Source organism: Ischnura elegans, chromosome 5 (genome assembly GCF_921293095.1).
Source record: "Ischnura elegans chromosome 5, ioIscEleg1.1, whole genome shotgun sequence".
Lineage (NCBI taxonomy): Eukaryota > Metazoa > Arthropoda > Insecta > Odonata > Coenagrionidae > Ischnura > Ischnura elegans.
Window position 1 is genome coordinate 87,851,641 of NC_060250.1, and position 1,153,433 is coordinate 89,005,073.

General features: G+C 39.8%; 2 protein-coding genes and 3 long non-coding RNA genes across 7 annotated transcripts in view; 2 read left to right on the plus strand and 3 right to left on the minus strand.

Moving 5' to 3' along the window:
* Positions 1-18,707, plus strand: part of LOC124159216 (anaphase-promoting complex subunit 2) — an 18,807-nt gene extending 100 nt beyond the window's left edge. The window contains exons 1-14 of the mRNA XM_046534865.1: positions 1-170; positions 297-729; positions 814-919; positions 1,297-1,435; positions 1,521-1,701; positions 2,264-2,489; positions 3,819-4,033; positions 4,286-4,460; positions 4,547-4,658; positions 9,390-9,518; positions 9,870-9,999; positions 12,003-12,088; positions 16,386-16,553; positions 18,355-18,707. The exon at positions 1-170 is cut by the window's left edge and continues 100 nt beyond it. Coding sequence (XP_046390821.1) covers positions 99-170; positions 297-729; positions 814-919; positions 1,297-1,435; positions 1,521-1,701; positions 2,264-2,489; positions 3,819-4,033; positions 4,286-4,460; positions 4,547-4,658; positions 9,390-9,518; positions 9,870-9,999; positions 12,003-12,088; positions 16,386-16,553; positions 18,355-18,561 — 2,379 coding nt within the window. The 5' untranslated portion in view covers positions 1-98 and the 3' untranslated portion in view covers positions 18,562-18,707. The remainder of the gene's footprint in view (positions 171-296; positions 730-813; positions 920-1,296; positions 1,436-1,520; positions 1,702-2,263; positions 2,490-3,818; positions 4,034-4,285; positions 4,461-4,546; positions 4,659-9,389; positions 9,519-9,869; positions 10,000-12,002; positions 12,089-16,385; positions 16,554-18,354) is intronic.
* Positions 18,708-24,637: 5,930 nt separating this feature from the next.
* On the minus strand, positions 24,638-26,911 carry LOC124159217. Its single transcript, XR_006864926.1, has 4 exons — positions 26,534-26,911; positions 25,822-26,057; positions 24,904-25,065; positions 24,638-24,774 (listed from the first exon to the last, which is right to left on the minus strand). It is a non-coding gene; the product is annotated as an uncharacterized LOC124159217 (long non-coding RNA).
* A 6,025-nt stretch (positions 26,912-32,936) lies between these two features.
* LOC124159218 (proline-rich protein 36-like) lies at positions 32,937-897,790 on the minus strand. 2 transcript variants are annotated; one of them, XM_046534867.1, is made up of 6 exons: positions 895,802-897,790; positions 729,909-730,300; positions 728,388-728,503; positions 190,125-190,578; positions 184,886-185,948; positions 32,937-33,404 (listed from the first exon to the last, which is right to left on the minus strand). In XM_046534867.1, exons 2-6 carry the CDS (start codon positions 730,208-730,210, stop codon positions 33,018-33,020), a joined length of 2,322 nt encoding a protein of 773 aa, XP_046390823.1. In that variant the 5' UTR covers positions 730,211-730,300; positions 895,802-897,790; the 3' UTR covers positions 32,937-33,017. The 2 variants fall into 2 exon arrangements, with proteins under 2 accessions (XP_046390823.1, XP_046390824.1); XM_046534868.1 differs by lacking the exons at positions 728,388-728,503; positions 729,909-730,300; positions 895,802-897,790 and adding an exon at positions 336,722-336,862.
* On the minus strand, positions 682,152-683,433 carry LOC124159220. Its single transcript, XR_006864929.1, has 3 exons — positions 683,051-683,433; positions 682,691-682,904; positions 682,152-682,280 (listed from the first exon to the last, which is right to left on the minus strand). It is a non-coding gene; the product is annotated as an uncharacterized LOC124159220 (long non-coding RNA).
* On the plus strand, positions 857,434-860,704 carry LOC124159219. Of its 2 annotated transcripts, none has more exons than XR_006864928.1 (3): positions 857,434-857,682; positions 858,519-859,491; positions 860,572-860,704. It is a non-coding gene; the product is annotated as an uncharacterized LOC124159219 (long non-coding RNA). The 2 variants fall into 2 exon arrangements; XR_006864927.1 differs by lacking the exon at positions 860,572-860,704 and adding an exon at positions 859,990-860,443.
* Positions 897,791-1,153,433: the final 255,643 nt, after the last annotated feature.

Below are 1,153,433 nucleotides of genomic sequence, written 5' to 3' on the forward strand. Positions count from 1 at the left end.
TGCTGGCTTCACTTCTGTGATTGAAAACATGAGGGCAAGAATCGGCGGCTGTTAGCCTGTTGTTACTAATCGTCTATGTTTGAGGGAAACCGGGAAAAATGGCTGTGGAATGTTTGAGACTTGATATGTGGACTCAATTACGCCACGTTTACCCTATTATATCTGGAGAGGTAAAATACATTCGTAAAAATTTGTTACTCATAATTGTATACTGATATATTTTTTTCGTCAATCATCAATACGGTATTTTCTTCTATTCACCTGACAGAATTATGATTTTGATCTTTTTCTTTTAGATAAGTAACGCCACAAACGAACATACTATCAATGATATACTTCAGAATCTAAGCAAATTGGATATTAGTGTCGAAGACCTAGTTCTCGAGAGAATCAACTGTTACTTACAACAGAAGATCATCCCAAATTTCTGGAGTTACTTTCAGGCAACCGAATCTGATCTCGAAGGGTTCGAAAAGTTTAGGGATGCCGTGGAAAATCTCTACAACTCGTTGGAATTGTTTATGCCACAACTATCCAGATTAGAAATACTCAGGTCTCTTAAAGGTAAAGGTGATGCCGAGGTTGAAGAATACTCCATCATTAGTGTTTTTAGGGACATGGTAAAAGCTGCCTTACATTCAGATCTTTCTCTGTATACCAAAAGAGTGATGGAAAGTTTTTATCGTACTTCATTCAAAGTGTTCTGCAATGCAGATAAATCGCCTCAAGGTAAGAGTAGCGTTACATCAGTGAAACACTCAACGGTCTCAGTTTAGATTTTATCTAAGGAGACATTTCCCTTGTTTTGTGTAGATGGAGACGAATCCGCTGAAGACTTCCTACATTGCGGCGGCTGTAATCATGAGATAGAACAATGTCAATGTCAAGCAATTTTACAAGTTTTTCATCAAGTCAATAGGTAATATCATTTTTAAGTTAATGGCACGGTGTATGTTCATTTGATTACACTCTAGACTGTGGTGGATTTAGTCTTTACAATTGCCTCTTATTTGTTGTTGTCGACAACCTTGATGGTCTATGCACATACCAGGGAATCGAATTATGATTTCAGTAACTGATAATGATGAAAATTATTGTTCTTATTTAAACTATGCTGCTTGAAATTCGTTGCCTGCAATACTTGCATTCCCTTTCAAAGCTATATTAAACCTTTATACTCTGTTTTAATGTATGTTTTTGTGATTGATCTTGCTGTCAGTTACAGAAGTTAAAAACTATTATGCTTGTACAAACATATTCCTTCAGTTAATTTTTCTTTTATAATTTCACCTGCAGGAAATTGGTAGAACTGGAATTATTGGAATGCTTAGCTGGTGAGGTATTGACATCTTTGATTCATGTCAGAATTGCAAATCATGTGCAGGAATCCTGCAAAGGAAGTTTTGACTTGTCACACATTAACTCCTTACAGAATGTAAGATTTTTTTGTTTCTGCTATTATATCACAGAGTTTGGCCATTCTCATATCTAATTCAATGCCTTTTTCACAATGCATGCAGTGGTTGAAGACGGTGGTGATGGGGTGGCTGTCACAAATTTACTGTGAAGTCCCAGATCAAAATGTCAGTGCAAATATTAACCGACAAAAGACAATTGAAAAATTCAATCACAAACTGACCCATTATCTGTATGAAACATACACCAGGACTAGAATAGATCAACTATTCAACATAATAATTGGTAAGTCATATTTTAAACACCTCTTATCTGTAGAAATCCACTGCTGTGAATGTGTTTCTAACCCTATGACCTCATCTGCTACCTTCACTAAGAGTCTATGGTCTTTAGCCCTCGTAGTTCTATCCTTCTTCCTGGGGTACTGGCGAGAAATGTGGAGGGTATTTTCATAAAATGTAGCAACTAGGAAAAAATGCAATACAAAGCTATTTTATCACATATCCATTAGCGTTTTTTTATTATTGAGGTTAAACTGGTTAATATTGACAAAATATTTTTATGCTTATCAAAATAAAATATATCAATGTAATCGCAGTGATATCAAATTACATAATGTACCACGTAATAGCTGATATATCGGCCCGCTGGGTTTTTTGCCTGAGCTGCAAAAGCCGATATATTGGCTCGCAGCACAAAAAGGGTTGATGAGCGTAATTTCTCTAATTTTTTTCGTACAAGAAATTTTTACATAGAAAATGAATTACTCCTTGGACTTTCTTGAAATATCAATGAGTAATTTAATATAATGTTATCTCTCTGTCATTTATGCTTATTGTGTTGCCAGAATATCCTGATTCCCAGCCAGCCATTGAGGATTTGAGAATATGCCTTCAAAAAACAGATTTACGTCCTTATTTAACCCAAAAGCTGCAACAGGCTTTGGAAACGAGGTTATTGCATCCTGGTGTGAACACCCCAGATGTGCTCCAGGCCTATGTTGCTGCCATCAGGGCCCTTCGACAACTCGACCCTACTGGTGTACTTTTGGAAACTGTAACTGAACCTGTCAGGTACATATGTATTATCGAAGAGTAGTATTGTGTCATAATTTAATCCATTGTAAGTCTTGATGTCGAACTGAGGTGAGAAGCTTGAAAAGCCATTAATGTAACTGCAATCATCCCTTAATGCCCTACTTCAATGGATAAAAGAGGTTTATAAGAAAAATGGTGCTTAAAAACACTACAAGATTATAAGAGTTAACATCCATTCCAGTCGGTGGTACACTTCTCATGAGTGGCATTGCAAAATTTAAATGGGTGCATTTACGATGTTACTGTATTGGAAAACTGATTATTGAGTTTACGTATTGTCAATCTGCAGTACTATCAACAGTGGAATGAATGAATGTAATGTTCTCCGTATCTGGATTACAATTTTATCCTCCAGTTTATATCTAATTACTGCAATTATTTCATTGCAAAATACCTTGTTAAAAAAATATGAACATAAAAACTAAGAGAGAAAAGCTTTAGAGGAAACCTTTGTTCTCATTTCCTTGAAGTTAATGACATGACATGATGTAATAGCATTCAATTTATAGTATTTATCATGGTGTTTTTAGTATTTACTGTGATTATGAAAAGATTTTACATTAACGAAGGCAAAAACTGCATAAAGTCTTATTTCTTCAATGCTTAAAACCTATACGAAGTAATACGTAACATGACTTCAATTGTACCTAGCATAAATCAAATTGAATATAAACATTTTTAGAATGAGTAATTTCTCCTCAATTCAACAAATGATAGAATTTTAAGCCCTTTTCGCACGTAGCATGTGATTGCCTTGGTTAGAACTGCATTGATTTCTCATTTTGGCATGCAATTGTGCGAATGCATAAACAAAATGAGAACGGGCTATTTTCCGATCCCATTTCCATGCATTCTCATATGCCCTGTGTAGAGCTTAGGCCATGTTTAAGATATAAATATCAAAGGAATTGATAAAATTCCATTTTCTATTATTGGTTACTGTTAAAATTTATAAATTTGTTGAGTCTTTTTAGGAATACAAGTTTTGTTTGAATTACCACAAAGGAAACTCGACTTGAACCGAGAATCCTTTTAACCAAGGATAAGAGTGAAAATTACAATAATTATTCTTTTAATGATTGGGAGTTTATATTTTTATTTTATGAATTAGGGAGAAAAATTATACATGAAAGAGAGTGTTTTTTAACATTTACAAATATGTATGATCCTTAAATGTATGGGAAGATTTTTATAGGGAAGTCACTCAAAGAGAATCAATCTAATCTATTTATTTGTGATAATAGTTTTTTTTTCCTTTCATTTGCTGAGCATTAAATAAATAAGTTACCTTCTCTTCACTTTAAGGCTCTACTTGCGTGGGAGAGAGGATACAGTTCGTTGCGTTGTGAGTAGTCTGACAGAGGAAGGGCCTTGTGACTTAACGGAAGAGTTGGCCCGTGCTGGCGGGGATGAAGGCAGATTGCGACTCTTGAGTTTTGAAAATGAAGTAGGCCCTTCAGATGATGAAACTGATGCCAACTGGGAAACCTGGGAACCTGATCCAGTGGAAGCAGATCCCAGTAAGGCTTGATAGTTAATTCTGATGCTAGCATACCGTGCAATATCAGATATGGTCTGCTGAAATTTATCTATCAGATATGAAACTGATTTGTTGATGCAAGGGCCGCTCTGAAATTCATTTTTCAAGTGTGTTGTGTTTTTGTTACTCTCCAGATCATTTTTTGGTATTAAAATATTTTTCATGGGCTGCTTTGTAGGATAGTTTCAGTAAGTAAATTTCATCTTGTTAATATTCTCTTTTCTCTCATTAGCTAGTACGTCAAAGAATCAAAGAAGATCCGATATCATTTTAATGCTTGTTAATGTGTACGGAAGCAAAGATGTTTTCGTGAATGAGTATAGAACCCTTCTTGCAGACAGATTGCTCTCTCAGTTAAGTTATCACACAGAGAAAGAAATCCGTTATCTTGAGCTGTTAAAGCTAAGGTAAGTTGATACTTAATACATGGTAGTCATAGGCACGCAATTTCATTTTCAAGAATGTTTTCTATTTGCGATTTAATTTTTTTAAGGTTTGGAGAGTCACATCTACATTACTGTGAGGTTATGTTGAAAGATGTTTATGACTCCAAGAGGATCAATGCACACGTGCATTCTGATGAAAATTTCAGATCAGACAATCAGGTAAATAATTATTTTTTTCGTTATATTTTATCAGTATTTGGATATGGATACTCTTCTAAAAGAATTAAACAGAAGTATGGGCCCCAAAGTCCAGTTTCCCTGACTTTGGATAAAGCGAAGGTTTAGCCAGGAAATTTGAATTAGTTTGTGCTTTTTCTCGTTTGAAATTGTCTCATGATGATATTGTCAGATAGCTAAATATTGGAAAACTGATTATTGAGTTTATGTATTGTCAATCTGCAGTACTATCAACACTGGAATGAATGAATGTAATGTTCTCCGTATCTGGATTAAACTTTTATCCTTCAGTTTACATCTAACTACTACAATTCTTTCATTGCAAAATACCTTGTCAAAAAAATATGAACATAAAAACTAAGAGAGAAAAGCCTGGCCAATTTTGCAAAGTTTTCCTGGTACTCACTTAATTTGCACATAAGTTCATTTGAGATTATGCAAAAAATGATTCCGTGCATGGCCTTATGTACAAGGTATATTCAAAGAGCTCTTAACCTCATGAAGAATGTTTAAGGTGAAGGATTCTATGCTTTCCCAACAAATGATGCTAGAGACGAGGAAGCTTCTAATTGTATGGGGAGATAAACTCTGGGTCTAAAAATTAACTGAGCTTAATGCTAAATTAAGAGTATTAGAGGCAGCCGTGAAATATATTTTTTCATAGTTCCAAGTTCCAAATATCACTAAGAGAAGTCAGTCATAGTGAACAGGGCCGGTTTAAGTGGCAGGCAAAGTACGCGGCCGCGTAGGGCGCCAAGCAAAAGGGGGCACCTAAGCACTCAGCCCAATGTTCAGTACTAATCCTACTACCTCTGAGGTTATTGTTTAGGGGGGGCAGCCAGAATGTTGTTTGCATACATAAGAAAAATGTCTAGAACCGGCCCTGATACCAAATAATCATTATGCTAATTCTTTTCATGACATTAAAATATTTTTTGGCATAGCTACACTAATCACGTTTTACATTGTCTTAATGAGGCAGTGACACCATAGGTGTACTTAAAATTCAAGTTTCTTCTCACAAAAAACAGTGAAGTTTTCCTCTAAAGAAACTGAACAATTGTTCATTATTGCAAGGATTTATTACATATATATTATAGTGGCTAAGGTCGATTGGCTTGGAGCCTTTGAGAATCCCTGTGGCCCCCTCTACTCCCAACTTGGACTCCTCTCCTCATATTACAATATGGCATACTCCCTTTTATTCTGTCAATAAATTCCATTCTCTTCCCCCCTACCAAGTATTCCTTCCTCTAGCACAGATTTTAGCATCCTTTCCCCACTCCCTGCTCAATCCAAACCGACTGATTTTTCCATACCTCGCCTAAAATCTTTCTCTCATGACCACCATGTTTAGCACTTCCTCAATCTTCTTCTTATCCATCTTCTACCTTCTCCACACTTAAATTTCGAATGCTTCTTGTCTCTTTTCGTCCTCCTTCCTCAATGCCAATGTCTGTGCACCATGAAGCTCTAATCTTCAAATTAGGCTCTTCACTCGTCTTTTCTTCGAATTCTTGTCTAATGATCAGCTCATCAGCTCTTTCCTATTCATTAATGCTTCCTTTGCATACGTAATTCTTTTCTTTATGTATTTACTGTTGTGCTCATTTTTCTAATCTCTCGAATGTGCTGCCTAAATAGTTGAACTGACTCAGTTGCTCAAGCTACTTTTATCTTGACTCACATTCCTAGCTTGTGATGTTTTCCTAAACCACATAACCTTGGTCTTCTTATGATTAATACTCATGAGTCATGACATATTCATCATACTGTCTTTCTAGCACATTGAACAGTGCCTGCAACCCTTTTGCTGACTGGCTAATCATCTGCAAACCTCACTGATTTTAAAATCAATCCTCCAGCTTTGACTCCTGCCTGTAACTCATTTCACACATCCTGCACCATTTATTTTTGCATACCCATTAAATATCAGAGGCAATAATGGACACCCCTATTTCAAACTTGGACTAATGCTTGCCTACTCCAACTCTCCATTTCTTACCCTCACTTGAGAAGTCTCGGGCCTAGACATGTCACTAATGTCATGACACATGTCTATTCCTCCAATCTACATGTATTTTCTTGTGAATACCCATTAACTTCACCCAGTTTACTATAGCTAATGCTTTCCCTAAATCTGCTAAGCAAGCATACATATCCTGGTTATGTTCCTGGTTCCTCTCCGCTAGGGTCCTCATTACTGCTGTAGTAGGTTGACTTTTCTCTCCTGAAGACAAACTTATACTCGCCCAAGTAATCTTTTGCCCTCCCCTCGATTTGCCTATTTAAAATCCTTAGTTCCTCTTTTGCTGCGTGAGATATTAGTCTAGCAGTCCTCAACTCACTGTATTCCACGGCTTCCTTCTTTTTTGGTTGCGGAATTTGAACAGTTTTCTGGAAATCCTCCAGCCATGACCCTTCCTCGAATATTCTTTCTGATAGATCAAAAAACCTTGTCCTCCCAACCTTCCCTAAATTCTTTAGAAGCTCACATTGGATATTGTACTCCCTTATGTTCAGTCTTTCTAGTCAGTTACCGCTGTTGTATGGATCCTCCTTTTATTCCTTCCATCTACTCTTACTCTCATCTCGATATTTAAGCATCCTCCAATTCTTAGCCAACTGATAATGACTTGACCTTGGCGTACAATTGCCTCATTCTCACCCTTTCTTTTGAAACTTTTCCATTTATTCAACCTGCCTTTTCTACCAACCCTCTGTTGCCTTCTTGGTTTCCCACCATAATCCTTTAGTTTATTTCCCTATACATCCTTGTCCCTTGCTCTTTGTTCATAGCCTATCATTACATTCTTTCCTCCATTTTCATTACTACATATTTCCTCTGTGATCCACAATTTCTTTACCATTTTACGCTCTGCTCAACTAATCAATTTCTCTGCTGCACTTACTATTCCCGTTTTTATATTATCCCACCCTTCCTCTGCTATCTGCATATCACCTATCTCCCAGACACTTTGCTCCACTAGTTCCTGGCATTCCCTTCTCCGAGTCTGCTTCCGGACTTCCACATTCCATTTTTTCACCATTCTAATTTTCCTCAGTTTTTTAAATTCCAGTTTGAATTTTGTTAGGATTAGTTTGCAGTCTGAATCCCCATCCACTGCTGGGAAGCTGCATGAGTTTTTTTTACACCATTTCTAAATCTCTGCATTACCTTAGCGTAATCAGATTCGTATTTCCCCACATCCTATGCTGCATGCTATAAAACTAAAAACTAAATTTAATTGGGTTTCAACAGTGTGCCATGAAAGTAACTAAATTGGCTATTATCCTTGATGTTAAATCCTAGATCCTAAATTGGTTACTATCCTATCTTAGATGTCATTGTCTATCTTATGCTAAGACTATCTCAGTGTGAAGCTGAAAACTTTTCAAGTTACCATGATAAGTCCTTGTAATGGATAGATTTGTCATATAGCATGCATTTAGTTATAATTAGCTCTGTAAATATGCATGTAGGGAAAAAAATCCTTTTCAAGAGCTCTCTAATTATTCTGTGTGCAGTAGCTTAAGTATTTTCGATTGACTTCACATGCCATATCCTCTTAACAAAGACCAAAAATCCTGAGGATTCAAAAATCTAGAAATCATTAAGCCTCAAGCTTTCATGGTTTGTGGTTCTATGCTGCGTGTCGTAATATGACTACATTAAACATTTTTTGTATTAGGTGCGCAACTAAGTTCCCGCTGTTTGTTAACAGATGGTTCTAGCAGTGATTACAGGTCGATTTTGAGGTATCGGAAATGGCACGAATCAAGCTTAGACATTTGGTAAACAAACCGCTCGACAACAAGGGCGAATTTTTTCAGCATCATATCCTTATTGCTGCGTGAAAATGTCTGCGTTTGTGCCAGGTAACCATCATTTGCGGGGAGTGTTTATTTTCTTCTTTCATTCGAAGAAAACAGAGGCTGAAGTGCATTGAGAGCGCCAAAAAGTTTACGGAGATGCTGCTCTATGTGAAACAACGTGCCGTGATTGCTTCCATCGCTTCAAAGACGGTCAATCCAATGCTGACGTGAAGGAAGGCCAAAAACGTTTGAAGACTCTGAATTGGAGGCATTGCCTTATGCATTAGGAGTTACCCACCAATCCATTTCCAAGTGATTAGAATTGTTGGGATTTATGCAAAAGCTAGGAACTTGGATTCCTTATGATTCTAAGTGAGTCTACAGCATGACAATGCTGGACCCTGCGTTGCAAAACCCGTTAAAACCTGCCTGTAAACACTTAAATGGGAAGTCCTGACCCCCCCCCCCCCCCTGCTGTATTCCCCAGATATTACGCCATCGGATTATTACGGGTTCCTTTATATGGCACATGGTAGGGCTGATCTGCATATGTGCTCATATAAAAACACCAAAAAATGGCATGATTCGTGGGTAGCCTCAAAAATTGAACACTTTTACCGTTACTGTATAGGCCTCTGCCACATTAATGGGGAAAAGTTGTAACCAGTGATGGACAATACTTTGAATGATTCATTTATAACCTTTTTTCACAATAAAGTTGTATTTTCGTTCGAAAAACAGCAGGAACTTAGTTGCGCACCTAGTAGATTCTTATTTTTTACCTACTTACTTTTTTAATGCCAAAATATTTGATTTTCCCTTAGGAGTTTATACTAAGGAAGTATTTCGTTGGTTTCATTAATCATTCTAATTTTTATTCCATGTTTATATTTCTAGCAATTCCCTTGCCGTGCAATGATACTTTCAGCCCAGTTTTGGCCAGCCTTTAAAGAGGAAAATCTTGTACTGCCACCAGTGGTGACTGAACATTTGGATGCATACACAAAAGCATTTGAAACTTTAAAGGTAATTTTTGGATGTAAATAAAATTGGCTTTAAGTATAAGGTTAATTATTCTAAAGTATTAGGGTGTACTTGGAATAAATCTTCCAAAATGTCTCAGTTTTTCTGTAACATTGGCGTGATGTTGACCTGAATCATGAGGATGATGCGTAATAAGTTAATGAGTTTTGGGTTTATTCACTCAATCTTAGATTCAACTTTTCTGTGTCATATTTGATTTTCGGAGCTTTGATTCAATACTTTTTCCCATCATTCTTAATCTATATTGTGCGTAATATGCCTTGGTTTTATTAAATGAATTATTGTGTACCTTTGATGCACATGTATCTTAATGGTATTTGCTTTTTCTATTAGGGTAACAGGACGCTGTGCTGGAAACCGCATCTTGGTGCGGTGGCAATTGATATTGAACTTAAAGACCGTACCTTGCATTTAGCGGTAACTCCCATTCATGCAACAATAATTTGGCATTTTCAGTCAAAGAGTGAGTAACTTTTACTGCATTTCTACCCTAGTGGAGTGTTTGTGTAGCCTAACTAAATAAGCAATAGTAGATGTAGGACACCTTCTTTCAGTGTAATCTTAATAGCTTTTTAGTAATTAAACATCATTTTAGTACTTCCTGCATTTATGAATGTGATATTGCTTTTGTTAGCATTGGATTTTGAAAGAAATACGTTATTTCTCCTGCGGCTGAGCTTATAGCCACTGAGTGTGTCCAATGGGTTGTGAATGGTGGCTCGATATCTTGTCATAGAGGTTAGCTGCGAGATAATCAAGTTCACTCATCGAATAAGCTGTTGTGGACAAAAAGTGAAGGCGTTGTGAGGGGGTATTGGTCCTTTGGTAAGGTTGGATATTGGTAAGACCTCGAATAAAATGTTTGGAACGGATAAAGAAGGATGTGAAGGAAAATAAATACATAGATGTGAAAAGATTAGCTGTTGGGAGAATTGAGTTGGGAGCTGTGTCAAATCAATCTAAGGATATATGACCTGTGATGATGATGGTGTTTCTTTGTTTCCTTTGTATAAAGTAATTGGCTGTATGAAGGGGGAGGTTATGACAGAAATGACCTCCCTTCATTTTCTCTTTCATGTCTGTGAAACATCCCATTTTCATTTAAGTGATAAGTAGGATTGGCTCATAAATGCCCATTTTATGTAATGATATATGTACATACACCGTTTTTTCTGGTATATATTTGCATGGACACATAAGATGCTCTGTAATTTTTCATGTTAGATTTTATGTAGAATACATGAATTAGACAGGGAAGGATGAAAGAACTTATTTTCAAGATATCATGGAAATTTGATTGGGTGTAGACTTAGTTTATCGAAAGTGTATATGCAAAGAGAAGATTCTGAGCCCAGCTGCAGCCATAGAGCAACAGAGTTCCATGAACTGCCATGTTGGGTGGCATAGATTTACCACTTAAACAAGCTTTCATATGATTTATTTGTAGTTTTTTGAAGGAATTACTATCACAAAAATAGAAGAACTCTTCTGGTCTGTGCAGGCTCTAACTGGAGCGATTATCGATAGTTGTAATCAAGACAACCATATTTTCGGCTAAGCAGCTTGTATTGGTATAGGATAAATTTATACCCTCGCCCAATGAAACGGGAGCTGATTTTAGGGTTCATTTGTGAGGTTCATGTGTGTAAAGAAAGTGTGACTTATGGGTTGGGAAATATTGTATCTAATTTTAACTCACTACTAGCATTATCTTCACCTCATTTGTGTCACCTAAATGTGGTGTTGAAGAGTTGAAATTAGTTATAAGAAAAATATTAAAGTGGAAATATGCCAGTCAAGATTTATTATTATTGAAAATAGCCTCATTTAACATCTTAGCTTCTGAGGTTGAATTCTTTGATAAGAAAAATTTCAATCAATTTTAGCTTTACCAGATTTTTTTTAATGTAAAAATTATAGATCGTTGACTTTTTTTTACATCATGACAACAATCTTAAGATGTAATTATTACTTTATGCAAAAATTATTCGTTCAACTAGTGATAATTATTGTTTCAGATCCATGCTTTGAGTTTATTTAAAAAAAACTTATTTTTAGGTCTCACATTCACGCAAAGGTGTGCTATAATATGAATGAACCACTATTTGAAATAATCGTTCCCTTTTCATTGCTCAATGAAAAATATGGAAAATTCTTAATAATGAGATGACTTTTTAATGATCAAAATGCATCTTGAATGTGATTTATAGAGGGTTATGTGTTCATGGGTACTAAATTGTTTCAGTTTTCATAATTTGTAATTTAGGTGTCCTTAATATCTTGGTTATGAGTAGTCTAACAGTCTACTATTTGTATTAAAGAGTTGGTTGATTAAATTACTTGAATTTACTGATGAAAGTTTAATATTTGTTTAATTCACTTATCTATTATTATATAATTGGAACCAGTAAAATTACTTTTCAAAAAGTGTGACCATAAAATTAAAAAAAAATTATTTTTTTCTAGGCCAGTGGACTATAGAAGAGTTGAACCAGGTTATGCGTGTCCCATCTACAATGCTGCGCAGAAAAATAGCATTTTGGCAATCCCAAGTGAGTCTGCCCGTAATATATGAACCTAAATGGAAAAGTAAATAATTGTCCACAAATATTTATGTATGTGTTGATGGAGACTTTCGCGGGGTGGTGCAGCATGCGTAGCAAGGTTTCCGGGTTGACCTCGATGAGATGAATCGACGCGGAGGTCAACCCGGAAACCTTGCTACGCATATTTATGTATGTATTCAATTTCATTGTATTTAAAGGAGAGCCTTAAAATTCACGCGTATTTGCTAGCAATTTACTATCGTGAGGAACTCGGAAGAGTTGTGAATAGATTTGAGGGAAAGCAGTGTTAAAATCATGGCCTCAGAGTTGCAAGCACAAATATCACAAAAGAGGATCCTCAATTTGGCCTCTTAATATATTGTCAACCACTGCGCATTTAAATGGGTTTACGCTGACGGACAAAGTGATCAGAGTTTCATGGGGAAATAAGGTATAATAAGGGGTTTTAACATAAATTTATATGCGTGATGATGTGATCTATCAAACTAATAGAAATTCAATGCTTTTCCTTACAATTACAAATATACTACTGCAAAATATTAAAAAAAAGTGGATCTCATTGCACTCATTGCTGCACTGTGGGCATTTTTGAAAACCGATTAAAATGCAACCAAAATGGCAACAGAAATCAGTCTTCTATGTGGTGGAAATGGGCCTCCTCTATGCAGTCTCCTTGGGTGCAAAAATAGCAAATTTCATGCTCTGGTGGGGAAAAACAAATTTAGGTATTTATCAATTAAAAATGGTTAGGAATCATTTCAGAGATATGAAGTGATTTATATAACTTATTCTACATAACTTTCAGTGCTAGCTAACAAAATACTTGGAGATATACCCAAAATATTGGCCTGGTGAGTTGATAGCCACTCAGCCTGTGGTGATATGTGGGTTGCTTATGGCAAATTCTCTCAGCACTGCATATTCGAAGTGTCATGTCTGGTTAGCCTATGGTAAATTTCCTTAGAATTGCAAATTGAAAAAGTGACATGTGAATGTGGTAATAAAAGTGAAGAAAAGGTGTAAAAAAGGAAATGATCATCTTATCAGACAATTTTTCTAAAAGAGCTCAAATTTCATAACAGCAGTGAAAGGAAGAAATTATTTATTTAACAGCAGTGGAGACTATTGCAATCATATATGCTTACATGTTTCAGCATCGTAGTCTACAGGGATACTTTTTCTGGTCAACACTACCCCTTGAACTATAGACAATTGGTGACCCTATTTTATCAAAAGGTGTTTTGAAGGGTAAATATCTGCCTACTGTGACTTTTCTTTCACAGGCACCTTCCCACTGTGCCGGCAATGCCATTCCATAATCCCCAAGCTATGGAATATTATTTATAATTTGGAATTTTTAAGGATATTATTTAATAGTATTATTCTTCTAATGAATTAATTGTGAACTAGTGTTATGGTCAATTGTTTTTTAAGTAACTTTATGATTTGTTTAAAATATCACCGTATTTCGTTAAATTTTCACCTAATGCTAGGATGAAAGTAGTTACCACCGGTTCCCGCTCCTGATATTTAATCCAGGAGTTAAACTAAAGTCTATATTAATAATTATCAGATGGAAAAGAAAACTCCTGCATCAACTTGCATCTCACCAATTTTTTCCTGGTAAAGCAAAATCATGTCGGGCGGTTGTCATGCCCCATGACCCGCAATACACGGGATAGGCACTGTGGAACTTAGTGTGACATGCATAGCTTTCCGTTTCAGGCAATGGATTTTCTCTCAATCTTGAGTGCATTGAACTGAATTACTTATTATTTGCGGTTCCTTTATGGTATTTACCCTCTTGTGACAGTTTTACCTTTGGGCCTTTGTGTGGATGGCAATAAACCGAATGGTTCGTGCACTCTCTTTGTCCTCGGAGGCTACCCCTTTATGCACACAGATTTGTTATTTTACTATGAATGCATGCAAATTTTTCTATTCTAGAAATCGGATTTTCCAAAAAATGCCGTCTGTGGGATTGGCTTACTCATTTCTAGCTGAGTGCTCAACATTAGACTTCCTTCAATACCTTGTTGAAGTTTATTCAAAGTGTAGTTGCCTGGTTATGGATGCATTGAAAGTGACTCACTATCAGCTGAATTTATGGCAAATTCTAACTGTTCCTTCAGTAAAAAAATAAGATATATATATAAAGTATTTTATTCCCAGAACTATTCTAATGAAGGCCATTGGAAGTTGAAAATGATAATGGTCTAAACTTGATATTAATTGTAAATGTCTAAATACAGTTGAAGTGGTAATAGCATTTTTACTTCAGGGAAATAACTTTGTCAACTCATTGGGTTTTCTTAATTATCAGTTTAGATTTTATTATTGCATGAGTTGGTAAACTATTAGTAATCGGCAATCCTAGTAGAGTGCCATATGCAATCCTCTCCCAGGAATTTCGGAGGCCCTAATTACTAACTTCTCAGTAATTTCGAGGGCTATATTGACTGAACTTTGATTAAATGATACGGTTTTCTCAGGTTATTGTCTGAAAATAGCTAAACTTTATGTACACCTTTATCCATGGTATCATATGCCACCAACTACTCACAAAGTTTTAATACTTGGAACGGGTACTGTGAAGCATGCAGTTCTTCTATTGGACGGCTTTCTGAAGGCATGGAAGCCCGACACTAGTATAGAAGAAGATTTTGTGTATAAAACTCCAGGAAAGTTTCTAAGATTGCCACAAACTATGACCTTTTCCATAGCCCGTTGCTTTCATGAGATCCTTTTATTTCTTGTTGTGTGAGGGTTCACCGTAAAGTAAAAAAATTACCTGAGGTGAAAAAATTCTGGTGAATAGCAAAAATATTTTAGACATGAGAAGTCTTTATACTCTATTTCAGAATAGGATTTAAAGTGGTATGCCTTTGTTTTTGAGCAATTAGCAATAAAAATATTTGTTAATGGTATTATTCTTTATTATTATGCTTCATTGGCCAAAATTTCAGGTTTAAAAGACTCAGTAGTAACTTTCAATCATCACTTACCTTATGAAAAGCTATTAGATAGCCTAATGTAGTTTACAATAGAAGAAATTCTATTTTTTCCTTAATGCTACCGTATAAAATTTTTGGCATACCCCTGGCAACTATGGTGCCTGCATAACATTTTCCTATTTTTAATTTTAATAGCCTCCCTTAGCTATATTGTGGACTACATCATTCTAAATAAGTTTAATTGTATCCTTAAAATACACAATTCACAAAAAGTTTCATTAATTTATTAATAATTAAGACTGCAGCGTTTTTTGACCACCTTTTTTTTATTTCAGCCTACTGTGAGACATAATGGCTGTTGATGCCATGTAAAGGTGCCCCTTTCACCCAATCATTATGCTTTTTTTTGTCTAAATTGAGCTAATTCATCATGTAGAAAATGCGAAAGAATTTACTTACATTTTCTATGAAGAATGTATAAATTTCGTATGAATGCTCTGAATGTACTCGCCAGAATTGAAATAATTGAAATTTCAATTCTGGCGTGTACGTTGAGTATTAAATTCAACAACTCAATTGGCACTTTATTAAGATTCATGACCTTGGAAAGGCTGTATGGACCACATTGAGTCAGTAATATCAATGATAATATGTTTTTATGATTTACGTTCTTAAATAGATTGATCTATGACCATGAAGCAAACAAAACTACACAAAAGACTACGGCATGGGGACATAAATATATCAATTGGAAAGGAGTATGAGGATAAGAAGAGATGCCTCAAACTTGAAGTACCAACATTACACAATATCAGCAGTGCATAATGAGCCTTTGAAAATATAATGGGGACATTGGAACCCTTAGTTTATTGGTGATGTTGAAGGAAGGAAGTGAATCCTATTTTGAGGGTATTGCTGTAAGGAGAGACTTATTAAAAGGATTTTACGATGTTTGAGGTGGTTCCTCCAAGGTTCTGAGAAGGCTGTGTATGAGTATTATGGCACACTTAAGTTACGTAATAAAGAATTAAGTATAATTTTGGAATAACCTGAGCATAGGCATTACCAAATCAAAAACTGAGTACTCTGCTTTTGAACATTCTTTGAGCAGCTTTGCAAGTTCTTAAATTATGCTGAAAACTTCTGATGACCCCCAGGATACCCTCCTCTTTAGATTAAAGAAGAATTTCACTTGTGTAGAATCATATTTAAGAAAACATAGATTATTTGTTATGTTAACCGTTATTCCCACATCTATGGTATTTCATCAAAACAGTTATGCTTTGAAAATATTTTTCTTATAATGCTATTGACTTATGCTCCTGTAGGGGGTGCTGAAAGAGGTGTCAACTGACACATTTGTTGTTGTGGAAGAGTGTCCTAATCGATCGAAGGCATCAACATCAGCAGTCATATCATCAGAAATGATGTGTGAAGATGAAGAAGCTGAGAGTGCCATGGCATCTGCTCATGACCAGAGGGAAGAAGAGCTTCAGGTCAGTATCCTATTCAGAATGTTCTGTAGTTAAATTAACAGTCATTTTCTTCATTTTTTGACTCATTAGTAGAATGGGATGACTTTTCTTTGCCTGTTAATAATGAATTGCCCTTTTCACATCATACAACACCATCAAGTGATCTCGAAGTTGAAGGTGTTTTGTCCTTTAATGAATAGATTGCTGTGTAAATATGTAATATTTCTGTCTCTCATGAAGTATCGTTTTCAATAATATGTAGACACCCACAAGTCCCACTTAACTGGTGGGACCAGGTCAGTGAAAACTTGGAAGGTTAGCTCATGAAGCAACCTTCATCCTTTGCCTTCACAGCACCAAGAGCCGACTAGGATGAATGTGGATGAAACGGGACTACCGAAGCTGGAGTCAAACTCCAGGAGCAAAATCCCTAGCAGAATTAAGATTAGGGGATGGAATGCACTGAGAAAACTCACGTCCACTGACATGCTGGGCTGTCAGAGTGTTTTCTTTCAGGCGCTGTGGAATTGTTTTTTCCTCTCTGTAGATTCACATTTAAATGTACATAGGTATATTCATATATAGGCTGTCTTTCCAAAGATTGACCAAAAAGTCATTGTTAGCTTCACTTTCATGTCACAGGATGATGGTTGATTGCTAATTCCTCACCTGAGATAAAGTGCATGTGCTTTATTATTCCAGCATGTAATTTTTTCTAAAGAGCATTCATTGACTGCTGCATGTTACATACCTTGGATGTATAATATGTAGACTTAACTTAATAACATATATGAGCTAGAATTTGAAGTAAAGTTATATCTTATTTGTTTTATATCCCCTTATTATATGAAAGCAATTTCCCTTAAGAGCTCAATAGCATTATAATCTTCCATTTAACCATTAGCACATGCATGAATAATACGGATGATGTGTTTTTTCACTAGCTATTACTTTAGCATTCTTTATGGAGGTTGCTGTACCAACCACAAGTTTTCTGTAAAAATACTGTGCTTTTAGGAACTCAGGAATGCTGTGATTTCGATGATTATCACAATTTTCTTAACATTCTTAACAAAGAGGCGAAGGCAACAACAGACAGTTGCCTGGCGATGTCACTCTCCAATTAATCAAATTAAGGTGCTTCAGCGCAGCAAAAAATGTCACTCCTTAGGGCAATTTTTAATATACTTTTACAGGGCAGGAAAAAAGAACTAAGGCTATTTCTATTTTAGAATTAACTCTGAAATGCAGAAATGAAAAAAATTTAGTCCCCAACCCTATTTCATGAATGCATGACACAGAAATTGGACTGAAAGCTGATTATTAGAATCCATTGAGCTGTCAATAATAGCAGGTTAATGGAAAACATAAGGAATGCGCTGTCACCAATAGATGTATCAAACTCAAAGGAAGGCTATGACAAAAAAATAATTGCCTTGAAAAATATTTCTGCCAAGTTCACAGCTTAAATTCATTTGATGGATAACATTCATATCTTTTAGTTGATAGAAACAGAAAGTAAATTCAAACCAAGGTTTTATTGAAGCCCCATTCTGCCCAAAAAAAAGAGAAAAAGCTGCTGAGAAAAGTGTTTCATTAATCCTCAAAGTCAAGGGCAGATGATGCATATTTTTTGATGTCTTGAGGATTTTCTCTGATTTGAATTCAGAAGGGTTCTTTGATTAAATATTGTAACTGCTGGATATTTCAGTTCCATTGATTCTATATGTGAAACATAAATTTACCAATGGACAATTCTATGTTTGAATTATATGTTTTTCATTGAAGCTAATTATTGCTTATTTTCTGTTGTATATTTCAGGTATTCTGGTCTTATATTGTTGGTATGTTAACCAATTTGGGCTCCCTACCATTAGAAAGGATACATCAGATGCTCAAGATGTTTGCCTCTCAAGGACCTACTTCTGTTGAGTGTAGCCTTCAAGAACTTAGACATTTTCTTGACCGAAAGGTCCGTGAACATAAACTTTTATTTAGTAATGGCTTATACAGGCTTCCAAAACCTTGATGTCAGAACTATTTGGATGAACACTAATTTTGTAAATAAGCACATTTTTACTGAATCAAACACAATTTCAACTGTCATATGCAATTAGCGTGATTTTGTTGTTATTCCAACATTTTAAAATAAATTTGTCTATTTTTGTACATTCATGAATGGTGAATTTTTAAACTCAATTGGGTTGTGGTCGTGAAGATGAGGCAAAAATATAATGCATACTGTGTTAATATGCAGTCCAAAAACTATTACCTACCTTATAGCACCTTTACTACCTTATAGTACCTGTGTTTAACTAAAAGTTTTAATCAGTAGATAAAGGTTAAGAAAAGTCAGTATTTATGTCAAAATTAGTTCCTCATGGGGCCTAATTTTACCCGTGATTACCTTGCCTATGATTTTACCCTTAAATTTACCTTGTGATTTTAAGTTTGTTAAGGTGCTATCTCTGTCAATCCTTTTAGCAATGGTACTGCAATGATCAGCAGGATGACAGAAGGTACAATTCATTTTTACCTCATGATTAATGGAACCCCCAATGTGAACTTCTTCAATCTCTGTGGTTGAAGAGGTGAAAAACTTGGTAGCCAAAACTTATCCATTAAGATATGTTATTGGGAAATTAGTTTTAAATATTTTGAAATGTATTTCCTTGCTGCATTAGTTTTTTTATCTGGTCACAAGTAATAATCAAGTTGTACTCTTACAGAATATGTATTTTTAGAAATTATGATTGAAAGGGTTACATGATGAGCATCTGACAACTTTACCCAGAGTGCAAGCATGAGATATTTTCATAATATTTACAGTGTCTTAAGAATTATAAGGTCCCTTGTTTACATCATTCAGATGAGGTCTTATTGTAATACTAAATTATCTGCTTTATTTTACTGGTTTGTATTTAGTGGGGTCTTTCCATACTATAGGGTTTAGGGCTCCTGGCAGACCTAAAAACTTGGGCTAAATTCTTTTTGTGCACTACCACATATATCTTCAATAATTAATTGTAAATTTATAGGCCTATTGTTGGAATACATTTGATGGGTTAGCCATTTCAAAGATCCAATGGATAATGACCTCTTGCCAAACAACTGAAATAAGGTCTACCATAAGACATCCTTGTTCTCTAACATTTCCATCAATACTTAAAATATGTACCCATCTTTTAAAATCTTTCCTTTTTTTATGGGTTACTGGCAGCCCAACCGGCATTGCTCAGAAAGGATAGTACCCCAAGAAGTGGGAAAGTTGAAACTTTGAATTCATGGTCATGGCTGGATTTTTAGGCAAAGGAATGATGCAGGAATGATGATGGTTTGCATATGTAACAGTAAACAATGGAGAAAACGATTTCCAAGTACTGTGGGTGGGATCTGCTTATACCCCACTCCACAATATTGATTGCTATGTGTCTCTGTACAAGTATATACCAAAAACATTGTGTGAATGCATGCTCCAGAAAAAAAGTTAACACCAAGAAGATTAATACCTAAGTGTAGAATGATTTGAGTTATGTTTTCCCTTTGAGCACATCAAAAGGTGTGCCTATGCAGCATACGTCTTTCCACAGAAGTTGTATGATGTGACGTGACAATTGGTAATAAAAAAACGACGTGAAGGATGCATCAGATGCAACTAAAGCAGCTCTACAGGGTTTGAGAGCATGAGATGCTCCAATGTTCTAACTTTGGTAAAATCTTTGCAGCTGCATGGAAAGGCCTAGCGGACAGACCAGCAGACGTCCTCGTTTTTTATACATATTATTACCGATTAAGGCAGGTTTCCATGTAGTACTTAAGAATTCTGGGAGCCTCCCCTTCTATCAAGTACTTCCTTCTTCTATTCACAATAAGGCCAACTCTCTTTCATTCTATCTAAAAGTCCTATTCTGTTCCTTCCTCTCCCTCATTTACCTAATGTTCTACCCTCTAACACTTTTCAACATTCCCTCCCCACTAAGGAAATGCTCCATATATACCTTCTGTCTCCTCCGTATATCATCTAAAAGCTGCCTCTCCTCACCCACCATGTCCAGTACTTCGTCGTTCCTCCTCCTCTTCGTCCACTTCACCTTCTCCATTCTTTGCCCCACCCACATCTTGAATGCATTCAGTCTTCCTTTTTTGTATACATATTTAGATAATAAGTGAAGGCATTAAAACTATAAAAATGAGGTGTATAAATATTAGTGGACAGCACAAATAGGTGATAGCAAGTGAGAGATAATCCGTTTGTAAAAATCTCTTTGAAAAATATTTATTTGGTTTCTGTACATTTTTTGAACCCATGCCATTCTAGTGGGCTAGTTGTTCTGAGGTGGGAAAGGGTAGTATAGAGAGAGTAGATGTTTGGAGAGGGATTGGGGGGTACTGCTAGGGAAATGTTGTGCAGCTAATCCAACAAATGGTTAATTAAACTACTGATGATGAAAGCAAGGAATATCATGCCAACCATACTATGAATTTGAGTTGTTTTCATCTATCTACATCTACATAATACCCCAAAAGCCACCTAAAAGGCATGTGGCAGGGTCGTGCAACTTATGGCATGGTAAGGGTTACAGAATAAATTCTTCAAGCATACAATTTCCATTGCTTTTGCATGCAATTCTTATTCTAGCCTCTTCAAAATACAATGGTCCATGTATAGAAGCAGCAATCCTACCTGCTGAAAATACACTATTTCGGCAGTGATAATTTTTCCAACATCTACGTGACAGAATGCCTATCGGTAGGTGAAAAACACTCCTGGGGAAATAACATTTGGTACTGTTCTTTGACCTTGATTATATGAAAAAACGCATGTATTCAGCAAGATTGGACCCTGAATATGTAATAATTATGAATTATAGCTTCTGTTTCCTCAACTTAGCTTTTCATCTGGTCCAGTATTTTTTACTTGATCACCTAGGTATGATTGAATTGAATATATTGGATACCAAACACAATTTGGAAATGCACGTTCATCATTGGAGAAAATAGATGCTGTCCTCCAAATGTCTATGGGATTTTATGTGCACAATCTTGATATCAGAAGCTCTTGGGCTGAGAAAGCCACACACATTTCCGGAACTAAGCGCACTGATATTTTTACAAGAAATAAAATAATTTTCACCAACACATATGATATTTGTAAAATACTAAACATCCATGAAGGCATTAGGTGGTTTCTTTAAGATGCTTTGTATTACACTTTTCATGAATAAATTCCAGAAAATGGAATTTTAATGATGCCAAAACAATGTGGACTCTAAATTAATATGTGAAGGTTATACTTCGTGCAAAAACGTTATCTTACCCCAGGCACTCTCCCTAACACTATTTGAGCTTTCATCGTGACATCAAGACTTATCAAGAGCAAAATAAAAGTCCGATGCAATTCGCAAGGGTGAAGCATTATTGGCAGATGAGATATGACCTTGGGTAAGATGACTTTCGACACGGGAAAGTTTAATGTTCTGAGGGTAGTTGAAAATTTTTTAATGGATATTGACAAGAAGACATAAAAAATAATAACATTTTAATGCATATTTCCTTAAATGTGATACAAATATAATATAACGCCTATCACATGGGAAAATTTAGCTCATGAGAATGTTTTCATTGGAAACCATTGTCCTTCAGTAAAAAATTCAAATGCAATTTTTCTTTGTCAAAGTTCGAGCAGCCGTTGTACTATAATGAGTGGTAACTGTAACCAGTTGCATGTAGACATTGGAGGAAGGATGAGTTGAGTCCCATGATCCGGCCTCGAAGATGTCGTCTTTAGGGGGTATTTGGGGATCTAGGGACAAAAATAGGTGAAATTTGAGGCTTGTACCTCCACGGCGAGCAAAACTTATGAGGAGGCATCCCCCTAAATAAACAATCGGCTGGCGTTGTGCTCAGCGAAAAGAAGTTAAGCGGAGGGGGTGCATTATTATGATGCCTGATGCCTTTGCATCGTACAAAGCCCTGAGGAAGTTTACGAAGAAAAAGATTCGTGAAGCAAAAAATAAATACTATCACGCGCTTTTCTCAGAATGCCAGAGTGCAAAAAATACATGGAAGCATTTGCGAAATCTCGGAATCGCTACAAAACATAAAGACGATAAGTTAAACATACATCCAGACATCATAAACAATTACTTCTCTCTCAGAAAGAAGGCAATTCTTCCCCAAACCTCCATCAGCAATGAGGCTGTTGATCTTGATAACCAGTTCTTCTTTTCACACGTGAAACTTACAGAGGTCACTAAAGCATGTAAAAACATCACCACAAACGCTAGAGGCTATGATGAAATTCCTATAGATTTTATTAAAAAGGTATTACCTATGTTACTACCTGTTCTCTTAAATATCTTTGACTCCTCTCTACAACTAGGTATATACCCAGATGTATGGAAAAGAACCTTTTTACGGCCAATTCCTAAATGTCCCAAACCTTCCAATCCGAGTGACTATAGACCAATAGGATTACTATGTGCCACAGCTAAAATACTTGAGAGAATCGTATTTGATCAAATAAGTGCGTATATCACCGACCGTAACATACTCGACCCAAGACAATCTGGTTTCAGGAAGGGACACAGCACACAAACTATACTTCTGCGCCTAACCGAAGACATATTAAAAGCAATGGATAATAGACAGTTAACTGTGCTTGTTTTGTTCGATTTTTCACAAGCATTCGATTCCGTTAACCACACTCTCCTATTGCAGAAGTTAAAAGCATACAATTTCTCAAATAGTGTTGTTAAATGGTTCCGATCATATCTTTCCGAACGAATGCAGGCTGTAATAGGGAAGGACGGAGTAACATCTACTTGGCAAAATGTGGACACAGGAATGGTTCAAGGTTCTGTTCTTAGCCCATTACTATTCTCCATTTTTATCAACGACCTACCGAAATGCTTAATTCACTCACAATATTTTCTCTATGCCGATGACTTTCAAATATACCTTCATGCAACTCCTGAAAACCTCATACAAGCTATAGATAAGCTGAATACTGATATTGAACATATTAGCACGTGGGCTGAGACTAATGGTCTGAAACTAAATGAAAATAAATCAAAAGCCATTATATTTAGCAGTAGAAACCTTTCCCTCAAGATAAATCTTAACCACATCCCAGAAATCATGGTTAAACATCGACCTCTCCCCTATGAAGAGCAAGTAAAAAATCTGGGGGTAATTATGGACCGCAATTTAAATTGGAATGCGCATTGCATAAATGTTAAGAGTAGAAGCCATAAAACGCTTTATTAATTATACAAGACAAAGCGCCTGTTGCCCACAAACATACGAAAATCCATCGTAAATGCTCTCATTTTTCCCCATTTTGATTACTGTTGTGGTGTGCTAAGTAATATTAATGAAGAAACAAATAACAAATTGCAGGTACCCACGTAAGACACTGCCTCCAAAAGGCGCCTTAAAGGTGCCTTTTTTAAGGCAAGGCACTGCCTTCAAAAGGCACACACAAGGCGCCTATAAGGTGCCTATCATCTTCTAGCTTAAATGCGCCTTTTAGGCGCCTTGGAAAGGCACCTCAAAAAGGCTACTTGAAGGCACATATAAAATTTTACGTTTACTATGCCTATAAAGGTTGTACAATGGAATTGCATTTATGAACCAATTTCCAGTACAAATATCGGCTACCCCAGTAACAATTTTTTCAATTTATATAAATACAGGGTTCTCAAGCATAACTTAAAAAAATAATATTACCTGCTTTCACATTTAGGATATTAATGCATTAATGCAAAATATAAAAAATGACAAACTCAATTATCAGGACATATCAGCTACACTAGTTGCAATTCCAAAGTGTGAGTATTTTTTCAAGGACTCATTCCCAATAAAAATTAAATAAGAAAATGTTTTCTTTCATTCAAAAATCTATTTTCCGCAAAGGACATGCCTGAAAAATTAATTAATCGGGTAATTTCACTGATGCTAGCTCTCAATCTTGCTCCCTGGTGGAGCACTTACCCCTTCATTGACCCCTTGACTCTGAAACAATTATGCAATATATCACCATTATATCTACTATAATATGGTTCTATATGCAGTCACAGACATAAGCAAATTAAAAAATTATCCAAATAACAAATTGCATTTATTCAAGACAAGATTTCTTTGGACATTGATTTCTCAGCCATTTCCCAATTGCATTTACATACAGCTTCTTTATCGATTGTAGCAAAGTGAAAATCTTGAAAATATCTGCACCATGCACCTAGGGGATAAAGAATGAAATTTCTAAATAACAACTTTGAATGTTTATTTCAAAAATTATCATGAAACTTCAATAGTGAATATGAAAATTAAAAAACTAGCCCAAGTAGTATTAAATAGAAAGACTTACCTTAAATGAAATTTAAAGTTTCTGTAGATTTCAAGCCTTTTTATTTGCCCTTTTGTTGACTGAATGTTTATTAACAGAAAGTCTTACAGTGAACACTTTCCTCGCTAGGGGCGAACACATTTCACTGCAGTTGTCACCTCCAACTCTGCTGAAATGATCCACCTGCATTGAAAATACATACCAGCATTTGACATTAATAAATAGGAATAGAGGGCACAGTTAAACACCATTAAAACTGTTTTTATTGCTTATCCATCCTTTTTGACATGTTATTTAGTAATCTGGATTTTTAAGGTTAGGCAAAAACGTGCCATTATAATTGCCTTAAACAACCTTAAAATGAGTGAATTTGAGCCATGGGACTGTTGATAACCAGTCAAATATTTGGTTGAATTAAGTTTAAAGATTGACTGATTAAAAATACCTCATTCATTGATGATGTACTCCAATATTGAACTGAAAAATTCGCATACATAACATGCAAATACGTCAATGAATCTCTATTTTAGTTAAACCCTCTTCCTAGCTGTTTTAACAGACTATATTGCTATTTTCATTATCTATTTGACACCCTGTGAAGATTATTTAGCCAATAACTTAAAAATCATAATAGTGGAACAAGTTTGTCTGTGGGATGGGGGTTACAATGGTTTTCTAGTTCAGAAATCATGCTTGGATCTTTAGGCATAGGAAAAATAGCCATGTGGCAAAACATGCATAGGCCATTTAAGTCGAATTGTCCCTTGGTACACATGGAATGCAAAAGCAATGCTCAAAGGTCGTTTTACAGAAAGAATGGGCAAGGCTACGCCTATGAAGTGGGCTGATTTCTGAAAGCCAGTACAGTAAAAGAAAGACAGTACTTGCAACATAGCATTAGGTGGCTGACATAAGTTCCCTATTAAAGTATTAACTGACCGGTATCTTCATCACTTTCCTCGTTATCTCTTCCAGGGATAGCATGGTCCTTTTTCACCTCCTCGGGTTCTTCATGCTCCTGCAGGACCTCGAGAAATTTTCTTTTCCTAATTAGGGGGCGATCTGGAGAGGCTGCGATGTCATAATGCTGGCATTATAGTATATGAGTTCCCTTTATTCTCAAAGGGCCACGCATCATTTTCCAAGTTTATGTAGTTTTCTGCATCCTCTTCCAACTGAAAGGCATTTGTGAAAAATGAACACAAGCACAAATGGATACCTAAATGATAATGATCGGAGAGAGTTAAATTGATGGCTCTGTTTTGAACACCTTATTAATTACCATGATTATTCGACATATTCCCAATGGTTATTCATTTTCAATAAAAACCCTTCACACACGAGCTAATTGAGAATGAGACTAATGCTTTAATGTCATAAAGAACTACTATCAAAGTGGACTCTACAGCGAGAACCCTGATATTTCCACTTAGTCGGTCTGACTGGATTGTATTTTTAGTAGGCCAGCGAAAGCAAAGATCATGCCAAATTGTAATTACACTGATAATATAATTATGAATAACCTTATATAATTATAAGAATGTAATTAGAGGCTCTTTGGCCATACATAGTATATACTACACAATCGTATTAGAACACAAGAGTACATTCAAAGTTCGGTGATTTACAAAAAAATATTCCATTTACTTACATGTATACATGATCAGCACCGCAGAGATGGGTTGATGCTGACAGAAGCATCTCCTTATATGTCTTCGTCCCACTAAGAGCCACTGTTTCAGGGAATTCTGTTCACAGAAACCTGTTCCGACGTAGATTTTATTACTTGTGCAGGAAACAATATTCTTCATATCCCTTTTCGCCAGATTTCACTTCGAAATACGGATTATTTTCCTCTTCTACAGCGTACTTCAACGTAAATTTGCTAGCATAACAAGTTTTTATAGCACAGCTAAACTCGCTAAGTCACTAAATAGAGCAGCTTCGGAAGTTACGGAAGTAAACACAAGTAAACAAAAGAGTAGCAATGGCCGTTTGGGTACTCAAGATGGCCGCCGGTCGTTTTGGCGCTGGTTTCTAAGTACGATTTTAAATCCGAAATATTAAAATAAGTTCGTAGTGGGCAAATATTTGTAACTTGAGTTTTTTATATGCCAAATATATATTTTCCGTAGATATGAAAAGTTGTGCAAATACTTTCTTGTCCTGGTTTGCACAAATTTTTGCCTAAAATAATTTGTTGGATTTACTGTGGTGGATCACATATGAAGAGAATTACGTCAAACGCGATTATATTGATGGATGCTGATTAAGTGTATATTATTAACACCTTATAACCAAGCTTCCAGTTTTATTGTGATAATGGAAGTAACTGTTTTAGTACAGATTTTAAACGGACCCTTACACATAAACTTTTGTATATAGTATTCACTTGTGTAAATTGTATACCGTGTACACAATGTATATGTTGCTATACAGGCTCTAAAAATTTATATAAAATGTTTACATTGTATATATAATGCACAATTTTTATACAGGCAATACAACTGCACACAAATTTGCGCAAAATGTGTACGTTGTACGCATTCTGTATGGAAATTGTGTACTTTCTGTAGAATTTACATATTTTATACGTTCTATACAACTATATACATGTGTATATAAAACGTGTACATTTTTATACCCTGTATAGAAACTATGTACAAATTTTTCATTGGGGTGCCTGCTAAAGGCAACTGAAAGGCGCCTTTAAAGCGCCTTGAAAAAGGCATAAGGCACTAGCGCCTCCTATAGGCACCTAAAAGGCATCCTAAAGGCGCCTTTTGGAGGCAGTGTCTTACGTGGGTAACGATGAATGCTTCACTGAGATTCATATATGATCTAAAGCGTTGGGATCATATTACAGATGCTTACAGAAAACTAAAATGGCTTCAAGTCAAGGAAAGACGCCTCTATTTGTCTATGGTTTCTGCCTTTAAAACTTTTAAATCCAGCTGTCCTCAGTACCTATTCAACTCTTTCACTTTTAAAAAGAACATAATAAGTCGCTTAACGCGCTCCCAGCATATTGATCTACAGATTCCCCAGCACAAAACCGAAATATATCATAAATCTTACGTAGCTACAGTATCAAGGCATTGGAATGCACTCCCGGAAGATATTAAATCAAGTCAATCTTTAACTAGTTTCAAAATTAAATTATTCAAACACTTAATTCTAAAAACTGAAGAATCTTCCTAAGCACATTGTATCCTAAATTTAGTTTTAATTTAGCTCATTGTTATTAATAATATGTACGATATGTCAATTCCTCCTGTGTATGAGTGTAAATTTATATATTTCCTGTAATTAGTAATCAGACTTAGGATGTCCCAATTGTATGCTACTATGTACCACGGTACAGTCACTTGTTCTTTTATACTTTGTGAACTTACTCTATGTTTTTCAAAAAATTCATTTTGCCCCAGATCAACACTGTTTCATGTTTCATGCCTTGTTATGTATCGAGTGGAAATTATTGTTGCTATGGGGAAGATACTATTTTTTTCTATTCTATGTAATATTTCTGCTGTACCTAAGTCTTTGTTATTTTATTTATTTATTACTGTCTTCTTATCATATAAAAAAAAGCTAATTTTTTATTTCTGTAAAGTCTTTAGGACCTTGAAGGTCTACGATAATAAACGTTTATTATTATTATTATTATTATTAGTAGCCAGCCGTTGAGGGGAGGGATAATACGCCAGCCGTTTAAGTCGGCAGTCAACGAGCCCGTGAGCTGCAGAAGGCCACGCAAAAACATAGACAAATTTTGATGTCACCATTTACGAGCATACCTCCTGACATAACATACGACTTTAATGGCCATCTTCAAGAATGTCATTTTAGAGATATATGATTTCCCGGAGTGTGAGAGGATAGGCGGATGGGGTGTATTACGATTACATTACCAAACACACTATCGTTCTCATTCGGCTTCTTTTCAACAGCAGAAAACGCTTTACAAGCCCTGGTTTTGGTTCTTAAATGAGGAGTTTTGCCTGCCTTAGCCCTGTAATTTATTGCCAGAATTTTGCATGTTCAGCTGAGCTTCATGTTATAGTATGGCTGATCCTCCAAAGGGTGCGATCAGTAAAAAAGGCTCAGGACTAATTATGCATATTTTGACTTGCACCGTCTTTTACCTGTTCGTCAGCTGTTTCGTTTCCAGTGATGCCTGGCTGTCTAGGTACCCAGAAAAGTCCTACTCTGCATCGGCTGCTGTAGTGAAGAGCCTTCCGACGTTATGATAACTTTGTGCCAGATTTGTACCCCTGAAGGCAGTTTGACTACTTGTGCATATATGGATTGGCTTGTAATACGACCTATTTCTTGTGTCTTAAATAAGCAGACCTAAATGGCAAGTACTTCTGCCTGAAAGACTGGAAAATCTTCCAAGTGATATTGTTATTTTACTTGGTATGTAACTCGTACTGAATATTTCGTACTGTGACTATACACAATGAATATTTCATAAGTTTCTAACTTGTTCAATGTCAATACCATTTACCCCTCTTTCACAAATTACATCTTTATATCATACATATGCGCTTGGAGGTTTTGAATGATTTTATTTCGTCTTTTCATCGTAGATGATCCACATCAGCTGTTTTGGAACTGTCTGCATAATCAGCCAGCAGGGCATGCAGTCAAAATCAGCTGTGCTGGCATGACTTTTTGCCAAAATTTCCAGAATAGTCTCTTTTAGTATCGTGCTGGGCAATTGTATCTAAGGCGAGAGCTTGGACACAAGGACTTTATTTTTCCTGTAAGATCACCAAGAATAATGGTTCGGTTAGCCAGGACATCTGATGAAGTCCCCCAACAATGCAATCTACAGCCTACAGTGCAGAGCTCGGGAATAAAATGTGCTTCCTAGTTGCTTTCAACCTCAATTTTGAAAAGTCATTTGGCAAAACTATATTGAGAATTATTTCCTTTTTTGGTATGTGTGAACTTTTGAACATTATTTGTGTGTGAAGTGTAAAGTTAATATCATAACTCCCTGGTTTTGATGAAAGGCCTTCTGATAAGATAAAATGTTAATAGAATAACCAAATATTTAGCAGATAAAAAGTGCTGGCTTGAATGAAGAAATCGGTTGTTGCCCAAAGGCTCAAAGCAAAAATAAAATAAAAAAGAAAGAGGCCATTGAGTTCATAGACAAGACAATATGGAAATGCAACTCATGGCACAGTACATGAACCGCAGTAGGTAAAATCAAGAGGACTATATGGAGGAGGTCCAGTTCGTCCCGTTAAATATTACTTTTTGTTGCCACTTTGGACGCACTGTAATCGGATTTTAAAAATATCCTTAGCGTGGCTATGAGGCGTGAGCGATTCATTTATTTTAAATTTATATGTACTACATAATGTTAATGACCGTGAGGAATGGCAATAATAAGTTTTAAATTTGATATATCACATCATCATGAATATAAATTTCGGTTTACGGCCCAAATTATACCCTATTTATCCAATATTATAGCTTCGCGCCTACTGATTAGGCAACCGATTGAGGAAATGTAATTTCAAATTCATGTTAACAGAGAACAGTAGTCTTTATTTCGCTTAAAACCTTTAAGCCGTGCTGATGTCCCAGGCGTCCAAAGTCCCCAGCAGTCCAGGGAGCAGGCTAATGCCGACGCCGCGCCGCGCCGGTTCTCTTTCCACCCTTCCTTTTCAAGTGCACACAGTGGCGCCGACTCCATGGGGCCTGAGGGGGCCCGAGCTCCCCCAAAAATTCGTTATGTGTGTGAGGAAAAAATGTGTCAGGCTTTTCGATTTTCCCCGGAGTGTCCAGATATCGAGATTCAAGTTATCAGGGTTATAATATAATGTTGATCATGTGACTCTTCTAAAATGCTTAAAAAACTTAAAACTCACTACTTATAAAATTTCCCTGGGCAAGATCCCCGGTTTGGGCCCCCCCAAATATTTTTTGTAAGTCGGCACCCCTGTGCAGAAATCACCGTGGTTATCAGTTACCAACTCCAAATACCATATCAGTCTCTTAATGGCGTAGTTTCCAGATAATTGATCGAAATTATACATACTCAGCTCGACACATGAGGCGTGTGACGCTAGTGGTCCAGGTCAAGCAACTCATGACTCTTCATGCAACGTTTTTACGGTGAAACGTATGTTTTAGAACGTTGTTTCTTACTAATGGCGACTTTCAACTCCTCATGTATCTGAATTTATAATTAAAATATAATTTAAGTCTGTATTTAGAATGCCCTCTCAAGTTCTAGATATTTCTTCTAAACATGCATTAAATTTTATAAGTGCTAGACATGATATTTTCCCAATTTGAGAAAAGTAAATAATGGGGGGGGGGGGGGGGGGTGTAATGTGAGTAAAAAACAGAGGTCTTCTTGAAAACTGTATTTAAAATACAAATTACATAATTTGAAAAACCAACAAAGTTTTATCACTCTTCAGAATACCTCAATGCTCTTAAAATAGGTTTGTAAAGATTCATTGCAGATGATGCTATGATACATAAGATAATTTTACAAAATAATGTCTCTGAAGGTTGGTACAAATATTGGCTCCAGTAAAAAGCTCCACAGTTCTGCCCAATTATATCATTTTGAGCAAGCACGTGTATGTCTATAGGAGGTATAATTGAGCCATACCTATAGTGAGAAAAGGCACTGTGAGCGTGGTGATTGATTAAAAGGCACTATCTTGAGGCACGGATAATTCACAGCAAAGTTCACATCACCATTAAGTACTAATTATCTCCAGCCGCATCAGTTTATTTCATTGTCAATATGGACCAACCATCCGTCATTAAATTTGTATCAAAAATGTTTTCTCTAGCATTGGGCGCATCGTCACACGTTTTAAATCTTAATCTAAGACAGCTATCACAAAATAAAATTCGACATCGCCTCCATCTTGCCCCGGTATGTGCATTGATAATCGGAAGCGCCTTTGAAAAATTTATACATAAAAATGTGACATCAAATAACAAAAATGAATTTGTTCGATTGTTTGACAAAAATTCATCAATTTCAGAAAATAGACCACCACAATTAACTACGCTTATTAACAATAAAAATATAATACACTAAATAATAAAATAAAAAATATTTACGCACCTTTAACACACAATAAAAGAGCATAATTCACTTACAGTGCAAATGTGTCGATTCTTATCACCCAAAAATATCTCTTGTACTTTCCATTGCACTGCGTTCGATTGCAGGAGCTAAGACAACTAGCCATACATACTGAAAATCAAATTATGTACACATTTTACAAAACATTCCCACCTCTCCAACGATTGCTTTTTTTTACAAACAATAACCCATTAACAATGCTATAGGCACATAGAGCATCGTATTTCCAACTTTGATACATGTATGATACACCAAAAAATAATTAACAAATTCTTCAAGTGAACGGAAAGCACAATGTTCATAAGTTATCCTGAGAATTATTCACCGAGTTGATTGTTTTTGTTTCATTTTTCACCGATTGAAACATGGCGAAATAGGAATCTTTACGTAAATACACTCAACCTTAGAATGCAGGCGGCGAGTTTTCATATTGAAACCGAGAATCGAGATGCAAGCTGCCAGCCACATTCTCTTGTTATGACGGAGAAAGAATGACTTCCAAAAATGCACTACCATCATAACGAACGGAGATATTACTCATTAAAGATACCTCTTGCCACTGAAAAGTACACGGGCCATCTCATGTCAGCACTGAAATGTCCATACCACTACGAACTAGGACCTTCACATCCTTTCGCTAAAAAAACACATATTTGCCAGCATCAATCAGTGCACTTGGATATCGTCCAAAACAATGTTAAGTACACAATGTTCTTCACGCTTGGGCTTCTAGGAGTACGGTTGTATAAGAGTGCATATTATTACCTCCCCATATTTCGACTACTGACGTAATTATAACGCCAGTTGAAGTCTCTTGCGTGCTCTGATTTCAACTAACCTCAATTGAGTCAGCATAAGAGGAGTAGACCCAAAACAATTGAGAGATATCACCTGTTCGGAACACGAAAGAACAAAAGTCTATCAGTAGATCCCTCGCAACGGTCTTTCGCCTTCGGCAAGTGAGACAACACGACACCATTCGGATCGGTAGACGTGTGGAACCTCACTGAACCTCCCCGGCGGGTGGCGACCTTCCTCCGGCCGCGGAGGTGGTGGGTGAGGCGGCGGCGGGTGCCGGGGATGCTGCAGGCGAGGGTGCAGAGGGTGCGGGGGCTGCCGCCGGGGGCGTGGGTGCTGGGGAGGGCGTGGTGGCGGGCGTGGGGGGCTTGGGCGCGGCGGCGGGCAGGGCCGGCTGTGCCAGGGACGGCTGCGGCGCGGGAGTGCCGTGGCAGTGGACGCAGTGCAGGCAGACGGCGCAGTGGCCGAGGCGGCGGGCCAGTGCGGCCCTCAGCTTGAGCGCGGGACCCAACTTCATGGCCAGGGAGCTGGTGAGATGCTCCTCCGTGAGCAGCGGCAGGGCGGACCCGTCTATCCTCTGATCTCGGAAAACCTGTGAAAAGAAGGGGTGATTAGTTATTGGCAGAAAATTGCAGTAAAATACCGAGTTTTTGGTCACTTGATACAGTTCTTTCTCGTTTATAACAACTGAAGTCATTCTATCGCCAGAATGTATTTTAAAGTTGCCTATACAAATAATTTGCAAATTAACCTACATATGTATATCGAGGGAGAATATGAGCATCCAATTTTTCAAGGAAAACAATAAAAAATGATGAGATATAATTTCATAATAATTGAACTTAGAATAAATCATCTTTCCTTATTCGTATTATTTATAATTTGACCTCGCGCTAAATTATTTACGACAGATATCACAAGCATTCCTGGACTTCATGGCCCCTAAATATCTTCAATGAACCAACCACTTATGTATCCTTCGGGTTAGAAAGAATGAGGGTGGATTGCACATGAAAATTTCACATTAGGTACGAGACAGCGTAATTTGAGGAATTCTAATGTTAGCAGGTGAGAGAATTAATACTGAGACTTGGAATGGGAATTGAAAGAGATGATTGTGGAAGATTGTCCAGTGGCGAAAAGTAAGCCGTAAATTCCTCCTGGGCGCAGTTCCTTTCCACGAGATCACGAGACGTATTCAGGCAACGACGCATTTCCAAGCAACTGGCTCTGCCTCGTAATAATAAGAATACAAAAAAATACGCTTTTAAGTTTAACTCCATCGATTACCCGATCTCAAATAAAAGAAACATGGAAGTAAACGGATCCTTTGGAAAGGGCATATGGTAGCATTTTGGGAAAATTGCCCCACTAGTGTGGACCAAAGAAGGGAGGAGTGGGCGATTTGCTGAACGGCAGATATTGCATGCGGAGTACCACGGGCAAAAATGGAAACGATAACTCCTTTTGCCACATCCAAGTATTGCGCATGCCTTTAAAATTAATCTACTAGAGGATATAAATCAATTTTCTATTTTCTAGAAAATATTATGAGAGACTACCTACCATCTGTGTAAACTATTTCATGGGCTCTTATGGTCTCATGAAATTGGAAGATTCCTTGTATTGGAAGATTGGATCGTTTAAAAATTGGAAGATTCCATTTTAGTCACCAATGTACGATTGAATAGTTCCACCTCAAACTAAGTTCATAATTTAAGTTTTTAAGTAAATTTGACCTAAGAAATTTTCACCTGCTCCTGGATTGAAAATGACATCCCTTACTCATATTTTTTAAGCGTCTTCCAAACAGTGCCTTAATCAATTTGAATCGAAATTATATCAACTCAAAGCTTGATCATGATAAGCCAGAGACGAGCTCACCCACCACTATGCCACAGTTTCACACATTCTGGGAATGGGGTCCAGCTCCTTTCAATAGGTCGCCTCGCTCCGCGACGATTTTCAATTCAGGGGTTTCTCAAGTTTTCACTCATGTTTTGAACCAGAGATCTTCGTGAGAGTACCAAAGAGTTTCAAGTAGTTATCGGCCTTCCAGCGAGGGGTTTCAGCGTAATCTGAGCCGTTCGTAAGCGGTCCGTATAGCCTAGAATTCATCAAGTTCATCAATTCACAGGCATGCTAACTGAGTGAGATTGAATGAACGGAAAAATAGATTTCATTGAGCATTTCTCAATGTAAGGGCCAGACAGAGGATACGTAAATTAGAAATGTTTCTATTAGATTTTTAATACTACGGCCCAACCACATAGAAAAAATATATTTTTACACTGCTGCTAAATATAGAATGGTCCGCGAGGAGACAGACTTTGAGCGAATCATACAGTGAAAATGAAAAACTAAACTAATTACAACTCTCTCATTAACGAATACATTCACTTTTCCCCTTTACTGGGGCCCGTCTCACATTTCTCTCTTCTTTTTTTAAATTACTAATGCTACAATAGCAATATAAATAGCTGATAATTTAGCAAGATGATGATGATTCAGCTAAGCTCGGGTCTCTATATTTAAAAAAAGAAGTGTTGTAGGTAATGGATATCACCCAAGGAGCCTCAAAATGGAATACCACATAATTAAACATGAGTCAGTGAATTTAATTTATTTCCAAAAGCTTATTAGACTCAATCGGTTATAACGAAGCCTGGTCATCATGAGTCGTCCACGAACAAAAATTACCATGACGAGGATAAAATCCGTTCGGATTGACGTTCAAAACGGGTGATCAGAAATCAATACAGGCAAAACATCATTTTACCCTCTACTGGCAGGGAGGGAATCCAACGAGCACATCACAGACGTAACGGAAAATTCACTCTGCGCTCCCGTTTTGTCCGACGACGAATTCCTTCCGATGAGTTCTGTGTCTCCAATGGAGGGGAAAGTGGTGGCTAAAAAAGTAGCGGAGTGAATGAAAACGGGAAGAGGTGAAGAGGGAAAGAAAAGATAGAAAATGTGCCAACAGTCGAAGATGAGGAGAGCGATGAGGATAAGGGAGAAGGCGACTGAAAAATGCGGGAAATCCTTTCCGCCATCTTATCCATTCTCTTGGGCTCGCCAAATGAATTTCGAAACAGAAAGAGTATGGACTACAACGATGAAACCAAACATCAACGTTACAGAAACTTAGCGAAAAGTTAAAAAGTTAATTTCTCATTTAAAATATTAAACATAGATTGAAAACAGATTTATAGATCCTCAATGTTACAGCTAATTTCCAGAAATAGAGCCCATTCAGTTAATAATTTCACTTAAAAAATATAAATTCGCCTTTCTGTCCTTTCAGCAGCCAGTAACAAGTTTTGTTAATGGAAATAAAAGATAGTCTCACTTTTCTACAATTATTTATTGCGTACGACTCGTTTCGGCTCACAAAGCCATCCTAGATCATGGCTCTGCGAGCCGAAACGCGTAGCACGAATTAAATAACTGTAGAGAAGTGCAGCTACCTTTTATGTCAATATGTCGAACTTCCTCTGTATCGCGCCCCAATCGGTTGAAGCTATGTTAATCTTATCTACATGAAGTGAAAAAGAGTTGTGTCCAACACAATTTTAAAATTTCCAATAATCACAATAGCCGTTCCGTCTGCGGCCCGTTTTCATCGGCACACGCTGGAACCCGGGGCGAAAAACGAAGACATGAGGACGGAGATAGAATCAGGGAGCTCGGAACAAAAAAAAAAAACACGAGCGAAACTCTGAAACATCTCGTCTCATCTCTTTTTCTCAATCCTAGCGATCGGCAGCGGAGGAGGGGGGGTAGTGAGTGGGTGGTTGGGAGGGCGGATGCTTTAAATAAAAAATAAAAAGAAGACAGTCGACCAATCGCGGGTGAACGAGTCGATGGGATAGGAATGCAGTCTGGGGCCACCTAGGACATCTGTCGAAGGGGTTGCAAATACGTGAGAAACTCCGTATTGAATGCCAAGCTGGGGAGCAAGGTCTCACAGGGGGGAAGGAAATGGGAGGGGGGGGGGGGTAAGAACACGCAAGCGGAGCAAGTCGGTGCTCGGGAGTTAAATAAACGGAGCAGCAGAGGGGAGCGCCTCACAACTCTCTCGAGGGCATGATTCTGACATCTATCGGGTCACTCTAGTTCTTCTTGACTTTGCAGCGGCATGTACCATTCTGAGACTTATATTTAAGACGATGCATCACATCCTCGCAGCTGATCGTATTTTGTCTATTTTTTCTCCGAATTGCTCGTTTCAAATTTACATCGCCAAACTGAAATTTTCGGGATATTGTGAAATTATTTTTTCAACATTTGCATGCATAGAATTAGCAATTACGCGTTCAACTGTGCTCGGCGAGATATTGTGGAACAGCATGCTCAATTAAATGATAACACTTATTGTACCGTCCAATGATTTATTAATAATAACAACGCGTTCAGATGCTCAGCGTCATCATCAGGTCAAACAAAAATAACAAGTCTTGCTGTTATTGCGTTATTGTTATTAATAAACCATTGGTCAGTACAATAAAATTTATCATTTTATTTATCAATTATGAGATTTGAACATTTGTGAAAATACTGAGCCGAAATTTTAAAATTTGAGGTACCGACAAATTTTGACAATGTCCTAAATTATTTACCCTAAAGTAATCGCGATCATCGCGGTGATTATTAGTTGCTAGACACACCGTATAGTTACCTTCTCCATTGTGAACCGTCTTAGATCACACTATTCATAACCCTTACTCGAACCTCGATAATTTATTGTTGGGAAGCAGGACAAGAAGCCGAAAAAAAATTAGTGAGACCTCGGCATACTGAAAAAATGATACCTTTACATCCACGAGAAATGAATTGAGTAGCTTCGGCAGTTAAATGCGACACACAATGAAGGTATAAGCAAAACAGCCATCAAGTTATGCACATACGTTGATATAAAGAACACGGCGTGGGTGAGGGAAGAATGATAAAGTAAGGGAAGGAAAGGAATAAGGAGCGACCCGAAGACGAAGCGTCGGAGCGGAAGACGCTGTGGATGAACCTGAGGGAAGGAAGGAGAAGTGGGATGAGGTGGGGCGAGGAAGTGAGGCTGGATATTCAGTGTGTGCGATTGCGTGCCCTGGAGAAGAGGTGGTGGGGGGAGGACGAGAAATAGTTGAGGTCGGTCTGGGTTATAAATACTCGGCCATTGCGAGAGTTGTGAATCGGTGGGGAGGGAGAGGAAAAGGCGGATAAGACGTGGGAATAGATACTGGGACCGTGATTGAGTGAGTGGGGGTAGGTTCTGAGGCAGTAATCGTTGTGAAAAAGGACATTCTTATCCCACACCCAGTCTCCGAAGACCAGTGGCGGATCCAGCATAGGGGCTAAGTAATAAAGGAGTGGAGAGACCTATCTGAAGATATTTTTAAGACCTTCCCCGCAAATACTAATTTTTTTAAGAATAAGTGTTCATCGATTCTTGGTAGTCGACATTGTGGTTTATCATGGAGAGCTTGGGATTGGGTTATTTGGGTCAATCTTCATTAGTTAGTTGTATGATATTAGAATAAATTTATTTTTTATATTACACGTGAAGCTATATTCTATTTCTATACTTTGTTATCAGATAGGTAGACTTGTCATTTATTTGGTTAAATTTAATGCTACAACCAGGCCATAGCCTACTTTTAGTGATATGCAATGAATAAATAAATAATTAGGGGGTAATATCTCAGCAGTAGTGGGGGTTCGAAAAAAATTACCATTCGAAAAAAATTGGATACATTAGGAGGTGCGAGAGCTATAGTCCTCCCTAGCCTCTCTCTGGATCTGCCATCGGATTGTAACATAAAAAAAACTTGCAAAATCGGCCCTAAGTTTAGAGCTAATTTGTATTTAAATCCTTAAAGTAGGTAAATACATAGAAAAATATAACAAAATACAAAGTGGCAACCACCAAAAATATCGATTTTATCTAGTGTGACTTCCGATCCAATGGGGAGGCTATAGCCCCCTTTAATAGATAGAAAGGTCCCCCCATAGATCCGCCACTGCCTAACACTCTTTAAGAAGCAAAGAGAGCTACCGAATGGAGGGGATACGTCTTCGTTTAAAAATCGGGCGAGTCGATTCTTTTGCCGACCAGAAATAAAGGCATGAGTGAAGATGCGATGGCTTAAAAAGGCAGGAGAGGTAGGAGAGGATATGAAGCTGAGCTCGATTCAATCCCACAAAGCCATTCAGTCATTCAATTACCTACTATTCTTTCGTTCACCGGAAATAAAAAAATATGAAATCCTCGTAAAACGGAGTCTCCGCCTTCACCAGATAGAAATCGTGATCTCTCAGATTATTAAAATGATAATGTGTTCTATTTCACACTATCTATTTACAACCATCATGATTCAGACAATTTGATTCATCTTAAGGTGCGAGGAGAATACGACGAGTTGGACTCGCTGACAAGCTGAACCAAAGTTGACACAAAGCGTTCATATTTTGGCCAAAGTTCAATCTAAAAAGAGTTGAAAAATGTGCAAAGTAATTTTTATAATGAGTGATGATCGATTTCAACTTAATAGCGTATTTCGAGGAGGAAAATTGTTCGAATTTCCGTATTGTTTACTCTCGATTTTTGTGCCCATGATTTCACCCTTAAAGTGAAAAATTTTGCTGTATTATAATAATAAGTTATTTATGGTGAACTGAAACCAGCGAGATGGTATGCTCACGCAATAGAGGGAAAAATATAATTAGAATGACTCCAGAAAATGATTGTACTAGATTAAAAAAACGGGGATTTTTGTGATATCGCAGATGTCGCATCGAGTAAAGAATGAGGTGCAAATGGATGGTAATGTTTGTATTGCTTCCTGAACGGTTTAATACATAAGCAGCTGTCGAGAACGGTTTCCGCACCTACGACCCAGACTCTATGTAAATACTTATCTCACAGCGGAGAACTGCAAGTTAAGGTATTCCTTTTGTCTTCGAGCTGTACAAATAGAAGGAACTCACAAAAATACGAAGACAGGTAAAAAGAGAGGCGCGGGTGAAGAAGAAATAAGACGAAGTGGCGGGAGATAATCGAAACAGGAGATAAGTCGGGTCAGGTGATGTCGGGGAGGCGGATGAAAAAGTTCTTACCGATCGACGGCAGCGGAGCGAGAGGAAAAAAAAGACATCGGCCGAGAGATAAGACAAGGTACGTATAAAACGGCGAACTGGAGGGAAAACATAGAGTAAGGCGGATGAGGAAAAAAGGAATATTGCGGTTCGGAGAGATGACTGAGAAAATAGCGACAGGGCCTGGGAGGCGAGGGGAGGATGGGAAATTTTTGTGGGGAGAAAAACGGCACAGAGGCAATGATGGAAAAGAGGAGTCTCAAAAGGTTCAATCGAGGTGTTCAAAGCTGGTGAACAAAGAAAATAAATTAAATTCTTCAAAGGATTAAAATAAGATAAAAAAGATGTTGTAATGGAAAGTAATTTTATGACGACCTGGGTTCAGATATGATACAGGGTCTTCGTGCCACCAAAAGTTGTCTTGCATAAAAAATTAGGCCACTGAGAGTTGTCATCCAAATCGAAATGGGGTCCATTGCATGGGACTTAAAGAATATTCACGAATGAACGAGATGGGTGCCTGTTAATTAGTTTGGAAGGATACCAATGACATCTAGGGAATCGAAAAAAATCCTCGGGTTGAATCAGTAACTGAGTGAGAGAACTTAACGACATGTGGACTATGTCATTAAGGTGGTCATGGCATGGATGCCCTCTAGTCATGGCACCAAGACAGGGTAAAAAAATTCTCCCTCAAACAAATCCATAGGCCGAAATGTACCATTGACCAAGAAGACGGATCCCGTCGGCATTCCAAAACTTCATCCTTAAGCGGACTCGAAACCATAACAGACCGAAAAAGGTGAATGGAATCGGAAGATGCTTCATGGACGAATGAGAGGGAAGCGACAGCGCTTGGCACACAAAGCGGAGGAAGGAAATTGTGATGAGTGGGAGAGTGGAGGAGACGAAGCAAGGGAGAAAGAGGGAGAGAGAAGAGCCGAGTGACCGGTGATTGAGATCGTGCTCCTGTTATTACTCTCAGCATCCCTTCGGGACCTGCTCAATCGCCTCCCGGCTACCCATCCGGCGTGGCCACTCCAACGGGAGGAGAGGAGGGCGGGGTTGAGAACCAGGGAGGGAAGCGGTCAAGCGGTTAAGAGGTTGCACCAATCCCCGTCGACCCGTCTGATTTCCAGAAGTAAATATCACTAGTTCAAAACTTCAGGAATCATCCTGAAAGTTTCACTTAATATTGTGTTGACCTTTGTAAAAATTTACTTTTGAGTAAAATATGAATGGATATAAGCGTATCAGGCTTAACTATTTGGAATTTACTTATACCCTTGACGAAATTAAAAATCAAAAGTAATATTCCACTGAGATTTACCGGCCAGATTCCTTGGATCGACCAAGAATTTGCTTTGAGAAACAAGGAAATGTTGATATCCACGGCTACCTTGAGGAATATACGAACGCAGGACACGAGTTATCTCACTAAGTTTCCGTAGAGTCAATGAAAAAAAAATAAAATGCGTTGGTGCATACATATATACATGTAGTGTTGCTTAGAAAATGCGTACAAATGTAATGGAGCAAACTCTGATATCGATGTTCGAGCGTTACGCTTTCCGCCAATGTACTGTGCCTCCTTAATGCTCCGGCCATAGAAAGGTTGGGAAGAAGACCTGGGAGGGGGATGGATATTTTCATTTTATTTGCCTCACCCCAGGGGGGGGAAGGAGTGGTGAGTGGGGCAGGGCATCCGGGCGGTAGGCAACAAAGGTAAGGGGGGAGGAGGAATGCGAGTAGATGAGTGTCGGCCAATGGGATGACTCTGTCTCCTCCCCCGCCGCCCTCCGACCCCTTCGTCTCCCGGAGACCGACCGCTCCTTCCTCCGCGGGGAAGAAATTGAATGCGAATAACAAAAAAGGACCAGCGGGGCCCGTCGGAATGGCCTCCGATGCAGTCTGCACCTTAATTACAAGCGGCCGTTTATCCTCCTTCCTCCCTCCACCAAATCCTTCGCCGGAAGACCCACCCCTCGGAACCCCCCGAGACACACTTACCCCTCCCGCGAAAAAAAACCTTTGCGATCTCTTTCCGACAGGATGTGTGCATATTAGGGGGATAAACTTGATGGCTGTCGCCTCAGAGTGAGAATGGGAATCACCGATTTTTGAATTCTTCGCATGCGACCACAAAGCACATTAACCCTTTCTAACTCGGACCTGTTTCTGGGAAAAATAAAATTTCAAGACATTTAAAAAATGTGAACATTTGCTACTCAATCACAGATTTCGCCATTAATCTTTACAGCATAAAAGAACACGCAATTTTAATCTATCCTTAAGAGAACTTAAAATGTGTACATTTTTGATGTTACTTAGAACCTACTTGAGTTATAGTGGGTTAACTGCCCCCACCCTGTACGTTTTGCTGCTTTGTTTGCTGACAAGGAGACATCGCCAAAGTGATGTTCGGGATCTGCATGCGGATGTTATTTTCTGAAACTATATTGGTAAGGTAGAAAAAGTGTCACGGCTTTCGTCCACATAGGCCCGGGTTCGAGAGATATTCGCATATAAAGATTTCGCGCAGCATGACATCCCCTGAGTAATGTGGCCAACTAAGTTATCCCATTTTCTACTTAAGGTTTCTAGAAGAGCTCTCGTTTCTCCCACTCTTCTCAGCACTTCCTCACTACTAACTCGGTCCATCCATTTATCTTCACCTCTGTGGTTATCAATGGTATTTATTCACAACTACTCTCGCTGTATATCATTAACTCAGATATTCAACCCGAGGGTTGGTTTGGGATCTTTGCCAAAACCTTCCAACAACATGCTAGAAAATATTTTGTTGCGAGATCCGGTTGATCGGATTGTTGTAAACTATTTTATAAGATTTCTGTTTACATGATGTTGCGAATAATTTTTGATCAATTTTTCTCACTTGCTGATTAATCTGTACCTACCATCATTATTTTTCTTACAGAGCCAATATTTCTTTTGTACTGCCTTAGGGCTATGATTCCTTTTGACACTGACAAAATGAAATATCTAAAAAAAACCTCAAACTTTATGTGATACCGAAGACTGCTGATTGGCTGATTCATGGTGTAAAGTTTATTTTAATGGAAATTTATCTTTCCATTTTATTTCTCGCTGCGCGTTAGTAGAAGTATAATGGTATGGCTTGGAACGTTAGTAAAGGCTTTAATCACTTTTTAAATTTCCATTAAATTACATTTTGTTTTTAGCATCAGGGATTGGCCATATCGTCACTTTTGTCCTCCTTCAAAGGATAACTACTTTCAATGCCCAGGTTTGTAAGAAATGAAATCAATACAAGCTTTTTTTTTACCTATTCCGGCATGTCATTTATCCATAATTTTATCATCAGTTACATTAAAATCTATCCAGCTGACCTTTCCTCCATCTACTGCCCTTGCTCATCACTATTCCTCCTACCACAGTCTTCGGCATTCCACATTTCTTACACACGCCCCACCAAGTTCCTCCCACTAATTCCGAACTGGGCCTCGTTTTTCTCGTTCCCCATTCCTCGCTGTTCATCATTCAATCTACCAATCGTTTATAGCAACTTTTCATCCGCCATCACGCCCGCACCGCAAACACTCCCACCCTATCTCAACCTCTTTCCAACTCGATCAGATAAAAACCACTCCAGAGCAACTTCATCTTAAAATCTTCTTACTCCATATTTGCCACATTCACACCGTTATTCAGTTCGCTATCATCAGTTCTCAGAGATTAATATAGATTCAGTTTTTGAATTAGTCCCAACCTTTCTCACATTGATTTGTTGAGACAAGACAAGTTTAAGTAGCTAACGGTTTAATGAAGGAGAGACTTTTAATTTTACTTTCATCAAATCACGGCCTGCGAATGGCGAGAATCCGTACTAATCTCCTTAATATCAATCCAGTCTCGCTCTCTACGCATTAAATCAAGGGGAAATATACGCGAACGTGTTCCCGTATCAGCACGGAGCTCGAGTCTACTCGAGGCAACAGATATATTGATGTCACTTAAGTTTCTTCACGGTAACTTTTCGAGGAAAAGGTACTATGGACAAGCACGCATGCCCGCCTTGCCCTAGCTCGGGGATATCATCCCCGCACCTCTCGAATGAAAGACCTCCGCCATTCGTCCATTAACATAAATATCAAAGGGCGCGCGAGCAGGTGGAAAGGACTCAACATTTCCGAGACTTGGGATGTTCACGAGGGCCAATGAATGCGAAACCGCGGGAAATCCTCGCGAGATCCGAGACTGGAAATGCAAATTAAGAGACCGCTTAATTTATAAGATTGCCCGAAAATGATTACTGGACCACCTTGACATCTTTAAGGAAAAGGAAATGGGATAAAAAAGTTTAAAAAATATATAACAGAAAACTCTCCGGATTCAGAGACCTGCTCGAGACCGCGTCTTCCGAGCGTTTACACCTGTAAACAACCTCGAAAAAGCGAGCGTACATCTCACCGAGATAAGTTATTCGGCGGTCGCCGTTCGGAGTGCTCTTTGCACTGGACTTGAGCGAGGGTGAGGCGAATCGCGGAGGAAAGGCGGCAGGCGCTGGTCCTGGCAGGCCGCCAACGCTCCGTTTTTATGCGCGTGCATGCATTTTATTTTTTTCTTTAGCTCGAATTGATTTGAGGTACGCTGCTCCGCATTCGGGAGGTGCTGTAAGGAGGACGTGAGGGGCGCTTGCTTGGGCCGAGTGACCCATAAGGGAGGGCCGCCTCTTCGGCTTATCCAATTCCATCGCACTTCACCAAATTTGGCGAATAAGGAAGCCTACGAAACAATGGGCGGGGAAGAGAGAAAAATACTCCGGTCGTCTTTATCACGCGTATTTATTGCTCCGCTGCGGGAACAATGGTGGGAGTTTATTCCCTTGCACGTGCGGCATTCGGAATCCTTTCCAGAACAATTATTGAGAGCGGTGTCGACCGCGGAGAAAGAGCTTGGCGCGCAGAGAATAAGAAAATGAATCGCGCCGCGGCGAGTATGGTAAACATTCGAACAAACAAACGGTCCACTGCGGTGTCAGTGCGTCCCACTCCCCGCTTGGTATGCATCAGGTGATGCAACAGATTTTAGGAGAACACCCGAGCAGAAGATAGAGAAGAGATTTCGTTTAATTATAGCTCGGTGGCATTGTATTTGGAGGAGGCGACCGGCGGCTAGGGTCATTTGCGCCACGAGGAAAGGGTAGGAAGGGAAGGGTGGAGAGAAACTCGGCGTCGGCATAAGCCTACAACTAACGAAAGGCGCCAAGGGGACCACGGCTTAACGTGTCATCCGACGGGCCGAGTGCTGCATTTGAAACGTCCTATAAAACGCTGCAAACAAAATCTGGAAACCTCTGAAAAATCTCCACCACCGCCAGTATTACAGCTTGGTAATATGTGATACTTTTCATTAGGGCTACAATCTTTTCGCGGTGAAAGTCCTTCGAGTTCGAATGAGCACTAGAGTTGCAATGGAGGGGATAATTCCCAATTGCTTTCACCATGCAAGTAATATAATTTTGAATTACTAAAAAAATAGTGAAGACAACCTATCATTCAAGAATTGCATCGATTATTTTTCTCGATAATTGATCGTTTGATCTAGATTAGTGATGGAATAAAATCTTGATAAGAGGCTACGATTTAGATAGATCGTCGAAGTTACTTGAACTAATGCTCGAGATAATTTGCGCAGAATTTTTACCCCAATTTAATTTTTGCAGTAGAGAAAGCTTTACGAGAACCACATTAGACGTGGATGAGATTTAGGATTTGAAAATGAAATATATTTACGAAAGGACAATCAATTCATTTCATGAATTTCTCGAATTTATATTAAAAATACGAGGAATTATCAAGAGCTGTGAATATCTCTTCTCAAGCAAGGTAAAAGCATGTTTTTTTTTGCAGCAAGACAAAATCCAGACAAGAAATATTCCCCATTATGTTCAAGTTACATCGAAAATGCAGTTCCCAGGCACTTTCTGTATGCATGTCGTTAGAGACAGGAGGAAATATATTGACCTGTTCCGCCCAAGTGTGGCAATTGCCAAAAAACCTGTTCAGTATCGACGGAATGGCAAAGCATGGAGGCGGGGAGGGAGAAGACTGCTGCCATTGCGGTCCACTTCACGATCGTCAGAGGGAATTAACACTTGTTTTTTACTGCGAAACCAGGAACATACCATAGAGGGCATGTGTTTGAAACGGAATTGGATACGCGCTTATCCGAGGAAAAATAATACATAAATTAAGGCTACCCTTACACCTCTCCCCGGATTCCTCATACCGCTCGAGGTGAAAGAGCAAGGAAGAAAACAAAAAAATCACGCACAATGTCTCCGGGTTTTCGGGCCAAGAGACCAAATCTAGATGCTTGAGGAGCGTGTTCGAAGTGGGGGAAGGCGTGCTTTGGCGCCGGTCGCCAAGGACGTGATGCAGTGTCGAGGCCAAAGTCACCGTGAGGAACGGACAGGAGGGCCAACGAACATGAACGACGTGAGGGCATGAATTAAGGACAGCGGCGGACCTCCGAAACGGTAGGGCAAACTATGTGCACACAAAAGCGACTCTCTTGGACGGAGGGCAGCACGGAATATTTTGATCTCCGACTGTTGATTACGTTGCTGTTGTTCATCACTAACAGCGGTCCCACGTATACCAATGTTTTTGATGATTTCCCGCAGAATTACGAGTGAAACCCAAATTTTAAGTGCCAAAATGGTGTAAAATGATATTCCAGGCATGTCAGTTTTCAAAACTTTTCCCGTTGCCTAGGGGGATGGGGGTGGGGTCGTCCTCCAGACCCCTCCATCCCTCCCCCCAAAGAATATTCCTAGTTACTCCACTGGGTAGGAGACACTTAGTTATAAATAATTGTATAAATAGAAAATTTGATTTAAATACTCCATAAAATTTGTAGACATATTTCCTGCTTAAGAGTTACATAGTCCCTGGCGTCCGCCATTACCGATTATTTTCGGCGTACCATCGACTGGTTCGTCGCGCACCCCTAAGGGGGTACGTAGACCACCGGTTGGGAAGTGCGGCTTCATAAGTTTCCAGTTTACACGATGGTGTAAATAATTTTTGATAAAGTTTTCTCACTTGTAGATAGATCTGTACCTACCCCCGTTATTTCTCTTATAAAGCCAACCATTCTTTTGCACCCTCTTAGGATTATGCGTCCTCTGGACCCTGACTAATTAACCTATTAAAAAAAACGTAAAATTCATGTGAACTTGAAGATTGTTGATTGGCTGATTCATGGCATGAAGCTTATTTCGAGTGAAAATTCTCTTTTTTGAGCTCGTGCTGTTGACGTTAGTTAATCCTTTAATCACTTTTTTTATCTCATCGTAAAGGCTTTGGTGGCAGGAATTATAGCTCCACCGATGCGCTTATGAACTGAAGTATGAGCCCTATGCCAGGTAGCTCCGAGTGATCAGTCTTGAAGCTTTTTCTTATAAATAAGAATTTTTTTCGGGAAAGAAAAGACCAGTTCGCGTATTTTACAAGTTTTGGATACCAGTAGGTTCGTTTTTTGTACAGAATTTACTACCTTAATCTTTTGCTCTATTTGCAAATGATGCCTAAAATAGATGTAATCCGAATAAACTCACCAACGTCGTAAAATAAATAGCTTTTTCAAGTTAATACCCTACTGAGTCCTATTAAAGAACATTTTTACCAATTATTTCCCCACGACACCTACTTCGTCTCCGGATTCAACTCCCAGTACGACGCTGAAATGCATTCTAGGGAATTTTCTCGTGCGCTGGTTGAGTTAATAGACCTAGCTCCGAGAAGTCAGAAGGGATACGTGCAACACGAACGAAGCAGGAAGATCAAAAATTAATTACGCTGGTGGCATACACAGCGTTGGCGAACCATGCAATATAAGTGCGAACAGAAGGGAAATTGGTTTAAGCCACTTTCCTGAGGACAGGCGGTTGTTGCAGCGGGGATAATTCAAGGGAGGAACGGGCGAGGAAAGTCAGCGAGGTCAGGAGCTGGTGTGGGACACGGAGCAAGAGGTCTGCGGGAGATGTTGTCTAGGCGTAGAAACCATCATCTTACTTCAGCTTATTTCTAAGTTGACTCAACCCACTTCTCACTCTTCATCCACGTTGAGTTTATTGTATGAAAGACGCTCGTAATTTGCGTCACATTGAAGGTGTAAATAATTACAGACAGAAACTAAATGGAAACGTAGAGTGAAAAAGAAAGAGAGACCGATAGAAGAGATTTTCCATCCTTAAATCCAAAATTTTCCAATTCTATGTGTCACACAAGAGACTTGATATTTTATGATGAATATGGCAACATGTGGTACATTTGTTATATTGAATTTTGCAAGCAGATAAAATTTTCAAGGCATCCCATTCTTACCTACTAATTTTGCAAGGATATTCGTAATATTGAACTATTTACTTTTTGATAATTTTAAATGAATATATTTATATTTACAATTTTTCAATCCAATTACATGTTCGTGATTTTATGGAATGGTTCAGTTGTCCAATAACCATTAATTATACCTAATTTTAATGTGATAAAAGGTAAATTAGCTAAGGATAATTATGGGTTGTTCAGACAATTATTTAGCATACAAAATTGATGCTTCTCGTTATAAATACTATTCGCCTTGGGATAATTTCCAAAAATAATTTTAATCCACCGAAATGAATATGAAATTATTTTGCGCTAAAATTTTTGAATTACTGTAATCAAGCAAAAGAAAATAATATGTATGGGTATTTTTCAAATGTGAGAAAGCTATTTAACACAATTTGAAAAGATTAATTACTATCGATCAACTAAAAATAAAAAAATGTAGAATTCATAAATGTCGGATCTCCAACTTAATACCTTTTAAAATAATTTAACTGAGGTCTAATTTAAATTTTAAATTTCCTACATGGCAAAGGGCTGACTGCTTTATCCCTAATGTTGGACGCCTTTGAGACTACTCCTATTTCCATCCCGAGCAAAAATTAAACGCCACCAACCTTTTCCCGCGAAGGCTTTAGGAACGTTAGCTCCCTTCTCCGCCATTTCAAAAGCAACGTACGTCTGGACACCGCGTGCACGCGCAGTCTCACCCGTGCACCGAACGTCAGAGAGGTGAAGTTCCCACTCCCCTCGCATATTATAACCTCTACCCTCTCCGCACCCCACCACTCCCGCTCCCCCTGCCATATTGCGTGCATCCTGGGGATGAGAAAAACTCGCCTCACCAACCGCGTGATAAGCCATCCTTCGGCAGACGCGCCTCTCCGGTGGTGCAATCCCCGCGACATGCCGCGGCGGAATGCAATTTCCAACCACCCATCCCGACCCGACAGTCAACGGCAGCATCGTCGTCACCCTGAGCCTCAGATTAGCATCGGAGATACAGACGCGCTCCATTCCTCGCCTCGCACACGTCAAACGAAAAGGGTCGCGGCGGAATACATGGCAAGGTTTCCCTCGGAGCGGAGCCTGCAAACTGAGGTGGCATGGAAATTTTATCGAGGTTCCTCTCGAGAGGCACAGGTAGCGCATTGCAACGACTCGAAAAGTGAGCACGGCGAAGCAAATGTTTCGATAAGTTGTTCGATACGTTCGGGATGGCAATGGCGAAGATTCTACCCACGAGTATTACAAAAGAAGATCCTCATGTCGACATCGAGATGTGTTTTCACTCACCCCACATTTAAATTTGTTTACAAAAATCGCCACTCGCGTCGCTGACGGACAAAGTTATCCGAGTTTCACGGGGAATTAAGATCTAATTAAGGGTATTGACCGAGATTAATATGAATTGTAATGTGATATATCAAATTCGTAACTTTTGATGCTATTTTTTTTGCAATTAGAAACATTGTAATGCAAAATATTGGAACGAAAGTGAGACAATTGTTGGATTCCTTTCATCACCGCGCCGTGGACATTTTTGAAAACAGATTAAAATGTGACCGAAGTCACCTCGATTCTATCACGCTATTCTTTGCCCAAAAATACAACTAAAGAGGATCCTCAAGTCGGCTTTCAGCTGTGTTGTCACCTACCGCGCATTTAAATGATTTTACTTAAGTCGCCACTCGCGCCGGTGACGGGCAACGTTATCCGACTTTGACGGGAAATGAGGTATAATTAGGAATGTTAACCGAAATTTTCATACATGATGATTTGGTTTATCAAATGTATAACTCTTCAGTACTGTTCATCGCAATTGCTAAAACTATACTGGAAAAAAGTGAATCGCAAATCATTCATCGCCGCGCCGCGGACATTTTTGAAAACCGATTAAAATGCGACCAAAGTGGCCGCAGAAATCAACCTTCCATGGGAAGGAATGGGGCCTTATCTACGTAGTCCCTTGGGCCGATCCTTTCGGGGGTAGCTAAATTAAATTAATTAAAAATCTGTGCCGAAAATTGTGCCGTTTCAATGCCTTATCAAATTGGAGGGACGAGTAATACGTCGTTTGATGACCTGCGGATTTAATGATGACGCCCCAACCGTTAAGTCAGGGTTAATAAACAGTTATTATCCCAGGTACCTCACGGAGACCTTTGTAAAAACAAATCACACCATCCGTTTTGGACTTATTACATCTGAAGTTAAAATTTCAATGTGAATACGCGATGGTTTCCATGAAAATTAGGCATAGATAGTATTAACTTTGAAATTTAATCTGAGATCCGAGAGGCAGAGATGAAAATATAACTTATAAGGTCAGAATATTGTTACATCATGGTAAGTGACGGTGTCGTATTTTTTTCTGTGGAATCGAAGGTTTTCCGAAATTAAATTATTTACAGATAATGATCACATGAATGTGGAGGTCCGTAGGAAGTGATCCTTTCGAGCGTTGAAGTCACTCGCGATGAAATTTGTCAAATTCAAGGGAGTCGTTATTTTTCCACGTTTTGATAATTTTAAATTAAAGAGAAAAAAATATTTCATCACATGAGAATATCGCTTATTTTTACTGCAATGTACCACATCAAAAATTACTAAAACGGAACAATTCACTCGGAAAATCACATTTTTAAGCAAATAGATTGATACCCTTCCGAGCGTTGAAATCACCTAAGGGAAAACGCAAGCATTACTGCATCACGTTTTAATTCTGAATTCAAAGGAGGTTATTTGTTTAGTGAACATAGTGCAATGGCATAATACTTTCCAAGGCCGCAGAAAAGGATTTAAGAGGTCGAAATCTAGTTTTCGAATCGGGAACGTCTGCTTGACTTACCGAGGAATTAGTAACGAGATATTTCCCTTCTGCCAAAGGGATTATAAACCTGAGCTTTTATGACATTATCCTTCACGCGAAGCAGGTCGGAAGAAGAAGATCCCCATTGAATACCGGTCTCTTTACGGGGTGTTGAATGTCGCAGACTCCTCGCAGGATTGTAAGATTAATCTGGACATTGGCCCCAAGTTACTGGGGAATATGCGGAAAGCGCGGAGCTTAAAATGAAAATGGAGACATATGCGAGACGAAGCACTGATTAAATAAGTATTTCGTAAGACCGCGCACCCTACCAAGTCACTTCGTGCTGATGTAGACTTCTCGACTGTGAAAACTGTGGGACATTCAAGCAGCTATGGAGAATGATGAGCCGGGAGCTTCTTGCCGGTCTTCACTCATGCCGAGAGCCATAAATGATTTTATGATCACCGAAGGCATCTCCACGGTTGTAAAAATACGTCCCCGGGGATGGTGGCAGCTTCCAGGAAATCTTGCACACGGCATCATTAACACGCTCGAAAAGAGGTGAATAATTAGGGGAGTACGAGAAGGGACGGATGCTGGGTACGAATTTAATGGTCGCCTTCGGGTGCCACTCCACGATTAGTGCACTAACTCCTCTACATCCATCCCACGAAAATTTTGAATGCCTCGCCCATACCTGAAGCTGACTAATGCTGTTAAGTTGACTTCACCTTTGACTTGAAAATCACATATATTCAAATCTGCCCTTGTTAGTAGCTAAAAGTGGCGGAAAAAGATAGTATTAAAGGATAGGTATAAACTTAAGTCTACTGATAAGGTTAATTAGAAATTCTTAGGGAAGGGCAGGGGCTATCTGAAATGATAATTTTAGTACATAATCCTCAAAGCTTCCCCTTTTCATCAATTAGTATCACAATCTCAGTTCTCAAAATAACGGTCACGCTATTGCATCAACAAAAAACTATCAACCTCACAATGCTTAAAAGGGGTTTATATTCCAATTGAATGAAGAGAAGTATGATAATACGGACATTATATTGATCATTAACACTATCTTCAACGTTATATTGATCGTAGATAGCAATGCATACCATATTCCCTTTATTTTTGAGACAAAAACAAGGATTTCTCTCCAATAAACATTGGTCGTTTCTCTGAACCAATTCTACATGTTTATCAATGCTTCAGCAGGTTCATCATCCGCCATGACCATCAATAACCATTTGCCAGACAAAGATCTACGACCACCCCGCAGGGTCGGCGTCCACGATCTACCTATCACGCTGACCCACACGGCGGGGTTCACATCTTAAGAATCCCTAATTAATGACCGAGGCAGCGCCATCGTCGATGGCAACCGTTTCCTTCCCGACCCGGCCACAGCCCCTATGTTCGTTCCCGCACAACTCGAGAACTCCGACGTCTCCGCCCATTTAACGCAGAAACCCGCGCCCTGTATCTTTCTCCTCAAGTCCTTCGGGCCGTACAACAAACTTTGGCGCCCTTCTTTTGAAGGGACACAAGAATACGGCTGGAGTATGAGGGCGGAAAGGAGAGAGGTCAAAGGGGCCGAGCCACGGGGCTTAAAAATAAAAAAAATAAACGCCGGGGAAATAACGCGGGATGAATAGAGAGGGAAGGCGGAGAGTTGGAAAGTGGGCACCCAGCGAACGAGCAGAGGGAAGCAATCGCCAAAAAATGTAATTTCGGGTTCCGAGCACGGCATCAGTTCGCTGCCCGAGGCGAAGGAGGCGAACTCGAGAGGTCGTGAAGAGATGGGAGGAGGGGGGGAGGAGCAAATTGTAGAGAATTCGGAGGACTGGCCGGATTTTCAGGTAGGCGACAGACAATCGAGGCCACTTGAACTGGAAAATACATCTCTGTGTAAATGCCTGGTTACAAGATACATTAACACGTACGAGTTAATGTCTAAATGCACGAACGCGTGAATGAACACGAAAATGCACCGTGTAACCACCCAACTTGTGCGAAAGCATGAACAGAAAATAGAACCTGTTCTACGTCGTTTAATTCATACTTTTGAAAATGTTCCGTTCCCGTCTACCAAAATCGTTCACACATTCACACATAAACTCGTACGTGTTAATGTACCGTGTAACCGAGCCTTAAGTAACTAAATTCTTGGTACTTATAGATAGATATGATTACTCTATTGGGAAAACATGAGGATGAAGGGGGTACCGTCGAAAACTTATTCCCTATAATATGCACCAGTCTATTAATATTTATATACACATATATATGTGTATACAATTGCAGTACAAAGAGTACCTCACTAAATGATCAATGATATGTCCAGAAGTCAGTGAAACAAGGATCAGGATGACACTAAAAATGTTATGATTTGTAGCTGGGCGCTCAGATGGTAATGCTACTCAGCGGTACTGATAAAATATGGAAGATTTTCTATTAAATTTTCACTTTTTCATTTTATATGCAGCTAGTCGCATTCTCTACATGTAGCGGCTACGGCAAACTAATCATATAAAATTAGGAATATGAGCTAATCTTCTATTAGTGTTAGCATGCACCATTGCGTCTCGCCTTCCACAACTGAACCAACACTTAGATTCGTTCACCGATTAGGTCCGAAAACTAGAATAAATGAGTGGGAGGACGGACGACGAGCAGAGGCAGGCTGGTGCCGCGGGGAGTTGAGCCGAGTACCGATTTGGAGCGGGTGAATATAAAAAAGGAGAGGGAGGAGGTGAACGGATGGGAGGGTCAGAGAGAGAGGGGCAGGAAGAGGAGGAGGCGGCGACGCCGGTCAGAAGAAGCGGTGGAAGAAATAATAACAGAAAAAGGAGGAACAACTCTGGATGGCCGTAAGGGCAGGAGCTCGTCTTGGGTCGTTATTACGGGTGGGAGAGGATTGGGGGGATGGGGAGACGGTGGTCCGGGGAAGGGGGGGGAGGGAAAGAAAGGGGTAGCTGAAGTTGAGGGCAAGGAAGGGTCGACGGGTGGATGTAAAAGAGAATGAGACAGAGGAGGAATAGAAGCAAGGGAGGAGTTCATGGAATGAGATCTAGAGCTTTCCTAGCGTATGCTATCAGTGAAGTTTGTTCCTAGGATTCCTCACCGGTTCAATTACAGCCATCAATATTAAAAGCGACACAAGACCACTTGGCAGGGATTTGGGATGAATATTGCTTCGTGTACCTGTAGAGCATTTTCTTCGGCTGCCAGAGCATTTTCTTCGATTAATTTCACCGTGAACGGACACTACAGGTAGCGATATACATACGCGGAGGTAATAAACGAACTGATGGCCTTGGTAGCATGAAGATGCCTAGATTTTCTCAAAATTTTACGGTATTGACTCTTGCTGCCTCATATTTAACGGCTTCAATTGGTTCATTCCTGCAGACGTTTCGATGGTCGAGTCGTCTATCGTCTTCATGGCCAAATACCTTAATTATAGTTGCCTTAAATCAAGGCTCATGAAGAAGGAGTGGGTGGGTGGAGGAGGTTGATATTACCAAAGTTGGGGATTTCAATTTAGGCCTCAGATTTTGGCTGTTGCGCAGTCATCTTAAGAGCTCTTTCTTCTAGTAACTCTTTAGATCAGAACTACACACATGCGACCATATACGGGTGCACAGATTCGTGCGAGATGGTGCTAGGTCATTCAATATAGACCATTCTAGACCATTCGTGCTAGGTCGATGTAAGGCGGTATTTTTCGGCTATTGGAGTCGAAAGGAGGACGTGGGGGAAGATATCTGGGCTGCTCAGCTTGTGGGTTGAAAGGGATCCCCTGGATCCCTTGATTGATGCCTGGGTCATGGAGGGGCGCCCGGCCCCCGGGAGTCGGGGGCAGAGAAAGGGCGGACTAGCACCTTGCCCCCCGGCGCGATCCAAGATTTAGGTGCCCTTCCAATTACGGCAATTAAAATAGAGAGGGCCGCCCAGGACCTTCTCGGAATCCCGTCACGAAACATGAAAATGCGATCGGTCGAAAATGCTTAACATTCGGAGACATGGAAATATGTATTTTTCGAACCACTCCTCTTACCCCGTCCGTCATGATGACGATTCATTAAGCGGCGAGGAACACCACGGAAATGTTAATGCCCGTCCCGGGTTGCCCCGGAACATTCCCGTCCTTTTTACGTCAGTAAATTATAGTAATGCGTGAATGCTACTAGCGCCCATCCTGATTGCGTGCACGTGATCTAGGGCAGAAATTTCCAACCTTTTTTACGTCACGACAGTGGGCTTAGATAAAAGTCACGACACGCCTCACAAGCGTAATCCATTTCACAGCTAAATATGAAGGGATCAATATCGTATTCATTTGCTTAATATCCTCGATTTCATACTGTTAATAAAAATATACATATACCTGTTGATTTTTTTGTTATGATGCTTAAAGTAATGTGAAAATGCATTCAGTAAAGAAAAATAGATTGAGCTGTATAAACGAAATGAACGAAAGGAAAACATCAAATCTATGTACCCTCATGGAAACGTTAGGGAGAGATTTGAAATACATTTGATGACTCTAATGATTTTTATAAAAATCACAAACATTTTAAGAGTGTTAAATCAACAAAAATATCATGCAAAAATACTAAGGCTATTACTAAATAAAAGAAATATATTTGACCTTAGGAAGAGCCCCGTAACCTAGAAAGTAGTAAACATCACAGCCCATAAATCCTGCGGCACCATCCCGCGGCTAAAGTACAACTATTGAGGAGTACTTCTGAAAAGAATGGTATTAAGACTGGTTATTCAATGGCTAGTGGTGACTTAAGATTATGCCTTGGGTTGGTCAGAATCGACATGGATTGGTCGAACTCCTTTTCATATTCCGGCGCTGTTTGGAAGCTTGAGTGCTCCCAACTCACAATATGCCAAACTATTCTGTCTCTAAACGTTCTTTTCTATTCAGACTTCCTTCTTCCATTAACTAATATTCAAAATGTGTTCCGAATTTCGATCCTTTTTTAAATCTCTCATCTGTCTTGCACTATCTCCATCGTAATTTTCCCCCCACTCCACGCACTACCCGATGAACTCTACCATTCTTTTATATATATTATTTGCTAATTACATAAATACATATTTATTTGCTAATTGTGTTGAATATTATTTTGTTCATTGTTGTTTACGTTTTGCTTACTATTAGTTAATCGTTTTCTTTGTTATTGCGAGTCCTCTGTAAATGGCCTCGTGATGTTTTTGGATTGCATCAAATAAATAATAATATTTGTGATCAAGCAGATTGAAAATCACCAGTATTTAGGCTTTCGCAGATACTGAGAATTCTCTTCATTAATTGGCCCTGCTATGCATTTCGCGATAGAAGGAATGTGTTCCAGTCAGATACGCTGTAAGATTTTTGCATCACATTTTCCGCAGACACTGATTGCCGTAGTTCTGATTTATTCTTATTGGGCATGAAATACGGCTCTCTTTCGAAACAAATTATACGACATTGAATTTTTAATCGCTTCCATTTGCATGCGATCCAGCTACCGCGTTTGAATTACGACTTCACCTACCACACTGATTACTGCAAAATTACCCGACTCGAGATAACTCTTGATTTCACTGCACCTTGAACAGTAGTTGGAAAAAGAAGAGCCTCGACAAAACCTGTGGTTCAGGAGACGTATAAAGACAGGCGCGATTTTTTGGAAGCAGAGAGAGGTGCTGCCAAGGACAAAAGATTGACATGAAGTAATGGCGATAAAAGTTTGGCTTTACAGCTACCCGCGATCGCCGCCATAAAATCCGGGAACAGCCGACTTGGAAAATGGACGCATTATCGTGTCTTGCCTTGATTGATGATGACTCACAGAGTAAGGTGAATGACATCACCAAAAATAGATACAAATTGAGAAACAAAATCATTCTTTGGCTTATACGATAGACACGTGCTGTCCTAACGAAACACCCTCAGAGTCGGTGTTACAGTCAGTGACGCGTCAAAGTGCAGTTCTAACCAATTTTGACGGCGAAAGAAAATTGTTCACTGTAGATTTGAAAAGAGGGAAATATCACTAAGCGTCGAGCTGCCTCCATAGTGCAGGAGAGAGCCTATTCTTTTTTCTCCACTCTGATAACGACCGCGGCTCACACCGCCATTAAAATGACATAAAGCCACCTTTTGCTGGAGGGAATCTGACCGCCTTGGTAAATGCTCGACACAACGGTTGCATCTCAGCATCCGTTTCTTTTTTCGTCTCTCTTTCGAGGAAGAGATCTGTCTCGAAATCATGGCCCTTCACCGGATTCTCTCTCTCATAATTTTTTTAACAATCTTCGATCAACCCGCCTTTCTGGCCTCTCAAACCATTCGGAGACTGGATGAATTCCTCATGCATGAGAGTTTTCGAGCACTAAAATAGTGGCCTCTTCTTCACGCGACACAAGTTTAACGATGATCATTTCGAGCTCATCACGACAGATGGAAAGAAGATGCTTGCAAAGAAGGTCGTTAAAGAAGAAATTGAAATCACCCACAGATTTAGGTGGCCTGATGGACTTTCTTTGACCAAAAGACAAACTAAAACACCAGTGATTATAAATTACTTCAATGCTCTTTCATTACTTCAAATTTTTTTTGTAAACTTACTTTTACTTTTTTAAAGTACTTTTATAAAACTTTACTTTTGTAAACTTCAAGAACTTACATTTCAATTCAATATTTGTATCCAAAAGACGCAAAAGGAAACTGGATTGCAAATTAACTTTACTGGATAAAATCTTATATTCTCTCCAAACTTTCCATCCCATTTTTAGCGACGAAGATGCTTCCTAAATCATTGAGGTTATATATTAAAGAATGTAAAACGCTATTGTGTATCGATTTCTGGGAGTCTAATCAGTCGTACTTGGTAAACAGAAAAAATATGCGGATTGGAATTCACTCTTCATTGATAACGCAGCAAAATATTATCAACAAATAAAGCACTAATCGTACGAAATAACGGTAAAAACGTGGCTGGTAACGAGGACGAATTCAGAAAAAATATCAATTAAAAACGCTTAAAAGCAATGGAATGAACTTTTGCCAATGTGATTACAAGATGACGTCAGTACTAAGAATCGTCAAAATGATATAGAAATCCGAAGATACCGAAGATTAGAAGAAGCGTGATGGAGTGGAATTTTTCCATATCGAAATAAACACTTTAATGTGTTTATTTCAATTTAGCGTTACCCAGATGTTAAGCGAATTAGGCTGGAAGCCGCTGGAGACTTGGAGGCTGCGCGCTAGGCTTAGATTGCTTGAACAATTGAGAATGGATATCTTTAAGAGCGACACGGAGAACATAATATTAGAGCCTCACATATTCCAGGTCCCACAGATGCGATAAATTAAGAGAGATATTTTGTCGAACGGATAGATATGGGAATTCTTTTTTCTTTCGAACTATAAAGGACTTTAATAAATGCTAGTCATAGTTTCGTTAGAGTACTTCCTTTTTATTTGTTAACGGCTGGTGTCCTAACACCCCCTGCCACACGCCTTTTAGGCGGATTTCGGGGTGTAAAAGGCGTGCGGCAGGGCGTGTTAGGTTAGGTCACCAGCCGTTTACTAAGATAATAAGCAGTTAAAATGCAGGAAAGGATATAGTAACATCGAAACCTAGGTCGGAATAAATTTTATCCTTGAGGAAAATTTCAATTGCTTATTTCAATATGCCAAAATGGTAGTTTTAATACGACTGATTGTATTTATACCAGGAAACAATCGCGAGTTTCTATGCAGGGCAAGCGAAAGCCATTTAGGGAGGGAGAGAATGATTGGGATAAAAGAGTTACGTAGAAACATGTACTGAAGCCCGACAGGTCACTTCAAAATAGGCAAAACACTCGGTCATCTGAATCCCTCGATCATGGTAGCGCTCGTATCCCATCGACGACGACAGATGGAGACACCAACTCATTCCGTGGACCGGGGAAGGAAGGGGGACACTCTCCTGCTTTGTCGAACTCTTCACTCCGGCTGCTGCTACGTGCTCGAACCACACATAGCGACGAGAGGAGGAGGAGGGGACGCACTCGGAGAGAGGGGGGGGGGGTGCGGGCGGGGGCGAAGGGAGGGGCCGGGAAACGGCGCGCGGGGGTCAAGGGAATACAAGGGACGCGATCCCGGAGGGGATGCTGAGGCTGCTGGGAAGGAAGGGTTGCTCACGGATGGCAGGAGGAGGAGGAGGAGTTGGTAGTTGGTGAGTTCAGACGGACGATGGTCATAGTAGGAAAAAAGTGGCCGGTTCTCGGACTGGGCGAGTTGTTTGGTCGAAGGTAGGAGGAGGTTGAACTGGGAGGAGACGGGCGGGGGGGGGGGGAGAAGGGCTAGAGGGCAGAGCAGAGAGGTTGCATGCCTGGGCGTGGCAGGCCACGAGAGAGAGAGAGACGGTCGGAGGGGAGGGTCGAAGAAGGCGAGGGAGAGGTAGGGAGGAGTAAGGTGGGGGGTGGTGGAACTTGTAAGAGGTTAAGGTTGCCGAGAGAAGCCCGGAGGAATGGGCTCGATAGGGAGGGGGGAGGAGAGGAGTAGAGTGGTGGGGGAGGGGTCGGGAAAAGAACATACGGAAGGTATGTGTGGGCACTTTGCGGAGGAGGAGGAGGAGGAATGAGAAGCAGGTGGCTCGCGGGAAGTGCACAATATAATGAACGCCCTCCCCCCCTCCGGACGGCTCCATCTGTGATTCGCCCTGATGGTTATTCGAATAATGAGGTCTCGATTATGAATTGCGCGACGCCAGGGCCGTTTCGGGCTCGAAATATTATTATGGCTCCCCGAACGCGCGGCCAATGCTTAAAAGAGGGTTACACGAGTGTGTGCGTAAAACTATTCCGGGAGAATCTCAGGCATTTGATGGGTAGGACAGAGTTGTGATTAATCACGCTTTTCTTCCTTTAGAGCTCATTGACGCTATGATAGTGCCTATAGATCTTAAGAATATTTTAAACAATTCCTCCAATCAGGACAAACCTAGACTTTACTAAATATATATCGGGTGCGAGTGACAGATAATGCAACTAACAAAAAAGTAGATCAACCTTTCCAAATTCATTTCATTACATAATCCATAAATTTTGAACTTCTAAAATGATACCTGTCGTTTCAGATCTCAGGTAAACCTCTGACCAAATGCCAAAGTTACATACATACATGAAGTTGAAAATAAGATGTTGCTTTTCAAAGATTTTAAAATACGGTGACGATATTAACGAATGCTTTAATGGGAAACCACTTTGCGAAATGGGAAAGGAAATAATGAATGCGATTCTAAGAAAGACGCATGCACTGGGAAAATAAAAAATGGTGACCCGATCACATCTATTCATAAAACTACTGCTTATACAAGAAAATAACCCGATTCGTATTCTGCGAGATTTTATTGTAAATTGCAATGATTAACTGCTATACGGAGAGCGAAGTTGCTGATGAAAGGACTTGCTCTGGAATAATTTGACTCAGACGCTAAACGGCACGCATATAGAGTTGAAATAGATGAGGTGCTAACAAGAGGGAATGGTTATCAAGCCAAGAACATTCCCGGCCTGAAACGTGCATTTTAAAATACAAAATCGAATATTAACATCAAATAATCATTATCCACGTCCATGCTGTAATTATAGCCCGATAAGGAAAGTAGCCAAAGCTGTGTACCGATTAACTTAGTCGTTGAGAAATAACACTCCTGAACTAGAATAGAAAATAGAAGGCCTCGAGGTCCATTAAAATATAATAAATGAGCTGACCAAGAATTACACCAAGCTGGAAAATTAAGAACTCAAGACAGCTGTTCTAGTGGATTTCAATGTTGATTTAATTATTACATAAGACAGACATACATACAGACAAGGTTAATATTGCACAAAATTATCAACCGATTTGATTACCACTAAGCATAATGGGACTGAATCGTAAAACAATACGGAGATATTCACCAATTACCAAGAATCATAAGTGGCGGATCTATGGAGGGGGGCTTTTGCCCCCATAAAGTCGAAACATCCACTAGGTAAATTAGAATTTTTGGAAGTTATCTCTTTGTAGGAACGTATTTAAATATATATTCTGGTAAAGTCAACCACTCTAACGAATTAAAATACAAATTAGTTTTAAACTTAGAGTCTATATGACAGGCTCTGGTACTAATAAAACGACCTACTACAAGTGCTTAGTGGAGTCTTTTTTATCAAAGAATAAGCCTAATACCACCGTTTTTTAGTCTTGAAAATTCAAAATTTCCAAAATCTCCAAAACCTTTTGACTGGTGAGGAATTTCCAAGACCTCCGGTTAACCCCTCACCCCCTCCCTAACTTGGCCAAAACCTAGATCCGCCAATGAGAATCAGCTTGAGGGGTGGTTCTGAAATGAAACTTTTGGAGGTAGTCGAAAATTTCTCTTTGAAAAATAGAGCACGAATCGCTAAAACATATATATTCGATTCAGTCTTATCTCTCCTAGAAGTAGACATTCCAAACCAATTTCGAGATACTTCTGCGTGGGTGAAAGAAAATTGTCGGATATCGTACTGGGATTCGATGGGAGATAGATAGGAAATAGTTGGTACATTGTTAGTAGCCGAAGGAAAATGATGTAACCTTATCTCCAATCAACTCCTGCTCGATACTGATGGTAGGCGAATGAGAGTGTATAACAGCAACTGAGCGTGTGTGCAGGGGAACGAGTTGAACTCTGGAAAATTGGTGAGTTCAACGCACAAATCTCCATCAGGATCCAAGGGGCGCGACTCCACAAAATCCCCAACCTCCCTATTTTTACGGAATGCCCGGACCGGGTTGCTAGCGGCCGTAAAAATCTGTAATTTATAACTCAATCTGAATGTACGGCCGCGGACCGGTGAAAGGGGTTTTATCGTTATAATGTGACCCCGATCCCTCCACCTCAACTTTCGACCCTCCGAGCGGGTTCATTGTGGCATAAACTGAAGAGTAAAACGCTGTAGACAACAGCTTAACAAGGTGGAAGTTGACTAAATATCACCCAAACCTATACGAGAAATATTCCACCAGTCGCAATATCGACTGAGAATGGCAAAATAGATTAAAGTTAAGTTTCGATAGTTCACAAAACAGTCGACAGACAATTCTACCTTTCTTGCTGCTGGCTAATTACAAAAGAAATTCGTCCTTTCCAACACTAGTGACTATTCCTAGTTAAACTACGACGCTTTAAGCTGGTGTGGACTTGTAGACGCTCCTCATTGTTTTCAACTCCATAATTACGCTACGTTATTAATATATAGTATTCTACCGACTAAGGTAGGTTTCCATGGAGTACTAAAGAAGTGATCTGGGAGCCTCCTTTTCCTTCCAGCACTACCTTCTTCAATTCACTGTAAGGCCTCCTCCCTTTCAATCTATCTAAAAATCCTATTCTTTTCCTACCCTTCCCTCGTTTCCCCAAAACTCTACCCTCTAACACTATTTTCAACATCCCCTCCCCGCTAAGTACTCCTCCCATCCACACCTTCTGTCTCCTCCGTATCTCATCTAAAAGCTGCTCTCCTCGCCACCCATATCCAGTAATTCGTCGCTCCTTTTCCTCTCCGTCCATTTCATCATCTCCATTCTTCTCCATACCTACATCTCGAATGCCTCCAATCTTCTCTCGTCTTCTTTCCTCAGTGCCCACGTTTCCGCACCGTAGAGAGCTACACTCCAGATCAATTGCACTACGTTAAGATAAAAAGTAAACTTTATTGCGTTACAAAATGTTATGATAAGATTACTTTTTCAATCTATCATGTCGCAAACCATTGATTTCATACGCCAAGTTACGTTGTGCTGAGCGGGGCTTAAGAGACCCTACGCCAACCCGGAGAAGGAAATTCGAAGTTGAAATGGCGACAGCCCGGGGTGATTGCTTCATGCAAAACTACCTTCACTGGTAAAACACCTACCGTAATAACAATAATGGTATGGAATAAAGACTCGTGCTTTTAGAAATGGGATCGCTAACACCCGGCGCAAACCACCCGACACTGCCCGACAACACGAAGACCGCCCAGCCGATAAGCCGCGGGGTAAATTTTCCCCCGCCTTGGGGTGACAAACACGGCTTTGCGGACGGGGTTTCGCGATGAAAATCCGAGATAGTCGTGGAGGAGACGAGATGAGTGGGTACGAGAATGAGGAGCGAAAGACGGCGGGATAGGAGAGGGGGACTAGATCCCGCTCCACCGATAGCGTCGCTTAGAGCGGGAGGAGTGGTCCGGCGATTCAAAAGCCGATCGATCATTTTCCCCCCACGAGATGACGATGGTACGCCACGGAGGAATCCGACAAAACAGGGTCCCCCCCGAAAAGAGAAAATGGTTGTTATTAGAGTGCTCAGTGCGGTTGAAAATCTCCCCGATTGGGAAATGCGCTCGGCGGAGGCAAAAGGCGGAATAAATGTGGAAACGGTACGTAGGAAAGGGTAGAAAATAGATTGTGTCGGGTACCTAGAGGTAAGCGCCGCCGCACCACACATTTAGCACCAATACAAACGCATTTTGAGGTATTTTATTAATAAAAACATTAATTTCGAAACTATAAAAAAGAGTATTAATCTTTCAAGACTTACTTCAACAGATTTTTTTTAAAAAGGCAGTCCAATGTAATAATATAACTTCATACCCTTGGAAGAGAGAAGTTAATGACATCGTGAATACATTTAGAATACCCTCGCTCATAGATCTATTATCTTATTATAGACCACATAAAATTATGTTGAAACTAATTGGTGTAACATTAACGAATGATGAAGATAAAATGGATCAACCGTGTAAGTAATATTGAGGGTAAGTAATAAGCGCTAGGAAGAGTAGGAGTAAAGAGAATTCTTTTGAAAATCCTTAGGAGAAGACGGGACTACTTAGTTGGGCAAGTTTTGAGGCATAATGGCTGGATGAAAACAAATGTAGAAGGACAGGGGGGCGGGAAGAAGGGCCAGGGAAGGCTCCGAATGAATTTCATAGGACAGGTTATTAAGGATGAACAAGAAAAAAAAAACGTCACGATAAAAAAGCTAGCAGATAAAAGAGAAGAGTGGAGACTGCGTCTAATCAATCTTACGACTAGTCTTGTTGACTAATGTTGAATCAAAAACCTTGTAAATTTAACATAAAACAAGGTCAAAAATGAAATATGCATTTATGTGAAATTTACAAGGTTTTTAAATTGCAACATGAAGCAATTTCACCAAGTCACGCCTCAAACTATCAATTTTCGTCGACTAATGATGATGATTACTTGTTTGAGATGAATTAGAACAAGTAATATCACTGACAGTGGCTGACCGATTTCATTACGAAGTAGTAACAGAATATAAGCTCAATGCGGGGATGAGAAAATAAGGCCGAATATGTGAGTGGACGACGGTAGGACCGTTGTCTGAGGATTATGCCACGTCTGAGGCGGTTCGGTCCAGAAACGATGGAGCCCGTTTGGGTTTTTAGGGAGAAAAGAGAGGGTGAGAGGTTAGCCCTGGAGTTAGAGGCTAAGATTTCGGCCGGGGATGAAAGTTGGGGGTGCGACAGAAGGCAGACGATGACAATCCACCCACACCCCTGACTCTTACCCTCCCTTTGTTACTCCATCTCCAACCCCTTGCCTGACGTCTCTCCTCACCCTTCCAGTCCACGGAATAACGTCTTGTAGCTATGGTGGGCAGGGGGACGAAACTCGAGCGGTTTTTGCCGAAAACTGTTTTGGGGAAAGCTGACCCCTACCCGCTGACATCTCTCCTTATACAGAAGAGGACCGGGGGAAACCGGAAGAACTGGGAGACGCGGAGGGTTGGGGTGGGGGGAGGATTTTGGCAAGGACGCGAGAGGGGTTGGGGAAGACAAAGATGCAAGATGCCTGCTACGCGCACCTGATGGGACGGAGAGAAATAAAGGGGTTTTGGCGGGGGAGGGCTGAGGAAAATAGCCGTCAACCTTAGAGGAAAAAAAAGAGATAAAGAAGGGAAGATTAAGGGGGAAAATGTATATTAACCGACCTAAAACAATGTCCGTGCTCTCGGAACGAGGTAAATGCGCATGGAATCAACGTGCCGACTTAAGAGCGGGCTACTGAGGAATGAGCATTCCAGTCGGGGAATTTCGTAATCGGCGTTAAACCATTTTCTGTTGACAATGCATGAGCACAACTTGAAGGAGCGATCGAATGGCGGAGCCAGGTCATCGTAATATTGAATCGCGGAATAAGAGATTGCATGTGAGGTCTCTGTGACGCGGCGAATAGTAATGATGACAATGGTAATAATCAACCTCGGGAATATGTAACAATTACTTTATATAATGAATAGGGACACAATGAAGAGAAGTGGGGAACTAATAACTTGGGAGGAGGAATGTGGAAGGATTGGTACGCAATATCAATATCTAAACTTAATCAGCGTACACGCTAAATTATCCGTGTGATGATTTTTTTTTACTTTATAGCCTATTTTATACTGTTTTTGGTAAAAGGGTTGGTTTTTAAATATTTATATTAAATTTTTACTTTTTATTGATGAATCATAAAATCGATTAAACCAGAGCTGCTAAAGACAAATCTGCCGAAACATTCATAACCAACGCCATCCAAAGAGAAAATTTAAAACTATTTTCCACATGTCATTTTAATTAATGAATTAGAGCAAAATGAAAAAATTCAATTGTATGAATATTGATTACTGTATTATCATCACAAGCAAGCCAGTTTGCAAAATGTCAACCCATTCCGGCAATGGTAAGCGGGTTAAAAATTAATTTCAGGATTGAATCGATGAAACAACCAAACATATGAATTAATTTAAGAAAAAGTGTGTTAAAAAACAAGGAGTCCATCATGACCTAGTGAAAGATTTCTTTCCATTCAAGCTAATTTCCGCGGATAACATCTACGAACATCATTCGCAAACATTCAGAGTAATTTCGCGGGAACTTCTGAGGGTGTAGCATTTTTTTTTAGTTCCTCACCTCACATTACCTCCAAACCTTTTCTAGACCCTTCCTGCCGAACGGGAAACCAATTCAATTACAACTCTCATCGGTTTCCTTTTCAATTCCCATTCCCAAAGTTTGAGACCCGTTCCAGTACACTTTTTTTTTACGTTCCGCCCAAAGACTTCGCGAGATGAGACAACCGTCGGAGAAAGCTATCCAGGTGACGGAGCGGAATCGGGCAAGAGTGCCCGGAGGAATTAATTCGGCAGCCTCCCGACAGCGTCCCGTGTTGATACGGGCCGAGTGCAAAGCAGTGTCGCTATTCGGGCAAGCGACCTTGAGACGCTAATTTGAGGCATCCCAAGTTTGCCCACCCGTACCCCAGTCTGCCCGGATTCGGATTCCTAATTAGTAAGCGGTCCGCGGCAGCGGCGTTCCCCGCCTCCAAGTTTGTTCCATCCTTCAGCAGTCGGGAGAGAGACAGAGGGGGAGGAGACCTCCGCGACGACAAATCGGCACAGCCAACCCTCCGGATTCGTCACATTACAACAGGGGACGTCATCACAGGCATTCCAATCATAATGAATTGTATATCTAAGTATTAAAACAATCCACATCGAATTATGGTATTTGTTTTCAATATTTTCCAGAAAATACTAAATCCATTCAGTCGTATCCACATGCCGACGTCCTCGTAATATTTGAAGTAACGTGACTGCGTAGGAAAGAAATAGAGGAATTTTCACTGGCTGATTTTGAGCAATAAACTGTAGGCAGATATATATCATGAATATCCCATCACAGAGCGGGTAAATCGTCTCATTTAACGTTTTTCAAAAAGACCAATTCAGAAAAAGGCATTCTTGTCACACTAGCGGGAATTTTCTAAGTAGCATCACTACAAGGGGTGCAAAGAATGACATTTTCGAGACACATTCACCTCAATAAAAACGTATGTATGCAATCTAAGCTGTGACCTCATTCAACTAGCACTCCCATCATCGACAAAAAAATAATTGATACTTTTTTGCCGCACGGATGTCACGAAATCGCTATTTCGGGACACGGTTTGCCAACTCTTTAATTAGACTTATTTAATTACCTTTATAGGATCTCTACATGGTTCGTACACTCTGAAATGCCAATTTTTATCACAAAAATGCACCATTTTGGTCACTGGGACGAAAAATCGGTACTATTTATATAGTAAGCTTCTCTCTCAGAGTAATTATGTGATCAATGAGTTTTTTTTCATAATTGAACTCACGAAAGAGAATGTATAACAGACAACGTGGATGGCGATGCATTTATGTAATTCCAGCACAAATGAGACCTCAGCATGAGACCTCAATTATCTCTCGGGTTACAAGGTACGTATATATATATTAGTGTCTGAGGAGAAGTTAACCTTGCATCAACAACAATGAATTCCACGCGTACGATCAAAGAATTAAATGAATGTATTTTTAATAACAGTGAACATTTTTCCACAAGCCGTTTCCCTGGATTTACGATTAGAGGTACATATTTGCTTCAAATCCTCAAATCAATGAATTCCCGAAAGAATGCACCAAGTTTTGGCCGGAAAGCTTCCTACACCAACGACGGAACGCTATTTTAGTAAAACGAAGTAATTATTATTAGAGGAGCTTGCCGAGTAAAAAACGAATTTACTAAAATCATCCAGCCATGGCATGGCAGCCATCACTCCATCAATGTATCAGATCGTGAATAAAATATATTTTATGGATTCATAACTTTTTTTTTAGAAGCATCTCCGCCCGTAGATTAAACCAAGCCACTGAAAACGATTCAATTCAGAAAAGAGCGTGCTAACACCATTTGCCTGCGGAAAGTTTTCCTCGTCTCTCGAGAAATACAAGAATATTCATTAAATTTTACTCCGCCAAGTGAGCTGAATACCAGTTCCCGTTTGCCACACGCTCGATATCTCTAGATCGTCCGCCCGACGCTTAATATATATCGAAGGTTATTTCTCATTAAATACCTAATTTTCCATTGCAATTACCGCTGCTGCGCAGCAGGTTAAGGGAGAAATCTCAAGGAAAACGGCAACAATAACAGGTAAACGACGGAGCACTCTGAGAAAATGTGTTTCACAACGATGAAGACGGCGTTGAGCAATCGCCAGCGAGAGAGACGGTGACCAGAGAGGATTGGAACGTCCCGCGCGAACGCAAGTAGGGGTCATGGGATGAAACCTCGGACGAGACCTTGTGCAATAAGTAGGTGAGCAGCCACATGGCAATGGCGATACTAAAAATAATAACGATAACAAAGATAATAAACGATGACGAAAGCGACAGATCAAGGGGGAGCACTGGGGGAAATCACTCCCCTCGTAATTTCTGGAAAATTTGTAAAGAAACGGTATTTTTTAAGGAGGCTCTTCAATGTAAGCTGTTATTTCACCAATTAGTCACAAACTATTAAATAATACTCGATAAATATCAAAAAGCCATTTGCCTGGGTATGTCGGACCTCAGACGTATTGTCGCTACGAGGTGTTGCATAGCACCAAGGGGCTAAGGAAAATAATGAACCACCCCCACAACAATGACCCCACTCCAAGATAACGATTATGCTCTATGAGGTATTAAAACTACCAAATTAAGGCGTCCAGAATATCAGGCATGGTATCACAATTTGTACGATAGCATCAGGGTGGAGCCTTAGTACATATAGAAACAAGACCAAGCTGTGGACCGAAGATAAGCGAAAACAGAAGCTTAAAATAAAGGACACAATGACCTATGAATAACGCCAATATTGAAATGAAAACTAGAAAAACGTATTGAGAGAAATCTTTTTGGGGCCGCATCGAGAGTGTGTGACGACCCGAAACCCGAAATGTCGGTTGTCCTTTAATTTCTTAACCCCAAGAGCCCGAGAAGATGTCACTCAGATTATTCACGGCGAATGGGTAAAATAATGCATCGGAAAATTATTAATTACAACTAAATCGATTCAAATCTTGACAACTGGTGACTTTGAGAATCTTCAAATTAATGAAAATGAAATTCATACAGGAAATAACACTCACCGGTACAACTCTAACAAAGCTATTGAAAGGAATCGGCCGATCAGTGGTTAGTGGAAGGTCGGGGGTGGTAGTTGGTCACATGGTTTCGGGAATGAATCTCGGCCATTTGCTCTCTTTCCTGTCCTAAATTTTAGGGTGAAGCATGGGGACAGTTCAGGTGGTCAAAATCCTCACATAAAATGCAACGTGCATCTAAGTCAACAATATTACTAGCAGCCATCTTAAGGACTCGTGACAGTGGTAGTAAAAGCATAAGTATTGACGCATGGAGAAGGACGAACAAATTGAATGCATAATGAGAAGGAGTCATAAGCGAGAGGCAGGGGAACAGGACAAGGATACGACGGAGAGATGCTAAGAGTAGAAATTCATACGAATGATTGTATAACTATATCTTTAGTGGCTACGGTAATGACTGAGTATACATATAAGTTCTGTACGTTTAATGGCAATCAATAATGAAGATAATTGTTAAATAAAATGTTTTAAGTTCGAGAACCAATTTGCTGGAATCGGGAATTTACCCGCCAACTCTTGACTGTCACGCTATTACGCAAGCTATAGGTTTCAAAACCATCTCCACATAAATTTACTGATTGCGCCGTGACACGCCTTTTCCAGCAAGAAGAAGGTTATCTGATCACATTCCTCGTCAAACATTTCGCACCTTTGCAATTGGATTCACTATTGAACGCGAAAGCCAACGGAGTAGCAAATATTTCGTCCAAGGATCAATATGTGGAAGTGTGGGTTAACGTAAGGCAATTTAATTAGAACGATTGCTTTCATTAGTCAAATTTGCACGTCAGATAAGCTCTTATCTATGTGAAAATTCATAAATTCATACAAAAAAACAACTCCAACGTAGATAATAAGTAATAAAATCTGTCTACTATTCATCACAATCTTTGAAAGCCTACCTTCACACTGGAGGGTGCTTGTTTTAACTCACATATTGTCACCAACTTCCAAGCAGAGGAAATTATTAACCTCTGAAGAAGGACCTTGGATCACACTTACCTGGAAAGAGAAAGAAAGAGCATAAATTACTTAATGTCATTACAAATAACGAGTGATAAACGTGATTTATACCATAGGTCACTGTATTCAATCGATATGGATATTTTTTGGTCTGTTAAAAATATGTTATTTTAGAAACGTAGAAGGAAAATTAAATAAAAAATATGCCAATCTTTTTTAAAAAGATTTTGCAGCATTTGTGGTTGCACCGAAGTTTAAAATAAATAGATATACTGTGGTATAGATAAAATTGAAATAAGAACCGCCAAATTAAAAAGTGGGGATCTGCCCGAAGAAATCAAATGAATCTAAAAAAACAATGACGTGTAAACGTAAAGAGATACTTATTTTAGTGGAAAATACGAGACAAATATTTGATATCACATGTGAAGGAAATATCGGTTCATGTTGGATTTTCTTGTGGTATTAACAGGCTACATTAACTTCATCGGGCCGCATACAGTTTCATGGCAGTAAATAAAATTGCGAAAACATGTGATCGTACGTATATATCTAAAATTGCAGTAATAATCAAACAAAGCAGTCAGATTTTCACCTGGGGATGTAAATCTTAATTACTTCTTCCCACCAAAGTTACAAGCCGCTGCGTTAGTACTCATTCAAGGAAATAATCTTAGGTTAGCCAGAGTCGTACTCACATCTTTAGGGAGTCATCAACAAATGCCCGAAGTGTGCGAAAATTCCACACATGAAAACTTGAGAGCCTTGGTCGGGATACAGACTATTGCAATAGCACAATATGTACCAAGGAATGGTAGTAATGGCGAAGAAGAATCAACAGTTAACAAGGTCTTATACTTGCAAGCGTTTGTCCTTGTTAAACCGTTAAGATAGGCAAGGACATAATTTGCAGTATTCTGGCCTGAAATCATGGCGTGAAAGAGAAACAATTTCCACTTTTGGAAACGAACTGGCAAACTACCCATGGATTAAAAAAACGGAGGTACTTATCCGTTACTTACATAGGGAAACGTAAGAAGAGAAAAATAGTTACTAAGATGAGTATCAAGCAATCATTCTAAGAGAAAAATTGCACCCTAAGTGACCGCTGAAAGAACTTGCGTTAGCAGAATCTTAGCTTATCTTTCGCACGTTTAAAGACGGGTTCAAGATTCTCTACGCTGCTGTGGGAGAGCTTTCCGCGTTCCTGAAATATTTTGAGAATCTCCCCTTGCGCCTGGCCGCGACGATGACTCCCCACCATATATTCTTTTTCGTCAAACACGGGATTCCCGTCACATAAACAAAAGAAAAGGAGAGACGAAAAAAGAGAAAAGACGTGTTGCTTCTGGCGTCTCGAAGAGGGAGCGTGAAATACCGTCGGATTGCTATCTCGTGAGCGGCAAATTTGTTGGAAGTGACCCCTTAAACGGCCGACGAAACGGTTTCGATGTCGCTAATTCAATCGTAAACAACCACATCCCAACTTTCATATCCGCGGACTATCGTCGCTCTTTTGTTTGTCGACGAAAAATCCTTCCCCCCATTCCCCTACACCTTTTTCTCCTCCTCCTCCAGATGGAGAATATTTCCTCCAGAACGTCCCTTCCCCTCTACGGCACTCTGAGGAAACTACAAGACGGTAGCGAAGCAGAACTCATGAAGAAGGAAGGAGACAAGGATCTCGTGATGTGTTCTCGGCCAAAGAGTCCCCACAGCCGCCGCTGAGAAGCGGGCGGTACAATGGTGGCCATCGGTGGGATATCTTGTGATGGAGCGACGCAAACGGGTCCTTTCCACTAGTGAGGGACGGGATCGCTTTTGAAATGAATTCGCAAAGCGGTTTGTGAGGAGAGAGAGAGAGAGAGAGAGAGAGAGAGCGGGGTCCAAATCTGGGGAATTTTCAGAGGGGGTGGTGGCTCTCCACTCGCGCGTCTGGTTTTTGCAGACGTTGGGGAGACGTTGAGCACATTATGGTCGGATGTCGTGAAGTTTTGAGTACTGAGTGGACATTCGAGATTTAGATAGCCGTGAGATGGGTATCTAACCCTCTTGCGAGCAAGGTAGACGCGACTTATTCCGAGTATGCTCATAAATCATCGGTTTCACTCGAATGAAAAGGTGAGCCACGTAAAAGAGGAGCTTACATGTGCTTTCGGTGGTACGAATGGCCCACTTTCAAATCATCCACGCAGGTCTCGGAAAAAACCTCTTTACCTACTGAGTTAAATTATATAAATGCAGTGGCGCAACTATGGGGGCGTGGGATGAGGGGGATGGATCCCCCCTAAAAGAGTCAGAGAAATACAGAAATTATTAAAAATATTGTCTAGTTTTGACATATAATAACTGCATCTGCTTAAGGCTAAAGATCATTCAATAATATCACGGCAAAATGATGTAGGTAAAATATATTTCCAGGCATCTCATTTTTCAGGGTCGTCCCCACACGCCCTCCCGTCCCTCCAAAGCACAATCCTAGTCTCGCCACTGCATAAATGCAATAAAAGTTGATATGAACGAACGAATTATGCCGTGAAAGCTTCGATGATACAAACTCATCATAGAAATCCGCGAAGTAATTAATCTCTAAACTAGAAAACATATGTTTTATAAAAATAGATTGTGGCGATTAATTTCACATGCTTTCATTTTTCCCCTCCGTCATATTTCACACGTAATAGCTGCGTCTTACAACGCAGCTAAAGCCACAGGGCTCTTCTCTGTCCTATGACACAACACAGTTCCCTTTCTACTTCTATTTTTCGGTACACCTCGTTTATCTATCAATTTAATCTCCAGAACCCGCCGCCATATCGGAAATTATATTCGGAATGGTTCTATTATTTTCTAATCAGCTTTCTAAATGATCCACGTTTCTGATCCGTAAAATTGCTCTGCCGAAAATAATGTTTCACGTACTTTCTCCTTTCATTCATGTCTCATACTCTGTGAGCAGAGTGGTAGACTTTTTGTTCTGAATTTAAACGGCACCACAGGAACCAACTGAGGACCCACCAGTTTTGTAGCACCCAACCATCTACCACTCCCCAACTCCAAACCTTCATCCACATTTGCATATCCCGTCGAGATTTTCGTCGAGTGGATTCTTCTTCCGCGCCCCTCAAATGCCATCCTTCTCTTCCATCATCGCCGTACCTCTCCCTCGCAGCTATAAGCACCTGCGACACTCGTGGAGCAGTAGTATTAAAGAGAACGGGGACCCATCCCTGCAGTCATTAATGTCGGCCTGCAGAGGGGAGAGGGTGCGCATTAAGAGGAAACATGGGGTGATGTTGGGTTGACGGCACTAGAGTCAAGGGGTACAATATGCATCCCTTGAGGGAGTGGCTGCAGATCTACAGACTCGTAGGTAATCAAGGACATACAGGATTAATGGTGAATGGATAGGACATGTTTTCATTTAGTTTTATCACGATTCGGGGAGCAATTGAGAAATTGCTTTTACCTTTTCCAGTTTAATTTCATAAAGAAATATTCTAAATATTCACCTCAATGACTACCTTCGTTAGGCCCTATTCCTATTTAAGGTGGATTTAATCTTGCTTGTACAGTAGTAGCAATAATGATTAGAGTATTTCATGAAAATTATGCAGAATATGCACCTTGAAAAAAATTCGATTAACATAAAAAAGGAATATATTTAGCATCATCTCACAAAAAGCAGCTACTTAACTAATTATTAGGGATAATATCCGAACTAAATTTCTTCTGCTTAAATGCCATTCTCACAATGAATCGAATATACTACGCATTGAATTAAAGCGGTTTCCTGTGTTATCTTTCCTTCATAAAGTTAAATATTGACGTAAGGATGACCAAGCTGATAAACATAATCTCACTAAGCTTTCTATTTGCAAAGAAAACACGTGTGTACTTCATCCGTTGAGTAACTTTAAAGCTGACTGATTTATAACCATTAATGAAGGCTAGAAAAGTAGATAAAACAAGTAATTGTACAGCAAAATGCTTTTAAATTCATTTCAACTCCTTGGCATGATCGCTGAATAAATATCCAAACGTGAGTATAAGGAGCATCAAACACACGAAGGTGAAATCTTTTACAATATCATTTCGTAACCCACAAAAGAATTAAAGAAGTTCAGTGTTTTTATCTAGAAGACATTCAACACACGGCAAAATTATCATAAATATAAAGAATTCTACTCTAATTCAAATTATTACCAACAATTCAAAACCAGAGTGAGAAAATTTTCATGATTTTCGGTTAATTATAGGAGCAAAATATCGAAATCAAAAGGCCAAAATAGAAAAGGCCAAGGCCAAGATTCAAACCTAGGACTTGAAAAAGTTGAAGGCATGCGACGCGAAGACGGGAAAAAAAGACATCAATCTTGATTAACATCCATTTAATATTTATCCACGTTTTTAAAAAGGCATTAAGACAGACAAAGCGGACGGAAGAACTGAAAATAAGGCATCCACCAATTCAGGTAAGACCAGATCCAAAGCTGTGGGAGTGAATATATCCGCATTCCTTTCTATAAAAAGAAGAAGAGTTGTAAGTATTTATACCTAATTGAAGATAGGCACTGCATAACCTACTCCGCTACACCGGGCCCAAGAATAAGAGCCACAAACGGAGTCTGAGGGGTAAACGAAAGTGAGGAACGAAGGAGCGGGATCAGAGGTGAATTCACCGGCATATATTTTTATAACACACAAAAACTTACATGAAAGGATGAGAGCGACGAGGATAAAAAAATATTTAAAAGGACAAGCATGCGTCTTGTTAAGGGAGAGGTATTTTTATGATATTTAGAAGGGGGGCGTTGGAGAGATTTTTAAGAGTCGTAAGGTAAGCGAGGACATGGGTAGCAAGAGAAATGGGAGTGCTGGGTCCCGGAGGAGAGCAGGGCGGAAGGAGAATTATAATGGCGGTGAGTATGATGGATGGGGAACGTACGACAGGGGTCGCGAGCGGTCGGGTGGAGGTCGGACCTGTAGCGGATAGGTGCCGGGGAACGGGATATTATTTCGGTCTGAGGGTCCCGAGCCTTGGTTAGAGGGTCAGTGATACTGCTTCATGCATAGATTTTCCGACCCTAATCCAACAGGCGGGAATGGGGGTCCTTGCGATGGTAGTAACGTAAGCTGGTCCGAGGGCCTAGGTCCTAATCCAACCCAACGAGGATGTTTTTTTTAGTGGAAACCCGATTGGTACTTGCGGGTGTCATTCTAGTCTAAGAGGTTTGTAAGGTGAATGATGCTAAGGGCTCAAGACTTGACTATATGAGGAGCATCAAACAGCTAAGTCTCTGTGAATAAGCACGGGGAAGTTGTAGCATAGGGTCCAAAAATTATATAATAAATTTATCCTCACAAACCCATCTACGGATTCACCGCAAATTTTCTCACCTCAGATTAATTCTAAGCCAGCAAACGAAGCTACTGCGGTATAAACTAGGGAAAATATTTGTGAGGGTTGAACAAATAGTTTTCTTTCTACTTCCGCAGGTTATATATTTTTCTGTCTCCATTATTTTATAGCTAAATTTATATTAGATTTGTTTTAACCTTTCATAATGTCAAAAAGTACTTGATTTACACCATTATGCATAAAAAATCGAGGAGGCAGAAGAGAGACGACTTTTAAAGTATTCCGATAAAGTTTATTTTCCATATTAATATATATCAAAGTAAATTAGCAATAATTAAGTGATTCAGAGACACTCTGGCGACAAAGAAGTGTATGTTAATGTATTTTATTTAGCTCGTTTTATCTGCGGAAAAAATCGTTGATTAAAAACTACACAGTGCTTACGATACTTTTATTTTTCTAATATATCTATTTCGTTAAGATATTATAATGATAAAAAATCACTCTGATTATACACTTATATCTCCACACATCAGGTAGTATGAGGCTGAAGATGAGTTTCATCAGTAGGTGAGGGTATCGTCGGAATTTCCACGCGATGAAGATGACGGAATTCAGACGTTTGGAAGCCATTGGCCGTTACTTTTCTCGGGGAAAAAAATTATGAATTGAAATGAGACGAAAGGAGAGAAGTCACGCAGTCGCAGTGGAAGGGAGAAGGGAGGCCGAGGAATAAAAAACACACACGCGAAGCAAACAGGTGATAAAATCTTGGATATTAAAGAAAGCTAGACGAAAAAATGAGACATAAATAAAAGATGAGGACCAAGTGAATTATGACGTAAGTTGAGGAAAGGAATGCCGTCATAAAGAAAGGGGCCGAGCGAAAATGACTGGGAGAATGAATAGCAGCGACGAAATGACTTTTTAGTCCCCAACGAACCTCTGAGATGAATAAAATGCGGTTGTCTGGCTGTGACAGAGGGCGCGTTTAAGAGCCTATCTGGCTCTCTTGGTCCAATTTGAAAAAAATCGGAATTTAAATACCAGGTGCTCCAGAGAGTTTATTAAAAAATAATGCCACCACAAAGAGTTGGGTACGGATAAAATACTAATCTTTTCTTCCAAGGTTAATATAAAGAAAATCCTCGTTCAAGAAGGCCCTATGTTGAAATTTGCATTTTCCATTGCAGATTTTATTCCACGAAAAATTGTCAAAGAGCACTCACTAACTTGGACTCGTGACGCTTTCATTGAATGACAAACCAGACTTCGTGAGTGACACAATAACTTTGATAAACATATTTCCCCTTAATTATTCTCTCAATTATTATAGAAATTCGTGTGATACCAATATGAAGTTGACGTAAATTTATGAAGCTCGTTCACAAGAAACAGCTACGAGTATTTATTACGAGTCATGTCAGAATTTACTTACGAAAATTAACTTGAATATCCTACATTCATCTACAATTTATACCTAAACATAAGTCTGCAAAATGCATTAATCTCAGGAAGGGTCCGTGAGTAAAGTCATAAAGTTGCACATATTATGTGCATAACTTTAAATAATACAACGAGAGAAATACATTTCCAAACTGTTAAGTATAGCCATTCGTTTTTCCCCCGAGAAATGAAAGTCTTCAATAATGCTGGCTCGAACTTAGGCATTCGAATTTTTCACAACGCGCACCAATAATTTTTTTGTGTTTCCTCGCACCTAAAATTTCTGTTAGATGTTGACAGATGGCGACCAAAAACATTCCTGTAGAAGTGGTTTGCGGAGTACCAAGCGTGTAGATGAAGCGTGAAAGCACCACTAAAGCCACATAGTTCCCGTCGAGTATTCCCAGCTTAGCTACGACGCAGGGAGAGAGGCGAGAGTATGTTCGAGGAAATACGAGCGGTGGGCGACTTGGGACGCCCAGGCGGAGGGGGAGGGCGGGAGCGGTCCACCGCATCCTCAGATCACGTCGTGTCGCAGTCGCCCGCCCCCGAGGTGTGGGTGGTTCGGGTGGGGGATTGAATGGGGAGGGGGGGTTGGAGGGGTGGGGGATTTGGCGCGGGTAGAGTCACGTGACCTCAGAGGATATCCCCATCCGTCTCCCTCGACTTCACCCATTGGACGTCCATCGGACTCATAATGCCTCTCGGTCACGCCCTCATGTCGGGTGGTAGTTGGAGCCGAAGCTCTCGCGATCTTTCTTTTGGACCTACAATTGAGCGGAGCCAAGGCAACGGCTGCATGTACATTGATACAGCCCCGCATACAATAACCAATCTAAGAGAATAGAGAAAGATATAAGCTTTCATACTATTTAGAGATATTTTTAATATTTAGGGTAATAAGTAAGTGAAGCCTTAGCCTACTTGAGAGGCACCATCCCGATATCGGTGATGTTGAGTCTTAAGGTTGCCATTCTAAGTGAGAGTCAAATTTTGTAGCCAGCAGTTACCAGTGGGAATAAGGACTGGCAAAAGTTGCGATTTGTCAACTGCCATGGATCATATTTTCAATTAGACCACCATGCACCAAAGACGTCCTACATTGTGGGTAGAAATATTCGGATAACTAACTGGAATGTGCCCTTAAACTGCTAGTAGTGAATATTTTAATGAACGATCGTAACTGATCACAGAACAAAACGAAACTCGAGGGGATAACTGCATTTTTCCTTACTTAACGGAATTCTTTTGTTTACACTCGGGCAAGTTTAAAAGCATAATGAGGAATGAAGTATGAAGAAAGAAGATGGAATGAGGAACTGAAATTTTTTTGATTAAGCTTACTGTGGAGACGAAAGGCGACGCACGCATGTCCATTCACCTAGGCACTGGGAATCTTTTTTCCGCCTTCAACCTGACCACCTCCTCTAGATACAAAACCTTCCCTATCGCACTAAAGCCTCGATTTGAGCTGAACTAAACTTGAATCACAAAGACGTTGGTGAACATCTCGTGCTGAGGGCGACACGGGCGAGAACAAAGAACCATCTCCCCGCGACACAAAGGGATTTCGGCCGTGGACAGGCGTGGAACGGGCTGAGAAGTGTGCTCCAGATAGAAGCGTGAAAATTAGGAATGAGGAACATTCGAAGGAGGTGGTGTTGGGCTGCAAGTCCAGGGGGATTGCTCATTCCTCCCCTTGTAGTATCCATCCCGACCGCGGAGGGATAAAGGGTGGTGAGGTGGGGGTTCTCCGGAAGGGTTTTTCGGGGTGCCAATCGAATCGGGATCATTGCTATCGGTCCCGAAGACACGGGTGTCGTACCGCATTATCGCTTCGTTCCGTTGACGCCGTCGGAAAGGGTCGCACGCCGCAAAGCCTTTCATTCGAGGATTCCGCCCCCAACTCCGTGCCATCCTTTCTCATTTCCTCGGAAGGAATTCTCTCGAAAGGTGCCTCGTTTTTGTATTTTTTTTTCATTCGGCCGTCCCGTACTGATCACGAAAACTTCTCCAACCGGGAAGGAGAGAGTCCTCTTGCGAGAGGCGACACTATCGGAATGGATTCCTGGATCACTCCCTTTCCCGGAACTCCAATAATTCCCTTTTTCTATTCCTACTTCGAACAGGGACACGGCGCGTGTCTATCGCGGTAGAGAGGGTATAAGCCGCAGGTGGGAGAAAGGGAATTGGTCCACCTTATACAAGAAATTGGTGAGGAGGAGGGAAAGAATTGAACCTATATCGAGAGCAAAAATTTAGAGTTACATTAAGGTAGATTCATTGAAAATTACTGGCAAAATGAGCAATATTTAAGTAGAACGGTGGCAACTTTGAGGAGTAAAAATTTCACTCAAGACAAATGTAGATCTAACTTCAATAAAAGAATTGAATCCCAGTATCAGAGATTGAAATAGAATTCATCGTAACCTTCCGAAAGTTAAATTCTTATTTTGGAAAAAATCCAATTTTTTTTCTAATTATACGTAAAAATTTCACAAGATCAATCTTGAAACCACTCAATCATCATGTTACCTATTCATGTAACTTTTTAGAGTTTTCGCGTTGATTTTTTCATAAACTTGCAATTTTTATACCACAGAAGCGGAGCTCCTTCATTTAATCTTTGTGTAATTCTCCGGAGTCACTTTTTTGTTTCGCTTCTGGGTGGGACTGCCCTCAAATGAAAAAAGGAATGTTAGCCATTGCCACGGTCTAGTGGAGCGACGGATGCAATAACCATCAATTTTCTTATAAGTAATAACGTATTTCCGTAATATAAATGGTAATGAGTGCTTCACTACAAGAACTTCATCACTGCCTAATATTTGGACAAACCACTACTTAGGTAGGATAACAATTCAATAAATGAATGTAGCGTGGAATGTTTAATTTAAAGTCTCTTACAGATTTTTGCGGAAAAGGTGATCGTATATCCAATCCAACATATAGGACTTTCATATTCCCTTATTGAAAGGCATTAACCTCCACGATGATGCCAATAATTCTTAAATGCACACGTTAAAATGTTAAAATTCACATTTCGGGGAGTCGTGTGGAAATATCGGCTAGGGTATTCATAACGATTTCGAAAATCTAGAAAATCCACGACTTCGTCGCTTGATTTAACATTTCATTAAATACGCTAAAAATTGGACTCTAGAGCGCGTTCCATTTCTCTCCGTGAGTAAAATGCGTGAGTAATGGTTAATTGCTACCATGCTCCGAGACAGCGGCGCGACTCACTTAACGGAAGCACTTTCTTCGGAACTAAATTAAGAAAGTAAGATTTACCAAGCTCTTTCCCCAGCGTCGTGTCGATTAGGGACTACAATACCCAAGAATCCTTGGTCGCCGCTAAGGCAACGTTCCCTATGAGAAAATTCCTGCAAAAATGAATCGGCCGACAAACTCCCCGAGCGTTACAAATTACGAAGGGAGGTGAAGGGATGGCTGGGGTAAGAATCGTTTCCCTTAATTAAGCCATTAAAATTCTTTTTATGCCCCATCTCCATTTACCGCAGCATCAAGCGGATTCCACGTTTGTTTATTTTAACCCCTTGTACAATTAATACGTAACCATGCTTGGTTTCCCACTTGCGAGGGGACTGGAACGAATACAGCAATGACTTCCTCGATTCAAACTCAAGAGTTTCTTCCACCACGCAACAGTCTTTAATTTCGGTTAAAACTAAGAGGAAATATAGGAAAATGCTATTTTTAAAGTCTGCAAATACGTCAAAGTTGAAATTAAAATCCCCGAAATAAACAGAACTCCAACCCCTTGACCGCCCTGTGATAGAGGATACCGCTGAGCCAGAAGGCAGATCCAGCAGATGCCAGTGTTTGCAGTTTATGTTGACTCACGAAGGAGGAGAGGCATTATTTTTTCAGAATAAAACTTTTTTTAAGGCTATAATTTATAATAACTTTTAAATCTTCATAATACTATAGGCACTGGTTGAAAATCATGTAGTTTTCATTAATTTGTAGGATTTTGCGGATGCACGCGAGAATATATTTTCCTTTATTATATGAATATATTCCGTGCTTAAAGTAAGTACATAAAATACTATATTTTTCTGTATTGAAATGAAAGATAGTTGCACTTTTCCACAATAGTCGCACAATTTCCACAAATGTTGTTGCGGAAAAGAGGAACTACATTCATTTCAATACGTCGAACTTCCACCATATCACACACGAATCGATTGAATATTTTGCTGGTCCTCTGTTCGCTTCGAATAGGTCATCTGAACCAGATAACTTGATAACCTGACGAAGCTTGAAGCGGGCCATGCGAACACATCCCTAAAGGAGAAAAACGCAAGGGTATTTAGTATCAGTAAGCTCCATCTCTCGGCTTCTGCGCAGCCACTTTGAGCTCCCACTATAAAAACCCTGAGGTTTCATCCATCTGGGCCTTTGCGCTGTTGCCAACAAACCTCTTAGCCTCTTCACCTCCGTATTTGTTCCCTTCTCGTTCGAAATTTTATTTAACGTCCCCGGGCCGATTCGAATCGTAAAAAAATCACTCCCCTATCTCACTCCACACTTTGCTCTCATTTTCTCTCTCCATCTATTCCTCTTCGAGAGCATCGAGACTCAAACCGCTCGAGCATAACTTTTAGGAAAAAAAAATCGAGGGAAAAGTGGGAGGGTCTGTGTCGGCCACCTTGTGGTACTCCCGAGACGCTTCCATTGGTTTACGCTCTCCATCCTTCCGTCACACTCCTCCTCCTTCAAAAAACCCTTTCCCGTCTCTATCCATCACCTGAAGGCTCCTGGGATTGTTTTTGCGCCGGAAAAAAATACCCTTCGCCTCTTAACCTGAACATGACTGTGTTGGTACGCATGGATGACCTCCTTGATTGCGTATTACGCGATGCTAAAAATTTCTTCAAATATTCTTTTTTTTTAATACTCCCTCCGACCTATCTGCTTGCTCTCTTATGTGGGATTTTCACCGTGAGTGTGTGTGTGTGCGTTTATTGCAGCACTATGACCGGATGGATGTTTAAAACCACCTCTTCCTTAACCGGGAGAAAACGCACGGTCGACAAAAACAGTCATTCCACGGCCTCCATATCTAGACCTCACCCTCGGCAAGGCTATTTGCTTGCAAATTTAATTTCCCTCACGGCCGCCATTAGGTGCAGGTCGTTCGGAGCTTCCCCTCCTGCAGAATTCTCTTCCCAAAGGAATTCATTAATAATCGAATCTTCGAGGAGATAATGGTAGCTCAAGGTCAGCTTTCGTATTGGTTTATTTTTGACTTGGGTAGAACGCAGATTGGAAGCAATTCCCCTGCAATTGTGCCTGCCCATGAGAATTAAAGAAGAGGTGATTGAGGCGACTTACAAGCTTTTGCTGCTCTACACTCGAACGGAAAAGATTATTTTTTCCCACCTATGTGGAGCTACCGCTCATAAAGAAAGAATTCAACGCATTAAGACGTGAAAAACCCAGTTTTTTACAATTACGTCTCTCTTTAAATCTTTATAGAGATTTTATACCTACCCGTTCGGTATGCACTTATTAATAAACCGAGAAATATATGGAATAAAAGGCTTGATTCAGGGCTATAGCTTACTAAGCAATTACTGCTCAAAGATAATACACATAGTAAAAAAATGATACGATTTGAAATACGGATTCAATAAATTATATATCACATTTATATTTTACCTTATAAATGCCTTAAATATTGCATAAAGCATTATTTAGGTCCCGCTTTCTTAAATTGAGTGCGCATGATTTGTCTATTACATTGGCAAAAACTTTGCATATAAAATCCAAAACCTGAAAGTAATAATTACTTTTTGTACGGTATATGTCATTTGGACCGATGTAATTTATCTAGACGAGTTCATTCCTACATAAGATCTGAATTTAAGAATCACATACACCATGCTGAACTATTTAATTTTTCAGGAGTGAAAAACATATGTTACAATATATTTCATATAACTCACACATGGTATCTATCACCCTGGAGTTTAGAAAGGCGAAAAGAGGACTAATGAGTTGGATGAAATGTAGGCTTGAGTACCAGAAGAAATAACTAGTTCAGCCAGCATATCACGGGGCATATCTCAAGCAGATCATGAAAAACAGATGTTCATCTTGTCCCGAGCAACTCGGAATACGCACGAGCTCACACAAAGTTTTTAACAATCTCCCCCCATCTGCACCCATCGTAACCCATCACGGGGAGGTTGGAAGAAAAAGAAACAAAAACTCCGAGACCCATCATACCCCCACATGATTTGACCCTTGCCCACCCACCTGCGGCAGCAACTTCACCTCTTCGCCCCCGGGTTTCCTCCCCCAATTTTCCCTCCAACCCCCCTCAATCCCTTGACCGCCCTAACCTCTTCAGTCACTCAGGAATTTCAAGGTGTGACGGCAAAACGTGATCTTCCCCCGACCGACTCGAAGCGCGGTTTCTGTTCGTGTGGACCCCAGGGGCTAGGGGTTGAGGGTTGGGAAGGGGAGGGGGTGAAAGGAGGAAGGGGAGAGGTTGAAATATAATGGAGAAGCTATCTCGAAGATATTCGGGTGGTCATGCGTACGCCATATTCATGCGCCATCTAGAGCTCTATAAACTAAGTGTCACCGCTAGCTTTCACTCTCTCTTCTTGTCAGTAAGCCATCATCCTATCCACTTCAGTCCCGTGACAAATCTACCGTTATTTTTTGTTTGAATTTCATGGTTTCTGGTTAAATATACATTAACAAACAACATCAGCGATTTCTGTTAATCATGCGTCCGTATGATGCTTTCACCGGTCGGGAAACACTGCACCAGTTGCAATAATGACGATTTACTTAGCGAAGTAGGAAAAATTTCGAACGTTTCTGAATTGTATTCAATATGGAAGATATGTCACCCAGAGCTCTACATACCAAGCAATGTTTCAATAGATATACACGCCGAGCTACTGAACGACCGTCAGGGTAAGCCATAGGCCATGCTCTACAACAGCTTAGTAGTATTTCAGGGCGGGATACACTTTTTCCTAAAGAAGATGGCTGAAAAAGCAATAGACATTTCGGGCCTGCAACTATCTATCTCACCTGTTCGGCAACTATCCAAATTCGTAAGTAAAGTCGTAAACCCGATAACAATTCATTAAAATACTTGGACGGATGAAAAACAATTCTTAAAAATTTCGACGTCTTCAGAGGAGCAGTGAGCAGGAGATTCTTAGATCATTTCCATGACGACAATATCTGAAGGTCGTCCAACACGGGGCACGTCATTGTGCAATCTGACGTATATACAATGGCGCAGTTAAAATTGCGTCGTGTAAAGCGGTGAATTGCTATAACGAATGCGAGATGGCAAAATAGCCCCTGCTCTAATTCCGAGCTCGCATTCTCGCTGTTTCAAAAATGTTTTCAGTGCTAACCTGCGCAATGACATGCACCGTGTAAAATGGCCTTAAGACAGCTGCCGAAACTTCCCTCAGCAACTATTCCTACTTTCCTGTAGTAGAAACGAAAAAGATTCAGGACAATTCGATGGTTAAAAAACAATTGCAGCAACTTTCTGTGGCAGTGACAGGCATGAGGAGGACCTCAGAGTGGCTCCTCCTTCCTAGGGAGAGGAGAGATGAGACCTCACCTACCAAACTCCCCCGCCCACCGCAGTCCACTTATGTGTCCCTATTTCTGTGTGTGTGTTTATTATTATTATTATTATTATTATTTATTCCTGGGGTAGAAGGCTTGATAGTTTTATGCTCTCATCGTCTCCTCATTTATTTTCATCATCATCATCATCATTTTTTCTCCATGATCATCATTTGATATTTTCATATTTTCCTTCCCCGTGGCTGCGTGGTCCTCTCCTGACTCCCATTGGGCAGGCACCGGGGGGAGCGATCCCAAGGGGCTGGTTACCGCAAGCTCTCGCCCCCCCAAGCGCCTTTGATAGCCCAACAGGAGAAAAGATTAGGTGTTAGCTGGAAAATTAGAAAGAGATGGAAACTATTCTCTCCTCACTTGGAATGAAGAGAACCTCGTTCAAACCCCAGAAGGAATCAAAATGTTTTTGGTTGCCGTTTATTTTACTGAAGTTTTTCTCTCTTTCAATTCTTTTCTTTATTTTTGAATTTAGTTTTTCTAAAATGTTTAGATCAGTAATACTTCCCTTAAAGAAGAGAGTAATTTCACTGTAAATGACGAACTTCGTTGTGGTGATGACGAAATTAGCTAGCCTGATGGCGTTATTTGTACTTCCAGTTTTTGTGGGTTTCAATCCTGCATATATTTCTTGCCTAAGAACTTTAGGTCTTCCTGTGAGTTTTTTTATTATTTTCGTTATGATCTTCCAGATTTCTATTGTTTTACTGCAGTCGAAAATGAGGTGATATGTCGTCCCTTCTTCTCCCTCACACCATGGACAGTCTGATGACTCCCTCATACCGGCTTTTTCCAGGAAGATTGTGTTGGCCACCGCTCCGTGTGCTATCCTCCAAGCGACATCACTTTCGTGTCCATATGACGGCCATTTTCGAAACTCCCTCCATAGAATTTCATCTTCAGTGTGATTTCCTTTGTGGGGCCACTCACGGGAGCGGCTTCCGTACATAACTTCTCTGTAGACATCACTTTTCTTGACTGGGAGGTCGAGTAATTTCTTCTGATAGGTGCTGTATATAAATAGACTTCTTGTCGGAGTTGATTGCGTGTTGCATCTGCGTTGCGTGCTTTGCTCAGAGAGTATGGGTGCATTTTTCCAAAAGGTTAGGAGATTTTCGTAGTACCGGTCTGTTTTTTTGCTAACGTCATAGGATCGAGTTAGTAGGGCTTTAATTACATTCGTCTCTTTCAAGACTTTCTTTATCCTTAAGGACGCACATGCATGCCAGGGAGAGGTGTCATCTCCGTATATTAATCGCTGCACCTTTTGGAAAAAGAAACCTTGCAGTCTGGTGTTGACGTCGACCAGACCTAATCCTCCTTCCCTAACTGGGGCGGTCACTGTTCTATTGTTCACCCAGTGCTTTCTTCCTGACCAAACGAAGTTCGTTAGTGATGACTGGATAATTTTTAATGTTTTGTCCGACGGGCAAAAGGAATGGAGAGTATGCCATATTCTCGGGGCTATAAAACCATTGCATACCAATGCCCTTCCCCTGAGTGACAGTGCAGCAGATCTGGGCGTCCACAGGTTGACTCCTTTCGTAATGGCTTCTGAAATGGATTTTTCATTGACCTCGTTCCCTTTGTCGACATCATTGAAGATCTCAATACCCAACACTTTAATGGACTCATTGCTCCATGAGAAACCTAGAGGGGAGACAGACCTTCCCCGCCAGGATCCCACCCAGAGTCCTTTCGATTTTTCTTCATTCAGGACGGCTCCTGAGAAACTAGCATATCTGTTGAAGGCGGGTAGTATTTTTTTGAGGTCTTCATCATCCTCCATAAATACCACCAGATCATCGGCATACGCACTGATGGTTAGCGATAGCGATGGTGGTAACTCTGGGTCCAGTGCTGGCATTCTCACTCCGTGGAGTGTTTTCTTCAGCGAAGTTAACAGGGGCTCCAAAGCAATGGAGTACAAGGGACCTGAAAGAGGGCAGCCTTGTCTGATCCCCTTAAGGAATGGGATCTTTTTCGTCAGTGAATTGTTAACATTAATCACGCATTTGGCTCCACTGTAGAGAGATTTGATATATTTGATGAATTTCTCTCCAAATCCCATACTTCTCATCGTTCTAAAGAGAAAGGAGTGGGATATTCGGTCGAAAGCTTTGCTTTGGTCGAGGGTTATTATAGCTAGGGGTTCATTTTCTTCGTTCCAATGTTTGACACTATCTCTCACAGTAGCTATTCCATCGAAAATTGATCTACCAGGTACGCAATAACTTTGTTCCGAAGATATCACTTTATCCATTACTGCTGAAACCCGCGTGGAGAGAGCCTTTGCTATTATTTTATAGTCTGTGTTGAGAAGTGAAATAGGCCTCCAGTTACATAGATCTAGAAGATCGCCTCCTTTATGCAGCAAGGTGATGACCGCTAAGGTGGTGGATGGAGGAAATACACCTTCTTCGAGGGCGTTAACCACCATATCGTGAAAGGGGTCCTTCAGCTCGTGCCAGAATGTTATATAGAATTCTGGTGTTAGGCCGTCAAAACCCGGAGCCTTGTTTTTATTTAGGCTTCTCATGGCGACAGCAAGTTCTTCAATTGATATTTGGTCTTCCAGGGCCAGATTTTCTATATCAGGCAAACGGTTTTCAACTAAATCTTCGTTAAAAGTATCCTGAGTATTCGTGGGCACCTCCGAGTGTATGCCGCAGAACACTTCGTGTGCATATGTGAGGAGTTCTTTTGCGTTATTAGTGATCTTTCCATTAATACGCAGGGAGGTTAAACGCTTGGGTAAACATTTTGTAGCCCATCTGGCCAGCTTTCCTTTTATAGGGGAGTCCATTTGAACTATTTGCTGCCACCCGATAGAACTAATAATTTTTTCAGCTTCGATGTCCATTTGTTCTTTTGAGTAGAAGAGATTAAGGTATTTTTTTAATTTTCTCTTCTTATAGTCCATCGTATGTTCTCTTATCAGATCCTTTATTCTCGACCATATCGAAGATGGTTTCAAAGTTTCACCCAGTTGAGAGGCGTAAATTTTCAGAACTGATTTCATGCTCTCTACGTATTCAGAGTCCAGGAGAAAGCTATTATCAAATCTCCAATACGGTCTCTTAGAGATAGGTTTTGAATGTCGACACTGGAGTGTAACGGCTTTATGGTCAGAAAAACTCTCAATTAGTTTTATATTTTTCACCCAGTGTAGCTGATTGGCTTTAACATAAATTCTGTCTAGCCTAGAACTGGAGTTGGGACCATAAAAGGTATGTCCTTTGTCGGTTAGATGCATTGTCGGCCAAATATCTACAAGGTCGTGCTTCTGGATGATGGCACGCAAAGTTTTTTCCATTTTAGGTCTTCTTTCCTGATGGTTAGTTCTGTCCTCCTTTGAGAGTACAACATTGAAGTCGCCAGCTAAAAATATTTTGTCTAGAGCTCTTAAAGGGGAGTCTGGTATAATATCTAAATAATCGTCCAGAGCGTTCAATGAATTCTCCATTTCTTCGTTTGAATGTGCGCCGTAAAACACTATCACCGTGATGACGCACAGTGGGGGAAAAACTTTTCTTAATTCGATCGCTTGCACGTAGCCTTCATAGATCACAGTATTTACGGGTTGAAAAAGATTGAGAAGGCTTTTTCTAACACCGATAGCTGTCCCGGAATATTGGGACGTAGGTCCGTTAAAGAAAAAAAGAAAATCTAGATTTTCTACGTGAAAAGGAGGTTTTTCGGTGTTTACTTCTTGGAGTAGAATGATGTCTGTGTTATTTCGATCGAGAAAAGTGATTAAGTGGGCCCACTTGATGCTGCTTCTTATAGATTTTACGTTCAGTGTGGTGATATGAAGACTTTCCATCATTTAGAAATTGGATAAGTTAGACCAAAATCTGTCTCTTCAATTGTTCTCAAGATTGTGGCTAACTACGCGCTGAAAGTTTTTTCCTTATATTGGCGTGCAATCTCGCAAGACGCACACTCAGTGCTCTAGACACTTGAGATTTTTCCGCTACCGTTAAAAGGTGAAGGATCTCTGGTGTTGATTGTGAAAATTCTTCACTGCATTTTAAGGGATCCCTCCTCCTTTTTGTTTGGTCTAGGAAATTGAGAAACTGGGAGCAGGAGATGGAGATTGAATCTCCTGCTTCGTCAAATATACTTTTTATGACGTTGACGTCCTCTGGGGCAATCGATATCTCTTGCTTATCCTGATCGTCTGAGTTGTTGCCTTGATTACCCAGCCGCGAAGAGTCGATTGAGACTTTGGATTCTTTTCCCAGTTTCCTTTTCTTCTTGGAATTCTTAGCGCTTCCAGTTTCAGATGAGGAGGAGTAAGGAGAGGATGGTCGTGAAGGTGGTAGACTGAGATTGGCGGCATTATCAATGAGTGAAGATGTTGAGGGAGTCGGAAAGGAGAGTAGCATGGAATCGGCGTCTACGAGAGGGAAGTCAGAAGGGGCAAAAGGCTCAGAGGTTATGTTCCGAGGCGCTGGTTCTTGGGTGGAGGTGAACTCAGTATCTGAGAATAACAGCGGGGTGGAGGAAATGGAGGGTGTTTCTGGTTCTTGAATGATATTCATCGCCATCGATGGAGTGAGGTGTGGGGAAGGGTCAGTGGAGGGTGAGGGCGACACGTGAGTGACATCGCTCACAGGTGAAGGTGCCAAGGCAGAGGTTTGGGGGGATGGGCGAGCGAATGCGTCTTCCAGCCGTTGCCTCTCCGCTTGCGTTGACTCTATGGAAGTGGGCCTCGGTTGTTTCTGCTGGGGCTGAGGTTGAGAGGATTCCTCCGTTCGACTGCGCTCCTGTTGCTGAGAGGAAGGCCTCTCAAGAAACGTGGGGCACGCAGCCGCATGGTGGCCTGTTCCCTTGCAATGATAGCAGGCGTCGTCGTCAAAATTTAGAAAGACTCGTAAATACTTTCCGTCAAGCGTGACGAGATAAGAGTCAGGGAGCCATGTGTTTGGTTTTCTGACTACATAAATTTGTCGTCTGAAGCTTTTGACGTGTTTGTATCCTTCCCTTTCAGCTCTAATGTGAAGAGGGGTCACGCGACTAACTGGTTTTGCGGCATGTGCTATTAACGATATTAGGTCGGCATCTTTCACCTCTGGTGGCACATTACTGAATACAAGCCTTACGGATGGGGCTACCACTCGTGTTGCTTGGATAAATTGTTCGTTTACTGTTAATCCTCCATGCTCTAAAAGTTTGTCAACTAGATCTTCCGTTCGTAAATATACGCATATTCTGTCATGGGAAAGTTTGGTGGCGTGAGTAATTGAGTGTCCACCACCGAGAAGATCGCCTACTGCATAAACATACTCGGAAAGTGGCGTGTTAGGAACTGCGGGGAGAATGATAGCAGTTTTATTGCTCGGCAGCATGGGGTCGGCAAAGAACCTGGGCGGATTTTGAGGGCTGTTCACGGCTTGAGTAACGTGACTCATGGCGTGGGAGTGGTTGACGGAGGTTGTGGTCGGAGCTGCGACCTTGGACGCATACGTGACGGGCTGGGAAAGTAATTCATCCCTAGCTGAAGTTGACTGGCGAGGTTTTTCTTCTTGTACTAGGTGGCGATTAATGTTGGTTAGTGGTTCGTTTATTACCTGAAGTTTCCCTCTTGAACGCCGTAGAATTGTGGTGGATGCGGAGTTGACATCTCGGGAGTGATGAGACCCCCCTCCGGATTCAGCGGTGACAGAGGAGGGGTGCTGGCTGGTCCAATTGGCGACAGGAGATTCGGTTATGGGAGAGGTAGGTGTGATAATTGAATCTAAGTCAGTCGTGGTGGATGTGGTGATGACCCCAGGGTCTTCCGGGGTCGTGACCCGCTCTTGGAGGGCGTCCATGCCGCCCAGGCCGTAGGGACCGGCCGGGGCGAGCAGCAGTGCACCGACGACAAGAAGTGGAAATCACACAAGTATTGGCCCCTGTTGTAAATCGGTGGATATGATGATAGGATCCAAGTTACGGCGCTATGTAGACCAGCAGTAGTTGATCTAGTAGGCTGCAAATCAGTGTTTAGGCGTGAAACGCCGGTAAACAGCGAAGGATATCACACAGTGAAAAAGAAACGGTCGGCAGCGCTGCGAAGGCACGTCCGTTCGCCACGAAATCCTGTGTGTGTGTGTGTGTGTGTGTGTGGGTTCCAGCGGGTGCCCCCGGGTGGTTGGGCCGGTGGGCGGGGGTCAGGGGTCGCGATGCCAGATGAAAGGGGCCGCTGAGGAAGTCTCGAGTGGAACCGGGCGAGGTATGTAGAATGAAAAAAAGCGAGGTGGGCAGAGGAGTGGGGTGGGGGAGAAACGAATGGCACCCGGGCCGTCTTTACGTGCGCGGGACACTCTCGGCCATGAGGAATATTTTACCCTCGTCGCACGAATAAGCGTTGAGAACGGTCGCCGTAAAATAAAAGATGAACGAAAATGGCATTTATTCACGCTTTTTTTATCGACCGACCGCGCGATTGCGCGCGGAGAAGCATAATTTTCGATGAGAAAGTGTGAGCGATAAGGTTTATAAATTTTAAAAATTCCCTCAGTCCTAGCCTCCATTCACTACTACAGTTTTGGAGTGAATTTGGAGAGTTATACGGCCGCTGTTATAGATATTGTTCCAAAAGGAATGATGGAACTGTAGGGATTACTGCTAATTACTATCTATGACAGGAAGACTTATGTGATATATATAACTGTTCCCACAATTTTACTTTCCTTGAATAAATGAATATCTTTAATATTAAGACAGAAAATTAAGCAATAAAGATTGATATATCTATATCCCAAACGCTGGTCAAAGTTCGCCTTTCTATTCATTCGACCCACATTCCTGATATTTTGATATAATACTTCAAGAATAGGCCGAGATAAGTTACAAAAGAAAAATTGAAACTTTTTAAAAAATCATCCCATTCATTAAAATACTACCGAAATTTCTTAAAATCTGCCAAGCCGCCGCACAATAGGGTGGTTTCCTATTATTTTTTTATTGCTTAAATCGAAAGATTATTACTCCTGGAGTACGTATTTCACGCATTTAGATTTTTAAATGACGATATTTTTCGCGATTAAATGAAAAGTGAATATTTTCAAGCGCGCGAAAACGAGACGCGTAAGTATGAATGCCGGGAAATCTCTCCGTGTGGCGTATTTCTGGTTCCCGCTGCCGCCATGTGAGGTGACCTTGAGGCGAGTTGAGCGCTGATACGACGCAGGCTGCTAGCGGGTAGCTGAGTACCCTGCTGGCTGGTAGGGCTTGGCTTAAATAAGGATTATTAATACCTTATCAAATGAAGAAAACTTTCCGACCTTAGCCAGTTTTAATAAGTGACTACTAAGACATGTTTCCCTGAGCTCTGAGCCTCATGCATGCATTTGTAACCTCAGACGATGTATAACTCCTATCTTCTCGTATAGAAACTAGGTCCCTGTGACGTCACGTGGAGTGGCATCGCATGAGCGCCAATCTGACCCTTTTCAAATGAGGATAAAAATGGACCATTGCCATTCGTCTAAACCGGTATTTCTAAAACGGAATAATTTGTATATTATGAATACAGTAATGGTGGGTAACGAATCGCAATCAATGCCTTTCGTTTTATTTGATGAAGGAAACTACCCTATTGAGCTCATAAATTATTCCACCACCGCCATTGAAAAAATTAACGAGAAGCGCAATTTCTACTTTAGAAATCATTTTCTCCGAAACAATGATCGGTTCCTTGCTACTCAAATGCCCATCACTTGAAATTAGTTTCCTTCCCATCAAGCTCATAATCTCACCATAATTCTTGGCACTCCCACACCCTTAGGTAACCCTTCAGGCTCCGCATTAGTAGCAATGGTATCTTTCAGAGATGCGTGCATTTTTTACTCCACGCAAGTTCCTTTTTAATCTATAGGACCGGAGTTTTTTTTTCGGAACGAGTGAGATGGGGATTCTGCTGTTCTGGAGGGCAGTGAGGTCAACGTGTAGCACAAATGATTCGGAATCGGATCCAGCCTCGGGCGTGGGCGTCATGCTGATGATTTTGTGATTCACGATGAAGGGTAATTACGGTGCAAAATGACCTCAACCTTTGCAGGAGGGCCTGCGATTAGAGCGCCGCTGATCTCGAGGCATACATTCTTGATGAGGAATGGTAAAAAAAACCAATACAACCTAACGAATTCGTAAAGTTGTACGCATAAAAAATTTCCAACTCATTATATTTTGAATTTGTTATCAGAGAATCAACGCTAAATTTTCGCTCCCCATACAAATATCGTCGCCTACGAGAATGAAATCATTGATATAGAGCAAAAGTAGGTAAAAAAGAGTCCCTAATTGAAAAGAAGCAATAAAATTCATACTCCTTATCAGTTTCTTGTGTTCCATGATCATGATAATTGAAAAAGGGTGCAGTATAGTGCAAGTGTGGTGCAAGGGTATAATAACAATAATATTCTCTAAAAGCGGATTTCGACCAATTAATTGATGTTATGCGCACGGTGGAAATACCGAGAGCTATCGTCACGACTTTAGGTTCCGATTATTACTATGGGGACTTTGACATTCAAAATTGTTTATTTACAATGTTATTCAGAGAATACCCAGTGAGAAATGGGTGGTGGAATCCACGTGGAACCCACGTGGAGATGTAACGTGGATACCACGTGTTTTTGGTCGTGGAATCAACGTGGAATCCACGTGGAAATTTGGTGGAAAAATTAAAACAGCAGTAGGTGCTGTCCTAAAACCATTAAAACCTCAACCACTCTATATCTAAACCTTCTATATATGTGTCTACGATTTTTCATGTGCTCTCATGGCTGCCTTTCCACGAATTATATAATAATAGAATGTGCGAAACATTTTCACATAACTAGCGTGGTTTCAGGATGATAAATGATGCAATGTCACCAGAGAGTTAAGTTCCACAAATTACAAATTCTGTTTAACATTTTATGCTAATCACCACAAATCCACTTGAAATCAACGTGGATTCCACGTGGGTCCAACCACTCAATATCCACCACCACCAAATATCCACCACTCAACGTGGATTCCACGTGGGTTCCACGTGGATTCCACCACCCATTTCTCACTGGGTACCAAGGGATATGCCGTAACCTGGAATATTTATGGGTTGCTCTCAATAAATTAATTTTTAATTCATTTACTGAGAGCAACAATTAAATAGAGATACGAATTGGAAATATTACTTAAATCATAACAATCTAGTTGGACGGAAGCTAGGCAACTGCCTTAATTTTCGTCTCGGTAGTCTACAACCTGTTCCCAAGAGTTTTTATCTTCCCACACATTTTTGGAGACTATACACCGGTTGAAGAATGCTCTCAAACTACCGATATCTTCTTGAAGACGCCGACTCCTGGAAATTCTGGAAAAAAAAGTTCCCAAACAAAACGGAAGGCATTTCCCATCACTCTGATCAACCAATGAACGGAATTCGTTGGGAAAACAGCGTGTGACGCAAGGTTTCCCCTCCCGAAATGGACGATGATGGAAGCTAAAAGGGATGGGAATGTGACGGCGTCTTTCTCTCCCGGTGTTACGACGGGCTATATACTCGAGAACAGGTCTTAGGGGATACAAACAGGGGCTCAGAATTCGAAACAGTTTGGTCTACGGTTTGTTGGAATATACGGCGGTCGCCGCGTGAAGGCGTTGAAAGTGGCTAACCCATCGAAGCATTCTGTTACTGAGGGTCTAGTGTATGGCGAGAGAGGTTGAATGGGGTGGTTTCCTATTATTTTTTTATTGCCTAAATCGAAAGATTACTACTCCTGGAGTACGTATTTCACGCTTTTAGATTTTTTAGTGACGATATCTATTTTTCGCGATTAAACGAAAAGTGAAAAATTTCAAGCGCGCGAAAACGCGACGGCTAAAGGAATGATGGGAAAAAGTCCGTGTGATGCATTTCTGGTTCCCCCTCCCGCCTTGTGAGGTGACCTTGGGGCGAGGCTTGAGCGTTGATACGACGCAGGCTGCTAGCAGGTAGCTGAGTACCCTGCTAGCTGGTAGCGCTTGGCTTAAATAAGGATTATTGATACCTTATCAAACGAAGAAAACTTTCCGACCTTAGCCAGTTTTAATAGGTGATTATTAAGGCATGTTTCCCTGAGCTCTGTGCCTCATGCATGAATTGGTAATCTCAGACGATGTAAAACTGCTATATACTCGTATAGAAGTTAGGTCCCTGTGACGTCACGTGGAGTGGAATCGCATGGGCGCCAATCTGGCCTTTTTCAAATGAGGATAAAATTGGCCATTGCCACTCGTCTAAACCGGTATTTCTAAAACCAAATAATTTGTATATTATGAATACACTAATGGTGGGTAAGGAATCGCAATCAATATATTTCGTTTTCTTTGATGAAGGAAACTACCCTATTCTGGGAGATAACCCGCCGTTACATCACCTAGGAGTTGCATGTGATAAAATAGCGATATCTCGAAGATTTTAGAATGAAGCAAAATAAGGGGAACAGTCGTTATGTGAAAGGTCTGTAACCAGGCGATAACGGCCTTGGTAGAGATATTAAGGGAAAATGGGGTAACAATTGAGAATCCACACGCACTGCAATTAATGAAAACCTAGAATTGGAAATAGATTATTCAGTATCAATTAAAAGTATAGTAAGAAAGGCAGAAATTGGCCAACTGAAGGGTAATACTACAACGAGCTCAAAATGTTTTTGATTACTCGATACAACTCATTAGAAATTTCAGGGGGTGTGTTATGCCCACCAATATGGAATATGAAGAACCCTAGAATTCTCTGAAATGAGAAAATATACATATAATATAGTGATTGAAAACCCTAAGGTAAGGAGGTAAGCAATGACATTGTCCAATGGCAATTAAGAAATGAGCGCCAGCAAGCGGAAAGTAGGAAAAAGAATGGCGGCGGGTTTTTACGTTCGAGCAGTAGTGAAGTCATTTGGTAGGAAAAAAATATTTTATGATCGGTGTAATTAATGTTCCGTAACAGCTGCAGTCTCAATTAGCGGAGCAAAAGCAAATCTATACGACTCATGTTACATTGCCCCATACCACCGAGAACGGATGAAATAACGTCGAGAAAAGTGGCGCGGATTGGTACGAAAAATTACCTCAAACCTTTTATTCACTCAGATAATGTATATAAAAGGAAGAAACCAAAATCCAGACATGGACGCCCAATGAAAGAGAAGAAGTAATACTCTAAATATACCAAAAACTATGTTTACGAAGCCAAAAGGCGAGACTTAGGGGTAAAAATGAAAAGGGGCATAGTGAATTTGCAACTTGTAATATATACTTACCATAACTGCGATGGGATTAAATGAAATTTTTATTTCGGAATAACTGATTTGAAGATAAAACAAAGTTTAAACCAGGAAGATCAATTTTGATGGCTCTTCTAGCAAACGCTTTGATCTGAAGTAGGTAACATTCTGTGTCGAAAATAGAGAGAAAAGTGCGAAGAATTATAGCGGTTATAAATCGGATTCAGAAAACAGGAGAAACTACGATAGAAATGTTTTTCTAGTCTCTCATATAAATGACCATTGAAGGCCTCGGAGCCACAGATATAGTTCGCCTCACAATTGTTGCAATTTGAGAACTAAAATTCTGGATTGAATGATGAAGGTATGATAAAATTCCTAAAGGTGTGGAGTGAGATGAAAGTTCTTAAATAAAGAAACCGTGAAGTTGACCTATGATGAGCTTTTTATTCATCTTAGTAACAGTTTGCATTGAAACATCGACAAATAATTGACTCCTACTCATATATTCGGCATAAGCATGTACTAACTTAGATGGCCAAGCAAATATCAACAGATAGATTACGGAGGATGCAATGTGATGATGCAATGCTGAGGATGCAATTATCCATCATAGGTAAAGTTTAAGTCGCGTGTGTACGGAAAAAATAGATAGATTATAGATGGAACATATGTAAGCAAGTAAAATTTATCACTTCATGTAGGTTATAACTCCAAATCAAAAGTTTGCATTTAATGTGCCACTTCAGTAGAAGGAATCAGCGCCCCAAGTTTCCCACGTCAATGCAAAAACAAGACATGATGAGGTGCGATTCAGCAGAGAGGGAGTAAAAAACTGTAATGATATGCCAGGCGAGAGATTGTAAAGCTTTTAATGAAGAGTAAACAAGCTAATAGCCGCTAATATGAGAGTCAATTTCCATTCTCGAGAAGTTGAATGAAGTTTGACGGAGCGTAGAATTTCCTACGAGTAATTTTAGCTTATGAGTGCACCGTTGAATATAACGACAACGAAAGCTCTCCTGTTGAGAAAGCTTCCATTTTACAGACAAGAGAGACGTTAATAAAGCTAGACAAATCATGAACTCAATAATTACGATAATAACATTGACTCTTAACGCATGACACTGCTTTCCTCACAATTAAAATGTTATGCTCATACTACTACTAAGAACTCAACTTGCATTATCCACAATGGTAATGTCGTCAAGAATACACTTCAGTTAACCTAGAACAAAAAGTGGGATTTTAAGTACTAAGTATGTCTGAATTATACGATCATCATTTTAGTCAACAATTCTAGGATTGGTTTGACGCAGCTCTCCATTCATCTCTTACATACGCTAGACGTTTAATAGCGACGTATTTCTTCTCTTTAACGTCCTTTATAACCTGTCCAATGAAACTTATTCGGGGCCGTCCCTTGCCTCTACTCCCTCCTAACTGCCTTTCTACGATTAATTTCATGACGCCATCGTGTCTCATAATTTGGCTAACTAAGTTGTCCTGCCTTCTCCTCATTTTTTCATAAGAGTTCTCTTTCATCCCTTTCTTCTTAATACTTCCCGTTATTTTCTCGGTCGATCCATTGTATCTCATATATTATAAATTCCAACATTGAATTACTTCAATTATGGCAGTGAGAAGCTTACGTTATTTTTTTGCATTCCGCATTTGTAGTAAAATATGAAAACTAAACCATAAATGTAATTAATTATTAATTATAATTAATAATTATAATTACGCTTTGGACCAATGATTATTTACGATCTAACAGCGCACTGCACTTTGAAAGCCGATGTGGCATAAAAGATGAAAACGTTAGATGAAATTATAATGATTTGAAAATCCAGAAAAAATGGACCTATACACTTTAACTCACTATGGAAAAAATGAAAAATGAAAGCCATTTTTTAAAACTTGCCTCCTAAGTCCTTATTCTCCTCTAACGAAAAAATCGATAGCCCTTTGAGATTCGTCCAATTCCATTCCCATATAATCAAGATCAGTAATTGGACTTTCCTGGCATCGGATTAAGGAAGCTAACGCAGGTGATATTTATAGGAGATGAAAGAAAATGACCATGAGCTCATTCACAATATTCCCGGATAAAGGAAAGACTTGAATGAAATCGCTATAATAATAAGCCACACCAAAACCAACTTTCATTTCCAACTTAGCCAAAAGACAAAATGAATGAGTATATAGATGACCAAGCCAGAGATCGCAGAGGTCTTTCGTGCAAGCTGTATCTGGCAAGAGAAATATTAAGTATTAGAGTTGAAGGAAATAAAGGAGGAGTTAGAGCAGAGCGAGTCGGGAAAACAAACATCGCTGAAAAGATATTGATATAAAGAGTTGAAATTTTCCAGGATTATAAAATTCATTCTTCTCCTTCAAAATACAATATGATTCCGAGTTACAAAATGGTTTCAAGGTATAAAATGAAATCATTTTTTACCTTGAAGATGATGTAGTGACATCGAAAGCAAGGTCGGAATAAATTTTATAATCGTGGAAAATTGCGTGTTTACTTCAATATGGACAAATTTCACTCCATCACGCTCCGATCTCCGGATTTTATTCGATGAAAAGAAGCAAGAGAAATGATAAAACATAAAATATACGAATGGAAACGTCCACCAAAGAAGCTAACTAGATATAAAAGTATTACGCTTGCCTTCACAAAAGCAGGCCTTACATGATGGAACGTAAAACGAATGTTCTTAGATGTAAAATATCTTTTGATTAAATACCCGAATGACTCCTTCACGGTCATAAAGTTAAAATAAGAAAAAATATTTAACCCAGAAAGAAAAACAAAATGCTGGAATTGACGAGGGCGAACCTCGAATGTTTTAAGAGAGAGAACGATTGAATATAGTGAAATTCGTATCACTAATAAAATAAAGCCATTCAATAGTAAACAAGTAAGTACAAATAAATGATGAGGACGACAGCAGGGGAATGATACAATAAATGGTGGCATTCCTACTATATTAAACCATGGTCAAAGGAGCTATGTTCGCTAAATCAGAAACTGTTCGGTATCGGCGAACCTACATCGGAATATTACTCCGATACGTACCACTAGAGATAAAAATGAACAATCAGGTAAGGATCAGGTAATAATCAGAGCCTTCTGGTAAGAAGAGAGGAAAAACAAAATAGAGAACTGTTGAGGACGTAGCTGCGACGCAGAGGAACGGGCACACAAAAAGGGGAAAAAATGAGATCTTATTATAGGAGCGTGGAGAGCCCTGCGTAACCGCAAACCATTAAATCACAGGTTTAGCCGCGTGCGGAGGAAGTCCTTCCCGGGGACATGCATTCAGCGGAGGGGAGAGGTAAGTGGGCCGTAAAGGTTGGCTTTGGAGGAGAACGGCGGGCGATAGAAGGTAACCCGGGGAGGGAGGGTGGGAGGGGGAAGGAGAATTTTGAAATATACTGGAGCGAGACTCAGGTGGCATGCTGGAAAAAAGGCAGTCAACACCTCGCCGTTGGGCTGCGACATAAGAGGATAAACACGGACCGTGGAAGGGCAGTTTTTCGGGTGTCCCCAAAGCGAAGTTTCAGCGGCCGATGATTTTCCGGTGATTTGCACATTTGGGACACCATACCTGCGGAACACTGACGTATTCCAACATTTCGCGTACGATACTGATCACGCTGAGGCAATCGCGAGTTCAAAAAATCATCTGAGGAAGCAGTTTCTCCAATTGAGCACTCAATATTGACTGTAACAATTCGTCGTGTACTGAAGCAAGACGCCCTTCGGCTTCTGTACTCAGGAAATCAGCCAATCACTTTAATTAGAGAGGTGGGAACGGTTATCAAAAAAACGAGAGAAGAACATGGAATTCATAGACATGACGATTTTCGCCCCGACGCACAATGCAATGAAAAAGGATGGAAAAAGAATCATTAGTCCACACATTCCATGTCAAGCAAAAAAATGATTATAAGCGTTATCCACCTTAAATATTACTTAGACTTTTCGTATTTTAATCACATTCAACCTTAATAAAATTTTTAAGTTTATCACTGACCCGTGATGCCAAAACTCCTCATTCAATATGTTAATTCACCTACTTGAATTTACCAATATGAAGGCCGGCTATCAATTAAAAAGTTCCATTACCTCAACTGAGATTTAGAAAAATATAAGTAAACTTGCAGCCTTTTTCGTGGCAATAGATAGGAGGGAAACGAAAATTATTCATGTTAATATGATAAAAATGGAATTATATTCGTGAGCAAAGAATTATCGTCGGCAAGGTAAAGGAAAGGAAGAACATGGGAGACACATGCCACGTCGATTATCCTTGGCAGAAAATCTTAAATCATGGTAATAATAAAAGACGAAGATTTTTTTTGTTAACATAACATGAACCCATAACACGTCAGTCAAATAAATATATCTTTACGAGAGGTTCGGCAGTCGGCAGCTTGAAAACTATTAATGTAACATTAGATGTACTGAATTGTGCACATTTTTGAAGGCAATCCAATTCTCTGTTTTTTGATTGCGAAGGACATTATCTATAAAGGAAACTCTTTCTTTAAAAACATATGCGAAGCACATATGTTTGAGTCATACAATCACGGCGGTATCCCATGAAACAACGCAAGAATGAGCGGGTGAGCGGTAGATGAGGGTAAAACTGAGTCGAATAGACGATAGCTGGAACATATTTCTCCGGACGGGTTAAATGACGGAGGGGGGGGGCTACCTACTGGTGCGAGAGAGGGGGAGTAAAGGAGGAAGATAGGAGAGGAACGGGCAGGGGGAGAGGATAATCACCGCCACCTACTCCAGTATGCGGTCCCCTATCAGCCGAAGGGTTTGTGGATTTGTGTGGGAGGAGGGAGCGATACAGAAAAAGAGAGGGGAAAAACTCTCGGAGGCCTACCGTCAAAACTACACACCACTCCTCCGACCCACCCACTCACCCGAAGACCGACCGCCGATCCGAAACCATTTGGAAATATCTGACATTATAGAAATCGGGAGGTGCCCCTCATACCACCCTGCACTCCTTTCCACCGTTTTTATACCGACCTCCGCCCACCCCAGCACGCAGAGGAGCACGTGTTAGGAGTGAGGTGAACGCAATCGAGTACACGCAGCAACCGATCGATATCAAATACTTGTGTATTCCTCTTCGCTCTGACCGTTTTGACATTCTTCAGACCGTTGGCTGCTTTGCAAAAGTAAATAGAGATAGAATTTTTAGAAGGACGATTCACTCCCACTCGAACGGACCATATTTTGCCTTGTTTCGCGACGTATTATTAAACTTATGCTATCACGTTGAAATATTCAAGGTGCACGGAGAGAAGGTTTAATATTTGCATGTACCTAAGATACAAAAAAATTATATTTAAAAGAGTACTTAGGTAAAATTTTCAATTGAAAATAAGTAACTGACTACATTTAACTATTGCTCGGCCGCAGAATATTCATTAATTGATAATAAGTACCTACCCATAATTATGGAATTATAATTTGAACCTTTTGCCTAGAGAAATGCAGGGTCAATATTTGTCTGTATCTCAATGCAAAAAAATTATATTTGAGAAAGCACCGTAAATTTTCAAGTGACAATGAGAAATTTATTATACTAAACTATTCCACAGAGATTTAACGCTCATTGATTGATAATGAGTACCTACACATCAACTGAATCGTCTAGTACCATCTAGGTTTTCTATGAAATAAACCCTTGAAATTTTCCGCGATTACATTTTTTATATTTATTTTATTATCATCAATGTAACAGCATCAAAACCTGTCGGAATTTTATAATTTTTCATTTCATTTTTTCATAACATAATTTCTTAATTTCACAACTTTATAAAAAAATTATAATCGTGGAAAATTGCTAGCGTTTATTTCAATATTGAAAAATCCCGCTCCATCATGCTTGTATCTTCGGATTTCATTCTATGAGCTGTTCACTACATTTGGCATACTCCGAGCATGTGCCCTCAGAGTACCCGTGGTGGGGGAAGGAGGCATAAATGGAGGAATGGGGAAGAGGTTGTATATAGGGGTGGCATTGGATGAAGCGCATAAGTATATATCGTTGGGGAGAGAAGAGCGTTCGGAGCCGTTCCACGGATTCCTGTGCTCATCCCTGCGGCCGCGAAATCAACGGCTTCGCCGATTTGCCCCGGAAGCACGCACGGACGCCAAACAGCCGATGCGCTCGGAAATCGCCTCGCCCTGAGCACACTGTTGGTTTTTACAGCTTCCCCCTTCCCATCATGCCCCTCTCTCGTTTCCGATCGATTGCGAAGAGGGAAATGTGATACGGGACAATTCCAACTCCTCATATTTTCGAAAAAAAAATTAAAGAAGAGCACAACTTTTATCCTCTATCATCTAGGTTTGCCATTACCTAGACGCGCTCTATGGCTAGACGAAGTCGGTACAGAAAAATTAAACTCAATACACCATTCAAACTTCATCATAATTTACCCTTTACTGGTGTTTTTTTTTACAAAGAGAAAAGTTTTTTACGCTATATACTTCATGACCAACAGGTCAATGTTCCCAGTGACAAGTCATTTTATCTAATTCACCAATACCGCGATTAATGACAAAGTCCATTGCTTATGGTACGATAGAGGCCGGTATGATCAATACATTGCCCTTATTTCGATACTTGCGATCTGTAAGTACGAATTAATTTGAATAATTATAAATCTACGAAGACTATGAAATAAAATCAATCATTAGAGTCGGCTTCAAGAAAGGAGAATTCACGACTGAAGTCGGAAAGGTGATAGACGTTAAAAATTTATGGCAGGAAAGTTTGATTCGAATTTTATTTTCGAAACTGAGGAATTAACTTACTTATTAACTGGCATTATGGTGGAATAATTGAGACAAAAAGACCAAGTCAGCCGAATACCTTGACAGGAGATGGACTTCACAAATATATGGCAGGAAAGTTTGGTTAAAATTTTACTTACGATATTGGGGAATTAATTTCATTATAAAATTTTATTACCATGGAATAATTCGTGACAAAAAGACCAAGTCAGCCGAATGGTTTGACAGCGCATGCATCGAAGAGGTCATGCCGGTATGAGAGAGAAAGAAGCGCGGGTGGAGGGGACGGGCTTACGGGGATCGTCGTTGGGTGGGCTTCGGTGTGGCTTTCTTTCGCTTCGGCTCTTTTACCTCTTTCACCTTGCACCGGGGGCGATCATTGTTGAGCGCTATGCTACCCTGATGGAATCAGTTTTGCGCCGTTGTCGTGAGGGAGGAGGAACAGAGGAGAGTAAGAGGTTTATGCCCCTTTCTGTGCGCGTGTTGAGCAGCCGCTGGTAATGATTCCAACAGCTTGCCTCGATGCCGTTTTCTCTGTCAGAGAAGTCGATATGAAATATATTATACTGTTGGTCCACATCTGAGCACGATTCCATGAGCTGCCACAAGAGGGTGCAGGAAATGGTTTCTCGACAACAATTGCAATGCATTCCTCTTCCAATGGAATTCTTAAGAAAAAAACTAAAATTTCCCGGTTGTGACTTAATCATACTTTTATTTCTCTAACACTGAAATAATTACAGAGAAAATGACAATGAAATGATGACAGAGTAATCAGAGTACCCCAAGCACTAATGTTTTGTTCAGATCTCTAACCTTACAAAATGGGAAGACGTAAAATAGAAAATGAACTCGCTATTACACATTTGCAAATGGCTAGTAGAAGTGGTATAATGGTATCACAGTTTACACTGATTTATACAGTACTTTTTGATGATACTTTGTATAAATGAGCTTTATCACTGCTGAATAGCAAAATCAATTAGTTAAGATTCGCATCTGCTTACACCTTCCGCAAATTGAAACTTCCATACCTATACTACCAACTGTAAGTATTTTTGGACTCCAATGCTAAGGTTTTAGCTGAAGGACATCGCATTAATGTGAAAAAGTGAGTAAAAAGTAATTAATTTACATTTGAGAGATGCATTGAACGCGAAAAAATAGACTTTGACAACAATGTTCGAATCTCTGTCAACTGACTTACGCCAGATTGTTTGCTTTACATAATACTGTCACTCAGAAACAACGAGGAAGAAATTTGAAGATGCACCCCATTCTGAGCGAAGGGGAGCGTACTTAAAAATCAGCCTTGAGGAATGGTTTCTGACTACTTGATAATGAAGTTGGGCTTCCCTGTGCAATTCTTTCCTGTCTGTTATTATCTCCCTTCAACAAAAAACCTTATTATTGCAACGGCTGAAATGAACTCCCTCATCGTTCGCGTCTGAGAAGTAGTACCATGTAAGGAATAATATTTCTATGCTTAATATCATCCGCTTTTGATTCACGTGTTGCAACAGCATCCCTTTCCCAACTGCTACCCGGAAAATGTACCACCTTAAGAGACGAAAAACGGATGGATGAGTTTAGTGGAAAGGCTCAGGGAATGGGGAATACTACCTTTTTCTTCAGCTATCAACCGAAGCGGTTCCAAGAATTGCGGCGGTGATAGTGACCAAGTTGGGGTATACCTTGCGTTTTCTCGGGAAGAAGGCAGAAAAATGACAATTTAATTCAGCTGGATAGTGGAATTTTTAGTGAGGATTGGAAGCACCTCCAAGTCATTTCCGAGCCTTAGAATGATGAAAGAGAGATAATATCTTTCCCAAGAACGAGAAGGCTTTGATTTGCTGTCCTGTCATTATCAATACTTGGAAGATGATATTTTTTTTCAAGAGCGCTTTTCGCCGGCAATCTTCCGTCACATCAGAGGATATCCATTGACCTATCTCCCCGAATCCACAAAAAAAGTTATTTGAGCATGGATTTCTAGAATAATGCGTGATTCATTATCACAGGAAAAAAATCACTAATATTAGTAAACTACTTCAGCGGAAAATGTGCTGCAAAAAATGCCGACTAGGTTTACGAACGAAGATTTTGAATCTTAGCCATTGCAATTTTGAAAAATAAATTTGCATAGAATCTTCAATTGATGAGCAATAATATTTTATCTTCGTCTTAGCAAGCAAAAATAGCAAAAAAAAACGACTATCAGATAACGACAGAAATCCCAAAGACTGAACAAAACACAGGACTCCAAATGTGACCATATGTCTATTGAGCTTGTTCCTTTCACAAAAACTGGAATATTTATCGTGGAGGAATATTCAGCGGAAGCTTTTACGGCTGACCGAAGCGGACTGAAAATCAAATTCAGCATCAAACATTCACGGTAGTCGTTTGAAATCTTTTACTGCGCACGCCGTAAACGCCTGGCTACCTATTGGTTCCGGACGTTCATGTTACGCAGCGAATTTTTGCGCTCAACCGGTTCCGCTGCGAAAAGTAGTCAGGATTGTCCAAACCTCTTTTCCCGCTCGCCTTTTGGCACATAGCCGCCGGCAATCTCGCATCTTTTTTTTTATCCACCTCTGCCGCACCTTCCCTTCACCACATAACCCTACAATTTTTTTTTGCTTTCGTATCCAAAACAAAAAAGAGAGGGCGCTAGCTCAAACGTACAAGCGCACGATCTGACGAGACGGCGCGTAGAAGTGGCGGCCATCTTTTACGAACGGTGGCGCCCGGCGACAGGCGAGGGTCAGACAAAAGATTAACGCGGAACGAAAATCGGGAAAAAAGGAGACAGCCGAGAAAGGGAGGAGTGAGATGAGATCGACGCGAGTTTTTTTCCCCTTTCCGATGATCTTTTCTTCGTTTAAAATCTTCCATCTCTGCGGGGCAGTAACAATGGGCGATGGCTCCGGTCTCTTCCGCCATTTTCTAATACGCAGATCGGGCACGTACGGAACTGGGGAGGGAGGAGTATAGCGATCTGGATTCTGATCGGAATAAAAGCTTCGTGCCCTCCAAACCCTTTACCCGCACATCTACCAACCATTATTTTAAAATGTTTGTTTTTTTTCTTCACGAAACATAACGGAAAGGACAGCCAACGTGTTTCTAGTCACCACGAAGAATTGACACAAAAAAGGAATATTAGATTTGATGTGCTCCTCTTCTATTTACTACCTCGACTACTCCACCGACCACCAATCGCAACGTGCCTTTTATTCTTTAAAATTGGAAAAGACTGCTTGAAATTATGATTCCGATATGATAAAATCGCAAACCTGGTTCTAGATTATGTGAAGAAAGGAGTTTCTATCATCTTTGATAGACTACTGCTCTCGGGAAGAAATGCGAGCTCAATACCGCCTGAAGCAGTTATCATTAGTGACCATTGCCTTGGCAACGCAAAATAATCCGGCCGACTGATAAGGTGGTGCAAGGTTACGCCGATTTTATGGCACCTTACCATAGGACAAGGCTCGAACAAAAATCCATTTTTTTGGACTTTCTCCTCTGCTTGAAAGGAATAACCGGTTAATAAAATTAGTAGCTAAAATAGGGAAATGTACAAACTATATAATTTTATATGGTAACGACTGTATTACACCGAGTAAAATGCTCAACCATTTAATTTACTTATAACATAGTATTATAACATTTTATGTGTGTGATACTAAAAAGTAGCAAATGTGAAAGATTAAGTGTATCATACAACAATTATTCCCTAAAATCAAGGCAAGCAAACCTGGCAAAAATTGAATTTATTAATGACTGCGAGGATATATTTTTAATACGAATACTCCAAACAAGGATTCAGTAAAAATAATATAAATCTAAAAAGTAGTTTTCATGATCACACATTGCATTACATTGAGTATAACTAGATAAGTATGGAATTTTTACACAGGAAAAAAGATGAAACTTCAATATGATGATCTGAAACAATTATCCGAGAAAAAGAATTCTATTTAGAAAACAAATTTTATAGTCGTAACTTGATCCACCGAATAAACTTACTTACTACTCAATTCATCAGCTGGAAACGAGGGGAGTGTTAATTGGAAGATTTTAAGTGATATTACACACGAAAAAGAACATCATAGCATGTAAGTGTAAGGGACGAAGTCGGAAGAATATCGCGGCTAACGGAGTTTGAATAAACTAGAGGAGGACGAGGAGGAACGTTTGGAAAGAATGAGATGGAGGGATTAAGAGGAGGGGGGAGGGGGAAAGCGAGTCATCTGCTGTGGAGCGCTCGGACCCGATTAGCCACGGGCCGTCACGAGTAGGAGGCGGCTCGGGGAAGCATGCCTCCCTGCCGACCCCGGACTCCGCCAAAGAGTTTATCGGGCGATTGGGAAGTGGGTGGGTGGGGGTCGCGCTAGCGGCGGGGCACGAGCGGCCGCGGAGATGGCATCGTCACCCGCGGGGAAGGGAACTGCTCCTCGCCCCGCCCACCTTCGCGAAATATTACGGCGCCCAATGACGAAAAACAGAATAATAAAGAGCGCCGATGCCAGGACAGACGGACAGGGCGCGTCTGTCGTCCGAGTGGCTTCCCTTTTCGCTTCACGGTCACTCCCTCTATACTGAGAGGATAGTTCCCCAATCTTCATTAGTCGTACAAGGAAACTCCCATAAGTGTCAACACCAGATCTCATTCAAATTGAGCAGGGTGATGGAAATGGATACCTAAGAGGTGTAGTTTTTGCTTCAGCCGCACGCGCTCAATACTTTTCGAGCACCAGGAAAATGCCAAAATTTGTACAAATCACAGCGCAGCAAAAGATCCTTACACTCCGTTGCTAGAACGAAGAGCACTGACAGTGCAGTTCCGTGTTGTGGGTTGCATACATCTAGGAGTTTTCCTGGTGCTTTCCGTAGCTAATATCTTGAGGAGCATTCAGCATTTGCGGCTGAAACAAAAACTACACCTTATTGATATTCATTTAATTCCACCTAGAAAAAATTCAAGATGATCAGGTGGTGACCCTTGAGGGACCTATCTTGTTAGCAATACAAATACAGCGCTCGACTTAGAAGCGCAGTGGGCTAGGTTTATAGGCATAGGCATTGAAACAAGGAGACTCCGAAAAATGTCGATAGCATCGCTGAAAGTAGAAAAAGTTTGTAAAATAAAGCCTTATAAAAAATTTCCATCGATAGTTTTAAGTGAGCTCAAATAAGCTCAAAACTAAAGATAAAACACCATTTAAATTTGCCAAAAACAAACTAAAAAAAATCAGTCCGCAATGCAAGCAGAAAATTAACTAAAAATTAAAATTAGTCTTCTCTGTTACGGTAAGGCGGAGGGTTGGGTATGGGACTAGTTGCTTCCTATGTTTAATCATGGCCACATACGCGGAAGTCCACAATTATTCTTTGATATTCTTACTATAAGATATCATTACTCTTAGGAAGTCGTCAACTGATCAGAAATTTAGGAAAAATCCACCGAAATGAGTGTTACGAGCCTTAAAATAGTGAACGCACAAGATGTGTCGATGACCTTTACATTATTTATGGGACTTATGTTCCATTTCCAGTGAATGATAGCTGGATATAAAGGGCTAGAGATTAATTTTTTGTTAGATCTAAAAACAATTATAATATTTACGATAATTAATTGTGATACCTCCTCGTACTTAGTTGAAAACTCCTAAATTATAGTAAACCTTGACGTCGTGAGCAATATTTTACCGTCGCAGCAAATACCTAAGTTCGCTATCAAAGGGATAGAGCCAATCGCACTATACACAACCCACTACAACTGCCCCTTGGAAGTGGAGGTGCACGAAGTACATCAAAAGGCCAATTGGGGCGCTCGGGTAGAGATTTGGAGCTCATCAAAACAGATTGAAAGATACATCGATGGAACTCTCAAAAACATTGAAATAATCACCGTCAGGACATCCGGAAAAGTTCCCTGATACGACCAAGACATTTGCGCATCTTGAATTTGCGACAAATGTAATCGCGGAACACGAATTCGCGCCCTTCAAAAATAATTTTTCCCCCTGAATGAAAAGAAATCGAGACTGCCGATCTGAGATAACCTACCGACCCATGGATATAAAAATAAGTAAAAAAATTATGAATAATAATAATAATGGACATAAACGAGACGAAACCTTTTGAAGATGGAGTTCGAGAGGCGAAGAGGGGAAAAAAAAATCTGCACGCGAGAATAAATTACCTCGGCCCCACCACCTGCCTATGGGCTTAATAACCTATCAGCGTCGACCCGTTAAGAAAGTATCAGTCATTCGATTCAAATGAGATGCGGGCGGGGAGATAAGACGCAGCCGAGTGAAGAGGTCTTAAAGAAAAAGTGTGCGGCGAGGGTGGAGGGGGCGGAGGGAATGGGTGGGGGTAGTTGTAGGGCGAGGGGAGAGGATGAATAAAGAACCACTTGAAAATGCTTCATCGTGACTGCGTGAGTCAAAACAAACATTAAATATCATACCAACGCTATGTACGATTAAAAAAATCTTTGGGAAATAATATTTACAGAGATTTTATCAGATAGAAAAATATTAGCGATATAAAATAACCACATAAATCGAGGTATATAATGTAGAAAATACTCTGCAGCCATTTTAAGTCAAAATAACGAATTCGAGCACCAACTGATGGTGCCAACTTAGTTTGAACCCAAAAAGAACAAAACCATGAGAATTTACTACATTTATATTTAACGCCCCCAGAACGCCCAGGGCGTTAAATATAAATGGTAGTCCTGGGGGACCCTGAGGGGTAACCTCCTAGAAATAGCGAGGATCCGAAAAAAATTAACGAGTGTAAATTGGATACCCCTGAGAGGCTATTGACCCTTTAGCCCCTCTCTGGATCCGCCACTGATACCCTAGTAGAATTTCCTTTTAGTGAAAATTTGGGAAGAAATCACTTACTCACAGCTTAGACCCGAACTTAGGTATAAATAAGTTAGGATATCCCGGGATAGGCTCATCCCGGTCCAAGCCATTAAAAAAAATACAATAGTCAGAGAGTTCTCTTCCCGGAGCCACTACGGTCATCGAGGGTTATTAAATAGGAATTCTCAAATGATTCAATTGGATTCTAACCGGAAAACCCTGGATTGCAAGCCAACTGCTCTACCAATAATGTTATCGATCGTAAGATATGAGCAAAGTAGTAGCATTTTACTCCTATATTCATCCTTCCTTTCAACATTACACTGACTTGATTTCCATTTGAATAACGTGAGAACAGTTGGACCTTTTTATATAGGTGTATTGGCAAAAAAGAGTCACTTATGCTATTTTCGAGAAAGTAAATAATCATAATATTGTATTTGAAATATTTTAACAGATATGGAATTTTTAATTTCAGTCGGAATCTTATTCCATATATTAAAAGCTGATACAAGAAATTATATACTATATACAGTAATGCCTTGATCAGGGAAATACATTAAATTAAGGTGAGACCTAGTGAAAACTGTAGAGACAGAGGGACAACTTGAAACCAATACAGAAACCTGTATTGGTTCCATATTTGGCTCTGTGCCACTACAATTTTCAATCGGTCTGATCCTTATCTACTGTATTTCCCAGGGAATAGCATTACTGTATATAGTAAATACATACGGTAACCTCTACTACCCAATACAGATATCTGGTTATTGATACTTAGTTGTCTCTCTGCCTCTAGAATTTTCTCTAGGTCTGATCCTAATCTGCTCTATTTTCCTGAGAATCGCATTACTGTACATAGTAAATACATCCAGTAATCTCTGATTACCAATACATATATCTGTATTAGTAAGATATTGGTTAGATTCAAATATCTGTATTGGTGAGCAGAGGACTTCTTTTGACCGGGAAGTCAACGGAAGGAAAGATTCCTGGTGGAACCAATTCGCACGGTGGTCAGTCCGGAGTATTGACGACGACGTCGGGGTTTTGACCCCGAGGGAAAGGAGCCCGATAACTCCGCTCGGTGTCGGAATCTAGAGCGGTTTCGTGATTTAGAGAGGGGACACACACTGCGCATCGCCACCGCCAACAGAAAGAGAGACGGGGAGGCGATGCTCCGTCGAGATAAGGGATTGGAAGGGGGCTTCGCCGAGACCTCGAGCCCACGGCGAAGGGAGAGAAAAAATAACATCCCCGCCACGAAGTCATCTCCCTGCTCTCCTCAATCTCTTCTCCGCCCCTATACAGCTTCCTTCCGGGCCTGACGCACTGAAGAGGCAAAAACCAAATGCAGCAACGCATAAGAGAGTACCGACCGTAGACAGAAGGAAAAATTACTTCAGTTATCAATAACATTAGCATAGGTACTACTGACTGACAGTCACACACGACGGAGTAGAATGCACAGATAAAAAGTATTTCATTTAAAAAATATAAATACTTCAGTTACTAATAACATTAATGTTAATACCTCCCATTGACTTCAAACATTCCTCTTCAAAAGATGCTTACTCTATATGAGTTCTAAGGTATGTAACTTCATACCAGAGAATATTAAGCCAACGGCAATATTAAAAAGTAAATCCTGAAAGCCGCTATGCACGGTGAATGATCCTGCGAATGATCATGCTGAATGATCATGTGATCACTCATAGGATCACGTGAGCAAAAGAGATCATGTTGTAATTTTCACCGAATGATCATGCGCATGACGGTTCATTCGCGAATTTTTTTCGTTATAAAAAGAGAATGATTTCATTCGCATGATAATTCGCCGTGTATAGAGGCCGTTAGAAATTAGAGCGGAATAGCTACTTTCTCAGATGAGTCTAGATTATTTAAAAATATTATGATGTGATGTTGCCGTCTTTATTGTACTCTAATTTGGTTCATTTTAAAACATCGAAAAATTAGATTTGTCATAAATTATTCTATTGCTCTGATGAAAGCAGCAGTAAATATTCTGGTGGTAGTCTTAACACCAACAGCGTACCAACTATCGATAAGAATGTTCAAAGATGAGAAAGCCATCTTTGGAACTTTTCTCTGCAAAGGTATATTAGTCAGCTGTTTCGCCGAAATAAAATTTCGCGTAACTACTGAACTCAATTCATCTGATATTTATAATTTAAGGCAAGCCAACGAGTGTCGCTCAGACCTGAAAAAGCGTGGTATGCTCGCATCAGCTTTCAGCATCCGAAAAATTATCCTTTATATATCAGTTTACACACTATTCAGCTCAAGTTTCATTCAATTTTTTTTATTTTGCCAATGTTACCAAATGTTCTTTCTTTGATTTCTCTCGCATATAACTCTTACTACCTCCTGATTACGCCATTCATCAATTTTACATCTTTATAATAGCCTACATCAAATTACTTCCATCATCCGCGAAAAAAACGAACGAGAGAGGAAGTCAATCATGCGTCCTTCCACTTCTCACTTGAATGGATTTCCGGCTTGGATATTTGGATGAAAAAAAACAATGTCCCTCAAAACTTAAGGTAACCATCTCCGTTGAAAGCCGATACGCTGATGAGATGGAGATTGACGAGGAATACATTCACGATCCGGATCTGATATGTGGAGGAATAACAGGAGAAATTAGGATTTTTTCCCCTCTCCGAGATGACGGAGTCGTTTCCAAGCGCACGAATCATGCCGGGCGCTTTTAAGGTCTACATTCCTTAATCAATGAGTCCGCTACCGCCCAATGGTGAATCGACTGGATTGATTGAAAGAGGGGATTTTTTTATTTTTTTAAACGATGATTTGTTTCACTCTAACTTGAAGGGGCACTGGCTGGAATATTCCTCCCTTGTCGGAACAAGACGAAGAAAACATCAAGTTCGCGTTTGAAATGCAAAAACTTTCCTGGATTAGTGCACTTTAAATCACAATCTATCTTTTCAGATATTTTACATCAAAATAGAGAATTGGAAAATCAATATTTGTTTGCATGGAAAAAATCTGAGAAAAGTCAAGTAATTACGTTTTCAGTAGTTGAAGACTAATTGTAAGTAAACATTATGCAGTAAATTTGATATAAGTCAGCAATGTCCACTTCGATGTGAGAGTTACATAGATAGATGAGGGAATATGCTAAAGTTCTGAATATTTTCACGGGGAGGAACTTCTTAGCTCATAGAAAAAAACTACGCCTTTTAAACGACAACCCTCAAATGCGTAATCATGGCCTTTGATATTTGAAGAAGATAAAACGTACACCTTAAAAATTTGAGTCGAATTTACACTAATTCGTAAAGAAGTAGAACCATACATATCTGAAATGCAACTGAAAAAACAAAAAAGGTGATTCATTATGGAAATCGATGAAAAATATTAGTACATGAAAATTTCGCAATTTTATATTTGAATTTATTCATTGATTGTGATGATATTCATCATTTAGTCCGATCGGAAGCAATTTGGCTTCCACAGACCGATAATTTTCACGCCAACGAAAACCATCGGCATTTAATGCCATCGTAAATAGGCACGGCGGGCATTCTAACGACCGTACCTCATCCAACCATACGCGCGCAGTGAAATTGTAATAATACTAATTGCGTAATAGTTGGCCTTTAAATGCTGCCGATGAGCGGTTATTAGGATCTCGTCGGCTTTCGCTCTGATCGTAACGTTTGACGTTTCGTTTTCCCCCGCAACTGCCGCGCGGGTGACCTCACCTGGTGAAGAGGTGATTAAAGTTTGATGCCTGAGAGGATGTGGATGAGGGGTTAGGCTATCAAAGAAACACAAGGTGAGAAAGGCTGTATTGAAGAAGGTAGTCTTCGATCACGTAAAAAGCCATAGTCCAGGCATTGAAGCTGATAATCTGCCGAAACCTCCGAGTTGTTTGAAAATTAATAAATTTACAGAAATTTTTGAACATAGCTAAATAATGTGTCAACAAATATTAGTGACCCCACCTCAATTGGGCTGGAAACCACCCCAAGGGAGCAAATGTTTTTCCCCAAGTAACCCCGAAAATCGATAGAGCACCAAATGTTAAGCGAAAAATAAAACAATATATTTTTGATAAATTAATGTTTTTTACGTTATTTACGATGAAAATAAATAAATAAATAAATAAATAAATAAATAAAACTTAGAATTTTATGGAAAAAACACGAATTCGAACGGTTTTTTTTATGAACTCGGCGATTTCCGACTGACTACTTGTTATTGTGAGAAAAACTCGCACATAGGAAGATAAGATTGATGAGATTATTTTGAATTTGAGAGCACTAATTTTCTGGGCGCCTGGGGAAGAGTGTTTGACGAAACCTCTCCATAAAACGGAAATTATTAAGAATTGTTAAGAAATTCGATGCAGATCTCACTGCAGCCAGTATCCTTTATCCATCTCCGACTCCTAAGTCTAGAATCCACGAATGCCTCCAAAAATTTGCTCTCATAAAGATAGAATATAAAAATTTATGTAATATTCCGATAAAATAAATTTACCGTGAAGCATAGCAAATAATGTATTGCCACGGTCGCTACGTGCCGATCCGATTATGCGAGTAAAAAAAACCGTCGTTAAGTATTTTTTAAGATTTGGTATCTTTTCCTGTGGGTCACAAACCATGCATTGTAGTTTTATATCCATGGGCGGGAAAACATTTTTGACAGAGAGTGACTTGGCGTAATACCGTACGCTCTCTTTTATTCCTCATTAGAATGAGGAAAAAGTTCGCGCATTGCACCGTGAAGCATCAAATTTTTCATGATCGTCCACTCTCCTCCGCATTAGGTATGCTTAAGGGGAGAAACCCATTTAATTGAAAATTTCAAACTGCTACGGTATGGAAGCGGTTACGGTTACTTAATTTATTTGTATTTGAATGAAATCTCACCATCCAGATGATTGATCACACTTGCAATGCAAAAAGGATCGCCCTTGAAAATGTTCAGCTCTGTGACCCAGACAGGTAGGAGCACATTCCACCGTTAGCTCCCATTATGTATTTCCACCGATCCATCTTACAAAACGGGCTGACCATATTCATTTCAATGCTTCAGAGGTTATATCGACTTGTAGTCTTTCCAAGCTGCCAGAAAACATGCGCCTAAATTTAAAAAATCATTTATGGACGATGAGCGTCCGCAGAATTAAACGAAGAATACGCATATTATGCTGAGAATTAAATAAAATCTCGAACCCAGGTTTCAACGTATTACCGCCATTTTCAAGCTATCTAGCACCCGCATTGGCGTACCACACACCAAGTTACCCCTATCAAGAGAACGGAGAACACATAAGGAGAGGGATCTTGAGGGGTGGGGAGAATTTAAGCATTGGAAAGATATCAAAAGATACGTGTAGGAACTTAATAGCATAGAACTAAATAGCATATAATCATGCAACAACAAGCGTGTTCTTTGTTATCGTGGCAGTTCCACAAAGTTAAACCCGCTTAAATTAATTCCATGTGATTTCAGTATTTATGAAAGAATCGGAAATATTACACCCAAAATATCAAATACAAAAGTTAAGAATCTGACAGAAGTTATCTATTTCAAAATGAAAACATATCACTAAGGATAAGAAAGTTAAACATTGTTTAACCTCAGTCTATACATTTCAATTGCAATTGTGATTGAGATAATATGCAGACATTTGAAAGTAAACAAGTGAAAGCTAAGATATAACTGTTAATACAACAAAAATGGTTGCATTGACAATATGAAACAATTTCTTGTAGCCCAACCTAGGCATCAATTTTATACACCTCAATATTGAAAATTTAGCATAAATTTAAACACGCACAAATTTGCATGAAACCTTCCTATTCTATTAACAATATCCGCTTCCAGCAGTGAGATATTAAAAGTTCCGCACCTTTAAATTTTAACCAAAATAAAATTAAATGAAGCTATTACTAAAGCAAGAAGTTTCATGTTTTCGAACGAAAACATTTACATTTTACGATGCTCAAAATGAGCATTAATTTGATCCACATTAGTACTGAATATGTGAGCTGGAATTCGAAAACTAAATGTAAAGAAATCGCTAACAACTTTCCTATTCTATCAATTAAATCCGCTCCCTGCTCTTAGACAGTAAGAATATATATTGTAATATTTAAGACAACAAAATCAAATGCAAATATTAATAAAGAAAGACTTAAGTATTTTTAATGAAAAAATTTCACGAAGTTCAAACTGAGCATCAATTTTATCCAAATCAATGCGGAATATATGAGCTGGAATTCGAAAACTTAACGAAATCGTAAAAAAAAACTTTTCCATTCTTTGACAGCAGGAAAGCATGGGTTCGATCGGGCGGATGCATCGATGACCGCGGCGGGAGAAGAAGAAGGAGAAGACGCGACGAGTGAGATAAGGGGGAATAAGGAGATGGTGTTTTTGCACGGACGGCAGGAGGTGCAGTCGGGCGACGCTGGACGAAGATCAAGAGCCTTTATAAGAGCTAACGCATCGTGCGGGATCGCCATTATGGTAATTGAGAGGGAGAGAAGGGGGGGGAAGGGGTTAGAAAGAGGCCACTGAATATTTGATGCCACTCTTTACGACCGCACGCGGATTAAACTCCTTCGTTAATTTGGAAAGTATCTTTCCGTGTTCGAGACCCGACTAATTTACCCTCCCCTTAGGAGGGCACGTATAACCCACCGACGCGCTAAGTACCCACGCTTCCTTGTAAGGACCATCCGCATTTTCTATCCCGATCGAGAAAAATCAAAGAATATTTTCCAGCGGCGACCCCGGCAGAAACAGCATTGATGATGAAAACGCACCTATTCCACTTCACTTTAAGGTTGGACTTGTTGAGCCGGAGAGTGTAACTAGATCCGAGCAGAACGCACACACACTCTCCTAACTGCTACTTCTCCGCTGAAATGGCAGTTCCGAACCTTTCCAAAGATATCCCGAAGGAGCGGATTTAAGAACCTACTCCACTTGTAGAAAGTCCCAGAAATGCTTACGACTCGAAGTCGAATATACTTATAAAAACATCGATTTTCAACCCGGTTTTATGAAGTCGGCGCTTTAAAATTCCGATTGCCTCTTTCAAAGGTACGAAATCACTATAGGTCATTGAAGATTATAATAAGATTCTTTATCCATGTTATCGTTTAAGTTAAGTAAACGGGTGGAATATTGTATCGACTCGGATGTCATAATGTGGAGGAGGAGGAAACAATGATGGATGGAATATTGGTGATTGCAAATTGAGTTAATTTAGCATATTATCAAAAACAGACACTTTGTTACTTCCGCAATATATATTTTACAAATTTCTATTTTTTGACCGGTTTCGGCTGTTACACGGACCGTATGGCACCGGCAGTTCCGCGGATTCTTTGACTGCGATGGGGAGGGAGGGGGGGGAAGTTTGGAAGGTGAGCGGATGATACGCAGGGGAAACCCGAATAAAAAGGACAGCGAGGGACAAAAGCCAAATGGAGAAGAGGAGACGGGGGGAGGGGTAATGAAGAAGTAATGATCCGAAAAGTTAATTACCGACCATGAAAGAATGGAGATGGGAGTGGGAGATAGGCATTCCACGTTTCCAGTCTTTTGTCCTCGCCTTGATGAAACAAAAGCTGCAATGCAAATTTCGTGCCAATCCTGCGATACGGTAGGCTTTCGCCGTAACGAAATCGAGGATGGAATACCCGCTAGCAAAATATTTTCAAAGAAAGCCCAAAGGGACAATACACTTTCAAACTGGTAAGAAATAAACCAAAAAAATGGAATATATTTTTCGAAACCTATCAAAAATTAGAAATTTTAAAAATATATTGTGGAAGTAATAAAGTGCCTGTTATTGATAATATGGAGCCCTTCCACCACGCATAAGCTTCAAGTTTCGATTTAATTTTGCATTTCAGTTAGAACATACATTATATAAATCAATTTATATTGACTCAATTAAATGCGGAGATAGTATATTAAAAGTATTACATATTAATAACAACTTTTTTTGTGCACCTCTATATTAACGTATGCTATTTTTACTCATAGATTATACTCACTCTACAGGGCAGGATATCATTAATCTCTAGTCAAGGATCAATGTATGCACTTACCTGAAAATGGAAAGAAATAATATGAATTAATCTTTTCAATCACCAATAGCAAGTAAAAAATGTGGTATAAAATAAATGTCACAGTATTCAATGGATGTCGAAGAGAGAATTCGTCAAAATATACAGCATTAATTCTTATGTTAACATATTATATAGGCATATTAAATAAGGGATTGGCTTATTTTAATTTTTTACGCTTTCTTCGAGGGATTCACGGTTTCCTACATGGTGGACATTAATAGATTTTCACGACTCGACGCAAAGTCCTCATCTGGTGACATAGCGTGCCTAAATCTGAAGATGGAATAGCCAGGCTTATCCCAGGTCGCGTGTAAAATTTTGCGAGCAAAATTAGCAAAATACATACTTATTTCTGTATCAACTCCACATTATTGCACTTAAACTATATGATCCGACAAAAAATTAATTTCTGCGCAAAATGTGACTTTCGGAATTAGAAGTAGGGCATCAAATATTAATTAAGTTTGCTAACCCTTAAGAGCTCCCATTCTCGCATCACGGCGAGGCATTCCCAAACTAGCAGTTGCTACTCGAGGGAAACGCACCGCGGATTTTAACGGCTCACGACTCCACCAATGGACACGACTCTCCGCGGGGGCACGCAAGAACAGGGAGAGGGGCGAGGTGGGGTAGCAAAGCGGAGGTGTGGGTCAAGTTAACTTTAAACGAGTCGAACCGCCGAGAAAGACCCTCGGGATCTCCATCCCCCACCCCCAACCCTTTAGTGCACCTTTACCTCTCGCTCAAAACTGCAATTTAACACCCCCACCCCCGCCATCACATGCGCAACGAGAGATCCCTTTGGCGGGGGATGGAACAGACACGCGGGCAAAGAGGGTTTGTCCGGCCGGGGAGGAATCAGGGAGGTAAGAGGGTAGGAAGAGCGTTCACCTTGCGAGCCTCGAAGACGGAGCATCTAGTTTGTGTTAGTGGTGGTGGTAGCGTGACTACATAAGAGTGCCGACGGAGAAGTAGCGGGTTCGAAGCTTGCCTCCGGGACATTAGAGAGGAATTGGATGGGTTGAGGAAACGATGGGGAATGGAGTGAAGGTCGGTTCGAACCGAGCACAAATAACTGGCTCAACGCATCTTACTAGCAGGGGCTTCGGGGAGAAATCGTCCATGAATTAACTTTAACAAACAAGAAAAAAATCATCTCCATTTTCTTTGACACAGCGATTTTTTTCAGCTATTATGACCACCTGAAGGACACGCCACGCCGGTTATGATTCAAGCACTTAAATAACACAACGCATCGTAGACCTCGCGCAGAAATTGCCCACGAAATATGAAGTCAAAATTCTCGTTTCTTTAGTTAGCCAATCACAACCATCCGTGACGAATATACCCTGAAAGATAGGCGAACACTGATAACAATTAGAAATTAGCTAACAAGGGCGGAGACAATGAACTTTCATTATTCTCGACAATTAATTTTTCTCTGGTCATTTAAGTAGTTAAAAAGACAAACAAAAATGATTTCCATTCATTTAAGTTTCGGTTAGACTCCTGCCCTCTATATTTACGAACACATTTATCACGAACAGAAATGACGCATTATTTAACTTTGGATTCACACTTGTGCCAAGAGCAAAATTCAAAATAAGAACAATGAGATTATCCCCATCTTAACCACTTCTCAAGATTAACCCCCATACGTTGTGGGGACGGTACAATAAGAGGAGGAAGGAGGCTGGAGAAGAGATGTTTCTTTGGCGTAGAGGGAGGAGGGACCGCAGCTAAAAATCTTTATCAACCAATCGCCAATCGAGGAGGAGGGAGGAAATGGCGGGGGAGGAATGAGACGGAGCAAAAAGAATTTAAGTAAAGAGAGCGATGGTTTTCGAGAGCGCGGTTGACCCAAGGCGGTTGGGAGCGAACGGCCGAGCTCCGCGTATATCTCTCCTCTATCACACACTCGTCCGGGCAATTTCACGACGAGCCATTTATCTTTTAAAGGGGCCGAGGAGGAGGTGGAAAAAAAGTATTGAAAGCCGGCCAGGAGAGAGAGGACGATAAGGGGAGAATGGGAGCATAGAGAGAGAACGCTTCGATGTTGCGCGCGGAAGAAAAACGTAAGGTTTGTGTTGAGAAAGAGAGAGGGATAAAAAATATTTTATTTCGTAATCCAAACACAGAATATTGAACAAAAATTTATCACATACTCAGAGGTTACTCAGCCTCGTATGAGCGTTCTATAAGTTTACAAGTGAATAATCGTCCAATATACCAGTATTTAACGGATCATTTCCGTGGTAATACAATCAAAACAAAAAAGTTAAGTGATACAAGCAAATTAACATGGCAATTTATAATCTATTACCGAAATTTTTTTTAAAAACAATAAACCGTTTTTAAAGTACATAAAATTACAGTCATTTCATATAAATATACATAAACTAATACTGGTACATAGTTTTGTGCAAATATACCAAACTTAGCATAGCGGAGAAACGTAATCATGCAGGCAAATCACACGCGGAGGTACTTGCGTTCCGTGATTTTTCGCCCTTCTCGACATGTTTTAAATTGACAACGAAAGGGTTAGGTATGCAACACTCGGAAAATCTCGCATACTATTGCCTTTAACATCTATCTTTCAGCTACATTGGTATTTAGGTTGGCGCATGATTTCAGGCGAATTTATCTCACATGAATCTCGGAAATGATAGTTTGTGCTGCTGTGCTTCAAATGTAATTTTGAATAGATTCATATAATGAATTAACTTTTAGATAACTATATGAATGGCATTAACGTCTATAAAATAATCATGTTCCATGAATGGAGGGGGAAATGGCAAGACCATTATTCCATCTCATATTCCAGGAAGCACCAGACAATAGCGATTCCTTTTTTCAAGGTTAGAGAATTATATGTGTTCTCATGCTTTTCTGAAAACAAAAAGACCTGGAACACACGACTGCCCGTTAAATTACTTTAGAAAGCGCCCGCTTTTTGCATCAAGCATGTCTTTTACTTATCATCTTGAACATATGGGTAAACTAATCTTATTTTTGTTTCAAACATGCTCAGCGTGTGTTGAACTCAAGTAAATAATCGACTTAGAACCGATGCCTTCCGTAAAAAAAATCCACTTAGATCCTTGCATCGAGAGCAAAAAGAGAGAGAGGACTACGGCTGATTAGCACGCGTTGGAGCCCAATGGTGAATCTCCTTACCAAGACGGAGCAAAAAAGGAGACGGGAGGAGTATCGGAATGGCACCACTGGCAAATTGACGATGGCCATCGCATGATTGGAAAATGAACGGGAGTTGCAGCGCGAAAATCCCCTCAAAGCCCCGAGGTTTGCTGGAGGCATTCCGCGTGTTCGTCTGTCGAGCGGACAATCGATTTAAAAAAAGGGACTTCGACCCAGCGCAATCGGATGGCGTTGAAACGCGCTCTCGACAAGGGCTCTAGGGGTAAACAAAGGAAAAGCGCCAATGATCTCAACCATGCGTCAATAATGTTGAATGTAAAGAAGCTATCATCGGATGCTGAGCGGTCCGCGTGAAAAGCTTCCTCTCCACAACCCCATTTGTCATCGCAGACCCTTGAATCAGATCTCACGAGCTCTATGGAGTGGAACCGGAGAGTGCTCCGAATGTAATGGACTCCAATAAAACAAATGGCTCTCTTTGAGGTTAAAATCACTAGCAATGTAATTCAAGCCTCATCCTGTTTTATTCGACAGCCTGATATTTTTGAAACACCACCCGCAAACTTCAAAACACCTGTTAGAAATAATCATCATAAAGCCATCTTAAAGAATTAATGCAAACACTGATATCGCGTAAAAAAAATTAGTTAGTAAAATGAAACTTCATGTGAAGCTGGGGTAAATAAACATTATCAAATGGTCTCAATATTTTGCGAAAACCAAAAAATGAGAATAGTATTATTAATCAATGCTCTTCAGAAATTTAAAAAAATTACCTTCACTTTAATGTTTGCCCTTCATAAGGTAGAAAGTTCATCGGTTACCAGAAAGGAATACAGACGATTAATTTCATTGCATGGCCAATGAGAAAATTAGTAATAACTTATAATCTGTTAAAAATAATTGATTAGCCCTTTTAAAACTTTTTCCAAAGTAGCAAGAGGGCATTACGACCAGAGGAAGGGTCATTAGAAAGCAGGCAATGATGGGAGAAAAGTATTTCTCGAAGACTGTTATGTATAACACGTTTTATGCGTCACGTCCAGTGTTACCCATTGCATAACCATAACCAGTGGTATAAGAATAAATTGAACACCTAACATAATACGACTCATGAAAAACCGAAATGGAAAATATAGGACGGGAAATAACGAGCAAGTTGAAATTTGGTTGTTAATATATGTCAAGCAGTGGCGTAACTAGGAATATGCTTTTGGCGGATAGGAGGGCCTGGGGGGATGCGAACCCCAGGCAAAGGGAGGTCCGGAAAAAGTTCTGAAAATGACATGCCTGGAAATAAAATTTACATTATCTTGGCACTTAAAATTTAATTTTAAACAGATGCAGTCATTATATGTCAAAGATAGACAATAGTTTTAAATATTTGTTTTATTTCTCTGAGGGTTTGGGGGGATCCATCTCCTCCTCCCCCCAAAATTACGCCACTGATGTCGAGTATATTTTGTAGTACAAACTAAAACCAGAAGAAAAGACAGGAGAGACGGTTGAAAAACGCAGCGATACGATGAACGTAGATAAATGGCGAACTCAACACTCGACGAGAAAGCTTTCGCTTAGAGCAGAGGTAAAACGCCGAGGCTGAGCGGGAGGAATGCTGCGGACGTGAGAATGCAAGCGGAGACAAATGAATTGGAATATGAACAAATGCGGTCGAGATACGCTCAGGTGAGAGAGGTTCCCTTGGAAGCCTGCGGGAAATAAGATTCCTAAGTGTCAGTAAAGAGTGCGATTCACGGACAATATGAACATGAGTACAGGAAAAGTGGAACAGGGCTTTGGAAAGGAATTATGGGAATAGTTGCGAGCCCTAAAGGAGCCGATGTTGTTGAAAAAGATAAAATGAAATAAGTATATTTATTTATCTTTACTTCGCCACGAAAACGCTGCATTTTAAACTTTAAAAGCTGGGGTATCGAACAAAAAACAACGAATGACCATCACAAACACCCATGCTCTATAGGGTCAGGGACTACCCTGGCGGGACTCGAACCCGAGACCATCAGGCTGGCAGGCAAGGATTTTAAACCACCGCCACCAATGCCAGCAATACAAACGATGGAAAAACAATATCCTATTCGAAATTTGGTCGATAATGATTGCTGGAGAGTATTTTCTCGCAAAGACCGAACAACAAAAAATCCACTATTCCCTTTCTTATCATTTTCTTCCGTGAGCCTCCTCGTTTCTTGCCCAGTTCGTTCCAGATCCAATCGGCTCACTAATTCGTCATTATTGCGTTTATTTCATTCCGGCAGTTTAGATTATTAGGTGTCTGGAAAGGGTGCTTGGCACGGGTGGGTATGCACGCATACAATTGCAGGCAATGCAGGACAGGGGTTTGAGAAGGGTTTATCGACATCGTGATACGCCCGAGGGGAGTCAAGGCTGTTGCACAAAATCGATGCGAAAAAGGCGAGAGAGCTCGTCGGAACGCAACGTGCCCAGCTGCCGCGGATTCCACCATACATCAATCGAGACATTTTTATCGCGAGCTTCACTAACTTTAACCACCCTCGAACGTGATGGGTTTATTGGGGCGAGGAGGTGGGTACTGAATGTACGACGCCCAACCCACCCAATTAAAACCTCAACTGAACTTAACCAATGCTAAAAATTAACGGAGAACGATGAAAAATTCTCGGATCCACCCACAAAAGCTGATGACAGATAGCAATACCTGACGCATTTCCTGGGAGAGTTCGATGGTAATAATATCAAGGTATTCATCGGATCATCATTCCTGAACAAATCTAAGATAAGATACGATTTTAACATTTCATGCAAAATGCAGGAATTACGAAGAACAAGCACACACCTGCCCGTAAACGTTAGTGAAAAGAATAAGTGCGGATACACCTTTGATCTGCGCACGGATTCGTGAAATTTAAAACTTTTCTTATCCTGCAACACTCTCGGGCGTTGATTTATTTCTGAAAACAAAAGTAAATTTTATGCATATATTTGCGCCCTCAGCCATGCAATATAAATCAGAATCAACTGAAATCGGTAATAGATGCAAAAATATGAGCAAGTATGAATACATAATACATTGAGTACTTCCGAAAAACAACCAGACAATGAGAGGTCTCTGGGAACTTCAGAGGCGCATTAAAACAAGAGACTGCTACGCAAAAAACTGAGTAATTAATGAATACCTCCAGAAAATATAAAAAGGATTAATATGGAATCAAATATAGGTATCAACGAAAGATTTCCATGAAACCCCTGTTAATTTGTTATGATCCAAGGTAGGGTAGTTTCCTTCATCAAAGAAAACGAAAGGCATTGATTGCGATTCGTTACCCACCATTAGTGTATTCATAATATAAAAATTATTTGGTTTTAGAAATACCGGTTTAGACGAATGGCAAGGGTCAAATTTTATCCTCATTTGAAAAAGGCCAGATTGGCGCCCATGCGATTCCACTCCGCATGACGTCACAGGGACCTAGTTTCTACACGAGAGGATAGGAGTTTTACATCGTCTGAGGTTACCAATGCATGCATGAGGCTCAGAGCTATGGGAAACATGTCTTAATAATCACCTATTAAAACTGACCAAGGTCGGAAAGTTTTCTTCGCTTGATAAGGCATTAATAATCCTTATTTAAGCCAAGCGCTACCAGCTAGCATGGTACTCAGCTACCTACTAGCATCCTGAGTCGTATCAGCGCTCAAAGCCTCGCCCCAAGGTCACCTCACTTGCGGCAGCGCGAAGCAGTTGACGTCACGCGGAGTTTTTCCCGGCATTCATACTCACCCGTCGCATTTTCGCGCGCTTGAAAATTTGCACTCTTCATTTAATCACGAAAAATAGATATCGTCATAAAAAAATCTAAAAGCGTGAAATACGTACTCCAGGAGTAATAATCTTTCGTTTTGGGCAATAAAAAAATAATAGGAAACCAACCTATTATTTTGGATTTTTTGGTAGTGACAACTCGCTCGTAGTGATAAAGGCAAATACATCATATTGAAGGAGTGAACGTCTGACAAAAATGAAATATATTCATAAGTCAATTGGTAATCCTAACCCGAATCGCTCGCTCATGAGGTCAAGGTTATGAGATGAACTTTCTCCGGGCTTAGGAAAGGTTAACTTATGAGATTCGCTCAGTGTTGTGAACAGAATTGACATCCTCGTGAAAAAATATTTTATAGCTCAGCGAAAATTAATACACCAAAAAATAGAAGTACTACAAGTTTTTAAAATAAAATTTCACAAATACTATTCGAACGATTGCCTACATCCCACAGATAAAACAAAAATAATTTTACCTATGGATGATTTTCCAAAATCGGCCAGGTTAACAATTTTCTTATTTCACTTAAAAACGTAAAGTCATGTTGTTTATCCATACTCCCGGTGGGATGAGATTTTATGATAACTGGTTATCGGCTATGGTTACAGCACCTGGGAATTTTTTAGCCATGGTGTCATAAAACGAGTCCATTGAATGATGATCGAGGCAATCATGTTGAAGTCTGAAATGCTGTGAACGGAGTACAGTTAGGCTGGAGGACGGAGGGGGGATGCGGTGGAATTAATGGCTGAACAAGACGCACTCCCGAACCAAGCCGGCATCTGGCAGCCGGGGACAACACAGGGACGATCGCAGATAGCCACGACCTCACGCGTGCGCACTATCAAAACCCTTAATTGCAGCCTCATCTCGGATTCCGTGCGCAGGCTTGAGCATAACGAAGCACCACAAGAAAGGTCGGGTCATTAGATGACGCCTCGGGATGACGGAAGCGGCGATAGTTTCAAGAGCGAACGCAAGGGCAATGGAGAAAGCCAAGGTCGCTTTCTTCACAAGAACATTGCGCACCTTAGATAGAGGACATAATACCAACGGGAACACATTTCTGCATCTAGCTGCTGATTGATGGATTTTTTTCTTTCCGTTGGCCGAAATCCGACAATCACTCAAATATTTCCTACACTAGATATTAGCGGTTAATATCGAGCATATAGCGCCTAGGTCATGCGTAATGAAAACATTACACTCTGTCACCGCTTCGGAACTCGATACTTTCATCATCATGGCGTGGGAATTGTTACTACGGTATTACATCAGTGATCATCAATTACATAAAGCCATCTAATGCACTTGAGGAAGAACGATGCACTTTGGGAATTATCACAGTGCTCAATGCCATGATAGACACTTCCATTGGATTGAATGTGTTACTACTATCAAGAGCTTGAGAAGAAGTATAGTCATTAAGCGTTAGTAAGTAAAAATCTAATTGGCTTCAAGTGGTCACAGAAAATTTTAACAGCTCCTTTTACATTAACTTTTGACTTAGCTCTAAGCGCTGGAGGAGTGTAAATAACCATACAAGATATGTTGTTGAAAGCCGCAAGTTACGAGTCTACTGGAACAAGCGTGACGATGAGGTGATGACGGTTGAGAGATAGCACACAATCCTATGGCTTCCGGTTTATCAATTTGTGGACGGTATTTCCATCTGATTTACCGATGGTCAAATATAATTAATAGCAGCCCTTATAAGAATGGCTTATGAGAGATACATTTTGAAAAAACATCCTCCATTTTGGCTGGAAGGACAGACGACACATGTATCTTAAAAGGAAACGGGAGCCATTCTTGTTTTACTCTCGAAAGGACGTCGTGAGTGCCTCTTTCATGACTCGCTCGTGGAATTTACTCACCTATCTCCGTGAGCGTCCTCAAGTTTTGTTCTTGCTTTTAAGTGAAACCGGCCCAAGAAAGGTAAGCACGGGCAGAGTGCGACGGAGGAGATGCGGAGTGATACGGGAATCAGGAAGGAGGTTTGGCGGTTGTCTATTCCTGCCGTGGAAGGAGCAGAGGGCGAAGGTTAAGAGCAATCGTCGGTGTAATTGGCAGTCGGAGCGGGGAAGAAGCCGATAAAAGAGGAATCAGGGTTGGGGAGGAGAGGATGCTGTTTGAACCAAGAGGATGGGAACCCCTCCTTTCTCTCAACAGCTGCAGGGTTGTCCAAACAAGAACTGGAGACACATCTTGGGATATATAAGCATTACTGGGATAGTTACAAAAGTTATAATAAGGTTCCATAACTGAAACGCATTAATAAAAATTCAATTATAACCACACCTAGAAAAAGGACACCCAATTTAATCTCAACAGCTGCAGGATTGTCCAAAACAAGAACTGGAGAGAGAGAGAGATATAATGGGATATACAGGGTAGAGAATAATTGTGTCTCGAAATTTTTAACCCTGGATAGCTGTTGCCAGTAGGAACCAAATTTATGAATGATGTTTAGGTCGAAAACGCATCATTTTTGAACTACATAAACTTTGAACCAAGCGCTCCGATTGGCCACGATTTTGCCCTGTTGCCAGATGCCTTGGATACATCGCGATCTCCGGCGGGACAAGCATTCGAAATCGTGAGTTGCCCAGGGCACCCGGCAAGAGAAGAAAATAGGGTGTGAAATAATACAGAAATTCCCGATTAAAGTCGATTGAATTTTATCAGCCTTTACTCGACAATGTTTTCGATTGTAAATTTCATTACCAACCGACTCACTACATAAGCTGAAAATATTACACCCGACGGCCATTTAAAAGATTATAGTTTTTCGATGCAACACTTTGGATTTTTGAACCAAATCGAAAACATCGAATGGAAGCAGCGAGGAATTTTTCCAATTAGCTCGGAATACTTTCTCTGCATCAGTGTCGAGATTCCTCTCGTCTAATGAGGAACGGAACACGACCGAGCGAGGATATAAACAGCGGCGTGACTGTGATTGGGAAGTTAAATATCCCAAAATGGGAGCCACAATTCCACTCATCGTCGAACAGACGGGGATGCTCGACGAGGAAAGAGAAGCCGATTTGGGCGGTACGCATTCAACTAACTTCCACGTCTAATGGAGCGGTGGGGAGATGGATTTTATTGGTGTCGTTTAAAACGAAATGGTATCGGCATCCGTTGGCATGGGAACGTTCGACTTAATAGAAGGCGGCGAGTGGAATGGGAAGGTATGTATAGTGTGAAAAGTGGAGGAAGAGAGGTGAAAAATTAAAATCGGACGTCGGGCGTAGTGGGAAATCCGTTTCCAAATCAGATGGATTCCATATAGAGGACGACTTTACGGTTCCCGTCAGTACTTGTTCAAAGCAAGCACTTCAGAGAGGAAACAAGTTGTACCGAGCTCAGGATAGGTAAAATCAGCTCAATAAAAATAGCTGAGTGAGTCACAATTTAAATCCTCTTGGGACAGATGCGATGGGAATAAGACTTTAGGGCAGCAAAATAGCGATATGACTTCAACCTTGAAACCTGGTTTCCATAATGAAATACTTCTACTAAGATCGAAAATGATAGGAACACAAGAGAAGAATAAAATAGAAACCGACACAAATATTTTCTCGAGTATTCTTTCGCTGGTATGAGTACAAAGACTTCATTTATTACCTTCTTATAACTTTAATCCATATCAGCCTTTTTTAACAACCACCATGCATGGACTAAATTGAATGTAACTGAGAAATTAGCTCCAAAATAATGAGTTACGTCAATCTTTTCAATAGCCTTGTAAATAATAATAGTTGAATATTTGAATACCAGCCTTCAGGAGAATACTCCGACTTTACCTAAACAAGAAATTGGCCAAAAAAATAATGAGGAAAGTCAATTCCATCCTTCTTGAATTCTCCCACGAAGTTGATGATAACGTAATGAGGAAGAAATATTGTTAGCAAATGATAGTTTTCCATTAGTATTACCGATAGGCGTATCATTTAGTTTTTCATATTCCATGGACTTTTTGAACACCACGTAATCGCAGGTTACCGTTGAATGCGAGTAAAATAAGGCTCTAAAAATAAGGGACGGTTACAATTTTATCATTTTCTAGCCTTCTCGAGTTCTCGCGGTATATACCACATCTTTTTTCACCTTAAACCGTAAATAACTGATCCTTTTTTTGACTTCGACGCAGACCTGATTGGATCCAAGATTGAGGAAGGATGTTATTTTTATCCCTTCTTATTCTCCGCTATTTCTGTTCATCCTCGGTCGAGGAAATAACTTGGGGAGGGAGGAAAAGGAGGAGCCTTCACATTATGGATGGGTCTTCACACTAATATTAGGATCTCATTGCAGTTTGATCTCGGTAATCCAACACATATGCAGCCATGACATAGCCGGATTATCGAAAAAACCGTACAGGAAACATACACAATGCACAAAAAACTTTACGTAAAACACCACTGTGAATCTGCAAAGAGCAGTTATTAGTGTAATAGGGACATACTATGAATCAACAATACATCTTTAGCTCTCCAGGGTCAATTTCTACTTATTTCAGTGCACACACAACCTTAAATTACCGAGATTTCTTTACCACCACCCCACCGGATTACCGAATTTTAATATGGAACCGCCTCCAAGAATAAGTAGGAATGTCAATTTTATCCATCCTCCCCAACCTCCTCCGTTTCTCCCGGGAAGTGGACGAGAGGACAAGCGGGAGGAGACGGTCGGGTAATAGGACGTGGAATGCGGTGTGGGGGTCAAGGAATTGCTCCGGGGCGATAGGGATGGGGGGAAGGGAGGCCGAGGAGGCTCGTTAGACGCCCCCCCCCTTCCCCGTGGGGCCTGTAATGGGGTGACCCGACACTCCCCGTGTTTCGAGTGCTGCCCCTTATCCCCATTCTCACCCGCCTCGAGCACCGACCGATTCGGAAGAAGGGGGCGAGAGGTCATCCCCGGCCACCTGAGGTGAAGACGTCGATTAACCCGGCTTTTCATTACCGCCCCGTGGGGTGGAGTGCCCCGGGGTGGCGGCAGCTACGTCCGTGGTTTGAGTGGCGGTGGTGGGTCACTGGAGCCCAAAAGTCGTTAGCGGACGAGAGCGGTCGTGAATTGGAAATGGCGAGTCCGTCTGAGGGGAGAGCGGCGAAGACAGACCAGTCCGTCTCACAACCCAATTATCGATAAAAATCTTTCAACAGCTTCGACTCAGCTAATCGCTCGCGTTGAAGCACCACCAGGACTTGAGATTTAGTCTAACTACGACTCATCGCTCCATCTCGACCGCCATTTTTTCGTGTCGAATGTAAGACTTAAGCTATCACGTAGAAATACTCAAGGCATGCATAATAGACCCTTGTCAACATTTATCTTTATCACAAATTTTAAAATTTTGCCTTAGTGTTTTGTTAGTCGAAATTTTTTAATACAATTGAGATCAAGACATTTTTCCAATTTCCTACTTTTGTATACTCTGAACATTTCCAAATGATAATTTACGTTTTAAAAGATAAATTCACTGCCGCTAAAAACAATGGCACGATGTAACACACCGATGCCTGCGGAATTCATCTTCGCAATGATGCTGAGGCCTTCTAGGCATAACTCATTTGTCAATAAATTTGCAAAAGAAAAATGAGGTATTACTTTCACGGCCACATAATGATTTAACTCTTTTCTTTATAACTCACTTATTAATAGGCAAGGCAAATCACAGTCGTTCTCCTTCAATGGCTTGCTTTTAAACTGCCAAAAAAATTCTATGAAGGGGGAAGGCACAAAAATAAATATGTCCAACCCCCTTCCCCACAAGTACTCTAGGCCACCATTTCACTTCAGCCACATTGCAGATGAGATAGTCCTGAAGAGCATCCCTTCGTCGCGGTCCAGACCCCTGCGGCGGAAATGCTTCACTTTTGACCTCGCTCATCCGATGGCCGGAGACGGGTAGAGAAATATGCACTTCTCCTCCGGATGGTAGGGAAGGCTCATCCTCTCCCGACGCTCCATCCCGAAAACAGGCGAAAAACTTAACGGAGCCTCTCAAGATTCTCCCGCCAAGACATAAATACCAGGACGAGCTACAAATACCTTGCCAAAACTAACGTTGTGCTCCCGATGACCGTACGCACAGGAGGCTGCAAGAACGTAAATGCATTCATACTAGGTCAAATCGACTACGATGACGATCCTCAAATTTCGTCCGGCATATATATACCGGTAAAGGGATGGCTGCCGGTGAGTTTCAATACCACTTCTCTAGCGGATATGATTGCACGTAAGTCAGATCGCGTGATAATCTGCTGTAATATAACCAATTGAAACATACTAAATTAGTGGCAATTACGCTTTTTACTACCATACATGTTTTCAATTACACCTCCACCTATTGAAAACTCCCGTTAAACATTGTATTCCAACTAAACACCATTGGTCCGCGAACTCAGAGAGTTGGTGTATTGAAATTTATCAGGCCATGTAAATCGCCATTCAACTACCAGACAAAAGATAATTATTTTTGAGTAACTAGAGGGAACTCTTAAAAAAAGTACAGAAAAGACGTCGCGTCGTTGACAATGGAATCTGGCAACCTCAATGCCTTCCAGAATTTTGGTACTCTGGTCTACGATCACAAAGGGTATATTGAAACATCGACCATCATAAAAACCGACAATCGATAAGAAAAAAGGACATTCCGCGCTTCATCCATCTCCTACCAACCCTAGAAGTCACCACGACCGCATCACACACGTGAAGAAGATTGAGTGTGAGCGAACGAACGAGAGAGATCAGAGGATATGAAACAGACGCGAGATCCAGGAAAGGAGGAGGAGGAGGATGAGAGTGTTCGAAAGAGGAGTCAAGCCTCTTCTTAAGTGGGGATCATTCGATCATGGGGCGCCTTTAACCTTTAAACCTTCAGCCGCACGGAGAGCTCTCCAACAGCCAGTCGATATCAAAAAGGAAACTTGTTTCTCCCCCACCCTCCACAGGAGGAGAGTGAGTGGATGATTAAAAAAAAGAAGAGGAGAGAGAAAAAACAGAAGACTACTACGATGCGTCATAACAGTAATGCCCTCCCGGTCGTACGGCGTCGATACTTTTCGTTCAGGGGTAAATCAATTATAACTAATGAGCCATTTCCTCGGAAAGGAAACCATTTCCCAAGCGGAGAGAGGTCGGCGTGTGGGGGGGTGTCGAGTTTATTTCCCCGTCATCTTCCCCATTCGTTGAATTTTTTCAATTTTTTTTGCCGCCGCAGCAGCGAAAACGTCATTACGCCGCGGGAGCACATATTTCTCTCTTGGTCTGGGCCGAATCACCACGAGCTCCGAATGGATAGATATACCCACTTTTCCCCCCCTCTCTCTTGGTTCATCGGCTCGCTCGACAGATTTGAAAGTAAAATGGAATTTCATTTCGTGAGATTCATTTTTCTTTCCTCCGCTTTTTTTTCCGCATCCCATATCCCCCCGGAGCGCATGGACTGGAACGGATCGTTGTTTATCAAACTCGTAGGAATGGGACATTCATTTGGCGGGAGCCATATATGCATGATGACGTTCATAAGCTTTAACGACTGATACGGCCCCCACGCTATTGATTAATAGATTTTGGAAATGTCTACCTTTTAATTTTTTAGAGCGAGTTCCAACATTCATATCCTTTTTTCAACTACCCATTTTCCATTATTTCTTTGAAACATTTCACTCCAGGAAAAGGTGAAAGAATTTTTTATCTCTGCATTTGACGATCAAGGTATTCACCTCAAGCGTTACAAATACAATTTACATATTTTTGCTCAAGATAATTTCCAGTAAAATAATAGAAGCTCCTTTAGCTCTCCTAAAACCACATTGTTTTTTCACAAGCTTTGAAGAAATGACGCGTATTCACTTTCCCTCTCGGAAAACATGTTGAAAACTTCAAAATAATTCTATAATGCGTTTGTAAATAGCATATAATAGGTGGATTTCATTCTCTCTCCCTAAAATGATCTCATAGTATTAAAATCTCCTCCTGGTTCAATAGGCACTCTGGATTCATTACGAGAAACGAAAGATCTCGAGAATTAACCCAGAATTTTTTGATTCACCGCGCAAAGACCGACGAACGTATAGCATAAAGTATTCGTGACACCAAAATTTCGCGTTCGATTACGATGATGTGCCCAGAAGTCTCTCTAAGAATAACAACGAGTTTACAAATTTGAGGAAAATTTCACGTGAAAATGAAAACACATATTTTTAAATATTAAGTACACCAAAATTTTCCGTATTATTTGTCCCGGGCATTTAGACGTGATCGATAACAATGGTAACCTTTTAAGCAAGACAAGGATATATCGATACTTCCACTGCACAAACGCTTAATTCGCCCGCCGAATCAAATCCGCTCATCTAGTAGCCCTAGTAGTACTAAATGAGCGGATTTGATTCGGTGGGCGATTGTTCACCGTTTATGTAGTGGAGGTATCGATATAGCAGGCACTATCCAGGCGACACGACTGAACTCGTTGAAAACGCGAAAATTCCTGGAAACCATCTCTTGCCTCGACTGAAAACACAGATTTTAACGTACTTAAACACCTAAATTGCCCGTAGTATTTTCCCCAGGACAAGATAGACAAAAATGGTCCTTTTTAACAAAGAAAAGGAAGGTGCATGGCAGACTCTACCGAGGCGGTAAGGGGGATTGCTGAACTCGCTGAAAACGCGCCAAGTTCCTGGAAACCATTTCTTGCCTTACACACGCTTTCTAAGCGATTCATGATTCGTTGAAGCCGGGACCCCACAAGTCGAGAGAGAGGGATAGAGGTGACCGCTCCGCGCAATATCACTCCACCGAGGGTCATCCCTGCGCGACGGAAGAAAAATGTGTGCAGTGCGGAGCGGGGGAAGAAAAGGTGGGAAAAGAAGATAGCGGTAGAGACGAGGAGTAACTCAGGAGGTGGAGGATACTCCGGACGAGAGGAAGTGCAAAAAAAATGGCCGGATACGCTGGCCATAAAAATCTTTCTTATTCCATCCTTCCCGGGGCTGGGAGGCGGCGATAGCGGCTGTGTGCCCCGGAGGTGAGAGCTCACCTCGAGGAACGCAAGGGGTTAAAGTGGGATGGGGAAGGCGGCGGATAAAAGGGCTACCACGAGGGGGTGGAGGGGAGGCCGGGAGGAGAGTGGGGGTGGCAAGATAGCAGGGTTAAGCGGAAGGGTTGAAGGGATACGACGATAACGGGCGCCTGCAGTGCGCCATCGGGACGAGAGATACCTTCTAAACTTCTCGGATACAGTTTTTTTTCTCTTGAGCGCCCGTCCTGAAAATGCGGCAGCCGTTGGCAGGTGAACACTGTGTGCGCGGGCGAAGTGGCATCCGTTAACCGCCTCTCGGCTGCAGCTCATGATACGCGAGTGATTACCTTCATCACGGCCTCACGGGGGATAAGTGTTAAAAACCCATGGTTATTCGTGGGCGGAGGCTTGGCGAAGTTGCTTGCTCCCCATATTAGTAAAATATTAACCGCAAGTAACTAACCATTTATTTATGCCTCAGAATGATCAACCAGTGCCGTACATAACAGCGTAATGGATACATATTTAATTAATGCATTCTTGGCATCTACGAAGCTAGCAAGAGATTTAGTATCCTCGAAATTTAAAGCTAACAAAAATGAAAAAATGCGATACTAATAAAAAATCACAAATCATCAAATATAACTATCGGTAATATGCTTTAGTATTTACGAAAATGACTCTTTTAGGCCCACTGTACAAGGCCTATGAATATTTTCTTCATGAAAAATCATAGCCCAATCACACTTCCATTTGGGCTGGTTAATTTTTCCCAATGCATAGAGCACATCGCACATCCGGTAGGCAACACTGGGCCCTGAATTTGATATCGAATTTTGCAAGAGGGCATTTCTCTTGAGCCGAAGAAGAAACTGCCAGATATTTCTTGCATTCAAACACTTTCCGAGCCAGCCATCATTAGTGTCACATCACTGGAGAGGGCGAGGAAAAAAATTCAATCTTAAATGCCAGGCCGATGAGGGAGACGGCATGCCTTTAATCGGACGATAGCGCTGATATAATGAAAAAAAAAAACGATATACAATGCCGCAGATAGATGAAGGACTCGTTCCAAAAAACGGGACATTTCCGAAAGTCGAAATGACTGAGCGACTTCCACCTCCTCTCCTGTCTCGCGACTCGCCCAAATCGTGCAATCGCCTCGGGCCACCTCTTCCAGCGGGAGAGCCGCTCACGCTGATAGCAGTTTTTTTTTTGTTTTAGCCACCTCGGCCTCCTACTCAGTAGCCGACGGCGGCTCCGAGAATGACCGCACCTACTCACCCGCCGCAACGCGCTGTTCTTTCTCTTTTTTTCGGCGCGGTTCGCGAGAAATCGCGAATCCGTCGGGCGGACAAGAAACGGACTGACAGCCTCAACTCACCTACTCGCGGCGCGACTCTGCTCGCAGACACCACCCCTGGGGGCTTTAGCATTCGCTCGCACCGCGAATTCCCACTCGCCCCTCTGCGTGGAGATTATACTCTACACTCCACTGCAGCTGTAACCCTTACTCAACACGCAGAATGCGGAAACACATCGTACCAACTTCACTTGCTAACGGGATTTTTTTTCACCTTCAAAAAATCGAAAATTATGATATTGACGAAATGAGCGAATCTGCCGCTTGAAAACTATTTTATTTCTACTACAAAGTGAAACCACGGCCTTTTAAGAGGCCAACCATCATGGCGGGAAAATACAGTGACAAAATCGCCGTGGCCAGAGGATTTGCCACCAGAAAAGCATAGCATATTATCCTTTATCTTCCATTCATTCGTTTCAGGTTTTCAGATGCTGACCGGGATTCAACATGACTATGGAAATTATTCTCATTAATTTATTCACTGCGTTAGTTTTAGTTTTAGATATAAAATGAATAGAGATTTTTTTATTAAAACCAATAATTTTTCCCTATTACATTCGCATGCATTTGTGACAATTTTTCGTACCCATCTCTAATTTTGTACTTCAGCTGGGTTTTTGGATGCTGAAATTGTTAAAAAAATATTTCGCAGCCACAGGAACTAAATATAAAATTGTTTACTTTTTTAGAATATTACATCTTGTTATTCATAACAGAAAGTGAGAATGAAATGTTCGTTTGAAATCTATCATATTCATTCCCTGAAACGGTTTGAAATCTATCATCTTCATTCTCTGCGAATTCCGAACGAATTTAACAACAATCTCTAAAATGCAAAACTCAAAGACTGTGGGTTCACTTTTTCAGATTTCTCGTTTTTCTTCACACGTTTGACTCTTAAGATAAAGCTCTGGAAAAGTAATACAGCTACATGGGATTTCAATTTCCATATAATTGTTTGAGTATGTATTAGGCATATGGGTCCCGTAACATGCAGGGAATTATTCGTTTTCTGAGTCATTACCACAATATTTATACATGATAGGGACCACATTCCAAATTTGCTCCGCCACCACACTAGTCTCTCTCATCGCACTGGGGTGTATCCAATTACCTAGTTTATCTGCCCGATATCGATCGATTATCTGCAGCGAACGCACTCGAGTTATCGCAAGATCGCGCGACCGCAGCCATCGCTTTGCTGTTCTTCCGTAAGGCGAGGATGTAAATATAGCGGAGAAACTCGGGGTCGATGATGCGGCAAGAAAATATGAAGGGCCGGCGGGAAGAAGTATGAGGCGCGAGGTGAAATCGCTCATGCTACGAGGAGACGCTAACCAGGGAAAAACACGTCTTTGGGCCCCACAAGGCGTTATTTATTTACCTCCCCGAAGAGTTCCCCACAAACTTTGGCTGGGTCGCCATTTCCAGCCTCGAATGGTGCAAGTATTTTACATGCCTTTCGGAAACCATTTATAAAACCAGCGATGGAGGTCGTTGGAGTCACCTTGCCCCGGGGAATACATTAATCTCGTTCACATTCACTGGCGATCCCCATGGTCACCTCTACCGAAATCGGCGATTCCACAACGCGAGAGTGACGACATTGCCCGACGTAATTCAGCTCACAAAATGTAACGTCATCAAGAGACTGCTTCAAGAAGCTGTATCTTTAAATTAAGTGCAAACATAAGCAATACTCTATCAGTGATGCATGTAGACAATGGTAGCAACTTATTATTCCGACTCAAAGTTTGGTCAAAAATCTACATATAATTTTACGAGTTATTATTCTACTGAAAATTAGTAACCATAATTTTCTGACGAGTCAACAAATAATACAAGCAATGATCCATAAATAATTAAAATGGTACTATGTAGCTTTAAGGTACATAGTAACAGTTTAATTATTTACTCATATTGTCAGAAGGTAGTATCACTACACGAGCTATATGTATTTTTAAGCAAAATCATAATGAATTATTATTTAAAGGTGACCTCAAACAGGTTCTCCTTCAAGGTTACCAAAAATTACACTACATTTCCTACTGGATTATAATTTTTTGCATGGAGTAATGAACGTATTATAATTTTCTAAATAGCTTTCACTAAACTGACCTAAAGAGGTGATAAAATACTGCAAATAAAAATAATCACCTATTTCTCCTAAAATTATCAGATGCAGAGGAGACTTAGTGAGTGTTTTTCGTACTATAAAATAAAAAAAAATACCACTTTCGCACAGATATCTAAGGAAACCTTGTTTACTGTTGATTGACAGATAATATTTGGAAATGCATTTGTCTCTTTTCTGGATTTTATCGTAATATAAACATTATTTTTAATTACTTTTAAGCAATAAAACTTGAAACTGTTTCGTGTGTCTATCGATTCACCATGTTAAGTATAAGCCAGCATGCAAAGACAAGACGCATCAAGGATTCTACAGTATCACAAAACTTGCGGTTACGACGAGAGAGGTATTTCCAGCAAAAGTTTCAGAGTTCTACCGACTAGAGATGAGCTGTAAGCGTTATATGTTACAGTCGGTACCTCAGGAAATCCTCGCCACTCGGAGCCTTTTTTGTACTCACTGCTGACTACTCGGTGGTGTAAAGAGGCGCGGGAAGTGCGAGCGCTTTGAGCCAGCTGTTCAACAACGCGTCCGGGCAAAGCGGACTTTATTGGACTATCCCTCTCACCCGAGGTAAGGGTGACCTTTAACCCTGGATTGCCTCGAGGAAGGAGAGAGAAAAGGAAAGCAATACGTAGTCCGAGAGAAAAATAATAAAATGCTGTCAAAGGTTAGTAGACCTACCTATGAGTGTTATTGGTGGTACTAGGAGGATAACCATGGATTTATACCGGTAAGTTCCCACTCCTCTCAATTTTACTGTTCAATCTTAATTTCGCCCGAGAAATCCTCTTCAGCTCAGTTATCTGAGCAAGCTCACGTTGCTCTCATAGCATTATGAAGATGCACTCTAATCCCAATTTTATCTCTCTTTATGTATAAAAGAGGATGTCTGTTTGTCTGTCTGCTATGCATTTCCATACGGCTGCACGGATTGCAACCAAAGTATGTACTTTGGTGTATCTCATGCTCCCAAAGCGCGTAGTGATACTTCTGGTTGTGTCCGATTCATCCTTTGCGTCGTTAACTCATTACTGTTCGTTACGTCACGTCACACTTCTGTGGTTGGACACCCTGCCGGGTAGGCACACATATTGACAAAACCAAAGGAGTCTACTCATAACTATTGATCCTCTCGGTGAAAAGCTTTTTGCTGGGATATGCGTTCTCACGACGCTTTTGGTCTACGCATGTACACTTGTACAGACACACGAAAAGCGGAGCGAAATATAAGTTGATCCTGTGCGCGTTTACGGAAATATTTTTTTCCATTGTTCGCTGTTACAAATGTATACTATCGTCACACCTGATCTGTTCCTTTACCTTAAAATCCTGGCATGTGACCATGAATTCCAAGTTTCAAGTTTCCCACTTCTCTGGATACTATCCTTGCCGAGCAACGCCGGGTGGCCTGCTAGTTAAAAAAAATGAATAAGACTGAGTGTAGTGTTGGAAGGTTCTTTGAAGTAGGCCTCGTTAAATCAGAGAGGGGAACTATGAAAAACAGAATTTCATCATTCGTTTTGGATGGTCTTCATATGCGCTGCTACTTCATTTTTTTCGGCCGAAGTGTCCGTTACTGGGGCGAAAAAAAAACAGCGTTCATAGCAGCGAACGTTGGTCTCGCGAAGAGCCGTAATGTAGTTCTGAATGCCGAATCATACGACCGAAAGATTGCGCACTCTTCATCGCGTTCACGTGTGAGGCAATGCATGTTCGGCATCGAGTTAAGGCTCGTTTTTCAGAGACGATCAAATGTCGAAAACGTCGAGACGAATAAAAAATAGCATACGCGAAGAAGCCCTCTCTTTCACTTCCATGGATGGGGCAGACTCGAGGAGACGAATTTTCCAATTTCCTCGAGTTTTCTCCGATAGACCTTTCGAATTTTTTTTTACTCCTTTTACTGAGCACGTGAGCGAAGTGGGAGATGTGGCTAATTAAGGACGTTATCTAACTTATTACGGCATATCAGCTGAGAAAAGGGGCTTTCAGAAAATTAATGCTAGATATAATTTTGATGCGAGAAATTCGACGTCTAAGTCTGAGATTTTAATATACTGTAGCCAGAACTTAACGAGTTGACCATAAAAAAATCGCCCTAGATAATTGCCGCAAAGCCGCCTCCACAATATGTGAGGAAAAGAAGATATAGCTGAATATGATTGAATGATATCCTCTTTTAACTAATATAAACATTCTAAACTTAAGAAATGCATTCATAGGATTAAATTGGGAAAAAAAGGATTAAACAGAGGACGACAGTCACACAATGGAAACTAAAAAGAGATAGATAACAGGCAACCCTTTTTTATTTTTAGACCCGAAATTCATTAGCTTGGAAGAGCTTGGGGTTTTATGGCATGATTTACCGCTATAGGCCTTTGTCTCTTGTCACGGTTCAAAGTATGGGAAAGGGTATAATTAGATATTTACCAAAAAAACTTAAGTATCGAAACCATACTCGGAACGGCTGCCCATTTGCATGGGTCAAAAACCCAACTGCTCCTTAATCCGTCCATGTATTGATTATGTGTCGCTTGCACGGCCAGTGAGCACGATACGCCTGCAGAATCCACGTGCATAATCCCGCCCACACGTTCGCCGATGACGCAAGTTCCTCCCGAATAAAGGGGTGAAGGCTCACGACTCAAAGATGGTTAACGGCCTACTGTCCAACCTCCGTGGATTCCAATTTAGAAATTTGAATATTATACACGTCCAGCCTTAAATTTGGAAGTAGCGGACAGATATAATTTCTTCCCTTGGGAAACCTGAATTTCGATGAGATCGCAATAAAGACCGCAATAAAATCAATAACTACTTTGATGAATACCATCTTTGAAGGATTATATCTTTTCATATTCAAAAAAATTGATGAATTAACTAATACAACCAACATGTAGACAAATTCACCTTCAAATAAATGGTGAATTGTTAGAAAAAAATCGAAACATCAAAATATTTATCGTAGTATGATATAGTACACCCTGTTCACATGCTTAAAAAATTGTAATTGCGTAAAAATATCGAGCTAATAACTTTTGACAACTTCAAGACGAAAGAACGGACCCATGACCTTTCTAGAGTGGTGACTGTTCTCCCTCATGAATCGCTGACATAGTCTCATAGCGAGAAGTGAGACAAATTATGATTAAGAATGGAGTACAACTCACGAACCTCTGATCATGAAGTAGAAAGGTTTATTTACACTTCGTGCACCACAGTGTCTAGAACACGTAATACAGCATGACAAGTCACCTATTCGAAGTCTCGGCATCACTGCACCCTCAATCTCATTCATTCGAACATATCTTATGGGTTTTTCCATGATCTACAAAATATGTCACGACTATGACTACCAACTCATATTACTCTGGTCATGTGTGGACCCGGGCGATAAAGACAAATATGCCCGAGTGTCAGATATATCAGTCTATCCTCCACTGTCAGCTTGGACATAAATTACATCATTGTTTTTAGTGAGTTTTATACCTCTTCCTTCGTTGAAAACTGCAGGAGGTGCATATTTTCATGTAAACTTCAGCTTACCCCTTTGACGCGCAACGTTTTTTCAGCAACAGAGACTTTCAATTTATTTATTACCTCAAATATTGAGTAAGATTATTTTAAATATACGCTGAAATAGGGGAAAAAGTTTGCTGATAAATAATAGGACCAAGAAAAAATAGAACTATCAAATCACGACTAGATTAGATGATTGAGATAGATAGTGTTATAGTATTCAACAGCTACATGAATACGAATGAACCTACGCGCTCCTCACCACTTCGCTACCTACCTTAGGTTTGTTACCCACTAGGGCATCCCGCTTCCCGTTAACTTTTTAAGGTACTTAATGCACGACCCATTAACGAAATTAGGAACCTCCAACCCAATTCTTAAGGCCATTTCCAGTCTCACGCATTGTCTTAACGACGATAGACCTTTTTTCCTCCAGAGACTGGAATCTCGAATGCCACTTTGCGTCAGATGGTCACAATGGCCCTCCACGGAGAGGTTGAGGAGCACCCATGCGTTACCACCACCACTCTTTGGCGCCCACCGCACGCTTTTAAATTCGCCTCCGCGAGATGTGTAATTGATGGCACCCACACTAGCGGCGGCGGCTCTGGAAGGAGATGGCCTGCAGAAGAAGAAGGGCGACCGAGTCTTGAGTGATCGGGAGAAAGCGGAGAGGAGAGAAGGGGCATGAGACGGGGGGAAGAGGTCACGGAACACGTGGTCACCCAAGGGGCAAAGCGTGACTGCGGATGATCGCCCGACCCAGCATCTCATGCCTCCCGACCATCTCCGGCTGTCCGTGCTACCTCCCACCTCCTCGCAGTCGCAGGGCGGAATTTCCTGGATTCCACGAGTTCTTTTTTTTCACCGGGGTCAAAAATAAAAGATTCTCTCCCATTCCATTCCGCGATATCTCGGGAAATAATTATCGAGGCGCCGTGCCGCGCGTTGAGTAAATATGCTCAGCCCGGGAGCGAAATTTTATCGCCGCGATGTATAGGTAAATATATTTTCTCATACGGAAGCCGAAGATGAATGGTTTTGACGGTAAAGGCTTGGAATGCTTCAAGAACCTTTCCCAAGTAGCTCATAAAAAATTGATTATAATGGCGTCAATACCGAATCGATGTCCCAATAAAAATTATGAATCTTTTCGCGACCAAAGAGTAACTATAATTGGCCCCCAAATACAAATAAATGTATCGGATTGGGGAAAGAAAAAAATATTTTTTGTTAACCAAATAGTTTCCTCCAATTTCATGGCACTTATAATTTATTAATATCAGAACATTCACCTTATTATTACATGTTGCTAGAATGTTACGTTAGAACCGTACTCATTTAAAAATATGGTTCCTCCCTCGAGGAAAATGTACTTTTAAAAATGCCTAAAAAACCACAAATTAATTAAATTGGACCAAAAGATGAATGATGAAATAATAATGAACCTCCTTATGAAAAAAAAATTCATTAACTATCCTGACCTTTATTAGGCATTTTTCTTTTCGCTCCACCAAATATTTTTCCCGGCTCTCATCATATTTATCATGTATTGCTATCCGAATTTTCATTCAAGAAATACACTTTATTTGCTTGACTAGCGAATGAATCATGTTTAATCCGCAAGAATAGAAGACAATGCTACGATCTTCCCCGTGCACGAAGGAACATCGCGACTTCCTAAAACTCGTCCAAAGGATGAATTCTCCTAATTTAAACAAAACGTTTCCTCGATTATCTTTACCTTGATCAAGAATTTTTATCGGAATTTTTCCTTTCTCTCCATCAAATATTTTCCTCTGGTCATCAATCACGCATTGCTATCAGAATTTTCATTGGAGGAATACACGTTTCTCGCTTGAATAGTAAACGAATCATGCTCAATCACCAAGAATCGAAGATTGCGCCAAGATTTTTCCATGCACGAAGAAATAGCGGGACTTCCCAAAAGATGAATGCTCCTTATTTAAACAAATACCTACTCCTAATTCAAATAAAAATTTTCCTCGACTATCTTGACTATTATCAGGCATTATTATTGGAATTTTCCCAATCCCTCCACAAAATACTTTCCTCAGCTCTCTTGACATTTATCACTTATTGCTATCAGAACTTTCATTGGAGGAATACACTTTACCCACTTGAATAGTGAATGAATCATGCTCGATCCGCAAGAATCGAAGATTGCGCCACGATCTTTTCCGTGCACGAAGAAGAAACATCGCGACTTCCCCAGAATTTAGAGGCGAGCGACCATCACGTTCGAACCAATCACCTCCTTCATCCGTCCCGAACGAAGCCGGCGGGGCGATTAAGGTGGCGGGCCGCTTTGGAAGGGGTTGTTCACGAGGGTGGGGGCAACTCGCTCGAAGGAGGAAGTGGAGGCCGTAAATATGCGAAGACACGCGCTGGCACACGCGCAGATTTCGTCTCCTTTGGAGAAAAAAATATCCCCTGGAGCGTCTCCTCGAAGACCATCATCGACGCTGAGCCGGCCACCCGCCTTCGTTCACCGTTAAGCGAGTTAATATTCACGATGCAATAAAAAAAATTGGGGACGCAACGGGGATTCTCTCGTCCAGCGTGGGAGGAAGGGGTAAGAGACTGAAGTCTGCTCATCCTTCTCCCCTCCCCCGCATCTCATTACCCAGATCTCATGACTACCACCAGTCAAAACGCTTACACTGCAACACATTCAAATCTCAAGCATCGCATGGGGAGAAAATCAGAGCTTGTTATCGTTGGGATCCGTTCATTGTAATTGCTGGTCACAATGCATATTACGTATCGTAATATTTCCCACACTACGTGGTCATCCCGTGCGGAAACGAGAGGTTTGAGGATGTATATCGGAGGAAAGAACGATATCGCGTCGAGCATGGATGACTGTGAGGATTTTCACGATTGTTTGAAATATTTCCTCACTTAGGAAGAATCCTTAAAATATACATGTCAAACTTACTTCGACGCATAAACTGCTTGTGATATCGAAAACTATAGTTTTGTGAAAGTGGAACCTCACAAAAAGGGTTGATCCGAAAGGTTAAGGGAGGCGACTGCTTTAACGCCATTTTATGAATCGGTTGGCTAGAAAAGACTAGGTAAGACAAAGTGCAGTCTTGCAGCAAAAAATGAATGGACATTTAGGGCTAACAGGGCAACTTATATAAGTATTTCATAATTTGAATAGGCCCTAAATTGACCCGACTTCCTTTTATTAGCCATGTAACTTCGCCATTGGAATCGGCATATATTCTAATTATTACTGAATTAATTGAGCTTTTTTCATGAAAGTTCCTGCTTTTTTGGCACGTATCACAGAATAAGGAAGCGGAGGTTAGCAGAGGGCCGCACCTCCTGAAACGGTTGCATTCAGAACTAAATTTGCATTTCAGAACAGCTAATACCGGTATCAGAAAAATAAATAAGTACGAGCGGAAGATAATCTCAAAGATATTATTAATTTGAATCCTTATATTCATTAAAATCTATTTAAGTAGCTCTACATTGATGGATGCTTTTTGTACTCACAGATTTGACCAACTCCCCATAAGGGCATACTTCAACCGAAAGTGTGAACTCATGGATTGCACTTACCTGAAAATAGAAAGACAGTGCAATAATTAGTCAATTGCATTGAAATTAACAAATGAAAAATAATAAACATAATTTAAAGTCACTATAAACGAAATACATGTGACTAGGGAAAGTCAGGATATTAAAAAAATACTTTTGGTAAAAGATAAAAATAAAGATTAGAAAATTAAATAGATGGTTATTTGAACACTTTCTGGAAATTAATACTTTCAAGAAAGTTAAAAATATATTTAATAAGGCAGAGTAAAAATTTATTTATGAAGATCAACGGAAACAGCACGAAAGAAATTCAGGATAAATATGTGGAAGACATGCATCGTTGTATAACAGTAAAATAATGCGTAGCACTGCGACCCGAAATTTAACTAATGTGAAGGATAAAATGAAGTATATATAAAGTTGTGCCAATACAAAAATCGATCATACTTGAAGCCCTTGGTGAACCAAGTAAAGCAACTGACCTGCAACTCTGAACGTGTGAAATTCATGTGACTTAGAGTGAGGAGAGCTCTACCTTCACCTATCCGAACCAATCTTCGGGTCGAATCACCGAATGAGTCACATTAATGTATCAAGATAAAAAATGCGATATGCTGTCAACCGATTATAACGCTCAAATAAAATATTTCGGAGGATCAACACGATACGATATCTAAGGCATATCGTCTTTGACGCATCGCCATATCGTGATCCCCACCCCTACCCTTCTCCGCCCCGAACCTCCTTCCATCTCTTCACCGTTGCCTGCAGGCAGAGCGGCGCGCAAAAGGTCTTCTTCCTCGACGGAGAGAGAGAGAGAGAGGCAGAATAGGGCAGGCAGCCTGTAAAGCCTTCCTCCTCCAGCGGCGAGACACGACGCACGTGCGGCCAACTATAAACGAGAGATGTATTCACGAGCGCGTGCTGCGGACACGGGGGGATGGGGTGGGGTAATTGATGCCTCCGAGGGAGAGGGTGTGTTTTTCTAAGCTCGCCAAAATGATCGCCATCATCTTCCCGTCCAAGGGTCGACGGGCAAGGGGTCAGCGGAGACACGGAAAAGAAAGAGACGGAATTGGAAGGATTTCGTGAGCCGGTTCGATCTTCGTCACGAAAAGGTGCGACGTTTAGGCCTCGGCACAGCGACTACAGGGGGGGCATTAAGTGTCACGTAGTCCATGTCTAAAGTGACGACAGAAATCACAGTTCCCCCGAAGAACATACCCTTTTATTATTTGTTAAATGATCATATTTACTTAGCAGCCAAACAAAAATCCTCAAAAGTCGAAGAGGTTAATGGAAAAAAACTAGCGTCTTTGGTCCCCACTCTGAACTTGCAAAATGAGGTCCTTTTTAAGTCTATAATGAGCTATATCCTCATCTATACATACTATTCAAATTAACCTTCAGATCGAATCGGTGATAGTGATTAAATTTAAGTAATGTAACCGCCTATCGCAGCTTAAAATAAGGTTTTGTGCCAGAATCAATGATGGAAACAATATGGCTTACTATGCATGACATCATAGGCGGATCAAGGGGGGGGGGGGGAGGGCACGGGGACACGTGCCCCCCCTAGACCCTTAAAAATATGCTAGATTTTTAATACGGTCCCATTATCATTTCGTTCGTTTTGTATAACGAGGTATCCTTGTGCCCCCCCCTGAACAAAATCATGGATACGGCCTTGCTTGTGCCCCTTCCAGAAAGAAATCCTGGATTCTCCCCTGCATGACACACTCAACCTGTTGGAAACAGGGCATAGGCACTTATTACAGATTCTCTTCCAATCCTAGTTGGTACCTGAAGATATATCCAGGAGGAATATGTGACATGGCAAAGGGACATAAGACTCTCTATAAAATGATGTCGCTCTTATCGCTTAGCTATTTTTCTCATGGAATTTCAATCACTCAAGGCGCGATTCATTTGCCTGGTCGGTAAGATGCCGAGCAACGAGACCTCGCGATTGTGGGTTCCGATATGGCTCAAGGCATGTGTTTACCTTAGGATCGCGCAGAATCATAAATATATAATTTCAGCAATTTTAGAATAAAAAAATTCGGTAACAGTCACAAGGAATTGATGTAAAACATACGCAAGGACGATAAGCAAGGTGCTGAAATGAACGAATGCTTCAAAAATAAATACATATTTATGGAAACAAAAAATAATATAAAACGTAGAAAATAACATTTTTAAGAAAGCTAACCAAACTTGAGAAAAAAGGACCGATCAAACTAGTAAAAATCTATACTAAATGTTTCACTGCTTTAATGAGTTACTAGCTTTCCACGGGACAGAAAATTCTTTTAAGAATTAAAGCGGAAACAGTTCGACGAAGAGGCATCACTTAGATCAAGGTGCGGCTCCGTGGAAGATATACCCTTAAGGCGTCAGAATATTTAATGCCACGAATCAATTCGTGGAAGAAGGGAAGTGGGCCCATTCAATTATTAATCCCTGAAGTAGCCGCAGACGCCAGCGCTAGAAGGAAAGCCGAGGGCAAGATATGCTCGGAATCTTTGGCGGAGCCCCTATCGCACGGAGAAAAAGCGGGCAGTCTCGCCAAGTTGAAAAGCAGTTCCAGGATATTTTTAATGATCTCGGTTTACTTTTAATGCTCATTGATTTAATAATAAGCCTGTGCTATATTTGCCTTCATTGCGTTGTGTTTCTTTCCTTCCTATTCCATCATACCATACTCTTTCCTATGCATAATAAATTAATACCATCAAATACGCAATTTTCTCTTTATACTCTCGTTCTATGGGGAATATTATCATTCAACTGATATCTTGGGTACGTTTCGACAATGGACGTCACAATACATTAACGAGCAAGAATGCAAACACGATCTTCGTCTTCAGGCTCTCTATAGTAGGTTGAAAGGAAAATGGATTACGGCAGTGCGATTACTAAGAAACTCGGGCGGTCCTAATGGTAATTTCCGTTTTCTAAGGAAACATAAGTACCCCAGACAGAAATTTGTTGTACCGCATTGGCGGCGTAGAGATCGACATGTTATAACTTCGCGAAACTATGCCGGGGAGTTTCGGGATAAAGTACGGCCCAGCATCGAAATTCCAGCGTCTGCATTCTCGCTCACGAGTCAAGACGTGACTGATTTCGATAACAAGCGCGGTTATGGAGCCGTCTTACAAGAAGATTATGTCAGATCTGACACCATCTAGAGCCAGCATCACGGCCTTCCTAAACGGGAAGACCACGAGAGAGAGAGAGAGACCACGGACCGCATAAAAGCGAGGTCTCGCACAAGTATTTCACCTCGATCCACCCCGCGAGATGGATCGGGGGCCGCTGCGCGCTTAATCTTCCTCCGGGGCGCATCGGACGTCATTTACCGCAGCGAGTCGACGCTCATTAGGCCGTAATGACCGTCGGACGTTACGGCGAGCGGTCACCCGCGAAGGCGAAGACTTTTTAAAAGCGGAAAAATTCACGCTTTTCTCCCGATTTCTTCCGCACTCGGCTCCATTCCGCATTCTCGCGTCGTGGGCAAACACCGATTCCACCAGCCCCCTCCCCTTCACCCGGGCCCGGCGTCCGAAAATCCCCACGAAATGCCTCTCGGAATGGGAGGGAAGGGGGCGTCGATCGCGGCCGATTCGCCACGCGCCCCAACGAGGCGATAACTCATGGGCCTCGTTCTCCTTCCGAGGTGGGCCATAAAGGCGCGCGCGCGGAATGGGAGGAAGGCGGGGTACACGACACGGTAAGGAGGAAGTTATTAGGGTGGGCGGTGCTGGGCGACAAGTAGCGAGAACAACACAGGATTCTTTCGTGTACAGTTACACCTCTCTTTTACCCGTAGGTAGCATTTATTAGCCCTGGAGTGTATTCCCGTAAGTTGGAGGTTCTCGAAGAACACTTGGTATAGGTTTGGGGAATGGATCATTGTCCTCAAGTCCTTGGTATGTCCTTGCACTAAGTTTTTGATGTTAATACCGTACTCTCCATCGATATAATAATCTTACATTGGTAAGCACTATTGACTTAAACGGGATGAGGATGACTTGGCGTTTGCAGCTTGTTCGAAATAATCTCATTATATTAATATTTCCAAGAGTGATAAAAAAAAGTCGAATTTCTCTGGAACAAGTACGATGATCTGAACGGATGCCATAAAGAGTAATATACTCTAAATAACACAAACATAATTCTAAAATTTTGTCTAAACGATATTACAGATTATTGCAAGAAGGTTTTCTTTACAGCTACAGGTGTTTTAAGCGACAGGGAATGTCTTTAGTTTGGCCATTAAAAGGTAAATTCACACTCATTACAAAAGCAGGGAAAAAATTTCACAATGGAGCCTCCTAATAATTCAATCACAAATTCAACAACAGACATATTCCTATTTTGTAGAATTAATGGTTTCTACCAATCAAACACTTAACGAAACATCATGAAAAACCATTTTAATAGCATTTTGTAATTGTTTCAAGTGTATTACGTCATTATCAAGTGTACATTCGAAAATAACACTTGGAAACTAATTTGTACGCCCGTAAGATTTCATTTTCGATTAGTCAAATACACAACGAAGATTTAATCAAGAACGAACTGTGAATGACGGTTTTATTCAATGATTATATAGATCCACTCGCACACGTTTTCGATGAAATATTTCCTTCCGAAACCTAAACAAACATCTTTCACCTCGACGGCCCCTCGCCCCATCTCCTCCTCCACTTGACATTCCGAGTCTAAAACGCCAGTCGGGACATCGAAATGCAAACAGGGTCCTCAAAGAGAGAGATAGCCTCCAATCCTACTTCTTCGGTAGCGGCTCTCATTGACGTCCCGCCAGCCACCTGTTGGGCGCTCAGACGGCTCACGGAACGCTGAGGAAGAAGGCGGATGGGAGAGGGAACTAAGGAAAGGTGAAGAATACCATTGGATGAGAAGGCGAGGTGGAGCTATGACGAGATCAAAATTAAAAAATGCGCATAAAAACGTATTTTAATCTTTTTGATATCTTTGAACCTATAATTAACTTCCCTACGAAATAGGTATATCATACAATTATGACCGAAGGCTGAACCAGGTTTTCAACTAGGAGAGGAGTTTTCCCAGTCCTCATCGATTTTTGGGGATGAGCGGAAAAAGGCGATATAACGAACTTAGTAGCCATCAGCTTTCCCCGATACAGACTGAATTTCTCGAATAAATATTTTGTGCAAACTATTTCATTCATATTATTATTATTAACATAGTAGTTGCGAGCGAGAATATTGCCCGGTGGTGGCGGAAAATTTGTCATAAAAAATAAACGTACTGTTTAACATAATATTTTTAAATAAAATTTTTAAACATAATATTTACTCATTGAATTAAAAAAGATATGAACTTTCTCGACATATGTTTCAGCCCCTATTGTCTCTAATGGCGAGAGATCTACATCTTTATACCGGCCCGCAAGCCACCTAAACGGCGTGTGGCAGATGGTGTTAGGACACCAGCCATTGGTGGTGTGAGTAGACATTAGTGTTATCGATATTTCATGAAGGAGAGAAATCAAAAGGTACAAGAGGTAAAGAAGGATATATTTATAAACACAGAAGGCATTACTTTTTCCGCTTTTCAAACGATCACCTAACCAGTTACGAAACTGCCATCATGGTCGTTTAAGATATGGATCTCTGTGCTAACTTTTGAGGTAATATTGTCATTTACACTTAATTGTAGGCAGCGCACAGCATCAATACCATATAAATGCGAGATAAAACTGAAGGATCAATGGAAAGAAAAGTAAAAAAAAGGGAGGCAAGTTATTACTTATACGGAATATAAGCAATGAAGGATGAAAATGAAAAGAAATACGCACATTTGAAAAGGCAAGCTGATAAGAGAGACGACAGGAAAGCTGCGTCTAACCATAGAGTAAGTAAGTAAGAATATACTTACTCTATGGTCTAACCAATATTAGGTTACTTGACTGATGATGACGATGTAATAGGGGGCACTAAACAGTTCTGACCGATGGCTGAAGCAGTTTATCGAGAAGGTGACGATTTGAAATTCACCACCTCAGAAGACCCCTGGGCTCCGGTTCCACACCCCGCATTTGCGCACCTCCAGCAATCGTGAACTGTTTAATCTCGCGAAAAACCCGAAAGAAAAAAAAAGAAAGGGACCTTCGAAGCGGGCGGTCGGGAAGAAAAAGGTATCTGGAGAGAAGTTGAAAAAGACGAGGAAGAGCATGATGATGAGAAACGGGAGTACTGGGAAGGGAAGATGAGGTAAGGCGGCAACAGGTGCTGGATGACCCTCGGGGAGAAAGATCTCGGTAAGGGAGGTATTGATGAAGAAGAAGAAGGGAGAGGTATAAGAAGCGCTTGGGACGAGAAAGAGGAAGGCACACGTATACCCTTTTATGATGACTCGGCAATTAAAAAGGGCCGCGACACAAAAGATTCCCTTCCCCAAGATAGATACGAACACAATTTCCTCCCCGATTCCCTTCTTCTCATTTTCCCTAATTAGTTTCTCAATCTATAGTTATGGGTAAATATTTCCAAATTGCTTAATATTATGAAATTGTTTCTCCAGCCCTCTGCAATTGGCCTCGTGCTGTTTTTGGATTAACTAAATAAATAAATAAATTCTCCCAAAAAAGACATTCAACGGTGAACATTAGACAATCTATATTTTTTCATGCAGATGATTCAAGGATGCATGTAAAATATTTTCACTAGCCAACTTTCAATATATTTTCATCCGCTCGAGTCGTAACAAGATAAGTTAGCAAGAAAAATACGCAAATTATGGAAGCATTTCCTTTATGGACCGTTCCTATTGACATTTTATCGCCCACAGTCCTTCTCATTAAACATACATCATAAATTAAAATTTTCAGGTCCTAGGATAGACCTTAGTCAAAATTGGCCTCATTCTCAATTAAAAGAAACATTTCAGAGAAATTACTGAGTTGCAATTTTCATTTTTGAACTTCAGGAAAATGCTGATACGGATAACCTGAAAATTTCAAGATGATAACTTATATTTTGGACGAGCAACAGGTGCCGGATGACCCTTGGGGAGGAAGATCTCCGTAAGGGAAGCATGGAAGAAGAAAAAGAAGGAAAGGAGAGAGGGATATAAGAAGCGCTTGGGACGAGAATGAGGAAGGCACACGTATAACCACTTATGATGACTCGGCAATTAAAAAAGACCGGGACACAAAAGACTCCGTTCGCCACGAAAGAAAAGAACCCAGTCACCTCCTCTTCTCATTTTCCCGAAGGGAAGGCAGCAGCGGGAGAAGACGTGAGGTTGTGCTCCCTTGCGGTATAAAGAGAGAGGTGGTGGTGGCTACCCTCCCCCGGAATCGAGTCCATCCCTTTCGAGGAAAAAAAGAGAAAGAAAGCGAATCCGGCGAGAAAGATAAGAGATGAAAGGAGTGGGAGGCGTGTAAGGCGTTTGATTGATGGGCTAGCAGCTCCCTCACGCCGAGAGTTGTGGGCGGGGAGAGGGAAGGAGGTCCGGCCGCGAGAGGTAAGGGAGGTGGGATAGGTTTGTGAAGAAGTCTCGAGGTGATGGCATGAGAGGGTGAGGTTGGAGATATTCTCTCTGAAGACTGCGGGGGTCCTGAGGGAAGGGAGTGACCAAATTAGATCTAAGGTTTCCGCGTCGTTTCTCCATATGAGGCTCGGCTTTCGGGCGTTCTTCCGCGTTGAGTTGTCTATAGGTGACGTCAGTTTCTCCAGCCATCCTGCTGGCGTCTTCAAGTCAGGGTTCAAGCAAGAATCTTCTATGGACAATGAACCTAAACCATGGACAACTCAACACGGAGGAACGCCCGAAAGCCGCGACTCATTCGGAGGGACTGAATACAGGGAGCCCAAACTGGGGATACGGCAAACGGGGATGTGAGGGGGGTTTTCGGGTTACAACCCCTCCTTGAGACTTTAAAAGAGGCGCCAAAAACGAGAAGGATTGCCTCAGAAAATAACTTCTAATAAATAATTGTACAAAACTACTGTTTTTTATTTCTAAAAATCACGTTTTAAACACCTATTTGCCCTGTGGGATGTTTTCCATGCACCCGGGAAGGTTCCCGAAATCTCCGGTGAACCCCACCCCCCCAGTTCAAAATCCTGTCTACGCCATTGGGATAAGGATCATTCCCCGGAAACAGGCTCGTAGCCAGGGATAATTTCGGTTAACTGCAAAAACATACCAAAAATAAGGTAAATCGCATGTGTAGAAAATAAGAAAAAATAAACATTTCTACTAAGTGCGAGAGAATATCACCACCATCACTTACTTCTCGAACTGTCTAAAATAATAAGATGCATCTTTTAATCCAGATATGCCAACCTCTGCTTTAACTGAATCTTAGCCAAATTCAGTTTAAATATCTTCTTATCGATCATTCATGAGACAGAAAGCGACCATTGCGAGACGACAAGCATGCCAAGTTCAACCGGACAGAAAAAGTCAACCCCGGTAGCAATTACTCTTCACTTGTAATGGATTATTCTTAGGTGAAAAGCTAGTGGCGCGAATGGAGGATCGTGCAAGTCGGGGGGTGGGGAGGCTGGCTGAGATGCGGAGTACGAGAGCAGGTAGGTGGGGAAATTAAAAGGAAGGCAAAAGAATGGGGTGGTGGAGGTTTTGTCGGAGGAATGGAAGAGGGTGGGGAGTGTAGTAATGAGTTTTCCCGGGAGTGGTTTGGTGGAGAAGAGGAGGTGAATATAAGGACGGGTGGACATGGGGAAAGGCTAGGGGAGGGGGGCGGCACCCCCTTTGGATTTTTTGGGCAGGGAGAAAGGGCTTGTCGGTGGGAAGGGGTCACGGAGGTCAGCGGGGGATGGTGGGGGCTCTCGAAGGAAGTAGTGATGATGAGTTTCGCTCTTTTGTCCGACTCGTTCCTTCGGGTATGATTCACTTAAAGAAGCGAGTCCAGTGAGTCGTTCCTTCCACTTATTTTCCAGATGTTATTCCTTCAATGCCGCTGTGATACTAAATTTTAGCTTTCGCTATGAATTATCCTAAACAGTCTAAGAATATGGGATCTTTTTTAAATTAATTTTAGAAAATACCACAACCATCAGTACTTAATGAGATTTTTTTAACGCATAAAGAGACTTGCTATTTTAGATTTTACTCTAGCTTCTCAGGTTTTGATCACGATTGTATGCCAGAAAAAAGACATGAAGAAAGAAAGAAGCAAGAAGACGCAGAAAGAATCTATGATCAATTATGCGTGCATATGACAGCGTAGGTAATTTTCTAATGATAAAATATTGTAGTGAAAATTGAATATATATGTTAATATAGAAAAAATAATCAATCGCCTAGCGTGCGCATTGAAGCTTGATTGTGTACCGAGTTAGTGTTATTGCCATTTTTGCAGGGAAATTAATCTCATGCAGTTAACTAATGGTAAATTAATTCATTTTTATAAATTGTTTTCCTAGGTGCAAGGCCAGGGTGATTCAAGAAAGTAAATCCTTCAAACACTGTTTCAAAGCCAACATTTAGGTGCACCATTTCCAAATGAATATACCGAAATGTATTCCTTTCTTTAAATCAATCCATCACATCTGACATTTTTTCCTGCGTATGTCTAGTCCGAAAGAAAATTAAAATGATACTATTCCTGAACACGGAATCATTATTATTTGTCCTCACGAGTAGGAGTACCGCGGCCCACGAGGTCCTCTCTACATGGAAAAATTTTTATCATCGGAAAAAAATACTCAAAATCACGCGCATACTTCCACTGCCACCCGCCGCTACAATCGACACTATATTTCTGCCGAATTCTAAAAGGGGCGCGCAGAAGTCCGCGTTGTTTTCCAACCGATCGCTATATTGCAAAGCCTTATTCGAAGCTTACTTTTTCTACTAATACTTACTTGATGAGATGATATAAGATAATTTACGTTTCGATTCTTTTTTATTTGGATCACGAGTGTTTGTAATCGGAGATCAAGGCATCCTAGACGATAGAGCACTTCGCAGGTATGGGCTAATCGAAAATTCCCGAGTTCAAGTCCCGGTTTGAGCCTTCAGACACTCTCAAATAAAATCCTCGAAGTGCTTTGTGACCCAGGCAAAGGAACAGAACCCCTGAACGCGTGATAATCACACGCCTGTGACTTAAGTCTTGGGCTAGGCTCTACCCTCACCTGTCCGAACCAACCTTCGGGTTGATTCACGGAGTGAGTGATTGTGAAAGAGTAGTCGTCCCTAAAACTCCTGTTTGATAATTAACGCGACCCTCGGGCTTGTAAGTTAGGAGACCCGGATTCGTTCTAATAAGAACGAATCCGACCGGAACGAACCATCCGGAGAGGTGCAGCGGGGAGAGAAGAAAGATCCACGTGAACGTCGCTTCGTCATCGCGGCGGCGGCCCCACTCAATCGCTCCGGGTCACCTCCCCCATCCCTTGATCTCCTTCCATTCGGGAGGGCACCTGAAGAGGCCCCTCTCTCCCCTTGGGTGGTCCCCGTGTGGCGCGGCTCCCATCGCCCGGCGGCACGAAAATGACCGCTGCCCAGATTATGCCCCCGCTGCGAGGCAGATTTGTCATGGGAGGAGTAGGGCCCGCAGAGAGAGAGAGAGAGACCATTGAGGTGGAAATCTCAAAAGGAAGCGAGAGAGAACTCGTGAGAGAGAACCCTCGACGGATATATTTTCCGGTCCGACAAAGAAAAGTGATAAAAATAAAACGAAAAAAATACTCTTTCACCAAAAACACTATACAATCCTATGAAATGTAAAAAAATAAGCTTTTCGTCATTCTGAGAATAAAGCATTGGCGCTGATTAGGTTCATTAGAGATGAGTGTAGAAAAGCCTGTTAGGTGAATAAGGATTTGATTTGCACGCAATATTAATGTCCGATTCGTTCAATTGTATTAGGCTTAACTATGTGGAAATTAATACTTAAAATGAAAAGGAGACTTTGTTCATTTCCACAGATTTATTTCGTCCGTACGGACGAAGTCCCCTTTTCATTTTCGTGCATTAATGTCCGAGCCTATGCAGCATCCATTTTTTTCTCCGAGTTTAGCTTAGCTTAGTTTTAACTTTTTAGAGCATTTTAAACTGTTTTTGGCGGCGTATTTAAAAAAAATCACTCTTGATTTCATTTTTAATATCTACTTTTTAGTGGTGAAACAATGTAATCGATTAAACCACAGTTGTTAAGGTATTTTCTGCCAAAAATATTTAACTAACGCCATGTATTGAAGAAATTTAAAAATACTTTTCCGCATGGAGATGAAGTTGATTAATTATAGCGCAATGGAACAAAATTACAAATATCTGATTATTGAGAATTGTATCGTCATCAGAAGCAAGCAAGTGCGCAAAAATTTAAGACAAAGAAGGTGACGGAAAGCGTGTAAAAAAGACACCCGCAACAACGGGAGAAAGGTGAGGGCATGGGAAGGAATACATGCCCAAAAAAAAGAATGCATTAGATTCTCCCAACCTTGGAAAGACTTATGCGGGGGCATAAAAATAAATCCCCGTTTCTCTTTTATTACCGCCCACCCCTCCAAAATCCCTCCCGCAACTTCCGCGCAGTAATGGTCCAGGCCATGTTCTCGGATCATCGCCCGTGTTCCTCTCGCCCGAGACGTTTTGTCATGACGGGAGAAGAGTTGTGGGCTAGAACTGTGCGCTCCCGACAAGGACTACCAAGCCCACCCCGCGCCGCAGAGCCCACTCAAATTGATACCGTGAGTAAGGGACGGAGCAGGAAAAAAAATTCTGGAATATTTGGGAGCGGGGTACATTTTGAAGAATGGGTTTATTTTGAGGTTGTCTCTCTCAACCATTTAGGGGGGTTTTTAACCCCCTAATCCGCTCTTTTTTTATTTTTCTTATTATCTGCCACACCACCGTAAACAGCGCTATTTAGCCTTTACAACGGGGTTTTTATAACGTTTAACAATTAAACGTACACGAACATCCGCGTACTGGATAGGGGCAACCTGCCCAGGCGGTACTCGAACCCGCGACATTCGATTAAGCCGGCGAGGAATGGATCAGAGACGTGGACCATCGAAAAAGCTAGCGATATAAGGCTTCAAGCGTTATAGAGGTGGCACTACTTTATTCCCGTAATCAAAACTCACGGCGGCCTGCCCCTCGAGTGCCAACTGTCATAGCGCTGCACTCGACCTCGACAAAATTACGATAACAGTTTCTATACCACTACAGTTCATCCAAACAACGGGATAAAATTAATCTTCAACGGTTTCACACAGTTGATTTTTGTGGAAAGTTTTAAAAAACACACTTATAATGAAGACTATTCGTGAAATTCTCCAAGTAAAGAAAAACCGCAACCCTGATCCCCTACGTAGGCCAAAGATGCACTTGTTCATACTTGCTAGAAGCTTAAACATTGATGTTTTACTTTTTTAGTTCCTTATTTCCAATGATATCTAATTCCTCTCGGGACTTTTCCCTCTTTCTCATAGTCTTAATCCTGTTTTTATAAATAAGGTACTAAAATGGAAGCCGAGAAAAAATGGAAAATTGCAAAACCGTATTTAAAAACATATTCATTCATGTTTTTAAATCAATGATGGAGAATAATAAGATTGTGGATGATTTTCTGAGGGTTTAATCAATTAGAAGATTACTTATCCACTTATTTAAGCAAACATTTCGCTCCTTTATTTGATCATCCCAATTCACACGTAAAAAACAATGGTCAAGAACGGCAGACTAGTTAAGTAGCAAATAATTATTTACTATTTAACTATTCATCCATCCACACACGGAATCCACTGGAATGATCATGCTGACCATCGAATTTCTCCGGTCGGCGCATATTTCTATCTGGGGTCTCGTTTCGCTCGTAGAGGCTATCGGCCGAGGACCGGGCCGCTCTGTTAATTGGGAGAATTCCCCCATACCCGGCGCGCGGTCCAGCACAGGCCGGAGGCGGCGATAGCAGTCTACACAAGCGAGGCCGCGGCAAACAGAAAAGGGCCCCCGCACATTGATCTTAATTGCGTCCCATTCATTCAGCCGTCATTTGCCCTCGCGGGAAAATTCCGCGGCGACATTAGACCGCATATTTCACGCACTTATCTGATAAGACCGATCCAAAAGCGACCGCGGGTAGAGTTGGAAAATGCTTTTCTCAGTGAATACGTGGGTACCAATGGCCAAGGAAGTGTCGGCGCTAGAGCAGCTTTTTGCAGTCGTAAAGGCTGTCTCTTACTTACGACGCGTCTTTTATTCGACTACACCACACCTCCGAGTATTTTCTTGAGACATCAATCGGGGAAAATCTGCAGAACAATTATGATAAATATTGTGTAAAAAGTCACCCAAAATCGTAACCATCAGTCTGTGAAAAATATATCTGTTTATTATTCGAGATGACAAATTAAAAAACGGATTACTTCAAGGGTGCAAGGGTGCACTGCAAGATGGTTTAACCCAGGAAATTACGTCGTTGAGAATGGATAGAAGTGCCTGGAAACTTTAAAGACTTCTTGGAAATGATAAGAATAGTGGAAAGCAGTAGTATGACTGCAGAGATGACAAAGGAGACTAGGTATCTTCGATAAAAATATATTTCCATAAGTAGAAAACTGAACGACCGAATCTCTCTAAGCAAGAGCACTAAATATGAAGAGGCGAGAAGAAACACCTATGGTCAACGTATCACAAATAAATACTTTTTTATAAAAAATTTCGTTTGATTTGACATAATACCTACGATTACTATACCCAAAGCTCGTGCTTTAAAGATAAAGAAAACACATCTACGAACAGACACGTAAATCGATGCTTTGAAAATCATTACCATAAATTTACATCGGAATTAAAAATCTTAATCTAATATGAGATGCTATTACGCGTACATGTGGAGAAAATAACGGAAATACTGATGCAATATTTTGAAAAAGTTAATAATAATTCATGGCTTATATACGGAATAGTTTCTGATACGCATATTAGAATAGGTACCTACGTGAGGTGGCCAATATTGACTCAGACAAAATAAAATGTTAACTCTCACGGCTTTCAATGGCACTGATTTCGAGCTTCCTGGAAATGTGGGCAAACCACTACCGAATATGAAATGTAATTATAGGCGAGTACAACGGGACGATGAAAGTCTTGTTGAATGCTCTTAGTGCATTCTTTCTGTGAGGATAAGATCACTATGCATCTCCGAGGACTACTGCAGTGATAACGAAATTAAAGCCAGGGAGGAAAGCTCTAGCTTAGGCACGGGAACCAAGTGGTACGACGTACGTGGATCGTTAGTGGAGGGGCATAAAGAATCGTCTTCGAAATTATGGCCGAAAAAGATGAAATTAAAAGTCACTCAAAGAAAAAGGAGGAGGAAAAGGTTAAGTTATAGGCCGCAAATGACACGATGGCGCCATTTTGGGTGATAGAGAAATATGCGAGGGGAATGAGTCTTGAGAAAAAAAAAGAGCGAGAGAGATATTAACATCGAGTGAGCAAAAAATAAAAAAAAAAGATTAACAATAACGCGTCCATGTCTCCGGTTCGCCTCGTGAAAGATGTGTGGGCGCCGGGATATGGATGGGTAAAGGGAATGGAGGAAGTGAATTAAAGAGGGAGAAGAAAGAAAAACACGGGCGCGAAATAGCACGAAACGCGAAGTTGAATAAAAAGAGTCTGCAGGGGAAGGAATGCGTCCGGCGGACGTTAATGCCATCGCAATCACATGTCCGAGGTCGTTATCCGGGGGCCCTTCGAACCTTTTTAAGCTCGCGCCTGTAATTTGGGGGCCACGGCGGTCCTTCCTTCTTTTTTGGGCGACTCATCATCTCTCCCTCCGAACAACCCTTTCCTCCTCCTCTTCTTCTTTCGACTTTAAGGACCCGCAATCAAGGAGCAAAACCCCCTCCTACTCCCCCTACCTCCCATCCCAATCTACTCAAATCCCTTTCAGCTCGCTTTATCTGGTTCCACTCTCTTCCGCTTGCTTCCACGTGCAAGATGTAGATTCCACGCCTTGACGCGCATACTGATGCATTGATAAGTTAGCTAATTTTTGACGAACGGCCGGATATTGATGTGAAATTTACATTTCTTTACAAAATGCTCTCGGGGATCGAAAAAAAGAAACCGTAATCACTTAAGGTTAAATTCACGCTGCGCCACCTAATGGAGGAAACGTTTAAAATCAAAATTTTCAAAAATATGCTTATAAGCAATTATTTCACCCCATTGATATCGTTTATAACATCCCAAACGCCTTCCCCTTCCTGTCCCCCTTTTTCGCCCAGTAAAGGGTACAGTTTCGCCCAGTAAAGAGCTTTGGGGAATGCATATCTTGCAAATGCTTGTAGGCAGTTCATTTCCCACATTATCAATCAGTTGCAGTCCCTAGGACTAAATTAAAATACAAAAAAATATGTTTGATATAAAGAAACCAGTTAGGTTGATTCTGGAATTCCCTGGACAGCTGAAACAATTCACTTGGCACGGATATTACATTAGCGTTATATATTGATTCTATGGAATTATAGTTTTAATGGAAACAGCATGAATGATTTCACTAATATAATGTAAGAATTGCTACACTTACGACGGACGTATGCGTATATGTGCTCATAAAAAGTCAAGAAAGATAAATTTGACAAACCAGCTCTGAATCGCAATCAATACCTCCTACAAAAATTAACATCAGGTGATATCAATGCAGGGTATAAATAGGACATACCTTCAATTTATTTTACCCTGCTTCATTTGCAGTCTTCGATACCTATTCACAAGGATTTTAACTCAGCAACCGGGAACATCACCTACTCCTCAATTAGAAAAATAACTATACCTGTATAGATGCACTGAATAGTTGAGGCCTTTACCTTTTAGAATTCCTTTTAAAATTAGAAAAATAAAAAAAGTACTTCCCACTAATTAACTTAAATCTTTGACTAGTTTCGATACGAACTATTATTTTCAAAATTAGGAAGCATTTTTTAATACTTTTCTAACTCACCCCAGTATACCTCAAACCAGAATATCCCTTAGCAGGACGAATATATGCCTATGAATAAAACCTTTAAGTGGATAAAAAATAATGCATCCTCGAGGAATAAAGATACTCTGAATATAATTTTTTTCAAGGCACCCACATAGGTTCTCCATCATCTCTACCCACACCATAGGGTTCCTTCCGAGTCATTCCCCCTCCCACCTCTTTGAGGACCGCTTCCGTCCAGCCACCAACTGGTAGGCCCTCTCTCTCCATCCTTCGGGACGATTACCTGTCAAATAATTATTATTGGGGCTCCTCCCGGGAGGAAAACTGCGAATAAATCACGAGGGGTTCGCCCATCTGCGTGCGACACGCGAGCGCTCGCCGCCGCTTCGGCCGGTTCAAAACGGCCGAAGACGGTAAGGCGGCCCCCGCGCATTCTTCCGCGAAAGCCATCGGCCTCTCATCAATATTTATGATTTAATTCGCCCTCCCGAGGAAGACGAAGACGCCGCACTGCTCCTCCCGCTCATCTGCGCCTACGAGGCGGCTGTTTTAGTAATCCCTCCGAAGCGTTCGAGGGTGGCTTCTAATTCAAGAGCATATTTGTCTGTGTCCCGCGGAAAGGAGACTGAGAGAATCGATGAAGCATTTGAACATGTTGAGCTGATAAATTATTATTATTATTATAGTATTCTACCGATTAAGGTAGGTTTCCATGGAGTGTTCAAGAAGTGATCTGGAAGCCTCCCTTTCCTTCCAGCACTGCCTTCTTTAATTCACTGTAAGGCCTAATCCCTTTCAATCTATATAAAAACACTATTCTTTTCCTTCCCCTCCCTCGTTTCCCTAAATTTCTACCCTCTAACACCATTTTCAACATCCCCTTAAATTAAAATCTGTAATCATAGAGAAAATGGGAGGAAATAATGAGCAATTACTGAAAATGAAAAAAAAATCTGTAAACCACAGCTAACTCCAAATAAAATCTGAAAATGCATCCTCTGACGATTTATACGAGAGAAATTTGAAATATACCTCAAATGTGCTCATATTAAATTAGGCTCAGCAACCTCCTACGCTATTTGAGCCACCTACTTAACCATTCAGAAAAAGGAGGATGATATACACACCACCATAGCACATTGGGTAACTGTAATTTTTGAAGGTTATTAACGTTAATTCAGCATCGCACTGCAGGCGAACTTTAACGGAAAACAAGAAGGAAGGGCCGGAAAATTTTCCCCGTTCTAAATTACACTTCATTAGAATCTGGGGTCAATGAATAAGGAATACTTATAACAGATAATTTCAGGTACAATGATACTGTGATTTTTCTAATATATCACAAAAATGCCAAGTAAAGGAGGACTTTAATAGAGGATTATAATAAAAATCAGAGAAAGAAACACATTCGCAAAAGTACGATAGGTTCAATCAACTTTCACTGCTACAATATGAATCACCACAGAAATTATGTATCGCAAACATTCTCACTCAGGTTAAACTGGGGAGTTTTTCTTAGATGTGTTATGTATATTGAATGAAATGAAATACAACAACCTCTCTCGAAAATATAGTAGCCATTGGGATAGTTATATGAGAAATAGTAAGATACCGTAGCCGAATCAGTCCTAATTTTACAGAAATTTACCTTTTGAACCTTACAACCATTTCTTAACAGCTCGAACAAAACCTTGATCGTTGACCATCTCTCCCATTTATCCCGGTGACTATAGCTAGAGAAATCATATGCTAAGAAAATAGAAGATCTTAATTGGGATCTTCGGGCATTGCTCGCGAATTTCAAACGCCCATTCCCGCAGACCCTTTTGAGGAATGCATTGCGGAATTCGGCCGAAATAGAGGGAGAGTTGGCATCCCAGCCCAGAGGCAAATTTGCGAACCATCGGACCTCATCGCAGAATTCTAACCTCCGCTCCGCTTTTCCAAGCTCTCTCCTTCCTTCACTTTCTTCCAACACTGACCTTTCACCCTGCCCCATTTTCTCCGCACCTTCCTCCGGCTGCTTACTCATCCTCTCTGGCTGGGGAGGGTCATGACCCCTACCACACTTTTATTAAAGGAGCCGTGCTGGAGAGTAGGGCGAGGAGCGCATAGATATGGAGAGAGATATAGCGGGTGCGTGGACGGGAAAAAAAATGATTGCCGGTCAACTGCTTTGCTTATGGGCGGTGTGGCGAGACCACTTTCACGGATCCACCTCTCGCGTCACGAATGAGGACTTAGAATTCCCGAAGACACCGCAATAGTTGATCCCGAATCCTCCACTTAAACTAGCGCATTGTCATTGAAAATCCATGCCCTGAGGTTAATCGAATAATAAAAAAATCCGTAATAAAAGAGTAATAGCATAATAATAAAAAAGAGCGCAAAAAGGAGATTCAAACATAAGCTGAGGCTTCCTTTGGATTCCCACTTTCAGTAAAATTATGGGAGATGGGAAAATTTAGCCAATAAAATACCTACCCAAATAATCCAGATACTTTTCTTTCTTCACGAGAATTCAAGGAGTATCCAGTATAAATAAACAGCACAAAAAACGCCTCCGTCGTAATGAGTCTAATGCATCCCAGATCTTGTATATAACCACGCCAATCCTGAACGCATAGGTAGAAACCGAATTTGGTCCTGTTCCTATTTATTTAGTAGTCATTTACATGGCCATCGCTATTCCGCCGTCAATATGTAAAAATATGGAACTAAAATCGTCCGTCGTGGACATTTGTTTCCTTGGAAAGTGATATAATTAACTTTAAGATCACTTAAATTATCCATAATACTCACTGCACGGTTATTTTTCCCGCGCGACCCACTAAACAAATTTTGTACAAAAAATCGCGAATATGCACTAGAAGGTCGGGCACATCCGGTAGGACGTCGCCACAGGAGGCGAAGGCATTTTGTGGGCGCTATGGGCTCCAAAAAACCGTGAGTCACTAATGTAGGCTTTGGAAGAAAATGAACTAGGTAATCGGGAAAAAACAGACTGAATTAGCTAATGCCCGAATTATACTCTCTAATTAAATTTTTTCCTTGTGATGGTTGAGGTATACAGGTATCAATAGAGTACAGTGCACAGCTAGTATAAACCACTGGATAAAACGAGAACTCAGTAATATGACACGAAAAGAAGCTCTTAAATAATATGATGTTTACAATACAGTTAACAAAATGTCTCATTGGCGCTGCATTTTTCAGTTAACAACTACAGATTGTGAGCCGGGTACAAATGCGGAATAACCACATCGGCAAGTGCAAATAATGAATCTCTTGCGTGGTGCTGCGCGGGAGACCGAAGAGTACTCGGCCCTGCTGTTGCAGTAAACGGCTTCTCTGGAACCCTAGGGAGAATTGAATGGGTCAGCCCGTATTTATTCGAGGACTCTACTTTAGAAAAGTAAAGGACGAAAAATATAGAAAGATAATCGTAATATGCCACACTGTATTGCATAACAAATGTCTTTACCAAGGGGGGAAATAAGACACTTTACCAGGAGTCAAGCCACGTGAGAAGAAGAGGTCAAAAATTTCCCCTTCCAAGAGATATTCAGGAGTAAACAAGGAGTAATTACACCCGCGGAAGGTGATGGAAGAGCAATTACTGAGCCTCCGTGGATGGAAGTGAGTGTACGGGGGCGCGAATGCTCGAAATGAGCGGCAGAGGTGAAGGATAGCCGGCGGATGAAAATGGAGGAAGGGGCAGGGGGTGGGGGGCGGAGAGTGGTCTTGTAAGGCGGTTCAGGGAGAGAAGAGAGAGAGAGAGAGAGAAGGAGAGATAGGAGAAGAATGCTACGGGAAGGCTACAGAGGAGGAATGGGTATTATGCGAGAGGAAGAGGGGGGGAGATCGAGTTATGAAACACACTCACGAGGTGTCGTGAACTTTCGCACAACCGGTCATCAGCGGCCGTAACTCCGGATTAAGTCCAATAATTGCGAGATTTCGCTTACGAGATAGACAAAACTATATAGGCGCGGGGGATGGGTACCGTGGGAAGGGGTGTAGCGGGTGGGCGGGGTAAAATGATGAAGTCCGAAGTGTAGCGTGAGTATATATAGATTTATATATATGTATAAAAACTGGGTGCGGGTCGAAATTATTTCCCTTTTATACTCGGGAAAAAAGAAAAGTAAGAAAAAAAATATATCATGAGTATCTGGAGCGGGACTGGTTTCCTTGCCTCGAAAGAGGTGAGCTTGTGCTCAGTGAGCCGAAGACGGGGAAAGTGTGCGAGGCTCATATCTCTTTGGATGCTTCGGTACGTCATGCTCATTGCATCAATGAAGAGCGCTACCCCTGCCTTTCATTAGTTAGGCGATTAAAGTCAACCCGATCACAGGTGATTTACGCGCACTGGCTTCGGCCGAGTAAAAGTCGATTCTAATGTACTGGATGGCTGATCATGGAAGCTTATTTCCATCGCAAAGCAAGACTTTCGAAGGGGACGTTGTCGAATTCTTTCCGATCAAATAGGAAAAGGAATTTTAATCCTGAGCGAGGACGCCTCGCGGATGACTGGAAGAAATTGGAGCGCAAGAGATCGGAACTTTTTAAATTTTAGCTTCAGTTGCGAACTTCTTTCATTTACGAGAGTTGAGGAACTTATTTTAATTCTGTTTGAATCATCTTGAACAGCTCTTTTGCTTATTCGTGAACGGAAGCTTAAAATCCTTAAGGTTGAGAACCAAAATAACCCGAGAAAATTTTTTAGAAAGACATATTCATCAGGGGATCATTATTTCAATTCTTAGAAGGAGAATAAGCTTATAAAAAAAAGAACTTTTGATTAAAGCAATGAACAATACACAATGAAATCTCCATTGAGAGTCAAAATATTAGGGTCCAATCTGTTCGTTTTTTATTTCTAGAGAAGACCCTCCGATTAAAAGGCATTACTCCCTTTAAGCTATAACGAAGTCTTTAAAATAGAAAATAATTAAATTAATCTTCGCATGATTATTATCTTTGGAATTTTAAACTTGGTACTATCAGTCACGAAGAAAACATAAATTTTAGCCATTGAAGACAATGCACCGATTACGATAGGTTTACATGGAGTATTTCAATATCACTCCGACCTTCACTCTCTCCCAGATTGAAATTCTCTCCTTGAAATTCTCTCTTTAATTGACAACAAGGCCCCCTCACTTTCATTCTACAGTAAACATATACGTTGGCAGAAATAAAGATGTGAACAATTTTTAACAGATTCCACAATTGGCAAAATGTGCGCATAGAGATCCACTCCACCAGTTTCCAACTGCACAGAAAGGCTCTCAGAACTGTAAGAATTTATCGCGGAAGGTTACTCGGGATTTCCACCGGGTCAGGTTCACCATCACGGCCGACGTTCCGATGCACGAGTGCATGCATCGTCATCAGGGCATTAATTTTGTAAGAACATACTGTAACGCCTAATTTTGAGTTGTTTGTTTTGGATTGGATGTGACGATTGATGGGAGGAGGACAATGAAGCGGACAATAATGAGCAGCAGAGGTGGAGTGGGGCGATTGTTTTTGACGGCGCGGGATGGAGTGTAGGGGGAGTTCGATGGTAATAGCTGTGGCGTACGGTTGTCTCTTTGCTCCTGAGTTTATTTATAAAGAGTAATAACCAATATTTGTAAGTTCATTGAAGAGAAAATAAAAAAAACGCTACAATACCTTATACTATACTATCCATGCTACATACTTTACTACCTTATACTATAGAGCTTACCAGAGCTAATAGCTTACTTAGAGACCTTATTTACAATGTCATTGGATGAAAATAATCATGTCAACACGTCAAAATTCCCTTATGAATTTCCATTCGGTTTGGGATTTGATAGAAAGAGTTCTGAGTCAGGAATGTGGCCTCTGACTCTTGATAGAAGGATTCATGGAGGGGTGAAATCGAAAAGCAAATTACAAGGGGCTTACACAACCTCTCGGACGCAATCCCTGGGTCCCCTCCGCTGGAATCTCCCTCGGCCATTCCCAGCACGTTCCCTGGCCCTTTCCGCCCCCATAAATCCATCCATCCCAACCGCCCCACGGTCCCGAACATCCCACCCATCGAATTAATACGCCTCCGTCCGTGCTCGGGGGGAGAGGCCGACGGGCTACCTGGGAGGCCGTCAGCCAGTCCCGCCACCGCCGCCGCTACTGGCCGGTTGCATTGTTGATTAAAACAGAGGCCGTTCCGAGGAAAAGCGCTGAATTCCACCCTTTCTCGACACGATGAAATTCGGATGCCAGCAGCGGAATTTTACGTGGTAGCAAAGATAACTTTGGCATTAAATGATTATCTAAATTCAATATTTTTGTCTAAATTAAAGTTTCAATTAATTAACATAAAAAAACCCTAGGTTGGGCAGAATCACAGAACACACTAAAAAAAGATAAAAACACTCACAGTAAGTACCTACTGAATTTTCGGTGGCGTATTACCACCTTCCTCAGAGTTAGGTAAGAGACTCAGGAGTTATAATAAATTTGTATACATCCGGATTTCTCCAGCCTCCCATCATCAGGAATGCCTTGCTATAACAAGTGAAATTCAGATATGTGAAAATTAGTCTAATATAAATAGGCATTAGAGATGAAGAGCATATATTTCATTTGTATCAATTTAATTGTGCCGATGTTTTACTAAGTGATGCAGAAAATTTTCTACTATAACTGCGGTATTATTAAGAGTGAATGATTCGAGATCAATGTAGAATTAGGGCATAATTTTTCATTGGAAATTATTATGATGTTAGTGGCCTCCCTAAAATCTGTGACTATTAATAAATACCCTAACCACTACTCAAGCTAACGAGAGGTCCAAAACTTAATGCGTAACGCCTCACATATATATTTATGATGACGAGGTAACATGTGAAAGTATTTAGAATTACATCCTGCTGTGCTGCATACATCTACATACTACCCCTCAAGCAGCTTAAAAATGCGAATGTCAGGTAGAGTTAGGATATCAGTTTAATATAGAAAGCAAATGCTCAAACAAAATCACGGCTAGCATTTATTAAAGTCCTTCATGGTTTGGGGGAAATATGAATCCTCCTTCACTTACTCTAGAAAGGTAATATTGGTCCCTTAAACTTGTTGTGTCATTTGTCCCCTTAGTGCGCATCAAAACGCACAATCAAAACCGCTGAAGAGATGGTATATATACCCACCGGCATTTACAAATATATATCTCCGTCATATTTGTGGGCGAGCGAGCGAGGGAAAAAGAATCACCATACCTATCCGATCGGCAAAATATCTCTTTATCAAAAGGGCAAAAATATTCCGCGGACCCTGAACAATATACGCAAACCGAAGGATGACTCAACGCAATCCTCCACAGCGCACCCAGCGACTTCTCCTGGCATTCAGGCGGCAGGACGAGCACTCGCGTCTTCCGTACGTGCGCGAATCTAAGTACACCTTGGCGAGCGCACTCAGGAAAACCCCTTCGACTCGCACCCTCGCACATCCATGGCACGCCCCGGAATCCACGGACGTTTGGGCGGAGACGGACCTTCCTCTCCGACCCCTACACTGGATGGGGGCAGGGGAGAAGAAAGTAGAAGGGGTACCACCCCCCTCTATCGAACACACCCACTAAATCACGCGGGGGCAAACAAACACGGGACTCACGTAGTACGGAGAGGAGAGCCGTGCTGAGGAATCCCCTCGGAAGAGAAGCAGCCTTCTTCTTCTTCCCCCCCTCTCCCCCACAGGTAGCACCTAGGCTACCGGACGGCAGCTCCGGAGAGAGACGCACGAGGAGGTGGAGTCGAAGGTGGCGGGAGTTGAGACGGCGGAATGGGCGGGGAGAGAGAGAGGAAAAGGCGCGGATGCTCAGAGAAGACGTGAGAGGCGGCTTTCCGAAGAGCCGCGGGATGATGAAGAGGGCGGGGGGGGTGGAGGGGTAGAGGGTGGGGGAGAGATGGAGAAAGGGCGTGGGGGGAGGGAATTAGATGGGGAAGAGCGTGGAGAAAGAGGGTGAGGGTGGCGGCGGAAAAGGGTTTGTGAACGGGTTACGGAGGGGGGAAATTAAAAAAAACCCCGGAGATGGAATAATAGGCTGGCGACCAGACAGGAGCAACGGTAGTAGCAGATCTGCCCTTCACACAGGTCGAGCCCGGTTTCGAATTTGTATTTATTTATTCCCATTCCACCGAAAAACAGTTAACATTGGCCTTTTACATCGGGGTTTTCAACAAGATAACATTCAAACTTGCACGAAAAACGTTGAGACAACCTATCCAGGCTGGACTCAAACCCGCGACCACTTGTTTGTCAGGCGAGGACTTCACCACGTCGCCGCCGAGGCCGTCGGAATCCACAGTCAATCTTACGAGCGAAGTACGAAACATTTTCTCGAGCAAGCTTATTATTATTTAGTTTTCTACACATTAAGGTAGGTTTCTATAGCGTCTTGAAGAAGTATTCTGGCCTTCTCTTCCCCCGATAATGGACTTCCCTCCGCAATTCACAATAAGGCATACTAAATTTCATTCCATCAAAAAATTCTATTATTTTCCTTCCTCTCCATCGTTTACCCAACATTCTACCCTATAACACTGTTCCAGCTAACTTAGCGATAGAAATCATTTTATTATGAAGGATAGTTTTTATATTTTCCCAAATTAAACCGTTAAGTCAATTACAACTTAGTGACATAACCGCAATTAATGAGTTTCATCAATGTACTGTTGTAACACTGATGCATTATGTTATTTGAAGAGAATGTCAACTAGAATAAGCAAGAATTAATACCTCATCAATCCATGAGGAAGAAAACATTTTTAAAGTAATTTGACCCTCACTTTGGGAACAAGAACAAATAGCTTTAAGACAGTTTTACCGTAAACACTTAAAATAAAATGAGGAAAATCAATTTAATTTAATTATAAAGGTCATTCTTTCCTGTTTTACTTTCCAGTTACCGTTCTAGTAAAATAGAAAGGTGAAGTTTTCACTTTTTCCGTTGCTCTACCTGGCATCCGAAATACCTTCGCCGAAGAATCGAGGCGCCGATTCGGGCGGGTCTGACTTGAATCAAATGTGAAATGAAGAGAGAGGAGGAGGAGGCTGGGCTTGGTCCAGCACGATGGGACGGCAGAGGTCAGAAGGGCGAAGCTGCGGAGGGGAGGGAGACGGCTCCACCCCGCACTCCGTCCAGTCAAGTTTCCGGAAGACCTGCCGGCGCTCAAGAGGGGAAATGAGAGCCCCACGCCGGCCAAGGTCCGTCATTATCGAAGGCCACGGCAGGGGGGTTAGGAAAAAAATGAACTCTCCGGGAGAGAGAGAGAGAGTGTGTGAGTGAGATTGGAGGGATGTTGGGCGAGGGTGGAATGCCTGGGGGTAGCCGTAAGAAGAGGAGAGGGTGGTCGGATTGGCGTTAAGGATTTGCGAGGAGTGAGGGGAACAAAAAGGTCGTATCTAGCTTTCGTACTGAAACATGTGACTTCGTCTTTTGAATGCTCAAATATAATTTCCATTTCGTGCCGTAATGCGTCCGGCATTTCGTAAATCAGTTCCAGCCAAAATAAGTCGATCTTGATTTTAATGGATTATCTCATGCCAAGATTAATAGAACGAATGAAAGGGAACAGACCTTATAGTGAATTGTTGAGAGGAGAAAATTTAGGGGAGAAATACACCGGAATGAATCATAACAATCATCAATGTAAAGTTAACTTAACCAGTAGAAGACCGTTATAATAAAGCACTTTGTATTATTTTCATAAAAAACTAAAAAATTATGACAAAACACATCACTCCTTAGATAACATGGCACTGATGCAATGAATTATCAAGACATGGAAATACCAAAGGAGACTACAATAAAATAAGAATCTCAAGCAATGCGGCAGTCTCATATGTAAGCTTTGTTGAGGCTGCACGATATGATATACCACACGCAAATAAAGCTTGATATAACATTTAGCTACACAACTAATGTCTTTTTCAAGAGCCGGAAAATTTTGTCCATTACATCCAAAACATCGGCTAGCGCGCTACCCACGGGAGTCGTAAAACAGCTTATTGAGGAAGGCATGAAACGAAAAGCGAAAAGGAGCTGATATTGGAGAGGAAGGATTTCTTAATTCTTTCCCCGCGCACTCATTAAGGGTGCTTCCGCCGTGATCGAATCTCGTCCTTTCGTGCTTTCAACTGTTCCGGCTCTCGTTTTCCTGTTCTTCCGTAGTTCACCGGCAGCGCTGTCCCTGATGCATAAAATCACCGTTGACACAAATCTCAAAATATTATAGGGTGTTTCTTTAACGTAAGGTAAATCATGTAATATTAATAGCGTTATCGAGGCTTGTCGTAGTATAATTCCATCGTTTAGTGGTAAGGGGGCGGTTCTATAAGAGTTTTATTAAAATTCTTATGTTACGATTGTTTATTATTGTCCATCATGTGATACATGAAACGAACGCGATGAAACTTTTGATAGTTTGTAACCTTGAAAATAAAGTAGTAGTGTTGAAGCCAATCGGGCATTGATAGAAAAATGTTTAAAAATTACAAGTATAAAACGCTTGTATTTTTCGGTGACTGGTAGTATCATAGAATGGACGAGATTTTGACTCTTGAAAATGACGTGAAGGAATCTAAACGCGTCGTGTAATTGAGTGAATAGCTTTAAGATGGAAAATCCCTTACATTTGTGATGTAAAATTACTGGAACATTATTCCCAGCATGATAGCAACTTGGGAGAAGTGATCACATTCGAAGGGCTACGGAGAATGGAAAAGAGTAGGCGCACGGATGAAAGGCGAAGGGAGGAGGAAAGAATGGATGGGGATGGAGAAAGATCGGCGGCTGTCAGATGCCCGTATATAATTTTATGGGACTCGAAGGTTAAGAGGCTGGAGGGCGGAGGAGGGTGGAGTGAGTTGGGGGGTGGGGGGCTTGTAGTACTCCGCCCGTGTCCGAATCGGGAGGCCTGCCGGTCCGGTAGGAGTCGGGCGTTTATGGTCACACGTTACGGTTCACGATAAATGCGATCGAGCTTTCCAAAGCACTCGCTCCGTGACCTTTAGATCAAAATCATCTCGCATCCAAAAATATACCGTGAACTCACCGATAATTAGCATATTTCGGCAGCCGAGAGTTGGATCAAAAATAAACTTTCTAAAAAAATACGAATCCGCTCGTGTACCTTTCAATGGGAAATGATCTGATTAGATAAAGAACTTTTTTTCCTTCAATCATTTGGGAACGTGTAGATGGGCGTCCACTTGGCAATTCACTATCTAAGAAAAGGATTTTTTACTATAGAATAATTCGGACGGGTGAAACTTTGAGACTGCATTCATGGTTTTATATGTAATGATTAATTATTTAGCTCTAAATGAGAACATATCTCGAAGATGAACTCCATTAACACATATTTACAAAAGCTTCAATATTTGTCGGGTGGAATTTTCTACAGAATAGCCTTTGCACTTATTAACAGAACATTTGCATTTCGTAATCGTTGAAGGACTTGACAATGATGCATAACAGTCTAAATATTCGTTAATAAAACTACTGCTCATGTGGATAATTGCCTCATTTATCTCACACATAATACAACAGATCCATCAAGTAGACCGTATGATATTGTTTTATGATTTGAAGCGCGAGTTAGAGGAATGAAGCCATGTTTTAAGTGATGAAAATATAAAGACATCCGTGATTACTTCTTCAACTTCTCCAGCCATTGCAAACGAGGGGGGAGCGAACGAGAGGGAAACGATTTTCACGGGCGCCCCCCCTCCTCTGGACAAATCTAAAAGCGGAGGAGTGTTACAAGTCAAAGGAAGAGAATCCAGCATCTTTATGACTACTAGAGATACGATTTCTCGCGTGAAGCAGATGGGGAAGGCGAAGGGAGTTTCTTCGCTGAATGGTATTCAGAAAAGTTAAGGCGGACGGAGTTTACAGAATGGTATCTCGGATTGCGGGCTCCGGTCGGCTCCGGCGTATGCCCGAACGTGGTATGGGAAGACGGGGCACGAAATTAATGGCTTCGCGTCGGGAAGGGAAGAATGGGTGGGGGGAGGGGGGGGTTGGTAGCTGAAAGACGAGAGGACGGAAAATGAGAATTTAATCGACGGAAAAAAGTATAAGGAGCGGTAGGGGAGGAGACGATACATGGGGATTCGGAAGTTATGATCGGCGAGGGACCGGCCACCTTCCCAACTCCCATAATTTTTTTTGCCCCGCATGATTAAGTCGGGGTCGCAAAGACGTGTAGTAGCACTGGGTGCCACCCACTTCTTATACACTCCCGAACCCGTCCCCTGTACTTGACGCCTCCAACCGCTCCACCGCTTTTATTTTTTTTTCTTTCAAACCCCATGGATGATTTTTCTTTCCTCCCCCTTAATATCACGTAAACGTTCGACTTTTTGTCACAACTCGCTGACTCGAGCAGGATATATTACAGGAATCTCAAAGGAGAAAAAGAAATAAAAAAGGTCACCCCGAAAACTTTTCTAACCCACGACGAAGATAGCGAACGCCTTAACTCAAGATCACCATAGTGTGTCGTGGCTGTTCAGGGACCGTTGAATTAGTCTCGTACTCGCGGCGATAAAAAAGGATAATGTCGTGAAAGGTAAAATCAAACTGTAAAACAGCGAAGGGGAGTAGCCGGTGCCTTTGAGATAGTATCGACTCGACGCTGTTACGAATTTCACAACGCAGAATTTCTCAATATACAATCAAGCCTACTTAAGAAGATGAAGGTTATGTTCGGAACAAAACGAAATTCACGAAACGCATTTGAGGTTATCGCCAACCTGTCGGGATGAAATTAACCTTGTATATTCAAAGTGTCGATCCACAAAAAACCTACCATTCCGCATTGAAAACGACGTTCTTAATTGAAAATAATCTAAATATTGCAATGGACATTCAGAAGCTCTATCTTCACAATAAGTGAATGGGCAAAAAATTCAGAAACATACGACTTGATATGAATAACCCCAATTCCCGAAGTCATTAGCGTCATGCAGAAAGAATGCCTCACAAAAGCATTCTCAGGCTAAGTTGAAGAAATCAAAGAATTAGAAACTGATCCGAAGGCCAGAAAATGGAAGCAAAAATTAATTTAAAGCACGCGATATAAATAAAGCAAAAGGGTACTTAAAAATGGCTTCGGGAAAAGCTAAGTGAAAGGCGATAGCCCTTGAAAATCTTATTATTAACGCCATAAGATGGAAAAATCCTCGCAGCACGATGTGGCCTAGGGGGAAAAAACTTATGCATTTTCTTCACCCGCATGTGGCTTAGTTCGGGCTGAGTTCTACTCTCCCCAATTCAAGCCAAACTCAGGGTCATCATTAGACTAAAAGAGTGCTTCGAAGTGTCCTTAAACCAACATTGGTTTTCACATCGCGGAAGTAAATTGGATTCCACGGGGAAATGAGAAAGGCCATAATCTATGATGACTGCCAAGGCTTAAAATAGGGGATTGGAATAAGTAATTTTATATGACTGAAGGTACTTGAAAGTTCCAGAGTACGTACGTCCTCTTGTACCCACATGTGATACCTACTCGATCAGACAGGTAAAAACAGGAGTAAACGTTTATTCTTCAATACATTCGTGTTATATTCGGTAAGGTAATCAAGTCTTAACGAGTACATTCAATTATCCACATCAAGTCGGAAGGTATTTTTCTTCCCTTCTGTGTACTGAAGTATTTGAGCATCTTTCTTAGTATTCGATTACTACCTAGATGCTCGAATACCTTTACTCGAGTAAATTTGGCACTCAACTATTTGGAGCTATTCGGAATGTCAACTGCATTAATGAGGTCATTTTAATAGTCTTTTCAGCTGTTACTTCCTCAGCCTCATGTCCATCCACCTAGAGGTCTCCACCACCTTGGTTCCGCACCGATGGCATTGCGTCTGGCCCGAATGGTTTTCACACAAGCACCCGCAACTTGTGTGAGCGTGGATACATGGCCGCCTGTTCTTTCGACTCCTCCAAACGCGGTATCTCGAGGCTGCGACAGCCACCAGACGGGACTATCCGACCGTAAGCTCACCTCTTCAATGACCACCGCTGCCCGTAGGCGTAACCTTCACGAGCAATCTTTTTTCTTCAGTTCACAGAGGTTTATCGTTCAATTAAATGGACAATCTACATACATTTGCACCTTAGAGTTTATAAAATAAAGTTTATATCATTGATGATTAAAAAATTCAAGTTTGAAGATTTTTTTAGATTCAGCATAGAGTTACACACCAAATTTGCAGTATTGAGTCATAAAGATTAAGTCTTATGCGGGCTTTTGAATTTTTACCATAAATTTTACTTTTATTGTAACGTCCTTTAACAAATACTGATGGATCCGCCAGCCAGGCCATAAATGCCAATTAGAAAATGCTATCAAAAATATCCCTTATGCTAGAAGTCTAAACAACTAAAAATAATACTTTAGGTAGTAAATCCAATGAGTAAAAAGAGAGTAAATCCATCGAAAACGTCCAAAAATGTTCGATGATAATTAAATATATAGGGTTACCATGAATTGTCTTACTAGTATACAAATTTAGAAGCCAAATGACGGAGATTCGTGACCATTTTCCTTGGGCCGCTGTAACTAAGGAAGGTACACGCTACCCAAGTTAACTTTGATTCCCTTAATATGCGTGTTGGTCCGTATTGTTTTTCATTTTCCCTTTAATAGAAAGTTTTTGAATTTCTTGAAATTACACAGATGGTTTCAAACTAATATTTCTTCTCTTGTTCTCCGATTCATTTTCAAATGACTTATAAGTAGTAACCATAACTGTTTACCGAATGGAAAAAAAGTTGGACATTTTACCATCATAAATGTCACATCCATTTACTTTTATGAGAAAAAGCACTTCAATTAATCGAGATTGATCCGATTATCGCCAGATTCATTTACAGAGGACAGATAGAAACATACCATCGCCAACAGCATAAGTAAAATCAATTGCATTTTTTTAATCTACGGATTTAATTTGATTTTCACCAGCTTGTAAGATCACTTGACTGCTTTAATTGTTGACTCGATTGGCAAGGCTACAAATGCACAGAAGTGGACAGAAATCAGGTCATTTTCTACTTTGAGAGGAATGTACAGGAAATGTCAACAATGATTTTCAGGCCACAAGATATTTTAAAGGCTAACAAAGACTACTTACCGTAATTGCACCTTTGCGAAGGAAAGTTCTCAAAACAAAAAAATCTCTTCCGACTACATTTCATGATGACGGAATACGAAAAATTTATGAGTAGAGAGTTTCCTTTAAAATAACAATCTGAACACTGCGCCAACAACTCTGCCGGGGAATGAATCATTAAACCCTCTAATCATTCTCAAATGGGAAAGCGAGCAGAAAAAACTGGATCTAATTGAATAAATACCGGGTACACTCTCACAACTGAAATCAATACGCGTCACCAAAACGAAATAATCAGCAGTGAAAGTGAGGTTGCAAAAACGTAAGAGCGATCCAACGTAATTAATACTCAACGATTACAAACTCAATTAATTTTGTGAATTGGAGAAAGCTACGATGAAAGACGATGAGGAACGGCCACTAAACTGATTTGCGTGCGCGGCATTTGTCAGCGTCGTAAATGTATCGGCCTTGCCATAAAGTAAGGAGTCGCGGGTTTCACCCCTACGAAGACGGGGAACAAGTCTCATATAGCATATCGTAAGCATAGGAGATATGGGATGAAAAGAGCGATATCTAAATGTTTAAATATATTTTCTTAGAAAATATTAATTAGTTCCAATTGATTTAATATGAAATACACATGATAATGAAATGTTTATACGCGTCGATCCTACTACGAGCAAGACTTGTGAGCAGGTGTTTTTATTAACAATCTGTGTTGCCCTGAGTGATTGAGGGAGACTCCCTCAAATATTTCTCTCAGTTACCGAAAAAATATCCGCTTACGGTATCTAATTGCCAAAATAAATAGATAAAATAGCTCTCTGCGCGCGTAATATTACCTATTTCCTCACTATAGTAGAAAAAGTATTTCCTTATAACAATTATTTAGATTTAGATACTAATATGAAGCAATTATGAAGCAATATGAAAAATACTAGGTTATGAATTGTGAAGGAAAAAGGCGAAAAGACGACCAATAACCTGGACTATCATCTTAACCTTTTCAGGGTTTATGTTGTGTGCTTTTACTAATAAAAACTGTTTCTTAAATACAAAATGCATTTCAGAGAAAGTCTGAAGAGAACTATACATATTAGACATGCTTGAAAGGGTCTATTCTATAATACCCGTAAATTTCGAGACTAAAATGCAAGTTTAAAACACGTAATATGTCAGGAAAAAGATCGGCCTATCGGGTAATTAGTACATCCTCTTAAAGACAGGTGCTTAGGGGACATCTCATTGCAAGAACGTTCAATCGACGTGGAGGACTTTATGGCAAAAGGAGACGATAGATGCCACCGAGGGCAATGCCCAGCTTGCCTCTCCTTCTGCCAACCTCGCAGATTCCCGCTTAAAAGTGAGTCCCATCGTTTGCATTCGACCTAAATTACGAATGACAGGTATGCATGCGCCCCGAGTTTGATATGATGCCGAAAATTTGAGCTGAAACAACGCCCTGAGGACGGTGTTTTGCTGAGAGTGGATTCTGGGCCTTTCATAGGAGCATCAAGGGCATGGAGACAATTAATTTTGATTTTGTGAAGTGGAGCAAAGAAAATCAACCTGATTCTGAACCGATACCGTAGAACAGCTTTTGACCACCTTTAACTGCAGTAGGATGAAGAGCACATGCGATCACTGCCGCAGATCCGTAAGTTTTACATATAGCAGCAACTAATGGGCTACCTATCATAAACAGTTTTTGAGGTGAAGTCACTGTTAAGTCATAATGAAAGAATGATATGGAGTAGTATCACCATATCCTTGTTACGAAATAAATTGAAGATGCATTTAATGAATATCTGTCGCAAATAATTCATTTGCAAGGAATAAACAACATATTCGATAGGGAAATAAAATTCACTTTGTACCTTCCAAATTGAATATTTATTAACACTGGCTATGGTTTCGATACTGCTTTATGTATGTTTTTGCAATATTTTCCACGGATGAAAGTACAATGCGCTTATAACAATACTGTTGACGCGAGCAATGGTTTTTATCTCCGCACAGGCGGTAATAAATCATATATTAATTATAAGTTATATGATACTCTGTATGATTAAAAGTTCTCAAAATGCAAGTGAACGCCTATTTGCCATTAAAAATTACGGCAATGAAAACACATGCATAAACCTACTAGGCAGAATATATAATTCATAAACTATTTTTGGAAGTTAACGGTTGGTGAATTAACTTTGTGGAAGCTATACGTGATAAAATAAAATAAAATCACATTATACTTCCCACACAATTTTAATATTTTGCGACCGGTTTCTACGAGTTCAACGTCATTTTCAAGCTAGACTGCCATGTATAACTATGGCAGTCTAGCTTGAAGATGACATAGAACACGTCAAAATCGGTCGCAATATATTAAAATTGTGTGGAAAGTAAAATGCGATTTTATTTTTTTAACTACTTTTGGGCCTCAATAAAAGAAAACCTTAGGAAACTGGAACTGTCAAGCGTTATCTCTTCGAAACCGGGCTCATCAGCAGCTAGGAATTGAAGGCCCGTGGTATTGAAGTGTAATTGCTTTAATGACAGGGATGGCGGGACGCGAAAAATGGTCTAATCCCTTGGGCTCTGCTATCCGACCTCGGTAACCCCGGTCTTCGTCCGCGCGACGTCGCGGCTTGCAGTATGCCTCGCGACGGAGGTGCGTATGGAGCGGCCACTTATTTCCAATGGGCGAGCTCCGACTATAAATCACGGAGGGCGCCACTTTCGGGGATGAAGGGCGTTGGGAGGGAGAGGGAAATATCCTTGCGTGCTCCTCGCGTGCGTGGAGGCAGGAGAAGATGATGTGATCGCCTCGAGGGACGAAATGCTTCATTCCTCTCCGTGCCACGACCATTCTTTTTTTCCGGCATCGTCTCGAGTAAAACATAGTTCCTCAGCCATTCCTCCGTGGCCTATCATGTGCTGTCATTTTCCGAGAAGCCTACCATCACTATCGTTGATTATATCAAGAGCGAGGCACCCATAATGCAAGAGCCTGGCCTCCGCACACCTATTAATGAATTTTTGTTTAATGTTCCCATCCTTAGACCTACCACCTCACTTTCCAATATCCGTCACTCCTTACCTGTCAGTAAGGATTCCTAAGTAGGACGAATTAAAACGGTAACAATCAAAGTATTATGAAACAAATAAATGGGAAGAAATTGAAAATTCAGAAGGATTGAAATATATTTATGATAAATATTTATTTCCATGAAATCCTGCAGTAATTAACAATTACAGTTGTATTGCATTTTTCAAAACTAAAAAAAGTAATAAGAACCATTCATTCTTTGTCCATCGCAAAGACACACGGCGCTCATCAATTAAAAATAGGTTAAGCATGAGTAAATAAAATAATAGGCGTCAAATGCTAATAAGAATATAAAACTAACATTTTTGGACATTTTAAAAAACTTATCAAGTCCGATGGATACAAAACGATCGCAATCATTCACGAGAAGTGAAAAGCTAACAAATGGTAGCGGTATAAAATAACCTCACTTGACGGTCAAAAGCTTAACGTGACCAGAAGAAACATCCGGGAGGAAACTTCAACAGGTGGCTGCCATCTTTGGTAAGAGCAGTTTTCGTCACTACTGGTTAAATGAATGAATGACACAATAGCCCTAATGACTACAAACGCAGCCATCGGAATCCAGAAAAGTAAACCGGGATGCGAGAAGCATCCCAGAAAAAAAGGGATAAGAAGTACTTAAATCGCTTCCAATATCGAAAAACAATCCTCTCGTTGGCGCACATTAGCATCAACGTCATCATCATCATCACGGACCAATCTTCATGATCGCCCATTCAAAAACGGCTAAATTTTACATCGAAAGGAACCCGAAATCGCTCGTCTACCCTCCCCCCTCCACAATGAATTCCATCTTAATGCTTTCGGAAGCCCCTGATTATCGTTTGAAATCTCCACCCCCCCTGAGGCCCCGCGCCAAAGCACAGAAACACAACTGGCCGCCCCACCCAACCCACATCAGCGTCCCACGCAACCCGTTCTTTGGGCTGCGTTTAAAAAAAAAGACATGAAGGAGAGGAGCTGCGGCCAGCGGATAAGACATCCAGTCTCCATCTTCGGGTCGGAACGGGGGGAGAGGAGGAAGAGAGAGAAGAAAGGGAGTAAAAAAGGGGAGGCAGAAAGGGGAGGTGGTGAATAAGGAATGGCTGGGCATGGGAGGCCATCTGTACTGTGGTAGGTGGGCGGGGCGGGGTGAGGGGGGGGATGGAAAGGGAATCAGAGGGGGTAGGGGGAGGGCAAAAGGATTGAACGGGGGCGGTGGAGGAAGGGGGTGGGAGGGAGCGTCTGGACCAGAGGGGATGGGAGCACGAAGAATACGTATTGCCTTTCACTTACTACTATTCTTACCATGGTAACTTTCCACCAGCACAGGACATGGTAAGTCTTGAAATGCTTTTCTTCATCATCACTAGCCAAAAATCCTAAGATTGAAATAAGATTTGATGTTTCCTTTTTCTTTTTCCTGGCGATTAATGTGGGTAAACCTTTCTCGGGAATTTCCACCGGGTTAAATGCTTCATTTTAGCCGACGTTTCGAACTCTGACTCGGGGCTCATCCTCAGGCTTACCGAGTGACGTTTTATTTTACGTCGACTAAAATGGAGTAGTTATACCGGTGGGATTCCCGAGAAACGTCTACCCAAAATCCTCAGATTTGTTTGGCGCAGCTCTCAACTCAATTCTCCTATCAGCTAAACCTTTCGCACCTAACATCTCTATACTTCTTCAAATTTTTTAATACAATTAAAAACTTATATGTGTATTAAAATCTACTCCCGCGTGTCTTTTTTTAATTTTTAGAAGCTAAAATATCCTCGGAATGTTAATTTATTACCATTTTTTCGAATCATTTCCAAGGAATATATGAATGCTGACAACCACTACGTCACAAAACGACCAAATTAGGATAGATGAGGGCAGCTTGTTGGAACGCGGGCTTGTTATTTGAGAAAATCCTTCTTGTGGTTCAGCGCTACATATAAGAAGTTGGAATAAAGGCTCACGGGGGAGGATGAGGAGGGGGTGTACGTAGTTGAGAGTTGTGTGGAGGGCAGGGTCGCTGCTGGGTGGTTATGCCGCGTCTGCGCTCTCAACCAGTTCGACCTGAAAGTATACACGGGGGCAGAGGGACAAGGTGATGGACGGCGGCGGGGGGGGGGGGGGAGGGTTTGGGGTGGAGGGGGCAAGAGAGGGGAGCAGGAGGTGATTGGGAAAGGTGGGCGGAGATCGGGAGCAAGTGCATGGAAATGGCATTCGCTGTCGATACGTCCGATCATTCCGATCTTGACTCAGCCAACGACTCATCAACACTGCCGTAGAGGACTGCTTTTGAGGAGTGAGCGGTGACTCTTTATGGTCGGACAGCGATGCGTCCAGAACCCGTTTTGAAATGGTCAATGTTCCAGCAAACAGATCGAGTCAAGTGGGACTGCTATATTTCATTCGCCATATTTTTATGTGCTGACCTATTCAAAATTTTATTTAGGATTACGGTAAGCTGAGACTCCAACATAAACTGTGTAGCATTTGAAATTTTACTCGCAAAACGACTAGCTGGACTTGCGAGAAAAGATCATGGATATTTATTACTGATGGGCATTCATTTGAATTCAAATATATAGATGTTTGTTTCGTATGGGCGAAAATAGAGATATTATAGGGAGAACATTTAAACGGAAATGATTTTGAAAGCACCGAAAAGAAAAAAAAAACAAATAACGCTTTATTTCACTTAAAATTCACGCACTTTTCAAGTGAAATTCTACCACCTTCTATTACGAGTATATTCTTTGGTTAGGAAGATGGTTCAAGTATAGAAAATCAGGTCGAAAAAATTGGAGGATCTTTTCTTATTGATCCGTGCAACGAAAGATATTCGCAAATGAAACATCTTTTATTCTAAGAATGCACAGAAGACTCCAACGAGTTTCCTCTGAAATTTCATGAAACGGATATTAACGAAAGCTAATGTAGACAATTAACGTGCCCAAAATTTAAAATTTGAGTGTGTTAAAAAAAAAAACTCAATACCACCTTCCGCAGAAGGTTTATGGTGCTGACTCATTTTTTTAGAGCGAGTGATCAGGCTCCTGTGTCTGGAGCTGACTAATAGACTTCCCAGTAAACCGGGCCGGCATCACACGATAGAATAGATGAAGCAATGGAACCTTTTTGATTGATTTTAATAAGTAGCGTGAGGAGATTCGAATGACCGAGTTGACCGAAGAAAAGGAGCACCCCACTTCTTTTGAAGTTGATTTTAAGTGAGGTAGAAAAAAAGAAGGGAATAGTAAGAGTGAGGATAGATTCACAAAGTAATTAAGTGAATATGGGAGGGAAATGAGGAGGTTTTGAAGATAATTGTGGACGTCTTGCGTAGAGAACATGCGAAAGCACAATCAGCTGGTAGATGCCATACACCTCTCGACTGGCCTATTAACTCAGCTACGTTTGGCGAAAAAACTTTTTAAAATATTTATTAATTTTGAAGAGATCAACCTAAGAATGATAACTATTCTCTTATTTTTTATTCCATTCTAGTATCAGATCAGTCAGAGAATCTTCGGGAGTGAAGTGATGGCTTTTTTGCGACAAGTTGAGAAAGACGTCAAACTTTCAAGGCTTAAGTTTTCTTAAAACTTCCATATAAAGTATTTATACGAAATTATTTGATTAGAGAGATTTAATTCTTTATTTAAATCTATAACAGCATTAATACATTCATGATCAATGAGTCAGTATTTAACGACAGTTCCAACCACTGGAAAATATGGCTTCTGTCCAAGACACGTGGACTTTTTCTTATATGGATATTTATTTAAGCTACTTTACACGTGCAAAAAAGGATTACGTAAAACCTCATTGGACGATCTCTGGTCATACATCAAAGGCTAATTAACAATCAATAAAACGTTATCCTCCCCTCATAAAATCGACCATCGTAGAACTTGATACTTCATTCAAACCATAGTTCCATCGGGTAGTGCACACAATTATAATTATATATAGGCATGTTCTCGATAAAATACTAATGAAGAGAGATTAAGGGTTTGTTTTAAATAAAAGCGTACGAATCTGGTAGAAGTCATACATCAACACTACTGCCCCTCTTTCTCAGCTACGTCACACGATGACAGAATGTGCAAACGGTAAGAGGAATACCGAAGCAAACTATCAGTACCAAGTAACATGGTAAGTGCAAAATACAATCCATGGCTGAGCTGCAGTGGCAAGCATTAACCTTGACTAACGTCGCTTCTGGTGAAAATTCGTTCCAATCTCAATTCCAGGTTTATAAAAAAATCTACATCTCTGTATTATTCTAGGGTTTTTCTTCCGTGTCATTTGTTTGTGGACAACCTTCGACCTGAGAATGCTGGCCGAACAGCCAGCGAAACGTGTCCGCGAGCAACCGACGCGGAAGAAAACCCGAGAATAATGCAGATATCTAACCAATCACCTCGAAAACCTTAGTTCTAATAATTATTACATGATAAACTCAAAGATGAGGGAGGAGATCCAGGGCTAATCAAATACATCATACGAGATTGCACCCGAAAATCAAAACTCCAGTATCTCATTTTAAAAATGGCAAGTCGATTATTAACGACTCGATTAAATCTCTGAAGACTACTTTCCTCGAGCAGCAACCTCGAGAGGCGGCAGGCTGACTGAAGCGCTACCATAACAGGTGGTGGACGAGGGGCAGCTGTGTAAGAGGCCTAGGAGGAAGAAAAGCAAGAAAGGGTGCAAGCAAGAGAGTTCGAGGAGAACATCGATCTTGCTCCTTCCTAGCCCGAGACTGCAGGGACGTCTCCCACCCACATCACCGGCAACTCCGTGGTCTCCTCCACTCAAGGGAGCATGTGCGCTTGTGTGTGTGAGCGAGCTTTAAAGGCTGCGGTGATTGGTCGGGCCGCTCCTCTTCCCCTTATATACATAACAGCCCCGCCCACACCGTCCTCTCAGGAAGTCGCATAACTTGAGAGGGGGGTTGGCGGTGTCGCGCGCGGGGGGAAGGTTGAGGGAGTTCGGGCCGATCTCTATCTTTGAATTCGATATCCGCTCCCCGCAAATCATTAGAGCGGGGCGTCATTGGCGGTGGGGTGGGAGAGACCATTCCAACCCTTTTTGCCCTGCACACTCCGAGGGCAATATATCTAGGGGGGGGGGCTCGCAATGCATTTACGTCCTTCGGCTATATCCGGTTCGAGCAAATCCAGACCATTTGGAACGCACCGTGGGATGCACTGACACCATGCACAGTCACACACACACGCAGCAAACCATCGCCTTTCCTCGGGCACTTTGTGAATGCAGTTTGTACGTGCGTTTGTATGTACAAAGCGGGCCGATTGGAGACCCAAGTGGGAAGAACCAGATACTGTTCACTTTTTGCGAAAATGAGATTCCTATTCTTGACGACCCTGGGAAAGGAGATCCTCGCGAGTGGACCTGGTTGCATCGTTAATTAATCTTTAATGTATCTCTATGAGCTCAATCCTAAAAAATAATATAAGTAAAATCAAACCTAATATTTTGAACAGTGTCATAAAACATCGGAAAAATGTGTAATAATTGCTAATATCCTGAACGAAGGACTAATTTAAGAATACCGGGACTAGCCACGGTGATATCTCTAGGGAGTCACCCGCAATGCATAATGGTCATATCCTATCCTGGTCAAGGCGAATGACTTTTTCTCTCTGGATTTTTCGCACAATGTATAAATGGCTACTGATATCATTTCCATATTTCCACAATACTTTTCCTCCCCCTGCGAGCAGAAATTGTTGCATTCAACCGTGGATTTTATTTTTGAGGATATTAACAAATTCAAGTCGAAAATGATAATGTCCACTGATAGTAGAAAGAGTTTCGTTAAAACGAGGAAATATAATTTTCACCGTCAGTGATTACCATGCAATTCTCGTTTTCAAGTGTTCAATTTAAGTATCTATACACACCCGCATACGTATTGACTGAAGAATTTTCATGATTTTTACAAATTATTTCATCAAGTATGGGAACCTAATAATAAGTACTCCTCAAAAAACCTATTTATACTCCGCAAACTTTCATAGATGGTAAAGTCCTGGTGAAATGTTAACCCTTTGTTAATGGCAAGCTTAATGCCTAATCAAAGAAGTTTCCAGCGAGTGTGGATATCCAAAAATCCAAGGGCTTATCACGGGATACACCCGAAAAAACTGTGCACGAGATGCAATTTGAATAAATGCTCATTTACACGAGTGTCCATTTAAAATTATGAGGTATGCAAATCAAGAATTAGTCCACCATTCCAAGATATCTTTTTGAGGATGGTTCGTGGTTATTGAATAAAATACATTAAAAAAGATAAATTAGTTTAAAATAGAAGCACGGGTACTCACCGCTGCGTACTCTGCACATATGTCTATCGACGACACGAACGCGCAGACGTCCTCCACACTCCACCTGGCCACCAACTCCCGCGGGTCGGAGCCCTCTTGCGACCCGGAGCACGGCTTGCTGGCGTCCGTGCACAGCGACATGCACGGTGATGCCCCCGAGAGGGCCGCGGGGGCGCGATGGTGCGTCTGGGGCGGCGGGGGCGGAGGGGGCGGGGGCAGGTGGGTCGACACAGCCACCGGCGGCGGGGGCGTGGGCAAGGTCCTTGCTGGGCCCCTGGGCCTCGGTGACACGCTCGAAGCACCCTTCCGCGCGTCCTTCCTCGTCAGGGTCTCCTCCAGGGTAACATCCCCTTTGAGGAGCGGCGCGTGGGGCAGGAGGGGAGACCCCAGAAGGAACTTGCCAATGGGCTCCGACGTCCTCGCCTTCTTACTCGCGGAGGCGGCCGCGGCGGCGGCTAACATAGAAGCCATCGCCAGGGAGCAGGAGGCGGAGTTGTTGGAGGCTGCCGACGACGTGGAGGCTGTGGAGGAGGAGGCCGTGGAGGAGGACGAGGAGGAGGACAGGTCGAGGGGACTGCTGGAGGAGGCGGCGGCCGCTGCAGCCGCCACGGCCGAGCTGGTGGAAGCCGTCGGGTCGGCGGGCGAGGGCGCTGGTCTCTTGAAGGCCCCAGCGGCTCCCTTGAGGTACGTCTCCAGCTGGGATGCGCTCTGGGCGCTCGCAGATCGGACCATGCTGATGAGGGCCTGCGTGGAGGACATGTCGATGAGCGGGTGCTGGAAGGCCGCGGCGTTGGCCGGGAACGTGGCGGAGGCGGAGTAAAGGTTGTACTGCGGGACGCCCCTGTCCTGGGCGGAGGAATCCTTGGAGGCAGAAGCGGTGGCGGAGGAGGAGGAAGCATGGTGGGTGCTCGGGGGCGGCGTTGGGGGTGTCGCTGATGCACCCCTTGCCGCAGTGGTTGGGATGGGGGCGAGTCCGGGGAAGGCTCCCCCGGAGGAAGGCTTGAAGGGCGTGTACCTCGTGTCGAGGCCGGAAAGGAAACCGTTGCGGGGAGCGCTGAAGTAGCTGAAACGGAAATGAATGTCATCAAGTCTGTTGCCCATCAAAACATCGTTTAAGAGTATTTACATAAGGAGGAAAGAAAAAGGCATTAAGATTCCGAAAAACGAAAGCTAATTAACAAGGCTTGCCAGGTATTTCGTTCATCAGAATATCGTTTTATCGTAAAAATTTCTTCATTATAGAGCTTGAGTCCACTCGCACTATAATGTAAAGTCAAAATATGACTTTACATTATAGTGCGAGTGGACTTAAGTTACATTATAAGACCGGGGAAAAATGTTTTCCCAAGTGATTAGAACCGGCGATCTCCGCTTCGGCAGGGAACACTTTTGCTCGACCGCCACAGAGGCCAGAAATCATCATTATAATTTTTTTACGTCACTATAACGAAAATTGGGTATTTCTATACTTCAGAGAAAAACGTTATAATGACACAAGGAATATTTCTAATACCATTCATCACTATTAGAATAATAATAAAAAAGCATTTACATATGAAGGCAAGATATAGTCGTTAAGATTCCAATAAATGAAAGCGAATTAACAAGAAACAAACAAAGAGTTCATTAATTACATAATTCAGTAGATTGGCTACCATTAAAGAATAAATCACATTGAGAAAAAACAGAAACATTTAGCATCCAGAATTAATTACTGTTGAGAATCGGTACACCATCACCACTTGAAAAACCGGCACAAAAAATTCAAGGTAATCAAACTAGAGAAAGGTGGTCTCTCAGCTGTATTGAGTGGCTCAAAGAAAAACAATTATACAAGGAGGATATGAATGAATTTCAAACACCTCCTTGCTTTGAAGAGTACCAAAATGTGGTGTTCGAAGGACGAATTAAAAAAATATGCTCCTCCTCGAAAAGACAGATTTCTGTTGACGGTTTTCAGAAGTGATACAGAATATTTCTCTTTCTGTACATCCATACTAACAGCTAGCTTTCATAAATTTTTCCTCCAAAAACAATACCCAAATATGTTATTCTTTTGGATAGGGGAAGGAAGGGCTACAAGTCCGCCAAACGCCCATCAAGGTTTATTAAAAAAAGACGTAGTTTTTCTACTAACTACTAAACTACACTTCTACTACCACCGCAAAAACCTGAGCATGAGCATTTTCTTTGACTTTAATTAAGCGGATAAACAACCTTTAATATGTACACCATTTTCTCCCACTTGCACAGTTGCTGGAATCTGCTTGTCATATTTTGAATACAGCGCACGGAATAATTGAGAAAATCTACCATAAACAAGCAAGTATCTTTCAAGAGCTCGTGACGCTGCTTTCCTTGAATCGTGAATTCCAGTAAGGGTGGCAATGAAATCAGGACGGGAGGAGATTACGAGAGGGAAGGTCTTTCGGTGGCATAAACCTCGTGGAATCTGTGACTCCGATCCAACATTTCATTTACGCGAGAGAGGGAAATAATTAATTATCAGATTCAGAAGGGCGGCCGACTCGAAGGGGGGGATGGGGAATGAGATATTGCCGACACAATCCGTGACACCGAAATAAAAGCAAATGATGTCGGGTGGACACCGAGAGATCATGAGCTACGCCTGTGCCTTGACTCGACGGGAGAATTTCCACAGTTTCCCCTCCCCTCTCACACCAAACAAAACAGCTTATTTCTCTCGGACTTTTTACCGGAGAAAAAGACTTTTCATGAACTCGTGACTCCGATCCCATTCCGAGCAAAAGTTGTGGGATTTTTCGTGACTCGCGGTGTCAGCCTCGACCGTGAGGTCACCGAAAACATGGCAGCTCCAGTCTCTTTGGGAGGAAAAACCTCACGGTTGGAAGCCGGCCCTGCCTCGTTGAATATTTTGTCTTTTGTAATTTCGCAATTTTTGTCCGCGACCAAATGCATCGACGGCAAGAGTGAGTTGCGAATTCCGTGACCCTCCCTCTGTGCGCGGTTCGCGGGAACTTTGCGGGGTGTCCCGGAGGGGGGGAGATATAAATTACAGCTTCCGATAATTACGAAAGAATTCTGTGCAGCAAATCCGCCTTTAGGGAACGCGAGTCGCATAATTACCTCATTTATTCCAGTTCATTAAGGCAATGTAATCAGATAAGCTCAAGTCGCGGGGAATACTTTGATTAATTCACTCCTTTCACAAATTTTTGAGTGCAATTGCAAGGTTAGGAATTCACTTAAAGTATTTAGGCATAACCTTGGACTGAAAATTACACAAATGGTAACGATTAATCATTAATTATTTACCAATCGCAACAAAAAGTCGAAGCGCACGATACTCAAAGTGCATGCTTAAAATAAACAATGGTCAGCCCAATGAAAAAAAAACAGAAATTGGTCACTAAAGGTACGTGACTGATGTAATCTAGCTTCCATAATTTACGAACTGATACCATGGCATTGACGTAGAGAAACCCAATAACTCGTAGGAAAAAGCATTTACCTAATATTCTACCCTTGTTTGTAGATGGCATTGAGGAAAACGGTACGACATTCTTAATTATCGTCACCAGATATCGAGGAGGCAAATAAATTACTAGCATTACATTTTCATCGCATCGAAAGTTTCAATACGGATTTTGAAATTTATGCCCAGTGTTCAATGACAAGAATAATTAAGAGGCAGTATGTTAGTTAAAACCATTTCGAGTTCAAAAGCACTCAAGCTCATAAAGTTGGATGTCGTCCAGAAAATAATATCGTAAAATCAAAACTGGCAGCTTCCACTATGAAGTTCAGAGTTAAATGGTTTGGTTGACACACACGACCATTCTTCTGGGCATTTATTCTAAACCGGTTGTCACTGCCACCAGCGACAAAGGAAAATATCATCGAACACACACGCGCAAGCACTCTTTTGTATATTCAAACAGTTTATATGCTCAGAATTATAGTCGGAGCTGGAGCATGAAAACATAAAAATAATAAGATTAAAAATAATATGAATAAATAATGGTTTAAATTATGGAGAAAGGCTAGAGTGAGAATCAACCTCTCATATGATTATCCAATCCATAAATCCCTTTCCGAATGACTCTGCGTTCATGATCGCAATTAAGTTACAATGGCGATAACAGCATCTACAATTAGAAACTATAATACATTACATAATACCCCAAAAACCAATAAAAAGAGTAATGGATTAAGTTTTATTGTTAATTCCATTGTTTTCAACCATGCTGCCTCATCCATGATTCGATAAGTGCCCCATATAAATTTGAAAAACTTTAATAACTTTAAAATAAATAGCCTCCCATGCGATCAATTACCGACGGCGGATCAGGATTATATGACCAGGTCAATGATGAATTAAAAATTATTTTAACTCACATTAGTTCATTACTATGTATAAAAATTTAATCTGAAAAAAAAATGCTAGGGAACGGCATGTACAGTATTGCGATTGTATTTCAGAGGGTGATCCATACAACAGGCAATAGCCTTTGGGGTCACTTTAAAAGTTCCAAAAATGGTTTTGTATTCATGATATTTAAATGTTTAAAGTATTTAAGGAGCAATAAATATATTACTATTATTTATAAAGAAATCCCCTATTTTAGACAGCGGTATTAATGGAACATTTTTCGTATGATTTAACACTTTCAAAGAATGAATACCTTTCCTCAGGTTTCCGCACGGGTAAGAAAATGTTATAGCGCCGACGTTTCGGGTTCCGTCTCGTCATCTATTCTCTGGGCTACTAAAATGGGAATCCCTTGAGAACGCTGTTAGATTTTCTTTACCGCGTGGAAACTCGAGAAGATTTTATTGGAGAATTTTTCGATTAACAATTAAAAACCCACCCATTCCCTCATGAGATACTAATTAATTTTGCCTCTGCTGGTGGTGGACTTATTCGTTGGAGTTGGATTTGGCATATTTCATTGATATATTAAATTACCTTTCTACTATTCCTCTGGCCAGTCCATTCAATTTTTCATGCAGTTTTTTAAAGTGTTACGAGTAAAGCAGTGATGAAAACTGTTAAGGTTTATTTAAGTTTAATATTTTTAACTGTTGATGTTTATTACTCGTTCATTTCTAAAAAAATCTAAATAAAACTAATTTATACTAAATGAATGCCTAATTTAATTATAAAATGATGATTTGCGTCTCGATCAACCATAAAACCGCGCCCATTCCCTCATGAGATACTAATTAGCTTCGCGACTGCTGGTGGTGGACTTACTCGTTGGGGTTGCTGTTGTTGTACTTTGCCGCGAGGCTCCTCATGAAGTCGCTGTAGTTCCTCGTCATCATTTGCTCCATCTGCTTGAGGGCTGGGGTGTGCTGGAGCGGGGGCGGATGGGGCGATGGGAGGGACGGCGGGGGCGGAGGGGCCGTCCCCGAGGGACTGCCCCTCTCGCCCGGGGGCGTGCCCGGGTACGTGGAGGCGGCCGACGAGGACGAGGGGGTGGCGGCGCCCCCGCCCGGAGACACGCTGCCCCGCGACGAACCGCCCCCGGAAGAAGGGCTCAGCCGCTCCGCCTTGACGGAGCCCGAGGGGGCCAGGTCCCCTCTGCCGGCGGCCGCGGTCCCCGCGCCGCCCCTGCGCCGCCTCGGCTTGGCGGTGGTCGCGGCCGCCGACGGCGCCTGCTGGATTTCGGTGGCGCCCGCCGAGTCCGTCTCTGACTGACCCTCGCCTGTATCACCAATGGAAAAGAAGAAAACTGTTAGAAGGATATGAAGCAAATGGATTTAAACACTTTATTTTATTAATTAAACATCTGGATACAACTGACAGGTTCCTACATTTGGATCATTTCATTGATAAATTAAACCACCTTTCTACTCTTTCTGTAGCAGGTAAAAATGAGCCATTCTTTATTATTAAGCTGGATGAAAAATTGAATTGCTTAATATTACGAGTATGAACGTCGTATTGAAAAGCGATGATGCTGCAAAAAAGGTGGAAAGGTTGATTTAATTTTAATATAATTAAATTATGGTTTGTTATTTTTCAATGAAACTATATGAAACTGAATTGTGATAAAATAATATTAATCTAAATCATAAAATGATGGAAAATTTCTCTGGTTACCAGCTTGGTTAAAGACCGGTAATATCTGTAGTTTCGAATCAACAGTGGGGCGCTGTTATCAGGAAGCACCAAAAGAAATTACTACCGTCTACCGTGGTTACCGTCACTAAAGAAGAAAATTCAAACCATGTTGACGATGACCTAGTCGGAAACGAAAGTTGAAAAAAATTGAACGGCTAATTGAGCCTGAAACCTGATATTGGTTGTTTCACGCTATTCACCGAGAAAGCACCAAGTGAAATGAAATTAGAGCAATTACACTTACTTATATTCAAATAAAATTTCACTTAATAGATCAGGAACATTTAGCACAGCCGAACCGTGCCCTGCATAGGGTATTACGGGTTTTTAGTCGACCTAGATGAATGCTGGGCCAATACCATTCCAATAGCAGTGTCATTCTAGCGAAACCAGAAGAATCGATATCCTCTAATGGGTATTCCCTTAAGTTTAGAATGACCGCTGTCATATACGACCGCTGTTATACAGCATGAATATGCAATTACGGACATTAATGTAATGATAAGCAAGAATGCGAAAAGTTATCCGCATTCGAATGATTCCATATCCTTCATAATGAGGATAAGAGAAGATTTGGCACTTCTCCAACTTAAAGAGATTAAATAGGGAATGATTGCTTCATAAAGGACGATGTAGAACCAAAGCATTACTAGGCTTATTTTAATACTCTCGATAATCAAGTATTCTTTTAGAAATTAAAAGTGAGAGACTTTGAAAAAATCTTTCACTGCTTGAAGGAACTTAACGTATCGAAAATGGACACAAATACCGACACCATTATAAGACTGTCACTCTGACTCTACGTACGATAGTATTGGTGCTACTATTAGAGGAGTAATGGGTATAATTATTTTCTCTGCCATGGATAAGTTATAGTTAACATTCTATTAAAAACATGGCAAATGGCCGTTTAGTCGACCACGAAGCGTTTCTTAATTTGGTCAGTTTTTGCCCATTTCAGCGAACGGTGAACAAGATCCTGCAGTATCGTGCCCGCTGCCACCAATATGATTATAGATCTTGAAATTCAGAGAAAACGCATGGACCATGGTAAAAGGGTGTCTGGGACATAGGTAGCTCCCACGAAGTTGATGCAAAGCATTCAACAAATGATAAATTTACGCCCAAACAGGTCTCGCAAGCCTTAGAATAAGACAAATGGACCACGACAGGGGCGCAAATTAAACTTAATCAATGTAGATGCTGCCGACATGCTCGCATAATAAAGAAACCGTCACGACCGTATAAATATCTGGCACTAATGGCGGACTTCCAGTGCAGTGGAGAATATATGTATTCTCACACCCCGCCTCTTGGGAGGCGACATGATATGCAAAACGAGTCAGCAGTAACTCACTCCCCTCCGCACTCGCGTGCTCAACTCCAAATAAGGGATTTAAACGAAACCTAGAAATATATCAGCGACTTCTCCGGACAACCCATGGTGCCGTTTCGTTCACATCCTAACATGCACGCCCCACCCTCATCTCGATAGCCAGCTATAGGAAAAACTATATTTTCTCGCTCGACTTTTCCCAGCAAAGACTGCAATAATTCTCGCCACGTGATCTTATGGGAGACGTATTTAACTCCTCTGACGGAGACGTATTTATTTGCGCGAAAGCAGTATATTTGTCCGGCACACATAAAACTCCGTTTGGACGGCTGCACATAACTCTGACCTATTCATCAGCGCCTCCACTAATGCTGAGACACCGAAAAAAGATACCAAGTTGTTGCTACCGGTAATTATGATTAGCTCGCATTTAAAATGGTTAATTTTTGGCATTTGACAGCTGCAACAGGCAAATATTCACGTGTATGTATGCCAATTTTCGCAGAAATTGGTATCTATACTCGTACCCGATTCAGAGGCACAAATGACTATTCTATGAACTTGATGGAGGAATACAGAAAAATCATGACATCTGGGAATGGTAGAAATAACAATTAAACAAAAGTATAGAGATCAGATCATAGAGCCAAATGACTATTCTACCCAATTAGAAGTGATAGGCGGAAATAATTAGGGAATCCAAGAAATGGAGCAACGAGTCAAAAAAGTATCTACCCACTCAAGAACCACAAAACATCCACTATTGAATCCAATATCAGTAACTGTCTTCCTTCACCGATACAGGTTGTTTCTGAAAAACAACAAAAAATTTCTACTAAAATAGAGAAATAATCATTATTACTAATAATTAAACCAAGCCTCATCACCACAATCATCTAAACGCGTATCTGTGGTTTGATGAGGCTATGTAACGCTGCCAAGGGAAATTGACGCTGTCAAAGCAAATACGCAGAAACCTGCAAAAGGAAATCGTTAACCCCGTTGGCAAACATGCGTAAACGCTTGTAAATAGAGGAACTAAACTAACAACCAACGCTGGGCATTGTCAGAGTAGTATGACCGTAGTTGTAAATAAACTTTAAGGTCAAAACTAGAAGATTTTAATTCTAGCTAATAATGCTTATACACAATATGAAATTTCTACAAACCATCCCATAGTTTCAAATTGAAATTTTCAGGGGAACAACGAAAGTGTAAAGGGCTCACTGTTCGCGCAAAGGTGGAGGGATACAAATGAAGAAAATGGCGTGATTAATATAATATCTACAAATGACTTCGTAATCGACTACAAACCTTGCAATGGCTTCAATAGCACTACAAAAGTATAAAGGGTATACTATTCGTGCAAAGGTCGGGGAATAAAAATGAACACACTAGCATGATGAATATTATATCTACCAATGAATTCCTAATCGAAAACAATAACAAACATTCTTAGCTCCGAAGGAGTAGGGTCGACCGAAGAGAAATCCTTCCCTAGCCACAAGGAGGTTTTCTCGTTATCAAAAGGACATCACGGTCGATTTATTAATTAACCTAAACCCAAGAGGTCGATTACTCACTCAAGGGGAGGGGTGTGGGAGTCCGTGCGAATCGCATGCACACTCTTGACGCACTTATCGCTCGCAGGACTTCGCTTCCCTCACCTCTCCCATGATCCACCCTCGGACGTGGCACCGCCCCGCCCCGCCGCCCCCGTCAAACTCGCCCTGCTTAACCCGCCACCACGGCCACTCCCTCGGCCCCTGAACTCTCCCCACACCCCCGTATCTTGCATCCCTTCCTATTCGCGGCCTCCTCCTTCCCACGGCCGGCGGGAAGGGAACGCAGATGGATTGAGGTGGAAGGGATGCTGAATCGCGACTCAGGGAACTCACACGTACAGTCCTGTTTCGCGCACAGCTCAAAGAAGGCAACTGTAACACATGAATCTCTCTTTGAGCTGTGCGAGCGCATCGATATCCGATCGAAAATAACTCGATGCAGCTTATCAGCTAATTGAAATGCTTACATACTGAAAATTTCCAAATATCCCCTTAGAGCGTTAATGAAACTTTACTCAGCCAGCACGAAGATTTGAAATGATATTTCATCTAGTGACATAAATAATGGTATGCCTTTTCTTTGATCTGTGTAAGCGCATAAAAATCGAATCGATTCCAGTATAAAATAACTCTAAGAGCTTATCAGCGAATTGGAATGCTTGGATACTGAAAGTTTCCAATTATTCCAATAGAGAATTATTCAAATTATACTCGGCTAGCATGATAATTAAATGATATTTCATTCAAAGACTTTAAAAACAGGAGGGTAAATAGAAAGATAGCGACACACTTAATAGGTAATATCATAGAGTAAGTATATACTTACTTTATGGTAATATCCAGCGACCACAGAGTAAATTTATGCTTATCGTACATAGTCTTATTCCCGGCAATAATATTCAATTGTAAGCCATCATCGAGGTTTTTATCAATTAATTATGTAATCAAATTCCGTTTAATTTTTCAAGTTTTGCCGATAGCTGAACATTTTCGCCATAAGTTTCACTATCTTAACGCTTTATACAAATGAATGCCAACCTACAAGCCAGCTTCCAAGTTTCATTTCTATTATAGATTTTATTAATAATTTCAGGAGATTTTAATAACGTGTGTTTTAATAAATATAAAAGACGGTGAAAAAAACAAAATAATAATAAATATATATCTAGGAGAGGACACTAGACACTTATTGGTAAAACTGGGCATAAGACTGAAGATGAACTTGAAATTCAGATAAAAATGAACTCTCCAATTCAGATGAGAATCATTTAATTGCAATAAGGGATAACTGTAGTACGTAGGTAACTTTCTAAAGTTATCTCCTTAGTGTAAACGTCAGTTGGGCTTGATGGTTGAGGCAGGGATGTGGTGAGAAATAACCGCAAGATCATTACACCCTCATTATATACACAATTTCCTCCCACACGGCAGAGGCTTATGTTTCATTTAATTATTTCGTTTTTCAAACTGTCTCGTCTAGATTTTCTCCTCCCGAACAACTACCCTTACGCCCCTAGAAATAAATGTGACGCTCTACGATACAGCCGCCCACGGACTCCTGCTAATGCCTGATCGATTCTATGATTCTATGCATCGCAAACTCAAGCGTACATATCGTGGTGGTGAAGCAGATAAACCAATACTCAAGGACACATTACGATGTACTTGTTAGCATAAATACAAAGCGCTTAGAAATCTCCTACAATTAAAATGTCAATGAATCTTTATAGAAGCAGACCACACAGCACATATGTACATTCTATTTGCAAAATATGACGATGCATTGCTTGAGACGCATTAGAAGACCTTATGTGACCCTTCATCAGACTGCAATCATAAATATATGAGATTTTAAAAGTGAGAAGCGACCATCCCGTCATAGGTTCTCCAAATTTGTCTTTTCAAGAGAAACAACCGTCCATATGCATTGCAGCACATTTCATCCTCAATATTGATTCGTACCCCGGCTGTACATATCATATCTATGATGAAGATCGTAGCATCGACATTACATTATTTTGCAAAAAAATAGGTTATTAAAACTTACACAAAAGAAAACAAAAAGAGCCTAAAAACTTTGGATACCTCGATGAAATTATAATAAAATTCTCAGCTGTTTTAATATTTATATCAAGTGACATTATTTCCACACAGATATATTGTAATGATATGAATTGCTTATGTCCTTCTAGGTGCTAACAATCTGATGAATCTTCCTTTGGAATTTTCGCGGAGTCTTACGTAACTAAGCCATGCTCTGGTTCTATCCGAGGTTAACAACTACAATTTAAATTTCACTAAGGCTCTAACAGAAGCAAACTTAGTTAATGAAGATACCAAGAATTATTTTTTAAGTGTTCTTCCAATTAAGGTAGGTTTCCTTGGATTTTTTAAGAAGTTCACTCCCTTCTTGGACTTCCCTCTTAAATTCACATTTAGATCTATCCCTTTTCATTAAAACTAAAAATCATTTTCTCTTCCTTCCTCTCCCTCGTTTACCCAGCATTATACCCTCCAACACTGTTTTCGTCATCCCCGCCCCGCTCAGCACTCGTTCCATCCATACCTTTTTCTCCTCCGTATCTCATCAAAAATCTGCTTCTCCTCGCCCACCATGTTCAACACTTCGTCGTCCCTCCTTCTCTCCGTCAACTTCACCTCCTCAATTCCTCTCCACACCCACATATCGAACGCCTCCAGTTTTCTCTTGTCCCCCTTCCTAAGTGTCCACGTTCCACATTCTCCGTAAGAATGGATTCGATGAAAACGCTATCTTGATAGTTATTCATCCATTTTTTTCCAATTCTGACTCCTCGACCCCTACCACGATCCGACAACCCCTTGGATGCTCTTCCACTCTCCGATGAGCTTATAAATTACACGCACAACTGTGTCGGGACGCGTAGGAGGTTGTGAAATGCTGCTTTGGCTTAGATTACCTCACGCTCTATTTGAATCGCATCACTCGAAGTGCGGCTCTTATCTCATCGCCAACCACACCTTCCGCGAATACCTTGCCCTCCCGACTGCCCCCTGCGCCTCCGACCTCCTCTGCCCCCCCCCCCCACCTGCCCCTCGTTTCATACAGACTTCCCGTCATCCTTTGCACTTCCCGCATAAATCTCGGAGCTGAGCACCCCCTTTTTTCCCTTCCATCTTGTCCCTCCACGATGCGAGAGGTCGAGGAAATTATTTCTCCCTCCCAGATTGAAGCGTGAACGCAATCTCGAGCGGGATATAACGCAACTTGCTTCCTGTAAGTGTGTGAAGGCACGCCTCTATGCGCCGATCTTCATATATATATTTTTTCTCCGCGCAACGAGTGCTCTATGAATCCTCCTCCCAGCGGTGGTTATCACTACCACGATCCCACCTCGGCATGACCGGAGGGATCAAGATCCAATCTCCGACTCCATTATCCCGGGTCGTTCGCTCGCGGAATTGTTTCTGACGCGAAGGCCTATTTGCAGTAGTGTTCTTGTTATTTTTCCCGCGCATCCCCGAGCAACAACGGAGGTCAAACCTCCCGATAAATCTCATTTTGACACGAATCGCATAACGGCCAGGAAAAATTGACAGTGCCCTCGTGGGAGGTATTCCGGTTCGCGAGCATTAGACTCGAGCAGCGAACGAGGTGCCTGTTTATGAATACCTTCAAGAAGGAAGTAAGTGGAATAACACTACGGTAAGACCACAATGAGAGTACCTTGAACCTAAAACAAAGGACAAATGGTCACCGAGGAAACGGTATCAAATATAATAAGTAGGAATTATTCCCACAGGTAGAACGAAATAGAGAGAAAAGTCAAACTGGAAACCTGAGATGATTGCGTAATAATTTATATATTCTCAAATGATAGCATCATACAATAATAGCGTCATGTGACGACTCAAGAATGCCAACGAATCATTTCCACGCGAATTTTAGAACTAAAAGCTGTCGCCTTCCTCAGTATTTCATTGTATGCTTGCCGAAATAGCCATAAATCTGGCTGTGTTAATTGATTTAGTTTATTGGCTAAATTTCCAAGCTGCTAGGGAAATCACTAGGCAACTCTACATTGTCCTTCCGAGGGTCTTCATGAATTCTGCATTACCTTTCCGGTAAGGTGAGCCTCAACTCTTCGAAGGTGTGTCCAAACTAGTTACGCTACATGGTATCCACACTCAGATATATCTTGGAGTAATATTGTAGCAAGAAGAAAAAAACTTAAAGAGGCAAGATATTCGGCACTTTTTTTTGAGTTACCGGTCAACCAGGCCAGAGACCATTACGAAACGTGCCAACGCCTCCGCCTACACGTCTATCACTCAGAGCCGTGACCTCAAGACACATCGGATCACTTATGGGCAAAAAAAATTACACGGGGCCAGTGGAAGTTTTTATCGTGGGGGTGTGACGCCCATTCTCACCCGCTACAATAATAAATTCACTCCCCGTATCCATGGATCGAGGACAGCGGCTTCCGATGGCTGAAAAAGCAAAGGGAACGGAGCGCGATTTTTCACTGTTCACCTGGGCATTTCGCGCGCTCACGCAAGGCGGGTACGTGGAACAACACCCTGGCTGCAAAGTTATTGCTCACGAGTCTCTGTATCGATAAAAAACTCTCGCCCTTATTAGTAGTCCTCAGCTAACGATTTATAAATATACTATAAGACCCATTTCTGACCACTGACTGACTGATTCATACAAATTTTAGGGGTGAACGAGACGAGATACGACAAAAGCCATGAAATCAACCCCTTTCAAAATCGTATGAAACCCTGGGAAAATTGTCGAAACACATAATTTTCCGTCTATTACAGTGTTGCCAATTGACTCTTTGCCACCACTTTTTGAGGAATTTTGGGGTGAAAATTTGATTTTTCAAGCATGTAATATTTATAGACCACATGATACGTCGAGAGACCAATCAAACTTATGTATGCACGATTCTCCTACAAGAAATGTTAAATATTCTCCAGGATATGGCAAAAAATTAAAGAGTAGGATGATAGATAGGTCTCTATTCTTTATTATTGACTTTGGATTTTATTTCACACACCAAGTAGTATAAATAATTGGCGAAAGAAAAAATAGGAAAGACCAGAATCCAACACTTCCTCAAACTGCAGCTAATAAGGTAATAGCATTAAAAACGCCTCAATCGTCGTACACAACGAGGAGTTTTTTTTCAGCGCCTCGCGCATTTGAAACGCTCTATGGCAATTCTTTCTAGCGACAACACTTGTTAAGTGTTTAACCTTTCCGCGCAAGGACACTCATCCCGATTCTTATGCAGATGTTTGGCCTTTAGGAGACAAATGGATACCGCCCTGACACACCTCCCATCCGCTCTCTTTATCTTTTTTCCCTAATGTGAAACGAACAGTGAGGCAATGAGTTGGCATTAGAGAGTGAAACAATGAGATGTGGAACGTCTACAATGGTAGGATACACCCAGGAAAGGAAACGCGTCGCGGAGTTACATGACACTGTTAGATAAAGTCGTAAAAAAACCAACAGCAATAACCGAGTGCAACGCATAGCTTTGTTCTAAAGTATGAATAGCTTTAAGATGATGTGCAAGCAGAACTTGAATATTAACCGATATTTCACTAAGAAATGCCCTCCTTTACCAATATTACGATTTAAGTAACGTATGAATTAAAATAACTACTAGCTTTGAGATAAAATTAACAGATTTAAGAATGCTTGACTTCAAAACCCAATTAATGGACTGTTATACGTACAAGATATAGAAGAAGAATCAAATGTAAACCACAAATAATTTCAACTTGGTAAAAATTTAGTCATAAAAACGAAGTTTCAATAAACAGTGATAAAATATATAGTATTTGTCTGAGAAGAAAAAGATAACTGAAAGATGATCATTGGAATGCTCGTGTATCGAAAATGATCACGAATATAGCGTGAAATAAAATAGCACTTGGAGAAATTTGGCGCGATATAAAAATTTACAAAATAAATGCCAAAAATACTAATCCCACAGGCCTTTAAAACTTAAAACACAGTTTTTCCCAAAAAACATACCTGTCAATTTATGTCCCGCGTCACCCGGAGGGAGGGGGAGTAATACAAATTCAATGCCCTTGACTCATAGACAGAATTGAGAAGAGCCGGGACCCGATGCACATTCGTACTTATCGTCACAGGAAGAGATGGAATTGAAACATTAAAAAAACACGCAGGGATGTGGAAAAGGCCACCGCGTATGCTAGGCGTGGTCGCGCCAGTAAAAACGTATGTAGATAACCTCGAAAGAGGATGATAGGTCAAAGTTAAAAGAGGCAGAGAGTCGTTGAGAGTGCGAACACAGGCTTGAGATGTGTGGCTTGAGGGAGCGTGGAAGGGGGAAGGAACTCGGACGAACGCGGGTGGGGTAGTGGAACTGGTCGGAGCAGACGATGAGTCGGGAGAGGGCGAGGGGTCGATGAGGAGGATGAGGACGACTCCGAAGTGGAGATACATATACTGGAGCGGACGGCGATGATGGGGGTACAGGGAGGAAATTGGCGCCGTCTGGAGAATGCTCGAATCAAGGGGACTATATGGAGAAGGCCCAAGTTCGCCCCGCTGAAGCAAGATTTACACGGCCAAGTCTCCCACTTTTTAATCTGTTTTCAAAAATGTCCGCAACGCAGCGATGAGCACCGAGCAGTCCATTTATTACCGATGGTTCCAACAAAATATATTACTTGAAATTGCGAGGAATATAATTGAGATCGATGGAATATATTTTCACGAATATAATTTTCGGCCATCATACCTATATATTACGTCGCGGAATTCGGATTTCTCTGCTGCCAGAGACGCGAGTGGTGACTTTTATAAACCCATTGAACTACGCGGTGGGTGACAGCAGACCCACTGGAGACTGGTGAAGTCTCTACTGTAATGCTATTGGCTCGAGAAGTGGGCAGTAAGGCTGAGTTGTATAAAAAGAAAGAAAATGAAACGCATTATACGCGCGGAATGCATCCGCTTGCATGCCACGAATTTAGACACGGGATTTCCGACGCCACCACATCAGTGATCCCGTTACCTCAGCACGCAAATCTTAGTAAAGAGGTACCTACCCTCCACAATTTTATTAAACGGAAAAACAGTGCATGTTGAACACATACGTCCCGTGAGAATGAACTAGACTAAGAGGAACAATCGGCATCTGCGAATGCAATCAAGGTTGAAATGGTAAAATCTGAGATCACGTCTTAGGTCGGATGCTTCTGATTGGCTGATCATAGCGATGGCGTTTGTTTCAAGGTCGCGGATTCGAGTCCCGTTTGGATAGGATTCCCCGAACCAGGGCATGGATATGTGTGATCACTTGTTGATAATTGTTGAAACCCCCGATGCAAAGTCCTCATCGTTCCGTTTTCGATGGTAATAGAGATAAATAAAAATACATTAATAAACAAAGGGCATTACGATTACTACGCCGTCACCGCCTATGTGGGACTAAAAGCTTCCATAATACGTGCTTATGCTTCTTAAGAAGACAGTAATTAACTTCAAAGCGGTTACTGTAATTAATTCTTCTTGATTATATTATCTATTTCCAATATACTTACTAAAAAACGTTCACTTGAATTAATGGCGTGACTGTAAACGCACGGAGGTAGATAGTTGGGAATCAAGCGCTCATGTGCAGGGCTCTCAAAGAACTTGTGTTTATATTGGTAAGTTAGGTGCTGGGGCAAACGATGGAAGGAAAATGAAGAGAAATAAAACGTTTTATTTGCACGGAAAGCAAGCCTTCGTATGCACCGCAGTGAGAAGTCATCTTTTGCCCTTTCGTCGACCGTCGCTGGAACCGAGTTCCCCGGGAAGCTAGCTTTCGGAATGCATAGAGTCTACATAACCTTAACCTTTCATGAAAAAAAAAACTTAATGATCATTTAAGAATGCGCGCGAAGAGATCTTCTCCGCTGTGCAATGAAAAAAATCCAATTATGATGGCGGCAATCTTCATGCAACAATCATGTACTACCCTTTAGAAATGATGATCTAAGGATACTTAAGTCCTGCTCGAAATGCAAACACATCACACGGTTTAAATGATTTAATCGGGAAGCTTTTTATTCCAATAATTTTATTCTCAAGGAAAAATAATAAAAGACAGGATTCTCCGGGCCTAATAAAGTATCTTACCTCGCGAATTATTAGTTATGATAATACAGTCGCTATAGTATAAAATTGCTCAAGAAGGTACACTAGGGTATATTCGTAACGAGTGACAGAACCATAAGAAGCACCAATGATATTATTGTCAGGTAACGCCACATTATGCGCTTATGGATTGCATTTATTAGTATCGGCGTCACATAATTATAATCCATTCAAGGCCTTATTCTATCAGAAGCCTACGGCCAATGAAATATCCGGGGATTTATATACGAGAATAATTTATTGATCCATATTGCCCAACGAAATGTAAAATATTAATAGTCAGAGAAGTCAACCAACAGCACCGATATATGCAAGTGCGAAGGCCAACCCGAACAACTTTTAACGAAGAATCAAATTCATAAATATAGATCTGGAGACAAAAAGAAAGTCGATGCTTTGAACCGCATAAAACACTGGGCAATATTAGTGCTCACTCAGCCAACATTACTCTCAAGAAGCAAAAGAATAAAATTGGCTCTAAAATATATCTCAACGGAAAAGATACGAACATGGGATGCTCTCTGAAATCCTCGCCGATGACCTTTCGGAGCATCGGAACTTTTTCTTCCTCGTTAACTCCAACCAATCGACCGTCCAGCCCATATCGCCTGAAACTCGACTTTCTCACATCCACATGCGCTCGTTCCTTCGGTTCGGAAGACGATGACATTTCAATGCGTCATTTTTTTCCAACCCCTCACCATCGGCAAACCGATCGAATTCACATCTTGAGATAACTCTTGGTCGACCTGAGGGTTAGGAAAGGGGTAGAAACGGCTGGAGTTGGGGTTACCTTTGAGTGTATTACATTACCTTCCCTCTAACAACATCTCCCAGAGGTACGCACGAGAAACGAAGCCGAGTCCTGCAGAGTCGGGAGATGAGAAGGAATCGAAAGTGGGAAGGGGTGGGATGGGTATGCGAGGGGGTTGAATGAGGGGGTAGGGGTTAACAGGTGTAAAAAGGAGAGGAGAGCGAGAAGGGGAGGGGTTAAAGGCATTTCTGCCGCTGCTTCCCGTGGTCTTCGCGGGGCTGGAGAGGGATCGAGAGCGATGTTACGTCCTGAGAACGCGAACATACCCCACGGTCCGGAGCAACGAGGAATTCATTTATGTGCGCGAGTGTGCGTGTCTTCCAATCCAGGATTCGCTCTTTTCCCACTCGGCCTATCTTTCTTCGCTGCGTCTCCCACAACTACCTCCACCTTAACTCCCAATCGCGGCTCTGCTCAACTTCTTCCTCATTTTCATAACATTTTAAAAATTTTTATTCATTCTTGTACCACCGAAAAATGATAGCCTGATGAAAAGAATCGCAGAAGAGAAGAAGGGCAAGGGACGGCCGCGAATGAGTTACATAAGACAGGTTATAAAGGATGAAAAAGAGAGGAAATCTATGTTAAAAGGCAAGCGGATTGGAGAGAGGAATGGACAGCTTCGTCAAACCAATCTAAGGATTGTTCTAAGGGCCACCGAAAACAGCTCCATTGGCCTTTTACATCGGCGATATTAAACTTAAAAATTAAACGTACACGAACATCCATGGATAGGGGAAACCTACCCAGACTCGAACCCGCGACCTCTTGTGTGGCGGGTAAGGACTTTACCCCATCGCCTCCGAGGCCAGCGATGTTTCTCCTTATTTTACACCAGAAAATATTTTAAACAATATAATATATTATAAAACAAGGAAATAGGCGTTCGTGGAGACTTTTAACGGTCTCCTTTTCGGCCTGCCGCGTCATTCAAGATGAAATTTCCAAATAACAAAGACAACACTTGAGAGGTAATGAAAGTCACTAAAATTCTCAAAATTCTTATGTAATTAAAATGCTAAACCGTCGTGCCATGATGGTGAAATTTTAATTTTCAAAATTTACCATACACTTAACATCGTCCAATTCAAGCGACCATTTTTTATACCTTTTCAAACTTACCCATTTATCTTTTATCAGCGTGTAGGATATCATTTATAATTTCTTATCTTCAGCACTAAGTTTGCCTCACGGCTTCCCACTTTCCCCAACGTTACTTCCATTCTTATTCCTATCCCTCGACCGTTTTCTGGTTCTTTCTTAGTCAGCCACAAAATCGAGTTCCGCCGTATCATATATTCCCCTCGGCTCACTCCACGAAGAATACATTATTATTTTTGTTAGAGCATTTCCCAAGATTTCTTATTACATTTTTACAGTTTATCCATCATCTGGAATTAAGTTTTATCTCTTCATTACACCAACACGCTCTTTTATTTGGTACATTGGTATTTCCCGAGTTAGACCGATTCAAGAAGGACAGGCCATTTCCAGAGGGAAATGGGGAAGGACAGCAATAGAGAAGTAAAAAATAAAGGTACATAGAAATGGAGGCCGTACACCGATGAAAAGATTGGGATACTGTGTTCGTCTGCATTCAGATACGCAATATACATTTGAATTTATTGTACTGCAAAGCATCTACTTTATCCATTCCCCTTCAACCTAGTTTTCCTTCCCTACTTCCTCATACGTGCTCTATACCGTAATTCACGCCCGTGTTTTTCCTATCCAACGCATCTCCACGCTCAGAGGACCCAAGATCATTACGAGCGCTTTCCTTACACTTCACAATTCTCTTTATTCTTCATCCTTTCTTCACTCCATCTCGTTTCTACCTTTCCTCCGTATCCCTTGCTATCTCTCCGACCCCTTCCCTTTCTTCCGTATCCACTGCTCGGATCGACGCACCGGTATTCCTCCGGAAGATTTTCCACTGCGGCCGAGGAAAGAGAAATAAAAAATAAGCAAGCGGTCGTTTTCTATCTCTTTGCGCCGACAATCCGAGCCACCATTTCCTCCGCGGCACCCCCTGCGTCTCGCCGCCGATACAACCCTCTTCCTCCCCAGCTCTATCCAATTTTCCCACATTCGATGCCTAAGCGCACACGGGCGGGAAGATTCCAGGAATGCGCTCGAGATACGAGCCGGGGTCGGTCGAGCAGGAGGAGAGGAGGGAGGGGAGAGATGTACGGAGGGATTCCAACGTATAAAGGGGGTTGTCCTGACGCGAGGACGGATGGTTGGGTGTGTGCGCATAAACGCTAGGATAAACGCTTCCATTATCCGGGAGAAGGTGAGAACATTGCGGTGTCCCTTTCTCAATCAACGCTCTGCTAATGGGAGAAAGAGTATTTCACTGCACAGAATCTAATGATGGCATGTAATGATGTAAAAAATCCAAGTCAACAGTCCTCTAACAAGTTCCAATTACAACCGAATGTAATAACGGTTGAAACAGACTCATTCTAAAAAAAGCATAAAAAATAATACACAGCTTTGTTAATATACTGTTAGTCAAATAAGACGTACAGCCTTAATACTCATCGTGCTACACACATCTACATTGATAAAGAAAATCAGAAATCAAATATAAGAATGATAAATGTAGCAATTATTGAAAGTTATTAGCTAAATAAATGGATATTTACACTTTGACCCTATTATTTAATAAAGTAAAATATAAAATTATAAATATGAAATAAGTCAAACAAAATTTTTTAAATGTAGAGAAAAATGCAACAGCGCCGAACCAGTTACTTATTTGTAGGGCGAAAAATAAACAAGGTAACAATGAGTACGTACGTTACTATTTTATGCTTCTATTGTTCATTGAGCATGGTATTACGAAATGAAATTCTGTATGAACTTGGGTTCACATAAATGAAAACAACTAATGGACTGTGTTTATGGTAAATAAAACATTCAAAAGATGGGAAAGGAATATTACCAGGACTAGTTATTCATAGGGGTGTAGAAGCCGTTTAATTTTTATAAGTTAGTATTTTCATCTCCTTGTCATCAAGGGGTTTACACTGGAGTTAGTCCCTACACCATTAAGTGGGGACTATAGGATCTAGCAGGTTGTAAATCTGCACATAAACCCTTTTGTTAGTCGATAGGCGTGCCTTGCAAATCCTATTTAAGATACTAACTTTAAAAAATACGATGGCACTGACACCCTTATGAAATGAAAGTCTATATATGGACTGAGAAGCCAATGTCATAAACGGTAGCGCCTTCATGCGGCATTTCGCAAATAATCCCGGCGAGAGAAGAAAGTCGGGCTGGTTGCGTGATGAGCGCACGCAGGCGCAAGAAGATGAATACACCAGAAAGAATGCCGACGAATGAAAGTATTTAGGGTGTCGAGGGAGAGGCAGACCCCCAGGGGGACATTAGAGCGATTTTTTTCCAATTTGGGAATGTGTGGAATTTATTCTCTCACTCAACTCACCATAACGTAAGTGTAAGATTAGACGCATGTGGGGATAAACGGTATCGATGTATAGCCAGGTACTCATATTCAGGGCGAGAAATACAATGAAAATATCAGAACCTACGTCACCATTTGATGTGTATATCATTTATTGAGCATGATATCATAAAATAAAATTCTATGTGAACTTGGATCCAAGGAAAGAAATGATAGATTAAAAAAACGTATGGGCTTTGTTTGAGATAAAACATTCAATATATGGGCGCGGAATAATATGGAGAGAAGCCAATATCATACACGGTAGCGCCAACATGAGGCATTTCGCAAATCATGCCTGAGAGAGAGGAATGTTGGGCTGGCTTCGTGATGAGTGCGCGCAGGCGCAAGAAGATGAATGCACCAGGAAGAATGCCGAAGAATGAGAGCATTTGGGGCGATGGGAGTCTGGAGAGGGACTGACCGCCACCAGGGCGACATTGGCGTGGATTTTTTTTGCAATTCGGGAATGTATGGCATTCATTCTCTCTCACTCTAAGGGGGGGGGGGAGCGGCGACATATCACTGCGAAGGAATGCACTCGTCATTTCACCCTGGGCCGCATACCACGAGACATGAACCGAGCATTTTGGATGTTCACAGAATGCAAGGGAGCAGAGAAAAGAGCTCTGTGAGAGCATTAAAGTAAATATAAACAAGAGCTTTATTCGGCTTCTGCGTATGTATCCAAGGTAGCAAAATCCGACAACACGTGATGGGTAGGTTTAGCCAAATAGGCTATAGCGTTTCTCTTCATATCGTTAATTTAGCTCATAGGTTTTATTCCTTAATTTTTTACTTTCAAAAAGAAGGGAAGGTATCAATGTTTTAATTGCATCTATTCATACGTACGTCATTGCTCATTTCACACGTCTCACCTCCAATTACCTACACTATACGCTAATATCTCCCCGCAGTCACCTATTTTCGTAACCATGATGCTAAAATTCCAAATAGAGCTAAAGTTTCAATTTTTCTCTTTACCTATTATTAGTTTCATCGAGTCAAGCACGTCTATAATAAATTGATTCCAATCGAATTTTTTGCTAAGGGTCCTAAAGTGCTCCGGAATATCCCCTAATTTGACTACTGTATCCTTCTCAATACTAAACTAATTGTAATAGACAATGTATTTTTATACCCTCATTATGATCAAATCTTTTCATAGCGAACCAAAAATGATGGAGAGATATCGTATTCGTAGATAGCAACGCAGGATATTTTTTTAAAGCGAACCTACCATATGGTCAGATTCAGGAAAATTCACGACTTTTTAATCAAACCTGGGTGCAAAGACCTGATTGCAGGATCAACGGTTATGCGGTCCCTTTAAAAGTAAATCCGAGCTCGAGAAAATTATAATATATTACGTGCATCACCTTCAGCTGATTGGCACACCAGCTACCGAGATAAATGGCGAAGTAACTCGATCCTAACAGAAGACGGGTCAATCCACAAGTAATAACGTCGAGGAAGCAAAGCAGGGAGGAACGCAACCATTCCATTTAATTACAAGTATCCACTGGCATGAAGACCGATCGCTGCGCTGATCGATGTGGCCTCTTAAACCGGGTGGAAGCCATTAAAGGGGACGATCTTAAAACATTAAACTGGAGATAGCCGCTCGGTAGAGAGAAGAGATAACAAATAAGGAGAGCACGAAGGGATGAGAGAGTATACCGGCTTGATGGGGTTGCAAAATATTATTGGATTACCGCCTCGACCGTCCTCGTTCGAATTAAAGTGGCGTGAAAAAATTCACAGGAATCTAGGGTACTTTGATAACATCTCAAATTTCCTGCCGTGACTTGAAGTATTACTCTATAATCAATCTATCTTATACTCAGTTAGAATGCTCTAATATCAATTTCATGCCTCTGTACGTGGCCCTTAGTCCAAGTTAAACTCCCTAAATCCATGAGAACGGGGAAACTTATCTTGTAACGCAACTAAACTCGATTGAACTCGCTGTGAGATCCATCTTTCCAAATACCGCAAGTACCATTTGCTATAGATTCGTCCTGTCAGGGATGTATAATAAAAAGGAACTTAAGCTAAAATTCCCGCGACTGATACTAACAGGGTGTAGGTTAAATTATGATACATAAAAATGTGAGAAAATCTAATGTATATTATTTCATGATCTTATTCTTTCCCAGACTACTGCGCTGTTGAAATGTACTTGGGATTTCTACTAGGTAAGAACTTTCAACGTCTGCGACGATAAAATTCAATTCCTGCCCTAGGGTAGACCCGAGAACTTTAAAACGCTTTATTGAGACGACATGGAGAACATGGTGACAGGAGGGGATCACTAAAACCGTTCCCGGAAATGATGGCAAAAGAATCGGAGGCAAGAACAGGTGGACGAGCACTTATAAATACCGATAGTTTCTACCTAACTTCCAATCCTAAATTGATGAGTTACTTTTATAGTGACCATTCAATCATTTTACACACAAAAAATATTAGACGTAACCCAGAAAGAGAGTGAATGCTTTTTTATATAATTTCCAAGACATTTCAACCATCCTAGTCTATCCCAAATTGATTCTATACGACAGGATGGGGAGGTGGAAAAGGGTGGCCGTGAAGAATGTGGAAGCAGGCTCGGTGGTCGGAATGCGTGTACACGCAATGGGATTTAAAGCGAGAGGCGAGGTCGGTTGCCATGCGATGGCTGCCGATCGTTCTGCTCCAACTGACACGCCGAAGAGGGGAGGGGGGCAGTGGCTAGGGAGAATGGCCTGAAGGCCGAAGTAGAGGTCATGGGACGAATAAAGAGGCTGGGAAACACCCTTCCGAGGACCAAAAATGCACTCTTTATGGCTAAGTCCGTAGTGAGACGCCAAAACATTCTGGGCACGAGACGGTATGCGAGTCTATTCACTGTCGGAAAAAATACTATCGATAGTGATAATAGAAAGTGCTTTCAAGATCATGCATGTACTCAGGGTTATAATCTAATGTTTTATCCCTCTATTTTAACGTTCTTATATTAATAATACATATGCGACGAGAAAAAAGCGCGAAAACTGAAATTAGCGTTTAGAACATGACCAAGGTTTTGTTATTAAAAGTTAAGGACCGAGATAAAAACTCGCCAATGAATATTACTTGCAAACTCATTTACAAGTAGATGCATATCATTTGCTGTACTAAACTTAGAAAATGACTGATAGTAAAGTTTATACAACCCTAAAAATGTTTAAAGAAAAAGACTCAAAATAGTGATGAAATTGGAAGTTGATAAAAAATAAAACTGGAAGAAAAATGACTGACAGTATAGACTAATAGATAACCGAGTTCTTAGGAAGAAAACTGTAATTCTAAAAATAACATAAATACTACGCTAAAACTGTCGGGAAATGCACATTAAATATATAATTATTTATTAGATTCTCATTAAAAATATACGGTAAATTTAGACTATTTTGCATAACTCCCGGTAAATTTGGTCCAGTTTGGTTATTGGTTTGGTCCATTTAAGAAATAGAAATATTTTAGAGTGATTTTTTTATTGAATAGTTCGATATGAATTTCTACTCCTCGGCGCACCGTGAAGAATACAATGCGGAGAAAGTAAGGCCGGCTTATGCAACGCAATTGAGGAAAAAATGAGTCGGATGGAACAAACACAAACAAATAAAACCTTTTACCACCTCAGCTTCCCGGCACCCAACAGGAAGTGGTGACGACAACTACATCTCTTTTTTCTCCACGGAATTACCAAGTCCGTAGAGAGAGAGAGAGAGAGTAGAGGAAGGAGCGGCCACTTGGAGGAAAACGGGGGAAAAATACCTCGTGGGCGTCCACTATGGAAAGGCGCACCCTACACAGTCACCGTGGAGACATAAAAATACGCGCGGGGCCACCAAAACGGATTGGAACGACGGTGAATGCCTTTCCCTCAATCAGTAGTGATTCCCCCGCGGCTGCTTTACCGCCCGACCTCGCCTTCTCCACACGGCCGGGCGGGGTGCCCGAAACGCTTCGAACTGAATACGGGCGTGGAGTGAGGGAATGGGCGGTAGAAAGAGAGAGAGGAGTCTTAATTTACGTCAGGGCCTATCTTCACGAGTGTCTTCATTCCAAAGCGGATACGTTTTTACGGTGGTCCGCCATTATATATTTACCTTTATTTTTCCTTTCGGTTTTAAAAGGACTTCCTCTCACCACCGGTGCGCAACAGCTATGTCGACCCTCGGAGTCCCACTTTTATTCTTCATTCTCTTTTTCTCTGAGAGCGAAGAGAATCTACTGGAGAAAGGGCGGTAGCTATTTTGAATTTATAGAGCCGTTCTCCACCCTGCAACGTTGCCGCATGGAGTGTATCAAAACCTCTGAGGTATATTGGTTTATAAATCGCGTACACAAACGTTTCTGCAAGAAATTCTCAGAAAAGCAGCAATGCATCTTAAGTGTGTGAAGGTGGGTGTAAAAGGCGGGTCTATGAGCTTTGTTTTCCAAATATTACGGGGAAAATATAAAATAGAATGAACCATACCTTTTCTCGCCGAATTGCCATTATATATACCCGTTCATGGAGTCGTTCTCCACCTAAACCGTTACCGTAAGGAATGTTCTCAAAACCCTCGAGATATATCTGTTTATAAGTCGCATCCATGCAAAAAATTCTCAGAAAGGGGTCAATGCATTCTGTAGTGCGTAAAGGTGGATATAAAAGGCGGGTCTATGAGGACGCCTAAGAGTTTTCGAAATTTTACGGGGAAAACGCAGTAAATAATGAACTAAACCTTTTCTCGCGGAATAAACTTTGATTCAATAATTAGAGAACAACGGTTTTCGTCGATATAAGATCGCATTCGTTCCCGGCGAATACCATTGATAAAATATTCTAGGGTTTAGCACCGGGAAATCAATTGGTGAATCGGCTGGCCACCAATGGGTCTCAACCGTCCTTTGGCTAGGTAGTTTAGCATTAAAAACCCGACGTGGACCAAACACGGCAGTCAGCCCTGACAAGGATGATGGAATTTCTCATCTTAAACGTTGGCCATAAATAGCCTTAACCGTTGCAAACCCAGGAAAGTTTTAACAATGGTTTAGAACGATCGAGGTCCTACGTCTTCAACCACAGGGTTTTCGGTGATCTGCCATTTTTAACCTCTGTATCCCGCATCATTTTGAAGGCATAAGAATTTTTATTAATTTCCTTAAATTTACTTTATTTCTTTAGAGGGTAATGTGTTATATCAAAGCATGCATGCTAAAATAAAATATAACAGAAGAAAGTGATATTAGGCTTTTAATCCTTGGAGAATGATACGCTACTTATTTTTTTCCTTATCTTGACCTCGTTTAATTCATGTTAAAATAGTCCTTGAAGTGTAGGTCAATGTATGTTATGCAAAAAAGTTTTAGCCAACGTTTCTCAACGATTTATATATCAATAAATATGTGCAAAGTTAAGCCCTGATGATAGTTTAAAATAACCAGAAACGTTCGAAAAAATATTTTGCATAACATACATTGACCTACACTCCAAGAACTATTTTAACATGATACGTTACCACCTTCTACGCTCCTGACTCTTGGTATCCCAAAAGTATTTGGAGGTGTTTAATTGCTGCCCAACGCTTGCATGCCAGCGACCTTGAGAAGGATGCAGTGCTCCGGTCATGACTCTCGCCGGCCTCACGACTTGGCCCGAGAGTAGGTCAGCGCCAGAGAGATGAATGGCACTCCTGTTGCATGGGCGAGCAATTGCGGCGATCAAGCCGTCAGGTGTTATTCTTCGCGGCCATAGACACGAGAAAAAAAAAATGAACGCTGACGTGGCGAGGCGTGTAGTGGGAACAAACATCTGTGCGGGGCCGCAACAAATTTAATATTTCTTCTCCGCAATCGATTGCGAGGTTTCGCAAGAGGAATTCCAAATAGGTGCGCAGTGGCGAGAATATACCATTTACTTTCATTAATGAGGTCCATCATCATCGAGTGAGTGGGAATTCTTCTCGAATCAAAATGCATATCAATACGCGATTTCTTATTCAAAACACCGAGAATAACGATACATATTCACATTTCAAAAAAATACTATAAGGGTATAAAGTTCAAAATACAAACTTGTTCTAAATAGTAAACTTGCTCATCAGAAATGGGAAAGTCTAATTAAGAAATCTTCACAAACACAGAATAAGAATCCAAATCGACCATGCTAGTTTAAAAACTGCCGCTACCAAATATCTACCCCATTTGTCATTTATAAGAGATATCCTCACAAATGGTCCAAACGAGAATTGCAACGCATTAATAAGATCTAAGAATTCGTTGGTTAAATCAATAAAGGTTTGACGGCTGGTTGACAAAGTGCCTAATAAGCAAAGAAGAGCTATCTGGAGGGAAACTACCTCACTGATAACAGTAGCATATGATAGTTACTACATGGGACATAACTGACGCGTCTATGATGTGCTATTTTCTCACCTGAGAACGAAACCTAAGAGAACGACTCAAAGCTGCCGGTCGCTGGAAACGATTTAAATAATCATTCCTGCTGACGAGAATAAGATAGCTACTCTGGTCTGCCTACGCAGTGACGGAAAGGGGACGATGGCAATAGATAAATTCAAAATTCAGTGAGCCAAGGTTCTTTGATCACAATCAACACCTTCACAAAGCTTTAGCGGCTGCAGGAGATATATCGTGGGGCGGTTTCAAATTGGTTCGAAATTTGGTAAGGCTTCATAAATACATGCCACACGACAAAAGAGAACGTAACGTCCTTGGGAGTTCGAAAATGTTTTAAGATATGCAGACGCAATACGCATTATTCACATATTTCATTATTGCGATTGTTATCTAATGAAGAAAACGTTAGCTATGGATGGAAGAGGATGGAAACAATTTTTAAATGGATGATGATATTCATATATCACGATGCCATGAAGAGAAAAATATTTCAAAGCAGTTCTCTTTGTGTGACTGGCATAATACTGCGATTCAGTTCACCCTATGAAATGTATTTTTTTTCGCTATTACATTCATAGATCTTTGTTTAAATCTGCAGAAATCTTTTCGCTTGAATCGCCAAATACTCTCATTTGCCCATGAGTTATGGCCTGCGTATACATGAGTGCTATTTTCCTTTAGGTCTTGGATTTTAAAATTTCCACAGAATTTGACGTGTCCCAACACTAAAATGGTGCATTATTGGGAAACAAAAATTTATATTGATAATTTCCTTTTGATTAAAAAAAAAACAGAAAAAAGAAACAATAATATGCTGGTACGTTTTTTGATCCAAATAAGAAACACTTTATTCCACTAATACTAAATAAGTTCGAGTTAATATACAAATATCGCGTCGGCACTTCAAATAATGGCAGCCGAATGATTATTCATCAACGACTCTCCAAACATTCAAATTTGAGCTACACTAGCTTCCACATCAGACGTATCGTTTTTCCCATCACTCTACGCATCACACCCGCCTTTTTCAAGACTGCTGAAATCGAAAAGCTGACACGTCCATATCTGGTGCGCGAACCTGAAGAGGAAGTTAAAAAGAATACTTCGGGTGGGCGAGAAAAATACAGACATCCTCTCGTAAAAGTCGTCGCCGCGACCTGTCGCACGCCCGATGTACCACTTGTCAGCTTCAGATGCTAAACGAGTGGAAGCGAGGGAAAATAGCAGGCGCTCTCTCTACGGAGATCAAAAATTCTCATCCAGACACTTTTACGAAGCGATCCTGCTCCTCCGCGGGGGAAATATTTTTAAAAAATTATTTTTATTATTCAGGAACGTGGCAAAGTCGATAGACGACGCCGCTATTGAGGTCGCGTCAACCGAAAAACGGAGTCACGCCTCGAGCGATTCATTTCGGGTTGCGCGTGTGCCAGCCAGCGTGCTCGAGTTTCACGCCCCGTGTCACGTCCTCGTGAAGGAAACGAGCGAGCGACGGGACGCGGGGAAAAACGTTTTCGTCTCGAATGCCTCCTCCGACGTGGTTTGGGGTGGATTGAAAGTAGACGCAGCGACGAACTCTGGGAGCTGGGTGACGTTGCGCTCGATATCATTGTTTGAGTTGCGATGCTCGCCTCGGGACAGTTGAATCCATTTTTTGTGTTTACCGGAGGATTCTCATAATCAAGGCTTCAATTCGTGAGGTACGTACTACCCTTTTAAAATTTTGATGAAAGAGTTAATACCTTCATGTATTTTATGATATTTCTTGGAGTTTAGGTCAATGTAAAACAAGTTATAGCCAACGTTTCGATTTATTTAAAATCATCCTCAGGGCTCTTAACTTTGTACATATTTATTGATGTTGAAAAAATATCAATAAATATGTACAAAGTTAAGAGCCCTGAGGATGATTTTAAATAAATCGAAACGTTGGCTATAACTTGTTTTACATTGACCTAAACTCCAAGAAATATCATAAAATGTATTAAACAAGGTTAAGAATAGATGAGGAAAAATAATAATAATACTAATTACCTTCATGTACACACACCAAAAAATTGATAGGTAAGATAGAGGCAAAGAAAGGTCGGTCCATCGATCGAGCGATCCAAAGATCGAGGCATAGGCCAGAAAAAAGAGTAAAACATTTTTGTCGTGAAAAAGTGTCAAAAGTTGTGATCTCGCAAAGAAAATTTTAGTGTTTATATAGCAGCAGTGACATTGAAATGTTGAATTGGAGTAATTTATAGATAGAAGACGCCAGCTTTAAGGGGAAAGCCTGAGAAAATTCATTAATTCCAATCCAGGAGAAGGCTATTTTGAGAATGATTAACATGTGAGTTCGACCATAAAATATTCTATCGATAAAAATTTCCGAGAATACATAAAAATTTCGAGAACTTTGGTACCTAACCTTCCAAGGTCGCCTATCGTACCATAAAAATGTCATAGTAATTTTATTAAAATTATAATAATAAAAAAATAATTTCATACCAGACACATAACTTATTCACTACTTTCACAGTGAAAAGAGATTCCAGATTTCAGGTAAAAAGCAGGTAGTGTGTCCGATTTACTCCCGGTAAAACAGGATAAATAAGATAAAAATCGCTCCTGTCAGAATAAACAATTTATCTCAATTTAAATGGACACGTGTACTTCTCGACATAGTTACGAGTGAATATGACAGATGGAAAGATTAACCTCAGCCACCAGAGCTTTACTGCATCATTCAAGCAACACCGCATCACTGTTTTGAAGAGAAAGATGGCACACGGCCCTAAAACTCTAAATAGGCACCGCTTGGCTGCGTCGAGGGTAGAGATACACAAAGAGGCACACACGACATAGACAGGCCTCGCGCATTAATATCACCCGTCCTCCGACGCGCTCGAGCCGCACATTCGTTGACTCGGGATGGGCAAGTTTCGCCAGAGGGAGGGAATAATCTCAGGAGAGAGAGAGAGAGGATTGGGTACAAAATGAGAGGACAGGTGTGCAAGGCGGTGGCGACGGCGGAGATGAGAGCGAGACAAAACACGGCTGCAGGTGTCGAGAGAGTGGCGACCTCTGAACGACCCGTGCCTCGCGCGTGGATATGATCTCCTTTGGAAATTAAAAACCATCCTCTTCGCTCAAGTGCCGCCATCAGAGCTGGAAGGCACCCACCATCACCTGGAATAAGACCCACCCTCGAGGCCTACCTCCCAACCTCTCTCGATGGCACTATACCCTCCATATCAAGGGCCGCGGTATCCTATTTTGACTCCCGATCTCACCCTAAGTTCGGACTAAGTAGGAGCGCACTGAATGCACCTAATCGAGTAGTACCCGCACGGTATACATGCCGCCAAGTAGCATAGGCGTAGCGAACGAGGGTGAGGAGCCCCAAGATTTCAAACCTCATGTACTACCCCAAACGTTGAGAAGATTATCTATGATAAAATATGACAACAAATGGTAATTTATACACTTGTGTAACTTAACTATCGACCAAGGTTTTGATAACTCTTCACGGATGACTCACCTTGAAAATGACAAAGTGTCGAAACCATGTTCGGTAAAGGAGTTATAAAATAAAATGTGGAAATTGCCATTTTTGTTCATATTTTATCATGGATATAACGCCATCGCGTGAAGCCTGAAACGATTACATCCGCTGAAAATATTGCTCGAGGTGTAATTCTTCTGGTTAAATAACCTCTTGTAAATACTGATTTGTGAATGAAAAACTTTGCTGTTTCTACAATTTGGAACTTTATTTTCCTGACTAGTTTCGATACACTGTATCATATTCATAGGACTAGCCCTTGTAAATACTTTCCCCTTCAAACACTCCCTAAAAAATTAATCTGGCTGTGGCCTTGGCAGATAAGTACTATAAAATCTAGATAAGTATTACTCCATGTATTGGAGTACCGAGAAGAGTTCATGGGTAAATACTTATCCTAAATAGACAGTTACTACGAATACTACCTGAGGAGAATACTAGAATGCCCCTATGAAAAACTCGGTGCAGCACGGGTATAGCAAAGGTGTCTGGTTGAACACCGAAAACAGCACAATGTGGACTTTACTTTACATCGGGAGTTTAAAAAATCAACAACAGACGATCAAACACACCCATGTCCATGTCAGGGGAAACCTATCCCGGCGGGACTCGAACCCGCGACCTTCGATATGGTAGGCCAGGACTTATCCCCGCCGCCACCGAGGCCGACATCCAAAATAAAAGCTTCCTCTAAATTCAGAAACGCGCTTGACGTCGAATTGGAGATGAGAGTATCGCTTCAGAAGTCTAAACTGCTAGAAGGTGGGCAAGATGAATAAATTTTTATCCAAATAAGCATCTAAATGTCATTTCATATTCAATATATTACCTGCGCTCATATTATATCACCCTTTCATTTCCAGCAGTACATTGGTGCACTCCCAATATTCATCAAGGCAACCCGCGAGACTGTACCTTAAAAAAATAAGAGTAGCATGACCAAACGGTCCGATTTAGGCTATCTTCCGAATCATCCCACACTCTGCTCTTTCAAGAACATTTTTTTCGAATTTATTCCGAAAGGCCTGAACAAAAGTGCTCTCCACTCCGGAGAGGACATACACACGAGGCGAGAGATACAGATATGCATTTTAAAGACCACGCGGGGCATTCCATTTTCCGAGCCGAGAGCAAGACATCTCAATAAGCGCTTATCGGCTGAGGAGGGCTGGGGAGTTGTGTTCGAAGAGCGGAGGATATCGGGGGAGGCTATGGGATAGGCGACTTCGCGTCTCCACCTCGGGAGCGAGCCAAGACGAACGGGTAGGAATGAGAAGGAAGAGGAGGGGATATGTATAAAGGTGGACGCTGAGGGATGGGCGATAGAGATGAGACACTCCGGATAGATCCGTTTCTTCGGATCGAATCCGTTGTTTGACAAAATTGTTTTAGTAATTATTAAGCAAACACGGCACAAGGAGCGCAGTAAACACACTCATATATAAAATTTATAAACGTTACGTTTAGGATTATAGTCATAAAAATTTTTGAAAAATTAAGAATGAATAATCAATTAACAAAAGTGGAAAAAGGAATGTAGCGAAAAAAATCATCAATACAATTTTGAACTTAAAATAATAAAAGTTATAAATATAGAAATTTCTCGGTAAACTGCTAAAGAGGCAGATGATGCGCGTAAATTCACTATAATTAATCAAGCGTTGCTGAAGAGGACGGAATTTCGTTTCGCAGCGGTGCTGATAATGTGATATCTGATAGTGGATAAAAATCCTTGAATTGTAATCATTATTTCAGGTGAACGTGACCAAAATGAACGATTCATAATAATAAAATGCATAGTAATTTCCCAGTTAACTGATTAAGAGGTTGTCGAGTGTAATTTTATTATAACGAATAAAGCGTTGTTAATGAGGGCGAAATTTTTCATCGCAGTGGTGCTTATAAGGTGACATTGAGAAGAGGAAAAAAATCCCTAAATTGAAATCATTCTTTTAGGTGAACGTGACCAAAATGAACGAATCGATCTAAGGAACGAAACTTCCCATCGCTGATGGGTGGGGACGTCCGTGTGGCGTCGTGTTATGTCGGGTGTATGGAGGCGCGTGGGGTGGCCAGTTGCCTCCGCGAGAGTCGGGAGGGGCGAACGAAGATAAGGAAGCCGCACCTCTATCCTCTCTCGCCCTCTTAAAAGTGCTCACTCCCTCCTCGCTTTTATAGCGCATATAGCATCGCGTCCCTCTCCCGACGATCCTCGGTCGTGTCCAACACGCTTGACGTTCGACCCCGCGTGCGACCATCGGATCTGCTGCGCGTGTCATCCACAGAATGGGTCGGAAGATAGGGCTCGCTGCGTAGAATCGTACATCTCTGTCACATCTGATCTTGTGTCTCGGTAACAGGCACGAAAAAGTTGCAAACGAGTAAATAAAAAAGAGGTAATTAGCGATGTATGAGTGGAGAACACGTATTAGTAACCATGGGGTTAGAATAGAACACAGTAGTGATTTTTCATACAATTTTACTGTTGACCGACACGGTTTCCATACTCAGTGTAACTACAAAGGTACAAGTTGCCTGTGATAAATCTCTATTAATACCGATTTGTACAGGGGGAGACAGCACGGGGGTGGAAAAGAGTCTGAACGGGGAGGCAATGGGGTAGACCACGATACTGGAAAAAAAACTGAAATTTGAAGATACTTATATTTTATTTGTGGCTTTGACTTATGGTCTAAGGTCATGGAACACTTAATTATTGGAGGAGGGGATTTTTTAGCCCCAATCTCACCCAATAAAGTCGCATTATTATAGTTATAATTATTTAGCCGGAACATCACAATGAACAACAACTTCATGGCTGTTGCCTTATAGAAGACTAAAAATGCACCCGAATGCTTGTGGCAACGCTAAAGCATGGCTGAGAAATCGACTGACATTTTGCCAATGCAACGGCTCGATGGGAGCGAAAACTCATCCAGACTGCATTAGAGAACCCTTCCACACACCTTTCTAGCGTTGCTTCCATTCCTTGATACGCACTCTCTCCCTAGTTACCTAACAATCCCCAAGAAATGAGTATGACGGAACTCTGTTAGCTTTTCACGTTATGTTTCATGCGCAGCAAAGATGGGCACGATATTCATCCCTCAACCTGACAGCCCGAGGGATAGCGTAGCTGTTGAGGCGATAACTGCGCCACTGCGGGGCCTGCGGTGAATCGCCGAAACGAAATTCGAAGAAAAACCTCCCTCACACCACTGCGAACCCTCATCCTTCATCCATCGAGCAAACGGCCAGGACGCCTTCCCATAATCCACTTCCACGCCCTATACTACATCCTCGGCGCGTGCCATTCATTCATCAAAGTTCTCGAGTGGTGGAGCGAGGATGGCTGCAGAAGAGAGCAGAGAAAGACTCGGTTGTGTACGGCTTCCGCAACCTTCCCCTTTGACGCACGTCGGCGACGCGTTTTAGCACTCAAAGTTTTTACATTCGGTCGCGACGCGTCCGTATCCGATCAAATGTAAAAACTTGAGTGACAAAAAATGTTGACAATATGAAAAACTACATCACTTGGTGACATAGAGTAGAGTCGATTATCCGAAAAAATTCCTGTACAGGTGTGCTCGGATAATAGATTTTTCGGATTATCGAACGTCACTAGTAACAACGTCAAGTTCTTTGTTGAGGGTAGGGAAATGGGTGAGACACAACACAAACCCGTTTTTGGTCTAGAAACTCACAAAAACCGTTTAATAACACACGATAGTACAAAATATTATGTGTAGGTAACACATAAAGTAAGGATTGCACATACAGTAGATACCATTTGGCTTAGTGACTAGCTTTCGTTCGGCTTTCGGTTAACCAACATTTCGGATGACCGACTTTCGGATAATCGACGCTCTACTGTATACCTATTTTAAGGGGTTAAAAAAATACAAGCTGGAGCAGGGGCTTCATAAAGAAAAATACCGGAGGAAATTATTAAATACGTAGAGAAAATGACAAAATTTCCAAGGAACTTTCACTAACTTAAAAAAATTACATAAAAAGGGAGTTTTCGTCGATAGGATAACTCATCATCATCATCACTAGTCAGCAACCCTAAGATTGGTTTGACGCAGCTCTCGACTCAATTCTCCAATCACCTAATCTTTTCGCACCTAGTTATTTCTACTCTTTCACATATTTTCACATATATTTTGTTCGAGGTCTTACTTTTCCGTTCTTGCCATCTACTTTCCCCCCGACCATTGTCTTCATCAGGCCATCGAGTCTCAAGATATGTCCTATAAGGTTGGTCCGTCATTTTATCAAGGTGGTATACCTATCATAGTTAATAAATAAAGGACGTTTCCATAAACGAAAACTGAAAAGTAACAGAATTAGTCGCAAGATATCATTATCTATACTCCAGTCCTTGCGCTAAATGAAAAATCACAGATATACACATTTGCAATTATGAGAAAATCTGGACCATGAGTCACGCTTGCGTGTTGACTTTGTCGTATGTACGTAAGAACCGGTCGAATATTAATTTAATATCTTTGAAAGCGTCAAATTTTATTTAATAAGCGTTACATAAATATACTCCCCATATCTGGTCAAAATTATGACATAGCTTCCTCAGTTGGATACAAATCTCAACCTTTAACATTCCCAGGGAAAATTAAATAATATCTACTTCCTATATATCTCAATCACTTGTACTTTTTGACATCCTGCAAATGTATCTTTTTATTTCCTGGGATGTATTTTTAAAATAATAGATCATAATTTACCTTTACCTTCGATGCTAACAACAGATGTCTAATCCACGCCGACAAGGAAGGAGAGAATACCATGCCCTCGTTGCACATCCTGTGCTCATCTCTTCATTCACGCCTGACCTTTTAAGGTATCTCGTCATAAAACGTCCAGACCTAAATGCTTTAGACCGAAATTGCTGAATCCAATTTCGCAATCTTTATTTGCGTCATATTTTTCCTGTGCACTATGGTATACCTGAGAATTAACCTCTCGAGTAAGCTCATATTCTTTGCCTACTCACGAGGACTCAGGGAGTTCATGGATGGAAGAAAGGTTACTGGAGGTAAAAGGTTGCCTCAGTGTTACTTGCGTAAAGACTCCATAGAAGTCACATCGCTAATAATGCTGCATTTTCAAGAATAGAACCAATAACAGACGAATCGAAGTCACAAGTCTATTTCAAGTGGCATCAATATCATAATATCATTCTTTTAAAAAAATTTCCAATCCATTATATCGTTAAGTAAAAAAAAAATAATGCAACATGCATTACGCGATAGAATACAGAAAAAAGACCAATATAACGGTTTCTTCTACTCGAACGCAACACCGCTTCTATTTCATTACATGGATCGATATATATAATGACTAAGTAACATGCTAGGTTTTTCTCCAACACTTAACTACCGTCTATGCATACCCCACATGCATAGTGAAATAAATCATGCCCTCTCGTGAAGGAGATCCCTCAAACCCATTTATGCTTTCAAAAAAAGAGCCAAAAATACGATGGTACAAGTCCATTTTCGTACAAAGGGGGTGATGCTTCTTATAAAATGGTATTATCTTGAGCCGAACACCAACAAAAAAGGAGCAAATGCAAATCAGTCATCTATACATTTTCCAATGAATTAACAACGAAAAAGCAATTTTTTTGACAGAAAAATATCAAATCATCCGTTAAAATAAAATGATACACATCAAGGTAAAGAGTTGTTAGCGCTCTAGTGAAAAAAGCAGGAGAAGGCTGAAGAACAGTCAGTGGAAAGGATGGGAGGATTATTATGGGTAGAGATTAACATATTAAGCAAACAGGGAAAACTATTGGCATTAAAACGCGCATCTAGTTTGTCTCATGCGCCATTATCTAGTTTGGCTTCATGCTGTCATGAGGATCAAATCTTCCATGCTCTCATAATAATTAGGCCTTCCTTACTCAATGCTGATTTAAAAATCAACCAAAATAGAGGTTTTTTTTAAGGATTAAGGACAGAGATTTCTGAGAAAATTTAACATTGGAAATAATAAACTAGAGATTTCTAGATTTAGATTTAGGAATGGTGATTTCAAAGAAAAAGCCACTCATCTACCAACATGAGTAGTTGTGCTGCGCGAATGAACAAAAGAATGCGAAACATCCCAACGAATTAACATCGGCACAACCAAGTCGTCAGCCCGAAAAATATCAAAACAAGAGTTGAAACAAAACGATAGACATCAAAGCAAGGGTGAACTAGCGCTCCCGGGGGGGGGAATAAAAATGTGACGGGGAGGACAGGGAGTGGAGAGGCTGAGAGGAGGAGGAAGAAAGATGAGGGAGGGGTTGAGGAGGGCCGGGCGTCGGCAAGGCAAGCTACCTCCTTTTCCCCATCGCAGCATCCACTCACTGGCCGAGGCCCCCCTTTGTATCTCCACCCCGGATCACCTGCCATCCATCGGCACCATCATTCAAACACCTCCAAGAGAGAGAAGTGGAGGGGGAGAGAGAGAGAGAGAGAGAGAAGCATTGGCGAGTCGGAGTGAAACCCTCCCTCTCGCCTTTCAAACCTCGCTGAGGTTACCTCACACCCGCCCACCTCCACGAGTTTTTTTTTTCTTTCTCTCCTCTCCTAACCCTTCGCCTTCATCTGTATCACGTTTCCTCATTCATAATACCATCGTATTCCGCAATTGATGGCTCCTCTTCCCCGCCGGCTGATTGTTATCCTTTGGCAGCTCTCAAGAGTTGCCTTTAGAAACATTCCCTCTTTCTCCTCTCTCTCTTTTCACCCCTTCTTTAACAACCCGCGGCGACCCTACCGACTTTCTCCCCCTCACGGAGGAGTTAGCGCCTTGCCCGCTCCAAAGCATTCCGCTGACCTTCAACCTCCCATTTTTACACACCTCACTCCCCCTTGACTTGCATGTAATGTGCGTGCAAATGTTTCGCTTGGGCGGCGGCGACGGGCACTTCGGCCGGCCACGTCTGCTCCAAACCCCTTCTCTCCGCGCCCCACGACTCATATCATTGATTTTCAGATTCAGTCTCCTTCAGCATCTCGGGGTTCCACTTTCGTAATCTCTGGGAGTCGTTTACCGATCCCCGAATCATGACTTTAGGGTGGAAGGATGTGAAAAACCACCTCACCAGCTGAAATTCTTCTTCTCTGGAGAGATTTGCGTAAGTTTGAGAAGCTTAGCACAGGAATTGAGCGGCGCTCCATCAGTTTCATATGGTAAGGTTAAAAAAAAATTTAGTACCATCCTATAGAAAAATTACCCGACATTAGCAAAAATGCTAACTTAGACTAATTTAAACTACTAAGTTTTAAAAATTTAGTGAATAAAAAGGCTGACTATTTGTTTAATACTACCAGAGAATTTTCAAGCAACATGCATACGTACTATGATTTTGAAGTACATACATACAAATATTAACTTGCAATCATGAATTAGGCGTTAAAGGATCGCACCATTATTACAGTTTCGTTTCCAGCACATGTGTGAGGAATGAGCGATGAATACTTGATATTGAGGGTATAGGGATCATTAATCCAGAATCAGGAATTTAAATAATTCCCTGTGCGTTTGATGAGGTACGGTCTTTGGGTGGAGTGAATTTCATAGCTATGATTAATAATTTTATATGAATGAGTGAGAATTAAGATGCGACTAGATCACATAGAACGAATAGCTTTTATTCTAGGCATACATTCATAGAACGCCCTAATAATGAAATTAAATCCTCCCACAGTTGTTCCACACTACTGTTTAATATTATGTTTGAGTGACTACCATTTCAATGTTGATCCGTTGTAATAATAAATTCATAGAGATTTGATGTAATAATAGTACTGTGGAATGATAAGAGTGAGAATTTCATTTCACTAGGAATCATTAATCCCAGATCTGGCATTTAGATTCATCCTCTTGGATTTGTTAGATGCGTACCGACGTCAGGAAATGACAGAGTAGGCGGCGGACGCAAAATATGAGCCTCCGTGAATCCGACTCAGCATTAATCTCACCCCTTTCGAACGCGACTCCTCGCATGAGAGAGATCTCATTTTTGGATCACCATGATTCTATGACAGCGAGCGCATCGCGGCCGCCGCAGAGAGATCGCCCCAGCTGACGCCGCCGCCGCTGCCGTCTCGCTGGTCTCCGAGCCGCAAAAGGTTGGGGTCATAATGGCGGATGATGGGATGCAATCGAGGCGGCGAGGTGGATTCTGGATCGAACGAGTAGCAAACGGAATGAAAAGTTAGGAGGGAGTGGTTTGAAATTCATTGTGAGGAAATCTCTTTGTGTTTAATGGTGAGTTTATATCAATAATTCGGATTCAATTCCACCCGAAGAGAACAAAAAGAAGCCTCGGAGGCGATTATAAAATTTTGACTAAAAAGCCAAGAAATATAGAAGCTCACCTCATCATCATCTGATTTATGAATGTCTATCTTCGATTGCATAGTTAATTTTAGGATGACTTAAAATTTTCGGATTTGGAGCATTTGGCGCACTAAGCGAAACTCTATTACTTCTTGTACAATATGTTAATGTAATTGAATTTAATCAATATATGAGCCAATGAATTGAGGCATATACCAAAGAATTTTCAATCCATTTGAGTAGTGTTGGCTAAAACGGTTTATTGTAGTGGGAAAGAATAAGAATACTCCTATTTTAGAAAATAATTTAAAAACTCGGTGAGGCGGTGGATTTTTAAGCAAAATAAACTGTTAATTTGAAGAAAAATCGTCGTTTTCATTGATACACCAATATAGGATACAATTTTTTTTTAATATGGCAGACATATACAGTCACAAATATTTACAGGTCCTGCATTAAAACAAGTAAAAAACATACAAATGCCTCCGATATCATACCGGTGAGCAATTTATCCGTTGAGTCTGACTGGAACGCAGAACAGTTGGCGAGAGAGAAGGGAATTTGAATCCGCCGCGCCATGAGCCGCGAGTGTAAAAGCCGCGAAATGCAGGGACATTTAGTAGGAAGGTAGCGACCTTGGAAACTGAGCCTCGATTCCAACCTTTTCAACTCCGAAGCTGACCCGCAGGCGCCGAGAGATCTTCTTATTACAAGTTCATCCCCCTCCGCTCCGACGACATGAAGCTCTTATAATTGAAGATGATGCGTTTCGAGGTTGTCAGTCGTCCTCCACTGAAACAGACGCCAGTCCCTTCTCAGCATGAACATAACCGGGTAAAATAAGTCGTCGTTTCGAGCTCGCCGTTGGTTTTTGTGTCGGGTGACGAGTCGTTAAAGACCGCGTAGCTTGTGAAGTGAAAATTATGACGGGAATCATCATTCTTTCTCGCCGGCAGTCTTTCCCACATCCATATAGTACCATGTTCTCGCACGCCATTTAGTTGCGAATCTTTATTATATAATGCGGAAAGATTGCACTCGAACAACGTGCGAAAGGATATCCACACACTGCTTTGAGAATAAAGAAAAAAAACGAGGAGCGAAACACGTTGCAAATAATGGATGGGGAACCTACAAGGGCAAGCAGATGTTTATAAAATGCTGTGGATTTGAATTAAGCCACGGATTGATTTATATGATACCCTACCCCAATATCAATATAGTAGAATTAATAAATAGATGATGATCATACGATAATGACTTGCTTTGGCTCGCCCCATAAAAGGCCTGCAGCCTTTTCTGATTACTCTGGTAGTTCTAACAATTTTTGTTAAACCCTATGATGGAACACATTATTATACCTCCGTTTTCGAAAATATAATTCACGAAATAGTGAAATTGTACGGTTTGGTCGAAATTGAAAGTACTCCGATCGGTCTGAAAATTGGTCCTTCGGCGTATCACGTGGATTAGATTCGAAAAATGACATTTTTTTAAAGAAGATTTTTTGACATCCCTCAAAAGCTCCCAAAAAGAAGAGGCATAGAGACAGTTGGCAACACTATAATACATAACAATTTAGCGTTTCAACAATTTTTCCTAGGGTTTCAGACGAATTTGGAGAGAGTCGATTCTATCTACGATTTTTTCGTATCTCGTCTCGTTCACCCCAAACATTTGTATGAATCAGTCAGTCAGTGGAAGTGGGTTTTATAGAATATAGATGAAGCAAATGCACAACGTATATTCAAGTGCAGATGTAAGCGCGGATCTCGTGTCGAACTTGATATAATAGATTAGATGCCGAAATTATTCGGGATATTATAATGGCATTCCGAAAAGTTGGATACCAATTAAAGTTTTCATCCACAATGAAGTAGTCATATAATTTTGTTAAAAATTTTATAAGACGGCAAAAATTTACCAAGCGGCTATGAAATTCACACAAATGACCGCGAGGATCAAATTTCCATTAAATTAATACAGGTAAAAAATAAAAAAACACAGCAAATTCACTTGAGAATTAAAATTCTCGGTAAGTGTTGATGTCTGGTTTATTTCACCGAAAGCTACGGAAAGCTACGCAATTCGCCCGCGTTTCGAGGGCGAATGTTTCACTGATAAGAAAAATTGGAACCGCGGACCTTGGCTTGGCTTTCCGGACTAATTCCCAGGCGTCAAATCTTTCTGAGAATTTAAATTTCCCAGGCGCATTTTATTGGTCCGTTTTCTTCTTCTTCGTCTATATTAGTTTGATAGAAATTTGATCCTCGCGGTGATTCATCCAAAATTCGTAGCCGCTTGAAAATTTTTTGTAGTCTTCCATTTTTTCCTTCAAGAAATGAATTGGAATGCATAATGAGACCTATGATCACTTACCACACCACGCTATAGCTAATAACGAGGTCCCGAGTTTATGTGGAACCTTTTATTTCCCCACTCCTTAAGACTACCTCACGCTCCCAACACCAAGATCACCCCTCAAAAACACCCCCTACCTCCTCCCACCCCCAAACACCCTCTCTACTCATCCATTACTCCGGTATCCATTACCTCTCCCCCCTTCCCCGCATACCACTCGACTGCCCTGCCTCGTCTCACCTGAGAGATGGCCGGAGAAAGGGGTTGGGGGAGTAAAGCGGAGTAGAGGAGGTGGGGGGAGGAGAGTTAAAACCTAAGCGACCCGCCAGTCATGGCGGCCTCCGATCTCATTCACTGATATGACCCCGCAAGATGACCTTTTCTACGCCCGGTTGCTCTTGGGGCATTCCCCGGCCTCTCTCTCCTCCTAGCTCAACCACTCCCCTCCTCAATCCTCCTCCCCTCGTCCGCAGCTCCCTCACCCTCTGCAGCACAATCGCCACCTACAGTCATTTCTCACCTCCCAGCAATGAACCCTCCCCCCGGTGACGTCCGCGTCATAGGCATTCCACCAAATGAATGGTGGATCCAATGTTATGTCCTGTGGAAATGAATTCCCGATCGTGAGTATAGGACAGTGGCGGGAGAGATGGGAATTTCATCCCACTTATCCGAGGATAAAAAGTTTTCCGCGGAGGCAATGATTTATCTCTTTGGAATCAAACGTCATCTAAAGATGCCTCGCCAAACTTCCAGAGAGAGGTATTCTATAAGAATAAAAAATCAAAATAAATTCTAAAAATTCAAAAACTCAAAGACCCAAAACATCTAAATTGCTCTATTCGTCTATTTTATATGTTCTAATCTCCCCTTAAGAATCTAAAAAAATTATTTATGCCTCTTAATCCCCCCCAAGAAAAAATAACGTGTTGCAACATAAACAGGGAAAGTGGAAGATTTATATTTTACATTTTTACACCAACGAACTTTACTAATAAAACTGTAAACCTTTTTAAATTGATTACATGGACCTCTAATCAGATGGCTCCTTAGGAAAGGATGCTTATGATAGCGTGATGATGAGAAAGTTAATATACTTTTTTCCATTTTTTTTATTTTTCAAGTATCGACGTACCTCCATAAAATTATTCCTCTTGAATATTCCAAAGTACACATCGATATTTTAAATAATTTCCTATTTTAATTACGATAGAATTCAAACAAATATTTTAAAACAAACAGATATTACTTCCTTCCAGGTAAAATTATTATCTCTAAAAATTAGTTAACATTACAGATTTCAGCTGTAATGAAATACTTCTTGAATTATTTTTGCAGAGGTTTTAGTATCATCAGTATTAATCATCTCCTATTTCCATTGAGAGTTAATATTATCAATCGGCAGAAACATAAACAAAAATTCATTCATAATAATGTGCTTACAAATGACATCAAAGCTATGAGCTGTTTCCGTTTGTTTCCTAGATTAGCTTTCATCAGCAATTCCAAATATCTCGCTTCTATGCTTACTCACCCATTCCCCCTAGTTCTCCTAATCCGGCTTCCTGAGTTGCTCTCCCGCGTCCCTTACAACTCTGACAACGCTGAACACAATCGAGGCTTCGACTAAGTCCCAAACAAAGCTATAATATATCGAAGACTAGAGACAGGGCTGAGCGAATCGCTTCTCAAACAAGAGGATCATTCCCATCAAGTCGAAACAACAATCGAAGAGGCGGAGAAGCCCTGAATGATGATATCAGACGAGAAGTTTCTTAAGAAAGGATTGTAAAGAAAAAGGTCTGATTAGCCTCACGAAGTATGGCGATAAGAGGCAATTTTTGTTGCTTTCGCCTTCAAAGAGAGGCAAAAGCTTGGTCAATTTTTTTCAATCGAAGTTTATGTCATTTATGCCATTTAACACCATCACAACAGAAAAAACGTGGCCAAAATAACGAAAATTATTAACATGAATGCTATGAAGAACTTCCTTCACAGCCTCTCAAAACAACTGGCTAAGGGAAAATACAGCATGTTAAGCATGATTGTTATTAACCGTGATATAATATAACAAAAAATGAAGAGGAAAATGTTTACTGCGACTATCAAGATCAGAAAATTAGTAAAGGACTAGCGAAAATAACCATCAACACTCATGTCAACAGCGCTAATCTGAACCTTTGAAGAATCACAGGACTGTCTTAAGTCATTGTAATAGACAAGTATCACTTGAGATCAATTTTTTCTACACGAAGAATAAGGGTACCTCTTATTATTATGAGCTGGCGACTACTTACGATGACTAAGGAACTTTGCATACGAAATACTATACGGAATTCAGACATCATATATTTAACTTTTAGATAATATTTACAAAACTTATTCCTTGCGAGCTCAACGACAATTTTCCATCTAGCACTTTTTCTACACAATCTCTAAATCTTGAAAATGCGAATGTTTGACTTGTAATAAGATAACTACAATAAACAAGAATGAATTAAAAAAGGTGATAAATAAAAGCCACTGGAAATCTGGAAAAGTTTGCGGGGGATATGATCTGCGCAGTTGGGTAAATCAGTGCTCTCCTTGAGCTGCGCCGCTTGTCATGCGGTAGAGGGAGCTACGTAACTAAGCATGAAATTATGAATTGAGTCATCGGATTTCAAAGAACACACCCAGACCGAAGATGCGAGCGTGCAACCTTTGGGTTATGAGACGGTAAACAAATCACTCGACGAAGTGGAACGGAGCCCTTCTACGCCATTCTGCGCGACCCACGATTTCCTATTGGAACTTGATGACCGAGTATTAGGAGGGCGAAATGATACACTTCGATAGCTTATCCACGCATTTGCCTTCCTGGAAACCCAAGTCATTCCGCTCCCTTCGACTCCGTTAATTTCCCTCCCATCTCCTTAGCATATTTTTACAATCAGAAGGGTCTTTTATCTTCACCGCTCCTCTCAGCGATTACCTACCCACCTAACAGGCTGAATTCATCGTCTCAACTTCGGCAGTAACCCTTACATTTCTTTCCAGAGAAGAATATATAATATATCTCTTGGTTTTTCGGAAAATTTATCCCGTATCAGTAATTCTTCTGCTTATAACCACGATAAAGAGGGGTAGAAAGCTATACCAGCTCCCAAAACCAATTTTTATACAAATTTAAACATTTTTTCTTGTGAAATTTTAAGTCAAGAGTGATAACGTGCGGTTATTCATAAGTCATGATTGGTATTTGACCACTAGAGGAAAAAAATATGACAGAAACGCTATGGGTTAGGGTTAACTTATTTACTTTCAATGCATAATAATGAGAATCTATACAAATTAATTACTCTTTATTCATACTTCTAACAAAAATACCTCTAGGGAGGAAATCGCTAACTTCGGTCAATACAAAATTGCACAGGGAATCAAATCTTGGGTAGTTTAGTAGGTTCATGATAATAAACCCGAACAAGGTGACCCCGAGTAAAACAAACGCGATGCTCTACTGAACTTTTCTGTCTTCAACAGTTACACTGGTATAAAAATTAATATTAAGATATAAAACATAGCTGGGTCTCCATTGAATTCCATTGACATTTTCGCAATTATAACTAGCAAATATATTTGAGCACAATGTAAAGCAGATATAGGGGTAGTTTTGATGATGAAAATGACAAGACAGATAGGAATATAGAATAAAAATTATCTGTTCTCTTATATATTCCGTGACAATCATATAGCAGGAGGGAAGAACGTGAAATAAACCCGCATTGTAATGATGTAGGAGATCGAGTTAGGAAGGTAAGGGAACTTCAAGAAGACCCGACAAGCAAGACAGCGGAGCATGATGAGCTAACCGGCCGAGTAACTATTTAGCCAGCTATCTTCCCGACAACCAAACGCTCATTAATTCGGAGCGCAATAAAACGCTCTTAACCTCTGACCCCTCTCCTTCCCTGATTGCCTCCGATGCTCCCTCGTCTCTGCGTCTGAAGCCGCAGCCGTGCCTTAGGTAACACTGCCACGGCTCGGGGAACGGAAGTGGATTCCACATTATGGAAGGATTAGAATGCGAACGATTGATAGTTCTTGCAGATCGCCAGCATGAAGATAGAAATTAACGACTAACGAGAATGTGCACGACCTGCGAGAATACATTTGCGATGTCCGTAAGGGAAAACGAAGAGGAGAGAGGGAAAGAAAATAGCCTCCTTACTATGGATGAAAAACACTTGCACAAGCCAATACAAATGATTTCTTCAGTAAATGTGCATCTCACGTCCTCCAAAATTTAAATCTTATTAAGGCCATCAAAGTAAATATAAATCACCTTCAGCGCAATGAAACAAATCGGCGAGAAAAGATACAACGGATGTGAGAAATGATTTCTCCAGCTCGTAATGTACCCATAAGCGATCATAATTCTTTTCGCAGGGCAGGAAATCAGTCAAATCATCGAGTTTCCTCGCCTTAAAACAGCTTAGAGCAATTTAAAGGCTCGAACACAATCGATGTGTGCCGTATGCTCGGAGCCATGAACGTGAAAAGCGAAGGGTTAAATTCGAATATTATAGTATAATTCCTGTTTCCACCGAGCAAGCTCTGATGACGATGTGTTGTATCAGTAAGCATGTGAAAAATTTGTGTGACAAATCAAAAAGTAAATCTCTCTCCATTGGAAATCGAACAAATCGAAAATATATAACTTACATTATGGTTTCAAAGTTTCTTCATTTGTATAAATATCCAAACATATGACAGGTGTCCCGTGCTCAAGGGTATTCATCATACCCGTTCGATCAGCATTTCCTCAAGATTCACTAACAGTTTGATATTTACGCCACTACTTTGAAATCGTCAGTGTGTATTGATTCAACGTTGTCTTTCAACAAATATTTGAACATTTACCCCCGGCATTACCTCGGGCGTAAAATGTTAAAATTTGAAACACAGATAAATATGTTGACATGGTTACTCTGCAAACCGTGATATTACCCAGATGATAGCGTAATATTTAAACGCACGCTAATATTCTGAAATATTCTGGGAATATTGCGCGTACATATTCCTTCTTCTAAAATTTGAACATTTCACCTCAGAATTGCCTCGGGAGTAAAACCTAAAAATTTGTGACTCTCGTAAATGTTGACATTTTAAACTCTATTCACCTTGATATTACCAAGATGATAGCTTATTTTTTAAATGAAGAATACGCCCATAAAAGAAGAAAAAATACGTCCATTCGAACGGGAGAGAAGCGTTCTCTTCAGGTGCGTTCCGATGCTGGACGTGATGCGACCTAAAAGAGATGTAGGAGGGCTAGATAGAGATGGAAGGGTTTTAGGGGAAGGGTAGGGCCACGGTCTGGAGGGGAAGGGGTTTCAGGGAGCCAGATTCCTGGCATCCCGAAAGACCCAATGAGAGAAGAGGGGGATCTTCAAGCGGGAATGCCATTACGAGTTTTACGGCGGCAGCATTCTTATTAGATCCACAGGTCGCTGCTACCATCGGTTGCGCAATGGTTACCTTTTCCCTATAAAAATCTTTATCGTTTCTCTCATTTTACTGCTTTCCCGGAGGAAATTACTCGCCGGAGGGATCCTCCTTTCAGGGATACCGTTTCTCATAACGATGAAAAGTATCTGTGAAATTAGAGGTCGATACGCCGTTAACTCTAATCTAGATGCCCAAACTTTGGAAACGTACACCAAACCATAACTTTGCATTTACTCACATATATAGTGTTACATTCCAATCGCACTGAATTCATCGAACATGTACATAGGCCTTCAATTTATGACATTAGCTTCGAACTAGTAAGATGAATACCATCTGCTTAGTATTGTGATAGTGCAATACCGATATTTTGATCCTAAACTACTGGAATACGCAGCAATAAATAAATAACCTTCCAAATGATGATAATAAAATCACATAAAGATGTAACTTTAATTTTAAATTGAATTTGATCAGTGCACGTAAATTAACAAGCTACATGAAAGTTTCTAGAAAAGAAGGCCATACGAGGAAGTGACAGGTGACATGATATAACTGGAAATAAAGAGTTCAGAAACATCCACTCAACTTGACGATTTATACTTGTCACGTAAGGTTTTTAACAGCTTTACTTCACTTTCCTCCGATTAGGCCATTTCCATATTTCATATGCCTCTCAAAACAAGCCTTTTCTGCCTCTTGAGCTAACAACGATTATCATATTTCCATTGAACCGGAAAAAATTACATTTCAAGAAAATCAACTGATTAAGAAAAAATGAATCATTGTTTTGTGTAAATTTCAAACTTAAAACTTGACACTGAATAATGTTTCGCAAATAACGTAACTTCATTCGATCAAAATGAATATAATCCGAAATTTCAATCGTGACGGAGTGGAATTTTTCCTCATTAAAACAAATACTCCTAATTTTCCTCGATTATAAAATTTATAATAACCTAGGTTTCAATTTATTGAATATGATGTAGTAACAAAACTTAGGTCGCGAAACAATTTATAGCTGTGTAAAATTGCTAGTATTTATTTCAATAAAACCAAAATGAGAATCGATTATTACACCGTCAGAATTTTCCATACCAATTTGAGAGGCTTATCGAACCAAAACAAATTTCTTCTCCCTACCGAGTTGGAGTGGAAGTTACTCCATCCTAAAAAGTACCTCAAGCCTCAGGACCCGACACCCCTCCGAGAGGCTTAGCGACTCCCGCCGAACCGCAACCGCAGTCTCCCACGAAGGCGGCGGCAACCGCCAAAATAAGATCGCGCCGTACAGATCTTTAGGAGAAAGAGCCGGAGGAAGGAAAAAAAAATAACCCGAGGTCCGGAAACGTGAGATGCGAGGAGACAATTCTAATCCCTGTCACGAACGCATTCCTTGTGCACTCCAGACCCCGACATGCTTCCTTTTGTGTGTGCCAGGGCAACTCATCCTCCGGCGGAGTGGGCCGCCGAGGGCAAAGGGCAAAGAATGGGGAAAGGGAGGCACGCTGAGGGTTAAGGAAGGCGAGAGAGAGAGACGAAGAAAGACGAAGAATACCCCGTGAAGCTGAAGCTCGGCCGAAAAGAGAATTTTTCGGAATCCTTAGAAATCCACCGGCTTAAAGAGGAGGTAAACAGGACTTTTGCCTAGTTACGATACGTGTAAAGCTACAGAATCGGAACCCTATTGGGAAGAATATTAGGAGAACGAAATAGTACTGTTGGGGTAATAATAAAACGGGAATTTAATACAAAGAAAAGTACTAACCTATTTCCAAACTTATTTATCTCAACCGACCCAGGTTTTGGCACAATATGCCACTTTCAAGGTCCCACCTTGCCATAATAATTCAAAGGTACCATAATGCCACCTCGAAAATGCCATTATGTGGCAAAGTCTGGGTCGATTGCAAAGTTTGGTTCGATTGAAATAAATAGAAGTGGAAATAAACCAGTACTTTTCATTATGTTAAATATCAAAGATTTCCGCCACATTACGACTGATACTGTATCTTTGATATAACAGGGAGCATGGGCCACTACGAATGCACGAACAACCTATGCATAGATAGCTGACTTTTCCAACCAGGTGATATCCCATAGCATGGAACGAATTAGTGGAGATAAAAATTATGACGTATTTCTCTGCATTGAAGTGTTTGAACGACCTAAATAAAATGTATGTTTTCTACGTATAGTACTGCAGGTAAAACTGATAAATATTTAGGATAAATCCAGAATTTCTGGTTTGCAGGTGCTGGAAACATATAGAAAGCCACATAAATGAGGAAAAATATAAATAGCGGTCGCAGTGGCATGCAGGAAAATATGTCATGAGTGTTGAGGAAAAGCGTAATTCTTCCTTATTATTAAATTTAGTGACTGGGATCCAGGAAAAATTAAAATTGACATTAACATCGTATTACTAAGCATGAGGTTTGATGACATTTACTTTTTAAATTGAAAACTACATCCTCCATGGTTACGGCATTTATCTGGGACAAAACGAGTAGACACAGCACCAAGAAAAGCATGGCAAAGATTTTAGAAGCCCGTGACAATTAACAGAAACGATTGGGAAGGTGCCATGGCTTTCACACCGTATCATGCATTGAGGGGGAACGCTTCCACACCAGGTAGAAGATATTTGACTACCAAACACACCAAAAATGTTTGCCCCGGTACCATGTTCAAGTATTCCATATGATACGAACAACACCTACTCAGATCACGAGGAAATAATTTTGTATGACATTAATACCGCAAAACCTAACATAAATTTTGATAGAATTTACTTTTTAAATTGAAAACTATAGTACCATACACTCTTCCCATTAAATCGAAGAGAATTTTCAATTTCTTCCGAAATAACTTCTGCTGAAGCCGAGAATTGAGCCTGGTGTACACGCATGGGAAGCCGACTCTCCTTCAACCCCCGACCTAATTTGACCCCAAAACGAAAAATAAAAAGCAATGTGAGGGAAGTAGGAGGTAAATCATGAGGAGGAAGGACCCGTTAAATTTCTTTAAGCTTCCCTCCCGTCTCCCCCCAGTCAACCAAGGTGCCCTTTCTTGGGTTCAGCACGGAGGGGGCGGAGGGGCGAAAGGTCGCACAGTGCGTGGGCGGGGAGGCCACGACCCACCCGGGCCATCTACCTCAAACTCCCCGCGCCAAACCCTCTCTTTCGGGTGAAAAAAAGTGCAGGGAAGACCTCGAAGTGTTGACTCACCTGACCACCGGTAAAAGGTGCGTAGAGAATGCCGCATTACATCTAACCCCTCTCCGTCGTATTTTTCAAAGCTGGTTTGTTTCCTTATCCACAATTTCAAAAAATATACTAATTCAGCCAAGGGAAGCGGTAGGAGATATGACAATTGACAATTACATCACGATTTTTAAACGACGAAATATATGTAGTGGGTCAAGTCGCTAAATATTTAGTCCGAAAATAATTTTTAAAAACCAATTGATAAACAAAAAGGAAGAATAAAAGAGCATGTTGTCCACTACAGTGTCAATAGTTGATGCCCAGTATTAATCGCTCTAACACGACATGAATAAAAGAACTGAAATCCACTCTGATTCAGAAATTAACAATAGTAACATCTTATCTCGCTAGCCTGAATTGAAGTGAGCATTTAGGGCCCAAACTCGGACAAAACATGTCCAAAGCTTTCATTGAACATTTAAAAATATAATGGCAATTATTTTGTTTGTAAGTTTTTGCCTGAAATATCCGTAACTGCTAACGCATAATTTTATAATATTTTTTCATTATATCAAAAATGTCCTCATTCTTATTCTGGTCTCTCTCCAAACATAGTTGTTTTCCTCATATTTTCTGAAGTATGGGCATAATAAAGTGCGATATAAAAGTAAAAATAAAGATAAAAATTAATTACATACGCAGAATTTCATCGGCTACGAACCAAAATGGACTAAAACTGTTCTAAGGAATCTTTGGAAACACTCGCTACCTACTTAACAATAAATGAAATACGGTAAGCTTTCCATTTCTGGCATTATTACGGTGGTAAACCTCATACTAGATTTTAAAATTTTGTAATACCCCAATGCACAAGGTTGCCACCTGGGTGCTCGGCCGTTCCCATGTTCATCTCTCCCCGGATGCACATCCTACCTCATCTCCCCACTAAAAGGTCCCCTCGCAGGGGTCACGAAGACTGAGTCTGGGAAAGCGGGGGTCAAAAGGTTTTTTCGGTCGGGACGGTGGGATTTTTGTGGCGGAGACAGCGGCGGAGAGTCATCGCGTCGGGAGGTCAAAGAAGGTCGAGGCAGAGTCCAAATTGGTGACCAAGGAAGAAGGACTCCGACTCTTCAAGGATATTTTTGGAAGGAGTTCTTCTCGGGTTCTCCACCGGTTTGGATTGTCCATGGCCGACGTTTTAATTCTCCACTTGGGCATCGTCCTCATGGCTGACATCCACCATAATTCAGGACTAACAATTTTATCACGCTAGACTGAATTGAAGTCAGAATTTTGTGTTCAAATTCGAAAGCAACCTGTACAAAGCTTCAATGAGCATATGAAAATCATTATCGGTAGTTATAGGTAACAACTTTTCGCTTGAAATATTATATATGCTAATTCAAAATAACATAAAATTTTCTCCAGTAAGTCGATAATTACGTACTATTGCCAGTATTTTTAAAACTATTTGTTTTTCATTATATTAAAAATGTTCTCATTCTCATCCTAGTTTTCCCCAACTATGTCGAGCTGAGGAGGCTAAGGATCTACATCTATATCTACGACCCACCTGTAGGGTGTTTGGCAGGGGGTGAAAAATCACCAACATGCAGCATGAGTAGGAGCTGAGGAGAAATGCCCACGAAGTATTCGCTGGGAAACTCTGATTTGTCGCAACACCCAATCGTTTCCGAATCAAAGGTTTCGTAACTTTCTCTCGATAATTTGAGCGATCGGAATGAATATACCGGAGGAAGATAAATGAATGCAGTCGAGGTGCTCTTCGGATCTTTGAGGATTCCCTGCCCGACGGCGGCGATGGCTCCGGCGGGGCAATAGTACTGAGAACCTTCGCCCCCGCCGCCTCCACTTATGCTCAGCCAACTTGACCTTTTTCATTCTTACCTGCGACCTCTCCTCATAGCCCCTCCCACTTCCCTCCCGCCACCAGCTTTAGCTGCACAAACACTCTTAAATGCCCTTTTGAGACCGTCTGGCTGCCAGTGAGGTTCATTCCTTTCTTCGCCCGCACGACTCTTCTTCCTGCCCACTCGAACAAAAAATTCTCTCGGCGCCAGCAAGGATAACCACAAACGGAAACCTCTCTCCACACCTTCCACCAAGCTTTCAGCTCTCTCAAATACTGCCCGATTCTACGAAATATTGGTGTTTCCCAAAGGAGACGTTTCATCACTATCATCAGCGAGGCAGCATAGTTATTGCGTTCCCATGAGAGGGGCCAAGGAAACTTGATGAACATAAGTGACGCCTGTGAGGTTTTATTTAACGCGGATCCTGAAGACAATACCGATGGTTTAACATATGTTTTTCCCGTTGAAATTAAGAATGGTTTCTCATTTGAAGTACGCGAGTTATATTAAGAACTTGTTCTTGTTGTTCTATACCTTAATTGATATTAGGCTGTGTTTCGGGGAGGGGGAGTTAGTGAATCAAAGAATTACAGAATATTTTTTATTATTATCGATATTCTGTTCCTAACTCTTCGTAACGTAATATTTCTATGACCGCGCGGTGTACATGTGGCGGTCCTCTTGCATGCTGCATGTTGGTGATTGTCACCCCCTGCCGAACACCCTAGAGGTGACTAGCAGGGTTTATGTAGGTATAGAACTCTGTTTGGAAGAAAAATCGCATGTATCCCTTGCCATCTCACCCCCTCAAATAGTTAATTGCCGACTCAAACACTAATAATGTGCTCTCAGTAAATAAAATCCTTTCATTCTTTGAACGGAAAAACCGCAGAGCCTCGCGATAATTTCTCGTGCCTCAAGGAGAGAGCGCAGATCACCGCACCGAACGGCGCCACACTCCAATACCTTTTCTGTCGCTTAATTGGCACCGCATATCCGGATTCCCCAAGTGTTTTTCACTCGCCCCTACCGTCCATTTCTTTCCCCACTCCACACTCGATTGTTCTCAGCATTCGCTCCATTTTCGTGTCTCGCATCAGCTTTTTGATACCTCTTACGTGCCAGCAAAACACTTACGTTCTAATTCTTCTCACGATCCACCTGCATGAGGGCAATTAGAGGTTGCTTGGACGTTGACGATCGCCATCGTCCGGTTCCTACTCTAGTATTTACGTTAACAGAGTTAGATGCACATGTGAAGACGTAGGAATTTCGTTCCGGAAAAAAATTTGAGCAGAGAAATGAAGTTCTTAAATTTATACTTAGGGCATTGAGCCAAAAAAGAGGGTCAAAACTCTTGAATTAAAGCACGGTACAAATTATTCATTTTTTTGCGCACATTTTTAGCAAGTAAGAAAGAGAGACAGTAGCTGTGGAGCGTAACTTCATTTTCGTTCAATTAAAAATTATTTTTCGTCTACAATCACAGCTTTAATTTTGTAGCAACTAAGAAGGTAGTGTAATGACGAGTCTACGATTTATTTTTATCATCACTGCTATATCATAACGCACGTTAAATCAACATTTTGTGGCCTCTGTATTGTAAAATCAAAACTTCTAATTTTTCCTATGCTTACACAGATGTTGCCATACAAGTGCATGCATAATGCATCTTCTTACACTCATTATCAGTATATATGAACTAATATAGTATTTGTAGATAAATTATTTGATCGTTATTTGCGGAAATCTTATGGAAGAGGAGAATGATATTGATTTTGTTACACGGTGGTAGAAAAAACATTTTCTACTCCCGCAATTCCCTGATGGCGATGGGCGACGCGCTTGCAGGCACCGAAAGACAAGATACCGCCCAGGGGTTTCGGGCAAAAAGGTTCCTCAATCCAGAATGATGGACCAGAGTGGGGATGGCGGATGCTCGGATGCGGTCGCATTCCATCGTCACTCTTTGGGTCCAATCTTACGGATGACTTCTTCCCCGCTTGATTTCCGTCGCGTCTGATGCCCTCGCTTTCGCATCGCACAAAAAAGGTAAAGATTGCCGCGCATAGAGACATTAAACTCATACCGTTGACGATGGAAGTTTTTGTTATTCGTCACACGGTGATGCTTTTGAAGGAACATTTTCAAAAATATCTTTAGCTGTTAGCAATGGTAACTGTATCAGATCAGCGTTTTTTTCAGTGCTAGGACTAGGCTGTGCGAGGAGAAATACCTACGACTAAAATTTACGAAACTCTTACGGGATGAACCAAATAACGGTATGCATCAAGGAACCGGCTTTGCGAATTGCACCTCGTTTTTCATTGAAGTTTTTTAATTCGCTTAAAAATGCGGGCTTTCACAACAATCATTGCACTGATTGTGAGTGACATCTGAGGTGGGTAAAACCATTCACTTCCTAATAATTCTGAAAATAAAAGATTAAACTTTGGGACACTCGGAGGATCTAGTTTATACACTTGATTGAAATATGTTTCCTCAGTATTCTCCGACAAGAAGACTATAAAAAGAATCACAAAGATTTCCGGAATAAAATAAGGAGATATATTTCATAATAAAACCAATAAAAAAGCTTAAAAACCAATCTTGAGATAACTTGAGCAAATTAAAAGTATTTCTAGAGAAATCTATATATATAAAAGAAAGTCGAAAATCGTGTTAGTTAGAACACTTATAACTCGAGAACGGCTGCACCGATTTCAATGAGATTTGGTTCATTGGATTCGTCTCAGGCGGGGTTAACATATAGGCTATTAAAAAAAGGATAATTTCACAAAAAAAATTCATCTCTTTCCTATCGACATGCTTTTAGGAGTTATAGTGACACAACAATTGATAAGTCGGTCAAAACTACAAATTAAATAATTTGTTTTGTTTTTACCACTTTAATAACTGAATTTAGTAACAATATAACATTTTAATTACTAAATATATTCAAAATATTAATTAAATTGAAATTACATTTAAAAAATTTAATTCGAGCTGATTGTAAGCCCAGCCGTGGCCCAGCTCGAGTTGACACTTCACTACCGTGTTTGTAAACAAATCTCCAAGCAATTGTTGACAAACGATAATGTCCGTGTTCCTGTCGAGGAATCGAGTAGTTTTAACTCATTTCCTTGGAATGATTTCAAATTAGTTTCAGTGAGCTCATCAACAAAGAGTTCCAGAATATGATTGATCTCCAAAAGAATCAAAGATGGTTGATTTAGCGAGCAAGAACGAAGATGCGGATGACTAAAACGAGGTAAATTCAAATAGTTCGTACTCTGCATGAATTCGAATCTTTTAAATGTGTAACAAACGTAGAAGAAATCACCAACTATCTATCTGAATATTTTAAGTCCTTGGACATACCTGGCTTACCAAGGCACGATTTACAGAAAAATGTAGTTTCTGTGTTCATGATCTTTCGAAGCCTAAACCAACCATAACTATCCAACGGAACGTGTTTGGTGATTAAAATAATTGGTAATGAATGTGATTCACGCAACTTCACTCAAAGGAAAATTCAAAGGTGAGGAAGTCCTTATTCCGTAGATTCCATTATCTCAACTCATATGCCCTTTTGAGCTTAAACTTATTCAATTTCCAATTCGTGTTGCATTCGTGATAACGATTAAAAAAATCGCATGGTCAGTCTTTCAGTTTTTGTGTTGTTTGTGCTCATGTGCTAATGAAAACCCATGATTTTCTCATGGTCAATTTAACGTGCTATGTTCACGAGTCGATAAACCATCCTCTGTATTTCTTCCTTCGCTTCAAGTGCGTAGCTAGGATAGGGGGTTTTGGGCGCAGCTAATACCACGGGTCTGTAGGGTATAGAAAACTCGCTAAGGTAAGCGGGAAGTGTGGGGGCACTTCCCTCAGACATTTTACAAAATAGATAAACAGTTCAAAATAGTGGGTTTTGCGGCTGTGTGAATAGTTAAATATGTTTTGTTTGTTAGTCATCCGTCCCCCTAATATTAATAACAAAATCTTTCATAAAAAAATTCTCTAAGCTCTTGGGGGGGGGGGGGGGGTTATTCCCCAAAACCTCCCCTCGCTGCGTCACTGCTTTGCTTCGCTATATTTATTTAGCTTCATCTGCTTCATCTTGCGCCTGATAACAAAACGAAAACTGTTGTATATCAGAAGGTGCTTGACACAAGACATTAAACCCGAATGTGTAGGGCTCACCGTGGTGCATTTACGCATGCAGTACGTTTACGCAGTGCATTTTTACCAAACAGAGATACTAAAACTGGCGCGCCTTAAGTCATTTAATTTAAATGCTGCCTCATATGGGCTTTTCTTGCACGATTTTGAGCATCAGTCAAGCGTCGGTCTGGGGTTGTGTCAACCTCCCCCCTGAATGGGCCAAGTGTATGCAACGGACTTGGACCTAAAAACATTTTTTTACAGCTAATAACGCAAATAGCCAACCACTGAATTCGTATAATTTTTATTTCATGAACTGCTTTATTAAACCACAATGCCCAAAATTTCTTAAGCTAAAACGTAAGAAAATTTGTTGAAAAAAATCCGCGTAAACGTGCTCCGATCCACCCTATGTAGATTCAATAAAGAAAATGTCTTTCTGACAAGCAATTTTGGTACTCATTTACGTAGTTTTATTGAATTTGTATCCTTATTTCATTATAATAAATTAAAAATGACTAAAAACGATACAACCGCTCTTGATTTATAAATGGTGTAAGTAAACTGTAAGTTCATTAATTGCTAGGCGATACGAAGTTCGCCGGGTCAGCTAGTCAGACATATTTCAGATAGTCAGAGATATTTTTTTAGATTACGCGTTATGGGTAAATGCACAAAATTTTACACTGCGATAGTCACGCGATCACATTTAGTCATGTCAATTATGAGATTTATAAGCTCGTGAAATTTAAGTGGCTTTAATTTTTCTCAGATTAATATGCAAAGTTCAATAGCACATACTCTAATGTAACAACTTTAAACATTTAGTCTCCGTCGGCACCTTTGACCTCGGTTTGGCCATTAGAAGTACCAACTATTTAGTAGATTTTCGTTAGTTATTTTAAGATAACAAGTTATTGCTCTTTTTGCTAGTTCCCTTTAGCTGTCACGATGAAATATCTCTGATTTCACTAGAAATACTTTTAATTTGCCCAAGTTTTCTCAAGATTGGTTAAGCTTTTTTATTAGTTTTATTATAAAATATATAACTTACGCGTTATGGAACTGAAAGGCAGAAAAACTTGCACAAGGTAGTCCCACAAAAGGTAGCCCTACGAGCAAAAGCCAGAGCTAACTACGTCCATTGACCCTTTCCACGAGATAAATCGAAACTGTTGTCCTGTCTCCATGACATCCGCTTGTCTCTTGGTCTCCGAGGGAGCCCTGCCGAGTACTCAGCAGGGGCCAGGTACGCACAGGTCATTAGTGTCAAACATTTCCGTCAACTTCCTCTTCCCAGACACATTTTTAGCTTGCTATTCTGCATGCTACCCTCTCTTAAACCTCTTGCTCACACAATACCCCTTCACTCCAAGCTACCGTTTTCTGTGTCCCTTGTTCTTCCATACTCTCTTTCTAGCCTTGCGACGCTTCACTGCTTGTTACACTATCATTTACGTATTTTTTCAGGGCATTTCCATTGAAACAGTTGGGAAATTCATGGACGCTTCATTTCATGAACACTGAAACGGAATCCGCAGAAAGTATATTTTCACCTCCCTGCTCAAGTCTCCTCACATAAAACGTTTCCCTTAAAAAGTGGAAGCAAGAAAAAATAATTGCCTTGCTAAAATTGCATGCCTATTCCTTGCCTTAGTACAATAAATGCGACGAGGCGTAGGAAAACCTTAGCAAGAAACTGACATATACAAAAATAGCAACAATAATCTATGTGGCTATTCGTTGCTCAGATGTAAATACGAAATATATGGCAGTTTTTACTAACAAATTAAATTAAAATAAATAGTAATTATAGGAATTTTGCATAATGAAAATACAAATACCCTGAAGATGACTCTAATTGATGAAAACTAGGTCCTTCCATTAGATCTTAACTTCGGAGTTGACGAAGTTTATTCAGTTAATCACTGAAAAACACTTCCTCCTTTACGATACTCGAATATGGAATTCGTTTTTGATATCACTCAATATATACCCATCTAAGTAGAAGTTAGGTACCAGAAGCCTTCCCTGCCACTTCATGTCTGAACAGGAGATATATTTTTGAAAGAAGACATGAGTTTAAAACTAAAATGTCCCTGAAATTCTCACTGACTGGCCTTCGAATTTGCAGCGGGGGTCCTCAGCTTCCTCTCGACTACCCTGTGGCGAAAATATACCGTTAATGACACCAAAGATAAGGAAAGTCAAAGAGGGGCCAATTAGGCGAAAAAAGAAGAGAAAGAGAGAAAGCTAGGAAGTCAAGAAGGGCATTCAGAAGGGGTGGAAAACAGCGGGACACATTCCCCGGAGGGTTAAGCCGGGTTGCGGGTGGGGTCTCACACGGTATACCTGCAGGATTTCCATGCACACCCTTCTCCCAATCACACTCGCCTTTTCTTCGCGGAGAAAGAAACCCAAGGGAAGAGAATGCCCCGAGGGGAAAACCCCTCATCCCCTTCGAACAGCCAAAGCCTCTCGTTGTGAGATCCTAATTCCCTCGTGGAAGATACCTTCCCTAAAAATTCCAGCAAATCCGAGAAAAACCTTTCTTGCCGTGTTTTAAGAGCCTGGCAGTTGACCTGGGGCAGAGCGGGAGTGGTAAAATGGTGGTCATATGAAGAAGAATTTAACCTCCTCAAAAGGCAATGAACGTGAAGGAAGGTAGGAGTAGAGGGAGAAAAGTGACAAACCGCAAGGGCAACTCCGCGAAAAAAAGGGAGGTAGGGGGTGAAAGGAGAGGGGAGGGGGAAGGGAGGGAGGGTAAAGGGGGATGGGGACAGGAGAAGGAGGATTCATCCGCCCACGTGAGAAAGAAAAAGGGGGTCCCATCAGTGCGCAGAGTACTTGGGTGGGAGGAGGGGGAGGGCGACACGTTACATGTCGAAAATTCTCTCTCAAGGTTTTTCTCTTCCCGCCACTTTTACGCACCCTCTCTTCAGCTCTACCCTTTTCTTAGACAATGTGAAACGCAGGGCCGGTTTAAGCTGTGAGAAAAGTACGCCAATGCGTAGGGTGCCAGGCAAAAGGGGGTGCCTAAGCGCTCAGTCCAACATTTAGTACTAATCAAACAGGGAGATTAAAGGTCAAGGGCTGATTTACTCCACAAAATTATTGTGGAAGTAAGGTTATCTCGTAGTTCACCCTGATATTTAAGTCTGGACCCTATTACCCTAAGTATTAGCATTTATTTTAAAATGCACCAAGAGAAAATCCCTACTGTCTTTCGGGTATTTTTTTTTTGATTGGGGGTTTGGAATATTGTTCGCTTATAGTAGAAAAATGCCTGAAACCGGCCGAGGTGAAACGCTACACATTCCCACTACCAGTCACAACGCCATCAGCTTTAACTGTGTGGGAAATTGAATGTTCTAAAGCAAGAGGAACATAATACAAAACTTGGATTTCAGTCAAATTTACTGTGGATGCCGCCTTTTCACAATTTGCAGGGTTCGATGTAGGAGGAGTAAGGCCCTAGCCTGCCAAACCAATGTTAATTCTCTTGATTATCGTGTTTCTTAGTCCTTGATTACGCAAGTGTAACTAATACAATTATTCCTCGATCCGTGATGTTCACCACAAATCAACATTGTCGAATGCTTGGACAAAAATTGTTTAGTTGTATCCAAATCGGGCCACCCCGGAGTTGGTTTTCAGTGCTAATCTAGGAATGCATTCCAATAAATCTAAATAAACACCATGATTTCAGGACTATCCCATAAAATTTAGCAGTAAGCAGCATAGCTTCAAAATTGGCTATGTATGACTAAAAATTTGATCTATGATACAAGCCACAAAAATACCATTTAGAAAACTGGTCTCCCACAGTTTTTCAATAACTTAAAGAAAAAATGATACAATATTTTGCAACAATATGTATACTTAGAAGAAACGAGATAAACTATCTTTTAGTACACAGCAAGAAAGACTAATTTTATGTCCTTGTAACGAATCCTGGACTTAAATTGCAGACACTATCCACGTAAGGGTGCATCTCTTATCATCACATTTGTAGTACTTGAACTCTGAAGGTTCGCCACTCGGTAAAACCTAATTCTTCTCTCGCTATCCTGGGCAAACCGAAGAGAGGAGGGATACAATAATTATCATTTAAAAATATAGTCTACCATAGTTTTTCAATAAACCAAAGAAAAATGATACAATAATTAAGAATAAACAAAGTACTTGGAAGATAAGAGTACTTTCTTACAGTAAATTGTATGAAAGACAAATTTTCATGCCTAGTCACGAATCCTAGACTTGGATTGCAGCTACTATTGCAGAACAGACAGATTCCGAATGTCATTTTTTCCACGATCAATAAGAGATTATAACGGCAGCAATAGAACGCGTAAATAGATTGCATGACTTGTAGTGTAGCCTACTAACCTATGTAAAACTTACTGCATGTTTCTGAATTTCTATTCTATATTCTATTTCTAACAGCATATAGTAGTATAGCTTGTTATTATACGGGACGTTTCTTGGACGGTGTGGTGTGCATGTGGGAGTCCAAATGCATGCTGCATGCTCCTCTCACTGGGCCACTGCCTCAATAGCGAGCACTCTTTCGGAGGAAAACTTGAAAGCAAACCGAAGAGAGGAGTGGAGAAATTCTCCCGCCCCCTCTCTCTCCGCCGGGGGTCCCTCTAATCGGCCCCGCCGCCCCCGTCCTTGGCCCCCTCGGCTCCCCTTTGCCCCCGCCTCGCCGAAAAGAGGAACTTTTACTGCCTTTCGACTGGCCGCCCGCGAAGTTCGCCTCTTCTCCATTTGCCGCCTTTTTCCCTGCGCTGCACACCCACCTATTCACCGTTTCTCGGGGTCGTGAAAAAATTACCACGCAAGGTGCTAGCGACTTGTTTCCTCATTCGCAGTCTCAACACTGAAAACGAAAACAATTCAGCCTGGTAAAAAAATGTTCACAAACTTTAAAAGATTCCCGCTTACGGTTCGACTAGACTGCAGTCAAATTTCACGGTGGCACTAAAGCACAATGGAAAATAAGGAAGTCTGCACAGACTTTCTTACGACAACCAGGTCGCGAATTCTAGAATCTGTGGAATTCTACTATTTTAAATCATTTTCACTATCGCTGAATTTCACGAAGATAAGCCTGAAAACATCATTCAATAGCTATTAGTGCACGTTAACAATGTCAGGAGAAAGGTAACTTCTGAAGTTGTCACCCAAAATTTATATTTATAATATTTTAAATAAATATAACAATTTAACGGGTATTTTTTTCCAAAAATAACAATATCAATGTACCCAAGGCAATCAAAAAGCAACTAGTTCACACTAAGGCTTAAAAGTACCTATTACACCTAAATTCTGTATCGTCTGTATCCTGTTGGTCGTTCATGTACAAAAAAGTAATTTTTACACAGCCTAAACTGCTGAATAAACAAATCATAAAATAATGATGACGATAAAGAAGGAATGAATTTCTTAATTTTCAGAGGTAAGGAATTTAAGAAAAGTGCCAGAAGATAATTTATCAAGCGATCTAGACCTTCTTATGTGTTGAAAAATAAACTCGAGAGGAAACTTCATTCTGCCGCGGTATCAGCCTCGAACAACCACCGCTAAATTACGGGAGATGAAATGAGTTACACTCTTAAATGGCCAACTGATGAGAGTAATCTGAACCTCTCCGAATGATAGAGATCCCCAAAATGATAAGAACTTCGGAATACATGTGGTAATCGTTGGCGATATGGGTTGATATTACACCAGACACCTGGTCTCATGCGCTATCCAGGATTTCCCCTCCCACGCACTTCTCACCAAGTTGCCACATTCTCACTCTCTCTTTGGAAAGTCACCGCAACTGCCCTTCTTCCCTATCCACACAATGTCGACTTCATCACTCCATCTTCCCCTCCCTCCTTATCGTCTGGACAGATCTCTTCCTCATCTATAAGCTCACTCCGTCTTTGCCATCTTATCGCCCTTCTTCTTAGATCAACCCTTGCCCACAGTAAAAGAAAAATTATTATTGCTCTTTTAATATGAACTCGCTCAGTGGTTCGACCCGTAGGTTAGTTTGGTTAGGTGAGGGTAGAGCTCACCCCAGACTAGACCATAGGCGTGTGAACTTCACCCATCAGGATAGGGGGCCAGTTCCTTTCCATGGGCCACCTTGCACTTCAAGAATTTTGATTTGGTGCGTCCGAAGGCTTCATCCGGGATTTGAAAACGAGATTCCTCGACCAGCAGCCAATTGCTCCAATAACTAGAGCTACCATGCTCCAGATTACTGTAGTTTTCTGCCGAATAAGGTAGGTTTCCATAGAGTATTTAAGAAGTACTATGCTAGTATCACCTCCGTTTATCGACGTCCCTCTTAAATTCATAATATGGCTTTCCCTTTAGTTCTATTCAAAATGCTGGTCTCCTCTCCCTCGTTTACTGTCGTTCTTCCCCATAACAAAGTTTTCAACAACCCCTCCCCGCCTAGCACTCGCTCCTTCCATACCTTCTGTACCCGCTGTATCTCATCTAGAAACTGCTTCTCCTCCCCCACCATGTCAAGCACTTCTTCGTTTCTCCTCCTCTCCGTCCACCTCACCTCCATTCTTCTCCACATCCACATATCGAACACCTCGAGTCTTTTCTCGCCCCCTTTCCGTGATGCTTTACAAAATCGAATAACCTTGGTCTTCAGAATACTAAATAAAATTGTTCATTTATGTTCTGAAGAATATAAAATGGAGGAAACAGAAGGTATGGACGAAATTGATGATTTATTAAAAAAACACACACAGAATTACAGATGATCCAGGATTTCTTGTACTAAATGAAATGTATCAGGAAAGCATAAGAGCAAGTGTTAATCTGCTGCAGCGTTTAGTTTGGCAACTGTGGTTCGGGTCTGCAATGTCAGTGGGGATAAGGATCGGAGGGAGATGATTATCCCTCCTTTGCCTCAGTTGAGTGACGTTGATCGCTTTGCTAGGGCCACGAGGGCCAGCGGTCCTTAGAGTCTCGGCCATCCTAGCAAGATACAGTCGGGCGGTGGATGAGAAGGCAAAGGTGGAGTCTTTTTTCCTAGAGACGGGCGCGGAGGGAAGAAGACCACGAATCCCTTTTTCGACCTCTTAACCCTTATTTAGTCCTTGCCTCCGGCGGGGACATGAAGCGAGAGACGAGACTTCGGGGAAAAAATTACCGACGGAGCATTTGAAGGGCGGCTTGGGAGAAGGAAATGCCTCCTTTGCCGTTAGGATGAGGAGCGTCCGAGGCGCGGAGGTGGAAGAAGAGAGAGAGGGCGACTCAAAGGTTTGTTGGGGCAAGTTAAGTCGAGGGGATATAGAAGAAACCTATAAATAGAGGTCGATGGTGAATGTGGAAAACGAACGGATGGGGTTGTTTTTCAAGTGCGAAAGAGGTTTTGCTGCTCGCTCGTGGTCATCAGGGATGCAGGGACTTAAAAACGCCTCGTGGGAGGGAAGGAATGAGCATGGAAATGAACCTAAGCAAAGGAAACCAAGGCAATAAGATTTTGAAAGTGGGCGGTGACTTCAAACATTCAACGGCCATACCGCCAGTTTGCAATGAACTCTTGAAATGTGAATTGGCTGATGGACTGAGATTAAGCTAAAAGAATCGGGCACGATAGTAAATTGGAATGGAGTTCTATCCGGCTGATTCAGTAATTCAATAGGATAAGTAGAATATATATTATATCTGTAGACTTCAGGATAAAAGTAAATAAAAAAGATTGGTACATTATCCGCTGTTTACACAAAAATCGTATTTGGCTATACTTAAAATATTAGTATGTGAAGCAAATATTTAATTTCGTTCGGGTTTATATTAAAATTTATAATGTAGATTATTAATTTGGACACATTTTACATTAATATATCCTTATATCATTACAGTCTAATTTCCGGGGTCTCGCAAATATTTTAACCAGCCGGAAAAGCAAGACTTTTTGGTTAAGCAGATGAAATTAGTCTTATTTTGATAGTTTTGAAGAGTTTGATTGCTACAAACATATTTAATTCGCCACCCGATCATGACTAATATGAAGCCCGGAGGAATACAAAAGAAAGCGTATTTACTACGTACTAGCGGAAATACAAATTCTATCTCAGCTTAAACCTTTTCAGAATGTGCAATCAACTAGATTGATAAACGGATATTAATGGGATTCTTCCCTCTCTATTGTTTTGTGACAATTTAGAATGATTCACGCAAACAATGATTCAACCATTCCGTATGGTTGGAATATTTTATGTATATTCTGCATTCCAATGCCATCGTTCAGCCAAAATCACGGGAGGAATTTTGATTCTACTCCTCCCTGAACGAAAGAGCCTTACGGTTCTCTGGCTCAACTGTGCTGCCATGGCCAGCTGATTGTGACCCTTCTCCACCCGAAGCCTCACAATACTTAGGTGGTATTTTCGGAAATGCAATACATCCCAACTTAAATCTCTAAATAATGTGAAATCAGCTAAATTGATTTCTGATAAAAATAGCCTTCTTCCTTCTTTCCCTAGCACTATTCGGCCTTTACATCGTTTTTTTATAATATTTAACAATCGAACGTGCTAAAAACCATATGCTGGATAAAGGCAGCTTACCCAGCCGGGAATCGAACCCGCGACCTTTGGTTTGGCTGGAGAGGACTTTACCCTGCCACCACCGAATTTTTGCATACAAATCCCATCGTTCGACCAAAATCTCTTTCCACTGATTTGTTAATGTTAAGAACGATTCTCGCATAAAGTGATAAAATCATTCCGGATGGTTGGAATATTTTGTTTGTCCTGCATTAAAATTCCGCCGTAAAACCAAAATCACAGGAGGAATATTGATTTTATTTCTTCCTGGACAGAAAAGCATTGCGGTTCCTGGCCTCAACTGTGCTGCCATGGCGAGCCGATTGTGAGACTTCTCCACCCGAATCTTCACAGCATGGAGTCGCTCGCAGCACGCGAGAGAAAGAAGGAGTTACGGAGGGGAAGAAGAGATATATGGAAAGAGCTGATCACCTCTGACCCCGAGACGTTTGACCCTCCTCAAAGTCCTCTCCGCCCACGGACCGTGGCGAGTATGATAGTCTCGTTTACAGCTTTATTTTTTTATTATAGTCCTTCTCTTCGTGCTCTTATACGCCCCACCCTCTCTGCACATGCCGAACTCTTCATTGCTCGCCCGGCCAAATCCACAGCTTTCCAATCCTCCTACTCTTCCCCCTCGTCCCATAGCGGTGAATGACATTTCTCGAAGTTTATTGCCCAATGGCCATTTCGATAAATCGAGTGGCACACTGAGCCGACGGGATAAGCCGAGCTTCATCCGCGGCTGAAGGTACAGAAAATGTCATTCCCGTCCAAATATGAAATTCTTGGAAAGTGAGATACCGCCGTGACCTTTGCTGCCTATAAACCAATACGACATATTCGTCGTAAAACATATGCTATGGTTATAAAGGGTAGTCGACGCAAAAAATTAGAATTGCAATGATACATGAAGTATTCAAGTGTGTAAAGACTCTTCGTTAAGAAGTAAATTTTGAAATATTCATCCCGAAAAAATAAGTATATCTGTAAAAATTGTGACAGTTTCATTCGTATGATGGTGTTTATCGTAAATATATAAATATATAGGGCGAGATTACGGCTTGTTATGAACACCACGAATCGCTGATGACAAGATCCATTTTTTATGAGAAATGCATAGTTAAAATAGTAGCTGTATTTTCTTTCCTTAAAGTATTTCACCCTATGCATTGCAAAAAATATCGATCAACAGCCTATTCCAAAGGTAACTGCAAGAATAAATACCAGTACGAAGTTGTAAAATTCAACTTCTGCCCATTCAAAGTTCTGCTATTCTATGACCCTGAAGGAGCCATGGTGCGTGGGTGCTTGTCAACGGGCCAAAGATAAAAAAACCTTTCCAGTAAACAAAATTAAGCACGCTTTTTTTACACTGAGCTACCGACGGAATGCCGGGCAACGGCTGCCACTTCTATGCTTCGCTATTTCAATTTGTAGAAACGCTTCGCTTACTGCAGGGAGCGGCACCGGAGGAAAATTAAGACATCGGCCGTTTTGAAAACAGCCCCTCCGGGAAGGGTTGCACCGGTCAACCACGGCCGTAAACTCGGTGACATGACCAAAGCGAAACGCGCCCCCCACACCCATCTGTAGCCACAGCGACGAAACGAATCGCCGGCAAGGTGCGGCGGTCGACGCTATCGGTTTATCCACGCATTGTGGCGAGGGCAAACACCCAGGAGGTAATGAAGCAATCCTATAGAGAATAGACACCCTGTCGGTCGGGGGTCGAGAGAGATGGTCGCTTGTCTTGAAACATCCGAAAAAGCGCTTTCGAAAAAACACTGGGGGATGGGATGGTAAAAAAAAGGCCTGAGCCGTCAATGGTTCGGGTGACCCGTCACCTACTAGGTCGTAAAAAAAGAGATGCTCCATTCACTTGACGATTACAGCTTCGCACAATACACAACACCCTTTAGGACCTACCCTCTAGGTCTTTCTTGGGGTTGTGAATAAGAGAAAACGTTGGTTGAAATCTTACTGCTATAGGCACGTAACGCGTCATTAATGAAAAAACCAGATCTATGGACTAAATAATTAGTTTTAAAATAGTATATTTGAAGTAAATATCGCTTGGAAGGGGATATTCACCGTTTTCCCGCGTATAGATTCCCGCGTTTCGAAAAGAATGCAATTTTTTTTACCCTTCAACCTCAACAAAGTATCTGTGGGAAAATTTTGAGAAATAGAGGCAGTACGTTAATTAATGCTAATATACAGCTAAGAATTAATGGAAACCTCATCAAAACTGCAATATTTATTTTCGATATTTCACAAAATTTGATTGCAATGCAACAAGATGGCGACAGAAGTATTTATACGGAGTCTACAACCATAAATAACATTCGTCAAAGTAAAAAACTTACAAGAGGGACTTACGCGACAATATTTGTTCTATGATACATTTAATGGAATGGCAGTATGACACTAATCTAAGAAATAATGTGTGAACAATCCTCCATCTCCGTGGTATGAGGTGCTAACTAATCGAGCCTCGACGTTGAGCTGCACTTAACATTCATAAATTATGTTCCCGAGAACATTATGAACTGAACTCGGAGGAGAGAAAAAAGAAAACACGGCCGTTATCAACGTCTTCTCCTCCACCTCGAAGCAAGCGACAACCTCGTCGCACCCACGCGGGAACGTGACAACCCGGCCTATCCCCGGACCTGAGGGCTGAGGACACTTCACGCCCCATCCTCCGGTCACCACCGTGCCGTGAGCAAGGGTGGGACGGGCGACCAAACAGCACTCTCGCCGACCTCGAGGAGGGCCCTCACGGCGACCCGACCCTCTCTCCCACCGGGTCCTATAAAAACCCCGAGCACTCCCCCGGGCGCCTCCTCTCTTGACTTCCTCGCAACAACAACAGCCGCCGCCGCTTTTACGGCTTAATTGAGAGGGAAGACTGGTGACTCCCTGCGCCTACCATCCCGCCGGCATTGAGTGGAGGCAGGGGCAAGACTGTGGAGTGGGAGGATGCTGCTTTCCTCCTTGTGCCGTCTCCGTTCGGACCTCTCGAGACGAGGACAGCGGAGAGGTGTGCCCCAACCGACGACCAGTCGACGACGCGACGCGTCCGTTTCACGAATGTTCGTGGAAGTAAATTTTAATCCTTTGGTGCATTTTGGTGATGGTGCATCTCCCGCCAAACACTTCTGTAGGTAGGTAAACTCTTCTCGGGATTCCCACTTTGCCACTCGGGATTTATTCAAAATAAAATGATATTCATTAGTCCTGAGGATGATCCACGAGCTTGAAACGTTGGCTAATATGGATAATTTAAACCGGTGGGAACCCCGAGAAGAGTTCACCCAAAATATTCGCCGGGAAAGCATCAAATCTTGTTTCACTTCTGTAGGTAGCTTGCAGGGTAAAATGTAGATGTATGTTTGATATAAGAAAAAGTAAGTACTAACTTGTCTATTTCCACACATACTTATTCATTCCAACCAAACCACATTTCGTCACATGCCACTTTCAAATTCGGGGTTCAGTTTAATTTTTGTTGAGAATAGTTGAGCGAAGTCACGAGACGTGGAAAAAAATCCAGAATAAAAAACTGCATATTCATTCCATAACACTGGAAAAAACTAAAATTTGAAGATATTAAAATTTTCCTTATGGCCCTGACTTATGCTCAAGGGGCATGGTACTCTTCATTAATGGAAGGAGGGAATTTCTAGCAGACTTTCTTAGCATTAACAAGACAATACAGTATTACCCTGCCATGATAGGTATCGGAAGGGAATCTCTATAAACCGCAGACTGAAAGCTAGACTAAACCTAATATGTAAATTCAAGAGCAGTTCATTTTCCGACGAAGTTAACCATATATTTCGAACGCCAACATACTACGGTCGCTTAGATCGTAAAAATAAAATAAGAGTAATAGCCTTTAGAACGGATAGATTCAGACTTCCGTTTTTTCGCGATAGATAAGAGACTCAATCAGCAGCGTTAGGATTTACTAATAATTTATTTGACTAGTAGTGTAGCCAACTAACTTATTTACTATTTAATGCGTGTTTCTAAATTACCTTATTAATTCTAACAGTATATTTCGCATGTTATAGCTTCATCGGCATATGCAGTTCTACATCCATGATAAGTTGGCAAGTTTTGCCCCTGAATGACTGTGAAAATATAATTTGTTAGCAGGCGTAACATTTTTAAGACCGAGTGGTGTATATGTGGGAATCGTCCTGTATGCTGGTGATTGATCACCCCCTGCCAAACACTCTAGAGGTGGCTGGAAGGGTATTGTGTAGATGTTGATGTAGATGCATGACGTGTGGGCGTAGTGCTTGAGAGAGGCGGAGGGAAGGGTCGGTGGATGGAACAGGGGAAGCGAGGGGAGGAGGATGCCTTCGTGGAAGGGAAGAGCGAGGAGCAATTAATTTGACACTATTAGTCCCGGAGCTCAACAAGAAGGAGCGAGCAGCGGGCGACGCCGAGAGAGATGCTGGCGCGCAGATTTGGGAGACGATGGGCTCGCGAAATGCTCACGCGTCCACGGGATTGGCTGGCTGTGTGGTCGTCACGCAAAATGGGCGGAAGGGAAGGTCTTAATTGGTTAAGAAGGGACTAGGAGGGAAGGGGCGTTCTGTATGCTTATATTCGTTTGTTTTCAACGCCGGTGGGGCGAGCGCTTCGTCCCGTTAAGACTACCATGGTTAAAAGTAATTGCCGCACCTTATTCCCGAGTCGTGATTGCAGATAGAGCATGCTACACCTGTTATTCCGAGGATACAGCTCACGGGAACACGCACCGGAACACGAGCGGAATTAACTCGTGCGTTTTGCTTTCATTAACAGGCGTCCAACTACCGAGGCCTAAAATAACTGAATCCAGTTAAATCAACTTGTTATAATATTTAGAAAGTTCTCCGCAATATCACTTCTCAAACTGGACAGTCAAGTGTATAATTTCAATGGTGGGGTACATAACGATAAGGCATTTCATAATTTTATTGTTACAATAGCAAGGTTATTTTTAACAAGGAGAAACCCTAACATCCACGTAAGCGATTTGCAGCATAACGCCTAAGAGTTATGACTACTGACCATGAGTTATGACCATGACCATGAGTTATGACCATTGACCATGATGGTTTTGACACACGACGGCTCCCCTCCAGGTCACATAAATTACAGCAAATGTCCAAAAAGCAATACAAACTTTATATCCATACGTGCAAGCAATAGCAATGCATATTTATTTTATTCTTCAATGATGAACAAACTCAAACGCGACCATACCGAATAGAGCAACCGACATATTCGAGGCTCGAAATAGTGGATTTTAGATAAAAAGGTGAGAATTTGAAGCCACCCTCGCCAACGCCGACAATTAATGGAGGGGCAGAAATAAATAACTTTCTAATCATGTCTTCTTTTACGAAAATCCGAGATAGTACGGGGATATTCAAAAGAAAAACCCAATTTGTATAAATCACAAAACGAATTCCTCGAAGCAAAATTAAGTATTTATTTCAATAAATATTCGAAATTAATGCTTATCGATTTATTTGGTACCCTTTATTCCTCTAACGTAAAGCAAACCTTACATTGCGCTATGGTCATGCGTCCTCAGGACCTGGTCGAAGGTTTTCTGGACGAGTAGCCAGGGGCCGAGAACAACGTCGGTCGTGAGGTCGGCTCCCTCCTGAGCCAGAACATGCAGGAATGCGTATATTTATGCATGCATCTGGAACCAACCTATTCCATTACTTTCATCCTCCCGAGTTTGGAATGAAGCGAGGCGGACGCAGACAGAAGGAAATAAGGTTGGCTCGAGGGACACCCGACCCCACCACTCCCGCCCTCCCAACGCCTACCAATATCTTTACGCCGCGACCTTTCTCCTCCTTATCTCGCTCCCTAGTTGTCCCTCTCCGAAGCTGGTCACGCCGTTTCCCCGTGTATCCCTTAATCGAATTCCAAAGGAGGGCGTGGGTGGAAGGAGTCTATGGCCCAAGGAGCCAAGGACTGTCATGGGACAGAGCAGGAGCGCACGACGGAAGGGAGGTTTGCAAACGGTTGAAGAACGAGGCACTACCGACGTCTAGATTCTGAGGAATAGAGAGATATATGCGTTCGCAGAATGGGGTGAGGTCATAGGGTTCAAAGGAGGAAGTGTTAGACAACCGATAACGGTGGTCGTGTCCAACGGAGCAGTTTTAAATATAGCAGTGCATTAAATATAGCGATAATTTGTCATTTTATATCTGTCCGTAAGGGCTAATTACGATTAAAAGCATGTTTCTATAGATACACAATAGTCTTCCTCCACTTAGAAGAAAAGATGATGGAATATCCCGTAAAAAGCTATTTACAATTAAAATCATTTGCCTAATTATACACGATAGTAATCGTCCACTTTGATAAAAACATAATAGAATGCTAAGCACCAGTGGCTGTCTGGAGTGGAGTAGTAGAAGCAGTCTTATTATTCTTGCGGGGCTTCACTCATGTTTCATTTCCTGCCATATTTTGGGGAAACAAATTGTACAGTCCGAGGGTGTAACTTAGTGATAAGAAAATTTAAAAAAAGCAAAATACAAGTGTACATTTTCTGTTTAATTGATAACTATTGGTGGGTAACGATGGTAATATAACCCCCTTCTCTGAGGTCATGAAGATACAGCTGCCAACGATTGTCTATTTTTCGTTAGTAATCTTCCTGAAATCTCCCTGATTTCTCATTGCATGAACCTCACTGCTCCGGATTTTATTCCGAAACAGCTCGTTTTCCTTCAATGAAACAGAGGGGTACAAGCGAGTATTCTCGACAATGCAGATTAGAGAATGTTCAACCAAATTCCCTCTTTGGTTTCTAAAAAAATGTACCTTATAAAGAGAATGTCTTTAATTATAGTCTTGAAAGCTTAAGAAAAAGTAAAGTGACATGTTTATAAAGAGCTATTACATATATGCCCGTAATCAAGAATTGAAAAAATCTTCCTAAAGCAGGGTAAAATGATTTCAATTGGCATTTCCACCTTTTTAGATTGTGCTAAAGAAGAAAAATTTCCCGACTTGCACAGTTAGAGTGATATCGATTAAATTGTTAATATAACTGCAAAATCTCTGGAATTGGTACACACGAATCTACCGATCAGCCGAAAGTATGGTAAAACGGTTAATCAAGAGCCATTCCACGTATGCCCGTCATCATGAATCGAAAAAAGTAATGTAACCATGAAATGTAATAATTTATCAATTACAATTTTATTGCAAACAAGCAAGAGGTAGTGGGGACAATAGGTACGTAGGTTGAGCGGATGTACCGGGTCACCGATACATTCCTCCGACCCCCCACTTGGGAGACCCGCAGCGTGGGCGTCGCGGGTCGGGGCAAAAGAGCACTCCTCTAGCATCCCTCCTATCTCACGCAAGATCGTTTGCATCCAAATCTTCGAGAGATGAGGCAGAGTTTGGGAGTGCGGTGGGCGGCGAAGGAAAATTAGACGCGAGCTTTCATTCATTTCTTTTTCTTCATCGTCAACGTTCCTCAGCCTTGCTTGTTTTTTACTTCGAGTAATGATCGGACGCTCCTTTTACTCGAACGCAAAATGCGACGTTTCACTCAAACATGTCCAAAAGGATACGAAATCGTCGGTAAATCAAGTGCTCGAGGCGGCCAAAAGCAGTCGCTATTCCAACTTCGGTGACCGAAAATATAAATGAACCTCTCAATGAAAGAAGTTTATAATGAGGGTAAAAATAATGCCACGTTATACTCATTGCTGCGGTTCCCTCAAAGAATTTATATTCCGTGTGGGACGAAGCGGATGGAGATTTTTAGAATTAAATATCACGAGGGTAATGTAATGTTTTTTCGAGAAAACGTCAAATGTCGCGAACAATTTGCAGAACATCTTCTTACAGCATTTAAAGCAGGATAAAAATCATTTCAATTCTCAATTTCAAAAATTATTACTCTTTTGATATTTTAACCGAGCAGATGGGGAAAATATTCCCTGCTTAGCAAAATAAGAGTGGTATCGACTAAAAAGTAAATATATTTGCAAATTCTCTGGAATTTGTGCACACGAATCTATCTAGCAGCCGTAAGTATTGTAAAAAAAGTTTCATGTTTATAATCTTCACTGAGAGAGGGCCGCGATATGACTCTTCCTACCCCCTTCCCATCTTTTCCCGAGGTGCAAGAATATCAGGGAACTGAAGCTCTGTAAAAGAAGGGGTAGAGGGCTACAATATACCAATCTTAGGACTGTGGTGCTATGAATGAATGAATATCTCTTTTGATCACATTAGCATCCTTCGTACTCAGATTCTCTGCAGAAATGAGCACCAACATCTTGTCAATGCACCATTCACAACCGTGCGATACGAGTTTAGTTAAAACGGAATATATATCCAACACGTTGGGAGATTTTTTGCCGAATTCTAACTTAAAAGGCCGAACGTCATAGCACTGACGGCACCAGCACGGTAAAACCAGCTCGGACAGCTGTAGTATATTTATTTTAGGATCATAGTGCTACACATGAATGAATATCTCTTTTGATCACAAAAGCCTCCTTCTTACTCAGATTCTCTGCAGAAATAAGCACCAAAATCTTGTCAGGAGTACCGTTCAAAACGGTGCGATACAGGCTCAGTTAAAACGGATTTTTCATCCAACACGCTCGGAGATTTTTCTGCTGAATTTCAACATAAAAGGCCTACATTTAAACACGAGAGACAACCTTATATCACGGCTACCGAATGCAGACTTGCGGAACGCTGCCATTCATCATACACGGGGTTTCCGGCTCAATCCCTTATTGCATTGTGTACATCATTGGAGCGTGATTGGGAATTTATGCATCCGATGACGGTAGAGCACATGCCTCACGCACGACCCTCAGCTGATACTCTGGGGGACTTGGCATTGAATTCGCTCGCTTTGGATTGCGGCCAGGAGGGGAAGGGGGGGCCTATTAGGAACGTGAGCAAACTGTGAGCGATCCATCACCGGAGGGACGCAAAAGGAGAAGAAGATAACATTAAAGAGGCAAAGGGGTAAAGGAGACACGACCGAGAGACTCGGGTGGGGGCATAAATTTGCGGAGGAAAAAAATAAGATTGAAATACGATAAATCATCGCATAGACAGGAATAGCACGAGGCATTCGCAACGCGGGAACTATTCAAGGCGAATAGTTCCACACAGCCAGTAGGAGACAAAACAGAGGCTAGCAGAGAGATGCAAAAAAATGGAAAAAAATGTCAAATTCACTATTCCATGAAGACTTACGTTAATAAATAGTACTGATAAACATAACTTTTTACGAAATAAATGGGACAGGCCGACTTGTCTTCCTTCTTAAAATATAGTCAATGGTGGCTTGGTGTAAAATTGATGAGAGAAATGAAACCAAGGTATTAATTCATACCAATAGCCAATTCATACAAACATAGACATTGAATGGAAAACGACTAAATATATGTAATATTGCAGAGACAGAGATAAGAAAATTCTAAGATGAGAAAGAGTTCAAAGAAGTACTATTGTCTGCTTTTTTGGAAGTATATTCCAAACTTCAAGATTCCACAAACATCTATGCCTTAAAATGAGGAAGAATCATAAAAAATAATGCGATAGTAGTATTTATACTTATGGTACATTGAAGGAGGAATTACGATGGAATTTTGACGAACATAAAACATTACTTCCTTTCAAAGCTATGAAAGGTACACGTTACGCAATTAAAATCATATCCACTGCAGACAGAGGGTAGATGTCTTCATCATCTAGGTGACTAAACGCATTATGGAATCGATTTTTGAACTCAGATGTTTGGGATAGGGATGAAAGGCGAGATCCATAACTTTGTACGTGATCTCCTTGTAATATGTGACTTTCTTTCCAAAAGATTTTGGTCACGCATCTATTTATTCAAAGAAATAATCGCGAACTAGCCTGAGGCGTAATTTTATGGCATCATCTTCCAGTGCACGTTATATGCTTTTTAACGATTAGCTAATAATATCAAAAGAATCACCTTTGTCATCACCACTTAGCAAGAAATGTCCACCGTACGTACATCAACGAAGAGAATTTGAACAAAACATTTAATGCACAATATTAGGAAATCATCCGTAAGTGAACGCAATACGCTTCATCAGTACTTAGCTGGTAATATCAGAAGGATCATCATCATCATCAGCAATAAGGAGGAAATATCCACCGTTCGCACATCGACGAAGGGGATTGAAACAAAATATTTAACGCATCATGGTAGATTTTAAAGGCACCGATACCATATACATTCATTGATTTTCGCGCAAAAAGATTTGCAAGGAATTTTAAAAAAGATCGAATGCAGTGGCATCAAGTAACGAAGAGTACGTACGAATTTCTCAAGAATTACGCTCTCTTTCGAATGCGAAAGGTAAAAGTTCAACCGTGCGACATCCACAATCGCGGAGAAATCTGGAAAGGAACCAGAATGCGCGATGACGGTTCGGGATGGTTCGTGGCTGAGGACGGAAGGTCGAATCAAATCCGGGTTCGTGGTCCCCAAAGGGTCGTCACAATCGGGTGGGGTGGAAGGGGAGGAGGGTGCTCTTCGCCTTGGTGTCGTTCCAAATCCCCTAAGTATGTAGAGGTAGTCCCTTTTATTAACTCCCGTGAAAGGGAGGAGGAGTAAGTCGGTGTCGTCCGTGGGTGAGACTCGAGACGAAGAAGATGGGCGTGTCACACCACTGCAGAAGGTGGTGGTCCGCTATGGAGGGGTTGGAAAGGGTCGCCGGATTTTGAGGAGGGGAGAAAACAGGCGTTGGCCTTTAAGATAACGAGATAGGTACACACATAGATGAGTAGATAGAATACTTAGTTTTTATCGGTAGAATGGACACTTGAGACAACTCTTCTATTCAATCCCAAATGAAAGATTAGAAATAGTAATATCTATTGCGGAAACTACGATTGATTCTTACGAAGAAGCCAACGTTTCAGTGCATGAGTCGGTAATTAGCCAATATCGACGAACTAAACCGTTGGAGAGCCAAAGATGATTAAAAGCTCTTGAATCGCTAAACAGCAAAAGCCTTTGAGACTTCGGAAACCTTCGTTATAACATTTTATGTGATATTTTCAACCCCTTATTTATTTTATTAAAATAATCACTGCCCGAAATCAAATTGGTGATAAACTAGAGTGGATACAAATGTATCTTTAGGCAAGGGAAATAAAAGAAAAAGAAACTTGAACAGAAGATTCACACTCTGAACTATCGAATACATGCCAAGTGATGTATGTGGAAACAATTTTTCCTTTTGGCACCACACCAACCCATTCCCCAATTGATGTTGTGGGGCACAAATGCCATTAAGAACGGTTTTACAAAATTAGAGAAGACAAACCTTTGTACTCGCGAGATGGCGTGGAGATGTAGGGGAGGGGGCGGGCGACACCTGCGGTGGCGGAAGTCGTGACCTTATGGGGGGCGCGGCCACACCCCGTGTCCCTCGAATGTATTATGGGACGCAGCCAGGCACGCACACAGACGCACGCACTTAGAGGACACGAGGAGACCCGCACACGCACAATCACGGACGGAGGATTGAAAATGGGAGACAGAGAGCTGGCGGAGGTCACGGTGGAGTGTGGGAGATGGGTTGGCTGTAATCCGGCATACTTTATCCGATTTCCGAAAAGAGGGGACGAAATTCGGATTTATTTAAGTACCTGAAGACCAAAATGTTAACAATTACCAGAAAATAAAATAACACAAGAAATAAAGGAAACAAGACAAACTCAGACCAACAGAATTGCAAGCTCACAATTGACGGTAACCATTCTCTATATAAAGTTATTACGCCGAGGAAGAAAAGTATAGTATCATGAAAAGGAATAGATTCTTGATTTAAGAAGTAGGGATACCAGGCAGTGACTTAATGAATAAGTTCAAATGTAAGGGGTAAATTGCCATGCGTTGCTACAATTCAGACAAATTATTTTATTAAAAATATATTTTAACTTTTGAAATACTAGCTGCCGCGCTCCTCTACGATTCGCATAAAACGTTGAAGATAAAAACCGGATTTCGAGATTTTTTATTCCAAAATTATGGAGCCCCCATGCCAATACGCCGAGTGAAAAGACAATAAAACCTAACATTTTTAACTGACCCATCCTCCGCATTGGATGTGGGGGAGAGAAGTATTATTCCTCTTGACTGAATGTCACAGGCTCGTTTCCTATCAGAGTAGGTAATTTACAATTCTCCTGGCACGATTCTGTGTGTAAACATATTACGAACCTAGTATTTGATTGCGGCTATTTGGTATTAAGGTATCATTATTATATAGTACGTCGTCCCTCGTTCACATTAAAAGATTCATCAAAAATCACTATTTGAAGCGGAAAAAAAGACGGACTTATTTTCTATATATTTTAACAATATTCTTATGATGGGATGACAACTCTGCTGACGAACTAACTAAAATATTATGTGAAAATTTACATTGTGTGCCTTATTTCAGCATGAATTTTCATCAAGTGAAAGCCGAATCTATCGATTTCAACAAAATAATACTAACATAATTGCCAGCATTGTCGGCAGGGGTAGAGTCTTCGCCTGCCATGCAAGAGGTCACGGGTTCGAATCCGCCTGGGTAGATTTACCCTACCCATTTCTTGTACGTAATTGTTGTTTGTAAATTTGTTGAATACCGCGATATAAAATGGCCAATATGAGCTGTATTCGATGGTTTCGGAATAAAATAAGAAAATAATTAAAAATAAAATAACTACAAATTACATATGATATATTATACGATATTCACTGAGAAGAAACAGTGAAATACGCGGAAGATCACACATGCACCGTATAACAATATGTAGAGGATTGAAAGCGGGAGGAACAGATAGGGGAACGGGAGACGGTACAAGAGGAGGTCACGAAGACGACGAAGGGAGAAGACGAGACGGTGGGGTTGTGGGGAAGGGAGGGGGGGGGATGGCAGCTTGGTATGCGACGCGGAGGATGAGTGGGAGATGGAGAGGAAGAAGAGGTTTCCAAGTGTGACACATGAGCCATTTCGGAGACAAAAATCTCATTGGAAAACAAAGGGCGATTAAAAGCTGAAAGGAGTCGCGGGAGGAGCGGGGAGGTTGAGCGTTGGTTTTAAGGGTCAGAAAGGGCTAAGTCGTTTCGGGATTCGATGTATCGTCGTCAGGAAAGAAACGAAAATCGATGAATTGCTCATTGTGAGGGGGAGAGCGTGGCCTATGCTAAGTTTTATGTCGCCCATGGCTTGAGAATGGTGCGTTACTGCCCCCTCACGTTCGGCGAGCGTTGAAGTCTCTTAAGGGTGATTTCTATGCTTGCCGTACAATGCCATAAAAAGAGTAAAATCCAAAGATTCAAACGTGAACCAGTGGAACTTTTTTCCATATAGAAACAAATACTTGCAATTTTCAACTATTATTAAATGTATTGCGACCTTGGTTTCAATGTTACTACATTACCTTCACCATGAAGATGATATAGTACAATCAAACCTAGGTCGTAATACATTTGATAATCGTGGAAAATTGCAAACATTTATTTAGATGCCATAAAAAGAGAGACAAATCGCTTAGCGTATGCGCAGTTCAATCACGGAACAATGAAAAAATTCAAAATCTTACTGAAAAGTCAGAGAAAAACTGCATATCCTTAACTTATGTATTAGCTAGTTTTCCATCACAAAGAAGATGCCAGTTAGCTAAAATTGTCGAAAATGACTAAATTTTGATAACGGCTTATTTTAGTCTAGAAGCTTTGTGCAAAGGGAGTAAATTTTCATTGTAAATATATTTTCACATGTTAGAGCAGTCGCCGTTTGTTCTATTGCACCGCGTTCGAATTCTCATAAATGATAATAATTCCCCCATAGAATTTCCACAGTAAAAGTACAGCAGCGGTTCACTCCGTATAGCTAATATCTACGTGCAACAGCTAGAGATATACGTTTGAATGTTGTGCTAATATTTCTGTAGTCCAAATGGAATAAAATTACGTCGAAGAGAAAGCACAATTAGCGCCGATGACACATTGACACACGGGGTAATCTTCGCAGAAAAATCCAAATTGAAATATAGACCTTTATGGATCATCAATAAGAATCAGCGCTTAGTACAGAGCTACCAATCACAGAATAGGTAAATCCATTATCAAATATCGCATACGTAACAGCTATAAATCTTAAAAGTGGAGTTATAAACTGATACCCGTGAACAGTTGAGTACAAAATCACCACAGGTGAAAAAGCACATTTAGAGATCATATAAACTTCAGAGGGCGCGGCGTGATCATATTTCCTTCATAACTACCTCCGGTTATCTAAAATTGATCTCAAATGCGAGCTACAAAAATCTTGCTCAATCAATCGCTTTGTTTCTGATTTGACCCAACCCCATATTTTAAACTGTAAAATTGTCTCACTCTCTGTGGTCTGAAGGCTAGGCGTGTAGGTGATGAGTGAAGTTTTTTTTTACCAACAGCTAATTCTCTCAAATAACGTATTTCGATATCCATCATTCACATAAAATGCCAATAGTCACTAAGGCGGAAAGTTCACGTTTGCTAACCCAAAAGGAGGCAAACCCACAAGAAAGGGTTTATCTCCACCAAGAGCACGGCTAATGTGGTTTGCCAGCAAGTTACAATAATTTGTGTGTCGTTTCTATGAACTGAAACTGAATACATTTTATAGTCGTCAATAATACCTACATAATTTTGCCGTACAATTACTATCTGAAAAAGTTCAAAGGTAAAAAAAAGTGTGGGCCTTACTTTCACGTTTCTTGGTTCAATGTAAAAGGAGAATTGAAACCTGATACTTCTAGTAAAAAGTAGTCATTAGATTACTCAAGATCAATTAATATTCTAAATTTAGATATAAATACAAATAACTTTTATTTACCAGTTCTCCATCAACAGGCTGAGCCATGCACAATAACTTGGTTAAGACGTTGAAACTCACCTGAAAAAAGAAACAAGAACATTTGAGAAACTCATGGAAAATATCATACAACCAATAAAAATAAAATATCGAATCAAGATATAAATTCTATAAATACCGCTAGAAACTTTCTTTGTGTGAAAAATGATACACCCAGGTCTGCAATTTTTATTCGAAAAAATTTTAAAAATTGGGAATTTTTAACACTGAAAGTGCTCTACAGGTAAACACAGATAATTTTCATTTAAAGCACGCAAGCATAGGAATTAATATTTACTATGGTATTTACTACGGTATTTCAGGGCGTAAATTCATCATATATTCACTTCCCGTTCCTTACAATGTGAATCTATAAAATTTATCTCATGCATGAACACATTCATTAATTAGCTCATAGTCCAAATGAGACCGCTAGCTGTTTCACTGCAAATGTAGAATTAACATGGACATTTGTAATAGCGTTGCTTGCAAAGAAGTAATACCCCAGTTATGAAGAACATAGAAACTTTGAAGCTTGACGTTATTGAAGGATTATGAAGGGACATTAAGCGCAAAAATGAAACGGCAAAATAATCTACCTTTAACTAACAGATCGGAGAGCTTTACGATAAAATGTTATTTAGTACCACTTCCACATTGCCTCCTACTGACAAAATGCCACTCCCACATGACCTTTTTAATGAGACCTAAAACAACTTAAATAATTGCTACTTCACTTCTAACTCTACGACCACTATATCTGCATCAGCTTCCCTCATAATAATCCCACGAGCATGTCAAAATTGACAACATACATGCGAAAGTACGTACGAAAAGAATAATATGTAATTTATGCAATTAATCACCAAGCGGTACAACACCACTTTCGATCTAACAGCCTTACCCTACTGACAAGGTAAAAATAACAGCTACCATCATATCAACACACAACTTCTATCATTACTCCCAGTTCTAACATCCACAAACAAGCATCGCATTCCCTCGTAGCTAACCATCATACATAACTCGATTGCACTGAAAGATTTGCACAAAAATGCTAAACATCATCTTTTCGCAAAAACACTTGAAACGTTACATTCGTGTCTCCCTGAAATGATAATGACAACCCCCATCATATCATAACACTCCCAAATACTCCCACTTCTAACCTTAAACATACCACCATATCTGGATTGTACTAACGAATTTTTACAAAAAATATTTGAAGTCATCTTTTAGTGAAAGAAAAATTTGCACGATACTTTTCTATCACCGTTGAATGAAAATTACAGCTCCCATTATATCATAACACACCCCAATACTACTGCTTGCAACCTTCACAAGCAACATCGGCTTCCCTTCTAGTTAACCCTGTTGACAAGGTAACTCCCATCACATCAAAACAGGACTTAAAATAAGCTCTATGACGTCAGGTAAAGTCATTCATTATTTCATCGCAATAGAACGATAACATAACAGGTAAATAGAACGATATAGAAATACGACGTTGAAATGCTGGGATTTTTAAATTTTAAATACTCCTAGTTTTAACCTCTAAAAAGAAGTATTGTATTCCCTCACAGTTAACCACCATACATATCTCGATTGTACTAATAAATTTCCACTAAAAATTAACATATTTTTTACAAAGAAAACGTTGAACGATAATTTTCTATCCTCCAGAAATGAAAATGACAACCCCCATCATATCATAACACACCTCAATACTCCCACTTCCAACCTTCACATACCAACATCGGCTTCCCTCCTAGTTAACCCCCTTGCCATATCGCTGCCACCTCCCACCGACCTCTCCCACAGAGCGACGGCAACAATCGCCTATAAATACGGCGCGAAGGGGACAAACCGCCCCCGCGAACCATAACGCTGTCCACCACAGCGCCTCGCCCTCCTCTGCCCACCACCGCGCGAGCCTCCCACTCCATCTCCCTGCCTTCGATTGTTTAGCCCTCCACCCACGCACCTCCCCCGCCACCACCCCAGAGATGCTTTGCCTCCCCGGACTGGAAATATTTATCGCCGCAGTCGCCGGTCGGATGGGATTTCATTCAATGCCGACCGAGCGAGGTCGGGATACCCGCCGCGAGAGGAGTCCCCGGCCGCGGCTTCCTCGCTGAGTCACAGCCCGCTCGCTTCCGACTATCGGTTGGCCCGCTTAGGGCACCACTGTCAAGTCACAGGATCTATGAGATATCTTTCATATTTGGTATCTAATTTCCCCATTAGCATGCTTTCCAACATATCGAAAATTGAGGTAAACATATGACATCAACAAAGAATCTGTATATGAGGGGATGAGGAACCAAGGGGTACAAGTGATACACAGTAAGGTAAACTTAATTGTTAGAAGAAACACACAAAAACTTGGTTGCCAAAGGGTGCGAGTGAGTCTCTGCTCTGTGCTGACATCGAGTGGAAAATCAAATGCACCACTAAATATCTAACTGATGTCGTTTGTTATCTATGCATAATAGATGCACCTAACTCTGGATAGAAAAAAGAAATCACTTGTACCCCTTGACTTCCGACCCACTCATACATAAAAGAGGATGTCTGTTTGTCTGTCCGCCATGCGTTTCCATACGGATATACGAGTTTCGACAAAAGTTATTACATGGGTGTATCTCATGCTCCCAAACCCCGTAGTGCTACTTTCGGTTGTGTCCGATGCGTCCTTTACGTCGTTTTCTCATTACAGTTTGTTACGTCACGTCATACATCTTCTGCGGTTGGACATCCTACCGTGTAGGCACACCTCTTGACGCCCTCATAAAGAAAACATAAAAATCCTGATATGTGACCCTACATTCCTAGTTTCAAGTCTCCCACTTCTTTGGGCACTATCCTTGCCAAGAAACGCCGGGTGGACTGCTAGCATTGTATAAAATACACTGAATTTTACAAAAGATAGAGATTGGAAAAAAGATACTTTTTTCTCATGAACAGAAGAAGATTAATTGGAGCGGGTGGATTATGTACCCAAGACCTCCAGTTTCAATCAATGATTTAAAAGCTACATTAAGTAAATAATCACATGTAATAAAAGTTGGAATTGGCATGATGTGCCGAAACCTGGGTCAGTTTGACTGAATAAATAATAAGGGAAATAAACACGTACTTTTCATTCTACCAAAGAAAATTGATGTAAGGGGATGAAATCCGAACACCGAAACTGTTTTTTTGATCAACAAAGATCGATTAAGATTTCACTAATCTCAATGTATAAACTATAGAAATTTTTTCTCATGACCAGAGGGAGGTAAAGCCGAGAGAGTAGGTGATGTATCTAAGAACTTCTATTTCAGTCAATTATTTAAAAGCTATGAGATGGAAGTAATGACGTGTAATAATTGAATTAGAGTTCTCTAAGACAAAAGATGAGGCCGTGTTAAAATTCGTCCATTTTCTACTATTTAACACTGTTTTTCCCTGAAATTGCCTTGGCAATATGAAAGTACTGAACCAATTAAGCCATGCAAGAAACAATAAAAATATTCAGCTTCACAGGCATATTACGATTTCTGTCTTGATGTAAAATTCTTTTAGAAATGATATAAATGAGTATCATAACATTTAACTCAAGCCAAGAGATGACAAAATGCTGACAAAATTGAAGGAACCATACCTTCCACACGTCTAAATGCGAGCGGAAAACATTTAAAATCCAACTATACTCACAGGGATTATTTTGCACCGCTAATCCATGTTTTCTCTTCATTAGTCTTTTGAGTCGTTAAATTAACTAATTTTAAACATATTATATTGGCTAGGTATAAAATTTGCGGAATTTTGAATGCTTCGAAAAAATTACAAGGATATTTTATTATATATTCGCCAGGATTAGCCTTTAAGACTGAAGGACATAGTAAAAAATATTAAGTGGGCGGATTAAATACACTACTATAGAAATAATTCATTGCATTCAAGAAAAAAACATATCCAATAATAGAATCCAATGTATGAGAAATAGAATGTTTAGTAAAGCATGGATGGACGCCGCTGTCGTGTTAGCATTATCAGCTAGATGTTATTTTCCAAGAGCATGAATTATAATTTCACGCCTTTCTTGCTATTGCGTCAGAAATCCAAAATGAATGACGGGGGTCTATTCGAATGGAAAATTTTATTATATGGAAAAGCGCAGCCTTAGATCACAATCACCTCCGGTATCTGAAATTACTCCCATCGTCGGTATAGGGCACCCAGAACTCGGTGAGAGGCAAAACGTCTTGAATTTTTAATAATAATTAGAAGTATTTTAATGAAGAGATTACGATCCTCACCCTTCGTTTTATGATGAAATCGTAAGAGAGAATGCGCATATACTTGCTTCGCGTTTTGGAACAATCCCCATTTCAGCCAATAGCACAAATTAATTCACCTGATTTGAATTTTGAAGCCTTAGAGAGGGAAAAATTTTTTACCTAAAATAAAAAAAAATATAAAACGCCCATTTCGAATCGTAAAAAAGCCATGAAAACATAATTTTATTGGACATGACGTGGATATCCATTTCTTAAGCACGCTCATTAATTACTCGAGGGGAGGGGATATCACTCTCCATCTCCGCTAAAAAATATAATGTAAGAATATCTATGTCGATTATAAGGCTGACACTTGTTCATGAATTAAAAAAAATGTTTTTGTTTTCCCCTCAATAGATAATGAAATATACACGATAAGAAAAAATATGCCTACACGGAGAAATATTTTTATGCCGTAGCATTATAAATGGCTAAGTATTACTATATTGTAAGGAGAGAACAGCAAATTTAGACTAAAAACTGAATTTTGGCTGGGGGAGAAGGATAATTGGCCTTCAAGTTGTAATAAAACCAGAAGATTTTGAAAATGTTGGAATTAATGTGCAGCTCCAGAGAGATATAATGAGTGCAAATAATGATCCTGATAAAGAAAATTGGGAGATTTTACTAAAAGAGAGAAGATTGCAAAGTCTCAGCAACCAACTGAATAACCCAAAACACTGAAGACTGATTCGAAGATATATTCTTTCTAGCCTCCTATATGATCCCATGGAAATAGAGAGACTGGCTAATTTATATGCATGATATTGAAAAGAGGATGTGATAAGACCATAATTTCTAATAAATATAGAGATAAGAGGTAAAAGAATACGAACAATTAGTCCATTCTCGTCGCCAGTTTTCATTCGAGAACAATCATTGACTCTTCACCTACTTAAAAAAAAACGCTTTCATAGCTCTAGGTGGATATTTTCTCTTGATTCTCTACATTTTCGGTTCCTTTTCTCACAATATATTTTAAGAAGATGCAATTTTTACGTATGCAAGACCATGAGAAGAGCACAATACTTCACGACAGCAAAGTTTAGCAATGAAACAACAACAAACATGACTTTGAAATCAGAGGACAGAGTTCAAGAATTGATTAAATTTACATGGACTCTTAAAGAATAATCATAATCATGAGTCATCAATCCTAAGATTGGTTTAACGCAGCTCACCATTCCTCTCTTTATCCACTAGCGTTCTTTATAGCGACGTATTTATGCTCTTTTACGTCCTTTATAACCTATCCTATGTAACTCATTTGTGGCAGTCCCTTGCCTTTCTTTCTTTCCACCTGTCCTTGTTTTTTTCACCATACTTGAATGAAATAAAGTATGCACTAATCAAGTAGGTGGTTTGTGGCGATACTTCGTGAAATTTTCTATTTGTAATGGATAATTTAAACTTTGTTTTTTCACAGAATGTTTTATTAAATTACGACCGTGGTTCGACGGCTATCGTCATCTTCCGGTAGATTTGATAAAATATTCTGTAGAAAAACAAAGTCATTCATAAAAACAAGCACTGATCGATAAATTGAATAACAGAGGATGAAGGTCGTGCGTCTATTAATTTTCAACGAAGCATTCTGGGGACTCTACATCCTATCTCGACTCTCAACCCTGTCCTTCGCCGGTCGCGAGCGTATTTTTATTTTTCGGCTCCGCGTGGGAGTGAACCCGCGAGACATGTCCCCGTGCCAATGGTTTCCTTCGCCGTCACCGGTGTCACCCCGCGTGGGACAGCGTCTGCGACAGAGAGAGAGAGAGACATCCAACGTGGGCGAGTGAGCTCCGAGGGCCTCTCCCTGCCAAGGGATGCGGGAAGGGTGGACGGGGTAACGTGACACGTCGCGGAGGAGGCGGTGCCCGGATTGAAGGAGGAAATAGACCAGCCGGGAAGATTGGGTTAAGGGGAGTTTCACAAAGATAGGTACTATTGGCTCAGCATGTATTGTTAATAACTTTTTATACTTGCAAATGCAAACCATCTGCATGATTTTTTTGCCATGCTATGAATCAGTGGAGTAACTATGGGGGGTATAAGGGCATAGATCCCCTTCCCAAGGCCTCACAGAAATTTAAAAATTATTTTAAAATATTATCCAGTTTTGTCATGCAATAACTGCATCTGCTTTAAGTTTACTCTTAAGTGCCAAAATAATGTAAAGTGTAGTTCCAGGCATGTCATTTTTCAAAAATTTTCCCGGACCCCGTTGCCTCTGGGAGAGGGGTCGCCATCCCCCGGCCATTCCATCCCCCCCACAGCCTATGCCTAGTTACGCTACTGCTATGAATCACTTACAACCCAAACTTTTCGTTTTTCTATTTTTTAACTAGTAGTTTTTATTTTGTCTAATAGTTTTATTCGCATTGTGGCATGCTCTTGTCCATAGCACTCTCCTACTTTCAGGTATGACGGTGTGTATTCGTCTAGGGTGCGGCAAGCGAGCACGTTTCTGATTAAGACCAGGATGAGTGTTGCATGCCTCGTGCCACACACCCCATTGGTGCTTTGCATGGTACCTGTTTGACGTGGATGAGGATACTTAAAGAGTTCAACTTTCGGTCCATAAGATCGCCTTAATTTTCTACGTCAACAGTCGACTAGCGTTAACAAACACATTGGACTTTCACGTTAGCGTGAGTGTTAACAATCATCAATCTCCATATTACTAATGCTACGACCTATTTCTGAGACAAAATGTAGTGAACATAATGCTGGAGTATGAAAGCCACGCAAAATCTTCCAAAACTGTTAATGTATCAACAAATGCCGTAATACAACCAAAATATTAAGAAAAATAATAAATATATATCATTTTCTGTACACCGAGCACGAAAATTTGACTAATACCAATGGTAAGTGGTAAATATAGTTCAGATATAAAAAAATCAATAAATTTAATGACCTCTGAATATTTTCTTCAAATTCCACCTTTGCCAATAAAGCAATCTATAGCCCAGCGGTGGATATAAGGACAACATGCGCTGATGCGGACAAAAATAATGAATGGAGATCACCTCAAGAGGAGTAAACCACGTCTGCGTCACACTTTCTACCATTTGTTTCCGTTTGGAGGGCTCCGCGCCCTTATCCCATCCACCATTGTGTGTTTGAACCCCCTTGACGTGTGGGCAAGAGAATATACGGGACGCGAGAGATTGAAGGGAGGAAATTCAAATGGAAAGAACGATATGGATATGTAAAGAGCAGGGCGAGGTCACCCACCCACCACATAGGGGCCGACACCGAAACATTATAAATACGAGTCCCACCTCGATCCGCATTGTCTTTCGCCGCTGCCGCGCCCGCGAGAGGATTCGCGCTCGCGCTCCCAAAGAGTCTGTCTGTGTGCTCAAAGTCACAGCGTCTTGGCGTGTGAGCCACGCTTGCCGTGAATGGTGCTGTTGTGTTTTATGATGGGCAGAGTGGTGCCCGGAAGCATCGCGTTACTGCCGCCACCGCGGTGCGGCGGCTTACAAAGGCCCCAACGGTTGTCGAGGCTAGAAAAAACTTTCGAAGGAAAACGGTTATATTGTCCTGGAAATAAGAGTTTCAGCTTCCAACTTTTCACTCGCCAAATTAAATCAATGGTATCTCCTTACTGCCCGAAGTTAATTCCAAATGAATGTCTAGACTTTTGACGTTTTATCCATTGATATCAAAAATGTTTTGAGATTATAACGTAACCGTTAGGACTAAGAAATAGGTTGATTGAATGATAATGTATCTTACTAACTTATTTATTACTTAATGCATGTTTCTGAATTTTCATAGCATATCTAACAGCCTCTTTAGCATGTTCTAGGTTCATATGCAGATTTCCTTCATAAGAAGAATGTAATAAATACGTGTTCAACTCTTTCTCAAGGAACCGTTCCATGAACTCACCTTCCAACGCAAGTCGCCACCTGCGGAAATCACGGCAAGTTTAAAACCCGATACCATGGTATTGGCGTTACCCTTAATCGCATTCAACGAGATTACTGAGTTTTTACATTAAATTTTCTCTCGAAATTATATTTCACCGTTCCAAATTTCGATGTTAATTAATTCATCATAATGCAGGCTCAAATTATTCGGATATATGATGCGTTCAACCAGTGAAGCGTTAACATAGAGTTTTATGTGTCATGAAATTGGATTTTACACTCTAATTGATAATTATGCACGCTGAAAAAATAACGGGAAGTATGAATGCTTAAATTTACGATCGTATTACTATTCTGATTTTTAAAAAGAAAAATAAGAAAGTAATGAATATCTTTTCGACAAAAGCGTGGCCAGGCAACGAAATGTAACGAATCTTTTTATTCAGTAGAATAAGTTGCAATTCTCATATATCCCGAAAAAGTGGTGCTAAATCACGTCTTTGATCACGTCCACCCATAACGGTGGCCACATACTTGTGCATGGAGAGGTGATCAGTGAAATTTATGGAAATGCTTGCAAATAAGAAGAGAGCAGACGCGAGAACCTGGAGGCGAAAGAAAAATGCCAGAAAAGATATTGTGTATACTGTGACAAAAGATATTCCTTCGGCCCCGATCAAGTAGTAAAATTAACATGCGGGAAAAAGCCAATGAATATTTGGAATATCAATGGAGTTCATAATGTTATTATTGATAGAATGACTGGACTTCGTTGCGCCAAAAATTTTAAAGCAAGGATATGTTTCATACGCAAGTCTTATGCACTAATAAAATTTATTTAAGGAAATCTCGCAGAAAATAAGTACATTTTATTTCTCATGTTTACATTATTAAAATTACTGCTAAAGAATATTTATAACTTTATTTTTTATTTTTTCCCAAACCTCTGAATACAGCTCTCATAGGCTCTCATTTTAAATCGGGGTATTCAACAAATTCAACAACGAAACGTACACGAACAACCATGCCCTGGATAAGGGAAACTTACCCAAGCGGGACTCGAATCACAAGATATTAGTTTTCGAGGACCTTCAGTGGCATCCTGTGATCCAACCAACTCTTTAAATTTCAACACGAGTGCAATTGAAATTTTCTTCCCGACAATACTGAAAAAAAGACTAATTGATCACCGCTAATTGTGCAGTATATATATATCGCATGACTCCAATTGATATAGAGCAATTGAAATATAACCAAGGTCAAATCTATTTCAAATATTCCTCAACTTATGCGTACTAAAATAAAATAAAACCAGTTCTTCTACGACAGCGCTAGGGGAACAATAATTCTTTGCAATAAAATAAACGACGCTGCCAATCGGCAGCGTTTTGCAAAATGCTTCTCTTTCAGTCATTAAATCCCACTTGTTGAAAAACCTAATGAAGAAATGGAATGCACATTATTCTCCGCTAACGACCGAAGCGAGAGCGTGCCAATTATGACGTCACCGCCACACTTGCGATTTTTTTCTCCGTGCCGTTTCGATAGAATTAATTCCTCTGCACACACAAACAGAATGAATCGGCTCTTTTTAAAAGGGTTTTCGTACGCGATTGGAATATGCAAGTACCGTTCCGCGCGACGGAATCCCATCTCTTGAAATGAACGAACATCTGGCAAACTCATGAGCTCGAAAATTCTCTGCCCTTCACAGCGTCCACATGACGGGTGCAAAGTAATCATTCAACATTTGCACAAACAGAGAAGGGGAAAAAAGAACGAGGAAAGAGCACAAATAAGAGTGATGAGGTGCTCACGCGGAGATCCATCTGCTTCGCACTCTACTCCGATGAATGCCATGTAAAGCGACCGGGAGTGATATTCTGCTTGCTATTCCAACTCACGTAACCGATGCTTGTGGCACTTGGGCCACCGAAAATAAAATCTACTGTGGCAAAAGATGTTCCTTCGGGCCCCAATCAAGTAGCAAAATTAACACGCGGGGAAAAGCCTATGATACATATCGTCGTAGCAAAATGAAGCTCATAAAACCAGGCTTTTCAGCCTTCAGTTAATATAAAAAAGGGGAAATCAAATCCTGCCTCTGCTTCTATCTTCAATTTAATGCATGATTAGTATGAAAGGACCATGGCTGAAATTTAAAAATTAATTTCAGCCATGGTCCATCTTTTGAAAACTATTACTATTTTTACAAACCAATGCGATGGATTTATAACCCATTTTTGTAAGTTCATCTTTTAAAAATGAAACTTGTACTAAAGAGATACTATTTTTAGTAGGATACTAATGGCATAAGGAAGTGAGAGTTAAATACAGGCAAAATGTGACTTAATAGAAGCGCAAGGATCCACTTTTCGAATACTTAGTGGCACTTCACCAAATATATTTTAATTACATAGTTTCAGGATATATTAAAAACGTCGCTATGGTTATTAAAATAAAATAATAATGCAATGTATTAGAAATATCATACTATCATAGTTTAGTTTCGCAGACCCATAACTGAAACTTTTTCAGTAGACAAAGAACAGTTGAACACTGAATCGAGAGAAAAGCACAGTTTGCGTTTGGCCAATGCTACTAGAAAAGTCTGAATTTAATTAACTACAATAAAAACGTAGAATCAGTGTTCAGCATAATTCACTGCGCGTTCATAACTCACGCAAAAAGAGCTTTTGGAACATCAAAACGTATACTTCTGATTATTTCATCGTCATGACCATCACAGTCAACGGCAATGGATCAAGCGCGACCTCAGAAAATTACCGCCAAAGAAAGAAAAATGATCCATACGATCGGGGCTTTTTTTGCAGGAGACAGCTGATGAAGTTCTCCGAAATCCCATGCTAAGAGCTCATGAATACCCTACCGCAGCGAGGGCAATGCCCGACATTTCTCTCACAATGAGGAATCGGCTTCATTAAGACCCATCGGCAAAGGCAACTCACGGTGGTGTAAGATTAGAGAAAAGAGACATCAGAGAACGTGGGGTGAATTGAGTCACGAAACATAAACCTATTCCTATGATTGCTACCACCGCACGGATTGGACGGCATTTGGCGAAAGTGGAGAAGGACGTAGACCGCATCGCCAATCGGCCGCCTCCAATCTGCCAATCGGTGGGACACAGCGACTAATTGTACATCCGAGCGAGTCTTTTAAGAGTCGGAAGGAATTATTTTTTCTCCGCGCCGGCAATTACGCGCAGACGACGACGTCCTTATAAACGGCGCGGCCAGGAGACCGACCGGGGCGCCACACACAACGCGGGCAGACACGCTAACGCACGAGCGTGCATGCCCCCGGCGAGTCTCCCCCAAATTGTTATGCGGAGCGTGAGGTCGGACGAAAAACAACGCTTCGCCTGTTCGCGAGTCCGAGGAAATTAGCGGCGACGGGAGAAACGGTTGAAGGGGGAGGGGGTGGATGGGAGGGAGGTTGAAAGGAAGCGCAGCGCAGATGGCGGAGGGATGCGGTGAGGAAACTGGGAAGGGATGGACACGGGGAGAGATAGAGTGGACGAAGACAGTCGCGGAAGGAAGACGTAAAAGAGCGAGCGAAAGGGATGTGTGGGTGGAGCATGGACGTGCAAAGATAGGGGGTGAGTGCACGCTGGGAACAAAAGCAAAATTTAGATATTCCCAACTTTTGTGCAATATGCACCAAAATGAAATCCATAAAAAGGATGAAGTAATTAAAGAAGCCAGTCAAGTCGTATTTTCTAATCTCACATAGTTTTCAAATAATCATATATCTCTGAAATAATCTAAATATGGTAAAAATAAAAATGAAAAATCTGAAACTGATATAATAAATGATAATGATACATATTTAGCCCTCTCCTATTCCATGTAAATGCATCAATATGAAATTAAGAAAAAGCCATATTTAAGTTAAGTATACTGAAAGGAATCTGAGTAGGCACATGTTTTTTCGTCAAAAGAATATAGTAAAAATATTCTTCGTTGACCTTATGTTATCTGTTTTCTGCAATGACTACTACTGCAAAATGCTGGAGCGATACACTCGGCCGCGATTTTTTTTCCTACTCTTTAGGCTTATTCCCAGCTTAATCAGATGGCTTAGGAATCCATGGTACTATTACCTAAAGACTCTAATTGACTCATCTTTTTTCTTTGCTCATTGAATTCCAATTAGCGCTTCGAAATACTTAACAAGTCTTGTTTTCTTATCTCACACATTTTAAAATAAACATACTGCGCTGATTTTATCTTACCTCACAAGGGAAAGAGCCCTTATTTTCTGCTCCCATTTCAAAATATTTTCTTCTTTCCACAAGCCATTTCCTCTTGCCTACCTCTAATATTAAAATGATAATACTTTGCCGTCTCATATTCCACGTAGTGCTTTCACGACCTGGCTGTATAGATTCCAATGCCCATTGACATGCATTCCTCGCCTAAATTGTAAAACTAAACACGCCTCATACAGTTATGACACGCGATACCGCTGAGATGTAGCAACACGCCGCGGCTAAAGTGATTTTATCTAAACCAACAGGCGCAATGACCATTTTTATCCAAATCACAATATATTTTCATTCCTGGATACCCCCAAACCATCATTTGGTAGCAAACTCTCATTTCTCCTGTAATCTTAACATGATCTAATTCAACAGTCTAATATCTCAAATCATGCTTCATCCGCATCAAAATTGAGATAGGCTCACCTTTTGTGCCGTGTAATGAAGCATGGCTAATATCGGAATGGCAAGTGATACGATTACTAAGCAACACTAATCTGAGGTGTTACAATACGTCTACTCTCAATTTATATTCCACAACTCCAGTCGCCGTTGTCGCTAGAAGCATAAGACCCGGAGAGGATGATGAGTAAGTGACTTTCTCTTGAACTACCTCTCTCTAATCTTATCTAAATTGGTTTGTCTATTCTCTTTCTCTATCAGAATCTATTTTCCCTTGAGAAATCACTTTTTCACGTATTACTATTCGCGTTTAATGCAAAAATGATAAAATTGCACCGCCCTCGATTTCTACGGATAATTCCGCCACCTGACTGTGGAGATAGACACACAATCCACGCCATTTTCGCGTAACTAATGTCTAATATTGTTATGACATGCGATGCGGCTGCGATGCATCTCCATGCCAGGGCGATTTCTTGACCCACCTCCGTCAAATCTTGTCTAATTTCGCTTCCATATTCTCTTTCTTCGCCAGAGTTTATTTTCCCTTAAGAAAGCGCCATTTTTCAGTTAATAATTCCCTTTTAATGCTGAAATGATACCATTTCACCTACTCCTATTCCAGTCAATGCTTACGCCACCTGACTGAGGAGATTAGACATACAATCCACGCCATTGTCGCGTAACTACGCATGCCTAATGTCGTTATGACACACGTGATGCGGCCGCGATGCAACTCCATGCCGGGGCGATATACACGTCTACACTCAATTTGCATCCCACGGTCGTGGCGTTGTCGCACGAGGCATGAGCGGTGAAGGGAGAGAGAGGGCACTATGGAAGGGCAAGACGTGGGGTCGCGTCGCTTCAAAACCGCGCCCTCCTGCGACCCCGCGACCTGGGAACACCTGCGCCACGGCCGCGCGCCTCAATGGGGAGGAGGGATGGGGGTCTTTCGAGAAATGTCGCGCCCGGGCACGAGCGTGTCGCCAAATGAGGAGAAAAGTGTATTGGGCGTCGGAGTTGCTAGCGGAGGAGACGGAGAGGTGCGGGCGAGAGTCGGAACAATGGAAACGAGGTGGAGGAAGAGACTGCCGGGAGATGAAGAGAGACGGGGTGAAATTGAGAATGGAAACATATGGTGAGATGGAGGAGTAAGGTTATGACGAACGTTCAAACACTAACCCCAGAAGGGCTGATGATTATATTGAACCGACCAAACTTAATCAGCCTGCTAATTAATAATTGAAAACGAATATAACAGCTAATTCAACTTTGTAGCCGTCTTTAAGAGTAAATATTACATTAGTAATGCACATTCGAAGCGTAAAAGATGCAAAAACCACCAACCATGCCATGAAATATGCTCCAGAAAATATTGCATGAGAAAACTTCAAGTAACCGAAGAAAAAGAAGAAAAAATATAAAGGAAATACTTTTATACTTTACCAGGACAGCATTTGGACATTTTGAGCCCAAATTGATGGTGAAAACTTAATACATTAAAAATGGCTAAATTTAAATAGAGGTATTTTTAAGATACAATGATACGAGAGTCCTCATATTTCTTTTCACTAATTCATTGCAATCCATACAAAGAATTATAAATTGGATGTAACGGTATGTAGGCATCCCGGAGCCGCGGTTATAAGAATTTCCTATTGAAGACAGGCAAACACTTAACATGGCACTGTATGCATCCCTTCAAAAAGACTACGCTGATAGACTACCCAAGCGAGGAGAGGTTTTATTTGACGGAATCGGCCTATGAAATAGAGATGTTGGAATGCAGTCTATGGCGAGGTTCGAGACTGTTTGAGCCGTTGAAGACGGGACCGAAACTGCTCTCTGGTTATCACCTTGATGGCGCAATCAGAAAATGGGCGTCACCGATGGGCTCGTGAATGATGAAAGCCGGAGTGAGCGCAAGGTTGCGGGGCGATATTTGAGACGGTCCGGGGCGAGAGAAACGGATGGCGGGCAGCGGTGAGAAGGCGAAAACGAGGTGAGGCGAGGTCAAGAGGGGAGAGGAGTGAAGCAGCCGGCCGATCTCGCTGGCCAGTTGTAAAAACGCTGCCACCACACGGGTGAAACACAATAGTGCGTGACCCCTTGACTTCGAACCCTTGAAGAGATTGAAGGTACGGAGCAAAAGAGATAACACGCACGTGAGAACATTTCCCTCGAGAGAAACTGAGGCTGGAATCCGGTCTCTAATTAGATAAGGGGAACCAGTCACTATACCTGGGTACCTATAAGGAATTAGAAAACTCAAAGGGAGATGCATGTCTGGGAATATGTTTTGAATCCCACACTAACGACAACACAGGCATGAAAGAAATCTAAGATCTTTCCTTTGAGTCATTGAAATCACCAGGGGCTTGGGTTGATGTATATTTTGTTGGGAAGCATTCACAAAAATATTAACATAAGTAGAATTGAAAGAATTTTTAAAAAATTAATGGCAAGAAAGAAATATAGTATCTTTCCTTTTAGTCATTGAAATCACCAGGGGCTTGGGTTGATGAAATGTTGTTGGGAAATATTCACAAAAAGTATTAAGATGAGTAAAATTGAAAGAAGACTTTAAAAATTAATCTTAATGTTATTCCGACCCATAATAAAATGACAACAATAGCCTCGCCAAACGACTCTTAGGGCCCCCGCGCACTGGCAACTTTTTCAGAGCAACTATTTAGTCGCTAAAAACTCACGTGGCCTATTCCTGCCGGCAACAGTTTAATCACCCTCGGAATAGGTCCGGACGCAAGTATTTAGTTGCGGCAACAAAAAACTCGCCCGTACGCGAGGCCACAGTCAATACCGTGTGTTTCATTTAAACTTCCCAAAAGCAACGAATTAGTTACTTTGTAAAAGTTTCCAGTGCGCGGGGACCCTTAGACATGAAAAAAACGAACTCGGGAAATTTTTTCTCGCTCATGGGCGCAGATTGCTGAGAGATTATTATAGGGGATTGAACGTTCCCAGACAGATAGCCCTTATTATATGTATTAGAAGGTGTTCATGCCAATCACCAAAATGCTTCATCAGTACACAGTTATTTCGGCTGAAGAAAAAGAAACTAACTAAAACTAAGAAATTAAAGCTAAAAGACCAATGAAATGCACTTCTCCTGATTCATATAGCTGGTTACAAACCAAATGTATTGTTTCACAGAGGACGCGAGTCAAAAGAAAGAAATAAATATGCCCGAGGAAAATATCTAAACCGCCGGTGCGAAGCCTTGGTAGGGTCTGGTGAAAATGTGTGGTCCGGAAGATGACATGCTAAGACAGGCCTTCAGGTAGGGAGTGACACGTTTCTGAGGCGTAGCCGTAACTTCAAAACGTAGAAACATCTTCGAGCATCGGCTCCGCCCACGAGTGGGTGGCAGAAAGAATATATATTGATACTCCCCGTCGCACAACAGTAGGTTACTCCTATGTTGATTCACTGATCTTACATCGGAACGAAGTCACATGAACGAGAAATAAACTGGCAAAAACCAGAATCTCCAGCAATTATCTGATCTTCATCATCAACCACAGTTATTCATTCTAACCATTGCAATAGTCCAGCGCATTGGTCCAAATTTTTCGATATATTCTTCTACAATCCTCGGGCCCAGCTAGGTTTATTGAAATTATTTAATGGGCTTACATGGCGCAAGGATTTATTTTTTATTTTTAAACATTCTTTAAATTCTCCTTCCTGTAATTTTTGTATGGATACATCCCAGAAAAAGCTAAATCAGCCAAAGCCACAGGTGAACTCAGGAACTTAAAAGGGAAGATAGAGGTACGAGTTATTTTATATTCATTTGCCGTCAGTGCGGGATTAAAAACATGTTTCATGACATACATTTCCCTCCTAGTTTTCCAATTGAGCGTGATTATGAATGGGCAACCCTTTTTGGAATCGATGGATTTTTTATATTACGACGATTTTTCATACATACAACCCTTTCGGTTTCTTTAAATCCTTCTCCACTTGAAAAGTAACACGACAATTCATGGAAACTCCTAACTTTCAGCATATATTCGCCCTTTGGAAAATCACTTCACTCAGAATTTCTGCCGCCACCCTAAATGTTCAAACTTTTTTTTTCACCAATAAGTGATCTAGGATTACAATAGAGGATAAAATCGGAACTAATGTTGCAGTATCCTCATTCTCTACATCAACCGTGGAAACGTTGTCCGCACGCGGTACAGGCGGCTATCGTTAACAATTAAAAAACGACAAATAAACCCTGTTCAACAGTCCTATTGTCTTTCCATAAAATTAAAGCAGGTAAAAATATTTCTGGGGTGGAACAATGAAAATTACAAACCTTCAGATGCTTTCACTGGCTGAGGGCCAAATGAATTCCAAGATTTAACGATCGACTTGACACCAAACCTGGCCAGCTCGCCAGATTAAAAAGCATTCGGCCTTGGTGGCATTGGAAACAACGTGATTTACTGGATCGCATACCCTATTTGACAACGGCATCTATCAAATCAGATAGAGGGAAACCTTGAATAAATAGCAATTCATATTCAGGCGATTGATATGGCAATTATAATCCTAGAACATAGATTCATTTAGCTACACTGCATGCACTACGTTTAATGAAGTCGGGAAAATGATCCAGCTAAATAGCAAATCATATTCAGGTGATTGATATGGCAATTAAAACCCTAGAACATAGATTCATTTATTCACATTGCATTCGCTTCGTTTAATGAAATTGGGAAAATGGTCCGGCTTCCCAATGCTCTAGATTATTTTTAGAGCCTTTTTTTAAAGGGTATGAACCACAGAATCTAAACTGAAACGCGAAGGAAATTAGGGGAGTGAATATTATGCGAAAGTTAACGGCGGATATTATAATTTAAGGGAGGATTAAAGTTGGCACCAATGCCCAAAGAACAATCCATAGGCACAATTTTACATAGAAAATGTTCGACGGGAGGAAAATAGCATTAAGTAGAGAGTATTTGGCTCACGTTAAGAGTTTTGAGCCTTTTGAACTTAAGCACTATGTTAGGAAATACTTCGGAGGGATCATTGGTCCTACTTGTGATGAATACACTCGCTACCGTAGTAATAGCGCTCGTAATTGACGGAAAATGATTTTTCAATATATAAGAGGCTGTGTTTTGACGAGGAGAGCAAGCTTAAGACCGTGGGAAGCTGCTAAATATGGATGGATTGATGAATGAAAATTGAACTTTGTTTTTCCACATATATATTTATTTAATCACGACCGCGGTTTCGATGCACTGCGTCATCCTCAGGCATGGATGGATTGGTAGGAAAAAGATGATACCAATAATAACCATGTCAAATTGTGCGAACGTAACACGCTCGCATCCTATTACTCAAATATTGAGCGAGCTTCTTGGCCACTTTTTACCGTTCGCCGAATGGGATTATAACCGTCCCAAAACATAGCCCGTCGAGAAGGGAGAGAAATCTTATGAGCAACAGGCGAGGAAGTCTCAAATTCTCCATCCAGCATGATTGATGAAATTACGGAGGAGGGCGGAAAAGAATCCGACTGCAGAGAGGATGCGTTCTCACTGAAGTAAAGAGGTATCGAATAACTTTTAATGAGACGAAAGGAGAAAGAGAGCCTTGAGCGGTTCACGTGATGCCTTAATTTACTCCCATCAAAGTGAGCAATGCGAATGGTTTGACGAGACGAGGAGAAGGGACGAAAGGGTCGAGCGAAGTTACCGTTCGCGACTGGTCAGAGCAGCTTCGCTTAATTTCACCCATAAAATTAGATTTTTTCCGGACGTGGTCGCCCGCTTGGCCTGATTTCCCATGATTTATGAGTCAATTTATGCGGCGTATAATGATCACGGAAAAAAATGCCTTTTTTGGGAAGATTTGTCATGCTTAAAGAGCCAAGGAGTTTAGTTCAATGTTGTTTCTGCGGAAACTTTTTTCAGTGATTTATGGCCCTGAATGTGAAATTAATGCTATAATACCTAAAATTAACCCAAAAACCCGGTTTTCATCAGTACAGAATGATATATACTTTTGACAGCTGTGTGAGAGAGTGAATGCATCTGGATTGTAAATATAAACTAGCATAAGGATCCTCAGGAGTAATAATTCTTCCGAAAATATTAGATGAATTTTGCTCACAACACGGAAAAAAATGTCGCGAAAGTCTTTTTATTTTTAATTTTATTTTTTTATCGATTTTTAATTTTAAACTTGCCACAAGTTGTGTAGACAGGGAAATCTAATGAGTTAGTCATTATGATTCCCTGTCTACCAAGCGCAGGTACGAAAAGTTGCATGGTCACGAACGTTCACAGCAAAAAAACTCGAATCATTCCAGGAATATAAAAAAGCTGTAAAGAAAAACGAATGACAACTGAATTTGAGAACTTACTTCGCTCCATGTTCGAAAAACTAAGCTGGAAACCACTTTTTTCTGTATGTCCGAAAAATCCATTAATGAATCATGATGAGCCATGAATAAATTCGAGACGAAATATGAAATTTGATGACAAAAGCCGAGGAGAAAACACTCAAGCGTGAATTAAGTGCCTCCAACCGAGGACGTGTGACATGGCAAATACACCAATCTGACCCCCTTACTCCCACCATGCAAATTTAAGGACCTTTTTCGACGAATGGTTTGAATTTCACCCGCACGTTCCTTCCCGTAAGCGGGATGAGAAGTGGAGGGCGATGTAAAAATATATTTTTCGGCCAGTTGATATTCCGTGCTGAGAAGGGAAAAAATAGAGTAGAAAGGGAACTTGAGTGCAAACCCTTCCGAAGTGGGCACGCCCTAAGGCTCTAACTCATCCGTGATGTAGACGTTAATAGGGGATGGGGATGTTTCAACTCTCCGCTGGTCTTCTATGTGGAATGGGAAGAGAACCACCATAAAGCCATCGGTCGAAGGAGTTGCATCATAAAAACACACCTTCCTCGCCAAATCCTTCCCGGGCGTTGCTGGCGAGGGGGGTTCAAAATGGCAATGCTACGACCCAAAGCGTTTCCTGACTTCCGTATCACCGTCACCGTCCTATCACCGTCTAGCGTCCATCGTATATGATGAAGAGGAATGGCATTTCATTTGTGGGATAAGGCCGAGAAGAATAGAAAACTTGCGATCATTAAATATGTTGTTAGAAACTGCTCCGGTTTTCGGGCTCAGACCCATAGGCGGATTAAGGGGCGGGCAGGGGAGCAAGTGCCTCACCCCAGATGCTAAAAAAGTAGACAAATTTTTTAAAATGGTCAACATTATATTCGATTTGTCTGGTGTATTACAAAGCCTCAATCAATTAATTTCACATTAACAACTTTGATATTAAAATAAATAGAATATTTCGTACATTGATTATTTTATCTTGTTTTTAATCTCAAGTGCGAGAAGATATTTTTGCCTGGGGGGCCGTTGTGCCCCCCAGAAAAATCCTAGATCTGCCCTTTGACGCATGAACTCAATAATTTCCTGTACTTCAGCTCTTAGCTTGACACTAAATTAGATACTTTTGAATATTAGAACTTTTACGAAAAGATAAATAACCTATTTTTATAACACACGATATCAGCTTTTTACATCGAAAATAAGTCCACTACGATACTCTCTTGAAAAAAGAAGCCAGACCTTCGGGTAGGGTACATCAGCGTAAAATTCTTAATGGATGACTTACGAAATGTAAAAAATGATTCAATTATCGAGAAAAAAGAAATATCATGTGGATAAATGAGCCAATGAATTGATGTCAGAAGGACACCTCAAAATATACAGCATTAAAGATGCATTACTCAACTGGAAAATAATAAAAGAATGGCTGTATGATGGTGATTAAAATCACCCAATTTTTCAATTTTCGCAACTTGATTGTACATCGTGACTCAGAGGTGTTTCTCAGCCGAAGCACATTAAAAATAGTACAGTTAGGGACACATGAGTCATTCAAGCATAAAATAGGACAACCAGAGCGTAAAGGAAATTAAACATAATAATGAATCATAATTTAAAGCACGGTTCCATCCATTCTATATACTACCTACTGCATAAGTAAATGAGGACAATGGGACTGCCTTCATACTCTAATCTAGCTACATATTAGTATGATGTTTGTGGAAGGGCACTGACAGCTGAGATCATTAAAGTCAACAGAAGAAAGGGCTGAGAGAAACTTGGTGATACATTAGTCTGCTCATAACAATAGTTCCGATTGAGACCACCGTTTTATGTTCCATTCGAGGGATTGCTTCGCTTGAAGCAACCTCCACTCACCAACTAGAGATCGGACTTCTGCATATAAAACCTCCGCCACTGATGGACTTGAACCCAGGCCCACGGGGTGGAAAGCCAGTGAAATAACCCTATACCTTCATTAAAACATTTGACAACCTAACTATGCGACGAACACAATCACCTTAAATGGGGAGACTTGAACGCCCGATTGGAGAGATCGTGGTGACTTCAACGCCTGGATGGTTCCAGGCGGTGGCAGGGGCCGTGAGGGTGTTGCGAATTCTCTCCCGCGGTGGTGGTTGGGCGTGGGGTCAATCGCTCCGTGTAACTGCCGTGCTCCAACGAGACTCGCTTCTCTTTCATCCTTCTCTCTCAATCCCCCGCTCCCCCCACCGAAACCATTTGAGAGGCGCTCATCGGAGCCTCAAGAGCCAGGCACGTTCCGCTAAATTACCGAAACGGATTCGAAAGTTGCTCCACATTTGGAAGCGTGCTCTCGGAACATCGTGTTTTCACCCGCGATGAGGAACTCGAGCATTTCACGGATCACTTTGGGAGAAAAATAATGGGTGGGATATGGGAAATTACTGCCGGCACTGAGAGCTTCAACTGCTTGAAACGGTTCTAAGTGCCTAAACGCGATCCATTCGTCAAAAAGGCCATTTTAAGTCACAAATGTTCGTGGATTTTTGCTCTGAGTTAAGCACATACCTCATTGATTTCATTCTCGGCGTCAGGGGTGCGGGAGAAATTTCCAAGTTCTACGCTTACGGAGCTATGAATATAATTATCCATGATAAAGATTTTTTCTCATTACTTGGCACGACATAATGGTTGTTGAAATGCCTTTGAGTCCCAAATGAAAGTATAATAGACTTTTAATTCACCCCAAAGAATTGAAACTTCCTCACTCAAGTATTAATTTCCCTAAATGATTAAATTCGCCAGCGTCGACATCGACTCCTGTTTGTACCAGCAACAAGGGGTTTATTCGATGCAAATGAAAAATTGTACCAGTACTCAGTAGTCAACAAATTGTTAACAGACAACAATAGATGAAATATGAGGCCACCTTAGTTTACTACCATTATTTCCAGTTTCTTAATTACAACTGCAGCCACAATATCAGGACTCCCATTAAAATAACTTATCATGTTTTCCGAGAAAATTTCTCACGAATAACACTTTAAGATTAATGATCTCAAAAGTAATTGCCGTCTCCATGTAATTAAGAAATAACAAAAAGACTAAAATTTATCTTCCTAAAATATTTATGAAGACAGCAATTGGAAAACAGTGAATTATTAAAGAAGTGGCCTCTCTTACTCAATTTAACTGAATTTTTACCAGTCAACTTTAAAAATAGCAATGCTAGATCATTCAACAAGGATGTCCTCGGGTACCTATCCAGAATGATTCTACAGGCCATGTAGTACGGATAAATATTATGTAATGACACTTCATCACTCACAATGGTCGAGTTTTCAATGTTTGCCGATTTCTCGAATCTTAACTAAAAATATCAGAGCTTTTAAGATACTGGGTACGATATATTATCGCTAGCCCAAGAATTTCTTAAACCAAAATGAAAATAATTTTTATGGTATCTTTAGAGCATTGTGGAAACTTACTCCGGTAGACGATAGAAATAATGCAAGGGTGTAAGTAAAATATCATTTAATTTCGATGAGCTGGGACATTTAATAGACGAACATTTCTGCACCCAAATGAAAATAAATTTAACGGTATTTCTAGAAAATTGAAAAACTACACTCCAGTAAACAATATGAATACTGCCTTTATGCAAAATATCTTTTAATTTCGATGCGCTTCAACCTGGGCGTCACCACCACAAAATTGATGATAACGAGTTTCACATTATTTGCTTCTCAATACCAAAAACCGAACAGAGAGAGAGAGAGAGGAGGGTGGGTGAAAGATCACGGACAATTCAAGCTCATTTCAAGTCTCTCACAGGACGTGTGTGCGCGATCCATCCCATATCTCTCTCCCCTGATCTTCCCCTCATTTTTTTCCCTCCTTGAAGGAGCCGTGAGCGCAAGGAGCATGGAGGCCTCATTACGGGAGCGAGGCGTAACAACTCCCGCGCCGAGTGTGCTGCCACCTACCCTCTCCCGTTCATACGCATATATACTTCAAGGGGTACCCATGCACCGTGAGATACCTCCAACCTTCCCGTGCCCCGATCTTGCCACTCCGTTACACACAAACGCAAGAGAGCAGTCCGTTCCCACTCCCTCCCTACAGTCCCTGACACTCCATCTCCATTTTCCTCCCTCATCCAATCATCATTTTCTATTCTTTCCAGGTGCAGAGCCCTTTTAAGCCTCCCGCTATCCATCACGCTTCTCATCCTTCCTCCTCCTCCTCCTCCTTTGCCTCGAATTTACACTCTCGCATTACCCGGTACGTGTTCGTGTGTGCAGCGTGAGCGCCTATCCTTAACCGACCACGCTCTTCAAACTCACTCGCGCTCTCCGACGTTTGTTCAATATTTCCCCTTCCGCTAACGGTGTCCTATGACCTCGGAGCGAGGAAAAAAATGTTTCCCTCTAAAAGCCTAGCCGTCTAGTGTCTACTCCGAGTGTATTTACCCACTATGGTATATCCGCCTATGCAACGATTGGAAATGACGATCTGCCGGTGATTAAGGCCTCGATTTCAATTTTACCGATCAAAATGCATCATTTTTCGGATGGATTGGGTGTTAAAGGTCAATAACAGCAAGTAAACTGAAATAAATCAAATGAAAAAATACCTACGGAAAATAATTATTGCCACTTCAAATGAAGCATGGATGGAAATAAAAAATTAAAGTACCTTCGAGGGAATGTGCTTAACATTGTGAACCCACCACGAAATTTTCATCGAACTTTTCAAAATAAAGGCGCCACACGCTTCTAAAAATTTGATTTTTGTTGATTCGGAAATAAATTTCGTGTAAAATATTCCTTTCGTCGACAATATCATTCGAACCCTTAAAATGCTGCAATATAATATGATATATTATTGGCATAGACTCAAGTACTGAGGAAATTTCAAAACTTTGAATTGTAAAAATATCTCCAAATAAGCATGCGAGATTTCTTGGATGAGAATCAATTAATCTTTTTGGACTCTTTCCTATCTCATCCATTCTATGAGCTTCGCTCTATCGCATTAATCTTCAACTCCTTCCTCTCCGCTTTCCGCAATAATTATTCACCCATTTATACATTTTATCCCTGAACCGTAACGAGATGCAGAGGCAAACGAGCATGCACCTCACCAGAGAGGTCACGATCCTTGAGAAGGAATTCAGGCTTCTTTTTCTCTCAAATAAAAAGCTCATGGTGAGTAAACTCTGGTGTCATCCTGGCGATCGTAGAAAGGAGAATCCAACGATGGCAGCTATGCGAAGGAAAAGTTGCGGCTAGCTACAAGGTAAATGTACAAAGATGAAGAAAGAAAATATGGCGGGAGGAGACGACGAAAAAAGGTCAACCAAGGGAGAAACGATACGGAGCGGAACGAAAGCTTCGGTCAACATAGGCTGTTAGGTGCCAGAGCTGGACCAACATAGAAAAATGCTCGCTGAACGGTTAGGATAGAAAAGAGAAAAGTAAGTAAAGCGGTAAAGGTGCGATTCATAACTTCCGGGATAGGCTTCGACTCGAGCAGGAATTGTAAATTCCATATTTACAGAAAGCAAAGACTCTCAAAAGGCTGTTGCCCCTGAACGAGCAGATGCATTCCCGTTCAAAAACAATACAAAGTTCTCATTTTTGAAATTTCTTTTTCCGGCAAAACCATCACCGACTGCATGGCTGAAATATTTCATGTGGCAAGGAAAATACTATGGTACAAAATCATCAAAACCTCAGCAATAACAACCGAAATGTATACAGTCAATACCCTTGCGGGTAATAACCGAGGAGTTCGTCGAGAAATCCGTTTTGCTATTGCGGTAGATCGAGTGGTCACAGAATTCATCATGGAGAAAATTAATAGCTATCGTAATAACTTTCATTTGGCTGTAACACTATTGAAATCCATGCTATCTACATGGCCATATCATTTTTGTGTGTACATAGACAACTTAGAAAACAAATACTTTTCCTCAGCCGTTTCAACGGATTATTCCAGGGTATGTATCCCGTAGAAATTGAATATGGAGTGGTACTAAAGGCCATTCCATAGGGTACCATACTTGAAAAATGTAAACTAAGACCATGCACCACTTCATCAAAATTAATCTTCGAGCTATTTCTCATATTTTGACGCATCCGATTACGACACTTTGATGAGTCACTCTCCGACTTCAGACCCGTGGAATACTTTCTAAACTTACGGTGATCATTGACCCATGAAAAATTTTACCCATCCTCTCATCGAGGACTGCGTCAATTAATTTATTGATCCCTAACGGGAATAAAAAAATGCGCATACTTAAAGGCACTTGCGTAAAGCAAGTAACGCACCGGTTAAATTTACCATCCTGCTTTTATCTGACCGACTGCTGTCCACCACTTCGGTCAACGAACATTTTGTTAATTGACAAACACCAAAGTGATACGTTTCGCCTGTTGCAAAAGATTATAATGGAACTAAACTCCAATCAGAAACAAAGCCATCATTCGGTCTCACCAACCGTTACATTAGCCCTTTCCGTTAAATGTGAAGGACTCTTGAATTTCACAGTAACAGCCACTTACGGAGGAAGGAAGGGAGCGGAAAATTTCCTTAAAATGTTACTTTCATTCTTTGAAAGAGCTTTTTCGAAAGGCATGTGCGTTTTAAATTATATCCGCTTGGTGAACAGCAGTAATTTAAGGAGCATGAAAATTTTCCGAGACGAGGCACATGGAAATAATAGCTGCCCTAAATTAACCTCCTTTTTAGATTTCCGGATAAAAATACGCAAAAAGAAGTCATAACCAAGTGGAAAAAAGGGGAGTTTAAGAGCTGCGCCGACGATATCTTCAGTTCATTTATCGCCTTTTGTAAAAACTAGAAGTTATCAACGCTCCTTCCGATCTTAATAACCACTCGCTTGAAAACATAATTGGCGATAAAAATTTTTTATGACAGAAGACTGACCAAGTATAGCTTTTTACTCTAAAATATCGCTATTTAAATTTAAAAAAATTACCATTATGATATGTCCAAAAGAGTAGTAAAAATAACCCGAATTAAAACGACAGACATATCTCAAATTTAAAAAGTGAAGATTTTGAAGAAGCATTCATAAGACGGTCATAGAGGAAGTTGTAAGAAGTTTATTCGACACAATGACATGAGATAATTGTTTACTTATCACTGTAAGATTACAAAGGAACCTTGAAAATTTCTTTCGCATTAGAAGAACAATCATTTGTTGTAAATACGGGACTTTCATTCATAAGCAATGCGTTAGAAAAAGGAGGATAAGATAGGAGCACACAAATACGTACACATAGGAACGTTTTACTGCTTCAAATCATAGAGGGCAAATTTCATAACTGTATGAATCCAATTGAAGTGAAAGGTTCTCGAGCAATGTAGACAATTGTTAGTTTCCGATTCGGAAACGCCCTTTGAACGCACCGGCGACGTTTCCTAAGGTCGAAGCGTGGGCAGCAATGACACTAATTTGAATATTTTAAGGTACATGCCGTGCTTGAGATGCAGAGAAGAAAATTAGTGTCGCCGCCGGGAGAAGAGATGGTAATCGCAGCCTTGGAACCGTGGCTGCGCTCACGGAAACAATTTCAACAGTTGCTAAGCGAAATCAGATAGGTTTCCAAGGAATATTTTATAACCAGAACAAATAAATATCATCTATTCCTACAGTTACGCACTATCACGGGATTCGTATTTACAGGTGAGTGGCTTGGGTTATCAGGACCCCAGCAGCTAACCTGAAAGAGTATGGGCGTTTGGAATGCTTTGGTTATAGCCTAATTCTATCATAGTCGTTTACTACCACTGGAAAAAACTAATTCCTACTTCCAAACGTTAGGTAATGTATCTTGATAGTTTTGTCGTTTCTGACGTAGAGCTTGGAAATACAAAGCGGTCTCAAAATTATATCCCACGCGTCACACCGAAAGGCATCTATTCTCATATGCTAAAATAATCTACGCCAACGCATACTATCCAAAATAAACTCGAAATGAAATATGTGAATACATACTGTGTGAATTTTGAAGCCCATGATGAATCATAAAGTTGAAAATACGCTTATAAATTCTTTAATTGTAAACCAAGTGCCCAACACAAATTCGTAAATGCTTAGAAGTGTTTGGTCTTCGCAAGTCTATTTTACTTTTTGGCATAAAAATGGCAGTGAGGGACTTGCCCCTTATCCCGAAACCTGTCGGAATATTTCGTTGATATGTATTGCTTTCCGGGGACCATGATGCGACGAACCCGGCCTCACTCACGGACGAACCGACGAAAAGGTATCACCATTATCATCCAGACGTCTGACGGTGGAGCTTCTAGCCTGGAGACCTGGGGTAAGTCACTCAGTGCTCTCCTGCGGGCCCATTATCTTTTTTTCTGTTTCTGTTTCATACAGTCCACTTTTCTTTCCGTAATAATTATGAAATGTGCGGCCTATCATTAGTTCACTCGAATTCCGCCCAATTGCGGACGGAACGAGAGACAAGAAGCCTAAGTGATGATAACGCGGCGGCTAACATTTTTCCAGATGATCACCCCAAGAGTTGTCACCAGGCAAACTCCTCCTAGCCTTTTGTCGTAGGATTCAGGTCTACGGTAAGCGCGTAATGGGCCTCGGAGAAGGAAAAATATCCCTTTCCGGCAACGCCGTCAACCCCGAAAAGTCGATGATCCCGTCTCTCCCTCCACCGTGGAACCTGCGCCAATGTCTTTTTAAGGAAAGGATGCTAAATAGCGGGAAGACTCGGCCGGACAAGAGGGGACGCGGATGGCGATGAAGGTGGTGGAGGGGGTCGGCTTTTTTGGCCTCGGTAGTGAAAGGATGGTCCTCGGGGAGCGGGCAATCAACGGGAATGAGACAAGCGTCACTGCTGACTATCACAAAAACTCTTTTAGTTGCCACGATTCGGCTCTGTGGCACTTTTAATTTTTAAATTTATAAAAAAAAAAAAAAAAGAATGAATTTCTGCAGTCATTAATAGGCATTGTGATTTTCAGTTTTTCCTGGATATACACAATTACTTATACTACTTATTAGTAAGATATCCACAATTATTTATACCACTTATTAGTACTTGTGTATATCCAGGAAAAACTTGTAATGGAAAAGTAAACCAAGATTTAGTGAATTTTGATTGTGGTTTTCAGCGCAAATGTCGAGATAAAGCTTTAAACTGGAGTTTTTCTCAATTTTTCTACGTGCTTTCAAGTATTTCCCCAATCATCATCACCCGTCAACAGTCCTAAGATCAGTTTGACGCAGCTCTGCACTCGATTCTCGCATCCTCTAATATTTTCACACTTAGAAATTTCTTCTTTTTCACATCCTTCTTTACCTCTTCCATATAATAGGGTGGTTTCCTATTATTTTTTTATTGCCTAAATCGAAAGATTATTACTCCTGGAGTACGTATTTCGCGCTTTTAGATTTTTAAATGACGATATCTATTTTTCGCGATTAAATGAAAAGTGAAAAATTTCAAGCGCGCAAAAACGCGACGCGTAAGTAGGAAAGTCCGTGCGACGCATTTCTGGTTCCCCCTCTCTCCTTGTGAAGTGACCTTGATCGAGACTCTGAGCGCTGATAGGACGCAGGGTGCTAGCGGATAGCTGAGTACCTTGCTGAATGGTAGCGCTTGGCTTAAAAAAGGTTTATTAATACCTTATCAAACGAAGAAAACTTTCCGACCTTAGCCAGTTTTAATAGGTGATTATTAAGACATGTTTCCCTGAGCTCTGTGCCTCATGCATGCATTGGTAACCTCAGACGACGTATAACTCCTATCCTCTCGTGTAGAAACTAGGTCCCTGTGACGTCACGCGGAGTGGAATCGCATGGGCGCCAATCTGGCCTTTTTCAAATGAGGATAAAATTTTACCCTTGCCATTCGTCTAAACCTGTATTTCAAAAACCAAATAATTTGTGTATTATGAATACACTAATGGTGGGTAACGAATCGCAATCATTTCCTTTCGTTTTCTTTGATGAAGGAAACTACCCTATTTGTTCGAGGACTTCCTTTTTTCCCAAAGGACGAAATAGTTCAAAAAATTGATCCTAACATTAATAAGCGAATAGGATGTATATCTTTACAGTTCGGCTGAAAAAAAATTGTTCTTTGCCACAACATCAAACCAGAATGTGTATGTTATTCCTTCCTATCTACCCTTACAGAGGTTCGATCAACCGCAGAAACTTTATTTTTGAGTATATCTTACGTTTGGGTAAATTTATATATTTCTATTAATAATCAGGGATTCGGTAAATTTATAATTTATATTAATAATCAGGGATTACTCAAAAATTAATATTCAATCATTAACTGTATTACGATACATACGAAATATATATTCAATCTATCGGCTGAGAAAAATATTTTAAGCATAAAAAATCCACAACATTGAATATAATTAAGCATTTTGAGAGTTTTCTCGCTGACGAGTCAACTGTCCTCGGCGTTAGCGAAGAAACATTCGACACAAGCAATCTTTATTACTTAAATATATATTTTGAAGCTTCATTTTTGTGTATGCAGTGTTGAATATTGTCCATGAAAATAGATAAGGGGGAAAGAGCAAAAAAAAACACTCGACACAAGCAGGCTTATAGTACTTATATTGTAACTTCAAATTTCTGCGTGTAGTTTTGAATACTGTCCACGACAAACGATAAAGGTCGATAAGGGATATAGGCGTTGCACTCTCTTTTACAGCATTACATTTTCTGCCTAATGAAATAACACGAAACACCGGGAAGACTCGTCAGACTTAAAGGTGGCATTGCGCGGAAGACTGGAGAGTGAGAGGTGGCGGAGAGGGCCAGGTTTTTGGCCGAGGGAGAGAAAGGATGGTTCCCGGAGAACGGGCAATCAACGGGAGAGAGAGAGAGGGAGGGAGAGGGGGTGCAACTGTTGAGAGAAAGGCAAGTGGCAGGGGGTGAGGAGGGAATCTTACTTAAGTGGGGACGATGGCGAAGAGGAACGGGAGAGACACGAGGGGATTTTGTGTGGCGATGAAGGAGAAGGTTCGCGGGTCAAGTGAGGATGGGGGGGGGGGTGTGGGAAAGAGTGGAGTGGGGTGGCAGGAGAGAAGGGGAATTAAGGACCCGCGATGACGAGGCAAAATCCCACACCACCCCACACCGACCAGAAGGGGCGACCCCTAAAAAAGATAAATGGCGGAATAGAGAGATTTGCCAAAGCCCGATTTAAATAACGGATTGCGACATGCATTTTCGCCAAAAAGATGCGCGATTAATTGCGGTAAATTACCGCGGAGGTCCCCGTGGGTTGTGTAACTGCTGAGAGACTCATTATTTCGCGGTTTCCGGCATGTTGCTGACTCGGGGAGACAAAAAAATTCTAGACGGGGACCTCAAACAACTGACGTCCTCTGGATTTGCAGGCAACTTGCCTGAATAAATTAATCTACTGAATAATTGAGCTACGGTTGCGTATGTGCTACGAAATTATTTTTGCCCTCAACTACTTTAGCTACTGAGTTGTTAAAAGCGATGAAATTAGACAAACAAAGGTAGTAGTGATAAAATACTTTCCCCACTCAGCAGTAATTTCGAAGTGATACGATGACCTATTAGGACGATAATCCGTTGAGATGTACTTTTAAACCTCCCAGGTATGCCAATCGATTTAGATTCATCGTAGTAGAAAAATATTGATGGATGAAAATACTAGAGGATAAGATACCTCAAACCAAACTTTTATTACATAATTCAGAAGATTATATCTCACAAAACAGCAGACACCACTAAAGCTATGGTATGGAATTTGGAGGAGGCACCGACAGCTGAGGCCATTTGCGCCAAGGGTTTGTAAGGAAGGGTGGAGAGAAACCCGGTGTCGGCATTAGCCTGCTCTTAACGAAAGGCGACGAGGGGACCACGACTTAACGTCCCATCCGACGGACGAAGTATTGCGCTTGAAATGTCCTCCACACAACATTCAAGCAGGGATCGGGCAGTCTATGAAAATTCTCTGCCACCGTCGGGATTTGAACCCGTACCCACGGGGTGGGAAGCCAGCACTCTAGCCATCACACCAACCCGAACCCCGACGCCACTAAAGCGAAAAATCTCGTGCTAAGAGGTAAATATTTAGAGTTTTACACTGATATGAAGGGTGAAAGTCACACAATTCATCATCCTAGGGAATTTTTATCCCACGACTTCACCCGGATTTGAACCCGAGACCTTACGGTACGCACCGAATGGCCACGAGGCCGCATCCTCTCTCTTCTAGGACACAAATAAAGATGAGAGAAGGTAGGTGGAAGGGGAGGTGGAGGGGGCTGAGGGAGGTCAAAGGGGATGGAAGAGAGAGGTCTTGTGCCTGCCTTGTCCGTTGGTTCGACCGTCCGCGGGGTTCAAAAAATCGCTGCTAAGTTAAAATATGGCGCCTCAAGGGGGGGATCGTTAATTCGGGAAACGACTCTTTCCCCGCTTGATGGATAGGCGCCGCTGGGAGAAAGGGGGAAGAGCCGACAATCATCAATCCGACGCCATTTTGGTGACCGGGGCTAATGCGATGCACCGCCGACGGCGGCGTGGATGACCCCCGCGCGGACTATGTCGAAACTCTTGCGAGGTCTTCTGTCGCCACGAAAGGAAGTAACATTCATTACGTGCGCTAATGGGGAGGGAAGGGGGCGAAAGCTTCGCCACGCTCATGCTGTTTTACATCGCTTGGAAATTGCTTTATGCTCGATTGGATTATTAAGAAAGTTGAAGTTCCTATCTTCCTGCTTGCGTCACGCGTTAATATCGGATGTCTTTTTAATTGGAAGCACGATTATGAAATACATGCGATTCCTATCGCAAAAACATGTACTGAAGCGAGAGTCCACAATATATAATAATAGGCGTACATGAGCATCATCATCATCATCATTTGAAGTGTCAATAGAAAGATAAATCATATGAATCTTTAGGTCAGGTAGCAGGTGTTGAAAGCCTGTTGAATAAAATACGACAGATCTTAAAAAAGTATTGCCTTTCACTCAAACATTTACTCAGCAACAACCATGATAGATTGTTGCATGGTCGAAAAAATTGAAAGCAAGGAAGTGCAAAAATTTGTATCCACTTAATGGTTCAGTTCCCAATCTTCCACATATACTTTATGAACGTTCAAGATGTTATGTTGTGACAGCGTCAGACAACGATGGATGAAGCAGTACCAAGAAGACGAGTAGATAAAACATTTTTCCCGGAACGTAGATGTAACCCCAACTAACTATATTTTATAAATGATTTTTTTAACCTACATAAATCGGTAGAATAATATTTGACTACCCATTATATACATTCAAATATTACTATTCTCGGAATTCTGTAACACTATGATGTCCAAGCGATTGGCGGAATAAAAATTATTAAATGCCCTCCGAAAACCTACGTATAGGATTATAAATATTACGTTGGATTCTTGGAAGGAGAAACGCTTTGAATCATTCTTCTACGCTCATCCAAGACTCGCTAATGGTCAAACTGATCGACACCCAATAACCATTTATCTTACAACCTTCCACCCACAACTTTCCTCGAAGTTGGCCGTCTCTCCCACACAAAGCCGACGTCTTCACAAGGCACGGGGTGTCCACGGAGGGAGGAGGAATTTTTCGTTGCGCCGGAAAGACCCGCGGAGAGGTAAGAAGAAAAAACGCCGAGTAAGAGGCGAGAATGAGTTTTTCCCAAAAGCAAATACGGAGGGTCAAACGGATGGGGCAAATGAAATTCTCCCGCCGTGACGGACGGAGGAGACGAAGTGAGGAGTGGGGTGGGAAGACGCGGAAATTCAAAGAAGTTTCCAAGGTGACTGAGCAATGCAAAACAAATACTGAGGCATGCATTGGTACTTAAGTTTTGCGATCACTGATGTCACTTTTGGGTGCTCAAATTTCAAACGTAGAATGCAGAATGTGGACAATTTAATGCATTTTTTTCAACACTTATTTTAAGTTTTTTTGAGGTGCCTGCAGAGCCATTTGCACTCACCGTGCGTATTCGACGTTGGTTTCGGCAGTCATTTTTGACAATAACTAAGAAAGTAATAGATATGGTGATATAATAACATTTTATTTTTGCAGAGACTTTCATGCTGCTACGAATCATATTAGTTTTTGAACAACCGATGACTGAGTTAGATAATAATCAACTACTAGCCATTTCATGCATCACTCATTTTAAAAAAATTCTGTGTTCAAGGACCACTATTTTCTCATTTTTCTTGTTTTTTGGGAAATTTTTCCACACCATTTGCCTGACGATTTCCTCCTTTCATTTGACCTTAAATGAAAATGGCACTGAATATTTATCAAATGCAAAAATTGTGAAAAAATACACAAACACAATTTATGAACAACGCGCGATGTAATTGGAATGGTTAAACAGAGTAAATGAACGCGCCATAGAGACCTAATCCTTACAACTCCTTGATATAACTTTTAGAGTGAGCCTTACAGAGAGCTCTAACAGAGACCACCACAATGAGTGCAAGACCATTAATTGCCTTCAGCACTGAGTGAAGGAAGATCTCATTGTGAAACGAGCGTTTTATTTTCAGATGGAACAAACAATGCCTTCCCAATTATTCTCGGCCGATCCGTTAAAACAGTTTTGTAAAGCGAGCCCACGCGGATCGCGTCCAAATTTGCGTTTCAAAGGGCTGCGATGAGGCGAAAGTCATTCAATTGGATCTTGACTTCGCTTCGCCAGGAATTCTTGGCCTCGCTCCGCCAAGCCTGAGGTCTGAGCCGGCACAACGGAGGACCATAATGCTTGAGACCGCGGTCGTAGGAATGGGGCATATGTCACGCAACGGTGAAAATGGAGTACGGAGAAGAAGGAAAAAAAAAACGAGTGACGACGAGCGCGTTAAAAATGGAACCGGAACGACGCCGTCGACACCAGACGCGATAAGGGCGTAGTGTTCCATTCCATCATTTTTTTCCGTCTTCGAAGATGGAACCATCGAAGCGCGTGAGTGGCCTATGCGGCGAACGGCGGTGGCTTTTGAGAAGGAATCGATTAGGTAGAGGCCGTTTGGAATAATTGGAGCAGATCGGATTTCGAATTAAGTCCATCCCCCGAACGCACGAGGTATGCTGCGGCGGCAGGTGAGGCGGATCTCGACCGAAAGGGGGGCGGGAGGAAAAGTATTGAGGCAATGAGTGACAGAATGGTGGGAGAAAAGTCACATAAGCGTAGGGTTGCAGTTCAAATGGACCCCTCCTAAACTATTTTTTCTTAAGTCAAACTAAGATTCATAAAGATCTGCTTAAGAAAACTTTCTCAGGACAAGATGACGATGGTATTATTCGGATGTATTTTCTTCATTGCAATGCTGACCATAATGGCATATGGAAATCATTGATAACTAGTCTAATCTTAATTACCTAAGATCACCGCTCAATTCATTTTAATCCGTGAGAGTAAAACGGCCCCAGCTTAAATTAAGCATAATGCTACACTGAATGAAAAGTATGGCATGGCCACGGGTGTTTGTGAGTGTTCATGAAAAGGTTAACCACCCACGAACCATGGTAGAGATAAATGGAACATATAATGAAGGAAAAAAACCTATGGAAAGTGGATGAGTACGGGTTTTAGTTTCAGATAATTCCGTTTATTATATTTTGATTATATTTATTATAAATAATTCCGATAATTTCCTATTTTTTGTTCCAGAACAAATTAAATACTCACGATTCCCATTAAAAATAAATGGTTACCTGGGAAGAAGTATACCTGTTAGCCAATAAAACATCTTGGGCCAGAAACTATTACAAACACGTATGAAATGAAACGAAACTATCGCTCACATGACATCCTGAGCAAAAGGCCTGACGCCTGAGATTTTTTTCCAAATGCCATCGCCACTGAGCGGAGAAAATTAGAGAGCTCGAGGACGGCTTGAAGAGCGGGTCAAGATTCCGTGAAAATTCCACAAAGCACAGATGACCCAACTCGGACGAAAGCGGAGCAGGCGAAGTCGACGATTGGGAAAGAGGCGAGAAAACGTCTCGCGAGCAACGGGACGACTGAGTGAGGAGACGATGAGGGACGGCGGCAGGGAAGTAAAATAGGAGCGGTGCCGTAAGGTTAGAAGGCGGGCATTGTGGAAGGAAGCCTCTGTCAGGTGAGGATGCTGGTAGGTGCGGGCGACAGCCAGCAGATGCAGTGCGACGCCTCATCACCCGATCCGATGGAAAAGTGTCGGCGGAGGGGGGAAAAAAAAGGCCGAAGGGAGAAAGGGTCACGGGGTTTGTGAATGTTCATGAAAGGGGTAACCGCCTCCGGAAGAGGGAAGGTATACCAAGGAACCATAAAAATTCCGCAAGCTGTCGTTCACCTGCAAGGTGGTAAATGTGGTATCATCATTGCATTTTAATACATCCCAAAATAAATATAAATTTAGTACAGCCCCAAATAAAATGTCACCTGCGAATCACCATATCCATTAATGAATATTCCAGGGGCGTGCAACAGTTGAGTAAATAGGAATGGGAAATACTGTTCATTCAGTGTAGCATTATGCTTTATTTAAGCTGGGGCCTTTTTACTCTCACGAATTTGAATGAATTGAGCGGTACTTTTAGGTATTTAAGATTAGACTAATTACCAATTATTTTCACATGTCATTATGGTCAGCATTGCAAAGAAGAAAATGCACCCGAATAATCAGAGTCATAGATGAAAATCGAAGCAAAGCAGTTCAGAGGAAGAAGCATAACAGTTTAAAAATACATACAACATATGATTGGAAATTAGGGACATTTAGATGGAGTTGACGAAGTTACTAGAAAATACTTCTTCAATGGAGAAAATCTAACTTACATCAAACCACTAACACGACCCTATTTTTAGTGATTTTTAAGCACGCAACCCGAGGTTAATTTTCGCAATCAATCCAACGCTAATCCATCCAGTCTCCCACCCAACTGGCTTCAGAAACTTTCTGCATAATTTTAGAACTGCCTCGCTAATGAAAAGACATTTTTCCCTCACTTTCTCCCGACATAATGCCAGGGAACTGCGTTGACAGGATGTGGAAGACTACTTCCAGGAGGTGCCTCGCCATCTGGGCATGCCTATCCGTTGAAGAAGATAAGACACGAACGATGCGAGGAGGGTAGGACGAGGGGCGGGAGTCGACGTCAGTTTGGTCAAGCGGAGAGACGAGGATGTTCTCGGGCGCCGACGAAATCGGGGATGGCGCCTGGCCTGAGGCTGCGGGGCGGCATTCTCACGAGTGGGTTCAACATTAGGCTCCTTGCACACACACCGATTTTGGACGGCCAATATTTAATCGGATATATATATATTATGCTAGCACATACGTCGGATTTTAACCGGAATAAAACCATCACTTAGTTGGTTTTCGTGATCCAGAGTGGCAATGACCAGCTGCTAACTGATATTTTATCGGTACCAGTACGTGATCGGTCAGTGTGCAAGCTCCCGTGCCCTCCAATTGTACACCATTGGAATGTGGGCGGACAGTGGACATTGGAATGTGGACCGTCCATACTCGGTGTTCGTGCAATGAGCCTTATGGATTTTTATGGCAGTTCGAGAAAGAAAATTATTATTACTACAGTATTCTACAGATTAAGGTATATTCCATGGAGTACTTAAGAAGCATTCTGGCAGCCTTCCCTTCCTTCACTCAATTCACTGTAAGGCCTACTCCCTTTTATTATAATAAAAATCCTATTCACTTTCTTCCTCTCCGTCGTTTACCCAACATTCTACCTTCCAATACTGTTTTCAAAATCCCCTCCCCGCTAAGTACTCTCTCCATCCATACATTGTCTCCTTCGTATCCCATCTACAAGCTACCTCTCCTCACCCACCAGTCACGAGAAGCCAGTCGATGTCGTCCATACTGCTCTGTTACATTTGCACCAGCGTAATTCATATCCGAATCAAACCAAAAGCAAAATGTGAGCTGCAATGATTTTAAACGGCGGATATATTATGTATGACAATTACAAACGGAGCTTACATATGATAGGAAAAGAGCGATGTCAAGGGCAAAGGCTGTCAACGACAATTACGATCATGAATTACTTCATGTACACAATTATTTTCTCTACGGTAGGTAAACCTAAAATAGCGTGCTAGCAGAGAAAAATCACATTTGATGAAAAAACCTTAATTTTATTATCAAATCATACAATTTACTCCCTAAGATTCTTACATACATGTTTTAAGAATAAAATATTTGCCTTATAGGATATTCCATTAATCCCATTCAGCAGTCACAACTATATTTTTTTGCAGAGAAAATGAAGCATTCACAAGCTGAATATTTCCAACATATTTAAAAAAAACCTTACACGAGCAAGCGAATAACGTAGACTTTTCCACGATATTAAAACATTCCTTTCAGCGATTACGTTTCTCTATTCAGCTACGACTTCCTGCGCCACCAGGAATGCCGAGTCTTAAGTCGTCGGGAAGGAAGAAAAAACATTTAATTCACGCTCATCACCGCTTGGAAATCGCTTCTCTTCTCTTCGAGGGAGACGGATAAGAAAATCCTGATAAATGGATTCGTGCGCGGATGAAAAGACGATATAAAAATCATCAATCAAATCACGTTGATATTTAGCATTCCTGGTTTCTGTGAGGGGAGAGGGGGAAGGAGGCATGGCATTCACCACTCTACCACAAAGTCTTCCCTTAAGTCTGAGGAACAGGAGGAGGAGGCAATGAGCATTATCCCCAACAATGAGAGAAGGGAAGGAGGGATAGCAGTAAACATCCAAACACTTCTGGCGGCGAGGGTAAATTTTTCCCACGCACAGCGGCTCCGCACAAAAGCGTCGCGAGCGACCATGGACAAGGGGACGGCGAGAATACGTCGCATACGACGGACAGGGAGGAGGAAAAGAAAGTAAAGAGCTTAGAGGGTAGAGGGGAGGTTCCGAGGATGAGAGAATCGTGGATAATAATAATAATGCGGGTGGGAATGGAAAGCTTCTGCTCCTCGAACTCCACTAATCTTGACAAAAAAAAAGATGGAAGTACAATACTCATTTTTACGTCATTCCTCGCTCGGGAATCTTGACTTATAAATACTTACGGAATACTTGCAGTAATGACTGCACACAAAGATCATAAATGCTTTTAATACTCTATATACATTCATCCAAATACATTGCAGCACAATTTATTTAGATAATTATTTGATGTATACTGTTTCTTAACAATGTTTGATATTAATACATATTATAATGAATCTTAACCTTGAAGTTGGTTCTAGGAGACTGCATAGCAATTATACCTCAGGTACTAAAAATGTTATGATTTCCACGAGAATTTTTAATTTTAAAATACACAGGAGTGCAAGATATTCTTAACCATCAAGACTGCTTTCATTATGTTATCATTAACCACAGATTATCTCAAAGAAATTTTACCTCATCTATGATGATAGCTTCTACCCTTGAAAATTCATTTACAAGTGGTATCCAGCAAGCTGAGATTGGCATCGAATAAAAATAAATGACACTCCAAAGGGAATATTCACAGCCCATCCGACCCGTTATCAGACACTTTCGGACCCTTCTGCCAAGAAGAGAGTAAAAAAGCGCGTGCTTTACCTCAAGCCACCCACAAACTCGCAGACTACGGAAAGACGGGAAAGAAAGAAGCACAATGGCAAGTGTGCTGGAGGGTTGGGGAGAGTGTTAGGCTTGAGCGTAGGATGGGAAAAGTGAAGAACCTAAGAAGGTGGTGGGGTAGGAAGGTTACGGGTAAGCAGCGTTGGGGGCAGGGGGGGAGGGGAAGTTCCCGATGACACCTGTGCCGCGTCCCCTCAACAGCCTGGAGGCAATCGAAAAGGCTTCTCATCCGACTGAGAGAGGTCACGACCCCTCCCGGGGCTGAGGTTAGCACCGGAGATGGCGGTGTAGGAGGAGGAGGATTGACGTTGTGCGAGAGTGGTGCCGGGAATGCTGGGAAGAATTGAGAGGGGAATTGGATGGGGGATGGCGCGGGACAGGTGGTGGAGAAGGGTAGTGTCATTCTGGTGGCAGGAGGGGGGATGAGGTTAGGGAGATGGCGGAAGGAGGTCAAACATCATTTATAACCGTGTTGTCACCCGAGTGCCTTCTTCCCGCCGGAGGGTCCTCGTGTGGCATGCGGAGAGGCGACTGCGTAATCAAGGAAGAGCACCCCAAGGCACGCATTAAGTGCGTCCACGAGCTAACCAGCTAGCCACCGCGAAAGGGGTTCGAGCGGCAGGAGGTGTAGATCGTACCGGTAACGAAAGGATGCGACAGGGATGCTGTACAATTATATACAAAATGGCACAAAGGAAATGTGAAAATGAGAAGCGAGATGGCCGTGGGTATAATAAATAGGAGTTAATGATTATTTACGCCAAATTGAGTCCCCAAATTGAGAATGGAGTTCAAATTGAGAATACAAAGAATTGAGTCAAATGGTAGATGTGTCTGTAAAAGTACAAATCAGTATGATCCTTTCGTTTGAGAACGTTGTAACGGAGATCTTTCGAAAAGATACGATTAGGTAGGAAAAAACTCTCATTTATAGTTGTATCAAGAAGGCATTCTCTCTTCCTATTTTTAGAACATGAAGATAATATCAGAAAAAAAATTCGAAAATTTCTTTTGAAAAAGTCTTAAATAATGTAATCAAAAGAGATCAAACTTATTTTCCTAATAACGAACGAATTTGCAGGTAGAACCAAGTCATGCAAAGGAAACAGGCTATGAAAGCTCAATTGTGATTTTTAATGGAGTGTATTTATATCAGGAAGTAAACTTCTGACGGTATTTATTAATAAACCGAATAAAATAATTTTCTGCTCCCATAATTCGTTCCAAATTCACTCTAATTTATATTAATCGGAACGAACAAATAATAGTACAAGCACTGGGTACGATTACTTCTTCAATTAACCACTTATGCAGAAAAAGTAAAAGCAAATGCGCTAGGGGTGACGGGGAGCATGGAGATCCACAAAAACCACATTCCCAAGTAGAAAAAAAAGCAGACAAGAAAATCGCCAGCAAGACGGGATGAGCCGTGCAGGAGTCGGGTATATCGCCGCAAGGGCCATTAGGAAAGCTTGAGGCGCGAGATATGGAAAAAATAATAAAAAACTTCACGTTTTCGCCGAACGATAGCGCCCGCGGGTCTCCGTGCCTCCGCCGGGTTGCGATAGCAGTATCTCGCGGCGGGATTTCAGGCGCGCGCGGCCGCAGCGAGGGGTCATCAATCATTACTCTTTATCTTTTCAAGTGCCCGCGCGCGGTGTGAACGTTATGACACAATGAAAGGATCTTTCGAAGACGAGCCGACCACCACCGATCGTGACTCACAACTCCTGTTTCTTTTTCTCTTTATTATCCCCGCACCTTCTAATGCCTGGGAAGAATTTAATGTGTAGCACCAGATTGGCGGGGTTGCTCAAAAGGTGTCTTCTCACGCGGAGGGCCCGAGTTCAGCATGCATTAGAAGGTATTCAAGTGGCGCCTTGGGTTAGGTTGCTAATTATAGCAAAAATATCAATGCCCCTAAGTGAGAGACATCCTCAGTACAGAGGTAAGGCAAGATCTGAAACTGTCATTCTTAAGGCCGTTTTACACGGGGCACGGAATGGCGCAGGTTAGAGCTGCATTTATTTCTAAAATGGCGTGGAATTGCGCGAATGCATGAGCGAAATTAGAAAAGGGGCTATTTTGCCGTCTCGTTTCCCCGCAGTCTCGCATATGTTCTAGCAATTCACCGCTTTACACGACGCAATTTTGATTTCGCCTTCGCACGTACGTCAGATTGCGCAATTCCATGTACCGTGTAAAACGGCCTTTATAAATTGAAGGGTTGGTCCGGTGAAAACTTATCGCAAGAAATTATAGCACTCACTTCCGCCCTGATATTGACCCTTGATTAGAGAATCGAAAAATTGGCAAACATATTACTCTATAACCACCCATAATATTTTTGATAAACAAATCCGCCAGGAACGATTTCGATATTGTTTTTCAAGTCTAGTTCAAGTCCATGTTGACGTGATCCCCTTCCAGTGAGCAAATAATTGAACGGGTAAGTATTTGGCGAAGGGAGGATATCGTCTAAGTAATCAAGGAAAGACGCAGTGAATAGTCTCAGCTGGGAAAAAGGAGAAAATAACGCGGAGCTGTAAAAAATCAATCCATAGTCTAAGGGCGATCAAGAAGTTATCGAGAAAAAAGCAGTACTTTTTTAAATGAATATTCAAAGCTATTACAACATTTTATGGGCATAGGAAAGCCAAGCGCATTATTTATTATGAAATTTTCAGCTGCATAACCATTTACTCATTATGTTAAGGGAAATTAAACAAATCGGTCGAATAAGACATTGCCATGTTTAAAATGACTTTATCTCCGCTCTCCGCGTTTTGAATATCGAGACAAGTCGCCCCAAAATAAATTTAGTGGAAATATAGCAACGCCTTATTAAACAAAATTTAGATGCAGTGCCTAATGAGAAACCAAAATCTGTTTTAAAAAAGTCATCTTAAATATACAAATCCAGAATATTAAAATAGATGTGCACGTTTTCAACTTGGTTTTCATGCAGAAATTATAATTTAGGTGATAATTAGCTAGCTCCTTTACGTGGATGGAAAAAGCAGACAACAGAAATCAACACTACACGAAGCTACCTGCATGGGAATGGCGCCCGCATGGATATCCAGTAAAATTTACGACGATAATAATTATTACACCGATGAAGCCGGATAGTGCATGAATGAAACCTACATCCTGTTAGCGTGAATGAAAAATTATCCTGGTTTCAAGCCCACCCGTGCACCTAACTACTCCAAAGTTCATATTCACGTTGTGAGAAAATTACCGAGATAGCAATCCGAAGGAAATGGAATTCAAGCGGGCGCATTTTAGCGGAAATAGAGGCAATAAAGTGCATAATGCTGGATAAAAACAATAACATAAACGGAATTAAGCCGAGTAATCCATGATTTCCGGATAGATATGAAGTGGACACAGAAAGTTTTCCGTTTTTTCCTTACTAAAAGGAGTGGAAAGAAACATGAAAATACAATAATTTCGTGAAATAGAAGAAGGTAAGAAGCACAAAAATATCTACATTTTCACCGGACACAGAGCAACATATTTATGAAACTATCACACAGCAATGAATGAAATACGTTTGGAACCATTTCTTACAGCGGTGTGTATATAGAGCAAAGAGACAAATTATTTTAAGTGCAAATATTTTTACGAGAGTTTTCTCATTTCCTTTGCTTATTGATCCAAATTAGGACCGACTACCTTCATTTCCAGGCTTGTGTACAACTTTAGACATAACAAAAATCCTCTGCGCTTCCCACGAAAAGTCACTAAAACATACAATTACTAAATATCTTGTCCACAAGACTTTGAATTCGTATGACATTAATGTGCTAGTTGTAGACACAATTTCCTACAGCCTCTATGGACGAAGTTGATATTAAAACTTCGGCTCAACATGTCACGAAAAAAATGTTTCCTTACTTCAAAGGCTATTTTCCCAACCGTCACAAAATTATTCTTTCCTTGAAAAATCCTCCTTACCTGGGCTTCTCTGATGACAAGAAATTGACTTAAAAGCTTACCTGTGACTATTCCCCGGCATGAATATCGCATTGCACAAGATTGCATTATCATCTCTTAAAGGGTTGAAGATGCAACTAAAGTTTGCTGATAGAATTGAAGGGGTCCGGTAAAAAAAAATTCCAACCTTGATTCAAAGTATTTTGAGATATTCACATGTTAAAGTTTGGTTAAAACCATAAATGTTTGTAATTATTTAACAATCAATTGCAACACATTAATATTTAAATGTTAAAACACATAGTACGTTGGAGCTTACTGTCCATATTTTACCTCAACGGATAGCGTAGGCAGCTCAGTTTGCCCAAAAGTGATAGTTCGCACTCTTTAACTTATTTTCGTCCCTTTTATCTCGAATAGCCTACGCCTTAAATAAATCCTTTTCCGTCGGAAACTTGTGAGAAGACACCACAGGCGTTTTGCAGGAACGTTCGCAAAGTGGAATAACAAAATAATGCACCAAATTTCCACCAAAAAGTCACAACTATAGGCAAAAGCAACCACCGAACAACGCAATACATTCGAAGTCCCAAACATCCTTCGCCCGCACGCTGAGTGTGCCACCCCTAGCCGCGGTCATCCCACAACCTTCCCGGGATGTTATTGTCACGTAACGCTGTGACGTTTGCGCTTTACCGCCTCCATTACACTCGTAGAGGCTCGATTGGCAGAACCCAGGGTAAATTTCAAAGTGGGAGAAATGGCACTCCCCGCTGGGGCTGTTAATTAATGAAATATATACGTCCCAGCAGCACACGCGCCCATTCTCCTGAGCCATTCACTCCCATGTGCCCCGACCCCTCCCGGGATTCCCATGACTCCGCGCCCCGCGGATTCACAAGCGGGAGAAGCAGCTCGCGACTCGCGGGGGAATCTCCGCTTCCCTCACTACCCGTGGGACTGCCCGCCGCCCGCTTTAAACACAGGATGTGCGCCTTGGAAATGAAATCTGTTCCGTCACGCGAATCATATAATAACCGCGACTCTTCTCCCACCGGCGGCGCCTAGTTCATCGCTTCCCACCTCTCACCCGACTCAAATCGCCGAATCAAAGATAAGGCCCGTCCCACCCCTCTTTGCCACCCGGAAAATGTAGCTGATAGGTAGGTGGCCAGAACATCTAAAATTAACGATATATTCGCTTATCTCCTCGATTATGAAAGATTGAAGAGCACCGCAGACCAAAATGGGTGCTTTCCATTCAGGCGACTCTCGTGTCACCCTGTGTTAACTCTAGTCAACTCTGAGCCAGCCACGAATGGAAAGCACCGTATGCGCAGTGGTTGATGCGCGTAGAACACGAGTTCAGAACACCGGGAAATTTATCCAAAGAGAACGATGTAAGTGATTCAGAATGAAGATCTGGAAAGTTTTTTGTTTATATTATTGACCAATGTTGGATTCTGATCATTGGTCATTTGGATTGTTCTCTTGACCGTTTAAAGTAAAACTTGTGCTGAAAATGATCTTTTATTTCAGATGAACGAAGAGCAGTTTATAGAAATAGACCGCTGTGTCAAACTCAGCTTTTCGTCAGAGTCGGTGTGAGTCCGCCTGTGTCTGCAACTCCAACGAATGGAAAGCAGAAAACACGACTTGGGTCGACGCATGTCAACTTGCGTCGACGAATGGAAAGCACCCAATAGTGATTTCGGGGCTGAGATTAGACATAGTCCAGCCTTATTTCTTTGCTCCTTCCCGAAGAAAAATGTTGTCCTGTGAGTCAACTGACTACTAATTCTTCCTCAATATAAGTTTCCAATGCAATCATCCTCAGGGATGTCAGGTGTAGTATATTTTATTTACTTGAAAACACAGATGCTTGATAGATTCAAAAATAAACGTTATTATATTCCACACAGTATTTAATTAAAACTGTACCAGTCTCAACCTTTTCAGATCATTATAAAGAGGTTATGTTACCTCTTGATAATGACCTGAGATAGTAGAATTTAAAATAAATACTTTGCGGAATATAACAACGTATATTTTTGAATTTATCATGCCACCATCCCACGAAGTAACTCGTGATCCATTGATGTGACCCAGATGTTGGCTCTGTAAATTGTTGAAAATGATATTTATTATTTCCCGTAAAAGTAAGCATGTAAATGATACCTAGCAAGACTTCATTGGAGTGTTTAGCATGGGGTGTCAGAGAGGTAAAAGAACTTAACCCGTTAACGCCTAGCGGTACCAAATGGTACCGGCTGATAGTGCAGCACTAAACGTAACTTTTTGTTATTCATCGTAATTTATTAGGGCCTTTGAGAGTTTTGAATTGATAGGAATATTTTTAATAACATTTTTCTGAAAAGTTTGGTATTTTAAAGCCGTAATTAACGCATTTAGATCCGTTTGAAATTTATGAACTACCAGCTAGCCCAAAAAAACGGATTTTTTAGACCAAGAATCTCGATTTTCTTTACTTACGCCTTAGTTATAACATGGACATCTCATATAAATTATGGTTATTTGATATGAGCCTAATATTTGGGATGTAATGATGCAAAACATTTTAGTGGTACCACATGGTACCGCTATAAGTGGTAAGTTAACATAAGGCGTAATTATCTGTGGTAGAAGAATAAATTTTGCGCCTAATGACTCCGAATTTCATTGATATTTAGATACATGATCACCACAAAAATCGCAGAAACTTTTTAATTCAGGCGTTACCGGGTTAAAATAGATGGGGATGCAGAGCTCAATCGGTGCGTCGCGTCGCTGCAGTTTTCCACAGTTTCGTTCCGTGTCGCTCGAAAGGAACTACTCAACGCGGCATCCTGCCCCCCTCCACCTTACTTCCCACTCCACCCACACCGGTCTTTTCATCGCCCGTGACCCAGCCCTTCCCCTAATTCACTTAACTGACCTCGCGGTTCCTGAGCTACCAGCGACCACACCGTTCCCACCCATCATCGGAGCGCTTCCCCTTGTGTTAACCGTCCGCTCACAATCTTCCCGCCCGCCCGTACCCACTGCGTAGCCCATTGTGTCGTAGGGAGGACCCACCCAGAGGGACCTCTCCCACCTTAACGCATCTTTTTTTATTTTTAAATTTTTTTATCCATTCTACTTTGCCGAGGAGCTCGCCCAAACTGCCTGGAAAATGATCGCACCCAGAAGCGGTACTCGCACACATTCATATTTTCGCGGCGAAACTGGATTCAATTCCCACGGAATTGGGATTTATCTTTTTCATTTAAACACCCGTTGACGTACCCTTCATTAATGCAAAAATGTCTCGAGCTTACCACAATCTCCATACTGTGCCGAGCTCAAGATTTGGGAAAAAATTCCGGATGATTCCTTGGAGATGTGATCGACAAGTGGTATAACAATCGTCTACGTAAGATGCGAAGATAAGGAAATTCATGAATGAAATTTGATATTCATCTCGGCTCGAGAAATTTTCGAGTAGAGGTCTTGGCCACAAACAGTGAGTAATTAACGTAGAATACGAAAGGTTTCTTAATTTATGACGGATAGTTACAGAAATTTCTTTCAGGTATGCTCAATGGATCGCGGGAAATAATTTTTCAATTGTATTTTTATGGGAGCAAATATTCAAGACAAAATAGAGGCTTTTGTGCAATTTGATAACGATATTGTATTCCTTGATATTTGAATGGAGATAATCGTCGTCTATAATGATTATGCATACACATACGCACGTACTTGTGGGTCCACATCAATAAACCATTCAATGAAGGCGTCACTGAACAATAGAATCGAGTTACTATTCTTCTGGAATGCCTTTGCCCTTTTGTAGCCTATAAAACGGTTAGGAAGCATGGGGAATGTGTAACATTTGTAAGATTCACTTTGCTCTAACCTCTAAAATTCCGGTTACCGAATACATAAACTCGTACGAGTTAATATCTAAATGTATGAACGTGTGAATGGACACGAAAATGCACCGTGTAGCCAACTAGCTTGTGCGGATGCGTGCACAAAAAATAGAACCTATTCGAATTTGGTTAATGCATTCCTATATGATCCATTTCGGTCCACAAAAATTCATTTGTTCATTCATTTAAATAGACATTAACTCGTACCTGTTGATGTATCATGTAAACAGGCCTTAAGGCCACGTGAGGACACATTACACGCCCCCTGTAGATTTCGTACTGGCGACTTTGAGATAGAGAAATGTGTCAGAAACAACCGGATTTCTTGCATAAAATGCGTGTGTGCGACAAGAAGAGGTTTGTATGCACTTGGCTTCAGTTCATACACAGCCTTCGCGTCGCCGCAGTCAGTGGGTAACAGGGGAAAATGACTGAGGGAGCTTGTGAGTGATGGGTGAGGTCGTAGCCATTTGCGACTCTCGGGTCGCGGCATTTAACTGACCCCGGCGCGGAGGAAGGCAATCTCACGGTAGTTATCCGCGAATCAGCAATTATAACAAGTCGACAAAAAATGATTGCTTCGCAAGCGATAAATGTCGACGTAAAATTAAGGACCATAATTGCGAACATGCACAAATACGGAAGTCCCTATATAGCATTATTGCTTAAAATGCCATTTCTCTAGAGCAAGAACTAATCGCGAGTTAAAAATTTCATCATTTTTTAATCACAAGCAATTTATAGAGTAAGTGCTAACTAAAAGAACTGGTTCACTCATCTACTCACTATCTCACTGGATCTATGATTAACAAGGGTTTCTACTAAAACTAGTACGCTAGTGGATGAATACAAGCTTATCAGATTGTGGAGCGTATCTAATTTTTGATGGTACAGTCTGAAATATCCTAAGCGCAAATGAGTACTCAATGATGCTATGGCCGCCCATGTTGCATTTCTAGTTCCTTCAGCAATCAGGCTCTGCGACCATAAATCAGGAGTAAAAACTACGAAAATATCATTATTCTCGAAGAATTTATATCCCGTATTGCAAAGTCAGTTCCCATTACAGAAAGAGAAAACTAATATTAGCTACACCGTTTTTCTTCATTCATTCGCCCATTCTTTGCGAAACGGAAAATTCAAACATTGTAAGATGCAAAAGCAATATTTCACACCATAGGACAGATCCACGCCTGTTCAAGTTTGCATACTGCGCACTTGCGTCCAACAAACGTGAGTAAAATGCAAGAGTTTAAACCAGGAGCTAATATTTACCATAAATTCAAAAAGGGATACCAGGTATTGAAGACGGAACGTTCATTTCCCGCGGGGAATAGAAAATGAAATTTATTGCCGGTGGCCTGAATTTACGGGCGATAAACGCCCGAGGTTACCACAGCTCGCTTCTAGCTTAGGCTACCGAGTTACTTGAATGCATTCCGCTGAAGACCTTATGGGGGTAAAGTTCTCTTTCCGCAAGAATAGAGCACAATAACCCATTGGTTTCGTCAAAGTTTTAATTCGAAAGGATATTTATAGGGCACGAAAAGCCGTCAAATTTGAACGGCGACAGGAAAATTGCCCAGAAAAAAAGGCGAAAAGATGGAGTGCCCTCTTCAGTAGCGAACTTATAGAATGAAATACTTATTGAAGAGGGCGGTATACGTACATATCACGCTTGCAGGCAGAGCTTGCCAGGAGTAGGAATGGATCAGATAAGAGTCCCTAGTCAACTAAATACACTGAATCGGGATACAAATGAAGTTGGGTGAACTCGATCCAAACGCTGGATTTTGGATGAAGAGGTAACTTGCAACCAAAACGTGAAAGGATGGAAATTGATGAGGAAAAGAGTTACTGTTCAAGATAAGGTGGAAGGATGTAGTCACGCAAAGATGTAAAACGTGACTTAGGGCCCTTGCGATTGAGTAAGTTCATTCCGAATGTCAGTAATCTGGTAAAAAGAGGGTTTGAGTACATTACGAATCCTCGCTGATCGCACATACAGTCATTTAAGGCTCCTAAAAAATCAATTCACAACCGGGCAGAAGTTCTTAGCATACGTAAGTGTACATATTATGTAAAATATAACTTTTCCCCTTAATAAGTACGTGTGAGAAGGATGCTATTGAGCCAAAAACCGCACACAATGTAGGTACCATGAGGTGTATTAAATTGTACACATTAAAAACTAATTAGAATTTTTATCTCAGTAACCTAGTGAGAGAAATCAGTTTAAAACTCCAGTCAGAGAAACCTTCCCAATTAGTCATAGCACTGCCTGACCTCTGCTTTAAAGACAAAATTGCCCTTTGAGGATAGAGGAAATACGTACTTTAAAAAATGTTTCATGCCAATCAAAGCTGAAAATGCAACGCCTCTTGGTTGATTAACTCTTCCTAATCCAGCGCTGCTTATGGGAGAAATTAATTTCTAAAAACTTCCCATTTTAAAAATGTGAAAATTTTCTACTCAATAATAATTATTGTGGCAGCTATATATTTCGCTAATAAACGTTTCAATACAAAAGAATATGTAGTTTAAATCTTTCCTGAATAGAGCTGAAAAATATAATTTTTTTATGATAAGTAGAAGCAAAATTTGGTTATAAAGGGCTAACGAACACTACACTTCAACCTTGGAAAACGTTCAATTACGAACAAAATGAAATTTCAAAACTGAGAAAAATTATTTTTCGAGGTAAATACCAAATTTGGTTTCCGAAGGATTCAGCAACAGAAAACAGGTCTTACTATGTGCTTATTATTACTGGAGGAAGCCGTCCTTTGGATATTAGTCGCTTCCCAATCCATAAAATATCGCGGCGGAGCCGACGCAATTTGTTCGCCGTAACAGGCCGGCTCGTCTTCGCACCGCTACCACGGGGGCCACGACACGGGAAAAGGCAGGTTCAATCGGATGACCCATCACACGCGCGCACTGACGTTGCCCCACGTCAAACAACCCCAACCCCATACCTCACTCCTCCCCCCCATGTTCCCTCGAGCTTAGACAGGAAACTGAGCAATAAAATCCAACGCTAGAGCCACACACCGGCTCGTTCCAACGGGAGCGAGCCGTATCATATCTGCCGCTCATATCTGCCTCCCGCTAGGTGGCGCGAGGGAAGGAGAGGGGGAACGGTCGCGGTGTCGCCCCGGCTGCGAGGAACAGACCACGGGCGAGAGTGGAGAGGGCATCTTCGCCTTCTTGGCGTCGAAGATGTTTCACCCAGTCTCTTCCACACTTCGCGAAGACGTCTTAATGCTGCTAATGCGTATAGGGCTAGCAAAAAAGACGAAGAAATTTTGTGAATGTGGTACCATCACGTGGCAACGCCACGACGAGTAAAAAATAACTCGAGCTTTCCAGATAAATGCTGACATAAAAATTAACTTCGACGTTGAAGGTTTCCGGCCATACTTCGTAGAATCTGCAGAGAATTTTGAATGAATGACTTAAACTTTGTTTTCCACAGAATTATTATTAAAACACGACCATGGCTTCGACGGTTGACGTTATTTCTGGTCGGTGAGGTCGGTCGGTCGGTCTTCTGGTCACCAGAAGATGACGTTACCCGTCTAACCCTTGGTCGTGTTTTAACAAAAATTCTGTGTAAAAACAAAGTTTATGTTCTACATTCAAACAAATTTGATGCGACACATAATAAAGTGAATATTTATCCTTAATACGTACTATAAAGGGTTTGCAGGCGGTAAATAATGATATTTCATATTTTAATCAGAATAAGCAGCTGGGAAGAGTGCTAGTTCTGCAGAACAAGCCAATTTTATATTTCATTATCGAATAGGTTCCGTGCTTGAATATCGGCCGAATGTGGCATCATCACGTCACAACGCCACGCCGCGACCCACGACGAATAAAATAACACGAGCTTTCCAGCTTAAAGTTGAATTCAAAATTAAACACGACATCTAGCACAGGGAAAAATGAACCTCGCGTACTGTGAAGGTTTTGCAGTAGGTAAAATAATGACATTTCTCATTCCAATCACAATCAACTACCAGACCACGCAGTTGCGTGGAGCGCTATTTCTTCTGAACAAATCAATTTTAGATTTCGTTATTGTAGGGGCTTGAATATCGGAGACATAAGAAAGAAGCAGTTTGCATTAATGACTATGAATTGATTTTCTCTTCTCTGACAAAGTAAATTTATACTCAAAGCCCTTCAATAAATTCTTCACAAAGCTGATTTCGCAAGAACGACCGCTTATCATCTTGCAGTGTAAAGGAAGAGATTGGTTTGATGATAGCTAAATAACAACTTAAATTTGATATCACACAATATTCTTCCCTCTCTACAGCTTGGAGACAAGATATATTTAACCCTTTCCATATTTAGCATATGTCTCATAAATAAACGTTCATGCAGCGAGGTTATAATTCACGGATAGTCCGAGATATTGGACTGGTTTTTCAATCAATGGGCGGAACATGAAATAAATGATAAATTTCCTGTGATGGTTTTACAGCGACAACGACCGAAACACGAGGGATTGGCGACGATATGGTTAAATTTGCGACTGGGGAATCATGACGCCGGAGAGGCAAAATCTTAACGAGAGAGACTGATGGCGCTGGCGGGGATGAGAAGAAGTGGAAAAGTCGGGACAGATTGGCGCGGTTTTAGAAACAAAAAGGCGCGAGGAAGATTGACGGCCACCACAGGGGGGAACCCTCGGAAATGTCCTCCGCAATGCTTTCTGGAAAACCGTGGGAGGTGGCACTGGCACGAACGCATACGGGTTTACTGCTTGGGATGTAGAATACTACTATTCTCGGCCCGCATTGTGCCTTCAACTCTCTGGGCAAAACTCCATCTACGGGAGGTCATCATACATGACCAGATAATCATCTTCCAGAGCAAAGGTAAGAATGAAGTACTATTTTTTGATGCCAGGCGCACTTTGGTGGATATGGGTTTGACGAGCGCAAAAAATCGTTCAGTCTTAGAAATTAGGAAACGTCTCAAAATAAAATCTCACGGATAAGGAATTCTGAAACTGTATTTCTAATGTCTTCAAATCAAGAAAAGAATTTTCTTTATTCCCGAGGCATTAGATTCTGATTTGATTCTCGTCTTGGACATTCCGATATTTTATTGGAGAAAATATCCGAGTATCTGGTGAGACAATCGACCGAAATCGAAGCACAGTTAATCAGTATAATAAGGTAAATTGCTAATTTCTCTGAAATCTTACGAACAATTACCGTAATTTGTCTTAGGTAAATGATATGTTGATTATTTAAAAAAAATATAGGTATACCTACTTCCTCTCATTTATTTTTTTAATGCAAGTTAATTCATCAGTACAAGGTTTCATAAATTGCTAAAATCATCATGGAAATAATTAAGTGTAGTTATTATTCTTTCATGGAGTATGAGCTAAACTATAGACAAGTAGAGGTCATCAAGTAGAGGACAAGTTATCTGAATTTCACAAAATATGAATTTCAGCTAAAGTGCAGCATATATCAGGTCAGGTCATCAGATGATGCTACACTGTGAGAAATTCAGGTTTCGAATGCATCCATCAACGCGTAGCCAAATATATTGTTGTGATTAATTATCATGAAAGTAGGAAACAAATTTACCCCACAGGTTAGCTCGAACTCATCATCTGTATTTCACAAATTAACGAGTAAAATGAGAGCGCTCCTCAATCACAGTAATTGGAACCACCTATCAAACCAACTAAAAAGGGGTTGATGACCTGAATTCCACAAATAATTATTTACGGGCTGATGACGATTCCCAACTGTATTTCACGCAAGAATACTGAAGGGACTGAAACTCTACCCATTTGACGGGTGACGCAATTCTAATAAGCGACTGAAGTACCTTGTACCTTTTTTCTAATGCTCCATATGAATTATTTTCACACCGGGGAGAGAAATCGTAACTGAAGCTATATCAACGTTATCAACCGTTTACAGTAGGTTAAAATCGTACAATTTACGATTTACGCCGGCTTTTTCGACTTCCTCCATCAACTCTGCTATAAAAATCTATCTTTGAAAAGAAACTGTGATTTTACCCAAGAATAGCAATTTCAGCAGTACACAGACAGTTCAAATCAATAGAAGAAGTAAAGACTGTTGCTATTTTTCAGCTTTTGAATATTTTATTCAGCTAATTCAAGAATCAGCTAATTACTGGGTATGAATAGAAAAAAAGCTAAAGGCGTTAGTTAAGAACGTGAAGGGTTCAGTTAATTTCTGGGAATGAATGGTATAAATGCTAGAAAAATCTATTTTGCAGTGACTAAAACACTAGTTACAAAACGGAGAGTATTTTCAATAAAAAATATTGGTGATGCCTTCACCTTAACGCATCTTAAACAGAAATTTACAGCCTCGTTATGATACCACCACCGTAAATGACCTCCAGGTCATTTATTTGGAATTGACTACAATTGCTAGTTAAACCATTCTCGACGAGTCATTTCCTGCAAGAGACGTTGACGCAACCTAGCGCGTTAAAAAAACAACACATTTCCCCATTACCGATCCGCACAATGCGACGCGGGAATAGCGAAATCGTCCAACACTTGCCGAGTGGCACTCCGATCATTAGACGGGTATCACAATGTTGATAATCTTTATTGCGTGTTTTACAGCGGATTCAGATTGTGAGCTCTTTCATGGCATGGTAAAAATGCCGATCTAAATTACTTCGAGGAATGCTGACCGTGTCTGTGGGGGTGTGCATTGCGCCTGTGTGCACCAACAAACTCATGAAAAGGTTCACGGTGGATGGCTCAATGCCCGTGAGAGTGAAATGGCCATGATGAATTATAACTGAACGCGAGCCAATTCTACGGGGATCTAGATTGAAGGAGCGGGAGGAGGAAGGAGTGCAATTGCCGCACTGGGGGCGACGGCAGATGAGAGTGTCTGGCCATTCAATTCTCCGTCGGGTCACGTGCCATTCTTCATCCGAGAAAGCAATCCGGGGAAGGAATTGTCGGAGGAGGAGGCGAGGGAAGAGAGGCGAAAGTTGTGTCAGAAAGTATGGAAAGGCAACAATAATAGGCCGTGAAGCAATCACATCAGTAATGCCGTGGGCGTTGTAAAGCCATGTCGCTCGTAAATTAGATGCAACACGGGCCTCGAAAGTCATTTGTAGTTGTAGCGAAAACACAAATTAAACATAAATCAGCATAGAAAAACTTCAGATGAGGAGTATCGACTTATTTATTAGCAACCTTGATACAATATTGTTATCCTCATTTTATATTATCCTTAAGCATGCAAATATTAAGCAAGACTTTTTTGAAGATGAACTGGATTTGGAGACTCAAAGAAAACCGTTTCGAAAAAGCTTCCTTTCTCTACAAAATTACCCACGCACCATACACGAAGTAAGCAGCAATTAAATGCTGTGAACACATCTATGCAGAAATTTTGAAGCCATCCCCATGCATTGCTATACAAACTAATTTTGTTACTCCAGTTGTTTTACTAACGCTATTGAACCATTGTATTACCGTTGAGAAGGAAAAAAATCGTCACCTCATGGAAAGGAAAATAAGTTCGAAAACTTGAAAAAAGTTGTTATGAGAGAGCGTGGGCAAATTTCTATGCATGAAAACACGTAAAAATGAATTAAACCACATACAACAACATCAGGTTAAAACCAGCGGAGAGGAAAGGTAGCGACGTTTATCTGGATATTTCTTCGCGTACATTCTCAAAGGTAAGAATCGCACTATGATTCATGACTCGTACAACCTACGACAGAAAAAAATAAGAACGACAGCAAGCGGACCCAACAACCTCGCCCCTCGATCAGTGGAACTGTGATAGCGAAGGAGATATGGAGTTCCGGTTTAGGAAGTCGTTGTCTCTGAAGACTACTAAAAGCGAAACGAGATAGGAAAAAAATGGACGATCGACTACGATCGTCTCTCAAAATCTGCGGTTCAAATATTCTGTTAAAACGACGATACCTCACAGTGACATCCAAACTGAGTGACGGAGATGTCAATGTGGGAAATGACTTAACTTAAAATTCATGAATTATAGAAAGAACATTTCATTATACATGGTGTCATATTTACAATACGACTACAGAATACCACCATCCTGTATATCCTTTCTCCCCAAATCGAGCATGAAAAAGTGCTGAATTTTTACCTTCCTAAAAGGAGGAAAATGAATTTGGTAGCCAATTTAATATTTCAGAGATAATTCTTATTAAAAAGCCGATGCCAATTGTGGCTATTTCATGGTTTAGTATTGATCTGATCTTGGCATTCAATCACCCACAGATACGAGTTTTGAAGCCATCAAGCAATTGGCAGAGAAGGAAAATTTAGTAAAAGATACGGAGCTATAAGCTAACCTTTTAAGGAGCACTAATAGGCGTGGCTATTAGCGAACACGTTCCACCTTGGAGAAAGACAATTTCGAGATTGCTCCATAAATTTCGTTCACAAAGCTTTCTTCTAACATCACCAGCGAAATGTAAATAACTCAAAACTGACCTCACGGCAAAGGAGGGAGTCAACCCTCCACACGGTGCAGAATGAAAAAAAACCCTCGTGAAGCGCTTGGCGAGGAAAATGGAGCATAAAATATCCCCGTGTACACATGACGAAACGTTAGTGCTCTTGAGGAGGGTGAGAATAGTTTCCGAGGCAGAAACAAACGGCAGCAGGGCGAGAGCGTCCACCGATGAATCGGGCGATCGGCCGATAAAAAGGCCGAGGCGTGCGTGCGTGTGTGTGTATGTGGGGAGAGAGGCGAGGTCACGGGTTCCACGCCTATCGTAGGTCACGGCCCCACTCTCTCTCTCTCTCTTTCTCCCCCTCCCACCCTCTCAATGCACGGCCTCGCCACGGGGGAACGCTCAAACACGCACCGCGGAGTCCGCGAACTCATTCGCGGATCGGCCGATCGGCCTACCCCGCACATCACCAGAGCGATGCTTCCTCGGACAAATATTAAAAAAGAGGATCCTTAAGTCGGCCTATATATGTTGTCATCCACCGCGTATTTAAATGGGTTTACAAAAGACGCCACTCGCGTCGCTGACGGACAAATTGATCCGAGTTTCACGGGGAAATAAGGTATAATTAGGGGTTTCAACTGAAATTTACATTCATGATGATGTGGTTTATCAAATTAATAATTCGTCAATGCAGTGGCGTAACTAGGAATATGCTTTGGGGGGGAAATGGGATGATCTGGGTGGTCACCTTTTTTTTATTTCTCTAAGGCTTTGCGGGGGGGGGGATCCCTCATCCCCCCCATAGTTACGCCACTGCGTCAATGATATTCCTCAATTCAAAACTCGCAATTGCAAACATTTTTCTGCAAACTATTGGAAAAAAGGGGATCGAATTGCACTCGTCACCGCACAAGCAGACATTTTTTGTAACTGATCAAAATGCGACCGAAGTATATATACTATGGAATGGAATCGGGGTTCCCCTATACAGTCCCCTTGCCCGAAACCATCACCTGAGTGATGCTTTTTCACACCAGGGTAAACATTTACACGGGTGATTTTCTGCCACTATGCATGGGACCAAACTTGTAAAGGCGAAACCTGAGGTCACGAGAGGGGATTGATTGACTGACTACGACGATAGTGTACGTTTATAAGTAGTCTATTTCGATTCGAAATTTTATTTCCATAAAATTTAATGCTCTCGGCGGAAAAGCATCAGGATTTGAATAGATTCTATTTATTTTTAAGTTTAATTATAATTATAATTAAGTAATATTTTTAATGTATTCATCAAAATCATTTATAATTTATTTTACATAAAAGCTATTCATTTGCAACATTTTTCTATCACTCATAGTGTTCTAATTTTCAAGAACACTGATGGTGTTGAAATGGTGGCCTCTGCTATTGACACCTCTAGCGCTCTTGTATAAATGCACTCTGACATCCCTACACCCACGAACACAGAAGCCAAATCATAGCCTTTTCCTTCACCAAATAGTCCAGGATTTAATGAAAAACCAATTATAACTCGAAATAAACTCATCGCTTAAACTCAAACCATGGTATCGACGGGATCAGCCAATTAGCCGTCTCTACTGCCGCAGAAAGTTCGGGGTAGAGGAGCTGATGATCGCATGAATTTTGAGCTCTTCATTTTCATCTTGGCCGCAAGCGAAGATGCTAGTGCTCAATGAAGCTGCCTGAGAGTCGCTTCCACTCAAGTGTGAACGAAACAGAGAGCAGATGGCGGACTTCCGTGATAGATGTGCCAGAGTTCACATTTGGCCTTTAATTTGAATACTGATAGTCTCAAATGAGCCCAACATGCGACGTCACTATCCTTTTGGATTAATATATAGCACTAAGACATATCCTAAACATATCCTTCAAAGCGTCCATACGATTTAATGATTTTAAAGTTTTAAAATACTTCAGAGGCCCAAATTAGCACTCCAGTGTACACTCCAACGAGGATTTTCTGGAACATGAACCCATTTTATGCACAAACGAAAGGTTAAAATTGCACGATAAATATCACTTAATGCAGACGGGGGAAAGAATTACATCACAGTCTAAACGCATCTAGTCCCATAATCCGGATAAAATTCAATTCCATACATCCTTACAGCTCTGAAACCTCATATTAACACTCAAATGCGGGGATATACAGCCTGTGTCTGGAGAGAAATTCAAAAATTCTATTACAATGAAGAACAATGAACCATGCGATTATAGCGCTAATGGAGGGAGGATAGAATGCGTGATTATGCAAACAAAATACTGGCTATAGCCTCTGACATCTATGCTTTCAAAATGTTGAGGGTACCATCTAACAGATAGTTTACGTTATAACCAAGCCTAGTACACGATAGGGTACAACTTATCAAAGTAATCATAAGGGATCGCGCAAAAATGCAGTAGGAGAATAAAAAACGGATAAAATTCGAGTGGTATAACAGCGATGGCGTACCGACGCATTGGGATAAAACTCAGACACCTATATTTTCAAAACGCTGAGGGTATCATCAAACTGATTTTTCACGTTATAACGATGCCTGGTAAACGATCCGGTACAACTTAACAATGTAATCAGAAGAGATCGTGTAAAAAAAACGCAGTGGGAGAATAAAAAAAACGAATCAACTTCGAGTGGTATAGCAGCGATGGCGCTACGAGGGTGCCATTTCCGCAGCGGTCGAATCACCTTCCACCAATGGGAGAGCCATCGGTAGAAAAGAAACATTAATTGGCGCCGGTCACGCCTCGGAGGAGCGGGATGGAAGTTAATCCAATTTGAAACGACTGCGGTAGGGAGGATGGGAGGAGGGCTTAATGTCATTGACGAGAGCCATTTCGGGCTCTCGGAACTAAAAAGTCGTTAACGCCCGCCTATATGGCCGAGAGCGGGTTTGGATCCCAAAGGGAAAGAAGAGCTACCTCTAATGAAAAAAACCTCGTACTACCCGATCGGACGTCATTATCCAAGCTATCTGTAAATGAGATTTTCCCTTCCCCCCACACACAAGCTGCGATTCCATCGAGATGATTCATTCCCGAAGCTCACGCAAGTAATGTGATACGGGGAGATAAAATTGATTTTTCCGCAGCATTCGGGAGAAAACGATAGCGGGGATAGGTATGCGGGAAAGAGCGACCGCTCTCGGAATGGGCAGATCTCCGTGTTTCAGAGATCGGTTATCGCACTCGCGGGCGATAAAAATCTACGTGACCGCGGTACTCCGAGAGTCACACACGTCGCTTGGTATAATATGATGCCACTCGCGGAAACTCCACTTTGCAATCAATGGTCTCGTGCGCGTTATAACATAAAATCTGACAGTAAATCACCTCTTTATGGGTGTTCGCTCACTATAAACTTCATCCGCCAGGTAGGATACATGGGGTGAGATCTCAAATGATATACTGGAAGACAAAATTACAGCTATCAATCGAAAATTAATACAAGGATGAACAGTCACGAGCAATGAATGTTACTTCCCTCAAGAAGAAAATATACTGCAGACGTCTCACGATGAGAGAACACTCAACATAAAATAATTTTTCTTTTAAAATATAATTCAGGGGAATATTTTTGTACCTTCAGCCATGTACGTTTTGGCATGAAATACGTTACAATCAGTAATGCCCAAGATTTCAAGGCGCTGACATAAATTATTGAAACTGGGAACCCGCATAACAGCCAATTTGTCTCTGCAGTCATTTGAAAAATAAACTGCGCCCCAATTCATGCGGACAAAATGTCTCCAAAAATATTCTTTGGACGAATAGTAATTAAGTTTCAGAGAGAGATCAACTGGAACCTATAGCGGAAAAAACGTATCTTCCATCAGCCTATTTCCACATGCAATTTAATTGACCACGAGGGAGAAATTCTTCCCAAGACCGCGGAAGGAAAATTAGCACTGAAATGACCTTACATTACTTCCACCTCCTGACGCCGCCTGCGCGACGAAAAATTTTGGACGACCGCTTTCTAAATTATCACAACCAGCGACAACTGTATTATCTCAGGTACCGGAAAACGTTTCGAGCCGCAAGACACCACTAGTGGCAGTTTTAAGCTTCAAGAGGAAAGTAGAGCACTCGGTATGAAAAAAATTAAAAAAAAAACGAAGGATTGCAAATTAAGTTAGGGAAATATTATGAAAAAATAACTTTAAATGAAGAAGATATAAGATATGCAATCGCCGCAAACAATTCAAAGAAACTCGTCAACTCAATGGGTGTTTATTAAGATCTCCAACCGCTTGTTTCCTCGCTCCGCTCAGACCATTAGCCAAAGCTAACATGAGGTGGTAATGAAGGGCACGAGAACCAGGTTTTTCAAGAGGGGAATCCACGAACGCACCTTCCGGTAATTATTCAACTGCATTTCGTCTTCAGCACAGAGTATGACCGAGCCGACAAAATTGCGATCTAGACGACGATTAAAGGTGAAAAATTACCTCCTTAACAGGCATTATCCAGTGGAATAGCGTAAAAACAGTGAAGGTAGAGCTAAAACTTTTAGCCATATTAGAATCAACTGAGTTTCTCTCAAAGTTAGTTTAAGGGTGGCAGGGGTAACTATAGGCTTCTCAAGGAATAAACTCGTTGAAACAAGTTGATCCTTAATGAATTATAGAGAGATAGATATAAGTCAATGTAAAGTGCATAATAGAGTGAGAAAAAGTATATATCGTCACCTTAAATGTAAAACCTCGTAAATTAAAAATTTCATAAGAATTGGATTTTTATGCCAATAGTAGTAAAATCTTGTATTTCTTATAATACAGCTGAAAAAATTCTATATAAATTGAATTTAAATTCCAAAACAATTATTTAAAAGTTGAATGACAATAAAAATATAAAGGTTTTTGTTAACACTGTAAATTTTGATATATTTGATATAAGAGGTTTTACTTTAAGGTGACGGCATGCATTACTTCTAGGTGATGAAGCGAGTAGAATACAGATATTTCTGAACAGTACAATACTTTCGTTAGTTATTGATTGAAATTACTCTACCTAACCGCTCAACCCTTGCAAAGGCTCGCAAAAAATAAGCAATTCGTCCCATGCACTTGCATTTCTTGATGTGATAAATGAAAAATTGGTGTCAGGTAGGTGATCATTCGGTAATGATTTTCATCAGTAAAATAAAAACTAAAATAGATGGAACGAAATGAGAGTATGAAATTAGTAAGGGGAGTTGAAATAAATCGCTTAACGAATAAAAACTAATTACCTCTCATTTATGGAAATCTTGCCATCTTTTAAACGAAGAACGTCCTTTCGATTACTATACCCATCCATCGACACTTACAGTAAACTTGAAGAACTAAACAGTACACTTGAAAAACCTCTTATAAAAATAAAATATCTGTGTTGTAGGCTAGAAATATTCAGCGAGCATAAAGTAAATTCAGTCAACATCTTTACATCTAAATATCATTCAAACTGCTTGTAATTAAAGAAAAACTCTGATGGCAGCAGGGAAATTAAATGATTTGTGAATTCATTGCAACCATTCCGACCTAACCGCATTAATATATCAAACAATGGCAGTTGACTGTAAAAAACAAGCAATCTGTCACACGGACTTAAAAGTATTCAATACGATCACGCGTGCCTTGCACGGAATTCTATCGATATTGATATATCTTTGAAAGAAATCGGGTAAATGGCACGGGGGGAGGGGGAGGAGACAAAAACAAGAGAGGTGAGGTTAGAGAAACAACACATAACGAACGAACTCGGGTAACCTCGATCTTCAATCCAACGCCACCCCCCCCTCTCCTCCGATCCCCTTGCTCGACTGCCACACCCATCGCACACCCCCCGAAGCGTTCTACATTCCCTCCGCGAACGGAGGATTGACCTCAAGCTGCCCACCACGCAAGCGGCCGCCGACGCGCCCCCTCCTCCCTCCGACCCCCCTCCCTCCACATCTTTCTCTGCCGCGACTGCCCCCGGCGTCCGCCCCACGCAAACGGCCCCGCGGAAGGGCGTGGAGGTCGGAGGGGGGGGGGGTGGATGAGGGCGGGGTTGGGGGGTTTGGAGAGGGAGGGGTTGGAAAAATAGGGGTGATGGGATGGGGGAGTTTTGACCCGAGGAAGGGCACTTCGCATACCGGGGGAGTAGCAGCACATCCACCGGGGAGGATCTGCTTGCTGCCCTCTTCCGCTCTCCGGACCCTCCCGAGAGAGTCGCGCAAATAAAGCAGGAAAAGGTAATGTGGAGCGCACCGAGCGGGTCGGAAACTTGGTGTTCCCGGGAAGGGGAATGGCGGAGTGGAGAGCGGAGAGGTCGGGTTGGTTAGCGAGAAAGAGGCAGCACAATGAGGGGCGGACAATCATTTCATTGGGAAAGAGTATGGGGAAATAAATGACTAATAATTGCGGGATGAGGATAAAATGGGGTATTTCTTGAAAGAGATGGGCATGAATAACTGAATGACTAACAATGCCGGGGTGAGGATTCAATGAGGGAATTTTTTAAAAGAAAAATTACATTAAAATGCGAACGATTCGGTTGCTCAAATAGGTATTATTTGTAGGAAATGAAGTAAAAATACTGTGCACTTTTCCTCATAAATATCTATTTTGAAAGGAGTCAACGTGCCTCAGTGCACTGCAGCATGAGACCTGATGATTCTGCAGTACAGCGAAACCTACAAACTAATTTTAAAGATTTATGTGGAAAGGTTAAAAGTATATTTACTTCATACCCTACAATGGACTTCCACAAAGTACCAGCCTCCACCATTCATCCCATAAATATTATTTGCCAGTGAGTGGGTGTGGCAAAAAAATTAAAACGAAGTGACTAAAAAGATTTTCATAAATATAAATAGAAAATAAAATTGACATAAAGTTTCGCAAGTAAAAAGTGTACCTTCACGGGGAAGGCAATACATTTTTTTTAGGACAACCCCCGAATGAATTAGAGAACTCTGTGTTTAACCGGTGACTTGGAGAGCTTATCTGAGCCCTACATGCGAAATAAAAAAATACTAAACAATTTGACTAATACTCTATGAATAATCTAATGATGATAATAAGTGATGGGAAGCTATGGTACGAGAGTTCAGTAGGTAGGTAGTTGGAAGGGGTTCTCTTACTGATTAAAAAAAAACGGGAGGAATCAGACCAATTCATCAGGACGACTACGATTACTTTAGCGCCTCATTTGGGTTTGGCTGCGGCAACAGGTAAACGGTGGGTGGGATGAAGGGAAGAGAAAAACGGCCGGAACACACGCAAAAGGCTTCAGTGAATATCGACTCTCAACTTCATCCATATATCATCATCTTAAATAGGGTAACAAGTTCAGAACGCCACTAAAAATGGAAAGGCTTTTCAGCCAAGGAGTCTATGAGGAGTTGGAAAATGGCTGAATGGAACTTATTCACATGAAAAATGGTCAGAATTTGGAGCATTGCTCAATTCGTCATGTATAAATATCCTTCTTCGGTGCAGCCACTCATTTCGCTTACCGTGTTGTTCTTTCTCGAGTCTTCATTTAGTACCTCAAAAATTTTAACACGGTGAAAAGTTAAATTTAAAGTATTGATTAAGTATTTTACTTTAAATTTAAATGCACTGAGATTCGGTCAGAGCTAAAATTTCATTGCACATCATTCATAGGCAGCACGATTCGTGAAACCATGTGCTGGAATTATTTGTTCTAATAAAGGCAATGCGTTTATAGAAACATAGAAAAGTAATCACTCACTCGCACCGATTTACTATTTCCAGAATAGACTCGATTAACAACGGGTGAAAATGAAAAAAACGATGGCCAAGGCCGATTTTTTCAATCGATTCAAAAGTAGCGTATTATTGTTCTAGAACATCCAGAAACTCAAATACAGCTATCGATCTTAATTTAGGTTCGTTATCTGTATTGAATGAAAAAAAATCAGAAAATGACGGCAAATTTGCACCCAAAAACTGGAGTTTTTAGCGAAAAATACCAGAGTTACTTCCCTTGGTGAGCGTATAAAGCAAGAAGACTGTCATTTTCTAGAATATATTACGATGAAATACATCATATGCATGCTATTAAAGTATTCTTCTAAGAAAATTTTACATTTATCGATAATTTTCTTCTTATCTATGAGCTGCCATGCTTGAATTTATGTAGTTAATCGTGATAAAACATAAACTTACAAGAGTGAAAGGTTTTTAGATTACCCCTAGGGTGCATGGGACCCGCATACTTACCTTTTTTTTCGAACATATGCCTTATATCACCCTAAATAAGTATTTGTATAATTAAGACCCACCTTGCGTCACGGTTTGCAATTATTTACTAGAATATAGGGCAATAGAGGTTTGAGTCAGTTTTTTTAGATATTCACCCACTATGCCACGCGACGCATGGCTTGACCACAGCGGCGATGGTAGGGCTCAGTCCGGACTTAGCATTACGATGTTAACTCTAAAAAAATATGGTTCGGGAGTTAGTCCCTTTCTTTGCACTATCTGCAAAATTATCAAAGCCCTTAATTTTTCATCACACATATTAAGTGAACCGCAAAAGAGCTTACAGCAGTTAAATATTCAAAATATAGCAAGGAAATTAAGAGAATTTAGAACTATGCCCATGGTTGAATTCTCGTCGGTATCCGAGAAACCAGGAAGACCATTAATATTCATTCACACATAAAACCCTTTTAGAGCTCCTATTATCCAACTGGAATCTCATTTTTATAGCTTATACCGCCTTCTTGCCACCGGGCAGCGCAGCGAATCTATTAAACGCTAATTATAAAACACGCACTGTAATTAACGCATAAAAACCAAGAATTCGCATAAGATGGAAAATACTCTACTTTAATGCTCAGCCCTACGCAAGATCTACCATGCGTTTATTTCCTTGGGTCACATGCGAATATTAATTTTATTATCCGATTGTTTTGATTGACGTCATAAACTTGATAGCGGACAAAGGGTAAAACACTATAATACGGGAATGAAGGTAGTCGGCTACACGAGTCTTAACAATGCCGGTGAAATGTCCCCACGTACCGTCATCGTAACGAGCATCGCATTCTGTTGGAAAATTAGTTCTCCACGCACTTAGGAGGGCTTTTTTTTCGGGAAAAATAGCAAAGAGTCTGCATTGAAGAAGAAATTAAATAAGCAGCACAAGAAGTTCTTGGAGTAGATTTCAAGATGCAATAAAATGGATACCATTCAGTAGTTGCAACAGCTTTTTGAATAAAAATTTAAACTCGACGTTTAATGGATTTATACAGAAGAATGTTAGTACACTGCCATTTCCATAACACTTCCCAAATTCTGAGAAGGACGGATCTTCATTTCTTGAACCGAAAAGCATTTATGATGATGTCTTGAGCGATAAAGCAGAGAGAATTTTTCATACGTTCAATTAAAAAAACATATTTGCAACACAACAAAAACCACAAAGAATAAGAAAAAGGGTTAATGAACTTGAAAACACACGAATTATATATCCTAGGAGAATATTCCAAGCGTGTTTCTATTGCCAACAGGTCTTCATTAAAAAATGAGCTATTTTCAGCAAAACGTAGAATAATATGAACCATTTTTCTCGATAAATGTTTCAAATCAATGATACGAACTCAAATTATTTTTCCGAAACTAAATTTTCTATCATTAATGTGAGCATTTACGATTACGTATTATGTGTGGGGTTGCAAAAAATTATTTCAAATTTCCTTACGAACATGTTCAATGCAGTGAAATAAACAACAAGAATACATTCAACCACATGTAGCACCTGTTAAGCATCGTATGTACTTTCCCTACTACGGCATTATACTTCATGGGAATTTTATAATTTATGAAAAATAGTATGTATGGAAGTTGTCGACAGGCAAAAAAGAGATCGGATGAATATACAATTAATATATGGTAATTATAATATTATATGAAAAACTCATCTATTTTCGCCCTGGTCATCTTCCGACCGTAATAACCTTTCTGGTTACTTATCGGAAGTTACTAGTACTGCTCAACGAGAATCCGCTAATCAGAAAAGTGAACTTTTTCAATCCTAGCGTGTCGTGGCTGCTCCAATGCATTTTCTCGCACCGAGAACATTGAGGAACGAGGAACAAAGTTATCACGGGAAGGACTACGGGTCGCTTACTAATTGGGGAGGAGTTAATTGTGCTGCACCTAACTGTCCCTTGACATTCCATTTATCACCTCTTCCTCTCCTTTCAATGGCCACTAATGACTGAAAACGTTGCCTTTCCCCTCGAACTATGGTTCGCTCAGAAGATTACCCATTCCGGTTTCCTAGCCATGTCTGGGCTTTCTAATGCGATCCCGGGTCACAGAATAAGACTCGAAGGTCAGACACCAGTACTGGAGGAACAGAAACCAAGTTGGAAATAACCCCAAAAAATACACATGTCATCTAGTTCTATTTCTGGATGTGTCTACAAAAAGGTGAGCATAACAAATACATGGAATTTCACACGAAAGCCCTCCGAGGTAATCCTACTTTTTTAAATATTATCCATTTATTACTAGGAGGGTTTTTAACCTACATGTTTTACAGTTAACTACAAAAAAATAGATATGTAAAATATATACGCAACTTTTCCTTCTATTTCGTCAAGACTGATTTGATAAATTAAATAAAGATATAACCTTAGATACCCATGCTACTGAAAAAATGCGGAATGAAGTGCATAAATCCACCAAACGGCAAAATGGTGAATAAACAGGTGTAAAAAGGAACACCATGCGATATCACCAGAAAACAGTATGATAGCGAAAAAAAAAAACAAAAATAAGGAGAATATATTATGAAAAAAATTCTGCTGCAGTAAGAGACATTTACGTGAAATAAACTGATTATTCCGACGATACAGCGGATAGGGAAAGATGAATAGCACTACATTCTAATACCATCCAAGCCGAAAGTAGGAATAAAATGTACCAAACGATTCTAAGAAACTTCATCAAGAATAATAACACTACTAAGAAGATTCAATAGAATAGTTCGCACAAAATGCCCGATCGGCTGGGCAAGCAGATGGAATTGACTATATGAGGACAGGAGGAAAGACGTAGAGAAATCTGGTGTCAGAAAGGATCTCAACAACAAAATCAAAGGGCACCATAGTTATACTTCCCTCCTGACGGGCAAATATTATTCCAAACGCATGCAACGAAACTGCACGGAGTGACGTGAACAACTTGAGTTGGTGAACTCAATGGCCGAATGAAAAATACTTTAGGAAGACTTGAAAAGGGGTGAAAGGAATCCAAGCGACAAAAACATAAACTTCTTGCGGATGGAGCGAGAACAAGTGGAAAAATAACGGGACGAAATCACGAAGAAAATAGAGAAAAACTTCATTATCTATGACATATATCCTTGCAGGATTGATCAACTGCAACAATGCCCTAATATTTAGGCGATAATGTGAAAATCTTCGACTAAGGTTCACTTAACAAAAAAGTAGAAAAATAGTAATTGATATAAGGCTTCACTGCAAAGCATACATTTCTACCTTAAAGGACATTATAATGAGTTCGGTTATTAGACCTGTCTCGTTTAAATGTCTCCTTGGATTATTAGGGAGTGAGATTTTTATGACTGGGGAGTTATTTTGCCCTCATTCTCCCTAAGGACAGCAGGCTAATCAGGTAGATTGACGCGTAACGCCGCAGGGGAAAATTATATTGACCTTAAAGAATCCAAGTAGCTAAACCGTTCCATTTTGAATTTAGGGTTGAATTAACAGCTATACACATCACCGATTCTTTGGCTCATATCCAATGAACGCGCAAAAAAGGAAATTACTTGAAGAAACTATTTTTTATATCAAGAAATCCATGCAAAAACAAAAATGTCCATAAACTCGCATGGCGATAGATTTCCAGTTCAACAAACTTATGCCCTGATTAATTTATATCTAGCTAGATTAGCATTCATATCTAAACTTCTCGTTTTTTATCTTCCTTTGCGCACATTCCTACGGCTGACGACAGAGTTTAAATGCAAATCCAAAATTGAAATAAGACCGTGTACCACCGACCACCGGTAGGAGGATATCACAGATCGAATAAAATTATTTTTCAACCCCTGGTCGTAACCAATCTTGACTACTCTTACAGAATCTTTAAATATACCATATTAAACTAAAAAAAACTATTCACATTAAAACACCAAATCCGCTACTACAGCGCCTCAAATCTAGAATCCAAATTTACGCTGACCGATTCTGAAAACGAGGCGTAACAGGGGGCTACCAATTTAATAAAAGCCGAACCGTATTTTTAACCTCGATACACGTACAAAAATTAACGTAGATCATATTAACTTGGTAAAATTTTAAATATACTCAATATAAGATGTTATAAGACATCCATTACACCCGTCATGGAAATTCCACTGATTATATTTTCTAACTTACCATTCTAAAACAAAACAATTGTGTTTTTATCACTGCATGTTCCATTATTAGACTGATTCAAAATGATGAAGTGAAACAAGCAAGCACTTTTCAATAATCTTAACGATTTCAAACTATTTTACAATAAAATATACAAGGTAATGCGATTTCAAGGGAAGGCTAGGGAATATTGAAACCTTATTCATGAATGCAGTCTCTTCCAACGAGTTACTAGCAATCCCCGCCAATATACGCAATTGAACCTTATATCAAGGCATCAACCGCTACCAGCATTCATGCGTAAAGCAAACGAGGACCATTAAGACCCCGAACTTAAAGTGATAAGGACATAAAGAATAGAAGAACATATGTCATGTGAACATAATGCAGTAACAACGCTCCCTTGTAGCTGAATATTGGATCATTATCTACTCTGAATTTTACTGTTAGTTTGATTAACTCATGTTTTTAAGGCTTAGCAGCAATGAAACATTACAATCACCCTAATTCAAGGTTAACAACCAGGGGCCTCCAAAAATATTAATGTGTCCCGCGAATATTATATCCCTCGACTATTTAACACTTTATATAAAGAGAGTTATTACGAAGAAAATGCTATTTGAATTATTGAATCTTTACATTACTGATTTGAATACGTACTACTGATATGAAACGGAAACCGACAACTCCTCCAAAATATCAATAGTCGATAAAAATACGCGTTCATTGGCAAGAGTAGAAATGCCGCATCAACTACACAACCGCGTTGAGAATTCTCCAACCTTTGACAGCCAATGTTTTCAATTATATATATCACCCGGGTGCAAAATCTCATGAGAATGGGAGCCCGAGGACGTCCAGACACAATGGGAGAGGAAGAAGTCCCAGAAACGTAGGCAGTATGAAATGCTCCACAGGTGATGATGAAAAAGTGTTATGTCCTTTGTTTAAGAAATTTTCGTACCTCCAATGGCATTGTCCTTGTTTCGGAATTGACAAATAACATATACACCGCTCGGTTTCGGAGCGTAAAATTATTAGTCACCGGAAAAAAAAAACATTTCTACCGGATTAAAGGGAAGAATTTCTCCATGTTTTCCCTGAACTACCTGCTAATCAGAATAAAAAATGGGTACAAATAATATTCCTTTGGGCGACGTGACTCTAGTCTCTTTCTCCCGATTCCCCCTGTTCTCCGTTAACAATCCTACCCTACCCTCAGTAAAACTCTTCTTCCCTCTTAATGAGGACTGCCCCGCTCAAAACTGTTGAAAGCAGTCAATGATTGACGAAAGGTCACTTTCAAAACGCAATTCTCCGTTCTCGCGGGGCAAATAAACAAACTACGCCCTCTCGCGAAAGCGGATTCGATTAAGGGAACGTTTTGTCTCTCCTCAAAAAGGGCTCCGAGGCATGATCATTTGAAAGGCATACAACCGGGTGTACCCGAGGGGTTTCTGGCGAGTGACGGAGGGTGAAAATTGAAAAAAAAAACACACAGTCGAGAAGAAAGAGTTTAGATCGGAAGCATTTAGAAAATATCCACCCACGATTATATTATTGTGATAGAGAAGAAATCTACTGATAGGCTTCACATAATAACCGACCTTCCTATCACACTGGTGCAATCTGATTTATTTTGTATAAAAATAGGTACAAAAATAGACAAGTCATGCCATTATAAACTCTTTAATAAAATTAATTTAAAAAACATTGTGTTATAGTTTGAGAAAGGGGACTTAAGTACAAATTTCAAAATTCGCCATCTAATGATTTCGACACTTACCACATTTAAAAACATGAAAATGCGGAAATTCAGATAAAAGGTACGTCATAAAATTACTTGCTCCGCAGGAAATATGTCTGACTACATGCACACACACTGCAGAGTACGAGTCCAGCAGGCATTATTTAATTTTAAGGTTTTTACGAAAAAGACAACGGTAATATCTATACGCAAAAAAGATGCATGCTTAAATTTTTAAATAATTCAATGTGGCCATTCTTAAAATTAGATATACTTTAGCCAAGCTTGTGATGATGATGAAATGACAACACGTGGAGTTTACCTGACAGGCACTTATGCCATTCCTTCGTCGAGTATTTCACACAAAATAGAAACACTTTAAGGGATACTTAATACGACGCTTTACCGAAATGTGCTCCATTAAAAATGAAGCAACAATAGATAGTTAAATTCTTCGAGACCTATCCGCTATTTGAGGATGATAGCCAACTGTTTCATGAGGTGGTATTCGATGGTGAAAATGCATGCATTTAAGACCTTCTTAGTAAAATATAATTTAACTCCCTATATTTTCAGAAGGTGATTTATTTGATCATGGTCCATTCAAAAGTTGGCAAAATCAACAAAAGCTATAAATTTGGATGTAAATTAGTTATTCTGTAGCAAAAAACAGCAATGTTCACGCGCTGTCTTCATCACAAAAATGCGGATTTCTTGTCAAACAACCAACATAAATCAACCACCTTTTCCGTTAATACCCAATTCAGCCGAGCAGCGCTCGAGCTGTACAGATAAAATTACTTTCAGTACAAGAGATTTCGACTTATCTTGAGATACCACCCAAGATGATTATTGGATCACCAAGAGATACAGATCAAGAGGAAAAGATAACGCAGAGAAAATTATTTAAGGAGTAGTGGCAACAGAACCGTTGCTCCAATGAGGAAGAACGTAAGTTGAATAAAACATGATTTTGTGGATAATGGCGCTCCCAATTTATTGGAGCAGAGAAAAATCGATTAGTGGAGAGACAAGTGGAGATCAATCATCGAGAAGAGAGCTGAAACAGGAGGGAAAGGTTAAAAACGGCAACTAATTTTCGATGAGTTCGCGGAACAAGTCCAAAATTTGGAACGGATAAAACAGGTAGTCCGGCAGTTCCATGAGTTTTCTCCACTTGAAAGGGTCTACCAATATTAATTACCACGGTCTTCTGCTATTTGCCACTGCATGGAGCTTGCTAATATATTCAACGACAGTCATTTGTGTGAACCACCCTCGATCCTTAAGTAAATATGGTACGGAGGTCTTAGAATTTATTCGAACTTAGAAGGAAGCACGCTGTTAAGTAACAACATATATTTAAAGTATCAGCTCACTGCCTCTTAAAACTATCAAAATCGCTTCTTTAGTCATAGGGGTCTGCTGAAAGCTATGGAACCTACCATACGAAAATTTAGTAAATGAGCAAACAATGAAATAGGAGAAAAGGTAAGATGTTATAAGTTCATTCCCTACTGCTTAAAAGGTTTCATCTTTTCCCTAATAGGAACTTCATCACAATACAATAAATTACGGCATAAGATGACAATAAATGTGGACTTCCAGAGTAACAAACGAGAAAAAGCGGGAAATAATTTCACTGCAATAAAACCACGCAACTAAGGTGACATAAAATAAACGTGTCTAGAAATTAAAAATATTAATTTAACTCGAAATTTCGTAAATTAACGGGAAGTTGAAAATTTTACCCATCAAAATCTGCGTAAAACGCACTCCGTAATTTTTATTTAAATTCACATTTCTTTTAGTTGCTATCATATTCCATTTGTTGAGACCCTTAAATTAGATTTAGATATAACTCAGTCACCCGACCCAAATTTCCCAACTACAAAAGCGTCCGCAGAGTCAATTTCAGATGCGTCATCCATGAGGAAACACAAAAAGAGAAGAAACTCACCGGAATAGCACCAAGCGGGCCAAACGACGGGGCTGACAGTGTCCAGCTCCCTCATTTTTGATGGACCGGGAGGGTGAACCCCTCCTCTGTGGATGGCCGGAGAAATCAGGGCTGACGTGGAAGTTAAACCCTCGGAGTATGCGCGCTCCTGACGAGCTGCCGTGGGCGCTACGGGCGATAGGGAACTGTCTGGCGGGAGGGAAGGCTGTTGGCGCCCGGGAAGATCCGTTCGGGGTCCTTACGAAGGGGAAGGCGGCCGGGCAGACCTTGTAGGATGTCCCAAGATACGCGGGCGCCGGCCGGTTAAGAGACGGATGGCCGTTCAGTCGGGCAGGTCGCGAGCGGAAACTCAGGGATCACCACTTTCCGAGGATTTTCGGTAAAATTAGACTTTCGGAAGGGATCCGTGAACAGGAGTCTTCAATCTTACGGAGGATTCACACGCAGGGGTGACATAGATATGGTTAATCTACCCCTTTCTTGACGTCTTCGAGAGCTTGAATTTTACCAAACACAAAGAGGTGTCACAGGAATAAGGCTGAGTCACAAAGCGGCCACGCCTAGGTTCAGAGAGGCGAGGAACAGTCACAACAAGATAAGGCCGAGATCAAGTACCTTATCAATCCGTCGCCGACTTCAAACAAAGCTGACACCAAAAACTGCCCGTGTTTACCCCAACGATATCGAAAGGGGAAAACCTTGCGAAAATGTTTGGATTCGAGGTGGCACCGATAAAATAGAGCGATATCACCACCTTCAAGAAGAGAGCAAAAGGTCCCGGTTTTTTTTCTTCTCGGCTAAAACTGTCACTCGTACAACCTTCGGAAGAAATGGAGACGTGTCAAGCTTTGCTCCGTCGCCGCAAAGAATGGCTCGCTTACGTGCGTTGATGACTCGCTGGGCGGGGCAAATAGCGACGAAACCTCGAGGGGCAAAGTGGAGGTAAAAGATTGAGTGGAGGAGTGAGGCGCCTTATTTGTTCTAAAGGAAAAGAGACACACACTTGTTGCGTGGGCGATTGCCGGGGCAGGATTAATAGCGACCACCTGTCACGCCACGACGGGGTCACAGTTCATCGCCGCGAGACGGCTACGAAGGGGAGGAGAAATGACAGTTCCGATGGTGCGGTGCGTCACCGGAGGGCGACCTCATCGACTTCGACTCCCACACCACCACGGCACCACTCCCGCACGCCAACAGCAGAAGAGAGGGACGACACAAGAACGGCGCGCGGCGCGGAGAGCCTCGACGCGCTGGAGACATCGACGCCTGACAATGGACCGCTGACCGCGGGAGACGGTCTTTGAAGATGATGGGTGTCAGAAGCGCGCGTCCTTTGGAGGCGAATAAGGAAAGAAAGCAATCAAACTAATGAAATAAACCTCAATAACGCACTGAAATCTTTATATTCGGTCCGTCCGAAAGATAAAATACACACGAAACTGTCAGTGACCATGCGAACAAACTTAAGTCAACCACTTTCAGCACATCGAATTATTTCAACACATCACGTGCTATCATCAATGCGCCTCTAATTTCCTTATTTCTCAGAAATAAAATGCCGACAAAAATAGTACAAACAATGGAAGAAATGGGACGAAAGATCTATTTTTTCTTATCTCTCTTTCACGAAGAAAAATGTCTAATAGGAAGTTCGTACACTACTAGTTTACTATCTCTTCCCCGTCGTTTAGACTACAATCTTCCATCAGTTGGTCTAGGAGGAAAATCACAGTAATGACAGCACGAGAACACCACTCGTCCCGCGATACTCCGTCCGCTCAGGCTAGTGGGGGGTCCTTGTCACTGAATCACACAACAACACTCGAAACACTTAGTAGTGGTGGTCTCCTCCCACGTGGCACAGTAGCCTGTAACACTTCCGTGCCCGACACGGGGACCGAACGAAAAAAAAGAACCACGCCGCGAGAACAAAAACAACAACAATACCACGGCGCGTGACGTTCGTGAAGCCTCCGCGGACGTCGAATGCTTGTTCTTGCTGGCGGCCGCCGGCACAGACTGAGGCGCTAGTGGGAGCGCGAAGCCGTCCCCGGTGAGATCCTCCCCTACCTTCCGCAGTCAAAGCCACCTCCTCCGAGAACCTCTTCGTCCGCTCTCCCCTCCCGCGCTTATCCATCCCCCCTCCACCCACTGCCCTTCCCCTGCGAGTCCTCCGGCTACCTCTCTCTACCCCTCCCTCCCGGCCACCTGCGTAACCCCGCGGCGCAAAACCTTCCCCTCCCCCGCCCTTTGCCCCCCTCACGTGCTTCCTCACCCCCTCAACTACCCCTCTCGTTCCCGCCCCCGCGCTACCCGCCCTAATGTACCACCACTACCACCCGTGAGGAGGAAAGCACCCTCATCCTTTCCGGTCCTCATCACTGCCCTTTTCCCTTGTTGAAGCCGTTTGGTTATACACCGCCACATGACTGACTACCATCCGCGCTCTGGTATTAGATCCTACCTCACCGCATGCCATCAACTTCTGTCCTTGCTATCAAGTCGTTGATAGTCGCAGATCTTCCGGAATTTTTACAGCAGATTTATTTATTGCAATGAATTGCGCTAGCAGCGCGGTGCATTTCGTAGACAACTAATCCTCCACCAATTTCTGCATTAAAAAATTATGCTGACTCGTGGCGTTCTGGATTCGCCGGATCTTCCGAATATTGTCAGAGGTTGACGACAGTTTTCGCCGTGATTCTACCAGGTGTCTGCACTTCCACGTCGAAGTGCAGACACCAGACAAAATCCCGGCGATATTGACGTCAACCTCTAAAAACCAACGCGGCGGAAACGCGTAAGGTGGTGAGACCCCGTAATCGGAAAACTTTTCTTTGAGAGTGAAATATATATTTCCATCAAAAATACAATTATGGGGAAAAATACTTTGCTCTACGACATAAGGAGTAGTCTCGGTAAGTTAATTTATATCCTCCATTATTATGAAGCGCAATAATGGGTGAGAATATGGAGAGAAATGAGTATGGTGAGGAGTTGGGATGAAAATCGCCGATTGAATCTACCATTGCACTAATCCGAGTTCGGGGAAGTAATGACATCTGGCCGGATTCAGTCACTGCAGTAAATTTGAGTACGAGGTAGGTAAGCGAACACAGTTAAATCGAAATCATGTCGTTATTCATGATTGGCCCCCATAAAAAAATGCGAATGGATGATGACGAAAGATTTTTTTTCGGAAAAATTTATTACCGTCACTGCAAAACGCCCACAAGAAATTCACCAAAAAGAACATAAATCCAAAGAAATCAACAAAAGTGCTTCAGTTGCATTTTTCTTTGAATAATTCCATAATTCCTTTAAAGCAGAGAAATATACGCATAGATAGCATAATTGTGTCTTAAATATAATACGCACTAACAGATAAATTAATAATAAAAACACACTTGCTTTTAGATAAACAACCGCCAAAACTAAGATTTCGTAGCATCGAAAAAATTTCACGAGTAAATAAAATAATTTCATCGAGAATGAAGACATGTTACCAATGCTTGCCTTAAGCGAAATAAATGAACCATATTTTTACTCAAGATCAAAAGACAAAGAGGATTTTAAAAATTCAGGACTGGCATAGCTGTATGCATTTTAAAGTTGGAGGCATTTTAACTTATGGGCCTAAGGGACGAGTCCACTCGCGGAAAATGATCGAGAGAAGACCTAATGATACAGCTGCCTTGTATCCACTATCTACCCAGGGAAAGAAGGCAATCATTCGTAGGGGTCACTGAAGTGTGGAGCACATAAGGCATTTAGCCGGTGGGACTTCCCACCAACATTTTGAAAATCTTTTCCCATGATATTGGCGACCATTCCCCACCCTAACGACCATTGACCAAGCCCAGGGTTTTTCCAACTAGCCTTCACCCCTTCCTGACTTCCCTCCCAAAGACACAAAGCCAAAGGAGTCCTTTTATGCCTTTTTCCCGTTAACTCTTTCCCATGACCCCTGCTCCTTAAGCAAACGATTCCAAGGCTACCTCATGAGGAAAGCTAGGTATCACGTGTTCACTTCCCCGTTAGTAAAAGCGTATGTAATTGCCTTTTCTCGCAGCCATCAACTCTTTCTAGGCTAGATAACGTAAGAATGCTAGAAAAAGCTGTAAAGATGACTTTTCAAATTGTACACATCGAAATATAAGTCCAAATCTTCAACTATAATGCGATGAATCATATACTTCTTAACAGTTTCAAGCAATAAAAACACAAGGTGACTTAAAATAACCCATAAAATTTTTATGTGAGAAAAAATTGAAATTATCTAAAGCCTTTTATTAAAAAATACTGACATGCGAGAAAAATGAATGGAATTCTCAGGTGAGTACATTAATCTTCTTTTTTATGAATTCTATTAAAAAATGCAATTAAATGGGATAGAAAACAATTTATTTTGGGACAAATAGACTCGACCATACTTAGGTCTCTTTCAGAGAGTGAAATAATATGTAAGGCACTTAAAATACACCAACAGGTCATACCAAGGAGAAAATAAATTGAAATACGGGTCACACTAATTCATGTTGGGTAATTTTTTTATCAAATTCTGAATTGATAGTTCGAGGTCAAACTCGAGGCAAGCCAAGTTTTCTCAATCGGCATTTCACCGCGCATCTCAAAAATTGGAGGAAATAATTAAATGATGAAGATAATCCATGGATCTGTACCTATTCCCGATTCCGCGTGCATATCATCTACATCTTCAAAATACCCCGCAAGCCGCCTAAAAGGCGTGTGGCAGGGGGTGTTAGGACACCAGCCGTTTACAGCCCAAAAAAAAAAAAAATTAAGTGCTCTAACGAGGTTAGGACTAGCGTTTATTAAAGTCCTTTATGGTTCGGGGGAAAAATGAATTCCCATATCTATCCGTTCGGCAAAACATCTCTCTTAATTTATCGCTTCTATCGGACCTGGAAATATAATGTGGCTCTAATATTATGTTCTCTGTGTCGCTCTTAAAGATATCCATTCTCAATTGTTCAAACAATCTAAGCCTAGCGTGCAGCCTCCGAGTCTCCAATATAGAGGGGTACGGAAGGAAAACAAGGTTGGTAACCGCTGAATTATAATCTTGAACTATCGATGCAAACGTATCAACCTAATATCGACCGCATAGACCCTGATGACGACGGATACTAGGTCAATGCCAAGTACATTATCGCGTCAAAGAATCTACATTTACGTATTGCCCTGCATGCCACCTACAGAGGTGTTTGGCAGGGGGTGAACCATCAACAACATGCGCCTAAGGATTAAAATTTACTTCAACGAACATGCGTTGAACATTGCACAACATGTACGATATATGTAACACATACTCTACTATATCCTATTTATGAAAGCATTCTTACTATGAAGCTAGGGCATGCAATACATGCTACTAGAAATACTAGCATAATTCAGAAACATGCATTAAAAAATACATAAGTTAGTAAGCTACACTATCAGTCAACTAATCTATACCTAAGTCCTAACACTGCCATTATAGTCTCTTATCGATCGCAGAGAAAACGACCAACTAAATCTAACGCTTGACGTTCTAGACCAAATGCTTGACACGATTATTTTTTTAATACGATTTAAGGAGAGGATTGTGACCTAAGATCAAAAGTGGGCACATCTCAATCACGAGAGGGTGGCGATAAAAATTGATTAAAAAAATATTAACGGCAGAGTTGTTCCCAGCTCAATGACCATCGCTGAGAACTGTATCAGTAGTATTGAGGACGATAACACTTGGTGGGATTTTCTAATACAAATATATGATATATTTGGGGCGTGCAGGAAAAATAATATGAAAGACCTTTTTCAGTGAGTCTTCCAATGAGCGTATTTTTGTAATAAATATTTGAGTAAAAATTTGCTCGTCAATTTAATTGAAAAACTGGCATCACTTATTTTCTTTCCATTATCAGCCATTTACTATTGTGTGCTCGCCGTCATACCTAAAGGAACTGATGGATCGCTTTTTGGGCACAAAAATCAACCAAATGTGTAACCCTAATATCGAATCAATCGTAAAATTATTACCGATGGAGTAGCTAATAAAGAATCGGGCTACGTTAAGTTCATGGAATAGAGTAGGGCCATGGCATTTGTAACTCCTCTGGGCGCTGATGTGTTAAAGGTTAAACGCAAGCGACACCTACGTGGGAGCGCATGGATGCGACTTCAATGGTTGCGTTTTATGTGCGCCGGTAGGCAAGGTAAAAAAATACAGCAAGAAACGGGCACAACGAAGATGTGGGAGTTGATCACGCAAAAGGTTGAGGTTAAGCTCTCAGGTGAAGAAATGTTTCCTCGTGGAAATCGTTCGCTTATTCAGAAAAAAGAGGTGATAAATTAAAATTTACGGCAAAAGTAATTTAAGGACAGAAGTTAAGAGCATCACTATCATTATGATGGAGTAGCTAATAATAATCGTAAAATGGGTTTTGTTAAAAGAATATTAGGAAAGTGCGACGACAAAGTGAGAGAAATTAGCTACTTTTCCCTCGTTAGACCACATTTGGAATACGCTGCAAGTGTTTGGGACCCTCATGAAAAAGGCTTAATAACAGAGTTAGAACGCGTGCAAAGGAGAGCTGCCAGGTATGTGAAAGGTCGTTACGATAGTCTTGTTAGTGTAACTGACCTCTTACATAAACTCGGATGGGAATCTCTGTCGGACCGTAGATTGAAAAATAGACTAAACCTTTTAGATAAATTCAAGAGCAGTGTCTTTTCTGACGAGGTTAACCATATCTTGCGGACGCCAACGTACTACGGAAGATCAGATCATATAAATAAAGTAAGAGAGATAGATTGCAGAACAGACAGATTCCGAATGTCATTTTTTCCACGATCAATAAGAGATTATAACGGCAGCAATAGAACGCGTAAATAGATTGCATGACTTGTAGTGTAGCCTACTAACCTATGTAAAACTTACTGCATGTTTCTGAATTTCTATTCTATATTCTATTGCTAACAGCATATAGTAGTATAGTTTGTTATTATACGGGACGTTTCTTGGACGGTGTGGTGTGCATGTGGGATTCCAAATGCATGCTGCATGCTGGTGATTGATCACCCCCTGCCAAACACCCTAGAGGTGGCTCGCAGGGTAATTTGTAGATGTAGATGTAGATGTATGGGAATAAAAATTTTCTAATTCCACATAAAATGGGGAGAGGTAATTTTTTTCTCAGAAATGGTGACGTCACGTTTCCGCATGATAACGTCTGAATCTTCGGAATTTGGTGAAGGCAATGTCAACAAAGTCATAGAATAAATAAAAAATATCAAATACTCTCGTTACCTACCAATCTTTCATGAGAAAAATATCGAAGAGCACTGCCAAAAAGGTTAGCAGAGAATATGTCATTAAAACTGTGAGAAGTAGATGATCGAAGCCTTCACAGGCGGAGACCCAATCACCTTTACTGGGCATCACAGGATAGAGAGATGTAAACAAAAAAATATCAATGGAGTGTCTTCCATAGGAAAAATACCACGTTAACTATAATGTAAGATAAAGCAGAATCATTAAAAAGAAAATGGAATAGCCGGTGAGCCTCCGAATAATGAACACGAACGCTTTATCTTTTTTCAAATACAACTCTTCCTCTTTATAGTGCGAGTGCAGACTGCTCCGTCACTATTAAAGGTAAACTCTACCACTATATCAGAATAAAAACTTCATTCAAACTAATAAGCAATCAGTAGGTACTTATATTTGTTAGTATGCGTGACGTTTTGGACCGTGTGGTGTGCATGTGGGAGTCCAATTGCATGCTGCATGCTGGTGATTGATCACCCCCTGCCAAACACCATAGAGGTGGCTCAGAGGGTATTATGTAGATGTAAATACAAAGGGAATAATACCTCACTATACGGTAATAGTAGCATATTTATTACGAAACTCAATGGATCACAATTTCACATACAATGGGTCGCAAGATCATATTGCTCAAAGAAAATTTGTTCAATCATTAAATCACCTGGCCATCACAAACATTGAACACCTTTAACTATATCCATACATTATAATATTTGAAAATCGGCCTTTGCGTAAAATGTTCAGCTAAAGCTTCCTTTACATACTCGACGGCCCACACAAGGGGGAGATTGGAGCACACCTTCCATGGAAGGAGGTGAGAACGCGAAAAAAGCCAGCATTCTCATAGGCACTTACCGAAGGCATCCGAAGGATTGGTTTTTTCGATGGTGTGAATGTGGAAAAGTATTGCCTTCTCATTCAATGCCATTGTTTTAAGAAGCAATTTCGGCGAAATGCGTCTAAAATTACGTTTCGCGACGTGACGATGCCAACAATCGTTCGTTTTCGAGCTGCTACTCGAGAAAGCGGACTAAATTACCCCTGAGGCCTCGAGAGTGGGGGTAACCGCAAGGGCGTGGGTTATCATGGGGACGGCTCCCGGATAGCGCGTTGAAATCACCAACCTTTGGGAACTCGGCGAGAATCGCTCCGTGGCGTATGTGTTTGTATGTGCACGTGCTTTGCAGTCGGATGGGAGGTGTATGTGTAAATTACACCCACCAATCCCACCGGGGCTTCGGGAATCGAATGGGTGGGTGTCAGAGGAGGGGAGGGGAGGCGAGCGACCGCGGCCGAACGTGAGGTGACGTCTTCTGTCTCGTCGTGGTTTACGCGAGAGAGGCCTTCATTCGTTTTCAGACGCAGGGATGGGAAATACCTGTGATTCAGTGACGTAGCTAGAAGGAGAGGGAGGTGGTCCAATCTCGACCCCACCTCAGAGTAAATTCCTATGCCAGTAATAATAAATATAATACATTTTCGTTTTATTTATTGGATTATGTCCACACTACCGAAAGAAGCACATATTGGCCTTTAAAATCGGAGTATTCAACAAATTCAACAATAATGTGCATGTAGAATATCTTAGTATAGCTTCATTCCTGGTGGGAGGGATAAAGTGATCTGCGAGGCTTTATTACACACCTTCACATCTAATTCATTGTTTCAAATAGCATCCGCACCGAACAGAGGAGAAAATATTCTTGATTTATTAGCGACAAATATACCACATCAGGTAATAAACGTTGGCACTGTCGAAGGAATAAGTGACCATAGGGTAGTAACTGCAAAGTTTTCTCTAAATACCGCTGTAAACTTTAAAAAAGAGCGTAAAGTTTTCATTTTTAAAAGAGCTAATTTTGATGGGTTTAAGAGTCATATGAAAAATGCTTTCCCCGAGTTTCAAGAATCAGTATTAAAGTTAAATGTAGAGAATACTTGGAAAGCTTTTCTTTCGCTCGTAACTTCGGGAATAAATAGCTACATCCCTAGTAAAATAGTAAAAGAAGGCAGCGAACCGAGATGGTACGACGCGGAAGTGAGAAAATCATTGAGGCGACAGAGAGCGTGTCATGCTAAAATGAAAAAAGTCAGCACGGATTTATCCGCTAATGAACGCGAGCTAATAATTAAAAAATATAGGATGACTAAAGCCGCCACGAAGGAAGCGTTCAGGAATGCGTTCACGAATTTTAAAAGAAAAACACTAGTAGAGCAGTTACAGGATAACCCAAAAGCATTTTGGTCATATGTTAGGGAAGTTCAAGGTAAACGATCTACCGTATGTTCGCTGAGAAACGACAATGGAGATGTGTTGACAAGCAGTTACGATAAAGCCAATTTATTAAATTCCTACTTTAAGAGCGTGTTCACGGAGCCTTCCGAAAACTCACCCGGGACCGATGACAATCCCTGTCTACATAAGATGCCAGCTATTGACATTAGTACGCTCGGAATAGAAAATATATTGAAATCGCTTAGTCCAAATAAATCACCTGGTCCAGACGAAATCCCTTCTCGTGTATATAAAGAACTAGCCTCAGAACTTGCCCCCTACTTGCAGTTAATATTCAGTAAATCCATCAAGCAACACGAAGTACCTAATGACTGGAAAATCGCTAATGTAACGCCTATATTTAAAAGTGGAGACAAGGAACAGCCATCTAATTACAGGCCGATATCTTTAACGTCCATCTCTTGCAAAGTCATTGAAAACATCGTAGTCAGCTCGGTAATGAAACACCTAGACGCGCAAAACTTATTAATGGGAAATCAACATGGATTCAGGAAAAGCAGATCGTGCGAAACTCAGTTAGCGCTTTTCGCCCACGATATTTTAGTCTCCGGGGAAGACAACATTCCAGTAGACGCGATTTTTCTTGATTTCAAAAAGGCATTTGATAAAGTACCCCACGGAAAGTTAATATTAAAACTGAAATCTCATGGTCTAGACGAAGATGTCATTTCCTGGATTAGAGAATTTTTGAGCGACCGCGTCCAAAGAGTAGTATTAGACGGTGCAGTCTCCAATGAGGTTAGAGTGACTTCTGGCGTTCCTCAGGGTAGTGTCATTGGCCCACTCCTATTCCTTCTTTATATAAACGACATTGGCGAAGTAGTGCAGAGTAAGTTACGATTATTTGCAGACGACGCTGTAGTTTACAGAGAAATTCGTTCCAGCAAAGATATAGATGAACTAACGAATGACCTTGCTGCTATCCAAGCTTGGTGCGATGCTTGGCAGTTAGAATTAAATTTGGAAAAATGCGTCGTAATGAATTTCTGGAAGAAGAATAACTCCCTACAGCGTAACTATGTCATTCGGGGCGCGCAGTTAAAGGCAGTTGAATCTGTGAAATATCTAGGGGTTAGACTCAATAATGATCTATCGTGGAATAAACATATTCGAGAAATAACCGGTCAAGCTAATCGTAAAATGGGTTTTGTCAAAAGAATATTAGGAAAGTGCGACGACAAAGTGAGAGAAATTAGCTACTTTTCCCTCGTTAGACCACATTTGGAATACGCTGCCAGTGTTTGGGACCCTCATGAAAAAGGCTTAATAACAGAGTTAGAACGCGTGCAAAGAAGAGCTGCCAGGTATGTGAAAGGTCGTTACGATAGTCTTGTTAGTGTAACTGACCTCTTAGATAAACTCGGATGGGAATCTCTGTCGGACCGTAGATTGAAAAATAGACTAAACCTTTTAGATAAATTCAAGAGCAGTGTCTTTTCTGACGAAGTTAACCATATCTTGCGGACGCCAACGTACTACGGAAGATCAGATCATATAAATAAAATAAGAGAGATAGATTGCAGAACAGACAGATTCCGAATGTCATTTTTTCCACGATCAATAAGAGATTATAACGGCAGCAATAGAACGCGTAAATAGATTGCATGACTTGTAGTGTAGCCTACTAACCTATGTAAAACTTACTGCATGTTTCTGAATTTCTATTCTATATTCTATTTCTAACAGCATATAGTAGTATAGTTTGTTATTATACGGGACGTTTCTTGGACGGTGTGGTGTGCATGTGGGAGTCCAAATGCATGCTGCATGCTGGTGATTGATCACCCCCTGCCAAACACCCTAGAGGTGGCTCGCAGGGTAATTTGTAGATGTAGATGTAGAACAATTCCCTGGATAATGGTAAGAAGTGCATGAAGAACAATGCCCTGGATAGGAACAATCAGGTCGGACCGTGGATTGAAAAGTAGACTAAACCTTTTAGATAAATTCAAGAGAAGTGTCTTTTCTAACGAAGTTAACCATATCTTACGGACGCCAACATATTACGGGAGATCAGATCATATAAATAAAATAAAAGAGATGTAGAACATACAGATCCAGAATGTCTTTTTTTCCACGATCAATAAGATATTATAACGTCAACGATTAAAAACTCATACTTAGATTAGATGACTTGTAGTGTAGCCTAATAACCTATGTAAAACTTACTGCATATTTCTTAATTTTATTATTATTTCTAACATCATATGGTAGTATAATTTTTTAGTATGCGTGACGTTTTTTGTACCGTGTGGTGTGTATGTGGGAGTCCGATTGCATGCTACTTGCTGGTAATTGATCACCCCCTGCCAAACCCCCTACAGGTGGCTCGCAGGGTATTATGTAGACGTAGATGAACCAGCTCAGGCGGGACTCGCTCCCGCGACCTCTTGTTTGGCAGGCGAGGGATTTGCCCTGCCGCCAATGAGGCCGGAAAAAATTATATTTAAAGCGACCCATGTGGCAACGTAGTAACAAAATATGAGGCCAACAATGAAACTCCTAGCTTACGATATTACTATGGGAAATGTTATACGCAATACTAAAATGCTGTACTCTTTTTTCACCAACAGCAAAAAATCCCAATTTTTCTATTTCAATCTCGATTTCAATAGGGAACAGAAGCCGATACGATAAGTAATAATAATGATGATAAGCTCTTCCTTATATTTACCTTTTACTTATACGTTTTATACTAATAATTACATTAGAACTGCTTTCAACAAGGTCCTAAAATATTTCATTTGACCTGAATTACTTCTATGCATCATAGAGAAAATTCTTTGTTCTCAAACAAAAATAGTTGATTATAGTTGAAATATTTTTAAAAAATTCAACTTATTAAAGAAGGACGGTGCTGAGAGCGGAAAACTGAGGCAACGCAACAGGTGTCTCAAGGGATATGAGGCATCTCAAGCCATTGGCGCCTGGTGGAATCCTTGCGAAACTTCTGTCAACTGGATACTGACCAAACTAAACAATTTAGAACACAAAAACGCTACTGCCATTCTCATCGACGACATTATTTTGAAACATTTTGAACATATCTTCTTGAATAGATAAAAACAAATTCTCTTTCAATCATCCTATATTTTTTCGTTGAATAACGTTGTTTCGCTCTTAAGAGTACCACTTCTTTGGAAAAGATCTCGTTGTATAGAATAAATTTCAAAATTTACGGTATCACTCTTTTGAAGTTGTCTTGGAACGGAAAATGGACTCAAGTGTCATGCAGAGTATATCTCAGAGCATAGGTCTTCACATAAAAAATTTAAAATTTAATGCAATTAAATGGTGCGGAGAATACATTTTTCGGCAAAACTAAATGCATTACGAGAACTTTTATACCATCGTTGCTAGGGAACTAAGAGAGCTGGTAAACATTTTCCGCTGCTTCGGTGACGCATATGGATAAAGAAGGGCTCCGGGATGAAATATTATATGCTGCAGTAAATCACATGAGAAGACGTTATTATTTATTACGCGATCCAAAGATGGTGTGACATTTATGTGGTCGTCACTGAGTTCGGATATGGTAAGAAATGGCATTATTTTTTTAAGAACCGAAATCATAACTGGCCCCGAAACCTGAGGGGTCGTAAAGAAAAGCAGCTGTAACGTCGCCTTTGAACTGCGCCGTAGAATTTTGCGAAAGGTTACCGAGGGAATCACCATTTACTTTTTAAGTTCATCAGCCTCGCGGCTCATTCATTCCTCGATAGTGAAAATCGTGAAGCGAAACATCCCGTTATGGTATGGTACTTCCATGAAATCATGAATTATTCCGACCTTTTCAATGCTTTATATAGATATTTATACAACAATTTTCAGGTCAGTATTAAAGTTTAAAAATTTTGAGAAAAAATAAGTTCAAAATTACTCATGGATGGAAGTGCGATGACTTATGGGTAGATCGAGCGTTAGGATTTAGATCTAAAGACCTCAAATACCGGATGAATCTTAGGATACCCTCTGCCAGTATCCTCGAACGGCTAGGTCGCTCAAGGAAAGGAAGAGAGCGCCCTACCATCAATGTGTAAATTTCACGCACGTATGGTTTAATCTTAGCGGAGTTCTACCCTCACCTACACATAAAAACCTTCGGGTCTAATTATGGGAAGACTATGGTGCCATGATATGGTAATGTGTTTGAAGGAGGCGACCGACAGACAGTAGTATTAGACGGTGCAGTCTCCAATGAGGTTAGAGTCACTTCTGGCGGCCCTCAGGGTAGTGTCATAGGCCCACTCCTATTCCTTCTTTATATAAACGACATTGGCGAAGTAGTACACAGTAAGTTACGATAATTTGCAGACGACGCTGTAGTTTACAGAGAAATCCGTTCCAGCAAAGATATAGATGAACTAACGAATGACCTTGCTGCTATCCAAGCGTGGTGCGATGCATGGCAGTTAGAATTAAATTTGAAAAAAATGCGTCGTAAAGAATTTCTGGAAGAAGAATACCTCCCTACAACGAAGCTATATAATTCGTGGTACCCAATTAGAGACTGTTGAATCCGTGAAATATCTAGGAGTGAGACTCAATAATGATCTATCGTGGAATAAACATATTCGAGAAATAACCGGTCAAGCTAATCGTAAAATGGGTTTTGTTGAAAGAATATTAGGAAAATGCGACGACAGAGTAAAAGAAATTAGCTACTTTTCCCTCGTTACACCACATTTGGAATACGCTGCCAGGTTTGGGACCCTCATGAAAAAGGCTTAATAACAGAGTTAAAACGCGTGCAAAGGAGATCTGCCAGGTATGTGAAAGGTCGTTACGATAGTCTTGTTAGTGTAACTGACCTCTTAGATAAACTCGGATGGGAATCTCTGTCGGACTGTAGATTGAAAAATAGACTAAACCTTTTAGATAAAGTCAAGAGCAGTGTCTTTTCTAACGAAGTTAGCCATATCTTACGGAAGCGAACATCATACGGAAGATCAGATCATATAAATAAAATAAAAGAGATAGGCTGTAGAAAATACAGATTCAGAATGTCTTTTTTTTCCACGATCAATAAGAGATTATAACGTCAACGATTAAAAACTCATAAATAGATTAGATGACTTGTAGTGTAGCCTACTAACCTATGTAAAACTTACTGCATGTTTCTTAATTTTATTATTATTTCTAACATCATATGGTAGTATAATTTTTTAGTATGCGTGACGTTTTTTGTACTGTGTGGTGTGCATGTGGGAGTCCAATTGAATGCTGCATGCTGGTGATTGATCAACCCCTGCCAAACACCCTAGAGGTGGCTCGCAGGGTATAATGTAGATGTAGATGTACCGTGCATACCGCCACAGGGGTGTGTGGTACGGGGTGATTCCACAGAAGGCATGCAGCAGTGCAGGACTCATTGTAGCCTTCTACCGTTCTACATAAGGCACCCAAATGCACAATCTGACGTGTTTCGGAAGGCGCAGTCAAAATTGCGTCTTGTAAAGCGAGGAATTGCTGGAACGCATGCGAGAATGCACGGATGTGAGATGGCCCCTATTCTAATTTCATTCGCGCTATTGCACGCTATGATGAGAATGCGGTTATAACCTGCGCGATTACGTGTCCCGTGTAAAACAACCTATAGCCATCCTAGGCTTAGAAAAACAACCCTGATGACTACATCCAAGAAAAGGGAGGCTCATATTCCACAAGGCTAACACCTCATAAAACAATGACGGACCTCTAACAAACTACAAATACGATGCGCTACCACAAAAAAGCACAGTGACGAGTGCTCACCAGAAATGTTCAGATATCCATGGAATTAAATCCCTCACTACATCCCCCCAGTCCATCTCTTTGAATCACTGCGTGGCTTGCCCTCGCTCTTCAATTTCGACTATTCCCCATTCACGCGGGTCATTCATCCCTGAAGGATTTTGCGCGGTGTTTGTCCCAAGTTTTACGGTCCGTGTCAACGCCCAGTGTAAACAAATTTACGAGCGCATGAGGTAGGCGGGCGGGTTCGAAATCGGGCCGCGGGTGTTAATGCCTTCCCCTTTAAAGAGTGAAGAGGAGGAGGGGACGGAGGTGGGACCACGAACGGGCGGCGACTGAGTCCATCCGGGCAAAGAGAAGTCACCAGGGCCGTAAATCTACCGTCAATAAGGCGATAACTTTTGCTCCACTTATGAACTGTGAGAGGAGAGACTTGAGGATTAAAACGTCCGCCCAGTAACACATCAAAGTGAATACCTTCTCACTGCGATCGCTCTGAATGTATGCCCATCGTTAAGGATTACTTACGCCCAATAACAATGGGAAATAAATGTCTTTTCAATGGATCGGTAGCAGGAGGACTCAACGTCAGCGCACTACGCAGACTATTACGGACCAATACTTCGTGTTTCATAAGTACGCAGCATTTGAAAAATGTTTCGGAGTATCCTTATGCTTTCTATGATGATGAACACTCCTAGTGAGAACACATTGGATCATTATGAGTTATAATTATCTCATCTGAGTTAATTAGATATAGATAAGTTGACTGGTGGTGTAGCTTAATAACTTATTTATTCATTTATGCATTTTTCTGAATTTTCCCAGTATTTGTAATAGCATGTTAGCTTGATAGGCAGATTGCCTTGTTAAGTAGGATATATCTTAGTACAATAGCTTATGTGTCAAATGTAGCGTACATGGATGTTCTTGGAAGTAAATTTTAATCGTCTGGTGCATATTTGTGATGATTTACCCCCTGCCAAACACTTCTCTAGGTGGCTTGCAGGTTAATACGTATGTAGGTGTAATTGATCATTGGCATACATGCCGATAGGTAATTTTAATCAATAAAATTCATTATGATGTTAATCAATTAATGATGTTAGTTAATCAATACAATCCATTAAGATGATTTGGTTAATAATTGCTAAAGGTTTTGCATAAACTGGTTGAGATTCAAAAGTTCCTTTAATAAAGTATCAATAATTGTAACAGCAACGGTTTGAAGGGAGGGTTGGTATCAATTCATATTCTACGATCTGCTTCCAAAAAAGAATGGGAAACATCTACATCTACATAATACCCTGCGAGCCACCTCTAGGGTGTTTGGCAGGGGGTGATAAATCACCAGCATGCAGCATGCATTTGGACTCCCACATGCACACCACACCGTCCAAGAAACGTCCCGTATAATAACAAACTATACTACTATATGCTGTTAGAAATAGAATATAGAATAGAAATTCAGAAACATGCTTTAAGTTTTACATAAGTTAGTAGGCTACACTACAAGTCATGCAATCTATTTACGAGGTCTATTGCTGCCGTTATAATCTCTTATTGATCGAGGAAAAAATGACATTCGGAATCTGTCTGTTCTGCAATTTATCTCTCTTATTTTATTTACATGATCTGATCTTCCGTAGTACGTTGGCGTCCGTGAGATATGGTTAAATTCGTCAGAAAAGACACTGCTTTTAAATTTATCTAATAGGTTTAGTCTATTTTTCAATCTACGGTCCGACAGAGATTCCCATCCGAGTTTATCTAAGAGGTCAGTTACACTAACAAGACTATCGTAACGACCTTTCACATACCTGGCAGCTCCTTTGCACGCGTTCTAACTCTGTTATTAAGCCTTTTTCATAAGGGTCCCAAACACTGGCAGCGTATTCCAAATGTGGTCTAACGAGGGAAAAGTAGCTAATTTCTCTCACTCTGTCGTCGCACTTTCCTAATATTCTTTTAACAAAACCCATTTTACCTTTTCAGTTTCACTTCAGTGTAACAGTTTCACTTCAGCCGATTAAAGACTGACAAATGATCGAAGTTCTTTGACGACTGAACTTCACTGACTGATGTAGGAAAACATTAAATGTAATGGATTGAAATAGCCATGCTAACAAAATCTATAGATTCGGCTTCAACTTTGTGAAAATTCATGTTGAATGAATGTGAACCCGCTTCTAAATTTTCACTAAGTTTACTTGCTGGTACGTCGCGTTGTACCAGCAAATAAATTCAGTGATAGTTAATAAAGTGTGTTTATATCCATTCAGCTATGCTAACGATTTCGCTCCACGGTTGCGTACCTTATCGAAACGATGGGTCCAAATGAATAACTTAGTGAACATTACTTACATTCTTTAAATGAGGATGATGAAAAACTACAGGATTCCCCAAAAAGCCAGGACTACCTTTCATTACTCTTCATCACGAGACTTCGTCTTCATGGCTTCAAGCTTACTTAAATGTCTCAATTTTCCCATGACCGATTCTTCCATGACGTGCAGTTTCCCAAAATCATGCCTCGCATTTAGCATGCCAATCCTCCTAACCCTTCAAGCTCCTCCTCTCCACCTTTCTCTTCTTATACGTTTTATCACGCTTCCTTTGCACATTCACACCCATTATTGGGGTCTTCCTAACAAGGAAGGTTAGTGTGACTGGTACGAACTCAGAAGTATGAGACGGTGACGACGCAGACGTCACCGTTTTGTCATCGGCGCTAATAGCCCAGGTCACAAGAAGCAAAGAACTAGTATGAACTGGCTAACAATTGAAAATAAATGCTATTCCAATCATTATTCCAGCTTAAACATGGCATAGGTGGTTTAGCAATGACGAACAATGCTTGTTTAGTGACAGATACAGCAATGATTGTTTAGTTTCTATATAAATTGAGGAAGGGAGAAATGTACAGATACTACTTGAAAATCGGATACATACTGAGAAGAAACGGTCACTTTAAAAGGAAAAACATAAGTCTGTATTCCTTAACTATCACATATGAGCTGTAAAAAAATGAGAGCAAAACTAACATGCTGGAATGATAAGCTATTTCTTCTAGTAATGAACGAAATTGTCATTCAAGCAATTTCACTACTTCTGCGTCGTTTAACATCTTTTTATTGATGAGTTGGAAAATTATTTGGTCAAGCTGGAAATGTAAGAGTTTATACAGAATCAAGGTCGAACAAAATAGATCATGCGCATCCTTCGCTTTGAGAAAACCGTAGCAAAATACCTAAAAAGTCTCCCGAAAATTGTGACCGTCCGGTATATCAATTTGATCCAGGAACCAACTCATTCTTAAAAGACAATCAAACATCCTCCATCCGTTATCGGACCTCATTTTAGGTCGGCAGAGATTTCCCCCGAGATGGCCTTTTTTTGGATAGTTGATTCCGCGGTCGCCCTTTTCCAAATCTCTATTTGAGAGCACTCGCGCAGAGTCCATTTCTCCGCATTCCACACACGATGGGGTATCTTCGATTCCCATCCTCTCTCATCCGATTCTCTCTTAAGGTCAGTAACTTAATAGTATTTGTGGCTAGAGCCAGGGCCGGATTAAGGCCGTTGTTGGTTTTTGGGTTTCATTAGTTTCCGCGGCGCCTAAGTGGTATGCAATACATCTCAGCGGCAATTCGTCTCCTCATGGACAAGTGGCTTATAAATATTCTCCGAATATTTTCCAATATTATTCGACGAGATAGTGAAATAAAAACTTCCATTAGAGAACCATCTTAATGACTACCATATTTCCTATTTTTGCAGGAATTACTGGGAGACAGTCGCCCCCTTAGTAGTTATCCGCCACAGGATAGAACAAAGGCTGATATTTGGAGTGACATTAACTAGAGATAAAAACTAAACTTTGTGGGTGAAAAATGATCAACAAGGTCAAGATTAAGTGCCGGTCGGAATGGAGGTATAATATATTTTTCCCACTTAAACTATAAGGACGATAGGTAGCGTCCTGGAAGGTGCCCTTCCTTGATCCCTTCCAAATATTTTAAATATTTTTTAATAGGTAGAAGAATTATTGAAATTTTTCCTCTATAAGTTTATTGTAATCGTATTATATTCGCTAACATAGGGCCAACTGCTCTATCGTGACTGCATTCAAAATAATAATGTAATACAAACTACTGTCTATCCTCCCCACATAAAAGAATACCAATATGGCAGTCATCTTACATCCGCCTCTCTCCTGATTCTGAAAAGTCCTCCCCACATGATACATCCATCCATCTATCTCACTCTCTTGCCCATTTTCTCTTTCCTCCGCTTGAGTCAACCACATAATGGTCCCCTTCCGCAGTTTTCCGATACGTAACCACCCTCTAACCTTTTCTTCGCCCCATACCCACCTTCCATCTCTCCCACCAAACCGCTTCATGTGACCGACAGGTGAAATTCTTCCCTCACTTTTTTTCTCCGTCCCATGAAGAAAGCGCGACCTCTAGGTTTTGTTCATCCAAAAGGGTGGGTAGGAGGTGTGCGTCGACAGTAGAATTCGATAGTGGTGGCGTCTCAATGTAATGATTGCAGGGTGCGGCGACGCGCTGGATTCAATGCCGATGGTATTTAAGGCACGAATTGGCTTCTGAATACTAAAAATTGAGTTACAATCGCTAAAGAGTGCAAAATAAATATCTAATAAAGAGTATGCATCCTAGAATATGATGACTGAATGATTAAAGTTTTGCATGAAGTCAACTTTTCCGGATGGATATCGTGGAATAGCACATTAAATGATACACAAATATATCGTAACGTCCACTTAATTTTAATTTCACAAAATCTAGTACACGAGTGTCGATTGGCTTGCAATTGAAACATAGGTAGTAGAGTTGGTGAAATTAAAATCAAGTGGACAGTGCGATATTTTTGTGTGCCATTCATATTTTGGGATACTCACGATATTATCTTTGACCATACACGGCAGCGGCGTTGACCAGTTACTGGTGTCAGCGGTACTGTGGCGCACATGCCCACTGGACGTACACCATGGGGCGTCTTTCAACGCAGCCGTTCTGGGTTTGCTTCCTAAGGAAGAAACCTTATCATGGATTAAATAATAAACGCTCGTTCAATTCGATGTCGATATGTTTTAGTAGGGAACTCAGCGGAGTCTGTTGTGACACTCAGGTCGCCACAAAATTCCTTTTTTTCAAATAACGAATGATAACAGTTGTGTTTCAATTGATAACTTTTACTTAAAGGGTATGGTAAAATACATAAATGCGCTCTTAATTTAATACTGAAAATAACAAGTAATTTTATACATACACCATGATTTGAAACCGGGCGCTGAATGAAAGCTGAAGCCGGCCTCGGTGGCGGCGGGGAAAAGTCCTCAAAACTGGAGGTCGCGGGTTCGAGTACCGACTGAGTAAGTTGCCCCTATCCAGGGCATGGTTGTTTGTGTACATTTAACTGTGAACGTGTTAATAACCCCGATGTAAAAGGCCTTAAAGAGTTGTTTGCGGTGGTATAGAAATAAATAAATAAATGTGAATTCTCCTTCCGAAAAATTCCTCTTGGCAACAAAGCAACCCACTACCCGAGGCGCAGCTAGGTTTCTGGGTTGTCCTCCGCATCGATTCATCTTCGTATTGGAAATTTCGCAGCCATTGCAAAAGGCGAATTCAGGTTTGAAGCGAGAGCTTGAGGTTGAAGAAGGAACACATCCAACCTGAAGACGCCTGCTGCAACGCCGGGGAAACTGTCGTCACAGAGATGTATCAACGCGGAGGACAACCCAAAAATCTAGCAACGCCTGATGCACCACTCCGCGGAAGCCTCCATCAACAGCCCACTAACTGATTACGAGTACAAAACTACGGCCCTGGAATGGTAGAAAAGATTGAGGAGTTTATGTTCACGCACAGTAGTTGTGGTACACATTACATGCACTGTGGTGCATAACCACATTGAGGTTATATATTGGAAGTCTCAAATTTGACCTGCATATCGGGGACATAATTTAAAATGGGAAAGGCCCTATAAAAAGGACAACGGTGCTTAGGAACTAATGGGGACTAAAGAAGGATTCTAAAGAAAGAAGAAAGAGGAGGGGACTAAAGGAAATATTCGGTTCTACTTCTTCTACAAGACCAAGAAGTACGACTTAGAGAATGTTTGTTTTAAGAAATATCATCGTCAAATTTCTATTGACGCAAAGAATAGGCTTATGGCACATCAGTGAAATTTCATTTTCACTCTAATTTCCGACCAATTCCAAGAATCGTAACGGGGAAAGTGCTTCCTGAACATGGAATATCAGTGAAGCCCAGAAGATATAAAATACTAGGTCGATCGACGACAAGAATTTTATCTTTTTCAAACAGGTTGAGCGGTTTATCCTTAAACAACATATTTTCCGCAAACGAATCATGAAGGTGCACTCCACTACGCAAAAATCATTATTATTTTTAATTAAAAGCCACCATCGAGCTTACCTCGCGTAGATCATCTTAACAACTGACAAGAGTAAAGTTATGGGGATTTCTCCAGCAGCAATTTCCATGACGACAGCCATGATTCTCCAGCCTAGGTGATTACAATCATTATTGCCACTTCCCACTTCACTGGTAATTGACATTGGGCTACCAAGCGACTCGATGGCATGCAAAATAAGTGAGATTTGTCTAGACAGAAGATGAATCATCCTTCAAATTGAAATTCTCCCGCCTGGCAATAAAGTTTCTATTTCCGTTTTTATATTACGTCTGCATTCACGGTAAACCATTGCACAAAGTTACATGGAGCCATGAATGTTCACAAGGAGTAAGAAACTTGGATATTTATTAAATAAATTGAGGCTGACAAAAATAATACTAACAAGCGATTCGTAGAATACCTCAAACTCTATTAAATCTATTCATAAATTTTCTATAGCTAATATCTGAAGCATTTGAGGTGAAACACAACGAGTACGGTGTATTTGTTTAGTTTCTTTTCCATCAAATGTCAGATTTAATTTTTTCCCATATTCATCCAGTCCACTTTCACATACCTCGAAATATTCATGACTCAAAACTTTCCAGCGTAAGCTCATAATCAGCATCAATAAATTCGCTAGGTCATTCAATAATGATTTCGGTTTAAAGATTTTATTTGATTACTACATCAGGTTTTCTGTCATCTGTTTTCTATTTCTTGCAAAAAATACTCGAGCAAACGCTGTCCTCAGCATAAAGAGGCAAATATTACTCATCTACGGTGTAACCCTAACACGTGGATTCATTTATGAGATGAAGCACTCACCCTCAAAATTTAACATGTAATCTAACGTTATTTTACATAAAATTGCCTAAAAACCCTTAAAAATTTCGAAATCTGGTAAAAGCAATCATATATCAACTAGATAATAGGATTTTTAGCCGAAAACACCATATTAATTTTTTCGAAACATATAAATTTAATGTAACTTAATAGTTCTAAACTATTTCCTTTTGTCTACTACATAATAGGAAATTTAGCCGATAAGACCTTTTTAATTTTTTCAACAAATATAAATTTAATGTAACTGTATGATTCTAAAAACACAATTACGAAGTAATATAGAAAGGAAAGCCCAAATCTTTAAAAGAACAATTTGTACAGTCGTTATACGGGAGAGTTTATTTTGTAATGTTCGCGTAAATAGCATTCACCTATCATGCACTGTAACTGGCACGATGTAGTGGAAGTTGTTAACGCTGATTAAATCAGACATTGCGCAACATTTCGCGGAAACATTGTGTAATTTCCAATTTAATCGGTGCGACACCCACTCAGTTTATTGGCGACCCCTAAAGGAAAACCTCTTTATGCAGAGGACACAGAAAATATTTCCGGGATTTTTCACACACGCCAGATGTCAGTCCATTCGCGGGACTCGAAATTATATCACGCGTTGTTCACCCGTGGGATAGGACGAGACGGACCGACGGTATGGGATTTCCCCTTCCATTGAAAACACCGGCGGGGGCTAGGTCTGAATGAAAGAGAGACCCCTTTACTACGATTCGAGGTGTGAGAAGTCAGATCGATCGGTTGGACCGCGTGGAGGAGGATAACACTACCCACACGACGGAGCCAATCTCTTTCGGGGAACAACCGCAGAGGTGCCTCTTCACTCCGAGTTATTTTCGAGGGTCCCCCTTTCATTGAGCCTCCGCCTCTTCACGCCAAGATCACGCCCAATTACGCGGCGAAAGAAAAGACGCACCATGTCCTTAAACTCTGTTTCGCTCTCTTTTCCACTAACTCGAATCTCCTCTTCGTGATCCCATTGATGTCCACGGCCCTCGCCACTTTGATAAAATAAAAAAAAGTCAACACCTCCTCGTGACGTTGTTCGCACCCAGTTAGTCTTTCGCTGATGGCCTCTGATTAAGCACGTACACACCCCTCGTACGTCCAGCTGAAAAAAGTATTACCGAGGTGAAGAAGCAGGCAACTTTTCGTACTGCCGGTCAAGGGTTTCAGCAAAAATATCGATGTCTTTCTTCAGCAGTGTTTGGAAAGGGCTTTGGTTTCAGCTAGGTTTCATACTCTTCCATGGAATAGTTCATCAAAGATTCGAAATTGGAATAAGATAACAATGGAGTGTGTAAATAACGCAATTTAGCATTTGCAGTCATACATTGAAAAACTGGTGGACAGGGAAAGAAACCTGGACCCAGATATTTATTATTTAAATTTTTTCTGTTATAATTATACATATACGTTGAAACCATGGTCACAGCAAATAAATTTGAAGTGTAGCAAATCTTTTCACCATAAAAAGACCCAGCGTTTTTATTTTCAACTATTGCGTTTATGTTCGTGTTTTTTAAAGTAAATAATATAGTGAGTGGTTAAACGATAACCATTTTTCAGAGACGACAATTATGGTAGACCAAATAATAATTATCTGCATGCAAATAATGAACAAGCTAACGATTCCGTTTGCGGTAGGTAATACCGCTTCATAAATTTATCGTAAAGAAAAAAACAAGTTAAATTCTGTACAACTATTCCACATAAAATCAATTTAAATAAATCAAAAGGGATTTAAAAATACAGAAAAATGAACAGTGAAATAAAAATGCACGACTTTTAACCTCGCCAAACCTCAGGGGCATTATTTGGTCTTAACGTTACATAAGCACACTTGTATTTAAAATTTGCGTTTCGGAACATCATTCCAAAGTTTCAGAGTTGAAACAGCAAGTAACCATCAGGGAAAAAACTAGGAGTAATATATTGAATTAAGTAATATAATTGGGCCGAGTAGTCATTTCAAACGGCCAAAATATTCTCTTTGAATGGAGCCTCACTCCCTATTAAGTCAGATTTAAGTTATTATATCGGCGTTAAGCTATTCAGAAATCAGATGGAAAAACAAAAGCTTTGGATTAATGTAGTGTAGCAAGTGTTCTCCTCTTCAAATCAATTAGGATGGACGAGACATCACAGATAAAGACATTCGGATGGTCGAAAAGAATTTGACTGCGAAGCCATAGCCGATATTTTCGTCCTTCACATTAAAAAGTTCATGCCTTCATAAAAAAATCAACGATAAGAAACTTAAATGTGGATCGAATAACCCTCTTCACAAAGATCATGGTTCAACGTATTGACGATGGCAATCTGATATTAGTCTGCTTCGGGAACACAATGTTTACATGGCTATAAAGTTCAACTAACGCTCGTGCAAGCACCACATCATCATCAAAAACAATGCCTTATTTCTCACGAACACCTTAATAAACTTTAACAGTTGGCAATTTGAACGAATGGCCCAGAAAGGTATTTAAAATGCAGAGAAGGTACGATTCTGAGCCGAGATTGAAAGTTTCTAGAAAGGAGGCAGGGAGTCAAGAATGGCCACGTCTTAGTGCAATAGTGAAGTCATCATTCATAACGAGCATCCCTCCAGACATTAAGCAGCCCATAAATCGTATCCTGATGGTTGTGCAAAATAGTTTCAACCGAGGGCCACTGCCCATCAACGTTTTTTTTTAACTTTATCGCGGGCATTTCCATTTAGTTCCGAGTTTAACGAGAGCAAGAACACACTTAAAATTGTAGCGCCTTATTTTTCTTTTACCACTGAATTAATGCTGTCTAATTTACTACTTTCCTGTATTGTATAACTGCCCCTATGCATCTTAGCGATACATTGCGGCAGTAATACACTACTCAGATATGCCTGAACAATCAAAACAGAGCTTTTATGAAAAAAAAGGAATAGTGTTGCCTATTTATTCTCATTGAACCCCCTTAGAAATATATCAGTAACCCCCTTACTCTCTTCCATAGCTTAGAAATCACGAAAACAACGGAACGAAATGACTAGTATTATTTTTCATATTGCTTAAAGTGATATTTCTTCCGTAGACATAAAGAAATAACAAGTTTAAATAATTGCAACAACGAAAGAGCATACGAATAAATGAGAATTTAGATTAAAATCACGACTAAGGAATGGAATTACCATGAAGCTGTCATTAAAATGTATACTGCTATTTTAGTCATACGGGAAGGGACCAGTAAGAGAAGCAATTTGCTCCGATGGGAACTGTTGGACTGGTAAGAGATGGAGGTACTTTTATTTTAAAGATCCGGCACCAATATGCTCGTCAATAATCCAGCCTTTCATCAACATCATCATACAAAAGTGGCCTGAAATGTAATCTGCGGAGCGTTTATCTAAATCTAAAGTACGGTTTCAGAGCAAGCGTTACGAATGAGCTTATAGATATTCTCGAGTTGTAGCTCAAAAATATGACGATTTTCTCTACGGAGGCATTAATCTTTGTAAGCATGCACCACACCCAACTAGCCCGATGAATAGAAAGCGCCTCGGAAAATTGAGGTAGTAACAGGGTCAAGGAAAGATCATAACTTTGCAAACAGAAAAATTCATAAGGAAATTATTCATTCTACAAATCGCTTAGGCATTTTCTGCGTACAAAATAAAAACAAATAATGTCCACTTAAGACCAAAATTGGTATCCAGCAGTTTTATAATATGTCTTTAGGTTCCGAAAATGATCTAGGAACTGAAAATAAAGTTTAAACTAGATTATTGGGACGCATATTGTTTATGTTGGGCGAATTTAAAAGAAACTATTCATCAATAATCTATCAGAGCTGGAAATTGAGAGTGATACTTCGAAAAGTTGCCAAACAACGGTCCATAAAAGTTACCTTACAAGACTTAGATTAAAGTTAGTCTATTTTTTCACACAGCCACAATATGTGAGTTCGTGACAGGCTCATGAAAATTTTGAAATAGTTACAGTGAATATCCGAGGTTAGAAAAGACACAATGAAGATGCCAGTTCTGTGTTTTAACTTAATAAGAATTGAAAGACAACGTCATCAATGTACACATGGTATACCTCCAAGTATTTTATTATCCAATTAGCACTTCACTCCAGAGAGGCTAGAAATGGTAAATAGAAAGACTATTAATTTCCAAGAGTTCAATATCAGGGGTACTCCTTGGAAAAAAAGGGTTCCAATTGGACATGCTTCTCTAACAGATCTTACTGCCTAGCAATTTATTCGCATGCAGTCCTTAGAATGGCACTGCAATAAATCCACCCAGCCTATTTTCTCCTTTCTAATACGAGCTGATTTATGTGGATCCGCGGTTATTGCCAAGTAGTGGTAAAGAGATTAAATTTACCTTCTGAAGTTAAGAGAAATGATTCTTCTTTAAATTGTCTACAGGATACGACAAAATTGCTAGAATTGCAAAAGGAAAAGTCTCCATAATCTTCATGTTGCATCCGTTCTCCCGAATTCCCAGTCAAATAATGCAGAATCCATTTCACAAAAATATCATGCTAAATACTCCTGAAAATATTGAAATAATTACAGTGAATATCGGAGGTAAGAAAAGACACATTGAAGATGCTAGTTATGTATTTTAATTTCACGAGATATGGAAGCCACGTATGAGAGCAAGGGGATTTAAACTAAAACTTAGGCCTATATTATCTAAGAGGTATTAGGAATAAAAGAAAAGGGAATATATTTATTGAGGAAACTTTCTGAAATACACAAATCATCTTTTAGGGAAGTATGTAAAAAATAAGCCTACGAAAAAGGATAACAGTGGCTTTGTTTATAAAATTCTTAGGTAATAACAGCTCCTTGAGTAGATAACTTGATATGCATAGGTAAATATTAAACCGCGAACCGCCTTCATGGGTGCGTGGAGGTGCCTGTTGGGACACCAGCCATCATCCTTAAAGAATGAATAAGATATGCATTTTTAGTGTTTTTATCTCGGCCTAATTTTCAACGGGAAAATCGAATTCCTTACCTATCCTTTTTGGAAGAGTATCTCTCTTGCATCAACTTTTAGGTCAGATGTGGAAACATTCGAAGGTCCTATGATAATATGATCTATGTTACTCTGGGAGTGGCGTAGATTACTAAAGGTTCAAACAATCTAAGCTTAATACGTGACTAATGAGTCTCTAGAAACTCCCACTACGCGTTTAACCCAAAGCAGTTTTTGACGACTCGCGCATTTTTTCCTTTGTAGTTTATTTGGTTCATGGATTGAATATTTATACGGCGTATCTCATATACGTGCAGCATATTCGAGGAGAGACTAGACGTATGCGAAGTAACACCTCTCTTTCATTTTTTGGTCCGAAAACCTTCCCACTGAGTCAAAACGCTTGGCGAATCCTTGCTCCTTCAGATCTATGCTACAATCATTTATTACTCAAATAAGATCCCCACAATAGATTTGAAGTTATCGTAACTCCAAGATATGTGACTCCTTTATTTTGAATAGGCGATAGGCAGACATCCTGCGGAAGCAACGTACTGCCGTGCAATGGATAGGGTTCTGTTCTTGTCTTCACGCCTGGTTCCACGCATGAACGTTGTTTGGATCTGATGAGACGATTTCAGCGTCAAGGTCTTCACTCATTTCGCGGTAGGTGACAATTTCGTTAGAAAAAAAAGCGAACGATAACTTGATGAACCAACCAACGTCGTAACATACTAATAACTGCTGTGCATTTGTGTCATCCACGACGAACATCACTGGTTCATTAAGTAATCGTTCGTCGAACGAACCGCGTCGAACGATGCGATTCACAGGAAAATTAGAACGAAAACTCTGCGTCAATAAAAGAGTTAATGACTCCGCCGGTCTCGGTGGCGGCGCGGGCGGGGTTAAGTCCTCCCCTGCCAAACCAACGATCGCGATTTCGAGTCCCGCCTAGATATGATTTTTTTAAAATGTGATATCCGACTTCATTACAATTATCGTACTTGAATAAAGTTCATCTACGATTATTTGAGATGAATCTGTTAATTTATAGAACTCATCTGTTGATCGTAATTGGGGGAACCTGTGATCATTGCAGACATTACTATCATCATTACTCCTTAGAGGGAGGGTAAAAATCAAATATTCCACCGCTAAGAAGTACGAAAATTCTCCTCAACACTTGCAGTACGACGAGTAGAAGGGACAGAGGGGACGGAGCTTGCGGAGCGAAGTAGAAAGAGAGGTAGGTCGGAGATCGGCTGGACCGTGGGGGTCGGAATCCTTTCCCGCTGACAGCTTTACGAGCTCTGCGGGCCTCGTTACCGGGGCGAGATGGTCCTCGCAGTGAGGGAAATGTATTGAGCAGATAAAGTGCTGTTCGGATGCGAAGTTAGCTGCGGAGAGTGGAATGGGTTGGTGGGAGAAGTGAAGGAGGGGAAGAAGAGGTGTGTATAGGCGTTGGCCGTGAAGTTAGCGAGTCCGAGATAAGGAGTCGAAAAGGTTAGAGAAAGAGGTGGAGAGGGGCGGGTGGCTGGGTGTGGGAGGCGGCGAAAAAACAAACACGAAGCGTAATGAGGATTGAAGACGCATGGAGGAAAAGCACTTTGGGGGAGGAGGGCGAGAGGTAGCTGCGAGTTGTGTGCGCGGGAGGCGCAGTTAGGTTAACATAAAAGGGTGGAGAAGCGGAGGAGAGGCCGGAGCGAAAGCAGATACGGGTGTGACGAACGGAAGAATCCTTTTCATCCGGGACGCATTGAAAAAATGAATTATTAGATATATTGGAGGTTCAAAAAACCACTGTCATGCAGAATAATAACTCTCCGATTTTTAACAGAAGAACGGACGTTAAAGTGTTAAGGAGAGCATCATTCCGTAATCTGACGTATTTACAAAGGCGCAGTCAAAACCTATCCTTCCCTCATGGCGCAAATGACCTCAGCTATCGGTCGCCTCCCCCAAACACCATACCACCACCGCAGTCAAAATTGCGTCATGTAAAGCGGTGAATAGCTAGAATGCTTGCATGCACGCGAAATGGCAAAATAGCCCGTGCTCTTAGCACGGAATTAGGGCATTGCTATAAATCCGAACTCACATTCTCCCAATTTTAACAAATGCTTTCAGTGCTAACACGCGCAATGACGTGCCACGCGTAAATCGGCCTTAAGACAATTAGAGAGGCGAATAATATGAGGTGTGAGCGCAAAATAACGAGAATTTTAGTTTTTGACAAAAAACATTTTTTTAATACATCTCCCGGGACTATATCTTTCGTTCAACTTTTCGCGAGCGCTAAGGGCGCATGAATTTCCCCCGAACAGTATATTTTCATCACTTTAACTGGTTAAAAAGCTTTTCAAAGCTATCATTTCGAAAATTTCAGGTTATATACAGTGGACATTAGTGAGCAATTTTATGCATATGAGATTATAAAATTTTAATTCAGTTTTTCTCCGATAAAAATTCACCCTACACTTATACAATACATTTTTCAAGATCATTAAATAAATTAGAAACGAATAATTCCTTGTGAAAAAGAAAATAAAAATACTAAAAACTTTAAACACCAATATCCACGAAGAAATTGCCAGCAAAACGCCTGCTTTGCAATCAATGGTCATGACAAATGCCATAAATTGGTTTAATCCGCGTTTGGAGAATGGGGTACGTCACCTACTTGATTTGAAATATTTACTACAGAGAAGTTTAGATAAGTGTCTACAATATTCAAAACTAATTAAAATTTTCTGATTCATTAATTGGGTTTCATTTAGTTTTGAAAGATTTTTTATTGTTATGTTGCTGCACCCTTCAGTTGTGGGCAAAACGACCATTAAATGGCTATGAAATGTTTTGCCAAAATATAGCCTCATGATCACGGGAGACTGAGAACATTAGTCCGCGCCAGCTTCTACACGAAAAACTAAAAAAAAACATGAATTATCATGGTATTCGTCATTTTCACGTAGTAATCACTTCGTCCGACTCTTCCTTCTTTCCACAAGTATATTTGGTACTTTACCAGATTATAGTGCCATGTATCTTATAATTGTAAAAAATTATTTCGTTTTATATAATTACTTCAAAATCTATCAACATGTACAGCAAATAATTGTCCATAGCAGGTTAAAATTATTTTGCGAAACAATGTAATTTATGGTGAGATTTAACGTCCTGTCCAATACGGTCTTCTCCACTAACACCTAGTATACATGAGTATACAGTAGCGCTAGAAAATGCCCCAGGGGAAAAGGCTGTATTCATTGTTTTAGCAACCTTGAAAATTTGCGAAACAAAAAATTACAATTGGATTAGAAAGCTGCAAAGATTTATAGCTATTCTTGACATGAAGAAATGTTTTACCCTCTTTATCATGGAAAGACTAAAAACTTCACCTTCACTATTTCTAGCTTCTCTTCTCTCGATTTTCTCGTTCCCCAAAGCAGGACGTAACTTTCGATCTAACCATTACACTGACGATACGGAGTAGAGATAATGCAGTTATTATCGAGCTGATTGCAGAGTCTATACGAGGCTGAATCTAAAGATAAATGGGCTCGTTTAAGGATCTTATTGACATAAAATTTGTAGCAAAGGCATGTTAAAATGAATCATTTGTCCCACTTCAATGCGATTTCTAAAAGAGGATAAATAACGAAGGAAAAATTAGAAAGAATCGCGGTAGGATGGGGGATAGCGTCTTCTTCCAATTCCGAGAGCCTAGTATTAACTATAGGATTTGACTGATATATTTTAGAGGAATCCTGAAACTTCCTCCTGCAAGACACTGAAATAATCAGGATTACTCAAACCACACAGTCTCGAGCGATACGCCGTTAAACCGTTGCTCTCGAATAGGCAACACTTTCGTCAAGAGCAGCCTAACGGCGGGTTTCTCTCAAACATTAACTTTGCCTCAACGGCAAAAATTACCATGTCTATTATTGGCCCATCTAAAATATCCATTACCTCCTCATATAATGCAATGATATATAACTGTATTGTTGTAATCAGACTAAGAGGGCTACAGAGGGAATGTGAGTATTACAAGGGACATAAGTTTTCTAGAGATAATAGGCGCCAACCATTACGGAGTACACTTTCAATTTTTTACTTGAATGCTTCACAGAGAGGCATGCTTGATTTAAAAAAAAGAACAGTCTAATTCATAACATGGTTCATTAAATCCGAAGAAAAAGTAAATTCGTTTTTACAATGGCTCTCTAGCCTATTTCACTTCCAAACCTATTCCAACTCAATCATGTCCTTTGTATTGGTTTTCATAATCAGCTAACTCCAGAACGAAGAAACACTGGATTAACGCCGTGAAGCCATAGATTCATAACTTAGCCTCATTGGAATATTTATTACAAGTTCATGGCCATGGCATATGATTTTCTCCAAGATAAATGGTGGCTTTAGGATTCCATATATAATTTTCCGTGAACATCAGCAGAAAGCAAGCATCTGAATCTCACCTCCCCATGCTACAAGGGCGAAAACGACCAAGACGCCTGGATCCACCGCAGCTGAGAGGCCGCTGGACCGTGCCGTTGGCGTTATCGCTCCAGAGCCTCGCAGCACGAGAAAGTTCGCACGGCACACCCGAGGAGGAGGGGGTCCAGTCGTAGAGAGCTCGTTTTAAATAACGCGGAGACACGGGGGCTCATCATGCCGATCTGCATCCCTGAACCACGCCTGACCTCAACCGAGAGGGACGACCTTGACCCCCCCTCGTGTGCCATTCGCGCACATTATTCTTCCGAACGCTACCGCGAGAGATGTAGGTGAGCGATGGGACATCGGGGTCGGACAGCCTGGGCGGAGAGATGTGGCCCGCTTCCAACACGCTCATCACATCGACTGGTAAGCCCCCGCCATGGTAATATTTTGAAGTGGGAACGGAGGTGGCAACCGATGTCACAGTTCTAACCCGGGTTGACTGACGTATCGTGGTGGAAACGCTAGTTATGTGACTGCGGCAACTCATATGATGGCTTACGCTTCTCTAATTGGTCCAGGAACTTTATTACGTTGTCTGTGTAAGAATAGATTAGAAGCATAATTGGCTTATTGGCAATGGGTACGTCTGAAATACTCGAGAACAACTATTGACCTACCCTCAATCTTTCCTTGGCAATGAAGATATATGATTTTTTACTCGTGGCGGTAAGTTAACGTCGAATAAATAATTTTTTCATTTCTTTTAGGGCTTACGCAGAAATGTCAGTCTATGACTTGACACTCATTTAAAGGCTTCATTAGCATTAGCAGTACATATTTCCAGATTATTCAAAGCGATAAAATAAAATACTTTGCCGAAAGGACAGGCAGGGGACTTTGTTTTTCTCCCGAGTAACGAAGTATTTATATAAAATCAAGGTAGAATACACACATTTATATAGCACAAATATGCAATTCTCTGACTAGTTGACTTTTGGTGTCTCAGCAACTCCCACTAGACGCCTATTGAGGCAGCTTGTAGATATAGATTTGTTATTTCCAGTTTTGATAATAACGTCGAAATTTCCGACATTTTAACTTGGATTCAGCCACTTCAACTACACTGCCACCTTCGGCACCCTGTTTATTCCTCAAAGATTTCGATATTTCAGTCCATTCCAGCAATAATTCAATGAAAAATACCTTTCCGTTACGCGGGTTTACTTCGCATTACTCAGGATGCTGGGCGGATTACCCATCATCCTCCAGACCTCAGCAGAGGCCGCGAGATGGAAACAAGGCTTAGAGGGAGTTAGGAGGAGGTGTAGGAGAGCATCAACAGTCCATTCGCGATGCGTGCCGCCACCCGCTGTTCGCACGGCAGCGGGGCGAGACAAGCGCACGACCCCGCTGCTCCGGCGGGACCCGAATCGGGAGGCGGCGGATAAATCAGGGGAAGGCGGGGAATGCAGACTGCGGCGTGGTGTTGAAGGTGTGCGGGCGGCCCAAGGGGTCAGGGCGGCGGCGCTCCGCCATGGGAGACGAAGGCGGAGGTATCGAGTGTCCACGGTGAAGTCCGGCGCATAATTCTCTCCGGGAAGGGAAAGAAACGACCCATCGCACTTATTCCGTTCTCACCAGGGGGTCGGGATTGGCGCGGTGGTCAACCTAGGCGGCTCCTGCCGTGCCCCTAGCAGGGCAAGGGGTCGTCGAGTCATGAAGGCAGACATATTGCTCCTTAGACGGAACGATTGCTTCTTGATGATAAGGCCAGTAGATGACCTCTTTTCAAGAAAAATCAGGTTGCTGTATGTTCTTAAAGCCTTAATGCAATGGAAAACTTAGTTGTATTCCACAAATTTATACTAAGGTACAACTAGTTTCGACGGAGCGGCGACATCCTCAGGTACCTAATGTATTCTGATGCTCCGAAAATAGTAGAACCTTAAAATAAATTGGTAGAATACAAAAAGGTTTTTCATTTCATTAACGTTAAAATGAACTTCTAAAAAGTTGATCCCGAGACGATAGAGACATTTGTAAAGCAATTTCACGTATATAACATGTTTTTTTTCTTTACTTCACTAAGTAACTTTGCAAGCAATCCTACTTCAAGTTGTATATTTCAAGCTTCATAAATACTAATATAGTTTCCGATAGATTATGCCTTCGAATTACCACGAATTCGGCACCTAGATAAATACAATTGGTGAAAATATTGCATTCATACTTCCCATAGTATCTACATTCTGTCTTTATCTTGGTATAAGATTCAAAAGAATGAAAAGCAAAAATGCCACAAAAATGATTTGTTGTTCTGCTGTATTTTTTCCATAAAAAACGATGGCACATAAGACAATATGAAGATGAAGTAATCAATATGCATTAGCATTATTACCACGAGTATAAATATTCTATAAAAATATTAAATCTTTGTTTGCAAATAACCTAATTGACAGAAATGAGTGATGAAGAGAGGGCATTGGAGTTTGTCGGAATGTGAAAAGAGGAATTTTCCAGACCGATCATTAACAAATAAGGGAAAGTGTACGCCAACTCATGCAACCCTGGCTGGAAAACATGCAAATACTAGATAGTCATCGATAGGCCAGAAAAGCACTTCACCCAAAATTAATATGTACCGGAAGCTAACTTTTCAAGAAAAATATATGTAAACCCCAAATCGCCTAAGAGCAGTAAATCCAATTGAGTAAAGATATCAGCCAGAGAAAAAAACCTTTCTTTTCCTCCAAGAATTTCTCTAATTTGACAAAGGAAACATCTAATTACGAAACACGAAAAAAATCCTTCAAGGAAAATATAAAACACCGATAGTTTGAGTGATTTTATATGGACAGTCGGGACTTGAGGAGTCAAAGATCATCAATTGAGCTGCAAAAGAGAAGGGGGTGAAGGGGAAGATAAGATGCGGGGGTGAATAAATAGTTTTTTAAGCATAGCTCGCAATGGTCAGCGGCTGGAAGGACGAAGTGACGGTGTGAGATTTGTTTCAAAGGATGGTCAGCTGGAGAGGTCCACTAGCCGTTTGGCCCTATCCAGGATGGTGGTGATAGGGATAAGATGGACACACCGTGGTCATCAAGTTATCATTTACGATCATGTGCGACGAAACCTCTACCTTCCTTTTTCAAAAAAACATATCTTATGATATTTGCTGCGATTCTCTCTCGATACCATCGGACAAGGCCTCAACGAATCCCATCCGAGACATGGGAAGCACACTAGTTGCCCTCGCGTGGAACTTTTTAAGGGATCCAAAGAGACGTATTAGCGACTGGTGCGCGCTAACTCACTTCAAATATTTATGGGATCCACATGTATTATGCCTGCGGGTGGTACAGCATTCCGCGGAGGTTATGTGGTGCCGTCACGCAGGACCGAAAGAGTAAACGCCGACCTGAAATCCATTTTTACGTTGTTTTTCTCTGAAAGAGAAAGATGATGCCAAGGCATAGCTGCCGCCAACGGTTGAAAATAATACTTGAGCCCGGAAAACGTTTATTTTTCTGAGTACATGCATCTGAAAAGCAGGGAGAGAGATTTCTAAATAAAATATATTGATTTACAGGCGCGGAAAATAAGGGTACATAAAAGGTTAAAGTTTTACGAACCCTTATACATGTATAAGTATCACTTTTCTTCCCTATTTTCATGATATATACTTCTAAAGTCGATTTATTTACTCATTCTATTACATATTTCCATGATAAAAAGTACAAATGATAATTTCCACACTTCAATACAAAACTCAATTATCGACCATTGTTTCAACATATTATGCCATTTTCAAGTTTACTTTTTTGTCTTGAAAATGGCATAGCAAGTCGAAACATTGGTTGAGTTCTGTATTAAAGTGTGTAAATTGCCATTTTTAGTTTTTACCTCGGATAAATAGAGCTTCCACCAAGTCAACCCTGAACCGATTTTATGCGCTTTTACACATGCCATTCCTGTCACAAATGCGTGACAATTTATTTTTATGATATGATTCATAGAGTAATTTATGAATTAAATATAAAAAAATGGATTATTTTAGAATATCTACACTAATTGTACCAGGATGGATTTCTACTCAATATAAATAGATACAAAAGTCGGGTGAACACTTTTTGAAAAGGCATCAAGTGACTAACTCAGGGGCAGATAAATCAATTTCCCCTTTCTTCCAAGGGTCACCAAGAATGCTCCGACTCAAAAAAATGAACGAACCGTTTCATCATCTCATATTTCCGAGTTGACACATTTATTTTCCCCGCAAAAATGTCCTCGCTAAATGTCATTTTTTGTCGTCGCCGGATGGAAAAACGGGGAAGCTCAAAACATATTGCTCAGAAAAAATTAGGCTGAGCATAAATATTGCTCGTAGTGGCATTTTTATGCATAAAATGAGATTTAGAAAAGCTCTTAGGGACATATTTTTCGTTATTCGGCATAGGATTCCAAGTTGGAGTTGGTTTTATTTTAGGGATATGAGTCAATGTGGGTGGCAGGATTGGAATGAATTGTGTGATTTATAGCAAATATTCAATACTCCCTATCTTAGGTATCAGATAGCTGAATTGGGAAAAAGAATAAAATGTACAACCAAGGACAAAAATTTCCCACAAATATTACCGATTTCCATTAATTTATGAGGGTGACGGTAAATGATAGAATGCTCTGAGCAGCCCCGAGAATATGGAATGCAAGATCATAGAATATGAGGTTTTAAAAAGGATTTTGTGGCAAAACAAGAAGGAAAAAAAGTATCCTGTTACCATACAAATAATTCAATTCATCAAAGAGCCGTTCAAGGATATTAGGATACCTGAAATTTAAATTTCTCCGAAAATCACAACATTAGATAATCCGATGATCTTTCCATTCTATTCGGGGTTTTTCACCGCGTTTGTTGTATTTTAAAGACAACAGTTTCGCCGGCATTACAGTCGACGTCTTCAGGTCGAAGGTAAAATTTTTGGAAAAATTTTCCGCCTTTTATAGGCATAAAAAAAATAAATTTTCCAAAAATTTTACCTTCGACCTGAAGACGCCGACTGTAATGCCGGCGAAACTGTTGTCTTTAAAATACAACAAACGCGGTGAAAAAACCCGAATAGAATGGAAATATCATCTAACCAACGCCGCGAAAATCTTCGAACCTACATTAGATAATCCGTTTTGTTGATGTTATGCTATTCCGGTGTATACGAATCAAGCATCAATTTACCACATTTGTATATTGATGATCAATATGCTATTTGGTATGTATGTAAAAGTTTCCCTTTGAGTGATTTCATATTTTACGAGGGAGCACCATTACAAAAGATTATTCGACACAAGTGACTGTAAATTACAGTTGAAAAAAATATTGTATACCATATGTTATAGGATTTTCGATTTCATAAAACACTTAATCCTTTTTCGAGTATTCGCAGCGGTATAAGTAATAACAAAATTATTTCAAAGAGAAATATTTGGATAATATACGAAAGATCCTCTTTGCCTTTACAAGTTCAATTCAGTAGCGTTATAAGTTCATGAAAGAGTTTTGAGGCGTGATTGTATCATGTAGAAGCAGCAATTGTTCGAAAAACTAAAAAAAAATAGATTGATTTAATTAATTCAGAAAATTTTTAACTTTTGAAGATAAAATATTAATTATTAACAGTATCCTAGGTAACAAGGACGGCTACATTGGATACCAAAGATTGAGCCCAACTTATGAATGCGAAAATGAAGAAGAAATGAAAGAAATAATATAACACTGTGGAGCTCCACACAATTCAAGGCGCCCAGCAGCGTAATTTCCGTTCCCGTATCAAGTAGAAGATTTAAGGGCTGGATCTGGGCAGAGGCTCGTGTTTCGCATCTGACTTGAGACGAAGTTTAGATTAAAGCTCCCGCATCTAGAGTTCATGATGAAGGTTCGCCCTCTCATTAATACAGCCACGACAAATTTATTTGTAAGATTTTTTGAAAGATAAAAATAAATCATGCATAAAAAAATTGAAAGAATCTTATTCATAATTTTAATGTTAAAGAAAATCACAAAAACATGCACCATCGCAAAAGATTATTGGATACTAATGGCACTAAATTACAGCTGAAAAACACGTATTGATTGGACACATTGGATTTTAGAATTCAGAGCATATTTCATCTTGTTAGGAGCAATTGCGCCCAAAGGCAGTACAACAAATAATGACAAAATGATTCATATTAATTCGGAACATAAACAAAAGATCCTCTTCGTCTCAACAAATGCAATTTAGTAGCGGTAGAATCCAACATAACAACTTCGGCCTTAAAGAGGTATAGAGGGCTTTGTTAATTTTGACGATAATGACACGAGACTCATTCAGAGTCAGAGAGATTTTAATCGGCGAGTAATAAAAAGCGTTCCACCTCAAGCTCATCCGGGCAAAAAGTAAGAGATGAAATTACCCGAAGTATGCGCGCACGTCATGAGACAACAGTAGCTCGGAATAGTGACTGGCGGCAAGATACGGTAAAGGGTAATTTTTATCGTCGGATATAGCCCACCCTTAACGTCGGTAACACGAACTCCCGAGTGAATAAAGACAGCGTTGAGGAGGAGTTCGGGGGGAGATCTTGACCACGCGAATCCGTGTAAAGTCAGGACGACGAAAGAAGTCATCAGGAATAAAAAAACAAGGGAAAGAGAGGAGAGGCGAGGTTCGGAAGGAAGGGATGAAAACGGCCGCTCGCGAGGAAAAATTAATGGACGGGGCAGATTTTGGGAGATGGCCGAGTGAATGAAATGTGGGGAGGCCGTTTAAAGGGCCGGCCACGGAATGAATTAGGGACGGGGAACCGAGATCGTGCTTGAAAACATTCCGGAGAAAAATTAACGATACATGCATTGAAATTCATGCTTTACTACGCTTATTGACGCATTTTTCTGAACAGCATATGCTCCATCTACTTTCGGTGAATACATTGTGCATGTGTATATGCTGGGATGCCGACTTACCAAAAATATTGGGGGGGCCCAAACCGGGGACCTTGCCCCGGGAAATTTTATGAGTAGTGAGTTTTAAATTTTTCAAGCATTTTAGAAGAGTCATATGATCAACATTAGAACCCTGATAACATGAATCTCGGTATCTGGACACTCCGGAGAAAATCGACAAGCCTGACACATTTTTTCCTCACACCCATTACGAATTTTTGAGGGGGCTCGGGCCCCCTAAGGCCCCATGGCGCCACTGTGTATATGTATACTTTCAGTGCATATGTTGTCCATACAAATAGCATAACGGGACGCATCGTTCAAAGGCCATTTTACACGGGGCGCATAATTGCACAAGTAACAGCTGCATTAATTTCTCATTGCGGGGAAAACTCCCATTTACTATGCTATATACGCGCACAAAGCCGTAACTCTGGACCGCTAATATCTCACGCCACGGGGAAATTCGCTCAAAATCATGTCATGAATTGGCTATAAATATAAACACTATGTATGTAAAATATAAACTGCATGTATAGGATCTTCTACCTCAATGGTAATTTGTATAAAAATGGTAGTTTGTAAAAAAGAGACGCATCTTTTTACGCATATAAAAAGAGTATAATTCCATCTTACCAGGAGTCTTACCATCTTACGAGAATTCCATCACTCCATGCGTCCCGAAGACAACTCCAATCCTACATACGCGCTCAAAGCCGTAACGAGCGGTGAAAAAAGGAAAAAAAAATCCGCAGTAAAGTAAGAATATAAAGAGGACAAAAAGTATCATTATATTCACCATGGTGCTACTAGAGATAACCTGAGAAAAAAATATCACTCAAATTCGCTGCAGAATTTGCAAATTGGTGAATATTTTAGTTAAGGGGAGTATAGTGAACCGTATCAACCATATCGACGGCTAAAAAATTCGAACTCAATTCAAGATGGTGTCCTCCATTCGAAGGGATCATTTATACCGTATGAATCTATTTATATTAATAACCTCCAATGAAATTAACTCAGTTATCTTAACAAATTATCAATATTGATGCATAGCTACCTTCCTGAGGCTTCAAAATAATCTTTGAGCTCCGTCCCGTTATCTATCTCAGACTTCTCAATCCCTTGAGCATATGTTATTCTCTGTTAAAAGAAAAGTAATATCTATTATCAAATGCATTTAGATAATATAATGAAGATTCATGTTGCAAGTATAACTGAATACGACGCCACTCAATCCTATCTGGAAATCGAACAAGGGGCTAATTGGCGAGTCTAAACGCAGCTTAAGTAAACGCGATTCATTTTACCGTAACCGCATATCATGAATCAACTGTACCCGCTATTCCTTCAAAGACGTAAACAGTAGATGCGTTTGTTGTGCAAAATATTAGATTCAACATGAGAAATGTTTTCATGAGGAGCTTGCTCTGGACCATTAGTATCTCACTCCAGACCTACCCAACCTTATCCTGGACAAATAGAGTCAATTCACGTGCTTGTTATTCGAATAAACTTGCTCAAAATCATGCCTTGAATGAGATTTTCCGACTACAATACAAACGGTATGTTGTCGGTGTACCGGGATGGTGATGGGAACTAGTTACCACATCAATCGTGAAGTGTATAAAGGAACGCACCTTTTTACGCATGTGAAATGAGAATTACTCCCATCTTACCAGAATTCGGCCATCAATACGTACCGAATACAAAAACGGCTAGTACTCACGAACCTCTGCCAGTTTAGGAAATACTATAATGATAGAATCAGGGAATTGGTTTCCACTAGAGTTTCCGAACTTAGAATTGGTTTACCACCGTAAACCGCTGGTAGTGGGAACAAGGTATTAATTATTCGAGGTTATAGTGGAAAGGTGGTGGGGGTGGATGAGGTGAAGAAGGTGAGTGACTGACCGAAGGAGGGCGGTAGCGGCAAAGGATGTTTGGCAGGTGATGCAATCGTATGGGACCGCAGTAGATTTTTATGGCTTTCCCTGCCAATTGTAATTCTTATCAAATGGCCCTCCTTTACTGCTGCTCCTTGGCAACCCGATTCTGATCCCACGCCCCTGAGCGCCACCTGGGCTAAATAAGGGGAACAAAAGCCCATGGCCGAAAACTTAAATGCAATTACATGGGCATGACAACGGATTCGTGGGCTCTTTCTCGACATTTGTATGCTGCAGGGTTATTTTTTATAATCCGCTCCGCACGGCTCACTAATAAAAAGTAGCATTTGCTTGACGTTCTCGTATTTATAATTAGGGCAAGAGGTGAGAAGGAAATGAAGGTTACCCAAATATAGAATGCCTTTCGTAAGCAAAGGAAGTCATGGAGCAAGGTTGAAAAGACAATTATTTGTTTTTTTTTCCTGTAACTTCCTTCAATTTACGAGAGAAGTAGGCCTTCATGCTAGAGCTGCATATTGGCACTTATCGTAATGGGAAACGTTTTAGGAATAAACCGCTACATTAGACGAGGGTCACTGGAACAGAATCATCAAGAGTAGACAATGGCGATACCGACCGAACAAAACTCGTGTTTTAGCTATTCATTCACGTCGCTAAAGTGATTTTACGTGATAAAACTCCAGTCCAGTATTTTGTATCTTAGTGAACAGTAACAAGCGAATTTTCGTGATAAATAGGCAGTGTTTTTGTGAATGCCAGGGTGAAACCTTCAGGCTAAAAATCATGCATATGACTCACCTGTAATTGTAATATTTTTCAATGGAAGCCTTTAAATGTATCGCGGATTGTATCAAGAGCACTTTCTAACCACCATAATGAAAAATCACAATAGACACGAGTAAGGCCAAAGGATATGTTGTAAAATCCAATATCAAACACCGAAAAATAAATGTGAAATTAAATGTATATAACACAGAGAAGAAAAGTAAGATATAAGTAACTTAAGCGATTTTGAAAAAAACACATCGAATGAGACATAGGGTGAGGCCAAAGGAAAATTTATTTTATAAATATCGTAGAAGGGAATAACTTTAAGTGCCAACGATATCAACTTCTTTTTATTTATTCCCACACCACCAATAATAGCACATATTGACTTTATACATAGGATGTTTCAACAAATTTAACAATTACACGTGTATGAACAACCATACCCTGGATAGGAACAAACCTATCCTGGCGGGAATCGAATCTGCGACCTCTTGTCTGGAAGGTGAGGATATTACTCCGCCACCACCGAGGCTGGAATTCTCTTCTCAAAGACATTTTGAGAGCGTATTTTCAATTCAACTAGAAGTGAGAAAATTATTCTCAGAGCTACATACGGACTTGCTGTTCCTACATTAGATGGAAAAATGACATAGATAGGAACACTTCCTACGACAGTGAACTTGAAAACCTTATCCTCGAGAATGTTAACTATCCTAAACGTCCCATCACGAGAATGGCCTTTAAGACTTTTGTTTGCGCCAGTGTTAGCATGAGAATTCCCATTGACTATTTTTGTTTGGTATGTCTCCACCTTCAGATTGGGTGCGGACAGATGCTCGTTTCCCCGGCCGCACCCAAGGGGAGTGTAGACACACAAAGGACGTGACCGCTCCCCCCGCATTCGGAAGAAGAAGAAGCATAATTCAAGACCTTAAAGCGAGTTGCGCGTCGTAAATTTGAAGATGGGTGTCGCCGTTATTGGGATGGAAGATGAGAGGCGGAGTCGCGGCTGCGAAGCGGCGATGGACAGTTGAAATGTACCCGCGCGCGCTCGCGAGAGCATACGTGCATTAGCCATGAAGACAGGCTGGAATACCTCTCTCGCCGTAGCACATTAGTCACAATGATGAAGTATGGGGGACGGATGAAGACGAAACGAGTAACAGAGACGCTAAATTCAAAAATTAAAGGCAGTGAAAAATCCTGTTTGCATATGTTTGCCTATTCAAGATCTGTGCCATTCTTAAGGATGCTATTGCTTTCTAAGAAAAATCGTAAGTGATACAATGTATCGTACATGCTGAATCTGAAAATAACTCTAAGCAATAAAATGTTTCGTATACAATGAGAATGAATGATCTGCTCAAATGACAACTGTAAATATCCCCATTGGTTTCAACTGCTCTATGTACGTAATTTTAGTAATCAAAGTAATTTTTTTGGAGAGAAATTACATCTTTTTACCAAATACAACATATCCGAGGACTTCAAGGCTATTATTTATGTGTACATGCACACGAGATGGTACTTATGAACTCCGTGGAACTTTATATACAATCTCTATGTCATAAGATGGATGCTATTGCTTTCTAAGAAAAAATTCTTGGCGATGCGATGCAATATTTCATATTCACTTTCTAGGAAAATGAAGTCATATACCTATGAGTGTATGCTGCGCGAAAGATATTAGAAAACAAGACAAATGAGGGATGTATACCGAAACATCAAAATTCCGAAGAAGAAATATCGATGTGGCAGAATCGCAACATCGGCATTGATTTACCACTCTCAAGAAAATATTTTAGGCCGAAGGATAGTCAGTCTCTTTCACAATAAGTAAATATGCAACATGATCATACGATTACTAAGCTGTAATATGCTCCTGATAGGTTTCAACTAAATTATGCATATGTAATAATGTACGTAAAGTTCTCAATTAAAGCACTTTTTAGGAGAAAAATGACATTTTTTAGCCAAAAATAGCCCAGAATACAACATATTAGAGGGCTTCATGGCTATAACTTGTGTGTGCCTACACACGCAACAGTACCTGTATATCTCGTGTAGCTTACGTGTAAAAACATATCAGTAAAACTGTCCACGCTATACCTAAGCTTTTATGAAAGGGATAAGAGCAAGCTGTAGGTTTTCCTGATGGACAAGAATACATATTGGATAATATAAACATATGGGAATAAAATACACCACTGCATGAGTAAACCATTTGACGAAAGGCCAGCTTAAGGAGAGCAGATCCTAGGCTATTCAAACCCCGCGGAAGAAACACCCCATAATTATAATAGGAATGATAAGTCCTGGTATAACCAGAAAGAGGCCATTTTTCAAAATGAAATTTGATACATTCGAGTTACTGCGGCTACCAATGAAATTTTACTCGGCCAGCAGCAATGCTAAAGTACGGCAGAAGTGCGAGCGTTATACTTCAGACCTGATTAGAACTCCTTATTTGCAATGCAACCAAGCAGGGATAATGAAGCTAAAGAGTGAAGGTCGAAAGTGAGCGGGAAGCAGATAAGGCAGGTGAACATGCAGCGAGGAAAATGGGACAGGAAGGAGCGGGTTGGTTGAACAGCGAGAAGATGGTTTTAGTTGAAGCGCAGCAAGTCAACTCATCGTGAATGATGAAAGGCAAGCCAGGAAATGGAGCGGTAATTTAAGCGAGGAAACGGACAAATAACTTTCACTGCTAGGATCGAGTTTTCGCTCCGAGAGGAACGTCCCACGACCGTAAGTGCCCGAGTCCACGGATAAAAACCTTCACGATCCTCAAGAAGATCGTTAACAAGCTAACTGCTTTACAAAATAGCCATGGCCGGAAGGAGTTCGAGAGAGGAATCGGGTTGGTATGGCTTCCCACCCCGTGGGCAAGGATTTGAATCCAGGCGGTGGTGATTTTCTGAGAATAAGCCCCATCCCTGTTCGGGTGTGGTGTGGAGGGTGATTCTTGCACAGCACTCGGTCAGTCAGATGTCACCTTAATTTGTGGTGCCGTTGGTGTCGGACCAACTTTTAGCCTTTCGTTTAGAGAAAGCTTACCCTGACCCCGTGCTTTCCTCCACCCTTCAATCTTCTCCACTCCGAAGGCACAAATGATTTCAGCTGTCGGTCGCCACCATATATTATAGCGCACGTCAAAAATGTACCATGCTCTTGCCATAAATTTTTCTTAAAGAAACATGATCATTGAACTATGCTTTTATTAAATAATTCTATAGAAATTTCTATGCGATAAACTCGTTCTCGGAAAGTAATGGGAAGAGCCGAGATATTTAGCGCAAAATAGTGGCATTTTAAGAAATACTGAATAAAAATGAATGTTTATAAAATTACGAAGGCCAATAATGGAAGTAATGAGAACGATATTGATTAGCTTTGAAGAAAATGTCGGAATGTATATAAGGTAGGATAGGAGATAGAGAAAGTCATCAAACCAGTCTTCAGAAAAATGAAAATTGAGGGTAGAGAACAGGCAAGATAATATATTGTTGCTTGAATAAAGAAACAAAACTCCGCGACATGACGTCTTCCAATGTGTATAGTATTTGTCTTCCTCTTAGTCACTTTTTAAAAGCACAGAAAGGATCTTTTGCATTATATTTAAGAAGTGCCACATGTTATCTTGTTGACAGCAGTTTCTGTTTTCATGATCACGAATATTAAGACTTAGAACATTAACTTGCCATTATTATGAATAGTCTCATTGTTATCACGGATCGAATATCCACGTACCTCAATTTAGGTCAGCGATACTCTAATTAAGATCAGACAGCCGAGATAAACATAAACATAAAATCCCTAAGCGTGGGACCTGGAATCATCAACTCGCCTCATGAGGAAATAAATTAATAAAATGAAAACGATCAAATTAATGAACTGGAGTTCCTTTGACGAAATTAAGCGCAGGAATTTCAAACGATAATAAAAATCCTCGGAGCGTCCGATGATCGTTTGGGACGGCCGGAAGTTATGACAGACGTGGCCGTATCATATGATGCCGGGAGCATAATAAGGACGTCCACGTGCACAACGGGACGGGACGTGGAATGCGGACGGCAAAAGAATGAATCGCAATCAATGAATGAGCGGGAGGGGAAATTCGCCGGCATGGGAACGGAGGCGGTCGGCGGTTATGGGAAGGAAGACTGCGGGGCATGAACAAAAGGTCTCGGTGAACAAGTTGAGGGCGGGCGGAGGATGGGTACCTTATGGACGTTGCGTCGCCGTGAGAAAAAATTGGGAGATAGAGGAAGCCGCCATCGCGAAAGGTGAACTCAGCGCATGGAATATCGCGATTTTGCTGGCCCCCAAAATTTTACCATTGCTTCAATTACATCCATGCACTTATCTGCAAAGCGCCTCAATAGGCGAGTAGTTTGAGGCAGTGGCGGATCTATGGGGGGAGGGGGGCTAGAGGGGCTTTAGTCCCCCCTTGGGTATCCAATTTACACCAGATAGAATTGTAATTTTTCGTACCGCCACTACTGCTGGTAGGTTGACCCCCACTTAGCCCCCGCCCTTGTCCCTATTCTGGATCCGCCACTGGTGTGAGGTATTAGGTCACTAAATTCTTTGCTGGCCTTGAATAAGGAGACTTTTCTAAATTACAAATTATTTCTTCTAAAATAACTCGAATCACTGTTCCCCACATTCGTATGGATTTTGAGTGCAGTAAAATTTAAAATTTGAACCATTATCAACTATAATTTCACTAATATTCTGAAAATTTCTTCCCCTTAACGTATTACATGACCGAAACTACCCTATAATAAACTTATTTTAAAGGTGTCGCCGGCAAAAAATATCTGGAGGCAAACGGCCTCTAGGTCGGTGACAATCCTCCATTTTTAGCATCGTGCCATTACCTGGCTCTCAAAACTTCCCCGGCAATCGAGATATTCCGATGGCCTCCTGGGAAGTGGCATCCGGGGGCAGAGTAGAGCTTGGCAAGGGGAATGGGAGGGAGATAGATGAACTACCGGGGGACCAAAAAAATAATTGACCGGAGACGGAGGTGGCGGCTACAATGATGATGGCGATGACGAGGAAGGCTGAGAGGGGCGGTAGAGGGGCGGAGGGAATCCGGTGGGGTCGCAAAGAAAGCGGTGGGAACTAGAAATGGAAGGGTATACACTCTATGGGCAGTAAGCGATGATGTAGTCTATCTCAATTTACCTATTCATAACTCATTAATACTGACCTCAAAGCTCTTACGTTTTTCCCTATTTACTGAAAAAAAGATAAAATCCGTGTTGTGATAAAGTGACATTGTTCTTTTCAAGGTTGATTTTGAGAAATAAATAGAATAAAATAATTTCGTAACCTAACATGCTTCAATACAATATCCTACCCCTAAAAAAAATGTCACAAAATAGTTGTTAAGTTATGTTCTTTATTTTTGTATGAAATTAATATTCATTGTTTCATTGAATGAATATTAATGAAAAAAAAAAGCCATTGGATGGAATCTCGCAGCTTGTGGATTTTTTCGCTGACGTTTCGAGGGCTTTTGTAATATCCTTGAAATATACGTTCATACGGGAGAATGATGTACTAGGGAGTAGAGAATTATGCGGCCGTACGGGGGGTCCCGAGTTCAAATCCCTAGTGACGTCTTTGGACATCCCAACGCAAAAATTCTAGCTGAATGAGCCGGCACAGGAAAGAGACTAGCCTCAAACCTTGAATGTGTGAATCAGCTTAATTTTCGACAAGTTTACTTTATGGAAATTCATCATGATAAGATATAAACAGCGTAGTAATGTCTCCATTCTTACGATCGAGGTTTAACCACAACCGACATGGTGGCACCGGAAAAATGAAGACGTTGGAACCTCGACACCGCGGAAACCTACGTAGTCACAGCCGTAGTAATTTTCTACACTTGTTAATTTACTCTTGATAAAATAGTTAATGAATAATCGTGGAAAATTACTACAGCTGTTTCTATCATATTGAATGTGCGAACTTAAGGTGCTTGTGTGGCTTAGTCTGGTTTGATTTCTAACCTCGTCTGTCGATACCAACCTGCGGATTGAATCATTGATATTCCATGATGCAAAATGATGACAGAAGCATAGAATTTTCGCACAAAGACAGGGGAATGATTTCTGTGATTACTCATCGAGCGTTACTCTTTCCACCGAAGTAGCGTGCACCTGGAGAAGGTAAGAGTACGATAGGAAGAGGAGTTGCTGTGAGATGGGATGGGGTTGGAAGGGGATGGGGCGGGCAGAAGTGGGAAGCTGGGAACCAGACATTTGAGCGGAGAATGGATGGCGTCCTGCCGCGCGGGAGAGAAGCCTGTCCTTCGAACGGAAAATGATTGCCATCCCACAGAAGCTCTTAAGGAAACGCACCAAACTGTTTGAACATCAAAGAATGACTGTTATCAAACGACTGTGCACCATTACTATAGCGGGAAACGAACGATCTCCCCTAGAATCCGTAATCAGAACCGAGGGCCATGTCCCATGTTTTCCAAGGAAAACATAGGACAAGTTGATAGTCTGAGGCGTTACTTTATGAAAGTTGCTCATGATGAATGAAAAATTTTTTACTTTGTTTTTCCACATATACTTTATTAACACGCGACCATGGTTTCGACGCACTGCGTCATCATCTGGCGATGAGTACAATGAAGATTCTTCTTATATATAAACCAGAGTTGTGGGAGGGGGGATAATCGCCTACTCCCCCTACCTCTTGATTACCCCCCCACTACTCTGGTTTATATATAAGAAGTATCTTCATTGTACTCATCGCCAAATGATGACGCAGTGCGTCGAAACCATGGTCGCGTGTTAATAAAGTATATGTGGGAAAACAAAGTAAAAAAAAAATTTCATTCAACATAGGACAAGACTGCTAAAGAAGTCGTATAGATAGAAATCTAATGAAAATTTCACCAGGGAAAACTGCCTCCAACTGATTTCGGAAAATAATGCTTTGCAAAATTGAATGCGATGAAATGGATTGAACTATGCTTTGATAAAAATGAATAGCAATACTCCTCTATCGAGCACCCCTTCCGATGTAGTGTGTAGCTGAATATGGCTCGGAATAATTTTTAATACTCGCATTGCACGAGATGAGTAAGGGAATGACTTCAAATTTTGCATTATTTATGAAAAATACTTGTATTATTTTGATGGCCGAATCAAAACATTGTTAAGATGAAACTAAAAATAACACTGGCACCTCAAAACGTGCTTTAGACTCTTGTCTTGATCCCAAATTCCTCGCTACTTCCTCTCCTTAAAATTTTCACTCCCTATGCTCCAAGTCGCAATGCTAACACCAGGTCTCTCTCCAAATTTCTACTCCCCAAGTTCATTCCCTTGAAACTTCCCTCCCACCAATCCTCCGGCACACAAACGATATCATGTGATTTAAGATCTTGTTTTTTCCGCGTACAAAAAGGGACCATGATACCTACGATAATTTACCTTTAGGATAGCTTGACTCTCAATAGATAAATAGACTCTACACGTATAGTTGATAAGTTACTTTAATTTCCAATACTAGCTATCTGCATGAATTTATTGGTATTTTATAACTAATGCACGAATCAGTTACCACGTTTACTTTTCGTTTTCTATTACTAAGTAATAGTTTTATTTGCATGGCAGCGTGTTCGTGTCTTCAGAACTCTCCTAGTTTCTGGCCTGACCGCATCTCGCTGTCCTGTGTGCTTGGCCTGTGTCCTGCTGGCGAAGATTCACTCTATACGCCCGTCTTGTTTACCTTCAAACCAACCCTGGTTGTAGAAAGCAAAGTTTGTTATTTTTCCTCACTTAAAATGGCATTCTACAAGGTTAATGCCTCAAAATTCCAGTGAATCAAATCTACAGCCACGAGGTTCCTACCGTGCAATCCACCACGACGGTGTGTACCACGGGGAGTTTCCATACCAGGCATGCAGCACTTATACATAGCATACATGCATAGCGGTAAGCAAAGTATGCGGCCGCGTAGGAAACCGAGAAAAAGGGGGCGCCTAAGTGCTAAGTCCAATGCTCAGTCCTAATCAAACAAGGAGATCATAGGTCGAGGGTTGGCTTACTCCACAAAATATTCACAAAATTCAATATATAAGAGCAGGAAAGTTATAATTTCACGCTGATAGTTAAGTCTCGATCCTTATTCCTTAAGTATTTGTGTTTATCTTCGAATATATCCTGAGAGAATCCCTACCACCTCGCAGGTTATTTTTGAGGGGGAGGCGGGATTTTGTTCGCTTACCCTAGAAATATTTCTAGATCCGGACCTGTCTACAACTTACTTTACGTTGTTATTCTTAGTTATTTGTGCTATTTGTAAGTTATTTGTTCGTTATTCTTCCTAACTTAGATGTAGATTAGTTAGCAACCTCCCCCGAATGACCAACCGGTCAGACTTGAAATAAGTTGATGAGGTAGGCATGAAGTGGGAGAACTTTTAAAGCGGAGTCTTCCTGCCAACCAATCTCCCCTTTATTCTTTTCCTTGGCCTCTCTCCACAGCTCCTTCCTATTCCATCACCACCTCTTCTTCTTTTTAACCTCATCCTTTTGTCCCACTGCGACCCCACCACCTCCCCCAGTTTTTTTCCCCGCCGCACGGCTTCTTTTCCAAACTATTTTCCCATTCACTCACTCCGAAGACGCGACTCATCGCATCCCTGGCGCGACCTCTCTGCCCCTCCTCAGAAGCCTCTGTCTGATCCACCCCCTGTCCCTGCCGCCCCTCATTCGCTCTGGCGTTTTCATCTCTTTACGCATCCGTCAGTGACAGCGCGGCATGAACTCCAAAGCACGGAACTTTCCAATAGGCCAATCTCTTTTACCACCCCCATCCATCTCTGTTTTTAACATAAAAATAAAAAAATGAATCGAGAGAAAACCGCACCAATTTATGTCATTATAGCATTCAAACTAGATATTAGAATAGAAAGAATACCAAGGCGAGATGCACAAATTTTAAGAGGGTACAGGTTTGTTCCTTGACCCAATTTTCACCTGTGGTTTTCCAATTTTCTAAGTCCATTGTAGCTACAGAAATCGAAAACTCCACTTCTGGCGTGGAATCCAGGTGGGAGTGTTCCCGAAAAAATCTTGTGAACTTGGTACCGCAACTCAAAAAACTCACATAGATGAAAACGAGCTCTATCAGATTCGTACATGCAAAAATTTCCTTCCTGAAATAATTTCACCGAAAAACCTCAGGTTCTCACATTGCACCAGATTCAATACAATTGAAGAACAAAAAATTACTTAAGGTGTGATTATGGAATGAAATGACAGAATTAAGACCAAATACAATTAATAAATATCCATGTTTTATTCCCAATGAAAACCACGCCATGAATTAATTATGTTTTGGATCAGCAGATGTGGCAATTCACACAGAAAAAGGAACTGTAAGCATCGTAACTACAATCGAAACATTATTTCTTATTTCCTCTACAATATGCTAAGTTTATCCTCGCAAGTTCCTGATTCTCTCTAGCGTCAATATTCTGTCAATTTCGGAAGACTGACAAAAACATTCACGCAACAACCAACCATTTTTTTGTTTCGCCACTGAAATCCATCATTCCTAGTATTTGTGCGGCCACGAAACGTTTTTTCATACAAAAGACGGGGAAAATCACCCTCGGGGGATGTACCTCGAAGAAAATTCCCCGAGAGAAGGAAGAGAACGAAACACCAAGGTCAGGCCTTGGTTCAATTTTTATTGGCCGTAATAGACCTCGGTGGGGGGAGGAAGAAACATAAAGGATACGGGTGCTTCAAGGTGATTCAATATCCTGACCCGAGCGGAATATCACTATGCGAGCTTCCCTTCGTTCCTCGACCGCAACCACAGAATCATATATGATCGGTGCTACCGGAGGAGACTTCGAAGCGCAATTTTCTCCCGCTGCCTGCGATTCCGAAGTTTTAGTTCGGTCGATGACGCTATATATCTTCCCACACCATGGGCACCGGAATGACCTCTTCCGTCTCATACCATGCCTTCCCTCCCTCTGTGAGCTCTCCGCATGCCCACCGCAACAATGGGATACAGAAACCATGGGAGAAACAGCCTCGCAACTCCGAGGTCCGTGGAAACAACCGAATCCTCCCGATTGTTAGCTATAAACCTCAATCTGGTGTGGTGGCCTAACGGGTGGAGGAGGGATTGGCTACTCATCGAAGGGTCTCAGGTTCAAATCTAGGCGACTCTTTATTGGACATACCAAAATAAAATTTTTAACGGTTCAAGGAAGCCATGAGTTACGAAAGATATAGTACTTTCCCGGAGAATAGACTGCTTGGAGAGTTCTCGGGATCGCCACGGGATCAGGCACTGCATTACTTCCGATGCCCACCTCGGCCATCGTCCTCACGGTTATGAGTGTCGAGTGACCACGTATTAATTGATGCGCCGCAGACGCGTTCCCGCAGTCCCGGTGAACCAGTTACCCTAACCAGCCAGTGACATTAGATTGGTTTTGTGCGCAATTGTTTATGTTGTGGGGGTAGTGTTCTGTTTGTGTGAGCAGAAACTTATTATTAATAAATGAGTAATTTAACAATAGCATTTTTTGGATTTAATACATTGACAAATATATTTGGGTACATATAATAATAGGCTTGGGTAACATTGGAATATGTGTTAAATTTACAATTTTGTTATAATATTAATGATATATATGTACGTTTTTTTCTCTTAGTCATCATTCATTTCTTTGAATTCTCTTATTCATTATTCACTTTTTTATGACTATGTATATCTACATATATTTTTTTTGTTTGATATTATTTGTGTCGAGTGAGAGTTTTCCCTTATTTACAAACAGTCACTCTGGTGGTCAGGTGACTGCTGATTGGCTGTCGTCACCGAACGCTCTGATTGGCCGGCGTGTTGATGATGAGTTGTGGAATTTACACGTCCGTGGCTTGACTCACGTCGCTTATCAAAACTTACTTTCGGGTCGAAGCACTGACTGTGAGCAGGTATGACTTCAATAATCACTCCCTCTCTACTACGGTAGCCATCGAACTCTTCCAACCTCCATTTTTAACGAAACATCACATCATATCGATTCGGTAATCTCAGATTCCGTCCTTGGGCCCCGGACCGTCAAAACCGCACCCTAGGCAGAAGTTATCATTTCGACGTGTTTACCGTGTCTACCATTTCGAAGGATTACCACTAACCGGAACGGTGGGTCACGAACGGGACCGGAATGAGTATGCGACCGAATGGATTCTTCGAACGTTGGGAGCCTCGGTTATTTTATGGTCGGCGATTCACGATGAACGGCAACCATATTTGAACACCTTTTTCACTTCCCTCCATCCTCTTGACAGCGGCGTTAACAATGATAACGATGGGGGTCTTTCATGGCGATGATGATTGCTGTAGCATTTTTCCCATCACGAAGCCGTATTCATGACAGATGCATACGCATTGCTCCCTTCGGTGGGATTATGGAACTCAAGGCCAGAAAGTCACTCATTACCTACTTTTCTGAGAGATATGTACCATGAGGTATGTATCCTCATAAAAAACAAAAATGGTAGGAAAATAACTCATTATGTTATAACAAAGAAATTAAATACTTAAACACGATAAATATGAAAATTTGGCATTTGAAACATGAGAAATTAGAATAAGTATAGAAATTATATGTTAAAAGGTTTAGGTTAAGGGTAACCTAAATCAGTAGATTACGATTTAGCTTCATCAACGTTACGATTGCTGTTACCTTATATCATCTCTAAATCCTACTCAACCATAAGATATCGAATTCATACCGCATGAGAGATGCCCTAATCGGGCGATACCACTGGCCGGGAAGAACGTTTTGCTCAGTACATTTTAATGGTAGTTACCAACAGCTAATTTTCCTCAAAAAATTTTTAAAAATTAAACAAAACAAAGACTTTATTAAAAAAAATCTAGACTACGATTTGTATAGAAAAGTTGGCATGTGTAGCATATATATTTAAACGCAAAGAGGGTCGAAAAGAAACTCATCACGGAAGTATTTTTCCTTTTGGTGATTAATTGACTCCCACACAACTTTTTGACCCTCCCTTTCAAACTAAACATTCGCCACGCTTCACGAAGGCAAGGTCCCGGGTCTAACAACACCAAATTCTGATACGGATTCGGTCCTCCGTTGGGGCCAGGCAACCGACCCCTGGCTCAACGGCAGCAATTCAGCGGGGAGCCACCGCCGACCATCCTCGGAAGAAAAAGCCGAAAGCTTTCTCACGGGACGAAATGACGAATAAAAAAAGACTTCGACCAGAAGGGTAGAAGAAAATCTGTTTCTCACACACACACACACACACACACACACAGCATCTCCGCCACCAAAGCATTAAAAACCACCAATCGTCGAGACTACGTGGAAAAAAAGAAGGCGAAATCAAAGGGGTGCCTTCTTTATCCCTTGTACACTTCACCGGGCGTGCACTGGTTCCAGATCCATGTACCCAACCCTAATTCCACCCCCGTGAATCTACGGGGACAGCCATGCCGTATTGATTTCACTGGCGCATTTGCCGCATCAGAGCTAAGAAGTGGACGGGGAGGCCCTCATGAGGATGAATAGAAAAGGAGTAAATATAAATGGGGTCCAGGGAGCCCATCTACTCCCCCTTACCGAAATGAGGTAAATTTTTAGAGCTGTCTACCGCCCGCATTTTAGAGCTATGTAGTAATTCAAACCCATTTACCAGTAGTATTTCATTTTCTTATTTTGCACGTTTATTTTACGTATATAATACCCTACGGTGTCCTTGTTTGACATTACTTAACTGACATAACTTAAGCATAAATTGATCTAGGTGTCCCCCTAAGATGTATTCTCAGATGCAAGCTGCGGTATGCATTTCATAAAAGAGAGGAGTGTGTGTCACAAAGGTACGAAAAGGAAGAGAATATGCAAAACAATAGAGCAGCATAGAATTAAGAAAAACTTAACAAATGCATGCTTTCATGCATTTTTCCGCCTACCATTTTAACATTCTGTCTTCTTTTCACGCCAATTGTCACTTGAATTTAAAAACATTATAATTAGACAACGAGATAAATTCTTTTGATATCACATCCGCATTTTACAAGTAGTTCAATAGCGGTAAATAATTTTATGGATTAAAGATTCTTTAAGAGAACCAATAGTGGTATTCTAATTGCAACGAATTTTCATTGGATCTTTAATTGATGAAAGTTCAAATATTGCATTGGTTAGCGGTTGAATTCAGGAAAAGCTGGTTTTAAACCTTCCTCTAACAATATTTGGAAGTACATGTTTACTCACAATCTGTTATTTTCTGCAACTTATTCGCAAAAAGGTGTTATGGGATGTATACAAGTGTATTGCCCATGGCATTGAAATGTTCTTACATTACCTCTTTGGTATTGCTCGCATAAAAAGTCGGACTAACTATCTAGGCGTCATAAATATTCGATTTGCTATAAAAATATCTAAAAAGTTCTCGGATAAGGATTTCTTCCATTATTTCTTTACGTATACTTAGAACGCCTTACAAAAATGGTGCAACATATGCTTGAAAGATTGTGCGCCGAGATGGAGGAACGATTTTAGGCCTTCCGTTTTGGGATAAGTCCATTGATTCTTTGGGAATAATATCCTCGCTTCAGAGCCTTCAATCAAGTATCACAGAAACCACCAAAATGGTGCAGTCCCTCCAGTCATATCGGTGACCGGAAGGCATCTTTCGTTCAAGATGAATGGAGTCCCTTTTCACAATCGAGAGGGAATTTAAGGGAAATTTTTTCCCAGCTTCGTCTTGACGCACGGCTGAGCATGGAATTTGGGATGCCACGAATCATTATAGAAATAAAAACCATCGGAAAGATTTGTGCCGAAACTATGAAAAAGGAGTGTTTGAACTTACGTTACACATTTTGAACAACACGGAAGAAGAAAGGGAGGCAGAGTCACGATTAAGTTTAGCTGCCGATTGGAATGTGCTCTTTTTTCACAATAGGAAGTGAGCTATCTCAGAGCAAAGACAAGGAAGCATGGAATTTTATCAGTGGCTTTAAATATATCAAATAGCGCATTGAATTAATAGATTTGTTTAAATGTCTCTGATACACACATTTGTATTTGTGAGAGCCGCCCAAAACGGTGCGAATGTGAGATTTCAGTAACCAGCTTTAACCAATTTAAAACACCGGCAATAACCAAGGTAAACAAAAGAAAATTAATACGCATGAGCAACAAGATGAGATGCGATCGGTACCTTTGGTAAAGAGGAAAATTATTCTTGCCTTGTTGGTTTCATAACAACAATTTCATAGATGTCATCACTCATCTCAAATGTAAATCATGCCTTTTCATAATGCCTAAATGGAAAACAGTCTGTATTCAAAGGAGACCAGTACAACCATTCATGCAATCCAAATACTTGGGGGATGATTGTTCATACTCTCAAGAAGAATTATACACACAAGTGCATAAACAAATCATACCACAAATCATACAACAAATACCAATACATCTATAAAATAGAATCAAAGATGAAATATTAGCACCCTAACATACCTAAGTAGCGTAAATGAACGAGACACGTAGAGACGGCAGAATAAAACCACCATTTACCACTTCAACCAGTCATGCACAGACCACAGCAGGAGGGAAAACAAATTATGCGACTCGAATGAAGTAAATTTTGCGTTACATAGATATGGGCGAAATACGCATGAGGAGACAGTCACAATGAGGTCTGAGGAGCAAGATGAGGGAGGGTAGAAATTGGTAAAAGATCTCCGAAGGGATGGGAAATTGGATCCAGGCGAGGTGGCGGTCACGGTGGTGTGATGGGGGCACAACAGGTCGAAGGAAGAAGAGCTCCGCGGAGAAGAAGAAGAGGAATTCACGGGTGGTTTGTGGCCAGTGTTCCGAATAAGAAAATCACCGACGAACAGAAATCGGGAGGGAGAAAAAAACAGGGAGATTTTTCTTTCGCGGATGCTGGATTACGGGGTTGCGGAGAAGGCCGACCGCCGAAAAAAGCGGGGAGGCGGAAGTTGGGGAGGGAGGGAGAAAAAACAAATGCCGAGCACTACTGAGTGGGCTTTGAAAGGGGAGGAGAATCGATTAGGGACGTGGAGGTCGTATCGAAGAACACGGGTTCGAGGTTTTACGATTCCAGGAGAGTCGTTGAAGGGGTGAATCTATACCGATGGCATTTTAAAAAATTTAAGTATTCTACCGATTAAGGTTGGTTCCCTCGGAGTACTAAATAAGTATTCTTATATAAATATTCTGGTAGCATCGCTTTCTTTCATGTGCTTCCTACCTCAATTCGCAATAAGGCCTCCTCCCTTTTATTCTACCTAAAATTCCTATTCTTTTCCTTCCTTTCCCTCGTTTACCCTCGAATGGGTTTTCAACAACCCTCCCAGCTAAGTACCTACTCGCTCCATCCATACCTTCTGCCTCCTTCTTATCTCATCTAAAAGCTGCCTCTCTTCACTCAACATGTCCAGAACTTCGTCGTTCCACGTCCTCTCCGTTCACTTCACCTTCTCCATTCTTCTCCAGACACATATCTAGAACATCTCTTGTCCTCTTTCCTGAGGGTCCATGTTTTCGCACTATAAAGCGCTCCAGATCATAATATTCACTAACCTTTTCATTAAACTAAAACCTCGTCACATATCAGCTTAACTTGATGAGATTTGCGGTTATTACGGTACTGAGTGCTTGGGAAGCGCATCTGGCTTTTCACAACAGCTGAAAGTGGCTCAACTTGGCGAAGGGTCAATGGCGTATGGATTGAGCAAGGGTTATTACTCTCCAAATTTTGGCCAAAGTTTGGTTCAATACACCAGGCACTACCCAAGCACTCAACATGATACATTTGGCCTAAAATAAGCAAATTATTTTAAACATTTTTTTTATAAACATAAACATTTTTTTAAAATATTATAAAATATTTTTTAAACCTTAATTATCCTAAAGAGGTTCTAATTAAATTCATATTATTATTACAATTATAAATAAAATATGGTTATATCGGTGGAGCGTTTGGCTTCTGATTTCAAATCTTGGCGCAAATCTGGTCGAAGCAGTTGAGCACAATTCCAAATTAAAATCTCTCGATAAAAGTAGGCTCTTTAAACCTAGTAACAAGGGTTTTAACAGAAAGTTTGCGCTTTAACCCATTTACCCTAAATTTCAATTAATTCACTCAACTAAAATTAATCTTTCCAAACCTGAATGTGACTAAAATGACTGTTACCAGTCGCCTTCCCTTTCCTGAATTCTAAATACATACCGGCCAAGGAATTATTTAGATTTTCCCCAACACTTTTAACAACTGTGACTCAAACCCAGGAAAACTTCAAATCTATCTCAAATCAAATAAAACTGGATTCTTTCAGAGAAAACCACGGCGGTCTATTTAAAGAGGATTTAATGGTCTGCTGGGGATCGAATGACGAACAGCGAAGACACATCTGGACAGTTTTACGAAATGCAGGATTGAAGCGAGAAGATCGCTCGGATTCCGGTAACCGAACGATACCGGAAAGGGTTCCCCGAAGCAGCGGACACTGAGCCATTCCGGTGGAATGGTTTTCTAGTTTCTGGGAACCTCAATGGTGGCATTATCACGTTGGGTAGAGCTCTTCCACGTAAGAAGACGGTTGTACCCATGGAAGGCAGGCATTTACTGGGTTAATTTGTCGTTAACAAAGAAGAGGCTAGTAAAGAGCAAAGTTATCTTTCCTAGGTTTAAATTCACAAGAAAGAATCCACGAAGAAAGAACGTCGCACCTTAAGCTACAGCGAGTACGCAGGAAGTTCAACACAAGTCGAACAAGTCGTAGAATGAAAAGAGATAAATGGAGATAAGAGTGAACACAATCAGTTAAAATTCCTCGAAAGAAAGCAGATAACAAGGCGGAATTTTAAAACGCCATAAAATTCGAAGTCCATATTGGTGTCAAAAACGTGAACGTTAAGAATAAGGACGTATAGTCATTAACAGCTAAGAAGAAATATGAGTTTCAGTTGTAGGAAAGGAAGAAATTTAAGAGAATCGAGGGATATCAATGTTCACGAGTCAAAAATGACGTGTCCACGAGGAGAAAAAATGTCTACAGATATGGGTCAATCACTCTCGGAATAGGTGGTCGCATAGAACTCGTGATGGGTGTTTTTATGGAGCTAAGGATTTTATGTCTAATGCATTTCAGACAGATGTCGAATGTCTTGTATTATATGAGGCACAATGCGGTGGAAGTTCTTAATATTAGTTAAATGGGATATTGCAATATTTCCACTGGATTTTATTTTAACACTTATCCCCTGCCAAATACCATACCAGGTGGCTAATAAAGAATATAAACGAAAATAAGGCCAAAGACTTCTGTTTTTACGAAATTGTGGAGGTGATGCATCATCTAGTGTAACTTAAAAGATAATCCGCAACCAAGAGCGGGCCATAAATAAAATATGAATTCAATAACTCATAATTTAAACAATTCTTTCCAATATAGAGATATAATAGGACACATATGCATAAAACTAGAGACATGCTATTAAAATCGGAAGATGGCTAACGAAAAAAGTCATTTCATAGCCAACGCTACCAAAATCGATCTTCAGAAAAGGAAAAGAAACCCACACATTCCTCAAATAAAGAAAGATTGCCCCTTCGTGAGAACGATAACACCGTGGCAAAGGCATTTACGCACATGGACGCGATCTCGGCGAAAAAAAATAGAAGCAGAGCACAACAAAGACTGACCTGTGGGCGAGTACGGAAAGGGAGAAGGGAGGGTGTTGTGAGAACTGCGCGAAGCAATGCTTAAATGTGTGTGGGCGGAGGAGAGAAGATAGGATAAGGATTGGCGCAAAGGGGAAAAGAACGAAGAAAAGAGGGAGGGCTTGGATAAAAGGGTGTGGCGGTTGCGAAAGGAGAGGAGATTAGACGTCGGAGGCGTTTATATGGGTTGGGTTTTATAAGGAGCAGTGCAACCCCTCCCCCCTCCATACACCGCAGTTTAGTAGACTGGGGAGAAAGGATTGCGAGGGCGGAGGAGGAGAGAAACGAAGTGGGGGGGGGGGGGGGGGGGGGGAGAGTCCGAGGAGGCGGTGAGCAGGGGGCAAAAAGACGCCCGCACCCGCCCCGTGTGTAAGGGGGCCCCTTTCGCTTCCCCGGCGGCATCGCAGGTGGCTGGGCGCGGGAGGGAAAGGGTTAAGAAGGGGGCGGTCGTTGGGCGACAGAGAAGAGAGCCATGCCGACGAGACTCCCTCCCGGAGGGGGAAGGGGGTTGTTGGGGGGGATTAGGAGGGGTGGGGAGATAAGGAGGAAGAGATGGGGGAGGAAGATCATGAGATACCACCGAGAGCGCAGGAGAGTCCCCCTTCTCTCTCTCGTGAAGATGCAGCGGAAGGACTTGAGGATGGGATTGAAGTAGTAGGGGAAAGGAAAACGCAGCCCACAATCTGGAGAAGACTCCCTCCCCCCCACGTCTCAAACGTAATTGAAAGATATGCAAGCGAGTTCTCCTTCAATTAAATTTTATTGTGAGGAATAGATGGAACGAATACATGATAATGCTTTCAAGTATTGGTAATCCTTTGCTGGCCTCGGTGGTAGTGCGGTAGAATCAACGTCCGCCAAACAGAAGGTCGCGGGTCTGAGTCGCACCTGGGTAGGTTGACCCTATCCAGGACATGGGTGTTTGTGATGTGCATTGTTAATGATGAAACACTCGTTGTAAAGGCCGTAATCCTTGTTTACGAGGAAGTTGTAAATAAATAAATAAAAATAAACGGAAAAAGAGATTTTATCGGTACGAAAACTATAAATAGAGTGCAAGAGGATTGCGGAAACACTAAAGATGGAATCATGCAAACGTTGAACGCAGTCAAAAAAGACTTTAATGCAAAGAAATAAAGCGTTTTGGATGTTATAAGGAGAGGGTACGAATTCCAGGGCCAATTATTGTGAGGAATTGTGAAGTATATGACTGAATCACAGGAAAATACACTTAAGGATTGGATCAATATTGAAGAGGTAAAATGCAACCCACAATCTGAGACTCCCGGCCTCAAACGTAATTAAAATACACGCACAGTAGATCTTCAATTAAAGCTAAGGGTGTAGAAAACCACATGTTGATTATGACGAGATTTTAATAGCTTTCCGAAAGCTATAGAATGGAGGGCGAGAGTAGAGGGAGAGAATAGGAATGGATACATATGTTATGATTTGTATGATAAAAGTGCTGAACATAGACTAATAGACGGTGTTTTCGATATTTCCGATAGACAACAGAGTTCATTTGGACAAATTATGAAGCGAATTTTAGTAATTTGATGCACTCTCGAGAATATGCTGAGGAGAACGACGACTTAGTGGCGGTAATCGAAGTGGAAAGAACTCAAACCACAATATAAAGGTTACTTCCTACCACAAACAGTTAAGTAATTACTCCATGAAGCCAAGTCTCCTTCGAAGAAAAATCATAGAAGACGAAGAGACGACCATATGGCCCAGATTTAGAGGGGTGGATGTGAAGACTAGGCGAATAGACATTGTGCGAATATTGAAGGGAGAAAAACGAGGGAGGAGATGATAACATGTACTGTAGTTTACACTCTCTTATGAGGCACACACATGAGGGTCCAGGGGAAGAAAACTGATACTTGATTGAGGACCAGAGTGTTGTGTTCCGCGGTGAAAATTGTATACCACTCAGGAATATTCTGCATCTACTTCGCACAAATTTTTCCAAAAATAAAATTGCGTATGAAATATATATTATGGGATATACACCGACGCAGAATCGATGTACTGAATATGGAGCCCTTAAAAATATAGAGCACATTTTATTCCGTTTACATTTCACAGAAATACAATTTAGGAGAGATTTAAACGTTGCGTAGAAGATGATAGGAGATCTGTAAGAAAATCACTCGGGGGATCACGAAGTCGATTCGTACGCAATCGATAGCCTACCATTAAAGCAACCTCAAAAAAAGGAGCACCAATGAGTGAGCCACTCAAATTTAGATACACCGGCAATCAAAAGAAATATAAATGCGTGTATCACTCGCGACTACCCAGAAAAGGACGCATTTTTATCGTCACTTGGGAACGGGGAATCCAAGAGTTTTATGGAAGAGAATGGCGTTAAGGCAATGGAGCGTTCTGAAATAAACATGAGCAAGGGATATACAATGCGTATCAGCGCGTGATATAGGGAATGGGGTTGGAGGAGACGATTGCACCGAGGCATACGAAGAGAAAGAGACGCGAGAAATACAAAGAAAAAAAAAGAAAACAAGTGCTAGGGATGAGAGAATAAAAAAAAAAGGCTCCGAGAGAAAGGGAGAGAGACTAGATCGGTTGATAAAAATAGGGAGGCAGCAGCAGATAGGCGGGATAAACGGTGGAGAAAGGGATGTGGGTAGGGAAGCACCCACGAGTGGGCGGGAGACAATTATGCGAGAGCGGGTGCAGAGCAGGAGGAGCGGGAGAAAGAGGTGGGGGCGATTGCGTAGGTGAGAAGGCAGGGAACTGAAATGGGCGGGTCAGCCCAGAAGGAGGGGAAGCCCAGAGGCCGCCTCCGGACAGACGGGAGGGATGGGGCTGGGTTCGATTCCGAAGCATACCAAGCGTGGTGATCCCAGCATGTATATTAGCGGCATGCAAAATGGCTACAGCTACTAATTCACAATCCTCTCCTCGCTCTATCAAGACTCATGCAGGCCTCAGTGGCGGTGGGGTAGAGGCCTCGCCTGCCAAACAGGCGCTGGTTCGAGTCCCGTTCTATGTCCTTTCCAGGACATGGATGTGCGTGGACGCTTAATTGATAAATATTATTAAAACCCCGATGTAAAGCCAAATAGCGCTATTTTCGGTGGTGAGGCAATAAATTAATGAAAAGCTCGAGAATTGTGGCCCAACCAGTTACCGTGACACCTTACAAAGAATGCCATGTTTTGAAGAGATTAATGACTCTAAAATTTACAAAATATCAATATTTTATATGAATAGGGAAATATAGTGAGTGAGCCTAAGATGAAATTCAAACCAATGGCCTTAGAAGGAAGCTGCGTGACCACGTTATGAGTAGTAGCGAAACTGGCTAGGTTCTGCGCAAGTAGGCTTCCACTATGAAAAACTGTTAGTATGCTATGTGCCTGTGCCCGATGGTATGTGAGTCAGTAGTTAAAATTTTATTTGGCTATGTATTCAGTACTTAACTGCATTTTTAAACACATGGGGAGGGAATCTACCTCTGCATTAAGGTATTCACAGTAGTTAAATTCCTAAGATAAATTATGGGAATCGTAAAAAAATTATTAAGGGATGATTAGACGTCGGAAAGGAACAGAGATTTGGCCTCCTTACAGTGAAAATACGGACCTCAGTGCAGGACGAAGCTTAGAAGTGCATACTGAAGTTTGGCGGAAATTAAACCTATCTTAAATTCTAAAAACTTTTAAACAAACCACACGTTTATGCGATTTAAATACCACTCTTGATTTATAACGTTTCACACTCCCTTTCAACACGCTGAAGAGCAAGGGAAGTAGCAATAGCTGTTAGGCTTTAGTGATAAGGGAATATTATACACTCCTTACAGTAACATTAAGCACTCCGGTAAGAGAAAAAGCACTCGCAACAATTAGAGTTGAGTAGACATTAGCCTGAAAGTAAAATCTAATTATAAAAAACGCAGAAGCCAACATGATTTACATACGACTCCTACCTAACGCTTCCACCTCCGCTGTCATATTTCTCCCTTTCACACAACGAGAGAAGTAGCCGTGGCCATGAGAGATCACAGGAAGAAGGAAATATGATTATAATTGGAAAACACCCAAAGCCTCCTCAAGAATGGGCTTGGTCCCAACTTTCCCAGTCGGTGAGGAAGAACATGAGGTTTTTCCTTCGGCGCTACGCCCATCGGAAAGTAATTTCAACGCACTCTTCCCGCGCGCGCGAAGGGAGAACGAACGTAAGCGCGATTGGGCGGGAGCCACGAACGGTGGCGAGCGCGCCCGAGGAGGCGGACGGGCCGAGGCGAGAGGGCGTCGAAGATTTAGGTGATTGCAGCCAACGCGCGGCACCTCGCTCTCTTCGGCTGCCCCCTCCGTGGAAGACGGTAACCTACCATCAGGGTGCATTCAAGGATGAACTCAGCACCCGACTCCATCATTATCGCACCTAAGATGATGCACACTTGTTCCATGTTTGATTAGGGAACAGATAACGAATGCAACACACCCAAACATGTGATAATCATGGTTTCCTTACGAAGGAAAACAGGAAACGTGAATGCCAGAGTCAAATTATAATTTCTTCACATAATACCTATTCCAACCATATTGGAAGATTCCCAGACAGCTTTTTATAAGATCGATACAATCACTGGTGATTTTATTGGACAGTTATGAGTCGCCACATAAAATGTATAGTAATATATATTTCGTTAGCGCCCAATTCATCTCGCTTATATTTCATGATATATATCTGTTTCTAGCAAGTACTATACTAGTTAAGTTATAACAAAATTTCCTCGAATATATTTCATGATATATATCTGTTTCTAGCAAGTACAGCGAAAAATTTTGTGGAAGAAGGGTAACGCCACAGTCAAATTATAATTTCTTCACATGATACCTATCCTTGGAAAAAATACGGGTTTTATCATAATCGATCACTTCCAACCGTATTCGAAGACTCTCAGACTGCAATTGTAAGATTCCTTAAGATAAAATTACTGGTGATTTGACCAGACAGTAATGAGTTGTTACGTGAAATTTCAAGTAAAATATGGCGTTAGCACCCAATCATCCTCGCATATATTTCATCATATGTATCTGTTTCTAGCAAGCACTACGAAAAATGTTGTAGAAGAATTATTATGTGTGGTTTTCTTCCATTCACCATAAACTCATATCCATCCAATAGGTGTGTCTATTTCTGTGACTCATTCAATAATTTTTTCCTCCTTCGGCTCACTACAATTTCATCGATCCCAGTATCGCATATTTTCTTCCAATAATTTGATTGAAAAATTGAATGAACAACATTTTTAAAAAATGAGGAAAAGAATGGAAAAAAACCCATGAGGAAGTCAATGTGATTAACAAAAGAACTGGGCATGTCGTGAAGGATCCAGAAAAAAAGAGATACTGGAAATTACATGGAACAAGAAGATAAAATAATCATATCAGACTAAATAAAAAGCAACCAATCCTTGAACTAAAAAACTAAAGTTTAATTGAGTAGTAAGGAAGATTATCATCTATTCCCAAATCCAAGAGATGACGAAAGAAATATCTTTCGCCTAACTTCCCCAGGATACTTCAATATTATGAATTCCATTCCACTAAGTGGTTCATCTCCTCTAAATTTCATCGTTACTTCAAGAAAAGTAAATTCTATCTACTGCCTAACCTATGACGCTAGAGAGCTGTTCATCATGCGAGGAGCGTCAAAATCCTCCGGGCATAAGCCAGCATGTGGCTGATAATATTTGAGGACTCCGCGCAATCTAGTCTTCTGAGGATAGGCCAGATGGTAAAACTTTAAGTCCTCCGTCGCATTATAACTTTCACCTCCATATGTTTTCAATTCCTCCTTAAATATCGTTTTATAGAGTCGCTTCTGAATCAATACATCAGAAAATATGCGTTTCGAATCTTCAAATAAGCAGCGATAATGGTAGAGCACAGCTAGCTAGAGAACTACGGCGTTCCTGATACGAATAAGAGTAGATGAGAGAATAAAAATAAAAATGAAATATTCGTATGCCTGCATTCATTCCGATCTCGGTGGTATTGCGTGCTCGTGTCACGGGACGACGCATAAAACTTTGAAAGCACACATTGAATCCCTCCTACGGCTACGATGGCGTTTCTACTCACAGCCGCCAGTTTCGCGGACACCATCGGTCAATCCCTTTGAAGCGTTTGCACACCGAGACACACACGAGAGAGCTGTGCATCAAAACGACTCTGCCCTTTAAAGAGGATATCCATATCGGAGAAAAAAACTGCGCGAGAAAGCGATCGGGCGATAAAGAAAATTTTTACGCACAATTTATGCACAGGCGATAAGTAAATCAGCGGCGGGGCGTAAAAATTAATCACCGCGAGCGCCTATCCGAATGAAAACGTCCTCTGAAATGGAAGCTTTGCGGTAGGAGGGAACAAAACGTATCGCAGAAAGAAACCTACACGGGAGGGAGAGGGAGAGAGATGGGAGGAAAATTTTACGCCTCTTTTACAACCGCGGCGGGTAAAGGAAGGTAATATATCATGGTTTCGCATTCTTGTCTTAACACTTTTTACCCCCGGAGAGGGAGAGAGAGAGAGAGACCATGAGCGCAGGATGATATATCGGTCGGTTCTTACGGCGGGATGCACATTCTCGAACAATATAAACGCCCGCGAGCGACGCATGAGCCGCGCGGCAGACGGTGAGGAGACGGAGGCTCTGCCGTCGTTCGTCCCGTCTCGTCCCTTTGCGCTTCGCGATGCTTTATTGAGCGGAAATGTCGCGGGGCAGAATGGACGAAACCGCGGGGGACTCTCTTAACCATTGGGCTGGGAAGGAGTGACTCGGATGGGGGGTCGGCGACTGTGAGCTTCCGCGGGGATCGAAATTAGTGCCCTACGCGGAGACCACGGCGTGTGAAAGGCTTCCCGATGGCCGCGGTCATAATACGACTCCTTTCTGTCGTAAAATTGATTTCAGGCGCACTTACGATCACCTTCCCACCCTTCCATTCCTTTATGAATAAATATATCAATCAAATGAGGCACGTTTTATGCCAAACGCTGGCTCCGAGTGGGTGATACTCACGGCTCGAGAAAGGCACGGAGTCACGCGACCCGATCGGTATCATTTTATTGGCCATATGCACGGATACGGAAAAAAATCTGTTTGGAAGATACTCTCTTGAGCGAGGGCCATTCAGATTATGACAGATTACGCCATTTTGACTTGGGAAAAGTACGACATAGAAAGGTTTTGAGGAAGAAAAACAGATAAAAATTTGCTGAATCCTAAGTATATGTTTAACGTCTTGTTGCAGTTCTATTACAATGTGAAAAAAGCGAAGACAACTGCCGTTTCAAATCCAACTATTCCTAAAACGCTGATGAAGTCCCTAATGATTGAAAGAAAAATAATCATGATTTTATCCAAAATGGCTTTAAGAAAGGAAACATTGATTCTAGAAACCATTTAACTGGTGATATCTTATGATATGAGATTCCAACTCTAAATTTCAAGAACTAACATTGAGAAAAAGTTTGTCAATTCAACTTTTTCAATTATCTACGATGATAAAGAGGTAGACAAGTATAACCGGTACTACTGGGAGTAAGACCTCTTTTAAAGAGATCCATTGAAAGTATTTATGAAGAACTGTTGGTTGGCAGGTGAGTTGAATGATTCAAATTTGTTTAATTTGTTGCAATTTAAACATATTAACAGAGACGAACACTGATAGGAAGAGAAATAGAAATAATTTTGAGCTAGTATTCTTCCTCGTGTGCTGCAATATTATTTTAATAAAAGATTCCATACCCTGAATAGGAACACATCAGTAACGAATTTAATCTCATTTTCATAGATTTCATACGGAAAGTAGTTTCTATTACACTACAGCATTTTAATTATCAGTTGTCAGTTAGAGAAATTTAATTAAATGAGGTAATCATTTCGAGATATTTATCATTTCTGGACTCAAAAACGGGTTCGACGTAAAAAAAACCTTCACCTCTCAATAAGCAAAGCTTAAGTTGGTCTGTTAACGACTCTCATTATATTTCGAATTTTGTATTGTAATGTACGTGGTCAAGTCGAGAACAAAATTATGCAAATTGATTACACGCCACCGGAGACAACTTAAAGAAGATAATTACCCATGGATCTAACGACTAGATATTTCTCGATATGCTTGATATTGACAAAGCAAAGTCTGAAGACAATCTTCTCCAAGATACAATTTACTTCTTACAGAAGACGCCACATCATTTCCATCGGTTACATCCTCAATCCTTTCGAAGCAAAAGAAAAAGAATGCACCGGCTGCGACCAGTCGATGGCTATCTCCCATGAGCAAGAGCAGTTTGAAATCTAACCACGGTTATTAAAGATTTTTTCCCTGGCACACCGCTTTGGTTTGCAGACTAAAAGAAAAAAAAGATCATCCCCGGAATGATTAAGATACCTCTCGAGGACCCGACGGCATAATAAGTGGCTAAACATGGCAAAGACGGAAAACCGCAAGGGAAACACGATGGTGGATGAGGCGGTATGCAAGGGAAAGAGTTGGGTAGGTAGCATCAGGGGAGGAGCCGCGGGACGTGGAAGAAAAGTGGTACCGCAGGCGGGGCATCAGAATGGCTTGGAAGTCCTTAAAAAGAGGGCAAACAAGGTCAACACAATGGAACTCGGATCCCATTGTTTTGAAAACAGACAACCCCTTTGAGGGTTTTTATTTATTTTTATTTTACCATGACCCTTTTTGAGATTGGAGAGCGGAGGATTGGAGAGGAGAGAAGATAGACATTGCGGGAGATGCTGGGGGATGCAAGAAAGTTACACGACTGATGTAACTTTAAAGAAATTGAGGAAACTTAATCAAAACCAAAAGGGCTAATTGATTTGGAGTCATAAATGTTATTGACGGAGAAAAAAGTGTGTGTGAAGTCTCATTTAAGTGTAACTGCTTGTGGGAAAGGATTTTGAGGGTCGTCGAAACCCATACAGATTAGAAAAAAAATTTACTTTTTCGAAATTTATCTTTAACTTCGAATATTTTCATTTAAATTTCTATTTTAAGAGAGATAAGAAGCAAATGACGCACTTTACTCATTTATGCGGCTTTATTTGATAATTATGAACGTTATAAGTTTAATTCGAAAAGGTAGGCCTCCGTGGTTAAAGTTTATCACAGCACTATCTCGGTCTTCGGGGTGAAGCCACGTCGAGTTGTCACTGATCACATTCCTCTCAGAACATTAAGGAGGCGATGCAGCACTACATCTTCAAGGCACACTGAGCGATAAACTGTTTTCATAAATTTTAGTTCAAATTTAGTTTAAAAATACCCTCATCTAATCATGAGGCGGAGAAAGACCAAAAAGTGGAGATGCGTTGGGGGTTGCATGGCCCTTTCAAATATGGCCACGAAGGTACCATCAGTGATCATTAAAAAATATACTTCCATTAATTTAGCTATACGTTGGACTTTGAATTAAAAATAATGTAAGACCCCCTTAATAACCAGCTAATTACTCTCCTTTGGATTTCGATAGCAAAAATATACTCCCTTCGAGGTTGCCTAAAATTCTTAAAAATCGCATTAAAATTTTGTCTCATTGATTGAGTCACTTGAAAACTATCTGGAAGAATTAAATTTTAATGATTTCTCGTAATTACTCCAATGCTTTAATGTTTTTAAACATTAGGAATGGATTACATTAGAAAAATCGCAACAGGTTATGCCGTTTTCACTGAGTCGCTTGGAAACCATCAGTATGAGTAACGTATGCACTTCAGGAATTTCATTTCATAATACAATTTATCGAAAGGAGAATTGTATTGGTCTCATCAGAATAGTGTGTGAGTCAAAAAACACTAGATTTCATATGGCCGATTTAAGTTTCGAGAATATTCTCATTTTTAAAACAATCCAGTTCCTCAACTCCTCCAACGCACATATTCATGAAAGTATCTTAATCGAATTGCACATTTACTCTTAAGTATAACAACCAAAGTAAAATTGCCTGCTGTCATGCCCTGAGGACGATAGCATAGGCAGCCATCGAAGCGTCGGCCTACAAGCAACTCACAATGTGTAAAACCCGAGAGATTTCATCAGTATCATACGCCGCGAAAGAACAAATCATTTAAGGCCCATTTTTGGATTGCCATTCCCTGAGCATCATGGCAGAGGCAGCCATCGTAACGTCGGCCCACAAGCAACTCACCTGGTGGAAAACCCGAGAAGATTTAATCAGTATCATACGCCGCGAAAGAACTAATTGATTTAAGGCACATTTTTGGATTGTCATTTCCTGAGCATGATGACAGAGGCAGCCATCGAAACATCCGCCCACAGGCAACTGACCCGGTGGAAAACCCGAGGAGAGTTCACGAGTATCATAACCCGGGAAAGAACAAAATCATATAAAGTCCTTACGTTCGACTTGAGTCGGGCTTAAGTTCGGATGCACAGGAACTCGAGGGGATGGCATCACTCTCCGTGAACGCTTTGAGGGGATGCGCGACGGAGAGGCTGTGATCTCCCATTTATGGAGACGGACACGGCGGTAGTGGAAGTGGCACGTATTCGGGATGGAGAGGTGGAGGGCGGGGGCGCAAAAGAGGGAAAGGCGCAAAGACGGGGAGCGCGCGGCTGAGAGGATCAAATGGGAGGAGATGCATGCACGTGGACGCGTAGATGTGCGGTCTCGGAGTTACACGAGACAATGCGTGTACTGATGGTGAGAAAGAAGCGATAGCGTAAGGGAACGCAGGGAGGAAAGGATTTCTCCTCATGGCAATTCACGTGAAGGATCTATTCGGTTGCGGGGACTAGTGGACGGCAGAGAAAGGTGTCTCAACCCGAATGAGTTTACATTGTTTCGTATGACAGTCGAACAGCATTTATTACGGAGGAAGACCAAGGTATTTCTCTGATATGTCCTAATTATTTAAAACTTTTTTCGAATGATAAAATAAATTCGTAATTTATTACAATACGAATTATTTATAGGCAGCTGAGGAAAAAAATGTGTGAAAATTCCAAAAAGTATGAAAAATGATTTTGCGATGCAATTCTTGCAAACTATTAAAAAACTCTTTTCAAATCTTTAATCATGAAATAAATTTCAAAGTGAAATCATTAAACAAATTATTTTGCAGACAGCTGTGGTAAAATATCCGCGAAAACTGCAAAAAGTAAGGAGAGAGGCAATTCTAAAAAATTTTTTTCAAAAGTTCATTTGTTAAAAAAAATGCTTCATTTAATTTTGCTTACGCTTACGATAATGCTTACGATATCAATTTATCTCTATTTTGAATGAATGGAATCGTAATGATTAACGGTGATACCAAATTATTGAGCGATGAGAGTAGAAATGAAATTTCTCTTTTAGTACATTTAAGAGAAGAGACATGCCAATGTTTTTTGGAGTAAGATCAGAAAAGAATAGATTTAATTTACATATTCTAACCCTGCGAAATCATTAAAACTGTATTTAGCCAAAAGATAAAAAAATCCTCAGGCAAAATTCATTGCATTACTACAAATCAAACTATTTTTAGGAAAGCTTTGCAATAGAGAAAAAGTAACTATTAACGTTAGACGGCATTAGTTTTTAATGAGGAGCAAACGTATTAACAGCCTTGAAATAAACATCAAGGGTACGGTATGGTAAATACAAAAATGGAAGAGGTGGCCGACAGCTTTACTACCTTCAGTGATGATAGTATTAATATGTGTAACATAAACCATTCCACTGGATTGCTGGCATATCACAATTAATCATTAAACTAAGGCTTAGCGAGAAAGTGACTATTGACAGGGTGCTTTATCGAGAACATGTGTGAATAAAAAAATATATTTCTTAACATTTCTTATTGGTGTGAAAAATAGAGTCAACGTTCCACTGCCCGATAATCAAAAGGTTCCGCGACATTGGCTGAAGGCGAAGGCTGCGATGGGATTGAATAGAAAAAAACTGAAGGCAACACTCCAAGATTGTTATCTAGGCATAGTAGGCACGTAATTGCCTGGTTATCTGAGCGCAGATTGTGACAGGGAGACATTGACAAGGAAGTCTTCAGTTGAAAGAACTCTCAGCGCTACCCTCGCACCAATTCTATCAGTTTCTTTCCCAGGTTGCATTCATTAAGTTTAATTTTATGCACGGACGTGGGCATAAATCTTGGAGAGACTGGTTCGCGATGGACTCTTGACCCTTCCCTTCCCTTTCGACTCACCCATTGAAAGAGGAGGACCACAAATGGCATGGGGGAGGAGAAGGTCCATGCAGACGACTGGGCGGCGGAACGAGAGAAGCTTGGAGCGGATTGTGGTCGGACGGAGATTGGATAGCGGGCGACGGAATGATCCATTGTTTCCACGGAGGAAAAGATGGAGGCCGCATTGCAGTGGTCACTGGACAGGTGAGTTTGACTTAAAGAGGGGAGGGGGACATGAAGGACAGTGACTGTGATGCTCCTGGCTGATGACAGGGGGAATTCTACCACACACTTTTTGGTTGTGAGTGAAATGGGGGTAATAGACAAAAGAATTACAATGTATCAAAGGAAAAAAATCCATTGTAACGATACAGAAATATCTAAAGATATAGGATTTCAAATAAAGGATATCTGATACCTTCCAGAGAACATGGATAGTATGAACATGAATAAAATATGGATAAAAGATTGATAAAATAAATAGGTCTTTAAGTCTTTTGGTGGGAAGTCAAATTAAAACAACGGGCCAAGGAACTATATTTAAGCATAGGATCAACATTTGCATAAAGGAGTGATAAATATGACCAGTACATTTCTGATAAAGAATTTGAGGAGGCATACTTAACGATTAAAAAAAATAAGACTACAATAAAATAATTTTACTTTAGTAAATTGTAGTATCTTCTTCGCTACATAGCATTCAGCCCATCATAAGCAATTCAATAAAAGAAAAATCTATGAGTGTATTGAAAAGCATGTGTACGGCATGCTATCAAATAGACATCTGAATTTAAGGAAGGTTGATACTTCGCAAAAAAATAAATTCCGAGCGCTTCGTGGGATTCCCTCGACTTCAAGAGAGTGCTTACGTAATTCAATTAACATTAAGTAGACATTTAAACAACAAACAACTACTGCATAGTTCAAAGAGTCTACACAAAGGGGAATTAAGTTTCACAGACCGTTGGAGTACACCTAATTAATTATTCAAGTGAACTAAATAATATCACTGTTGATGATGTTATTACATAGGCCTTCGATTCAAACGAAACCCAGAAGTTAATAATAATTATCATATAACCCTAGTAAAATCCGCAGCCATTAAATAGTTTCAATGGCTCCTCTCCAATTTTAAGATGTTACCAAGTGGCATAATATGCAAAATAACGTGCACCTTTTTGGATATATTTTCAAGGAATTCACCTCACTCCTTGGTAAATAGCGGAAAAGAAGCGCAGTTGACGATAAATTTCCCGGATACCTTCGGGTAATTGGCGTGCTGCTCCGGTTTGACCTGCGCAGGAATAATGCCGTCACGCATCGCATGTCCCGCTAATCACCCATTCCACGTGTCCACAAAGAGCAAAAGTGAATTCAAGTTCAACCCGGGTCATCAGCCGATGACAAACGGGTCACATTGACGAAGCTTTGTAGTCCGCGACAGCTTGGAAGCCGCAATGATCCGCAAATATATGTGATGGGCCTCAGTTGTGTAACCCTTCGGGTTGCCAACAACTTTCAATGATCTAAATAGCCAGGAAAACTATGGTTTATTTAAATTTGAAGTAAAGCAGTTATTGTTCCCACTTATTAATTCATTTGAAATCCTGATGATTATGGATTTAGGATAAATTAATTTTGACTAACTTATCCATTTTACAAGAGACAATATACGCAAATAGAAGAAATTCAGAAAAGAACACTACAAAGAGTTCACTGCAACTGGTACTTCATGAATACGCTAGCTCCGTACAGCGTAGGGATTTAATTGCAGCACAGAAACCATCAAAACCCACATCGCAGGCATGCATTAATAAAAATTAGATTTTTTAAACTAGGCTCAATTAGAAAAAAACTAACTCACGCCCTAAGAATTAAGTATCAAATGATAGTGAGTTTTTTGACACTTATCTTTAATGATTCTCTATTTTATAGCTCGTTTTCTCCAATTGCTGGTTGACCAACTAGATTTCAAGTCCCGTGAATCGGTAGGGCAAAACACATACAACACACGACCATCAAGAGTCAATCTCGGTCAATGCTGACATTAAGGAATACATCAAGAGCAATAAATACCTACAATAGGAAAATTGACCACATTTGACGATATACGAGCCCCTATACATGTAATGACTAAAAGCAACCCATCGCGTGCTTACAAGAAGAGGGATACGACCATAAGCAGTGGTTACTAACAAATTTATTAAGAAGTTTTCCTTTAAAATCCAGTAAATGAGTAACTTAATCACGGATTAAATGATAATCGATGTGAAAAGTGGTTGAGAAAATATATCATTATTGTTTGTTTCTTGTTTGTTTTTACATAACTTGTTTTTGATATATATACATATTATTACTTGTCACTGCAGTAACATATATCAACCAATATTAAGAAGATTATTCTTACATATAAAGTGCATTATAAATTGATTTACAAATTAGACCGCATTAAAAACATCAAGACTCAGTGCATTAACCTAGGAAAATGTAATAAAAGAACGATTTAAGCCGATCCAGAAGCCGATTCCGTGACGACGAAAATCTCTTTATTATACAATGGCAATTAGACACCAGGCAAGCTTGAATATACGATTAATTTATCAAAATGAATCTGGAGATAATAAAACTTGAATCTTACGTGTTTTGTCAGGGACGAAGCGTTGCGGGCGATGACATTATAATCGAGAAAATAAACATTTCTTCTCCAATACCCCAAAACTTTTTATTCTCCGGCTGAAGAACAGGTATGTGGTAAAACTCCATCATCAGGATCTTCACTGGAGGGGTCGATGGAAAAGCCGTTTTTTGTATATGAGGACTCACAAATGAGCTGCACCAAATTTCGTGTCGACTGAAAATACTGCAATACTATCAGCTTTCGAATCCCACTCGCACTACGGAGATTCTACGGAAGACACATACACAGAATGTAGCTTTTCGGTGAAACATATGTGAGGGTTAGAGGTAATTAGTTGGACGGCGAATAATTTTGGACACAATCCTCCACCAGTAAGACCCTAATTTATATAAACGATTATTTTTCCACTCAAGGATCACCAAACAATCTTCAGAATCAACTAATCTTAAAGATCAACAAAGGATCATCACAAAATGACCTGCCACCAGCTTTTTCGGGGCAATGTGGCTGTGTTACCAAGTGGCGAGCTTGAGGCATAGACGTCTACGCACAAGGGACCACTTCTACCAGCACATCAGCCAGCAACACCATCACCAAAAAGAAGCACGAAAAACACATGCACGGACAAGAGACAGGGGGAGGGACCACTCGTGTGATGCAGGGAGCGGATACAACAACCCTGGCGTGTAATTGGCGGGGAGAGTAGAGGAGGGCTGCTGTAGGCACGGAGGAATGACACTGGACGAAGGAATGCGCATCTTCTTTGGCATGTTCGTCGCTCGAGGAGCCAGCGACCTGTCCCACCACACAGCGGCGTGCCCACAGAGGAATTCCGCGTCCCAACCAGGATCGCGGACACGGTGAGAGGAGGAAAAACACTAGAAACACACTCAAAGACAGCACTCACCCCGTGCTCTCGGCACGGAAACAGACACGCGCTCTATACGGATACTAACACGCACACTGCACCGCAGTTTTAGCACGGAAACTCACGGAAAGAGTCGTCGTCGACTCCCTTCTTTTCCCACCAGAGCACACACGGCCACTGTCTAGCTCCGCTTCTCGAATTAGACGTGGCGTCACTGGGGCACACATCGGGTCTCGGGGAGGAGAAGGCGGGAAGGGGTCACTGCGGAGGGGCGGAGGGAGGGGTGGGGTCACACAGAGAGTTCAACGAGGGATCGGAGAAATCGGAGCAAGGGGCAACACGCTTTTCCGAAGGGTCGGGTCGCCGCGGAGAGGCAGCCGCCCGGCGCGGCGTCGGAGACCGGGAGAAGGCGGGGTGATGATGACGCGGACGGAGATCTCCCGCGGTCATGTGCCTCCGAGAAAACGACTTCTCTCGCTCCCTTTTCATTTCTCCACTCCGCATGTGTCTCGCGGCACGCGCTGTGCGGAAGTAGCGAAACCTTCCGAAATTAATAAATTTTGTACATGAATTGGCATGAGAAAAAATTCCCTGACATCCAAACATCTAGTACCATGAGCATCGGTACAATGTAAGCAGTCCTCTGGATTTCTAAATAATACGCTACGTAGAACCCTATGAGGGAGTAGTGTAGAGAACTGCCATCCAGAGGACTCTGCGAATTTTTTATCATGGAAATTCACGTATATTTCACCACCGTTCACGTGGCAGACTTCGGAATATTACTGTCTCGAATGCAAATGTAAAATGTCTCGAATGATTTGAGGCGTTGGAGATGTAAGAAGGTGGGCAAAACGAAGAAGGTGGGACCGAGAAAGACGCTAACAGTACCATTCAAACCAATCTAAAAACAACGACTGAACGATACCCATTTCAAATTGAGAAGTCATGATTTATTTACACAATAGGCTGACGGATAGAATATCGGCTAATATTGTGGCAATATTAGTCGAATTCCTCTTCCGCCTTGAGCGGTGGAACTCGTTCATCCATTTCCTCATTAATAACATGAACACTACTCACACAATGATAGCTTTTAAAAAGTGATAAACATTCTTTTTCTTCAAAAAGATATCTCCTAATCCACTTCGTTGCATACCATGCACATATATTTAAATCCCAGAATTCATTTAAACAGTGACCTGTGAGATGTTTTCTCTTGTTTAGAAGCATGGCCAAATCTGCGCAAATCGTCTGCTTGGAAATCTCTTTACCTATCCCTACCAGTATCTTCAATCCTTACTCTGCCAACCTTTCTCTTTACCCTCCGAATCGTAGTTATTTCCCTTTTTTCTCATTTTCATCCCTCCCGTTGTTGTTTGACTTTCCAATCCCGACGGCTCATCTCAATATCATCCTCTCCACATTGCTCATCTAACATTTTGCTGCCAGAGGCGTTTATTTGGATTCCGTCTTTGCGAACCGCGAGATCTGCTCGATAGCTTCCCCGCGGAGCGAACCGCTGTAATCACGTCCAATTGGACGCCTGAGTGTGTCCGCGGAGAAAATCACATCTCATATTACTTGTCGGAATATGGAATCATGAACCGTACACCGTTCAACCGTTCAATAAGAGCATTTTTGCTATTATAACGAGACCTTGATTGCAAACCTAATAGTGTACTTGTTACGGACGCTATTTTGTATCAATGTGGTGATTGTCTCTTCGCGGAACGGCTTGAAAAAAAGACAATCTTTGGTTTTTACGTCCCGAGTCAATATTTACTTTCGCAAAATGCAGAGCCTATTTACTTGAATGGTGTACGCGGAAACATTGGCGGATGATCGAAACGCGACGAGAAATAATGAACTGTCACCGTGTCGTGAATTCATTTTACTTTTTTGCAATCTATTCTTAACTCCCTGAATGGGCTGTTGTTGAAGATTGGATGTGTCTGTAGACAGAGAATAAATAAAAAAATTAACATTGAATTAAAATTAATAATAAACTGAAGTATTAAGCCATAAGAGAATGGAATGGAAAAATAAAATTCTCTAATGGTTTAATACTTATATTGATTATGTCTTTTAATTCCACGTTTAATATTTTTAATTCTATGCTTACAGACCCATTCCAACAGCCAAGTCAGGCAGTTAAGAACATATTGCGAAAAATTAAAATGAATTCACGAGACAGTGACAATTTACGGATCTTTCTCGTATCGTTTCGATCATTCGCATTGAGTTGCTCCGCATCCAATACACCAATCTCCCTCCATAGGTCCTTTTAACCTCAATGCATTCGGCCGATCTTAACCTACATGCAACCCTTTTGGGCGCTCTCTCTTCTATGGTTTAGACTAGTAGCGATTAATGCATGTTATTTGCAAACAATTACTACCACTGAAGACGCAACGCAAATTTCAGGAAGCGAGCGAGCAAACAGTAAGATTGATGATAGCACGGGGAAGAAATACTTCGATAGATTAAAGCAAACTGACGTGAATCGGATGTATGGGAAGAGATAAGACCGAGTCGTCAGACGCACGTACGATTGAGGAGCAAAGAGAACAACGAGGGTCACTATTAAAAACAGTAAACAAATGAGGAAGCCCAGAAGACTCTTAGGTGAAAGAGGAGAAAGAGACTTAAAGCCTTCGTAATGAGTTAAAAGAGGCGTATGGCACTAAATCATTGTCCGTTGAGGGTGGACGCAAATAGGATGGGAGGAAAATGGAAGGTTGAATGAGTCCCGACCAAAAACTTGCGACCGCGGAGTTGAGAAGCAAGCGGATGGCGGGGGAAAGATGTCGGAGGGAGATCCCGAGATCCCGGCGAGATAAGCCGCAGTTTAGAAGGAGATGGGAATCGAGCAAGGGGGGGGGGGGGGGGGATATTTCCGCCGCGCGGTGCAGTCGCCTCCTCCTACACCTCATCCTCGCAAAACCTCCCTCATTCCTCGCCGATCCCCCCTTCGTCTAAACAGAGTGCGTCCTCACTACAGCCACCGGACCGAGCCGTCTAACCGCGGAGGCGGAATGCGATGGGAGCATGTTTTCGTATCAGATTAGAGACTTTTGATGATGAAAAATTGAATATTTTAATGATTCCACGCTCTTCCAAAAATTTAAAAATGGAGTTCAATCATCAGCGTTTTGTTAGACAATTTCATGGTAAAGGAAAAATCCAGGGATATTTTCGAATTCGTTCGTTAAAAAGAGGAGCTATTTTATGTCTCTCAGTAAATATGTAGTTTTGGTTTTCATTTTACTTATTTTCAAAAATAAATAAACGGCCAGAAGTGACATTTTACAGCCATATATCATATAATTATTAAATTAAACATGCGCGATTTTCGGCTTCTGCGCATAACAGGCACAATTGCGCTCAAAGGCAGTTGAACTGGTACAATCCGAGATCAAGTGACGGGTCTATAAGACGACATCAGCGTTGTCGGAAGAAGAAGTGGGATAGCCCATGCCACCTCCAGCATATGCGGACTCCAAGACCTAATTGACCCTATACAACCCAGAGCTGTTTCTGGGAGAAATTAAAGTTCTCATTTTAAAAATGAATATTTTCTACTCAGTCTTAGTCATTGTGATAGCTACATATTTCACCATTAAACTTTACAGAACAAAAGAACACGTTAAATTTTCCAGAATAGAGCTGAACATGTACACATTTTTGATGTTACTAACAATAAGAGGCAACAATGGGATATAATGAGTTAAACAGATTGCGTCCTCTCTCATGCCAGTCCATAATGCGAAGGCGGGATGCGATGCGCGCTTGTTTTCGTCTCGGGAATGAGAGACTCAGAAGGCGCGGGCGTGTGTGTATTTAAGTGCGTCTGGCGTTTGTGTGTATGAGTGCGACTGTTGATTTGAGTCCGCGAGCATGAGCAGCCGCTGGTATGGGGGAGGAGAATCGAGGCGGGGTGGGAGGAGAGTGGTAGGGGAGAGGTCGCGTGGAGGCCACTGCCGAAAGAGTGGGAGGAGGGCGGGTCAAGAATATGAATCTATTAATCCAGTGAACGACGTCCAATGCAATATGAATGACGAATATTGTGTTCCCGTACTTCGTATCAAATCAATGGTTCGCGAGTTCACTTTGTAGAATGGTGATATGTATTTACTAAAAACTCTGCTGCTTTCGACCTTTTCAGGTCATGATCAGGAGGTCAGGAATAATAATGTTAATGACCTGAAAAGATTGATACTGCTAGAGTTTTAAATAAATATTGTATGGAATATAAAAAAAGTTTACTTTTTATTCTATTTCGTGTTGCGCGCAGAGTTTCGGTAATTCATGGCTGACATTTCTGACCATCTGACACAGAATGCAGATAAAACTGTGACTTGTGGTTGCGTTGCCGTTCGTGAGCAAGACAATCCTAATGCGCAAACGACCTGGTTATTTTAAATACTGCAATCCTTAAAATGGTATGCTGTAGTCCTGTATTTGAATCTTTCCAAAGCCAGTTCCTTTAATTTGATGATGATAATTTCAACAATGTTTTTCTTATTTGCCCCAAGTCGATATCTTGGTCTTCCCTCACTGACTTTTCCATTTATTTTTTTTCATTATATTGCTCAAATAATCTCTATGATCTGTACAATGATAAAAGCGCAATTTTAAATTTAAGATAAGAAGGTAAGTCATGAAGTTATTCAATAAAAATGTTCTAATTAAATACATTCATTATCAATCAAGATTAGATTTATTCTCATCGACCGATTTTAGCGATACGACACGTCCAATTAAAGCAAGAATTAAAATATTGATACATCCAGTAGAAACGCATTAGTCACTACTTATGCTTCATTTCTGGTTTCTCAAAAAATTACCTTCATCGTTTTCCAGCGATATCATCAGTTCATCCTTGAATGCCGCAAATTTGATTAAATTTTACGCTGAAAAAGTCTTTCAGATTTATGCGTAACAAAGCAGCAAAGTAAATCTTAAATTTGTTTGCCATGATTTCCACAGGGTTTATTTCTAAAGAACTAGTTAATTATCTCACTTCGAAGACCAAAGCAAATCAAATTAAGAGGGCATTCCGGTAGACATGTTTCAATTGATTTGAGTGTGTAATTCATTCATAGTGAAGATTGGACGGTTACTTCGATTGAAATTAGTTAATTAGAAAAATCAGTAAGGACGGAAAAGTTTTTCAAAGACTAGTGCACTCAAAATTTTCAAAAATATAACTTGTTTTTTTTTAATTGAAAGATACTTCAGAGCCTAGGAGGTGAAAATGGATATTTGGATGACTCCTCCACTCCTCGAAGATAAGGGACAAAATTATGCTCTCCTCCCAAGCCCAGGGAGAGGGAGGCAAGTCAGACGGCGGGGAACAGGCTGCATATGGAAGGGTGGAAGGGGTCAAAGAAGGTTCTGGCGAAGGAAAAGTCGGAGAGGTCAGGGAGCATTAAAAAATGGGAGGGGAGGGGAGCGAAGTTAGGGGAAAGCGTTCCTTTTCTCTCCCCCCCCCCTTTTCCACCCCAACCTCCCATCCGTCCTCCGAAGCCTTCGCCGAAGGGCACCCGAAGCCACCTCTGACCCAGCGACCTCCGGAGGCTGACCCCTTGCCTGGCCGGTAAAGAGACGGACGGCACACACACACACTTGGAGGGAGGCGGAAGGGTGAGGGGAAGCAGATGGAGAGGGGAAGTGCAAGCCGTCGTCTTCGAAGGGTTAAGTAAAAAGAACAAGGGAGCCAACTTAAAAAAATACACGATAATTCCGCGAGGAAAATCGGGAATTCGCCTCCGGGCACTATAGCACAACAAAATGTAGAGAAGAAATTCAGGACTTACTAAATTCTGCCTCTGAGTATCAGGAGAATAATAGCAATAATATATGATTAGTAAAATTAAAGAATGTATTTTTATCGGTTTAAGAGTGATTTTTTAAATTCACCACCAAAGTTTAGTTTTTGTCGAGCCAATGATATCAAGCCATTAAATTTCACACCAAATAAAGCAATACCTAGAGTCGTAGCTGGCAATATTAAAAGTAACACTCTCCAAGGAATGCACGAAATGGTTAGGTTTACTTTGACACCTATCTTTTAGCATTGAAATTAGATTTTATGTAGTAGCTCAGTTTAACTTGGATGATTGTAATTAGTTAAAATTTGGTAATTTGATTGATATCAATTTAGAGTATGTGTTGAGTATAAGAGTCTACTGAAATAAACTCCTCCCAACGTGGATAGCCATAACATTGGCAAAATTATAGCTTTATACACCATATAAACTTCACTATTTATTTACAGGCTAATCATCTGAGTACATCTATTTGTCGAAGAAATCATAGAAAATTAGTATCATAGAGAGCAGTTGCGGTTATTATAGCTGAATTGCAATTTCTAGTGCAGTAGAACATGTGTTCTCCCTCCGTGAATAGTTAAAATTCCCGCGGCATTCACAGGACAAAGGCCGATAAACCTGATTACGAAGCCTCTCTCATTTCATAACCTTGGGCCTTCTCCAATGATCTTAGGAATTCCTTACGTTTTATTGCCACTCCTATTAACCACAGCCGCAAAAACTTCATGAGTCATGCCAGGGATCGCACGATCGCGATGTCGATCACAGTGATGCAACACCCTTCACGTTGCGGTCACAACAATTGAAGTGTAACTAGTAAGTTTTTCACTACTCCGATGGCAGTGGTTTCCAAGCCGAGAACAGCGTCTCTCAAAAATTACCGCAATTATAATTTTTAGCGCCTTATAAATCAAAGCTGTTGTTTTCTCTGGCTTACTAGTAGTAGTCCTACTAATGTATGAATGCTGTGTATGATGCTTATATGGTACACAAAGAGAAGGGTAATAATGCATGTAATAGGTAATGTCTATCTAATAGCTATACAGAAAAAAATGAAGGAACAAACTGCTACGCGATCAAGCCGATACCAACGTTCATGCACAGCTGAATTAAATACAAAGCAAATACTTTAATTAAAATAAAATAAAATAAAATTGAATACTTTCGTTTCAACGTTTAAATAAGAGTACGAGCTACAACGTAAAAATTTAAATCGCTTATGATATATTTGCGAAAAGTGTATTAATTTTATCATAATATTTTCTATGACTTTTCGGTCAATTGTATAGTAACTTAAAAAAATGGAAACAAAACTAGTCTTGTATAAATGACGAGAATATCGATAAAACACAAGGAAAACTTGGAATCTCAATCGATTAAATATCTCACTGTCTTCAAGAGCGATTGCATTTTAAGTCGTTGAATATCTTAAAATATATTGGCTTTGGCCAGGATTTAGCCCGAACTTAACAAATTTAAGCAATTGAATTTTCAGTAGACTATGGCTATCTGCTGAAAATGACGTCTTTGGAGTTTAAAGTTTTTTTTATTAAAATACAGTAAGAACATAGGTTCTTCATTTTTCGCATGATATGCAACCCAAAGCCCGCATTTTCCTCCAGTAAAGCGGGACAAAATATTATTATTATTATTAAAAATAAAGTTACAATTCGACCATTCTAATAATAATTATAAACCTTTTGGTGATAAATATGAAAAATCGGGTCTGGAGGTAATATGCCAAACATAAATTAAAATTAGAAAACAACTGATACATCACACTGCTATCCTTAACATTGGCAAAAAGGACAAGGAGAGGTCATTTTAGTAATCACATGAGAGTGAATAGTTAAATTGAAAGAAAAACCAATTTTCTATCCAAGTAAAACGCATTGCAACTAGCAAATAATCATAATATTAAGGCAATAATGAGCCTCGCAACTCGCAGGAAGAAAATCGCAATTCGATCAAATACGTGCTCATGGAAAATGACAGTGCATAAAACCATGATTAGAGTAAATGTTTTGTTTGCCGGAAACAAGAGTCCAACCTGCCTGACGGTGCTCAGGATGTTGGGAATTAGACGGGGAACGACGAAAGCGATTGCTAATGTTTTTAGGTCAAATTTTTGATAAAGTATAATACGTTAACCTGCTTACATACAACAAATGTATGTATTTCAAATTAAAAGACAAAAAATGAATTTAATATGCATAAAAACCTGACATTAATTACAATGATTTTAAGTTTTAATTATATCAAAGTTTTAATTATAAAATTCACTATCTTAGATTAAATTTAATACCTTGGATCCATTCACAAATAAACACATACAACAGAACTAACATAAATGGATAAAAAATGAGTGAGTGTTTAAAAAAGCAATTGTTTTGGAATATTTGACGGAAAAAAAGAGGATTTCTTCACAGATTTCTTTACAAAACAGAAATGAAAACATAACATCCATATAATAATTAAACTACGGTATAAATTACGACCTTGTATAAAATCACAATTTTATCAAATACGTGATCATGGAAAATGGCAGTGCACTAAACCATGATTCGAGGAAATATTTTATTTGCCGGAAACAAGAGCCCAACCCGCCTGAAGTTGTCAGGAATGTTGGGAAATCGAGGGAGATTGACGAAAGTGATGATTTTTTGATGAGTTTTTTGATAAAGCAATGTTAAGTTAACTTATTTAAAAAAACGTAAATAACGATATTGTATAGAACCGTAATTTGATCGCATACGGAATCATTTAAAATGACATAGGACAAAACCATGATTTGCCGGAAACAAGAGCCCCAACCTGCCGGCGTTGCCAGGAATGTTGGGAAATCGACGGAGAGTGACGAAAGTGTTTGCTAAAAGGGTCAGAGTGAGACCGCTCGCTCGCTTTTCTACGCATGCTGTTATTTCCGTGAGCACGGACGTCGTGACACGACCCAGAACTCCGTCTACACGAGATTCGTGTCTCCATATAAGTCACTTCTTTCCTTCCACCCATTCCGCCGGCGACCTGTGACCCCTTCCCTACCCTCTCTCCCTCTCCAGCTTCTCTCTCTCTCTCTTCGGAAAGCACCTCCTTGACCTCTCGACATACATGACCCCCTCTCTCCCTCGGATTCCAATCCTCTCTCCACTTCGTCATTCCTCCGTTTCCTCTTCGACTCTCCCCCACTCTTTTTGTCCCTCCGGACGTCTCCAAGAATTTTTATCTCCGTAAATCTGCCATTACTGCCCTTTCTTTGTCATAGAAAGCACTCTCCGTTCGATTTTCTCCACATTTATTCGACGGAAGTTGCTTAACTTTCCCCGGCGCACTCATTGAACATTTAGTGCGATGATAAGCTTGCACTTATGCAGAAATACTCTACGTTTATGTAAGTAGATAAAAAATGGGCGAAAAAGACAATGAGTTGTAGTAGCTAGTAATAGAAAAATGTCGGTCATAATCTATTGTTTAGACAAACGATTTTTAATTGAAATGAAAAAGTAGAATTTTCAACAAAAACCGAAATTTGAACAAAAAGATCGATAAATGGCAAAAATCGACGGTCGTTTTTGAGAAAAATTAAATTCTTAAAATCTTTTTGTAAATTATTCGGAAAAAACAAAGTATACGCTTGAGTAGCAGAAAAAAATCCAAAATAATCTACTCAGAAAACATGATTGAATTATAATTATTAAAAATTTACAAATGCACGCACCTAAAATTTTTCGTATAACCCCTTGGAAGTATTGTGCTCCACTAAAATTTTTAAGAAAGATCAACCGATTGAGATGATTTTTTTGATGATCGAAGGCTCGCCTTTCCAATTTTACCGGACTTATATATAAGTCTTTCACTCGGTACAAATGGCGTCAACATATGCCGGTAGTGACACTGCGTCAAGTGACGCGAGATCAAACGAAATGATCAAGATCGAAATTAAAAAAACGATTTTGGATTTAAATTCGAACAACATGGCTAGATCTCGATTTCCTCGATATTTGACGGTTAAAGCTCGATTTTCGATTATAATATAAATCGATTTTTCCATCACTGATCGTAGCCAGTAGAAGTTATTCGGAGGGGATGGATTTTGTGGCGGGAGATACAATGGATCATTTGCATGGGACAACCCGTAAATCCCAAATATTTCGGGGGGGGGGGTTAATCACCAATTCGTTACGGCCTTTGAAAGGAATATTTACTGATATTAATAGATTTAGATATCATATTTTCTAGTTTTATATATCTGCCATAAAACTGCAAATTCCATAAATTTAATTACGTTTTTGGACAACGCAGAGAAGGAATGATTTTTTTTCTAAAAATGCAATGGAATAGATGCAATTGAATTCCACAGAAGAAGATGCGATGTACGCACAACCGAGTCCACTGGTATCAAGTGGAAACGGAAGGTGTCACGTCCTAACCTGACAGAGATTTCTTAGTTGATTCCCTCAATCATAGAATTTTGAATTGAAAAAAAAGTTTTCATTGGCAACTTAATGGTTGGCCATTCTGATGCCATAATTTTTTCCACCATTAACCACAGACGTAAAATAAATTACCCTTTCAAATCAACTAATTGCTAGTTGCTATTGACCTCAATTTCTGGCCTCCTTCCGTAATAATACCCCATGAAAATGATACAGGATTTGAAAGGGGCAGGAAATAATTACATATTACCGAGGTGATATAGTATAAGCATGCGATATTGCAAAATAAAAAATATCTTAGTAGTAGCTGATTTTGAACTTCAAGCAAGGCCACTCAATGTCATCGTATTAGACCATTCGTTTTTTTATTTCCTTTCTCTTCACAAAGTATAAAATCTATCCATTTACTCATCCAATATGCATCTATTTTTGGAGTGTATAAAAATAAATTGAACTGTAAAATAATTAGAAGAAAGTTCTAAGTCTCTTATCTATTCATCACATCGATGTGTTGAGGACATGTTCCGTTATGAATACGAAAGGTCTTCCAGTAAGGAAAATGAAACTCAACTGCTGATTTGGGAACCTAGTAGGATTAGAACAACCAAGAAAAACTAATCATAAAAACGCCCAGTAAAATTTATCGTCGCTTCTTCATTAAAATATTGCTGCCCTCTTACCTGAGTGAGTTCAGAAATTTGTAAATTAACTGCTCGAAAGCAGATTCGCACCACTAAGATCTTGGACTTCTTATTGCTACAAAGGATTTAAAGCTATGCTACGTTTTTTACATCGTAACTGGCATATAAATTCCACATATTAGGGATAAATAGTCATGCTAGTTCCATTTTTAATAATTACACGAAGTTTCATTACCGACAATAATCTCATAGCCACGATATTTGCTGAAAGTAAGCTTACGCAAAAGACGGGACCTATTACATAGTTCTAGCAATTTTGAGCCGATATTCTGCCAGTAATTTACTCTAAATCACCTCAATTTACCGCCAAGAAAACCAGAGAATCACAAAGCCATAAAAATTAGGTCATCAATTGTAGAACATATCATTCAGAGAAAGAAACGAGAATGACTTGATGACCCAAAACATTGAAAGAACAATAAAAACTGTATTTTCACACTCTCTATGACGACCACATTGAGTATGAAGTGAGCGAGCAATATATACACCGCATCGAGTTTACAACAAAAATACACGACATAATCGGCCCCTCGCGATAATCTAACTAACAATAGGGTAGTTTCTTCATCAAAGAAAACGACAGGCATTGATTGCGATTCGTTACCCACCATTAGTGTATTCATAATATACAAATTATTTGGTTTTAGAAATACCAGTTTAGACCAATGGCAGTGGTCAATTTTATCCTCATTTGAAAAAGACCAGATTGGCACCCATGCCATTCCACTCCACGTGACGTCACAGGGACCTAGTTTCTATACGAGTAGATATGAGTTTTACATCGTCTGAGATTACCAATGCATGCATGAGGCAAAGAGCTCAGGGAAACATGTCTTAATAATCACCTATTAAAACTTGCTAAGGACGGATAGTTTCCTTCGCTTGATAAGGCATTAATAATCCTTATTTAAGCCAAGCGCTACATGCTAGCAGGGTACTCTGCTACCTGCTAGCAGCCTGCATCGCATCAGTCATCAGGTCACCTCACACGCCGACAGCGGGAACCAGAATGACGTCACACGGCGATTTCCCAGCATTCATACTTAGCCGTCGCGTCTTCGCGCGCTTGATATTTTTCACTTTTCATTTAATCGCGACAAATAGATATCGTCATTAAAAAATCTAAAAGCGTGAAATGCGTCCTCCAGGAGTAATAATCTTTCGATTTAGGTAATAAAAAATAATAGGAAACCACCCTATTCCTGCACTCTCGCTTTCCTACTTTCTGGCACATCGACTCCAGCAGACAGTGCTATGCCGAAAAATTGAAACATAAGCCTTGCGGTGGCCAGGAGAGGTGGAGATGAATTATGGGCAAGCGTGTGAAGGCAATTGCGAGGGCAAGGGTCACGGAGAGAGAGGGAGAGGGAAATGGGGTGTAAGGTTGGGAACAGGGAGACAGAGGATAGAAATTAAGTGGAGGGACTGGTTGAGAATGTGAATGGAATGAAGGTGTGAGGTAAGCTGTATGCGTGGGCAGACATAATGTACAGATGGGCTGGGTTAAAGGGTGAAAGGTGATGGAGGAATGAGTCTCGCCGGAGTGATAAAGCCAAGGTGATTCCACATGCAAGAATGATCCTGGAGAAAAGAGCAGCTTTTATTGCCACGATTTTCCACTAGAATCAGCACTGAAGTGATTCATACCATCTTAAAGTAAACGAAAATTTCGCGTTTTTTCCCACTTAACCACACTGATTCATCATTAATAATAATATTAATATCGTCTTTAATTCATGCGAGTTCAGGACTTGATGGTTTTTTTTACAATTTACATGTTTGACAACCACATAAATTCAGATTCTGAGTAGCGGTGAATCCATCTAGGCGCGGCCTTTAGGCTAGCAGACAGAGAGATTAACCCCGGTGCTACTGAGGCCGGCATCTTTGCGTTGTTTAAAAAGAAAAATACTTTTTAAATGAATGTATTTCTAATACCAAGTCACATGTTCAGACAGCGGTCATAGGTTTGTTTCTCAGAGAAAATGAGATACAGCACATCCAACTATGAATGCAACAGCAAATATCACCGCTTCTGCCGCGAAAAGAGCAAAAAAACCAGCTTTTGATGTAGTATTACAGAGAATTTGACAATAAAGAACTAATGCCAAAATTACTGCAAATCGACTGGTTTTAAAAATGAATATCACTCAATTTCCTCATAAAGATAGCCGTATTTTTCGTAAAAACAGAGGAAAATTTTATTTCTGTTCCAAGGAATTTTAATGGGTTCTGGCAATATTTCTCATTGTTTGGCGCAAATTTAGATAAGAAGCGTAAATTTAATCGTTATATGATGGTTTAGTGAAAATATTTAAGTTGCTGTAATTCTGATTCTGTTAGAAAATTTGAGTAAAAAAGCTTGCACTTTCTCCTTGCTCATTTTTCTGTTCTGAAGGACACCTAATTGATTCTGGGAATGATACGAAGTGAAAGGGTAATGTTTTCCACGGAAATGCAAAACAGAATCGAGGAGAGTCATACAGTGCTCTTGACACCATCACGTTCTATAGGCGCCGTCTGTGACACCGAGGGCGGCTCTTGGTCCCGACGTTTCCCTTTGGAAACAGCGCGCAATCCCCCTGTCGCTGTCCCGTCAACCGGAGTGGCCCTAGCCGCGATGACCCGCGAGTCGCTAAAGCGGAGCCAGCCAAGAGGGCAAGAACACGCCCCCGTCACGTGTGGGGCAATAAACGGCGTGGAAATGAACAAAACGACAGATAGGAGGGGCGGGAGAGATAAAGAGAGAGACCGGGGCAAGTGGGAAGAATTTAACTTGAAAGTTCGGAACAGTGAACGCGGTCAACAGATATTTGTGCCGCTCCAATTTCATGATCGCGGAGAAGATCAAATGTCGAGCGAACTGCTGGGAGAGGGGAGGGGGTTCTGTGGTGTAGCGGATGCCAAGTCTAGACGAGTGACTAGTTGAATAAGGTGAGTGATAAATTAATTGCGTAAAGCCTTAATTCAAACGTTCTGAGCGCTCGTTGTAAGCGTCATCAAAGACGTGAACATCGTCTCTTTTATACATCTGCAATGAATATATCATCATCTCTATCTGAGGAGGCGACTTAGTAGATGTGAGAGCAATGATAGGAAACTGATTTATGACCTTATAGCGTCTAAGAGAACAGGGTATCTCCCTAACTGCGGAAAATGAAATAGTTCTTTCAGTATACGAATTCAGTTTTACGACAATACGAAAAAAGTTTCATTAATATGAAAAATTAAAATAAACAACTGAGAGATACAGTAAAATTAGTGTCAACAATGTTAAGAATATTTTAGGTACACAAGCACGACCCCAAAGCTTAATTTTGATTCTATAGTTTAGATAGTCTTCAACAAACAAGCGATGAATCGGAAGAAAGGGCAAATACTACTCTAAAGTGTGACGCGATTAGTTTTTAATTAATTTTTGAAAATAAAGTCACAAATATGCAAATACTTCAGGGATTATTGAAAACTAAATAAACTAATATTTTGAATCTACCTACGAAACCTAAAAGTAAGCAGATTAGTGATTCAATGGGGATGCCATTGAGTATGACTGACGTGACCTTATAAGGAAAAATTTCGGGAAAATTTTCTTCAGCTTGTACGCAGGGGAATGCACAATATTATTTTTTTATGACAGGTCAACGAAAATGATCAGAGATCACGGCAATACACAGTTCGAAAATTATTTGGAATCAGCCACAAGTATTCCTTGATGCAAGGAATAAGAGGAATGCAGTGAGGTGGATTGCAAATGTGTCGAGGAAAAGTCACAGAAGAAATTTTATATCAAGTTGGAAAGATGTACTCAATGAAAATATAGCGAAGTACAGGATATAAAGTCTTCGGGCGTACAAAGTATTTACATAGATTAAGAGATCCTTTCAAAGATATGCAAAATTGCTCATACATTGGCTTTCGGAAAAATGTCAAGATATATTACGTCGAGTCGTGGCATAAGATTCGTGTTATATAGAATCGGCATATTTTTATTTACCTACAAAAAATTGGTTTGAAATGCAAAGCATCCGTTCAAAGCTATATTATTCAGTGTCTGCATTAATATCACTCCCTCGAATCTTTAGATACTCGAAGCCACCCACACTTACCCAGGTAAGAAAACTACTACTTCATCTTCCACATATAATTGCTCATGATTTGAATCTAGTGTCCAATTATACTCACTATCCTCTCGACTGCTATTAGACATTTTATTGCTAGTCATCCAAATCGCCTCATCTTGTCATTTCTATTGCTGCTATAACGTTTGCAGAGAAAGATATAAACGCTCCAGGTTCTGAAGCTCTGAGCATATTTAGACAAAAAATAAGTACCTATTCTGTACATTGTTAGCAACGAATAAACATTCGGATGAGGAATTTATTAGAGCAATTATTCTTATATTACAGTTACTTCTTAGCGTTATACTGGGGAATTCATACGTTACCATAATAAAAGTGGTCTTCCAAGATCGACTGAAGAAAGGTGTTTCCTTACCTGGAAACAAGAATATGAAAAGTTACAAACAAAAACATCAAAGACAGAAAAGGTAGAATCATCAATATTAAGAATATTTTGGGTGCACCCATACAACCCCAAACTGATTTTTTAAGATTAGTTTGGCGTTTCTGATGCTCTTAAACGAGCGATGACGGAAATCCGTGCATCTTTAAAACATGAAAACAATAGAAAGCTTCAATATGGCATTAAGGAGAAGGAGAAAACATCACTTTGGTCAAAATGCCATCCATATTTCCATGCGAAGTAAATAATAGGCAATTAAATCTTTTTCAAATTCTTTTGAAGTAAAATTAGATCAATTTTAATATATTTGATCTAGATTCATCGCGATCATAATACATCTGAGTGTCTAATTTCATCCACACATGCAAACAAATTCTTTCGAAGAAAAATTTCCTCAGTTCTTCGCTCTTGACTGCAATTGTCTTATGAATGAAAATATTTGGCATGCGTGCTAAACTCTTTGCATCGAAACATTTTATTGAATGAAATTACTCTGTAAAACTCTGTAAAAGAGCCCTGGCTCAGGGGATGAATTGTGGCTTCACCAGGGCCAGGTAAAATAAAAAAACAAGTCAAGTCAAGGTGGGCGATGGATTAATAAAAAAACGCATGAATATATGAATAAAACGAGTGACATTGGTCGTTCATTTTTATTCACTAAATGCATTAGAAGTTAAAAATGAATGGTATTTAATTTGGAAGCAAGGTTTAAAATAATAGTCAATTATAGCAAGTGCTATTACTAAAACAGATGTTGTAGGGAGTATCTCTCTTTGACTTGGGTCATGAGAAGCACTCAAATTTTCTCCCTTGAGGTATTTGCATTAAAGCATTTTATTGAATGAAATTACTCTGCTCCTCACCATCACGTCAATTCAATATAAGACGGACTGCCTATCAATTGTAAGGCATTGTGAGCTTGTAGCCATAGGTAAAACATTTGATTGAAACCAGCAGATTGCATGGCATTCAATTTTGGAGTTAACTTTATTCACACAGGAAGTTACCCACAAAAAATGCGAAAAATAACTGTTAACATAAATTGGAATACGATTTTTCTTTTGAAATTATTGGGTCAAAATAACTAATTATTTAAGTCGAGTGATTTGCTCGAGTTAATACATTTTTCCACTTCAGGTTAAATACTTAGTTACAGTTTGCCAAAATATTGGCTCCGCGGTATTTGAACATTATCCTCTAGATTTTAAATAATATTAATAAAATGTTTGCGATAACCAATTCCAAAAGATACGAATGATATACTTCTACCGCAATCTCAAACGAATGTTAGCGAGAATTGACAAAGAAGAGCAACGGAAAAAATGCAGCACGCCAACCGAATCTAATCCCTTGATTACAAACAGATGGCAATATTGAAATAAAAGATATTAGCAATTTTCCACAAGTAATTAGTGCGTCCTACGCCTTAAATACTTTTGGAAAAGTGCAACTACCTCATACTGCAACAAGTCGAACTTCCGCTAAATCACGCCAGAATCAGTTAAACTTATTCGCAATGTCATTACAAATAAAGTACTTGCTACTGAGAAAGTAGAATGAGGAAACCTAGAGGGGGAGGAGCCAGTATCTTGTGAGCTCAAAACTCTTCGGATGAGGGCGAGAGAGGAGGTAGCTGGGCTGAAGGAAGAGAACGAACCGGAGTTGGAGACGAGCTGCACCACCGCTTGCTGCAGGGATGGAAAGAGGTTCGATTGAGAGGATAAGCGGACAGGGGTGAGAGACGTAGGATGGAAGAGAAGAAGCTTGGATGGTTCGCGGGGAGATTAGGGGTGTGAGGGGGTGGGAGGTTAGGATGAGGTCAGAGTAGAGAAAAAAGGCGGTTCTGAGGGGGATGAGTCGCAGGGGTATCGTGGAGCCCGAGATCGACCTCCACCCTCGCCTCCGGAGAGCGGCCAGCCGCCGCGACGGATCGTCGGGAACAATTTTCCCAGAAACAAGCATCCAAGGTAGTTAAGAAGAATCGTATCCTCAGGAGCTCGCAAGGTTGGACATTTTAAAAACCCAATATTTACCAGCCTTTGTCCTTTGAGGCCAATATTTACAGTGGCATTACCACAATAATAGGGTAGTTTCCTTCATCAAAGAAAACGAAAAGCATTGATTGCGATTCGTTACCCACCATAAGTGTATTGATGATATACAAATTATTTGGTTTTAGAAATACCGGTTTAGACGAATGGCAAAGGTCAATTTTTATCCTCATTTGAAAAAGGCCAGATTGGCGCCCATGCGATGCCACTCCACGTGACGTCAAATGGATCTAGATTCTATACGAGTAGATAGGAGCTTTACATCGTCTGAGATTACCAATGCATGCATGAGGAAACATGTCTTAATAATCACCTATTAAAACTGCATATGGTCGGAATGTTTCCTTCGTTTGGTAAGGTATTAATAATCCTTATTTAAGCCAAGCGCTACCAGCTAGCATGGTACTCTGCTACCTGCTAGGATCCTGCGTCGTATCTGCGCTCAAAGCCTCGCCCCAAGGTCACCTCACTTGCGGCAGCGGGAACCAGAACGACGTCACACGGAGTTTTCCCGGCATTCATACTTAGCCGCCGCGTTTTCGCGCGCTTGAAAATTTTCACTTTCCATTCGATCGCGAAAAATAGATAGCGTCATTTAAAAATCTAAATGTGTGAAATACGTACTCCAGGAGTAATAATCTTTCAAGTTAGGCAATAAAAAAATTATGGGAAACCACCCTATTGCACCATATATAATAAGGAAGACGGTACTAGTTTGGTACAATTTTTCATTTTGAATTTTATATTTTTTTCTGAGACGAATTCCTCAGAAACTGAAGAACTAACGTTATTAAGAAACCTTTATCTACATTTGACGCCAATATTTATCAATAAGGCTGTCGCTCACACAGCTAGGTACGATATCTGCATCCATGAGAATACTATAATTCAGAGGATGAACTCCGGAGACTATAAATCTTGAGGTTATGTGTGCTTGTGTAAATGAGAGAGGTGAACTTGTCGTTAATATACCCAGAGTATCATGCATGGTCATTGGATTTTTGCTTGTGGCCATCCATGACTTGGCAGTCTCATTTAAGTGTTTTCTCGAAGTACCATAAACTGACTGACCTAATTGTGGTAATTCATGACTCATTCAGATGTATGGATTTCCGTGGCGATAAACTTCTTTGTTGCGGCCATAGCTTTACTTTCTTCATCAAACAGCAATAAAATAAATTGTTGGCGTATTTTAAAAGTTTTCCACAATATTAACAAGGCTGAAACTAATACTCACTTGAAAGAAGGATGTATCATTTAACACGATAATTACATCAAACGTCAGCGAAGTTACATTTTCTTTTACGGTATTTTTTCAATTTCTAGGGGAAAAGAAAAATTATGGCTGCAAAATAATTTGAAATGTAAAAAATTGACGTTAAAAATATTTCCGTTGGTGCATGCTCTATCTCATTACGATTTTTTCTTACTCGAGCAAGTTTTCAAACTCAAGGCAAACTTTGATTTTCGAAATGATCTATATAGTTTTCTGATTCCGAGCAGCACATCGCCTTTTTAATCACTTCCTCAGAACGTCATATCCATTCTCGCACCTGGGAGTTTCACAATATGTTCTCTTCTTCTGTACACTACATAAACGTGATCGAGGGAAAATTTCATGATTTCCTTAAAATTAATTCCCAAAATCATTGCCTCCGGATCCGACAGTAATAGAGTAACGCTTATGCAGGAGAAGCGCCATTTGTCGTTCGATTATTTCTCACGGAATAAAAGTCGAAGCGTAAACAAAATCAATAACAACGCCTAGCTTGATAATAAGCTACAATTTGGGGTTAATACGTAAAAACGATACTTAATCATCTATGGGTATCAATAACTTTATCATTGAGAGTTGATGAGGTAGTCTATTTGCCCTTGAAAAATGTTTCAACCGAAAAATTTACCAAAGCTTTGGAACTTTACATTACAGATATGGAGTTGATGCCACTTTACTTCGCTTTTCCTTGAAAGTAGGCTCCAAAACTGTATTATAGCTACTTATTCTCAAAATTTTTAAGTAGCATCAACGTGTTGTTACCTGAATTCACCTTTACTGACTATCGGGTAAGTAGTCTTAAGTTTGCTTGATATGAGCAGCGATATCTTTGTCTAGTGTACATTTCACACCTTTGGCACCTATTACTGGCACAAGTCATTTTCTACCTATCTGTCTCAGAGTTATAAGCCGTTTTGTATCTTATAAACGGCGTATGTCTTACGGCCGTTATCACTCACACAACGACCGTGGTTTTAACAAACAGACTGCAGTTTCATAAATTAGGAGAAAAAGATTAATTGGGGAGCAAATCGGATTTACACGAATACGTTTATGGAGAACAATAGATATGATTTTTTAACGAATTATATCATAGCAGTTGGTATGCCACTTATAATACGTACCATTTAAGCCGATAAATGACAGTGATTTCGTGCAAGGGTCAGTAAACACAAAACACGTAATCATATGCCATTTAACATCGTAAATGCGGATACAGCCGAATCCCATTTTCAGCTAGGTATCAGATGAAGATAATGAAACACCTCATGCTGACTTACAACACCTACTTCTTTAAGGTCAATAAGTTTAAACGCTCTATAACCATATTTGCGCGATAATCGCATGCAAATAGTGACCTCCCACTGACTGCGCTCTATATAATTTCAGCCGATGAGGAAGTACGCGGGAAAGGCAAAGGAGATGGAGGATAAACTGGAAACTTGAGGTAGTAAAGTCCTCGATCCGTGAAGTTTAACGCGCAACCAAATACCCTCGTTAATATGCTCAAATAAGCTGGACAAGCCATACTGTCCGAATTTCATTAACTGCTTAATGAAAAGCCACCAAACACAAGAGAAATCAACGAGAGAGACGTAGAAGACTCATGTCGATATAAAAAAATGTTGACAAAATGGTAATATTTTTCTTTAAACCGGCTTCAATGCAGCTATGAAACGAGGTCGCTGTTCATGCTCACTTCACTGGAAAAAAACATTTGGTATTATTCTACAATGATTTCATTACCGAACCAGTTTCTAAACTTCAATGACTTAAGTCATATATAAAGTACCAAGTCCAGTAACCTTATTCACTGCACCAGAATGGACGAGAGTGACAAATAGAAATGTCATATGTTGTCGGAGTTTTAAATATAAGGTAAAATAATGAGTACATTGAATTGTTTCAATTAAATAAAAATTTAACTTATAGTTCAAGAATAATTATGCATTAAATTTTATCAATACTACTCTAAGCGAAAATATTATGAATTGCAGATATAATTCTAAGAACAACAAGAAACTGAAAAAATGAGAGCATCTACAATGGATCACTCCGGTTGTACTTTATTAATAGCGATTCACGCATTAATTGAAACGTATCTTGCATTTATCTTCAAATCAGACTTGAATATTAGATAAAAAAAACAAGACCTTAGTCTCCAATATGACTAGTTTTCACAAGGAAAATCGCTCATTCCTTTATTTATATACCATTCGCTGTCTCGGGCGTAACTTCACGGAATCGACTTCACATAATTAAGCGTAAAAATAACTATAATTCCGTATAAAATTAATACTGTCGGTCCTAGGTTCCGACGCGGCGCTTCATCACTAGATACCAGGATTCATATAAATTGACTCAAAGTTCAACGCTACATTTTCTTCAACTATTCGAGTGAATTCTGATGATATCCACAAAGCTAACGAGGCTAGAAGTCAAGGTAAAAGCCATTGTCAGCATATTAAAACGAACTTCAGAGATAGTTATTAGATTACTGTCGTAAAGGGGTCGCAGAACTTGATGCACGACGCGGCACGTGAAGCATAGGTCGTACAGTATAAAATTTATATGGAATTTTTAAAGTTTTTTTTAAGAATTACTTATTTTTATATAGCAGTTCCTACTCCTCAACCGCAATTCGATTTTTTTGCATTAAGGGACCTGTATTCTATGATAATGCCTACTGTGCACCAAAAAATGGAGAGAAACGCCCTCAGCGAGTAAAAAAGCGTCGCCAAAACCCTCCTCTGCACACGATAAAAGGCAGGAATGAGAGCACACCGTGGTACCGGGCACGGAGAGAACGGTAGTCGGCTACTCTGGAAGGGTATTCAGCACGGGGAAAAACGAGTTCAAAGCCCTCGGACGTAGAGGGCGTGGGGAGGCTACAAAGGTGGAGGAGGAGGAGGACGGACGGTTGGGAAGGGACTCGGAGAAGAAGAGCAGAGATAGGAGGGGTCAAAGGTTTCGGGCGGGGCAAGGTGAGAGCGGGAGGAGTAGATGGGGAGGGCAGATCCCCTCGTAGTGGAAGACGGACGCCGACGAGACTCCCTCCCGGCCACCGACTGGCCCATCTCGCCCTTCGCAAGAACGAGCGAGCCCCGCAAATGCCACCGCGTCCGCCAGAAGGGAGGAAAGCAACCCCGCGCTTCAAACGCCGTGTAATGCGGGACAATTACATCTCGCGGACTGATAGCGCTCGTTGGGGTGGGGCCCGCGGGTCGTTTTATGCTCGGATCGGACAAAGGCGACGCTTCGTCTCGCTTTTCAACCTTCCGTCGCATGAAAATGATGGCTCACGGTCCTCGTGCGTGTTTTCGCGGTCATCGCAGGGAATGTAGTGGAAGAAGATATTCACTGAGAATGCGTCTTTTGAAGGGACTGGAAGAGAAGCGTGGCATCAGATGCCGGCCTCGGTGGCGGCTGGGTACAGTCCTCGCCTGCCAAACTGAAGGTCACGGGTTCCATTCCCGACTGGGTAGGTTATCCCTTACTTACGGGCATGGGTGCATGCGGTCGACCATTGTTACTTATTGAAGCCTCCCGTTGTAAAAGCCAAATAGTGCTGTCTTATGTTAATGAGGAATAAAATTGAAATAAAAGATAGTTGCACCTTTCCACAATTATTTAATGAAAACGACGAATTCGCCTCACAGAGCCATAATCTCGTACATCACGCTCTGGTATATTCTTGTACCAGATGATAACTTTGTGAGCCGAAACGTGTGGTACGCATTACGTAGTGCAAGTGTCACTAAAATGCTGAAACTACTGGGATGGGACTCACTAGGACGGATAAGAAAAATAAATAGGCTTTGTGCACTCTTCCGCACACTATCGGGTGAAAAGACATGGTGGGAACTACTAAATAAAATTGAAAACCCCAGCTATATAGGTAGGAAAGATCACCAATTCAAGATGAAATTCCGGCCTCAAAGGACTGGCGTAAAAAAGTTCTCATACTTCAACAGGACGATTAGAAGTGTAAAAATGTATCTTGAAAAATTAATTCCATTGCTATTTTAAATTTTCTATTTCGCTGATCTTGTTTCATTTTGGTGATGTTTTTTAATTTACACCATTTTCATTAAATATTAATTGTTACCACCTGACAAACAGCCAACTTGATACTTTTATTATGCAATAATAATAATATAATTGTGTAAAATTTCAACTAATATTTATTTCAATACGTCGAACTTCCACTATATCACGCCTGAATCGCTTAAACTGATGAATACAAATATATAAAATCAATAAAAATAGTAATTCCCACCATGAAATTCAATTCCCAATCAAATCCGACCCTATGTATTAATGCCTGTTCATCTACGAAGGGATATATTTCCAAAGTTAACAATAATTTTCGTAAGTTGATACTTCTTCAGCGAGTGACAATACTCCCTATAGTAATGAGAACACTTCCGAGGCAAAGAAAATATTTCCTGGGTCATCCGAAGAAACAGCGAAAATGAGAGGAAATTCAATCAGAGAGTAACTACCAGCGAAAGAAACTTCCACGGAAGATTTCTCCTGGATAAATAACTAAAATAACATACTTCAATAGGGTAAAATCTAATTTACCCAACTTAACATAGAGAATTGGCACTGACTCAGTAATTTGGTAGCAGTGTATCTAAATTGATTCAAGCATTGGGCAAAAAATGGGCTATCAGCTCGAATTCTAAACAGGGAAAATATAAATTTCCATCATCACTTGATGAAAACGATTTAAGACAAATTTATTAGGTTCGTACATTCAAAAATGCCCACTATTTTAGGAAAATGCATCAACCGTTTCAAAATTTAAATTTTTAAATTAAATTAGATCGTGTGAATTTTCAGGGTAGAAAGGGCAACGAAAAGTGGAGAAGAGTGAAAAGAAAAGGAGGAACGGAGAAATGGAGGGAAGTTTAAGTTTTAGCAGCTGCAATGATTTGTAGCAACATTCCGGATAGCAACCCCTTACAGAAACCGTTCGGAACGGTCGAATCGAAAATGAACTTCACAAATAGCTATCCAGAATGATATAAAAGAAAAATACAATATAAATAAACACAAAGGAAATATTACTTGCAAGAATAATGGCTTCTTCTGAATGAATTAATTTCGAGGTTAACTTCTTCACAAAAATTACCTCATAAATCGACGCAAGCAGTATCATATTCAGATCAGCACATGGCTTTTCAAAGGGAAAGACTCGAACCAAATGATGTTTTCAAGTTTGAGGTATATGACCAGGTTGTAATCGAAAAGGCCTACAGCTACCATAGCTTTCAGAAATATACGCTCTCAAACCAATTGCGGTCAAGCGAAATAACATTTTACCATCAACTTTTCCCGAGAGATTTCGAAATGAATTATAAAGAAGAGCAAGGTTATCCACTACCGTTGAGATGTACACGCACCAAATGGTAGCTGGGAATGTCAGCGCGGTACGCATTGCATTAATTAACAATTTAAAAAAATATTTTTTCACTCAAGTTTCATTGGAGTCTCCAAGTTGTTGCTGAAACGTTATCTTCAAATATCAAACATTATTTAGAAAAAGCTGCAGAAATATTGAGGGATTCGTGGATGTGGGGATATTTTCGGTAATAAATTTTGATGGAATGGAATCTTTATCGTGATCGTTCTTTTTGTTTACTACTCTATGGATAATAACTGGTAGAAAGATAAAAACTTTGTCAAAAATGGAGCGCACTAGGAATACAGACTATAATTTTAACTGTCGAGTTATAACTAATATAAGGATTTCGGTAACATTGAAAGATGAACTCCTGGCATAGCAAAGAAATCTCGCCGATGACATTCATCACTTGGTTGGCAATAAATGCGTGATTCTCCAAAATATGTGTCACTGATTAGAACACTGTAATGAAGAACATTGCCTCGAGGACGGAAAAATATTAGGACTGAAATGTAAGTATAAGTAAGGTCATAATTATGCACTTGGAAGATTACTTCTCGGGTATTGCACCGGGTCTCATGATCCATCTTGGCCGACCATGTGATCAGGCATTACACTTGAGAAGAATACACCCAAGCCATCCGCCGAGAAAGCCTGAAATAAATCATAGCCATGAAATTTGACCATAAGGAAACTACTACCTCTTCTCGGGGCCACATGACCCATGTGACTAAAAGAAAAACCATGACAAAGAAATTAAAATATTATTATAGATCAAAATTTATGAATTTTAAACTTATTTCAAGCAAAAAAATTTTAATCGAATGAATTATTCAACATTTATAAGTAAGATCATCATTTATTACGTAATTCTTCCTCAATGAATCACTTGCATGAAATCACTCTTTTATTTAGTTTAAACATTTTTAGGGTAGAAAATTCTCGGGATTTGCATCGGTTTAATTGGTGATACACAAATAATTAAGCTAGTGAAAAAACTGAGATGACTTCACCCAAAAGATTGTTTTTTCTTGACTGTCTGGTAATTGGATATCTATATCTAAATCTTCATGACCCTACTTCCATTCCTTTGAGGATGAAACCAGAAACAGCAGTGGTTGCTGACAGGAACGCATTGATGCGAATTGCGATACAGGAACACCTGTCATTGACAGGATCAAAGTTCGAATACCGGGGTTTACTGAGCTTTTCATGTGAAAATCATTCCATACTCAGCCAAATTCAGATAAAAAAATTCAGATCATCAGAACAAACAGGAAATTTGTTTCACGTTGCACTCCACTTCGCTCCCCAACAAGCTAACCATTTTATATTGACAAATTTCTTCTCTTTTATATCCTTAATAACTTGCTGGGAATAATTCATTCGGGCCCTTCCGCTGCCTATCCTTGTTCCTTCCAGTCCCCTTATCCTTCGACTATTGCCTTCATCACACCACCATCATCATTAGTCAATAATCCCACGATTATTTTGACGCACCTCTCCATTCCTCTCTCCGCTCGCCTGCCTTTTCAGAGTGACACATTTCTTCTCTTCTCCATCCTTTACAACCTGTCCTATGTAACTCATTTGGGGACGTCCTTTGCCCCTTTTCCCTACCACCTATCCTTCTACAATTGTTTCCATCACGTCATCATGCCTCGTAATGTGGCCAACTAAATTTCACCGTCTTCTACTTAAGGTATTTTGAAGACTTCTCTTTTCTCTCACTTTTCTAAGCAATTCCACATTACTTACTCCGTCCATCAAATTTACCCTCATCATTCACGGTTGTTTTCATCAGGCCGCCATACCATAATGCGGCTAACTAAGTTGTTCCATCTTCTTCTTAAAATTTATAGAATACTTCTCTTTTCTCCCACTCTACTTAGCAATTCCTCAGGTGATCCATTTTATCTTCATCATTCTTCGCAATTTTTTTCATTACGAATGCTTCCACTTTTTGCTTCTCGGCTGCTGTCAACGTCCACACCTCCCTCCCATAGATAAACATGGTATACATGTAGCATCTGATGTATTTATTCCTTACTTCCATGCTTGTATTATCGGGTGTAGGAAGATGCTTCTTTTTGTAGCCCTCTTCGCCGCGCTATTCTACTGAAAATTTATTTCTTGCTTCGTCCCTCGTTGGTAATTCGGCTTCTTATGTAAAAAAAACTCTTTCACCTCTTCAAGCTTTTGTTTGCATAGCATAATGTCCTACGCTCCACTCGTTTGCAACATACTAATATCTTAGTCATCTTTTTGTTGATTTTCAGTTGATATATGGCCATTGTCCTTTCCATATTTGTCAAAGCCTTCTTCAAATCTTTCTGTGTGTCGGCCATGCTATGACTATAGAGAAACATGCTCCATAATTAACATTTCATGAATTGCATCCTTACTTTAATGTTTGCATTATCGGCTGTAAGAAGATTCTTCTTTTTGTAGAAAGCTACCATTCTACCATGACAGGAATTTAAAAGGAGTTTCCCTGCTTCACGACAGGACGTTGAACTGGATACCCCTTGACGCCATTAATTAAGGATCTGGCATGTTTCGACGCTGCATTTCTGACTACCCTACCGTCCAAATGGTTTTTAATGGCGCAAATGACCCTCCAACCCCCTTCCAGGAATGACCGACCAAAGTGAGTGGGCGGTTTGGAGGCAAAATTACACCTATGCCATTACATCGGCCGCCACGGCAGGCGGCGCGTGTCAAATCTTTTTCGCGATGCGTATTAAATGCACGGTGAAAGAGGAAATGGGAAAGCGAAGCTCTTGAGGACGATATGTCCAGCCGTCCGGAGAGGATGAGGTGTGCGGCTTGAGAAAAAAGGGTGGCCCGCTCCGGATACATTCTTCCCCCATGGGCTCATTACTGGGACGCGATCTGCTAGGCCGGGGTAAAACACCTCACGCTTGAAATTACGGCTGTAGGAGGTGTGGGAGGAACCGCTTCCAACATCATAAGGGGCCACCGCTGGGTCGAATGATTTACACTCCCAAATTTGACGGCGTGCTGAGCCCTTGCACCCATTCTCCCACCTCCGAGAGAGAGAGAGAGAGAGAGAGCTCTTTCAGAGTTGATGACAAAAAAATCATTAGGGGGAGGCGAATTTGGTGCCCAATTACGAATTATCTGTGATCTAGGATTAACGATCTCTTAATGCGTCGGTTTCGCGATGCAGCGTCGGCGAGATGAACATCTAGGCTATTTGAGGAGGTGTCTAAATTCGATTCGGAAGATAAAAATAACGTTTAACACACCTCGCATCCGTCCACTTGTGAGAAGAGCACTAATGGGATTTTAAACATCAACATGGATATGGGCCGAGTGGCAGAGCGTTAGTTTTGTTATGCGGAAGAAATTAGATACAAAGATTTCTCTCGAACTGATATGAGCATTATTAAAATTGAAGTGCATTGGTTCAAAGGATTTCCGGGCTTCGCTTCTGACCATCACAATATCCCTATACGTAGCTTAACGATGAAAATAGGGATTCCTTTGTTTCTAACCATTTATTAAGGGATGACAGATCTATGCTATCATTACGAGACATTGCTCATGTCTGCTGATGATGAGGATAAGTATACTTAAAGCTGGCGTTTTTTTTAAACATATTGCTATGCAAATTCTGGATTCAAAACGAAATGTGTCTGAGATAGCAACATAAGTTGTTCCTTATTATATAAACAGAAAGGAATATCTAATTTTTTTAAAATAAGCATTACAACAATTGTGGATGCAAAGCTAAAGGTAAGTAATAAACACAAGCATTTTAAGGGTTTATTAAATGAAATTTCAAAGGCATTAGTAAAAAAAAACACGACAAATCATTTGAACTATACCATATAAGACTTATAAAGAAATTAATACACCAAAATTACAGCGTGCAGGGGTAAAAATATATTAACAGTTGCTAATATTACTTTTGTCAGAGGTAGCAAGCCCTTTACTGTAGTCGTTTACATCACTATCAGTGGGATTACTTTCAGTCGAAGATTCAAAATGGAGGCAACGACTAACAATGCATCTGGTCGTCTGTCACACCTAGGGAGAAACTTCTTCATTGCAGTCGCAAAAAAAAATTATAATGAGACTGTTTTGACCCGTGCACTGCCATTCCAACACTTTAATGCAACGAGAATATTCGCCAGTAGGTAAAGCAAAACTAAATGGCTTCATTGATTCCTCGAATGGATTCGCTTAGATATACCCTGGATTTCTGAATCGTCCTTCCATGAATCAAAACAAATTTATTCCATAAATAGAAATCTTAGCCTTGAGGTTTCAGCGTCGTCCTTGTATTTTATTCAAAGGTGGCTTGCAAGCGAGCATGCAGACGTAAGCAAGTAGGGACGGTTACAAAAAAATCAAAAGATATTTCGAAGCACAGGAGCATTTTTAATCCTTTATTTTTCAAGCTTTAGTAAAAAAATAGAAAAATAGATAGTAGAAAACATTAAAAATTAGTAGAGCGCCTCAATTTTAATCTTACAAAGGATAGATAACAACTGTTATTAAAACTATCATGCTAATATTTTCCAGCAGCTGCTGACTTCATTACCATTCATCTACGCAAATTCGCTTAGGTATGATGAACCAGTAACTCATAAAATACGTTCTATATTTTATTGGCTATGCATTTCGAATAGGTCGTTCATGCGATAACTCGGACATGAACGAGAAAACTTTCAAAGGACACGCCATGGTGGATTCTATTCGGAGGAAAATGTCTTGGAACGGACTTTTCATGGCATTTTATTTTGTAATCTTCTCCAGGTTACTTGGAAAGATTTTCAGCTGCCATGGGCCAACAATACAGCTCAGTTCTGTGTCCTAAATAGAAACCGCGCAGTAAAACAAGTCAATGGTTGATGCCCTTTTCTCATCTGGAGCCGACGGCAGAGAGATATATCACCCATTTTCAACGAATAAACACGTGAATACGCCATTTACGGGTACAGGAGAAGAGGCCGTAACCCTTTTAGGATAAAACTGGATGAATCAAGTTAAACCGCCTCTCGAATCGTTGAGCACGAGAAAAAAATAACGGTGAATGCAATACTGTAGAGACAATAAGGTGGGTGTATAAAGAAAACCAGCTACTTGGAACCAGATACCTCGAGATACCCGCAACTGAACGAACTCATTCCATTGTCCTAGAATTTATGCACAATAACTACCAAAATAGTTGTTGGCATTTACCATTCCATTTAATTCACACATTCAAAAGTTGGGTACGGGTATAAAGGTACATAATAGTTCGAGTAAAATAGAAATCATAAATTGTATGCAGTGTAACGTCAACAATTTACAGCAGTAATTATACAAATGCGTTATAAAATTATTTCAGAACCAAAATCACAAATTTGCAGTAAGTTGGCCCAAATAATCTTCTGATTAATATCATGAATATATACATCAAGTGCTCACTTCATAAAATGATACAATTGTCTTAATTCTGATTTTTCGTCCGTGAGAGACAAAAGCGGTCACTATAATTATAATTACAACAAATATCAAGCCTTTCATTAATGATTTTGTTTTTCTGTGAGACTAGCGTGAACTGTCGCAAATAAGAATGGTTATTTAGCATACGAACAGACGTTAGACATATGCCTTCATAAGGTTTCCTGGATATCACACAATTACTAATACCACAAAGTTAGTGAATTTTGTTCACATACGTTTACCTTTAGAGGCTACATTGTTAAAATTCGGCACTACTGGCATGCCTCTTTGAATTCAAAGTAGAGACAAATTGCAGAATAATTACGAGCAATAATAATTATAATTTAAATAATTTTAATACGATCAGTGATAATAATAATTTCTCTTATGTCAACATATTGCCTCAATCACTAGAATTTCGATAATATAGACGAAACACAAATACAACCACCCAGGCGAGACTTGAACCCGCGGTCTTCGGGTTAGCAGGAGGGTTTATACTCTCGTCGCCACCGAGGCCAACATGTTGTAAAATTGAGACCCGCAGAACATGACATAATGACAGCGTTGACTCCATTTCTTGAACGATTATTTCCTTAGCATAGCTGTATACCTGTACAGTTTTCCTATTCGGTATTTTAACGACGTAATGACGTAAATGACCTCAGCTGCCATTCCCAACCCTAATAGCGAACCCGCCCTCCGCATAAGGAAAATATCCATCCTGGCTTATAGATTCCGCCTCGGACAGAAATCACACGCGAGTAAAATGGGAAAATTGTGCATGACGAGAGCAAGAAAACTTAAGGGTCAGCCTTGCTGCTTCACCCTTCACCTCCGGTGTCCACACAGCTCTTAACTCCTGGCATTTCCAAGACGAGGAGTACCGAGAAATACGGTCTTTAGAAGAACCATGAATAGTTGGATGTTTCACCGGCAAATTACGCAGCATGACAAGCATATGGATAATACATTAAGGGAAAGTCATGGGGGGAGAGAAGGTAGGCGAAAGGTTCGCATTCACGCTCAATGAGATTGCCGACCAGGCGACAGAGGGGTCACGGTCGCTAGCTAAGGTAGCACCGCTTAGGTGCGGGAACATGCAGCGCCAATTAGAGAAGGCGGAGAGCTCCATAAACGAGAACTGAAATTTTGGGAGGATGAAAAGGATTGAAAGTCACTCTCCACAAAGATAGTCGCCCATATTTGAATTTTGAATGCACGGACGATGGGGTGACTAGTTGCCGACAAAAGCTTCGGTTACAATATTTTGTATCGGAAAAATAAAATGATGGCTAGTAGACATGATGCAACTTACTCGATAGAACAGAAAATAATGCAAACACGCATAGGTATGATCGAACTATTTACGCAAGAATGCTTTTGGTTATTTGGGCCCTAAAATCTCCATGAAAGTTTTACCCTTACTAAACAGTACTCACATTTTTATCGACCTGAGGAATGTTGCAGCAGACTGTAACTAATCAGGCGTTAGCAGTTAACCACGATCACAGTATCATTTAATTTCGATGCAGCATACCTTATTAAATAAAACTATTAAAGGGAGATAATAAAAATAATACCACCGTACAATTCATTAATCTCAAGCAATGATTCATGTGGTAAGAAATATATATGCACATTTCACCACGATATGAGGACGAAATGTCGGATAACTAGTTTATGAAGGTGATCCAAGAAGCCTTAATAATGCGCATTAACGGGAGGGAAAATAGAATTTATGGGTAAACCATTGTAAGCTTGGAATAACTGGAGATATGAAAATTTCCATTCAATATATTACCTATTTTGCGTAAAATATGACTGACCGTCCAGCTGTAAAAACTATGGCTGCCTGTTGGTAGTGACTCATGATATCTTCACCTTTGCCACGTAATGACTTACCTAGGATCACCATATTAGAGCCGAATAGCGCATAAACATCGGACCCGGAATCGTTCTAGGACTACCTACGCCGAGAACTTAATGCGCTGCAATTTAATGAACCCGCGAGCGTTGTAATCGTAATTAGGATCAGACCGAGGCAGCGATCAAAAACACGAATAAATCCGAGACGGGCCCGCGAAGCTCATAAAGTGGTCGCACCGTTTCCGGATCGGAAAGAGCCATCCATAAAATCGTCCTAACAAATTGGGGATCCGGGAAATGAGTTCGTACGAGTACGAGAGGTAAAAAAAAAATACAGTAAAGCTGGGATGGGGGGGTTCGAAAGAAATTTTTTTTTTAAGTGACGACTTTGGGAGAGGCGCGAAGGAGCAGTCTCGTAAATCGCTGGCTCGTAAAATTGCAAAAAGGATAGCGGCCTTGAGTGAGTTTCCATTAGTGTAGGTAATGGGAGCGTAAAGCTCACATTTCTATTATGCAAAGGCAATCCTTTCACCACTCGACGGTGAGCGATTTAGCTGAGGGAGCATGGATTCGTATGGGATGGGAAGCAGGATTGGGAGGAGGGGGGGGGAAAGAAAAAAATGTTCCCACTCAAAGGGTCACGCTTTAAAAATCGAGGTTATGGAAACAATCGCGTGTGAGAGGGGGTGGGGGAAGTGGAAGGGGGTGCGGGTGGCAACGGTGTTCTCGGATTGGCGGAGAGAAAGAGAGGTGATCACAAGATTGAAAGTCAACTCACGTCCGTTGGGTAAAACACGTATGTAATGGCACCCATCAATATCCAGCACGCAAACTAGGTACTACTACTTCCCAGCTCCCTGGACTCTGCGACGCATAAGTAATACGTTCAATGACGCACTGCGATTTTACTTCAGCATCGCGTTGAACAAGATGTATCCACAGAGTTACATATCATGCATCACTCTGACATGCAGCATTTAGACCGGAAAACAACGTGAGCGTGGGAAAGTTACAACGACTAATCATATTCTTAGTCGGGGAGTACAACAAAATATCAATGCCGAGTCAAAGGATTGTACCAGTTCATCCATCGAGATGTCATAATTCCCTCTGAATTATTCTGATACCGGGCATATAAAACCGATAGGTACCCGTACTGGTATGTATACTTCCACTATCTAATGGATGAATCCAGACTTAAAGCAGCTAAATACCCTTTTTTCCACACATTAAAGGAGGTAGGAAACATCCATGACTAAAACTATGACATGATTGCGTACAATGCGCTTCTCGTATAGGTGATAAGACCAGAAAAGCATTCCATTGGATTACCTTAGCAACCTTTTCCTCATCATAAGTCAACAGTCATAAGATTGGTTTTACACAGCTCTCCATTCCGCTCTCATATCCACCAGATTTTTCATAACGACATTTTTTTCTCTTTTAGATCAATTAAAAACCTAATAACACATTCAGGGCCACCCCTTGCCCTTCCTCCCTTCCACCTGTCCTTCTACAATTGTTTTCATCAGGTTTTCGCAGTTGGCTACATTATGACGTTTGATAGCCATTCCAAGGTGGTATGGATCTACTCCTGGGTAATATATGTCACCTAAATGATACATTAAGCCAATGAAGATGCCGTGACTTGGCGACGGGAGGCCGCTAGCAATTATGACTCCCATCACCCAGGGGAGAAGGCAGCAGCTCTTCTTCATGTGAGTGAAGGTGGGGACCACAACGGTCAGTACAGTGACACTCAATTCTCCGCTGGCGTGGTAAAATTTACTTAAACGGCTTTAGCACTGCGATGCGGAAGGCAATGGGAAACTACCACATTACTATCCCCGAGGAGTCGCAGCTACTCCAATTTTTTTTAAATATCAGACATGAAATATTCAACGTTTTCCTAACCTCTGAAATAATAAAAAAATATATGGCATTCCCTGGCTTATCACCACACCTCCCATATCGCTACCCATCCGATCATATCGAAAGTTACGATAATGAGAAATACAACCCATGCTATCGAATTGCACCACGAGCATGCAATTTAACTACAATGAAAACACAATAATACCCAGACCAACGCATCACGCAGGCCTGTATCGATTGATATCGCAAAGGGATATCCTCGGAATATAACAGCAGATTGAATCCCAGCATCATTAACCGTACCCGTTTCCTATTACCCGCGAGTCTTTACACAAAGTGAGGTCACGCGCATATTGGCGGCGGAAGTAATTACACCACAGCCATCGCGCAGGTGTCGCATGTACCAATAGACAATCTCGGGAAGGTTTTTTTTTCTCTTTTAATTTCGGTTTCCACGGATAAACCTACCTGCCGTTTTCCCCGCCATTATCCACCAACACCGCTGCGGCGGCGGCGGATGAATTACGTACGCTGAGGAGAATGGAAGCGATAAAAATTACGATTTCCTTCCGTCTTACTCTGCTACGCTCACCATTTTCTGCCGAAGGATTGGCATCCCGATCGACTCCAGCCTATACTTTACACAAATTGGATTTTCACATTACGATCAGTGGCAAGTTCAATCCCCACACTTTCTAATTACCTCGAAGTTTCTTTCGTGCCGTAAAAAAATTCCGTTATCCCGACGGAATATTGCAGGGACGACCTCAACGTGAAAAGAAGACAACGCCGCAAATTAGCTCGGAATCAATTAAATCGCAAAGATTTTGTTTGAGAGGTTGTAAATCAAAAATTTATTACCAAATGGCATAGTACTTGCATATAAAGTGTACAATACGTAAAGTTAGAAAAAAAATAATGAACCTAAGACTGTAATTGGTACGAGGTTGCATCGCACCACTTAAAAAAATAGACCTTTGTCAATTACCATTTAAAGTTTTATAGTTGGTTCCAAAAATATAATGCAGGAAAGGTTTTCCTTAAAATTTTGATTTTAATTCGAGGTAATGTAAAATAACTGAAGTTCAAACTGCAGGAAACTGCACTTGTTTTTAATTTATATTGGTAAAGAAAATAGAAAGATTGAGTCAAAAATAAAAACTTACCGGTTACATCAGCAAGAATGTCATAGACTCACTAGAGTAGCTAGTTTGATAGTTTTTTCATAATAAAATGCGCAATAATTTCGGTACTTGAGATTCTGAATTGTTTTGCTCAACGATCTAAAACATTAAGCAGTAAAAGTGAATTAACAACATTTCAACCTTTCGACCGATATCAAGATTAATGGATAATCTATGTTACGGTAGACTACTGCATTCATAGCCCCACAACGTGGACGTTAACCGGTTCAAAATGGAGAAAGAGATCTGTGAGTGAAAAGTATTAGCATGTGTAAAAAAATAATAAGGAAATACGGCATATATATCAGCGATATACATTTAAAAACCGTCGGAGAATCAGCTTGAAGAGAATAGGACTGAAAAAATAGCTACACCAAACTGCTTCAATCTTTTATCATCATCAACAAGTATACATATTTTTTTGGACAACTCCCTTAACTAAAATCATAATTTTGAGAGGGAGACTTTTTAATTATCTGCAACAGGATGAGGGCCATGCCATATCATAGAAAATGACCGTACGATGTTCCACGAAGAGATATGATGCTTTGGTTTCGGGGCTTTCAAGTTCTGGTTAACACACGGTTATTAAAGAACACTCATTGCTTCTTCTTATGCTTTTATTGATAGGATTCTGTGAAAATACTGCATTATCATAAGTATGGGTAGATGGGAAAAAATTGCATGGGGTGCAAATTGCGGTGCCTCAAAACATACTATTAACAACATAACCAAAACTGTTATGATAAACTTCAAGGAGAGACGAGGTTTAAAGGGTTCTTATTTTGATTACAGAACGTTCAGAAAATCATAAAGCAGCAACAAAAAAAACCTGCGGAGTAAATATTCCCTATATTCATTATATGGATAAATAAATTAATGCGCAATAGTATTTCCCGAAAAGGTGATGTTTCAAAATACAAGACAAAAACTTGAATGCCAACAAGTGTTTGATGTTTTTCAATTGAGATAGGTGTACTAGATATGTTCCACGGAAACTAATTGTATGAATGCCATGAAATGATCGAAGAAGGGTCTCGGAAGAAAGAAAAATTTCCGAGAAATTCTTTGATTTGCAACCTCAAATTAAAAATGGTATTAATAAGGTCGTAGGCATTTCCACCTAATACCTTAACCAACCTTAAAGAAAGCGTAAATATTGATATTAGAAATGAAAAAAAAACATTTCGTTACTTCCGCAATTTATTTAAAAATGACTACCGGCTTCGGCTGTCACGCCATTATGAAGCACATAAATATCATTATCATAACATTATCGAGTACATCGATATTTTCTTGGTGGGGTGACAGCCGAAACCGGCAGTAATTTTTAAATAAATTATGGAAGTAACGAAGTGTTTTTCATTGCTAATATGAATGCCTTCTACCTCGTATAGGCTTCAAGTTTCGATAATATCTGCTTTTCTGCCCTCTTTTCAATGAAATACTCGTAAAAAAAAATTAAATTTGATCATGTTCTTCTCACTTAACTGCGTAAACCTCAACCTTTAACGAAACGAATTTTTTGGATAATTCTGTTCTTTTCAGAGATAAAAGAAAAAAAATCTGGAAAAAATTAAGCTGTTACCATCAAAAAATTTACTAAGGTTTATTTTATGCTAATCTTCAGCACCCTAGCTTCTCCGCCAATCTGCGCGACCTTGCAGGTACTCTTGATTGAATCTGCTTAAATTGAAGCAACTACCCATTCGCCGCGAGTTAATTTAGCTATCATTTCTGTAGGTATTGATGGCCTGAGAAAATTAATTCACTATAAAAACATGGAGATTCACAAAAATGATCCTGTAGTATAATTGTCCGGTCACGATTTGCGAGGTCCACAATAAATGGATAGATAATGTGGAAAGCACAGCATAGCATTCTCCGAAATACAAATTAACTCAGGGATTGGTTATTCAAACGTGCCGATGAGGTATAAAAATATTTCCTTCTGTAGCCTAGGCTATGCGCTCCAACTGTTACCGACTCCAACAGATTTCTTCGCTCAACGTAAGAGGAAGTAAGCATTTAAAATAATCAGCTGGCTTTTCTAGTTTTTGGATGAGGAAAATGGTGGTGCTACTTGGGTCTCTCCACAACTAGCTGACGTATTTAGGCGAGAATATTTTTAAAACGAGATAACATGTAAAATTTCATTAAAAATAAGAACCTCAAAAGGGTATAGGAAAATTGGAGGTAAAAGGGAATATTTTACAAAAATTATGCATATCTATTACATCCCACTCGTGTTTGCTGAGTTCCATGTCGCTAAACAGTTAGCGAACCAAGGAAGGAAACTTAAGTTGTTGCCACGTAGGTCCGAGGTGGATTACATCAACAATCAGATCAATAAGAAAGAGGCTCAAGAAATTATAAGAGTAATGGCCATATTTTTCAACATAAGGCAAGGATGTACCTACACTGTGTTTGATTTATTAGGTTATATTTGCAAACTGAATGAAATGTCGTAATTACGTAATTTCTAAACACCCTTCCCTTGGAAAATATTGGATGAATACCTTCATTATAGGAATAGTTACACTCCTGAGTTGAATAAGATTTGCTTCTCTCCGTTGTAATTTGATTCAAACAGAATCAGAGCATCACTGTTGGTGCGAAAATACCTATCACAAAGAAAAAATTATTTGCTTTGAAATTGACATCAATCAGGAATTCGACTCATTTTTGTTTATTCACTTGAATGAAGGTAGACGTTTCGGGCTTAGTTGAATGGAGTGACATAATAAAAAAATAAAAAAAACTATCACTTCTTCACACACATAAATTTCAAAATAATTCGATTAATAAAATAAAAATTACATTTACAGCTGATGATTTCAGGCTTAACTGTGTGAAACCTTTCCACAATGGAAAATGAAAGAATAAACTTAGTTAGGTTTACAAATGTATTTTAAAGGCACGACCGGGTTTGTTAACAGACCCGACCTGACTATGTAACTACGTTATGAAACCCGGGTCTTGCTTTTTCAAATACATAAGCGGACCGAACAAAGTTCATTCTTTCATTTTCTAAAAATTCATTATTTTATTGTTACACACTGAAGTAGATGAAAAGGTGTTGCATTATTCAACAAAGTTATCAAAATAATTAAAATACGTCATTCATTTTCAAGCCAGAGTGATGGCAAATATATTACTAGCATAAAATTTATTTCTAAACCATCCAAATTTGATTTCCTATTCCGTCGATGACATGGTATTTTGATGAATGCTTCAACAATAATATGCTGACAGGTATCTCACGATTAGGTAATATGGAATGCAAGTTCCTCACCAGTAAGTACGCGTGGTATTTTCAGAAAAAAAAATATTCCCCAATGCTATTTGTCATAAACGATTTTAGGGAGGCTCGGATATTATAATTCAAAACGATGTGTTAAACTCAGAATCATCCTCCCTCGTACGACAATACTTCCTAACTGAAGCAAAAATACCTTTCTTGGCCATTACGGGTAGAGAGTAGGCTTACGAATTCTAAACTTCAAGCAATTTCGACAAGATGTTAATAGAATCCTTAAGACACACTGAGTACGTGGATGGTGTAAGACTGTACTACTGGGATACCTCCTGAATTTCAAAGTAGGAGGAGAGTAGGAAAATTATCCATGAGACGAGGAACTCACTTCGGATCTTTGCATCCATGATGAGCGGATGAAGCAAATGGGTTCAAATTGCGCGTTGGAACGGCACGTGAAGAGCAGAAAAAATACACATTACCCGGGAGGCGAAAACTTCCCGGGAAGAAATTTTTGAAAAATTGTGCCAGGCACGTATTTACCCACGGATCTCTTTTTTTCTGTCCTCCGCCATCATCCACCGATACCGCTTGCTTTCTCTTCTATTTTTTTCCCTTCCCTTTCATAAACTCCCACCTCCCCTCATTTTTTTGTCTCTAAAACCGGAGCAACCTCGGCATTTTCTATCCTTCTCCGTATTCGACGTCCCTTTTTCGCCCTAGGGCTCCACCTGAGAAATTTTTAAGTTTCCTTTTTTTTTACTCCCAACCAAGCAGCCAGCGTCCTTCACCGCAAGACTCAATCTTGCTACTCGCCCCTATCGCTTGTCCATCTATGAAGAACGGCTTGAATTGAGCTTATCACTATAACTTTAAAAATTCTCATCAAGAGCGTAAAGTTACGTGTCAGAAATTGTGTTTAAGAGCATAAACTGCCTTACTGTAAACAATACTGGCGATCTCTTTAATAGGGAATAGATCTTGAATAGTCTGACCTATGAAGGTCACTAACATCCAAGTGAAAATAAAGACATATAAAATTAAATACTTCTTATGAAAGTGAAAATATGTCCACATCCCTTTCCTTTTCTGTAAGATTTGGGTGAAGCGATAGAAGTGAAAAGCTCTAGCAACAGTTAGTGTGGTACGCTGACAGATATCGCACGATGAACATGGAGCACTAGTTCATTACTGGTAAGTATACGTATTAGTTGCAGAAAAAATCCTATCTAGCCGAATATTATTGTTAATGTAAGATATTGGAAGTAAGACAACGCTGTTTAAAGGAATATGGAATCTCTATTGCTTAATTATACCGCTCTCTAATGAAATATCTAAACTTCTCCAAAACGAAAACATATAATGTACGAAAAAGTCCATTCCTTTCAATGAAAACTCTTCACAAGCCGAGAAGCTGACTCCGTTTTAACTCTTATTAAGACTCAAATTAGAGAAGAGCCGCTAAATAATAAAATATTAAATTACACTCAAACGATCTATCAAGAGGTCAAAATTCAATATTCTGATCCAAAACCTTTCCTAATACTCCTTTATCTCGGTAAATGTCTATATTGCCCATAAGAATTAAAACAAAATGTAGCAGGTACCTACCTATAGACTTTAATGGGAAGTCCCTTCTAAATGGGCATTATTTTCAGGCTGAGAAGTAGACTTAAAGTCCATCCATTAAAATAACTCGAAATTTACGATTGGCGCTCTCCAATCATTCATTATGCAAGATAATATCTAGATGGAGATATATATTCGTCCTCTCTAACCCAGTTCTTACATCCGGATGGGGAGATAGCCCTTTACCGTCAGAAATACCCACCACGCCCTACACCACCGCACTCCGCATCAGCGTGAGTACCATACAATCCCTCCACCTGGCACCTCCGAATCAGATTGATGGGTGCTCGTTTACCTCGGCACGATTTTCTAGATATTTTCCATTGTCCTGCAACCCAAGGGTGACTTTTCATTGATTTCATCTGGTGTCACACGCTTCAAGGTGATTTTACTTTCTTGGGAACGGTTTTCTAAGAAGTCATTAATTGCACTGCACTTAACAATCGAAAATCTTTGCTTTCCGCGCAACATTTGATAGAAATTTCTTGTGAAAATCCACATTTTCATTTCATAATGCGATGAAGCTTTTCTCAGTATAGGGGAACATTTTTAACATAATTTGGCTGTCAAAGCCGCTTTGACAAAAAAAAGGAATACGAAAATTAAGAGCATCACAACGTAACTCTCATGATGAAAGTAATGTAACGCTGGGAAAACCAGAAGGTTTTCAGCAATTACTAATTGAATACTGCAAATGAAGTCAAAACAGGTTTGTTAAATTAAATAATATGTCTCGGAAAATTTGTAAAATATAAATTAAACATATTGGCATTCAATTGACCACATTCTGTGCACCATGCCTTTTACTTTGTCACCGATTGACATCGTTTGTGGAAACATTAATATTTCTCACAATTTTCAACAGAGTATACACAATTTTATCGCATGAATTGTTTAATGACAGAGGAACTTCCATAATAATCTCATGTTACTTAAAAAATCTTTATTTCCATGTTCTAATACGTTGAAGCTTTTCTGAGCATAGAAAACTTTCAGCATAACTATGAACGTCGTTTTGAAAAAAAGTTATAAAATGAAGAGTATCATATCGTAACAATAACGTAACACAGCCATGGTGGAAATGCATATTAAATAATTTTCATAATTTTTAACACCAATATTTCCAGAGCGAAATTGACTGTAATTGGATTTTTTTCCTGAGTCTATAAACTCGCCCTGTAGACTAGTATCGACGGCAACGAAACTAAGGCACTTCGGATGATAAATAAAAATAACCCGGTCATGTTCCGATGTAAATTATGTTGAGAAAAGAGGAAAACCTAAAATGGGAGGCCTTCCACCGCGGAGGCGTCTCTATCCTCTCCCACGCACCCGTGGAACACCTTAATTTGCACGCACGCCGACGACCCAAAAGAACAGAGAGAGAAGAACGGATAAGAGGTAAAAAAAATCATCCGAGCACCATGTCCGCGGACCAGTGCGGACAACAAATGAGCGTGTATCTTGCGTGTGGCTGGCTCGCGCAAAAGGCGGGACGCCCACACACGCACTCTATGGAGCGCTGTCGGAGTGGGAGGGGGTAGGAGCGGGTGGGGAGGGGATGAGGTACAGATGCCCGCGGGACGGCACGCGCGATCCGCCACTGCGATCATATCCCACGCGGCGAAAGGAAGGGGGAGCACTCGCCTCCCCACGAACGTCCGCTTCGCGACCGCAAAGTCTTGTGCACAACGTCCTGTTCTAAATATCTCCATCTATGATTGAGCTGGGGGCGTGGTAGCCTATTGGCAGGGCTGGGCAGAAATACAGGCCGAGGAGTATTTGGAAAACAAAATACCTCTCCAAACGTATTTGAAACACAAAATAGTGATCCAAATGTATTTCAAATACAAAATGCCGCTCCAAATGCATCTGAAACATGGGCGTATCCCGCGGGGGGCTATAACCCCCTCGGAAGCAAAAATTAATTTAGTTCAAAGCAAAAGTTTTGAAAAAAATTATTTTGCAGAAAAATCATATTAGAATAAGACATGGAAGTAAAATTAAAAAATCACTATTTTTCCAGTTAATAATTTTTAAAACTAAAAAAGGGCTGACATAATATTTTAACTTTTGGTTTCATTTAAGTTTTCTGTGCTAAAATTTTACAATTTTAACGACTACAGCATGCAATTCCCCAGTTTTGATCACGGTCACGCCCTTGATTTGAAATCAAAATACGTTGACTTGAGTATTTGAAAAACAAACTAAAAATAGCATTTTAAATACCTTTTAAAATACGAAATACATTATCATGGAAAATAATGGACCTTAAAAACATATAACCTGTTTTGGCATGTAATGGAAAGTTGCAAACATGAAGAAAACGATTCTATGGAAAGCGAAGTAATCTCTGAAGCATATTGCTACATAAGTGTAATCAGAGCTAATTCAAAAGTAATTTACAAATTTATCTATTTTAGAATGAGAAAATACCAAAAATCTGTATTTTAAATACCAAATGCAATTTAAAAATGTATTACAAATACGTATTTTAAAAATACTTGCATTTTTAATACTGCCCAGCCCTGCCTATTGGGTACAGTGTTGAGCTCTCCGGCAATTAATTCCCGTATTCAAATCCGGGCGAGCCCTCTAGCCCGTCCGGCCTAAAAAATCCTCGCACAATAGCGATCCCAACTGTTTTTATTTACTAAAATTCTACTGAGGAAAAAGGAAATAGCTATGAATGAGATACGAACCTGGAAGCTCCTAATTCATCACAGGTGGCTAGTTCGCAGCTATTTCCTTGAATAATACTTGATTATTTTAGCGATCTATGCAGTACGCTTTCGATGCGAATTGTTTGGACGCGAGGAGTCAACACTTGAATCTGCTGCGAGTAAAATTTTTTAATAAGTCTATGCCTAGATATTTGAGTTTGCGCCATAGTTTAAGGAGCCCCTAAGAGGAATAATATTAAATGGATGACTACAGTCTCAACATGCCTTTGTTTGAAATGCACATGCTATCAGATCTCCAAACCTACAATGTCTTATCAATTGCAAATGCAATTTTTGCCACAATTCCGTGGCCACCGCGATTCTCGATTTCTCGATTATGCTAACTCATGGAAGATTATCCTAATTATAAGGATTACCGAGCAAGAATTTTACGATAAAAAGTTGTCATAGCCACAGAGAGCATAACACATCCAGAAAATTTGCCTATGTTGGGGTGATTCACGGGTAAAAAACTATAACTCTTTTACTTAGTTTAAAATTATAATAAACTGACCCGTATAGAATGAATAAAGGCCAAATGAAATTTATGTATGACACCTACAAAATGATATTATGATATAGAATAGTAGGTGAGGTTAAAAATAAAAATATTAGGAAATGAATTTAAGTATACCGGGAATAGCCACGGTGATAACTTAACGGTGTCACCCGCAATGCACAAATTGTGCGAAAATTCCATCTTGAAAAGAAATCATTCGTCTAGATTGGGATTCAAACCCAAATGACCCGATATCTGGTCGAGTGCTTTAGACAATCGTTTTTTTGCTCTCCTGAAAAGTTGCTATTCTTGAGATACGTGTAGCTAGATCTCAGCCATCGATATTTCAAATGCAATAAAAGCTGAAACACTTTTTTAAATAGACAATAAATTTAGGAGTAAACGATAATAAATTCATCGGAAAGAAATGAAAAATTTATAAATGCGCTATGAACGTCACTAATGATAGTCAAAACTAATCGTAAAGATTAAACACAAATTAGGTGAAAACAAGAAATATAAAAAAATATATTAGTTTTTTTCCTTAAGCTATCCTATAAGTCTCCCATTAAAAGAGCTCTGGAGGTGTCGTTAATTTAAGTACATACATTTTTGAAAACATTGAAGAAATATTTTAGTTATTTATATTTTCGTTCTCAACTCTAATAATGTTATTGGTAAAACTGGCAAAAAATGAAGGCTTCAAGATGGTAAAAAGCTATTCCAATTTATGGGAGAGAATATCAAATGACAGGCTGAATCAGACAAAGAAATTCAATGTTGAATTTTCTCGTTGATAACGTATAGAAAACACATTAAACACACCCATAAATAAGTTAAGATATAATAAGTTGAGATACCGAAAAAACGATGAAAATGAGAACGATAGAAGATATGAGAGCTAAAAACCCAATTGTTACTTAATTTTTCCAACATTTCTAACGCATACAAATAGAAGGCATGTTAACGTCAATGTAATACCTGCATTTTTAGAGTGGCTTTTCCCTTCCAACAATCCATTTCATAGTCAACGAACATTTCGAATAAGCAACAGACCTTGCAAACGCCACTTCTTGCCAAATTAAATAAATTTTTCATCCCCTTCAGGATAAGGCTTATTAGTTCACAACCAGCGCCTTATTGGCTGGCCTGCGAGACGCCCTCTCAAGATTGAGATTTTCTGCGCCAAAGCTTACAACGCAATGCCATAGAATGGAAGGTAGAACCCGTCCTATGACAAGACTCTGTTCCTTACCCCAGCGATTTTCCCGAGGATCTTAATGAAGGCAAGGGAATTATACTTTACCAAGGAAAACCGGATCTCTCCCTTCACTAATAAAGAGGGTCTGTAACGATGTTCCATCTGTTCCTTACGAGACGGTTAAACTGAGGCGCGGCTCTGCATTCAATACAGAACTCAAAATCCCTCAGAATGAAATTAATTCAGAGCACAATCATTAAACTAAACACACCATGCAATTTTTTATGCAGACTGAACAAGTTCAAATTATGTATGAAATCTTAAAAAAATGCATCAAATTCGAAGCGAAAAGTTCAAATAAGGTACAAAATTATAAGACACGGTCTCAGGCGTTACTTTGTGGAATTGCTTCATGTTGAATGAAATAAAATAACTATGTTTTATTCCACACTTTATTTTAAATCGTACTTTATTTTAAATCAGGTCCTGATGATAACACTAAGTGTTGAAACCGGTCGTACAATTTAAAATAAAGTGTGGAATAAAACATAGTTATTTTATTTCATTCAATATAAAATTACCTTAAAAATGACATAGTGTAATGCATCAAAACCATGGTCGGTGGTGAAGAAGAAGCATGTATCAAAAGCACACAAACATTTTCCACGAAACAGGATATTTTAGGCATGGATGGCAATCGAAACTAAACGAAAGTTAAAACCAGTAAAATTTCAATAGTTTCGTTCCCGGGGAGCGAAATGAAATGAAACAAAATAGATTAAACATGGGTAAGTAAACTCAGGGTCGAAACGAAATCGGAGTCATAAGTACTTCGGGTTGAAATTAAAGTAAAACCCTGGGACGAAACGAAACGCCGGCAGTTCGGGCCGGAACAGCCTTATGTCTGCTTTTCTTTCATTTGAATTTCCCCCTTTTCTTCTTTTTCCCGCCTGCCTTGGTTTTTTTGTTTTGTGCCGTACTTTTTTGCCTAAAGAGGGCTTGAGTAGCCCCGGAAGAATCGTGCAGGCCTGGCACCAGTAGTCGTTCATCTGTGTCCAGGCGAAAGGGACGCATTTTCATTCGCCTGATGTCAAAGGCGAAGGGGACGGCTTTTATCTCGCCGAAGCTCGGGCGAGGAGCGAGTGATCAACCGACGCCAAGGTAAGGCGGGATTCTTATTTTCTTTTCCACCCCCGTCATTTCTTCCGTTCACTTTATTTAATTCTTTGGTTTCCAGTCCCTCATTTCTCTTCCTAATTATTTTCGTCGTAAACGCAAAGGCCAAGTTCCGGCCCTGCATGACTTGCATTTCGGGTGGGACGCAACGACCCCGTGACGCGACACCGGCAATGTTTTGCACTCGAGGGACCACGTGCTTCAACTATGAACGTTTTAGTTTCAACCCACACACCGACTACGAAGAATGGTTGAATGAAGTAGAGGTTCGACCTACCGCCAATAGATGCATGGGACAATCATATTTTTTTTACCACGAACGGTGAACGCAAACTGGCCATTCGACTTTCAAGCTCAATATTTTAACCTCTCTACACGTATGTCAAACGTAATGGGTCGAAACTGTTCCCTCTTATCCCCTTCCACTCAACTTCTGGGATCGAAACTTAACTATGAGCAGCGGAGTTTCGTTTAATTTAGTTTCGTTCCTGGGAGTAACGTTTCGTCCCGGGTCGAAACTAAACTCCTTGGTGATTTTAGTGTCGTGCAGGAACGAAACTAACCTTAGGCCTCGTATTTTCTTTTCCCTCCAGGTCGTAACGAAACATTTTCGTTTCGTTTCACTTGCCATCCCTGAATTTAGGACAGGTTATAAAGGATGTTAAAGATGAGAAATACGTCGATATGAAAAGGCTAGCGTACGAAAAATCCACAGACGAAAAATCATTCGCCTTGACCGGGATGATTACAGGAATGATTTTTCCTCTGTGGATTTTTCGCACAATTTGTGCATTGCGGGTGACTCCGTAAAAGTTATCACCGTGGCTAGTCCCGGTATACTTAAAAAAAAAAGGCTAGCGGATAGGAGAGAGGAATGGAGAGCTGCGTCCAAACAATCTTAGGATTGTTGACCAATGATGATGTTAATGATGAATGATATTTTATGGTCGTTTTTAAAGTAAAGGTTAAAATGCAAAGCGTAGGCACTATGGTATGCTCACTTCCGCAAGGCGTCTATGAGCAGATATGATACACGGCGCTTTAATACAAACAATCAAAGTCATAAACAATCTTTTCATTTGCATCTGATATTAATAAGCAAAAAATAACCGCTGCCAACAATCTCTTCGTACCGTTGGGCATAACGTGGAAATATTCATTAAAAAATTAAGTTGTTACGATTTATGCGGAGCAGGAAATCGATCAGCTTGGCAAGGCTAACCTGTGCGACGTGAATAGAAAATGCCTTTTTTGGCATGCAAATACGTAATAAGTATTTTCACACCTGATTACATATCGTGTCGTTAGAATTAGTGTAATCGGCGCGCGCTTGATAGACTGGTACTGGTGAAATGGAGCTATGAATGGTATTACCACGAGATAATCCATGATTCCAGGCAATTTATTACCTTGCTTCAAGGTAGTTAAGCCAAACGCAAGAGTAAATGATTGTTTGTGAAGGATTCCCTATCCTGTTTTATGCCAGGTCGTAAGTAGTGGAAGAGGCCAGGGCTATGCGCTATAGCGCCCACGAACCTTTATTGCCAACCTTCCCTCCTATTCGCCGCATATCTCATAAATCAGGTCATTTAAGGAGAAACTGCATTAGCGACTAAGTGGGGATTGTGCATACAATACGTACAAGAATGTCCCTTGTCAAATTACGGCGAGTTCATCTAAACATCCTTTCGCTAGTCACAGAGGAAAGTTAAGCACATTCATCCAAGGCAGATAAATTAGTTGATTCGAAAATTACCCTTGTTTGGAAACACTAGGTGCAGACCTTTCATGACATCGGTCAAAACGCTTGCTTGGAGTACACCTTCCGGAGAGTTGTGTACTCAGGCTGACTGTGGTAATAGGAATTTTCGTGATGGAATGTTTTAAGTGAAGTGAAAGATCAAAATGGGCAATTTAGTTTGATTATTGTGGTGGTTAAGCTGTAAACATATGATTGTAAGGTGTGTGGTTTCGAATTCGCTTAATTTATCAAGGAGATACGAATGGGGATGCAGTGGGACAGACACACTATTTGGTTACTCTCGTAATAGAAATAATTTCATGAATAATGATTTAGAGAATGTATATTCTATGGATAAAAAAGAAACCGAAGGTATGATCAAGTACGAGCGATACTACGATGGTATCCATACCGAAGAAAGAAGAAATTAAAATAAATCACTCTTCTGCGTTGCTGCAAACGAAATACTTTAGAAATGATGAGTCACATTGTCTATTGATTAGCTTGAACGCTCTAAGCCTCCACATCTTAAAACGAAAATATGATAAAACAAAGAAATATGCATCGATGTAGCTGTTACACTATATTCTAGAACAAGATTTTCCTTATTACGGCAGTGCACACCTGGGTATTAAACAAAAATGAGTTATTTCCTACAAAATACTCCAGAAACAGCTCCTGACAACGGATTGCTCATCAACTCCAACGGCGTCTTAGCCATTCTAGTTATTTCCATCTCAATCAATAATCAACTTGAGGCTGGATGGCGATACTTGGTGGAACTTGGTGACAGGAAACATAATAAAAGATACAGTGTTGCATGTTCCACAGAAGTTCTAATATCCGACCCAGGTTTCGACAGTACACTATGTCGAAACCTTCGAAAATGGCATAATGTAATGTCGAAACCTGGGTCGGTTATTAAAACTTCTGTGGAACATGCAACAGTGTATCTTTCATTATGTTTCCCTCAATCAATAAACAATGCGAAAAAAATATAAACCGCGAAGTAAGTGCGATTAGCTAAGCGCAAAAAAAAACAGAAAATGCTAAAAAAATTAGCGAGCTGTTCCTAAGATATCAACCAGTAACCTTCCACATACGACAGATTTCTTACCACTTTACCCTTCTTCAGTCCTCATGCTTGTGATGGCGCGAAATGTCTTCTCAGGAACGTCTTCTCGAAAAACCAGCCAAGTGTGAGAAAGAAAATTCTGTAATCACTGATGGCCTGCGCCACTCGCTCCTTACGTGAGCACAATAAACGCACGAAAACCTTTTTTTGGGTAGGCACCACTGCAAAGTGTCTAATGTATCGTGAACGAAAGGATGTCATTGTTCGAGGGAACTCGGAGAACGATTATGCTTTCTGCGCGCAAGAGGTCGTGCAAAAAAAAATCCTCGCGCGTGTTGACTAGAGTGAGAAGTCGATTTAGCCAAATGGCACTCGTTTTCGGCTTAGGCTACCGCTTTTTCTGTCCTCTCCCATTCGATTTAAATTCTCCACGCGTCCTTGGACACCCTCATTCCGCGGAGGGGAGGCACTGAAGGAATTTAGTGCTCTTCTAAACATTTTAATAAGTGTGCTAATGGCGATGGACTTCATTAACACTTACAGAACTTCACTTGCTCACCTCTGCGGGAAAGCAATTTCCCCGAACCAGCGGCTCTTCATCACGGCCGAGTGAAAAAACTATGATGACTTTCGCGAGAGTCATCGCTGCCCCCGAAAATTAATTATCCCTTGTACAACGGGGCCTGCGGGTTGGTGAAGAAGAGTCACTGCCTCCTAATTTTTTTATTTCTCTCTCCATTACCCAGTCGTGTCCTTTTTACCCTTTGAAGATCTGGTTGAGGATGTGGGAGGAAGTTTGTGGAGGTAAGTCTGCCACTGTGTGATTGCACAAATACATTTCGCACATGTTTTCAAAAACGATACTGCCATAAGAGACGGAGGGTAAAAAGGTAAAAAGCAAACCAAGGGTCCTAAAAATGTACAGCAGAAAGGAGGTTTAAAATAACAATTTCCAGCTATATGAACCGACTGCATCGCTATTTTCATGTATCTGACGTGATTTGATTTCAATTACAGCGTTCGTTTGCTAATTAATTAAAAAGTAGTCCAATAAGGATCTATTTTTATCATGATCCAGAAGTTCCATTTTTATTACCATTCCCAAAGTATAATGAACACTGATTCAGGCTTCTGCCAAATTCACATGAGCAATTCAGCATAAATCAACGTAAAATAATAATACTTTTTCGCAACATTTATTGTCCAATTAAGTGTTAATAAATTCATGAAATATTCAAATACCAAATAGAAAAATGACGCCGTTAAAACCTGAAAAATACCGATGCGTATTTTCAAATGCAATTTCCGTAAAAAAAAAGCACGGTCGCCATTCGTTGAATGGATATCAGAAGAGTATATGAAGAAATTTTCATGAAAATTACATGTACTTCGTCCCTTAAGCCAAACTCCAAACTGAGGAATGTGGAAGAGAGATAAGATGAAAATTGCCTTCCTCATGCTTTAGAGAGGCAATCCTGGCGGATGGAAGATGAGGAAGAGAAGTTGGGGGAGGAAAATAATGAGAGCCGAAAGAAAGTGCTCGAGGTCATGGGCGAAATGTAGCGTGAATCATTCGCGGAAAAAAGGTGCACCCGAAAGAGAAGGATGATTGCGAACAGGAAGGAGGAGGGGAAAGCGGATAAAAAAGATGATTGTTTGGAGCGTTGTGTGTTTATGAGCTTCAGTCAACCAGCTTCACAATATAACGAAGTTGTCCAAGGAAAAACATTGCAAAAGATACGAATTCAACACACAGTATAACATTATGATGGAGAACAGGAACATTTTAATTTAAAATTCCGAACTTCAACACACAGTGTATTCATTTTAGTCAAGGATACCTGATATTTAGTAAAAATAACATTTTCTGCCCAATAAAATTGATAGTTTGAGGCGTTACATTGCTTCAAGTTGAATCAAAAAATCTTATAAATTTCACATAAATGATTTTATATCGACCAGTTTCATCACTGTGCGACATCGTCAAGTGCAAATAGGTGACGATGCCAAACACTGAAGAAACTGGTCGATATTAAAATGATTAATGTGAAGTTTACCTTTTTTATTTAAATTTACCGACTAAACTTGTAAATTTCACATTAATGATGTTGATATCGTCCAGTTTCATCGATGTGGGACATCGTCACTTGCTTGCAGCTTACGATGTCGCACAGTGACAAAACTGGTCATTATTAAAATCATTTACGTGTAATTTACAAGGTGGTTTTGATTCAACATTTTATGCTCAAATAAGTGATAGGTGAATTCTTGAATCCAAAACTTAACTCAAAATTTTAAAAGAAAATGAGATTTTTCCGCCAAGAAATTGTTTAAGGTTGAATTGACTTAGAATATCTTGGTATAATGAATATAATAGGGAAGTGCACTAATTTTTTTATATTGCTGAATTTGAAAGTTTAGCCTAAAAAAGAAACATTAGTATAGTCACTTTTATTTCCTGCATCTGGGGTATGCACTTTAAAACGTTTTGAAAGTCGGAAAATTTCATGTTGCGCTGAAACACAGTGCCTCCATCTTGATTGAGATGCGACGTCACAAGGCAGTAGTCACCAGTGGAGTATCGCTGTATTCCGTCGCCTTCTTTAGCGCGGCGAGTTTCCGGGAATCGGTGGAGTTTGCTTCGTAAAAATGTCGTCTAGTACCGAAAACAAGAATTCTAAATAGAATTATAAATGATATTTTGTTCCAAATTTCATCTCGACGTCGAAACAAAAGCCTGGAGAAGATATTCACTCCCGTGCCTTAAGCACAAGCTATACGGAATAAATGGTTCAAAACTACTCCTGACTCTTACCTATCGATGATATTCTGTTTTGAAGTTCATTTGAAGGTATTGTAAGATCAAATTGATATTTATATTAGTATAATTTACTTAATAGGTACCTCAGTCACATCAGAAAGTGTGTTGAGCCAAAATATAGCATCTTCCGCGTAGACCTACGTAATTTATAAACTAAAAGTAGTTTGGTTAAAGAATTATGGCGCGACTGTTATTTTACACGGCCGGGCAAAATGCGTACTTTGCCCATGATATGTGCATATATGATATATGATTTTTGTTAAAGTTAATCTTTATTTGTTGAAATTAGTTCATTTATAGGTGATACAGATATAAATGTACACGGCAGGTCGCGCGGCGTAATTTGTACTCCACTGGTGACGGGTTCATCTTGCTGATCTAAAAAATTAGCTACAATACCTCGAACTTTGTAAACTCGCAGTATAGGCAGTCAACGTACATTGTAGGAATACACGAGACCATTCTAGCCCAGAATGTACGTACAATGTTGAAATCCATGGTTTTCAAAGATTGACGTATTTTATACGCCAGCGCGCCCGGTCCAGGGTTATCAACTTTTATTTCATCCTATTTGTTAATTGAAATTATATTTCGGAATGGTTATTTTAGCACTGCTACTGAGGTAAACTGGTAGGTACTGAGTACAAGGTACTGAGGTAGGTACTGAATAAGTAAACTCCCTTTGGAGTAATGTGAATTACAAGTGCTCGAGATATATGGCATTTTATATTCGCTTTGTGTTCTTATTAATTATGTCTGTACGCATAGTATTGCTTGCCGCGAGCCTTTAATGGTATGTGCTATTGTAAGAGTGGTTTTAATTTTTAATGTGGAAGTTGGTCAGTATAAGCAAAGAAAAAATTAACATTTTAGCGCACACCAACCCTTGTAGTCATCGTATCTCTGCGTTTGTAATGACACTGCTAAAATACCGAAACACCATTATGATGATAAAAAAATTGTCTCATGTCAATGATTGCTGCAATTATAATTAATGATAAACTTGACGCCGTATGATCACAATGAAGACAACAAAAAATAATGCCAAGACGTAATTTAAACCCTGGTCCTTAGGGTGGGAATGTTTCCTTGTAATCTTATACGCTACCACTACCCCAACCGACCCATTAAGTAGAAGAGGATATTTTAAATTTATATACATATGACTTGTGAAAAATAACGCATGAAAATTAATTAATTACAGCCTAACTAAGGCCCTAATTGAAAAAGATGGAGCAAGGTACGTGGTCTCCCCTTGTTAGCCTTAACGTCTCGCATTTCTATGGAGCGTTGAACCTGTCCTCCTTTTTAAAAAATTCAGTGACCATAAAAACATCAAAGTTTGGTATACAATTTATAATTCGTTGGAATTTTCCTTCTCCCAACCAAGATTATCTTTTCTTGAACCCATCCTGAACAGCGAACCATTGCAACAACCAGCCAGCACGGAAATAAGGCTAGCATCCCATGATTCTAGTTGCTAAGGGCGAACGTTCCGGCCGGCGTGAATACATACGCAACGAATGTCTTGCAGCAAACGTCTGAAATAGGTTTATTAGTTTGACTCGGTTCTTACAAAATAAATTTTTGGCATGATAAACGGCATTGTGCCAAAAACTACCCGGCGAAAAATAAATACCATCATCTATTTATTAAAGATTCAATGTGCTATTCGTACTACACTTTCCAAACTTGAAGTTGACACGTAAATGAATATTAATATATTACGCAATGATGAAGTCTTTTACTCAAAAGAGAAGCAGCCACATATATATTCTGAAGATATTTTATGACAGCAAAAAAACGGACACCCTCAAATTCTGTAATTTTTCTATGCAATAATAGTAGTAGAACTAAACGGCGTAGAAGCTGCCTTCTGCTACTGCCTTGTGACGTCACGGCCAATATTCAACATGGACACCCGTTTTAGCGGCCTTTGAATTTTTCCATATTTCGGACGGTCATCTCGAATCAAGTATTCACTATTAGGATTTAAACTGTGGTTTCACGACATTATGTTATTCTGAACTCTAATTTAAAAAATGTGTTTGGTGCATTTGAAACACTAGTGTACTTCCCTATTATAACTTTGTGCATCCCATACAGCAAAACCTCGGTATATACAGCACAATATTCGGTACAACCTCGATTGGTCTAAACACTCTCGTGTTATAAGCAAGAGGACATAATACACGCGATAAATGACGCGGGAGTGTTTGAAACTGGTCGAGGTTGTAGCGAATAAAACTGTAGGTTTTGAATAGACATATTTATAATTATATAAATTTATCCATGTAGGTTCCACAAATCAGCTCGCAAACAATTGAAGATACAGTATCCCATGATCTAAATATTTTGTTCATGGTTGATAAAATATTTTTAAGCTGCAAACATTTAGAAAATATGAAAAGTACCGTCGAAACTCTAAGACAGTTTTTGGCATTTATTAAATCGCTAAAGAAAATCATTATTTTGGCCCCATAACTGATATTCTCTCAAAAGTGACATTGCAAAATTTGTCCAGTTGTAATTTTTTTAGAGATTTCATGGGTATATTAGTAATACCAAAATACCTACTAAAATATTATATCGTGAAATTAAATTTAGAAAATACATTCTGCAATATATTTCGCAATTTACCCATATTTTATAACCCCAGTCGCTTCATTCACTCAATATACCCATATTTGCTCTTCCCTCTTCACCGAGGGCAAACATTATGCGAAACTAAAAATATAACATTGGAAGAAGTAAATGTATTGCTTGATCATTGAAAATAAGAAAATTAAACAATCAGATCAGTTGGAATGCTGATTATTTCTCAAGTAATACAACGCACAAGTGATGACTCACGTATTTCATGGCTAAAATCTTATGGCCTCTGTTCTCTGGTATTCCCCGCTCTGATTACTAAACTACTTCACGGAATGATTGCGTACACGTATTTGAAACCCAGAGTTGGGTACAAGAAATTGGATACAAGAGGAGTAAGACAGGCTACAAGGCTAGGCTAGGCTAGGCTTTGAAGGCTACATAGTAAGGGAAGACGGATACTATTTAAATAATGCTTGGAAGAGAGTGTTTCACAAATAGGCCAATCACAGTGCATCAGCGAGAGAATCCAGCCATTCACAACGTAGCAGCGAGGAACGAGGGCTACATAAATGCGGCGAAAATACCGATTATCGGCACTTCGACCTGAGGAAACCTGGTGGAATCCTGGCGAAACTTTTGTAACCCCATGGCAAATAACGAGGCAAAAACCCGAAAGATGGAGAGATCAGCTAATTATGAATAGTATTCGGTGATTCCTATCCCATCGCATGACTAATTCAAAAATCTCAGCCCCTTTACAAAAATTTTCCCGTCATCAAATACCGCCATAAATGAGTTAATTAATCAATTCGTCTCGCAACATTTTCAAGCCACTATCTTTGATCTTCAATATTTTGCCCCGATAAACGAAATAAAGAACGTTGGCACAAACTATTGATTTGAAATAGATTTAGATGATAAGTTATTCCGTAAATGCGCCAAGCAAATATGACTTTCACAGACATGCTGAAGGCAATTGGATAAGAATTATGAATTCATCTAATTGAAAATCACCCTACGTTTATGCAAATTGCGTTTTTTTTAATACTATTTTATCTTCGTCATATTTTCTTTAATTTTGGATCTTTCCTATATATTCATCACTGAAGGGCTTTACACCACGTCCATTATGGAAAAAGCGACACGAATACTCTAAATGCACATAAAACCTTTGGAACACAAGCGTAAGCCCTCATTCGCATCTACTTATAATTGGAAAAATCTGTAAGTTTGAAAAATAATTTCGAGTCGCAAATTTAATACAACGAAGCCAAATACATCGCTATTTGGAGTATGGCACTTTTCATTCAGTACTTAACCCCGAATGATACATTGATAAGGTGATATCAACATACATCACCACGGCGGCGGAAGGAATCAAAGCAAGGAGGAAGCAAAATCGGGAACCGTATTGAGAAATGCCAAAAGGTAATGAAAGAAATAACACAAGAAGAGATGGGGCGGGGTAGGACGACGGAAAGAGCACATGAGTAACATGTCGCAGAAATATTTCGCAGTGTTTTCGCGCGCACCCAGATGCCACCGACAATACGCGTTCCTCCCTCCCCCTATAGGGCATCCTCCCTCGCAGGATCACATTCCCCCGAGACACTCCCGCGAGCGCTTCCCTGCCTCGGAATTAACGTAAAAGGCCAATATGCGTTGTTTTCGGTCGTAAAAAAAAGCTGCCCGACTCCGCGGCCTCCTTTCTCCCGCAAACACTCCGTTCCAAGGAGTCACGAGCCTGCCGAATCATTGTTCTAACAAGGCACAGTTTTCATCTATATCGTAGTCATATCCATTCATTCATTGTATTTAAAAAGAGAAATACTAAAATAATACAAATTTATTTTTAACTGATATTAACATTTCTTTTTGAAACGTATACTTTTACGAAGAGCACAAAAATTTTCGTTCATTCCGAGTGAAATAAGTTTTTTTTTACCCCAATGACCTCGGTGGTTGAGGAGTAAAGTTCCCGCCTGCCGGAAAAGAGGTCGCCGGTTCCAGTCCCACCTGAGTAGGTTGTCTCTATCCAGGGCATGGTTATTCGTGCACGCGTAATTGTTAACTTGTTGAAAAATCCGACGTAAATGTCCAATATGTGCTATTTTGGTAGTATGGGAAATAAAAAAATGTACGATACTCGGCCTTTGGACTTACCGCTGCACACAATACGCTCCGAGGAGTCACGAGTCTGCCACATCATGTACCTAACAAGGTACAAACTTCTCACCGCCCTGGCCTCTCCCGTGAAAGTTGAACTCCTTCTCGAGACTCCCACTACCTTAGCTCCCTCTCATTGTGATCCATCCACCCCCAACGCCTTCCTCTATTCAAAACCATCCGACTCACGCTACCTACCCTATTAAGAATGCACATCACCTAAATTCAACTCTCTTCCATAGTCACTGTTTCCCTTTACCTTCCGAAACGTGGAGGTCTATATGAGTATTTGATAATTTTTACGAATCTATAACAATGAGCGATGTAATTCTATTGACAAAGCATTTTTCCTTTGCTTTCTGCAAAAGATTTATTACCTCTTCATCCTTAGCTACTCGAGGTTCGTATATAAGGGTACTTTACGAATACTCGTAACGTAGTCATCCTTTAGTACGACCATGAGACCCTTGGATACTATTCTCAAGTACCTGAGAATGCACCAATAAGGTTATTACAAGACTGTCGAATTCAAATTTCATGACTTTTCCGAGACCTCTATCCAATAAAAATTTTCTTTTGGTATGACTCTTCCAAATCTCAATTAATTTATTGCATAATATCTAAGGAGAAAAATAATCAATAAAGCACAAATTTATTTTAAACAGACACTAAAATAAGTTTTGAAACGTAAAGCTTTACGATGAGCAAAGAAGAATTGTCCGTAAAAAACGAGCAAAGTGGGTTGACATCAAATTCACGTATTTTCATAGGTAAATTTACCTCATCATTCCGAGTGAAATATGCAGGCCCTTTACCGGCCAAAAGTACGGCTGTTCTTTCGATTTTCCAGTCATGACGTTCATTTTCTCTCACGCAAGATTCCATGACTTTTACAAGATTTCCTTACTCTTTTTCAAATACCCTAACTTTTCTATTATTTACCTGTGTTCTTCGGCCTGAAAAAAAACCTGACTGACGTGCCGAAACACATCATTACAAGAAAACAAAATTGCGGTAGTAAACTGAGTGACTTTTTCATTCGTGGAATCCAACTTCCACAGAGATGTGCCTCATACTGTTGAACGTCTTGATTTCTTCCCATTTTCTCTTTTCCTGCGCGTTGATCTTTGTGCGTGGAGCTATAAAATCTCTCATGCATTCAATGCCTCGCAGTCACTTAAGGATCGCATATGACCAAACTGCTTCTGAGCACATGCATTGCGCTGAGGGCTCTGGGACACAGACAGTTTGGAAATTTGTGGTAAATGTTTGATAGATGACTATTTTCTTCCTACACTAAAGTGCCCATATGAAGTATACAAATGTAAACATAAATGCGTCCCAAATAAAGAATAAAATTGTGCACATTAATCACTATGCCACAGGTAGGGTAATTGATATTATGTGGCCAAAGCATACCATGCTTTTGGAGATAAACTTTTTCTCTCGGATGAATATGAACCCTCAGTTTCACGTGCGTAAGTTATTATAAGAAACCGGGGTATTTTAATGAGGATCAAACGATTTAATATCACCAATGATAGGGAAATTTTATTAAACGTATTTGCTTATGTTTAAAATTGTATTTTCCAGTATCATTCTATGTATACTCAGCATATTCGGCATGGAGTCTTAACTCTTGAGAAATCCATGTAGTAAATATATACAGCTATACGAAACGAGACACTTCTGAATAATATTTGCTGCAGATCAACAGCGATGATAATTGCATGTTGGCACATAGTATTAATGCTGAATACCGGTACTAAGTTTGCACGAAAATTAAGAGTAATGCACATGTAAAAATACATTAAACATCAGATAAAATCACGAAAAACATGCAAACATAGCGTTAAATCGTTATGGTAATTTAATCGGTATTGTTACATCCAGTAGGTATGAATGCGGCCAACATAAAACTTCCTTCCTAATCACTCTAGGAGACAAATGGACAGAGACCACTTTCAAGCAGAACAATGTGTAATTCCAAGGCAAGATGCTCGTATTTTGTACCTGACGACGGAAGTTCCCTATGTATATCCGGGAAAATATATGGTCAATTAGAAGAAAGGAACACTTATTCAACACCGCCTACCTTGTCCGTGGTCAGAAAATATGCGTGCGTATCTCAGCCGCACTTATCAAAACCCCAAGGAAACCTAGTCATTACCGATTCAGCGGCCTATCCTGCTCTGACGCTGTTTTAAGCTCTCTTTGCCTGACTATTTCAGCGTCATTTTTCCAGCGGAAATTAAGGCTGACGCCAGGCAAGGGAAAGGAATACAACCCTTGGGAAAAGATCAGAAAATAGCTTTCCCTCATACTCATTTGTCTGATGTCGGATTTCATGAAGGTTTCAAGGCGGAAATGGTGGCGTTAAATAGTCTATTGAATCACAGAACGTGCCAACAAGAATTCCTCAACTGAGTGGATAACAGCGTTCGTTATTCCACTACTTCCTTTTGCGGTTGCGCTGGACAAAACGAACGGAGATTAGACTTAAATATGTTACACCCACGATAAATGCTCTACTTAAGCTGGTCACACCTTAATAGGCGAAGTAAACAGCACCATTACACGCGACTACTTCCCTCCGGCAGAAATAAGTAGTGTAAGTCACCGCCTATCCACAAGTTTAAGCTAAATGATCGGTATTTAGTGAGAATCGATGATGCTTGCGTAGCGAGATCAGCAAATCGTAGCAGCGTTAACTGCCTAGAGGTATATTCCTCGCAGAGTAATGAACGCAACATAAACTCAATTACTTAATGGAATTATCGACGGATTCGAAGCCTCACAAATACATAACTCACCATCATTCAGCACGCACGAAATGTATTTAACGAAATTCCGTATATAGGCTGTTTTACACGGGGAACGCACTTGCACAACCTGACGTGTGTACGAAGGCGAAGTCAATATTGTGTCGTGTAAAGCGGTGAATTGCAAGAACGCATGCGAGAATGCATGGACGTGAGTAGGAAAAATACCCCCTGGTTTCATTTCGTTCATTCATTCGTGCTATTGCGCGCCATACTTAAAAAAATAAATGCAGTTCTAACTTGCGCAATTACCTGCCCAAAGTAAAACGGCCAAAAGAATCCTTTGTACAAGCTAATGATCCCATTGATATAAAAAGCACCATGAAATCACTTAAGCACATCGAGGGAAATGATAAAGAGATAAATAATGTTTTTCTATATGATACCTCGAAAACACAGCGGGTGGGCTGAGTGCAATGGATCAAATATTTTATAAATTCAATTATCCATAATGAGAGGCCCCATTTTCATTAGTCATTAACTATTCAAATTAAATTTTGCCACCCAGGCCATATCAAAGAATAGACATCATCAAGTGTACTAACGAGAGAATTGACGGAATATATATAAATGTAAATATTTCATTAATAAGCCACTATGAGCGCAATGACAAAAAATAGTGTACAATATTAATTTCCTTGTAAACTTCACAAGTATGGTTATAACACTTATAAACACTTTTTATCAATTAAAACTAACGTACCTAATTACTCCTTAACTTCACAAATAGGGTTAATACACTTTAAAAACACCTTTTATCAGTTCTTTTGGCGAAAACCTCGGGAGCGTGGGAGCCAACTTTCACTACAATACTCACTGTTCTCTGATCTGCGCCGTCAACAACACTTACCGTTCATTATAACTTGACTCGCTGTTTTTCTTCCATTAATTGTTACATTAACATTTAACTCAACATTAATTGTTACAATAGGAATCAGAGATGCTCAAGAATATTCTAAATATATGCCCAGCCAACTTTTTTCTATGACCTCTACCGATTTGTAATCAATTTTATGCATTTTTTCCATTAATACATGCTTACTGGCGGTTCCTACTAATATCAGTTGTGTGATTTCTCTATATCTGATATTTTATTTTATATATAATTTTTATTTATTATTTATACATTTTAAATATATTATCTGATTACATTTAAAAATTTAGAATTTGAATTCAATTTTTAACAACATTTGAAATCTTGTTTCGCAAAAAGAGCATCAAACTGAGAATAATAAAACGATTCGACAGCCATGGTAAAAGAAAAATACCTAAAAGATAGAAAAAAACTAATGCTGACGACATTTTTCTGATCGCATGAGACTTGCGTGCTACTTAAATGAAAGCTTCAAGAACCTGAAATATATTGATTGTTACATCCGATAAAAAAATTCATGGATTAAGACTTAAGTAAAATAAAAACACCACTCAACTCGTGTTTTTGCCTAAAGAAGTACTTCCATTGGCGAGGAAAACATTTATTCTCTAAAGCACTATGCTTAAATTTATAGGACTCACAAACTTGATTAACGGCAACATAGTATCTTTTATTTAGGAGGGATACTCGAAAAAAAGAAACAAGTGCAAACGCAATTCGAGCGCGTATTTTTTAAACCCACAATCTTATCACCAAAGGCACCGCTTGAGAAATTGGCTGACACCGGATCACATTAACTCATTAAATCCACTTTACATCGATTAGCATCAGAGAAAAAAGGAGAACCAATAAGGAAAAGCGTCACCCTCAGATAGATTAAAGCCGCCTTCCAGACAAAGTTTAACCCAACAAGGGAGACAAGGTACAGGCAAAGCAACCCTTTGATAAGGACATCTGAAGCAAAACTCGGTGGAAAATCAAGGAAAACGCTGAGGCAGAGGGTGATTACGGGTGGAGGGGAAATCTACGCTCCATAAAAACTACCAATGATCCCTCCGGAGCCAGTGGGTGGCTAAAGGGAGGGAAAATAATTCCCAAGCGTGAGTAAACGTGTGAGTTAAGAGTGAGAGAGAAATAACGGGGAACACATCCTTGCGGCGAAGGCCTCGCGGAGAGGTTGTCATGGAGATAAGGCCAACGAGTAGGCGCTTGGAATAAGAGACAACGGTGGAAACAGAAAAGCTAGATGGCATTTGTGTGATACGAGGTGGCAGTACGGGGGTGGGAAAACGGCTATTCCACACAAGGCAGGAGCAAGTATGCTCCGGGGTAGGTAGAAGAATATACATATGTATATATACTAGCAGGCCACCCGGCGTTGCTCGGGATGGATAGTACCCAGGGAACAGAGGCGTAGCGAATGGGGGGGTCCGAACCCCCCCCCCCCCCCGAAATGTAGAAACATATTTACTTTGCTTCGTCATAAAAGAAAACACAATTTAAAAAAAACATGACTTCACAAAAGATGCCGTTGAAAAATGATATTTTTTTTATTAAGTCTTAAAACTAGTTTAAAACCCTCTACTTAGTGTCCTGTTTTTTTTTTTTTATATTTCCCCCTTCGTTCCTCTCCACAACTTTGGACCCCCCCAAAAGAAATTCCTGGGTACGCCACTCCTAGGGTAGTAGGAAACTTGGAAATTATTATCACATGTTAAAATTTTTAAGAAACGGAGCAAAGAATGTATGATGACACCGGACACCGGCATATGTTATGACAAAGAATCGAAAAAACATTTCCGTATTTTGCGCATTGGCTCAGCTTATACCCCGTTCCACGTTAATCATTATGTATGCCCGTACGTGCGCATATAAAACACCAGTGACGTCATGGCAAAATTAGCAGTGCGGGAACGCACTTTTCTTAACTTATTTTAAAGTGAAATATTAATCTCTGTTTTTTTACAAGGTATTATTTACATTTTATCACAATTTTTTGTTTTGGTTACGAAATTATAAATTAGAAGTTTTGAGGCAACAAAATTTGATATAAATGATACTTGACTATTATGTGTTTTGCTAACCAGAGGCGGAACGGCGTTCCGGCACCACGGCACCCCTGTAAAACACGTCATATGAACGCATATCCTGGCAAAAAGGTTTGCAACAAAAAATTAATATAAATGTAGAATCCTTTGAGCATTGTTTTCCGTTTTAGCGTGTCAAAAGGTCTGCCTACTCGGCATTTTGTCCAACCAAATAAGTTGCATGACGGGACGTAACAAACGGTAATGAGAAAACGACACAAAGGACGCAACCGAAAGTAGCACTTTAGGTTTCAGGAGAATGAGACGCACCTATGCAATAACTTCGGTCGAAATCTGTGGAGCAGTATGGAAACGCATAGCCGACATACAAACAGACATCCTCTTTTATATATATAATGAATCCTCTCACTTACGAACACTAACGGTACTCAAAAATGCGTCCGTAACTGAGAGATGTCCGTGAGTTGGAGATGACCTAATGAAAACCTCATTTTTACGCTTAATATTATTGGGCAATTATTATAGTGTAGGAATGCAAGCCAGCAGAATGAAATCCTTTTATTTAAAAAAAAACTAACAATTTTGAAAAATTGACCAGAAAACCCATAGCGATGGTGACCGTGAGAGAGTAAAATTGTGCCTAAAAATGTCCGTGTAAGTTAGAGAGTAGGTACACCAAAGGTTCTATCCTTGCACAAATGCATATCCTTCTGCCGGGGAATTGAATGTGTCCTTAGGTCAGAGGTTTCCCCGGGTCCGTGAGCAGAGGTTTCACTGTATATAGATAAGGGAGGAGGATAAGTTGGAGGAGTGAAATGGCATGGCGCATTGGAGCGTGGGTGCGGAGAGGTGGGGATGAAGAATATAAAGAGGTGGGCAGACGGAGGAGGAGGAGAGAAAACGGAGACGAACACGAGAGGAGGAGGACCTGTCGTTGGTGCGGGCGCGTGTTTGTTTGTGCGCGCTGGAAGGAGAGACTTGTAAAACAGGAGAGAAGAGGACTTAATCTGAGGAGTGCGTGCTGGGGAAATGGATTGAGCTGCAGGAGAAAGAGAGAGAGAGGAAGAGGCTTTGGACTGTAAAATGAGGATTAGGAGGAGAAATCTGTGTATAAGGCGACGTCGGCGGGGAAGGAGTCTCCAGAGTGACAGCGGAGTGGTGGTGGGAGGAGGCTGGGGCGGGTGGGAATGAATCGTCCTCCTGGGCGTTTATGCGGGTATAAAACGCGTGACAAGTGTGAAGGGCTTGAGGGGGGAGGTCAAAAGGGCGGGGTGCGTGCGGTGTGATGGGGGGGGGGAAGGAGATGTAGCAGATAGGGGTGGGGGAAATGCCGAATAACAAGGTTGGAATAGGTGTGAGACGGGAAGCATGAGGGGGGAGAGAAAAGCGACATCTTTGAGAGAGAGAGACAGACAGACAGACAATTCCTTCAAGCGCGGAGGTGGGAGATGGCCCCGGAGAGGTCCACCCACAACTGGTGGGGCTCATCTTGGGAAATCTCGTCCCTCCGAGCATTTGAAGGGGGGCTGAGATTTTGCTGGGGAAACTTCCTGTGTAATGTCTCCACTTGCACTAATATGTTCAAACATTAGTAAATTGAAATTATTTTAAACTTTGATATCACTTTAGTATTGGCGCATCGTATGGTTCAAAAGATTTTATAGCCGTGAAATCATGTAATTAGCCCAAGATTCGCATTACTTTATTCCATGATTCACATTATAACATAGTAGTTTCCTTTAGAAGTATTAAAAGTAAGAAATGTTTAATTAAGGGGTCGGAATTGGGCGTATTTCAGATTTCCGACTTGACCATATTTTTGAGTTGTAAATCAATAACCGACACACAATGTAGAAACTGACAGTTCTATACTAAAATCGCTCAAAAAGTATTGCTCCCAAGCACCGTCTTCTAAAATTTTTAGACGGAGGGAAAATACGAACTGACAAAGACAATTATAACAAGATTAGATTTTTTAGGGTTGTATAAAAAATGAGCATTTTGGTCAATACCTTCAGTGGATGAATGAGAGCGATTAAGTTTCTTATCGATTACTCGGTCTTTATAAATATTCCACAGTTATAAAATTGGTATATGTGCTAAGGCTTGTGACTCAATTAGTACCAAGTAATATCAGAATAGTGACTTTTATCTGCAGAAGTGGTGATTTTTATCTGCAGATTGAGCTGCTGATAATTTTATCACAAATTAAAAATCCATTCACTTGCGATGAGTTATACTAACTTAATACCTCATAATAAAATCAGAAAAAGTGACTATTAATTTGAATAATTACTTTACAAAATATATATATATATATTTAGACACGCCAAATTAAGTTAACTTACCCTGGTTCGATCGTTTCCAATGAGTTTGGAGCAGAGTTAGTTCAAAGTATTGAAAGAAAATAGATTATTCCACACCTTCGACAGGTGGCATGGCTCTACAACCTCTCCTGAGGTAAGCTCAACCTGATAAATTAATTTCCTAATGATTCATATGGTTAAAACTAATCAAAAATATCCAAACAAAATTATTATACAGATTCAATACCGTGATATCATTGCTTGCTGGAATTCAACTTAAAGCAGCTGACATGGGGATGATAATTTCTGGATAATGGACTTTTAGAATTGATAATTATAACTTAATGGGTGTACTAATAATTTCTTATTATCCTATCCGCTAATTTAACCTTATTTTACTCTTAAAGACCTACAACAAGAAAGTATGAATGATAGTGAATTAAACTACAATTTTTATCAAACCTGAAAAGTTTTTTAAGAGCATACAGTTAATAGCTGCTTTTTAGAATTTAAACAGGCACGATATGAGTAACATTCCCTTCCATCCTAATACCACACACAAATACGAAAGGAATCGCGTTAGATAGTAGTCTAACCCAATTTTGATTATCGTGTGAGTGAGTCTTCAGCGCAATGAGACAGTATTTCTTCCTCACTGTGCCATCAACAAGAGACATAGAAACGATGCGTTCACCGATCGACCCCTTTCGCATACAACAACGTAGTGGTCACCTGACTGGAGGGTATGGGGTTTGAAAGAAGTGGTCGCGTGCGTGCTTGATTGCTCGATGAAAGAAAGGAAAAAATAATAATGGAGACAGACATCCCGCCCTTCACGCACGCTCTCCGGGATTCCAAAGGTGGACTCTTCTAATCGCCTCATGCCTTTTGAACCCGTCCCTGGAGCCCAAAAGGAGGGAGAAGACGAGAAGTCGGCCGAAGAGGAGGACGCGACAGCTAGGGGGTCGTCAGCAGAGCCTGAGGAGGCGGGATGACGACTTGGAAAACGGGCTTGAAGCCGGGCGGTGGCCGCTCGAGTTTTTATAGGTGGAGGCGGAGGAAGAGAAGGGTTGTGTCCGACCGTTCGAAGATAGGAAAGGTGGACGGAGAGAAGAGTTGTGGAATTTTCTTCGTGGAAAAAGGGCAAAGGAGACCGGTCTGGCAAATGGTATATTCTCTGAGATCTAAAACCAACTTCTAATTTTTTTTACGATTGATTTTTCACGACATTCTTATTTCGCTTTTACCGAATTACGGGTTCCAACAAGCACTTTTGTCTCTCTACTCTGAGTTTAAAAACTTTATAATCCTATCCGCTAAAGTGGCCTTATTTTACTCCTAAAGACCTACAACCAGAAAATATGAACGATACTGAGATCTAAAAAATACGTTTAAATTTTTGCAATTGATTTCTCAGAACATTCAATTTTTTGGCTCCAAACGAATTATGGGTTACAACATTCACTTTTGTCATTTTACTCGGGGTTAAAAAAGTTTCTAACAGTTTGGCAGGGTATATTATAAGCATTGATTTTTGCATTGGAATGATCAGCTATTTGTTGTGGTATAATAGAAATTAGATATTACTCTAAAGACACATGTAAATTCTTTCCATTGATTTTTCGCGACATTCTTTTTTGGCATCAAACAAATTACGGTTTACAACAAGCATTCTATTTTTACTCTTAAAAAATTTTCTAACAGTTTGGCAGATAATTAAAAGGACTCTTTTTAGCATTGGAATGAACAGCTTGTTGTTGAGGTCTCGGAGTAATAAATGAGGCATAACGCCTGTGGCAGAACCAACTTAATGTGTAACGTAAAACTTGTATAAATTCAAATTTATCTGTGTTAGGACAGCTCAATGTTCCCCAATTAAAAAAAAAACTATACATGCATCTTATATCATTCGGGTTATTACTTAATTCCGTCCTTGAGAATAATGCTGTGTATCATATATATTTTATAATACCTGCATATTCATATAGCTCAATTGAGGTAGATAGAGGAGTCAGGCCCTAGTTACCATTCTTGCCGGAACTTTTTAATTTTTGAAGTATTTTTTCAGGATTTTCTGAGAGGTCATTTTCAGAGGTCTCTGTTTTTTAGCGAAATTTTTAGATTAAATGTTTAATTATTATCATCCATCATAGTTGTTTGTGTTTTATTCAAAAGCAGTAATGAAACTAAGAAACGTCTACCATTTGCATGCTAGCTACACCAGAGATAAAAGTGATTAGCACATATACATTCGTTTCCACACGTAATAGATTAATGAAACCACCTTCAATTTTTCTAAGTGAACGTCCCGAATTTCAAGTAGCAGATGTAATGTACACCTTAAATCTTTCTGGAGTTAAATTATTTTCGTACAAGAGTATACAATTACCATTAATATTACTGTACTGTTCAAATAAAACCACAGAAAGACAAAATCAAATGCGATGAGGTTGGACCCTCATAATTTTAAGCTAGTTTTTCCTCCCTCAGTAGAATGCCTCAGTTTTATGAATATCCCAACGATCATCTTTTAATTTTCTTTCCTCATATTATCATTCCTAGCATAAAATATGGAATACATTTACATTTCATATCGATGGCTAAGTTCTAAAAACACGTACCTTAAAAATAGCAACTTTTCAGGAGAGGAAAAAAACGATTTCTTTTTTAAATTGTATTTATTTTAATTGAAATTGAAAACCAAAAATACATTTAACTGAAAAAGAAGCATACATTTGCGAACAAAGAGTTGGTTTTTTATTCAATTTTATTTTATATTAACAGTATTAGTAGTATTAACTCAGACCGATCAAATTTTGAGATACTTGTTGTTAGAACTTAGCAATTGTTAATTTTAAGTAAAACTTTTTCACGTAAAAATATTAAATATATATATTATATATTTCATATTTTAACGTGATTTTTATGATTTCAAAAAGCTGGCGAAGCTAAAACGCTATTCGAGTAAGATACATTTATTGATAAAACAAAACACGAAAAAACTACAGGACACCGTGGGGAGGCGAGGTAACGACTGGGGAACGGGCTGAAGGGAGGAGTTGCCAGCAGAGTGGGGAGGGGCTGCGCTCGGGATTATATAGGCGGGGGAGAAGGGTTGTGTGTGACAGTCCGAAGACGGGATGGGAAAGGAGTGGACGGATAGTGGCACTGTGGGCATTTCGTCGTGGAAAAAGGGCGGGGGAGAGACCGACCGGGCGACAGGAGACCGTCGATGCTGACCCGACTTGTCCAGTCCCGCCGAGAAAGGTTTTATAAGCTTCCAGTAATTCCCGTTTCTCACACAAACTCATTTTGGAAAGTCGGGGAGGTCTCTCCTCTCTTTTCTCTTATGCTTCCCTTCTTATCTTTCCTCCCGTCTAACTAAGTCACCTTGGGGCTGAAATTTGGTCCTCTTACCCATCCCACGTAATGGATGAAAATCTTCTCGCCATCCTGTTTCTCCACCACCTCCCTGCCAAAACAAGACCTTAAGTCTCGACGAAAAAAAATATCTCATTGTCCGAGAGGTCTGCATCCATTTCTCGCGTGTCTTTTTGGCGAGAACGTCTTATCTTTAGACATCGAGCTTTTTTTTCAATGCGCAATGTTTCTCGCTTGAGGGGCGACATCGGCGATGTTCGTTCCTCTATTTACGCAAATGAACGACACAATATGGTGTAAACACTTGAAGATGCCAGCGACAAATACGATATTTTTTAAAGGGGGTAATAACATGATGTAATTGCTAAAACGGTCGTTCGTATATATTACTTCCGAACAGAATAAAACAGGATAGATATGAAATTCAAAGCTATATGCATCTATAGAACAACTATCTATCCTTCAGAATTTTTCTCTTTGACGAACACAAAAACATACAAGTGGACGATATATAATAGTGGGTCTCACCAATTTGTTCCTCAATTACATAAAAAAAGTTAATTCAATTCAATTTCAATGGATCAAGATCTGAGACTTGAGCAACTCTAGTTCACAGAAACATATCTAGAATTCCCAACTTTCACTTATTATTGCAGCGAATAAGAAATCCGTTTCATAACATCTTCGACAATTAGGTATCTCTGTTGCTATTTATTCCTATTTATGCGTCAAAAAGAAAACGAGAAACTAAGAAGCCTTTAGCGACGTGTCCTTAACTGAAAAGACACTTAAGGATTTCCAAAAGTGCATCATCGTTTAAATTTAAAAAATGAATAAAGTGGATAACTGTGTTGATGTATATTTAAGCACCATAGCCTGGTGGCACGTGGCGAAGATATGGACATGGATCAAACGGGAGAATAGAACCTGGAAACACCGCACAAAGACTTTTCGTATTCAAGAAAAAAATAAATCAAATATTAAAATTCGTGTTCTAGAAAAGCAACTGTACAGGCGAAACAATAATGGCCACTTGGCAACTCATTAAGAAGGGAATAGAGATGAGCAGACCAAGGTTAAATGCGTTTTTATTTTGGAGGAGGCAATTGAAATCATGGATTTTTCAACGATTGGTGTCGCAAAAAATTACAGGACTAAGTATATCAAAGAAATAAGGATGCGGACGATACATCAATCCCTATAAATAAATAACATACAGATAATAAGACCACATACTTCTGGGAGAAAACGTTGTTATGAAAACGTAATTACTTCACGGTATAGATCATTCATATGAATTACATGAAACCAATAAAATTTACTCATTAGACTGCGGATCACATTATAAAGAATTATGGATATTTCATTTGCAACATCGCAGCTAAGGAATGCGATTAATTTAGGTAACAAATGCCGCTCATAAAAACACGAAAGCATTTGGCGAGGAAAAAATTCGAGGCCATTCAAAATAAAACCTAATAAATAGTCCCTCGGCATGGCCTCCAGTCAGTCACTCCCGGATGACCACCCGGAACAACGCCAAAAAAGAGAAAACACCACGAAACTTATCTGACCTTTTGCTGTCGCAACTTCTAAAATACGATTATAATCGCAAACATAGGCCCATAAGGCATAAATATAAATGAAAAATTCTCAATATCTCCGTAGAAAAGGTTTTTGATGATCTTAGCGAAGACATGTGCCAACGCGAACGTTGTTGAAAGCAATATCTATCAGAATGTAAAAATATCTCAGGCCTATAGGCGTAAAAGAATGACTTGCAGTGCTATTCCGTGAAATATCAGTCGTTTCTGTATCACATATCAATATATCATTTTACTCCTACCCACATAGGATCAAACCATTCATGGGGTAAAATAATTCAGGAAACTCTTCAATAATCTTGCGGGTTACCTACGTGAAAACAGGTGAACATGGATAAAACTTGAACGCAAATGAATCAAAATCGGTTCAAAAGAGAATAATGCGATAAAATGTATTAACAAGAGTTAAATTTCATTTTCCCATATAATAAACCTATCAAGTTTAATTTCAAAAGCCTATAGAAAAAGGGTCATTTCTACTAATGACCCTAATTCACAAGAACAATAATCAACTACCATTCTAGTCTTGGTCTTGAAAGATTTGCATATGGATCACTCAAGTGAAATTGCAGGAGATTGGACTAAGCAACGAATTCGAAGAAACGTTAAAAAATTTTATTGAAATTCTTGCCTCTGATTTTCACTATATTCCAATAATCATATTTATATTTTCAATCTGCACATTATTTATGCTTTTTATGTTCTGCATTTAAAACTGCAGATGAAGCAATATAAATTTTAATGAGAAAAGTTGATATTGTTATTAGATTTATGACTCAAGTAAAAATATGAGTAGAAGAGCAAAAAAAGTCCTTAACAAGTAAATTATAAATAACTAAAATCAAATTTGCACTTTTATCAATCTGTCTTCGAGAAGTTTTGATTTTAATTGAAATTAAATTATAAAATATCTCCAATGTGTTCATATGACGACTCGCTTGGGAAAATATTGCCATGATTGCACAATGCGTTCAGTCGTGGTGGCCTAAAAACGATTAATAAGTGGAATCGATTACAGAGCAATTGGAACGTGATTCTATGAATCACTGAATCACATTGCCATTTAAGTCATAAAGCTGTCGCGTGTGAGCTACTAAAAAATGGGCTTTCCATGCCCCACTACTGAGAGAAAGATTGTCAAGTGGGAATTATTTTTTTCGCATTGAGAATCAAGCAAACGTAAGAGCAGGTCACCTTAACTCTACCTTAGCTATATATAGAAACATAAAAGACCTCCAAAAGACAACTCCAAACTTATAAAATTTTTCGTTCAAAATTACGATTTTTTACACTTCTTTTTATTAACTTGACCATTTGAAAAACTTTCATGACCGTTTTCCCAAAACTTTAAAATATGCACGCAATCACCAACTGCACGCATTCACCTATCTGATGGTGAACCGCTCTTGACAATACCCTGAGACCCATACCCTGAGATATGCTAAAAGTAACATGTAAGATGTATTATAATTTATAAAAATATCTTATTTTAAAAACATGACAATAACAATGCTATAATTAAGTGATGCACACGTGACGTTTACGTATCTGATAGGCTCAAGATAATAATTGTAGAATAATTTATAAAAATATCTTAGGCCACATGAAAATAACAATGCTATCAACAAGTGAATGCATACGTGACATTTCGCATTCGCACCGTTGTCGTCGGCTGAGGGAAAACTTTTGGCCAATGATTTCCTGGGCAAACCTAGTACATAAAATCATAAAATTTCATGAAAATCTACAAAATGACTCCCACAGTCCTACAAGTATTAAAAAAGAAATTGGTTCATTAAAGCGTGCTCATTTTATGATGCCCTAAAAACCTAGGTGGGGTTTCTATATAAAAAAGTAATTGCCATTTCAGGATAAAAAGATCAATTTTTGCAAATATAAATTTTATATATTCAGTCTACCGATAGAAAATGAAAGGAGTACGCAAAATATTTCTAGGAAATTAATGCGACAAAGATCGATGGTGAAAGAGTCCCATTCCAAATGTGCAAAAAGAACGATTTATGGGGGTTAATTGCAATCCGTGACATTTCCTATCCGTGACGCACATTACCCAAGAATTTATTATAGAAAAAGGACTCGTTTAAAATTACGCATAGTTGACGAGAAATTACAAGAACAGCAGCAAATTTCCACAAAAGATAAATCTTAGAGGTCTCAGTTCCTAGATATTTTACCTTAAGAATGGTTATAAGAATAATGAATATTTTACTATGCTCCAATAAAAACTGCGAGACATACAACAAGCAAGAGGGCAATTGCCGTCAAGTTCTCGATAAACCACGGCGTAAATAAATGGCAAACGTTGCAATGTGTGCGAAAAAAACGTTAAATATATTCGTTTGAGCAAAAGAATATGTCTAAAAGACAGATTTCACGACAGCAAACGAGTTGTCAAGTTGCACCTTTCCGTCTCCTCTCGCTGTTTTTATGTTCGGTGTCATTACGAATTTAGCTTGAAAGTGCTATTTTAATTAGGATTTAACTGAAAATTTAAAGAGCTTGCGCGTGGTTAGCGAAAATTAAAGAAATAATAACAATGAATATTGATTAAAATAAATAGTTAGATTTTAATTAAATTAGTCTTAAATAAACTTCAGCAATGGCAAATAAGAAAATGATTTACCGGCAAAATTTTCACAACCAGCAGCTTTAAAATGAAAAAAAAAATTGGCATACAAGTTTTAATTATCAAAAAAGCCTCGACGCTAAGTATTTCCGCAAGTGGCAACGTCATCATCAAAATTCAAATAGCTGGAAATATTATGAGTTTTAGGTCCCAAGAGAAGGAAATTTCTCACCAAAGAAGCTAAATAAATATTTAAGGTACACTAACTAGATTATGTTAGAAAATAACATCAAACCCCGGACACATATCAATTTACTACACTACAAACTCGACTTACAATCATCCTGCTCACCCTCATATGAGAGCTTTCGTCCCTCCATCGTCATTAGCTATTTTTTACGATGTCCTATGCCCAAGAATGGTTTCACCCAGTTAATGACACACGAGATTAATGAAAGCCGCCATGGGATGCTTTTTGAGTGCTCTCACTCCATCTTTCACATTTCCGAGTTCACCATTCCTACTTTACATCCCGAAGGTATCCACGTATTCAATTTGAAGTCAGTCTTGAAGAGAAAAAAAGCCTCTCTCCGATGGGTGAGTGGGAGAAGATTGTCCGTCTGTCCCGTGATACAGATCGACCTGACCAGTGGGCAGGGATTGAGGGGAGGGTTAGAAGGGGGATAGCGGGAGGGGGAGGTGATGGGATGGGGTCGTCCGACCCGGTCACTCCCGACTCACAAGGACATCGGGGGCCGCGACGCCATCAAGGGGTGTGTGGAGGTTGGTCAGCCGGTCGTTTGGAGTGCTTTCGCCGAGGGGAGAGACTGAGAGGCGAGGTCACGAAGTAGAGCGGCAATCACTTGAACACATTTTTTTTTATCTTCCCATCCTCCTCTCCTCTCCCTTGCCACGCTTTTTAAGGCTGCGGGGATTTTGGGTGAAGGTTAACAGATTTCGTGATAAGTACGGTGGGTAAAAGAGATGGGTCTAGGATTAGCATCCCAATCGAACAAAGTAAAATGGATCACGGGTAATTTTCCTGCAAAGAATACCAAGAACCGATTTTTCAGGCTTCGAAAAGTTCCAAAATAAAAGGTTTCATGATGAATTTATAACTGCTTAAAAGATTCAAGAATAGATTCTAGATGAATATAGAAATAGGGTAATATATAAAATGATTGAATAATCAGTGATAAAATATAATATAAAATAATTATGATTAAATCAGTGATAGAGTGAAAAAATAGATATTCCGAAAGAAGGATAAGCATACCAATGGAACGATGAAAACTGGATCATTTCCGAATGGGACACCAGCTATCGATTTTGGATGCTTCGAAAAGTAACATGATCGAATAATCAATGATAGAATGGAGAGTTCAAGGACAACAAAACCAACACCGAAAACTCCGACACGAAAACTCGCTGGCTCATTCAACGTTGTGTTACAATGAGAATTACAAGATACATTCGGCCAATTCAATCAGAATTTGGAGTCCAATGGTTTCATTGAACCAAGGGCACAGAGGGAAGAAAGGTATTCCAATGCAGAAGAACACGCTTTTAATACATCTACAAATCCTTATTCCAGAAAGCGTACTTCCAAAAATGTCTGATGATACCTTTTATGTTTGTCTATTGCCTTCCTGATGCTTTCCCAAAATATCTTAGAGGCAATATTCATATCTACATTTAAGTGGCACACAATCATAGAAATCGCGCTTGCAGCGTGGGCCGCAAGAAATAATTTCATAGGCGATCAACAAATACTCCTATCGAATTATTATGGCTATTTGAATACTAAAGAAGGCTGAAATTATCAAAGTCTCATGACTATATGCCATGAAAAGTGGATATTGAATATCCTTGAGAGAGATTTATTTATCCTGGAAAATCACTCTTAGGTCAAATTCCTATCTGAAACTAGAAGAAAAACCTGTATTACGACTGGGATAAAACAACTCTATACGTAGCTCCAGGAAATCCAAGAAAAAGCCTTAAAACCGTTCGTCAATTATCTCCGTGTATGATGCCAAGCGTTAAAATACCACAGTGACTTCAACGAGTGGGGAAGAGAGAAAAGGGATTTTTATAGATCTTCGAAGTTTGCGAATAACATCGCCTAGCTTGATGAAAATGTATTTCTTTTAAAATTTATGTCGATAAAATTTACGAACAGGAGGAATCTCCGGCGGATGGTTAAAACAGCATCCAAAGCATGGAATGAAATTGAGAAACGATGCGGGGCAATCAATGAAAATATCACCGAAGTTACTGGACGTTCCACACAAGCCTTTTCTACGACATTTTTTATGCATAAAAATACAATTTTATTGCAGATCAAGAATGAATGAATGAATTATTGTGCAGTTCTCCCTACGCAGAGCATGAATTCCGGTTTATAATCATAAATTCTCAGGCTTATACTCGATACCTCGGAAGCTCTTGATAATAAAGTCCCGAAATTCGATTGTGCTTCGAAATACATATGGGTCATATATTATCACTTACAAGAAGAAAATCAAAGACTTCTTTCCGTTATTCACCCATGGAATCCCAAAAAAGGAGGAAAACGGAACGTCCATGCTAGCTAATAATGGTGAAAAGAATTTGAAAGGAATAGTTTGAGGTGAAGTATCTAAGAACGTGAGAGACCAGTTTTTCATGCCTATAAAAGCAATGGTGGAAAAATAACATCGCATTACATATCATATGCAAATGTAGAATTAAATCAATCGCACTTTATGTCAGAGAAATTGAGGTATATAATTTTAATAATGAGGTTTATGCAACAAAAGGTTAAAATCAAGCCGATGCCAACCAATTGAAAGCTAAAATTATGGTCTACATAACCCTATTCATAAATTGGAATACTTTAGTTCACGTGTTGCATGGAAAATATGTCAACCAATCGCTTCATATGTACACAAAAGCAATACTTCGAACAATAGCTGTAGTTGTAAGAAACTCATAAAATAGGAATTTAAAGTCCTCGAAGACTATCTAAAACACAAAAATGTTCTCCACCTAGATATGTAACCTACCCTTTCCTACGAAATTTAGATCACAAAATTCTACTTTTATAAAATGTATACTTGGTAAGTTATACTCAGTGATCATTTGAGTCACAAAATGCGAACATTTTAACGAAACTAAATTAATTATTTAGAGCTGGAGTTCAGAAGCTCGCAGAAACACACACATTGTATATGATTAAAATAATTATGTTTCATACTTAAGAGTTATCTAATTAATTATTCGCGTTTTCTACTGCCACCATTTTGATGAAAACTATGGAGATATATTTATTTCACCAAAAATAATGAGTTACGTTTCTCTACAGATGGCACAGCTGTCTTAAGTGAACAAAACACATTGACAAAATATTCAAGAAGTCATGATAAGAGTTGAGATAACGAAATTCAAGTAGATTCTATTTTGTCAAATGAAGAGAAAAAAATTAAGTTCATGTTCTGGTACAATTTTGCCTTTTAAAAACTACTCAGTAATATCAAAAGCATGAAAACACGTAGCCGTGGTTACGAGAACAAATTTAGATCCAATCACATCAGTCAAACAACTAAGTATTTCCACATTCTCTGGCTCTATCTTTTGTTTTGATCCAGAAAAACTAAAATAGCAACATGAAATTTTACGGGGAATGAATGGAGTCGAACTAATGACGAACATTTCATCAAAGTCCCTCTTTGAATCATGGACGCCTCTGAGAAAGGGCGGAGGTCAGCCGTTCTCGGCGCTTGGGGAAGCGAAAATTCAAGGTAGCTGACAATTAGACGATTTGCTTTTTTTCGTTTCATTTCTTGAGGACACACCTTCATAACAGCTTGCGATACTTATTCAGATGCCGTCTGTTTTAAATTTAGCTCCAACCAACCAGCGGGAAACTTTTGACTGAAATTACATATTCAAACTATCAAGTTAAAATTGGAGGCAGGGCAGTAACATTACAAGCAGGATCTATGCCCTGCCGCTTAGTTTAAATTTTGCCCTCTTTGCCCTCCTTCTTTCTGCATCCAAATTTGTTTCGCGATGTCAATTCAAAACCCAAGATATTAAGAACTTGTTAAAACGTAGGTTTCCGCGGCGATGGTCTGATCTCTGCATTTCTTCAGGGTTTTCTTCCGCGTCAGCTTGTTTATGGACAACAGTTTCGCTGGCTATCCTGCCAACGTCTTCAGGTCGAAGGAAACTGTTGTCTATAAACAAGCTGACGCGGAAGAAAGCCCTGAAGAAATGCAGCGATCAGATGAAGAACTTTTTTATGACATATAAAAAGTGTAATCAAGGTAAGAGGGCAAAATCAATTTCAATGAATACGTCCCCTAAAAAATCCATGAATTAACTACCAAAGTGATCTATAATAAACATAATTTTAATCCCTGGATAATTTATAAAGTTACTACGTACTTACTTTTCCATATTTATTCCTTCATGGTTTTTCAATTTTTGATATTGCTATTGCACATGAAACGGAAATAAGAAACATATTCTACGTAAAATCTTATTTTTTAACATGACCTTTAATGTGCAAAAATAATTTATTTCTTCACCAAAATTATGACAATACCTTGATTTGCAAAAATTGTCGATTTGAGCAAATTCCATAAGTTTTCCGTCAGGAACTTATATATTCGTAGTATTTGAAGGGGGTGGCCGACAGCTAAGGTCCTGCGCCATAAGAAAGCGAAAGGCACCAAGTGGACCAAGGCTTAACGTCCCATCCGCCGGACAGAGCGCTGCACTTTAAGTCCCCTCCACAAAGCATTCCAGCAGGGATCGCGCCACCTCGGAAAAATATCTGCCATCCCCGGGATTTGAACCTAGACCACCAAGGTGGGAAGCCAGCACTATAGCCGTTACATCGACCCGATTCCCAATAGGTCGTTATATTAGACAAGAATCGCCAGACCTATTTATTAGAAAAAATACTCATAACTTCTTTTCGTGGGTAGTGAAAGAAAAATGGTCCAATATTCAGGGTGGGGGTAGGGGAGATAAAGGGAAAACATGTTAGGCAGGAAGGTCAGGCGGAGTGAGATAGAGAAAACCGTGGCCATAGGCGCTGGCTGGAGAGAAGAGAGGGTTTACAAGATTGGAAGGGCGGAAGAGTCAACTCCTTCCCGCTCGTGGTCCCATCTTTCTTTCCACGGAATAAATTAAGAAAAGGGGGGAAAATATATGTAGTTGGACTGCACGTGGACTTGACGGAGGAAGGGCAAGAGAGGGGGAGAGGAGAGGGGGGGCGAGGGAGGGACGGAGGAAAAATTACGAACCTGTCCTGATAAATAAGGACGAGATTATTCGGACCCTTTCTCTCTCCGCCCTCGGCCGCTCCCCCATCATTCCCGTCTTCTCGTTCGACTCACCGCAGGCCATCGCTACCACTTTTTTCTCTCCTCCCTCCCCCGTGGGTGACCCGAATGGTCGGAGAAAAATTGAAAAAGCATCGCTCGGAGTCCGCGCGTAATTCGGTTGCCGCCTAGGCGAGGCTATCGCGGCTATTTACATTTTATTCATACCAGTCCGGCTCGCGACGAAACGACCTTTTTTTATGCACGCACGCATCCGAAAGGTCTGTCGAACGTTTTTGCAGCGATGTCGATATTTTTTTGCCTTCATTCGCCGCGTCTGGAACGTGTCGTGTGGGATAGAAATTTCCAAATGAGAATTCCATCAATTACGGGGCATGGAGTAAAAATTGCTTCATTTTCTCGGAGGTCGTTCCCTCGGGCGACTGGAATTATTCATCTTGATATTTGCAGCTTCGAATAAGCACATTTTTTTCTTTTGTTTATGACTTTAACATGTTTATATATTTTTTTTATGGGCGGTAAATTACTTCACATAGTTGTACCGCATTCTACTCTCCAATGCTTAAGGAAACCATTATCTCTGATGAAATAGTATAATACGCCAATTTTAAATGCAAGTGCTGAGATACTTATAGTAAATGTGCAATCAGTTATCCTGAGTTATGGTAAGAAGTTATGAAAATTATGGTAATCCATTTCATGCCTCTGTCCATGGAGACATTAAGGTCAAAGTGTAGCGTTAGGCATTCCTGGCCATCGTATTATACATAATCAAGTAGGTCGAAAAAATGAAAACAAAGATGATAAATATCCACGTCAAAAGAAAATTCCCATGGGAATGTTAACACGAAGTACAAGAAACTGTCATTTTACAAGCTTAATATTGCGGGTGAAAAATGCAAAAAATGTCCAAAAATTAGGTGAGTAACTGAAAAGAATCTAGTAGAAGCCGCTAAGAAATAGGGTGACTCTCACATATTTTTGGGAATGCTTTCATGTTAAATGTTCAGTTGATAAAAAATGAATCTTATATACTCTCACACAGGTCGCTCTAAGAAAACTTATCATAAAGCCTAAGTAACTTTAATTAAGTAAGTAAGTAATAATCTGGCAGCGAAATGCATAGAAAGGTAGTTAATCCTGAGTGTAAACATTTGGGGTTACAATAAGTATAGTAATCAACACGCAGTAGCAGTAAAACAACAAGAAAAAATGAACTAAATCAAATGAGCAAGCGGAACAGAGATTTTTAAGCGCAAAGAGGACGAAGAATTGACATTGGGCAAAGAAAAGTATCATATTCTCTATCCAGTAGCAAATTCTATTCCGAAGATCAGTCCACCCCCTAGGGCTTAGCGTCAGTTTTTTAACAGATGAAATAAGGACATGAGGTGACTAAGAAGCAACCAGTGATGAGACTTCTACAAGTGGCAAAGGAAATAAAACGAAGCAGCGGAAAGGATAAGGCCGGCGAATATCAAGCGCTCCTTTTGAAAGATGGATTGATTTCTCTTTTATAATATACAACTCATTTGGATTTGCCTGGCCAGGACGTAGGAGAGAAAACTTGTCTCGAATACCTTGTATGATGTTAGGCACGATGTGGTGGAAGTTCGTAATATTATTAAAATGAGACATTGCATTTTTTCCACTTATAGTTTTATTCTCACACAACGCGTTTCGTCGCGTCGTTACAAACGACATTATCGGCACACACTTGATAATGCTTGTAATATATGAATATTATAGTCCAATTGCAGATGACATAAATTTCCCGAGGATGCTTTGGTTACCAATAATGATTGTAATACTTGGCAAACTGAAACAAGAAAAATGGGTGGAAGAATTTCACAATGGCTCAGGCTGAGGTATAGGGGTGCAGCTACTATTGGGAAACTATTTCAGAAAACAAAAGGAAGATTTGTACACTTAATAAAACCTCCCTCGAACTCCATCAAGTTTTAAAAATGAGAAAATATCCGGAAACTAGGGGCATGTCAGTCCAGGAATAGAAAAATGGGAAATTTGGTTGATAAATGACAATGACGTATAAGTATTCACTTTGAGTTCTCCTTCTTAGTTACCATCCTTTTAGAGTGCAAGATTATGGTTCAAAGAGAATTAATTGAATAGAGTAGATTGGAATTCGAATTGAATAGATCGGTTTGATGTAATTCTCCATTCCGCTCTTCAACCCGCTGGTTTTTTCATAGCGAAGTATTTATTCTCTTTACATCCTTTAAAGCCTGTACTATGCCAGGGGCGCAGCAAGGAATGAAGGCTGGGGGGGGGGGTTTAGGTGTAACTAATACCGGGGTGTGTAGGGGTATTAGTACCCACCAGGATAAGCGGTAGGTGCGAGCATGGTCCTTGGTGCGAGATTAATAAATTGAGGAATTCTAAGATAAACTGTTCAAAATGGTGAGTTTACGGCTTTCTGAGGGATATTTTATTAATCCTTACACTATTCTATTTGTAGTATCAATCCAATTTAGTAAAATGGATTAAACCTAAGCATTTCTTTGAGCTCTGGGGGGGGGGGTTTAACCCCCAAAACCCCCCCTCGCTGCGCCACTGTCCTATGTAACTCATCCGGGGCCGTCCCTTGCCCTTCTTCCCTTCCACCTGTCCTCCTACGATTGTTTTCATCTGGCCACCATGTCTCATAATGTGGCCAACTATGTTGTCCCGTCTTCTCTTTAAGATTTTTAAAAGACTTCTCTTCTCAGCACTTCCTCTTTGCTTACACGGTCGATCCATTTTATCTTCAATATTCTTCGGTAGCACCAAATTTATAATGCTTCCACTTTTGACTTCTCTGCTGCAGACAACATTCGAGACTCGCTTCCACAAAGAAACATACTCCGAAGCTATCATCTGACGAAGTGGTGCCGTATGTATCACACGAAATAAGGTTAGAGCTTTTTATAAGAATCGTTGTTTATTACTCATTTATCAGAAAATTCATACACCTCACAGAGAGGGAGCCTGTAGGCAGGAAATCAAAGGCGAGGCAGGAAGCAAATTTCTTCGATACCTTTTATGCGACCGTTCCTCCCACGTAATTTTCCATCTTTTGAAATGATCCAGGACCATAGAATATTGGAAGGGAGGCATTGAGGGAGAAGAAAGGGAAGGAAACGGGTTGAAGCCTTCGTTTCTCGAACAATTCTTCACTTTTGCACACCCACCCCACTTAATTTCATCTAACCTCATCCCCCACTCAGACCTGTCTATAGTCCCCGGTCCCTCTTCTTTCGCCCTCTTATCCCAACTACCCCTCCGATACCATCAACTCCTCCTCTTTTTCATCCCACCCCCTCTCATTCTAACACATTCTCGTCTCTTCACCGCCGTTTTCCCCTTTCACAACTCGGAGTCCTCTCGTTTTCTTGTCTTCCTATGAAATACTAGAGAGTTTTAGAGACCTGAACGATTATGATACATACGAGAGTGTATGTTTTGTAAAAAATACTACCTAATGTCATAGCTGCACACTTAAAAACCTGAGTTAATCAATAATTAATAAGACTGTGCATAAGTGACATTAGCCCCTAATTGATAGTAATTCACACGAATATGGAGAGCAAATCTCTACGAATTACTCCATAATCACACCAAGGAATGAACTGATACTTATTGTGCAAACCATAATATAGAATATACTTCATTATATTGCATACATGAGAACTTAGGCTGATATTTTCAACTTCCTGTGATAATTTAGTGTTGATGGTTCAACTAGAATGAAAAAAGTAACGCTACCAGAGACACCATTGACATATTGGTAGGTAAAGTAGGTATAGCCATTTCAATATCAGATTACTCAGAAGAACAAAACAATAGCCTTATAATGCCCCGTAGCTGTCCCAATAAACTGCATGCATAATAAGAACTTTGCAAACCGGAGAAAATAAATTTGTGTCTCATTTTTCTCGTTTCGAATTTATATCTCAGTCCGAAACCGCTATCTTATGCAGGTGTCCGCCGCTGTTACGAAAAAAATCGACAAAAGTAGGAGAATAGAATATTGGTGAGCGGTTCAGCGAAAAAGAATAGCGGAGGATGGGAGGAGAATTAGATACTTGGAGACCTTTGTCCCTACCTTCCAACATAATGTCTACCGCCTCCAACTTTCCTTCTCCATCCGTAGCAATCGTAAAAACTTTTCCGAGGCTCATTTCCATTCCACCGCTTCTTTACTACACACCTTACTACCGAACCATTTTCATGTTGATTTACCTCCTCCAATCCATTCCTAACCAAACCATTTCCTTTCTTTGACCATCCAGTCACATTACCCACGGCTCTTCCAGTTCTGCTTAAGGTGAACAATGTTTAAGGTGGTGGCCTTCCTAGAATTTTCCCCTCAATAAGCCACATATATGATATAATTCGTTGTCTCGGGCGTGACTTCATAGAATTGAATATATGATCGTGAGGGAGGATGATCTCTCGTTGCCGGAACAGAATATATAAAAAGGAGGTGATGTTAGTGGCACATTGTTAGCTTGGGAAACTAGAACGACCGACTCTATTCGCACGTTAACCATAGTTGGCTACAATTTTACCAAAAAGATGCTGTGGGAACAAAATGATGAATATTAACCTAAAGACACCATTTATTTAATTTTAACTTAATGTTGCAAAGAGCATCACTTCTACCTATTAACTGAATGAGAGCTGCAATTGAAGTTCTCGCTTTCAGCAAAGCAGCATGGTTTTCAAAGTATCTGCGACAAAGCTTGCAAACTTCAATTTCAGAAACAACATCGTCATCATTGACTTACAGTAAATCGGAAACTATATGCAACGAAGACATTTGAACGGACCATTTTTAGCATACACACTAAATCATAAGCAGCAGTGCGAATCCTAGAATATAATAACAGACGTATAAAGTCCATATACTCCTAAAACGCAACTTAATCTCTTCTTCACCGCCCACTCAACGCGGTTCATGTTCATCTTAACTCCGTCGAACTCCACCTTTTCTCATTCTCTTAATTCACTGTAGCTATCGCGGTCATTTTTGTCGTTTCCTTCTAATTGATAGAAGGATTAAAACCCACGGCCTCGGTAACTGTTATTCCTCTGAGACCACTATCCGATTGCGAAACTGGTATAGAGGGTAATTGGTTTCTCCATTTCGAAAGAGAAACATTAAGAAGAGGCAAATGCTTCTTTTTAATGAAAAATTCATGTTCAGGTACCTATTAGTAGGCAATGAGCTTAGCGCAAAATAATATTTTATATTTAGATCTCTCTACAAACCTCTGCAATCATACCTTGAATTGAATAAGTAACTCTGTTCCACTAAGTTAACTAAGTGCATAATATAAATTCTCTAAAACATATCATTCTCACCTGCCATGAGCATCAAACCATGAAGGGCATTTAGGGAGCAGCGACTGCCCACTTAATGCATTACATAGAATACAAGTCAATAAAACCTCACTTAGTGCATGAAAATCAGAATAACAAAAAAGAGTTACGGGTTACGCAATTGTCACCGCTTGCCATCAGTTGGACATTGACAGATTGAGAGGCAAGAGATCTTTCTAATCCATATTTCATTCTTCATTCTATTCTAGGTAAACTACATTGTCTAATTTATATTAGCAATTTTGAGGAAAACTCTCCTTCTTAGAGGAGAGTTCATAAAATTAATGCGAGAATCAGAATTTTTTGCTGCCCACTACCAATGCGGGTAATTTAAATGCAAATGCGAGTATCTGTACGGTTATACGAGTATATTTACGGTTTCAGTTACTTTATCTTAGGCTATACATTCTATGTTAGAGAAAGAAACTTTCCTAGGTCGATAATTAATAACCCACAAGTAGATAATATTTTAGCGTTCTTGATATAGATAGCGATAGTCAGTATTCTAGCTTTTCCCAGCATTCATACTTAGCCGTCGCGTTTTCACGTGCTTGAAAATTTTCACTTTTCATTTAATCGCGAAAAAAAGGTGTCGTCATTTAAAATTACGGGTTCGAAGGACTTCGAAATATAAACCCACTGTCAAATTCGATTCTCACAGAAATAAATGGATGGACACAAGCACATCCAAATCCGGACGCCCTTCGGGGCCACTGAGTCCATCTATTTTCACTCCGTTACGGGAAATACTAAAATCCCGATGCTCAGTGAGACTGCGGGACTCACTCAGCTCAATTCACTTTCTCCCGACCAGAGTGCCAATTCACGTTTCCTTTTGCATCTATCCTCCCGCTTCACCATCATTCATGTAACTGTACAGTTATCCACAAAAAGTCTAACGAGGCAGTGTTCTCACACGGCGACTGTAGAATAATATTCCGGTCTTTGATTTTTCCAGTGACAATGCACTCTCCCAAAACAAAAGTGATTATGCGATAATTTTGTAAAAATCTATAAGTTATCAATGCTTTTAGAGCTTTTTCTGTTACGAAACTACATGTTCCGCATGTATAAGTGAACAATAAGTGTCTGTTAAGCAATGCTGTTTTCCAGTGTCTGTTTTTACAAGAAGAACAATCAGTGTCCTTTTAACATAATGAAGCTTTGTTTGAACCTAAAACTCGCTAAGTGGCTAACAAGTATCCCCTAAAAGTTATAGCTACCAAAAACCTTCATCCTTGCTCTTAGCAACGTCTATTTATCACTATTCTAAAGGGTTCATGCTATTAATTTATGCTCCAATCGAGTGTTATCTCTGTGGGGCATTCCGCACCCTATAAAAACTCCAACGCCACTCCCAGCATACCTCAGACGTCGCCGGCCTCTTGACCTCTCCGATTTTCCCGAACAACACCTTCGGAGAAAGAAATAAAAGAGGGAATCTCCTTTACTCCTTCAGAGCCTCCCTATCGACTCGATGCCCTTCCGACTCACACACTAACTTGTGTGCTTCAAAAACCGATCTCATTCCCCACATCTCCCAACCTATCCTCCACATGTTTTTATCTCTTTCTCCTTGTCTCTTCATTCTGTCCGTGGAATCAAGGAGTGGATGATCATCATAGGAGAGTCAAAAACTACTGATCGGTTACCTTGACCGAGAAGTTAAGTGGTTACACTTTTCTTACAATTGTTTCTGCAGCCCCTGCGAACCGTCAGACGAAATTAACACGAATAAAGGTCGGATCGAGCGAATTGAATAGCTCAAAAGAATTTTACAACTACACCACAGAGTTATTTACCTCTCATTTTTTAAACAATTAATGAATAAAGGAATTTACTAGTTGCATTAAAATCTCTCAATTATCTCTTAAGTATGCAATAAATATACTAATGGATTCTTATCTTATAGATGTTTTTCATCGGCTGCCCGATTCCAGTGTAATTAATGCGTGGATGATATTTGGTGTGTATCACTCCATCCGTCGAATGAGGCGTAATATCGTGATCCTCTGAGCGCCTTTCATTAAGAGCAGAATAATGCCGACGCCAGGTTTCTCTCCATCTCTCCCTTCCTACCTTCCTTCATGACGCAAATTACCTAAGCTATCGGTCCCATAATCATCATAAATCAACGATCCAAAGATTGGTTTGACGCAGCTCTCCATTCCACTCTCCTATCCGCTAACCTTTTTATAGCGAAGTATGTCTTATGCATCCATTATAACCTATTCTACGTATCCAATTTGGGGCCACCCCTTCACGTTCTTCCCTTCCACCTGTCCTTCTACCATTGTTTCCATCAGGTCATCATGCCTCATAATGTGGCCAACTAAATTTACCGTCTTCTACTTAACGTATTTAAAAGACTTCTGTTTTCTCCCACTCTTCTAAGCAATTCCACATTACTTACTCCGTCCATCAAATTTACCTTCATCATTCATCGGTAGTATCACATTTACCACTATCGTATAGTGAGACAATGACTTGAATTTGGTTAAGGTTTTTAGAAGACTTCTCTTTTCTCCCACACTTCTAGGCACTTCTTCATTACTTACCTGGTCGGTCCATTTTATCTTCATCATTCTTCGGTATCACCGCAATCACCTTTATCATACGAGGTGACAATGACTTGATTTTGGTTAAGGTTTTTAGAAGACTTCTCTTCTCTCCCACTCTTCTAAGCTCTTTTTTATTACTACTTACCTGGTCGATCCATTTTATCTTCATCATTCGTCGGTATCAACCGCAATAACCTTTATCATACGAGGTGACAATGACTTGATTTTGGTTAACCTTTTTTAGAAGACTTCTCTTTCCTCCCACTCTTTTTCCCACTTCCTCATCCTCTAAATATATCACACCGTGCACACCTAATCTCTCTGATCACGCTCCCCACAATAGCACGCAAACGCCGATCAAAAACCGATCTCATTCCACTCGTCTGGCACCCCATCCTTCGGACGTTTTTATATCTTCCCCTTGCCTCTTCATTCCTCTCTTCCTCCTTTCCCGGCATGCCTTTCGTTCAATCTCCCATTCCCCCACTTCCACGCCCTTTGTCCCCATCTCCATTTCACGCCTCTTAACGTTCCCGCAGTTGCTCTCTCGCCTCCACTCCGCTGTAAATCCGAAACGTCTTACTTATCAAATGGCCACGGACACTCTGCCTTTTAGATTTGAATCGAGTTTCACATTTTCCTGGACAGGCAAACTACTTCGCAAAGAAGAAGAAGGGTTACCATTCGAGGATTTAATTTAAACTAATCCAAAGCGCGTAGGAGGGTATATTGAGGCCGTTTTACAAGGGTCATGTAATTGTGCAGGTTTGAACAGCAATTATTTCTTAATATGGCGTGCAATTGCACGAATACATAAAAGAAACTAGACCAGGGGCTATTTTACCATCTCATGTCCATGCATCCTCGCATAAGTTCTTGCAATTCACGGCTTTACACGACGAAATGTTGACTTGGGTTCGCACACACGTCAGATTGTGCAACTACGCGCCTCGAGTAAAACTGAATGCAAAATGAAGAAAGCCGCCTGATTGATTACACCCAGGAATTTATATTTGACAACATGTATGTATTATGTTTGATACAACACTTGAGGGCTTCATACTTATAGAACCAAGGTAAAAGAGAAACTATCTCTAAAATATTCCAATTAATAAGGCTTACATCGTATTAGAAGGGTCTCAGTACGAGGAGTGCATAGTAAAGAAAGCACAATGAATCAGAATGATTTTGAAAAAAATCATAAATATTTTTCCTCTGATTTTTCACGACTCCTTCTCTCTTCGACCCATTGTCTAACTTATTTTAAGATAACTTCTCACGTTCCGTTTGTCTATCATGAGCGCTCCGCGATTCACCCCGCATATTTTTTAATATTTCAGATTTCTAGTGCAACATGGCGCCGTGACAAGTCGCCAATGATCAGATTCAGCTAATCATCCAGAAAAAAAAGCTTACAGCAAGTCGTCCATCCGGTTTCAATAATCAAATGCTATTTAATATTATTTTTTTGCCGCTGCCAAGTAAGGAATAAGAAAAATAATTGAAGGAGCAAACGCTACTAAACACACTTTTTTCGTTAATAATTAAAGTCGATAACAAACAGACTTCATGAACGATCATTGCATACTGATAGGTTAGAATAATACACGAGTCTACGAATAGGTTAGAATAATACGAGAGTTTTCATGCCACACTTTTTTCGCCATCGTTTCGTCTGGAATTCCAATTCCAATCTCAGGTTTACTAGAAACAATAGTTTCTTCACCTTGAGAGTGAATCGTTATTTTTTACTGATAAATGATCAATATAAGTGATGGAATTGGAACAAGGAATAATCGACGAGGCAGAAAGGAAGCAACTACTCTAGTTTGGCCATGATAATAGAATGAATGATACTAGATGGCTCAAGAAAATATTGGATTGATGACTCCCAAAGAAAAAGAGGCAGATCTGAAAAAAGGCAGACCAAGAATGAACTACAGGCAGCAAATACAGAGACCAATGGAAGCAAGAGAAATGATGTGAGTGTCATGACAGAGAGAAATAGAAGCTGAGAGTAGGAAAACGACGAAAGTCGTAAACAACCTATTACAACTCTTATAAAATCAATAAAAATACGTAAATATAAAAATGGTTAAATACAAAGACCATATAATAGTTCATCACTCCAGAAACAACAAGGTATGATTTCAAAAGAAAAACCAACTGGGGCACTTAATAAGCATGTATGATCCGCAAAAAATACGTAAATAGAAAAATGATTAAATAAATAGGAGCAGAGAACAGCTTCTCATTGAAGAAACAACGAAGAATATTTTAAAACATCAACTTGGGCACTTACTAAGTATGCATATTTCGCAGAAAATACATAAATGGAAAAATAATTAAATAAATAGCATCATAGAACAGTCTATTGAAGAAACAGCAAAGACTAATTAAAACAAGATCACCTCGGGTGCTCAATAAGTATGTATGACTCGTAATAAATACTTAAATAGAAAAATTATTAAATGAATAGGAACAAAACAGTTCATCATTGAAGACAGAACGAGGACTTACTTGAAAAGGAAGACCAAACGGGGCACTTAATAAGTATGCATGATTCGTAAAAAAACAAACGTAAGACATTTCCCGCGAATATAACCTCTCGCGACAAATTTATCCCGACAACGCGACGTCCTGGAGAGTTTTGAATCGGGGCTTGACCAGCGGGGAAGAAAGTGGAAGAGAATAGTTGAGTTGAGAGAGGGGGAAGGGCGCTGAAGGAGCAACGTCCCTTGAATTACAGCCCGTGGGGAGGCGACCCCTGACGATGGGAGAAATCAGCGATCAGAGAGCGAGCCGAGTTAAAACCGAATGGGAATCCGGGCGATAGGGGTGTGAGAGGTCGGCCATAAGGTCTCCTTTATATACACACGTATAGGAACGCACGTCGGAGTGAAACCTACTCCAGCCTCCTCCCAATAATAAAAGTCCGAGGGCAGCAGCCGAGGAGGGGTGAAGCGTCTTCATCCACACCTCCGCTTCGTCGCCACTCCCAAATGGCCATCCCATGCGCAGAGGGCACCCACCCTCTGGGCAGAAGAGCAGGACGAAGGGAGAGGAGTAAAGTGGGTAAAGTAAAACCATCAACGATACGTCCCTACGTCACCACATACCTCTCACTGCCCGGCTAACCCCACTCAATGCCCACGACCTGCTTGCACATTCTTATTACCTATCGCATTGCCGATTTTATTTAACTTTTTCCTGCAGTTTTACCCGTTGTAACACAAAATTATTACAAAAAAATAAAAAATTCAATGACCACTCCCTGTTATGTTCAACCGATTCAGGCGTGATATGATGGAATTTCGACTTATTGAAATAAAAGGTTTTAGAACTTTTCCAAAATTACGATATTATTGCCACCACAGCAGAACTTCAGAGGCTAAATCTTACCACCTTTCGGCATCCTCCATACAGTCCAGATTTAGCACTGTGTGACTTCCATCTGTTTCCGATAATGAAAGACGATCTGCGGGGGCATCATTATGCTTCTAATGAGGACGTTGAGAGAACTGAGGTTGTGAAAACAGTGTCGACTTCTTCCGTGACGGCTTCAGCAAACTTGTTCATCGTTGGCAGAAATATGTCCAATTGGCTGGTGATTATGTGGAAACGTGACTATCGGTAATTAAAGATCAGATTCTAAGGATAATTTTTGATTTCAACTTATTAAAATGTTCCCATCCACACCCAGTTAACGAAGGTGGAGGCGTTGCTTTCGATTCAACCCTCGTAGTCAATGCGTACGAGCCATCATCTGGTGCTAGACCATCTATCCTGGTAGAAGCCATCTTCTGTTGTTGTATCAGATGATGGCTCTGCGAGCCGAAACGCGTCGTACGAATTAAATAATTGTGGAAAAGTGCAACTACCTTTTATTTCAATATTACTTCCTGCATTGAATTTCAATTTTTACTAAATATCACACGGGAGAACCCAGGTAAAACTTTATGTCTTTAGTGACTGTTTCAAAGTTTTTGTTAATTCATCCCTCCCCCCCTCTGACTCGGCCCCCAATCTCCACACCTTGGAATTAGCACGTGTTTTGCGATTACAGGCATGTGACCTACCTGGCTTCTAATCTACCCCTTTAATGAACCCCTTCCCTCATGACCCCTCCTCTCTCTTTCCTTCCCTCGTCCAGCATTTTTCTTTACCCTGCCTCCCTTATATTCTACTAGTTCCCTCTTGGATGCTGAGAATGAAGCAGATGTTTAGAAAGCTCCAGATTTTTTCCCGTGTGAGCGTTTTTTCATCTTATGCGTTTCCGTTTTTATTAATAATGACTCGCTTGTGAACTATAACGATTTCGTTCTACTCGCATTATTTCTAACTTTATTTTGCACGATTTCGGAAGGTGGTTCACTAATTTTTATGGCGCCTGCACAGTATGTAAATCGACCATCGATTCGAGACTTTTGAAGACTTTCCTCAGAAAAAATAACAGTTATGGAAAGCTTATGGGAAACGCTAATAGTATTGAACTCAAAGCTGGTAAAATAAAAACCGGATTATTATTTTTTTTCTTCTTTCCCCCGAATTCCGAGGGGAGGCAGTTACATCTTCTCCTGTAAGGCCACTGATGAATGCAGCATACATTTTTTAGATATTTATTGGATTATTTTATTTTCGATTATTATTAATCATTGAGTTGTATATTTATTAAAATTTGCGTTAGATAATTTGAATGGCTTATAATTCAGAATTTTTCAAAGTAGTAAAAGCATTTTATATTTCTATATTAGAGACATGTAACCACCAGTGCATAGATAGGATTTCAGGTCGGATAACCACTAGGAATTGGAAAAATAATTTGAGATTATCATACTCAAAACGTCGATAGACTAAACAGTTACCATCTCGCGGGTATATTGCAGTCCTGAAAGCCAACTAAGAGGAGAGACTAAAATAATGCCGTGTTTACGTTATCTATCATCCGGGCGTGCAAATTAGTGACGCGAGGGCCGATGACAGACGGAGAACCTGTTCCGTTGCTGATGATAATGGTTACTCATTAAAACGGAGTGGGGATAAGGCGCCGGTTATGAATCCGAGGCGAATGGATTTACAGGTCCAAAAACACTTGTCTCGAGCAACTGTTTGTTTCAAGGAGGTACATAAAATATAAACACAACTATCCACAAATATGGTAAAAGGGCCATCATCTCCAAGCTTAATCATGTTCTCTCCTCTTTCACGACTTTCCTTCCCAGCATGGACAATCATTTTTCTCTCGGGCGCGCTTAGTTTCGGCCTTTCCATTCCCCTTAAACATCTCAAGCTTGTGAAGGATGTCCACCATTTTCCTGTTCCAATATCCACTAAATTCCGACGCCTGCTGGGGTTATGCAAATTCAAAGAGAGGAAAATGACTGGAATTCTTCTTGGGGGAAACATCTATCCAGAATATGAACTTCAAATGTATAAACAGGGCAATAATATGCTTCTCAGACTCGTAGCGGAATATCGTTGTCAGCTATTTTCCTCAAGGAGATTCAACGAGTCTAATTGAAGGATTGACATAAAAATCGATGAATTTCATCGAAAATAAATGGGGAAGCACACCCACGTGACAACCTTACCCAACGCGAGATTTCAATTCCAGGGCATTTCTTGGCATGTCCTCCAGAATGTGATGAATGAGAGAAGGTAAAACTTGGTTCTATTATTTCAATTATAATAATTAATAATTATAATAATTATTAGTGATTGCTTATAACTTGCTTATGTAACAGTATTATCTCTCTCGCAAGTATTAAAGAGAATGAACAAGTTAGCGTCAAATACTTCGATGGGATTGGAGACTCCATGACACTTAGTTATAATCGACACTTCACTAACTTGAAAATGTCAGTTATAGGAAGTTGCTACAATTTATTTTTAAAGAAAATAAACGACAATTGAATGAAAGTGTTCACAGTAAAAACAAATAAATTCGGTAATAATACGCGAAAATCTCAGTCTATCATAAAAATCCAGTTACAATACAGTATCATCAGAGTTATTCAATTGCATCCTAATAACCGTGCAAAGGAACTAAATATAATTCCATACAGTACAAATAACATATTCTTCATGAAAATATTCCAATTGTTTTGTCTTAGCAAAATTTACAAAGACAGCTACGTATCCAAACAATGTTATACATGCGTTAGCTAACTTAAATTCAAATGAGTTGATAAGAAATTTAAGTAAGCTAGGGCTTATTTTTCGATCAGTAGTTCCATCAATCTAACAAAATTGAGTAATGGCTGGTTTTCCTCGTGAACCAGTTGATATTTATGTATAATAGCTACGTGAAGAAAAATGTCACCCTTCGACTACTTACGAAAAACTGTGCGTAGCGCCGCGCGATACCTGTTCAGACATCCGAAGGCCAAAAGTCATCGAATAAAATAAATCTTTAACTTTCGCTCCGTTTTACCGACTTCTGACCCTCGCAACTCCCGGCAATACCTCTCTCTAATCCATATTCAAGACGTTTGACTGCCCCTAATCCGATGGAAACGAAAAAGCTTTGGTTCCAACTGTCAAAGCTGCCCATCCGCAGGACCGGTCCTTCTCCATCACTTGTGCTAACGTCCACTGGATTTCAGAGATTGGAGGCTGGTTGAAAGAGTAAGAATGCCTTTACTGGAGGGTTTGGAAAAAGAGACAATAAATAGAGGGGAAAAGTCTAGAAGACGACGAGTTAAAGGATTCCACTGTTCATTGTGATTTTTGCCATGAAAAATAGGAAAAAGTGCATTTATACTTTGAATATGTTATGTTACTCTTAATTATATGCTGGATACATCAATACTTTCGGAGGAATATATTTGAAGATAAAATATAATATCAGATATATTCCACCTGAAGATATGGAGTAAAAACAACCACTGCATACCCAAAAACTCAAAGTACCTATTACTTAATTCAAAGTCGGTATGAGCTGATAAGAAATTTAAGTTCACTAGGGTTTATCCATTCCACCATTAACGCATGCATTGAACGTAGAAAATTACGTAATTTACTTACGTATAATAGTGGCTTTTAAGTAAATTTTCAGGGCGAAGGCTGAAACATTGTGCCACAGTTTTCAGCAAAAAAAGGACATAATAACAGACATAGGTACTTTAAGAATTAAATGAAAATTAACATTGGTAGCTACTGTTGATAATCGATCTACCCTATGGATATGGTTTCTAAGTACCGTTCCTTGCGATAAAAACCTTGGGAGGATAAATATGATGAATTGCCCCCCAGGGGGAGACAAAATATCAAAAACAGGAAGATCAGGCTAACGAAAACCCACATTAAACTTAAGGTAACTGGTGACCCGTGAATTAAATCAAGAATATTCTATGGATGCGGGAATTTTGGATGAGGGCAAACATAAACGCCATGTTAAAGCATACTGCAAAGCTGAACTGATAAACTTATCGTAACCGACAGTCAGTCAAGAAATCCAAAATTTCATAATTTTTTATCATTGAATTTATATGTGTATAATTGGTATTAAATATGATTTTAAGAACGTGGCTCTTGGTATTCTAAAGTATAAGAACAAATCATTATGATTCAACATCTACATACTATAGGGGTTGTTGTTACTTGTGGAGGAAATAAAAAGAAAGGGATATCTTTTGGCCATTTCAGATATGATCCACCATTTTATAAAAATATGCGAGAATGACAATCATCTGACCATGCAACTCTGTTCTACACACCGAGCCTATGAAGAGAGGGCATAAAGGTCGGGGCAGCACCTCACTCCCAACATAAACGTTGAGTGACAAATGATGATCTGGGTCAACTGCATTGCGAAATGACCACAGCCGTCGAGGCAATTTAAAACCAAAGAAGCTGACTGGAGGATTATTTCCCAAGAACCTGTTCCATGAAGGTAAAAATTCAAAGGGCGTACCTTTGGAATGTGAACTCTTAAAATTTTGCACTTGGATATTTAACATGTTTAAATCCCGTATTCAGATATAAAGACGAAAAAAAGGAGAATAAAAGTCTGTGGCACTCGTATTGCGAATGCAAGTACTTCAACGTTTGAATCTTTGTTCTTCCTATTTCTTCCTCCTTGAAACCTACACATAGGCAAAACTCAATAAGCGTTTCGCTAGATTTAACCCAAAAACTTAAATGAATTTGAAGAAGTGTAAATATACTGAATAAACAGGTTTAATCACCAAGGTTAATCGAGTCACACAAAAAATAGAAAAAAAACTGCCACTGTGACAATCCTACTTTTCTAGCTTTTATCATCCGGGGGTCTTAAGCTAAATAAATTAAACGATGTAAATTAAGGGGAGAGAAAAAATAGTAAACAATACTGACTTAAATTTTGCCATTGAAGAAAAACAATGGTGTTTTAAATCACAGTTTCTTAACGCTAATATAATTTTTTAGCATTAAAATGGCTTTATTTTATTGTCCAAAAATATTTTGAAATATCTAATCCGCTTGAGAGTTTGCGAGCCCGCGAAAAATGAATATGCGAATGCGCATGCAAAATTTAATGCTAGCATATATAAGGAAAAACATGAATGAATAACAAGAAAGGCGGAAGTACGAAAGCCAATACACACCCATATACCCACATCAGCTCGCGAAAATATTTCTACCTCACAATCATTTACACACACACAGATGAGTAAAGAAATGTCTCTAGTGTAGAAATCCCTTGGGCAGAAGAAAATATTAAGACAAAGAGAAGGATCGTAGCAAAAAAATCGAATGCATTAATTTAATTATTCCAACTTAGCATTGACGTTAAAAATTAACATAAAGGAAATCAAGAAAGAAGGAGATATCTTACGTAAATACTCATGGCTATCTCTCTTTGTGCAATATTTATTATCATGAATAAGTAACTCGCAAATTTATCTCTTGAAAAATGCGATGGCTATTAAACATTAAAATATAAAGAAATCTCTTGAGCTCTGTGTACGGTCAATATTTAATGAGAATAAAAACAAAATGCACTATGCAATAATTTTATTTTTAGTGAGGTTATTCGGGGAGTAAATAGTTATAGTGTCAACTTCATTTGGTAATAAAAACATAGCTAAAATAAAAGAAATCATACCATTAGAGTACCATACTATACACTGCAAGTATTTTCATATATTATGACATAATTATACAATATTAAGGGTGATTTCAAGAAATAAAAGGCCACTCCGTGATGCAAATGTCAGTATCGCGAAAAAATGAGTAAAAAAACCGTCCCTTAAATCTAATAGCAATACAAACAGTGACGCAATGCCATTTGTACACACATTTCTCCCTTGAATTTTACCGAAGATTGATTCGATCGCCTTAAAATACGCAATAATAATAAATACACGTCTAATTTGCTGGATTTAATATTTTCCTTCGGATAAAGATACACACAGCGCTGCTTACGACGGCCATGGAAGAAACAAATGACTGCATATTTATATCCCATTCTGAATCACCAATCGCTGTCGCTTAGTGGCCATCAGTTTCCAATACCTAGAAGGTTCCCATTCTTCACGCACAAACTTTTTTCCTGTTTCGGGCAAGAGGCGATGAATTACGAGGAGGGAATTGATAAATATTCCCCTCTAACCGCGCGATCAAAGGTGAAACTCGAGGCGAGGCGAGGGTAGACCTCCCGTTTTCGAGGCCTCGCTAGACCCGGCACGGACCGCCTATTGATTAAGACTGCTGGATCGGAGAAAAGAATAGGCACGATGGGTCGGAACGATGGCAGTGGATGGGAATCTTCCCCAAGTGCCGAGTTTTGAAACATAATTTTTTTTCCTCTTCTTTCCTCATCCCGACTCTAAATGAAGAGATATCTCCAGGTTGGGACGTTCCGTATCTCTCGGGAAGAGGAAGGCGGGGGAAATTTATAACGGGGGGGAAAGGAGGGGTTTATAATGCGAAGGGAAAAGCAAGCGCACGACCGGCGGGATTGGTTGGATATCAGGAGTCGCGATGGCTGATAGGCGATTAAATGGTGAGATGGATGTGGGAGACAGTGAGACGCGAGGAAAGGATTGGATTCCGAAAGCTAGGAGCTACCTTTGAGGTCAAATTAAAAGGCAGAGAGAAACGCGAAGCTGGAAGCGGAATAAATAAAATATTTTAGATATTACCATACCAGAGATCGCGGGCCGCAATGATCGACCAACGGCGGCCTGCGAGCAACATACTTAGAGTTCTTACTGCCCTTCAGTGTGATTCTCCAAGTAAATATCTTCACACTACAAGACCCACTTACGAATTCATAAAAACGTTTGGTGGGGACGGCGAGATGTGACAAAAAATCAGCCCCTCTAAATATTTCTGAAACCCTAGGAAAATTGTAGAAACACTCTATTTTCTACCTATTATACACCTCTACTTTTGCAGGTCAAAAAATCATGGTAATGAGGTGGTAATATAATTGATGCTTAAACAACGGATTTTGTGGAATGGGATAAAAATAACTCTTTGAGTTTCTTGACGAAAATACGTAAAATGGACAGCGATAGAGACAAATAAATAAATAAAGACTTCAATATTAAGAAATAAAAAGACATGAGTGGTTGCCCTATTTCTATGTTTACAAATTTCGCTGGTACTTAGGCATGAGCCTGTTTTTATAGGCGCGCGAAATTATTGAACAATTTCATATAGCTAGTCAGCCAGCGGCCTCATTGTCTAGTAGTCATTACTATTCATGTCCGCAAATGGCCCAAAAATTTCGCTATCAAAAAAATAGTTCATTCATTAGTACTACATCATAGATTTTTAGCTCTATGGCTCAAAAGTTTGCCAACCACTGAAGGAACTTACAGGAGCTAATTTGAAATACTCACTGGGCTGTGGAAAAATATAGCCCGAAAAAAAGAGCCAATATCATTGAAAAATTTGGAGATTGAGCCATCCATAAAACAATCACGCACTGATGCCTACCGAGTAATGCGTTGGTATTACCGAGAACCAATGAGCTTTGTCCCGTAGAGAGGAGTTGACCCGAGAATTTTTCGATTTATCCGGGGATTGGGTAAGGCGGGAGGAGGAAGAAATGGTGTCCGCTTCGAGGGGCATTGGTAACAGGGCGAGTGGGCGGAGGTCAAGAGTGGGAGGTGCCCTCCGGGAGGAGAGAGGCTATCAAGCGTCGGGGGGTCCAATGAATACGCCGCCGGGGAGACTTCCTGGGACGAGGTGGACGCACGAAATAATTGATTGCCCATTTCGCGTGGGAGCGACAACCAGTTGCGTCCTTCGCCCCCTCCTCGGCCGATCCAAGCGATGGGACGGCGGTTGCGGTGGTAGCGCGCGGAGGGCTGAAAGCGAACGAGGAACCAGCGATGTGACCGTTCGATCAGACGAAAACGCCGGGCGGCCAATGGCTCTCTCCCACTCCGATACGAACCTCAGCACTTAACTATAAAACGTTATGGGGGGAACATCCATTCTTGCAAAACGGAAAGGTGACTCCAGAAGAGCCTACAAGCTGACGCTCTTACTGAAGGTTCGGACGGACAACTACACAGGCACACCCATTTGCAATTTACCTACATGCTGTTGTGCATGCCGGCCGAATAATGCGTACTCTAGGATTAGGCCCAAGGATGGAAAAGGAAGACTTCGAATGAAATAAGTGAGACAGGTGAAGAAGGATGCGAAGGAAGAAATATGTAGGTGTGAAAAATATATCTGATAGAAGAATTGAGTGAAGAGCTGCGTTAAACCAATCATAGGATTGTTGACCAGTGATGATGAGGATAAGAACACATAAAAAGCGTATTTTTGGATGAAGACGATGGTAAGTCAGTAAAAAGATGACGCAAGTTCAATAGATAGTAGTGTATGGACACTAAGAGGAAGAAGATGCCTTGATCAAAATCAAATTGAACAACTCTTTTTCTATGGCATTCTCCTGAAATTTTGTGACTTCGCGGCCGATGGCGATTCCACTCCGATACAAAACCTCAGCACTTAACAATAAAATGTTATGGAGGGAACATCAATTCCTGCAAAAAGAGGCATCAAGCTGGCGCTCTTACTAAAGGTTTGGACACCCAACTACACACCCATTTGCACATTTACCTACTGTAGAGCACTGTTCAAGCAGGTTTTCTCATTTATTTACGCACTGTTGAGCAAGCAAGTTGAGTAATGAATTCTCTAGGATAAGGCCACATGAAAATCTTATATATATATTATATTTGGTTGAAAAATTCTATCAAATAAGCAAACGGATGACGCTAGTTCATTAGGTAGTGGATACATTAACAATATAAGGACGAAATGGACCATTTGACCCACATATCATGATCAAAATCAAATTTAAAAACTCTTTTTCTATGCTAATCCTCTGAAATTATCTGACTTGGTGGGTACTTACGCTGATGTAGAAAGAAACTTTCGTAATTCTCCATCTAAAGTTTTCAAATGGATGTTACACCTAGAACGACGGTTATGGATCATTTTTGACCGCTAACTGGTCTTCAACAACAGTCTGTCATTGAAGTCTGGTTTTCTCTTCATTTTTTCTGCACACCCGGGATATTTATTTATGCATCAAATAACAATGTAGAAAACAGAAAGATCAGTATTTGAAACCTTAATATTCCATTTCAAAGTTATTTTTAGAATTAAGGACTTAACTGCGAATGACAAATTATTAATCATCACATTTCTTGGGTTCAATTAAAATTTCAGTTTTCTCAGAAATAAAATTGATATCAAGTTATTTTCCCTGCATCTAAGACTCATTCACTCTTTATAACGAAATTATGCCAAAGAATTGGAAAAATTAATAACGGAAGTGTGAATGTAGCTTAAAAAACTTATAGGGTCAAAATGATCCATGCCCGTCCTTCTTTGACAGCTAGAAACCACCGACCTCTTAGTGCTAGTATATATAGATATGTGTGATTTTTCTCGCGTTTTCCGGAGTTGAGCTAAGATCTTGATGCAACAATATGTTGAAGAAATTGAAAAAGAAACAATAAGTACATGAAAAAGTTCAAAGCTTTTAAACAACCCAGGAATTTTCTAAACATGACAGAAGATAGTTTTTACGTATCTGGTACATAAAGGGTGTCACCAGGAACACAAAAATAACGGACTTCAAGCGCATCTTGTTTTTACCAGTTAACTACCGGTTACAATAATTTTACTTTGAACATATTACTAATCGCTTTTTCTTCTTCCCATTTTGATTTTTCATCTTCACTTCGCCATGAGGCCCATTCTTTCTTTAAAAAATACGTAAGCATGAAATGGGACATTAACTTCTATGCTATAACCTTTTCACCCTCAGAAAAAAATATTGCCTGATATCAAGTAAACAATCTTGAGGTAAGACGTTATGTCCCTCGTCCTTGGTGTTACGAAGATGGGATAACGAAACGTGGTTGAGTGAAGCCATAAATGTCGCACGACACATTTAGAAGTTAAATATAAGTCAACAATTTCAACGCGCGTCTTATTTTATCGCTCCAGTCGGACTCTGAAATATTCGCAATTTGCATATTCAACTTTTTCTAAGACAGTTTGCGAAGTCGATACCAAATATGAGACCTCCGAGACGCCATGAATAATCTAAACTTTGGATCACGCTCATAAATTCCACTCAACTGCTTCTTCTCTTGAAGCCTTTCTCCCCCATAACAGTTTTTAACTTAAAACTTTCCACCCATTTCTCTAACTGATCAAGCTGTCCAAATTATTAGACGAGTCTTAAATATATCCTACTCCCCTCCAGTACCTCATTTTGTCATGGAGATAGGATTTTTGAAACGGCAACAGAAATATTTCCCTTGAAATGCTCAAAATTCAGAGGCACGAAGCAGAGACTCAGTAACCGCGACTGAAATTTGTATAATTAATTCGCAAAGTTCCAGGAAAACACATTTATCTTTTGTTTATCAATCTTTTTACAATTCTGATATTGATATATTATATTCTATGACTTTTCGATGTTTGGCTTCGTTTCATCCATTCTCAAGAATGATGCAAGGTCATTCATTAGATATGTAAGTATAAAGAAACTCGCAAAACCATGTGGATTAAATTATTTTAAAAAGGTGCAATTATGACTTGCATCTGGCGGAAATTTTCCTCGCCTTGATGACCAAAAATGTATATTCTTCAGTGGCCAATATCCTCTATTTCATAGCAAAGATACTTACTACTTTCTACTTTGTTGAAACCCGAGATGAGTCCATAAAATCTTTGAAGGAAACACACTGTTTCAAAAACGAACACAAAAACAAAACTACACCTTGTGCTACGAGAAAGGGCGGAATGCTCTATGTAGGCAAAACGAGAAGCAAAGAACAGGGTAGTGACAAATCCGTAGCAAGATACAGGCAAGGTGATGAATCAGGAAGAGAAAGAAGCCAAGGGAAGTGGTGAAAGATCACGAAGTAGGATTAGAGGAAAAAGGAAGTGAAAGAGGGGGGAGTAGGGAGTTGGTTGAAGAGAAGATTGCAGCTCGTAAAAAGGAATTCTCCCCTTGCTAGCAGTCGTAATTAAGGAGGGAAAAGAAAAGTAGCCGGGGAGAAGGAGGTGAAAGAGTTTAGGGGCGTTAGAGGTGTGATTCGGAGGGTGAGGGGCAGAGAAAGGAATCCTGTGAGCATTTATCCCCAAAGATAAGGGAAGAGGGCGAAGGAAAAAGTGGTGAGTTGAACCAGGGGGGTGAAAAAGGAGAACGAGGAATTGAATTGCCGGACGAGGGAGGCGGCAGGGAAGGGAGATGGTGGATTGAGAAGAAGTTCCACGGAGGAGTAAAACATCCAAGGATTCTGCGTGATAAGGCCATCCCGAAAGCTCAACAGAAGTTACCTCATGGAGACAGCAGATTTGAGTAGTTTTTACGTATCTAGTACATGAGGGGTTTCACCCGGAATAAGCATAAATCGGACTTCAAGCACGACTTGTTTTTATAAATAATCCACCGGTTTCAGTTATTACACTTGGAATATTTTACTAATCCCCCTTTTTTTTTACTATCCATTTTGATTTTTCATCTTGAATTCGGCATAAGACACATTAATATTCAATATGTCCAAGTTATCATTTCTGTTCCTTCCCTCTCTTACCTATCCGATATCCTTCAATCAGATGAGGAAGATGCAAGAAGCATGATTCTCGACAACGAGGAGGTAAAAAAGACATTATGAAATGTTAGGCGAATACTAGACCAAACGTTGTGTTCAAAAATCGACTTCCGTTAAGCAATACTTATATGTATTGATGGTTAATATTAACCAAGGGTAATAATTTAATAGTTTGAGGATAACAAGAGCAAATCTTTATGCAAATCAAATATATTACTCTTACATAATATTTTTGCAATAAAAACGATATCAAAATTATATAAGTGTAGAAGGAAAGCACTTATGTACCCTCTACGGCTATATTTTTAACAGGGAATAAAATATGGATGTATTTTATTATATGATCTTGCATACTTAGGGTTTACCTTTTGCCTACCAATCTCATAGAAATGATATAAAAAGTCTCAAAAAGTAAGCAAAAATATCCGCGCCGCTTAAAATAGCAAGAAAAAACATCATTTTCTACTCATGGCGGAGAGAACTCAGCGGGATAAAGACTCCGGTCACAGATTTAAAGGGGCGATGCTCGTAAACATAAGAGAAAATACCCCGGGATGATGAGCCTGAGAAAAATATTTCTATCTCTGGCGACTCCGAGAGGAAAATAAAAACGGTGAAAATATCTCCGGGGGGATGACGAAAACTAAGCAATAATGAGAAGGGTAACGACACGACGGGTTTGTGGCGCTGGGCGAGGTAATGACCAGCGCCGGGGACAAAGGGGTATGGGCGACGATAGGTGTCTTAATAAGAGATTCGGTTGCGACCGCAGAGAGGTCGGGGTTATACGGGAGAACGGATGGAGTGAAGAGATAAATGAAGAATCAGAGTTATGGACGTCGTTTGCATACTTCGAAAGAAATGAAGGTTGGAATATGGGGAGAGGAGAGATGTGAAGGAGTAATGCGTTTTCAGGTTTATATTAGCGAATGAAATCAAACACCCCACAACAAAATCTAGTGAGGAAGCAGAGAAATATAGATATGATAAATATAAAAAAAGGTTGAGGTGAGGGACAGGAGCTTTCAAGATTCCTGATCGTCCATAGATAACATAAACATCAAAACTTATTTCTGGACTTCCAATATAATACGACCATATTCGATTAAAACCGGTTCATTCAAGTCTTTGTGAATAAAATTCCGAAAGCATCTCAAGTAACCTATCGTACAAAATAAAATTCCATAAAAATAATAAAACTAAAAATAGCCAAAAAGGAGCAATTAGCTGGAGGTGGAATCGAAAGACTGAGGATTTAGGAACTGATATTTAGGCACTGATTTAAGTTAAAATCAGCACATTGAAAAATTAAATGTCTCACTTATTAGCTCATTAAGACATGATAACAAGTCATCAAATGGCTAACCCAGCATCGAACAAAGAATTCAGCCCTAAAACTTAAGAGTCGCATAAAAAAGGCTTTAAACTCTTAGCATTTATTTATATAAATATTTTAACCTCCCCGTTAACAGCATACTAAGGCCTTTATAACAATCAACAACGAAGGGCATTCACAAACTCCCATACCCTGGATGGCGGCAAACTACCTAGACGGTACTCGAACCCGAGACCTTCCGTTTGGCCCACGACGACTTTACCCTGACGTTGCCGAGACCGGCAAACATTAGATAAAACATTTTAAACATAAAAACAGATTATAAGTATATGTAATTATAAAACAGAGATAGTCATGTTGACGAAATTCAATATGTGCTGAGCTATTTATGGACAATTATGATTCAAATTAGCCCATTTAATGAGTGTACCAGAGGTTAATCAACGAAGTTACCAGCTAAAAATATGCACAAGGGAAATAAAGTTTAAACTATAAGGACAGATTCTTTTTCCAAGTTTTCACTTCGATAAAACCTGCGGGTAACGAACGCTCAACTTGGAAAGTTTTTCCATTAAGAGGAGTGGCAGCAAAGGGGATATCAAGGCAATTTTATCTAAAAAAATTCCTCGGGGAAGGAAAGATCACAGCGCTCCCCACGTCACCGGGGAAATATATGCAAACAAGCAAGAACAGCCAATACGTTCTCGTCCACCAACTGTGACCGAATTCTTGAGCGCGACACTGCGAGAGAAAATAAAAGGGTCAACCGCCGCAAAAAAATAAATAACACGATCTTTCCCCGAACACATTTTACATTCTTTACAATCGATTTCAAATAGCTTCCCGAGGCATTTTATTCGACGACCTCGTTCCCTCTCTCTCGCCGAGTTATTTATATTTTCGAGAAGAAAATAAAACTACGCAGTTACCTGAGCGCTCATCTTGCTCCCTTGGGATCACTCGACTCCAAAGGTCATGTGAGCGAGATAAAAAAAAGAGAAGAGTTAAAAGAAAAACAGCAATGCCAATCGAACTTCAAACTCCCACCGTCGGATGCGTGGAATCGGTGGTCTTGACTGTCTTGAGAGAGAGGGTAGTATAACGAGAATTGGCTAAATCTCTTGGGTTTCATACCTCGTGGGAAATACCGAGCATTTCGATTCGAATCGCAGATCAAGCTATGGAAGACATGAAAAAAAAAACTGTTGGAGTACTCAAAATGTGCTCGATCACGACGCTGACGTAGTACAATGTACTTGGGAAAACTTTTTTCAAAGATAAATTGGGAACGCGTTGAAGTTTTTTTCAGAGAGATTGGTAAAAATAGCATTTTTTTAATAACGAAAACTCTTTTCGAATCGATGATAGCAAAATGCACAGACGAAAATGATCAAGTTTGGAATATGGCTTTTGATAGCACAACATGCTTTTACCACACATAACCAAAACACGCAAATAGCGTCGAGGATGCAATGACACCCAACGAAAAGTACGGAAACATTTGTGAAAGTGCCCTGACGTAAACAGATTTGAGAAGGTAAATCATCAAATGAAAATCGAATCTTTGAATCGTCAATATGATTCAAGCAATCAACACGTACTTACTTTGAATACTGCACTTTACATTTAAGCACGAGAAGCGTCAGACGAGCAACACGTTCAAAGGCAGTCAAGGCTCAAGTCATTTTGATAGTGTGTCAATAAGACATGCATTTCCATTTATCAGCGGTATAGAGCCTGTGAATAGTCTATTCGACAAAAGCAAATCAGAATTATTCCCGAATCGCGATATTACTACTTCCGAAGTTTTAATCGTGGCTGTGGTTAATTGCCGTAGTTTAAGAAATAAGATTCCCGAATTCCACCATTTAATTCATAGTACGAAGTGTAACGTCATTTTTGGAACAGAATGTTGGCTAACAGATGATGATTCAGACAATGAGATCTTCCCAAAATCGTTCACTGTTTATCGGAAAGATAGAATTAATCGAGTTGGGGGCGGAGTTTTTATAGCTGTAAAGAATTCAATCGTCAGCCAAGCGATAACCGTAACTGAGACCAGCGTTGAATCTGTGTGGTGTTTAATTAAATGTCCAAAATTCAAAACTATTTTATTATGTTCGTATTACAGACCACCTAACTCAGATATAACGTCAATGTTGGATTTTCAAAATCAAATAAACAGCGTAGCATCCAAGTATCCTGAAAGAAACTTGATTGTGGGTGGAGATTTCAACGTACCTTCTATAGATTGGGAAACTTACAGCTTCATTCCTGGTGGGAGGGATAAAGTGATCTGCGAGGCTTTATTACACACTTTCACATCTAATTCATTGTTTCAAATAGCATCCGCACCAAACAGAGGAGAAAATATTCTTGATTTATTAGCGACAAATATACCACATCAGGTAATAAACGTTGGCACTGTCGAAGGAATAAGTGACCATAGGGTAGTAACTGCAAAGTTTTCTCTAAATACCGCTGTAAACTTTAAAAAAGAGCGTAAAGTTTTCATTTTTAAAAGAGCTAATTTTGATGGGTTTAAGAGTCATATGAAAAATGCTTTCCCCGAGTTTCAAGAATCAGTATTAAAGTTAAATGTAGAGAATACTTGGAAAGCTTTTCTTTCGCTCGTAACTTCGGGAATAAATAGCTACATCCCTAGTAAAATAGTAAAAGAAGGCAGCGAACCGAGATGGTACGACGCGGAAGTGAGAAAATCATTGAGGCGACAGAGAGCGTGTCATGCTAAAATGAAAAAAGTCAGCACGGATTTATACGCTAATGAACGCGAGCTAATAATTAAAAAATATAGGATGACTAAAGCCGCCACGAAGGAAGCGTTAAGGAATGCGTTCACGAATTTTAAAAGAAAAACACTAGTAGAGCAGTTACAGGATAACCCAAAAGCATTTTGGTCATATGTTAGGGAAGTTCAAGGTAAACGATCTACCGTATGTTCGCTGAGAAACGACAATGGAGATGTGTTGACAAGCAGTTACGATAAATCCAATTTATTAAATTCCTACTTTAAGAGCGTGTTCACGGAGCCTTCTGAAAACTCACCCGAGACCGATGACAATCCCTGTCTACATAAGATGCCAGCTATTGACATTAGTACGCTCGGAATAGAAAATATATTGAAATCGCTTAGTCCAAATAAATCACCTGGTCCAGACGAAATCCCTTCTCGCGTATATAAAGAACTAGCCTCAGAACTTGCCCCCTACTTGCAGTTAATATTCAGTAAATCCATCAAGCAACACGAAGTACCTAATGACTGGAAAATCGCTAATGTAACGCCTATATTTAAAAGTGGAGACAAGGAACAGCCATCTAATTACAGGCCGATATCTTTAACGTCCATCTCTTGCAAAGTCCTTGAACACATCGTAGTCAGCTCGGTAATGAAACACCTAGACGCGCAAAACTTATTAATGGGAAATCAACATGGATTCAGGAAAAGCAGATCGTGCGAAACTCAGTTAGCGCTTTTCGCCCACGATATTTTAGTCTCCGGGGAAGACAACATTCCAGTAGACGCGATTTTTCTTGATTTCAAAAAGGCATTTGATAAAGTACCCCACGGAAAGTTAATAATAAAACTGAAATCTTACGGTCTAGACGAAGATGTCATTTCCTGGATAAGAGAATTTTTGAGCGACCGCGTCCAAAGAGTAGTATTAGACGGTGCAGTCTCCAATGAGGTTAGAGTGACTTCTGGCGTTCCTCAGGGTAGTGTCATTGGCCCACTCCTATTCCTTCTTTATATAAACGACATTGGCGAAGTAGTGCAGAGTAAGTTACGATTATTTGCAGACGACGCTGTAGTTTACAGAGAAATCCGTTCCAGCAAATATATAGATGAACTAACGAATGACCTTGCTGCTATCCAAGCTTGGTGCGATGCTTGGCAGTTAGAATTAAATTTGGAAAAATGCGTCGTAATGAATTTCTGGAAGAAGGATAACTCCCTACAGCGTAACTATGTCATTCGGGGCACGCAGTTAAAGGCAGTTGAATCTGTGAAATATCTAGGGGTTAGACTCAATAATGATCTATCGTGGAATAAACATATTCGAGAAATAACCGGTCAAGCTAATCGTAAAATGGGTTTTGTTAAAAGAATATTAGGAAAGTGCGACGACAAAGTGAGAGAAATTAGCTACTTTTCCCTCGTTAGACCACATTTGGAATACGCTGCCAGTGTTTGGGACCCTCATGAAAAAGGCTTAATAACAGAGTTAGAACGCGTGCAAAGAAGAGCTGCCAGGTATGTGAAAGGTCGTTACGATAGTCTTGTTAGTGTAACTGACCTCTTACATAAACTCGGATGGGAATCTCTGTCGGACCGTAGATTGAAAAATAGACTAAACCTTTTAGATAAATTCAAGAGCAGTGTCTTTTCTGACGAAGTTAACCATATCTTGCGGACGCCAACGTACTACGGAAGATCAGATCATATAAATAAAATAAGAGAGATACATTGCAGAACAGACAGATTCCGAATGTCATTTTTTCCACGATCAATAAGAGATTATAACGGCAGCAATAGAACGCGTAAATAGATTGCATGACTTGTAGTGTAGCCTACTAACCTATGTAAAACTTACTGCATGTTTCTGAATTTCTATTCTATATTCTATTTCTAACAGCATATAGTAGTATAGTTTGTTATTATACGGGACGTTTCTTGGACGGTGTGGTGTGCATGTAGGAGTCCAAATGCATGCTGCATGCTGGTGATTGATCACCCCCTGCCAAACACCCTAGAGGTGGCTCGCAGGGTAATTTGTAGATGTAGATGTAGATACTGATAAATGCTGCCAAACAATACATTGATAAAATACTTACGCTTGTAAAAAACACACCAATTAGTGTGGAAGCATTGAAATGCTATAATAATAGTTTTATCGGTAGACCAAAGGACCTCAATGGACCTCAATGGAATGGTTTGATGAAGTATAGTGACGGGTCCATTTTAGCCTCATCTATTCTGAAAAGAATTAAAATCAGCCTTCGACCTCAAATTGCTTTACCAGTGACACCAGCCTCATTACGGGGGTACGTTATAAATTTGGCCATGATATTGTACAAAATAAAGGCTTGCGTGGCAGCAAAAAATAATATTATAAAGAAAGCCGGGCTCAAAGTACACAGTAAATTAGTCGGTAACTGAACGGCAAATGAGAAAAAATTGTTGAGGAAAATTATAGTGATATGGGGTACCAGGTGTACTACAAAGATTGCTATTTTAACCATAGAAAAATACAGAAAAAACTATCAAGGACCTTAACGTTTATATCCAATAACTGTCAGTGGTTATATTCAGCGGTAGTATTGCCAGTACTAAAGAAAAAAAATCAGCTTTCAAACCGGACGAAATTGAGGCTCCAGCGGAACAAATAAATGATATAAAATGGTAATTCACATGAAAAGATACGGCTCCACTCCTCGCAAGCAGTGCCATGAATTATTGCCTCGATTCATTGCTACCCACGAGACGTTATCCTCCAACACTACCAAATTCACGAGCATCCACAATTAACCTCCAAAGTGCCCCTCGACATGAGGTCACCTCCAATAAAGCGGCGCTGATGACCTCAGAACTGGTTCCCTCACTTTTAGAATACCAAACTAGAGCCATTAAGGAGGAATTAGGTGCGTTGAGCGGGGAGGGACGGGAGCGTAAGGCGGCAAGCATGAGAAGTTTCTTCTGGAGGGGCATGCCTCACCTCTGATCACATGATACGGTGACGTGGATAATCATCCTCGCTGAAAAAATTATCCATTTTAGGTCTCACTGTAATGAACGGAGGAGAGAGACCGGGAGTAGAGATGGGCCATATGTACGCCAGTAGATGTATTACAGTCTTTTTATACGGGGCATGTACTTGCTCAATCTGAAGTGTGTGCGAAGGCGCGGTCAAAATTTCCTCGCGTAAAGCGGTGAATTGCTAGAACTCATGCGAGAATGCATGGACGTAAGATGGAAAATAGACCGTTCTAACATCGTTCGTGCATTCAGTGAATTCCATGCCATAATGGTACGTAGGTACTCGAGAATTTGTTAGAGTAGGAGATTGCTTGTTTGGGCACTCTATAGGCCGTTTTACACGGTATACGGAATTGCGCAATCTGACGTACGTGCGAAGGCGCAATCAAAATTCCGTCGTGTAAAGCGGCGAATTGCTAGAACACATGCGAGAATGCATGGATGTGAGACGGCAAAATAGCCCCTGTTCTAATTTTGTTCATGCATTCGCGCAATTCCACGCCATTTTAGACATTAATGCAGCTCTAACCTGCGCAATTCCGTGTCCCGTGTAAAACGGCCTTATTACGTATCTGGGTGCTTGGGTACCACGGATTATTAAAACACCTGTACTCGAGTGCCATTACCACACTCCTAACCAAGAAAAATCTCGTGCGATTTAGCAAGAGGGAAGGAAAAGTGGGTGGAAAGAACAGGGTTGCATTTTTGGGAGAATGGGCGACAGTATTCCATCGCCATACCTGTTCATGCAAATTGACTACAATATTTATGGCGATAAGCGATGCACCGCCACCTGAGGGAGAAAAGAAATAAATGATAGCTGCTACCCGATATGCGCCGACGATAAGACACATAAACGCCGCTCGCTATAGGAAAGGAAACAGAGATTTGATGGACACACATCGGGCCCGAACGACAAGATCGTCTGGTGGTCGTGACCATGCTATAAGAAGCCTGAATATGAATTTTTTGAAAAAATATCGGTTTACTGATTTCTTGCCGCAACAGCCACTGCACACCATTCAGCATTTGATAAACCATTTTATAAATGAACCATCTAAAAATAACTTAAATATTAGCATATTGCTTGGACCCAAATCAAAGCTTAAGTCAAATTCAGCGTTATTTCCAAAATTGAGGGACTTGATTAATTTCTTATTTCCTCAATCACCCAAAATTACCATTTTGCCAAAATTAAATCGAGATCTCATCTCACGGATAAGTCATGTAATTTCAAATTGGCCACTTCCTCCAAGATGTAAAAAGTAAAAAAAAATATTTTATGCTTCTCCAAACGTGTTCGTTCACATCAAGATGAAAGATAAAAGGTAGCCACATATTTCAATGCCTGTGGATTTTTTTAATACCAATCAACATATATGATAGTACATTTACAAGATTCGAGGTGAGGAAGAACATCATTAAAAAATACGTGCGGAGAATTAAGTACAAGATTATTAAACTTAAATCGTCACTGTGGGAACTTAACAAGTACAGAAGGAATGAAAAAACCATAACCGATGAAACGGATTGATAAAATGGACGCCGAGAACATAGTACTTAGAAAACGCAAACCTATATTTACCTATAAATTAACTTGATTTAATTAAAACTAATTTAATAACCACTTATTGAATTACCATCACGTATCATTATCACCGCTTCTGATTTTCGTAGGTTAGCATTTTAGGTTGAACAGACAATAAAATATTGACGGAACAGTTGTTCCTAACTTTTACGATGAAACAATCGACGTGAAATAATGAATTTCGCATTTAATACGCATAAAAGCTAATGTTGAGTTGGAGTATTGAAAAATGTAAAATAAGCCTAAATCTTCACGGTTACGTATACGTATATGTATATTAATTCTAGTAAACGCATACTAGTATTAATTGGGAGATAATTATTTTTTTCCTTATCTTGACCTCGTTTTATTCATGTTAGAATATTTCTTGGAGTGTAGGTCAACGTATGTTATGCAAAAAAGTTAAAGCCAATGTTTCTATTTATTTTAAACCATCATCAGGGCTTAACTTTGTACATATTTATATCAATATGGTTTAAAATAAACATAAAAGCTGGCTATAACTTTTTTGCATTACATACGTTGACCTACACTCCAAGAAATATTTTAACATTAACTGGGAGATGTATTCAAAGGCCGTGGATTCCAGAATATCGCCATCTCTGCAGATTTGGATACAGTGAATAGCATAGCCTAGTAGTTTCTCCCAAACATGCATGGAAACCCATTTTCCCATTCATCCTATTCAGATAAGTGGAAAATGTATTCGAAGGACATGAGTACAAGAAAAACGCTATTTTTGCTGTTTTGGATACAGTGGTGTGATTTCAAGTGAACCAAAATTGATATTTCTTCGAGGTTAAACCAGATCACAATACCCCCTCCAGTCCTTATCCAACATTTTTTCCCAAACATGCATGGTGCCAAAATTTTAATACTACGACTACACTATCTTTCTGGAGTATTATTAAGTTCCTCTCCCACCACGGGAGCCACTTAAATGTGATTTATAGCGAAAAAACCTTGATATTTCTTCCGGATTTTATCTGATCATAGAAGGATAGTTTCCTATAATTTTTATTGCCTGAGTCGAAAGATGGCTAAAGAAGTCGAAAGAAGTCTAAATCTAAAAGCGTGAAATACGTATTTCACGCTTTTAGATTTGGACGTATTTCACGCTTTCCCGGAGTACGTATTTAACGCTTCTAGATTTTTAAATGACGATATCCATTTTTCGCGATTAAATGAAAAGTGAAAATTTTAAGCGCGCGAAAACGCGACGGCTAAGTATGAATGCTGGGTAAAGCCCGTGTGACGTCTGGCCGCTGCTGTGCTAGGCCACCTAGGTGCGAGGCTATGAACGCCGCTAAGATGCAGGCTGCTTGCTGACGAGCATGGCGGTAGCTTAGAGTAACCTGCTAGCAGGTAGTGCTAGGCTTAAATAAGGATTATTAATACCCTATCAAACGAAGGAAACTCCGACAGTTGGAAATTTTAATAGGTTATTATTAAGAGATGTTTCCCTGAGCTCTGTGCCTCATGCATGCATTGGTAATCTCAGACGATGTAAAATTCCTATCTACTCGTACAGAATCTAGGTCCCTGTGACATCACGCGGAGTGGCATCGTATGGGCGCCAATCTGACCTTTTTCAAATGCGGTTAAAATTGACCATTGCCATTCGTCTAAACTGGGATGTCTATAACCAAATAATTTGCATATTATGAATACACTAATGGTGGATAACGAATCACAATCAATGCCTTTCGTTTTCTTTGATGAAGAAAACTATACCCCCCGACTACCCTAGGAAACTACTCTATACCCTCTTATCCTCATCTATCCATTTTACCCCAAACCTATCCCTACGAATATACTATCTTGCTGAAGAATTTTTTAGTTCCTCTTCCACCGCGGCATCTCTTAAAGGTTCTGTAATGGGGTGAGCAGAACGGGAGGTCGAGGAAGGTAATGACGGTCGAGTAAACGAATGGCCCCCGGGAGTCGAAAGGAAGATCGAAATGGGAGTGGAGGGGGGGTAGTAGGAAAGGTTGATCTTTTAGAGGAAGGTGTGCATCGGAAGCGGGGCGAAGAGGAGTGAAGAATGAGGGGAGATCTTAAGGATGGAGAACGGGAGTGGTATGGGAATGGGAGTTGGAAGGGTGGGTCCGGCAAAAGGTTGGGTTGGGTGACCTGCTTGCCCTGCCCCGCGAAAGCGCCCTCAGGGGGTCCTCAACAGAGTCCAAGGTCACCCTCTTCCCCGCCCCCAAACCCCTTTCCTCCACGCCCCTCTACCGATGGAGAGGGAAGGAGGAGTCTACTTCCACTGCCACCGTCGTGAACCACGTCACCCTCGATGTCAGAGACCAAACGCACAAATTATAAAATGTATAGGGAAACCATTCAGATGAGTGGGAAATGTAATCGGAGGCCATGAATTCATGAACTACGCCGTTTCTACTGATTTGGATACATGGATGTTTTTTAGTGATGCTGTTCTAGTGTACTTTATTTGTTTTCAGAATTTTTTATAACAAAGGACCATCAGGTAACAATCCACCAGGTCCACTAACTGGATCTTAACGCCTTCGGCAGACTGTGGGCATAGGAAATCGCAGCAAAGGGAAATTACCACGATTGATACTTGAATACAATTAAAAAAAACAGAAGAGAAGTGGATATGAACGTAGGAATGTAAGAAATAAAATCTTCGCTATTTCCACATGGTAATTTATTGTGACAAACCGTGGTTTTGTTACAATAAATTACTACGTGGAAATAGCCAAAATTTTATTTCCTTATTCCTACGAAAAACGATTTACACAAAGTTACGCCCGCTAATATTAATTATGGATATGAACGGATACAAAAGGATAGGTCGAAGCCATCGCTTTGGAGGCCTGCGGTCCATCAAAGGAAATCCTGAGACTATCAACCTAATCACATTGAGAGCTACTAATTAACGCTTCACTAGAAAAATAAATCATAATTTTAGCTGGCAGAAAATAAAAGTCCACCTGTAATAAAAATGGTAGAACAGTTTATGCCGGCCAATTATTTCGATCAATATGATTAAAAATGAGTGGCTTGATATGGTAAAATTTGAAGTGTAACGTGACCGTTTTCAAGGAATTTTTCTCGTGATGAAGTCCTCCCAGCCTATATGAGCTTTAGTTGCAACCAAGCATTGATAAAAATACAATAAATACGTGGCATGATTTTAAAATTAATTGCAAATACTCATAACAGACCTTCAAGAGATGTCTGAGATGGTAAAATTATAAAAAAAACATCCACCATTCAATAATAATAACAGGAAAATGGAGCTACTAAAATTAAAAGGAAACAAAAATATGAGCCACTTCCCATTAGTTTCTCTCTGATACAGGCCTCTCTCTCCTAATTAAGTGCTTTTGGAACAGAACTATTAATGATAAGCAGTATGAGCAGTCATTTCTTTTCAAATATATCTGAAAAATACCTGTTTTTCTTCTTATTAGATAACATCAGCGTATAACGACACATGAAAAAGCTCTAAGGGAATAGCATAATCAGTATATATTCGACCTTCAGGTAAGTAGATTATGATTCGCCCCGTTGCGTTGCCCCACGTCCAGTTTTGTACGATAACGGCTCTAAACCGGTAATGAACAGTCTCCCGTACATTATCTCTATTACGGTTGGTGATCCTAACGTCTTACTCTGCAAGTTTATAGGGTACATCCGCAACGCCTAGGCTATTACGTTTACGCGCCATTATTAAATGCACAGAATATGTGGTTCGGTTCAAATGGAGCTGCCTTATTGATAAGTGTTCTACTGACTGGGTATGATGCGGTGTTTGAAATAAATATCAAGGTAAAAATTCCGAAACGCAGTAGATAACTGATAGTAGGGAGAATTTGAATTTACCAACGAAACCTGAGTGATTATGATTGTGAAAATACGTTTTTGTCCCTCTTCACACGATATATTAGAATCCTAGTATCAGGCAACTATTTGAAGAGAGGTCGAATTCTCACGATAAAGATATATATACGAAGATAAAAGATATAAGACGGATATAAAAATATATAAGACGGATACTTGGAGCACAAATATGGGAAATTTTATCTTCATGCATGATGAACATGATTTTAATTCAAATTCTCAACCAAAAATGTGCGCTTCCCACAGATAAAAACGGTATACCCTTATGCTGTCGCATAATGTCGGAAGGCTGACGACACACTTAAATAAGAATGATTCCAGCCACTAGACAAATATTTAACAATTCAAAATAGCAATTGCGACTACATGAGAGGAGGCTAAGGAATCTTTCAAAATTGAATAAATAGTTTGACTCGTTTTAATTAAAGGAAGGGCCGCACTAAATGAGTTTTTATTGCAAAGTCAAAACTTAAGTTTATCTGTCTATGTATCAAGAGGCATACCGATAAAATCCACCCAATGACATCCACGCTTAATGTCAGATGTGTGGAGGGCTTGGCCTTATGAGTCTCCATATCCTCCTACATGTTAAACAGGCGAAATTTACAAATGGGATAATCAATTGCTTTGACATGAAATGTAGAGCATAATTAGCAGGAGACTTCATGCGTTCCCCGAAGTCTTTTGCGATTTTCTTCAATCTCTTTGGTTAATGCTGGCCAAACTTTCCCACTAAAATGCATCGCCCAGAAAAAATATCAAAAGACGGACTTATGAATTTCTGACCCGATGTGCGAACCGCCAAACAATCCATGATTTATATCTGTGGTCGTATTTTTTATGTCCCTAAAATCTTGATGAAATATCCTCACGGGCGACGAAATAGGGAATTAAGGGCCTCGAACGGATCTTAATTTTTTTACGATATCTAATGACAAAATTTTCTAAGTGTGTATCTCAATATAGCGGGGGGGGATATTGAAAACAGAGTTAGAGGGTATTAAGTTGGGGAAACGAGGGAGAGGAAGGAAGGGAATAGGATTTTTAGAGAGAATTAAGGGGTTTAGGCCTTACTATGAATTGAAGAAGGGTGTCCATGAGGGGAAACTGCTAGAATTCTACTTCAATATTCCATGCAAACTTACCTTAATCGGTAAAATACTGTAATAATTATACCTCCACAAGCATTTCTAGTTCTAAATATTTCCAATCCGCTCTATAGCTTTCACCGGAACATGTGTGAAGATCGAAAAACTTGCCACCTTATTTCAAAGTTGATATCATATGAATAAAAGAATCACGACTTGCACGCAACAACTCCGCGATGATACATAAAACTAACGAAACAGGTTTGCTAATGGTCAGTAATTAGCGAGAAAAAATATGCATAGGCTCGAGGGAAATTGCCGAGAAGGGAGAAACACAACGACGGGAAAGAAAGATAGGCGGAGAGGCTCGGCGGTAAGAGAGAGGGAATATGTGGGTGACTAGCAGGCCACTCGGCGATGCTCGGGAAGGATAGTACCTATTAAAGTGGGAAATTTGTAACTTGGAATTCATAGTCACATGGAAGGATTTTTAGGCAAAAGAACAAAGCAGGTATTATGATGATATTAATGCGTAACAGCAAACGAAGTAAAAAATGATTTCCGTATACCGCGCACGGGATCAGCTTATACCCCGCTCCACAACATTGATCGTTATGTGTGTCCGTACGCGTGTAGACCAAACACGTCGTGTGAACGCATACCCCAGCAAAAAGATTTACACCAAGAGGATTAATAGTTAAGTATAGAATCCTTTGATACAAGTTTCCCTTTGAGCATACCTAGAGGTTTTCCTACCCGAAATGATGCCCAACCACAGAAATTTTACGATGTGACGTAACAAACGGTAATGGGAAAATACGCAAAGTACGCGTCGGGCGCAGTAGTAGCACTATGGGCTTTGGGAGCATGAGATACGCCTACGTACTAATTTTGGTCGCAATCCGTGGAGCCGCATGGAAACGCATAGCGGACAAACAAACAGATGTTCTCTTTTATATATTTATGTATAATCTATAATATCTATCAATGTAAATCTATATATATCTAAATAGATACAGATTGGAAAGGTTGGTGTATCCTCCGGAGGAAGAGCAAGAGGAAAGAGGGGATTCCTCCCTTATATTTCTCATACTCTCCGCCGTCCCTCCGTCCTCTTGCCCACCAAAGGAGCGGGGCGAGACAGGGGTCAAGGAGGTGGGCACCGGCTGAAGAAGAGGAAAGGAAAGAGAGATGGGATAACGGAGAGGAGGAAGAAAGAGAGGAAGGGTTCTGACCGGGGGCGGGGGGGATCCAGAGGGAGTGATTAGGAGGAGGCGGCTGGTGAAGCTTGGGGGGCGGAGGATGGGGGCGGTGGGGGCAGCGTCGTGCCGACGAGTCTTGGCGTGCCTCCCGGGGCGTGTCGGGTTGCCCTCCAACCTGTTGCTCCCCTCCCTCCCACACATCCCTCCTCTTCACCTTCCCGCACCCGCTCCCCCGGCTTCCGTGCAGCGTGCAGCCCTCATCCCCTTTCGCCGCGCCCCGGCTAGTCCGATTAAAAAAAAAATTTTTTAAAATATTTAAGGATGCCTCCCGGCTTCCACAGTCACCCTCTTTTAATTATTTTCCACCTCCCATCGCTCCACCTCCTCCTCAACCCGCGTCTCCGTTCCAAACCCGAATTCTGCTCTCATTCTTCCACTTCCAGCATCGGAAATCTTTCAGAGCGGTCTCGCATTCTCCCATCGTTTATTATGATAGTAAAGGTGGCGAGTGGTTAGCTAGGGGTCTGTCTGGCAGGTAGCTAAAACTTCCGAACAGCTTTGGCTATAAGGTATCGTTGATTTCTAGTGGCTGAGAGTCTATTTTGTGCTCCCGAACCTGTAAGTACCGGATTAGCGTCCAAGGAAATTAGAAAACAACGCTACTTCTCGTCACTCTCACGATTGATGAATTACGATGCTTCCGAAGAACATTCTGAGCAAAACACTTTGGTGAGAGTTACCCAGATGTTAAGCGAATTGGGCTGGGAGCTGCTAAAGGCTCGGAGGCTGCGCGCTAAGCTTAGATTGCTTGAGCAATAGGGTGGTTTCCTATTATTTTTTTATTGCCTAAATCGAAAGATTATTACTCCTGGAGTACGTATTTCACGCTTTTAGATTTTTAAATTACGATATCTATTTTTCGCGATTAAATGAAAAGTGAAAATTTTCAAGCGCGCGAAAACGCGACGCGTAAGTAGGAATGGTGGGAAAAAGTCCGTGCGACGCATTTCTGGTTCCCCCTCCCGCCTTGTGAGGTGACCTTGATCGAGGCTCTGAGCGCTGATAGGACGCAGGATGCTAGCGGGTGGCTGAGTACCTTGCTGGCTGGTAGCGCTTGGCTTAAAAAAGGTTTATTAATACCTTATCAAACGAAGAAAACTTTCCGACCTTAACCAGTTTTAATAGGTGATTATTAAGACATGTTTCCCTGAGCTCTGTACCTCATGCATGCATTGGCAACCTCAGACGATGTATAACTCCTACCCTCTCGTGTAGAAACTAGGTCCCTGTGACGTCACGTGGAGTGGAATCGCATGGGCGCCAATCTGGCCTTTTTCAAATGAGGATAAAATTTGACCCTTGCCATTCGTCTAAACCGGTATTTCAAAAACCAAATAATTTGTGTATTATGAATACATTAATGGTGGGTAACGAATCGCAATCAATGCCTTTCGTTTTCTTTGATGAAGGAAACTACCCTATTGAGAATAGATATTTTTAAGAGCGGCACGGAGAATATCATATTAGAGCCCCACTATCTTTCCTGGTCCGACAGAAATGTCAGATCAAGAGGGATATTTTGCCGAAACAATAGATATGGGAATTCGTTTTTCCTCCAAACCTTAAGGGACTTTTATAAATGCTACTCGTTATTTTGTTTCAGCCTTTGCTTTTCATGTGAAATTGGCTGGTGCTCTAATACCCTGTGCCACACGCCTTTTCAGGCGGCTTGCAGGGTAGTGCTAGGATGACGGAATGAACGGAGGGAGGAAAGTCACACTTCTACTCCCATTTTATGTTTAATGCTTAAACGAATAGATTCATATCAATCATCTCAGCTACAACTGATTAAATTCATTATGGATGCCAATAATTCGCTATCATCGCACCCACACACACCCATTGATTTCATAACACGAAGCAATCATTAATGACGCAATTCAGTAACTTAAGAGTGTCAAGAAGCAGACTTGAGAATTCCATTTAATCAGAGAAGAATATTAAACAGCGGCAAACAATTTTATTTTTGCCTCGATGAAAGGAAACTGAGACGATGATGGACACAATCCCTTTGTTTTGTCACTAGAAGCAAGTTATTTAGGCACCTGAAAATGCAAGAAGAAAATAAAAATGGAACTGCTCTAATTCATCCAGTAGCCGAATGACCGAGAGGAACAGGAAATAAACTTACTTCAAGAAGGAACTACATAGCAACATCCCAACGAATATTGGAAGTCTTTGAATAAAACTCAGTCTAACAATACCAACTTTCGAAATTTTCCCCGATCAACAACGTCCAACAATATTTTTCTTAATTGTGCAGGTTAAGACAAAGCAGCGACGGCAACGATTCTCACAAATTATGACATGCATCAAATCCTGCAATTAGATTGCAGAACTAGAAGTATACAGGGCAAGCACGGCATCAGACTAGCTCGCTGAGTTGCCTTTAATCGCCATTTAAATCATGCTATGCACAATTTATTCCGCTTCTCTCTTTTCATTGAGTGGGCTTCATTTAAACGAATTAACCAAAACATCAGACGAAAAGAAGTACCCAGGTAGGCCTCTCGGGGGTACATTAACGTGATGAATCACACAAAGCACATTTTATTATAGCCTGTTAGTTATTCAATTTGTCTAATTAACATATTATCGAGAAAATATAAGAAATACCGATACGATACGAGTTAGATAAGAGGTTAATATTAAAATATTCGTTCAAAATCAATATTCTCAAATCTCTCTCTTTGCCTACCAAGACAGATAAATATCCCATTTGAAAATCGATTGCTTGAAGATAATTTTAGGGCTAAGTCAAAAATTTCTTCATCAGTAAAAGGAAAGCGTTCAAACTTATATTATACGGTACTTCTATACTGCCACGAATATTTACCGAAGTCCTGTCAATGCTATAGAAATTAGCTGCTGCAATTTCCTTGTGCTTTCATTGCTATTCATGTGCTTATTTTGATGAACGATTTGCACCTTTGGATTTCAAAGGACGTAAAAGAAACGAGAGCACAAGGTGTAGTATTGAGCACTGTGAAGGGTGAAAGAATCCTCAATTAGCATATTCAAGATCGCTTCCACGATCACATTTTCCTTTAGTTCTTTAACCATATTATGGCATATGTATCATTTTTAATTGAATACCCTGGCTCACAAACGATTATGAATGACAAAAAGGAAATTTAAACGGATAATACAATTCTAGTTCCAAGCTCAGAAGCCAAAAATTGCTTCTTCGTACGTTCTTTTGAGACGCTAACGATGCATTGTGCGTTCACAATTCCGGGACGCTAGACTTATGCAGGGTTATCATAAAGGAAGAGGGATAAAGATCTCTCTTGCGTACCCCGCTGAGTATTGAAGTTTTTTAATTGTTAAAAAAAACTGTTTGAGACGAAAAATTCGGAAAGTAAAAAAATAAAATAAACTGTAAGTAATTCTGTTTTCATTTAAACCATTTTCAAATTCGCCCCATTCTTTTAAGTTAACCATGTTGGATAATCAAGTCACTCCGCGTTACCACAGTTATATAAACCGGTAAGTATTAGCCTAGCTTCCATTTTCGCTCCGACCCTAGTATCAGCCACAGCAACATACGTGTTGAAGGAACTAATAACCATGCATCTCCTCGACTTCCTTTCACTCCCGCCACCTTCAGAACAGTCTCACGATTTCGGCTGGCCGGCCGGCATCAGATCTCTTGGAAGGGGGTGGGAGGAAGAGTAAAAAGTGGTCCACCTCCACTCCACCTTCTCGAATGTGAATGGCGCCGTAAAAACCTTTTCGGCCAACCGGACGATGATGACTTGAGGGTCCCGCCCAGAGGGAGGGCAGGGGCGGGGGAGGGGTAGGCCCGGAGGGGCGGAACTGGATCGCGGGGGTGGAGGAGGTCGAGGGGATGAGGGGTGGGGGCAGCTGAATATCAAAGGGGCGAGAGGGGAGTTCGAGATTCCTCGGACTGGCGCTCGAGGAAAAAAACAAATGAGAGGGATAAAGAGCCTTCTTGCGTCCACCGTTCCGTCCGGCGTAAAGAAAAAAATAATACTTTTGCAGCAGCTAGTCACGGTGTGATTCCCGGCCAATCGTGTCCGATGGCTGAGGCAATATTTCAGTGCATAAATGCACGTTCCAATCAACGCCGATCGTTGCCCGTCACCGTGTATCCGTAGGATCATCTGGGCATAGTCCCATTTGAGAATTCAGCCGTAGTACTTGGCGAAACGCTGCGATTTATGCGAATACCACTAACCACTACGAAGCACATTCTCACGCAAAATAAAATAACCTAGCGACAATCTAAATTATCACTTGATATATGTTATTTATTATTCAAAATCGTAATGTTATTTTAGAGTACATGACTAACATTGAAAACATCAACAGGAAAGTATCATAAGGTAGTCTAAGGGAAACTTTCTCGCCAATGGATCATGAAAAAAGGGGAGCTTAAGTCAAAGATTAATTTTTCGCCTGCATGATGGCATCAATTTGTGTGGATAGATAACTGGACGCTTCAATGCTCAGCATGATTTCCTGTTTCTAAAAAGCATCCATTAAAATTATACGTATATGCAATGGTGATTAATGGAATTTCGGCAGTGATCGAGTTCCATTGCATTAGAGTCTATAAACAAAGAGTATTTAAACATGCCTGCATGACAGCGCTTCACTGACAGCTTGATTTTTACTATCAAAATTACATAATACCTTATGCTACTCGTTTTACTCCAAATAAGAGGACTTAATAACCTTTCGTGACGATTAAGGAGTGCGCCTGACAACCGCAACCGATATCTTCGCCTAGAACCTAGGGAGAGGATTTTTTTTTATTCAAAAGCAAACTATTCCTGCAGACAGAGAAGCCCAGAAATATTTACGAACTATTTAGAAAAACAATTGAACGCGTTCATTTTCACACATACCGGAGTGACAAACCGCATATTGATGCGATAAGAAGTAAAACATCAGACCACGAAGACTAAACCGTAAGCATTAGTACAGCAATTAACTCAAATCAAAATTCAAACTCAGCACGTATCGAAAGATCAATAATACTCCGCGACTATTTCCTTAGCTAACTCTCGCGACTCATCGCATTCATCATTGTTTCGTGGAAGGTCACGCTCTCGCGACGCAAACCGTAAAAGCGGTTTCTTGGACGGAGACGGAATGCGTTTCAAAATATGCGTCGACGACTGCGTCAAAGCGAGTAGGTATACCTCTCTGGTACCGCCTTCAATCCGAAAGCGAAATGAAACACACAGATATCACGCCCATGTGGACAGTGGCGCTGCATGCGTCATTCGTGTCGGCGAGATTGACGTCGGGAGCTTATTTATGAACAGAAATTCTACTCTCGATACCCCGTGAGCAGGCCCCTATCACCGCAGTCCAATAAGCAACTCCTGATCTCTACGGCACTAATCCTCCAGTAAGGTGACCTCTAGCCGCAGGAAGTCTTAAGCTACGCAATGGTCGTCGCCGCGTCGCGACGCGATCGCTGTCTCTTTTCTATCTCCTCAGTCAAAGATATCCCCATCGGAATGGAAGCGATGGGTGCCGTAAACTTTTACACCAATGATATCATTCAGTAAGACATCGATTTTTTGCTAAAACGCTTTAGTCACGAAAACTAATTCACGCTGACGCTAGAACTTTGAAACTTTCTAGCACTATTATTACTTAAACTGGCATTCGTCTAAGATGAAACGTCGCCTCAATCTCATTACGATTTGCAGTCTTACGTTCTTACTAGATACGGCCGCAGATTCTGTCACCATTTATAGATGAAGATCATCTTATAAAGATAAACGATTACGCGCGCATTATTGTTGCTAGGTAGATTACCATTAATAAACTCTTCGTTGCTCTCCTACCAATTCGGGATTGATAATAAAACGACTGAAGTATCCATAGCGCATAGGCCTACGTGAATGTATTCGTCGGCAAACTGCTTTCACACAAGCATAGAAAAATATTGTGGACACAGATTGCTTTTGAAATGGGCATTTTTTGAAATCAGGTAATTTCAATAAGTCATCCAAAAGCGCAACGTGTTTGAAAACTTATTTTACATTGCCTGACCTTATGCGATTAATGGGGGCCTATTATGCCAACCCAAATAAAATCGCGTTAATGACTGCCGTAAGGTCTGTTTGACTCTTATTTAAACAAAAAATTTAGTAACAGAAAACTTAAAATTTAGCCCTAAATTGCCAAGAAAAAAAATGTACTGGAAAATTTTGAAGATCAAATATTATTTAGCTTATTCTCAACCTTTCAAACGTGTACGATGGCTAAAAATCCACAGTTTTTCCAGCATACTCCTGGTTATAAATTAGTAAAGAGGATTGATCCCAAAACACGCGAGTAATATTTGTAAGAGCCTACTACTTAAATCCAAATCGAAAAGCTACGGGAACCAAAATCAACAACAGTCAGAGACAGGATCGTATTCCAAAAGTGATATCCAGTTAGCAGAATGTGCTTCCCGATATCTGTAGCTATTACGATACCACAACGCCGGGTATCGGGTTGGTGTGGTGGCCAGAGTGCTGGCTTCCCACCCGGCGGGTTCGGGTTCAAATCTCGGCAGTGGTAGAGAATTTTCAGAGAAAACCCGATCCCTGCTTGAGTGTAGTGTGGAGGACATTTCCAGAGGCAACATTCCGTCCGTCGGATGGGACGTTAAGCCGTGGTCCCCTTGGCGCCTTTCGTTAAGAGCAGGCTAATGCCGACGCCGGGTTTCTCTCCACCCTTCCTTACCTACCCTACCCTCATGGCGCAAATGACCTCAGCTGTCGGTCGCCTCCTCCAAATACCATACCACAACGCCAGACTCCTGCAGCTTCGAATTGCAGTGGCCACAATTCAGCCGCCACACCTTATAGTGTACATATTCTTATAATTTCTAGGTTGTGGAGGGTAGATGACTGATGATAAGAGTTGAGTGAATAAGAGTTCTAGAATGAGAGAGGGGAGATATCATTCTCTAATTAGTTACCACCTCAGACCATGACATTTTTTTGCTTTGTTTTTTTTTGGTACCCAACAACATTAATTTATAGGTTCAAAAAAATCATCAAATCTTCAGAATAAATTAAAAAGAGCAAGATAATTAAAATTATGAAACCCGAAAGTAATCTCGATAAATAAATTAATTAACAAAAGGATTAAAACCGATTTCATGACAGGCGTAAGAGAACGAAATTTTCATTGAATAAAAATTTTAACTACAATCTAACGGTTCATTACCCTATATCTCAGGGGATAAAGTTTTCGCAGTTCTATTAGTTGCAATTGTATTTCAGTTATTAATTAACTGATCATATCCTGTTCCTTTTAAAAAGTATTCCGGCTATGATCTCAAGCATCACACCAATTAATTAAGAGGCATAATATCTGGCCCGCTCGTATCATCCACAACAAACAATCCGGATATATCCAACTCAACAATAGTCGAAGGATGGGGACGGATTCTATAAATTGTGGTGTTTGGCCTGCACGTTGTGTTCCCCGATATTACGATACCGCAACGACAGACTCCCGCAGCTTCAAATTGTAGTGGCCACAACTCAGCCGTCACAACTTGCGGTGATCATAACCTTATAATTTCTTGGCCGTGGACGATAGATGAGGGTGAAGAGGGAGGGTGGGGCGCCATCAGAGAGGAGTAGTGAATGTAAGGCGGGTGGGTGGGTGAAACGGGAGCAAGCGACGGGTGATGAAGGGTTCCAGGATAGAGGGGGGAAGGAGGCGGGAGTTTTTTTTGTAAGGGGGTGGCGAGCGGTGTGGGAGGAAGCGGTTGCTGGAGAAACGGGAGCAGGTGTGCCTCCTTGTGGAGGTCACTCGAAATCCTCTTCTCCCACCCATTCACATCGGAGGATAAACTCGAAAAAAATCTACTTCCTCTCAACATTAATCCCTACATGGAGTTAATACAGGTATTAGTGTGGATTAACAAGTATTCATAATCGGTGTGAAAAGACGTTTTCTTAACATGATTAAGTTACCGGTGCTGAATTTGTTTCCTAACGGTGTATATGAATTATGAAGTCGGCCTCATTAATACCTTTTCGACAGCATGTGGTACACTGGCGTTATGATATTATGAGGTACTTAATTATCACTCGATACAGTGAGTGAAACTTAAAACAACTCTTCATGTACCACCAAGTATAATTTGGCGAGTCAGCGGAGAAGATGAGGGACTCAAGAAGAAATAAGTGTTAAGCCACACATGGGGTCAGGAAAAATATGCCTGCAAAATAGTAATTGCGGACCGTATAAACCAACGGGTACAAGTGCAATTTTAGTAATTTTGGGGATAAGTGCTGGTTGGTTGGCGGGGTACACAATATTGCTGTGGTATAGGGATAAAAGACTCCTTTGGATATCAAGGGTACTCAATTCAATGATTAGACTAGAAAGTCCATATTAATGGCAGAATACGCAGAATTTTGATGATATACTAGCAAACGTCACAGATGGAGGTAATAAAAAGGTGATGAATATAAAGCAGCAAGCATGTGGCTGAATGATAAACATGAAAAAATTAACTAGGAGAAGATTTTTCAAGTTTAGGATTTCGGTTTCGATTTTAGATAGGACTTCGGCTTTGTAAATGTTAAGTACAACTGATGCAAGAAGTATCAGCATGGCGCAAGAACTCCTCCGCAATATATACTTAAATTAGGATGGCTTATTTTTATTGACTCAAGCCATTGAGGGTGAACAACCCTTACACTCCGGCCGCACCCTCACGTCACAGCCAAGAGGCCATGGTAGGGTGGTGAATCAGGGAGAAGGGCAGTAGTAGTTGGAGTGAAATAGAGCGATGACTGCCCACCTGTCGCCCGACGCCAAAGTGCTCGGCAAACGCAACCGATGAGTTTATCATTCGCTATTCTCTTAATTGAAAGGCGGGCCATTGAGGGGTGGATATTTTTTTTCTTCGCCGTTAAAAAAATATCGTAAGTAATGCCGGCAAGTCACCCGTTCAGTTTCGGGGCTTCGGAGCGCCCTGGATTCCGCGAGCCCCCGGGGGATTTGCCGGGAAAGTCCGGGCGGGTGATGGCGAACTCAGGAGGAAAAATGATGGCTGCGGGAGAGCGATTTCTCTGATGTCGATGACGCGGTAATTAAAACCAGAGCGCAAAAATAACCAAACTCCTCCCTCGCCACTGCGGAGTCGACCAGTCTCGCCACGAACGAGTTTCGAGATTTTGATCTAATCCGCGTTGGGTGTCCTCTGGACTCTCTCGAGTTCCGTTCGCGCAGTTTTGTCTCGTAAACAACAGTTTAGCTGGCATTATCGTCACGACCTTGTGCTTGTACTGATTGAGATGATCGGGTTTTGTGGTGACTAGAACCACACCGAGGGCTCGGATTCAAATCCTGGCGGTGGGAGGGAATTTTCAGAAACTGCTCGAACCCAGCTTTAATGTTGTGTGGAGGAGGACATTTCAATCGCAACACTCTGTCCGAGCCCAGGTTCACAGGAAAAGGGGGCCGGTTTTTGACCTCAACTGGACCACGTAAAACAAATAAATCAAATCAAATCCGTCGGATGGGACGTTAAGTCGTAGTCTCCTTGACGCCTTTCATTAAGAACAGGATAATGTCGACGTCGGGTTTCTCTCCACTCTTTCCTACCCACCCTTCCGTCATGGCGCAAATGACCTCAGCTATTTATACAAGAGTCACAAGCATTTGTTACCAAATGAAATTTCCAATGAGGTAGTACATTATATAATGGTATATAACAAGTACACGTTAAAATATCATCCCTTTCCCTACAAAACACCAACTAGTGTAATAAGAAATAGTAGGAGAATCGTCAGAGATAGGAAAATAGGCGATTGAGCTTTTTATGGTCTCCGTTCAAAATAAAACCATTGAAAGACTTGCGGAATGCAAGGAAATTGCCAGCCAAATTATTGCTCTCTTTAATCAAAAGTCGGATGACTATTTTGAAATAAAAAAGTCAATATTGATAATGCTCTTAACAAGACTGAAAAGAATCTGAATAAACAAGTTTATTTCCGGTTCTGGCAGTTATTAATTAAACCTTGAATAATGAGGAGGCTATCACAATAAAAGCAGTTCTGTCTGTCCATGAAGACCATTAATACTTAGCTAGTTTTAATTTTTATGAATGCTAAACACCGTGGAATAAATGAGCGAATAGCATAAAATAAGCGGAGTGCGTAAATAAAAAAGGTGACTTATTATTAAATGTCGAAATGGCATCTTACTTCACCGGTCCCATCAATCTTAGTTCGCAAATAGCTTTTGATAGTTCCCCTGATTAATCAAACCCCAAGATTGTCAGCGCTGCCGCTAATCGCTGACAAAGGACGCAAGGACGTAACATTTCCTCGCCGCCAGTCATAACCAGCCCACCATTCCACCTTGACAAGACGCACTGTATGCTCAACGGGCGCACGCTACGAATAAAATAGCACTAAAGACATCGCATAAAAGACGTCTGAATCCCCCCTACTTAGAGTGAGATGGAGACAGAAATTAAGTGCACCCCGAGCGCTGCACGACATGAGAACTTTATTCTCTCTGGCGACCCACGCAAATCTGCTGCCATCTGTGAGCGGGTGCCCACATTTCTCTCGGCCGTTGAGGGATGGATGTCACGTGACTCCCGCTGCACCTGCCGCCTCCACCCCCCCCCCGGGTGGAAGAGAGAGAGGGAGATAGAGAAGGCCCCGAGATGAGGTTCGACACGAGCACCCCCGAGCAAGAAGGCCGCTGGGGAGTAGGATGGGGTTTAGGGAAGACAATGCGGAAGGCTGGAGTGAAAGGGTTATTTGAGTGAAGGAAACGGTGACAGCCACATACATAGACATTAGACAACATAGCTATACATTTGAACATAAACATAGTCTAGTAACATACATGTTGCAGAAAAGTTTCTCGGATTTTCCACCGGTTGATGTCGTCCATGTCTCCCGACGTTTCGATCCACGACTTGATGATCATCCTCAGGGGATCTTCGGAATGCCGTTCTTCGAAAATTTTCCAGTATATATACACTCCATCCGAGGTCAGATGTAACCTGATTGGTTAACGCGTGTTGTGGTTTTCCCGCAATTTTTGTTGTATATAATTGTCAATATTGGTCTCCAAGCATTGCTGAGGATGATCAGCAAGTCGCGAATCGAAACGTCGGGAGACATGGACGACATCAACCGGTGGAAAACCCGAGAAACTTGTCTGCAACTGATACGCCGGGAAAACCTAAGATCATAGTAACATACAGCTTCACTGGCTCGAAAAACCGTTTTCCTCAATCAGAGCCCATGTTAAATTATTCTAATTTTTCCGTCAAATATCTCAAAAACGGCACATGAGAATCCCTTTTTCTTACGATCATTGAACGTGCGTCTTTCAAATAATGTGACCAAAGTTTCATCAAATTCTAGTTACTTTTACCGAGGCGTTCCGCCTATCACAGACAAAAAAATAAATCCTACAGTCAAAAGGATATGCTCCTTCAAAAAATTGATTGAATGAGACGAAAAAAGATCTGATCCATTTTTAATAGGAAAGTATTGGATTGGATGAGACTTAATGAGTATTTTTTAAAAGTGGAGCTCACCCCAAGTTATCTTCTAACCAAACCACTTTTATCTGCAGGCTCACAAAAAATGCTCACATCGATTGAAAAAAAGTAACACAAATGCAACTGGATGAGTTAATTGTAGAGATCACCGAGATGAAGTTCGACACGAGCACCCCCGAGCAAGAAGGCCACTGGTGAAGGGGTGGGGGGATTGATTGGACAATGCGGAAGGCTGGAGTGAAAGGGTTATTTGAGAGAGGAATACAGTGACCGCCACATGCATAGAAACCTGTATTAAACAAATGCATGCAACGAAAATAAATCCTAAAATCAAAAGGTTATGCTCTTCTTCAAACAATGGTTTAGATGTAATGTCTGGTTCTTTACCAGAGGACGAAAGCAGACATGATTTCTCGCGCCTATCACCAGGTAAGGTCCTCCATACCTTCTTCCAACGTTTCGAGAAGCAACTCGTCTATCCTCTTCCGGGGTACAGGAATCTAATCCACAATTGGATTCCTGAATCCCTGAAGACGATAGAGGTGCGAGTCGAAACGATGAAAGGAGATATGGAGGACCTTACCTGGTGCTAGACCCGATAAATCTTCACTTCCAATAGATTGGATGAAATTAAAAAAAATATTTGATGCTTTCCCGGTTTATGCTGGTAGTAAAGGCTGCTCGAGTGCACCAACGGGTAATTTCCTCGATGGCTGCCGAAGTTTCAGGGTACGAATCGTACTCGATCCTCATGGCTGAATGATCGACTTCGTAAGATACTACCTCGTTCATTTTGATTCTTCTTTGATAAAAACAGTTTTACAAGGAATTGTATTGGATTGGATGAGACTATTGAGGGTTTAAAAAAAAGTGGAGTACGTTCCATGTTTTCTGTTGGGAAATCCAACATTATTCCCAGGGTCACAAATAATTATTCATACTTTTTGATAAAATGAAAAAGTCGCTCAAATAAAACTGGATGAGTTAATTGTAGATCACTATTGATACGTCAACTTAATGATAATGAGAAACAATCATTAAAGCAAGCCAAATACTTTTAATTCCATTGGTCGATTAAATACTGCATTGTAAATAAAAGATTTAAAACTAATGTTAAGTAGCGTCAAGGAAGTCAATATTTTCAAAACAACAATCGCAGCATTACAGTGCAGGAATTATGAGATAAAAATTGAGCCAAAATAGACAAGATGGCATATAATTTCGGTGGTACGGACTTCAAGATTCAATTTTTTCTTACAGTAAATCCTCAATTCGTCAAGTAAGATTCTAAGCCACTATCTCGTTCATTTTATCCTTCATTGATAAAGACATTAAAAAGGAAAGTAAATTATTTAGGTATAAAATTTAAAAATAAATATCACTCACTTTTAGTACAGTTTACTTTAGATGCAACCAATCTTTTACCAATACGTCATATCATCAATCTACTAACGTGGTTTTGCAGCAAGCAAACATAATTGTCTGAGATATCTCAAGAAATCAAGAAAAACTATGGAACTTCAACACAATTACCTGATCTAAATAAAAGCTGCCATCTTTGCTTACCACTGCACCTACCTCACTCCATACAGTTCAATCAGAATCAAAGACTTTCACTGATTAGCAGACTGTTTAACGGACAAGTGCCAACTTAAGACGTTCAGACTACTGTAACTTTATTCTTGATTCCTGAACAATGAACAGACATTTTGAAAGTATGCCGCACGCCAAAAAGTTTAAGGGATGTTACGACGGACTATGGGAAGGTAATAAAATTTTCGGCCGTATGGAGTCCATTTCAAATTCGGAGCGCTTGAGCACTTGAACGAGCAAACACTTAAAAACTGTACCTCCTGCCGGAGCGTTTATGCTCCTACTTTACCTGAAATGACTCTGAGACGTTTGGAAGAAAATTTCCGCTATATAGAAAGAAATGTGATGGACCAACCAAGATAAACCACTTGAGAACAGACATTAACCAAATATCCGCTTTCACATGGGTTACATTTTTCCTTTTTCAAGTCCTCATCACGTTAAATTTAATTTCCCAGCTATAAAGAATAAAATAAAAACGGTTGGCAACTTCATACCGCTTTCATGAATTCTGTCATAATATACAAGCGAATAAAACATAACGCTCAAAAAATACACTGAGAAATTTAAAGCTACCCGAACTACAGACCTTTCACATACTCATGAGGGAGTTTTGAATGCCAATAAAAAATATAGAAATTATCTTTCCTTGTATTCCATGAAACACTATTCTCTCCAGAAGCTCGAATAAATTCATGAATCAACTATTTAAGATTGTGTGTTGGAGAGCTGGAGGCTGGAAATCTAACCTGAACTTTACAAAAATGCAATCGAATAGAGGGAATTAATAACGCCAAGAAAAGGAAACCAGAATTATTTCTCGAATTTAAAGGTACGTCTCATCAAATTCCCAGTCAACAGATATTGGCGACCTCAAATAGATACATACATAAATGACACGTAAAAAAAGGAATTGAGGATTCATTATTAGGCCTCCCGGAAAAATGATTTTTGATTAGAGCGAATACGTCAAATAGAAACACTCCCTGGTACACGTACTCTACCCATAGTCGAATCTCCACAAGAAAATTTCAATCGAATATGTATAGAATACAAATCATCATAGAAATCACAATTCGTGCCTGGTAGTGGATCCGGATAGGTGAAATGAAATACAAATTCATACTCTACAGTTCAGCTCTTTCGATTCAATTTTTTTCATAGTCCCCTCAGAGGATTTTCAAAATACGTCTCACAGCTGGACAAACGATGATCGAAAATTCTCCAATTTTCCATACCCATTCCACATCTCCAGGAACTAAACCCGCGTGACGTCACAGGAGGATGCTCCCCGCGAGGAAATAATACAGAGAAATAAATCAAAATAACGAGCAAAGCACCGTGGGAGAGCGGGCGATTGAGTGGGAGAGAAAAATCTACAGTAGGAAAGGAGGTGATGGAATTAATACGATACAGTGGGGATGTGAATGGAAGCGTAATTCGCGTATCGGATACTTTGGCGAGGGCAAGGAATAGAAAAAAACGGGAGATTAGAGGAACATATAGTATAACTTCTTAGCAATTTATAAAATAAACTGTAATTCCGTGCATCTAACGGTAAAAATCTCTCTAACTATGGTCGGCTTAGCTAAAACCCATTTTTTCGATTTGACACAAAATTTCTTCTTCGATCTTACAACTACTTCATTCTCCCTCGCATTCCCCAACAGAGCAGATGCCGTTCTTACATGGCACAACGAAAGTCATCATTCATCAAATTACTCCTCAATACGCAGATATACATCTACCGCAGAAATTTACTTCCTTTTGCGATCTGCGAAATAACAAAAATACCCTAATAACCTCGCGATCAAACGCATTAATGAGCTTTGTCACAAAGTCAAAAGTACACCCCAAAATGGATCGCTTTATGTCTGTACCAATCCATATCAAGGAATTGATAAAATGTGAATCTAAGCATAATCATAATACGTATACGTCAAGTATGCCGACATTATTTTTTCCTGTACATCAACAAAATGCATATATGTTGACAACACTCAGTACTAGCATGTTACTTACCGGAAAGAGGATTTGTCAATGACAGAAAAAGAAATTTGAAGACTGAAGCCAAGGGGTCTGCGCAGAGGAGGCCCAATTCCACTCCATATAAGGATGATTTATGTTACCTCTCCGGTCGCATTTTATTCGGCTTTCAAAAATGTCCGCGGCGCGGTGACGTGTGCAATTCTATCCACTATTTTCTAATATTTTGCAGTATAATTTTGTAATTACGAGGAATGGGATCGGAAATTTATGAATTTGATAGATCACATCAATATGTATATGAATTTTGGTTAACGACCCCCAATTAAATCATATTTTATCATGAAAATCGAGTCATTTTGTCCGTCAGCGACGCGATTGGCGACTTTTGCAAACCCACTTAAATGCGCGGTGGGTAACAGCACATTTAGAGGCCGAGTAGATCATCCTCTTTTGTAATATTCGTGGATGAAGCATTCGAAATGGGGTGTCACAAAATAATGACAGAAAACAAATTGATCGACGGAGTTAGGGGGAATGAAGAATGGTTAAGTATAGCAGCGAAAAATAGGAGTCTCTTGAGCGCCATGAGAAGAAGACGGGACAACTTTACCATCGTATCATGAAAAGTAATGTGCTAATGAATAGAAACGTTAAAGGGCAATTTTCCAGCAAGAAAGGCAAAATAAGGCCTCCGATGAAGAAAGTAGAACAGGTGATACGAATGTGAAAGCAGCACCAAACCAATCTAAGGACGACGAACATTTTACTAGTTCTTACCATACATAATTGCTCTGATAATAATATTTATTTACTTCGTGAATTTCCATTTTAAAGGGCTCGTCTAAGAACCGGGTTCTTCTAAGTTTCTTGCAAATCGGCATGCAAATTAGTTTGGACGGAGAGAGAGAGGGAGAGCGTCGGTAGCCAGGGATCCAACAAAAGAGCAGTTTCATCGTAAATCTCAGCGCGAAGTGCGGAAACGTCAGTCGAGTGAGTGTTTCACGCGTTGGTACATATCATTTTTCCACTCCGTCTCTCCTGGGACGCCATCAACCTCACTAAAAATTTTGATTTTTTTTTACGCCGGACTCGGACGAAATGTCCTTTCACGCAGAGCCGATTACCGAAACCGACTTTGTGATGTTGGATTCAAGCCTGTCAGTGGATCAGGAAATGGTCCCACTCCTTTACGCGATTCGAAATGGACACTAGCTCAAAAGAGACGACTCTTGACGAGTAACGACAGCACATTAAATCGTGGTTAGGCTGGATTTCTCTTGCTTTTGGTGAAAGGCAACCGGCGTCGATGGTCAATGTGAGGTGCCAGGGGAATTTTTTTTGGGCTTCATTAACAATGGAACTGTGGCACCAATATGCAGAAAGAAGAATGCTTAACCTCTATGGAAGAAGAGCTTGTTTATTTCTAATGTGAAATCGAGTATTCCTTCACCCCTACAAGAGGAAATATGTAAAAATATGGAATGAGTTGAGGGAAGCCGACTTACAACAAATATTGGGGGGGCTGAAACCGGGGATCTTGCCCCAGGAAATTTTTTAAGTAGTGAGTTTTAAGTTTTTAGGAATTTTAGAAGAGTCATATGATCAAAATTAGAACCCTGAAAACTCGAATTTCGATATCTGGATACCCTGGGGAAAATCGACAAGCCTGAAACATTTTTTCCTCACACCCATAACGAATTTTTGAGGGGGCTCGGGCCCCCTCAGGCCCCATGGGGTCGGCGCCACTGAATGAGTTTCAGATTCATTCCCGTCAGACTACAAAATCTCCCAAAATGTTGTACACAGATTATTATCATACTGAAAACAGATGACACAAACTGCCACACTCTGGATAGTGGTAACCTACTCAGGCGGCCTTTGAACCCGCGGTTTTCGGGTAACATGCTCCGCGGTAAGCAGTAGATGCGATCATATTTTCCAGACGTCTAACGCGTTATTATTCGTCTGATGACGAAAATTTTCCGGCTATCCCACTTGCATCATCAGGTCTAAACTGGCTGAATGAATTTTTGACCTGAAAACGCTGGCGGAATTGCCAGAGAAACTCGTTATCCGACATCAAACAACGCGGTAAAAAACCCAAAATATGATCATATCTGATAACTTTAAATCGCCGCCTTCGAGGTCAGGCAGCATGGTGATTTGAATTATAAATGTATCTGTGAATCCATTCATAATTTAAACCTGAAAAGTTGTCAGTCAGAGTGAGAACTAAGTTAAAAAGGTAGTCAAGTATAGTTTGTGATGCCACAGTCCTCCATTTCGGGGAGCAGCAGCGCTGTGATTAAGTGTTAGGCATAGTCCTCTGGATGGCGTGTACAATCGGAAATTCAGAGGACGCTGATTCTAAGTAGTACCAAACCTATTATAACCGTGCAATGAGAAGAGCAAAAGTTAATCCACCTTCCGCTCCAGTCGAATTATAGATTTCAGCACTGGTATCTCCTCCCTTTCTTTAACATGAGGGACAGTGTCAACAATGGGTTTATCTCTTTCCTTTCTCTTGATACAATGTTTTCCTGACCGTATCCGAGCAGCCCTCTCAATTGAGAAGACTGCCTGCCGTCTTCCTAAATAACCAGTCGAGTAAATCCTGATTTGTTCACATTGCTTTCTCCATCTGCCCCTCGTGCCATCATCCCACGCATCCTCCTCCTGCACCGCAAAGGCTTTCCATTTGGTCCAGCCGAAAGAAGCGGCGAGTCGTTAACTCCGCAGGGAAGCCGGACGGAAGAGTAAACACGCAGCATTTTTCGGATCCCCGCCGCGGCTTGACCACTTCGAATCCTTTTGTTTCCGGGATGCATTGAGAATCCTAACGGTCTCGACATCGTTTCATGGGCGTCATCCTTCCGCTCTGGACAAATAAGGATGCCTCGCTTCCTCTCAGGTGCGCCCAAATACTTTCCACCAATATGTATTTACCGTGGAGAATGCATTGAGGAAGACGTTTCGGGGAGTTGACGACGATAGATTCCACTTCGCTGCACTTACAGTCGTTATTAACTTAATGACACGGTAAATATTTCCCCGCAATGAAATCAATGGCCAGAAAATTGAGGCTAATAAAAATGTTTTTTTTTACAATACAGAGATGTTAGTGCAACATAGGATCCTAGACGTAAGCAGTAGGTCAAATATTTCAGAAATTTTCTCTATTTTCGGCCATTAGAAATAGATGGTAATGATTCTACACTCAGGCATAGTGAATACCTTCAGCAAAATGCCTATTCCAAGCCCCAAATTGCTACTGCAGTGCATTGCATCAGTGTGAATACTGTGGGAATCAATTAACTGCTATACAGAAAGAAAAACTTCATCCGATGAAAGGATATCAGATTGCTGATTTTTGCCAATTGTTGTTATAGAGAATTAAAATTGCACTAAATTGCTAGGTAATCACAAAAACACAAATTAGGTTGATTGCATTCATTTAAATTCAGAATATTTTCAACTACTTACAATTTCTCCGATGGCGCAGGAAACCATCAATTAGCATTTATCCCAAACAGGACAGTTGGTGCTCACCTGAAATTATAAAACACAATCTTTATCAGTTATTTCCATTCACCACTTCCATATTTTAATACTCAATTCACATGTAAGCAAACAATAAAGAACCATTTCTAATCATGACACAATATGAGTAGGTTATTCATCTTAAAATTGATGGAATATTTTGATAATAAAACTATTAAATCTTATAAGATTATCACATTAAAGAGTATAATATGTATACATGGATTTGCTTTGTTGGTGCATGTCTCCATAGCAATGATTTTGCGTTGCTTAAATAAGTAGCTCTTAGTATGAGTCAAACGCAGGACCCTATAAATGGGTGCCATTATCAGTACCGACGTAATGACGACTTTATTAAAGATTAAATCTTTTGCCGCAAAACTTCAAACATGAATTACATTCATGTATTTGGTTCCTTGAAGCAATGAATTAAACAATCAGAATGCAATCAATTGAAAGAGAGGGAAAAAGAGTAAGTAGTAGTAAAAAAGAGATAAACGCAATGAATGACTTATTTCAAGGGAGGTTGGATGGAGAGGAAACGTTTAAGTCACTCGCAAACTCGGAAAAGGCACACGGCCGGCGTCGGATCTCTTTGGTGAGGGTGGTCGCGGAGGATGAGGGATGGCTTACATGAATAATACATGGAGAGGCTTTGGGGAAGCCGACATAACCGCCATTCATGAAGAAGTCAGATGCTAACTTGGCGAGAGGATGATATCTCGACGCAGGGAAACACTTTCCCCGCGCAACGGCAGACCCACTCCTCACCGTGCCGTACCGGAGTCACCGCCACGGTGAAACGTTGTTGCCCGCAACGAGCGGCATCGGGTTTTAATGGGCGTCACACGCATCGGTCGGAGGTTATATTGGACGGGCGGGGCTGGGACATTCAGGTGGAATGCAATGACGGGTGGGCACAATTGGTCCCGAGCTTAGCGCTACCAGCAGGCACCATCTGGTGTCCCAGATCGGAATGAACGGCTACTTACCCATTGCATTGGTGGTGAGGACGGATAATACGCTCACGAGAAGAAAAGTATTGCATTTTATTGTCAAATTCTTGGTAGCTAATTGAATCTGCCAAATTCGAAATCTAACAGGGCTTTATGAACCATGGCTCAAAGTTTTGGAACAGAAATAAGCAAAGAACAAATTCCAATGGGTGCCTTGCTTCCAAGATTCTATCCCTTGCATTTTCTGCATCAGTTAAGACTCGCAATAACTACGGTTCAGGAAGTCTACGTGAAGCCGAAAGTAGTAATGTTTCCCCTATTGATACCAAAGGACTAAGGAGTAATATGCGGTCTTATGATCGTTAAGAAGTTGAGATCTGCTTGCATGAGAGATACGCATAAAGAACCTGGCTCAGACTTACGTTAGCCTTAAAGGACGTTTACACTGGTTCTTTAACGGCTGTTGATTATTGACTTGTTATATTTTATCTGAAAAATGTCACTGAGTTAATATATATCTTATCCTGCTCATTAAACCATCACGAATATATAGAATAAAAATTAAAGTACCTACGACTGCACTCAGGGGAAATAATAATGTGCATAACTTCTGGGGACTAGAAAAGCAAGTTATCATTGGGAAAATTTTTTAAAAAAGCATTTATTATAGTTAAACGGCATTTCCACCTTAATACAAGGTCTGAGCAAACCTCTGAGCCTCATTATGAAGAAAAAAATTGTATGTAGTGGATTTTCTGCATACACGCTAGCAGTTGCAGATAAAGGAAAATATTTGAAAGTACTAACGTCCTGGTAATTCTCAATACCATCTAAATTCGGAAATATACGTGATTAGAAATGATCAATAAGTTTTGGTAAGATGAAAATAACTGATCTTCAAGAGATAGAAACAATACGGTAAGTAGATTGACCCCTGAGTGCATGATGACAAAATCTTGAAAAATAAGTGGAAATAGGGAGAATGCTAGCCCACCACAATTCTTTGAAATTTTATTCAGTTTTCTAAACAAGTTTAAGAATCCATTTAATTTAAAGAATCATAAAATTGTTATTAAAAGGTACGGTAACGCTTAAGTTTAAATATTTCAGCACATTTCGAGTCACCTTTGGAAAACTATGGAGCTGAAAACGAGAACGTTTGCATTCTCCAAACTCACCGTTGTCGATGCCCATATTTTGATACATACGTGCATATGTGTTCCAATCCTATCTTTCACCTTCTGCCATAGTTGGACAAAAATTTTTATTATACATATTATATTTCAAACGAAAGTACAAGAGATTGAGAATTTTACTCCCGGAGGTATATGAAATTAAAATTATAAGGAAGGAGAAAAATAGAAAACCTAAAAAATAGAACATTATAGAAAAAAGCATATTATACACGTCAAGAAGAAACTACAATTAACCCAACTGTTTACAGGGTGAGTGCCAGATGCCTATTTAGTTTTCAAGATATATTCTCATAGCAGCTTACATTCTCATAATCATTATTCCCTTGTGAATCAGATAAACTTCTCATTTGTAAGGAATCAATTCAAATGCCTATCTAATTAATCTTTTTACAAAAATATTCCCAAATATTTAGGATAATTTGTCAAACATAGATATCTTATTCAGTAGAAGAGTTCTCACGGAAGGCATCCCTGAGGATATCAAAATAACCGTACTCTCTTCAGGGTGGCTATAATTTGGAGGAGAGTAAATTAATGAGAGATTTATGACCGTCAGTCTTCTTGGCTATTAAACATCACGACTTTTCACCGTTAATTCTAGACTCGCTGAGAGTGGTCTCCTTGTGAACTGGCCGTCGCTGACAGGAGAAGGGAGCGTCGAACCCTCGTGTGCGGATTCAGCAGCCAATTACCGTGGACGCATGCTGCGTGAAAAATTCGTTTTCGGCGGTTTAGTGCACGGTGAAACGCGGTTGAGGGATCTGGATGAGGCACAGGGGTGAATCTGGAAGCTGGAAGGAAAAAAATCCGTAGGAAAAATAAACGATGGTATAGAGCGTATCTCCACCAAAGAACACTAAACTTAGCGCGAGCAGAGTACGAGAAAACGGCTTGATTTTAATACATGGTGGACGCATAAACCTTTGCAAAGAGGCAGCAAGAGAAATAAATTATATATTCCTCGATATTACTGCTTATTTAGGGTTAAAATAATTGAATTCAAAATAAGGATTTACTCTACATCGCAATGATCACTGGAAGAGGCACCGTAGATGCAATCACATTTTTAAGGCTGAAAGTACTGCTTTTTATGTGACTTTCATTATCTAAAAATACATTATAAAATTGAATTAACATTGTTCTATATCAAAACTAAACACAAATAATGGACATGAAATCTGAATACAACCTTTAAGCGTTGAAAATTAAGCAAGGCATTTTACAGCAGATATTTCAAAAACATCATGCAACCAGTACTTGAGATTTAATTCATAATTTTTTTGCTGAGACAATTTCTACATAAATTATACAGCCGATATCTTCATTAATTAACCCTTAGCTACACGCGACCGTGATGATAGCGCCAGTGCACGCTTGTGGCTTTTTTGCCGCACATAAATATTTTTGGTTTTCCTAAATATACATTAAAATTTCAGGGTATTTTAACGCATTCGGTTAGGTGATAATAATTAAAAGCACTTAAAATATTTTCATATTTCATTTATAAACGAAAATAAAGCATATTAATATGCAAATCTCTTGATAAATACTTTGAATAATTTTTTTATGGAACTGCTGACGATATTGTTTTTGGTCGAGGAAAAAGTACAGAAATAAAATACCAAAGTGTGACACCAGTAATCTATCGGCAGTAAACGCGCTATTTCGAGTTTTCGAAAAATACGGCACAATCCCCGCTTAGCGTGTAACTAAGGGTTTTAAAATAGAATACTCTTCCAATAATACGTCTCTCTCTCAATGAACAGCAATCCAGGCAAAACTACTTCAAGTTGCTCATAAGAAAGTCACATTTCTCTTGTGGGCGAGTATTAGATTCAGGAATAATTGAAAATTGCAGGAGCACTTTGATGGACGATGGGAAATAAATTACGCCGAAAAAATTCTCCTCATTCGCCAATTCTCACATAAGCGCAAATAGACGCTTATGTTGTCGTCCTCTTCTCATGTTTTGGTGTCGTTATTAGAGTTTTCGCTCTTTTGAACGATCAAGAAGAGCTTATCACAGAGGGAGGTAATTGGTGGCATGAGTGTAGAAGAAACGAACTATACGAGGGCAATTAAAAAGGTCGAGGAATAGCGGAGACGCAGTAACCATGAGTTCGTGACGACATCAACTCAGCTACGAAAGGGTTAAGACTGTCGGTTTTTCGCGTCGATTTGCTCGAGCAGTAGGCTTCGGATGGAAAAAGCAAAATACGGGTTTCCTTACTTATCTTATTCTATCACAATCTACGACAAAATAAACATGAATTACCATGAGAAATATTTCCCTGAACCGAAAATCGAACCACGGACCTTTGCCTTTCCGGGCTACTCATTTCCAGGCTCATGCACTAGAGCAGGGGTTCCCAAACTTTTTTGTACCACGCCCCCCCTTTACACATATCAGCTTTCCATTTTGCAATACCCTATTTCCACGGTGCCGTACATACCAACTCCTACTTGTACAAGTACTTGTACTCGTACATGTATGTGCCTACTTGATATGGTGAGTAGGTAGATTTTTTTGTTCACTGTTGAATGCGGTAACGCAGAATGGAAAGATTCAATAATTGTACGTATCTGAGGAAATTCTTTTTGTAATTTTTTTATTTATTTCATTTGGGTGTCACGCCCCCCCTGGACTTTCTCCACGCCCCCCCAGTTTGGGAACCCCTGCATTAGATGATATCTAGTACCATCCTCATGAGCCTCAGTACAATTTCTATAGGAATTCAGGAACCTTGATAGCTTAGTGGTCTGTGCAATGGGCCTGAAAGCCAAAAGGTCCGTGGTTCGATTCCGGGTCCAGGGGAATTTTTCCCATGGCAATTCATGTACACTTCACCGCCGTTCGCGCGGCAGACACATTACACGAAACAACAAAATAAAATAAAATTGCTGTAGGAGCCCTTTGAGAGAGGAGTGCGTGACTGCGTGGGAGATAGATGGCTGGGAAAAGGCGAGTTTGGTCTCCCTTGGGTCAAAGAACTGGGTCATTAATCAGCCGGCTGTTGTACCACCTTTATGCTCTCCTTACTTACACTTGCCAGCAAACCATTCTCATATACCAATGCACCCACGGTTGCTACATCATACCCTTCACCCGGCCCTCCCCATCAATTCGCCCATAAAACGTAGCCCTATTTCTGCACGTGAGGCATCATATCTTATGCAGCCATGACACCCCTTTCCTTCCTAGGGATCGAGGGTGAAACTAACTACGTCATGTATCATTGCTGTCACGACGTTCCCAATATTGCATTAGAATGAACACTATTTGGTAACGTATGATTTTTTTGGATGTGCATTTGTGGATATTATATCTTAATACGGACATGACACCCTTACCTCTCCAGCGGTAGGCAATGAAACTATGTGATGCATCATTGGTGTCATGACGTTCCTCATATTGAATTAGAATGCACATATTCGGGAACACAGGGTTTTTTTTGGATGCGCAGATGCATAGTAAAAATAATAACAGGGACAACAATACGACTAATATCAGTACTAATACTTTTTTAAAAACAGTATGGAAAAGGAGGAAAGATTGAAAAATAATTCATTGTAAAATACTCTTTCAACATGTTCAATTTAAAGGGCGCAAAATATAGTACAATAAGCTTCGCGAGGACGATTTGTGGCCAGATTTTTAGGTAAACTCATTTTTGGAATATAATTTGAATCAAGAGATTTACAGCACAGACAATAGCTATTTGAGGCAGGGAAGCCACCTATTTGCGGTAGGGTTATATATCATGCCTTACTTGCAAAGCGCATCTATCTGGACTTGGGTATCGGTCATTCCCACAACTGCCTTGCTCACATTTCTGCATTCTTATTCGTCTCAGACCCGTTCATTCTTCCAACAAGTCAAAAATAAGTACCTACGACTAGAAAAAAAACCTTACATCCGCAAGGATATTTGATTTAAAGTTATAAGGGAATTGGTATTGAGAAAAACCAAGAATATCACATTAGCAGAAAAATTGCATTTGAAAGCGATCGATTTCTTGCGAATAAAGTCAACAAAGAACGTTGATGTATAACGAAAACCAGAGTAAGTTATTTCAAGTAGCTGCATGGAAATTTATAAATAGAATTGGGAATAACTAAAACCATGACAGACCCAGAGACAAATTCGAAGATAATATAGAGACGATTGTACAGTAAAGCCGAAGAAGCACGTAAATATTTTATGAAATATCAAATGATTCCCTTCAAAATACAAAGATATATACGTCCAAAGTAGCGGGATTTTATGTGAAACAAGAGATGTAACAGTAAATGCGAATTCCAACGGTAATAAAATAAACAAAAGGAAAAAATCAAATAATTTATTGAAAGATAAAGTTTGATTCGAGGGAGAGAAAAATGGACGATATCAACCATTAAAAATTCGTTATTTTCAAGGAGTGACAGCTTGCAAAGTCTCGCAAAGAACGAGAACTCTTGTCCACCCTTTCCCCCTGGGAATCTTCTGCCAACCTCCCGACTCTTTCATTCTAACATATGCTTCCCATTAGAGTTAATGCCGGTGGAGTTTTCCCAAGCTCAACTCCCTGCGATGCAGTAGTGCATGTAATTTTTTCTCTGGAGGCGAAAGGATGGGGAATAGATATAAAGACTGAAGCAGCGGTGGTCCACAGATTTGTTCGGAGGTTCGCCAAGGTGGGACTTAACATGCTTTAAAATTGAGTCCATCACACCGAAACTTGAGCTCTGATGGATGGATAACATGCGTGGGTCCCGTTTAGAGGGGAACTACTACCTGCTGAAATTCCAGTGAAGCAATTTTTTAATAGGTATTTTGCCGCTTGCTTCTGAGTAAACAAAGTTTTTAACCTTTTTCACGAGAATCAAATGATATCCTCGTTGATTATTTTTTTCAAATTGTCACAGAAAAAAATGAATTACATCATAATGGACCTTTTTAAAGGTATTTCACCACCTACTCCTGAATAAACTAAGTTTTCCAGTCGTTTCCGGATAAAATATCAGTTTCATGATAATCAAATTATATGCTCGTAGATATTTTATTTTCAAATTATGAATACAATTGTTTGAAAATAAATTAACAACATCATAATGGACATTTTTAACAGGTACAACCGCTTACTCTTGAGTAAACAAAGTTTTTTTTTACCTTTTTCTCGATAAAATATCAGTTTCGCGAGGACCAAATAATATCCTTATTTTATATTTTTTCAAATTATGACTGAAATTATATAAAAATTGTTTAATATAAATCATTTGAAAATAAATAAACTACATCATAATGGATGGACATGAGATGATAATTATGCATAGTGAATTCAACATGCAGAAGTTATATGCATTGCTTTCCATACTCTGTCCACCATTAGGGTTGTATGAGAAGCAATTATTTTTACCCCCTCCCCTTCACAGTACGTTGGAGATGAAGCTATGTATGAAGGTATCTAAGTTTTTATCTTAACTAATTGTCTAGTAACCAAATCATTCTGTATGAGTATGACTGGGAGAATTGCTTTGGAAGATTTTTTTTCGCCGCAAAAATACGTGCACAACGAAGCCAAATGTGCATCTTAATTTAGTCTGACTAACCCTCAGTGATACCCGATTTCGAAATTATTAGGGTTTTGGTTTTCTCAAAAACTCTCATTAGAAAATATTCTCTTTAGGAAATGAGTCAAATTAACTGCCTTAATCCACAAAGGAGGATACCTATATATTTTAAATCGAAGTCCGGCTGTTCAGAGAACAAAGGAATATAAGAAGAGAAATAATAAAAAAACTTGCTGCCATAAAAACGTAATAACCTCTCATTTCCGTAACCTTACGTGCATGAAAAGTTACTCGCGTAATAATGAACTCCGTAGATAGTACACAAACAGCATTCCACCAAAAACTTGGCGCTAAGAGTAGCAATGGATATTTTATGTACTATAGCAATGGATATATGGACTGTAATGTATAGCTGATTACACATGAGGAGAAGAGCCTAAATAGCCATTTTTTCTGAATGAAGATATACAAAAATTAAACCCGAATCTATCGATTTTAGCTTTTATTTAAATAAGATGGCCGCAAATGAAAATTTACTTCTGCATGGTGGCGCGTCGTCGCATGAACTGCTGGAGGTAAGATAAAATAGGGAATTTTTTTAGACACATTGGTATTTATGAATAACGTTTTCTGTCCCTCAGTAGGAAGTGAAAGTATTCTCTTTGATCTAAATACCGCTGGTTCTGTTCCACCGGACAGATCCACGTTCCCTCCCCTTCCGTACTCCACCAATAAGCAACTCTTCCCTCTTTTTTCTCCCTCCATTTGTACCCTTTTTCCTTCTCGCTTTCCGATTTCCTACCCCACCGCTCATTTCACTCTCTTACCTCACCATAGTCAGAGGTTAGAATGTTGGGTAAACGAGGTAGAGGAAGGAAGATATTAGGATTTTTAGATAGAAGGGAAAAGTCCTTATTGTGAATGTAAGAGGGACGTTCATTAAGGGAGGTGAGACTGCCTGAATACTTCTTTAGTACTCCATGGAAACCTGCCTTAATCGGTAGAATACTTTAAATAACCGCATCATACTCCCGCTTCATTTCGCACAGGCTCCTCTGCCCTCCCCGATATCAAACACGACAGACTTCGCCCAAAAACTCCCAATAGCTTTTGTTAGACATAGGGATCTGTTCTATGCTATGCTATGTTCTGTGCTATGTCATATACTTTGGAGGAATGTACAATTTGAATGGAGTATTATGCGATAATTTGCCGGCGTAAGATTCGTAGGAACTTATCTCAGGTTTCCAGTGGAGTGAATGGGTTCATATTTTTCGACGATCCGGCCTCCTACTCGTCGATCTCTGAGGATGGTGCAAAGCAGAGAGCCGAAACGTCGGAAAATATTGATCATTAACCCAAATCGAAACATGGAAGGAGTTTCTTCTTATTTGAATGACATATACTAACCGTGCTTGAAAGAATTATCTTTTCCAGGAATGAGGTAGTTACAAAACTACTACTAGCTGCAAAAGAGGGATTTTTTATTAATTATCTACTATATAACAGATTTTGCTCTTATAAATGGCAGTGGGTGTGAAACACTATTACTGAATTTTTTCTTTCTCTTAACCTCTATGATTAACTTTGATTAGTGCCTTGGAGTATAGGTTTTGAAGAATTTAAAAGAAAACTTTTGCCAACGCTTCCGTACATTTATACACCTTCGTCAGGTTTTTTAATCAATGATTTGGTTTTACGCTATTATACTATGTGTATCTTCTTATGTGCATTGAACCGACATTATAATTCACAATTTTGAACAAGATATCTTATAACCGCATATGGAAAACTTCCCTTTTTTGGTGTCTTATCGTTGCCGAACAGCTGATTGTAAGGAAAATATAAGAACAATTTATTCAGAAAGATTATTATTTGTATTGAGCATAAAAATTAATTGGTGAAAGTAATCTATTTTGTCTCAATATTACCAAACAGGTGATTGTAGTTAAAATATAAGAGTAACTGTTTTAGAAATATTATTCTTTGTATTGTGCATAAATAAATAAGTGAAAGTAATCTATTTTGTCTCAATATTACCGAACAGATGATTGTAGGTAAAACATAAGAATAACTGTTTTAGAAAGATTATTCTTTGTATTGTGCATAAATAAATAAGTGAAAGTAATCTATTTTGTCTCAATATTACCAAACAGGTGAATGAAGGTAAAATATAAGAATAACTGTTTTAGAAGGATTAATATTTGTATTGTGCATAAATAACTAAGTGAAAGTAATCTATTTTGTCTCAATATTACCAAACAGATGATTGTAGGTAAAACATAAGAATAACTGTTTTAGAAAGACAATTATTTGTATTGTGCATAAAAAAGTGAAAGTAATCTATTTCATTTAATATATTACCAGTCAAGTCATACCTTCCCTACGCTTCCGTATTCTGCTGATGAGCAGCTCTCCCCCAACTCCTCTTCCCCCCCTCCAGATTATTCCTTCTCGCTTTCGGATGACCTCCCACCACACACTCTCATACCTCGTCATGCTCTCGCTTCACTTCACATAGGCCATTTTTTTCCCCTCCGCCGTATTAACATTTCCCTTCCTTCTAACGCGCGAGGAATTTCGAAGCGGTGGCAACCTCTTGGCGAGTTTTCCGCGTGCCGGCGTGGGTGGCGCTTTTAATGCGATAGGGGGTGGGATGGGAGGGGGGAAGATAGGTTTGCCGCTAAATGGGAGCCTGCTTCCCTCCCGCAGCAGCCGTCTACTAGCTCAAACTCTCTCGTTGGCGCACGAGCGACGCATGGGATGAGGCAGGGAGGGTTGGGAGCCGAGAGTGATGGGAAAGTCAGGGGGGGTGGGTGGAGGAGAGATAGAGAGGTACATTATTGCGCAATTTATAATGCACCCAGAATCAATTAGGAAACCCGGTTGTTTGCTCCGGCCTAACAGGATGATGGTGGAATGAATGTGGAAGTCGATTTGGTGCGGTGGTAAGAATACGATCCTTCCGTCTCTAAGATGATGTGTACCTCCCTATCGAGCGGTCTTTAATGATGACTCACGCAAAACTTGCGGTGTAATCTCTGCATTTTTCTCGCGTTTTCTTCCGCATCCGTTGGCTTGAGGCTATGACAGTGGTTGAGACACTATGTCGTCTGAACGAGATATTCGAACCGAGTGCTTTAAAATCCGTCTTCATTGGATGTGTGCAATCCTAGAATCCCAGAATATTGCTCTCCCGTTTGCTCAACTGCTTCTCCCACCACACTAAAACTACTCAGCCGTCCACTCAATTTCTTCATAGGAATAGTATGACATCGCATACCTCACATCAGACTCTCTTCGCGTGCCGAAATACTTTACTCACTTGGATTATTACACCCCACCCACCGCCGATTGCCATCCGACATCAAATTTTTTTACTGCATCATTAATGGATCCTTCAGATGGAATGATATCCTGACATTCTTTTCTCTCCGCATTCCAGCTCACAAAACCCGTAATACTGAAGCTATACACCAGCCCAATTTCCGTCTGTCAATATCCAATATGTAGATCCCTTTTTATACCGCTTTCCTTCTATTTTCAATTCCATCTCAAATACGTATTCTTCTCTTGATCTCTTTGCCTCCCGCACCAATTACAATAATTAATTGAAAAGGCTTTCTTTTTGATACCCATCTTTTGTGTGTATTGTGAATGTTGAAAACGATTGTTATTTATGTGATTATTTTTATACTTGTTTTTTATTTTATTTACATAATTAATTTTGATTATAAAATCCAATGTAAAGTGCTGCTATTTTGCCAAATAAATGATTTATGTACTAAAGTTTAGCTGTCTAACCTGCCAGCTTCTTCAGGCCGTAGGAGGGCTTCGACCAGAAGACGCTGGCAGGTTAACCAATAATACTGTTGTCCACAAGCCAACTGACGCGGAAGAAAACTCGAGAAAAATGCTGGTATCAAACCATCACCGCGGAAACCTTCCTTAAAATTTCTAGATAGTTAGAGTGGACCCAGAACAGAATTTACCTGGATCTCAAATTTTAAGAAATCTGAATGTATAATTGAAAGGTAAAATTATCCAATGTGAGACACAGGCAAATGTTGAAAACAATCTACTTAATTCACCATTACAATTTTGGGTCGTCTACCACCAAAAAAGACCGGTCGTTATAGAGAGGTACGTTATTGCGCAATTTATAATTCACCCAGATTCAATAAGGAAACCCGGTTGTATACTCCGGCCTGAGAGGATGATGGTGGGATAAATGCGAAAGTCGAGATTTGGTGCAGTGGTAAGGATACGAACTTTCCGTCTTTAAGAGGATGATTACCTCCCTCTCGACCGATCTTTTGAGGTGACGGATTAATCGCGTAAAACTTATTTCATCTCTGAATTTTCTAGGGTTTTCTCCCGCGCCAGTTGGTTTGTGAATAACCGTTTCGCTGGCTATCCAACCCGGAAAAATTCCTTTTTCTTGGTATTTTGTCGTTGCCAAACAGCTGATGGTAAGGAAAAAGTAAGGAAAATTTTTCACATTTTTCTTTCTAATTTGCATGAAAAATGAAGTGATTAATCTATTTCACCAACATATTACCAGTCAGGTCATACATTCACAATTTTCATGCAGTGATACAAGATTGCCTACCGATTACACTTAGCGTTTCTCAAAACAGCCTTTGGGTACTAACGATAGCCAGAGAAGCTGTTGTCCGCAGGCTAACGGACGCGTTAGAAAACCCGATAAACTGCAGAGATCAAACCACCACCGCAGAAGCCATCGTTCTTATGGTACCATTCCGAAATATTCAGGGTTAGCTGAATAGTCTCTCAGACTTAAAGATATAACACCTGAGGATATAATTCAAATTTGATAGTTAAAAATATCCAATGTGAGATACAGGAAAATGTTGACAACAGTCTACCTTATACACCATGGAAATTTCTAGTGGGGTATCTCCAAAGAAGTCCGGTCAAGAAGTAGGTATGCGCCCCTTCAAGGCTGAAGGTCAAATCACAGTGGCTGTTTTGAGAAAAGTTAAGGGTTAGTGTCAAGTAATCCACCCTTGGGCCTTTGGAATCTTTCACCGCCATTCCTACATTTTCACGAGAAATTCACCCGTGACCATCATTACTTATGGATCTGCTACTAAACAGTCCCAACTCTCGATCCCCCAGAATCAAAAGTAAACTCGGTTGCTGCCTCGAGTATATCAGGAAGGCAGGGATACATTTTTAATCCAGTTTAGTGAGGAGGTAACCCCAGAACTCTCCGCCTTAAGGTTTGGGATAGAATCCCAATGGCTGCCACGTGGATTGTGACGCATTACCGGTGGATAATCTTCCCTTGGGACGCTGGTTTCTCTCAGACCCTTAATTTTTCCCATAAATAATTCGCAACCGTCTAAACTGAGAGATCTACCTGATTTAGTTTTCTTAGCTATCGATTGTCCAATTACTTCTATGCATGACCAACGAGGTAGATTGTTGGAAAAAAGAGAATTTTATTAGAAGTGAGTTTCCCCTGATAGACAAGGATAGGAAATTGATAGAACAGGTAGAGGTAAATATATCTAAAGACTTGAAATTCTTATCGCGAAAACAGCAGTTAAGGTTTTGTACGATATTGACGAACGATTATATACTTTTGGAGTGAAATTCAAGAAGAATATCCTCTCATACGTAAAGCTTGGGTTGAGAAAAGAAAGCGATTAGAAAAGTTTTTGATGGTTGGTCTGTGAAATGAAAGGAGATCCAAGAGTGGTCATCATGCGTGTCGAAATATTCATCTGACCTGCAAGAGAAATTATGACCGTGCTCCATAACGAGCGAGCAGATTTTGTGAACGGAAAAAATTAAGTCGTGAAAATCGCTCCTGGTTTGTAGCCTTGAGTTTTTCCGATACAAAACATGGCCAAGGAGATAGATGACCATACGTTCCTCTGATACACATTGATGCCTGAAAATAATCACCCCGCCAAGACCTCAATCGGGGGAACAAGTTATTTGATTAATTTTTTCTCATAATAAATGAGCTGCTATTTATATTCAAAATTAAGGGCAACAGAAAAAAATTATCAGTGTCCCATTAGGATAATGGTGATTAGCTGGTACTGCGTAGGAAATTTTCCAAATCAATTTTTTGCTTGATTTACTGCAATGCCAACATTGCGAGTCGAAAAATGATTAATAATATTACGGGAGAACCGATACCAAACCCTGAAGTATTTAACATGGAGGAAGTCACTTTAAACTTGACCTATAACGGAACTCATACACTTGCATTATGAGGTATATTCCAACTAATGGAAAAACTTAGACTTTAATCTAAACATAAACATAATTTCAAATGCCTAAATTACCACTGTTTTTCGGTATCTAAAATCTAATCAGCCAAAGAACCAAGCGCGTAGGTCACTGCAGGTCTTAGTAAACTTAACCTACGACGGGCTTGATACACTTGCATGATGCGATATATTCCAACTAATGGGAAAAATTAAACTTCAAGCTAAACCAAATATTAATTTCAAATATCAAAATTACCACCAATATTCGGCACCTAAAATCTAATCGGCTAAGGAACCAAGGATTATAAGGGCTAAACAGAGGGAGCTGAGATTTCCAGCCCATTGCAACATCATCCCATCCCACTTTCCACTATTTGGTCCTCGTAAATCACCACTTCATCTGCGCGCAGCACGCGGCGAACAGATATTCCCACTGTTCCCCCCCACTCCATCTCCGACCGCCTACCATCTCGGTGGAGAATTCACTTTCCGCCGAACCCGACCGAGATCCCACCGCCGCGTCCCACAACTTCTCCACCGCGGTCACGACCAAAGGGCCGCCTGCTCTCCATCGCAAGACCCCCGACCGCCTGCCTCCCCATTATGACGAAAAACCCCCGTTGCAATGAAGGCGAGCGAAATGAAGAAAACAAAAGAGAGAAGATTACCGCCCCCAGCCAACTCCAGATTAAAGGGATCACAATACGGCTTTCTTCGGTCTAACCAGAAACATAGGAGTCAATGAAATCTGTGTTGCACCACTCTTGCCATCCATCAATCTTTAAAAAAATAAAGGGATACTAAGAAATAACGCTTGGCACGGGATTTACGTAATATTGAGCAAACAATATAGTCATACAAAGGGAGAAGATTAGTTGAGGAAAAGACAAGGCACATGAGATATGAATCAGAAGAAGACGTCAGGTTACAGAGAAAACTAAGAATAAAAAATTATGCAGAGAGGCAGAAGAAAAAAAGAGAGGAAGATATTTTTTATGCCTATCAACGACTACACTTGGTGCGTCGATAACTGAGGTCATTAGCACTGCAAAGTCAAAATGCTACATAATCATTCACATCAAAATATCGATATGGCTTATCTTCATTCACCAACCTCTCCCAAACTTCTTCTCTCCTCCTCCTATCAGAGCATCCTAATCCCTCGCTAAAGCCACAATTCAATTTCTTCTTACCATCTCTATCCTACTCCACAATCGCACTTTAAATGTCTTTCGCAAATGCACACCCACCGCTCTAAGTATGGACTTTGTTTCAGCAACCAATAATTATACAACCCGCATTTTTCGTTCCAAACACAGCGTTTTACATAAGATATTTTGTGGCACTTATTTCCAGACTCCAAAGTCTGCTCCACTTTTCATATTACCACAAAGTAGATACAAAAGGAAGAAATCCTGCTGATAAATCATTGACTTGATTGGGATTCGAATCTGGACTGTCGGCTCGGTACAATTAATAAATTAGCCGTTTGCAAGTTTATGCGGCTCATTAATTATACCACGTTCGAAGAAAATTTTCTCTTTTTACTGTTTTTTATATTTTCATAGTATTAAAGGACTATATCAATGATTCGTTACCGTAACATGATTGAGTAATTACCATGGGGGTCTTGCCTTCCATGCGGTTGGATAAAACATCCGATATTAGGGATAGAAATAGGGCAGGATAGCACTGTGGCACGATAAGTCAATAACTCAGGCTTTCATATGTTAAGGGATGGTTTGACGGTCTATTAATTCCCTCTTCCACAACTATTTTAATGCATTAAAACCATTTAGATATTTCACCCAGCTACAACTCCATGGTTTACTTCACCGGACAAATTTGGGTGAAAGGATATTTTCTAGGAGACGGAATACATTTCCTTACAAATTTTACCCCTTTTACGTAACATTCCCAGCTTTTTCATCATCAACAATCGAATTTTCGGAAGAGCGACTTCATTCCAACTTTGCTTTCCACGCATAGCGAGTATACGATCGCTCTTATATGTTGCATTCTGATCCCCAATTCTTTGCCTTCCGATACATCAATCGCTCATTTCCATTTCTCGATTGTCTCTTTACGTCTCGATTTCTAGATTCGCACACCGCTTATGGTCCTCCCGTTGAAACATTTCATCTTACTGCAAGAAACGGTACGCCATCGACGAGATATCACGAAATAAAAATTCCACTCCAATGATACATATTCCCGGAGACAGTCGCATACTGAAATAATAGAAATGACATTCCTAAGTTCCCCCCCCCTTCTATTGTCCCATTCCTTCATAGGGAAATGGGAGGTGAAAGACAGCTCTCGAAAGGGCTCCCACTAAACCTCTATCCCTCCATAGATTTCCCCCATCCCTCCCTGCGAACTCTCCCGATATGGCGGCTCTCTCTCTTGTGAAGGAATCGACGCGCGATTAATAAAAAAATGGGAGAGGAGAGCGCAAACATTTTCCCTTTTCACCCGAGCGCCAGAAGTGAGGCACCGATCGCGTCGGAAAGCGAGCGCTGAGATCATCCGAGTCACGACGACAGCGTCGTAATAACCCGAATAGAAAAAAAGGGAGTGGGACGGCTACGATGATGATGATCACAATACTCCCGCTTCCCTTTCATCCTAGCCTCGTTTCCAGAGCCTCAACGGCCTTTGAAGGTTCCTTCCGTGATACTTAAAGCTGCGGATGAAACGAAAAAGGTGACCATTTTTTTCTGCGAGATCTCGAATCCAATAAGCTATTCATTTATTCAATTACGGCGCGCGACGCTATTTCAGCATGATAATTAGCATCCATAGGGATTATCAGGCGGAAAAGACCAATCCTCAGATATTTTTTATTTCCTAACCAGATGATTCAATCCAGATTTCTAAATTCTAAGGATTAAATACGCCAAGGATGAATTTCACCATGAAAAAAATCAAAAGGTTATTAAGCTTAAACAATCAAAAAAAGTTAAATTGGTGAACATTTGTATCTACCAATCCTGAAAAATTAATAGCGGGAAGAACCTAGTTGAACGCAGTAGAGTAACATTTTCAACTCTCGACTCTCTTTCAAAATTATTATTTATCGATATCCTCTGTGGATTTTTCGCACAATTTGTGCGTTGCGGGTGACTCCGTAAAAGTTATCACCGCGGCTAGTCCCGGTATACTTAAATAAGAAAATCATTTAGTATATCACGATAATGGAACAAATGAAAATTTTAAAAGTTAGCTAACTTTTGCTACCAGATTTTCTAAAAATCGACCTCATTGAGTTCTTAGGAATGTGAGTGACTCTCAATATACTGGAAGGAAAATGATAAATTATTCCAGAGGAATGAAGGATTTAAAGTCATTTTCCTCTAAATGAGCACAAAAACAAAACCATGTGACATTGAAGCATTTTAAAGCTATCTACATTTCCCAACATAGCTTAAATCACCACAGTCATACCTTTCGTCATTCTACCTACTGGAAAACTTATTAAAAGCGTAAGGGACAATGATGCATGCGATGAAATGGCATGCAGCGAGAAATAATAACCAACTTTAAGGACATTCATACTCTTGTATGATGTTGGGCACGATATGGTGGAAGTTGTTGATATACAAACAACACTTGATAATGTTGTTTGTAACGATGATACGCGTTGTGTCGTAATAAAACTCAGTGGAAATATTGTAATGTCTTATTTTAATAACAATCATACCCTTTCAAACAAAGAGGATTAAACATTCCTCTAGCTTGAGATTGATATACCGTAGTGAGCAACAGTAGCGATGTAGAATTACGGTGAGACCCCCTTAATTGCCATGGCACAGCAACAAAAAAAAACAACGTAAGTATAATGGGAGTGAGGCACAGAGACCAATAAAACCAGCCATTACGCAAATGAAGCGTGGGAAACGTATCACGCGTTACGACATCGCGAGGTCTACTGCCCTCCTGCATCGCACGTGCTTCCGGGAAATCTCAAAAGCCCTCGCTCCTTCCACTCGGCTCGGCTCGAGTCGACCCGGGAAAAGAAAGAGACCCTCTTCATCACCTTGTATCAGGCAGCACGAATCCATCCTCCCACGTCCCCTCAGCGTTCTCCCACGGTCTCTTTGCATGCGAAGTTTCAGCACTCTTGCGTCGGGCGAAGAAGGGGATCGGCCACCTACGCATCCCTAAAAAGGATTGAGGATGAGCCTCCCTCACGAAATGGGTAGTTCACACTCTCGCATCTCCATCGGCTCGAACTCTTTTGTGTTCGCTAATTACTCCGCATACTGGCGTTGCGGTGTCAAAGGACAAAGGGAATCGAGATGAGAGTCGATTAGAAAAAAAAACGGGCGGATGGAAACGATCAGCAGTGAGACACACTTTGATAAGTGATTGCCTGTCTGGTAACTCATGACAGCCGAAGATTTTAAAATATTTTTGAAAAAAAATAATATTAAGAGGTAGGTTAAGGGGTTGGATAGCGGATTCAAAAAAATTAGAATTGATTAGAAAATAACGGCTAGGTGGAAGCAATCAGAAGTAAGACACGCTTTGGGAAGCCATTGTCTGTCAGCTTATTGATGAAAGCTAAAGGTTTAAAAATATTTTTGAAAAAAAAAATTAACTAAAGAGGTAGGTTTAGGGCTTGAATAGTGGATTTCAAAACTGAAATACAGGGTTATCATGAAGGAATAGTGCGGTTTTGAACATGGTTGAAACGAAAAGAATTACTTACGGTTAATTTTTTTATTCTTCTCAATTTCTCGTCTCACACAGTTTTTTTACATAATTAATAGATTTAAATACATGCGCCCTTAGTCGCCTGGCAACCCCAAGCGTCAACATTAGCCTACTCCTTACCAAAAACGCCAAGTGGACCACGGCTTAACGTCCTAGCCGATGGATTACACTTGAAGTGCTCTTCTCAAGGCACCCAATTAGGGATCGGATAGCTTCCGAAAAATATTCACCAACCTAACCCTAAAGTCTTCCTATGAATTACTGACACCGCACAATTCTTTTACGATAACCCTGTTTTTACATTATCATGTTTTCGTCAGTATAATCCCCTGGTTAGGTCCAAATTAAACTTGATTGGTAGATCCGATGCTTGACAGGTAGTGAGGCAAATTTTTTTTTCGCGATCCAAACAGCACTATTTCCCGTTATTATTTAAGTATTCGACCGGTTAAGGTAGCATTGCATGCAGGTAGGATTTGTGAACTGCAAAATCCGTCTACCAATCATCTACTAAATCATGGACGAAAAAGTGTAAGTAATCTTACGTATTTTTCCCTCCAACCAGAGTGGGGTTGTAAATTGCCCTCGATACCATGGGCGTACCCAGCGAGGGGCAGGAGGGGTCAGCTGCCCCCCCAGAAGCAAAAATTGCAAATGTCTTTGAGGAAAATAATATTTTTTCGAGCAAATAATTTTAAAAACTAATAAAGAGCTGTTACAATTTCCTTAAAATGTTCGTTTCATTCATCTATTCCAAGCTTAAATCTTACCTATAACTTAAACAACCATGGATTGTCCCCCCCAGTCGATTGATCCTGGGGTCGCCTTTGCTCGATACCACAGTAATATTATTCATAATATTCATCATTCGGTTCTCTCGGTCTTGGTTTCACTACCTTGGGGTCTTCCAACGGTCCTATTATCCGAATCAAGCTCTGCTACCATTTTTGTAACATTTAAAGTTTGTTAAAAATAATTTTTAACAAAGCATAGCTAGTAAGCGTTGTTTCTTTCGGAATTCTCCTTCCCGAACCGATCTCCTGAGGATTGCTTCATTCCAAACTGTCTTCCTCTCAGAGGCTGTGACTGAATAATGCGAAGCGTCGCCCTACGAAAAAAGTGCAGCACACGGAAGGAGGTCAATGGAGAAACTTCTTTTGACCACGTCAGAAATTAATGGGGGTGGAAAAGTAAAAATATGATGATGAAACCACTCGTCCCATTAGAGAAAAAGGTGTGGTGGAGTCGGAGTGTGGCGGCGGGTACATCGTTTGCAGTGAGGCCATCGAAGAGGCAAGAATGAGTGGGAGTAAAAAATTGTGAGGTGGAAAAAGTGGATCAATTGAGGCCGAAAGCATCTCAAGTGATCTCTTCTCGTCTGACTGTTGGCAGACGGGGTTACTAAAGAGCTTGGGAAAAAGATATACGAGAGCAGGTTTGTAAGTGGATGTGTTTGGAAATTGGGTAATCGGCGTTTATGTTTAAAAGGTCTACCATATTAACATAAATGCCTCCGGGACGAAGTTTATGTATTCTACGGTTGATTTCTCAGGCAAATAAATTTTGGGCATTCATATTATTTCTCCATTATTGGACCAGAATTGTGGGTATTCCTTTCCCCAAAATCAACATACGAAGCTTAAAAAAAATCCGGAAAATCACAAATATATAATTGGGTGAAATAAATGCTCCATGCAAATACGAACCGGACAAATTTCCTCCAATATCTTGAGTACTGGTTGGCTATGGTTTTCGTGTAAAACACAGTGAAATTTTACTCACGCCTACAGATTAATATCTCATATAAGCTAGCATACGCTCGTCAACTGGTGACTAGCGATATGATAATTACATTTTGAATTTGATTTTAAGAATCTCGATGGCTTACTAAGAGAACCAAGTTCATATCTAATCATGGGAAATGCGACGTTTTTTTTCCAAGTTTGGGAACAGAAAAGAAACTTCCGCAATAAAATACGAAGAATCTCGGATTTAATCGGAAAAGCATAAAACCTAGGAAATTATACTAAGAGTGATGGCAAATATGCGGACTTAATTTAAGAATTCGGATGTAAGTAAACCAAAATATCATTGCTAGTCTAACAAAATAGTAATAAATCATCACCTGGAGAAAAATCTTCATTTTATAACCCAACGCTTAATTTATACTGTTATCACTGCTTCAAATCAGGTCCATGGTACTGTAGCTTAGCTAACAGATGTCGCTTAGCATGCTAACCGACGGTAAAATTTTATAGCAACACCAATACATTAACGTTGTTTTTGGAGTAAAAAGGAATTTTCAAGTTGCATTCTCGAGTGTTCTAAAAATATTCTGATAACGTACCATTGAAAATTGTTATAAAAATGAACTGGCTCTCGAATTACGATCGTGAAAATGATGTCTCACGCCCTCTCATGCAAATTATGTAATATTTATTCTACGAAGTTTGCTAGAGATTATTTTATACGTCAGATTCTCCATATCCCAATATATATTTCAAATCTTTTCATCCAACTGCGTCTAGATTCTGGAACTCTTTTCCGCCAAATATGAAGACGTCACAATCACTTCAGTCGTTAAAAAGAAGGCTGTACTCCTATTTGAAGTCTGGGGCTTAATTTAGTCTCCTCAACTCCTTAGAGTTATCATCTTAAAGTTGCGATGTTATCAAAACTCTCTAAATAAATGTGTATATGTATGTGTGTGTTCATTACTGTCTAAGTTAAAACTTATATTTTTGTGTTATTAGTATTGAATATTTTACATTTGTCGTATAAATATCTACTACTTGTCAGCCTACCAATAATCTCCATAATGCCTTATTTTTGTCAAAATGCCTTTTATTAAGATGTAGAACATTTCCTGTATTTTCCATTTTTTGCACACATAGGTTTTACCTGGAGCATAATAAAAATATTCTATTCTATCCTCTGATTAATACCCCCGCCCTTTCTCCTGGTCCTCACGTGCTCCCTCAGCCTTAATTCAACTTTATCTACTCATTAGCACGGCCATTTCCTCTCCGCATCCAACTCCGAAAGATTCGGAGAAAATCTGCATATCTTAACGAACAACAATGAGCACTTGGTAAGTGAGGATAATTGTATGGGGCTCCCTTAGCTCAGGACTACGAAATAATTCATTCTGTCCGCAAGCAAACCTAGGAAAATAGCGCGAAATTGGCCACCGTAACCACCGCTGGGAAGGAGTGACGCACCCAGCAACGAAAACAATCTAATGTGATTCGCGTGTTATTTTCCTGAGAGGGAATTAAGTAATGCATCGACCTCATATTGCATCCAATTCCGAATAAATTGTGTTGTTTTTCGACCACGCATAATTTGTGGCTGAATGAGAGATTTGATATGTACGCTGTGCATGGACAATGGAACTCTGTAGTGAAATGAAAGGATAAATTTACAAGGGTCGTAAATATGTTAACATAGCGCTAGAATAGAAATGAGTTGTGAGACCTAATTGCAATAATCACCGGATCTGAAGTGGATAAGTGATGATCGAATTTTAAAATTAGGGCATAAGTTATCTACTTACTGAAAAGATGTATGCAAATCCTAATAAATAAAAAAGCACCATAAAGTATTTAACACAGTCTATGATAAGGTAACAATACCAAGAGCAATAAGATATTATTCATGTAGTTCTATATTTAGGCCTAAATATGATGATGTAGCATCATAACTTATTTATTTTCCTCTTCAAGGAATTTTTCAATTAGAAAACCTTTGGTTTCTTTTGGAGTGATCTTCATAAAAAAATGATTGTGAACTATGAAGGAATTTCCCTTTGTAAAGAGGATGTCTCGTGTAGCAAGTGCATGATAACGATCGGGTTATCATATTTCCAACGGAGAAAGTTTTGATGATTTTAATAGCCACTGATGTCAAAGTGCATACATGAGCCTACTGGAGATAAGCTATCTCTTAAGTAGGGGATAATGAGTCGTCTTTTGTAACTGTCACTTCCAGCAGAAATCCTCATCGCATTTAGACTGCTGTTCTCGGCATATCCTACGCGCCCACTCAATTTACAGTGCTACCCCATAGGAGTTACCTGGGGACTGCCAGCACTCGTCACCGTAATAGCGCGTGGGTTTTAGTGCATTAAGCCTCTCGACACTTCAACAGCATCTATTTAACGCCCCCGCAGTATTGGCCGATCGTGGAATAAATTAGACTCCCCGAAGCATCAGCGAGGGCACTTTATGGACGAGAAACGGGCTGACATAGTGTTAAATTCTGGTCATGGAGAGGAGGTTACCGTGCCAATAGTCTTTGGACCAACTCGTTCCCTCACCCTCACCTCGCAGATACATCAGAGAATAGTTCAAGAGAATTGGCCAATGTGCGGACGTTTAAGACGTAGGATGCAAGTAAACAAAAAAATCACTTTTTGTCTAAGAAAATAGTAGTTAAATCATCAATAATAACAACGCGGATAGAAGTCTTCGTCGAATATCCTTACGCCTATTCTATACTTATATGACTTCTTCAAATATGGTCCATGATGCCGTCGCCGTTAAAATTTTACAGCGAAACCTACCATTAAATTTTTGGTAAGCAACCACTTTTCCAGTCTACGATGTTTAAGATATTTTCAGAGCCTAATGCATAGTCAGACTTACCTTTAAGTGAGAATTTTAATGGAAGTTCATCATAAATTCCAACATGCTGTAATAATATATCATGTTGGGTGAACTATACATATGCAATATTGCGATCAGTTATAAAATATTTCGGCGAATTCACGTTCTCTTCATCAGCGCGGGAGAAATAGAGTCAAGAATTATCTCGATATTGTTCTCAATTACATTTTTTATAATAGTTTGGAGTAGTTCAAATGTTATTTCTGACCGCACCAATCAGGCTTTAGACCGAGAGGAGGGTAATTATGGTAAGGGTGAATGGAATTGTGAAAGGACATAGAGAACCTCAATTAGTTTCGAAAAGTTTCTAGATATCAGGGATGAGATGAGATCATGGTGATAATTATAACATCTCTGATGACTAAGTTATAACCTATGGATATATAATGCTCATTTTTATGGTTTTCAAATGCCAAATTTAATATGGGTTTGTCAGATGCGGTCGCAACATTCCACATAAAAATAAATAATTTATGCAATTAGGTAGTGAAAATTGAGTAATGAGGATAATCTCATAAAAAGACCATGTGGTCCGTTAGGCATTTCAAAGAATTTATAATTAAATGTGGATCATGGGCATAAAGTCATGCTTCAATTGACCTCAGGAACAGCAATTTATACTGGGTTTGGCCTAACCAATGGGATCAAAATCTAAGCAAGGAAAATGCAACACTTCCTTTTCTTATTTTCCACAAATTTATAGCATAATTTCACATAAATTTACACGGCGGTTTTTCCCCGGCCCCAATTACTTCAAGGATGAATATTAAATTTTGCCTCGTAGTCTCCCATAGCGTTCTTGATTCGTTGATCTCTCCATCTTTCGGGTTTTTCGCCGCGGTGCTTGTCAATTTATGAAACGGCGAAAACCCAAAAGATGGAGCGAACAGCGAAGGAAAATTTAATGAACTATTTTGATAAAATTAAAAAAATGCCATTTTTCTCAGGTGCCCAGTACTTCTAGCACGAAGCCTCAAGGTACTCGCTAAAGGCCTGAGGGTGGAGAAAGATAGCAAGCCGTAAGCAAAGCGTGTAGCAGTAGTGGTGGTGACGCGCATCTCGCGTGCCACGGTGATGCAAATCCCTTCTCCTCGTCGGCGATATGCCATCGCCGCCGGAGAGAAGGGTCCAATGAATCAGGCGGAGATAACGAATGGACGGCGACCACCACCTCGCTCTCCGACCACGGACAGGCCAGATTTCAAATGGCCGCTGCGGCAGGGGCACCCACGCGCTCTCACTTGTTGATGCACTACTACAGTACCAAATGCCTAACGGCCATATTTATAGCCTATGCCTAAGGGTTATGTAAATATGCAGCCCCTACCTCCCCAATACAATGAAGCAATATTATAGTTGGATTTAAAGCCGCTCCGAAGCCCTTAGCTACACTCTACAGCGTGACAGAAGATGCATACGTCTCAATATTTTATTCGCATAGTGCTTATAATGATAGTTTGTAGCCATAATGTAGGTAAAGAGTACTAACTCATTACGAATATTTAGGGGCTAACATTCATACCTTGGACTGCAATTCTAAGGTTGAGATACTGCAATACCCCATTTCTCCGTTTCAAAGCTAGTTAAATCAGTTCCCTGTTCACTGAACTCATTACAAATAGTTAGGGTTCAACATTCATACCTAGGACAGCAATTCCTAGGTTGAGGTACTGCAACCACTCATTTCTCCGCTTCCAAGCTAGTTCCGTCAGTTATCTGTTCACTGATATTCTTCTTCTTCGTGTCCTTCATCTGATACTTACCTCATGGTCATCCCTGGGGATCTGTAACTTCAAGTTTTACTTCCATCACATGTCACACGTAATTGTTATGTCTATACTATGGCCTATGCACTGATTTCTTTCCTGGAGTACCGTTATCCAAAGTTCCCTACCTATTATTATTTAATACACCTCCTCACCCTATCTGTTTATTAGCGTGTGAGTTCAATAACATATTGGGAGGTTTTCATCAGGCTCGTGTAGAGAATTGACAAAGATTGACGACTAAAATTCGACAAAAAATATGTTCTACATGAGTCCATAACAAAATTCCTCGTTTCTAGACACCGATAACCGATAACTTCATTTTTTCACTTAGGGCATTAGTTATTTTTGAAAAATTACCCTCAAAATACGCAGGAAACTGAGGACGCTAAAATATGATATTTTAATTGAATCGACATAAAGATAGCGCTATAACCACTTCTACATTGTTCCCACTGCTAAAGAATGCCTCATTTGAACGAAAATCAACTATTCTTTATATTTATCAACACCTGTTATAATTAGAAAAATCCAGCAAGTTATTAGCAAATTACAAATGGGTATGTATTAGCATGAGTTCCATGATTGATTTTAAAGTAGCATTATTCGTGAATTACGATATTTTTACGGCATCAACAACTGAGTGGTTCAATGAAGTTTATCTGCCATGGACATGAAAATATAGCTGTGATCGTCACATACCTTAGGAAAATACTCGGCCGGCCGTCTCTCTCCAGCAACAGACAGCCATAGAGAGAGTTGGTCAGGCTGATATTGGACTCGCTATGTCGTCCGAGTAAGACAAATGACCCCGCGTCGAGCGCAATGACTGAGCCGCGTCCGAATAATTGAGTAAGATTTCCAAGCTTCCCGCATGAGCTTTTCGCCACTTGTGGATGGCGCTCGCAGGAGTGTGCGATCCTCACTTTTTGCAATTCTCATGAGTGATTACACCTTCATGCTCACATAATAGAGCTCAATTATTAATAGCTTGGAATTTTTTGCCCGCCATAACCACTTAGAGTGTAGCTGATTATAACACACAGAGCGAGAATTTATAATCATCATAATATTGTGACAGCACCATCAATACTGAACGGAAAAGTCAATTCATTACAAAAAAGTGAAAGTGAATGAAAAGGATTCACTGGCTTAGCGCAAAAATTTGGTTCGAACCTAAAATTTATTGGGAATTGAATATGGCGATAGGCAGGATATGATAGTAAAATTAACAAATTTCAAATAAATCTGGTTATCATAGAATGAACGCCATTAAGTAGCTACATTTACGTAGCATATTATTTGAAGGCCAACTAAGAAATTTTAATGAAGTAATTTGCATAGAATATGTTCAGAAAATATTATGGAATCATAAATAACATCTTAAAGCAGAGAAAAACAACTGCGAAGCATTCACACCTCCACGCATCAACGATCTGACATTTATGACTAAATGTAAGGTGCTGTCATAAGTGGCACGCAAAAAATGTTTTCTATACAGACAATAAATATAATGGAGATTTAAACACGCATCAGTAAACGCAAGTCTTTGCTAATTAGCTTTCTAATCACCACCATATGCATAGAAAATATTCTTCATCAAACGTTATTACATACTATATTCACATATCTTTCACACCGAATAGACACATACAAATGGAGAGGTGAAATAAAGCAGAATAAAATCTTTACCAATAATAGCGTTTTACGAGTCGCCAAATGAAATTTTTTAAGGTAAATATAACACGGAAGAAAAATTTTTACATGGCGTTGGCATTAACTTCAGCCATCACTCATCAATGATGAGACATCGAAAAAATATTTAATATTTATGGAATAGGTCAAGAAATATGTGAAAGAGAAGATACACGTGGACAAGAAAAGATTAGCTGATAGGAGAATGGAGTGGAGAGCTGTGTCAAACCAATCTTAGGATTATGGACCAGTGATGATGATGATAACCTGATGACTCGAAAAATCAGCAAATTAAATTCGCGAATTAATTAGCCCCTGAAATACCTTTTCAATGCGGAAATTGACGATCATTTCATACGTACGAATATGAACGAAGTGTTAACCGGGGACTATAAGCAATAAAGAAGGTAAGTACACAAAGCAATATAAATCGTACATCTAGTTTTGAGTCACAACGATATGCTGAAAGATAAAGAAATATGGAGGATCAATCTCATACAAATGAATAACACCAGCCAATTGTACACACCAGCACCGAAAAGCGCTCCCTATAACACGAGGGCAACATTCACGAAAGTGCTACCGCATGGTACGGTCAGCCTTATTACTGTGCCAGCGAGTGGACGTGAGGAAATGGAAGATACCCATTCCGAAAGCCACACTACCTCCGACGTCAGAAGGCACAAAAGGAGATGGGGGCAGCCAGCGATGAAATCGGAGATTGGAACAAAAAAATAGAAGCGGAAGACTCGTAGAATGGGTGAGAGGGCGCTTAGAGGGAACCCGCGCACATATGAAGGGCCCTCGATATTTATTGGCTCCACCGGTGGCGAGAAAGGTAATTAATTGGCCGCGACCCGGAGAGGCGGCAGCGGCGGAGCGAAATGGCGGGAGGAAGAGAGAAAAAAATAGAGAAGAGTGCGGGAGACGATGGCCCGTCCATTTGCAGATGATCAGGGGAAAGCGTTCCGCCGAGTCATGGACGTGCGTGGCCAGTGCGTGTCTGGTCCAGCCAAATGGCAACATTTATAACCACGTCGATTATACACGATGGCCAATCAAACATCAGCTTCAAACTCCCCGATTTTTCCAAACTTTACATACCAGCTTTGCACGTATTCATGAGTAATATAAACTTTATTTTATAGGATGCCCATTCTTACGGGAGATAAAAACACAATCGTAGTAAACTGTTAGCCTTAAAACAAATTGAGTAAATTCATGTTATACAAATAAATTACGATAATAATGGAGTACAAACGGAATGGTATGCTTTGAATGAGATGTTACAATATTGAGGCTATTACTTTGCGTAGGCGGTGGAGAAAGACTTAAAATTTGATTTACGTTTAGGTAAAGGTTACCTATTTCTCGACTTTTTTTCTCATTTCCTTGAATTCCATTACTTTAAAGACATAACATAATTCGATGACTTTCCAGTTTTATCAGAAGTACGCCCATCCTAATACACCTTCGGGATATTAAGCTCAATCACGGGCCATTGCCGAGGAGAACTGGGGATTTTCGTAAAACGAAGATACCGTGAACACGGAAGCAACTAGTTTCTAAATTGGAGAGAAATTTCAAATGTTCAAATTGTGTCATCAGTATTCCAGATAAAATATTTGAAACATTTTTCGAGGCCTTACTGAATATAGTTGTAGTGGGTGGTCTTATGTTACCAACTCGCAATAAATGTATGAGAAACTCAGTCCGATCGAAAACGACTTAAAGATAACGAAGAGGCACTTTAATATCCAATTTCCAAACCACTATCAGGACTACATCATGTAATCATAATCAGCCTTATTTTCGATTAATAGGACTACAAGTAACATCAAGGCAGAGAACCAAATGAATATAAAATTTATTTCCCTCCATTTTTGTCGACATCGGTGGTGTAGCGGTATCGCCCACACTCTCCAAACCCCAGGTCGCGGATACGAATCCCGTCTGCATGAGTTTCCCTACCTACGCCATGGTGAGTGTAATTTTCCAACTTGTCAAAATTTAGAGGGCTAATTAGTCTTAATTTCGCCAAAATAGTAAAGACGAAAACGATTTTTTTATTTTATACGCTCTGAAATAATCGAAATAAATAATAAAATATCTGCGTTGTTAATAATCAATTAGTTGAAGTGATCAGTAAATATAACGCATCTATATACAGAATATGCTAAAATAACAAAACATTGATACATGCAGAATCTTCCAGATATAAACTTCCACAATATTGCAAGTGCAATATTGATTTATACATGATTTTTTTCCAATAAAAATACTGATGTCTTCCGAAGAAAGCTATAAATCAGCTAATGGAAGCTTAAATCAACCTTAATTTTCAGCATGGCATGGTTGAATAATGCTGAAAACAAAGGACCTGAATCTGTGGTCAGTCCCCCTGGCTCCTTCGCAAGACCATTTACTACGGGTTGCAAGAGAAACTAGTGCGGACAACTTTCACGACCGGGCAAGAGAAACAACTGAAGTTGAGGAGAAGGGAACCAACCGGGCTTTCAACGAATAAATTGGAAGGAATGGGACAATGGGCACCTGATGATGTGTCGTCTCTTGTAAGACCGGCGGGGATATAATCCCGATTTTATCGGTGGGATCAGTTTCGCAGAACTCTCGCGATGATTTCGCATCCAATACACGGTCGAATATAAAGCGATTAATAGAGTGGAATAAGTTCTGGATGACGAACGATTTTCCAATTATGAGGGGTCCTTGCCTCCGGGCAGTTGGAGCAGCCGGAGGTCAATCTGCGCAAAGATAACTGAAGTGCCATTTCGTTTCCATTTCATGCAACAAAGAATGAAAAGAGGTTGAGTTATTTAGCATTTATTTCTAGTTTTTAAATCAAGATAGTGCGTCAGCAAAATATTACTCGCCAATTATGACGATATCTTCAAATGATGGATGAGAAATGTGTATAACCTCTATAGAGAGACGGGAGACTTAGGCAGGTGATGATGAATGAATATTTCTTCCTAGTATTTCCTGGAGAAAGCAACAATCAAAAATCGAATCCTCTTTCACGATAAATCAAGCTTTTAACAAATAATTGAAAGTAAACAACAAAAACCATAATAATATGGACTATAAGCCTGAAGATTATAATGCCCAAGCATATTACGTTTAAGGTTAAACACCTGATAGAAGAAATTTAAGAATTTTTCCCCCATAAAACCAGCATTAAATGTTTGCTTCATATTTTATTTCTGCAGGATAAGGATGTAACATTTAGCCAATGAAGAGTGTTTTAAACTAAATTCATGCAAAAACTATCGCAAAAAACAATATTTGCTTGAATTTTCCGACGTAAGACATCGGTTAAAGAAAATTCTTTTTACCGGAACATGCATAGATGAGGTAAAGTATCGCAAAATAATTTTTTCATAAACTTACATGAGAAAAAAAAGGATATCAGGGATAGAGGTGTAAATATCAGGGAAAGAGGTGTATTTTTTACTGCGGAAAATGTCGAAAGCGCGCAGAGCAACTTAATCTAGGGGGATGAACGACCAGTTTTGTACATTTAGAGGAGTTCGAAGAAAATATCAGAGCCGATAGAATGCTGGTGAAGTTTATTTCCCCTACGTACATTATTCGCTGTCCATTAATTTTATTTTAATAAAAATGCCAAAATGTGAAATAAAAATGCAAAAGAGTTAACCATAAGTTGATGTTAAACCTATAAATTGCATGAGAAGAACGCAATAATAGGGAATACCGAGAGTTCAAATTAATAATGCAGCAATACATTCCAACGATTGATGAACGAACATTTATTCTATAGCAGCATCACAAACGTATTTCTGCAATGCACTTCAATATGTCGGACTCATAAGGTAATGGAGCGTGCTCCTATTTTAGGAGTCGATTCATATGGACATTCACGGTGGACAAGAGACTAGAAAACCAAGCTTAGAAAATACAAGCGTTAACATAGGTCTCCCTCAATGCTTAACACTTTAATTCTGGAAGAAGGGGTGCCTTGGGAGAGAGAGAGCTTCTAAATTAGCGGAGCAAAGAACACGCTCCACAAATCGCTAATCCGAAAATTGAACAACTCGACGATGGGGTGTGATTGGCAGGTCCGTAACGGAATGAAAGGAGAACATCTTCTTCGCCATTCACCATTAAAGGAGATTCACCGATCGAATTCAGATCTCACAATAGGAATGACTGTGAGAAAGTTGCCACATGCTCATGATGAAAAGGACATGGGATGGAGGTTTAATCGGAGAAGAGATGACACGAATCCATAGCTCCTGCACTTATAAGCCTGTCACGACGTCGCAACAGGGGCTTATTCATAAGCACAGGTCTCACGAACTTTGGGAAGTTACACACAAAACAATTTATCTTCATTCGACCAATGATTAAAATATTTTTATCAGATAAAAAGTACAGTGACCTCATGCACTCAAACCTTATCAACCTCAAACTCTGACAAAATTGAGCAAGTACTCATCAAATTCAAACAAAATTTCGGAACATTCGATTCAGAGCCTACGGAAAAATTGAACACCAAAACTTCACTTGCACTAATTGCATGAATTTCAAGGCAATTTGTATCAGTAAAACATGGAAAAATAAAAACAAATGCCATGTTAAGATACTTCAGATGAGAAGAAAGCTATTAACAAGCTTCTATAAGCACTTTATTTGCGATGCTTCTACCTTCGTAAAAATAGTAGATTAAAATATAAACAACTTTTCACCATGCACTGATAAGTAGGTATAAGATCCGTCATATTTCGTTCCCATTAGTTAACGCGGCAATAAACATTAACTGAACCCGTATAAAAAATTAGAAAGAGAATAAACGGCCAATAAAACGGAGAATAAATGGAATACGAATGGCTAGAAAAATATATTAGATAATTTGCATGATGTGCAACTTTACTATACATTAAAGCATTTAAGAATGCTACGTAGGTAAGTAGTTTCTCTAAATAAATATCGAAAATAAGAATTTTTTACCCTTTAGTTGCAGCGGAACTTACCTAGGCGCACGAGGATGAAAGCCTACTATTCACGTTTTCTAATAAGCCCCTGAAATCGAAATACCAAAAAATAATGAAGGATTTGCATAACATGACAAAAATAACGATTACGCTTCAATTTATCAGATTTTCTCTCTGAAATAATGTACTTCGCGTAACGCGACACAGACTTCACCAGCGGGAAAGATTAACTTCTATTTTATAACATTCTTAGTACATGCGAAAGAACTTACAATCTGCAAGACTATTTTTGCATTAGATAATCAATCCATCACAGCATAAGGAATACGAAAAAAAACTCATTGCACATATTGGTAATTAGTCATTATTTATCGATGGTTGTTTCGATCAATCGAAAAGAGGCTATCAAGTTAACTATTCGGAACATTTTTCATGCCAGCCTACGCTTCCTGTAAAACTATAACTGCGATAGTTTGCAACAGATGTCATTCCTGACCGGTTCAAGATTATCGAACCGATAATTTTCCTTCGAATGCTGCAGGCCTTTGGATACGGATCGGAATCTTTTGGCCCTGATTAACTCCGGCACACGAGGCGCACAGTTATGGATTGGCAATCGTATGGAGAAGTGATCTGCCCCGCTTATTTTGATTGAGACGCCATTCTAGCGGTCTGAAGGCGGGAGTGAGGGAGCAGTCCTGTCTTGAATGAGGAATGCGCAAGCGTCTGTTCCCATCTGGCGGCGGTAACATCACAAGGAGTCTCGGGTCGTGAGGCTGACGGAAATATCGAGGGATTAGTCCAGATACCCATCACCCCTCCGCGATTGGCTTCTCCTCTTGTGTGCTCAGGAGACTTCCATCCACGGCCATTTCCGACTCCTCTTAGCCAATGACCATCCCCCTCTTTTTCACGCAAGGACGGTGAATAATGGCTCATATAAAGTCGTCTATAAAGGAATTGTGAATCGTGAAACCTAACACATGTGAAAAAATCTTTGATTCTGCAAGATTATTTTTGCATTAAATATCCACTTCACCAATGCAGGTGAGATAAAAACAATAAATTCTTTATCCATATTAATAATAAGTCGACTTTGTGAATTGTTGTTTCCATCCATCGAAAAGGGGCTATCACGTTAATAAATCAATAATTATTTACCTAATAACAGTTAACACATAGAGTAAAATGCTCATTTCTTTGCTCATGGAAATAAGGTATTTTAAAAATAGCCATAGTGATCTTACTCCATCCTATTAAAGCATGACATTTTTCCTTCTCTAATTCGTTTCACCCTTACTCTACGATAAGAGCATTAAAAGGAGTCACTACCAGCACAAAAACTCATCAACACTAAAATGGACTCTTGTTTTTTTTATAAAGAGAGAAACTAAATGCGGACTCTAAAGAAATTGTGATCAAATTCGATTTGTTTTGAAGTTCACGAATTTGAAGTACAAATTGGCCAACTCTTGATTAAAAGTTAAAAAAATAATGAAGATTTCAAATCAAGGTAGACCTAGAAAGGTTATGCATCATAATATTCCGTATGATAAACCAATCGTAACTCGATAAATCATTGACCAATCAGTGAAAACTTACTGGATACACTTTTTGAACCAGCAAGAAATTATTAGGAAGTTGAAATTATATCTGTTTAACGTCATTAAGACACAAGTTACTCGTATGCTTGGTTGGAAACTGAGTTAAGGCGGAGAAGAACTGAGCAATTGCTTAGTGAGATATCCCGCTTGCAAGTGGGGACAACTGCATACAACGGTACATAAATCAATTATGGTTGTAGTACTTACGCGAAATGTTACTAAATTATGGTCACTATCTCACCTTCCTCATACAGTTCCATTATACACATCTCGTTACATTAAAGATTCTAAGCGAGAGACGGTAAAAAAGGCAATACTTTCCCTTTTCCTTGCCCTTCCTTCTCAACGCATAGAACGGGGCTGAATCTCACAGCCTCACTAAATGAGCACTTACATGGAACATTATAGAGAATCAAAACATGGTGAAGCTTGCACGTTAGGAAAATAACCCTTGCAACCCAAAATTCTCACCCTAACGCAAAACACCTTGACCACAGAACTCGTAGGCTCTCCATTAAAACAGTCTTGGCACTCACCACGGCAGCCGATATAGCTAGCCCGGGAAGCTGTGAATAATTCATCGCCGACCGAGGGCTCAAAAGAAATGGATAACGCAGTATAATTTTTACGACGCACAATTCAACTCTTCGCGGAAACGGTCAACATCACTGCCGCCAGGTCGCAACTCACACTAGCACCATTGAACTGCTCACGCTCCGCGGATCTTGAGAGTAGCGAACCTAAAAATATATAGACATACCAAGCGGGCTTTCAACCGACCCCCGACTGATTTCCAAGTTTCCCGCCGCACCGACCATATTCACGAAGGGGGAACAATTTCCTCGCCTCTACCTTCCGCCGGCATTTAACTGCGTTTTTTTTTACAGGTATGAATATTGAAGCAAATTTTGATAGCCTGTAGATGCAGGGTCGCGGAGGAAAGGGCCGGATCGCCGACTGTGAAGTTGTTCCCATGTTTACGACGGTGGCTCCGCGAGTGTGAATTTCAGCTTCCTACCTTTAGAGAGACGATCCAATTTGTGCGCACCGCATGAAAGTTTAATTCACCGAAGATATATAGATCTGGCTATCGTGGAAATTACTAAGCCGCGTACTAAATCCATCCAAGTGGCCAGAAGAGACATGTAGCCCAAGAAAGTGGAGATAACCATCCTATACGATCTCTGACCATGCAAAAGAAAAGGGTGACTAGTACGGGTAAAAAATACGCGAGAAAGAATAATGGAGCTTGAGGAGAAATAATATCGCCAATTAGATTTCAAAATGTAAAACGCTAGTAGCTCGTGTAAGATTAAAAATATTAACATTGAGCATTAAGATTAAAAATTACCGATGATACTTAGTGAAGGTCTTTTGGCGTATTGGTGATTTGTAAAGATATACGTATTACCTTAGTTAACTAAGGTAAAAGAATTGTGGGACGAATGAAATATATATTAAATAAATTATTGCAATAAGGATTTATTTCACATTCTTCAAAGTCAGGATAACTCATCGAATAATTTATAAAACACATATTTCTGATAGAGTTAATTTGAAAGCAATGAAAATAATTAAGGTGAGATCCTGTGATCATATACACTTCTTGCCAGCTCAATTTAAATCATTGAAATTTTAAGTAGACTCCAAAGGCGTTCGATATCACGCGGGGAAGTACGACGTATGTAATTAATTTCACAGTTATTTTGGTAATAACCCGCCTTGCGCCGAAAAAATAAAATTGAACCTGCCAACGAACACCGTAATTGCGAGGGCGAGAATATGATTCTCAAATTGCTTGAAAAAAAATTGATGTGGCGCTGAGTAGTTCATTACAAAGGTAGTATTTAAGTTCCTCGAGGAGTGACAGGAGCGTTGAATAAAACATTAAACGCGTAATGATTTCGTCAAAACGCTTTCATAATTTCAGTGTGTCGCACCAGGCCCAAATCGACCCGGAAAGACGGGGGTGTAACCAGCCAGATAAGCTTAAGAACCGTCTACCTCGCTAACACCTGCTTCTCGGCGCTTCGGTTGGTCCAATCGCCTCGTAAGAAGTAGCTTAGGGGGCCCACCCTCAAATTAATTTTCCAACCTGCGGTTCCTTATTAGAGAGGTCACCGACGGTTAGAGGCGAAAAACGAATTCATTGAGCGAAACATTATTCCCTTGCTTCCAGAGGATCAATTTCACTCATGATTTTCTAAGTATTCGGTCGCCTAAAGAAAAAGGGAAAAATAAAAAAGGGAACTGGGTATCTCTCATAAAGCCCTGGTGCCGTGTTTCTCCTTAAAGCTAGATTCAAAGATTATATACCGAAAAAAGTACTGAAAAATTCAATGCGGGGATATATAAGCGTTATTTTTTCCGCTTACGAAGAAATGATATAAAAATAAAATTCCCAAATTTAAGCGATCCCTCCTCCTCGACCATTCAGCCACAGGGAGGACTCATGTTTGACTTACTTCGGATATACCTTTGTTAGCATTGAAGCACTGACATTGCATTGAAAGAACTTCATTGCCCCCAAATTAAGCAGTCACCTAGAAGAAGAGGCATCAGGGTTTGAACATAATCCATTTTAAAGCTATCGTGTCCTCCATTTTGTCATTGCTATTACGTGAGGAAATAGAAGGAGGAAAAATGAAAGAAATATCCTCTAAGGAACTCTGTGAGACAAGAATTTGGGACAGGTTAAGAACATCAGGGAACAAGCTTGGAAAAGGGAGAAATGAGGTGCCACACCATAAAAATCTAAGGTAAGAACTAGCTCTCTGGGGGGGCTCTTCCCCACCTCGACTCGACCTTCCAGACTCCCCCGGAAATGGCCTGCGAACTTTTCTGATCACTCTACCAGTACTTACTTTTGTCTGCCGTTTGATTCTTATGGCTTTTTTCGGCTATTATATCTAACCTACTTAAATTGAATCCTAAGAATACCAAACACTTCTTGGCCTCCAAGCTTTCTGACTACTACAAGGTGTTGGCTTATGGCTGCCACAATGACTTTGGTTCCATTAACAAGCTTCTCCACGATGCTTAAATTCCTCATTAATATCGATTTTTTCACTCCAAAATGCCCTGAAAAGAATAGAAGCAGTTGGAAACACTGTAATAGATAGAAACTTGTGTCCCGGCAGTTAATTTTTCCCATGCATTCAAACGATTTTAGAGGGGGAAGATTCTACGAATTCTTGTTGTATCTCCTCTCGTTTACCCCCACTATTTGTATGCATCAGTCAGTCAGACAGTCAGTAGTCGGAAGTGGGCTTCATAGTGTAGTGATACTACGATTGTCGGCAAAATTGAGGAATCAAATATTACAGATGTATGCCTCAGCTTTCCGTTATTACTCAGACACGTATGTTGCTCTGCTTATAATTACCGACTCTTAGCTCAAAAAACGGGCAGGTGATCATTACCTTCTGGACGACAGGAAAGGATGAAACAGACCAAACTAGATTTAATGGCCGACACGAATCGAGAATTAAAAAGTTCGAATGGCCGGATTTCTCGAGTTCCGCTCCCGGGCGCCACCCACACGGGCAAAACGGACCCATTAAAAGAAAAAGCTCGTGGTCACCCCAAAGAGTTAAGCGACCCAAAAATTCGTTCCGAGTTTCAAGGAACGTTGGGGGGGAGGCAATTAAAAATGGGTCGCATTTTGAGGGAATCGCGCGCGTTTTTCCACAAAAATCGTCGCGGCACCGTGAAAATGCCGATTACGGAGCAACAATGCATTCGAAATAAGCTTCAATTAGCGGAGTGGCATGCGAGAAAAGTGAGGAAAAAAATCCCCAGAGGTTTGCGGTCGTAATGGGAAAGGGGTCGCGATGGGTGCCCTCCTAATTTTATCGCCCCGATCGTAATGGACGCTAAACACCGCCCACGGTCGGAGAGGAAGTATTTTTCATAGAACGGAAAAAAATGCGCGTGTGTCATTTTTTTCGGGCCATATCTCGGCTTGAAGGGACGTTCAAATAAATGATCCGAGCCGTCCTCGCTTTTTGTACGCGAGTTCTCCAAGAAGGAAAGGAAAAAAAACTGGAATGACCGGAGGTGTTCGCTTTTTCAGTTAAAACTCTCGACTGTAGGGAGGTCTGATGATGACTTCGACTCAACCGTTTCGACGCAATAATTATTGGGATGGGACTTCACGGTAATTACATAATTTTCTGCTTTTTCTGGAACGTTCCCGTTTCGGTGGAATTAACGTCCGGTAGCTAGAAAGCAGCTCCAAAAGAGAAGAAGTATCAATGGGTGGATGAAAGACATTGCGGACTGGATTCAAGCCTTTCGGAACGAAACGAATAAAGGCATAGCCAAGGCATTTAGTTCCACTCCAGCATTGCTCTTGACCGTTTCGAACAAAAAATAAAAGCTCACTCATTCATTAAGGAAGTGTTTGAAAAGCTTAAATTCAAAAGGTTAGTGAGAGAGCTTGATTGAAACAAGTAGATTTTCGTTTATAAAATTATCGTACAAAATTCAAGGTTATATGATAGGAAGGGGATACTTTATTTTTGTTTTTATTTTATTTTATATACTTAGCGAATTTGAAAGCATTAATAAATAAATGCTATTATGATCCGAGCATTACACAGGCTAACCTTTAATTTTATACCACATAATTCTGCCATAATTGTAAAAAAAACTCTACGCATTATTAAAATGACAAGATATTTGGAAATTCTTACACTTCGTAATCTAATATATAAAATTCTCGTATCACGGTTTTTTGCAGACAAACTCCTCCAATACGGCTGGACCTACTCCCATGAAATTTGATGTGTATGTTCAGTAGGACTGCGAATATGTTGTAAACAATTTTTCATTCTTCTCCAGGGCCCATGAGGCCCTGTAATGGCTCTGAATCATTTCTGTAAGCAATACATGTAAACTTCGTTTTTAATGACTGCAGATCTTTCTCTTTTTGCATTTTTAAATTATTGATAATGGTCACATTAAGTTGAGACATATACCATTGGAAAGAAAAAGAAATTCAATTTCTTATTATTGCAATTGCAAAAAAAATTCGTTTTCCACGTGATTTACGGTGAATTCAGAAAAAAAACGTTCAAAAAGCTGAAATTTTAGCGTTTTTGGCTTACTGTCCCCTTGACGACCGTCATTATTATGTAGTTTGACATATCTTCTATCGATACTGTTTGCGATGCCAGCGAAGCTTTAAACTATCCACCTGAGTTTTGTTTTTTAATTTATTGGATTTGCCAGGCATACCATCGCACCGTTTACAACAAGGTTGGATCTCCAGTCAAATATGCTGCGTAATTTGAACTCACCACAGCTGTACAATGGCACGCGATTAGTCATTAAAAAATAGATGAAAAACGCTGTCGAACATTTTGGATGTAAATTTCTAAGGAGAACATGTATTACTACCACGAATCCCTATTATTCCGATAAATGTGTCAATGGAATTCAAACGGGTTCATTCTAGAATTAGATTAGCATTCGCAATGACAGTCAATAAGTCTCAAGGCCAATCGATGGCCGTTTTTGGCTTAGATTTGGGTACACCGAGTATTTCACACGGACAATTATATTCAGCCTGTTCTCGCGCGGGTAAACCTTCCAGTTTGTTTGTGTAGGCTTAAGATGGACTCACTAAAAATACCGTACACTCTTTTGCACTAGGAGACTGATAATGTTTACTTTTTTACAGTCATAATTTGTGATAGCGAAAAACTATAAAAAAACTAAAAGAAATTAAGATAATAAAAGTGTAATGAATTAAAAATATGAATGTTTGGAGTTCTGTTATTTTTATAGGTCGTCATCCTTCACAGCGCGCCATTCCTCTTTCAGTCATATACCACATCCCTACACGCAATAAGTTATTTTTTTATTTCACCACCAAAATATTTACTAGAAACAATTTATGCGGCAAAACAACGTTTTCCGGGTCAGCTAGTTTTGCGAAGAAATGTTTTATGTATTTATACCTAGTTTCAACTCATTACAAGAAAAAAATTCAAACAATCTAATCTCAGCGCTAAAATGCAAACAAAGGTTAACCCTACAGTGGTAATGCGTGACTCCTCAATCGTGCCAACTCTACATTCATGATATCGGTATCTTAAGATTCGTATACTGCAACACCGTATTCCTCCCTTTCCCAAGTCAGTACCCAGATGTTATGCCTCCGTGATAAATCTTAATCTAACCCAGTACCCCATATCCTCCTCGGCCTTCGAGTATTGTAAACAATACATTGATGTTTCAGTTTCTTTTACTATTTGGCTGATTGTGAGTGAAATTTCGTTAAATCAACTAATTCAGTGCTTTCCGACATATGACAGGATCATACAAAAGCCAAATTTACATAAATTGCTAATTTTGTTTGTTAACATCGAATTTAAACAAAAAACATCAAATTAAGACGAAAAATAAGGTATACATGTCCCGGGATTGAGGAGGATTTATAGTCTTCCTAGGGAGACTTTTCTTTCAATTTTTCCTTCATTAAATCCTCACTTATTGTTGTTATTTCTGATTTTCAGATGTTCCTAGGTTGGCGACCAAATATTTTTTTTATATTTGTCCAACACTTAATAGCAATGATGCAGGTTATTTGCCAGGACATGATGATGACTTGTGATGAGTGGCTGCCTAAGTCGTCCAATAAAGATACTTGTGGGGAACACTAAAAAGTAAAGTTCGCTTGCTCTGTAACACTAAAAAGTAAAGTTTGGAAACCATATATCGCTATGTGGTTTCGTGATTTTAAGCTGGGATCGGGTTTTTATGGTGGCTAGTGTGTGTTGGCTTCCCACCTCGTAGGTTCGGTTTCAAATCCCGGCGGTGGTACAGAATTTTCCGCAAATGCCTGATCCTAGCTTTGTGTGGAGGGTATTTCACCAGCATGCAATGGACGGAAGTTTTTGCAAAGTTGGAGACTCGATTAATTGTGACAGGAAAAAAAATTCACCGTTGAATAATATTCCCACGTAAAGTAAGGGTTATTCTTGATAAAATTACATTCCAAAATTTTTATTTTTATATTTAGAAAGATTATCTAAAAAATACGCATCCTAGAGAATACTAGAACTCGACAAGCTTCGTCTCGACTAGTAGTTGCCTCGGTCAACCAATAAAGAAAATTCTGGGGAACACTAAAAAGTGAAGTTATTCTCATGTATCGCAACGTGGTTTCTTGATTTAAAGCGGGGATCGGGTTTGTGTGGTGGTTAGACATCAACCACTAATCAGTTAAATAGGCAATTTATCGAACGTGATTTCAAAAATGATCATAATAAAGTCTAAGTAAAGTAAGCAATAACGAAATATTATAAATAATAACTTAAATTACATAAAACATTCAGAATATTTACATAATCATCACCCAAAATGCGATATCCTTCAGTAATTCATCCCCAGTGAATACCACATCCCTACTCTCCTTCTTTTGGACGATTATCTGAGTGCCTCGCCAATTACTATTGGTAGAAAAACTCCCCGGAAACAAAAAATACAGCAATTAGGACCATAATTACCACTGGAGTCCACTAAGAGAGCTAAAGAGTCAGAGATAAAAATCATTTAGCCATGCTCAATTACTGCCGGAGTAGGATATACCACTATATTCGCTCATCGGTCCACTTCCGGGAATCCCGTCGAGGAATAAGACCTTTGAGGCCCTACGCAAAATGCATCATGACGTTTCCACGAAACATTTAATTCCGTTCGGGTTCAATTACGCGTCCAGCTTGCGGTGTCAGGCTCTTCCCGCGGCCAACCCGGAACGGAGGAAGGAATTGCGGTTTGAATGCGGCGTGGAAAGGGGGCGTGGCTCGCGGAGGAGTTAAAGGCGCGTAGGTGCTAATTATGGGCGATCACGGACCGCGGAGGAGAGCGTTCGAGGGTGGGCAGCTGGGACTCCGGTGGGCGGATGCACCCAGTGCTACCTGAGGGGAGAGGTGGGTGCCGCGCGCAGCGTCACCGACCATTCCTCGGCGCGAGTCTCGAATTTTCAATCGCACTCCTTCTAGAATTCATTTCAAATATCTTTCAAGACTGAGAGTAAGAGGACTGTATAGAGGAGTCCCAATTTAATCCCTTAGAAGACTGATTTCCGTTGCCACTCTGGTCGAATTTTAATCGGCTTTCAAAAATGTCCGCGGCGCGTTGATGAGTGAAATGTTATCCACTTTTTTCCAACATTTGGCAGTTTGGCCTTTGCAACAACGAGTAACAGCATTAAAGAGTTATGAATTTGATGAATAACATCATCATGAATGTAAATTTCGGGTGATCCCCTGATTATACCAAATTTCCCTGTGAAACTCGATTTGTTCGTAAGCGACGCGGGTGGCGATTTCAGTAAACCAATTTATAAACGCGGTGGGTAACAACACATTTGGCCCCTTGCACACACACCGATTTTGGACGGCCGGTAAAATATCGGCCGTCCACATTCCTACAGTGAACAATGGGAGGGAATGGGAACTTGCACACTTATCGACAACGCGCCGGCCCCGGTAAAATGCCGGTTAGATGCCGGCCATTGTCACTGTGGATCGCCAGCGCCGGCAAAAAAAATAGCAACTTTTCGTTATCGTCAATAAGCCGATTTCATGCGCCGTTTTTTTGGATTTCCATCCCGACTCCAGCGCTTTCCCGTCGAAGAATTTGTAAAGTGACGGGATGCAATTTAAACAACGTTCATTTGTGGAGCCAAGAGTGGGGACTCGAACTTAATCTGAGCAAATACATGTCGGTAGATTTCTTGCGGAGTTCGTCCAACTATAACCATGTTTATACTGTGGACGGTATTAACATAAGGGAACAGACAAAGTGAAGTACCTACCTCGGATTAACGAAAACCTCGAACCTCTCGTGGGGAACAGATATAAGGAATATTTGCGGCATAGCCCTGAAGAAATTAGTATTCGTCAAGCTTATTGTGGGAAGATTTTCGGATGAGAAAGTAAAAGAAAGGTGCTATTTCGCACTCGTCCGACCGCACCTTGAATATGCAGCGAGCGTATGGGATACGGTACAGAAAGACGTAAATGGCGAATTGAATACAATACAAAGGAAGGCTGCGCGGTCCGTCAAAAACTGCTACGGGCGTACAGATAGCGTTACCAAGATGCTAAACGAATTAGGCTGGGAGCCGCTGGAGAGTCGGAGGTTGCGCGCTAGGCCTAGATTGCTTGAACAATTGAGAATATATATCTTTAAGAGCGACACGGACAAGATAATATTAGAGCTCCACTTTATTTCTAGGTCCGATAGAAGCGATAAATTAAGTGAGATGTTTTGCCGAACGGATAGATATGGGAATCCGCTTTTCCCCCAAGCCATAAAGGATTTCAATAAATGCTAGTTCTAACTTCGTTAAAGAACTTCATTTTTTTGTGTAAACGGCTGGTGTCCTAACACCCCCTGCCACACGCCTTTTAGAAGGCTTGCGGGGTATTATGTAGATGCAAATGAATGTCGCAACGCTTGTAGACGTCCCGAACGTCTAGCCTCTCGCAACCTAGGAACTCGTGGTTAGGTTCAATCGCGCACGAGAAAATAAGCGGACGAACTTATGCCAATGGAATTGGAGAGAGCAGGCTTTATTTTAAAGTGTTAGTCATAACAGTATCGGCATCTGAATTTTGACAACGGAAATCAAGGTAAAATCGTCCACGTTTTAAGCATTACTAGAGATACGTGAAAATCGCAAATGCGATAAATGCGATGTAGATGCGATGTGCGCAAATAAATGCGACATAAATGAGATGACTGGTCTTATATGATATTTTTACGCAAATTTGCCTTTTCGACGGCAAAATTCGTATATTTTGTGCCGAGCGCATTTTAAACGCTCCGCCGACACTCACCGCTTAAAGCATGTGAGCGACTCGCCAGCTGCTACATATTATAGTTGGCTGCGATTCTACGTGGCCGCGAACTACAAGTGGGCGCGGGCAAGCTACACCTCCGTTACCAGAAGCACTTCCGCACCGTGCTGTCGCCGAACTTCGTAAAAGGCGCGAAAAAAATCCGCTCCTGGAAAGTTTGTAGTTATATTTTACTAGAATAAGAACTGCATTTTACTGTAGAAATGATGCACTCCACACAACCTGGGCACCAGCGTGCAGCGTGGATGCCGAGAAGTTTTTCAGCCACTACAATTTAGTTGTGACTGACAGACGCAACCGGTTGAAAGAAGAAAGTGTTGAAACTTGTTCCATATTGTTCAACTAGTATAAGTGATATTCTGACTTCTAGTCTCATATGTAATTATTTGCTGTATGTATTATTCCTTAATTTATTATTGTTCTACAATATAATTATTTTAAATATTCTGTATTGTCGTGTCCTCTCGACACGACAGTTTTTTGTCATATAATTGTTTTTCACTACATTTTATCGTCATCTACCTCATTATGAAAATAAAAAAATAGACGCTACAAAATGCAATATACTGTTATTGAAAGTGCGATAAAATAAAAATGAAAGTGCGATTTTCACGTATCTCTAAGCATTGCATTTAAATGTGCGCCAGCGCATATGGCTTTAACGGGTAATGTACTGATTAAGGATGATATACATGGAGCAATTCTAATCAAATCCCCTGTATTTGTATTCTATATACCCGTCATTTTACTGTATTTCCTTCTTCTCGGCATAAGGCCTATTGCTTTTCTTTCTACCCGGGCACCCCGCTGACCGATCTAGTCTCCTCCTCACTCTCCTCTAGACCTATCCTAATGCCGCCCATGATGCTTGGCTCGTTCATTTTCCTCCCCACCAATCACTTTATCCAAAATCCTAATGCTTATAAAAATAAAAAAAGTATAACTAATGTACGACCTCTAGAGAATATCTGGTGCGGAAGAGTGACATAAAGTCAAACTGGCAAAAGATAAGCTATAATAATTGAATAGGTACCTATCACAAGATCGTGCATACGTGAGGCGATGCTGTATCTAAAGTAGTAATTTTTTGCAACGATTTTAGAGCAGCCTTCACGTAAATGTTCACTTAATTTCTCAGCATATCTCAGAAATTTTCATTATTTTCCTTGACCTCTTGGGCATTTAAAACTCTCAAAAACGAAGGGATATAAGGTTACAACGGGAGTATAGTATTTTCCTTTTTCATTTGGATCCAATGGTGTCATTTTGTCAGTGAGATATCAATGATATACAGCCCATTTCATCTATGTATCTCTATGCTTTATAATAATTATGCTACTTAGTACTGCAATTATCACGTTAAATTCCAAAATAAAATTTTTGAAATATTTGACCGGCTCAATTTTAAAATATACCTGAATCTCTGCCAAGCTTATCATCCTGAAAAGGATAAGAGCCCTATTTTACTTGCTATTTTTTTATTTCTTTAAGCTTTGTAACTAAAGGAGTACCAATTATCATTACGACTCGCAGTACAGTTACTGCGAAATAATTAGAGGAAATCAAGCTATCCAGAACAATGATCGTTATCCGACAAATCTTAAGCTTATACCTGATTTTTGTCTATCCTAGAGTCTAATTTATCGCAGAATAGTGGGAAAAGAAAAAATATATAATTTCTCTTATAGTCGCCGAGTGCGCACAAATGAGGTCGAGGAGAAGTTTCAAGAATCTTAACATATTTTCACTGTATCAAATTCTTATTTCTCCACTTTTACAGCTGTTTCTGTTAGCTAAGAGTAACTATAAAATTTTACCGGGAAAGAAAAACCAGCAGCTTATGACAGCACATAAGACAATCGACATAAATTGCGATAGAATCTAAGAAGATAAAAAACTCACCAAATACTTGTTTTACTATAAATGCTGCAGCGTTATGACAGCTAAATAAATTGCAATTAATTAAATTAGACAGTGAGATGAAAATTGATACTATCGCACGTCAAATCAGACTAGGAGATAATCTTGACTTCCAGGCAGTGTCATGGTCTATGAAGATAAGTCAGGGAATTCTTACATAAGGCATAATTGCCTCCAAGACATTAATGTACAGGGTTTGTCCGGAAAGTAATAGGACTGATTTTCTTCCACCGTGACTGTTCTTCGGAGCGTGTTTGCACCGACTGAATTTGGTAGAGGGTGTTCCTAGCTAACGAACGAGCGGCTGGTCAGTTGTCTGCGAGCACCTGGAGAGTCAGGACAGACGTTTTTGCACGACGTGTTTCTGTGAGTGGTGCAAGCCGAAAATGCAGCGTTCGTTACAGCAGAGGTACGCGATTGAATTCTGAGTGAAACTCGGTAAATATGCGACAGAGACGTTTGTTATGATCAAGTAGGCTTACCCAGATGTTGCTTTAGCAAGAAGTGGTGCGTTTCGGTAGCACTGGGCCTTTTTGGAGGGCCGGGAAGAGGTTGCTGATGAAGACGGTGCTGGAAGACTTCGGCAAACACCGACATTTTGACTCGTGTGCACAAAGTTTTGAACTCAGACCGTCGACTAAGCATTCGTTTAATTGCCCAGATGTTACATTTATCAAAATCTGTGGTTCATGACATTGTGACGGAGCATTTGCACATGCGCAAGATGTGTGCGCGAAGATGGTCCCAAAAGTACTCACTGATGACTAGAAATTGCGGCTCACATCACCTTTCATGTGAACAGTTAATTAACCAATGCCGGCATCCCAACGCTTCCGCAGCCACCCTACAGCCGAGATGTGCCCCCCAGACTTTTTTTTTGTTTCCTTGTGTGAAATGGCCGATGAAAGGCAAGAATTTTGAGACGACATAGGGGATCCAATCAGCATGCACCTCGGCTCTCGAGGCTATTTCGGAGAATGTCTTCTGTGACGCCTTGAATGATTGGAAATCGCACTGGCAGCGATGCATCGACGCAGAAGGAGCCTATTTTTAAAATTTTTAAAGAATTGTAACGATTGGCTCAATAATTTTTTTTAAATCGACTCAGTCCTATTACTTTCCGGACAAACCCTGTATGCAAGAGAAAAATCTACACTTATGAGTTAAAAATAGCTGGGAAGAAAACGATTCACGTTGCTTAAAAATTACAGAGTTCAAATTTCTAAAATTTTAATATATTAAAAGATATGATTAAATTCAGAGTAAAAGAATATAGGTATAGTATACCTAGATAGCACTAGTATAAGATAACATAAGTGACCCTTGCGAGCGAATACTTATTCAGATAGTGCATATTTTTCAGTTGAGATGGAAAACTTTATCTGAAACAAGTAAACATCCAAACTAAATAACTACATATCAAAATGAAATATCAGGAGTTTTGGCAGATATGTTCTTGGAGTACTTAAGTTCTTCATTTATTTCAAGCTATTTTACAATAAATCACCATGAGTGATACTGAGAAAAAGACCAAAATACCATTCTATAAGCATAATCTGGTAACCAAATATATTTTGTGCTGATTTCTCTTATTTCGCGATAAAACTTATCCCATTGGTCAGTAATTCTACCAGACTCCACAACGGATGGAGGAGGAAAGCAAAGCTCGAGTCATAAGAGTCACAAGAAAAATCGCATTCGAAAGTGAAATTTGTGTTGCAATGAAATACAATTAATAATAATAATTATCATTAAAATCGTACAATCATGAATTTCGCGTAAAAAGAATCAAAAAAGATAATTTATGATGATGGGAGTTATATAATTAATAACTGATTTAAAATAAGTAGATTAAATTGGAAATATTTACCAAACAATATTGAAAACTAGCAAGCTTATCCTTAACCATGAAAAAGCCATTAAGAAATAATAGGATGAATTGGAAAGACATGTAAATTGATGCAAGTGTTAATTACCTAAGTTTTTAATCAGTTATCATCTTTCTCCAATTTCCTTCCAAGAATGCAATTAACTAGAAATATGTATCAGGATAGCAATGGATGCGGGTCGGAACGCGCAGTGATTCCTTTCCTACCGCAGATGAACCCTTAGCCTTTGGATTAAAAGACGAAAGCCGTACCTAATTCGCGGTTTCGCACTGTGAAATTAAACATGTATATAAACATATCACCGGGACTCGAAAAACGTGATCCTTATCACCACCCCTCTTAATGAGTTTCAAACGTGAATACTGTGGCGGGCCCTGAACAATAAGAAGCAGGTACCCATCGCAATCAGGACGGAGCCATAAACGGATTTTATAAGAACTCTCCCCCACGTTTCTTTCATTTTTTTCCCTTCCTATTCATCCTCGTTCACTTTATTGCATTACGTACGTTTCACGTTCTGCACCTGCTTATTTGTCTGACTCTCGCGAGGGGGCAAGGGCAGAGCTATCGCATCGAAAGCTCGTCTCGGAGAGGGGAGGAGGGGGGGGGGGTCAGTTGAGAGGTCAAGAAGCTCGGAGCGGAATGGAAAGAGAAGGAGAAAAGCAGGAGGCAGATGGGATGGACTGTGGAGATGGGAACTACCTTAGTGAAGCCGTTGCGGAAGGGGGTGAGATAAAGGTTCGGGAGTGGGGGGAGGTGAAAGAAAGACTGGAAGACTTGATAGGAAGCAGGCGAGTCGGTGGGAAAGCAGCGAGATCAGGGAAGTGAGAGTCAAAGGTCGTCTGAGGTCACCGCATCGCTCCGGTCACCGGAAGTCGCTACTAATTGCAACCGGGGGGTTCTGGCTTCGGCGACCGTGGTGAAGATGAAGCGGCAGTATAAAAAAAAGGAAGGGAACGGGGGAGAGAGAGGGAGAGAAAAAAATATGAGGTTAGCGGAGGAGACCTTGAGAGTTCACCCGGATACGACAAATTATATAGTGCTGCCTCCTGCGAGTACGTGTGCGTATGAATGTGTGTGGAATAAGGAAGATGGAGAGATGAAGGAGTAATCTGGACGTATAACAAGATAGCGCCAGCGCTCTAAGCGTGTGTGTGCGTCCCGAGAGTGAATGAAAAAATACACATCAACGCGTAACGCCACCATGACAATCTAATTTGGAGATTAATGAATGAGAAATTGAGGGATGGAAGGTGAGGAGCATTGAGCATTGGGCAGATAAAATGTCTCGCGATTTTGAATGGATGGCAAGAATCAAGGGCTGAAGGATTGAAGGAAATGTTAATGCAAGGTCGAAATCAGAGCGCTTACCAGTTCATCATCATAAATCAACAATCTTAAGATAAGTGTGACGCAGCTCTACACTCAATTATCCTATCAGCCAATCTTTTCCCACCTACGTATTTCTTCTCTTTCACGTCCTTATTTTACTGTTCCATATATTTTGTTCGCGGTCTTCCTTTTCTATTTTTGCCATCTACTTGTCTCTCAACGATTGTCTTCATCCGGCCATGATGTCTCAAGATGCGGCCCATAAGATTGTTCCGTCTTCTTATTAAGGTTTTCAGGAGGCCTCTTTGCTCTCCAACTCTTCTTAGGACTTCCTCATTACTAACTCTGTCGATACATTCAACCCTCATCATTCCTATGTAAGGCCACATTTCAAAGGCCTCTCTGCCCATGATTTCTCCGCTGCTGTCATTTTACAAGTTACCAGTTACGCTTAACAGTTACGGGAGGGAAATATTCCGCCGAGTTCCCGGACGAGTTGATGATTTTAAAAAAATTATCGTCGTCCACTGGCTCTTAGGAATGAATGACATGAATTCAGTGATAGCCGATTGAGCAGTTCAATCCTCAGAAGGGATAAAATTAGCACACATAATTGGAACTGAGTTGACAGGTAAGCTGATTACCCAGAGAGGGTATCGTTGGGGTTAATATTACAAGCCTATCACCTAAGACCGGTAGACCGTCATTTTATGTAGAACCGCAAATAATTTGCAATTTGGCGTGCTTATTTTCCCATAGTTTCATTTAATATCAAAAGCGAGGATGCGCGCATAACTTAATATATAATCACATCCAATCATCAATCATTAAGAAAATTTCTGATGAAGAAAGACAAAATATTTTCCCAGGGATAAGTTAAAACATAAATTTCAAGTGGGATATATACTAACTTGAACCTCGAATTTCTCTAATTTGGGTCTAAATAACACAGCACACTTCAGTTGCATTAACTATCGGGCCGTAGAATCCAGCTAGAATTCCTTTATAATGAACACCAGCAGCATTGAACTTAATTGATCCTCAGAGGTCATGGATCTTTTTGAAGTCACTGTCATACTGACCCAGAAAAAAAGAGAAATAGAATAAATACAATATTAACTAAAATCGAAGTCATCTCGCCAGGCTCTCTATATTTCTCGTCAAATGGGTAAAGCATAGCTTTGCTATATTTCTCAATTCTAGTGGTAGTGGGATTCAATATTTAATTTAAGATAAGATTTAATAAGATAGATAATTTATAACCGTAAAATTTGAACGAAATAAAACAAATTAAGGAAGAACAATAGAAGGAAAAGAAAAATCATACAAGCCGTGAACAGACCAACACTGGTGCTGGCTAAAGAAAATACGCTAAAACAAGCTTTACCTGGGAAGGCTGCATTTTGTCCCCCTATAATGATGTTGAATTAGAATTTTCTAGAAATCTGATATAAGTTGAGTCACACAGTTTCTGCTTTGGACACTTATTAGCCCTTACGTGAGGCAACATGGTACTATGACCAGCATACTAACTCCGGCACCAAGCGTGGACCACTCATACTTAGGGAGAACCGCAGAAAACACGGCAAGCTGGGAGACAGAGTGAAATACGATTATCTCGGTGTTTCAAAAGAGAGAAATGTTACAGAACTTCTTTATTATTTGAATATAAGTTGTGTGTAAAATATATACGAGAACAAAGAGAGGCCATACAATAAAAAAAACACCTCATAGTCCCAATAACTCTGGCGAATATGAAGGATATTTGCAGGTTAAACACATATAGGAGAAATCGTAATGACACAACGGACAAATATAAACGATAAAACCTAAAAAGACTAATGATCTAACAAACCAGCCGAGACCTAAACCCTGGTGACAAAATTAGTGAAAAGACGAATGACCCTGGTTACTAAATATGAAGGTTGCATTGCAGAAAGAGCAACAAAGAAGGTGAAATTGGCATGGGAAAATTTCCTCTGGCAAATCGAAACGCGAATCATCGACTATCGAGGAAAACATTACCTATGGATATTTCCTCGCCGACCTCGGTGGCGGAGGGGCAAAGTCTTCGCCTTTCAGGCCGAGGGTCGAGTCTCGCCTGGATAAGTCGACCCTACCCACGGTATGGGTACTTTTGATAGTTCAATGTTGCTATTTCTTTCACACATCCGCTGTAAAAGCCTTAAGTACGCTATTTTGGGAGCGGTGAAAATAAGTAAAAAATATTTCACAGCAATTAAATTGAGCAATGTAACCTGACGTTACCCGCTGCGGTACAGCGTTATATGCGACCGTAAAAATAATTACATGGTTTCCTTTGAATTTTTGCTCTCACTAGAAGTGATTTTTTCCCCATCACAATTTGTTTACCCACTTCAAAAACCTATAATAAGCAAAAATCGATTTCTCTAGATATACCTTGATTGATTAAACGACTGATAGCGCTGACGCAGACAATACTGAATATATCAAGTAATGAATTATTTTCAGAATCGTCGGTAAAATAGCTAAATAAAAAATATATAGTAAAAATTAAAACAACACTTTTACCCCAGAGAACTACACATTTATTGCTGGATTTATTTACAGCCATGTCAAAAATTTACATAAAAATAAAGTGATAGCGAAAAAGAAGATTTTTTTCTAAGTCCCTGCTACCTGGATTGCCCACGTCCACCTACACCGTAAAATATCACGCGGGTAAATGATACAAAAATTTAAAACTGAGGATGTTTAAAACTATCGCTCACAGACTGAGTCACAGTTGCAATACGAAATGCCTATGTCAAGGTTTCAGAGGTAAACTACTTATCCGAAATTTGCGCTAACGATCTATAGTCACGTGCGAAGACTGACCGGATGCAAATTCGTCAGGATTAGTGGAGGATATGACATATGATAATATTAATGACTGGACTTAAGGAAGAAATGCTACAATCAATTTTTTAGCAGGTATCATCGGCAATAAGTAAATATCAAAAGAGTTAATTAAAACTCGAGCCCTCAAAAGTTCGGAAAAGTCTAACATAAGTTAATTCGTATAGTTTCATCCAATTAAACGAGCTGTATGATGATGATCGAAGAGGTCTCAGTTTAAATGAATTGGTAAAACCAAGGTCCTCATTAAAAAAATCAGCCAATACCATATTTGGTTCTCTTTATCAAGAATTGAGAAATAACTAATAATGGCGACTGACTTTGAGCCTGTTGTGCCGAAAGTTAATTATTTTTGGGACGCTCGTGGATCCACGCGAACGTAGCTATCCACGAACATTCCTTCTTGAACCCCATCCCATAGATCTTTCATCATTTGCTTACATCATTTCCTTTAAACGCACGCCGGTAACAAAGAAATCAATTTCATCCCGCACGATATGAATGTCACGAGCCGTCTTTCGTAAATCTTAACGTATACTACGCTAATTAACAATTACCATTGAAAAGCAAAGCGAGATTGAAACTTTAAAAGAATTGCGCGAATGGAATTTGACTGCTGCGGATAATGAATGAAGACCCTCGGACTTAATGACACCGTTCCCCTTTGAATCAAAGCCGCGGAGTGAAGCGTTGGAACGTGACCCCGGCGAGAGGCAGGCGGGGGAGAATAACCCCTCCATTCCCTTCTCCCTATCTCATCCTACCAAAGACTCGTAACGTGTAACGTACAGATTGGACATTAATGGCATCGGAAGTAATCCTGCGCTCATACTAACGAGACCTCTAATGATGCTAATTAAAAGCTTCGTGTATCGTTAACGAATTTATGCTCGTGACATTGTTAAACTAATTGCCCTACTCCGAAAATTTTTATCGAGGTATTCATAAATCTATCCATTCAAAAACGCTCTCACTGGCAAGGATATCGCAAAACCAAATCGTCGGAAAACTCGTTTATGCTCTGAATAAATCCTATCTTTCAACGGAAAACTAATGCAACGGGTTCAGATTACATAAGGAGTGGGCACAAGATAACAAGCAAACGTTAACGGTCGCAGGAATTGAAACTATATTTCATTGGCGAAGAATAATTCATGTTCGAGGTTGTTTGAATGCAGGCTGCTGCGCATATGTTTTAGGCAATTCAAGTGAGGCAACAAAGGAAGAGCATGGCGATATTGTGTTGATACAATAAAGCGATTTATTCTACATATCGTATGACAGGGGTCGCGGATTCATTACTGCCGTGTCCTGATCATAAAAGAGCGGAGGAAAATTAAAGATTCATTTGTAAGCAATGAGTCAAAACATGGGTTCTCATAAATACGCCTTTGCGGAGGTAAAATTATGATTTATAGCGAGTGCTTGGCAATAGAGCCGAGGATAGCGGAAGCCGTAAAAAGAGATTTACGGCCTACTTAATGGCAAAAAGGACAAAATCGCAGGTAATTGCTGATATCTCCATAAAGGAGTGCCATTGCGGATACGATTTGATTAGGCTGAAGTCTAATGAACTCGCGCCCAAGACCGCAAATCCGAAAGACGGAGAAATTCTAATGGGTAAACCGAGGTTGATGAACCAAAAAAGAGGCGACAAATATCCAACACAATGATACTCTTCGGCAATAAAATAGAAAAATAATGGACGTATTTCCTGATGGCATCCCCATTCCCCAAAATCACAAACAGGCGTCTTTTTGACACATGCAGACTCCTTTCCCCAGTAGAGAATATTCATTCCTCTTCGAAGTCACCGTCTCTCCCCTAGGTTCATAAAAGGTTTTTAAAATTTTTGTGAACGAAAAATCAGGTTTTTAATGTAAAACCAAATAAACATCTATCAATTTATTGCATTTATTTTCATAACACGGAAATGATGTTCACTTTCTAAAACTATGGTATTAAGTATTTTATCTATTTGAAAAAATGAAAAAATTGCCGATTTCGCCATTTTGCCGATTAGATTGATTAGTGAAATACCTTCGCAAAATCCATTACGGCTTAATTTCCAGCTTAATGTGAATTCCTATGAAGATATAACTTAACTTTTACCGAGAAATACAATGCCTCATTTACCGTAGGGTTTTCTCATCACCGAGAAAATTAAAGGAAAACTCCCTGTCTGCCTTGAATTGAGATCTTATTTGCTATCATCACTGAGATGAATAGTAGACGTGCATGACGAAAGAACTAATGAGACATAAAAATGAATACCACTTTCTTTGAAGACGTTTATCATAATTTAGCTCTAACTTGGTTAAATCTTGTAAGTTGTTTTGTCGTATAATTTTTAACAGCACTTAAAATGCAGATAATAAAAATAGGAAAGAAAGAGGAGATAATGGGAAAGGTTGAATAACATTCTTTCATCCTCGTATACTAGGGAGTCAATTCCATTGAACGCTAGGGATAATAAAGCTTTCAATAGCAATAACACTTTTTTTTTAATATTACACCTTAATTTTAAGCTCACGTTCAATTAATCCTACAGAATAGACAAAAGAAATGAAAGAAAAGACATGAGTGTTGGCACAAGAGGGTTTATACGCATAATGATAGCATTCCCTATGGAGCTGCTCTCAAGATGTTTAGCATTCAGGAAAATGAGATGGGGATGTGAATATGATATAGGTTTCTTAGGCTTATGAGCTAGGCCGTTAATACCAACGACGCCTTCCTGAATCGACAATGAAAAACTTCACAAGAAAACGGAGACGATAACAAAAGGAAGGAATGGTTATGATATTCAGGGTAGTGAGTACTAATAGAATAACTAATGGAGACTAGGTAAAAAGCCCAAAGAATACTAGCACGAGCATCACCAGGTAAAATCCTGCTGCTTGAGTTAACATCATAAAATGGAGACCCATCATAATTTGCTACCAGTGAATTCGCATGATGCTGGATTTTAGATTTCACGTGCTTCAATGTTTCACGATGAACAGTATCTCTGGATCAAGGAATCTGGGATACTTTTAAGCGCGGATAATTTTCATTCCTCCTCATTATTTAGTTGCATCTGTAGTCACAGCCCGGAAAAGGCATTTGTTCCTAAAGAATAACTCGGTGACAAGCTTACGGATGACTGAAATACCCCCAGCAACAGTGTAATACCGTCCGTATTGACCGAAGTATTTCAAGTGCATATGATCAAATTTGATGCCCTACGGTGAAAACAGAAGGAAAAAATAATGATAATCATTAAATCAGATATGCCTTTGCTAGTCAAAGAGTAAAGTCAAATTATGGTGGTATAGTAAAATAGATCACCAGGAATAATATCCCTCGATTATCATGAAATTGAAAAATCGAGGATATATTTCCAAAACGAGCAAGGGCGCGGATTTTTCCTTGAATTAGTGATATGATACTGATTCAAATAAATTTTCACAGGAGGGACGAGGACTCTTCGTACGACTGGATTGCTAGAGACAGGGGAGGAAGGGACGATGTAAACTAATGCGTTTTAACGCAGAGATAATTTTAATATTGCCTCATTCATTCAGTCACCTCTGTAGTCGTAGCCCGAAAAAGAAATACGTATTATTACAGTAGGTACCTAAAAATACATAGCCAGGATTAAATTCCCTCAACAAACATGAAACTGAAAAATCGAGGATATATCCAAAACGGGCAAGGGCACGGATTATTACTTGAATAGGGTAGTTTCCTTCATCAAAGAAAACGAATGGCATTGATTGCGATTCGTTACCCACCATTAGCGTATTCATAGTATACAAATTATTTGGTTTATGAAATACCGGTTTAGACGAATGGCATTTGTCAATTTTATCCTCATTTGATTGGCGTCCATGCGATGCCACTCCACGTGACGTCACAGGGACCTAGTTTCTATATGAGTAGATAGGAGTTTTACATCATCTGAGATTACCAATGCATGCATGAGGCACAGAGCTCAGGGAAACATGTCTTAATAATCACCTATTAAAACTGGCTAAGGTCGGAAAGTTTTCTTCGTTTGATAAGGTATTAATAATTCTTATTTAAGCCAAGCGCTACCAGCTAGCAGGGTACTCTGCTGCCTGCTAGTATCCTGCGTCGTATCAGCGCTCAAAGCCTCGCCCTAAGGTCGCCTCACTTGCGGCAGCGGGAACCAGAACGACGTCACACGGGGTTTTCCCAGCATTCATAGTTAGCCGTCGCGTTTTCGCGCGCTTGAAAATGTTCACTTTTCATTTAATCGCGAAAAATAGATATCGTCATTTAAAAATCTAAAAGCGTGAAATACGTACTTCAGGAGTAATAATCTTTCGATTTAGGCAATAAAAAAATATTAGGAAACCACCCTATAAGTGACATGATGCTTATTCTGATAAGTTTTCATGCTTTCCTAGGATGGACGAGAATTATGCGGACGACTGCTAGAGACGGTGGAGGAAGATACGAGGGAAACCAATGTAGGAGGAGAAGAGGAGAATGGCACGAGTTGAATTGGCGAGAGAGGACTGGGTGAGAGGGTTATGGAGAGTGATGAAGTCGAGTAGAAAGAAGGAGCCTAGGGACCGGTCGCGAAAAATCCATGAAAAGAGTGGAGGGAGCACTAACTCCCCAACATTTACCACTGCCTGCTAGTGCACCTCATTTTTTGTCCTCTTTCCCCCAAAAAACCTCCACGATAGTGAAGCATTGGCCGTGACGATGAGCGGGGGGCATCCCACAAAATGGGAACTCCATTTCTCTATTGCATTCTGGGCTACGGTGACATGGGATTGGGAATGTCTGACGGACACGGTCCGTAAACGGGTTTTGCATCACACGACCGTCAACTATGTTTACTGATGTCCATTTCCTCAATATCGAGTCCAAATGGTTAATATATATGGCCCATTAACTTATATTTTTGATGGAAGCGTGAACCATTAGACCCACCATCGGCAAACGGATGCAAAATAGTCTTCTTAAATTGAATATCTAAATACAGGTTAAAATTTTAGATCTAGACTAATGTTTTATAGTTTTTTAAAGTTAAATTTATAATCATTTAAGTAAGCTTGAAAACTTTTCAGAGGTACATCTGACCGAGGAGTATGACCACTCGAATACATTTTTTAACGCTCTTATAATAGCTAAAGAATAATAATCACTGGTGGACCTACGGGACTAAATGCGTCCAATCAGGAAACTAACCCTTACAATAGAAAATATTAAAAAGGCAATAGAAACTCTAAAAATAGGATTGGACGCCATAGAAATAAAATTTGATAGACAACGCGCAGAAAAATATGTGCTCTTGGACGCAACAAGTCCAGTGAGGAGAAAGGGAAATACGAGGCTAAAGGCTGTGTTTCATACGTAGTGACTGGGGTTATTTGAAGGAAGGTTATGGTAAGTAACCACCAAGACACGGTGATGGGCGGTCATAAAAATTTTATTTGCACGGTGAACATTGTGCCTCAAATTTTTCCGGATACCGCTGAGAGAAAGAGAGAGATTTTGGAGGGCCTGTGCGATGACCATACATGGCGTAAAAGCCATCTGGTAGAGAGCGAAACCGCCAGCAACTGCATCCAACTCACAGGGTGGTGATTCCGGAATATGACAAAAGGAGAGTTAATAATTTTGCACTGGGTTCATTTATGAATTTAGCAAACTCACTCAAATTGAACGCACAGCGGGCGATCTGCGATTCCTTGGCCACCGCGGTGGAATAAATATCGGCGCTGGTAATTGTATAAGATCCTAAATGCTCATAAAAAGGGCATAAATAAATCTGACTTGATCATGATATGCCGAGAAATATTTCCTTATAAAAACAGTACTCACATGTATGCCAGATTTTATGCCACCCAGAATCAGAATACCAATGGCCCACCTGAAAAGGAAAATGCATGTGAAAATTATACCTTCCACAATCTCAGATTACTTCATAAATATCTCACAATTTGCAGGTTACATTCACTAAATAACATAAAATATACCAATTAATTGTTCCGATATTAAAGTTATAGTTCTACTTCACATAGCTCATGGCACAAGAGTAAATTTCCAGTGATTACTCACTCAAAAGGCTGTTTTGAGTAAGTTATTTTTCACTAAGCAAAAGCACCTATATTAAATTTATTTCGATCAAGAATTTGACCATGGTTATGAGGTTTAACTCATTCCTTTGAAACACGCAATACCCTACAGTGATTAATAAACATCCTACTACACAGTGTGCCAAGGTTCAATGAAAAGAATATTATTTAATGATTCCGGTAAATTCCCGTCCCTAATGTTATACACTATGGTATTACAGCTCTATGATGCTAAAATTTACTCAAGCATTAATGATAAATAATTAATTGGTGTAGGTTGAGGAAGCTTTAACAAACTGTTGAGTAGAAGAGTTATAACATATGCGTACCGTAGAATACATTGCCATAATTTATGTTTAATTTTATGGATGATAAGTGATAAAAATAAATTGAAAGCCTTTCTAGAGATAAAAACACTTTCAGGAACGCGCCCTGGGGAATTCTTCATTAGACTACCTTGTTTTGCATAGGAAACAAGGTCACTGAAAGTCTGTCGTGATAACAAGGCCTATGCATCACGAAGTAAGAAGTAAGGGAGGTAATTTTAAAAGATATTCAAAAAAGATTGGCGGATTTTCTAAAGAATAAAACAGATGTGTTGTATAGAAGACAATTAAAATTTGCAATAGATTGTTGCGGATAATGGAATGTGGATGATGAAACAATGGCAATTCCGACGCGGAGAGTAAAATTGGAAAAAGCAGAAGTTAGACGAGCACAGGCGTCTTTGGGGCATTAGATGGTTGAAAACAGGAACTTGAGAAAAAGATTTCCATTGGTAATGGTTTTATATCCAATGCTTCAGACCAAAAACTTTATATGACCAGGGGTATACTGCACCAACAAAGGTCGTCAATGTAGAAAACAGATATTCAAAGACAGGCACCATGTTATGTGTAGAATAAACAATGATAGATGTTATCATGAAAATGAGTGATAGGAGGAAAAAATGCTAGATATCTGAAGCGAAGTACAATAAGCCGCTCATAAACCTCCGCAACATTCTCATCATATGCGACTTTTAGAAGCTTGCAACTGCAGCACTGCTGCATAATGTCGCCCTAAGGCAAAGCCCAACTGAAGTGTTTTAACTTTCATTTTTCAAGGAAAAGACCAACCACATGACTGATGTGGATCTTATGGTCACAGAAGCCGGTATTAATACTAGATAACGCCTACCATTGTTTACCCCACCCATAACACGGTGCTTCCCATTGAATATCTGTTTACTACCTTGTCTATCTTTCCTGGTACAGTGCTTAAAACTCGGGACATATGAAGTTAATGGTCTGCAGAATTTTATACAAAACCATAGTCAATTTTGATCTTATTCTCACTAGAAAAAGTGTGCATCTAAACGTTTGCAGTGCTCAGGCGTGACAGCAGATTAAGGCAGGGAGATAATTTAGCATTATGATTTAACTATTGTATGAAGTGACTGTCACCACCAAAACTCATTGAATTCTCATTGCTGTTCTTTTAAGCATTAGTTCTCAGTTAATTTACAACCACTTTGAGGCACGCTCAATCACGAGTTTCCTTTCATTAGTACATCCACACCGTGGCCAAGGATCTAACCTCATCTCCTCCGCAATATGGGATGCTACGATTTTTAAAAATTTTAATGCGATTATTTCATGGAGCGTGAAATTTGCCGGGGCGAGATCGTGCTCGATAACAAGATTTCAAGCATTTGAAAATAAATGGCCATTTTTGTGGTTGCAACGTTTCACGTTCGGATAAAAGATTCGTGACTGCCCATTTAACAGAAAAATCGCCGTTAATGACCAGCTCAAGCTAAGTGATATTTTTCCGGTCATAGCGCTTGAATGGCTTTCCTTCACAAAACAGATATAAAAACCAGTCTTGCAATTCGAGACCCTTCAGAAGGTAGAAATCTCTCTTCCGCCGGGCCCTCGAAATGCCACAAAATGAAATCTGAGGGCAAATGACTGTAATAACGTGGCAACATTAAAAATGTCCGTTCTGTATCATCCTACGGACCTTCATCAAGGCCAAATATCACTCCCTATCTTTCAAAGGAATTAACCGCGTATTTTATTGTACAAACGTGCTCCTGCATTAAAATAACGAGTTTCCAAAATACGTGCATGTATGAAGTTTATATCCCACAACGAAGCGAATATATATAGCGTGATCATTACAAGTCTCGCGTCCTCATTTATAAACTACTTACAATAACCTCAAATCATTCTTTTATAAATCAGTTGTTTCTTATGAGGCAATATTATTGGCTTAGTCGCTCCAACATCAAAGTCACCTGAAATAAATGGAATTAGAATCCAATTGTTAGAATATGACATTGATATGATTGCACTGGTCCTCGTACACTTTCAAACTCACTCGTCAAAGTACTTATTTTGAAATTTATCAGTTTAAACGACTTCTTCAGCAATTATAAATTTGGTTTTCGTTCTATCAAGGATACCGATGATGAGGTTAAAACTTCCTGACCCCTGTTTTATTCAAACAGATGCGGAGAATTACTAGGTTCTTAATGTTGCTAAGTGACAGAGAAAAAGTTGCCAAAAAGTGCATAAACTTTTCCGGTGCTCGCAATTTGATATCAACGACTTCTAAAACCACTCTCAAGTCCCTGTTGAACAGATTTGGAGCAGAAATTAGAGTAGGGGAATGCAATAAAACATGTCCCAACCACAATACATGGTTAATGCGCCAGCAGACTCAAACAATAGGCATAAATACATCAGATTACTTCAAGATGAGGATTTTATAAAAATTTCTGCCCCCAGCATTGCATTTTTTTCCAATTTTTGCAAACTGTTTCCTACACATATTCGGCTATCTTATCTCCTCCTATCATAAAATCCAGAGCCTGGGTGGCGAACCAAAATAATCTTCCCGGCCACTTTGGAAATTTTCCGCGGGCCCCAGACAGTTAATTTTCGAATAAATGAATATGTGAATAATTAATTATTAATACATTAGGTTTCACTTCTTTGGCCATGATAAAATAAAACAAATATGTAAAAGTGAGATGAATCTCGCGGACGGGGAAAAAGCTCAAGGCGGGGGGCACCCCCACTCTAGAGTCTACTTACTGGGGCTCATAGTATATTCGCGTGTGCGCATTAAATTTATTTTTTACTTAAGAAAGGAGCTTATTATCCCAAGTGATACACTCTCAAATTTTCTTCAATTTATCTATTCAATTCGAAATACAGTAATGTCATTAGCCTTGCTGAGGTATCCAACAGCGATGACGAAACAATTTTTTTAATAAAACGCAGGTAACCACAATTATTTTGCTTGAAATGAAATATTTTAAAAGCATGATTTCCACTTATACCTTGTGCAATATTTTACTTGAATCAGAGTAAAGCCATGGCATAACGACCATCTTATCATACTTTGTTCTGATTACCTTTGAATTATCTTAATTGAAATATTTTGCATGCAAAATCACACAGTGAGAAAGGAGATGGCTATATTCTCCCTGCCCAGAAGGAGTGAATTTCACTTTCCAAGAGCATTTATTGAGAGTCATCCACGCCACTACGTGTCAAAGAAATACCTCGGACCTAGAATTATAAGTCAGCAAATACATTTTAATTTATTGCACGATTAAGGAAATATAATGATATTCTCAAAATGACTAGACCATATCATAGTAAAAATTGTGATGGAGAGGATGCTCCCACTAGATAACAAAATATTAATTAAAATATGTACTGATTATTTTATATTTTTAACATATTAAAATATGTAATGAATATTATAGTTTTAAAGTATTCATTCTACCGATTAAGGAAGGTTTCCATGGGGTATTTAAAAAGTACTCTGGCAGCCTCCCCTTCCTTCATATACTTCCCTCTTCAATGCACAATAAGACCTACTCCCTTTCATTCTAACTTAAAATCCTATTTTTTTCCTTCCTCTCCCTCGTTTACCTAACGTTCTCCCCTCTAACGCCGTTTTCAACATCCCCTTCCCGCTCAGTATTTGCTCCATCCATATCTTTTGTCTCCTCCGTATCTCATATAGAAGCTGCCTTTCCTCAGAGTCCATGTACACATACCGATTTTGGAAGGCCGGATAAATATCCACCATATACATTTCAATAGTCAACAATCGGAGGGCAAAGGAGATTGCATACTGACTGATCAGCACCGGTTGAGAAAAAAATCGGTTAAAAATATCGGCCAGTTTTTTTTACTGGCCGTCCAAAATCGGTACGTGTGCAAGTATCCTCACGTGCCATGTCACCGCAACATTCATGTGGATCTGAAAATAACGCCAATCCCACCTTATCTGAAATATGCACTACCAAATTTTTAAAATCATTTACTGCCACTAATAACCCTCTGCTAAGTCACCTCTGTGACTACGAACCTCTTAATAAACTCAAATATCTATCGGTACCTTAATCATCATCATCATTATCACTGGTCAACAATCCTAGGATTGGTTTGACGCAGCACTCCACTCAGTTCTCCTATCAGCTAATCTTTTCACACCTGCGTATTTCTTCTCATTCACATCTCTCTTTAATTGTTCCATATATTTTGTTCGGTGTCTTCCTTTTCCATTCTTGCCTTCCACTTGCCCTTCGACGATTGTCTTCATCAGGCCATCATGTCTCAAGATGTGGCCTATAAGGTTGTTCCGTCTTCTTATTAAGGTTTTCATGAGGCTTCTCTTCTCTCCTACCCTTCTTAGGACTTCCTCGTTACTAACTCGGTCGATCCATTTGATTTTCATCATTCTTCTGTAGCACCACATTTCAAAGGCCTCTATCCTTGCTTTCTCCGCTGCGGTCATTGTCCATGCCTCACTTCCGTATAGGAGCATACTCCAGATGTAGGTTCTTATAAATTGTTTCTTTACTTCCATATTTAAGTTTCCCGCTGTAAGCAGGTCTCTCTTTTGGTGGAATGCTCTCTTCACCTGGGCTATTCTGCTGATAATTTCTTTCTTGCTTCTCCCATCACTGGTTATCTTGCTTCCCAAACAACAGAATTCATCCACCCCTATCAGTTTTTGCCACCCTATTTTAATGTTGGTCTTGACTTCTTCTCTTCTGCTGCATACTAAGATCTTGGTTTTCTTCGTGCTTATTTTCAGTTGATATTTACTCATTACCCTACCCATATTAACCAGAATATTTTTCAAATCCTTCTCTGTTTCTGCTATAACGGCTATGTCATCGGCAAATCTTAGCATGCTAATTTTTTCTCCATGGATATTCACTCCCAATTCCTTTTCTTTGATTTCATTAATGGCTTTTTCAATGTAAACGTTGAAAATTACGGGTGACAATGTACAGCCTTGTCGCACTCCTTTCTTAATTCTTGCTTCTTCACAGCTGGGCCCTGATTTTATCGATAGTGACCATAACTTAGTTATGATGAAATGTCACCTTAAATTTAAAAAGTTGAAGAAAGCCGTGAAAAACATATGGCAGGTTGAAAAATTGAGGGAGGTTCAGCATCAACTGGCTTTTAAAGAGGCTGTAGAAAATAAAATAGGGGAGGATACGACCAACAAACCAATGGAAGAGAGTTGGAAAACCATTAGAAGTGGTCTGCAGGCGGCAGCTGAGGAAGTTCTTGGTAAAAGAAGAGTCGTTATGAAAAAACCATGGATCACGCAGGAAGTATTAGATCTCATTGAAGAAAGAAGAAAATACAAGGCTGCGAAAACAGAGGAAGGACAGAATCGTTACAAGAGATTAAGGAACGAAATATGTCGTAAAGCGCGGAAGGCTAGAGAAACGTGGATGAAAAGCATTTGCGAAGACGTGCAAAACAATCTTAAACATGGAAAAGTAGAGGCCGCTTATAGGATAGTGAGGAACCACTTTAAGGACAGGGGCGTAAGATGTAATACCCTTAGGGACAAAAACGGAGAACTATTGATGAAAACGAATAAAAAGGGAAGAGATGGAAGGAATATCTGGAAGATTTGTACGAAGGAAGTCGCCTCAGAACGAATGCTATCGAAAACGAGAGGGAAGTGGATGCCGATGACCCAAATCCCTACCCATATTCCTAACCCTAACTATATCATATACTTACGCCATGACTTTTATGTTAATTATTAAAAAGGGAATTATATAATTGCTGTGAAACCATTTATCCAGAGGCACAACCACCAGGCGAGTGTCATTTTGGCTGGGAACACTACACTACAAATCAAGAGAAATCAGACTTGGACCTGCTATGTCTAGAACTTTGTCCTTCCATTAGCATTAATAAAAAATATTGAATTTTTTGCGGCATATAATGGGCTCAAACGATGAATTTCCCCCAGAGGACAAGCGACCAAGGAATTCACGCGACCGCCAACCAGAGCATAACGCTTCGACCCACCTCATGGCGGAAAAGTAGGGTGATTATCCTCGCACCTCTCGGCGACCGAAACGCGTGAACTACCCCCTCCATCCACGGCCCACCCCATCTGCCGCAACGAAGCCACCAAGAGAGACGCGAAGGACCCCAAACCATTGCCCGAAAAAAAAGAGAGAGGCCGACCGCTGAGGGAATCCGCCAAGTCACGGATCACCCCGGACAACTCGACGCGCCATTTTCCCTGCCGCTCCATTCCACGGGCAGATGCCCCATCATGCACCGCTCCGCTTCCCCCCCCTCCCCCGCCACCTCCGTGTCGCCCCGCGAGAATAAAGAATTCTCCACACTCGCGGAACGGGGCAGTCATTTCGTGCAATAAAGGAGGGAAACACGAGTCCCACCTTCCACACCGCGCGCGTTGTTGGTGCGCTTTTGTTTTCCGCACGTCGTTTGTTTCGGATCGGGTGCTCTCTTTCTCCCGACGGCGACCCGGTTGCCACGACGGCTGATGGACCGTGAACACGGCATCTCGGCCACCGCTCTGCCCTCAGCACCGACGACCGCGGACCCAAACCCCTTCTCCCAACATTCCCTCACAGCATCTTTCTTAGCCCAGCTGAATCCGATCCCGTGAAAAAAAATGACCGCTGATGCATTCCTTGGCAGAAAAAAAAACTTAATCGAAGCATGAAAAATTACTGAGGGTTCGAGAAGAGTCACGCCCTGCCAACACAACTCCTGTACAGTTATAATGACAGTTATAAAAACAGCTCAAGCAGTAGGATAATTTTGAAGAGTCTAACGCTGGGTGAGATTGTTCACAGGAATTATCTTGGTCATGACGAAAAAATGGAAACATTTTTCATGGAAGGTCAAAAATGCTGTCCTTACAGCGAAAAAATTATCAATTCGATTACATGATGATAAGAAAAATCTATGTTTGTTTCAAAAAGAGAATATTAGCATGCGACCTCATTTCTCGTCTCTAAAAATAAATATAATTGGATTCCTTATTCCGAACACACTTAAGATCAAGTGCCTCCAACTCTCATCAGCATGGATTGCATGATGAATTAACGGAATATTTAGAGAGAGAACGAGTGAAAATAAAGTCTAAGAAATCAATGGGGACCTATACACTGTTACTTACTTTAGTGTTTTCTTATTAGTATCTTAAGTATTCTTGAGATAAGTCCTCGATCCATCTTTTTAATGTTATAAAACTGAATTTTTCTTATCAAATTCTAAAAAGGAAATATTTTCGCACAATTAAGTATTCCGTCTGAAAAATTACTTCGATCAGTGTCAGTTCTGCAACCAAAGAAGTGCAATGCTAAAGAATGTAAAGTTAAGAAGTATATTTTGTAGACGAGGATAGGGCATTTGAAAAAGTAAATTTAGTTGTTCTTCTGAGGATTATTAAAAATATTGGCACTGACTGAGGAAAAGAAGTTTAATAAAACTGTTGTATGTAGCACAGAGAGTCGTCATGAGAATTGGAAATCATGAGAAAGAAAAGATTCTTATTGGAAAAGATGCAATGCAAGGATTCTTCTTGTCACCTACTCTCAATATTTATGCTGAGGAGCTAATCAATCAATACTACATAAGAAAAGGCTAGATTTAGAGTGGTTGGATGAGAACCAATTGAGACAGCTAAGTGTGCAGATGGAAAAGCAGTCATAGCGGAATCGAAAGATGAACAACAGTTAATTACTGAGAGTGTTACAAGGATGGAGAAAGAATTCGGTTCAGAATGAATATAAATATCGGAAAGACTTAAATGATTACAGCAAGTAGGATTGACGGTGACATGATAATGCGTAAAAGGAAAAATGGTTGACAAATCATTCCAGTATTTAGGAATTATAGTGACGGAATATGGAGGCGGTATCTAGGAAATGATGCAGACAACAGTCATGGATATGGCGTTTGAAATGGTCAAAGGACTTGTAACCGCAAGTAGAATTCCGATAGAGTTCAGGTAAAGATTTTCCAGATGTTTTGTGTGGAGTGCCGTGTCGGCGAATAATGAACAGTAAAAAAAGAGAGAAGAGAGGTTTCCAGAAAGTTTTGAAATGCACTTGTAAAGAAAAATGCTAACGGTAAAGTGGGCTGACCGAATAACGAATGAGATATTACTACTGTGAATGGGCGAGGAAAGAAAACTGACACTGGAAATAAAAAATAGAAAGAGAACTTGGTTGGAGCATATACTACTCTTGTATTTTCTCCTTCAGAATCATTGAAAAATGGATATGAAAAAAGGAAGATTGAGGAGAAGGCTTAGACTGCTTGGTCACATAAAAAATGGACGATGTTATACAAAGTTGAAAGAAAATGCACAGATCCAAATGCGATGGAGATCATCCAGCTGAAACTTGCCAATAGAGAGATCCACGAAGAGGAAAAAGATGAAATGACATAAGTCTAATTGAAGGACGAATGACACGTTAATATTTCTCCTTCTTCCCTTGTCAAATTACTCATATTATCATTTTATTTTGACCAAAATATTAAAATCTGTGTTGTGCATTCCAGAGGAAAAATGAATAGAATATGTAATAATTCAGAGAAAAAAGACGGCGAAGCAAATGGACCATAATTAGCAAAATAAAAGAGAATATGGATGAAAATGTCAAGAATAAATTATGATCCATACTTACAAAGTTCATTAAACACTCCCATGAATATTTGGAAAGTAAAAAAATGATGTAAGAAGATAAACTAACAAACTAACACTGCAAAACTATATGAGCTACGGCTCAAAATGTGTAAGTTCAAAAATGTATGGAAGAAATTTATGAAATTTTCAGTCCCCGAGATTGATAAAAATGGATATAGTAAAAACTAAAATTAAGAATTCTGAAGAGATGGATAAAATATAATTAGATATAATTTGCAATAACATATTGATTCGAGCCAGAGAATAGTTTAATTGAAGGACGAGGAGGAAAGAATACACAATGTTTCAGGATGAGTCTGCAATTTTTCAGGAGATGGTAGGGGAGATAATTTTCAGCATTTTTGTCCATAAGCATGGGGTCGCTACTCCTTAGTTACTCAGCCACGGCAGCGCAAATTTATTTTAGATGCACTTTGCAGTTACCATGAAAACGGTGTTTCTTGGTAACATTTTTTTACTTGGTAACAATTGGTTTTCCTTTTCGGCATTTTATTCGATCCTCTCAATTTTAAGGAGATTAAACAATTAGGGATGGACGAAAAAGTGCGATTTTAATGGTTTGAAACAATATATCTTTGAGATTAATTAAACGAAAGCTTTGAGCTAGTATCAACAATACAATTTAAATATTGCCAATTGTAAGATTAATTTTTTTCAGAAAGTTATAATAACTCATTTAGTCCAACATTAATTTTTAATGGCCTTAAAAATCCAGAGTATTTAATAAAATGTCGCCTCGGTGGCGGCGGGATGAAGTCCTCGCCTGCCATACAGGAGATCGCGGGTTTGAGTCCCACCTCGGTTAGTTACCCCTATCCAGGGCATGGCTGTTTGTGTACGTTAAATTCTTAGCATGTTAATAATCCCGATGTAAAAGGCCGTATATAGCTGTTCTCGGTGGTATGGAAAAAAGGCTGGATACCCAAAAACATACCGTTTTTATTGGTAACAGCAAAGAGCATTCAAAAAGATGTTTGCGTCACCATAGCTCAGTAACTGAGGAGTTGCGACCCCATGTTGTCAGGAAAAAAATGCTTAAAACTTTCTCCCCTACGACCTCCAGAAGTATTGCATATTACTCCTGAAAAACCGTGTTTACATAGCATACATACAACTGATACTCCCTAAAAATTATCATCCTTAGCCGAGCGTCCGAACTCTGTACCTGCCCCTTACTATTACTTGATCCCTTTCCAGCTACCCATACTTTTTTCAAACCGTAGATACTAAAAAAATCACTACTAAGCACTAAAATACCCACATATTTCTGAAAAAATCCCGCCAGTAGGAGATTGCAACTGGAGATTGCTTTCCTAGAGGCCAATTTCAAGGCATTCCTAGGTCTATTACCCTGTATAGCAATCGATACTTAGAATTTTAAATTTATCAAGATTAATGCAAATTTGTGCGTAATTATATTTATGACTTGCGGCAGGATGCATTCATTTGTGCAGAGAACCCATCGACGCGCAATTCCGCGTTGACCAGACGATTGCAACATTCTACTTTGATTTTGGAAGATATGTTCATTAAAATTTCACGTTTACGGCACTATTAAGTTTCCAAGGAGAGCGAGGGACTGCATTCGGTAATAGCTTTCGAAGCCACCAGATACTCATTATGAAAGTTCACGATGCAATAGCGGCAAACCCAACCGTCCCGCTCTCATTAGGCACCTTCAATTTACGCCGATGGCCGAAAACTCGTTAAAATGGGCTTCGCACGTTTGAAAAAAAGTTTTTCCCATTTACATACGACTCTTGGCTGAAAAACCAACGGAAACGAATCGTTGGAGCCTCATCACTGGCTACTGCTCGCAAAATATAATAGATAGGACACCGAGGCGATGAGAATATAGCAACAAATAAGTAAATTTAGTCCTGGAGGTGCATAGAGAAAGTACCTGTAAGAGGATGAATTCCGCATATTGATTCAGTGCATCATCAAGATACAGCAGAGTAAAAGGCGACTGATAAAAATTCAATCTGATTGCCATCGGCTAACATTTTTCTTAATTTATTTAGTAAAATCGATATGCGTTTTATGGAAACTTGAAGGAAAATACATTACGGTGGAATAGAGAGAAACTATCCCTGCAAACTCGATATCCTTCCGCATTAGTGTTACGGAATGTGCACGGCGAGGAAAACTCAATACTGCCGCTAATACCAATACTAATTATATGCAGTTCACATGGATGGCGAGAGGGAAAGGAAAAATATAAAAAAAAGAATTAGAGACGGTTCAAGAAGAGTAAGTTATATTATTACAAATGAACAAGCTCATGTGCGCTTGGTTAGCGTGTGATTTCCGCATAAGAGGTGGTAGAAAGTCAAGTATGGATAAAGTCTACGAGCAAGATAACTTTAATTGCTACATATTCCGATGTAATCTCACAGCAAAACAGAGTATGATGTTTTAACATTACGACTTGATGCGTTCGCTTCATGCCTTTGTAATATCGCTTGTACTCCTATGTACGACGTGTGTGTAGAAAATAATGGGAAATATTTTTTTAAATTTCTAGCGAGTTTGTAGAGTTAATTTGTCAGTTTGCTTTATTCTGTTGGTATACATGTCCCTGAAAGTTGATAAATTAACCTGTATTAATTGCTTACTTTGACTGTGACAGCCGCTGAGGTTAGACTTGTTTTTATGAACTCAGCGATTTTCGGCTCACAATTCGTTGCTTTTTCGCCAATCGCTTTTTGGAGAGAAAAGCATTTCTGTAAAGGTGCCCCAGCCTCCATTTTCGACATGGCTCCGTGTGACAGTTTCCTATTTCCAAAAACAAAGAGGGCCTGAGGACTGTTGTTTTACAAGCATAGATACCATTTTAAAACATCGATGACAGAACTAAACTCTACCCTCATCCATCCAAATCAGCCATAGTGTACCATTACCGAGTGAATGATTCTTACTCTCAATTAGAATGGGGCTATGGAATATTTGATTTAAATGAACTCTTTCATTTATAAATGGAGATATAGGCGTGAACGCTTGCGACAAATATTAGAAATAAATAGTGAAATTAATGGAAAGAAATTCTCGTCTGTAAACTAAATGGTAAAAATATGATAATTTCACATCTCTCTCTCCCAGGGTGAAAAGAAAAATCTCCTTTAGTTTATCAAAAAAAAATTTTTCCTGAATTTTCCATAATTTCAAAATTACCAAGGAATTTTAGATTTCCCACACAAAGTTTGGTTACTAGCTATAAACGGGCGTAATCTCAATCCAATCCTCTTTTTCCCCTTAAATCACCTCGCGCACATCAGAGGCTAAGAAGAGCATTAACGCCTGTGGATGAAGAAAGAGGAAAACATGAAGACGCTTTCCATGCAAGGAGGAAGAGAAGAGTACATGAGGATAAGCCTGTCGTCTGAACGGTAGGAAGAGAAGGAGGAAGGAAAGTTTTGAAAGGGGATTAGGGAAACAGAGAAAAAGAAAACAAGTGAAAGGAGGGAGGGGGAGAGTCCGTCGCTTGAGCCCAAGTACGCAATGGGGCGATTAGCGCACTTGCAGATTGCGGGTGAGGTATTACGAGAGGTGTGCGGGAGAAGCGATGAAAAAAAGGGTGGGACGGAGCCAAGGGGCGAGGACTGGAGCCGGAGTTTGGCTGGAGATGGAACTGATGTGAGCTTAAAACTACACTGAAGCAAGCTATTTCAGAGTATAAATACCCATAGACTTGATTCACATTTAATAAAGATTTTATGAAAATAAAATTATGTTAATATGGAAACATAAATTGACAGGAGAGCTGCTTCGAAGCAACTCCTTGACAATAATGAACGACCTGAAACGCTGAAGTTAGCTAACCGGCATTGCGGCCTTGGAGGCCGCGGCGGGGTAAAGTCCTATTCTACCACACAAAAGGTCGCAGATTCGAATCCCGCATGGGTAGGCTGCCCCTACCCAAGGCATGGATCTTAGTGTACGTTTAATAGTTAAGTTTAAAAAAATGCCGATGTAATAGGTCAATGGTACTGTTTCCGGCAGTATAGAAATACAAAAATATTCTACTTTCAAAAATAAATACTTCATTTTCTGCATTAGTTATCTAAATAAAAGGCCGGCAACAAGTATCAAATAATACAATTGTTTATAGGTAACTGAACGATCTACTGCCGTTTAATAATAGAAAGAAAATATTCCCCCAGGCCGTGCTCTTTGCATGGCAAAAAGGTGGGGGTGGGCATTTGGAAGTATGATAGTGGGGTGATACACAAAATAAAGCTGAAACACAAAGAACCAAACAATCACGCCAGCTACTTACTCACCTAGCAGGTTTGTTCAAAGGAAAAACGTTCCTCGTAAGTCTCAATCACACCTTCACTCAGGTTTGCGAAGCTTCCGCTTACGCCAGTGGCCCTCTCACACCAAAGAAATGGACAAAAGCTTTGCCCCCACCTTTTTGCCCAGCAAAGAGTACGGCCTCGGGGAAGTTATTTCCTTTCAGATACAATTTTTATCTAACTTCGGGGTTTCAGGATATTCATCGTTATCCAACAACTGCTGTGAAACTGCACTCCACTCTACTTATGTTTCCATGTTAACATATTTTTATTTCCGTAAAATGTTAATTAAATTGAGTAAACATATTCATGAAAGTGAGAGTACAAATAGTTTTCTAATAATTTTTCAGCCATACCAAAGCAAAGAAATACCGAACATCTCAGGTTGATGCATGGCATAAACTACAGAAAAGCATGTATAGCAATAACCAATAAATATCTACTTTAATTTAAAATTAATTCGGAAAGATTTCGGAAAACAATGACAAAATTAAAAATTAAAAATCCTGCCTTTTAATGATCTCAACCTCTGCGAAAGCAATCTCAACTGTAAAAAGGTACCTCAGATAAAAATAGGAAAAATTCATTTAGCGGGGAAGTCTTGGGAATCAAATAAAGAAAACCTCAAGAACTCACGCAAGTATCACCTTACAAAAACGTTACACCCTATATTCAGGACTCTTACAAGGGGAGACCACGAAACTCCGCCTTTTTCAATGCCGTATTTTTTATGGCCTTCGGATGGTGAACACATCCCTGAACTAGTAGTGGTTCCGTTGAATGGGCCTTAGTTTGGCTGTAATTAATTAATTTTCATGCGGTACTTTTCACAAGCCACGTATAGTTTCATGATATCGCCCCACTCAGCAGACGGGTCAGTTGGGGTAGTGGAAGCGTTTATGGCTGTCGACCAGGGTTCGAGGCTTCGTGATGGCTGTATTTTTTGCTGTCTTCATTGTGATCATACGGCGTCAACTTTTTCATTTATTTTAATTGCGACAAGCATAGACATGAGACTATTTTTTTATCATCATAATGGCGTTTAGGTATTTAATTGTTAGTTAATTCCCAACGAACTCGCTTTCTTTAAAATTTACACCCGTTTTACAAGGGGAATATACTTGCACCATCTTACGTACGTGCATTAGCGCATTTCAAATTGCGTCGTGCAAAGCGGTGAATAGCTAGATCGCAAGTGAGAATGCATGAACGCGAGATGACAAAACTTCGTTCATAAATTCGAGCAATTGCACGCCAGATAGAGAAAAGAAAAGCAGTTTTGAATTGTGCAAGTACATGCCGCGTGGAAAAGGGGCTTTACACTTATAGCGGAAGGCGAGGACGTCTTCACCGATGGGGTGAATCAAAGAATGCGCAAAAAAAACACGGAGGAAGAAATGATCCTCTTCCACATTTTTTGCAACAAAACGGACAAAAGGGCGATTTTTTCCTTTGAAAGGACTTTCCAATCGCTTTTCGGGAGTTTTGTTTTTCTTCCGGACGAGACCACTCCTGGCAGAATGGCCGGCCGTGCTCTGCATCGACGGGATGAACGCAGGGAAAGGATAAATGGAGCAGATAGACTTGCGCGGCACAAGAGGGCGCGAGGAGGAAGGGTGCGAGAAGCCCAAGAGATGTGGGGTGAAAGTGAAGCAACGCCCGCTGGAGGGTGCTCGCGGAAGGACAGGAGGAGGAGGTGGGGAAGGGGCAATTCCCCAAGGGTCAAGTGTCCCCCCCCCCCTCACACTGTTGCCTCAACATTCCAACCCGAACCCCATTCCTCCGCCGCAGAGGCCAATTGCATCGCGTTCAAGGCATGACCACTTTGTGACGCCGTTTTAGTACCATGTATATGAACATTTCAGGATTTATAAAAACCAAAAACGTCACGAGAAAGGTAGCCAAGGCAGTGAGAAACAGCCTTATAGGCGCGTGCCAAAGCCCGCAGCAATGAAATGGCAACTAAGTATTATATCTAAGTAGTGGATAACAAATACCTCACTGAGAGTCATCATAGCATGGCCTTAAGGCCGTTTTACACGGGGCACGGAATTGCGCAGGTTAGAGCTGTATTAATTTCTTAAATGGCGTGGAATTGCGCGAATGCATGAACGAAATTAGAATAGGGGCTATTTTGCCGTCTCGCATCCACCCATTCTCGCATGTGTTCTAGCAATCCACCGCTTTACACGACGCAATTTTGATTGCGCCTTCTTACACACGTCAGATTGCGCAATTCCGTGTACCGCGTAAAACGGCCTTAAGAAATCGCGGCGGGTCAAAGGGTAGGAATCCCCCAAATTTTTAGCGGATATGGTCTACGACCGAATGGGCGACCCCTCTCAGCCCCGAAATTCGTTCTGGAGACTACTCTCTATCGCATTGTGATTTTTCCGGCGAAAGAGAGAATAACCGATCCTAAAGCTGTGAAATCCACTTCCCACAAATCCCAAAATAGCCGCTCGAAGCGGACTCTCCATGCCTGCGCGTCCAAATGGAAACAATGGCAACTTAGAGCACAAAAAAATCCTTTCTCATTACACTACTTATTGAAACCATGGCGGGTTGTAAAGCTACTGCAATATTTGGTGCGGAAAATTTACCAGTGCATTCGAAATAATATGGATTAAACTCATATCCCAGTTGTTTCCTAAAATTGAATATTACGTTTTTCATTCGAAATCATTTTTATATCGTAAAAGATCGTAAGCTATCCCAGCGAATACTATTGATGAAATGAACTGAAATGACTAGCTCAGATGGTATTACTTGGTGAGCCGATATTACGGGGCCCAAAACTTTTATCCACTACGCTGCATGGATAGGAGAAAATCTCCCTGAGCTCTGGGGGGTCAAGTGTTCCCCTCTCTGCCCACCATCCCACCCTGAGCCCCACACTCTATACTCGAAGATGACCGTGCAGCGAAGAGAAGAACCTTGCAGCCTGAGGGGTTGTCGGAAGGGGGGAAGTGATGTTCCGTGGCAGGCTGCACGGGGATGGTGGGGGGATGCGATCCGAAGAAGGGCGGGGAGAAGGATGGCGGGGCTCCTTGCACGCGAACATGAATACGTGATGAGGAAGACGGGCGGCTCGCTCTCTCTCTCTCTCCGTTTAATTTAGCCGGGGGAAAGGTGCACCGGGAGAGGTGGAAGCCCGCACAGCTCCCTCTGGTCATGTTATGTGCGTGGAGGGAGCCGACGAGGGAGAAGTATGGAAGGGGGGATTGGTGGAAGAGCTCGCGCCGGAAGACTGACGCCGCCGCAGTGGGCGGAAATCGAAGTAATATGGTTTAAACTCATATCCCAGTTGTTTCCTAAAATTGAATAATACGAGCGTGCTGCGCCCGCTCCCAGCGGGCTTCCCCCGCTCTTTGCAATGCAGGTCCACAGAGGGATAGGCGCGTTTCTAATTTTAAAATGTAGAAAAAAAGGCATGGTCTTATGTACAAATTTAATCAGAGGACCTCTTTTAAACACAACATTGGAAGTAATTACACTATCCTCTGTTAAACGCACATGATGACTCATACTTACGTATCAACACGAGACTTGAATGTGGAATCAGCCGCATTTTGATAAAAGTTATTTAAAGAATGCGAGATATTGTGGCATATGAACAAATGTATCAGTTTGTGCGCCGTTAACGTCAGGAATATTTACCGGTTTTTGTTTTTTGTTTTTGTTTTTTTTTGTTTTTTTTTTATTATTTAAAATCCAATTTTAGCAAACAATAGCAATATTAAGGAAGTAAGGTATGCCGTCGCATGTTCTCTGATAAATTCTGTGCATTTGGTACCTCATTTGTAGAGTTTGGTTGCGTATAAGTTGAGAAAAAGGTATCTATACAGTAGAAATAATATAGAAGATTATGCTTTTCATTCGAAATAATTTTTATCTCATAAAAGATCGTAAGCTATCCCAGCGAATACTATTGATGAAATGAACTGAAATGACTAGCCCAGATGCAATCAGCTAGTTAAGTCTTAGCCCAGATGACGATGAGGAAGTTTCTCATGGAAACGCTGGCCCTAAACAGTGTTATCCGGCACCAAACACGAGAAGGTTTCATCATTTTTATTTCCTTAAGCCAAATATGGCATTAGTGTTCATGGAAGACAATCAGGCATAATTCTCAAATAAAATGATTTAACCGCTAAACCCGTGGTTTAAATATTACAAAGGCTACTACGTGAAGTAATATACATAAATTATTCCTAGAAGAACTGTATTTCAGTAGGCAATATCGATATGCAACTAGCGATAATAAGATAGGGAATAATGAATTCAGTTGACGATATCGATACATAAGATAATAAGACACTGAATAATAGTACTTGCTGACATTGATGTGACACACAGAGAATTTATCAAAGGTTAATTTTCATTAAATGACTATATCTGGATTAAAATATTCCATATAAAATGTAAACTATCTTCATCAGTATTTAAAGCATATTTAGTGATTTGAAATAATGACGAATTAAAAGTAGATGTCAAATAAATGTAGTTGCAGACAAAAGTACTCTTCGGACGAATCGCTGGCGGGCCAACACTTCAACCCATTGCGCCGCGAGTTTTTCCTCTCTTTCCCAACGTGAGGAAGGTAAAAAAGAGTCACTTCCAGCGACACGCCCTTTTTCACGCCCGTAATAATGCCATAAACGTCAGCGGCGCGCAGGGAGATGAGGAGATTTTTCAGTATCATTACGCGTCCGGAAAAAGGCTCGGATTGGATCGAATCCAAATAATAATAGTTTGAGGCGAGTGGAGCCGCTTCTTCGCACGCCCAGCGTTTACTCGCGGCTTTTTAACCCGAGTCGCATAAATATCGCGGAAGCTGAAAGGCTGAGTGCATTATGCACACATTTGCATAGGCCTGAAGCCATCCCAACTTATCTTGATGGGCGTCGCTAGATATTTAAAATAATATAATCTGAATCCATTCGCGCATACGACCGCAGTCTTGCTTGAAAGCGCTATTTTCATTTTCCCTGCCAAACGCGGAGCGAATTCTTAAAATGGCGATAAATCCAGCCAGGTATATTGATAGAAATGGGAAAATTAAACATATCGTATTCGGTTAGAAAAGAACTCGGAATATTTTCGCCATAACTAATGCTGATAGTGCATCGACCGAAAATGAGCGACAAGCAGATACTTACATTATGACAAACTGCCTAAGTAGGATATGTTACGTTGAATGAAATTTGGTTGGATGAAGATGATTGGTATACATTCCGGATGTATTCCGATGAAGTAGTTGTATTGCATGCGGATTGTGGCATTTTTTATATAAAATGTAAAGGTAAAAAGTCGAGTAGGGCATCAATATTTTCGGGTTCTTGAATTAACTTGTATTCATAACAGTACTGGAAGATTCTCCCATTTATGAGGATTGCCTTTAGTTCAAAGCTAAAAGTGCTTCATTAAAACGTATATAATTAGATTAACAGGGTAACTCATATTGAAAGGTACAATGTCACTCATAACAAAAATACTCATGTTTCCTGGGACACATGATACCCGATAAAAGATTTGTATGGGGTTATATTTCATGCATTGGGGACTGAATACTTGCAATGAAGTTATTCAAATCAAACGATCAACATAAATCATTGTAAAGAGAAACAAAATCCTCTTTACCCCATAACTCCATCAAATTAAAATAAATGTTTTAAAAGATGAAATGGATTAAATGATTTCCTAAGTTATTTAAATAATTTTACGGCATTGGACAGTAACTAGGATTTTTACCGTTGTTATGGAGACAACACCCTAACAAAAAATAACGTGAACTGCAAAGCTTGTGGTTTAAAAAACTAAAATGATATTCAACTACGTGAAGTAAAATACCTAAATTACTCCTAGAAAATATATCGATAGATAACTGTTGAATACTAGTTGAAATAGATATGCGGCAATGGCTGTATATTCAAGGTTAATTTGCATTAAGCGATTGCATTTAGATGTAACTGTATCCACAACGGTGCAGAAAGATTCTTCCGTTTAGGAGGAATACCTCAAGTCCAATAATCAAAGTGATTCATTTCTACGAATGTAACTGGATAGAAATAATATAGATAACTGGAAACATGTAATAAATAGGACTCAAGTATATTCAACATAGCTCGAATATTCTATCTTTTCTGACCATTAATTTTCCGCTCCATCACCATTACTTCTTCTAATGTTAATGGCAAGAGAAAGAAACGGGGTCATCCGACAACGGAATACCAAAAGTCTCAAAGAGGCAAATAAACCCTCAGTAATGTAGCCGGAATAACTTACGAGTAATTACTACGCAGTGCAAATAAGTCTTGCGCATTTGGTGGTAAAACTTCTCGTCAGGACGGCATGGCCCGAAGGCTTTTAAGTGATATAAAATACACGGTGAGGAAATCGTAAACAACCCAAAGGGTGGGTCACTGATGCAACCGTGTGCCCGGCGGGTAAGGAGAATAAATAAAGGCTGGCGTTGATGAGCGTCGTAGCTGCGAGCCGGCAGAGGAAGCTGGGGAGAGAAGCAAGAGAGGAACAATAACTTGATGGCGATGTGGAACGAATAAATAGTTGGCGTGTTTTTGGATGCAAAGAAAGCTGAAGAATTATACCGCAGGTGTCAGGATAGAATTCATTTCCTTCCACTTGAGCCATCCTTCTTTGGAAGAGCCCGCGAGCTAACTCGGTTAACGCTAAAATTAACCACCTTCACTCACATATTTTGAGAAAACCACCATAATCAGTTCCAAATTACAGCAAACTCCTGAGAATAATGGACATCTCAGAAACATAACATAGTCACGAAATACAGGTAACATGATATAATTAGTGTTGCCCACTAGTAATGCATACAACTTTTAATTGCTTTCCCAAATAATGGTACCGGATGAAATCGAAATATTTGAAAAATTAAAACGATATATTTTGCGCTAAAGTCATCATTAATCATCAGCAAAATAATTATTTACCGACGATTTGGCATTGATCACGGACCAAAGTCGGGAATTTAATGAAATAAATTAACCCTATGGAGGAGTCCACCTGCATACTCGATTAGTGCTGAAATTAACCACTCTCACTCACAAACTTTGCGTAAACCATCATTATCAGTTCTACATTACAGCAAATTTATGGGAATAATTTACTTCTCAGAACAATAATATTGTCACAAAATACATGTAACACACTATAATTGGTGTAACCTCATATTAATACTTGTGAAGTGTAACTCAATTCGCCACAAATGGTAACGGAAAAAATGGAAATATTTAAAAAATTAGAAGGATATGTTTTTCGCAAATTAGCCTTTTCATCTGAAATTTAATATTTTCATCAATTCAATTTTCATCTGAAAGATAATAACTAACCGATTATTTGAAATGAGTAACGGACCAGAGCCGGTAATTAAATTAAATACTTCAACCCTTCAATGAACGCATTTCGTATTCATGAACGATAAATCAAATGAAATGCTTTGAATAATTACGTCATGAAAAATTTGTTCAAAAAGTGGAGTTAATACCAAATTTATATTCGTGACTGTTTACGGAAATATTTTTAAAATGCCATTTTGTAAGGGTGCGAACGAAATAATTAGAAAGAGACCAAAATCCGAGCCAAGCGAAATATTTTTCAAATATCAGCATGCGGGATTGCTTAAGCCGGCGAAGAAATTATCTGCATACAAAATACAACTGTTTTGTGCCTCAATAAATACCGCAGAATGATAGCAGCAGAAGTTAACAGATGATGTTGTGACCTCATATTCAGTGTTCATTACTCATTTGTTTATTCCATCACCACCGAAAACAGCACATACACACACAGATGGCCTTCTACATCGTGGCTTTCAACAAATGCAACAATCACACGAGCACGAAAAACCATGCTCTGAATAGGGACAACCTACCCAGGCGGGACTCGAACCCCTCGACCTTATGATTGGCAGGCGAGGTCTTTACCCTGCCGCCACCGAAGCCGGCATTATTGCTATTATTGTAACTGATTTTTAAAATAAAAGGGTTGATAATAAAATAGTTTTAGCATAAAAGAGAAATCACAAAACTGGCTCAGTGGCGACTGAGTCTATAAATAGGCACGGTTTTAGGGCCGTTTTACACGGGGCACGTACTTGCACAACCTGACGTGTGTAAGATTGCGCAGTCACAATTGCGTCGTGTAAGCGGTGAATTGCTTACAAGCAGAAGTAGAACACATGCGAGAATGCGTGGACGTGAGATGGCAAAATAGCCCCTGTTCTAATTCCGTTCATGTATTCGCGCAATAGGGTAGTTTCCTTCATCAAAGAAAACGAAAGGCATTGTTTGCGATTCGATCCCCACCATTAGTGTATTCATAATATACAAATTATTTGGTTTTAGAAATACCGGTTTAGACGAATTTTATCCTCATTTGAAAAAGGCCAGATTGGCGACCATGCGATGCCACTCCACGTGACGTCACAGGGACCTAGTTTCTATACGAGTAGATAGGAGTTTTACACCGTCTGAGATTATCAATGCATACATGAGGCACAGAGCCCAGGGAAACATGTCTTAATAATCACCTATTAAAACTGGCTAAGGTCGGAAAGTTTTCTTCGTTTGATAAGGTATTAATAATCCTTATTTAAGCCAAGCGCTACCAGCTAGCAGGGTACTCTGCTACCTGCTAGCATCCTGCGTCGTATCAGCGCTCAAAACCTTGCTCGAAGGTCACCTAACTTCCGGCAGCGGGAACCAGAACGACGTCACACGGAGTTTTCCCAGCATTCATAGTTAGCCGTCGCTTTTTCGCGCGCTTGAAATAATTCACTTTTATTTAATCGCGAAAAATAGATATCGTCATTTAAAAATCTAAAAGCATGAAATATGTACTCCAGGAGGGATAATCTTTCGATTTAGGCAATAAAAAAATAATAGGAAACCACCCTATTCCACGCCATTTTATAAATCCATGCTGTTCTAACATGCGCAATTCCGTGCCCCGTGTAAAACGGCCTTCAGAAAAAAAAATTGACCGAGGAATCCTCCATCAAAACGGTGGGGCGCATCCAGGTTCAAAAGTGCCCGAACTGGCCCTCTGGGGAGGCACTAAAACCGTAGCGCGAAAATCAACTCGCGGCTTTTCGGCGACCCGCCCTCCTCCAGCATTCTAAAAATTCTCACACGAATAAATTTTCACCCAGTAAAAAAAAAAACTCGACTCAACCTCCCACTCTCCAGTCGGAAAACAAACGCCACGGCCGAAGGGAAGCACTCGATCAAAACCTTCAACTCCAAACGGTTAAACAAACCACGAGGCGAACTCAAACGGGAAGGAAGAGGGAGATAGCGAGTGGGAGGTAAGGCCGAGAGGGATATGGTGAAGCTCCGCTGCCTTCAAGCCGCTGTGACCCGGGAGATGAACTCCTCAAGTTCGCCCACGGAGAAAGGGAGAGAGAGGGAGAGAGCTAGCTGAGGGTATGAAGCGTCATCACGTCAGGAAGCGAGAGATTGATGACGCTGTTTGACCATTAGGCGTTTTTCCTCCCCGCTTTTTTTTTCATTCTCAACCCTCCTACCTCACCTTCCTTTTCCACCACCTTGTCTCATTTCCTCCCTCCGCTAGTCATTGTGTAACCTTAATTGCACCCTCCTCCCGTTAGGGGGAGGTAGGGGGTGAAGACTACGGGCTGAGGGGATGGGAGATGAGGAGACTCGGAATGTCCAACAGGAGGGTTAACTTGAGGTTTGTAAGCACAAGCTTGGAACGAGGCGTGGCAAGGTCCTTTGCAGAGGGAGAGGGGATATGATAGAAGAAAGAAAATGGTCCGATAGGTTGACGGATAGGGAAAGAAATATTTTGCCGATTCCCCCTGAGTCTTCACCTTGCTATGAAGAGGATCAGTTTGCAAAGACAGTCTGAGACGCGGAAGACATGACCTGGCGATCTGGCAATTGAAATGCTCATGCTAATGAAATACTCAGGATATAAATGCCTACATAATATTTTCTTTCAGTATAATCCGCTGAATCACGCTTGTCATGCCATTGATTTTCAATAATTTCACTCAAAAAGTAGTGCAAAACAGTAGTAAATCATAAAGGATACATTGCCATAGAAATATTCAATGGGGACAGAATAAAAAGACCCCTCGTTTAGGAATTTTGGTCAATAAAAAAGTGAGTCAGAGACGAGAAGAAAAGATCAGTTCATTTGGAAAACCAAAGCTAGCCAAAATTGGCTGCTACCATGTTAAGCACTGTTTTCTCGTCACTCTTCCGCTACCTTTGGTTGACTCCCTTTTTCCCTGTCAAGTTTTCACTTTGCAGTCGCCATTGTTTACCTGATTCATATCAACCTTTGCCTTGCAACCCAGAGAGTTTCTTTCTCCATGCATTATCACTAACGATTTAATGAGGGATCATAGGCATAATAACGTTTTTTAACTTTACCTTTTTCTACTTTTACTAGTGTTATGTATGTAGTTGCGTATTTGACTAGTGTGGACTAGAAAGAATGTATTTAGAGACGAAGTTACACATCCCCAAAAACCGTAATACACCCTTTTTCTTTTCAGGCTCTTTCATTTCCACTATTGCCCTAACATGACTAGGGTCTGGTCTTAGACCACATTTTGAGATAATCTGTCCCGCATACTGGACTTCACGTACCCTAAACTGTACTTTATCCTTATTAAACTTTACATTGTTCTGAGGGAGAGTACCAAGATGGTTGTGTGTGTCAAGGCTATGTATTTTAAGCTGTATAACATGACTTTAAGGAATATAATACCTGTTCCTGAATTGATATGCCTTTATCATTAACTCCCTTTACGGTCATAACAACTATTATCAATCAAATATCGCAGCAATCATCGAAGCCTCCTTCAGAGATGTCCCTTTCAATTTGCTCCTCATTATAATTCGAAAACACTAAATTTGCATGATGCCGGCCAATGAAAGCATTTTATACTATTTTTATATAAACAAACCAAATGCTTATTGGGAGTTTGTAATTTAAATAAAAGAACATCTCTTAATCATTCATAGTCTGAGTTTACTGCTCTTTAAAAAAAACATCGTTGTGAGGTATGCCTCCAGTAACTCATAACTGTACGTTGTCGGACAGCATTGATGACGTTGATCTCAATTTTTTAAATCCTGCGAATACAATATCTTTAATCCAGTTTTAAAGTATACGATCTCTCAGAGGTTACGATAAACGATATGTACACACATCCGCGTTCCACTGAGAAATCCCTAAGGACTGCGAATTCTATGATTGGAGTAATAAAAAATCGACCACCAGACAACCAATAACACTATCATTTGATGCAATTCGGTGGAGTTGTTTTATCATGAGTCGTGGTTTACCAGTGTGAAAACGTGATCATTAAAGACAGGGAAAATAGCTAAACGATTGGATCGTGTAGTTCCGGGAGATGGAATCTTTGTTCAATTCAATGTTTACTTTCGCTCACGATTTCACAGCGACTACTTTCGAGCCGAAATAAGTCCTATGTCAAACATGACCTTACGGTATCTAAAATCGCCGCCAGAGGGAGAGGGAGGGTGAGATCATGCACGGTGACGCCCTCGATATCCCACTTTTATTCTCAAATGATGAAAAACCAAGATAATTCTTTGGCAATGAATATTTTTCCTCTGAATCATGTCAAAGCTACCGGATGGCAGGATCTAGGTACGAATAGCATTTCCCTTATAATGATAACTTTAAATAGTCAACCTTAGCTTCACAGCTCACGCGAGAGGAATTCAGCGCGTTTGATAACTCATAAATTCATCGTAAACAATAATTATATTCATTTTTCAGGCATCAATTTTGCACGAAAAAATGAAAATTAATAATTCAAATAAATAATGCCAAATTTACGTCATGTACCCTTATAATAGTAAATGAATGGCTGATATGGAGTGGCAGCATTATGATAATTTGGAGAGCATAATAAATGCATTATATATAAAATGCTAAAAAAAGGAATCGCTCACGCAATATTTTCATTTTATATCCCCCGGCGTCACCAGAAAAATAATAAATTTCCCGACTTTCACTGAACAGACTGGTTAGTAGATCTCTAGTACAGCTCTCAGAAGCAGATTCTGAACTTCATGTAAAATAAGAGCTGAAATTTCCATGGAACGAATGGAATACGCAAATCTCTCGTTAAAAACCGCATATCACATTTGCCTCTCATTCACAGCCACCGACCTATCATTTTCCCCCTCTCACCTTTGGCATTCCATGAGGTATCCATTCAAATAAAATGACGGAGAAGTTAAGTGACTCTTGGGTGATATCTCTCTCGTGCAATGGCTTCAACCCTCACTGTGCTTTCCGGTTGCTAACGGAAAATGTTTCTAGAATTCTTTTTCTGAATTCAAGTTGCTTATTCAGTGAATCTCTTCGCCAAAGTGGCAATAGGAGCTCAAAGGCTGAGAGAGCTCCTCCGACTTTTTGAAATTATATCCGGGAGGAGATAAAGCAACATGACTGCCCAGCGAGCAATCGAGCGCGTGTTCTTCTCCTCTTTGCGTTGAATATCCGAGAAATGCGCTCCGATTTAAGCGAAGTTCAAAGCGCTTCGTACTTGCGGTCGCTCTGAAGTCCCATTAGCGTTCTCGGCTACATAAAAGATGACAGTTCGCTCACCGCACCAGGAGTTTCTACACCGATACAGCATGTCACTATGGTATAACCATATGCATAGCTAAAAAACCTACCGACTACCTGTCATGTTTCTCTTCTCTACTCCTACTAAGGACCAGCATTAACGATTTCATTCCGTGCTCAGACCTACTCGTGTTTAGGTATTGCATGAAATGACAGAGGAGAAGCGAACAGCAGATGCGAAAAAAATGGAGAGCTTCGAGTGCTTCGCATAGAAAACTCTCGCGATTCATCGTGGTACCGTCAATTTTGTGCCCTTATATGAATTAAGGGTTCTGATTAACACAAAAAAGCTGTTATCTGGTAAAGAAAAATGCATTTTTTATTATATTTTTTTGGATCTCTCACATGGGGAGTGTCTTTAACAATAAGAATCCATCATTTGACCTAAACTTTGGTGCAGTGAAGAGAATTTAATTATGTAACGTTAGTGCGTGCAATGTAAGTAATCTAATGTAATGTAAGTATGAATTTAATGGCTATTGGCACAAGAAATTAGCGAAGAAAGTTTATCTATAAAGAAAATGTTTAAGCTCCTTTGAATTTTACTCTGTGAACGCCGGATCTACTTTGTCAATATACGGAATAGAACAAGCTATATATTGCATTTTCTTCTTCGATGTGGAAACTGACTCTTGACGTTGTTCATATGAGTTGATCTGTTTGACTGAAATCTTATCGATTCAGAAAGTATTCAGACACAAATAAGGCAAGTGAGAAAAGTAAACTTTTATGTAGCGTTCAAAAGCAGTACGTCTTCAGCCGGTTTCGGAATTCCATTGCAATCACTACGAGATTTAGGAGAATTAATCGCCTTCTTTCCCCGATATCAGCCCTGAGTGACTACATACAAAAAGTCAGAAACGACAGTATTTATAACCCAGTAAAAACAAGAAAGGCTTTAAATGCATTACAAAATGTATCTCCCGTAAATATTTTATTTCTCCTCTCTAAAGAGCAGAAATACGTAGGGCGAGGTCATAGAGGCGAAGATAAGAGGATATAGCAAGAGGAAAAACTTCTAGTTCGAGCGAAGAGATGGAAAGAGAAAATCGTGTATTGGCAATAATTAGAAGCGAAATGGAAAACTACCATTCCTCTTTACCACTTTACGAATTCATGATGAAGTTAATCTAGGATTTATTCTCGTCGTGAGTGTGCAGAATTTCAAAATTGGAACAACCTTATGCTCGTATTTGATAAAACTGTACGTTTACAATAAGATGATACAATTAAAGTATGTAACATACAATTTAGCAAACGCTTAGAGTACTTCTTACCAAGACTAAAGTTTAAATGATAAATACCTTTTCTGGCGAGAGACAGTTTTAGATATTACTTTATACTTAGAACTTGAAAAACATTGAAGGTGATAGGAGAATGATACTGATTTAAACCACTCGTAAATAAAGTAAAAGCGTTTGGAAATTCATCTCAAATTTTTTTTTTAATTTCCCGATCGAAAGGAACATTAAACAGAAGATCAGAAAGTGGTAAAAAAGACCGTTTCACGAAAATTTTCTAAAAAAATGTACTCTCCGAACTCAAAAATTTTACTCTGCTTTAAGGCAGCTGCTGGCTCTCAGACCCCCAATAATCTAGCCTTGAAATTATACAGCTGGAATGATGGCATTGCTATTATTCCACATCTTGAGCGATGATAGAAAACGTTGCACTGTGTGCCAACCCTTTCCGAATCCCCCCATCTGCAGCGAGCTCAAGGACATCGGTCTCATTCGACGCCAAGCAATCATCTGATTCGTGGTTCACGGGTCGACGATTACTGAGGCGCACATGACCCCCATGCGATCCCCTTCTCCCACTCCTTCCCTCCTACTACCACCAGTCTCCGCTTCCTTCAAATCTCAAAGCCTCTTAACACCGCCAGGGTGCGCACCAACCTCCTCTTCCCACAGCTGCAGGAAAGAATCACCTTGGATCGACGGAACCTCGCTTTTCATCCCTCTCCAGATTCAACTCTCTTCATTTTTCAAAGAATTTTTATTCTCTAATCAGGAATGTGCACATTAAGGTACTAAAATGTGGACGATGAGTACGGAGGACGAGGGAAGCTCGCAAAAATATATTTAAATTGATCACATACAGCATTTCTGCCTATTTTCAGTGACACAGTAACATGCTAAAAATGGATTTAACTGAGGAGATAAAAATATAAACAACAGCAAAACATCAGCGATCAGATTATAAATAATACAAATAAAAAAAATTCAACGAAAATATAATATGGGAAGAAGGGGAAAGAAGAATTTTCAAATTGACTTCATAATCCGATAAATAGAGACATCCTCGTTCAGAAGTACTTAAAAATTTCGCAGAAATGTAATATGATAGCCTTATGAATATCCACACTTAATGTATTTTGGTGACACCCCTTGCTGCAGCAAACATTGAGATGGAAAAATTATAATTCACGAATGACAATTAAATATCAAATGCTACATGTACGCCGATTTCATATCACTGTGTGTAGTGAGTACTTAGGCACCTATGGCTAAACAAAAATCGGAATGAATGTACTTCAAACTTCTTTAGTATTTATACTTAAAGAGATAAAAACAGGCGAAACTCAACGAAGCAAAAATACGATTCCTATGACGCCATCCATCAACCTTAGAATGGTTTATGCAGGGATATGAAAAAATATATTGGCCACGTTACCTTTAAAACTATGGTCCATGACGAATAGCGTAAGACTATAGGAACTTTTAAGACAAAGCGCAGTTGAAAATAAAAGCAATTCGTCGAATTCTCTTATTAAAAAATAATACGAAGCGAGCACTGAAGCAAAGGGACCAATTGAAAGGCAATTAGAAGGTGAGAAGTTTGAAAATATAACGACCTTGTATACGATCAATAATAAAAACATATGAGAGCATTTAAAAAACGAAGATCAGCCTCTGGCAATACAACTACGATATGATATCTGTATCTTAGTAAATAAGGAGATATTTTGAAGAATTCAATAAAAATCTTTCGCCCTCATTATATACGATAACTAGATCCATTGAGGAAGTCATTAAGAACGAGGCGTGCAAACACGGCATTGAGTGACCTTGAAATAAGAGGGTGAAGGACAGATAATGGCAGTCAATAAATCTTAGAATGAAATTACAAATACACGAATTCTCAAATTAGATTGTTAAGAACTGAGATAAAGCAAGTATTCCACCACCAGGGCATTACTGCAGTGCACAAGATCATATACACTACTTTTCGAACCACTTCCTAATGATGATTCGACGGAGGCATTACATAAACAGGATATAAATCATATCTAATTCTCGCGCAATCACTCGCGTTCAATCGACATCTGACAGTCCGTTCAGCGTATTATGTTTATCTAAATAATCAATCTCAACCAGAAGCTCTACGGGAAACCAATCCGCAACGGAGTTGGAAAGGTTCCACATGAAAGCATTCTCACGTCACACAGCCATCACGCTGAATATATATTTATTCATTGAATTCTTCGAGACGCTCGCAAGAATTCAAACCAATGATGAGATTGCAAATTATGTGCGGCGGAAAATATGATTTCTGCAGGTCAAAATGTTTGAATAGGCGGCCAGTTAAGAAGGGAAACTCATGCTGCCCAGGTTGAAAGAGGGTTACAAGAAGAGGTGGCGAACAGTTGACACCTAAAGAAAAAGCCGAATTGGGATGCATTAAGCGCGTATTCTCACTTCACCAAAGAAAAACACAATAAAAAATAACTTATGCATTAGTCCGTGCTATATTTAATTCCGACCTCGGTTTTGGTATGGCATCGCGTTACAAGGGTGCTGTAATGCTATACCGAAACCCATGGAGGATAAACATGAAGTTTGAACTACTTTCTATGTCGTTATCAATTGTGAATCATTATACAGCATATCAGTGCTAGAGGTGGTATACTATATTCATTAAAAAAGTGCAGTATTTTTCCAATGATTGACTACAGAATGTGAATACAGATGCAAAATTAATTGGAAAACAAGTGGAAATAATTAATTATCATCATTTAATACACCCAAGTGCGCTGATTACATAATCGAGAGAACACAAAAATAATATGATCGTAGTAAAGGGCAAATTACACCTTGGCTAGGTAATAAGAGTTAAAGTCTTGCTAAACCTTGACAGATACTAGAGATGGAGAAATTTAGAGTTTCATTGACCTTTTAATTTTCGAAAAAAATCAGGTTGATTTGGTGGCTATGACATTAGTGAAGCTTTCCATTGGATAAAGCATTTGTAATAGCATTTGTTGGTACGGGTGAAATGTAAGCGGTGGTGAAGACCCTCCAGAGACTCCCTGATACCTGGTTGAGCATGGACGTACCCAGAATCAAAACTGGGTGGGGGGGGAGGCAAAACTAACTGTGGTCGTTCAATTTGTAGCTTTTTTGCACAGAAAAGGTTAATGAAACCAAAATTTAAGGAAATTTTGACAGCAATTTATTAGTTTTTATAATTAATTGCTTGAAAAAATAAGGATTTTTATTTTAGGTCCATGTCTTATACTAATATCATTTTTATTCTAAACGAAAATTTGTTCATAACTTTTGTTTTTGAACTTAATTTATTTTCGCTTCTATGGGGGGCAGTTGCCAACCCCTCTTTCCCCCGCTGGGTACGCCTACGGCTAGGAGGGCGCTCGAAATAATTCCGTCCCATTGGTCGTAAAGTCGTGGTTTCCCCGGCGTCTTTCTTTATTAGTGACTTATACCGACACTGGGTTTTCTCCACCATTCATTCCGTAAAGGCGCAGATGACCTCAGCTGACGGACGTCTCTCCTGCAACATACCAATGTACGGAGAACTGTTTCCTGCAAAAAAATCCCTCTCTTCATCGTTTGAGGCAGAATAACGGCATTTATTCTATAGACCATTCACTTGAGGGCATAGTATGAATGTGAAAAAATGTAATTTCACTAATGAATTTCCCAAAATTCAAATGATAAATGAAATGAGAGAAGGCTTTGGCTAAATACAGCAGGCGAATGTTCGAAATGATTGATAACGTGGTAAGAATCTTCACAATAGTGGGAGGACGGGTAATAATGGCGCCCATTCAATAGGGCCTTCATTTGGGAGCAATTTCATGCGAGATTTTATTGTCATTCACAAGCTATTACGATATCGCTGCGGAAAAACTATGAGAGGGGACACTCAGACGAATGATGGTAATCAGCTGTATTACGAGTGGCTTCCTTCGAGCTGGATGCAACGATATCCCAATCTATTGATTCGGTAAAAACTATGAGAAGGGTATTGATTACGCAGACGAATTGCAGTAAATTCTTCTAGGGATTTCATCCGGGTAATCTCCTCAACCCACGATCATCGGCCCTGATACGATGGAAAAGGGTTTCATCGAAACATCGGCAGTATTGGAAATCGAGATTACCCTGATGAAATCCCGAGAAGAATTTACTGCCACCATTCGCCGGGAAAAAGTGAAGTCCTACATTACGCGGACGAATGTTGGAAGTCACCCTTATCACTATTAGCTTCCTCCGAGCTGAATTCAAAGATATTTTTTATAACAATTCAAACGATTTTCCCGCAAAAAAATCTCGGTGGATTTCCCATTAAAAATATTCACGTTCCCTTGATGTTTCCCCTCTCTGTGTCGCCCACGCGGTAAACGCCCCCGCTTCTCCCGGGCAGACATCCTCTCCCGAGAGTTGCTTCCTGCGGACGTAGATTAGCCTCGCGAGAGCATCCTCGACACGACTTCTCGACCACCTGCTCTCTCTCCGCCCCAGCTCATCCCTCCACTCAACGCAGCGTGCCCCCAGGGAGCTACTGCCGAATCCTCAAAAACGGGCGGAAAAACACTGAGAGGACGGCCGCGCTCACATAAAAAGCAAACTCCACTCCCGTTTCCTGTACATGAACAGCCCCCGGCAATACCTACCATCCCGACCGCCACTCGGGGTAGCCACGATTTTGTAATTTTTAACTTTGGTATTTATACAACCTTTGAGTTTGATCCCCTCTTTGCCCGCATTCGCAGATTTGGTATTTCCTTATCAAAACGCTCCACTAAAATTTGTTATCAAAGGGGTTCCACCAGGCTCTGCGTAAATAGAAACTAAGCCTCTCCTTTTACATTTAGAATATACATCCATCTAAAGCGATACACCTTTGATATCACGAGGATAAATTTAGATACAAGAAGTATAAGAAAGAAAAAAATGTATGAACCCATAGAAATGAATGTGCACGCAAAAACCAGCGTCTTTTCTATTGATGTAAAGCATCATGATCGAATATACTGAGCTTCATACTAAGGGAAAGCTAGGAGAGTCCTGTAAAGTTTACCTCGCAGCTCAAAAAAGTCTTAATATCGGTTAAACTATCATCCGCAAACTATCAGTAATATAGAACGGTTGACTCTAGTTGTTAAATTAGTCATGCAGTCGTCTCTGATGATCATCAAGATCCTCGCAAATCTGAGTTAATGATAAAATTCAGTATTTTTACGCATATAAATTAAATAACCACATTTGTGGACTCAGCAGTCATTCATTTAAGTAGGATAAATTCAAAAGTATGGCTTCTTCTAATGTTCTTTTCTAGTTAACCAAATTGCCGTTTCGGAAACACAAGTGCTTTTCAACACTTTCCCGTTTTTCGTGACATAATTCCCCTAGGGACATCTACGAATACAATTTCACGGCAATTTTACCCCCAGTTAAACTGGAGAATTAATTACAGCGGTAAAAAATTGACAAGAATAGTTTATGCTAAGACCCTTCCACTTTAATTTCATCCATTTCTCTTACAATTTGAAAAATCCGAGGCTGTTTAAATAGCTAGATAGGCGAAACGTTTTAATTAAAATGCCTCTCTCTTATCTAGATGGTTAGGTATACTTCCACTCATTTTCACATAAATGAGATCGCAAAAATGAAAAATAGAGACTTCATATAGCCCACTTTATTTCGTTTCAGCTAAACTTATCTTGAACGCTCACTGTGGAAACGAATTTTTCAATATCAAGGTCAAAACCCGTGCCGGTGTTTAGAAATAAAATGGAAATTGAGTTCTGGTCTTTTTTTTGGATTTCAGATTCCACCACAATCATAATCCTCCAGATATAATTTGCACTTGCTGACACATGAAATAAATCACGAGTACGGGAAGTTCCGAAATAAATAGGGAGAACACGATGTTTACGATAAGAAATTTCATGAAGTTGAAACCAAAAAAATTAATATTTTTTATGCACGGGCTTCCACAAATCTACTTCTCCTAATCGTATTTAGAAACACCATAATTTTTGCTTAAAACACCATGTGAAATACCATTCGAAAAGCAACACAATTTCAGAAATATATATAACGAACTCAAGTGTCATTTCAATTTTTATTAAAAACGCTTAAACCAACTATTCAACTAAAAATTCCCTGGATTAAATTATATATTAAATATCGATGTTAGAAGCCAAACTAATTATTCAAAGTAAGTAAGAAACCATGGCTGGAACATATTTTGCATAAATAAAGCAAGTGCCTAAGTAATTTAAAAGTAACATTTTCAGATTCAAGTGGATATTATTCTGAAAAAAAGCACTTTTCCGAAGAACAGCCGTTCGTAGTCTGGTCTTTCACCTGATGACGCCTATGATTTGAAACGTGTACTGTGACTATAAAAACAACGGAAAATCATTTGAGTAAAAACTGATGGTCATCAAGTCACACTACTCCGAACACACAAACAGTAGCTATGGAAAGTATTGATTTAAAATATAAAGCTACCATACAAGAATGCTGCGGTTTTAGTTATTCTTAGGTAAATAGTAAGGATAGGGTGGCAGAGATTTTTTAGAGGCCACCTGATCCCTGCTTGAGTGCTTTGTGGAGAGCACTTCAAGTGCAGCACTCCGTCCGTCGGATGGGACGTTAAACCGTGGTCGCCTTGGCGCCTTTCGTTAGGATTAGGCTGATATCAACGCTGGGTTTCTCTCTCGTCGAGAAATTAAGGGCGCAAATATTAAAATTTATTGAAAAAATTAAACAAATTGTTTGAGACGACAATTTTGAAAAAAAACATAAACTACAAGTAATTCTCTTTTCATTTACACCTTGTTGAAAACGCACCAATCTTTTTTTCATAATCCTGTATATCAGTATTGGAATTCACTATCCAAACCCAAAACCTACCACTTTAATTTATTTATTGTTCACAAATATTTTTAAAGCTTTGGCTTTAATTAGGTGACAGGCAATGAATTATCAACGCGTGTCATACTTCTGATCGTTTCCATCAGCCCGTTTTTTTCTAATCAAGTTTCATTAAAACCGCACCATTCGTTTATGTCGACCCTGTGCTCTAAAATGAAAAATACCACGCATAGATAGTTTCTGCAGTAAATTGCTGAAGTTTCTCCAATGAGACTGCCGATTTCGGGGAAATATCTTCAATGCTAACGTTGTACACTCGGGTGTCAGCAGGCAAGTTTTAAGTCTCTATCTACGTTACTTAGTGAACCGCGTTCAGCTTGAAACGGCCAAAGCGGAGTAGGTACTTTAAAATACTTCGAAATGAAAAATATTATATGAGGATAGTTTTTTTAGTAAATTTCTGAAGTTTCTCAAATGATATTGCCGATTCCGGGGAAATGTTTTTAATTTCTACACTGAACACTCGAGCGTCAGCAGGCAGGTTTGAAGTCTCTACGTCATGTAGCCAACTGCGTTCAACTTGAACGGGCTTAAGCGGAGAGTGAAAGCGAGGGGGGGGAGGATGAGAGGGGAGGGGAAGTAATGAGGGGTGGGGGATGAAGTGGGGGATAGGAGGAGGGGGAAGACGAACCTACTCCGCGATCCACTTCGTGATCCCCGCATCACGGATCGTGATCCTCTAGTGCCGCTTCCACCTTCTATTTTTAATGCCCGCTGCCACTTCGGACGGGAAAAGAGGGCAAAAGAGCCTTTGCGAGGGTTGGATGGGGGAGGACTAACTTGCTCTCTCATTTGGAGGAGAAAAGTGTGAAAGGACCGGCCAGTGAGCATACCCAAACCTCTCTCCCACCTCCAGCCACACACACATTCAGCTCCTTCGCGTAATCCTTCCGATTATGCGAAAAAAGCGCAAATGTATCGTAGATATGTGCAAAGAAAGCGCACAAGGGCCAATGTGACAGTTTGGGGGAGGGGTTACGCCACTAGTAAAGCAAAAGTTGGAGCTGCTAGGAGGTGAGCCATCACGCAATGCAATAGCTCAGGTACATTCCTCCTGACCATCCACAGCAATTCACCTCACCTTTCAGGAGTATTATTGCGTAATACAATTGCTCAAGTGTACCACTCTTTACCATTACTGTTCTAGTGGTCTTTGAAGTCACTTCGTAAGTAGCAATTGAGTGTTTCAATGTTTTAAACTTACCATTGTTAAAGTTTTATTCACTTATTTAATTAGTGTTTTGCAGATTTAAATTCTTTTCAGTATTTAAATGGTTTAGCATTGGAAGTCATAACTGCTAACAACTATAAGCCGGCAGCACATCATATCGGATAGGCATATGGGGAGTTTAGGAAGAAAGTGGATGGGTTAATAGTTTGGCGTTCCTTATCTCTAAGAAGATGGTGGCTAGATTCCCTTTGTAACTCCAAAAGGATTAACTGTGCGCTTTTTTTCGCGACACCCATTGAGCATGACCAAACCTCCCTTCCACCTCCAACCTCACACGTTCTGCTCCTTCACATAATCCTTCTCACCGGGAGAAAAGATCCCGACGTCATTCCCTACATTACGGGGCTCCCTTCACATCCTCTTAGCACACGGCAACCCTTTCCTCACCCCCGACATAAACAACCCACCTGCTCGATATACCCAACCGTTCACTCGAAAAAATAATCCACCGCTACCCTAGGTGCTCGAGTTCTCGCTGGTTGACTTTAAAGTTACTCCTCTTCGCGATAAAAGGAGAGCTTCTGGAATGTAGGGGCTCTTCTGTAATATCTACTGCCAAAGAGAAGAGGTCGGCTTTGCACTCGAGAAGGTGCAGGCAAAAATTCTTTCGGTAGATCATGGAAACAGATATCGTGGAGTGACTCTTCAGCAGTTAATTTGTAGCTCATTGGCCATTCCTTACCTAAATTCCACATCTTTTGGAATTTTTATCCCACTTATTGCATAATTATTCAAGATATTACTGCTAAAACACCCTCACATTCATACAGACTTTTAAGTGCACCCTATTTTCACAAAACAAAAATTTGCCAATGAAAATATGAACAACATTTTTTCCAGTTTTAACACTACTAAGCTCTATAAGATACACCATTAATCTCGAACGAAATTAGATTGAAAACTGAAATCTCATGTTCACAAAATTGAAATTTGCCGATGAGAATATGAGCAATATATTTGCCAGTCAAAACATTACTAGGCGCTAAAAGATATCCCATTAAGCTGGATCGAATAAAAATATGTTGGTACTCAACTTGGAGGATCGCAAATGGTGACATCTCATTTAGAGCTACCTGAGTGAGTCGAGAAGGTTAAAAAACAGCTTAAAAAATTAAGTTCAGTAAACCGAACATATTTTGAGAAAGACCGCATGGTGTCATGCATAGTGATGTAGATGTGTAATAGATAATTCAAACGATAAGATGATTGATAGAATCGTATCTTCCCCACAGCTGCCGCCAAATAATACGTTAGGAAAGGATAATCGAGCGGGAGAGACAAATTAGCATGCGAAATTTGAAAACGGAAGCATGCTTAAAGCGTTTCGCTTGCTTACCATAAGGAGGCCAAAATCCAAAACACGATTTAATCTCCTTTAACTCTTTCATCTCCAACGCTGAAACAATCAATAACTTGACTCATCTAATCTCCATATTCGTCGATGTGCGAAGGTTCTCCTAAAATGAGCGGAACTAATACGAGACAACAGTGGAATTCCTGTGAATCGCGATCCTCACCACCTTTTACCTACCTTTTCCTATCAACACCGTCTGTGCCCCGATGTTAAAACTAATAAAAGTGAGTCACGCATGTGAAATCACCCTCTGTCTCGTTAATTTGAGCATGGGATAAAAATGTCGGAGGTCAATACGGGATTCATTTTTCCGCATTAAATATTCAAACGAATTCAGATTTCCTAATTTTGAAGGATTATGTATAAGACGAAATTAAGCTGTGAAATCACCAAATTGGGAATTCCTCGAAGACAAAGATGTGCTGATACATTTTAAAACATCGCGAACACGGTTGGATAACATAGGCACTTAATTTTCCTTTCTGTTTCATCTCCCTCCTCCCAGTGGCTACAGAAAACACCCTGAGGAGCGGCAATGCACCTTTATTCATGACTGAAGGAGATTTTCTGGATTTTAATTCCATGGGATGTAATTTTATGCAATTTAGAGGAGTTAGCACTGGGTAATTGGTGAATGATATGTACAGATTTTCGCAAAATAATAAAAAATATTGGACAGAAATTAAAGAAAGGTCCTTATTCTTTTCTGTCATTGTCCATGACAGGTTCTGGTGTGATTAGAAATCAATAATGTAGCTGCAAAACCTATTACAGTTTTTTTACCTCGTTCCAAAGTAAATCATACAAAATAATGTACTTAATGGTCTATATTAAAAGCAGTATTTAATTACACTTTAACCTAATTGCCACCTTTACAAAAGTTATCTAAAATTTCCTTTCTCTGACTTGTGCTTATATTTAATTTACCAAGTTACTTCGGAATGTTCAGCAGAGTCTTTGTGGCGGCAGAAATAACGGAAACATCACCGGGAGATATATTTATATGGGAAAATTTTGATCAATTTAAAATGTCATGAGAACTAATTCAGTAAGTTTCATTTCCATAAGTTTTGATTGGGTATGTTAGACAGTAAAATAGAAATGGCTACAGGTAAATAATATCACCGATCACGGGGAAATCTTTTGGGAAACTTAAGTACATCTAGCTTAAGACCATTCAGTCTAAATATAATTGAAATAGAAAGTAGGACGGATTCAATTCCGATATGCAAGTTATAATGGCAGTAAAAATAAACTCTGAGCATGAACTGCATTAGAAAAAAATCAATTTAATATGAACTTTGAGCTTAATAAATTTTAACTGTTTCTTTCATCTAATAGTACATGTACATCTTTGCAACAGGTATGTACTTATCAAATTTCGGTAGATATATTTTATACCAGGAGAAGTCAAAGATACCACAGGATTCTTTGCGTACATTATTAGGTATCAAAATAATAATAAATGGAGATTTCTACCAAAATCGTGCATTCAGATCACGTCTTACAATTTTTCTATCCAGAACGAGAGCATAAATAATCGTCAAGTGTTATCTATCCTAAAGACACTGGAAAACAGGCCAATGTATTTATATATCTATTTTGCGTTTCGACATTTGCTATATTCTCTGTAAATACAAAGATTTTTTTCCTCAGCAAATACTTCTATAATAATATGATAGCTAGACGAGGAAAAAGGTATTATTTTTAATCCTGATTGGTTATAGTACCACTTATGGTAATAAATAGAACGAACGAATACGCTACACCAATACGTATTCCTCATTCCGTTAAAGCCTGAATCTCGCCCAGCGATTCAACCCAAAGGTTGGTTAGGTTATGTTAGGGTGGAGCTCGCCCCAGTCTGGCCAGGTGTGGCTTTTCTTCAGGGTAAGATGGCCGTGGGCCACCTCGCACTTGGAGAATTTTATAAGTCTTCACCGGAGATTCGAAGCCAGAACTCCTTGATCAGAAGCCACGTGCTTTACCCACTGGACTACCACGCTGAAATTCGACGAATAAAATATTATTAAGCGATAAAGAACTAACTTAAACTACAAGTATTTCAAATTATAAGGCTTGAATTCGCAATTTCCTTCCAGGATACACCTTGCCTTCGACGCCACAGGTGTGCATGCCTACGTAACACCCACCGAAGTCCCAGTGCAACTCCTCCTCTATCGTTCTCCGGAAACCACACACCGATGCACTAGCAACCTGATTACTTATTAAACCTTGCGCAACGCGTTGGGGGTGAGGGGGTTGCAGATGGCACGACGCGGGGGAACAGGCGCGGGACCTCCGTGCTGCCCGCCTCGGTGCGGATGACGTGACCCCATCGCGCGCTCTCCGCTCGCTACTCAACCTGTTGCTACATTATCGAATGGGTCGTGAGCGGCATGAGGTGAGCCCCGGTGAGCAGGAGAAGGAGAGGGATGAGATGACCCGGGGGATGGGGTCGCGGCGGAGCACTTGGACGGGGGAAGAAGCTCTGGCTGCTGAAGTAGATCTTTCTCAACTTGACGCCGATGAAGACACGCTGGGTAGTGAACGGAAGGCAGAGATTAATGCCGGATTGGCATTGTGATAAATAGGAACGGTAGGCCCCTAAACATATTTTTGAAAATCGGGTTAGGGACATGGCTGAGGAAATATCGGGAGTCGTTTGGAAAAATATACGTATTTTAGGGCTCCCTGATTTTTGCACCTGCGAATAATTGGAGTTTATTTTATGCTAGTAGCTTTATCGTGAGATTTGAAGCTCTGCAAAATCGTCTTAATCATGGAAAAATCGTAAATAACGGTAAAAAATTTGTAAAATTGGTATGCCCCTTAACATATTTATGAAAATCTCGTTAGGGATGGGGATAGTGAAATATCTCAAGTCGTTTGGGAAACAATCTCTTTTATGGCTTCTTGATTTCCGCAATTGCGGAGTTTCTAGCATGTTAATAGCTTTTTCGTGTGGTTTTTATCTCTGAAATCTTGTCTAAATCGTGGAAAAATCGTAAATAACGCCAAATATTGCGCCAAAACTGCAAACATGTATTGGATTGCGAAAATTCACAGTCCCGAAAATCGAGGCTCTAAATATATTAATGGTCCAAAGATGCTGCTTATGTAGTTCTTTCTCAACTTGACGCCGATGAAGAAAAGTCGGGTAATGAATGGAAAGCAGAGATTAATGCCAGATTGGCCTTGTGATAAAGAGGAACGCCAAGCCCCTCGGCATATTTTTGAAAAACAATTTAGGGATGGGGTTGATGGAATATCGCGAGTAGTTTGGAAAAAAATATATACTTTAAGGCTCTCTGGTTTTCACACTTGCGAAGTTTATTGCGTTTGTGGCTTATTCATGTGGAACGCCAAGCCCCTCGGCATATTTTTGAAAAACAATTTAGGGATGGGGTTGATGGAATATCGCGAGTAGTTTGGAAAAAAATATATACTTTAAGGCTCTCTGGTTTTCACACTTGCGAAGTTTATTGCGTTTGTGGCTTATTCATGCGGTTTGTAGCTATAAAAACTTCTCTTAATAGTCGAAAAATCATATAAAGCCAAAAATTTGAGTTAAAACTGTCAATTGGCATTACATCGGAAAGAAAATTAATCATAACATTTAAACATTAACATGCATATGTACGAAAAATTCTACGGTTGAGTAACTCCAAAATCCGGAAAATCAACCAAATTATATCTCCTAAACTAAAATAAGGCTACTAAGAATGGTAAAATAGAGGGCATAACAATAGGTAACGTGTAGCTTTTATATCCAACGCTCTACAGAAATGGTTTATTTCACGAGAAATGTGTTACGTAAAACTTTGTCCCTACGAAACAATAATTTATAGAGCAACGCGAGGATTAATAAAAATAAACTAGAACAGAGCATGAAATGGCTAATAAATTAGAAACGGGAAAGTAAAAAAAAAACATGCCCCACCTCAAGCTGCTCTTGGATTCCAATATAAAAGATAACCCAACACTAACCGATTAAATGCAAAGATTTAGATATCTATAAAAATAGGTAGGTACTGCTGAGGTTGTAACGCTCATGGGTTTTACTCATGGCGCTAGCGAAATAAAACCACCAGATTAAACACCACCATTGGTGAAGACTAGTACAGAGGCTGCTATACAAAAGGCAAACATTTATGTCTCATGTGAATTACCATTCGATACTCGATAATTTATTAACATTGGTATATAACCATTTAAGGCCGGTTTTCGTAGACTACGAAAATTTTATGAACGCCGTATTTTAGCAACAACTACCACACTGCATTTCATTTTTCAGTTCTGGATACTCCTCACCCTACTTTATGGGATCTGAAACGGCCATCTATTCTCAGCCTCTACTTCACTTCCGTAACTTCAGCAGCGGCCTTCGACACAAAACTGCTTCTTATTGTATCTCGGATCCGCCTTCTCAGTTGCATTCTAGTCTCTTTAGAATCGATTTTTCTTCTTAGCAGAGAGAAAATAGTCGACCCAATTTTTTTCCCAACTCCACATTCACCCACTCTGTCTCTTGTGCCTTGTCATGCTCTTCTATTCCTATACTAATTTACTTAAGTGCGTTTTGAACTGTAAACAAGAAGAGTTAATAAGGAAATATTTATTTAATACTCAGAGACAGTCGCTCCACAAAAACTCGATTTTTTTATAGACGGGTGACAAAAAGGGATGGCACAAAATAAAGCTGAATCTACTGTTAGAGTACCATTTTCGTTGACTACAGCATTTTATCTCTGATATAATGTAGATGTACACGCACGCATTATTTATCCTTCCGCCGGATCGAATAGTTCTCTCCAAACGTACTTTAGTAACCAAAGTGTTTACCAGAGAGCGGTTGGAGTTAGAGCCACATAGAAGACATTTTTTACGCATGAGCATCATTAAAAGGAAGCAGATAATACATAACTTTTACTGCAACTTTCCTCGATTATAATATATACAATTTAATCGAGGAAAATTGCAAGTGTTCATTTCAAAATGGAAATATCCTACTCCATCACGCTTGGTTCTTCTGATTTTGTGCATAACTTTCACTTCTGAAAGTTAAATGTTTCGTAAATGTAACCACTTACGTTCTTTAATTTACTGTAATAACAAAGCAAACAATGAGCTCCCATACTATCGCATAAAAATTGACAACTAAACCGTTTATCCTTCTCCGCAAAGGCGATCCGTATAGATATGATGCATGAGTAAAGAGATAAATGCAACATCAAGAATGCTTCATTAATCTACCCACCAGAATATCTAAAATAGGACGTACAATTCCCAAAGGCTCATCCATATTAAATCATAACACAACTAACACAACTGTAGAAGAGAAACTGGGAATTAGGAATCGGTTATTTCACTCAATAACAAGTTTGGATATATAACTACATTGCAAATAAAAATATCGAATAATTAAGAACCCTGGTTGAGATTACCCAATTCTTAGTAATCTTAATAATGACTTGATTATTTACTTGAACCTATCCAGAGAATGAAACAAGGAAAAAAATAAAAGAGAATTATGAGTGAAAGCTGATTAGGGGAAAAGAACCGGAATATACAAAACAATATCGACTTTTTCAAAATGAGCTTACAGCGAATGGCCTTCATGATGATTAAATGAGGATATGATACAAATATTGTTATAACCATGTTTCTTACAAACCTCACTTTGGGTTTACAGCAGAGCGTGGTGCAATTAGGGCATCTAACAAGTTTACTACACCTATCTCCAGTAATACGCCATTTAAATCATTACACCTATCTCCAACAATAATTAGACGTCATAATAAAATTTATTCATACATTTTTATAAAAAAATCAACGGTAATGGATCATAAAAATCTAATTTTTACCTTTATAATAACGTATTCGAGTTACGTACAATATACAATTGATACATTCCCTTACCTGTCCTGCTTTATCAGTTTTTATTTATAGAATTACCATATTAAACATCTGAGTGCACTCTTAAATTTATCTATACTTGTTTTCATGTAAATGTTTTAAATCCAAATTAGGGATTAATAATTAAACATAGGTGATTGTAAGAATTGTTAGGTTATGTGCACTTTCTCAGATCGTAAGGCGGAAAGTGACTTATATGTCATCCGATTCGTAATTTACTTAGTTTGATATGAGATTAGTCAATTTATCGCAACCGTTGAAGTAAAATGAATTATTATCTTTTTAAATTCTGTCTACAAAGAGGAGCGGAAAATTCAAGAAGAGATATGGAGGAGACAAAGCGTCTCGATCGCATCCCAAACGGTATTGGAATGCTATAACAACGTGAAAAGGGAAGGATGTAAGGAAAACGGGGGATTTAGAGGAAAAAAAGAGGATTTATGGATATAATGGAAAGGAGAAGACCTTATTGCGAATCTAAAAAGAAATCCAATTTTGGAGGAGCGGCCGGACGGAATAATTCGCAACGCTCCATGTGAAACTACCTTAGGTATCTTACCAGGAAAACAGTAATAAAAAATTGTGCAAGTCTGTATCAGCGTGCACCGTATCCAAAATGGGAGAGCGCTTTTCGACGCTTTGTAGGATGGGGAACAGGCAAAGCGAGAGTGAATCCATCCATATAAGCGAGACAATTCCCACCGCGGCGGATTTATTGAAGGTTGCTGTCGCTCGGTGTCACGCGGAAGACAAAACAGAGAGAGAACGATACGAGGCGGGCTGGGGTGGAATCGGGGACTCCAAGCTGAAGAGCAAGTGTGAGAGGACGAGGGTTGTGACGTAAGGGAGTGGGGGTGATTGCCTTAAGGTACATACTCCGAGGTTGCCATCACTCAACCGCGAGAAGAAGATGGGGGTTCTCATTCTCAGGTGCTCATGACGACAAGACGGGGGTGATGAGGAGGATAGAGTTATGGGGTAAGAGCGTAAGCAAAGGGGTTAGCGAGGAGATAAAACGCTTGACACATTCACGCCGGAGTCATATCGAGGCGGAAGAGCTTACGCGGAACACGGCAGCAGGGATGACGACGCGTGTGCGCAAGCCCAATCTCATAAGGAATGGATCGGTCGTGTGACCGAAGAGGTGATGGGATGAGAACGTTCCTTGAAATTTTTAAAGAAGCCCGAAAGGATGAGGCAACTTGCCTATGAATCGCTTTGCTTAAAAGTTTACAAAATACGACTGCAACTGAGACACGAGGATATCATATGCCACGGTAGAAAAAAAATGACAGAAGGTAAAATGTTTACGACAAGTCGTGACATAAAAGACGTTACGAAAGAGCTAGAAAAGGATTTCTATAGGAGAAGAATACGTAGCTGTGAGGATGGGTAAATATTTCAGCACTTTTTCCTTCATTTTTCTCATGATTCGCGTTTGGCCTCTCAATTGTGATAGAATGAGAGCCTGAGTGCGGCTATTCATCGTAATTGTTGGGCTTGGTGAAGAAAATTTTAGACGAATAAACGGACAGCAAGTAAGAAAAAGTCCTCGGATTCTGGAATAGGTGATGGCGTAAAACTGCGCACGGGTGAAAAGATTACCTGACGTCATTATTGCGGGAGAGCCGTGTAAAATAAATCCTAAGACTGCTAACAGGTGATGACCATGATTTTTGGGCTCAAAAGCAGACAGAAAAGAAGCAGGAAACAACTTTCGCACTTGGCGCAGCGAGGTATCCGGGTTGTCTTCCGCGTAGATTCGTCTTTGTAACGAAAATTTCGCCAGCGTTACAGCAAGCGTCTTCAGGTTGGAAGTCTTGCAACGCCGGCGAAACTGCCGTCACGACTGTGAATCAACGCGGAGGGAAACCCAGAAACCTTGATGCGCCTACTGCACCACTCCGCGGAAGCTTACATCAACAACTTTTGTACTAATTGTTTCCTGCATAATTCCGCAAGTCGGATCCCTGTTTTCATTTGAAACCAACATGATCAAAGAATATGGATACATATTTACTGAAATACAATGGAAACATCCCTTAAGCGTCATACCTAAGTGACTATCGATAGTATAAGCACCCTCTATTCACGATGCTATAACTCCGTAGAGCGTCTAATGAGCTATGCCATTTCAATCTGATTTATTTCGCGTCATAAAAAAGCCTCTCATAAATGCGCAGATCACCCTTCTTGATGTGCCCATTAAAGTTCTTCGTGGTCACGGATAACATAATCACCCCCAACACCCCCAGCTGTCATTTTTGATTTTCTAGCTGGAGCGAGCCGGCTTTATACGATAGTCTTTCGGGGGCCGGAAATAAACAATGGACGCCGTTATTTCGTTCCGTTACCGTGAGCAATTAGCTATACAGATAAAAATCAGAGATATGAACGTTCTTATCTCCGTGCCACTTAAAATACAGAAATATACAATAATTGCCTGCTCATCACGATAGACTCGGTACATTTCCGCTATGACTAAAATATAACGAGAATTATAATTGTAACGTCGGCGATCAAACAATGGAGGAGCTGAACAGGATTTATGGCTTCTTCATAATCACTTGTAATTTCCATGCATATTGTTATGTCCTTGAAACAATGGCGCGGTATGATAAGACCTTTCTGACGGTATCATCGTTAGGCAGTGGGAGGGGCGAGAAAAAGTGAATCTCTTTTCAAAAGGTAACAAATTGAATAGTTAGTGCGCAAAAAAATTTTCAATTGAACGCTTTCATTTTCGCTACTCATTCCTCCGCAATTCATTACGGTACACAAGAGAATATTCAATGCAAATGATAAACTGAGCGGCATCCCGTAAAGCTTAAGGTATTTTTCTTGTAGATATTCAATGCGAAAACCGAACAATGAGTCACAGCAAACGATGAATGTTACCTAAGGTAGGTCTGAAAGAAGAATGATCGATGAATTTTCTCACATGTTATTCTTAATATATTGTATAAAATTACTCAAAATATTCCACCAGTAAATATTCCTTACAACGCATACTGATCAACAACTTCTAAGAAACATCAGAGGGCCTTCAGTAAAATATTGTATTCAATACTCACGAATTGGGGTTCACTGCCGTAGAATAATGCTGCATTCTCTGATACATTTTGAATAATAACTGTATGTTCCTATCATACATGATAATAATTTATTTGATTCAGTTATACCCATATTTCGCAGTCCAATGAAAGAATTTACTATGCGTTTTTATTTTGTTTCGCAGAAGTGATTCAAGTCATGCTTGATTCAATAAGACGGTATTCATTTCTCTATTTCTCAATGAAATAGGTTCTTCATGTAAAACGTAGGTAAATTCAAAATACACGGATTAACTTACTTCAGCAGCAATATGCGAGCTCGCAGCTTGCGGCAAATGTGCTTGGTATGAAAAAGTTTCCATACTCTCTAATTATGAAAAAATTATTATTAAAATCTCTAATTACTGATCAGTCTTGCTCACCATCGTATTTAAGATTCATCCCACGAATCTTAGAAAAAAGCAAACTGATGAAGCAAGGAATACAGATTTCGTTAAGAAGAATATATTTTATTTTAGCCAAAACAAAGTCCATGAGAACGGAGTGCTCCATATACCTCGTCGTGTCGCAGAGATACCATCAACTTACAAGAAACGCAAGGGGTAAAATAAAATTTTGGTAAAATATTAAACAGGAAACTCTCCAGTGGATAACAATTTACGAAAAAGTTTCGGTTTACCCTAATCTATCGCACTCTTTCATACCTTTGCAACTTTTTGCTCCTATTTTTATACACCAGTCCTTTATCATTAGGCTCACGTAAAAGTCTTCGTTATCAGTTAAATTTCCTATCTTTTCTTGCAACAGGACAGAAAATGAAAACAAAAGGCCGTCTCGCCGCGAGATTTGGCCATCTATCTCAGTCCCGACGGAACCATCAGATACTTACATTCATTAAAACTCCCGATCAATGATCGTAATTTCCCCGCGGACCTAAGAGAAACTCCGTCCGAATGACCAGCGGGAGAGCCCTTCCGGAAGTTGACGAGAGGAATGGCCGTAGCCGCAAGCGAGCTCTCTCATCCACCCCGTGGGTTGCACTTAGCCTCCCAGGGGGTGTAACCCACAAGCATTAATTAACGCTCATGACGCGACACGGATGAGGCATGCAGAGAGTGGAAGAAGAGCTATAGCACCTGCTGGACTCGAGCGCCGAGGCATCCCCAGGGACTCCTCACAGGAGTAAAGAGTGGTTTGGCGATGCAGGTGGACACTCGCGAGGGTTGGCGGAAGAGAAGTGGGAGGGAGGAGATCTGGGTCCCGCTCACGCACAGCGTAGTAGGGTAGGCTCTCATCTGTGTATTGGATTGCTGTAAACAAGGGCGGATCCAGGATTTTTTCTGGGGGGGCACAAGGGTCTGACAGGAAACAATCCTCTCATACTTGAGATTTAAAAAAATACAACAGTTTGAATACAAAATATTCTCTTTATTTCAATAGGCAAGTCATTAAAATGAAATTAAGTGATTGAGGCTCAGTATTACACGAAACAAAAAAAACTTTATGATAACCGTATTAAATATTTTGTCTATTTATTTAGGGGAGGGCACGCGCCCCCGTGCTCCCCCCTAAATCCGCCTATGGCTGTAAATACAACTCAACTCCCTCACAAGCTAAAATAAAATTTGATGAAGGGAAGAGAAACTTTTTGAAAACATTATTATGAAGGACAGAAGATGATTTGAAGAATTTTATGGAAATTTATGGAATATGGAAAGGACAACGGCCAAATATCAGCTGAAAATCAACAAAAAGAAGACTAACAAGGAAATTCGCACAAGTGTCACCACCGTATCTCGTTCAAATTTTGCTGGGTGTTAAGGAATGGATACCCATGAAGTGAGGCTCTTGTTTCGGCCGCCAGCGCTCAATACTTTTCGAGATATTTGCGACGGAAAGTAACAGTCAACGCCTAGCCTTACGCGACCCGCAAAACAAAAAACACCGTCAAATCTCTTCATCCTAGCAACAGAGTACATAGGCCTATTATTTTACCGCGGGTGCACAACTTTGATTGCTTTCCTGATGCTTACCGTCGCTATTATCTAGATAAGTATTAAGCGTTGGCGGATGAAACTAAACCTACACCTCATGGATATTCATTTACTATCACCTAACAAAATTTGAACAAGATCTGGTGGTGACACTTCTTGTAAGGCACTAGTATGCAGCAAAAGAGACGAGCCTAGAGAAAAATTAAACTAAGAAAACGAAAGATTGAAGAGGTGAAAGGGTTTGGTTAGCTAGGAGGGTGAATTACTAATGATGGACGAAGCAAGGAAGAAATAGTCAGAGGAACAGAACAGGCGAAGAGGGCTTTCTCCAAAAAGAAGAATCTGCATACAGCTGAAAATACAAGTATAAAAGTGAGGAAACAATTCATCAGGTGCTACACATGGAACATGTTTCTCTATGGTAGCGAGGATAGAATGTTGACAGGTGCAGATAAGTCAAGAATGGAAGCATTCGAAATAGGTGCCAACTGAATAATGATGAAGATGAAATGGATCGACTGAGTAAGTAATGAGGAACTGCTACGAAGAAGGGGGAGAAGAAAGAAGTCTTCAAAAAACCTTACGGAGGAGACGGGACAACTTAAATTAGTCGGCCACATTATGAGCCATGGTGGCCAGATGAAAACAATCCCTGATGGACAGGTGGAAGGAAAGAAAGGCAACGAATGGCCCCGAACGAGTTACATAGGACAGGTTGTAAAGGAGATAAAAGGGAAGAAATACGTTACTACGAAAATGCTAGTGGATAGGAGAGCGGAGTGGAGAGTTGCGTCAAAATAATCATAGCATTGTTGACTTATGGCGACAGTGATGATGATGATAATGAAGGAGGAAGGTCTTCATCGGCAAGGTCTTGCGGTATGATGACCGGATGAAGACACTCTCAATCGCAATTTTTCTATCAACTGCTTCACTTTTTTCGCCACGCTATCGCATTTTTACCCTCTAATATGACTTTTATTGACTCCCTAAACGTAAATCAGCTCTCAATTCAATTCAAAAGACACGCGCGCCATTTGGTCTTTTAAACAGGGACAATGAGTTTTCAATTCCATGCATGTGTTCAAAACGCAGAGGTTTATGAAAAAAGTTGGTCAAATAGTGTGCAAGCTTCTCCTTTGCATAGCAATTTATGAAAAAGTATCGGTAGGCCCTATACCATCGCAATATTTCATTGCAATGCAAATTTTTTGTTCCTTTCTTCATTCAAAAATCCTTCATGATTTGGTGCACGTAACAGTTTTCGGTTTTATTTTGATTTCCTATGATTTCTCGTGGTGGAAAAGTCACCAGGTGTTTCCACTCAGTTTCGTTCTTTTAATATATCTCAAAATAAACACTCTTATCTGAAGAATTTATCGAAAGAATTCATTGGTGATTCATTTGCTCATTTTATCTCAACTGCCTGTCATTGTTTTCGAGTGTCGAAATTGAAGTGCTTCCTCGATCCTCTTTGTCCCGATACCGTCATCACCTTAGTAAATAAATCGTCTGAATAGATGCTCTTAATTTCTTAGCTTTTTTATGTTGGCAGTCGGTGGATTCATCTTCTGATAAGTAGGAAGAGGAGACGATTATTTCTATCCACAACATTTCCCTGCGGTAAATACCATAACCTATCATTGGAGTTGTAAAAGGTTGCAGCATTTGATGAGAATATTTATTTGCGGCAAATCATTTCATTAAGGTATTTAAAGAAAAATAATTCCCAAACTAAAAAAAATTGTTCGCTTTTCCCCCTTTGATAACCTTAGATCGTTTGAATTAATTTCCCAATGGTTACATACACATAATAGAATTTTGAAATATTTTTTTACTTTTTGGTTTACGCGATAAATGGGTAACAACTCCTAATTCCATTAAATATTCACCAACGGCACAAACTAAGATCAATATTTTTCCTTAATATTTGCCATAAATATCGTATTTTTCAGTAAATAATAAGATCTAATTGAAAAATATCATAACCTTCCCTCCTTAAAACTTACCCCAATAATCATTCTATTCGTGGTTGATATAATTACCAGCAACACAAAATTGCAAAATGACGGCACACTGCCTAGCATTTACCAGAATAAAGTACCGATTGAGAATTAGGCCAAATTGCGTTCGAGCACCATAAAATCTGCAAACGAAGGCTAAGTATATAGTTCATACCACGCAGATTTTACCGAAAACTCACTTTTTAAAAATTATTGAAGAATATTCATGACAAACTAGTCGTTCAAGGCAGTCATTTTACTAATTATCGTACGTATAGTCGTTAATGGCAGTCTACAGGATAAAAATCGCCATGAATTTTTCAGTAATTGAAAGGGAAGTTTGATTGCGAGCAAAAAACGAAAATATCGTCAAATATGTATTTGGTGACTGCCAGCTGTCATGTCAGAGACCGACTATCAAAAAATATCTAACGCTTCCACAGAGGCCTCAACCACTAATCGATCTGTGGATTTTTTTCATCCAGGGGAACCACAAAACCTCATTTGCAAAATACCATAACCATCCGTATTGGGCCGGACGTCACAGTGGAGGTAGCTGTCGACCGGCCATGAAGCACCTACCATCGAACCCCGTCACTTCGGTATCTTCCTTTCACCGGGGAGTGACCTACCTCCCTGCCAATCAAAGAGCACCCACTAACCGCAGGCGCGAGAGAGAGGTAGAAAATCAGGGAGAAAAGAACCCTCCCGCTCGCGTCAACCCCCTCGGGGGCTGGCCGCCATCGGCTGCCCCGCCGCGGCCGAGATGTCCGTCCTGCGCGCGTGCTTCGAACGACGAGCTGGTCATTAAAACAATCGGGGGAGGACGGCGAACCGCGAGCGAATGCATTCGAAACGCTCCCCCGTAACGAGGACTGTTAATTTCAGAGTGATCCCCACGCCAAAGATCCTCTCCGCGGTCGTATAATTCCCTCCATTTGGAACGGACGAATGAAGCCTCCCCTAAGTACCGGAGAGAAAGTGATGTCAATGCATTACGGAAGGGCGCGCGCGAGGAAATGTTAACCATTTGAATATATCGCTCACATTAAAGGACACTGGTAAAAAGTCCAATCATCTTTTCACGTTGTGCAACTCAACGAGGTACTCTTGAGAGGTGCCAGCAGTGAGGAAGTTGGAGTTCGCGAACGGAAACTAATAACTACGTTGTTTCTGATGAGATGAGGTGGAACCGTTCCATTACGAATGAAAGGTCCTTTGCAGATTCCACTAAATGACTTAGGATGGAAAAGAAGAGCTAATGACACACTTGAAATTGATGTGAAAACGTGTCGCATGTTTAATAATGTGTTAAGTGGAATATTTAAAGGATTTTTAATTCATAACAACGCTTCTTCATCTTCGGTGTTCTTATCATATCGTCCAAAAGTAAAATAAATTGGCCCTTTCCTCGGCGTAGATGTGCAACTATTTATCCACAGAAGAACGTCATCGTATGTTTGTAAACTCAAAGACAAAAATTCTATCTAAGTTAGCCATGTTACATCGTCGGTATGTTAAACCCAAAGCAGCCAACTTTTCAGGATATCAACCGTCGGGAAAGGAAACCAATGACTACCCCGCAATGTTAATTTCAGGCTAAAATATCCTCTAACATCCAGGGAATGGAGTTATACCTTAAGAGTTATAAACTTATTCAATATTTTCAAGAGGTTCTCACTATATAACATTAAATTCAAAATGTCGACTATAACTAACATTCAGCTGGTAAATAAATCACCACTTGCTCCTCCGCTATCCGATTGAATACGCACCTACTATTCCTTGAACACACTTGAGAATTTGCACTCATGCTCCACCATGGACAAAACAAAAAGATATCATTTTCATTAAACTAATTTTGTTCTCGTCTTCATTTTAAAAAAGTACATATTTAGTTTTTTCAGGACCAGGACGTCATTTTTTATTTATTTATTTTTCATTTATAAACATAAATCTGCGGTAGACTAAAAACATCACTATTGGAGCACGGTATTATTTTTGATCCATTCCCTAAAAATTAATAACACCATCAATCAAATAGGCAACATTTTTAATGTACTCTCACCTCACATACGTACTGTTCTCAGGCCTTTTACCACACCAACTCCTGTGGAATTGCTTGCCGCAATTTGTAGACAAGGCAGATCGTTAAAATGTACCCGTCACAACAGTTCCCTGGCACTACATTACACATGACTTGCTCCCTTTCTCCCTCCGTGAAACCCAACTTCCGACCAGTCCCGCCCCCGCTCCAACAGCCTTTTCGCTCGTCTTCTTGACGTCTCTCACAGCGGGGAACCTGCTAGCGAGGCTGCCGCCGCCGCGCCCTCCGGAGATGTCGCTGGGTTTGGATGACTCTCGGAGACATCGCGAGGAGAGAGAGGTAAGAAGGCTACCGGTGGAGCGTTAGAAAACAAAGAGTACACCGTGAGCATTCGGTGCCACGCGACTAGGAAGCAACGAACTTATTATCATAACAACAGACGGACAGGATGACAGTTGACCATCGACAAGCAGCTTGCAGAGCAGATTGCTGCCTATTCAGGACTGCGCGCTAAAAATTTAAAAACGCATCGTTATTTTGAATAGCCACTGCTAAATAATGTGGTATTAGTGGACAGATATTTCATTAAAAAAGTAATTCACTTTTACATTACCTTTAACGTAGGCTATCAATCGTAATTTCTACCTGAGAAGTCGAAAGTTCACATTAACCAACCCGAAAAAAATTCAACTGGACAGGTAATTAAACAAGGATGTTTAATGATGGTTATTATGAATGTTATATCCAGCTGTTTAAATTATTTTGAGAATTAACATAATGAACTTAATTGATTCAAATATCCTTTCCGATAAACATTCCTTCTCTCATTCTTCGCATGAGCATTATCCACTTCTTCGCCCAAGGATTAAATAATCTTCTCTTCACATATCTACAAATTTGAAGGGGTATTATCTATCAGAAGCTCTCCAGCAAAGGCCTACCTTCCTCAAATTCCTCTTCTTTAATAGCTTTTCTCAATTTTGTTTACGCTAAATTAGTTTTCGGCATGTTTATTAATTATGAGTTATAAATATCTTACCATTACAAAAAAATTTAAAGCCGATGTTTTAAAATCAAGCAAAGTCACGATGCTTATTTATAGATTTCTCACATTTAATTAACTTCTGTCAGCCTAGTTAGAGAATTTTTGAGCTCCGCTAATTACGAATAATGGACCAAAGTTACTAATGATCCCATTATAAAATTTCTTACCCACATAAATAAAGAACGTGGCACTTTATCATAGGCTGACTCACTCACAATAATAAGGTCATACATAATAGCCGTTTCCGAGAAATAAACGAGTAATTTATGTGATATCAAAATGATATTGTAAACAATTTTTGAAGGTTTATTATTCACATGGATACCCTACTTATTTGCTTTAAATTAATACTACTCTTCTATCCAAGACTTTTGGTGGACTGATTAATACATCGATATTTATAACATATATCGACTGAACTTCGTCAGGGGCTGGCTAAATGAACATGCACAATAGATTTTCCCATATCATTGACGTTTATGACACGATAGTCAACCAGATAGTCCATGGGTTGCAGCATGAACAACTTCTTACCATTTTATTATTATTGCACCCGCGAGCATTAAATAACAGTCTCTGAGCAATAAAATTCAATCGTGAACTTTTCGAGGGCGCAGAAGGGGAAAGACAGGTCAAGGTACTACCTCCTTCACAATGCTTTTTCTAATACTTTGATATTCATTCTGCCATTGTCAGTGAAACTTATTTTTAATCCAATTATAAATAATTGTCATTTTTTTAAAGTTGACTGGAGGTTTAAAATTTTTTCATTGCGCTTTTCAATCGTTGAGCAGGTCATGGCATTAGTTAGCATGCATATCTGCGATGCCTTCGATTAAATTGCGCAAACCTTATTCAAAATCCAATAACATACTGATCAAAATGGCCAAAAAATGTAGACCAAAAGACAAGATATTTAAAATAAAACAATCGTGTATTTTCTACAGAAAACACACCGGCATAAATATCTCTCCCTCGAATCTCTCTTTATTTCGTGAATCAACCCGATGATAGGTAGGGATGGGTGATAGTACATTTCATCCCAAGCTAAACACAATAAAGTGTGAAAATTTCACCCATTATAGCCCGCGACCCATGTAGGTATCAGAAGCTAGGCGCCCAGCCCACTGTGCTACCGCGCAGGGACGGAACTAGGAGTTACGTCAGGGGGCAAAGATCAGTTTGACACCCCCTCCCCTGTCTCCCTCTCTCCTTTTCAACCCCTCCCCCACCATTAAAATATAATACCTCCATTAGCTATTTTTGAGATGGAGAAAGTACACACCGTATGTTTGATATTAATAATTTTATTGATATAGTTATGAGATTCCGAGGCTAATTTGTTTGCACTCCATGTTTTCAGGGAAGAGATAGTTGGTAGGGTTTCCCACTTCCATTCCAACAGTGTGTTTCACGTGACACCATCACGTGGACTACCTTTCGTCTGGCTCCTCTTCGACCTATCTGGCATGGGTGGCCCTACCGGGAATAATTTAGAATGAATCCCGCCAGTGCGGCTCTAAGGGTCATAGGAACGCGCTAGCCTTTCCACCGCAACAAGGTTGTAGCCCAGGGAAAGATAATTGTTTTATTATTCATAATTTATTATCATTGTTGACTAATTTCATAAGAAAAATTAATTAACTTTTCAAATTTGAACCTTTCAAATTTTGCAGCCCCCAGAATGCTACAGCCCGGCCACGTGCCCTCCCTGCACCACCCTAGTTCCGGGCCCGCCACCGCGTACCGCTACGCACAACTATATTATAAACTAATAATCCACCCGAAGCTACTCGGGAAGCTTAGTACACAGAGAAGTGGGAAACTTGGAATTCATGGTCGAATAGTAGGACTTTTATAATTTCTCTTTGTGCGTGTCAGGAGGTGTGCCTACCCGGCAGGATGTCCAACCGCAGAAGTTGTATTGCGTGACGAAACAAATGGTAATGAGAAAACGACGCAAAGGACGCATCAGACGCGACCGAAAGTAGCACTATAGAGTTTGCAAGCGTAAGAAGTACTTGTGTACTAACTTCGGTAGCAATCCATGTAGCCGTATATAAATGCATAACGGACAGACAAACAGATATCCTCTTTCATATATATTGATAGATGTGCTTTTAAACAATAGCCTCTCATTCTTGCTTAGATGAGGGAGGCAGTTACTTAGACGACAAGTTGGCGGGCAGGGGTGTAATGGAGGAAGGGGAATTCTCACGAACCTGACGAAAAAACCAAATCCGAAGACATCCGAGCAATAGGAAGTAGTGAGAAGGTTGACGGTGAAGCGCTCGAGGCAAAGTGTTAAAGACGGCACGTCAAAAGGTACTTCTAGACCATCTCGAAGAAGGGATACCCATATATGCGATCGCCATCATCATGATGAAGGAATTAAATGCCCCTCGAAGTGTCTGCCGAGACCATACGGAGAAAGTAAGAAACGCAAGCGGTTTATCTCACTCACCGAGTTTTTTTAACCACCTCTTCTGAATACTCCTCCCCCCCTTTGCGAATGGAATTTTCAATCCATAAAACGCTCCCATAGCGTTTCAACTCGACACTCTCCAACGCTCTCAATTTATGGGAACTCTTTATTAATAAAACGGCCGAGCAAAACGGAAACGTAAGTGGAATCCACTTGATGTAATTACGCGGCAATAAAAACCACATAAACACACATCGTTATCAAGCGATCTCTACTTTGCAGTGCGGAATAGCCGGTACCCACACGTCCCACACTCCAGAGTCGTGTAAATTTACTGCTAGAGAAGTTGCAAATTAACACTGCTAGAATAGTGCTAGGTAGTGAATTAGTATCTCCGCAATAAATTCAGCGGAGAGAGCATATCAGATTACATCTTGCGAATAAGAAGTAACTATAGCGGTTAAAATATCTTATGATAGGAAAAAAAGCTTCGGTGCAATATTTTGGACCATCATAAGTCAACAATCCTAAGATTGGTGTTACGCAGCTCTTCGTTCCGCTTTCCTATCCACTAGCCTTTTTATAGTGACGTATTTCTTCTCTTTTAAAACATATTTAACCTTAAATATTTTTAAATCTTTTAATGACGTTGATATAATTGAAATATTAATTAATTTGTCACCAAAATAGCTCTTTCGTTCAAACAAATCTTTTAATAAGTTGAGCAGAACCATTGTCGGGTCTAATCCGGAACAGTGATTCAAAATAACAGCAAATAATATCATTTCAGTATTTTGACTTAGAGCCTAAAGTGATGACTAATAGAAAATGAAAGTGAATTACAAGTAAATTATACAAATTCTCTTCCTGAAAATAATCCATAATTCACTGTATGTTAAGGTGGATATACAAATGCATTCAATTAAAGTGATACTTCAGGGAAACTCGTTTTTTTTATTCTTTTCCGATATTAAACCCTTAATTTAAATCATAAAATTTCTCTTCCGGAAATAGGCATTCAAACGCCAAATTGAAAATGATTGATCGCTGATGGCTCTTGTCTTGTGAACAAGAAACTGTGCTCCAGGAGCAATGATCACTCCTGCGTTATATAGCTCTTCCGTTATACCGCGGCGATCTATCTGCAGCTAGGAAATGAGAGGCAATGAGGAAGAACTGTGCTGCGATACAAGACCTGGCCGAGAGAGAATAGATCCCATTATTCGGTGAGTTGTTTGTACGAGAGCGTGGAGGGTACGGAAGAAAAAAAATGCTTACGATCTCTCCTCTTTATATCAAAGCGTTTTAACCCTCGCTTCACCCCGCCACGTTCTAAATTACTCAGGCAACGACGACAAACGTGGAATTACGTGGGTGGTTTGGGGTCGACCGGGTAATGAGCCAAACCATTTTGACGCGACTCCAACCCGTCACCTCAATGGGATCATTCTCCTCTCGGCTAACTGCATCTCACTCCCACTACACGGCCTCCATTTTTTACAGCAACGCAGACGTTTCACGCAGACTTTCAATCTTCAAAGGAAAAAATGTCGTCAAAAATACGTTTGATAGAAAAAATTAAAAAAAAGGTTAACGAATGGATATCGGAACTTCAAGAAAGAGGAAACAATAGCATCAATGGTTTGGTAATGTAAGTAATGTTAGCGGGCATGACTTGATGAAATTCCTTTATCGTAGGAGTTGAAGGAATAAAAACTTTGCTGTTTTATTCTTTCCGACAATGGTTACGTTACAGAGTGGCATTTTCAAAGTGATAATGGTACTCTTTAATCGCCTTTATAATATTACTCCGACACGAAGCCATGGTCGGAAAGAATAAAACACCATGTGGAAATAGCAAAGTTTTTATTCCTTCAACTCCTGCGGTTTGGTAATGGGCTAAAAAGAAAAAAATATATGGAAAGAGGGCCCAAGAATAATAAAAAAATAACTGAGCAGGAAATGAAAAGAAAAGGATTGAAATCAAGAGATTGGGATGAAAAAGGAAAGTGCCATTGCGGATACGGTACGTGATAATAAACTGGCAAAAACTGGTGACTTCCACGTACGCATAAGCCCATTGTCTCTACAATGATGCTCATTACCGCCATCTACCCAACTGGTACCTCAATAATGTAATGCTGTCGCTGGGGCGAGCGTGATAGAGGGGCAAAAGTAATTTCGTCAGTGTATGATTTATTGAAACGCTCTTTTCCAGCACTCATCCATCCTTTCTCCTTTGGTGCAACTATGAAAATAAGCTCGATAAAATGGAAATCTGGCCGGATCATTTCCGTGAAATGAAAACGACAATATCGAGGACACTTAACGAAAATTAAAAGAAGCTAAAAATGCAGTCGGGATTCAAACCCATCAGGGATATTATGAGATTATGAGGCATTCCAGCCACTTGGAAATGGAAAGGAAAGTGAGACGAGGGATAAATTACGGCACTTAATGAAAATTCTAACGTATAATAATGCAGTTGGCAGCCAAAGTTATAGTACTTTATTTGAGAAATGAGGAATTCTTTAAAATTATAACGAAAGGTTGGATGAGCGTGAAAAATTACCCAGGTGATGCGGAAGCTATGGATGCATGGAGTACACGAAAGACTTCAAAATGCGAATAAAAAACAGCAACCTTATGAAGAACAGAAAACTGCAGAAACCTAATTTAGATTGTAATCAGGAAATATTGGCAGTTATTTTCCCCATACCATCTGTGACTTCATAGTGAATTTCTGGTTTTCTGGTTATAGTTTTCGCAAGAAAGGGAAATAGGTCAGGGAAGAAAGGCTTGCTGGAAATATATGAAGATAGAATATGAACCCACATTCTCCATCAATCTACTTGTTAACAAAAGGAATCAATGGTAAAAAAGATTTAATGACCAGATGGACAACATGCCTATATTTGAAATGGCTTCCGCATAAAACTCAAGTATGGTAAGAGGTGAATAAAACGTTTGGTTAGAATTCGATTCCTACCTTTCATCAAAGGAGTGAAGTACAATGATTACCACACCGCATAAAAATGCATGGCATTCATAATTTTCGCATGTCCGTAACGTAAGTAATACGTGATCGAAATAACGACGGCGCGCCACTGTGAGAATCACCGGAGCTTACTGACGCACAATCGAGCTACGGACGTATGGATACGTATAGCAATAAATATGCGCGGATGAAACTGTTATAGATTATTACTAATCAGTTTATCCGCAATTTTCCCTCCCAGAGAAGACATCGCCAATGTTACCACCAAAATGTCTCCTGTTTATTTGATTCCTCCTGTACACAGGACTACCACTTCCCAAAAATCTTTCTTTGTCGTGGGCGCCAAGTTTTGGAATAGCATTCCTACCGACATAAAAAAAATCCAGTTCAGTATTTGTTTTTCAAAAAATATTTTTTGTATATATTCAACCATGAAGGCTCTTAATTTAATATGTGTTCAAAGCCTCATTGAAAGATTGTTGATATTGCTCATAATAATGAAACTGCTTTAAGAATCAATGTGCTGTCGAGCTAAAATATATGTGTACTTTGCGGTATGTTCTTAGAAGATGAAAACGTCTAAGGACAATTACCTTATATTCTGTTCTATTCTAATCAGGCTAAAACCAATTTCAACTGAAAATAAACCCCCAGGCAATAAATTCCAAGGAAGAACCCTTGATTCCATGCGCCGGAAATAATGTTCAATCTTTTCTAACACGAGGAGAACACCACAGGATGCTCAAACAAGAATATCACAACCATGTTTAAACACGCTTGAGTGCAAAAGACCCCAAATGACATTCACCCTCTCCCTTACTTCTGCCGACCCGTACCTCCTCCTTCCCTTTCCTAGCTCCACCCCTTGTTTCCATCCGTCGCCCGGCCTCTCCTGAAGCACCACTCCTTCGTCGAAGCAATTAGAGGAAACTCGCTAAATACACACGGCGCTTGGACAGTGCGCACACAAGTCAACACAAAGGACTCATCTTTCTTGTCAGGTCCGCACGAAAGGCACTCTCGCCCTATGACCCGTGCCTCCTTATCTCACGTCCGCCTCTCGTCCTTCTCTTTAAAGTGCGCCACTCCGCGGATGGCCAATCACTTACTCACTATACCATCTGCCTCGCTACACACCAGGCCTTCACCCTCTCAATCACATTCTACCCACGTTGCCGTCTCGATCGTTCAGCCCTTATCTCTTTTCGAAAGTCCGCTCGCAATGGGACTTATTCTGCAAGTAGTAATGAGTTAGTATAAAAACGGCTGTTACTATCATAGAGGAAACGAAAAGAAAGCTTCGAAAGCAGATTCAAATCGGCTCACGAAAACCGCAAAACTATGTATTTCAATAGCGTCCAATGTAGCCGTAAAAAGGCTGTTATTCTCACCTGATTCTTTAGCCGTTAGCACATTTTTTTTCCTGAAGAGAACACTACTGGCATAGCCGATACATTCTGATGATTGATACATTTCTAGCCCCATGAGTAATAAATAAATTATTAATAAGTTAGCCGTTATTCCGATTGACAAAATGAATAAAAAAGAATTCTACAGAATCGGCTGGTGGCATGTAAATGTTTCTCGCGTTAGGCTCCAAGTGAGGCATTTGAAGGCAGACGTTTCAACAATGACTCTCTCATGACGAGAGCCATCGTCAAAATGTGGGCATTCAAAAGTCTTCCACGATACCGAACCCGAGAACAGTTAACAAATATTTTTCGCCAGGAAAACATGTGAACTTTTACTACTAGTGGTGATTCAGTTAGTAGAAGCAATCCTAAGCATTAATGTCTCCCCTGAATTTGGATGCGTAGATTTTTATCCTCACGTGACCACCAGAACCTGCTCCAATAAAAATAAAGGCATCACTACGATAATTTGGAGCAATTAAAATTCTTCCTTCATTTCCTTTGGTCCTGCACCCTAGATTCGCTCTCTCATAAAAATTATTCTTTAATCGAATTTGCCGACGAAAAATCACTTGTATTGCATAAAATTCATAATTATGAGGATCTTATTTACCCACCTACTCCCATCCAAATTGGAGTAATTCAATTCTACATTTTTAAATACTTGACTAATGATATCGTTTTGATATACCAGAATGCTGTGCAAAAGACGTGAAAGAATCGAAAACGAGAGAAGAAGAACGAGAGGCAGCATTGCCGTAGCAGAATGAATGACTGATTACATGCAGTTATAATAAAATCCGGGACCGTTACGATATACGTCCTCCTGGATAACGCTTTTTCAAGAAATGAAAACAACATTGCGGATAGTGATAAACGATCACATATCAATGAAGGTAGCTCCATCAAGTGGAAATGATTTGTCAATGCTCAAGACAAATCATAAAGGTTCTCACTCAGCATTCTTAAATAAATGAAAATTTACCTATAGGTTGTATTGTTATGAAGTATTACAGAATTAGCTGTGTTACATTTTCTAACTTACGAACTTTGATATGTATTCCGTTTTTCTGTATTCGAACATCGGAAACCTATGTGTTCCTGAAACTATCCGATATTTTAGTTTTCCATCACGAATATTATTTACAATGCCATAAAATGAGTGGTGGTCATGAGTCAGATGTTGAAGGACGCAATTAATTCTCAGAACAGCGCGAATGTGATGACAACACCGTCGCAAGTAGCGTCATAGGGTTCACTCAAGTCTATGTTCATCGGAGTAAGATGATGCGCCAGAGATAAATCGATAAAATAAATCCCTGCGTAGTTTATATTTCAAAATTAATAATAAAAAGTGATATTAACATATTTTTATCCAATCCGGTATCCGCAAGAATATTTCAAATGAAGTATTTTACCATCGCCGTGGCTTCAGTGTATAACATAAGCAGCCAATCCTAAACATCAAATTTCACTTGAAGATACATCATGTTCATAAAAAAAATGAATCAACACGAAAAAAATAATTCTCGCAACCATAATTTCAATAAAAAAACTAATTCAGACATTTCCAAAAGCATATTGGAAATTTTTTGCATTTTCTTGTATTAACTTCTTCATAATTACGGCGATGACTGCCTCACAATAAACATAAATTGATAGTATTACACTCCATTATTGGATCAAGGCTTCCATACATTTCAACGACAAACATCGCATCTGTCGCTGAGTTCAGAGAGTTAAACGATTGGCCTTCATATTGAGGCCTTCCTCTTCCACAGTATCGAGGAAAGAGAAAGAGGCGAACTGATTTATTCCAATATTTTTACTCACTCGGCCTTTAAAGGTTCGTTCGACATATGATCGCAGCTTTATCGGGACGCTTGGATAATATCGGTTTTCTCTTCGATCGCATGCGAGCGAGTCTCAAAAAACATCCAATGAGCATAAGGAAACGGCTGTCGGAGGATGGTTAATTTAAAAACTCATTTGAGGAAAATACTTGGAAATGGGATCTAAAGTTTTCCTTAAATTGCTGTAATTCGAGTAGAGATCGAAGTTCTTGGCCAATGATACAAATAGGCCGTAAAGTGATCGTAAATACTTCGCCGAGCTTCCAACGCCATTTCATGCGCGCCTATTCCATTCCGCCTCCATTAAAGCGAGTAAATGCTCCCTCAAAATGTACCGGCAACCGCAAGAAGCCTTGAAAAAATGTTAATTCTGAAATACTATGGGTATGAGGCAGATATTCGCCATGATGGAAATTAACTTAAATCACCTGGCATTTTAGCCCGGATCTTCAAATTATGGGATTCGTATGCATGGCAACGGAATCTCTATCCACCTCCAATGACTGCAAATTAGCTCAAGTGCCTGTGCACATTACATACGATACGCCACCGACGCTAGCGTGCTCTGTTTCCATTACCTTAACGGAAAAAAGAGGCTGAAAGTGATGATTCTTAAGTCCGTTTTGCGCGAAGTTCACGGAAGTTCACGGAAGAAAATGTATGCAGATGAGAGTCGAATACAGGAATGAGGCCGCCAAAGGCGTTGGCTGGAGTTGAACGCAAAATCAAGTCACCAATTCAAGTTTTTTTAGAAATGGTATGATACTATTTTCACAAGGCTGGGACCAGGATATGTGGTGGCTACATCAAAGTTTATACATTCTTTGGATACAATGATAATTTTTTAATCGAAGTCAGAACGTATTATCGACTACTGTAATGTCAAAAGTAATTTACGGGTTAAGTTTCATCAAGTGGTATATATGTCACACAACTATAATGCTTTATATAAAAAAATAACTATTGTGCGAAAAATCCAAACAGCTAGTCCCGGTATACCTAAATCAAAAAACCACTATTTGTAACTTAGGGTGCCTTTAAGAATCAGGACAGAGATACTTTCTTATTCCTTCAACCCAAAGTATATAATTAGATCCTACGATATCATCATGAGTTAAAAGTTTTGTCGGATTCTCCAATAAATTATGTAACAAGAGCAAAATCGAAAAAACTTGGTTGAAATCGAAAAACCAAAACAACTTGGTACCCAGAATTCCGATCAAAATTATAAGAATAAAATGCGTAAAATATAATTACTGCTCACTAGGAATGCCCAACAGTCAATATATTCTACATGCAACAATGATTTTCTCCAAAAATCAGTTCTACAATTCCAAATTCAAAGATTTTGATATTTATCAAGTCGAAAAAAAAATATTCAGCCCTGATAATAATTCATAAGTTGGGCATCGGATATTTGGTCACAATGGAGGATCTAACCCAGCATAATTAGCGAGTAAAATTCATCCAACCATCAATAATCGGTACGTTTCCCAAAAATTTGAATATGAGGCTGAAGTGAATATTCCCACTCACACCATATGAAGTAAGGTTGAAGTAAACGATATGTCTGAGGATACAAGCAGCTTCAATTAAGAGTTTGACCAAGTGACTGAAATAGAATCAAGTAATCCGGTGAAAAATCCGGCGGGACAGGTCCCGCCGGATTTTATCCGCCGCGGCGGGTGAGGATCTTTGGAAGAACATTAAAATTGTCTAATACATTTAAAAGCGAGAAAAAGGAATCAAAATACGGAAACCAACATTTTTGTATTATTGTAGAGAATTTAACTCGTTAAATGCAATCTTTGGCTAGTTTACTTTGCGGACATTAATTTCGAAACGAATTAACACTCGATCTATGTTCTTGGGAAGGCATCTGCGGTGAGTAGTAAATGCTGCCATAGTTTCCGGACTTCCACCGCGTTGATTGATGTCTGATGACGACAGCTTTGCCGGAAATTCTGCCAGAATAGTCGCGTAAAAAACTTCAATATCATTTCAGGATTAATCACTTCTTACCTGAAGATGCTAGCGAGATTGCAAGCGAAACTATTGTCAACAGACGTCAGTCAACGCAAGGGAAACCTGGAAACCGTGACAGCAGTTTCCTTATATTATTTTCGACACTTAATATTCACTTACGCCTCTTGAAATTGGCGAGTCGAAGCCAGTCGAGGAATAGCAAATATAATAGTAAATACGAAGTGCGTACTATTCATTCCGAATAACATAGTTGCCCACTCTAGATGTTGGCGTGAGATCACAAATTTATTTTCTTCGTTATTCGTTTCAGCAAGACGAAAAATGAGCTCATTTTCTAGCATGCAACGTTTCGAAAATGCTGCTCTGACCACTGTGTAACAACATTCTCTTAGCGATTGCCACTTAACGCGGAGAATTTATGTCCCCAATCCACCCGCCGCCCTTAGGTGCGGTTCAAAACCCCGAGTTTCATGTGCTGGAGGTGTCAATAATTAAATCAGTTACGTGGCCACAACATTCCCACTTATATACAACTCCGCAGACACCCAAACTACTAGGCACTTGCGAGAGGCTCCTTATCAGCACCACACCACCCACGCCCGTCTCGCGGGAGACTCAGGGCTCCCTCACCCAATGGCTGCACCACACCTACGCGCTCTTTCAGATAGTCCCTCCACAAAGCCCGCGCCCGTTATCTGACTCTACCAAGCAGCGGTCAATTAAGGGCCCTCATACCAACTCCCTCACCTGCACCGGCGACCACTGAAGAGTTAGCACTCCGCGAGTCTTGTTCCGGCACTACATGTGTGCGATTCCTTATGTTTACCCCTTAACATCCGTGTTCTTTCATGCACTACAAAATATTTCTCTCGGGTGGTACATACAACCGATTTTGCATTTTCCATCTTGAAAGCGGAGGCAAAAGTCCGGGGAGATTATAAAGAAGGCTGTTTGTTCGTACGAGCTAACAAGGAAGAACACTACTTTAAGATGGCAAAGCTTCAGTGTCACCATAGTTCCTATTCCAACTGTGTTAAAACTTGTAAGAGGTAACGTAAGGTAGCGTAAGAAAGATGGAAAAGTTCGCCAGGAAGAAGCGTGCATCATTTTTAGGTTTTGGTATTGGGCAGTTTTTGGAATGTAGATGGCTTCATAAAAAAGAGAAAATAATTATTAGAATATAAAGATGGGACCAGGGCAATAGCTGTTGGAAATAAATACTTCTATTGTTTAAAACATGATGAGAATACGCCACTTTTCTCAAGTCTTCATCTTCTTCAATATATACCTCTATAGTCCCAGCAAAAATTTCTCTTTAATATTATAATAAATTTTCGTGCAGAGATGATAAATAAAATAGAATAATTAACATTTACGTACTAATATGCTCAAACATAAAGCATAAGCGGTTCTACGGAAACATTTCCTACTCCAAAGTTTTATATTCCACAATAGTGCCTTATCATTGATACATGTGCGCTTGGGTGATGATAGATACATGTGATGCAGGGAGTAATACATGAAAGGAAATGAGAACGTAAGAAAAACAGGGTAACGATTAAAATGCTCTTCATACAGCAACTAAAGGAGCCTCAAATGCGATTTTTTCAACTAGTGGATGTCAATGATCGCTATTGACGTCTTTATGTAAAATATCTTTCAGGACTCATTAATATTTACACGGAAGAACAAAAACTGTGAACATGACGCTCTAAAGAGAGTATACTGGGACAAAAATTACGGCGGAATGAAAATATGGCGGGGGATTTGAAGAACAACTTCCCCACAGAAAATATCGCTGGTCGCAGGTAGTTCCTTTAACACTGTTCATGGCGCGGTGCATTCTCAATCGCCGATTTATCTTAGGCGAGAACGCCTCCGTTAATATTAATGCTACCCTCGACGATTCTACTAATGCTAAGAGATTATTAGGAGCCTATATCCTGTAAACACGGCATCCAGCGTGCAATAAAAGGCACGCAAACAATTTAACTCCACGCCGAAAGGGGTGGAGAACACAGATATGCATTTCGCCCGATTACAATCTTTCCATCGCTACTGTAATTTTCGTGGATGACTGGAGGGGGAGAGAATGATTAACAGCTGCTTGATGGCCAATTTATTCCGACCGGCTCTCTCTCTCTATTCGGTCGCAAATCACATTGCTCCATTTTATCCCCCATACCCTACGAAATAATTCTCTCTCCTACCGTGACTCCCACTCCCCTACAAACACTTCACTTTTTTCCTCACATCTGGCCCTCTTTTCCGTTTCTTGCGCGCGCGCGGTTCACGTACTACGGACTGACACCCACCTCACCCCTGATAACCTGCACGGCATAATCTCCCAATTTATCTCATTTTCCCTTGCCAATCCCGTTGTCACTCCCTCCACCAACCGACAACACGTCATCTCGCGCGGAGTCGTGCCGGCACACGCTTCGGGGATACCGGGAATGGGAGAGGGATGCGGGCGGGAAGAAAAAAAAACATGGCTACCGCGCGCACGCACACGAGGCCTTGGGCGGGAAACGGAGGCGGCCGATCCATTCTTCAAACTTCTTGCGAGGACAGCGTGAAGTGGGAGGACAAGGAAAGGAGGGGGAAGGTAAGGAATAGGATAAGTGTCTTAGAGCTTGAAACTGGACAGGAAAGATAGGGTAAACGTTTTTTTCATTGAATATCTCCACCAATCGGAGGCGATTTCCCAATCCGCGTCCCCTCTACTCTCCATCTGTCATTGGAGGAGGGCAGGGAGGGGATGGGGAAGCGGATACAAGGAATTCCATCATGCGCCGTAGATCATGCCAATCCATCCGCGGGAGACGGCATGTCCCTATCGTGAATTATTCATTCAGTTTTCCCTAAGACAGCCGTTTCTCATGCTCTCTGCCTCCAGCCTGAGTTTGCAAAAGTTGCCCGAGCGCTAAGTGTTGGCAATAATAAAGATTTCTAAAACTGGTTAATGGTTACCTTCCGTCCAGTTCTCCTCTACGGCTATTGATGGTCAAAGAGCGTCGCTAATACGACAGGTTGAACGACAGTACATGCGACGGAATTAAACAACAACCACTCAATTCTACCGCCGTCTTGGATCAGTTATAATGAGATCAAGGCTCCCTATAATATCTCACGTACATGAATGAAAAAAATTGATATTATTTTTTATTTCCAAAAGCGTTCTCAGGCAGACACGGACACTGAGAATCGGGCTGGACTTCGGGGAAAGGCACTTTAAGTTCTTGCATGCTGGGTACCCGTAACACTAAAGCTTCTCAGTAATTTCTAGGGCAATTTCAAACCGAACTCAATTTTAATATGTACTATCACCCAGAGACGAAATTACATCATACATCGCGATTTATCGACCTGATTTTTTTATCACAACTTCCCGATCGACTCCGTAAAAATAGAAGAAACATAAACAACAACAATGAAGTAGCATAGTATCTATAATATTAGATTTTTATCTATTTACGCAACAATTTTCGGTGCTACAGATCGACGAAAAAATATTTATTAATGTGGATAACGACTAGGCTCGACTGTTCTTTAACCAGTTCATTTCACGACCGAAAAGGTTGGGTACATACGTGCATAAATAGGCACGTTGAAAAACATATAAGTGACGAAATGCTCTTTAAAACACTCCGCCTAATTTTAATTTTCGAATTTAACAAAAGAAAATAAATTTAAATATATTGATATAATGCCTTAACTGATTTTGGAATTCCTTTGGTCAGAATATCAGCCTTCTGATCCTTATTGGGCCCATAACTTATAAATAACTGCCTGGTCTGTTCTTTAAGCAGTTTATTTCACGACTGAAAATGTTGGGTGCACGCCCACAGATATTAGCACATAGAAAAAGAAATATATAACGAAATGCACAATAAAACAATTTAACATACATATAACTCCACACTTCAAAAGTAGTCAAACACTTATGCAAAGACTCTTTAACTACCTTCTTCTCAAGAAAAGTTCACGCTATAATCTGGCCTTACCATAACAAATGTGATGTAATGCTATGCTATTTAGATGATACTGCATCTGTGTATTAGTTTATATATTTATATGAAATGAATGTAATTTAATAAATTGTACAAATGGCTTATTGCTAAAAATGTTAGCTTCTGTAATCGTTTATAAATTTTCTTGTTGATTGGCTTGCATCACTTTACCTTTTCTTGTTTTGATTGCATTATTTAAAAATGGTGCGCTACATACTGGTATTTATGCATGATACGGGCGATTATTCACTTGTAAATTTATGGAATGCTCATACGAGGCTGAGTAGTCTCCGAGTATGTGACAAATTTATGTTCAATATTCTGTGTTGGGATTATGAAAGAAAATGTTTTCTCTCCCTCTTCCAACCGTAAGGCCCTGTAACAAGTCAAACGAAACAATCGAGGAAATAGCAAAATGAAGTATTTTCTCACGAATATTACAATAGAGAATTATCAATTCGGCCTGTAAATGTGTTGCCACCCACCTTGCATTTAAATAGTTTTATTGAAGTCACTGATGGACAAAGTGATCCAAGTTTCATGAGGAAACAAGGTATAACTAGGGGTTTTAACCGACATTTATATAACAGATGATGTGATACATCAAATTCATAACTTTTCAATGCTACTCCTCGCAATTACAAACTTTGTACAGCAAAATATCGGATAAAGTGGATCGCATTGCACACATCACCGCACCGCAGACATTTTTGAAAACCGATTAAAATGCGGCCGAAACGACCACAGAAATCCGCCTTATATGGGATGGAATTGGGACTCCGCAACGCAGTCCCTGTGATAAGCGCATAGACAACAAATGAGTGACGAAAAGCACATTACATCAATTTAATATAACTTCACCTTCCTAACCGTGAGGCCCTGTGACAAGTCAAAAGACACAATCGAGGATACAGAATGGATAGCAAAATGAACATTTTGTGCTGACTTCAAATGGTGTTTGCTCAGGCGATAAATGGGATTGGTTTTTCCCAGCAATAATAAGATGCGCTTTCCACAGGCAAGGCTCGCATTCAACGTCTCCCCATCTCATTTCCGAGAAATGTCCTTCGGCAGCTATTTACAACTCCTCCAAGCGATCGAATGATCGGCTGTGGCATTCTTCTAGGTAGGCCAATCACCGGGAAGGACTGCTATAATAAGAATGGGCGTCTCTTTACACGTGTAAGCCCTATTAGGGAGGAGACTCTGAAAGGGCTCCTCGCCTCTATCTCCGAAGAAATATCTTGGGCAGCGTTATATATCACCGCCCGTTAGAGGCAAAGCGTCGATCCGCAAATCGCTAAAACCTATCCAGCCAATTAGCGGAGGATCACACCTCTTGAACCGCACCAAATATCCTTCGACCCCCCTATTAACCAAACCATCAACTTCTTCGTGCTCGAGCTGCTGACGATTTGACGACTCATCGTCGAAAGCGAAAGAATAGGAAGGAGCAAAATCCGTTCCAATGAGAGGAGACCTTCCAAGAATTCCAAGAAAGGTAAGGTAAATGATATGCAACCGTAAATAGTAAGAGAGGCAAGTTGCCTCAAACACGAAAACTATTAAAATGTAATAGTATTTTCTGAAATAATTCTTCCACCGTCATCAATGATAAACACTAAAAAAAATTTTAACGCAACATTTTTTCCTTCGGCTAGTCTTTCCACAGCGTACTTCTTCTCTTTTACATTCTTCGTCATCTGTTCCTTATAATTAACATTCATTTAAAAACAAAAAGAACATCACACTACAGCCACTGAGTTGCATTACGACCACTGGAAAGAAAGAGCAATGACTTGATGAAAGAGCATTGTGCAAATTTTATCTCGGTTTAGTATTCAATAAAATTTTGTTGAATTAATCCAAAACCTCAAAGCATAAAATCGATGAAAGATGCTAATCTCAGAAAAAAGATCCACGGTAATGGGATACTTTGTGAGGGTACCAACTACTTATATTTCAAGTAAAAATAGAGCAATTAGATCTTATAATAATCACTCATTCTCTCAGTAATTCAAAATGAAGATTTGGCTATGCCAAGGTTGAGAAAAATCCCAACGATGGCCACGGGAATTTCATAAATTCCATTAATTCATGGGAATTTTATAAAAAGGTTGACCAGTTCTTTTACGTATGCTACCAACGATATTATACTAAGGCTGAAAGTTTAAAGAATCTCTTAGATACGGCTAACGATGTCAAATAAGATGTCTAAGATACTAATAAAAAAAAGGTAAACACTAAGTCACCGTTAAAACGGACAGATAATAAACGGATTGAAGAAGGGCCACTAAAAAGGTATCATTAGGGCAAAATTAAAAATACAAACAAGAATGATAGTAGTTGTTTTGGAGATAAAAACCACAAGCACAACAGAGATCGAAGACTGGATTGGTGGTACATGACAACCAGAAGGAATACCGTCAGCTTTCCCTCTCTAGATCCACCCACAACGCCTCGTCGTAATTAGAAGATAAATTAATGCGTAACAAAGGCGAAAATTACTAACCACACCGAGGTATTGCCCGACGAATGAATAAACGTAGGCTGTTTTTATTTGAGCTGCGAAAAAATCTTAAAATTTACTATTTAACATACAACAGACAGTATTAGAAGTTGGAAATAATGTGGTGAAAAATTGTCCATAGTGAGATAGAAATAATGAAACTCTACCATTGTTTCTAATTATAATTTATAGTTGCCACTGCAACTATTTGCCCCATCTTTACATTTTTCCATCATAAACTCACTGAAACGGAAAATTTACCAGTGCTTCTATTCCAAACTTCCTTTACATAAAATCGGTGAGGGGTTAGGCACATCACAGGAACCCAGGGAAGGCAAAATCTTATTTCTTCCGATCACACCCAAACTAGCCCAAATCGTAGGAAGGCACGCTCCGCACGCCCGCCCATCGAGAAGAGGATTCGATTACCCTCACAACCTTTTTTTCTTTCCGTCCCATCCGTAGCGTGCGCACGCGACTTAATAAGCTAAATTACCCGTCAACGTGGCGCGACGCCTTCTCCACCAAGTTACAATTCGGTCGTGCCGCGGACACGTCTGCTCTTCTGGCCGGGGGCCGTGGAGGAGGTCGAGCGATTCCAAAGGGAAAGCGGAGAGGACTGTCACGATTTTAAATCCACGACCCGACGCGAAATCGGTCGGTTGAGAATCGTAGGGTCGCTGGCTTGACGTAATGGACTCAATGGAAGTCCTCGGTTGGAGGGGGAAGACCTCGAGAATCATTATGCCGTGTTGTATAATAATAATATTTATTCCACACACAAATACAATTTTTATCAGTACATGTGTAATTTGGAACATAGGTACCCCATTCCATTTACGATTCCGTTTTGGGTTTACTCGTTTTACCTACGGAGGTTTGGGATGTAATGGGAGCTACAAGTTTGAACAGAGGAGTCTCAATGCTGGCATTTATAAAAGAAATACAAGAGTTGTGCAAACAAATTTGAATTTTCATACGAATTTAATACATGAAATAACTAAGCTAGGACACTGGTATCCCATTAATCTACCTCCTTCCATACATTATTTAATCAAATTATATACACCATTAATGGTAAAAAAAAACAATTTCTTCCATTTTTACGATAATAGTATCAGACTTGGTACTTTCCTGGTGCACGATATGGATGAATTCTTCACGGGATTCCCTCCAGGCGACCTATTCAGTCAGAGCCGACGTTTATTTGGCTAACTCTGCCATCGTCCTGATAGAGTCACTACCCCCTGAGGACGATGGCAAAGTGAGCCATTGAAACGTCGGTTCTGACTGAACAACTCACCTGGTGGGAATCCCGTGAATAACTCTTGCCGTGTATATTGGAGGGATGAAACGACTGATTTTTATGGAATGGTACTATAGTGCAAGGCGAAAGTTGAAGACAAGATAAAATCTCTAGAGATCACATAGGGAGACAAGGGCCAATTTTCCAGCAAACAAATTTTATCGCTTTCAAATATCAATATTTTTAGTTCTAATTAAGAACCAAATGAACACTTTTTCAAATAGAGCCACTTAACAGACGAGAAGCGCGAGCAACAACGAAGGTAACAATGAGGAATACGTTGGTATTTTCCATACGTATAGGTTCAAACTATTCGCGCTACTATTTGACTTGGTCATCATTCACCCTGTCAAGCACCATGACGGTGTAAAGCTATTTGAGTCATTCCACCTCAATTCAACAAAATTTTGTCGTTTAAGGTCTAAGATTTCGATGAAAATATCTGTATGGGCCTGTATCCACCTCAAACTAAAATAACGAGACCATCGCGTGAAAAAAAATGTGCGCGAAGCATGCGCATTTTAATTTTTTCACAAACTGGCAAAAATTCGTGACTTGAATTATGTAACTCCTTCCATTTCACCGCCAAATTGTATTAGAGTCATAATTTATGATGAGAAAGACTGCGATAGAAAACATGATTCTTCTCTCCATTTCCGTTTTTCAATCCCTATCTTTATTTTAACCATGAGTTCACAGCATCTTTCCAATAATGAGCAAGTTACAACAACCAATTACAATTATGCAGTCATGAAGTTCTAAAGATCATAGCATTTTTAAAGAATTTTCCCACAGTATCAAGCATGGAAAAGATGGAATTTGCCTTAAGTCCGTAACAATCGCATAGATGACATTCAAAGGAAGGCTATAACTCAAACAGTTTCTAGGTCCTTTGCGAAGATTAGACGATTTAAGCTAATATCACAGAATAGACAAAAACGTCAGGCAACGATTAACTGCTTACGTAAGGCTTCAAAATACCGATTCCACAAAATTAGATCTACGTTATATAAAGTCAAAATGAAGTATAATTTAATGTCTGGTGATCATGATTATAATATTACACCAACACCAACAGTAGAACCATGGGAAAAAACAATTTCGCAATATCAAGTATAAATCACAGTCCTATTTCACCTACCATTTTCATTTCATGTACATTTGAATCCTACGCCTACACTCCAGGAGTCCCGAGAAATCCACATAAAAATAATTAGCTTCAATGATGCACTTCTAATAAGGACGGGTCAGGAAAATTAGGTAAAAAAATCATTGAAAACGAAATTAAAACTCTATCAGTGCTTATTATAGACATTAAAAATGGGAAGCAAGGGACCGCATGTAATGAAATAAAGGCTTGATTAAAAATAAAACAATTAACGTTGATTTGTGCGATTAACAGTATCAAATTATCTGAGTGACCCTTGCCATTCCTGATTTTTCGTTTCCGATTGATTAAGTAAATCATACAGAGGCACTCAACTGAGCCTTTAAAGAAATGGAGCATGAACGAATGAAGCATTTATAAAATTTCTATCCGAAACTTCAGTTGCTTTATCTTTTTCATTGACAAAATGAAATATACTACTCAAATTTTATAGCACGTCGTCTACCACCTATTCCGCGGTGAAAAATCGATGGTTTTGATTAGGAAGTGGAGGCATCGGAGGTTGAATGAGGACTCCAAAGAGCAGGATTTTCGCAGGTAATATGTAAGGGGGCGAAATCAGAGGGACAGCCTCAATTTTTGAAGGGCTAAAATTTTCTTTCATAGCATAACAATATAGTCTCTAAACGCTGTTTATTTTTAGAAATGATTCGCCTATAAGTATGGGTAATTTTTTACTTTGAATTTCACTTATCGCTACCGGCGTATCCACTACTTAAGTTTCCGATGACGTATGGTCGATTTCCCAAAGTAATTTGCACCTTTTCGAGTATAGTGGGAGTAAGCTCTTGGTGTAGGTGGTATAGTATTTGGACGAGGTGACCGACAGCTGAGGTGTGTGGAAGGACGGTTGGAGAGAAACCCGGCGTCTGCATTAGCCTGCTCTTAACGACCTCAACTCGGTCTCAACCGACGGCAGGAGTGTTAGGGTCGGGCAGTGTCTGAAAATTCTCTGCCACCGTCGGGATTTAGACTCGACCCCACTGGGTGCAAAGCCAACACTCTAGCCGCCACACCAACCCGATCACACGCAGGCCCTCGGTTGGTAGAGCGTTTGTCTAATGATCGACAAGTCCTGGGGAGCGTTCAAGTATAACCTAAGCACATTTTTAGTCAATTTTTTTTACCCATTCCCTCCTCCATGTAAGCAAAAATTAGCATTAGTCGAGCCCAAAAAGGTAAAATAACCCGTTCCCCACCTCCCCGAAGAGAGATTGCGTAAAGTAAGACGTCGCCCAGGTTAGAAATCCGGGTGAAGCCTTTGGAAACCCAATTCCAAAATTTTCAAAGTGAAATGTGGTTTAGGTAAACAAGCTGCCATCCCACCCTGAATCAGAGAATTCGCATGCCTTTGGCTTACTCTAAGGTGAGTTCTACCCATCCGAACCGACCCTCTGACTGCACCACTGAGTATTCTGCGGAATATCCACGGTGCCCCGGGCTATCCACGATTCCCATACCTCCGTGAATCTTCCACGCCGGCACGTGCCCTCACGGCCGCGGAAGATTTGGGAAGATGATACGGTAAGAGGAACCCGCCCACGGAGAGAGATCCTCATGAGAGAGGTCCATCCAAAGGGGAACCGACCCCTGGACGAAAAGGCGAAATGGGAGCGATTGGGGGGGAAAAGAAGATCGTGGGGCGGGAAACCACGACTCGCCTTTGGGCGTCTTTCGTGACGGACTGACCGCGAAGAATGGGGAGAAGATAGCCTCGCAGCACGAGCCAGGTGGCCCCTTCCACGGACACGGCCGCCGATTGTGAACGCACGGACACCGGGGATCATCTGAGACGCTCGCTCGCTGAAGTCAGACGCTTCGGGCTTATAAAAGCCTCGGGGGTGCCCTGGTAGCACTGGCGGCGGGCTGGCTGTGCTGCGCCCGGGGGGGGGGGGGGGGGGGGGGGGAACGGGGGAGAGTCACGGGGCATTTTCAATTCACCGCGCAGGTGCACGACCGAAAAGCCAGGGCAAGTGGCGGGATGAGAGGACGGCTTGAAAAAGTGGAATTAAAGTATGGCTGGAACGTGGGCGTGCGCCGGATGGAATGCGAAATGAGATCATTTCTCAAGAAAAGCAGCTCGCGAGGTTCGCGAGAGCTTTAGGTGGGGGATTAAATGTTTTTGGCTCACATAAGAGCTAGCAACGTAAGAAAAAATACTTTGCTTAACTAATTGTCCATTTTTAATGATCTTCCTCTCATCGCAACAAAAGAATACATATGCAGTATGAATAAATAATTTTTAGTGTTAGAACGAAGGTTTATGTGGCGATGGTTTGATCCCTGCATTTTTATTGGGTTTTCTTCCGTCTCAATTGGCTCGTGGAGAACAGGTCCTTCGACCAGAATCCGCTGGCAGGATAGCCAAGTGAATTGCTATCCGCTAGCCAACTGACGCGAGAGAAAACCCTAAAAAAACAGAGACCTAAATTCTGTGCAATCCCATTCAAATTTTAATCATGGCATCCCACAAAATATTAAAATCTAGAATGTCTTAAAAACTATTTTCACATTAAATTCCACGCATTCACGAAAACTACCAATAGCCAAACCACGATTCTGAGAACTTATGCAAGAAACTCATGCATAGAACGTTCATATGTATTATATTCGTATGGAACTCATGTATATAACGTCCTTTGTATGTTTGTTACAAGACGGAACCGACATCAATGAACATTATGGCCATTAGGAATGAGCAGTGAATGATAAACAGCGTCAGCATTTGTCTCTAATACGATATGAGGTACTAAGTGGACCGCAGCCTTCCGCCTCATTGGACGGGCAGAGGGCAGTATTTGAAGATTTAATAGCATGTTCTCTTTCCCGCAACTAACCAGTTCGAAACGGTATGTTTTTCTAGCCAGCTCATATTAACATAAAAAATCATTCAGCTTCTCAAAAAAGAATATCAAAAAACGAGATTCGATAGCCCTACGGTAAGTTTGTTCCAAACTATGACAACGAAAAATTTGTCCTCAATGACTCGGCACAACTTTTTAAAATTCTTACATGATTAAGCAAAGGTAAATTTTCTACATTATTTAAACACTTGTCTTCATTGAATTAAATATAAAATATCTGCAACACATTATTCGAGCCATCAATATCTCCAACGCTTTCCAGAATTCAAGCTTCTAGGTAGTATGAACACATCCTAACTTGAAGAGATATTCATAGCTTTTTCCTTAAAAGTTACAAATATGCAAACTTTCGACATACCGTCTTCAGAGAGTTCAAAATAGAGTTATAGCTACTTTGAAACCACTTCCGTTTAGTGAATGGTCCAAATATTCACAATACATAAATAATAAAAGGATGTTTTTGTTGAAAACTTGGAGCAAAAATGGAAAGAAAGCAGAATTTTTTTATGCCCAGAACAATTAACTTTAAAAAATAGCGAGTGAATTACACGAACACGCAGATAAATCGAGAAATATGGCGTAGTGAGCGACAGAAGAAATGTATTCCTCACGTCACATAAACGTCCTCTGCGTTGATTCGTGCAATAAATACCTATACACCGAAAACAATTAAACCCCCGCTCTTGAATTCGCCTCTATTTGCCTCGATAGAACAGATTTAATAGCAATGGCAGCTTCCTACCTCCGCGCCAGTAGGGAGTCACAAACACCCAGGCATCAATTCATTTAAATTATCCATCTTAAAATCTTGGCAGAGATAAATCGACTTGCTTCACCTACAGGGCGTCAACGTGTCGCAAAGGAAAAGAAAAAGACTGACGGAATGCGTCGTAAAACAAGGGAAACGATAGATACACATCCCACGCGGAACCGCAGCGGTAAAAAAATAATACCTCGTCCAATCCCGTGCGTGGGATGCAAACTGATTGATCGAGAGAGCAAAGAAACTAAATTAATTACGAGATAAATTACCCCACGAAGAGCTCCCTCCTCATTTAAGGGGGTCCGTTCCACTGTGGTCAAATTCGGACAAAGAAAAGGTCGAAAAGGCTCACGCGTTACGTGAGCTCACATGGTGGAGCTTTCAAAGGACTCAAAGGAGTTCGTGAGTGAGGAAAAAAATTCGAATCAAGTCACCTTTATAAGCGGCACAAGTTTAGAGGTCCCAGATTTGAATCCCTTCACAGATTTTTTCAATTACTGAACGGCGAATGCTTAACACACTAGAGTTGTAAGCCACTGACGCCAAAAACTAGTCTATGCCGAGGCGCAGAAGCCAAACCGGCTGAAAATAAGATTGTGAATACATTCGGTAGTAGCATGAATATTTCATTTATTTAATAATTGTATTGCTTTCAATAAATAAACTCAATTTTCCATACCAAGGGACCAACTTACGTCGTGGAGACCATATACGTGGAAAGCGGTAGGCGCAAATGCGTTAGCAGAGATGGGAAGACAATTATCTAGCATTTGGGACGATGGTCTTTTCCGACCTAAGTGATATGCAAGCAAGTAGGTAATATAGCGTCAACGAAGGGACATAATGTCTTTTGAAGATCACTGCCACAATGAGGACTTGCCGCCATATTTATTGGATAGGAAGACAATGTTTACCGTACTGTTCCCCGGCGCAAACAAGTACTTCACAAACCATATCGAAGGTGCCAACTAAAGTTTAATTCTCATAATAACTCCTGGAAAGCAAATGAATTTCATGAAGTCAGGGAATTGCTATTAATTCACCCTTTCACGGTAGTAACAATACGTGACCGACGGCAATGACAATTACTATTAGCTCTAATACGATGTGAAGTACCAATCGTACCGCAGCTCTCCGCCTCATTCGACGGTCAGAGACTATTTTAAGTGCCTTCCAAACTACACGGTATCCACGAAGTGCAATGGGGTAGCCAGGACTTTTGTTCGGGGGGTCCAAAACCAGGGGGGGGGGGGAATTTTTTTAAACCAGGGTACTAAGTAGGGGGTTTTAAACTAATTTTTAACACTTTTCATAATAGAAAAAACTTCATTTTTCAATGATATATTTTTTAATTTATGATTTTTTGATATTTTGTTATTTTTCTGAAGCAAAGTAATAATGTTTTTATTTTTCGGAGGGGGGGATCCGGATCCCCCGAACCTCCCTCTTGGCTACGCCACTGACGAAGGGACACTACGTCCTTTAAAAACCACTGCCACAATGATGACTTGCCGCCATACTTACAGGATAGGAAGCCCATTATCTAACAAATGGAACAATGTTAACTTCCGGGGTAAGTAGGGAAAATGAAATACTTATATATTGGTATTGCAGGAAGTTTTTAGGTCCTCGAAGCGACTAATTTGATTTGTAAAAATTAATTTCAAAATTACTTTCTAGTATAGACTCTCAAACTGGTATTATTTTCGGCAATCTGGAATGGAGAACTTGCACATTTTTTGAAAAAAATAGAGGAGATAGAGGACGTTGAATCTTGCACAACGCAAAAAACCCGAGGGCTAGGTAACGCTTCGTTCCCGAGATAAAAATTCTCAAAGTTGTCGAAAATCCAATGGCGCGAAAAACGGCGTTCGAAAGGGGGCGTGGTTGTTTCCAAGGGTCTGACGTCATATATGCCGTTCCGAGTACTCCGAGTTAGTACTGCAGCGGGGGCCGCCGTTCCGGCCGCTTCCTCCGGGACTCTGGGCGGCACTAACGGGGAAAAGGTGCACGGGCGGGGTTTTGGGGAGGGCAGCGGAGCCTTATATGGTAATGAAATGTAACTTAAATGGCAAATTGTCAGAAAAATTGCGTAAAATTTATGTCAATAAAATAGCTGCAGGATTGATAAATTTAGAAAATAAGATCATTAAGAAGTGTGATTAGTTATTGAAATTTAATGAGTCAGTGAGAGCTTGTCTATTATTATAGCAATACTTGTAAATAAAAGCATTAAAAACATTCTACAAACCTCTGAAATCAGTATTTTACCATAAGTTTAGAAGCACCTCATATTTTCTCAGGTAACTCATTTTCATATTCACATTACTTACATTTTGCCATCCAGAATCCAATCATTCCAATTATGGAATACAGAGATAGGTTGTTAACATAGACAGTTGACTTCTGGTGAAATTTAAATGGATTAAGGTTTTAAAAGAAATTGTAAAGTAAATTCCATTAAAACAATTTATTGAAATCAAAGGGCTTTAATTAACAGTGGGAATATATTTTTTCTCCAGAGTTCTCTGGCCCAGTCAACCAGTGTCTTCGCTAAATTTGTATCATAATTGACAATTTAAATTTCAATTTTGGAAATGACTTCGTACTTAGGGTCAGCAACGCACAATATTCCTTTTTCCTTCCCATAAAACAACATTTGGAGTTGCAGTTGTGCATGGCATGTACTGCCCACTTTCCCACATTTGCTAATATAATTCTTGCATGTTTCAGATGTGGGACACTTCACCTTAACCACATATTCAGAACTAATCAGGCGATGCCACAAATTCAGGGAGTTCAGCTTTCAATAAAAGTCCTGTATTTTCAAAACTAACACTCAACTCGTCTTAATGACATCACCTTCTAGGTCTTTCCCCCTCTTCATTGGCCCTGTGATTTTAAAGGGTCGAGCGCCCAACAGCTGCTCTGCCAGGGTACTACCACCATCCATCTTACAGTTAGCCTCTGTATAAATCATTGAGGCACCCAATCGTGCATACCTCAACTTATGCCACAGGTGACATGATGCCTGCCCAACAGTCAATGATGATGCTTGTAAACAAAGGGGCAGGGTCATTTTTGACTTAGCAAATTGAATGAAGTCCTCATAGAGCTCCTTGTGTAGGCTTTCACGGTGTGGTGAGGATTCAGCAGGCAGGTTTTCGGAGTTACTACCGCGTAGATTCATCTCTGCAGACGACTGTTTCGCCGGCATTGCAGCAGGCTTCTTGCACCGGCCTCCGACGGGGTGTTTAAGAGACGGGCGATACCACGGATCTCCACTTAATTGACCTGAAGAAGCCTGCTGTAATGCCGGTGAAACTGTCGTCTGCAGAGATGAATCGACGCGGTAGTAACTCCGAAAACCTGTCAGCTGAATCCTCATAGAGCTTATGGGTCAAATTTTGAGTTTTAAATAAAATGCCCAAATGAAATAAGTCCAACTGCTCAAGGGAGTGAGAGGGAGAGTTGTAAGCCAACAGAACACATTGATCGATATTTTCCCTGCAGTCCATCTATAACCGGTCCTTGAAATCACCAATTCCAAGAATTGGGTCCACAGGCTTCAAATTTCATAGATCAGCGGCCATAAGGAGTTGGTTTCTCACACCAGACAAAGGTGGTTTGCGCCAATAGCACTAAACTTCAGTTGGGGAAGGCTCTAAGCTCTTGTTGTGGAGCCACACTAGGAAAGCCAAGGAAGGCATGCTTGCACCCCCCTTAAAACATGAAGTGGTAAACATTGCATCATTAGGCCAAAAAATTCTCACTCGGCTAGAAACCCGAGAAATATTTATAAGAAATATTCGCCGAGAAAAAACAAGATCATATATTGCATCATTAGTCATCTTCCAGAAAAATAATTCACATTTTATTTTTTACAAATTATTATTTTACATATTACCATCGATTCTACTTGCATATTTCGTCTATAAAAACGTCGGTATACGTCTTAACTTTGATGAAATTACAATAAATTTAAGAGTTGCTTGAAACCATTACAAATAAATATCATAACAAAAGGGTACTTATAAAGCCATTAACTGTGGTCGCAGCTACTAATAAAGATATGCATGAATTAGTTAATAACTAGTACTAATGGATCATTACGCCGAAGCATTATAATTACCCGACGACGCTGTGCAATCGTGACAGGCAATGCTCAAAATCGTCTTCGACGCTTCGTCGAACACCATGGTGGCATAATGTATAATACATAATACAAATATAATTTTTGGCCGTAACTTTACGTTCCAGAAAAACACTTCACCCGGCATAAATTATTAGATCTTTGTAATGGCACACGTCAAGTCGCCCTCTCAATGTATTCTTTTCTCATAGATCTGAAATAGAGATTCATAATGTAAACATTTCGAAAAGGTCACATGTATTATCACAACTTTGCTAATAATGACGACCTACTGCAACATAATTCACATGAAAACAATTTATATATTCATTTATCTTGTAAATAACATAAAATACTTACCGCAAAGCCTTTACATTTCGTATTTCAGCTGATGTTTACTTGTCACAGCTCATTAAGTACTCCATCATTATGGGAGAATCGACTTCGGGCAGATTTCCGGACTCCGCACGAATATATCCAGCTTCCATGCCGATAATTCTCTTAAGTGTAAAATAAAAACAGATAGCGTACTTCTTTAAACTTGTACTACAGCGCAGGAGATGTATATCTCAAGGTAAATTCACTTTCCAGCGTCTCGAACTGATAAACACTTTGTTATGCCTGGTTACCATGCCACGGAACGGCATATATGACGTCACGCGTCATTTATGCCGTAAAACGATTTCATTATTTTCAGGGCGCTATTGTTCAGTTAATATGCGTCACTCAGGTTAAAGAGAAGTATACATATTAAAGATTTTTGATGTTATATACGATGCATGAGTTAAATTGCCTGTACAAAATCCTTGCAAGTTCTCCATTAAATTAAATCTACACAGAACACAGACGTTCGGTATTAAGAGTTAAATTTTAGCGTTCAATTAAACTAAAACATTTTCTCTTTGATTTTGGGGAGGTAAATTTCTGCTATACCCTACCCGTTACTGCTAAACGCACCAACCCCATCCCCAGAGAGCTTTGTTTCCGCTGGTTTCATAGGATTCAAAGACGGGAGTCTGTTGGCGAGAGTGATAAACACAAAACGCAAACTGAGCATCGCCTCCATCCAATCGAGCTGAACTGAAGGACACGACTCCATTGTTAAGGCTCCCTCGCGGAACGCACCGCGAGTAGGGATTCACGCACGTCCCTTGCACGCTGACGTTGGCCTCCACGCTGACTTCCCGCAGACATCAATCGTGGAGCGGGCCCGCGACGATTTGAAAAATGCCCTCGCTTCGGCCATTGGGTCGTCCGCCGCTAGGCCGTTCCCTTAGAAGGACCCCGCTCGCACCAATCAACGCGTCCACGGCGCGGTGCAACGGCCTCCTCAACCCTCTATACACTCCCACGCACCCCACAACTACAGCAACAACAGCGGTAACAACAAGCGGAGGGTATGGTGGATAGGTAGCGGCGTGCCGACACACTCGTTCCCGCTGTCTCTGATTGATCGCTCGCAGAGCAAGAGAGAGGGAGACCGAAGACTCCTCCCGCACCTGGTTCCCGCGCTAGCCGCTAGAAGGCGACGATGGCTTTCCGACCTGCTCCCGTGGAACAGAATACACATTATTTTCCGTGCAGAATTCTATCTCAACGCTGATATACAAAGGGCTGGGCAGTATTTCAAATAAAAGTATTTTAAAATATGTATTTTAAATACATTAGTAATTTGTCTCTGGCATATGTAATACACGCCCTGAATGTATCTTGTATTTTGTATTTCGAATACAGATTTTTTGTATTTCACCATTCTAAAATAAAAAATACATTTGTAAGTTACTTTTGAATTAGCTGTGATAACACTTGTGTGACACTTTGCTTCAGAGATTACTTCGCTTTCATTAGAATCGTTATCTTCGAGTTTGCAACTATCCATTACGTGCCAAAGTTGGTTTTATTTTTTTAAGATCTCTCAGTTTCCATGCAAATGTACGTTGTATTTCAAATACATTTTCAGCGGTATTTGTGCTTTGTATTTCAAATACCCAAGTCAAAGATATTTTGTATATTGTATTTCGAATAATTTAGGAGCGGCATTATGTATTTCAAATACTCCTCGGGCTGCATTCTTCCTAGCCCTGGATACACCAACGCTAAATTGAAAATAAACTCTGCAGGTCCAAGAATGAGTGAATTTTACTTTCAATATTGAAATAAGCTCTTGTAATTTTCTACGATTGTAAAATGTATTGTATTATAAAACATTATTAAGTATCTACGGATTAAGCTCCTCTCTTAGGAACGTAAATATTGAAAAAATAATTACCCGTAAATTTCTAAATTTTCAAGTGTTACATTAACATAACAAAAGGCCATAGCGTGATAAATTTTATAATCGAGGAAAATTGCAAGCGTTTATTTCAATGCAAAATTGAAAAGCCTCGGGCAAGAAATGTATGTTTTATGACCAGAAAAAAATTAGCGGAAACATTTCCATGCTATATTTAATTTCAAAATTCAAAATTTAAATATAATCTGAGGTTTCAGGCGAGATGGAGTGGAAACGGAACATAATACAGAAGTAGGAATATTGTGGAAATTGCTCCTGCTTCTTCATTATTCAAAATTCACTTAACGATGCCATGCCATTAGCTTCAAAACAGGTTGCATGACTGTCGGACTAATCAACTCGAATTTCTGGTTATTTTTATTATCTACGAAAGTAAACTCCTTTCTTAGGTGCGCAGATAAAAAATTAATTAGCCGTAAAGTTCGAACTTTTTAAATGTCACATTGATATAACTAAATGTCATAACGCGAACTAAGTAGAAGCATTTTTCTGAACAGTAAAAATACAATAACTCACATGCAACGATCACCATAAAGATCAGGATCATGGTTCAGCAGCTTCTCATACCTATAAAATAAATAGAATAATAATTATAATACCAAATAAGAAGGTTAGTCACTTTATTTTCATTTAATTTAAGCGTAAAAAGACACCACAATATCCTACTAACACCATTTGATATACTAGCGGCAATGGTAATCAAACCATGATTATCAAGGATGAAAAATGTGCCGGTAGGGTAAAAAAAACTTATAATAGAAAATTATTTGAAAACATTATATGGAATGAATCGTATTCTATGAAAGCGAAATCATAAACTCTAGAACTCATAATTCTAGGCCACAAAAGAGAACATACTTTTAATGAAATTTATCAAGTCCGGGGGTGCAAGAAAACAGTGCTCCGTAAAACTAATAGACCAAGGAGCCCGAAATCCTCGAGAGAAAAACAAGCCCTCGAGGACCATGACACTCAAGCAAAGCCTTTCACCGAAACAATAAGCGTCCCCGCTAAACCCTTCCGAGCGTCCGCACGCACACACAAAAGCCTCTCTCATCCATCTCAGGAAAAAACCTCGTAAAATCACTCTCGAAGCCCCTTTCCTCCCCAACACCTCACCATCAGGATAACCTCACCTCCTGTCCAAACACACAAAACGCCCTCACCTCCTTAAACCCCATCACTTCCCTTATCCCATCTCCGACTCGATTTTTTCCCCCTCTCCCTCCGCCGAGTGGAAAAAAAGTCCTCGGGAAAGCTGCCTCGCTCAGGAATCCGCCGCTCGTTGACATGCGGGAATAAAGGACGGACCCGAAAAGTGGCCATTATTTCCACCGCATGACCTCAACACCGCGCGCGTCAGATATTTTCCCTTTCCTCCACGATTCTATCCAACGACGCGACGCGGCGAGGCAGACGGGGGTTGTGGAGAGGACGAGGGGCCAGTTAGGAGTTGTAAGGGAGGGGGACAGAGTATAGGGGCGACGCATACGCAAAGGAAAGAATTTGGGAAAACAAGAGAAAATCGTGTCGAGGAGGAGGAGAGGGAAGGAGACAAAAAAGAGGCATTCCATTGGTTTCACGGTCCGTACCGAGAGATAGCGCGTTGAAAATTCACTCCTGCTTTGCGCTAAGTTCTCAAGATGCTTCTCCCAAATACTAAAAATATCTTAAGCGAAATGAGCTCACCGTTATCTTGGATTCAAAGCATAATGACATTGTCACGAGGGGTAGGCAACGATATGGCTACGCCTAGTCTAGCCGTGTGACACTTAATTTGATCCATCTGCAACTTGTAACACACAAAATAATTTATAGGAGAATATTGTTATCGAAAGGTATTTTTTCAAATAACTTCAATTTCATTACATCGATGGACCATGGAGAATGTGCGCACATACAAATAATCGCCTGTACGTACACGCAGGGGACAAGAATCCGGGTTACCAAAAGGGAGGAATTTTTTTATACCTATCCCAATCCACGGAGCAATGTTGTCATTATGCACTTGTATAGTGAATAGTACTCTGTCTACTAATATAAGTGGTGCCTTACTCTATGAGAATTCCGGAATTTAAATCGAATATCATGGAAGTAAATCTTATGGATCACCGCTGACAACCAATCAAACAAAAATGTTTGTCGCCTAATTTTCAATGAATTAGTCTCTACATAGAGGCATTCCCCACAAATCTCTGATGATCACAATGAATGGTGACCTAAAAGTATCGATTTTTGAGTAATTTAATTTTTGTACACAACGCATGACCTTCCCTGCATAACTAGATTCCGCCCAGTTAGTTCATCTCCTGAAATGGCGCTAAGACAGAGCGATGAAGCATTGAAGATGACAGGGTGACGCGAAGCATACAAGCGTAAAGATAGGAAACTTATTACGGAAATTAGTCGAAAATAAAGAGGACAGTTACAAGAACGAGAAAAAAGGAGAAACGAATGAGTGTTTGAACACTCATTTGGAGGAACAATGGGAGGAAATGAAGGCGCCATTTTTTCCGTAATCCTCAAAACCTACTCTTTTATGCCGCCCTCCTCTACTCTTTTGTTTGCCCGCATGTGCCTCGCGCTTGACCCTTAACCAAACGATGGACAGAGGTACAGTCTTTGGAGAGAAGAGACATAAATAAGAATTTTATAGCTGAAGTTTTTACTCTTTCCCTCTTGTTCCTAAAAATTCGCCGAGGCGAAAAAAATATCAATAATGAAAGAGAATGCCTATGTTCTAGAAAGAGATCCAATTTTAGACGGGTGTTCGAATGCGAACATTTTTTTGAGCGTGGAAACTAAGGGTAGAACAAACTGATAAATTAACATTTTAATTTTAGCTCAGCTAAGTAATCGCTAATGCAAACAATGAAGCAATCTAATTGAAACATATCTTTATCCAGTGGCGAGAAATCAGATATGTCAGTGCAGTCCATTCTAACTCAAAACTTAGTTTTGAAATCAGAATTTATGTAATTAGGTGTGTTTCTCTGTCGTATTACTGACGAAGTTTTTTAGAGGAGTCCTAACTTCTGCTTTTTTATACATGAGAATTTTAGTGACTGATGCAATCCAATAAAATTAATATGCAAAGGACATTTCCCTTTTCCCTAATTACCACCCAATTTTGTGTATACATTTTTTATATTAGTCTTGTTTATTTCCATCTCCCCGCAAACAGCATATCTACGACGTATAAAACGGGAGTCAACTGTTAACAAAGAAAGACATTTACCTACAAACACCAATGCCCTGGATAAGGCCAACTTACCCAGGCGGGACTCGAGCCCGAGACCTTCGGTTTGACAGGCGAGGAGGACTTTTCCCCGCCGTCACCAATGGGCTTCCGATAAATAATTTGAAAAATAAATAGCAAAACTCTTAATAATATAAATAACACGTTCACAGGTGGAATGAGCTCCAATCAAGCATGTATTCCTCCATGCAACATAAGACTGTGACATAAAAACGTCACATAGAAAGCCAAAATTTGCCAACGGTTAGTGGTTAATATCAGTTCAGTCTTATTGGATCCTAACATTTCTCACACCCGAGATTTCAAAAGACACACCTCTGTAGCTATTCTTCTGACTTCATTCTTGTTTAGCGATTTTAGCTTAATTGCTAATGATAATTCCTAGAATCAGTTTCACGATTCAAACTCGTCTTTAACATTTTCAGTGCTCAACCCGAGTCGAGTTGTGCTATGAATACAACAATATGTCTTTCTATCATTCCTTAAAGCATAGACAACTTGTGAAATATTGTGTATATCAAATATAATTCGTCCCCAAAAAATGTCCACCGTACTTTTATTTCCCTATCGATTTCGTACAACTTGCGTGGTTTATCTTACATTCTCTATTCACATTACAATCATACTTAGTTAGGCATCACTAATTCGTACAGAAGTGTCATAAGTACCAAAATCAGAAACAGTTTACACAAGTTTTGGACTAGCTCTAATAATCAACTTATTGATGACATAAACAGCGACTCAATTGTGACAAAAAAAGGACAACGAGACCATTGGAGAGGGTACCAAAGAGTTACGGTGCACACGTGCCATTTCCACGAAAGGTATTATATCCAAAATACGGAAAGTAGAAGAAACTAATACAGATAAACGTGTACTGCGGAAAGGTAGCATGATTGCAAGATAAACGACACTGAAAATTCGAAATTCTTGGGTAATTATCACAGGAGACCAGCATATAGAGAATGAAAAAACTGAGAATAGCATACATCAATTACGCTATTTTTAAATTAATGCCTTACTCCAAGCTTTCAGTAAAAATTATTCAAGAATTTCTGAGCAAATTCTAACTGAAACAAGAAATCTTTAAGAATTTTAAGAACGGAAACTCCTACCCATTTAGAAAATGCTTCAAAATTGTTTAATAAAGAAAATTTAATTGGATCAAGAAGAAAAAAACGTGAGAATATTGTATTTAAATCTTTTTAATGCTTTATCTGGTAGCAGAGGAATGATTTAATGAGACAAAGATAGCACTGTGAACGAGCACATATTTTTTCCAGAACACAAATTCTGGATGAAGATGGATGCTTTCTTAACGTGATCCTGCTTTAAATTCAAGGGATTATTTTTGCTTGAAATATCTTGCCTGTTCAAAGAGAAAACGCAATACCTGTTCTTGATATTTTATACTGCAAGCTGAGTTTAATATTTGAAAAAATATGATGCAATAAGTCACTTCATGTTTTTCAAATTTTTAATAGGTAAAAAAAACATGCATTACATTCAACGTACTGAAATCAACTCTTTTTCTTTCTAGTGAAATGCATTCGAGGAAGATTTTGGGTGAGTGCGCGATCTTGACAAAACCGTTAGAGCACGCATGAAGCTACAGGTAAAAAAATATGCAATTTAGTATAAGTTCCTCGCAAAGAATACTGAATCAAGGAACACAATCTGATTGACACGCAAGCATTACATTTTAAAATTAGCAATCAAATTCCCGTGTTACCGATTCATAGCTTTTTATTAAATAACCAACAAAATATCAATGCTTCATTGTTCCCTATAACTCGGATAACTTTCGAAAGACCCTTATAGAGCAAGAAATCATACTTCAACGAATCACCCATTGAAATATTGTAGAAGCCAGAGAAGTTTATGGAAAGTAGAGCCAAAAATTACTGCAACACGTCGCATCATCATTCTTTAAATAGGACACACGTATGTGCGACAAGTCCAAGACGACAGTTCTCGCATACTTGACTTATAATCGCTTAATTTTTTCCATCCCATTCTTTAGGGCGACAGCCGGCCAGCGGGGGACGAAAGTGCTTATTCTGGGGGTCGTTACCTTTTGACCCGACTCGTTATAAGTGAAAAAAAAATGATTTTAAGGATGAACACGAGGATGAGAAAGCAAACGAGAACAAATGTGATTCAAACAGGTGGACATTACGGTGCCCATCCGTCTGCGTCGGCCCGTCAAAAAATCTGAGTGGAGCGAAGAAGAAGAATAAAAAAAACAATACGTGCACACACACACACGAACCTTTCTTTTTTTTCTTTACCTCCCCCTCTACTTTGGTGGCGTTGTCGTGGAATGCTGGCATGAGCGTGTGTTGGGTCATGTTTGTGAGTGAGCGCCAGTCCACTATATAGAGGACGTGAAAGCACTTTCCGCTCCCGAAGGGGTTAATGGTAAACGAGGAGGCAAGAGGAGATCTAAGGAGAGAGAAGTAGAGAGGGTAGCTGTGTATGAGAAAGGTGGGAGGAGGTGTCTTGCCGGATGTGACGTAAAAACAGGGAGAGAGAGAAGAGGCGAAGACCCTCCAACCTTCGTTCATCTCCCTGGCGACGAGTAAACAAGAGGCGACTGACGGCCATGCGCTCGCCTATGAAGGTGCCCTTTGCCCTCGAGGCGACGCAAAACCTTAGAGGCTTTCGTTTCCTCCTGCCACAGACCGCCCATCCAACTCCTCGGGCATAGGTAAAACGAGATGCCCTTCCTACCAGGGGCGCAGCTAGGAATTAAGGCTAGGGGGGGTTCAGGCGCAACTAATACTGGGGGGCCTGGGGGTGTGGTATACCCACTAGGGTAAGCGGGAGGTGGGGAGGCCCTCCGCCGGAAAAATGTTCAGATGAATGGTTCAAAATGGTGAGTTTTACGGCCTTCTGAGGGATATTTTATTAATCCTCTCACCATTCCTTAAGCAATATTAATCCAATCAAGTAAAATAGATTTAACTTAAAAATTTCTCTTAGCTGTGGGGGGGGGTTTATCTCCCAAAACCCACCCCTCGCTACGCCACTGCTTCCTACATCTCCCTCTTCCTACACACTTTTACGTCTACCATTATCCCACCCTTACTACTCAAATTACGTTACGTTTTAAGCCATTTTTGCGACCGACAATTGTGATCAATTGCATCCTAGTCATCTTAGTAAGGGTGAACTTAGGAGGCTTCACGAATAATACAAAGGGAATGAAAGGCAAAAATGACAAATTACGATTATCTCTGCATTTTCTTCGTTTTCTCACCTCGTCCGTAAACGTGTAAATCCGAAGAAAATGCAGAGAATCATCCGATCAACGCCGCGTAAATCTTCAAACCAGTATAATAAATTAGGCTTTGCTATGAATTTCTGAAGCCCCGTAGAGATTCTCTTGTTCAATTATTTGACATTGAAAATTATATTGCCTGAAAACCTTTTCTTGTCCGTCACATATCCTGCTATCCATTTTATTTTTGCCAGGTTTATATGTAGTTATTTACTTAAGAATATTGATAGTATTGTGTGACCTAACGTTAAAATAATAACGAATAAAATTAAATGATAAAGGAAAAATAAGCTATTTTTGTGCAATGAAAATCAACTATTATTGGTGATGCAGTTCTAGGATGTTGCTAATTTTTCGAGGTGACTGACAGCTGAGATTATTTACCCAGTGGGGAAGGGCAGAAAGAAACTCGCCGTAGGTTTTTCCTGCTCTTGACGAAGGGAGCAAAGTACTATGGTTTACCGGACGAGGTCTGCACTTCACGTGCCCTGCAAATACCAGTCCACTATAGTTAAGGCTGCCTCTTAAAAATATCCGCCAACGCAGGTGAATGAACCCGGACTAATGGGATGGGAGGCCAACACTCGATATTGAATACCAATACTTTCTGATGTATTTAATAGTGGAAGAAAGAAATTAGGCGAGCAAAATTGCTATCATGACACGACAGGTCATCACTCTCCAAGAGAAAAAGGACAACCTACAGGAAGTTACTCCACTGTGCAATAAAAATTAATTTTGAATTCCGCGGAAAGTAGATGAATGTAAGACAAACCTTTCCGACCCAATCGAGATATGAACTGAGTCCCTATTAGTTCAGGATCCAGAGCAGAAAAACCTGATTCTGTATAGGTGGCTATTTAGTGGACATTCACATTAGTGGACTAGATTTAACAATTGATATCATGACACAAGAGGTCAATAGAGGTCAGCACACTTCGAGGGAAAACGGACTGCATATGCAACAAAAATCAATCCTGGATCCCGTGAAAAGTACATGAATGGGTCAGATAAATTTTCGGTCCAAACGAGATATGAACCGAGTCCCCATCAGTTCAGGAGCCAGAGCAGAAAAACTTGATTTTGTGAAGGTGGTTATTTACGCCTCTCTCTCTGCATCAAGCAACTCCTGGGATGCTCTCCTGAACTGCACCACCTTCACAACATTTACCACTTCTTCCTCATTTCGTCGTCCATTCTCGAAAGGTATATTTGTTCCCCTTAGAGTCGTCTATTTGCGTCCAGTGGGGCATGCCCTCCGTTCCATTAGTGTATGCAAACGCGAGAGAGGTTTCCAGGTAAATGGAGGAGGTGCCGACAGGTATGGAAAGGAAGGGAGAAGAACATGGGTGGAATTTTTCATCGGCTTACCGCCGCCTAACGTTCGCGCCTTTGACCACATGTTGGGCACACTTTCTAATTTACAGCGTAAACTTTGACAGTGGGGAAGAGTTGCAGGAGGCCCGGATGGGAAATGACGATCGGTAAGATGAGCAATATTGTTTTACAGAATCAGCAATGAGCATGAGCTACTTTCACTTCCTAGTGCACGAAAAATCACGGAAGCGCACGGAATAAATGAGGCGATGAGAGATTTAAGACTCTTCGAAATGGGATGAGAAGATACTCACTGGAACGGGAGAGAAAAAAATAATTTTAAACTTCTAATTTGAAATTCTGCGCTAGGAGAATTCATAGAAAGAATTCTATTTAGCCAATTAGCTAAATATTTATACTCAACACTATCGGTTTCAGACTCTATGAGAGACTAAATCCTACTCGGTTTCTTTTTAAAATGATTCATTGCTCAACAGTGCGCAGAGCTTTAAAGAAGGAAGGATAGTTCGAGGTGATTCATAAAGTGATCCAGGTTAACTTACTTTACAAGATATAATACCTCAAATAATAATTAAAAATATACAATTTGATAAACCAACTTTACAGCATATTATTTTTCAATGAAAACGGAAATTTCGTATACATTCGGGTCGATTACTTAACTTTCATTCCTCTGAAATCAGGGGAAGAATGTAAATTCATTGGTAGTTATAAATTTCTAGAATAAAATGATTTGCTTTTTCCCAATAGATGAACACATTTTGAACAGATGATAATCAAACTGCGAACTAACTCGAATTACGATGCATCTCTATACAAAATATCATAGGTTTCCTATAAAGGGCAATTATTACCATCACTTAAGAGGGCTCAAATTTGCTTTCATGTAAGCGAAATATTTTACCCGGATATAAACAAAGATTTTCGATTAATGTAAATGGCTTCTTTAATAAATGTCTTTTGCACCATTTTCATACTTCCCCTACCTATCCCAATTTTTTCCCGAATGATTGCGCTTATCTAGAAGGAAAAGGCAAACTTTTGACAGCTAGTTGCCACGTATTTAGTTTTCCCCGAACCCACAACCTTTTAAGGCGTATGATAAATGTTTGCATAAACTCTTGAGGCATCTGTTTTTATGTCATTGAACGTGACAGAACATAAGATTTTTTTTCAGCAGCCGAGGGTTATTTTCCAAAAAAAGGAGCAAAATCATTCGCGGCTCTCACGTAATAAAAAAAGAAGAAGATTAGAGCCATGTGATGACGAAATTCCTTGAACCCGACGAATAGTCGTAGGCTAATGCCAGCAGCAACGGAATAAAATCATAAATAATGAATAATCATCACTATAAGTAGCCTCCCGCTATGTTTACAAAGCCAATTTAAAGGGGAAATGGTAGTTTTGGACCAGTAGTTGTTAGGTTATTATCAGTATCTTTTCACACTCGAAAAACAGCATCAAATTTCATCAATAATGTATGATAAAACTGGAGTACCCCGAAAATAATGAAGGCCGTTTACAAATTTTTTATAGGAACGTGCAATGAACAATGCATCAACTAACGATCAATGCATAAATTTAAATATTCATCATCATAACGATCATATTTAACGGCAAATGTTAAATTAATAATATTGTCCTTTTCGAAAGTCCAAAGCTTTAGAGTTTCGAGATTACACTCTTAGAACACTCCCTTGACGGAGGATAAGAAATTCTTGGAAGTAGAATCAGACGTGGTGATAAGAACAGTAATATTTATATACATATAACACTTTATTCCACTCATTCACAATTGAAGTATACTTTTTGAAAAAGCAGTAAAATATACAAGTATATATATGAACCTGTTTTGGGGCTACCATACGCTTGAACAATATGCCGTCAATACATATATATATATATATATATATATATATATATATATATATATATATTATATATATATGAGGTTCAAATCACAGACACTAAACATAGACACAAAAAAAGGAAACACTCACACGAAAAATATAACTGAAGACTTTCGTAGTTGTAGCTACTTCATCAGCAAAGGAGATGTGCTACGTTGCATCCCATTTCTACAAAACATTGAATATATTATATATATATATATGATGCAAATTTTAATTAATAGTATCGAGCAAATATTTTTATTTCCTAATAGATTGTGCGTTTAATTTTGAGAGTCCAGTAATTAAATACAGACGTTGAAAACTAAGACACGTGATAACTGACTTGCTTTCGGAAACGCACAGTAATTAGATACGCACAAAATACCTTAAATTACGAAAATTTATGTTTCCTTTCTTAGCAAAAACTCCTTTTTCTCAAAGCACATCAGCCAATTTTTCGACAGTAGATGTGGATGTCATTATTGAAATGAAGAGTAGTTGCAATTTCCCGCAATAATTTAATGGCTACAACGCGTTTCGCTTCACGGAGCACTAAATAATTGTTGAAAAGTGCAACTACCTCCCATTTCGATACGCCGAACTTCCACTAAATCACGCCCGAATCAGTTGAACTTATTCGTGAATGCCCGTCTTTGGGATCGAAGTGTTCAAGAATGGAATCGAGAGATGGGAGAACGGAGAAGAGAACGTGAGACGGCGTGGGTAGGCAAGTTGGGAGAGATGAAGAGAGATACTGGAGAGGATGAGATATCTCCACGGTCCAGCGTGAGTAATCGGACAACATCACGGCGCTGGAAATCCGCGAAACAGCCATTCCCCGTCATTAAGGGCACCCACGGCGGCGGCGAGGCTGGCCGTCTCCCCCCGTCCCCATTTTCGACACAAGGCGATCCACCTCCACGCCGCACACATTGAAACTCGGCCGCAAAACATTTCCTACTCCAATTGCTCCGAACACCCTCTCGCCGGACAATAGAGGCGGAGAGGGCTCACCCCTGAGATAAGGTGAAAAATGACTGAGGGAGAAGGGGAGTTGAAGAAACGGCGATGGAGGAGGTATCGTGGACTCGGAGTAAGAATAAAACATGAGCGATTACCAGCTTCTGCGTATGTGACCACGGTTAAAATTAAAAAAATCCCAGATCACGTGATCCATGATGGTTCTGATCGGGTGATTATGACAATAGCGTTCTTTTAAATGTTTTTTTAAATCGATATGAAATTCAATTCCATCTAAGTTCATGCTCGCGGGAGAAGGATAATTGCGATGGAGTTACTATCATGTGCTAATATAAAACGAGCGATTAACAGCTTCTGCGTATGTGACGAAGATAAAAATTTAAAGAATCTCAGATCACGTGATGCCATGATGGTTCTGATTGGGTGATTCCGACAATAGCGTTCCTTTAAATGTTGTTTTTTCCCATACGGAATTTTATTTCCACCAAATTTTATCCCAACTAAGAAGGTTTGTAACCGTGTTGTGTTACGGCACCGGAAATTGTTCTTGGAGGTAGCACAATAAAGAAAACTTGAAACAATGAGGGGGTTGGTGTAGTGGCTAGAGTGCTGGCTTCACAACCAGTGGGTCCGGGATCAAATCCGGTTCAGAGGTTGCCCGATCTCTGCCTTATTGAATTTTGGAGGGCACTTCAAGCACAGCATTCCGTCCGTCGAATGAGTCGTTAAGCCATGGTTCCCTTCAATTCAAGCACCATTATTGCATTAAAACTCATTTAAAATTATAAATATTCAAGAATTTTCTACCTACCGCAGTAATATAGATGCTAAGGGTGCGCTCGTTGATATCAGCTCATCCACATTGAGGGGTCTCATTCATTTTCACTTTTAGATCGAGAACGATGAAAATACGGCTGGACAGCTTTTACGTTCAGGGTGAGGAAAGGAAAAGTCGAGTTTTGGTTTTTATATTTTTGTTAAAGATTGAGAGGTAAGTATCCAAATTTACGTGAAGAAGTTTATACAAGTAAAATGACAACTCCCTCACCCGCTCCTCTTTCAACCTCCTTCTCTCAATGATTCCTTATTAACCCTTAAGAGTGCCAGAGAGCACTATCGCGCTCCTCCTATCTCTCGCGAAAAGTGTCAGAAGTGCGATTGTGCTCCTGCAAAGTCACTCTTGGGTGCTGGTAGTTCACTGATCATTCAATAGTCATTTCGTTTTAAAATTAACTTTTCACTTTACATCATAAAAATTAACTCATAGTACCAAAAATTCGAAAAATAATACATTAAAAAGGCTTAACCACATATAATAAAGATTTCCTACAGTATTGAACATGTAAATTTAGTTGTATTTGAGACCTAATTTTTTTTCCTAACCTATATCAAAATCAGCAAAAATGCCTCGACACTTTTAGCTTAGTACCCAGAAAAACGGTTGGCACTCAATCAATACGCTCCACAGAAATGCTATCCTTATTCCTTCAGAAAAAGTAGCCAGTAACGGCTATGAAACGTCGCGCAACCAACCCAATAAGTACTCGGGGCACGCCCGAAAAAACATCTCAACAACCAAAGTTTGCGTGTTGTCTACCTTCCTCTCTTCCCAGCAGTGTAGAACACCATGCACGTGACGCAACCAGCCACCTCTATCACATTCTCATCCAGCTTGGAAAAAAAGAAATGCTAGGAGCAGTAAAGACCACCACGCCGAGAAAAACGCTGCGCTGGGAAGCAGGGATCTCCCTCTCCACTCCGGGCTTAATAGCCGGAGGGATTAAGGGCCCGGCCGGCATCCACTCTCGTAGAGAAGTACGGAAGGAGAGGCAAAAACAAGGATGAGACATAAGGAGACGGGAGAAACAGAAGGAGATGACAGCCATCCCCATCTACCAGCATCCAAAGGTTTGTAACCGTGTTGTGTTACGGCACCGGGAATCTTTCTTGAAGGTAACACGATAAAGAAAACTTGAAACAATGAGGGGGTTGGTGTAGTGGCTAGAGAGCTTGCTTCCCAACCAGTCTGTCCGGGTTCAAATCCCGGCGACGGCAGAGACTGCCCAATCCATGCCTAAGTGCATTGTGGAGGGCGCTTCAAGCGCAGCACTCCGTCTGCCATATGGGACGTTAAGCCATAGTCCCCTAGGCGTCTTCCGCTAACTCATGGCGCTAATGACCTTAGCCTTCGATCGCCTCCTCCAAATACCATACCATATGTGGAAACTATGAGAACCCATAACAATCACTTGTACGAATATAAATATATTATTTTGAACAAATGCCGGGACGAGACTTATCCTATAAGATTTCAAAATGGGCAGCACCGATATTTGACGAAAATTGATACGAAGTAAAGAAGTACTCAAAGAATCGCTCACTCAGTGATTCCACCCGAAAGTTGTATCGGATAAGTGAGGGTAGAACTTACCACAGACTTCGCTTCAGGCGCGTGAATATCACCCATTCAGGGTGAGAGGGCTATATCCTTACCCTGGGACATTATTGAGGATTTTATTGCTGGAGTGTCCGAAGGCCAAAGATATTTACCGACCAAATCACGTAAAGTTTCGGTATTCCTTTAAAGCTTCTTCGGCGATGGGAATACTAATGAACTGCTTCATTTAACCATGTATTTCCAAGGCTTTTATTTACTAATATTTCCATTTTACACAACAGTAAAGGAAATTTTCTGCATACACGCGATTTCGTCCAAATAAAAATTACTTATCAGTCCTCTTTAATATAACTTAATAAGACCTAGTGAAATATAAAAAAAGCTGTATAACACGCCTGTCTAACTACTGAGTATTTTATTCTTTTGTCCTCAACTCATTCCCAGAGGACTCCGACTTCTAGAGTAACTATATACCCTCAGTCAAAGCAGATGCAAAGAGCATAATTACTCTATTGTTTCATCAGGAAGATAATACCAAACTAAAATATCTGAAACGGATACGGCGGGGATCCAGATAGGTTGACTTGATTCGCATCTCAGTACAGCATTGGACGTCGACATGGAGATCATGAGAATGGAAAAAATAACTCGTAAAGGGAAGGCGAGGAAAAATAAGACGGAGGAAAACGAGCGAGACGAGGAAAGGACGGAGGGTAAAAATCAGGGTAGGGAAAGGAGCGGTGGATGTGAGAAATAAATACCAACTCAAAAGTAAAGTAGCGGACGGAGGAAGTGATAGAGTGTCCATTAAGGGATGGAAAGAGCGATTTCGATTAAAATCGAAAAGTAGATATTTTGATAAAAAGTTTTATATGCCAAGAATCGAGGATATCGAGTTCAAGCCGTGATCTTCGAGTTTCGATCAAAACTCGATCCTTCAACTTCGATCTTGCCAATTTTGTTTGATCTCAGCCTAACTTCGACTACCGGCCTGTGATAACGTCATACTTCCCATGTGAAAGATTTTTCTCCAAGGCCAGTAAAATTGGAAAGCATGCCCTCAATCAGCAAGATCCCACAACTTTAATGTGCGTGTAATTGCAAATTTTTACTACTAATAATCAATTCATGATGACGAAGAAAGCGTAAAAATAGTAGTTCTGCAGTGGCTGTCAACTCAGGTGACAATTTCTTATGACGATAGTATACAAAAGCTTTTTGTTCTATATGATAATTGCCTTAACAATAACGGAAATCAATATATACATATATAAAAGAGGATGTCTGTTTGTGTGTCTGCCATACATTTCTATACGGCTACATGGATGGCAACCAAAGTTGGTACGTAGGTGCATCATATGCTTCAAAAGCCCGTAGTGCTAATTCTGGTTGTCTACGACGCGTCATATGCGTCGCTTTTCCATTCCCTTTGTAATGTCACGTTGCACAACATCTGAGATTGGACATCCTGCCGGGTAGGCTCACCTCATGACACGCTCTAATCCTTTAAGATTCTACTCTTAACTTAATCCTCTATTCTAAATATTATACTCTTATTAATCCTCTTGGTGCAAACCATTTTGCTGGGGTATGCGTTCACATGACGATTATGGTCTACTCACGTACGGGACACACATGATGATCAAAGTTTTGGAGCTGTTACATCTATGTACCGTCATCATACCTGCTTTGTTCCTTTACCTAAAAATCCTACCATGTTACCATGAATTCCAAGTTCCAAATTTCCCACTTCTCTGGATATTATCCTTCCCGAGCAACGGCGGGTGGCCTGCTAGTCATGTATAAAAGAAGATAAAAGTGTGGGTCTTTCGTTAAAAATAAAATTTTTACTTAAATTGTACTGATTTTGTTAATATTTCAAAACGATACTTACCTAAAAAACGCGCCTTGAATTCATAGATATACAACGGGAATCCACCGTTAACCCTCTCGAAGAGTTAGTCCTTTCTTCTATTTTTCCCTGTCTTACCGCCATGTCTCCCGGGTAAACGTCTGTTCATCAAAAATTGAAGAGGATGGAAGAAGTCTCGTAACGGTGAGGGACTTTAAGGAGGCGAGCTGAGCGGAGCCGAGGCTACAGGGAGTGAAAGGGACCCGTGTACCAAGGGAAGTAATTACTGAATGGCTTAGAGTCGAACGTCCAATGCGCTCCGCACATTCAGAAAGAAAGAAAGAAATGAGCTATTGGCAGGGTGCTGCGGATTTGTTCCACGAAGATCGAGTAATTAATAGAGGCATCATAAAAATCTCGCGCACCGCCTTCTATTATCAGGCACGAGTCGATTGTCTATTTACTAATTAGCGCTCACATAAATAATTACGGAATGCATGCGGAAGCGGTTGATTACTGATGCCAATTGCCTTAGAATGAAGGTATAGACAACATAGACGTTCCTTTGACATGAACATCCAATAAATTCTACACTAAAATATGGAGGAGAACTAGACTACATAAACATGCCACTTTTACAGCGTTGATAAAATTAGAATTCTATATCTAAGGGATACTATCAACCTATTGAAATTCACTTATTGAGGCACATCTTCATTGGTTTACCACATCGTCTATACTAATTTGCAACATATGCTCGAATGCTATAGGTGCGGGGATAATTTTCTTACATGACTAATTAGATCGAAGATTCGGTAAAAATTCGGAGGAAACTAGTAGCAACTTCCAAAGTACGCCGAAATTACACGCCTATTGTGATATCGTCACGAAATTAATACGCTCCATCTGGGTTGCAACGAGGAACACTAGCGAGGCCAAGCTGCTAAAAATGAGAATCATAATTCGCAGACTACGAATTAAAATTTGAGCATTTCCCCATCCTTTATTCTACGATTTTTTAAGTGATGGCAGTCACAAATAGTTTTTTGGCAAAGAAAAAATTTGAAGTCCAAATTTAAAATAAAATAATTTGTCATTACTCTGGACTTTGTCTGACCGGCCTTTTTCCCATGCATTTGATTTCTTCTCCAAGGCCCCGGCAATGTTCACACCGGAAAAGGGTTGAAGATTGCAAACAGAAAAATGGAAAACAAGAATACATAGGCCAAATAAACGAGTAATTATTATAGTGTAAATAACTTTGCTTTAAATTTTCACATAAATTATATACTAAAAAATTTTGTGAATAGATATTTCTGAGTTATACCGATGCCTTCGCATCGAATACTCCAAACTAATTAATGCAACGGGAGCTATTGATATACCGATGACGTCAGGGCACAGAATTAAACGAGGAAGGAGAACAAAAATGAGGAAAAGCATATGCCCTAAGAGAGAAAAGAGAAGGGTTGAAAATGTCTACAGGAAAGACCGACGAGGTCTGGAAGAACGCCAGAAAGAATAAAGATCGTCATTACGAAGACAGCGGAAATGTTCCGCAGGGGATACTTCTTGAGCGATGTGTGCCTTTTTTACCGTACGACGATTCTGGTGATAAAGAGGAAGTTTTTGAAGATCAAAATGTAGAAGGGGTGCATAATATATGGAAAAAATGTCTCAGAACAACTAGTTTCTCTTAAACCCACCATGTTCAAGAAAGCAAAGGAAGTTGTTTTAGAAATTGAAAAAAGTGATTGATAAACCACCTGGGGCTACCCGCTACCGGAATGGCTTCTTTCCCTGGTTAGATTAAAAAATAACGAAATTACGGGTGTTTTACACGAAAATGAAAAGTGATAATACTTAGAAAAAAATTAATCCTGCAATTAATATGAATATTCATCGCATAAACTAACTCTACTCGATTCAGAGTGGCTAGCAATATGGGAGGGATGTCAGCTTGTGTAGTGCCCGCTGAATTGTTAAAATTTAGAATTTAATCAACCTATATAGAATCAAGTAATCATTTTATGGCACTATAATCGTGGCCTAATAAAAATTCTGGTGCGCAAGCGTCAGCCAAGGTATTGAACAAATGGAGAAACCGGTTCTTAATATCATTTCCGTTCCTTAGATTTTGACTGGCTCACGTTTATCATCTATCCATTTAGATTTGCATCTACTCACCGATTTTATTAGCATGCCGGGTTGACCGTTGATGGTAAATAGATACCCCGGAATAACCCTTCCCCAATATCCCCAAATCCCTTCGTGATCCTTCCATCGAGTTTCTAGAAATTTAATGAATATCTATGAACCCCAAGATAACCTATCATAAAAATGGAATTTCTGTACGTAAATTACACAATTGTACCCTTAAACTCACATGAGGTTATATATAACAACCCTGGCATGTTATACCGTAACTGTTATATTTTTCCATTGGTTGAGCTCGATACACATCTTATTGAGCGTGAAAGTGAAATTCGGTTCCCGTACAATAGAATCATTTAATATTTTTAAGAAGTGGTACAATCATTTTCTCCACCAGGTGTCTATGAAAACGTATCAAATTAAAGTATCTCCCCAATAAATGAAACGTTGAGAAAAGAGTATTGCGAGGGTCATTTTCTACGGGGAAGAGCTTACTTTCACATACGGTAAAATTCGTAGCTTTATTTAAATAAGACACGATTCTTGCTAGATACTTATCACTAATTATGAATATTATAGAGGATGCACAGAAATAGAAGGGAGGAATTACATTTGTTTACCTTAGCCCAACGTCTCACTATACATTTGCGTTCTCTTTTAGTTGACACTTAGCGTTCGAAAGAGTTGGAATGAGAAGTAGAAGGACCAGTATCACTGCAATAGCATAATATAAATCTAGAAATATCTTGAATTGGCTGGGTAATTACAAAGATAGTTTTTGTTATCACCGACGAATTGTTTCTCCTTTGCCACAGTTAAATGGATCTGACGCTTAAGGCAGAATCTTGGTCACAAAGTCTTTCAAATATAACTCAAATAAGATGCATACTGCTGACGATGCTGCCCGAGTTGAAAATGGGATAATTTTGAGAAAATCATTAATTACAGAGCGAAAAAATACCAATGAATTTTTAAGGCAAAATTGCCCTCTTCTTTAAGTTATTCCGTAAATGCTCTTAGGAATAAATCATTCCAAATAAAAATCAATTCCATGCACACATGTTGCTTACTGAGTATAAATGAGCATGATGTGACGTAATGCGCTTGCGTGTAACGATTGAATCGTGGCATTACTGCTGGATGCAAACGCCGTTACCTCACTGACAAGCCGAGAAACGTTGGAAGAAAATTCATGTACAAATTATTGCTTTGAAATGGATGATTTCATCTTTTTTTGCGCCCGATATAGATCTTTCGTTCCAATAACTCAATGTCAACGTTGGGCCGGTAGCACGAAATCCTTTCGAAACCGCCATGAGTCATAATTAACTACGCTCACTGGGCGTCCAAAAAAACTTATCAATCAGCAGCAAAAGCTTAGGACTGGTTTATGAAACTTTTTTGACTTGGTGAACATTCACTCCTTCAATCTCGGTACTCAATGTCTCATAATTTATATTTGCCCGTACCATCTATGAAATCCACCACTATGGTAATAGTTAAAATTATTTAGTGTCATAGACTCATATTTAGTCCAATATTTTTAAAAATCCTAAATTACTATAAAAAACTAACCTATTCAACTCAAGGGAGGATGGCGATATTTGGTGGAACTATGAAACAGAATACATAATCTTAGGCACACAAATATTGTATACTACACAAATTTTTAATGGCCTGACCCAGGTTTCTCAAAGGTCATGCCATCAAAAAATTTTTGGAACAAGCACTATTATATATCTGTGATAGTGTTTCCAACTCCCCTATTATTTTTTTAGATTTATGAGTTTATAATTTTGGTTCAAAAAACCTCCTTTAAAAATAGTCATTATAGTTCATTTTGAAGCTTGCCATAAGCTTTGGGGATTCTTGATAGTTGAAACATATCCAAATCGGATGAGATCACCAAATTTCAAACGACGCTATGAGAGCGAATCGATTAATGAAGAAAGCATTATTCAACGATAAATCCAACATTTACTCGATTCATCCTACAAATAACAAGTCGATGACCAAAGTGCGAGGATGATAGCGTGGACATTTTATGTTCTTAAGCACGGATATCTGGAATCGCTTCACACAGTAAGAGTATTGGATGAGATATAAAAGAGGTTGTGCTTCTGATGAACGAAGCCAGTAGCCAAGAAATTGATGAATAACCACAGGCAATGTTCGAGAGCAGGCGTTAGGACTAGAAAAAAATTGGAACATTCAATCATCTAAAATAAAACAATCTCTACAAATCAGTCTGGGCCCGTCCCTCCCGCATTCATGAAGGTAACATCAGTTCAAATAAATTATAATGGAAGAAAGTTCCGGTAGCTGGCACCACGTCTGGAAAGGTATAATTTGTCATTCCTCGAATATTCAACGCGGAGTTCTTGTCCCTGGCGTAATTTCTCAACGAACATAAAAAACCCACGCCTGGCGGTGAGACTCACAAGTCTTCTTCGCAAGAATTCAGGCAATTAGCTTGATTCGTTACGATTGAAATGACATTTGATGCCAAGAGATAAATGAAATCGTGCTACCCACATGATTTTGATCTGATAGGTTTTTTCCCACTAAAACTATGATAATGGTTACATTAATGGTTACATTATCGCAATATTTCCTTCACACCCACGATACATAGGTAGGAAACAATGAATGTCAGAAATCATTGCAAATAATCAAAATATACTTGGAGTAATTTACCGAATTTCTTACGAAATAAGCAACTTCTGTTAGCGGTCAGTAAATGGAAGTGGATGGATGACGCTCACAGTTTCTTCTATGACTGTGCTTTTCTGCTATTACATAGGTCGCAGGTGTTGAGAATAGTTCAAGGATACCACCTTCCAACTACTTTTTTTAATTCCCCAATTGAGTAAAGGTATGCGCCATCGTAGGCTTATCGATGATTTAATACCGGGCATGATTTATACCATGCGATTAAAACATTATGAAACAGATAGAGGTATATTCCAAGCAATTGGGTTTATTTCCAATAAATTGGGAGATTTGATAATCGGGAAATAAAGACTAGTGTTTAAAGTTATTTTAGCGTTGGAAATTATTGTTGTCTAGAGTTTCTATCATAATTCTAGTAAAATAATTATAACAATTTGGAAATGATGCCATTAAATTTCCTAAAAGCAGCCTCTTAACGCTAAAGAATTAAAGAATACGTACGAATATAAAATCTTACGCTATCACTACCACATATAAATAAACTGGCTGAATCATTAGACAGACCCTGCATATCGAATAATTAAAGTAACTGCACCATAATGTAGAGGAATTCGCGCAGACTTTGATACATAGGTATTTATATAAAGGTTACTAGTGAACGAGTTAAAGCTATTTTTAAAGAAATTCAACAGATTAAAAGCTATGAAAATGGTCTCGAGAATGGTAATATCAGTTCAATAACATTTGTCTTTATTCATACACAAATACTTCATGAACGAATACCTACATAGATTTTGTTCTATAAATTTCAATGCTCAAGCAGTACCTCACTTCGACTCATATTGTTGTTCTTAAACCATCATATAATTGCTCCATGCCGCACCTCGACAATATTTATAATTTTTTAATAGTTAAGGCAGCACTATTCTCGTACATCAATTATGAAATTAGGCAAACAATTCCAGGCATAAAGCTAAAGCGCGGCACGACGCCAGACAGATTTCAATGAATTATTTCCTTATATTTATTACAGTCGGTAATGAAGGTTTTTTACCTAAGGCTATTAATTTATAAAGCGCTTACATGATATAGCAACCAAAAAACTTCATTTAAATAAAAGGTAAATTGAAATTACAAACATTATTAGACATGAATATTCCACACATCGCAATTCTAAGTTTTTGCTTGAAATGGCAAACACAGACGAACGTAGATAAAAGCAGTCTGATATACGCAAGGCTGCAGAGAGATTTCCTTGTCAGCGAATACTAAGTAATTGAAGTAAAAACACAAATTCCCAACTTTTCCACTAATTTTACGATGTATCCCGTGGTTGAACTGTAAGAATATTCATGCCTAGAACAAGGCCTTATTCCTACGGTTAACTTTTTCCTTGAAAAGAGCATCAGTATTTTTATTTCAGTAAGTAAAAATCGAAACAAGGACTAGAGCAATTGTAACACACCGGTGCGTTGCGTAATGTAAATCCACACCATACAGCTAATTCCTAATTCTCACTACAATCATGTCAAGTTAAAAAAATATATAAAAAGACATAAAAGTACTAACATCTAAACAGAACAGATTTAATAAAAGGATAAAATAAATCGCTTACAATAACAACGCCACAGACGTATTTGTAATCGTTTTCTTTTTTGAGTGGTAAGCAGTAGCCTCAAATATGCGAGCCACATCTGTAGCCTTGAATCTGTGAGCTTTAGGACGTTTTTCATCCCCGGGAAAAATTTCCAATAAAAATTCACATAAATGACGACCTCATTTAGGATGACGAGACCAAATACAGACGGGAAGTGATAATGGAGAAACGCACTCCGTCAGAGATCGGCCTCACCGAAGAGCTCGACAGGTTTGTGGGGATTAAATCGTCGATCGGAGGCTATATTTCTTTCAAAAGATAGAAATATGGAGCACAATCTCGAGTGAAGGGAAGGAAAATCCTCGGGGGTAAAATAATAAGATGGAATGTGAGGGTGAAAAAAAATGTAATCCGCTACGCGCATTGTCCACTCAGCACGCGACAGCCGATGCCTGTTCGATTGCCAGCCGTCTCTATCTCCGACCCTCGCTCCTCGATCGCGTCCGACGACCGACGTTTCTACTTAAATGTCGAAAGCCGATTCTGTCACCGGTCGACTCTCTTGAGTGCGGAGCTGTGTTATTAGGGCAGCCCTTGTCGAGGTTATTGATGAAGTCGCTTGCCGTCGTGGGACGCTGATCACGAAACCCCTTGGAATGAACGCGCCCCGTTCCTGAATCATGTATTTTCAAACACGCCGTCAGGCATCCGTCTTCATTGGTACCTCTGGGTACCGTGTTGCTGTAACGGTAACGAGAGCAGTGTCAAAATTACCCTCCGCACGAAAAGATTTTAGGAGTGCCGAAGCGGAGTCCATCCTTGTTAACCCTAAAATGTGAATCGTGTACCAACGCAAATGTTTCAATTCCAGGTATAATCCAATGAAATCTGATAATAATGAACAAAAATAATCCAAATAATGAATTCAAATTACAAGGCATCACCATTCAGTAATGGGAAGTTATGTAGTCTAGTAAGTCGCAGATATTAAAGTGTACTTATCGGAGGAACAATTTGCAAAACTTAACAGCAAATCTAAGAAAAAATACTGTCTACTCTCTTCATGTCACAATGAAAAAATAGAACATTTTATTAAAATGAAATATAAAATTAACAAGTACTTCAAGCGAGTAAGGTAATTTAAACATGAAGATGTAGAATATATCGATTCAACCACGGAATCATAAAGAGGTATTTTCGAACCAACTTCATCAATTACACTAACGCAAATGAAAAGAAAACACCGTCAGCTATTTTTGAAGCTACCTCTCTCGCATAAGAGGCTAAATTTAATGATTCCGTCCTTCAAATCGGATCGGATCGGATTCAGAAACTGCTAAACACTAAGCAACGAAACAAGAAAGTCACCAAATTACTACCCATTAATATATTTCAGATGTTAGTCAATCAATTAATATCAAGTAATCAATTGATACACAAGGCTGTCTTTGTGAGAATATTCGAAGCGCTCAACGCTTGCTTGTTTTTCGCTACCAACTCAGCTACTCGTGGAACTTGGTGTGACTAATGACCGGAGAGAAAAAAACTTGCCCCAATATTATTTTTTTCCGTATTCTTATTATTTGTGAGTCCAACATAAGATTGACGGCAAATCAATTTATAATAATACTTAATCTCCATTTCGAAAGGGAAACTCTTATGAGGTCGCCTGATTTCACTAATTTACTTGAGTTACTGAGGACATACTAGTAAAAAAACGATTATTGTTGAGATGGCCACAGCATATTTTTTATTGAAAAACTAGAAAAAACTATGAATACACTTTTTCGGTAGGTAACTTCAAATTTCGAAAAAACGAGAGAAATAAAAGGTTTATTGGATCATGGAATGGTGACACTAACGATGGGAAACTGCCTCACAAGGAGTATCCAATTGAAAATAAATAAATCACATGAGTCAGCAAAAATAATGATGAATGAAAGAAGAAGTCTGCGAATATTCAGCATCATTCTAAAATTTCCTATTGTAATACAAAATATCAACATTTTCTGGCGCCTTTACCGCCCATTTCAGCAACTCTTAGTAAGGCAAGAATTATTCAATCTGAAAGTTTTTGATTTAATGGCACCATTAATATCATATTATTAAAAATTACATTATTTTTTACTCATTTGCGATGTATAATATAAATCGCTATTTTACAATTTTTATCTAATATTAGTAGATATTCTTCTTCTTTCAGTGCTAAATACCGAAAAAACTAACGATCTCTCCATAAGATCAGCGAGTAATTCTAACTATGGGGTATAACCCAAATAATCTGTAGAAGGCGTCGGGGTTGTCTGCTATCAATGAGAAGTCAATGTAGTAGTTTGGGACGATGTTAGCTGTTTTTCTGAAAACCTAATCAAAATTTATACTTATTATGATTACATTTTATATAATAATGAATGCTTTTGACCATTCAGATAGTTTCTAGCATGACACTTCGTGATAGTTCCAAATGAAGCTAACCAGCAGATGAATTTAGACAAAATGTGACATCGGGATCCCTCAAATTATATAAAATTCCTCAAATCTAAATTTGGGATTGCCCCTCTTCATTACACGTCTTCTCTCTTTCCAACTTTCTTTTTAACAATCCTCTTCTTTTAATCAATAACACATGGCAAGCAATAAATAATCTATAACATGCATTAACACATAAATTAATACAGTCAAAAACCCAAATAGCGAACGAAATGGAATAAATAAAGATAAATAAAATAAAATAAAATAATGGAATTGGACAATTGAACGTTTTAAACTCTACTTTTACTCAAGCCCTTAACGCAATGGAATCCTTAACTCTTTTACTGCCAGCCCATTTCAGGTAGGATGTACGAAGACTGCCAAGGCTATTTTCCGGAATTAGCAACATTTCAGATTTAAAAATTTTTCAGCTACTTAATTTTATTTAATACGTCTAGATTATTTTCCCAATTCTTAAGATACATCTTATAACCATAGATAGATTATGGGGGTTTACACAAGTTACAGCCGTTGAAAAGGCCACAATCACGAAAAATAAGTGAAATAATTCGGGCCGATAAACCGGCCCCTGGCAGTTTTCGCTCAACCAGTGAGGGCCGATATATCGGACCGGAGGCAGTAAAAGGGTTAAATCTAAAAATCGCAGAGAAACTCTCGAAATGCACTCCGAACTGTAACGTATACAGAGTGAGCACAACAGTTGTCAACACTCTATTAAGGTCATTTTTACGGCGGACACATGTTCATCCAATATCCATTAGAATCGGCTCACATGACAGGCTGCGTGGCTAAAGGCACGGCACGAGATAACCGTGAGAGACAAGGAGAGAAGGGCGTGGCGAAGAAAGGATGAATTCCGCAAGATAGGTGTTGACCAATCAGATCCGATCCGACGGGCTGATTAATAAATCGGCGCTTTGCGAAGGCCCACGATGGAGAGTGAAGAGGGGGACACAAACACAGTCGAGAAAAGAAAATGAAAAACTCAAAAGCTAACGGGGACACTTGAGAGTGTTCGTGCGTGTGCAACGTAGCGAAAGGGCGTATCCTATTGGTTCCGGGGAAAAAGTCTATAGACAAGGGACAAGCAAAAGGGCGATAGGTGATGGCGGATACCTTGAAGTCTGCCTTAAAAGAGCCACAACCAGAACAACTCCTAACGAGTACGAAAGTTTTGCATTAATAACAAGGGGCCATCAACTTCTCATAACACGAAGTTTGCAGGCCAGGAAAAAAGTCCATTTTCAAAAGAGCAAGAGTCCATTTTCAAATTTCCTCACGATATAAAACATAAAACAGATATTTAAGAACTCGAAACAAAAATATCTATCCAATAATTTCGCGATGTAAGAGGATTGACCAGGAAATTAACGGGACGGCAAGGACTATTTTTCCTTAAGTGAAACATCGATGATGAATGAAATATCTAATAGTAAATAAATGACATGCTTGGTACACTCTCCTTGTACCGATTGCCCTTTAAAATATTCCATCAAGAATTAATCTATACATCGTTCGCTAGCCTCATAGATAGTTTGCTCACCCTTTGATTAATAGAGAAATAATATTTCAAGAAGTTGGACCGATGCAGATCCAATTCAGTCGTAATTATTTTTTAAACATAGTCATGGACAGGTGCAGAAAATTGCTTGGACATCTACGCTAAAACAAAGTGTACTCAAAGATACAAAAAGAAAATAGCTCACTTCTCTCGCGCTCAATGAAGAATTACTAATTAGCCAAAATCTTAGCTTGCTAGTCATGCAATGCTCCATCCATTCATTACGAGTCATTTTCAATGACAAAGGAATGAAAAGATAATTAACGTACTAAATTTGAAAAATAAATCATAACTAATACTATCATTAAACAGGCACACGAGGAAGGCACCCCGGCCATTAAATGCAAAAATGAAATTAAGGTCAGAGTGGACAGTTAGCGGAAAAGTTAGCAACTCTCCAGTCACACGAATTACCCTCGCACGAATAACTAATAGTCACACCAATATCCTATTACTAGCTTCTGATAAATTGCACGCGTGATATATTACGTAATTAAATTCTGCCGTGTATAATGAGCAATCGAGACAGAATTATTGATGTTTGGAGGAGGCCACCGATATCTGAGGTCATTTGCGCCATGAGAGAAGGATATGGAGGGAAGGATGAGGAGAAACCCGGCGTCGGAATACGCCTGTTCTAAAACAAGGCGCCAAGGATACCACGGCTTAACGTCCCATCTAACGGACGAATTGCTGTACTTAAAGTGACCCCCACAAGGCACCAAAGCAGGGTTCGGATAGTCTCTGAATTATTTCTGCCACAGTCGGGATGTAAACCCAGACCCCGAGGGTGGGAGGCCAACACTCTAGACACCATACCAACCTGAACACACTTATCTCACAGTATTAAGAAGCAGTTCGTGACCGAAAAATTTCTACACCGCAGTCAGAACTCTGGGGTACTTAATAGAAATATTCGAGATTCAGGCATGCGCCGGGAATATGGCTATAAAGATGATGGACGACCTAGAATGGTATTAATATTTTTAATGGGAAATGATGTTGTCAAACTAGCATTTGTGAATCAGCAGGTGATGTGCCACTTTTAATCCGGCGACGGGGGTCCATCGACGGTGGCGTCACCCAGCAGACCGACGGAGAATTAAAACGCTCGCGGCAGATGCGAAACTGCTCCGAAGAGAAATAAGATTTTCGCTTCATATTTCATCAACAGCTGATGCCATTTAATTCAATATACGCTCCACAGGAGGGATCGTCGATTTACAAAATGATTTATTCCTCACAAATTAATGACCTCCGTAAAATATTTAAGAGAAAGCTGATCGGGGTGAATTTAGTCGTAAAATAAATGACAGGCCTTAATGAATGCATATTTACCAATGCCATTAAAAAGCAAGAGTCATATCGCGGTAAACGGTATATTTTAAGGCCAACTCCAATGTTCTGGTTCAATTCACTCTCATGATTTACTCAAATTGTTTGCCATAAGATTTCTTCTTTACGTTGCTCATAATAATTAACTTAGCATACATTACGGAGATAAAACAATCGCCACTCAACTTTCAAAGGAAATACTTTCAAGACTACTTATCTTGAAGGCACGAAAAAGGATAGAAGTGATTCAGTTAATTATCCTACCTAAAATTGAGTGCACGGAATTTTATTTTATTGCACCATTAATTCCAACATTCCTCATTCAAAATTAAATCGTTAACGTCGAAAAATAGGAAGAGCACAAACTAAAAGTGAATATCAAATACTGATATCCACTACGTTACACTCTAATATTTATTACATCCGTCCCAAATTATGGGAGCGGCCCGTCAAAATTAACGCAATAAGTTTTTCGATGTTTATTTCCACTATTTCTTCAACCAAAAATGAAAAAAAATATTCTACATATTTATGAGAATGAACACTGGAATTGTCCTATACAAACAGACTTTAAATGTAACTTAGCGTATATCACCCAGTCTCACGATATATCTCACACAGAAACTGAACATTCACTCCCCCAAAGAGTTTGAATCTAGATACGAATACCAAACATATGGGTCGGTTAAGCTTGGTAAATTTGTTATCATTGTTAAAGTTTATTTCCTTTCCTTCTTCTAATGACCTAAGTTCTCTTTAAAGTCGCCAGCCAGGAAATTTCTCCGGCGAAAGATCACGATAAATTTTCGACAAAAAACCTCAGCCCAAAAGAATAGTTTCCCTGCTTTCACACGCGGCTATCGCGTCCACAAGAGAAGGAATTTCGGCTGACCTACGTGGACGCAATGGTGAGAGCCGACGATATTACTTTTATCCCCCTTTTTTATGTAGTCCCCTGATTGACACTCTCATCAGTATTCGTGCCCTCAAAGTCCTCCCGTTTAGCCCGCAGCGGTTCCGAGGGAGAGAGCCCAATTCCCCTTCCCAATTCCTTCGCCTCATTTATTCCCAACCACTCCTCATTCCACACCCCCTCCCTTCTCCCGACTCCCTCGTAACATCAATCGTCCTTCACGGGAGAAAACCCCGGTGTTACGCAGGGAAGATCCCATCCACGAACATTACAAAAGAGGATCCTCAAGTCGCCCTCCAAATATGTGTTGTCAGTCACCGCGACTTTAAATTAGGTTTACAAAAGTCGCCACTCGCGTCGCTGACGGACAAACTGATTCGAGTTTAACCGTGAAATAAGGTAAAATTAGTGGTGCTAACCGAAATTTATGAAAAAGATGATATGACTTATCAAATTTATAAGTTTCCAACGCTTATTGCTCCCAATTACGAGAAACGTTATGCTGAAAAATACTTGAAAAAAAAGTGGATCGCATTGCACTCATCACAGCGCCGCGGACCTTTTTGATAACCGAATGAAATGCGACGGAAGTGACATCAGAAATCAGTCTTCTATGATATAGAATTGGGCCACCTCTTTCCAGTTCCTTGGTTCCATCATGGTTCCATGCATCGAGCCATAGTCACGCCGCGGCGTGGTGAACTCGAAACTACAAAGTTTGGCGGCGGACGCACGTAGCGTGATGTGGAGGCAAAGGGGAAAAAGGCAGTGTTGGAGAGAGAGGGATGCGTTCCCCAAGGCATTAGTATAGGCCCCACGGTATCATTCCGCGGCTGGCGACAAGTAGCCGCACTCCTGACGCGAATATCTGAGCAGCTCGGGGGGAAGACATTTCTATAACCCCACAGCCTCCCTCCCTCAAACCCTCTCGAGTTCCCTTACGTATTTTTTTTTGTTTTCCTTTCCTCCGTTTCTTCCACAATGTAGGTATGGAATTGGACACCCGCAGAGGATGTGTTGAAGCCTGGAACGGAACACTGATGCCGCTTTTTGTTCGGCGCCAGAGCGGCAAACTTCGCATAAGATTTTAAATTCCACCCCAATGTATTCTGTAACCTTTGATATTTAATAACCGATGTTTATGTTGTTAGGACGGTGTTGATGAGAGGAGAGAGTAGATTGTTGAGGAGAGAAAAAAAAACAATGTTTCACTAAGTATTGAGGCAAAAAGAGACTGTATCGTAAGCAATATTAAGAGAATTTGAAAAAAAAAGTCTGACGTTACACTTCCCATTTAGTTTTACTCATACGGAGGAATGAAAATATACCTCTGCATTAGAGAATGTCCTTCAAAGGTTTTTGAAAACAGTCTTTTAGGCGCAGACATCAACGTAGCTTCTGGGTATCACATTTAATTAATTGAAATATATCGCATTGAAGGCATTATCTAGCTTTTCATTAAGAATGTTATAATACATGTATGAAATAGAGATATAAAAACAACCATAGAGGAACCACGTAGAGGAAACATAACACGGAAAATGTTGGCGAATATAATGCCAAGTTTCCGTGTGAAAAGAATCGGCTTTTAGGCTTATGTGATAATTGTAACATTATTTAATAAATAAATTGGGTCAATCTATTACGTTTTCTAAATTAGTCCACCTCAAAACACCAATGTCTGGGTCGGATTAAGACCAAAATATTAATGGTGTTGCCAAGTTATGAGCCCACGTCCCATGGGTAATACGTTAGTTACTTATCCACCATGCCATAACGGATCCATACGTAAATGCGACTTCGTGTTCTCTTCCCTGACGACAGATGAATAATCTAGGACACCTGCGTAGAAGCCAAAATTCGCTTTGCTCTCACTCTCCGTTGTTCCTTCCCTTCCGTGAGAACCCTAACATCTTTCTCCACTCCAGAGCATCTCCGACCACTTCGCCCGACCACCACGCGCGCTCACTATTTTGCATGAAGTCCTGGCGTATTACTCAGTAATGCTTTTTTGATGCGCGGAGATAGAAGCCGAGATGTCCCGGCCGACACTATCTTAGAGCACGGCGTGCTTCCTTCGTCTCCGCCCGGCGGGCCGTCACTTTATCCAACCGCTCGCATGCCTTATCGCTCCCTTGAATCTTCTGCTTCCTTTTAAGACCCCATTACCTATTTCTCTCTCTCTCTCTCCCTCGTGCATATTCTGTCGGGCCTTCTTCCTTTTCCTCCCTCTATCGAGTTCCCCGAACGTGCCCATCACGGAAAACACTATTTTGCCAATTTTTAACGTCGCCAGCACAAAACGGTAACGAAGTGATCACTAATTAGCTTTCAATTAGCAAAGCATCAGAGATTTTTTTAAAGATACCATTCACTATATAATTTTCAAAGCATGAAAACTTCACAGTGCAATAAATAAAAATTTTATTCAGTCCTAAATTCACATTTTAAATAGATACTTGTAATTATGCCATTACATTACGACACACGTACTTTATATCATTTTACTATTTCATTTCCTCACATTGCCTTGAATCTGCTTGCCGAGAATCAAGGTAATCATGAAACTAAATAAAGTATCACGAAAGATCAATAAGATTTGGAGGTAATTTTGAACTGCAGAGTGCACAAGCTATGATCGGTGCTATTTAAATGGCTGCATTCCAGCAGTCAAAATTTTATTTTATATTTTACGAAATAATGTAAAACAATTTGACAAACTAGGCAAGATACAGTTTTACTATTTGAGGTGTTATCCTAACTGGATGAAGAAATGAGAAGGGGGAAATATTCTAAATCCGAATATCGATAAGGGTGTCGCACGCTGGTATTTCATGCGCAGGAATAACTTACTGATCAGATTACTTCCAGATTCTTTGTACTAAATACCCCTTCGCTCCACGAGAAACAAAATGTGTGTACATAAGTGACTTGACAAGAGAATGCGCCCAACAAGGGGTGTGGTTATAAGCTTCAATGAACCCGACGCGACGTTCGCAGAGATCTATCACAATCAAACTGCAGAACACGATAAAATGGTGCGACCACGCCTCACGCGCACCCCTTCTGAGTAAGGACAAGGATCCGCCTCAGTCTTCAAAAGGGGAGTACACAAAGATTCGAGGCTCAATTGGATCAACCAAGTTGGTAATGAGGAATTCCTTAAGGTCGTTTTACAAGGGTCACGTCAATGCGCAGGTTAGCACTGCAAACATGTTGGAATTGCGAGAATGCGATTGGAATTAGAGCAGGGGCTAATTTGGCGTCTCACATCCACGCATTCCCGCAGGTGCTCTAGCAATTTACCGCTTTACACGACGAAATTTTGATTGCGCCTTCGTACTTACGTCACGTTGCGCAATGACTTGACCCGTGTAAAAGAGAAGGCCTTAAGAAGGGTAGGAGAGAAGATAAACCCAATGAAAACCTTAATAAGAAGACGGAACAACCTTAAGGGCACATATTGAGACATGATGGCCTGATGAAGACGATTGTTGAGTGGCAAGTAGATGGGAAGAACGGAAAACGAAGACCTCAAACAAAATATATGGAACAGGTAAAAAAAAGGATGTGAAAATGTAAAAAAAATCCATACGTAGGTGCGAAAAGATAACCTGATAGGAGAATCGAGTGGAGAGGTGCGTCAAACCAATCTTAGGATAGTAATGATGGTGACTACACTAAGATTCAAACGTCTACGGTACGTCTATGTTCTCCTTCCCAGTCATTTATCCTCTTCAATTTTCCCTAGTCAGTTCCCTCACAATATATTCCCTCTTCCAGCTATCTCTTGGCCGTGGTGCCTTTCGTCCGAACTACTAATGACCAACTTGGAAGGGAATAGGTTCAAAAATGATAATATGCAGTCTTATCATCGGTGCATTTCTGCGTGACCTGAATTCTAACCGTGAAAAGTATTCAATTCATTGTACTGAATAATAAACCGCCCCTCACCGATCTTTTCCTTCCTCTTTTCATACCACATTTTTCCATGGTACATTCACAGGAGCTTAATGGGCTAGGAAAGTCATACCCATGCATTAAAGCCACTACGAAGTGACGACAGCAATGCAAAATGCTTTCTAGTTGAATAAGCTTGAGTATAGAAATGCAATATCGTATTTATCTACCTTCCGTAAATAGGTAATAAACTGGGAAGGATAGTGGCGTTTCCCATTGGGTGATTGCTGATATTGCTGCCGACGCGACGCTTCTAGAAACGAGTCGGTTCCCATTTTGAGCCCTGAACTTGGGATCCGACTCGGCAGATGGCCTGAGAAACGTCGGCAGCAATGTCATCAACCACCCGGTGGAAAACCCGAGTATCCAACCTCGACCATTTTTGCCGGGAAAACACGAAATTATACTACAATAGAACACACTCTTTAAGTTATATAATGCCGATGTTCTCCTACACCTCTCATTTAAACCTTATATTTGAGTAAATACCAAAGATGAGCATGCAATTTTCAGCCTTCATAAAGGAGCAAAGATATCATAAATATACCGCCTAAGAATTAATGAAATCAATAAATAAAATAAAATGCGCCCTAGATGATGGCATAGCCGTCACCTCTGAAATAAATTTCCTTCCGAGGAATCTTGCTGACACTATGACAGTAGCATTCGGTAATTACTACGAAGACTTGAGGAATTATTAAAATACCATCATGATTCCTGTTAGTAATGAAGTACAGCACATGAAATAATTCGTTTGTCAGGCAACTTGCTATGCTTTTAGAGCTACCATCATCTTCTTCATAATATAGCTACCCTCAACACCCAGAATTCCTAGGCTGATCACTTGAGCAGCCCACTGGCTCGAATTGATCCTAAAATACTAATAAATACTATTAGTCAATATTGAGTCACGACATCAAAGCAACAAGCTTGCTAGATCAACAAGCTTCTTTGCTTGAATCTCAATGTAGGAGTATCAGGGTGATTCTAAGAAACTTAACTGCAAGAATTAATTTCTGTTCGCTGCAATAAAAGCCACAGAGAAAGTCAGAAATATGGAGAAAAGGTAATTTGTATGCCGAATGGAAAAGGAATATGAGTTGGAGAATACAAATTTTCCAACAATCCCACTCAACAACACCAGGGCCAGTGCAGTAGCCTTGAATGAGACAATGTAAGTCAGAAATGAGGGAGCCGTGATGTAGCTTGTTTAAATGAGAAGCATTCCCCAATACCCACCCTCTTGAGTACCTCAACTCAGCTTTCCAAAAAAAGCCTCCACGAACGACCCTCTGGTATCTCCTAAGGAGGGATCCGAGGCATGGATCCCAACGGCTTATGACCCAACGGCATGGCATGAGGTCACCGTATCAATCATTGTATCGGAGAAAGGTTTTTCTTGCCGCGTCTCCAGACGACGTGAGTTGAAGAACAATTTGGTTTCGTAGACTGACGGGCTCGCATATAAGCAGGGCGTCGGCCTCGGGAGGGAGTGCGATGAAGGATAGTCGCGTCCCCATAAAGAGGCGGGGTAGGACCGTAAGTCTCCCACCAAACTAGAACCGCGCTATTCTAATATTTTTATCCTTTCTCGCCGAAAACGTGACTGCCTTTTTGTCTTCTCGGCTATCACCAGTCATTGTCTTTGCACTTCCGTATTGTTACAAATACCAAAGTATTAATTAATTATTAAATTGATTCCGTCTCAAGCCCGCAGATTTAATTTGATCATTCTTAATTTTGACTATATGCTTGATAAATTTCATACAAAAAGTACAAAAAAACCTCATGTCCAAACTTCATTTACGCATAATTCCTGTAGTTATGTTTCTTAGAATCGCCTTAATACTCCTAAATTAAGATTCAAGCAAAGAAATCTATCAACAAGTAGACAACTAAGCTGACGGTTTTCTCCCTACAAATGCGAGAACTTATGAGCGACTAATGCGTCATGAAACTATGCTTATACAACGGAATAATACTATTACCTCCTTATAAAATTTTTTTTTAAACAAAACACAGATAAGAATGATGTAAGCGATCCATAATTGATACATGATAAATTATTAATACAGCGTGCATACTACTAAGCACAAAAAAGCTGCCGAACAATAATCATAACTAAAAAATGCACTAAAACCATTCATGTGGCATTTAAAACACTGTTTTAAAGCATTAGTATCATAACCCTTGATGATGGATGATACATGTTCTTTGATTCTCGCGTACATCTTGAAACGGAAAAGAGCGTAACTTTACGGCACGTAATTTATGCCAGCCAATCACATAATATTGGATGCTTGAGTGCATGAAAAACTTAAAGTTCCAATGTAATTAAGCCGGAAAATATGGATGCGACCAAAAAATCACTTGACACAAAACACGACGCCACTAACATATGACTTTAAACAAACACTGTGCATTAGGTCGTTAACTAATTCAGCTGGTACGATAAATCTGACCGTCACCATCAATCTAGTACAGTCATTAATTAAAAGACAGGTATAACACTCGCAATGTAGCAGATCTTTTTCAGGACTCAAGCGTTGATGAAAATCAGTGGTGTCTGCCTCTCTCGCTCCCGAACGAATAAAAAGGGCTGCGAACGTCTCGGGATAATTAATATTCCAATCTCGGGTCAATTTGAATGTACACCTCCGCCCGCTGCAAAAAACAGTCCCTCAGGATGACCTCGCATTCCAAGGTGCCTCGCCCGTCACCCTCCCACCCCCCACCTTCCATTCTTCTCCCTCCCCACCTCCCCTTCTGTCTCCATTTTCATTGTGCGCCTCGGCCGCTGTGACGACCTTCTAATGGGTGGCCCCAGGATCAGAACTCAGGGTAGCCACCAACAATGAATCGCCACTTCAATGGAATGCTCGACGCCCTTCGGCTGCTTGATCGAATGTTTAGAGACCTGGCACCCAACGCATTCAGCTGATGCCATTGATAGAGCGTGGTCAGATTTCTAACACAGCGGATTCCAGTTATTTGGGCCACCGGATAATGGAGGCAGCAGCTTACTTGGGACAAATCTTATTGAAACGAACCCAACTGAGGAGTTTTCTTGTGTTGTCCTCGGTTAAAATAGAGAAAACAAGCGAACATCATCGATGTAATTGCTACAGTGTTTTTATCCTGGTACGTATGCTATATCTCATTGGAAACGCTTGGTTGCTTTGAATATTATTATATTATATTACTAATTTATTACTAATAATATTACTCGACTCAAAGAAATCTGATGCTGTGTATTGAAAGGTTTTCAATATTACTTCACGTTTAAACCGGACAGGTATCAGAGGTATAAGTCTACTACTTGCGAGAGTAAATGTATATTTTAAAAACTAGAAACATATTGTTCATTCCCTTCCATTGAAGAGCATTCCCTGCCGTAGTATTGGCGAAACTTTGGTGAGTATATGTGAAGAGGTTCAATTGAGGACTAGATCAGAGCCCTCTTTCAATAATCTGATCACTTCATTTCTATTAGAGACAGTCTTAACAGCAGCAAAAGCGAAGTTCGAGTTGAATCCTTGGGCGAGTGAGTACAGGCATCCCCCGAGTTACGTATGTCTCGACTTACGTAAATCCGTACTTACGTAAGCGATAACCGTATTTCAAATGATTACGTTAATTTTCGAATGCGAGCGCGAAGAAGTAGATATTCGCTCGTACAACCTATGGTAGAAAAAATATCGAATAGTTATCAAGTCTTTTACGAGCTAAACGTAACAAATTGACCCATTTTTGTCATTCCTCGAAGGAATTTTCATTAATTTCTGTGTAAAAATCGCTTATAAATCCCAAGTCAGCAATCAACGTGAAAATTTGCAGTTCTAGCGATGGAAGTGGTTGCGCTCATTCCTGTACGATACAACTTGTTATACAGCATTCATACCCGAACTCCGACTTTCAACTATTTAAAAATTGTATCCTTAAGTTTGGACATTTCCATCTGTGGAATTAAAAGAAAATGAAGTTCAAGCAGAAATATTTATTGCGGAAAAGAATTGTTTAGTACGCACGTAACGGCATTGAAATTTTGAGTGTTGGCAATGAACGCCGCGAAAAAGTTAAGAAAAAGTTGACACACGATATTAATTGCGTAATTTTTTACATGTTTCTGGCGGAAAATTTTATTAAGCTGCATTTTCTCGTTCTCTCATATTGTGTGCAACTGTAAATGAATATTGCGTCATTGATAGCTTTTCCCCACTAACTTTATTTCACGTTAATGACGGAGTTGGCTGAATAAAAGCTCACTTTTAATTAGCTTCGTGCTTTGGAAATACTCTTCGATGTTTCCAGCGAAGTAAATATTCAAATGATGATATTTTCACGTTATTTTATTGAGATATGAGAGAATGAAAGTATGTTTCCGTGCGTGAAAGATTGAGTGTATGTGCGTGAGAATGTATCTAAGAATATAGTAATTTACTTGTATTTTTGTGTGTGTTATTTGCTCGTAATCCTAGACCGTCCTAGACACCTATGTGTATTAACTGTGACAGTGAAACCACCAGATTCATCGATCAACGTAATATATAAAAGGCAGAAGATATAATGATTATAGGTAGGTATACGACGCATTCTTTGGGCCCTTAGATCGCAGTATAACATAATGAATCAATTTAAGTATTCAGTTTAGTAATGTAGCGTTGAGATACCGTACTTTTCCGAATCCACGCGATCGGTCAACTCTGGGAATAATATCACGCATTTAGATTGGCAATGCTCGAGATGCAACTCTCAGACTATATTAATGTTTATCGATTTTGTACCTAATAACGTCAGAATACGCGGTAGAGTTCATGAATACCGCATCGAATTGAATGAAACTTCATCGAGAATTTACCGCGTATTTCTCCGCAGAGAATTTCACCGCGCCGATCGCAATCTCTGAAGCACTCAGGCAAAGGTTCGACTTACGTAAATTTCGACTTACGCAGTCTGCCGGAACGCATCCCTTACGTAACTCGGGGGATGCCTGTAGTAGGAAAGGTTAACTTCATTAAAAATAAATAGATATAAGATTCAAAGTAATACAATCAGCTAAAATATCCAAAGTGAATCGAAAGTGAATACACCCCAAGCGACACTAGAAAAATTATAATGAAAGCTCAAGAGAAGATTTTGGATAATGCAGAGTTGTGTAGAATATTACAACCTATTTTAAAACATCAATACATAGGGCAAATGATACTCAGGCACGACATTGATTCTATATGTAGCCACAGCCTAATTTAATCTTGGAACCTGCTATGACAACGCAATGGAGGTCGTCAACCCCCAATTGGCAAAAGCATTCACATTATCACGGCCATTAACGTTTTGAGCAGCTTAATTTTCAACTGATTAAGTTTCTCATATACAAGTTTCAGTTGCACGGGATATTTTTTAACAAAAGCAGCAGCATGCCAAGACTAAAAAATATAGATTAAATGAAAAATGTTCTACGCCATGTAACAAATGAATTTGCCACATACAGAAATTATTAAGACGTATCAATTCAAATAGAAAGTTTGTTAGAGTTAGATACAATACGCTCTGAAGTAGTTTTCATCGACAAACTATTTTTTATATTCCTTTCCGAAGCCATCTATTACAAACATAAAATTAATCTTTAAAAAAGTCTCGGACTAAAAATATTATTTCCTATGACCTCATTTTTCGTAGGAAGGTTTCAAATGCCAAAAAAATAAGTTGAAATCATAGGTACTTTAAGGAGTAATTTTTTAGTTCTTAAGAGCGACTGCCGTACGCTTGGATCATCCAAAATTCCAGAAAGTACAACATTTTTATCGGAAGAAGAATGAGAACTCGGGTGATCTGCGAACTCCAACTCCTGTGCGTCTTCAATCACATCATGAGCTCAAAATAACAAGCTGATCAATAAGCTTATTCCACACTGCGCTATCTAACAGGAATCGCTTTAAAATTGTGTAATTTTCAAATATTTACTTTAAAATATGAGACCAAGAGTCGCTGACCCCAGGAGAGCACTTCCGAATTCACGCCGGCGATAAAGCATTAGCGAGAGGGATATAACTCAATGGATTAAAGCAAAATAAAAAATAGTGTACACAGCGATTCCTCACTTGTTTTTCGACGTCACCTATCCCTGACCTGATCCATTTCCGATAAACTTAGAACCAAGAGTGGTAACCTGACACGGTTTGTCTTTCTAACATCACCAACCTTTTCATTTTTTCCTCAAAAGTTGTTTGAAGTTAATTTTATCGAAAGCCTGCATTACGTCGTAATACGGGGGTGTAAATGATTTCAGTTCAAATCATGTGATGGGGAAGCTGCCCTTGTTGGAGAGTTAGTATATTTGGCATGTTAAACGGAAAGACAAGAATCAAAAGAAAGCGCATTATAGGACACTGCACAAGCTTTCATTAAGTCCTTTACTTTTCATGGGGAAAATTGGAATCCTACACTTATCGATTCGGAAAAAATATCTCTCACATTTTATCCGCTCAAATTTGTCTTTCTCAGCGTCAGCCATCCGTGACTTGATACATTTCCGGTAAGCTTCAAACAAAAATTGCAAACTTGACACAGTCTGTCTTCCTAACTGAACAAACCTTCTCATTTTTATCCTTTAAAGGTATTACAAGTTAGTTTTATCGAAGGTCTACATTGTGTCATACTTTATGAGAGTAAACGATTTCAGTTCGAATCATGTGATGGAGAACCTCGTTTTTTGGTGATTTTGTATGTTTGACATGTTAACAATGCATACTTGTTCAGAGCAAAAACGAAATCCTACACCTATCAATTCCGAAAAATCTCTCATGTATTTTATGCACGCACTTTCGTCTTTTTCTACGTCTACCATCTGTAACCTGATCCATTACCAGTGGCGTAACTAGGAATATGCTTTGGGGGAAATACGGGGGGCGACCCCCCAAGGCAACGGGGATCCGGAAAAATTTTTGAAAAAGACATTGTTGGAAATACATCCCACTGTCCCTATCTGGGATTTTTCTTCCTCACAGGAAAATCTCCTTGGGATGGTGGTAAATAAATTGCGTATGCTTGGTTTCGCTATTTAGTGGGCCCTTTTCGCTTCTATAGCGTTGAGGTGTTTTTCCCCGTCCCCTCCCTTCCGCTCCTATCCCTTCCCAGAGGCGTCGACGGGCTCCTATCGCGGCGGCGCCTCTTTCCCTTTTTCTTCCTCTCCAGCCCCTCCCCGGATGATCGGACGTATAAGCCTCGTGCTTGGTTTCCCGGCCCCGGTGTGTTGTATCCTTAAGAGGGTTCACCTAGAACCCTCAAAGTTCTTGTTGGAAATACATTTTGCATCATTTTGGCACTTAAAAATTGGGTTTCAGTAAGAGGCTGGATTGAAATTTATTATACGTCAAAACTAGACTATAGTTTCAAATAATTTCTTTATTTTTCTGAGGCTTTGGAAGGAGGGGATCTTTCCCCTCATCCCTCCCCATAGTTACGCCACTGCCGGTAAGCTTTGAACCAAGGGTGATAACCTGACCCGGTGTGCCTTCTTGACTTCGACCTACCTCGATCCGCACCGTTCGCTCCGCGTGGATCCAGAGCGATGAGGGCTCCAACTTCCATCTCAACCCTTTCCGGCATCCGACGCAGCGAAACGGAAAAAGAAGACCTCTCGAGGTATACTGCATTTACTACCCCCACCGCGCTAACCCGACCTGCACCTCGAGTTCCTCTTCCGCCGGGGAAGGGTTAAAGGGTTCGGTTGGATCGCAAATAGACGACACGCGGGATGGTTTCTGTCCACACGTGCACGAGAATCAACCATACACTTGACCGAGCACACACGCCACATTTATCTCCTCTTGTTTTATTTTTATCCGACGCCGTCGAAATCTTAAACCCTTTCTTCCGGGTGAGGATTTCCGCTGGAGATTGCGTGGAGATTGGGACAAATTAGAGGAAGATTCTCTCTCAATCATTTTCACGTTGATCATCACAATCACAACGCAAAACATTTCAACGAGGATATTTATGTTCATTAAACAATCGTGACATTCCCAATCGTTTCGAACGCCATTCATACAATAAGCAGGTTCAGGCAAACGATATTATCAGATATATCGGCCGAGATTTACCATTCGCTGTCACAGCGGACTCCCGCCGTCACTGAGTCATTAATAAATAAATAAAATCTTAAACAAGTGAAATAAATAAATAGTTTATTAAAAATGAAATTTGAAAATTTTCTGTATAATTCTTTAACCCTACCATGAAAGATTTTGTCCCAAAATATCGGAGTGCCTGAGCGCTACATTTCAAATCGGACAAGCTTCGTACCACCAGCTTTAAAATATATTCAAAGACAATATTCAGAACTTGGTATCTTTTTTTGCTCTTCCGCAGTAATTTTGAACTATCCTACTTTAAATGGGCGGAAAAAGGATAATTTTGAAATGAATGGGAAATATCGTCCACCAGAATTTTATCGCTAGAATAAAATGGAAAAAAATCTTTTAGGTGGCTCGCACGGTAGCACATTAATGCAACAAAAATACGTACAGAATTCAGCGACTTCTGAATGGCTAGACAGCGAATGGTTAAGGAAATAGAGATTATGAATCTTGACGGGGGAATTGACTAAGACGAACTACGCTATAGTTGGTCGAAATATTCTTTTATTGAAAAAGCACAAAAACAAAATCTGAATACAGAATTCCAGCTTCCTAGAACTACTAAGTAAAGTCAGACTAGCAAGGTGTTCAATAAGCTTATTCTACACGACGCTATCTAAAAGGAACAGCTTGAAAATTGTGTTCAATCCAATTATTCACTCTCAAATATGATCTGAAGAGCCAATGATCTCATGAGATCACTTACGAATTCAAACCGGAATTAATTTAAAATTCTCCATCCTCTTATATAAATAATCCAAGGAGATGAAACATAAACCATGAATAAAAATAGAAGCGCTACAAATAATGTTTGGCACAATAATTTACCTCAGTTTCATATGAGGTCCTAAACACGAAATATAAGCCGCGTGAATGCCGGCCTCGGTGGCGGCGGAGTAAAGTCCTCGTCTGCCAAACCGAAGGTCGCGGGTTCGAGTCCCGCCTGGGTAGGTGGCCCCTATCCAGGGCATGGACGTATGTGAATGTCCTTCATTGCTAATTGTTAATGCCCCATTGTAAAGGCCGTAAAATGTGCTGTTTATGGGGTAATGGAAATAAAAAAAATAAAAAATAAATAAAAAAATCAAGTGAAGAACATTTGGCACGCCGTCTGGCAATAAGAAGTTGCTAACTACGCTCAATATTCGAATTACGACGTTACAAAGCACTGAAATACCTGAACCCGTGTAGCAGCCCGCAAAAATATCCAACAGCAATCATACGTGATGCAACGCGAGGATAGATAAGACCCGGGGCCAAGAACGTCGCCTTCGGAGGCAAGGGAATTGAAGTGGGTGGAGGGGACGAGTGGACTCGGCGGGAGAGGTTAGCACTGTTGCGTGGCTGGGAAGAGGTCGCAGACTTGTGAAGCGGCGGGGGCGGAGGAGGGGGGGGGACGGATGCTCGCTGTATTCGCGCGAGGCGACTGCCAATCTTAATCTCGCAATCGCAGCGCGTGCACGCATCGACATACTCGTCCGTTCAACAATACGCAAACGCATTCACGCGGCATACTTCACGAGAAACGTAAATCTGGAGTGGAGGACTTGGGGAGGAAAGCTGGTTTGAGTCCCGTGAAAGGGATTAATAAATTAAAGATAAATTTCGACCACTTCTTGGTTTCCATGAGTAGCGGGTTCGATGACCACTTTTTTTGCTATCTTTGAGCCTGAAAGAGGCTGAATTCAAGACTATTTTTTAATTATTCACCTGCTTTTTGAGCTACAGGAGAGGAGGCATTTATGCTGCCAACTCTTTTGTCTCAAGTAATAGGTAAAGAAAATAAAGTAAAATGTAGAAGGAATGAAAAATATGCCGCAAGGCATGCTTCGGAAAGTAATGAAAAAACGATACTACAGTAAAATCTTGCGCTAAATAATATGTACAGCGAGTATTCATGGTTTATTGTTTAATACAACAGAGGTACAGAAATTGATTAGTAGTCTGCTTAGCTGGGATTCTGGTTTCAGCTTTTGCTTTTATGTTTTTTTAATAATTCATGAAATAATTTCAACCGATACATTATCCGTTCATCCGTTCCCAACCCACTTCCCTAATCATTGCGAAAAATTTAGCATCACTCTTACCCTTAGCCTATTAAACTGCTCACACTGATAATGTCACTCAGTTTGAAAAGTGGAAGGCAACCTCCACGAACAGCCATTTCAAAAGTGCGAGCGGGTGGTTGAGGTTATATTCATTTATTTACGCGGAAAACCTGGCGTATAGTGAAAGATAAAATTTCCCAATTTTAAGCTACCAGAGTCTCATCTATTGGTGGATGAAATGCAATGTCCTATACTTTATCTTAAGCATATAGATGAATAGATGATGGAACAGTTCCAAAAATTCCAATTTAGTACCTTCAACAAGTTTCACCTTTTTAATTTTAGATTTTGGCATAAAAATTAAGTCCCTATTTGGTCTTCAAAGGAAACAATACACCTAAAAATGAAAAAAATATAATGCGACTCCAACGCGAAGCGAGGGGCATTTGGGAAATGAGGGGCAAACATAAGGAAATTTTACAGTGGAGTATTTATTATATAAAGTTAATTGGATCTTCAATTATATTGAAGTATGAAGTTACTTACACAAAAATGGTATGCTTTCCAGATATGATGCACAAAGATAGTGTTCACCTGGTATTTATGCATTGGAAGCAGACAATCATCAACCGAAAAAAATAACGTTCTTGCATTAGAAGGGTAATGGTGAAATCCATTGTATGTCAATAAAAGTAATTGCTAATTGTAAAGGGTAACGTATATTTTACCATAGAGCCCAAAGAAACTATTTCATTCCAAAATTATTCTGATGAAGAGTGGGCTGTTCCCGATGTTCTCTCCACCGCCCACCTAAGATAAAACTCCTTCGACCCGACCCACCTGACCCAATAGCTTGATTGGCTTGAGCCGCCGATGGTCTCTTCTAAATAACCGTTCAGCAAGAACTCTTGTCGCATCGATCTAAATCCCTTCCCCAATACCCTCCGCCCCAGGCATCCAATCCATATTTTGGGCGCACATCACGACCCACCGTCCGTTTTGGAAGCGGTTGCCGACATTCACGACGTGACCCCGCGAGCCGAGGAGCCTTTCGCCGCATTCCTCTCGCAGATGGCATCGCATCCGACACCCTACACTCCGCTCGCGCCGCCACCCAACTCACCCACCGCCTTCACTCCCACCGATCTGCCCATGACGTACGTGCAAAAGGTGATAGGAATGAATCGGTTCTAGCCAGGGTCTCCCCTCTCACATTAATAAAATTATCATCCCGGCACACTACTGACAAGAGAATCTTTCATGCCATACTTCTAAAATGACAGATCTTTTTTGATTAATTGGATTCACTATCGATGCGCTACAAGTCAGAAAATTTTCCACTCTACCGAAAGGAAGCCGGCCTGAAAGGCATCGGCGTTAAGTCCACGTCTACCAAACCGATCGTCTCGAGTTCGAATCCCGCCTGGACATGGGTGTTTTTAAATGTTGCCCAATCATATTTAAATGATCGTAATTGGGGGATCATAATCATAACAGACATCATCATTATTAAAGGAGTCCAGCCCCACCTGTTATTCCTTGCGGTCCTGGAGTCCCGGCGTCTCGTCCTTTCGCCCGATTGCTCAGCAACTGGTCTATGATCACGGTTAATCTGTTCTCTTTCCTCTTGTCCGCATCGCCGGCACTGGGGAAAAAACCAAGGGTAATAAGGGTTAAAAAGAAAAAAAATAGAAAATAATTTTGAGAGATTCAGCGACATTAGAAGAAGAAGATTATATTCTCCATTATTCTTAAGCTTTCAAATGCGGGGAATTACAATGCCACAATGCCGAGTACCAATAATTTTCCATAATAATAGGAGAAGTAAGGAAAAGATACATTTTTATTCATAAATGAGAAAACCATGTATCCGTTTTTGTCAAATTTGGCGATAAAGTTCACGTTATTGGGCCGGCAGGAAATTCCATCTAATCTATGAAATCTCATGTGGTTCGATTTTTTGAATTCTCTTAAGAACTTAGAAAAGTGCAGAGGTGTAGAAACCGAAATTTTGGCAGAAGGAGAAACTCACGAAAACAACGTTTGACTAGAGGAGATTATTTTCATAGCTTAAGCACAAGGAGAGTAAAGGAAGAACCCGTCGAGAGCAATAGAATAGATACGAGGAATAACTTCATGGGGAGAGAGAACTCATTCACAAGCGGTACAATTTATATTTTTAAATTAAAATTATTAACTTCACGTACTGCGATGCTAAAAATCGACCTAGTAATCTAACCTTTGGCACCATTCCCTTTATTTCAGTTACCCAACGTTTCAACCTCGAGGTTGGTTTAGATCGGTAGTGTAGAGCACACCACCGACTGAACTACATGCGTGTGAAGAGCGCACATTCAGGGCCTTTTCCAATTCTGGGGCATTTTTCTGTGCGTTTCACCCGTTTAGAACCCGGGATTTTTCATCTTTGTAATCAAGGTTAATAAAAACTTTGAAAATTTTAACACATGATTTTAATAAAGTTATTAAAATCATGTGTGAAATTTATAAAGTTTTTATTTAACATGGCGCAATTTCACGAAGTCACGCCTCAAACTATTAATCATACATTGATACCAATTTTGAATCCCCACCAAAGGTGTTTCGTTATTCTTCTGTTCACTAAGTACTTAAGTCAAAATTTGACACTTTCCTATGTGTTCCAGCGCAAACCACAAAATTGTTGCTTTTCTGGAATTTTGAATACCTTAGTCCCATAATGTCTCAATGATAAACTTAAACAATCTAAATAATGACGTATCCATCAAATGGAATCCTATTGAAAATAACAAATGTTTTTAACGGTGCACAATTAAGTTTTTTCCCTTTCAAAGAAACGCCGGGGAAATTTTCGATTATTTAAACCACTTATTGACACGTGACTCGAAAACACGCGACACAAATATGTTTTCTCTACCCTCCCCAACCCGCTTGAAGAATTCAAGCGCCAATATACTCGTTTATTTATGAAATCTAAAATTAATAAATTTATGATAATGGGTTACATTTTATTAGGAATTCTTCTTTAGTATAACCACATGCTTTAAACTTGCCTGATGTTTTCAGCCTTCCGATTCGAGGCCTTCCCGTTCCCGGGGGACGCGGGTTCGATTCCCGCTGGAATCGTCCCCTCCTCGTCGCCCTCCTCCTCTTCGTCAACCACCAGCTCGTTCTCTTCGCCGTCCTCCTCGGTCAGCCCCCTCCCGTTGGCCCTGCCCCCCTGCTGCCGGCCGGGGGCCGAGTCCGCCTCGCCGTCGCACTGCCTCCTCCTCTTGGCCCCGGGGCCCTTGGCCATCGGGGGCTGGTCGACTGGGGAGGGCGCTTCGGGGGCCCACGGACTGCCCCCGCCCACCATCTTCGAGGTCGCCACCTCCTCGCCCGCGGCGGAAATGGAAGGAGATGATGAACCGGGGAAGCTGCCGCGAACCTCGGCCAGTTTGTCGACCTGCGCCGAAGAAAAAAGTGGAGCTTGTGAGGTTCATCATAAACTTTGGTGCAGGAATGCGGCAAATGAGAGGCGCCGCTAGCCCCGGGCCCTTGAGGCAAATTCCAAAGAGATGGCTCATAGTAACGAGACATTTCAAGAAAATTTAAACTACCATAGGTGCAATTCATCTTTAACTCTTTCGCGGATAGACACTTCAAAGATAATTTTCTCAGAAACAGGCCAAAATTTATTCACAAAACTCTCAAAAATGGACGTGAGACGTCATGTCCCAGGGAGACCACGGCTACAGCCGTCTTGTCCGCGAAAGGGTTAAATATTTGTGCGATGAGGGCCTTCCACAGTTTATAGCAAAATTTATCATGCATACTGGGTCGCTTTAAGACATCGTTTCGTGCAAATTCCTGTGATTACCTCGTGGTTACGAACCATCTTGAAAATGGTTGAGCCTTACACCACGGATATTAAGTAGCGTTTAATTATGAACACATCAGAATTTAATGCCATATTTCATTCAAGTCTCCCACCCAAACAACTAGCAGATCAGAATGGAGCGATAATAAGTTAATATACACAAGTTAGACAAGGTTTTGCAGTATTTCGTTCACAGCATTTTTTCCCGGGATCAAAAAGTGTCCTAGCCTTGAAAAAAAAACTGCTCAGTCAATACATTATATATTCATAGTCATAGTACTCCGTTGGTAAATTGTTAATACGAGCTTTTCCATGTTATTAGCACTTCCCAGCATAGACTTCAAACCTATTCACACGGGTTGTGCAGGCTTGTGTGAAAATTCTAACCCTAAAACCAACTCTAAGGAGTTTCATGATCAATCGTGTAGGTACTTAATTCTAACTTATAATATTAAAATATCATTTTTTCTACTCTTGGAAAACGAGGTTGAAACATCATTATTTATTTGTATTCTTGGTGATTTAACCTAAAACTTTGGAAGTAAGAAATTTTTTCAGCAACAAAAAGGTCTACATGGTCATTCAACCGGAATGAATATCGTATAGCCTATTGACCTTCGGCCTCGAGGACCACTTTCCAATTGGCTGGCCTGCTACGTACACCGAATTGAATATAACGGGTGGAGCGATCGCGTGGGTTTTCTGGACGTCCACTTAAAACCACCAAGGCGGGGAGCGGCCTCTTTCATGTAAATGCTTCTGTGAAATTCTTCGCGGCGCGAAATTCATCACATTCCAAGAATCTGCTTCATCGGCTTGAAAATTTATCGTTCACTTACCGCGGCAAGCATGCTTTTACTTAAACCGCAGCGTTGGTGCAGAGTGTGGCCGTTGGTCATGTTCACTCTCGACCACTCGAAAATAACTGAATCCGCAACACCATCCTCGGAAAAAAGAAAATTTCTCCACTTTTTTGGAATTCCGTTACGCGCCAATTCTGTACTAACTCCCTATCCAAATAATTTATTTTAGGGCGCAAATACCGAAAAAAAACAGTCTACTAATTCTACTATTTTTGAACAACAAGTGAAATGAGTTGATGATGTAGTGCTACAGCCACCCATACTGCACTGGTTTATTATGCTAAATTGAACAGAATTTAATAATTAATATATATATATACCCTCAATCTTAAGAAATTCCTTTGAATGGTTAATGTTCAGTAATGTTCAATGTATTTCTCTTTGGTTCACTTTCGATGCTCCACAAAGCAAACTTTTCGAAGTTCTTATCTTCCTTAAGTGCATTTTAACGGTCATGGGTTTTTTAAAATACACCAATTAAAATACTTTCGTCATTGAAATCAAGGTGGAACTCATATGGACATCGTTTTAAGTTCTAAGAATTACTAAACGTAGAAGGAGTGTGTGCTAAAATGTAATGTGCATTGAAAATTGATGCAGAATACGAATACTACACCCTTGGAGTAATTTAATAAATTATGATAGGCTGCAGTCATAGTAATATCCACCCTACTCAGTACATTCCACCTACGGAGAACAAAATGTTGAGCAGAAATAATCGGGCAGACCGCATTGATTTAAATGCCAAACGATCAGAAAGAAGTTCTGAAAATACACTGAGCTCGGAACGATGATGCCGCAACCGGCTACCCATTCCCAATAAATTCCCATGTTTATGGGCATTTAATGGCAGTTGATCATGCAAGACTTATTATTACATATAATGCACACTATGTAGGCATAAAGAAGCACCATCGTATTTCACCCACCATCGGAGGGGGGCGCGCCTCGGCATAGAGTACATACGGTGCGATCAAAGGCTTTCGCCGACGACCACCGCTCGCCTTCGAGTGGAGACAACCGGGGGCCACCTAGCGAGCCGCCTCCATTACACACAACACGTACACGCGAGGCCAAGGGCGGTTGGCGCTGGCGCGGGCGGAGAGAGCTCTGCGGGGTGGAGTCAACGGGCGAGTCTTAATAAACAAAGGAGCCGCGACTCTTGAGAGGCGCGTGCTAGACAGTGGCGCCAGGCTCTCGAGAAACGCTCGGTGGGCTCCGAGTTAAATAGGGGACAGGGAAGAGACAGGAAAGAGAGGAGTTTGGGAGATGGAAGACGGGAGAGAGGCGGAAAAAGAAATTAATACCGAGAAGATCGAGGTGGTCTTAGGGATCGTGCATAAATCAAGGTATCTACTTAAAAAGATGCATCACACCCTCTCGACCGTTAGTATTTTCTCTTGCCTCGTAATATTTGATTATTTAAACATTTGGTTTGTTCCAAAGGCAAAATATTAAATTATCAAAATATTTTCAACGTGCCAATTATCAAAGTATTCCACCGATTTAAGAAGGTTTTCATGGAGTTTTTAGGAGGAATTTTGGCAGCCTCTCCTCCCTCTTCCATTAACAGTAAGGCCTACTTCCTTCCATTCTATCAAAAAATCTGCTGATAGGAGAATTGAGTTTTTGAGCTGCTCAAACCAATCTTAGGATTGTTGAACTGTGATGAATGTTATGACCAGACAGATACTTCTGCACTCTGTATTTTTCGCCTTCAAGGCCACTGCATGAAACGACAGACATATACAGACGGGTATGAGGAGACAGTACCTAACCGATTGCCCTGCAATAATTTTTAAGGTATGGGGAGGATATTCACCTCCAGGGAAATCAAGCAGGGCGACGGGAAGGACGAGGGGTTATTATTAAAGTATTCTACTGATTAAGGTACGTATCCATGGAGTACTTAAGAGGCATTTTGACAGTCTCTCCTTCCTTCATGGACTTTTCTCTTTAATTCATAATAAGGCCTTATACCCTTTCATTCTATATCAAAATCCTATTCTCTTCCTTCCTCTCCCTCGTTCACCTAATATTCTGACCTCTAACACTGTTTTCAAAATCCCCTCCCCGCTCAAAACTCGCTCCATTCATACCATCTGTCTCCTCCATATTTCATCTAGAAAAAACGCCAACATCAAAAATATTTCGTTAGGAGTCATTGCCTAGGACCACTGCCGTCGCACGTTTCAACAGTTAGCGATAGTCATGCGAATACCGAAACAAATAGCCCACAACCGTCATCCTCACGTGAAAATAGAAACATTGATCCACAGAGAAACTGTCTCTATGGTAATGTGTGTGTAGGAGCGTATCTGTCACGTAAATTATTGAAGTTTAAGACAGGAAAGAGGGGAGCTTGGGAGATGGAAGGATGGCGAGAGGCGGAAAATGAAATTTAATCAGTGTAATGTCCGTAATCCGGCCTTGCGGCAATCCGACATGTCCAGTAATCCCTCCGGCAAATATAATTCCGTCAGTTTTAAATAAAATATTTTTCAATACAATGAAGTGCGTATTTGTTTTATTATAATGTACATATGAATCTTCACTCACACCCAAATCAGTATGGAGATTTGGCGTCACTATATGTATTTAATTACGAAATTATACCTTAAAAATCTTTTTGTGCATTGGGTTTGTTTCCTGAACTTTTCCAATAATTTAGCGTTTTCAATAAAACGACTATGCCACGGATGCATATGTGTCGGAGTATTGAGATTGCACTGTACCGAAGAGATCGAGGAGGTCTTAGGGGTCGTGCATCAATCAAGCTACCCGCCTAAGAAGACGTGTAACGCCCTCTCGACCCGTAGTGTTTTTTCATGCTTCGTGGCCTTCGACCCTATAAACAGTAGGTGAGTTCCAAAGGAAATATATTAAAATGCCAATTATCAAAGTATTGTACGGATTAAGGTGGGTTTCCATGGAGTAATTTAGAAGCATCCAGGCAGCCTCTCCCTCCTTCATGTACTTCCCTCATCAATTCGCAATAAGGCTGCCCTCATTCAACCAACATTCCTACTCTCTTCCTTCCTATCCCTCGTTTACCCAACTTTCTAGCCTAATGATATCTGGTTCAAATCCCAGGTGAACAAATCAGAAATCCTCGAAGTGCGAGGTGACATAGGGAAAGGAACTGAACTCCAGCCCTGAATGTGCTAACTTCATACACCGTGCCCTAGTCCGGGGAGAGCTCTACCCTCACCTAACCAAACCAACCTACGGGTTGAATCGCTGAGTAAGTGACAGTGATCCAATAGAAGACGGCCTCGTTGCAGGACATGGAAGAAGGGAGTCCTTTCTACCACCGCCTTCAAAAACCACCTCCCCGCCTCCTCGTGCAAGATGACAGAGCACACGCTATATTCGTGACCGCCGCGCCGGCTCTGTGCACTCTGTGCGGGGAGGGAGTCCACGCCCTCCAACAAGGCCTTCCCTCCCACCCGCACACCCATTCCGTCTCATTTATACCGACTCCTCTGCATATACTCGCCCTTCCAAACCTACCCCCGACCTTTTCCCTCGTACCTTTCTTCTCCCAATCATCATCTCTTCCCCGCTCCTTCTCCTCTTCCCTTCAAAAATCCTCCTTTACCTCCGACATCCGCCTCTTTTCTTCTTTAAATAACTCACATTGTACGGCACAGCGCGAAGGCATTGCGGGGGTGAAATGGCCGAAGGGAGGTGCAGCCGGGGAAAATGATGTTTTTAAGAGAGCAGACGCTGGTGGTGATGATGGGTGGTGGGTTTTTCTGAGGATTTTTAGGGAGAGACATGGGTCAACCTTTGGAGTTATTCTCCCGAGCAGGACTTGCTGCGAAAGTAGGAAAGGAATAGTGGTTAACGCAAAGACCAAATGCATCTACTCCATGCCTTTTTTTCCCCGCCTTTCTTTAACTGCACTATTTTGAAAACTGCTGCCTATCCTGCTAGTGAGACGTCAATAAGGGTCGGTCTTCGAATGGAGTACAGGGAGAAACTTGAACGTTTTTCACCCAATATTAGCGAACTCAAACGGGAAAATGCTCGCTGCTTACCTACAAGAGGCACAGAGGAACAATTTGTAATAGTTTATAATAGTTCATTATGATCGCAGACGTAGAAATTTGAGAGCAATAGAAAGACACTTAATATTGGCTGTATTCATTCAATATTATTTTGTTACGCTTGAGCTATTGAAACTATTTCACCGTATCAAAAACCCAAGAGATGGCTGACAAAGGATCATTTGGATCTTTTTTGTTATTTTAGATCAGTATCATTAAGACATTATTTAGGTCTTTTTTGGTGACGGATTACTCGTTGAACACTTATGCCAGCATCTTGAAATTTTCTTTGCGTGTAAAACAAAACCTAGTCAGAATTTTCCAGCATCTAAAAATATGGCTCATGATTTCCTCAGATAGCTCATGAACGCCTTTCTCAGTTTAAAGTACATGAAATTTATTAGAACATGTGTGTTTATCGAAAGCTTTATCGTTTTCTTGGTGCACCGGAAAAGGCGAGTGTGAAGATTGTGTACCCAGATGAAATACGTATTCACGAAGTTCTCCGGCAAGGATTACGCAATTTTTAATCCAAATTTGACCTCCGATATGTCTATATAATGATTAATAAACTCACTGTAAAACAGCTTTGAAGTCATTAGTATACCAAGAGCAATATGTACCAATCCAATACTTAAAATAATGAGATCAGCAGCAGCGGTTTTGGCTAGTGTTGTCGGTGAGAGTAAAGCCATGGAAGCAGCCACAATCATTGTCGTGAACGAGTTAGATATTTACCTAATAAAATGTATGTGACATATTTTTGTACAAGAAAACGATGTTTAATTTTAATACGTATACTTCAATTGACAGCAGTTTTAGAAATATAAACTGGAACCAATTCTGTCACACAACTCTTATCGCATACCCAGCTCTGGTAAAGAGGTTTTCTTTGACTATTATCAAAGGGCAGAAGTGATGAGAATTTGCGCACTAAGTCGGCCCAGATATTCCCCATCAGAGCAGAGTATGTGACCAGATATTCCCCATAAGAGCGAGTGCTCAACTTTGCAAGAGGACAAAGACATTAAGTCTTCCTCGTCATCAAATGCGACGCGCAATGCTTGAGGCCATATTTCAGAATATAGCCATTTGGCTCGCACAGCAGAGAGTGGGATAGCAACAAAGAGCCGACGAAAGAAGGACAAGAGTGCGTGCGCTGTAGCGTGCTCAGATATGATCGAGTGCTAGGTGAAGGTAAGCGCAGGAGAGCGGATAGAGACATTAATCTCCGAGGAAACGATACAAGGCTCAATGGAGTGCGGAAACAGTGCGACGAGCAGGACCCAACCACAGTGGCCCGTGTTCCAACAAAAAGAAGTTGACTGAATGCTCGTGAGTCTTCGTCCGTGTTCCAACGGTTGAACCGCAGACTAACCTTGGCTGCTAATTTAAACCCTCACTATTGAATAATTCTCCAAGAGTTTATATTAGTTAACATTAATTTGAGACTTTGATAGTATCGATGAAAAAGACAAAAACAGAATCTAAGTTGCTATAACATTTCATCTTTTATTGATAATAACGATTAAAAAAACATTCAAATCTAGGAGCCGTCTTTTCAGACTAGAAGCTAAAAGAAAACTAAATGAGAAGTAGAATACGGAAAGATTTTCGCTAACTTGACGGCCTTCGAATCGGGATTTGATAATAAATCACTCGACTTCCTACTTCTCAAAATGTGATATTTTTCACAAGTAGAATATCGTATCAGATACGCACGGTTGCTTTGGATAAGTATTGAAAATAGCATGGAAATAACTTTAATTCTTCTCTTCTTTCAATTTATTTTATTCACAAAAGTAAAAATTACCGGAAAATTACCACCTTGCTGGGAAAAAATTATCTTGAGTAAAGGTGCAAAATTATTAAAGGTGCATTTGTAAACTATCTGGGTAGCAAACGTTACTCAAGCTTAAGATAAAGAATAAAGTCAATCAAAAGTGCTCACTGGCTTTAACATATTGTTCTAGCTAATTAATACCCCCTAAAAAAGGAGTGATATATGATAATAAATTAGAAAATATTAATACAAATGGAAACAATTCGGGAAATTAAGGTAATCATTCAGCCACCGCAAAGTAGTAAAGCATCTGGAGCCTTATTATAAACTATCTGTAAGCTATACCTACAGTCATAAAATTGAATAATAGTACTGCTAGTATAAATTTACGTAAGCACACGAAAAAAAAGGTTCAAGAGACTCAGTACAAGTACACGGACATAGCATTTGAGGTCCCGAGAAGCGAATAAACCGGATACGATGGGGAGCGTTCGTATAGAGGTGAGGAAACAGTAATAAAAAAGGAGGGTGTATGGAAATGATAAACGAAATTGTTTGGTCACTGTGGCTTGCTTGCATCGCCCAGGGGATACTGGCGTCGCATGGCGAGCATCGCGAGGAGACGTGAGGGGTCAGAGGTCGTCGTGGCGGCGGGGGCTGGGCACGGGGGAGGCGGCGGTGAGGGAAGCGTGCGATGTGGTCCGAAACACATATCGAATCATCAATCATCCCTCCTCCCGGTGTTGTCCATGAGTGGGGTGAAGGGAGCAAAATGCCACAGAGACGGTGGAGGGGAGTCTGCTCAAAGGGTCAGGGCGCGAGTGGCTTCGCACAGGTTTATATTGGAAAGGAAAATGGGGTGTGAGTGCCGCTTGCTGCTCGCAAAATCGTCTGGCGTCACATTTTAAAGGAGAAACAACTAAACAGAAGGATGATATACAAGGTATACTACGCTATCAATACACGTGTTTAGAACCAACACAAAAATATTACTTCTTACAACTTACACGTAGCATTACATTCATGATAAATATTTTATGATAAATATGAATATATGAAAGCCACACCAAAGTTAAATTTGAATCGTACGCATGAAGAAATGCGGTGAGGTAATATAAAATGTGATTTTTTTAACGTGAACTTATATTCCCGCTGGGAGACACTGATTTTAACGTAAAATAATAATAAGACTTCATCAGACTTCATCTCGGATCGATTGACACTCCATTTAAAGAACATCAAATAATAAGGTATTTTAGCTGAGGGTCCATAAATAAAAATGTTTGGTCACCAAACAACGAGGAGAAAGCATCAGCGATTAAGAAGTATACATAAAATACAACTGAAAATTAAAAATAACAACAGGATATATTCAGAGCACATATTAGAAAATTGCCCAAATAAGCGTAGGGGATCCCTAATGTGGGTTAGAAAATACCCAACAGAAAATATTCAACTTTCAAACAGCAAAAGCTTCAGTGTCCTATTGTACTTACAGTGTTTAGAATACATTAACTATGAGAGCCGTTTGATAAAATAGCCAAAGTTTATACAATTCCTCTTTTTGCAGTGGGCACTTGATATTTTACAAAGAAAATTAATTATTAAAAACATGTCCAATTTATATTTGAAGCCAATTCTTTCGTGCAAAGGAATTTATGCGCGTCAGCCTTAAAAGAACCAAATTTTCCTGGAGAAATAAGTTCCATGAATGAGAATAAATTACATTAATTCGTAAACTGTTTTTGGAAGATTTAACTTTAGTCCAGAAATGCTGTTAAGTTTCTAGGAAGAGAAATAATTTTTACTTTAAACACCCAAAAACTTCGTTCCTTTAATTTTTTTTCGTAGGAAGGGAAAACTACTATTCCATTAAAAATTTACAAATAACCATAGAGTGTTCAATATTATGCCCCATCATCATACTTCATCTACAACGCACAATCATATCTAATTGTGAGACAGAATTTCAATACCAGGTAGTCGTGAGCATTGTAATTACGCCGACGGAGGCCGTCAGACACTAACGGATGATAAGTGTGCAGAAAGAGAAACTAGATTCAAACCCATAATTACCTCAAATGAGGTCTCAATTAAAATTGCAGCGAGGAAGATAATTGACTCTTCATGCAACATGAAAAATTGAAATGAAATGAGAGGATATTCTATAAGCTGACATATATAGGATGGTATTTGTAAAGCAGCTGTTCAATTTCAAGCTTGCCAAGCAACGCCTGACGGCTAAATCAGAGAATAAAATGCAATATCTTTTATAATTGTTTTTCTAGGGTGAAGCATTAAAAGATGACTGTTCATTAATGCGATCAGTCTTTTGAGCGAGTAATTTCCAACTTCCACATACCGAGGTACCATGTGGAAAAAAGTACCTTCTTAATAAGATGCTAGAAAATAATCCCGTTGATCGTAGTGGGGGTGATAAAAACAGAAGTAGGTTCGTTGCTGTGACTCAAAAACAGATAAAACAGTATGTGTAAACACAAGTTTAACTTATTTCAAGGGATGCTACCCAATTTTCAGTAGAAAAATCTTTCTCTGTCATCTTTCATAGTTTAGCCCTCTCAATATTTGAAACTTTAGGTGGCATCGCGAACAATTATCAATGTTCAATACATGAATATTCGAACGAACGTTACATTACATTTGCCTAATAGCAGTATGGAAATAGGTTTTCTATTGTCATATGTAAAATAGGTAGCGATTTTTCAAAAGAATACCAAATGACTAACGTGAAAATATTAATAAATATTCGCAAAAATGATGTGCTTTTATACCACTGTGTTGAAATCAGCCAATTTTACTATTTATTTCGCTTGGTGGGTGTAACGTAGTAGAATAATTACCTTTCTGCTGTGTTTCCGTACATTTTAAAATGGTTTATGTAAGCTCATATCACTTAATATGCATTATTTCGTAGATACTTTCATCGAATTGACCAACAGACGATATTTGGTCGCCGTATTTTTGTAGGGTGTAAGGGTGATCAAGGTACCCTATACCACGTAGAGGCCGTTTAGTTCCTAATGTAGTTTCATGTAGGGAAAGATCGGTTTATGTAAGGCTGATGACGTATCTAGGGTCGGTTGGCCTTACAGGGCCGACCCAGAATACGTCCATGAGAGATAATAAATCCCAGAGCAAGGGAGATCGGGTATTTCGAACAGACGAGCGGCGAGTGACTTCTAATTTAAAGAAGAGAGAGGAACAAAATTAAAGGGCGCTGCGAGGTGCTCTCGATCTTGTTATAGAGAACTACCTTGGAGAAGAAGCAGCTCTTGTCATTGATAAAAGGGGGTTAAGAGCTTCTACCGAACACGTCCGGGATCAGTGTGGTAATTTAATGGGTTCAGAGGTCGCTCACGAGCCGAGGAGATTGGTCGAAAAGGTGAGAGCGAGAAAAAGGTCATCGAATCAATGCGGATTTCTCTGAGGAGGTCGATCAGCAGTATAAAATTATATGGAATTAAATTCTTTTTCAAAACGGATTTAGATCCCCGCATCAAAAATATTATCGGCTAACGATTGCAAGTTTTTAAATGCCTACCGCCACGGAAACCCTATGAAAACAGTATCAGAAAATTTTCGTTATTGCGTAGATTCATTCTAATCTGAAACTAACTCACTATCTCAATTCAATACGGTACAGAAATCTATGAAAATATACGCATGGCGTCATTATAGCAGTTACAAACAGTACGAATGAAAGGGACAATGGTTATCGTTAAACGTATTGCAACCTTAAATTTCATTAGGAGAACAGTTTCATAATTTTATCATAAATGGAAAAAGTTGACCCTAGTGGGTGATGAGTCGTGAGAATTCATAATATAATCTATCAAAGTTTTCTTTGACTCAAAGAGATCCTATAGTAACATAACGACGATGTATTGATTTGTAGATGTCTAAAATAAAAACTTTTATATTTCAATGGCCGGTCGAAGAAAACTATAAATAAAACCTAAAACTTTACCACAACACGACCCTTAGTTGGCTCAGAATAATAATGGGAGTAATCAGAATCTCTAAGCTTTGAAGCACTAAAATAGTTCCCAATCATTCGGTCGTGAAACGGGATATGAGATTGGAACGTTAGGAACAAATGCAAATAATAATAAGTGACGTATAAAGTCTTATCAAGTATTCACTCAGATTACGAATGCTGCTACGTCTACGCATTTTCTTGGGCCATATGTCCTATCGTATCAACGCTTGGATGACGATTTCTACGATGAATGGACCCAATTAAAAGACCATGAATCCTGAAACTTCACAAAACAGAGAGAAAAAGAAATATTAGAATATTTCAGGGACCTACCTCAGTAAATGATAAAATTAAAGGAAAAAAAACGTTGATCCGATCAGAAAGTTGATTAGAACGAGAGTTACTGAGGGGAGTGACGAATGAAGTTTTGATAAGACTTCGGTGTTCTACGCGACCAAAAAATATGATGGAATCAGCCACAAAGGACACAAGTCATTACATGTCAGATATGATTCCCCAGATACATGCAGATCAAAACAGGATTCTAGCGAAAATAAGTGTAATTTTCCGACATCAGAATAATAATAAGGTTCAATTTTTCACAAAAATTAATTTTTATGAAAGCGATAGACCGATTAAAAATTAATTAATGGAGAGTTTCACCTAATTAGAAGTAATCATTAGGAAAAATTGAGCGTTATATTTCCAGAATATAAAACCGTAGCATTTTGATAATTTGATCTGAAAAATACAAATGTTGGTATGATGTGAAAGGCTTACTTTGCCCCCGTAATCGCGTAAACACCCGAGACACTATTGGATGAAGCTCCTATGGAGTACGGCAAAGCAATTTAACACCTCTCGCATCAAAATTATCCGATGTAAAAGTTTCCTAGATCGAATCCAGCAGTGCAGGCCAATAACCGATCGGCATGGCCTTTATTAAGCTCCCGGATATCGTTTCTCTCGCACTCAACGCTACGTGAGTGGCACAATCGCCAGCTCACTGCCAGAGGTCAACTGAAAAGAGAGCGTACAGTGACCTCTTCTCTTTCGATTCTCCCCTTACTTCTCGAGGTGACCGATTGTCAAAGCGGGACTGCTCATTCCTGCAGGGAGGCGCGAAAGGTCGAGCCGAAGGAACAGTCCCTCCCATTCCATCTTTCTAATCGCGGCCAAAAGCGGAGACGAGCCAATAAGGCGGGGTCAACAGCCAAAGCCGCCGGTGGAGACGTCAAAGGGGGCCTCCCCTATCCACCCACTCACTTCCTCACTCTGAGAGCCCCTCAAAAAAGCTTCCCTTCGCCTTCGATGCCACCGATCGCACCGCCCCGGACCTTCTGGACTCTTCGTCACATCTCGACGGTCTTGCCAGTCCATCCCTTAGTGTCACCTTTTCTTTTGCATGAAAATTGTATGATTGTAAAACTTGATTTATAAATCTGTTTAAAAAATTTCTGGTCATCACTGGTCAACAATCCTAATATTGGTTGAAAGCAGCTCTCCACCCAATTCTCTTATCAGTTAATCTTCTTTTCACACATCCGTATTTCCTCTCTTTCACATACTTCTTTGCCTGTTCTATATATTTTGTTCGAGATCTTCTTTTTCCGTTCTTGCCATCGACTTGTCCCTCGACGATTGTCTTAATCTGACCATTATGACTCAAGATATGGTCTATAAAGGCCGCTATACACGGTGAACGATCATGCGAATGATCATGCTGAATTATCACGTGATCGTTCACAGGATCAAGCGAGCAAAATAGAACATGTTCTAATATTCACTGAATGATCATGCGCATGATAATGCTGAATAATCATGTGCATGAATTAAATCATTCGCCGTCTATAGCGGCCTTAAGGCTGTTCCGTCTTCTTATTAGGGTTTTCGTGAGGCTTCTCTTCTCTTCTATTCTTCCCAGGACCACCTCACTACTAATTGCTAAACGTTATTTCCTTAGAGCACTTCCTTTTTATTTGTAAGCGGCTAGTGTCCTAACACCCCCCGCCACACACCTTTTAGGCGGCTTGCGGGGTAAAATTCGGGGTAGATTAATTACTAACTCGGTCGATCCATGTGATTTTGAAAATTTCTATCATCGGTTATCCAGTTTATTTTAAGTTTTTGGCAACGCTCAAGCTGAAAGGTTGATAATTTTGTTTATATTTCTATCGTTCGGTCATGTTTATCTTGAATGAAATATTTTTGATTCTATGTTTATATTTCATTTTTAATGCTTTTCTTATATCACAATTGCTAAAATCTGTTGTTTATTCAATAGAATTTCAATTGCCCTAATTTCAGCGCTACAGTAAAACTTGTGCTCTTATGGGTAATTGCACCCAGAGCTAATAATAAATATTATCATTGCTTTTATAATAATTTTCTGTTTTAATGGGCTTGGCCAGTATCAAAAATCGATTTGAAAATAATTTGTCGCAATAATTCCACTCGTATTTAACTCAACTTAAATTCCCTTTCCTGACGCCAGTCAAATCTTTACGCTGCTTCTGGTTATACAACAGAACGACAAAAATTTTAATTTCATAAAAACGTGTTGTACGTACACATATATTTCATCATCATCATCATCATCATCACTGGTCAACAATCCTAGGATTGGTTTGACGCAGCTCTCCACTCAGTTCTCCTATCAGCTAATCTTTTCACTCCTACGTATTTCTTCTCTTTCACATCTCTCTTTACTTGTTCCATATATTTTGTTCGAGGTCTTCCTTTTCCATTCTTGCCTTCCACCTGTCCTTCGACGATTGTCTTCATCAGGCCATCATGTCTCAAGAACACATATATTTATAATGGTAAAATAACTGTGTAGTAGCAGGGGAAAATTCGAATTAAAAGTTTTCGGAGAAAAGGATAGGCATTTCAGTAGTCCATCCCCTAGATTTCACACTATCCCATTAATCCTTAACTTCCGGATTCCCCTCCCTTCCTATTTCACCCGATAGCACGCTGCGCGAATCATCATCATGAATCCTTTATTATTATGAAAACTCCATTATCATCACCATAATCAACATCCTTGTGTTCACGCCTATTGAGCGTCAATATTAATTCTAACTTCTAAGTCAACGAGCAGAATATAATACTATCGTTGGTGTTCTAAATATATACCTGATACAAAGACAACTAGAGCTCCGTAGGAAGGATAAATGTATGTATTTATGGGATTTGAAAGTCACCATCACTTCTTATGCAAGATTGTAAATAAATAAAATGAAAGAATATTAGTTTTCCGACAAAGGCAGAAAAAAATAATCCAATATAACCATAGTAAAATTTAAATCGTTATTTTGGCGCTCCATCACTAAAGATAAATGGAAGACAACCTCCCTTGACTACAAAAATTGGAGCACTATGTAAATTGTTTGAAAAAAAGGCGATTCCAGCGTCATGCCGTAGGAGACTAATGAATGAATTTATAAAGCCATTGAATACAGCATAAGGCAGTTTGCTGTAGATGAATGCATTATTTATCCATTTTAAAAAGATTTTTTGTGAATAAAAATATATATTTCTCAAATTCGATTTAACAAAGACGCCGTTTTTCAATCGAAACAAGAAATTTTGATCTAAAACTTAATGAACTAGGAAAAAAATCAAAGCCAAGCGCGATAAGAAAACTAAGTAATTATTGTAAATTTCTGAAAAAGGTTATCGTAAATATTACGAAAACAATTGCGAAAGAGAAGATATACGAAGGTGTGAAAAGATTAGCTGATACGACAATTGTGTAGAGAGCTGTGTAAAACTAATCTTATGATTGTTAATCAGTGATGATGATAAAGAAATTATGCATTGCAGGAATATAAAGACAGGAAAAAATCGCGATGCTAAAGCTATAACTTATTAAACCTTATAACTTATGATTTCAGGCTTAACTTTTTAAACCTTATGATGTACCTAACTGTTTTATGAAACCCGGTTCGTGCATTTTCAAATATATAAGTGAACCTTACAAAGTTTATTCCTTCATTATCCTTTATAAACGTCATTCGGCGCGCGCCGAAACATCACGCTTAATTTGGAGTCGCAGAAACGAATAAAATAATTACTCTGCACAAAGGAAGGATGAAGCGTTGCGGCCTGTCAAACAATCCGCAAGAGGGTAAGCACTCCGAATAAATGCTTTTCGGGAGTGCGACCGGTCGGAAAATTAAAATATTGAATCACGTCACCCGCTGGAGTCTGAAAGGTCAACACATTCGCCGCCCCCTTCTCAATCCCCTCCAACAATTAAGCCGCTGCAAACAGACCGCTCTCATCTCCCTCGTATCAATGCAAACTCCATCCCTATAATAGCCATTCTCAGCCCATTCCTCCCACCGCGCAACCCCCCATCCTTTCCTCCTGCAAATGAATTACGGATACCTCTTGATCCATATCTGCCAACCCTTCTCCATAGTACTCCCTGCTACGGGCGTTACGAAGATAGCGTTACCCAGGTGTTAAGCGAATTAAGCTAGGAGCCGTTAGACTCGGAGACTGCGCGCTAGGCTTAGATTACTTGAGCAATTGAGAATAGAAATCTTCAATTGCAACACGTGAAACACCCCCTACCACAAGTCCTTTTTAGAAGGCTTTCGCGGTAGTATGTGGATGTAAACGTTGATTTAGAGGCCAATGAATGAAAACAGAAAAAAATGGGGTCTTCATTACTTACAATTAAATTAAGATGGCGCCAAGTTTATAAAACTAACCCGTTTGAAGAGGGATATAGAGCTTGAGGTAGTAATTATTTATCTGTACGTATCACTACTATTTTAATATTCTTCATGTTTATCGAGTTACCTCTGAGTTTTTTCCGTCGGATGACCAACTCGCTAGCTAGGTGTAATGGAGACGCTGAATAGGTTTGAGCAAATGAGTGAGTTTGAAAAGATAGAGAGGGAAAGGATGGTTGGCATGTTGATAGATGAAGATGCAGATAGATTTAGATGCATATAGACGTAGACGTGGATATACGTAGACGTAGATATGTAGACGTGGACAGACCTAGATGTAGATGGACATAGATGCATATAGACGTCGATGTAGATAGATATAGATGAAGATAGATGTAGATAGTGTAGATGTAGATAAATGTAGATGCAGGTAGATGTAGATAAATTTATATGTAGATTAATTTTTAATTAATATTTATATCAGATTGATGTATATGTAGATATGTGGAGATGTTAAAAAATTGTAGTTGCAGATATATGTAGATGCAGATACATGTAGATGTAGATATATGTGATAAATGTAGATGTAGATAGATATATAAGTAGACTTGAACCAACTACGCCCACCCTCCCCCCCCTCCCCCGCGTCCCAGCTCCTGTTTGCCCTTTCCCCTTTCCAACTCCTCCCACAGCCTGTCACACACATACACATCTACACGTACGCTCCCACCTCTTCGCCAGCGGCTGCGGCTCACGCCCTCGCAAGCCTCTCTCTAAATTTACCCCTCTGGATGTCCTGCTGGCCGGGACGAAACATCATGCCACCCCCGCAGATGCCCCACGCCCTATCGTCCGCCCCCGCAATGCCCACCCACCCCCTCCCGCTCCACCTCCCCACCCACCCGCCCCTTCCCCTCCTTTCACCTCTCTCGCATCCTCGACCCACATCATTTCCGCTCCGTCGCCCCTCCACTCCCCTCCCCCCCCCCCCGTCTTGAGGATCGCTCAACTCGCCAGCCCCGAATCGCTCGTCTCCTTCCCCCAGTTATTGGGGACCCTGATCTCGGACATCGGTCTCGTTTGGACTCGATGACCGTCACGTCCCGCGAAAAAAATCCCATGATCCATGGCGATGAGATTTTCTTTAAAAAAAAACATCTCCTTTTCTCTGACATCTCAAAAAGCTTTTATTGATTATCGCTAACATTATTGTTTCCTAAATTTAAGATTTCAGGCCGATGCACCCTCAGAAGAGCAAGGAGAATTTACAACCATACGATCACATTGGCATTAAAAGTTTGATGAATGGAAGCTGCGCAATTTGATAATTGATGACACACGTTAGACGTAACGATGTTTGCAATTTTAGCAGGTATTATATATTAATTGTAGTTGATTTGACTGTAGATGTAGACATGATTAACATGAAGCAGTATAGTATGCTAAAAGGAAAGGCTGAGGCATGTTTTACTTTTATCAATACACCTTATTCTCCTTAATATCTTCTTCCCTACGAAATGCTCAACTCGCCAGCCCCGAATCACTCGTCTCCTCCCCCTAGTTATTGGGGACCCTTATCTCGGACATCGGTCTCGTTTGGATCCGATGACCGTCAAGGGTGGCACGTCCCGCGAAAAAATCCCTAAAACCCCAGGCGATGTGATTTCCTCAAAAAAAAACTTAAGCCTTAAGGCTGTTTTACACGAAGCACGTACTTGCACAATGTGACGGGCGTACGAAGGCGAAGTCAAAATTGCGACGTGTAAAGCCATGAATGGCTAAAACACATGTGTGAATGCGTGGACGTGAGACGGAAAAATAGCCCCTATTTTAATTTCTCTCGTGCATTTGCGCAAGACGTCATGTTGAGAAATAAATGCAGTTCTAACCAGCGCAAATCCGTGCCCTTTGTAAGACGGGCTTTAAATTATTCTCTCGATTTTCTTTTCTCAATTTCAGGTTTCTGGGCAAGATGCACCCTCGGAGAGAAGGAGGAGAATCTAAAATCATGCGATTCTATTGGCTAAGTTTGATGAATGAAAGCTGCGCGATTTGGAAATCGGTGTCACAGATTAGACATTCAACTTGGGCAATTTTCACAGGTAGTTAATCAAATATAGGTGAACATGAAAAATATGAAACCGTACATTATGCCAACGGAGAAAATGCTTTGAACATGTTTTAATCTTGTCAATACACCATACTATAATTCCTATCTTCCTCTCGCCTGTTCGAAACGCCACGCCCGAATCGTTCACCTCGCTCTCTATCTATTACACTCTAACTGACCGTCAAGAAAGGCACGTCCTGCAAAAATATCTCTATCCTCCAGCGATGCTATTTCCGTAAATAATCTCATAACTTAAAATTTTTGTTTCTCAATTTTAAGTTTCAGACGCAATTGTGCCCCAGGAAGGCAGGTTGAATCTATAGTCACGCTGCCTTATTAACAATTAAGGCTTAAGGCTTGGTTAAAGAAATTTGCAAAAATTTGAAATTTGATCACATCAATTTGATACAATAAATAGGTAAATTTTCACGGGCACTCTTCATTTGTTGCAATCAATGGTAAACATGACAGCTTTTATTATACCCACGCAGAATAGGTTAACGTAAGCTGTGAACATGCCGTTCTTTCTTAATGTCTTCAATTCGTCTTTCCCTCTCCGTCTCTGCGTACCATTCAAAGAGTCATACCAAATTGCTCACCTCCCTTCCTAACCAGATATTCAGTTGCTTCACTTCGGCCTTAGGTCTAGTTTGTTTTCGGCTACCGTGTGGGATGCACATTCCTCAAAAACTCTTCCGTCGATATCATTCAAGAAAAAAATCCTGCCTTAAAACCTTGGTATATCAAATATAAATTTCAGAGTCATTTGTATCTACGGGGTTACCGGGAGAATCAGCAACCGCAATTAAGGTTTGACTTGGTTCACAGGAAAATGCCCAGTTTAGAAATTTCATCAAATCACAGTTACTCAACAATGATGACAACTTCAGTTAATGATTTGTTCACGGTAAAATTCCCAAGCCATACCGATATTATAAATGCCATTTTTTTAACCCGTTTTCCACTCCCGACCGCGTAAAAATATACCTGAACCCCAAGAAGGCATTTTTTCAAACCACAGCCGAAGAAATATCAATAAATTCCGGGGTAGATCACAGAGCTTGGAAGGTTGCTTCAGATGCTAGCGAATTCACAGCGTTTTTCATATCTCAGGTAATTTCAGGACCATCCGTGAAGTTACAAAGACACCTTTCAACCTCTTTGACTTATTTCCACCATTATTGATACGGCTTCTTCTATATTATTTCGCCTTCCTACGAGCAGTGATTCCAAGAATTATGGCGGTGAAGGAAGATAGGAAAGTAAATTCATGAGTTAAGTAGCGGCAGTGAAAAAGGAATTATCATGGAAAGGGTATAATGAAGGTAAAGAAATATGGTAATAATAACAATACATGGAATGAGAGGGAGAAAGAGAGGAAATTAAAAGCGAATAAGCCCAAAGCCAAGAATACAGATTATATCACGACAGGCCTTTTATATGTTTAGATTTGGAGTTGAGAGCCAACGCATGCATTCCTGGAGGGGATGAGACTTAATCTAAATTTCGCACTCTTGAAACTGGAGGTCAGATTAAAAATCTAATTAGAGATTTAAAGATTAAGAAGTGGAACGCGGATGGAATGAAAAAGGAAAAAGTTGAAGAAAAATAACGAGTTACGAACTAAAAAACAGAATAAAACACGGTAAAAATTGTGTAAAAAAAGGGAGTTGATTCCAGATTATGGGACAGAAAGAAAGGAAAAGAACTTTGGAGAAGTTAATAGCAGGAGAGGAAACCCTCAATAACTATTAATCCACTGTTTAAGGAGGAGATGTACCCATACGATCATGGTAAATCATAATTAACTATCCATTCAATAGTCAATAGCTTAGGATAAACACTATCACAATTAAAATCATATACACAGCTCTACACTGTTAGCATATATAACGAAAAAATATTATTATATTTATGGTGTTTTTAGTGACATTTCGTTGAATATAACAACTAAGCATGCCTAAGCTACCAAGCCTAGTGAAAAATCTAGGCTACACACCCTACTCGATTTCTGCGCTGCTAGATTCTTCATTCCATTTAAAATATTTCCACTTCTCATCCCTAAATTCTTCGATGAGGGTATCAATAACCCGAGAAAAACAAAGAGATTTTCTCATATTATGAAAATGAAAGGTATCCTTGAGTAGGTATCAAGAATCTTAGTAATCTTTGTTTTATATGCCAAAGGAAAAAAAATTATAAGACCCAAAAGAGATTTCATCATGGCGATCATAAAATATACATGCTGGTAATATGCTGTCAAATTCACTGGCATAATAGCATCAGAGGGAAATAAAGCTCAGAAAGGATTTTTCCACATAAATGAGGTCTGAAAGTCAGGCCTTTCAATATAAGTGGAATTTATCGCAGAATATGCTCCCGATATGATTTGGAGCTCTGAAGAAGACGATTCTTGGGCAGGCAATATACGCTAAATCCAATTTCAAGGAGAAGAGACGCGTTGTCTTGCTTGCGAAAAAGAACTTTCAAACGATTCGAGGACGAGAAAGGAAGATAAAAGTGGCGGAGGATGATTATTATTAAAGATTGGTGTTTGAAACGCAAAACTTGGAGAGAAGTAGAGTTTTACACGTCATGCCTTGACGATTGACGCTCCGATGATATTATTCCTTCTCTGTCTCCATCCTCCTCACATTTTGCAATATTTATGCAAACACTTACAAAGAACGCTCTCGTACCTCTTCTCGCTTTTCTCATAGTTTTGAAAACCAATCTACTCGTCTATTCCCTCAAATCTTCCAACATGCAAACCATCTACCTTCCTTTCCTTTTCTTACTTATCGCTTCACAAACTCTCAAATTTCTCAAACCATTAAACATCTCCATAACACCAACTAGCGAGTTGGTCATCAGACGGAAAAAAAAACCTCAGATGAAACCCGGTAAAAATGAAGAAAATTATTATATTCTTGGTACGTAATGAGCTAAGTAGTAACTCAAGCTCTATGTCCCTTTTTAAACGGGTATGTTTCATACATTTACCTCACTCTCAATCAAATTACTGGTTTTAGTAATGAAGAGCCGATTGATTTTGCTTCCATTTCATTAAAATTTACAACAACAAAAAAATAATCACTGACCCGAAAAATAATCATCATTTACATCTACGTTTATATCCACATACTACCACCAAGCCGCTTCAATGGGCGTGGGATGTTAGGATACCAGCGTTTGCAAATAAAAACCATACGCTCAAACGAAATTACGCCTAGCATTTTTTAAAGTCCTTCATTGTTCAGGGGAAAAACGAATTCCCATACCTATCCGTTCGGCAAAATATCTCTCTTTATTTATCGTTTCTGTCGAACCTGGAAATATAGTGAGGTTCTAATATGATTCTCTCCGTGTTGCTCTTAAAGATATTCTCAAATGCTCAATCTAAGCTCTGCTGAGTCACTAGCCGCTCCCAGAGTATTTTGTTTGACAAATTTTATTATTCAAAAATTGTCTTGTGAACTTTTTATTATCTTACACATTATTTTATTAAACCATCTCATGAATTTTAGGCATTATATTTTCACTTACATTTCAATTTAATAAATAACATAGCATTTTTTTTACAAAGAACGGAGAAATTCATGTCTAAGATAAGGACATTCGCTGGGCCCAAGACTAAAATACTAAGCTAAAAAGTAGAGGTGAATTACAATGCAATCTCCATCCCATCCCAGCCTTTTGTCCTTGAATTATCACTGCCAAGAGATTATTTCTCTGCACTCTCTTCCATTAGGTACCGTCTCTCCATCTTCTTCTTCCTCCTATCGCCCATTTCAGCCCTCAACTTTGCCTTATCCACATCCCCCTCAACCCTTCATGCCATGGGGTCATGTGGTCACGGCCCTCCCCATAGTCACCATCTTGGGTTGAGATTGAACTTCGTAACGGCCCTTTCAAAGTGCCATATTTCATGCGGGCTGAATAACCGAATCAGCAAAGCGAAAGGGGAAAACGGTCTCTTTTCATTTCCGCGCACTTCGTTCTAAGTGAGAAGGACGCAATCATCCTCCACCGAAAAGAGAACCTGACTCTCTCTCTCTCTCTCTCTCGAGAGAGAGAGGGAATATTCATCAGAATTTCAACATTGCGATTATTTAACTACTCCTTATTCCCGGCTCATAGTTGATTCTATCTTGCCCCGAAAGTCTTCAAGAATTCGCCCCAGCTCATCCAAAGAAGTATCACTAACTTCACTAAATGGCCCTTCGATAAGTTTTATTTATAATTATTTACTGGTACTAGGTATCAAGTTTACCATAGTAAATATGTGTGTACGTACATCGCGTATTTATGTAATTTTCATTACGCTCCTCCTGCTGCAGGCCTCGTATAGCTGCTCGTGCTGCTCAGCCAGAAGCAGAGTAAAAGTTAGGTTGGTGTCAGGAGAGGGTGGAATACGTTGTCAGGTGAATTGATAGCCATTGGAATTATTGAAATAAATTAATCTCCGAACTTATGGTTGATACAAATATAACAGTCTATAAACACATAAAAACCATGTAAAAGAAATGATACCGATTTATAAATGAAAATTGGAATCTATATTTACACAATTTTACGATTAGAATGTAACGTTAGATTTATTAATTAGATAGCCTAATTTACTCAAGTGATTACATTTTCTGCTCAAATTGAATTTCGATCTTTTTAAAGCTAACAGCTCTGCCTCAACATACCACTCGTATTAATTTTGAATACTTTCATGGAAATGATACGCACACGATCACGTGTTTTTCTTCATAACAATACTTCTAATAATACAACTCATGAATCTCCGGAATGTGCATCATAAATCATGCAAATCACTATTACGTTTCATTTTTAGAGTGGGAGAGTGAGCATAGATAGGCAAGATTCATCAGGAGTACATTCAACGCAGGTAAGAGAGTCATTATTAAAAAGCATATTGCTTGTAGGACGCGCCCCTATTGCATAGAAAATATCACCAAGTTACATCATGCAGGAACAATAGGTGATAAGCACCGCGGTGGTTACTGTTTCCCGAGGAAATACAAACGTGCCTCATTGCTCACAAGGCCCCATTCTAGAACTTCGTGAACACTTCTCAGCTCGTAGTAAAGGGTCATTTCCAGGGATTGTTCATTTGTCTTCGCGCAGCGCCTCGCAGGCAATCTACCATAAGAGCTCGCATTCAAATGGAATGAAGCACTTACAGCGCATCAATAACAGTTGCGCATCTGTGCACAAAATGAAAGCCTTTACCAGGACATCTGGTAAATGGCTTGGTGGACAGAAACTTACCGGTTGTTTTCTGTGTAAAAATGCTCGAAAGCAGTTTTAGTTTACTATAGCTGCATATTTAGCAGTTTAGACCGAATGGTAAACTTATCGGTATACGTGCCGTTTGCCGTGTGATCATCCTACTACAGGCAATTTGTTTAGCAATTATAATTACCTAAAATGATGTTGAGTTTGCTAATGCCCATAAATAATTTGTTTGGAGGTAATCCTAGTTTCTAAAGGGCATATTTTAAAAATTATCCAAAGTCAGGACAGCAATCTGGTAATCGAATATCTTTACACATCCTTTTCCCTTGTTCTGGCGTCCGTTTTAAAATTCATCTCTTCCTCCGTTAGGTAAATAGGTAGCAAAATATGTTAAATTCATCATAATTACGCCTGAGGATGATGATTACTCATCGAAACCCGGGTAGCGTTATGTAAAAAAAACTGGAGGTATAAGTAAAAGTGAAATATCCAAGAAACCGTATAAGATATGGAATAGATGATTCTGCGAGAGATTACCTAAAATTAATCATAGTAATATTTTGATGCGTAGTTTACCGCGGCGTTGTCTAGATGATGTCTGCATGTTCCTGGGTTTCAACGCGTGGATTTTCTTTGTGACGACAGTTTCACCGGTATTCCAATCGGCGTCTTCAGGTCGATGTCGGGATTCAATTTTTGGTGACTTATATAGTTCATTTTGGCGCCAATTTTTTTTTTTTTTTAATTGGCGCCAAAATGAACTATATAAGTCACCAAAAATTGAATCCCGACATCGACCTGAAGACGCCGGTTGGAATACCGGCGAAACTGTCGTCACAAAGAAAATCCACGCGGTGAAACCCAGGAACATGGAGACATCACATAGTAATATTTGCCTGACCTAATGCAATAATCCAAGGGAAGTTAATGAAACTGCTAAAAGAGAGGCGTTTCTCTTGAATTAGAACCTCACACTGCTATTCTAAGACTATCGGTTTTCACTCATCATAAAAATCGCAATTTTTATTACAAGCGACCCTCAAAGGAAAGGTCTGAAAGATACATGACTGTTGAAAAGGAAAAATTACTAATCGCAACAAAAAATTGAGAAATTTCGCGAAAATATCCACAGAAATTTTAAGTAACGTCGTAACTTGGGCTACTAGTCCCGTAATTTCTTTGTATCTACCCGCATCTTTTCTGATTGATAGGCACTGGTAGCACTGTAGAATCAATTGGTAACGTTACCAATGTTTCCAAAAATTTAAAGTAAAGAAAATCTAATGATATTTAATCTTGAGTAAAATAATTTTTTGATTCCCAAAGTGGTATAATATTCACCTATCTCATAATCCTTATATTATATTTGCGAACAAACTCAATAAACGCCTCGAGATACTTTTGATTAACATGGACAATAATTCAGAATTTTGATTCATGCAGACAGTGGTGGGAATAATTCCTTGTGTCTTCTTGCGAAACACCCATTGCACTCTGAAATAACTTATGTAACTTCTAACCTAACCCAAAAGCTATGGGTTAGTCCGGGGTGTAGGTTTACCCTCATCTATCCATACCAACTAACAGTTGACTCACTAGGCGAGAGAAATGAGTCAGTACACGATATTTGGCAACGGTCTGCATGATACAGACGTGAATGCGAATCAGGAAAGGTTACACGAGGAGGAAAAATGGAAATATTGTCATATCATCACAGGAGATGGAGGTGAAAGGACAAAGAACACTTAGGGAAAAATTCAAGTGCGTATACGGAGTCGTATGGCTTTTGGTGCGTCATACTATTCCACCGTCTCTCAAAGCCCATTCTTTTGATGAGGTTGGTAGTCGTAATACCGTCATCGCTTCTCAAATCTACTCCCACAATATTTAAGATGTTATTTCCATGTTTGTAGCAGCGTTATTTTATGGCTCTGGTGAAATAAGGTATCGATATAAATCGGTTCGTGAAATTCTTTGCAGGCACGTTAGAGAAAATGTCCTTCCTTCGAGTAGGATGCGACGATCAACAGTGGTAAATTATTCATCAAAAAGCCACAAAACTATATATTTGCATAGATACATTGTAAGGAAAAAAACATCAGAAATATTTTCATGACTCCTCATTCAGGTCATATCACATTAATATCAGCACCATAGATGAGCATACTAAAATTGCTCACTTTTAGTTTTTAAAAGTCCTTCATTTCGAGCATTTTTTGATCGGAGTTGATTGGAGTTTCTCATGTTTGAATTCTAATTTGGTTTACACAAATATATATTAACATTATCAATGAATTCACTTGGCCTCCAATTTTCTAAAACTTGTATATATCCCTCCACAAGTGGTATTCAAGGATTAAATCCACTCTACCATTACCATTATTCCCGCAGGCTTGAAATATTGTATTCTAGCAATGGACTCAATGCCTGAGGCTATATTGATTCATAGGCGAATCGAAAACAAAGCCACCGAAGGTGAAGGGCACGATTAAGAAATGGAGAAGCAAGTGAGTTCATGGAATGGCAAATCATTCCAGCAGTGATTGCTTCGCTAGGACGGTAGTAGACGAGTCATCAACAGAATGTGATTATTGGAAACGCAATTTTTTCCTCTCTAACATAAGTGCTTATACCTGGTGGGCGGGGAGGTTAGGTTAGTTGGGGCGATGGGACTTTCCTATTTCGCCATTCGCCGAGGGCAAGGGGAAACATTCGCGCTCCATTTTCAATTGTGAGGGCGCTTACATGAAGCATCCAACCATGCATAAATTAAGCCTTCACATAGGATTGAACTTACTAGGATGATGAGCTAGCTGGTTCTCTGATGCACATTACTTATGACTAAGGCATGAAAACGTAAGACCAATACGAGTTATTAATGGATTTAAAAAATGGATACCGGTGAAAAGAAAGGCTTAATTGAGTATACATTAAGTTACAAACATTACCATTAAAAATAAACAAAGAACTTTAATCCACTCAAATTTTAAGCACACAAATCGTATCAAAACTTCAGTTAATGGACAACATTAATGTTTCCGTGGAATCATCTAAGTATAAGCATTCTTTCTCATTTTTCTCCCGCGAGCAACAAACAGTAGACTTTCAAAGAAATAACTACAAAGAAAATCAGCTCGTTGTCCTAGATAACTAAGAGGATTGAATCCAGTAAATGTAATCCATACAAAATTACAGATTTTTTGGCTGACTATTAAAAATTAAAATGCTCACCTATCTATAATTTCAAATGGGCCGAAAACTGTTTAAGGAATGACAATTTCCTCTCAAAGTTAGGACACTGAAATTTTCGCAATAGGCAAGACATTAGTAATGGTACTACCTGGCATTCTTTCACTCATTGATTATGTGTATGTCTTGACTAACACAATTGATGGCTAAGAGATAATCCCTGAACCGTATCGCTGTTATGCTCAATCGACTCACAAAATATATCTTCCAGTTATGGATACTTAAAATGTCATAATAACATAAGCCCTTATTATCTTCACACATTTAGTCCCCCAAGCAAAACATAATGTGCTTGCAAGGAAATTAATTTCACTCAGGAAATTCATGCTTCTCCTCCATTGCTACTGTATAATACTGCAATTAAATTGCTGAATGGTCCGAAGAATGAGAAGGTATCCGAAGAAAACAATGAAGTGAAAAAAAGTACAGCAACACAGACACATCCTCAAAGGATAAAAAAGAAAGTTTATTGATGAAAAAACACCGCTTATAAACTCCTCGGGATATATCGTAGCTCGCAATCGCTAAAACCCTTCAGAGAGAGATCATTGAGCACACAATTCCATTACGTGATCACTGGAAAGTACGATTCCCAGAACCCATGACGGCCATTAAAATTAAGTAGCAACCGTATGTTGCGGCATTAGCGAACGCAAAAAAACGCTGATGGAGCAGCGAGAGAATTCTATCCAAACGCACGCGCACTTCAACTATTCAATACGGGTATTAATGACATTTATTCCGTCTGTAAAAAAAAGCTTAAGCAAGGCCTTACTGCCGTGCACGGGATCGCACACTACTCATGCATGCCCACGGAGACCCTCTTCATAACCAAGTTCACTAATGAATCGATTACGATTCAGCCGGGTGATTCGGAGCAGTGGGAAAAAAGAAGCGAAAGAAAAAAAACGGCGCACAATGGAGGACGCGTCGCGCGGTGGCATCCTTTTCCCAGCTGTCATTCCATCGAAGAGGTTCTATTCCATCCCTCCGTTCAAGAATACTGCATAAGAGAATCTTCAAGTCAGCCTCTAAATGTGTTGTCACCCATCGCGCATTTAAATGGGTTTACTGAAGTCGCCACCTGTGTCGCTGACGGACAAATCGATCCGAGTTTCACGGGGAAATAATATAAAATTGGTGGTGTTAACCGAAATTTATGTACACGATGATGTAATCTATGAAATTCATAACCTTTCAATACTATTCCTTGCGATTACAAACATTAAATGCAAAATATTGAAGAAAAAACATTGCACAAATCACCGCACCGCGAACATTTTTGTAAGCAAATTAAAATGCGACCGAAGTGGCAACAGAAATCACCCTTCTAAGGGATGGAATTAGGACTCCGCTATGCGGTCCCCACGCCTCTATTAATCTCTTCCCGACGCCATAATACTCCCTGCGGACAGCCCGATAGAACTCCCACCCATCGCTCGCGCGCAATCGGGGAAATATTTCTCTGAGAGGGCAGCTGCGCGGTCGCGGGATGTGGAGACAACCGCGCCTCGGTAAACTTCCATTTCTCACGCTCCACAAAAAAATGGAGGTGGTGAAGGGGAGGGGGAAGAAAGAGTTCATTTCACGGTCAGCTGCGTCCCAAGGCGCTCATTGTTAAAAGGGAAAGAGGGGAATTATAGGGAGGGGTAGGAGATCCCTGGGAAGGAGGTGGACTCGGGAACGCAGATAAGAAGCGGTTTCGGGCGTGAAACGCGGGAGGGTGACGCGGGAATAAGCGCTACCTACCTACCTACCGGGACTACCGGCCGGGGGCATCATCGCCCGTGGCGGACTGGAACCGGACATTTTCTGTAGGCGCTAAAAATGCGAACGGATATCGTTTTCACGTGCGTGAGAAACGCGAGATCGAGGGCTCATGCGGTCGCGCATAGCTGCGGACTACTCTTCCGTGTGAAGCGAAATATCCTGAGACTCGAAATTTCCGCTCCACGATATCCATAAAGCATTGGTCGAGCGATTTCACCACTTTGCACAATATCAGAGACAAAATTATTGTTGCAAGCGCAATGAGGCGGATCTGAAAGAAGGTATTTCAGAAGTTTCGCAGATCTTTGTCGACTTAGGGACGAAACCTATCGTTATCGCAATAGCATTCTCAACTGCACTTTCTCATCTTACGGCAAAAGTGCTAATGGGAGGACAAAAATTGTCCTCAACTAGTAAAGAATTTCCGCAAACAATTCTGTAATATCTTTCAATAATGCAGACGCTGTCTACAAATAAATAACCAGATCATTCGTTTCTAAACTGTTTACAAGAATTTGTTGCTTCCTTACGATTGCGAAGAAAATTTCGATCGGCAGCTGATTTTCACAAGACAGCAAGAGAACTGTGTTTTTATATCAATCGGCACAATTTATTTCGCTGCATCATGGCAGTTGCACAATATTTCGTCTGGTACATTGCCATTAGATGTTACGAGCTGTCAATCATAAGTACATTGTTTATCTTAATCTCGTTCTCTAATTTGAAAATAATGATGAACTACGACCGCAGTTATGGATCTAAGGAGAAATAAATTTTGCCCCAAGAGAAAATAAAATTCTTGATATTCTTTCTTTCGATTACTTCGTAAAAGTGAGCCAAGTTCAAAGAAATACGGAAGTACTATGAACTCATGACATGGAAAATAGTATTCCCTAACAAGGAAATCTTTTGTGGACCTTTCCGCATAAGTTTGCATGAAGCAATTCTTTAATTTTTAATGTACATTGAACCAAAAAATACAAATTCAGTGGCATAGGCATACTATCAATATTGTCAAAGAAAAAGGTTTAGTTGTAGCCTTTGAACTATATTTATTTTGCACTAAACGCATTTGATATTCCTCCATTAACAGAATAAAGTTAATCTTCCTCCAAAAATATCATAAGCATGGGAATTCTCAATTAGATTTAGACTCGAGAAAATTTAAGGGTCAACTTTGATTAAGGTACAAGAGTACCATGCATGGGAAATTAAAATCACAGAGTTCCTAATTTATGGATGATAGAGTCAATAAAATAGGGATTTAAGGACAAGCAACCATGTGCTGAGTATATACGCTCATTCACTCTATTCATGGTACTCAGCTAGCTCAATTATCCTACAGTATTGCACTGATGCGTCCAGGTCTACAACATAATCAGAGTAACCGCCAACAAAAATCTTATCAAAGAAAAGTTACTGATCAATATAAATATCATTTAATGCACTGCAATAAAACCATTGAGCATGAAATTATACCGAGTTGCGCTGTAAACCTCTCTTGGGTTTAGGCAATATTTCCTGCAAATTTTCTCCCGCATCCTAATTCCCTATTCAACCTCTCTGTTTCAATTCGCCATTTCTACCCGCTATACTTCAACGTTCCCAGTTTTTAGCACCCAACTAAAAACCAGAACGCATTCTCCATCTTCCCTCGCAATATTAGACGGAAAAAAGATCCAGCCTTCAGAAAATATCGCAATTTGAATCCCAACGAACTTACCCATCCACATTACGCAGGTCTCACGCCAGGACTTACGGCCAATATCGCTGCGCTCCACTAACTGCCACCGTGCATCATACATAATCCTCCGCTGAAATGCGGACGAAAATTTCAGCCGCTGCCGCTTTAATATCGGAATTTATTTTAAGAGCCGAAGTTTCCTCATACCGCGTCCCTCGCCTCATGACATTCTGTGCTCACCGAACCCTCAAAAAGGCGCCGGCCAACTGACTGGCACGTCTCTTCTTATTCCACTGCATCTAGGGGGCCTTCGTTGCCAACCGGCGTCTCCAGCTCGATCTTGCCTCACTGCTCAAGTTGCGCCACATTCTCGCCCTCCACCTCACCACCCGTCTTCGTTCGCTCTCTCCTCAAACTCCTATTCCCGCACACGTTCCCTTTCTTATCCACCCCTCGTGAGCCTCCTCCAAAGCGGGAGTGGCGAGCACCCTCTTGAATCCGTCAGCCTTTCTCCATAAAGTAGATCCCGACCGTAGAGGTCTCGCGACTATCGAGTGGACGTGATGATGAAGTATCCAGGAGGCTCTTGCCGAAGACGCAGACACGAAGGTTGGCACAATGTACCCTCCTTTTGGATATAGGAGGAAAGTTCTACGCGGCCCATATTTCTGAGTGTCAAATTTTTAAGCGGCACCGCTTTGAGATTCAATCCTTGACCGTGAACTTCTAAGTGGGATTTGGGGATTAGGAAGGGAGCATCTCTGTTTGAAAATTATAAGTATTACTTGTTCCTCAGGAATTTAATTTACTTTTTATAAGTTTCTTATGAAGTTAATCTGAAAGAGATGGAAACTTTTCAGTCAAAATAGAGTTTTTAATTCGATTCTATAGGTAGACGGAACCCCTCTTTGAAGACTGCACTACTTTCCGCGAATGTGAGGTCGAACTTAAAACGTAATCACTGCTACTTCAACCAACATATATTCAGGTTTGCTTAATGCATAATTAAATGCATATACATTGCATATGCATTCATAAAAAGGTACATAAAAATAAGGGAAGGTAATTACGGTAGTTTTAGGAATACTGAGGCTAGTGGTAATATTAGTCATTAAAATGATTACTGCATTCGGTGGTGTGGATTGGAGGGAGGAAGTTTGATGATATATTTTTCTGTAATCATCTTGCTAGATTTTACACAAAAAAGTTCCTGTAAAGCTTTGGAAATGTTTTTGGAGATATCCAATTCGGAATAAAATCCAGCAAAAATACGCATACCGTTTGTGTAACCTCTGTAATGCTCCAGCAGGAAATGGTATGCTCAGACCAATTCATTGCTCTGAATCCTAGTTAAAAATACACATTAAATGCAGCACTGGATTATATTTGATAATGTTTCACCAAAAAAGCTGGCATGAACTAATATTAATGGTCGAACTTTTAATTACTTTTAATCAATTTAATGTTATGATATCGCCTCTAATATTATAATAACTTTTCAGAAGAATGCATGTATAAAAACTTTGAGGAGATTTAGTACCTTGAACAAATATAAACTTGGAGTCGCCAAATATGCTGCAAATGATGAAGTATTCCCAGTCAAGTGCTATCGGGAAATTCATTCGACAATGTGGAGTTATTTACATTGTTCAGTACCTATAATTGCGCAAGACAGGCTTCTCGGAGGTTAACACGAACAATCACGGGTAGGACCTGAATATAATTGCATTGAAAGTGTGTAGGTAGATTTTGTGAACAGAAAATTTTTTCAACTAAGACATTTTTCCCGTTGAATTTGTTTGTTTAAAGAATTTCACTCGCAATTCTCTGTACCAATCTATGATGGATAAATATACTAAATGCTTCAGGATAATAACTATAAACTTGATATATTTTATAAATGCAAATAATTTAATTATAATTCTCCGTAAAATAATCTGATATTATCTTTCATGCAACCTTAAGTATTCTTTTATGGCCTTGTTGCGGCTTATAGCAGAGTTAACATTTAAAAACCTAATTTTTATCTACCCCATCTGCTACCCTTAGAGTTGACTCTAACTCCTCTGGGAAAATGTTTCAAAATGTACTCAAAATCAATATGGGCAGTGATTCATACCTACGCAAATAATTTTATCCATAACGTACTTTCAATATCACAAGGGCAGCCTTCTGAATGATTTTCAGATCAAACTTAGCCTAGAATATCGAAATGTGCGCACATTTGCAGTCGAAGTTTTTAAAATATTTTCATTTTAATTTTCATTCGCAAATCTTCTTTTGGATCTCTACACCACACGTTCGTTTCCCAACCTGACTGGAGCATTTAATAAAAAATATTGAAACAGAAACAAGAGGGCACGACAACATGATTTGGCCGGTCCACAATCTCGGTCGCCATGGGATCGAAGCCAGAATGCCTCCAACCCTCTCCCCCTCATCTCCAACACCCTTTCGCGTACTCTGCACTCCACCCCTCTCTCTGGGATGAGTAGAGGAGGGAGGGTAAGTGTGTGCTATCAGGGTAGAATTCCACTTACGTCCACCCACGCCCCCTACCGGGCCGCGACCACCCTTCCCCTGCACTCATTCCCGTTCCAACTGCATGTGAAGGAGATCAGGGGAGGCTTGTCTCCGTGGCCTGGCCCTTTCTTCTCCGTCCAAGAAGTCTCGCGGCCGCGGGACGCCCTATGGCACTATTCTGAGAGCTACGCGCCCCTTCTGAACGAGGGAGAGGTCGAGACGGAAGGAGGAGGGCTAGCTTAGATAACGGCAAAGGTAAAGAAAAGGCAAAAGGCGGGTTGACGCACAGGGTGAAGACAACGTACGGTGAACTCAAAGCGAACGTTTGAAATCGTTTCAGGCTTTACTTGGTGGAAATGCGATGTACCCATGATAAAATATAAACAACGAATGGTAATATATATCAAGTTTTCAGGCTTCACTTGGTGTCGATAGTGCGAAATAACTCACTTTTTAATGCTCCACAAAACTTTATTGTTCCAACCTTGGGTTTTTACTACTGGATATTCATTATCAATGGCTATCTATTATTTGAAACTCAGGGCCGGAAAAATAAAGTATTGTACAACATTACCAAGTGAGTTATTTCGTACTATAACAAATGATGAATGGCACTCTTTGACAAATAACTCCACTACTGACCATTGTTTCGACACATTGTGTTATTTTCACCTTTAAATTACATAGTCTCTCGAAATCTTGGTCGGTGGCCGATTTATATATTATAGTGAGGAAATTACCAATCGACGTTTATATTTTATCATGGAACTCATAATTATTTATCAAGAGAATATAATACGACAAGAAGGAGTACTTGAAGGGATGAGAATATCAACAGGCACACCGCCAAGAAAGGTTGGGTTCGGACCCATATGAGAAGATGATATTGGATTTATTTTCCATTCAGGCTCCCATTTATGAAAGAAATTTAAATCCATCATCGATTCCTAAAAATTATCGCTACCTATCCATCGCTACGTAAGCTACCAACAAACCTTTACCAACAAATGAAATTTTATTTAAGCTTGTATTGGTCGACCTCATTCAAAACGAAGGAAATAATAAAGCTATCTGCGATCTCTGTTAACATGGTGATCAAGTTAGGTATTGTAGTTCACGGATCAATTTCGACTAAATTCCGGGCTGTATGGACCAGGAGGCGAACTCTATGAAATCACTCCGAAAGATGAAGCAGCTGGAAGACAAGATACTTGGGCTCAAGAGAGTGGCGAGAATGGAAAAGCGTTCTATAATTTATGCCGATGAGGGTCACAAATTTAACGGATCATGAGGACTTCACGTCATTTTACTTCAGTTGTGTCACGGCAGACTATGTCGATGAAATCAACGAGGAAACCGTGATGAATGTGCAGATATAACGTAGAATAAGTAGAAATGGCAACGGGAGCATAAAATGAAAAGAAGACAAGTAGAGTTATTTAAATACAGTTATAATTGAGACTGTACCATTTCAAGTCATCTTCCGATTAAGGTCAATTCTACTCGGGACAAAGGACTAAACATATTTTTCAACCGCCTGTTTTTTCCATCTGGAACGATATCATCAATCAGCTGAGTACACCCAATTTAAATCTTCTCCCCACATAAATGAGGAACACACAAAGCATCTGCCACCACTGAAAAGACTTTTTCGCTATCAGAAAATCCTAAATGGTAGTTTTAGAGGTGGATCTAAAATTAATTTAATTTGCTTGGTGACTAAACGGAATCAATCATATTAATACAATGCCATTTCGTCATCAATACATATAGCCGACTAATGGGAAAAATTCCTATTGGAATAAATAAGAATACTTTATTTTTCATGGGAAGGAAAAAGTTTTGAAAAAAACTCAATAACTCAATTTAACAATTTGCAAATAGCGAAGTAATACTAAGTCATATATAATTTACTAAGTAACTAACGGAATCAATCACATTTAAATCATGCCATTCCGTCATCAACATACAAGCCAACTAATGAATCGCTAACTGCAGAAAGGCATCATGTCCAAGTTGGATGATTTTTCTTTTTTCTTCATTAAGTTGTTGCTAGATGCAAGACTCAACGTTGCCTACTAAAAGGAAACGGAAACATACGCTCGGTGTTATTAGCATGGCATGCTTCCTTTCGGTAGGAAACGTTTAGTCTTGCACCTAGCAATAACTTAAATAAAAAAAGATAAGTCGTCCAACTTGGACATGATGCCTTTCTGCAGGTAGCGATTCAAATTAGGAAAATTCCTTCTGCAAGATATGGGATTGCATTATTTTTCAGGGGGAGGAAAACGTTCTTATAAGAGAGAAAAATTTCAATCGGTTACTCTTTTTATCATTGGTATATGAGGATTTCGGGAGTAGCTGCGCACCTGCGTTGCATTTGCGATGACGAAATCCTCTGATGCCAATCAATCTTACTGCGAAAGCCTACGCTTCAAACTAGATTTAACAATTCGCAAATAACTAAGTAATACTAAGTGCCTTAGATCTTATAGCTCCCTCGGCGTAATATTCAATAATATTCCGTCTGCTTACAAGCACAATGCGATTACATACTCGGTGTGCCGGCATGAAAGAAAAAATAAATAAAATCCCACAGACGAGCGACGTGGAGGGATAATGAATGCAACAGTGAACGTCGACATGCAAATCGATTATTTTTTTCACCGCCGATATCTTCCGGTGTGGTTTACGATCGGCTGCCTCGTCCCCACAGGCTAATTGGCTCATGTCCTCATCTTCCAGTCCCTCAGGGCTCTCATGGAGGAAATCAGTGAAGGGTTCGTGAGGATGCGTGGGAGGGCACGAGGAGAATGGACAAGAGGTGGAGGGAGAAGGGCAGGGAGCTGTGAGGATCGCTGACACACAAGCGAGAGGAGATTAACCCAGCTCCTATATCCCAATGTTGCTTCTAGGTAACATCAAAAATACATACATTTTCAGCTCCATTCAGGAAAATTTTAAGTTACTTGTTCTTTTGCGCTATAAAGTTTAATGGTGGAATATAAAGCCGCCACGATAATTACGACTGAATAAAAATTACTCCTGGACGCAGCTCTTGGTTATGAAGGGTTAACTACCACAGGATGAGTAAATAATGGTTGTTTTGTTTATAAAAAATATTATATTAATGCCGAATCAACAACAGCCTGAGATCTCGCATAGTTTGTCGATAAATGACTGAGTTCATTAAACAGCGCCGGGTGCACTTTGTATTCATACACCATAATTTCCGAAATATATTAAGATCAAGATTAACTGACCGTAATTAAACCTTAAAATACGCTACATAAACTTGAACAAAATTTGACTAAGAACTAATTGTGGTTAGTACTTAAATTAAGCTCATGGCTTATTTTCATTCAATCTGAAAAGGTAGAGTATCCTCTTTCTTTGCTACGGTAATACGAGCAATGTACGGAACGCAGTCTCGACATATGTTATACTTTGAATCCCGCATTCACGCTTCGTTCACCGACCAACTTTTTTTTTACCATACTCTCCTCCTAAGATGAGGGAAATTGGAAATGGATTTAATAAAGTAATAATCGACATGTAAGTAAGATTCTATCAGAAGATCATTTCACAGCCATTATTGCTAACCACTACAAAAATATGAACGCACAATGGAATGTAAAGAAGAAGAAAATATATTATATTAAAACTCACTACCCGACAGGAACCAATATGCAAAAGAATAAAAATGCGTACTATATCTCACATGCCTATGCTGGCTTTGGTCAATGGTCATTAATGACCAAAACACACGGCGCTCACTCAAAAGTAAATCTCAACGATTAAAAAGCTATCAACTACAGAGCTCTCTCAATTCGTTCAGCGCCAATTTTTTTCTCTGAACTTGTCTCAAGTGTGAGATATAGAGGAGAACTGAGGAGAATAGGCAATTGAGGGGGGATTCTTACCATTCTTAAACGTTCTTCCGGCTCGTCTCGATACACACTTCCTCCATGAAGCAATAGTTCCCACGTTTGAGCGCGGGAAAATCGGAATTCCCTCCCCATAGCATCTTCGCTATAAAGGAAGCTTCCAACGATAGGCAGACGAAGAGAAACATGAGAACTTGGACATGAGATATGAATTAATTTTAGAAAAAGGGCTCGAAATACCAAAGCCATTATGGATTTAATGCCGGTTGCTAAAAAAAAATATTCTAGACACGGCTAACTGAAATATAATACTTCATAACAAAAAAGGAGAAGAAAAGAGCTAAGAAGAAGGCGAATAAATCATGAAGAATGGAATACAAATAAAAAATGGCATTGCATAAATATTGCAGTTATATCATGATCATTCTCTCATTAAAATAATAGCGACTTAAGCCACTTTTAATCAAAAAGAATAAAATAAGGATAGCATAGAGCTCAGTTAAACAATATAGGTAGGTTTTTGCCAAAAATAGTCAATAAACTCATAAAATATATCAAAACCATTCCTGTATTAAAAATAATTGATAATATTTAATTATAAGACAATATTAATAGATAATTAGCGATCTGAAGGCGACTGGAAACGATTTAATTCATCAAAAAGAAAAAAAAAACTAAAATTTTACGCGAAGGAAATATTTTTGCATACGATGATAATTTTAAAAAATCTTTCCTTATGACTATGTATAACGCCATATGCATATCCATTTATGCAAACACCTTTACCACCACGAATGGGTTCACTTCGACACGTAAAAGTCACACGTGCGTTAGCGCGAGGGAAAGAAATGACAAAGAATCGTGAAAATAGTCTAACGAAAACAGAATATGGAACGAAAGAGATAGAAAAACAGGAGGGAATAACAGACAATTAAAGCAAGTTTAGGAGAAGAAAATTGAGGAATTGACGAAGACAAAAAATTGAGGAATGATCTAAGCGAGGCATACAAGGAGAAGTGGAGGAGAGTGACAGAGAGAGCCAAGAGAAGGACCAGAATCAGGAATGAAGGGTCCCGGACCGCACCGTTCAACTGTCACGTTCCCATTCTTGAGACCGCAAGGAATCAAACAAAAAACCTCATCGGAGGATAAAGACGGCAAAGGACTGGAGGTAGGGGTCAGCAAACCGTGCGGAAGACGCCTGGGAAAATTGAGAGAGGGAAATAGTGACACTAAAGGAATGGGAAAATATCTGTCGGAGGCGAAGGAATTCCGAGGAGTGGAGTGGACGACGTGGATGCTAGACATCTCACGCTTGGTGGAAAGGTGCGCCGATTGCTCCAATCATTAGTGTCCGCGATAGCGTCGCTCGAAGCAGAGATCACGGAGTAATTCAGCAGGGTCGCGAGAAAGTTTTCAGGAGGCGCTCCTCGGATTCTACGCCCTTATTAGGATGTTCCATAACCATTAAGAGAATTGTTAAGTGCCCGCCAATCATACTAAAATAGGTCGGGGACCCGCAGCTGCCAACGAATATTTACGGTGATTCTAGAGCGAAGAGCTATGTCCAGTAAGTGATAAGCTGGAGCCTCTATAATTCTGATTCGTAAGATGCTTTCTTCACTTTAACCACAAATAAATCTAGAGCGTTTTATGCCATAAATCTGAGCGAATAACAAAATTATACTTTCCAAGATTTTCAACTCTTCATTTGATTAATATTACTGCAGGAACGATTAATGAGATGGCATATTGACAAGATGATATCTCCTCAAACAACAAATGTGTAATAGGCATAAACGTTTTAATGGGAATATTGTATAATAAGTATAAAATAAAGAAAGATAAAAAATATACTTTTTCAACTTTTTATTGGCGAATCAAGTCATCGATTACACCAGAGATGGTAAAGAATTTTTCATAAAAATTATAATTAACTTTATCTACTGAGAAAATTAAGAACTACTTTTCCATACTGATATTTCGTTAATTAATTAGAGCACAAAAACGAAAAATTTCAAATATCTGATTATTGAATATTGTGGGGTTATAAGGCAAGCACGTGTGAAAATTTTCAAGCCTATCTAATGGTGGGAAGTGTGTTACAAATCAATAACAAGATTCCATCGACGAAATAGACAAGCAGACGAAGCAAGTTACGAAAATGTGTGTAAAAAGGAAGAAATGACAAACAGACGAAGCAAGTTAAGGAAAATTGTGTAAAAAGAAATAAATAAGGACGTATTTTAATCGTTTCTAAGTTCCCTGAAGTTATTTCTTGAATGCATGAATATTAATAAATCATCACAATACGAAGTTACGATGAGGTGCATCTAAGGTACAAAAGTGTCCCGTTAAATGTTAGCAACTGAAACGCGACTATTGAGTACGCCGAGAAATTGTCACGAACTTTCCTTTAGCCTTGACTCTGCTAGAATCTGAATGCATCACTTAGAAAAGAGGTCTTGGTAGATATAAAATACAGTTCATCCCACATGTGTATGCAGTGAATCGAACATAAGGGTACCGTAAATTTGCTTTTAAAGACTGCATTAATGGTTAAACCGAAAGGAAGCAAAAGATTAGCAGAAAGTAACAGAAGAAGGGTCATATTCCTGAAACGCTCCCATGAAATTAACGATGCCCTTTTTGCCTCCCATTACCTAGAATGAATAATGATACCTGCTCATAATTACGAAGGCTTCTTAGGCCCAGATCAACAGCTGAAGGGACAAATGATTAGGGAATAAAAGACCAAGGGGTCGACAAAAGCACAGGGATCTACACAAAAAATCTGTTTGGCGTGCTACTTACGGCTGTTAAACGATCATTAAAGGATAAACGACGAAGTAAATTACAATGCCACTTAATGAGTTTTCTTTGCATGCATCTATATTTTTTTCGACGATGAAATATTTTACCTGATTAAAAATTTGCAGGGAGAACTTGAAAGCATTGGAATCGAAATTTAATAGTTGTTTGATAGCATCGATTGAAGGGCCCTTAAATGTTTACGACATCTTGAAGGACTTCCGCCTCTATGAGAGCCGGTGAGATCAACCGCGATTTCTAATTTATGGTCCCCATGCTGAGACTGTCTCCAACGGCAGCCTTTCCCTCGTGATATGCAGCCACAACAGCTGAATAAAAGCAACAATCGCAAGACGTTTTCCAAAGATTTAAAAGCAATCATACGCCATTATTCTCATGAAACGTGAGATTTTAGAAGACTGCTAGTGATAACCGAAACAGCCTTTCAATAGCGTCAGTCATTTATTTTTCTCACATCCAAAGCCAATTACAAATTATATTTTATATACCTTAATGATGGATGAGTTAACTGAAAGAAGACAAATATGTTTAAGTTGAGAGTGGTGATGTTCACGATAAAAGTTTTGCAATAAACGTTTTCATTCAAAATTAACTTGACATAACTGGATTTTTCATCCTAAACTTCTTTAACTTTTACTTCTGGGGAAGCAAAAGAATAAATTGTTGGCCACAACGCATATGTGATAGTATTAGCGATATAGAAATGAAGCGAAACGATGAGCAATTAAGTTTTTAGACACGAGTTTTATGGTTTTTTTATTACCATTCCACAGAAAACAGCACTATGTTGACCATCACATCGGGGTTTTCATCAAATTTCAATGAGGAAATTAAACGTACACGAAAACGAACATCCATGCAAAGGATAGAGGCAACCTACCGAGGCGTACCTCGATCCCGCGACCTCTCCTTTGGCAGGCGAGGACTTCACCCCGCCACCACCGAGGCCCGCAAACTTACAAATTGAATTTCAAGGCGAAGACATCTTACATACAATAATGTTCACTGAAACCAGCTTAGAGAGGGAGAATTGTTAGCACGTAAAACTCTATAGTCCCCCTAAGACTCGTAAACACTGGCTCAGAATCGAGCGTGAAATATTTCCATATTGAAATTGCTGAGATGAAACAGTGAGCTACTTTTATTGTTCGACCCGAGTTGCATGGCCTTATATTATTCCCATACGACCGAAAACAGTACTATATTGGCCATTTATATAGTTGTTTTTAAATAAGTTTCAAAAAGGAAAAAAACGTACCCGAACACATCGACGCAAATTTACCTGCACTCAAGCCTAATAGTAAGAGCAGACTTGTCAGTCGAGCATGAGCAATCAGATGGAGGTATTACGTCGACCGGCGTGTATGCATCATTCACCAGCTCCTTTGTCACACAATTGGCTTTCGACCACCAATACCGTGGAAATCCATCGTTCCCGTGAGCTGAACAATCGGGTCACGTAAGCAAGCGTGTGTGCACAGAGGGAGGAGGGCTTCCTCCTCCCACCCTCCCCAACTCCCCCGCGGCCCTCCTTGGAGCGATTACACCAGTTCAAACGCGGCAATCTGCCCTTCTATATGTGTCTCGCTTGGAGCTATCTTATCAATATTCCCTCGCCTCCTCTCTCTCTCTCCCTTCCTATATCGAACCTCACCCACACATCCAATTGCTCACGCTTTCCTGGTAACGACTACGAACTGTGCCCGGTGTGAACGATCTCACAATCACCTTTTACCGCCTCTCACGGGAAAATAGACTGGTATCAGCGCTATGTACCCATCGTAAAAAATACACGAGGCAACCTTTTTCATTAAAAGAATATGTATAAAACAAGGAAGGCGTAAAATGGGATTATTGAAAATTACTCAGCATCTATAACTTCTTATGAGGAAGTTATCATTAAATATTTCCCACATATCCCAGAGAATTATTTTGTGCTCACTTTGAGTTCGGGTAAGGATTTTACATATTTCTTAGTTCAAAAATATTTCCTTCACCAAGAATATATAAAAGTTTAAGACGTACACACATGTTACCAGGTGTATAAAGAATGAATACTGAGTAAAATTAGATGGAAATTTTCTGTAATTCAAATTTCTATTAGGTTAATTTCTTAGCTTAGAATCTAGGAAAAACTTCCCCCTAATGGAAGAATAACATCTAAGAGATACCATATTCACTAACGCGACGGGGTAGTTGCAAATTCTTTTTATAAATTATGGAATTTCAAAAAATAAAAATTTGACCTCTTATATCCCCAAAACATCGCGCAAAAGCATCAAAGGTACTCATTAAGTAGTAAAGTGGGCGCTGGCCAAATATATTTCAGCGGGTGCTAACGTAAAAAAGCGGAATAGTATTTCAATGAGTTGCTACAGAGGGCGAGCCTTGCCGAAAAGAAATTCATAATCGATAAGGCATTTGTGTACTCTATAATTTATATAATAATACATCCTACGGTCGGAAAAGCCACTTTTAAAATTTATCAACGGAACTCATCTTCCCTGTCAGAAAATTTAAAACAGAAACTGCATATTACGCCCCACTATTACTACACTAATATATATAATGGATCGTAAATAGCATTCAACATTTAAGAGATAAATATACTGTTAGCATAGGCATTATCGCTGCTCTAGCTCCACCCTCTTTTGCAGCGCCATTTCCTTTGGCGGTCAGGGGAAGAGCCAGCAATCGCTTATCTCTCTCTCCGTAGCGACAGATGGAAGGGGTGACGGTGTTGGAGAGTGATAGCGCTCGTGAAGCACGTATGCCGCCAATCAGGGTGACCTATGCTTCACCCTTCTTCCCCCGTCGGTAGGAGTGACTGAACTTAGATGGGTCGGCCAACAGGCATTCCACTTACCATAATGGCGAGAGCAATTATTGGGCGCATTCCTGATCATTTCCATAATTTCCCGAGTTTGAAACTGGAATCGAGTGTTGATGTGTAAATAGCTGGCTGACGAAAGTTTTAAACACAGACTAACACTATGTGGAGCGGAAATGTTGGCACATTAAAATAATGAGAGCAAGCCGGAAGCGTTTTAGATATTTATGCGAAGGATATTGGTAAAGGAAATGGAGAAAAACATAAGGAAAGAATTAAATGCAGTAAGCATGCATTAGGTAGGATAAAGATTTTGATGTTATTTAGGGCATGGGAAAGAAAGGAATACCACTGATAGCCATAAGATATTAGTTAAATAAGGAATACATACACTGTGAGACGCAATGGAGAAATAGAAAACAAGAAGAACTCGAACAGAGGACAACTGTTGCCACGAAAAGTCAACTGACGCGACGTATACCCGGGAGATAGACACTGATACTACACGTCGCGGAACACTACAGTGTTACAAGAAGGATATTAAACCCCATGTTCATTAGCATATACATTAAATTATACATTCTATATCACCCTCTAAATTCCTAGTCACAGAACAATATCTTATTTTCAAGAAATTGTCAAACAGCACTGGCTACCCATAACGAAATATCATTGAAAGATTTTACATGTAAATTTTCATACTGAGTTAGAAATTATCTGATAAATAAAGTATATGAATTTTATCATACATTGCTGGCCACGGTGACGGCGGGGATAAGTCCTCGCCTCCCATAAACTGATGGTCGCGGGTTCCACTCCCGCCTGGGTAGAATTCCTCTATCCACGGCATGAACGTTTGTTAGTGTACCTCCTTGTTAATTATTATAAATTCCCCATTGCAAAGGCCTTCGTGCTATTTACGGGGACATAAAATTTTTTTAAACAAATACGATAATTTTTGGAGATTCCATAACTCTTAAATCAACCGTCTATATAATTCACAAAGACGACAACACAAACGTAACAACTTCTCATTATCAGTGGTTAAAAGTTGTTGATAAATGATCTTTCCAACGCTTCATACAGTCAAATATCTTACTTCACCCTAAATATCACACGGCACCAGTTTTGTCGATGAATTTCAGGCCTTTCTCCCGCGTTCTGGATTACGACTGTGCCATTTTAAACAGCTAGATGATACTGCCACAATGTCCATATTCAGGACTTCATTCAGGTATCTCGACAGGCGCAAAGATACGCCGCTTACGGCGCGTGAGGGCCGATGAATCAGTACAAGAGGGGCGTGGGCCGTAGGTAACGATGAAGGAAGAAGGAGAATTCCACTTTCCCGCAGAGATAAGGGTGTCTCACGAGATTTTCCACCTTCAGTGTTCGAGAATACTACATACGGGTCAAGCTGCGTTTTCCACCGGACAAACGGAACATAAATAATATTTGAGAGACACCAACTAATTTCCGCAGGTATGATAAAGTTATATTTCCAATTTCCTCAATAAATGCACTCCATTTATCTTCTGATCAATGTAATAGTCTTATATAAATGATCTATCCAACGACTGAAAAAAATTTAACTGAACTAAAGCTTGATACGAAAGATTCGATGTCAAAAAGACAGCGTCATTAGGAAATAGTTCACTTAGCACGTGGTAATTAAGCAAAAAAATTCATTAGTCATAGTTGAAAATGGGCAATGAAACTACAATGAAAACACAAAATATATCAACATAATATGAATATAAATAGATGAAGTTAAGAAGCAATGTGCGGTAGCTTTCTTGAAACTCAAGATCAAATTCTGTCTTTATAACCTTAACAACACAGTGCACAACGAACCTAAAAACGAGGGCTTCAACCTTCTTGAAAAAGGAATGACACTCTGCGGTCACTAATTATACAATAATACAACCATGGAATCAATATTAAACTCCAAGGTACGAATATCCATACAACCAACAAGCACTAAAATGGCTGCGTTGTTGCACAGAGATAATGCCCTCAATGCATTAATTTTTAGGAAAATGTTTCCGGCCTCAGAGGTTTTTAAAATATATCCAAGCTCAAGCAGGGAAGAGTGGGGTGACGGAAATAAATGAAGCAACACATTCACTCATCCAATTCAAGTGGGGAACAAGATTTTTCACACAACATTGAAGTAATTTCATTCGAGATGCAATCTTTATTTGGGGAACATCCCGCAACACATTTCGGACAAGTCGACTCTATATCAGCCAGCAGCCCATCGCCTTCTCGTCTTCGCGCTTCCCGAAAAAACCTCCTCCCCTTCCAACCAGCAGAAGCCGCACATTTTTTTGGTAGTACTCCATCCCTTCGCCGAATGACGGAAGACGACTGTCACAGAAAAGGAATCCACAATTCGCGCTGGCCCCTAAGGTGAGCAGTGTTTGGACTCTACTTCGCCTTTTGTGAAGAAAAACCCACATGCTTCTGCCCCATGCTGGGCTTTGTTGCCTTGAAGGCGGTTTTACATTAGCACCGCAGGGTTTGTAACCCGGCACGGTAACCATGGCGATAGGCGCGTGATAATACGCTGGGATTTATGCTTCGCCCCAGGATGGCTCATGGAGGGTGGATTGGCGGTGGAGGTGAGACAAAAATATATTTTGTAAGACCCCAGGGGATCCTTTTTAGCTGTTTGCTTCATTTTTTTAAATTCCAGCGAGTGGACAAGGGGCCACCGTCTGTAAAAATAACCCGTCTCCTTTATTTATTTCAATAATATCTCACCAACGAAGGAATTGATTATTATTTCTCATCTCCTACGCTTCGAATTTGATATTTTCTTCTCACCTCTGGACACAATGAAGCTCCATACTAAAATGATTAAGCATGAATTCTCACTAAAATCTTGAAAAATAAATTAAGGTTTCCCCTACTTATGCCGTAGTAATAGCATCGACGGTGCAAAAAATCACTATCATCGATATTCAAGTGTCCTTAAATTATACGACCCAATAGGTCCACACTTCAAACAACAAAAGGATTACATCCAGAGGAGAAACTTATATTATAAATCAATGTTGGTGGTTGTTTTCGGGAGTTGCTGCGATGGTAGCATTTTCGCACTCAACGTGTCACTCCTCCTACTGGGAGCGTTATCAAGAGAATGGGGAGAATATCCAGCAATTCCCGAAATCAACCACCGACATTCATAAAAGAAGCTGCGAAAATCTTCGTACGAAAATTATATTATAAATGTTGCATTTTTTCCGCAGCGTATATCGCGAGGAATTTCTGAGTTAATAGTTTTGCAAAGCCTTTTCAAGATACGAAGTAAAGCTTACGTCCTTAAAAATTTTTTTTCATTCTGTAGGAAACTCCACCGACCGCTCCCCGTCACTGACCAACCTTTGTAAAACGATCGCATCACGGGTGATGGCCCTTGCTCGGTCATGTTGACGACGCCTCCCCGAATGGATTCGGATACGAAGTGGACCGAGGAGCGTGGCTAAGGAGAGCAAGGGAGATTAAGGAGAGGAGACCTCGGAGTGACCTCATCTCCATGAGATTCAATCGTTGCCTCGGGCCCAAACATAGGCTGACACTGCATGCGGTATCCTTAGCTGTCACACTAAGGAGATAGGCAATAGAGATTAGAGGTGACAACCCGAGTATTTTGCAGAAAGGTGGCCAACAGTAAAGACAGAAAAGTATTCATTAACAATAATTGACTTCATCGGAATCTCCCAAAACGATGACATTCTCACGAATTTTGCATTGTTTTTACATTATAAATTAGTAAGAACTAATTTTCTATCAGTAAAAAAAGCGCAAATAGATATGTATACTAAGATGAGATCAGTGCAGAGGCGGATACATATGGGGGGCGCAGAGGGAGCGCGCACTACCCTCGCTGGGCTGCCCGCATTGCTGAACACTGCAGAACCACAATTGTTACTTTTTTATGTCATAAGATAGCATTGTCTTGCATATACATGCAATCAGTTTAAATAAAACTATCTTAAATTCTGCATTTAACTTGATTATTTTTCATTATGATAAAAGTATAGGTATCAATTATCTTTTGGGCCCCCTTCAGTTTTTTCTGTATCCGTCACTGGATCAGTTTCCCACGAACGTGAAAAAAACGAACGGAAGTGCATGCCTACCTTTTATATGGGATCAAAAACCCTTTTTATATTTCTCTAAATTTACTAACATACTATAAGAATAAATAATTAAGACTCAAACCTTTTTTAATAAATCCGAGTGGTTGGACAAACATGAATCCACAACTCTAGTTAGGTATAAATCAAAATACAAGTGCTTGGCATATCAATAGGTATCAGCAATGTACTAAGTATATTTATAATTACATCTGATGAAATTCACTTAATGATACCAAAGATTAATCTTTCAAACGTCAATCACTCTATCGCAGGGACTATTACCTTTGAAGCGAGAAATAATTGCTGCCGCCGTATTTATTCATGGATCCACGGCAATTAAATGCACGTTAGGGACCACGATCATCACACATATCCGTTTACGTGGCTTAATCAGTTATTAGAAATCCCTCGTATTGCTTTCCAAATTCACGTCCCATTATTTTTTTCCTACCATCCCCGCAGTTAGACCAGAGTTTGTCATTAGTCCGAGTCAAGGAGTTCCCGCATCAAGAAATTAAGACATCAGCACGGTGCTTGACAGCCGCGTTAAAGAGACCCATGTAATTTCCGCCGAGCTTCGAAAGGATATTTTCTCACACAAACTCCCGGACACGTTTCCCGACCCCGACCGAATCCATCAAGGTGTCAAGCCTTCTAAAGAGTTGAGTCGCTCCCGAAAGGCGTCAAATGGAAGCCAGAAGAGATACGCTCCTCTTGAGAAACTACTGCTCCTTTGAGGACGACCCCGGACGTGGGCCAGTCACCCGACTACCACCCTCCCACTCCCCTCCCTGTTCGTTTTGTTTCTTCAGAGAGTTTTGAACACATTGATTGAGCTTTGTCGCCGGGAAAAAAAGAAGAAGAAAAGAGGCAACAGAAGACGTGTAGGAAAGACACGGCTGTTGAGGGGAGGGGAAGGATGATATCTGGACAGAGATGGAAATGTGACCAAGAAAAAAACTTGATAAGTAGGAGCGAGAAAGAGTCTACATATGGGGACTAGGTAGAACGGAACGCCATCCGTGGTGTAGAATGTAACAAGGGCTGGGCAATATTTCGAATACAAGTATTTTCAAATACGTATTGAAATACATCGGTAATTCGTATTTGATATTTTAAAACACGACCGAAATGTGGGTAAACTTTTCTCGTAATTCTCGACCGAAATGTATTTGTATTTTGTATTTTAAATACAGATTTTTTGTATTTTCCCATTCCAAAATAACGAATACATATGTAAAATACTTTTGAAGTAGCTCTGATAACACTTCTGTAACATTATGCTTCAAAGGTTACTTCGTTTTCTTCATGTTTGCAACTATCCATAACGAGCCAAGGCAGGTTATATTTTTTAATATCTCTTAGTTTTCATACAAATGTATTTTGTATTTTAAAAGGTATTTCAAATACAATTTGGTAGTTTCTTTTTCAAACACCCAAGTCAAGAGTATTTTTTTGCATTTCAAATGCATTTGAAGCGGAATTTTGTATTTAAACTACTCCTAGGCCAGTATTTTACCCAGCCTTACTCCCTCCCATCCCCTTTCGTTTTGTTTCTCCAGAGAGTTTTTGGCACATTGATTGAGCTTTTTCGCCTAGAAAAAAGGAATGAAAAGAGGCAACAGAAGACGTGTAGGTAATACGAAATAGAATTGAATAGGAGAAGGGATGGGTGATATCTGGACAGAGATGGAAATGCGACCAAAAAAAGTTTTAAAAGTTTCTCTCGTTTTTTCTTTTCTATTTTTTTGTTCTTGCATTGTTGTAATTTATAATTCTTGAATTTTCTTGTCTTTATTCTACTCTTGTACAGCACACATTATATGTTTGAACATCCAAATTTTTTATGCTAATACATTAGTAAAAAATGTTCATAGAAATGCACCAGCCGCTGCATTGAGGAAATGTAATATATGATAGTAAACCCAATTCAGGTAAACCTATGGCAAATGTCTTCGACCCACGGCGTGCCGGTTAATTTCTTGCAGTCCCTAGAGGCTACAGAAAAGATTGTATCACGAACCAAACATCGACGCACTCGTAAAAAATAAAAAACATCAAAAATAAACAATGTCAAAAATCGCATTGATTGATTGAACATTTTAAACGATAAACATAATTGCATTTGTGGTGGTAAAATGACGTAGAACATTGAGGCCCACCGGACGATGGGAAATCGATTTTTTGCCCTAGCATGAGAAAAGATTGAAAGCCCCCTGATCTACGGAGTACCTATATTCCACTTTACTATTTCATTTATTGCATATATACGCTTTGTAATCTTTGAAAAGGTGAAATAAACATATTATAAAACAACTTTAGAAGTAGGCGCGAGACAGAGTCTACAGATGGGGACAAGGTAGAGCGGTTCCGGAACGCCATTCGTTGTATGGAGTGTAACCCGCCCACGCCTACTTGGGGAGTTCGAGCATTGGAGGATGGGAAGAGGAGAAATTCTTCTTTCTCCAGCGCGAAAGAGATAAGAGACGGAGATGGAGTGGGGGTGCTTGGGAAAGAGAGAAAAGTTGACGGAAAAAAATGAGGGTGAAAGCCTCGTGGGGTCAGAGATCAATAAGGCAATATTTTCTCATGAAGATGTATTTTTCTCGTTTTTCCATCGCTGTCTCCATTTTTGCAATACCCGTCGCATTTAATCAACTCCTACATAAAGGAACATGGAACCGAATAATCATAAGCTGAAAGGGCATAAATATAGACCTAAAGTTAATGTAGGACGGAAAAGAAGAGGATTTTTTTTAGTAGAGATTCAATACTGAGTTCTTAGTTGGTGGTCTATGATATTATTCTTCACCAAGTAAAACATTCTTATGTTTAATACATAATTCCATGCGTCAACTGCACTAGTGCTGCTAGGCAAAAACATAAAGAAAGTGTTAAAAACTCAACTGTAGCTAATGAAAGGGTTTAGAAATATACAGGCCTTAACATTAGAGAGCTCATCAGGGCTGTGACTATATCACTGATTTTCTTATTTTCATGACTGCAGTCATAATTTTTGAGCTTGACCACAGTCTTACTTATAATTGTATAGGGCTACTATACAGTCTGGTAAGTATGGTTCGTAATACTTTATCCACAAAATAAACTATATATATGAGTTCACTCACTGAAAACATTTAAGAAGCAACTGGTTATAGAACTACAGCCTACAGGTAAGTATAGTGTATATAAATTGAATGATATTGATCGCATTATTAATCTTTAAGACGGGGAAAGTAAAGGTTTACGAAAGATTTCAATTCTCGATTACCTGCAGAGGTTACAACCATTAAGGGAAACAGAAAGGGAGAATATCGTTTTCCTTACAGGTGGAATAGAGAAACGAAGAGGAGAATAGAGAGGTCGTGGAACTTCTCAGCGGGAGCCGTCTTTGCCGAACAGTCTTTTCACACCTTTACCTCCGTCAGCCTCGCTTCTCCCCTCCCTCCCAGCTGCCTCCCCGCCCCTCTTGACCCCCTCCACACTTTCCACCATCCAGTAACAACCCGCTCCCAGCCCAATGCGAGAGCTCGAAGTCCCTCATCATCCCACGATGTCACATGACAGAGATATGTCGAGCCTTTCATCGCGCTGTCATAACGGGCGGATGCGATGCAGCATTTGCTCGTGTGCGTGTGTGTTTGGCCGCACGACACAGACCGAATGACTCTCGCGGCGTCACTTTGGCAGTTTCGAGTTTGAAAGATTTGTCCCTGACGAGCGAGATAAAGATGTCCCGCCATGATTTACGAGGGACGATTCCGGACGCATCACGTCCCCTTCATTGTCCAGGAATCTGAGGAAATGCGCACCAACCCTCGGCTTGTGCATGATTCGGACTAAATGAAATAAAAAGAAGAGCAAAATACCAGACTCGACCGCGAGATGACATGCGTTTTCGTGGAAGTGTACCAGAGGGCCAAGGATCGCTCGCAGGGACTTTCGAAGTCAGGGCAGCAATCACCTTTAGCCCACGGCGTTTAGACATTAAGGGTAGCGGAAATGTTGAAAACATATAAAGTAGCCTTAAGATTCAAAGAATATACATCATCATCACTGGTCGACAATCCTAGGATTGGTTTGACGCAGCTCGCCACTCAGTTCTCCTATCAGCTATCCTTTTCACACCTATGTATTTCTTCTCTTTCACATCCTTCTTTACTTGTTCCATATATTTTTTTCGAGGTCTTCCTTTTCCGTTCTTGCCTTGCACTTGTCCCTCGACGATTGTCATCATCAGGCCATCATGTCTCAAGATGTGGCATAAAAGGTTGTTCCGTCTTGTTAACGTTTTCATGAGGCTTCTCTTCTCTCCTATTCTTCTTAGGATTTCCTCATTACTAACTCGGTCGATCCATTTGATCTTCATCATTCTTCTGTAGCACCACATTTCGAAGGCCTCTATCCTTGCTTTCTACGCTGCGGTCATTGTCCATGCCTCACTTCCTAATAGGAGCATACTCCAAGTGTAGGTTCTCGTAAATTGTTTCTTTACTTCATATTAAGTTTCCCGCTGTAAGCAGGTCTCTCTTTTGGCGGAATGCTCTCTTCGCCTGGGCTATTCTGCTGATAATTTCTTTCTTGCTTCTCCCGTCACTAGTTATCTTGCTTCCCAAATAACCGAATTCATCCACCTCAATCAGTTTTTGCTTCCCTATTTTAATGTTAGTCTTGACTTCTTCTCTTCTGCTGCATACTAATATTTTGGTTTTCCTCATGCTTATTTTCAGTTTATATTTACCCATTACCCTTCCCGTATTAACCAGAATATTTTTCAAATCTCTGTTTCTGCTATAACGGCTATGTCATTGGCAAATCTTAACATGCAAATTTTTTCTCCATGAATATACAGTTCAAACCAATTGCAACACCAAACATATGGCAGTAAGTTGATTATAAATCAGAGTATTTACTAAAGGAGTAATACCGACAGGAAACACGGTTTTAATTTTAGCTAATTACCGAAAGAATAATAAAATACGTGTAGATTTTAGCCAAAGATCGCATTTACTTATAAAAGAAAGTTGCCTGGTACAAAACTTAGAACCACTTTGATGTATTTACAGCTTAACTCTACAATGACCGGTGAGTGACTGCCCACTTGTCTCACAGGCGCAACCGGCATGCACTCGTTCACTCAACACACGCCAGATAGCGCTGATATCCCGGCATACAAAACTATTCAAATATGTATTCTCATTCCTAACACCTTTAACTAAATCTGATTATAGAATGTCTGAGCAGACTAGTATTGCCCCATAAGGCACGAAGCTTAATGAAATAAGTTTCGGATCAAATTTATGCCAACCGCAAAAGGAATCCAAAATAAATGCTTCAATCCGAGAAGTAAATATTTTCATCAGAGCTTTTCCACACCGGCAGACCGAATAGCATCTCCTGTACGACTAATGGGGTGTTCTTAGGACCGATGAAATTTCACTCCACCGACCGCGACGAGTGTCAAGATGGAAACGGAAGAAAATAGTTGAGAAGCGAGAAACTTGATGGCGAGATAAAGCCAGGGAAGACGAGAAGCGACAGACAGGTAAACGGTGGCTCGTTGTGGAGATAAAATGATACCGTGGGACTTCCTCTCGCAAAGGACTGTAGAAATGGTCCCGCCAGAGAGAACCGGGAACGTGGAACCGTAGGCTATATGGGGGATAAGAAGTGAACGGTAGATGGCCCAAATTTGAGAATGACCATTTGGTCCGAATCAATTGTAAAACACGTAAGGTTTTGATGAGGCAACAGGATACAGAAACAATGGAGAAAACTGATGATTACGAAAAAAAACAACTTAATGAGTACAAGTATCGAAATTCAAGTGCCCCACGGATATTACTACCATTTTCACGCATAGGCCATGATGCTATTACCAGGAAATATTTACGACACAACTTTAAAACAAATTTTCTACCCAATTATTCACTTTAGGGGGTCACCAAACGGCCAGAGCGTCCCTCAAATACGGTCATGTAATGTCGGACATTTTTGATCTGACCAAGATAAAACAAATCCGAAATCTCTTCTCATTTACTCTGAACTCGAATAGGGTAGTTTCCTTCATCAAAGAAAACGAAATGCATTGATTGGGATTCCTTACCCACCATTAGTGTATTCATAATATACAAATTATTTGGTTTTAGAAATCCCAGTTTAGACGAATGGCAATGGTCAATTTTTACCTCATTTGAAAAAGGCCATATTGGCGCCCATGCGCCCACTCCACGTGACGTCACAGTTTCTATACGAGTAGATAGGAGTTTTACATTTTCTGAGATTACCAATGCATGCATGAGTCACAGAGCTCAGGGAAACATCTCTTAATAATTACCCATTAAAATTACCTAAGGTCGGAATGTTTCCTTCGTTTGATTGGGGAATAATAATCCTTATTTAAGCCAAGCGCTACCTGCTAGCAGGGCACTCAGCTACCTGCTAGCAGCCTGCGTCGTATCAGCGCTAAATCCTCGCCCCAAGGCCACCCCACACGCCGACAGCGGGAACCAGAACGACGTCACACGGCGTTTTCCCAGCATTCCTACTTAGCCGTCGCGTTTTCGTGCGCTTGAAAATTTTCACTTTTCGTTTAATCGCGAAAAATAGATATCGTTATTCGAAATTATAAGAGCGTGAAGTGCGTACTCCAGGAGTAAAAATCTTTCGATTTAGACAATGAGAAAATAATAGGAAACCACCCTATTAACAACTCTTAAGGCAGTCGAACGTTCAAGGGACGGTAGGAGAGCGATCAAGTTGGTATCGGCTATTACTTTAAATCAGGACCTCGTCCGATTCTGAGTGAATCATGAACCAAGACATGGCAGTAACCAATAATTCAACGACTAATAACTATAAAAACTTCATTGGTTGTCACAGAATCTCACTCTGGTATGGTATTTGGAGGAGGCGACCGACAGCTGTGGTCATTTGCGCTATGAGGGAAGGGTATGGAAGGTAGGATGGAGAGAAACCCGGCGTCGGCATTAGCCTGCTCTTAACGAGAGGCCCTAAGGGGACGACGGCACAATATCCCATCCGACGGACGGAGTGTTGCGCTTGAAATGTCCTCCACGCAACATTCAAGCAGGGATCGGGGTAGTCTCAGAAAATTCTCTGCCACCGCCGGGATTTGAACCCGGGTCTACGGGGTGGGAGACCAACACTCAAGTCACCACACCAACCCGATCCCCACATCTCACTCTTTCCATTATGTTCCATTTGAATGAATAACTTCCACCGTGTCACTTTATTGATCAACTCGGTCTGTTTAAGTAAACGATTCCAAGACCCTATTCCGCAATCTTTTGCGTTGATTCAGTTTCTTGCTGTAGTCGCCTTCTGCTTCCACTGTTATGTATAGTCATTCTATGGTAAGCCCTCCTTTTAGAAATAGCACATAAGGCACAAAATATTTACAAAACCGGTATGATTTAGAGCTTTAAAAAAACTCAATAAGTCAGTTTCGACACATAAATTAACTAACTAACTAGTACAGAGAAACAAAATCCAAGCAATACCATTAAGTGAACGAAGACAAGGGTACAAAAACTTGATTTCCCAGAAAGATGATATTCATTCGACTTCATAGTATGATATAAGGCGTACTCTTGATTGGAAACTGAACATGAATCTCTGCGAGTTTCTGGGTGTTACTACGGTGAAAACCTAAAAATCACCATCAGATTATATTCAATTTCCCAAAATTACAAATTCATTGAGATAGATGAATGTAATTTCATGAGCAGTCCCGAAAAAAATACCTTTATCAACATTTGTCTTCGGATTGTAATGGAAAGGACAAATGAAGAAAAATGTAAACCTCCTCACGTGAGAAAAGATGCATATGTTCTCCTTTTAGAGAAACATTTCACCCTCGGTGACGAAGGAAAAACATCACCGTGAAAAAGCGACGATGCGTCTAATCCCCCACGCGCAGCCGGGAAGAATAACCGGAAACACGACTGATAATATACTAAGACTGCCAACCTGACATCCTCCTAATCTACGCTCCTGAATGCACTAGCATATAAGCGCTATTAAAGCCGGCTAAGTAGAATTGTAAATGACGACACTCGCCGCGAGGCGAGACTCGTCGAGATTGATCGCAATATTCACGCCCGACGGATATGAGCCGCTTGAAAAATCGTAGGACATGAAGTTGGACGCGAGCGGGAAAGTGGAGACAACAAAGAGGAAAGTGGATAAGGAGGGACGGACGCAGAAAGGGAAGAAGTGGCGTCGTTGTGAACCAGCGTGTAACTCCGCCCATATAAAGCACGTGGGTTTCATTCTGTCCTTTCATCCGTCTCCCACTCCGCGCTCCAGCCCAACGTCACCTATTCCACAACATTCCAGCCTCACTCCCACTCTTTTTTCCTCCCTCCGACTCGTTTACCTCAGTATACGAGCGATCCTGTTACCTGCCGTAATGGTATACTTCTTAATGCTATCTTCGCATTATCAACACAAAAGATTTGAAGACGTTGAAGTTCCATAACACCAGCAATGGAGTTACTAAGCACAGAGAAATTGATGTAAAAGATACTGAACTCGTATAGCGATTACCAGTAATAAAATATATCCAAAACTCAATGTTCTTATGCCACAATGCCTTAGCAGGAGGCACCTTGAGAGCGGTATTTGCGAGCCAGGGGCTTTGTTAATGAACAGTCCATTGATCCAGTCAATAAACTAATTCACAATCAAATAAGTGTAAACGAATAGGTATCCTTTAAGTGCGAGTGTATGCAAAGAGTATAAGTACTGTATAAGTTACCGATGTATAAAATCTTGGAGAAAATAAAGGAAGCTGTATTAAACAATTATTTTGGGTTTCTACAAATCATGATATGATTAACTGGATTAAAATGAAATTATATTCATAACGTAACTTTCATTCATTATATATTTAAACATTTAACACTGGTATACCTTGAGTGAAAATGCTATAAAGTTCGACAATCACGTAAAATATTTTAAGACGTTTCTCATAAAAACTCTGCTTGGAACAGGAAGATTTTTTTATTTGAGGCTTTGAATTTCCTCCCTCTTATAGACTCTTTTTAACTGCATTAGAGAGTACAACCTGAAACCTAAATATAAAAAGTATTTCAAGCTCTCTTAAAATTTTGAGACGAATCTATACAACCATACATGTTTCATTGGCTTTCTCACAGCACGACATGAACTCACACAATAACATACAAAAAAAATAAACCAGTCAGAGGACCATCACACATGAAGTGTGAAAAATGTGGAATGGGAAATCCGCTTCGATAGATATTACCGTTACGATCGCGAAAAACAATTCTCATTCATTCCTTCTCGCAGAGCAAAAGTGTACAAAAAAATATGGATTTAGAAAAGGCCTACATATTTCGTGTCTGTGAACAAAGAAAGCAACATTGTCGCAAGTACGATATCCACCAACTCCGATTAAAATGAGGTATTTTGCGCAAAAAAAAAACCTTGAGGAATGGAAGGAAGCCATCTGTTTTCATGAATCCTCTCACGGGATGTCTCACAACATAATGACGATGGTGATGCAAGAAAGAAGGCCTACGCGAAATAACGTCGCAGGACTTACCATTCTGATTCCGCGGGTAAAACCGTTGCGTGATGTATAACGCAAAACGAGGAAAACGATACGGGAGCGGGTAGTCAAAGTTTTTGTCCGGACGGCATTTTTCCCGGCATTGTCCATCCCTGCACGACCTGCTTCCTTCCAACCTGCATCCGCCGCCAGCAGACACCGAAGGCGGCGCATACCGCGGGGCAATAGCAAGGGGGAATGCACTGCGGAGGCTTAGGGAAGGTAAGAAAAGGGTATTGGAGTGGTTTTAGACGGGAAAAGACAGTAAAAGAAAGGGAGGAGAGCTCACAACAGGTGCATATAAGCCGCTCTCCTACCTCTCCTTTTCCCATCCTCATCCTCCGGCCCTCTTACTCGCGGAGAATAAGCGTTGTCTGGTGGCGAGAAAGAATAGCAGAGCAAAGGAGTCCGGCCGGGTTACGTTTGTGCGTGCGTTGGATTGGGAAATGGAAGGGGAAGAAAAAAATGGAGGGGGATGGGATAGGAGGGCACCTGGGAATCGTTTCCGATCCTCTGAGGGGCAAGAACGCGCTCGGGATGAGAGACTTCAGCGTCGTGTGAAACAACTCTTTTCCTCAAACCCTTGGATCACCAGACTCCCCACCCTCACTTCGAGGATACGCTCTCCATTAATCCAGCCTCGCTCAATTCTACCTAGCACCTCATCCCTGCAAGCCAAACGCCTTTTAAGACGAAACGTGATTGGCTTGATAACTGTTTCAGCATCAAATATATATTTTTCCTACAAAATTAGATGTATATGCTCACAAATAAAATGAAACTAAAAATTTCGACAAACCTCGAGTGGTACATAGTCCCACAACAGAGTCCTTTCGAAAAATTCATGAGTTCAAACAAGTCGCTAGTATGCAAATATCAAAGAACACTAGTAGCATTACCGTACTCTTTACACGGCAATATAAGAATATCAAATCAATGGTTGGTGAGTTCACATCGTGGAATGGTGACATGATCGATTCATAAATAAACTTTGCTACATTCCACACAGTATTTATTAAAAACTCTCCGGGTTTCCGGTATAGTTTTTAATAAATACTGAGTGGAATAATGCAAACTTTATTTTTGAGTCTATAATATAAGAATAGCCTAACTCAACGGAGCTTCTTCACCTTTATCCTCCGCATTTTATATTTAATAACAGCTGCTACGGCGTTAGCGAGCCTGATTTTTTTTAAAGCTTTTAATGATACACGATGGATTGCATGCAAACTTTTCTCAATATAAGTGATCGCAATTCAATATAAACTGATTGTAGTTAACTTTTGTCATGAATCCTCACGAAACCTGAGCTAATATTTCATTCAATAGTGATCGACATACTTGAGTTGAATTTAATACCAAGGAAAACACGAACCACTGGGTTGATTGTATGAAACATCCTATAAAATTGAATTCCATTCTAATACATTTCAAACGAAATAAATTGAACACCTACGCATTAAAAATTGCCTGTAAGAGCGATTGTTATTCAGCGTAACTGATCTCCACCTCATTGATAGCACATAAACTTCCATTGAAAAGCTGTCAGACGATACTCACCTCGAGGGACTGCAATATAAATTTGTATCGAGATGGTGACGTCAAGAAGTGGAACGACGACAGGAAAAAAATGAGTAATGAGACCTGATATCAATCATTGTACGAGAAGAATTAATGAATGATAGTTTATGCGTTCCCAGTTGAAGTTGAACTGTAATAGCAAGTGAGTGAGCATAATCACGACCTGGCAAGCAGGCGCATGACAATAAAGCAATTAATTAAAATAAAGAGCCCCATTGACACCAGCGATTAATCGACCACTCTAGCGTGAAACGGCTAATAATAGTTAAATACCCTGACGTGAAGAGCACAATGATGGAAACTAATTGCATTGCCTATTTGCAGACAACCAAATCAACCTCCATCATAAATAATCCTTCATTTACTTCATATGACGAGCGCTTATTTGCAATACTACTAGACCTCAGTTGAAGCAATTACAGAAGAGCCCAACACGATAAGCTCAGAAAATCGATGACTTTTTTTCTGTGGCATGGCGGAAATTTCAACACCAATCGTTGTGTGTGCAGAAATATGGCAGGATTGAAGATATTTTATTTCTTTATTTAATTTATTTATTTCACACACCACCGAAAACAGCACTGTTCGGCCTTTACAACGGGGTTGATAACATTTAACAATCACAAACATCCATGCCCTGGATAGGGGTAACTTACCCAGGCGGGACTCGAACCCGCGACCTTCGGTTTTGCAGGCGAGGCAGGCTTTACCCCGCCGCCACCGAGGCCGGCAGTGGTAAGAGATATGAGGGCAGTGATATTAGATACTTACTACGGTTATTACTAAAGACTACTACTACTATTATTACTATTATATTATTTTAGACTCATAAGTAACTGAGCTGCAATGACGTCGAGTAAAGAAAAAAAGAACCCAAGATAGGTTTAAGGTTCAGGCGAACAAAATATACTTCGTGCACTTGAATTTTCGGCGGCACAGTCACTTCCCTTAGGCGTAGGAATAACAGAGGAAATAGATTGGAGAGATACCATGACATCTCCTTCCAAAGTAAAAAAATGGCAAACCAAACCTTTTTCAGAGACCATATTTTAAATTCACCAACAAATCTTAAGCCTTTGTCTTTTTAATCCTACATAACACTGGATATATTAAATGGATTGAACGATTAGTAACTTCATTTGTAAGAAGACATAACTCTGATACTAAGCCAACATAAGGATGAAATGTTTCTGTATATTACTGTCTAACCTATTGCTATTTGGCCTTTTCTACCTGTTTTCACAATTAAAAGAAAAAGTCACCAACGCAGAGACAAACACTGGAAAGATATATTGACAATTTGATTTAAGTTTGCTTCATGGCATTATTTTTCTTATGATATAACATGATTGAAAATAATTTCGCGATTGCTGATCATTTTCACTGAAACTATCAAGGCACATATAATATGTTCGGCAGAAATACGGTTCTGATAACTTAAGTTAAATTAGCGTGATTAGATTTGCGAAACGTCCCAAAAAAACTAAGCCATAAAAATAGATTGCACTCACAACCATTGAATTTACATCAAAAAGGTGCTAAAAAATTCAGAGGTTCAGCTATTCAACAGCAAAATGGAGCCACAAAAGATCTATTTCACTCCCTATCGATTTCGGCCAGCTCACAGTTCCTCCACCCATACCGAAAATGCTCCATTACCGAAAATTCAGTGCTAAACTGCACCCGGATTGAATCCATCGAATTGCCTAACAGACAGGCCAGAGATATTTTGAAGAATCGCCCAACAAACTCTTCGTGAGACAAAGAACCGCAGATTGCGGAAGCTCGATAGCGATTGGTGACGACGTGTTAGCATCCACCCCGTTTCTCGATCACCGCTGGCAGCACTCACTCACGCCACGGCAGGGCGGGGCCGCGTATCCGGCGGTCGGAGGAAGCCGAGGGACGCGTGTAATCGTGGGCGGGAGATGAGGACAGCATCGGTCATGGAATGCGGTCGACGGGATGCGCTGACAGCTCGAATTGACAAGCTATTACCCGCCCTGAAATACTCTGCGAAACTCCAGCAACCGGCGCGCGCTGTCCCCGAGATTATCCGGTATCTTCTCCGAAGAAAAAAAAAAGATTTATACTCCGCATGACGTCTGATTGATAGCTAAACGTTTTTAAAATCATTTTTCAAAAGACGGATCTCTCCTCTCCACATTTTCGCGAAGCATGAGGTATTTACGAAGAATAGCGAGCTAAGACAGATATCTCTTACCCACAATTTCGCGTAACACGAGGTATTTACAAAGAGGTCTATCCATGCTCTGCACTCCAAGGATGAAATATCTTCTTAATAACGAGAATCGGATTGATATAGTGACTAAAAGGAATTCTTTGAGGGATCCGGCTGTCGCTGTCGTTAAATGGCCTCTACGTTTATTGCTATTTTAAGTGAAATGTTCGTTGCTGATAAAGCGCTCGGACAAGAGATTTCTGAATTCATCAGAATGCCTGTTTTTCCAAGTCGATCCACAGTAACGTAAGCGATTTTGATGAAATGTAGGGTCATGATTTCGCCAGTTTTCTCTCGAACAGCGAGTCATTAGGTAAAATTAATTCCGTTGTCAATCGACCATGCATAAATGGTGCAAATAATCACGATTACATTTAATCTGCCTTCCAAAGAGCTATAAGCCATTATTCCACAGAGAAATCGATACTTCATCTATACATAACTAAGTAACCTCATCAAAACATTGTGAATCATAAAATATTACTTCACTATTCATGTCATGAAAAAAAGGATTAAAACTAGATGGCACCGATCTACATCTAATTTATAATTGAAGGTGGCTACACAGCTAAAAATCTGAGTACCTTACAGTAAATTATAAGTGAAACAGTAAAATGTAATTTTTATTCTATAATGGTTACCTTTTACTTAGTCCGACGGCCATGATTAACTTCATTAACAAACAACCAATGATTTAACCTTAAGTATTACATGTCACTGCCACCGTCACCTTGCTGATGTGGTGTACGAAAGTAATCATAATGCCTAAAAAAATCACTGCAAAAGGCAATACATTGAAGCTACGTCCTTTCTTTAAATAATTTTGCCTCCACATAATACAATCAGAATGTCCGCCGAAATAAAGCTTTCATTTTGCTGCTTATTTGAAATCCATGCAAGCGAATAAGAACTCAGAAAGTAAACATGCTTAGAAGATGAATCAACAAGTTGATATCTCGGACTGTTTCCGTTCGATAAAACAGTTTGATAAACATTCGCGGCTGGTAGGTCTTAGTGCTGACGTCAGTCGGTGGAATTGAACAAGATTGAAATCAGGATGGGACGTATGCATTCAAATATTGATTCTTTTAAGTGCACATTAAATCAGCCTTTGCTTATCTCCATCCGCGTAAAACAGAGTGCTGCATACGAAACTGCTAGCAAGAATTTCACCTCTACCGCAAGGTCCAATCTTGAGGTAGATCTGCTTCACGAGTCAACAGAATGTTTCATGGGGCCACAGAAACTTTCTTGGTATAAATATCGGATTGTTATTTCGAAACACCAGGATTTGGTGTGTACCCATGTGGCGATATCGATGGGAAGGCTGACGAATGATACAATGGACTTTTTTAACCTTCGGCCCATCAGTAGCTACATGGTATAGTATATCTTTGAAATATACTGGAGTCAAATGATTTGAAAATATAAGAAATTTCTTTTTATTTCATGAACACTCCCGAATCTTTTCCATTGCTTGATCGCTTCAGTGGGCACAATCCTTGCCCCCCAAACCGGAGGTCGCGGGTTAGAGTCCCGCCTGGTTAGCTTGCCCCAATTAAGAGCCTGGATGTTTGAGATAGTAGTACGTAGTTATTTTTTGTAGCCCCCATACGCCGAGATAAAGGCCTAGTAGAGCACAAGTAAACAGTTCTCAGGTTTTCATACAGGTTAGATCCTCCATCCTTGCGGCCCGGATGAAAATGAATAATTTATCCATCGAAACGTCGGCTAGGATAGAGATGGAGGATTTAACCCGGATGGTAACCCAAAAACTGTTTACGTCAGCCATTCGCCTTGGAGAAATTTAAGTGCTCTTTTCGGGGTCAATGAACAAAATAAAAATAAACCACTCAGCTCGTGGAGCCATTTACGTAAATTATCATCATCGTTTATCCATAAAATAATGGATTGACAAGGGATAATCTGATCCGAAAATTTCAGCGCGAGTCCTGAAGGACTCCACGAATGGCACCACGAAATGAGCGATACATTTTTATTTCATTTATTTACCCCTAAAACAGCACTAATTATCGTGAAAGATTTACCTTGCAGTCCTTAATGTAGGCAAAATTCATCGTCATCAACGGCCCTGATGACGATGAATAAGTCATTCAACGAAACGTCGGCTAGGATAAAGATGGAGAATCTGTTTACGTCAGCCATTCGCCGGAAGAAAGTTAAATCTATAACGCCCAATCGTGTTTTTTTCGGGGTAAATAAATAAAATTAAAATAAATCATCCACCTCGTGGAGCTATGAATGTAAATTATAACCTCCGTTTATTCATGAACTAATGAAAGCCGAAGATCCAAGCGTGATGGAGAGGAATTTTTCCACATTGAAATAAACACTTGCAATATTCCACGCTTATAAATGGATCGGCCGAGTAAGGAATGAGGAAGTCCTAAGAAGAGTAGGAGGGAAGAGAAAGAAACCTCATGAAAATCTTTATAAGAAGACGGAGCAACCTTATAGGCCACAGCTTGAGACATGATGGCCTGATGAAGACAATTGTCGCGGGATAAGTGGATGGCAAGAACGGAAAGACCCGGAAAAGGAAGACTCCGAACAAAATATATGGAACAGGTGAGGAAAGATGTGAAAGAGAAGAAATGCTGTCCCGGGTTGGTTTTCAAGGATGGACATTAATTAATAACTTGAACCTTAAAAGCACAAGTATTGTTTTTTGAAAGATTAAAAAAACTAAAACTTAATTTTTTTTAAATCAACAAACAACAAAGCACATGGTAATTCAGACAAATAAATATTTAAATTGCATTCACATACATTCCAACAAGAAATACGTAGGAGTGAAAAGATGAGCTGGTGGGAGAATTGAGCGGAGAGCTGCGTCAAATCAATCTTAGGATTGTTGACCCGTGATGATGACGATGATGATATAAAATTTTATTCCGACTTAAGTTTCCATGTTACTACATCGTCTTCAAGGTACAAAATGGTTGTACCTTGAAGATGATTTGGAAAAAAATTATAATTGTGGAAAATTGCAAGTATTTCTTTCAGCATGAGCTTATCGATTAACTGAAGGTTAATCCGATCGTAATACTTTCAGCGCGAGTTCTGGAGGGATTAGGATGAAACCACAGAGAGACTTGAGGCAATCAATTGAAGGGTGAGAGTACACATAAGGGACCGCGGACCTTGCCTTTCTCTCTCTCTCTCTCTCTGCCGGAAGCCCTCGAGAGTTCGTGCAGCAACGGCTCCTTTGACCTGCCCTATTCCATATACGAACATCTTACATATCTCCTTCTGCCTTTCATTCTTTTCCTTGCTCATTGCCCCCACCCCACACTCGCTCTCGTTATCTTCGTGAACCGATCTCGGCGGGGCAGGTGCTAAGACGTGTGAAGGCGAGGCGCGACGAGGGGTAATCAACGAGGGGAGGCCGTGCCCGGGTACCGGTCGGAGATTGTCCCCACCTAGCACGGCAGAGTCACGTGAAGCACGGCGCCGCCGACACGCGGAAGGCAATAAGTGCGGGCGTATATGAGCTTGCGTGCCGATTATATTTCGTGGTCACGGAGTACACTCACTCGCTCACTAAAACTTATCTTAGCGTAAATTGACATAATAACACTAAAAACTTTCATGTGAAATATTCAAATAATCGCAGCTAAGACCGGGTCATCATCATCATAATTCAAGATAAATATTGAAATGTTCTTCATCATCACTGGTCGACAATCCTAAGATTGAAATTAGATGTTATGCTTTCCCGGCAAATAATGCGGGTAAACGTTTCTCGGGAATTCCCGCAGGGTTACATTTTTGCCAACATTGCGAGCTCAGAGTCAGTGCTAATCCTCAGGGCTGCTGAATGTCGTTTTATTTTTTATTTAACGTCCGATAAAATGGAGTATTTGACACGGTGGGAATCCCGAAAAAGGTTCGCCAAAAATTCTAAGATTGGTTGGTCGCAGCTCTACATTCCCGTCTCCAATACGCCAGCCTTTTCATAGCGACGTATGTCTTCTCTTTCACATCCTTTAGGGCCTGTCCTATGTAACTCATTCGTGGCCGCCCCTTACCCTTCTTCCCATCCACTTCTGCGATTGTTTTCATCAGGCCATTATATCTCATAATGTGGCTAACTAAGTTGTCCTATCTTCTCCTTAAGGATTTCAGAGGACTTATTTTTTATCACTCTTCCTCATTATTTACTCTGTCGATCCATTTTAATTGCATCATTCTTCGATAGCACCACATGTCGAATACTTCTACTTTTGACTTCTCTGCTGCTGTTACGTCCAAGCCTCGCTCCTTCAGACCGAGTGACAATAATGAAAATGGTTCCATAGAACCTTCAATAGTCGTAATGGCTGCCGATATAAATTACTCTCTTCCTTGCAACTGACTATTTTTAAGATAAATTTGCGCTTTCCTCAACTAATAGCTTTTCCGAGGTGAAAGAAGCCGCTTTTCGTGGCTGTGAACCAGTATAAGCCCTTACCAAGTTTTCAAGTACTTAGTTACGCCACGTTAAGACAGAGAGTACGCCTAATAAATAAATTATTCCACCAATCGCAGCTTACAATGCACGAAAATCACTACATAAATATTTGTAGATTTTTGAAATTTTATATGACTGCCACTATGTATTTCTATCTTCCTTGCTATTCATTTGATTATGAGAAGTTTCAGCTATTTCCAACTTACACTATTGCTAGACCCCTTTGGGTTGTTCTGAAACAACAGAAGCTCTTTTCTAAGTCTCAACTACATCGTTACGCCAAGTTTAGTCGCTGTCAACACGGCTAGGGATTAGAGAAGCTGCGCAGTGGGCGGAATGCAAGAAAAGTGGAGAGGAATCCTGAAGCCATTCCCCTCTAACACTACTGGTCATTTAAAAATCATCAAACCAATATTTCATTGAAAGCATTGTTATAGGTCATACCTTGATAGAGAATCCGCTCAAAAAAAATCATGATAAACAGAGTTAGTCAAAAAGTATTTTCTATGATCGGTGATAGCTTCAAATCCTGAATAAACAAAACGGAGTGGAAGCTTTCTGATGGCATTGTAACGCAAATGTATACGCATCAAACAAGTTAAAAACCATGGCGAGACGAATTTTCCCCGAGCAGCAAACCAATTAAAAATAAATGGGGTAAGGGGTGCACTAACTGTATGGGCAGATGGGAATTATGCATGGGTATCGAGAACAGCACATAACCTACTCGAACAGTTTATTTATTCTCAACATCACCTTAAAGTAGTATGACAGAGGAATTCTGTCAAAGAAAATTGCATAAAGAATAAACATGTTAGCTAATAAAACGTAGTAAAGTAGAGGAACGCATTATTCAAGTTGAAAATATATTATGATTACCCGGACAAAAATATTTAAAGATGTTCGTATGCAGCTAATTTAGAGGTAAGCAACATTACTATCCAACATGTAACTAAACTAGTGGACAACATTTTCTATTGTATCCTGAAAACTCTGTGAGGACTCCGATTTATATATTAGGAAATGGAAATAACAAGAAACAGGGAGTTAATTAAATTGAGATCCCTACTATCTCTTAATGTCTGACGTCAATATCAAAGTTTCCTTATGATTGAAGTGGGATTTTATCGAAGCAAGAAGTCTTTCACAGCTTGAAGTCTACTAATTACTGAGGAAAGATAATTGAAAGTAATTGCTCTGTTTCATAGGCATTAGACCTTCAAAAATATACTTTTAAGCTCAGAAATGTTGACAATCCATTTAACAGGTAGTACGTTCAAGTTTTCTAATTTTATGAATATTAAATCCGAATTCCTTTCGTTTGATGATTCCTCGTTGAAATTTTACTGGGGTTTATGAAATTACGACCACAAATTCCAGGTGAGAATGGTAAATGGTCACGTTCAAAGGCTGTTACAGTCAATATATCTGCGAAACAAGGCTTTTACTACCACAATTTGTGCAAAGCTTTAGAAATATGTGGTGAATTCACCGCTGACGCCGCATAAGACTATACGACTACATTACAGATACACAGGACGGAAAAGGACTTGGGTGATATGAGGGTTGTGGGTCAACAGTGTGCAATACGATCTACAGCAAAGACTATTTAATCAATTTGTAATGAGTCGACTACGCATTAAAGGCATCTAACCCAGTCCTTTAATAAAAACTTATATCATTACGAACGACGCCAAAGTCATATAGTTTTTCAGAACAGGCGGTAGAATAACCATAACCTTAAATAATATTTTTGACAATGCCTCGATTCTAACTCAGCCGCTCGAGAAGGGAGACCTCACTCTAGCTACGAAACACATCATACCCCTACAAATGTAAAAAAGAATACGGAAAAACAGAAAAGGGGTTATCTTTCCAAATTTTCATACAGAATTGAGGTAAATTTGGTGAATGCCTCGTTTCGTAGATGTATTGACTCTTAGAGACTTTGAAATTGAGCAATTACATTCTTACGTGGGCGCGAATACCGCACGAAGGAAGGGCATCTAAGCGAAGATGGAGGTTGGTACTCTAAGAAGAAGGCTTCAACGCCGACTGGCATGTCCGCCTCGGAGGCGCTAATCAAAAGCAAAAAATGCTCTAAATGGAAAAACACTGCTCGAAGACGAGATAAAAGGAAAAGAAAGAGAGGTCGTCTTCTGAAACACCGATCTTAAGACTTTTCAAACCTCTCACCCGGTGAGATAACACCTTTTTGTGAAAAGGTAAAAGGTATTAGAACAAGGCTACGTAATGAGTACCCACGGAGCCAGGGATACCTCTTTCCAGTGCACGTTTTCCGTCAACAAAAAATTCAGGAGCTTCGAAAATCATCGCCTCTTCACTTCTGAACTCTTTTCACATAGTACTCTTCCGAAATCCTAATCGAAAACAACTGATTATTTCCTCATTAATGCTTCCCGATTCTCCAATTTCTACAAGTAATTTCCAACAGCGAGTGGAGTGGTAAAGATAAAAAAATAGCTGTAATATGATATTAGAGAGATTAACTCTTTGACTGTCGTTCTTTCTGTTCTATTCGCATTCATGTACAAAGGAAATTTACACTAACAATAAGATGTACACAACCACGTGCAGGAAAATGATTGGATTATTGAGTTTCTGAAAAAGCAGTATGAATCAGCAGCAGCAGAAAATCTGGCAGTATGTTTTTTTATTGCCCACTGTGTATGAATTACCCACTCAGGCATTCAAAAGTAGGTAATTCAACAGGGGAAAAATTGTTTGCATTGACCAGGATTCGAACTTCGAAAACCACAGCAAATAAGGAACAACACCGATTCGGCACTGAAAAAGTGGAATTGATGATGCATAGATATAGTGAGCTGGTAAGTATCTATAATTATTGGAACACTTCACATTAACAACACGAAATCTAACAAAAGTAGAGGAGAAAAATAACTGGATATAACTTCATACAGATTTAGAGAACACCATTTCGTCGATGAATAGATTACATTTCCTCAAGAGATAATTAAAACTTTAAGACCGTACGATCGTATAGAAAGGAAGAGTATAACTAATAACTTCAGGCTTGACTTTGTAAAACCTCTTCATATTGGAAAGAAAGGAATAAAACTTTCTAACGTTGGAAAACCTTAAAAGTTTATTCATTTATTTCCAAAAAGGAAGAGGATAAATTCCGTCTTTTAATTAGTCCTCTTTTGGTATAAATAAACCACAGGCACCCATAGAAAGAGCCTGAGAACTTCCCTCCGATTTTGGCACCAGAGGGAATTCCTACTATAACGTTATTCAGGTTAAGATGGAATTGGACACTACAAGAGAAAGGTGGTACGGCAAGAAAACCGATAAACCGATCACTCCCGCCTCGCCGTTAATCACGTTACCAACCACTCCCTTTAATCAACATCACTTACCACAGCAATAATTCACTGATTCCGGATTCACGATTATTGGCATAATTTACTTGTGTTGGTGTCACCTCTCAATACCACTCGACTGGTGACAGCAGTGGAAATACTTCATTAATCTTCTTTCAATTACAGTTCACATCGTACGTAAATAAATTGTGCCAACGACATAGCAAAAAAATGTTTCCAAAAGTAAGTACTTCTTAGGCGCTTTCCCACGAGATAAAAATATACGCAGATAACCACTTAAAGGCTTACGTTGACAAAATATCTCGAGTTTCACCTAGTTATTTACGCAGGCATCACTTTTTATGGCATGCGTGCTGTTATTTGATAAATTAAACAACGTATCTTATAAAAATCTTTTAATTCTGTATTTCACTTTTTCACATAAATAAAAATAATAAATGAATTAATATCAGCAACTTACTTTAGTCAATATTTAACAAATTAAATATTTCAGGAGATAATGTTATTATTGTAACAATAATGTAACGAGTGGGCAATTGGCCCAGTGGTAACAGATAAATGTGGTGCGAACAATATACACATTTGCTTTGGTTTGCAATACTCAACAATTAACTGATAAAAACAACCTTCTTCAACCTATTCATAATGTATTTTTTTGGTGAGGGTTCGAGAAGCTTTGTTGGTAAATCTTTCCAGTCGAGTATTGTTATATTTAGCTACGAAAACTTCTTAACTTTAGTCCTTTGTGATGAGCACTTTTTCTTAAATTGGTAATCATTCTTTCTAACCAGATTTGGCTTTAATATTTCCTTTCCTAAATCTTCTAATGCTTTTTCCCCGGTAACTATTCTATACATTCCACAGAGCCTGCTCCTTCTCCTCCTCAGATGAATGGAAGTAATATTATTAGATGAACAAGATAAAACTTTGAAATAATGAAATGATATCCCTTCTGCTTCAATAGTACTAAATACCCAGAGTGTTAAACGTAGAAAAGACAACAAAAATTAGGTGATCACCATGGCAATATCCAAGTTTTGTAATCATAGGCCTCATAATCCCCTGATTGATTTGCAGAAGTAAAATGCCAATATCAAAGGAGAATGACACGCGATATTTGACAGTAAAAAAATTCATGTAAAATAGAGAAAAAGGTGAACTTAGAAAGATAAAAAAAATGAGAGGGTTTCATTGGAGGGCGAGGAAAACCAGGGAGTACAAACGTTCTACTAGCTGATTTTGAAAACACTAACTTGTGGTGAAATTCAGAATAAGAATCATTTTTATTTTTATTATTTATTTTTTCCCATACCAACGAATGCAGCTCATATTGCCCATTTTACATCGGGGTGTTCAACCAGGGAACTCACATGGCATTGAAAACGCAAAAAGATAAGGCATTTACACTGCTTTAAAATGCGAATTAATTTTCTATTGACGCAAATGGTGGAATTCCATCAGAACGAAATTAAAAAAACAATGACGCCAGGTCAGACGTTCCGATTCATTTCTTGATAACGCAACCTGCGGAAAGTGACAGTAAACGCAGAATTACCACCGCAATGAAATATTTAGTTCCGGCATTGACAGACGGATCACGCATGGCGGCTCGGAATCCCTTCACGTATCGTCGAAGGTTCGTTGCTGAAATCAATCGAACAATGAGCCAATTGCGTCTCGTGTGTTACCGCAGAATGGAATTACTGGGGCTCATTGAAAGCCCGTCAACCATGTTAACACTTACATGACAAGAAGATTAAGTCCTTTTAAGCGGATCGACTTGCTGGTAAAGAGACTGAAACCATAGATATGCCATGGATTAAGACGCAAGTGAAAGGAAACTTGATCTAGGTACTTTTTAAGAATAGCAGTAAAAGTGAGGGAAATACATTATCACCGATTATTAAAAGACCGATCCCAAGCGACCGACATTTCTTTTGCCGAGTAATCCATTCCCTCAAAGCGCCTGAGAGCTCGTGAAATATTTTCTTACAGAACCCACCACAAAGCAAGCGTCCACCTAGCAACCTACCAAGCACGTCCACCTAGCAAGCAACCACCTAGTCCCAACGTATCGCACATATCTTACCCATCCCCATCTTTACCTAAAGGCTTGAATGAAATTCAGAATAAGAATAATTTTTATTTTTATCATTTATTTATTCCCATACCAACGAATACAGCTCATATTGCCCATTTTACATCGGGGTGTTCAACAAATTAAAAAATTAAGCGCGTACGACCAACCATACCCTGGATAAGGTTAACCTACTCAGGCGGGACTCGGTTAAGAAAATCGGACCTAAAGACTGCCATGACAGCACTCAAGTCAATATAGCTTTAATAGCTCGCAGCGGAGGAGCTGAACTCGAAAAATTGAATGACCAGCCTAGCACAGGTCACTAGATAGCGAAAACATGATAAGAACATGCACCTGATGTGAAAAAACGTATGCATTTAATTGAGAGGGAAAACAGTTTCAATAGTTCAATCACTTAACTCATATATAGTTTATCTTGGCCACTATATATCACATATATTACGAACAAAATATCAATAGGGTTAGTGTTTTCAAAATCACCCACTAGTAGAACGTTTGTACTCCCTGGTTTTCCTCGTCCTCCTCCAATGAAACCTACTCCTTTTTTGATCTTCCAATCGCATTACTTTTTGTTTGGATGTAGATTTATAAGAACGCCCTCGGAAATAATAAGTAAGCATTAATAACTTAGCACAAAGGGTCAAACATATCAGTCTAACATCGAGTAACGCAAGCTATAAGTCATAAATATAAAGTGTACTTTATAGGTATATGAAAACACGAAAAATGATACGGAATAAATTTAAGTATGAATGAGGTATAAGGCTGTGATTGAATAGAATCGGAAAAAATGAACAATCGATAAAGAAGAACGTTAAGCATTCAAATATATTTAGAAGGGACGGCAACTACTAAAGGTAAATCTTGAGATTTACAAGCATCTTTTACAAGCATTTAATACAGTAGGTATTTGACACTCGGATATAACGTATTTCATGCCTCACATTTATGATTTAATTGAATGAATATCTGAATGAGTATATGTTAAGTTATTTTCCCAACTAGTGGCAATGATACTTTACATCGAAACATATTTAAACACATAATAATCTAGAACCATAAAATAAGACCAGATAGCAAAAAATTTTAAACCAAAAGTAACATCGATTACGATGAGTAGAATCGATACCAGAGCCAATTTCAGCAAGGGATACATTCAATTGAATCAAGGACAGGACGCAATCAAATAATGGAGGTCTCTCTCGTTCGATCACTTTGCCCGGAGCAGGAGATGGTGTTTGCAGTAGATTGGGAATCCGACATCATTATCACCCTTTCGCACACCATGACAGGAGGTCGCAGTCATTTAACTCCAAGCGCAAACATGTTTTAGAACGCCATCACCGTGGGATAATTCAATTACAGGCGACGCTCTCCGGAGAGAAAAGACCTCCCGCAGGCCCCTGCAACCCGCCAATAGAGCGGAAAGGGGTGAATAAACCAAATCGAACGAGGGGCGCGGCCTGCTCTGAGTGGGACTACGCTCAGCACGTGGTTGCGCGGCCGAAAGGCATGCAAAAAATATGCTCACACACGCGCACACGCATATTGAGGAAGGTCCTCATAAATTTAACGTTTCCGGCGGAAAAATTTACACGTGAGCGAAGCGAGAGGTGGGGGGCAAAGGAGAATGCCGGTCCACGCGGCTGTGGACCGCGTGGTCCGCGGGGCGGAAAGTGATTGAACTCCGTGATTAAGCCGAACAGCGCCCCCCCTCGAAGAGGCTCGTTATGGCGTGCGCGCACCCCTGCCCTGGCGAAAGACAGACAGTGCCCAGATGGAGTGTGAGTCTAGACGGGGATGGAGAAATGCGCGTTCCGCATGTGCCCTGACGCGCGCGCGGCGGGTATGGAGACCGCGAACTGAAGACAAAAAACTCGCGCTCACTCAAAAAAAACCGACGACGACTCGCGTTTCCAAGCGTCCCATCCAATCGTAAAACACTCGGCACGACCTCACGTGGATGCTGTGAGTAGGGACACGAATGGGGCGAGAGTATATAACAAAAAACGCACGCGAAGTGGCGCGAATTCCATTAATAAAGAGTGCCGCTTAGAGCGTCGCTCTGCGATATGAAAGACGGTCGTAATTAGAAAAATTCGAAATGTTGTAACTCAAAACGAATGAGGTAGGGGAGTGTGTGCGGCATGCTCGTTCGCTTTAACAGTTCTTCACGGCGGAAAATTATCGGCGTGGCCCGTCGAGATCACACTGGCCTGCTAAGAAGTTGAGAAATGGCGACAATACTCCCTCTTGAGGATGTGGGATCGGCTGGAGGTGATTCGAAGGCTCGGTGTGCTGCGAAAGGACATTACTTTCCTCCGCTTATTTATACCCTTGAGGTACAAAAACGATTAATCTGGAAAATATGAGCTTTCCTTGAGCTTCGCCGCCTTGAAACAAGGAATGAAGGGAGGTCTCATTAGAAACCTGAAGAACGCCCCAATTCTTGCTCATAAATAACAGCAAAGTAATGACTATCGTAAAGCCTTTGTACTTGCAATTGTCATAAATGTGAATAATATTTTCACGAAACTTTCATTTGTTACACAGGTTTCAAGTACGGAATTCAATCAAGTCAGAAAATAATCCACTCTCCAAACAGTGAAAATTGAGAGACATATTAAGACGGATGAGTGAAATTCAACTAAAAGTAAATTATTGGATATTATGTTTGATTCAATCAAACTATCAGCACCTGCATATTAATTAAAGTAAAATTATGGCAAATATTAATAAAAATAAGTGTTATCAACATAAAACAATCTGTGGTGCCTTTTTTATCATTCCAACCTTCATGAGTCTCTACCAGTGACGTAAAGTGTATAATTTTAATTATTCTAATAGATTTCGTATTCTTGTAAAGGAGTAAAGGGAGTGCATATCAGATGTATGGATACAAGCCCCAAACGTGAGAGAAGTTTGAGTTCTATTTATCGTACATCGTAGCTCTCCATAAGATTTTACACGAGAGAACGCCCCTCTCTCCCGGAGGGTGTTCCTTATTCTTAGAACCCAGGTTATGACCCCTCCAAATTTGATGCAGAATACACCCCTGTAAAAACTCTTCTCGGGATACCGCGCGGGTAAGATTACATGAGAGCGCCGACGTTTCGGGTACCGACGTCGGTACCCGAAACGTCGGCGCTCTCATATAATCTTACCCGCGCGGTATCCCGAGAAGAGTTTTTACACATTGTTCGCCGGGAAAGTGTAAAATCTTACAATACGTCCCTGGTTTCTACTTAGCTAAATCACCTTGGTTATGGGAAGGGATTTATAATTTTTTTAAACTGCGAACTACATGATGAGACCTTAATGTGGGCGGTACCCGATAGCCGGCCTCGGTGGCGCCGGGGCAAAGTCCCCGACTGCCAACCTAGAGGTCGCGGGTTCGAATCCCGCCTGGGTGGCTTGACTACCATCCAGGGCATGGATATTTGTGAATGTCTAACAAGTTAATTGTAATTGAGGACAACTCTGTCCTAAATTCGCTTGTATAATAAAGACGAATTATTATTATTATTATTGATTCCTGAATTAAATAAAACATGTTTAGAAATAATTGAAAATGGAGTTTGTGAGACTAGTTTATGGACATATATTGATACTTTTAGCACAGTTAAAGGTGCTACATAAGCCGCCTACGAGGCGACGGGTTTACTTCATAGACGTACTGAGTAGTAGTCGCATGCCTCAATAGAAAAAATGATATTATAAGAAGGACTAGTTTATGGACATATATTGATGCTTTTAGCACAGTAAAAGGTGTTTAAAGAATGAAATCCAAAAAGAGACTGCGCTGACTTGGCCACTTAGGTAGGCATTGCATCACAGGATCGATTATCATCATTGTACTAACGACAAATTTACAGATGGGCTGTGAAATGCGGGAAGACGTCATGGATACAAATCTCAATAAAAGAAGAATGAAAACTATTCTTGAAAGAGGGTATATTCTACCTAACATCCTTCACAAGAAAGCGGTTGCTTGATATCCATGAATTATTGGGTAACGGGTGCTAAAAGCGTCTCCTGTTTTTCAGCAGGACCAGTGCGAACGGCGAGAGGTCCCCTGTTTGCATGCACTTATCGAGTGGGTCCGCACTAATAGGAAAGGTGGCAACGGAAGAGGCCAACACGCCAAGGTGTTAATACGATGACGGACATGACTGAAAAAGAGAATGACCAAGAGGCCACGAAGACACTCCAAGAGAGCAGCGATTTTTTCAAGTAAAGTTCGTACACCTTATCTGATTCGATTCCAACATCTCAAGAAAAAGGTCAATTTGATGCGAGTGCACACGCAGGCAAAATTTTCATTCGTGCTTGGAAGTATGAAACGTGAACTAGTGCCACAAGTAACGAAAACTTGTCCTTGTGGGTCCCATAGGTTAACTAATGCGTCAAAATAATTATAACACATGGGAAAGTATATGGAGTCACACACGACCAAGAATAATGTTAAAACAAATTGAAAGTTCAACAAGTACACATCTATGCATCCAATTATAGAAGTGAGCTATCATATTAGTAGGTGCTGCATTCTACTTACCAGGAGCACATCTAGATTAGCCGATTAATTACCAAATCAAGGACATTAGAAAATTAATGATCAATTGAAAAACGTCACGAGGGATCTTTATCATTGGCATTAATAATCATACCAATGTTATTTATATTGATTTGACTAATGCTTATTTTTTAAAGTCCAATAAAGAGCCATTTACTCCATAACAACACTCGACAAACTAAGGTACTTACTTTATTTCATCTCGCCGGCTAAAAAGTTTGATTTATTCAAGGATGAAACCAGCATTTTGGAACCAAAACCGAAAACACGCAGCTTCGGTAAAATGCAATGCACATGGTGAGATTAGGTACTTATACCTTAAAAAGTAGGAGAGAATTAATTAATAATATTTACATTATTGGAAAAAAACTGGCCTATTCGTAACTCCAATTTGCTCTCTCCTACTTTTTAAGCCATAAGTACCTAATGTACCATAAGTACCTGTGCATTGCATTTTAACCGAAGCTGCCTGGTTTCGGTTTTGGTTCCAAAATGCTGATATCATCCATGAATAAATGAAAGTATTTAGCCAGTTATATTACCCATAGGAAATTTGACGACCCATTGTGAATTTGAATGGTTTAAACTTTCGAATTTAAGTGATTCACGGAATTTTTCCTGAATAGCTGACCGTGTAACCTGAATGATACACATGGTCAAAAGCTTCAAGTTTGCTCGAATAAAGGGATAATAGTATTTTCGAAAATTTCATGAATAATTCTTTCCTCCTATTCACCACATTTTATGCTCAAGAGCCAGATAAGGCGACCTCGACGATAGATTTTTGTGAAACACTAATTCTCGATAGATATTCACTAGCCTTTCGCTTCTTCTTCGGGTTTAAACTTTGTATACCGAGTGTAACACATATATTACCTCTATTTCAAATCCACAGAATCAAAATTGATCATTGGTATTTACAAATAAAAAATTTCAGGATGCAAATTTGAGGACAAAACGATTGAATAATGAGCATATTTTTGCTCACATAGCACACCCGGGGAAAAAGCATATCTATTCTTGCTACACAGAACCCACGCACCTATCTCACGGAAGAGGATGGAGAAATTCCGCTCGTGGGACGAGAATGTGACGCGTGGGAGAATATGACAGGAGAACCAATATTCCGTGGTAGACATTTAGCCAATCGTCCATATTGAGCGTAGAACAAGTGATAGAACAAGTCGATGGCCTGCAACCGAATATCCCAAAAAGAGCGTAATACAAGAAGTGTGTATGAGAGTAATTGGTTGGAAGCCAGAATGATTGGCTTTGGAGATATACTCTTTACCAGTAAATCCTAGCTAGTTCATTGAATCAAACAATCGGAAAGTCCTTTGGAACGAGCAAATTAGCCTTCTTTTCATCTTTACCGGCCTCGGTGGCGGCGGAATAAATTCCTCGCCTGAAAAGCAAGAGGTCGCGGGTTTGAGTCCCGCCTGAGTAAGTTGCCCGTATTCAGAGCATGGTTGTTCGTGCTCGCGTAATTATAGAATTTGCTGAATACCCCAGAGTAAAATTGCTAAAACGAGTTGTATTCGGCGGTATGAGAATAAACAAATACAAAAGAAAAGACGACAACAATCCTTAGCTTCCTAATTTTACAACAGCATATTTACTCACGCACACCTGGAGTTTTGGAGAAAGGCATGATTCAATGGTGTCAGACTCAACTTTGTGGAAGTTGAAGTTCACAAATGAAAAAACGACTTCGTTTTCTTCCACTAATTTATTTTGACGGTACGACATGTTTCGACCTTGAGCGGTCATTTACGAGTACAAAATTTTGTCAAAAGTCGGGTAAATTTATACCAGCAAGGGACTTGAGAAGGTTGGAGGGGGAAGTGGGTGTTAGCCCACCCTCCTTACATTACCCATTACCCCCCCCCCCCTCCTAACACCCACTTCCCCCTCCAACCTTCTCAAGTCCCTTCCTGGTATAAATTTACCCGACTTTTGACAAAATTTTGTACTCGTAAATGACCGCTCAAGGTCGAAACATGTCGTACCGTCAAAATAAATTAGTGGAAGAAAACGAAGTCGTTTTTTCATTTGTAAAGGCATGATTCTCGACTAATTCACTTCCACTTCCATCACCAACGCTATAACTGCCCCATAAAAGAGTCCCCGATGTGGGACGAGAACTCATCGCGTGGGAGACCGTAGCAGGTGGACCAATTTCGCGGAGTAGCCAATCATCGATAGCGTAGCGTAGTAAAAGTGACCACCGCAGCGAATCAACCGATGATATACAGCGCCACCAAAGGTCCCGAAAAGAGACGCGATCCGAGGAGTGCGCGGGAGAAAAGCAGCGGCGGGGAGGCCTGGCTTCCAAGAGTGAGGGAACGCGGTAGATGAGGAGAGTACGGGCGTCGGCTCTCTCAGGGGGAGAGAGAAAGAGAGAGTAATAAAACAACCGTCTGAGGACGGGAGAGTAATTAAAATAGCCGTCAAATTATGTCACCCATCCCATGAATCACCCCGGTGCTAAAAGAAAACACGGCGAAAGACAGGGTGGGAGAGAGTGGATGAATGAAGTGGTCTGGCCGCTCTATGGGGGAACACCATTCACCAGCAACGGCGGCACCCCTTTCACTCATGCCTTAGATACGCGCACACGATGATGCAATTTGGGTGCAATGCAGTGGTGTCATGGTTCCGGTCAACTGGTCAACAAAAGACAGAATACTTAAATAACACTTTCATAAATTTTGGTGCCTCAAAACTTCTAATATATACATTCGTAACCAAAACAAAATATTGCGACAAAGTGTAAATAATAACTTGTAGTAATAAATAAAAAACACAGAATAATATTAAGATAATATAATATAAAATATTGAATAGTATATTATCTAAATATTAATCTGTGTGTTTAATTTATTACAAGTTATTATTTACACTTTATTACAATTTTTTACAGAGAGCAGAGTAACAATATAGAATATTTCACTCCTAAAAAAATTAAGAAGAATACGTAACAGTCGTAACCAATACAAAAACATTTTAATAAAATCTAAATAATCTTGTATTAAATAAAACACACAGAATAATATTTCACTTCTAAAAAATTCAAGGAAAGTCCGTTCCGGCACTGTTAATTTTGCCATGACGTCACTGGTGCAATGCAACCAATATATCACAAGCATACCTCCGGGAGGGCTCTGGCTTTTCCTCCACTCCAATGCCACCATTATTTTTTAAAAACTCATTATAACCCAATGTTGCTTCTGTGATAAAAAATACAATAATAATAAAATAAAAAAAGAGAGGTGATGGAAGGAAAGAGAGGATTGGCTGCCACGGTGTGTTAGGCAGGTGCCAGCAGCACACGCTAGAAACGCATTCCTTTCCTTTTAACGGCCAGTCGAGGAGGGCTCGGGGACTCACTGACGGGAGTTGGACACTTTTGAAGTTGCAATTTATGTCAATGTTAGCGGGAGTTTTGATTGCGATAATCTGGCTAAAATGAAACGTGACAAGGAAGTAATTCCCTCGCAGTACCATGTGATACGCTTATTAATAACATGTAATACACCCTTAAAATGTTTTGAAAAATGAGATGTTACACATTGTAAAAATATATTAATTAGCCCTTCGATTTAAATATGAGTTGAAGATGCTCTAATGCCTCTAAAAGTCAATGTTTACACAGTAAGGGTCTTAAGGAAAATACACTTGCATTAACTTCAAGGCGAACGTTTTTTTACGATAAAGAGTATGTGAAGTAAACAGCCATTTTCTTATGAAACATGAGGGAAATAAGACAACTTTAGAAAGAAGTTTCCAGAACTCAAGAAGAAGAAAATTGGAAAGGTAGGAAAAAGGTTTACATATAATGCGGATAGCTGACCATATTCTTACTTCCATGCCTTGGGTAACTTTCTCGTGTATAATAAATTCACGTCAGGTTAACTTCAAAGCTAAGCCATGTTACGCTATGAGTCAATATTAGTTTGAAAATTTCCAAAGTATCGTCTTCGGTAAGAAATTCCTTGTTTTATTTTTATTAGGATCAAAAGGGTTCAATCGGCTTACTAAGGATTCGATTTTTTATAAATCCTTTAATATCATAACGTAATTTACTTCAGAAGATTAACAAGAAGCGAGAAAAAAGTATTTGTTCACCTTAATGGTGTTGCCAAAATTCTTGTTCTAATTCCAACCTCGTTATCAACAAAATATCACGCATGCATAAATCTAGCTGCCTCGTGAACAGCAACGGGATAGCAATTTTAAATCACATTCGAAAGGCGTCCATGGAATTGAAGAGTGAAGCGTTGAGAAAAAAGCTTTATAGGCTAGAAACATCGAGACAGGTTGAGCACGGTAAATATCCCACCTCTACTTGCCATCCAAGCTTTGAGTACAGGCGCATTTTAGAGCACTCACTCCCACGTGTCTAACTCTTACGTGACAGAGAAGCACGCTCAATCAACCTAACAAGACAAGAACTGAATGTAACCAGCAAACAATACCTCAGCAAATATTTTCCCTTCATTCAAAAAGACTTTCCTCGCGAGTTCGCACGCAACGAACCAACCTATTTTCCCTCCTCCGTCGCCACGAAAGCAAACATACCGCATACCACGACACACCGATTATCTCCCACGACAGAATTGATGCGGACAAAAGGGTTTATGGACGCCACGTAAGGGGTGGATGACGGAGAGAGAATGAACTCTCTCTCTCGGCCAGGAATTAGCATGAAAGGGCGGCTAATAGGGGGTAGGAGGGTTGAGTCTGAAGGATAGAAGAGCGTAGGACGAAGAGTGGGGGCGTTTCAGCAATTCCTCTGCATGGATGTCAATCTCGGTCGCCTTATTATTCGCAACCTTCCCACAATTCCCCCCTCTCGTATGCCTTTCACGGGGCGAGAGAGAGAGAGAAGCGAATTAATTTGTTTGCACACAATCGCGCGCGATGACGAGGAGGCGGGAAGGGCACGGGACTGTTTCCGCCGCCGTGTCGGGAGACGAGGGGACCGCCGCGCCGGGCGGTAGGAGAAGGGGCGAACGCAGGGGGAAGAAAGGATGGGACAAAGAGACGGAGTATGTGTGAGGGAGAGAGAGGGAGGGAAGAGGATAAAGATGAAGACGAGAGTCGGAGATTGTAGAGACTCCAGCAGGCGTCACTTTGTGGAAACATTTCACGATCAGAATGATTACACTTGAGTTGAGTTTTACTAAGTTTGGTTTGCGATAACTGGAACATGGTTCTGTCATAACTACGAAATTTGCGTATTAGTGGAAACATTCCACAATCAACATGATCGCATTGACGGTGACTGTTATGAAGTCTGGCTAGCGATAACCGGTACTATTACTCGGAGCTATTTCATTTGTATTTGAAAAAAAGTATTGACATTGCTTTTTTTAATGTAAAATGATATAATACAATAATGTTGACACTAAATTAGCATAAGGTCTGGTTAGCTACAACCGGAACATTATTCTGCCGAAGCTTTCATGTGAAAGTTCCTTAAAGTGCTTAACTAATTCTACCTGAATTGAATTAACTTACTGTCAGTATATTTCACCGTTCTTTTTTTCACATACAACGACTGTATTTTTGATGTCATGCTATCATTTCATGGTTCAAAAAAAAGATGCGGGCTTTTTTGGTAGGCATATTTTGTGGGAACCATAACTATGACGTTAATACCATAGCAACCGTCCGATTTTACATTTAGGATTTTCTATTCGTTATCCTCATTAGCATGTCATTCATGATTTCGTACCTATCCACCAAAAATATCACCAAAAGATAAAGTGCCCACCTTTCGTGTGATCAACAACTCGTCGAAGCGTCGTGACAGTGGCCCGTCTTTGAAATAAAAAGTCCGTGGAATATAATAATAGTAATCACTTTAATGAAAAGAAAGGGATAAGACAAAATGGAGGAGGGGCAAAATGAGATGTCTAAAGACAAATGCCAGGGCATCGGTTATAATTCTCTCATTTTCCCCCATCCATCACAAAGCTTTCCACTCACCCCCGACCAAATGAATGGTGCATTAATATGGAGGAGATATGCGGGTCGGAAGAAGAAGGGAGCAGGCTGGTTATGCTAGCTTTCCCCTTCGTCCACACCATTTCCTCCCACTCCATCCTGCTACACATTCCAGCAGGACTAAACAAGAAGACGAGAGGAGGACGAGTAGAATTGCGAGGACGGAGCACAGGTGATGGCGAGGCGTCGAGAGCTCACATGCCGGGATGCCATCAAGCGAGCCACTCTTCCATACGATTCCGGGGATGAATGAGTTTATTTATGCGGTGGGCGAATGGGGAGGGGCGCATTGGGTATTGTTGCAGGTGATGAGGGCCGGCTTGAGTGCCTTTGCGTGTGCACTCCGCGGAGAAACTAAAGTGTGGGGTGAGTGCATCTGCATTCCCTCCGGGGGCGTCCGAAAGATCTATCGGACGGCAAGGACTAGAGGGTCAGTGAGGAGACATGCAGAGGCCAGGTGAAAATTTAGTGCGGTGAGAAGGCTACGACCAATTAGCGAACGCGAGGGGTATTTTTGTATTCGCGGAATCTAAGAAAATTGTCGATTCAACAGGGCCGATATTAATATTTTTTAGAGGCCTGTAAAATGTGGTTCTTCAAATTAAAATCTGAGAAACTAAGGATTTTATATTTATTTTAGCACAAATCGCGTACAATTTTCATATTGTTCCTCAAATATATAATAAAGTTATTCAAATGATCAATATCGACCCTTCAATGTTATATAAGTAAGGATAGGGAATGGAAATGAAGAATATCAAATGAATGAGACAATCGCCAAGGATAGGTTATAAGAGGTATATTTTTTTCTAATGCCGTTAATTAAAGTAGGAGTACGAAAAAATTCATTGGGTATGAAAATGTAAAACGCAGCCAATCTTATCAAGCAACCAGAACATTAATTCCAATAAATTCGATGCCAACATCAGTGAGTACGAATAAAGAACTTTTTCATTAATCCGAGTTGTTCCAGTTCACCATTTGGACTCAATAAAAACATAAGGACTTTAATTGAGTACATGACTACGGGTGTGTTAAGAAAAATCTATAATACACAGTGCTAACTTGCCAAAAGAATTAACCATCAAGGCGCGAGTTCCAAATCCTATAGGGGAAATAATTCGTCATGTACCTTTCACCGTACTTTCATGGAAAACTAGCGATCCAAAGAAGTGTATACAGAACGATCAACAAGTTCCAATATGCCAATTTTAAGCATCGGTATGTGCTATTTACACACTAAACGATTTGACTCTGGACTAGGAGCTCCATGACTATCCACAGTTATTACGATCCTGACTATCAGACATGTATTTTCAGGCACTCGGCACTTAATTTGCTTCGAAGAACTTTTTTCCTCTCTCATAAACCAAGACATCTCCTGAATTTTCTCCACCGCACTTACGTATTGATAACCGGCTGTACCGTCCCCGATGCTTACACTAGGCGCGTATTTTATATGTAAAAATGCGAATAGAAATAAAAAATGTACGAAATAAGGGGAGATGTGAGTGAGGTGCCCTCTTCATAGGCCTCAAGGACGGCGAATAATTGGCGCACATTCTTGGACGCTCGGACAACAGGTGGCCGCGACGCAAGGGCAGTGGAATGGGAGCAGGAGCGGGCAATCTGGATCGCTCATTGCCGCCGACGAAGGAAGGAGGTATGGGAGGCGTGAAATGCAGCGGAGATGAGAGGACGGGGCGAGGGAGAGGAAAAATGCGGTTAGGTCAACGCAGAGAGAGAGCACAGCGGAAAAATGCACTCGTATGTGTTGCGGGTTTGCCGGACGACCCGGCGTCAACGGCGTGGAGGTCATCCTGGTGAAGTGCTTCGGGGCAATATTAAGTGGTCTGAGTAAATGTTTGTTAAATTTGAAGCAGTAGGGGTAGGATAAAATATTCTTTCGCTATCTATTCACCATGTCTATCCGCCCAGCAATTATGACCAATATAAACATTATTCAAAAGTGATATTTATAGAGAAGCAATTCGTAGTTATTATGCAATAATACGATCTTTTTAGACAAAAAAAATGACTGCAACTATATAAAAAGCCTATAAAATAGAACCTGCCATTTCACGTACATTTGCGGAAGGCTATAATTGTTAGGTGATGACGATCACGCATATGCTCCAGAAAGAACAAAGACAGAGATGAACGAGTTTATAAACGGAAAAGTACATTTGGATGAATTTTTCTATAAACTTGAAGACAATTTATATTTAACTCACAAGGTAAACTACGTTAGTTACAAGCTGATTAAGTCTTATCTTGCTAACAGGCACGGAAAATTCTACCAGAATAAAGAATAACATCTCGAGTGTTCACGCGAAAGCAAATCGCTCGGCGTTAAAATCACTCTTCGCGAAAAACCATTTTCTCATTGAAATAGTAAAGTTATAAAGTGCACGAAGTAATCTGCCTCAGGCTATATTCACAATTACATTTTCCATCTCTACTGTAATTTCGTGGAGCGACACGCCCATCGTCATCATGAGCTGAAGCTTTGTGATAATGGTTACTGAGAATGATATTGAGTTAGTCGTCCCTCAAAACACGGGTTAAGATGCAAAGGTTGATCTGACGCTCAACCTAACAGACATTTCATATGCTAATTTTTTTCTGGGACATTACAAAGACTCTTAAATTCCTTAAAGACGTAAATTCCTTGTCTGTCGAACCAAAGTCGCGGGTTTGAGTCCCACCTGGGTAGGTTGTTCCTATTCAGAGCATGGATATTCGTGTACGTTTAATTGTTAAATTTTATAAATACCCCGATTCAAAGGTGAAATTTCACTATTTTCGGTGGTGTGACAATAAATAAAATAAAAAGCTTAATTTCCCGTGGAGATTTAAGGCAACTTTTATGTACACAGCTCTCGTAAATGCTCATGAAATGGGGCAAAAAATATCACGAGAGAAGAAAAGGAGGAGGGGTTTGAGATGGCTTGCCCTCGCAGATGGGTTAAATACTGGCACAGCGGACGTAAAGAAGTGGCTCCCGCCATCCCAATTCGCAACGCCGTACTCTCCGCCGTCACCGGCCAGAACCTGAATCGACCACACGCTCGAAAAATCGATGTAAAATTCGGGTTTGCAAGTACGACAGGATTTTACTTTGTATAAACAATTTAGAAGCTTCATAAAAAAGTATGGTGTAAGACACTTGGCGGAACTCAATTATCTACTTCTTCTCTACGTCTATGAAAAAAAATGGCTGAAAACAGGCTTCACCATTTAGTTATATATCTTTGGTTAAAATAAAAAAATATCTTTAAAAACCATCTAAATGGAGGTGAAATAATTTTTCATTGGTATAAAGGTTTTTGGAGAAAGTAATTCATGAAACCACTGCAAGAGGATAAAGTTGGCATTTTTCAGAAAAATCGAGGGTGGTCGTTTTCCTCTAAATTTGCTCAACTTTGACCTAATAGGTATTATTAATACGATGGGACACGAAAGAAGAAATCGGGATAATCATGCAAGGTTTATTTTAGATTATATATGCAAAGTTTCACCTTCCTAGCTCAAAAAAAAAGCGTTTTAGAGGATTTGGCCAGCTTTATTCGATTTCAGCCTACTGTGCCAAGATACTTTAGCCCCGACGATACGCATCCATTTTTCCCTCACAATATCCCTAATATCCTATCCTAACGATGGTAAATCTATACTACACAAGACCCACAATGCAATAGAATACTTCTTATGTTGTTTGTTGATAAGTATCACTCTGTTAAGTATAATGAAATAGTTCATAACAAATCTCTGGCAGCCATCTTGAATTCAACGATCACTAAATGAGCAACTAAGTTGTTTGAGCAAATCTAATACTGGTTTCATAAAATTCAATAATTTAACTGTTGATTTATCAAGATAAAATATTTCCAGCCTAAATTTTAATTTTAGAGAAAAAGTTGACATTTTCGTGGAAATGCCCCTATACAATAGGGACGACCGGATGGGTATCCAGGGCAAGGCACACACCCGGGGGCGGGCGCGGGCCGGTCGGGGGCAGAGGGAGAGAGACATTTGGAGGTGGTTGGAGAGGCAGTTAGGGAGAGGGATGCTCAAGTGCAGAAGGGAGCGACTCGGCGGATTCCTTTACCATGCTAATCCTGCGCGAAGCGAGAGGGTGGAAAGAAAAACATTCCGCGGAACACGCTAAGAGGAGCGGGGCTGAAAGAAAGGAAGCGTCGCAATGTCCTCTCTTCAAACGGGAAAAGAGGCCTACGCACCTTCTTTTTCCCATCCTGCTGACTATCCCAACCCTCTTCAACGTAAACGGCCCAATCCGAGCACCCTGTTCATGTCGGAAGTCAGAATGGCTTTCACTTGACGCATCCAAAGGATTGCTTCAGTCAGTGAACATGAATCCCCAGGGCTCGAGTTCAACGCCCTATTTTTCATCTCAATCCACACGCATGCGGCATTTCATGAGAGGGCCATTCCATTTAATACTATTTAAAGCTGTAAACTAGGGATGAACGGATCCAGAATTTTTTTCGGATCCGGATTCGGATCGGATCCTTGATTTTTGGAGCCGGATCTTTCGGATCCAAATGCATTTTCATGTTCCTGCAATTAAACGAAGTAATTATTCAAGTTTACTCTGGGTACGTACAATCGAAGGAATGCTTTTTAGATTTTCATACACATATTGATATTTTTATAGGCTTTCAAGTTTTTTAAACATCTTTACATGCTCAGGACCTAAACTGTTACGCTTGGGATAGGAAATGAAAATAGAAAAAATCTCCGGATAAACAACTAATCAGTGGCGTAGGACAAGAATCGCATGCGACGGCGCATTCGAGGAGAGAATCGGAACTCTTTCCACCCTTATGGGGTGTTGCATTCAATGAAGCTATTATTTAAAATTTCGGATCCAGATCCGATGTCTTCCGCGACTTTGGATCCGATGTATCCGATGAAGGGCAATATCCGGGGATACATGGATCCGAGGTATCCGATCCGACCATCCCCACTGTAAACGCTTAGGCGGGTCTCTTGATGAGCGGACTGGTGTCTTTTATCAACCTGAACCTAGTGCCACTATTCCAACAGCTATTGGCGAGCATATTTCATGCACAGCCTTTGACTACCTTACAGATATCGCCATCTCATCACCACTTGGATAATTATCTAGCCGACAGCATCAAGCATTCTAGCCGCTTAAAAAGACCTCACTTTTTCTATTACAAACTATACTGAGGCCATATGTTATTTCTCTACTTCACTCCATTCAGAAAAAAGTACTTATTCCGTTCCAATCCTCCCACTTGTTCCCTAGCGTCCGTATGTCACCGCAAATGTCTCTCGCCTCCTTTGAATAACCTGACATCGAATCCACAAATCCTCCCCTCCTCCTTTTTCCATGCCCTGATTATATTTGAATTACAATCAAAAAGTCTGATAAATATCAGAATAAATATTGAATAGGTATTGCATTAATGGTATTCAGAACATTAGTAATAATAATTGCCTCCATGTTATTTTAAAAAAAGTCAATAATAGATCGTGAAAAAAGAACTCCATTCGAGATTTTGATCCCTAACTCAACCCGATTCCAGCGCTTCACCAGTTTCATTCTCTATTATCTCGATAAACTCGTTTCAGACCTTAGACTTCAGTGACACTTCCAAACAATAATCGGACACAAACAAATGAAATAATACACTTATTATTAAAATCTGGTTTTGGAATTACGATGAAGTTTTTTAAGTCCCTCGTAATTATGCTGAACATATGTTAGTATCCAGTTTTATTTTCTGCTTCCATTGTGAGGACTACGAAGGGTAGAGAAGAGAAAGAGATGGAGTAGTTGGTAAGAGTAGTTTAGCCGACCAACAAAATATGGTAGACCGTCGTTAGCTTGGCTGCCTTTATTTCTCTCACAACAATGAGGATTTCTCACACTTAAAACGTGCATCAATTTGGCAAGTAGCCCAGAGAGCTCAACCCTCACCAATTGAAACCAATCTTTGGGTCGAATCAATGAGTGAAGCTGATAATGTCAAGGTAAGTTCAAGAGCAATACTTCTTTAGTATAATGTATTCACTTCACTGCGAAACTAAAGTCATGACAGGATTTGATAAAACTTAAATTAAACCAACTATAAGACTCCTTTGACATGGTTATCTAATAGTTGAATCCGCCTTCGATTTTGCAATGTTTCAGTGGATTCGAATGAAATCCTTATTTTCGCAGTGCAATGTATCATACGGTTTTATTACATGCACCACATTGTACCGCACGGAGACTAGGATGACCCCGCATCGTATCAAATAATAGTGGCACTTTGAGCAACATTGCAATGCAATACATGGAGAAGCCCGTATTTTGACATCAAAGGGGCAATATTACGCTTCCCCCATTTATTCTTCGATGTATCGCAAAGAACCACAGCCACCTCTGCTATGTGCCTCAAAAAGATCTTCCTCCAATGTCAGCTTCACAGCATTAACCTCAACTGTATTCCATTCCTCTACGCTCACCTATTGCCATCCTTTCCAAAGAAGAACCTCTTTCTATTTAAATGTTCTCCACACGCACTAATGCACACATCCCGCCATTCTTGTCCTCCTGTACCGCCTCCCTTTCACTCTTTCCTTTGCTGGAGAAGAAATTCTTTTTTTAAGTCTCCTTTCCAACAAAGCAAGGTGTAGAACATCTTTCTGGGTAACCGGAGGAGCCTTTGCCGCCGAACCACATAATTCCACTACGGCTCGTCTAACATGCAGTGCTATAGCAGCTGAAAGGAAGGAGCTCAATGATATACCATAGTCACCTGACATTGTGAAGAACCACAACCTGCTTCACTATAGAGACGACAATATCATACAATTTTCCATATTTACACGTCAGAGGCCTTCATTTATATGGTTTTACACCCTTACTTCACTTCTGCCTACTACGCTCACTGTTTTTGTCACAATAAATACGTTATTTACAACAATTTTTTCAGACAAAACTAAAAAAAGGTCAATAAACTGATCAGCTGCTCACCGATTTGGGTCTCCAAAGAAGAAATCCAGGATGGTGGGAGCATGCAGTACTCACACCTAACAGCCGACGCCCATAATTTGGAATATAATCAAAGAAAGTTTACATAAAACCGTGTCCAAGGATGTGTGATATTACTATCCGGATAAGACTCAAACTTGCAACCTTCGGCTAGGACCTCACCCTCCCAGCACAGCGGTCGGAAAATATACGGTAACAGCCGTGGAATTGAAGGGGTAGGAAACTTATTTTTACTCCCAAAACTGATATTTCCTAAATATGATTTTCTTCTTTCCTGGCGTATGATGCTAGTGAAATTTTCTCGAGTTTTCCACCATTCGTGCCCTGAGGACGATGGCAGTGGTAGGCATTGAAACGTCGGCCCACAAGCAACTCACACGGTGGAAAGCCCAAGAGGATTTAATGATGAGATTTTCTAGATTACTTGATGGGTTCTTTGATATGCTCATTATTGCCGAGACATTCATATCGAGAAAATTCTCAGGGCACTAGCAAAGATGAACAAATTCCGGGACACAGATCGCATGGCATCATTAAGCAAATGAGACATCATGAATGGCCGCGAGACTTTCTCGAGGCGCAAGTGGACCGGCGTAGGGTCAAGGAGGGGGAGACCGAGTACCTAAAGAATGCCCTCTCAGTACGAATAATAGGCGCTCCAAACTCATCCGCCCTTCGTTACTCATTCGTCCCGGCTTTCCTCCTCTTTATCTCTTCCCGCTCCGTGTCCCCTCCCCTCCTCAACAATGAGCGAAAGACATAAATTTCTCCGTCCCCCCAGCGCGCATTAAGGTGCGGCGGCCCCCTCGATTCCATTCGCTCTCCGGATGACCTCCGCCGTCATCATTTCGCCGCTGCCATCTGCAGGGGTCGATCGGGGGTCAGCGAGGACCACGCCCAGGTGAAAAAGACGGCCGGAGGAATTCCGAGGCGTGTCCCAGCTAGAGAGAGAGAGAGAGAGCACACGCTGAGCTGTTTCCGCCTGGGCAGGAGACTCTCGCCGGACGTGGTCCACTTGTCCTACGTTTTTCAAACGTCTCGGGAATGAGTGATTCTACGAACGAACGATCCTTTAATGAATAAAAAAAATATGGGAACATTGAAAAGAGGAAAGATGACCGAGTTGAGTTTCTTCCAGGTGGATGATCTTTTAAATCGCCCAATATGAAGGCACTCGGTTTTTTTTAAATTTCATACTTTCGGAATATTGGATAGAATAAATATCAACTGCTTTCTTATCTAGGAGTTCTACTATTGTGGGTAGGACTTTGATCCTATTTTGAGTTTCAGGCAGATATCAATTTAAGTGACCCATTCATTTCATCAGTTGAGAAACCGAAACGATAGCCACTTCCGAGGAGAAGCTACATGTAGTAATAATTCTACTTCATGCATACATAAATATTTAGATCCTACCCGACTTAAAAATGAATATAGGAATACCTGTTCATTTTCCCTCGCTGCATAGAATACGTTCACAACCACAACAAGAGTCTAAATGCATAGACTAGAGTCTAAAGAGTCACAAGAGTCTAAATGCATGCACTACTTATATTCACACGACGCCTGAAGCGCAAACATTCAAATAGATTCAGGGGTAAGGATAGAAAGGAATCCTAATGGGCTTCTTGACTTCCCCAGAACAATGGTGATTTTGTACCAATCTATAAAACTATTTTGCAAGGAATTTCGGAGGGATTTCTTGGTATTTAAACTGGTATTGATCAATCGCGCATTGGCGCACGGTTTTTTGCTCAACCCGCTAGCAAAGCGTCCTCCCAAGCAATCAATCACGTGGTCATCCTAAATCCAGGAATTATTTGAAAGTGATCTTAGAGGGCTCAGGAGAGTCCTTAATGTTGGATAGTAAAATTAAGATTCTCCGATAGAGGAAGCTTCAGAGAAAGTCATATTTATCAGAAAACAGTAGGTATGATAATCCTACTCAGAAAAATGCTTGAAATAAATTTTCATTACGATCAAAATCCTTTCCGAGACATAATCTAAAAGGAAAAGTGAATTACCCAATCCCTTTTCCAGTTATAATGACGAAATATCGTTAATAAATATAATCTAAGACCACTACGTATAGCTTTAATCACACCCTGAAAACACAATAATGATATAAATGCAATCATTTGTGACAGGGATGAAATGAAGGTAACATTTCATTAGTTCCTCACCTAATTTCAGTAGTGAGCCATAACATTTATTAAATGGACATCACTTGTCTACTGATACTATTATGGGAGCTTTTATTGAACCTATACAAATACCGACGAAATATTCGGCGAAATAGCATGGTTAAAGCACGAAAAATTTGAATAACAAGAAACACATAATGGATATACCACCCATTACCTAAGGATTAGTTATCGATTACTATCAAGAACTAGCAAAATTCAATGGATGTCATGGCGATTATGATCCAGCGGAACGGTATAAAGACGTAATACCTGCAGTATCCGAGTATATTAATTAATGCTCGATAGCATGGATCTGACAAACTCGTTTCCGCGGCGATGAAAAAACGCTGACGAACGGCATTGCGAATGAAGCGATAGCGGAATTGCCGGGAACAGATGTAATGGAAGCGACTGTTCCATTGGATGAGATAGAACAAACAAGTGGGGAGGCTAGGACGAGGGTGGGACTGGAAGTGCCCCCATTGTTAACGGAGTAATTTTTTATGCCCGCGATATCATTAAGCACGCCGCTTGCGGAATACCCATGTTGTTTGGGGCTACTCGTTCTGCTTCTTTTTATCCTGTAATCTCTCTGCATGACACATTAACTGCTCAACGTGGTTTGAATGGGTTGTGGAATTTTTTTAAAGCGAAAGAGCCAAGAAAACAAGGCATGTAAAAAAAAACACAAGAAGTCGCTCATTACCGGTAAGGCGTACCACGAAATCGATTTGCACAAAAGCGTAGCCATCTAGCATTGTGTAGCTTAACAGGCTCTCTCCACACTTCCTTTGAATTGCACTGGTATGAGCTAATGTGAAAGCATTAGCATACATAAAGTTCCGGATAGCACACAAGAACGGTCCTCGACAATATTCATTATGACCCTCGATGGCATCGCTGGAGGCGATGTGGTATATTAGAAGAGCACTTCATGATTTCGCGAAATAATAAATAGATCTTGATAACCCATTGCAAACTGCAAGTAGAGAAAATAGGATAGCATAAATTGGGCGTGAGCAGATGAATAAATAGAATTAGCAGCAGCACTCGAATGTATACAGAATATGACAACATGGGCATTGTTAAATAGAAGGGTACGCCTGAAAGTGATTGGATTAGTTCTAAAAAAGCACCTTTTCCACAAAAACTATTTTATTTTATTACAGCCTATTCTATCTAGTAGGAAATTGAAAGATTTTCTTTGGCTTTCCTGGCGAAGGGTTAAAGGGCAACTGACCGTCACCACAGACGCCATTACGTTTCTCAGAGAGCAAGATAATAGGACTTGCGCGCATGACAAGCCATTATAGAGAAATAATGGAAACTTGAAAAGTGAAGAAGAAGAGCATCCCTGCACAGCTTTTAAAACATATATTTTAGAGCAAATACACAATGCCTATGCTGCTTTCTTTATCTCTGAGGGAATTCGTTCCTAGAACACTATCAAGCGAGGCAATCAAACCAAAACTTTTCGAGATCTCCCCTTGTATTATCACGAATCTAGCGTTAAATCTTTAGGTGATGCACCGGCAGAGAGGTCATTATTAAACCATTTAATAAGATTGACCGCATATTTAGCACCGTGTATTCGCTTAACTAAAGTATGCGGTTATTATTAAAAACAATGCCATTCCTACAAAGACATATGTACTTATCATCTAAGAAAATTCTTCTCCGTTTGACTAGAAATACTGAGCTAAACATCAGCCTGGAGAACTTTAGCCCAACTTACATGCTTCAAGGATGAAATTCACCAAGAAAAAAATCATTAGGCTTAACCGGGATCCGAACCAGCATCAGCCGATTGCCAGTCAGGCATGCTACCAGTTGCATTACCAAGCCAACTTCTTCTACGGGGAATACGTACAGGGCTAATCCGGGTTCGAAGCTAAGCCAATTGGTTTTGAAGATCGGGCTAGGCCAAATTATTTTTTCATGGCGAATTTCATTCATTCTTGGTGCATATAACTTTGCACCTATGCGTGTCACTGCGTACAAATACACTCATTCTATGCAGTGCTTTTCTTAGTCCAACCGTTCCATCTTGTATAGTAAAACTCATTTATAACGACCAAGCACGTAAAGAAATCCCGCCTATAACAAAGTGAGTTCCCTGTCCCTTGGGCCTTCTTATGATCGTTAATGTTTATTTCCTCGCATGTAACGAGTTTGGATGAAACGAAATCCCCGATATTACGAACTATTCTTTGGTCCCTTGAGGAATTATTTCCTCTTTTATAAATAAATAACGGCCATCTTCGCCACTGAACCATTCATTACCTTATCATCACTTGTTCTTACGTGCGGCCTTCACCACATAGTTCTAATGTTGATCTTAAATACTTTTCCTTAACAGCTGTTCGATGTAAAGGGTGGGACGATGGTTAATTGTTACAGATCTGTTGCATAAATTAAGATGACTTACGGCTTATTAGCCGGCATTACTGTGATGTAGGATTATAGGGCAAAATCCTTTAATATGGACATAACGAAATCCCGTTTATAACAAAATATCACGATGGTCCCCTGAAATTCATTATAAGCGAGTTTTACTGTATATACTCGTGCAATAAGAAGTAAAATAGCATCAGCGGGAAATTCACTGAATTCTAAACACAGACTTTTTAGGTAGATCACATTTCATAACTTTCTCACACAAACTCATTAACTCCTGATTGTACTAAAATTTTTAAGCTCGGAAGATACCAAAGAAACTTCACTTAAAAATGAAGCCAATCACTATATTGGATTAATGGTTCACCTAAAAGGATCAACGGTCGCTTCTTAATTAGACTACTAAATAAGATCTTAAAATGAAAAGGCATACGGTTTCTTAAATAAAACGCGAGTACGGAACCGTGCTCTCATTTATTCACGCAGGAATTTGCGAAGATTGAAGCTTCACACGAGTAAACATAAAACTCGTCCAACAGATCACTGCGATTCGATAAATGTATATTCATCAGCCTGCGCAGCAGAGATCTCCGTTTAAAACGACCTTAATCAATGGCGCGTGACAAACTATCGTGCGCGGTGATTGAGGCACGCATTTTGCGTCCTCACGGCGGCGGTAGACCATCGCGTGACTTCGAGCCTAAAGAAGATCGTAGGAAGAGATGCAGGAAAATAAATTCCTTTTTCAATGCTAGAGATTTATTGCTATAAGCAATGTAGAAGAAACCACTGCGAGCTTTCAATATATTGACATATATTCTTGCCTCAAGGTGTGACAGATGCTCTATGTCAAATTTACTATGTTTTTCATTTGAAATTATGCAATTTCGCCAATTTCCGACTCAAAAAATTGATTATTTATCTTCATTGTATCATTTTTGTCTTGGAAAGCATTACCGGAATAAATGAAAAATAACAAATTTGATACGGTACGTAATAAAGTTATTCCACAATAGATTCTGTTTTTCAAATGAAAACAATATCAGTTAATGGCATTCGAAAATGCTTAAGAAATTTGTAGTATATTCGCCTCAGACCTTGAGTACACGATTTGTGCAAGAAAGCGAATGCGATAAAATTGGAGAACTCTCATTTTCCTAAATCGGAACAAAAAGCCATCGCACGCGGCAAGGGAAAGATAAATTTGTAAATCAAAGCTCCTTTCTCTCTTGAGTGCTTGTGCGGGGGTGCGTGCCTTCAATTGGCTCATGCAACTCCACTAAATGAGATTAAGCTCTCCAGATGGTCGAGAAAACATGATCTCCTTTCCAAGTCTTCATCTTCCTTTCGAACAAAAAGGTTTGTGTTGAGCGCTGAGGAGCTATGCTGAGACTCCAGATACGATAGTAAGTAGAAAAGAAAAGGCAGATGTTTAAACGAAAAATGGCGCCAAAAACGATTCCACGTCAAAAGAAAGGATTAAGGGGTCGAAAAAGACATAAAATTACTTTATAATAGCAATCACGAGACTTTGTGACTTCAACAGTGTATGTAACACAGAAAACATGTTTTTCAATGCACCTGAAGTTGACTTGACAGCTGAAACTCGTCGTTCTGCGTTAAATAACCTGTGGAAGTCATAAAGTCTCCTCATTGCTAGTGTGGAGCCCTTCCACGCCATAGAGACCAATTTCGATTTAACCCACGACTTTGCCTTCATTTAGAATCCCATATGTGGCGGTCGCAAAGGACATCCAACCCTGAGAAGTTCTTGAGTCATCTAAGGGGACTTTTAAAGTAAAATACGGCGGCTTGAAGATAAAAATGTTCCAACAACTATGGCAGTCGCAGAGAGAAAGAAGTCCAGGTAGATTTAATTAAAAATGTATTCGCAAAACTTGGATACCGATTCTAATCTCGTCATTCTATCATCTATCTAATTGCTACCATTATGATCCAAAACACCCAGGTAATCTGTAAGATATCTGGTTGATAGGTCGATATGATTTAATAGGATGGAGTATTCAATTGTGGATATTTGTGCTGCATTTCTACAGTCATATGTTTTATACTTAGATTGAAATATTCACATTTCCATTCATTAGTGTAATTTTATCGTTAATTTTCAAAATGTCTTGCATTATCAACGGAAAATAAGTCATTTCTAGATCACACTCAATTACTGCTGCAAAATGGCCATGAAAACTTCAATGCTAGAAAAAAATGAAAATACAGGAAAAGTCCTAAGCATGTACCCATAGAACAAATGCGGATTTTATTTGTCATAGTTCTACCTGACTATAACATATACCTATCTACACTTACCGTTGGAAAAATACTGGATCAATTACGCCAGAAACCAATGAAGTTGACAATGAAAGGAATTGAGTGATTTTGAAGTAATGAATAATAAATAGCATTAAATACAAGCCATCTCAAGGAAAACTCGCCGAAGTACTCGCAAACTGGTAAGATTTCTACTCGCATAAATTTAAGTAAAAAATGTCCCCGATTCATGGTAATGGTAGTGGTATCTTACTGAATCGGATGAAATTTCATTCGCGTTTCGAAAAAGATCATGCACGCAAACAGAGTGCAATTTCAGAATTATCTCTAGCCGTAGAATTTCTAAAAATAAATACCAGGAAAAATTCAGAAGCAGATGAAAAAATAAACATCGACAGAGAACTAGGGCGAATCATTCGAGGACGGACTGATTTATATTCAAATATTTGCTTCCATGAAAACGTCTCTGATAGCGATTACTGGGTGATTAACAGCTCTAAGACCGATAAGACTATTCATGAGCGATTATCAGTCACCCAAAACCTTGTAAATCCTACTTTATTAGAAATCGAAGAGAGGCAGCACCATCTATGCATACCCTCCGATGGAAAAATACTGGAGCAATTACGCAAGAAACCAATTTTACTCGCATTCAAACCGGCTTCCGGGGAAGGGCGTAATACGTTATGCGAAAATTTATTCGCGTATAAGAATGAGTAATGGCAGCGATAAATATATTTTGTGAGCAAAACTCAAGATGGGCAACGGAGAGCGAGATAAGTTTGATTTAATGTACGTTACCTTCAGCTAGTGAAGTTTAACATGCGATGCAAACTAACATCCACCTGCATAGGGTGATATTTGCACACAATAAAATAGGCCATATTACACGGCGACAGTTTGCCAACATTTCCGTGGTTATAACAACCAGCACAATCGGGCATTAAATCGTTCGATCGTATTCATGCGCGATGCGAGCGATTATCTTTTATTTCTTGTGTCGGCAGAATCATCGACCGCAAGTTTTGTATGCGAACGATGGAGCTAGCTACCGCCGTAACATCCGTGCCACTAAACGGTCGGCATGAAATGAAAGGACGCGAAAGAATGAAACGAAGCGTGTTTCCGTATGGAAAAGATGGGCATGAGCACTGAGGCCGCACAAAATACTGGTCAATTATTGCAAATTCCAATCGTTCCATTCTCTGACTTCTTCCTTTTCTACGGCTGAATGTTCTGAGGCTATTTATAATCAGAAACTGGCTTACAATAAATGGATCAGATCGCCGATTTAAAACTATCAAACATTTTCCTGCAAAAATTTACTGAGTGCAACCTTTAAATTCCACACTTATTGCATTAAAAACACACAAAACCCAGGACAGTTTTTAAGGAATTTTATGAATTTTTCGGCAGATGATAAATCAAGAATTGTATCGGAGAATATCTACTTGAGTAAAATGGCTTAAAATAAAAAAAAATGCTTTCATTAAGAAGGCATCTTCGTGAAAGGTGCGCTTCATTCATTTTGTTGGCTCAAGAGTTATCAATTTCACATTTCCACTTTTGATTTGATGCATGGATGAAAAATAAAATATGGAAGCAAAATTTTGCTCTTACGGAATTTTTAATGCATCATAAATCATTAAATATCCACACCAGCTGCACTAAATTTTACTCTTTAATTGTATGATGTAACCTAGGGCACAACACGTCCACCTTCAATTACAAATTATATAACCTGAGAGAACATTCATAGCAAGCGGTGCATAGGATCAAAAATTTAAATAAAAAAAGATACAAGTGAAAAGTGGTTTTAACATTAATTCATACCATAATACATAGAACAGGGGTACCCAAACTTTTTTGTACCACGCCCCCCCGCTACACATATCAGCTTTCCATTTTGCAATACCCGATTTCCACGGTGCCGTACATACCAACTCCTACTTGTACAAGTACTTGTACTCGTACAAGTATGTGCCTACTTGATACGGTGAGTAGGTAGATTTTTTTGTTCACTGTTGAATGCGGTAACGCAGAATGGAAAGATTCAATAATTGTACGTATGATGAAAATTAAAACAAGTATTACATGAAAAACGATTATAATCACCTGTAACCTTCTTTGATAAAGTTTACAACTTCATTGAAACTTTACAAAAACAATTATGAAAACTTAGAAAGACTTTATTTCAAAGATCTGAGGAAATTATTTTTGTAATTTTTTTATTTATTTCATTTGGGTGTCACGCCCCCCCTGGAATTTCTCCACGCCCCCCCAGGGGGGCGCGCCCCCCAGTTTGGGAACCCCTGACATAGAATGACAAAAAAATATCTATAAAAGCTAGCATCTTTTGATAATGAGTTGAGAATGAGTCAAACCGATGAAACCATTTCAAAAGAATTTTTTATTCGACTTTTAAAAAATGACGCCATTACGTAAATACACGTGCCCACGGGGTTGAGAATTTAAGAGCAAGAAAAGGTGCAACAGCAGAGGAATAAACAAGAAATTATGCTCGTGAGCAGTGGAGGTGGGAGCAAATGCCATATTCTTAAGTCAGCCAGCGCCCTATGGTCATCATTTGAAAGCGCAGAATGGTTCTCTTGAATAAATTTTGAGCGTGAGCACCGCAAACGAGGATAGCAGGAGAAGAGGGTGATCGAGTGGATGGAAAGAAATTTACATGAGGTGTGGCGACGGAGGGAGCAAAGAGACTCACCGCGCCCCGTGGCGAATCCTCACAGGTTATCCTACCATAGGAGTTGCACAGAGATCTCCTCAGCAGTCCCATGCAAGCTTCTAAACCTTAACGAGTAAGTGAGAGATGTAGTTGAAATTTCACCGGAGGAAAATGATTGTAGATGTAGTTGAGTAATAATAACAGAAATAATAGAACACTTGAGCACGCATTAAAGTACAGTTCCCGCAAAGTGTAAAGGTCTCTCGAAATTACTCGTAAAATTTACCAATCGATCGAGTAATGGAAAAAAATCTTACATGTGCATCTTAATGCATTCTCACATTAATCTTACTTACATTCAGCGGAGTATACGTAAAAAATTGGTTATGTAACGACCACTGCAACACTGATTTTCTACAAATCAGGCGAGAAAATGACGTAAAAAATTGGTTATGTAACGACCACTGCAACACTGATTTTCTACAAATCAGGCGAGAAAATGGTATTACGATGCTTGTATCTCGATGCTAGAATTAGTACACTGCATGACTCTAATTCACACTATGCCAACCCACGCAATTAATTTTACCTCCCTATAGTTTGCACTTCCAGTGTAATTTCTCGTTTGCCCAATAAACTTCTCTATTAGTCTTTCAAAGAAGACTCGTCTTTCATATTTCCATGCTTCCAATGCATTTACTGCCAGCTGAAATGGCCAACCTACTATAGTTTTCAATATAGTGCATCACAAAATCCTTTTCTCTCTATTTATCGGTGTCCTTTAGCGTAGATGAACTCCCTACGAGAGTTCGACAGGAACTTCTTCAGCGGCTCTCGGACCATTGCATAGACTCGTGAGAATATGAGTCATTGATAGCCGAAAGAAGAGGAAGTAATATTTGGCAGCAATATTTACTAATATTTGAATTCAAACTTTATGTTTCACGACCCCTTATTATATATATATTTTTTTTTTAGATCACGAGATGTGGGATATTGACCCACATCTCGTGATCTAAAAAAAATATAAATATTTGAATTCAAAACGGTTCCAATGCCGCACTAATCACAGCTTCTGGGATGTATCTCCAATCATACGTCATATATTACCGTAAAAATTTTCTCCGGAAGGGAAATCACATCGGCGACTGAGCCATTAGGGAAAGATTCTCAACGTGAAGACACTAGTCGTAACTTGTGGGTCTAATAACATATTTATTGCGAGTTCCAACCCAAAAATTTCTCAGGGTTTCACCTGAGCATTGGAAGTATGCTTGCATTGACTCTAGGATCATTGAATATTGGCTTTAAAAAGCCTTGTCCATATTAAAGCATGAATGAGATATCTCAAGCGCTTTCTTACTTACTTACTTGGACTAACTCAAAATTATTTTCGAGAAATAATAGATCACAAAAGAACACATAAAATTACAGTTCCCGTAAATTCTACGAGCAATAACGGTCTCAAAAGGACCCATCAAATTTACCTATCGATCAAAAATTGGATCAGAAATTCTACCGTTCGTTTAATGTAACTGTACATAGATTTCAGTATATATGCATTCACAAATCTTGCGTAGGGCATAGTAGATAACATTGGTTTTGTAACGACCATTGCAGCACTAATTTCATACTAATTGGGCGATAAAATGGTTTGAAGAGCAAAATTAAGTAATGTATGCATTTACTTGAGAATTTGTAACGCCAAATTTCAAGAAATAAGCAGATTCATACCATTATATCCGTCACACAACTATGTTGACCACAGCCATAAGAGGTGGATACATTATGCCAAGCTCCTTTCAAAGCAGCGGAGTAGGGGCCGCACTACCCAGTTCTCATTCACAATGGCACGAGTCACTAATATATGTAAAACTTCCCGTCCTATCAATAAATTCACTCATACCTGACTGCTTTCATAAATTTCTTCCCTGGCATGAAACATCATTCGACTATTATGCATTGTACATGTTCTCGTCTGTATTCAACCGGGAGCAGACGAGACCACAACCGTCCGGCAATCAAAGAGCGGACACCTGATTCATTCTCAAGCCAAAAAGCCTCCACAGTAGCCCTCACTTTCATAGAAAATAGGGCAGACGCGCGATCCTTTCACCGAAGGAAAACGCTGCTGATGTCTGAATGCCTTTAGATAGATGCGGATCTTGAGGTTCCATAGATGGATTTCTTTTGAGGAGGGTCTTCCGAGACGATCAACGGCATTCGAAAGCGAAGGAGAAGATATGGAGCCGTGGGTGAGGGAGGAGGATAGATGAATGCGAAGATGCTGACTCCAGATGCGGGAATTCAGATACGGGGCCAAGGAGTAACAACGGGAGACGACAGTGGGATGCTGGGAGTGAAGCGATGGGAGATACGGAATCGATAGCAAACCACATGGGCGGGAGAATGGGAGTCAAGACCATCGGCGAAAATCGGATCGGAAATGCGGAAAGTATAAAGGAATGGAAATGGCGGATAAAGAGATTGAAATGCACTGATGTGATAGGGAGGGAGAGAGCTGTAAAGTGGGGGATAGCCGATGGATCAGTGAATATCAAAGTAAAGAAAAGCGATACGAATGAATAATGGTCGACCATAAATCAGGAGAAGATGTAGTGAGACAGGGATTTCGGTTCATGAGGGATCGGTCATTTTTTCTTCCAGGATCATAAAATCTACAAAACCTAATGGAATCCGCTGAATTCAACAGCAAAGAGCTGTAAATGCATATGTTTCTCGTGAAAAAATTGTGTAAGTTGATGCCAAGAGGAATATGATAAGGCTGCTTGGATGGATAACTATTACTAATACCACTAACGACCCGAGTTTCAATGAATAATTATCATCACTACCAGGCCTTAATTATTATCTATTAATTTATTAAAGATAATTATTTCCACCTGGTGATGATAATTATTCATAGGAACCCGGGTCACTTTATTTTAAAAAAATAAGAGGTATAAATAGTAGTTATCCATCCACGACACCACAAAATGGAATACCAACCTTTTACAAATGAGTTAAGGATTTTTGAGTCATTTTGATTCTGCATTTCACTCATTGAGGATTTAGTTTCAACAAAAAAAATAATCTTTACTCCAGCCAGCTTATTACGTAATCAAAAAGAGATAACATTAAGCCATCGCTCTATTTTCATACGACGATTCTGTTAAGCGGCTAGCTTGTTTTCGTTTATTTCAATACCACGGTGTAAAAGCGCTAATGGGCGTTTTTGGGGATTATTTTGAGGGTTAAATAAATTAAATATCAGATGGTCCATCAAATAGAATAACTAGAAAATTATTTCATTTCCATCCTGCCAAATATCAATGAAAGATAGTCAACAACTTATAGAAGCATCCACCATATTATTTGTTGATCCTTATAGGTTAAAATATCCCACCAACGTAACGTGTCCTGAAATAAAATGACCAACTATCGCCACGTCTGTAAGTTTCAATCACATTCCGAGCACATCTAATATTTTCCACGGATCCCACCAATGTCATCACACTCTCTCGAAGAAAATATCTTTCGTACCATTTACCTAGCTTTAGAAAGAACAGTTTGAAATTCCAGACCCTCCTATCTTTACTTCCTCATCTCGATACTAGACTAAATCGTTTGCTACGCTATGTCGATATTTATTTGACATGCGCCGCTGAGGTAGGTAGGAAGCCCTTCCAAACATCTCGGAAGCTCGGGAGAGTTTGATGCTTAAGCTTCTCCACTCGGCCGACACTCTGCACTACCGAGCTGTTTCCTTTACGCTCCAGGTGAACGCCATAAATAAGCAATAGTGTAAAGGAAGGGAAAGGAGGAGACCACGCAGGAGTGAGTGCACCGCTTTGCCCTTCGCTCCATCCCCCGCTTCCACTCCCCTCGCCCTCCGCGCGTTCGCTGGAATAAATAACCAAAAGCATCGGCAGAAAACGAGAGTGCAGTCGACGATTTGTACGCAAAAACAGCAATCGCTGCACCTTCGAGCGAGTCGAACTCCGTGGTTAAAAAAAAGAGGTGTAAGTAAAATAAAGCCCCCCTTCCCCGATGGGATCTGTTTTTTATCTTATATGAGTCCAAACTCAATAAATACGCTAAAGTTGAAATTGTACCAAGCTTATAGAGCTTCTTGGAGGCAAATATTTATTCTGACTACGCTAAAAAAATAGTAGAAAAGACCCTACAGAGTCCGCTCGAGTCTAGTCCGCTAGCCGAAAGCAAAAACGTTAGATTGTACAAATATATAGTACTGTGTAAAACATCGTAAGAACTTCTTCGGCAGAGGAAGGAACAAAAAGCAAATTATTGCATCAATATTGAAATGAAATAATTTACCAATCCACTCTTTAAGCAAAAGGAAATTTAGTCAATCATTTACAGTCGTTGTAATTGAAAGCAGTACCTCGACTGCTAAAACCCGAAACAGCAAACATGACGACTTTATGTCATATGTTCGGATAATTAGGTGCTTGATTTGTTTCCATCCCAAAAGAAAATCACGTTGTATGATTATAGGCGAGCAAGATTAAAATTGGATTAAAATTGCAAAGTAAACTAAAGGAGAACGGAACGCAATGAATGAGCGCTACAAAAAAAATGCATGATATATTTTGTCAGTTTTTTGGAGATTCATCCACCAGAAAAATGAACGCACACATTTCCATTGTTTAGGTAACCTTGAAAGAAATTATGAAAGTCTGCTCACTCAATTTGGGCTTCAAAATAGGAAAAAAAGGAAAACTCAATAGTTTATCACTGCTTCCCAGTGGCAACGAAGGACTGCCTCAACTATTACTTCTCTAAGCTCCTCCCTCCTAGTCCCTAGAGAGAGAGCTAGGAGGGACTAAAGAATTATCAAGAGACACATGGGCAGAACAGGGATGAAAAGGAGAGCCAGAGGGATGAAAGAAAGAGGAGTACAGGTTGAGGGACGGCGTGGAGGGTGTGTATATCTGAGCATAAGGAAGACGTACGACATGAGACGGGATTGCTGGCGGCGAGGAGGGGAACGCTTGTAGGAGTAATAATCTACGATGGAATAAGATATCTCCAGCGGCCGACGTCCACCGTTCCTGCCATGGAGTGGCTTCGGATGAATCGTGAACAGGAATGAAAAATCGACTGAAAATTCGCTAAAAATTCAGCGTTTCCCATCTTACGTTCGGGTTGAAACATTACACCTCACGTCTGCGACATGAATGATTCAAATGTGCTTTTAGGAGAGGGAAAACAGGAAATAATATCTTTCAATGAAATTATTGATATAAGTAAAATGACCCATCTTTCACCGATAAGTTTTCAAAAATTTAGTACACAATTTTTTTGACAATCTTTCACCACTAAAAATGTCATAAGTAACGCACTCGGGTTACCATTGAAAATTTTCTCTATGAGATGACACAGACTCTTAGCGGTGAATTATGAAACTTCATCTCTTTCAAAAATATTAATTAAAATGACATGGGCTATGGGAGATGGGCATGGGCGTTAGGATAATAACCACACCACGGTTTATTGCTGATAAAAAATAAGAAATCTTAGTTTCATTATGGTTGCAAGTTTTCTCTGCAATAGATATTCATAGGCTGAAAATAGCATAAATTTCGAATAATGAAATTTCACAATAAACAATGTTTGTAGCAAAAAGGTTAGATCTGTTGGGCGCTAAAGAATTTTAATGAGAGCAACCGGGCGGAAACAATTATTATTTAGAATCATGATTTCAAATTTACATACGCTGAGACTTCAAATAAGGGTACAATAAAGTTACTTACGATATTACGTTTACCACAAACACGCCTCATCCTTTGGAGTGAATGAAGAAACTGACAAAAAATCCCCATCTCGACGGAATGACACGCAAGTATTTTGACAACATCCTTGTAACACGTCACTGACCAGCTAGTAAGTTAAGAGACTGCGAGTGATACTCACGCAGCCCGAGCATATTCCCTCATTTTCGCAAATATTTGAGCAGGTGGCCCACCGACCAAACGCACCGATAGCAGCAAAGGGGGGGGGGGAAGAGCGGTGCCGCCTCTTGCGCGTGTGATCTACGAGGGGGGGAATGTGAAAGCAGAGAGAAAAGAAATGAGAAGGGAAGAACATGCCCCGATTTGAAAGAAATATGCACACCGTCTTGAAAGTGGAATAAAGGGTTGGCTGGCGAGGACGGAGGAAGACGCCTAAGGTCGGAATCAGAGAAGAGAGGCGGGAGGCGAAAAGGGGTGTGTCTGAACCCCACCTTTTTTTCGTCCATCCTCTCGACCTGGTCTTCCCGTGAACATCCCTACACGGAGAGGACGGGAAAGACGGAGGAGAGAAAGGCGAAGGTAGTAACTCCCGCCATATCACCAACACCAACACCACCGAGATACCGAGGTAACCGACGTACTATTCACTTTCGTTCTACCTCATTCGTCCAACCTGAGATCATGAATACTCTGGATACAGCGCGCCGCACCTGTGCAACGCGTTGCTAGTGGGAGTAGAGAGAGCACACTTTTATGAAATCGGCCATAAGTACGGCACGTTACCAGTTTACGAACCACAAAACCTAACGCGCCCTATATTTGGAAGGAAAAAGATTTACCATGATAAAATATAAGAAACAATTGGTAATTTCCACACTTTGATACATATCTCCACTACCAACTATGGTTTCGACATTCTACGTCATTTTCAAGGCGATGAAACAGGCACTCTCTCGTGTATTTATGCCAGAGCCAAGGCAGGAGGAGGTAAAATATTTGCGTTCGAAAAATTGATGAAAAAAATTAAGAATAACCGGCGCTCCCTAGGATATATCTGCATAAAAGTATCTTGGTATTAAGAAAATCTTAGAATGAAAATAAGCTTAGACATAGAGCTAATTATGGATAAACAATTTTTTTATGAAAATAATTCTAGTTCATTCGTTCAACAGGCAAGTATCATAACAGCTATCAGCAAGTAATACAGGGGAACCTTAAGGTTAAATGCGCTAGAGAGAGGATTACACCGAAACAAATTATAACGTAAATAATTAGATGGAATAGGAGACAGCATCATCGCAGTATTATCGCATCAGACGTGACACTCCTAGAAATAACCTAGGAGACAACTTTCTCCTGGAAGAACATCTCCAGACCGTAAACGCCCGTGGGTAATAACTACCGCCATATCACATCCGCGGGTTGCTAAGGTAACCGACGACGCACTCGCATGCTCCCATTCCTTCGCAACGAAGAACCCTCCCCCTCCCCTCCCCGCGCTCTCTCCCCTTCATTTGCATCGCAGGGCACGGCGGGATTTATAGCGCCGATCCCTTAAGGAAAAGAGGGTCTCGGAAAAATAACCACCGACCGACCACTGACTGCTCTCCTAAGTTTCACCCTTCCCTCCCTCCACGCTCGCCTCCTCACTTAAATCAATCTCATTCGAGATTCCAAAGGCCCAGTCATCCCCCTCCACATCTTCCCCCTTTTACTCTTTGCCCAAGATGTCGAGTTTTTCCAGCCCGAAGCCAAACGCTTTTAAATCGTCTCCCGAGAACACCCCATACTCGCTGCTGCTGCTCCTCGCTTTAACTCTTTGAGCCGACTTCCCTCCTCTCTTACCACCCCCCACCTCAAAACCACCCCTTTATCCCCTTAAAGGGATGAAAAAAATGGGAGCGTCGCTCCGGATGAATTCTATATTCATCGCCGAGCTCCCGGTCTTATCGTCCCTGAGGAGGGTGGCTCGGATCATTGAGGGAGACAAGAGTGGGCCCCTAGGATTTAATATTGAAATGCGAAACGGAATCTCGTGGGAAACGGCCGGGTAGGTCAATGGAAGGCTTATTTTAAGAGAATCACCATCGCGTGGTGGGGATATCGTTTACCATTCAATTGATTATTAAACCAAAACGGTTCAGCATTCTTGCCTTTGCGCCATGAGTTAAAACGCCCGAAAGATGACGCTTCGTGTTAAATAATTCCGGTAAAAAATAGTCGTATGAAAATCTTCACAAATCGTTGCAGGGTTCGTTCTGAACCAAATCGATACCAACGCGTGCCGTCTGCGTGATAGTTTAAAAGCAAATTGCATCAAAATACAGTCATATTTCGGCACAGCCGTTGATATTTTAAGACTAATGAAATACACTCTAAATCGATAATTATAAGTTTTTTAGGTAAGTAATTAATTCTCTTGATATAATAAAAAGTATAAAAAATGTAATTTTATATGGATTTCATTTCAATTGAAATTCACATTGAATTACAATTTTTTGTACTTTTCTTTATGTTAAGTCGGTTCCATGAAATCACGACCTAGACAGCTTATAATATTTTTATGATTTAGCGGAACCAAATACCGTAAACTCTCTCAATAAAAATTTACCTTGCGGTATTGACAAAAACTGTCGATGTTAAGATAATCCACCAATAATCAGTAATTTAGGGTTCACTGTAACTAATCAGAAATAGATATATCCGATGTGTACTCACACTCTATTTTGTATTAGTATCCCATTCAAGCTTTATAGAAAAGTTGCACTCACCTGAAAGAAAAGAAAAAAAAAACGATATCATGCAAAGTATCTCTGTAGATAAGAATTAACAAAATACGTCTAATTATAAATTAAGAATTACATTTTTTATTAAAAGGAAGAATTTTTATGCAATACGCATGATAAGCTGACAACAAAGACGCGTTCACGGAAAGGAATATGAGCATTCAGAATGAGTAATAATCTAGTTCCCAAATTTTCAGTGGTCTAATCTTCAGTGAGTTAATATTATTTAGCTTTAAAACTAAAAAAAAACATAAATTAATGTCTGATAGAGGTATTAGGTAAGCTAAATTATATACGCCCATTTCCCAGCCTAAAAATCGTTTTAGCAATACAGCACTCCACGATGGTTTCCTATAGCGTTTACTTCAGGGATAGTTTTCCGCCGTTTTTTATTAAAAATGCATGTATCATACTGATTATATGCAATAATTTAGAATTTAAGTCAGCCATTGTCATTTTAAAGTACGTTGAAATGAAAGAAGCACTGGGAAAATTTTTGAAAAACGTTATAAAGAGAATATTTTCTTTCGGTCACAATAGAAATGTAGATAAAGATTTTTTTCGCGAGATAGCTCATAGATCTATATTCCAAAATGATGACAACGATAAGAATTGCCAAGGAATTTGGTAATAAATATCAACAAAACCTGTGCCGTCTACTGCAACTAATTTAATTAAAAAACTGTAATACAATACACAACACACCATAACAATGCTAGGCAACACAATCTAGACGGACATAAGCCGAAAATTAGCCACAAAATGGCAATGCACGTAGACCATAAAAATAATTGCCGCGTTCTTCTCGTTTAACTCGCAAAACTACTGAAAACTCTTCCGACTCGGATGCATCTCACCTTAATACTAGCATGCCCGACCAATCCTTCCACCCCTATTATGCCCGAGTGGGTCAATTGACCTAATATGACCATGTTTGCACATTTTACTCAAAATACTTAATTCCTTCCCAGTTTATTTATTAATACTAGAAATACGGGACTTGATATCCCTCCTAGAATTATCGAATGGAGGCATACTGACTCCTAACTTATCATTAATTGTTTTTGGTGATTATTTCGGCTTTTATTGATGCATTACTTATGGTAATCATTTTTGTTTGATATGCGAAATTCGAAGGTGTATCAGGCGATCGCGTATATCGCGAGGAGTCGAAATGACTCCATCGGTAGTTCTAGTGTTAATATAGTTTATAAAGCATTTGGGAGGGTAGTAGAAAATTTAATTAGACGAAAAATATTAAAATTGTAGTTTTTCAACAATTTCTATGGTGTTATGCGACACTATCTTCCACATATTTGTGAATACCTATCACTTTTCCTCTGATGAGTTTGGGAGGATCAATGAATTCCATTGGTATCAGATTAAACAAATATTACAGCAACATTTTGACAAAAATCAGTATAAACCACACCGTTACATTGAATACAAAGGAACAGCAGAAAGGCTTCAAATGGATTTGATAGTCCGGGTCAAAATGAGCCATCCGGGCATGGCAGGTATAAGTGATGAGAAAAAATAGAAAAAATAATAATATTAGGCCTAACTTTTGCACAGTGTTAAACCAAACGAAATAATTAAAAGTCATGAAATATGAGTCTAAACTTTTTCTTCCTTTCAAAATAATCAACATAAATTAATATGTAATATATAAATAATCAACATATTCTCTTTTGGGTCAAATTGACACAGCCGGGCATTCTCGTGTTCAATGCAACGTTAGAACAACGAAAGAGGAATGGGAGAGAGTAGCATCCTAGCAACCAGCTAATTGCACCCGTCGATTGCGAAAGCATCCTGAAATCCACCCTCGCGACCTTTTCCGAGAAAAAAAGGGAGCTGGTGCGAGGGAGAAAAAAATATCTCTCCCATCTCCACTACTATCGCTATCGAGATTCGACAGATGAGCATCGTGAGCCGGCCTCGTGACTCGCACGGAATGAGGGCGGGCAAACAAATACCTAACTGCCGCGGACCGGCAGGGGGTCGCGACCTCCCGAGCCGGCCTATGCCATCCTCAGAGCCAGCACTCTACACCGTCTTCCAGCGGGCGATCCTCCTCGCCTCTGGAGCCAAAATGGATTTCACCCCCGGGGGGAAAGGTGTCGAGTTAAACACCTGACGATGAAGGCACGAGGCGAAGGCGCCCTTTTTAATGTGCCGAGGAGCTGATGGGAAACGGACATGTATTTCGGGGCGAGAGATGGATAAGGAAAGAGTCAAAAAAGCAAGTCACGAGTGGAAATGAGTCTTCTGCTCCCAGTGGCGGCCTAGGAGCATTTTTCAATTGGTCATACAGCAACAGCTCAGACTGGTGGTGAATGTGATGTTCACGCCCGATACTAATAGTGTATTCTTCATTAAAGAAAAAACAATTTCGAGGGAGGGAAGCCGTGGTGCACCTTGAGCAGTTACTTGCTAAAATGGGAGCCCGGTAGACAAGTGTGTAAATACTGATTTATTATTAAATTATATTTAAATACTGATTGACGAGTACCTGGTGTAAAACCGGGGTGAAGTCAAAGAAAACACATAATGTCCAGCGTGACTGAGTGCGTTAAGGCGCCCAGTCAATAACTATTGCCTGGGGTTCGATTCCCGATGTCGTCAATTTTTTGTAGGCCTCGGCGGCGGTGGGATAAAGTCCTCGCATGACAAACTGAAGGTCGACGGTTCGAGTCCCCCCTGGGTAGGAAATCCCTAACCAAGGCATGGATGTTTGTGTCGTGCAATGTTAATGTTGGAGCCCCAGCTGTAAAGGCCGTTCGAACCTTATACCAAAAAGAACGTACCTATTTAAAAAGCATAAAATAATACGCCCTTGAGCTTTCCACGCTACACTCGAGGTAATTGGAGATCAGCAATTTGCATACTCATAAAAAAATGGTAAGAAACTGTAACCAAAGCCCCGTATTTTCCATGACAGTATGAGTCATATTACGCATATTTATTCTAGTAAAAACTGGAAAATTACAGCGATATGATCACATGAAAGCCAGATTTAAAAGGTCACAAAAATAGTTCGAGTGCTTGCCCGATAGATGAAATCTCAAATGACTCATGGGGATACATTTTATCTCACCGAAGAAAATTATCACCCTGAGTCAAAAATAACTATTATCATATCATAAGAGACAGATAATACACGCGCTGATAAAATGGTAAACATATATTGAAGCACAGTAAGCTCTGATCGTTTTATCTAAAACCGCTCAAGTGAATAATGCCATTCATGTGTTCTTCCAATGAATTCATCGGAATTAAAATTGATAAATTATCAAAAATAAGTGGATGAACAGTAGTACTCAAGATCAAATTCCAAATGGAAAAGATGCCATTCCATTTCCATACTAATCCACCTTATCGTTCCAAGCTGATATTCTCGAAATATAAAAAATATCTCAAAACTCGGAGTAATTGCAATCTCAAAACAAAGCCAAATTGAGGGGGAAACTACTCTTCACGCCCTACCTACTTTTTTGATAAAAGATTTTCGACTCATCACGAGACAATTTCACAGACGCGGTAGATCAAGGGATTTTCCTTTTATATTAATAAATCAATGACTCACTAAGTGAGTCAGATGAATCGAGCCATTTCTGAGTAATCTTAAAAGCCTTCAAATGGATCTATACGTTCCCTCAGAAAAAAAGACAGCCGTGGCCACCAAACGTCGGAAACAAACCCTTTAAATAAGCACACCCGAAAAACATCATCAACACCTCTACATGATTAGTCTTTTCTTATAGGTATAATATTCCTTTGCTCGATAGTTAAATTGTATAATGCCGTTTGCCGTTTTCATATTTAACATTGGCACATTGTATTTGTTCCCAAACTGCCCAATGGTTTTAAACATGTCTCACATCATGCTAGTATATACGTAAAAGTATAGGAATCAAATTTGCCCCTTAATATTTTGTGCAACATGTTTCCTAACAAAAAAATACATTCTTAGTCTTTTAAACTTGTCAGAAAATACGCTTTTTTGCCATAAATATGCACATCTAAAATTGTGTTCAAGCAGCATAAAACGGATATTTTGAGAAAAATCCTTCCTACACAGAGGAATAAAAGAGCGTAATGACACTGATGACCCACTGGAAGAAATTTCTAAGATCAAAAGAATTAAAAATTTTAGGAGTAAGTTCCTTGATTCTTGGCTGATGTCAATGTGTTTTATCACGAAAGGCTGAAAATTGGGTTCGAATTTCATTTTTAGTGGCATGGTATTTGAATTACTGAATTTTTTGTATCCTATTGGAGTGCTTTTCTGTTCCTTTGCTTTGCTTTTAGGCAGGTAGATCTTTCATTTATTTATTTTAAAATTCATACAATCTCCAGGCGATAGCCTACAGGGAGCAATATGTAGCGATACATAAGTATTAAGCTTACTAATTTTTCCCGTTGGACGATTTTGATGCCAAACCATATTCGAGATGACATGCTACCAGGCTTCCTCATATCCGAAACCCATTTCCCGACCTGTGATACACTTGAGGTTACATTTAGCACTTCTCATACTCCACCACCCTCAGAAACTTAGATTTATACGTTGACACGGAGGCCAAAATTTTCCAGAAGGCCACTTTCGTTCGCAATCATTTCGGATGTACACCGAATTAATCACCCACTCACGGAAGAAAAATGGTGACGCGGACATTTCTACCGCGGTCGGCATATGGAGGATGGAGAAAAATTGTGCCACGATATTTTAACCTTGGATAGCTGATGCCAGGGGGAACCAAAATTACTGAAGATGTTTCGGTCGAAAGCGCACCATTTTTAAACTACATAAAACTTTGAGCCAAGCCCTCTGACTGGCCGCGAGTTAGTCCTGTTGCCGCATGCCTTGGACACAGTGCGATCACCGAAAGGCAAAGCATTCGAAGTTATGAGTTCTCTTGAGCATCCGGCAACAGGGCACACTCACGGCTAATGGGATGGTATTTGAGTTACTGAATTTTTTGTATCCTATAGGTGTTTTCCCTGTTTCTTTTAGGTAAATAGATTTTTCATTTATTTATTTTAAAATTCATGCTACCACCAGACGATAGCCTACAAGTAGAAATATGTTACAATAAATAAAAAATAAATATCAAGCTTGGTAGTTTTCTCCGTTGGACGGCTTAAGTTTCTGTAGTTTAAAAATAGAACCTTTTCGACCAAAATATCACCATTAATAATTTTGGTTCCTACTGGTATCAGCTATCCGTCAAAATATCGTGGCACAATTTATCTCCACTCTGTAAATGTACACACTAGAGACTGAAGACGGAGAAATAGAGCTCCCTAGTGAAGACGTATCCAAAATGCCAATGTTACTGTGATGCTCTTGTAATTAAGAAAAAAAAGTAGGGCGGGTTTTGGTTCAGATATAGTGGGAGTAAAGTGTAGGGGTGAAAAAGGTCGAGAAATGGATGAAGGAGGGTAGAGAAAATAATGATGAGAAGGAGAAAAATTTTTCGGGGAAAGGAGAAAGGAAGAGATGGGATCTTTTCCATCTCCCCTCCTCTCCTTCGCTGACTACGCGGAGTTATGCGGCTTTAAACACAGGGGCCGACACCGGCTTGATGCTATCTCGCGTGGCGGCGGCGGCAAGATGGGGGCTACTGCAGTATTTTGGTGGGGCTGGGGGTGGAGGAGGGGCCACGGCTACCAAAAAAAGACCCGCTCTGCACAAACTTCTCTACCTTTTTCAGACTCGCATCTTATGCGGAGGGAAACTGGATGGGGATGGATGCGAGGTTTTATAAGGGAAGGGTCTGCGAAGGAAAAATAAAGAAAATAATGGGGTTGATTCGGGGTGGGTTTGGCGGGTTGTCCTCGCAGGGATAGAGGAGTTCGCGAAGAAAGAGAGAGGAGTATGCCATAAAAGTGCATCACTCCAGCCAACAAGAAAAGACGGGGGCAAATTTAATTACGGTGGCATTACTTACTCCCTGAGCAGAAAAACGTGAACGAAGAAGAAATATCGTGGGTTCGCCGAGGCAAAGAGGAGCCCTTTCGATGAAATCACGATTTTCGCACCACCTTCACTGTGTTAGATTTTTCATCGGAATCGACTTCTCTTGAGGCTTTGGAAATTTCGTGAGACTGTTGCATTTATTAATTTTTCAGAAAGTATTCTACCGATTAAGGTAAGTTAAAAGAGTATTTAAGAAGCATTCTGGTAGCCTCCCTTACCTCCATAAACTTGCCTCTTTAATTCACAAGGCCTGCGCCCTTTCATTCTGCATAAAAATCCTATTCTCTTTCTTCTACTACCCATGTTTACCCAATATTGTACCCTCTAACACTGTTATCATCATACCTTCCCCTCCAATTACTCGCTAAATTCATGTCTTCTGTCTCCTCCCTATCTCATCTAGAAGCTGCCTCCCCTCACCCACCATGCTCAGGACTTAGCTGTTCCTCCTTTTCTACAAACATGGAGTATTTAGCTACAAATGTTGAAAATAGATCGGAGTTTGACTCGGTTATAAAACTGATTCATTTTTTAATTCACGCGAATATTTGATGAAATATCAGGAAAAATTACAACACGTATTTCATGCACAGGAAAATACAGTCATCGAACTATCGTGAATACGGTCTTATTGGGAATGAAATGTAATAAAAGACTTCGATTTTCTCTTTTGAAACATTTATCTCAGAACCTCTGCATGACTTATCGAAATAAAATGCCCAAAAAAGAGTGCCATTGGTGATGTCAAGAAAGAGAGAATGAATAATTAATTTGACCGACTATATGTGCGTGACTTAACTGAATAACTTGGATCATTTTAAAATTTAAGTGACAGCCTAAATTAATCGGAAAATGCCAAAGAACTGAGTCATGCCATCCTGTGTACACAAACAATAATCGTAAATTCAATGACTTCGTAAAAACACCTGCCGAAAAATTATCTGATATTCATTACGTGACTTTTGAGACACTCGAGATTCTTATCAGAACTGTGCTCAAAGATCAACAGTGAGAGCCATATCGGAGAACTCCCATTAAGATTTTCTTTTAGCGCAAAAGAATTTTTTCAGAAGAGAAATGGCACGACCAAGCATTATCTCCGCCTCAAACTTGAACACGCAGAATCATTACAGAGAGTTTGAAATTTATGATATTTTTCAGAGCCTAAACTGGCTTCCGTTGCCTGGGATCCCGCTTAACCACATCAGAGGCAGATTTATGGAGCTGAAGTTAATATGCTACAAAAAAACATTCGAAAACGCAGTCAAGAATTCAAACCGAGTCTCTCGATAAAATATCTGGATGTTTTCATCGTTCAAGAAAAATTTTAATGCACAGGCGTTTTAAAAGATACAATTCATCTACGTCTGCTTTTAACTAGATTTAGAATGACTTTATTTAATATTTTTTTTACCTGGATATGTTTATACATTATATTAAATAAAAACTACCCAATGTTTCATCTTCATGTATTTAGTTTCATTAACATTTCTATGATTCATGTAATAATCTAATGTCAATCCCACTCACATATCACCCACGAATTGAGAGAGTTACTTAGGGAATAACTTTCTTTCCCGAGAAATATGGACTCAAAATGAATCCTAAGCCACATCCACAAACTTGACCGATATCATGGGAGTAATTATATGCACCAGTAAGTGTAGCTGTATGCCGAGGAAAGTAGAATATCCGTTTCCCGATGTATTTTTCAACAATTGTAGTAATCTCATGCAGTTCGGCATAATGAAATTACTGGTTTAGCTTCACACTTAATTTTTAAGAGGCATTTCATGCTTGAAAATGGCATTATATTCCGAAGCCTGGGTCAGTAGAAATACTCAAGCATGGAAATAGACAAGCAATTTCACTATGTTAAACATCAAAGATTTCCACATAAAGTTACGCCACAAACTATCTTTTAATCTAATTCAGGTTACATAAAAAACGTATCTTCAACAGTGTTCAGAGCCAACTCTTTTCCATTTAAATGTAATGTAAAGAGCACAAAATACGAATCGCACGCTTAAGAAAGGTTGTAATGAGTAAACGGGGGTTTTGACAGGAGTCGTACGGTCGAATTAGGCCCGCTGTAGGAAGATTCTCCAACTTGGAGAAAAAAACATACTCCGCGAGGGAAGCTTCGCTCCATCACGTTTTCATTGAACAATCTAATAGAAGAAGAGGTCGAGAAAACCAAGTGGAGAACATTTCTCTTTCATACCCTCCCTCCACAAAGCATGGCAGCGGGGAGGTCGGGTGGGAGTCGATCGGTCATTAATGGTTGGGAACGTGCAGACATAAAGGAAGAGAGGCAAGAAAAGAACGAGGGTATTATGGGGTAGGGGAAAAGAGTTTGGTAAAGCGCTGGGACCAATCACGGGAGACGTTATCGGCAGGGGAAGATAAGAAACGTGGCCACGCATATTACAAAATAGGATCCAAAAGTCGGCCTCTAAAATGTGTCGTTACCTACCGCGCATTTAAATAGGTTTCCAATAGTCCCCACTTTTGTAAACCTATTTAAAAGTCACCGCTGATGGACAAATTGACCCGAGTTTCTCGGGGAAATAAGGAATAATTTGGGGTATTTACCGATATTTATACACATGATGATGTGTTCTATCAAATTAATAAGTTTTTAATGCATTTCCTCTCAATGACAAACATTTTACAGCAAAATATTGGAAAAAAGTTGATGGCATTGCACTCACCACCGAGCCGCGGACATTTATGAAAACCGATTGAAATACTACAGAAGTGGCAACAGAAATCATCCTTCCATAGGATGAAAATGGTCACCCTCTGTGCAGTCCCCTTGAACGTGCCACTAGGGATACGGATGGGGACTGCATAGAGGATGCCCAATTCCATTCCATAGAAGGGTGATTTCAGTTACTACTTCTGTCGAATTTCAATCTGTTTTCAAAAACGTCTGCGGCGCTGTGATGAGTGCAATGCGATCCAATTTTGTCCAATATTTAAAAGTATAATATCTGCAATTGCGAGGAATAGCATAGAAAATATTTTAAATTGATAGATCGCATAAAAATGTTTATAAATTTCGGTTAACACCCCTAACGATACCTTTTTCCCCCGTGAAACTGGGATCCATTTGTTCTTCAGCTACGCGGGTGGTTACTGCAGTAAACCCATTAAAGTGAGCGGTGATAGACAACACATTTAGAGACCGACAAGAGGATCCTCTTTTGTATATATTCGTGGTTAAAGCATAGGATAGTGCGCGGGCTGAAAAAAAAATCCGTGAGTTAAGCCAAGGAGTGAGGGGAAAAGAGTTAGGTCCCGGTATGGGGGATGAGAGGGAGTGTTAAGGGATCGTGAAGGGTCACACGAGGTCATGCAGCGAGGCGTGATGCGGTCCGCGTGGAAGTCGAAAAAAAACAACATCGAAATGGAGGAGAGTTTGGTAGTCTCCGATGATGGATAAATGAGAAGAGATCAAGGTGGGCAGAAATCGGGAAGGCGAGCGAAGTGGAGATGGGTAATAGCCCTGTGGAGATGAGGTCGGCTGTGGGGAGGAATTTTTAAGGAAGGCCACGGAGGGCGGGAGGAAATGATGAGCCAAAAAGAGGTCTGGGTGTGATGATCGGGTTTGGGGCATAACGACTGGTCAGCGGAGGTTTCTGTATGTTTTCTCAAAAGGGAAAAAGATGGAGGGGCCGTAATAGTGCATCGGGAGGAGGATGAGATCAGGAGCGAAAGAGCTGTCTCGCTCGAGATGGAGGTAAAGTTGTGGTTTTTACTGAAGGGAGACGGAACAAAAGAAGATAGTAACAAGCCTTCCACTTGGTTGAGGGTGGTTGGTATCACGGACGAGAGCACTGGCAATGTTGGTATAAAACGTAAAAGATTGTTTGCACGTCCGGATTTTTCTCCTACCTCTTCGATGATCATACAGCGTTGCAGCGTAAGTATACCTTGCGCGCATACGTGAGTACATCTGCCCACATTAGCTTCGAGGAGACCGATTGATGCGGGCAAATTTTGACCGAGTAAAAATGAGATGCGAGGTTACGAGAGATACCTAAAAGAAGTCATCGCAGAAAGAGACTCAGAGTTTGCAATATTTCCAAATCTATTCGATTTCAGTAGTTATATAGACAATTTACCTTCATAAGAACCGTAAAGTATGTCATTTTATACAACTAATAGGAGGATTTTTTACACCATGAGAGAAAGTGACATCATTATCTTTCACTTGATCCAAAGATATCTTGAAAAAATACAAAAATGAACGGTAGATTCAAAAAGGATTTATTAAGAACGATTGATTCTTTGATGTAGATTACTAATAAGGTAATTATCACATCAAAGTGAACAACAAAATTTTCTCAACACATGATCAATTTCACCCACAAGCAAGGAAAATAAGAATCTCAAAATTCCCTTAAATTCTGCTTATAGGTAGTTGAACGATTTACGGCCATCTAACCGTTGAAAGAAAACAAATTCCCCAAGGCCGTACTCTATGCTGGGCAAAAAAGGTGGGAGTGGGTGTGGGAAGTTAAAAGGATGACAGTGGGGTGATACACAAAATATAACTTAAACAATGAAAAAATAGTCGCGCAAGCTTACACTCTCACCTAACAGATTTGCTCTTATATCTGCACATCTGGCATGATGTTAATTAATTAATGCTAACCTGTTTGCTAAGAGAAAATCTGCTCTAAGAGAAAATGTACAAGGTGAGTGAGTGAGCTTTCGCGATTGCTTGTTTCATTGTGTTTCAGTTTAATTTTTGTGTATCGTTTGTGATTATGCTTGCAGATTATGCCCGAAATCAATTTCAATATTTCTAGGTATAATTTCTATTAGAACTAGGTATTACTTTTCCCTGAATATTTTGCTTAGAGTCATAAGACAATATTATTTCAATAATATTATTGAAAAAAAAGGCATGATAACTATTATAATTTCAAATTTAATGAAAATTCTATCGCTTGCAAAGGAAATAAAAACACGTATTAGGGTCCTTAAACGACGGGTGACGTTAGAAGTTAAATTTTATTCCATTCAGTGTATGATAGCGGTGCCACCATCAATTATAAAAATATGTGCACACATAAACAGAGATTGATTGGCCATAACAGGTGACAACCTGGACTTATATTCAGATGTAAAATATGTGCTTGTATTTTTTCTGCATGCGATAGAATTGTATTTAATATGGATATAGTAATCTTTATCATGACAATAAGAGATTAATATCGACACAAATAATTCCATGATGAGTTAGCATTAATCGTAATCAGAAAAATAAGCTTCTTACATAAATAATTGATCCTAACGCTAGGAGTGGAAGATAGTTAATGCCGACACTCCTGTTACCAGTAAAAACCCTAGCATTAGCATAACTGAGGACGATTATGCGTAATCTCATTACTTTGTGTCAGAAAAAAGATGTAAGATAACCTGTAAGGAAGGGATCCGTTCCTGTTCGTTCGTTGTTTACGAGATAACAATCGGCGTAACATTATTCTCAAGGCAATTACAGCAAAAAAATATCACCGTCAATATGACGTAAAAAAGAGACTTAACTATTTTGCGGAAAAAACATTGGTCGCGTCCTTCAACGCCACTAGTGAATAAAAATAATAGCGGAAAAAATGATATCTACTAAAAATGTTACGGTCTGGCCCGCTTAGACTCGTGACGACAAACTCATTTTGCCTCAGACTCCGGCTTTTCGTTTTCTATGAACGCATTCAATTCCATGAGCCTGTTGATATTCAGCGCACTGAAGTGACCGAGAAGTTTTGATTGGAGTTATCATTACATATAAGATACCTGGATCTTCCGATAATTCTTAAATTTTTCCTTAATTATGAAGAGTAACTAAATTAAGAAACTTTAATATCGCACATATTACTGGACATTGTTACAAGGGCAGTACCCAAAAATTTAGAAAACAATGCAATCTAAAATAGCCTAAAAACGTTGACAGTCCTTAAAAAAATGAATCTGAGGGTCTTTTCATTAAGGAGAATTGCAAGTGACGCCTATGACAGCAGATATTCTATTGATTCCATGATTTGAAACCATTCATCACAGATCGTTATTGGAGACCTGATCTTTAACCATTTATCTATAGAGGCTGTAGAATTTATTTGCCTTTACCTTCTTTGTAGGTTAAAATCGACAATTTAAAATGACCAACAGCCACGACACGAGAAGTAGTAAAAACAATTCCTTTAGAGTACCTCGACGATAGCAAGTCGACTTAAGTTACCTCGTGTTTTAAAGTTGCCTTCGTGTTCGACAAGGTAAAGGTGGGGGAGGGCGTGATGGGGACCAAATTTTCACTGGATCGTTATCGGCAGAGATATTAACGAGCGATCCGATGAGCTTGGGAAAGTGGGAGAGGATGAAGTGGGTTGCGAGTAGCGGGGCAGGGGGCAAAGGTCCGCTGAGCCGGAGGGGGAAAACTGGATGAGCCCCGTAATAAGGGCGCCTTTGTGGGAGGAGGCAGGGGCAGTCTGGCCAGGTCGACTGGTCGGCAATCGCTGAGGGCCCCGAGCATAGGGGGCCCCCACAACGCTCACGTCAATCGGGAAGCGTATACGAAAGGCGTCATAAAAACAAACTCATACTACTTGAACCAAATTTTTTTGCGCTTATAAAATTCCGCGTTCATTAGTTGCTTTTTTGACTACAAACTCAGTGTGAAAATTTTACATAAAAATATATAAAATTAATGTGCCATAAGATATAAAAGAGAACCTGATGCTTTTTTTTGATAGGGTTATTCAAAAAGGTTACTTTGTTTTTTTTTTGGAATTTCAGTGCAATTTCAAGGAACTAATTCACTAAATAGATAACAGAACAATAATAAATGATTGCCTTTTATAAACTGTGAAATTCTTACTTTTCCTGGTACTTTTTTCTTACGAAATTTCCATTTTATTTACTTTTATCTGGTTTTTAAGAGACATAATAGCGTCAAAATCCATTTCTGGGCATGAAATTTCCTAAATATTTCCGAGGGAGTACCTCCGAATCCTCCGTAAATGAGAGTCCCATCATAAGCGCAAGCAGAGGGCCCCAAATCCCCCTCCGCAAGCCGCCCATGGGGGGGGGGGGTGCCAGGCCCGAGGGGAAGCTCCGAGGGCGAAGGTGAAGACGAGGACGAGAAGCGTCCAGACGTGGCCAGCTACTCCCCCTCCCCGATAATCTCCACCCCACCAGCACCCACTGCCGTGGAAGAAAAAGGCGTTGCCTTCTTAATTGTGTTTCTCAGATTATAATCAGCGGCTGTGGAAGGGGGATAGCGGTGGAAAAGAGGCGGGATCCTAAGAGGGTTGAACGCACTGGGTAGGCTCCTCCACGAGCGGGGGCACGGAGACGCTATCTCGCCACCGCGCGGCGGTGGAGGCGGGATGGGAATACGATAGCGGCTTTGTCGCGAGGATGAACGGCATTTTCGGCGACCGACACATCAGTATAATGAAAGTGGCCGGTTTGGTGCCCGAAAAAGTGACGTTTTAGCTGATATTGGTGTGTTAACAGGAAAGCTGCAGCGTATCAATCTCGAGATTTGTAATGACGGAGACGCCACAAAATTGAGTAAAGAGTTCTCGGGATAGCCATTTCCAGTAATGCAGTAAGAGGGTTCTTACTCCCGAGGTCTCTTCACGCAATCTATTCTCAGGGAAATCATCAAATCTTTCTGCCATAAAATTGATTTTAAAAAAGAATAAGTATCACGAATCTTGACCTCGAGGAGTTCAAGAGAAAGTCACGATTATCGGGCTAGGTAAAAGCGCACAAAAAATAATTTTACAGCTTCAAATTTTAGCCGGTCTTTTCCTTCCTCAGAGGTAGAAAAAATAGTAATTTTTAACCAGAAGAGTCCTCTCTCATCCCCACCTCAGACCAAGATTGCAAATACAACCAAAAACTTAACGCTTACAGCGTTTCTTTTTCTTAAGGCATGCTTTCATCCACCACGGGTCACAAGAATATTTTATGAAAGAAAATACACGATGTCTAGAATAGTATGGGGGGAGGGAAAGGCTTGACGTAAACCAGTATTTTTATATGAAAAGATGAGAAAGGAAACGAAGTAGTTCGTTACCTGAATGGAAAATCTTCCAAAGAAACAATGCATTTTGAAGTACACAAACAGGGCATAAGTATCAATAAATATATGTTGAAATTTAGACCACAGGGTCACTTAAAACCTCAGACCTTCCAACCATCAGTAACTCCACGATTACGTCAAGTAAAGTACACCGAGAAAGTTATACACCGAAGGAATAAACTCTCTACATTACATCACAAAATATAAACCATTTTGAGGAAGATTAGACAGCTGGGTAAAATATAACTGTCAATACTATTTGCAGTGATCAACAAAACGTAGCAGATGCGATAATCATATAGAATCTGAGGTTTGGCGAGAGTTTTCTCCAAAATAAAGAGTAAAAACTTATTTATAGAGAAGAGAAGCTCAACTAACCATGAAACGACTAGACGCACAAAACAAGAGGAAAAAGGGAAAATTTGGCAAACGTACTGGCACAGTATTAGGAAGGCAAGATTTGGCAAGAAGATTCATCCTCAATCGCATTTCGGCAAACGTGCAATGAATGCTGATGGTTTCGATTGAAAATAGTTTTTTTGATACGAATGATAGGCTAGATGGTGGGGACCATAAGGTCTCACGAATTTGAACCAAATTGCAACGATAAAGCAGCGAGGACGACTCAAGACAGCCCCTATTCGCCGTTAATACCACCTCATTACTATTAATTTACCGCTGCCACAAAGACTAGGATCCAGAGAAAACCTCCAACTAGGCAGCACAAGGAGCTCGTTAGCTAAAGAAAGAAAGTGAGCGGTTCGCGGCAATTTCGCGCGCGAGAACGTGCTCTCGGCTAAGACATGTCGCTCCTCAAACCTTAATCTCTTTCCAAAAGACTCTCATCAGCGCCGACAACATATTCAGGGAGAAGCTTAGACTTTTCTTTCCAAACTGTCACGCGATAATCTGTTTGCGGATTGTAAGACAAGGCCCCGTCCTGGTTTGTCTCTTTCATCTTCTTGCCGGCGCACAGTGAACATGGTTGAGGTAAAGAGGAATTTTTAACGTTACGACGCCACCGTGAGGGAAGACCCAATGCAGCCTGCAGTCTCGTCACGTCCTTTCCCACTTCCGGAAGTACCGCTGCATCCTCGCATCCCCCATTCGTCTCCCCTCCAGCCATCCACCTGCACACCGCGCTTAACATTCCGCGGTTATCTCCGACATTAACCCAATGCACTACATCACTGTCTCAAACTCATGGAAACTTGCACTTTTCACAGATCACCCATGAGCCTAGTACACTGCATCAGGACTAATGGACTCGGTAAGCATTTCATGCAAGATTTTGGCAGAAAGGACGCGAAATAAAGCATCGCATAGGAGAATGATCGTAGGCTTTCCCGGCGTATAGAATTGTGGAAGGTTACACGGGATTTCCACCGGGTCAGGTTCTCCAACTCCATCTCGCCCATCGAAAAGCCGGCATACGAGCATCGCATCGCATACGAGATTATAAGCCGCCAAACGGAGTTATGTCAGAACCTTTCATTGAGATATGCTCATCATGACACCGAACAGTAGAATGATCGCAGGCTTTCCCCGGCGTATTGTATCGTGGAAGGTTACTCGGTATTTCCACCGGGCCAAGTTCTCCATTACGGCTGAAGTTTCGATGAACGAGTCGTCCATCGTCATCAGGGCATGGTCATCGAAACTTCAGCCGTAATGGAGACCTGACCCGGTGGAAATCTCGAGTGACCTTCCACGACACCGAACAGTACATTCCACTAGCTTGCAGATTGTTATTGCTGGTATTTTTATGCCGTAAAAATTTCAACAGCTATCGATCGTAGCAAATAATGGAACTTCACTTACAATGAATTGACAGCTACATTCGGTAAAATAATCCAGTAACAGAAAAAAAAACTGGAGGCAATACCTTCAAAGAGCGCACTAAATTTTGAAAAACTAATTATAGCAAGCTATTCAGATGATTTAATGATTAAAGTAAATATATTTCGTAATATAATTCATAATTTCTCTTTGAGACTAATTTTCTAGTTCAAACGACAACTCAAAAGGCACAAGTTCACTATCTCCAAAGGAATATTTTCCAAAGTAAAGAAGCCAAAATTACTCATTTTCCGATTTCTCCTCAATTGTAACCAATCGCATTCACGCCATAACAAATACTTTGATATAATTTACAGAGTATAGAATTGCATTTCAGTGCAGGCTTCATAAACCATTGCTTAAATAAACCTTTACCATAAAACCGCGACAAAGGGTAGTCAAACTACTAAGAATTTCAATGCTGCATGGAAATTAGATAGTTCATTAGCATACATTCATAGGAGACTATATGAGCACATGGTTGAAACTAGTTCCCAAAAGAAGCACACTATGAACAAATAAAATTTGGGCCTAATTTACGACGCATCAATTTGAACATAGGCATTTACTATAATTCACATAGCTTACAATTTCGGCATCTCATTACTGCATACTTAAAATGTAATTTGAAATTTACGATATGAATTTGAATAGAGTCGTAAATTTTACACAGAAAATGAATCTTGAAAGTATCAAAATTGGATAGCTTGTGTGCATTTCAAAAGATAAATAAGATGAGATTTTGGAGTGCGTGATAAGTGCAATCAAATGCATACCAAATTATTGAAATAAAATTACGAAGTTAATCTCTAGTCACTAGCTGGAAAATGAAACCATGTGCCTCTCCAGTTCAGTCGTTGGCTCTGAAATTAAACTTGCAGAAGCTAAACATTTTCGACAGGGTAGCTGTTAAACTATCTTAGGCATTGAGTGACGTAAAGAATGTTTAATAAAGTAGACGCTTATTTGGTAACACCAGACAATTAGTAATTCAAGCACTTTCAGTCAAAACCCGTATTTTCATGTGGAGATATCGTATTTAAATTATATCACAAGAAAAGATACCTTGGTCAATGATGATTATCATAGTTATAATATTTCACGTATCAACCATTGCAATTCCATAGACAACTGAGTAAATGCAGGCAACATGAAATAAACACCCAATTCAATACGCGTCTATGAATCGGGTCGGCATCATTCATTTTTCAAAACTCGTGGTAACTACTCCGTAAAAATCAATCAACCTACTCAACTTTTCCACCACAACAGCAACTATAACGTTCATTTTTGACTTGTAAGTAATGCCTAAGAATGTGATATTCTAAGGTAAAGCAAAGTAGCATTTCAATCTTCGTTTCTGTGAGGCAACATAATATATAGAAAATTATATTTATTATTTTATGTTGACCTGTACTGCAAGAACTATTTTACCATTAACATAATATATTCAAGAACACACCATGTATAGGACCAAAAAGAATGAAACATTTTTGGCACCGGAAATTAACAAGTCCTTCATAGAATTTTACCGGATGCCATGGAATACTTAGCTAATGAAAAATTAATCACCAAAAACTCTTTGGCTTTCAATGCAATGGGACCGTGATTGATGTTGATGATAGAGAATGTAAATATTTAATAGCTTAAGAGACCCCTGTATTGGAAATAACACACTTCCGCTCGATAGCTAGCACCACACCAATGTATTTATCAATAAATTCACAAGTCGACACATCTAGGAATAGAGGAGGTAGATGATACATGGCAGTAATTTCGACAAACTTGCCATGTAGCTGCAACGTCCCAATGTACTCAGAAGGCCATGGCATTTTCCTCTTAAAGCATTCATTACTTTATTTTATTGCAAACTTTAACCATATCCACACCATGTAAAGAAGGAAGGATCCCGTATCCACAATGAATTTAAGATAAGGGGTAATAATTTTATGAAATCCACCGACACCTAAACACATAAATTTACTTTTATTACGCATATACTTATTAATACTGCATATCAGAGGCATATTTTGACGGCGTACTTCTTTATAAGATTAAAATCAAGATATTTCAGATTTCTAATAATCGATAAGGAAAGCTCGCGGTATTATAAAGGAAGAACTCAATAGGAAAACCAACTAAATTCGAGATTAAGGAATCGTTTTTCTCCTTCGAAATACTGCGCTAAATAAACCAAAATAGGAGCACTCAAACTGTTATATTTTAGAGCAAAAGTTCTTGTTTTGTGTTGATCATATCATTTCCAGTACATCCTCAAGGGAGCACTTTATAGATCGCTAGCGAACTTAAAAATAAGATTATTCAAACAAATCTATTCTGGCCTAAGGGTGGAAAAATGCATAGAAATCGATCAATTGTACAGAGTTCAATGATTACGTTGATTTATCTGTCAATATCCTTTACTTGTGCTGTATCACTTCTTGTGCCTTCTTGCGTGGGCGTTTTTCTGCAATAAGGACGAAAGTAAATATCCTTAGGTTTTTCCCATATTTGCTAACATCTTTTTACATTTCGCAAATAAGGATTTGTTTACTTTACATTTTGTCTTTTTTCAAGCATACGTCTATGTCCCTTTTGTTCTAATTTCACTGCATTTAATTTCAAGAGTGACATGAGAATTCCTCTGCAATAATTTAATGTGTAAAAAAGTGTTAGACTAAATATGGGACTTAGAAGCCCCTATCTCGCCCAACAAAGATGATTAAGAATAATAATAATTACAACTCGCCACATTAATTAATAAAGGACACTCAAAACTCCTCCTATGTAATAATAATAATTTTCCTATTCTGGCCTTCTGACTTTTAAAATCATTAGCCCTCTGGCAAGATATTTCATTGGGGAATTCTAGGAGAACAACGCCTGAAAGTGAAAACATAAAATCGAGCGAAGTTGTACGAAAAAGAGGATGAATTTTTAATCGAAAATCATGCAGAAAATGACGGGGGATAATTTTTGAGGTAATCGCATTTTTACCCCTCTAAATTAAAAAACGATTTCTTCAAAGCGAGTGCAGTTCACCAATAACCAATATAAGCAAGCTTTCAAAGAGTTCCAAAACAATAATAATTATGATAAATTATTATTGTTATTATACTTAATGTATCATTTGTATCGTTATTATTACCAATCATCATCATCATCATAACCAATGTTCATTTTGGCAACTACATTTCTGAGTGAAATATGATTTTATGCTTTCCCGGTGAATAATGTGGGTAAAAATTGGCCGTTATAAAAACATTAACCCGGTGGGAATCCCGAGAAAATTTTACCTACATTTCTGAGTGTTCTCTAACCATATTTCGCACATTCTGTGTTAAGAAGGATTCCATTTAGGAAAAAATGCAAGACTCATATTTGACAAGCCCCGAGGAACATGGAGGAGAGAATGCACGCAGTTTCATGATTGTAGCATTCCACCTAATGGCAACGCTCACTTCATCATCCCAGAAAGCTCAAATTAGGAGCTCCTACCTAGGGAAAGACAGGAAGGGAGGACCACGAGGTTGGAAAGTTCCGGAAAGAGAACGAAAGGGAAGAGCAAGAGGACACTCGGCAAACACCTACCTTCATCTCACGGGGAAAGAGTGAAACCTCCCATTCGTGGTCCCCATTTGAGGCTAAAGGGGATGAAGAAAAGTAATTTGAGAGCGCAGAACTCGTTGTGGAAGTTTCAAGTGTGCAAAGCATTTTCCACTGACTCTGTCTCTACCACAAGGTAAACGAACAGTGCAATGAGCGACGCTAGATATGTGTTTAGAAAGGATGGAGCGGCTGAACGACGTTTGAAGTGAGCAGCCTCCTCGTAAGAAATTTTATTGGGGAATTCTAGGGAGAACGACGCCCGAAAGTGAAAACATAAAACCGAGTGAAGTTCTACGAAAGGGGAATTGTTCAACCCAAATCGTGCTCAAATGATGAATGATACTTTGCAAGGTAATTGTACTCTTACGTCTCTAGGGTAACAGACAACTTGCTTCAAAGTGAATGCAAATAACCAATAAAAGCGTGCCTCAAAATAATGCTATTTCAAAATAAGTTTTAAATCGGAACAAAGCGCGAAAATTTGATAGGCGGATTCAAGAATATTTGATTATACAAAGGCTGAAAAAGTCACGCGTAAAATTATTACTGGGAAAAATATTCATGGAAATACCGGATCAATCCTAGGCCGGATTATATTTACTATATTTCAAGAAAATGCGTGCTTTAATTAAATGGTGAAACAAACACTGAGCATAATATCATGAAATCATAAGAATCCATAGTTCAGAGTTTCAAGTAATGCATTAAATTATACTAAAATGAAGTAATAAACGAAGTAAACGAGAACGTTTTCCATAGGATGAGACTAAAGGCACAGCATGAATATTCGAACTTCATGCACTCAAAAAATTTTAGAAAAAATAAGGAAATATATTTCCATGGGCTCATATGAGGAAATTCTTTCCGGGAAAAGAATCCCCGAAGAACTGTATCATTTAGGGAGGTGAATTTGAGAATAACTTCACGCACTGCTATATACTGGCGAAATAGTATTCTTGGTAGTTTTCTGGTACAGACAGAGATACAGATTCACTTAATGAATACCCTGAAAGGATACCGCCTGCGTTCTCCGCTCGAAATGAAACTTTGCTAAGTTCAGCCATCTAATACTTAAATACTCAGAACTTATATTTACAAACCCAAGTAAAGGTTTGATATCATCTTAAAATGCCTCTTCTATCTACATGGCAAGGGAAAAATACTATCAATTAGTTTTGGACAACACCATCGATAAATGTATGTATACCGACATATTAACAATAATGATGCTTGGACTCTCCAAATTCGCGATAAATTAAAAAATTTAGTTCCCGTTATTTTCTGAACGCACTTCGTAGTTACTTATTTAAGATAATGGCTCCTAAACACGACCGAAACTATTTCACTGAGACAAACTAAATGACAGGTTCAGTAAAAGCAATGAGAGTACGATGCGCAACTGATGAGATATAGATCAGAATAAGAATCTAACTCATCTTCGCGAGGAAAGTTGTGAAAAGAATAATATTCATTCCGAGGGACAGTTTCATTCAAGAGAATTGCTAACGTTTCACGGGAGATCGTCTTATCCTTGAAAATATGATGGAAAGGCAAGATTGGTGCCGTATGTAGAGGGAGTTATCATTCATGATCGCCCAAGGGAGAATAGTGTATTAAGTAAGAGGGTCTCTGAAGGTAGGCGCGAAATAAATAACAAAAGTATATGAAGATTGGTTCATAAAGATGAAAACGGGGTGGGCATAGAGAAAAAGTTATCGCTTGAATGGGTTGAGACGGAAGAAGAGAGAAGTTAAGGGGTTTATCGCCGTACGTTTCACCTGTCGTGGTGCAACGGAAAGGGTTATGAAGAGTAGGGAGCCACAACTCATCTGCACTGGCAACGATCGATTATTGATTTCAGTAGTACTCCCATTTCCAGGAGTGAGAATTTAAAGCAACAATTCCCTTTTCATTTTGAAGAACTAAATAAAGAGCGAAAAACTTAAGGATGAGAGGAAATCAGTATTAGGATGAAGTACCCCAACACTGATACCGATATAGTTGTAGGTACATAATAAATATCTGTCAAGGAAATACTGATTTCCTTCACTGGAGTGCGAAAAAAGGCCTTAAATGTAACAATAAATTCTCATCCTGTTTCCCGAAAACATCTTTTAGCGATGTAACTTCTACTATGCGCACGGATTGGATTAATTGGTGTTTCCTTGTTCCTAAATTAATATTACATTAACTATGAGACTCAAGGTGAATTATCGTACTTATGTGGAATTTTGGAGCGTGTTTGCTAATTACTTGACTGCTATGAGGATTTAGGGCCGTATTTTTAAACAATACTCTTATCGCCGGAGTGGGATGAGAAAGAGTTTTATCTCCACCTACTATTCGCAGTCAAGAACGTTCCTACAGCAACACCAAACTCTTCCTCTTCGAAGTAGTGGGTGTTGAGTTGATCGCTGAAATTCTCATATCTACGTCATGCTTTGTGTGACGTTTGCTGCCCACAGTTCATTGCGGCAAGAACGCATCAACAAAAAGAAGATCGCTTTTATTAATAAAACTGGAGGACAACAAGATGGACAGGCTTACAAGGGAAGAGACGAAGTTGTTGATTGGCGTCATAACTAGCGTCTGGAGGTGTTGGAAAGCAAGAAGACGGATGCATTATGGAAGGCGAAGAAGGCGAGAGCCTAGTTGAATGTGCAGGACGAATTTAATTCGAACGAATTTGTTCGGAAGGTAAGTATGTTTGTTTGGAAGTATGATGGTGATAAATGCATTGTCTGATAGTTGAAAAGATTTTTGTTTCAATGAACAATTAATTATGAAAAATGGTTGCTGACTGATCGCTAACTATTTATCAAAGTCATAATTTTAAAACTATCTATAAATTCGGAGACATTTTCATGAAGAGCCATTCTGCGATTGCGACTATCCATGCTCGGCATTTCGCGAGACAACTTGCTCATTTTCAACAAAAATCTAACATAACTCGTGTAAGTCTGTTGGTAACATCGACGTAGCTCATCTAGGTTCGTAGCTAGTTCATTGGTTTTGGGGTTTAAAAACCGGTGAAAAGCTATAACTTTTTTTTAGATTCTTTGCTGAAATCCTCATAAAGTGCACTTTGGTGGTAGATTGCAAAAAACCTTCGTGATTATGTCGCGGCCAGAGATTCTCCACGAAACGTATTTCCCTTCATTTCCAATACAAGATTAGACGTGATTCGCGCCATGCGATACAAGTAAATCTTATTTTCCTGCGCCGAAATCAAAAGCTTCACAACAATAATTCCAAGTTAATGGAATGTTAATGGAATTATTATTGTGAAGCTTTTGGTTTCGGCTTGTAGCGGCGGGGTAGGGGTAACAATTAAAACGACTCCGCAATGGTGGCGGAGTTGCTGTAATTGTTATTTAGTGGCAAAGTAAATAAATTCGTGAATATACGTAGTGTACGTGTAGCATTATCAATTGTGGCTGTAGTGATGGATATTTATTTTTGGTTTGGTTACAAGTCCAGTGATATATTTTGTCGTAAATCTCAATGTAACGGATAATTTTTCTATCTCACAGCGTACCGCCAAGCAATTGAGGAAGAGTTGCGATAATATCAAGATGAGGAAACGGGAAGAGCTGGCGAATGAAAGGCAGGAGATGATGAAGAGTGGTGGCGGACCAATGACACCCACCAGTAAGGAAGATTTGCCACCAGAGATGGAAATAGCCTCGCCGTCCGTCTCCTACTCTCCGGCGAATGCTGGGGACTCTGATGCGTTGGCGGTCCCTAGCGTTTCCCCGGTGGGTAGGGATGGGACCTTGGATTGTTTGCTTCCTCTCAACATTTCTGAGATATCAGGCAAGTTGATTAAAAAAACGGGTATGTTCCTATCATTATTAAAGGGAATTCCTTAGTGTTGCACTGAGATTATTATCAAGTAAAATATTATCATGTTGCATCTGTCAGTCAAAAAATATAAAATGTGTACAGTACCATGATTGTGCTTAAAGGAATACAACTTCGTTAAAGAGAAATTGACCTGCATCATACTAGCCTTTGTGTATTGTGTGGTTATTTTTCTGTGACCTTTATAAAATGTCATTGCATATCCAATATAATCATCATGGTTGAAGTTAAGTTGAGTTACTTGATGCTATTTCCAGGAATTATGTCACATGATTTTCATTAATCAACGTTATACTTTCTTATTTTTCCTCTGAGTTAAATGACCACCATCGAGAGGAAGCATACACTCCGAGGATGCAATCTGCAGGGACTTCTTGCAGTACAAAAAGGGCATAATTAATCAGGGAAGCGGCCATTGAGAAGGAGATGTAGGCTAGGCTGGGACTCATGGCATCTTACAATGAAAAGTAGGATGCCATCCAGCGGATCCGGAAGAGGGAAGCGGAGATTGCTTGTGCTATTAAGGAGCAGGAACTTGCCAATGCCAAGGCTGCTGGAAACATCATCCATATGGAGGAGGAATTTAAGAAGTGTATCCAAGGCATACAGCTTCAAACAGAGGAGGCGAAGTTGAAGCGTGTGGTATTTGTTATAATATATTTTGCTTGGTGTTGCTTGTGCTTTCATTTTAAAATTCTCCATTATCTTGATGTTTTTAAAGTCATTAGCAAATGATTATCTGACAAAGGTTATTCAGGGAAAATATATTCATTGCAATTACCTAATTTTAGGGATAATGAAAACAAAATAAATGTAGTTAGAAGTTTGATGCACGTTTCAGTTTGAGCCTCTGCAGAATAGGCAAATTAGTGATGGGAATTCAAACTTAAAATACTGGTACTAGCCTTAGGCTCAGTTTATGGAGGCTTTCAATTTTGAAACCCAGTGTGATAAAATTGAATCCATTCAATGCTCTCTGAAATGAATTATTACAAATGAAGATATTAAAAGCATGTGAATGATCATTGTGTTTGCATATGGATATTAAGGTATAATGCATGCTTTGAGAGACCTAATTATGCCTGTATAATTGCATGGAGTTTATATGTATCATATGCTTATATGCCACTTCTTTGCAAGCTTTCAGATACTCCTCTATGAATTCCTCCTCTTCCTTGACATTGGTCAGCTCCTGCTCCTGCTTCTCTCTCCTGGGCTGCTGGATACCTCGATGTCATGAAAGATGCCATAACTCTGCTGCCTGCTTCTATGCCTTAACCTGAACCATTTCCTGTGGTGATGGTGCCCTCTCTGTAACTGGAATGAGAACTTCTGCACCTGCATGGCTTTTCCCCGCTTTCATTACTCCTGCCTTTCATAAGCCATATCCCATCTCTTCCTCATCTAATTCTGCACATCGAACTAGCAATTTTGCCTTTTTTGCATTAGATTTTGCATCGTCTTCATGCTATCGGAAATGTGTTTTGTGATTTTAATTTCAGTGCCAGCCAACAACTTTGTTCTTCCTTAGTAAATTTCTCTTGTTTTTGTAAATGTGTTTAATTTTCATTTAATAAAGCTAAATTCAATTGAACCTGTATAATGTTATTTAGCTGCATTTCCCAATCCCTATATATGTATATCTTTCTTTCAATCTTTTCAGGTAAAATGATGACATAGGTAAAGGCAAGATGTAATGTAGTATGCATTCTTTTCATACAGTGAGTGGTCAACATCAAACGTGCAGTATGAGGTTCAAAATGAAGCAATTTTTTGGATAATTTTAACATGTTGGTGAAGGTAACACGAACTAATGGTTGGAAAAACTTTCGTTTAGCAAATTAAGTGAGTAATATTTATGTTAACGTGTAAGTTATTACTGCCTTCAGGTCAATCATTGCTGCTTTATCAATTTTATAGTTGCTTTCATGTAAAATTGTAAAAGACGTTTATTCATACCACCCATGAGTGAAAATAATTTAGTACTAATCAAGTAGTATGCTTGAACAATTCCACTAATTAGTCATTTCACTGCTTACTCAAGGCATTACTGCCTTTAAAGGATCAAAGTTTTTAAAAATTCCATTTTATATTTTAAGTAGTATCAGTCACATATATCAATCGTCACTGAATATGAAGGTTGATATAGTATGCCTGCGGACTTGATTCTCCTATGTACTAGTGTTCCATTGCTGACATAGAATTCCTTATTTACATTCTTGATTACTTGCTCCATGTTGTAAGATATTAATAGCCAATTCAGAATATGAATAACAGGGGTAGGCCTTCCATTACCTTACTCTGTAATTCCTTCCTTCTATCAGCCCTTCCATCAGACAGTCATGTTTCATTATCTGGCTGATTACCACTCCATTTTTTAATTAAAAGTGATTCTGCTAAGGTTAGTTCAAATATTTATAATTTTAAAATAGAACTGTTTAATTTTATTTATTTCTTGACATTACATTGCTAAAATCCAATTTTTTGGCATAATTATTATTATCACCCATGCATTATTAATGATTATTTATGCATACCATTGTATGTATGTCCCTACAAATATGAAATGGGTACTTTGAAAGGGCCTAACATAATGAGATAGGGTATTAAATTAGGAGAATGAAGTACCCGTGACAAGAGATAACTCTACCTATCTTCATGTCGTTAACTGTATTTATACATTGTAAGGGACATGCAAAGGAAGTGGGAGTCTTGGGCAGGAAAGGAAAATGAAGGAACTACCTATATGGATTTTCATTGGAATAATATAATTTTATTCAAGACTAAACAAGACCCATTACAATGGAACAGTACAGTATGGAGATGTGTTTCGGAAGAGCTTTATGTATCAGTTAGAAAAATACACTAAAGGGATAAGCAGAATCCCATTTATTAAGAAGTAGAATTACTCAGCAACCACGGTTTGCCTCAGCTTGATATTTTCAAACCATAATATGCCTTGAGATGAAGCTGCCAATTTCAACATAAGATACGTTGTGATAAACTTGGTAAATAAACATTTACATACCTTTACGTTTAATGAAAACCATATGATCTATTCCGGTTTCCGTACAATTAGCCTAACTCTCCCCCCGAACTCACAGTAGGAACATAGGTGCAGTCGATACCACCCAATACGTATACTCTAGGAAATCAATCTTTGTCATAAAAAGATGTCTTACATCTAGCAGTATTTTCCTCTGAAATTGGCAACTTATGTTTACATTTGTAACGAGGTATCAATGCCACCAGGTCATTACTGATGCTCTGTAACGGTTACCAAATATTTTGAACTCAATACCTTATAACACTTCCCCTCCAAATGGAAAATTTTCATTCATACAATTTCCAAACTAAGGAGAAATCATACCTTAATTATTCTCAACACCGTCCCCTGAGCAACTCCGGGTAGATCGCCACAAACGAGATTTAATACTGTGTTACATAATCAAAGCGATAATATAAATCTTGCGTAAAAATACCACATACCTGGAATGACCCGGAGGCATAAAACCTAAAGGCAATTAGCAGTTTTAACATATACGGAATCGTCAGAACACGATTGCTTAAATGTTCACTCCATTCAGAGGGTAAAATAACGTCTGTTACGGTTCATATTGTGAAGCGATACCTCTGGAGAAATTCCTTTCTGAATAGTAGTACTCAATGATATTCTACCTATCCCTTAAGTGTATTCGTCCAACATAAATATACGACTCTTTCAACACATACCTTGAAAATTCAGCATCCATTTCATAACAACGGTTGTTTACTTACAGACTTAACGCTTTTTTCGTTCTTTTTATACGTTTCCTCATAACAGGCATATATTATGAAACAAATAAATATCATCACGTTAAAAAAGCGTAATTTTTATGGAATTTTGATCGCATACTGCAAAATGTGTCCGGAAAAAAATGACAAAATCCGGAGGTTAACAACGCATTCCGCCATATTAGGCCTTGAAACAGTTCCTACAATTTAGAAGGGTGGTCTGATCCATGCTCAAAATAGTAGGGAGAAATTCGGTAAGCTTGTAGATGGAGTTGATTCTACTAAGAAGGAGGTACGTTTAAAAAACGCTTGGAGGTTGATTTCCCCCTAGTAACGCGTCACACAGGAAGAGTCGTTCCTCTAGGAACGTCTTAAAATACGGCCCTTAACCTTTTAATATCCGTTACTTGTGGAGGAGTCTCTAATAAAAATTAAGTACCGTATCTTAGGCATTGCAAAGATCCTGAAAATTGTAGGACTTTTGGTCCACAAAAGTTAATTGGTCAGTTGAGGAAGGAAATGGATGTGATCTGAGAGAAAGATATAAAATATAAAGATCTCATGGGCAAGAGAGTAATACACATAGATTTCGGGCTTAGAATGAATAATAATTACGTTGAAACGTAATTTACGAAAAAACCTAAGGTTTTCCACCAACCCTAAAGAGTTCAATTTCGAATTATACCTTTCCAAATACAACTAAAGCTAGACTTAGAGGTTATGATAAACAAACAATCTAGACCAATAGAAAATAAACCATTAGACACGAGCATTGAAGTTATATTACTGGATGACTATTCTCGTATACATACCAACTCAAAAATGTTCTAGAAATTACCATCGGACAATATAAAAACTATACAAATTTGAATAATTGATTAAATAAGCACAAATACAACTAATTGAATCTCAACATGATGAATTTATTGCGAATTTAATGAGTAAAATAGATTGTATCAGCTAATTTAAGTTTCAATTTGCGAAGTATTGAAAAATCAGTGATCCGCAAGTTGTAAATCGCAGAATTTTTCAACTAAAACAATGTGTAATGAGCGAGCATAAGCAGAAAAAACGGATAAAGTCTTAGTTAGAACAAATTACTTTCAAAACATTTGAACAGTGATGCTCTTTGGGACACGTGTCAAAAACTCTCTCGAGGTTCCGGGTAGACAAACGGGAAATAGAGGGAGAAAATCCAAATACTCATCGTCTCCACCCGCCAAGAGGATTAATGAGGACCTAACTGCTATAACGAAGGAAAGATAAGGAACGTGAATTAAGCAAGGGAAGAGGGGAGGATACACGCCGTGAGCTGGAGGAAAAGACCTGCGTCATCAGGAAAAGAGCAAAACCTTATAAGCGCTTCCGGTTTTCTTGACGAACACTAAATTTTCCGAAGACAGAAGCACCCGACACGGTCACTTGCGGTGGCATGCGGATAACCCACCGAACAAATACCGTATTTACTCGTGTAAGCCGCGCCCTCGTGTATCCCGCGCACCCCCATTTTTGAATAAAGGAGAAAAAAAAAGGAGAGGAGAAAAAACTTTATAACGCTTTTTGGTTGCGGTCTAATACAGGAACTCGTAATCCGTTACAAAACGATAAATTAACGTTTCTATGATGAATAAGGTTAAATAATGTTTCTCTTAGTTTCAATGCTAAGCTCTGTAGAAATAAACGATAAGAATTTGAGGGAAAATGGAACGCGGCTTACATTAAAATTTGGAGGATTCGTGCAAGCCGCTCACCACCATTTTTTCACCGGCATTTCCGGAATAAAAAGGTGCGCGGCTTCTACGGGTAAATACGTAGAACCTAAATGAAAATTCGATATTACAGGCCTTCCATATTTACGACGTCGATTTGTGCGAACACAAAATCAGAGAAGCTTGGCCACGCCTGACTTAAAGGCCGTTTTACACAGGACACGTACTTGCACAATCTTACGTGTGTACGAAGGGGCAGTCAAATTGCGGCATGTAAAGCGGCGGATTGCTAGAACGCATGCGTGAATCCGTGGACGTGAGATGACAAAATAGCTCCTGTTTTAATTCAGTGCGTGAATTCGTGCAATTCAACGCCATTTTAGAAATTAATGCAGTTCTAACCTGCGCAATTCCGTGCCCCATATAAAACGGCCTTAAGAAAGAATATCCAAATATTCTTACAAGGATATTAAACTACAATACTATACCAGACTTAACTAAAAATTGCTTAATGACGCATAATACTATCGGGAGCTAATAGCAAGCGTAGGTACATCGTCTACATCTTTATCACACTAAACCTCCCACTGCCTCATTTTTTTTACATTATATCAGAGGAATAAGTTGGAAGTCATTTTTCTTCTTTCATAGTCTGCATGAGAACAGTTTGCATGACAAAGGCGGCAATCATAATGCGTGAATTTTATACCTGCCAAGCAAATATCAACGTAATTGAAGAAATTTCCATAGAAAGCTTGGTCAATGTCGGACTGCACACAATATAAAACCCGCCACCAATCCCCGTGAAGATGTATCAAAGTCCTGAAAAAGAAACACTTCCGAGCCTGAACTTTAGGAGTTTGCTTACAAGCGTCAAAGGCGCCTGAGCACCGGGAAGAACCGGAGGAACGGAAGAGGAGGGAATTACAGAGGGCAGCAGCGTGCGGGCCTTCCACACCTTCCCAACTTCCCTTCTAACCGCGCCGCTGGGGTTTGAGTCTGTGGTGGCGCGGGAGGCGCGGGGGGAGGAGGAGGGGAAGGGATGCCGGACTCACAATTAGATGAAGTACGGCAGCATCGTGTAGTCTCATTCCCTCCTCCTACTCCTGCGTTAGAGACGGCAGCCCGGGAAAGTTATTAGCTCCCGAGTTACCACGCCCAAAAGACGATTACCAGCTTCCCCATACCACTGGATTTCCCCATTCCCTCCCGCCACAGCTTCCTGCTCTAGTATAACTTTTCACGTGCGTATCTCCGGGTCATTTTTGGGCCACCGAACCAATTTAGAGACGTCAGCGGGATTCCTTGTCAGTACCATAAATCTGTAAATTTAGGAGGGCTTCCTACCTCCATAATCTTGAATGAGATATATTTTTGGGTTTAATTACGTTCTTAGTTGAATAATTTCCACTATCAAACCTCCAAGATCGAGGAAAATATAAGGTTGATATCATGAAAGACTATTAACTTGATATTACTAGAATAAATAGAAATATTAAAATTATATTAATACCACAATGGATGTATTCTCTCCACCAATAAGCAAAACGCTGTAGGGAAGGCTGTGTATAGAACGGTCTTCTACAAAATGTGACTTGCCGTATCATAAACGAACAGACCAGTTTAATTATGCTCCGGAAAAAGGAAAATAATTATTTTTCAAATAATAAATGTGCTAATTCATGCCAAGTGCGATACCATATGTTATTGGATACACTATTTGGGGTACTTAACCAAAACGAAAACCAATAACCAATCCTATGGAGATACGAAAATCGTTGCGTTAACAGATTACGCATTATCTAATTTAATGTTTATGGGATGTTTAAAATATGGGATGATTTTGTAATGGAACATACTGAACACCGAAAATTAAACGTTACACTCATAAGTAAAAAGTCGAAAAACCGGATTAAACCAGTTTCCAAATCCAGTTTCAACAAAAATGATTTGTATCCAATCCAATACAAATCAAGAGTGCCATATAAGCGAAAGAGCAAATAAAAGCGAAAAGATGAAAACGCAATTGGAGAAGCAGCGTAATTCAGATATTTTTCATCTAGTGGTAGTAATACTGGGATTTAAGTGGGCTACTGATGGAAAACAAAAACTTGATGCTCTGAAAATAAAATCAAGTTCCTGGCATTCTAATAGGATTCGTAAGTTAATGCTGTGTAAAACAATCATATTTCCAGCAAGTTTTCATGAATCACGGATCTCAATATCACAGGGAAATAGACCCTTACGATTTCTAATAATGAAAAACGATGAGCAAAATCTGCGCCCGCGTCCTTGACCCAAATGCGACAAAACGGAGAAAGAATGCTACCTGAAATTGGAGCAACAGTATTTCGAAACCAACACGTTCACGTATTTGTAGAGCAAAGGAAACGAATGGATTAGTCATGTAAAGAAGGACAGCCGTAATATAAAAGACACGGTATCACAAGAGATAGAGGGATCTAGAAACTGAAGTGAAGCCGGAGTGTAACTAAAATTATGGAAACGGCAAGCATGCTAAAGTTTGCGAGGGTCTACACTAAGGCGATAGAAAGAATTCTTTAATCTTCAGTCATTTTGTCCATTTCGGAAAAACAAGATTAACAAAAGGAAGACAATGAACGAAATCGGAATGAAACTGTAAGTATAGAAGTAAGCTAAGAAGATAATCAGTATAGAAACGTACGAGATGTTAACATGGATCACAGAGAAAAAAACAGCTAACCGATGAACTAAAAACTCAAATGACAAATATTTAAGGTAAATTGGTGACATTTTTTCCATTAAAATAAGATCGTTTAAATTTATTTCTAACTAAAATCACATCCCTATCATACATAGATTGGAATCACATCTATTATTTTGCTCTAACAGTAATGTAGTGTCTCGTTTTTTTGCAACACCTTTTGGTAAATGAAGCAAAATACCGCCAAAAACTCACTTTCCGATTAAAAAATGAAATATAACATATGATGATTTCACAAGGACATTCTGATATAATTCGAAGATGTACTACTGGAGGCATACATTAAAAATATTTGAAATTGCTTAAGAAACCGGAATCAATTGAAAAATAATGCATTAAAATTTAGGACTGAACGCACCATTCAATATCGTTTAACTATAAAGAGTTGTTAACTGACGGCCTTCATCACGGAGCAGAAACCTTACATCTATATCTTGGCATTCCGTATGAAATAAGTTGCCAACGCAGCGAATCACGAGCTTCTCCGTCCCCATAAATCACCTTCCCTCTAAAACCGGCACAAGAAATCAAGCTGGAAAAGAGAAGGCTTATTATTTTTCAGTTTTAAGTAAAAAAGAACGCGTGATGTGGGTGCGCTCTAGGGCTGGCGATAGCAGGAATGTTTTCAAAGAGGCGAGGAGACACTCGGGGAGCTGGTAAAGATTTTGGTCTATTTGCAACACCTTCCCCCTTACGTTAGTCAATTAGTTTGTTAGTTAGTTCTGTCTCTATCGAATAATTGTTTTCTATTCGATTACAAGCAAGTCACAGAGGAGTAGATGAGTGAGCATTGGAGCGTTATATGCGATGGTTCGATTACCTGACTTCATGAATGTTTTAACATGGGGACGACCGGAAATTTGCTAACACTTCAGTTATATATAGGTCTGCGACCGTATTCCTTCCTTTCCTTGCGCTTCATCAAAATGCACACAAAGCCGAAAGACAGATCATACGAAAACAAGTAACAAAGTATCCAGATGTACATCACGGAGTCCACGAGAATTCCCTTCACTTATACTAGATATGATCTAGTTTCAATAAATCAGCACTTTTAGGCTTAAGTTAGTGGGATTCACTATGATGGGCAAATTTTTTTCATTGCACGCAATTTTAATTAGCCTAACCGGTTTCGGGGCCTATAGCGACAATTTTAAGGGTGAAGCTCCATGGGAACTATATACGAAAATGAGGGAGGAATATATGAACTCCTTCAGGACCTCGGTGAGAACGATCATTATTTTTCAGCTTTAAGTCAAAAAGTACGCGTGAGATGGGTGCGCGCTAGTTTCGAAAATAACGGGAATGCTCGCAAAAAGGCGAGGGCATTTGAAGAGCGAGTGAAGATTTTTGAGGGCCTTTTTGCAACACCTTACGTTAGAGCTCAAAACCTGGTCAAGAATATGCTAATTATTTTACAAAGTTTTCATAAACTCACTTTGTTGTTTGTCACCTTGCACGGGTCGAATCTAGTACAGGTAATTCAATTTTAACTACCTTTCCGATTAGCAATCACGTCGAAATTTTTAAGATACATAACTCGGAATCAGATGATGCTGCAATATTCTTACACTTTTATTGTAACTGGAACTGTACCTCGATTTTTATTCAGACTTAAAAATTAAATATGGAGATTAATTCAAAAAATGGCCACCAAAATAGGATGGCTGTGATCATTAAAGGAAAGGAGGATGACCAAAAATCATAACAGCGAATTTGTTTTTATCAAAGTTTATTGAAAAATCGTCGCGAGAAGAACGTTGTTTTTTTCATAAAAATTTATTTTTATATTGTAATATTATTTATTTCAGCTTTAACTCAAACGTGTGACCTGGGTGCGCTCTAGTGTTAACGACAACATGAGTGTTTTCAAAGAGATGAAGGGGTATTCGAGGAGAGGGTTCAGATTTTTGAGTGTCTTTTTGCAACACATTCCACCTTACGTTAGTGCTCAAAACCTGGCGGAGAGAATGCTAATTATTTTTCGGCTTTAACTCAAAAAGGACGCGTGAGATGAATAACAGGAATGTTTTCAAAGAGACGAGGGGGCATTCGGGGAGCGGGTAAAGATTTTTGACTGCCTTTTTGCAACACCTTCCCCATTATGTTAGTGCTCAAAACTTACGCACACAATCGTGTGGCGTGACTGGGATTAATTGAGCGCATCTTCATGCATGAAATTGGGCGTGGGGGATAAAAGGTCCAAAAGCATTTCTTTTTTTCAGCCACACATTTCTCCGGGCAGATGGGCAGAAGGTCAGTCGGGGAGAGGTGGAGAGGCTAGAGTGAGATGATGGAGGTGGTCAAAACTGGTGCTTTTTTTATTCATCACCTTTTTTGTTGCCTCCTCCGGACCTAATGCTCTTTCTACTTAAGGCCCTCTCTCTCCCACGGCTTTCTCTTCATGCCCCCTGCCCTCCTCAGATTCCAAGCAACCCTCACCCCCTTCCTTGTTACATCGTCTATGTGATGATGATGATGAGGCAAAGCGTGGAAATCATTGTGCACATAATCTCTCCCGCGAAGTCAGGTAGTAATGAAGCAATTTCCTACTTCGGTTTGAGGAACTCAACTGTCGTGGTCAGAAATATCCCGTCACATGTGACGGATGGTGAGCTACCTTTTTATGTGCATAAGGTGGTATATAATTATCGCGGCGGCTCATTCGTCTACATTATAAGTCTTCTCTCTCTCTCCCCCCTTAATGAAATGAAGTTCATCACGACTCTCCCGTTTTGGAGTGGAATGCGATACCGGCAATACATCATGGGAAACGAAAATGCTTGATTTTCATGCACCATCAGGTGAATATCCAAAGAAGCCGATTCCTATAATAAGAGATAAAAATGGCTGCCGGGCAGGTTGAGTTTTCGGCAATTGATTTCTGGCCACATGTGATTCTTAAATTCCAGTAGTTCATTCCTATTGGCCTTTACCAGCCATTTTTTTAATGTCAAATGTAGGCAAAAGGAAGATATATGTCAAAGCATATAGTATAGCAATAACAGTAACGCCTACAAAAGGAATCGTATATATTAAAAATACGAAATTATATTATAATCCACATTATTAATTATTTAATCAATTTTATATACTCCAATACGCCCGAGAACTTCAAAAATTCTGTCCAGGAGGATTATGAAACCCCTATGCATATTATAAATCACTTTTTAAGAGTAAATTACAAGATCAGTTGCAAAAGTACCAATGGTAGCAACATGAGAACGCATCGAAAATGGTCACTCTTTTTGAAAGTTCAAGAATTCAAGTAAGTTCAAGTATTCTATTAATTTTTGTTGATTTAGGCAAACACCAAAGTTTTTTTATGCTTTCGGACTATCTAAATCTTTGCTATTTTCAATAAGACAACTCTCCGATTTTATTGTCAAACCTTGCCGTAACTCCAAAATAATAATAACGAAAAACTAAAGCATAGCAAAAACTAAAAGTACATACATCCACAGAATGTGGGGCAGAATGGACTCCCTATTTTCAGACAATCACTGTAGAGTGCGCAGGTGTGTTAGCGGGGTGGGAGTAGTGTCGTTTGGTGGGGGAAGCGATGCCATTTTTTAGTAATCGCCATGAAGTGGTCTGGTGAGCATCGAGGTTTTGTCATAGAAACGTTCTTTATAAACAATAATAGTGTATTGGCGACACAGAGGGCTTTTCGTAGGCAGTTTGGTTTGGCTCGTCATAACAAGGTTCCTGATGTAAAAACCATGAGGAAATGGATCACTAGTGTGCGGGCAACAGGATCTGCACTTCCTAGAAAACCAGCAGGGCGACCTAAAAGTGTTAGGACACCTGAAATTATCGTGGCAGTGAGAGCGTCCATTGAGCAGTCCCCATCGCGCTCTGCGCGGAAACATGCTGCTGCCCTTGGAATATCGTCCAGAACAGTAAGGCGAATTTTACACACTGACCTTCACTTACACCCCTACAAGATGATGGTCGTTCAAGAATTGAGTCCACAAGACTTAAACGTACGGATGCTTGCAATGCAAATTTAACCTCTGTGCAACCCGACGCTATTCTGTGGTCTAGCGATGAAGCGCATTTTCACCTCTCCGGCACAGTTAATAAGCAAAATTTTCGGTACTGAGCGACTGAAAATCCTCATGAACTTCACCAAAGACCTCTTCATAGCCCCAAAGTGACAGTTTGGTGCGCCGTGTACTCCATACGCATTATTGGGCCTCACTTCTTTGAATCTCGAGGTTTAACTGTTACTGTTATCTAAGCGTTATTTTGAATATTGTGGAGAACTTTTTTCAACCTGAAATGGAAGAGTATGGTCAGCAATATGACACATAAACCTTTTGGTTTCAACAGGACAGTGCCACGGCTCATACCGCCCTTCGTTCACACCAAGTCCTGCAAAGACAGTTTTTCGGTCGCCTGATCTCATTACGACACGAAGTTCCGCGGCCCCCTCGCTCCCCGGTTTTGAGTCCATGTGATTTTTTTCTTCGGGGATATCTCAAACCTGAGGTTTACGAAGTCCGACCAAGGACCTTGGAAGCTCTTAAGGAGGCAATCACAGATGTCATCGTTGGAATATCAGAAGATATTCTCAGAAGAGTTTTCGAAAACTTTTTTGAACGACTCAATATGTGCATCGCTCGCCAAGGTCGTCACCTGGATGAACAAATTTTCAAATTCAAATAAAAATAAAATGGCATTGAATTTAGTTTTGGGAAATATAAACGTTTTAAAACTATCTTTATTAGTTTTTTCACAATTCACTCGTCAAATCAGGGAGTCCATTCTGCCCCACCCTGTATAATATCCACATAGTGAGTCACGAGAGTACAGTCACATAGAAAAACGGAAATCTATATCAGAAAGAGAAGTTGCTCAAGAAATACTGATAGTGATGGCTGCTCGACATGAATCACGGATTCAAAATTGAAAATGAAGGGAAAAATTGAACATTTATATGAATTACAGGTAAATATAGCGTTACACCAGTTCAGAAAATGTGTGGCAAAGACATACAAGTAGCTTCTCAGTGATTAGTTTCAACGGCTGCAATAGATGATACCCGGAATCTATAATTCAAGGCGCAAAAAATTTAATTCCACCTTAGAGAGATATGATAAGTGATCATTAGAAGCAGGGCTGCAAATAAGCTTAAATAAAGACATACGATGCCTGCTTAAAAGACGGGTGTTGGGTGAAAACATAGATTGCAGACGAGGCTAACGACTTGCTCTATTAAGTACATAAAAGCCCTCATGATTAAGTTGGAAAGGAAAAGATGATTACCATAGGACATTTGGTGCTGGAGCAAAAGACACGTAATGAATTATCTTGAACAAATATGGAAGATAAAAATCTGGGAAGTCATGAACAAATGAAGAGCTTTATGGCCAGGAAAGAGAAGGGTGCAGCAGCAAAGCATATATCTTTATAGCTATTAGAGATAGCAAAAAATAAGTCATACATCCTTCGATAAGTATTAAAAAATGCACCCATACCAAGAAATAAAAGGCAAATAGAAAATAGCGAACAGTGATTTTGCTGAATCTTACATCAAAAATGCTACATATCCTCTAAATTACCTGGTGAGAGAATGTGTCACAAATGCGAATTCATGGCCAGAGGAGAGGGCAGAGGCTAGATACAGGGATAGTTAAAATGTTGATGGCCATGGCCCCGTTACGACATCGATCATATACGCAGGGATTTTGGCTCGCAGATACGCTCCATGATCTCGGACGTATGTCAAAGTTTCTGGTCGCCAGCCCTAATTATGACGGTTTCGTGGTCTCTAAAAAGAGAAAGGCATTCGGAGTCGCTCTCAATCAGAAAAAAATCGTCAAAATACGTCTAACTTGCGTTGAATAAGATAAAAAGAAATACAGAAAACATAAATAGCATGAGCAAAACTTGGCGATTTCAAATAACAATCCCAGATTTTTTTTTTATAAAAGTTGCTTTCTAGTCTCCACCAAATAATAAGTCTCTATTTGCTATTCGATTACATTTGAAACATGTGGCACAGGAGTAGAAGAGTGAATATTGTAGCGTTAGATGCGCTGGCTGGATAAACTGAATTCAGGGATTTGTTAGTATGGGTACGGCTAGAGACTTTGCTAACGATCCAGTTATAAATAGTTGGTCGCCTAAATTTATAACCGTCCCATGGAGATAAATTATGCTGCAGTTGACCATGAAATCGTTCAATTAGAGACGTTAAAATGCAGTGACTAAATTTTTGTGATAAAGAACTAATCGAAGAAGCATTTTCAGTAGCATCGTACACGATCAGGAAATAATTACGATAATTATACTCGTCAATCAATATCACACCAATCGAAAAGCTACATCCGTCCATCTTACGAAGAAAAATATCAGAGCATACTAAGCCATTTCACATAAGCATCGATTCGTTAGACTTGAATTATGGCTTCACTGCACCTTACTTGCCAGTAAATAATTTCGAGAAATGAATGAAAAAAGATTAAATAATATAAGGGTAATTATCATATAAAAGTAAAAAGAGAGAGTTAAACGGAGTATCCGAGGTTCCTACCCTTATGTCATGACATAGGAGATGAAAAAATCATGACAATATTCAGATATTCAAACCTTCAAGAATTTATCCACGGCTAGATATTTGTTGGCATAAAAAACATGTAGGTTTACATTTTTTTTGCTGCACATTTACATTCCAGTGCCAGTCTCTTGTATCAAGTACAAGCGAAGAATGCCTAGACTTATGGCTAATTAGTACGATTTCAATAAGAATTTCACAAAATTCTAATATGAATGAATCGAAGCTATATTTTATTTTCATTCTGATCTCTAACGTAATTCATAAACAAGTTCATCTATCTTTTGTACAACTTTGGAAAAATGTTTAATTTTAAAATCGATTTAAGAAACAGCCGGACCATAGTTCGGCGTGTATCATTCTTCGCCTATCTCCCTTGGAAAGATCGGACGGCTGACATTAAAGGGCTAATAAACATGGACCAGGAACATTGCATAGGACAAGTACCCATCCAGGGAATAGATGGGGAACATCATCTCGACTCACGCCGTCTTGTCCACGGAAGCACAGCACTTCACTCGCGGGATGGAGGACAAGGATAAGGGAGGAATACATTTTTTTTCTCTCCTCCAGGTTATTCTTTAAAGGGAGAGAGTTTTCTTCGAGGAAAGGTCATCGCCACGACGTCCGATCACGTTCTGATTCGCGCAAGAAGGTGCCGCGCTCACGGACGGACAGGCACGGGGTGTGGGATCCGCTCGAATGCCTCCGAGATAGATGGCGCCAAAGACGGCGGAAAAAACGGGAGTGCGGAGTAGAAGCAGCACCATCGAGCAATAAAAACAAAGAAGGCCAGCTGAGCGTAGCTGAGCATCCGGAGAGGGGGAGGAGAGAAACCCCTGGGGTCCAGTGGCGTCGCCCTACACAGGAGAATTGTTTTATCGCCTTTTGTTCCGAACAGAAGAGCATCGATGGAAATTCGTTCCGTAAGACCGTACCTACCGATTAGGAGAGCAAACTCCCGAGTAAGGGTTTCAGCAAAGAGAGGATGATGCTCTTTTAGGCTTCGCTCAAACGGCTGAAACGTCCTTGTAAGATTATTGTTTCGTTGCTTTAAGAGAGGGAGAATATTACTATTACTGCCATCTCGGGAGGGATAGAGTACAGTTTGTGTTGAGTTCATAGAGCATTAGGCAACATTATGAGTCGGCGGCTTCATCATCGCATTCATCGCATCTCTGCTACTTCCAACAAATGGAAGTAAAACCGGATCCCGCTCCAGTACGGCAACCGAGGCTATTCCACGCATATACTTAATGTGAGATTCAATACTACCACACCGAGTCCGTCATCCTTTATGTCCATAGGTATTCATACCGGCGCGCGAGATTGCGTACAAAGTCACTAGTGATATAAAGGGATAATCATTAAACGTAGGTCGAGAGATGAGGAAATGCATGTAATTTAACGCAATCGCGGCTCAAAAGGCATGGCCCCAAAGCCACAATAGAGAAATCCGAATATCTCAGGCCCTAATAAAAATCAAATTCCCATTCACAGAACGCATAGAGAGGTGATGGCCTGATAATATGACTAGCAAATTCCGCAATCAATTGAAGGATCTGGAGAGGGAACTCCATAAAACGAGATTTTAGCACAAAATTGCATACTTTATCCTTAAAATGAGAGGGTTTTCAGGGGAATTTTCTGAAAGTTAACGTATTAGTCAGGTAAAAAAATTAAAAACGGAAAAAATAATTTAATAAGTTGGTAACTACTTGTCTGCCTCTTCTTATCATAGCTTTCACCAAGAAAATTATTCCCCTCTACCCACGGTTTTATTTACACGCGTTCCTACGTTTTGTGAGACGGATCTAATGTACACGTAGCAATGGTATAACAGTAATTACAATAAGTAGGTAATTACCGAAAACTCAGCGGTAACCATCGAATAAAGAAAATCTGATCGAATTCTAATTACGCCTATGTTTCATTCGCAAAAATTACGTGTTTCTAAGAATTATTTTATAAAAAATACGGTTAAGGTAGACGACATCTCTTACCTGTACGTGTGAAACTAGCCCTTAAAAGTGATTGCAGTCGTAATAGAAGATTTATCCTTTCCTTAAAAAAAACAGTGTTTACTGACGCTAAAAGCTTCCAAATTTTCTTCCTATACCATAGTTTAATTCCTTGAAGCACTTTGGTAAAAATGAAAGAATGTGAAATAAGATGTTCTTTCTTGATACAGCATCAATGATCTCATGTTCGTACATGGAGTTTCAAAATTTTCAAATAGCAAAAAAAAACTAGAGTTGCTATGGAAAACTAATCTAAAAGTTGATTTCATATTCTTAATTTCACTAGCAGCAAGTTCAATTTACCATTGCGCCAAAATCACTGCCTAAGTGCAACTGATTGTGGGTTTATAAATGACTTAAGCCGGTAAATCTTTTCACGAGAGGTAGGTTTTCTAAATATGCTGAATCACGGAGTTGCGACCCATTCAACCACTTGCATGGTAATTAATGGCACTGTAATGGGCTCCGTGGCAGAGAAGATAATTCATGCAAGAGGCATAAGGGGTGAGAGGCCATTTCGATTCTACTTTTATTTAACAGCTTATTCTCCTCGTTTAATGCACTATCCCTCATGCCGTTATTATCTAACACCGTCAAGGGAAAGCTACACACACAAGAATTGTAATTAGGCTAATGCATCACTCCAGCCTGCTGAGTAATTAAATTATGTATCCCAAAAGCTGCCATGAAATTGTCGAGCGCAAACATTATAACTACATTAATTAGGACATGGGCAAATCAAAGGTTTCTGAGTGCACACTTCATTGTGGAAATAGCAATAGTGAAACAAGTCGTATAAGAAAATGGAAAATAAATAGAGTCGCGACAGATGCCCAGCGGAAAACGAACTAGACAAGACCTATGAGAAATTGAGAGAAAACTGATAAATTAAGGGGAGGGATAGAAAAATCAGAGGAGCGGCACACAGTTCAAAAGAGATAGTGCGTAGCTAAAGAAGGTTCCAAAAGGATGAAATATAATAACACCTATTTTGTTCACCTATTTTATTTAAAAAAATGATTATATAGCTTTATATATTTTCTTAGTACTATCATTCATGAAATCTTCAAGAAAAAATTATCCGAAAATCTTTTAAGCTATGCTCCTAGAGAGATGTCAAACAGCTTCCCATTAATCGATGTATGAATTTGTCGTAGCGATATAAGTTATCCAAAAGTATTCCAACCATTTCGAGCAGTTTCATTGCTAATAACACACATGAAAATTTTCTCATATGGCAAGCCGAATAAAATTCCGAGGAAAATACCTTGAATATGAATGCGTGGTAATCATTAATGATGCGCGTTGTATATATCATTAAAACACTCACATTTTCAGAGTGGTATTTAGAATCCACGCAATAAAAAAATTCAGAGCACGAGGAACCAATGTCACCAACATCGTTAAAATATATGAAATATCTCTGAAATGTATAGCAATAATTTGAAAAAAAAAATTACAGATTTTTAATTGCAGAATCAAATGGTCTACGAAGGTAGATAATACCAGTCTATGCAATTTGGAGAGAGTCAGAACAATGTCTATGAATGCGGACAGATTTTCCCCACCAGAAGGACGGATACAGAAAGTATCATCGGGTAAAACCGCTGGCCATCAAAGTCCCGATCCATAATAATCCATTGCATTTACAGAATAATGCGAGTTGCGCGCCCCTATATAATCGCCAAATGTTTCTTAGGCAGGGAAATTTAGGAAAGAGATATTTTATTAGGATATTAGATCATGCATAAGTATACTTATTATGCCAATTTTGAGTCACGGTATATTCCGATATTACTGACGAGTCGAGTTTATTTTTATGGATTGGAGGCAATATGAGTGGCGTTTAAGAGAAAGGGACTGGCGACTTGCGGACGCTTACGTGGAGATGAAAAGCGAAATAGGTGATTCGCTCAAATGCCCTCAAAAACGAGAAAGGTATTTTTATGCTTCGCGACAAAGGACTGTCTCTCGCCCCCAATAATTACGTTCCGCAAGTGCACTCCGTCCTTCGCGTTTAACGCTGTGACAAGAAGTTTTTTCCTCACGAGCCGTACATGAAACAAGAAGGGCATGTTAAGTCGACCGGCAAGTTAATTCTGACTCCTGTTTAAGACCGCCTTATCATCTGATTTATAAAATACAAATTTCATGAATACGAACGAAAAGGTGAGGTAATTATCGCCATCATCATCACTCGTCAACTACTCTAAGATTGGTTTCACGCAGCACTCAATTCTCCTATCAGGTAAGCTTTTCACACCTACGTATTTCTTCTTTTTCATATTTTTCTTTACTTGTTCCATATATTTTGTAGGGGGTCTTCCTTTTCCGTTTTTGCCATCTACTTTTCCCTCGACGATTGTCTTCGTAAGGCCATCATGACTCAAGATATGGCCTTTAAGGTTATAAATTATCTCTATGACAGCAATAATACTAAAATTCCCCTAGGTAACAATTTTTCTCTTTCTCAAGAAGTTCCTTTTCAATATCTATCTATTTCAAGCTGTGAAAAACCTTCCACGTCAATAAAAGGAAGAATTATTTAAATATTCAACCGATCAAGGTAAGTATACGTGGAGCATTTTGTCTATCGTCCCGGCCGGTCTCACCTCCAAGCTTGAATTCCCCTCTTCAATTCACAATAAGATCCACTCTTTCGTTAAATCTAAAAATCCTATTTATTCATTCCCCTGCCAAGCTTACCTGACATTCTTCCCTCTAAAACCGTTTTTAACATCCCCTACTTACCTAAAACTCGCTCCAGGCAAACCTTCTGTCTCCTACACATATTCTCTCAGTTATTTTGTATCAAGAGCGCGGGCTTATAAGATACGGCAATACGAATGGCATATGAAAGTGCCAGCAGTAAAAAATGCAACGCACGAAGCTAAAAACTATTGGTTAACTAAATTCTTTGAAAGAAAAAGCTTTCAATTGCTTCATTCTAACACTGTTTTCAACATCTCATCCTCATTCAAAACTCACTCCAGCTAAACCTTCTGTCTCCTATGCATCTCATCTTGACGTACCTCTCCTCACCCACAATGTCCATTACTTCGTTGCTCCTCCTATTTAAAGGAATAACGATCGAAAGGTCTCATTATAAAGATAAGGCCCTTCAAATTAAATGGGCAGGATTATTACCGAGCGAAATATAACGATATTCAAGTGAAAATGTTTACTCATAGAAAACCACGGTAAAGGGACAGTTGACCAGCGAATAAGAGGGTCTTCATGGAAACAGCATTCAAAATAAGTTACATATTTATCGACCGTCCTCATATTTAGAATGGGAACCAAAAAAGTAAGACAGTTTATTAAATATATTCATGCTATTTACGCTAATATAAAATAAAATAACCACTGCTATTTAATTTTTGTAATTCAGCGCCATCAAAAAAGAAATATGTTCAAACAATAATGACTCTAATTGATTATTTAGAAGTGATCCACTTGTCACCGGCCAGAAACTCAGTTCATGAGAGACGATTCAACCACTACAGACATATTGAGTACGAATTTCAGGGTGAGGGTATCATTTCTTTCCTCACGTAACCTAAAATCTCCAACAATCATAGAATAGTACAGGAGCGATTCCATTGGTAAAGGTGTCAAGTGGCTTTTTCTAAAATTGAAAACTTTGTACTATACATAGGCATATGAAAATTGCTTCTTGAAAATGATTGAAAGATGAGGAGGTCACTGACTTTTAACGGGCTTACAGTCTTTGGGGGAAAAATATCAATTTTTCTACCACTGTACGGGTGAATATTTTGAAATGACAAATTCTGTATGACTATATTGAAAGAGAATTTTAAGAAGCAACTGTGGACTAGCCATACCTGTACCCCCACGCTTGCCCTAGCCGCGATTTCAACTGGGAAAAAACATGGGCTTAGGAATTTTTGGTTAGGTTGGAAGCAGATATATATAATACCTTCCGAGCGTGTACAGTGAGTAATAAAGCACAAAATTTCGAATATGGAAGGGGGAATATATATTGCGGCCAAAAAATACTCAAGCCATCCACAGTGACCAGGTTGACACGTTAGGGCAGGCGATCACTAGCGCGAACACGACCACGGTCACGACCACGACAGATCTCTGGCGCACACCTTCCGACCAGAGCACGACCACGACCACACCTGCGATTTAAATTTAGTTGGAAGGTGGATGTCGAAGAGTTAGCTGTTGTAGCGCACTTGTAACGTAGGTATGTGAAGCGCTAGAGGAAGAGATATTGGGTACATCCCTTGATAGCTGTGAGAGACACGAAAGGACTGTTTGCAATATTTTATGAGGAACTACGGCATTGTGAAGATAAGTTTTTTTAACTAAACTAGGATGACTGTCAAAAGTTTTGATGAGCAAGGGTTAGGCAGTCTCAGCCTTGCGTGCTCCAATATCACACTGAGGGCCGATGAAGATGTTAGAAATAACTCTTCAGGGCATTTTAAGGTTTTGGGCAACTGTCAAGTAGACGGGCAAATACACACATCGCCCAGATTTTCCATCTCCCGAATATAAGGTTACGTAATGAGCATCTCATCCCTCGAATAGATCCGTACTTCTACAATAGGGTAGTTTCCTTCATCGAAGAAACCGAAAGGCATTCATTGCGATTCGTTACCCACCATTAGTGTATTCATAATTTACAAATTATTTGGTTTTAGAAATCCCGGTTTAGACGAATGGCAACGGTCAATTTTATCCTCATTTGAAAAAGGCCAGATTGGCGCCCATGTGATGCCACTCCACGTGACGTCACAAGGGCCTAGTTTCTATACGAGTAGATAGGAGTTTTACATCTTCTGAGTAGTGATGGGTCGGTCATGAACGATCGAATCATGCGACCAGGGTCATCTCCGAGATTGATCGGTGAACGGGATCATTCAGATGACCGAGAGGGTCATTTCCTCCCGTCGGTCGTTCGTGACCGTGGACGTTCTCCATCAGTCGCGATCGTCGGTCATTCATGATTGTTCTAGACGCAGGTCATTCGTGATCGTGGTCGTTCTCCGTCAATCGCCAGCCATTGGGTCATTCGTGATTGTTCAGTGCATAGGTCATTCTCAAACACAGTCCAATCCCTATCATTCTTCGAAGATGTCGCGGTTGATGATCGTCACTCGCGACCTGAATTGACCGTTTTTGACTGCTCTTTCACTCGTGGTGATGAATGGCATGGTATTGCAATCACTTTTAGGGGCAATGTTCGTAATAATTGTAAAGTTTTCTATAATCGACATTTTAGGGTACCTATGGCCTTCGTATCTCAGGTGATAGGTATGCCGAAAATCTTGAGAGAGCCCAGTTTTCTCTCATGCCTTTCAATCAGTTCCATTATTTATATTGACTTTCCATAATAAAACATTGATCACTAACCCTATGCCCCACGAATGATTGGAAATTATCATTGATTCTGTATCTTGAAAAACAATAAAAGGAGTGTAATAAACAACATTTAAGGCACATTCTGTATTTGTAAATGTTTTGGAAGTAATTAAGATAAAAATTAACTAGTTTCTGGTTTTAATAAATGAAAAAAACTGTATAGATTAATAATAATAACAACTCACCTCTCGTTTAACAAGCTACATAGATATTGTCCTTAAGCAGAAAGCGATAAGCGGGTCATGAATGACAACAGGGTAGTGATTGCCCCCTCGGTCGTGATTGCCCCCTCGGTCGTGATTGTCTACGCGGTCGTGATTGCCGTCCACTTTCCACAATCATGACCCATTCAATCATGACCTCCCGTTCATGACAGAGTCACTCAAATGAATGGTCACCGTGATTGGGATCACGAGAATGACCGACTAAGTCCATCACTACTTCTGAGATTATCAATGCATGCATGAGGCACAGAGCCCAGGGAAACATCTCTTAATAATCACCTATTAAAACTGGCTAAGGTCGGAAATTTTTCTTCGTTTGATAAGGTAGCAATAATCCATATTTAAGCCAAGCGCTATCAGCTAGCAGGGTACTCGGCTACCTGCTAGCATCCTGCGTCGTATCAGCGCTCAAAACCTCGCCCCAAGGTCACCTCACTTGCGGCAGCGACAACCAGAACGACGTCACACGGAGTTTTCCCAGCATTCATACTTAGCCGTCGCATTTTCGCGCGCTTGAAAATTTTCACTTTTCGTTTAATCGCGAAAAATAGATATTGTCATATAAAAATCTAAAAGCGTGAAATACGTACTTCAGGAGTAATCATCTTTCGGTTTACGCAATAAAAAATAATAGGAAACCACCCTATCATGCTGATAAACTTACTGCAGTACGTTCCATCTAATTCTTTCCCGATATCAACAAAATAAGGTGATTTCTTCTCACGATCTACCACGGTTTCAGCATGCTTTTTCTGAATTCGAATAAAAGGCCTCATAAGCACAAGCAAAGTATATCAAGGTCGGCTACTAGTTGATTTAAAGTGATTAAAAATGCAAATTAAATTACACGTTATACTTGAAAGCGATTCGCAGGGCATTTCTTCAAAAATCGAACTTGGTAGACTGTCCGTCTCCATTCATTTGGATATAAACCCACTATGAGACATTCTCTCGGCTGTTATAATTCTTTAAGATTTGTAATCCACGTCATGATAATAAAAGACACCTTATACATACTTAGTTCGCGTAAAACCATGTAAACTGTCTACATAAGCGGCATAGGGTTGGCATGGTGGCAAGAGCATTGGCTTCACATCCCGCGGGAGCCCAGTTCGAATTCTGGAAATATTTGATGCGTAGTTTTCCGCGGCGTTGTGTAGATGATGTCTTCATGCTTCTGCGTTTCACCGCGTGGATTTTCTTTGCAACGACAGTTTCTCCGGTATTCCAACCGGCGTCTTTAGGCATCGACCTGAAGACGCCGGTTGGAATACTGGAGAAACTGTCGTCGCAAAGAAAATCCACGCGGTGAAACCCAGAAGTATGGAGACATCTTCTGGAAATATTTGTTGATATTTCTGTGGTCGACCGTTCCCTACTTGAGAGCTTTCCACTGGGAACTTCAATTTCAACACTCCGTCCGTCAGATGGGACGTTAAGCCGCGGTCCCTTGGCTCTTGTCGTTAAGAAAAGGCGAGTGTATGGCTTCCCTCAAAGTGCAATAACCTATGTTGTCAGTTGCTTCCTCCAAATTCCTGTCTACCTCGTCTGAAGAGTATCAACATTAAATAAAAAACAACATGCCGGCGGTGACAGGAATGATAAGATGCGAAGGCAAGAAATATCGCCCAGCTCAAACACTTAGAAACAATCTGGCGCCTTTGCATATATGCATTCCGCGGGCCATCCATTTAAAACGGCACTTGGCGGACTGCCAGCCTTCATTCATTCGGACATGAACCCACTGCGAAAGATTCCACAAGCTATTTCGCTAGCAAGAGCGCGGGCACATAAGATACGGCAATTCAGATGGCATATGAAATGCCTGATTTTAAAAACGCAATGCAAGTTTTTAAAAATTATAGGAAATCTTAATTATTTGAAAAATAAAAAGTCATTCAATGGCTTAACTTCATGATTTTACCCCAATATAAAGGATTCGTGGATATTTTTGGGCAAATCGCTACTAATGGTACTAATAAATCAAAATCGCAATTCATACGACCTCTTTATGCACATCTCTGCATATAAAGTACAATGAAAAAGAAATAATTTCATCCAAAACGCTTAATCTATGACATTTAAATCTAAATACACTATTAAAACAACTACATCAACACTGCGATATACCCATTCCATTGGCTTAGCGATCAAAAAGTTCACTGAAAACTTTGGGACATTCAAAAATCACAAAAAACATTTATTGGATAGGTAATGAAAAATTAACACTATTTCAGGAGCAGGTTAAATAATTTGTGGCCTTCATACTAAAGGGATTAATTTTCACTCAATGTGACTCGTAAAATTATCCATTATGATAAAAATACAGCTAAAAGGAAACTAGCTTGAAGTTAATCAAACGAAAGTAGCCATATCAAAAGTTGCCTGTATGCATAAAATGCACTTGTATGATGATATGATGATGAAAGAAAAAAAGAAATCGCACATTAATTTTTTCAGATTATTTATTAATGATTCATTCACGATTATAATTCGTAATTAATAATTAGCTAACAATAGCACTAATTTTATAAACGGCATAATCAATTAAGATGCATGAAGGATAAATTGCCGCAGAACCTTTGACTAATAATTCAGAAACCATTTTCCCAAAGATTAAATATAAGGAACTTATAATTTTACACCCAGACTTAGCTAGTTCGATGGTTTCTTAAACACACCTCTAGAAACATCTCCCATCAAAAAAATCTATCTCGCGAAAGTATTCGTGTCAAAGTATTCAACGGGAAACGCTTCAAAATCTGATTGAAAAAACATATACATTGAAAATACGCCTAACTTTTCTGCAAGAGCGACGTCACCACACCGCTAATAAGCGGCCTTCGATAGCGAGTTGACTCCTAAATAACAGGCCAGAAAGCATGAATCCCCTTAATGAGACAGTCACTTAGCCGAGATTTTACTTTTAACTTTTTTTCCGATGAAGAATTTGGGGGTGGGAAACGAGACTCGATCATTCACCCCTTTCTCAGCGTATCCCAAAAATGTCAGGGCATTGACGTTGTGGCGCCGAAGAATCAATTTGAAGACATGAAGGTCGGCGACGCCATGCAAGCACCTTCCCCTCTCCAGCATGACACCCACCTAATGTATACGACGCATCCCTTTCCCAGCCGTCAGAAGTATATGCTTTGCAATAGATGACGAAATACATTTCCATTATAATCAGGTCAACCGATTCACGCGATATACCTGTTTAGTGGAATTTCGACATATTGTAATGGAAGTTAAGCCTGAATCACACGATTATTTTTTTCGTCTTGAAAAGTGATCACTATCGCGATCCTTTTTCCCGTCGCGAAAAGCGATCGCTCTGGTGATTAATTTTCTGAATCACACGGTCACTCCCGCCGTCGCTTTTCGAATCATTTCCGATATCACAGCTCGTTGTCATAGGACCCGCATCACGAAAATATATAGCGTGTTTGTTTGTCTATGTCGTTCCCACAATTGTCAAACGCTGCGCTGAAATCGCTCCATACGGGCATGCGTTCCGATTGGCTGTTATGGGGTTTTAGTGACGGTTTAAGCGACGGAAAAAGCGACCGGACTAGTGATGAAAAATAGCGATGGGAATCCTCATCGCGATCGCGAAAAACAATTGCCGGCGACGATCATTTCGCCTAGTGATCGCGATAGTGATCACTTTCGCGACGAAAAAAATGATCGTGTGATTCAGGCTTTAGTTTCACTTTTCCGCAATAATTGAATTCGTATGACGCGCTTCGGCTCACAGAGCCATCGTCTGGTACAAAACCACATGATGGCTGTTCTTGGTGATGGTTCCTTTAATGTGTTCCGTGAGCCGAAACGCGTCGTACAAATTAAATTAATGTGGAAAAGTTTAAGTACCTTTGATTTCAATTATAGTATTATAATGCTAGTTTTTACGATGAATTAAGAAAAACTCCACGATCATTAGAGTTTATTAACATTAAATTCGTAATATTTCTTAATTTATCATTCCGACTCCAAATAATTATGACCAATACTTCCCATCACTGCTTTTTACCTAGCCATTGCCATTCAAAAACTATTCAAAAGAAGCCATAGCTTTTCAACGACCGCCAAAATATATTCACTTTGCCCCCTTCGCTGCTCCACTATTATTCCCTTAACTCTTCCGCCATTATTGCCAACTCAACCTAATTCTTTGGTCTCTCCCTTGAACCTAGCGTTCCAAGCATACACTTCATTATTCGTGTTTATTTCTAATCAACTCAAAGTGAGGTGGCAGCTTCTCAACAATCACATCATTAAATCCTTCATCAACGCTCATCTTTGTAATATCACCACCATGTTCCTAGGACATATAATATATTGTCTCACGTAATGGCGAAACTTACCTTCTCCAGCTTGCTGCACTCGAGTTCTATCAGTTCTTGGAAAAATATACACGATCCTTTTATAGTTAAATAATTCGTCTGACTTCTTAGCAACAGGACTGGTTCTCTTCCGATACTGCGCGGAGAGAAATAACGCCCTCCTTTCATTTTTTCCAACCTCTCATCACTTAGCCAGCCGCACGTCTCTCCCCTGCACTCCCTTCCAACCTCCGTATTCGGTTTCCACTAATGAATGGCTAACATCCGCGCTAAGTGGATATACCGAGCCGCGCCATTACATTATCATCTCTTATAAAGTAGCACGCGCTCTTGCACTCACTCTCTCTGCATGGCCCAAGTCTTCAACATATTAGCGTCCTCGAGCTACCACGAAGATCTTTTGTCATTAAGAAATGAAGTCGCAATATTTCGATTAATTGCGACCCGGAGCACCCGGCTGAAACACATACCTCTATAAATCTCAAGATAATCCGCATGGCTGACAAGGACTACAGGCTACAACAATAGCAATGAATAGGGGTACGGGAAGCCATCTAATGGAAACTGTAGTTCAAAGTGCATTCATCAGACAGATAATCAGAGTTAACAAAAAGATGTAATCTCAGGAAAATTAACAAAATGATGGTCAATTTTCACCCAGCTAGAGAATTTTGCACCAAGTTAAGCCTATCGAATAATCGCTCGCATTTGAAATTCCACATAAATACCTGCATGGGTTAACGAATGGATCAAAAAGACAACAGCTAATTATAGAATTATTATTACCATCAATACCTACTACCAAATGAATTATAGAAAATTTATATCATAACCATATGGAAATAAATACGCCGAAATTTATATTTTAATCAAAATAACTCGCATTTACAGAATGCCCAAATTAATGAACTAACCGATGCTCTTCACTGTTTACAGAAGCTACTGCTACAACCACTTTCTGATGTACTTTCAGGGTAGAAATTCTTTCAAAAAAGCTAAAGTAATCATCGATTACATGGATAAAAATTTGGTAAATACTTAGTACACAAAATTTTAAAAATCGAAGTTAGCTTACAAAATAGCAAACGGCTCTATACATTACTGGGCTAAAAATTCGTCGGAAAAGAAGATATATAAAAAGTTTACAAGGCGCTCATTATTTCTCGATTAAATCCATACTTTCAGCTGGCCAACAAGAGCGCAGTTAAAATAACAAGTTTTTGTCTCAAAGTAACGCATCAAATATAGATCTAAAAGAAATTCATACATGTTTCCAGAGACCGTTCACGGCTGATGATTTCCCGGCATGTTTCAAACAAAAAAAAACATCAGTAATACTCTCATCTTCGAGAGTAAACACTCGTCTCATCCCACTACCGTTTTCAAGACCAAGTGACATAAACCTCCGCACGAATACCTTGGCGTCTTCATAAAGCGGAAACCCCTCTTTTACGCTCGCAAAACCGACGTAAGAGGGCGGCGAAAGCACCGTGATAGCCGAGTTCATTACGGTATCGCTTAGTCACGTAACTGCCGTCGAAGATAATGGGACTGTTCGGGCGGAGTCCGATGCCATCCACGCAGGTATGCGCCATGAAGTGCCGCCGGGTGGAAGCCACACCACCATCGCGGATGATCGCCGATGGCCGCGAGAGGAATCCGGGGAGCGAGGCGAAATGAAAAAAAAAAAACGAAGAACAAAACAGTTGAGGAGCGTAGGACGCACACGGGCGAGAGAGCACGCACACTCTCCTCCACGGACGCTTGAGGCGGAGGTGGAGTAGAACGGTTGCGGTCACATGGCCGGGATTGGAACGCCATAGGCCCGAGGAGAGCCCGCGGCTTCCTGAGTTTCCAGGGGCCCTTCCAGTCTCCGCACTTACGTCCTAGCCGCGGACACTCAAGCCCTTGCTTAGATCTCGATTGATAAAAAAAAAGGATCAGCGAATTTTAAAAATGCCATTTTGTTTCTTAAGGAAATAAGCTCGACTATTACAAAAGAGGATCCTCAAGGAGTCGGCCTCTAATTGTGTTTTAACGCACCGAGCATTTGAATGAGTTTACTAAAGTCGCCACTCTAGTCGATGACGGAAAAATTGACCCGAGTTTCAAGGGAAGGGAAGTATGGTATCATTAGAGGTGTTAACCGAAATGTATATAAATGATGATGTGATCTATCAAAAAATACTTTTCAATGTTATTCCTCGCAAATACAAACATAATTAAAAATGCTGAAAAAAGTGGATCGAATTGCACTAATCACCCCGCCGCGGAAATTTTTGAAAACCGATTGAAATGCGACCGAAGATGACACAGAAATCAACCTTCTATGGGATGGAATTGAACCTCCTCTATGCAGTCCTCTTGGAAATAAGTCTTTTCAATAATTTAATGAAAAAAATATATGGCAATTTTACATAAATTCAATAAATAACGTACGACCTTTCAACAATTTCACGTTGTACTCTGATTATTAAATATTTTTTTGGAGAATTGCCATCTCCCTTCCTCATTAAATCAGGATATAATTCCACCATATGTCACCTCAGTTACTCTTTTTACTAAAATTTAAACATATCCGCCGATTGTGTATAGTTAAAGTGTACAGTGTTATCTTATTAATATCTTACTTTATATTATTTGAATCAAAAGCTGGGGTAGCGCTGAAAAATGACCTATTCGTGGACGCACCCTAATTCCCAATTCTACAAGGAACACCTCGCGACCTGAAACAAACGTCACAAAGAGTTACAAACCGTCCACCTACGAGGTGTAGCTACCGCAGAATGTTATCGAACTTGCCCCGTGTATAATGTGGTATTGGGAAATGGAAATCAAATAAAGTATGAGAAATAAATGATAATAATTCCTTCTAAAATTATTTGGTCCTTACTCCAGCTTTTCCATTCTAGATGTATTCTGTGAGTTCTAAAACTGCTCTCACCGGCGATGAGTGAGTGAAATTCGTGTAATTCCCGGATGTATCTACTGATCTGAATGAAACGTAAACGGACTTCCTAAATTAGTTGCAGAAATACATTTACAGGCACAATTACTTTCATTGATTCATGAAATCGGTTTTATCTAGATTGAACAACTTCCTCCAGTGGAACAGTTCTAACCCGCCGCGTGAATGGCGTTCATGTTCACATTAATTGACATAGCAATCTTTCTTCCAGTGAGATTTACTATAAATCCTTTATATCCAGGTTTTGAACCGAGGTGACATGAAAACAACTGAAAAAATTCCCTTCACTGCAAAACTCCTAATAGCCATACGCTCAGTTACCTCGTTAAATCTTCTGTATGAGCGTGAGAAAAAAAGCACGAATGAATAATTCTAGTTTATGAGCTGCCCCTATACTTATCTGCTAGAAAAGGCGAGAATATTCTTTCAGATGGAAACCCTCGTTTTAACGACGTAGATTCGTGGGGGTTATTTAGACGCCTCAACAACCGCAGCCATAAATACCATGCAAATAATTCACCCATTTCCATCGCAAGGAGTCATAAAAATCATGATCTGAAATGTGTTAGTTCGCACGATAAAATGCTCTCGCTACTGATTGATGCTTATTCACGCTTTATGACGGCAATAGCAAATAAGTTGGCAAGCATTTAGCGTCTGACACACGAATGAATTTGAAATGCGCCTCCCAATCTAGAAGAATCCACAGAATACAGCTATGATACTATGATTACTAAGCTTAACTATTCTTATTCGCATTTTTTATTAAATGATTCTTGCAGCCGCTGTGGGTTGCAGAGTTGAATTACCTGAGTAATGACTTGCAATTAATTCCATTAATAGAGAGCAAAGGTACAAAATGTAGCAAATTCTAGAATTATCCAAAAGACGCAAAGATACACCAATTAGTGTATAATTTTGAAATTAGCAGTAAATTAATCTTTGCACTGCGCACTTTCCATATGAAAAGGGATTCTTTACTGATATCGAACACCAATCTGTCGGCTAATATGTACAAAGTAAAATTAGAGTGATTCATCCACATCATAAATGTGGTTGTTAGGGTTTCTGAAAGCAAGAACTGGTTCTTAGTATTAAACGCACTCTGAATCACAGCATGGCAGGTACAAATGAAATGTGTATCACGCACAGCATTGAGCACACAGGCGATTTGAATAAAACTATAATGAACCTATTTTTTCCGTATGTGTGTATTCCTATGAAGCGAGTAATTGAGAAGTGACATGGAAAGAAACTAATTACAAAGCCAACATGGAATTTTCACCATCGATTGCTCATATGTAATTAAGAAGTGAAAACATATATATTTGCTGTTTTGAGAAGTACCCATTAATTATACAATTAAAAATAAAATACTACTACTCAATGAATATGGAAAATCATTGAAACATTTGAAGATAAGTTTGGGAAATTTCATTGGAGAAACGATAATTATATCATATAGACCCACCCTATTGCTGTAACGCGTAAAATAGTAATTAGATGCGGTGCTAAAATCTGATTACGCTGTGATGATCGTCATCTACATCTTGAAATTGGGTGCGATAATAACGCTGCTTTGATTCATTAATTTTACAATTAAAAATATTCTTTTTATTTGGTAGGTATGTTATCAAAAAATTAGAAAAAATAAAGAAATTCGAAATAGGATTCGCAAAATTTATGGATAGATAACAATGCTACAAAAGAAAGTTGGTGTCATAGGTGTACGAGTTATTTGTAACATCAATGGTAAACAACGGATAGAACTGCAAATATTTTCATGATCTTTCTTAAAAACCTACCATAAGATACAAAAAGGAAAAAGTTTTAGAAATAGCTTGAGAATTGCTGGAAAGTGCCGAAACCATGGTTGGTTGTGGAGATATGCATTGAAGAGTGGAAGTTAATATTAGAGTTTATATTTTATCATATATTTATCGTATTTCCACCACGCCACGCCTGAAACGACTTTTTACTAGCAGCATACTAAAAACCGGAAATTCCTCAGATAGATATTGGGATAAAAGCAAGAAATCATTAAATAGGCCACTGGTGTGAAACTAAGGTGAGTTAAGAGCGAAATTTTGTTCAAGAAAAACCTATTATAATTATTAAGATTTATTACGTGAAGTGATGGATATTAACTAACGGATTTTTGTTTGAAATTTCATGACAATAAACACAACGCGGCTTCCCCTAGGTCACGAATATCCCAACGTTTCGCACGGTGTCGTGGTTGCCCTGTCCGGGAGTGAATGTATGAGTAATGCGACGCAATATACCATTGCCGTAACCTCATTTAACAGAGTAGTAAAGCCACCTCCGACATTAAAATTATTTCCGCGCCAAGTCGCATATCTGAACGCTGGTAAAGACTGCGATTGAGCTATTGCTGTCATAAAAACAATACGTGTCTATGACATGTACTACTTTCCATAAAAATTATTGAAGTGGTATATAAATTTTTCGTTGCCCGGGCCAGCTTATTTTATGCGGCCCATAGAGGCTAAAGGAAATATTGTATCGCGCCACACAATATAAAATATATATCGACACACTCTTCAAAAGTAAATAATGTCAAAAATCGCATTGATTGAACTTTTTAACCAATAAAGATTATTGCACTTTGAAATTATCTGTTTTTATTTCACTGATGTGGTGTTAAAGTGACGTGGAGTACTGTGGCCCTCCGGACAACGTGAAATCGATTTTTGGCCCTTGCAATAAAAACGATTGAAGACCCCTGCTCTAAAGCAGCCCAAGCATACCAGTAAAAAGGACGATCTGATAGCTTGATTAGTTATAGTCTAAGTCAGCGGCAGCACTCAACGCCATGTGAAAGAGGGTTACTTTTCTTCCGTGGAAACCCACAACACTTCTCTCGAGTGTACGAAAAATTTATGTCTCATTCTGTCATATCATATCCTTACACCCTTCCGCCATAGTATAAGCAAATTGCTCTAGAAAGATAAACTAAAAGATAAAGAAAGATAGTTTCTTAGAATTACAGACGGCGGCAATTAGTCGCGAGATGGACTGGTTGATCTGAAAGGCGTTTTAGTTTATCTTCCCCCGAAATTGGTCTTCTTGACCGGAAACGCACTCTTAAACAATAAACTTAAACTATATTTTAAACTATAAGGTGTTTTTATCTCCCAAGCTACGGCACAGATGTGCTTACGAATCACCTTCACCTGCTTCCATTGATTATGCTCTCTTAACCTATGGAATTGAATATGAACCGCAGAAAGCACCTGTCAAATGAAAAATCTCTTGGTAGTAGTCGGGGGCAATGCCTGTTTCTGTGCCGTCTCAGTAAAATATCATGTCAATACATCCTTCACCGCTGAACGCTTGAGTATCAACTTTAGTGCCTATACGAAACTTCGGCCTCGCCACTCGCATCGTTGATCCATTCGTGCTGTGATCTGCCACTTGGGACACAACAATTTTTGTTATATCCATCACTTTCCATAAAGAATCGCTAAGAACGATGTCACATGATTTGGAACACCTATGCGACAAATATTTCCAAATATGGCGTCAAAGCTAGGATACGTTTTATCATACAAATCTCAAAATAATTTGAACGAAAGTTCTTCCAGTTAAAAACAACTCTAGTAGATTGACTCAGTGCTTAACTTACGCAAAAATGGTAAATACTTAACCAAAAGTATATTTCCATAGGTATTTCATCCTGAAGTTTCGTACTTTCTTAACAGCGAGAAAAGTACAACACTGGTTTGGTAACGATTCCGACCAAGAATCATTGGTGACAGCAACCAGTCCCGTTGCCCACATGTAAATTACATTTGCGCGGCATTAATTTCAATGACGCCATTTTCTTTAAACCAATTAACGCGGCGACCCTGACTAGATCACTCACGCGTACTCTTCATGCATCGCCTGTCCACTACCTGACCTCCATTTGCGCCAATTTTAATTCACTCCGGATTCTCCGAGGCCCTCGTTAGCGCAAGCACGCCGCTCCTCCAGGAGATATCTAGAGGGATGGATGGAGGTGGAGAGATAGGGAGACGCCAAAAGGGAAACTCCAGACCTCATTCGCTAGACCCTTTGTGTCACCAATGCCTTCCGACCCCTCCATTCCTCAAGACCCCTCCCCCTTATGCGATTTGACCTCGACGGAGCCCTCCGATGGTCTCTAATCCCGTCCTCAAAGAGGTTGCCTTCCTCTCTTTCTCTCTCCACCGTGCATTGATATGCGCGCCACCGAGTGCGACGTGCAGTCATCCCCCCCGGTGCCGTGGCCAATACGCGCCCTTTCCCCCGTGCCCTCCCTCCTGGCAGGGAGAGAGAGAAGGCCAACACACAGGACGCGCACAGGTTGACCAACTGCTTGGATTGTTTTTTCGGCCAATCGAGAGAAAACAATGATTGCTTGAAAATTATCTGGCCAAACTTCCCACCTTATTGTACGAGGTTTGGTGTAACAGAATGTTATACCAAAAAATTAATTTTCTGCTATTCATGACTTGAACTCCATAATACATTCCCACGCGGATTGACGCTATAGCTTAATTTTTTCTGACGATTTTGGGGCACTAATAACGGTAATGTTTTCCGAAAATTGTGGATCACGGAATCTCATGTTTATTATTTATCATTATATAGCCTCGAAAGAGATCGACTTTAGAGTGGAAGGCGGTAATGTGTTAGGTAGAACTGTGCAACAGGAAACAATCACAGAGAGACTGATACTGTATGTTCCACAATTTTTTTTATGGTCTGACCCAGGTTTCGACACTATACACTATGTCATTCTCAAAGGTACTCATTCTCAAAAACCTTTGAGAATGCTATGGTGTATAGCATCGAAATCTGGGTCAAACTACTAAAAATTTGTGGATCATTCAATTTTAGTGTATCTGCGATTATGTTTCGAAAAGAGATATTTTTTATGCTTTCCCGAAGTAAAACGAACCCATTCTAGATATTTGCGAAATGGAGAGAAATGTCAATGATGTCGGAAAGTATGAAGTCAGAATACATATTTTTAATTGTTAACTACAAAATAATGTTTTAAAGTAAGCCAATAACTTGATAGAGCATTATGGGAGAAAGAAGAGGAAGAGATCTTATAAACTTTCAATTCACTGAAATCCATTCCGTTGGTCCTCAAAGATCTACGCACCCCAGAAAACGAGCAACGGTCGCAGATTAATAAGGCATGCAATCTTCAGAAAGTAGGTATTCACCCCGAGTATTCTCAATCTCAACCATCATATAGTGTATACATGATACACGCTCAAGAGTCGTGAAAAGTAGACGAAAGGATACTACGCAGAAATCTATGGAATGATAAAGTTATTTTCAATTTCGGCCACTTGAACAAGATAATAACAGCATCCTCAGGTAATAATAAAATTATTTTTTAAATTATGGCTTTTAAAAGGAAAACAAGCAGAAAGCAGGCCCCGAGAAGGTAACTGGAATACTTTTTGTAATGAATAAACATTGAGGGTTTACAAGATTCAAACAAAAATATTCTATAGGACTCAAATATATCGGGATACCATATGAAGATATTATCAAACCCAATGAATGTGACATTTATGTAAAAGAAGATTGACCAGAAACCGTTGTAAATAAAATTGAAAGTATCAGACAAAACAGCGAATTTATCAATTACGCCGTTGAAATACGAACATATTTCTGCTGAGGCAGCCGGCAAAAACCACAAGCAAATCACTGATTTCAGTAAGAATAGCAAAGCGAAAGTCGGGGAATCATCGAATTTTTGGCTAGTGAGAGCGAATTAGAGTCGTCAAATCTACTAACTTAGGATAAAAATATTTCAATGACTAGCTGAGTTCGACTGAAATATTTACTAAACATTCCACGAATTTAACGGATTGAAGTCATCTTAATTTGAAGATAATGAGATACTTGCAAACTAGTGAAAAAGTTAGCACAATAAGATGAATCCACTAGGATAAACCACTGTCAATCTTATTTTTCTTCACCGCTCAACAATATTTAAATCAAAACCGACCAAATTCACCCATTGCAATCAATAGCTATGGAGCAGAGAGCATACCTTGCAATGAGAGAGGTGGAAAGAGAATGCAATATTATGAGCTTAGCGTTCATAATATCGCAGTCTATATAATGCCTACATACCAATATGATTTAAGTGGGACTTTCCACCAAGCTTGTCGGTAAAGATTCAGTGCCAATGAAAAATTCAAGACGGAGACCAAGAAGTCCTTCAACTATGTATATGTAAAATATGAGTTCTCTAACGAGGTGTTACAAATTATATTTTTCTTGTCTAAACTCTCAAAAAAAAAACATTCAGGATACGCTCATTCGAGAATAGCTTCATTATAGCATATAGACCAATGATAGCATAATTAAAAACTATTAATGAAAAAGATGCAATAATAAAAGCAATAATAATTCCTCTAATGATCACAGTTTCCCACAATTAAGATCATTATAACATACTTGGACAGCAAATTTAAAAACAGCTATACATAAACGGAATTCGAACCCGCAACCATCGGTTTACCAGGCTCGTCTTGTAGCCGCCACCGAAGGCAGCATCGAACCATGCGCTTATTTATTAGTTCCCATTCCAAAGACCAAACAAGCGGTGGGATAACACATTCGGCCTGAAAACGCTGGTTGTAAGACCAGCGAAACTCGTCTTCAATGATGTTAATGTTTTGGGAACCCAATAAGTGGATAAATTACACGGAAAGGTAAGAACGCATACAAGTCTGACAATTTGATAGCAAATTAATGACTGAAATGGACACAAAAAAGAGCATTTGTGGAACTTATTTTAAGAAGATAACGTTGTAGCTAAGAAACAATCTTTTTTGAAAAAATTGACATGAAAAAATTAAATTGAAAAAGATACCGATTTCATTGGTGGCTTCACCTTTTGGTGGATATAATGGCAATAAGCTTCACAAAGCTTCTGCTACTTTGAAGAAGCCCACCTCCAAAACAACGTCGCCATTAACCGAGTCCAACAAAACAAAAGAAGAACGGAAACATGACGTATCCCATGGGGGCAGTGGGGAGTGTGGAAGCCTGCTTTGAACCAGTTTCCGAACCCTCCCCGCCTATCGTCAAGCAATTCTTGATAAGGCATTTCGAAAGGAAAGAATGCCAAGAGCCACATTTTTCTCTTTTTATTTTTCCCCACAGACCCGTTATGTCTTTCTTACCTTGAAAACTTCCGAGACGGACAGGGTATCCAAAAGTGAGATGCTTGCGAACTGCACACACTAAAGAACACCTCCGGATTGGTGCGAACAGATATCACTTTCAAACACACCACACACCTGATTAGCACTAATACAATACGCACTACAAAAAAATCACGCGGGTCACAAGGCACACACAAAATCGTTCGCCGGCAGAACTTGTGGAAACAAATAGCTATTGGTTTTGTTTCTATCCTCGTGGTGTCCCCTTCTCTCTGACGCGGGAGAAGGCGAAGATATGGGCGTGTCGACGAAAATGGACCAATCGGGTGCGACCTCTGGCGGGAGGCGAGGCAGAGAGAGAGAGAGGGCCCCCCCGCACGGAATCTCGGGCGATCGTCGTTTACCCGGCGAATACGAATCCGAAGGCGGGAGAAAGAGACGGACGCAAGGCGAGCAGAGCACTCCTCCACTCTCGGCTGAGTCACTCCCGCATCGGAAGCGATCGCGGATTCACTGGAAGCGGCCCGATCCACCGCGAGACACCGGCGGAACTCGCCTTCCGACTGAAGCGGCTTGGAGAGCTATTTAGGCGACGGGGGAATCCCTAAGGAATTGTGGCGGGAAGGACGAAGCCGGGAGGAGCAACCAGTCGGGAGGAGAGCGTGGACCGCCACTGGAACGTTCAACTGGATTGCTAAGTATCACAGGCGTTGAGGCTTCGTCCATAGGTTTTCAGTCGCTTGTGGTAACTATTGGGTATCAAGAAAACTTCCGCCAAAAGTGATAGTTTGAAACAGCCACTAGCACTCGAACATAATATCTTTCGACAAACAGATTTATCCCAGAAGTATCGCAGATGCTGTGGCTTCGTCCAGAGGTTTGTAGTCGATTATAGCAACAATTAGATATCAAAACTTCAGCCAGTAGATGGTGTTGGAAACAACCACGAGCAATCAAACAGAATATCCTTCGATAAAGAGATAAATCCCGTGGAGAATTTCAAACGATGACAGAAGACTTAAAGGAAATTATCCACAAACGGTGAATGATATAACCATGTGACCGGCGACCGGTGAACGATGTAACCGGCGACACTGCGATTAATCTCGAGAACTTTCAGCAACCAATCACACAAAAAGATGACACACGAGTTTCTCCGGGTAGTGTCTCTCACGAAGCTGTGGTAAAAACTCAAGAACGGGGGGAGGGGAGAGGGAAAAGACGTCAAAAAAAACGTTTAATCCCTTCTGTTTGGCGGGGCTACAGGGATACACGTGAAGCACAGCACATTTCCGAGCCAATGGGCAATCACGCTCAAGCATTCGGTGCCGCAACCGCCACTTCGGAGAGGGTATGGAGTTTGGAAAATATGGACGAGGCGAGAAAAATCTTCGTCAGCCAAAAACTGCCACAATGCACAAATCCTGAGCACACACGTTTACGAAGTTACAGGAACTCTCGATGACGTCATGAAGACGTCATATCTCCGCTGGGACGATGAGAGCAAATTGAAAATTGATAAATCAGACTTCCCCTCGCCGGTTTGAGGCACTGCTAGGTGAAATGCTGAGAGAACGTGAAAACACGACACCACCGCGCCGACGGACGACGATAAAAAAAAAGACGAAAGAAAAAGTCCAACGAAAGACGGATTTGGTAATGCTCTGAGGCGGGGGGGGGGAAGAGGGGGTGGGAGAAGGAGAGGAGGGGAGGAGACAACAGGGCAGACGCTTGGAGGGGAGGAAAGGAAAAGGGAGTCCCTGATATATGAGGTGTAGCCTATGAGGGAGGGCTATGATTTGAGTAATCTTCAGAGGGGGAGTTAAGAAAGGATACACCCGGAAAAGGTTGAATGGTATCGGGGGAGGATGATGGGATGTTAGAGCAATGCCCGTCTAAAACGTTCTCGTAGTGGTAGTAAAAAATAGCCGGCGCGCCACGGCGGGTTCCTCGCGGACGGCGCGAGACGGAAGCAGCCGAACACGCCGTCGCCTTGGGCAAGACTCACCTTAGAGCCTTCTCTCTCTCTTTCTCTCTCTCTCTCACACTCCCTCAATCATTTGCCGGCCTCCCGGTATCACTGTCCACGTGACAGCCGCCCACTCTCTCCTCCTCCTCTCCCCCCTCCCTCCTGCGGACCCAACACCGTTCTTCCCCCACCCCTCCAGCTAACCTTCCCCCCCCCCCACTCACCCTCCTCCCCCGCCTCACCGCCCCGCCCCGCCAGACCGAGCACAAACACGGAGGAGGAGAGACGCAGAAGGAAGAGAATGAGTCCCGCCTAACTCCTGGCCCTCTCTTGAACAGCAGAAGCAAAATACTTGCCCCCTCGTACTCACGCGCTGCAATTTAGCACCGGACCACCGAAATGAGAGAGTCTCACATGATGGCCGATACCACGAATATTACAAAATGGGATACTCAAGACAACCAGTGAATGTGTTGTCACACACCATGCATTTAAATGAATATAGAAAAGTCGCCACTCGTATCATTATCGTCAAAGTGATCTGAGTTTCACGTAGAAATAAGGTATAATTTGGGTTGTTAACAGAAATTTATACATATCATGACGCGATCTATCAAATTCAAAACTTTTAAGTGCTATCCTCGCAATGACAACATTATACGGCTAACTATTGGAAAAAAATGGATCGCATTGCACTCATTACCGGGCCGCGGATGAGTTTGAAAACCGAATCAAATGAGGCCGAAGTGGCAACAGAAATCAGCCTTCAATTTTTTTTCCATACCACCGAAAACAGCTCCATGCATCGGGGTTATTAACATATTAACAAGTTAACATACACAACTAACCATGCCCTGGATAGGGGTAAATTTCCCAGGCGGGACTCGAACCCGCGACTTCCTGTTTGGCAGGCGAGGACTAAACTCCGCCGCAGATGGAATTGGGCCTCCTCTATGCAGCCCCCGTGCAAGCGTCATCGGCAGATTTAAGGGGCAACGGAGACACGTACTCCTCCAGACGCTTAAAAGTAAGTAAGATTTTTAATACGGTCCCGTTATCATGACGCTCGTTTTGCTTTTTATATTACAGAGCCTCCATCATTTAAAACTTCACCTTTAGTCAAGAAGACAGGTCATTGGTTATTCGCTAGTAAGCGCTCGAAAAAAAAACATCACCTAAGTGACAGAGGAACTCGAAAACTGTCGTTATAATATATGAAAGTTATTAATATTTTTCACATTGTAGCTTTCATATTAAAATGAAGAATATATTTCGTACAGTAATTGTTGCACGTTCTTTTTAATCTGAAATATGAGAAGACCGTTTGTATGTGAGATCTTTTTGTCCCCTCAGAAATAAATCCTGGATCCGCTCTTGAAACGCGATATTGTTTCTCTCGTTAATTGGAGGAGGAAGAGAGACGTCGAGGGAATAGTATGAGTCCGGCCTCTACCCCGGCCCTCTTGAACGGCAGAAGCAAAATACTCCCCTGTTCAAGCGCTGCAATTTACCACCGGGCCACCGAAACGTAAGAGTCACACATGATGGCCGATACTAACGATAATTTGCGCGTATCGTTCCCCCCGTTGATTGCCAAAGGCGGCTGAGAGAAGCCAATGCTGAGGCGAAAACGACAATTACCGCCACGATGTTTAATGCGCCGATGATTGTGAGAATGAGAAGATGGGAACGTGGAGTAAATGAAGGTGGAGGAAGGTCAAACGGTCGAGAAGGTCAAATTCCCAAGAGAGAAGTCCAAAGAATGCTTCATTACGAGACGAGGTACACCGAATAGGGTTGTGCGAGATAATTCAATCCAACTCCAATGTTTTGCGAATACTTTTAGACTCTGCGGTAAGGCTAGCTGAGGGAGACTACTAATACCCAATAATAATGCATTAACCCAAAAAAGCAGAATATCAAAACACTTACAAAAGAGTCTCTACATTATTACCGTTGGTTGCCGATACTAACTAAAATTCGATGAAGTATCGATCCGTATTGGTGATAATTTAAAAGGGCAATCCGGATGAGTAGACAAGACCTTTTGCATTTTTATAATGGAAATGGCATGAGCTAAAACATATTTATTTCAAAAAAGTAGACCGATATACCTCAATCAAAAGAACCAAGCTTTTTGAGCTTTTAAGTTTCAACAGTAATATATTAGGAAGTCACGTGAATAACTGCGGATATACTGAATATACCGAAAGAAAATAGGGTATGGAAGGATAGTATCCTAATTATGGGTGAACGCAAGTAAATCATTTTCTTGAACTAAAAACATGAAGATGTTAGATTTCATTTCTTGAACTCAGCATATTAAATATCTATATATTGCGACAGCAAGTGCATGAAGCAATGAATTACACATGCATACAAGCAGCAATGTAAGTTCTTGTGGCTTATCTTCAAGTCAGTACGGCAGTGGTTGAGCATCGCCAGTACATGAAGTCAAGTAACTCGTAACTTATTTTCGCGACAACCTAAGGGCTACATTCTTTGCCTTACAGTTAAGACAAATCCGTTCTAATTTTTCCAATAATTCCAAATGTATTCAGGTTTCATTTAAAATGGGAAATAAGCATTTGATAAATAACATTACCTCGTTTTCGCGATAATAACATTGAAACGCTAAGGCTAATGCAATTTTGTAATATATTTTCTATAATGATATCATTCAAGCTTAAATTATCAACATGTTTATCGTTGTTAACATGAACTCACCTTCCCCTTCCAATGCTCTTCGTTGTTAGGCGTATTCTTCCGGCTAATTGATTGAGTTTATTGCACTAACCCCGATAACGATCTAAAACAGACTAAAATGAAGAGAAACCTCAATCATAAAGAATTTTCTAGGTATGTATGTCCGTTGCAAGAATGTCTGTGGCGAAAGCGGGGTAACACATTCCAACTCACCAGCCATCTTAACACCACGTTTTCCGGTACAGGCCTTTGTTTTTATACCCCTGAAGGACTCTCTAACTACGGGGATTTGAGGAACAAACCAGAAGGGTTGAGCTGAGCAGCACGCGCTCGTGGGGACAGAGACCGGGCATATTCTCGCCCTCAGGGTTAGGTGTGGGGACCGTAGCAACGATGAAGACTGCTGGAATAAACGATCGGAGCGAGCCGAGCGTTGGGGTAGAAAAGTATGTTGACGGTCGAATTGAAAAAAGATGTTCTCCGAATGTTATGGACATAGATGCAGGGCTTAGAAATGTTCGGAGAGAGTCGAGGAAGATTTATTATTCGCTCTCTTCGTGTATAAAATTAAGGATGGTGATGGCGGTAATATTTGTAGGTGATAGGGATCAAAATGGCTTGAAGAGGCCGAAATTATTATGAAACATCTCGAAGTGTATATTTTTACAATTGTATAAAACCCACCAAGGGAAATCGTCGACAATGGATTTTATTGACGGCTATGCTATTCTGGATTACACAAGAGACTTGGGTGTCATTAGAGTAAATCTATTCATACGATTTATGAAAATCCCACGAAAAAGAATTAATAATTATTTTCATATACATTATATAACATAGAAATTCCAAATTTTATTTTACGCATGCACCATCGGATCCATTTTTCAGTGATTTTGACTGTAATCGTTAAAATTTGCATGAGGTGCCCATTTAATCATTCCCAAAACAACGTATGGATCTGATAAATAAATTATAGACTTTATTCCATTTCTCTGTGACTTGAAATGAAATGATATTGGCATGAGTGTATAGATAGTAAATGAAATGGTGACATGTAGCGGGCAGATATTGCTCTAATTTACGTAAGCGTTCGAAATTTATGACCAGGAATGGAATAGAGGAACAGAACACGTAAGGTGATTGAAATCGTCACATACCCAAGTGACATTTAACATTAAGGAAAACAAAAAAACAAAACCTTACTTTTAGAGTATGAAAATTTTCTGATAATATTCAGCCCTCCCCCCGCTTGGAATTTTTGAGATTGAGAACAGAGAGGCAGGAAGAGGTGTGAGGAGTATTCCCCTCTCAAGAAATGGAGAGAAACAGGTGATGGCATTTCGTTTTAATTCGCCTCAGGAAAAGGAAAAAATATTAAATACCAGTTGGTTGTCCTTCTAAAAAAATAATTGTATTTTCAAAACTAATTGCTGTCCTCACCCCTGTCAGGCAGTGATGTGTCGAGGCGTGAAAAGTTGAGGATCTTGGAATGCCACGAAGTGATCACAACTTTAAAATTAAAAAAATATAAAATATGAAGAACAAGCACACAAAGCGTTCGGTCATAGGTGTTGTTTGAGCGAAGTGACTGTACCCATCAGGTCTGGTGGATAACGAAGGATTTCCCGGTGGCAAGTAATCAAAATTTCCTCTTATTCTTATTCCGCTCGGCCTTAAAACCTTTTCTCCTCGTATTTGACAAAGAGACGTTGGTTGCGTGTAGACTGAGTGTGAGGTATTTGGGTAAAGAGGAGAAGGAGCGGGGTAGCTTGACAGGACGACGCGTTTCGGAGATTTTCCCCACTCTCTCTCTCTGGGTTTGGGTGGTGAGGCGAGACGTCTGTCTGGAAAGGATGGGGGACCATTGGGCGAGAGCCACCCGTCCCGATGGCGTGATCTCGGAGACGCCGGGGCAAATAAAAAGATCTCGCCTCCCGAAAAATGACAATAAAGGAGAGCTCGAGTTTACGGGGGCGAGGAAGGCAGCGGAGAAAGGGGATGACGTCGGAGGCGGTGGACGGTGATGTGCCAAACAGTTCCCGCTCTGACAGCTCCGGACTGAACGGAACCCGCTTTCCCTTCCACGAGAACTGTCCCAAAAAGAATGTGAGTGATTAAGAGGACGCATCGGTCCCGCTCAACGTGTATTTTTTTCACGGCGAATAACTCATTTAAAGCTCAGCTATCGCCTAAAATTTCATGAAAAAAGGACTCGCACTTTTTTCACGTTTAATAATGAGGGACGCATTTCGACCGTCAGGTGCAATGTGAAATAGTTGAAATTAAGAGCTGTATTTATACAGTTCGGATGAGTATGGAGCGGAAGGGGAAGGTTTAGGAAAGGTTGGGGGGATGTGTCATTGGGCAGTGCAGTGCACCTGGGGAATGGGATGGCAAGAAGTTGGGAGTGGCCCATGAATATTAGTTTCATCATCAAAGAAATACCCTCTTCTCGCACAATTTCTAATTTTCGGAGCATGTCCAGTCTTCGGCCTTTCCTCCCCTCGTGGACGATCTCCAGGCCAAAATCGCAAGAATCTTTCTCTAGGACAGGTTTCGCCACGATAAAGGTGGTATCTTCTTTATCTCAGCATTCCCATCATGTATAAATACAACTCCTGATTTCAAAAATTTCACATTGTACTTGTAAATGACCTGAGGGTCGAAATGCGTCGTATATTATTAAATACATTTGTGTCAAAGATGCTATCTCTCTTTTCCATTACATCAGGATGCCGTACCACTTTCCTCCGTAACTCTCATCATTTTAAAATGTATAGGGAATACTGAGAAGGTAATGGTCAACATTCCCCAGTATTTCAAATTAGAAACGTTTTCCTCGATATTTCCTCCCATTTATTTTCTTTTAAATATGATATTTAGATAAATGTTTACAGAGGAGTACACTATGAACACATTAAAACACCAATGGGAAAACGTACGTTTTGAACGAGAAATTCGAGGCGAAATAAAATATAAAAATACGAGTTGTCAAGAGGGAGTGATGCGTCCATAAGCGCATTGATGGTCGATTCTTTGCAAAGCATCTCCAAAATTTCGCAAAAACAGAGCTACTCTTGAAAAAATTCATTCCTAGAAAACCGCACCGCAGCACAACACGATTGATGAGCGGTCCAGATTTTTCTCCTACTGAACTCTCTCCAAAGAAGTGAGGTCCACAGAGGAGTGAGGTTGAGGGAATGACAGACGGGGGACGTAGTCGTGACATTTAAAGGGCAGACCTAATTTCTATTTCAACCGAAACGGCTTGCCTACCGAAAAAATAGAGGGGATAATTGAAACATGACATGGGATCTGGAAATACAATGGGCAGAGAAAACGGAACGATCATTAAATGAGCTATTCCAAGGTGTAATAAGAAGAATAATTCTATTGCTAAAAAGGCAATAATTCATGGAAAAGTACTGCAAGAATCCCAAGTGACTCATTATTTAACTTTATCATTCAGCGAACACAGCACTTCGTTCATTTCGTTCGAAATAGGTACAGTCATCTATTATCCCCTTCCACTTCGATTTATTTTCCGAATATCGCACTCCTATTCTCAATTTATTATTTCTGTGGTTCTTTTTCAAATGGTAGGTAATGAAATGATACTTTTGCAATTTGTAATCAACGTAGACCCGTGAAATAAAGATTATTAAATATGGAGAACACAGCTATAGCTACTCGAAAAAAATCATTTTAATCCATCCAATGCATCATGTTTCATGAAATATGAATTATTTATGCATGCTATGAATGTTTTAACATTGTTAAGCTAACAAAATAATTATATTGTTCCTCTAAATAGTGCTAAACTTATGAAAATCCGATGACGAGATACACTCGTCATTGCTCGGTTTGGCATCGCAAGTTCATGACGAGCTAGACTCGTCATTACAGCGCAAGGGGTTAATTACATCATTAAAATAGCCAATGCCCCTAAAACCCAATTTAGTCTTCAAAAAAGGAATGTGTAAAATTATCAAGGGAATGGGTAAGAAGAAAAATCAATTAGTGGATTTGAGGCTCTCTGACCAAACCACGAAATATATGAAGTCAACTCTTCCAGAAAAATCCTCATAATCAATATGGGCAATGATACGCAGAACTTTTAATACACCTGCCCTGATGCCGATACGTTAATTCCCGTTCCTACCCCCTGTTCCCAGAAATAAACAATCACACGCGGGAAGGACACCGACATGACCGAGACGTGCGCGTCACCCTGTCGAGGCAATATTTAGGAATCCACTTCTTCAGTCCAGGCGTGAGTCGCACGCGTCGGGGAAGTGTGGAGGAGGGACGCGTCCACGAACCGTGAAAGAAGGGAGAGTGTTTGAAAAAACAGCAGATATATTAGATGTGGGCGTTCTTGGCAACTGAGGCGAGAGGGTGGTGGGGCGAGGGGACAGGGTTGACGTCGGCCGAGGCGATATGCGTCGCGTGTTGTTCCCATTTTCGAATTCATTCGCCGACACTGACGAAGGGGAGGCGAGAAAGCGTCCTAAAAGATGCGCGGATGGATTTAATAATGCGAATGAAAATGTGGACACGCTTACACTTCCAAGAAACTCGGTCATAAAGCAAAATATCCAGGGTCCAGTAGATTCTTTTCGCGTCCAATATAGGAAAGTAATTGATATAAGCCGGAGAATCAGGCTCTCCAATTGAAGTTGCCTGTATTTCCCAATAACTTAGTCCGTAGCCAAAATACTCAGGGTCCAATGTAATCTTTTCGCGTCTAATAGAGGAAATAGATAGAAATGATTTGGAGATTCAGGTTGCGGTATATGATGATAATCAGTTTCACAGTGTGATGCCATACAGGTATTAAAGCAAACATAAAGAAATTAGAGAGTGTTTTAGACTTCAGAATCTGGTGGAATTTTTACTATTACTGATATAGGAGTATTCTCCATAAAAATAACAATATTTCCGACCACTTTCGACACTGTACGTGCAGCCTTCATGTTTTGATTCGAATCTGATGATGATGACACTAACTTCATCGAAACCGGAGTCCAATAAAATTATTTCCGTGGAAAATTACCAGTTTCTTGCATCAATATGAATCTAAAAAAATAAATTTTGGAGTTAAAATGATAAGGAATCTCGAAAAAAAACATTTCCGATAACAGGGCTATGTTTAGCTATTTTAAAGACACACAGCTACCAGATAATCATAAATTGCTTTGGGGTCTATAAAAAAAGACAGCAAAATTCAGAATATATATGGATATCACTTAATACCCACAAGATTGGACATCTCAAAAGGCGTTAACAAAACTCGGAGCATGCAAATCAGCGGGGAAATAAACTGCACATCAATGAACATAAACTTTCATGGGGCTCCGTCATAGTGTTGCAAAGCCGCGGAGGGTAAAGCAGTTCCGCGATATTAAAAGTGTTCGCACAGTGAGAGGAAAGAAAACGAGGCGATGGGTGGGGGACGAGGGTAAAGAGAGAAGATGAGGGATGGATGGATACGGCAGCACGAAGTTGGCGAGCAAAAACTCCAGAATCTGGTGGAATTTTTACAATTACTGATATAGGAGACCGGCATTTTCCATTAAAAAAATAATTTAATTTTCGACCGCTTTCTATACAATTGGTGTCACCACCATGTTTTGATATGAATATGATGATGACACGAAATTTATCGAAACAGTAGACAAATTTAATATTTTCGAGGACAATTATATCTCTGGTATTTGTATTGAGTGTAAAAAATCAATTTTAGAGTCAAAATTATAAAGAGCCTCTTTAAAAAATATTTCCGATAACAGGACCATCTTTATCTGTTTTAAAAACGCAAAGCTACCTGACGCAGTAATAAACTACAGCAAAGCCGCAGAGGGTAGAACAGTTCCGCGAATTTGAAAGGGTTCGCACAGTGAGAGGAAAGAGAACGAGGTTTCGCATCTGGATGGATCGCTTTTGCATGTACAAGAAGACCGCAAAACTGAGAAAGTATGTTTATCCTCTAATTTCGCAAATATTGGATACTTTGAAAAGGTCAGGGCACGCAAATAGGGTGGTTTCCTTTTATTTTTTTATTTCCTAAATCGAAGGATTATTAATCCTGGAGTACGCATTTCACGCTCTTAGATTTTTAAATGACGAGATTTATATTTCGCGATTAAATGAAAAGCGAAAATTTACAAACGCGCGAAAACGCGACAGGTAAGTATTATGCCGGGAAAACTCCGTGTGACGTCGTTCTGGTTCCCGCTGCCGCAAGTGAGGTGACCTTGGGGCGAGGCTAGCGCTGATACGACGCAGGATGCTAGCAGGTAGCTGAGTACCATGCTAGCTGGTAGCGCTTGGCTTAAATAAGGATTATTAATACCTTATCAAACGAAGAAAACTTTCCGACCTTAGCCAGTTTTATTTTTCGCGATTGAACGACAAGTGAAAATTTTCAAACGCGCGAAAACGCGACAGGTAAGTATGAATGCCGGGAAAAGTCCGTGTGACGTCGTTCTGGTTCCCTCTGCCGCAAGTGAGGCGAGGCTTGAGCGCTGATACGACGCAGGCTGCTAGCAGGTAGCTGAGTACCCTGCTAGGTGGTAGCGCTTGGCTTAAATAAGGATTATTATTCCCCTATCAAACGAAGGAACCTTTCCGACATTAGACAATTTTAATAAGTGATTATTAAGAGATGTTTCCCTGAGCTCTGTGACTCAAGCATGCATTGGTAATCTCAGACGATTTAAAACTCCTATCCTCTCGTATAGAAACTAGGTCCCTGTGACGTCACGTGGAGTGGAATCGCATGGGCGCCAATCTGGCCTTTTTCAAATGAGGTTAAAATAGACCAATGTCATTCGTTTAAACCGGGATTTCTAAAACCAAACAATTTATTTATTATGAAAACCCCAATGGTGGGTAACGAATAGCAATCAATGCATTTCGTTTTCTTTGATGAAGGAAACTACCTTATTAACGGGCAAATAAACTTCATATCGATACACATTAACTTTCACGGCGCTCCGTGGTAGCAGTGAAAAGCCGCAGAGGGTAGTTCCGCGATCTTGAAAGTGTTCCCACTGGGAGAGGAAAGAGAGCGAGGCGAAAGGGGTGGGGGGAAGAGAGAAGATGAGGGATGGATGGAAACGGTTTGTGTAGCATGAAGTCGGCGAGCTCCATCCCTGCGAGTAACTAATGGCGGCCGCCGCGTGCGAATGAGCCAGGGTGCGTACACTTCATCTCGTTCACCACTCCAGCCGAGAGCGAAGGCCGGCTGGCTGCGAGGCGGGAAAAGGAGGCGAGGGCGTGGAAAACAGAGGGAGTGGATGAAAGGGAGAACAAAAGGTGGGGAAAAGGTGGCTTGACGGGTAAGGAGGGAAAAAAAGAACCAATGCGAGAGAGACAAAAAAACGTAGAAGTCCACAGAAATCACAAAGTTTTGAAGGTCTCCACATCAATATTCCCAAGAAATGGGAAACTACTTTCTATGCAGCTTTGGCAAAAGGGTCGGACGAAAAACAAAAATGCAAGAACTTAAAGTTACCATCCATAACTAAAGCTACGTCGCAATTAAACGACAACTAATTTGATGGACTGAGATATAAAGACATAATATTATGATTAAATACGCAATGAAGATGGCACTTTTCACAATTATTACCCAGAAAAGAAAACTAGGATGGCAAAGAAGTCTCATCGAAATGAAAATCGTAAGGAATCCCCACCACTTTATCATCTCAATCCAACCACAGGAACGAGCAAAAATTAAAAGGATACTTTAAAATATATTTAAGATTTTTTTCAGCGTGGACATTCATCACAATCAGTGACACGAAAACAGTTCAAATGAAGTAAATATATCTCCATTTCTGTTGCTAAACCCCATCGGATTTTAACACTAACCAAAGCCCGGTATCTATAGGTTTTTTAAGAGTATATTTTGCAGTTCAAATTATTTCGCACAGGGAATGATAGGTACAGTCTACATGGAATATCTGCGTAGGCAGTAGTTTTAAACTAATTACAATACGCAGAAAAAGAATGGATTACGATAAAAATTTTGTGATGTAAGAAAGTAGCTTGCGTAATTTTCACAGATTTGAAAATTAACAACCTAAGTAAACATAGTTTATCCTTGGTAATCAGCACATGCGTTTAAAAGTAGAAAAATTGGGGCTATTCATATTTATTAGAGATTAAATGCAATGGATGCAATTTGGAAAAAAGTAAACTTGTTGTTCTCAATAAATCCGTCATGCACATTAATAAAACCATTACATAATATAAAATTTACAAATAAATTATAAAAAAGACTAAGCAATCAGGTTAAAACAGAAAAACAACTGCGCGTCCCTCTTCAATATGAAGATAATTATAAAGAATAGACTACTTTCGATTCGAAAACTACGTTTTTTATGATTAAATTAAATCATGCATGTCGTCAAAGAGAAAGGAAATATTTTATTTATCTGACTAGAGGGCGATAAAAACTATATTCGCTCCATCAACAAGGAATTATTCTCCATTGCTTTTCCCGTAATTATCCCGAGCCCTAATAAACTAGTTCCGTACGTCTTTGATGCCGCTCCGTTACTCGCTTGGTTGCTTTCATCTGATCATAAATAATAACTTGAGAACATTCTGCAATAAGTCATGAAATCAGAGTAAATGTATATTGTTATTTAGCGCAAAAAATGAACTATACTGAAAAAAATCAATATCATGAACATTAATTCAGAATAACTGGTCGCAAGTAGGACGTCTCTAAGACAATCTATGCATTCATATGGCCGAGAATTGGTACACGAGTAAATGTATAAAATTGCGTACAGTGAAATGATGAAATGCAACTTATTTCGTAATTCTAACACCAACCCACATTCAATGAATTTCTCCAGAAGACTAATGTTGAATTATTCGAGCCCTAACGCTAAAAATTTAAATACACTCACGAATAAACACAATTAAAATAGTTAATTATCTGAAGATAGTCTATTAAAATACTTAAACCATTTAGAAAAACATTTACATTTTTAAGTGATAGACATAAAAATAATGGATGGTGAAAAGGATTGAAATATCATGTGCGGCGCATCTTGTTATAGTGTAGTCAATTGATAGCAAGAGAGATTTTATTCATTCATAAAAAAGTATTCGGCGTAGAGAGAAACTTCTTTCGACCACTTACGTGGTGAGTAGTCGTATTCCCCGATTCTCCATACACACTCTATATAAGCATGAAATTCTGTGATCTTCAATCAAAACTCAGTGCCAAAACGGGTTTAAGGCAAATCAAGGTATTGAAGGCACTGTCAATTACAATAAAAACTGTTTTTAAATGGTTGATCTCATAAATTTAAGCGAGTACATAGGTGAATGGAATCTTGTGCTAGAGAAAATATGCGGGACTACTTTTGCCTTGAGTGATGAATTAACACAAATCGATTAAAAATATTTATAAGGTGAGTATAAAAAATGATTTTAATTTATACTTTTATACCACATAATCATCACTAGCCAACAATATTAGGATTGGTTTGGTGCTGCTCTCCACTAAATTCTCCTGTTAGATTTCTTTTCTCATCTACTGTAAACAAGCTGCCATGTTGTTTATTTAAATGAATTAAAATTAACAATAGTAGTGAGGAAGCAATAATGGGAGGCAATAATGGTAGTGAGGGACGCAAAAGAAAAAGGGCAGTCGTGTATGGAGAGAAGAAAGAGATAGACGTGTTGTAAAAGATTGGGAGATAAATTAAAGTACTGGTGTATTGAGAGACCGGAGGAAGAAATACGGAAGAATTCAGGATCGGCAGAAAGAAGAAGAGGACGCAGACCAAAAGCAGGCGCCTACGAGAGAGAAAGAGACCGGAGGAAAAGGGATACGGCAGAACTCAAGATCCCCACTGGTGCAGTCCATGGCAGCGGTTCAGTGAGTGGCAGTACGGGTAGTACAAATGGGATTATAATAGTCATGGCGGCTTGTTGATGTTGTTTATGCTCACGAGTTTTAAATTGTAAAGTTTCTTTATAAAGTGTTATAAAAATCATTTGTTAAGTAAGAGAAGTGGAAATTAAAGAAAACGTTACACTACCTATTTCTTATTTTTCGCGACCTTCTTTATCTGCTGCGTATATTTTATTCGCGGTCTTCCTTATTCGTTCTAGCCATCCACTAGTTCCTCGACGATTGCCTTCAACAGGTCAACATTTCTCAAATTGCGGCGGATGAGGTTGTTATCATGGCTTTCACGAATCTTTTCTTCTCCCCTACTCATCATAGGAATTCCTCATTATTTACTCGGTCGATCCATTTGATCGTCATCATCCGACTGTGTTGCCATAGTTTGAAAGCCTCCATTCTTGAATTCTTCAATGCTGTCATCCTCCATGCCCCTAAAAAAAATTCGAAGAGAAGAATGCTTCAAATAATATAAATATTTTTTTCAAATGATCTTCATGGAAACCTTACTTGATTAATGATAGTAAATACTTCCTCAGAGTAGGTTTCTAGCAACTCTTAAGTATATGCTGGGATTTTTTCAGACAGCTAATACTCATCTCTGATATTAGAATTTTGACGATAATAACTGAAACTAGGGAAACATACAGCATTCACGATGAAATAGGGTCCTGTCTCAAGGAATAAAAAAATATTTTATTAAACTCATGACTCATTGGATGTTGAAATAAATATTGATGCAAGCACACTCCTTTGCAATTCAGTAATGACTGATAAATAGCAGTTTTCTCCTGAAAGGCTGGAAGTAATTTACAAACGCTCATTGACATACGTAATGTGTACATATGGTATTTGGAGGAGGAGATCGACACCTAAGGTCATTTACGACTGGAGGAAAGGGTATGGAAGGAAGGGTGGAGAGAAACCCGGCTTCGACATTAGCGGTACCAAATGGTACCAGCTGGTAGTGCAGTGCTAAACGTAACCTTTTTGTCATTTATCGTAATTTATGAGGGTTTTTGAGAGCTTGAAATTAATTAAAATATTTTCAATAACATTTTACCGAAAAGTTTGTAATTTTAAAGCTGTAATAAACGCATTTAGGGCCGTTTGAAAATTGGGAATTATCAACTAGCCCAAAAAAACGAAATTTTTAGAGCAAGTGTTTCGATTTTCTTTGCTTACGCCTCATGTACTGTTAATACAAAAGTCTTATTATGTAATTATGATTGTTATAACGTGTAGATCTCATATAAAGTAAATTTATTTGATGTGAGCCTAAAATTTGCGAAGTTATGATGCAAAACATTTTGGTGGTACCATATGGTACCGCTCTGCGTTACTATTAGTAGTAAAAGAATAAATTTTGCACTTAATGACTCAGAATTTCATTTGTAATTTACATAAATGATTACCACTAAAATCGCAGAAACTTTTTAATTCGGGCGTTACCGGGTTAACAACAGACGCCAAAGGGACCACGGCTTAATCCGATGGACGGAGTATTGAGCTTGAAATATCCTCCCAAAAACATTCAAGGAGGGAACAAGTGATGAGGGAAAGAGTCTCCAAGACTGGTCAAAATCCAGAATAAATTCGCTCAGAAAGAGTCACTTGAATATTTGCCTAAATCTCAATATATTCCAGAACATTTGAAGGCGAAATAAACTTTTCCCACTACCAATATGGCGAATTTGAGGTCAGTGGAGCGGTTAGTGCACTCGACTCCACAGGACGGAGACCCGGATTAAATTCCGCACGGCAGCGCCGGGTATTTTAAGGGATTCTCACCCACTCATTATTTGCGTGCCGCGAGTGCTGGCTAACCATGCAAAGGACACCGCCCGCAGGAGGAAACGTCGCAAATTGTCAGCGTAGCTAAGGTTTCACCCTCTTACGTGGACCGCGGTCTGCTATGCCCCCAGTTTCCTATCCCTGCACTCACCCCCATTATTCCCATATCTTGCTCACAGTGGCAACGAGTGACAACTCAATAGTGCTTCAGAAAATGTTTTTCCAAAAACTATTTACATTTTTTACATGTTTTCTTTTAAATAATATAATTATCCATAAAGAACAAATATCTTTCTATTTCTATAGGCACATATTAAATACAAAATCGACTCCATATACAAATATTAACTGTAGAAATGGCAAAAATTAATCATTTATTGTCATTTCTGGATCAAATTCAGAAAATCCATCAAATTAATTACGATTTAAAATTAGGTCCAGAGACATAGCCTTAAAAAGTGACTGCAACATATATTTCCAAATTGCTACCTCTTGAAATAATACGGGGGGAAGAGAAGATTGATTTAAAAAAGATGCAAAAAAACTAACACCGTAGAAAATAAAGCAGAAAAAATATCATGTCACTTTCATAGTTAAAAGTTGAGTCTAAAAAAGAAAATACATATGTCCCAAATCGCCATTAATGAATAGACATGAATAAACTAGATCAAGTATTTTATTCAAATTTAGTAGTAAAATTAAGAAGAATTAAATACTCTCAGTGACCACCTCCCCTAATCCAAAATCGTTAAATCAAACGGTTTCATTTAAGTTATCGTTTAACTATAAGCTGTCAAATATTGCCTTCCACTGTCACCAGATATATAAAATCGGTCTTTACAATGAAACAAAGTCAAAGATAAGTGCCTAATAAAATTTTAAGATACTCAAAATACCACCAATAAGGCATTTAATGCTAAATAATGTGTCCATTTAATTACATACCGTCTGCATTACTTCCGAACAGAGGAAGAAAAAATGTGGAGTTCGGAAAATGAACCTACGTAATGTGAGTGAACATCGACTTTCGACAAATATGCACCGCAATCACAAGGCGTTGACTAAGTCTTTTCATCACTTTTTAAGACATCCTAAACACTAATAACAGATTAGATTTCCCCCTCGATAAGTCGGATATTAGGCATATTTCATGCAACAGCAAATTTAACATTCGCAATCGGAAAGCTAACATGAGATGATCAACACGAAGACGCAAAGATGCTGAGAGCCTTTATCTCAACGTCCGATCACAGTAATGGCTCGTAGCAGAAATTCGACTGATCAGCCTCTCCCTTAGGTACATTCTCCGATTGCATCTCCATCTGAATGATTAATGAAGCAAGGCAGATAAATGAGATCAGCATGATAAAAAAGCTCTCTACCTCCTACACTAACCGAATTCGCTGAGTTGAATCTCACTTTTCACCAGCTTTATGCTCCCCGGTATTTCAAGTCCTACGAAAAATGCGCCATAGAACTAGAAAGAAAACAATAACTACGAGATATTTTTATATTCCGTTGAGAAGATTATATTAATCCCATTATCATTCCGCAGGAATAAAGCCCACAATTTTCCTTTCTTGCTTTTGCATAGAAAATAAACTTTTAAAACTAATATAACCTACGTTCTCTTATAGAATCAATCACGACGTACGACATACGTATAATGTTATTTTGTCCAAAATATTTAGCAGCGAAAAGAGGCGATTCGAAACCATCGAGTCAGTTTGAAAAGTATTTATTTATCTTTGGCTTTGAAAAGTATTTATTTATTATGCTTTGGCCAATGATTCATTTTAAAATGTAAAGAATTTTCTTCCATACAATTTCTCTTATACATGAAATGATGGAATGATATTATTAACGTAAATATTTTCAACTTCACCCGAAAGTAATCCTTGGATAATTTCACTTTATTTATTGATTGGATTTGATGATTCAGATATTCATGTTTGTTTTTCGTAATCAACGCAGTAAATACGTACGTCGTGATATGCCTCGTATGTACCTACTTAAAACCCGAATGAGGCAAAATATGATTTTTAATTTTAATTATGAGTGAGAAACTGCCATAAGAGATGTTTATCACCGAAAATATGTATTCCTATCAATGAAATTTATCAGCGGATTAGATGATGAAAACTAGTGAGAGTCAACATCCCATTACTCTTAAAACTGACATTAGCTACGTACCAAGAATCAGAAGAAATAAATCACGATGTATACATATACTAAAACCCCGAATGAGACAATAAATTAATACTATTTTTAATTATGAGGGAGAAACTGCCATGGGGGATTTATTCACCCAAAATCTGCTTATAATATGCATTGGTGGATTAATTTGCTCATAAGGTTTAATTATTTGAACAATTCGTGTCAGAGTCAACAACCCATTACTTTAAAAACCAAAATCACCTGCGCACCCGAAAATAATCAATCACAACGTATATACTGAACACCCGAAAGGAACCGAATATGGACTCTCATGAGCGAAGAGAGAGGACGGGCGGCCGTTAAGAGCTCGAATCGCAGAGCCGAGTGGACTGCATAGAGGAGGTCTAATTCCACCCTATAGTCTTATTTCTGTCACCACTTCTATCGCATTATAATCGGTATTCTAAAATGTGCGCAGCGCGGTGATGAGTGCAATTTGAACCACTTTTCACCAATATTTTACAGTATAACGTTTGTAACTGCGAGGAATAGCCTTGAGCTCATGGTTTTTAATAGATCACATCATTATATGTATAAATTTCGGTTAACACCCCTAATTATACCTTCTTTCCCCGTAAAACTCGGATCACTTCGCCCATCAGCGACGCGAGTGGTGACTTTTGTAAAACCATTTCAATGCGCGGTGGGTGACAACACATTTAGAGGCCGACTTGAGGATCCTCTATTGTAATATTCGTGCTTTTAAAAATGACATTGCCTACGCACCCAAAAAGAATCAATCACGGCTCACATATACTGAACACCCGAATAGGACCGAATATGGACTCTCGTGTTCGGAGAGAGAGGACGGTCGGCCGTTAACAGCTCGAATCGCGTAGCGATGGAATAGAATGCGTCGAAGAGGAAGAAGACGAAGCGGGGACGACCCCACACGCTGGCACCCTCGGCGACCCCATCCTCTCCCACCCACACACACATAAACTCCTTACCGCGCCCCGACGAGTATTTTACGCTTGGGGGCCCAGTGGGGAGGGGGAGAAGGGAGCAAAGGTAAAAGGGTTAGAAGGGAGGAGGTGGCCCGGAGCCAAGACACGAGCGCTCTTTAAGCGTCGGGGAGGGGGGGAAGGTCGGAGGCACGGTCGCGGAGGGGAGGCGGGGGGCGGTAGAAGATGAGAGAAAGAACCGAGTGTGGGGGGGTTGAGCGGGGGTGGAGAGTTGACACCGTTGGGGGCGAGGGAGGGGAGGGGTCTCAAAGGGAGGTAGGGGATAATGGTGGTGTGGTCGTGGCTAGTGTGCTGGCTTCCCACCCCATGGGCTCGGGTTCAAATCCCGAAGGGTGACGCAAAATAGATACTTTATATCGATTTCTTTTTTTTTCTTACGTCAATTATTCAACGTTGATTAACGCTATTGAGATATTAGATATTTTAACGTTTCTGCTAATAAATACCTTTCTTGTTCTCTATTTTTATTCTTTTCTCTCCTGTTTTCTATTCCCCCTTAAATATCTTTACTGGTTTCGATTTCTCCATGGCATCTTACAGTGTCTTGTCCTCTTTCCGGTTTGTACCTAATTTATCCCATAATCTCACATCTTAAGGGGATCAAATTGGTGCAGTAGCCAGAGTGTTGGCTTCCCTCCCCTTGGGCTTGGATGTAAATCCCGGCGGTGGCAGAGAAATTTCAGAGACTGCCCTATTCCTGCTTGAATGTTGTGTGGAGGACATTTCAAGCACAACATATTAAAGTAAACACTTGCAATTTTCCACTATCATAAAATTAATTTCGACCTAGGTTTCGATGTTACTGCATCATCTTCGATGTACAAAATTGTCGAAATCTAAGCCTGAATAAATTTAACAATCGTGGATAATTTAAAGTGTTTATTTCAATATGGAAAAATTCCACTTCACCATGCTTGAATCTTCCGAAGCGCAAACACCCCGTCCGTCGGAAGGACGTCAAGCCGTGTTCCCCTTGGCGCCTTTCGGCTGATGCCGACGCCGGGTTTCCCTCCAGTCCCCCTTCCATACCCTTTCCTCGAGACGCAAATGACCTCAGCTGTCGGTCGCCTCTCCCAAATACCATAACATCAAAGGGAGAGAGGAGCTACAAGAGGTGGTGGGGGTGTTGCCGAGGGAGGGAGTAGTGAGGCAATGGGAGTGAGGCGACGATGGTGGCGATCGAAAGAACATTAGAGAGAGTGAGGATGACTCCGAGAGAGAGAGAGCGGGGAGGACGGAGACAAGTCGCGGGCAAATGTTACGAAAACTGACTCTACACAGAGCCACCATGTGGAAGGAGTGTCAACCAAAGTGTAAATATAAGATCAACGCTCCGCGTGGCTGCGGAATAATCGAAAACTTAAGCAAGTATTGACGAAATGTGACTCCATTACGTGGCCATTACTTTTTCAACAACATGAAAACCATTACCTCCAAAATTATTTCATTAATCTGTGTCTAATGCTTCGGAAGCAAGCTTCACAATAACCATGAAAAAGAATTATCGTATTGAAATAATTCTATCTTGAAGTTTTTCTGTTTGCAAGTGGGCCTGAATATGGTCATATCTTAAATAATTGCTATTATTATATATCCCCAGGATGGAAAAGATAAAAAACATATAAACAGACGTAAAAGACTTGAGAATGGTGTTCTTTCCAACCCTAATGTCCCTGATTTACCGTAACTTCTCAATTCAATGAAAATCAAATTTTATTCTCCCATTAATAAAAATTATTTCCACCAAATCGAGATGGAGATCGTGAAGTCATGCGCGTAGCATCGAATAATGCATAGTGTATACATTACCTCATTCAATCCAATTATGACCAGTAACAAAAATAAATTTTAAAAGACGTAGACTAGTTATTCACTCTCAAAAACGGAGATATGAATAATTGAAGATAAACTCGGCTGCTGCTCGTTAAATATCAAATATATCTTTTATAGTGGACGATAAAGAATATTCCATTAGTGGCTGTCTCGTACTCCACTCCCTTTCAAGTAACTAATGCTTCTTCGACAATGATTAGAAGGACAGGAGAAGTTTTTCAATTTGGTTGTAAACATTTAAATAATTATGCTCAGGTGAAACTATTAGGGAAAAGAGTAATTAAAAATTAATTCTAAACATTTCTAAAATGCTTGATAAGTTATCGGGTGTCAACAAAATACAGATCAATTTACTGTTAACGCTACTTCCAAGAGCTTGACTCAGACATGAAATATGAAAATGTACTCTTCGAGGGATCTTACCAGGCATGGTAAAAACTTCAAGTGTCACTCAGTCAACGTTTCCCTATTTGCGATGGAGATGAAGAAATACTTTTCATAGCCATTTTCGTCAAGCTTAAATATTGAGCAAACAAGAGCGTCAATTTAAAATACAAAGCGGGTATTACCAGCGGCGATAGACGGGGCAAACAGAACGAGATCAAACAAAATTCAGGGCGAGGGGGAGATAAGTGAGTGGGCGACAACAGCACGAGGTGCAGTCAATCGACAAGGGCGACGACCCGGAGTGCACAACCACTTATTGAGGGCACACGCTCCCGCCGCGCCGGCTTGATCAATGCGCGAGCCTCTCTCGGAAAAATGTCGGCAGCAATTTTATTCAGAATTCTCCCCAGCAGAAATCAAGGGTGGGATCACACAGATCCACATAACTATTTACACTATTTTTTTATTCCATAACTTATTCCTTAAATATTTTTGTTCAATATAGTGCCATGTATATCTTTTGGTGGGATGCTCATAATATATATGTACTCTTTATTTATGTGCAGTCCTGAACGTTAACAAAATCACTAATAATGTATCTCTCAATGACTTATATAACCTTTAAGTTCTGTATACAATTGAATGTTATCATTTGATTATTTTATAACCTGTAGATTCTTTTGGCAATTAATAATTTATTTTTGTATTTTTGATGAGTTTATTCTTTAACATTACTTCTGAGTTTTGCTTATATTAATTATGTTTTATATGCTATAAACTTTGAAATAGCTGAAAAATATCCGTGAATAAAATATTATTAGTATTATAGCTCTTTCAAGAATTATTATGAATTATTATTAGGGAAACCTTCTCCTTAACTATGTCTTATCTTTACTGTACCTTATCTTTTCTTTGTCATTAGGTCGATTTTCTTTTAATATCTCAAGATAATTCATTGCATAAATCCAAATAAGAAATTCTTTAATGCTTTTCTGTAATTCATTCCGCTAAATATTGCCACGTAGTGTATCACTCAAATATTTTTCTACCGGGTGAGATTAAATTTAGGGTATTTTAGGTTCCAAATCACTTTGTAGAAACCACAGAATGCTATTTGCTGAATTAATTTATGATCGTGTGAATAAACACGGACGGTCGAGTACAAATTAAACTGTATCGGGTTTAATATCGTGGAATAACATTCCGTAAGGAACAAAAGATATTGATGTACTCACGACAATTTGACACGGTTAAGTGTCGAGAAACAACGCATGTCTGTCCTGATAATGACCCTTACACTTTCAAACGAGGAAATGAAACAAAATTGTGGTAAGTACCAAAATATTTTTTCATCCTATTGGCGCAATCATTTTTTTTTCTAATAGCTATCATTATTAATAGGTGGCTTGATATGCTCCTGCTAGTGAAAAGAGCACAAAAACCAGTTAGGAGAATCAGTGAGCATGAATGGAAATTTACGTCACGGAGAACGATAGCGCGAGAGAAAGAACTATTGTTGCGTTTTACTTTTACGACTTAAGAAATAACTACTAATGAAATAACATCATAACTTTTGCTTGAATTGCACACTCCCATAAGAGATTGGTGTTTAGCGAGGAAAGAATAGAAATACGTCTTAGCGCGGTCAACGATTCAGATGCGTAGTTAGTAATTAAAGATCATCAGGAGGATTTGGTAAAAGTAAAATTAAGACAGACAACCGATCAATATGAATGCTATGGTTGATGCTAGCTGATATGGCAGTAATTGATGAGTATAACATATTAAATAACCATTACTTCATAAATTACACAGATATTCAAGCAAAGAAATAACTGTCTTACACATTTATTCGTATGCTGGGTATCCATTTTACATCTTTTTATCGGCTTTCTGACTTAATAATGCATAAGCTGTAGAGCAGAGACCGTGACTGTTCTATCTCATTGAATATTTTTCACACTACGGCCATGAAAGAAAAGCCAGTTTCGTGTAATTCGCGGGCCTTTCACTCGGCACAAATATAATGCAGGGCACCAGAAACATCTGAGCCAAGCACCTGTCAAGTGAAAAGATGGGAAAACAAAAACACGCAAATTATTTTTAGGGAGATGGAAACAAAAAAGAAGAGTAGTAACGAAGGGCATATAGACGAGCAGAGCCGAGATGAAAAAATAAACAAATGGAGGTGAGGGTCTTTGCGAGGGAGAAAAGGATTTGATGACAGATTCAATGCGAAGAAATGGAGTTCATACCAATCCTCAGGTCCTTTCACTAAAGGGTAAAAGCAGAGCGGTTAAGCTTTGCCATAAGAAAATTACAAATTCATGAAAAAGTAGGGAGTGAAGTTAAAATCCGTGAAAAATGAGCCGGTTTATAAAAAGAATTTTCAAACCAATTCTTTCAATAAGTAATCAGACTGATCCAGGCTGGGAATGTATTTTCACTACCTCTTATTAAAGTACCTGAATTGAAAGTATAGTAGAATAAATAATACAGCCACCAATGTTACAGGAGTATGAACAAAAGAAAACCAAAAATAAGAGTTCGCCATTCATCGTAACTCATTCATGTTTAACGAAAACAATCCTTGCGAAGAAGCAAAACAAATCGATCCAGAGTGAGAAGGTAATTTTCACAACAGATGATGAAAATCGTGATGAAATTCCTCCAGGCCACAGAAAGAGAGAGAAACTACCGAGGGAGAAGGAGACTGTCATGAACCTAAGGATGACCCGAAGTGGGGAAGATTATCTAGAATGCCTGAGAGGGAGGGGAAGAGCACGAATGAGGTAGGAATAAAAAGACGGGGTGAGGTTTGGGGGTGGGTGTGGAGGGGAGGTCGGGAGGGGAAGGGCAAGGTGCCAATTCGTCTGCCTTCCCTCCGTATTTCTCTCTCTTCTTTTCTCTCTCGTCTCCCACCCACGCCACCCTGCGTCATCCACATGTCTGCTGTTTCGTCACAACCCACCCACACCTTTCCCTCTCCACCCTCCCCTTCTCCTTTGGCCAACGTTCTCGCTCCTACTTCTATTCCCAACTTAGCGCCCTCCCCTCTCTCTCTCTCTCTGCCTCTCTCCTCCCCCCCTTCTTTCACACCCTCCCGGGCGTAATCTTCCACTCTTTCCCCATCCCCAAGCACGCCTCGAGTATAACACGCAGCGCCTAAACGGTTCGTGTCGCGTCTTCACCATCCAAACCCTCTCCCGCGTTCGACGCTCTTTTTTGGCAGCGTTTTTTGAGCGGGGTGACAGAATGGAGGAAGTCGCCGATCCAGCATATTTTGCATACATGTGTTATTATTACTAAACCCACAGGTGTCATTCACCCGTAAAAAGAGAGAATATTTCACGCCTCAGTGATGCTTTGTCAACAAATCGTTTCGACTCTGACGCCTATTTTGATCGTTCACCACGTGGTGTCACAGGCATGTGTAATGAATTTAACCGGCAAGACGGAGGAGAGTATCTGCAACATTTAATAACAAATAAGGGTTTTTTCCCGACTACAACGCGAGGAAATCATAACTCGCTGGCATCGGAGGCGGCGGAGTAAAGCCCTTGCATGCCACACAAGAGGTCGCGAGTTCGAGTCCCGCCTGAGTAGGTTGTCCCCATCTAGGGCATAAGTGTTTGTGCCCGTTTCATTGTGAAGTTAATAACCCCGATGCAAAAGGCCAATAGCGCTGTTTTCGTGGGTATAGGAATAAATAGAAATACATAAATGAACTAAATGCCGGCTAACGTGGAGACTGAGAGTATGAAAGAAACAACCAATAATGAAAAGTATAGCATAACAAGGTTATTAAAAAAAGCAATTGAAATTCAGCGGCAATAAAATAAAACTTTAGTGCTGAATCAAAAGCACTTGGCATTTTTTCATCTTCCCCAATTGTTTGATGACAATCACAGAGCATCACAATTATTCTTCGTATTTCTTACACTCAACCTTTAATTTTACTTAAATAGACTTTACAATATCTCTTTGTGAATTTCTAACTCTATCCTTATCATAAATATGTGAGGCCTCTTAGGCCATGTGAATTATTATCATTATTTCATTTCGATGCTATCCAACCTCCTCAATTAGATAGCGACAATCAGCAAAGCTGAATAAGCTCACAGGTTATTATTCCACCCTTTTCTTTAAGAAGTTCACCTGAGAAAAATCTATAAAAAACGCGAAATTTATGCGACAATTGTTGATAAAATCAGCTCACTGTGCTGTCAAAACGTCGGCATGGAGCCAACTCTAACTCGGTTGGAAGTCCGTGAACATAAGTCGCCGGGAAAACGTTATGTCATTCTTACGCGATAATTGCTTTGAAAGAATGTGTCCAAAGCAATTATGCAGCAATGGGCAGGCAGATTTGTCCATCAAAGGTGGTCCTATAAATTAGTCATGTAGTTTCCATTTGTAGTATTCAGATACAATATTTTCTTTCTAAAGCCAAATACTTTGCCACTGGTTTGAATTCCACAATGGACGCAATCATCCTTCCATTTGCCTTTCATTCCTTCAAATACATAATCACGGCATTATTGAAGTTTAACAAGTTGATTTCAATAAATAAATAGTGATCTACCAAGTTAAAGAGAAAGGCCTATCAGATCAGTCTAGTCTAGTTTTCGGGGATAAAATAACCAAACATCTTCCGTGAATTGTAATTATGCAATGATAATAATAGCATCTGCACGGTTTTCCAAGTCCCACTTATTTGAACTTAATTTGATTTTGATATCCCCACTCACTCATAAATTCTATTCGAATTATTTTTCTCTTATCCTTATTCACTCCTCATCTCCCCTACCTCAAGGCAAGCGGAGGTCAACCCTCTGCCCCAAGAATACGAGAGTACGCGTGTATTCGCGACGCCTCGTGTGCAAAGCGATGAGAGGTGGGATTTACGGCTCCGCCGACGCGTTATCGTTCGCCTCGGGGAAATATCCCGGGTCGTGGAACGTGTCGCGAATAACACAACTTCACCAACTCCGGTGGGAAGGGCCCGGAAGAAGAGGGGAGGCGGAGGAAGGAATGGTAGAAAACAGAGGAAGGGCCCACAGTCCTTTGCAACTTCAAAAATTCTTTGGATGCGATTTCTCTTGAATGAACGCGAGGGAGGTGCGAAATTAAGTTTCTTGAAAAGTTTCGAGAAATGCGGTGGAGAGAGGCAGAGGGAGGGAGAGAGCTTATGAAATTTTCTCATAGCATCCTGACCAACTTCTCATCTGTTTGTAAACTTATTGCATGGGATTATTTTCTTAGATTTGATTATTTCAAGCAAGAGTCGGCTCTGGAATTTGAATTTTCGTCAAGCCATATCTGGAAAAGAGATTTTGCCTACAAAAGCAGTGGACAAGTTGAGGTACAAAGTCTTGATATTATAATCACAATATACTTAGCACGTTCATCAAACAGAGTTAATATTCCAAAATAAACTAAACTGGAAAGAAGCATATGAAAGTAAAAATTAGTTAATAAAAGAGAAGAAATAATCCAAATGTCCCCTGCTTGAATATTTTCTCGGTCAAAAATCGTTATCTAGTAAAATGATACCTAAGCACCAAACAAAAAAGGTAAGAAGGCAGTAACTCCACACTAAATGTGGTCAAAAGTATCCACAAACTAAAATAGAATAACAAATTCAACTAAATTCAAGCAATTGTCCAGCAAAGAGAAGTATGAAACACTTTGTAACAGCATCAATGATGAAATACAGTAAAACCTGACCGAACATCATATAATGTGCATTCATTTTTGTGGAAAACGATACTGCTGGAAACAAGAAAAAACTCGGCTACCTGCATGTCTTGAAATTTAATTCATCATCCAGATTTCGAAACACAGGAGTAGTGATGGAAAAATTTCGTTCAAAATCATTTGGAGTGAAAAGCTCGATTTTCAAACCAAAATAGAGATTTGAACCGAAATATGGATTAATCGAAAAAATAGACGGTTTTTTTTCATTTTGTTAAAAAAACATGTTTACTATACATTCGAAACAGTCCAAATACGCATTTGCGATGCAGAAAAAAAAATCCCAAAAAATATACTTAAAATATATGCGTGAATTGTTAGTAGAAAAATTAACAAATTCACGCACGTGAAAGCTATGGAATCACCGCTTCGAAGCATTTGGCTTCCCTAAATATTTTTATATAGATCAAATAATTTCGAAGCCTTCTTGATGATAGTGGGCGTGCTTTCCAATTTTATCGGCCTTACAAATGGGACAGATGGCCGGCAGTGACGCTGCTGAGATCAATAGAAATGGTTAAGATCGAAGTCGAAAAATCGAGTTTTGATTGAAACTAGAATATCAAGGATCAATATCGTTGTTCTCGATCTTTCGTATTCAAAACTTGATTTTTGCGTTAAATCGTAATCGATTTTTTCATCACTACATTTATTTCAAATTCACAATTTTGGCTACTATACCATACTGATAAGTTGTTGGTATTAATGCTTTGGCAGTATGAAAAATACATGACACATGCCATGGAATAACTCATTTACAAATTTTTTTACAAACCAGTTGCATGTCCTATGGTTATATATTATTTTAAAACGGTGCTCTAATAAAACGAATTCATCGCATCACTATGATGAAATTATCCTCTCCAACGCGAGCGTAATGTAATCGGTTTTATATCTGTGTGGTAAGTGTTGAGCTTTTCAATAATTTCACCTGGTTATTTCTTGGACCCTCTGAGATTTTCGCAGGTTCCGGAGAGCTTTTTGATTCCATAACACAATTTATACAACATCGATCGTGATTTGAGTCATACGGATTGTCTGGCCATTTCTGGTGGCCAACAGCAGGAGGGCAAGCGATGAGCATGGCATCATTCAGATCGAGAGACGCACGATAAAGCCCATCCCATCGTGCCCTATCCCTCGGGAGTTACGCCGAGAACGTCTTCGTTTGGAAGCTTCCCGACATGCACCACGAGCGGAGAATCTATACTTCTACGGCAAGACAACGACACGTTTGAATTCAGATCCGGAGGAAGAGAGTTGGCAATCACGAATATCTATTAAGACTCCTTCAAAAAATTACTTTGGTACAAGTTCAGGGAGACGCCCGACATAAAGAAGGTTCCAGTCATACGCGGGGCCTAGAGGAGTGGCAAAGGAAGAAAGGAAGATATATTGACTGGCCAAAGCAAATGCAATCGGCCTCGTTCCCGACGTTAAGTTACGCAAAGAGAACCGCGAACGAGACTGGAGAGGTTGGGATTCCTATGCACGCCCCTTCTCTCCTTCGTATCCGGGCCTTACTCGCTGCACGCAAGCCCATGCTCGAAGCAGAGCACTCGAAGTTGTGCTGGGGATAAGGCAGATTGATTATAAGGAATATAATAGTAATAATCCTTCTTTACTTTGCGAGATGGGGACTAGAAAGTTCCATCTTCCATCTAACCCCTCGTCATACATTGAATATATGCAGAGGGATACATGTCAAGGTACTATTGAAATTAAGTTAAGTAAAATTATAACAAAAGTGATGTAGAAGTACGCTGTAAAAACAACAGAAAATGAAAAAAATTTAAAAAAAGGATGATTTAGTTTGAGAAAAAAACCTTCCAATATTAATATCGAATCCTTAGAAGACAATTTTACAGAAAATTTCAATTGTGGCACGTTGACCAACTTTTAAATTTGAAAATCCTTCCAAAATTTTGCAGAATGACCTAAATAACTCACTGATAAAAAAAGAAATACCAGGAAAAAATAAAAAATTAATAGAAGCCTGTCACAGAACATGTATGTTTCACAGTTCGTTTTATATCAATCCTTGGTGTGCATGAAATTTGATCCTCCAAGAGTTGAAGGATATCACATCGTTAAGGAAATGTTCGTTTTCATTTTTTCGTGAAACTTGAGGGTTTTTATTAGCGTGATTATTTTTTCAATTACATGATTTCATGTTTATAAAATTTATTCGATTTTTGAGTGACTTTGTGTTGTATGATGATGAAAATTGCTGTTTTTATGTTGAAAGTAATTACAGTATGATGACGGTAATCTTAAAAAATATTTATTTTCAACTTTTTGATGAAATTTGATACTTGAATTTGTTATCTTTGTTTTCCTGTTCACTTAATTTATACCGAGTATTTTATGATTATATACGTAGTTACATGAATGCCTGTCTATGTTTGTATATAGGCTCCAAAGGAGTCTCCTAGAGCAAATAAAATTCATTTAGTAATTATTTATTGCATGCAGAAATCAGGAGGCGGCAGAAAATTTCCAGTGCTAAGCCTTTCCTCACTGCAATGAGGTTAGCTGTTTTGGATAAAGAGGATACTCCACTCGTAAGCAGCTGACGTACAGCTGTTGCCTTTTACAAATTTTCCAAAATCCAACCGGGAAGCTGGTAACGTTTCCTGCATTAATCCACATGCATTTTATACTGGCAAAAAATAAATGCCTGCAACTTATCGCCATAGTAAATTACACATCGAATTCAATACCATCATAACAAAATAAATTTTATTAATGTAACAATTTCCATTTGAAAATCAATTAGAACCCGAAATAAATCTGAATTGTGCAAGAAGATTTATTAGATAATTGTTAATATTTTCGGGAAATTTCATGAGCACAGCATAGTTAACCAGATTAGAAGTATACAACAAACACCTCAGAGATGAAATAAATAGCGCCGAGTTGAATTCATGAAACATAGAAGCAATGATTCGTTTTCCTATGCACTTCCAATAAAAGGTTACACGATTACGTTTGATTAGAGTAGGCCTGAACAAAGTGATGACAGAAAAATAAATTCATAAAAGAAATGCTTGTAATTTCTCATTGTTGAAACCGCTTGAATTGAGTTGTTTAAGCCAACAATAAATATATAGATGATGGAGTAGAATTCAGCACACTTCAAAGGAAACACTAAAGATTAATCACAAAATAGTTCTCTCGGTTCATGTTTTGACAGCGATTCCCATAAAATCCTCACTTTGCTTTACATGCCCCGCGAGTGGGGGAAAAAAAACTAGAGGTTGGTTGCCTCTTATCGTTCGCAGACCGCTCGCTAGTCATCCGGCCACGCGAAACACGGCACTGGGAAGGCGATAGATAAATATACGCAAGTCCGGGCGATCCCTCCTACCCCCACCGATGACTTAGTACACCCGTCCGGAATGAAAGCAGAGCGCATATACACGTGGGATCCGGCGGCACACGGCAACAGGACTAAATCTCATGGACTCGGGATTTGACGATGGCTATCCATCCCCTAGAAACTCATGCTACCCATCGAAGCCTTGCTTTACCACCCTTCCTTCAGCATGGAATGTAAAGCAAAGTGAAGATTTAAAGGGAATCGCTGTCAAAACATGAACCTAGAGAACTATTTGTGATTAATCTTTACTGATTCCGTTCCAGTTTGCTGAATTTTACTCCATGAGCTATAAATTTCTTGTTGACTGATACATCTAAATTCACATGGTTTCAACAAAGAGAAATTTATACGCATTTTTTTATAAATTTATTTTCATTGACATCACATTGTTTTGACCAATTGTAATTGGACAAAATCATGTCACGTTTAATGAACAGTGTATGGGAAAACGAATCATTTCTTCTAAGTTTCTTTAATTCAACGTTGCGCTGTTCCAGTAAAAACAATTAGGAATTAATTGTATTCGTGGATTCTATTAAACTATGCTGTATTTACGAATTTGCGCGAAACTATGAACAATGGTCATGTAAATCCTTTCATTCTTGGTGATGGGCGTCACATATTATTCCCCTCCCTTACATGAGCCGGCAGGAATTGCTTCGAACATCTCATACTTCAAAAGAAGAGTGAATTGCGGTTCACAATATTTTCATGGCGCGATATCATTTCAGCCTATTTTCAAGATCCCTAACACAGCACGTATTCATAAAACCCTTAATTGTCGGAAACAAACCAACGACGGAATATCAAAGCTATATGTTTTCAAATAGCAGCGTAGCCCGATAGTACTTCTTCCCATTTATTCCCATCGCCAGCAAAATTAAAATATTCAACGCACAATTTACGATAGGTTTAAGAGTAAATATTGCTTCATAAAAAGATCGAGTCCCTGAATTTTGAAATACTAGCTATCCGTTATTTAAAAAAGTATGGCATAATTGCTGGCGCCAAAAAAAGGTTGATGAAAACGATGAAAGAACTATGAGTATCAGTGGGATTATATTAAAAAATAATTGGAGAGAATAAGATTTTATGCTTTACCGGCGAATTATGTTAATAAACTTCTCTGCGGATTCCCACCGCGTGAAAGAATATATTTGTAGATGGATTTATTTAAGTTTTTTCCGCAGAAATGATGACAAAAGCATCAAATTCCCTTCTGAAGAGAAATGAGAAGCACTCGAAATAAGATAACCTACTGATTTTATCCGGTTGTCGTGCATAAACAGAAAATTCACTCCACAGGAATCCTTTTAAATTCCAATGGTAGGTCACGACGATAGATCATGCGCGTGCCTTGACACTTAGCTCAGCAAAGAGTGCGAGTCAGAATGCGGGGAGGGCACGCAAAAAAAGATGAAAAACGAGAGAGGCTGAAGAAGAAGAGGTCGCAGTTTCAGCTCGCGCACCGATCGAGTCAACACGTATTCCCATTCCTCCCATATTTTTCTGTGCCTATTTTTTTCGGCAAGTCGTCTCCATATCCTGAACTCACGTCCAAAAGGGTCCAACAAAAAATCTCTCCTATTTATTCTATTTTCTAAGGAACACATTATAGCGATAAAGTGCTATACTAAAATCTAATAAATAGAAAAATATTTCTCCCACCGTAACGTGCGTTTTTAAACTGATCAAACCATGTGAGAGATTGAAATAATTACTTATGCGGAGGAAACCAATAAATTGTTTGTAATGTTGTTCATTAATTGTACTGCGCTAATTTCCCAAGTATCAGCTTTATCAGATGGACTGCTGATAAACAGAAAGCTTACTAGCAAAGATAAATCCAATCGCGTCTCACTAATTTCGAGCAAAGTATGCGGATTCTCTCGTCACCGATAGTAGTAAATACAAATGTGCTGCTCCAACAGTGGCTTTCAATTACTCTAAAGAAAAAATCTCAGGTCTTCCTATTACAAGAGTGACATTGGAGAAAAAATACATAATATTTACCAGTGCAAACAAACGACAGAATAATTACCCTAGTATAAAAATAAATGTATATAACCAGCCTAACGTCCGACCGACATATGGCAATTGGATGGATTCTCCTCATACGAAAGATATATGGCAAGTAGTCAGTCATGGGCACTATGCATTCCAGGCTGTAAAAATATTTACACGAGAAATCCTTGTAAGTTTATGCTTACCTTAGCCACTATGCCGTTTAAATATAGCAGCGAAACTTGATCAGAAACGTAATTGTTTTTATGAGTAGGCTTGCATTTTTCCACACGTAAGGTGAATAGACACTTCCACATTGAGCATTGCTCAGCGGTAGATTTTGCTGACGCAAAACTGCATACGCGGTGATTTTGTAAATTTTAACACTTTGAGACAAATAAACTTTTAATGCTATATCCATTGCAGGTGAGGGAGCTAAACATTAGAGAACGCATGCGTGTATAAAATTTCAAATGGCTTAACGAGATAATTTTACTCTTGAAATCCAGGTCATAAGGAAGTAATCCAGTAAATAAGGAAAACAAACTATACCCTCTTTTGCAAGTAACCTCAACTAAATTCTTTCGTAGTGAGTGCATCAGAACCTGGATAAACGATGTTGAATAAATAATATGAGGTTACTCGTACATGTACTTAAACTTACAAGACAGGTTACAAGGTACAAGTCGGTTTGAAGCAGAGATAGCGCATAAAATATAAACCCATTAATCTTTAAATCCTCGTTGCTTTCTATCCAACAATAATGGTAAGGAATAAAAAGTACTCGAAAAAAGTTACTGAAAATATTTTGGTTGACAAGCCTTTGGAGTGGAAGCAACTGTTCTTATTAAATGAATCCAGGACATCATATTGAGTGCCATATAAAATAAATGAAGTGCTGAAAGTTTCTTTTTTATTTTATGCGGAATATAACTTGTACAAAAATATTTATGAGGAGCTTATTTTTTACAACTTAAACATGGTTATTCTTTAAAAAAAAACTAGTTAACGAGGATCAAATTCGAACACGTTATACAGTATCGGAAGGTGTATAACATGGAATCACAGCGAAATACGAGACAAAGATATCTCATGAGAGTATTTCGCATTTGCATCATACAGTCTGCACGACCTGTCAGCAATACTGCCTCTTATCTACGCGAAACATTTTGGGAAGAGTTTTAAGTGGCAGAAAAAGCGGGTTAATAAAATAAAATATAAAAAATAAGATACACAGGTCATAGGAGATATCTTAATGGTAACGGGGCTACATTTATGAATGCAAATACATAGCATATCTGGTTTCATTCAAGTGAAATATAATAGGATTTAACCCATTGTAACCCAATGCTGTTTTTAACCAAAATCAAAAGTGTATAAATTTTACACTCTATTTAGGAAATGTCTAAACTATACACGGTAACGTAAATGTACTTGTCTTGGTGTAGGTGTACTACGTGGTGTAAATCATAATGGCGAAATAGTTAACTGCCACGATAATTATGAATGAGTGCAAAATTTTCAAGCTTTCACAATGAAAAATCTTGAACTTTGATTTCTCCCAGAAGCACCTCTGAGTTAGAAAAGGTTAAAAAAGATTATACTTCAAGATCAAAGAATGGGTATATGAATTAATTAACGTTATGTAATTAAATTACGTAAGTTAGGAGAATTTCAAACAATAATTCCCCAACGGAGGGGTCAATATGAATGTGAATTATTATTATTATTGACACTGGAATTAATATTCCTTTCATCGAAGAAAAACAGAGCACCTGTAGAGACCAACTGCTTAAATTATACTAATAACTGCATTATAAGATTATGAAGTTAGCTTATCAAGATATCCGAAAAGAATTTCACTTATAAATGATTTCATGAAAAATGATTTCACCTATAAATGAAAGGAAGCCGAAGTCATATATATGACACGGATCAGTAAATACCTATTCGTAAATTGCAAAATTCGAGAAATGAAGACACAAGAATCCGGAGCCTCTTGGACAGCATCCAGTGCCACTCATAAATTCATTATATATGAAAGAGAACAATAAAAAATATTGGAATTTAAAAAGTACTACATTGAACATGCAAATTTTGACTTTTGGTTAATGATAATTTTTACGTCTCTCCGAAAGAAGGAGAGACTCACCTTTGGGATTCATACTGACGTCAAATGCACAAAATAATTACTCTTTTGATGTAAAAGGCATTGGTTTCAAAGATCTAACGAAGACATTTTTATATTTGCCGTAGAAAGAGACACAATAATCAAAGGGAGCAGAGAGGGTTCAAGTAAGGAATTTATAGAGGCAGAGAGACGAGCGAAGAAAATAAATATTGAAGGAAATAATTCGACTGAACTCTTTTCATGTTAATGAAACAGCATGGAGTTCATTCGCCCTCTTTATCAAGTGCTGTTTTACAACAGCCTCTCTTTGATGTACACCTGCTTTCTAATGGAGTATTGCTTTTTAAGGCCTACAAAGACACTCGTTTACTAGTAAAAAGCTAGGTTTCGCGATCTAAGTAATTGCAGTGAGAGCACTGAACATTAACAATTAACAGCGCCAAGTGAAATAAACCTATTTTCTCGCTCTAAATACAAAATGAAAAGGTGTTCAGACGTGTGCAGATGAATGTTATACCTAATTTAACCCATCATCACTATGAATTATAATATACTTATGAGAGATAGCGTCATAATAACTCAAAGACAGCTCAAGAAATTTTTCAAGAGCAAATGATTACTTTGTGCCCATATCGTAGGCTACTCCTCTATCCTTCATCTACTATACTTCCTCTATTCTGTGGATTGATGATTCAATAATGCACTTATATATTTTCATGGGTTCCAATAAATTTGGACATCCTAACGAAGCATTCAGTTGAAAGACTACGATGGAGTAACACGTGTATCTAAAATAGTATTTCTGGCTCGCTGGTTACACTCACTCACTTCTACCTTCATAAATGTCTACCAGTCTAGTTTCCTGGTACTAATTCATCTCAAAAGCGCTATAATAACAACATAACCGACAATAATCTATCGGTGGCTGTCCTTCCTTACTGCATAATTGACTACTTATACAAGTCGGAGTAAACTCACAGTCAGTGCAATAAATACCGGTTTGAAATCTAACTTCCAAGTTCCTGATCTATGTAGTAATTCAAAGACAAAGATTTAACCGTAAAGCCCATTTAGGTATAATTCCACGTGTATTAAAAGCAGCACGGAAATTCAAAGGAAGCTGTACATATATTAGATAAAGGGATTCTGCGAAGACTAGACCCACTCGTGCTATTCAAGGGAATGCATGAATTCCCAGAACTGGAGACTTACAACATGAAGTATTACACTGATATTACAAGCGACGGTCGACGCGTGAAATGTAATACGCCACATGGGAGCGAAAAAAACAACGGGTTCCTTCACATCTGGCCAACCTTCTTGGTCCCGCGGGTCGTCTTTCCCACTTTACAACGAAAAGCGACAACATTGACCCTCCAGTAAACTCCTCCACACTCTCTCCGCTCGAAAAAAAAAAGCACCGTTCATTATCAATTCATCCAACACTCCCGTGCAAACACATGAGTACACATTTGTTCGCTGTTCATTTTACGTGGAAGACGGGGACGGCATAGGGGGCGTTTCTCGATTCAGCCACCACATACGCGTCCTCCGGAGGGATAGGCACTAACACAACGCGACCGTTGCCACCACTCCGACTAACACGGAGTCTCGGAAGAAGAATGAGAATGGGACGAAAGGTATGGAAGAAGGCAGGCCACAAGCAAGCAGCAGGCGGGCGAGGAAGCAGCCGGGATGTGCATGCGCCTGTGGGAGGACGACGTGCAATCGCACACCCGCAATCTCCTTTATGTTTTGAACAGGTTCTCCCCCAAAAACATTTACATAATTCGAGCCTTAAAGGGAACCACCGCCACCACTACCACCGGCGGCGTTCCTTCCCCGTCTTTCTCTCCGAACGTCCGTCTCCACGGCTGTCCCTCCCGACCCAACAACCCACCTACCAACATCACACAAGATCACAAGAAGGCAACCAACTCCGTTCGCAACCCTTACATTCTCGCCGCATGCCTCGTTGAAACTTACATCTTGCAGCCGTGCCGTCTCGTAGGGAGGAAGACCACGCAAGGATGGACACAAGGGGATCGCTTTTGTTTGTTGTGTGAGCGGGGGGGGGGGGGCTGGTGTAAGCTGTTGATGCCGCTGCCCCCGTCACTACAAGGAGGGAGAGAACACGCGCCACTTACCTTGGGGCGTTGTAGTGTCTCTCAAAGGAAAGGGATGCTGCGGGGAAGAATCGCCGGTATAAGAGAGGAGCTGTGAGGTGCATGGAATGGGAAGGACTGCGTTCGGTAGGGGAAGAGACGGACGACATTTTGGGACGGTTGTTTTTACCAACTCCATGCGAAGGCATGAGTGTTGTCGCTATTTGTCAAGGAAGAGCTCCCCGTGGCCTTACCCTCTCGGGGGACGGCTTGCATGAACGTCGCGGATATTTTTTAAAAGGCACCATATTGCCCCCCGGGAGGGATGGAAGAAAGAATTTCACACACCGTCATCGCGCGAAAGTTTCATAAGTTGCCACCAGGGCCACTTTTTATAACACGAGGACGTCCATCTTATGTTTAAACTCAGACTAAATTTCTGCGAAGATAACTTTATGTGAAACTCTTTATTCTATAACCCACTTCCGATCACTGACTGACTGATTCATAAATATTTTTTGGGTGAACGAGACGAGATATGACGAAGGATAGGGATAGACCCCCTCAAAAATCGTCTGAATCTCTAAGAAACTTTCCCTAACATTGAATTTAGGGATGTAAATTAGCACATATTGAAAAAGGACGAGAAAAACTCTGGTTAGATAACTGGGCAGCTATTGGTATTCAAACTAAAATATTTCACTTGGTGGTACTTTTCATCCTGATAGTTTCGTGCTATCGGTAAATCTTGGAGAGTAAGGATAATTTAAGAAGTAATCAAGCATAAACTCGTGTTCATAGCCAGAAGATTTTTACTATATCCAGAGTTCTCAGGAACTACAGCAAGGATATGTTTCACACCATGAAATAATCAGCCACTTTGCACAAGACAACCTGTAACTGAAGCATGGAGACAGTCACTCCTATTGATCATGGCAATTCGTAGTGAAACACAGTGTACACTGATTTTTCGTATACCTATCATTTGCTCTCCGGGTGAAACTTCCGGTAAAATAGTCGAAGTGATAGGATGCCCAGGGGAAGGAACTGGTCCTTCTACTCTGAATGGGTCGAACTCTCACGTATGTGGCTTAGTCTGGGGTAAGCTGTGCCCTCACAAATCAAAACCAATCTTCTGGTTGAACCACTGAGCAAATGAGATCGTTAGGAATAAGATAAACTCAAAATCGCAAGTGAGGTCGTACGCTGATAGTCAATCTCAGGAAAGTCTGATACTAAATTTCAAGCAGGCAGTAATACTACCACTAGTATGAGGCCACCATTTGGATATGCGAACCTCAATTAATCTCTTTACTCCATAACCCACTTCCGATCACTGACAGACTGATTCAAAAATACTTTTGGGGTAAACGAGACGATATATGGCGAAAACTCATAGAATCGACCACCTATAAAATCGTCTGAATCTAAGAAAAATTCTCGAAATACTGAATTTTGTAACCTATAACAATGTCGCCAACTGCCTCTTTGTCTCCATTCTTTAGGGCACAAGATTGGAGTAAAAAAATCGATGGAAAATAGGAATTTAAACATCGCGGAGAAGCTTGTTAATGGCACCAAAGTCATTCTGAGAGCCATTAGTCCACACCTTTTAACAAACAGAAAGCCTGGAAGCCAAGAACCCTTTGGTGTCCCTAGGATTGGATTTAAGTAGGCTAGATATCACTGAAAACACGATATTTAGGGAAAAATGACAGAAAAAAATGCATGAACTGTCAGAGTGATCAGAAACGGACGCAGGCGAGCGAAAGCGTGTTTATAAACACAATCAATTGGTAAAAATTCCATCGCATGGAAATATTGTTAATTTTTTATTATAATTTGTTTGTATGCGTGACGTTCTTTATACCGATTGGTGTGCATACGGGAATCCAATTGCATGCTGGTGATTGATCACCCCCTGCCAAACACCTTATAGATGTGGCTCGCAGGGTATTATGTAGATGTATTGGCTTCAGAAAGGCACTTTTTAAAAACGCTTGATAGAGAAGACAGGAAGCGTTTACAAAATCAAGGGAACAAAAATATTATTGTCCGAAGGCAACGCGATAATATTTCCAAAGAAAAGACGAAGTTAGAGAAGTAGCTTCTGAGGCGATTTTGATTAAGGAATTCGTAGCGGAATAAAATAAGTATAGAAAGTATTTGGGATGGAATGGAGTGGACATACAGGGAAGAGAAATGGTTATGTGAATAGTTGAGAGGGTGAGAAGAGTGAGCAAAAGAAGAGGCACGTTTCGCAACGAATTCCTCATTGGGTGGACGGGACGCCATACGCTTTATAATTCCCACGGAAGCGCTGCGGTCAGAGGTCAAGGAGATTAAAACGCGTATGCCCCCTCACTCACCCGACGTGCTATGCTGCCCAGCAAAATGGAATGGCGTTCAAAAAAAAAAGGAAAAATATATGACTTGCGATTACAAGGCTGCGGGGAACGGTAGAAGGTGACTGATGTAGAAGGTCGAAAGAAAGGTGCTGAGACAATAGTTTACCGAGATCGATCTCACGTGCCTGTATGTCACATCTTTCCAAATCATTGGCGAGTGGGGAAGGAGGTCACAGTGTTAACCAACTTAGTCAGCACAGCGGAAAATATAGCTCCGGTAAGAGCAGCTGGAGATGGACCGATATTTCAAACGTGAACGCAGAACTCTGGAGAGCTATCTACGAGCTGTGAGAAACAGAGAATCTGAATTTACCCACTGTCGGATCAACTGTTAGGAGGAAATGAAGTATTTCACCAAAACTAACCATTCGGACGAAGAAAACTCTTTCCAAAAAAGTAACGTATTAAAATAAAAAGGCATTTGAGGCTGTTAGTGTATGTAACCAATACGTGGAGATATAAAGATAGATTAAGATTGTTTTCGGAGTTCAAGTGACATAGCACAGATATTCTAAATTGTTCAGATCATGAAAAAACTAGAACATATGTGCAAATTTTGCAATACACAGATGTCTTTGATTACACAAAAAATAGCAGTGATAAAATATCTCTTTTCATAGGACTCAATCAGTAAAGTAGAGGTTAAGATTAGAGGGACCTATGAGTGCGGTAACCAGCCCAACAATATGTGGAGATTTCACAATAGCATCCACCGTTAAAAATGAATCCAGGCAATATAATTCTTTATTTGACTAAAGAAATTTGAAATAATAGTGGAAATGCATTCCTAGAGAGCATACACATCTACTCCATTTTCACTGAACCCTTTTCCAAAGGAAATTTTTCCTCCGATGTGTTACATCACTAAAACTCCAAATTTAAACTTCGGTAAGAAATAATACTTTTTCAATAGCAATCCCTTTTATTAGGAAATTCCGGGTGTTATTTTAGCTTGATGGGTAAATCAACTTGTTTAAGTATTTCCCTTAAGTGCTTCAAGACAGAAAATATGGCCAGTGGGATTACCCAGAACTAAACTGTAATCCCAAAACATCGCATAAAACTTCTTCACGTCTCGTGAACAGCATCAAAAGGTACATTTAATTGCTTGATTTATTAGACCTCATTCTTTTTGCACGCACGGAGATATTTTGAGAAACCCTTTCCAAGAAGAGTAATTTATTGCAATTAAAACGCATTTAAGACTGTCGGTATATAATAACCGATACGTAGAAAGTTAGACGAGGCACGAACATGAGCAAAGGCGAAACTATTTTTATGGAAAGGGACACGAAAAGGGGCAATAAACCGATGACGAGTGGTTAAAAGTGAAAGGAATGGAATTTTAAACACGGAATGCGGTACCAACAAGAGCTATCACTACATATAACAACCCAAGATACTCATCGAAACTATGAATCATATTTTATCTCCATTATCTGCATTCACTTCACACATTCAGTCTTTGCAATGTCTCTCACCACGGCACAACCAGTGCATACATCCACTATGTGGAAGGTTTATCAATTAATCTTAATTCACCAGAGACATATTTCAGGGAATCTTTCTTCTCCTACTTAGATCAAGTCATCAGGTGGGTAATGTTAGGTACGAATCACTTCTTAGCGTGCTATGGAGTGATTCGTCGGGGTGGAGGTAGTTTAGCTTTACCATTCCACAATGAGTTCTCATGCATCCGTGACTGTGATACGACGACACGCGTCATTATTTTAACCCCACGCTACTGTCTGCATTAGAAAACTTTCGGTAATATGCTACCTTGGCAAAGAATTCATAGTTCTTATGCTGATGGAGGCTTCTGCTGAGTAGTGCAGTAGGCGCAGCTTGACTTCCGCGTTTTACCCCGCGTTCATCTTCGTTACGACAGTTTCGCCGGCGTTACAGCAGGGGTCTTCCATAAACCCACTAATCAGGACGCACCTGGCCAAAACCAAGGGCTACAAAAGACGCAAAAAACTTGCATCCGACACTTGAAACCTGAAGACGACTGCTGCATCGCGGGCGAAACTGTCGTAAATAGACGAATCGACGCGGAAGACAACCCGGAAGCCAAGCTGCGTTCGTGGTACGAAATTTATCCATATTTCTTTGCAAATTATATCTTCAAAAAATAATGAAAGCAAAATTGAAAAATATTTGGACAAAAGATACACGCCGCCCTTTGATCATAAGCACAAATAAAAATACTTATTCGAGGGACCAGAAGCTTCTACCCCTCGCATTAATTCTCTCTCGTTCTTCCTTCGGCTATTTTGTCGTTTAAATGGACGTTGAAGCCCACCGAAATGAGTACATAAACATATTTCCGTGACAAGCACCAGAGGATTTCAACGGCTACTGCGGTGGGAAGGCCGTCATCCGCTGTTATCCAAAAATATTCTCCCCATACTCCTTGGCACCTTTAGAAGAAAAAACGGGCTCTTAATATTTCTCACTCATGTCTCCAGCTCCTCTTCCACGTTCGTTGTGACCTTCAACCCGCGGCCAATGGTCTCAGCGATGTCCAATCCCTTCTTCCCTCCTCCTCTTTTTTCACTATCTCCTATCACGTGGGGATGACGTCAACCGGGTCGACACACTATCTTAAGCACCTAACAATGAAAAATATGAAATCAGTTAGGAAGCTCAAAAGTGCCAGAAAATAAAGCATAACGCAGCATGCGGCTACCATTTGCTTCCACTTGCAGGTCTATTTTTAAAAAAGACTGTTGCCGCTCATCCTTCGGATTTTAGTTCGAGGCAAAATAGCGGCGGAGATGTAATACCTGGTTTTTTCCCGGCAATGGCGGTAAAGATTTCTCGGGTCACACACCGGGTAAGGTCATCCATATCACCTTCCGACGTTTCGATGTGCAACTCGCCCATCCTAGGATTCCTGAATACCTGGTGAGACCCAAGAAATCTTCACTGCTAGCGGTGGAGATAATCGGTGACAATCCTATTTCTACCTGCGAGCACTATGGTGAGGGTTTTTCGTACCCCCTTTGTTTGAAATGCGTGAATTATGGTGAAGCTGTATTTTCCACTAGGGTGAAATTAATACGCAGCACGCTGAAACGCTCTAGCGCGCTCCAAAAAAACTTGCGTTTATGTGTGCGACATGATGGCCTGATGGAGGCAGTCGTCGAGGGACAAGTAGATGGCAATATCGAAAAAGGAAGGCCTAGAAGAAATTTTATGAAACAGGTAAAGAAGGGTGTGAGAGAGAAGAAATACGTAGGAGTGAAAAAGATTAGCCTAGCTAAAAGGAGAATTGAGAGCTGCGTCAAACCAATCTTAGGATTGTTGCCCAGTAATGATGACTTGTGCGACGAAGGATTGGAACACATAATACGAAGAAAAGAGAGTTTGCAATAGCAGTAATGGGTTCTAAGTGAAAAAGCACCATGGTAGTCACATCACGTTATCTTTGGAGCATCCGTGCGGTAATCTTCCACCCCGGAATATTTCCTCCGCCACTTTACCCCGGACAGTCACCTCTTATGATAAAATCCACGACTATGGACTACAATCTCGAAATCGGCTCTGACTAGAGCACTATCGATGGAATGTTCTCATTTGGTTGCCTGAAATACACGACAGCTTATATCCTTATCGCGAGTAACTTACACTTGATATGATCGCAACCGAGCATCCGATGTTTACGTACCTAAATGAAAATACGTATTCACTTCAATCAAAAAAGGCGATGAGAACGCGATCTCCGTTCCACCGTTAGGAAATCATGATCAAATCCCATTAGGTGATGCCGTGATCCGCTGCGAAAATAAGCACGGAGGTTAGCACATGGGGTCAACACGCTCGTACTGCAAATATCTGGTTCGCTGCTAGATTCCCGCCTCGGGAGGATATATTCTCACGGCGATCCCCAAGCCCCCCTTGGCTTTATATTAGTTGGCCTTCCAGGAGGAAGGTTCGCGACTTCGCGGTCAAAAACAAATATTCTCACGCACTTTACTGAATAAAGCACTATTATGTAAATTGAAATATCATTGAAGTTAAGAATAAAAATTAGGATGCACACAATTTGGTTAGTTAAATTCTTATGTTTTTAAATTATCTTACTTTATCAGCTACATAGTTGAGCCGAATGTGGAGCTATTTGCTTGAAATCAACGAGATTGTACTTCTTTTACGGCATTTATTAGCTGTGAACTCAACAAGCAGTATGGTGATGGACCCTCATTTTATTTTTATGATTATTCTTGTAGTATAACAAACGAAAATGACACATATATTCAAGCAGTAATCAACTTTTTCCCAAATAATTAATTAAGATAATACTCCAAATTTTTTCACAATGCTCTATCATTCTAATCCATTTGTTATGGGCATTTCACAACATATTATGAGTAATTAATAAACTATTTTAAAGCGATTAATAATTTATTAAGAGAAACAATAATTATAAGGAGGATTTGGCAATGAAAATTCCAGATAATTAAACACGGAAAGCCATTTTTTTAAGTGTGTCAGTTGTGATTATAATAGAATTCAGATTAAAATACAATTCTTTATATCATATTTGCAAATTGTCATGAAAATGACACATAATTCGTTCCTCGCCTCAACCTCTTTCGAACGGACCTCAGTTAGCCGTGTGCTTGCGTGTCCGGTCGTTCGTTCCGTTGGTGGGCAGCCTTGCGGCGGCGAAGATCCCCCTTCCCCTGCCCCCCGTGCGTCTACCACGCAGCCCGCTATCGCCCTCGGCAGAGGGCAGGCCATGACCCCCTGAAGGCTGATTGTCCCCTCCCCCCCCCCGCTCGCACTATCTCCTTCTTCCCCCCTATCACCGGTGCTCTTTTGGGTTCGCTGCCTCAGAAAACCTGTCCACGGTTCGGAAATTGAGCCGCCCTTTCGAAAGGGGGTGGGATACGAGGGAGAGGGGACAGCAGAGGAAAAAGTGGAGTGAGGGAAATGAGAGAGTGGCCGGAGAAGGTGAAAAGGAACGAGGTCGTCTCAAATCATTTTCAGGAGAAAAAAGGAAAAAATATAAATATATAACTTCTGGAGGCACGAGGTGAATAGGGGAGAGAGAGATAACTGCGTTGAGGCCTAAAACATGACACGGAGGTGGCTCGGGTTGTCGCGGTTGTTGTGGAGGTAATGGTCATCCGATGGAAGCACTTTGGAATTGTTTCTCCTCCATTTAGTCCTGAGAGTTTTCTATAACCGTAGTGGTGAAAAGGCCAGACCACAAACTTATGACATCAGATCTTGGAGAAACTTTGATATACCTAGACCGAGAAATGAAATTTATCGACAGTCATACAAATACTTAGGGCCTAAATTATTTAGTATGTTGCCAAGTAATGTGGAAAACTCGGAAAAAAGATGGGGATTTGCATCCGCTGTAAAAAAAAATGGCTTATGAGGTATGAGGAAGTAGAGTTTCTACTAAGAAAGGTGGCATAAAAAGTTTACAATAAAAGGTATATGGTATATTCTATGTATGTAATTATGCGTTTATATAAGAAAGATAGTTATCCTTGAGTATATGTTTGAAATATCATATTATAATAATGAATGCAATCGGTGTGATAACAAATAAATGAATGCAAAGAAATAAATTTACTTCTCATGTATGTTAGCACCAGACCTGTGCAAAAATGTAAGATGGTAGCCCCGTAACTCTTCAATAAGGGGTACCTATATATTCCATAATTATTTAAGTGTTTCCTAATGTAATATATTTTAATGTAAATGGAATAAAGTTATATTTTTATTAGTATTTCATGTGCTTCTTTTGGCCGTGACGACCACTGAAAAAATATCCACTCTTCGGAGGGAATCTAGCACCGTGGTCCTCTCACTGTCTCTTTGAAGGAGTAGGCATAATCAGAGGCGAATCCCTCCTCCCATAATTACACCGATAGCCATTCTTCGCAGAATTTTGTCAAGGAAAGCGAAATGGATTATATAATTACAGTGATAGTCTTATAATAATAGATAACAAATTTAGGGTAATACATGGAATAGTTTTTTATAAAAGTTGCCACTAAAACCTTTGACAAAGATCTGATGTAATATGACGATAAATATGATCAATTTAGAGTTTATATACCTATCAGTGAAGTATTTGAAAAATTAAAAAGCAAAATGATATTACACAACGGCTATTGCCGTGATTAATATCAACCTATGAGACTAGTTTCAATTCACTTCTGTTTACAGTTGAGCGCCGGAGGAGAACTAAATACAATTCCAAGGAACTAACGATATTTACGTCGTTATTTAAGAAGTTAAGACTCCTCAGAAATGTTGAACGAGGTAGAGAGTCATGTAATTTAATAAATTTACAACATTTCGAAAAACAATGAGCATGGAAGATTTATTAAAAATAAAAAAAAATAAAATTCAATTGTAAAAAATTACGCACACGGCTAAATCTGAGAGAGAATCATCACATTGGCATTAATTTCATGATCAGACGCTACGTTAATGCGGCTGAGTTTTGGTATAAATCAAGCATTGGCACCAAATGTCTGATTAAATATACGTAACAATAAGTTATAATAATAAATTTTTCGAGGGATAATTAGCAATACGTTGTACACAAACTTTATGCTACACCAGTATTTAACAGGAAAGCTCTGAAATCATACATCTCATCTTAAAGGCCTGAAATAATTCCTTAGGTTATGACCCTACTAAATTTACATTTCTAATTAAATAGATAGCGTCGGATATGCTCCTCGACTCTATTAATTGCCCCCACCTCCTCTTGGAAAAGATAGCACGGATTAATACACCATGCTTACAATCTATAACGCAAAGGAAACAATAGGATATTAAAAAGTCATAATTATTTAGACCTTAGAAAAAAAATGTGGGAACGGTAATTTGGCCTAGATGAACTGAACAACGATATAATTAATACTTAATAGGTAAAAATAAAGATGGAAAAGCTCGTGCCGAAATATATAAAATGATATTTCTCAAATTTACTGTAATCAGAATACGAATCAAATAACCACAAACATTGATAAAAGAAGCTACGAAAATCTTCATACAGAAAACATCAAAATTTGCTTAGTTAGTCTACTGGACGCCTAAACTAAAGGTATTAACACCTAAACTAGAGGTAAACTTCTTAAAATCCAATTATCAGAAAAATAATGTTCATCCTCTGATGGAGAGTATGGCAGCATCGGCTGCATCAGTCAACTGCCACTTATGGTATACATTCCATTTCCCTTTGGCAATATTTCCATTGCACATGCTTCGGAATTGACTGCAGCGCCTTTCATTTACAGATAGTCATCCTTTCTATAACCCCGTGTGTAAATCAGCTGTCTAAAAATTTCTTTACAGGAGAGTCAGTCGTTGAACCAAATGAATTAAAGTAAAATGACAGTGATGTAAAAGAATATGTTTACTTTTTTCAATCAGAATTATTAGCCAGGAAATAGTTACGATGAAGGTTTTCGAAGTGACGGTTTGATCTCTGCATTTTCATCGGGTTTTCTTCTTGTCAATTAGCTTATGGACAATAGTTTCCTTTGACCTGAAGACACTGGCAGGATGCCCAGACTTTGGCCCAAAAGCCAACTAACGCGGAATAAAACCCAAAATAAATTATGAGGTTATAGTTTTTAGTCTAAAATCGGGCATAATACGAAATATTCCTGAATAAGTATCCGCATTTAAGCTCATAACATTTTCATGAATATCATGAAATAATAGCTGGTGTCCCATCACCTCTCGTCACACGCTCATTGAGGCGGCTTGCAGGGTATTACGTGGATGTAGATATCAAACTAAATGGCGAATAGGTGTACGCTATATTTTTATTTCCTCAGTGACTGAATTAAAAACCGCTACCATTGGCTCAAAACAATATTTAGGAACACCATTAGATTCCAACTGCCTCATACCCAAAGATTCTACAAGGTGAAATGTACCATGGGAAATATATTCACCACTAGTTTAAATGAGAACAAAAGTCGAAATACTACAGGACAGTCGTATTTTAGGAAAAACAGTAAGAATCCTCTAAAAAAAACTTTTTAATGCAAACACGCAAACGAATTAACCCTTATTTCCTAGCCAACGCTGCTGCCTTAAGTATGCAAATCAAGGCATCATCAGTAAAGGTACAGTAAAATTAGGAACGTGTTATCAAACAAAATCGGAAAAATATCTTTCCATGCGATAAATCAGCAATCCTTGCTTAAAAACGGTACTGACCTTACAAAAGTTACGGGTATTTTTTTAATCCCTGCATTAATTCCACTCGCAGAGAACGTAGTGGTTGATTAAAAGGATTATGACATCAAAATTCGTGAGAGGAAATAACCAACACCAGTAAGACAGAAGCACTCATACGGTCTCAATATATTCTCTCCAAAAGATAGAGCTTTCATTTTCCCTGGAGAGACCAGATTTTATCGGGACAAGTTTTCGGCTGAGTATTAAACTAAATTAGGTCGCTGAATTATTCATTAGTCGGGCAGGGGAAAATCAAGCTATTTTGTTTGCTTATTACGCTGGAAGCAGCCTTTCACCGACAATAGCTTTTCACACTGCCTTGCTAACGGAATTATGAATAATTTCCAGCATATCCCTTAATTTGAGGGATAAGGGTAAGGGTTGGCTTCAACGGCAGTTAATTCATATGTCAAACAAACGGCCAATAAATGAATACAAAATTGGTGACCTAGCGCCGTTCAGAATGGCGAAAAAAGGCCGTGATATTAAAGCACCGAAGACCTAGTTTATGACACTCAATTGCATTAATTGCTTAATTAGACCTCATGACTCAATTTAAAAAAAACTAATTAACTTGAAAATGCCATTGCCTTCAATTGCAAAAATATTTTATACTAACGGGAGTACAGATTAAAAAGAAAGAAAAACTGAAACCTGAGGAGCCGTTAAGGTGAAGGGTATTTCACCTAAACCGCGTTGTCGTGGTATAAATAATACATAATTTAGCCAGTATAAATGTATTAAGAAAATGATTTTGAAAAAAAGTAAGATAATGTCATAGATTCGTTGATAGTAAAGTTAACTTTTAAAGTTATAAAATATTGGAAATGGCATAATCAATTTTCATCTACAACTTAATTTTTAATATCCAAAATATTTAAATTCTATACACTTATCAATTCTAATAATTCATCATATGGATAATATAACATAAGAATACGGACAATGATCGCGACTTTACAGCATTACAGGAGTGGCCAATCTTATGCTCGGTCAGTTGCGTAAAAAAATAACAAAAGGAATTACACTTTAAATAAAACAGAAATTCAGCAGCACAATATGGAATCTATCATATAATAATCATGTGCGTTGTTACAGCTATAAAAATTGTACCTCTTACGCATCAAGCACGGCTGCAAGCAATAGAGGATGACAGTTTAGGTGAATCAATCATAGAGCGGATTGCGGATGTGCAAATTCTTGTTTGAGGGAAGAATTCTAGGTAAGCTTGGAGGGAAAAGAAGAGAACAGGATGTATGTCCGAATAGAATGCATGAGTGTGAGCCCTACAATGAACTAGAAAGATAAATCCAAATTTGGAGAGGAGACAGAGCGGGGTGGCTCGCAAAATGCTCAATGTAAACCTACCTAAACTGGTATAATACTTTCACAAGACAATCCTGGTTCATTTAAAATAGTTTTAAACTTGAATCAAAGAATCAAATTTCAATTAATTCGAACGTAAGATGAAATAATCAGCGTTTCACCGAAGACATTTTCATCGAACCATAGCAGCAAGACTCGGTATTCGATCAGAATAAGTCACGCGGACGAAAATCAATTACTATCCCTCCCTAATAAATATGAACACGAGGCCTTGCCACCGAAAGCGAAGGGTGTTGGTAGAAAAACAACTCGTAAAGGCCATTTCACTTGTAATTAGAGCAGAGGCTATTTCGCCGTCTCGCATCTACGCATTCCCGCATGTGTCCTAGCAATTCACCGCTTCACACAACGCGACGACACGACGCAATTTTGATTGCGCCTTCGTACATATGTCAGATTGGCCAGTGACGTGCCCCGTGTAAAACGGCCTTAAGACTCATACAAGACGCCTCATTCTCATGGTTTCTTCTTGGGGAACACGTTTTGATGCTCCCAAAGCTTTTCCCGCGGCTTCGAGAATAAAAAAACCCTATCACAATGCTAAATGTAAACTTTTAACGGCTGGTATAATACCTTCACAAGAATGGGTGCCGACATACAAAAAATATTGGGGGGGCCCAAACCAGGGATCTTGCCTCGGGAAATTTTATAAGTAGTGAGTTTTAAGTTTTTTAAGCATTTTAGAAGAGTAATGTGATCAACATTAGAACCTTGATAACTCGAATCTCGATATCTGGACACTCCGGGTAAAATCGACAAGCCTGAAACATTTTTCCTCACACTCATAACAAATTTTTGAGGGGGCTCGGGCACCCTCAGGCCCCATGGAGTCGGCGCCACTGTTCACAAGACGATCTTAGTGGATTTTAAATGCGAATAAATTTAATCTTGAAATAAAATATCTAATTACCCATGAATTCGAATTTAAGATAAAGTCATCAGGATTTCACCGAAGAAATTTTTATAGCGCCACAGCAGCTAGACTAGGAATTCGGCAAGAATAGGTCACATAGATGATAATCAATTACAATTCCCTTAATGAAGCTAAACACAAGGCCTTGTAGCAAGGGGTGTTGGTGGAAAAATGACTCATACAAGACGTCTCATTCTCATGGTTCCTTCTTAGGGAACACGCTGTGATGTTCCCGGTGCTTTTCCCGCGACTTCGAGAATACAAAAAAGCCCAGCTCACCACCAATACCAACCGTAGCTCTCGATTCCTTCCCAAGTCTTTCCCTCCCTTTCTTCCGCAAAAGCCACGCGATGCCGAGCGAGGCTCTCGGTCGCCTTTCCCTTTTCCTCGAAAGCGCGCACGCCCCAGAGCCTCGACGACAAGAGACCATAGTTCACCCGCGCGTGTGCGTTTGGCATCTGGAGGGAGTTTGGTGGGCAAGACAAAAGACGCTCGCCGCCGCGAGAGGAATACGGCGGGAGAAGGGACGGCGCGCGAGAGAGACAAGAGGCAGCGGATGTGCATAAAGGAAGGAATGGGAGGGAAGGAGAACTGAGGAGAAAAGGCGTTGAAAGGGAGAGAGAGAGAACAGGGATGGTTGAGGAGGAAGGGAAGAGTTGGAAGTAATGGATAGATTACAAGGGAAGAGAGAAGATATATTGCGCGCGCGGTGCGACCGCTCGCTCGCCGGCAAAGCGGCCCTCCCGCCTTTCACTTACATCTACGCGTCGGTGAGATATGCGATTCCGGGCAGGGTTGGAAAATGAAAGGGAGAGAATCCCTGATTTTTCATTCGGTAGACGCACTTAGCCGCAGCGGTTATCAGAACTCATCCTATCCACATAAACCGCAATAAGTCGTTTTCGTCGATTACAAGCGAAATTGATTGGTAACATAATTTTCAATGACGTGGGATACCACATGAGATAAGTTTTACAAAGCGCTTTAAAAAATATACAGGTAAGCACTAATTTCGTGTGATCATGAATTTTAAGCATGAGAAACAATGAATGATCGAATCGATCCACTTGATATGCTCCTCCTTCCCAAAACTCAGCAAAGCGAAGAGACCTATGAATGATTCTAATATAAATAGCGGATATGTCCACGCCTCTTCAAATTAACACTCGCAATATGTGTATTTGCAATTACAGTAAGCCAACACATGGGGTTTCCGGAATATTCCACGGTAGTAAAACAATAACGTTCAAAAGAGTATTTTACAACTGCATTTCGGCAGGACATTTTTTAATTTTTTTTTAAATGAGATGTCTTGAAATTTTATTTCTCCCACAAGAAGCTCTAGGTTAGGAAGGGTTGATTAAATTAGCACAGATAGAGACTACATTTATATGAAACCGAGGCTCAATAAAAATAGTTCTAATAACCACTTTCCAAATATGAGCTGTAAATCTGTGACTAATAAAAAATCAAGATAGTAATCATCCGAACAGACAATTCTTATAACGGAAAATTACAGGAAGAGAGGCTTGAATTTAAACGAATATGATTTCTGGGAATATCAAATCTCTTTCTGAGCTAAGTCTTTTTGTACGGTGCGTCGTGAGAATTCAATGCATTGGCTTCCTTTCGTCAGACGATCAAAAACCGATATTTCAATGAGGCTTGCGAAAGTCCCTCTAAGTAAGTATTCTAGAAGAAAGTATTCTAGAAGACCAAAATTACTTGAATATTTCAGGTTTACCCGGATTTCCCGTTTAGAGAACATTCTGTTTAAGACATCTAACAGACCCACTCACTGCTGGCAGCTTTGCTTGGGGAAAAAATTCAGATATGCAGGAAAGCACACATCATTGGTTTTTCCCGACACATTTTCCACTTTTCGCGATATCGATTCATCATAAACTTTTTATCGGAAGACGATCAATAACCACGTCAGACCATCGATAAGCGGTTTAGCTCGAATTTCCGCGGAATAATTGAAGCGGGGCTTGTAAACTGTCGTATGCCGGACTTGGCGCGAATCTATGCAGAAACCAGAGTCTCGAAAACGGCGTCCGGGGAACAGTATTCGATAAAGTATTTAATTTTATGAATACCCTTCGCTCAATCTCCGGACTCGTGGATACAATACCGCTGGTAATACGTCTCATATTTTCTTAACATTTCCCTTGCTCTCAATCAAATCCGATCCTAACTCATCACATCCAACAGCATCAAACAACTTCTCTCTAGAAGCTTACTCGGAACCTTTGGAAAAACCGCAGTGAATAGAGGCCAAAAGTGAAGAAAAAAATGAAAATGAACAAGAATGAATAAAATAAAACGTTATAAAGAGAAGAGAGGAAAGAGGGATGCTCACAACTCGTTTTGAAGTTTCCTCCGCTCACTGGAGGAGAAATAATAAAATTTTGGCGAAGTGAATTCAAACTACCAGCCTTGAAATATTTATTTTCCGCTATATCCACAGAATAATGCTTAAAATAAGCAAATTTTTGACAATCTACTTAAATGCTGAATATGCTTTTAAATACTGATTATTGGTCGTCATGATAAGTCAATCTCGGAGCCAAAAGCCGTAATCCATCTTCCGAGCTTTGGCAAAGATGATAAGCTTGATATTAGTATTATCAAAGCGTAACCCATTAATAAGGTTTTCATGAGTTAAGGCTACATTTAATCAAAATTGACTCAAGGAAGAGCCAAAGGACACATTATATTAGAGTTTAAATAGCAAAAGCATTGGATAGGTACGCTAAAAAAAACAACCTAAACAACTGAATAGCTCTTTCAAATATTATTTAGACATGTTAAAATGATGCAACATGATTAACATTAACAGTAAAAATAATACTCGTTTATTGTCCCTTGAATGGCTCTTTAGATATTCTGTACAACCTTATTACATTGCACAATAGTTAGTACCATAAATATTAGAAAATAAGCCAGTGTGACAACTACAGAGTAAGCCTAAGTTGCCATTCATTTGGCTCCTGTATTTTCCTTGCAATCGAAAACGAATATAAAATCACTCCAGAGAGGTCATGCTAATAAATAATAATAAGGAATAATGTTTCTATCAACACATAACACTTTGCTAAAAGTGAGCATATAACAATCGCATTTTTTTGCAAGGACACCTAGTAGAGAAAACCCCATAATAAGAAAGACTGATAAAGGTATTTATTATGTTTCATTGACGTTGAGCTAAGCATTGCTTGCATTTTCATTTCCGATCACAGACAGATCACAAAGAATATATTCTTGAAAGGAAAAATGTGGCAATCAACACATAACATTTCGCTACAAGTGAGTGAATAACAATCGTATTTTTTGCAGACAGCTACTAGAGTAAACCCTAAGATCAGGAAGGCTGAAAAACGTTTTTAATTATGTTTTTTTGGAGTGGAGCTGAGTACTGCTTGCATTTTCCGAGCCGAAAGTTCATTTAACCCAATGTCTCGGCTTCAGTTCTTTCCTTTCAGCCTGAATCGAATTTAAAATTACTCCAGACAGGTCATGAAGAATATATGATGAAAAGGAAAATTATGACTATCGACACATAGCATTTGCAAGAACTGAGCGAACAACAAAAGTATATTTTTGCAAAAACACCTATTAAAGAAATCTCCAATATCAGGAATACTAAAAAACTGTTTCAATAATGTTTCGTTGGCGTGGAGCTGAGTACTGCATGCATTTTCCGAGCCGAGCGTTCATTTTGTGCCTTGACTTGCTATCACCAAGACTCCGGCACAAGGGAGAAAAATAAAGAGGGGCGGGAGAGGATACACGGGTGCATTACATCCAAGGAAATGGAGGGAGCGTTCGGTGAACGTGGAAGAGGGATCGAAACCCACCGGGAGAGACCACCTCTTGCTTGTAAAAGGCGTCCGTCGAGTTATAAAGACATAACGAAGGAGGAAACGTGAGGGGGGATGGGGAGATGGGAGGCACTAGACCTCACCAACTCGGTGAAAAAAAGACACGAGGGTGGAGTCGGAGGGAATCTTGGCGGTGCACGACTGCGGTGGGTCATGATACGACAGATTAATCGGCGGAAGGATAACGGATGAGGACTAAGCAAATGGATAGGAGACGCTAGATATTCGTACCCCGATAGTACGGAGGGAAATCGGAAGAAAGGGAAAGACTCGTGTGTGATGCTCCGCCCAGAAGGATCAGCCTAGCTTCTATATGACTCACATAGACGGTAAAAAAAAGAGAGAAAATCCTTACTCATTGTAGAGTTAAATCCAAACTTCGTCATTCCAAATGGAAAGTTATGTACGCCTTCTCCTATATAATTTGAAAATTTACTTAACATTTATCCATGCTTCAATCATCATCATTAATTTCGCAACGTAATCAACGATATATAACGAACGCAATTGGTGTATCAACTGAGTTGAATTCCGATGAAGGATCTTTATCACCCATACGCTGAATAAATGGATGAAAAACATGAATTATTTTCTAGCGAGCGCTTTAAGATATTTTCTGCATCAGCGGTCCGTACGTATAATACCCGCATGACCGTCATGATCCTAAACATAATAATTAACCAGCATTAGTATTGTAATCGGATAAAGGTACTTCGAGAGAGGAGTAAGGGAAATAAATAACAGTAAATCCTCGCAGGGGCAAACATTTAGGCATGATAGCAAGAGGAAATTCGTCCAAAAACTAGAAAAGTTTTTCAAGAGGAGGATATATGACCAGGGGATAAGTTGAGGGCACAATTTGAAAACATGTTTCTTTCTAAAAATCCTTATTAAAAGTCTTTTCTACCTGGTTCTAACATGGTGTTCACAAAGAAGAAAAGAAAGTAAATCCGTTAAATGTTTCAGAGTTAGTCCGAATATAAGGCCATCATAAATGAAGTTATAGAGGATAACACCAATGAAACATCGTTTGTCTGTGCATCAATCGGCTCCCTAAAAACATAGCGTAAAAGTATCTATGACACCAAGATTATTAGGACGCTATACCCTAGAAAATTTAATTATTAACTCCTGCATTTCTGTGACACGTACATTATTTCCTTGACGTTCATTGCCAAGTCAGCTTCACCAAAAGGAAAGAAAAAGTCAGCAAAGATAGAATATCAAAATGAAAAAGGGTGTTGGTTATGAGAAGTGCAGCCAATAAATAGTTCAAATTCATTGAAGAAGATACAAAAACCAATTCCATGATTTAGTCAATTGAGGAGGCGAATTTGAGCGAGAGTACAATCTAATTTCAACAGTTAAGTATAGACAGAACGACGAACACAAGGGATAGACACATGGGCTCGAGTGAGCATTCGGAATATTATTCAGGAGAATTAGGAGAGGTATGAAACAAATGGGAAAGTAAATAATATGGCACGAGACACATGGTATTTTGTAAACTAAAATATTTAATTAAACGAAAGGAAGCCATTGCATGGGTAAGATTGTATTAGGTTTCTGCTCGCATAAGGACTTCGCCATATTTTTTAAATTGTTTCCATTTGGGACACAGGGGACGGTTAGGATATTGGCTCTTGAAATTGATACTGGGGAGAAAATAATTTTGATTCACACAAATATACATACCCTGACTTAAATTATCCCCATTTAACATGTTCCGCAAAAACGACAATAATTACAAAAATCGTGATATCAATCAAAGAAAAAATTGTATAGCATTAAAATCCAATGTAGTATTTGACATAAAACAAACAAACAAAAATTATGCTCTTAAAAGATCTTGAAGATGACCTCTTTTTTTAGGAATGAATATTACAGCCGGCTGGTAAAGGGTGACTTTTTGTTACAACCGACGTTCACTACATTTTTACTTTAACGATAACAGATCCATAGGCAGAAAATAAAAACGTGTACAAGCACACATGATTAGCATTAAGTAGGCAGCAAAATTGTAAAACTGATGTTATAAGTCATTTTTCCAATAAGTCTGAATAAAGTATGAATCGCACGATAATTTTTTGCGTCCCTCAGAGCGATAGCTCCTACTATAGGTTTTGAGCGAACAAAAAAGTGATTGTTCGACCCATCATTTTCTGAATCACGCGGTCATTCTCACCGTTTCTTTCTCCATTTATTTTTCCGTCACTTTTCATTCTTATGCCTGATTCAGTACTTATGACCGTTCCGATGCCTGACTCGGCCATCGTAACGTCGGCAGTTATGCGTTTCCTGACCCGGTGGCGATCCCGAGAACTCTTCACTAAGTCCATTCGACGGGAAAGCACGAAATATTTCTTCGCTCTCAGCGGCCTTGCGTTCTGATTGGCTGAAGGACGATGCCAGCTATGGTTTCAGCTGCGGAAGAAGGGACATGCCGAGCAAGGGAAAAAGTGATGGAAAGCCCAACCCTTGAACCATTGCGTAAAATGAGAAACGCTCATTTTTTCCGCCATCGCTGGTGCGGTCGCTGGAGCTGTCCCTCCCAAGGGATGGAAAAAAATTATCGTATGATTCACGCTTAACGAAAGGGTAGTCATAGTAGAAATATAAAGGATGAGCGGGGGGAGACGGAGGAAGGATACCTACGGTTAAAGCAAAGGGTACGAATGGAAAAGAGGTATCAAGGACGAATGACAACGAAAAGGGGCTCTAAAGAGGACTGAGGAAGGAAAATCAAGGGGCTGAAAGGGGCCGCGGACGGGTTGTTTGAGTCAGGAACGGGATTATGGCATGAGACGCCGCCACAGCGCTCATTGTATTTGCGCGCAGTGATAAGGAGCTTGTGCAATACATCTCTGACACCCCGGTCCTATGGGCGGGCTGGCTGGACCCGCAGATAAATCGACATTAAAACTGAATGCGTTACATCAGCATCTCTCGGTCATATTTCATGGGCGCTTTTAATCTGCAAAGCACTTTCACCGGATTAACCGCGATGGGCTGCGGCAACATTTATCAATGGAAGAAAAGAAAATAACCATACACAGATTCCATGACAATCCAAAATGGGTATTTGAAATGAGTACGAATTTCAATTATCGTTCAATGTTTGCCCCTTTTAATGTACATCATCAATTTATTCTCATTATAAAAGCCTGGATGCATGATAAACAATTATTAATCGTAAAGTGAAAAAATTGAGTGGCAAAACCTTATAGTGAGCCAAACATTTAAATGAATTGTTTATGATACTTACCTATAAAAACAATATCGCTATTCAGAATTGAGAATAAATTGAGAAGGTGATGATAATTGGCATTTAAATACTTTTAAAAAAGGTTTTTAACAATGTCAAAAGCATTTGAACACTAACTGTATGGAAAATTTTTAATTATTCAGGGAGTGAATCACTGCCGCTCAAATAGTAATTGTGTTATCCTATAAGGCATAGCATCACCACGGAAACGTTCGCAAACGATACTGAAGGGAATGAAATTGAGTATGAAAACGAAAAAATATAGGTGATATGATGGATGGACGTTCAGCCTCAATGGCCAGAATACACCACCCGCGGGATTACCAGGAGGAGATGAAGCCCGAGATCTCTTAAGCGTCGTAGTCGGTGGATTTTTCGGGGAGATTAGAGAATAAAAGTACGAGCTGAGGAAACGATGGCGGGGAAAGAGAGGAATTAATTTTTTAGAGAACCGTCTCCTAGGAGACGAGGCTCTGTTCTCCCTACTTTAACCGTATAGGATCCTATTGAAAAAATCCACCCTCCTTCATCCCCATTCATTTCCCTTCTCCTGGGACTCATAGTCTACGCCTTTATTCTTCACTCTACCTTTCTCCACGCTCCATATTCAAGTGTATTTCTACCCACCTCTCCAACTCCCTGGTTCGTTTTAATATTCCCTGAATTTTCTCCTCATCCAACCACTACATTGTGAACCCGAGCGTTAAACTTGCTGAGACGATTTTGAGTAACTCATTTTCACTGTACCATCTTCTTTTCACGTCCTTTCTCCTTTTCTCGGCAGTTTCCCTTTTAATCATGTTACCTCCTTTCTAAGAATTTTACAAAAATATACTGTCAAAATATCAAGCACTAGGTCCCTTTATTATGCTTCAGTCTTCTCTCACATCCCATCCAATTAAGTCCCATGGCAGAGATAATAAGAGCGCGTCGGATGAAAACATATAGAATTAATATCATGTCAAGCATTCGCCTTCTCTGGTACAGCGTCATTGGCTTGGATCCGTTAGATAAATCAAATAACACCACGACGACCCTCGAGGAAGTTTTTCAAGAGAAAGAAATATTAATATATTTAGGACTTCAAAATGGAAAATCATTCAATTAAAATGAACGTCCTTGGGACTACTATGCTTTTTCTTTTAGCAAAGTTAAAGAGAGAAAAACATTAAAGCAATGGAAATTTCTTTTCTATCGTCTTTCTACGAGTGCGGCGCTAGCTGAAAACAGTATTGCTCCTATGAGAAAATATTAATACCATTAATATATTTAATAATTCCGGTTATGCTATAGCATTTCTGGGCAGCTATAATTTCCATATTCCTACATGCTCGAACCTTCGAGAGCAAAAATTTAATGACAAGGTTCAAATAAGCCGGCCATTCATGTTAAACACGATATTTTACACACATTAAATTGCTCCAGATGCATTAGAAATGACGCAGTTATTCACTATTGAAGAGAATTATCACTCTTCCAACGCCTAGAAGGGACTAATGGCGCCGATCGCGTGCAAGTAATGTGAAGGTAAACTAGGATAAAATATGAAACAACAAATTCAACAGAATCATATTTGTAAGCAATTCATGACTTTCCCCATAGAGAGTTATTTCTGATTCGACATAGTCAAGTCTTTTAAGAATTAAATTAAGTCCAATTTGATTATATAAGGCATGACTCAACTTGACCACGTTGATCAAAAGTGACATCATGTCTGATCGAAATATTTCAGGTCAGAATATAAATTGGCCTAGTTTAATACATCTGACGAAAAATTTAAATCAGGTTACATAAATCCTCATCAGTGTCTGATTTGCAATTTAATTAGGTCCAGACTGCAATAAGATAGAGCATAATCAGGTAATCAGACCATTCCTTGATCTAAATTGTAGAATGTACATATTGCCGAATTTCTATGTTAGTTCGTATCTATATGCCATTTTTCCCTTATTTTTGCAAATAGTAATAATATATTGTGAGTTTGGAACATGACCAAGTATTCACGGTTAGGAGAGTTCCTTTTCCACCTACCTGCATTCCAATTAAATTTCGGTCACTGCCGGTGATGAATATTTTCAAGTTCATTTTACGCTAATACAGGAGCATTCTAATTATCCATTAATGCGCTAGCTTCTCAGCATTGTAATGAATAATGGGAAAAAGCAAGTCTTTAAAACATAATTCAAATCTACGCGCTTGCACCCTCGTACCGCATGGACCTCAATGCCGGAGCAACACCGTCCAACGTTATGCAGAGTAAAACATCGATGCTCAGTTCTTAAAAAATACCTCATAACATTATGGTCGTACACAATAAGTAAGTAAATTTCTCATAATACAAGCCTAAATAACATTTACGGATTCCTTCTTGAATACACTTACGAATTACCAAAAAATAGGGGTATAAAACAAGATGCATGATAAAATCGTAACGGGATTTCAAAAGTGCCACATTCACGATTAAAGCGAAATATTTACTCCGCCGCACAGTGATCTGAAATCGCAATAAGTAGGCCAAAATTTAAAATATGTTTTCTTTTGAGGAAGCTAAAATTTTACACAGATGCTGCTAATACGTTAGTGCATGTGTTGACGCATACAGTTTCGTAGATTTCTTCTTTTGACAAAATTCATGGTGTCAGATTTTAACGAATTTCGCAAAAATCGCGTATATTTTTTTCAAAATTCAGGATATTAAAACTAATGGTACATGTATTGTAGCAATGCAATACAACCAAAAGCCCTTCGTTTTGCAAATAGTAATAATATATTGTGAGTTTAGAGCATGACCAAGGATTCACCGTTAGGAGAGTTCCTTTTCCACCTACCTGCATTCCAATTAAACCAACCAATGATGCAAGATGACGGACCCTGTTTTTCATCCAACTATTGGGTTTATGAAGGATTTTTAACAAAGGTTCACCGAGATGCTCCGAAATATTTACACTAAATATACAAAGAAACTAAACCGTGTGGTTCGAAGCAGTGACGTAACTAGGAATATGCCTTGGGGGAGGATGATGGACCTAGGGGGACTCCCCTCCCTCGAGCAATCGGGGTCAGGGAAAATTTTTGAAAAAATGACATTCTTGGATATGCATTTTAGATCATTTTGGTACTTAAAATTTAACTTCAAGTAGATGAAGTTATTATATATCAAAACTAGGCAATAGGTTTATAATAACTTTTTTTCTCTGAGGCTTTGGGGGGGATCTATCCCCCTCATCCCCCCGATAGTTACGCCACTAATCGAAGAGATAATCTGCGACCGCCGGAGAGGCCAAAATTGACATCGACTTTTCGACCAAGGGGTCGACACAGTCAGGAGCTTGTTGCCGGCCAAGTGGGATACTGTACTTGATGGATGCTGGAAAGTGCTTGCATAGCATAGTAATTGAATAAACTATGCAGGATAAATGGAACCTTCTGACAAGCCATATGGCTTAGAAGGACAAACTTGTATATACTAATAAAGGAAATAATTTTTTTTTAATTTTATATTAATACAATATTTTTGCCGCTTATTATTACCTGATTTCTTCACTTTCTCTTACTCGTTCTCGTCGATACATAAAGGAATTGTAAAGCCTAATTTCATTAATTTTTTGCAGATATGGAGCAATAAAGAAATAAGCACACCGAGTTTCTCTCGGATATTCACAACAAAATTACAGCAAAGCCTTTAGTGTGTCCGTTTAAAAAAATCATCTGCAACATTCGCAACACTAAAAATAAAATGGATTTGACCGTGGACTGCGCGGCATTGCACGGTAATATATCCCATTAAATCTGCTCCTTATCTTCATAGTACGTAACATTCCCGGCTATAGTGTTTCATGGCATACTTTTCTCCGAAACTCATCTAACATCCCTGACCTCAATATCCAAATCCAACTCGGATCCGATCATTATACTTCCTTCCCGATGAAAATGTCTCCAATCCGCCCTTCCTACTCTCAAATCAAATAACGGAGGGAAATTTCGCCTCGAATTCAAACAATGGCGGAAGCCCCAAGAGCGCAGTTTCACGCAAACACACGCGAGCGAATAAACACAGCCGGGCTGGCAGATGATGGACTCGAGATTGAAATGAGATGCACTCCCGAGATATTTCAATTTACATTTCCGCCCGTGGCTCTGCGGAAAAAAATAAGGACATTCACGATTGTTTCGATAGCTCCAACGAAATAGGCTTTTTCATTGGGAAATGAGGAAAATCATTCCGAAAATAAGTAAAACTGTTGATGGAAAAGAACGATTCAAATAAATTGAGTCAAGCTACAAACATGCAAGAGAATATTGAAGGCTATGAGGGAAACTCCACAATATCCATCAGCTTGCACTCCACTGCACTAAATATTTTCGTCATTACTGAAATATCATTACTTTACTACCTTGACTTAATTTCATATCCACATGTTTTGAGCATCCATTCTTTTTTAAGAGCATTTCACTTGTGTTAGTGCATGGAAGAAAGACGATTTATGTACAGAGCAAATTCCATGATGGCGCGAGCTAGCAGAATTTTTTCTCATTGTTCATCTCCATATGGAGCCCAATGCGTTGTTGCCAAATCATAAAATTCATCAAATTGAGCTATCCAATGTAATACTATTTCTTCAAATAGATATTAATTCTTTCTAGTAAATTTTTATTATCATAAGATATTGTCAAAAGGATACACTATTATTTTATGAATTAAAAATAATGAATAAATTATATTTTTTATACTACAGGTTTATCACAATTTGGGTGGGACCTAAGAATGCTGATAGAGATATGATTGGTGCGAACGCCAGCGCAACACTCTTCACAGCTTGTCTTGTCTTTTTAGATAAGATTCCATCCAAGTTGGTCGGAAAACGTGCTTGGCAATTTAAATTCTCGTTCTATTTTGTAAAGTCATATTTTCATGACGCATTGTCAAAACATTTTTCAACAAAATTTTTTATTCAGCATATTTCACTTGTTTTAAACTCTAAAGATAAAAACCCATGGAGCAGAAAATATAACAGCCTCTGCGTCACGAAACGAACAAGTTCCTAGATATTTAGAATTCGATTGGAAGATAGTTAGGTTATGAAGTAGGCACGCAAAGTTACCAATGTAGCAATTTTTGCAATGGAACAGGGTGATAGGGGGACACGAACAAAGAAATGCAAGCTTGAAAAAATTTGGTTTCACGCTGGCGGCTGAGTGGACACGCAACAACATAATGTATCCAGATACTAATCCGTGTATCTAGTATGTATGCTGTCGAGGGCTAAGCCACGAGTATCCAGCGATCATCTCCCTGTGTGGAATTCTTTAAATAGTTGATTAATTATGAAAATATAGAGATAGTTAAAACATAGTGTGCTATTCTCTTCTGCATGAAATTCGCAGAAATTTGTTAGCGTAAAATAATTAAGTAGATTTAAAATCTCCCTTTATTTAATTTAGGATTAGATTGCTAAAAACCATCCCCCTAATACTTAGGAATTTGATAGCGAAAAGATTCAATTATAAAAAAATCAAACTCTTCTTATGAAGTGCGGGAGATTGGCCTCCTGTTTTCCATGATATAGGTGTTTGATATCTAATTTAGGAAGGATATCGTCCCTTAAAAACGACGTAATGAACACCTTAAAGAGGGAAAATTTGTATTACTTCATAATATTAAATTTCTCCCAAGCTCGGTTTTCTATTTTTAAATCCACTTCATCGGAATACGGAAAACATTCCAGGAAAAGGGAAAGTTGACCACCTCTTTCAATATTTTAGCGCTATAAAAGTTCCTGTTGCGCAAAAAATATAATAAAAAAGTCAAGTAACAGTGAATATACAAGACGCAAAAGCAGTGGCGTAACTATGGGGGGTGAGATGAGGGGATAGATCCCCCCCCCCTAATCATCGAAGAAATAAAAAAATATTAAAAACTATCGTCCAGTTTTGGCATATAATAACTTAAGTTAAAATTTAACGGCCAAACTGATGTAAAATATATTTCCAGGCATGTCATTTTTCAAAAATTTTTCCGGACCACCCGTTGCCTGGGGATGTCGCACCCTAGCCTCTTCCATCCCCCCCCCCCCAAAGCATATTCCTAGTTACGCCACTGCGCAAAAGTATACATTACGATTTAGACCAGTAAGTATTATTACAATAGAGAAAAGTACTGTCCATAAGTTGATGAAGTTCAAGCTCCAATCGTAAGAACTGATATTCCGAGAGAAGTAACCAAAGAGTAACCTCAACTATGAAGTGTGTACCAAAGTAACTACGAAATAAATATTAGTGTGGCTACATCTGAACTATCTTGGCCGCAGAGTAAGACCCTTAAAAACTATAATTCAAAGATTATTCACGAATATTAGATCGTAATTGATCCATCATTCTAAATTTTAAAAAGCTATGTTATTTTTATTATAAACATTAAAAATCAGCAAAAAGACGCGAGTTACCAAATATAACAGTCCATTTTGCATTTTCTCTTCAATTTGACACATGTATCAAGACGTGACAGAATCATTTCGTTATCTTTGAAGGCACGAACACCAGAACATGCTGGTAAATAAAGAGATCTATTGTTAGGCAAAAGAGTTACTTTTGTACGCAATATCTTAAATTTGCGATTTAAAGCTAAATTCACATAGATTTCAACAGTTGAAAACTTATAAAGATTTGATTAAAATGTCCTCTTAATATAACAAGTTCATTTTATAACTAATAAACCGTCAGTTATTAGTTAAGATTTCAATTTTCTGTTAATATATGAGTATATGACATCAACCTAAACCAAACTTATTCTTTTCCAAAGTTAGACGATGGAATTGAAATGAAAAGTTGCCGGGGAAATTGCTGTATTTTTGGCAATTGAAAATTTAAAATAGTTTACATCGCAACGAAATATTCGCAGAAAGTGAAATCATCCGCCTGCTTTAGGAACACTATTACTAGAAATGTAATAAGCACAACATACTAGAGTATTCAAGAGTATTTGAATTGAGGCATGGGAACTGTGGATGAAAATATGTAGAGTGCCGCGAGCAGCGGCACTCTACGAATCAGAAACACAAGTCGTTAGAAAATCTGATGATAAATTATAATAATAGAGTCACTGACACCAATAGTTCATTTCAAATATCTTTGCAACTGAGAGGCAGGTCCAAGATTTTTGGGGAGTGAGGGCGAAGAGCACGCGACTTAGTGAAAACCACCCAAAATGCAATATGCAGAGACGAGCCTCCGGGCAATTCAGTCGCTTCCATACCTCAGTGGAGTACACTTCGTGAGTAGGTAAGTTAGCTGCGTTGCCAATTGGGAAGAGGGTACTTAGACAGTCTTTCGTTCACATTCACTGATAGTCTTTTGAGAAAGCATGGCAACACCGCCTCTTTTTATCCCCATCCCACATCCTTAATGTCGCAGGTCCCACCTCCTGCTACGACGCCGCTCGAAACATTCCGAGCTTGCCCGACAGGGCCAGTCGCGAAGATGTTTGATAAGGACCATAGTACACAAGAAGGGTGCTGGATATCAAGTAGATAGCGTGAGAAACGAGAAGGTATACCTAATTATTAAGAAGAAAGAAAACTGTGGACCACAGTACGCCATAAAAAGACCCTGCGGATTTGTCACGCCATAAGACACTATGATGGCGTGATAGATATAATGGAGAGAAACGTTGAAGGAGATTACGTCAGGGAAGGCCAAGAGATAAATACTTATGGCAGATAAAGAAGGACGAAAGGAAGAAAATCAGGGACCTAAGGGGTCTCAATTGTGAAAGGGAGAAATGGAGCTGCATACCAATTTTAACATTTCCAAGGACTGAACCTCGTAATCCAAGGGCAACACATTTAAAAGGGCAAGATACGCCTCTTCATTGATGTCACTTATTGATATAAAAAATGACTTCATACGACCTTTATATATCATCACGGACAAAAATAACGAAATAGATAGCCATAATTAATCAAGAAACGCGGTACGAAAGAATAATTCAAGAGACTTCAGTCCACGGAGGGTTGAAAACTTGGTATCAAGGAAGTTATTAGTTTTGATCTTTATTATACTTGATCCCGAGGTCATACGCAATAAACCTGTGAATAAATATATAATCACATCTCTCAGTGAATAAGTTTATTTGCTGACGCATTCATTTATAAGCAATTAATATAGCAGCTGAGCATGCTTGACTTACAATATAAATTCTGACAAATAAAATCCTCAGAATTGTTGACCGTCCCCAATTAGCTCAATCAACCCTACCATTTGCATTTACACTGATGAAATGTAGAAAACCATACGCAAAGAGCCAATTAAACCATAAAAATCACCTAGCCTCCACATTATTGGAATGAGTACATTCCGTTTTATTCAAGCTATGATCTCTTAATATGGCATCGTTTATAAGTAAATTGTAGCGAAATCTTGGTATTTTTTTGAGATCTTGCGATGAGGTTTTATACTGCTTCTAGTACCTGAGGCTATGTGACAAACACCTTCTAACAGCCATTCGTACGAAAAAATAATTGACATATTACATTTTTGTTTTCTTAATTTTCGCTGCATTGGCGAAGTGTCAATCGGTCAACTCAAAGGACATTTATCGCCAAATGAGCATAAAATTAATAAAAAATTACACTAAAAGAAGAGTTCGAATGAGGAATCAGAGGCATAGATATTACGACTGAGTTTTACCCCCATAAGGCCAAGAACGACCAGCTTAACGTTGTTTTGCCAAATGTTAGGCAAACTTGGTGTCATGAAGAGAGATGAGTTTACTACCGAATCTGAGATTTCATTCCCTTCAGCCTCTGTTCCCAAGCATTTTTTCTTTCCCACTTCAACCCATTCACGTATCCCAAATGTCACAAATGGCCTCAGCTATCGGTCGCTTTCCAAAATCACTAAATAAGGAGAGGGATGCTTTGGGTACCGAACTTTTTTTGAGTGATCACGTGTGCGAGGTAACGGGCTTAAGGACGACCGGGGAGACGAGAGGTCGCGAAGAGGGATAAAGGTAAAAGAAAGAACCGGTTGAAAAACAACCCCCACCACACTCCACTCCCCCTCCCCCACCACAGAAGGAGCCGAGACATACTCACCTCCCATCCAGCAGTCTCTGGTCCCCCCTACAAAATTTCCAACCCCCTCCCTCACACTGACTCCTCTCGCCTTTTCAAGGGTGGACAAGTCCAATAATTATGACTGCTTTCTTATTTACTTAGCGATGTGGGCTCCCGGGGTTTTGAGACGGTGGCGCCGCCGAGCGGGGGGGGGGGGGGGAGCGGAGGGAACCAAAAAGCACGCGGCGGTCAGCGGGGTTATGGGAATCTCACACAGACGGTTCGGGATGACAGCTTGTCGGAGGAGCGCGGCAAAAGAGTGAAAAAAGGTAAAAAAAATTAATGTTAAAACGAAAGAAAAAGGCTCACGGTGAGAAAAAAACGAAGGAATGGGGGATGACTCAAAACTTAAAAGATGGGTTTGGGACTTTAGCGAACGATTTATGGAGTTTACGAATGAGGGTTCTGAGGTCGTGGGAGACATTTTGTTCGCCAAAAGATCAGGAGCAAGCACGAAAAAGAAGAGCAAGGGATGGAAGGTCGCGCAAATTAAAAAAGATGATGAATTCAAGACGATTGCATTGCATTGCGAGGAATAAAGCGATTCTGAAGGTCTTGAAGAGAACGTCATGGTGATCAGTCGAATGGTAGGTCATAACAAGCAGAAGAACAACGAAGTTATTTTCGGTGTTTGCGCTGAAATTCCACGCGCAATCACCGTATAAACCGTAAAATCACATTTGAGTATAATAGTGTTAATTTACGCATATGAGCGATATCATCATATCGTTTTCAATTAATTAATACAAAAAAGAAACTATAATTTGGAGAGGATGTCGATCCAACCGTTCAAGAAAAAACTGAGGAGACAATTATAAAAGCTTATTTTTACAACGACTGAGGTAACAATAGCAATGAAATATCTCATAAAATCCCTACCACAGTAGTGAACACGATAAAAGCAGGGGAAAATAAAACTTGTCTTGATTTTAATGCGTGTTAAATTTATGTTTTCCGAAGCACTGCAGAATGATTTAACGTGTAGTCATGTCACAAGAACAAATCTACGTGGAACCCCCAAAATATTATAGTACATGACTAAGATCCAAGCCAGACAATCAATTTTCCAAGAAAGTTTTTACCTTTGGAAAATATATCATTTACTCTACATTTACAAATAAGAATCGGTAACGTTGACCATTCAAACAATCCGCGTCCACTCTGATGAACGAGTATTCTCCAAAACCCAAGGGCAGCACCGACTAAGTAAGTAACACCGGGTAAGTTAAGTATATAAAATAATCGTCCAAAATTATCCAAATTAGCATTAACCCCAAAAAATAACATTATGCACCTAATTATCTGTCTTTATGCGAATCCGAACCAATACTAATCGCGTAAACAGCGTGGAATAAGGCAAAATGACTCGAAGGAGTCGTCTTCAAGACCGTGGTGGGCGTGACGTGGTTGGAGTAGGTGGCCGAGAGCAACAGCTAATTCTCCGCTTATTTACTGCACTGCGTAAAAACATGGAGGGACGGACGAGGCGAAGTGCGAAGGCGTCGGTGGGAGGGGCAGAGGAAACGCAGGGACGACCAAAGTGTCCGCGAATAATTCAATGGAACGCCCGGAAAGATATGATCTGCTTCTTTCTATTTCCGAGGAAGGAAGCTGTTGATTTCCCGTCGCCCTTTTAAGCGAAAGTAGTCACAGTTTGTATCGAGCAATAATATTAATAATAATAACAATAATGATAATATGCAATTCTAGAAACTGATACACATATGCTATAATGGAACCGATCGATATTCACCGAAAAAACCATAAATAACAATAAACCTGATATTTTATTGATCCACAAATCACAGCAAAAAGCAAGCAAATATAGCTGATGCAGCAATGCCACTGAATCGCAAAGTTGAGTCCACGGAAAGAAAGAAATTTCAAAAATATCAACATTTGGCCAGTGAAATAAAAAATATTTGGAAATTGAGAAAAGGCGGAATTAACCCATTAAAAATCTCTGCGTAAGGAGTTTTATCAATGAGATTCATACAAGAAATTGTAAACCTGGGAATTCAAAATCACCTAACCAACCTTGGGCAATAAGTTTTTTTTAAACAAACTTGCCAGATTTTCAGGTGATTAATATTTTCCGTAGATGTAAACCCGCTGAGAAAGTGCAAACAGTTGAAAATAATAATGATCGGGAACTGGTAAGAAAAAATGGAATCCTGGACACCGATGCACCATATTACAAATAACATCTTCCTAATGTTACGGAAAATTATAAGTGCAATATATGCAGGAATCCTGAAATCGGAACTGACCGAGAAATTCAAAGCAATAAACCGGACATAGACATAATTGAGAAAATATAACGATGCACTACCCTCATGGACGTAACAATCCCATCAAACCATAATTTACAGAGATCACACTCCTCCAAAATTAACAAATATGCAGAATTTGCGGCAGAGATTAAAGCCATGTGGAAAATGCAGTCAGTGGATGTATGCCCAATAGTAATAACAGCAACTGGAATCACACCATGTGGAGTGCTACATCAATTAGAAAACTAAACCTGGAAAGCATACAACGAAAAATACAAAAATCAGTCATCCCTGACACCCGTCACGTTGTTCGAACGTTCTTTCCATAGAATAACTGGACAAATCCTTGTTGAACTTGGCCTAGTTCATTCACTCTAAAGACACCTTGCAAGATAGTATTAATAATAATAAATGTATTGCTATAATATCATGCAAAATAATCGAGATGGCATTTATCTTAAGCAATAATGATAGCTTGGGTTGCCTCAGTGGGGAACAAGTGTCAAGAAACAGGGTCACTCCTGCCTTCCCATTGGGGTGTGGAATGCGCCTTGTCGTCTGCAGCCACCTATTACTCCTGCACCGAGACGCTGCAGCGCGCTGGCCGGTCAGAAATTTACGATTTCCACCGCTGGGCCTCATTTATGTGCAAATTACATCTGATTATGGGCACGCAAGTTTATGGAAGCCAGTGTTCGGCTCCAAATGTGAAAAATGTCCGTGTCCCCGCTGCAGCGAGGAGGACAATGGTCGAGATATGCATCCTTGAAAAGAGCACGCAAGTTTAGGGGAAGGGCGTAAATCTGACAAAGCCATTCGCGCCACAGGCAGGCTGGAGGAAAACACCTCAACGTGGGAGTTATATTATTTAGACAAAGCGTATTTTTTCTGACCTTGAGTAGAAGGATGACCAAAATCCGCTCGATGGATTCATAAATACCGCCGAATTCTATCACTCTCACCACAGGAAATCCTTATAGATTTATCCGTAACTGCAACTGTTTATTAAGCAGGGAAGAGATATAATTAAAAGAAGGCCTTAGATGATGAAGAACATAGTCCATATATCTTTAGGATTTAACTAAGAGAAAAAGGCATGCTATTTTATCACTCTGATAATGGGACCATAGAAAAATATTTCTGCCCTTGTATAAAAAACGATTTGGAAATCCTATTGTTGTCACCTAGTATCTCATTCCGTCCACATCAACTACTTCTACGCATGGCATATAATAAAACTGATGAAAGCACGGCGGCTTTGATGGCTCTTAATTATTAACAATTACGTATATTATGAGGAAATTATGAGCGATATTAGAGATATATGATTCCTCTCCACATATACGACTCCTATTTTGAGCATCAAAATCCTCATTTTGAATGAATGGGCTGAGCCATCCACAGTATTATTCTTCATTGTCAATAGATGACATTAAAATTAAATCTAATAAACTGGGTGCACTCTACCACAGATGTGATAAAAAATATTACAAGCAGTTTCCTACAATGTGGTATCAATCACACATACTACTCAGGATACGATAACTAATACTCCTCTGTGCTAATATGTAGTTGTCAGTCGAATGATTGATTTATTGATTTTAAATTATAATAAAAAGATTTGAAGTTAGTTCTCCACCCCAAATAAAATAACACCACCACCATTACCACACTACACTACTACACATTATCTACTATTACACTTGAATATATTAAAATAGAAGTCGTACCAGCACAAATATTAATACCTATATTTTAGGGCTTCTTGCTAGCATTTTATTATCCGTAACATACCTAACTCGTACAATGGGTTGTTGGCTTGAGTTTCTGTATTGTTGAATTTGAAACTTCTACCTATTTCTAGCCGATTAAGTTTTTCAGAGATTTATATCGCCTTCAAACTTTCTAATCCTTCAGCTAGAAGTAACTCTGAAAAAATAACGGTACACAGTAATGATTACTCTGTACGAGATTGGCATTTATAATCTATACATTGCATCATTTTTGTACATTCAATATTTTTACAAGACAATTTTTATTGCTACGATCTTTTACTTAAGTCTCTATTCTCAAATTCTAATTTTTTTTAGACTTTCTTTATCTACATCTCGCGAGGTACCTTTCCAGTATTTCTCTCTCTCTCTCTCTCTCCATATGAATCACTTAGTCCTAGCATCTTTTCACTCCTGACACTCGTCCCTCGCAGTGGCTCGTAGCATAAAATGTAGATGTGGGCCAATCATAAAATGCTCCGCCTTTCACATTAAATATGAAGGAAAGAACATTTTAAACACGCGGAACATGACGCTGTACGGTAGACAGACAAGGGGAAGCGGCGTCCTTAGGATTAAATAAAGGCATTGAAAAGAGAGTGAATATACCAAGAGTCGCGAGAGGATTGGAATTAAAGTCGAGGGGAGAATGTGACCGAGAGAGTGACGGTCTGCACGACCTACGGTCAGCTTCGCAAATCACGACGGGAGGTCGAGGAGCAGGGCGTGATTTACTGGATATCTTGGGAAAGTAAAAAGGACCTGTAGAGGAGAGAGAACCTACACTTGCCACTGCTACTTGCGTGCGTGTCGTATTTATCCAACTGCTTCGACGACGTCCCTCTACTGCACTGCCTTAAGAGTCAAGGAATGCTCACGACCCTCCAGACCTGACTATGACATGGAGGTAATGTCATGGGTGCACCAATAAAATGCACTAAGCCCCGCTCAGAGTTCGTGTTCGGATTGCGTTTCCCACCAATACAAGTGACGCCAACGTTCGCCCGCGGTCGAGGCGTAAATCATCGCGGTAGATAGTCATTTAAAGTTTCTAGGGAGCAATGACATTTTCTACAAAACACTGATCAATGCCAAACATTCCAGCGAATAACGGAGGTTGATGTTAGGTTTTTTTCTGCAGGTAACGTTAAGCAGTTAACATTAAGCATTAAATTTTTTTATTTATTTATGTCATTTATCCCCGAAAACAGCACTATGAGGCCTTTACATCGGGGGTTTCGACAACTAACAATAGAAGACAACACACATCTATGCCCTGAATAGAGGCTCCGTAGGTACCATAGCGGTACTCGATCACGTGACCTTTGAAATGGCTTGCCGTCACCGAAACCAATAAATTGCTTACTTCCGTCAGTCTTACGAGACAGACACTTGAAGATTGCGCTAAAAGCGTCATTCATGATTGATGCCGGTGCACAGCGTGTTAGTACTATGGGCTCGTCACAGTTTTCTCCAGAATGAAGTCAAATTTCGGTAATGCAATAAAAGGTAGTTCCACTTTTCCACAATTATTTTAATGCGCACGACGCGTTTCTTCTCACAAAACCACCATCTGGTGCAAGAAATCACAGTACATGAGAACATAACGTTTATGCATTTGAGGAAGGGGAGGGGGAGAATTTGACAAGTTTAAGGAAGGGGTTTGAAATAGACGTACATTGGGGGGACAGTTAAAAAATTACACAGCAAAAGAGATACGTAAAAACGTAGGGTAAAAGGGGAAGTCAAGTGTAACCTGTAGGAGAACGACACTGAGCGGAAGAAAAGAAAGGGCAGAATGAAAGAGTGGCCGCATGTGATTAGAAATGGAGAGGTGGGGACTAAGTAGCAAGGAAAGGAAGAGGTAAGGGAGCGAAGTACCCGAAAAAAAGTTAAGTTGGGTAGTCGAAAATAAGTACACAGTATTTTTTGACGATTTTTTGTTTCCAGCGGGCGTGGGTAGGAACAGCTAAATTTTCTATTGAGACACACTGAATAGCACTTGCTCGAGCAAGTTTGCTTTTTTGCAGAGAAAACAAGTATGATCGCTTGAACAACATTTATTTCTAGCCTTATTCTGTGTTAATTCTGGCCGCATTCGCATCGCTATGCCAAATTCAGTAATATTGTCGGAGTCCATCCTTCAGGACTAATTTCCTGTGAGCTTAAAAAAGAGTGAGCTCCTCAATTTCTTGCACCACTACGACAATACGTTCATTTGTAGATGCAATAAAAGGTGAAACTCGGGAGGTGAAGTATGACATGGTATTCCTCGACAGAGGGGCCACCCACTTCCCCTCGAAGGGAAGACATCCACTCACAACTTTTCAGCTCCAAACTTGACCCAACCCTTTTCTCGAAGTCCCCCACGCACCCCGGGCAAACGGGGATCCCACGCAGGGGACTCTCCACCCAATGACTTCACTGCCACTGTCCTCACTCCCCTCTGAGACGCTCAGACCCGTCTCCGAACGACCGGGCGATAAAGCAACGGACCACCTCCGGCCTACTCCATCCCGGCGGCGATTTAATGTAATTTTAATAGGCTTTATGATTTCAGGAAAACCATAATTCGCGGCAAGTAACCATTCGGAGAGACGGCATGCGGGTGAAAATGTTATCCGGATTGATGTCGTTCAACCAGAAAAACAGGGAGGATGAGAGAAGGTATGAACAGGGCGTAGCAAGGTGTGATGGAAACACCAACCATTCACGTCAACCATTCCCTGTGGAAGTAATTAATCGGGGAAGTTTCTTGATCTTGTCCTTTAAATAATCCGTCTCCTTTAAATCGAGAAGGGACGTCCTTTCAGGTCTCAAAAATCTTGCGTTAAGCAGCACATAATTTCGGCTAATACGCATTGAATCCTCTTATTTCTTTCGTTGAAAGGATACAGGGATATTCCGGCTCTCGCGAAGTAATAAAAGAAATTGATTACACCATAATGCTACAGGTGGCATTTTTTAGAATCACATTAACGATTTTCATCCGTTTATCACCCGTTATGTCCGCAGTTAACAGTTACGCGACAGCATGTGAAAACTGAAAAAGGATAAAATTCATTTGTCAAAAGCGTCTAGAATAACCTCAAAATGGTATTTTCCTTTCAAAAGGTAACAATCCTTTGATATAGGATGGATTACTCTTTAATGCGATGATATGTGAAGCCTTTCTATACAGTATTTTTTCGACGATTTTTTCGGGTCATTTCATTTTAATAAAGAATGCTAGCTACATTTTCGAGATATTCTGAGGCATAGTTAATAAACATAAATAACACAATAAATATTCAATATAAACACTTCAAATCTGCCGAAGCTAGACAGCACACTCCCTGTTTTGGTACACTCGATTCGAATAACTAATAAGAGAGCTCACGGATCATTTATAAAACTGATAAAATCAATCACCTACGAAAAACTTGTAAGGTATTGAAAGTTTAATTTGTTGGGACCCATCCAATGTTTCATATCAGATTTCTATTTTATTAATATCTATTTACATAAAATTAGTTTATGTTTTCCTTTCTCACCAGATACGAAAACAAAATTACCTGGAAGCAATGACTTTCTTCCTTGTGATATGGTAATTCGCCAGAAATAGTTTTCTTCATTTATATTTATGGATCCAAAATCCAAAAAAATATCATGTTTATGAAGCAGATTTACTTAGAATTTCTTCTCAGGACATTGGAAAAATACTTTATAAAATCATATCACTTCTGGAATTTCATAAGATAAATTCAACTCTCGATTGCTACATGGTGAGAAGAAGTTTTGCTGATAATGTTTAAGAGATAATGATTGTTGAATAGTTCGATGAATGAAAAAAAATCTTTTCAATTAAAAACATGCTTTCCTCACCGAATAGCTAAAATATTTTCAATATAATACTGGAATTAACCAAAAAGTTTCTAAAGCATATTTTTCACGATAAATGCCTCTCTTCAGAGCGGAAAAGCCATGTGTTATAGGGAAGTTTGGACAACAGATGAATGAATGAATGATGATAAGCCTTAAGGCGAAGAAATAGTGGCCACAGGAAACAGCAACAAACTGAAATGTGAGAAGGACCATGGCAATCAATCATAGTTCAATGATTCAATCAAAAAATGTCGATAGCGGAGTGGTTTCTTTCACTGAATTTCCAGCACGTATCCCGTTAATCAGATGTCTGGGCATCTGCCCTGAGAGGCTAGAACGAAGGAGATCAATGTTAACGACGACTACACACGATTTTCGAGCCACCAGAGAGACAGAGCTAGCCGTAACTTCTCGAACAAGATATCTGAGGGTTTATATTTTAATTTTCAGCACGAGATATTTCACATTCGTACCTGAGTTATCTAAAGGGAGTAAATAGGCACAAGAGGTGTTTGAAGAGTGAGCAAAATGAGGAAAATTAAAACCAGAATGTTGCCACCCGTTCCCAACCGGCACAAGCACGGATAGTGGATTAAGCTGCATCAACATCAAAATTCACTAAACCTTGATTTACTTTGTTGTATTCCATTATACGTTTACCTGGATATACACAATTACTTATACCACTTATTTTTTATCAGAGCACGACCCGGGTTTCAAAGAATTATCATCATCTACAGGCGCAACATAACATAATTTGCGCCTGAAGATGATGATAATTCATTGAAACCAGGGTCGTTCTGATGAAAAATAAGTGGTATAAGTAATTGTGTATATCCAGGAAAATGCATCAACATCTTTAAATTTAATACATAAATGTCACGTAACACCAATTCCGCTTAAGGTAATGGGTCAAATCCCAAGAATTTTTCCGAATACCACTGTATTTACGAAAAATACTCAAATGAAAGTTGATTCATAGAGAGCAGAGCATTTGAGAACTACGCAAAAAATCATAATAGATTTCTTAAGAGCTAAAGTATGATGAGAACTCTAGATGACATTGAAGTAGCACTTTTGATGAATTTAAGCAGAGGAAACAAAAACATTCGAAACAAAAACGAAAAAAAATGCCATCGGATTACAAGAACACAGAGATGACTGCAATTGGTCAGTGAAAGAAGTCAAGCTCTTTTCCTCGGAGGCTTCTTTTCTTTAACTTTAGGCTCAACTGCGTAAAACATTTCCACTATGGAAAATGAAATAATAAATTTTGTTAAGTTCACTCATATTTAAAAAGCGCAACCCGGGTTGATAACAAAGTAACATCGTTAGATAACTATGCTATGAAATCCGGATCCTGTTTTTTCAAATATATTAGTGAGCCTAATAAGCCTTATTTTTTCATTTTCCATCAAGCTCTTTTATTTATTTGAAGTGGCATTAACGCCACCGGAACCCATGGTGGACTTCACGAACAAAAATGTCGGCCACTCCTCCCCTCAACTGCGCCGGGCCGCCACCTTCCACCCTGACCCCATGAGGCTGTCCTCTTCCTCGAAGAGGTAAGTGGGAACGGAGGAGGAAAAGATGCGAGGTCCCCCCCTTCCACCTTATCCGTCTTCCACTGCGCCCATTCCCTTTTGTCCTCGGCGGTCCATTTTAATGGGACTCACCAAATCGATGGCCGAGAGGTACCCTAAAACATCCCGTCCGCCCACAACCGTCACCGCTCGCTCTTGACCCTCTGACGCGCCTCCGAGAAAGAAGGCGAGGATTAAGGAACTGGGAGTGAGTTGACAAGGACGAGCTTAGAGATGGACACCCGTGAGGGTGAGGGGTTTGAAGTCTTGGGCAAGCAAGCCTGGAAGACGGCGGTCGCCAATTCGAGCGTTTAAATTCCCAAAATAAGGGGCGTGACAATTGGTTTAAAAAGACTGGATTTCAGGATTAATTGTACATATTCGCGCAATACTCTACGCCATGATAAATCAGCGCATATTATACGCTATTTTCAAAATTAGATTACGATACACTCGACTCAGAATTTATTTGGCATTTACACCTTACAGTTGAACACATATGGAATTTCACTTTTGAAGACAGTTTTTAATCGCCGACACTGTCTTTAACACAGTTTTCAATCGCCTGGGAATATGACATGGGAAAAGGTTTTTTTATATTAAAAAGTTACGAACGCTCAAAACTAACTTTGACTCCTACCTTGTCAAAAAACGGTGACGCACGAGGGAATCCGTTCAACTCTTGTCTACCTATTAAACAAGGATTTTCGAATCTCAGTAACATTTTGTATATTTTCACTCTACGCAGTGAAATCGCGTTTTAAGAAAGGATTCTAAAAATCTCAGTTATATTTATGATTTTCTCACTGTTCGATGTGAAATCGCATTTAAAACAAGCATTATTAATTCCGAGTCACATTTTTAATTTTTTCACTCTTCTATGAAAAATCGCGTTTTAAACAAGGATTTCCGAATCCCAGTAAAATTTTAAGCATTTTCACTCTTAGCATTGAAATCGCGTTTTAAACAAGGATTCTAAAAATCTCAGTTATATTTATAATTTTCTCACTGTTCGTTGTAAAATCGCATTTAAAAAAAGCATTATTAATTCCGAGTCACATTTTTAAGTTTTTCACTCCTCAATGTAAAATCAAGTTTTAAACAAGGATTTTGAATCCCAGTAAAATTTTATATATTTTCACTCTACGCAGTGAAAACGCGTTTTAAGAAAGGATTCTAGAAATCTCAGTTATAATTATAATTTTCTCACTGTTCGTTGTGAAATCGCATTCAAAACAAGGATTATTAATTCTGAGTCACATTTTGAATTTTTTCACTCCTCTATGTAAAATCGCGTTTAAAGAAATGATTCTAAAAATCTCACTTATATTAATGATTTTTTCACTGTTCGTTGTGAAATCGCATTTAAAACAAGAATTGTGAATTCCGAGTCTCATTTTTAATTTTTTCACTCCTCTATGTAAAATTGCGTTTTAAACAAGGATTTCCGAATCCCAGTAAAATACTAAGCATTTTCACTCTTAGCATTGAAATCGCGTTTTAAGAAAGGATTCTAAAAATCTCAGTTATATTTTTGATTTCCTCACTGTTCGTTGTGAAATCGCATTCAAAACAAGAATTATTAATTCCGAGTCACATTTTTAATTTTTTCACTCCTCTATGTAAAATCGCGTTTAAAAAAAGGATTCTAAAAATCTCACTTATATTAATGATTTTTTCACTGTTCGTCGTGAAATCGCATTTAAAACAAGGATTATTAATTCCGAGTCTCATTTTTAATTTTTTCACTCCTCCATGTAAAATTGCGTTTTAAACAAGGATTTTCAAATCCCAGTAAAATTTTATTAATTTTTACTCTTCGCAGTGAAATTGCGTTTTAAACATGGATTCTAAAGATCCAGGTTATATTTATGATTTTCTCACTGTTCGATGTGAAATCGCATTTAAAACGAGCATTATTAATTCCGAGTCACATTTTTAAGTTTTTCACTCCTCTATGTAAAATCAAGTTTTAAACAAGGATTTTCAAATCCCAGTAAAATTTTATATATTTTCACTCTACGCAGTGAAAACGCGTTTTAAGAAAGGATTCTAGAAATCTCAGTTATAATTATAATTTTCTCACTGTTCGTTGTGAAATCGCATTCAAAACAAGGATTATTAATTCTGAGTCACATTTTGAATTTTTTCACTCCTCTATGTAAAATCGCGTTTAAAGAAATGATTCTAAAAATCTTACTTATATTAATGATTTTCTCACTGTTCGTTGTGAAATCGCATTCAAAACAAGAATTATTAATTCTGAGTCACATTTTAAATTTTTTCAGTCCTCTATGTAAAATCGCGTTTTAAGAAAGGATTCTAAAAATCTCAGTTATATTTATGATTTTCTCACCGTTCGTTGTGAAATCGCATTTAAAACAAGCATTATTTATTCCGAGTCACATTTTTAAAATTTTCAGTCCTCTATGTAAAATCAAGTATTAAACAAGGATTTTGAATCCCAGTAAAATTTTATATATTTTCACTCTACGAAGTGAAAACGCGCTTTAAGAAAGGATTCTAGAAATCTCAGTTATAATTATAATTTTCTCACTGTTCGTTGTGAAATCGCATTCAAAACAAGGATTATTATTTCCGAGTCACACTTTTAATTTTTTCACTCCTCTATGTAAAATCGCGTTTAAAGAAAGGATTCTAAAAATCTCAGTTATATTTATGATTGTCTCACTGTTCGCTGTAATATCGCATTTAAAACAAGGAATATTAATTCCGAGTCACATTTTTTATTTTTTCACTCCTCTATGTAATATCGCATTTAAAGAAAGGATTCTAAAAATCTCAGTTATATTTATGATTGTCTCCCTGTTCGTTGTGAAATCGCATTTAAAACAAGCATTATTAATTCCGAGTCACATTTTTAATTTTTTCACACCTCCATGTAATATCGCGTTTAAAGAAAGGATTCTAAAAATCTCATTTATATCAATGAATTTCTCACTGTTCGCTGTAAAATCGCATTTAAAACGGATTATAAATTCCGAGTCACATTTTTAATTTTTTCACTCCTCTATGAAAAATCGCGTTTTAAACAAGGATTTCCGAATCCCAGTAAAATTTTAAGCATTTTCACTCTTAGCATTAAAATCGCGTTTTAAACAAGGATTCTAAATATCTCAGTTATATTTATAATTTTCTCACTGTTCGTTGTGAAATCGCATTTAAATTCCGAGTCTCATTTTTAATTTTTCACTCCTTTTTGTAAATTCGCGTTTTAAATGATGAATAGCTGATTTTAAATCTATCAGAATCGCTTACTGATACCCGATACACTATCAAGTAAAACTTCGATAACCCGCTGCTTTTAACGGCCGAAGTCATTCGGCCGGCCTCCAAAGGTTCAGTTTGATGAAATAGATGATAACGTAGGCGGTTAAAATGTAATTTATAAAGAAAATTCATTATACCCTTTTCATTTTCTCAGGAGCTATGAACAGATGAAAACTATCTGCGGCCTAATTGATAGTTTCAGCAAATATCATCGTCGTAAGACAATTACATCCAATTCGTTCTTGACAAAGATAAATGATCTAAGTAAAACCAAAACTCACTCTTGTGTATACCCGATGAGGTATTTTAGAAAGCATGCAAAGATATTCTACGGTGAACGCTTGCTTAACGCGAACACAAAGTTGCAAGTTTTCCAAGAAACACCTCAACAGAGCGTAAGATAACCGTTATCCAACACATTTAAGTTGCGTAACACACAAAAAATATACGGATTACGGGCTCCATATTAAGAAATTTATCGTTTAGTTGTCATAAAATTAATCTGATTAATTTGTTCCAACAGCAAAGTAGAGGCATATTTTTATGGGATGCTTGCCAGCATAACATGTTCTAATAACTCGCTTTCGCTAGCTGGGGGGCCTCCGCCCCCCGGTCCTCCCTGGGAAAAGCCTGCGGCCTTTTCTGTTCACTCTCTATGACGCAACACCTTATACCCCTCCGTAGTAACCCTTTGAAGTAACACTGCATTTCCTTCCGCTGTTGAACTAATAATTCCCGAAATATTGAAATCGCACGATTTGACCAAAGTGAAAAGTGCTCCGATCGGTCTGAAAGTTGTTTTCTCCATTGTTTTATCCCTTTTTTGACCCCCAAATGCTCCTAAATGTTGAGTCATAGAGGTAGTGGAAAACTTCGTAATAGATAGAAGATTTATAGTTTTTACAATTTTTCCTATGATTTCAGACGATTTTAGAGGAAGTTGATTCCATGACTTTTTGTCGTATGTCGTCTCGTTCACCCCAAACATTTCTATGAGTAGGTCAGTGATTGGTTGGAAGAGATAGAAAATAAACTGTGAGAAAATTGTTCAAATTGCAGCACATCATGAAATATTAATAACATTACAAGCGATAGAGGCGTACAATTCATTTGCTCAATAATACTAGAGTTAGGAATTTATAGCATAAAATACGACATCCACAACTGCGTGAATAGAAGCACTCTCCATTCAGCAGCTTTAAAAGCCTAATAAAAAGATACACACAAAATTAAGCATGAAGGAATATTTTATGAAAAATTAAAACCTCATGGTGACCTATACTTGAGAAAGTGGGCAAGGTCCCGTTTGGATCAACCCTTCGATTTTTTCCGGAATAGGCAGAGAACGAAATCCTTGTAAGCAGGAGCCTAAGGCGCTTCTGGTGCACATGGCTCCATAGCCAGGCAAGGCGCTGATAGATTTCTTTTTTCTGAACTCGCCTGCGAGCTTAAGAACCGGAATGGGAGGAGTTATTCCTGTTTGTTTTGGAAGAAAATTTGTTATTGGAAGGCCATTTTTCAACGCGACCCCACAACACGAAGAATCCCTTCACACATCGACTCCAACATTTTTCAATCTTGATATCCCATGCATCAGGGTCATTTTTTTCTGAATAGTCTGAAGCGTTGCGGGATGACAAGACCTCTACGATTAGTTCTCATTGGTACGCTAACTAAAATTTAAAAACATTTTTGTGTTGAATCTGTGATGTGAATCTAAAGCATCAACTAAATTCATATCAATAGGGTGGTTTCATTTTATTTTTTATTGCCTAAATCGAAAGATCATTACTCCTGGAGTACGTATTTCACGCTTTTAGATTTTTAAATCACGATATCTATTTTTCGCGATTTAATTAAAAGTGAAAATTTTCAAGCGCGCGAAAACGCGACGGGTAAGAATGAATTTCGAGAAAACTCCGTGTGACGTCGTTCTGGATCCCGCTGCCGCAAGTGAGGAGACCTTGGGGCGAGGCTCTGTGCGCTGATAGGACGCAGGATGCTAGCGTGTAGCAGATTACCATGCTAGCTGGTAGCGCTTGGCTTAAAAAAGGATTATTAATATCTTATCAAACGAAGAAAACTTTACGACTTTAGCCAGTTTTAAAAGGTGATTATTAAGACATGTTTCCCTGAGCTCTGTGCCTCATGCATGCATTGGCAACCTCAGACGATGTAAAACTCCTATCTACTCGTATAGAAACTAGGTCCCTGTGACGTCACGTGAAGTGGCATCGCATGGGCGCCAATCTGGCCTTTTTGAAATGAGGTTAAAATTGACCGTTGCCATTCGTCTAAACCGGTATTTATAAAACTAAATAATTTGTATTTATGGATACAGTAATGGTGGGTAACGAATCGCAATCAATGCCTTTCGTTTTCTTTGAAGAAGGAAACTACCCTATTGATGATATGAAATCATGGTATGATGTGGCTAGAAAAACTGGGAGGGGCCAAGAGAAACACATATGTGATGACGCGCGCGTTACGGTCCAAAGGGTGCCCAAATATGCGTGAGGACTTTTGCCGAATGGGTCCCCCGCGGATCGTCGAGGGAGTGGTGAAGGGCATGGAGAATGAAATACACGCTCCGTGAAGGCAGAGGGAGGGAGAGAAGCTTCGCAGAGGGGATTTTATTTAAGAGGTAGGCGACGATGATCCCGTCTGTCTCGAAGACGACGACCCGCGGGGAACAATCTTTTTGATGGAATGCGGACGCCACCACGACAGAGTCGCAGGTTTCCCGCTATCCTCCCGGTGCTCCAAAACGCAGAAAAAAAAGAAGGGAGCCGTGCCACGCCCCATCCCAACTCATTCTCCCCGTAGAGTTTCTCGTTTCGCTCTTTCTTTCGCTTCCACACTCGTTATTAACGACGGACATTAGATTCCGACGTTTGAGAAAAAATTGAGAGCGATCCTTCAAGGCGGAGATGATGGGCGCGTGGGTCGGATCCATCTCTCCGCCCTTGCACATACACACTCCTCTAACTCATTCTGACTCAGCCCGCCGGGTCGATGGGTTGGCTATTTGGTGCGGCGACCGAAGACTGAGGTCACTTGCGCCATTAAGAATGGTTGGGTGGATTGGTGACCCAAGTCGAGGTAAGAAAGCGTAGGGTCTCATTTATTCAAAAATGGAAAATAAAAAAAATAATCTTTGCAAGGCTCACTAGTATAATTAACCCTTTCTAACCCAGAGCCGCTTCTGAAAGGAATCAAATTTCAAGATTTTTCCTTTTGAAAACTTGAAAATTTTGCACTCATTCCTAATTATCGAGGTAGCTAAATATTTCGTCATTAAAATTTATTCCAAAAAATAATGCGTAGTTTTGATATTTCCTAAATAGAGCTGAAAATATATACATTTTTGATGTTGCTTAGAAGCAACATTGGGCTATAATGGGTTGAATAAAGCACGACACGGGTGCCAATAATAGTTACATCTTCAGGTCCTAATAAAAAGATGTAGAACTATGAAACCGTGGCCTTGCTTTTTAATTATATATTGGTGAGCTCTACAAAGTTTATTCTTTTATTTTCCATTATGGAAAGGTTTCACACAGTTAAGCCTGGACTTATCAGTTAAATCATTATTATTCAATTCTTAAAGGTAGACCTTAAGTTCGGTGTAACTTACCTTGAAATAAAATAAATACCCATTTTGCTTGAGGAAACTTTCAAGGTTAAATGTACCAAGTTATTCAGAAGTCGTATGCAAATAAAAATTTAACGAAAATATGATTAAGTTAAAAAGTAAGGGATTTTAATTTTTTTAATATTATTAAATGGGCGGGTAAGAGTAACGTTTTCCTAATAATAACAACGAATCAGTTTTAATAGTACTAAAATACTATTCTAAAGCCAAACCTTTTTGGTATATTGGACTGTCGAAAGGGGAAGCAAATTCTCATCTGATCGCATCGATCCCAAATTCATCCCTACTTCTCCCTATCAACTTCACGCATTTAAAAATTACCACGCAATTATGCAAATATCCTGCATTTTATATTAAAGGGTCGATTTCCTGGATGGGTGAGTGAAACGCGTGGCGAAACAAACGGAATGAGAGTGATATCTACTCAGCGATGGTCGAATGTTCTCCGACCAAATCAACGGTTACTTTCTTTATTTTTATCATTAAAAGCAGCATTCTTCACAGCAGAGCCCTATAAATAACACATGCGTGGTGCGACGGATATATCTGCCGTATAATTAGCATAATTTGATCACACATGTGAAATTCAAAGCTACCATAACAGATGAAAGGTAATTTTACGCCCTCACATTGCAAATTTCATTTATGAACACTGTGGAAAAGGTCCCCGAGGGAGCAGCCTACATATTTTGTGCTGTCAAAAGGTACTACGGGCAAGTTATAACGGATTTGAAGGTTTGAAAAAAATGTCTTCAAGTGATCACGTCTTATAACACGCTTAAAAATATTTCCACGACCAAAGCCATGAAGGAACAATTTTCAATTTAAAATGCTAACAATAATTTAGAATGAGATAATTATTGAGCTTAATTATGAATTTAGCAATGGAATTCGATTTAAGTTAAATAAATAGAATAATAATAGCATGAAGCGTTTTACAATAATCCGTTCGCGCGACTTAATTGTCCCTTTCAAGTTTCTAATAGCACGCTATTATCCAGACTCCAGACTCCAGAGTCCATGAACCAGGTTCTGATTGGTAAATGAACTCGGAGCTCGTGGTATCTTCAATTAACTCACATTCATCGGGTTGATGACTCATAAAAGGTAAAACAAATACGTAAGTGTATTTCAAAAAATTTACATAAACTGTTGTCACTAAATATATAGAGTTCGAGGAATAGGTGAAAATAACCCTCCTGTCAATTATGTGCAAATAAGGGGTTTCCAAAAGGGTTTTGCGACTGTTTCATGCATGAAAACCTTTTTCTACTTTGTTTAAACTCATTGAAATCGTCATTGATACCTAGTCGCAAAAATCGTATCAGCCCGAACTCAAGATATAAAGATGACACCAGCATAAACCTTTTAACGAGGGCAAAATTGTACAAGACAAGGGGGCCTTGCAAATTAATCACTAAAATTACCTTCAATTCATCAGCATTATCGTTTTGGTTACATGAATATGAGAATAATATTTGTCTACTAGGATATACTTGATCCAAGTATTCCTAAGGAAATATATAGAAGTGAACATAAAATATTCCACTAAGTCTCAATTCTTCAACATAAAATACTAAAGAGTAAAAGGATGCAACACCTTAGGTTTAACTTTTTCCAGTACTTACTAGCAGACATGGTAAACAACGCGAAAATATACAACCAATAAATATTTTCGCGCTCAAAATAATAAAACTCATTTTTCTTATGCCAGCAATCATACAGGTATCAATGACACGACTAGGCGGGAAAACTTTCAAAAGCTGACGAACGTTTTACCTTGGTCATCATCTCCTTAACACAATAACACTAGGCGTATTAATCCATCATCATGAAATTCAAACGTCTAAACTTGAAGATTAACACGAGGATAAATGAGGATAACGAAGAAGAAGAGTTTATGGGTAAAATGGCATGATAACACATTCCGGGAGTAATATAAGCAACCCTGAGACAACCTTTGACCTCAGGGGAGCAAAAGGCCACACAAATATTTCATATGAAACAAGAGAATCTGACACTCTGGGTTCATTAATCTCTCCTCAACTACGCTCCCAACTACTCACAGAAGTTTACCACACCCTATCCCTTGTAACAAGCCGACCGAATTCCGTTACCAACTTATTTCTACATGGCGCATCGTCGGAGGTTGTAGTAAGTTGAGTTATCCTCGAGGATACCTTTAAATTTCATCGTCCACGCCCCAAGATCAACCAAAACAACGTATGGCCGACTTCGGTGGCGGTGGGTTACTGGCTCAGCCAGCAATACTGAAGGTCGCGAATTCGAGTCCCGCTCCTGGGTATGTTACCCCTAACCAGAGGATACTTGATTGCAGTCGTCCATTGTTATTTGTTGTGCGATGTAAAAGTCAAATAGTGCTGTTTTCCGGGAAGTGAAAATAAATTCAAAACATTTTTTAAAAATTAATAGAAAAATAGGTCATAATATGCACTCTCACCGTAAAGCAAAGAGAAGGAATCAGGCCATAAGTCTGGTTAACATCGAAAACCAAGGTCCTTTTTTTCCAAACGATAAAAATACGTGCCTGGAATTTCCTAGAATTTCAACACAATTTTCGATAAAGATGGCTTCCTATCGGATTAGTACAATTTTTTTAACAGACAGGAAATTATTTTTTAATGCCTGTTGTCTCCACTTTCCGGGGTCACGCTGAAACGTAGGAATTATTAATCGTACATATCGTTACTATTTATATACTATTTATTAATACAACATGATAAAGATATTAAAGTTAAAGGACAAAATTCTTGATTCAAAAAAGATTTGCTCGGAAAATATTTAAAATACATTACAAATTTCACCAGGATTTATACAGGATTTCGCAGCTCTAAGAACTGCTGTGAGTTTTTGTTATAATGTTTCCAAGATAAAACTCCTTCAGAATATGCACCTATTATTCCTTAAAATGAAATGTATACAACCTAACATATCTCTTCTTTACTTAATAAATATTTGATTGCACCGGTCATCCCTTGATACCGCATTACCCCCCGTCATTAGGATTAATGGATAGAAATGCTTTATCATATCCTCGATGGTGTAGTGAATACTATAAACCTCAATGTATTAAAAAGCTTAATATACACAAAAAAGCACAATTTTGATGGGACAATGGGTCACATAAGAAGGATGAAAAACAGGAATTGATCTGCTAACAGTCATTATGCCGCCAAATTAAGTCTCAAGAGAACCAAAGTTAATTAAGAACCAAATTAAAGTTAATTCATTGTGTAAAAATGAGCTAATTAATCGATTCCAATCTAAAAAATCAAGAAGATAATATAATGACTTTGTAACTAGCAGTAATTCTCCAAGAATGAACGAAACCGGAATATTAAAGACAACGTACCGACTGAATTTTTCAAACGCGTGTGCTTTGCGACCCGCTCTGCTACTGAATCCATTCGATTTCTCCACGGGGAAAAAAATATTCAAAAAGCCACGCCCCGAAGCACATTGCCCGGTTAATTTTTTTGTTGAATTCACGTTTCGCTTCCACTATTCTCCGCACCGTATTCCATCATTAGAAGGAAAAACAAACAGCCGCGTTTACGTCGTAATTTATATTGAGCCGTTACAGCCACAGGCCGCTCCCCGTGAGGGGAAATATGAGTCCCGGAGCAATAAATCTTCCCTTCCTCTTACTCACTCCCAATCTTTCTCTCGCCGAAATATTTCCTCACTCTACCCCCCTCGCCATTATCTCCACCTCCTCCTAAAGGCTCCTCCCTTAATAATAAAACCACTCCCTCTCTCCAACCCATGCCGCGTGGAAAGCCCGCGTCGAACTCGCTGACAACGCTTCGACTACTCGATTACGCCGGGACGTCGTTGATCGAATCGGGGGCGTGAGAGGGAGCGGGAGAGAAAGTCAAAAGGACAGGCCGATCGATGAAAAAATATGAGTGTATTTCGCTAAACACGATCGATGGTATTTCTCCTCGGTTACAAACTTGGCGGTCAACGACCATGATTTTGCGAACGTCAGGAACACTTACAATGCAGGATTACATGCCGGCAGATATTTATGAGCCATCCCTTATGTGGATAGCAATTGGCCTGTCAATGATGAACTTCAATATATATTTAATATGCCAATTATTACATAATTATACTTCACTTAATATTATTTAACTATCATCCACCTCCTTGATGGAGAGTGTTCCAGTTGAAGATATCCATCTTAGTAAGTTATTCCCTATCAATCTCTACCTTCCCTTCCCTCCGTATATCAATAAGGATGACCTAGAAGTAAAATTCTTTTATAATTCTTTAATACTAATTCACAACGTTTATACAGCAATTACCTCCCAAGTAGTTGGTTACATGATGGAAAAAATACAAGCTGTGAGCCTGTGATGGTTAACGAGGGCTAAGCCATCGATCCAAATAGACTTTTCTGGCCTCTGATGATAAAAATAATTATCCTTTGAGACTTAGCCAAATTTTCCACTATTTAACACCGGGAGAGTGGTTTGGAGCGGGAAAAACTACAGTCGACACTCCAGCCGCATAGCTTCCGATCTCCATAAAACCCACGATCTCATCCTTGCCCAAGTATCGGAACTCGGTTGGGGGATAGGGAGTGGAAGGTTTCACATTCCGTTGGCTCATGTTCTTTCCCTCAACTCCATTCACTTCGACTCTTTTCCCGCCTCGCGGAGGCAGCAACTCCATTCAAACAAGCGCGAAGCGGAATCCGATCCTACACCGCCGTTGCGGCTACAGGAGGTAAACAAAAAAAACTGTCGCGTTGTTAGTCGTGTCGAACTCGGGCGCGCTATGTCCCCGTCTCCCTCTTTTGACATGGCCACGCCATGTGCAGCGTAAAAAAAAGGAAAATTAAAATGTAGCGAAGAGCATCATGAGAGCCGACACGATGCAAACCTCCCTATCACATAAGCGGTGAGGGAATGAAGTAAGCTGTGAGCTTAAAAAAGAAGAGAAATGTGAACGAAATGTAAAGGGAAATCTGAACGAACACTAAAATGCAGCCTCTGACAATTTTTTAGCACAGTGTCAATATAATTTGATGTATCAGGATAATATTCACTGTAAGCCATTGGTTATAAAATATTATAACTTGCATCGAAAGAAAGTACAAAATAATTTCAGTCCATTCCTTAAATAGCAAAAAATTAGGAGACTCAGAGAGGGGAGGGAAAGCGAGGAAAGGAGGTGGAGTAGCGAGGGGGAATAATTAAAGCCCATTAGTTTACTAAGGATAAAATTAATAACATTATTTTTAATGAATAAGAAGTATATTGACCAATGAAAATAAGAAAGGTGCTACGCTCAAATCATATCTATAGAAATTATAATTATCACACAAAGTTTTAAATGCATGGTCTTTGAAACTAATGGATTGTGTACTCTTTCTCGTCTATCAACGATTATTAACTACAATTTCGATTTTTCACGGCTAATATTAGATAATATCGCAGTAAAAAGTGGGAACAACCACCAAACTGTACCGATTTTGGCGTCAAAATTCTGAGGAATGAAAGAGAAATAATTCACCATACCTCAAATATCATACCTAAATAACATTCTTGTTTGCTGCGATTTTCAAGTTTAATAAGACAATAAATGAAATGAGGCATTGATTGCAAAATATTTCTTGCTGAACCCATTAGATATATCACATGCATCAAAGGCGATGATACTCCGGCATTTATCTACACATGGCACATATTTCGGAATTCAACTGAAAATCATTTGTCAACTTTGACCGAAGAGCCATCAGATTCAACGCATTACAACATAACTTATTCAACTATTTCAATTTAGAATGAAAATTTACCTTGAGTATTCTATATTGATACTTTATATCCGCACATTGATTCGTCAATACTATGTCATAATTAATGTTCAAAATGATTAAAGTCCATTCCTTAATTACCCAGACAATAAGAAGGTCAGAGTGGGGGGGAAGGTAAAAAAAAGAAGTGGAAGAGTAAGGCGAAAGGCAAACCATGGAAAATAAATAGAATTTTCATTACCTATTTCGCGGTTTCACAGCAAAATCCCCAAATGTTATCCAGTGTCCTTTAAATATTTTAAAATAGTAAAAATAAATAAATACTCTAGGATAACCATGAAGAGCCGGCCCAAATCCGAGGGCTTAGAGAATTCATTACGAAATACAATAGATCAATGTCCTGTGACAGCTCAGTCCTTTTGCTCATCATTCAGACTTGCTTTTTAACCCATCCTTGTCCTAATTACACTACCCGGAGAGGATCTGCCCATTCGCATTCCTCTCTGTAGGGTCCCCCGAACGCATCGGTAATCACCTATTGGCACGAATGACTCCTACCTAATTAAGCGTTTCCCTCCAAGCTCAGCAATCAGACCATGGCGAGTGCTTCACCTAGATACGTATCCGCGCCCCCCCCCCTGTCGTCCTCTTTGTGGACTGAAGAGATGTGAGGGGCGGCTAGAGGATATCTGAGGGAGGAGGAGGTTAGAGGATGGGAGGAGACCACGGTACGGAGAGAGTCCCTCATTTGTTTTTACCCTCCTCCCCCCACTCCGTCTCCACTTGGCTAATCATCCTTCACGCTGTCACAGTAAACCATTAGAGGGCGACAGAATGCGTTCTACCCGTTGTGCGGACCCTCCCAAGACCCTTCCGAAACCTTCTTCCCAGAGCTCAACCTTCTAACTCTTCTCTCCCAGCGGTGAAGACGCGGTCACTTCTCCGTCGCCAAAACAGGTTCCCGATGCTAATTCCATATTGCGATTCCGATTCGTCGGGTCGCCACCAAATGGAAATCCGCGGCGACCTTCCCATCGTTTCACGATGAGGAATGACGGCGACTGGCCATATCTCCTGAACCCTCATTTTTTTATACACATAATACGTTAGGACGATAGGGAACAAAGCGTCCTAAAATTCATACTTTGAATGCGTTTCGGCAAGGTCAAATATTGTACGATTGAGCTGAAAATGTTAATGGGATGTTTTTTCATGCATTCGCATAGGAAAATGGAAATGCCCCCTCAACTTTCAAACTTTCGGTTTTTTGGGACACCCTACCGCTAGGGTGGGAGAGGTTTTCAGCGATCCGTCGTGACGTGTCGCCCAAGGCCTCCTTTCGGAGATTCTCGCGAATCAGGTACCCGAGTTTATGGCCAGAACTTGACTTGAATGAAATCTTTAAATACAAGGCTCATTACTAATAATGTCAACGATTATATTATTTCAGTTTATCGAAATTTCCTTCCTGGACTCTGCTGAAATTACCCAAATATCATCATCATTAGTCAACAACCCTAAAATTGGTTTTACGCAGTTCTCCATTTCTCTCTCATATCCGCTAATCTTTTCATAGCGGCGTATTTATTCTCTTTTACATGTATGTATTAATACGGGGCCGTCCCTTGCTCTTCTTCCCTTCCACCTGTCCTTCTACGATAGTCTTCATCAGGCCGTCGTGCCTCAAAAATGTGGCCAACTAAGTTTCCCGTCTTCTACTTAAGGTTTCTAGGAGGTTTGGGCCTGTTTATATGAACGAAACGAAAGGCCTGTGTATTGAAACGAAAGGAGGGGTTTGAGAAGTAATTGGTTCAGAAGACTATAGAAGACATATGACTACAAAATCCATAAGCGAATGAGCATTTACGGAAAATGCAAATTTTGACAAGGAAATGCACTGCATCACCTTCAAGTAACGAAGCTCTACTCAACAATTTAATTCAAACCAATCTTTAAGGAGACCAATCAAATTCCGCCCTACCGGTCTTTTTCCATTTGGTTTATTCTTAAGTTATCATCAACATATTTTCACGGTACATGTATGAATACCTGTACAGATTTTTCTGCATCTCAAATATTAAAATCTTCTTTCGGTATATTCTCAAAAAAAATTCGATACTTGAGATACAGGAAAATTCTGACTACGGTCAAATTTATACAGCCTGATGTTTTCAAGATGACGACAAAAATTCTGAATAGGTTATATTTCACGAAAAAAGGCAACATACAACCTACCGATCTGATGTGATACGCTCTCACAAGGTATTTTTAGCAGAAAAACTTTCACATTTAGCGTGAAAAAACGAAAATTTACTTGATTTAGACTGCTACTCTTTCACTGAGATTTCATATTAACTACACACACACAACGCATCATTTTTGCCAATTTCAATATAGCTATCAAACCTCAGCGGCTAAGTTTAATATTTTATACTGTAAAATTAAAATAGATGTTGCAGTCTTATTGGGTAGTGCTGGTTCATGAGAAATCAATATTTTCAGGGTATCATTTTTTTAAAAGTACTTCAGTGAATAAACGGATGGATAGCGCAAGACATTTTCTATACGATTGGAAAGAAATATTCCAATTACACCAAATTAATTTAAAAATCAGATGAGTAAAACGGTGAAATACAATCGTAGTAAACCAGTAACTTACAATGTAAATCTAGAGCTGAAGAAAACAGGATATAAGCAAGAATATTAATTACTATCTTAAAGAGAACTCCTAACGAAATGAAAGGCCTCAGGGATTGTAAAATGGATTAAGGAGTGCTAAACTCATACCCGCCTACAGCCGAAGAAGTTCGCCCACTCGTTGTTAAAATGAGGATGATTCTTTATTATTGACGCCTTTCAAGTAAGCCACAAGAAAAAGCTAGAGACTTAGTATAGCAAACCTAAAAAAAGATCAACTAGACTATAAAGTTAAGCTCTTCAATCAGTATATACAGTTCACGCAGTGGCTCTACACCAGCATAGAAGGCAAAGCCTCTAAAAAGCTTAGACATAGATCAACAGGTATTCCGGTGAAATAAATAATTTACAAAGTCCAATGAAAACGGAAAATAAAAAAATATAAGTTCAATGTTCAAAAAATATATCATAACAACTTTTTTCATGTCTAATTCTTAATTACTGACTTCATTGAAAGTACTCTACAAAAGCTATTTCATCAACGATATTTTAAGGAGAATAACACTCAGTGAAAAATGAAAAACTTTTCCCCAAAATATTTTGCCGAGAAAGGTAACGAAAGCAATTTTAATTAATTCTCCGCCGAAATTAACTCAGCCATAAACATTTTTCAAGATGATTGCAAGGGAAACTCCCCAGAAAAACACAAGACAAAATTAAAATCTTATATCAAATTTCGCGGTAGATTCATATACTACGTTAAAAAGTTAATTATGACGCACTCAGACGAGTGAAGATTCATTTTTTCACTTCTATAAACAAGAAAAGAAGAAACATTTAGCTCTTTCCATCCCTACTCTCCAAGGAAGCTGATCACACATAATTGACAGACAAGAAAGCAAGGGCGGATCGCGAATAATCATAATATTTTTGGGGAATTGGACGTTAATCATCTTGTCGTAACAAAATCCTATGAGGTAGACTTAATCGACGACATAGTTAGACATAATGGCCTGATGAAGACAATTGTTGATGGCCACGCGGACAAGAAGAACAGCAAAGGAAGATACCGGATGAGTTATACAGAAGAACCAACGAAGGTTGTAAATACGGTAAATACTATATTCATATGAAATACAATAGCATTTAAAAATATCATTAGTAAAAAAATGCGCCAAACCAACATTAGGCTGGTTAAATAAAAACCATAATCTTTCTAAACACGTCATACACTTTATTGGTGCACTCTAACCAGTTTCATAACTCACGCGTCTTTATCAAAGGAAATTCCCAACAGATGTATTTCCCTAGATGTTAAAACGAGAGTGATGAAATAAGTCAGAGGGCACCAGTAAAAATTATGCGGCGTTTACATTCATGTTTCACTCCACTTATTTAGCTATGAATTTCAGTTTCAACAACGTTAAGTCGTGAACCATTGAAAATAAAATATCAGTATTACTGATCGATGATGTTGAAGATGAGTACAACAAATTTTAGATGCCAATCACACGAAAAATTCTGGTCTTCCATTTGACAAGGTTTTACGTATGACAAGGCTTCACGCACTAATACTACAAAAGAGGATCCTTGAGTCGGTCTCTATGCTGTCACCTACTGTACATGTGTTTAAAGAAGTCGCCACTCGCGTCACTGACGGAAAAATTGATCCGAGTTTCACGGGGAAATAAGGTAAATTTAGGGGAGTCAACCGAAATTTACATTCATGATGATGTTATTTATCTGATTCATAACTCTTCAATGCTATTCCTCACCGTACTGCAAAATATTGGGGTAAAAAGTGGATCGCATTGCAGTCATCACCGCGCCGCAGACATTTTTTGAAGCCGATTTAAATGCGACCGAAGTAGCAACAGAAATCATCATTATATGGAATGGAATTGAACCTCCCTTATTGAGCAGTCTCCTTGGCTCCACGCTTCCCTGGACGAGCAAAACCTATTCGAAACGAGGGTAAAGAAGGGCGGGATTCGAATCTCGAGCCGACTCACGCCGCAAAACGAATGCGAAAGGGTGATGACGCCCAGACTGAGGCAAGGACGACCGACTGGGTCCGAGGCTACGGAGATTGATGAGGGCGGCAATGTCGCGGGCAGCCCCCTCCGACTCCCGGCCGCTAGGTGGCTCAAAAGCTTCCGTGCGGGGAAAAGGCCGAGAGATGGTGCTAGTGGGGGTCCACGCGTCCAGCATTGCTAAATTACATTGAACCAAATACGATTCTTGATCGCTAGAACAACGAAATAAAAAGCACTTAAAATTAAATGATCACTAAGAAGGGAATTTATAGCCTTTAAATTTTATTGACAGCCAGTTAGCAATCCCATGTACACAAAACTTTGCCGTTAGAAAGAATAGAATATGCGTTGCTATCGTCTGCAAGCGGTCGTATTTTATTAGCTCTACAACATTAAAAAGAAGTTACTTGCATCCTGATCATCATACATTAAAAAACGGCATATTGCCTGACATATTATTATCAAGGTACAGGTCCCTAAAAAAAATTGGCGATGCAGCAATCGATTCGGCGTTTTCTCCTCCTAGGAACTCCAGCGCATTATTCTGAATGGGGAGATACGTTTAAGCTGCAGAAATTTCCTAAACTCTCATTAGGCTAACCTTAAACAGGCAATCCTTAGCAATGTCGCGGGTCGCGGGAATGAAGAACAAAAGCATCGCAATCGCCGTGTGGAGGAGAGAAAGCCCGCGAGCGAGACAGAGCAAGTGACCGTCGAAGAGTGCGGGAATCGGCGAGAGGAGCGTTATCAGATACACTAGCAGAACGAATGAGTGTCCCTCCCGAAGGATAAAAACGCCGCGAGAAGAAGAGGGGACAGCCCCGGAGAATAATGAACGGCGAGAGTCGAGGTATCCACGCGCGACCGATCGCTTTCATTCCTATCGTCACTGTGCTCCGATGATTGCCACTGATAATGAGCGAATGAGAAATTAACCAACAGCACGCAGGTCGAATAGATTAGTTCCTCGACAAAAAAATCAAGGATAGAGAATGCCCCTCTAATAGACCAACGCCCTTGATATAAGCATAAACATTGAAAATATGACCTTCCTCATCCGTTTGAGGGTCCTTAACTTAAGCCGACCTCCATTCGAATGAGATACCATTATCTAAAGTTGCAAAAACGGGGAAATGATCCCATAGAAGTTCTGATTATTAGGGGCACACCATTTTTATTAAAATACATTCAAGTTTATAAACTCTCTTCCAAATTATTATTTGCAGTAGATGAAGTCCTAAAAGAACCAAAAGTAAACTATTATTCCCAAATAAAGGACCCAGAACAATGGCAATCTAAAATAATGTTGCGCAAAATTTTATTTACAGCTCTTCCATAAATACTCGATATACCGTATATTATGCTTCTTCAGTCCATTAACTAAATAAAAAAACATACTGGGCGCCTCAATTTTATGTTACCAATCGATTTCAACACTGAGGATTTTGTTTCTAGCATCATGACCTTGATTATGACAACCTTTATTCAGCATTTAGGAGATCATAAAATACAATCGGATTGTAAGCATACAGCCAGAGTATCAAATATTCATAATAGGTTCAATATCAATAATGAGGTATCATGAAAAGTCAACACCAACTCTATCTTAATCGACGAGAAATAGTACTACAAATAGAAAGACCTAAAAGAGCACAAAAAGTACGTCATGGAATGACAAGTGATTATTTGGCATCGGATACTAATTTTTTACTGGAAAACGCTCTAAAGTTAAGCTTTTCAGTCAGTTCACACAAAGTGGTTATACACTAGCATGAAGGAAAATCTAAAACATTTAGACATAGGTCAACAGAGATTCCGGCGAAGGAAATAATTTCATTAGTCCAAAAAATGAAAGGAAAAAAATAAGTTGAATATTTAAAAAAATTCAAAATCGTTTTCATGTGTTTGCTTGGTTATTGACTTTGACGAAACTATTCCGAAAAAAGCCATTTCTCTGACGATTTTTCAAGACAAAAGCACCCAGTGTACGAAGTAAAACTTATTACTCTAAAGTTATTTTACTAAGGAAAGCAAAGTGGGCAATGTTACTAAATTTTCCGGCGAAATAACTCACTTTTGAAGCATTTTTCAAGATGATTGCAACCAGCGTATGACAATAAAGAGCATATAAAGCAAAGATTTTCAATAAACATATTCAGTTGACACCCCGGGGATAATCACCAGCATGGAGGACAATCTCAAAAGCCTAGACGTAGATCAAGAGAGATAATCTGCTCCTGTTATGAATTTTAGACCTCCAAAGTCAACATTCAAGCTTATAGCACATAAAACATCCATTTGGGATCTGGGGCGGAACTTGTTACTCTAGGTGCTAATGCATGGACAAAAGGCGGCAGAGGACTAAGGTGGAGAAAAAGGTCAGAAGCAAGATCGGGATGGGCGGGTCTTCTTCCTTTGCTGCGGAGGGAACCCTCTTCCCTTTAAGTGGTCATTTGCGAGCGCTCTCCATCGCACTGCTCCATCTTTACCCTTTACCCACCCCACCCTTGACCACTTCGATTCTCGGTTTACTCAGGGAAGAGTATACCGAACCTCGAGTATGCTGCAAACATTTGATACGCAGAATGAAATGGACTTTTTTGGCTAAGGAAGTAAACTAAAACAGGACAAGTCCGCATGCTTCTATAAATAAATCAGATTTTACTTCTTGACGAACAAAGGATTGATGATAGACTTACTAGGTTGGAACTAATCAAAGACTTAAGGGTTAGGAGATGCACTATGGTCGTTTAAGAAAATATTGAGCATTACCACTATGAATAAGGGATAACCATTAATTTCTCTAAGATACGTCTCCACAGTTGAAGGAATTTCAAAAGAAGGGCTACAGACAAAACCAGCCATAAGCCTACAATACACTACAAACAATACAACAACCCAGCCTAAGAAAACAATAAATACAGATCCCACCAAATCAGACTTGGTTTTCCCTTTATGCTCTAAGTATTTTTTCTATTAATTTTCTTTAAATTATTTGGAAGGCAGTCAGAATGTATCAAACACAAAAATGTGTGATACAATCAACTTTTCTGCGATCAATTTACTTTGCTAGGATGCATTTCTCCATTTCCACTAATGCTATCGTCCGGGGTCCCAACTTCCCAACTGTCCGTAGCCATTCCGTTGCTCATGGAGGTGGAACACTGGTGCAGAATAGAAGAAGACCTCGGATGGGAGTCGGTCCAGCATAAAAACGGCTACGCCCCCAGTAACGAGAACAAGGGTAGGGAAGATTTTGGGCGGCTGGGGAAAAGGGCAAGCTTAAGAGGATAGGGTGTATCCCAGCCCAAGCCCTTGGCTGCACTCACTAGTGGTCCCGAAGCGAGAGGTTGATATCGGAGGCCCTTATTTGGGCAGGAAAGCGGTGGTAATCGGTGATTAGCGTCAAGAGGATACGGGAGAATTTGAGAAAAGTAGGGAGGACCAAGTAGTTGAGAGAAAACAAATAAGAGGGTGGGCGAAATGCCGGGTCGGTCCCTAATCGAATCTCACAGGCAAATGCGTGAGGGAGTAAAAACTTCTCCCGGTAACTTTCAAAGCAGCGGAAACACGTGTTAGCTATTTATGCCCCTCCATCCATATTTTAGCCGGATTATATCTTCCGCGATTTTGCGCCCGACGCCATCAATTGCAGCTTGCATGTTTGCAAGGCATATTGTTGTTTTGCATGTTTTTTCAACGGATACGCGTATTATATTCACTATTTCTTGAGAATATATTTCATCCTCAATAAGCTAAAATTTTATCTCTTTTGATGCTTCAAGTGTAAATATAAGTCGGTCGCCCATCGTGCTGTTTCAAATAATTAGACCTCTCGCTTCATTATGCTTTGTTGTTCAAATTAAAATACAATCATTACGAATACAGTTGAATGAGAGTAAAAAGTAGGAAGCCATACATTTAAATTACAGGACACATTTTTCATTAAACCTTGGCCGTGGAAAATTTTACGGTTTTGATTAGTCCTTGCGATTTTATATGCATTCGGAAATACTATAGCCTCAGTGCATAAGAGCAAACCGTTAGTATCAGGCTTAAATAGACTTAACCATTCAAGTCTCACTTATTTTTAAATGGAATATGTAAGCAGCATGACAGCCCCGAATGAGTTACGTAGGAAATGCTTTAAGGATGTAAAAGAAAAGAAATACTTCACTATGAAAAGGCCAGCGGATAGGAGAGGATATGCGTCAAACCAGTTCTAGGATCGTAGACTTATGATGGTGATAATAATAAAATATTGCGCTTGAGTGTGTAAATCGTAGTAATCAGAGCACTTAAGTACATACCAGCGATCGATCTGACATGGTATTACTCACATATATAAGAAAGTTAAGCGAGTCAATTTATGTAAATCTAATGTACGCATGCAAAAAATGATTACACTAAATTTGAAGGAAACTAATTGAAGGGATTGACTACGTGAAGCCAAAACCAACCTTGAGTCGCGACCTAAGGGCAATAACCCAGGGCAATAAAAAATAAGGATGAAAAAAACTATACGGAAGGTCAAAATAGGAACAGAATAAAACATTATGATGAGATATAGTCAGAGATCAGCGTGATAGGCACCAAGGAGGGCGTCATAGGAGAATAATAGAATTCGCAATCGAACTAATGGAGGCGGTCTTTGAATATGGTAGGTGTCTCATGAGACTCTCATCCAATCACACACTATTCTGGAAATTCCTATTCACCACGCCCCCACTTAAAGGAACGAAAGAAATTTTACCGTTTTGATGGTTAGGGATGTACTTTCCCAAAGCAGGGAATGCAATCGGCAAGGTGATAGCGAGCGAACGACGAGGAGGTTTCGCGAGTCCATTACGAAAATCTAGCCACCACCCCCTTCCCCATATCTAATTCATGGGCGGGAAATAGAGCACTACGACCTGAATATATTTTATAGTCACAATAAATTCTGCTCCAGTAGTCCTATTCTAGCTCCTGAAACGGGTCATTTCCTAGAATCACTATATTAATAACCGATTCGATGAATGGATTCAAAAACTGATAAATTAAGAAAACGTACCAGTAGATGTGACCACGCGAAAATAAAATAAAATGTATGAAGCTTAACTAAATTTAGTAACACCATAAATTGAATCGAGAACCCAATGCAACTAGTGCTCTGCAATCAGAACCTCGAATAATCTAACAGTCCGCTCTTTTTGTCCTTTTTGCAACCCCATAATTTACGAAGGTTAATGCTAATGGAGACATAGTATAATACACCTTGTCCACGAAAGTCCACACAATGTAGCCGGAATCTGTTGAATGACCCTTGATTTTCTTCAGAACAAAATTCAATAAAAATATAGATGAAGAAAGCATAATTACATCGGAAGACATTATATCAAGAAATACTTTATGAACTATAAACAAGAAAGCGTTCAAATGAAAATGTTTATCATACGTCGGAGACACAATTAAGGATGAAAAATCTCGAAATAGGGGATCATGGCATTGAAAAAAGTTAAGTCAAAAAGTTTCAAAAATATTTTATGTTCCGTATGCAATTTTGAGTTAACCCGATGAGTTAATAAGCAGACAACCAAATGCAAAAGACGTTCAGTATCGGAAACGACGCGAACTTACAGCGTCAGAAACGAAATGGGAACTAAGAATACTAAAGATGTGAATTGATATATGCTGAATATGGAATGAACAAGAATCGGTAGGTAATGCCTCATCATAATCAACTTCATAAAATCTTTAACTGCATAAATACTTATTAAAAAGTTATCTTTGCGATGAAATTTTGTACACTCTTCACTATCACTTGGCTCCTTATCAGGGCACGTGAAGATTCTTGGATTTGGCCGATTTTACAGAAAATTTAAACTCATATTTTAATCGCAAGCACAATGGAACATTGTAAATTGTTGTGAAAATGGTTCAAATGATTTCCTTACGCAAATATTGCTGCTCCTTTTAACCGAAAACAAATTTAAAATAGAAAAAATCGCGAGATATATTCAGCAATAAACTGCGCTCACACATTTGCTTTTTGGAATACTGGCTCTATAAGAAGGGAAGCAAATTGGGCTCTAAAACACGAAACAATACAGAAATGTGGCATGTTGCGGGTTTAATTGGTTGAATAAATCTTAGACGTTACGATGAGTAGCGGGTTGATAGGCTTTCCAGTAAAATACTTTAACGTTTCACGAGAGATACTTCAGTGACATCGACAGTTTACGACCATTGCGATTGCTGATAAATTCCGATGATAGACATAAGATTGAGACGTGACTACGATTCAACTCGTTCATGAGGAGTATGCCGCAAAAACACCAAGCACTTCGATCGATAATAATCGGAGGAATACACGCATTGGAAATCAAATTATTGCTCCCGCCAATTTCCTGAGACCGCAGAAAACCCTTTTTCTACCTCGTCACATTAATAAAACCCTTGCTATTTCAGCAAACTTATCTGGGGGAAAACTACTCAGGAACCTAATTGTTACAGGAAATATCTTTTTAAAAATGTTAATCAACTAGCATTTCAGAAAATAAAGGCTCATTATTACTGAGTGATACCATTAATCATGACAAAAAAATAAGAAATTAATGACGACTCTCGAGTTCATTCACTTTTCAACTTTCTATTCTTGTACTATTGCTTTATGAGATAACTTCCATCCATTGCACATATTCTTTCCTCGAACAATATCCAAACTCGTCGCTTTCACCCTTCCGCACGCTTTTAGGGGCGTCCATTTATTGCGTGAGGTGATTTTAGCGACTTTTTGACCTCACCTCTCCCCTTAGTGAGATATCGTGAGATTTGGCTCGACCCCCCTCCCTCTACTCTCAAGTGATATTGTTTAAAATGCGCATTCTCAGTGTAACTAATATTATTAAAATAAAAGTTAACTTATACTAAATTGTGCTGGATTTGTTTAATTATTTTTATATAAGATAAGTTGAAAAATTCGCAATTTTAACCTTTTTCTTGCTGAAAAAAATTACGTGATACTTGACAGCATCCCCCTCTTTCCCACCTGAGATTGGGTGAGGATCGGCTTGACCCCTCCACCCCCCTAAAATTTAATCGGATTTATAAAGATATTCTTTTTTGTGGATGCAATCGCGGAAACGTTACAGTTTACGTGGAAAATTTTCTCTCCCACAAGGACATAATTAACTCTCTACGTTGAAAGAAACATGTCCAAAAAAAGTTGCACAGAAATACCTCAGAACGGTCGTAAACACTGCGTCGCGCAAGGTCTAATTCCCCGAAATGAATTTCGAACATTTTTCGTTCGATAATAACTGAAGATACCAATCCAGTCTCCTGAGATGTTGACACTAAAATCTCCCATCAAGAGACCACCAGACCGGCGCGGCGTATTGGCTTTCACCACAAATGGAAGGCAAACACGGTGTTTTTCGCACTTGAAGACTCGACGCCGCCGTCTGGGAATCGTGAGGAATCAAGAGAAGATCCGCATTGACGAAACGGACTGGTGATCACATAGTTATTGACTTTGGATATAAATAATTATCATCAATAAGAGGTTAAGGCGGAGATAGGGTGTAATTAATTTTTTCATTTCTATACCTTCGAAAACAGCACCATTTACCTTATACATCGGGGTTTTTAATTTAACAACCAAACGTACACGAGCATCCATGCCCTGGATCGGGGCAATCCACAGAGGCGGGAATCGAACCCGCGACCTCTTGTGCGGCAGCCAATGGCTTAACCACAGAGTATATACTAGTATAGCCACAGAGTATATACTCTGTGGCTTAACTATGTCGCAACCGAAGCCGGAAACCAACCAACCAATGACAGCCAACGAGTGATTCTCTAGTAAATGACAAAAGATATGCATAAAAATCGGGTTGTGCAAAGAGAGTAGAGTAACGGTGGTACATTTTGAGGTCCTGAGTCCGCATAGCAGGTGTAGAGGATATTTCATTTCGTAGAAATACCCATTTTTACATACACCTCGGCTATTTGTAGCATAAAATTTCGACTGGCTGATTGGCGTCGATGACTTTACACCAATAACACCGGTACGTTAACCAATTTGTGGATTCTCGCCGGAATAAGTTGGTATTCCGCTAACGGTAACAATTAATAAAATAATTTTATGATCGTGGAAGCAGTCATCATCATAATATCGTTATTCGGACAGTTCACGGACGTTTCTGGCAGTTTTTATAATTAGATCCAGAATATTCGTGATGACAATTTACGCCATTAGTTCCATAATTCCGCTCTGAAAGTAATTTTGAGCAGTTTCATGAAAACGTGCGCATAATTTCTAAAACTACCTTGGTGTAAAAAACAACAAAAATCTAGTACTGTTTCCATTATAAAAAAATATAAAATTGGACCAAGGCGGAATGACAAGAGCAAAGTCATCCTGAGAAAGTTTCCTATTGATTACGTTCAATCGGAACAATACCACATTTAACGCTTCCTATATAATCGTCGCTTCTACCTGGACAAATTCCCAGGTCACTCTTGACGTCTGACAGAGCTCTTCGACCTGAGATTTCCATAGTTAAAAATGTTTTTTCAGCAATAACAGAAATATTAACGTTATAAAATAATCAAACAAAGGAACAACCGGCCATATAGATTTGATTTCCGTGCATCCTTTATAATCTTCGAGCAAAAACCGTCATCGATATTGATAGCTAAGGGAACCATAATTACATACTCAGAATGGGCTCTTCATCGCATAGCCAATGATGAATCATACGTTCATCCACCATTTTCCCATCATTAAATTCCGAATGTAAGCAGTGAATTACAATTCCTCAGCCGGAGAAGAGCAAAAACAAGCCACAGAGAGAGATTTCCTTCATCTTCCTGGCTAGAAGCATTGAAGGAGGTGGAAAGAGCAGTTGTAATGCTATAAGAGACGATTGGTTCTCACATTACATTTCATTCCATGGAAATCGTGACTAGAAGCAACAATCAACCTTTTGACGACGATTCATAAAAGGAGTTGGTCTCATTTTGCTGTTAAAGAGAGACAAATCAGCAGCAACTCTGGGTAACTCACTCCCTCAGTGATTCGACTCGAGGTTAGTGTGGATAGATGATGGTAGATCACACCCCGAAGTACACCACAGGCGCTCGAATGTCACAAAGTCAGGGTAGATGGAGAGTTCCTTTCCCTAGGCCACCCCTCACTTCGGGGTGCCCAAATTCTTCACCCGAGATTTGAACCCGGGATCCTAGATCAGTAGCCGAGCGCTCTACACACTAGGCTACCACACTCTCAGCGGTATTAGGCCAGTAAGAATAAAAACACGGCACCTACTTCCATCGAGAAAAACTTTCATCACAATCTCATCAAAGAGTATTCACTTCTCGATTTCAATAGGAATGCGGCCTTTTAGATTGGCAGTTAATTTCTTTGAAATAGAAAAACACTGGACATATCTTTTCAAAATATTTTCATAGCCACACACTCACAATACTGACAAAATTTTCGAATAAGTAAACTGTGGTACCAAAGAAAAGATGTCTAAGAAAAACAAGCATTGAGAAGAAAACAATGAATAGGGTGGATAAGAAGTGGTTTCCAGCACACAGACTTGATAACAACCTGAGTGGTCTCTACCATTACCGGTTATGTAGACGACCGAAAACTATCCACAGGAATTAAAATCCTTCACAGACGCATATTAACTTCGACGAACACTCAGTTAAAGGAGGAAAATACCAAATTTAAAAGTATATAAAATATTATTTTCACAAAAACAATGGAATACTCCAAAAAGTTTAAAATTAACTTTACATCACTCGGATAATGAAGGAGCTGATCAAGGTTACTATGAAGGTGTGAAGAAGAGTCAGATAGGTGAGTAAGAATTGGTACGAAACATAATCTTTATACCTACTCAGTATCCACGCTTCACTCCCAAAGCTTATTTCATTACTTTGTAGTCATGTTAACATTTTTTTTGCAAAAAGCGTTTTTTTAATTAATTTTTTTTTCCACTTTTAAGAGGTGAATCATGTAATCCATTAAATCAGAGCCGTTAAAGTAATTTCTGCCAAAAAAATATAACTAAAGCCATCAATTGAGAAAACTTAAAACTATTTTTCCATACGGAAATTTAGCTTCTTAATCAGAGCACAATGGAACAAAATTTCAAATGCCTGTTTGAATACTGTACCGCCAACAGAAGCAAACAAGTTTCTAATAGTTTAAGCCCATCCGACTAGGTAACAATCAGTTAAAAATTCCATCGGTGAGACCGACAAACGAAGAAAGTTAAGAAAAAGCGTGTAAATACAACGCAATAAAAGCATGATAGAAAAACAAATTTTGCAGCCGTTTCAGCAAATAGATGAAGCCAAAAGAAATCGTCGGATAATGGGAAGAAAACGGGACTCCAAAGAAGAAGGGAAGGCGGCAGTATAAATAGCAGTAAATGAGGGTTTCCGTCAAGCCCCAACACATTCGCCGTATTACTCCCTCGGGAACGGACTTCGGCGATGGTGGAAACGAAGCAGGAGTGGGAGGAGAGTAAGGGATGCCATGCGGAGAGCGGGGGTGAAGAATTGATGCCGTTGACTCACTTGTGGCGAGAGGGTGGGAGGGAAATTGGAGATGGACGCAATTTCTCACGGGGATTGATGTAAAGGAGGGACTTTCGTGAGTGAAATGGATGAATTAACTCGGGCGAACAGTAGAGCAGGAGAACGAAAGTTGTGGAGCACGGCGACGGCAATACGTTAACACTGATAGAGGGGTGGGAGGCACGAAAGCGTTTAATGTGTTGACTTGGAAGTTAATTCATTCCGGCAGTAAAAAAAGGGAGAAATCAAGAAGGATCTTTAATTACTAAAATAGGTCTAAAGAAATTTGGTAAAAATGTGTTTTAATTAAAGCAATTGAAAGGACTTCATTATCACTACAATATAATCATTAGTCAACGACCCTAAGATTGGTTTGACGCAGCTATCCATTCCTCTCTCCAATACTTTTCTAGCCTTTTCATCGCGACGCATTTTTTCACTTTTTCATCCTTTACAACCTCTCCTACGTAATTCATTCGGGGCCGTCCCATATCCGTCTTCGCTTCTATTGTATATAATTGTAAATAAACTTGTAAAATTGTATAAAAAATACATGATTCAGGAACGGTTAGACAGCTAACTGGGATTACGTGTACACATATTAATGTCAAGAATATTAAGAAGCGAGTGATTCCAAAGGGTGAGATTAAGTAAGAAACTCCAACACAATATAGTTCATTATGATTAAGAAATTTTAAGACGAAGAATTAAAAATTTTTGAAGGAGTAATAGTAATAAGACATTTGAAAATATACACAAATGGTGAAGTGACATTGGCAGTCGGTACGTTCGTTACAGTAAATCTAGGATAAGTACTGAAAAACATGTAATCGGTCCCAATAACATTTACACTCTCAAATTTGAAATAAATTATAATTAAAATATCTCCTAGAAAAATAAATCAATAGGATTAAAATTATGATTTTATTTGCATATTATTTGCTCCTGTATATGATGCAATCGCAGCCAATTTAAAAAAAAAACATGAAACCCAGTATTTTAATAATTATTTAATGCCACTGTATAAAGTAATTAATTAGGCGCTTGAAATATACATAAAAATGTTCAACCGAAAATTTAAACCTAAGGAAAAGGTTAATATATTTGGAACTGCCTTTAGATCAGCACGCGTGGAATTCAAATTTTCACTTTAGATAGCTAACATGTAAAGATTACTCTTACGATTTGTGGAGGAGATTACTGGTAAAAATACCAAATATGTAACCACTCACGGTATTTTGATAACGTCGTTACATCAAATCACTGGTTACTACCATAATATGAGATAAACCGGGGGGATATTTGCGAGTGGAACAGTGTTAAATGGCATTTAAGTAAAAGTTAGCATAGCTAAGGAGCAAGCAATTTCAGGGACGAGAGAGATAGAGAGAGAAATGCAATGCTAAACGATCCCTAACTAAACATCATCAAAACTGACCGTGGAATTGAAGTCGTCCCATAAAAGGGAATGTAGGAGCCATCATTTTATTTTTGCATAATTTCAGAGCAGGATCCCGCGAGTGGCTGACTAGCAACCGGAATTTCAATAGGGAGTGAAGCTTAATACTCATCCACACGCGGGATCTTGCTCAGAAATTAGGCAAAAACGAAATGACAACTCCTTAACCTTTTGACCTTCTTCCCTCCATATACCCAGGCCCGTTTCACACGGACGCGGACGGTCTGCGCTATGCGCGCGGATAAGGTTCCATTGATGTTAATGGAATCTTAATCACCTCACGGCCCCGCGGATCATCCGCGCGCGTACGGGCAACAGAGACAGGTTTGTGCTTACACATGAACGCGGACGGCTGATGCGGGCCAAGCAGATTTGTCAGTTGAGTTAGAGCGAGCTTGGAGATAACAGTGCGAGTACGTCTTTCCGCTATGGATAGTCTAATTGACACTGGGAAAATAATTTAAAAATTACATTCATCAGCGCGTAGTTCAGTAATTATGGTCTTTAAGAGCGACACGGAGAATATAATGTTAAATCCACACTTTATTTTCAGGTCCGATAGAAGCGATAAATTAAGAGAGATGTTTTGCCGAAAGGATAGATATGGGACTTCGTTTTTCCCCCGAACCATAAAGGACTTTAATAAATGCTAGAGCACTTCATAGAGCACATAATTTGTTATGCGTAGACGGCTGGTGTCCTAGCATCCCCTGCCAAACGTCTTTTAGGCGGCTTTCGGGGTATTACGTAGATGTAGATGTCACTAAAGCTGCTTTTGATGTTCTTCGTGCCACAACAGGGTGCACCCAAAATCTCCTTTGACGGGCACTTTTCGTCCGTTTTTTCTAACCTGGTATAGAGCAATTGCTTGAGTTGCACTTAGCAGTATGACGTTTTTCTACCTTGGCAAGCTACACACAGCTGACGTTGCGCCAGACGCGGACGGATTTCGTCCGCGCCTATGTGAACACATGCGACCGCTCTCCGCGCCCCGCTCGCATAGCACGGAACGCGGACCGTTCGCGTCCATGTGAAACGGGCCATATAAATGCCCTCCTAGGAAATACAGTAGATTCCGTTTAATGGGTCCACTGGTTACTTGGGGCAGCCGCTTAATTGGGGCAGATATTGAAGAGCAGAACCCAATAGAGGAATATCCCAGAGTATTCTCCGCTTAATTGGGACAGTATGCCGCTTTATTGAGCCATGAGTCGGCGACATAGACTATACTCGCGACGAAATTAAAATTTTTTGTTTTCAGAATTATATTTTTTCTATTTTCCTCCTTTGATTTACTCTTATTTTTCACAAATGTTCCTAATCTTGCCCTATTTTGAAAGTTCGTGTTGTTATACTATCCACAAGAGGATAGGACTTTTCTTTAATAGGAATTAGTAAAAGACATTCATTCAGCGTCGCTCGAGGATGTGAAAAATATTTTAAACTAAATTGTTATAATTCTTAAAACCATAATAAATTAACTAAACTCGCTGATTTATTAATCAAATTAATAGTTTAATAAACTTATGTTCCATTATAAACATTCTTTTGTCTTCTTTCTATCATTTCAACGTTTGTTTATGCCCTTATACAAGATAGTTCGCCAAATTGGGACAGCCGCTTAATTGGGTCAAAGTGCACAAGTCCCGATATGTCCCAATTAACCGGAATCTACTGTAATATCCTTATTCCGAATGAAAAAATGACCAGCAACGGCCACGAAACGTCGTGCAACAAACCGAATAAGAACGCGGGGAACACCCGAAAAAAACAACACCACCCGCAAGCGTTCTTCTACTGTCTCCGTCGTCATTCCTTCACGGCTAGCCAAGCGTCTCACACTTCCTACTACTCTTTTTCTCTCCACTGCATCCCTATAGGGAATATAAGCCAGCACCAGACACCGATAATTACGTGGACTGATTGGTTTATGCGGCGGCCTTAAATTTATGCACAGGGACGATCCACAGCAGAGGGGACGGAATCCAATTTTTCCCGCAAAGAAGTAGAACCTCGCCGTCTGACTTCGCGTCTTTCAGAGGGTTGGACGATGGGATTAATGGCGAGGAATCAAGAGAGGGAAGATTCGTCGAGCGATAAGGTGGCAAGGCAAAAAATACCGTTTTCGAAAAGATTTCCGCGGACTCACTGCGAAGTATTCCTAAGCGCATACGCGGGATAATGTTTTGTTCATTCACTGAAACTTGTATGCGATGAACCCCCTTCACACTGCTCAAGTGCAATGAAAAAATATTAGGCCGCAATTCAGACACCTCCCATTTCCATCACTGGTACCGAAAGAGATCTGTCACTATAAAGAGAACACAGAGAGAAGACAGCCGTTGCTTATCCTCTATCGCCTCAAATGCCGCATGCTTACTATTTCTTTCTTCAGATAGGCATACTTGTCTTTATCAATTCCATTCGTTCTACCAGGGGATGCATGGAGAGAAATATTAACACTTTTGTAAAATATTTCCGATTATTGCTTGAGAATTAGACAGGAACAGGACAACTTTATAGAATTGATTACTCGATTGTTTATTTATTTTTTTATTGCCACACCACCAAAAACAATGCTATTATGACTTTACAAAGGAGTTTTCATACCATTTAACAATAACAACCATGAGAACAACAAGAACACCCATGCCCTGAATAAGGTCAACCTACCCAAGAGGTACTCGAACCCACGACCTTCGGTTTCGGAGAACTTAAACGAGGCCGACCGATATACAAAAAAGCCGATGAAACGTTTCAGGCACAAAATATACTATATTGATACATGAAAGACATTGATGAAATTCAATTTCATTTTCTTTTCCATGAGAATACATGCAAATACAATTGCAATTACACTACAGATTGTCCTCTGATATTGATAGGTTTGTACAAAACACGTCACACGGACTTAAAAATAACATCCAACCTTCAAACGAGGGTTTGTTGCTTGTTGTGTACGCTATTTCACCGAAAATTTTCCAATTAAAATTCTTTCACCTGAAAAGAGGAATGTTAGCACGGTAAATTGCCTCTTATTCATAAATATACCTCATCCAAAGATATTTCAGAACTAAACAGACCGAAGGCAAAAAGTAAACAAAAACGTAGTTCGGAATATTCATTCGTGAAAATGTAAAACAATTATGTGCTGGTGAATGACTCCGCATCTGCGTTTTGTGACCGACGACCGAAGCTTGTTAAAGAAAACATATGTAGCATAAACATATCGACCAGCCCTAATTATTGCTATAAAATTCGAGGAGAATTATCAGTATGCGGAAGAATGATAATCGTCAAATTACTGCATTGCTGCCGATGAAATTAACCTATAAAGTGGTGGTTTAAGCGTACATAGTAGACTAACCCAAATCAATGACTCAGAATTATATATCTAGACCCATCCTGTTCGAATTGGGTGTATGAATCCTCATACCCATATTTGCGCCGCAGTGTTTAAGATATAGCCAGCAATGGGAGATGCTATCGCAAGATGCCATTAAACGGGGAGAGGTAAATAATGCCCTTAGAGCGCGCTACCGTCCATTTTCCGGTTAGGGGACTGCTTTCGCCGACTCCGCGAAACAAGACGCCCCGGAATTAACGGCGTCGAAAGAGATCCGATCGGAGCTCCATCTTTCCTTTCCCCGGCCGAATTAATACGGCACCGACTAATTGGGCCTCCGTATATGCACAAGGAGCGCTCTCGCTGAAGAAAGAACAACCCTTCCTCGGGGAGCCAGGCGGAATGGTTGGTTACCCACGCACCGACTGCACCGTTGGCACCGAACCCCTCCCCCCTTGCTAGACTTCGCATTCCTAACGCCTGGCCCCAATCACCACCCACCCGCATAATACATACCGCCCCCTGACTATCACCATTTTACTAGCCTTAACCAAGAACGCACTTATACAGGATGTTTCAAGAGGAATCTGCAGTACTTCAAGATGTGGTAGGGGATAAATTTATTTTTTATTCATTTACAGACAGATTTTACGCATTTTTGTCCATAAAAATAGGGTCGCAACTCCTTTGTTACTCAGCCACGGCAACTCAAACAATTTTAATGCACTTTGCAGTTACCATGCAAACAGTTTTTATTGGGTATCCGGCCTTTTCGACATTTTATTAAATATTCTGAAATTTTTATGGCATTAATTGAACGAAAGTGTGCGCTTATAATTCTCAGAAATGATTAACCTTTGAACCTAATCATATTAGAGCTATGAGTGAGTGTAAACAATACGATTGCACCATTTCACTCATTTTGAGGTAACTGTATTCATGCATGCGGTAGGCCAAGTGATCTACCCACTAGGATACCGCGCTCTCAGCAGCTATGGCCAGGTAAAATTAAAAACAATACGCATACTTTCAGGTCATCGAAAAAACTTTCATCATAATCTCATTAAAAAGTATGATATAAAATCATATTTTGCTCAGTTTTAATAGGAAGGCGAATACCAGGGTAAAAAGGACTCAAATAAATATATGAAAATGGGAACATAAATTAATTTAAAAATATGAGTCCATATACTTACCCTCTGGAACTATCTCGCACAGTGAATACATTTTCGGAGTTGAACCCTAATAATGTTGCTGTAATACTACTTAGAATATTATTCAACCTTGCTCGTTTTTAATCAAAATGGTGAACTTCGCTTCCGCATTAAGAGAAGTGGGATTTTAAAATAGAATCTTTAGGTTTATAACTTATTGTTAGCGCCATTTACTCCTGCGAATCGCTAACGTGAAGTGGTTCCACCCAATAAGTTCATAATTCGTGTCCCCTGTGGTTCAGAACGACCTTTCAACGGATAAATGAAGGGGAATCACATGCACAGTGTCGTAGCAGGGGGTGGGTACTGGGGGTCCGGACCCCCCCCCAAAAAACACAATTATTGTCCTTCATAAAAGAAAAGAAAGTATTGAAAAATCAGGAATTTACAAAATATTTCGTTAACAAATTTAGTTTTTTCGATTATGAAAAGTGTTCAAATTAGTTTAAAACCCATTACTTAGTGCCCAGTTTTTCAAAAATTTTCCCCCTGGTTTTGGACCCCCCCGAACGAAATTCCTGGCTACGCCACTGCACATGCAACATAATGAAGAGCATCCAGATGAAGAGTGCATAGTTGAAATGCAATCTACGTGCTTCGGTCGTTTACGATGAGGTTGATGTAACTCCTAGATGTGCAAGACTTTCGTTAAAAAAATAGAAATGTAGAACTGTATCTAGGTATGTGTTAAACTATAATTTTTCTTTTTTCCCCAAGGGCAGAGAGACCACACTGGAGAGATGCTTCAGGGGGATTTAAGAGGATTAAAGAACATCAAAGGGCGACCAAGAACAAACAGTTTCAGCTCTCTGCCATCGCCGAACATGCATGGTCGCAACCTTGCCACGAAAGGAACTGAGGAAAAGAAACTTTTAGTTAATGAGTGCCGATACTTCCCATGACAAATCAGGGAAGCAATTGAAATTCAAAAAACACCATTGAATTTCAGTAGAGAAGATGGATACTTCCTTCACAGCGCCTGGAAAGGAGTCATCAAAGCGAGAGCCAATCAGAGAGAAGCGCCCAGTCAGACAGCCAATCACAGTGCAGCTCCCATCCAGCCTACAGTATATAAGCGAGGCAGGAACCATTCGACCTGAAGACGCTGGCAGGATCGCCAGCGAAACTGTTGTCCACAAACAAGCTGACGCGGAAGAAAACCCTGAAGAAATACTTCAGGGGGTTGAAAAGTCTCTTCTCACCCTCACCACCCCCATTCCCGGCTCCCTTCGACCCCCTTTTGCACGCGGAAGGTTGCAGCACTCTCGAAAATGCACCGCCCGAGTCCCCTGGGGGGGAGTCGTCGGCGATAGGGAAGAAGCTCGGAGGGGCGGTGTGGAGGAGGAGACTGAGTTGGATAGTAGCAGGGAGATAAAAAGAAAAGTCGAAGATCGGGGAGCGATAGCCGCCGATATACTCTCTCCACCACCACCGAGAGGGCGAGATGGGAACGAAGGGCGGTCGGGAGATGCTCGCCAAAGGATATACCCACACCACCCCCTCCATCCATCTCGACCACCCTCCACCTCCACATTTAAATCACCCGGAGCGCAAGCGAAAACTCCCGAACCGCTGCAAACCCCCCTCCCACCCGCCTTATTCGCGCTAGGGACCAAGACACATCCATTATTCCTCACGGTCCAACCCTATATCCCCTCTTCCCCCCCTCTCCCTCCCTGCCGAGCCAACCTGCAGCATCCAACGACCCGAGATTAATCCATTTTTCTCGTTAAAATTCCATCGAGTCCCTTTCCTCCGCCTCTCCCCCCTGAGCCCTCCGTTCCGGCCGATGGCTATCGCGTCCCCGCGCGCGGGAACCGCCATGGCCGCCGACGGCAGACGAAGAAGGGAAGCCGACGCCATCGGCGGAATCGAAAACCCCACGAGTGATAGGGGTGTTACGTTTCTTGCTATTTTTCGCCCAAATACCACCATAGAAAGGACGGAGTTATGCTCAAATAGCCCCCTCACCTAGCGATCTGTATTCATTGTTACGAGCAAAAGAGATAAAAACAGAGCCGCGTGAGGGATAACCAGAGAGCGAATGGGCATTCTATAATCGTTCATAGATGCGAAAATATTTCATCCAATCCAGCAGTTACCTTGAAATAACGAGGCTGATATAGCTAAATGGTTTTTGGGTAGTCGAACTATCCTTAAAAGATAACCTTTAAACAATCTTGTACAATGCGTAAAAATTTGTGCGAATGTTTACATTTACTATCGTATCAATGATCTTACAGATGAAAAAAGTTAGCTCATTTTATTATAATAAATTCTATCTTAAATGACAAAATATATAAAATTAAACGCTCATGTTGGTGTTGACATGATATTCTTCCAATATCGTTTATGGTGGATAGAAAATACCCCATACACTCAGGTTTGAATTTTCATAATGCTTCCCACTTTAAGGTGAAAAATTATAGTGAAAATAGTGTGTCTAGTTTAGCTAACAAATCTCAGTGGATAAAATAAAATATAAATGCATATACCAGGAAAGTTCTGCTGGTCGTTCTAGTCACAGGAGAAGCAGTGACATCGAAATAAAAATCGCTTCCGAAGAATAATACTTATATACATAAATACGAGGCATTATGAGAGTTATATTTCGAGTTTCAAATAATATATATTCAATGATAAAGCCAAATCTCCGTTGTACTTTCTAATCAAAGCCATTCCAATCATCTGGAAAGCTCTTGAGATTACAAGGGATTCAATTAAATTTAAGTAAAATCCTGGCTTAGGCGCTGTCACAGTAAGAATCCTGATCATTGGATTTAACTCAGGTGGTTGGTACAAGGAAAAACATCGCCGTCATTGTGACTGAATGGAGATTTGCGAATGACCTGAAGACTACCAATTATACTTTGCTTAGGCTGAAATTGTCTCTAGATTTACTTCAATTAATTTTCTTTAGCCCATTCTGGATTGCTAAAACAATAATTTCTCAGTAGGTATCAATAAAAAAGGGGAACCAGAAACAATTTAAATGCAATAACCTATACAAATACCCTGTAGAAATATGAAAAACATAATAAAAACAAAAATTGATGAAATAGTTAACCACTTGCATGATCAAACGAGCATTCAATGACCTGAGCGAAGAATGAGGAGGACTTCATCTTACATTATGGCCAAAACCCCATCGAACTACGAGTTGGGATAAGGGTAAGTGTTAGGAAACCATATCAAAAGGCCTGCTTCAGAGAGGGGGGGCGTGGTTTGGCTGTGCTGATCCACCGCGAGACTGCAAGAGACGAAGAGTTGGTGTCGCTCCCCCTTGACTCCCCTAAAGACATTCATCAGACAGAGATGTTCCGCACCCCCTGCCGCCTCTCCCGCAGCCAAGCTGTCTCCGTCTCCATTCCCGGGACGACATGAAAATCCCTCGAGGTAGGGGTATCGAGGAAATGAGGGAGAGTTAGCTCTCGCGTGGAGGAGGGTACTAACGGAGCGATATAAAGGGGACGCTCGGCTGCGAAGCCCATGATTGCCAGCATCTTCCTCGCCTACGAGCTGATATCGACTGTAGGAAATAGCTTCTTCCTCTCTTATTCATGAGTCTAGGAGAAGACAACCGGATATTAGGTCGGTGTGTGAGGATGGAGTCTGGTATCATTTGCCGCTCGCCGAGTGCGGAAACCGGCGGATACCATCATTTCCGGTTTAATCTCAATTGTATTAAGTACGTCCAAAATGCTGAGCGAAGAATGAGAATACCTTTATCTTAAATTTTTTATTCAAGAAGCAAAGCCTTAAATTAACGAAGGGTTACAAGGAAGGGTATCATGCGCAGGGGATGAACCCCAAGACACAAGGGAAATTAGTAGTACTAGGTTAACTTGGAAGCTAAGTTTATGTCTATCCGTAACTTCATATACATAGTAGCCACGGAATCCAATTTCCTTCATTTTTAACAGTTATTCTATTATGATAACCGTCACGTAATGGTGACCAGGTTTTGCTGTTTTTATCAGCTAATTTCACTAATACGCGGTTTCGTCCCCGTAATTTTACATATTATCAATGTGGGATAAATAAATACCTGTTTTCCAAATGGGATTGTTAAAATATAAATTAACATTCATAAAAAGTTATATTCCTACTGGAAAAAAGTAAACAAAATAATTTGCAACACCTCTCACAATTCCACCTCTTTTTCCATCCTTTATTCCAATTTTTTTTTCTAAAGCCATACCAAGATTTTCTAATTTAAAGCACATCGACATATGTATTCTAGCAATAAGATGTAATCACTCTGGACACAGATAGAGAAGCAAATATTCTATCACGATCATGTTTCCATTACAATCGTTCATTTCAACATCCTGAATCAATGAAGCTAGTGTCCTTCATTTCTGAAATTTCCAGTGAAACGCTTCGGACCCTCACGCACTTTTCTGAAAAGGAATGCTCTCCCTCAATTTAGTCGTTCTGTTGATACAGGACGAGGAATAATTAGTTGTTCCAATATAATCTCTTCCTTAGATAATCCAATGTATCACCGTTATAGAGGACTTTATTCCAGTCCTAACTTTCATGCAGCTATCTCCGTTTCTACCATTAGAGGATTGCCGACTGATAACAGCTCTTTTGAAAACCGTTCATGCCATAGAATTTACAAAGTATTCATCGGAGTAACGTCATTCTTACACCAATTTACCACCAGTGAGTAATGCCTTTGGTGAGTGGTTACCCCACAACAAGCATTCAATGAAAGATTCAGATAATAAGATAATATAACAGAAAAAAGATAGCTGACTCATCTATAGTTCAAGTAATACATTACACGGGATACGCATCGAAGATATATTGGAGACATCCTTCTACAGTTCTACACTATATTATCTCCCATGATACTCTTCAAATAAATCTAAGTAATATCAAAAAATGGAAAAATTGTCAGAATTTGAATCCAATGCTTGATCAAATGTAGTTTCATGATGAATGATGCAAAAATAAAATCAAAGTATAGATCTTCAAGGGGATCCTAATTATCGTACGAAGTTTCTCTAAACTCCGCCAGATAAAAGGCAGATTAGAGCATTCACCTATAGTAAAACTCGCAGCACTACTATTGCCTTGCAAGCTCCATCAATCTCGCACTAGTGATGGGTCGCTAACATTCTGCCTGATTTCCAGATATTCGATAAGTATCACTAACGCGGCCCCAATATGCTTACGTACCCCTTCGCTCGGAACGCTTATTTATGACAAGCCTCCGGAGTAATTCGCAGTTCCACCCCGAGGGGAAACCTCCTTACTTGGTTATAGCCTCTAGCTACGAGAGGAGATCGCCGATGAGCACAGACGCATTATTACGATCTGGAGAGCGTCGACCGGATTTTTATAAATAGATGGATACCTCTTCCTACCGTTACCTTCACAATCTCTCGTCCATTCCTTTTTTTTGCTCTTTGTTCCGACAGGAAACGATGAGATTTAACGATTCAATGTCGCAATCTGGTATGATGGGATCGAGGTTTTTCTACGGATACCAATGAGAGCCGAGAGAGAAAGATGATTTCTCTGACGTTGAAGGGGCTCTTAACCTTTGCGAGTCACATATGAAGTGTAGGGGGAGACACGAACGCACTAACTAATTCTTTCGAAGCATAATTCGATGAAATTTATTAAATTGCATTGGAATCAAAAATATCAAAACTGTTATCACTACTCAACCAGTACTTCCTGAGGTGTGTTAAGTGAAAATGTCACGAGTATTTGGGAACGGTATTGAATTAGGCACGAGTGGAGTATAAAAATATCGCATTGATAAAAAAGAACCATTCATCTGTTAGTCGGGAAAATGTATATTTACAAGAATTTTTAAGCACCATTAATACACCGAATGGAATATTATGCCAAAAAATTATGTATAATATCTGACCTGAAATTATTTGTGGCCTATAATATTATTCAATGATGAATTCTTTCTAATAGTGGTGTAGGTGGCCACGGCGTTGATTCATAACCCGTGGCTTGTAAGAGAATGACAGAAAAATTAACAAAAATGAAATTAAATATTGCAGACAAATTATTTATTTATTATATATTTGTAAGAGCCTGTAATTTACAGCCAGTAGACTTAATAGAGTGGAGCAGAGGGAAGTTTCCTTTCATGAGGAAAAAGGACTGCTTGGTCAGTCAAGTAAAACAAATCAGCTTATATTTGACTTCATCATAGCTCAATCACAGCAACAGCTAATCTGTACAAATATCTAAGAAAAATAACCATGAGAAGAAAACACTTACCATCTCCTTAGCAACCTTCAAGTCACTGATTTGCGATTTGAATAAAAGAATTGCTGCAAGCGGAAACTCGAAATTCGAGTTGGACCGAAGTTTTGGTAGGACAAAAGACTGATGAAAAAAATATACCATTCCAGCCAATTTCTCGATCATGAAATTTAATAAGACCTTTGGTTCATACGACAATACTTCCATCTGCGCATACTCTATGAGCATGTTGCCCACAAAGTCACAAATTCAAAATAAAATATGTACTTCTCCTTCTTAAAATTTACAAAAATAACTTAACAATCACAGGAACGACATCAAGAATGTGTAACGGATATTAAAAAAAGATTGGAACACAGTAGGAATTGAATATATATGGGGTAAATAACCTTCAAATTATTAATATTTCAATTCCAATTAGAGATATTTTAATCCTCAGAGATATCATTTTTAAGATATATTGCTTTCGTCTCTCGGTCTCGTGAACGAATGAATTGTTTTTTTGAGATTTCTTTTAAAGAAATTGCTCAATCTCTGAAAAAGCGTCTACATGTTCCCATTATTAAAACTATTACTCTCCTGATTTTTCAAATCTCTACTCAAATTGTGTTGAAATGGAGGAATTCCACTTTCAATCAACCCTGTGTGAAAATCATTATATCGATAATAATTATTTACCACTAGCAGCGCAAACCGCAAGAATCGTCCCCCCAACTCAGAGCGAGGAAGAATTTGAAACGGAAACCACGAACTCGCCGCCTACCGGGGGAAAGGCGAAGCTCTGGGACGGGCGTCTGATAGTAGACCGCTGCCGCCATCTATAAACTCGTCAGTCCAACTACATATCGGAGGGACGGAGAACACGCCAAGGGGAAAGGCGGGCCCGTGAGGGTAAGACTGCGAGTAAGGGAAATGAATGCGATCCATTTTTTCATGTTCAGAATGAATGCGTTCCCGCGGAATCTACATCCCGCAAACACCTTAACGAAAAGAAGGATTCTAAAAAAAATGTAATGTAGGTGAAAGGAAAAGGAGAAAAAAATTTTCAACGTTCAGAAACAAGCACCAAGTGATTATGAAATGGGCCATATTTTTTCCGTTCTCACCCATTAAGCAAATTGTAAAAGGACAATAATATAATTTCAAACATAATTCTCAACAAAAATCAAATTCCTTTAAATACATCCTTCATCAGGAATTCTGGCCGCAAGAGTCATCTTTGGAGAAGATCATAAAGGAAATATAAACATGACGCTGCTATTCAGAAATCTAATCCCTGTTGAGAACCGAGATAACACCCACTAATAATTTACATATTTACACAAATATATTAGAATTTTACATAGCTTTTATTTCATTATAAAACATTAAGGTAAGGTGGGGTAAGTGCGACCCCTAAATAGCATACATCAACTTTAACTGGCTTAGGAAAATTTTCTAGGCTAGCTAAAAACAGGAGATTCAATGTCTAATATGTATGTGAATCACTGAAAAAATCCTCTCTCTGTAAAGTGGTAATTTTTATAAATTTTTACTTACAATCTTGTAGAGGGATCGCACTTACCCCGTACATGGGGCAAGTGCGTCCCATGGCTGTTGTGCAATATATTTATACATTACGCGGCACATGGGGTAAGTGCGATTTGCCCCGAAATTCAGCTGTACATTGCTTTTTAAAGTACCAAATTATGTTTAACCGTTCTTGAGAAATCAACTTTTATCTTAGGTAATGTAAGTAGATTTTTTTTCGCGTTTTTTGGTTAATTATGTTACAGTATGGAATTGTTGTTTAATGTGTTTTTTTAATGATAGTAACTGTATTCAACTGTTACACATTAATTCAAAAGTGTATTTAAAATATCTAGTGTGCATAAAAGCCGAATAAATAAAAAAAAATAAAAAAATTATAAATCTTGCATATGACAACAAATCTGAATACAAACTAGATTGTAATGAACAAAGAATTTCTTCTCTAATGTAATTTACGTTATTAATATAAAAAAGCAAAATGAAGAAAAACTTATGGTCTTCAACCAATTGAACATTGAATATTTATTTGTTTATTTTAAGTTTTACCCCGAGAAAGATAGGCAAAACGTTAACTTTCCTCGACGGCCAACAGAGGGCTTCGGTTATATTTTTACAACATCTTCTCTGTGCCTGTGCCCCTCTGGAAGGGTAAAGGCGACGTCGCAGAATACTCCAACTACCGCCCGATCCGGCTTTTCTGCCACGCCATGAAAATATTCGAAAGAGTGATTGATGCTAGGCTCAGACACATTGTTCACATCACACCCAACCAGTGTGGATTTGTAAAGGGGAGTGGCACAACAGACGCAATACACGCAGCTAGGCTGCTCTTGGAGAGGTACCGAGAGAAGAACAAGCCAGTGCATATGTCTTTCCTTGATCTGGAGAAGGCCTTCGATCGCGTGCCACACGACCTTATCTGTCATGCCCTCAGATCTCACGACGTCCCTGAAGTCTACGTGCCATTGGTGAAGCTTCTATACACCAATGTTACCAGCGCGGTCCGTTGCCCATCAGGAATATCACCGCCTTTCCCAATCACTGTTGGTGTCCACCAAGGATCGGCCCTCTCTCCGCTCCTTTTCATCCTGTGCATGGACACACTCACGGTCTGTCTCCAAGAATCACATCCTTGGCCACTACTGTTCGCCGACGATGTCTTCCTTGCCAGCACCACCAGACCCGAATTACAGCAGCGAACTCAACTATGGAAGGTACGACTCGACAACTATGGGTTGCGATTAAACACCAAGAAGACTGAGTACATGGAGTGTGGACCTCAAACCGATGGCACGATAAGCATCGACGGCGAGGACCTTGAAAAGGTCGAGAAGTTGAAATATTTGGGCTCTGTCATCAGCAACGATGGAAGCACAACCGCCAACACACGAGCTCGAATTAATGCAACATGGCTGAAATGGCGCCCAGTGACTGGCGTATTGTGCGACCGACGAACGCCCGAACGATTCAGGGCCAAATTATGCAAGACCGTAGTCCGCCCAGTGGCCCTATATGGAGCAGAATGTTGGCCAGCCACAGCAAATCAAGAACAGGCCATGCAAGTCATGGAAATGAAGATGCTGCGATGGATCCTAGGCATCTCCCGCCTGGATCACATCAAGAATGAAGACATTCGGAAAAGAATGGGAGTTGCACCGATCACAGACAAGAGGCGGGAGGCTCGACTGCGGTGGTATGGGCATGTGGTGCGTAGTGATGAGAAATCCGTGACCAAAACAGTAATGTAGCTGAGTATTGAAGGACGCCCACCACGTGGACGACCAAAGATGCGCTGGCTCGACAAAATTAAGGCGGACATGAAGACCATCAACGCCACGCCAGTAGACGCCCTGGATCGAGCCAAGTGGAGAAGACTTTGCAGAACAGCGGACCCTGCAATAGCGCGGGACAAACGCTAGGATGAAGAAGAAGAAATCTTCCCTAGGTATTTCGCTGGAATCCTCATTCCGTGGACAGGTGAAACTTAATTCAGTTCCAAAAAATATCCTCAAAAAGAAAACCACGGCATCACCTTATTCATTAATCTCCAGAATTTTCCCTACATAGTGAGCAACTGACTTTTTGCTGCTGAATCTAGCCAGAATCCAATCTCCACTTTGAATGTTTGTCACCGAATTTGTTAAGCTTTTTCGACTCATGTTATCTTGTTTCTGGCATTAATACCATGTCGTCTACATCCTCCTCATCAGAAGACATGATATCCAATGCCCTATCATAATCAATCAACAAACTGAAGTAAGCTATCTTTATCAGATAAACCTTCAAAATAAAAGTTGATGAGAGGACTCTAATTAAAAGACCTATTTTTATAAACTTCGATGTTTTGCAACATTTATTTAAGAAAGTTTAACGCAAGAACTGCCAGACAGAAACTAAAAGTTTACCGCAAGAACTGTTAGTCAGAAACTAAAAATTAAATCCATTCTTCAACCTCGTAGTCTGGGGCAAGTGCGACAGGGGGTCGCACTTACCCCAGGCAACGGGGTCGCACTTGCCCCGGAAGGTAGGAATGGATGATTACGACGGGGAAAGTGCGACCCCCCATCTAAACTAAATATAACGACCCGAGTTCCTAAATTTAAAGTAAAGCAAGGAAAACCAATCCATGAAGAAGAGAAAACAAGATATAGTTCTTACCTAACACCTCCGATACGTTGATTCAGAGGGAACTGCGGTATAGCCTCTCCACACAACCAACTAAGACTACGAGATGAACGGACGGTTATATTTCCTAAGCATGTGGAACGAGAAATTAAGGGATAAGTATTACAAAGTCGTTGGCTCTGGTTTCATTACTATGTGTAGAATATGTTGCACGACCGCCACCTGCTTCGTGAACGGAAATACGATTTTCCTGAAGGGGGGTCGCACTTACCCCGCAGTCGCACTTACCCCACCTCACCTACTTCTAGAAACAATACATCTAAACAGGTGCGACCAGTAGATTTTCCACTATGCGATGAAATTGTTCGTTAAGTGTTTGGAATCACTGATTACGCTCCGCATTAAATAGTAGGCATTAAAATGAAATATCATCAATAAAAGTGATCAAATGACGATGCAATACGCAATCCCTAGTTTAAAAAATGCGTATTACACTGGGTACCAACTTTGCATTCACGAAAAAAAAACAAATTCTAGTCCTGGGTAGTCATCATCATCCTGGATTGAGTAAGATTACCTGTTATGCATGCAGTTATCGTCCTGGGATTCTTGCCCCACTATTCTTAATGCAAATAAAATTCCTCACACTGTGTCAGAAAACGCGACAGAACTTTATCGTCTACGGGGAAACTTAATAAAAAAATAAAATTAATGCACATTGTTAAGTAGCCTTTTTGCAACGACTCTAAATGGAGTAAAGATTATTTTGAGATAGAGCTGCGCTTTAGAGGAGTGCGGCAAATATTGAATCGAGAACCTCAAGAGTCGAGAATGTTCCACTGCGTCCGCCAATGATTAATAAAAAAATCTCATTGACTTGTGTATAAAGACATCGATCGGCAGAGTGAGGACAGATTGAGCTAGGAAAACCGAGATGCATACGGATCGCCCTACATCAAACCCGCTGAACACTGAGCCGGCTCTCCTGAGTTAACGTTATCAGAGGAAAATTCAAGTTACTCACTGCCGACTTTTACTATACTTTTTTCTTTAGATTTGAAAGAAAAAAATCTCATTCCCGTCCTCGTAGATGCTAAAAATAGCCCTCCAAATAATGATCAAATAGCCCCATTTGATCGCAGTAAAGTTTCAATGAGAAAAGGACAAAATCGCTGGGACAAGGACTATAAGCTCTACCTATATTTCTCATGCTTACCACGGGAACAATATCTAACCGCAATAATGGACATATCACCTAAAAAATAGAGAGCCATCAGATGAATGTAATTCATTATTTTCGAAAAAAGAACTTCAAATTGTTTAAAAAATAATATTATATTATCCATGCGAAATTAACAATTTTATGCTAACATTTAATACGCGATTTTTTTCCAACTGGATATAAGTTAGAGCTGTTTTTTTCTCTAAATGTATGTTATTCACTGAAAGAAAGTCAATATGATGACACAGTTTTCGAAAACGATAACTGATAACTTTTTCAGGACCAACATCATTTTATTGATATGGGGGCGAAATATTTTCATAACAGGGCGGTAGTTCAAATGCAACAACTCAGCAAACGACCAGCTGAAGAAATATTTATTTGAAAAAATCCAGTGTTATTTATTGCATTAGAGCAATATAAAAACTATTGCTTGCGTTTGGAACTATTACATAATGCATAAAGTAGGAGCCCATGGAGAGAGAGCTTAAGAAAACAATTTCCACAATTCTGCAAGCTAATGACGGTGAGTTTAGAGGGCGTTCCATTAATCGTGTGTCATTTTTGACCTCTAATTTCAGTCACTTTCCCTCTAGCTTTAATCATGAAAATTGGCATGCTCATCGGAAAAGGTATATGTTTTGTCGAAGGTAAACAAAATTTTGGAATTTTGACCTTATCACCTCACAATGTGGGTCCAAGCAAAAAGCTAAAATTTGCCTCATGGGATTAAAAAGTTAAAAAAAATCGAGAAAGAAAAAGTCTCAATCTCATTGATAAAGATGTCAATGATTAGTTATTCTAACACTAGAAACACGAATAAAAAAACTTTTATTCACGAAAATTCAACCGTTGAATCAGTAAGGTCACAGTCAGGATCAAAGGGGTGGCAAAAATAATAGGACACTAACAAAGGTGTCGATTCACATGTTTTAAAGGGTGCCCAAGTCAGTGGTATAGTCCAAATACCCGTCTAATCCACTAATTGACCTCCAAGGCCAGGTATAAGTCGGGCTATCATGACAGCCTACGTGTCGTACCATTCGTTTTAAAGGTACCCAAGTCAGTTTTTCGGTTCACAGATTCGTATTGTTAATATTTTGACCTCCGATGGTCATAATGGGGGGTCAATTGTCAATTTACAGTTTTTCATGGTTGGCTCCATAAGTTCAGATAATCCGATGCGAACACATGATTAATGGGAGAGATACCTGGGAAATCTCCAATTCACAACGCTGGTTCCTGAATGTTTATTTTGAAACAGTCGCAATGAATGGAAAAACCCTTAGTGGTGTGATTTCCTCACATTTCAAAATGATTGTCACCTTCCGTTACATTCCCTGCAGGTCTTGAGTTCAAACGGCGTTATGAAATGGGTGAGTGAATGAGAAAGCCGGCAAACAATCACCATGACTATTTTCACCTGCCTTCCGGCGGCGTCCCCTTCCCAGAAAACTGCTTCCTGATGCTACCACGCCTGGCGAGCATCCGGGGGGTCGAACAATCGGTCCGCACCGCGAAACGGTCCATTTCCTCCTCTATCCGGTCGAATGCCGCGCGACCCACAGCCCCATTCTTTACAGAAAATGCGGCCATTTGCTTGCACTCTCCCTCGAATTCAAGCCTCGAGGACATTCAGCCGCCTTTATCGCCGCCATCACTCATGCATAAAAAAGGGACGAAACCATGCCTCTTTCCAGCCATTCTTGCCACCGTGGATCCCGGTGACATTCTCGAATTGTTCTCACCTACATCACGCTTTAGATGGAGACCATTATCAACCGCTCCGCCTAGAGTCCCCCACATAAATGTCCATTTTACTATTCCCCTCGATCTCGCTGAGATAACATTTCGAGAGTGGAGAGAATGGTGGTAGACTTGAGGTTGGATCCCATGAAATGTCAAAGATAAGAAAATAGTGCATACTTCAGGACGAAGTTTAAGTTCGTTTCTAATGGGAAAAAATATTTGAAAATGGGATGTATAAAAGATGAAAATACTTCATTTTACCCAAAAAATGTAAACACTTTTGAAGATGAAATAAGGGTAGGAAGAGTTTAGACGTAGAGCAGATGAAGAAAAAATACCTGTTTCAGCAACACGATTGAAATGTAGTTAGGCACTGAAATGGCGCATTTAACTAGCCGAAAGGTATTAATATTTTATAGCTCGGGATTTATTAATTATTCTTTGAATGGAGTATTTTCAGTTTTCCATTTCAACTATGTTATTGATATATTACTGCAAATTTCCCTTTTTGATGATGAAATTCGTTAACATAGAGCCTAGCGTAGTTAAATGCTCCGCCGCTTATAGCACGAGAACTGGCTAGCTGGGACAAACTAACGTGGGCGCCTCCGAGCTACACCGCCTACAGAAACCAATTTTCGCACGATGCCGCCGAACTCATAGACGGTGCGAAATGAATGAGTTCAGCTACCTAGAAACAGAAGACAAAGATTCTTCTCTCTTTTTCCATATCTTTCTGGGAATGGTACTTTTTCCAACTATGGCGTTGACTACGATTACTGAGGCGCTTACAAAGATTGTTATACATCTGTAGCGATATTGACATTTTGTTATTTTGTGTTTTGCCTTTCTGTCATTTGTGTTTGACATTAAATTGGGTTACTTCGTGACATCACCACGGAAGGATAACGTCGTCATGAAATAAATCCGCCCCTAAAAATAAAGCCGTAACATTTGTTCAAATTCACGCCGCATGCGCCGCCGCTCGGTCAGCCGCCGCCACTGACGACACCGTAGTCTGGCCTGAATAATAAAAAAATAGAGAAAAATGAATGCATAAAAAATAAAAAGGATTATAGAAAAATAAGCTTCAGGAGCTTAATACGACACTCTTCGTTCAAAATTTTCACTTTAATTTACGCGTTTATTGTAAATTGGCCTTAAAAAACGCTAATTTGGCACGCCATTGATATATGAGTACTGAAATCTCACGGTAAGAGTTTCGTACGGATGATTTAGTTCAATTATTTTTTTCCTTTAAACTGTCCTTCTGAACTGAAATTCGTCAATCAGAGAACGTCGCCCTGTTCCCTCCATCTTCCGACCGCCCGACTTGCATTGCCAGCATTTACACAAGGCGGAGTTCGCTGTCTTACGATTAACGAATAGGAGACACTTTTATCTCAGAGTTACGTATAAAAGTGTTACTCCACATTTTGATTTAATCTACAAACAGTTAATTTTAAAAATGAAGAAAAAATAAATACTATAATAAGCTGTAAACAGAAATTGAAAGGGCTGCAAAATAAAAAAGAAAGCGATATTTATATGCACCGCTACTTGTCCGTAAAATCATTTTTGTACTAATTGATGCCAAAATAATTGTCCCAAATTAAACTTATGAATTGACAGACACTATAAATATCGATTTAAAGCATATTATTTACACCCATAATATATCATGACGGATGAAATAGTTGCTGAATAATATCAAAATTCTGCAATGCTTACTTCTTTTATCGTCAAAGGGAAGGTGAGCGTATGTTTATATTGGATTTTAAGCGTTGCAGTTTCAAAACTTCATTAGGAAATAAAGTATAAGAAAACATAATATGCTACGATGAAGCAAAAAGTACCGACTCTCCGCAGTTTGAATCTTGCACGAAAAAAGCAAATAACTAAAACATGACAAAACAATCTTTTATACAGCGTTCAACTGCAATATAATTTTTTTCACTCTATATGCAATCCCAGGAGAGGCTGCCCCACTTTTATTCAATCATATGATTAATTCGATTTGAAAATCATAAAAGCGGTGAATTTCTCTATTCGATTTACTTTTTAATACTCGTTAAACGAAATGGAATATATTTTATGAGCTTATTCGAGAATGGAATGACCGCATTTAATTGAGAGATGAATTTATTTAACAGATTTAAAATGTTTGCGTGAAAAATATGACTGACAACTTTGGTATCAATTTATATCGATGCAAATATGAGTTATTACGCCTAAAGGAAAAATTAACTCATCACGTCTACTAACGATGACGGATACAATTTTACGTAAAATTTAAATTTGATAAATTATGGACGCAGTTCCATTACAAGGAGCCCGTTTCCTTCTAATTGAATGCATAATTCTACCGAAAATATCAGCGCAATAAATGAGTTTTAAGAAAATAAATTTAACCCTAGTTATTGAAGTGGGGAACTTAGCAACCGACGCAACGTGACGTAGAAAAATAGTGCCAATATTCAATTCTATCCATTCTTTTAATTACACAAATCGCATTATTAGTTTTAGAATCATCAGTGGCAATTATTCAATTTTATTTTTTTGCAGTATTAAGAACATTATACTCTAGGGAGCGTTGCCAGAGGACAAGGAGATGGATGAATGGAGGGTGAAAGAAAAATTATAGGTTGAACTATAATAAAATCTCCTTCATTCTCTATCAGTAGCGGAAAAACTTTTGTGGGGAGCGCAAATTATATCTTGAGCTACCTTTACTTTCATAGTAATGAAAAATAAGTATCTTGCAAATTTTAAGAAAGTGTTACTTAAACTGATTATACACATATACAATACAATGCCATCTTTTGATATAAAAAGTTACAATTGTGGTTATGCAATGTTACACAATGCGGGCGGCCCCGCAAGGGGGGGGCGCCCCCGCGCCCCCATATGTATCCGCCACTGCTCTCTACTGAAGGAATGATATTTCATCCCTTGAAAATAGGACCTAGGATTGTATACTCCTCCTTGAGGAGATGGTTAGAGAAAGGATTTATCTCAAAAATCCGAACCTGGAGTATAATTCAAGCTTACAAACTCTCAATTAAAAAAATAGTCATAACTACAGTCAATACGATTATCCTCTTCCACGAAATCTTCATTTCCCTCGGAACTCTCCATTAAGAGATATATGTGTGCATAAGGCAAAAAAATCATGCGGGCGAAATATAAAATCCCAATACTCTCATATATAGAAGCAAAACTTGTCATAAATATTAGCCATTTTTCTGTCAAGTCCTCCGTTCAAATGGCGCAAAAATCCCGATAAGATCTGTGTGAAAATATACGACACAACAACGTTTGACCAATCGTCGCAGCGGTAAACCACGAAACCGGCGCACAGAACTTTAGATTAAAATCTAGATATTTGACTTTACGATCCTTGAATTAGCAGGCGTCGAACACTGAACTTACGTATACGTGTCTAACCACATCAGGCTTCATATAAAAGCAAGGAAGTGGAATTCAGAATTTAATTATTTGTACTAAAATAAAGCTTGGAGGAAAAGTACTAATAATCTAATTATGAAAATGAATTACAAGTAAAAAAAGGCAATGTTTATCAGAGGCAAAAGTATTCACTTTGACTTTTCACTTTAAACCGTCACATAAAATAATATTTAATATGGAGTCGCCATGAGTTTCCCTAAATATAATTTTCCCGTCCATGCCTTATAAGGGCAATGACCACACTAAGGGTATTCCACTGCCTGCGAGGATATTCCGCAATGAGAATAGCACTTCCTCTCCAGTCTCTCTTACACATATTGCCGCATCCCTGCGTCTGGCTATCAAGGAAACTCTCAAGGCAAGAGCCCTTCTCAACTGCCTGCCGTAAGTAGCCGTAATTCGCAGGGAACCACGGCGGGGAAACAACCACAGCCGGTCGTCCACGACCAAAACAAACGGCGATCGCTTCGAGGAGAGCGGGTTCTATGAGCTCTTGAGCACTCCATAAATCCAATGAGTTAGAGGAGGCACGCTCAAAAGATCTTCAGGATCCTCGACGCGGGGAAATATAGAGAAAGTCCTCATTTATCCAGCTCCTCAAGGAATACATGCTATTAACCCTTCCATTTACCCATAGTACGAGATAATTCCATCTTCTCTAGAAGAGTAAAATGAAGAGGTAAAACGGTAGTAGTCATTAAGTTCATCAAGCTTCCAACGAAAAGCATTTGATTTGACATCAAAATGTTACCATCGAGTCAAAGTTATTTTTTTTAATCCTGTCCGCCTCCAAAACAATTTAAAGCATATTAATAATAAATCAGTCTCCAATGAACCAAATTCTTAAATCAAAAAGGTTATCAGTCCTTGAGAAACATAAATTAATTTTTAATAGAGTTTGAGGAAATGTAGAAAGAAGCCTGTCCGGGAGGAATGCCAAGATTTATTTATAGTGGAAGGTGGACAAAATGATGATGGTGAAATCTTTTGGCTTTACAGTGAAGAAAGGAGTGATTATTCGTCGGTACAGTGGACATACTACAAACATTTTGAAATTAGCCACACCATGAAAGAAAGAGGATCAAATTCCGACAAAGGCATAGTGTGGAAAAGGATATCATAGCGATTATTTCCGTCTTATGAGACTCCAAGTCGCAAATTCTACCCTGTCCCTGAAAAAAAACCGGTAGAAAATATTTAAACTTTCAATGAGAATTTTATATTTAGGCCGCGGGGGGCCACTCAACCATTGGCCTAACCGATACTAGAGAGAGCAAGAATGGCATAAGTGGTACAGTACAAAGATATAAACACTAAATTTTATGCCGTGCTTAACCGAACAATTCAGTTATGAAAAAATATAACTTGAAAGTCCTTTCTAGTATCTAGCAAAGAGAAAGTGGAATAGCCATGCGCAAACACTATACACTAGGAAGGAGACGAAAATTGAGAGCGGGAAAGAGTGTCGGGTGATAGCGACGAAGGCTGCGGGGGAGGGCACGGAAGAAAAGAGAGGGGCGGGAATGAGGAAGGATAACAACCTGCCGCCCCCGCAACACACCGCCTTCGCACGCCCTCGCTGCCCCCCCCCCCCTTCCTGCCTCCGCCCTCGCCGCCGCCGCCACGGCTGGCTTTGAGCCCAAATCGATACGCAAAATCAACTCGAAAAGGTCACGGGCGGGGTAATTCTCTTTACCTTCATCTCCCTCTCTCAATTTTATCATATTATCCGACTGCCACCGGAAACACAAGGAAAAAAATACACAGGATATCTCTCTCGGAGCAGAAGAGCTAGGTATTTAGCCAGCGGCATCAGAATCAGCATCCAAGTTTTCTCAAGAATCATTAACTTATATTCAATGGTAACGCAGGTATTCCGCTAGTATTGAGAGATCTCTTTGAGATTGAGAGTTTAGGTTTAATACCGCATTACTTTTATTTCTGGATGGTGCCCTAGACCGGTTACTACAGCATATACTTGTCATAGGGATCAGAGTGACTTCTGAGAGCCTAAATGACGTTCCAAAAGCCTAGGTTTGAATCCTGGTCCCTGTTTGGATGTTACACCAGATACGATACCCCTTGAGTGCGAATATTCGTTAAAATTCTGACCTTTCTTAGAAAGTTAAATTAAAATTAAAAGTTATTCCAGCAATCCTCACGGATTACGAAACTATAACTTACGACTTATAACTTACGAAACTATTCGAATTAAATTACTTTAAATCATGCTCAAACTGCCATTTGATTTTCCTCACTATGCGCAGTCAATACCATGGAAGCAAGGGGCCATCATGTCGCAAAATAGGAGTGTTGGAGGGGTAGCATGTTACACGGCACATAGCGAGAATGAGTAAGGGCGAGGAATAACTAAGAGGGGAGGACAAATTAAAATACACGCCACAGTAAAAGTTTAAAAAAAACCAAACGCTACATTGAGGAAGTGAGAGATAGTCTACATAATTAAATAGGAGAGTCGTGCTATGGCATACGAAAGTAATATGTCATGACGAACGAAGAAATGAAGAGAAGCAAACCAAAAAACAATTTCACCCCATATTTTTGCCCATTCAGAATTAGATTAAAGCATTCGGCCCTTTTAATCACTCTTTGACCAACCAGAAGTCCATTAAAGAATTATTTTTATAAAATTCCTATCAATTTCTTTTTCACTATTCGGTCTCTCGCAAGCATTCTCTTTTTGAAGAAATCCCTTCCGTATTTCGATAGTCCCCAACCGCCCATTCAATCTTGATTTGCCTAATTTATTCAAAGTCGCGTTAAGACTAAACAAATTTATAATATATTTCATAAGTCTATAGGATTTCTAGCTGCAGGGTTTGAATATCGATTAACTATGAGTACATGAAAAGGAGGGAATATTTCAGTCAATTCAATTGAGTACAGGTATTCTGAATTTCAAAAGGAATTCTGATTGCGATTAAATCTCAAAGGTATTTAATGAACTGGAAAATAATCTACCGCTTATGAAGAACGTAAAAACGGATTCGAAATTTTTGCCCTAGCAGAAAAAATAATATATTGGAAGGAATTTAAAATTTTTAATCAAAAATTTGTTATTCCATGGTGTAAGTTAATGATCTAATATTCGGGAAAATAGTATTACCATTTTATATAAATTGTGCTTGAAAACTGTAATAAAAAGATATTCTGCTTTCAATATTCCAAAGCAAATCTTGTCATTATTCTGTCTGGTAGGATCCAAGAGAAAAAATTATATTTTAAACCTAAAGGAATCACAACAATAAACATTCAAATGTTTCAAATAAATACGTTCAATGACAAAAAATTTTAGACGAATGAATTTGAAGCTCAAGGGAAATCAAATCAGGAGGCTTAACGGGTTTCATCGAATAGTTTTTACATCTGCAACACCAGTTCGCAACACCACCTTCTGAATCGTGAGGAAATCAAACACACCGAAGCCATATACTTGAGGCAATTAACGACGTTGCAATGTTTTATTTTTTTAACTTCGAAAACAAAACTCAATTTCCGTGATATATTACTCCCGTCTCTCATTTGTTCTCATAAGCGCACGCAAAAATGGAATGATCGAATTTAAAGCTGTCACGAAGGTAAAAAAAGGAACCCCTTCAATGCAATTTCCTCAACTTCATCCAATTTTTTTAGGGCACACGTAACCTTTCGAGGCTACTCTTACCTATCCGTATTTTAGCAATTATTCCACGAGTTCAGCTCTTCAAAAAACTTTACACTCAACTCCTCCTTAGCCGACCGTGTATTAATCTAGGCATGCAACATCGAGTGAGGTGGATGGAAATCGAAACGAAATTCAATTTGCGGAAGTTACGGTGTGTCGTACGTGAGCGATGACAGCCACCCGTATGCCGTATGTCAAAGGGGTTGGAGGATTCATTGCAAGGCCCCGCGATTAATACGGACGAGAATCCGTTCCTAGTTATTCTGATGGGGTTTATAAAAGGCTAAAATTCGCCATCAAAGGATGGGTGTCTAAGGGTAAGTTGGAGGGTAGTCTACTCATACACTCAGCCCCACATAATTATTTCGGAGGTACTCTCTCCAGCTTGAATCACGCCAACTGAAATTACTTCCTCCAGCCTTTCACAAACCAACTGATTTTATGGAATTCGCACTGATTCACTCAACTCTCAAAATCTACCTACTGACGTCCTCTTTCACTAATATCTATTTGTCATGAGACAGTAAGATAAATTAAGTTTTCGGCAAAAGCCATCTTTTGAAACCGCATTGAGAAGTAATAATTGGCTGGAGCTAGCGAATGAATAGTTTTCATGATAAAACTAACATGCGATATGATTTCCTGGTGGAATGAAAAAAAATGTCTGGAAAACTTGAAAAATGCAGCTCATATCATAGATCATATTAATGAAGTTAACAGGCAAAAGATAAAAAACTTGATTCCATTGAAAGGAACCTGGACGGAGGAGGAAATTACAACGTTACATCTTCTAAATGCATGCTCTAATTGAGTTTGAAGACAAACATAAATGCTACATCCAGATAACAGAGAAATTATCCTGTAAAACGCCTTTTAATTATCCCTTTATCATCTTACATCTTTATCATAACTCTACAAAAAGAGTTCAAAATATTTGCATTTCTATGCATTCTCTCATAACCCTAAAATTTTATTGAGGAACCGAACATTTTTATAACCCATCTTCATTAAAAAAAAGTTAACTGGAGATTATACCGACGATCAGAAGGTAGGTAAATACATTAGTGGGAACACGGGAGCATCGATTAAGTCTCACTTACCAAAGGATTTGCTGGAGAAATTTGAGAGCGGAGAAGGGAACGATTCGACTCGTCCATGCTACCTTTTGCACTGCTCTCCTACCCCTTGAGACAGCTTAATTTTCCTGGCGAGGTGGTCGGAGAGGGAGGAGAACAATATCTCCGGTAACAATGGGGGCGTCATACTACCGACAACGCCGCTTCCTCGAACCACGACTGAGCGCGCCGCACGTCCCCCGGGAAAGATTACGAGGAGTTAAGCCTCCTTCTTCTTCTACCTCGCCACGCTCCTTGCGTCTCCAAACCCCCTCGTTTTCTTCGTACGCTTCCTCACATATCTTGCGTCCTTTTTCTCCAAATTCTCCGACCTCATTTCTTCTTATCCATACCAGGGAATGCACGACTCGCCGAGAAAATTGTTCCACACGGATGTCTAAGTATATTTCTAGACCAGAGCAACTTCTGGGAGAAAGAAAATTTCAAGACTTCTTATCTTAAAAATGTGAAAATTTTCTACTCAATCATCATTATTGCGGCAGCTACATATTTCACCGTTAAACTTTACAGTACAAAAATGCGGTTTAAATCCTTCCTGAATAGAGCTGAAAATGTACACATTCTTGAAGTTACGTAGATTGGGTCAGTATGGGTTAAAAATTTAAAGTGATGCATACACCACTGGTCACGCAGTGAAATCGAGAATGGAGGCTAAATTAATATATTATAATATAAAGATAGATGATTAAACTTCAAAAAGCAGGAATGTGAAAATCGAAAATTACTGACAATTAACATGATATTTTAAGTAAGAAGCATTTCTATCGTTCATGATAAAGTGAAATGAATTCATTGTGAAGTCCAACAGCTTACTAAAAATGTACCAGTGGCAGAGATTCAGAACGAAAAGAAAATTGACTACACCAGGACAAGATCTCAAATCTCCTGATTTCTGATCATGTATGCCATCATAGAAATTAATGTAAAAGCAAACTAATACAAGCAAATAGTAATCACATGACTTAGAATGGGAATTCAGTGACCTGGACACCCTATTAGCTCCAAGATTCCCACCATTAAGGGACTATGAATATTCAGTAGCGGAAGTCGAAAAATTACTGTAACGTATACCACTGGTCATACAGTCGAATCGAGAATGAACTAAATGAATGTGTTAGGACATAAATATATATGATTAAATAAAAAAAGCGGAAGAGGTGGAAAACGAAAAATAGGAGAAGACAAAGATGAGGAGCAGGTGAAGTTGACTGAAAATGGATACCATTCAAATTGGAAGGAAGACTTGGAGGAGAAGCAGGTTATGGATAAGAGAAAAATCACTATGATATGAAATTATATTACCAAGGATGTAACCCTAAATATGAATCAAGTCGATAACTCTGTCGAGTCCTTGTTATGGGGAGAGCATATTACATTCCACAAACCGTTTTTTTTTATTGCGGATTTAGCACAAATCGTAGAAAATACTGCTCCATGCTAAGTTTTCTTCTTTCTCATCTCATCTCCTTATATCCATTTTATTTTACCGCCTCCTCACTTCCTTTATTTTATTTTCCTTAACCAGAGCCACGCAAGCATTACATGAGTCAAATCGCATTTAATCATCACAATAACAGTTCACGCTGAATACATTGAGAGTCGGCGACCTATTCATATTTACGACCCGCATATTTCAATTACCATGGCTATGTAGAAAGCAAAATTATACATATTTTCATGACTTAAATATAAATTTAACATTTTTTCTAAAAAAAAGGATCAGTCGGTCAATATTAATGAAAATCACCACGTATGGTCTGAATTTGAATTTAATTGGAACAACGAAAATTCACGAAAAACTTAAAGTCATCAAATACAGCCTAATCATATACCAAAGTATAGGCATTAAAATGAGAAAGAACACCCATGCGTTGTGTCGTCTACAACAATCCGTTAGGAAATCCGCATTTAATGAGGTCCCGAAAAAGCAATACAGCGTGACGGACAACTGCCGTCATAGCAAATGACGTGTAAGTAGATGGCGAGCTTACATGCTGCAGCCGTTTTTATTGAAAGGTAGAGCGGTGCTCGACTGTAGATGCTTTAGTAATATTTAAATAAACCTTACATAAGAGACGGTCCAAGAATTGGTAGAAAATTAATTGCGTATGCTTGGTTTCGCTATTTAGTGGGCCCTTTTCGCTTCTATAGCGTTGAGGTGTTTTTCCCCGTCCCCTCCCTTCCGCTCCTATCCTTTCCCGGAGGCGTCGGCGGGCTCCCATCGCGGCGGCGCCTCTATCCTTTTTCCTTCCTCTCCAGTCCCTCCCCGGGTGATCGGGCGTATAAGCCATGGGCTTGGTTCCCGGCCCCGGTGTGTTGTATCCTTAAGAGGGTTCGCCTGGAACCCTCATGATCATTGTCATAAGAGACAGCCCACAGTTCACAAAACCCTATTTCTTTTAACGCTTACAAACAGTCGACACATGATATTCGAAGAAAATCATTCATCAATGGGTCGAGCGCATATTATTCTACCGATGCTTTACCGACAGGACCAGCATACATTTTATTGTGCCCGAAAAAAATAAACATGCACCCTCTGAAAATGAAGGAAAGAAGCTTCTTCCCAAAGCCTAGCGCTTCAACATTCTTTTTCCTGGGAAAAGATGACCATGCCTTTGTCTACGATTGCTGACGGAGGTTTTTAAAGAGATTCCGCAGCCATTTCAGAAGGTGTAATGGCCGCACCTTGTCCTTCGGTGATAATGGTCTGAGAATCGGAAAGTGGGCTCGGAGGCAATAGAATTCAAGGAGGCGTCGGAGGCATACTTTACTGGAAGCCCATGTTTCACTAGAGACGCAGAACGGAAATGGGAACGTTTCTCAGAGTCTACCCATTAATTCAACGCTCGATAAGAAGACTATTTCCTTTCATACCGTCGAGAAGAGTCATAGTAATCGATTAGGCAATTTAAGAATGCAAACGAGAGAATTAAAGGGTGGAAATAAAAGAGAGTATAAGGTAATAAAAATACATAGAAATATACATACACATATGAATATATATTACATCATAAAAATGCCGAAAGAAATGCAATCTAAAAATACACTCATTGAAAAAACAGCAAAATTGCCCCAAACCACTACACATCATGAACGCTGATTGATGAAAAATTTAAAAAGCAAACGATAATTAATATCCTTTAATTCGAAATTGTAACTGGTGGCAGTGTATTATGAGTTTATAAAATTTAGAATGAAATAATACAGATTTTACACTCCTTAAGCATTATTTTTTATTAAGCTATCATAAAGGAAATTATGATAGAGCAGAGACGTAGTTTTAAAATACTAATTAATTTAAAAATCATGCAGAATTCTACCGAGGGACTAAATCGATTACGATCAAACAAGCAAATTCAAACACCGTATTGAAATATATTGTGTTGATATGGATTATGTGAGCGTCGTTAATTATTTTTGAGTTTGCCGGTCTCCGTTTTTTTTTCGTGTCGTTTTTGCTTTTCTTTCTAAAGCACATTCCATTTTTATCATTCGTTCGAATTGAGTTTTGAAAGATAGAGCGTACTTAAGATCAAAAAAGAGAAAACCATTTTGTGTGTAATCTCTAAAGTTCTAATTTTTGTCACTAACCATGCTCATGCATTGAAAATGAGTAAATTGAGAAAACAGTAGTAGAAACATACCACGGCCGCCCAAAAACCCATTTACACTATCATACTTTATTAAAGAAGTAACTAAGACTGGCCTGCGTTTTCGTGAGAGCAACTCGCCAAAAATATTATATTCTTACATCATTCTCCGCGCATACGTTCACCCACGAAATCCTCCAGCGACCAGGAAAGCATCCACGTTGAAATGCCACAAGAAAACTGCAAGTTTCCGCCTAATTTACGACCGACTCCCGGGACGTCTCGCCGGGCATTATCCCCTTAAAATTTCGGAAAGCGAGCAGGACGGGGGACACGCGAGAAGAAGCGGAACGGACGGGAGGATTTGGTTCAGCGGGGTGGAACTGGGCGAGCCGTAGAATACGAGCCGAGAAGGGTTACCAAAAGTTCAAGTGATGAGTTCAAGACTTGGAGGGCTTTGACGAGCAAATAGAGAGGAAGAGAAGACTCATAGCTAAGCTCACTGCGGTTTTGGGGCGCGGCGAAAACAATGAGGGGCGGAGGAACCCAAAGGAGGATAAGTCGAGTGATGCAGCGGGTGGCAAAACCGAGGCGACTTATGGGGTCCCGCACACTCTCCCCCATAGTTTACCTCCACGGGGAACTGGAAACTCTATATCTCAACCCACCACCTTCTTCCCCCGACAGCCAACTCTTTTTTTCTGACCCGGGACTTCCCCCCCCCCCCCCCCCCCCCCCAATCCCCACGACCCGTTCTCGCACGGTTCATGATAGAAAGAGAGACGGAAGGTGGAGGGGGACAAAAAGGAAGTCGTTTCATGGGTTTCTGTCGTCGTGAATTGGGATACGAGGAGGCAGGTCTAAAAGGACCGTTGTGGGAACGGAATGGGGATGGGAAGAAGTAGGTTAGGATGGGAAAATGGGAGTGGACAAAAGGACTCGGCGTGGCTGGAATGGACCACAAGAGGTGATGCTGGAGCGGTAAATCACGAGAATTGCGACGCGAGAGTTCTCTTGTGTACGAAGCTGATGTCAAAATTGCTAAGCGACGGATAAAATTAGTCGATGGAAACCTTAAAAATTTCTATTCTTGTTCGCGCGATTTAAGCTGGCACTAAATATTTGTCATAGTTTCCTTTTGACATCGCTTACGACGGATTAAATGCTGACCAGCAGTTTTTGTTTAAAAATCTACAGGATATAACACACATTCAGCAAAGGAAACCTCAAACATATGAAAGGTGGTTACACCTACCACGAAAGAGGAGGCTAAGGGCCCTACTATGATGATCACAGGTAGATGATAACTTTTAAGGGGACTTCTACTTCAATTCTATAATAATAAGTCTTTAAGGTGTGACAGTGAGACGAGGAGTGCAAATGAATAAACAACAGTAAAATAAATAAAATGGATCCTAAAACCAATGTTTTGGAAATAAATTGGGTAAGATATCATTTGAGGAGAGAGATAATATAGGGTTCACAGATATACAATTTATAAAACGCAAAATTATGGTGAAAAGACAAGGTTGCCTACAAAAGTGGCATGAATCATAACGAAAAAGACGGATAAAAATGGACGACTCTACGTTATTTAACAAAAGAATAACAATAATAACATTGGAAATTAACGCATTACATATTAAATCGGTACATTTAGAGAGACTGAATTTTATTGACGAAATAATATTTTAAGATGAAAATTACAGCTGTCTAATGATCTAATTAATTTCTCTATAATAAACTCTTTGACATTTATAGGCGAACAAAGAAAAAAGTAGGTTTCCAATTCATCTATCAATGCAAGCATTTTCTATCCATGACACAATTTTTATTCATACATTTAAAAAGAACATCGTTCTCATCAAATGCCTGATATCGCCCAGAGTATGGAAATTCTAAATACTCATTCCCTATTTTTTCTTTTCAATGCGGACTTTCCAAAACATTTTCTAGACGTAATGCTGCTCCCCTCGTTTTTAGTGATCTATCTGCAAAATTACTAATTTCCATCTTCTCCTCTGGAAGCCATTCCCCCCAACGGCGTACACTTTATACTTAACGAGATAAAAAGATATAGACTGCCTCCGTTACAGGTATTCTCCTCAAAATGAGCCAGAGGCCAGTTCACTATGTCCTTTGATCTGAAAATGGAAGGAGTTTATATCATTGAAAACCTATTTCAAGCCTGAAATCCCATTCGTTTCAAATTATTCAAGCAATGAGAAAAAGGGAAAATAAACCCTAAAGAGAGAACGACGCTGTAAGGCTCTCTGGTTCTCAATGGATAGCTTATTTTCACGTATTTGTCCGCTTTTGATTTATTTCAATAGGAGGCCACACACTATTGCAGCTAAGTTTACTAAAAATCAATATTGCTTTGATGTAATGTGATATGATTATTAAACCATGAATACCCAACTCGTTACAATGATGAATATTCATTCTGAGAAATTTTTCCGTGCCATCAGAACGTATGAAGTCACAGAACTGGCTGCCCAAAAGATTTTTCCATTGTAATATGAAAATACTTTTCAATCACAATTTTCATTAAATTAGGCTTCGTGCATATCAGTTTCAAAGCTGGGGTGTGCCAAGACATAACTGGTAAACATGATGCTCACACAGAAAAAAAACTAGAAAGATAATTTGTGTAATCGAATTAATTCATAGACAGCAGTCAAAATGGGTACATTACAGTTTCAGAAAAAAAAGAAATATTTTTGGAAAGTTACCAATCGCATCAATTCGGAGAAGAAATTTGATATGCCTGAGAAATTTTTGTTTCGAAGAATAACATTCAAACAACTCAACCATGCATCACAGTATTATTTTCCTTAAACTGAGCACACCATTTATTCCCCACCTATTTATCTATTCCCCGTGTATTTATTTGTTCACCCAGTGTGAATAGCCTTTTCTCGAGGGAATGAGAACGTACTGTAAAACGAGTATGTATGTCACTCCAATGCACGCTACCAAGCCGGAGCCAAAGAAAAAGCCCCGTGGATGCATACAACCACCGCGACTTGTAAGTTGTGTTGGTAATGCAACATAATGCCACAGGCGACGGCCGATTTTAAAATGCAGCACTGATTTTCGAGTCAAATACTCGAATTTGAGGAGATATTTTCAAAAAATATGTAAACAATAAGGTTAGCTGCATTCCCAGTTCGATCAGTTTTTCCAAGATGCATTAAACAGTAACAAGAGAGACATCACACATCGATAAATTCATGACAGATGTTTCGCAAAAAATGTGATCATAAAATGCGTAAAATATTAGCCCAATTTTACGATTTAATCAAATTTGAAATGTAATAATAACATATTAAACAGATTAACTAAACGTTTCCGATTTTCTAATCAAGACGAAGTTTGTTTTTAACGAAAATCAGACATAGAAAATGAATAATAAGTGTGTACATCAACGAACATTTTCCTTGAAAAATGGCAGCTGTTTTCCATGCCACGTTCACGGCTGAAAAGCACGAAAACAGAAGCGCACCAGCCGTATTTAAGGTCGGCTGTAGATAGGCCACATGAATTATTTAACGAGACTGCCCAGCGACCATTTCGAGAGTGGTTCTCGGAGGTAACTGCTGAAAACCGTGGTTATTATTTCCGGCGAAAATGAGAAAATTCCCTGTGCCATGTGGGGTCCAGCTTTTTTTTTAGATGATTTTCATTTCGACACCAAATAAATCCTTGCCTTTTGGAGAGGCGAGACAATTAATAAAAACCCCAAAACCACGTTAACTGCACAAAACGAGGCAAAAATATTTCCCTCTGTATTTCCGCGAGTTTTACCGAGTGCAGCCGAATGATTAAAATATGTGACCCGTAAAAACGGGAGAGAAAGAGCGAGGATTGAGAGGTCGCGCCACCAATATTTGGAGGCTAATGCGGCGTGTGCCAGCTACACGCTCCGCTCGGACGACAACTCTCCCAGCAAGGGGAAGGGGAGAGATTTTCATAATGGATGAGGAGCCCGGCAACGCTGCCGTCCATCATACATGGCAAAGCTGGAGCCCACGGGGACGGTGCAGTACAGCGGGTCATGCCTGGGAGAAGAGCAGGTTACATGGGGAGTGAATTAACGATGGATGTAGACGGACGGAAGAGAAGTAAATATGATTTATATTTAGCAACTCAAAGCCTATTTTCTTCCTCGGCAACATACTGCCCTTTTCTCGTCAATCAACAGAATAAGGTTTATGTCATAACGATAGTGTCGATTACCCATCCGGAGGGGCCATGCTCTTATCCCGAAAATGGCTTATACTTGAAATACATGTATCTATTATAAGAAGAATTCTGATCTCTATCTGGGAGCTCTGTACAGAGTAAATTTCAAATAAAGTGAGTCCGTCGAATATGACGTTAACCCTGGATTATCTCGGTACTTCGTCAGACCAGCCCAACTTCCACCCTTCCCTAGCACAAACGAATTGAGTTATCTGTTGATTCCTAGAAATAAACGAAAATCCGGTCAATATGCAATAAAAAAGCAATAATTCCAAGAATTAAATAAATAGCGGAAAAAACATGTGTTTCGGAGCCAATAACCGCGCCAAAATCTATTTGTGTGACATCTGACTGTTCTTTTGTTAGCAACACGCAGGTGACCATCAGCTTCATTAGGGGATTCCTGTGTTTACAGAATGGGAGTGGGCGAGAGAAATATTTTCACGAGGAGAACAGTGAGGTGAGGAGAAAGGTGAGAGGGTACGACAATTTGGGAGCACCTTCCCACGCTGCGTTGATGCTAAACACGCGTTATTGATGCGGCACCACCGCCTGGGCCCCGTGAACTCGGCATTTGACCTTCCGTGAATGACGCAACCGGCTGTCAATTCTTTCACAATTCTACGAGTAGGGCGCGTGGGGGTAATTGGGCCGAAAAGAAACCTTCCAACGTCAAGTGTTTTTTCAGATAGAAAGCGTACGTAGGCGTCTATATGCGTCTGCTACCAAAATAGGTTGGGAAGAATGCACGTGGAATCTTGCTTGGAGTCTTCTCTCTGCCTACCTTTATGGACGCATACCATCATGTAAGTATGTACCTTACTATTGAGTGACAATTTTAATACCTAGCTACCAATAAACAAAAGAATTAGTAGCCGAAATAGCAAAAAAATATGCATAATATTTAACTGGTTTTGAGTGATGAATACGTAAAAAAAAGCTGGAAAATATATATTCATGTGAACTTATAGTATTTATTTCAAAACATTTGTCGCTTATAATATCCGCATTATTTTTATACTGTCCACTTAGCTCCGGGGAAAATTTTCTGATGAACACTTCGCTTCCGGTAAAATTGAACTTATAGTACCTTGTTTTCACTAAAAGCACCGATCCAGGAGGGAAGTATGTAAAAAGTATAATTATCCCGCCAAAACGATTATATAAACCACAAAAAATTCTTGGCACACAATTTAATGAAACTTTTGATGACTATGGTGTACTAATGAACGCAACTATGCTTTATTTTTCAAATTTTGTGTGGTAACACGCTCAAATCCAAACGCCTTTAATTAAAATTCACCATCCTTCGAAGGAATGTGATGAGGGTAAGAAAATATACTATCGAAGTAAGATCTGATGCTTTCCCGGCGAATATATTCCAAAGGGGCTATTCGGGCTTCCAGCCGGGTGGCCTCCATCTTCGATCATCAGGGCTAACCACGATGATAGAACCCGACTCGTGTTCCGAAACGTCGGCAGAATGGAGGGAGGCCACCCGGCTGGAAGCCCGAATACCCTTTTTGGAAAATATACTATCGTGAGTCTCAATATTTTATATGTTATATTGATGTTGATGATTTATATTTGGTTTTTCAATCAACGTTAACCATCCTGCGAATAAATCAATGGTTTACGATGTTTACACGACCTTTATAGAAAAACTTTTGAATGTGTTCCAACCCAACGGTTGACTTAAGCCGAGCATTTGAAATCATAGAAAATATGTTATTTGGATATCATAAAGACATCAACAGACAACCTAAAGACAAAACTGAAATACCAACGAAAAAAAGACATTTTAATACACCATTCACATACACCATGCATACATCATTCACAATATGGGCTGATTTTCATTTATTAGGAGAGCACAGAGGTAGGAGTGAGCGGATAAAAATATCGGGAATATGATTCAGTCTTTACCTGATGCACCAATAGGCATTGGATTCTCGGATGCATAGCTTAACAAGGTTATATACCCTACGGCAACAAGGATACACTAACAAAGTAGATTACGCGCTTGGGCTCAGGAATCATCTCAGCCTCAAAGTCTGCGACGACTAAAATAGACCGGTAAGTGAATTGCCGATGGCATCCACGGCGTAGCTTATCATCAGTGGAAAATGCTTCATTAAAGTAGGTACTTCATAAATATTCCGAGACTAAATCATATCGAAGTCAATTCTATTGCCCGATAAAGCTTTCAAAAAAACTCAGATTCTCTCTGTACATCATTCCTAAAATTTTTAGAATCAATGCCGGCAAAGGGCACAAGACATGAGAGTCATTTTTAAAAACTAATACCATGGAAACAAATATACAAGTATTTACTTCAATGAAATGAAGTTGAAATTCTGCATGTTTCTTGCAAATGCTGAAAAAGAAATTCGAAATTCCATTTTGCGTCAAATGTTTTCTTTAAACAGCACAAAATAATGAAACGTAATTATAACAATTAATCTCCACATCAAAGTATAGAAAATACAAACGAATATCAAATTTTGAAATAATGGACGCGTGTTACTTATATCAACGTGCATACATTGCTAAAGACGCAAAAATAACTTTTGCCTACGAAACATGAAGATTTACAAGTATTGCTCCATATTTTGGTGTAAGTATTTTGTCTATAAAACATGAAGTAAGTGAGTTATAACCATGTTAACATACTAGAATGGCAAGCTCACTACACCAAAAAATTCTTTATTTACATAAACGTAGCATCATCTAGACCGAATATGTATATCTTATCCACATAAAGATACCTTACGAGAGATTTCTGTATGGCACATATAATGGGTTAGTAATTTAATATGTCGCTATACATCTCCACATGCAGCATTTATACGACAAAAGAAAAATATTTCAATAAAAATAAAATCACAAATTGATAAACAGTAACTTATTTCTCAATAATTTGGCCTCACAATCTTCACAGATTACTTCTGAGGTGTAGAATTACGTCCATTCTTCATCCCTCTATTACATTTCACAATTAACAGATATAGTAATACAGTAAGCTTAGTAATGAAATCCACATACATACGTTGGGAACCGTGATTGCTTTTACGTGCTTGCACAAACTCACATTCATAACATTTCGACAAACTTCATTACTTTTTACGCATGAGCTGGTCTCAAACATTAGCCGGGCATTCAATACGACCGTCCGAAATTAACGCTTTTGTGCGCTGTATATTTATTACCAGACAAATATAACGCTATTATACCACTCAGCGGACCAAGGGAAGATTTAATAAGTTTCGCCGGTGAATAAACTCTTCGAGGCCGTCGCACAACTCTCCCTCTGCCCATTAAATTTACAAAGCACTACCATAGCGGAAAGGGCGCGTCCTACGACCCCGATGAAAAGACCCTTTGAAAAAAAAAAAAGAAAAACGGCCTTTTGCACAGGATCGGACACGTATATGGAAAGGGGAGATAGAAAAGAAATTACCTTCCCATAGCTCAATGGTGACGAGAGGCAAAATATATTTAATAGAAAACGAAAATTCCGAAGTATAAGATTTCAGCGGGAAGGGTAGGCTCTCAGTCACGACTATTTTACGCTCCAGCCCTTTCTTTATTTTTTAATTGAATCACCGGGGCATGAGAACGAAAATATTAAAGGTAAAACCGACCAAACCCTTCACCCAAACCTAAAGTACATGGTGATTCTTCATTCATCGAAAGCTAGTCTCCTCATCTCCGCAGATATAGTACGATCCATAACCATTCCGTTCAACCGATAGACTGAAAGCAATATCCACAGAGGAAAAAGTAGACGAAAGAGATACTGAAATAGAGGTCGGCTGCGGAATAAAGGCATGGAACGAAATGGGAACCCTATTGGACGAGGGGCGGTCGAAATCGAATTACAACTTGGATGGAAGGAATGTGGAGTCGCCCTGGGCAGTCTTCTCTTGTTTCCAAGCGCCGCCTATTGTTACTCCTCATCTCCCTTCAACCCTTTGTTAAATACAACCAACCCTGCTCACTTTCTTATCCCACCTTTCTAGAGGGTTCGTTTGCCCTATCTCTCACACTTCTCCCTCACCACCATGTGGGAGTGTCTGTTTCACTAAAAGTCGTCTCAAATAGTGAAAGCAAAGATAAACTAGAAGAGATCTCACTACTATCTCTCGGTCAACTCTCAAATTCAAACAAAACATTATGCACTGAAAGCATTTCGCCAAGACGCTAGTAAGTATGAGGGCAAAAGGTAAAAATCCTTCTTTAAATCTCTGAACGTCTTCAGATTAAATTATTTATTTTAGAAAAAAATTCACTCCTAATATTTGCTAAAAAAATAGGTAAGGCAATGAAGTGGGCTATTCCATTTAATAGTTTTTTTTTAACATTCTCAGTAGCTCACAATTTCTCTCAGTAAAATGAATTTTAAAGGTCCATAAGACACAAATTCTTTCACGAAAAGATCAATGAAGTATAATGAAAACTACGGTTATTTAATCATTCAAAAATATACCAAAATTAATATTTTCTATTATGTTTCGATGCCGAGAACTCTCATCCGTCAAACCGGCAATGCAGGCTTCCAATTCTACATTGTATCACTTAAATATTATCTAACATAATCATGTTTAATTGATACTCGAAGTAATATACCACCAATATTAATGCGCGCGTCTAGTCAAAAAATAAATTATCGACTAAATCAGTAATTGAATGAAAGACAGATTGACTTCGTGGCTTCCATTTCTTAAGTCTATCCGGTTATTAACAATTTCAACTGTTTCATCTCACAGCAGCAATTAATACAAAGGGTAATACACTAAATTGATTTCCATAATGTCTCAAAACTATAATAAATTTATAAACTCCGAAAAGGTTTATAAGAAATTATTAAATGAAATATTTCCCCGAGATCAGAAATAGCGTTTTGTATTTGCATCTCCTAATTCAATCCATGCAGGCACGACACATAGCAAAAAAAAACTCTGGTTAGAGGGTTTCTTTTAAGTTGGCGACACGTGCGATTAAAAATAATGCCAAATAGAATATGCCAGAACTCAATCCCTCTCACCGTAGCCATAAGTCTTACACAGTATCAATGATCAGGTATTCAGTCAATTATACTATATTTAAGTATTGATTCTCGAAAGGTCAATGTATTGCAATAAAAAAATTAGACAAAGCGCAGGGTTATTTCATAAGTATTACTGACACATTCATTGATAAATTTAGTTCGACCGAATGCATCTTAAAGAATTCCAAAATAACCTCTCAAAGGCATCCTTTTATTGCAACAAAAAAATCCAACGACAAAGCTAAATTGGTATGTTTGCCATTCAATTAACTTTGATCGTCGCTCTTCAGACCCAGAGAGCTATTCAATGATCATCACAATTCAGAAATTCCAGCTTCTAAAGCCCTTTACTTCTCCAAGAGCAGTAAAATATTTTCTACCCTCCCTCGAAAAGGCTTTTAATTGTTACGACATGCTCTGAAGGCCGAGGGAATGCATCACAATACTTCTCCAAATAACGGTTCTTTTGTCACACAAAGGCCTGGCATTCCGCCAATTTCTTAAGCTGTCAGAGAAAGACAGCGTGAAATTAAATGTGGATCTCACTACCTCCACTACTGTGAAAAGGATGTACATTATTACATACTAGAAAATCTTTTCGATAAATGGACTTGGAACGCACGTTACTTAAATACCTGCATCTCCACAATTTGCAGCCTCACTTGTGCGAAATGAGTAGCTTCAGAATCAATTTTTTGCCATTTTTAGTGGCTTTTACAGGTATATAATTATAAATTATAATTTTTAATTAGACCAAAAGTTTTAAGAGATTGTCCTTGCTCAAGGAAAAACTGATCACTTACTGAATCACTAAGTTCTGCACAAGAAAAAAATTAAAATCATTTCATCGCCACACCGGCATAAATGATTTCTAAGACAAGGAATACGAAAGATATTTTTTATCACATCAAGAATGGTAAAATGAAATTATTTCCTTAAATCCATGACTTAAGGAAGGTTTATTAAGATGATGATGCAAGTAAACAATCTATAGGCAACAAAATATTGTTTAAGTCAGATTTTTCTATATAGTCATTAGATGTAAGGCTCATTTCATATTACCAAATAAAATGTTGGCGAGCACCGGGTCTTCGGTCGATGCGGACAATTCATAGCTTCTCCCATTGTTTGGGGTGGGAAGTACTCGAAGTAATTTTTGTTTATTGTATTTTTTGTTTGTTCTTATACTTACAATGAAAATAGGCATTTAATTAAAACAAAAATAGGATTCAATCTCAGCGTCATTAACTAAAAATCTTCTGTTCAGCTTTGGGGATTTGCTAATAAAAGAGATGACGCCCGAAATTCATGACAATGTTGATGCCAAATAAAATTGCCTCCGAGGGAGGATTGGAACTCTTTGTACCTGAGGATGACTCCGCTGCGTCGAAACTATGTCGTACCTAAAAATAAAATGGTGGAATAAAACAGTTTTCATTTCATTAACGGTGATTTTCTCGTGATACCTAGTAACAGATTAGGGATCTGCGAGCCGAAACGCGCCGTACTCATTGAAATAATTGTGGAAAAGTCCAATTACATTTTATTTCACTGTATCACTCATTAAATCGGTTCAATTAAATGCGTCTTCACACATTTTCTCCATCAAATTTTACCTGAGCTCCTACATTTTCCTCATACTTCTGTTCCTTGCATTTCCTTCCCGTCGCTTCTTCTCGATTCTCTCAGGTTCATAGTTGGGCTCCAGAGCAGCACACGCAAGGACGTGCTTAGGACCTTTCTGAAGGGATTACGGAGCCTTAACGATTTCAATCTCTCAATCTCTTTGCGGCAACACTCCTTCCTCAGAACTCCGTGGGTTATACCGAAACGTGCATCCCAATCTCTGCTCGAATCCGCCCGGCACATTTTGATGGCTTCCCGCGTAAACCCTAAATTTTCCTGCCTTCATCCATTTTTTATGTATTTTTCCCACAGCGTCTCTTTCAGTTTCGGCAACACGTTCCTCGTATAAAATGGAGTTCTTGCAAAGGGAAAAATAACCGAGAGCCATTCATTCAACAGAATTCCCTCGAATAAAAGTACCGCTAATTCTGATTAAGGACGCTCACCCAAAAAGTAAAACATCGCTTTACTGATTAAAGCTACGCTACTCCGGATGGAATTGATGTTACAAACAAATCCAACACAAATAAGAAAATAAGTCTAAAACGTGACCACCGGGAAAAGAAAAAATAAGAAAAATATTTTGAGATAACTTAATTTTAGGTTTTTAAACCCACTAACTCTCCATGAATGAATCAATTTTGAAGCGTTACATCAATACAAACTCGTCATTCGTCTCGTTATTAACTTAGGCTGGGTACATTGACGTACAAAAACATGATGAGCTCATCTGATTGGGGAATTGAAAGGAAATTTGCGTGAAACACATCTCAGGACTGCTGATTACGAGGTCGATACGCCTTTCTCGTTACTATGTTTTCTATTTCGCTGATAAATTCATTCTTAATTAAAGATATTAGTTAATTTCAAATTGCATAAAGCAACAACTTGGGAGGAAAATGAAAAAAATTTACATTTTCAAAACTGACATCGGACTGGATTAGGGATTTTTTTAAGGAAATCCTCAGCCTAAATGTAACATTTTATGTTTCTGTGCCCAACTTTGAATTTTTATGATCCAGTTTATTCTTATAATAAGTAGAATTGAGAGTAAATATTCTATTTCTAAGCAATTTTTCAAAAGAGAACCCTAGCATATACTGAGTCAACGAGTATACTCATATCGATATTGTGGATTGAATATTAGGACCAACAACCGTCTCTCGGGAGATTTTCATAGATTCTCTCGTTCGCATCTATTCATGGCCTTGCTAACCCATGCGCTAGATCGTCACCTTAGCAGTAGCCACGCATCTTCATTATTTTCCAAATTTTCCGTTCGACCCGATCTCAACCCTCCTTGAACCATCCCAATTGCATCCAATCAATCTTACTACAACCCCCCTATCGATTCCCATTACGGCCACCTCCTCACTAGCCCCGAAAAACCCTCAAAGGGATTCACTAACATCCCGCCTCTACACCACTTCTTCAACCCCTCACGGATCTCTTTATCTACCTCCTCTTCCACCCGCTAAACCTTCCTTACCTCGTGCCCTCCCCGAGGCCTACATCCCAAGCCCCATCGTGAAACCCTCCGCGCTCAGCCTCCCCACCATCAACGGGACGTGAGAAAGAAGGACGTGACCCGCATGCCACGAAGTCCGCGGGAACACGGTGAGAAAACCAAAAAGGGTCACGGGTGCGAGGACCGCAAAAGGTGGAGTTGACATCGGCACGGTGGGAAGGATGAGCAAGGAAGAAGAAAACGAAAGGCCGAGAAAAAGCGTCAGAGAAACGAAGATGAGGAGACGATGAGCATGGACTACGAGAAACAAAGTTGACGTGCTGATGGAGAGGTAAAGGTAAAGAGATAAATAGGAAGAAGAGCGAGGAAGAATAGTTAATTCCCTCGAACCATTCTCGGCCTGTCACAACTTCCATCCCTTTCTTGTTTACACCCTCTAATGTCTTCAACCCTCGGCCAGATTCTTTTATATTCACGGAGAATGGGTGGGTAAGGTTTTGATACAAGGAATAAGCATCACCGGAGCTAGTGTTTTAAGAACGGCCGTCCTTTTTTCCATCTGAATAGACAAAAAACGACATTGATTTGATGAGATCTCAACACAGCTTCAGTTGGCGTTGATCAAACTCCAGCGATTCCACAATTCCTATTGATTGACGCAGCATTTTATCAGCAATTTATAGCGCGTCATAGAAAAGATGCCTTGTAGATACCGTTATTTTGAACTTAACACACTAGAGGGAAATTATTTGTATCCTCAAGATCTAGAATAGCGTTATTGAAATGATAGAGGTATTTTTCAATGTCCAGAAAAGTCATTTTACTCAAAGAGAGCATCAGACCATCTCATCAATCAGGCGAAGAACGTTTAACTGAGGGAGATGCTCTAAACAGAGACACATTTTCTTTTTGAGAATCAATTTACAATGTTAGCGAAAATACATTAATGATTTCGGTCGAAAGTAAAAGCAATACGTCCGAGTACGTCCAGGGTACGACTAGCTAGTGAAACGCTTGGCGCCCCATTGAGATGGACGACTATGAGCTAACTTCATGCCGTAACGACATGGGTTTTACAGGCTGAAAAATTAGATTTTTCCGCAACTATGATGAAATGTAACTATTTCGAGTCATTCTCCATTATTCGGGCTACACGTTTTCTTTCTTTAATGAGCGTACTTTATGAAAAATGTCGATCATCGTGCTATCAACTGCAAAAAAAACATAGATAAAGATAAAGAAGCGAGGATCGGGAAGGGAATAGTTAACAATAGAGTGAAAATGGTGGAAAGAAAGAAGGTAGGTGATAGAAGATGTGAGGACGGGTAGAGGAAGGCGAAAGTCTGTAGAAGAAAGAAGAAGAAAGTCTGAAGGGGACCTTGGGCCCAGGAACCAACCACTTGAATGGAACCAACTCTACCTTCCCCTTTTTTATTCCTTCAGCATTTCTTGGAAAAAAGGCCGGGTAGCGGTGAGGACGAGGGAAGTAGGGTAAAAGCGGCCTAATCGGAACGCTACCAAATTCGGGCGAAAGGTTTTCAAAAATTCGGAACATCCCAGGCCACTCCTCTCTGCGAAGCAAGGTCGTCCATCCACTCACTTCCGCTCGGCTGATGTTGAATTTTGGGGAAATAAAATGCCTTGCATAAAACGAGAACAAAAATGTTCGTAGTCAAAATTTATGGCACCAAAAAATGGTGTAAATGTGACAGTCAAATGAGTTCATGGAACCTACTTGGTTTGTAAGTACATCAATCTAAGAAACATGATAAACTACTTCGCCAAATCAAGCATTTGCATGCTGAAAAGAATGTATTACGTAATTTACCTTTACCTTTATTGGAATTGAAAATCAACATATTTTAAATATTTAATCCTGTTGGTCCATTCGTTCCTCGAAAATGATGCCTCTCTTGCTGTTTTTTCAGTCCTTAGGGATCATTTAACACAGTTCAACGACGATTGAACAAAATGTATTTTTACTTAGATTTTATGCACACTAAAGGTTCAAACAAGGATTTTTGATAAACATCCACCGGAATAACTTTTTTTGAAATTATAAAGGTAGAGTTCATTGTCCCAACAGAGGTGGATTTCAATGTTTTGAAAGTCAGTTTACTTAAAGAAGAATAAGCCCATCCCATCGATGAGGTGAAAATGGTCCACGGAGAAAAAATTTCACTAATCTGGGAAAGCAATGTAATGCTCATTTACAGGTAACAAGGGGATCAAAAATATTACTCAAACAAACAGCTGAAAACGCGAAAATCCAAAATACAAAGGGAAAACACCGGTTCCCATTCCTCAAACCACCGAAATATCGAGCGTAAACAAGAAGTTCAACATAAATACGACCGCTGAGGGCGTGGGTTTTTTAAAAGCAGCGGCGCATTCATTTACCGCATTCCAGTCCCGTTTCCGCTTATAAAATACAGAACCACATCATATTTCCAGTCCCACAATCTCCTTTTACGTAGAGTCCCCCGGGACATCAGGCAGAGCCGATTGCTCAGGTGGACGAGAGGTGGATGGCCAAAAAAACCACGCCCTCCCGCATGAAAGGGATCTCTCTACCAACTAACCCGAAAGTATTTGTCATAACCCTCATCCATCTAATGCTACCGAAAAGTCCTCTGGTTTACGAGAGTGCTTGGAACTGAATTCTGAAGGGTACCTAATCCCTGCCGCAAAAGAAGACCCTTATCACGCTCCGATAAAATTCCGTAAAGCATTAAAAAAGAAAAAAAAGGAAAAATCGTTCCCTCGGGCACGATGACCCATCTTTCGACGATAAATAAACCCTCATCACATATAAAACGGCAAAAGCGGAATTTTTTACTCACGAAAATTTACTCGAGACCGTAGAATAAAGCTTGAAGAATGAAAATTAATCAGAATATTATGAAAGACTTATGTACCCTTCGCGTCTTGCAATTCCCAATTCTAATCTGCCTTAATTCGCACAAAAATTGAAATGCAAAAATTTTTCTTATTCGGTTAATTTTAATTCGGTTACTTGTTGTTGAAGGCGAAAAATAACTAAAAATTAACATTTAAAACCACTGTTACCACATTTTGGGTTAAAACACTTCAACTACGCTTTACCACTTTATTCGTTCATTTGTAAAATGTTAACCTTTAGAAAAACTTAGTGTATGGCTTGTGATATTTTTCTACATTCACATTTACCATTGCTTTTGATCCGTTGAGTCGAGTCGTCGGGAGAAAAAAAGAATGAATCCCTCGATAAGATGGACCATGGGAAACATATATCTATTGAAAGTAGACTACGTTGGATCGATAAGCACAAAAAAGTTAAATATGTCATTGAATAGGAAGGAATGGGCCGCAGTATGGCAAACTTTGGATTGAAATCACGTTTGCAACACTATATTTGAATCTTTGGGGATACATATCACTTTCTCTGTTCAGAATCACTAACTTATCTTTGACATTTAAACACGATTCCAGTTTTATCATCACTGGTCAACAATCCTAGGATTGGTTTGACGCAGCTCTCCACTCAGTTCTCCTATCAGCTAATCTTTTCACACCTACGTATTTCTTCTCTTTCACATCTCTCTTTACTTGTTCCATATATTTTGTTCGGGGTCTTCCTTTTCCATTCTTGCCTTCCACTTGTCCTTCGACGATTGTCTTCATCAGGCCATCATGTCTCAAGATGTGGCCTATAAGGTTGTTCCGTCTTCTTATTAAGGTTTTCATGAGGCTTCTCTTCTCTCCTACCCTTCTTAGGACTTCCTCGTTGCTAACTCGGTCGATCCATTTGATTTTCATCATTCTTCTATAGCACCATATTTCAAAGGCCTCTATCCTTGCTTTCTCCGCTGCGGTCATTGTCCATGCCTCACTTCCGTATAGGAGCATACTCAAGATGTAGGTTCTTATAAATTGTTTCTTTACTTCCATATTTAAGTTTCCCGCTGTAAGCAGGTCTCTCTTTTGGTGGAATGCTCTCTTCGCCTGGGCTATTCTGCTGATAATTTCTTTCTTGCTTCTCCCGTCACTAGTTATCTTGCTTCCCAAATAACAGAATTCATCCACCTCTGTCAGTTTTTGCCTCCCTATTTTAATGTTGGTCTTGACTTCTTCTCTTCTGCTGCACACTAAGATCTTGGTTTTCTTCGTGCTTATTTTCAGTTGATATCTACTCATTACCCTACCCATATTAACCAGAATATTTTTCAAATCCTTCTCTGTTTCTGCTATAGCGGCTATTTCATCGTCAAATCTTAGCATGCTAATTTTTTCTCCATTGATATTCACTCCCAATTCCTTTTCTTTGATTTCAGTTTTATATCCATAGAAAATTTGAATGAAATGTACATGCTTTCCGCCTGATTGACATCAATTTGCTTCGTTCAGACTACTTTAATTAAGGATAACTAAAACTTGAAAAAAACGTGAAATTAATATGCCTCAGCCAGAATATAAATAAGAATTCAAGGGCAGTTTTTAGGCATTAAATTATATACGATAAATTATGAAAAAAAGTGGTTCAAAGGAGTAACCCACTCCCACTAATAATAATTCCAAAGTAGCCATAGGAACGATTTGCGCCGCCACAATCGAACTGATGTCGCGGTTTTTAACATGGAGTGTCGAATCCTGCCGAATGAGTACATTCTCGTTGCACAATTATTTTCGCTAAATGTCCGTTTAAGCACTTACCTCGCCCCACTTTCTATCCACCGCCTCGCCGTGTCCACAGTGATACCAGGCCACGTCAGGCGCGTGAGCTCTGATGAGTTTCGTTTTCAAGCAGCTGATAAAGAGTTCTTTTTAAAGACTAATATCTCAGTTGAAAAACATTGCTAAATCGCGAAATTTGTATCGAATATATTTTAGGTTGGGACCTTCTCATAGTTTAAGTTTTTAAAAATTGTGCAAGTTCCCCATAACATATAATTTACTTCACTACTGAGGCCTATTTCACAGCTTTCTCACCAAAATTCCTTCAATCAACATTTCAATAAAACAATTGTAATTTCATATTACCACCGTGTTGCCTTAAATTATCAATCTTTAGCATGCTTTTTTTTAATCCTTTTAGTTAATCCCTAGCGGCATGGAATGAAAAACTAATTCAAAATATAAACATAATAAAGTAATATCCTTTGTCTCATTCAGATTCCACTAAATCACATGGGACATACATTCCTTTAAAGAGTTTCAAAGATGCTATTAATGTAAGAAAATTACAAATAATAGCCACAGGTGTACGGATGAAAACCATGTATTGGTCCAAAAATAACGTCTACCGAACTTACGTCAATACTCAAATATTTCGCAAAAGTAGGTTTCATCTCTGTTTTTATTTTTTCCTCGAAGAGATAATTGCCGTAATAAATACAATCAGGCGAAAAAGATGGGATTATGAATGTCGTTAGTAGATTTATTTGTTCAAAATTTGGAGAATATACTACGCAATATACCTACCGACCCATTCTCAAGTGCTAAATGAAAAGCACTAGGGAGTCAGCACCCAGAATGATTTTCAAGAGTGAGCCGGAAAACCACTGAAAATGGATCATAAATAAACTGAAAAAAATATGTCGCGACTCGGATTAAAACTCAGGCTCTACTAATAAAACTACATGAACAACACATCACCATATATAAATAAAAATGCAAATATAAGTATTTAACTTATGCTAATATTTCTTTGTCAGGTAGCTTCATACAACAAACAAAATCAATTTTTTTGATCGATGAAAATATAAAATATGACTGACTGCCCACAAAACCTTTGGCCTTAATATCAGTACTCTGGCAGTAGTAGGGCCATGAAACCTGAAAAATTACCACCACAGGCGAAAATAACCACACCTGCAAGTCGCCCACGCCCCAATAAAAAATGTACCTATTTCATGACAGGAATTCGGAAAAAAATGGGGGAATTGGGGAGAAATGCGGAGCGTCCTAGCTGGATGTGGTAAATGGCATGAAATAGACTGGGCAAATAAATGAAGGGTGGAGGGAGGGAGAGGAGATAGCCAGGGGAAAGGAGGGACAGAATACTAGTGAGGCTGAGAGAGGCGAGGAGGGGCGTCCCGAAGCGGATGAGACTCGCCGTGGGGATGCGAATGAGGCGTCCGTGAGAGGTTGGATGGAAGGTGGTGGGGAATAGCGAATGAGGGCGGGGGAGACGGAATTGCGGGAGGGGGGAACTGAAGGATGGAGTGTAAAAGGGAATATTAGGGGAGAGGAAGCGAAGCAAGGGAAAGGGCCTCAGGGGGTAGTACATGGGGACTCGGAGAAATGCGGTTGGGGAGACGGGACACTCGTGCCAGTGCAAAACCCTGCGAGGTGCTTCAGGAGCGTGCGGGTGGTGAAGGGACGGCAGCCGAGACGACGGAATGGCAAAGCAGAAGGACTTGGGGGATGAAATTGAAGGATTTCTGAGTGACAAGCTGCGGGAGAGAAGAGTGGTAGGGAGTGACGTGCGTTCGGCGGTGAATGCAATGGAAATACTGCAAATAAATGTAAGGGAGTAGGAACTATAGTAATCTACGAAGTATTACTACTAATCTGGTGTATTTACGAAGCTTCAGTATCTAATGATGTTTTTCAGTCACTGGAGGCTGACATCAAGTTCACGAAAAAAAATTCAAATTAATATATACCCATTAAATAAAAACTTGCAAAGGTGAAACAAATAAAAGCTAAAATATTTAGCGCTTTATATGGCTACTATATACGCACATCAAATGAAGAGCTCAATAGATGATAAGTAGGCAATTGATATAGCAAATTCTGCGCAATTATCTGATGTTTTATAACGCCAGTGTTTCATGAAATATACGACGAATGCATGGCTCAGTAAATCAAATATTTCTATGCACAAACATACTTCAAGTCTCAGGGAATAATCTTGCCTGTGGGATACTTTTTACCTTCCCAGTAACTTAATAATTCCTGTGGAATCTCTACAGCTTTGCAACCTTCAACCCTATATACTGAATCCTAACTCTTCTTGGAACTTATCCCTGGAATAACGAGAAGAGGAAGAGATGAAAATGACAGAGGTTGAAGGGAATAGGAAGCCAACTAAAATATTTAGGTTCCTAGAGAAGCGTCACCGAGATAGATTGAAAAGGCAATGCGAGTCCACGAAAGCACCCGGAAATTATGTGGATGAATAAAGACGCGTTAAATTCGTCTCTGAGGTGGAGCGGTTGAACTGATTTTTGAGAGGGACACGAAGAAACGACGACTGGGAGAATTTCGTAGAAAGGAACGACATAAGGTTCTATGAGGTGGGAGGAAAGACTCCATAAACTCTAAGGAACAGTAACTTTTGAGAGGAGGAACAGTATTCAAGAGGAGGAGAGAACAAGTTCGATAAGGCAAAAACGAAAGAGAAGAAATATGAGGAAATTGCTCCCGTGAAAAGGATACACAAGAAAATTAGCGACGATACACTACCCCAGGAAATTTCCATTTTTCATTAAGGCAATGCGAGGGAAGAGCAGCTTGAATTGTGACACACATTATAACAGGAAAAAGGTTTGCCAAATCAACATGATAAGCAACATTAAGAATATACATGAAAATCCCGATGTATTTTTAATTCACTAACGTTAATCATTCTAAACAAAATTACTTTCAACTCAAATAAACAACGTTGATTAGTGGCCGATAATTATTCTTATAAAAAGTTCGTTTAGTTTTAAGTAAACGAACTTTTATAGGTTTTTTACTTAAATTTACTTAAAGATATTTTACTTAAAGATACTTAAAATTAATCGCTCCACTTAATTTTAAGTAAAATGTTATGATAAACACCACCCTGAAATACTGGAAATATGGAAATAATATTTATTGATAAATATTATCTCACCAAGGGAGGTTATTCAAAATACTGTCCTTGCGCTGCTAAAAAAAATACTACCTATTAAACGATTTCTTACAATTGCATCACATGAAGCATACTCCCACACAACAGGGTGCATCACATTAAGTCCCATTATTACCGATACAATTTAAGGGCTAATATAAGGATGGTAATCTCTATAGTCACAGGCTCAACTTTGTGGAAGTTCATTTCACTAAATAAAAACGGACAAACTTTTTATTAATCCACCACGTCGAAATGCGTCGAAACTAGTCGTACCGCGTAAATAAATTGGTGGATTAATACAAAGTTTGTTCGTTTTTATTTAGTGAATAAGGTTGGTGTTTATAAGGCTGATTACGATGTATCCGTGACCTAAAAATCACTATGTCGACGGTACAGTCCGGTCAAAACTTGGTGGCCCCTGAATGCGCACAACTTCAGTGAGTGGAGGGGAAGTGGCTATAATGAAAAAACTTCGAAGTGCGGGTAGGACTTTGGGCTGAGTCACGTATAGACCTCAAATGTCAGTATAAACCTGGAGTCAAATCCCAAGCAAAAATGGCAATTTTAACCTACACCCCCGGGTGACGGTACTTCTTCAAAATAGACTCACCCATTAATGTAAACATCGCTGGATACATGCTTCGTTCTCTGGATCAAAGAATTTACTTGTTTATTTAATGTAAACGTGTCCCTCATTTGGGCAATGCATTGAAATGTTTCTGATAACAAGATTTCAAACTTCGAAGTAATGTTGTGTTACTTTGCTCATCAATTTCCAAATAAAACGGAATTATTGCATTGCGGATGATGTTTTCCTTTTTTGATACCTATGGAAAATATACTAATTTCCAAAACGCCTGAAAAACATACTCCTGTGGGACAGTCTTTTACTCCAGCGAGGTCTTTCAATCCCAGAATCGGCTGAAATAATGAACGAATCGCATCTTTTTTTCATAGAAGCCTTTTGCAAGAAAGTTCGAGGAAACAAAGGAAGTGATTGGTTCCATTCACGTTACGATCATGAATGGATTCCATTCATATTGAGGTCCTCATTAATATTCGACGTTTAGATCGGCATCGCGGCAAGGGGTGAAATCAATAAATCACCACGACCCCATAGAATCGACTGAAACATGGACGCATTTGGCACCAGAAATATTTTTTCAATTTGCCAACTCATAGAAACGAATGATAGATTAGTCCCGAAATGAAAAACCCAAACCGTCGAGACGTTCCTTCGAATCGCAAGCTAACACCGTGAGATTGAAATGGAATGAAAGATAGGAAAATAAGGAACCCAAAGGGTGGGGCAATACGTGGCTGGAATACCAGAACCATCGCGACAGGCAGGTGTGGACTGACAAGCGTCTTCCGTGTTGCTTCGACGAGTGACGGACGGATAACGAGCAAGGTAGGGTCATGAAAGGGAAAGAAATGTTCTGAACATGCAAATGATTAACCGTTCGGGAGAAAAGGCACGGGTACGAGCGAATAAAAACGAGTTAAGGTTCTCAATAAAATGAAATAGGAAGCAAGTTGAATAAAGTGAAAACGATGGCGACGAAGAGGAATCGGGTTTGGCTCATGGAACCCAAGCAGGACAAAAATTAATCCTACACCTGCCAGAGTGCTCAAGATAGAACTCTTAACACAACCATCCTAAATGTACATAAGTACAAACTAGAAAATAATGGTGTCCATTTAAAGGTGAGACGAAATAGCACGGGAAGTGCGTTTAAATGAGTGTATTATATTATTCGTTCGTTTCAGAAGTGTTCCAAAGTGATGATTATAAGCTGTAAGAGCTATAGCCCTATAGGTTTACTTTTTAGAGGACTTCGAATACAAATGGACCAAAAATAAGACACATTAACGGCAACCAAAACAATGTGACATCTACCACTTTCATTATGACTTTAAAAACGCTGAAAATAGTATAAAACCACCACTTGAGGAATTTTAGGAACAAATGTTCGGCTTTTCCCACAAATTTTTACAGCGAATTCCACTCGGAATTTCAATTGGGATGCCTTCAGACTGGCTTATCTTTATTTTGAGGAGTCAGGCAAAAAACCCACGGATGCATTGAAAATACAAAGCTTATACTGATACTCAATATCTATATTTATCAATACTTATTTCAATCTTTTCTTCGGTACGAGACTCCTTCTTTTGCCAGCATTATCTTACTTACAATTCACCAATCAAACTAATTCTATTGGTACGATCGATAGTAAAGCCATGTATATACCATGTAAGCCATATGATAGCCAAGAGTAAGCCTAAGAATTCCATACGCCACAAGGCTTATCGATTTGCTTTCAAAACGATAAGTTTTGTCATATTGTACTTCATTACCATGTTATGCATTGAATAGCTACGAGTATTAAAATCAATTGCCCGAGTAATATTATATTCCATGCCCGGTACGACTTCTAACCAATCGAAAATGACCAGGTAGAAGTAGAAATTAATTACAAATTTCCCAAATGCTTTCATAAAAATAAACCTGGGTTCGAAAACATTTTTGCAAAAGCTAATAAATTTTATCGGTGTCTTGTTCGATTATTTGAGCTGATTTATATTATCCTTTGATGAGCATGCTTTAAGAAAAAACTTCAATCGTAGAAATGCAAACATGCGGTTAACCATCGCATCTGGAGTATTCGCGAAGTTATGGTTATTAGTGAAAACGCATTTATTTATTTCCAACACTCACGAAAACAGCACGATAAGGGACTCTGACATATACCATTGAATGAATAAAACCAACATTGCTGACGACAAAGGTCATCTAGCCAGGGGGGTTCGACCCAACGACCTTCTGGATGAAGGCTGGACCCCTACACCACGGAGGCCGTCCCCCTGTAAGAAGCAAGTTCTGTGATGAAGTCGGTGAGTCGAAAGAATTTAGCAGTTACCATAATAGATCATCATAGTAGCACAAAAAATTTACTATCGGTTGCTTTTAATCCAATTCTCCACTTGGTATTCTAATATCCTTTCTTAAAATATCAAAATACATACGTAGACGATGGCTTGAGGATGGTTAATTCTAATAATGAAGTCAAAAAATGCTATTAGGGCATCTAGACGCGTTACTTCTCTCCATTCGACCCGGATAGATGCTCGAATAGTCTTTTTTGACTACAATCGTCAGGAAAGCATTAGATATCACTTCTGATAATGACGGTTTTGAGGAATCGGTACACTCACTGCTAGTGAATCCTCACAGAAGTTCTTAGTTATTACAGAACACACCAGCAGATTCTTTTCGCAATCAATACGCTTGAACATTTCTCGAAAAAATATTTCAATACACTTCCCTTAGCTAGAACAAATTTCCTTTTTTTCTCGCCATCTTAATGCTGCGAAAACGGTCTTCCAAAAATGACATAGATCAACCCATGCGTTTCTCTTACTACCCGTTTCTAGATGAATCAACCAACTCAGTCAAGGGAAAACAGCATAATGGGGTAATAAACGAAAGTCTGAAATTGCCGAAAAAGAGTTCGAGAAAAGGCAGCTACTGGAAGAAAGGACAGGGACGGAAAAGTGTCGTAAAAAAAAGGCTGCAGCCGTTTCCATGGGGATGGCGGGAACGGTAAAGGCCTTTTGCACGAGGCCTGACAAGTCAATTTCGGGATATTTCGGGTTCCTTTATTAGGCAAGTTTGCACGCAGAAGAAAGGGAAATATTTTTACAGTCGCACAGGCACCCGCTAGGACGTAAGACTGGGGGAATGTTATGAGCGGGGCGAGAAAATGACGAGGAAATGAAAGCCAATAGCGTAAGCATAAAGGGGAAAATAGAGGCGCAAGTCAAAAAAATGGACTTGTAAGCGAGCAGAAAATTGAGTAAAATATAACCGAGTAGGAAGAATAGCTTCCACCCCGAAAAGGAAGACGAGTGGCGAGACAAAGGTAAAAAGGAAGAAAGTCGCTGATATTTAAGGAAACATCAAACGTAAATTATTTTGGCAAGAGAAAAAAGTTCTCAACGGAATCACTGGAGTGGAAACTACTCGATTCAACAACAAACAGAAGTTAATCATTAAAAATCTTCATAACTTTCGAAATTGGAACAAATGTACGAGATCCTACGCCATAAAAACTTCCTCCTCTAAATATGTAATCGAAGTTAGTTTTCTCAGATGGCTTCGGAGAAATGACAACCCTAATATGAAGTCAAAATTAATCACAACATCAATGAAATATCGTCACGGGTTACATCCTTTCATATCAACGCTTTTTGGTAAATAATAAAGCTACGAGGCAATAGAGGCCTCTGTAAGAAGCACTTTGAATAGCACTAATATGCAGGGCTTCGGGTTAACGAGATGAAGAAGAAAAGGAAGTTGGGTGTCGCAACTATAGAGCAGTTTGAGAAAAAAGATAAGTTTAGGCGGCGCGTACGATATGATGAAATATCAGCAGCGCTTTGCAAGTGAGAAAAATAAGACTAAATACAAGTTCCATTCTGAATTGACGCATCACCTATGAAAATTTCTCTGGTCCATCAAATGGAGAGCACTATATATTCCCTTCGCATTGAAAGACTAGAATTTCATAATAATAAAGTGCATTAAAAGGCCTTTTCTATTATGAGAAATTCACAGCGCGATAAAACTGGGAATAAAATGCAGGTACTATCATGTAAATGTCTCACTTAGCATATTATTCTCACAAAGTTGATCACGAAGTAGAAACATTTTTTTCATAACAGTACTTTAGAAATTACTGAAAATATCAACACTGGATTATGCACTTCTGAGAATTTATCATTGATCAGACCATAACTTATATGCCTGCGAAAAAAGCCAGAAGAAAATGAAAATTCATACCGAAGGCAAATCTTGAATTAAATTTTTGACTTCATTTTGGAATCGAAAAGTATATTGACATTTTTTATCATTTCATTCGACTCTCCCCACCATAAAGCAACACATTATTACAAGTGTGAAATGTATGCCGAGTTGAACACTTGTTTTCCTCATTTTATTCGAAAATATTGAACTTAATATATTAATATTTTATTTCATTTTTATTAAAATGGTACTTCACTGATCCCTTTGAAAATATATATCGTAGTTCATGGGAGAAATAAATCACATGAAAATGAAAAACATGAAAAATACGTCTACTCACAGAGCTTCTTACTATGAGGTGAATGATAAAAAACAATAAACGAACCTATTCATTATTTACAAAGGATATGTACGGAATAGATATGGATAGAGAGCTATGGGGGCTTCGAGAAGTTATTTCTTTTAAAAATGTTACTATCACAGCGCGTTCATAAGGTGAATTCAAAATGTCGCATGAGATCTGACGTTGCGAAATTACCTCGCTATCCCTTTAGTGCCCTGTTCCAGGCCTCCACTTGAATAATGAAAAAATAACGCGCAACTCAAGCCATCATTTGCGTCGGAAAAGGCCGGTAAGACTCACAAGTGACACACTAAAAGTATCCCACGAGAGGAAACCCAAGGAAACGTTTACCCAGCAAAGAACATCAATCACCGTGGGAATAAAATCACCGCGGGAGACATAAAAACTGGGATAAAAGATGAATCTTCTCCGGCCCTGGTATCGCCCACACACATTTCCGCTTCACCATTGCGTGGATGAACGCGGGAGAGAATAATAAGTCAAGAGCAGGCCATTTTTTGTACTATAGTAGAATCCTATTAACGACATAAAAGTCCGATTTCCAACAACTCCAAACTGTATTTCGCTCGCATTTCGGCGGGGATTCGAAAAACTGTTTCTCTTTTTTTTTATACATCATCCGACCATCTCATTGTTCAATGGAGCGTAAAGATAAGGGAGAAATGTCTCCCTATCTTCCTCTTTCTGTATTTTTCTCCTTTATCCATCCCATGTCCCGGCGCCATCCCAAAACACTGAGGTGGTTGAGGGGCGTTTTCCCTTTATGGTCCTTTCATTCCTATTCTTATCCATACCTTTCCCTTTTCTCTCCGCACAGCCGAGACAAGTGGGACGGGTCCCCGGGAAATGTGGAAAAGGACCTTCTCTGGACACGCCCATTTGAAAAAAAAATATATTTTATTCCGCCTTTCAGTCCGGCACCCTCACCTCCACCCAGCTTCCTCTGCAAGCTAGATCCTCTTTCCTTCTAACATAAAGAGTGACATATCCGCACTTCCTCTATAGTCAGAATCCCGTCAAAAGCGACTACCCTCATCACCTCACGACATCATCCCTTGCACTCCTTTCCTCTCCGACAAACCCTTTCCTTACAGATTAAGTTTCATTTCCTTGGACATATCATTTGTCACGCAAGTTAACAACCCGCATTAGTAAAAAAGTAAGATACCTATGTATCAAGTGCTCAGGCTTTACTTGGAATAACCAAATATTTATAATGCGAAATAACTCACTTTGAAAAACCTTTGAAACTTTTGATAAAGACTATCTAGTAGTTGAAACCCGGGGTCGGAATAATAAAGTTTTGTGGAACATTTCAAATTGAGTTATTTCGCACAATAAAACTTAAGATATCCTTGCAGTTTTAAACGTAATGAATTTGCTGTAGTTACGCTTAACCTTTCGCCAATTTTCCTGAATCCTACTTTTTCATTCATTTACTTCACTACCTCAAGGTACTCATTGTAAATTCTACACCAAACCATTCAATACCATGTAGTCACGCAATACTGTGGATACTCTGCCAGAATTTAAGATATTCTAAAAACATGATAAAATGTATTTTTTAAGTAGTACAGTACTTCAATGATGAAGAAAACTCTGAAAATGTATTGCCTATAGCCACATGTGCCAGCAAATTTTTAATTGCTACAACCACCAAAAATCTTCCATATTTTCCATACGAGTGTATTGTACTTTTTTGTGACAATGCGTTTTTAACCCATCACCCGCCTTACTTTCAACATCTAACTTCGGCTGACATTTCACTTTGGTCAGAAGTGCAATCAAATTTTAGCATATCATTTTATATTAATGCAGGATTGTAGAATCATAGACACCTTCACGGATAGAATGAAGTAGATAATAAGCCCATTTTTCTGCGGTCTCTCATCAGCAAAATCGTAAGCAGGAATCCTTCCAAATGAAACACGAATATTGAGCTGTATTGTTCACCATGAAGCACAACAGTAAATTCCACACTTAATATAACTATGTGGAGTCTACTTTGGTGATGTGTGTTGAGTTTACCATTGTTTCATTATGAAGATTGATTACTTCCACTAAGTATCGCCTGATACGACTTCTTAAAATTGAATGAAATTCATTTCATACTAATACTAATGGCACATACTTAATGCCAGGTCCCACTCATTTTGCGGCGGAAATATGACAGCAAGTGAGCGCAAATGGAAACTGAATTACGTTCCACCCCATTGTGCTCACAAGACATTATCAAAAGATGGAATGTGAACAAAGAGATGGTTTACAAACATTGCATGAGATCGACTTATCATATCTATGCATAAATACTAACCTATCCCCATAATTTTCTTCCGAACTAAACTCCCCTCGCAGTTTCCCCCGCTAACACTTCCAACCGCACCCTTCCGCAAGGATATTCTTCCCATCTACACAGAATACCTTCGTCCTCTCTAGTCTCCACTCTCCTTTCGCCCCCAACATTTCCAAACATTCTCCTCCTTTCTTATCCGAGCACCAACGTTCACACACTCAACTCTCCTTCTCACACAAACGGAGAGGGAAAAGACTTCCAGGACTTCGACTTGGGTCAACACTAAAGTTTTCACTCGCTTCACCTCCGTTCACCCTCCTCCTTCACCTCTTCAAGACTTTCCCTATCCATCTTCACAACCCACCTCTTTGTTTCCCTCCTAGATTCCCTTTCTTAACATCCACGCCACCTTATACCACCATCCCTATCATGCTCTTCGATAACTCTCACCCAGTTCAAGCTATTCCACGAATATATGTATCTTTCATCCAAAAGCAGAAGTGTTTTAACTCCTACGCTCTAGGGAAAACTCTTCCCACACCCTTCTCCGTAAAGGGAACTTACGAAGGTAGAAGAAGGGGCGAAATTTGCGAAATCCAGTAGGCGTGGATGTAATTTGTCATTCGGACATTTTTCGACCGATTTCTTCCAGAGAAAGGAATTTCTTTCATTCCCCGTGTTTTTGCGGTTGTGATTTTCCTGAAAGATGTCTACCGCCTCGAGGGAATTTTAATTAAAGCACGACTTTGGAAATGTTTGAGAATATATTTCGTCGGAAGCGTTCGTCAAATGTTTCCGCATAAAGCACCTTGAGCGGCATTCTTAATCTCAAGGTGGCATAAAAACTCTTTCCAAGAACTAAAATGGGATGACAAACAGAAAATACGTTTATTCTAAAAATCCCGATAGAAATTATTTTCAGCTGACTAGTGTATCAAAAAGTAGAAAATGTTTTAAATAGAATTACAAACCACAATTTCAGCCTCGCTATGAAACCAGTAGACAACGGTTAACGTCGTAGAATTCCAAAGCTCCTATATATGCAGCATTGAAATCAACATCACTACTGCCCCATGAACTGTTTAAAACCTGAAAAGATATAGATGCGGTTTTGATTTTAAATCTACACTTTACGAATTAATTTATGGATATAATTTCGCTCATTTATCTATAACTCACTCAGTGACTCAACCTGAAACCCGGTTGGGATAGATGAGAGTAGAGCTCACGTCATTCTTAATTGCAGGAGTGTGATGGACACGCAACTGAGGTAAGGGTGCCAGTTCTATTCCGTAGGCTAGCTCGAATGTTACTTTACAATGGTGTTCATAGGCTTCACTCGGGATATGCACCCGGGACACTTCATTCAGAAGCTAAGCGGTCCACCCATATAGCAACAAATGCAACTTGTTTACCATTTATGATCAATTATTTCCCTCTTGGAAAATTGATTTTTCTTCTTCATCACATCTTCTTACTCACAAAATTTAATCGAATCACGAGGGAATGAAAATAGGGGAAAACAATTCTCTGTATATTTAATTTGTGACTTTTTAAAAGATAGCGAGGAAAATAAATCCAGTTGGAAGAGGAAAATCACTCCCGGTACAGAAAACTCAAGCGCTATTACCAGGAATAGAACATTACAATTTGCATCCAAGAGGAATAAATTCCTTAAAAGTTTCAATAAAAAGCAGAGGAAAGACTTATTTTCACTTCCGGGAATACTTCATATTTCAAAATTACTATTGTGCGGATTAAATATTCCTGATAGATGCGAAAAATGATATAATTTCAGCCTTAAATATCAACAGGAAGATAGTTTGACAAGGTTTTTTTTTAAATTCCGATTTTATGGGCATTCTTGTATATTTGTTTTATTTTTCACACTTTTTTTCTCTTCTTCACCACGCAGAGAACATCTTTCCCCTTACTTAGAAAATTTCATAGATTCAAAGGGAAAAGGATAGTTTCATTATTACACAGAATAGGTTACATATCCAAAAAAAATACTATTTATTCAAAGAGAAAATTGACTTTGCGTAGTATTAGTTATTACAGGCGAAGAGGAAAACCGGAATCGCTCCAACAGAGTCTCAAGAAATGTATATCTAGCTCACATGTGAAGGGATAGAAAATCAAGAGGCAATACGACTCCTGCACATTATGCATTTTTTTATCTTTTTCACCACGTAAAGAAGAATATCTTTCCCCTTACTCCGTGCAAGAATCCATTATAGGAGAAAAATAGTGCATGTCAAGTATACGGTCCAAATAAAAAACTGAAGGTGGTACTCCGGATCGAGATCCTCGACTCTTCCCTTTTTTAGTTCCTGCATTGAATAGCCTCACTATAGTACGGCTGTCGGATTAGATCCTCTGGACATTTAAACCTACGACCGATGGGAACAGCTGGTCAATGAGCCCCTTCGATCGAGGCAGCGTGGGATGTGTTGCTCCAAAGAGGTTTTAGCTTTTAAGATAATTCATTATTTTTCATACTTTTTATGAAAATTGTGCAGTAATGAGGCAAAAAACGTTATAATGTTTTAATTTAGGCTGTGTTACGAAAGAAAAATTGTAACCGTTCCGTATTGAAAAGAAATGACACTCGATACACGATTATAAACGAAGTTCATAGGAATATGTATGGTATGTGTATCTTCAGCCAAAAGTAAATAATACCAAGAACCTTGTTATGCCATAGATTTTCACTACAACAACTACACACACACCTACACTAACATTTTATTCTCAGTGAAACAGTGCACATCCCGCGAAGTACATCACAAGATTCATTTCGTGTGCTTTATCTCTCTAGTTGCACAACGGCGGTAAGGTATTCACCAATTGGCAACGGCCAAATAATCTTCCCCCTAGTCTCACTCTGGAGATATTTTTTGCACGACAGGAAACGCTGGGAGGACGCGAGACCAATCACAGAAGCTTGCGCGACCCCTGGGGATTAGAACTGCGCCGCCCATTGAGTTTGGAGTCCGGAGAATTACCTTAGATTGCTTCCCACTCCATATTTCTCTCATCCTCTAAAAAAGGTATTTCCAACGTGAAAACATGGCCAGAAAAACACTCGCAAACATGAGAATCACGAATAAATTCTACAAGCATGCGGCCACAGCATTCATATTTTCATGCTCGAGGAATTTTCCAGATTCGCCACGAGAAATACCTACCACATTTTCGTCACTTCATAAGACTTGAGGGAATATTCCAATATTTGCGCAAAACCATTTTCTTTGCAAGTTTCATAAACATCTAAGGCTTTACCTCAAATTAACTGAACATCGAGTTACAATTTTCAGAAAAACTAACAAGAAACTCTTACCCAATTCAAGAAATTTGATTGCCTTTTCTGATTGCACTGCCATGATGGAATCGCTGCATCTGACACAGAAATTAGGGGCCATATCAACCTGGACAAATAGTTAACAAAATACGCATCAAGCATTGATATTTATTTAATGATCTCTCGTTGCCTTATTAAGTGATTGTAAAAATGTGTTGGAAAGATTTGAGGTAGAATAGGAAAGGACGTCATAGGTTCCTTGCTTAACAGTGTGATGCCAACCATGATCTTTAAACTCATACGGCGGAATGAAAAATAAACTTAAGAAAAGAACAACTGACAACTACAAAGTTGATGACACCTGGTGTTTACTGAGACGGTAAAATATCTGATGTGAGCAGAAGCATTATGTTATGAAAGTATGAAATAAAATATTACCTAAGAATAATAATTAGTAATAACATGGTAGTTTTCAGAATACGACACCGGTACAGATAAAAAAGTGTTTGCGTTGCCATAGCACAATAACTAAGGAGTTACGACCCCATGTTTGTGGACGAGAAATGCTGAGAATTGTTTCCCCTACCATCTCCTAAAGTATAGCAGATTCCTCCTAAACCACCCTGCACAATATACACTGAAAAAATATTTGATTAAAACTATCAAACTGGTGTGATAGGGAGTATTTTTGTTAAATATACTTAAACTTCGATGTAAATTACTAAGCACTTAATTTATTTTATCCAACGCTCTTAATATATTTCATCGAACATTTTGATATTTCATAATTTGATCAATTGTACGAAAGAGTTTGGTAAAAATAACTGGATTAATATGTGCAATACGATTTAGAGTTTGGTAACTTTCATCGAAGTTGTGATTCATTATACGAACGTGCCAGCTTGTTTGGTAATTAGTATCAAACTCTATATTGTTAGCCAAATTTGGTTTGATAGAATTTAATAATTTTGTTTCGTAATGCATCAAGCGGTCTGTCGTTCCTCTTTTGTTTATGCCAATACACAATTGCAGTTTAAATATTCTTAAACAGGCTTTACTCAAAGGATAGGGTGGTGGAAATGATTTCATTTTCATTATTTGTGATGGCGATAACGTTTTAATTTTGTTTACGTTCATTTTTCTGTTTATATCTGCTTTAAAGTGCAATGTTATCCATAAGATGGTGCATCAAAGACAATGAATACTAGACTACGTAGGATAAGTGCCATTATGGGCATTTCATTTTCAACTTTTTGCATTACAAAGATCATGTTTCATTGAGTGACAAAGTTATTTAGCTTTTAACATCTTAACATTCACAACTTTAGTAATATCTTGTTTATCAAAGGTAGTCATCACCGGCTCACAAGATGATTTAATAGCGTATTATCATGGTATTAAATCTGTAAGGAGATTTTTGTGTATTCCGACACATTAAAACTTTAATTAGAGGTATTCCTGAGGTATAATCATTCGCGACCATGTTGAATAATCATGTGATAAAAGTCGTCATACTAGACCCAATCCATTCTAAGGATATCACCTAGCACGTTAAAGTGAACCAACATGTAAAACGCCTGCAAATAAAGTTATCTTGCGCATCTGCACCAGATATTGATATTGAGTAACTACGTAATGCAATTGTGTGCATCAAGTATTCCTCTTAAGCTTACAAAGGGAAATCGTAGCCCCACCTTAATCACATTTCAATACAAATGTTGATTATTTACAATAATAATATATTACGACGTTTGTGTGAGCAAGTATTATGGCAATCGATTTAGACTAGAAGTTAGAGTACGTTGCTATCACGCGGGGAGCACATGTTCAATGTCGTCGTCGTATTCTTTTCCCCTCTTTTTTTTCATTTCTTTTGCAGAAAATTACGTTAAACTCCTAATTTTTTGATTTTCAATCAGAGCAATGTTTTTCTAGGTGGAAAATCTTTCAAATGTGCACGCTACTTCGATTTTATTATTCATTTGATTTTAATAGTTTTTATCAAACTTCTGTGGCTAGTTCGGAAACGATTACCAAACCAGTTTGATAGAAATTATCAAACTGGTTTGGTAATTGTTACTGAATTCTTCAATGAGCCATATGGACCGAATAGTTTGATAAATTTCACAGCATTCGATATTTCTAACTACACTTTTTCTCCTTGTAACATGGGTAATAACATGTGGCTACTGATAAAATAAAAATAACTAATATAATTGCGAAAAGGACGAGACCTGGATAGGGGCTGAGAAGTATCAAAAGATTATTTTCAGCGCATGGAAGAAGGTCAAAGTCCCGCCTACTCTCCGCAGAATAACGCCGATTTTCCGCTCCCTCCGATACGATTCCTTAATCGACAGAACGTGACAAATGAGCACCATCACTTCTTTCTACCTCTCTCTTTCTCTCTAGTCCGCCGCTACGGCTGAACTCGGTCGCTACGGATGCATTTTCCGCCTTCCCCTCTTCCCAGGACACGTTACTGCCCACATAGACATGTGCCCCCCCCCCCCCCCCCTCACGACCATTTTCCGAATGGCCAGATCCTTCGGTCCGCATCGCCGCCTTTCCGCCGAAAGCGGCTGCCTCCGGCAGGTGACCGGTCCGACCCGGAGGTCTCCGTCACATGGCGTCAGAGCCACCCGGTACTCCCCGAAGCAATAAGGCTTCGAAGGGGTTAACGCCTCCTCCGGGAATTGAGGCGGCCGTCGAAAGAAAATGGGATCAAAAAAGTGGTTAAGGAGACGGGGAATGATGAAGCGGCGTTCACGCGGACCTAAGACACCCCGACGAAGAGTACATGCTCAGCCACACTCAGCCTTGCCTCTTAATCGAGGGTAATGACTCGATATCCAGGGTTCCCACTCGAACAAAAATACAAAATTCTCGGTTTTTCCAGGTTTTCACGGTCTTAAAGTCATCAAATTCGCGGTTTGTAGATAAGGCATTTTAGACAGGTATATTGATCACGTAACAATTGGCCGCACATAAACTAAAATTGTTACAAACGCGACAGATACGGTGTATGCAATCGCAGCAATGAAAATGCTCTCTCTCATGACGTCAACTAGCGTTAGCAAAATTCAGGTCCAGCTAAAGGGTGCGAGTGGGAAAATGGATGGGCAGGGTGGCAGGGAAGTTAAAAATTGCCTAATTTTTTGCTCTGGTGAACGTCTTCCAATCGCAGCCTTAAGGTCAACGTGCTGTCATGGCACACGGACCAATACATAATTGCGCTCCGAATACACGTGTGCAGATAAATGCGTGGACAGTGTCTGCATGTGATTCGGCCTTGAAACATGATCGAAATACATATCAATTTTTCTTTCCATCTGTCTATCGTAGTTCTACAATCAAGTTAGAGAGATTTTTAAGGTTTTATGATGAAATTCACGGCTTTTTCAAGTTTTTTTCACGGTACACGAAATTCACGGCTCATTCACGGTTTTAAGGTTTTCACGGTTGAGTTGGAACCCTGGATATCGACCTCTATTATCTTGCGTATCCTAGCTAGATCATAATATCACTAGAACTGAGAATCCAGCAATGATTAAATAAATTCAACTTATTTAGGCGTGATATAGTGGAAGTTCGAAATATTGAAATAAAAGATAGTAGCACTTTCAAACAATTAATCTAATGCTTATGACGCGTTTCGGCTCACAGAGCTAACATCTGGTACAAGACCCCTCTTGCATACCCCATTTGGTTCAAGACAGTCTTGCAGCTCTGTGAACCGAAAAAAGTCATACGCATTAAAATAGCAGTGAAAAAGTGCAACTACCTTTAATTTGAACAAATCAAATGCCTGTTCTTGCAACTAATCCTCCATAGGTGACATAGACATGCAAGCATGCAACTAGTATTATGCATGCACAGTTATTCAGTTCACGAGCGCCGTAGACCAGGAATACTGCTAGTATATTTTCAAATTAACTATAAGTAGGAAAACTTATCGCCAAAATCGTTGTTTTTCGAAATCCTATCCAGCAATATGGCTACTATTGTAAATACTGTTGCGTGAAGGAACAATCGCTAATAATGAAGAACAAAAGTCTTTAAACTCTAAATAAAAAATTAATTGATAACATGGTTGTAAATCTGATACGTTTCTTTGAGAAATTTATCTCTTAAATTATGGTTTGGTGAGTATCGCCGATTTTTGAGGGCATAATCGTGGACCACATTCTTGGATTCTTGTGATTTCAAATATTGAGCTAACATTTTTATACATTTTAGCTAATAAGAGATCTGCGATCATCTTTAAATTCAAACATCTTCATTTTCCCCGAGCCTTGGGAGATAGAAAAGATAAAAAACATTCGGACGCTTTTAGGCAAGGAACAAATTCTTTTCAGAGCTCGAAATAAAGAATGTAAAAATAAAATCAATAATGCATGTACTGTTCTAAAACACTTTCAATTCAATTTCCTAGAGAACGGGTTAGTATAAAATTCCCGGATTCTATCAACCACTTTCAAATTCTCTAAAACAAACAAATTATGGTGTATATTTAACCACGAGAGAATTTTGTCCCTCATCCGGGTAACAATGACTGAAAGGATAAAAAAAATATTTGCTTTAGCATGCAAAAAATGACCGAGAGATTCTCTAAAAAAAATAGTCACTCAAGCAAAACGTACATCAATATGAAAAAGAATAAACTGAAAAAGGAACAAATTAAAATGAATAGATAATTATAATTGATAAAATTCCCAGATTGCGCCAACTACTTCCAAAATCACCAAAGCCAAGAAATTATCTTACATCTCATTAAATCAAGAGAAAATTTTGTCCCTCATTCGGTTAACAGTGACTGAGAGGATTAAAAAGAAGGAAAATATTCACTTTGGCACGCAACAATTACCGAGAGATCCTCTAAAAAATATAGACAGTGAGGCAAAACGCTTATTCATAGCCTCAGTATGAAAAAAGAATAAACTGCCGAGAGAAGTAGATTCCATGAAGATCAACGTACGAGAGAGCGAAAGAGTGCAATTATATATAGAAAGAGCATTAGGAGCGCTACAAATTTATCGAGAGATTCTCAAGACAATGAGGCAAGACTTGTATTCATGGCTTCAGAATGAATAAAAGAATACACTTCCAAGAGAACAAGAAGCTATGAGGATCAACGTGCGAGAGAGTGAAAGAGTGCAATTATATACAATAGGAGCGCAAAAAATTACCGAGAGATTCTCTAAAAAAAGATAGAAAATCAGCCTAAATTATCCAAACATAGCTCCAGAGTGAAAAAAAGAATAAACTCCAGACAGAAGGAGAGGCTATGAAGAACAACATACTAGAGAGCGAAAGAGTGGCTTGGTAATACAAGTGGAGGGCACGAGGTTGTTGCGCCGATTCAGTCCATTAACTCCCTTTCCACACGTAAACCCTGCAATAGAGACCGCGAAACCATCCAACGGCCCTTAACGGCGGTGCAACCGGGTCAAGGGGGGTCTTCCCTTCCCCGCCCCCTCCTCCCCACCCCCCCACCATACTCCTCCCCATTCCTGCCTCAAAACCAATCTCAACATCGGCGGCCCTCAGATGCACTCGCGCACTCCACCCCCGACCCCACCCAAAGAGGGTTTTCCAATACTCACTCCTTCATCCCTTTTTGGTCCTCTCAAACCCCAATCACGATGCACCAGAATCATGCGTCCGAGACAGACCTCCCACCCACATCCTCCAATACCCCAGGCCTTATATTACTCCGTCATTCTGGTCCATTTACTGCAATCTCCTCCACAAAATGAGCGCGACGGCGACCAGCAAAAGCGTTTCCGTGCCATCGACGATGTGGTGTTTTCGGTGACAGTGAATGAGCCAAGTATTGGAATAAGTGAAGTCATGCGTGTAGAGGTGGTGTCACAATTCTCCCTGATTTCAATTAAGGACTCAGCAGGGCATATAATAGAAAACACAATGAGTGATAATCATTAAAAGCCAACGCAAACCTTTAAAAGAAATGGAGGCATTTAAATACAAAAATGCAATATATTTAGGTGCAAGCGTAGTTTTTAAGCGCAAAAAATTATATCATGGGAAATGGACGTAAAAAAGTATAAACATATTTTCAGGACGTACTACCATTTAATTTCGACCGAGTGGTTTCCTCTATCTCCCCAGTGCGGATGTGCGCCAAGTAGTATCTTTCCAAAGTATGAATTACGATTCTAGCATAAAATTTTACATAACATTACATCTCATTCCGGAATTCGGGAGTTCAATGTCTTTACTAATACCATTGAGACCTGTATTTCCATAAACTCTCCAGTGTATAAATTATACTATTTCTGAGTGTAAATGCACCAATTCGGGAGCACTCCAAAGTTGCAAACACTAATTACAACCCGAAGACATAATCTATTTCAGAACTTCCTCATTAGTAAAACGACGGAATTGCGACTATACCTTTGAAGCTCTTCAACTTGTTACATAAATATCGAGGGCAAACTAGCAATCGCAGAAACTTCTCAGAGCAACTAATGAGGTCGCGGTATGAAATCATAGCTTCCCTCTTTAGCCTGCATAGTGCTCATTAATCAGTTAGAGCAAATGGAACCACGTTCGTCTCTCTCAGAGAAGAAATTTTAATGAGTTCTAAGAAAAAAGTAATCGAGTCCTTCCTAGAATAAAGAAAAGTAAAATAAGAATTAGACTGTGGACGGAAATATTTCTGTGATAATTTTGTCCACATTCATTTAGAAATATATATGCTTCATTCCTAGGCAAAATGTATTCGAAATACTGAATGACAAACAGATTATTCTATATTAATTTACACCGCCATCAGTCAAGTTAGTGAAATTACAGCACAAGTATCACGTCCTAGTTTCAAGTCAACTAGTTTCCCATCCTCATGAAGAAATAAAAGACTCCAGCATGAGTGGATATTGATCCAAATTCCTCCCCGAGGGAAAAATGCTATACAAACCAGCGAGATTATAGCTGTTGAGACATTTTTTTATAAATGCACACCTGCGCAGCACAAATTGTAACAATAACCTCATTAATAGAAAATTAAGTTGGCTGTGATATTGCAATACTACGAGTAAGGAATAAAATAAATATAACAGTTCCGAGTCCCAAAAATAATTAGTTTTGATGAAGCAAAATTAGAGCCTAAAATAAAATACTGGTTTCTTTCTAAATTTTAAACTATAATTGCTAGTAATCTAAGAAGTGTCAACGTGAACTCTATGTCTGAAATTTGACGGAACAAATTCAAATCTTCTGCATTAATACGTCATTGATTTTTATGGCGTTGTGTTCATTTTGAGGATTTATGTGATTCTGCACCCATTAAAAGAGCCAATTTCATTTAAATTATCAATTTTAATGATATAGCAACAACACAGTGTATCAAAACTCAAAAAATGATCGCTGCGTTCAAGAAATACTCACTTCCAACAGCTACATTTACGTCAACCTCAAGAAACCAGTCTGCGCGTGATAAACTAAAAAATGTGAAAAAAATTAAGAATGACGTTGAGTGAAAATTTTAGTGATAAAGTCACCGTGTTTTACCGTAAAAATCTATTGGAAACTTCAAGCGCCCCAAAGATACCACGCATAGCAAGCATGACGCGACATTTTACAGGCTTGGTTCCCGGGATTTTGGAAGTCACGAAATCTCGGAAAATCAACGTATACAGAATTACCTCCCAAGTACCACAAGTTAGAAGCCAGCAGGAACATAATTTGACCACACATTTCCCCCTCGACAAGAAGGAAATGTTCCGCTAGATGATTTCCAGAGAGTTCACCATGGCAACGAAAAACTAGGTCCTGAGGGAAGATGAGCGTAAAGGTGGAAAAGAGGCTTTGGAGAGCAGGATGGTTAAGTGGCCTAAGGGTTTCCGGGCCTTTCACTACTCAGCCCGGAGACCCTGTAGGTTGATGAGGGGGTTGATAAGGCGGCTGCGGGTGGGCGAGCAAGCGAGCGAGTGGGGTGGTGGGCGGGGGCCAGCACAGGCAGACCCTAGCTCGAATGGGAACCCGAGGTCCGGCCTAATTAATAACCGAAGTCGGCGGGATTATGCGAGGGAAATGGAATTGCGCCGGTCCGCCTGGGCAATTAGTTAAAGGGATACTAGTGCGAGCAACTCCGAATGGCGGAGGGAGCCAAGAGTGGAAGTGAAAAGATAGGAGTGCCTCTCTCGTGATGTTTGGACGGATAGACGAGGAGGATAAGAGGGAGAAAATTATGAGGGTACTCGAGAGAAAATGTAATTATTTCAAAAAAATAAATAGAATTTATACGGCCAATCTTATTATATACTACTATGATGATCCTACGAAGTAGAATCTCTCTCTTCATTTAATCAGTGTTTGAGAACTGTATTTTGTTGGAAAAAGTCATAATTTCAAATACGTATATCATTAAAAAAGCAGGAGTCGGAAATATATTTTTTTATTGTAACACAGATAATAAAGGAATAGCGAAGCGAAAAATTATAAAATTCTTGATCTTGCTCTGATAAGAGGTACTCAGCCCTTTTTCATTGCGTGTGGCATCAAGATTTACTTTCCACAGGATCTCAAGTGAATCACAACGAACTACCAGTGAGGTATTTAGCTGCAGATTCAGAGGGGAATCCATAATAAAACGTACAAAACTCCCTAAGTAGGTGTTAAGGCCACCCGACCAGTGTAGTAGGCACTTATAATCCAAGATGCTAAATTAGCAATTAGAATAAAACAGGCTACGAAATAAATTCAATCGATCTCTCCAGTTTAGCTTCTACGAATGTTGGACCCATGAGAAGCCCCAAAAAATATTCAGATCTTTTCTTATTCGTCATTGGGGAAAAATAGTTCCCGTAAATCCTTTTTCTATTGGAAAGAAGTGAGAACATCGTCATAAAATGAAACAAAGGAACATGGTGAGAGGGTGAGGAAATGCCTGAAGGAGAAAAAAGGAATAAAATCAAGAACTCAATGCTGGAGCGCTAGTCCCATAAAATATTTACCATCAGATCGGCTCAGGGCCAAAAAAAACAGAATAATAGTAATAGGAAGAAAGTGAACGATAATTCTACTAATTTCAGAAGAGCAGTGGATGAATTTTCTCGTTGGTTCGACCCTTTGTCCGAAAGGATACAAAACAACACATAAGACTCCGCGAAAGAAAACTTTAAAACTTCTCTTTTAACATAACTGCATTTAAAACAGTTAAATATTTTGAAACTTTGGTGAACAAATTGTCCAGGACAACCGACAAAAACATTAAATTAATAATTAGCTATTGGTTTCCGAGACCATAAAATAACGCTCTTCAGAGGAGAACTTTTTACAATCGATTTCAATTCTTTGACAATGAACTTGTACACAGGGGTGACTTTTTCTCAAGCTTTCAACCAAATGAGGCGGTTCACGAAAATCAGCTTTTAGAGGTCAGGTTACAATACGAGAGGAACGATTATCATCACCAGGATATCGTAGCTAAACGCGAAAGATATTTAATAAAAGATACATTGAAACGGCTTGAGTATCGTAGCCAAATATCTGCCGCAGTTACCGAGCCCAATTATTTTCTCGCTCTACGCGAGCTTTGTTCCTTCATAATATCTTTCACATTCGTGAAGTCGTGAGACAAAGACAGGATAGTCCTTTTGTTAGCGAACGCTAGTCAATTAGCTTTGATTACCGCATTTTAAAAGCAATGTATATTATTATTTATCCTCTTCTATTCTTGACCTTGTTCAATACATTTTATGATATTTCTTGGAGTTTAGGTCAATGTAAAACAAGTTATAACCAACGTTTCGATTTATTTAAAATCATCCTGAGGGCTATGAAAGAGAAAACATGAACAATATAGAATACAAAAAAGACAACGATATACAATATACAATATTAATATTGTATATCGTTGTCATCTTTGTAATTTATGTTGTTCATGTTTTCTCTTTCATAGCCCTGAGGATGATTTTAAATAAATCGAAACGTTGGCTATAACTTGTTTGATCTAAACTCCAAGAAATATCATAAAAAAGCAATGTATACTCAATTTCAAAGCCTAGTATATGAAATAAATAACGTTTTTGAGCTTACTCAGTAATAGAAAATAGTTTTTTTATTATTTTATGCTGGATAAAATATTTGCTAAAGTGATCAGTAAATTTATACCTTAAAAAATGATATTGATAAAAACGAACTTTCACAAACACCACTGCATTAACGCGTTTTTCCGAGAACCTTTTCTTGACATTGAAGTAATGATTGATTCCCTCTATAGTAGATAGTATTTTCCCTTTAAAAAAGTAAAACCTTCTTATAAGCCGTTTTAATTCCAGGTTACAGTTGTTGCTAGTAATTCACAAACCAACGATTTCGCGAAAAGAAAACACTTTAACGTACAAAATACTGTTACATACTTTATGCTGCAGTAATGTTCGTGCCATAATAAAATGACAAGCAAGTATATTTTAATTCTCATTAAAGCTAAACATCTTGTAGGGTTATCTACTTATTGACTCAAGGAACTTCGATTTTATTTACAAAATACTTTCTCATATTTTTCGGCAATTCTTACGTTTTTAATTAAAGCTTCCCTGAAAACTACATTTACTATTTCCGTATATTAGCCCAGTAAAAATGTTTTATGGGTTTTCCCATGCAAAAAAAATATCAATTAAAACATTTTACCGGAAATATGGAGTAGATTCCAGGCAATAACCTGACATATACATAGGGATAAATTACTATTTTTGGCATAAATTGCGTGGTACTAAATAGCTATAAAAATATTGTGTTCTAATATTCCACATTCTAAGTACAGCAGCATTCAGAAAATCCAGTTCAGCGTTCGGCAGATGAAGTTTACGGGGTCATTAATTTAGATAAATGTCGAACAAATGAAGCAATGAAAGGTGGTGAACTGTGGCGCCGACTCCGTGGGGCTTGAGGGGGCCAGAGCCCCCTCAAAAATTCGTTACGGGTGTGAGAAAAAAATTTGTCAGGCTTGTCGATTTTCCCGGAGTGTCCAGATATCGAGAATAAAGTTATCAGGGTTCTAATTTTGATCATATGACTCTTCTAAAATGCTTAAAAAACTTAAAACTCAATACTTATAAAATTTCCCGGGGCAATATCCCTGGTTTGGGCCCCCCCAATATTTTTTCTAAGTCGGCACCCCTGGTGGTGAACCAAAGGGCATCCGAAGGTCAGAGTTCAGAGCCTTATCAGCAGGAAGCGAGCTTCAGACATGAACTCATCCGCGTTTACAACACGATTCCAGAAACACAAGCGAATTATTGCGGACCAGAAAAATCCGGGGGAAAAAAACCCATGTTGAAGCTCGAATTCTCGGCTAGAAAAGATGCAACGAGTTAGAGAAAGGAAGAGTAGCTACAAGGGAGAAAAACGGTTGGATGAGTCACAATTTTTTCTGTCTTTCGACGATAGCATGAAAATATTTTTAAAAAAATAAATGTTCCGATTCAAAGACTAGGAGCCTTCAGGGAATTTTTCCTGGTGCGCGAAACGTCTGAATCAGAGGAGCAGATAGGAAAGAACCCAAGGGACGGGAGAAAGGTACATAGGACGCCTGGGGGTGGAGGGACAGAGCGAGAGAGACCAGGGATTAGCCTTGAAAGAGAGAGAAATGGGACGAGATAGGTATACGAGCGGAGTGAAAGGAAGATCTGTGCGAAAATCAAGAGGGACGTCGGAGCGAGAGAGAAAGATAATAACGCTTCTCTTTTCTTTGCTTCCATCCCTTGGGAAGCAAAGTAGGTTTGTTCCGACATATTGGAATCCTCTTTTCTTTCCCCTCCACCCGCGAGTAGCACAAGAAAGAGCGTTTTCGGGATTCATCCAACCCTTCCCAAGCCGAAGAAGGTACCACTTCCACTTCCAGTCGACATCCTTCCGTAGCCTTCGAAGGAATTATTCTTCCCTTATCATGGAGTTGCTAAATCAAACATTGAAGGTAATTTTGAAACGTTTTTATTAACTCGCTTTGTAGTTTGTCATCTTGTCCGGGTCAAATCTTGCAACTCAATTTTAACCAACTTTCCGATTAGGTGTCAAGCTGAAATTTTCAGGATAACTCAGAAACATATGGCAATTTAATATTGGAACACTTTAATTATGATAGGAACTGTACCTGGATTTTTATTCAGATTTTAAAGTTATAAACGGAGATTAGTTCAATAAAATTGACATTAAAATCTGATCTTGGCGCTGCGATCATAAAAAGAAAGAAAACTAATATAAAATCGTACCAAAAAAATTTGCATCAACTTTTATTGAAAGATTGTCGGGAGAAAACGTTTTTTTATAAAAATTTGTTTTTATATTGTAATATTATTTTTGTATAGGTCATTTACACAATGCTATCATTACAGTCACGGCACGATCGGACCCAATCCAAGCAACCACAAAATCAAATCACAAACAAAAGAAAATGACAAAAAACTAACGAAATAAGTGACACAAAAACAGAAGTTCATTACAAAACTTATTAATGAAATATTTATGAACAGATGAGAATATGATCGCAGAAAACTGCTTTCATAAATACTTTTTATTCAGGAATATGACAATTGCACATAATGTTCCTCTTTTCCTCGACAGCTGAAAAAATCCGAAAGTTCGTTGGGCAAAGTAACCTCATTTGAGAAAAAATCATGCATGGCGGATTTAAGAAAAAAAAGCTGAAGTAGACAGGGAAAATATTGATATGGGAATGAGCAAATGATTTATTATGACAGACAACATGTTTCCCTTCATTCCAATTTCTGAAAAATTTGGTCTGAACTTTGTACAAACAACACTACGCACGCAAAAGGCACTACTTCCACTTCCAATCGCCATCCTTCTATAACCTACGAAGGAGTGATCCTCCCCTTATCTCGGGATCGCTAAATCAGGCATTGAGAGTATTTTTTCCTGGGAATATGGGAAGGTAGAATGGAGTTAAAAAAATGAGTCTTCTCCGTTCTCAGCGACGACGTTACTACTTTTTTCCCCGCAGGATTTCTCGAGAAGGGGTAGGGGATGATTGGAAACTGAGCCCAGTGGTCGTGGGTAAACTTTAATTCGCGTTGGCACTCGGCGATTCCGCCCTCGATAGGATACAATGTAATTCTCCTCCCTCTACGCCGCCCGTGATTCCTTCCGTCCGACCGAAGAGGAAGTGGGGTACAGATATCTCGATGAAAAGGCAACTCGAACGATTCTGGGGCAAATTCTACCGATGGACGTCGAGAGCAGATACGTGCACAGAAGGAACAAAATAATATAATTGAAGAACGTCTGCTGAGGAGAAATGATAAGACCCAAACGGCACAAAAATTGAGTTCATGCATTTATTGGTATTTTTTTATGGGCGAGATCTGTGAAACTACCAGGAAATTATCGTAGTATGAATGACAAAAATTATGACATTCGCTAGCAAGAAATCGGGCACAAACGCAATGGTGTACTCAAAAGGAATAATTTTTGTGAGATACTTTAGGCTAGTTGAATGCAGAGTTTCAAATATAACTAGAGAAGTTCTTTTTTATAAGGTTTCCTTGGAATTTAATACGACTCTGATAACACTAATTACTTACAAAATTACTTATTTCAGTGGTTCGGAAGATAAGTTGTTGCCGATAGTAAAATTAAGTATTACTCCGAAAGTTTTAATTTAAAATCTTAACACATTCGATATGACAACTTTTTTCGAAGTGAAATATATACCAGTAACATAATAATGCAGAAGGGAATGCTTGAATAAATCGTTTACACATGTTGAAAATTATATCTAAAAAATATATTTTTTGTCTCACTATCGGCATGAATACAATTGGGAACAAAGAAGATCTATATAGAATCCATAGCCATATAGCCATATAGAATCGCACCCAATTCATTTCCAGACATATATAAGACCATATACACTGCGTAAGTCCGACTATTTTAAGTTGGATGAAATCTTTTAACCAACACAACATAATATGTGAAAAATATAGCCCTAACTAACAACAAGCAAAGAGCATCGAATTGTACAAAAATTCAATAGAATACCGAAATCTACGCAATTTATCAAATTTCTCGACGCGTCCCACGACTTTTTTACCCCAAGGATATTCATAAGAGCATTTAATTTAATGGACGCTTTGAATGACACATGTGCTTTCACATGGTCAACCCTCATTCATTCTCTAGAGAATTACGGAGGGAAACCTTTAGCACTCAGAGTGATTTGGACCGCGCTTAATATTCAAGCCATATAGAATCGCACCCAATTCATTTCCAGACTTGCTGAAAAAAAATAATTTTTTACAATCTGATGGTCAACCACGAGGTTCCACCCCCCTTTCACAAGCTGGTCAAACAATTGCCGAACACGTGTCCGGCGTGAATAACGGCACGCGTGCCAACAGAGTCCACTTGTGTATTCCGCGCCAATGTTCACGTACCCAAGTGGCCTCCTATGCCGTCTGTCTATTTGGTCCAATTTCCCGAATCCCATTCCGTCCGCACATCGGGTATGAACCCGGAGAGACTTACATTCGTCATCTGTTTTCCTCAGTCAAGCTCATACCGATAACAACATACATCCGTTGCCTATTCCTCACAATCCTGCGTTTCTTTAATTCATCTCACTAATTCCTCAAAGGATTAAGCTCCGGAAATAGGGAGGGCGCATTCACAGCCTCCCTCCCTTACAATAGGTGTTACGGGCTGGAAAGAGGAAAGGGAAAAAACCGGATTAGTTAACAATTCGCCGATTCTGCGCGAATCTCTGTGAGCATCCCTGATTCATTCAGTTGTCTCCCATACTCATCCTCTTGGTCCTCTAAAAAAATGAATCCACGAGACATATCCCAGGGAGGGTTAATTTTTTATCAGCTCAACGGAACCGAATCTCTATTATTGAGAGCGTCTTTGAAAGCATGGTACAAAATTAAATTCGATCTCGAAGATTAGAATTTTTATGAAACTGAAAAAATTGAAAAGAATTAAAGTGACTATCTGCTTGAAATTCCGCCATGCATTTCTAAAAAGAGCCGACAAATCTAATAAAGTCACTATCGGCACATTCAATCCAAACAGAAACCGCTATTGAATAATAAAGTAAGAATTGTCATGGTCTAAATTTTCTACCACCCCACTCTCCACATAGATCTATCGTCTATCGAATTATTAGTCATGTAAGGATGACTCATAATTTCTTTTTCCGCTAACCAACTCAAAACCAAAAGTCACATAACTAGGAACGTACAAAATTCGCAAATACGATAACGCCCGTACAGGGGTTTTCCCGCGAAAACGCGAATTTCATTTTGTATGCCGTATGATTCATTCCACTTCAAATTTCTAACTTCAATTAAACTCAGGGGCTGAATTACACCTCGTTCATGTGTTATTCTTGAAAAATATGCAATCTACGTTCAGTATATAATACAGGCTTTTGCTTAAATTTAGACTTGTCAATGGTGAACGGAACGGAGAGATAATAGGTTGGCCTAATGCGAGGATGGCACTGAATAGACAGCCATACTTTTTTCGTTAAAATAACAGTGATTTTAGGGTAAAATAACAACACTTTTACAAAGAAGCACCATTTTTTGCATGTCTCAACTTACAACGAATAAATCAAGATGTTGCATTTTAGTCATTAGGCCTTCGAAAACCTATACTTAGTAATTTAGAGTACTTATTTATATCGGAGAATACTATATATTTTTAGCAATATGTGAATAAAAGTAATTCATTAGATCCACTTACCTCTTTTCGCCTCAAGAAAATCCATAAATAACATATTTTAAAAAGTTGAAAAACAATGTTTCTGTTTAACTATCAGAGATTAGGAGCCAGGATGCACAACAATCAAATTTTCAAGAGATGGAAAGGAAGACTATTTATAATCTATTCAATGACGATGATGCATAACAGTCTTCTTAATATTTACCGAAGGCTCTAGACGTCTTTGTTATAATCGGTGCTAAATATTCCAAATTACTCACCCCACCTTTACAGCCCCAGTTCACCTATCCACACATTATAAATAAAGCAATGCGATTTTTTAATAACTTTAGAGTCCAATTTCCCAATTCTAGTGGCCTTTGATCAGAGAAGAAATTAACAAAATGCATTCGCGGGGTTAATCCCACGATGGCGTGTAAAACTAAAAGAAACTGTCTCTCTGAAGCACACAGCTAAAGAGTGACGGCGTTAGGCTTTTTATAAATGGAAAAAGCAAGCAATCACGTCATGAACCGATGACGGCGAAGCACAGATAAGTCTTTAGAATAATTTTTTCCTCGCCTGTCTTCGCCTTATGCATTCTTTAATAAACCTTTCCCTTGGTTTTTTCCCAAAAAAACAGTGATGATTTTCTCCCACAGCAGCCCATGTGTCTGTTTTGTGCATGTTTTTCCCTTTGATATACCTTTTTCTTCGCCAGCCCCAAAACCGTAAAACACGGGGCACGTACCCTGTGCAAGGTAAATCCCCGAGGTCAAAGGTATTATACGAATAGGTAAACTGGTGCAAAAAGGAAAAAAAAAGAAGGATCGAAAGCCGCTGCTTGAAAGTAGAGAAAAAAAAACAAGAGCCACGAATCTGGGCAAAGTGTACGGGTCCGTTGGATCGCAAGACCTCAGACGTGAAGGGCTTAGCCGAACGCCACGGCGTACACAAACGGCGGGGCACATTGTTTCTTCTCGGGCGGGCCTCATATGCTCCACTAATGCCCTCCATATAAACACACACACACACACGTGCATACCCCATGCATATAAAGTCGCCTTTTTGAGGAGAATGTAGCACAATGGCTGCTTGGTAAACAGAGCTCGCGATCCGGTAGAATTCTTCCATTTTGGAAAAAATATATCTAGAGAGTAATGAATCCTTGGTTCTGTTTTTCCCCCTCATTCGCGAGAGAGAACGTTTTGCGGTAAACAAAGCCGGCGGCGACTTTGCACGAATCGCATTTATTTTTTCCTCGAAGTAATTCTCAAACGCGGAATCAAAATAAATGGGTCAAAAGGGGTGGACGAGGGTTGATGAGAATGTGATAGAGCGCGGGTTATTTCCGCTCTCTTCTCTGCGTCAACCATTCCATCCTTCTTGGCCCGAGGCAAGAGTGCCACATCAACGCCCCCCGCACACTTGCTTTCCGTCTTCTCCACTCACGCCCTATTTTTTTCCTTAGCAACGCTTTATAACTCGCCCACGAATGAACACTGCACACGCATTCTCCTGTCCACAGGCGCTGACATTCGTATCTGGTCTTTTATCCTCTTTCTATGCACCCAAAGCAAGTCGAAGGTGCGAATTGAGGCACAAGAATAATGATCGCTTCGCACACAGCCTATATATTTCAAGCCGTGGGTAGGGCTATGACCCTGTACTCAAACACTTAATTTTAGGAGTAGAAAAAGCGAGAATACTACACTGAAAAGTGAGGGTTGAAACATAAATACAACAAAGTCTTCATAATAAGCAATAGTCTATAAAGCAATTCGAATACCCAACTCAGGGATGAAAGAACTAGAGATAGTATTAGCTGTAATACAGAAAGCATAAATGCGATTCTAAAAGGTTACTAATGAGGTTAGTTAATGATAAGTCACAAGCTTTAATATATGCATTCACAAAAAAGGCACAGTAATATTAAATTATGGGAATTTGATGCACAAGTATTATCAATCGAAACGGTATCATATAAAAATTATTTTTTCTTGGCAAATAAATGATAACTAAAATAGACGATGATTAGAAAAAATAGTATCAATGGAGTATCTAAAGCATTAAATAAAAAGGAGCTAAGGTACAAATATTACATACGAAAGCAATGATTGATGCCGTCCGCAAAAAAAATGAATGCGATTTTTTTCCCGACCCGATGTTATTTCATTAAAGTTTCCAATGAAAAATCTGCATCATATTTTTATTTAACCCCTGGAAAGACACAGAGCTAATTGGGAAATGCGGCATATTTGCATATATACTGAGTCAAAACAGTTCAACTCATAGAGCGTAAATGATTGTTTTGCAAACTTCGTAAGTACCTCTACGAATACGACTGGAAAAAATAACAGAATCGCATAAAAACGCATCGTGACCGGTGCATTGCAGAACCGATCAATTACGGCGCTACAGGAAATTTCCGCTACAGAGAAAAAGAGTGGGAGGTAGAGGAAGTGCATGAAAAAATGAATAGGGGCCTCTGCATGGGATTGATTTTGCAAGAAGAGAAAATAGAAAATCCCATCGCCGACGGGAAAAATTGGCTCCCACAGCGATCCAGTTTTAATTACTCGGGAAAATAAGAATATCATGGTTTCTGGGTTAAAACTAGCTATGAATTGAAATTGAAGAGGAATTGATTAGTGATGAAACATTGACGGTTGATGAAAACAAAAATAAGCCAACTTGTTCCATCAAATTTCTTTTTCCAGCTATTCGGAGTCCACTAAATATCTCCAACTCTCCTCTAAATACGAGGCTCGTTCAATAATTCCTTATAATTTCCCAGTGATTGCACTCAACATATCAAAAAATTAATTTTTCCCAAAAAGCAGCACTCTTGACTAGTTAGCTGTTAGAGTTTCAGCTGTACTCATGTCATAGTTTCATTGGCACTGCCGATTTTAGAGAACCACTTTCATTTGTATAAAAAAATGGATAAAAGTGACTTTTGTCTGGTGATCAAACAGTCATTTTTAAAGGCTAAACGCCGAAATAAATCAAATCTGAGTTGTATAAAGTTCATATCACATCTTTTTTTGTGTTTGCAAAGGGGTAAATGAATTAAAACGTGGCCGTATGTCCAAAAAATGAACATCGTTCCGGGCGCCCTGTGGAAGTGTCTACCCCAGAAATGATTGACAAAATCCACGATATGGTTTTAAGTGACAGACAAATCAAAATGCACGATATAGTTGAGGCCACAAGCATATCGCAACGCGCAATCGCTTTAAGCTTGCACGAAAAATTGGGTGTGAAACAAATCTCGGTAATATGGCTGCCGCTACGCTGAAATTTCGCTGCTTTTTCTGTGGTCTTCAGTTCCCAGCTTTATTAGCTGTCTACTGAGGGTTTCGTTTCTTTCGGTGGTTTCAATCGTTCAATTTTCTTCTAGTGATGGCGTATCTGCGGCGTGCTTAACTGGGGGAGGGAATGTGGGAGGGGATTAGGGCAGTTTTGGGGACTTTATGCTTTTCTGTTCCTGTGGGAGTGTAATCCCAGAGGGATTGCAAGAGTTCGTTTTCTGTTGATTGGAAGGATTTTTGGAAGCGTGGTAGATAAGATTTTGTATGGCTGCCGCGTTTGATCGAGGTGAAGAATAAACGAAATCGTGCGGTCAACTCCGAGGCTGTTTGTCTGACGCCACAGTCCTGAGGATTTTTCATTTCAATACATAGCTATTGATGAAATATGGATTCATCACTATAGTACAGGGACAAAAACAGTCGAAACAATGGAATTATGAAGGTGAACAGGCTCCAAAGTAGGCTAAGATTGTGAAATGGGTCGGTCAGATCACGACTACGGCATTTTGGGATGCATGCGGAATAATATACATTGATTACTCAAAAAAGAGAAGAGTGATAATTAGAAAGTATAATGCCTCGTTATTGGGCCGGTTGATGGTAGAAATCAAGAATAACGCCCTCATTTGAAGCAGAAAAATCTCTTCCTTCAACAAGACAATGCACGGTTGCACACCTACGCAGTTGTATTGGCCAAAATTATGGAATGAAATTCCATTTGTTAAAAAACTTTCCGTATGCACAATATTCGACACCAATTACTTTTTCTCATTTCTCAACTTGAATAAATGGCTTGGTGGACAAAATTTTACGACTAAGGAGTAGGTCATAGCCCAAGATAATGCCTATTTTTAGGAGATCCCGAAATTCTACTTTTTGGGACGGCTAAAAATGCTTAGAAAAATGCCAATAAAAAGTTATAGAGCTGAAAGAAGACAAAATGAAAAATATAAACAAATTGACCCAAAATAAAGTCCTTCTACCTTTTTCTAAAGACTTATTGAAGGACCCTCGTATTTACATTTCATTCATTCCTGTCTTATTCTCAAATATATCACCAAACCTAAATTAATCCAAATATTGAGTCCCATACGCCTTCATTAAGAACACCATCAAATTAAGACCACAGGATTTTGCCGATGTTTCCTTGTTGATACTCCTGTGATGCCAACTTTAATGAAGGCGGAAGAATGAGCACCAAAAATCCGGTACCGCCATGTAGAACTTGAGAAGAGAAATAACACTTAAAACACTATGCATTTAGGAACCAATTGTTGCGTCGGATACCATTAAGGCTTCATTTTTGCCAGACACAGAAATTTTTTTTAAATCATTTTCAAACAAGTGGGTGCCAACTGGGGAAATAGGCTGATCTACATTACAGGAAACCACAGATAATTAACATTTGCAACCTCACAGATAATTTACAAAGACATTATACTATATAAACACCTTTTTCGTAAAAGCAAACTTTCCTATTTTTATTCTGAGGCAACAAGATTCAGAATTGTAAGAATAAAATGAAAAAAAGAGGACAGGGTATTGATATAAATTTTCAAAGAATCTAAAGTATTATCTTACGTAGTTGACCGTCGGTGTAGTGGATTTCAGAATATTCTTCAATATAATGTTTAAAAGTGAGCAACAAGAATTATATTTAAGAAAAAAATATCAACAGTCAACGTCGCGAATTGTAAACATGAAATGGAAAAAGGGGACAGGGTATTGATATGAATTTCACAGAATCTCATGTAATATCGTGCTTCCTTCTGTACCATCTACGTAGTGTATATCAGAACATGCTTAAATCTAATGTTTTACGGCGAGCAACAAGCATTACATTTAAGAGAAAAATATCAACAGTCTACGTCGCGAATAGGATAACGGAGACACGTGAATTTTCGAGATGAAGAGAGAAAAAAGACAGCACGAGCAAAATACAGACGCACCCCTAACTCCAGCGGAGGAGTAAGAAGGCGAGTATGTCCTCCAAGCACCAGCCTCGACCCACATTGCTTTTGGCGCCGTAATTAGAGACCCAAGCATTCCCTCTCCTCCGCACCCGAAAAACGTAAGAACGTGAAAAGAGAGTTCTTCAGTTTCTCTTCCTACCACCAACTCCTTCACCCACGCCGTGGCGCCATTCTGCAGCCTCGGCTGCAGATGTGCCCACTCTTATTTTCTGAACCAGGCGCCGGTCTCCGCCCTTGCCTCTCCACTGACTCAACTCCAATTTCAACTCCTCAGGCCCAACGTCCCGGTATATTTTTTTGTCGTCGCACTCTTAAAGGTGACGTGCATAAGGGTAGGAGACGCGAATGGATGGCTGCGAGAGAATGTTTGTACCCCTGGACGTGCATGCATGTTTCACTCGGGGTGAGGGTGGAAGAATACCGATGATAAACGAGAGATCACGCCCCGGCACGTAATTTAGAGTCGCGTCTTACCTCGTTCCTGCCAACACCTTGCGACGGCCTTTTTCCATTCCATTCAGCATCGCACCATTAGCCTAGAGGATTGGGGGAATTCCGCGCAAGGGGTGACGCCCGTTAAGTAATTGGAGTCAAGAAAAAAATCCTAATTATACCCCGAAGAGCACGGTAGATGTACTCTCAACAATTAATCCGACGTAACTCAAAAAGTCTACCAAATAAAATACTACGACAAAATACGCTAAATGAAGCTCCTTAAGTAAAAGAAAACGGACAATGGCTAAAATAGGATACGGCAGGAAATTCCAGGAAAACGAAGGATAGACAAATGAATGTAAAAATCACAAAGGAAAAACAAGCATTAAATGTACCACACCAATTATGAAGGAAGGAATCAATAAAAACTTAGGGAGAAGAAACGCGGTAAGCCGAAAAGAAGATGACAGACCGCAGAATTGCAATCCTCAGGATATAACTGATTATACGATTATTTTAGACGCATTATTACAGGTCAAATGCTTTTATCTTAAATTTACTACCCTGATCACTCTTACCTCACTTCCGAAAGACGCATACAGCAATGACATTCATTTGCCTACCTCAGCCTAATTTCCACAAAGTTCTCGATACCTACTCGAAGAAATGCTTAAAATCAGGGTATTGACAGTATTCTTAAGACCAAAATTTGAGTAAGTATTATCGTTCCAGCCGAACCGTAGGATGATGAACAAGTTGTACGCATATGAATGTGAAATGCGTCAGAACTTCACCCAGCCTTTACTTGTGCACTTATTTTCACACTTGGGAATGAAGATTTAAATCATCTATCTATGGAAAGAGAGACGCTAGCATAAGAAAGATTGCAGACGGGGCAGAAGGTGCTTTTAGTTTGTTTGCAAATACGTTTTAGGTTGTACGAAACGAGTCGCCAATCATTTCTGTCGACGAGAACATCTTTTTTTCTTTCTCCATCTCCCCTCATTTATCCTTTCTGACACTTCTTCGCTCATCTCGCGCGAATGAATCACCAAATGACGGATGCGGAGCGAATGAACCGTCGTGAACATTATGAGAGCGAAATTGACAGAGTGGAGTCCTTCCGGGAGCGACAAAAAATTAACCCTTAACCGGTGACGTGCGGTCTGAGAGACCGCTGCGTTTCTAAAATTATGAATATTTTCAAAATTAAGATTTCATAATATCTATAATTCTCGTTAGCTTCATATTTGTGCATAACAAGGACATCCCACTCTTAAAATTTAACGTACCTTTTATAAATTTCTGTAAATTTGAAATTTGCAACTCGATTGTAAATTGTAAATTTGAACTCGATTAGCGGTCTGTGAGACCGCACGTCACTTACTAAGAATGCATTGCAAGAAAAGGAATAAGCGGGATAAATTTCATGGCTACTTACTACTAAGCCTTCCAACTTTAACATTTAAGGCCTTTTTTGAATCTGGCGAAATATTGATACATAAATATAATAATTATAACTCAAGTGTTTTTGGCATCAGTTTTTTGATCCCGCTTCAAATCACAATTTTTTATGACAAATTGGTTCGTATTGGGAGTGCAAAAATTTTAATATACGTTTTAAAATAGTTGAGCATTCAAAGAAAAATTAAACAAAACAATAAAAATGGCGTAGCAATATTTTATGAATGTTTGATTTATTGCGGTCTCCCAGGCCGCACTTCACTGGTAGTGTAACAAGAATTGCACGTCACTGGTTAAGGGTTAAGGGGAGCGAATTCGTGCAAAATGAGAAATACATTAAATCCTTCCCGAGGGAGAAGGGACAGCGGAGGAAAACGTATCTGAACTGTCCTACTGTCTGTAAAAAAAAGCAAGATACTCGAGTTTGAGGAGCTCTAGCGTCTAAATGAAGCAATCGATTTCAATGCAATAAAAAGCATACGAAAGAGAATTTATTTCTACGCTCTATCATGCACTTTAAACATTCTTCGGCTCAATAGCATTTCCTGTACTTAATTTTTTCTCAAAAAAGTACCCGTTTTTCGCGCGTAAAATCAAGTTGCCCAACTTTGAGCGCTTGGCATTCCCGTAGTTTTTGTTCCTTCAACTTGCAATTTTGATATAAAGAAGCCACATCTATTACTAGCAGTTTGCCGAAAACAAATTGTTTATACCACAAAAATTAACGGAGTTGTTGTAAACAACGCAAACCTCTGCTAACTTCGAAACCAGTGAGTCAATTGAAAATTGATTGGTACTGTTGTCTTCCGTAGAATGTTAGTAGTTGCCAGTTTGATGATGAGGAAATGTTATCCCGGATACTAAATAATCAATTATGAATTTCGCGATATTAATCCATAGTTACCGATGGCGGATAGGCATGGACTCAACTCATGGTACAATCATTCAATACATGGGCGGATCTAGGGAGGAGGCACGGGGGCACGTGCCCCCCCCCCCCCCCCCCCAGACCCTTATCAAATATGCAAGATTTTTAATACGGTCCCATTATCATTGCGTTCGTTTTGTATTACGAGGTATCCTTGTGCCCCCCCCCCCCCCCCCCAGAAAGAAATCCTGGATCCGCCCCTGATTCAATATAAACAATATGATTATAATAGACAAAGTTAGTATCGTAGAGTAGCGTAAAAATTACTTAGCATAAAATCGAATCCTAGAGCGATTCTTGGTGTCAGTGCAAGTATAGTCGATTAGTAAAGAGAACTACATGGACTGATTTAATCCAGTCGCCTCGTCAAAGATAACACAAAATTACCTTCCTTTATATTTGGCAGATGATTATGAAGAATAAAGGTAAGAAATAATTATTGAAAAGAGGCTAACGCACATTTTTATTAGGTTTGGACATTAATCTGACACAGCCTAATTTTGTTCACACAACTAAAGATACTCTGCGATTGGAATTTCCGAGAAGAGACATTCAAATGAGATTCGTCTCTTTTTTTAGGGATTAAAAAGATCTCTAATTGCGGATTATATAAATCACCAGAAAAGCAGGGTTAGAAGTCGTCAAAGTCCATTCCCAGAAAAGTCTTAACGTAATCTGGGGAATAACAATGATAAGCATCCAAAAACTTCTCCTCAACAGGCATAAAGTTTGTTTCTCCGGGAAGAACTCCAGGGAGTGAGAAGAAACGGAAACACGGTTGAGCTCGATAAGAGGGAGGATCCGAGGAGAGGGAAAGCAGATAGAGGGTTGCGGCCTTGTGGAGAGGAAAGACGCCATTTTCTGCCAAAGGGAAACTAAGAGATGCACAACGGAAATTTGGGAAACCGGGAAAAATCAAAGGAAAACTTTCGGAATTCTGGAAAAGAACGTGACCCTGCTATATAAAAGAGGCTTCAGATTTCACTAAAAACAGGCCCTTCATTTTCGATTTCACGCTACCCCATCAAATGCTGAATCTATCTAAGTTTTCAGAAAATTAACAACGCATTTTCTGAAACGAAAGTAGCTGAAACGGAACAAATACCATCTCGCGTAACGTGAAATGCGTTTCTGACGCACATTCAACCAAACAAAATAAGAGTAAAAATTCCGTTTCTAAAAAATAAAAAAGCAAGAGCGAAGTTAAGGGAAAAAATATATATGTTCGGATCAGAAGTGCATGAACAAAGGAAATCTTGCTGGAATACCTGGGTGTAGAACTTTTTTCTCGAAGACCACAATTTAAACTTTGGAGCTTCTAAAGATCTCAAACAAATAGAACTGCTCGTCAAATTACACTATAAGGACACCATAGACGTGATAGGTGGAATCCTATAGTTTATATTGCTCTTGATATCGCAAGCAGGGTTTCGGACACATGAAATTATAAAGGTATACGAGACAGATAAACTCGATCGTCGGGGGACTCTGATATCATTAGCTCTTTTTTTCCGAGCACTAAGCTACATTGAATATTCCATGAGTCGCAAATCCCAGGGTATTTCTCAACCGATGAAAGCATGCATACCATTTGGTCATAGACCAATATTATAAACACAGTGAAAACACGGCTTACAGCAACACATCCATACGGCAACAAAGTCGGATAAAACCAATCGCTTTGATTATGATCTCTTGAATTCTTTCCTAGAAATCTGAATATCAAGACGTTTTCTCCTTCGAGCCAAATCGGAGTCTCTCCTTCCGCGAAGTAAATTATCCATTCCTGAAATCAAGATTGATTCAAAGCCGTCCTCTCCTTAATAAGCAGCATCCGTGAGCATTAAACAATCAAGCCTGAACCAGCGGTTGAGGTTTACAGCGGCGTGCAGGCCAAGTTATAAATGCAACTCGTTTAGATTAAGGTCGGAAACTCTTGCTCCTTTCTTCCAAACTCGGCGTTCTTTGCCTCCCCCAATGGGCCATTAAACGAGCCAGGCGGCATTAATGCCATAAAATGCGGATATAGCGAATCATTTTTCACTCGCGATCTGACCCGCAGCTGCTTTCCCAGCAGTCTCGCAGCGCAAGAGTTTCTTCTAAAAAAAAAAAAGAAGTCGTTTATCTTGCGCAACACTAATTTTCCCCAGCTTTCCGCCCCCGGTCCCTTTTTTTGAGTTTACCCTATCCATTCCAGATTTTGCTTCAGTGCCCCTTTTCTCTCCCTTCTCACGTGCTCCCTTCCTTGCTGGCCCATCCCCACTTCGAAAAGTAAATATCGGGGAGCAAAGAAGTGTCTTTATATTGCACCAGCAATGCATTAAAATACGCTAAATCTGAATTAATCTATGCGTCAAGATAGTCACACAAATTTTATTTTATTTATTTCCATGCCACCGAAATCAGCACAAATCGGGGTTATCAAACATTTAACAATTACGCGTATACAAATAATCATGCCCTGGCTAAGGGCAGCCTACCCAGGCGGGACTCGAACCCGCAGCCTCTTTTCGGCAGGCGAGGACTTAACTTCGTTGCCACCGAGATCGGCAAGCCTTGATTACAAAGTGCCAATTTATCCCTCGTAGAATATGCAAGTTAATTATGAACTGACCTGAATATAACCGGCTTAAAAACATGTAGTTAAGGGCGCTTACATTCGAATCCTGAAATTCCATAAAAAATGCTCTCAGGGATTAATGGTATTTTACGATTTGGCTCTTATTCCTTATTATAAGACTCCAATTTATCATTAGCTTATCTACGTTAGCGTTTCAAAAACATTTGCGTCAAAAATTCCATTTTTATTTAAGCTTGTTGTAGAAAGCAAACGGAAATAAATAAATCCCGGTTACACGAAATGGTAGTTCACTGTAAGAACTTGAGGAGCTGGCGACTTTTAGTCACTTGATCTGCATCATGAATACAAATGGGCTGCGACGAAGATTGAAAGAAAAATCAAGCCAGCAAAGAGGGAGAACTCTAAAGCAACCCTAGTACTAAAAAGAGGGAACTAACGACGGGAGCCATTGCTGAAGACTTTGAGGAGAAGTTAATTAAAAAGTTCAAGAAAGAAGGGGATAGTGAATGAAAGCGAAAAAAAAATCTCGAGAAACAGGGGTAAAGATTTAAGGGGTTTGAAAAGTTCGTGCGATAGAGAAGAGTCGTAGCAATATGGTTGCAAACTTACAGCGCAGTAGTTCTCGTAGTGTACGGGTATTTCATGAGGAGACTGGAAGGAGAACAATGAGAGTTCAAATTATAGGTTTAGTTCAGCGTGTAAGACAAAATGAGGACACAGCAGAAAGATGCCGAGGTGGACAAAAAGATGAGCGTTGGGTGAGAATGAAACACGCATATATCTTGAGATGGAAAGAAATATTAAGTGAAGATATTTCCGAAAATAAGAAAGTAAATTCGAAACAGTCGTAGCTGAAGTCTTCAATACATGAAGCCTTGATTACAAAGGCCACGTACAAGTACATAAGTGATCAATATCACGTACGAAATACCATAGTGAAAACTTAACAGAACCCCAGCTGGTGCCGATGCGTGGAAAAATCATTCTCCGATTCTTTTATGTATATGACAGCACAGGAAAAAGCAGAAAGTTAAATAGATCCAATACTAATGTTGTCCAGACAGAGATACGGATAATACATTCAAAAAATAACTTGTAGTTCATACCAAATTTTCAAGGCTACTGTTGCATTGTCGTCAATTTACAATGCCAGATTATCAATGTACATTTCCATTAATAATTATCCATCTCTAAGACAATAATGGCAGTACATTTCGTTTCGTTCGCATAAGCGTTAGCGTAAATATAAATTAAGGAACTCATACCGCGGTATCATTAGAGAAAAATCTTTAAGGCGTAAGGAAATGTAAAATATCTAGTGAAGAAAAATCGGACTAGTCCTACAAATACCTACTTGTTTCGATTAGGGAAGAATATTTTTCAGGCGAAATAGTACTACCCACGCATGCGCACGATGCCCTACAAAGTAACTCTAACAATACAAAGTGCATTTGGCAAGAGGAAAAATACGAAGCAGAACTGAATGTTCCTTGTCACGCATTACAATCTTAACTTGTCTGAAATATGCCACAGCAGAGAAATACACCATCCTATTTCCGAAAAAATGTTATTTTCAATTAGAATGATACTGAAAATCGATAGCATCCGTAATTTGAATAGTTCAATCTAAGGCTTATGACCTCATGGTCTAGCCTGATAGATAATGGGATCCATAAGGCTATAATCTCTTCCAAAGAGTGAAAGAAAAGGAGTCCATCTCTCTCTTTAACTTTTCCAAGGGCCTTTTAGCCAAATCCTTTGCCGTCTCTCGATCCTTTTGATTCCACGGTCCAGCTACCAAAAGATTCTCTCCCAAAAATATGCTTTTTTAGGTTTCTTTTCGAATTTTCCCGGGCAAAGGACGAGACTTGCTTAGCAGAGAAAAATTCCATGCAAATCAAAATGAAATTCTAAGGAAAAATCAAATCGGGGAAAAGGAGTGGTAAGGTCCAAAGCCTGTAGTTAAAATAGCAATTTATAAGCGCAAATGACTTTGAGTATCATTGTCCCCTATGATGTTTAAACACACAAAAGTATGTTTATTAGGGCTTAGCAAGAGTTTGGATATAAATTGTTTGAAAAGGAAAGATTTAAATGCGGATATCCAAATAACCTCCCTCAGCACAAGGTAGAAAGTCAAAATGCCTAAGCCTAAAATGGCTCAACTTGGTAACATAATACGAACCTGCATTATGTAATAGTCATATAAGGATTTTGTCCAGCTTGAAATGCAGGAGAAACGATGATAGCATTTGTATGATACGAGCTATCCTTGTTTCTCTAATACTTCCTCCCCACAAATAATATGATTTATAAGGTTCCCATTCCTCACGTTAAATTTACATTGAAAACTTTTCCATGTCTTTGGAGGCTTTCCTTTCCAAGGAGGCTCTACTCATCGCTCCCCGGCAAATACCTAGGTAAAATTTAAGGCGTGGATGACGAGTTTGCAACACGATAGTGGGAAAAACGATGATTGCAATAAGAATCTAACTGAGGAAAATTTACTCGAAACGACACGCAGAGCATAATAGTAAATAAACACACACTTACTGCTCACATCTAATAAACCTAATAGAAATTAGACCAATTGGAGATCAGGGTAAATCGTATTTCGGGACAAAACTTATTCAAGTTGCACCTCAATGGTCTCGTAATATATTTCTGAAGGAAAGAGAACGAAATAAGGATATAAAATACAAATGGCAACTCGTAAAAAGAACATATTTGATAAATAAGCCCATTCATTTTCCCAGAGCCTTCATTGGCTCTAAAAATAACTGCATTGAACTGCAGAGAACCTCCAAAGGCTAAAAAAAGACTTTCGTAAAAATCTTGTATGAAATAGTTACACTTGACTTAAAGAGAAATATTTCATAATCAAGGTTAACTTCACGACGACACCTCATAGCCGAATCATGGTAGTGAAGTGAGAAGTGGAACGTATAAAGCGAATCTTCTTTTCCTATATAGTGGTTCCATGAAGTAAATCCGCAAGCGTTAAACAGTTAACGGTGAGAATTAGACAACGGAATTGACGATTTATTTCTCTTTGATCAGCGATGTCCAAAAGCATTCATTTAGTACGTAATTGATAGAAGTAAAACCCATCTATGCATTAAGTTCAATTATCAGAAATATTTGGAAAACCTCGGTGCAAAAAAATAATATAAGGTTATTACGAGATTCAGACACCAAAAACGTTCAGAATAATTCGTCCCTCTACCTCTCGATTCCTAAGCAATTAGCCAGTGATCTGCACTCAAATTGCTCGTTGAATGGTAAACATTCCATTGGTGGAAGCTTTACAAGAATGATCCCACACAAATGATCCAACTGTGAACAAGAATTCGAAGCAAAAAAGAAGGTCGTGCCCTCGTTTTTCATCACCTATGCCATTTGAACCGAGCATGAGAGGGATATTATTTTTAGCGAGCTAAAAATAGCAAAAAAAATAAATCTCTTGCATAGGATATTTGTACGAAAAAAACCAAAAGAGTAGAAAAACTCGAGCGTAAAACGTTAGTAAAGCGGTGAAACAAATCGCTCCCATTTCTCCCGTTGACTGAGGACCACGCTCGCTCGGCAAAACGGTGAAGTCACCGTGATACGAGGACGAAATAACATTGACAAAAATATCTCTCAGAGGCGGATTTCAACCGTTTTCTCCAATGAACCGACTAGCTTGCAGTTCAGCCTCCCACTCAACTATCTGTCTCAACCCCTCTTGAATGATTGGCCCGCATGTCATCCGTTGCTCAACTGCTTCAAACAGTTATACGCTCTTCACATTTATACGAAAAAAAAAGTACTCCAAGAATTAAGTGAAAATATACATGTGTGCGAAGAAAGCGCACAGGGGACAATGTGACAATTTAGGATAGGGATTACGTTACCAGGAAATGAATACTTGGAGCTGCTTTGAGGTGAGTCATCACGCAATATAATGGCTCTGATGACAAGACAATTGTTTTTAATTTAACGTCGTAACATGGGGAGTAGCTCTTGATTTTTATTCGCCGTAACCAAGCTGTAAGCTGGTGATAGCATAGAAACTATCTACATGACTTGGGAAAGATGCCAATGGTACAACAGAACATTGTATTAAGTATTTAACCATTTAGCCAGTCCAAATCCTGGATAAAGTGTGATGGAAATTAGAAACTAATTTATTCAACAATTAATTAATTGCTGAAATGTCCACAGTTGTAGCCACAAACATCATGCACCTTTTATTTTAAACGAGTATGTTAGCGCTAGAATTCTTCAAGCGTGTACTAATGGGTATAGAGACAATGTTGTGTCACGTGTGTTCGAGTTCTGTGTCCATAAGTGTTCCAACTATACGGAATTTCCCTGAGCATCCCTTTTATTGGGAAGAAATGTTCAAATTGCACTGTCATTAGCGCTTGAAATCTTCGAGATGGTTTGATTTGTCGGCTAAGACATTGTTCAGCCTGGTAATCCAGCGATTTGAATCAATAATCATTTCAACGATATAAAAATTCCATAATATGACTGGGTAAACTACGCTTTTTTCGCTGTGCTCTTTATTCGCGACACCCTCCTCCCCACACACGCCACCGTTCCTGCTTCCATCGAAGGGCCGAATAATCCCTATTTCCTCATCTCTCCCACGCCGAAGACCGAATCGTTCTCTAGCACAAAATGAAGGTGTTATTAATGTCCCTCTGTGCGAGGATATTGGACGCCATCTGCTGCCATCCAGCTTGGACAACTCTCCATCCCTTTCCCCATGGCTATCGGGCCATTCCTCCACCCCTCACCCCGACTATCTCTCCATATACCTTCTCTTACACGTCTCCCATCCTTTTCCTCCCTGGAACCAGTTCCCCCTACCTGTCCGTTGGCCTTCGAATCCACCCGTTGCCCCCACGAGTAATTCATCACGGACCGCTGCCCGGAATCAAAACAGGCTAACTTCCCTTCTCTGAGCCATTCCCCAAAAACTTTCAACTCGGACCAGTTGTGAGGGCATTGGTAGACGTGCTCCGTACAACGTACAGGACAGAAGCCCACAGGGAGAACCTCCTGGAGGGTCAGCAAGGATAGTTGCGCGAAAGAAACTTGAGGTAGGGATGACCAACGAAGTCTGTAACTCAAAGGAAAGTAGACTGACAGTAAAGCAGCCCTTCAAAGGTATAGGAGATGCACATGTTTGCGAGCTTAGTCAATCACCAGTGGTAAATGACTTAACAATTACATCGGATGCATAAAACTACGATAATATACTACTGGAGAAAAAAAAACAAGTGTCTTTTTAGGCTTCCTTAGCACCCTCATTAACAAACCAAATGTATGAATAGTAATTTATTTAAAGAAAATCAAATTAAAAGTAACAGCCAGAATTAGCCGTATTAAGATCAAGACTTAGGCATGCCAAGGTTAGAATGATATCTACCAAAGAAAAAAAATGGTTCAAATCCATTTCATTTTTTAAGTCAATTTTAAATTAATAATAAAAAAACTGATTGAAATCATAATATCTTGCATATGATAAAAATGAGTGAGTGACTTAAGCGTTTAACGAGAAAAAATAATCTTCGTAAAAAAATTCAAGACAGTCACCTGATCACGACTGAATCACTATGCCGTCCCAATTCCTCCTTTATACCAAACTGCTATTCCAATTAGTTCCATTCGGTCAAATAAATGTGATGATTGGAATGGGGGAAGCTGGCGATGCATCAGCTCCTTACTTTGGATAAAGGTTTTTACCTTGATAGGAGTGTACAGTCGGAAACATGGTATTGAAGAAATAAATTGTTCAACAGCCAATACACAGACAATGGAAGGCAAAAAGAGGTGGAATACCTTATCAAGAGCATATGTAGGCGCGGATGGGGAGCCTCGATTGAAAAGAAGAAAACAACGAAAATATGACAAAGAATCTCACCAAAGGGAAAACAAAAAATTCATCTTCCATGCGGTACAAAATACATTTTGAAAGCACAAAATCACAAAAACACTTTTTGAAGCGTGCAGTAGGGATGTAAGGATAATGGGTGCTGACTATGAGTTTAAAGTGACGTATACACGCGATATCCTCATATATTATAAAACACGCGTATTGAAACCTGTTTTAATGTATATATACAATATCATTGGTAAATGTATAATTTGCCATTTTGTGCGGCTATTTGAGAATATTTAGATTCAATATTAACAAAAATTAAATTAAATTAGTTCGACGTAGTGTGGAAGTCCATTAAACCGCACCACAATCGTCAATATGAGAAATAAGACAGCAATCTGAACGTATGGATGAATAAAGGTGAGGATATTTGCGCTTTATATAAGGTAAGGCTACGAAATACAAGAATATGTGCACTTTTAATTGAATATGCACAATTAACAAAACCGATTTCAAGAGGTAAAATATAAAAACATTTGTATACATACATTAAAGGCGATCTATGGAAAAATTAGAGATAATTATGAATAAACTCTTTATGCTTGAAAAAGAGCACCATTACAGAAAAACCTATCTTACACATGGCTTATGAAGAAATCTTAATCAATTAAATCCTCCGTTTAATGCCACATAGTTGGCTCCTAGGCAAATCATAACGTGGAAAGAAACTGATATCAAAAATAGTCAGCCACCGATGATACCTTAAAAAAATGAGCTCTATATTCACTAAATATTTCAAAAATCATAGAATGGGACAATTTTGAATCAGGTATGACCCGTTACGTCAAAAAATGGAAATCGATAATTAAACAAAATAAATATGAACCTTTCTACTTATCCACGGACAGCAGATACTTTACCAATGTAGTAGTGTTCAAGAATTCTTACTGAAGCCATCATTATATTAGGATCACTGATATTAGTTTAACTTAATAAAAAACATATCTGGATAAGGCGCAACTTTGAACAAAACACGGAATCATAAAATAAAATTCCAAGCTAAAAAATATTCACAATCATTATTCAAAAGCGTCTCTTTTCAAAATCAATTTCCTGCACCAAACGCATTGTCTTTCATATGATGAGCCTGGAGACAAGAGAAAATATAATTCTTCAACTTAAATGATACTTGCTCAGGGGCTAACTTCCATGAATATATAACTTTTAATTAGCGATTATAAAGGTGGGAAGAGATGAGAGATCGTCGGAGTTTCCTCTGACGGTGAAAATTTACTTTTCCCTTGGGTATTATACTCTCTCAACAGAAAAAGACTACAGCAGTTAAGACAACTTTGGAAAGAGTCACTGAAACTGGAAAGGATACCATTTAGCGAATCCACAGAGTACGTCGGGCGAATAACCAGTAAAAACAGCTAAAACGTTTTAAAAAGGAATGGTAGGAAGTCATGAGTAAGCAAGTGCCGCGAGCGTCCATGGTTTTTCCCACGTCCATGTCAGAGACAAAAGAGGAGAGTTCTCATTTCACGCCTAAAAGCAAAAGAAATTCCAAACCGCTTTTCAAAGCGAATTGTACTTGAGACAGACTAAAAAGGTGCTGAGTTTCAAAGGAAAACTTGGAAATTAAGTGCAGACGTAGCGGAGAGTTTTTGAAGAAAGGCATCGAATCCGTTAACTCTGAAGGTTCAACAATCGACTCTTTTGAAGTTCGTACCAAAGGTACGAGGAAGGGAAATATTTACATCTATTTTCATCAGTAAGATAGGCCAGGTGCCGACAGTATTTTTCAAAATACGAGATAACTTTAACATTGCGATGGCTTACGATGGAGATGGCCCAAGGGGTTGAATAGCAATAACAAAGATATTATCTAAACTTATCCTAGAGGTCCCTTTAGAGAGATGAAATGATCACTTTAATTGCATAATAAGCCTTTAATCTATCAAAAAATAGCACCAGCGACATATAAACGAAAAAAGTAGCTGATATTACACCATGGGACCTAATTTGAGATGATTGATGTAAATTTAAAGATACAACTATCATGAGTATTTCTCAGTATTTCTTATTTGAAGGAAGTCAACGTGAAATACGGAATCGTAATATCTTTCTGACTAAAATTTGAAACTCAAATAATTAATCCAAGTTGTTTTTAATTTAATAGTACGTATTCTTCACTTACACTGAAACGTAGGTATTCACAGAATTACATGATGAAAAAATTATGCATTTGACTGATAGAATGAATTCCACCGAATTTAAGTATTCAATGGGCAAAAGATCTGGCCACTCTATCACATTCTTGCGATGCATAAAACAATATGGAGTTACAGCAAAATGGAAAGGGCCTGAATAGATATTTATCGAAAGGAAAAAATCCTATCTCGCTATAATCCGAGTAATCAATCGCTTAGCGCTGAATGATAGGCGTGGCGCCTATGTAACTCTTAACGATCTGTTATTTATTCCCTTCGTAAATTATTTCGTGATGTGATAGGTCTAAACTCTTCTCCCACTTCCATAAAGCCTGTTCCCCTCCGTTCTCTACCCCACATGCCCTTAACTTCCAGCCATCTACCGAGAACTTCAGTATACACCCCTAAGTAACCCGTGCAACAACCAACTCTGTCTCCCTCGTATTTTCCTAAAGTTTCCATTCTTCAACGTCAATGCAAAGTCAAGCCAATTTTCCTGGTTGGTTCTCCTGTCCGCCCATATCACTTACTCCGTTCTCCACCACATACATATCACAAAAAGTCTGTTCCCCTCCTCCTTCAAAATGCTCCACATTTCGGCAGCGTTCGACGCGACATCCACAGTCAAGCTCTGAGTCCATCTTTATTCAACTCTTTCAATAGCGGCTGTCTATATCCATCGTCTCCTCTTCGAGGACGGCCCTTCCAAATCTCCTTCTTAGTATAATGAATGCTAATATAACGAAAAATTATGCTACTCTAATATGCTTAGGATAATGCTTTCTACAGAGTCCAAATGACATGATATAGATATGACAGGTGCAGTTGTATTAATAAAAAATAATCGAAATAAGTTTATCCGAATTGAGCAATGAAAGAAAATTTTATACCGAAGGTGAAGGGCAGTCGTATGTTGCTCTATCGATAAATTTTGCGGAGCATGCCTTATTTAGGGCGTGGAATATGCCGCTCAGTGTTCGCTGGTCACACAAACGCGGTGTCAATAGCATTTACATTCACGGCGGAATAACCATGACGCCACACATAACGCAATACATACGAAAATGTTAAAAAATGCAAAGAATGGGATTCGTTCGAAGTACCAAGCAGTTCGTAGAGCATATGAAGGAAACACAAAAACGCCTCGAGCAAAGTAATTGTGGGTGAAATACCAAGGGATAAAAGACTTTCAGTCGCCGATTATCGCAACATCGAACTGAATCACAAAATTTACACGGAGAGATATTGAAATTTCATGATTGAAACATAAATGATAAATCGGAATTTTGGGAATAAAATAAAATGCATTACTATTCTTCATTCTTCCATCTCTATATTATTTCTAAGTAAATCTGGAAGCTAATAAAAGAAATACATCTTAATAGATATAAAAACTCTTCAATAGATGAAACGTATTTAAAAAATTATCCATGTCAATATATCTAAATAAAATTAGATATTATGCTTACTATGCATAAGTACATAACATAATATTTCAAGAATGGAATATTGTTTATTTAAAGTTCATCTGAGAACTATCATAGAAAAGCAGTATGTGAGATTCGTATTGCGTAGACTAAATCTTCAGCTTCATATTTCCTTACCGCCTATGGAAATCAACCCGAGACGTAGCGTAAGACCAACATTTTCTTCATCGAATCCATCCTTTTTCAACTTTTTCACTCCTTTTCCCTTCTCTTCCGCTTAAGCGTAAATCGGAAAGATATTTCAGATCAGTAGAGCGTTTCCCTTGAGAGGTGATTTCTTCGAAGCACCAGAGCAGTAATGTGAGAAGGAGGGGGAGGAATATTTATGCAGTCCAATGAAATCTCCCTAAAATATCCCACGACTCTATGTACGGGCAATAATCATCCTTTAAAATATTAATCACAAAAATATAGATACAGAATTCCAATCACCGATAGAATTCTGACACCAAGGTAATCCAGAACACCTACCAACACTTTTCAACCATCGATGTAACAATTGCCAACATAAAATCATGCAAAAATTAAACACTTCTTTAATTTATCAGCTGCTTTAATGACAACAAATGAGCCGGAACCACGTACGGTTTCAAGTTCGACTCTTTAAGTTTGGTAAAAATCCACAAAATCCCCATTACCGTGAGATTGAGAGAGAAAGTCATGAGTTAAGAGACGCTAATCTTCATACCCACCGAATAGATCTACACATATACTAGATGCTTATAATGTTCAAATAATTATCATTAGCAAACGAAAGATCAGACACTTTAAAACCGAATTTTCATCCCTAATAAACGCGAAAAGATATCCGATTAGATCAGCAATGGGCGTGAGGGCACTTGAAATATGAGTAGATAACACTAGAAGAGGGTTGTAAGGAGATGGGGACGAAACACTCTCCAACGGACCCTCACCCTGCGCACAGAAGGAATTTAAGCACTCGCAGCTTTTCCACCACCCTCGTGAAGAACCCTTTCGCCTTCCCGCGCCACCAACCGAGGGAAGCGATTCAAACGACTGATCTTATCTCCCCTCGGCGCTCCCTCCTGCTGGGACTCATCTCTTCCAACTTCTCCCGCCCCCAAAGCGCGACACCATCGCACTTAAACTGCTGCGACCCTTTCCCGCTCTGCTCCAGCCCATCCCCCAACTCCTCCAACACCCCCAAAAATAAAAATACAACTTCCTCCCTCCACCCTCCTATGATACTCCATTTCCCTATTCCTTCCCCAGCGACACGTCATCCGGAAAAGGCAAAATTATGGAATTCCCCAAGTTTACGAGTCTATTCCGGCGAGGTTTTTAATGGATTCGGTGGTAGAAAGGGATCACTTTTTTTACGTTTTTGGAGAGGGTTTAAATTTGCAATCAAGTTCGGAATCTTTCGATATGGGTGCGGCGAAACCCATGGCAGTAACCGGAAGCAAATTGAAAGGAAGCTATTTCATTTCTAAAGCGACCCATGGTTACGGCTCGGGAACGGTTGCACCCTTTTTACGATTCCAGATTTTATGCTGTCGTTCCACGGGAAATGTTCCATGCCTACTAGATTCATTATACATAGTTGACAGAACTGATGCTCTACTGTGCAAATGGTTTTGTTCTCCAAACATCAAATCGAACCATTTCTTTCTATCGATCAAGGAGTCGCATGATTGTTCCTCGTCCTTTTTCACTACCGAAAAAAAGTATTTTCAAAGTGTTTCAATGATTTTTTCCAAATTTTAAGCATACATGAAATTTTCGATCCTTCAACGATACAAAATTATCGGATTTATGATCATCTTAAGCCTCCAAATCCTACTTTCAAAGGCAAATAATGATAAACTCCGAATTAATCTCTATATTTGAGTAAACAAACAAAAATATCGAAATTCCTAAAATATTAAAAAAGGCTATGTATATAAATGTAAATATGTTGCAATTTTGGCATGACATTCGTGATTTTCACTCAGCGGAATGATATCACAGAAAAAAATACATTTCCAGAAATGCGAGGATCGAATTCAAAGTACTGTACTGCTAACTATTCATGACCATGAATGAAGACCATGGTAGTCTCAACGTAGGCCATATCTATGTCTTGCCTTTCCTCTATTCCTTCCCTTTCAGATAAACTCAGCTGTAGGGTAGGTCACGGGATGGCATATTTAATTAATGCAAAGCTATTTGAATAGCTGATAAGACATCTCTTTTCCCCTGTGGACACTGTTCGTAATGTGGTCGCATTTTCGAATGAGTAGACTGCCGCAGCTTGGTTTTACTGAGTAAAAGTTTATAAAAACAATTTCGGCATTCAAACAGCATGGTAACTTTTATTTACGATATTGTAATACAATTTCCTCGGGATTCGTTTAAAGGGTCTTAACATTATCTTCTTAAGGATAATCAAATAGAATGTGCTCACATTGAAAAAGATTTTGAAAAAATCGATAAATCTGAAATAGACAAATAGGCTTAGTCAATGTTTATTTTCACCTCAAACGGTATAAGAGAAGATCAAAAATCTCCAAATAACCTCAGTAGATTTTATGCAAATACAGCCTAAATCTGTGGATACTATTTCATTTTCAGGCAGTTGAGAAAAAAAGACAACCACATATTCATATTTAAATGATTGCATCATGAGGGATTTGTTTCCACGTTCGAAAATCTTCACATTTTCTCTCCCACCAGGCTTTTAATTGATATTTACTGAATAGAGTCACTAAACCATAAATATGGGTTGTAAGTTTTGATGCTACGATTCGATATGGTGGGAAAATCTGAAGTCACGCGATGGTCAAGGGGTGAGGTTTTCAAGCGTAAAAAGGAAGCAAAACAGGCGAGAGTGAGTATACGAAACGCAAGTGGAAAAGAAACCTTCAGCTGCAAATGTCAAATACTTCAGCAAAACAAATTGATGGCTAAGTTCCAACAAACACGTATCTTAAATTCGGCCGGTTTGAGTAAGGTATCTTTGAAAAAATTGTAATAATATTAAAAAATAAAATACAAGCAAAGAACAACTCTTTATTTGCAAATGAATGCTTCTTTTTCAGTTTTATGAACTTTTGGTTTTTAATTTCAGTGTGCAACTAAAATAAATTAATCGTTTTTTTTCTCTCCCGAAAATTTGCTATTTTTGAGATAAGTGTTGTTAGAACTTAGCCATCGAAATGCCTTTATACCCTGGCCGTGATATTATCAGTCGAATCAGAATGAAAATATGTAACTATGAGAATTTTAACCCTTTTTCAGGCGACTAACAATATTAGTATTATATGATTGCCATTATGTCTAATAACATGACTTGCGACAAAACCGGCAACATCGATCTTGGGGCTCAATTAACTTAAATTAGATAAAAGTTATCAATAATAAAATAACTGATATCGCTACAGTTCTTTCTAACATGATGAAATGAATCCACCAAACATCACTGAAAACTTCCAGATGTTAATTTCAAAGCTATCCATTATTATCTGATTGCCAAAAGGAAATCACTATTGACTCTCGCGGGAGAGAAAGATAAATTTACAGTAGAACGCATTTAAAAAAAACAGCAGAGTCAGCCACTAATACGCACCAATCCATCTGTTCGTACAGATGAGCATTGGAAACTCTTCAAAATTTTATACTGGGACTCAGGTAGCGCAATAAATTATTTTTTCAACTCACAAAATTTTTTTATCTCCCCGACGAACTCCGTCTCGTCACCCCCTCTTTAATCAGAGCGAGCACATTCGATGATCCGATCTCCCGGACCTGATTCCCCTCGGATCGCATACCGCCCTGGCCACCGTACGTGCACAGCCCCCTTAATGTCATCCTTCCCACACTCGCAAAAAAAAAAACAAAAATGAAGAGAAAGGGATGAAATTCTGCCCGCGCAATCCGCTGACTCGTGGATTATGCGGGACCCGCCCGTCGATAGAATACTTAACTATCTACCTATCTATCCATCTATCTCTCTCGGAGCCCTCTCGAGATCCCAAGGCAATGGATTCTATGGCCCTTCTCCTCTCCTCCTCAAAACCTCCGCCCTCATTGGCTTCGGGCGTCCGGGTCGATGGCACACACTAATCCTCCGTACCAAAGCAACCCTCTCGACCGCAGTGCATGCACCCCTCTAACACACCTACCCTCTTCATCTTCCGCTCTCCACGGCGCCGCGCGGCGGGGCCAGCCGGCCTCCTTCGAGGGATGCAAAGTCGTTCGGGAGAGGGAGAGGAGGAGTATGTGGAGATGATACGGGGAGGACGAGGAGGATGATAATTTGGATAGGAAGAGGAGGAAATATTGCCCGGGAGGGGAGGGGGGAAATGGGGAGAAGATGGGGAAGGGGTGGATGAGATGGCGGGAGGATGGGCTTAGGAACGAGGAGATAAGTCAAATGGAGCGAGAGAATGCCATCAAGGAGGCTTTTAATGTCATGGAAATGGAGAGGAGGGGATAGACAAGTGGGGAAGGGAGATATTTTGCAACGAGGCTCGTCGCCGTCGAGTGACATAACAGCCTCTCTTGAACCATGAGGCGGTGACCTTGCTTCCGAAACCCAGCACATTAGTTACTATCTAGAGGAGCATACCATTCCACATCTTTAAAAATGAGTTTCACCACGTTGCTAAGTAAATAGTTTAAGAACGTAACTAATATATCGAAGTTCATGTTAACGTAAAAAAGACAATTTAATATAGGCTGCCATCCTGTTTTTATCAATGTAACATCAATAGAGTAATTTTAAAGCTTTATAAAGTTTTCCGCGATTATTGAATCAAGTAGACCCTGGCTGCTTGCGATTTGGAGAAGTGGGGAAGGAAGGCATTTTGCAACGAGGCTCGTGTGACATAACAACCTCTCTTAAACCATGAGGGGGTGACCTTGCATCCTTAACCCAGCACATTAGTTACTTTATAGATGAGGTAGGATTGAAAATTGTCTGTGAGCTTTGAATTACGACGGCGCCACGCGAAGATAAGATATCTATCAGGGTCCTGAACTCGTATATAGCATTTAAGAAACTGTTGAGGCTGTTTTTATAATTATTCAGGGATAAATGGGTGTCGAGGACAATTAAACAAGTCGAGAGATATCTTAATACTCTTTGGTAATACAAAAGAATTTCTGCCTCCGCAAAAGGGACTCTTCCAACAACAACTATGCATTTTCAACTGTATGCAAGCGTCATTCATTGTTATATTATAACATTGTATATGCATATTGTTAGCAATGCGTAAGACCACTTCCAGTATTTGTTTTCTGATTGGTTTATTATCATATTAATTGTCTTGCGCACCACTGTACATAATTTCTATGTTCCAAAGGAATTCACTAATAGAGCAATAAATGGGTTAGTTAGTATTATTATTTTTACCTGTATGGATATTTATCAAAATGCTTTTGAATTTTCGGGTTCATCGGGAAAGAAGATAACATATTTTAATTGACACGGAGCACAAAAATGCTCCATAACTTAGTGTATCTAAATTAGTTTGATTTGAAGTAATATTAGCATCTAATTAGCTCGTAATTCACCTAGTACCGACTAATTATAATGCAATAACGAAAACGCAACCCTTCATTCTTTTAGAGTATTTTTAATATGGTATTAAAATTGTCAATGCCGTTTCTGAGGTAATTTTCGCAGTTTAACGATGGCAAGAATTACGGTTTGCATCATAATACTCAATTCCCATTTATTTGTTTTATTATAATTTCCTTGACAATCGAATTTCGTTGGGGCTCCGTATTTAATGAATGCGTAATCGGCAGGTAATTTGTAAGGGAAGCCCGTGGCATTAAATTTAGGAGCAATTCAAATAAAATACAAAATTTCCAACAAATTTTACAGAATATGACGCAATGAGAATTCAATGTCGACATAGATGACATTTACACATAATAATGACTAATAAAAAAATATAGGTATCAATTATTGATCATTATGATATGAAACACAACCAATCCACTCCGAATGAAACACCAATCTCCCTAGGTTCACTTTATTTTCATGTTACGTTCAAATGTCCTAAGGCAAAAAACTTCGTAACGCTGTCGTAGCATTATGTAGCATTTGCTTTACGCTAAACTAATGCAAGATCTATCTTAATATATTTTCAAAATTATTAAGAATTGAGTTGCATTTTCAGCGATGATTTCAACGTGTTTTTCCGATGAAGAAGCAATATTAATGTTGATACATCACAGTTGATAAGTCGATCAAGGAGTTTTTTATGGTAAAAAAATGAGAAAAAGCTGCATTCGATGATGTGTGATTGTAAAAAAAGAGAAAAAAGGGATTCGATGCCTTTTCGCGAGAATTATTTATCCTCCTCACTTAACGCGTGCAACCGATGCGATGCAGACACCTTTGTAGAAATATGCGGTTAAATGAAAAGACGAGATATGCACGATGGGTGGTTAGGAAACAGGCAGTAGATGTCAGGTAGTCGCAGCGACGCAAACTCATAGGATTGATGCTTCTAATGAGATCCTGCCGTCGGAGTTCGCCTCGAGGCGCAGAGCGGCAGGAGGAGATCTCCGGGGATGGAATCAATTCTAAATGGATTTCGCGCGAGCGGTTGAGGAAAATCCTGGAAGGTAAGGGAAATGGGATCTTCTATACCTTCTATATTATTTCTACTGTATAGATACCTTTTTCTCAACTTATACGCAACCAAACTCTACAAATGAGGTATCAAAATGCACAGAATTTATCAGAGAACATGCGACGGCATATCTTACTTCCTAAATATTGCTATTGTTTCCTAAAATTGGTTTTTAAATAATCATAAAAAAAAAACAAAAACCTGTAATTATTCCTGACGTTGACGACACAAAAACTGATACATTTGTTCATTTGCAACAATATCTCGCATTCTTTAAACAAGTTTTATCAAAATGCGGCTGATTCCACATTCAAGTCTCCTGTTGATACGTAAGTATGAGTCATCATGTGCGTTTAACAGAGGATAATGTAATTACTTCCAATGTTGTGTTTTAAGAGGTTCTCTGACCTCAATTTGTACATGAACATTCCAATTAAATTTGTACATAAGACCCTGCCTTTTTTTTCTACATTTTAAAATTAGAAACGCGCCTATCCCTCTGTGGACCTACATTGAAAAGAGCGGGGGGAGCCCGCTGGGAACGGGCGCAGAACGCTCGTATGTAAATATAAAAGAGGATGTCTGTTTGTACGTCCGCAATGCATTTCCATACAGCTGCACGGATTGCAACCAAAGTTATTACCCAGGTGCGTCTCGTGCTCTCAAATCCCTTAGTGCTACTTCTGGTTACGTCCTTTGCGTTGTTTCCCCATTACCATTCGTTTCGTCACGTCACAAAACTTCAGCGGTTAGACATCCTCCCGGGTAGGCACACTTCTTGACACTCTCAATTGGGAAACATAACTGAAAGGATTCTGAACTTAACTATTAATCCTGTTGGTGCAAATCTCTTTGTTGGTGTGTTCATTAACACGACGTTTTTGGTCAATACACGTATCGAGTAAATCATTATCTATGGACACATATTATGATTAGAGATGCGTGAATATCACAAATGCGATATAGATGCGATATGCGCAAATAAATTCAACATATATATGATGAGTACACTTCTATGGTATTTTTACGCAAATTTGCCTTTTCGACGGCAAAATTCGTACATTTTGTGCCGAGCGCAGTTCAAATACTCTGCCGACACTCACCGCTTAAAACATGTCAGCGATTGGCCAGCTGCTAGTTGGCTGGGACTCTACGTGGCCGCGAACTAAAAGTGGGCGCGGGCAAGCTACACCTCCGCCACTATATGTCTTATTCCTTAATTTATTATTGTTCTACAACATAATTATTTAAAATACTCTGTATTTTGTCATATAACTGTGTTTTACTACATTTTATCGTCATCTACCTCATTATGGAAATAAAAATAGACGCTACAAAATGCGATAAACTGTTATTGAAAGTGCGATAAAATAAAAATGAAAGTGCGATTTTCACGTATCTCCAATGTATGATCAATGTTGTGGAGCGGGGTATATACTGATCCCACGTGCGGTATATGGAAATCGTTTTTTCCATTGTTTGCTGTTACATAGGTATACCATCATCATGCCTGCTTTGTTCTTTTACCATGAAATTCTGCCTTACGACCATAAATTCCAAACTCCAAGTTTCCAACTTCTCTGAGTACTATCCTTCCTGGGCAACGACGGGTGATCTCTTAGTAATCTATATTTACTTGGAGGAGGTCTCTATTTTCCCTCAGCCCGATCTATAAAAGTACTGCAACTAGAAACGAAATCGGGGGAATATTTTTATAGGAGGTATTTTAAATGGCTTGCGAACGACTAAGAGAGAGAAGAAAAAAACGTGGAATGGGATAGAGAAAAAAGGACGATGTTTGGATATTTTATATGGGGTTCCGAAAATTTCTTTCCAACAGGAAGTTTCGAGAACTTCGTGCGACTGCAAACTTTGGAGAACCTCCTTTTGTGAATACCTCCGCCACGAGGGAGAGCACGTGTATCTAATGGAAAGAACGAGCGGGAAATGGAACGAAGTTTTAGTTATTCCAAGAAAGAATCCGGCAGAAGCGCACATTCAACCCTACCTTTTTATGAACGCTTGAAAGGGCAAAATATCGGCAAAAATACACTCGGGGAAGAGACCCGAAAGCCATTCCAGTGTTTCGGCAGGGGCAATGAGAAACGGAGTGCACGAGTTTGGAATGCGCCGAAAGGCATTGAATTGCAAATTTATGGCAGACGGATCGAAGCCATAGAATAATGTGGGGAAAACATTCATAGTTCGCCTACGGTGTAGCATATTGTTTCGAGGGAAGTTTAGCAATGTTCACCGCCTAGGACCTATTTCCAAGCAATAGTAAGGAGAAAGGCTATTTTAAGGATCTTGGAACTACCTCTCATTCACATGATCAGGTGTTTTGAGAATTGCGCTTGAGTAAATCAATATCTATAGAAAATAATCCCTCACGATCAAAGGCAGGATTATTTCAAAATGAATACAAATCCATCAGCTAGCTACTTTTTGACCCACCGCATCGACACAAAATCCAGTGTATCTGTACATAAGTACAAACAGGCATCTGTAATAGAAGTACTTGACTTCGGCGTAAAAAGACTTTTCCTATTTAATATCGTATTAAAGCGGTAATTTTTACTTAAATGCTAAACCTCCGATGAACATAACGAGTACCTACTATTCAAATGTGAAAAACATGCGATAAATTATATCTACTTCATGAGATGTATATTTCACTTTCCAAACAATTTTAAGGTTACCGATTAAACAGTGAAGATTATAAACTGAGGTTTAATTTTTATTTGGAATTGCCGCATGAATGGAAAGGGCAAAGTGTGCCACGATTTTCTATATGGATGAATAATAAATTTAAAACTGATGAATCAAAGAAAAATATAATGAGTTGGCGCAAGCAACTACTAATTTAGAGTATTTCAAAGGTAAAAAAATAATTCTTCCGCAGGTTGTTAAAACTTTCCTTGATTTACAGAGGCTCCTAAGCATGCAGCACCGAGCATCAGAACTGAGAGACGAAAGATGAGGACGCGTTTACCTCCTTCCCGACGACTTATTGTTAGGATAAGAGCGAGTGGAAAATCTTTCCCAAGTTCATCGCGCAGTCTTTAACCTATTGAAATCCCTGGGGGTAGAGTAAATGAATAAAAACCAAGATAAATACGAGGAAGAAACAAGGATTCCTCTTCCTCGCCATCCACATCGCATAAGAACGCGTTTAATTTATACGGCTGCCGAGTCTATAGCGCCATTTTTATTTTTCATCCTTTTGTTCCCATTCAGAGAGATCGAAAGTTCCGCTGCCTCGGAATAAAGGTTGGAAGGAGAGGAGACTGGTGGAGGAGAGGAGAATGTGGGGAGAGGTGGAATAAAACGGAGGGTATTAAAGAGGATGTCTATGTTCAACGGGGAATGAATCAGGAGGGACAGAGAAAAGCTTCGCTGAGCGCACAGGATTCGGAGCATCGTGCCAAATCGGAGCAGAATGGGATAACTGAAGGGTTAAAGGTCAGGAAGAGAGGGAGAGAAATGGCAAGGAAGAGAAACGAAATTGGTGACCGCAAAGAGGAAGGGACAGTAAGAAAACCAGGAAGGACCACGGAAAAAATAACAAGTCGGCAGAAAGATTCCTGAGAAATGAGAGCAAAAAGCGACGGATACGAAAGAATAGTAGAAGGTTGAATGTAATCCAAAATAAAGACTGTCTCTCATTCCAACCTGGCTTCCATTTTCCTTCCACGTATCTGGGTCCACTCGTGAGAATGGAGAGGCATAAGTATATTTGTATTTACTTTGAGAAAGAGGTCATTGGATGCAGGAAAAATCCCTTGCCAAGGCCAATTGTTAAATTCATGAAATCATATGGATACTAGTGAAATTACTTTCCCAAGAAATTCTAATATTATAGCTACAATTTTATATAACTAATGGTGTTACCACATTTCCTGCAGCACATTTCAATTTGATATTCTGGCATAAAATAGCAGCATCTACCGTGTATGCACTATGTTACGCTTATAAGTCAAACAAAATTTAATGCACTCCCCATTTTAACTTGCAACCGTCATTGCATGGGGATGATATGATGATTCAGAGGTACTCAACAAATCGATGAAATGGGCCATAAAAAACTATTTGCGGACTGAGTCTGTTACATAAAATATGAATCACGTTATTATAACATTGAAGGGGAAAGCTTTCTAAGCCTCGATTGGTCACTACAAAAAGTAGGAATAATTTCGCGATAGAGCACTTCCATAGAGTCCTATAATAACTAAAAATATGCATACGTCATGAAAAACTCAATAAAAACAAAAACATCATCGAATACGAAAAATACAATGATAATGGAAGATAAAATTGACGAAATGCACATCAAAATGGGTCCATCAAAATCCAATCTAATCTAGATAATATTCTAAAAAATTTTCTACCTTCTAGGTCTATCGACCACTGATACTGAAATCACTTCAAGCCACATCTCATCCCCAAAAATAGCTCAATAATTTGACTAAAGCAAAAGTAGTAAAGAAAGATTTTCGCATCCTCAATCATTTATTATTTAAACAGATAGAGTCATAGAGATTAAATTCAGTTCTTAAGTTTATTTTTAATAACATAAGGAACACGGAATCCAAAAATCCAAGATGCACGCCGAATATGCAAATTTAGAAGAAAATTTTCAGTGTATCTACTTGGATATTTCATCATATGTTTGTGTGAAAAATGATGTGTTCGGAAAAGAATCGATTTGTAGCTTTTGAATTAGACAAAATGTTAGTCCATCGAATTCATGATATATCAAACACACATTTCAGGAACATAGAGACCTGAAAGCCTGATGCTCACGATAAATGCATAAATATAAGAATGGCAATGCAAATAATAATGACACGCAAATTATTATAGCATTAATTAGCTAAAAAAAATCGCCCATGGAGTATTGCAATTTGGTAGGTCAATCCTAAATGTTTTGAACCCGTCATTCTTCGGAAAATAGCCAAATTCTGAAAATTCATAAATTGCTGACGGAATAGTTTTGTATGCACTCCGTGCTGGGGGAATATGAAAGCTGGAAGCCGTTTAGGATTCCAACTTTAAATCATAGGAATGCGAAAATCTTTTTTAAATTCATTTTGAGAATTGTATATAAAATTTAAATCCCTTAATTCAGTTTGAGTCCAATCCTACTAACACTAATTGTACAATCGAGAGGAAATTATGAACTCACTTAAACTTTTTATAAAGTTTTATTCAAACTCATCATCACCATCATTGGTCAATAATCCTAAGATTGGTTTGACGAAGCTCTCCACTCAATTCTCCCATTACCTAATCTTTCACACCTACGATTTCTTGTTTCACATCCTTCTTTACCTGTTCCACATACTGTGTTTGAGGTCTTCCTTTTCTGTTCTTGCCATATAATGGTCCCTCGACGAATGTCCTCGTCAGGCCATCATGTCTCAAGATGTAGCTTGTAAGATTGTTCCGTCTCCTTATCAAGGTTTTCATGAGGCTTCTCTACTCTCCTACTCTTCTTAGGACTTCCTTATCACAAACTCGGTCGATTTGGTTTAAAATATCATGCATCAATTTGCCTGCAATCAATTTGCCTCATTTACGAGTCAAATCTGTTCAACTCAGCTCACTGAAACCACTGATCAAGTTCTTAATGATCATCATTACCGCATGATGCACACAAAACTGTACGTGCAAGAGAAGCTCAAAAGGTATAAAGGTAAACGTTAAGGTGGCGATGACTTCATTATGTTTTAGCTCACTAAACCTTGTACACTGACACCAAGACCAATCATAATCTTAATTTCCATCGAAACTTCCTTAATAATGGGGAGTAAGATTGGAAGTCCTATGAGGGAATGCAGAACGCCATGCTTTCCGCGTTTCAAGACGGCCCGCAATCGTGTCGGCTCTAAAATGGAAATTCGGCATGGGTATCCGATACCGACAGCTTCTCCCTCCTCGCGATGTAGCTGAACACACCGACAAGCTCGGAAAAGTCATGGTATAACATCAGCCAGATAAGGAAAGAGGGAGGTATAGAAGGCGGAAAGTGTCACGGGAGAGTCTAAGATGGATAAGGAGGAGGCCCATTGGGATGGGGGGCTGAAGGGAAACAACCTACTCCTTCGAGATGGAGATGAAAGAGAAGTTGAATTTTCGACAGAGCAAGGAAAAGTCCCGAGGCTCAAAACAAAAGAACGTCTCGCTCGCATTCCAGAGTCTTGGATCCGGCGCAGCCCTCTTTCCTGCACACCCTTCCAGCCCAACACCCTCCCTATTTTGACGCCCTCTCTCCCTCAAGTTTCGCAGGAAAAAATTGAAAGAAAGAACCATCTTCCTCTTCTTCCACCTTTCCTCGCTTTTGGAGAGCCTTACGCGAGCTAAATAAAGGAATCGACAGGTATTCACACTTTCGTTTCTCATTAACTTATCGAATCTTGCATTTAAATGTTGCGTTTCCGCGTTCTTGCAGAAAACGTTTACTTAAAAAAAAAGGAGATGGATTTTAATCTGAAGTTAATTCAATGTTATTCAACTCTTAGTCCCATCCCCACAGAATCCGCATAAGTTTCCGAATTCCAATCGAATGCTGAAGTAATCTCTAAATGTATATTAACTTATATAAAGAAGGCGACCATATATAGCTGTAGCGCCATTTAAGTCAAGTAAGGAGTATGTTGAGGAAAGGATTGTAAGAAAACGCAGATTCAATACCGGTCACTTCTTATAAATTTCAAATGATTTCACAGTGTTAGCACCTTCTGAAGGAAATGATACGGCTTAGATATCCTCTCCGCTCACCTCAGCTCTAGTAAATACAGCATTGCCTAAGCTAAAATTTCGTACATAGCAGAACTCTATCCGGGTGAATTTGGATGCCAAACAGTAGTACCCTGGTCACGAAGCAATACCATCCTTGGAAGTGCTAATGTACCTAAAGGACGATTGCACCAGAAAACCGCCAAGTCGGTCGGCACGCAGGTAGTGCGAACGACACACTTCCCTCGAAGAGTACGATTGTTATCACGGAAGGAGAGCTACAGAGTGGAGGATCGGACAAAAAAGTCTGCTACCCCTTTGCACTTCCAACCCCGCTGATAGAGAAGGGTCCCACACACGTACAAACACGCGGGTGCGGACAAAACCACCTCAGCCGCGAAGAGGGCGCGCGAGGATGGGAAGCGGGGGCGGAGCGCGAGCACAGCAGCTGCGACATCTGCCGGAGTGCATATCGATTTGCCGGATCGAGCGGGAGGCTGTGCCGGGGGAGACGGGGGGGAGGAGAGGCGGTGTGTGATGCCGAGACCCGCGGAGTCCGCGCGAGGACGCCTCCGGGGAAAGGGATGACGCTGTGGAAAGAAGAGAGCTGACTCCGGAAGGATGGAGGAGGCTATTGGAAAAGGTGAGAAATGAAATTAAATCTATTCAATGTTCTGGGTTCATACCCCTACGAACAACAAATAGATAAATTAAAATGACATTTTGAGTTTATCCCAAGCAAAAAAACTGAAAAAGTAATATAATACTCTTCGCCCCTTACGAAATAACTCTCTGCTTCACATTCCGCGATTCCGTCTCTCCATCTCTCAACGCTCTCTGTTCTACCGAATCCCCTCCTTGTTTAATTCCATAGCTTCAAAAATCCCTTCCCTGGACCTATTTTCCTCTGCCCCTAATTACAAAGCCACCTTAAAATGCCATATGAATAATTCACCATTGTCTAATCAATAGTGCCCTTTCCTCGGTTTAAAAATTTTGTTTTCTGTTAGTTTTTATTTATTGTGCTATTGTTTGTTATCTTTTAGGGATTATTTATTTAAGGAACAGCCAATGTAAAATCCTTCGTGCCGTTTTTGGTGATGAAATAAATATGCATAATAAAGAACAGACATAATAACATAATTATAAAGTATTCAGGTTTCACTTGGTGGAACCTCATATCTATAGTGCAAAATAACTCACTTAGTGACGTACGACAAAACCTTATCATACCGACCTTGGGTTTCAACTGCTAGATAGACATTTTCATACTGAATATCTAGTAGTTGAGTTATTTCACTCTGTAGATAGTGTCATACTCCTTAAATAACCGAGGCATAAAGTAAAAATAAATAATTTGTTGACTGAAGTAGAAGATACATATTTTTAACGTTTGTACTTGAGAGATACCACAGTCATACAAGTTTTTATATCGTTAGGAATTTCATTCCATACTTCAGTAGATCTGACGGCGAAATATTAATGGAACATAGTAGTTCCATGTGATGGCAAATAGAGATTAGAGAGTTCACTCCGTGTTATCATGGTTCTGGTTGTAGGCGCGTACTGTAAGAGGTCAAGTAAATATTTAGGTGTTTTGGTTTAGAACAGAGAAAATAAAAAGATACAAAGAAGGTATTTCCGCCGAGAGGAAATTCCAGCCAGGTAAATTTTTCCCTTATATTGTAACCAGCCCGTTCAATGGGTCCTCCCTTCCCCTGATGCCTACGTCCCAAGGAAGTGGTTATTTGCAAGAAATAAAAAAATTGGAAAATTTTGAAATCCCAGATGGGTGTTGGGGTTCGCCCACGAGTAAAATACGCTGATGATTCGGATGGAAATGACGGTTAGCCACCTTACAATACAGAAATAACAATTTATTATAACATCAAAAAAGAATTGTTGAACAATGAAAGGGCCAAGTTATAACAACCAAAGAGAAATAAAAAAAAATCGTTGAACAATGAAAGGACCAAGTTATAACAACCCAAAGATAAATAATAAAAAAATCCCTTTTCCCACACACTAACAGTGTTCACCGTATACGAGGAGGGGGGTCTTCACTGGGGGGGGGGGAATGGAGTGCAGATACTTTACGTTCTGTCCTTGACGTTACTGCGTCCGTATGGCTCCGCGGTCGAACTTCCTTTCCTTGGTTTCAATTATTTCACTCACCACTCACTACAATATCGTTGCACTCTTTTTTCTGTCCTCAGTCCTCACCCGCCGCACCTTTTTATGCCGTCCCTAGGGACGGCGGCGAGCGAAAACCAGCCATGCTATCGAATCGTCCGATTGATAGCCCGCGAGTTCAAAACAAAGCATACAACATAAAATAAAATGGTTGGTGGCTAACCGTTACAATATGGAAGGTGTGGAAGAAGAAAGAGAACGAAAGGGAGATGGGACGAGTAACGTCGTGCCTTGTCCGAATCCATTTTTATTTAAAATTAGAAGAACCAAGCGTGGTGGAGTGGAACTTTTCCTATTTGAAATAAACATTTGCAATTTTCCAGGATTATAAACTTTTATTCCGACCTAGTTTTCGACGTTTTTTGAACCTTGAAGATGATGTAGTAACATCGAAACCTAGTTCGAAAAATAAGTTTATAATCGTCGAAAATGATAAGTGTTTATTTCAATTCCATTTTTATTTATTTGATGTAAATTTATTTATTAAATTTCGATCGATGTTTGGCTTTTTGATTGTATTAATTGATATGTTAATATATGTTTAGCTAAACTGATGCTTTAGATAACTTATCGTTTTGTTTAAAAGGAAGTTGCAATAAATTGTTGATAAAAAGAATGGGTTTGCTGTAATGGAAGTTTTAATAGAGAAGGAGTGTAACAAAGAGGGGCAATTCCAAGTAGAATAATTACAAGGAAGTTTATTTTAATCGAGGGATGCCGATGTCACTGACAGCGAGGATAGAAATTGGAAAAGGAATGGAAGAAGGAAGAGGAGAATTTCGCGGAGACGGAATGCGGACGAGCGGGAGGAAAAAAAATTCGAACCAATCCGTCGAAAATCCGTCGGAATTCATTCCGCTGCTACCTTCCCCAACTCATCCTCCGCCATGAGGACCACTTCCAGCCTATCCCCACACTTCTCTTTCCGCTTCCTCTCAAGACTTCTCCGAGAAGAGGGAATAAAAAAGAGGTATTGTGAACGCTGCACGTAAGAATCTATTCATGGGAATGGAGAGACAAGAGGAAGGTAAACAAACTTTATGATGCACAAGTATATACACGAATCGAAAAAAGCTGAAGATATAGGGTGCTAGGTATTATCAAGGGGAGCTGACGTGAAAGAAAAAAATTGGTAGGAAAGTGAAAGGAAATGCATAAACGACTCAGGGCATTTGTTTTTAAGGTAGTCTGTACGAGAGGGAACGAAGAAAAAAGACGAAATAGGTGTACCTCTCTGACCGTCAGATGAGCATTCTCAGTTATCAAATATCCGTTATATAAACTAAGAGCATAATTACACACAAATCAGTAATATTTCGCAGCCTTCTGCGTTAACGGCGGGAAAATATATATGAATTGCCATGAGAAAAAATTCACCTGGATCGGAAATCGAACCACGGACCTTTGGTTTTCCGGGCCACTGCACAGACCAACACACTATACATGCTCCTGAAGTCCCAATTTGAATTTACGGAGGCTCATAGTACTAAATTACTAGGTACTACATTTAATAAAGTTACACACTCGATGCACCAATAAGGGCAAAGCATGCGAGGCGAAAATGATTGAGTAAATTCCTGCCAATGATTTATTCCCAGTAATGTTGTTTCCAACGCATTAGCGTACAAAACATTATGCAAACACGAAGATTACACCTTCTCGGTGCAACCTTTTCAGTGCCACAATAACTCAAGAGGTGGAAATTCGCAGTTTTTTTTATCATTTCCGTAATACCCTCCGTGTCAACCTGAATAAATTTCCCCAGATTCGGAGAGACGGAACACGGAGAGGAAAAAAACCAAAGCCAATCCGCTGAAAAATCGCCGGAATTCACTCCCCGACCAGCTTCCGCTGTCTTCCCTCGCGCGAATATCACTTCCACTCTCATCTTGTCTTCTTTTTTTACCCTCTCGAAGCCTTCCCGATACCTTCGACGTTGAGGAAAAAAAAAGAAGAACCATGTACCCAATGTGGAATGGGGTCTTTTCCAAGCCTTAAAATGGCATAGTAATAAAGAGACGTAAGCAAACGAGAGAAAGAGTAACAAAAACGTGAAGAGGGTTTATTTAAATATTCTAACAATGAAAAGGCTATTAATATTTCCTGGAAGTAATGAGAATAGGCGTAGAGAGGAAAAAATCGAAGAAAAAAGGATAGATACCTAAAAACAGATAATGGAAAGATCTCTAAAAGAAAAATACATGGGATTAAGAGTGTAAGCATGAAATGGGTTACAAAGACAGTGCTAAAGCTCAATTTCTTAAAAACTGAGTCGGTTGAAAAAAGAAAATAATAGTTACTAGCAAATAATTGACAAAATTAAATGGCATGCCTCCCACTAGGTAGAACAAAACGAAAGTGGATCTCATGCAATAGTCTAAAAACGTTCAGGGTACATTCGGTTACTAATTCCCAAAACAAGTATTCCATAGCCAAGATTACTCTTGTAAATGAATATTCAAAACCAATCTCTTTTATACTGGATTTTAGGGCACGACGGAGATTTACAGCTTCCGCAAGAGGATTAAAAGGGATGAAATGGGCTAACAGAAGAGATAAGGAAATATTTAGAGGTCTTGCAAATTTCAGAGGTCCCTAGATGAACACGATTACTGAGCCAAAATCTCTGGAAGAAGGAGAGAAAATGCCATTGATGGAGTGCAAGCAGAGAATAATCAGGAAATCTTCGAAAAAGGAAGTTCGCAAGAATTATAAGAACACAACGTTATACGAATGAACCTGAGCAAGTGAATCAGATAGCGCTCATAATACATTAAAATTATCACAAGATCTTACGACCCGGTCTCCTCTACGGCTGCGAAATGTTTGCCCATACTAAATTAATTAGACAGAAACTTGAAATTTTCCTTTATAAATCCCTCCGAATTTTATTGAACATGTCCTAATTAACAATTACTCCATAAAATCCTTTCCACACATAAACTTCCCACAGTCATCGAGTTCATCTCCAGTTAGTTGATAATTTAAAGTCCAAGCAGGGGGCAACTAATAATACTTTACTTACAGACATTTGTAATTGTGATCCAACAATTCCAACAGCATATATAAAATAAAATAATTATTCTATTATTAATGTTTACATGGAAAGTGTATTTCTAATCATTGTTCTCAATATTAATCTATGGATTTCTGCTAACATAAACAACACACTACTCACACACTAGAACAAAAACAATTGCGCTCCAAACTTTTTATGCTGTGAACTGGTGGTAGGGGTGAACATGGTTTACCATTTCAGCTTTAACGCCCCCGCGCCTAACCAAATAATATGATATCTAATTCGTCAAAAATTTTCCCTCTCTATTTTGGGCATTCATTGTTCAGTTGATCACAAATCTATAAAATTGCGTTTGAGGCTACGCAATACGGGAGAATATATCATTCAGGAAAATGAAACAAACAACGTGGGGAAATATGAACTTTTGGAATGTGACAGTTTATTTTCACTAAAATAATATAATTTTAATAATATCAGTGCGAGGCTGGGGAATAGAACATGGACTATTTTGCCATTCATGCTGTGGGAAAAATAATGCAATTGGATATCTTTAGTGAATACCGATACTAAAATTCTTTATTTTCTTGCGCATGAAAATGTAGTTTTCATTATTTAATCCGACGATTTCTATTTTATTGACATCATCAGAGTTTTTAAATTTGGTTTAAATAAATAATTTTCAATTTAAACTTATAATAATCACAAAATAGACATTCGCAGAGTGGATTATGGTATTTCTGCTCGTGATATCTATTTATGTTTTCAACAAAACGCTTTCAGTCCAAAAAAAAATAGCAAACCATTTGCTAAAGAGCTAAATAGTAAATTACTCAAGGTAAAAACGCAATGTGATAAGAAAACGTTAGTTTTTCATAATTATTTCCACAACGCATCTGTTTGGTAAGCAATATCGGGATAAACTGATATTTTTGGTGAACTACCAATAGTTTCAAAGCACATCCCTATGCTCACTGATAGCAGGACTTAAGGACGCACAATATTTCCCGAAAGCAAAAGATTGAGAGTGATAGGATCTGGCAGAATGTTTCCTCCTTCTCAATGATACAAACACCGCCAACCGCTTCCAAGCCTCCCAACACCTACCCGACTGCTCGATTCGTATCCGCAGCTTCTGTTCCACTCCGGGTGAAGACACCACCCGCCTCTCCTTTCAAACACACATGAGAATCAACGAAACTCAGAGCGTGTTCTATTCTTCCTCAAGCACAGTGTCACAGCTTGTTTGAACCTCGCCAGACCCGTCGCCCGCCCCGCGAATGACATAACTCGGTGCCTTCAAACTCGTATATAACCCTGCCAGCCTGCGGCGGGAGGCAAGCCAAAAGGTGCCGAGACGCAGGTCGTACCGAGAAGGAAATAGGATCGAGATATATTGAGGAATATAATCCTCGCACTAGTGCACAAGTGGCCCGAGACCACTTGAAAAAACTTATTTGAATAGATACTTTATACTTCAAAGTTCTTGCACCATTTGTTACGATAGGTCACGAAAGTTTTGGCAGCATTTCCATACGCAAAAATATACAAAATCTTTCCTTTTCGGAAAGTTCGGAATCAGCATACGAGGAACGATAGTAACTTTCCAGTTTGCTTCGATAGTTTAAACTCTCAAGCTATTCTGACATATACATTTATATACATGGATCGAAGGATTAAACTCATATTGCATGATGCGGTATTAGTGGAGATGTAATTTTTATTCTGAAAACTTCTGTCTGTTTTTCCACACAAATGACAACAAAATCCACTACCTAAAAACGTAAAAATCTCTGTATCGTCGCTAGCATGCCACATCAAATCTAAATATTAACTTATATTATTATTCTAGTGCTTTTATCCGCCGCAGTAATTCCCTCTCTAGTTTTTGACGACCCAATTAGGTTGAGCTCATAATCATGTTTTTTTTTACTATTTAACGAGGAGAGTACTTTAATTGTATCAATAAACTTTCCCCGAGAAATATTGAGAAACCGGCATTAGGCATAACAGTAATAACAAAAGGTGTAACCTATAAAAGTGCTAAATATTCCCACAGAAAAACGAAAGGCAATAAAAATCGCGTACAATGCATAAAACCGACTTAGATTTCGACTCGGTAAGTTTCATTCAAAAGCCAGGAAGAGGAGAAGGAACAGAGATCTAAAACTCACGTATTCCGTAATTAGTGAACCTCGTTCATGTTTTCTAGATTTCATGCAGTTAAAAATAGTAAGGTAGAGTTTTTGTAATAAATTCCTAAAGATAACGTTACGCATACATTATTTTCTTTTTTTAAGGTGAAATTTTTAAGAAAACATTTATTGAAACATTTGAAGCTTGATTTATCAAACGCCAGGCAAACTTTCCGCGTCAAAATTTCTCATAATATGAAAAATTGATGTTAAACAGACGAACATAGAAAATAAACGCTTTAGGATTATTTTACCTAGAAATACATAGCACAATTCCTTTGTTAACCATGTACTTATTCTTGTGATCTAGCGAGTAGTAGTGTATAAAACACTTCAAAATGTGGGTTACTAAAATAACTTAAATCAATGACACAACCAACGATACCAGATACGTATCAGGAAGAGTGACAGTAGCTATGGAAAAAAACCGTAACTCCATAGCGGGAAACGTCTTCAATAAAATATTGAACTTCACATCTCTCTGTGCAGAATTATTGGGCAAGCATCAAACTCGAACGAGTTGCGTATATATTTGCGCCTACATTCCTTAAAGTAAAATATTCTACAAATATAACAATCAGGCAAAAACCTCGACCCCGTCACACCACACGGCGCCATATCTCAACGGAGTAAATTTTATATTCCTCTGATTCCTGAGAACAAAGGCAGTTTCTTTGAGTTAGTAAAAAGTCTCCATTCAGTCAGGACGGCGCTAGAATAATTAAAACTTTACTCATAACGCTTGCCATAAAGTTTTGAAAAGAAAATGTGAAAGGCGGAACAGTCAGTCAAGACACAACCTTTGGAGAGGCGTGCGACTGAATAACTGGAAATAGCACTATATATTTCTCAGCTCCTAATTTTACCTGAGAGAAAGAACCGAGACACTTTATTTAATCCGGAGAACATAACAAATCCTTTCCGTGCCAAAACCACGCGCCGGCCGGGGATAAAGTCTCCCGGCGGAGGGCGATCGAATGAAAAGGATGCGCCTTCCATTTGAGATTTACCGATGGACCACTGGGGAAAGGGCGAGAGAGGAAAGGGAGAGATATATGAGACAGACTCGCGCTTTCCCCACCGGTCTCGGCCAGGGTGAATGTGGAGGCCTAAAAAAGTCTAGATTATAATGGTGCATGAGTATCCTATCTCCAAGAAAATCATATCTGTAAACGTAGTAATGCTCGTACCCTTCAAAAGAAGAACAGTACTGGAAAAAGATTACTACCAGCATGAATCCACAACTGACAAGATTACGAAAATAAAACGTACTTCCACAGATTCATGGCCACGAAATCTCTCTTAAGTTTTCTGACGTATAGAGTTCTCCCTTTATTCCCTCGAATATCGTCTCAAATATAAATTCAAGTACCTTATTTCTCGCTTCAACGCTCCAAACTTTTCTGACAGTGGGACTGATCATAATTTCAGCTTTAATTCGTTTATTTCCAGAAATAACCGAGGATGGATAGTATTAAGTAGGGGCTTGAGCAATCAAGGTTGGTTATCGCCAACTCCATCGATCGTGTCCGCGAGATTTCCATCATGAATGCTTTGAAAGAATATTTCACTTTTTTCTCGTCTCATGCTATAATTACTGGCGTAAAATGACAGGTGATTGAAATTAGATGCCTTTCTCAAAATGATATAAAGAAAAGGCTGAAGAGTTTATTGGAACACTTGACTTAGAACAAGGGGGACCTTCAGAAGGGGAGACATTACATATATTCATTATCAGCCACAGGATTATTCGAAGAATTAATTGCTTATATTTATGGGAATTAAACACTCTCTTATTTACGTTCTATTTCCTTGATAGCCTCACAAATAGATTAGATGATTAGTTTAGTAGCTTACTAACTTATGTATACCTTAATGCAATTGAATCTTGCAATTGCAATTGAATGCACCTTACCGCAAATAATCAAGGGTTCAAGACACTCATCATATAGTGTATCTATACTATCTTAGAGTGTATACTTATAGTGTCACTCACTGAAACCAAATTATGATAATTTGGACAAATGAGCATTTACATAAACTTTTAGCTCTTAAAGTATACCTTCTGCAACCACGATTCCGAGGGTTGTAGATCGATATAATATCTCCCCTGCCGAGAAGTTTCCTGTTTGCTTTTATTTTTACCCGACTGCAAATTTTCATGGATCGCTGGTCATTACGCTCAGTCAGCCGCACGAGACTTTAATCTTAACTCCCCAACCAATAGAGCCCCTTGATTAAAATTTGGCCTCTGGGCTACTAGTGGCTTACGCCCCCTACCTTCCCGACGATCGAAAGCGATTGCACTTGCGTCGATCCGATCTGCTCGAGAAGAGCTTTTCTGCAGACAAAGGGAACCAGCCTGTTTCGTCAGGAAGCTATAGGGGAGATATGGAAATCCTTGAAGGCCTCCATTGAACATCCCCTGAGATTCATATCAAATGAGCAGAGAAAATACAAATTAAAAGCACAGAAAATATATTAAAACTCATAAAATGAGCGGAGCAACTTACTCGTAGAAAAGCTAAACTGAAAATCCATCAAGAAAATGATAACAATATAATAATAATAAATCGTCTTTATCAGACAAGATTGGGACAAGAAATTCGCAATTTCCATTTACCCGTAAAAAAATTTTCATGCCGGGAATCAAACCCAGTCTTCTGGGTGAAGGCCGGATATCCTAGCCACTGAACTAAAATAAATTGTTAAGGGTAAATGATGAGAGATGCTAAAATAAAAACCTAAGAGTAAATGAAAAGGCGTCTCATTGCGGAGTGTGACAAAAACATAAGATATGAAAATTTTCCGCGAAACCACTTTAATATATTATGTTCATGGAACTAAAATTATAGTATTTGCTGGATTGTACATTCATTATTGTGCCTGTTGCGAACGAGTCTGTAAATGTGCCTTCTTCTGTGCTAACGCATCAGAATATGGCAGTGTTTTCCTCTAGAATTTCAAGGCACGGGGCGAATGTGAGCATCTATAGTATTACACCATATAGTACCAAGCAATGCTCACACTTATTGAGAATTGCTTGCATTGCTCTCACATAAATACATTAAGAAAGTCTTACGATCTCCTCTCTCTTTTCCATCGGCTTCCTGATGGCAGCAGGGTAGACTTGGGAAGGAGAAAGGGAGTTACAAGGCTGGCGAGAAGAGGGTGTTCCCATAGTAAATAATACGCAGTAACTGGATGAAACGGTCTCTTCCCACACCAAGATATATAGGCAAGATAGGGATAGGGAAAAATAATCGCAGAGGTGAATCGAAGATATTTTCCTCTCTCTTCCTCGACTGGTGGAGGGCAAGGCAAAGCGTCCGGAAGGAAGGTTCCGTATCTTCCCATAACACACGCTGCTCTGTTCACTTTCATTTATGTGAAATATACAAGGTTTTTTTTATTTTTTAAATTTAAAATCGACCAGTTTCGTAACTATAAGACATCTTCCGGTGAAGATTCACTGGTCGATATTAAAATTATTTATGTGAAATCTACAAGGCTTAATTTAATTTTTTTAATTTTAACATAGACCAGTTTCGTCGATAAGCGACATCTCAAGTGAATATTTATCTGAAAATGTCGCACAATGACGGAACTGGTAAAAATTAAAATTATTTATATGAAATCTACAAGGTATTTTAATCAATATAAAGGAATTTCACGAATTCTACGCCTCAAACCACCATTCTAAGCAGTAACTGGATGGAATTCTCACTTCCCACACCAAAATATATAGGTAGGACCGGGATAGGGAAAAATAATCGCAGGGCAGAATCGATGGTATTTTCCTCTCTCTTCCTTGCCCGGTGGAGGGCAAGGCAAAGTGTCCGGAAAGAAGGTTCCGTATCTTCGCATAACAGACGCTGTTCACGTTCCCACCACAACCATTCCCTGCCACCCCCGCGTCGAAGCTCCTCCCTGCCCGGCGATCCCCTTACCTGCTCACACACCCTCCCTCACGATCGAGGCGTGGGCAACGCAGGGAAAGGGACGCTAAAAAGGGTTCGGAGGCATTGTTTCACACCCTCGAGGGTGTCGGAATGAAAAGGGTAAGGCGTCATTAAGAGGGGTGGAGAAACGGAACACGCAGAGCGGAAAGCAACGGTAAGAGCCAGGAAATCCCGTTCGCGTGAAATGCTAAGTACACTCGACGCGTCCTACCTTCGAGGCTCGCATTAAAAGTGTGGATACGAGTGAAACGATGAAGGTATGGACGTTGCACGTAAAGAATAAACGTTTCTAGAAATGGATACATTAGAGGTACAAAATTACTGTATTGAAATACATTCTCACCTTAGGTTTAAATTGAAAAAGGCTTTCGAACTCATGTTGTTGTCATAACCGGAGTTATGGAGAGGATGTATTTGGATGTCCCTTATCTTTTTAATTAAATGATGTTTTTCCCGATAATATTTATTCTCTAGGTAGAGACGAAATAAATTCGATAAAGTAAATAATGTTTCCTAAATAGTTTAGCGTTATTAACCAAGAAACCTTATAATGGAATACCACACAGTTAAGAATAAGTTAGTGAAAGTAAATAAGCATTGACATTCTGTAAATAGTAAGGATGAGTTAGTTGCTAAATTTTACTGGTTCTCATACCCGAGGAATTCAGCTTCGATTATTGGAGTGACATAATTATAGCCCATAATTTGCATCAAGGGTTACATTCTCAATATGAAAAGTAAATTAATTCTGCATCTCTCAGAAAGACAATGCAAAACACGAAATTATAACCATACCAGATATCGTTAAATTGCAGCATCGTAGTTGAACATACACAGAAGCTTTAAAGAATTGCAGATCATGAACCTTTAAAATTCGGCATTTTTAGCTATGAATGAAAAAAATAGAAAAATCTCGTGCGAGATACAGGCCATGGCCTTGAATACGCTGCAGACGAGTTGGGCACCAAATTCAAATCCTCACCACCGCACCGAGCCGGTTCCAAAGGATCTACTTTATGCGATTGGTTCTCTATACTGTTTCCATAGGCCAAAATCCGGCAGTACCGAGAACCGAGTACCGGAACCGACCCATCCCTAGTAAATAGTGATCCGGAACCCTATGAGCCCTTCCTCCCAGAAACCTTCTCCCTCCATATCAGAAAACGAGTAGCTCCGCCCTTGAGTGGCGAGAATAATGCTGAAAAATAGACTGAAAAAGTTTTCTATCGGGGGCAGGGTCACCGGTATGGAAGGGGCATGGTGAATACATAAGCACTCCAAGAGATACCCCCCAAACGAATTGTAAGTAATTACCAGAAAGGAGAATACCCTTAGAATAAAAAACTTGAGTCATTACTATGTAAATGAGTGCGTATAATATAAAACGGACAAGCCCCGTAGAATAGAATTTACAGTAGACATTGAAAAATGATGCAAAGGAATAGTATAAACAATGATGAATTCCACCAAGTACATGAGAGAGCTATCTAATACATTTTCTACGGATATCGTTCAAAATATACGCTCCCCAAGAACAGTAACGAATTGAGGATATCAATGTTTACAGAGGACAAATATTTTCCTAAGGGGCAAATCATGAAAGCGCTTCAAAAAAGTAGTTATAAAGGAAAGGGGCCTAATCATAAAAATTGAGCAAAGTGGAAGAAACTTTCCTTACTGTCAACGATAATGATTAAATAAACGCATTGCTACAAATTTCGTCAAATGTAGTGATTTATCTTTTCTTTTCTACTCGTTTTTGTTCTCTAAAATATACGAACCTAATCACAAAAATAGCACATTATGTTATATTAATTACATCAACATCATAACAAAAAAAGACGAGGGCTTTTTAAGCAGTTTTGAACGCCAAGGAAGCTTCTATACAACCAATCATGCAGTCAACCATCAGGGCACTTTCAAAATAATGATTTCTGGCGAAAGGCCCGGAAAAAAACAAATTTTTTCACACTTCTCCTAATATCAATAATTCTGTACATTCAGGTCCCCAGTAAATTCTGAACTGAATTGCCCTCTTCCCCATGTTTCTTTAACGCTTAAAATACTCCTCCACTTCAGAGTTTCCAACCGCTTCGTCCCAGACCTCCCTCGCAGAACACTTGCACTCAAGCCTTTATCTTTGCAAGTATTAATGTCTCGGCTGCTGATTCGAGAGCATTTTCTCAAAATGGCCGCATCCTTATCCATGCTTTTTTCATGTATGCCCAGTTATTTCGTGGGAGTACATTCCCTAGTTATTCATGAACCACATATACAATAACATACAATTCCGAAAAAATAATAGCCCCATTATCACTCCCGATCTTGTAGGAGGCAGATACTCCATGACTCAGAATTCAATCAAAACCTTATGTTACCCTGGAAAATGGTCTAACAACTCCACTATTTAGACTTCGCTGCCTCTAAAAGAACGGATTATTGGCAAACGTCACCATCAAGAATTCATCCAAGTTTTTGTATATGAAGCCAAGCAGCTACTGATAGTTTTTTTTCTAAAACTGAGACGATAGGTAAGAAAAAAATACAGCGGTAGCAACAGAGAATAAACGTTTTAAGAAGATGGTCATGAATTTGACAAAACTGTCAAGAAATATGAATTAAATGTGGAATAGAATTTCAAAGCAAAAGGAAATTGATATGCAAATATCTGTTATGCAAAATATTCTTATCTGGAGACATTTAGAAGATATCGATTTTTTCTACGAACATCGATCGCTTTGTTAAATTTAATTATTTAAATTTACTTTCACATTAAATGTTTTAATAATAAAAGCGATGAAAACCCAAACTTCTCGTCCTAAAGAAATGGATAATACATAGAAATGGATAATATATTTTTGCAGGCCTTTCTTGCGGGTGAACAGAAATTTGATCTTTAAGTCGGAGAAAAAGCTCTCTCCATTTTGACTCTAATATCAATCAAATAAAATACTAGGAAACTACGGAATGCATATTGCAACATATCGACGACCTTGGCGTAAGCGAACCTTTTAAAAGCGTCATAAAAATAGTGAATCTCCCAGGAAAAGCCAGTACGAGATGGTCGAACCATAAAATTCCCGCAATACTTCCACAGGATTTTAGCCCACGCACCGTTACTCATTACTCAATCTTCTCGCGCACGGAGACGAAGCACCCTTCCCCCACTTGCCACTTACTCGCACCCGCGCCGTTACTTTTACGGGGCAACACGGATCGACTGAAAAATGCACGCGGACTTAGGCCACTGTTGCATCATGGTAAGGGGTGCGAGAGGGAGATGAGAATATAGTAGACAGAAGAGAGAAGGAAGGAGCGATGGGGAGAGTCGTTGGGACTCAGAAGAAAAAGGGAGGATAAGGTGAACCAAAGAAGGAGGGATGAAGACGTTCGGTGTGCTGCTCCGCAAGTGGAAAGTAGTGGTGTCGTAAAATGAGTGAGATGGCGACCAAAGGCGGAGCATCGGACGCGAGCAGCGAAAACAGAGATGGGAGAGAGAGTGGAAGGTAAGGGAGGAAGGGATAATTCTCAGAGGTGCGTTGGTCGAAATATCACCGGATGGGAGTTGATGCGTAGCATTGGGGGTGGTCGGTAGAGAGGGAAAATAAAGTAGGGAAAAGTAAATAAGGACGAGGCTGGATGGAAGTAATTGACGGAAGGTCTCGTTCAGACTACTATCGTACCAGCGATCGTCCTAACCACGAATAAAACACTAGAGGATCCTCAATAGGTCTCTAAATGTGTTGTCACCCACCGCGCATTTAAATGAGTTTACAAAAGTGGCCACTCGCGTCGCTGAAGGACAAAGTGATCCGAGTTTCACGAGGAAATAAGGTATAATTAGGGCTGTTAACCGAAATTTATAAGCACGGTGATATGATCTATCAAGTTCATAACTTTTCATTGCCATTCTCCACAATTACAAACATGCTGCAAAATAATAGAAAAAAGTGGATCGCATTGCAGTCATCACCGCACCGCGAACATTTTTGAAAACCGATTAAAATGCGACCGAAGTGGCAACAGAAATCAGCCTTCTACGGGATGGAATTGGGTCTCTAAGCATTTCTCTTGCTACTACCGTACCAGCGATCGTCCTAACGATAGTTGGCGGAACTAGTGGTGTGAAGGCAAGTCCGGACAGTAGTACACGTAGTTCCAGACATTACCACTTTACGATGGTTAGGCGCTGCTAAACCGGAAGAGGAGGCGACAAGAGAAATACGAAAAGTATGAGAAGCTTTAACCCTCCTTTATTCAGTCATGGAGTTGTCCCAGCAAGGAAGAATCTGGGCGGAGGAAGAATTGTTAGTTAAATACACGTTGAGCAAAGTAATATCTTCACCCTACTTTGCCTGAAATTTACCTGAACAGCTTAGCTAGCCGTCAGTCTCTTGTTGACTTCAGATTTCAGCAATGGAGGGCAGCATAGGTTTCACCGCCACGGTGTGAATGCACGCAAGATCGTACGATCGCTGGTATGATAGTAGTCTGAACGAGGCAGAAGAAGGGGAAAGATAACGGCGAGACTGACCGAGAGAGGGATAAACAGGGAAAGAAAAGGGGATGAAGAAAACCGCAGTTCCGTTGGCAATGCGGGGGGTGGTAAAAGGGGAAGCCCGAAAGAGGAGTCAGCACTGGTCCGAAATTCATCCGTTGAGAGGAAAAGAGTGCGGCGAAAAAGGAAGGCGCGGAGGTGGTTCCTCAGGAAATGAAAGGAAACCATGAAGTTACATTCGCTTTAATCTCAAACAATATATCTACAATGTGCACAGAGAGCCAACAAAAAGGCGTGAGCAATGCCATACAAGAACACTGGCCACCTGTCAATATATGCGGATAAAAGAAATATTCATGTGTAACTAACTGAAGGATGTAATTTAATCTGCATCACCAAAAATTTTCTATTTCGAAGTGTGAAGTTCATTTTTCTCATAAGCTTTGCGGGTGAAAAAAATACTTCATAATATTTCGACATTTCTAGTTCGGTATTTTAGAAAGAAAGCACATAGATACAACATGAGCGAGTATTCATTTGCCTCATTATAGCACTCAAACATACCGTTAGTACTTTTTAAGTGTCCAATTTCTCAATGCTTCCTTAAATGAACTAAAACACTTTTTGCGAATGTTGTGACGCTACTAATCTGATAACTTATAATTTGATTGAACTGTCTATGCGAAGACTCACAATGGCCAACAGAACATTACAGCTCAATTTTCTAATCACGTTTAACGCCACGCCACCGACATTCGGACTTAATATGTCTTTTACTCTTTACACTCAGTTAAGTAGCGAGCTGGTTATGTATGTTTGTACCAGCAAAGTCATTGGGAAACAATCACCTTTCTGGTAACGCGAGAGCTTTTACGTGAAAATGGAGATGTGAGCAAAAGCAGTAAGAACAGGAGTAGAGAAAATAAGAGGGCGAAAGGTAGTGGAGGTAAAATTCCCTTCCCCCTTTTTGAGAGAGACCAATACGAGCACGTGTGTTTAGCTGGGGAGGAGATGTATACGGTGAAAGAAAGAACTCACATAGGGGTTGGAATGACACGTGTACCACTCGCGCCGTTACCCAACGCTCTTGTAGCAGTAGCGAATACGGAAAGAAACAGGCCGCGCTCCAGTCCACAATAGCGAGCAAGATGTATTACTCTAAAACTTCAAGGACCGGGATCATTTTGGTCGTATTTGGAGTCAATTCTGAGAATCTTTCCTGATTCATACGGTGCAATCATGTGGATAACTCTATTCCTCTCACCCTACAGGAAGTTGATCTCAGGGGATTAAATTTTTAATAATTAAAATAATAGGAATATGCAGTATACTGCATCATACGGTACAGTACATAATTAAGTAGAGGTGACAAAATCAAGAAGAAACTTTGCATCTCCAAGAATGAGTCAGTGTGTCAACAGGGTAAGGAATGAGAACATGAAGTAATAAGACTGCAAAGAAACTCCATGTCTCAATTACCCTACTCTGTATTTACAACGGGGATACATTTTCCATGGAGAAGGTAGTGTTGAGCGATGCAGTTTTTTAATTTTTACGCGGTACCTCCCAATGACGCCCCTGTCCTCATTTTTTCTTCTTTTTTTTAAGCACCTTCAAACTAGCGCTTGTTGCCTTGTAGAATTCCCTAGAGAGATCTAGAACGAGATACATCTGTTTCGTTGCTGTTACCGCGATTTCATAGGGCACGACTGCTTCCATGCCCCTGGCTACCTCTCCGGAGCTTAATGACCCGAGCGACGAAGCCGTGGAGAGGTGCACTCGAGAGGAAGGAGGGAAGAAAGAGAGGGAGAAAAAATAATGAAAGTGGAAAGGACTCTCGCCTTCTCCTCCCTCAGAACACGCACACAGACGCAAGCACGCTCTCACGATCTCCATGGATGTTCCCTTCACAGCACACGTCGTTTCATTCAAGGGTGTTTTTTTTTCGGAGTAGAACGGGATGATGGTCGTGTGGTGAGCACCAAGAGAAGGGGCTAAGAGAGAGGCAGCACCGCATTCCATTGCTCCCCGCTTCGAATTCCCTTTTTCTCCACCCCCAGTGAATTTTTCGAGGAACAAACAGAGTGGAAAATGTAGAATGAGTGAAAAAGAGAGAGAGATATATATTTAGTCTGCCGTGTTTAAACTGCGGTCCCACCGTGCATGGAGCGTAGAGGTGTTTGACCGGATTAATTCCCCAATTGCGACCGCCAGACCGGCAGAGATCCCTGAATAAATTAGGGTCACCCCTTCCACGAGGACGGGGATGAAGAGCGGCAGAAATGGCAGATAGCACACTCGAAAAATAGTTCGACCATTGGATCGCAGGCCTCGGACATTGATTGATTAGCCCACGAGACTGGAGAGCAAGGCAAACCGCGCAGTTTATAATTGCATAATCATCAGCACAGTACTTTAGAGAATTGAAGTACCCTCTCGATGAAAAAAATCCATTAGTATCCCATGCGTTAATCGCCTTTCCTTATTTTTCTGGCATGAAACTAATTGGGCACACTTGTCGTATTTTTCCTTTCATCATATGAGTACAAGTAGCACTTCATTCACTCCCCCTCTCACGCCTCCACAAACTGGTCGCTCATGAGTCTACCTGCCCAGTTCGTCATTCAATGTTCTTTCCGTCTTCCTTCAACTTTACATCGAAATTATATCTAATTAAATATTATTCTAATGCGTCCAAATAACTAATACCTCCACCAGATATTCATCGCTAATTCTTTAGTGAACTCTTTAGATTTTCTTTAAAATGAACGGTGTCACCAAAGTCCTTCTTCCATCTCTCTTAGCTCTTGCTTTTCCTCTACTTTCATCAGTTACCAAAAACAACTTTTTCTCAATTATCACGTCCGTCAACCGTATTCACTCAAAATATTCTTCTTCATAAACAAGCTGAAGAGATAATAAGGGAACGTCATCATATCTACGCAATTAATTAATCCCAGAGCTTTTCGTAGCTACCCTAAATAAGCAAGCAATATTAAGTACTCTAGATAAGGAACCATGAAAAGGCAACTGCCTTTACGGTTAGTTTCGGGACAATACATGAAACAATGAGGGATGACAGTGGACCAAAACATATTTCCGCAATTAATGCGTCAGTTCAAAATGTCTTTGTAATTGTAATTGCTCTACCCTCCACGTCCATTAGCTAACCCTCACACCACGAAGACAGATGGTCACTACCGCTACTCTATCTGGCAGATATCATCTTAGGGACACTCACCGCCACGCCCGCATGGGTAGAGGGGACGTCACCGGGCGCCGTGATGACCAGACCACACTCGCAGTCCTGCGGGTGGGCAACAAAGACACCCTTGGCCAACAGGAGTTTCATGCTCTTGCCGCTGTGTCGGATGGAACGCTTCCAATCCTTCGCCATCTCTCGCCCGGAGGAAGCCTGGAACTCGTTGGGAGTCATCCAGGAGCCGCCTGGAGCGCGGATACAAGACCCCCGAGAACCCCGACAGAAGCGGGAGAGGTGAAGCAGTGCGACACTCTGGCCGCACTCGATTGGGATCGCTATGTCGCCATCCTCGAGGACCCGCGGTCGAACGTAGCCGCAGGCGACACTCGATGTGAAGGCCGAGTTGCGGAAAAGAGCGTCGTGCAGCCAGGCGTAAGGCCCGCTGTGGCGGCGAGGGTGCCGCCCCCCACAGGCCTTCACAGAGTTGTAGGAAAAATTTGATTTCATCCCCGAAGGTGATTTCCTCATAAATCGCGAAATCTAATAGGGTAGCGCGAGTACGTGTCATCGTTAGCACGGGATTTTTATTTTATTAAGTCCTATTACCGAACTATATATCTTACTATAATTTTCGTTTCGACAATAGAACCACAAACACATTCACACGTTCGAGTAAAAATGGTGAGACTTGAATTGGATGAGAATGGCGAGACATGAATCACAGAGAGGTTGGATATTTTGATTTCGTTCCCGAGAATGATTTTAGAATGAATCGCCGAGTTCAATGGGCTAGCACATTCTGCCCGAATATGAGTCATCATTAGCGCGGAAATTATATTTTCTTATGACCTCTCTAGCTCAACTACCTGAGCATTGCCTCTAGTTTCCATCGAGACGTCGGGAGCACGAATACATTCACTCTTTCGAAAACAGATGGTGAGACAGAATTGAAATCTATGATTTGCACGTCGAAAAATCCTTGGTTGATAGCAGAATATTAAAGAAATATTTTTAAATGCCCATCATTATTAAGCTAGTTTCACAACATCATAGGGGCCCACATGTTGGCAGCTTAATGATTGGACGAGGAATTATATAGTTTTAAACCACCTTAGCGCCGGTAAGTACATCCTCACCAAATGGTTTAAAATTATAAAAAAATATCGAATTACAACGTAATTCTTTCTTGGAATGATGACCTAAAAGTCCATTAGGCCCTTGTAGAACATGTGATACCGCTGGCTAATACATCACCAATTACTCCAATGTACGGTTTTGATGTTATCCAACCCATGAATGGAAAATTTTCAAGTTGGACATATCAAATCATTCAATAAAATGCTACCCCATGAATTAATCGTAGAAAAAGCGGATTACATCTTGAAGAACTTCCGGTATTCGTGTGAATTTAGCATGCGTTGTGATCGAAATCAAATTGAATACTCTGAACAGGGGAATAAAGAAGATAGAGATATATCTTTGACAGCCAAGGCATTAACGAGAAAAACTTGCCAAAAAGCCAAATACATTTTTTTTAAATTAAATCAATCGCACCATACTGAAATTACACTATACGTGCTTGAATAAGATACTTCAAAATGTTAGGAGGCGAGATTATGGAATAAGTCCAAAGTAGTAATTTAAACTATACATAGAACGATTTTTGGAGCCATGTCATTAAAATACTAAATTCTTTAGCAAAAATATTTCTGATTAAACTCAAGTTTGCAACGATAGAGGTTATGCAAGAAAAAAGTAACTTGAAAACTAGAAAATTGGTGCTTGCCATATGAAGCAAAAACCCAAACATGACCAGTAGCAACCTTGGGCTAACCGATTATCATTTCCTTGAAGTTCCTTCGGTATCCGAAATCATGTAATAATATCGCTTCGCAAACTTGTTTCCAAAAAATATAGAAAGCGATTAACAAGCATCAGCAGAGTGCACTTAAAACAAAACTACGGAAAAAACTACGTCAGAGTAAAGAACTGCGTTGAATAAATAATAAACTTTTTTGAGAATGAAACGCATCACCTGATTACCTTCGAAAGTCAAATGTGACAGTGAATATGATAGGGAATCCTAACTCACGAAAAAGCGAAATGACGAATCCAATTCCAAGGTGAACCTGTCATCAGAATAGGACGCGCGATTCTTTAAAAAAAAATGCAAGCAAACTTTTTGAAGTCAGAGCAACGCTTCCGTCAATCACTCTTGAAAAACATATCCAGTCGGTATGATAGCAGCGATAGGGGAGCGATGAGAAGCCCCTGCTCACCATTGGTTCACAAATGGAAAACACTCGTATTCCTACAGCGAAAAAAAAACACCAAAAGACCACTTTTGACACATTAACAAAATTCAACCAGCCTCACAATCAGAGTGACGCGGGAGTGCTTCGGCATCATTATGATATCCCAACACGATAAATTTATCTATTTGAACGACGTAAAATGCACTACTGATTGGATACCACACTCCAAAATTCACCACTTGAAGCACAGATGCAACAGTCCAAACGACGATAAGAACGAAACTCTTTCAAAAAGCAGACTGGGACTGAAGTACGCGGAGAGAGGCGGACGGAGTTCGACGCTGATGCGAAGCGAAGACGGCGTATCCGGTCAATGGCAGCGTGACGGGGAAATGGGGTGGGCTCAAGGGGGTGAACATACAGAACGGTTGGAATGAGGAGGCCGTGAAAATCAAACAGACAAAGGAAATTTAATTGAAAGGAATTTAATGGAAAAGAGAAATGTCAATTTTCCACAAATTTATTTAATAATGTTAGACGCGTTTCGATCGTCAGGTCACTCTCAAGTACAATGTGATTTTTTTATCAGGAGCTGTAGTAATACATCAGTAATTCATGAAATCAGGATATTATTCCTCTAAATCTCGCCGGCTTCCGTTACATCGAAATTTTTCGATTCTACAACTTTCCACAAATGTATTTAATAATTTACGACGCGTTTCTACCGTCAAGTCACTTCCATTTCTTCCCAGGAAAATTCATAGTTGCCACTTCACATAAATATACGAATTAAACCAGTCTTAAACTTTTACGGTCATGCTTCTTTGTTCTGAGGGGTTAAACCTCTTCTATGTATTTAATAGAGCCATTTGATCCAAGACCAAAACCTCTAAGAACTTTTCCATAATAGCACAGGGTTTAAAACAAGCGATTTTCTTTCACCGAATTTCATTTTAGCATCTTTATCTATCTATTTATCCAATAAATTCATCCAAAGCATTAAAATATCTTACCTGCTGATCGGGATTTCATTACAATAGAGGACCTACCTTTAAAAGAAATTTTATCATGCATACTATAGTAGCGTAGCATCAGGGCAATATTTATACTCTCTGGGGTTACTAAACTATCTAACGTCCTTCCCTCCAACTCACCTAACGCTCATAGTAAGGAACGGGATAGGAAGTGTAGACGAGATAAATTCCATGGTGGAGAGAACTGATGGAGTCGTGAGACACTTGGAGGACTCTGGGAGTGTGCGAGGAAGGACAGCAAAAACCGAATGGTCAGCGACGGGCCGAGGGAAAAAAAGAAGAGATGCCAGCAATGAGTCTCGGTCGGAGCGGTAATAGTCGGGGTCGAACGGGCAGGCAACGGTGGATATTGGGGGAGCGAAGTAAGTGTGGCGGAACCAAGAATTGCGAAGGAAGAATTGAATGTGCAACCCGGAAGGGACGACGATGTCTCACGACCCGTCACGGGAATGCTTCATGACCCCCAAGGGCGTAAGTTCCACCGTGCCATCCGAGGCATGGCATCATGAAATTTAAAGGTAATTCGTTACGCCTATGCCAGCGAGTTTTATGAGCAAATAGTAGAGTCTATTGTTGAACCGTTGTCTTGGGTGTGGCTCCATAGATTCGACTTAAAATAATGACATGCAAAACAAAACTTTATAATTTCACATAATTTTAATACAGTACGACCTAGACTTCGACGTGACAATGATGACCTGCCCCGTGGAAACCTAGGTCGTACAGTACTAAATTCATTTGGAATTATAGTGTAATTCACATTTCATTAGGCATATATCCTTTAAAATTGATGAAATCACAAGTATCTTAGGTCGGGGCGAGCCAAAACACTGAGGAAAATTCTTCTTAAATCCATAAAAATCCAAAGACCCAGCAAAAAATCCAATAGATCGGATAATGGGTGTAGTCTTAAAGCAGAAACCGTGGATCGTAGGATGCAGAAATGATCGCCACAGGTCAGCTTAAAGTTTCTAGACGCCGAAAATAAACTACAACGATCAAAAAGTAGGCAAAAACTATTTCCGTATCCAATAAAAAACATGGAAACACACGGCATATCACCCAGTCTATAAACCAGCTAATAAAAAAAAAATTTTAAAGTACGCATATATACAAGGTAAGCGGGATCGAGATGAAATGAGAGCAGCAAAATTAAATCCGGCGACTACAAGAATCTTAATATTTGATCTTCAATAACGAAAAATGTTTCATAAGCTGTAATTTTTACGTAAAAAATAATGAGCAATACTTACCAATGCCTCCCAAATTCAACGGAGATGTATTCATTTCCAACATCCCAAGCGGCGTTGATGTATGGCAGACAGCAAAATAGGAGCACCCAGGTGGCATGCTATCCGTCTGATGTAGCACTGATGCTAATTTCATACATAAAACACACGATTAGTTTTTCATTCGAAATAAAATGTACTCATTTAAAACTGTAGGCATAGAAAATAAAATTAGTCCACTTTCAAATCTAAAACCTTTTGGTTTTTTTAAAGCATAATCCGTGAGACGTTACACTGTATCCTGAAAATTTCCTTACCTACAAGAAGATTGAATCAACTAAATAACTCCACCGTTAAAATTATAATTACATAACAATAATGATTAAATGAATAAAATTAAAAATTAGCACCCTCAAGTTAAAAAAGGAATTTTTTCCTAAATAAAAGATGGTAGTTGACCCGCTGTCAATAGAATTACAAATTATTATTCAATCGCCTAGCGCATACAGTCATTTTAAACATGCTTTTCCTTTAATAGACGACTTACAAGCGTTCGTCTAATTTAACCCATTCAGCCCTTAATTTACTCTACGCAAAATATGAATTAACAATCGTTTGGGTCATCCGGACTGAAAAAGAAAGAACTTAGACATTGTTGGATTTTTAAAAGAGGATACGGGTAAAATTGTGTGATAGTAACTTGCATTAGGTCCACAAATACCAGGTAATAAAACTCACATTCTTTGTATTGACGCACACCTTATAGCTTTGACACAGCAAACTAATTTTTTTCCACTTATTTATTAAACGGAAATATTAGCACACGAGATACGGCTCGGCGATAACAACATGAAAAATCCAATAAGCTTATGGTATGTAATGAGGACTCTAATTTGAATTTTCATTTAACTTTTTCAATGTAAGAATTCCTCAAATATTTCCAGCCACACATAAGGAGCCCCTGCACAATTCCAACCTATATCCACTGCATTGACAGTTAGACATGCCTCCGTTCTGGGAATAAGAAAGTTGAATGCAGGCTGTCCCTGCTATCTTGGACGAATCTCATCCTATCACTTCCATCCCACTCGCGAGGTTCATCCGCGCCTCAAGTTGCGCTCATCTTCCCTGAACCCGACAGCCACAACATGCTAATTTCCCCTCTCTCACGCAGCTCCTACCTCCCTGCGTTCTTGTTCATCTCGGGATAATGTCAACGAGATGGTAATGAAAGGTTCTCCCTTCTTCTCTCTCCTTAGGCAGTTGCAGCAAGACTAAATCGTGTTTAAGAATCCAGTCGTGTGGTGAGCAGAAATTTCTCTTCCGCCGTAAAGTTTAAATAATTTTTAGGTCCTAAATAAACCAAAATATCCTTAAATTCGTGAGGAAAAGCTGTACTTATTGAATGATGTTAGTGAAACAGGATTAAGTACAATTAATACAACATATGATTGGGCCTTTTTTCTCAGCTGAAGCATTTATTTTCTTGTCCATTTGCTGATATACGTAAATTATCTACGTTGAATTTCTAACACTTTCTACCTTCGAGGTTCATTGACATTTTTTCTCAGTTGGAAATGGATTACTTTGAAAATATTATATGCCGAAATGTCTTTCAAGTTTAGAAACTTGCTTTGCAGCAAGACTAAATCGTGGTTAAAAATCCGGTCTCATCAACGAGTGAATTTTATTTTCTGTTTCATAGAAATTTTAATGGCTGATAGCGAAAGTTTATTTTTTTAATCTGGTAAAATGTGTATCAGGATGCGGAAGCTTTATGTAACCAAATTTCTTCCTTGGCCTTCCGTAGACAATTTATTCCAGTGCCGACTCTTCATTCATTCACTATTAGACGTGTGCATGACAACGCGTTCTGAAGATTTGAGTGTATCTACATGCTTAGCAAAAATGAATGTTACTTGTTTATACAAACTAAATAATAAAAACACATTCTTCTCTTTGACACCCAACTTTCTAAGAAACAGAATATAAAATGCACTCGCCGATAAGACTGGAATCATTACCAAGATTTAGTACCGCTACAATAACAAATTCCAAATTCGAATCAAGTTTCAAAACTTGAAAGCTATTTCGGTAAATAATATTTTCAAAGATCTCCATTTTCTACAGAGTAAAATGCCATTGAATATCGCAGTATTCGCATTTTTAACGAAGATAATTAACAAGCAAGTATACAAGAAAATAAGTAATTCAGATGAGAAAAAAAGGCTCATATGTATCATATGCTGCAATAATTGTTGCATAATCCTGTTTCACTGAAATCAGTCGATATTAACAGCTTTTCCTCGCAAATGTAAGAACATACCGATTAATTTTGGACTCAAAGATAATTTACAATTAATGGCGAAATAGAATTTCAAAGCAGGCAAAGTTAATTAGAAAGATAAATGCGATTATTCCACAATGCAAGTGTTGCTTTACACCCTTAAACGTCAGTTTATTACAAAAAAAAGGTCAAAAGATTATGCCCATGAATATTTTTGGAGTTTAAAATAGCGCTCACAACTCCCACCATGACAATGATTTCATTTCGCATCAACAAACCTTAAAAAAATTCACATTGCGATATACGATAATGTCTTCATAATTCTGCTTGACAAAGCATAGCAGTACACAATAATGGTTACCCATACGAATATTCTGTCATAACCGCACGTGCCTGTCACGAAAACATATCATTACCCATAATTTTAATAGGGCCTTCGCGATAAAAAGCCTCTCACCTTATTCTCGATCAAAATCGATAACCTCAGCTTACCCACAAATCAGTCCTCGGGGAGGACGTATGTATAAAGCCTTGCCCCAAACGCATCTCCCACGATGTCATGCCGGGATCATATCATTTTATATTAATATCCTAATAAAAAAATCTGTGCCACGTCGCATCCTCTGATTCCTTCTCTTCCCCGAAAAAAGAAATCACCCAGTCCCCATTTCTCACTCCCGGGAATCCCTTCATCCCTGTCGGGGTTTTTTCCACTATTATATCCCTTTCTCTCTGCCATCCGCTGCCTGCCAGACTCCCACACAATTTCCGCCACCGCGGTAGACCACGCCCCGGCCTACCTCAGATAACAACAATCCGCGATGTTGTCAACATCTAGCGAGTGCGGTGGAAAAAGGTTTTTGCTTCGCTGTCACGAGTTGAACAATCGCCAGAGTAGATTAATCAGCTCGAGTCATTCCGCCGGATACTCCCACCGGACGATATATTTTAAACCCGGAGCGCTTACGTTCTGCCGCGTAATTCCGGATAACATTTTCAATCAAGAGATGAGCTTCAGTGATTTTGGCTGAATTCCAAAATTAATTGTTCCATTAACGTGAAAATTGAAAGAAAATTATTTTCAGGTCTAACAAATTTATTTAAATACCTGCCGTCTCGAGAATAACAAAAATTAAAAATGCCATTCAGCTACCAAAGTTACATTAATATTTCGATTAATTTCATTGAATTTGCTCCGAAAAATATAGATAAATCGATAATGAAATTTTACGAGAAAAATTATAGCTCTATCTCTACCTATAGGTAAATTTCTCAATTAATAAACCAGTCAAGTATCACGGGTAAGAATTAAGTTTATCGTAAAGAGTTGAAATTGGATCCAAAAAATTTAACCCTTACTCTCATCACAAAATAAATTCGAAGTAAGTGCGAGGAAGGGAATGCTATTGATTTTTTAAGCGTAATAGAAAAATATTAGACACGTAAGCAAGAAAAAGATGCAAAAAATCATTAAGAAAACGAATGGGCTATCTTTTTCTTAATATATTTTTCTCTTATCTTATTTGCAAGCACAGCTCATTAATCAATTTCTTCATATCCCGCATTTACTATGTTTTTACTAACAGGTCAATATCATTTTGAGAAAGCAACCAAGCAAACTTCCCAACGTGTCTTTCGCTTCAAAAAACAATACAGTGCGCAGACGTTGGAAGGTTATCTTCCCATTACCAGAGCCGCTTATCAAGCCAATTTCCGGGAGATTGCGGCAGGAAACTGAGGGTAAATAAAACGGGACGAGAGGAGATCATTTTCAGAGCGTTAGCGCTTTCATTTCCGCACTATCTGTGGAAAGGCAACGGTAGAAATCAGCGATCATCCTTCGCTGTGAGTTCTTAGGATGGATTGGCAACCTAGGATTCTGGTCACTAGACGAGCAAAACTATAAATTATTCCAAAAACTGATAATCCCGTTTCAATACCAAAAATATCCTTTACGAGGTGTCTTACCTGCAAAAAGCGCTCTTGTTCGATACGAAATAATCAGATAACGATGAAAAGTAGCTATCCTCGCAGGTCCCTTCGAAACCATTAAAATTTTCCGGTAAACATCTCTTATCTGCCCTCGAGTCTTTAGTTTCCATCCTTTAAGTCCAAAAATTTTTTGCCTCCATCTAATCTCCACAGAGTTCTCGCTTCTGAATATAGTTACCCTCAGATTTTGATTCCTCAACCCGATATTTCTTATCTTTTAAACGGATTAGAGGGGTGAATGTTTTAAAATTCATTTTTCCTCATTTAGTTTCATATTCCCCAAGCGACGGATATTCAACCTTCAACGTCAATACTAAAATATTGGAACCGTGTTTTAGGATTGATTTGTATAAATATACATAAAATATTCTTGGTTTATTCTGGTTAGTTTTTATATTGTTATTTTATTTTTTCAAATTCATGTTTTGTTAAAAATTTCACTGTAAATTGGCGTTTGTGAAAATTTATTCAATTAAAATAAAAAATAATAATTAATCGTGGCGAAAAGGGTGATACTACTTTAGCCAGCGGAGGTGACCATAAGAAGAAGGCTAAACCTTTAAAACTCTTCAGTAAGAGAGTATGGATTCAACACCCACCTATGATCCTAACCAAGAGGAAGATACTCATCAAATTTCTTCCGCAGCTGGGTCCCTTACTTCCGCCTACGCTAACGTTAAACTAATATGCTCATCGCAGCGCGAGCTCAGATCTCCGTAGCGGCCAAGGTGAGTCGCAGGGGGGATGCAAGGAGAGCCCATACAAAAGGAAGAGAACCCCCAAATGCCTAAGACCGGAGAATAATAGGGGAACCGTAAAGTCACGAACAGCTAGCGGAAGATGAACCCCCAACGTAGTAATGACACAAGCGATACATGAGCCATTCCAAAAGTAGCAGCTGGTGTCCAGGGACACGACTGAATTATGCGCCCGCGCCGTGGCAAATCATGGAGAGAATGAAGAAGATCGAAATTTCGTCATCCCTATTCATTCCATTTTGGTAGTCGCTATTAAAATATAGAATATAGAACCCACTTTCATTGACCTAGAGAGGCACTGGCCTAGTCTCAGTAGAGACGATATTGCTATTATGATCTAATATTTTCTGAAAATTCTACCAAAATTGGAACTTCTTTCCTCCTAAAATAGCTATTTCAAGATTGTATCTATATATATTTATCGATAATTTTGTGCCTCTTAATGAAAAAAATCTCCCTCCAAATTATGTCGTGTTCAGCACGGGGTGTACGGTGTTTTTCGACGTATCCCCCAGAGGAAGCGGCCGACAGGAGTTGCGACCAATCGGGCTTGCATCAAACAAAATGCTGCATATGCTAAGAGTAATTTACCTTTGTTATTCAAATAAAAAAATAAATATTCTATTTAAATTTTCATTCGTGATAGGAATGAATAGGGGAGGATTACTTATGATGTGGCCAATTACTGTCACAATATTCACTTGTATCTGTGTTTAATACCATTGTAAAGTAGGGAGCTCCACTTATTTCTCTGTATATAACTTTCCAATGAATAACCGCTAGATTCCACCCCAGAAGGAATAAGAAAGAAGGTTTCAAAAACCTATTGAGTTTTTAATTAGATGCGGGGCGTGAAGAACGGAAAATTACTCATAGGCATCTGGATTCCAATCATATCAAGTAGTACGAATACGCTTACCCTATCAACGAATAATCAGTACATTTAACCGTAAGAATTTCCGCCTATAAAATATAAAAATTTTGCACAAAATGAAAGAAACTTATTATGCTCTCCACTCACATATACAAGATCATGGATTAGCAAGAGCGCCTACAGAAGATGAGAGGAGAAGAGATCACAGTGAGTGGAAAAGAGAGAAAAAACTCATCTACTGAAATTTTACAAACACTACTACCCGCGATTGTATTTGGATGGCGTCGTCTTAATATTTTTTTTGTGATAGCTGGGATCCATCTTCTTACTGGGACGCGTCTGACCCCCCTCATTCCATTAGGTTAGCTCTACATCTACATCCAAGACTACCCTCTCTCTCCAGTGCGCCCCCACACTAAGTAATCCTCATGCTCTCTCATCCACACAGCCTTCCCACAGGCAACTTACCACTGCCCCATTGCACAAACAAAAGAGGGACGACGGTCACGGGATCAAGAAGAGAGCCAAGGGACAGTCGAGGGTTGGGAGAGCACGGAGCAAGGTCGGACCCGGGTGCCTGAGCGGAGCGTCTTAACGCAGCCTTCCCCTTACTTAGCGCAGCCATTAGGACGGGCATTAAAGGGGAGAATTCCCACTATCGGATTTGATGAGGCGCAAGCAACGGCGTTGTTTTGGAAAGGTAAATCCCAAGGCAGATGTGAGTTGGATGATAAGGGGAGCTCGAAGGAGCTGCAGAGACCATTGCCAAAATCCTTGCATCTCAGTTCAGCCCACAATAGAGGTGGTGGCGGACTCGACACTTGAAATTGCGTTGGTCAAACGCCGTCCAACTAAAGGGCTTTCATGACTGTATTTGGTTAAGACGACGGCCGCTGATCATTTTTCACTCCGCATCTATCAAGATAGGCATCCATCGATATTTATATATATTACATTTGAACAAATATATCCCCTCCACTCTTTTCATTGTCCGCTCGAAACTCATCCACATTTGTCAAAAGTCCACGGCGTTGTTAATAAATTCCTTGAATATAGGAACATTTTTTATAAAATCAATACTTTTATTATATTAAAATTTTAAGGCTACAAACGACGCAATTCAAGTGTCCTTACACCAGGGCGAAAACGGAAAATTAGACACATATACATAATCACTAATTTTAAAAGCGCCATTTTAACAGAATATCTGTTTTCGTTTACTCTGAATCTGTAAAATTTATTATAACTAATATAGGCAAAAAAACTAAGTAAAAAATCAAATTCACTGCTGAAGTTGTTACTACCCTCCATAGTTCGCTTCCTATTCCTTAAATTAAGCTTGTATTCCGCAGAAATAAACGCCATTGTGCCCCATGAAAATGCGAACACTCATGCGTAATACGGCATAATATGGTGTTTGAAAGTAATACGGTCATGGCATAACGTGGACTTTGATTTTTCAGACGTCATGGATAATTATTTTACAGTAGGAAACTTAATTAAATCTCAATGGGAATAACTAATTTGTTTGACCAACTTATACGCGAATGGAGGCAAACAGTTGTACTCACCGCAGGGGCAATACCTGTTCAGCCACCACGCTACAACGAAAGCGCCATCAGAACACCACAATAACCCTCAACAAACGCAGGCGTGCATCCGGAGACTTCCTCCCGAAGGTCTGACTAAAGCCGAGGCATTGCAATGCTTTAATCCCCGCCTCACGTCACACTCCTGGAAAGGCGACGATCCGGAAGGAGAGAGACAGAGAACGCACGGAATGAAGCACTTTTTTTTGTCCGACGAAAGGGGAATCCTCTCTCCATATTCAGAGCGTAGGTGCGAGGACATCAAAAGGATTCGTCGAGCGGCTCCACTCACAAAGGCAGGGCACGGTCTCCGAAAGGTACGTGCGCGCTACCTACACCACGGTCGCGGAGGAGGAGCACCTACTCTCGCGGAGCGATTTAATCAAGCCTCCGAGCTATCTCTCAGCAAAATATCAAAGAACGAGCGGCGACGTATGCACCGAAATTATTCAACGGACCCGCCTCTTCAAATCGACAAAGTTCCAATTACCATCTCCCGAAAGCAGTCTGCGATCGCATATCGAGCCTGAGTGTTACTCCTCCTGCACGTACAAGGAAAACGAGCAACATGGCGCCTTCCCGGAAGTAATCCCTCAGATCATTATAGGCCTCGAGTAAATCCTTAGGCTAATCCCTCAAGGTGACTCGGCATTCCACAACATTCTGAGGTCACTGGCATGAATTTATTCCAGGAATCAGGAAGTTACGTAACGATTGCAACCAATCTACGTATTAACACTTACTTCCGCCACGCTAACACCAAAAAATACTATCAATATAAAATACGGTCATTACATTGCATAGGCAAATAAATCACGCTATTCAATTTCTATTTGAGAAGGACGTCATAAATACAGGGAATACGATGATAAATAACATATTCGTAAGCGAGGAGAATGAATTAATAAGAAAGATAAGCCCAATCGCAAAATATTCGAGGGGTCAATTTTGTTTTTCCTTCATAATTATCCCCTTGGGCAAGAGGGGACAGCCTATTTTGGACGGAAATTCTAACCAAATGTGACAGACAAAAATATTAGTGTAAGCGTTAAGTTCAGGGAACAATCTTCATATCCTTGTACTCAATCGGCAATTCATTTTGTAGTCACCTAAGGCTGATCCCCAGTTTATTCAGCTGCCAAGAGCACAACCGACTACTATGGCCTGTCACTCTCCCAACATCCTTTCAAGCATATGCATATTTTCCGCGATGGGAAATTTGGGACTGCGAGCGTACCTAAGCTACATAAAACTTTATCAGTGCAAGAAATATTTTTGCATGGTAATGCAAAGGTATGCGAACGAATTTCACGGTAAGTCCGCAAAAAATATTTATAATTTAAATAAACACAAAAGTACATTTACCGTTCGCAGATAGACAAATTTAGGAAACAGCGGTGGTATCCTCGGATACCGGATTCTGAATGGTCGCGCATTAATTTGAGTCGAAGATGAATAGCTTTAATATTGTCCACAAGAGATTCATAATAAAGGCTTAATTCCATCTCTAATTGCATTCACATTCTAGATAAAAACAGGATTAATAATTTCCCTCATTTTTTATGACCTCAAGGTCTGAGAATAACCAAAAATATATACATTTGAGCATCTACATCTACAAATTACCCTGCAATCCACCTACAGAGGTGTTTGACAGGGGGTGAACCATCACCAACAAACAACAGGTAAAAAATATATTATTTCATTTCTCACCGCTTTATTACAATTTATGTAAAACGCTCAGTAATTTTTAAAGTTGTATTGTTACGCGACATTATAATTTATGTAACATTGTTCAGAAAAAAAGGAGATGGAATACACTGTATCTGAGAAAAATGAGGGAGGAGGCGGTAAATCGAATTTGCATACTTATATGAAAAGTTTTTCCCAACAGCCGTCAAGGCGAAGTACTCAAAGCGGATACTGAAATACATCCCTCAAGACGGAATAAAAATGATATCATTAATCACAGATGACGATTCTTTTTTTCTCCGAAATCCTGGGACCGTGGCTGGGGTAGAAGTACCCAAGGGTGGCATTCAGAGTGCTCGCTCAACCTCAAAATCGCATTCACTGCGCGGCCAAGCCTCCGTGCCGCCACGCCCACAGTAACCGCGCTCCCCCTCGCGCCCGGATTCGTCCGCGGAAAAGCGGATCCGAGGCTCCATGCATCCATCAGCTGCCCCTTTGGAATCCGAGAGAAGGATCATCATCCCTGCCGGTTCGCTCAACCGCAAAAACCATCCGATCCGAGTCAAACCCAGGGAAAGCGCACGGAATTCCGCGGATAAAAAGGTAACCGTCCTTCTGTTCCGATCTCCTCACTCACTTTCCCCCGAAGTATGCATGTACCACCACATCCCCATGACGTAGCCTCGGCGGTGGAAGGAGAAGGCTCATGACAGTCCGCGTCAAAAGCCCTTCTCTCCTCTCGGCTCTTCCTCTAAACGCCTGAACCTCATCCTTGAAATTCCGAATCCCAGCGGCAATGTCAAGGTTCACCCAGGAGAACAGAAAACATTCTCTATTTCGGCGGGAATGGCCTTTGGACATTGAAATGAATTAACGATGAATGTAATTTTTTCACCAGCTCTCCGTTTCGGCGAGCGCAGACGTTCCCAGCGATGGAAACTAAGGAAACGGTGGGTGTGCCCTCGGATGTTGACTTCTGTTCACGCAAGTTTATGTTCACGCATTAATTTGAGCCGAAGATAAATTGCTTAAATGCACGGGATGTTCATGCAGAATGCGTTTTATACGATGGCCGTCATTAATAAAACTACAGCTTGCATATAAACTGACGCCAATGTTCAATGAATCGTAGAAAAAAAAACGAGAGAAAAAATAAAAATCAGACACAGCGAGACAGCGATGAGCTTTCGTAGTTTGTTTCCTCACTTGTCAGATTTTTTTCGGCATATTTTTCGCAAATACCCAGGTAATCAATTTCCACGCCTCGCTCACCTTTATTGGGATTTGATTTATTCATTTCCATCACCCTTTCCTATCATGGCGAGACGTCATATATCTAAATCTGTTCCTAATACAAATTATCAAGTCGTCTACAAAATAAAAGTTCTTCAAACATATCACAGTGGGTTCTTGATAAGCCACCGGCTTACAAGAATCCAGTTACAGCCAACGGCATTTTACATTACTACGAGGAACTTCCAATAAGGATACAAAATTCAGGAAAATCCGAGCCGAGTCTTTGTATAGTGATAGAAAAATTAATTTCGATTATAATCGTAAATCAAGTTTTCTTATTCAAAAATCACGTAAATCGACATCTAGCCTTTATTTTAGATCGAACTCGATTTTTCAACTTCGATCTTGACCATTTCGCTTGATCTCAGTAGCGTCACTACTGGCCTATGATAACGTCATCCGTCTCGACTGAAAGACTTCTCCCAGAGCTCGGTAAGTTGGATAGGCTCGCCCTCGAATATCAAGAAATTATCTCAACCAGTCGATCTTTCTTATATATTTTACCGAAGCCGAATGGTTCCAAGCAGCGTCTTGAAACTTTAATGTGCGAGCATTGGTAATTTTGTTTCTATTAATAATCGAAGCATGTTTTTTAAACAGCTTTTTTTTGGGAATTTTCCATATCTCAAATGTGCATTTTCATTGTTTTTCGAATTTATGACATGAACATGTTTTTGCACAAACTTTATTTTATAAAACTCGGTAGCTTTTTCCAATTAATATATCTATGGGTTCATATTTCGATTTTTGTTGAAAAGTCGAGCTTTTCATTTCGATTAAAAATCGATTGATCGAAAAATCGATCCTGACCGACATTTTCCCACCACTATCTTCGTGGTCTTTACCAACATTGCGGGTGATTACGTGAAATTAAATTCTCGGCGTAAGTAATTGCCAATGGGGCGAAATGGAAAGTCCAGCCACCCATTCAATCGGGGTAGAATTTCACAGACCGATGGAGAGAGGCGGAACTCGGCGTGCAAAATTTCCATGCGGATCGCGAAAAACAGCGGCGGAAATCAACGAGAGAGAAAAAAACTGTAAAGTGTGGACCATCATCCATTCTCTCGTTCAACATTTTCATCTGGAAGCCTCTTAAAAAAGGGGAAACTGGGCATCTCCGGGAAAGGGAAGGGGACGACGTTGTTTACCAATATTCATGGCGATCGACGCAGCGTGTAATCCCACCACTGCGTTGTTATCGAGAGAGAGAGAGACAGACAGACAGACTGTAGGGACAGTGGTTTTCGTCCCGTCTTCCTCTGTATTGATTTCGGTTCGAGTCCCAAACGAGGGAGAGGGAGAAATGCCTCACTTGCGTTTCAACTCTCCTGAAAAATATCATCCCGTCCATCAACCTAAGCTCACTCAATCCCTCTCTGTGGTCCCACACACATTCTCCTCTTACATACCCTCTCCTGATATCTCTCATTCCAAATTCATCCGCCCACACCATTTCCCGAGCCATCAAAGATGACTACGTCGTGCATCATCTAGCCGGTAGCAGTACAGCGATTAACACAAAAAATTTCAAAAACACGGAAAAAACCACTTGGTCCATAGATTACAAATGAAATCGTAGGCTACAAGAACTACACTACTTAAATTTTACTCACATTCTTGAGTTTCCTCTATTTCAGGCGTATATATAGTGCATGACTACAACGTCCTTCAGAAAATCGCCTTCCAGCCTCGTGTCCGCGTCCCAGCGAATTGAAATCAAGAAAGCTGTCAACTCTAGAGTGAACTGCGAACGCAGGCGCAGACTTACCACATGTCTCATACATTTTATTAAAGCTCAGACACCATGCTACCGAAAATTAAAAACAAAACCTCAATATGTGAAACACATTTTTTTTATTTTGCCCAGCTTTTTGAGATTCCGCCCCTCTGTTGGTACATTCAGCTTTAATATGAAGTAGCACAACATCGCCAAGGTAATGATATTATACACTTCTCCAGGGTACCCCAACAACTCGCTTAGGCTCGACAAGGGAAGCTGTAGAAATAGATTGAGCAAAGGCCGCTGTGCGACACAAGGTGAGTGCATTCGGCTATCAAATGAAGCAGCATAATATCGCCAAGGTAATTTCAAACACAAGATATTTTACACTTCTCCAGGGTACCCGGACAACTCGCTTAGGCTCGACACGGGAAGCTGCAGAGTGAGAATGAGCAAAGGTCATTCCCACTTCCAGCCATATACCCTTCCCACTTCCACTCACGTCCGCACTGACCTCTGGGATCAAGAGCGCAGTCGCTGCCCCAGCATCCCTTGCGCACGAAGATCCCCCCGTTTCCCCTCGCCCATTCAAGAATCGTCCTAACAATGCCTACCGGGGTACTCCACAGGGAACCCGCCGATTCAAGCGGTCGGTTCGCTGGCCGTGACGCAAAAAGTTAGGGCATTTACACCTGCACACGAAGGCAGAGCAATTCACGCACGCACAAGCGACTACATTCGCTGAGGCCAAAAAGTTTTGCCCCCGAATTTCGCACGGATTGCTGAGGTTGGGATGCAAACAACCATTCTGGGACCTCCAAGGCACTCTCGCGCTGATGGTCCGATATATATGCGGGAAACTGCCAAAGTTCGTTCGGAAATTTAACACCACGGAGGTCGACGGAGGATGAAGTCAACGCTAAAGAAGTAAACTGTTATTTTAGATGCACTTCAAATGTTAATTCTAAAGAATAAATAATTTTAAAACGGGAATAATAATATGCGCATCGCCCAAAAATGACGGAGGACGTATTTCCACTTTTTTCCAAATTTTAAAAGGGTAACAATTATATTTGTACTTTTAAAATTGAGTTTTCATGGTCATTAAAAACCTCCGTTGAAATTCTAAATAAAATCTTTATTTGCAAAAAGAGGAACCCATACGAAAAACGTCCGCGGAAATTTTTCAATTGGCTCAACTGAGAGCGCCACTATTTGGTATAATTACTTGATATTGTATTCGCGATAACTTTTAAGGGTTAGCGCGCCCCAAAAAGCGGAAACAGTAGGACCTCCGTTCCATACATGAGTGAGAAAAAGATATCTTTTCCCGTGACACCTAGAACCCCGATTCCAAATTCCATGAACTTCAACAAGTGATAAAAATACAAATAATATCTAAGGCACTACAGTAATGCATGTACATAGGAACTTCCATGGTGAGTGTGCAATGAACAAAATTCAATATCATAAGCAATGAAAGCATGGGAGGTAAAATCAATTCTATACCTTGGGAGCAAAAAAAAACTCAATATAACGGACAACAATTTAGACTGCGACAGTATTTATATCGAAAACTATGCTGAAATCTAGAAACATCACGGTCTCAGCCAGCAAACTCTACCCTCTGCGTGCATCTCAATTCCAGGAGAGTAAGCAGTGGGTATCGAAGGGGTTAAGATCACTGGGATATTGGTACGCGAGAGACACGGCACTCTATTTATTCAATACTTAGTTTGGCCTCAAAAGCCATACTCCGAAACGCCACACTGTCGCCGAATCCCCGTCTTCACTCACACTGCTTTTAAAATTCATATCCTACAAGACAAATAATATCGCTTCTCAGGTTAGCAGAGGGATTATTAAAGATAAATGAAGAAGGGAGATGCGGAGAGAATTATATAATCCTAGGGGTGTAGCTCAATTTGGGCCACATTTTTTTACATGCAACGTATGTGTATAATCATTGGTATTATATACGTTCGTACATACCATTGATATTTACATTGAACGATGTAACAAGTTAGGAAATACATAATATTATCTTGATTTCTTAAAGATAATAGCGATACGAAAACATGAGGCAATTAACTCAGTTCAAATATATATCCATTGAATATTTTCATTGGAAAAAATACACCATCTTGAAAGCATGATACAGATCTATCCCTTCGTAAGATTAATCATAATAGGTATTCGGGAAATTCATTCGCATCCAAAAAATGTATATTTATTCCAGTATGGCGTAATATAAGTAAGGAGAACATGCCGAAACAAACAAAATTACAAATTTTACACCGATCATCTTTCAAACAAATGATGAAGTTAATGAGCTTAAACCGAAACGATCAGTAACCTAAATCATTGCTGCCTATTAAATTTTATATCATAAATTCACATAAATGCACTTTCAATAAAATATATTAAAATATATATTTTGCTGTCAGTTTAGAGCAATTTCCCATTAGTTCCCAATCTTTGTAGCTTATTCAATTTTTCTATCTGATATACCTACGGAGGAATGAAAGGCAAGCCAAAACGACTTAAAATTGAAACAAGGTTCAGAAAGGTTAAATTTATGAAACAATTATATAATATTTTAAAATTTTAAAGTAACCAGGAAAACTTACTCATTGCAAGAATAATAGGATTTATGCATAGGACTACAATTTAGAAGAATCGGTAATACATTACCGTGAACATTTCACAGAATAAAATATTCTCAAGTCCGATTGCTTTTTTTACGATCGTTCAGTTCCACCAATTGTACGACGCTCTGCAAATAAGGCCGTGAGGACTGTCAGGAGAGCTACGTGTGGAAAAGAGGGGAAAGGGTATATGAATTTTTTTACAGGGGTTACTTTCGAAAGAGAGGGCAATTGGCAGAGAGAGAATGGAAGCAGCAAATCGAGTGGGAGCAGCATCTTATGGTGAGAGAGAGACGAAATGGAGCGAGAAAAAGGGAGGGATGAAACACCAATGGCAAGAGGCTTCAAATTCCCAGTTGAAATGGAAGAGAGAGGGAATCGGAGATCGAAGGACACGGGGTCGAGTGCTAGAGGAAATTAGAGCTCGCTGGATCCTCGAAGGAATACGATAGCAAGCAGACAGTGGAAGGGTCCATAGTCTTTGGATTAAGATGAAGAGAAAGTAACTGCATTCACCAAGACTTCAACCCCGTTCGTTATCGCGTCCTGTCAGGATAGTTGTTCCGCACCGAAAGCCAAATAAACATGTAACGACTCCAGAGTGGTCGACAAAGAAAGGTAAACTTAATTACTGGAGCTGATATGTAAGTTTAATAATTACAGGAATCGAGCGTTACGCCAACTATTTCGAATTATATCAGCAATGAGTACCTAGTATTACAAGTACGCATTTAGGCAACGAAAAATCGGAGATAGTTTAATTTCACTAGAGACGGTCAGGCAAATACTACGGCCTTTTGAGTTTTTAAAGACCTCTATCATGAGGATTCTTTCCAAAGAAAGATTATTAATAAACAATGTTATTCATAAATATTTATGATGATGATAATATTAATTGCATTGGTATTAAGTAATTTTTAATAAGATATAAAATTTTTGACGAGAAACTCTTATCTTTGATCTTTTATCACGGACGTCTCGATCGATAACCCAATTAAACTCAAAGGAGGTAGTAAGGCGCGACTCCTCGTATCCCCTCCCTCTCCGGATACGACACTGCTAGGAGCAACGACCAAAGCTTTTCTGAGTCTCGACTATCCAAGTTGATACGACAGAAAATAATTTAATAATGATAGTTCTGACTAGGCATCTTTCCTGGACATATATTTTTGTAGCTGATCTGGTAAAAATGATTTCTAAGCACCACGTACTGGAAAGTGAAAGCAAAATCATACATAGTTATTTCATTAGTTCGAACTAAAAATCAGCTCGACACTACAGAGGAATTTGATTTGAGTCGATAAAATCCATTCATTAATTCAAACTGCATCTGGAAAGAGGAAGATAACGTTATGTGCATTAACTGTAACCAACAATGAAGCTAAAGTTTGAAATGCACATAGAAACATAACAGGGTCATACATTGTAAATGTTGCTTTATGATTTTAGTCGCTCACCAATTTCATTTAAACAAACAAGAATATTTAACCAGAACCCATGTAATTTAATTTTTACACATTACAGACTTATGGGAAGTCATAAAAATCCTCACAAAAATGAATTAAGCACAAAAAAACTATTTCAATAGTTTTCTGTTTTCTATGAAGTCCACGATTATTTTTAACGGCGAAAAAAACTAAAAATCCACTGGTTTTTAGACCAATTTCGTTTTATAGCATGAACATTTAAGTCTAAAAAAATTATTGTGGATAGGAAAAAATGAATTTCTCCAGTAAATTACGAGCAAGAATTCGGGAACAAAATCAGTAAAACGCAAAGATGAAAAACTGAAGAGCAATGCATTATTTTAAAATATACATCTCTTAAGCGCTAACCCAAGGTTTTACTGTACTCCGTTTTATTCATTTACGATTGGATAAGTCATCACGTTTTTAAACGCTTTGAGCACAACAGGGAACAAATAAAATCATGCACATAAATTGCCATGAGTAAATATTCCCCTGGAAAGGGGATCGACAATACTTCGCGTTTCCATGCTTGATGGGCATAAAATTTCATGACATGAACCGCGGTACTATTGCCATGGTAATTACGGAGCCTGGATAGCGCAGTGATCGGAGCAATGGCCCGGAAAGCCAAAGGTACGCTGCTCGATTCCCGGTCCAGGGGAATTTTTTCTTATGGCAATCCATGTATATTTCACCGCCATTCACGCGGTAGGCGACAAAAAAGTCATAACAAGTAAAATTAATAATATGAACACGATGTGGCGCGGGTGGTAGATCAACAATAAACGACACTCGTTAAGCCCGCAGAGAACACCGTTCCGCAATCGATGTTTCCACTCGCAAATCTATCCACACCATATAATAACGCTCTTGAATGCCGTCATATGAGAATGCGAGAGCTTCTTTTAAACCTATTTCTCGTCGCCTTTTGGGCCGTATATGTGCAGTCTTTTCCTATGTAACCTAAATATTGACACCGTTCTTCCAATAGAGCCTCGCGTCATCTCCAGTACCGCGCACGCTATAAAGATACGAAATAAATTCTCATCCCATGTCGTTGATAAAACCTTGTGAAAAGGCATGCATACCTCGGCATTCATTTTTTTAGAGCACGGGAATTCCTTCAGCTTCACGATGAAATATCGGTTACATAATTATTGAACGTTGTATAATATGCGTAAGGGATTAAGAAATTGGAAGCATTTCTGTCAACTAGCAATTTTAAAGTCATCAATACGACCGAGGTAGATAGATAATGCTATCATCGTGGGTCAATATTAAACGAAAACATTTCTGGTTCAACGAACACTTATCTTTCGATACAATTCCATGCTATAAGATTGTTATCATAAGCGAGGGAACAGTCTGAGCAGGGTAACCGTGAGTCGATTAGAGATGGGTACCAATGATAGGATCCATTTGATACGTTCGATATCAATTTTCAGGTTAAAAAAGATTTTCCAATTAAATGGAGACATGATTGGAAAAACTGGTAGACGGAGAATGCTCCATTTTCCCTGCGTTGATTCTTATATTTTTTAACTATTATTACACCTACAATCCAAATCTAGCGGCCATAATGATTGGGGGATCGGTGTACAATAAAATATGAATATATACGAGCGGATTCCTTCTAACATTAAATCCAAAAGCTTAATCGTGCTAGCTCTTAAATTTAATTAAGGAGGTGGCACACTTGAGGATAATACCATTGATTATCCAAATGTGTAACAAATTACATAGGTAGTGTCAGCGGAGGAGATGTCATTATCAAATGGTACAATTTTACATTAATACTAAAAAGGAGGAAGAATGTTTTGAATCCAATTAAGATTAGGGTCAGCTTAAGTTTCTAAGGATTAATCTAAAATTCTAAAATTGTTAACTCAACCATAAAAGAAGAGAACTAGACGTATACTTATACATAGTAATGCGTATTTGATATAATTTTAGAGTTTTCACATAATTATTCATTATATATTTTGCGCATACTAATTCAAAATATTGAATTAGATTATAAATTACTTTAACTCCAATGTCAAAGGTTTTATAAAAAATATCTCATGGTATTGATACGAGTATAAAAAGATGACTCCAACAAATTTAGTTTTAATAAAAGCCCTCATTTCCACATTACAAACCAAGAAAATACCAACCGAAAAAAGGATATGAAGATGGATTTTGAAAAAGGGTACGATTCCAAAGAACTTGCATTAATTATAAATAATATAGAAAAAATGAAAAACAGGAAATCCAGGTGTTGAGCACGTTTACATTCCAGAACATTCGAA

What these genes read in the sequence shown, in the direction of transcription:
- LOC124159218 (XM_046534867.1), bottom strand. Translation starts at nt 730,210, where the DNA reads ATGGTGGGCGGGGGCAGTCCGTGGGCCCCCGAAGCGCCCTCCCCAGTC. An exon ending in AGGACCGCAAGGAATAACAG is followed by an intron (nt 190,579 to 728,387) that starts GTGGGGCTGGAC and finishes TTGGTGATACAG; the next exon opens with GCGAGGGTCAGTCAGAGACG. An exon ending in AACAACAGCAACCCCAACGA is followed by an intron (nt 185,949 to 190,124) that starts GTAAGTCCACCA and finishes TTTCCGTTTCAG; the next exon opens with CTACTTCAGCGCTCCCCGCA.